Source organism: Delphinus delphis, chromosome 4 (genome assembly GCF_949987515.2).
Source record: "Delphinus delphis chromosome 4, mDelDel1.2, whole genome shotgun sequence".
Classification (NCBI taxonomy): Eukaryota; Metazoa; Chordata; class Mammalia; order Artiodactyla; family Delphinidae; genus Delphinus; species Delphinus delphis.
Window position 1 is genome coordinate 113,000,803 of NC_082686.1, and position 1,022,526 is coordinate 114,023,328.

Below are 1,022,526 nucleotides of genomic sequence, written 5' to 3' on the forward strand. Positions count from 1 at the left end.
CTTCTTCCATGGCACTCAGGACCCAGAGCAGGCAACTTCCTACCGCCGCTGCCTGGAGCACTCCCCACTCCCCGCAAAGTCCTGATCTCAACCCAGGGGAAAAGGATCACCTTCAAAGTAGGTTTTATGACATTACTTGTCTTCTAAAGAGCCAGTCCGTGGCACCCGCAGAAGTGCACTATCGGGCCAGGAGGGAAGGCTAGACGCCAGTGGCCCTGCTCCCCACACCCAGGGACTGCTGCCCCATCGCAGGAGCTGAGCTTCCAGACAGGGGCTTTGGAATGGTCACATTAAGGATAATTGTGGCAATAAAGTTCTATTAGCCATCTGGAGCAATGGCGCACTCTCCAGGGCCAGCGCTGGGTCGCCGATGGCTGCCGACAGATGCAGGCAGAGAGGGGCTCTGAGGGACAGGGGCGGGTGACTGTCTGGGATGGAGGTCAGTTAGAGGGGGACGTCAGCCATGGCCAGTCTGGGCAGCAGGGCACCAGAATACCCCAGCCAAAACCCCTGGATGAATTCTGTTTCTATTTTAGATATGATCTTCAAGAAACATTAGGGATATTATCATTTAGAAAACAGCTTGCCTCTCCTTGAATAAATGTGAAAGACATACATGAGGTGCCAGGGATAATTAAGAGGAAAGCTCCCGCCTCCTCCCCAGGCTGTTGCTCTCTGACTCTCCCACAAAGGCTACACCTTGTGGGAGTCATTCAAACCCAGGTTCAAACTCCAGCAAGGCCACTTAACCAGCTGTGTGATCTTGGGACTTACCTACAATCTCTACGCCTCAGTTTCCCACATGTAAAATGAATACAATAACCCCTCTCTCCACCAGCTTCGATGGAAGAGATGAAGTGCTTAGCCCCACCCCTGCCCCACCTAGACTCCTTTAATGGGCGTTATGAGTACCCATAATCAGCAGCCCCTTTCAGGATGAGACTGCAGCCGAGGCTGAGGAGGACGGCGAGGGAGAAGCACCGTGAGCCCTGGTGTCCCCGTCCCATTTCAGGTCCCTCCGTCCCACAGCTATGAGCCCAGTTATTCTTTGGCTGTGAGCTTCCATCCCCCACCTTGTGAGAGTGGATTAACAGGAGCACAAACACAGGTGTCACTATGATTTATGGAGTAATTAGTAAACAATTAAGGTGTCTTGGAGCACAATTACACATTTTATTTCAGCCGTCTCGCATGGCGACGACTTGGCTTGCCCATACTCAGCATTGAAGGCAGCGCCCGGCCCGCGGTGGTGGGTGATCGGAAAGGCTGTGTGGGTTTTATGTCAAACCAGCACATGGGGCAGACACTGCCTGAGAGACATAATGTCACATGTGTTGCCCTAAAAGGCAGCCGGCCCTGAACCTGCCTGGCCCGTGTCAGGTCTCTGTATGGCTTCTGCACCACCCAGGAGCAGGAGAAGCCTCTGGGGAGATCAGCTCACAGGCTCCAGGGCTGGCCTGGAGATCCTGAGGCACCCAGAACCACACTGTCACTGCCTGTCACTGCTGTGAGTGGACTCTCAAGGCTGGCATGGAGCCCTGTGTCTAACCCGCCACCTGTCTGTGCCCTGCGCAGGGAGAGACACCCCGTCCCCTCCTCTCCTGAGGGCAATAGAGTCCCCAAAATCGAAGCCATCAAGCCTCCTCCTTTTGTCCCCGCTCCAGTTCACTTCCTGGGCTCCCTCCACTCGGGGGCACTGCCCCATGACCCTGCTGGGCATGCTTCCATCATCCCCTCACCACACCCATCTCCGTCGCCGAGTCCTGTCTAGTTACCTTCTAAATGTGGCTAGAACCCACCCCCTCCAAACCCAGCCCCTTCACTCCTCATCTCAAACCCTTTTGTGGCTTCCCGTTGACCTTAAGACAAAGACCAAAAGCTGACACAAGATGATAAGCCATGCACCCTGACCCATGCACTGTCAAATCATGACAATTCACCCATCCTCTCACCTGTGACGTGGCTCCTGCCCTTGTCTTTGGCCTTACGGTGCACCTCTGTCTTGGTAACTCTGTGGACACAAACTGGACACAAACACTGGACACAAACACTCTCCCCTGCTAGGCCGACTCAACTCTCCTGTCTCTTCGGACCTGTTGGGGCACCAGCTGAAAACCTACCCCACCCCTACCCCTACTGCCCATCCCACCAGGCTCCCTGACCCCACTAGCCCAGGCCGATGGTCTCACCACTCACTCCTTTCGCCATCCCAAGTCCGAACCCACCAGGGAGAGCCCAGTTTCTCCGTTTCTTTTTCCAAGCAGTTTCCCTGGTTGATATGGCCAACGCTGACTCCTCCCCGGCCACCTCCAGTGCCTCAACGCCTGCACACAGCGTCAGCTTTTTTAGTTTTGCTTTGCTTATTTTTGGGTTTTGCCTGCTGTGAGGTAGCATGGCATAGAGGGCAGGAGCACAGCTGCCAGAGTCAGGCAACCCTGGGTTCAAGTCCTGGCTCTGCCACTTGCTGGCTGTATGACCTTAAGCAAGTAACTTAAGCTCTCTGCACCTTTTTCCGCATCTGTAAAATGGGGGTTATTGTTCTGAGAAATAAGTGAGCTAAAGTGCTTAGCACAGTAGCTGGTGTAGGAAAAGCTCAGTGAAAATTGACCTTTACTATCACAGACACACACACACACACACACACACTCTCTCTTTATAATGAAATTCTAAATGCCACAAAGGCAAGGACCTGATCAAGTACATTTCAAATCTCTCTAGAGAGACAAGTTATCTTTCAGAAACTACTCCTCTGTCTCCCACATTGGCACTCACCCCATCTTTCACTTCAAGGTTTCCATTTTTTCCTTCCATTGAAACTCTGGTCTTAAGCATCCATCTGTAGCCCATGTCCCAAGCTCCCTGACAACTGTAGCACTCTATGGGTCCAGGCTGAGCGTGGAGGTGAGAATAGAGTTGCCAGGTAAAACACAGAGTGTTCATGCAATACTGGGGACATATTTTTACTAAAAAAATCATTGTCTACATGAATTCAAATTTAACAGTGCATCTTGAATTTCTCTTTGCTAAGTCTGGCAACCGTAGAAGTCTGGGAACTTCTCAGGGACCTCCAGCCATGCAGCACTGTCTCATTTCGCCCACTGGAAAATTCCACTGTGACCAAATTGGTTTCCCTGGGGCCTCTTGTACAGACCTGGGATTATGTTTATCATGGCCAACCCGATTCTTCAGTAAACACTTCTAAATGTGAATAAGCATTAAATCTCATATAGTGTTTTTAACAGTCTTCCTGACTTTCTCTCCACTCCCTGCCCTTACAATCCCTGCTTTTATCACACCAGGAACACACACCAAGGAAAAATAAATACGATGGATGGGGGGAGAGAAGTGGCTACAATAATCTCTAAGTTCCCTTCCGGTTTTTGACCTTGCATGTAGAATGTGGGTGGAATGCTCACTGGCAGCTTGTGTGTCCAAAAATGCCCTGAGAGGTGATCATTACCTTCACTGGAAATAGAATTCTTAGATCATAATCCTTTTCTTTCAATGTTGGTAAATGTTGTTCCGCGCTCTTCCAGCTTCCTGTTTTGTGAATGAGTCTAAAGGCCTTTCCTGTGGAAATGACCCACTTTTTCCATCAACAGCCTGTAAAATTTTCTCTTTTTTTTCGGTACACAGTGATGCCACCTGACGCTGTCTTAGGGTACGTCTGTTTGCAACTATCCTGGAACTTTCTGTGAGCCCTTCCACACTCAAGACCTTGTCTTTCTTTAGTCAGGATATGTTTCTTCTGTGATTTCTTTCATTATTATTCCTCCATCTACCCTTCTAGAACCCCTGGTTTGTTTGGGGTTTTTTTCATATTATATTACTTGGTTATATTTCTTAGCTTTTGTGTTCCTGATCACCACATCTTTGTGGTTTTATTTTGTTTGTGATCCATTTCTCCCATATCCATTCAGAACACAAATTTGGTTCCCAGCAGTGACCAGTCTCTTTTACAGTTTGCCTATCAATTTTTTAAATCCAGATATTGCTTTCTGTTGTTTTAGAAAATCAATGTTTTCCCTAGTTTTCCTTGAGAGTTCTTCCTTCTGTTCTACAAAAGCTCTCTACTTCTATTCTGCTAAAGCTTCTATTCTACTAAAGTCTCATCATTTTGTTCTTCCTCAGTAAAAGCCACCTGTTCTAGTTGTTTACTAAATTCCCCTAAGTGGGTGATGAGTTCTCTTTTTCTACTCACGATTATATGTTCCCTGGGCATTCAGACAGTTGTAGCTGTTGAGGGTCTCTAGAATCAGAAAGATGGTGGATTTTTGCCTCCTAGTGGGCTGGCAGTGAATGAGCTGTCAAATGATGACCAGCTCCCTCTGCGCAGTGCGGGCAGGAAGCAGCCTTGCCCACATGTCTCCCCTTACAGGACAGAGTGGTGGTCCTCTCCTACCCCGCACTACTGCTCAGCAGGCTCAGGCTACATTTCCAAGGACCACACAAATCTAGCAACCAGTACAAGTAGCTCTCTGCAGGTCCCTCTGGTCCAATTAGCAGCTGGGCCTGTCAGAGATTTGTGAAATCTTCTGTCTTCACCCTGAGAATAGAGGGCCTTCTCTACCCTGGTCACTCTGCCCTCACCTAAGCCAGATACCCATTGTTACACCTGCTTGGACTTACCAGCTGGCCCACCCACCGCTCCTTTAGACCACGGAGGGAATCGCTATGGAAAGGGCCTGCAGGCCACAGGGCCGGAGGCTATCCTCAGGAAAGCAGCTTTCCCAACCTCCTCTGTAAGTATTACTATTCCAAGACCTCCTCATCACTGTTCTGGAAGAAACCAGAATTCCTCTGGGGCGGCTGCATGAATAGTTCCTTTAAAGGCAGTTATGGGAGAGCAGGAAGTGATCTGAGCTTGGAATCAAAAGACTTGGGTCTGAGATCCAACTCTAAGCATTTTGTAAGTGTTAAAGTGCGTATGTCACCATGAATTATCTCTGTAATCATATTACTGAGCCAGACTCATTCCAGGCCTGGGTCCTGAGCCAGGCCCTCCCAGTGCTTTCCAGGGAGGCAGACAGTTTTCTGCCAAGCACTCCACTCAAACTCTTTAGGGAAAGGGAGCCATGATAAATCAAGACTAAATAACAGTAGCAGAGGCTAGACCATATTTTCACAGTGTGTTGATGAGGACATCATATGGAACAGAGCTAAAGGGCTGACTGAAGTCAGGATATTTTACATCTATTGCTTTTGCCTTATCTTCCAGACCTGTCATTCTGATATTGGAGGAAATTAAATTGGTCTGATGTGATTGGTCCCTTCCACAGTCACGCTGGTTTTCATCCAGTACCCTCTGGTTTTCTGATATTTGTAAATTACTTATTGAATGGTGTGTTGCAATATCTCCCATAGGATAAAAGTGCCTGTCACAGCACGACATTTATAATATGCTTTTGAGTTTCTTGGCAGTGCGTGCTAAGTAAACGTGAACTACTACTGTTGGTCTCTAACAAGGTGTCAGATGACCAGGCATGAGGATGAGTGGACAGGTTGGGCTCTTCCTCTGAGCACGGTATCCCGCTCATGGAGAACTCCCTCTGGGAACAGGAACTGTAAAAATTATCCTTATCCTCATTTAATTTGCCAAGTTAAGCCACTTGTCCCTTCTTCCTTCCCTTTTCTCATTCCTTTGGTTCACCAGGTAATACACCTGTCCAAGAAATATTCATTCAGAGGGAAGTTACCTTAGAACACACCTGACCATTGACCCAGGAAAGATGTAAGACATCTTCACCTTGCCCCGAAATCTAGTGTCCAATTCAGGGATGCGAGAAGCCAAGACCAGAGCCCCAAGTTCCAATCAGTAACTGCAGACAGTAGTTTGCGGCACCTTTTGGGGGTTTTTTATGAAAGAGGGAGATAAAAGTCAAGGCAATGGGGTCTCAGGCTCAATGACCCATTGAATGCCTGGAGGAGGTCACAGAGTCTCTCAGGATCTCACCTGTCCAATGAAGAGACTTGACTAGATGAATTCCAGAGGGTGGCTCTGCCTGATAACAGGTCCTTAGGACACAAACATGGCAGACACACTCTTAGACCAAAGGAGAACCAGATTCTCTGACCATTGACCTAAAAGTTTAATGACCATAATGCCTGCTGAGACACCCCATGGATTTAGCCAAGAATGGCAGCAGGGATGAACCCCAGAAAAATTTTGAACTAGGCAGTGAAGTTCTTTGGTGCTGCTACTCCTTGCCATGTCCATTTTTTGGTGGTTCTCTCCCTCCTCCTTCTCGCTTCAGGCTCTTGGTGCCTTTATATTACCTCTGATGGCCCATAAAACTCCCAAGTAAGTAAGTCTTCTCCAGGTAATATTCACTACTCACATATTTCACAATCCCCCTCCAGCCATCAAACTTACCTGTCCTCTATCCTTATCAGAAGATCTGCTTGTTGATTCAAATTCATCAAGAAAACAAAATTGGAAATATATATGGCCAATATGGCTTATTGCTTTACATCCTAACTAGGAACCCTGGGACCTTATAAACAGAGGTCATTTTAGCTATGTGGCAGGAAAATGGTTTGGGTGTTTCTTCAAGCACACAAAGCTCACCAGCCCAATTGTAAGGCACCCTATTTTAACTAACAGCTCATCCTCCCACCCGTGGAAGCAGTATGGGATGGGATTAAAAAAGAGGTTTAAAATTGAAAACTTATCACATTAGAAGTGAGAAAATGCCTAACCTCTATTTGCATTCTGGGTCCCATGTTCCAGGGAGCTGCAAGGTGGCATGATGGCACAAGCCCAGACTGAACAGGAGGAGCCCTGGGTTCTAATTCAATTGCTGCCATTTATTCACTGAGTGATGCCAGACAAGTCTCTTCCCTCAGAGCCTGGCTTTTATGTTGTAGATCGTGGGGGTGGACCAGAGGGGTCTCTTAACTCTTACAAGTTGTGTTCTCACCTTCACTTGCCTCCTGCCACATGAAGAGCTTATACCGTCAGTTATCATCAAAGGGCTGCAGGACTGGGGGATATTCCGTTAGCAGTCACTTTTCCTGCTGGCTGAGGATGAAATATGTCACTCCAGAGATCCCCTTGTCCTTTCTATCAAAAAGACACATCCTGGGCTTCCCTGGTGGTGCAGTGTTTAAGAATCCACCTACCAATGCAGGGGACACGGGTTCGAGCCCTGGTCCGGGAAGGTCCCACATGCCGTGGAACAACTAAGCCCGTGAGCCACAACTACTGAGCTTGTGCTCTAGGGCCTGCGAGTCACAGCTACTGAACTTGAGTGCCACAACCACTGAAGCCTGTGTGCCTAGAGCCCGTGCTCCGTAACAACAGAAGCCACCACAATGAGAAGCCCATGCACCACAACAAAGAGTAAACCCCATTCACTGCATCTAGAGGAAGGCTGTGCACAGCAACGAAGACCCAACGTAGCCAAAAAATAAATAAATAAAATAAAATAAATTTTAATTTTTTTTAAAAAAATTTAAAAACAAAAAGACACATCCTGTTCTCCACACCTCTCCAGCATCTATTGTTTGTAGATTTTTTTGATGATGGCCATTCTGACTGGTATGAGGTGATACCTCATTGTAGTTTTGATTTGCATTTCTCTAATGATTAGTGATGTTGAGCATTCTTTCATGTGTTTGTTGGAAATCTGTATATCTTCTTTGGACAAATGTCTATTTAGGTCTTCTGCCCATTTTTGGATTGGGTTGTTTGTTTGTTTTTATACTGAGCTGCATGAGCTGTTTTTAAATTTTGGAGATTAATCCTCTGTCAGTTGCTTCATCTGAAAATATTTTCTCCCATTCTGAGGGTTGTCTTTTGGTCTTGTTTATGGTTTCCTTTGCTGTGCAAAAGCTTTGAAGTTTCATTAGGTCCCATTTATTTATTTTTGTTTTTATTTCCATTTCTCTAGTAGGTAGGTCAAAAAGGATCTTGCTGTGATTTATATCATAGAGTGTTCTGCCTATGTTTTCCTCTAAGAGTTTTATAGTGTCTGGCCTTACATTTAGGTCTTTAATCCATTTTGAGTTTATTTTTGTGTATGGTGTTAGGGAGTGTTCTAATTTCATTCTTTTACCTGTAGCTGTCCAGTTTTCCCAGCACCACTTATTGAAGAGGCTATCATTTCTCCACTGTATATTCTTGCCTCCTTTATCAAAGATAAGGTGACCATATGTGCGTGGGTTTAATCTCTGGGCTTTCTATCCTGTTCCATTGATCTATATTTCTGTTTTTGTGCCAATATCATACTGTCTTGATTACTGTAGCTTTATAGTATAGTCTAAAGCCAGGGAGCCTGATTCCTCCAGCTCCATTTTTCTTTCTCAAGATTGCTTTGGCTATTCGGGGTCTTTTGTGTTTCCACACAAACTGTGAAATTTTTCATTCTAGTTCTGTGAAAAATGCCATTGGTAGTTTGATAGGGATTGCATTGAATCTGTAGATTGCTTTGGGTAGTGTAGTCATTTTCACAATGTTGATTCTTCCAGTCCAAGAACATGGTATATCTCTCCATCTGTTTGTATCATCTTTAATTTCTTTCATTAGTGTCTTACAATTTTCTGCATATAGGTCTTTTGTCTCCTTAGGTAGGTTTATTCCAGGGTACCTTATTCTTTTTGTTGCAATGGTAAATGGGAGTGTTTCCTTAATTTCTCGTTCAGATTTTTCATCATTAGTGTATAGGAATGCAAGAGATTTCTGTGTATTAATTTTGTATCCTGCTACTTTACCAAATTCATTGATTAGCTCTAGCAGTTTTTTGTAGCATCTTTAGGATTCTCTATGTATAGTATCATGTCATCTGCAAAGAGTGACAGCTTTACTTCTTCCTTTCCTAGTTGGATTCCTTTTATTTCTTTTTCTTCTCTGATTGCTATGGCTAAAACTTCCAAAACTCTGTTGAATAATAGTGGTGAGCGTGGGCAACCTTGTCTTGTTCCTGATCTCAGTGGAAATGGTTTCAGTGTTTCACCATTGAGAACGATGTTGGCTGTGGTTTTGTCATATATGGCCTTTATTATGTTGAGGTAAGTTCCCTCTATGCCTACTTTTTGGTGGGTTTTTATCATAAATAGGTGTTGAATTTTGTCGAAAGCTTTTTCTGCATCTATTGAGATGATCATTTGGTTTTTATCCTTCAGTTTGTTAATAGGGTGTATCAGATTGACTGATTTGCATACACTGAAAAATGTAAATTGATACAGCCACTATGGAGAACAGTATGGAGGTTCCTTAAAAAACTAAAAATAGGGGCTTCCCTGGCGGCGCAGTGGTGGAGAGTCTGCCTGCCGACGCAGGGGACATGGGATTGTTCCCCGGTCTGGGAAGATCTCATATGCCATTGAGCGGCTGGGCCCGTGAGCCATGGTCACTGTCCAGAGCCTGTGCTCCGCAACAGGAGAAGCCACAACAGTGAGAGGCCCGTGTACCACAAAAAAAAAAAAACACATTTTGGGCTTCCCTGGTGGTGCAGTGTTTGAGAGTCCGCCTGCCAATGCAGGGGACACAGGTTCGTGCCCCTGTCCGGCAAGATCCCACATGCCGCGGAGTGGCTGGGCCCGTGAGCCATGGCCGTTGAGCCTGCGTGTCCGGAGCCTATGCTCTGCAACGGGAGAGGCCACAACAGTGAGAGGCCCGCGTACTGCAAAAAAAAAAAAAAGAAGATGTGGCGCATATATACAACGGAATATTACTCAGCCATAAAAAGAAGCGAAATTGAGTTAATTGTAGTGAGGTGGATGGACCTAGAGTGTGTCATACAGAGTGAAATAAGTCAGAAAGAGAAAAACAAATACAGTATACTAACACATATATATGGAATCTAAAAAAAAATGGTTATGAATAACATAGGGGCAGGACAGGAATAAAGACGCAGGTGTAGAGAATGGACTTGAGGACACGGGGAGGGGGAAGGGTAAGCCGGGACGAAGTGAGACAGTGGCATGTACTTATATACACTACCAAATGTAAAATAGCTAGTGGGAAGCAGCCGCATAGCACAGGGAAATCAGCTCAGTGTTTTGTGACCACCTAGAGGGGTGGGATAGAGAGGGTGGGAGGGAGACGCAAGAAGGAGGAGATATGGGGATATATGTATATGTATACATATAGCTGATTCACTTTGTTATAAAGCAGAAACTAACACACCATTGTAAAGTAATTATACTCCAATAAAGATGTTTAAAAAAAAAAAAAAGAAGAAAGACACATCCTGGGCTTTAAAAGTTGGCTCCAGCCAGATTCACTTCCAAGCAGCAGGCCAGGCTTCCTCCCTGGGCAGCACTTTTGAAATGTAAAATGAAGGTTTGTTTTGTTGTTTTTTCACCACTGACCTACATTTGGAGGAATGGAGCCTAGCTGTTGCATTTGGAGATGTGCTGTGCATCCTTAATGACCTCAGCATTGCCACCAGAGGATGTGTCACCTTCACAACCCAAATTCAGCTGAAACTTACAAGCTATTCAGACAGGACAATGTCCTTATGTACACAGAAGGTCCCAGCCCCAGAATCTCCCTGTCCCAGACCCTCTGGACCATAAAGCTACCAACACAGTCCAACCAAACCTGTGCCAGTCACAGCCTCAAGAATGCCACAGTGAAGGGAGTGGCCATGAGATCTTCACAGAAAGGAACATGCCTAATGATTTCTAGAGCAGTCAGAAATTCCTGGTTCCACATGAGTCTGTCTGCCTAGTTACTTAACCTCTCTGTGCTTCGGATTCCTTCTCTGTGAAACAAGTGTACTAACACCTACCTTGCCCTTTGCAAGAATCAACTGAGGTGACAGATGCAAAATAAAACACTTGTAAACCCGGGGTCTTTGGGGAAGGTGCATTGTAATTGTCAGAGAATTGTTTCAAAATAGCCATGCCAAAATCCTTTCCTCACTCTGGCCATATGTATTCTGGAAAGGTCCACAGAAGAGTCTTTGATCCACACTGCCCCATCCTCCTACATGACTGGGCTCTCTGAACCCCCTCCTTATGTCAGAGATGCCTGGGGCTCAGCAACCAGCCAACCCCAGACTCTGGACCCTCGACTGTTGTTCACATTGACTAATAAATCCCCAGCTTGCTTGTGGTCTCCCATATTCACATATGCATCAACCCAACACAAGGCCCTTAGCAGCCATCATGTTCATCCAGCAGGGTCTTTAGACACCTTCTCAGACACAGCTTCCCTTGAACACTTGAGTATCATTGATGGTGATTTGTCACTAATATCATGCAGACCATGCTCACATGTAAAATATCTTCTTGTCAGTTTTCAAAAAAGGCCCCAAATCTTTGACATTTCTCCCATTAAAAAGTAGAGTCTATGTCCCCTCCACGTGAATCTGCACAAATGTATGAGTGCTTCAACCAGTAGAGAATGGTACAAGTGATGCTGTATTACTCCCAGTTTTGGTCAGAAAAGGCAATACAGCTTCGACTTGGATCTCTTGGAATACTCACTCTGGTGGAAGCCAGATGCCATACAAGAAGCCCAACTACCCTGAGATCACCACGCTGGAGCAGTCCCATGTGGGACTCCAGTTGACAGCCCCAGCTGAGCTCCTAGGCAGCAGCAAGCACCAAGAACAGCCATGTGAGTGAGCTGTTTTGAACGTCCAACCTTATCAAGACTTCGGTGATTCCAGCCCCAGCCAGCTTCTGACAGTAATCACTTCAAAGACCCCGTGGAAGAAACGCCCAGAAAAGCCCTTCCTGAATTCCTGCCTCACAAAATTGTGAACAAAATTAAGTGGTGGTTTTAGATTGCTAAGTTTTGGAGAAAGTTGCTACAAAGTGAAACACCTTCTAATTCCAATTTTTAAACAATACGGTGGTGAACATGAGAGGTGGACATTTGCTCGGGTTGCTGGATCCCATCACACGTAGGCAGTCTTATACTCCATGGATGGGAATAAAAGTTGGTGAACTTCCCGGAAGCAATTTTGGCAACACCCAGAGAGAGCTTTGTTTTTTTATTTTTTTTTTAGGTGGTAAATTTTGTTATTTTTTTAATTGTTATTGGAGTATAGTTGCTTTACAATGTTGTGTTAGTTTCTTGCTGTACAGCAAAATAAATCAGTCATACGTATACATATACCCACTCTTTTTTAGATTTCCTTCCCATTTAGGTCACCACAGAGCATTGAATAGAGTACCCTGTGCTGTACAGTAGGTTCTCATTAATTATCTATTTTATACTTGGTAGTGTATATATGTCAGTCCCAATCGCCCCAAGGAGAGCTTTAAAAGACACATGTCCTTTGACCTCTCAACTGCAATTTAGGACTCTGCTCTAGTGAACTGATTACAGATATACACAAGGAATTATCTGAATCAGCTGTACAGATGTTCATTCGGTACAAAATGAACAAAATAGCAAAACACTGGAAATAACCTAAGTGTTCCACTGAGAGATTGGTTAAATAAACTTTAATATATTCAGTCAAGAAACTACTTTACACCTGTTTAAAATTATGTTTTTGAAGTATATTTGATGACAAGATATTCATGACCTATTGGTAAATAAAAGTTGAGATTACAAATGGTATCTTCCTTATGTTAAAACTACATGTATCTGGAAGAAAACATCTCAAATTATAAAGGTGATAATGTCTGAATACTGGCATTGCACTCAGTTTTTACTTATTTTTTCCATATTTTCTACATTTTCTATTATCAATATGCACTACTATAATCAGAAAAAAAAAAGATATTTCAAAGAGAAAGAAAAAAATGTGATGTTCAAATTGCCAAGAATGTGAAAGAGGCTGTGTACCTAAGTGCCAGTGACTTCTAGAAGGCTAATAGGACCGCCAATCATAGCTACAGATAGAACTGAGCTGGCAAACTGGAGACAGATTGAAGATCAGAAACCAAAAGTTAAAGGGGAGCTGGGAAAAGAAACTACCAGATGGAGAACCATCCAGTCCAGCAAAAGACCCCAGGGCCCTGGCCATATCACTATGAGCAGAAGGTGACATACAGTTTACTACAGAACGATAAGAAGGCAGGCACTCAGTGTGTATACGTGGTGGTGAGTTGGGAGGAGCTTGAGTGGGGGCCATAGATTACAAGCTCCTGGGTCTCCTGAAGACTAACCCGAGCAAAATGCAGGCTCTGGCACTGCACTGTCTAATATGGCAACCACTACCCACGTGAGCTATTTAAATTTAGAAATTAAAATGAAAGAAAATGTAAAACTCAGTTCTGTCACATTAGCCACATTTCAAGTGGCTAATGGTTATTGTATTAGACAGAGCAGAGTAGGAAGTTTCCATCATCGTAGAAAACTTTCTAATAGACAGCACTGCTCTAGGGAATCACTTAACTTGGATTCTTTGGTTTCTGCAGGGACAGCAATGCATGGTGGAAAGATGGAATTGGAAGTCAGAAGGCCAGTTGAAACTCAAATCTCACATTTATCAAATGTGAGATTTTGGACCCATTATTAACCTCCCTGAGTCTCAGTTTCCTCATTCATCAAATGGGAATAAAAATATCTGCCTCGTAGTGTCACAATAAAAATTACAGGACACACACACACACACAAAAAAATTACAGGACACAAAGAATGCAATAGATCAGTGTTTACCAGAAGGTGCTCAAAAAGCAGTAGCTATAATACTAATGAGAATCCACGGGATCATTCTAAGAACACCTCAGAATATCCTACCCAACCAGACCCACTCAGAAACCAGGACCCTTGGCACCCAGGATCAGCTTAAAACTAAGAGGTTCTCTGGCTTTTTGCAAGGTTTTTGTAAGGTCACGTGGTCTCAAACCTAATATAAGCCCAAGCACATGAACACTGAAAGAAACAGGTTTGAAGATTCCTAGAGCTCTGTAGCTGTCATCCCTCCCCACAGCACAGCCTCTTGTCCCCATTCTGTAAATAGGGAACTGGGGGTCAGCAAGGTTATCATTGGTGTAGCTTGGGACTCAAACCCAGGTCTCAAGTGCCCTACACCTCCCCTGCCACCTGCTAAAATGTCTTATGACAGTGGCATATTCAGGAGGCTTTGTGACTCAGTCTAAACCCCTCCCTGGGCTCACATATGACCCAGCAATACCACTCCTGGGCATATATCCAGAGAAAACCATAATTTGAAAACGTGCATGCACCCCAATGTTCATTGCAGCACTATTTACAATCGCCAGGACATGGAAGCAGTCGAAATGTCCATCAACAGAGGAATGCACGAAGAAGATGTGGTACATATATACAATGGAATATTACTCAGCCATAAAAAAGAACAAAATAATGCCACTTACAGCAACATGGATGGACCTAGAGATTGTCATACTGAGTGAAGTAAGCCAGACAGAGAAAGACAAATATGTGATATCGCTTATACGTGGAATCTAAGAAAAGGGTACAAATGAACTTATCTACAAAACAGAAATAGAGTCACAGACATAGAAAACAAACCTATGGTTACTGGGCAGAAGCGGTAGGGAGGGATAAGTTGGGAAATTGGGACTGATATATACACACTACTATATATAAAATAGATAACTAACAAGGACCTACTGTATAGCACAGGGAACTCTACTCAGTACTCTGTAATGGCCTATATGGAAAAAGAATCTAAAAAAGAGTGCATATATGTATATGTGTAACTGATTCATTTTGCTGTACACCTGAAACTAACACAATATTGTACATCAACTATACTCCAATAAAAAAATTTTTTTAATTAAAAAAAAAACAACCCTCCTTGGGCAGGACAAGCCTGACTGCTAGAGGAAATGAGATGAGATTCCTGGTCTCCGGGGAGTGGGCAGCAGACTCCTGCTATTCCCACGGAGGATGAAGAATCAGCACAAGCCGTCGGCGGTTGGAGGACATAAAAAGCACTCCCAGGCTTCGCTTAATGGCTAAAGAGGAAGAGAACTAGAACACACAGCTTGTGGAAATGGAATCGGGTGTCCACTCCGATGGAGATAGAGTACCAATCTCAGGATGGTGGAATGAGGAAGAATAGGCCTGCCATGGGGCAGGCAGCATGCGTAAACACCCAGACCGCTCCGCCCACTTAGCTCCGACAAGAAGCACAGTCACAGAGTGAGGGAGCCAACTTCAGCCTGACAGGAGGAGGCATAAAGGAGCAGGACAGGAACAAAGACGCAGATGTCGAGAATGGACTTGAGGACACGGGGAGGGGGAAGGGTAAGCTGGGACAAAGTGAGAGAGTGGCATGGACATATATACACTACCAAATGTAAAACAGATAGCTAGTGGGAAGCAGCCGCATAGCACAGGGAGGTCAGCTTGGTGCTTTGTGACCACCTAGAGGGGTGGGATAGGGAGGGTGGGAGGGAGGGAGACGCAAGAGGGAAGAGAGATGGTGATATATGTATACGTATAGCTGATTCACTTTGTTATAAAGCAGAAATTAACACACCATTGTAAAGCAATTATACTCCAATAAATATTTTGTTTAAAAGGCTATGTGGAACTGGATGCCTCCTCCCCAGCACGGCACAACCACGCTGTAACTACACAAAGTGCTCAAAAGGGCATTGCAGCTAATCAACAGTGACCCCTTTAAAAAGAGAGCTCTGCTTACTTTTATGGACGTGCTGAACATAACCAGCAGGATTTAAAATCAGGCTCCCCTTACTCATTTACTTTTCCATATAACTTGAACTGTGTTTTCCCCAGGTTCCAAACTAATGAAATGCTAATTTAGAAGCTGTGGTCATCTGCCGCTGGTGTTCCTGTGTTTATTTCTGCTCGCGCCTGCAGGGTGGTGAGCTTCTGGGGCATGGGGAATTTCCCTGGATGCTCAGTTGTGTGGGAAGGGATTCGCTGGGAAGAAAGGTGGGGCACCAGCGCTCCACTGCTCCAAAGGGCTCCGGGTTTCTCTGTCGGGAGAAACTGACAGCTGGCAGGCCGGCGGCCTCACCTGCTTCTGGGCATGTTAAGCTGCACAGGGAACTGGAAGTCTCGCTCAGCACCAGCTACAAGCAAAGGCTCTGCACGCCAGGGACCCGAGAGGCCCAGGGTACCACTCCCATCTGCCCCCCGCCTTACTTTCTCCTTCCCTTGAAGGGAGGATGCAAACCTGTGATGCTTCATCCTTACTGTTTTATTGTATGCTCAGTGACGGTTTCCCTCCATTTACCAATGTGATATTAAAGAATCCAGTGCATCACACTCCCCTCAATTAGTAGAGTCGGCACCAGGGCCTCCTTGCCACTGCTGTTCCATGTGTGCCCTCCTGATAACCATTCTCCCTCCCAGAGACCTGTGTCTGTGCACAGAGGTGGCTGGTATAAACGGCTGGCGGGACACTTGCAGCCACACCCTTGGGTGAGCCCTGCAGAGTGCAGGCTTCTGGTTAATGCTGTCCCTGAAGCAGCCTAACCTGCTGGACCCCAGCTCCAGCCCACCTCAGCCTCCTTGTTTCTGCTCACTTCTCTCCCTTCCCAGTACTGGATGTTAACAATAAGACATCAACTCCCTAAATGTGCCTCCATCTCCTGGCCCCCTTCTCTGCCCAGCTTCTCCAAATGCCACACCCTCAATTCCACTCAATGAACATTTGATGTGAGCCTACTGTGTGCCTGGCATTGTCAAGGCCATTCATCCTCCCACTTGGCTCCATGATGGCCTTTCTTCACGCTTTCCCACACCTGGCAAAGATGCTCAATGAGTATCTGTGGGATGAATGTCTACATAGGAGGAGACAGTCATGCAAACAGCCAATAAAGCACAATGTAATCAGTGCTATAAAAACCTGAGTACGTCTTTTGGGAACTCAGAAAAGAGAGCAATTAATTCTGCCTGGGTAGGATGCGTTCCAGGCAGAGGCCACCGGATGTGCAAAGGAATGAAAGCGCACTAGTGCCGTGAGGCTGGCGAGGTGGGCAGCTCTGCTGTCCATGATCATGCTCAACAGCAAAGCTATGAAGCCACAGAAGGGCTGACCTTGATGCCTCCATGCAGGGGTCCATGTGGACCCCGGTGAAGGTAGCACTGGGCTCCTCAGGAAGACCAGTCCCTGGGCTCTGCTCTGTGCAGTCTCCTGGGATAGGCCCTGGGGACACCAGGATGAATCAGACCAGTTGCTGACCTCAAGGAAGTGAGTGCAGAGTGATGGAGAGAGACAGGGTGGGCAACTGTCATATACAGTATGTAGTACAGTAAAGCCTGGTGGTTCTGTCGGCCCTGGGCACCAGCTGCTATGAGCTCTGAGATGGCGGGAATGGCCAGAAATGGGAGATGGAGACACAGTTAGGGAGTTGATGTCTTGAGGGAATATACTCAAGACACTGGTTTGTTGTTAGAAGGATTGAGAAGGCCAGAGAAGGGATGGAATACATCTAGCTCAGGTCCCACTGCCACCAGGGAATAGCCTCTGGTGTTCCAGAGGGTCTGCACCCCAACCCAAAAACTGCCACAGCGGGTGACCTGCAGAATACGGCTTATGCAGGAAGGCAGGTACTTCTACGGGCACTGGGTAACCTTGTCTAACTCCCCTTCCCTTCTACCCACGATGGTTTCTACTCCATTCCTTTCTTCTAGTCTTATTCCTCCTGAAAAAAGAGGCAAAGTAGAAAGAGATAAGGACTAGAAAGCAAGACTGAAGAAAAAAGAAAGAGGAGAAAGAAACAAGGGTGGGTGGGAGGCGGTAGCATCGTGAAGACCCCTTGGCATTAAATCAGTGACACAGCTTGGCTTTTCCAAGGGCACAGTGGAGCCTAGAGGCCTCTGCCCCAGGGTCAGGCCAGGAGAGGGTCTTCCCAAGAGCCTGCTGAAAGGTCCTGGGGAGGACCAAGGTCTCTGCCCTGGGTTCTATCCCCCAGGCCCACAGGCCTCCTTCCCAGTACAGGTGATATTCTGAGCCCAGAGGGCCAGCCAGGAAGGGGCAACGGCCAACAAAGCCTGCTTTGGATTTCTCCCCTCATCAGGCACCCATCCTGCACAAATATTCTAGTGAGGCTACTGGTCTCGCTTGACTCTGAGTCTGGGAGGATTCAGAGACCCAACTGTTTACCAACTTGTCTTCTGCTTCAGACGATTCTGCACTTCAAATTGCTTCGGTTCAAACTCCTTGTGATTTCTTCTGGGCTGCTGGGAGGAGAGTATATCGATTCTGTGTTTTGATAAGGTCAGCAGTGATCAGCTCTGACAGTCAAGTGGATGGCCTGTCCCCTTCCCCCTCCACTGGATGTGGTTCCACACACAGAAAAGGAGTGAGAGCAACAAAGATGGGGGAGGAGGAGACAGCATCCTTTGTCTCAGTGCTTTGGAAAACCTCTTCAAGCCCCATCAGCAAAAGTGGGCTCCTCTCAGGTTGCAATCTCAGAGACACAGTAAGGACGCACTTGGTCTTTTCCATGTGCAATGTCATTTTCCATTCCCTCTGTGCATTCCTTCCCACCAGCCTACCCTCCTAGGTGGTGACTCACTTTCCTCCAAAGAACGAATTAAGTGCCACATAACATCGGCAGACTCCCAATGACACTGATAAATGCTCTGAACCTGCAGGGTTGTTCAGACAGAGATGACTAGGAGGCCACAGGGAAGTACCCTCTGAGGTTTACACAGCTGATTTGAGCTTGATGAGAAAAGTGCTTGGATCGTCCTCACTTTGCTAAGGCCACGGGCACGGAGGTTGCCTGGAGCATCCTGTCAAGCAAGAGTCCACAGCTCCCCAGGAAGAGCAGGCATGCTCCCAGCCCAACCCTGCCAGCCAAGGGCTGATTCTCTTCTGAGGCCTTCCAAATAGTACGCAAAGCACTGTGTCTATAGGTGTCTTGATATCTTAGTAGAAAGAAGATCCAGAGCTTCCATCAAATTCTCCAGAAGACCCAAGATCCAAGAAAGGTGAAGAATGCTTCTTCTATAAAATCCTTTCAAAGATCCTTTAGAATGTGCCAGGCTCCCCAAAACACCTCCCAGCTGGCAGTGCCATGGGAGGTACCCCGAGTTGTCAAGACCTAGGACAAAGAGTGATGTCTTAAGAAGACCAGGTGTGTTGGTACAATGCTACTGCCCTGATGGTCTGAGGGTCCAGCTGAGAACAAGCTCCTTGACAGGCCTGCTAACCAGAGGAAAGGAGCATGGATACAGTACCCACTTCACAAGAAGCAGACGTCCCATGCACTGATGTCAGTTGGATACCAGCTACAGAACTGTTTTCAATCCAAGTTCCACGGGATTTGAACCAACCTCAGTATATTCAGAGCCACTCACCAGGTTGGTGAAAGGCCTGAAATCACAACAGCAAACACAACAGAAATCACAGCTACAGCTGAGGAGACGCCGACTCTACCAAGCACATTGTTGGGTGCTTCAGGCACTGGATCTCGTTAACTACTCACAACAACAACCCTGTGAAACACCTCCATCTCCAATGGACAGATGAAGAGGTTGGGATTCAGAGAGAGAATGTGTTCATTATCACAAGGCCACTATGTGGAGATGGTTGAATTTGAGCTGATGTCGTGTAACTCCAAAGCCTGTGCTTCAGGAACTAGGCCATCAAAGGAACCAAGTCAGAACTGGGGAAGAGCTGGGAGAAGAGAACCCCTAGAAACATGACAACAGAGAAGAGACTAAACTATTGCTGCAAAGAGAAGAACGGGGAATAAGAAGGGAAGTTACCAGAAGGCAGATTTCAGTTATATAGAGGTTTTTTTTGTTTTATTTTGTTTGTTTTGTTTTGTTTCCCAACAGCATTAGACAGTAAGTCATGGTAACTGCCATGCTCTCGGTCCCCTTCCAAGAAAAATTTCCCCACTGAAGCCCCTGCTGAGAGGGTATTTCTTCAGAGATAACCATGGTTTGCTCTATGCAGCCCCATTACCACACTGTCTGGACAAGAAGTAGACTCCTGATTCAGAACAGTTAGACCTGACTAGGGGAGAAACTCAAGACTAACAGTGTTTCAGTTAAGGTACTACTTGCTGCTGCAACAAACAAACCCGAACAAGTATGGTGGTTCAGACCTGATACAGACTTATTCTTACTTGTGTAAAGCCCCAAGTGGAGGTTCCTAATTGCCAAGCAGATCTGCTTTGAGTGGTGATTTAGGGACCCAGGCTGTTTCCATCTTGTGTTTCCCTACCTTCAACATGTGGCTTCCAAGATCGCCATGCTGATCTATATCAAGCCAGCAGAAAGGGAAAGATCATGGAGCACTGTACTTGGGATGTTTTATGCCAGGCCTGGAAACGGTGCACATCATCTCAGTTCTCATTCCGTTGGCAGAAACTTGGTCACATGGTTACACCCAACTGCAAGGGAGGCTGGGAGATGTAGTTTCGGCATGTGCCCAGGAAGAAGAGGAAATTGGCCTCTGCTAGGAGGAGAGAGAAGCCAGGTGCTCAGCCGAGGTACAGCTGCAACAGTATTTACGGTCCTCTCACACTTTTGTAATTCTCTCCCTGAGGCCCTGAAGAAGGAAACAAGTGTTCCTTTTCTGAAAACAATAATCCTCCTGAGAGCTATGTACCAAACAGGAAGCCCATATGACCCAGGGCCCCACTAAATAATGAATCATACATATGGCCATTTTACAAGTTTGTCCCCAAGTCCCCTATTGGTACACCAATAGGCCTCCACTTACAAAATAGTAACACTTCAGATGTCTCTATTTTGGTGCTTTTCTAGAAGCCTCCCAAAGGAACTGGTCTGTCTTATCTCCATGAGTTCTTGCTCATTCTCCTGTTGGCTACTGTCCACCATCACCCTGCTTGTCACATTAATGTCTGGCAATGCCATTCTGCCATGTCAACAACACGCAACCCACCCCCCTGCACTGACTCATTCTGGACCTCCTATACCCCTCGGAGCATCTCTTCCCCTCCTGCCTACCTCCTAGAATTTAGTCCCCACTTGCCTCCAAACACCACCCTCAGAGCCACCTGCACCAGGGCTGCCTAATTGCACAGCTCAGAAGCACCATCCACAATGTAATCTATGTAAACGACGTCCCCTGAGTTGTGCCCTAGGCAGCCCTAAGTAAGATACCAGGAGAGGAATCACCAACCTCACGTGCCAACATCTCCAAACCTTAGCTCTTCTTATGTTAGGGCCTCTGAAAAACACAGAATATTCTAATTGTTCTGACTGAAGTTTAATATGGAGAAACTAAGGCACAACCTTAAAAGCACGGAATGGAGTAGATTAGATTGCATTTCTTTTTTTTTAAATTTTATTGGTGTATAGTTGATTTACAATGTTGTGTTAGTTTCAGGTGTATAGCAGAGTGATTCAGTTATACATATACATATATTCTTTTTCAAATTCTTTTCCCATATAGTTTATTATAGAACATTGAGCATAGCTCCCTGTGCTATACAGTAGGTCATTGCTGGTTATCTATTTTATATATAGTAGTGTGTGTATGTTAATTCTCCACTAGAGAATTATCCCTCCACTAGACTGCATTTCAATTGACCTGTCTGTCCTCACCTGGGAAGGTGAAACACTGGCCTTAGTTTCAAGACCAGTTGCTATGGGTGTCTGTCTTTCTTAAACCACCTTTGACATAGTAATCAAAGTCCCTGATAAAAATAGAAAAGTTATAACTGTTACAATAGAGTCATTTGCTGAAAACACTTACTTTATCTGTGACCATATATTCATTCTGGCATCCTGGTCCCTAACTATTTGCAAGAAGGCTGTATCCTCAGGCCCTACCATAGTGCCTGACACATTTTTTTTTTTTTAGTCTTAGGATAGCCATTTATTCAACAAATTTGGGTGCCTACTGTATGCCAGGGAACATGCTCAGGGCTCTTAATAAGTGCCTGACACATATTTTTGATGAATGAATGAACAAGCGAAGCCAATCTTTTACACGATGTGTCAAAACCTGCCCCTGATGGATAAAAAGGAATTATCAGTGCTCTTTTTACCCAATGGAGAAAAAGAAGACAGGAAAGATTGCTGTACTCTGAGACTAACTAGAATTCAATTGGTCCACACTGATGGCCTCCTTCAAATCATAGATGTGCTCAGATCCCCCCACTAGCCAAAGTCTCCTGTAAGCTACCCTAGTGCCCAACTGCACTCCAGCGCCACCTGTACTCTCTCCATTTCCTACTTCTCCTCCCCTGCCCCAGCCGGGCAGCCAGAGCTGTGTGGTCTCTCACTGCCAAAATTGGCTCCCAGGAGCAGGCATAGAGCCTGTCTACTCCTGTCTGAGGGCAGGGTGACCTGTGAGAAGGTATGAACACAGTGATCTTGGAGCCTTCCCAGGTGAGCAAATATATCCTTGAGGAACTTAACCACCAGGAGCCTATCAGATCCTCATTTAGAAAATGTGTCCTGGGCACAAAAATCAGGCAAAGGACAAGAAGTGGCCAAGAAGCACAAGAGTCCACACTTCTGGGCTCCAGCTTCATTGATCTGAAATATCAACTCCGAGATGTCACCCCATTTCTTTTCAGACAGAATGTGTTATCCACTCTACAAGATGTAGCAGATTAGGAAAACCAGAAAGGATTGGCATGTCCATTTCAAGTGGACTCTCTGGGGCAGCCAATCTAGAGACTGAAAACATTTCTCTTTCATTTATGGTTCAGTTTTTATTTAAAGAGAAAGTCCCCAAATAGAATTGAGAGTGTGCAAGTTGTTTTGAGGGCATCTTTCCTTTCTGTGACACGGTGAGCCTGATCTCCATTTTTCCAAGCTCCAGAGAGAAACTCTGCTTGCCAACACTTGAGTGATTTCACCTCTAGTGTTTCCATGGTGATGCACATCCCCACACAGCCTGGAGAAAAGGTGCAGCTCCAAGTGATGATGAATATGAACGAAGCTCGGCAGCCTCCCTGGGCCTGGGAGGCTGTCCTGGAAGAGCTGGGTTGCAGGGAGCACTGGATCCATGTGGCCTCTGCTTCAGGTAGCCTGAGATGAATTTCTTCTACCTAGGAGAATGTGGGTGTATTCCTGGAAAACTCAGCTGGCAGGGGCCCCAGGGCCCAGGAAGGAGAGGAACCAGTTGTCCGGGAAACATGCACAGAGCATCTCAAACAGAGTAAGCTCTAAGCGGCATGCATTCAGGGACCATTCAGGGTCTCCATGGCCCCTTGAATCTATGGGGCTTTGGTCTTTCTCCTTGCCCAGCCCAGGCCAGGTGACCTGCAGACTGCCATTACATTGTCCAAACTTAGCTATAAAGCAAAAACAAAACAAAACAACCCCTCAAGAAGTTAGCAGGCTGACCCCTGCTACCTGGTGAGCTCTACAGGTTGGGGTAGGGTTTAGGGTGGGGATGCCCCTCTTACCCTCCCTCAAATAATAGTAGTAATAAAGCTACCATTTACTGAGTGCTTGCTATGGGCCAGACATGGCACTAAGTGCAATTATACATTCTCTTACTTGAGCATCACAATAAAAGCAACTCTTTGTGGTGGATAGTATTATTATTTCCATTTCAGGATGAAGAAACTGGAGCTCAGAGAGGTTGACTTACTCAATGCTACCCAGCTAGTAAGAGATAAGCCATGATTTGATTTCAAGCACCTAACTTAAAGCCCAGCATCAGGCATGTTCCTAGGTCTCTGTGTCTAGAGCTAGGCTGATCTTAATCCAAAAATGAACAGTGGCTCACCCATCTTCAGACCTCATGTCTGTTCAGCCCTCCACTGTCTCCAATAAGACCACAGATTCCACTTCTTCAGCATCTTTATATGCTCAACATTTTATATACTTGATATAATCTGATCTGCACAAGAAACTTTTTTATATAAATTTATTTTATTTATTTATTTTTGGCTGTGTAGGGTCTTCGTTGCTGCGCGCGGGCTTTCTCTAGTTGCAGCAAGCGGGGGCTACTCTTCGCTGCAGTGCGCATGTTTCTCATTGCGGTAGCTTCTCTTGTTGTGGAGCACGGGCTCTAGGTGCTCGGGCTTCAGTAGTTGTGGCGCACAGGCTCAGCTATCGTGGCTCGCGGGCTCTAGAGCTCAGGTTCAGTAGCTGTGGTGCATGGGCCTAGTTGCTCTGCAGTATGTGGGATCTTCCCGGACCAGGGCTCAAACCCGTGTCCCCAGCATTGGCATGTGGATTCTTAACCACTGCGCCACCAGGGAAGCCCTGCACAAGAATCTTATGAGATAGACATCAATAGTTTCACATGTCATTTGAGGAAACTCAGGCTCTGAGAGATAAGTCTGCCCAAAGGCAGATGAGTGTCAGAGGCTAGTTTTGAACCCAGTTCTGACTACAAAGCCAGAGCTTCTACATCATGCTTCACTTTTCACATTATCTCATTTAATCCATACCTACCAAGTCCTAGGTTGAGTGCCCAGCTCTCCAACTTGGGGAGGCAATCCATGAGCCTAAGCAGGATGGGGACACTAAAGGCAAGGCCACTGCCCCTTTACTGGTCACATTTAGCCGATTCCCATGGGTGCAATTATCTCTATCTTAGTCTAGTGATTCTTTCTCCTCTTTCACTAACATCAATTGAATACCTACTGTGCACAGACCCTGTGCCAGGCACCCAGGACACAGAGAACAAAAGGCCCCACCCCTGCATTCCCCTCCGTACCAGTCCCCACGTAGGGCCTGAAGGGCAGGCTCTCACTGAAGTCTCTCACCAACCCTGTGGGGCAGATCCTGTGATCACACTCACTTCATCAGCAAGGAAACTGAGGCTCAGCATGGCTCATCCATCAGTCCACAAGGTCACACGGCAAGTAAATGGGGAAACAAGAACAGGAAGCTGGGCAGCGACTGCACTCCTGACTCCGGAGACTAAGGCTGTGTCACCTGCCATGCTTTGCTGTGCAGCCAGGCTCCGTGCATGTGAGCGCTGGGGAGGGAGCCATTCCTCCCAGGGCTTCCAGGGTGAGGCTGATCCAGGAGGGGACTTTGGTGCAGGAAGGACCAGGAGCGACTAAAAGTGGGGATTCCTTCTCAGCAGTCCATAGGCTTCTATGGGTTAATGGATAAATTTCAGTGATTTCATAAAGCACCTGAAATGAGACCAAAAAGTATGCATCTATGGGAACTGTTCCTTTTTCTGGGGAGAATTACTATCATTCTCTAGGATTCCCAAAAGGGTCCCTGATCACCCAAAATAGATGAAGGACCACTGCCTTAAAGTGATGCATTTGGTCTGAGGGGTGGCTGATGGGAGAAAGCGGACCCTTCGACAGGCGCAACGTGGGGATCTGGCTTCACAAGGGATCAACGTCCACACAACAGCTCCAGGAAGCTCAAACTTTTCCTTGTCTGTCTCCTGGACCTCCCCTTCCTGATGCATCCTGGACAGGCCAGGAGCCGCAACTACAGGAGGCAGGGAGGTGGAGAAGTGTAGCTCTTTTCAGGTCACGCAGTAACCTTTCTTTGCTCTGTTTTCTCTTAGCATCTGCAAGTGGGCCCCCAGTGGCCTAAAGACCAGTGTGCCCCTCAGCCTCTCCCTCTGCTTTGATGCATTTCCAGGTGCATAGCTAATGCTCTGTGCTTTCAAGTCAGGACCGCTGACTCACCTGGACGTCACTCACTGGGAAAGGCTTGTACCTGGAGCACTTGGCACAACACGTGACTAGTCTGGATGCAACGGTCTCCAGGCAGAGCTGATCCTCCCAGCAGGCTCTCACCAAGAGCGGCATGGCAGAGTTCTGCCAAGTTCCCAGGAGTGCAGGGTCAGGCTGCTTAGCTGGGGGAATCAAAGCATTTTCAAAACGATTCTGTTTGAACTGTGCTCTGCTCACTGCCTGTGCACACATGTACAAGGCCAGTCAGACCCAGTGCCGTCATCCAATTAGCACATGCCAGCATCCACCTCCCCAGGGCTGAAATGAAACAAGCAGGATGAGATCAAACCCCAGTCCCACTACTTGTAGAGTAGATGTCCAGATGCACATGAAGAGGCAGAATACACCTGCTCCAGACACAGTGTCACTGTAGCCCAGCAACCCCAGCAAAGGCAGAGCTGGTTCTCCCCCATCAGGACGTCATGACTACGCCCCTCCTCCAGGACTGGCAGTCAGAGATGAAAGGCAATCTGTCTTTTGAACAAGCTCACAGTCTAGCGGGAGATGCAGCCTGGTAAAAAGGCAATTACAACACAGTGAGATAAGAGCTGTGACAGAGCGAAGCACAGGGGACTTGAGAGCACAGAGGAGGGGGTGCCTATCTCAGCTAGAGAAGTGGCAGGGAAGGCTTCCTAGAGGAGGTGATATACTGGTTCAGGAGTTAGCAGAGGGAGTCCTGTAATGACCAGAAAAGCTGCCCAGCGTGAGCAGAGCAGGGCAGGAGGCAGATGTGCTCTCAGGACAATTGAGGGAACTACAGATGTGAATGGCTTCCTAAGCCACTGATACTCACATTTTAGCCCACATTTAGCCCCAGTGTTTCTGATTCAGGTCTGGGCTGGTGCCTGAGAATTTGCATTTCAAATAAGTTCCCAGGTGATGCTGGTGCTGCTGTTCCAGGGACTCTTCTTCCCCAAACCATTCTGAGATGTTTGGATTGAAGGGTAGAGGGAAAGCTATTAAAAGGGGCTGGTCAGGAGAATTATACCGATTTGTATTTCAGAATCACCCTGACAACGGGTTCAAGGATGGATTGAATGTGGTGGGATTAGGAACAGAAAGACCAGTCAGGAGGTGACTGCAGTGACCCAGGCCAGAACAAAGGCAGCTCCAGCAAGAATGGAGACAGTGGTCACATGAGACTGGAGATTGGCTGTGGGTCGTAGAGCAACAGAGGGCAAAAGAAGAATCAAGAACAAAACCAAGGTTTCTGGCACAGATTTTATCCACAGTTAGGTACCATGCCCTAAGACAGAAAATACAAGAGGACATTTTTTTTGGGGGGGGTAAGGATTTGGGGTTGATGTGGGATTTTTGCACATACAAGACATCCAAATAGAGATATTGTCAAAGCAGAGGTACACAGACTTGAAGACTGGAAAGTAATATGATCTGAGAAAGAGATGTGAATTTCTTCACTAGTTGGGGGGTGGGAGAGAGAGTGAAAAACAGGGAGGAGAATAAGACAGTGACCCAAGAATAGTGGGTAAATTGAGAAGAGAAGAGGGCCTATACCAACACCTTTGAAACATCATCATTTAAGAGGCTGGCAGGGCTTCCCTGGTGGCGCAGAGGTTGAGAGTCCGCCTGCCGATGCAGGGGACACAGGCTCGTGCCCTAGTCCGGGAAGATCCCACATGCCATGGAGCGGCTGGGCCCGTGAGCCATGGCCACTGAGCCTGCACGTCCGGAGCCTGTGCTCCGCAACGGGAGAGGCCACAGCAGTGAGAGGCCCGTGTACCGCAAAGAAAAAAAAAAGAGGCTGGCAAACAGGAATGCAACAGAGGAGTAGAAGGATTGTGTCATTTGGGTCCTCCAGGAAACAAACACTGAGACAGAGTTAGAGAACAAAAGGTTTACTGGGAGCAACACCTATGAAAGGGGAAGGGAAGAGGCAGGATTGGGCAGGGCGGTGGTCAGATGGGTGCATACCTAAATCTCCACCACCCAGCTGGGAGCTGCGAGGCAAAGATTCCTGTTAGAGGGTCCCAGGTTGCAGGCCAGTGGCTGGGCCCTTCCACGACTTTGCTCAGTCACTGGCCAGGGGCCGCCCAAGAAGACCTTGACCCACAGACGAGGGGAATCCTGAGGGAGCCTCAGTTAGGCAGGAAGTCCTTTCTCAAAGGGGCGGTCTGAGCGTTGCATCTCCATAACGGCCACAAGGAGTAAGTGGGAAAGCAACTATCAAGAGCTGTCACAAAAGCCAAAGGAGGCGATATGAAGGAGGGAGTTAATGAACTTACTTACAAAACAGAGGCAGACTCACAGACCTGGAAACACACTTACGGTGACCAAAGGGAAAGAGTGGGGAGGGATAAATTAGGAGGTTGGGATTAACATACACACATTACTCTATATAAAATAGATAACCAACAAGGAACTACTGTATAGCACAGGGAACTCTACTCAATACTCTGTAATAACCTATATGGGAAAAGAATCTGGAAAAGAATGGATATATGTATATGTATAACTGAATCACTTTGCTGTACACCTGAAACTAACACAACATTATAAATCAACTGCACTCCAGTATAAAATAAATTTTTTTAAAAAAAAGAGTTGTCACAAAAGCCAAAAAAGATGACATGAAGGAAGGAGTTATGGACAATTTCCAAAGCTTCCTGGCAGGAAGTTGTATCACATGATTGTGGATTAGATTTACCCCCCAGAGGAGTGAGATGAGTTTGTCACCAAGGAACAGCTACAAGTCAATCATGAAAGCCCGGACTGGGAAGTGTCAGGACATAGGAGGGGAGGTAGAGATGGTGGGTGTAGATGATTCCTCCAAGGAGCTCTGCAGAGAAGAGACGGAGAGAAAGGGGGTGGTACCTGAAGGAACACATGGCAGGGAAGGGGACTGGGGCAGGATGAGAGATGGGGAAAGGTTTGGGACACTGAGGCAGCTACTCATCCCATCTTGATGGCTCTCCCTCCCACCTGGGTCCACCTGGAGACCTTGGGTGGGGGAGGAGTTGGCTGGCTGGTGAGTGGGGATAGGAGCAGCAAAAGTCCCACTGGCAGAATGGCTAAGACCACTTTCTCTGTCATTGATCCAAGCTCAGAGCTTCTGCTAATGCCCCCACCTTTGCTCCCAGAAGGTCTCACTGAGCCTCACAATCATAATTCATTTTTCTAATAGCTTTATTAGAAAAAAAAAGCATTAAAATCCAGCTTAATGAAGAGAGGACTAGGAAGGCAGCAGGCAGCCCACTCTCATCTCCCGCTTCCTCTGGCCTATTAGGAGTCCACCAGAAAATGCTTGCATCTTCAAGTCTGGGGTGATTAACCTCGGACAGAAGTACTGCGAGCCATAGACACATTGTGAGCTTGTTTTGCTCCTTAAAGGCTTTATAATAGGAACAAGTGTCTTGTGGTAACATGTCATCATGGGGCAAACATGGTCTGGTTGGAGTGAGTGCCTGAAGGCTTCCTCCTCTCAAATCTCTGCCTTGATCAATAAAACATCACAATGAGGCAGCTTAGAGCTTAATTATTTACTATTTCTGTGCTTTCGTGTAAGAGAAATTTTCTAAAGAAATCAAACTGCCTGCTCAGTGCCACATGGAGTCAATATCCTGTGCTCTACTAGGTGTTAATGAAATAATTAATCAACTAATAGCAGCAAAGGTCTTGAGAGACCATGGAGGCTCAACTCCCAAAGGGAACACTTTTTCACTCATATTGGTGATAATTTTTAATCATTCTTTATTTCCTAATAACCCTGGATAATTTCTTAGCCAAGAACTGCATATTTTCAATGTTGATTTTGTGGATAATGTCTTTCTATTTTGTTATTCTTGTCATTTCCACTTTATATAGCCAACTCCCAATTATCTGTGTAAAGAGAAGAATGTGATTCCACAGAGAATGGAAACACCTCATTTTAGCCAGTCAGAGGCAACAACTTCCCCTTGGCCGAGGCTTTGCGCTATGTCTCTTCCCGGGCTTCTCTTTCTCCTTGGGTAGGATCAACAAGGAGCAGGGAAATCACAGGGGGAATGCAGGAAACACAAGGAAAAGAATCAGGGAGCCAGGTCCAAAATACTCCACACACTAAGTTATGAATCCTCAGTATAGTATCAATAATAACCAAAGGCAAGAAGCATAGTTTAAGGTCTTCCTAAGAGCAGTAAAGGGCACACAGGGAGACAGTTAACAGGGTAACAGGAGAAATGAGAACTTGCTTTTAAGCAAAAGGGGTGGGATGGAACTTGCTATCAAGGAAGTCTACAAAACCTGGTTGGGAGATTTTTTTTAATATAAGAAATAAAGTGATAGTACATTGGATAAGATGCAGGCCCACTGGAGGCCTTGAGACAGCTTGACTGATTTTACAAGATTCCCAACACTTTCAGAAGCAGTAGAGAAAGAAGAGATTAACCTGGTGGGAAGAGGGATGGCAGGTCTAGATAGATATCTGTCTCTCTGTCTCTCTGTCTCTCTGTCTCTCTCTCTCTCTGCTATTGAAAAGAAAATTAGAGAAATTGGAAGGGCAAAGGGGGACTTTAGCTGCCAGGGCTGAGAGATGTGATCTTGGCATTGCCATTAGAATTTGGAATGCATTTTTTCACAGAAACATTGATGCAGATGGTGATTGAGACCCATCAGGAGGGCAGAGTGAGTGTGAAAACAACAAATTCTAGGGCCAGAGAGACCACAGGGTCCTTTTTTTTTTTAACTACATACATGCTGTGTGTCCTTGGGCAAGTTACTTAAGCTATCTGAGCTTTGGTTCCCTTCGACACAGATTTGTTGTGAGAATTAGATCAAGCTAACTTATATAAGGATGGAGTAAAGAGGCAGCCACACAGTAGTGGCTCAGCTAGCGTTTAATTGTATTAGTATGGTTAGTAAATGACAAGTCTGCAGCACATTATGAAGCGTGTGGGCTTTTGCAGTCTAGACTTGGAACTCAGCTCCCATTGTTTCCGTAAGAAAAAACATTCTGAGTTCAAGCAACCCACTTAAAGAAGTTACACCCCAAAATTAATTGTACAAATTGGGCACTGTCTGTTCTTGTTTTTAGCATCCTGTACAGATCTAAAATCACTTGATACATTTAAGAACATAAAATGTATTATGTATAACTTGGTTACTCATAAAATTTATCATGATCCATATATTTAGAGATGTGAGGACTAGGGAAGAAAAGAAATATGCAGGGGATTTATTTTCCTGTTTATTTTCAGTTTGGGGAAGAAAAAGCAAAAAGTTCTAAGAAACAAAAATTCTTTAGGTCGTCTGAATCTTACAGCGACCTAACTCCCCTTTCCCAGGCAAGCGGCATACTGCAGTGTGAGACAATGTTTCCCCTTTCAGAGGACCAGATGGGTAGACAAGTAAAAATGGGCCACCATGAAGAGCTCTGCCAAAGAGCCCAAGTCCTTGTCATTTTTCTGACGTTTCATCAATGTCCACTCCACCCTAAAGGAAGAATGGATCTGGCATTTATCAGGTTGCTGCTTTAAAGGTGTTCCTTTCTAAGCCATTGAGCAGGTTTCAAAGAAGGTTTGGAGAACCCCTGTCCCATACAGGTACTCAGAGGGGACCAGCTGTTGTGGAATCTACATGGATGCCTGAGCTTGTAAGCCACAACTATCTATTAAGAAATAAGTCTTCACATAGAGCAACATGGATGGACCTAGAGATTATCACACTAATTGAAGTAAGTCAGACTGAGAAAGACAAATATCATATGATATTGTTTATATGTGAAATCTAAAATATGACACAAATGAACTTATGTATGAAACAGAAGCAGACTCACAGACATATAGAACAGACTTGTGGTTGCCAAGGGGGCATGGGGGAGGGATGGATTAGGAGTTTGCTATTAGCAGATGAAAACTATTATATATAGAAGGTATAAACAGCAAGGTCCTGGGATATAGCACAGGGAACTATATTCAATATCCTGTGATAAAACATAATGGAAAAGAATATGAAAACGAATGTATATATATGTATAACTGAATCACTTTGCTGTACAGCACAAATTAATACAACATTGTAAATTAACTATACTTCAATAAAATAAATTTTAAATAAAAGAAAGAAGTCTTCATAAAAGAGGGTAAGATTAGGAAAGGGGAGGCAAAGATGGTAGAGGCAAAGTTTGGAATCCTTTCAGCCACATGTAATGGAAGACACAACTCAAAAAGTCTTTTGAATAAATAAGAGCAAATCAAATAAGGGCATTTATACCACATATCATGAAGTTTGGAACTGGGGAAAATTCAGTTTAATTCAGTGGCTCAATCATGTCACTGGGGATCCAGGTTCTTTCTATCTTTTGGCTCTGACATCCTCAGCTCGTTGCCCTTTGTCTTCAGGCTTGAACTCTCATGGCAAAATGGCTGCAGCAGCTCCAAGCATCATGTCCTCACACAAAAATGTCTAAAGGCCTAGAAAGAACATCCTTTCCTTGTGTCAGCTTTTAAGAGTAAGGAAAACATTCCCAGAAGTACCACCATCCTCATTCACTTCTAACTCATTGGCCAGAATTCTGTCACTGGTAAGCAAAATGTCTGGTCAATTTGTACTGATAGAGTTTTACCTCCTAGGGCTGAGATGAGGCTCAGTGCGTGACAACTGGACACCTAAACAAAATCAGTTCTGTCATAAGTCAAGGGATGCATGTGGAACCACTCCCAAGCAATCCAAAGATGTGAAGAGAGCCAGGGAAAGATGGCTCACCCCATTGGAGCATGGCTCCTTCTGTAAAGTCACTGCAGAGGAGAAAAACCCTTTCTGAAATGTTCATTCAGGGCAGGAAACGAGAGTGGGAACTGATTCCTCACAAGCCTGTCCCTAGGACACTGTCCCCGGTACTGTATGATCTGAGGGTCTCGTTCAGCTAGAAAGACCCAGTCCCTGGGTTGTTCCAGGATCCATTACTACAGGCTAAAATGTCTGAGAGAGTTTAAGGGCCAGCGCACAATATTTTTTGCTTCACAATCAAAAATAAAGATTCAGTAGTTTCAGAGGCATTTCTTATTAAGGTCTGAACTCATTCTTCCACACATCTTTCAGAGCCATTAAATCCTCGGAGATGAGGCATTGGATGATAACTGCTTTCCCTGGATGGTTTCTGATGTCACTGGCAGGAGCAATCCTGCACTTCCAGCCACTCTGTTCATTACTCTGATAGGCATCATATTTAAGACTAATTCATTAGGATGATATTTCATATTCCATTAGAAAATACACTATATAATCCGAATGTGAAGGCAATGAAGATTTCTCCTCCTCTCTTACCTGCTGCTGCAAAATGAAAGAGTGCCATCGACGTGTAAAAGGCAACGGCCTCATTCACTTTAATAACCTCTACCCTTTTGCCCGTGGTATGTTCATTCTAAACCAGGGCAGAAGAATTTATGGGACCACTTAGGTTCTAGTCCACCATCACCTTTAGCAATCTCAATTAATCTCTGAGATAATCATTCCCGTTGCTTAAAAATGGGCCAAGTTAATTGGCATGACGATCTCTTAAAAATTCTCTCCCCCTTCAGATGTTCTACATGTTCCTGAAAAGAGCCACTTAGCATGAAAATGAAGATCTGAGGTTTCCCAGCTGGTGGAGATTTGCAAGAGACTCTAAAAGGTGACATAGATTTATTTTCTTTAGAGTTGTAGGTTAGTACAGCTTTATTTGAAGAGACTATGGATTGTTCAGAGTTGGGGAAGGGCACCAAGGAGACAGCCATCAGCACCCCTCCAGTCAGATAGATGGAGAAGTGTTGTGGTCGACATGGCACAATGCCAAGAGCGCCAGAAACTACGTCCAAATACCTCTGCCTGCTCTAAAATGCTGTAATTGTCTTCCATGTGGAAGAGTCATTTTTTTCCGAAATGCAGCTAGGGTTCAAAGAATGTTCCCTGAGAGATATAAAACACTCCAATAATGTAAATTAACACTAAGGGGTAACTGACCATTGATAGGTTCTTTCATGAAAATGGGTTTTCATTATATAAAGGGGGCATCTAGGAAAGAGAAAAGGACACAAAGACAGGATTCGAAAGGAGATGACAAGTTTTCCTGAATCCCTCCCCCTCATGGCAGCCTGGCCTGTCCCTAGCAAGACTGAAGATAGGTCAAGCAAAACTACTTTTTTTTTTTTTTTTTTGCGGTACGCAGGCCTCTCACTGCTGTGACCTCTCCAGTTGCGGAGCACAGGCTCCGGATGCGCAGGCTCAGCGGCCATGGATCACGGGCCCAGCCACTCTGCGGCATGTGGGATCTTCCCAGACCGGGGCACAAACCCGTGTTCCCTGCATCGGCAGGCAGACTCTCAACCACTGCGCCACCAGGGAAGCCCAAAACTACTATATTAAATAAGGCAAGAAGATAGGGTTAAGTCCTGTTTCATATTAAGTGAAAAACTTTCTTGTGACGCCTAGAGACAGAGTGATCTGGCATGGCCATGCCCCTGTGCTCTTCTGTCCTTCCCCACGGTTTTGACCTGCTAGGGCAGGCCTTTTCTGATCTGTCACATGCCCACGGCCTTCTTCACACTCTCTGGGCCAAGGATGGAAAATTAGTTTCATCTTATGTGCCAACTCCAGCTTGGTAGTGGCTCCTTGGAGTGTGTTAACAATTGAACAGTGTCTGAACACAGACGTAGAGAACAAACGTATGGACACCAAGAGGGGGAAAGAGGGGGTGGAGGGGTGTGGGATGAATTGGGATATTGGGATTGACATATATACACTACTATGTATAAAATAGGTAACTAATGAGAACCTACTGGATAGCACAGGGAACTCTACTCAGTGCTCTGTGGTGACCTAAACGGGAAGGAAATCCAAAAAAGAGGGGATATGTATAGCTGATTCACTTTGCTGTACAGCACAAACTAACACAACATTGTAAAACAACTACACTCCAGTAAAAATTAATTTAAAAAAAAAGAATTGAACAGTGTCTGAGATTTTCTCTTTCTTGCAAGTTAGTAAGTTTGTCTGCCACAGGAAAACATGACACTCCTGGGTCAGAGATGAAGGATCATTTATTACTCACAATTGTAGCCAAAGTATCAGCATTTTGCACCAGTTCCCCAAGCCTCAATTTTCACAGCGTGACATGAAGAGGGCCAGGTGACCACTGCAGACATAATGGGTTACATTACAAAAGAGGAACCCTGAGCTTAGGGAACCCAAATCTTTTATAATGAATTTAAAGCATGCCTGCTTTTTGCTCTAGAGAGAGGCACAATTTTCCTTTTTTTTTTTTTTTTTTTTTTCCCAACCAAGGATCGAACCCATGCCCCCTGCAGTGGAAGCACGGAGTCTTAACCACTGGACCGCCAGGGAAGTCCCAAGAGACACTATCTTCTCTATCTTCAAAGAAGGTAAGCAAACCTGTCCTTTGCTTGGAAGGAGACAGTCTGTCTTGCAAGGCTGATCACTATACAGGCATCCTTGAAAAGATAGTCCAAAGCAAAGGACAGTGAGTGTCTTTCTCAGGCGACATACAGAATTACAAGAGACCCATGGAGGATTGTCTCAGAAAAATATCCCTTATTTACACAGCATCTTGTCTTCTGGAGATCTTCCTCACTCTGTTGGCCACTTCAATCAATCAGACGAAATGAGGCTGATTCCAAATCCATTCCATTTGTCTCATACAGCATTAATTAAAGCCAGTATCCATAGGACTCCAAGTAATAGACCCAGCCAGCTGAGCAAATCCCATAAACCAGCAGGGTATACCTTAGAGAATCAGGTGGCTTTCTCCTTAAGTTTTTGTGTTAACCTTTCAACTCAGGTCAAGATATCGATCCAGCCATAGAAAGGTAGTGATTGTTCAGACTCGATCTTGGCCTACAAGGAGGAAGACTAAAACAGTTCTACCAACAACCCTGGCCAATAGGCTGAGTCTAACCCCAATGCCTTTCAGGGCCGAGGTAGGGTCACTAATCACTTGAGCTAACATCAGGGATGGGGTTTATCCCAATTGTCTTTTGGTGACTCCCATCCTAGGGATAAATACCCACAGAGTGTGCAGAAATAACCAGTCAGCTGTCCTCTGGGAAGCTCCCCCTAGTGACCTAGGCTAGCTTTCCTGTGGAGAAATCAGTGCAGTTGCCTGGGGTCTGCATTATCTACTGGTGATATTTCCTTAAACATTTGAAGGTCTCTTATGACCACTCATAAGGTGAAAGTCTCTGAGTCCAGTAGGATGCTGGGCCTTCTTTTAATGATGGGAGGCAGAAGAGACAGCAATCTTCCCTTTACTGTTCCCCTTGACAGAGAGATTGAACACTGTAAATCCACCAACACAGTCCCAAGAATCTTTACTTTGGAGAACACCCCTGACTTTTTCAATGTTCATCAGCCACTCCTGCTGACAGAGATGTGACAGTCATGGCCTTTGAGTCTGATGTCTCTGACTTGCCAACTGTATTAGTCTACTAGGCTGACATAAAATACCACAAACTGGGTGGCTTAAACCATAGAAATTTATTTTCTTACAGTTCTGGAGGCTGGAAGTCCAAGAACAAGATGTTGGCAGGTTTGCTTTCTCCTGAGTCTTCTCTCCTTGGCTTGCAGATGGCCACCTTTTTACTCATCCTCATGTGTTTTTTTTGTTCTTGTTTTTTTCTGTACACATTGACCTGTGGGGTCTCTTCCTCTTCTTATAAGGACACCAGTCCTATTGGATCAGGGTCACACCTTTATACCTCATTTAGCTTTAATTACCTCTTTAAAGGCCCTCTCTCCAAATACAGACACTTTGGAGGTTAGAGCTACAACATATGAATTTGAGGGGAACACAATTCAACCTATAACACCAACCAATGGGACATCAACCAAATAGTGAAAGCTGTGGTTATGGAAGGGAAGGGGTACATTCACTAAATTCTGGTAGCAAATGGCACAGGGTACACCTGGGGAAAAGGAGACCTAGACGTGGTAATAGGAGTTGATCTTAATCCCCAGATATCAGTGGTAGGAAAAAAAAGTTTTAACAATATCCAAGACAACGTACCAAGTGCGAAGTCTGTGTAATAGATACAACTCTAGCTGAATCTAGGTGCCTTTTCCTCCCACAGGTCTAAGTGACTTGTGCACTCTTTCAACAGAGTCATAAAATCTTGAGTCCTTCCTCTTCCTGAAATTCCCTGGCTTGCTCAGGTGGGTGTGTATGATCTTTGATCCCCCTTGAAGACAGAGAGATTTTGGCCCTACCTTTAATCATGTTTCTCCTTAAAGGAGCTGAGGTTAGGGGTGATAGGGAGAGGGGATCAGGGAGAATGGAGGGATAGAATGGCTCCATGACATTAAATAAGGTTTCTTACTTACTTTTGGTTTTGTGCATCATGGTAGCAGCTCATGGCTCCACCAAATGAACTTCCAATGTTTTCTGCCCACATAACACCTCTGTGTCAGGCAGCCAGGTCCTCATGGCTGACACCATCCATATCAGTTTTGGGAACCTCCTCACTGAGAAGCTTCTTTTATTTATTTATTTATTCATTTATTTATTTATTTTTGGCTGCATTGGGTCTTCATTGCTGCACGCTGGCTTTTTCTAGTTGCAGTGAGTGGGGGTTACTCTTTGTTGTGGTGCGTGGGCTGCTCATTGCGGTGGCTTCTCTTGTTGTGGAGCACAGGCTCTAGGCATGCTGGCTTCAGTAGTTGTGGCACGTGGGCTCAGTAGCTCTGGCTTGCGGGCTCTAGAGCGCAGACCCAGTTGTGGCACATGGGCTTAGTTGCTCCACATCATGTGGGATCTTCCCAGACCAGAGCTCAAACCTGTGTCCCCTGCATTGGCAGGCGAATTCTTAACCACTGCACCACCAGGGAAGTCCCTAGAAGTTTCTTTTTGACGTCGCTTTTTGGCTGGAGTCACAGGGTTTGCACCCTCTTGCTGACTCGGGCTTGGCTAGCACAGAAGCAACTTTCTTTGAAGATGCCACCTTTATCCAAGGCATCTGATATACTAGGGGTCAGCAACCAGCTATGGATCAAATCCAGCCTGCTGTCTGCTTTGTAAATAAGGTTTTATTGGAACAAAGTCACATACAATTGTTTACATATAGCCCGTAGCTGCTTTTGTGCTATAGTGGAAGAGTAGACTAGTTGCAGCAGAGACAGCATCGCCCACAAAGCCTAAAATATTTACTATTTGGCCCTTTACAGAAACAGTTTGTTGATCCCTCTGCTACACCACTACCAGGGTAACATCCCTGGAGATCTTGCCCAGTTTCAACAAAAGGGCTAGGGAGATTTTTCCAGGGTGCTGGAGCTGGTCACAAGAATCTATCTAGATTTCTCTGGTTCAGTTTCTCATTCTCCAATGGGTCATCTTTATTAGCATTGTAAACCCAAATCAGGGCAGTAAGAGCTGAAATACTAGTCAATGTCTCAACTAGGGTTTTCCACAGCAATTTGTCTTTCTCAGGAAGGTCTCCCTAAGAGGGTGAAAGCTCCCTTATAGCAGCCAGAACCCATTGCAAAAAAAAAAAAAAAAAGAACAAGCAAACAAAAAAAAACCTCTAAGACCTTTCACTCTTGTCTCCAGTGGATCTGTTTGAAATACAGCCAGCAGGAGAGCTTGAGCCATAAGGGTCTCCGCTATTGCCATTCTTCCTAATACACACCAACCCTCCTCTTCAAAGTGGCCAGCCAAAATTTTAATGATTTCTGCCCATAGCAATCATAAATTTCCCTCCTTTAATGCTCAGTGTAGATGTGCATCTCTATAACTGTTCTCTGAAAGACATGAAAACTCTCCCCACTCAAACCTTAGCTGTTAAGTGAGGTGGATGTGAGGGTGACCACTGGTTTAGTGACAAAGTCCTGAGGGAGAATTAGGAACAACCAGACACCATTCGGGCTGGTATCTTTGAACTTATTTCCTGGTACTTAACCTGCAACCACCGCCCCAATTTTTCCTAATGGAAGACTATTTATTGTCCACTTGACCATACGATTTAAGTGAACATGTTTGCTACCAATTCCATGGACTTTCCTCAGATCCCAGTCTTAAACACATAAGACTCTCATATTTCCTCTTCCAGAAAACCATGTCTCTGGAACATCCCATCCTCATCACCAAAACTGTCAAGAAACAAGAGAGTCTGAGATTTTACCCTACTTATAAGCTAACAAGTTAGCTTAACACAGTTTCACAGATGCTGGTAGAAAACAAGAGACTCCTGCGTCAGAGATAAAAGACCATTTATTACTCACATCAGTAGCAGTAGCCAGAGCATCAGCATTTTTACCATTTTTACCAATTTCCAGGTAATGTGAAGAGAGCCAGAGGATACCAGCACATGCAATGAGATGTGTTACAGAAGAACTCTGACCTTAAAGAATCTGTCTTTTATCCTTCCTAGCAAATCTTCGCTTTGCTCACAAGGGAGACACTACCTCTATCTTCCAAGGCTGTTTGCTATACAAACAACCTTGAAAAGATAGTTCAGAACAATGGGCAGTGAGTGCCTCTCTCAGAGTATGTGCAGGCACATGACAAAGCCATAGAGAATTGTCTCCCAGCAGATGCAGATTGAGGATTTACGGTACCCAGCCTCGATCAGATGACCAATTAATGATTTCTGACACTGACCTTGGAGAAAGTACTTGCAGCATTTATGCACATTACATATCTGTATATGTATATTTGTATAAGTATATTGCACATTACATCATTAGTTACCAAAAAAGATATAAACTATAAGAACTATAAGAGAGTTCAGTGGTAATATACAAAATCAGTATATATGAAATCATGGGAAACTTTTGAAAATTGTAAAGCACTACAGAATTTAAAGAATCATTCAATTTTTTAAAATTAGCTTTCTAATATACCAGTAAGAACTAGTTAACTAGTTGGAAATTATAGTAAAAAAGATGACATTCAAAATAGCATTGAAAAATATGTACTATCCAGAGACAGAGTTAATAAGAAATATGCAGGACAAGATAAAAAGGGCCATAAATTTTCACTGAAGGACATAAAAATTAGAATTGAATCAGCTGAGAGGCACCTTGTGTTCCTGGGTAGGAGAATTTGCTATAATAAAAATGTCAATTCCCCCCCAAATTCATTTATACAGTTAATGCAATTCTTGTCCCAAAGATTTGGGTGTTAGAGTTTGCAGAGGGAAGGGGTGATTATCCAGGGGAAACACTTGCTTTTGTTGCTTGAGACCTAGATTGATGGGTTGTTCTAATCATTAGTTGGCCATCCTATCTAGTTTGCTGAGTTTACAGAGCAATTTCTTGATCTACAAATCTCTGTGACTTAGAGTGGACATTAATACAATAGATTCCCTTGAGTTCCGCTTCCTCTCCCACTAAGAGCAAGTTCCATAGCTGCAGTCTCTGAATCCTTTGCTAAAAGGCCAAAGCCAAAGTGCAAAGACAAAGCCCTAATTTTTAAAGCTTGCTTTATTGGACTCTCCCACTGTACCCAGAGTCCCACAGTTGAGACCTCTGCAGCAGACCGTATTTATAATGAATAAAGGAGCAATAGAAATGGAATTAATTATGGTTCCAGCACCAATGAATCTCTCGGAGAGGTTCAGTGAGGTCCTTTTAGTAGCTTTGCAGCATCCTCTGTTTTGATCTTGTAGTGCCAAACGAAATGCATCTGTAAAACTGTTCTGATGCCCAGTGCACACCCAACTCCTCAGCAACTCCAGAGTTTGCTGACCTGAAAATGATCAGGGAAACATTTGAGTCCCGTGGCTCTCCTACCCGTGGGATGTTTTCTATTCTCCAGAATCCTCTCATGCTAACACAACAGCTGTCCCCACAGTTAATGCCATGCCCACCTGCTCCTCCTTTGCCTAAGAGCTAATGCTGATCCAGCACCTGAGACAAGAGAGAAAAGCCTTGGGAAGTGGACACATCGTGGAAAATTGACCCTTTCCCCACCCTCTCTACTCAACACAAAGCAGAAGAGAACATCCTCATCTTTCCTGATGGTCAGGAAAGCATGTTCCTGCTCCCTGATTTTCGTGGGTATTTCCTCAACTCACATAAAAGTGTAAACTTATCTACTTGTAGCAGGTTCTGACCTACCCCTCCACCTCTCCTACCCCCACCCTGCAGAAAAAGAATTCCACTTATGTGGTCTGGTTCCAACTCTGGTCACATTTATGCAGGATGGCTATATAATTTGCAAGGTCCTGTGCAAAATGGAAACACAGGACCATTGTTCAAAAAAATGTTAGGAATTTCAAGACAACAAGAGCAGAGCATTAAACCAAGTGTGGGCCCTTCTTAGCGCATGGCCCTGTGCAAATGTATAGGTTACGTTACCAGGCAGCCAGTCCTACATTTACGTTTTAGCAACATCCAGGGTTTGCTTCTTCAAGTTGACTCCTGTTTTCTGCAGCTTTTAAGAGGTTAAGCCCCAGCTTGTGTCAGCAGTTAGGTTGTAAACAAGAGGAACACTAACCCCCCTAGTTGCTCCAACATGAGTCCAAACCTGAGGTAGTGATGCTGGGTAGAGGATAAGAATCTGTGTCCAATCCAGTTATTGTTGAAACAGCAGGTAAGCAATAGCAGGTGGCTACAGTTACACACCTATCGACCTGACCCTGTTTCAGATTTGCAACTTCAGAGACTTGTAACACTGCCATACAGGTAGGACATAGAAAGGACAATCAGGCCATCCTGCAGGGACTTCACTGGATGACCATGGGGCAGGAGGGCCCTAGAAGGCATTCTTGCTTCAGAGAAGAGCATCCCAGACTGACACTGAACAGATCCCATACAGCTACAGACACATTTTGTTTGGTTCACTGTATTTTTTTTTTTTAGCTGTCATAAGCCAGTTTATTCATTAAAGAACATTTTTTAGGTATGCAAATTGGGGTAAATGTACACACATAATACTGAATGGTATGGGATTGTCATTAAGTCAGTCAGAATGCAAACTGGCCAACTGTCACACTTTCACATAATCAGCCACCATTCCAAAGGTCTAATTTGACATCAATCATTTTAATAGAACATTAGAGAAGAAATTATATTAGAATATTGTCACTGGCTCACCATATTTCTGAAACTATAAAATTTTACCTTAAAATCTGGACTTCTGTCTTTCATAAATGATCAGAAGAGCTAGAATCCCTGGGCCCACATCTCTGCCTGGCAACAACTAACTAGAGTTGAGGAGCCACTGTCCTTAGACCTGGCATATGGCCCCCGGGCCCCACAGTCCCCAGGCTTCCCTATTATTCTACACCAACCTAAGTAACACCTGAGCCCTACCTGCCTAGTCCTGATCTTGAGTATATGCCCCCCAGTTCTTCATGGGCTCTTCCAACTCTGGGAAGCCACTAATGGCCCAGCCTCTACTATGGACCAACAGTGGACTGAGTACAATTATAGAACAAGTTACTGTAATTTCTATAGCCAACAATCAGATTTTCTGAAAGCAACGTGAGCATAAGTGTAAAGTACTATGCAAGATGACAATGAGGAGGAGAAGGATGGTAGCGGTTGCCACTGTTAAGCACTTACCAGGCGGAGTATAAAGGCTATACTCTATATTATCTTGTTTCCTCCCGATAAATGGTGTGGAGCCCTGACACAGATACCATCTGACTTAGGCGTCACATACTTTCACCCAACTTCAGCCACCAGGTGAAAAACTCCCTCCCTCCACTTTACCAGCGCTCACCAAACCCTGCCATGCCAACAGGACACTATATAATGCACTGCCTTAAAAGCCAGGCCACCCAGCTTCTACCCCTTCCCCACCTGTCTGGGTTACCGAGTGCCAGCAAGCCAGAATCCTGGGTCCACTCACTGGCTCACTTAGTGACCTCTTCACGATGGAATCTCAGAGAGCTCCATCCACTGAGTAGGGATCTACTCCCCCAACCCAATCTATCTCAGTGCGTTGCCCACAATGGGTGGGAGTGGGGAGGCGTCCTGCCAAGGCTAGGTGAGTAGACCATGGGAAGAATGTCTACAAGGAGCACCTGGAGCCAAATCTGACTGGCATCCTCACCAGCCAACTTCCCAGCCTCCAGACCAGCAAGAGATTTCCCTTCTCCTCCCCCTGTGCTGCCTCCTCTCCATCTGCCCCAGGCCCTGACAAGCTGTTGCCCAAAAGATATACTTCCATGTTGCCTCCTGAGACGCTGCTCTGTCCCTTCAAGCTACCTATTTGAATTGCTTCCTTTAAAGCCTCAGGACACCATAGGCCCAAAGGGGCCTCTCAGGCACCTGTCCTGGTAGTAAGGAGGCTACTCCATCTCTATCTGAGGTACAAACCTGAGTAAGTTTGAGTCCCTCACAGGAGGCTGGGTTTAGGAATGCTTCTGCAAGATTCTTGTTCAAACACATACCCATGTTCTTCAAAACATTCTTTGAAGCTTTAGGACTAGAAGGACATGCTGAGTGCCTGGACAAAACAAGATTATGGGCCCCAGAAGCTACCAAGGCCACATAATGAGTTTTCTTCAGGTGAGGGCCTCCCAATGGCTGCACCAAAGTAGTGACCCAAAGCCCAAAATCTGCTCAATATCTGAGCAGACTCAGGGTCTTATCAGTTCCAGCAGAGGGGATCAGACAACAAGAGACTGAATCATGGGAGGTGAACTCACCAGAGAGTGACTGATAGACTAATATCCCTTATTAGTTCCCAGAAGGAGGGTTCTCACTGAGAAAACCCACACTGGTCATCAGCACTCAGGATGCCAAGTTGCAAGTTCTCTGCTGGGTGAGCAGAGAACATGAGCCAGGGCAACTGGATGTTCTTTCAGAGAATTACTTTCCAGCTCTGGTTGCTTGATGAATTGCCTTTCTCCACTGGAGGGATATTTCAGTCTGAAGAAGCAGTACAGGTCGTCTGAAGTCAGGTCACGCTCTCTTCGGGCAGCATTAGAAGAAATCTTTCAAAGTCTTACCCTCCTGTGTTCCTTTCTCAATATTCCTTATCAGTTTCCTTAACTTTCAAAAGCCACTGCCATTATGTGATCTCATGTTACAATTTCCCAGATTACTGCTTGTTCTACATTAGCTACGTTTGTGATGGCTCCTTCCCAGAACATGAGCGAGGAAAGCCATCTCCCAATCACAATGAGGTATGGCTTACTGCTCCAAGACGTCATGTTTTCATTCTTATAGCTTTGGTTTCCCAGAATGGCATTGCTTAACCTTGTTCTCCAAAAGAGGCAGCTAGAAGGTAATAGAAAGAGACTGGGTACCAGAACTGGTAGACCTGGTAAGACAATTTTCCTTGAAAAAATTCTGTGTCCACAGTTGTAAATGGACATAGAAATGTCTTGCACGCCTAGGTTATTATCAAATGAAAAAACTCTTTGTAAAACAAATGTGCTGGGCTTCCCTGGGGGCGCAGTGGTTAAGAGTCCGCCTAGCAATGCAGGGGACACGGGTTTGTGTCCCGGTCCAGGAAGATCCCACATGCCGCGGAGCGGCTGGTCCCGTCAGCCATGGCTGCTGAGCCTGCGCATCCGGAGCCTGTGCTCCGCAATGGGAGAGACCACACCAGTGAGAGGCCTGCGTACCGCAAAAAAAAAAAAAAAAAAAAAAAAAAAATGTGCTAAATAAATGTTGGGGAAGCTCGATGGATTCCAGGTTGAGCACACAGACTCTGAGGCCCTGGTTTACATCATTATCTTTTACTGCTTCTCTTAAGTCTTGCCAGCAACAAAGTACGCGCTCCACTGCCAGCCCACACTATACTCTAGCAGTTAAAGGGGCCAGAGGTAGGCAGCGATGGGAGAGGGGATGTAGGGGACGTAGAAAGTAAAACAGCAAGCCCAGGGCTAGCAAGTTCTCCATCATGACCTGTTTGGAGAAGCAGGTCTCAGCCAGCACCCCAAGACACAAACAGAAAGTAACAGAAAACCATTGGATGTTGGCATCTCTCAAATCTGGGCCCCACTACGTATTACCTGTGGGACATTGGAAAAGCCAGTTAACCTCTCTCAGTCTCATAATAAAGTAGAGATAAAACACCTATCAGGCTCTCCTGAGGATTAGATAACTAATGAGCAGCCCTGATCCACAGGGGCAGTGCTCCCTGTTTTAGTTAGAACTAAAGTCACCATCCCAGGGTCACAAAACCAAGCACTCGAATTCCCACAGGCTTCTTTAACAGACTCCAGTGTCTATTGTTTATAGTAACTAGGAACACTCTAAAATGGCACGCAAAGTGTTATGGGAGAATGGGTGTGTTCATTTTTCTGGAGAGGAGGTCCACTGCTTTTAAAAGTATCCATCAAAATGCCCAGAGTCTCTGCTACAAATAATGTCCCTTCCAAAAAACAAAGACACCTCCAACCAGGGAAGGGATGGACCTTTCTCTCCAGACTTGAGGCTGTGTCACAAACCAGCCCACCCAGTGGGCTCTCTGTTTAATATCTGGTCTCCATGCTTTGCAAATTTCCTTAGACAAATATAACCATGGTGAGAGTTGGAGTTGTTTCTTGTTTGTTTGTTTGTTTTAAATTAACCATATTTCTTTTTTATTTTTTGTAAATTTTGAGATAATTATTTCTTTAAATGCAGTAGCAAGACATAATACAGAGCAATCCCTTTTACCCTTACCCAGTTTTCCCAAAGGTCACACCTTGCAAAATGAGAGTAAAATAACACAGGTAGAACACTGACATTGATACAGTTAAGGTACTTGACATTCCATCCCCAAAAGGATCCCTCACGTTACCCTTTTATACCCACTCCCATTTCCCTTCTAATTTCAACCCCTAATTTGGATTTGGTTTTGGTTAGTTTGCTTTGATTTTGTTGTTGCTGTTGTTTTCCAACCTCATGCAGTGATGGATGGGCCATAAGGACATACAGTCATTTATCCAGCAGAGAACAGACGGTATGTGTGCACCCACATACACACCAAACTCCCTCTAAGAACACTACACTACTCTCAGAGCAATGGGCTTTGGACAGATGGGAAACTGAGGTTTGGGGTTAAATAACTTGAATCTGAAGACTTCTAACACTAATTAACATTTATCTAGGAGAGTCTTCCTGTGTGCCGGGTACTTTCCCTACAGTACCTCTAATCCTCTTAACAATGCTGTAAGGTAGATTTGACTCTCATTATCAAGGCAGCTGAGACTCAGGATTAATAACTTGCCAGAGAGGATTTGAATCCCAGCCACTTTCAACTGAGATTGAGCGAAATTTTATTAAAATCCAGTAAACACAAAGAGTGTAGGGTAAGACATATAAGTATAAAATAGAAACTGAAAAAGCATACAAAAGGGAAAAAAATAGGAGGTGGATATTGTATAGATCCTTAAGGCAAGGAGGAAAAAGGCTTTCTTCCAATTACTATTGCTACTTCATAAACCAAACCAAATTGAATGGAATAAAGCAGTAACCATTTTATTATGCTCACAGCTCTTGCGGGTCAGAAATCTAGAAAGGGCACAGCAGAGATGGCTTGCCTCCACTCCAGCATGTCTGGGCCCTCCTCCAGGAAGACTTGAAGGCTGGAGGTGACTTGGTGCCTGGGGTCTAGAACCATCCTCGGGCACTTTCACTCATGTCTGGTGTGGTTGCTGGCTGCAACCTGAGATCGCAGCTGGAGCTGTCAACCAGAGCACCTCTACTCGCCTTTCCTTGTGACCTGGGCTTCCGCACAGCATGGCGGCCTCAAGCGGGCTGACAGTTTTACAAGGCAGCCCTGGGCCTCAAAAGCAGGTGTACCAGTGGACAAGGCAGGAACTGCAACTTCTCTTTTGTTTTAGCCTCAGAAATCACACAGCATCATTCCTGGTACATTTCATTGGTTAGAAGCAAGTCGCAGCCATTTAAAATAAACCCACAGCATTCTATCCGTTTTCTAGGCTGTGAGATAGATAACTAGAAAAGAAAAGTGATCTGGATGGGATTTTGACATTTTCAAATCTACTGAGGTCCTGGGTGGTGGCTGAAGTCAGGAATGGGGGATAATGGCAGGAGGACGACAAACATACGTAATTTAAACATTTTTTTAAAGTGTTGATTCGGAAAATCAGATTATAATAAATTCTTCATAAATGGTGCTCACTTATTCCAAATCAGGGCTATCCGACCAAGGCTGAGTTAAATTTCCTCATGTGATATCTATAAAGAAAGCCTTCCTCAGCAATATAATCATGTAAACAAGATGCAGGGTCAGGGAGGGTTTGTCTACAACCTACTTAGGAAAAACTGTTCTTAAGAACTTTAGCACTTTAATCATTTTAATTGTTTGCATGCCAATTAATTGGCACTGCTAATTATAAATGAGTTATCTGTGCATTAAAGCAGACTTAAACGAATGTCAGCTTAAAAGCACTTAGCCGTTAGTGTGGATTGCTTTGTTATCTGCAAGTAAAAACTGCATCCTTTTAAAAATGTCTATATTATAAGCAAGAAACTATAAGTTATTTTTCACAAATTCTGATTCATTCCACTATGGTCATGTAATAAGATCTTAGTAAATAAGATGTGATAAGAAAGGTAAAACTTCCAATGAGAAGAATAAAAGACAAATTTCAGTAGACTGAGGCAAAAGCAAAACCATGGGGAAAATGTGTTGAGCTGTGTTTGTAATCTAAGGGTAAAAGTGTGAAGAATAAAGAGAGAGAGAATTTTTAAAATACTAGAAAAGACAAAGGAAGCTAAGTGGTGATGGGAGGTCCTAACAGTGGCTCTGGGGTCCCTGTAGTGATTAGTCTTTGAAAGAAGCAGTTGTGTTCTGATTCTCTATTGCTAGGTAACAAATTACCCCAAGATTGAGAGGCCTAAAACAATCTTCTTATTCTCCTCTTTTTCAGTACTCTGGATGAGGAATACAGGAAGAGTAAGCTGAGCCATTCCCCTCTGGTCCACTTATTTTCAGCTGGGGCACCTGGAACAGAATGAATCACAAGATAGTTTCTTCACTCACATGAGTGGCACCTCTGTGCTTCTTGGTATCTCTCTATATATGGAGTTTCATCCTTCATGTCCTCTCCATGGACCTGGTTTTAACTTCTCACAGTGTAATGACCTCCAGATAGTTGGACATCTTGCATGGTGTCTCAGGGCTCCAAGAGAACAAGGCAGAAACTGCCAGTCTCCTTAAGCTCTAGACCTAGAACTGGCGTAGTGTCTCTTATGCCCATCTCTATTGGTCAAGGTTGTCACAAACAAGCCCAGCTTTGAGGGGAAGGAAATGGACCTCATCTCTTAATGAGAGGAATATCAAAAAATTGGCAGCCTTGATTTGCATTTCTCTAATGATTAGTGATGTTGAACATTCTTTCATGTGTTTGTTGGCAATCTGTATATCTTCTTTGGAGAAATGTCTATTTAGGTCTTCTGCCCATTTTTGGTTGGGTTGTTTGTCTTTTTGATATTGAGCAAAAACTAAAGATAGAACTACCATACAACCCAGCAATCCCACTACTGGTCATATACACTGAGAAAACCGTAACTCAAAAAGAGTCATGTACCACAATGTTCATTGCAGCTCTATTTACAATAGCCGGGACATGGAAGCAACCTAAGTGTCCATTGACAGATGAATGGATAAAGAAGATGTGGCACATATATACAATGGAATATTACTCAGCCATAAAAAGAAACAAAATTGAGTTATTTGTAGTGAGGTGGACGGACCTAGACTCTGTCACACAGAGTGAAGTAAGTCAGAAAGAGAAAAACAAATACCGTACGCTAACATATATATGGAATCTAAATTTTAAAAAAAAAGGTTATGAAGAATGTAGGGGCAGGAGGGGAATAAAGACACAGATGTAGAGAATGGACTTGAGGACACAGGGAGGGGAAAGGGTAAGCTGGGACAAAGTGAGAGAGTGGCATGGACATATATGCACTACCAAATGTAAAATAGATAGCTAATAGGAAGCAGCCGCATAGCACTGGAGATCAGCTCGGTGCTTTGTGACCACCTAGAGGGGTGGGATAGGGAGGGTAGGAGGGAGACGCAAGAGGGAGGAGATATGGGGATATATGTATATGTATAGCTGATTCACTTTGTTATAAAGCAGAAACTAACACACCATTGTAAAGCAATGATACTCCAATAAAGATGTTAAAAAACAATTGGCAGCCATTTTTCACCCACCACAAGTCCACCATGAGTCTGGATGAATATGATATTTAAAGTAGAGGAGAAAAATAATGGTATCCTTTTTTTCTTTTTAATAACAGTTCAAAACTCCTTTTTTATTTAGAAAATAAAGTTAGAGTAGTATTAAGTGATGACACACTAAGCATTTATATCCATCAATAAAAAGACAAGCAGTGATTGATGTAAACCAGGTCTTTGGAAGGAAGTTCTATGTATTCTCCACCTTAAAGGTTCACTTTAAATATGGCCTCAATGCAAACAATCCCCTCTATATGACCCAGAGTTAGTCTCTCTTTCCTCCCTATGCTTCCCAAACGTGGACACCCACATTCAGTCCTCTGCTCTTTCTTCTGCTCTCTCTATCCTCTTCTTAGTAGACGGTCTGATTCCTTTCCACTTTTAGCAGTCGGTTGTCAAACATTACTACTTAAACACTATCTCCAAATGTGTGAAACCAGTTTATCAACTACTCATAAAGTCTGCCCAGCCCTTTGACTTTGAACTTTCTCACCCTCATTTTCCTTGTTGGCCTGACTAAATACCTTGTAGTGCCATGTTTGCAGTGGAGTTGTCCTCCCTCTGTTATTCCAAATACATACCCTTAGCAAATTAGTCACCAGATCACATTAGTTCCTAACTTGTAGCATCTCCTGCAACTGCCCGACCCCCTCCTACTTCCACTGCCTTTATCACCAAGTGCCTGATGCATGTCATTAAATTTGTTATAGACCTCCCTACATTCTACATCCCCTTTTCATAATCCTACCAAATTAATGCCTCTTCCAATTTACAAAGTACATATTACAGTCCTATTCATTTAGTGTAATACCTTACATTTTTAACCTGGTTACTTAAAATTAATCAATATACCTACCCTCCTCCTGAGTAATAAAAGGACCTTACATGCCCTGAACTTCCAATTACCTCCCTCTCTTCTTACATATTATTTCTGTCCAGAAATCTAATTTGATGATGATTTCATATTCTCCTAGCCAATACTATTATTTCTTTATTCAGTTAATAAACATTTGGATTTATCCACATACTTAACAAATATTTGTTCATCATTACTTCTTGGGTTCAATTTCACTTTTCATGAAGTGCATCCTTTTTATACCAGTGGTTCTCAAACTTGATACACACTAGAATCATCTAGGGATAGTTTTAAAATCCCAATTCCCAGTCTGTACCACAGAACAATTACATATAAATCTCTGTGGGTATAAGACAGGCAAGTCTCTCCTGATGATGCTAACATGCAACCAGATTGGGCAACTTATCTTAGAAAATCCTTCAGCAAAGTTCTCTTAACAGTAAATCATCTATGTTTTTGTCTGAAAATGTTTATAAAAATATTCGCCTTCATTATGAAATTATAATGAAGCTGAACATAAAATTCTAGATAAGCAGTTTCTTTCTTTTAACGCATAGAATATATTATTCCACTGTCTTCTGGTTTCTATAGTCCCTATAGTAAGGTCTTCAGTCAGTTTAATTTCCTTCCTTAGTAGGTAATCTTTATTTACTTCATGGTTGCTTTTACAATTTTCTCTTTGTCTTTGAGGTTTTCAAATTTCTTAATATGTATCTAAATAGGGAATTAGTTACTATAAAATAAAAATGTTTGGAATTTACTGTATTTCCTGAGTCTGAAAATTCATGTCTTTCAACATTTTGGAAAATTCTCAAGTCCCTTGAGAATTATCCCTTCTAGTATTACTTTTCCCTCATTCTTTCTATTACATTCTCAAAAAATTCTAAAATTCTATATTATGCATCTCAGTCTTTCTCATTCTATTCTCCATGTCTCTTAATCTTTCTTTCATATTTTCCTTATTTTTACCACTCTTCAAAGATCTTCCAATTCACTTGTTCACTCTTCATCTCTGCCTAATCTGCACTTACCCTGTCTTTTGAGTTTTCATTTTCAATTATTTTATGTTTTAACCTCTAGAAGTCCTATTCTATTCTTTACAAAACCGTCTGATAATTATATAGGTACTATTTATGTATCATATTTTTATTTCTTCTTTTGTATGTTTAACAAATTTGAAGAACTTCATTTTTTAGAGAATGTATCCAATAATTCTGTTATCTGAAGCTTTAGGGACTTAATTCTTTTGTCCCTTGTAGTGGGTTGTCCACTTGTGGTGCATTGGTTCCTCGTGTATGTTGTAATTTTGAATCATAATCTTAAGGTTTGGCAGGGCTTTCGCTGTAGGAATCTTGTGCAATTTGGATTTAAAGGATGTCCTTCCAGAGTGGTGCCCCATAGGTTTTACTAGTCTGGGATCAACCTCATGTTAATGCTTCTGCTTGAATTTCCTGGATCATGCAAGTAAGGATAATAGGATGGCCTTATGAATTCTCATGGGACATTTTTTTCCTTAGGTAAAGCAAACCAAGTATCCATATAAAGTTTTGTTTTGTTTTGCTTTGCTTTGTTTTTTTGCCAGTAGGGGGATATTTTCAACCACTATTTCACTGAGAGTATAGCCGTTTGAGGTCTTTATATGGGTGAGAGGGGTCTCAGTTCAAACATCCTGCCACAGGAATGTCCAAGGCCTCAACTCCTTGTGGTCTTTAAACTGAAGCCACCTGCTTACTTAGACTAGCAACACATCCTAGGGCAGCTGAAGTGAGTACCTACATGCCACTCTGATTTTCCGTTTTATTTTCATGTTTTGGTCCCAGAGTCTTTTCTTTCCTAACCTCCTGAAAGCTCTGCTATGCATTTAAAAGAATTTTCATTTCATTTTATTCACTGTTCTAGTTTTGTTGTTGTCATTGTCAGAAGAAGCTTTTCAGGGTAATTAGCTCACCATCCTGCCATAAAAGGAAATCCCCATGCATATTCCTTCTAACTTCTGGGAGGAATGGATTGTAATTTATACTGTTGCTCACATTATTGGACATCAACATTATTTATTAATTAGTGTTAGTTAAACAAGTGAGTAAGGACATTATTAATTCACAAAGTATATCTCTTTTTTAAGAATCTACCAAAAATTGTTTTAGTCTTGACACCAAAAGTTCTTTCCAAACTACATTAAATACTGACAGATTTCTTTGAAAGGGAAATTGTGAACTTTCCTCCTGTCCTTTATTCTTTAACAATCAAACAAGGTATCTATTGGGCCAGTGCAGTGAAATCACTCTCAGAGTTAAAGCAACATAGGAAATGATCTTTGAGCATACATTCTATTCTAGTATTAAAGCTCATAAAACCAGGATAGGGTTTTTTGTATATTTTGTTAATAACCCATGATTAATAGCTCTGATCAAATTTAACTTTATATTGTTGATGGTGAGATATAAACCTGGGTGGACTTAATTTATCTTCTATTTCATAATTCGTTTAGTGAAACATCAAAAGTGCAAATAAAATTTAAGGGAAAAGTAGTGATGTGAGCAAAAATGAAGTTCTTATAATAAAAATATGTGGATTTCAGTTGTTCAGATTATTTGTCATACATATCAACCTGGCCCACTGGAAGAAAAGAAAAATAATCTAGTTAGTCAAAGCATTCTCTGAGTTATTGATAGCTCCCACGTTCCCCTTTCATCTTCCTGTTCCTCACTATAGCCATATCTTCCCTTTTTGCACTATCATATCTTCAGCTCCAAATTCTATAGGGTTTCCCCCCTTTTCTTCCCTCTGATATGTTAAAAAAGCTAACCTCAGCACTGAATTAAGAGCAAAGATAAATTGCAATGGGGCTGTGGAATTTTACCCTACAGAACCCATGCAAAAGTGTGGCACAATTAATTCCCCATTGCTGTCTGTGTACTGTTCCTCCAACCAAACCCTCAGCCCTGTGAGAAAGGAAGCCAGGTTCTCATGCCTCCTGTAGGTCCCTGTGCCTGACCCAGGACTTGGTACAAGCTCCAGTCTAGATGAATAATTGATGATAATGTTTGTCTTGGTCATAATCATTATTATCATCAAAACTCCTGCCACCTATTGAGCACAAGCTTTTCAGATTCAGTTTTCAGTCCACAAAATAATCCTGAGAAGGAGGAGGAGGAGTGTCTTTTTTAACATGGGAAAGCTGAGTTTCAGAGAGAATAAGTAATTTGATCAAAGTCACACAGAGCCATTAAATAGTGGCCTATATGACATCTTTATAAAATATTCTGGGCAGATAAATTTTATAAATCATTCCCATGGAGTAGACAAGTTGGAAAAAAAAGTACCCTTCCCCTGAGTGGGTGCAGCCCGTGAACACACAGCTTGGTCTGGGGCACTGGTGGGATGTCAGCCTCGACTTGTCCCCTCAGTGGGGACAATTTGTGCAGTATACAAGCTGCACAATCATATGTTCAAACCCACAAGTCTCTGATTCCAAACCCCACAGTTTGGTCTTTCCAGCCTCTGTGATCGGTCAGTGATGATGATTCATGATCCCTCAGTGTTGGTCCTAAAATAGGTGGATGATTCTTGCTTCCACTCAGTCATTTCCAAACAACTTGAATTTTTCCTTGTGGATACTTTGAATTGCCTGAGCTTTGGATTATGATGCTCGTCTCTACTCATTCATTCATGTCAGCTGCTAAAAAGGACTCCCAGTGCGCTCTGTCCTTGACCCCTGGGTCTTTTGGTGATTGGGAATTGGTAAGAAAAGCACAGATGGTACCACACCAGCCTTCGCCACCATAATGCTAAGTTTTTTTGTTTTTTAACATCTTTATTGGGGTATAATTGCTTTACAATGGTGTGTTAGTTTCTGCTTTATAACAAAGTGAATCAGTTATACATATACATATGTTCCCATATCTCTTCCCTCTTGCATCTCCCTCCCTCCCACCCTCCCTATCCCACCCCTCTAGGTGGTCACAAAGCACCGAGCTGATCTCCCTGTGCTATGCGGCTGCTTCCCGCTAGCTATCTATTTTATGTTTGGTAGTGTATATATGTCCATGCCTCTCTCTCACTTTGTCACAGCTTACCCTTCTCCCTCCCCATATCCTCAAGTCCATTCTCTAGTAGGTCTGTGTCTTTATTCCCATCTTACCCCTAGGTTCTTCATGACCTTTTTTTTTTTTTCCTTAGATTCCATATGTATGTGTTATCATACGGTATTTGTTTTTCTCTTTCTGACTTACTTCACTCTGTATGACAGACTCTAGTCCATCCACCTCACTACAAGTCACTCAATTTTGTAAGTTTTCACACCATTATTACAATAAAGCAAACCACGCCTGCCGCCTCTCTAGTACAAACAGTGGCAACTTGGCTGCACAACTCCAGCCCTAAACAAGCATGTGCTAACAGAAACCCCAACAAATCACAAAGCATAAGTAGCAATAGCAGGCATCAGGGTAATAATTTATTTCTAATGCCATGCTGTCTTTAACAGTGCAGTTTCCTCCAGGGTGTTTGCTTTGAAATTGCAAGATAATTACATCTCAGAAACCAGGCTAATTACAGTTAACAGCCTGAAAACCAAAGGAACCCTTCCCTCCACCCCCACCTTCTTTTTTCCACTAGAATACTACAGAAATTCCACTTAAAACATGCAGCATCATTTAGGAAACCAATATGACTGCGGCTTAGAGGTTCATTTTCCCCTCCTCACAACACATGTATAACTCACGTTGATGTTTATCAGAGGGACCTGAGTAACACAGCCTCAGTGATTAGAATAAATAATGGCACTATAGAAAGGAAACGACAGCAATTTACCAATGGAGAAAAAGTCTCAATGTTTCTGGTGGAAAACCAGGGTGTGAGTGTGGATATGTGCTGCAAAAATGAAATTACTTGTGGCCTCTAGATACTCTGTAGGGTGTAGAGTAAATAATCAACCAATTTGGGCCATTTTTAGAATAAAAGAGCTGGAAGGGATGCGAGAAATCATCTGGTCAATTTTAATGATTGCTAAATATCAAAAATGCAAAGCAATGTGTGTTGGTTGTAAAAGTTTTCAAGAATGATTCCATGACCTGATCTCAAAAAACATTTTTTATCACCACATAGGCACCACACTCTGGGGTGAGGATATGCAAGTGGATTTCCTGATTTTTTAATAATCCTTATCAGAAAGTTCCCCCAACCTAAATTTATCTTGATGCAATTTCAGACCTTTTCCTCTGCTGTGTTTTAGCTGAAATAAAGACTTCCCCAAATAAATAGAGCTGTCCCCACCATCTCCTTTGGATGGCATAACTTCCACTCCAAGTACTTCTGAACTTTTTAATCATTTGCATATTTTTTCCTAATTTGTCTCCAGTTTCCATTAGCTTTTAAAATGCGTAAGCCAAATATCACAACTAGTTCAGTTTGGCATCTCATAGGAAGTAGGGCCTAGCTTTTCTTTCTTCCATTTGTGGGGAAAAGGAGACCAGATTGGAGAAGAGAATTGGAAATCAAATATTCTGAACTTTCACATGAAATCCATTCCTGTTTCTATAGTGCCTCCGGAACTTATCTACGTGACATCACAGTCTTAAATGTAACATAACTAAAGCCAAGCTTCTCCTTCAGGCTCTGCAGAATACCAGCGGTGTTCCTCTCCATCCATGTCTTATTCAGAAAAGCAACATATCGGCCCTTCCATCAGGCTCCTTGCTAGAGGCTCCTAGTTGCTAATAATGAAAAATTTGCATGCAAATTGTATTTCTCATAGTAACAACTCCCTAGCAACACTGCCTGACTTCATTCGTTCTTTTAACAAACACTACCGAGTTCTCACTCTGGGGGTGGGGACTCTACCATCTTTGTTCCCATTCAACTGCTCCTTTTATTAGCTCTCCCCTTAAAGAGGAGGAATTGTTAATCTTGATTGATCGGGACATTCGATGGGGCCACTTTTTTCTAGCAGGCAGGTTTACTTTGCTCTAAAAGTCAGCCTCCAGGCATACTACTTACATTTCTGCCTCAGACCCAGGTAGGTCCTGGTGCTAGATGTGGGTCAGCCATCCTTATTAGTCTTCCTCTTCTACTCTGAGAACTGGCTGGGAAATGTTCCCAGAGACTCTCTTGGGACAAGCCACCTTTCTCAGCTCTTTGTCTGTATCTCTTCAGGGGCATGCCTGAGCATTACAGTCCTAAGATTCAGGTTAGGGGGCGCTGGGGAGGTGAGAGGCCCCATTTTCTCCTTCCCAGTTTTATCACAGAGTCCTAAATTGGGACTTATGTTGCTTATCTGAATAGTACTTTCAATTAACATCCCCAGGAAGACCTTTGGAAGATAGGGAAGACTGGCAGAGTATGACTTGAGTATCCAGGCTATGAAATCATCACATTACTCAACCATCTCACCTCCAGTCTGTAAAATTTACTACATATCATGCCTGGAGCTAGGTGCCAATGAGACAGTCATACAAAGCATAACCCTGTCCTCCAGGGGCTTACAATCTAGTGGAGCATTTTATCTGCCTTGGAAATGGGGTTTCCATTGTCATTATCTAAAAAAACATTAATCCTTTACAAGAGAACATTTAAAATGAAATCTAAGATTTTAAAGGGATTTCACTGAAGAAATTTGGGAATTTGCCACAGTGAAGTCAGGCACCTGTGTCATGCACAGTTAGGATTCTTTTGCTTTTTGGTACTGCCCCAGAAACTTTACTAACTAGTGAACAGGTAGAAATTAAATAGGCAACTAAAGGATATAATTCTACCTCAACCCCAAAATGCCCAGGCACAATTCTGGAGAAATGGAAACTACCAGCTGGTGATTGGCTGGATTTTTTTTTTTTAATGGGAGAAGAGAGCTCAGAACCAATGAATGTGTGTCTATGAGAATGTCCAGACCCAGGAAGGTGTTCTGACCCCCAACACACACAGCATGGTCCCCACCCCCCAGCACACTTCTGCCTCAAAATGGGAGGGTGAGAGCAAACGTGTGTGAATAAACTCATCAGAGTACATCTCAGTCATAAGGAGAAAAGTTCCTACTTGAAAGGAAGCTGTGGGGACAAATGACAGGAGGGATGTTTAAGGCTGTTTCTTTCTAAAGAGTTTTCCTTTCTAGTCCTTCATTCTTTTGAACAACTCATTAGGGCTAGTAAAGGGCCGATATCACTGTGTAACGAGAAAACTATTTCTGAATTGTTCTCATAAAGTTGGGTCAACAGTCAGCCATAGCTAGCCTGTACTTCCATGAGCTGAGACAATCCCATTACTGGGGTCTCTGCTGGTCACATGAAGTGGGCAGGCCACAGCGGGGGGTTCAGATGAAGCAGCCTAACTGCAACATGACAAGATTCAGGAAGAGAGAGAAAGAAACAGTCTAATAAAACACTAGGGATAGAATCTAAGTTGGTTTAAATTTTAGTTGGTAATTGTGGTGTAAAGGAAAGTGATTTGTATAAAATTTAAAATACTCTGAAAGTACCGTATTAGAAATGTGGGGTTTTGTTAATTCTCTGGATGCTTTCACTATTTTAAACAATCAGAAATAGAAAGATCATGTTTTAAATATATCTCCTTTGGTCCACATGACTTAGATCATATAACTCGATTGCAAATCATCCAATAGCAGTTCACTTTAATTTCAGGGCAAAAACACAGGAGGAAGTGTAAAAGGACTGTATCCCTAAAGCTATACAGGGATGACAAATGGTATCATCTTTAAGAATGACCCAGGAACATTTTTAGACAAGTCATAGCTTACCTAATAACTTGTTTTTCCAAAATTTCCTCGAGTTTACTTATAATCCCCTAAAGAGATGCCGTAACAAGGACATTCTATTATAGAATTCAGTAGTGTGATAAAGATCTGCCTGTATCAGGTTTCTCTCTGATCACTGTCACTGACGATTTTCTCTTCACTCATTCATTCAAGAAAATCATTTTTCTCTAATTGGACCTCAGATGCACAGTATTGGATTCATCATAATCCTTGATCGATGATTCTCTCATCATTGGTCCAGGCCTGAGCTACTTTTATTTAGTTATTTTTAATAATGTATTAAACATTCATCAATGCACCATCCAAAAAATAAAACTAGAACCTTGACAAAGATCTACTTCTAACCATGTGCTTTCCCCCTTATTCCATCCTCCTGCTTCCTTTCCCGGCCTGAGATAAGCATCCTTTTGAATCCCAGGTTCGTTCCCTTCCCTTCCTTTGTATATAGTTTTACTGCATTTATATTTATTATATACGTACATATATAATGGATATTATATGTAAAATGTATACTGTACCTACGCATTGTGCATATATATACACATATAATATATAGAGAGATATACATATATATCAGTATTTTTACTTTACTTTTTTAAGGAGGAATCATAAATAACCTTTGGAGAATTACTTTTTCTCCTTAAGGTGATGTTATTTAGATTCATCCATACTGTTGCAAGTTACTAGGGTCCATTTATTTTTGGATAATAACAGATAATAATCTGTTGTGTGAATATATTACCATTTGTTCTCCCACTCTCCTAATGTTAGACATTTAGGTTGTTTCAAGGTTTTTCCTATTGTAAACAATGCCACCATGATCATTCTTCTACATGTATCCTGTCGTACATGTACAAGAGTTTTTCTGGGGTATACACTTATGAGCTGAATTGCTGGGGCTACAGGAAATGTGAATATTCAACGTTAGAAGAGAATTTACACTCTTTTCTGAACTGATCACATGTTCCACTTTAGGAGATAATGTCAAACTCTTTTCCAAAGTTATTATACTCCAACTTGGCATTATCAAACATTTTAATTTTTACCTAATTAAATGAATGTAAAATGACACTTCATAGTGGCTGTGATTTGCATTTCCTTGATCACTAATGATGCTGAGCATCTCTTCACAAGTTTATTGGTCATGTGGTAATTTTTCTGTTTGCGTATTTTTCCCATTTTTCTACTAGGGGATGTGTGTGTGTCTGTGCTTTTCTTACTGATATGTAGGAGTTTTTTTTACATATTTTGATGTTAATCCTTTATAGTTCTGTATATATGAATATTTACCTAAGCTTGTAACTTGTCTTTCAGTTTCTTTAAGGATATTTAAATCTTTAATCCATTTGGAATTCATATAACATGAGGCAAAGATCCAATTTTATGTTTTTCCACATGGATAATGGATAACTAATTTTTCCCAACTCCATTTATTGATTGCTCTTTCTTTCTTACTGATCTGATAATGTCACCTCTGTCATATGAAAGCAAAGTTTCATCTGTGTTTCTCTAGTCTATTCTTCTGGTCTATTTGCCTATTACTGTACCAATTCACACAATCCTTCCTCTCCACTCTTCCTTTTCCAGAAATATCCTGACTACTTTTGGCCTTCTATCCCTTCATGTGAATTTTGAAATAATTTTATCAAGTACCATGAAAAAACCTGGGATTTTGTTTGGAAATACACTGAATCTGTAGATAATAATTGAAATCTTTATAATATTGTCTTATTCATAATATAATATCTTCCTCTCTTATTTAGGTCTTTTTTAGTTGTTCTTAATAAGCTTTTATAATTTTCCCTGCAGAGGTCTTTCATGTCTTATGTTAGATTACTCCTAGATACTCAATATTCTATGATAATTTTTGTAGATTTTGTTTTCTGTTTAATTTTGTTTTATAGTTTTTACTGGTATAGAGAAATGCAAGTGATTTTTATATTAATCTTATACCCAGTCACATTACTAAACTCTCCTATTATTTCTAATAACTTATCTTTAGGGTAATTTGGATTTTCTATGTAAATTATTATATGATCTGCAAATAAAGACTGTTTTGTTTTCTCCTTTCCAATCCCTATGCCTCTAATAATCTTTTCTTACCTTACTGAACCACCTAGAACCATCAATATAGTGTTAAAGAGAAGTGGTAGTAGAAAGCATGCTTTTCTTATTTCTTTTCATTCTACACTCATCCTCAGTGACCTCTTCTAGTTCCACGGCTTCAATCACTGTCTAGATCTCTATCCTGACTCATGTATCCAACTGTGGTTGTTGGACCTTTTGATCTGAATGCTCCACAAAATCAGCACGTCCAAAACTCATCATCTAGTCTCCTCTCTCAACTCATGCCCGCTCCTCCTTTATTTTCTGACTTTATAAATGACACCACCATCATGTGGCCCAAGTCAAAAAATGTGGAGTCATTTTTGAGCCTCTCTCTCTGACCACACACCCTCTCAGCCAATCAATCCTATTGATTCTAACTCATTGATATAACTTTACCCCAACCCTTCTTTCCACCCACTCTACCAAGGCCTGTCTTCTCTTACCTCTCTTACTGCCATAGGTTCCTAAATCATTACCTGATTCCAGTCTTGCCTTCTACCAAACCCTCTTCCAGGCCGTAACCAGGAATAGTCTGTCTAAACTTTAAATATTCTCACACAATACCCATGTTAAAATCCCTTAGTGGTTCCCCATAATTTGTAGAAAAAGCCTAAACTCTTTGCATGGGCAAATGTCTAAAAGCTAGGCCTCTTTTGACCTGGCCGCCATGACACCTCAGCCTCATCTCCTGTTTTACCTGTCCTAACACTCTATCCTCTGCCATCCTGGGCCCTTTGCAGTTCCACAATCACCTGGTTCTCTCTCTCTTCAAGGTTTTTGTACCTGCTGTTTCCTCTCTCAGTAGTGTGTTTTCCCTTCCCCACTTCCTTCCATCTTTTTCTGAATAAGCCCCACTCATTCTTTAGGACCCAGCTTAGGACTTCCTCCAGGAAGCCTTTGCCGCACTGTAATTTACCTTGCCTGTTTTCCCCATTCCTTGAAAGCAGGAAAAAGTCTTACTCATGTTTATATCCCCAGAACCCAGTGTAGTGCCTTTCATAAGGTAAGGGCTCAATGAATGCTTTGAAAACATATAGTGAATCCGTTCTGCTCCCTTTACCCAAATTTCTGATCTCCATTTGCAAGTATCTTATCTTCCAATGCCTTCCCAGTCTCCCCCCTGCCCCCATGATGTGCCCCACCACTTTGTCTACATCTTTCCCTGGCGTGTGCCCCACCCGACTTGGGCTTTTATCTGATCCTCTCTACCAGCTGCTTGAAGGCTGAGGTTGTGCCTCATCTATCTTGGTGTTCCTGTCACCTGTAGCCCAGAGCCTAGCACATGAGTGATCCCAGATAGATATCTAAAGTAATAAAACTGAATTCCCTCCTGGAGCCACAAAACAAGTAGGGAATGTGCTTTCAATTCTTCTGTGAGCTGCACTCACGTTCAAAGCAGAAGGACTTCTGTCATCATATCCACCTGCACCGCCTTCCACCTCCACCTCCCCAAATGTTTCTTCAGTCTTATAAGGGAAATCTCTGGAAAAATGTTATTCATTTTACGTAATGTTATTCATTTCACGTAATGTTATTCATTTCACAAGTGATGCTTCGTCATCTTCCTATCCTGTACTGGGAGGTGTACTGGGCGTGTTTTCTTGGCTTCATTTAGGGCGTTTTTTAAAGAAGAAGGCTTGAGGTGGCATTTAGTCCAGGTTTTCCTTCCTAGGAATATTCCTCTCCTCTGTAGCTGTTTATGAGTATCATACTCTGCCATTTAAATATTAATGCTATGGAAACAAAGGAGAAAAATCGCTCTTTCATCTGATATGTGATGTTGAGGGGAATTACGATTAATAAATGGTGACAAGCTCTATAGAGGAAATAAAAGTTAAATTGCCTTGGACTATTTTCATAAGTTGTTTGAGCAATGAGTATTACACTGAAAGCCCCATAACTGTGATCATTCTAAAAGCCTGATTTCTGACTGTACATCTAAAATGATAACTCAAACCTTAGCACTTCCCTCAGAATACTTGCATGCTGCAAGTTCATATGTAGGAGAAATCCTTTAAGGGGCAAAACTGAGAAATATCTGAAAATTAGGCTTTCTTTATCAAATCTCAAGCAGCCACTGTACTGGGGAAAGGCAAATTTTAAGTCTAAAAATTTAAGTAATAAACATGTCTGGCAGGTAAAAATATCTAGATAATTAACTACAATTTTTCACATCTTCAGCAAGATAAATCATGTCATAGGCACATTGATATATCAGCTCAACTCAGTTAACTGCAGAGGGAGGGGCCCTCCAGCTCCCCTCCAGGTTTGGTTCCACAGCCTTCACTCTGCTTAACCTGCTAGGGCTATTGGTGAACATATAAGGCAGTGATTCCCAAAGTGTGATCCCTGGACCAGCAGCCTCAGCATCATCTGGGAACTTGGAGATACAGATTTTCAGGCTCCAGCCCGGACCTGCTGAATCTAAAACTGTGGAAGTGGGGCTCAATAGCGTCCATTTAACAAGGTCCCCAGGAGATTTTGATGCATCTTCAAGCTTGAGAACCACTGACTCTTAACCCTAGTGGCACATAAGTATCACCGGGGGAAATTTTTCTTAAAAAACTGATGCCAGGGTTCTATCCCCCCCACAGAGATTCTGATCTAATAGGTCTGGTGTGAAGCCAGTGTGCTGGTATGTTTTAAAAGCTCCCCAGATAATTCTAAAGTGCAGCTCATGTTGCGAATCTGATTTCAGGCTCTGAGTTCTCATTCTGGCAATGGCAACAACCTCAGAAATGGGCTGCTGGCCTCCAGTCTTTCCCTCCGATCTGGTCTCCACCCCTTCCTCCACACACACCTGCACCCCGGGATGTATCTCAAATCTGATAATTCTAAACTTTACTATGCACCCGAATCACCCAGGGGGATTGTGAAAAACAGTTTGCTGGGCCCCAACTCCAGCGTGTCTGATTCAATAGGTCTGAGGCGGGGCCCCAGAATCTGCCTTTCTAACAAGTTCCAAGGTGATTGTTGAAGCTGCTGGTCAGACTTCTAACCCATATGTTCTCCAGTCACTCTGGCCTTGGTGAGTAAAGAAAAATTATGACAGTAATGAACTTACCCTGCAGGACCTCCGGCCTCTGCAGATCCCCCAGCCTACTGCATAGAGCCCCCTGCTCTGGACCAGAAAGCAGTGCAGGGTGGCAGTCAAGAGTGCAGCCCCAGGGTCCAGGCTGCAATGTTTGTGTAATCCCATAAATTCTCTATGCCTTAATATCCTACTCATAAAAAGGGAGATGATATAGGACCTACTTGAAAGGGTTGCTGTGAGGATTACATGCACTAATACATGTAGCATAAAAGGTGCCTAGACATATTAAAGTGCTCGAAAAGGTTTATAATTAATCACAAACTTATAAAGGCATAATTAGCTTTAACTGTTAAGTAGTCATAATTACAGACAAAGACAGTTCTTTCTAATTATTGTATAGCCCCTCCCTCCCTAGAGTTTAGACACTAATGCCTGGGGGTCTATGCAAACAGGGGAATTAAAAGGACACATGCTTTGCCATCAATACTCAGAATCATTTATCCTTCTCCTCCCCTCAAAAATGGAGGGACGTTAATTGCCTGCCATGAGTTGAATAAAAGGTTCTCTCCAGAGAGGCCCCACCCACTAGTCATGCTGAAATATAGCAGCATCTCTTGGAAGCAAATGCACACAGCCCCTAAACAAGGTGAAAAATCTTTCACTACAGTTGTTAAAATCAAATATGATCACATCACTCTCCACTTAAAATTATTCTGTGATTTCCAACTGCCTTAAGAATAAAAGCCAAATTCTTTATCCTTCTGTAATGGGTCCTGGCCCCTTTCTGGCTTCTCAGCCCATAATGAACCACTTAGACTTTTCAAAGAAACACCTTGCCCTATGAAGTCACCGTGCCCTTCCCCCTGTGCTTTCCTCTGCCTGTGTGCCCTTCCCCCTCCTTGCACTCCTTACACAGAAATTTGCTAATTAATATTTATTTTTCAGGCTCCCGCACAGTCACCTCTGCCTTAAAGCTTTCCTGACACACCACCCCACGTCCCACCCCCCTGGGCAGCGCTGATCATCCCCTTCTCTGCATCATTTCCACACCCTCTACAATCCACTGTTGTGCTGAGTGTCTGGGCTGCCGCTGCTTATTCACAGCCTCTCTCCACTGTTCGGGTGTGAGTCAAACCAAAGTAGACACCATGTTCTGGTCATCCTTGACCTCCACACCTAGCACAGCCCTAGCCCATATTAGGGGCTTCATTATTGAGTGAATGGATGAAGCAATGAAGGATGAAGGAGGAGGGAAGAAATACTCAGTGGATTCTGTGTCAACTGAAGTCAATTCCTGGAAAATCAAAGGACACCAAGGAGAGAAGAGAGCAGAAGCAGTGTGCAGAAAGACGAAGGAGTGGCAGCCACCCCAGCTGATCCCAAAACGACAGGTGCACAGGACCTGGAGCTGGTAACTGTTGATGAACAGCGAATGTCTAGCTGTCTGGATTAGTTAGGACAGTGGTTCTCAAACATTTTGGACTTTGTTATCAGCAACCCCAAAGTGCTTTTATATATGTGGGTTTTTTCTGTCCATATTTACCATTAGAAATTAAAATGGAGAAAAATTGTTTCTTCATGCATTTGTTTTAAAATAGCAATAATAAAGATGTAAACATAAATATTTTCAGAAAAATTTTATTGAGAAGAGTGACTTTTTTTTTTACTTTTGCAAAGCTCTAATATCTGGCTTAGTAGAAGACAGCTGTATCGGCTTCTGTATTCAGTCTGTTGTGATATCACTCATCATGTAGCCTCTGGAAAACTCAGCTATATACTCATGAGAAAATGAGAATAAAAAAGGCAAATAAAGTGTCAGTACTGTGATGAGTCTAATGAAAGAGTCTCAGAGACACAACCCCCTGCCCCAGGGGTTCTGGAACCACACTTTGAAAACTACTGAATTAAGATACAGTATATGTCATCTGTTGTTGCAGAGACTAAAATAACAGTGACTGGAATAAGATAAAAATATATTTCTCTCTTGCTTAACTTTCCAGATGTAAGCAGTCCCCATCAGTCATGATGCTCTTTCTGGTTGTTTTGCCATCCCTGGTACACATGGTCCAAAACAACTCCCCAGTACCACCTCTATATTTCAGCCAGCAGGAAGGGGAGGGCACTCCCTGTTCTTTCATATTCATGTCCAGATACTGTAGGGACTTCCCTGGCGGTCCAGTGGTTAAGACTCCACTCTCCCAAGGCAGGGGGCGCGGGTTCGATCCCTGGTCGGAGAACTAAGATCCTGCGTGCCGCATGGCACGGTCAAAATAAAACAGAAACAGATGTTGTATGTATCACTTCCCTTCGAATTCCATGGGCCAGAACTTGGACAAAAGCCTATTACTGAACTGCAAAGGAGACTGGGAAATACCTCTAATCTAGTTGACGGTGTGTTCTATGACCGTAGAAGAAGGTGAGAACAGATATGGGGATAAGTCCCAGTCTCTGCTCCGCTGACCTCTCCCCCTAGGCTCAGCTGGGCCCAGGCCCAGAGAGCAGCTTGGACAAGCCAGGGCTCACCTTATCACTGCCCGGAAGGACAGGGAAGCTGGTCCTGGCATAGAGCAGGACATAGAGCAGGACTCACACAGCAAGCCTCACAAAAACAATGGCAACAGAAAACGAGGAGTTCTCAAAGCAGGTAGGCCCACAGATAGGCTGTAAGCAGCTCACATAAAGAGGAGCAGACAGGAGCTGGAGACCAGTCACAATGGAAATGCACTAGTTAAGAAGAAAACTCCCAAGGATCAGCCATAAATGATGCTCTGGTTAGGAAAAAGGCCAAAATCATCACCACAGCTCACAAGGCCTTGCAGGATCCCAACCCTCCCTGCAAAAACCCTATGTCCAGCCACATCTCAAGCCAGTCTCTCCCACACCCTCCACATTTCAGTCATGTTCTACTCACCAATTTGAAAAGTGTGTCTTAGTCATTTTTTAATATATAAATTTATTTACTTATTTTATTTATTTTTGGCTGTGTTGGGTCTTTGTTGCTGCCTGTGGGGTTTCCTCTAGTTGCGGTGAGCAGGGACTACTCTTTGTTGCAGTGCATGGGCTTCACATTGAGGTGGCTTCTCCTGTTGCAGAGCATGGGATGTAGGTGCACAGGCTTCAGTAGTTGTGGTGTGTGGGCTTCAGTAGCTGTGGCTCGTGGGCTCTAGAGTGCAGGCTCAGTAGTTGTGGCACATGGGCTTAGTTGCTCCGTGTCATGTGGGATCTTCCTGGACCAGAGATCGAACCTGTGACCCCTGCGTTGGCAGGTAGATTCTTAACCACTGCGCCACCAGGGAAGCCCGCCTTAGTCTTTCTTATGTTAGAGTCTTTGCATGTGCTGTTCCATCTCCTGGAACACTCTTTTCCCCACCACCATCTGGCCCACACGTGCTCATTCTTCAGGTCTGTGGAAAAAAACAAAGCCCAACCAAATGAGAACAAGCAAAAACTATGTATCCAGAGCTTGCTACAGCAAGAGAGCCACTACCTCTTGAGTTTTGACAGTCTCAAAGGCAGGCAGAGGAGTAGGAAAGCTTTATAACAGAAAAAGGGAAGGTTTCAGGTGTACCCTTATTGGAGGCTGTTGGCAAGGGAAAGCTGTAGGTGGGAAAACTAGAAGTAGGGCATTCTATGTGATTGGTTAGGAGTACAGATTTGACTTTCTCTGGTTGATCCTAATTTGGAAGTAAGGACAAAAAGTAGGGAAGCTGTCAGTTATTAATCAAGTCCTGGCCATTTGGGGCCAATTGTTATATGAGTTATTGTTTGGCTTCCTGGACTGGTTGTTAGAGAGAGTGGTCTGACTTCCTATAAGTATGACATAGCTAGCAGGCTGGCCGCCCAGGCTGGTTACTGTAGATAATAGGCTGGTTTCCTGGGCTGATTGCTGCAGATGATGGATCAGAGTTCTATTTTACATAGGATTTGACAATGGTCTATTTGTATATTTAGTCTCTCAGGTCTCAGTTCACAGCATTTCCTCCTGGAAGACTTCCCCAACCCCCAGATCAGGGTAGGTCCACCTGTAATATGTAACTGCAGCTTCCTGTATTTCTCTTTCCTAATTCTCAGCAAACTTGTAATTAGTACTTGCCCAATAGGTTATAATCTCCATGAGGGTAGGGACTATATTTTTTTATTATTCATTTTCTATGCTTAGCACCAAACAAAGGGCTTAGCATAGAGTAGGGACTCAATAAAAAAAAATTATTACATAGATAGATGGATGGATGCATGGATGCATGGCTAGGAGGATGGTTGAATGGATGTCTGACCTTTGCAGAGCTGAGGGCAATGCTCTGCTGCTTATCAGCTGACAAATTTCCAGAACCTTCTGCAAAGAGTAGCTGAAGGCATGAATTCCATATTGGTTCTGCCCCCTGAGCCATTACGCCATTCAAACAAAGCCACCTAACAGCGGAAATAAGGTCCCATTCCTTATTGAGCCACCAAAGGTGTGACATTCAAGTTTAGCTACCAATAATTTTCCGACCATGGGTCCAACCTATCTGGGATCTGACATCTACCTTGGTGTCTCCATCTTAAGCTACATTTCCTCCTAAGCATGGATCACTGACAATATCCTACAAAATACTCCACTGGATCCTGGTGCTACTCATTTAGGAAGGCTACCATAAACCTGCCAGCTGTAACATATCTTGCTGATCTGACCCAATGGTGACCCACAGTGCTCTCTGTATGCGCTGTTTTCTTTTATTTTCCAACCTCTGAAGATTGTCAGAATTCTGCCTGCCTAAGCAATAAATCCATCTTTTCAGGGATCAATTGCAGTGGCTGGCTGCAAAAGCTGGAAATCCAATTAACTGCAAAATAAATAAAAAATGAAAAATACACTGAAGCCGTGGCATAAATCAGCTAGAAAACGTTCTGCACATTAAAATAAACAAGGAGAAATTTCAACTTCATTTGTCTTCTTTTTTTAAACCCCATTATTGATAAATTTAGCCTTGGTTCCAATTTTGTCATAGCCACGATTTGCTCAAGTGTAGATCTGTGGGGATGGCTATCTCTGTTCTAATTATACCCTGCAGGCGCTCTCCGGAGAGGAGCCAACTCGGCTAGGATTACCTTGGTGCCATATGTAAAACTTTAGGCCCCCTCTCCCTTCATCTTTTTGCACCACATGTGTTCTTAAAGGGGCATAAATCTGCTCTAACGTTGCGTGGGAAATATGAGTTATTTTAGCTTTCTGGGACATTTTGAAAAGGACAGAGTTTTCATCAGTTGGCTAAGTGAAAGGCCTTATGCCTCACTGCTACTAGGTCTGCTGGGCTGCAGCCGTGACACACAGAGCCCATGGGCACTGGAAAACCTTCTCAATGTGGACAAGTGGGTTGAGTGTCTCATGGCAATTAACCTCCCTCCAGGCTCTAGCCCCAGGATTCTTGTCAATGTCCTGGAAAGGGGCCCCCCAAGGTACCCAGCAACCTGAGGAAGCCACTTGGAGAAAACAGACCAGCAAAGGCATGGAAAGAAAGGCCACTTGAGTCCCATCTGTAACTGGAACACAGATTTGTTTCCTGCGGATGTTCTGATAGAGGACAATCGAGGGTGGTGATCCCTCTTCACAACGTGTGGCTGGAGTCCAGAGTGGGAGGGCTCTGTCACTGACTCACTGTGTGACTTCAAACAGTCCTGAGCTGCTCTGGATCTGTTTCCTTGTGTGTAAATGAGCAGATTGAAAGAGAGGCTGCCAAGGCCCTACCAGGTCCCAATGTCTGTGATTCCATATTTGGTGAGTTAAAGCACATGTTTTATTCAAGGAAGATAAGAGTATTCTTACTTTGATGAACTATAAACTAGCTCTTCTATCCTTCCCTTTTCCTTGATACCCTGCTGTGTCATCACTGAATTTGCCATTTCTGAATTCTAAGCATTATACAGACAACAGGTGTTTGTCAGTGATGTCCCCATAGAAAAGAGGAAAACCAAAAGCCGACTGTTTCTCAACATTTCTTATCAGAAAAACAAATGACTCAGCATCGCTCAAAACACACACACACACACACGCGCGCGCACACACACACACACACACACACACACTTTCACTTCACCCTACCTCCAAATGCTCCTTGGTTAAAACCAATGATATCAACAAATGTGAGAAGAAACCTCTGCCATCCTTCAAAATGCACCCATGTGAACAGTTTTCTATTCAAATCACAAATTTTCTGTTATCCTTAGCTGGTTATTGATTTGGTTTTACTAAAAAATATTGCCTTATTTTCTAAACTTATTTAGAAAATTCTATTTACCCAAAAACAAAACCAAAAGAAAATGAATAGGTTGATGGGAAGCCATAACCATTGGAAACACAGTCATTACTACCTAGAGGTATTTCCACGGTCATAAACTAAATTTGCTGCCGTAGTAAACACAAAACACACAGGACCGGGGTTCTCTCCTTAACTGTAGCTGGAGAGATCAAAGTTATGCAAGGAAATTCCTAGAAACAAGTCTCAATATAACAGAGACATAAATTCACCCTCTTATTGTCAATCCTGATAACTCTATTATTTTTTCCTTAACACTAACTCTAGGCTAGGCACTGTGTTTGGCACAAGGCAAACAGCCAAAGCCTGCCTTCTTGAAGTTTACAGAGGGTGATACATATATCCAGGGAATAAGGAAACAATGGGTTAACTTCATGCAAAGCAATCGGTTATTTAGCATAGTGTAGTCAGTAGTTTTGTTAACCTATGACTGCATTTTTCTGTTTTCATCTATTGGTGTTGCCATCAAGAAGGCAGCAGGAGGGACTTCCCTGGTGACGCAGTGGTTAAGAATCTGCCTGCAAATGCAGGGGACACAGGTTCAAGTCCTGGTCCAGGAAGATCCCACATGCCGCGGAGCAACTAAGCCCGTGAGCCACAACTACTGAGCCTGTGCTCTGGAGCCCACGAGCCACAAGTACTGAGCCCACACACCTAGAGCCTGGGTTTTACAGCAAGAGAAGCCACTGCAATGAGAAGCCCGCGCACCGCAACAAAGAGTAGACCCTCTCGCCGCAACTAGAGAAAGCCCACGCAACAACGAAGACCCAACACAGCCAAAAATAAATAATAAATAAATTTATTTAAAAAAAAAAAAAAAGGAAGAAGGCAGCAGGAGCCTAAGGCTCTTATCTTTCCAATCCCTCTCTCTTCTCCAAGGCAGGTAGTTACAAGTACCAAATAAGTTTCTATTCTCACTGTGGAGTTTTTTGGTTTAAAACTGTTTATTGGGGGCTTCCTTGGTGGCACAGTGGTTGAGAGTCCGCCTGCCGATGCAGGGGACACGGGTTCGTACCCCAGTCCAGGAAGATCCCACATGCCGCGGAATGGCTGGGCCTGTGAGCCGTGGCCGCTGAGCCTGCGTGTCCGGAGCCTGTGCTCCGCAACGGGAAAGGCCGCAACAGTGAGAGGCCCGCGTACCACTAAAAAAAAAAAAAAAAAAAAAAAAACACTGTTTATTGATCAATAAAAAAGTAGAAAATCAAAAAGTCATTGTCTGGGGGAACTGTACTAGTAATTTTACAGCCAGCTAGATAGTAAGGAGAGATTACAAATGTTAGTAGGCGGGAGACCCAGCTCCTGCTGAAAACAAGTCAATTCTGACAAAAATCCAACCACCATTACTGACCTTGGAGAGCACTGCGCAAGGTCAGTGGCAGAATGAATATGATTATATTGGTCCTGATCCCAGTCTGTTTACCAGCTCTAAAAAAAAGTGGACAGACATCATATGTACGCCCATATGCTTAAAAGTAATAAACACTGTAAATAACAGACTCGAGTCCTCAAAAGAATGCAAAAGAAAATGCACATAGGATTTAGAACAACATTTTTAAATAGATTTTTAATTTAATTTTTAAAATAGGACTGTCACTGGGACATATTGTTGCCACCGTAACTATTTATATTAATAACTCTGACTCACCCAGCAAGTCTTCGTAAGCTCAGAGAGTCTACTGGCAGTGTTCATTCATTCTTTCAGTCATCCTTCCTCCCATCTGCTCAAAACGAGGACTGCTGGGAGCATGAGTATCTGGAACTTCCAGAGCAGTCCCTTTGCCCTTGTCCTTAAATCTAACAATGACCTTCACCTTGATTCCTCCAAGGAGAACGTTCATTCCAATCTACTCAGTACCTTTCCCTCCACCTACTTGCCTTATTTCTCCTTAAACCTCTCTGTGTCCATAACCCAGATCTCCCTAAAATAACTGGGCTCAAATGTTTCCAATACCCTCTTCTGTCTGTTTGCATCCTCACCCACTTCTCTTGCCTCCATGGCTTCCACTAGTCACCATTTTAATTCTATTATATCCACCTTCAACTCCTCTGTTGCCTACTGAATGAAGCCCCAGACTTGATCTCTTCTGTCAGCTTTCCTTACTCTATAACAGACAGATTACATGAATTATCATAAATATCATCAGGCACAAGTGCCTTCCCAGAGAGGCAGCACACTCTGGGTGTAAACAGTCATCCAGGGCCTTCCCTGGTGGCCCAGTAGGTAAGACTCTGCGATCCCAATGCAGGGGACCAGGGTTCAATCCCTGGTCAGGGAACTAGATCCCACATGCTTCAGTGAAGATCTCACATGCCATAACAAAGACCTGGTGCAGCCAAATTAAATAACTAAATAAATGGTCATCCAACCATAAGTTTTAGTTATAACGATCCCTGGAGGATGGCAATGGGATAAGTGAAGGGCCACCTGTGTGGATTGTCTCAACAGGCAGGGTTCCCACCTATTCCCAGGTGAGCTATCATCTTCACGTTTATGGCAAGGCTCTTGGTCTTCAGTCTTGAAACCCAAAAGGTAGGTATCACCTCTCGGCTCTGATCACATTCCATCAGGAATAGCCGGCTAAAGAGGTAGGGTATAGTCATGATCATTATCCAACATCTCAGCTTATCATTTTCCAGGAAAGATCAGCTCTTGATGGAGTGGCACCCTGGACAGATGGGGAGGAAAGGAAGAGGAGAGGCTCCCAGCACAAGGCCCTGTCTATGGTGGCCAGGCCAAGATAGGCAGCATGATGGAGAGTCCTAGCAGGCAAGTGGAGCTTAAGGACACACCATACCCCCAGTAACAGGCATTGAAGAATTGAAGAAGAAGAGAAAGGTGAGAGGGTCATTACAGAGGCAAGTTCTCCACTTTTTTCTTTGGTCAAAGGGAGCCTGGGGTGTGTTCTGGGAGGGCAGCAAACCACAGAAGTGGGGACCAAATACCTTCCTCTCCTCCTGTCTCACCAGGGAGACAGGCTGTCCCATCAGGGGGAAGAGCGAGCTAACTGAGGGTTCTCCTTACTATCTTTGGGCGTCATGGACCCTGATATCAAGAGCTCGAGGGCAGCTTTGACTCCACATCTAGAATCCATGGAGGTGAGGACTTCAGCTTGAGCCTGAAGATTCAGATATGAAGGGTCTCTTCATGTGGAGAACTAAGGACCCTCTAAAGTAAGTCCTAGCCTAGCGATTGTCATACTGAGTGAAGTAAGTCAGACAGAGAAAGACATATCAGATGCTATTGCTTATGTGTGGAATCTAAAAAAATTTATTTACAAAACAGAAGTAGAGTCACAGATGTAGAAAACAAACTCATGGTTACCAGGGGGTAAGAGGGGGCAGGGATAAATTGGGAGATTGAGATTGACATATATACCCTACTATGTATAAAATAGATAGCTAACGAGAACCTACTGTATAGCACAGGGAACTCTACTCAGTACTCTGTAATGGCCTATATGGGAAAAGAATCTAAAATAAAGAGTGGTTATATGTATGTGTAAAACTGATTCACTTTTCTGTATACCTGAAACTAACTCAACACTGTAAATCAACTATACTCCAATAAAATTTTTTTAAAAATCAATATAAACATTAATGTAAACTATAATTAAGGATGATAAAAAATGAAATAAAGTAAGTCCGACCTGAGAAAAGAGAGAAAGGAGGTACAGAAGTTTGGTTCAAGCGTAATGGACTGCAACCAGAGATGGCACTCTCAGTCATCCTTAGCTCCAGGCCCAGCGACTTACACCAAGACCTAGAACGGCAGTGACAAGAGTCAGCAACCTATGAGTCAGAGCTGGAGAGAGAAAGTGGTGAAAGTATCAAATACCCATGTACCAGTCATACCTGAGATTCCCCCAGGAGCTCCCAGAGCCATTGGCAGGACTTGTGGCAGGGACCTGGAGCAGAGAATACTGACTGGTGGGGACAAGAAACATGGGTGGGAGCTGCCAGCCAAAGATACATCCTTGCAAAGGGCCCCAAGTTTTCAGCCCAATACGTCTCTTCGCTCAGACTTTGGAGACAGCCCTGGTTGGGAATGTGGAGAATGGGTGTCAGAACATCCTCCAGGGAAGGAAGTTTGTGATATATGAGTTGTCCCCACATATGCAGGTACTCACGTCACATCCCTAACCCCACAGATATAGCAAAAGATGACATCACTCACATCCTGGTATCTTTAGCTACAGCTACTGCTGATGGACTCTGGTCAAAGAACGAAAAGGCCAGAGAGGCCTGATGAGGAGATGGAAAGACCCATATGACTGAGTTGATGTGACGTGGTTAATTAAGGAAGACACCATACATCAAATTCCATCAGAATCTTTATCATTTTCCATGCAATTTGGGCCTGAATGTCTTAAGCTCTGGGCTGAAGTCAGGAGTACAGCTCTTTATCTTCCTCTGAAAGATGGCAAGGTCACCTTGTGCCTGCCAGTAAACTTCACTGACTCTCCATAACTCCAACTGCAATAAGAAGAAACTAATACCTGTGAATTATAGAGAGGTTTTAAAGGCTGACAGCATTTTCCAAATTATTTAGGGGTTAGAAGAGGAGACATTTTCTGAATCCAGAGTATTATTACAGCAGAATTGAGGCTTTTTAGAGCTGGAAGTGTTCCTTCCATTTTACAGATCCTAGGATACTGAGGCTCAGAGCAAGAAAGTGACTTCTCTGAGATCACACAGTCTGTCAGTGACAGTCTGAGAATAAGGAGCTGAATCTCCTTATTCAGCATCTGAATAAGGATGCATGTCTCCTGGATTCAGCTGGGGCATGCAGATTGACCTGCTGGATTTTTTGACAATGAACAAACACACAAACAACAAATATGAACCATTTACTATGCCCAAAGAATGCAGCTCTCCAGAAAAAAAGCATCTTCTTAGAAGCCTTTCAACATTGATTTTCCAAACCCTTCTGCCACTGAAACTTCTTCAGGCAGGCCCACATCATTTTTTTCGTCTTTTTTTCCAAAGGAATAACAAGTTCTTTCTTCCAGTTTCTACTTAATAATGCTGCAGTAGTGAACTTTTTCCTTCCCTCATTAAAGTAGCCCTGGATTGGGTCAGAGGAAAGCTGATTTGAGGTCTCCGCCTTTGTAACCAAGCCCTGGTTTTTTTGTTTTGTTTTGTTTTTTTTGTGGTACGCAGGCCTCTCACTGTTGTGGCCTCTCCTGTTGCAGAGCACAGGCGCCAGACGCGCAGGCCCAGCCGCTCCGCGGCATGTGGGATCTTCCTGGACCGGGGCACGAACCCGTGTCCCCTGCATCGGCAGGCGGACTCTCAACCACTGCGCCACCAGGGAAGCCCCCAAGCCCTGGCCTTTAACTGGGATCTCCTCGGCAGCATCCCTGTTGCCCGTAGCAGGAAGACATCTTCCACTGGGTTATGAATTCTGATTTTTTTACCTTAAGTCTTGAGCACTCCCTACAAATAAAATTTTAATATAATTGGTTTCGGTGCACGTAGGAGCCTTTTAATTACCCTCTGAAAGATGCTTAGGCAACAGCTTGCTATTAGGTTAAACAGTGTCAGCATCTGTACTGTAAATACAAACTTCGCACACCCATATTTGCCTTTCACTGTTTTTTCTCTAAGGAGCCTTCTTTGGGAGTACAGCTTCAATCCAATGGACTGAGTGGACATCATTCCCTTTGGAACACCATCTTTTCTTCTCCTGACTCCCCTCAAAGCTGGATCCTGGCCATTTCAGACACCTTCATAAAACCATGGGGCACCTTGTGATAATTCAGGAGCCGATTACAAAGCGACAGGCTCCCCAGGCAGAGCGTCCTCTCCTCTGCAGCTCATGCCTGGCCATTTCACTGCTCATTAGCCCCTTTTCCAGAGAGTGAGCAGGGAAAACAAAAAGAGCTGAAATTCAAACCCATCCATTTGTTTCCTATTAGCTGCTCTAGTTAAAAGTTTAGTGCAGGAGCAGGCTGAAATGATTAATTAATATAAAGTTTGAGGATTGTATCTGCAGCTCATTTGTTTAAGCTCGTCCTTCCTCTTGGAATCATCTATAGTACAAAATGTACTGGCTGCAGGACCAGGCTAAGAAAGTTACTATGATCATTTTGGCCCCAGGAAAGATAATCATGGCAAGCAACTGAGGGAAAACTGACATCAGACTTTCTAAAGCATCCAAAACTTTATGTTATCTCATATAAACTTTTAGAGTTTTTTTAAATTAAATTGTAAAATAAACTATCCCATGGCTAGTAAAAACCAAAATAACTGCTTCCCTCTTTGTCTATTCCACTTACAGAAACCCAACTGCAGAGAAAGTCATACTTATAGAAATAATAAATCTTAATAATGCTATCAGGAAAACTGACTTTTAACGACAACGAATTTACACAAGATACTAAGCAAACATTGCAGCAAGCTAATCCAGGCTGTTAAATAAACAATTAAAAGTAATCATGCAAGATAAACCCCTCAGAGAGCAGAAAGATTTTCAAGAGGAATATTTACCTGTGGATAGAGAAAAATGTATATTCAATTTAAAGAAATAGGCTGTATCTTCCTTTAGACAAAAAGATTGTTATCTCACGCATTAATATGTGTTGGTTTATTCTGAACATTATTTGAATATTTCATCAGAAAATTATTTTCCCTCTAAGCACATGGGTTTTTTCTATTATATCCATGTGTATACCCAAGGCTGAAAGCTTTTACAGAAGGAATACATCTCTAACCTTTGCAAGACATGATAGAATATATAAGTTACTGAAATTCACTTTATTATCAAATTTGCAAGAATATACCCAAGGCATGCAATGAGGTGTCTCTACACATATGATACAGACTCTACTTCCTGAGTCATTTTAACCAAAACTCAAGGACAATTCACTCATAAAGCATAGAGAAATTGAGAGACTGAGCTGTTATAGAAGGCAGCTGGGGACTTCCCTGGCAGACCAGTGGTTAAGACTCCATGCTCCCAATGCAGGTGTTGCAGGTTCGAACCCTGGTCGGGGAATTCAGATCCCACATGCCATGCTGCGCGGCCAAAAAATTAAAAGGAAAAAAAAAAAAAAAAAAGAAGGCAGCTGGGTTCTAGCCCTGCCTTGTCACCACCAACTGTGGAACCTTGGACCAGCCCCTTCCCTCCCTGGGCCTCTGCAAGAAATGGTCTCAACATGTCCTCTAACTCTAAAGTTTTGTGGTCTGTGAGATAGAGGATCACGCAAGATCAGAAGAAAGCCCAGCCAAGTTAGAGAAGTGCACATTCAAAGTTCAGCTGAGGATAGGAATGATCCTACATGACAGATCCAGGACTGGAAACCTCTAATTAACTGGAGGTGATGAGGGTGGGTGTGGAGAGGGCATGCTCAGCCCCGAGACTGCAGCTCAGTACTGCTGTTTTATGAATTTCATTATTTCACCTAGATATCATCAGGCTCTAAAAACTCTTTTGTAAGGTGGGGAAAGGATTTAGAAGCCATAATGCTCATCTATTAACCTACAACTGAGGATAGATATTTATAGAAACTGAAATACTCCCCCTAGCTATTCAGAGTAACTGTTCCTGTCATGAGGTAACTAGAGCCCTCAACCAGTCATACAAACATTGCCCAACAAGTACAGAATTAGTTAGAGCTGAGCTGGTGCTGAGAGAGGAAGGAATAGCATATAAAAACCTCTAAGGTCAAATTAAAGAACGTGTTCTTAGCCAAGGCTCTCAGACCTGGGCCTGGGCTTCAAGGGATCTGTGACCTTCCCAAAACAGTCAGCAAAACTACATAATGAATATGGCCATGTGCATTTTCCTAAGAAGAGTGTCCATAGCATTCATCAGCTTCTCAAAGAGGTCTGTGATCTCTAAAGGTTTGTGAACTATTGGTATATACAGAAGAACAGACTCAAGATAAACAGGGAGGAGACTGAGGCAGCTCTGAAGAGTCTGAAATCAGAGCCAGCTCTGAGGATTCTCTAAGAAAGGTCAAGTTTGGAAGGAAAAGCCAAGCAGAAGCTTGGTCCAGGCCAAATGGGATGCTATAGCACCATCTCCAGGGATCCCTGAAAGGGTCAGGTCCACGGGTCGGACACAATGACTCAGTGGCCACCACAAGAGACTTCACTCACATGTGAGGCTGTAAGGCAAGTAGGTCACCAGGGCTCCTGTAAATCCCGCTGTACAGTGAAGACAATTCTACAGGATTACTCACAAACAGATGGGAGGCATCAGACTGATTCCCATTCACCCCAGCTTCAGTCTAGCTCATACCCACCTCCTCTGATTGAGCACTGCCCCTCTATCCCATGTTTTCCTTTTTTTCCAAAATCCACCCCTGATTTCTCTATGGGCAAAAGGGACACCATGGGAAGAGAAAAATAGGTTTGGCCCCAGGAGGCCAGTGGGAACACATGAGTAGTACTTCTTACAAGAGCTTTTATCAGGGTAGATGGTGGACACTTTGGGCCAAGGTGCCATTCAAATGTAAAGTTGAATTACGTCATTCAGTATGACAATCTCTAGGTCCATCCATGTTGCTGCAAATGGCATTATATCATATGATATCGCTTATATGTGGAATCTAAAAAAAATGGCACAAATGAATGTATTTATGAAACAGAAATAGAGTCACAGATATAAAAAACAAACTTATGGTTACCAGGGGGAAGAGGGGGAGGGATAAACTGGAAGATTGGGATTGACATACACACACCACTATATATAAAATAGAGAACTAATAAGAACCTACTGTATAGCACAGGGAACTCAACTCAATAGTCTGTAATGACCTATATGGGAAAAGAATCTAAAAAAGAGTGAATCTATGTATATGTATAACTGATTCATTTTGCTGTACACCTGAAACTAACACAGCATTGTAAGTCAACTATACTCCAATAAAATTTTTTTTAAATATAAAGTTGAATTAATTAAAATGAAAAACAATTTAAAATTAACTCCTTTAATAACACTAGCTGCATTTAAAATGCTCAGTAGCCACATAAGTTTAGTGGCTACTTTTTGGACAATTCAACTATAGAATATTTCCACCATCACAGAAAGTTTTTCTCTAATCCAGTACCAAACTCTGTGACACAAACAGTAATTACAACAGTGATTTAGAGAACAGTAGAGCCTACAGTGAACAGAAATGGGCTCACTGTAAAGGGCTTCAGGGAGGAAATGGGACTTACGCTGAGCCTCAGAGGGTGAGATGAAAGCATGAGAAGGGGCTTTTCATCCGGAAGCCATAGTAAGAACGAAGGCGAGAAGGAGAAGAAACGGGCAAAGGCCTAGCTAGAGCCAGGTGCAAGTTCACGATGAACAAATACAGCAGGAATGAATGGATGAATGGCAGGAAACAAGGTAAGTAGGCAGGCTGGAGACAGATTGCACAGGCATTTCAATACCAGGCACTGTAATTTAGGCATGACAATAATAGCTCCTAACACTGACCACCACTTATTTAATGCTTATTGTGTTTCAAGCTTTGTACTACGAGATTTACATAAATTATTAAATTTACTCCTCACAGCACCAAGAGGTAAGTGCTATGAACTCTATGATGAGGATGGCAAAAGCAATGACTGGAGAGTTTAGGTAACTAATACCCGAGATCACGCAGCTTGGAAATGGTGGGCTACAATTCAAACAATATGGCTGTTGTGGCCAGTGCTTCCACCTTACACTTTCCTGCGCCCTGCCTGGTTTCCAAACAGCTTTCTTTTTAATTAAAAAGGGCCTTTCGGATTTCCCTGGTGGTGCAGTGGTTAAGAATCCGCCTGCCAATGCAGGGGACACAGGTTCGATCCTGGTCCGGGAAGCTCCCACATGCCATGGAGCAACTAATACTGTGTGCCACAACTACTGAGCCTGCGCTCTAGAGCCCGCCAGCCACGACTACTGAGCCCGAGTGCTACAACTACTGAGCCCGCACGCCTAGAGCCCATGCTCTGCAACAAGAGAAGCCACCACAATGAGAAGCCCACGCACTGCAACGAAGAGTAGCCCCTGCTCGTTGCAACTAGAGAAAGCCTGTGTGCAGCAACAAAGACCCAACACAGCCAAAAATAAATAAATAAAATTAAAAAAAAAAAAAAAAAAAAAGAAGGGCTTTTGCCTCCACCCTTTGCACTGTATATCAATGGTTTCTAAGGCATCTCTTCTGGAAGTCCCTTTACTTTTTCTAACACTTAAGGGAAAATACTTTCTTAACGGGGCCCCAGTCCTTAGTAGTTTAGACTGTGTGGCATCAACGAGGACGGGAACATGGTGGAAGGGATTTGGAAAATGGCACAGATTGGCCCAATTATGAAGATAAGAGACATCTAGAAGAAGAGGCTGGTGTATTCAAGGCCTCACCAACTTTTCAATTGATCTCTAGGCCACAAGTCATCTCCCTGACTTCAGAGCCCCACACACCCATCAGGTGCAGGGCAGGATTCCTGGCTCCATGGGCTCCTGGCCCCTTCATGGCCCCTGTCATCATCTCTCATTCCTCCAAGGAACTTGTTGGCTACCTTCTTTTGCAGGTTTGGGTTTCGGAGTTTGCACATATGGACCCTTCCCTCTTATAACCATGACTACAATCTGAGCTGGCTGCTCCTGGGCCGACCCAGCCTTGGACTGTGACCATAAATTGGAACAAAAGGCTTCCCACGGGAGAAAGACGTTAACATGCTTTTCCATGCCTCTGTGCTTTTTCTATAGAAATAGAATACTTTATTATGTTAACAAAGCATGACAATTCATCTCAAATTATTATAGATAAAAACTGATTACAGCGTTTAGAGCTAGATTAAACAAATACATATACCTCATTGCTACTTTTAACAGCAATCATTCACTGCTTAATCTAATCTTGGCACTTGCCCAAAACTTCATCTAGAATTCAACCTGTGTCTTTCCTGAGAGTCTAAATCCTGTTTAGGGTTGGTACTTGGTTTTTTTTTTTCTTCAGGGCGTTAGAGATTTGGGCACCAGTAAATATTTCACGTGGTTTCTCTCCAGCTTTCCACAATCTCAGCTGCCTTCATACAGCTTCTCAATGAGGTGGTGCCCTGCTATGTTCTAACATCCTAATTAACAGTCTTGCTGTTTAATTATTCTGCTCTTCTGTGTGAGAGACTGATCTTCTACTCCACACCATTTGCCAACAGCCAAAAAGAGAAAGTGGTTAGATTCATGCCACATACCCATGGTGTGGAGCATACACACACACACACACACACACACACACACACACACACACGAGTAGTTTTTCTTTTCATCTAGTGAGAAGGGTATGATTTCACACAAAGAGGAAGTCCTTCTTCAACCAGCCCTTCTGTCCATGAAAGTCAAATGTTCGTTTTCTTACTTGCTTGTTTAATAAGGGCTAAAGACCTCCAATTCATTCACAATCCTTGTTTTACCTAAACCATATTTAAGCAGAATATAATATTTTAAAACCAAGATGGAGATGTTTTTCTTTAATATCTTATTTTAGTAGGTTGTCAGGTATAAGGGTAAAACATCCTATTCCTATATACAAAAATAGAATTCAAATTTGTACATCATGAGAATCAGTTCCTTCTGAGTTCTATAATGAAAGGTGCTCTTATAACAGAAACAGAATCACAGGGTGTGCCAAATTCTGACTGACAAATGAAGGGCTGGAGGTGGGAAATCATCATCTTGCAACCACCAGAGCAAAGATTGGTCCAAGCAAGAATCATCAATGGTTGCTAAATCTGGAGGGAATTGTTGATGAGGAACAGAATGTCTTCATGGTCTTAAAGGGTCTCCTGAGAGGTGGATGGGGAACAAAATTAGCATCACCAGTGAAAGGCAGCTGGATTTTGTGTGCCTCCAGATGTGATGCTATCTGAAGATTATGCCTGTATTATAACCTGAAGCTGACCATCAAGAAACATCAGACAAAGTAAAAATGAAGAACATTCTGTATACATATATTAAAAAGGACTGAATTCTTCAAAAAGGCCAATGTCTTCAACAACAAAGAAAGGCTATAGAAATGTTCCAGATAAAGAGACTAAAAACATAACAACTAATTGGAATGCTAGAGCCGTGGGGAGAAAATGCCACAAGGGACATTACTGTGTCAACTGAAAAAATCGAAATATAGTAGGTAGATTAGATCAAAGTATTGTATCAATGTTAAATGTCATGAAATTGATAACTGTATTGTGGTTACGAGGCTATTCTTAGTCTTAGGAAATACACACTGAGGTATACCACCTTCATTCAAATTGTTCAGAAAAGAAATTATGTCTGTGTATTTATGTGTTAGAGAGCATATCTGCACTCACAAGCGATAAAGCAAATCCAGCAAAATGTTAAGATACATGAATATGGGGAAAGAGTATATGGGTGTTCTGTGTTCACCCCTTATTCTTGCAACTTTACTATGAGTTTTAAATTATTTCAAATAAAAAGTTAACAACCACACACACACACACACACACACACACACATGAAAATCTTGTGAGGGAATACTCAAGGAGAGAAAGAGGACAAACCATCTCCATCCTTAATGTTCTCCCAGGGAGGACCACTGTCTTCACTTACCCCATCCCCCTCCCTCCTCTAGGAGAGATGACCACTGTCACCACAACTGTTCTGGTGGCAGTTTACTCTTCCTACCAATCTTGGCTTAGATTTTAATAAGTATCTTTTTTATCTTGGTCTAGCTGAGACAAAAGTGAAAATGTTTTTTGAATTTTTGTCTTCAAAAATATTCTATGGAAAAAGAAAAAGAGTAGAAAACACAAGTACAAACACAAGTGAGGTTACAAGCATATTTCTCATCTTTAAATTACGAAACACTTGTCAAAAGTTTGATGTCATCATTTACTACACTCACCTAAATTCACCTCAGCTCTAACATGTTTGACTTGCCCAGAGTTAATGTGCCTTCATCTATTTTTCTCAGCTAAGTCTGAGCCCAGATTCACTAGTGACCATTTGACCTTTGTGGCCAGTGTCATCAGCCCAGAATTCTCTGCCTCATACAAATAACCACTCTTTCCATAACAGCTGGTTTATGTGATCAAAAATGAGGTATAGCACCTCACTCCCTGCCCTCAAGAGCTAAATAATTATCTTAACGTCCTAATGTAAGGTGATGGGAGTTTTGCCCTAACTCGTGAATTGTGCGAGAATGAACTACTGTTCTGTTTGATTGATCATGGCTTGATTTTGATGAGGTGAATTTGAAAATTATTTAATGCTGCTTACAGTGCCTAATAAAAATCTTTATTCTTTTAGTTCAAAAAAAAGTCAGTGTGCTATTGAACCAATAAGTTCCCATTTACAGTCTACTGAGGGGTCTGCAATCCTAAGCACATTGGAAGAACAGAGATGATGTACAAACTCAGGACCCAGTGACCCTCGTCAAGTCAGGTCCCATCTCAAGCCATTTGTCCAGGTGCTCCTAAACACACATTCAAGGGCTCATCCCCTGCCCCATTACCACTGCCACACCCCCACTACCACCCACACCTACCCCTTCACCTCTACTGTCAAGGGCGCAGAAAAAATGGAAAGATCTTTAGCCATGCAATACCAATGCATATGACCAGAGAGGGGAACCATTCGATCCCAGACCTCCTCAGTCCAGATGTCTCTTTCTCAGATCCCAATTTAACATTGTTCTCAACCCTAGTCCCCTTAAGTCTGGCTTTCCAAGTAGTCTATTTTTTGTCTTTCTAAGTTGAATTTATATTAGAGTAAGTCCCCTGCATATGAACGAGTTCCATTCCAAGAGTGCTTTTGTGAGTCCAATTTGTTCGTAAGTCCAACTAAGTTAGCCTAGGTACCCAACTAACACAATCAGCTATATAGTACTGTACTATAATAGGTTTATAACACTTTTCACACAAATAATACATAAAACACAAACACAAAAAATTTTAAAAAACATTTTTAATCTTACATTACAGTACGTTGAAAAGTACAGTAGTACAGTACAAAAGCTGTCATACAGGGGCTGGCATCGAGTGAACTGGCAGGAAGAGTTACTGACTGGAGGAGGGAGAGGAGGTGGGAGGTGGTAGAGCTGAAAGATCGTCAGCCATAGGAGACAGAGGGCAAGATGCAATTTCACTCACGCCTGACGTTGATGGCACAGGTTCTGGTTCCTTGCTGGATTCAATTCTATCTACCTTCTTGAAAAAACGATCCAGTGATATCTGGGTAGTAGCTCTTTTTTTTCTCATCATAGATGACACGGTAGCACTGGATTGCATTCTGCACGACTGCTGCTACCTTTGTGTACCATTCTATGTTTGGGTCCTGTGCCTCAAAAACTAACAGTGCCTCCTCAAATAAAGAAAATCCCCTTGCCATTTCTTGCGTCGTGAATCTCTTCAGTTCTTCAGTTACTTCTTCCTCTTGTCTCTCTTCATCTTTCTCTGCGTCTCCAATTCCATCAGGTCTTCATTAGTAAGCAGCTCATGTTGCACAGCAAGTTCCATCGTTATCGCTTGGCACTTCTTAGCAGTAGCAGCTACATCACTGCTGCTTTTACTCTTGCTTCCGAACATCCTGGGCTTGAAATAAAGATGCCATACTACTGTACCTCTATACAGTACTGTACAGTAAAGTACACAAAAGCACAACCACTTGTAGAGGATGCATGCACGTAACAATGTACACCAGACACGTGAACTAACTTACGTGATTGGACATGCAAACGCACATTTGTGTCTTTGAAAGTTTGCAACTTGAAGGTTCGTATGTAAGGTACTTACTGTAGTTATGGTAGGTTAAATTGCTTTAGCAAATGTATTCACGAATGTAATAGCTCAAATCACATAACAATCCAAGGCAAGAATTTCTGAGTCAGCAGGAAGCTCTTCATCACATAATGACTCAGGGAATCCAGGCCCCTTCCAGTTTGTGGCTACACCATCCTCTAGAGCCCCATCATTCTCTGCAACCTCTGCATCCAGCTGGTGTAAAGGGAAAGAACCTAGAGAAGTTTCACCTGCCTCTTAAAGGCCACAGCTTAGAAGTGGTTCACATCACTTCCACTCATATTCCACTGCTGAGAACTGATCACATGGCCCAAACTACTGCAAGAGGGTATGGGAATTGCAGTCCCTGTCTGGGCAGCTTCCTGTTACCCAGTTGTAGAGGAAAGATTTTTTGGGCAGCCTGCAGACCCGGCCATGGACCTTAAACAAAGAAAATGGGAAGGTTTGATTAATGGAAATCACATTGGAAAACAAAGAAGGACTCTGGAAGTTTATTTCAATTACTTTTTTCTTTTGAATTATTTTAATGTTTGTCTGTTTATTTATTTCCAAGGAAATCTATGCCTTAGAATTATGTTCATACAATTATTTGTATTCTTTATCCTTAATTTTTAAAAATATTTATTTATTTAATTAATTGCACCAGGTCTTAGTTGCAGTTCGCAGACTCCTTAGTTGCGGCTCCAGGGCTCCTTAGTTGCAGCTCGTCAACTCCTTAGTGCAGCAGGCAGACTCCTCAGTTGCAGCACACAGGGTCCTTAGTTGTAGCATGTAAACTCGTAGTTGTGGCATGCATGTGGGATTTAGTTCCCTGAGCAGAGATCAAACCCAGGTCCCCTGCATTGGGAGTGCAGAGTCTAATCTGCTGCACCACCAGGGAAGTCCCTATTCTTAATTTTTTTGCTAAAAGTTTTGAGGCAGGTACTAGATTCATTGGGGAAGAAAGAATGGTATTGATTTTTGTTCAAGGTCAATGCAAATATTGTAGGGAAAAATGCATTCTCAGGCAAAAGATCAGAAATTTGGGGAAGTCTGGTTTTCCCATGACTACCTCTCCAATATCATTTTCCACGCACCTTCCCCTCATGTGTCACACTCTAGCCTCACTGCCTTACTTACTCTTCCTAGAAGAATCCAAGCACACTCTCACTCCATGACATTTGCATTTTCTCTTTCCCTGCCTGGAACACGTCTTCCAGATATTTACATGTCTTGCCTCCTTATGTAATTCAGGTCACTGAAAAAATGTGGCCAATTTGGAGAGGGATTCCCTGACTTTCCTACTCAATATAAAATAGCATTCTTTCCCCAGCCGTCACATCACTTCTATCCTTCCACTCTGCTTTTTCTTCATGCTTATCACTACTGCAATATACTATATATTTATTCATTTATTTTGCTTATGCTCATCTTCCTCACTAGCAGGTAAGCTACATGTAGGCAAGATCTTTGCTTTATTTGTTGCTGTATCACCAGGAACTTAGACATGCTTGGCAAAAAGTAGATGTTCTGAAAGTATTTATTGGAGGAATAAATGTACTTGATCAGGTATGAGCAAAGCCACAAAAATAAATACTGTTCAAACCACATCAATATTCAAAAGTTCCCACAAAAAAAGGAGCTCTTTTGTTGTTCTAGTTTTTTTTTTATTTACCATATTTTAAACGAGTGACAACTGGATACCCACATGCAAAAGAATGAAGTTGGACCCCTTCCTTACACCATACACAAAAATTAACTCCAAATTGATCATAGACATAAATGTAAGAGCTAAAACTATAAAACTCTTAGAAGAAAACACAGAAATAAATCTTCATGACATTGGATTAGGCTGTGAATGCTTTCTTAGATATGACACCAAAAGCATAAGTGATAAAAGAAAAAACGGATACACTGGACATCATCAAAAATTTTAAAAACCCTTGTTCTTCAAAAGGCATCATTAGGACAATGAAAAGACAACACACACATAGGGTGAGAAATGTTTTTGAGTCGTATCTCTGATAAAGGATTTTATATATTATAGAATATAAAGAACTCTTACAACTCAACAATAAAAAGATTAATAACCTAATTTAAAACGGTCAAAGGATCAGAATAGACATATCTCCAAAGAAGTTATGCAAATAGCTGATAAGCACATGAAAAGATGCTCAACATCATTAGCCATCATGAAAATACACATGAAAATAACATAAGCTACCACTTAAGGCCCACTAGAATGGCTTTAATCAAAAGACAAGAGTTGGGCTTCCCTGGTGGCGCAGTGGTTGAGAGTCCGCCTGCTGATGCAGGGGACACGGATTTGTGCCCCAGTCCAGGAAGATCCCACAGGCCGCAGAGCGGCTAGGCCCGTGAGCCATGGCCACTGAGCCTGCGCGTCCGGAGCCTGTGCTCCGCAACAGGAAAGGCCACAACGGTGAGAGGCCCGCGTACCGCAAAAAAAAAAGACGAGAGTTGGTGAGGATGTGGAGAAATTGAACCCTCACTGCTGATGGGAATGTAAAATGTAAAATTTCAGCCACTTTGGAAAACAATTTGGCAATTCCTCAGAATGCTAAATATAGGGTTATCATATAACCCAGCAAATCCATTCCTAAGTATATACCCAAGAAGGATAAAATTATTTATCCACACAAAAATTTGTACATGAATGTTCATAGCGGCATTAATCATAATAGCCAAAAAGTAGAAACAACCCAAATGTCCATCAGCTAATGAATGGATAAATCAAATGTGGTATACACACATACAATTAAATATTATTAGGCAATATAAAGAAATGGAGTACTGGTACATGCTACAACACGGATGAACTTTGAATACATCACGCTGAGTGAAAGAAGCCAGTCACGAAAAACAACATATTGTATGATTCCATTTACATGAAGTGTCCAGAAGAAAGTATTAAGTGGTGGCCTATGGCTCAAGGAGTTGGGAGGAATGGGGAATGATTGCTAATAGGTATGGGGTTCCTTTTGGGGTGATGAAAGTTACACAACTCTGTGAATATACCAAAACCTATTAAGTTACACACGTTCAATTGGAGGAATTATGTGTTGTGTGAATTATAAGTTTTTCTTTAAGTAATGAGCCCTCAACTAGTTTTCTGTTTCAGGGACAGAATTAAATCCATGTCACACCTACATTGTTGATACTTGACCTAAACCACTTACAGTGTTCTAGAGCTGTGGTTCAAAAAGCATGGTCCCTGAACCAGTGACATCAGCACCCTCAGTAATTTGTCAGCAGATTCCTTGGCCTCACTATAACCCTTCTGAATCAGAAACTGAGGTGGAGCCCAGCAACGTGTGTTTGCCCCCTAGGTGATTTTGATGCTCACTAAAGTGTTAAACTCACTTCTCTGGAAAAGGAGGAACCTAAGATCTCTCGTCCCGGGAAAAGTTTGACTGTACAAAATTCCTACCCACCTCCACTCTCATGATACTGAATGGGACACTTTCTTTTTAAATAATAGTCAGGGCTACTCTGCTCTTTTCCTCTCTTCTCTCCCCACACATACAGTTAAGCCATGGCTTCCTCTGTGTGATGCTACCCACCCCCACCTCTCTGAATTCCTTTCTCTATGTGTCCATAAGTAACAAACAAATATTTAGGTTCAGAGGGAGCTAGGAGAGCCCATTTCTTTGTCTTGAGACCTCAAGCACATGAACAACTTGGTCTCTTACCAAAGCATGCTGCATTGTCGTTATTGGGTATTTGAGTCCCAAATTGTTATTGTTCTTTGCGAATACAGCTCCCTTGAAACTCTGTGGGGATAAGGGGTGCGTGTCAGGCCAGGATGGGGGCATGACCTCATAATAGCATCAAAATTTCACTCTTAGTCCTGAGCACCTACCAGCATGATATTTACCATATCCCCAGGGCAAGTACCACATTTACTTAACTTACCAAACATCTACCCCTCTTACACCAACCTACTTTGTTTACCCACACCTCCACCTACATGATCAGCATGGTCAGGGCACAGCTGTGTATAATGGCCTTTACGTGCTCACTGAGGTTTTCTGGGAAGCTCAAGGGCATGGGCGGTTGGTCTAAGGTCTCAGAGAGTCAGTGGCAGGACCCTGTGGCCTCAGGCAGCATGGCTCCACGCCCTACAAGAAAGTAAGCCCCTTGTCTAAGGGCTAAATATAGGTCACCGGCCCTCAGGTGGGTCACACCAGGGATGAACAGGTGACTCTATCAGCCATGCTAGATGTGCACGCATACGTGTGTATATAATAGATCCAGAGACATAGAAATATATCCTCTCACAGGCTCCCTTTCTTTCTGCAACAGAAAACAGAAATAGAGAAAAACTTAACAACTGCAAACCCAGAGCCAATTTATCAGAAACCAAATTAAAGCTGTTGGGTATTTTTGTTGAAACATCTCTACGTCTGAAATCTAATTTCTTGCAACTTTCCATATAGGATCCTATGTTGTATTATTTATAAGAAAATAATATTCTGCCCTCCCTTGACAGCATCTCCTGGCTGCAGAAACTACTGCAGCCATGAAGTAACAGAATGATTTGGGTAATGTTTCCATAGCTACCTTGCTTCGAAGTGAGGTTTATTCTGTTTTAAAGTCTACTGACCTGTTCACATCCCTATTTAGAATATTTTTCAATCTAATCCCTTGTCTGGCTATTATTGTATAATGTTCCTGTTATTCCTACATTTAAGGAGGTTCTGGATGCATAAATAAAAGCCTGGTAAGCAGGCCTTCCAGTTAGACATAACAATATGATGAAATTTTTTTCTTTTTTCTTTTTCTATTCCTTTCGAATCCAATGTGTATTCATTCTATCCTACCCTTGCACTGGGAAACCTTCCCAGGGTTTTTGGAGGTAAAGGCTGTTGAAGGTGCACTGGTGCCCTCTTGTGGTCATTCTGGCCTTATGGTTTCTTCCCAGAAGCCTATTCTACAGACAACTGATTTTGCCAAGAAGGTAATGAGAAAGCCAAATGCCATTGCTAATTGTCATAGGTGTCCTTGTGTCTGTGTCTTTTGACCCCTGCAGGCATGAGGGTCTATCTAGAAGGACAGGCAGACTCTCTCGAGTGGCAGTGTAACAATGAGGGTTACAGACCTCTGCTCTTTCTTCCAAGGCAGAGGCCTCATTACTAAAGAATACTGGTTCAACGGGTAAGCCACAGGAAGTGAACTGGGACATACCTCCAGGAAGATGGCACACCAAACAACTCTCGGAAAGGCCTTGTAATGAAGGCAACCCACAGAAAGAGGAGACAGCTTCATCTCAAGAGAACACAGGGACTTCCCTGGTGGAGCAGTGGTTAAGAATCAGCCTGCCAATGCAGGGGATATGGGTTTGAGCCTTGATCTGGGAAGATCCCACATGCCGCAGAGCAACTAAGCCCATGCGCCACAACTACTGAGCCTGCACTCTAGAGCCCATGAGCCACAGCTACTGAGCCTGCATGCCACAACTACTGAAGCCCGTGTGCCTAGAGCTTATGCTCCGCAACAAGAGAAGCCACCGCAATGAGAAGCCTGCGCACCGCAACGAAGAGTAGCCCCTGCTTGCCACAACTAGAGAAAGGCCGTGCACAGCAACGAAGACCCAATGCAGCCAAATTAAATAAATAAATAAATTTATTTTTTTAAAAAAGAGAGAACATAGACCATCCTTAAAAAAGACAGCAAGGAACAGGTAGTACCACATGCCTTTTTTAGAAGCTGAAAATATAAAGCTCCAGTTCTGGTGAGAAATCAAGATAAAATAACCAGTAAAATTCTAGTTAATTCAATGTAACTGACTTTTATTCAATAAGTATAACAGAGGGACGTCCCTGGCGGTCCTGCGGTTAAGACTTTGCCTTCCAATGCAGGGGGTACGGGTTTGATTCCTGGTCCGGAAACTAAGGTCCCATACGCCTCGTGGCCAAAAAAACAAAAACATAAAACAGGAGCAATACTGTAACAAATTTAATAAAGACTTTAAAGGTAAAGGTGGTCCACATCCAAAAAAACCTAATAATAAATAAATAAATAAACAAACAAATATAAGAGGGAGTGAGTGATATATGGTCCCAGTGTTGTCCACTAGAACTTTCTGCAATAGTGGAAATGTTCTCTATCCTTATTGCCCAATACAGTGGTTACTAGCTACATGGGCTATTGGATACTTGAAATGTGGGAAACTAAATTTTAAATTTTATTTCATTTTAATTAATTTAAATAGCCACAAGTGGCTAGTGGCTACCATATTGGACGGCACAGGTCTTGAAAGACAGATAAGACTAAGACAACTACAGTATCAGTAGAGTTTGTAGTACAGGGAAGTACAAATAAAGTTCCACAGTGGGAGGGATGAGTAGAGATGACCATAGAAGTTTCCTAAAGGGGAGGCATTTGAGCTGGCTTTGAAACATGGGTTGATCTTATTAGACAGAAGCGGTAAGGAGATCATTCCAGGTGGCAGGAACTGCAGGTACAAAGGCATGGAGATGGCATACTGTAAGTAAATGTCCAAGGAACAGAGGTGTGGAATATGAGGTACATGTGGCTGGAAAGAACACTAGAAGCATAGGTTGAAACAAGGACTATGAAGCCTTGAATGTCTTGTAAGATATTTTCGTTAAAATCTATAGTCGATGGAACATTTAACAATCCTTCCACTAAAAGAGGCTTGGAGGGCACATGAGAGCCTATATCACTAGGGAATCTGAGGTGCCAGGGGACCAAGGGCTCTATGGCAGAAGCCACTGAATGCTAGCTATTGTTATCAGAATTCCAGTTTAGGCTGATTAGCCTAATGACTGTGTGTGGAGGAAGAGGGAAGACGGCCTCAAGGTGGGGTAACAAGAGGAAACCATTGCAACAGCTGGCCCAGTGAGAAACATGGAGGGTCTTAATGAGGATGAGGGACTGGGTGGTCCCACCTGGGGCCCCCAGTGTCGCAAATGTGATGCATCAGAACTATCATGCTATTGTAACCCTAGTGAAGCCAAAGACTCAGAGCAGTGTCACACCCTAAGACATGCCATCCAACAATCAAAAGGTAACTTCAAAATAACTTGAGTTATTTCCTGCATTTCTCAAATACCTGTGGGTTGCCTCAGATCACATTCTGGCACCCTGAGGACTAAGGAACTCAAAGAAATTCCTTTCTTCTCTCATCCACTTCCCTCATTCCCCACAGCTACTCCCACATCTCTCCTCAAAACTGCCTAGAAAACTCGTCCTCCATCACTGAGCCCTAAGCTTCCTGTCTCTCCACCCTTTCCCTCTCCAGCTCTCTCTTCATCCCCTGGTCTCCAATTTCTGCCCCTCTAAACTCTAAGGAACTAGTCCCCTCATTGTGCAGGGGATAGCAAGAAGCAGGATGCAAAGCCAGAACAATCTTTATGTGGCAAGGGAGAGTAAAAGTTGGGAATTTTCATAGATTCACCCACTCCCCCACAGAAAAAAGAAAACGCTCTCTCATATACAAATACATGTCTCTCATATACAAATACATGCTGTAGGGACTCTGGCAGTTCAGTATCTCCCTCCCTCCACCACCACCCCCAGGCTCCCACTTTTTTTTCCATCTTTTTTTATGGTAATTTCCAAGTCGGATCCTCAGACCAGTGGCACTGCATCAGCCGGGAGCCCCACTCCAATCTACTGAATTACAATCTCTGGGGAAAGGGTCCAGGAAACTGTCTTAATGTGCCTACCAGGAGAGACTTCACATTAGATGTTAGGAATCACCAGTCTAACAGAGTTGAGAGCCATTACTCTCTTGTACCTGTGGGGTACAAGAGAGTAAACAGCCAACTGAACTTGCCTGGATTTATCAGCCCCTTCTAATAAATCTTAGGACTAGGTAATGAGAAATTTCCCAGGCAGAGATATATCCATATTCATATAAGCCTCCTTCACTAAAAGAGACTTGGCTTGGGTAATGTTTCATAACTTCTTGCACATCATGGTTCATGAGGAAAGTGAGAAGATATGGAGTCACACCAGAATTAACATAAGATGATCTCCAGCAGAGGGGCTTGGCTCTGGACTATAGAGAGGACAGTATTTCTGGAGATAAACAATCATAAGATTTCCCTGTTTTCCTTAAAGGAAGCAAGTGTGAGGCCATCTCCTAACAGCAAAACATTAGGTTCCATCTCACCCATACTGGGGCCCTGAAACACCAGGAGAAAGAGGCAAAATTACTGCCACCATCCTGCTGGTGGCCCATTCTGCCTTATAAGCAGCACATTAGATGGATGCAATTTCTAGTTCATACCCTAAGCTGCCTCTGAGGTGAGAGAGGGGGTCCTTGGATGTGGATATCATAATCTGCTTCTTTCCCCCAAATGTGAGCCCAGTTAAGGACTTCCTCTAAGTTATGGATGAAGCCATAACCATACCACTTTCTGCGTCTAAATATAGCCCCAGACTCTCAGATCTGTACTTGGTTACTTAATCCTGTTCCATGTTAACTGTTAGTCTACCATTGTGTTCTAGTTTCCATTGTAATGGTTGGGAAGTCTGCTGTCATTCTAATTATCATTTCTCTGTAGGTGAAGTCTACTTTCTGCATTTATGACATTTTCCTCTCTAATGTTTTTCATTTTCATATGTCTAGGTGTGGATTTTTCTTTTTGTTTATCTTATCAAGACTCATGATTCCTGAATGAGAGAATTCCTGTCTTTTATCAACACTAGAAAATTGTCAGCCATTTTCTTCAAATATTGTTTTTCTGGGCTTCCCTGGTGGCGCAGTGGTTGAGAGTCCACCTGCCGATGCAGGGGACATGGGTTTGTGGCCCAGTCCGGGAAGATCCCACATACCGTGGAGTGGCTGGGCCCGTGAGCCATGGCCGCTGGGCCTGTGCGTCCGGAGCCTGTGCTCTGCAGCGGGAGAGGCCACAACAGTGAGAGGTACTGCAAAAAAAAATTTTTTTTTAATTTAAAAAATAAATAAATATTCTTTTTCTACAATTTTTACTTTAGTCTTTCTTGTTGTGTGCACACGTGTGTATATATGTCTGTGTGTGTCTTAAGCTCTCTTTCATGTTTTCTATGCCTTAGCTTCTCTGTGCTGCAATTCAGTTCATCAATTTCCCTTTGAGTCTGTCTGATTTGCTGTTTATTCCGTCTGTTAGGTTTTTTATTTTAATAACTATAATGTCATTTCTAGAAAGTATATTTAATTCTGCCTTTTGGGTTTGTCTGCCTTTTTAATAGTGTCTCATAAATTTCTCATGTTTTTTGTTGCTTGTTTTTTATCTTTAGTCATAATCATCCAGGAATTCATTCAACACTTATTGAGAGCCTAGTATATATCAGTTACTGTGGGCATTGGAAAGTGGATAAGACATAATTTCTATTGTCAAGGAGGTATAAGGGTGAAAACACAGTACATAAATTATGACACAATATGTAAGGACTAGGATAGCTATTTGATAATTTGAAGGGAGAATCTGATCCAGCACAAGGGGATCAGAAAAGATTCCAAAAAGATGTAAGGCCTGAACTAAGTCCCAAAATATTAGGAGGTATTAGGCAGGTGATGTGAGAAGAGACAATATTAGCAAAGAAGGTGAATATATGCATAAGAGTGCCATGAACCACCCTAGCTCTTATGGCTGGAACTTAAAGTTTAGAAGCTAGAATAGATGGAAGAGTGGGCAGGGGCAAGAGAGGAAGATGGAAGTGTGATCATGGGCCAGGTCATGGGGGACCTGGTAAGCACTGGTGAGAAGCTCAGACAGTATTACATGTTCAATGGGGACCTAGGGTAAGAGAAGAGTTGCAGAGGAGCATGTAGCCCATCATAACAAAAAAATTTACTAATGACAAATAAATGCCAGTATTAGGTGAAATTGTTGGTGAGTTGAATCTAGAATAGGGGCATCTGTCTGCTCCAGCAAGTAACAAATGTGTCAATAGATTGCACAGTACATGCCCTGACTAAAAGTATTGAAATTCAGATAGATAGATAGATAGATAGATAGATAGATAGATAGATAGATAGATACCACCAAATGGATAACATGCTGGCCAAAGAATCTACTTACTGGCTTTGGCTTAGATCATTTGTAATTAGTGTGTCTAAGAAAGTACTGAACTCCAATTGCTGAATTTTCTAGGACTAGCTTACCCTAGTCCTAGAACATACCATAAGGTATGTTCTTGTGTGTGCTTTCAGGTGCCTAGGAATTCTTAGAGGATCCCAGGCTTACTGAAAAGAACTGCAGACATTTTCTTCCATGTCTGCAATTGGAAGGCAATCTAAAAAAGATAGTCAACATTTATTAAGTGCTGGCCATGGGCCAGGCTCTGTTCTATGCACTTTACATGCATTATCCCATTATATCTTCACAGCACCCCAATGGGTTAGGTACTTTTATTATTCCCACTTTACAGATGAGGAACAGCCCATGCTCTTAACCTCTATGCTCTGCTGCCTTCCAAAAATTCTACAGATGAAAAGTAGTGACATCTATGTCATAGCATTTGTTGGTCTTCATCTGTACCACTCCAGAGGGCACATCTCCTTGTCTACAGAAAAACTTCATCTAACCTGTACACTCAGGTGTATGAAGCCAGGAGGAAGCAGCTTGATCCTGTCCATGTATTCTCTGGACGACATCACTGGGAGAACCCTTTCTCCCACTACCACTTGGTGCAGTCTCAAAGCTGTGGAAATTCAATCATTGATTAGCCTGAGAGTATAAAAAGCTGTAATGGGGGAAAGTACTATTGAATTTTCATTTTTGACTTGTTTTAAAAATACTTCAGTTCTGAGTGGAATCTTGGTTTACTAAGCTTGATGGAGCCACAAATGCTACATCCTATTGCATCAAAGCTCTGCATTTATCCTCCCTTCATCATCAGGTGTCAACTTCAAACCACTTCTCTCCATCTCTATGATTTTCTCCTTCTCTCTTCCCTCTCTTTTTTCTCTCAATTATTCTCCCTTTCCATTTTTTCCCATGGGTGAAAAATGTCTACTACATTAGCTGACATGGAAAGAACACCAAACTTGGAATCCAACTCCATAGATTGAAATGTCAGTTCTCTAATGATATGTCTTTGAATGGAGATAATAATGCTTTTTCTCAGAGTTCATATTTAGTAAACAGCTACAATGCATTAAGCACTCTGGTAGGTATTGGGGATACATCAGTGAACACTAATAATGATATGCCAACGATTGCAAGAGGTGTTATGGAAGATACAGTGTACTATCACAGCATCCAGCATGAAGGTCCAACCTTTCTGGAAGGAGACTTAGAATTTCCACAAGCGTATGAAAGAACACTGTAAACTGTAAAATCATACAGAAATGTAAAGTATAATAATTCATATTCTGGGACTTCCCTGGTGGTGCAGGGGTTAAGACTCCATGCTCCCAATGGAGGGGGCCCGGGTTCAATCCCTGGTGAGGGAAATAGATCCCACACGAAAGCTGCAACTAAGAGTTCACATGCCACAACTAAGGAGCCCATGTGCTGCAACTAAGGAGCCAGTGAGCCACAACTAAGGAGCCTGCCTGCTGCAACTAAGGAGCCCACCTGCCACAACTAAGACCTGGTGCAACCAAATAAATAAATAAATATTAAAATAAATAATAAATAAAAAGACTTCACTGTCAATTCACACACAAAAAAACCTTTATATTCTATTATATATCTCCTCTCCCTCTTTCTTTTCCTCATTCTTTTTCCTTCTCTTCTTCCTTTTTTGGTGCCCTAAGGTCAACTCTAGGTTATCAAAAGATGATTAAGAGCTGCTAGATACCCAAGACCACCTATAGATTCAATGCAATCTCTACCAAAATGCCAATGACATCTTTTACAGAAATAGAAAAAACAATCCTAAAATCCTAAAAATCCTATAGAATCACAAAAGACCCTAAATAGCCAAAACAATTTTGAGAAAGAAGAACAAAGCTGGAGGTATCACATCTCCTGATTTCAAACTATACTACAAAGCTACAGCAATCAAAGCAGTATAGTACTAGTACAAAAAAAGACACACAGACAAATGGAACAGAATTGAGAGCCCAGAAATAAACCCATGCACATATGATTAATTAATTTACAAAAAATGAGCAAAGAACATACAGTGGAGAAAGGACAGTCTCTTCAATAAATAGAGTTGGGAAAACTAGACAGCCACATGCAAAAGAATTGAAACTATACCATTATCTTGCACCATACACAAAAATTAACTCAAAATGGATTAAAGACTTGAATGTAAGACCTGAAACCATAAAACTCCTAGAAGAAAACATAGGAAAAAACTCCTCGACATTGGTTTTGGCAAGGATTTTTTGGATATGACATCTAAAGTACAAGCAATAAAAGCAAAAATGAACAAGTGGGACAACATCAAACTAAAAGCTTCCATGCAGCAAAAGAAATGGTCAATTGACAAAATGAAAAGTAATATACAGAATGGGAAGAAACATTTGCAAATCATACATATGATAAGGGGTTAATATCTAAAATATATAAGGAATACATACAACTTGATAGCAAAAAAGAATTAAAAAACCCTCACATAATCCAATTTTCAAATGTGCAAAGGACCTGAGTAGACATTTTTCCTAAGAACATATATAGTCAACAGACACATTATAATGTAATCACCATCACTAATAATCAGGAAAATGCAAATCAAAACCACAATGAGATAACACCTTACACCTGTCAGAATGGCTATTATCCAGGAGACAATAACAAGTGTTGGTAAAGATGTGGCAAAAAGGAAACTCTTGTGCACTGTTGGTGGGAATGTAATTTGGTGCAGCCACTATGGAAAACAGTATGGTGTTTCCTCAAAAAAATTACAAATAGAACCATATGATCCAGCAATTCTGCTTCTGGGTATATATCAGAAGGAAATGAAATCACTATTTCAAAGAGATATCTACTTTCCCATGTTCATTGCAGCATTATTTACAATAGCCAAGACAAAGAAGCAACCTAAAGGCCCATTGATGAATGGATGGATAAAAAAAAGTATATACAGGTATGTATATAATGGAATATTATTGTCATAAGGAAGAAACAAATGCTGCCATTTGCAACAACATGGATGAAAACTGAGGGCATAGTGCTAAGTGAAATAAGTCAGACAGAGAAAGACAAATACTGTATGATCTCACTTTTTATTGGGTTGGCCGAAAAGTTCGTTCAGGTTTTTGTGTAAGAGCTTATGGAAACCAAATGAACTTTTTGGCCAACCCAATAAATCTTAAAAGTTCTCACCACAAAAAAACCCCACCAAAATATCTATGTGAGGTGTTAGATGTGTTAACTAAGCTTATTGTGATAATCATTTTACAATATATAAATGTATCAACTCATCATGCTGTACACCTTAAACTTACACAATGTCATGTCAATTATACCTCAATAAAGCTAGAAAAATAAGATTAAATAAATAAATAGAACTACAATATGCTTATTTAATCAGAAAAACTCTCAGTAAATGTTTAGGGGGAATAGGATAGAATACACGGTATGGAAATAGAGGTGAACATTCAAGAATTTTTAAAATAAAGTAAGCATGTATTCAGCATCTATGGAATGTCCACATCTGCGAGGTACAGCATCAGGCACTGAAGATACAGTGGGAAAAGGCACACGCCCATACCCTCAGGGAGCTTACATCTGGAGGGGAGGCAGCAGAGCACACAGTACAATGTGACAAGAACTTTGACAGGGAAAGGACTGAGGAGAGTAACAAGGCGAGGTTCTTAAACTAGACTGGAATGTCAGAGGAAGCTTTGCAGAGAAGACAAGGTGTGAGCTGAGTGCAGGACAGGGTTACTCAGCTGGTCAAACAAGGGGGACCCATATCACCTCAAAACAAACTTAGAAACAACTACGGAGGAGTGAAGATCTTCAGAGGAATGTAGGGAGAACGTTTCAAATAGTCCAGGGACCAGACGTTTCCTCTCTCCTAGAAAAGCCACAGAGGGAGAACACAAGATGGCAGTGGTGCGATGGGATTGCACAAAGCAGGGAGGCCTCTCAGACAGAAACTACAAATCTAATAGCAGTTGACAAGAAATGGGCACTGGCTTGCCCATTGGGGGAGTGTGAAAGGACACAGCCTTCCTGAAGGACAAGGCTGCAATATGTATTGAAAGTCTTAAAAACGTCCATGGTCTTTGAACTAGAAATTCAACCTTTAGAAACTGATCCTAAGTGAAGATTTCCATGTAAGGCTGTTTATAATGGCATTATTTTCAAATGGTAAAGAAGTGGAAAGAAGCCAGATTCCAACACTCCAGTCTAATGGTTAGATGAACTGTGGCTAATTCATCTGGTAGAATAGCAGGTGACCAATTATAATCGTGTTCTTGAATAGCAATTAATGATAAAGAAAATGTTCATGATATAACATTAAGTACAAAAAATAGGATACAAAACTACATATACTATATGATTTACATTTTGTTTAAAATTTACGTGTGTGTGTGTAAAGAAAAAAGACTAGAAGGAAAAAGATTAAAATATCAGTAATAGTGGAATTACAGGCAATTTTATTTTATTCTGTAAGCTTTTCTCTATATTCCAAATTTGAATCCTATGTATGTCCCACTATTATCAGAGAAAAATAATAAACATTATAAAAGAAAGTATTAACAACGTCTATTTCTAGAAAATGAGGTCAAATTTGGTTTTTTAATTCTGTGTGTTTTCCAAAATGTTTCCCCAAATTTCATACTATGACTATGTATGGCTCTTTAAAACAAATCATTGAAGAGCCTTTTTTTTTTTACTGGGAACCCAGAATGCTTAGGGAACACGCTGCTATTTTAAGGGATTAGTGATTAAGTCACCTGCTGAGAACAGGTGTCAGCTTAGCAGAGAATGACATGGTAGCCCCCTCCCCTGCCCCCAGAACCAGAGGACCTCCTATCGCTCTCCCACTGTTTCTGCTCCTACCTTTGAGAATGGGAAGTTGGCAGGAATTTTAACCTTGATCGTAAGGTGCAGTTTTAACTCTGTTATGCCCTTTCTCTGTAATCTGGCATTAAGAGGGTTTGCAGTTGGGAGGGCAAGAACACCCATTGAGCTTGGCAGATATTCCTCAGAGTGCTAGGAGAGGATAGTCCACATAAAGAGAATCTTCTAAAATAAGTACTCAAATCCCTTTGTGTAAAGGTCTCTTTCATCTCCTCGCCATGCTTCATCTTTTGCACCAAGTTAATTAACAACAATTTTTCATCAAGCACAACCCTGACAGGTAAGTATATGGAGACTGTATCATTTCTCTTATCTTTCCTTCTCCTCTGGGTATTGTTGGGCTCTATGGAGCTTGAAAAGCGTTCTCTTGTTGGAGGACACGGAAGCAACACTTAGACAGTGTATTCTTCCGTGGTTGTTTTTTTAAACTAAGAATGAGTTTATCTCAATATTTTAAAATCGAACCATTAAACTCATTCTGCTTTGCCTGATCAATTTTTAAAGTGTATTTATTTATTTGTTTGTTTGGTTGGTTGGTTATTTTTGGCTGCACTGGGTCTTCTTCGCTGCATGCGGGCTTTCTCTAGATGTGGCGAGAAAGAGCTGCTCTTCGTTGTGGTACATGGGCTTATTGTGGTGGCTTCTCTTGTTGCGGAGCACGGACTCTAGGTGCGCGGACTCAGTAGTTGTGGCGCACGGGCTTAGTTGCTCCACACCATGTGGGATCTTCCAGGACCAGGGCTCGAACCCGTGTCCCCTGCATTGGCAGGAGGATTCTTGACCACTGCGCCAACAGGGAAGTCCCTAAAATGTATTTTTAAATGTTTCTTTCAGTTAAGTAATATATAAAACACATTCTTGTAAAAAAAAATTAAAGAATATAGAAATATGTAAAGTGAAAACCTTCCCATACCCTTCACCTTCAATTCAACTTGTCTCCCTGGGATTAACCTCTTTTTTATTATATTAGTTTCAGGTGTACAGCATTAAAATTCAACATCTGCATATACTACGAAGTGATCACCACCACAAGTCTAGTTACCATCAGTCACCTTACAGTTGACCCTTTCACCTGTTTCACCCACCCAACCCCCTTCCCCTCTGGTAAACACTAATACCTTCAAAGTCCATCCACAAATGTCACAAATGGCAGAATTTAATTCTATTTATGGCTAAGTAGTATTCCATTATATATATACCACATCTTCTTTACCCATTCATTTATTAACAGACACTTAGTTTGTTTCTCTATCTTGGCAATTGTAAATAATGCTGCAATAAACATAGAGGTGCATGTATCTTTTCAAATTAGTGTTTTCATGTCCTTTGAATACCCAAACGTAGAATAGCTGGGTCATATGATAGTTTTTTTTCTTAAGTTTTTGAGGAATCTCTGTACTGTTCCCCATAGTGGCTGCACAATTTACAGTCTCACCAACAGTGTACAATGGTTCTCTTTTCTCCACATCCTCTCCAACATTTGTTATTTCTTGTCTTTTTGATAATAACCATTCTAATATGTGTGAGGTGATAACTCACTGGGTTTTGATTAGCATTTCACTAATAATTAGTGATGTTGAACATCTTCATGTGTCTGTTGGCCATCTGTGTGTCTTCTTTGGAAAAATGTCTATTCAAATACTCTGCCTTTTTTAATTGGCTTTTTGTTGTTCCTGAGTTGTATGAGTTCATTGTATTTTTGATATTAATCCCTTATTGGATATATGGTTTGCAAATGTTTTCTCCCATTCTGTAGGTTGCCCTTTTGCTTTGATGATGGTTTCCTTTGCTGTGCAGAAGCTTTTTAGTTTGATGTAGTCCCACTTGTTTATTTTTGCTTTTGTTTCCCTTGCCTTTGGAGTCATATCCACAAAAACATCACTATGACCATTGTAAATGAGGTTACCACCTATGTTTTCTTCTAGGAGTTTAATGGTTTCAGGACTTGCATTCAAGTATTTAATCCATTTTGAGTTAATTTTTGTGTGTGGTGAAAGATAGTGGTCTATTTTATTTCTTTTGCACGTGGCTGTACAGTGTTCCCAACTCCATTTATTGAAGAGAATATCCTCTCTCCATTGTATGTCTTTTGCTCCTTTTTTTGTAAATTAATTGACCATATGTGCATAGGTTTATTTCTGGGCTCTCAGTTGGTCTGTGTGTCTGGTTTTGTGCCAGTAGCATACTGTTTTGATTACTATAGTTTGTTGTATAGTTTGAAATCAGGAGCATGATGCCTCCAGCTTTGTTCTCGTTTCTCAAGATTGTTTTGACTATTCAGGATCTTTTGAGGTTCCATACAAATTTTAGAATTATTTGTTCTATTTCTGTTAAATATGTCATTGGAATTTTGATAGGGATTGCATTGAGTCTGTAGATTGCTTTGGGTAGTATGGACATTTTAACAATATTAATTCTTCCAATCCATGAACACAGATTATTCTTCCATTTATTTGTGCCTTCTTCAGTTTCTCTCATCAGTGTCATAGTTTTCAGTGCACAAGCTTTCTCTCCTTTTAAATTTTTTTGAAGTGTTTGAGAAGGATTAAATGTTCTTTGAATGTTTTGTAGAATTCTCCAGTAAATCCATCTGGTCCTGGGCTTTTGTTTGTTGGGAGATTTTTGATTACTGTTTCAACATCCTTACTAGTAATCAGTATATTCAGATTTTTTATTTCTTCATGATTCAGTCTTGGAAGATTGTATGTTTCTAGGAATTTATCTACTTCTGGGTTGTACAATTTGTTGACATATAATTCATAGTACTCTCTTATGATCCTTTGCATTTCTGTGGTATCGGTTGTATCTTCTTCTTAATTTCTGATTTTATTTATTTGAGTCTTCTCTCGCCTTTTCTCTTCCCTTACCTTCTCTCTCTCTCTCCCTCTCTCTCTCTCTCTCTCTCTCTCTCTCTCTCTCTCCCCCTCTCGATATAGCTAAAGGTTTGTAAATTTTGTTTATCTTTTCAAAGAACCAGCTCTTACTTTCACTGATTATCTTCTCATTTTCTTAGTCTCTATTTCACTTATTTCCACTCTGATCTTTTATTTTTTTTAACATCTTTATTGAAGTATAATTGCTTTACATTGTTGTGTTAGTTGCTGCTGCATAACAAAGTGAATCAGCTATATGTATACATATATCCCCATATCCCCTCCCTCTTACGTCTCTCTCCCACCCTCCCTATCCCACCCCTCTAGGTGGTCACAAAGCACCAAGCTGATCTCCCTGTTCTATGCAGCTGCTTCCCACTAGCTATCTAGTTTACATTTGGTAGTGTATATATGTCAATTCTACTAATTTTGAGCTTCATTTGTTCTTCATTTTCTAGTTCCTTTAGGTGTAAAGTTAGATTGTTTATTTGAGATTTTTCTTTTTTCTTGAGGTAGGCCTGTATTGCTATGAACTTCCCTCCTAGAACCACTTTTGCTGCATCACTTAGATTTTGGTATGCTATATTTCTATTTTCATTTATCTCTAGGTTTTTTTTCATTTATCTCTAAGTTTTTTAGGAGATTAATTTCTCCTTTGATTTCTTCAATGACCCATTAGTTATTCAGTAAAATGTTGTTTAATCTCCACATTTTTGCAGTTTTTATTGTTTTTTCTTGTGACTGATTTCTAGTTTAATACCATTGTAGTCAGAGAAAATACTTGATATGATTTAAATCTTCTTGAATTTATTGAGACTCATTTTGTGACCTAACATGTGGTTTACCCTGGAGAATATTGCATGTACAGTTGAGAAGAATGTGCATTCTGCTGCTTTTGGATAGAATGTTGTGTGTGTGTGTATGTGTGCATGTGTGTGTGCATGCATGTGTATAAAGTCAATCTGATTTAATGTGTCATTTAAATTCCATATTTCATTATTGATTTTCTGTCTGGATGATCTATCCATTTGGTGTAAGTGGGGTGTTAAAGTCTGCAACTGTTATTTATTGCTTTCAATTTCTCCCTTTAAATCCATTAATATTTGCTTTATATACCTTGGTGCTCCTCTGTTAGGTGCATATACATTTGTAAATGTTATATCTTCTTTCTGGATTAACCCCTTTATCATTAAGTCTTTTTTTTTTTTTTTTTTTTTTTTTTTTGGCGGTACATGGGCCTCTCACTATTGTGGTCTCTCCCGCTGTGGAGCACAGGCTCCAGACACATAGGCTCAGCGGCCATGGTTCACAGGCCTAGCCGCTCCACGGCACGTGGCATCTTCCCAGACCACCTGCATCAGCAGGTGGACTCTCAACCACTGCGCCACCAGGGAAGCCCATTAAGTCTTTTTTTAAATGTTTATTTTGTCTGATATGAGTATAGGTACTCCACCTTTCCATTTGCATGGAATATCTTTTTCCACCCCTTCACTTTCAGACTGTGTGTATCTTTTCTTCTGAAGTGAGTCTCTTGGAGGCAGCATATAGATTGGTCTTGTTCCTTACCCATTTAGCCACTCTATGTATTTTGATTGGTGAATTTAGTCCATTTACATTTAAAGTAATTATTGATAGAAATGTGCTTATTGCCATTCTGTTAATTGTTTTCTGGCTGTTTTGTAGTTCTTCTTTGTCCCTTTCTTCTTCTCTTTTTCTCTTCCCTTGTGTTTTTGTGATTTTCTTTAACATTATGTTTAGATTCCTTTCTCATGTTTTGTGTGTACCTACTATAAGTTTTTTCCTTGTGGTTACTGCATGGTTCACATATATCATTCTATGTAATTAGTCATCTCTTTTAAGCTGGTAGCAACTTAAATTTGAACACATCCCAAAAAGGTGATGGAACACATTCCATCATTTTACCCCCTCCACATTTTATACTTTAGATGACATATTTTACATCTTTTTATTTCATGCATCCCTTAACTAATTATTGTAATTTTAGTTAATTTTGCTACTTTCATCTTTTAACTTTCGTGCTTGCTTTATAAGTGATTGATCCACTATCTTTATTATATATTTTCCCTTGGTCTTTCTCATCTGCAAATATTGCACTAAATTTCCCAAACAGCAAGCCTACACCCTCTATATACTTCTTGCTCCAAACATCATTCTTTAAAAAATACCTTGCTTGTCTTTAGTCTTTTTTTCCAACACGTTTTGGCTCCTTCTTGGCCTTAGCCTTTGTGACACTCTTCTCATGGGTATAACAGGCCTGGACTAGCCATTGGTTCCCACTGCAGCTCATATCTATGGGATTATATTTACCTCACTGTTTACAAATGTTAACTACATTTTGTTTGTTTCCCTGATTCTGCACTTTACGGACTAGATCTCAAGGTCTATGGACACTGCTTCTAACCCATTTACTGGATACTTCCACCTGAAAATTTCTCTGATTTCATATTCCCTTTGTGCTATACCAGTTATCTTCCATGATACTTGGTTCCATGGTGTTATTAGACAAATTTCTCCCCACTCTTTCCAATTTTGGGTGGAATCTCTCAATTAAGTAGGCATTTCCTGTCAAACAGGTCTTCCCAGATTTAGTGCAAAGCACTCAAAATCTCTGCCAGAAGTTCTGGTATCAAAAACCACAATCTAGAAAACTAAAGCCTGCCACTTAATACCAGGAATAGCCAATACTTCAGTTTTCACTCCTCATTATTCTTCACAAATGGCAACCTTTAAAATGTAGTGTGACATGATTATGACCTCTGCCTGCCTCTACTTTAGCCTTCCATGGATTTTATAAGGGCCTTCAAAGCCAATAAAGATATACATGGCAGGGTTCTTCTGCCTCACTCACTCCTTTATATATAACTCTGTAGGTATGTGTATTGATCAGTAGGACTGATATATACTGGTGGGTGTCAACAATGTCCTGTTTGCCTGAATGCTCCAGCATGACAATTCACCCCTGCTGTCTGTGTCATGCCACAGGGTTGCCCCAAAGGGAGTTGTTCACCAACATCTGTGACTCATCTCTTCCTTACTGGGTAGGAACAGCCTTGCTCACTCCTGCTCCTGCCAGGGCTTGGCCTGCCGTCTGACTGCAGGTAAGTGTGGAGCACTGCTGGGCAGGAGCACAAAACTGCCTCCTTGGCCCCAGGTAGAGATGTTTCTCCTCCACCAGCCCCTCCACTGGATCACTGGTTTTTTTGTTCTTTTTTGTTTTTTTTGGCTGCTTTAGGTCTTCGTTGCTGTGCGCGGGCTTTCTCTAGTTGTGGCGAGTGGGGTCTACTCTTTGTTTCAGCACACGGGCTTCTCATTGTGGTGGCTTCTCTTGTTGCAGATCACGAGCTCTAGGTGCATGGACTTCAGTAGTTGCAGCACGCAGGCTCTATAAAATGCAGGCTTCAGTAGTTGCAGCATGTGGGCTCAGTAGTTGCAGCAGGCAGGCTCTAGGGTGTGCAGGCTTCAGTAGTTGTGGCATGTGGGCTCAGTAGTTGTGGCTCATGGGCTCTAGAGCACAGGCTCAGTAGTTGTGGTGCACAGGCTTAGTTGCTCCGCAACATGTAGGATCTTCCCGGACCAGGGATCGAACCCCTGTCCCCTGCACTGGCAGGCGGATTCTCAACCACTGCACCACCAGGGAAGTCCCTGATTACTGTTTTTCTATCAAGCCTCCTGAAACTGGCTAAACACCCGCCTCTCTTAGGAAGGTTTTCCTTCTGACTTCCTGCCTGGTATGTGTCTTCCCCACTGTCTAGGTAAACTTTCTCCTCTACAGGGATCAGGAAGCCCCAGTTGAAGCCTTTCACCTTCTCTGGAAGCAGGGGGAACACCCTGTGCTTGCAGCACATACTGCTTGCTTAAGGAGGAAGCTGAACATGGTGTACTCTGCAGCAATTCCCTCGGCTTTCAGACTTCCTGGGTCAAGAGTCCTATGTGGCTCTCCCTGTAAAAACATGCTTGTTCACCAGTTGGTTCCCTAGAAAGCCCGTTCATAGTTCTCTTAAGAAAACAGCTCTTAAATCAGCTTAATCAGCATAAATCAGCTGCCTCCTCACGTTAATAATAATTAACTCCAGCAAGTTCTCAACTTTAAATGTTTAAGAAGTAACAAACTCAAAACACAGGGACAGCTTAAACACACAATGGTTATGATTTTCCTCAAGCCTCTTCCCACTCAGGCTCATTTGCTGGGTCTCCTGTAACCAGGCACTCAATAGGGGTTTTGAAATATTCTCACTCTTGTCTAACTCGTGTCTTACTTTTCCTTTCAGGGCCTCAAGCCTCATCTCTATAGCTATGGAATTGTCAGTGCAGAAGGGACCTTGGAGACATTCTCATCAGTCCCGTTTTTTAATCTGTAGTAGGAACAAATTTTTACTCCCAGACTTAGATGTGAAAATGTGACTTGATTACATTATAAATGAACTTATTTCTTAAATTCTCATGTCTATGCAATCTTGCCAATGCAGAATAACTCAGTCACTTTCATGTTTTCCCCCCCTCGGGTCTTTTTGGGTTACTACCCACCAGTTAAGGATTCTCTCTCTGTCCTCCTCCCCCATTCCCGCCCCCCACAATCTAAGTTCAGGTGTAGTTTATGTCCCATCCTGACAACAGGAATGAGGATATAGAGGGTCAGCTGGGCCCACAATCCTCTCTCCGTGCTGGTCTCTGCCAAGATAGCCAGCTTCTTGCTCAATCCTTATTGCCATGCACTGGGGTCCACTGCTGCCGCCAGGGGTCCTGCAAGGCCTCCACTCACCACAATCAATTGGTTGCATTCTCCTTACCTAGGGATGCCAGATTTAGCTAATAAAAATATAGTATGTCCAGTTAAAGTGGAATTTCAGGTAAACAATGAATGATTTTTTTTTCTTTTTCTTTTTCGTTTCTTTTTTTTTTTTGGTCCAACTAACCACCAGCCTTCTCTCAGTACTTTCTCATAGAAGTAGAAGTGGAGGGACCAAGATGCCCAGGCCTCCTCCAGGGACGGGGTTTTGACTCAGCTCATCTTGCTTCGTGGGTGGAAGGAAAAGCCAGAGAGAGAGAGAGAGACACCCCTTTGTGTATGACATTCAAACACACTGTGACCTCCTCCTCCAGGAAGCAAGAGCCCAGTCTATACCCTGGAATCCAGTGGGATTAAAAGTCCCTTTTCAGGAACCCTCCTACACTGTTGGTGGGAATGTAAATTGGTGCAGCCGCTATGGAAAACAGTATGGAAGTTCTTCAAAAAACTAAAAATAGAGTTACCATATGATCCAGCAATCCCACTCCTGGGCATATATCCAGAGAAAACTCTAATTCAAAAAGATACATGCACCCCAATGTTCATAGCAGCACTATTTACAATAGCCAAGACACAGAAGCAACCTAAGTGTCCATGGACAGATGAATGGATAAAAATGATATGGTACATATATACAATGGAATAGTATTCAGGCATAACAAAATGAAATAATGCCATTTGCAGCAACATGGATGGACCTAGAGATTATCATACTAAGTGAAGTCAGACAAAGAAAGAGAAATATATGGTATCACTTATATGTAGAATCTAAAATATGATACAAATGAATTTATTTACAATCCAGAAACAGACACAGACATAGAAAACAAACTCATAGTTACCAAAGGGGAAAAAGGGGAGGGGGTATAAATTAGGAGTTTGGGATTGGCAGATACACACTACTATATATAAAATAAATAAACAACAAGGTCCTACTGTATAGCACAGGGAACAAGATATCAATATCTTGTAATAAACCATAATGGAAAAGAGAAAGACTATATATATCTATATATTTATCTATATAGGTAGATAGATAGATAGATATAAAACTGAATCACTTTGCTGTACACCAGAAACTAACACAACATTGTAAATCAACTATACTTCAATAAAAATAAATAAATACATACAAACACACATACTATATAAAAGTCCCTTTTCATGTTTAATATGTATAGAGTTTCAGTTTGGAATGATGAAAAAGTTCTGGAGATGAGCAGTGGTGATGGCTTCACCACAATGCAAATGAACTTTATGGCATTGAATTGTACACTTAAAATAGCTACCATGGGAGAAAAGGGAACCCTCTTGCACTGTTGGTGGGAATGTATATTGATACAGCCACTATGGAGAACAGTATGGAGGTTCCTTAAAAAACTAAAAATAGAACTACCATATGACCCAGCAATCCCACTACTGGGCATATACCCTGAGAAAACCATAATTCAAAAAGAGTCACGTACCAAAATGTTCATTGCAGCTCTATTTACAATAGCCCGGAGATGGAAACAACATAAGTGCCCATCATTGGATGAATGGATAAAGAAGATGTGGCACAAATATACAATGGAATATTACTCAGCCATAAAAAGGAACAAAATTTGAGTTATTTGTAGTGAGGTGGACAGACCTAGAGACTGTCATACAGAGTGAAGTAAGTCAGAAAGAGAAAAACAAACACATATGTAAAAAAACAAACAAATATGTATGCTAACACATATATATGGAACCTAAAAATAAAAAAAGAAAATGGTCAGAAGAACCTAGGGCCAAGATGGGAATAAAGATGCAGACCTACTAAAGAATGAACTTGAAGATATGGGGATGGGGAAAGGTAGAGTAAGCTGGGACAAAGTGAGAGAGTGGCATGGACATATATACACTACCAAACGTAAAATAGATAGCTAGTGGGAAGCAGCCGCATAGCACAGCTCAGTGCTGTGTGACCACCTAGAGGGGTGGGATAGGGAAGGTGGGAGGGAGATGTAAGAGGGAGGGGATATGGGGATATATGTATATGTATAGCTGATTCACTGTGTTATAAAGCAGAAACTGACACACCATTGTAAAACAATTATACTCTAATAAAGATGTTTAAAAAATAAATAAATAAAAAATAAAAGGTTACCGTGGTAAAATTTTACGTTGCGTATATTTTACGGTAAGTTTTTAAGTCACTCTTCATGGAGGAAAGGAGGTAGGAAAAGGACAGAGACTGCCTTCCCAAATTATGGATGAAAAAGCAGGGATGCCTTCACCTCCTCTGCCCTCCATCAGTGTGCTCCTCCGTGCTTTGGCTTCCTCCTCAGGCTGGAGGTCTCCCAACTGTGAGTAACAACAGCTGCAGGAAGAGAAAACCAACTGCTGCTAGGAGCTCTTCCTGAAATCAAAGAAGTCCTTCCCCAGAAGTCACAGTAAACCTCATTGGCTCACTATCCACTTCCTGACAAAGGGGATGAGAGTCCCATTGGGCCAATCAGGTGCAGCCCTGGAACCGAAGGAGGGTCAGCTTCCTTGAGGCAGTGAGCTGTCGGGGGAGTGGGGAAGGAGAGATGGGTTCCTAAATGAAAGTGGGCCTGTGGGGAATGGGGAAGGGAGAAATGGATGGACAATTCAGCATCTAGTACATAGGCTGTGAGTAGGACAGAACTACACTCTCTGGCACTTACATGGGTGTTCCCAAGGTCCTCAGGAGAGAAGCTGAGAGGCAGAAGCCAAGTGCTCCATAATGTGGCACGTCCCATGACCACCCTCCCTCGCCCCAACAAAGTAAGAATCTTGAGTAAATTCTATTGACATTTCAGAAATTGATGTAAGCTCTTCCTGGCTGTACTCCTCAGATGCTCTAGCCCTGCTCGTTGTACCCCATCCCTACCCCAGCCACCAGGAGCCCTTTTGGCTCGGGGTCCGTAGTGGTCCCTGGTAACACGCCCTGCTGGAGTGATGCTTTCTGTGTCCTCAAGCTTGAACATATGTTAGGCCAATGTGCTAGTTAAATAAAGGAAGTCCTTTTTAACTCTAAAAATACCAACATGCAGTTGGATTGATGGATGGTCACTAAACATTTGGAATGAAGTCTGAGTCAAAACTGTATGGATTTGAGAGACTTAAAATGAATGTAGGAAACGAAAAAGTTATGACCCACTAAGAAGCAGTAGGACAAACTGGAAGATGAAAGTATAATTGAGTTTAGAGGGTTTTTTCAGGTCTGAGAGCCCATGATGGAAGAAGTTTTATAAGAAGTTTTGAAAAGCCAGAGAAAATTGTACAAGTGCATCTAATCCAACAGAGATTCTTTCTAAAATAAGAAGTGAAAACTGTGGCTTCCCTAGGGGAAGGATGGAACCTTTCTAATAATATTGGAGTTTAAGTTCACAGGTGCAGAAATGGGAGGGGGTCTGGAAAAGGTGGTTAGAATTGACATGCTGTGCAACAAACAGATGTGAGGTCACATTTGTCTGAGGACTTTGTGCCCTACTCCCTTGAGTAAATATGCCATACATCATTAGAATACTTTTTTAATGTTTAAAATTCCATGATTTTTAGAGAGTATGGGTATGACATGATAATGTGCACTTATTTGCTTGATAAAGTGTATTAATCCCTTATCAGCAAACATTTCCTAAGTACCTATTATGTACCAGGATATGTGTGCTCATACTTAAATATGGTACTATAAATATTTAAGAACCATCTGAAGCAAGAATATGTTTTTCCACCCATACACACTCATTAAATATGTTCATACTGATGCATTGTGATTAGTTTTACCAGCTTGTTTCTTTGTTTACTGAAAAATTGAACATCAAATTGTTTCTAAATTAATTTCAACGTTTGTAGCAAAAGTAAATCTTTTACAGCCATCAAAGCAATAACACAGCGATTGTAAAATAATAAACAAATACACTAAACTAGGAAAAGAATATGGCCATTTTTAATTGCATGTTCTTATTCATTATTAAATATAAGAAGAGGTTAGGGACTTGCCTGGTGGTCCAGTGGCTAAGGCTCTGCGCTCCCAATGCAGGGGCCCCAGGTTCGATCCCTGGTCAGGGAACTAGATCCCACATGCAGCAACTAAGAGCCCGCATGCCACAACTGAAAAAAAAAAAAAAAAGGATCCCGCATGCCACAACAAAGACCCGGTGCAGCCAAATAAATAAATAAATATTTTTTAAAAAAAGAAGAAGAAGAGGATAAATAATATAAATTCTCATATCAGTCAGTTTTATTTATGAAAAAATTATTGTGATAATCTTCAGTTCTGTCTATTGATCAGTTTGATAAGCTGGTATTATATCATATTAATTGTATTAAGAATTTCTTTGCAAACTATATAAGCCAATTTCCATGTGTTATCTGATCTGTACTTATAAATTTGCCTCATTTTACTGTGCTTTATTAACCTTTCATAAATTGAATTTTTCATTTTCAAATTTAATCAATTCGAATTATTTATGGTTATAATTGTGTTGAGTAAGAAAGTGATTGAAGTGAGGATTTTGTAAAGCTGGCCATCAATTGAGCAACATTAGTTTTAAATGGAACTATCCCATCGTGGATTTTACTATTCACCCATATGAATAGGGCCGATAGAAATCATCCATGGTGAGCGTAATCGTTTTTATTTAATTACATTTTACCTTCGTCAATACACAATGGCCACTCCCGTTTAAACATAATATACTTATAAAACATACTATTCTCTGGAGGGCTGTGGATGCAATTGTGCAATCTTCATGCAATATCAAGCCAGGGAAAACAATGTGGAGTATTTTTTTTTTTTTTTTTTTGCGGTACGCGGGCCTCTCACTGTTGTGGCCTCTCCCGTTGCAGAGCACAGGCTCCGGACGCGCAAGCTCAGCGGCCATGGCTCACGGGCCCAGCCGCTCCGCGGCATGTGGGATCTTCCTGGACCGGGACACAAACCCGTGTCCCCTGCATCGGCAGGTGGACTCTCAACCACTGCGCCACCAGGGAAGCCCAGTGTGGAGTATTAAATACATGGAGTTTTGATGGATACTTGCAACCAGAATTAAATTGTGCTTATTGGGTTCTTGTTGGCAACAAAAGCTTTCATACCTACAGCTTTAAATGTAGTTCTGGGATATACCACTGGTGTCTGGGAGTGCAAGCTAGCAGGAATCAGAACACTGGGAGCAAGAGCCCCAACCTCAGGATCCTTGGAGTAGAGAAAATTGCAATCTGGTGGAGGTTGCAGTTGGATTACTTAAGGATTCAGTTTTATCCTCACTTTGACCTGTGGTTAGTAAGTGATGAAAGGGGATCAACAAAGATCTATTAGATATAAAAGGTCTGGATTTTCCATCATACACTACCTTGGCTATGTTTGACCAAGAATTCAATCCAGGTCACAAACAACACAGATCTGGGGTCCATCCTTCCTACTTTGCCTGTTCCCAATGATTCTAGACCCAGTTTGGACTATGTGTGCAGATAACTTTCATTTTCATCTTTCCCTGTTAATATATATCCCTCCTGTTCTCCATATCTCTCAAATCGTCCTCTTCTGCCCCACTCCTCTGATTATTTCTAATTCAGTGGAAAGTTAACTTTTCTCAGTTAAGTATTTATTGGCAGTGAGGTGTAGTAGAGACAGCACAGACTTTGACTTTTTATCATTAACACCTGGATTTGGATTTCAGTCCCTCCCACTTGATCTTGGGCAAATTACCTAACTTCTTAATTTCCTCGTTGACAAAATAGAGATAAACGACAACAGTAGTATTGGGGGATGATACTACCACCAGCCTGTGGTAGAAAGGAGACCCCAGACCCCAGTAACACTAGCCCACACCCCACCCCCTGACATCATTCTCCTGTGTCACCATGCTGAGTCAGGGAGACTTTTCCCAGTTTGTCTATTGCCTCACAAATGTGCTTGTAGTGATTTTTGATGCATAATTTTTTTAATATAAAAAATGCAACCAGGGCTTCCCTGGTGGCGCAGTGGTTGAGAGTCCACCTGCCGATGCAGGGGACACGGCTTCGTGCCCCAGTCCGGGAAGATCCCACATGCCGCGGAGCGGCTAGGCCGTGAGCCATGGCCACTGAGCCTGCACGTCCAGAGCCTGTGCTCTGCAATGGGAGAGGCCACAACAGTGAGAGGCCCGCGTAGAGAAAAAAAAAAAAAGAAACCAGAAAAAAATGAGAATAATATTTCATGGCTGTCAGAATTAGGAAGTCTTCGAATCATAAAAACATTGGAAGAAACAATAAGGAAATTACTTTTGTATAATCCCTGCCCTCATAAAGCTCATATTCCAGCTATTCTCACTTGTGCCTTCTTCCAGGTAAACTTTAGAATAATTTTGCTGTCATCCCCACACACATTAAAAATCCCATTAATACGCCGACTGAGGTCATGTTACACTTAAGTAGTCCTATGATCCAAGGTGAAGCTGAGGCCTTTATCAGGAAAGCAAAGATTTTTCCAGAAACCCCCAGCAAATGTCTGCTTCCATAACATTACCCTAAACTGTCCCACACATAACTACGCTCCCCTGAAAAGAAGGCTACAAAATGATGTTTAGGTTCCAGCCTCTGAAATGGAGGTGGGAGAAGGAAGATGAGAAAGGGGAGGGAGCCCACCTGCAGGGACTCCCACAAAGTCACCATGGAAGAGGGATTAGAGGCAGGAGCTGCAGGAGCTGTTTCTGGGAGCACATGTGCAAGACTGGTCGCAGGAGTGTTGCCGTGGGATCCAAACAACACACTGCACACTGCTGAGAAGGCCACCCTGCCCCTCCTTGCTTCAGGTGGCCATGCAGCCTGGACACTCCGACTGGGAGCAACCACTTGGGAGAGTGTGCCCTGCAGATCCAAGAAGAGTCTGGAGAAGCCAGCAGAGCAGTGCTCTTGTGAGGGGCCTCTCTAAATGCCTGTGGGTATTGATTCTTTGGGCAAATGCTGTTGGCTGCCTACCCAACAGCCACAACCCGTCCCCTTCTTCATAGCTTACAGAACCACAGTTTTGTTCCGGCAGCCATGCTCCCAGCAGCCATGAATAAATCATGTTTGGTCAAAGCCCATCACAGCAATTGCAGTCCACCTTGGCCAGTGATTGTTCTATTCTGACGGGCAGCATGACCCAGCTTTAGGCAATGAGATGTAAGGGGAAGTCTGCTGGGAGTGGTTCTAGAAAATTTTGTATGTCTGATAAAAAGACACAGGCTTGTGAAAAGAGATTCCTTGGCCCCTGACCCTTCTTCCCGCCTTGAACATGGTTACGTGTGGACATTTTGCTTGGAGCTGTGGTTCTTCCAACAAAAGCAATTTTCGCAGGTTGGCAAGTGTGGAAACAGAAAAAGCCTAGGCCCTTGACGATTTTGTTCAGTAAGCCAGTGCATCACACCTGGAACTGCCTGTCTCTGGTCTAATGATGGAGATGATGAAAATCTTTATTATTTAAGCCACCACTGGTGGGGTTGTTTTAGTACTTGCTACTGAAAGCATTTCTAAATGATAGAGCCCTTGAAAAAGGAGATCAAGCAGAGCATTGTAAGTTGGTTTATTCTTCAGTAAAGACCCGGGAGGCAGAAGATGTCAACAGGAGGCTAGCAAATCTGAGTAATAATAAGAATGTGACCTCTTTCCAGTACCTACAGGCAGTGAGGCTTAGAGGCAGTCAAGTAATGCTTAAAATGTAATTTGAGAAGAAGTGACATTTTTTTACAATACAGTTTTCCTTTGTGGGAAGAAAATGTATTTCTCTCGATTATTTAAATCTCTTCTATCCCTAAGTTTTATATTTTTGTCGTATGTGCCCCACCTATTTCTTGTTAGGTTTATTCCTAGGTATTTTATGTTTGGGGCTCTCAGGCGGTTAAGGTTTCCTAAGGATCAGTCTTTTGCCTCTTTTCACCCCACAATTGCCTGAATGACACCTCCTTTCCTACCCTTCCCCTAAATACTACTTCAAGCTACTATTTCTCCATTCTGAGCAAATACACTTAATCTCCTAGGTACACAGACTTTTGCCTGGACTGTTTTTTGGAGGTCATCCAACCCTGATTGACAGGAAAAGGTAACATTTGGAATCCAGTGAGCTTGAGGTTAGAACATGTCATGTCAGCAATTGCTAAACAACAGTACATCAGATTAGGTCAAGAATTTGTGAAATGTTTGTGCCAAGTGAAATGTCAAAGCACATAGTGTGTGAAGGAAAAAAACCTCTGTGCCAGTCAAAATGTCATTCTGTCTTGCAGTGAGTAATTTATTCCTTTCTGTCTTTATTGCTGTTCTTGTTTCACACTTATTAATGTTGCCTCTAAATAATTGAAATTAATAGTGGCATTATCAGTGGCTAAGGGTATAAACTATGGAGCTAATTTAGAATCACTCAGTCAGTTTTGCCTTGTTTTGAAAATGGAAGTTGTTAACTCAACCTTAAAAAAAAGCCTTTACCTGAGTATCCAAAGCGTTTACACTGCAGCCATGATTTGTTCTGCTAATTTCTGTAACAAGTAAAAAGAAGGCACAGAGATAGTGGAGAATAAATGTTTTTTAAATGCTGTATCTGAGGAATTGCAAACAAGATAGAAATGCCATAGATAGAATGATTAGATCCAGGTAGCCCTCAACAAATGGCTGTTGAGTGGATTACAAAGCAAAACTCCATAATGTTTGTCACCATTTTCCCACTGGTTTTAATGTCTAAATTGGCAGAGTTTCCCAGAACATGGCTCCTCTCTATGCCATTTGCTTTCTCTGAGAGCAGATTTCTGTTGCACAGTCATGGCCAAACAGTGGGGTTTTGCTCTTGATGCTACAGCTGCCTGGTTAATAAACCAAAATGCTTCTCTGTAGGCAGAAGGGCCAGGACTGGAGTGAGGTAATTGAGGTGCCCAGATCACAACGTCTCAGGTGGCCCTCATTCCCATGTGCCCACCTGCACTTACGTGACCTTGAGAGTGAGCAATTCCTTAAATGCTGCACCCTAGGTTCCTCACTTACCTCACCCTTGTCCTGGCCCCGGTAGGCATTGTTGCTGCCCTTGGAACTGAAGAAAAGGACTTGGAAGTAAAGAAGAACTCTATAAATCTCTGATAATGATAACTGGGTTTCTACCCAATAATATTATTCCACATATTAGAAATTGAACAATATGAGTTCGAAGAGTCATGAGAAGCATGTATTGCTAAAATGAGAGAAGCCTCTCAACAAGGATTCCAATTAATGGGTCAGAATGGGCCGACGGTGTAAAAGGACCATGTGGGACCACCATGCTCCAGAGTGTGGGCTTCAAATTTTCAGACTTGGAGCTCAACTTTATCAGCATAAAGAGAGATGGTCCAATTGAGGGAAACTGGCAAGAGAATTACAAATATACAGAATCCCAATTTACTAAGTTAGAGTTGTAGATATTTTCCAGTGACAATATCCCAGTGTTCAATGTTTAGGACATCCCTCCCTAGAGTCAGGGGATGTGGAACAAAGTAGTCATCAGAGGGCTGCAGATAATCATGGAGAGAGAGCAAAGGGTGTGGGTGTCAATGGCCAGGATATTTCATCCAGGTCAGGGAAAAGTCCCGCCTCACCCCCAGAATACACTGTGTGTATCCGTCACTCAACAAATATAAATTGTGCACCTACCATGTGTTCAGCAAACCCTGTCAGCTCTCCCTTCAAATGAATTTTAAATCCAGTACTTCCTGCTACCTCCACAGTAACCATTTAATTCAAGTACCATCTTCCTGCACCTGGATTAATGGACTAGGCCCCCTAATTGGTCTCCTGGTTTCCACCGTCTCCCTGCCACAGATCAGGTTGTCAGGCTGATCCTTTTAAATGTAAAGGACCATCATGTATTTCCACTCAAAACACTCCATTGGCTTCCTACCTGTTAGAATAAAAGCCCAGATGTCTTTCTTGGGCTGCTACACCTGCGTGCTCTCACCCCCACTCTCTCTCTGATCTTGTCGTGTCCCACCACTACCCTCCTCACTCACTCCGTAGATTCTTTCATCCTGCTCCTGGGACACCCAAAGAGTGCTTTTGCTTAAGGACCTCTGCACATTCCCCTCCTGCTTGAATAATCTATTCCCAGATATTTGCAAGGCTCACTATGCTGAATGCCTAAATATCTATGCCTAACTGGAATCTTATTGCAGGAGTCATAGATGACCACCCTACCTGAAACAGCACCCTGACTTCACTTTATGTCCCCTTACCCTGAAGTATTTTTCTTTAACCATCTGACAAGTTTTCTGTCTCCCTGCAGTAGAAGCTAAGCTCCATGAAATTTTTTGTTCATTGTTAAATCCCTATCACCTAGAACATTGCCTGGAATGTGGTAAATGTCCCAAATATATTTGCTGAATTAAGGCTGAAGACACCTAAGTTATGTATGTAATAATTCTAGTCACTGGAGGGGAGTATTCTCTGGTGACTCAGGACTTTTCTCTGGCCTGGTTGAAATAGCCTTTCCAGATTCTTGATCTCCCTTTGATTTCTAATGGACTACATGAGGTATGAGAGAGAAAAAGAGGGACCAAGGAGAAACTGAGATTTTTAATATGCACAAATGGAAGAACAGAGTTCCATTTATTGATTCACGGACAACTATGGAAGGTGTAGATTTGGGAGTGGAGGGATGAAAATCCACAGTTCATTTCTGAACATATTAAATTTAAGATGCCTAATGGGTATCCGGTAGAGATGTTAAGAAGGCAGTTAGATATAAGAGTCTGCAGTTCAGGGGAGAGGTCCAGGCAGGACATACAAATCCGGCAGCACATGGAAGGTGTTTAAAGTCATGGAACTGTGTCCATCCCCCGGGAACGAGTGTAGGCAGAAAAGAATGGAGTTCCGAGGACCAAACAGTGCGACACTGACATTTAGAATTCAGGGGGATGAGAAAACACCAGTAAAGGACACTATAAAGCAAGCAGAGAAAAGAGGTAGCAGCTGAAGAAGGATAGGGATCTAGGAAGAATTTTTTTTTTTGAAGTACAGTTGATTTACAATGTTGTGTTAGTTTCAGGCATACAGCCCAGTGATTCAGTATGGATGGATGGATAGATAGATAGATTCTTCTTCAGATTCTTTTCCCTTATAGCTTAGTACAAAATTTTGAGTATAGATCCCTGTGCTATATAATAGGTCCTTGTTGGTTATCTATTTTATGTATAGTGGTGTGTATGTGTTAATCCCAACCTTCTAACTTATCCCTCCCATCTTTTCCCTTTTGGTAACCATAAGTTTGTTTTCTATGTCTGTGGATGTATTTCTGTTTTGTAAATAACCTCATTTATATCTTTTTTTTCCAGATTCCACATGTTAGCAATATCATATGATATTTGTCTTTCTCTGTCTGACTTCACTTAGTCTGATAATCTCTAGGTCCATCCATGTCACTGCAAATGACATTATTTCCTTCTTTTTCATGTCTCAGTAATATTCCATTGTGTATATATACCACATCTTCTTTATCCATTCATCTGTTGATGGACATTTAGGTTGCTTAGGGGGGATTTTTTTAAATATAAGAAATATTAAGGTATATTTGATGCAATGGAAATGATCCAGTGAAAAAGAAAAAAAATTAAAGATATAGGAGAGAAGGATAATTGCAGGAGTGAAATTCTAGAGTAGGGAAGAGGGGCTGGATCCAGTGCAGAGGTGGTGAGGCTGACTTAGACAGAAGCACACACAGTTCACCCATCACAACAGGAGAAAAGGCAGAGTCTATGTGCACAGATGCCAGAAGGTGGGAAGATGTGGTGGTAGGAGCTTGTGGAAGTTCTTTTCTGGCTGCTTCTATTTTTCCAGTGAAATAATGGACTGGAGGTATTAGTGATATGCGAAGACCATAGGGAATCAGATGTTCAGAGGAATGCATTGAGTAGAGGTAAGCGAGTGGGGTGTTTGAAATTGTAGGGTTTTTGGTGAGGAGTACAATTGTCATATTGCCTCATGTGAGGCTCTAGTCATAGGAGCAGTGATTGAGGTGGGAACAGAGACAAGACCACATATGTAACTGGCCGGGGTATTGGATGAAAGGTCTTTCCTGATGTAACCTGGGGCTGACACACGTGTGAGTAACCACATTGGCTACTATTCCCTGAGCAACTCCCGTGTCCCATACAATCTATGCAATTCTCTCCTTTAATCCTCACAATAACCCTACAACAGCCCCAAGAATCAGAAGTTGTTACCCTCCAATTGTTTCATCTGTGTCCCAGATGAAAAAAGTGAGGTTCACAAAGGTTCATTAACTAGCTCAGGGTAACAAGCAATATGGATACAGGATTCAGACTCAGGTCTTCTAACCCCAAAGCTAGGTCCTTTCCCTTGGCCTGTACCGTACCTCTCCAACTGCATCACCTGCAAGCTTTAGTCCACAACCACCAGTTACAAGGGAGTTTGGCCATGAAGTCTTATGGCTCAGCTTTTGTTGTCTGAGCCTGAGGCAGAAGATGCTTCAGTCTCCTGAGAGAATAAGGCTCTTTTTCCCCTTTAGGTTAGTGTCATTTTGGGACATTGCAAACCAACAGAAGGAGGAGAGTCTAACAGCTATAGCCTTTTGGGGTTTATTTGTTTCAGGGTGTACCTTATTGGCCTGCCCCAGCAGCTACCTTGTCTTACTATACAGGAGACCCTTAGAAAATCCTGCAGTCAGAGCCAGGGGCCTTCTGGCCATCTGTCTCACGGTAACCCCTCCTCCATCCAGAAAAAAGTGAGGCCTAATACCCTGTCGTTAATATACTTAAAGTGTTCTACTGAAAGTCCAGGGCTTTTTATCTCCAGGAGATAATTTATGCAAGTGATAAGGAGAGTAGAGACATGAAAGTTTTCACAAACTTCATCCATTTCTTGCTGCAGTTGGGAGAAATTTGCATGCATCTACTTTGTGGTAATTCTACGAAAGAGGAGAGGAATCCTACTTCTCAGTGCCCCAAATGAGAAAAAGAACAGTTGCTGTTGAATGTCATCACTGTTAATCATCTAGACCAGAACCGTCCAATAGAACTTTCTGCAATAAAGGAAATGTTCTGTATTTGTGCCTTCCAATTCAGTAGCCATTAGCCACATAGGGGTATCAAACACTTAAAACACAGCTAATACAACTGAGGAACTGAATTTTAAATTTATTTAATTTCAATTCATTTAAATTTCAGTTTAAGCCATCTATGGCTAGTGACTACCATACCGGACTGCACAGATCTAGATTATAAAACAAGAGGCCAAGCCACCAAGCCCCTCTGAGCATGGTAACCAAGTCTGCCCACAAAACCTTGCCATGAAGACCCTTGCTTAGTCAGCTCCTCCTAAGAAATTAGAGTCCTCACTGCTCACAACTTTTGAACAAAAAAACAGAAACCCCATGTAATCATTTTCTATTTCTGCAACAAATTTCCACCAACTTTGAAGGTTAAGCCAACACATATTTGTCTCACAGTTTCTGTAGGTCAGAAGTCTGCATATGGCATGAGTCAACTGAGTTCTCTGCTTAGGGTCTCACAAGGCTTAAGTTAAGGTGTGAGCCAGGCTGCATTCCTTTCTGGAGGCTCTGGGGAAGAATCCACTTCCAAGCTCATTCAGGTTGTTGGCAAAATTCAGTCTCTTGCCGTTGTAGGACTGAGGTTTCTCTGCTGACTGTCAGCTACCCTTAGCTCTGAAAGGCCTCTGCCTGGTCCTTGCACATGGCCCCTCTATCTCAGAGCCAGCGGCAGCACATTAAATCCTTCTCATGCTTGGAATCTCTCTGCCTTGCCCTTCTGACTCCAGCTTTTAAGGGCTCCCATAATTACGCTGAAACTACTCAGATAGTATCCCTATTTTAAGGTCAATTGATTAGTAACCTTAATTACATCTGCAAAGTGTCTTTGGCCAATTAATATAGCATAACCACAGGAGTAATATCAGGGAGCAAAAATCTGGGGGCCAAAATTCTGCCTATCACAACCAGACAGCAGAGGATGGAGAAACCAGCGAGGCAATAGCTGGCAATTACTTAGTGCTTTCTTGAGTAGATAATAGAAAGGACTTGTTGGAAAAAATAATTTTTAAAAACCTCTTTTGACTATTTTCTGTCTCTTAGAATCTTGAGGTATTTGTCTTACTTCATGATTACAAGAAACTGGCAAAGTGGTGGCCATCCCTGATCTCTGTTAAGGATCCCCGAACATTTCAGGTTACAGTCCTTGGAGAGTCTTAATCTTCAGAATAGCTTCCAGCCCAGAAAAGAGAGCTGCTACCACCTTAGAGGTCCTTCCCAGCATAGCAGCAGCTAGGAGCAATTTCCAGCACTCTTTCTGGTTTAGCCAGTGCTGAGTTAGATATTAAGTACTGATAAGGACAACCTGGCCTGGAGGCTGTTAATTAATGAACAACTCAGTGTGCAAACTAAGCTCCTCAGCTCCAGTTAGCAAAATTTCCAATGAGAAAATGAAGTGAACGGAAAAATACTTCCTTCCAATTAGGTGAAAAGAGACACTGAGTTTTCAAGCCTTAAACAAAGAGCTGCTTTGTGTCTGTCCTCCTGGAGAGAAAGGAGGAAGATATCATTGAGCTAGGAGTTCAGAGAAAGAGAGAGAGAGAAAACTGAGGGAGGACCAGTCTGCTACCTGAAAGAGAGTGAATAAAAGACAAGCTGATGCATTTCCCAAGAGTAAGCACACAGGTGGTCTGGAAGTTCCCATGAGAGAAGTCGCTCAGGGGGCCACAAAGTTGAGAACGTGTAAGAGCCAATCCCTGGTTGAGAAGGTCACGGGAACAGCCCAGCGCTAATAACCCCTCCTCTGCCCATAATATCAGGAACCACTTAAAATGTACCTGTACGTTAAGCCCCATTGCAGACTCTGGGAGCCAGGTGTCTTTCAACAGGGGCAGTAAAAATAGAGAAGTAAGGAAAATCTTTTAGCCAGCTTTCTGCAGAATTCCTCTTAGAGAAGCAACTACCTTGTTTAGGAAAATACCTTGAAAAGCCAGGTGGTGCTAAAGGGTGAGCCCTGGGACAGGGGCTGGCAGGAGTTAACAAGGAAGCAGATAAACATCTCTGCTTAAAAAAAAAAAGAACAAAAAGGGACTTGGAGTGGGAGAGAGTGAAAGAGAAAGGAGATGGGAGAGAGAGGGGAGGAAAAAGAGGCTTAGGCAATGCGGTAGGAAGTCTAGAATCTGGGAGTTGGGAGAAAAGGCAAAGGGGATTTTTCAAACAGGCCTATCTGATGTTAACTCTGTGTCACCCACTGTCTAGTGCTGACCTGGAGGGCCACCAGAAGTTCTCCAACGTGCTGCTAACTTCTATGGGTACTGCTTTAGGAGGGAACCAAGGAAAAGGAGCTAGATCCCGTGACTAGGTCCACTTGGGGGTGGAGAACTCAGCCAAAGTTGGGAATCACAGCAGGAGGGGCTGTGTAGAAACCCGAGGAGGGTGCTGAACTTCCCCAGGATGGGCTTGAGACAATCCTAACAGGTACTATGTGGCAGGGTGACTACAGCTGATGTCTGAGTCACATAAAGATTAGATCAGCCACTCGCCAATTCAGCACTGCATTTATCTTGCTGCTTTTCCTGTCTTAATTTAATATCAATTTTACCCAAACCTGAATTTACAGTTTTTCCCTCTTGGACCAAATTCCCAGTTTCATACCTAAATCCCCAGCAACTGGCCCCCTACCCACTACAGGGCTGAGTGAGGTGTGGTCACCCTAGCAAAGGGAAGCAGTGTTGGGGAGACCCACTGTTATCATGATGAAAACTCTTGGGAGTAGCTTTATTTTCTGGTCACCTGGTCAAGTTGGGTTGACCAAGGAGTTTAGGTGCTGATTTCTTCTCTCTCCTAAGGCTGAAGACTCTGTAGCTGAGGCCCAAGGCTTCTGAGGGGACACCAGGGTTGAGGGTGTGTCACCAACATGAGGAGAGGCTTAGCTAATTTGTCAGGACCCATGATTAGATGCGCTTCAAAGGCCTGGGAGCATGTATAGTTCTATTCCTTTGATTCAGGTCTAACAATTCTACCCTCTATATTTGAGGCTGGTTCATGCAGAAACACAAACAACCGTATAGCCATGTTGCAACCCTTTGGTGCCCTGGGCAGAGGCCTCTTGTTGCTGACAAGACCGAGAGGGTGGGCAGCACCTAGCCTCAGACACCACCTGGCACCCTCTCTGCATGGGCTTAGAAACCCCTTATGCCAGAGGCCCAAACAGATTCTCCAGGCTAGTTAATTCTGCTTTACCTATCTCTCCACTACTGGCAAGCTTTGCTGCCACCCTGAATACTAGCCCCTCTGATGGCCTGTCTTTTTCTGTTACTATTACCTCCAACCTCCCTTGGCTCATCCTTACTTTTCCCTCCCCACAACCCCACCCTTTCCACTGGCCCTCTGGAACCCTCATTCATTGACAAACTCCCTTCTCTACAATGTAAGGCTTTCCTTGGGCTCCTTTCCCCTCCTTCCTGGACTGAAACACAACACTTGTTGAAGGATACTGCCTTTCCCGCAGGCCCCTGGGAGTGACGTTTTATTCTTCCATTCTTCACACACCCCATGGCTATTTGGGAAAAGGAACATATTTATATCTTCTGGCTCCCTATGACCATATTCAAACACTTATTCTTCATTCAGTTAGAAAAACTCTCTACCCTTTGTTGTGGCCATCATTGTCATCTATCCTTCTCTTGGTCACTCCCTCCACATTCACTGGACCTCAGTCTAACTCTCTTCCCCAAGTCTTGCCAAGGTTACAGGTGACTTTCACCTCCTCTCTCTTCGCCAGCCATTCCTGTGGCTTCACCCTGAACGTAACCATTACCCAGAGCTATTTCAATTCTGCCAACTTAAAGTCCAATATCCCACCAAAACCCATTACCAGTCCATTTTCCAGTTCCCTCTTTTAAGACAACTTCTCTTTGACCTCCTTTAGTGTGCTAACCCATGGGTTCCTCTATTTTATTCTAATCTCTCTCCCATCTGCGTTCACTGTCTCACCTACTTGGGCCCTATGTGCCGTTCATTAAACCAGTATTTTACCACTATCTTTTATCGGTCCATTCAGAGATAGAAACCCCTGAGAATCGGCAAGCTAATTTATAAATGAAACACTAAAAACAATGAACAGTGTTCTACATAAAATAAATATTAATAAAATAACACTTCTACTAGTATTGACATTATCCAGGTAATCTTAAACTTTTCCACAGGGCTCTGGCTAATATTTGATGACTAGTAAATCTGAACAAAAGTCAGAGGCCTATAGGTAAACTCTACTTGGATTTAAATAGAGCCAATTCACCTCCCAGTTGGATTTTGAGCAGTGTTGGAGCAGTAGAACTCAGAGGATTCTATCCAGGAACAAATTAAAATTTTATTATCCAACAAATGTTTCTCCTCTCAACACTATCCTGGTGCCTTGTCTTTTTAAAGAATTGTCATAATGTCTTCAGAGGATTATTGCCATTTCAACCTAACTCTCCATCCATCTTATATCACGTTTCTTCTTTTATCATAATGTAGAAACACTTCTTAACATCAAACTATGAAAAGTCACTTATATCCAATATCCTTGCAAAAATGTATTAATACTAACCTTCAAATCAAGTCTCTGCAGGAAGCCTTGGCCATAACAGGTGGGCCTTGCTGTTCAGATAGCAGGCACTGTTTTCTTCTTCCTTCTCCACTTCAAGCCATGGCTCTCTAGAGTTGACACCCACAATCTTATAAGAAGACTGTCAACGTTTGCATCCAGCAAAGGGTTAGGAAAACGGTTGCCAGGAGATTGTAAAAAGGAAAAGAAATTGCAGGGCAAAAACAACAGAGATGGATGTAGAGGTAGGTCAGGCAGAGATCAACAATAAAAGACAGAAATCTGAGCCTAATGCAACAGACTCAACCCAGGTACAGGCAGGGGTTGAGGGGCCACAGGAAGAACCCACTCAAAGAACTGGGGTCAAAAGAGTGAGGGGCACCGGGTAGAAGAGGTGTGTTGAAGCATTCTGTTCACTGAGGCACAGGGGAGATAGGAGCATGGGCCCAGTCTTAGGAAACAGGGCTGGCAGGATCAAGGTGTGAAGCAGGCCCCATATACCTGGCAGACATGTCAGGACAAGGGGTTTTTTTTTTCTCTTCTTTTTTTTAACTTTTTTTTTCTTAATTTTAGAATCTTATTTATTTTTTTATACAGCAGGTTCTTATTAGTCATCCTTTTTTTTTTTTTTTTTTTTTTTTTTGCAGTACGCGGGCCTCTCACTGTTGTGGTCTCTCCCGTTGCGGAGCACAGGCTCCGGATGCGCAGGCTCAGTGGCCATGGCTCATGGGCCTAGCCGCTCCGCGGCATGTGGGATCTTCCTGGACCGGGGCACGAACCCGTGTCCCCTGCATCGGCAGGCGGACTCTCAACCACTGTGCCACCAGGGAAGCCCCTCAATTCTTTATTATATCATCTCCCCTCAATTATTTCAATCTTCTTTCTCACCCATTCTCCTGATCAACACAGCACAGCTCCAGAAGTGGAGTATGTGAACAGAAGCCGCCATAAAGGAGCTGGGAGTGAAGGGGAGGTGGAGGCTGTGAATACACATATGTTAATCTTTTTGAGCCAGAGATGATCAGAGGAGAGGAGAGCAGAGATCCAAAGGAGCTGAAGAAGGGAGGGAGGGAGAGGGAAGGGTAAGAGGAGAGATGGAGAGAGAGACAGAGAGAGAGAGAGACAGAGAGAGAGAGAGACAGAGAGAGAGAGAGAAGGAACTGAATGAGGCTGGAGTTGTGGTGGTGAGAAAACTGGGAGTGGGTGGGTCAATGAATGGGCCTGGGGAGACAGACCTGCAAAGGCCAGAATAGCACAGGGTGTGTGTGTGTGTGTGTGTGTGTGTGAGATCGTAATTTCTGCCCATGGTCTCTTGGAGATTTTATGAACTTCTTTGCAGTTGGAATTGTGTTTTACTCTTGGATGCCACACAATGATAAAACTGGCTGCAAGGTGGCCCAGATCTCAGGGGATTACAGTATAAGACATTGCCCCTCCTCTCTAGATGTTCATAGTCCAATAGGGGAAACAGCCATTTAACATAAAAGAACACAATAAAACATTGCTGAGTGCTGTGTCACAGCTCTCTGTAGGGCATGGGGGTGGCAGATGGGGAAGAGGTCATCTAGTTTACCTCTAGCTCAAGAAAGGTATGTGCTCTCTCATCAGTAATGTCAATGGAGCTTAGGAGGGGATATTTTCTAGCTCCCAAATTGATTACCAAGAGCAACCTATGCCTCAGTCCTGGACAAGAAGAAGCAGAAGATCCAAATTCCCTCCTCGGACTGATCAAAATTCTGTCACCTCTAAGGCTTACCTGGGTGTCAGGCAGCCAGCAGCCCGCTTGGGCTAATTGAGGGCTTCCTTTCCTTTTCTAACTAAGAGCTGTGTGGATAGGGCGTGTCTTCCTTTCTACTCCAATATCACCTAAACAAAGGAAAACGTGTGTAAACCGGGGTGTTAGCATAAGAGAACACTGTACCAAATCACATAAACATGGAAGGAGAAAATGGGTGAATGCTCAACGAAGCCTGAAATTATGTAAGTGAAACACAAAGTCAGCCCCAGAGCAGCTGCAATATTATAGCTGTGGTTTTCATTGAGTTTGCTTCCCCCAGGCCAAGGGAGTTTCCAAGCAGGGCTGAAGCAATCACTTTGCTGCTTTGTGCCAGCCAAATGACTCACTCCCAAACCTGTTTAATATGAAACAGCATTAGGAGACTGGAGATAGCCTCAGGGAGATCAGCTGCTAACCAGCTCAGATTATAGCTGCAATTCCTCAAACACGGCCACTTAAGAGTGTCTCTCTGTGTGTCTTCAGGGGCATACGACACTAAAAGAAAGGGACTGTCCTTGAAGCAGAAAGATCAGGGTACTGGTTCCCATTCGGTAGCAGTTCATCATGTGATTTAGGTCAGCCTCACCTGAAAAATGAGACTGATACCTTGTGCATAAAATAAGTCAATACCTACCCCCTGTGGTAGTTTTTGAGAATTGAATAAGAAATATTATGAGAATTAAGTGAGATGAGGGAAATGGTAGAGACCTGTAAACCAGGTATTATCATTACACACAGGTGTCATAAATCTCTTTTTACACTTTCATTGGAACTAGAGGGAATTTCCTTAAATAGCAGGAATGAGGAAATAAACACAACAAGAACTTTGCTTCCTACTTTAATATCAGCGGCAGTGAAAGCACCAGTTTAGTGGGTTATTGTGGACTTTTGTCATCCAGGCAGTAAACTGGAGTCTTCTCAAAGAGATTAGAGCTCCTCTCCTCAGTGTTATCTGGGGCTATCAGTTAGACCATCTCTGATATTTTCCAGCCAGAATTTTAATGAGATGTCTGAGAAATTTATGAAACTATTTCTCCCATTTATAATTACATGGGCAAGAAAATAAGCAAAAGGATCTTTCATTCTTTTTTTTCTCTCTTTATTCCCTTCTTCTTCTTTGTTTTCTACCCCAGAGGAACCGAGCGAAGCAGGTAAGATGAGTGAGGCACTTGTCTCAGATGAAAATTTTTTTTTGAATTTTATTTTATTTATTTTTTATACAGCAGGTTCTTATTAGTTATCGTATTAGTGTATACATAATACACTAATTACATGTATATATAGTAATTTATACATATTAGTGTATATATGTCAATCCCAATCTCCCAATTCATCACACTACCACAACCACTTTTCCCCCTTGGTGTCCATACGTATGTTCTCTACATCTGTGTCTCTATATCTGCCCTGCAAACCGGTTCATCTGTACCATTTTTCTAGGTTCTGCATATATGCGTTAATATACAATATTTGTTTTTCTCTTTCTGACTTACTTCACTCTGTGTGACAGTCTCTAGATCCATCCACGTCTCTACAAATGACCCAATTTCGTTCCTTTTTATGGCTGAGTAATATTCCATTGTATATATGTACCACATCTTCTTTATCCATTCATCAGATGAAAATTTTAACTGAGTGCCAAAACCCTCAAAAATCAACATAGGGACTTCCCTGGCGGTCCAGTGGTTAAGACACTTCTACTGCAGGGGTTGCAGGTTTGATCCCTGGTCGGGGAACTAAGATCCCGCAAGCCGCAAGGCACGGCCAAAAAACAAAAACAAATCAAGATAAATATACTTTAATGAATATTTTCAAAAATAAAATTAATGCCAAAAAAGATGAACAAAATATCACATTTTTAGATAAACATCAGTGACAATGCCATACCAAGACATATTGAAGCCTGAGGCAAAAGGAAAAATCAGCACTCCTGATCCTGTCTGTTTAAAGCTTGGTATTTTGTTCATCATTGATTTTTGCCTTAATCTTGATGTATCATGTGTAGCAATTTTGTTTCATTCTTAGTGGCATATAAAATTATAGTTTGCCTTAGTATTGATGGCATCTTAGATTTGGCAAAGTGCTTTCCATGTGGTATGTGGAATAAGAATGACACCTGGCAATGAAATTCAGCTTGGCTTTGTTTCTCTCTGTTTCCTTTACACATTTATCCAGTGGAAGTCACCTTCCCTGTTCCTGAGCAAAAACTCTGTGAGTCCCATGGCTTTTCTGTTCCCTCTTAAATAATGAACAATCCCACAATCATTTTAAATCACAAACACAGTCTCAGTTTAGCAATCAGAATACATAATCCCCTGAAATAATCAAAACCCACAACTTCACTTAGTGGTAAACCTTCTCCCCTCCATCAGACCCGGGGGCTGGCAGCCTGCAGTAGGAAAGAAGAATAGGGTCTTCTGCTCTCTGCTTTCCCTGGATTTCTTCTTCACCCACTAAACACCTGCTGTTTTGTTCTCCTCCCATATGGTAGGGGGTTAGCAGCAAGGATAGGAAGGGGATAGAACAGTTCTTACCTGGCTGGGTGGCTTCACACTCTCTGAGCCAGGAAGATGGTTAACGGTGACTCTTTCTCTTTGGGCATCTTTCTTGGCTCATCAGAGTTTCCCTCTCCTTTCAGGTGTCTGTAACACTTGTCCCATCTGGGTGGTGACTCCATGGATGTTTATTATGTAATGAGCTCTGCCCTTCTGTATGCTTTATATATTCTAAAATTTCTTAATTTAAGAAAAAAGAACTGTGAGAGAGAATAAGGGGGAAGAAAACTAAATCTACATGAAAACAACCTTTACTGGATAGAAACTTGCCTTACCTCTCTCTCTCTCCCCCCTCCTCTCTTGTTTTACTACCAGCCATATCTTCTCTCCTGGTCTTCATTTTTACCCCCTCGATAGACCTATACAAATAAAAGTTTGTCTAGATGAAGATAAACTTCCTTGCCCTTGTCACATGCTAGTTTATTTCTTACTCCTTTTGAATAAGCAGAGCCATATCCCGCTGGTTTCTAATTTCTTCAAGAATAAATGGCCATGGCCAGAATCCAGTCCATTCTCAGTCCCCTGGGAACTCGTCAGGAGAGCTGGAACATGTCTGCCCTCGACCTCTAGGGCAGAAATCAACAAGAGTCCCAGAGCAAGAAAAGCACTGTGAAAACAGCAGTGTCACCAAAGGCAGAAAACACATCTCATTCTCACCATTGAGAGTCCCACTGTACTGCTGGTCTCCAGGCACTGGAACTGAAGAGAGAAGAATGTTGCAGAGGCTAAACAGTTGTCCCCACTTTAACAAAATAATTGCCTTCATTGTTTAACTTCACAGTACTGGCAATATATTACTTATATCCTTGAGGGCTCATTTTCCATAGCAAATTCTTCAGTGTTCTGCTTTATTGGTGGTATTTAAATGTGTGGTTCTATTTTGCCTTCTAGGATCTATAGAGGCTGGAACTGGAAAACACATTCTCACACATTTCAAAGGGCCTGCCCAGATTCAGGATGTCTGAGTCAAAACACTTTTCCAACAGGACAAGTTTCGGGAGGATAAGGAGAGAACAACTTGCTGTGGGTAGGTCTTGCAGATAAGTCAACAAAGCACAGAGGGAAATCAATGCAGAGTCCAAGCCCTCTGTGACTAGGGCTGGTATTTATGATTGAGGAGTTGCTTGCAGCAGCCAGCTAGGCTTGGGGGTGGGGGGCTGGGGGGAAGGCATCCATTCCAGGAGGCAAATCTGTACTCACTGCTATCCCTTGCTCCCTTCAATCTCCTTCTGAAACTCATCCCAGAGGGGTTAATAAAAATGAACAGAAAATGCTGGTAGATGAGACAAATAAAGTAAAATGTGAACAGGGTGAAGAATCTCACGGAACAGAAATGGGATTCCATTAAGCCATGAACTCAGAGGAAGAAAAAAAAAATTGCATCTTTATTTTCACCAACCTCTAACTGAAAATCTAGCATTTCCTTCAATAATGAATGGAGGCAATATACCAGAGCAGTTTCACGCCACCAATGACTTTGTCACCAATAGAATTCACAGATATCTTCAATTAGCTTTATGGCTGTTGCCAGTATCTTGAAATAACATTTTTGTTCAACGTTACTTTGAAATTGTGATGGCAAATAAATTTGTCACTAGATCTTAATATTTAACCTGTTAATAAAGAAGTGTACAGAAATATACTGTACATCTGTTTTAATATTTTGATAACTATATTTCAATACTTGGTTCCCTTTGTGATCCTATGTATTTTATGAAATAGATTTTAGAACACTATTCTCAGAAGAGAGCCATAGGCTTCATAAACTGCCAAAGGGGAAAAAGGTGCAGAATCCTTTCATAAGGCAGTTGCAGAGTAGTTGGAGGGTACAGTTCCTTCCCATCAACCCAAATTCAAAAACATTTGAAAAAGACTTTGGTGAAAAAAAGGAGGAGGGGATAAAGATATAACTTTAGCTATGCCTAGGGACTATGCAATTCACTAGGGTATGAAAGAGGTTAAAGGCATGGACTTAGAGAGTCTCTTGGTTAAAAACAAACAAACAGATGGTTCAGGAGGAATAACCTAGGTGACCCTAGATCCAGTGTCCTGTGTCCTGATAACCCCAATCTGGAATATATGGTAGACCCACAACTTCTCCAAGAAACTGATGTTAATTCAGTTGGGTGTCCTTACAACCCTGGGAACGAATGTAGAAATAAATAGAATAGAAGCTTTTTTTTCTTTTTTTTTTGCAGTACGCGGGCCTCTCACTGTTGTGGCCTTTCCCGCTGCGGAGCACAGGCTCCGGACGCGCAGGCTCAGCGGCCATGGCTCACGGGCCCAGCCGCTCCGCGGCATGTGGGATCTTCCCGGACCGGGGCACGAACCCGTGTCCCCTGCATCGGCAGGTGGACTCTCAACCACTGCGCCACCAGGGAAGCCCAGAATTGAAGCTTTTACAGCCAAGTTTCACTTCTCCATTGATTTACAGAAAAATTAAGCAGATAGTCCAAAGAGTTTCCATATACTCTGCACCCAGTTTCCCTTATAATTAATGTCTTACGTTAGGATGGTTCATTTGTTACAATGAAGAAACCAATATTGACACATTATTATTAATTAATGGTCATAGTGTATTCAGATTTTCTTAGTTTTTGGTTGTCATGTCTCCTAGGCTGTTCTTAGCTGTGGCAGTTTCGCAGACTTTCCTTGTTTTCACAACTCTGGCAGCTTTGAGGAGTACAGGTCATATATTTTGTAGGATGCCCCCAAATTGGAATTTGTCTGATGTTTTTCTCCTGATAAGACTGTGGTAATGGTTACTAGGAGGAAGATAACAGAAGTAAAGTGTTATATTTATCACCTCATATCAAAAGCGCATATTATCAGCATGATTTATGACTGTTGATGTTGTGTTTGATCACCTGGCTGATCTAGTGTTTGTCAGATTTCTCCACTGTAAAGTTGCTCTCCTCCTATTTCCAGACTGTACTCTTTGAAAGGAAGTCACCATGCACAGATCACACCCAAAGAGTGAGGAGTTATGTTCCCCTCCTTGAGGTCAAAATATCTGCATCAATTATTTGGAATTCTTCTGTATGGGAGATTTGTCTATTCTCTCCTATTTATTTATTATTCAATCATCTACCTCAGTATGGAATCATGGGTATTTATTTTGTACTTTGAGCTTTAATCCAATACTACTTTATTTATTTTCTTGCTCAAATTGTTCCAACTTTGGCCACTGTGAGCTCTTCCAGTTGGTTCCTGTGCACCTTTGACGTACCCCCATCAGTGTGTTTTGTTTTGTTTTTTAATCACTTCCTTACTTTCTGATACTATAATATTCTCCAGTATCATCTTATATATTTCCTGCCACAGCACTAGAATCAGCAATTTCTCTAAGGAGTCCTATTCCTTTTATTGGAGAGTGATATTAGAAACCACATTCTGGACACTAGGTGTACTCCTTGTTACTGGAATGCCCAACTGATTATTTACAAGCATGTAAAAGGTAGTCAGTGTAGGAAGGATAACCATTTCAACAAATGGTGCTGTAGCAACTGGACATACATGGGGGTGGGGGGGTGGCAGGGAGGAATAACCTTAACCTAAAATTCACATTCTGTGTAAAAATTAACTAAAAATGAATCATAGATGTAATGTAAAACATAAAACCATAAAACTTTTGAAAGACAATACAAAATCTTCAGGATCTAGGATTCGGTGAATAGTTCTTAGACTTAAAACCAAAAGTATGATCCAAAAAAGAAAAACTGATAAATTAGACCTCATCAAAATTAGAAACTTTTGCTCTAAAAAAACCAAAACTCTATTAAGAGAAAGAAAAAACAAACCACTACAGACTGGGAGAAAATATTTGCAAACCTCATGTCCAATAAAAGACTACTATTTAGAATATACAAAAAAATTCCAAACTCAACAGTGAAAAAATAAGTAATCTAATTAGAAAATGGGCAAAAGACATGAACAGACATTTCACCAAAATGGATATACAGATGGTAAGTAAACATATGAAAAGATGCTCAACGTCATCAGCCATTAGGGAAATGAAAATTTAAATCACAAAGACATATCACTACACAGAGAAATGAAAACATATGCTCACACAAAAACCTATACAGGAATGTTCCTAGTAGATTTTTGCATAATAACCCCAAACTGAAAACAACTCAGATGTCATTCAACAGGTGAATAGTCAAATAAACTGGAGTATATCCATACCATGGTATACTACTCAGCAAGAAAAAGGAACAAAGTAATGACATACACAGCAATTTGGGTGACCCTCCAGAGAATTACACAGATGTCAGTGGTTGCCGGGAGCTGGAGCTGAGTGATGGGGTGGGCAGTGGAAGAGGGATTGACTATAAAGGAGTGGCACAAGGGCATTTGGAAGGTTGATAGAAATATTCTATTCCTTAATCATTGTAGTGGTGGTTACACAACTGCAAACATTTGTCAAAACTCAGGATTATACACTCAAAAGGGTAGATTTTATTGTCTGTAACAATTCTAACTCAGGGGACTTCCCTGTTGGTCCGGTGGGTAAGACTCCGTGCTCCCAATGCAGGGCCCAGGCTCGATCCCTGGTCAGGGAACTAGATCCCACATGCATGCTGCAACTAAGAAATCCACATGCTGCAACTAAAAGATCCCACATGCTGCAACTAAGACCCGGCGTGGCCAAAATAAATAAATAAATATTAAAATAAATAAAAAATATAATTAATTTCTATGATGATTGCACAACTCTGTGAGTATACAAAAAATACTGAATTTCACATTTTAAATAGGTGAATTATATGGTCTGTGAATTATGTCTCAATAAAATTGTCACAGGAAGGAAGAGAGGGAAGGAGGGTGGGAAGGAGGGAGAAAACAAAAAGAAAAACAAAAAAGAAAATCAAACACAAACTTCAAACTTTTCAGATTTCCCGAAGTAATCACATTCCCCCTGCAAGGAAACAATGTCTCAAGAAACCTCTGCACATATATCTAATGACTTTATTCTGTTGTAGGTGTCCTGCTTCTCCATATTGTGCTCTTCTAATTAAAATCTTGTGTGATACATCTGACTGAGCCTAGATCATACCCTCCCATAGCTGCAAAGAAAGTGGGGAGAGTGAGTTCTGGTTTCAGCCTGGGAGTCAGAACTCCTAAAGGTGGAGATTCCCCAAATAAACGAAAGCTATTCACAGATGCTAAGAAACTATAAGAATATGATATGATATGATAGAATGTTCACTATGCTCAACCACATGCGGAAAGTGAGTTAAAGCAGGGCAAGGTGGGAGGCAGAGGGACCAGTTAGGTGGCTGGTTCAGGCCCACAAAGAGAGATGGAGATGATCTGAACCACTGATGGCTGAGGCAGCAGTAATTGAGGCAGAGAGGAGCAAACAGATTTGAGAAACAGTTTGAAAGAAAAGTCAGCAGAATTTGGAGATTTATTCCACAAGAGAGATGAGGAAGAAGGAGGAATTAAGAATTTCTGTCTTATGTTAAAAAAAATTTCTGGCTTATGTAACTGGGTGGATAATGGGATCTTGATGGAGATGAGCAAGAAACATGGGGGGAAGAGCAGGTTTGGGAGTTAGGGGAAAGAGGAGGGAGTACCCAAATTCTAGATATGTTACTGGTTTCTGGTATAATTCCACTGTGGTCAGAGAACATACTTTGTAGGACTTGAATACTTTTAAATGTATTGAGCTTTGTTTTACAGTACAAAATCTGGTCTATCTTGGTAAGTATTCCATGTGTATCTAGAAAGTATGTGAATTACTTTATTGGATGGAGCGTCCTACAAATGTCAATTAGGTGAAGCTGCTTGATAGTGTTATCCAAGTCTTATATACCTTTGCCAATTTTCTGCCTATTTGTTCTACCAATTACTAGGAGAAGGGTTTGAAATCTACAACTATGATTGTGAATTTGTCTATTTCTATGTTTGCTTCATGTATTTCAAAGCTCTATTATATTAAGTATATAAACATTAGAATTGTTATGTCCTCTTGATGAATTGACCCCTTTATCATTATGAAATGACCTTCCTTACTTCTGATAATATTCTTTGCTCTGAAATCTTTTCTTCTGATTAATTTTCCTTTTGTTTGCATAGTAAATCTTTTTCCATACTTTTACTTTTAACCTATTTGTGTCTATGTATTTAAAGTGCATTCCTTGTAAGCAGCATACTGCTGTTTCTTCTTTTTAATCCAGTCTCTTCCTTTTAACTGGGGGTGTTCAATCCATTTACATTTAATGTGATTATTGATATGATTTGGTTAAAGTCTATCATCTTGTTAATTGCTTTCTACCTTTCCAATTGATTATTTGTTGCTTTCTCCTCTTTTTGTATGTTCTTTTGGATTAATTTAAAAATTCTGTGTTTACATTTTAACTCCTTTGCTGCTTTGTTGGCTCTTATTGTCTGGTTATTTTAGTAGTTGCTTTAGGGTTTATAGTATGAATCTTTAGCTTAACAAAATTTAAATTCGAGTGAAATCGTACCACTTCATGTATCCATACAGTATAAGAAACTTACAGCAGCATACTTTTATTTCCTCTCTTAGCCTTTTTGCTGTTTTTGTCATACATTATAAATCTCAAAATTGGGTTGCCAGATATAGCAAATAAAAATGAATGACACCAAGTAAAATCTAAATTTCAGATAAATAACAAATAACTTCATTAAATAAGTATGTTCCATGCAATATTTTGAAATACTAAAAAGGTAACAATTATTTGAAATTCAGAGTTAACTAGGCACCCCATATTTTATCTGGCAATCATACCCATAATACATTGTATTTTTTGTTTAAATAATAAAGCATCTTTTAAAGAGATTTAATAATAACTTTAAGATTTTATGTATTTATAATGCAGTTACTATTTTTTGCTCTTCCTTCCTTTATCCATAATTCCATTTGGTGCCATTTTTCCTTATGCATGGAGACTTCCTTTAGCATTTATTGTAGTACAGGTCTGCTATGATTAATTTTTTTAGACTTTGTACATCTGAAAAAGTCTTTATTTTGCCTTCATTTTTGAGATGAGAATATAATTCTAGATTGATAGTTCTTTTCAGTACTTTGAAGATGTTATTTCACTATCTTCTTGCTTGCATTGTTCCTAACAAGAGATATGCTGTCATCCTTTCTTTGTTCCTCTATATATAACATGTCTCTTTTCTCCTGCTACTTTTAAGATTTTGCTCCTTATTACTGATTTTGAGTAATTTGATTTTGATATGCCTTCATGTGGCTTTCTTTATGGTTTTTTGTGTTTGGATGTGTTGAAATTCTTAGATCTGTGAGTATATAGTTTTCATCAATTTTGAAAATTTTAGGCCAACATTTATCCAAATATTTTCGTCACCATCTCTCTCCTTTGGAGACTTCATTTACATATGTTAGGCCACTTAAAATTGTCCCACAATTCACTGATTCTCTTTATGTTTTCAAAATATTTTTTTCCTATGTATGCTTCAGTTTGGAAATTTCTACTGGTGTGACTTCAAGTTCACTAATCTTTTCTTTGGCAACATCTAATTTGTCACTAATCTATCCAGTATATTTTTATTCAGACATTGTCATCTTCATCTCTAGAAGGAGAATTTGGGTCTTTTTATGCATCTCATGTCTCTGCTTAACTTTTTGAACATTTAAAACACAATTAGAGTAACTGTTTTAATGTCTTTATCTGTTAATACTAACATCTATGACAGTCCTGGGTTTATTTTTGATTGATTGACTTTTCTCTTTATTATGGATTGTATTTTCCTAAATCTGATCAAGTTGCTAGTTCTATTATCTGTTTATGAGAAATACAGGGGTAGAGGAACATGTTAAACAACACCTCAGGGGTGTAATCAGTAAAGTGCAGAATGTGGAAAAATCCACAAGACCAACTGTTGATTTCTTCAGTATATAAAATGCACAGAAAGAAAAAGGTTTAAGAGTTTTCACTAAATACAATGTGATGGGAATTCCCTGGCAGTGCAGTGGTTAGGACTCCTTGCTTTTACTGCCAAGGGCCCAGGTTAGATCCCTGGTTGGGGAACTAAGATCCCACAAGCTGCTTGGTGCAGCCAAAAAATAAAATTAAATTAAATTAAAATTTAACAATAAATAAATAAATATAAAAAAGAAGCATTATTTTTTTAAAAATACGATATGAGGACCTTGTCTGAATCCTGATTTGAAGAAGTAAACTATTTAAAACATTTATGAGAAAATTGGGGAAATTTGAATACTGACTAGATGTTAAGAAATCATTAATTTTTAAAGATAAATGATTTTCTTGTTTTTAAACATAGACCTTAGTTTTTAGAGATACATAGTAAAATATTTATGGGTGAAATAATACGCTGCTGTGACTTGCTTCAAAATAATCTAGGGAGGGAAAGAGAAGGTGAGGATACAGATGGAACAAATTGGCCATGGGATGGTAACTGTTAAAGCTGACTAATGAGAGCATAGTAGGTCACATATTATTCTCTCTGCTTTTGCAATATTTGATATTTTTCCATAATTAAAAAAAATCAGATGTTCTCTTCTCTGAAAAGAATTGCCATACTGTCTCCCTACACCTAATAGATTTAATTGTGCTCAGGAATGTTCCCCTACCATCCAAATAAATTAAACTCTCATTTATTTTCAAATTGTTCTCCCTAATTCGCCCATAAACCCCTTGAGAGCAAAAATGATGTCTTACTCATTTTCTATTCTTTGTATTTCCATCACCAAACCACAGAGCTGGGATGCTCAGTAAACAGTGGCGAATTGGCAGCTCTCCACCCTAATTCGCCAAGGTGTTTACGACAGAGATGCAGACTCTGTCGTACTGAATCAAATTTCAAGTTAGATGTTGTGTCCTTTATAAATTCAAGTCATACTGCATATAAATGTATGGCAAAGGAGCCCAAAAAGCTCTAATGTTAAAAATTCAGGTAGTAAAACTGTCAAGGCAAACCAGGAATCTAGCAGAGATTGTCAGGGTCAGCAGTACTAAAGTTGTTGTATAGTTCATTGTGTACTTCCCTTCCTTACAGGTATGCATTACACTGTGACCTTTGCAAAGTCCTTCCGTCCTGCCCTGCCTTTCTCACATGACTGCTCTAAGTCTCAAGTAAGATACACTAATGCACACGAAAGGGCTTTTTTTAAACTGGAAAGCAGTATAAGGTTTAAAGTATAATGACCTCTTTCTAAGGCATGAAGGCATCTTACAGAGCACATCATTTTAGCTATTGGAAGATCTGACCTTAGATAAAATTGTTCAGTAGGCAAAGCATGTTTTGGGTGATTATACAGTTGACCCTTGAACAACAAGGGTTTGGACTTCGCAGGTCCATTTATATGCAGATATTTTTCAATAAATACGGTACTTGGATTTTCATGTTACAGACCTTTAAATGTGGGGAAAAGTTTTGTTTGATTAGAGATTGCAGTATGTGGAGTCAAAACAACTAGGGTTTTGAGTCCTGATTCTATCCACTTTTTCAGCTTCCTGCCCTTAGGTGAGTCATTTATCAATTCCTTTGTCTTTGAGGTAGAGATAGCAGTACAGAGGACTTTCCACTGCAAGGGAGGTGGGTGGGTGGTAGACGCCCCTAACCTGCCCAACCTTGTTCAAGGGTCAGCTAGGTGTCCAGGACCTGTCCTTGCAGGCCACCTAATCCCTGGCTATTTTTAAGTCTTCACATACCCACCTACCTCCCACCCCTAGGTGCTCCTTACTCATGCTGTTCAATCTCCTGATTGACTTATTTTTTAAGTTGTTTACATATTTATGTATTTATTGATTTATCTTTTTAATTAAGAATTTCACTGTTTCACATTTTTCATATGTGCTCTTAGCACATGATTGTGGGCAGGTGGCCTATGAGTTCCTGTGTCAGTTACAAGGAAGGCAATTTTGGGAGGACCTTCCCAAGTTGAGTCCCCCCAGCGTGCAATGAGATTTATGTTTTAAACCAGACCATTTCACATGGTGTTAAATCTCAGGAGTGGTTATAAGGGTGTTATGTCTCAGGATAATTCATAAGTTGTACATTGGTTTTATACGGCTTTCTATATTTGTGTTATATTTAACAATAACTGTTAAAAATAAATATCTCTTCTTTCAAAATTCACACAACTTGTTCACTATATCATAATGACATGTGGCGCAGTTGCTGGCCACAGGTAGGTAGGATCGGAGTGACAGGGAGTGTCTGGTCAGCGGTGAGGGCTACCTGTCCACCGCCTCTGGCCTCAATGGAGCCATCCAGTCGGCTACAGGAGGGCAAAACAACTAAATGAAGATAACAACAACGATAACAGTAATAATAAATCAGAGAGTGAAACTCTCATCCGCCAAATCGTAGTAAGCACTACGAATCGCATCCCCGCAGGCCCACCATACAGGGGACTGCACGGACAGCGGCCCTGGCGGCTCTTGCGGCGCCCCTGAGTGTCCCCTTTCACTCTCTGGCCGGCAGAGTGGGCGGGGTCCGCTGGGAGGGGCGGAGCCTGGCGGGAGGGGCGGGGCGCCGAGCCCACAGCAGAGGGTGGGGCTGAGGGATGGGAGGGGGTGGACGGGCGGCTGGGCGGGGCGCGCTTGGGCCTCAGCTCCTCACGCGCCGCTTTCCCAGCCCACATCCCGCGCCGCCCGGAGCCCTGGCGGCCAAGGCTGTGCGCGAGCGGAGGCAGCAGCCAGAGGAGGAGCCGCGGGCGCTGAGGTAAGCGTGGGGCCGCCCGCCGCGCGGCTCGGAGCCCTCGCGTCCCGCGTTCGGCCCGCGGGTTGTGGCGAGGGAGGGGGGCGGTGCGCGGAGGCCCGGGCGGGCGGGGCCGGGGCCTGAGGGCGGGGACCGGCCTGGCCCCAGGGGCCGGCGGGGTCGGCTGGGCAGCGCGGCGCTGGCCCTGCTGGCTGAGCCGCGCAAGTCAGGGTTCGAGGCGGTGCGGGCGCCGCCGCACGACCGGCTCGGTCCCGGGCCTTGTCAGCCCGGGAGGTGTGGAAACGGCCTGTCCCGGGGGCGCCCACGGAGGAGGGAGGGCGGGGGACGGCCTGGTCCCTCCCACTTTCGGGGGGCTGGGGGGCCAGTTCGCCCGTACAACCCTCGGGAACTTGTTAATAGGAAAGCTTGGCAGAGAAACAAATGCCAACGTTTTGGAAGAACTGAGAGTCACGTCGTTAGGCGCTGAGCCTTTATTTTCCTTCCCCGCCCCCTGACCAACCTCGGCCCGACTTGGCCAAAGAAGGATGTGTCACCAGCTCGCGGCCTCGGGCGGGATCCCGGGCCCGGCTGGGAAAGGGAGTACCTGAAACAAAGGTAAACAGGAGTCGGGCTGACCCCGGCCTTGCCCCGCGGCCGCCACTGGGCCGCCCCGGTGGGTCTCACTCCCGCGCCGACCCCGGCCGCCGCCTCGGAGGGGCTTTCTCCTGGGGGACCTCTCGATGGAAACCAGCTGGCCGGCCTTGGAGTTGATGTTGCATCTGAACTCTGCTATGCTCACATTATTCCCAATCCTCTGACTCTGGTAAAGCTTAAGGAAACTGTATCCAGTTTTAGTGGTCAGCAAATGTAAGGGAGGATAAATTGCTCTTTGTAAATTATAAGGTATTTTCTTATTAGGAAGTGGTCTGGAAACACGAAATAAAAATTTTTAACACGTAAGCAAAAAAAGAGTGATTAGTATGCCTTCCAAAATCTGAGGAAGTCTTCCTCCTCAAATCTTTTATGTACAAAACATCGCCCAAACCTTCCGAGCCAAGCATTTTTCTTTGTTCTTCGTTAGTCTCAGGCCTCAGTTTCTCATAGAGAGAGCACCCAGTCTGAGACCCTAAGAATAGCCGTACTAGAGCAGAGTGTGTTTCTAGCTCAGTAGGCAACAGGCTTGTGTTATAGTAAAACACCGTTTTCTTTTTTGGTCATACTATTTTAAATTACCTCAATTTCATTTCTTCCAGGAGTATCCATGACTTTTAGTGAAAGCCTTTTAAAAAATCTATAGACTAATTTATACATACAGTTTATTCACACTTATTGCATCCTGTCCTCTCTGGCAGAAGAACTTATAGCATGAGATACTTGTGGAAAAACTTGAATCTTTTCTAACTCTGGGAGCTCAGAAATTGAGGACAGAGGAAAGAAGTTTTTTTTTAAATGGAAAGCTTTGGAGAAGTCTTTACCAGGACCAACCTGGCTGTTGAGTTCAAAAAATAGCTTTATCTACGAATAATCTGAACTTTAAGCAGTTAAAGATTTATTTGTATTCATAAGTATTTGCATATTTTAAAATACAGCTAACATTCTGGAGATTGAAAGGGCTATACGACTTTATCTTAGTCTGACTTAATTTGGCCTTAATGTTTAGCTGAAACCACTGCCCTAAGAGAATGAAAGGTTCGTTTCAGCAAGAAGGGAATAAAGGAGATGAGTAATATTGGGGTATGGGCTACTTGAGGTGGGTACCTGTTCAAACCATAACTTTGCTTTTAAACGCTTCAGAGGCTTCGCATTACTTCTGGCAAACAGTATACACTGATATGGTCCATACCACCCTTCAACACACAGCTTAAAGCTTTACTTCCTCTCTGAAGTTTTTCTTGACATCCTCCTCACCCCACCTCCCCCCCCCCCCGAAAAACCCCATTGCCTGGAATAGAATTGATCACCCTTTGAGTATGACCGTCCTCTAAATTAGACGTACCACTGACATTTTGGACCAGATAATTCTTCTCGTGGAGGCTATCCTGTGCACTATAGGATGTTTAGCAGCATTCCTGACCTCTAGTTAATAGTTACCAGTAGTCCGCCTGCATACACACACAGTTGTGACAGTCAAACAGTCACACACCCCACACCACCCACACTCAAAAATGCCTCTAGACATTGCCAGATGTCCCCTGGGAGGGCCAAAATCACCCCCAGTTGAGAACCACTGTTCTAAAGGGACTGCTTGTCTTAACACTAATGACACTGCATTGTCCTCATTTGCTTCTGTGTCATTTTTTCTACTCTGCTGGGTTTGAAGGTAAGAGCAGTCATTCATTTAACAAACATCTGAGAGAGAGCCTACCTTGCCAGCCAGACCTTAATTTAGGTCTGGGAATACAGTGGTAAAAGCCACGGATGTGGTCTCTAAACTCCTGGACCTTACAGTCTAAAGAGAGTGACAGACACATACATGTATAATTATACAGTTCCTCGTTACAATTGTGATAGATTCTGGAAGTACAGCGTTCTCTGAGTACATCAAAAAGGGGTACTGACCTAGTTTGGAAACTAGGGGTTTCTTTGGGAAGTAACCTATAAGGGGAGGTAGACTGAAGAATAAATAGAAGTTGCAAGGTAAAGCTTTGGGGGACTGTATTCCAGGCAGAAGGAGCAGGACCTTTTCTGGGAATTCAGAGGCCAGTATAGCTGGAGGATGGAGAGTGATAGGGGCCCGATGATACAAAATGAAGCTGGGAAAGTAGGTGAAGGCACGGTGAGCAGCAGTTCTCAGTCCAGCCTGTTTATCAGAATCACTAGAGGAACTTAAAACAATACTAGTGCCTGGGCCATGCTCCAGGCCCATTAGATCAGAATGTCTGCAGTGGGTCTTATTTCCTCCCCCAGCTGCCACTTTCCTCATACCTTCCAGCAGGATAACCACTGTTAGTAGTTTTATGTATCATTCTAGACATTTTCTGTGGCATTCAAGCAAATGCATATTCTTTCCTCCTGTTGTTTACACAAATGGTAGCATACTGTACACACTGTTCTGTTCCTTGTTTTGTTCTCTTAACAATATCCTGGAAATCTTTCCATTCTAATATATAGTTTTCTTATTCTTTTGAATGACTGTATAGTATTCCATTGTATAGATACACAGATTATTTAATGGATCCTCTACTGAGGGACATTTAAACTGTGTTCCTCTGTTGAGGGACATTTAAATTGTTTCCAGTAATTTACTATAACAAATCATACTATGCATATGCTAGTTCACATGTGTGTGAATATATTTGTAGGATAAATTCCTAGAAGTGGAATTGTTGGGTCAGATATATACACACACACATTTGTAAATATTTGTGGTTGTAAAAGATTACTCTGGTCATATTGGAGAGAATAGCTTGGAAGGAAATGAGTGGATGTTGGAGAAAACTGATTCTAACTAAGATTACAGTGTGTTATAAAGTGAATTGTGTCCCCCTAAAATTGCTCTTTGAAGCCCTAAGCCCTAATGTGACTATATTTGAAGATAGTCTTTAGGAGGTAATTAAAGTTAAATGAGGTCAAAATGGTTGGGGCCCTAATCCAATAAAATTGGTGGCCTTATAAGAAGAGGAGGAAGGGAAGGCCATGTGCTCACAGTGAGAACATAGCCATTTACAAGCCAGGAAGAGAGTCCTTACCAGAAACCAACCTTGCTGGACCTTGATCTGGGACTTCTATCCTCCAAAACTGTAAGAATGTTAATTTCTGTTGTTTAAGCCACCCAGTCTATGGTATTTTATTATGGCTACCTGAGCTGGCTAATACAGTCAGCCTTTGGTATCTGCTGGGGATTGGTTCCAGGACCCCCCTGGATACCAAAATCCACGGATGCTCAAGTCCCTTATATAAGATGGCGTAATACAGTCAGCCCTCCATATCTGCAGGTTTACATCCATGGATACAGAGGGAAAACTACACTGTGGAAAGGTAGAGAAAAACTGATAGCTGGGACCAAGTTGGTAGCAGAGGAGATGGAGAGAAGTAAATGGATGCAAGGGATATATTTAGGAGGCATAATTGATAGGATTTGTTGATTGATACAGTACAAGCAGTGAGAGGGAGAAATACGTGTATAGAATAAAGCCCAGGATTCTCACTTACCCAGCCAGGTGAATGGTGTTACCTGAGCTAGAGAACATTGGAAGAATAAATGGTTGAGGTGGTTTAAATTACAGTTCACTTTGGGACTGGTGAGAAGTGGAGATGTCACATAAGCATTTGATAATTCAAATCCAGATCCCAGAAGGGTGTGATGGACTGGGGATATAAATATTTAGGTGTAAATTGAAGGGTGTAGATGGAATTACCCCGCACAGAGGTTGTACACCCACAGCCCAGAGCTGAATCTGGTTTACAGATGTGTGTTGTTTTTCATATACAGTGGTTTTTGTTGTTGTTGTTTAATTTTGAGTTAGTTGCCAGTAATTTAAAATCTGAAGATTTCCCATGAAAATCCAGATTTTGGAGCTTTTCTTTAAAAGTGAGAAGATGTAGCACTACTGAGCTGGCTTTCCCATATGAGAGCAGTTGATTGGAGCTCTGTCACAGCTGATCCCAGCTGCTTTCTAGTCCACCAAAGAGCCTACCACTCCCTAAAACTTATTCCTGGCCTGCTTTGTTTATTTTCTTCTCTGACTGTGTAGGCATATGAGTGTGTGATGCCTGCTGTAGGGAGAGAGTATAGAATAGTGATTCTCATTTTGGCTACACATTGGAAACATTGAATGGTTAAAAAATACTGATGCTGGGGCCTACCTCAATTTCTCTTTCTGTTTGCTTGCTCTGAATTGCAGCCTGGGATTTTTAAAAGGTCCTCAGGTGATTCCACTGAGCAGTGGCAATTGAGAACCATCTACAGAGATTAGGAAGAGAAGAGGGCTCAGGCCCAGCATTTCAAAGTTGGGTCAAGGAGGGTAACCCCAGGAGAGGGATGAGAAGTGGCCAGAGGTACAGTGGAATGACACCTTGCTTGCCCTTAAGGTATGCAAACTTAACCGAATATATTTGAAGGTGTTTCTAATTAGATGAAAGAAAGTGTTCTATTTCGCAGGTATACTTACTGTTGTGTTTTTTTTTTTGCATGCATGCATACATAGATGCTGTTCATTACTGTATAGAGTTATGCATACAAAAATCAGTTAGGCTTTACTTAATAGGCCATTTAAAGAATTTTCGAGAGTAATTTAAATATACTCGGTTTTTGTCTTAGAAACTCACTTTCAAATTTAATTCCAGTTTAAGATGTGTCATGAAAGGCAAGGGAAGAGAATATTTTAAAAAGAGGAGTCATCAAGTAAAGATGTAGACATAAAATGGTGTACTGAATTTAGCAAATGGAGTCTTTGACCTTAGCAACAACCGTTTTAGATTGAAAAAGGCAGAAGCCAGATTGAAGTGGATAGAAAGTAAGGAAATGGAAATGGTGAATGTTGGAAAAATCTTTTGAGATGTTTAACCAAAAGGGGAGTGATGAGGCAGGGGGAGGTGTCTTACATGTCTCTATGGTAGGTGCTTAGTCTGTGTTGGTTACCCAAACGCTTCTCCTGACTTTTCAGGGACGTATCTCAGTCGTGCCTGATTACCTGTCTACCCCATTTCAGAGGGGTCTTGCTTATATTTGTTTTGGAGACTTTGTGCTTTTCACTGAGGAGATATTTTGCCAGGACCCTTGAGGCTCAGATGTTGGTGATTAGGCCCTTAGTCTCTTTCTTATCTGGAAAGCCATAGAACTCCTAAGGACCAGCAGGGCTCCAGTGACCCTGACATCATCCTTTCAGTGAACTGATGAACAAAGACCAGATTGTTGGCATGTTGAAAATGGAATACTTGGCTATGTCAGGGAATATGTATCTAGCTGTCATTCCTAGGGATAGTTTTTTTTTTTTTCTTGCGGTACGCGGGCCTCTCACTGTTGTGGCATCTCCCGTTGTGGAGCACAGGCTCCGGACGTGCAAGCTCAGCGGCCATGGCTCACGGGCCTAGCCGCTCCGCGGCATGTGGGATCTTCCCAGACCGGGGCACGAACCCGTGTCCCCTGCATCGGCAGGTGGACTCTCAACCACTGCGCCACCAGGGAAGCCCCCTAGGGATAGTTTTTGCAGCTGTGTTTTTTTCTAATTAACTTGATATTGCAGTTTGGTTTTCCAGTTGCGTGTATGTAACATTTCTCATACTTTGAAATCTTTATCATTGATGGTGATTAAAGGGTATGGATATAAGTTGGAGAATTAGGCCCTCATTGAGCTCAGAGAGAAGCAGAAGAAGAGAACACCAAACAAACTTTGGTTTCCAAAAGGTTGTATGAATGCTGTTACCTTGAAGACTTTGGATTAGAATGACTCTCTGGAGTGGGTTGTAATGCAGATGTTCACTACCAATCTGTCATTTATCCATTTCTGCCTCACTGGCAACCTTAATCTGGCACAAGAGAGTTTAAAGGTCAGTTTTACACTTCATGTTTCTAAGAGTTGTGATCTACCAGCAAAACAGAAACCACAGGGGTTGGAAAATGCCAAGGATTATTAGTGAAGAATGGTATTTATTAGTTGAAGGCATAAGCCCCATTGCTGTACTCTTTTTGCAAACAGGAGTATCATCTTGTAAGGGATTGTCCTTCATAGCTGTCATTGGTTCATCAGGTGCACGATGGTTAACTTCTAAATGAAGGATGACTTTGTGACATGAATAGCAGACTTTGGTTTAAGGTTTATACTGGGAGTTTATGATAAGAAAATATTTTGTTTAGAAACTTTTATGTGCTTAGGCAATTGTAGGAATTCTTTTATTGCAAATATAGTTAGGTACTATGCCTGATGGTGATAGATGGAGGGAAAAGTTCACTGCCAAAATTGTCCAGAGCTCCTTTGGTTTGTAAAGGAGACAACAGTGGTTGCATGGTAATAGGATTTAGAGTCAGTTCGTCAGTGCATGACCTTGATCTGTCAAGTGTGAGCTGTGTGACTTGCTTTTATTGAGTTAAAATTCACATAACATAAAATTAACCATTTTAATCATTTTAAAGTGTACAATCAGTGAATCTCAATACATTCAGTGTTGTGCAACCATAACCATTATCTAATTCCAGAACATTTTTTATCACCCCAGAAGTAAGCCATGTACCCATTAAGCAGTTATTCCCCATCCCTTTCTCCCCCTATTTCCTGGAAACCACCAGTTTGCTTGCTTTCTCTATGGAGTTGTTTATTTTGGACATTTCATATAAATGGAATCACACAAAATGAGACTTCCTGTATCTGGCTGCTTCTTTCATTTAGCATGATGTTTACAAGGTTCATTCGTGTTGTGGCATGTGTTCCTTTCTTTGAATAATATTCATTCCTGTCTTTGAATAATAATTCCACTGAAAGGATATACCACCTTTTGTTTATCCGTTTATCAGTTGATGGACATTTCAGTTGTTTACACCTTCTGGCTACTGTAGATAGTGTTGCCAAGAGCTTTTGTGTGCAAGTTTTTACTTGAATACCTGTTTCAATTCTTTTGTGTATATACCTAGGAGTGGAATTGCTGGATCATATGGTGATTCTATGTTTAACTTTTTGAGGAACTACCAAACTTTTCCACAGCAACTGCACCATTTTACATTTCCACTATCAGTGTTTGAAAGTTATAGTTTCTCCACGTCCTCGTCAACACTTGTTATTTTCTGGTTTTGGTTTGGTTTTGGTTATGGCCATCCTCGTGGTTGTGAAGTGATATCTCACTGTGATTTTGATTTGCATTTCTCTAGTGACTAATGATGTTGTGCATCTTTTAATGTGTTTGTTGGCCATTTGTATATTTTCTTTGGAGAGATGTCTATTCAAGTTCTTTGCCTGTTTTTTAATTGGGCTGTTTGTCTTTTTTGTTGTTGAGTAGTTAAGAGTTCTTTATATATTGATTACTAGACCCTTGTCAGATACCACCAAGAGTGGTATGATCCTTCAGCAACCACCAAGGGTCTTCCATTCTAGTGCATAGTGAGTCATGACATAACTAGAGGGCTGGGATCCAGCCAGTCACAGAGTCCCAGGTACAAAAGGTATTTGGATATGTTGTACCCATCCCAAATTAAAGGTATATTTTCTTGTAGAGCATGCATTTGTCAAATTCTGTTGCTATTCCTCTCAAATTTATTTATTTTTTAAATAAATTTATTTATTTTTTATTATTATTATTTTTTTTTGGCTGTGTTGGGTCTTCATTGCTGCATGTGGGCTTTCTCTAGTTGCGGCGAGAGGGGGCTACTCTTCGTTGTGGTGCGTGGGCTTCTCATTGTGGTGGCTTCTCTTATTGTGGAGCACGGGCTCTAGGCACGCAGGCTTCAGTAGTTGTGGCACATGGGCTCAGTAGTTGTGGCTCTCGGGCTCTAGATTGCAGGCTCTATAGTTGTGGCACACGGGCTTAGTGGCTCCGCGGCACGTGGGATCTTCCCGGACCATTGCTTGGATTCTTAACCACCACGCCACCAGGGAAGTCCCTCTTCTCAAATTTAGGGATAGCTGTTCTAGGTGTGTGAGTCATAGTTTTCAAAACTAAAGAGTTTTCAGGCTTTGAAGGAGAATAAAGGCAGTTCTTTTTATTGAACCAAGAATTCTCACATATCAATGTATCAGCCTTTAAACTTCTAGAACTAAGACTATTTCCTGATTCAGTGGTTAGTGATCTCATTCATCTCAATCAACAAATATTTATTGAGTTACCACTATGTGCTTGGCACTTTGCTAGATACTAGAGATACAGTGCCTTATGATACAAGTCCAAACTCTCTCTTGACCCTGCATCCTCCTCCAAATCTGTTCCTCTCTGTTGTCTAACTGACTCAGTCCAGTTCCTTTCCACCAGTCTCTCGAGTCCTCTCTCTTGAGTCAGGCCTTTACCCTCCACATTGCTAACTCCAGTGAGTAAGTTTTCAGTCTTTTTCTTACTTGACTTTTCAACAGCATTTTGCACAGTTGATTATTCCTTTCTTTGAAATGCTTTCTTCACTTAGCTTCCAGAGTACTACATTCTCTGGATTTCCTCCTACCTTACTGGTGATTCCTTCTCAGTCTTTTTGTTTTCATCATCTAACTGACCTCTGAAAATTGGAGAGCTGTTTATTCCTCAAACCTCTATTCTTCCTTATCAACCCTATTTTCTTGTCATTTCACCCAGTCTCATGACCTTAAATATACACCAATCCTACCACCAAGGACTACCAATTTTTTTCTCCAAGTTAGACCTCTTCTCTGAATCTCATACTCTGATATCAAAGTGCCTACTTGACCTCTCCATTTGGATATCTAACAGACATCTCAAAACAGAACTCCTCCTCTTCCCCTCTAAAACCCACTCTTCCCACAGCCTGTCCCATCTCGGTAAATAGCAGCTCCATTCTTCCAGGAACCCAGGCCAAAAACCTTGGCAACATCTTTGACTCTCTTCTTTCTCTTTCACCCCACATTCAGTCTATCAGCAAACCCTCTTGGCTCTATATTCAGAATGTATCTAGAATTGGTCACATCCCAATATCTCTACTGCTTCTACCTTGTCCAAACCACCATTGTATCTCACCTGGATTACTGTCATAGCCTCTTTTTCCCTGCTTCTGTCCTTGCTCTCCTAGCAGCTAGAGGGACCCTGTTAAAAGTAAGTTCTCTGATCAGAGGCTTTACACTTACCTACAAGGCCCTATATAATCTAACCCCCCTTTTACTTCCCTGACCTCATCTCCTACAACTCTCCCCTGTGCTTACTTTGTCCCAGTCACAAATGGTTCTTGTTCTTCCTTCAACAAAGCAGCTACATCCCTGCCTCAGGACCTTTGCTTTCCCCTAATATCTACAAAGCTCATTCTCTCAGGTCTTTGTTAAAGTTCATTTTCCCCAGCACTCCCTTCCATTTCAAACTCTTCTTCCCAGATCTCTCAATAATCTGGGTGTTCCTCCCATCCCCCCAAGACTGAGCATTGAGGCTATTTCTCTCCCATGCCCCCATATGTTTATTCATCTTTAAGCTTTCTTTTGAACTGAGTCCCTCCAGTTTTGTTTTGTTTTGTTTTGTTTTAAGCAGTTTGAAAACTGCTTGTCTGTGAGGTTAGAAATAAAAAGCAGAGATTAGTGTCTGTGAATGGGTATGTCATTAAGGACTTAGAAATCATAGCAAAGGCACACTGAGCCCTTCCATTTCGTGATCACAGGCATAGTCCCTGTTTCACAGCCTTGAGAATGGAGCCCTGGAATGCTCCTGCTATGAGTACTGATGAACACAGCACTCCTACCAGTGCCAAGCCCCGAGCACTGTGGCTCAGGTGTCAGCATTTTGTCTTCTGTCAGCATGGTACGTCTTGGCAATCTTGGCATTCTCCTGGCATTCTAGTTGGTACCTCTTTCCCATGGCAGGCCCTGCTCAGTGAATGGAGGTTCACTCAGTGTTGGCAGCAGTATTGAAATCCATGTATTAAAGGCAGTTAAGGGTTCCACATAATGAAGAGAGTGTGTTGATTCTACTGTGAAATGCCTCAGACTCTAAAGAAAAGGGCAACAGATCATGTCCAATGACGGTCTCTCTGGATAGCAGGTTAAGAGGTTTCATCTGGGTCATTGTTTCTCAGCTTGTCTGTAAACCTGCAGGCCTTCATGAGGGCCTTCTGGCGGGATCATGTTATTAAAGGCTGGAATGGTGTCTGTTTTGATTCATTATTTTAAAAGACAATGCATTATTTCTAATGAATTTTTAACCAAACAAGTATTATATAAATATGTTCTCCTTGCCTCTACTCTTTTCCTAGATGAGCTAATTTCCTAGATGACAAATAAGTAGATAAATAAATAATGTAATTTCAGATAGTGGTAATAGTGCTATGAAAAAAATTAAGTAGGTCTATTCCCCTGATGATGAACACTTGGGTTGTTTCCAGTTTTTCCTCTTTTAAACATTACTGCAATGAACATCCTTGTACTTATGCAAATGTGTGAATGTTTATATTGTATAAACAACTGAAAGATGGAATTACTGGGTCATATAGTCATATAATCAAAATTTTAATAGGTAATGCCAAATTGGTCCCCAAGGTATCTATACTAATATTATTTAACTATATAATATGTAATATAATTAAAAGCAGTAATGTGTTTATGTTTTTTAATAAATAAAATATTTTTATTCCTTTTAGTTACACTAGGAATATAGAATACATTCTCTTTGTTAAAAATTAACAGAGGACAAAAATCCTCATGCCTTCACCAACTTGCAAATTTTTGCCTCTCTCAAAAGTTTTTTAAACTCCTCTCCCCTTGTTTTAATTTTTATTTCCATGTGGTTGACCATCTTTTCTAGTTTTTGACCATTTGTATTTCTTTTTTTCTTTTCTATTCGGATTGCATAGCAAAGACTGCTGGTTACCTCCTGTGATCCATTCTTCCTTCATCTTTAGTAATAGGAACCCCAGTTTTTAGCCAGGTCCATTGCTGCCCATCCAGAAGACTATATTCTTTGGCTTCCTTGGAGCTAAGTATAACTAGGTAAGTTTTAGCTAACAATACATAAGCAGAAGGGTTTGATATGACTTTCTGAAGGCTCCTTCAAGAGAGGAGGCACTCCCTCATCCCTTCACACATTCTATATATTGGAACACAGATGTAATGACTGGAGCTCTACCAGCCATCCTAGACTATGAGGACCATGGTGGTAGCTCAGTGAGCCAGAAAGTCTGGGTCTCTGAGCATTTGGTCAAGCTGCTGCACCAGCCCTCAACTTCTTTTGCATAAGAGAAATTTAACTTCTGTTTTGTTTAAGCACGCTTATTTTTGTTTTTTCCTGTTATATGCAGATAGTGAATACTTTTTATTTATTTATAGGAGTTCTTTGGCTTCTAGATACTCATTCTTTATTTATGAAAATGGTACATTTTCCTCCAATCTGTTGTAGTCCTCTCCCTTTGTTAGTAATGGTTTTTAATTTTGATGTCAGATTTACCTATCTTTGCTTTCATGGCTTTTGACTTTACTTTTTTTTTTTACTAACTTTTTTTTTAACTAACTTTTAAATGGATATCTTTCCTGCCTTAAGATATAAACATAGTATCTTACATTTTCTTATACTTTTATATAAAATTTAAATCTTTAATTCATCTGGAATTTATTTTTGTGAATAGTGTAAGAGGACTCTTGTTCAGTTGGCTATCCATTTGAATAATAATTTTTCTAATAAGTGGCATGTCAAATTATCAGTTAATAGATTCTCATATATGTATAGGTTGGTTTTAGGACTCTATTTAGTTCCATTGATCTTTGCTTCTGTGACATTAACACACTTTTAATTACTATAGCTTGATAATAAATTGTGATTTTTGGTAGGCAAGGTCTTCTTTCTTTGTTCTTTTTAAAAATATTAAACATCAGGCTTCCCTGGTGGTGCAGTGGTTGAGAATCCATCTGCCGATGCAGGGGACAACGGGTTCATGCCCCGGTCCGGGAAGATCCCACATGCCGCGGAGCGGCTGGGCCCGTGAGCCATGGCCGCTGAGCCTGCGTGTCCGGAGCCTGTGCTCCGCAATGGGAGAGGCCACAACAGTGAGAGGCCCGCGTACCGCCAAAAAAAAAAAAATTAAACATCTACAGCACAATATTTATAAAACATATGTAAGATGTAAAGCATAGCAGTACAATGAACACTTGTTATCCACTGCTCAGTTTAAGGAAAAAATATTGCTACTACTTTGTCTTTGTTGCCCCCGCCCCCCAGCCAAGGTTCTCTTGGCTCTTTCACATTTCCACTTCCATGTGAAATGTTAGAATTAGCTTATAAATTGATCTTAGAATCAATTCATATAATTGAAGACAATAATAGTTTCTGTATCAGTAATTGCTTTTTGGAAATTAATAAACCAGTTATTTAAATGTTTTTCCCATTTAAAAAGCAACTTGGGTTGTTTCCATGTCTTAGCTATTATAAAGCTTCAGTGAACATGGGAGTGCAGATACCTTTTCAAGTTAGTGTTTTCATTTCTTTCAGATACATACCCAGAAGTGGAATTGCTGGATCATATGGTAGTTCTATTTTTAATCTTTTGAGGAACCTCCATATTGTTTTCCATAGGGGCTGCACCAATTTACTTTACCTTGCACAAGGGTTCCCCTTTCTCCACATCCTGGCCAATGCTTATTACTTGTTGTCTTCCTGATAATAGCCATTCTAACAGGTGTGAAGTGATAGCTCATTGTGGTTTTGATTTATATTCCTCTGATGATGAGTGATGTTGAGCACCCTTTATTCCTAGGTATTTTATTCTTTTTAATGCAAGTGTAAATGCTGTTGTTTTCTTAATTTCTCATTCTGATGGCTCATTATTAGCATATAGAAGTGCAGCTGATTTTTGTGTATTGATTTTGTATCCTACAAGTTTACTGAATTTGTTTATTAGTCCTGACAGTTTTTTAGTAGAGTTTTTAGAGTTTTCTATATGTAATACTGTGTCGTTTGTGAATATAGTTTTATTTCTTCCTTTCTTTTTTTTTGGTACGTGGGCCTCTCACTGTTGTGGCCTCTCCCGTTGCGGAGCACAGGCTCCGGACGCGCAGGCTCAGCGGCCATGGCTCACGGGCCCAGCCGCTCCACTGCATGTGGGATCTTCCCGGACCGGGGCACGAACCAATGTCCCCTGCATCGGCAGGTGGACTCTCAACCACTGTGCCACCAGGGAAGCCCTATTTCTTCCTTTCTGATTTGAATTCCTTTACTTCTTTTTCTTCCTGAATACTCTGGCTAGGACTTCAAATACTATGTTGAATAAATGTGGTAAGAGTGGGTCTCCTTGTCTTGTTCCCGATATTAGAGGAAAAGCTTTCAGCTTTTCACTGTTGAATCTCATGCTAGCTGTGAGCTTGTCATATATGGCCTCTCTTATGTTGAGGTATATTTCCTCTATTCCCAGTTTGATGAGAGTTTTTATCATGAATGGATTGTGATTTTTGGCAAATGCTTTTTCTGCATTTATTGAGATGATCATATGCTTTTTATCCTTCATTTTGTTAATGCAGTGTGTCATATTGATTGATTTGTGGGCATTGAACCATCCTTGCATCCCTGGAATAGATTCCACTTGACCATGGTATATTATTCTTTTACTGTATTGTTGATTTCAATTTGCTAATATTTTGTTAAGGATTTTCATCTCATCTTTGTTCATCAAAGATATTGGCATGTAATTTTCTTTTTTTATAATGTTGTTGTCTGGTTGAATTAAGGGTAATGCTGGCCTCATAAAAAGGGTTTGACCCACGTACCTATGGTCTTCTAATCTATGACAAAGGAGGCAAGAATATACAATGGAGAAAAGACAGTCTCTTTAACAAGTGGTGCTGGGAAAACTGGACAGCTACATATAAAAGAATGAAATTAGAACACTCCCTAACATCATACACAAAAATAAACTCAAAATGGATTAAAGACCTAAATGTAAGGCTGGACACTATAAAACTCTTAGAGGAAAACATAGGCAGAACACTCTTTGACATAAATGACAGCAAGATCTTTTTTGATCCACCTCCTAGAGTAATGAAAATAAAAACAAAAATAAACAAATGGGATCTAATTAAACTTAAAAGCTTTTGCACAGCAAAGGAAACCATAAACAAAACAAAAAGACAACCCTCAGAATGGGAGAAAATATTTGCAAATGATGCAACTGACAAGGGATTAATCTCCAAAACATACAAACAGCTCATGCAGCTCAATATCAAAAAAAGGAAATAACCCAATCAAAACATGGGTGGAAGATCTAAATAGACATTTCTCCAAAGACATACAGATGGCCTAAAAGCACATGAAATGAGGCTCAGCATCACTAATCATTAGAGAAATGCAAATCAAAACTACAATGAGGTATCACCTTACACTGGTCAGAATGGACATCATCAAAAAAATCTACAAACAGTAAATGCTGGAGAGGGTGTGGAGAAAAGAACCCTCCTACCCTGTTGGTGGGAATGTAAATTGGTACAGCCACTCTGGAGAACAGTATGGAGGTTGTTTAAAAAACTAAAATTAGAAATACCATATGACCCAGCAATCCCACTACTGAGCATATACCCAGAGAAAACCATAATTCGAAAAGATACATGCACCCCACCCCGGTGTTCATTGCAGCACTGTTTACAATAGCCAGGTCATGGAAGCAACCTAAATGCCCATCAACAGAGGAATGGGTAAAGAAGATGTGGTACATATATACAGTGGAATATTACTGAGCTGTAAAACGAGCAAAATAATGCCATTTGCAGCAACATAGACGGACGTAGAGTTGTCATAATGAGTGAAGCAAGTCAGACAGAGAAAGACAAGTATCATATGATACCACTTATATGTGGAATCTAAAAAAATAGGGTACAAATAAACTTATTTACAAAACAGAAGTAGAGTCACAGATGTAGAAAACAAACTTATGGTTACCAGGGAGTGGGGGGGGGGGATAAATTGGTAGATTGGGACTGACATATACACAGTACCATATATAAAATAGATAAGTAATAACGACCTACTCTATAGCACAGGGAACTCTACTCAGTAATCTGTAATGGCCTATATGGGAAAAGAATCTAAAAAAGAGTGGATATATGTATATTTATAATAATTCACTTTGCTGTACACCTGAAACTAACACAACATTGTAAATCAACTATACTCCAATAAAAATTTTTTTAAAATAAAATGAGTTTGGAAGTATTCCCTCCTCTTCTACTGTTTGGAAGAGTTTAAGAAGGACCATTATACTGTTTTTAAGTGTTGTTCTTAGTTTTAAGTATAGTTTAATTTGTACTCATAATGGATTGTTGGTTAAAGATGGAACATGTGTGAAACACATGTCAAGATATCATAGATTAATGAGGAGCATGAAAAATGATAGTTCTGCAAAACTATTTCAAGATGCTCTTTATGAAATACGTAATTTGCATTCATCTGATCAAAATTTTTATGAAATATCAAGATGTTTCTAATACTTAAAAAACTACATGATTAAAGGAAGCTGGGTGAAGGGTATAAGGGAATTCTCTGTATTCTCTTTGCAGTTCTTCTGGAAATCTATAATTAACTCAAAATAAAAAGGTTTTTTTAATCATTTTAAATATAAAAACATTAGCCAGGCATGCCTTAGTTTAAAGTCATGTGTATTCATACATGCTTATAATTGGCATTTGCTATTTCCTATTCTTAAAGCTACTCTAGAGAAAATAATTTCAGGTTGGTTAACCAAATACAAATAGCAAGGTAAAGATACTGTATTGAATATCATGAAACATAGAAGGGGTCTAATCAAATTCAGATGATTTCATTTCTAAAATGAATTGTCAATTGAGAGACTCCATGTGGTATGAAATAAGGAAGAGGTTTGCTCTAAAAAGAATTCATTTTCAACTTACTATACAACTAGTGTTATAGATAGCTGGATGTTTATTTTATTATCATTGATCTTATTCTGTTTAGGTACTTCAGATTCTCAAAAGGAAAGATTTAAACACTTGAAAATATGAAAAAGAAAAAATATACAGGGTTATTCTGTCCAACTGGCTTTTTGTTTATTGGTGATAAAGATCTGAAGTATATGTTTGCTGAGAACTTCTCTCAAAGAGCAGCATGAAACCATTTCTTCTACCTTGATTAAACTAAACCTCCAGGGCTTCCCTGGTGGTGCAGTGGTTAAGAATCTGCCTGCCAATGCAGGGGACACGGGTTTGAGCCCTGGTCCGGGAAGATCCCACATGCTGTGGAGCAACTAAGCCCGGGCACCACAACTACTGAGCCTGCGCTCTAGAGCCCATGAACCACGACTACTGAAGCCCGCATGACTAGAGCCCGTGTTCCGCAACAAGAGAAGCCACCGCAATGAGAAGCCCACACACCGCAACATAGAGTAGACCCCACTCGCCACAACTAGAGAAAGCCCGCACTCAGCAACAAAGACCCAACTCAGCCAAAAATAAATAAATAAATGAATTTATTTAAAAAACAAACAAACAAAAAACTAAACCTCCAAATTATCAAAATAAGACTTGATTTTTATAAGCTCAAAATGGAAGAATTCCAAGTATCAGGTTTTTAACGTTTGTTTGTTTTGGCTGCTATAATGTGGATTAAATTTCAGCCTACATCTCAATATACATTTGGTGCCAAGTCCATTTATTAAATTTAATTTTATATTAGAGTACAGTTGATTTACAGTGTTCTTTTAGTTTCAGGTATACAGCAAAGTGATTCCGTTATACATACATCCATTCTTTTTTAGATTCTTTCCCATATAGGTTATTACAAAATATTGAGTAGAGTTCCCTGTGCTATACAGTAGGTCCTTGGTGATTATCTATTTTATATATAGTAGTGTGTATATGTTAATCCCAAACTCCTAATTTATCCCTCCCTGCACCTATCCCCTTTGGTAACCATAAGTTTGTTTTCGAAGTCTGTGAGTCTGTTTCTGTTTTGTAAATAAATTCATTTGTATGTTTCTTTCAGATTCCACATGTAAGTAATATCATAGGATATTTGTCTTTCTCTGTCTGACTTACTTTACTTAGTATGATAATATCTAGGTCCATCCATGTTGCTGCAAATGGCATTTCATTCTTTTTTTATGGCGGAGTAATATTCCATTGTATATATGTACCACATCTTCTTTATCCATTCCTCTGTTGATGGACATTTAGGTTGCATCCATGTCTTGACTATTATAAATAGTGCTGCAGTGAACACTGGGGTGCATGTACCTTTTCGAACTATGGTTTTCTCAGGATATTGGTTGTTAATCCATCTTTTAACTTTTTGACAATTTTATTTGACAACATGTGATTTTCTTTCCATGATAAAACAGTTCATCTACTGTGAATAGAAGTCAAAATTTGTCCTTAAATATTAACAGTATAATTAAAGACTTTGCCACATGAGCTTTATAATAAAGCTTTAATAATATGCTGAACTAAGATGAAATATTTTTACTTAAAACTCTTTTATCTTGTGTCATAAGAAATTTTTTTAAAATAATTTTTTAAATTCCTAAGGAGGTTCACAGTATTATTTTTTTAAAAACATTCATTATTCAAGAAAGGTTGGGAAACACTGATCTGCATTGTAGGCCTGATCACTGAAATTGTACTGATTGATGTCAGATTGGGCCTGGATCCAGAATGGCCAGCCTGGAAAAGACATACCATCCTCAGAATGTAGGGACAGGATGTGTCATGGGATGAGGCCCTTTAACTGAAGAGCACAACATTGCCACTCACTTTCAGAAGGGTAATGATTTCCCCCTTTCAATATATGTTGTTGCTTTGGTCTTAAAAGTAGGCACATGGACACATGTATTGCTCAACTGCCCCATTATAATCAAAGATTAGAATGTCCAAAAGACTCTAGGCTGCTAAAAAAAAAAACAACAACAAAAAAACACATTACGTATCCATTACATATGGTGAAGTTTTTTTGGTTACAGATTAAATGAAGAAAGACCAGAAGAGGGAATGCAGTAGAGTATTATGAAAGCAAGAGCTGAAAGAAAAATGGAGAGAGAATATCAATGAAGGTGTATGTTTTCATGTCATAGAAAATGATTGGTTGTAAGGAATAAATATCCACTTAAAGATATATTTGTGGGCTTCCCTGGTGGTGCAGTGGTTGAGAGTCTGCCTGCCAATGCGGGGGACACGGGTTCGTGCCCCGGTCCAGAAAGATCCCACATGCCGCGGAGCGGCTGGGCCCGTGAGCCATGGCCGCTGGGCCTGCGCGTCCGGAGCCTGTGCTCTGCGGCGGGAGAGCCCACAACAGTGAGAGGCCCGCGTACCGCAAAAAAATAAAAAATAACATAAAAAAAGATATATTTGTAAAAAGTTTATTTATAGGAAAAATACACAGGGAGCACATCAGTTCACTGCAATTTTAGAAACTGAACATACTCCTCTCTCTCTTTCTCTCTGTGTTATATGTGTTCTGTTTTCTTGACACCAGCTTCTCCCGCCATGTTGCTCATTGTGGGATGCCCCAAAACAGTGGTCTCAGCCATCAATTCTGTAGGACTTTAAGACCCAGAGCTCTCACCTAATTGACAGTGTTCCAGTGCTTCAATTCCAGGTTCCTAGGAGAGAAAACATGATTGGCTTACCTTGAGTCAGTGTCTCAACTAAACTTGACCAGGGATTGGAAAACAGTTGTGACTCAATAAAGTTGTCCCGCCTTGCCTGTGAACAAGGCAGGTCCCTAAGAAGTAGGGATATCTCTTGTTCAGTACATAGGAGAGAAGACTTGTTTAAGAAGGAATGGATTGGTGCCCTGAGCTCTGAAAAAAAAGAGGAGATTATAAAATATGTACGCCCCCACAAAAAAAAAGACAACAGTGTAATAGTCTCCTAAATGTAATCTTTAGGTCAGTTTACATAAATTGCAACAATATCTTTTTGGATCCATCTCCTGGATTAGTGGGAATAAAAACGAAATGAACAAACAAAAAAACAAATGGGACCTAATTAAACTTAAAAGCTTTTGCATAACAAAGGAAACCATAAACAAAACAAAAAGACAACCTACAGAATGGGAGGAAATATTTGCAAACTATGCAACTGACAAGGGATTAATCTCTAAAATATACAAACAGCTTGTACAGCTCAATATCAAAAAAACAAACAAACAACCCAGTCAAAAAATGGACAGAAGATCTAAATAGACGTTTTTCCAAAGAAGACATCCAGATGGCCAAAAGGCACATGAAAAGATGCTCAACATCGCTAATTATTAGAGAAATGCAAATCAAAACTGCGACGTATCACCTCACACCAGTCAGAATGGCCATCATCAAAAAGTCTACAAATAATAAATGCTGGAGAGGGTGTGGAGAGAAAGGAACCCTCCTGCACTGTTGGTGGGAATGTAAATTGGTGCAGCCACTATGGAGAACAGTATGGAGGTTGTTTAAAAAACTAAAAATAGAGCTACCATATGATCCGACAATCGCACTCCTGGGCATATATCCAGAGAAAACTATAATTCAAAAAGATACACGTGCCTCAGTGTTCATTGCAGCACTATTTACAATAGCCAAGACATGGAAGCAACCTAAATGCACTTCAACAGAGGAATGGGTAAAGAAGATGTACATGTATACAATGGAATATTACTCAGCCATAAAAAAGAATGAAATAATGCCATGTGCAGCAACATGGATGGATCTAGAGATTATCCTAAGTGAAGTAAGCCAGAGAAAGACAAATATCCTGTGATAGCACTTATACGTGGAATCTAAGAAAAATGATACAAATGAATATATATATAAAACTGAATCACTTTGCTGTACACCTAAAACTAACACAACATTGTAACTCAATTATAGTTAAATTTTAAAAATTTTTTAAAAGAAAGAAAATAAATAAAAACAAATGATACAAATGAACTTATATACAAAACAGAAATAGACCCCCAGACAAGAAAAACTTACTGTTACCAAAGGAGAAAGGTGGGGGGAGGGATAAATTAGGAGTTTGGAATTAACATATACACACTACTATATATAAAATAGATAACCAAGAAGCACCTACTGTATAGCACAGAGAACTGTACTCAGTATTTTGTAATAACCTATAAACGAAGAGCATCTGAAAAAGAATATACATATATATATATATATGTATGTATAACTGAATCACTTGAAACTAATACAACATTGTAAATCACCTACACTTCAATTAAAAAAATCAGGTCAGTTTACAAAGTGAACCACCCACTGTCCATTCTATAACCTTAGGCAACTTTGTTTCCCCAATAATCTTTACAGCTGATTCCCATCCAACAGGAATGAGGGCCCTAGAAGATGAGATAAAGTAAATGATTAAAACTTTAGGAATTTAACCAAAATTTTTCCTAAGACCTGTACTGTAATGTCTGTCAAGGTATGGATAGATACCTTGGTCTGCAGTCTGTTTCCCAGCTACAGTCATGATAAAAGTCTGTTTAGGCAGATGAGAAATCAGACTGGGGAGCTCCATTAAGTTCCATCCAGCTCACCTAGCTTGGTAACCGCCAACATTCAAATGGCCTAGTCCTCCCACTCCAAAGTGGTGGGGTTGGGTTTGTCTTGAGCCATTCATGCATAGCACAGGTGAGTAGTAGCAAGGGCATTCATAAGGAGGCACACCACTAGGGGTAGATGTACTGAGTGATAATACTACCAGCAGAAGCTCTTAATGGTCCCCATTTATCAGTGTGGATGTGTCACTTTTCTTAAAGGACTAAGACCTGGTTGACAGAATGTTCTCAGATGCTTTGGTAACCAAATGCCTATACAGGAATACATTCTCTAGGGATTTGGACATGTGTCAGCTAAGTTTGGAGATCAGGGTAGTACAGAGCCCCCTTACAGGTGAACCAGAGATATATTGATGAGTAGACTTGTATAAAAGAAATTTCCTAGCCATAGTACAGAAATAATCAATCCTCCTTTGGTAGGCAGTCTTTCTCAGTGTGTATTGGAAGGGAGTCATGCAGTTCTAGTGGATCGTCTTCTGTATGTTGCCTCTCAGTGCTAGGGCATTTGTGATAGGGGCCAGGGATACTGGTCTTAGGTACAAGGCATGTGCTAAACCTTCTCATTAAGTAAAATGAAGGTTAGGATAAGCAGTTATCAGAAATGTCCAAGAGGGCCTCTTCATCCTAGATGGTGTCAGTCAGTCTGTCCTGAAACTAGTTTTAAAAGGTGACTTTTTTCCTAGTCTAGTCTCATCTAAAGAATCAGAAATGGCAGTATATTAGCAAATTGCTTCCTTCCCTTTTCCCTTTCCTTCCTCATTAAGTTCTTCCTTTATACCAGGCACTGTACTGGTGTTGGGATACAGTGATGAACAAGCAAACAGGATCCTTACCTTTGTGGAGCCTACATTCTATTGCAGGGAAAATACAGTAAATGTGTAAACAATAAATAAAACAGTTACAGGTACTGATAAGTGCTGATACAGACAGTAAACTGGGTAATGGGGTAGAGAGTAATGAAACAGGGCCTTGGTCAAGGGAGAAGAGTCTATTGGAGGAACCAAAACAAAGGCCAAGGAAGAGCAGTACAAGATGAGGTGAGGGAAGTGGTAGGCAGATTCTGGAGCTATATTAGGCCATGGTAGAGGAGTTTAGATTTTGTTCAAAATGGAGTAGGTAAGCACTGGAGCATTTTAAATAGGAGAGTGATTCACTCTGGTTTGTTTTCCTCTAGTTGTGCTGTTTGGAAAATGACTGGAGTATGGAGAGGCTCGAGTGGAAGCAGAGAGACCAGTTAAAAGGCCATGATGATAGTGCAGGAGAGAAAGCTGGATAATTTGGGCCAAGACTAGCAGGATTCTAATGAGAAGTGGTCAAAATTGAGAGAGATTTTGGAGATAGGGTTGTTAGCCCTTAGTGAGTTTATATCCTGGGTATGGCCTACAAATATGTCAGATGGCCATTCCACTTTTGGGACCTTACAGACACCTACCAAGGTATCTGTAAAAAGATCTATTGCCCCCATAAGGTACTCTGGTTGTGTATATACTAGGCTATACTGGGTTGTCTGTCTGTACAGTAAGTAATTAATAACAAGTAAACCCTTGCTAGACCTCATCTCCAGGAACACAGAGGTCCCTTAGTCCCACATGCAGAATGTCAACTGAATGAAGAACTTTGGGAGTGTCTCAGGGTTCTCATCATATCCCTCAGGGTACTTGAGGCTGAATGACAGGTTGGTGAGGCAGGCTTGGTGGCTGCCCTGACCCTAGACTTGGACCTGTCAGCTCAGTCTGACATACCACATGTATGACCAGCAAATACAAAGCAAGTCATGAACAGCCTCACTTGTTCTATTATAGCAGATAACTCTGTTTATTCTCAGCTCTCCTGCTCTCAAATTTCTGACTCTGTGCTCAACCTCCATACCTGCTTCTAGCCTTTTGGTTCGGATGCCCATCATGTCACCCTTTGAACCTTGTTCTCAGTTCTGCTTTCCTGTCTGATCTCAGCATCCTTTTTTCCAGCTCCCTGCTCTCCCAAACACACCTATTATTATATTGAATGAAAAATTTTCTGCTGAAATTGTGGCCACAGAGCCCCACTAGAGGTGGTGACTCAGACTTGTACCCCAAGGGTTGTTTTATTTAGTTAGGTACTACTCTTGAGCCCACAGGGCCACAACCTTTTGCCTTAAATTGTCTTACAGACAGACAAGTGCTTCCTACGCTCTTCCATTGGGCAAGCTCAGAGATTCACTGGATTGGAGCAAAAGTGAATGAACTAATGATCTTATTTGTGATACAACTTCAGCTAAGATAGGTCAAGGTTGATTAAATAGAAGGGATCAGTTGGCTCAATAAGTAAGATACCAAAGCTGTATCCAGGGCAGAAACAAAGAAATGGGGAAGCAGTGTGTTCTGTTGAGGGACATGTGAAAACTGTGAAGGTTGTCAGCTCAAAATAGTCTGCATTTCCTTCTTGCCTGTAGATATTTCCATTGGGCTTTTGCCCTGTTCCCCTACCCCAGTTGAATTTTGGGGTGCTTCACAGCATCTGACAGTTCATACATTAAGAAAATAACACTGAATTCCTATCTTATGCTGTGCACTGGCTCCACATTGGGGATATAAGGATGAGTAAATTGCAGTGGCTTTCTGACTCACCTCTGCTTCTGCTTCCCTGATCCATCCCCCTGCCACCTGAAACCCATCATTTCCCTTCCTGAGAAACTGTAGCAGTGCTATAAATGCTTAATAAATACCTCATGAATAAATGGAAATTATTTCTAAGTTCCTTTTGTTCAGAGACTCTTTGCACTAAATCTTTGTATTTATGTTTCCTCCAAATCAAATCTCATGTTTTACACTTACATTAATTTTTTTCTTGCCCTGATGTTTGCAGCTCTTCCATGTTTAGAGTCTTCTGCATTTTTTATGTCCCTCCTGTTGATTTAATCTCATAGGTCACTTGTTCTAAAATAATAAAAGTTAAGCTTTGTGCTTGGTTCTATGGCATGTCTTGTATATAGTTCTATTTCTGGATATGATGCCATTTGTGAATATGCTTTTAATTATTTCTCAGTTTTATTATTGAACAAGCTCATTGTCTTAATTATGCTTACAAAGTTTGGTAATATACTTATAGTCTGACGTTCAAATAAGTAGCATTAACATTATTCATTGGTTTTTAAGGGTCTAAATTTTACTCAACTTATGTGTTATGATTTTATTTTATATGGATATTATATGTGTCACAATTTAATCATTCACTAATAAATTTATTAAGTTTTCAAGGTTTCTGAAACACAAAATTGGGGTTAAAAAAAACTTGTGTTCTTGCTGTCCAGGTTACTACAAAGAACTTCACTGTTCTATAGATTTATATTCATCCGTCCTTCCTTCCTTCTGTCCTTCCATCCTTCCTTTCTTTTTCTTGTGCCTACTGAGATTTGAGACAATTCCTTCTCTAGATGTTGAGAAATATGGAATTATGGCAGGGACTCAGGTACTGACTATCCCAGCTCCTTTGGCTTTAATATGGACAGAGGGGCTTCCATTTTACAGAAAATTGTGCTCAAATCAGTTTTTCCACTTTCTAAGTATGTAATATGAGCAAGTTTTTTCTTTTAACTTCCCTTAGCCTCAGTTTCCTCATCTGTGAAATGGAGATAACACTGTGCTCAATGCTGGCATAAAAATTAAATTAGATAATGCGTTTAAATGCTCAGCACAATACCTAGCATATCAATACTTTTAAAATGATGGTGTAGTAATGCTAATCTTCCCTCTGCAAGCCCAGTACAAGAAGGATCAGTCAGCATAGCAGCATGCCTCTGCCTCTCCCGCAGTCCTTCACACACACCTCTCCCCTGCATCTAAGGAATACAAGCCCAAGATAAGAGTCCTCAAGAGGAAACATGTCTAGTTCTCCTCCTTGCGCTCTCATTATCTGCTGATGATGCTGGCATGAATTCCTGCAGAGAATGGTCTTATGCCGGATGTATGACCATTTTCTTGACTCTGCCAGTGGAGGCTAGTGAGGGTATTCTTACTCTGACTCACCAATAAATTTTTGGTAAGTGATAGGCCTTGAGATGTGTGGTTATTAAAATATACTTTTAAATGTTCTAAAGGTGTAGGGTAGGATCATGGGAGAAAGTGGCTGAGACAGGGTAGTAAACAAGATCAACATATTTAACACCGTGGAGAAAAGGTCAAGAACCTAAGAGGCCAGGACATCAGATGGACTATCTATTTGAATGTCAAAATCAATAAGAATTACACTAGAAATAGTGTTGGAGTGACATGAACCAAAAGGTAAAATCAAGGAATGAAAGGGAGTGACCTTGGGGAGCCTTCAATCCTGCAATAAGGAAGGGTGGTGGGTTGTAAAGTCTAATGTTATGTGACTCAGAGCAGGGGATTTGGGTAGAGGGCAGGTGGAGAATGGTGTGAAAGTAGCAATGAGGAACCAGAATGACACCAACCAGACCTCATGTTTGAAGGGTGTGGAAGAGAAAAAGAGTTGTCATCTAAGAGAGCTACAGGGAAATCAGCATCCTCAGAGGAAAGTACAGTTTCAATTTCAATAAAAAGGTAAAGGAAGTTGAAGAAAGCTTCAGAAAAGAGATCCAGGACCTGGGGATTTTGCTGTTGTCTACCCATGAGTCCACAGGGCTCAGTGGAAGGGTTAAGATTTCTGGAGATGGTATAGAGGCTTGGAGTTCCCCCTCCTCCTCCTCTTCATCATCATCATCATCATCATCTTCATCTCTCCCTTGCATACATCCTCAGTTCTTTTGCCTCTTTCTCACTTCAGCAGCCTTGCCTGGCTGAACCACAGCACTGATTAAATCCAATTCTTTGCCTATTCCATGCCTGTGAAATCATGCTGCTGAGCTTGCATTAAATTAATGATCATAACCTTAAGTGGGCCCATAATGCTGCCTGGCAATCATACTAGATTTCTCCAGTCATTTTCTGTTTCATTTCCTCCTAGATGATTATTGCATGTCTTCAATCTCCTTACATGTTCACCATCTCCTCCCCAGTCTTCACTTTCAATTGATGACCTTGATTCCTAGTTACAGAAAAGAAATAGAAGAAAAAGAGCTTTCACAGGCTTTCACAACTATACCTACCTACTACTTGTAGTAGTATCCGTATCCTCTGCTTTCTTTCCTCTTACTGTGAAAGAGCTAACCTAATAAGTGCTTCGTAATTCTTTGTCTTATATCAGTTTTACCCTCTCTGAATCATTGTCTTATACACGAAAATATGCTTGTATTTTCCCCCATCTTAAAAATAATCCTCCTTGACTCCACTTTCCCCTCTTACTATTGCCTTGTTTCAGTTAAACTTCACAGCAAAACTTCTTGGAAGAGTTGTCTGTAGTCTGTTGCTAGTTTTTGTCTTCCCATTCTTTTTTTGTACTCAAGCCAGTCATATTTCTGCTCCCAAAATTCCATCAAAACATTTCTCTACAGTTATCTGACTTAACATTCAGGAGCAGAGTTAACCACTGTCTCCTCCTTGTAATACCTTCTTCACTTTATTTTAAAATACTTGTCAAGAACTATGCAGATCTAAGATTTTACCCTATTTGTAAGCTAACAAGTTAGCTTGCCAGTTTCATGAATAGTGGTAGAAGACACAAGACTTCTACATCAGAGATGAAAGACAGTTTATTACTTACAGCAATAGCAGTAGCCAGAGTAGGAGTCTTTTTGTACTGGTTCCCTTAGTACTAGTTACTCTGAGACATTGTGAAGGGGGCCAGACTACACCTTTCCACATAGTGAGTTGAGTTATTAGAAACGAAACCTGATCTTAGAGAACCCAAATATTTTATAATGGTCAATAAGCATGCCTTCTCTTTGCTCCAGAGGGAGATAGTACCAAGTTTTCCAAGGCTGTTTGCTATACAGACATTCTTGAAACAGATCATATGGAACTATCATATCATATAAAATATTATATCACTGACTATCAAGACAGGCAGTGCCTTGCTTGCAATGTGTACAGAAACACGAGAGACCCATGGAGAACTGTCTCACAATTCCTCCCTCTCTGACCACTTCTTTTCTCTCTCCTCTCCTTCACTTCCCCAGACTCTAGGTCTGGGCTGTCTAGCACTATAGCCACTAGCTCATGTAGCTATTTAAATTAAGTTTTCAGTTATTCAGTTGCATTAGCCATATTACAGGTGCTCAATAGCCACATGAATGGCACAGATATATAAATATTTCATCGTCTTAGAAAGTTCTATTAGACAGCACTACTCTGCATGTTTGAGTGCTCCTAAGCTCAGCCTTTGGATGTTTCTTTCTGTATTCTATTCCTATATAGAAATAGAGATTTCTATAGAATCTTGTAGAATAAGATTTATTATGGAATAAATATTTATATATATTTCTTTCCTTTCTATATTCCCTCCCTTGGTGATCTCATCTAGTCTCAAGGCTTTAAATATAACTCTCAAATTTGTATAATCCTAAATTTCTCCCCAGAAGTCCAGATTTAATTCTTTAATAGCATTCTGCACACCTTTACCTGACTGCCTAGTAGGCACCTCAAAAGTAACGGCCAAAACTGAACTACTGACCTTCTTGCCACAGCTGCTCCCTCTCCCACCAACAAATCTGTTCCTCCTGCAGTCTTCCCAGTATGAACTAAGTCAGTTCTCTTCTTCCAGTTGTTCAAGCAAACAAACAACAGTTTTAAAAAAATCAACCCTTAGATTCATCCTTGACCTCCCTCTTTTCCACAAAACCGACACATCTGTCCCACTGGCTCTTGTTTCAAAATATATCCAGAATCTGACTTTTCACCCTTCCCCTGCTACCACCTGGTCCAAGCCAACATCATCTTTTACCTGGATTATTCGAGGCAAATTTGGCCCCCTTTTTGGTCTCCCTGCTTCTACTCTTGTCCCCTGTGGTCCATTCTCATAAGAGCAACTAGAATGGTCTTGTTTAAAAAGTAAGTCAGATCATGTATTTCTCTGCTCAGAATTCTTTAGTAGCTTCCTATCTCACTCAATAAAAGTCAAAGTCTAGTCACACTGGCATTCTCACTCTTGCTAAAATATTCAAGACATGCTCCCACCTCAGAGCCTTTATAGTTGGTGTTCTTTCCACCACTTCCCCCCCCCAACGCAGCTCCACACATGTGCTTTTCCCTCATGATACTGACTTATTGAAGAGACCAGGCCAGTTGTCTTATAGTGAGCCATATAATGAATTTCTCTGTTTACTTATGGTGGTGTGTAGCTTATTTCTCTACTGGCCTGTATTTCCTATAATTGGACATTAAATCTGAAAGTTTGATTAAAGCTAAATATTCTTGGCAAGAAAAATCCATACATGATATTCAGTCTCCATATTACATCGAATTGGAAGGTATATATCTGATTATCCCACCATTAGTGATTCTAAGTTTAACCAAGGTGTTAAGGTGGTAACTTTCAGATCCGTCCATTATAAATTTATATTTTTACCTTTGTGATTAACAGTCTGAAGGGTGAATGTTATTTTTTTAATCATGTGATTTTTAATAATGTTTTTTAGCTATATAAGTTTGTTTTTTCAAATAAAATATATTTTAGAGATCCATCCAATATATAAAACAGATAACAGCAGAACTATTCTAGTTGCAGTGGGAAATGGCTAGTATTGGCAGCTTCCAAGGGAACTGTGACGAGCGCAGTTTGTAATTCACAGAGCCCAGCCAAGTGCTGGAGGAAACAGAGGCCCAAAGAGGATCCATGAAGTCTTAAGGCGGCCTAGCATCTCATGAGAAAGGCTCAGTGCGCTTTGTGTTAGAGCACAGTGTGGGGAGCTCTCACTTCCTGGGAAAGCCGTGGTTATGGATGATCACTAGAATGGCACTTGGTTTTTCCCTGGCAGTCCACCCACTGTTTTTAGTTGTCTGAGTGCTGTCTTTGACATTCTATCTGTTCTGCAGATGTGAAATTTGAAATTACTTCATTTTTAGCGTGTGTTGGGCTGCAGACTCTTTTTGTTTCCCTTTTGGAAATTCTTCATCCACAAAGAATTCCAGAATCAGACATTATTCATCTTATGTCTGGAACACTAAAATCTCATGAGCTTCCATATGTCTTACCTCTTTCCACCTTTAGAATATTGAAAATGCTGCCACAACTGAAGTCAGTTTTATCATTTCCTTGCTGCTTGCTTCCTTTCTGCACCTAATTTATCGTACAGCCTTAATGTGCCTTTGTAAAGAATTGAACAAGTAAATTTGGTATATCCACAGAATGTATCTAAGATGTATGGTATATATTTTTATTTTCATGAAAAGAGGTCTCCCTATATTAAGTGGAAAAAGCAGATAATAAACTATAATTGTCTCACTTTTGTTAAAAAATTAATATTCACAAAAATCCCATGTCTATTTCTGTGAATGTTTATGTGTGTGTTGAAAGTCAAAAAAGGCAAAAATGTTCATATTGATATTATCTCTGGGTGTGATCTTTATTTTCCTCTTTGTATTTCTCTCTTTTTTTTTCCCCAGCAGTCGTGTCTTATTTCTACAGTCATTACTTTTATAAAGATTAAAATTGTTTTTTTAAAAAATAAGCAATAATAACTTTGATCTGTCAAATCCAAGCTACGTTGAAGGCGATTCCAGGCTCATCCTCTGCTTACTCCATCCATGCCATCTGTTGGGATTTTTCCCTGTTCTCTTATTGTCCTATTCAAGCAAGTTTTCCCCTGACCCAAACTTGTATTTATTTTACTCCAGGTTCCTGGTCCTCTCCTAGAATTGCTCACTTGGCTCTGGAGAGATTCTCTGTTCTCTTGTACCCAAATAAACTTGTCAGAAAAGGAAAGGAGGATGCAAAAATTATGTTCTAAAAGGAACTGTCACTAGAATGTGATCAAGGCCCAGAAGTGCCCCAATATACACCTGTTGAATGAATTGATCTATTCTTTTTTGTCTCATTTATTTTATAAGTTCCTATAATCAGGAGCTTTGCTTGTTTTCTATAATGCCCTAAACATTTTGGGTACTTAATATACATTAATGAATAGTCCTTTCTTTTAAAGACCCATAATTTACCTAATAAAAGTGAATGTAGGATCTGTTGTCAACTTTGACCAGAATTTGTGCTTGCACAGGGTTACAGAAAAGGACAGGATTTAAAGATAACTTACATTCAGCTCCTACTCATAGATTTGTGATCATGGGTAGTCACATAAGCCTCTGAGCTTCCTTCATTTATAGCCTTACTGATTCTCTTCTGGACTGTTTCTGCAGAGGCCTTCTGCCTGGTCTGCCTGGCTTTGGTCTTGCTTCCCCAACTCTGTCCTCTGCAGTGCTACACAGTGATACACCCACAGTGTAAATCTGACCTGGTCCCCACCACCCCCGACTGAAATCTCTCAGGGACTCTCTGATGCTACATTGCCTCCCACCCAACCCCCACCATTTAGCGGTAGCACCTAGAAGCCTCTCTTCAAACTTGCCACTGGAATAACACCAAACTCCCAGTAGCTCCTCACACCTCCCAGGCCTCCTGGGGCTACCTCCTGCCTTGCTCCATTTGTCCACAAGGTATCTTTCTGCAGCCACTGCTTCTGCTTAACTCCAGGCTGGGCTTGGCAACCCTCCTCTCTGGGGTGCCTTCCTTGATGTAAAAGATACTCTGTTTCTCTGCCCACTCACACTACAAGCTGTTTGAGGCAAAATTATAGGATCTGTAGTTCCCTTGTCTTGAAGAGTACCTGGCAGCATTCAAATGTTTATTAAACTGTATTGTATATATGTTCTTCTAAACCATCCAAATGATTTTTATTTACAGAATGTGATTTCATTTTTATATAATCTCCTCCAAAATAAGAAAAAGGCTTAGAAAAGGAAAATATATGAATTAAAGTAACTTAAAATACTACCAGCAGTCAGAGATGACTATTTTTTGGAATATAGAGAATTTTTTTAAATTATAAAATGGTCAAAGTTTAACCTCCTGATTTTCCTTTGGAGCCAGTACTCCAAGAAATCAGTAGCTTTGCAAATTACATGCATTAAAAATTAATAGCCAGTTCATTGTGCTTTCCACATCAAAGAATACAAAATAGTTTTCTGGTAAATATATAGCTTTTTTGTAATTCAAAACAAGAAAGAATTTTTTGCTTTTCTCGTGTTCCCTAGACCCCAGAGCCATCTTTTGTCCTATTTTTCCAGAAGAGAAGGCGAATCCCAGTGAGGGAAGTGACTTGACCATCTTACTGAGCTGGTCAGTACAGAAGCAGAAGCTGCGAGGAGGAGCCCCTGACTGCCCACCTGGTGCTTTTCCCCTCAGGCACATTTCCTCTTTCTCCACTGGAGTAAAGATAAAAGTAAGTTTTTAAGCACTTCTAATTCCTGTATGCTCAAATTAGACCTGCTGCTGAGATGTTCTTACTTTACTTTTAGTCTCATTAAGACATTAGCCCTAAACCTAGAGCATTAATTGTTCTTTCATGTTCATATGTATAATTTCTTTGAGCACAAGAAAAATATTGCCTTCTAAGAGATTTCTTAATTTGTTTTCTCAACTATTTTTGAAGAGAACACAACAAATAAAATATTCCAGGTCTCCTTTCTTATCCTGCAAATACATATAGTATATGTTTTTGTATTCCTCTAAATTGTACTCTCGGGATCAGTTTCCATACTGAGTCATCCACCACCGAGCACCCGTGTTTTCCAGGCAAACTGTTTATTATTTCTAAATGACTCATTCCTTCTGAATCATCACACCTATGTATTCTGTTAAATAAAAAGTTTTAGGCACTTTTCTACAATTTTTCTTCTTCCAGACTTCAAAATGTCCATTTAAATGACATGGCTATTCAACCAGTTTTCCCTTGCATCTACGATTTATGTGGATCATTTTCTTCTTGAACCCTTTCATAATTTGAGATAAGCAGAGGAAGTTCTTTACCTCATACCCTCTGCTCCAGATGTTTCCTGAAATAGAACACATAAATAGCAACATAAAAATATGTGTAACATCATTCTCTGTTTTCCATCATCATATTTATGCTGTTTAAGGTTTTATTAACTTCCCAAATTTCTACATGAATTTAGGGAGAAACACCTGTAAAAGAAAAGTATAGCTTTAATGTTTGTTGGTACACAAAATCTTTGGAATTCAGCATGTTGGAAGAATGTAGCACTTTCCTCCCTTGACTTCCATGTCATATTTGGCTGGTTCTCTTCCTGCCCTTTGGAAGTTCATTCTCCATCTTCTTCCTTGAATCATTCTCCTCACCCTATACATACCAGCCTTCCTCAGAGTTTTTTTTGTTTTCTTTTTTTTGTCTCATTATTCTCATATTCTTTTTTTTTAATTTTATTGGAGTATAGTCAATTTACAACGTTGTATTAGTTTCAGGTGTACAGCAAAGTGAATCAGTAATACATATACATATATCCACTCTTTTTTTTTTTTTTTTTAGATTTTTCTCCCATATAGGCCATTACAGAGTATTGAGTAGAGTGCCTTGTGCTATATAGCAGGTTCTTATTAGTTATCTGTTTTATGTATAGTAGTGTGCATATGTCAGTCCCAATCTCCCAGTTTATCCCTCCCACCCCCCATCCCCTGGTAACTATAAGTTTGCTTTCTACATCTGTGACTCTACTTCTGTTTTGTAAATTAAGTTCACTTGTACCTTTTTTTTTTAGATTCTACATATAAACGATATCATATAATATTTGTCTTTCTGTGTCTGACTTACTTCACTCAGTATGACAATCTCTAGGTCCATCCATGTTCTGCAAATGGCATTATTTTGTTCTTTTTTTATGGCTGAGTAATATTCCATTGTATATATGTACCACATCTTCTTTATCTGTTCTTCTGTTGATGGACATATAGGTTGCTTCCTTGCCCTGGCTATTGAAAATAGTGCTGCAGTGAACACTGTGGTGTATGTATCTTTTTGAATTACGGTTTTCTCAAGGTATATGCCCAGCAGTGGGATGCTGGGTCATATGGTAGTTTTACTTTTAGTTGTTTTTTTTTATGTCTATTCTTATGCTAATACCACATTGTATTGAGTACTGTAGCTTTATAGTAAGTTTTTTTTTTTAACATCTTTATTGGGATATAATTGCTTTACAATGGTGTGTTAGTTTCTGCTTTATTAACAAAGTGAATCAGTTATACATATACATATGTTCCCATATCTCTTCCCTCTTGCGTCTCCCTCCCTCCCACCCTCCCTATCCCACCCCTCCAGGCGGTCACAAAGCACCGAGCTGATCTCCCTGTGCTATGCGGCTGCTTCCCACTAGCTATCTGCCTTACGTTTGGTAGTGTATATATGTCCATGCCTCTCTCTCGCTTTGTCACAGCTTACCCTTTCCCCTCCCCATATTCTCAAGTCCATTCTCCAGTAGGTCTGTGTCTTTATTCCTGTCTTACCCCTAGGGTCTTCATGACATTTTTTTTTCTTAAATTCCATATATATGTGTTAGCATACGGTATTTGCCTTTCTCTTTCTGACTTACTTCACTCTGTATGACAGATTCTAGGTCTATCCACCTCATTACAAACAGCTCAATTTCATTTCTTTTTATTGCTAAGTAATATTCCATTGTATATATGTGCCACATCTTCTTTATCCATTCATCCGATGATGGGCACTTAGGTTGTCTCCATCTCCAGGCTATTGTAAATAGAGCTGCAATGCACATTTTGGTACATGATTCTTTTTGAATTATGGTTTTCTCAGGGTATATGCCCAGTAGTGGGATTGCTGGGTCATATGGTAGTTCTATTTGTAGTTTTTTAAGGAACCTCCATACTGTTCTCCATAGTGGCTCTGCCAATTCACATTCCCACCAGTAGTGCTGGAGTGTTCCCTTTTCTCCGCACCCTCTCCAACATTTATTGTTTCTAGATTTTTTGATGATGGCCATTCTGACTGGTGTGAGATGATATCTCATTGTAGTTTTGATTTGCATTTCTCTAATGATTAATGATGTTGAGCATTCTTTCATATGTTTGTTGGCAGTCTGTATATCTTCTTTGGACAAATGTCTGTTTAGGTCTTCTGCCCATTTTTGGATTGGGTTGTTTGTTTTTTTGTTACTGAGCTGCATGAGCTGCTTGTAAATTTTGGAAATTAATCCTTTGTCAGTTGCTTCATTTGCAAATATTTTCTCCCATTCTGAGGGTTGTCTTTTGGTCTTGTTTATGGTTTCCTTTGCTGTGCAAAAGCTTTGAAGTTTCATTAAGTCCCATTTGTTTATTTTTGTTTTTATTTCCATTTCTCTAGGAGGTGGGTCAAAAAGGATCTTGCTGTGATTTATGTCATAGAGTGTTCTGCCTATATTTTCCTCTAAGAGTTTGATAGTTTCTGGCCTTACATTTAGGTCTTTAATCCATTTTGAGCTTATTTTTGTGTATGGTGTTAGGGAGTGATCTAATCTCATACTTTTACATGTCCCTGTGCATTTTTCCCAGCACCACTTATTAAAGAGGCTCTCCTTTCTCCACTGTATATTCGTGCCTCCCTTATCAAAGATAAGGTGACCATATGTGCGTGGGTTTATCTCTGGGCTTTCTATCCTGTTCCATTGATCTATCTTTCTGTTTTTGTACCAGTACCATACTGTCTTGATTACTGTAGCTTTGTAGTATAGTCTGAAGGCAGGGAGCCTGATTCCTCCAGCTCTGTTTTTCATTCTCAAGATTGCTTTGGCTATTCAGGGTCTTTTGTGTTTCCATACAAATTGTGAAATTTTTTGTTCTAGTTCTGTGAAAAATGCCAGTGGTAGTTTGATAGGGATTGTGTTGAATCTGTAAATTGCTTTGGGTAGTAGAGTCATTTTCACAATGTTGATTCTTCCAGTCCAAGAACATGGTATATCTCTCCATCTGTTTCTATCATCTTTAATTTCTTTCATCAGTGTCTTATAGTTTTTTGAGTACAGGTCTTTTGTCTCCTTAGGTAGGTTCATTCCTAGATATTGTATTCTTTTTGTTGCAATGGTAAATGGGAGTGTTTTCTTGATTTCACTTTCAGATTTTTCATCATTAGTGTATAGGAATGCAAGAGATTTCTGTGCATTAGTTTTGTATCCTGCTACTTTACCAAATTCATTGATTAGCTCTAGTAGTTTTCTGGTAGCATCTTTAGGATTCTCTATGTACAGTATCATGTCATCTGCAAACAGTGACAGTTTTACTTCTTCTTTTCTGATTTGGATTCCTTTTATTTCTTTTTCTTCTCTGATTGCTGTGGCTAAAACTTCCAAAACTATGTTGAATAAGAGTGGTGAGAGTGGGAAACTTGGTCTTGTTCCTGATCTTAGTGTAAATGGTTTCAGTTTTTCACCATTGAGGGTGATGTTGGCTGTGGGTTTGTCATATATGGCCTTTATTATGTTGAGGAAAGTTCCCTCTATGTCTACTTTCTGTGGGGTTTTTATCATAAATGTGTGTTGAATTTTGTCAAAAGCTTTCTCTGCATTTATTGAGATGATCATATGGTTTTTTTCCTTCAATTTGTTAATATGGTGTATCACGTTGATTGATTTGCATATGTTGAAGAATCCTTGCATGCCTGGAATAAACCCCACTTGATCATAGTGTATGATCCTTTTAATGTGCTCATGGATTCTGTTTGCTAGTATTTTGTTGAGGATTTTTGCATCTATGTTCATCAGTGATACTGGCCTGTAGTTTTCTTTCTTTGTGACATCTTTTTCTGGTTTTGGTATCAGGGTGATGGTGGCCTTGTAGAATGAGTTTGGAAGTGTTCCTCCCTCTGCTATATTTCGGAAGAGTTTGAGAAGAATAGGTGTTAGCTCTTCTCTAAATGTTTGATAGAATTCGCCTGTGAAGCCATCTGGTCCTGGGCTTTTGTTTGAAGATTTTTAATCACAGTTTCAATTTCAGTGCTTGTGATTGGTCTGTTCATATTTTCTATTTCTTCCTGGTTCAGTCTAGGCAGGTTGTGCATTTCTAAGAATTTGTCCATTTCTTCCATGTTGTCCATTTTATTGGCATAGAGTTGCTTGTAGTAATCTCTCATGATCCTTTGTATTTCTGCAGTGTCAGTTGTTACTTCTCCTTTTTCATTTCTAATTCTATTGATTTGAGTCTTCTCTCTATTTTTCTTGGTGAGTCTGGCTAATGGTTTATCAGTGTTTATCTTCTCAAAGAACCAGCTTTTAGTTTTATTGATCTTTGCTATCATTTCCTTCATTTCTTTTTCATTTATTTCTCATCTGATCTTTATGATTTCTTTCCTTCTGCTAACAATGGGGTTTTTTTGTTCTTCTTTCTCTAATTGCTTTAGTTGCAATGTTAGGTTGTTTATTCGAGATGTTTCCTGTTTCTTAAGGTAGGATTGTATTGCTATAAACTTCCCTCTTAGAACTGCTTTTGCTGCATCCCATAGGTTTTGGGTCGTCGTGTCTCCATTGTCATTTGTTTCTAGGTATTTTTTGATTTCCTCTTTGATTTCTTCAGTGATCACTTCATTATTAAGTAGTGTATTGTGTAACCTCCATATGTTTGTGTTTCTTACAGATCTTTTCCTGTAATTGATATCTAGTCTCATAGCATTGTGGTCGGAAAACATACTTGATAAGATTTCAGTTTTCTTAAGTTTACCAAGGCTAGATTTGTGATGCAAGATATCATCTATCCTGGAGAATGTTCCACGAGCACTTGAGAAAAATGTGTATTCTGTTGTTTTTGGATGGAATGTCCTATAAATATCAATTAAGTCCATCTTGTTTAATGGGTCATTTAAAGCTTGTGTTTCCTTATTTATTTTCATTTTGGATGATCTGTCCATTGCTGAAAGTGGGGTGTTAAAGTCCCCTACTATGATTGTATTACTGTCGATTTCCCCTTTTATGGCTGTTAGTATTTGCCTTATGTATTGAGGTGCTCCTATGTTGGGTGCATAAATATTTACAATTGTTACATCTTCTTTTTGGATCGATCCCTTGATCATTATGTACTGTCCTTATTTGTCTGTTATAATAGTCTTTATTTTAAAGTCTATTTTGTCTGATATGAGAATTGCTACTCCAGCTTTCTTCTGATGTCCATTTGCATGGACTATCTTTTTACATCCCCTCACTTTCAGTCTGTATGTGTCCCTAGGTCTGAAGTGGGTCTCTTGTAGACAGCATATATACAGGTCTTGCTTTTTTATCCATTCTGCCAGTCTGTGTCTTTTGGTGGGAGCATTTAATCCACTTATATTTAAGGTAATTATCGACATGTATGTTCCTGTTCCCATTTTCTTAATTGTTTTGGGTTTGATATTGTAGGTCTTCTCCTTCTCTTGTGCTTCTTGCTTAGAGAAGTTCCTTTAGCATTTGTTGTAAAGCTGGTTTGGTGGTGCTGAACTCTCTCAGCTTTTGCTTGTCTGTGAAGGTTTTAATTTCTCCATCAAATCTGAATGAGATCCTTGCTGGGTAGAGTAATCTTGGTTGTACGTTTTTCTCCTTCATCACTTTAAATATGTCCTGCCAGTCCCTTCTGGCTTGCAGAGTTTCTGCTGAAAGATCAGCTGTAACTTTATGGGGATTTCTTGTGTGTTATTTGTTGTTTTTCCCTTGCTGCTTTTAATATGTTTTCTTTGTATTTAATTTTTTACAGTTTGATTAATATGTGTCTTGGCGTGTTTCTCCTTGGATTTATCCTGTATGGGACTCTCTGTGCTTCCTGGACTTGATTAACTATTTCCTTTCCCATATTAGGGAAGTTTTCAACTATAATCTCTTCAAATATTTTCTCAGTCCCTTTCGTTTTCTCTTCTTCTTCTGGAACCCCTATAATTCGAATGTTTGTGTGTTTAATGTTGTCCCAGAGGTCTCTGAGACTGTCTTCAGTTCTTTTCATTCTTTTTTCTTTATTCTGCTCTGCAGTAGTTATTTCCACTATTTTATCTTCCAGGTTACTTATCCGTTCTTCTGCCTCAGTTATTCTGCTATTGATCCCATCTAGAGTATTTTTAATTTCATTTATTGTGTTGTTCATCATTGGCTGTTTCCTCTTTAGTTCTTCTAGGTCCTTGTTAAATGTTTCTTGCATTTTCTTTATTCTATTTCCAAGATTTTGGATCATCTTCACTATCATTATTCTGAATTCTTTTTCAGGTAGACTGCCTATTTCCTCTTCATTTGTTAGGTCTGGTGGGTTTTTACCTTGCTCCTTCATCTGCTGTGTGTTTTTCTGTGTTTTCATTTTGCTTGTCTTACTGTGTTTGGGGTCTCCTTTTCGCAGGCTGCAGGTTCGTAGTTCCCGTTGTTTTTGGTGTCTGTCCTCAGTGGCTAAGGTTGGTTCAGTGGGTTGTGTACGTTTCCTGGTGGAGGGGACTGCTGCCTGTGTTCTGGTAGATGAGGCTGGATCTTGTCTTTCTGGTGGGCAGGTCCACGTCTGGTGATGTGTTTTGGGGTGTCTGTGGCCTTGTTATGATTTTAGGCAGCCTCTGCTAAAGGGGCTGTGTTCCTGTCTTGCTAGTTGTTTGGCATAGGGTGTCCAGCACTGTAGCTTGCTGGTCGTCAAGTGAAGCTGGGTATTGCTGTTGAGATGGAGATCTCTGGGAGATTTTCACCATTTGTATTACGTGGAGCTGGGAGGTCTCTCGTGGACCAGTGTCCTGAAGTTGGCTTTCCCACCTCAACGGCACAGCCCTGACGCCTGGCTGGAGCACCAAGAGACTGTCCTCCACACGGCTCAGAATAAAAGGGAGAAAAAATAGAAAGAAAGAAAGAAAGAAAGAAAGAGGATCAAATAAAATTAAGTAAGATAAAATAAAGTTATTAAAATAAAAAGTAGTTATTAAGAAAAAAATTTTTTAAGTAAAAAAAAAAAAAACGGACAGACTGTACCCTAGGACAAAGCAAAGCTATACAGACAAAATCTCACACAGAAGCATACACATGCACACTCACAAAAAGAGGAAAAGGGGAAAAAATAATCTATCTTGCTCCCAAAGTCCACTTCCTCAATTTGGGATGATTTGCTGTCTATTCAGGTATTCCACAGATGCAGGTACATCAAGTTGATTGTGGAGCTTTAATCCGCTGCTTCTGAGGCTGCTGGGAGAAATTTCCCTTTCTCTTCTTTGTTCGCACAGCTCCCGGGATTCAGCTTTGGATTTGGCCCTGCTTCTGTGTGTAGGTCACCTGAGGGCTTCTGTTCTTCCCTCAGACAGGACGGGGTTAAAGGAGCAGCTGATTTGGCAGCTCTGGCTCACTGAGGCCGCGGGGAGGGAGGGGTATGGATGCATGGGGAGCCTGCGGCGGCAGAGGCCAGCATGAAGTTGCACCAGCCTGAGACGGGCAGTGCGTTCTCCCGGGGAAGTTGTCCCTGGATCCCGGGACCCTGGCAGTGGCGGGCTGCACAGGCTTCCCGGACGGGAGGTCTGGAAGGTGACCTGTGCTCGTACACAGGCTTCTTGGTGCCTGCAGCAGCAGCCTTAACGTCCCATGCCCGTCACTGGGGTCCGCGCTGAGAGCCGTGGCTCGCTCCCGTCTCTGTAGCTCCTTTAAGCAGCGCTCTTAATCTCCTCTCCTCGCTCACCAGGAAACAAAGAGGCAAAAAAAAGTCTCTTGTCTCTTTGGCAGCTCCAGACTTTTCCCGGACTCCCTCCCGGCTAGCCATGGTGCACTAACCCCTTCAGGCTGTGTTCACGCGGCCAACCCCAGTCCTCTCCCTGGGATCTAAGCTCTGAAGCCCGAGCCTCAGCTCCCAGCCCCAGCCCGCCCCGGCTGGTGAGAGACAAGCCTCTTGGGCTGGTGAGTGCTGGTGGGCACCCATCCTCTGTGCGGGAATCTCGCCGCTTTGCCCTCCGCACCCCTCTTGCTGCACTCTCCTCCGCGGCGCTGAAGCTCTCCCCCTCCGCCACCCGCAGTCTTCGCCCGCGAAGGGGCTTCCTAGTGTGTGGAAACCTTTCCTCCTTCCCAGCTCCCTCCCACTGGTGCAGGTCCCGTCCCTATTCTTTTTGCCTCTGTTTTTTCTTTTTTCTTTTGCCCTAACCAGGTACGTGTGGAGTTTCTTGCCTGAGGTCTTCTGCCAGCGTTCAGTGGGTGTTCTATTGGAGCAGTTCCACATGTAGATGTATTTCTAATGTATGTGTGGGGAGGAAGGTGGTCTCCGCGTCCTACTCTTCCGCCATCTTCTTCTAGCTCTTCTGCCCATTTTTTTATTGGGTTATTTGATTTTTTTGGTATTGAACTGCATGAGCTGTTTGTGTATTTTGGAGATTAATCCCTTGTCGCTTGCTTCATTTGCAAATATTTTCTCCCATTCTGAGGGTTATCTTTTTGTTTTGTTTCTGGTTTCCTTTGCTGTGCACAAGCTTTTAAGTTTAATTAGATCCCATTTGTTTATTTTTATTTTTCCTCAGAGTTTTGTCCTTGACTCTTTTCTCACCTATGCAGGTTCAGTCTTGTCCTCTCTTGTGGCTTTAAAACCTTTATCTGGTGCTTACTCCCAAGTCTTTATTTTCAACTCCTATCTCTACTGAATGGGAATTCAGTATATTCATCTGAATGGGAAATATGTCTCCTGGATGCCCCACCAAAATAACACATGCCTGCAGCTGAGTCTGTCTCCCCTAGACCCTTGCCCCCCATGCCTTAGCACACAATAATCAGCCGCAGCGTCATTTTTACATCTCCCTAGAACCCAGTTTTTAAAATTTGTTATCAAATATTACATATTCTCATATTTAAGGTGTCAATCCTTAAAAGACCTTTTGAAAATATCAGTTTCTCCTCCCAACTAGGCCTGCTCCTCAGAGACGACTGCCAATTTTTTCTTAGCTATTTCTTCCATTATTTACCTTCATATTTATAAATGCATATATATTGCAACTTCATCATTAATTAATTTTAAACCTTATGTCTTGCTTTCCTGATATGAATTTCAGTTCTCTCACCCCTGTTCCACCACATTAACAAAATAAAAGGTAAAAATTATGTGAGCATCTCAACAGATGCAGAATAAATATTTAACAGTATTAAACCACCTTATGAATGGATTAAAGACCTAAATGTAAGACCAGACACTATAAAACTCTTAGAGGAAAACATAGGCAGAACACTCTTTGACTTAAATCACAGCAAGATCTTTTTTGACCCACCTCCTAGAGTAATGGAAAGAAAATCAAAAATAAACACATGGGACCTGATGAAACTTAAAAGCTTTTGCACAGCAAAGGAAACCATAAACAAGATGAAAAGACAACCTCAGAATGGGAGAGAATATTTGCAAATGAAGCAACTGACAAAGGATTAATCTCCAAAATACACAAGCAGCTCATGCAGCTCAATATCAAAAAAACAACCCAACCCAAAAATGGGTGGAAGACCTAAATAGACATTTCTCCAAAGAAGACATACAGATTGCCAACAAACACATGAAACGATCCTCAGCATCACTAATCATTAGAGAAATGCAAATCAAAACCACAATGAGGTATCACCTCACACTGGTCAGAATGGCCATCATCAAAGAATCTACGAACAGTAAATGCTGGAGAGGCTGTGGAGAAAAGGGAACCCACTTGCACTGTTGGTGGGAATGTAAATTGATACAGCCACTATGGAGAATAGTATGGAGTTTCCTTACAAAATCAAAAAAAGAACTACCATATGACCCAGCAATCCCACTACTGGGCATATACCCTGAGAAAACCATAATTCAAAAAGATACGTGCACCCCAGTGTTCACTGCAGCACTATTTACAATAGCCAGGACATGGAAGGAAGCTAAATGTCCATCAACAGAGGAATGGGTAAAGAAGATGTGGTACATGTATACAATGGAATATTACTCAGCCATAAAAAGGAATGAAATTGGGTCATGTGTAGAGACATGGAGGGACCTAGACTCTGTCATACAGAGTGAAGTAAGTCAGAAAGAGAAAAACAAATACCATATGCTAACGCACGTATATGGAATCTAAAAGAACGGTACTGATGAACCTAATGGCACGTAGGGCAGGAATAAAGACGCAGACGTAGAGAATGATCTTGAGGACACGGTGGGGAGGGGTAGCTGGGATGAAGTGAGGGAGTAGCATTGACATATATGTGCTACCAAATGTAAAGTAGATAGCTAGTGGGCAGCTGCTGCATAGCACAGGGAGATCAGCTCAATGCTTTGTGACCTAGAGGGGTGGGATAGGGAGGGTGGGAGGGAGACTCAAGATGGAGGGGATATGGGGATATATGTATTCTTATAGTTGATTCACTTTGTTGTACAACAGAAACTAACACGATGTTGTAAAGCAATTATACTCCAGTAAAGATACATATTAAAAAAAAAAGCTTATGAGATTTTTTTCAACTTAACAAACTAGAAATAGAAGAGAACTTTCTCAATCTGATAAAGGGTATCTACCAAAAACCCTGCAGCTATCATTATATTTAATGGTGAAAGACTTTTCCCTAAGATCAGGTACAAGGCAAGGATTTCTGAACTCACCACTTCTATTCAGTATTGTTTTGAAGATCCCAGCCAGTGCAGTAGTCAGTAAGGCAGTAAATATTGGAAAGGAAAAAGTAATAACTCTGTAGTCTCAGATAATATGATTGTCTATATAGAACATCCCAAGGAATTTACCCCTCAAATACTATAAGTGAATTTAGCCAGGTGGCAAGTGACAAGATCAATACACATAAGTCAAATGTATTTCTCTATACCAACAACAAACACAATGGAAAATGAAATTAAACTAACAGTACCATTTGTATTAGCATCAAAAAACATGAAATACTTGGGAGTAAATTTAATGAAAGGCTTACAGACATTGCTTAGAGAAATAAAAGAGCATTTAAATAAATGGAGAGATACACTACATTCATGGATTGTGATGACTGGAGACTTGATATTGTTAAGGTCTCCATTGTTACCAAATGGAGATTTAGATTCAATGAAATTCCAATCAAAACCCCAGCAGGTTTTCTTTGTGAAAATTGGCACACTGATTCCAGTATCGATATGGAAGTGCGGAGGACCTAGAATAGCTAAAACAAAAAGAAAAAAATGGAGGATTTACATTATTATTTTAAGGCTTACTATAAAGCTACAATAATTATGACAGAATGGCACTGGTGTTTATAAAGACAAAAGAATAGAGAATCCAGAAATAAATCCATATATATAGTAATTTGCTTTTCAGCAAAGGCTCCAACATAATTCAGTGGGGACAGGATAGTCTTTTGAACAAGTGGTGCTGGGTGATGTTCAAACTCAGCTCATACCATACATAAAAATTAATTCAAAATAGATTGTAGACCTAAACATAAAACTTGAGACCCCCAGAAAAACCTTAAGAGAAAACATCTATGTCCTTAAGATAGGCAGAGATCTTAAGACAGGATACAAATGTATTAACTATAAAAGAGAATTTGATTAATTGGATTAATAAAATTAGAATTAAAACCAAAAGCTACTGCTAAGAAAATGGAAAGGGAAGCCACAGACCAAGAGATATCTACATCTAAAATATGTAAATGAACTTTAGAGCTCAGTAGTCAAAGACAACCCAAAAGATTTGAATAGAAACTTCACAAAAAATGATACATTTGAATTGCTAATAATAAGCATATGAAAAATACTCAATATCATTAGTCGTCAGGGAAATGCAAATTAAAACCACAGTGGGGTACCACTTCACACCTGCTAAAATGGGTAAAATTAAGGAAACTGACAAGTATCCAAAAGGTTGTAGAGCCACTAGAGCTCTCAGGTGTTGCTGATGAGAGCGTAAAATGGTAGAACCACTTTGGAAAACTATTTTACAGGTTTTTTAAAATTAAAGTACACTTCTCATGACTCAGTATTTCCATTGTTAATTACCCAAAAGAAATGAACACGTATTCACAAAAAGACTTTTACTTGAAGGTTCACAGCAGTTTTAATTCATGATAGTCCAAACTAGAAACAACCCAGATGTCCATTAACTGAATAGATAAGACAAATTTGGGTATATTTAATTATACATCAATAGAATATCTACTAAGCAGTAAAAAGGTATATACAAATGATGCATGCAATAACATGGATGAATCTCAGAACCATTGTTTGAAGTTAGAGAAGCCAGACTAAAAAGTATACATCTCATGTGATCACATTCATGTGAAGATCTAGAACTGGCAAAATGAATGTATCGTGATAGGACTCAGATCAGCAGTTGTCAGATATTGCAGCATAGGAGAATTGATTTGGGAAAGGGCACAGGAATAGTTTTAGGGTGATGTAAATGTTCTTTCTTTTTTAGGACAGTGGTTACTACACAATATGAACATTTTTACTGTATGTAAATTATACATCAGTAAAGCTGATTTAAAATAAAAGTGAGACGCTGAAGAGCTGAGAGGAAGCTCTCTGTTTTAGAGTAGCATTTGTCAATTAGTGGGCTTCATGAAAGGTGATCATGTGGATAGATGGGATTTCCAATCTCCAGAAAAGGATTCTTTAATCCATAGTGGGGACTGGGAGCTAGAGGTAATAAGCCTGGTTTCTGGTGACCTGGACTTGGGCAGGGGAAAGGGGGCTGGTGGACTTACTCAGAAAGTAGACTTTTACTCAACTTTAAGTCCTTTACCACCCTCTCCTTCATATACAGCCCTGGGGTTGGTGCTTTTCTGGTTCAGTTTTTTTCACCAGCAAATAAGATTTCTGTCTTAGCAGGATGAAGGAGGGATGATTTTCTGAGTTTGTGGAGTAGTGGTGGGGAGAACTCTATTCCTTTGCATACTTTCCAACAGTCCCCTGTGTTCAGTCCTCTACCCTAGCCCATTTTCTGTGGTACTTGGTACCTCCTAACCTGGGCCTTTGGGGGTTGTGCAGGGAGAATTGGTTTGTTTGTCATTAGTATCCTTTCCTCCTCTACTCTGCTAAGTCATTGACCATTCTGCTGCTGTTTTCTATCTTCATATACAGTGATTTGGGGTTACAGGTGTCACTTAGGGTCTTTGAAGACAGAGTTTACATTCCTATTTTTGTTCTTACTGTTTGGAGGAGGACCTTAGAACAGTAAAATCCATACTGTACATTTCAACTTCAGCAATACCAAACTCCTGCTAAGTGTCCAAACACACAAGGTTTTTTTCATATCTCTGTACCTTTGTAGAACTCCTTTTTGCTTATAAGGTCCCGTTTAATTTCTTCTTCACCTGCTAAGGCTTTTATCTTTCATAATCCAGTTCTCCCTCCTAACTTTTCTTGTCGGCTGCCTCTGTACCTTTATTTCACAAGAAATCCACTTCATCAGGAAGTTTACTCTGGAGGAATACCAGGAGCCACTGGAAAGTACTTGTTAGAGTAATCATACACTGATTAAAGTGAAAGTGATAGGAAGGGTTGAATGAACTCTGAAATTGCATATGAACCACTTAGATAGAAATTGGGAAAACAGACTCTGGCCCATTGCAGGGATGAAAGAAGCAGGGAAGATGAAAGCCTTGGGGGAGGTGGGCAGGCAGTGTGCAACAAGACCGGAGGAGGAATAAATGTAAACATTCAATATTTATTTATTTTATTTTATTTTTTTGGCTGCATCAGGTCTTAGTTGCAGCACGTGGGATCTTCGTTGAGGCATGCAGGATCTTTCATTGCGGCATGGGCTTTTCTCTAGTTGGGGTGTGTGGGTTTTCTCTCTCTAGTTGTGGCATGCAGGCTCCGGATCACGTGGGCTCTGTAGTTTGCAGCATGCGGACTCGTAGTTGTGGCGCGTGGGCTTAGTTGCCCCATAGCACGTGGGATCTTAGTTCCTGACCAGGGATCAAACCTGCATCCCCTGCATTGGAAGGTGATTCCTTACCACTGGACCACCAGGGAAGTCCCATAAACATTCACAATATAAACTCTAATTTCCCTTTCTGCTTTCTACCCCTGACATACATGTTTAGACCGATATTTCGCCAAATTGAAGATTGTAAAACACTCATTGCATGTGCCATTAAGAAAAAAAAAACTCAAACTATGATACAATGCTTTCTTATCATTTAGAACTTTTTTACTTATTAGAAGAGTTCTTTTCACAGATATCGTTTAGACAGATATTTTTAATTATACATAACTCTTGTGCATACATAGTCTTTGGGACTATGCCATAGTCTTTGGGATTTTTTTTTGAAATCTCACTTGCCAAGGTTACCAGTGACCTTCACATTGGCAAAGCCAGTGGGTAATTTTTGTTTTTCCTTAACCTCTCAGCAGCATCCAACACTAGTGACCTCCATTTTGAAAGTTTCTCCTTCAGCATCCTTGAAATTGCTTCTTAGGATCCCTCTAAGAATTCTGTTCTTCTCTTTAACCCAGAAATGTCAGTGATCCTCAGCCCAGAGCCCTTCTCGCTTTATGCACTCACCCTGAGTGACCTCTCAGGGCTGCCTCTTCAACCCAGATCTTGCTGCTGACATGCAGGTTTTTATATTCACACTTCATGCAGTCATCACCACTTGGATGTTCCACAGGTACCTCTTCAAACAACACATTCAGAATAAAACTCTTATCTTTTCTATGGCCGCCTCCCATAAGACAAAAACAAAAAGTCTGTGTTGGAAGTGACAACATTAGTCCCCCAATACCCAAGCGAGAAACCCAAGATTCCTCCCTCTTACTCTCTTCTCCTTTTCTGTGAATTCTTTCTCACTATCTAATCAGTGCCCTTCTCTTTGTTAGTTACTGCCACCTTCCTGGTTTAGGGTCTCACCACTTCTTGCATGGATTATTACAGCCTTCTAATTGATTTCCATGCCTCCACTCAGCTACTAGAGTCATCTTTCTCAAACATAAACCTCATCATGTTACTTCCCAGCCTAAATGTCTTTGTTTCTTTTCCCATAGTTTTCCAAATAAAGTTCAGACTGCTTAGGTTAGCACACGAGACAGTCTGTGGTCCAGTTCCTGCTGCTCTCTGGTTTCCTCCCCTCTTGCATGTCTGTACACCTCCTCCGGTGAAATCAGCTGGAACTATCATAGTTCTGAACTCACTGTGCCATGTTAGGCCTCTGAGCCTTCACATGTATGTCTCCCTCTGCCTAGAGTATTCTTCCTTTCCTTTTTGTCTAAATAATTCTCATTAATCCCTTAAAACTAGGTATATACATCCCTTATTTGGGGAAGCCTTTCCTTACTCTTAGATCTGATTTAAATACTCTCTTTCAAAATGGACAAAGGGCATGAAGAAAGGCTTTGTGAATGAACAACACAAAATGCCTACTAGGTAAATAAAAAGATGTTCAGGCTCAGATTAAAACAGTGTACTTCATTTATTCACCTATCAAATTGGCAAAGATTTAAAGAGTGGTATCACTCAAGGAGAACGTGGGGAGATGGGCCCACTCCTACACTGACATTGGAAGTATAAATTTGCCATCTTCTGGAGCACAGAAAATGGATGTGTATATTTATCTAAGAACCATTAAAAAGTATATGCATACACATACACCCCTTTTGACTCAGCATTCTCTTCCTTGCAATATATCCTAAGAAAATAAGTTTTTTGGTAAAACATATTTTCACAAGAAAAATTTCAGGATGTTCATTCATAAAAATATTAACAGTGGTTATTTCTGAATGGTAATATGAGTAATTAAAGTGTTTTTCTAACTTTTCTGAGAAGAACATGTATTAATTGTGAGAGCAAAACAGGGGAAAACAGAAGCCCCAGTTTAGTGCTCCTGATACCCTGTTGTGCTTGCCTCCCCTGTTGCCCTCATTAAACAGTGAGTGTGCTGAGGGCTATCACCATGAATTATTCAGTATCATCCCACCAGCCTCTGGCTCAGAGTAGAAAATGCTGGATGAGTGAGTTACACCAGTAACAGCTAACAGTTATTGAGCATTTCCTGTGTCTTGGGCATTGTTCTAAGCATTCGACATATTAACCTCACTCTCATGAGATGGGTACTATTATTATCTCTGTTTTGCAGGTGAAGTAGGCTGACAAAAGTTAACCAACTTCTGTAAGGCCACACAGCTGTAAGTGGCGGGGTTGGGATTCAAACCCATGCAGACTGGCTTTTACTAGTGACACAAGGTAGCATCGTGGTTCTGAGTTAGATTGTATCTCTGATTGAGAATAGTTGGATTAGATTCCAGGTCTAGGATTCCAGCCAGACAATTGGGCATCAGTTGAATCGTGGTCTAAATAAAAAGGCAGAATTTGACACCCACAGATCTGAACCAAATACCAGGGAAGTAATCTTCATTTCTTTGGCCTTTAAAAAAAAAAAACTCAAATCATTTTAGACTGTAAACTTATTGAAATTGGTATCACCCCTTGGGATTTAGCTTTGTTATATGTTCCCTCTCTCTGCTATTCATGTACCTTCAAAACTTAAAGACCTAAATTTTTAATTAGTTCTTTAACTCTTCTTCCCACCACTTCTCTTTCTCAGTAAGATTACTTATGACACGTTCATCAAATTTTATTTTTAACACCTATCAGTCTTCATTTTTACCATATCTTCTCTTTTTTTCTTTTAAAGTCTCAGAATTTCTGAAAGCTGCATTCCTGTTATCTGGAACTGTACTGAATAATATGATGGCCACTAGCCATATGTGGCTTTCTAAGTTAAAATTAATCAAAATTAATTTGAATAGGCAAAAGATTTAAACAGCGCTTCTCCAGGGAGATACGGGGCTGGTCAGTAAGCACAGGAAAAGATGTTCAACATCATTAGCCATGTAGATGTAGGTTAAAGCCCCAATGAGATAACACTACACACTATTAGAAAGGCTAAAACAGTCACAAATGTTGAAGAGGATGAAGAGGTTGTGGAATCAACCATATCTCTCATACATTACTGGTGGGAATGTAAAATGGTATAGCCACTCTGGTAAACAGTTTGGCAGTTTCTTATAAAAATACACTTAACGTTCAACCCAACAATCAGACTTGTAAATAACCTGTGGTTAATTACCATAGAGTAATGAAAAACATGTTCACACAAAAACCTGCACACTAATACTCACAGCAGCTTTATTTGTAATAACCCAAACTGCAAACAACATAAATATCCTTTAATAGGTGAATGGGCAGACAAGCTGTGGTATATCCATACAATAAACTCAGCAATAAAAAGGAATGAACTGTTGATACATGCAGTAAAGTGAATGACTCTCAAAATCATTGTGTTCAGTGAGAGAAGCCAATCTCACAAGTTTACATACTGTGTGATGCCACACATAAAACATTCTTGAAATGACAAAATCGTAATGATGGAGAACTGTTCAGTAGTCTGTTGACTGTATGACTACAAAAGGGTAGTATGAGGGGTTTTGAGGGATGATGGGGTAGTTCTGTATCCTGATTGTGGTGGTACTTACTATAAAAGGAAGGGAAGAAGGAAAGAAAAGGAAGAAGTGATTCATGTAAAACTGGTGGTATCCAAATAAGCTCTGTTAATAGTCAGTTTCCTGGTTTGGGTCACTGTGGTGATATAGGATGTTACCATTCGAGGAAACTGGGGGAAGTGTACACAGGAACTCTCTATATTATTTTTGTAACTTCTATGTGAGTCTACAGCAATTTCAAAATTAAAATTTTTTAAATAAAGTTACAATTCAGTGCTTCAGTTACACCAGCCACGTTTTAAGTACTCAGCAGTTCCATGTGGCTAATGGCAGCCATATCAATGCAGATATGGAATGTTTCCATCAATGCAGAAAGTATTATTAGACAGCACTGGTCTAAAAGCATACGTCTGACTCTGGCCAGTGTTCTCTCCTCCTTGAGTATTTCAGATTCTAATATCACATGAATACTTTCTTGTATTTTCTGTCATGTTACTTTATCAACTTGTTGTTTTGCTTATTTTCAAACCTAGAGAAATACTTCTCTTTACTTTCTCAAATTTCATGTCAATTTAGGAATTTATTTGACATGGGTTTTAATAGGTATCTGGATATTTAAATTTTCTAACAGTTCTGCATTTTGCTTCTGGACCAATTTTATCACCTGTATTAAGATATAGTCCTGGGACTTCCCTGGCAGTCCAATGGTTAGGACTCCGAGCTTCCACTGCCAGGGGCATGGGTTTAGTCCCTGGTCAGGGAACTAAGATCCCGTATGCTGCACGGTGCAGCCAAAAAAAAAAAGATAAAAAAAAAAAAGCTCTCATACAGTTATTCTAATATACTTTCTTGACAGTATCCATTGTATTTTCCTTCTCTTTTACCCTTACCCAAAAGCTTTTTCAAAATGTTGGATTTCTGAAAAGGTGCGTAGTTTTTCGTGTTTGGTGCTGTTTCTTCCCTGTCTTCTGGATGTACCTCTTTTGAAAAGGTAATTCCTTCGATTGCCATGTTCTAGTCTTTTGTCCCATAACACTTATTCCTCTTCGGCACCTTTGTATTTTCACTTAAAAATTAATGGGTACTCACTTTATTGTGGAACTTTACTATGGAACTTTATACTTGAGCTTCATCCACCCTGCAGGATACTTAGCTTTATAGTTTTATATGAGCCACCATCTGGGATTTGAAGACAAGGCAGTAGAGGATGAAACAACAGCTCAAGATCCATTCACATAGCAACAAAGTTGAGACACTGAAGGAAAAAAAAGAATAGGGGTGACTCACCTGAAGAAAGCCACAAAAAAAGAAAAAGAAAGGCATATTGGAATTAAGATTTGTATATTTGTGGAAGGAAAATCTGAATATTATAATGATATCAGTGTTCCTTCAAAATAATTCACAAGTTTATTACAATTATAATCAAATTCCTATAGGATTTTTCTTAAAACTTGACAATGCAGAAACTCATCTGGAAGACCATCAAAGAATATTTGAAGTGTAAAAATGAATCATAATTAGAAATAGGAGGGAAAAAAGCCAGGTAGTAAAACTTAATAAGACAACAGTAATTATGATAGTGTAGGTTTGGCATAAAAACAGAGTAATAATCATTGAATCTAAAGAGCCAGGAAATATACCCTAAACAGTATAAGAATTCAACAAAAGAAAGGGTTCTTCTTGAATTAATTGTATAAATTGTATCTGATTTCACTGTCTCTAATACATAAATAAACAAAGGATGTGAATAGAAAATTTACCAAAGAAGAAATATAACAAATAAGGAAAATAAACAGAATTTTCTAGGATTGAAGAAATAAAAATGAAAACAATGAAGTTCTGTTTCTCATTATTAAATGGGTAAAGGTTTTTATCATTAAAATGCAGATGCAATTGATGGTACAGTTAAACTCATGCTCTCCTTCTCTGCTGTCATCATCTCCTTCCTATTGTGGCCTTACTGCACCTTTCTTGGTGCAGTAATATTGCACATTCTATCATTCAACAAATCATATCAGCTCTACCTTTGAAATACATACAGTTTAAATGTCTCCAGTGTTCCTCTCCTGGTTCAAGCCCCCAGCCTTCTTGCCTGGTTTATTGCTATAGCCCCTGACTTGTTTCTTCTTATCTTGCTCCTCTGCAATCTCCTCTGAACACAGAAGCCAAAATTACCAATTTAAAATGTAAGTCTGCCAGCAATCCCATTACTGGGCATATACCCTGAGAAAACCATAATTCAAAAAGAGTCATGTACCACAATGTTCATTGCAGCACTATTTACGATAGCCAGGACATTGAGGCAACCTAAGTGTCTATCGACAGATGAACGGATAAAGAAGATGTGGCACATATATACAATGGAATATTACTCAGCCATAAAAGGAAACGAAATTGAGTTATTTATAGTGAGGTGGATGGACCTAAAGTCTGTCATACAGAGTGAAGTAAGTCAGAAAGAGAAAAACAAATACTTTATGCTAACACATATATATGGAATCTAAAAAAAAAAAAATGGTTCTGATGAGCCTAGGGGCAGGACAGGAATAAAGACACAGATGTAGAGAATGGACTTGAGGACACGGGGAGGGGGAAGGGTAAGCTGGGACGAAGTGAGAGAGTGGCATCAACATATATACACTACCAAATGTAAAATAATTAGCTAGTGGGAAGCAGCTGCATAGCACAGGGAGATCAGCTCAGTGCTTTCGTGACCACATAGACGGGTGGAATAGGGAGGGTGGGAGGGAGATGCAAGAGGGAGGGGATATGGGGATATACGTATACATATAGCTGATTCCCTTTGTTATACAGCAGAAACTAACACAACGTTGTAAAGCAGTTATACTCCAATAAAGATGTTACATAACTAACTAAAAAAAAAATATAAATCTGATCATGTCATTTCTCTGCTCAGTAGACATCAGTTGTATCCCAGCTCACTCAGAGTAAAGCCAAATTCATCTTAATAGTCTACAGACCCTGCATGGTTTAGTGTCCTACCTTTCCTTTCTGACCTCGTCACTCACACTGCCCCCCTTGCTTTCTCTACTCTGTTCATGTTAGTCTCCTTGTCATTCTTGTAGTAAGTCAAGCATACTCATACCTCAGAGCCTTTTTACTTATGGTTATTCTGCCTGAGATGTTTTAGCCCAAAATACCTCCTCAACCTGCTCCCTCTCTTCTTTCAGATCTCTGTTCAGATGTCAGTGAGGTCTTCCCTGACTGCCCTTTGTAACACAGTACCCTCTCATCCTTTCTAAGCCCTTGCTCCACTTCATTTTTCTCTATTGCACATATCACCATCTAAGTTATATGTTTACTTATGTGTTGTTTTTCTTTTTCCAGCTAGATTGTCAGTTCAGTAGGTACAGGGAATGTATTCACTGCTGTATCTCTAGCACTTAGCAAGTGCCTGGCACATAGTAGGCACTCAGTATTTATTGATTAAGTAGGAACATTGATTAAACCTTTCTGTTTTGTTTCTTTAATTTTTTTCTTTTATTCTTTTTTTTCTTTTTTTAATTAATTTTTTTATTGAGTATAGTTGATTTACAATGTTGTGTTAGTCTCTGCTGTACAGCAAAGTGAGTAAGTTGTACGTATTCTATGATAGTTTGTGTCCCTCCATCTGGCAGATATAACAATTAGAAACATATACACATCTAACAACACAGTATCAAAATACAGAAAGCAAAACAAATTAAGGGAGCAATAGAAAACTCAACAATAATATTTGGAGGCTTCAGTAGCCCCACTTTCAATAATGGATAGAACTACTAGGCGGAAGTTGATTGAACCTTTTTGGACGTCAACTTACAGCATGGTTTAAAAGCCTTTTTTTTTTTTTTAAGTAAGAGAATGTTAAATTCTATCCATTGATGACGAGAGAGAGAGGTCTGCATGTAGCAGGCTCTGAGAGGATGAGATCAAGAGCAGTAATAAAGGTTGTTTTTCTCTCTCTCTCTCAGAGAGTAAGAAAAGAGATGATGGTAGTGTAATAATTTCCAAGTATAGAGGAAGTTGTACAATCAAGAACAAGCACTATGTGTTGGCCATCTTTAATAAACTCAAAATGGATCGAACACCTGAACATAAGGCCAGACACTATAAAACTCTTAGAGGAAAACATAGGGACTTCCCTGGTGGCGCAGTGGTTGAGAGTCCGCTTGCCGATGCAGGGGACGCGGGATCGTGCCCCGGTCCGGGAAGATCCCACATGCCGCGGAGCGGCTGGGCCCGTGAGCCATGGCCGCTGAGCCTGCATGCCCGGAGCCTGTGCTCCTCAATGGGAGAGGCCACAGCAGTGGGAGGCCCGTGTGCCACAAAAAAAAAAAAAAAAAAATAGGCAGAACACTCTTTGACATAAATCACAACAAGATCTTTCTTGACCCACCTCCTAGAGTAATAAAAATAAAACCAAAAATAAACAAATGGGACCTAATGAAACCTCAAAGCTTTTGCACAGCAAAGGAAACCATAAACAAGATGAAAAGCAACCCTCAGAATGGGAGAAAATATTTGGAAATGAAGCAACTGACAAAGGATTAATCTCCAAAATATACAAACAGCTCATACAGCTCAATATCAAAAAAACACAACCCAATCACAAAATGGGTGCAAGACCTAAACAGACATTTCACCAAAGAAGACATACAAATGGCCAACAAACAGATGAAATGCTCAACATCACTAATTATTAGATAAATGCAAATCAAAACTGCAGTGAGGTGTCACCTCACACCAGTCAGAATGGCCATCATCAAAAATTCTACAAACAATAAATGCTGGAGAGGTTGTGGAGAAAAGGGAACCCACTTGCACGGTTGGTGGGAGTGTGGTCACTATGGAGAACAGTATGGAGGTTCCTTAAAAAACTAAAAATAGAACTACCATATGATCCTACAATCCCACTCCTGGGCATATATCCAGAGAAAACTATAATTTGAAAAGATACGTGCACCCCAGTGTTTATTGCAGCACTATTTACAATAGCCAAGACATGGAAGCAACCTAAATGTCCATCAGCAGAGGAATGGATAAGGAAGATGTGGTAAATGTATATAATGGAATATTACTCAGCCATAAAAAGGAACAAAATTGGGTTATTTGTAGAGACGTGGATGGACCTAAAGACTGTCATATAGAGTGAAGTAAGTCAGAAAGAGAAAAACAAATATCATATATTAACGCATATATGTGGAATCTAGAAAAATGGTATAAATGATCTTATTTGCAAAGCAGAAATAGAGACACATAGAGAACCAATGTACAGATACCAAGGGGGAAAGGAGGGGAGTGGGATGAATTGGGAGATTGGGATTGACATATATACACTATTGATACTATGTATAAAATAGATAACTAATGAGAACCTACTGTATAGCTCAGGGAACTCTACTCAGTGCTCTGTGGTGACCTAAACAGGAAGGAAATCCAAAAAAGAGGGGATATATGTATACATCTAGCTGATTTACCTTGCTGTACAGTAGAAACTAACTCAACATTGTAAAGCAACTATACTCCAATAAAAATTAAAAGGAAAAAAAAGAAAACTAGGTTGATGGAAGCAAAATGTTGATGCAGGTCAGTAGCAGAAAATAAGGCTATAGGTGACGAATAGATGTTAAAAGTGTTGAAAATGAGTCAAAGGAGCTAGGCCTGCCATGATGCCTGATAGAGATCAGTAATGTGAATTCTTGAACTATGAGAGGTGTGAAAGCTCTCTAAATCCAGGCTAATTAGTGTCATGTAAGATAGCAAGGAGGGTAGGATAAGAAATACCAATTGAGAGGCAGTTGTAACAAGGCAGAGTTGAGGTATCACTACTCTAGGTTAGTAAGGAGTATATGAAGCAAAGGCATGAATCAAAGATAAGCCGTCAGTGATGTGGCAAAGAATGAGGTGATTAACTGCATATGGGATGCAAAGGGAGAGGAAATAAAAGGTTCTCTCAGTATTAAGAGATCATATTCCCTTTTAATTATTTTCTTTTTTCATTATAGGTTTTCCTGTCATTCACAGAAAAATGGATCATTTAAACCTTTGGAGGACTCAGTTATCACAATACTTCTATACTACCAACTAAGATTCATGTATATTTATGACCATAAATGTCTGCATCATAGAACTGCTGAAGAACTAAAAGAGAATATTCTTTAATCTTCTTAAAATTTATTCCTAAAAATAATCCTATAGTGTCATGATATTACTAAATTAAACTAGAAGGCACAGTTATTAAATTATTAGACTTGTTAATAAGAGCACACATGTGCAACGGCTACTGTATCCTGACAGTTACCAAACCTCAAATTTTGATGATTTCCCTTTGTGGGAAAGGTCATTATATTTGCAAGAAACCACTGAACATTGTCATCAAATATATTTTCAGCTGAGTGTCTTTTAGGAGAATTTACTTGAAACAAGTTCTAGAAAATTCCATGCCCCACCACTAAGTGGATTTGATATTATGGCAGCAACTTACAGACTTGTGGTTAGTACTGTGAACCACTACAGCAGTGTGGTGATAGACCGGCGTTTTGAGCAAGCTGTACATTATTGCACTGGAACCTGCCACACCTTCACCCATGGAGTTGACTGCATTGTGGTCCATCATAGTGTTTGTGCAGACCTCTTACACATCCCTGTGTCTCAGTTCAGAGATGCAGATCTGGACTCTCTGTTTCTACCCCATGAAAATGGGTTTTCCTCAGCTGAAGGTGACTATCCCCATCAGGCCCTCACAGGCATACCCAGGGTCAGGAAAGGATCTACATTTCAGAACACCTGTAACTTAAAGGACATTGCAGGAGAAGCAATCAGTTTTGCCAGTGGGAAAATAAAAGAATTTTCCCTTGAAAAACTCAAAAACTCTAACCACGCAGCTTACAGAAAGGGAAGGAAAGTTAAGTCTGACTCATTTAACAGGAGGTCAGTTGATTTTGACTTGCTCTGTGGCCATTATAACCATGATGGGAACTCCCCATCCTTTGGTTTACTCCGGAGTTCCTCAGTCGAGGAAAAATCTTTATCCCATAGAAACTCACTCGATACGAACCTGACTTCATTGCTTCTTCACAACTTCTCTGAAGAAGACCTGGTTACTCAGATTTTGGAAAAACATAAAATAGATAATTTTTCTTCTGGAACAGACATAAAGATGTGCTTAGACATCTTGCTAAAATGCTCTGAGGATTTGAAAAAATGCACAGACATCATAAAACAATGTATAAAGAAAAAGTCAGGGAGTAGCATCAGTGAAGGAAATGGTAATGATGCAATTTCTAGCTCTGAAACTGTCTATATGAATGTAATGACCAGGTTAGCATCCTATCTGAAAAAGCTACCATTTGAATTCATGCAGTCTGGGAATAATGAGGCTATAGATTTAACAGAACTGGTCAGTAATATGCCTAGTTTACAACTGACTCCCTTCTCCCCAGTATTTGGCACTGAACAGCCCCCTAAGTATGAGGATGTTGTCCAGCTCTCAGCCCCTGACTCTGGACAGTTTCAAACTATAGAACTGCAAGATGACAAGCACAGTTCTAGGAAAACAGACACTGTAAAATCCATTCCAAACAACTCTACAAATTCCTTGTGTAATTTAGAGATAAGTGATCCCAGACCTCTAAAAAATGTCCAGCTTCAATCACAGTCATTAACCATGAACGCTTTAGAAAATGTTTCTTCTGGTAATCTAGTGGAAACCCTTTATATTGAGGAAGAGTCAGATGGAAAGAAAACATTAGATAAAGGACAGAGGACAGAAAATGGACCCAGTCAGGAGTTGTTAAAGGCAAATGAAGATAGAGCAGAATTATCAGTTCGTGGTACTCATCTTAAAAAATGCCCTGCCTCAATGCAAAATGAAATTGGTAAGATATTTGAGAAATCAGTTGTTAATCTACCTGAGGAAGGTCTTAAATCAAAAGTTCCTAAAGTTGAAGAGGGAAACCACAGAGATTTTATGAATCCTAACAGTCAGGAAGAGATAGATAAATTGTTAATGGATTTGGAATCTTTCTCACAGAAAATGGAGACCTCTTTAAGAGAGCCACTTGCCAAAGGTAAAAGCTCTGTCTCTCTAAATAGTCATAGTCAGTTGACTGGTCACCTCCCTGTAGATCTTGAGCCTGAATCTAAAGTCTCTTCACCCACGGAAAAAGTCTCACCTTCCTGCCTAACAAGGATTATTGAAACCAACGGACACAAAATAGAGGAAGAGGATCGAGCCCTCTTACTGCGAATTCTAGAAAGCATTGAAGACTTTGCTCAAGAACTGGTTGAATGCAAATCAGGCAGAGGGAACCTATCACAAGAAAAAGAGATGATGCAAATTCTACAAGAAACCTTGACAACTTCCTCGCAGGCCAGTTTATCAGTCTGTAGAAGTCCTGTTGGTGATAAAGCCAATGACACTACCTCAGTGGTTTTGATTCAGCAGACCCCAGAGGTGATCAAGGTAAGACCTGACAATCTTCAGTTCTGAGATGTCGCTAAAGAAATGTTCTAATGTTTGCAAAATTTATAAACAGAAACTTTTTTTGTTACTCATTTTATGTTCTCCTAAAGCTCCTGCCCTGCACTAGGCACGGTCTCACTAAGTTCAGTGGAGAAAGCCAAAAAGCAAAATCTTTAGAGTCAGTCAGACTAGTTTTAGTTGCCTTCCCCACATCCTTTATCATCTTCCTAGCTCTGTGACCAAAGGAAAGTTACTTAGCCTTAATATTCTCATCTATATAATGGAAATAATAACGATCAAGATAACTTATGTGAAGCACAAGCAAGGTGCCTTACACAAAGTAGGCATTTAATATTAGTTCTTACCCTCAGTCAACCAGTAGGCCACTTATTACTGAATGCTGTGTAGAGTGCAAGCCAGTGTAGAAGTTAAAATCTAGTTGGGGAAACAAAGCTAACATACCAGAAACAGTATGTGAACATGTAAGCATGTCTCTGAAAGTTTTGTTAGTGCAATAGGTCTTCAAAGAAGGTAAAGACTAGAGGATGTGAGATTTCCTTCATCATGCAAGTGGGAATAAATATCCATCTACAGTCATAGGGTAGAAGTATTTTCAAAAGGCTTTGAATCTACCCTGCTACTGATAGCACTGTTTTTGAATAATCCCAGAAAGGGAGTTATCTGCCCATTTGTAGGTATGTGTGTGTGTCTTAGCACAACAGGATTATTTTTGTTCATTTTCCATGTCCAACGCAGTTGGTAAGAGGCTCTGCTCCACCTCACTCAGGGACCCAGGCTGATAGATGCTCCATGTCCCTACAGCTGCCCCATTGCCCCATCTGGAATATGTGGCCTGTGAGTTCACCAAGGAAGGCGAAGAAAGGGATGGAGCTTTTAACTGCCTTGTCCCACACATGACACACTTCCCATCTGCTCACAATCCAGTGATTCCAACCTGAAGTCTAAGAGTCATAGGGGAGCACATAAAATATTTGGTGAGCACTGTCTCTACCATATGAATATACCATACATGCCAACATGTATGAATTCAGACATGAAGCCAAAGCAAGTTGTAAAATAATGATATGAATTATTTAGAGATATTTACATTTGTCCAAAAAGTATGAATAAATACACGGATACATCAAATACAGTATTCAGAACAATGATTAATCCCTAGAGGAAGGAAGAGAGATGGAACTGAGGAAGGGTGTCCAGGGCCTCAGTAAAATTAGTAATGTTCTATTTCATAATCTGGTGATGGATTGTAAGTATTTTGTCATATTATTTTATGCCATGTTGTATATCTTTAATGTAGTAAATTTAAAAAACAAATGGATATTAGAGATGGCATAAATATGGCCAAGTTAAAAAACAAGTTACTTATTATTTTAGCATTAATGTTTTCATTGGAACAGGAAAAAATGCATATTGTGATCAGAATAAATTTTACCTCGTATTTGTTTTGTGGCTGTTGTTCTCCTGTGCACATTTTTAGTTACTAGTGACACTAAAGTTTAAAACAATAACTACTTAAGGTTATTAAATAATTTAGGTCTAAAGATCCTCAAGTGTTCACTGAGCATTTCTGTGAAGTCTCTGTGTGAGCCTCCTCATTCATTGATTCACAGATGGTAATATCTTTAGTTAATGTGAGTCAGTGCTGGGGGGAGGAACTATGGAAATTAATTATAAAAATAAGAAAAAAATCCTTTCATGTACATAAGCAATTCTGATGTGCTTAATATTTTATAAAGAAAAGAAAATGCCTATATAGCAACCTCAAAATGGTAATAACAGAAGATCTAACAGTATTTGTGATCTGAGCCATGCCAAGATATTTAGATGTATTTTCTCACTATTTCCCCATTAAAAAAAACAGAGTCTACTTTCTCTGATGACATATTCCAATGTCTCACAGCCACTCTAGCCAGAAACTCTTACTGTAATATAGTGTTTTGAATTTTATTTAACCCTCTCGCCCCATTATCTTCTGAGAAAAAAGGAGACAAAATTCTTCTAGGAGAGGTGGGCTACAGAAAGCAGAAAATGTGAACTTGAAGCCAAGAATAGGTCCTGTGCAGCATCTCTCCTGTGTCCCTGGATGACAGCTCATAAGTGGGTCTCCAATCTACGTACAGCTACCTGAAAATGACACAATGGCCTCTAATGAGCTCCCCAGTTTTTTGACAAGTATGGACTGAAGTCAAAATCATATTAAAAGACTCTCCCATAGGTCTTTTAAATAAGTTCCAATATCATAGAATAAAATTTGATGAGATTTCTTCTTTTTTTCCCCCCAGAGGTACATAATTTTTTTAATTGAGGTATAATTGACTTATAACATTATATTAGTTTCAGGTGTACAACATAACAACTTGATATTTGTATACACTGAAATAATCACCACAATAAGTCTTATTACCGTCCATCGCCATTATAATTTTTATTTCTTTATTGAGATATTGAGATTTCTTCTTAATGAAAGTTGAAAAAGTAATTCATGAAAAGCTAATTTAAAGAAACAGGTAATATAAAATGTTTAATTCAGGAATGTACTTAATGCAAGAAAACAAAACTATTCTTCCTTGCCTCCTACCTTTTCATTTTTTTTATCTTTCTTTTCTTCTTATGAAATATTTTAAATCAGGAGATGGCAAACGTTTTCTATAAAGGGCCAAATAGTAAATATCTTAGGCTTTGCAGGTCACAAGTTCTCTGTCACATAGTCTTCTTTGTTGTTTGTTTGTTTAAACAACCTTTTAATAATATAAAACCATTCTTAGCTCCAAGTCTTAAAAAATAGGCAGTGGGCCAGATTTGGCCCACAGACTGTAGTTTTTCAACCTCTATTTTAAACAAATAGAAAAGTATTGTGAATGGTAGAAAAAGCATTCTTATTACTCACCACTTAGCTTTGTCAAATCTTAATGTTTTGCCATAGCTTTGTTTCAGATCTTTGTTTTACTTAATATTTTCATTAATATTATCATCATCGTTTAATAAAAGGTCATCTCAGATATAGTTGAAATCCCTAGGGCTCCCCTCCCCAGTATTCTCTCCCCTTTCCAGAAGTAACCACTTCCTGAAGTGTCAATATTTATCTCCTGCAAGCTTTTTTTTTTAAAACGTTTTTTAAATTTTATTTATTTATTTTTGGCTGCATTGGGTCTTCGTTGCTGCGCGCGGGCTTTCTCTAGTTGCAGTGAACGGGGGCTACTCTTCATTGCAGTGCGCGGGCTTCTCATTGTGGTGGCTTCTCTTGTGGAGCGTGGGCTCAATAGTTGTGGCACACAGGATTAGTTGCCTCGTGGCATGTGGGATCTTCCTGTACCAGGCTCGAACCTGTGTCCCCTGCATTGGCAGGTGGATTCTTAACCACTGTGTCACCAGGGAAGTCCCATCCTGCAAGTTTTTATACAGTATTGTTGGTCATGTTTTTATTCTTGTATAAAAAAAATGAACAGAAAGTAGCAGAAAATAAAATCAGAGAGGTAGGTTAGGGCCAGCTTACGAATGACCTTCCTTGTATGCTATGCTAAATAGTTTGTCCTACAAAAAAGAAGCAGACTCTGGGCCTCCCTGGTGGCGCGGTGGTTGGGGGTCCGCCTGCCGATGCAGGGGACGCGGGTTCGTACCCCAGTCCGGGAGGATCCCACATGCCGTGGAGCGGCTGGGCCTGTGAGCCATGGCCGCTGAGCCTGCACGTCCGGAGCATGTGCTCCGCAACGGGAGAGGCCACAGCAGTGAGAGGCCTGCGTACCACAAAAAAAAAAAAAAAAAAAAAAGAAGCAGACTCACAGATATAGAGAACAAACTAGTGGTTGCCAGTGGGGAGAGGGAAGCGGGGAGGGGCAATATAGGGTTGGGGGAGTAAGAGGTATAAACTACTAGGTATAAAATAAGCTACAAGGATATATTGTGCAACACGGGGAATATAGCCAATATTTTATAATAACTATAAATGGAGTATAACCTTTAAAAATTGTGAATTACTATCTCATACACCTGTAACTTACATAATATTGTACAGCAACTATACTTCAATTTTTTAAAAAAGAATTTGTTCTAGGGGAGTGAGGAGCTAAAGAAGACTTTAAAGCAGAGGAGCCCCACAAGTACAGTTTTTTAAGAATAATAATTTTTTAAAGAATAATAAATTAAGGCTTTTATTTTTTCAACATTTTGGACAGTCAGAAATTTTCCAGTTGTTCAAAACATTTCAAGTAAAAGACTTACGTAAGGGGCATGTAGGAATTGCTTTTATATGACATTGATGATTATCCCTGAGAAGAAAGATTGACTTGACAATATTATATATAATTAATATTTTAATACATATGTATTTCAAAATAATTTCTCACAAGGAACAGTATTTGTTGTCCAGAAATACTATTCAAACCTATATTGGGAGAGGGAGTCAAATAGAAAATACTAGGAGGATGTTGAGAGATTGATAAAGAGGATATTGGTCTAAATCAGGGGTCAGCAACCTGTGGCCCATGGACCAAATGGGACCTGCCACCTGTGTTTGTAAATAGTTTTATTGGAACACAGCTACAGTCCTTCACTTACATATGGTCTATGACTGCTCTTGTGCTCTGCCAACTAAGCTGAGTAGTTACAACAGAGACCTTAAAGCCTAATATATTTACAATCTGCCCGTTTACAGAAAATGTTTGCTAATTCTTAGTCTAGATATTATTTCATTGTAGATCAGCAAAACAGACTTTTGATAAGGTTCAGTGTGATATTTTGTTAAAGACATTGGAAATCTTGGAAACATCATTAAATATCAATAGCAAAAACTACCAATGATGGATGGCAGTAAAACAGTGTACCAGTAGAAACAGAAAAGTAAGTAAGCCCAGAGTTTCAGAATCCTTCATCATGGGTTCTGATCTACACAGCTTTCTCCCCTTTCCTCTCCAGTCACTACCTATCTCTGACTTTTCCACTTAAGGTAGATTCCTTTTTTTTTAACATCTTTATTGGAGTATAATTGCTTTACAATGTTGTGTTCGTTTCTGCTGTATAAAAAAGTGAATCAGCTATACATACACATATATCCACATATCCCTTCTCTCTTGCATCTCCCTCCCACCTTCCCTATCCCACCCCTCTAGGTGGTCACAAAGCACCGAGCTGAACTCCCTGTGCTATGTGGCAAAACAGATTCGTTTTCATCCCCTGTCTTATTGCCTGTTCTTTTTTCCTTTCTTTGCTCATGAAGTCTCTCACTGTGTCAAGTTATCTATATCATTGGTCAACAAATGAGTGTTTGCCTGTGTACATACATTTTTCACAAAGACTCTAAGTGACAGGAAACAATCCTGTAGGTCCTAGAATAGCTGAGATGTTATTCAGATGGGTCTGAAATGAGTTAAACAGAAGAGAACAGTATGTTTTCACTTATATGTAGAATCTAAAAAATTAAAGCAAATGAATGAATATAACGAAACAGACTCACAGATATAGAGAACAAACTAGTGGTTACCAGTGGGTGGAGGGGTGGGAGATAGAGCAAGATAGGGGAAGGGAGTTAAGAGGTACAAACTACTAAGGAGAAAATAAAGAAGCTACAAGGATATATTGTACAGCATCGGGAATGTAGCCAATATTTTATAATAACTAAATGGAGTATAATCTGTAAAAATACAAATCACTGTGTTGTATACCTGAAACTAATATAATATTGTAAATCAACTATACTTCAATTTAAAAATAAAAAGAACAGCTTGTAGAGGAGAGAAAGGAGGTGTGGCTGAAGTTTCAAAGGGTTTCATAATAACAAATGGGTGAATTACTTAGGACATGTTTTGACATGGGACATTAAAAATTTTTTTAAACACTGAGAAAAATTGTACTGCTTTGGAAGTTCACGTAATAAATGATATTTTAATTCCATGTTTTATTACCTCCAGCAGATGGTATTACAGTCGTTTCTGGTCTGTTTTTAGCCTTATGGGGCAATAACCTATTGGCTATTATTCACAGATTAAAATAATAAACCCTAGCCTCCCCTGAAAATTATTTACTTTTACTTAATTTTAGTAAAAACAAAGCCGGGGGAAATTTCCATTACTGCTTGTCTCAATGGAAAGAGTGGAGGGCAGGGGGAAGAATTCTTCAATGAAAGAGGAAGATTTTTTTTTAAGCTATACTATAATATTTAAGTCTAGTGAAACCTTACAAATTTCACTAATTGAGGGGGAAACCTGTCTGAATTACTAGAAAGTACAAATTAAAATTTTAATGTTTAATTTTTTAAAACTATTAATTTCAAAATTAAAGAGTAAAACTATTATCAGAGTATTGCCAGGTGTGAACTTTAGCTGGATCTATCTTAATAATGTGGTAAAGATCATTCATAGTTGTTAAAAATGATTAAAGAAGACAATTTAGGTGACCAAACAGGCTTTATTTAACACTTCATGAAGTAGAATCTCCTTTTGGAGAGTGGCAAAATGGAGTGGAAGGCAAGAAGCTTTTATAGGATAAAAAATGAAGAAAAAGGAAGAGGCAAATATCTGATTGGCTGGGGCCCCATAGTCAACCTTGTTTGGGGTGAGAAGGCCCACAGTTGGCTTGGCATTTGGGGATTAGCTGACTGAATATACAACATTTTTGGTCAAGTGGACCATTTACAGGGACACATAAGTTATCCAAGTTTTGGTTTGATGACATGGCAGAAGCAGCTCCATCTTGAGCCTAGAAGTTTATTTTAACATAGTTAATACATTATTGGTATGCAAAATGGAGGTTGCTAAAATGCTTTAAAATGCTTTTAAAAAGATAGTTTCTAAATAGCTTAAACATGTACTGTGTACAGCACACAGTTGGGGATAAAGATAAATCAGACATCATGAGCTTTGTGGAGCTCACAGTCTAGTAGGAGAGATGAGCTATTTACTGTGATGCAAAGTAGAAAGAATGGATTCCATGAAAGAGATAAGTGAAGTGCTACAGAGTTCAGAGGATGGAGAGAGAGATCCCAGCTTGTGGAATTCAAGGAAGTTTCTCTGGAGGAAATAGCATTTGGATGTGGATACCCTACTCTTATCCAATTAATTTACTTAAGGTCCTAAATGTTGGTGTTATTACAGTGTTAATGATACTAAGGGTAGAGGTTTATTTCTCACATTGACTTAGACCATTTCCATACTGTTCCAGGACATCAAAATGTACCTTAATCTTCTCCATCTATCTTACAAATATAAGCCTTTGGTCCTAGGAGAATCCAGTAAGGGAGGCTAGATGGATAGATCATAAATCCATTGTTTCTCTCAAACCCAGGCTCTCTGGTAGTCTAATCTTGATGATCAAGGGCAAACGAAATGGGCTTAACAGAACTCCCCTTCCAAGAGAGTATAAAGGGAAGTATCAGGCTGCTGTGCTTATATTATTTCAAATTCCAAGTTAGTAGAATTCACACTAATAAAGTAAAGGGTTAAATGGGTGGGACCCATCTCCCATCATTTTTCTGCAGTTTTTAAGTCAGACTCTAAGCAGACATTCTATCTCACAACCTAATTCGTACCTTATCTTCTCTTTTACCACTTCAGACTCCAAAATTGTAATCTCCGGCTCCCAAACATACCCCTATAGAAATGTAAGCACATGCAGAGAGATTTATGAATTCCTCTCAAGTTTCTTTGCCTGAGCCACTATCCTCTATTGGCCTTTATTTAGCAAATGGTAGCGTTAAATAAGTATTTATTGAATGAATAAACAAAAAAGTGAATGAATAATCAGATGAAGGGATTTTTGCTTGTCTGCTTTGCCCCTTCTCAAATGGAAACTCTGCCCTCTTGCCTGAAGGCCATCTCTTTCCCGGCCCTTGGCTTCTCAAGGGTGCATGCAAAAGGACCTGACATAAGGTTCCCTTCTAGGACTTGAGGGTGGTGCCTCAGCAAGACTCAAATATCTCACCCAGACCTCTGGCCTCTTAATTCCTCTAGCTTTTAACACCTAAAAACCTATGGTGTTCTGGGGAAAATCCCATCACCTTCCCTGGCAAGAGGGGAGAACCCCATTAAAAGTGTAGATCATTTTACCTTATCACAGGATGGAAATTTCTTGATTATAGACTGTAGGCATTTTGAGGAGAGGGTGCTCCCTTATTAACCATTGCACCCTCAAGCCCTAGTGTAGTACCTCCATATACAAGCTGTTTGTTTAAATCCTGAAAATTCCTTTTCCCCATTCTCAGAAGTCCCATCTTCATCCCCATGGATTTAGGTTGGAAAAGAACTTTTCTGGACACTTAATTTCAGTACAGTTGTTTGTTTTTGTTTGTTTGTTTTTGGATGCCCAAGAGGGTCAGAGTAATCTTTTAAGGTGGGAAGGATTTACACTTATTACTAGCACTCACTTTGTTTTTTCTGACCCTGATCAGGAATATGTGTCTGAGATACCATTCCAGGGGCAATAATGGGCCTTCCTAGGTTAATGATCTAACATTACGGGTTTTTTCAAAGTTTAGATATTATATTCTATAATTTCATATATATATTTAAATGCAGAATAATTATGTAAATAAATAAAATTGTATCAAAGCACACTTTTGGAACCTTATTAAAAGTTTCTTCTGGAGCATTTCTCTTTTTACTTTCTAGGTTTTTATCCGTGCCTTCATTAAGATGAACCAGCCATGTCATTGAGGGAAAATGTTTCTTCTCCCCCAGCTTTATAGGTGCTGATGGTTTCTTGAGTTCAGTGCTGGGAATGTTTGACTAGAAATCAAAACACTCAAATAGGAAACCATTCTCCCTTCTACTTCATTAACCACCATGCAGATTAATAAAAGTAAAAAGGGATCTGGCCAGGGGCAAATATAAATTTGCAGAATGAGTTCAACCAGTGTTCCCCCTCCACCTTTAATGTCTTCTGAGATCAGGTCCTTTTGCATCTCCATCCGTTCTAATTAATCAACATCACTTATCTCAGATATGTCCCCACCTGTATTCAAAAGAATATGATAGATATGTATGTACTAATGTAGAAAAATGGTCAAGATAAATAGATAAAAATGTAAATTGCAAAACAGATGTACCAATGTGATCCCTTTTTGTTATTGATATGTCTGTGTGTACACAAAAAAATGGGGGGGGGGGTAAATATGCTCCCAATTATGCATGTTCCTCTAGAAGTAAAATGCGAGACCCAGATATCCAGGTACTTCTGCTAAGTATAGCCCCCCCTACAGCCTCCAGAACAGGAGCGAAAAGGAGCTCCCAGAGCTCAGATTGCTCCTGGTAAGCAGTCCTCAGTTCCCCTCACCATTTCTGCCTTAAGACCATCAGGACTAATCTGATATGCCCTTCATCCCTGTTTACATTAGTCACCAGGGAAGTCTAGGAATCCAGATCATCACTTTCCTCCTCACCCTACTCTTGTACATCCCCTTTTCTGAGCCCAGCCCTAAAATCCTTTCACCATGCCCTCTTGATCATCCACTGGCAAAATGTCCTAGGTCATCAAACTCTTTTCTAAACATTCCCTTTACCTTCTTGTTCTAACTGAAACCTATTTCTCCCTAAGAGTACTATAGCCATGTGAAATGATGGCACTTTTCTTTCCCACTCCACCCCCTGTCTCACTGGATCTAGAGGAAGCAGTAAATGTTCTTACGTTTCATTGCAGCTTCCAGGCTATTCTTTTTCCCACCTCTCTGAAACTACCCTCCCCCAACTTTGAGCTAATGTCATCAGACTTGCCACCCACTACCCCTCCTTGATTTTAGTCATCTACCACCCCCAGGTCCCTTCCCTTATTTCTTGAAGATTTTAACTCCTGGCTGTACTTTCCAATACTACTTGCTAACATTCTTGTGAGTTTTCAGTAGATGAGGCATTCAGTACCTGAGCTTCTCAGTTCTTTGATCTCTCCTCCAGTGAGCTTGTCCTCTGCCCTTCTTTAGCTGCTCATTCTCTGGTCCTTTGTTTATGTCAGTGGCTTTAAAAATATGGTTCCCAACTAACAGCATTAGCATCACCTGGGAGCTGGATAGAAATGCATATCCTCAGGCCCCGGCCCAGGCCTACTAAATTAAAACTCTGAGGTTGAGGCCCAGCAACCTGTGCTTTAACAAGCCCTTTAGGTGATTCTCATACATGATCTTGTTTGAGAACCACTGTCATAGTTCATCATTAAAATCACTCTCTGAATGTACTCTGTTTCCATGCCTTGCCTTCATTTTGTGGTACTCATCTGGGAAAACTCCAACTGATGTTAAATGTGTTTCTGTCTACTCTGGGCTTTTATTTGTGCAGCTGACCTTGGCTGGAGAATATCACACAACCATACTGAGTGGTCTTCTGTTAAATTTATGACTGCCAACATACAGTGTGCCTTTAGCACTCTGGCAGTCCTACTACGTTTCCCTACTCCCTCACTTTCCCGCTCTGCAAATGACTCTTTCGTAGCTTCTTCTCTGTCCTCTAACATCTCCTCTTTCATCCTTGCCCTCAGCAAATTACTTTGGTTCCTATTTTACTGAGAAAACTGAAGCAATACGAGGAGACCTGTAGCCACCCACCTAGCCATATCAGTACCTATATACTTTCCCTTCCCTTCTGTTGCTGTGCATATACAGTCCGGGCACCTTTCTAAGGCCATCCTCTATACTTGTGCTCTAGATCCCCACCTCTCCCATCAACCCAGGGACACTCCTCCAGTGATTGACCCTTTTCTCCCCTGCAGTCATCAGTTTTTTCCCTTTGATCATTCTGTCAGCATAAACATACAACAATTCTGCCCTCTTTAAAACCAGGCATCCAAAAGGCACTTTGACATCCAAGAGACACAGCTCCATCAGCTGTTATATTTGCAACATAATGCTCAGCCCTAGGGTCCTTGACCATCAATTCTAGCCTTCTCTTTTTTTTTTTTTTTTTTACATCTTTATTGGAGTATAATTGCTTTACAACGGTGTGTTAGTTTCTGCTTTATAACAAAGTGAATCAGCTATACATACATCCTCATATCTCCTCCCTCTTGCGTCTCCCTCCCACCCTCCCTATCCACCCCTCTAGGTGGTCACAAAGCACTGAGCTGTGCTATGTGGCTGCTTCCCACTAGCTATCTATTTTACATTTGGTAGTGTATATATGCCACTCTCTCACTTCGTCCCAGCTTACCCTTCGCCCTCCCCGTGTCCTCAAGTCCATTCTCTATGTCTGTGTCTTTATTCCTGTCCTGCCCCTAGGTTCTTCATAACCTTTTTTTTTTTTTAGATTCAGATTCCATATGTATGTGTCAGCATACAGTATTTGTTTTTCTCTTTCTGACTTACTTCACTCTGTATGACAGACTCTAGGTCCATCCACCTCACTACAAATAACTCAATTTCATTTCTTTATATGGCTGAGTAGTATTCCATTGTATATATGTGCCACATCTTCTTTATCCATTCTTCTGTTGATGGACACCTAGGTTGCTTCCATGTCCGGGCTATTGTAAATAGAGCTGCAGTGAACATTGTGGTACGTGACTTTTTTTTTTCTTTTCCTATGTTTTCCTCTAAGAGTTTTATACTGTCCAGTCTTACATTTAGGTCTCTAATCCATTTTGAGTTTATTTTTGTATATGGTGTTAGAGAGTGTTCTAATTTCATTCTCTTAACATAGCTTTCCAGTTTTCCCAGCACCACTTATAGAAGAGACTGTCTTTTCTCCATTGTATATCCTTGCCTTCTTTGTCATAGATTAGTAGACCACAGGTGCGTGGGTTTATCGCTGGGCTTTCTATCCTGTTCCATTGATCTATATTTCTGTTTTTGTGCCAGTACCATACTGTCTTGATTACTGTAGCTTTGTAGTATAGTCTGAAGTCAGGGAGTCTGATTCCTCCAGGTGTATTTTTTTCCCTCGAGACTGCTTTGGCTATTCGGGGTCTTTTGTGTCTACATACAAATTTTAAGATTTTTTTGTTCTAGTTCTGTAAAAAATGACATTGGTTATTTGTTAGGGATTGCATTGAATCTGTAGATGGCTTTGGGTTGTATAGTCATTTCACAATATTGATTTTTCCAATCCAAGAACATGGTATATCTCTCCATCTGTTTTTATCATCTTTAATTTCTTGGATCAGTGTCTTATAGTTTTCTGCATACAGGTCTTTTGTCTCCCTAGGTATTTTATTCTTTTTGTTGCAATGGTAAGTGGGAGTGTTTCCTTGATTTCTCCTTCAGATTTTTCATGATTAGTGTATAGGAAAGTAAGAGATTTCTGTGCATTAGTTTTGTATCCTGCTACTTTACCAAATTTCATTGATTAGCTCTAGTAGTTTTCTGGTAGCATCTTTAGGCTTCTCTATGTATAGTATCGTATCATCTGCAAACAGTGACAGTTTTTCTTCTTCTTTTCCAATTTGGATTCCTTTTATTTCTTTTTCTTCTCTGATTGCCGTGGCTAGGACTTGCAAAACTATGTTGAAGAATAGTGGCAAGAGTGGACATCCTTGTCGTGTTCCTGATTTTAGAAGAAATGCTTTCAGTTTTTCACCATTGAGAATGATGTTTGCTGTGGGTTTGTCGTATATGGCCTTTATTATGTTGAGGTAGCTTCCCTCTTTGCCCACTTTCTGGAGAGTTTTTATCATAAATGGGTGTTGAATTTTGTCAAAAGCTTTTTCTGCATCTATTGAGATGGTCTTATGATTTTTCTTCTTCAATTTGTTAATATGGTGTATCACATTGATTTTGAGGATATTGAAGAATCCTTGCATCCTTGGGGTAAATCCCACTTGATCATGGTGTATGATCCTTATAATGCGTTGTTGGATTCTGTTTGTGAGTATTTTGTTGAGGATTTTTGCATCTATATTCATCAGTGATATTGGACTGTAATTTTCTTTTTTTGTAGTATCTTTGTCTGGTTTTGGTATCAGGGTGATGGTGGCCTTGTAGAATGAGTTTGGGAGTGTTCCTTCCTCTGCAATTTTTTGGTAGAGTTTGAGAAGGATGGGTGTTAGCTGTTCTCTAGATTGTTGATAGAATTCACCTGTGAAGCCATCTGGTCCTGGACATTTGTTTGTTGGAAGATTTTTAATCACAGTTTCAATTTCATTACTTGTGATTGGTTGGTTCCTATTTTCTGTTTCTTCCTGGTTCAGTCTTGGAAGGTTATATACATTTCTAAGAATTTGTCCATTTTGTCCAGGTTGTCCATTTTATTGGCATAGAGTTGCTTGTAGTAGTCTCTTAGGATGCTTTGTATTTCTGTGGTGTCTGTTGTAGCTTCTCCTTTTTCATTTCTGATTTTCTTGATTTGAGTTCTCTCCCTCTTGATGAGTCTGGCTAATGGCTTCTCAATTTTGTTTATCTTCTCAAAGAACCAGCTTTTAGTTTTATTTATTTTTACATCTTTATTGGAGCATAATTGCTTTACACAATTTTCTGTTTCTGCTTTATAACAAAGTGAATCAGTTATACATATACATATGTTCCCATATCTCTTTCCTTTTGCGTCTCCCTCCCGCCCCAGCTTTTAGTTTTATTGATCTTTGCTATTGTTTTCTTTGTTTCTATTTCATTTATTTTTGCTCTGACCTTTATGACTTCTTTCCTTCTGATAACTTTGGGTTTTGTTTGTTCTTCTTTCTCTAGTTCCTTTAGGTGTGATGTTACATTGTTTATTTGAGATTTTTCTTGTTTCTTGAGGTAGGATTGTATTGCTATAAATTTCCCTCTTAGAACTGCTTTTGCTGCATCCCATAGGTTTTGGATTGTCGTGTTTTCATTGTCATTTGTCTCTAAGTATTTTTTGATTTCCTCTTCAATTTCTTCAGTGATCTCTTGGTTATTTAGTAGCATATTGTTTAGCCTCCATGTGTTTGTGTTATTTTATGTTTTTTTCCCTGTAACCGATTTCTAATCACATAGCGTCATAGTCAGAAAAGATACTTGATATGATTTCAATTTTCTTAAATTTACTGTGGCTTGATTTGTGACCCAAGATGTGATCTATCCTGGAGAATGTTCCACGTGCACTTGAGAAGAAAGTGTAATATGCTGTTTTTGGATCGAATGTCCTATAAATATCAATTAAATCTATCTGGTTTATTTTGTCATTTAAAGCTTGTGTTTCCTTATTAATTTTCTGTTTGGATGGTCTCTCCATTGGTCTAAGTGAGGTGTTAAACTCCCCCACTATTATTGTGTTACTGTCAATTTTCTCTTTTATAGCTGTTAGCAATTGCCTTATGTATCGAGGTGCTCCTTTGTTGGTTGCATATATATTTATAATTGTTATATCTTTTTCTTGGATTGATCCCTTGATCATTATGTAGTGTCTTTCCTTGTCTTTTGTAACATTATTTTAAAGTCTATTTTATCTGATATGAGTATTGCTACTCCAGCTTTCTTTTGTTTTCCATTTGCGTGGCATATCTTTTTCCATCCCCTCACTTTCAGTCTGTTTGTGTCCCTAAATCTGAAGTGGGTCTCTTATAGACAGCATATATATGGATCTTGTTTTTGTATCCATTCAGCGAGCCTGTGTCTTTTGGTCAGAGCATTTAATCCATTCCCGTTTAAGAGAATTATCGATATGTATGTACCTATTACCATTTTCTTAATTGTTATGGGTTTGTTTTTGTAGGTCCTTTTCTTCTCTTGTGTTTCCCACTTAGAGAAGTTCCTTTAGCATTTGTTGTAGAGCTGGTTTGGTGGTGCTGAATTCTCTTAGCTTTTACTTGTCTAAAGCTTTTGATTTCTCCATTAAATCTTAATGAGATCCTTGCAGGGTAGAGTATCTTGGTTGTAAGTTTCCCTTTCATCTCTTTAAATACATCATGCCACTCCCTTCTGGCTTGTAGAGTTTCTGCTGAGAGATCAGCTGTTAACCTTCTGGGAGTTCCCTTGTATGTTATTTTTCCCTTGTTGCTTTTAATAATTTTTCTTTGTCTTTAATTGTTGTCAGTTTGATTACTGTGTGTCTTGGCATGTTTCTCCTTAGGTTTATCCTGCCTGGGACTCTCTGCACTCCCTGGACTTGGGTGGCTATTTCCTTTCCCATGTTAGGGAAGTTTTTGACTATAATTTCTTCAAATATTGTCTCTGGTCTCGTAGGCTGTCTTCATTTCTTTTTATTCTTTTTACTTTATTCTGTTCCACAGCAGTGAATTCCACCATTCTGTCTTCCAGGTCAGTTATCTGTTCTTCTGCCTCAGTTATTCTGCTATTGATTCCTTCTAGTGCAGTTTTCATTTCAGTTATTGTATTGTTCCTCTCTGTTTGTTCTTTAATTCTTCTAGGTGTTTGTCCTTTAAGTCTTCTAGGTCTTTGTTAAACATTTCTTGCATCCTCTAGATCTTTGCTTCCATTCTTTTTCCGAGGTCCTGTATCATCTTCACTATCATTATTCTGAATTCTTTTTCTGGAAGGTTGCCTATCTTCACTTTATTCAGTTGTTTATCTGGGGTTTTATCTTTTTCCTTCATCTGGTACATAGCCCTCTGCCTTTTCATCTTGTCTGTCTTTCTGTGAATATGGGTTTTGTTCCACAGGACGCAGGATTGTAGTTTTCTTGCTTCTCACATGACTTTTTGAATTACGGTTTTCTCAGGGTATATGCCCAGTAGTGGGATTGCTGGGTTGTATGGTAGTTCTATTGTTAGTTTTTTAAGGAACCTCCATACTGTTTTCCGTAGTGGCTGTATCAATTTACATTCCCACCAGCAGTGCAAGAGGGTTCCCTTTTCTCCACACCCTATCCAGCATTTATTTTTTGTAGATTTTTTGATGATGGCTACTCTGACTGGTGTGAGGTGATACCTCATTGTAGTTTTGATTTGCATTTCTGTAATGATAAGTGATGTTGAGCATTCTTTCATGTGTCTGTTGGCAATCTGTATATCTTCTTTGGCAAAATGTCTATTTAGGTCTTCTGCCCATTTTTGGATTGGGTTGTTTGTTTTTTGATATTTAGCTGCCTGAGCTGCTTGTAAATTTTGGAGATTAATCCTTTGTCAGTTGCTTTATTTGCAAATACTTTCTCCCATTCTGAGGGTTGTCTTTTCATCTTGCTTATGGTTTCCTTTGCTGTGCAAAAGATTTTACGTTTCATTAGGTGCCATTTGTTTATTTTTTTTATTTCCATTTCTCTAGGAAGTGGGTTAGAAAGGATCTTGCTGTGATTTATGTCATAGAGTGTTCTGCCTATGTTTTCCTCTAAGAGTTTTATAGTGTCTGGCCTTACATTTAGGTCTTTAATCCATTTTGAGTTTATTTTTGTGTATGGTGTTAGGGAGTGTTCTAATTTCATTCTTTTACATGTAGCTGTCCAGTTTTCCCAACACCACTTATTGAAGAGGCTATCTTTTCTCCATTGTATGTTCTTGCCTCCTTTATCAAAATTAAGGTGACCATATGTGCGTGGGTTTATCTCTGAGCTTTCTATCCTGTTCCATTGATCTGTATTTCTGTTTTTGTGCCAGTACCATACTGTCTTGATTACTGTAGCTTTATAGTATAGTCTGAAGTCAGGGAGCCTGATTGCTCAATCTCCATTTTTCGTTCTCAAGATTGCTTTGGCTATTTGGGGTCTTTTGTGTTTCCATACAAATTGTGAAATTTTTTGTTCTAGTTCTGTGGAAAATGCCATTGGTAGTTTGATAGGGATTGCACTGAATCTGTAGATGGCTTTGGATAGTATAGTCATTTTCACAATATTGATTCTTCCAATCCAGGAACATGGTATATCTCTCCATCCGTCTGTGTCATCTTTGATTTCTATCATCAGTGTCTTACAGTTTTCTGAGTACAGGTTTCTTACCTCCTTAGGGAGGTTTATTTCTAGGTATTTTATTCTTTTTGTTGCAGTGGTAAATGGGGGTGCTTCCTTAATTTCTCTTTCAGATTTTTCATCATTAGTGTATAGGAATGCAAGAGATTTCTGTGCATTAATTTTGTATCCTGCTACTTAATGAAATTCATTGATTAGCTCTAGTAGTTTTCTGGTAGCATCTTTAGGATTCTCTATACATATCATGTCATCTGCAAACAGTGACAGCTTTGCTCTTCTTTTCCGATTTGGATTCCTTTTATTTCTTTTTCTTCTCTGATTGCTGTGGCTAATACTTCCAAAACTGTGTTGAATAATAGTGGTGAGAGTTGACATCCTTGTCTTGTTCCTGATCTTAGTGGAAATGGTTTGCATTTTTCACCGTTGACAACGATGTTGGCTGTGGGTTTGTCATATACCAGCCTTCTTTTTTGACATCTCTTAATTCAGCCCTCACCCAAAATTCCTGAGACATCACACACATGTAAACCGCCAAGAAAGACATTGGAGCGATTGATTTTATAGTAGTGTCACCATGCATTCACTGATATTCAACATGGCAGTGTCGGTGGATTGGAAACCCTCTATTCCTTCTAACTTGAGTTGTCTAACATGTTTATAGGCCAAAATTGAATTCTTATGCTCTATAATGAACAGTCTCTACTTGAAGTAATTACTGAAGGAAGAAGAAAGGCAGACTAAGAAGTACAGAACTCTATGAACCAGAAATTCCAGTTATCCAAGAATTATAATATGTAATAATTTTAGGTTCTTAATTATCTCTGCCTGCCCCAGATCCTAGAAGAGTATCTACCCCTAAGTATTAGGAACACTGAGAGTTAAAAATATTAGATTTATGGGTGCTTTTTCCTATGGAATGTGTTCCTGTCATTTGGAGGAGTTGAAGCAAGACACAAAAATGCTTAACTAGATGTCCTCCTGTTTTGGTACAACCAATGAAGTTAAGGCTAGTGGAGCAAAGAAACCATGGATCACCACTAACATCAACCACCAGCCTCCTTCCCCCACTCCAGTGTTGCATTACTAAAAGTAAAATAACATTCGTGACACAAAGCAAGCTATTAATAAGACAATGAGAAAACACCAAGTTGGAGCATAAAGGAGGATATAAAAATTTAGTATTAAGAGTAATTAGCTTATAATCAATTTCCTCTATTAAAGCTTATTTACAATGATATTTTAAACAAAGTCTATGATTCCAAGTTATTATTAGCTTTTTTAACTGCTCTGCCAGTTAGAGCCAAGATGAGAAAGGCTTTTTTAGGCTGAGATATAATAGTATAAAATTCACCCTTTTTAAAGTGCCTAATTCAGAATCACTATATTTGATACCTGTTACTTATATAATATTGTACATCAACTGTACCTCAGTTAAGCTATATGCCCTATAGTGTTCATTGTATCACTTTATGTTTCTACATCAATAAAATACAATCACACACACAAAAAGTGCATAATTCAGTAGATTTTAGTATATTCAACAAGATTTTGTAACCATCAGCACCAACTCCAGGACGTTTTCATCATCCCACAAAAAAATCTGTATTCATTAGCAGTCGCTCCCCATTCCCCCCTCCCTCCAACCCCTGGCAATCACTGATCTTTCTTCTGTCTCCATAGATTTGCCTGTTCTGGACATTTCATGTAAACGGAATCATACGATATGTGGTCTTTTGTGTCTGGCTTCTTTCACTTAGCATAATGCTTTAAAGATTTATCATGTAGCATGTATCAGTACTTCATTCCTTTTTATGGTTAAATAATATCCCATTGTATGAATATACCACATTTTGTTTATCCATTAATCAACTGATGGACATTTCAGTTGTTTCCACTTTTTGGTTACTGTGAATAACACTGCTCTGAACATTCATGAACAAATTTTTGTGTAGACAGAAAAAGCCTTCTGATTTAGCTTTTTTTTTCAAAACAGCCAGCTTCCTTTTTAAAATCAGAAGTACCCTCTTGATGTAGCGTAACTTCCTCTTTCATATGTAACTTTTTTTTCCCCTATAGCATCTTATGAGCAAAATCTTTTGATGTCACTTCAGAGTGACTCTTATGTCTTTCTGGACCTGATTCTTCTCACCTCAACACAGGTCCTCACAGCTGAGCTGATTTCCCAGGCTTGCTATGCTACGTGTTTCTGTCACTCACTCAGATGTTTGCAGTTTTGCTGCCTTGTTTATCCCAATGGGTCTTCTTAACTCCGTGGTCTTGATCAGTTCTATTATCTCAGTCTCCAAAGTCATTGTCACCTGAGGCTGGTATGACTTTACATGTTAGTTTATAAAATAAAGGCTAGACTTATTTTAGGATAACACATTGCATATATCGATACAACATTAACTGTTTTATACAAGTCAAAATAAGTGATTCGTGTCTTCAGCAAATGTTCAAAGTTTTCTCTATCCTGTGTAATCAACCCATTTTTTCCATCCTCCCATAGAGCTGATGCTTTCTGAAGAGAGTGAATTAATACTGTATATCACCACTGTCTTCATTTTCAGAGGGGGAAGGGCAGGGAGTTATGAGAGGATTTGGAAAGCTCTAGAAAATCCATTCTGAGTTCCAAACTAAACTTCAAAGACTGAATCCTACAAAAACAATATGTTGGGTGTCACACACAGTTTTATCCTTCTATCTCCTTCCCACTGTCACCTTCCTGTAGGGTATAGGCTCTTTCTGGACTCACGCCTCAGTTCTGTAGGTCATTTCAGGACATGATAAGGGAATATCTTTTCTTGCTTGATATATTGGAGGCTATCCTTAAAACAGTTCTATAGTTTTTAGTCATTTCAGAGAGGCCAGTCTCTCTCGTATGTACCCCTGCCAGGGAACCTGTAAAACCCTGTAACCCAGGAGTCCACCACTGAGCTGGTTCTCTTTGAGAAAGGTTATCCTCCTTGCTCAAGCATGTTTGCTCAAGGGAAACATATACGGAATGGTAACACAAGAAAGGAACCCCAGTCAAGGCAGCTGGATCTTAAGGTAACAACTGATACATCCCAGTCATTCCCACAGCAAGAGAGCACCAGTCTTTTCCATCCTCTAGTCAAGCTGTCTTAACACAGTTGCCCTGAAGACCAGGTTGGGCCCATGGTCCAGACAGGACATCCTCTGTCTGCAGGCAGTGTATGTGCATGAATGATCTGCAGGCCAAAAGGAGATGCAGGTTGCTGTGCAGGAAACACCTACTATTGGCTAGCTGTCTTGTTAGGATGGACTTCATGTATGCTGCAGAGGGCAGGAGAGAGTATCGCACGGTTTATTCCAGAAGGACATTGGGAAGACCCTTACAATCGACTCTTTCCATTATAACTGACAAACTTTCCATCTTTGCAAATTGAATTTATTAACTATATGTTTATAGTTTTCTATTCTTCCTCATTCTGTTTAGTTCCTCCCTGGAAAACCTCTCACCTAGAAACAGCTTTTCCCTTCCAGCCCCCAGCCCCAAGGATTGTACCACTTTCTCTGTGACTAAAGTAAAGAGAGAAGAGAGTAGATCATAGGCCGTGTTTGTGTCAATAGTGAAATTCCTTGTTTGATCTTTTTCCAGTAAAGAAGAGGTCACTCTAAAAGCCATGTTCTTTGCTGCTATGTTTCAGTTATCATATACTTCTTGAAACTAACTCACATTCTCAGACTCTTTCTTGAACCAAGCATGTATACTTCCATACAGGCACAAGTAAATATGTAAAAAGCAAATAAACAAACTTCATAATAGTCTTTTTCCATCAATAACTCATTGCCACAGACCAGTTCTTTCTTAACCCCCTTTAGGGGACCTGGCCTTTCTCCCTGTGAATTTTTTGGAAAGCCATTGGATAAATAAAAACTTAGAGCTTATTTCACCATCAAAGGACATGGAGAAATGTCTTCTTCCTGCTTAAGAGGGGTAGCAGGACAGCCTCTTAACCACTGTTCTGACTTTGAAACTCCAGAGATTTTTAAGAAGTAAATGAAAGTATTTGCTGTCCTTTGCTGTAAACCAACATTGTGCTAGGTGCAATGAAGAAAAAAAGGGATCACTTCTTATCTTCTTCGTATCCTCAGCACTCAGCAAAGTAACTGCACATAATAAGTGTCAGAAATATATTTGTTGAGTGATTGAATGACTTTACAATTGACCTTACCCTGAAAAGTTTAGACACTGTTGGAAAATATTGCCGGATTATAAAATATTGCAGTAGAAGCCCTTTTACCTGAACATGATTGGGATGGATAGTTACTCAGTAGGGAATTGTAAACTCTATCCATGTATTCTGTAAAATGTGTATCTTAAACATTTTATTTTAACTTGGAACATTAATTATTCAGATCTTTTAATGTAGAGCCAAGCCTTTTCTTTGGAAATGAGTGTCATAATTGGAAATTGAAGTTTCATGACATCTTTTTGTAGTAAATCACACTCAGTATATTTGTTAACTGATTTCCAGGAACTTAAGTCAGTAGTGAAGCAATTTGAATGTAGTTACCTTCTAGATTTTAATGATTTTTCTCCTTTATCTCACCGATAACTAATTTTACAGCAGAAAAATTTTAGTAGTTTTTTGCCTTTACTGAGTATTTATAAAATATTCAACTTAGGGTTTTAGTTTTAGAAATATCAACTCTCTTTTTTCCACATTCATATTTCATTAGTTTATGTAATTGAATTATTACTGTAAAAAGTACAACCAGTATAAACAGATGGGGACAAATACAACCAACTCTTAGTAAGCATAGAACTCAACTACTGAGATAAGAAACATGAGAGCATAAACAGAAACTAAACTATTAGCCATGAACCAGTGTGTCCCAGGCATTGGTGGTTCTCCTATAGGTAAAATGGAGAGCATTGGTTTGTCCAGAGAATAAGTTAAGTGGAAGTCATTCAAGAAAGACTCTACAATATTTTATTAAGAGAATTGCAATAAGGGGCTTAAATAGATAATCCTTCATGAAATAGGTAAAATTTGAGTTGAATTTCGAAGGATGGTTAAAGTGTGTATAATTTGAGGAGAAGGAGTATTCTCAGGAAGGGGATGAAAAGTCACACCCCTGAAGCCATGGGTTGTTGTAGGAAGGGGAGAAATACAACTAAGGTGTGGCTAAAGTGAAAAAGCATTAAATCACAAGTCTAAAAACCCAGCTGCATTCATAACAGACTTTTTTAATGTTTTAATTTGGTGGTAAATAATGAAGGAGGAATTAGAGAGTTATAGACAAGAGTGTAGGGAAAGCCACCTAGCTCAAAGAGTTAACCTGAATGAGAGAAAATTGGGGAGACAAAGGAAAGGCCCAGGTTGAAGCATTAGACCAGTGGTTTCAATGTAATCCTCTTTCAATCATAGTATATATTGAGAGCTTTCAGGTAAGATTTTGTATGAGTGGAGAATTCTACAGCTTAAAAAGAAATTTGAAAACTACAGGTTTAGGCATATAAGCCCAATATACATGTTATAAAGTGTTACCAGAATGTCTTAAAATCGAGAAAGAACTTAAGTTGTAGGAAACAATGGAAAACCAAAGAATTTAATTCCCAGTAAATTAGACAAAGGTTCAGCAGAAGAGAATCGTAAGCTGTTATTGGTTTTGGGGTTTATTTGGTAATATTTGGTTTATATTTTCTAGAAGTAGAAAATCAGTATGGATCGAATAATATGGCTGACTGAAAATAAATATTGAATTCTAAATATTAAACATGAGATAATACTTGAAGATTTGCTTGTAAATAACTATGAGGCAGCTATTCAATATATGATAAAATAATAGAATTTTTTTAAAATCTGAGATTTCTTGAAAGCTTAAGAAAAACGAGTCTCACAAATTCAAGATGTATTATGTCATTGCTATTTGATCATCTTTTGTACCTTTATTATAACCAAATTTCATTCACTTCTGTGTATCTAAATCTGCTTTCTTTTGGCATTCCATCATTCCTTTCTTAACTAACCAATGCTTTGACAATAAATTTTCAAATGTATCCAGATTCATAACCACTTCAAAAAAGTATGCTTGATCACTAGATAGTCTTCTGCAAACTAACCAAAAAAAAAAAAAAAAGAAAAAAGATTTGATTTTAAAATCTGAGACTAACAAATCTCTGTATATTCCTGTTTGAGGATGATAGTGTTTTTCTCCATATTTTGACTGGTTATATCTAGAAGGTTTTAGACATTTGCTTCCCTTCAAATAAGAATTTTTTTAAATTATTCTTAAAATAATAGTTTCAAATTTGAAGTGCAGCATGTTCTTTTTTTCCTAAAGTATTAAATAGCAAAATCAAAAATGCTCTACATGTTCTCTCCTAGCTTGAGGAGAAACTGTTTTATGTGGCTTGACACCTCATGTACTCTGAGTTTAAGAAGTTAGCATTATCTGAGAAGTCACTATTTTTAGGTCCAGCTGTAATGTTTCTAACTTTGGTGCTCAGAGTAGTGGGTGCTTCCTTTCCCAGAAGGCTCTGTATTCTCCACATGGGCAGGTCAGTTTGACTTAAAGCTACCTACAAGGAGCAACAGGCCCATTGCAGCCCGTGTTTCTTACTTGAAAATTATGAGCAGGTCTTGGGAGCCACAGGCTGTATTTGGGAAGCAGCTGCATGTCAGTACAAGCATGGATTGTGGTCCCTGGAGGCTGGGAGAGCACAATGCTTGAACTTAATTTCTTTGGGAGATAAGAAGAAAAAAAATACCTTTCTACCTGACGAGATTGACAACTTATTAAGTCTGACTATCTTCAGAAGTGTGCTGGACAGTTTGATAAGTAAACATCCACTTTTCAAAGATGATGATCAAGGAAACATCTCTACGAAGGGACCCGGACTTAAGGGGAGAGTTAGCTTTCCTGGCAAGGGGCTGTGATTTTGTTCTCCCATCACGGTTTAAGAAGCGGCTGAAGTCATTTCAGCAGACACAGGTTTGAAACTTGGGTGTTTCTTTTAAAATATTTTTATTACTAATAAAACCACCCAGTGAACTAACTTACAAATAATTTTACAGCTCACTTGATATTAGATCAAGGAATTAATCTGTGTCCTCTATTCAGCTATTTCCAGAAAGCTATTTGTAGAGAGATTCCAACAGGTTTAAAAATAGACCTTCTGGACCTGAAGTACAGTACTCACATTTTTCTCTTGTAGAGAGGGAATCCAGTTTTAGAGACAATTAAATACAACTTAACAAATATTTTACAATTTAGAATTTTTCATAGAAATATCTTCGAGAAGTTAGAATTTCCATGTTAAAATCCTTGTTTGCACTTTGATTTAGTAGACTAAATTTGTATTAACATACATATATCTGTAATGAATCTTTTTTAAAAAAGAATATTGATCCTTATAGTCTTTTTTTTTTTGAAAGAAATATTTTTATACATATAGGCAGTTGTGTGTGTGTGATATACTGTGTGTAGGGAGCAAAGGATGGCAGTTACTCCTGGGTTCTGAAAGAATGTCTTCCCTCAGCTGTGAGGTTGAGTCATTTCTGCCTGTAGGGGCTGCTTGCAGAGATCGTGCTTATTTGCTTACAACTGTAGAGCCAGTGTCTCATCAAACAAGTTATCTAGCACTGAATACAATACGGATCAAGGGCCACATCAATGATGGACATCAAGAATCCAGCAAGAAACCATAGTTTTGTAGTTATTCTGACCTAAAGTAATTTCAAATTATTTGAGTGAATGATATGAAATTGTGTTTTTAAAAATAGGTCAAAAATGGTCAAATATTGGAAATGCTACAGTAACATAAGGGTACTGTTCAGAATGAATATCTAAATGATACTGTATAGGGAAAGACTGTAATGGAGAATTGAGATACTTTACACAGCTAATTCTGTTTTAATGCTGTTCCTAGATTTGAATGAAATAGTTTTATTTAAAGTGGGCAGATGCTAAACTTGGTAAATCTGACGAACTTTATATTACTGTTTTATTCTATAATGTTGTAAAGCATCAGTTTTATTAAACTACTTTAAGACTTAAATTATATGTCTCCTATTGAACCCAGTGGAAAGTAAATCAATACACCTGAAAAGTTCAAAGTAAATGCAGTCTTTTTATCTTCCCTTTAAGTATTAACATCAGTTTTATTAAATATGGACTTAAACAGTGAATTAGTAAATACTTCCCTATTAGTGAACTGCTCTGTGTTAAAGTACACTGATGAAAGCAAAGTAGACTATTATATAATTGAATATTTTCCCATTCAAATTAAAACTTTGACAAATAGCCAGGGTTTCTTCTGAATGTCACTTATTTCTGTCAAAGCAAAAGTGTAGAGTTAACACTGAAGGGCTTGCTCTAAACCTTCTCCAGTATTGTGTGTTCACTAGAATATTGAATTTCATTCCCAGTGGCACCAGTGGTCTCAATCCTATGGTTATAATTGCCCTGAAGTTATCCATAACTACCCTGGATGTCACACCATGGGAAACATTTTTGAGAAACAAAAAAGAATTTTGGTAACTGTATATTTGTAGTCTCACAACTCTCTTTCAGCATAGAATAATAGAAAGGAAATGACAGTAATACAAGTAACCTAAGTAAAGCCCCTGAAGAATTATATGCCTTATTTTAGAAATTTAAGAACAGTTTCTACTGTTATTGACTCATAGGACTATGTAATAATAATTGCAGATTTAGCACTAAGGCAGAGACAATTGTTTACTTAGAAGAGATTATCAGTTTGTTAAATCAAAAGTAGTTTGTAAACTTTAAATTGCCTTATAAGTGTAAGTGATTATTTTATTTATTATTGAATCTGAAGAACCATGCCAAGTTATGTTTAATCTTTTTTTTTTTTTTTTTTTTTTTTTTTTTTGTGGTACACGGGCCTCTCACTGTTGCGGCCTCTTCCGTTGCGGAGCACAGGCTCCGGATGCGCAGGCTCAGCGGCCATGGCTCACGGGCCTAGCCGCTCCGCAGCATGTGGGATCTTCCTGGACCGGGGCACGAACCTGTGTCCCCTGCACCGGCAGGCGGACTCTCAACCACTGCGCCACCAGGGAAGCCCTGTGTTTAATCTTTTGAGAACCCCATCCTTTGGCCTTGTGACTCATTTTCTTAAATAAGACATATCTCTGCCCAGCACAGTTTTGAGCCTCTTCCCTATGTTACATCCTGTAATTTCCTTTAATCCTCACAACAACCTTCTAAGAAGAAGGTTGTTGTGAGGATTAAAGGAAATTAATTGGTGAGGATTAAAGGAAATTAATCTGTTTTATTACTGAAATTCTAAAAGGTTAAGTAACTTACCTGAGGTCACAGAGCTAGTAAGCCATCACTGATTTTTGTTAAGTTTTTCATATTTCATTGGCATCACTTCCCTCTGCAATGTCTTCCTTGACTATTGCTTTATATGAGTGATATCCTGATGCTGCAGCAAAGGCTTGGTGTGACCAACTGGCCTTCGTATCCCCAACAGTATTAATATATGAGCAGATTCCACTCTGTATTAATGTCAGATATTAACATGAGAAATGGGCCGTGTTTAATAAAAGTAGGAGATTAAATCATATTTATCACATATTTGTATGAATGAAGCCTGTCTTCCTATAATACTTATGCTTTTCAAAGGTAGCTAAAATTTTTACCCTGAATTTAAAAATCATGTTATAAGTCCATATGTCAAAAGGGAATATGATATTCAGATCTACTTCATACTGATAAATCATTGTTCAGACTTTAGGAATGGCGTTAGGATATAATTTAAGGAAGAAGAACACTCGAGTAATATTTTGTGTTCACAGTGAATTTAAAATAAATTTAGCTAGTCAACAGTCATGTCCATCTTTCATAACTTATGTAGCATTTAATAAGGCCATGCTCATGAGCCTTGATACATAATTTGGTCAAAATTAAGAATAGAAATTAAAGTCTGAAAATCTTCATTGAATCTTTTTTGCTTTTTCTATTATGAATCTCAGAACTAAATTTAGTCTTCATTGCTAAAATAAACTTCTACCTGAATATTAGTGTACCTCCCTTCCCCTTTCCCTAAATCATGGTTACTCTTAGTCTCCCTGTTGCCCCCCAACCTTTTAATACTGTCCTTTCTATGTCTCTTTATGGTACACCACATCAAATCCTTTTTGGAAAAAGAAATGATATAAACTATTAAAGAATTAATAAACTGTAAAGAGAGTTTGGCTGTGGTGAAATTAATGACCATGATCCTTGTCTATTAGAGTATACTAAAAATGAGAGAATTGTGTATCTCAGAAAAAATAGCATGCCTCTGGTGGCAAGTCAGTCAGCCTGGTAGAAGACATTCTAAAACTAAAATGCTTTAATTTTCTTAACAAAGACTTTCTTTGCATCAGGGACTAGCAGTGATTTTACCTAGATAAAGTCAAACTAGGGAAGAAGGTAGAAGGACAGCCCCCACAATACATTTTAGATCTACATATTTAAAAAGAACTCATTCTGTTTGCCTACTGAAGGACAGGTAGAAATGCATAGAAACACCAAGAACAGTCTTCAAGAAGAATTTACTAATCCAGGTCCAACAGACTGAGAATTCACCTTAAGGTCCTTAATATGTCAACTGACCTTGCTCTTAAATGTCTCGCTCATCACTGGTGGGAAAATGTACTGTAGGATTTTTTAAGCACAAATCTATGTAGACTCTAGTATTGACAGATGAGTAATGTACTGATTGATTCAGTGTAGATAAGCATTCCCTCAGAGCATGCTTACCCCTGTCTATAGTTGAGTGAGCTCTTCATCTGTACTGCTTCTAATTGTGGTTTCTTGTATTTATACCCAACTTCCTATTACTGGTGAGGACTTTCCAGTAATATATACTGTTTAGAATATTTGTGTCTCATAATCATATTTTCTTTCCAGATTCAAAATAAACCAGAAAAGAAACCTGGGACACCACTTCCACCTCCTGCCACCTTTGCAAGTAGTCCCCGACCTCTCTCCCCTGTTCCTCATGTGAATAATGTTGTGAATGCAACATTATCCATAAACATTCCACGGTTCTACTTCCCTGAAGGACTCCCCGATGCCTGCAGTAATCATGAACAGACTCTAAGCAGAATTGAAACTGCTTTCATGGATATTGAAGATCAGAAAGCAGACATTTATGAAATGGGAAAAATTGCAAAGGTAATATAACTACTAAATGATGTATAATCTCCCTTTCTCTAGCAATCCCAATCTCTCTGTCTTTATTGCCTCCTTGCTCTCTGTTTGTAAGCATACATCTTTTTTTTCCATATTAGAAAAATGTATTTGATACTGATATATTAGCTATGGTTCTACTTTATGGAACTCTTAAGTGTGAAAAAAGCCTTAGTGGTTTCGTAGTCCATCCTCCCATTTAATACAGGAATTCCATCCATGGCATCACCAACACATAAATTCATTATCTGCTTGAATGCCTTCAGTGACAGGAAACTCACTACCTTGTCAAGCAGCCTTTTCCATCATTAAATAGCCTTCCTTGTTAGAAAAATTTCCCTTGTGTTGAATACAAATCTCTCTTTTTTGTTCTCATTCATTGATCATAACTCCTTGCCCTCAAACCAGACAAGGAACAATTAGGCCAGCTCAACACTGTAATTCTTCTCAGAAATAAATGGATTTGCCACCAGGAAGCAAGTCTGTGATACTTTTCAATATATCCAACTGCTTCTAATTTAAGGTCTTAGTCCCTAATGCTAAGACTACTGTAATATCTTTAGTAATGGATTCTACACCTCCAGCCTCCTCCTAGAACAGTTACTACTGAGCATAATCATCAGTTTATATTTGATCATGTCATTCCCCAGCTCAGCAACATTCAGGGATTCCTACCATCTATAGGAGTGCTTTGTTTCGTTTGGGTTCTGTTTTTATGATGCATGTATACTGAAGAGTCAGATCATACCTCAGGATTTAGCAGTGGTCTCAAGCTGTGCTTCAAGAGACAGAGGGGCTTTAGTAGGCTAAGGGCTGCATGTGGACAACTAGACACCAGGTGGGAGTTCCCAAGACCCCATGCACCCTTCCACTGGGAATGCTTCCTCTGCTTTCAGGAATAATATTTGAAAGTTTGAAGACTACTGCTTTTGAGGATAAAACCCAAACTGCTGTTCCCTGCGTGGGCCTGACCCACCTGCCCTCCCACAGGCTTGCCTCTGCATTTGGGCTCTCATAGTTCTCCCCTCCAAAGTGGGCTTCCACTCTGCCACTCCCACATCACCCATCCTCTAAGACCTAGCTTCCATTGTGTCCTGAGAGACGTCCCTGAATCCCTGCCCTGTCATGTCCCATCTTCTCTCCTACCTCTAACCTCAGAACATTTGTTACTGCTGTTAAATAATTTGTAAGTAGAGTGATTTTAAGGGAAGTGAAAAAGAATCCTTTTTTTATTCCTTTTTTCATCACCCCCCCCCAATCTTAGAACTTGCTTTTTGACCCCTTAGAATGTTTCTAGTGAAAAACAACCTCTTTCATTCCAGAAGTAAGAGCTCACCTTCTTCTCCTCTATTGTACGTATGAGGAAACTGAAGTCCTACAAGTATGTACGTGAAGACACAGAGTTTGTCCATGTCAGGAGACATGTCCTCTGACTCCTGCATCGTGCTGTTTCTACCCTATCTCCCGTGGACGTATGCTAACATACCATCAACTGACTTCCAAGCTATATCCACCCAAATAAGTTATAAGTTCTTTCAGGACATTGGCATTTTCTTACCCCAAGCTTTGAGAGATGACTATTTTATGAATCAAGTGGTAAATTATCTGAGTGGACTAGAATAATGAATCTAAATCCAAAAGATAGAATTTAGCAAGGATGAATGAAGTCTAATTTGGAGATAACATGTTAATCACGTAAATGCCAAACAGGGTATATCTAACATGGTAACAATTTGTGTGAGAGAGACATGAGGTTTCATGGACCACTTCGGGCAGGCAAACAGGAGAGACTGCAGATTGCAGGACATGGTAGTTCCCCGGTGGTCTGCTGGGCTCCCCACATCTGGAGAGCCAATCAGTGACTAGTGCTTCACTGCCAGAGACCTGCAGCCTGCTCTGTCTTGAAGGTCTCTGGGTCGACCTTCATCTAAGTATTCCCAGCGCCTGACTGAGGAGCCTTCCTGCTGTGCTGCCTCCACCCTCCTGCTCTGGCTCTCCCACCTGGCTGGTGGTAGCCCTGCCCTGCCTGTGGCTCAGTGGCCGCCAGCACTCCACAGTGAATGCACAGTGAGAGGAGAGCAGAGAGCCTGAGGACTCCACATGGTCATGAGATGTGTAGGAGAGAGCGTAGTCAAGTCAGGGAAGGGGTTTACATGCTGGGGAGTCAGACGGAGGACTTTCCTATTTACAGGCAGTGAGGATCAATCTGTAGGTGGCATCAGGAAAAACTGCCAGTGTGGAAGCTGACAACATAGAGAAGTTTAAAAAGATAGAAAACTATTTTTTTTAGTAGCCATAGTAACAGGCATTTACGTGACAATTTACTGTTTATACCAAATTATCATGTGGCACAATAGCCAGTATACACATACATGTCTGATTAACTTGTCTGAATTGTACTTGATTATAGCCCTAACTTCCATTCGGGGTGCCAAGCATTTGTGTTCACTACTCTTAGACCTTAATTGTCAGCTCAGATAGCAAGGTGAACTGCTCATACTTTTAAAAAGTTAAAACTAACATTGCATATAAAGATGAGGATGTGTGTATAATGACCTCGGAAGTACTGTATCAGCTCGTTTTATTGGATTTTGCCTCTTTATTCTTAAAATCATTTATTTTTTAAAAAATTCATTTAATCATGTCTTCCAGTTAGCTAGGCTCATGTAATCCAGCTTTTCCTTGGCTACGGCCAGTCTTTTAGCACTCACTAAATCAGTCTTACTTTCCACCGTTCTTTGCTCTACAGACCGTCCTCATCCTTTGGCAGTGCCTGTATCACTGACCCTCGTGTGCTTGTGTTCTCACGACAGGTTGGCTATAGGAAAGGAGAAGACAACCCCTGGGGGACAACAAAGGAGGATGTGGTCAGAGCAATAAATGAACGTTTTTATGGATTCTTATAGTTTATAAAGCTACTTGGAGGACCTTCCCTGGTGGTCCAGTGGTTGAGATTTTGCCTTCCAATGCAGGGGGTGCGGGTTCGATCCCTGGTCAGGGAGCTAAGATCACACATGCCTCACGGCCAAAAAACCAAAACATAAAACAGAAGCAATATGGTAACAAATTCAGTAAAGTCTTTAAAAATGGTCCACATCAGGGCTTCCCTGGTGGCGCAGTGGTTGAGAGTCCGCCTGCTGATGCAGGGGACACGGGTTCGTGCCCCAGTCCGGGAAGATCCCACATGCCGCGGAGCGGCTGGGCCCGTGAGCCATGGCCGCTGAGCCTGTGCGTCCGGAGCCTGTGCTCCGCAACGTGAGAGGCCCGCGTACCGCAAAAAAAAAAAAAAAAAAAAAAAAAAAAGTCCACATCAAAAGAAAAGAGAAAAATCTCTATCTTATAAAGCTACTTGGAAGGCCAGCTTGAGTTTACAGTCTGCTCTCCGTGATGCTTAAGTGTAGCTGTAGAGACTGGGGTCTGTTTTTTAAGTGCAAAGAAAACTCTGTTTATGAAATCTGCATCTGTTGGTGAAGTTTAGCTCATTCATCTTCAACCTCAAACAGCGTGGAGAGATTAATGTCCATTTCTGATTAAATTCTCAGTGTGTAGTTTGTACTTTTTTCCACAGCTTTAAGTAGTGATGGAGAAGAAATGACTAGAGAATGAATCTAAGAGGAACAAAAGCAGCAAAGGATGGGCTTCCCTGGTGGCGCAGTGGTTGAGAGTCCGCCTGCCGATGCAGGGGACACGGGTTCACGCCCCGGTCCAGGAAGATCCCACATGCCGCGGAGCGGCTAGTCCCGTGAGCCATGGCCGCTAAGCCTGCGCGTCCAGAGCCTGTGCTCCATAACAGGAGAGGCCACAACAGTGAGAGGCCCGCGTACCGCAAAAAAAAATAAATAAATAAAAAAATAAAATAAAAATGGTCCACATCAAAAGAAAAGAGAAAAATCTCTCTCTTATAAAGCTACTTGGAAGGCCAGCTTGAGTTTACAGTCTACTCTCCGTGATGCTTAAGTGTAGCTGTAGAGACTGGGGTCTGTTTTTTAAGTGCAAAGAAAACTCTGTTTATGAAATCTGCATCTGTTGGTGAAGTTTAGCTCATTCATCTTCAACCTCAAACAGCGTGGAGAGATTAATGTCCATTTCTGATTAAATTCTCAGTGCGTAGTTTGTACTTTTTTCCACAGCTTTAAGTAGTAATGGAGAAGAAATGACTAGAGAATGAATCTAAGAGGAGCAAAAGCAGCATAGGATGGGCTTCCCTGGTGGCGCAGTGGTTGAGAGTCCACCTGCCGATGCAGGGGACACGGGTTCGTGCCCCGGTCCGGGAAGATCCCACATGCCGCAGAGCGGCTGGGCCCGTGAGCCGTGGCCACTGAGCCTGTGCGTCCAGAGCCTGTGCTCCGCAACAGGAAAGGCCACAACAGTGAGAGGCCCGCGTACCACAAAAAAAAAAAAAAGCATAGGAACAGAAACTGAGGAACAGCAAGGGAAGTATTTGTCACCACTGAGTTTTAGCCTCTAAGAGAAAGTTGAGAGAAAAGAATGAAAGTCTTCCGAACTGAACAAAGCCCTCCAGCTCCTCTAATTGGCTGATACAGTACCATCTTGACCCATTGTTCCTGTGGCCTGTAAGCTAGCCTCTCTGTACCTTTTTTTCTTCATCTGCAGAACTGGATAAAAATACCCACCCTCTTCTGTATGGGATCATGTCAGGGCCAAATGAAATAACGAGCATGAGACATTTTAAAAATGTTAAAGAACATTACAAATATTGGGTGATCATCTCTTCCTGTGTATCATTAGACAATCTTGCTTTCAGTTCTTTATGTTGTTGGGCCATTTTTAGATCTAATTATAGGTGTCAGTCAAGCTTTCTTTGCTCCAGCAACGCTGACTCTTGTCTCCTCCTCTAAACCTCAGTTTCCTAAACCCATTTTCAGCACGTCCTGTACTTCCTTACTTGTCATCCAGTCTTTTCCTTTGTAAAAAGCCTTGACATGAGCTTGTTCTCTCCTTCGTTATAAAAGTTTCTATTCTGTTGCACTCAGGTTGATATCATTTACTTTTTTTTTAGGTTCTTATTGATCTCCTAACTCCCTTTATCTTTTTTTTTTGTCTGCAAGAAACCCACTTAATTTTTAAAAAAATTTTTTAACATCTTTATTGGAGTATAATTGCTTTACAATGGTGTGTTAGTTTCTGCTGTATAACAAAGTGAATCAGCTATATGTATACATATATCCCCATATCCCCTCCCTCTTGCATCTCCCTCCCACGCCTCTAGGTGGTCACAAAGCACCGAGCTGATCTCCCTGTGCTATACGGCTGCTTCCCACTAGCTATCTATTTTACATTTGGTGGTGTATATATGTCAATGCCACTCTCTCACTTTGTCCCAGTTTACCCTTCCCCCTCCCCATGTCCTCAAGTCCATTCTCTATGTCTGCATCTTTATTCCTGTCCTGTCCCTAGTTTCTTCAGAACCACTTTCTTTTTAGACTCCATATATATGTGTTAACATACAGTATTTGTTTTTCTCTTTCTGACTTACTTCACTCTGTATGACAGACTCTAGGTCCATCCACCTCACTACAAATAACTCAATTTCGTTTCTTTATATGGCTGAGTAATATTCCATTGTATATATGTTCCACATCTTCTTTATCCATTCATCTGTTGATGGACACTTAGGTTGCTTCCATGTCCTGGTTATTGTAAATAGAGCTGCAGTGAACATTGTGGTACATGACTGTTTTTGAATTATGGTTTCCTCAGGGTATATGCCCAGTAGTGGGATTGCTGGGTCATATGGTAGTACTGTTTTTAGTTTTTTAAGGAAACTCCATACTGTTCTCCATAGTGGCTGTATCAATATACATTCCCACCAACAGTGCAAGAGGCTTCCCTTTTCTCCACACCCTATCCAGCATTTACTGTTTGTAGATTTTTTTGATGATGGCCATTCTGACTAGTGTGAGGTGATACCTCGTTGTACTTTTGATTTGCATTTCTCTAATGATTAGTGATGTTGAGCATCCTTTCATGTGTTTTTTGGCAATTTGTATATCTTTGGAGAAATGTCTGTTTAGGTCTTCTGCCCATTTTTGGATTGGGTTGTTTGGTTTTTGATATTGAGCTGCATGAGTTGCTTGTAAATTTTGGAGATTAATCCTTTGTCAGTTGCTTCATTTGCAATTATTTTCTCCCATTCTGAGGGTTGTCTTTTCGTCTTGTTTATGGTTTCCTTTGCTGTGCAAAAGCTTTGAAGTTTCATTAGGTCCCATTTGTTTATTTTTGTTTTTATTTCCATTTCTGTAGGAGGTGGGTCAAAAAGGATCTTGCTGTGATTTATGTCATAGAGTGTTCTGCCTATGTTTTCCTCTAAGAGTTTTATAGTGTCTGGCCTTACATTTAGGTCTTTAATCCATTTTGAGTTTATGTTTTGTGTATGGTGTTAGGGAGTGTTCTAATTTCATTCTTTTACATGTAGCTGTCCAGTTTTCCCAGGACCACTTATTGAAGAGGCTGTCTTTTCTCCATTATAGATTCTTGCCTCCTTTATCAAAAATAAGGTGACCATATGTGTGTGGGTTTATCTCTGGGCTTTCTATCCTGTTCCATTGATCTGTGTTCCTGTTTTTGTGCCAGTACCATACTGTCTTGATTACTGTAGCTTTGTAGTATAGTCTGAAGTCAGGGAGTCTGAATCCTCCAGCTCCATTTTTCTTTCTCAAGATTGCTTTGGCTATTTGCTCACTCTCTTTATCTTAATCCTTTGTTTTCAAGCAGATGCAGACCAGCCATACATTTTTTAAAAATGGTCAAAGTGTATTGTCTGAAGCCCTTGCCATCCACTGCCCTTCCAGTTTTTTCTTTTGGCATTTTCTCCAAGGGCCCGATACCCTCATGTTGACCAACCTTTGGCTGCTCAGGGTGACCCACTACAAGAAAAACAATTCAGCCCTTTCCCATCTACTTCAAAACATATCTATTCTGTACTTTATCTCTTAGGATTCTGCCTTTGGGTCATAAAAAATTTGTAAATGTTAATCCCAGTGATTTACTACTCTTTATGAGCTGATGTGTACACATTTTAACCGGAGTCTTCTGAATAAAAGACTGTAATCTAAGGAAATGAAAGTTTTTAATAGTGGAAGTAGCCCCACCGGAGATAGTAAGTGCACAGTCCCTGGAAGTGTTTCGCTGAGCTGGTGACCACTTCCCAAGGATGAACTAGAAGATTCCTGATCCCTTTCAATTCTGAAAAATCCGTAGTGGCTCTAGTGGTGGGAGCTTCAAGCACCTTGGCAAGCCAGTTCCAGTCTCTCCTTGTATTTTCTCCCTTTTTGTGGCTCTGCACCCCCCACCTCCATAATACAGGCTATTCTTCCAACTTTTCCAGCAGTTACCAACAGCCTGTCATATTTAAGAGCATTTTCTTGGCAAACCACCATTCTGCATGAAAGGAAGGATTGGGATTGGGGAAAGTGGATTTGACAGTTACCACCCAAAGTATGTTAATTGTAAGCTTTGTACCTTGGCAGTCATAATTTATACAATAAACAAAATCCATTTGTTTGCTAAGCAACACCTTTCCCTCATTCTTGACCTCAGTGGAGGTATTTGACCTCTGGACTTAAGAAATCTTAAATTCCATCCTGCTTGCAGAACATGCTTTAGTGGCCCTGGCAGAAGCAATCTCATTTCTGCCCTGTACTTACCTCCCTTGGCCTGAATCTCACCATCCATATCCTCATCTCTGACATGAACCCAGCAGCCCTGGGCATTCTCTCAGCATAACTGATCTCAGATGAGGTACTATGTAGGCTTCTGTGGGGATCCCCCATGCACCGAGGCCTCACATCAGGAGCAGCTTCACTTCAACCTATTGTGGGTTCACATCCAGTCATCTGTCAGAGGGGAAGCTTCCCTTTGTAGAATAAGGCTCAACAGATCCTATATCTAATATGAATAATAAGAATATCTTTATCCAATGACAAGATGTGACTCTCTGAAGAGCTTCAGATTTGGGAATACATTTTATGTGTGTATATAAAATTGGGATCATTTAGAGACTACTTCTCTGCTAATATTTAGATATTATTATTACTTGGAAGAATTTTCCCTCTAGAAAAAAAGCAGGTTAATTTGGTACAGACTGTCTCTTATAAGAGTATAAGAATAATTTTTCTTAATTGAAAGAAAGAGCTTTTTTATTGAGGAGAAAAAAATTATTATCTTTTAGGGTATTGTATTTAATTCTTTCTAAGGCTTTTATAATATGTAGCCATTTGTGGTATCTTCTAAATAAATAATAGCATTTTAATTTTTGCCTTTCAGCTTTCACCTGAATTGTATCCATTTAAATAGATTTATAGCTGTTTTCTTGAACAGTCCAGGCTTTTCTGGTTCTTTTTGCACCTGGGGCTTAATAACACAATAAGCAAAGGAGAGAGAGGGAGAGAGGTGATAGAGTGTATTGACACCAAGTGAGTGAGCAATAAAGGTGGCTGTATTTTCCTGCCATAGGAGGGAAGAGCATATACAACCATGATGTTCAGTCACTTCTTTTTTTTCCTAAAGGTAGAAAATATATGATGTAAGAGTGGTAGGAAGGGAGGGAGACTCGTTGCTTTTTCAGGTTAGGGGAAAGAAACATCACTATAAATGCACTTGAAGAAAAGGCAAATGGATTTTCATTTTCTTCATTAAACATGTCATCTTCTTATTTTGTTTCCCCTCTGTCTTGCTGAATCTACCCCAGCTGATGTATCTGCCTCTGCCCCAGTTTTGCTCCTCCAAGGGCCCTTCTGTCCACTGTGGCATGAAGGGTAAAAGCCACAAAGGCCCTTTCTTCGGTCATGTCATCTCTTCACTGCCCCTTGGCTTACACTGTATTTGTGCTTTATCTGCAGGTCTGTGGCTGTCCTCTTTATTGGAAAACCCCCATGTTCAGGGCTGCAGGGGGAGAGAGGACAGGATTTGTGTCAGCCCAGTCATTCATTGCCATGTGGAGAAAGTAAGTATGAGAGCAGTTACTCTGGGGCTGGGCAAGGAATTGTCCGGCCCTCATGACATGCTTTATAAAAGTCACTTATTTTACTCATTTATTAATTTTCCCCTTATCCTTTGTTTCAACAAGTAAAATTCAATGACTCACAGTTTATTATGCCCACACACAAATTCTTTCCCTAAGCCTTTATCTTACGTCTCTAATCAGTAAAACAGACCTTCAGAAATACTTCTTTAATAAGTATTTGGTAGTTCTTAGTTTCACTTGTTAACAATTTGAGTCTTAGGATTTGACTCTTGCAGCAGTGACATAAATGCTCCTTTAAGGGGAGCAGACCACACTTGTCACATGCTTCCATTCTCATGTGATCAAATTTAGAATTGTATGTAGTTGATTTCTTAAAAATAGCTGAATTCTAGTAGATTTTAGTTACTACTTTTTGAAAGCTCCAGTTAAGTAACAAAGGAATAGAACATCTATCAAGATACTCCTGGATTTTAACATCCTGACAAGTTTTCTTAAACTCAAATCCAACTTACTTCTCTCTTTTATTTTTTTCTCCCTTCTTTCTTCTTTAGAAGTTATTTCTTGATATATTTATCAATTTAAGAGACTGTTATAGCATGCCCCTTCTACCTCTTTTAACTGATCAGCCTTCTTTAAATATGCTTTTCTCATCTTTTCTGGGCTAGATACCCTTCCTGATGAACTATCGGGAAATGCTGTTCACCTGATGTCACTATCATCATCATCATTATTTAAAATCAACATATAATAGCAGCAAAATTCAGCTTACAGATTCTTCTGATTCTTTCATGCCACCTCAAAGCCGTTAGTAGTATAATGCTTGAGAACATGATAGGTGATGAATAACTGTATTCTTATTTTGAAAAATCTAGCAGCAAGTTGAGTTCACCAAGTTCTTCTTGCATTACAATAGAACTAAAGTGATCAGGGGATATAAGACTACCAGTTAATGGACTTCTTTTAAAGAACAACATCAAAGCTAAAAGTTATAAATGCTTCATGTTTTCCAGGTGAATTTTAGTCATTTTGTTACAGGGAATAGTTCTAAGTTGTTCAAATACCAAGGACTAGAATGGCCCTAGGACTAGAACCACTCCCCATACACCAGTAGGATGACTCTCCAAAGTCAGGGCCATGGTCACCGTTCCACTTCTCCTATCGCAAATAGGAAACAGCTAGATAAAAATCTTAAAAAAAAATTTTTGTGTGTGTAGTCGTAAAAGAAGAACTCCTTGGAGTCTAGAATTAGCAAAAAAGCACTAATTAGGAGTAAACCAGTAAAAGAATTGGCATTTGCCATTCTGGCTGTCTCTGGCACCCTAGAACCTGAGGGAAGAAAATAGAGCCAAGGGCCTGAACAATAGGGGGGTCAGCTTGGATTCCCTCTCCTTTCCCTACCAGTAAAGCCAGGACTTCAGCTGGGTGGTCTGCTTGTCTATTATTAATTATTATTGTTGTTATTAGAAATCAGTGTATAACAGTAGCAGAATTGAAGATCTTGAAATGTGTAGATGTTCTAGCTTTCATTCAGCTAGCTTCTCTCCCCCTGGTAGGTGCCAGGCCCTGAGAAATGCCTCAGGTGGAGTGTGAACAAGGGTTAGAAAGAATAGGGATGTTACACAGCTCTTGTCCTGGGTATCTTCAGCCATTGAGTTCAGCATTGTTGGCAAAAGCCATCTAACAATCTGGGAAAGCAGCAAGAAGTGAGTTATGATTATTTCAGAGAACGTGTTGAAGAAGCTGGGAGATTAAAAAGGGGTGGGGGGAGTAGTTCATTCTATAAAAAATTAGAGCCAGAGAGAAGAACTATAACTACTTACATTCTAAGTTACTTTGAATATGCTAGGACCCTATGTTTGTGAGCCTGTGGCTGACTATCAAAGAAAAACTAGTACATCAACTTGTTTATCGGCAGTTAACTGCATAATATTAAGGAAAGTAACAGCCAGTTTTTTGGTCTTAGACTTCATGTCACCGGGATAGGGTGGACATTTCTGTTGGTGGACAGAGCAGCAGCACCCGCAACAGCTATATTCCTTTATTGAAATGAATCATTTTCATTTTATCTCTAAGAAAAAGAGATTATTTCTGCAAAGGCAAAAGGCAAAAAGACTTGAAGCACAAGTCTTCATTTTCAGTTACTATAGGACACTGCTTATGAAGTTATACAGCATGAGCAACTGTCCCTGTCTTTTTTCATTAAAAAATTTTTTTTTAAAATTCTGTGAACAGATAACTGATGTCTCTGTATCAAAGCTTTATTTTCTGCCCAGATACTATAACGACTGGAGCGCCCTCTAGCGGGAGCTCCTTTTTCAGCACTTAAAATGCGTGCTTTAAAGGAGACTCAAGTATGGCTATTTTGGGAGACAAAGCAACTAAGCAGGATGGTTTGAATTACCACACTGACCTTAAAGAAGACGTGTGTTTATTTTTATAATTTTTTACAAATTGTACCCTTTGCATAAAGTGACTTGGGTCCAAGTATAGTATATAAAACTTTAAAGTACAAAAAAATAACTGGCAGGACTTCCCTGGTGGCGCAGTGGTTAAGAATCCGCCTGCCAGTGCAGGGGACACGGGTTCGATCCCTGGCCCTAGAAAATCCCACATGCCGCGGAGCAACTAAGCCTGTGCACCACAACTACTGAGCCTGCGCTCTAGAGCCCACGAGCCACAACTGCTGAGCCAACACACCACAACTATTGAAAGCCCGTGTGCCCTACAGCCCGCACACCGCAACTACTGAAGCCCGTGCGCTCTAGGGCCCGTGTGACACAACTACTGAGGCCCACGTGCCTAGAGCCCATACTCCACAACAAGAAAAGCCACCGCAAGGAGAAGCCTGCGTACCGCAACAAAGAGTGGCCCCCACTCACCACAACTAGAGAAAGCCCACGTGCAGCCAAAAAATAAATTTTTAAAAATTAAAAAAAAATAACTGGCAGATAATGACACAGAATTAAAACATATTGGCATATACATACACATGCTGACTTGCTCCAATAATAGGCTCTATATAATCTTGGGGGGAAAGTCAAATACAAAAGTTAACAGCAAAACAGGAAATAGTTTGCCTCCTGTCCCAGTGTTTATGGGGTGGAGGCTTCTGAGCCCTCCTCTGAGTGGTCTGAGCATGAACACCTTAACAGGCTCTTGTTCCCCTGCCTCTGCTCCCCTTCCCTTCCCTGCTCTGCTGCCCATTTCGTATCTGTACTTTGACATCTGTTTCTCTTGCAGTCAAGACATTTTTAGGGGAAAGGCATTGCTCCACAGCTTTTCTTTTTGAGTTCCCAGTTTACCAGCTTTGTGACAGAGCTCCTCTTACACAGAGTCAGTTATATTGTCCCAGCTTTTTTATGCTTTACTTCCTCTTACCTTTTCATGTCAAAGTGTCATTTTTCCACTAACAAAACAATATTTCATCCTAAGAGCTCTGGATGATAGTTTAGAATAGCTATGTTTACCTTCTTTCTCCAGCTTTCACGACTTTTTTTAATCTCTTTCTCTCCTGCCTTATAGAGTTCACCAGCCACTAGCATTGGCTGAGAATCAGAATTCACCTTTTCTCTCTGATTCATGCTTCTGATCGCAAAAGGCCATACCTAATTTGACTTTTCCCTCTTAGAGAGTCTCTCATCTGTCAGTGTCTGTGCAGTTTGTACTTAGAGGTGCTATACCTCACTGCCTTTTGTTGTGATCATCCCACCCATTTTCTTATCCTAAGAGGTGATTCCCATCAACACCTATTTCAGTAATCTTTTTCTGAAATATATATTTATTTAATTTTGGGGGTGCTGAGCATGCTGAAAAATGATAAGGAAAATAAATATAAAGATCATTCTATGGCTTTAATAATCACAAATGAAGTCAGTTAAGGGTATATCTGTTAGATCACAAACATTTTTTGAGAATCTTCAATGTGAAAGTCACTATGTCTATCTAGTGTTAAGGGAAAAAAAGAGCTATAACTTTGCCTGCCCTTTAGGTGCCAGAGAAATAAAAAGAAAGTTCGTGGTACAATGGTGTATGTAATACATACAAATTAAATAGTACAAAGATCAGTAAGGAATTTAGTTGTCAGAGAAGGTTTTTTGAAAGAGGTAGTTTATTAGCTGGACCTTAAAGAATAGCCAGCGTTCAGATAGCAAACTTGGGAGAGATGGTATTCTAGGAGAGTAAAACAACATGAGAAATGGCACCGAGGCAAGAATGCACACAGCACGCTCAGAGAAGAGTGGTTCAGGCCAGCTGCCCGGAGTGGACGTTTCATTTAGCATAGTAGTGAGATAGGCAGACTCTAGCCTAATTAAAGAGGGCCTTAAATGTCCAACTTAGACATCCAGACTTACTCATATAAGTGGTAGAAAACTGTTGAACATTTTTGGAAAAGGGAATTATATAATCAAAGAATGTTTTAGAATGATGAATTGTCCATGATGTGAGGTTGCATGGACACTGAAGCCTGTTATGACCCTCTTCCCTTCTAAAGGTCTCAGCATGAAGTAATAAGACCCTGGACTTGATGATAAAACAGAAATAGGAAGGAAGGAATGGTTGTCTAAAATGTTTTGAGGAAATATTCCTCAGGACTCTAGTATTCCCATCCCAAATTCCAAGCACCTAGTGGTCTAAAATAGAAAGCTGGGAGTCATCATGGACTTCCCCCCTTTTACCCCTCCACACCTATCAACTACCATTTCCTTTCACTTGAACCATATTTGCCCCTTTTTCTTCGTCTCCCACTGCCAGTATCCATGCTCAGGCCCTTGGAAAGATTTCTGCTTGATATTTATGAAAAACACATCTGATCATGTCACAGTCCAAGTTAAAATTCTTCTGCGAGTAGGCGAAAGTCCAGGCTTCTTGACCTAACATAAAAGGGCCTCCAGGGTCCAATCCTACCATGTCCCCTTCCCTTACCACCCCAGTGCTTGCAGCTGCTCATAATCTGTGCAGTCTCACACCAGGTCTTTGTACATGCATCCCTCTTGATCTGCAGTAGGCCACTTTCCTACTTCACAACTCTTCAGGGAATTTCACTGGTCCTCCTGTGTCTTTCCATGACACCCTGAGTTTATTACTTCTGTAATAACATTATACAGGATTATACATCTTATTGGTGTAGCTCTTTCACTAGACTGTAAGTTCCTTACAGGGCACAAAACTGTCTTGGGCTTCCCGGTGGTGCAGTGGTTGAGAGTCCGCCTGCCGATACAGGGGACACGGGTTCGTGCCCCGGTCCGGGAAGATCCCACATGCCCCGGAGCGGCTGGGCCCGTGAGCCATGGCCGCTGAGCCTGCGCGTCCAGAGCCTGTGCTCCACAACGGGAGAGGCCACAACAGTGAGAGGCCCGTGTACCGCATAAACAAACAAACAAACAAAAAACTATGTCTTATTTTCTTTGTATTTCAAGTATTCACAAGGCCAGACAGTATCTGGCACACAATTAGCATTCAGTAAATGATTAAGGAAGAAAAGCAAGAAAGGTTGGAAACTAATTGGATGTGGAGAATAAGGAAGGGAAATAAGTTTAAAATGACTTCAAATTTTCAAGCCCAGATAACTTGGAGTGGTACCACCATTAACAAAAATAGACATCCATGACTTTGAGGGAAGATTTTAAATTTGGTTTTCGCTATTTTGACTTTGCTGTCAGAGTATAGCATCCAGATGGAAATGTCCAGCAATTAGTTGGATGTGAGGAATTCTTAGAACTTGAAGATTTAATAGGGCCTTCATTTTCTTCTTAAGCCTGGTGCTTCAAAGTCTAATTTCAAAAGCCCCCTATCATGTTAGTCCTGAATATGTCTGCCAGCCTGGACAAGCAGAAGTTCATGTCTTACGTGGTATGTAGTGGTCCATCAGATGTGTTCCCTCCTAGTGGGCAGCTCTGGAGTTCTGGTTCCAGATGCCCTAAGCTAACCTGAACAGACATTCTCTTTCAAGTGTATTTTTACATGCATTAGTTCAGTTGACTCTGTGGTCTCAGAAGCATTCTACAAAAATAATGTACCGTCTTGTTGTTGAGCTTTTATTAAGATGGCCCTTTGACAAAATCAAGAGCATGGAAAAATTTCCTTTTTTTTAATCACTGAAAAGAGAGCACTTGATTCTTGATCTAAATGGCCTCCAGATCAGACTGAAATTACCAACTATTGATGTTGTAGTCATTGTTCATAGTAGCCAGTCTTCCTAAGCAATTGTTTCTTTTCTAGGTTGCTGAGTAACCATCATGATGATGCCTCTAAGTTTATCTGTCTCCTTGCAAAGCCCAGCTGCAGCTATCTAGAACAGGATGATTTTGTTCCTTTACTTCAGGTAATTTTCATTTCCTTTTAAAAATGGGTTTTATTTTTAGAGTTTCAGAGGCTTTTAAAATTTTTTCAACTGTGAGATATGTCAACTGAGATATACAAATTTAGAGGTCAGATTTCTAGACGAGTTGTTTCCAAGCTTGTTTTAGCAGCAAAATCCTTTTGTTTAGAGAAAATTAACACTGATAATAGTATAAACAGATAATAGTATGAAACAGATAAAACAGGGCTACTCCCACTGAAGCAGAAGAGAGAGGCCTTACTCAGCCTCTCCTCTTGCCCACCCACAGCAGTCACAGAAGCACCTTCTGAAACCAGGAAATTGGCCTAGTTGAGTAGACCTTTGTTAAGGTTAAAGAGAAAGAGATCTCCAACAGAAAGAGCCCACTTGGGGAATATTTATATCCAGGCCTTCTGATGAGAATCAATTGCATGCCAATACTGGATCTGTTTTTATTATAGCATTCTTCATAGCCTGATACATTACTTGTTAATATTCTTAATTTCATATTTAAATATTACATTTTTCTAAGTAGTTCACAAATTACTTGAAGCTGAGACCTGCCTTTCATTTCTGTTGAATGCACATCATTTTTTTAGTTGTTCTAGTAAATCCTTGTTTACTGTTAGTTAGGATACCTAAAGAAGGGCAGAAAGATGCATTAATGTAGTGCAGGTTTTTTTAAGTTGTATTCGTGGCTACCATCAATTTTTTAATAGATTTTTGTTGAATTGCAACATACATACACAAAAAGACACATTAATCACAGTGCATCAATTAATTTTCACAGTGTGAGCACATCTGTGTAACTAGCACCCAGATGAATAACCAAAATTACCAGTACTCCCAAAGTTCTTCATGCTCCCTCCCAGTCACTGCTGCCCTAGGGGAACCACTATCCTGACTTCTAACACTGTATGACATAGATTTCTAGTTGTTGGAACAGTTTTACATGTTCAGAAAATGAAGTTTGGTTGTAATTTATTTTGTGTGCAGGGTTTTGAGCTTGTCTTAATTTGCATGGTAGCCTTGATTATCCTTAGACTCATCTGCTACATGTTTTTGTTCCCCTTTAAAAAGTGTTCATGGGAATGAGGATTGTTAATCGTTTCTTACATTTAATCAAGATCATCATACATAATATCCAATATTATGTGTTCCTATTTATGTTTTGTGAAAGTTCTCCAGCCACCCCTCACCCTCACCAGCTCAATCCATTCGCAGTCGTGCTCTGTCTCCTACAAACTGCATCTTTTTGGCCCCCTTCCCCTAAGAGCTTCTGGTTGGGTCTGGCAGATGGATAGCACCGCCAGGAGGTGGGAGGGCAGAAAAGAAAGAAGTTAGCATTTCTTCCCAACTCTTTGCTTCAGCACAGTAATGTATTTCTCTATAATACAGCTTCTGCTGGATGGCCACTTCTCCACAGTTGTAGTGCCTACTGGGCTCCTGTAGCTCTGTTCCTCCCCTTGCCCTTTGGCCCTAGGGATTGTAACAATATCTTTCTGTTGCTCATCCCCGGTGCCTTCCACTCCCTTGTTTGTTCCCTTAACCTCCCCACGACTCCACACATAATTGCTTCGTGAAAGGTTCATATGGGTGAATTCTTTTTCCTATGGGGACCTGCCTTGACTGAGTTTTATCAGAAGCTTTAATAAAAGCTTTGACAGGAATATAAATGAAGCTGTACCAAGAGAATTATGAACAAACAACAAAATTATGAATTAGTGGACATTTTTACTTCCGTCCCTTAAATGTAAGAAGTTTTATTTTCATATAAGAAGTGGACGTATGGAGTCTTCTGGTAAAAGATGACAGACTGATACATTCTCCTCCCATTCTTTTCCAAACTCCTCCAGTTAAAATATAGATATTTAAAAGGAATAAATCCATGAAAGTTAATGGAATGGCATAGAGGAACAGAGGAGGAAAAAAATCAGTATACAAGATACGTAGTATTCCTTGGAGATAGAAAGCAGAAGCAGGCTAAGGAGACCACAGCCTGGAACGAGGGGCTGTGTATGGGCTGCAGTGGAGAAGTGAGCTACTCTGTTCCACTCTGCTTGTTAGGATCCCAGAGAGGCTGTAAACTTGGAGTTGGCAGAGCTGATGAGAAGTATTAGAAATGGGGAATCATTGAAGGCTGGTATACAGAGCAGTTGACCAGTTGACTCCTTACCTGGTTCCCAAATGTAAAGTGCAGCCTGACAAATTAACAAACAATAGAGCATGTTAAGACAAATTCCAGTAGAGGAACATCCTAGATAGTGTCTGGCCAGTACTCATCAAAACTGTCAAGATTGTCAGAAAGAAGGGAAGTCTGAAAAACTGTCTTAGCCGGAAGGAGCGTAAGGAGGTACAACAGCTAAATGTAATACGAGATCCTAGAACAGAAAAAAATACATTAGGTAACAACTAAGGAAATGTGAATTAAGTATGGCCTTGAGTAATAGTAATAATAATGTATCAATATTGGCTTATTAATTATAGCAAATGCTAATGTAAGATATTAATAATTAGGGATCTGGGTGCAAATATATGGGAACTTTATACTGTCTTCTCAGTTTTTCTGGAAGGCTAAAACTGTTCTAAAAAGGCATTTTTAAAAAATAATTACTATATTCAGGGAGATTATATAAAACAAGAATAGATGCTGACACAAGAAAGAGCTGTTTGAATTTTAAAATGTAAGTGCCAAAATTTTAAATTTCAACATAAGGCCTGGAAACTAAAGTTAAGGATATCTCTGGCACACTCAAACTCACAGATGGGGGAGAAAGAGAGAGACAGAAGAGAAGACATAAAGGACCAATTCAAGAATTTCAACGTCTAACTAACTGAAATCTGAGGAAGAAAGAAGGGAAAAAACGGAGAGAAGGAAATCATCAAAGAAATAATATAAGAGTCATCAAGGAAATAATACAGGATGGAGAGAATTGGAAAGACTGGAGTGATAGGATGGGTCCAGAGAGCAGGAACCCAGTGGGATTCCTGTTTCCTTTCTTGAGGAAGTACAACATGCCTGTGTAACCATCATCTGATCAAAAACAGAATGTGACCCTCCCATCCCAGCCTCTCATGTTCCCTCCAGTTACTGCCCACAGAACCATAATACACAGAATATAAATCTTCTGGTTGAGAGGAGCCTCTGAGTGCCAAACACAGTGAATAAAAAAAAGATATACATAAACCAGTCCTCTTGAAATTTTAGAAAACCACTGGAATCCCCCAGAGAGAAAAACCAGGTCACCTTAATAAGAATAAGAATCAGGATGGTATTAGATTCTCATTGGCAACTCTGGGGAAATGGATTTGAATTCAGATTTCTACATCCTGCCAAGCTATCAATCGGATATGAGGTTAGAATAAAGTCATTTAAAAATTCAGAAAGTTTATCTCCTGTCTTCTTAGAGAGTTATGGGAATATATTCTACAGCAAATTAAGTAAAACAAAAAAGAGAAATGCATGAGATACAGGAAAGAGTGGATTCGATCCAGAGAAGCAGTGAAATAAAGTCCCAGGTTGGCAACTGAAGAACAGCCAGTCCAGAATAGAGAAGGTGGAGGATTTCTCTGGAAAGGGAGGTAGAAGGGGATAGTTGTTACATGTGAGAACAGGGAAACTGGAGAATATGATGAAGATGCAGCATCGTGTATCAACAAGCTAAAGAAAAGCAATTAGAAACTCCTTGAAAAATGAAAAAACTGTGTAAGACAGTCATGTATAAACACGAAGCAAACTGAAATGTGACATGATTATAAACAACTGATGGAGGGTAAGAAAAGGAAGTTCATCTAACCTCAATGCCTGGAACATTCTCCTTTGAATGCCCCCAAGGGACATGATGTTGGACCAATAAGAAATGAAATGCATTCCTTATATGCTGCTTAACTTAGCATTCAACAGTATTTATATAATCAAAATGTCATAAAATATTTTGATGTATAACACCTAAAGTCACTCTATGGATTAACTGTAGAAAATTTTATTATGGTTGCAGAACAGTATTTAAACAACCTGAACAATGTAAAAGTCAAAATATTGCCAACAAAATGTGAAAGAGAAAAAGAGGGAGAAGAGAAAATAAGGGTAGGGGTGCTATAATCATCATCCTATGTAAAAGGAAATTAAGGCACTAAGATGAATGGGGTGAAAAATGTATAAATAGATTATTTGCAGTTTACAAAGATAACCAATACAAGAACTAAAAATCATAACCTCAAATATTGGGTAAGGTGAGTAAAGTGGGACAGTTTAAATGAGCTAAACCCTCATCTTCCCTAGCAAAGAATAATAGATATTGTCTAAAGTTGATAGAGCTATAAAGAAAAGTAATTGTAGGGACTTCACTGGTGGTGCAGTGCTTGAGAACCCACCTGCCAATGCAGGGGACACGGGCTTGAGCCCTGGTCCAGGAAGATCCCACATGCTGCGGAGCACCTAAGCCCATGTGCCACAACTACTGAGCCTGTGCTCTAGAGCCCGCGAGCCACAACTACTGAGCCCATGTGCCACAATCACTGAAGCCCACACGCCTAGAGCCTGTGCTCCACAACAAGAGAAGCTACTGCAATGAGAAGCCCGCACGCTGCAATGAAGAGTAACCCCCGCTCTCCACAACTAGAGAAAGCCTGAGTGCAGCAATGAAGACCCAGCACAGCCAAAAATAAATAAATTTTTAAAAATAAATTAATTTTAAAAAGTGATGCCTATTAAAAAAAAGTAATTGTAACATAGTATTTAATTATACTTAAATAATAATTAAATTTTATGTTTAATTATAGAGCTAAGCAGCAAAAGAAATAAAAATATAAATGATTCAAAAGAAGTGGGGCTAAAGGTGCATGGATGGGGTAGGTTGGTAGAATGGTTCTTCCACCATAAGTTCTTATATACTCCTTGATTTTATACCATGTGTATATGTAATTTCTCTTATTTTTATTATGGATAATTTTGAGCATATACAAATGCAGGCAGAGTGATCTACTGAACCCCCATGTACCCATCACCCACCCCCAATAATAGAAACCAAAGAGATAGAGAATTTTAAAAACAGTAGCACTTTCAGTAAGTTGAAATCTTGGTATGGGGAAAACTTTAACAAAATAGACGACCAATTAACTAATTTCATCAAGAAAAAGGAGAAAGAACTAATAGACAAAATAAGAAATGACAAGGAGGAACAGAAGAAATTTTTTAAAAATCATAAAAGACTATTTTGCAGGCCTCAAATTTATTTGGAAATAAATTTGAAAACCTAGCTGAAATGGAAAATTTCCTAGGAAAATACATCTGACCAAAATTGATCCCATTTTATTTATTTATTTATTTTATTTATCTATTTTTGGCTGTGTTGGGTCCTCGTTGCTGTGCACGGGCCTTCTCCAGTTGAGGTGAGTGGGGGCCACTCCTTGCTGCAGCGTTAGGGCTCCTCATTGTGGTGGCCTCTCCTGTCACAGAGCATGGGCTCTAGGCACACGGGCTTCAGTAGTTGTGGTGCATTGGCTCAGCAGTTGTGGCTCATGGGCTGTAGAGCTCTGGCTCAGTAGTTGTGGCGCACGGGCCCAGCTGCTCCGTGGCATGTAGGATCCTTCCGGACCAGAGCTTGAACCCATGTCCCCTGCATTAGCAGGTGGACTCTCAACCACTGCGCCACCAGGGAAGCCCAACCCCATTTTATTTAGAAAGCTTAACAAAGTAATTTCCTTAGAAGAAGTAGAGATCTTTATTAAGGAACTACCCCACAAAAAGCACCAGGCCCAGGTAGTTTCACAAGGGAATTCTACAAAACCTTCAAAGACCAGATAGTCCTAATGCTTAATAAATTATTCCAGAGAATTGAAAAGGAAGGAAAACTCTATAGCTCCTTCTATGAAACAACTGATACATAAACCAGGTACAGACAGTACAAAAAAGAAAATTGCAAATGAATATAATTCATGATTAATAATAAAAAGTAATAAATAAAATATTAAAAAGATGCATACAACCTGGTGGGATTTATTCCAGGAAGTCAAGATTGCTTCAGTATTAGGATCTTTTTTAATATCACATGTTGTTTCTAAGAAAAAAATTATGATTGTCTCAATAGATGCTGAAATCACTTTGGACAAAATTTAACACCCATTCATTAAAAAATGCTCAAGAAAGTAGATATTTGAGATACTTTCTTAACATGATTATAATATATATACCTAGCGCTAAAGCCAGTATAGAAAAACATTAGAGGCATTTCCATTAAAATCAGAGACAGGGCAAGGATGTCACAATATCCATTACTGTTCAGCATTGTACTAGAGTAATTATACTGTACAAGAGAAAACAATTAGAGGCATAAGAATGGCTGAAGAAGTAAAGTATTCATAGATGACGTGACAGTAAACCTGGAAACCCAAGAGAATCAGTGATAAAACTCAAAACAATAAAATAATTCAGTAAAATAGTAGGAAATAAAATTAACATATACAATCATCAGATCTTCCATTTCTGACCAAAATGGAGTAACTGGGATTGGATTTGCCTTCCTACCCGAAACAACAAAAACGTCAGGCAAGAAATACAAAATAATGGTTTTCAAGGTGCCAGACATCTGGCAACAAAAGATAGTGATTCCTGAGAAACAGTAAACAAACAAAGTGATCCTTATGATTGCCTTGAGAAAGTTTCCAAGCCACAGTGTGTTGATGGGGACCCTAGGCAGAGTTCAGGGAACTCCCTGAGTTTAGGAGACAGAGCTGAGAATCTAGAGGGACCAAAGTAGCTAGAATTCTTGGGACAGAGCACCAAAGAGGAAAGAAATGCACAGAGAGAAAACTCCAGAGAGCTTCAGAACTCCTCCATGAGTATTCATCAGAGGTACTGATCAGCAGATATATGTGAGGAAAGTAACCAAAGCTGAAGAAAGAGCTACCCCAAATTAGAGGGAACAGTACCCATAAGTCACACAGGGCCAATCAAGAATAATATCTGTCTCTACCATCCAGACTGGAAAACCTCATAATACACGGCACTTTAGGTAGAGTAGTCATAGGAGTCTTGCCTCAGTAGTGGGGAATAATTAGCCCTAAATTAGATAGCACTCAGTCCTGTCTAACAGATCTGAAAAGCAAAATCTAGAAGGATGAGAGGGTTTTTCAAAGTAACTTAACAGCATCGCAGAACATAAAATATTTATTCTATTCAGAACTTGAGAATAAAAGAATATAAAAATATCCAGCACTCAAAAAGGTAAAATTCAAAATGGCTGGCAACACCAGGCATGCAAAGAAACAAGAATACAATTGATGATTAGGAGAAAAATCGATCAATTGAAACTGACTCAGAACTGACACAGATGTTAAAATTAGCAGACAAGTATATTAAAACAGATATCAAAAACTGAATACTTTTTTAAAGACCCAAACTGAACTCGTAGAGATGAAAACTAAGGTGTCTGGGGTGAAAAATATACCAGATTAGATTAACAGGAGATTAAACATTGCAAATTAAATGACTAGTGAACTTGAAGACATAGAATAGAAACTATCCAAAATGAGACATAGAGACATAAAAAAAGAAAGAAAAATGAAAAGAGCATCAGTGAGCTGTGGGGCCTAACTTCAAGCAACTTAACATACTTATAAATGGAAGAGAGGATGTTGTTAAATAAAGAATTTGTCAGGTCTTAGTCGCAGTTTCCTAGGACGGAACTTCTAAAGCCTCGGAATTTCCCGAATGATGAGTGTCTTTGTTTTTCATGGTGGGCTCCTGGGACATGCCTGAGTTTATACTAATGAGGTGACTCATTGTGGGCCCCTATATAGTTCCAGGATGAGGGCTTCCCATGCCAGAAAGGCCGACCATGTGATTACAGGTTGAGACTTTCAGCCAGGTGATATCAGCCTGACCTCCAAAGAGGCAGGGAGCCTGGAGATTGAATTCAGTCGTGTGACCAGTGATTCAATCAATCATGTCTACATAATGAAGCCCAATTAAAAAGTCTGGACACTGAAGCACAATTGAGCTCCCCCTGGTTAACGATACACGGTAATGTGCTAGGAGGGTGACACATCTTGAGGACACAGAAGCTCCACATTTTAGACCTTCCCAGACCTTGCCCTATGCATCTCTTATTTGGCTGGTCCTCATTTGTATCCTTTATAATAGAATAGTAATCATAATACATTACTGTCCCCAGTTCTGTGGGTCATTTGGGCAAGTTGTTGAACCTCAGAGGATAATGGAAACCCCCAAATTCATGGCCAGTTAGTCAGAAGTATGGGTAGCCTGGGAACCCCAGAGTTATGGCTGGTGTCTGAAGTGAGAGGAGTCTTGTGGGGGACTGTGCCCTTAACCTGTGAAATCTGCACTAACTCTGCATAGTTAGTGCTGAAATTGCATTCCAGGGGGACAGAAAATTATTTGAAGAGATAATGGCCCAGAATTTTCTGTACTTGGTAAAAACTATAAACCCATGAAACTAAGATGCTCAATAAGCCCAAAGCACAAGAAACACAAATCTATACTAGGGCACATCATAATAAAGTGGCTCAAAACCAGTAATAAAAAGAAACTTTGAAAAGTAGCCAGAGAAGATAGTCACATTTCATAGAGTGGAACAAAGATAAAGATGACAGCGGATTTCGTGTTGGAAAAGTCCAAGCCAGAAGACAGAGGAGCAACATCTTTAAAGTACTGAAAGGAAAGAACTATCAACCTTGAATACTATACACAGTGAAAATACCATTCAAAAATGAAGGTGAATTAAGGATTTTTTTGGACATAGAAAAGCTCAAAGAATTCATCACCAACAGAAATGCACTACAAGAGATGTGTTTTGTTTGTTTGTTTTTTATTTGTTTGTTTGTTTTAAAAGTTGTTTAGGCAAGGAAGAAAGTAATACCAGATGGAAATGCAAATCTACACAAAGGAATGAACTCCAGAAGTGGTAACTACATGTATGTGATTTTTTATTATTCACATCTCTTTAGAAGAAAAGTAACTCTTTAAATGAAACTATCAACAATGCATTATGGTGTTTCTAATATATGTTTAAGTACAATTTGACAACAATAGCATAAAGACTGGGAGAAGAGAAATGGAAGTATATTGTTATGACTTGCATGTAATCCATGAAGTTGTATAACATCTCTTGAAAGTAGATTGTAGTAAATTAAAGATGTATGCTGTAACCTCTGATGCACCTCTAAAATAAGAGTTATAGCTAATAAGCCAAAAAAGGAAATAAAATGAAAGAATCATAAAGAACACTCAGTTAACACAAAAGGAGGCAGAAAAGGAAGAAAAAAAAAAGAACAAAGAATGGATGGGACAAATAGCAAGATGATAGATTTAAACCTAACCATATCAGTAGTCACATTACGTATAAGTGGTGTGAATACCCCCAAAAGCAAAGATTAGACAAAAAACCAAGACCCAAATATAGTATGTTGCCTGAAAGAAATATAAAGACACAAATAGGTTAAAAGTAAAAGGAGGGAAATATATATACCATGCTAATATTAATCAAAAGAAAGCTCTTACAGAAATGCAAATCAAAACTACAGTGAGGTATCACCTCACACCAGTCAGAATGGCTATTATCAAAAAGTCTACAAGTAACAAACGCTGGAGAGGGTGTGGAGAAAAGGGAACCCTCCTACACTGTTGGTGGGAATGTAGATTGGTGCAGCCACTGTGGAACACAGTATAGAGGTTCCTTAAAAAACTAAAAGTAGAGCTACCGTATGATCCAGCAATCCCACTCTTGGGCACATATCCAGACAAGACGAAAACCCTAACTTGAAAAGATACATGCACCCCAGTGTTTGTTGCAGCACTATTTACGATAGCCAAGACATGGAAGCAACCTAAATGTCCATCAATAGATGAATGGATAAAGATGTATATAATGGAAACCATAAAAAAGAATGAAATAATGCCATTTGCAGCAACATAGATGGACCTAGAGACTATCACACTAAATGAACTAGTAAGTCAGACAAAGACAAATATCATATGCTATCACTTATATGTGGAGTCTAAAAAAATGATACAAATGAACTTATTTACAAAACAGAAACAGACTCATGGACATAGAAAACAAACTTACAGTTACCAAAGGGGGAAAGGAGGTGGGGGTGGGGGGGAGGATAAATTAGGACCTTGGGGTTAACAGATGTACACTACTCTATATAAAATAGATACACAACAAGGACTTACTATATAGCACAGGGAACTATATTCAGTATCTTCTAATAACCTATAATGGAAAACAATCTGAAAAAGTATATATGTATAAAATAAGTAGCAAGAATATACTGTATAGCACAGAGAATTATTAGCCATTATCTTGTAATAATCTATAGTGTAGTATAATCTGCAAAAATACTGAATCACTATGCTGTACACTTAAAACTAACATAATATTTGTAAATCAACTATACTTCAATAAAAAATTAAATGAAAAAAAACTGATTCAAATTTGTAAAATAAATATCTATATTTCAAACGATAAATAAGTAAAATACAGGACTAATCCCATAAGGGACATACAGTTAGTAGACAAACAGTGGGAAAATGTTAATTCTCACTAGATATCAAAGAAATGTAAATGAAAGCAGTCTGAAGATGACAATTTACACATTCTAAAAGAAACCCCCCAAAAAGTTGAATGTTTATATCCAGTGATGGTGAAGTTGCCCAGAAATTGACTCATACATTCTTACAGCCATGTTGTTCCCACCCTTTAGCCAGAAATGTTACCACTAAGAACTTAAGAAAGCAACAATTTGGCAAAAGTAGAAAGGTCCCTCCTCATCCTCCTGACTTCTAAATGTTGGAACTCCCACAGCTGAGCCCTTTAACACCTTCTCTTTTCCATCCATATGCACTGTTTGGAGGATCTCACCTATATACCCAGATCTCTCTCCTCGTGGATCTCCAGGAAGAAAGCAGACCCCAGCAGAGATTTTCCTGGGGGTGGGGTTTGGGGAATTTTTTAGGCACTTCAAGGGCTCTGAACTCAGTCAGAAGGGGCCGTGAAGACAAGAGGGGCCAGAGAGACCCCTAAAGCAAGCTTCTTCATAATATTACTCCCTTACGTTGTTAATAACCAAATGTCCCAGGCTTTATCTGATGGGGAGTAAGGATGAGGTCCCCAGGAATTCCCTCATTGCAGTAGCCCTTAGCTCTCCTGCAGGCCACCAGATCTCAGCTGCCCTTGACCCCTGCCTCAAGTCTGTGAGAATATTTTTGTGAGATAGCCCATTCATATTTTGACTTCCTCACTGAAGCCCATGTAGGAGAGCAAAATTTGCCACCCCAAAATGTCTCTTTGGCATGTAGGTTATTTCAGGCTGAACACAAAGCCCAAAAGACTCAGGAAAAAACTTTGACCTTCTCCCTAATTGCCTAAAAGAATTTAGATAGAGGGACTGTTCCTGGAAAAGAGCTATCAGCAGAGATCTCTGCAAAGAATATGGGCTAAGTATGGTGGGGGAAACTGGGCAGGGCCTAGAAATCAGAGTCCACTCTGTTCTATTGTCTCTGTGTAGCCCAGCGAACATTTGTTTATCAAACACTTGCTTTTCCATCTTCATGTGAATTGCCTTCCTCCTCTTTGAAGTCCCAAACCACTACCCACAACATCCACTTGTGTCTTTAGCTGAAGATGGTATTTAAGGTAAGGGCTTTGGCCATTTTGGCTAGTTACTCAGTTTTCCTGGGTCTCTCCCATGTATACACATTTAACTTTTGTTTAATTTTTCTCCTGTTAAAAAAAAAAAAACTCTTACAAATAAATGGAAAGACATTCCATATTCATGGATTGAAAGACTTACTATTTTTAAATACCCATACTATCCAAAGCAATCTATAGATTGATGCAATCTCTATCTAAATCCCAATGGTCCCATTCCCCCATTCCCTGGCAACTACCATTTCTGTTCTCTGCTTCTCTGAGTTTGACTATTTTAGATACCTCATATAAGTGGAATCATGGAGACGTTGTTCATTGGTTATAAAGTTTCAGTTATCCAAGACAAATAAGTTCTAGAGATCTGCTGTACAACATAGCACCTATCATTAACAATACTGTATTGTGCACTTAAAATTTTGTTAGAAGGTAGATCTCATGTTAAGTATTCTTACCAAAAAACAAAAGAAGCAGCACAGGGAAAGTGTTGGAGATGAAGTATATGTCTATTACCTTGATTGCACTGATGGTTTCCTAGGTGTATGCATGTGTCCAAACTCATCAAATTGTGTATATTAAATAGGTGCAGTTTCTGTATATCAGTTATACCTCAATAAAGTTGTTTAAAAATACCAGTGGAATTTTTTGCAGAAATAGAAAAAACAATTCTAAAATTCATATGGAATTTTTAGGACTTGGAATAGCCAAAACAATCCTGTGAAAGGAGAACAAAGCTGGAAGCCTCACACTTTATGACTTCAAAACATATTACAAAGATACAGCAATCAAAACAGGATGGTACTGGTATAAACACAGATATACAGACCAATGGAACAGAATAGAGAACCCAGAAATAAATTCTTGCTTATATGGTCAAATGACCTTCAACATGGGTGCCAAGAATAATAATGGGAAAACAATAGTCCCCAACAAATGGAGCTGGGAAAACTGGATATCCACATGCAAAGGAAAGAAGTTAGAATGTATCTTACACCATATAGAAAAATTAATGCAAAATGGATTAAAGACCTAAACATAAGACCTGAAACTATAAAACTCCTAGAAGAAGACATAGAGGAAACTTCACGATATTAGATTTGACGATGACTTTATGGATATGACACCAAAAGCACAGGCAACAAAAGCAAAAATAGACAAATGGGATTATATTAAACTTTAAGCCTTCACAGCAAAGAAACAGTCAACACAGTGAAAGGCAACCTACAGAATGGAAAAATATTTGCAAACATATCTGATTAGGTTACTATCCAGACTATATAAAGAACTCCTGTGACTCAATAACAACAACAACAAACAACCTGAATTTAAAATGGGCAAAGGACTTGAGTAGATATTTCTCTAAAGAAAATAAAACGTCTGATAAGAATATGAAAAGATGTTCAACATCATTAAATAAGTAGGGAATGCAAAGCAAAAACCACAGTGAGATACCATCTCACACCCATTAGGATGGTTACTTTTTTTTTTTTTTTTTTAAGCGTTGATAAGGATGTGGAGAAATTGGAATACTGGTAGGAATGTAAAATGGTACAGCCACTATGGAAAGTAGTATGGAAGTTCCATATGATCAGCAATACTACTCCTGGGTGTACATCCAAAAGAATTGAAAACAGAATCTCAAAGAGATATTTGTACACCCACGTTGACAGCAGCATTATTCACAATAGCCAAGAGGTGGGAGTAACATAAATGTCCATCAGTGGATGAATGGATAAAGAAAATGTGGTATATACATGGAATGGAATATTGTTCACCTTTTTTAAAAAGGGAAATTCTGTCACATGCAGCAACATAGATAAACATTGAGAACATTATGCTAAGGGAAATAAGCCAGTCACAAAAAGACGTATACTGCATGACTCCACTTATATGATGTATCTAAAGTGGTCAAATTCATACAGATAGAAAGAATGGTGGGTGCTAGTGGCTGAGGGAGGGTGAGGTAAGGATTCATTGTGTGATGAGTGTAGAGTTTTAGTCGTCCGGGATTGAGTGGGTGGAGAGTGGGGGGAATCTGGAGATCTGTTGCCCAACAATGTGCAAGTCGTTGACAGTATTGTACTATATGCTTGGAAATTGTTGGGAGGATGAATCTTATGTATTTTTTTTGCCACAAAAAGAAAAGAAAAGGCAGGGTGGGTGGCTATATTAATGTCAGACAAAGTAGTTTTTAGAGAAAATAATGTTGCTAGGGAATGATAAAGGGATCAATTTATCAAGAGGATATAACAATTCTAAATGTTTACACACCTAATAACAGACCTTCAAAATGCATGAATCAATATCCGATAGAACTGCAAGGATAAATCCACAATTATAGTGGTAGATTTCCACGTGCTGCTCTGAATAATGAATAGAACAAGTAGAGAGAAAATCAATAAGGATATAGAACACTTAAACAAGACTATCAACCAACCTGACCTAATTGACATTTGTATTACACTTCACCCAACAACAGCAGAATACACATTCCTTTATTTTTTTCCTCTGAAATCTTGATATATTTGATTATATTTTTCCCCACATGTTATCTTTTCTACTTTATATTGAAAACCAGAAAGGGTATTAGGAATCTGAGTAAGAAGGTATGGGTTCACACATACTTTTGTCATACAGTATACACATTCCTTTAACATGTACACAGAATATTTACCAAAATAGACCATATTCTGGGCCATAGAACAAATCTCAACAAATTTTAAATATTCAGCTCACAAAATATATTCTCTGAGCATAATGGAATTAAATTAGAAATAATAAAAGATCTGTGAAAAATTCCTAAATATTTGATAACTAAATAACCTATGGGTCAGAGAAGAAGAAATCAAAAGGAAAATTAGGAAGTATTTTGAAATGAATGAAAATGAAAATACAACATATCAAAATTTATGGGATTCTGCTAAAGCTGTATTTATTTTTTTACTTCCTATTGTACTTTTTTTTAATTTAAAAATTTTTTTATACAGCAAGTTCTTATTAATTATTTTATACTTATTACTGTATATATGTCAATCCCAATCTCCCAATTCATCCCACTCACCCACCCCCATGCTTTCCCCCCTTGGTGTCCATACATCTGTTCTCTACATCTGTGTCTCTATTTCTGCCTTGCAAACCAGTTCAACTGTACCATTTTTCTAGATTTCACATATATGCATTAATATACGATATTTGTTTTTCTCTTTCTGACTTACTTCACTCTGTATGACAGTCTCTAGGTCCATCCACATCTCTACAAATGACCCAATTTTGTTCCTTTTTATGGCTGAGTAATATTCCATTGTATGTATGTACCACATCTTCTTTATCCTTTCGTCTGTCGATGGGCATTTGGGTTGCTTCCATGACCTGGCTATTGTAAATAGTGCTGCAGTGAACACTGGGGTGTATGTGTCTTTTTGAATTATGGTTTTCTCTGGGTATATGCCCAGTAGTGGGATTGCTGGGTCATATGGTAGCTCTATTTTTAGTTTTTTAAGGCACCTCTATACTGTGTTCCACAGTGGCTGTATCAATTTACATTCCACCAGCAGTGCAAGAGGGTTCCCTTTTCTCCACACCCTCTCCAGCATTTGTTGTTTGTAGATTTTCTGATGATGCCCATTCTAACTGGTGTGAGGTGATACCTCAGTGTAGTTTTGATGTACATTTCTCTAATAATTAGTGATGAGCAGCTTTTCATGTGCCTCTTGGTCATCTGTATGTCTTCTTTGGAGAAATGTCTGTTTAGGTCTTCTGCCCAGTTTTGAATTGGGTTGTTTGTTTTTTTAATATTGAGGTGCCTGAGCTGTTTATATATTTTGGAGATTGATCCTTTGTCTCTTGATTCATTTGCAAATATTTTCTCCCATTCTCAGGGTTGTCTTTTCATCTTGTTTACAGTTTCCTTTGCTGTGCAAAAGCTTTTAGGTTTCATTAGGTCCCAATTATTTATTTATTTTTTTATTTCCATTACTCTACGAGGTGGGTCAAAAAAGATCTGGCTGTGATTTATGTCAGAATGTTCTTCCTATGTTTTCCTCTAAGCGTTTTATGGTGTCCAGTCTTACATTTAGGTCTCTAACCCATTTTCAGTTTCTTTTCGTGTATGGTGTTAGGGAATGTTCTAATTTCATTCTTTTACATGTAGCTATACAGTTTTCCCAGCACCACTTATTGAAGAGACTGTCTTTTCTCCAAGGCAAGGTATCCTTGCCTCCTTTGTCATACATTAGTTGACCATAGGTGCATGGGTTTATCTCTGGGCTTTCTATGCTGTTCCATTGATCTGTTTTTCTGTTTTTGTGCCAGTACCATATTGTCTTGATTACTGTAGCTTTGTAGTGTAGTCTGAAGCCAGGAAGTCTGATTCCTCCAGCTCCATTTTTTGCCCTCAAGATTGCTTTGGCTATTCGGGTTTTTTTGTCTCCATACAAATTTTAAGATTTTTTTGTTCTAGTTCTGTAAAAAATGTCATTGATAATTTGATAGGGATTGCATTGAATCTGTAGATTGCTTTGGGTAGTATAATCATTTTCACAGTTTTGATTCCTCCAATCCAGGAACATGGTATATCTCTCCATCTGTCTGTGTCATCTTTGATTTCCTTCATCAGTGTCTTATAGTTTTCTGAGTACAGGTTTTTTATCTCCTTAGGGAGCTTCATTCTTAGGTATTTTATTCTTTTTATTGCAATAGTGAATGGGATTGTTTCCTTAATTTCTCTTTCTGATCTTTCATTGTTAGTATATAGGAATGCAAGAGGTTTCTGTGCATTCATTATGTATCCTGCAACTTTACCAAATTCACTGATTAGCTCTAGTAGTTTTCTGGTGGCATCTTTAGATTATCTATGTATAGTATCATATCATCGGCATGATAGTTTTACTATCATGGAAAACAGTGACAGTTTTACTTTTTCTTTTCCGATTTGTATTCCTTTTATTTCTTTTTCTTCTCTGATTTGTGTGGCTAGGACTTCCAAAACTATGTTGAATAATACTGGTGAGAGTGGACATCCTTGTCTTGTTCCTGATCTTAGAGGAAATGCTTTCAGCTTTTCACCATTGAGAATGATGTTTGCTGAGAGTTTGTCATGTATGGCCTTTATCATGTTGAGGTAGGTTCCCTCTTATGCCCACTTTCTGGAGAGTTTTTATCATAAATGGGTGTTAAATTTTGTCAAAAGCTTTTTCTGGATCTATTGAGATGATCATATGGTTTTTATTCTTCAGTTTGTTAATATGACGTATCACATAGATTGACTGGCATATATTGAAGAATCGTTGCATCCCTGGGATAAATCCCACTTGATCATGGTGTATGATCCTTTTAATGTGTTGTTGGATTCTGTTTGCTAGTATTTTGTTGAGGATTTTTGCATCTATATTCATCAGTGATATTGGTCTGTAATTTTCTTTTTTTGTAGTATCTTTGTCTGGTTTTGGTATCAGGGTGGCCTCGTAGAATGAGTTTGGGAGTGTTGCTTCCTCTGCAGTTTTTTGGAAGAGTTTGAGTAGGATGGGTGTTAACTCTTCTCTAAATGTTTGGTAGAATTCACCTATGAAGCCATCTGGTCCTGGACTTTTGTTTGTTGGAAGATTTTTAATCACAGTTTCAATTTCATTACTTGTGATTAGTCTGTTCATATTTTCTATTTCTTCCTGGTTCAGTCTGGGAAGGTTATACCTTTCTAAGAATTTGTCCATTTCTTCCAGGTTGTCCATTTTATTGGCATAGAGTTGCTTGTAGCAGTCTCTTATGAGGCTTTGTATTTCTGCAGTGTTCATTGTAACTTCTCCTATTTCATTTCTAATTTTATTGAATTTAGTCCTCTCCCTCTTTTTCTTGATGAGTCTGGCTAATGTTTTATCAATTTTGTTTATCTTCTCAAACAACGAGCTTTTAGTTTTATTGATCTTTGCTATTGTTTTCTTTGTTTTTATTTCATTTATTTATGCTCTGAACTTTATGATTTCTCTCCTTCTGCTAATTTTGGGTTTTGTTTGTTCTTCTTTCTCTTGTTCCTTTAGGTGTAAGGTTAGTTTATTTGAGATTTTTATTGTTTCTTGAGGTAGGATTGTATTGCTATAACCTTCTGTCTTAGAACTGCTTTTGCTGCATCCCATAGGTTTTGGATCGTCGTGGTTTTTTGTTATCATTTGTCTCTAGGTTTTTATTGATTTCCTCTTTGATTTCTTCAGTGATCTCTTGGTTATTTAGTAGTGTATTGTTTGGCCTCCATGTGTTAGTGTTTTTTACGTTTTTCTCCCCTGTAATTTTTGTATGTTTCTTTTTTTTTTTTTCTTTTTGCGGTACATGGGCCTCTCACTTTTGTAGCCTCTCCCACTGCAGAGCACAGGCTCCGGACGCACAGGCTTGGCGGCCATGGCTCACGGGCCCAGCTGCTCCGCGGCATGAGCGATCTTCCCGGACCAGGGCATGAACCTGTGTTCCCTGCATCGGCAGGCGGACTCTCAACCACTGCACCACCAGGGAAGCCCTCCCCTGTAACTTATTTCTAATCTCATGACGTTGTGGTCAGAAAAGATGCTTGATATGATTTCAGTTCCCTTAAATTAATCGAGGCTTGATTTTTGACCCAAGATGTGATCTATCCTGGAGAATGTTCCGTGTGCACTTGAGAAGAAAGTGTAATCTGCTGTTTTCTGATGGAATATCCTACAAATATCAATTAAATCTATCTGGTCTATTTTTTCATTTAAACTTGTGTTTCCTTATTAATTTTCTGTCTGGGTGATCCATCCATTGGTGTAAGTGAGGTGTTAAAGTCCCCCACTATTACTGTGTTACTGTCGATTTCCTCTTTTATAGCTGTTAGCATTTGCCTTATGTATTGAGGCGCTCCTTTGTTGGGTGCATAAATATTTATAATTGTTATATCTTCTTCTTGGATTGATCCCTTGATCATTATGTAGTGTCCTTCCTTGTCTTTTGTAGCATTCTTTATTTTAAAGTCTATTTTATCTGATATGAGTATTGCTACTCCAGCTTTCTTTTGATTTCCATTTGCATGGAATATCTTTTTCCATCCCTTCACTTTCTGTCTGGATGTGTCCCTAGGTCTGAAGTGGGTCTCTTGTAGACAGCATGTATATGGATTTGTTTTTGTATCCATTAAGTGAGCCTGTGTCTTTTGGTTGGAGCATTTAATCCATTCACATTTAAGGTAGTTATTGATATATATGTTCCTGTTACCATTTTCTTAATTGTTTTGGGTTTGTTTTTGTAGGTCCTTTTCTTCTCTTGTGTTTCTCACTTAGAGAAGTTCCTTTAGCATTTCTTGTAGAGCTGGTTTGGTGGTGCTGAATTCTCTTAGCTTTTGCTTTTCTGTAAAGCTTTTGATTCCTCTCTCAAATCTGAATGAGATCCTTGCCAGCTAGAGTAATCTTGGTTGTAGTTTCTTCCCTTTCATAGCTTTACATATATGGTGCCACTCCCTTCTGGCTTGTAGAGTTTCTGCTGAGATATCAGCTGTTAACCTTATGGGAGTTCCCTTGTATGTTATTTTTCCCTTATTGCTTTTAATAATTTTTGTTTGTCTTTAATTTTTGTCAGTTTTATTACTATGTGTCTCAGCGTGTTTCTCCTTGGGTTTATCCTACCTGGGACTCTCCGCACTCCCTGGACTTGGGTGGCTATTTCCTTTCCCATGTTATGGAAGTTTTCGACTATAATCTCTTCAAATATTTTCTCTAGTCCTTTCTCTCTTCTCCTTCTGGGACCCCTATAATGCAAATGTTGTTGCGTTTAATGTTGTCCCAGAGGTCTCTTAGGCTGTCTTCATTTCTTTTCATTCTTTATTCTGTTCTGCAGCAGTGAATTTCACCATTCTGTCTTCCAGGTCACTTATCTGTTCTGCCTCAGTTATTCTGTTATTGATTCCTTCTAGTGTATTTTTCATTTCAGTTATTGTATTGTTCATCTCTGTTTGTTTGTTCTTTAATTCTTCTAGGTATTTGTTAAACATTTCTTGCATCTTCTCAATCTTTGCCTCCATTCTTTTTCTGAGGTCCTGGATCATCTTCACTATCATTATTCTGAATTCTTTTTCTGGAAGGTTGCGTATCTCCACTTCTTTTAGTTGTTTTTCTGGGGTTTTATCTGGTTCCTCTATCTGGTACATAGTCCTCTGCCTTTACATTTTGTCTATCTTTCTGTGAATGTGGTTTTCGTTCCACAGGCTGCAGGATTGTAGTTCTTCTTGCTTCTGCCGTGTGCCTTCTGGTGGATGAGGCTATCTAAGAGGCTTATGCAAGCTTCCTGATGGGAGGGACTGGTGTTGGGTAGAGCTGGGTGTTGCTCTAGTGGGCAGAGCTCAGTAAAACTTTAATCTTCTTGTCTGCTGATGGGTAGGGCTGAGTTCTCTCCCTGTTGGTTGTTTGGCCTGAGGCAGCCCAGCACTGGAGGCTACAGCGTCTTTGGTGGGGCTAATGGCAGACTCCTGGGGGGCTCATGCCAAGGAGTACTCCCCAGAACTTCTGCTGCCAGTGTCCTTGTCCCCGTGGTGAGACACAGCCACACCCCCGCCTCTGTGAGAGACCCTCCAACACTAGCAGGTAGGTCTGATTCCGTCTCCTATGGAGTCACTGCTCCTTCCCCCTGGGTCCTGATGTGCACACTACTTTGTGTGTGCCCTCCAAGACTGTAGTCTGTTTCCCCCAGTCCTGTCAAAGTCCTGGAATCAAATCCCTCTAGGATGAGAAGTCTGATTCTCTGGGAATTCCTCCTCCCGTTGCCTGACCCCCAGGTTGGGAAGCCTGACGTGGGGCTCAGAACCTTAACTCCAGTGGGTGGACTTCTGTGGTATAATTGTTCTCCAGTTTGTGAGTCACCCACCCAGCAGTTATGGGATTTGATTTTATTGTGATTGTGCCCCTCCTACTGTCTCACTGTGGCTTCTCCTTTGTCTTTGGATGTGGGGTATCTTTTTTGGTGAGTTCCAGTGTCTTCCTCTGGATGATTGTTCAGCAGTTAGTTGTGATTCCGGCACTCTTGCAAGAGGGAGTGAGTGCACGTCCTTCTACTCCGCCATCTTGAGCCAATCACTTTAAAGCTGTATCTAATAAGTGAGTTTAGCAAGGTTACAGTTACATTATCAATGTACAAAACTCAATTTTCTTTCTATATGCTAGCAACAAATAATTGGAAATTGAAACCTTTTAAATACCGTTTATAATACTACCCCAAAATATCAAATACTAGAGGCAGATCTGACAGTAGATGTGCAAAACATGTATACTGAAAACAGTAAACATTGCTGAGAGAAATTAAGATTTATATAAATGGAGAGATTGTCTTCTTTATTGATGGGAAGACTTGATATTATTAAGATGTCAGTTTTACGTTAGACTTGACTCTTAGAACCATAGTAATGTTTTGCATACTCTCCCTGCAATAAATAATGAATTATAATCAACCAAGACCTGTAGGCAAGAAACCCAAAATAGAATATAAACAGTAACAAATGAACTGAACTGTATTACAAATGGACAGCACAACCACATTAAAGAGGATAAAGGAAGATTAGGAAAGAGCTAACCTAAGTAACCTTGGAAAGAATATGTTAACTGGATACTCTTAAGACTAAAGACAAAAGGTACTGTACACAAATACTGTAACCTACTTAGTAAATTACTTTCTCAATAGGGTAGGTGTTGGCAAGTCTGTTAAAGTTACAAAGGAAAGGGGGAAGTCATGAATGAACCTTGTGGTATTGAATTGAAATCAGTTATCTGTATGATTACATAGTTTTTAATATACACAGATAGAAAGAGAAAGAAATATATGTGTACGCGTGGACTGATATACACACATATATATATTCCTAGTTCTGTCTGCCAAGAGGGTCCACTAGCAACGACACCCTAGTAGTAACAAGCAGCCCCCAGATGTGGTTTCTCAATACCATTCTGCAGTAAAAGGAATCAGGGCTGCTTGGAGAAAAGGTTGATTCTAGGGCTGGAGCATCAAAAATATAAGATGAGACTGGACCATCTTGTGATACCAAAAAATACAGAAGTGCTTACAAAAGGATGGGACATGTCAAGAGGACACAGGAGCCAATTTAAAAGAGTTCCCAGTGACCAAAGCTAGCTCATAAATTGAACAAATAAGTACGCCGGAGAGAAAGGACAGCTCTTCCTTATAGAAGGAAGGGGGAGACTTAGGTAGGGGGAGACCTTCAAGATGGCAGAAGAGTAAGACGTGGAGATCACTTTTCTCCCCACAAATACATCAGAAATACATCTACATGTGGAACAACTCCTACAGAACACCTACTGAGTACTGGCAAAAGACCTCAGACCTCCCAAAAGGCAAGAAACTCCCCACGTACCTGGGTAGGGCAAAATAAAAAACAGAGACGAAAGAATAGGGATGGGACCTGCACCAGTGGGAGGGAGCTGTGAAGGAGGAAAAGTTTCCACACACTAGGAAGCCCCTTTACTTGTGGAGACGGGGGGTGGGTAGGGGGGAAGCTTGGAGCCACAGAGGAGAGCGCAGCAACAGGGGTGCAGAGGGCAAAGCAGAGAGATTCCCACACAGAAGATTGCTGCCGACCAGCACTCACCAGCCTGAGAGCCTTGTCTGCTTACCCGCTGGGACGGGTTGGGGCTGGGAGCTGAGGCTCGGGCTTGGAAGGTCAGATCCCAGGGAGAGGACTGGGGTTGCCTGTACGAACACAGCCTGAGAGGGCTAGTGCGCCACAGCTAGCCAGGAGGAGGTCCGGGAAAAAGTCTGGAACTGCCTAAGAGGCAAGAGACTATTGTTTCGGGGTGCATGAGGAGAGGGGATTCAGAGCACCGCCCAGATGAGTGCCAGAGACAGGTGCAAGCTGCAGCCATCAGCACGGACACCAGAGACGGCATGAGACACTAGGGCTGCTGCTGCAGCCACTAAGAAGCCTGTGTGCGAGCACAGGTCACTCTCCACACCTCCCCTTCCAGGGAGCCTGTGCAGCCCACCACGGCCAGGGTCCCAGGATCCAGGGATACCTACCCCGGGAGAATGCACGGCACGCCTCAGGCTGTTGCAATGTCATTCTGGCCTGTTGCGGCAGGCTCACCCCGCATTCCTTACCCCTCCCTCCCGCCAGCCTGAGTGAGCCAGAGTCCCCTAATCAGCTGCTACTTTTAACCCTATCCTGTCTGGGCAGGAACAGACGCCCTCAGGTGACCTACACACAGAGGTGCGGCAAATTCAAAGCTGAACCCCAGGAGCTGTGTGAACAAAGAAGAGAAAGGGAAGTTTCTCCCAGCAGCCTCAGGAGCAGTGGATTAAATCTCCACAATCAACTTGATGTACCCTGCATCTGTGGAATACGTGAATAGACAACGAATCATCCCAAAATTGAGGTGGTGGACATTGGGAGCAATGATATATATATTTTTTTCCTTTTTCTCTTATTGTGAGTGTGTATGTGTATGCTTCTTTGTGTGATTTTGTCTGTATAGCTTTGCTTTTACCATTTGTCCTAGGGTTCTGTCTGTCCGTTTTATTTATTTTTTTTACTATAACTTTTAGCGTTTGTTATCATTCGTGGATTTGTTTTTTGGTTTGGTTGCTCTCTTCCTTCTTTTATTCCTTTTTCTTTTTTTCATTTCTTTTTCTTTTTCTTTTTTTTTTTTTTTTGTGGTTCGTGGGCCTCTCACTGTTGTGGCCTCTCCCATTGCGGAGCACAGGCTCCAGAGGTGCAAGCTCAGTGGCCATGGCTCACGGGCCCAGCCGCTCCACAGCATGTGGGATCTTCCCAGACCGGGGCACGAACCTGTGTCCGCTGCATCGGCAGGCGGACTCTCAACCACTGCGCCACCAAGGAAGCCCTATTTTTCATTTTTTTATTTTCAATAATTTTTTATTTTAATAACTTTATTGTATTTCTCTTTTTTCTCTTTCTTTCTTTCTTTTTTTCTCCCTTTTCTTCTGAGCCGTGTGTCTGACAGGGTCTTGGTGCTCTGGTCAGGTGTCAGGCCTGTGCCTCTGAGGTGGGAGAGCCAAGTTCAGGACATTGGTCCACCAGAGACCTCCCAGCTCCACATAACATCAAATGGCGAAAGCTCGCCCAGAAATCTCCATCTCAACGCTAAGACCCAGCTCCACTCAACGACCAGCAAGCTACAGTGCTGGAAACCCTATGCCAAACAACTAGCAAGACAGGAACACAACCCCACCCATTAGCACAGAGGCTGCCTAAAATCATAATAAGGTTACAGACACGCCAAAACACACCACTGGATGCGGATCTACCCACCAGAAAGACAAGATCCAGCCTCATCCAGCAGAACACAGGCACTGGTACCTTCCACCAGGAAGCCTACACAGCCCACTGAACCACCCTTAGTCACTGGGGGAAGACACCAAAAACAACAGGAACTATGAACCTTCAGCCTGTGAAAAGGAGACCCCTAACACAGTGAGTTAAACAAAATGAGAAGGCAGCAAAACACACAGCAGATGAAGGAGCAAGGTAAAAACCCACCAGACCTACCAAATGAAGAAATAGGCAGTCTACCTGAAAAAGAATTCAGAGTAATGATAGTAAACATGATCCAAAATCTTGGAAATAGAATGGAGAAAATACAAGAAATGTTTAACAAGGACCTAGAAGAACTAAAGAGTAAAGAAACAATGATGAACAATACAGTAAATGAAATTTAAATTCTCTAGAATGAATCAATAGCAGAATAACTGAGGCAGAAGAATGGATACGTGACCTGGAAGATAAACTAGTGGAAATAACTACTGCAGAGCAGAATAAAGAAAAAAGAATGAAAAGAATTGAGGACAGTCTTAGAGACCTTTGGGACAACATTAAATGCACCAACATTCGAATTATAGGGGTCCCAGAAGAAGAAGAAAAAGAGAAAAGGACTGAGAAAATATTAAGAGAGATTATAGTTGAAAGCTTCCCTAATATGGGAAAGGAAATAGTTAATCAAGTCCAGGAAGCACAGAGTGTCCCATACAGGATAAATCCAAGGAGAAACACGCCAAGACACATATTAATCAGACTATCAAAAATTAAATGCAAAGAAAAAATATTAAAAGCAGCAACAGAAAAACAACAAATAACATATAAGGGAATCCCAATAAGCTTAACAGCTGTTCTTTCAGCAGAAACCCTGCAAGCCAGAAGGGAGTGGCAGGACATAGTTAAAGTGATGAAGGAGAAAAACCTACAACCAAGATTACTCTACCCAACAAGGATCTCATTCAGATTCAATGGAGAAATTAAAACCTTTACAGACAAGCAAAAGTTAAGAGATTTCAGCAGCACCAAACAGCTTTACAACAAATGCTAAAGGAACTTCTCCAGGCAGGAAACACAAGAGAAGGAAAAGACCTACAATAACAAACCCAAAACAATTAAGAAAATGGTAATAGAAACATACATATTGATAGTTACCTTAAATGTAAATGGATTAAATGCTCCCACCAAAACACATAGACTGGCTGAATGGATACAAAAACGAGACCCGTATACATGCTGTCTACAAGAGTCCCACTTCAGACCTAGGGACACATACAGACTGAGAGTGAGGGGATGGAAAAAGATATTCCATGCAAATGGAAATCAAAAGAAAGCTGGAGTAGCAATACTCATATCAGATAAAATAGACTTTAAAATAAAGAATGTTACAAAAGACAAGGAAGGACACTAAATAATGATCAAGGGATCAATCCAAGAAGAAGATATAACAATTATAAATATATATGCACCCAGCAAAGGAGCACCTCGATACATAAGGCAACTGCTAACAGCTATAAAAGAGAAAATCAACAGTAACACAATAATAGTGGGGGACTTTACCACCTCACTTACACCAATGGAGAGATCATCCAAACAGAAAACAAATAAGGAAACATAAGCTTTAAATGACACATTAAACAAGACAGACTTAATTTATATTTATAGTACATTCCATCAGAAAACAGCAGATTACACTTTCTTCTCAAGTGCACATGGAACATTCTCCAGGATAGATCACATCTTGGGTCACAAATCAACCCTAGTAAATTTAAGAAAATTGAAATCATATCAAGCATCTTTTCCGACCACAACACCATGAGATTAGAAATCAGTTAAAGGGAAAACAAACACAAACACATGGAGGCTAAACAATATGTTACTAAATAACCAAGAGATCACTGTAGAAATCAAAGGAAATCAAAAAAAAATCTAGAGACAAATGACAACAAACACGTGATGATCCAAAACCTATGGGATGCAGCAAAAGCAGTTCTAAGAGGGAAGTTTATAGCAATACAAGCCTACCTCAAGAAACAATAAAAATCTCAAATAAATGAACCTTACACCGAAAGGAACAAGAGAAAGAAGAACAGACAAAACCCAAAATTAGTAGAAGGAAAGAAAACATAAAGTTCTGAGGAGAAATATATGAAATAGCAATAACAAAATTAATAAAATAATAACAAAAATTAATAAAACTAAAAGCTGGTTCTTTGTGAAGATAAAGAAAATTGATAAACCATTAGCCAGACTCATCAAGAAAGAGAGGGAGAGGACTCAAATCAATGAAATTAGAAATGAAGTAGGAGAAGTTACAGTGGACACTGCAGAAATACAAAGCCTCATAAGAGACTACTACAAGCAACTCTATGCCAGTAAAATGGACAGCCTGGAAAAATGGACAAATTGTTAGAAAAGCACAACCTTCCAAGACTGAACCAGGAAGAAATAGAAAATATAAACAGACCAATCACAAGCACTGAAATTGAGACTGTGATTAAAAATCTTCCAACAAACAAAAGCCCAGGACCAATTGCCTTCACAGGTGAATTCTTTCAGACATTTAGAGATGAACTAACACCTATTCTTCTCAAACTCTTCCAAAATATAGCAGAGGTAGGAACACTCCCCAACTCATTCTATGAGGCCATCATCGCCCTGATACCAAAACCAGACAGAGATGTCACAAAGAAAGAAAACTACAGGCCAATATCACTGATGAACACAGATGCAAAAATCCTCAACAAAATACTAGCAAACAGAATCCAACAGCACATTAAAAGGATCATACACCATGATCAAGTGGGGTTTATCGCAGGAATGCAAGAATTCTTCAGTATATGCACATCAATCAATGTGACACAGCATATTAACAAATTGAAGAACAAAAACCATATGATCATCTCAATAAAGTCAGAAAAAGCTTTTGACAAAATTCAACACCGATTTATGATAAAAATCCTCCAGAAAGTAGGCATAGAGGGAACTTATCTCAACATATTGAAGGTCATATATGACAAACCCACAGCCAGCATCGTCCTTAATGGTGAAAAACTGAAAGCATTTCCTCTAAGATCAGGAACAAGACAAGGGTGCCCACTCTCACCACTGTTATTCAACATAGTTTTGGAAGTTTTAGCCACAGCAATCAGAGAAGAAAAAGAAATAAAAGGAATCCAAATTGGAAAAGAAGAAGTAAAGCTGTCACTGTTTTCAGATGACATGATACTATACATAGAGGATGCTACCAGAAAACTACTAGAGCTAATCAATGAATTTGGTAAAGTAGCAGGATACAAAATTAATGCACAGAAATCTCTTGCATTCCTATACACTAATGATGAAAAATTTGAAAGAGAAATTAAGGAAACACTCCCATTTACCACTGCAACGAAAAGAATAAAATACCCAGGAATAAACCAACCTAAGGAGACAAAAGACCTATATGCAGAAAACTATAAGACACTGATGAAAGAAATTAAAGGTGATAGAAACAGATGGAGAGGTATATCATGTTCTTGGACTGGAAGAATCAACATTGTGAAAATGACTATACTACCCAAAGCAATCTACAGATTCAGTGCAATCCCTATCAAACTACCAATGGTATTTTTCACAGAACTAGAACAAAAAATTTTACAATTTGTATGGAAACACAAAAGACCCCGAATAGCCAAAGCAATCCTTACAAAGAAAAACAGAGCTGGAGGTATCAGGCTCCCTGACTTCAGACTATACTACAAAGCTATAGTAATCAAGACAGTATGATACTGGCACAAAAACAGAAATATAGATCAATGGAACAGGATAGAAAGCCCAGAGACAAACCCACACACATACTGTCAACTTATTTTTGATACAGGAGGCCAGAATATACAATGGAGATAAGATAGCTTCTTCAGTAAGTGGTCCTGGACAGCCACATGTAAAAGAATGAAATTAGAATACTCCCTAACACCATACACAAAAATAAACTCAAAATGGATTAAAGACATAAATGTGGGGCTTCCCTGGTGGCGCAGTGGTTGAGAGTCCGCCTGCCGATGCAGGGGACACAGGTTCGTGCCCTGGTCCAGGAGGATCGCACATGCCATGGAGTGGCTGGGCCCGTGAGCCATGGCCGCTGAGCCTGTGCATCCGGAGCCTGTGCTCCGCAACGGGAGAGGCCACAACAATGAGAGGACCGTGTACCACAAAAAAAAAAAAAAGACATAAATGTAAGGCCAGACACTATAAAACTCCTAGAGGAAAACATAGGCGGAACACTATGACATAAATCAGAGCAAGTTCCTTTTTGACCCACCTCCTAGAGAAATGGAAATAAAAACAAAAATAAACAAATGGGACCTAGTGAAACTTAAAAGCTTTTGCACAGCAAAGGATACCATAAACAAGACGAAAAGACAACCCTCAGAGTGGGAGAAAATATTTGCAAATGAAGAAACTGACAGAAGATTCATCTCTAAAATTTACAAGCAGCTCATGCAGCTTAATTTCAAAAAAACAAACAACCCAATCCAAAAATGGGCAGAAGACCTAAATAGACATTTCTCCAAAGAAGATATACAGCTTGCCAACAAACACATGAAAGAATGCTCAACATCACTCATTAGAGAAATGCAAATCAAAACTACACTGAGGGGCTTCCCTGGTGGTGCAGTGGTTGGGAGTCCACCTGGGGAGTCCGCCTGCCGATGCAGGGGACAAGGGTTCGTGCCCCAGTCCAGGAAGATCCCACATGCCGTGAAGCAGCTGGGCCCACGAGCCATGGCCGATGAGCCTGTGCGTCCAGAGCCTGTGCTCCACAACCGGAGAGGCCACAACAGAGAGGCCCGCGTACCGCCAAAAAAAAAAAAAAAACCCTACACTGAGGTATCGCCTCACACCAGTCAGAATGGCCTTCATCAAAAAATCTACAAACAATAAATGCTGAAGAGGGTGTGGAAAAAAGGGAACCCTCTTGCACTGTTGTTGGGAATGTAAATTGATACAGCCACTACGGAGAACAATATGGAGGTTCCTTGAAAAGCTAAAAATTGAGCTACCATACGACCCAGCAATCCCACTACTGGGCATATACCCTGAGAAAACCATAATTCAAAAAGAGTCATGCACCACAATATTCATTTTAGCACTGTTTACAATAGCCAGGACATGGAAGCAACCTAAGTGTCCATCAACAGCTGAATGGATAAAGATGATGTGACACATATATACAATGGAATATTACTCAGCCATAAAAAGTAATGACACTGAGGTATTTGTAGTGAGGTGGATGGACCTAGAGTCTGTCATACAGGCTGAAGTAAGTCATAAAGAGAAAAACAAATACCATATGCTAACACATATATATGGAATCTTAAAAAAAATGGTTATGAAGAACCTAGGGGCAGGAGAGGAATAAAGATGCAGATGTAGAGGATGGACTTGAGGACACGGGGAGGGGGAAGGGTAAGCTGGGACGAAGTGAGAGAGTGGCATGGACTTATATATACTACCAAATGTAAAGTAGATAGCTAGTGGGAAGCAGCCGCATAGCACAGGGAGATCAGCTCGGTGCTTTGTGACCACCTAGAGGGGTGGGATAGGGAGGGTGGGAGGAAGCTGCAAGAGGGAAGAGATATGGGGATATATGTTTATGTATAGCTGGTTCACTTTGTTATAAAGCAGAAACTAACACACCATTGTAAAGCAATTATACTCCAATAAAGATGTTTAATAAATAAATAAAGTAAACACCACTATATCAATGCCACAGTCAGTTTCCGTCAATGGCTGCTGAAATCTGTGGGCACAAGTTTTCAGAGAAACAGGATATTAGCAGTGTCTTAAAGTATCTCCCCCATGATATTTATCAGTTATTAAATGGTAATAAATTTATGGTGGCAACCCAGCAGATACCACTTTAACCAAGTGTGTTCTAAAATTAACACAAGTTGTAAAACATATCAGCATCACATACTCCTTGTAAGACTGAAAAGGACACAACATCACTTCTGTGGTATACCCATTAAAAGTGTGTAACTTTAATGATGAGGAAATACCAGACAATGCCACATTGAGAGACATTCTACAGAATAACTAACCAGAACTCATAAAGTGTCAGAATCATGAAATAAAAGGAAAGACTGAAGAACTGCCACAGATTGGAAGAGACCAATGAGACACAAGAACCAATGCAGTTAGGATGCTGGAACAGAAAAAACAGATTAGGGGAAAAGCTGGAAATTTTTGAATAAGGTCTGTAGTTTAGCATTACATCAATGTTCATTTCCTAGTTTTGATAATTGTACTATGGTTTGTAAGTTGTTACCATTATGGGAAGCTGGGAGAAAGATGTAGGAAATCTCTCTATAAAATTTTTGCAATTTACTGTAAGTCTAAAATTATTTCCAAATAAAATTTAAAGAAATAGTAAGGTCCATTGGTTTTAGACTGTATTGGTAGGTATGAATAGCTAACTGCTCTGAAGAAACAAAGGAAAGAGATATAACTGATGTCTGTCCATTCATGACTAGCCAATTAATAGATTATATCTATGTTAGCATTGCTGTTGCCTCTGGTTATTAAATTAACAGTAATTATCTCCATTAGGTTCTCTAGGCTCATTCAAAGTGCTTTTAAAACCTAATTAGAAAATAAAAACAGTATTTCAAGGATTTAATATTCTAATAGTCTTCCATGAGAACAAAATATCATATTTTAAAATAAATAAAATCCTAAATTGGAAAACAAATTTGTCAACACAGTTATTTTGATGAACATTAGCTGGTTCATAGAACTTAACATAGATTTAAAGCTATTTGGCTACAAGGCTATTTTTTTCCCCAAAAATTTCCCATGTCTGTAGTTTGAGAAAGAATCGTTCTAGTGGGCTTGTGTCTATCATCCTTTCTGTGTAAATTTCACTTAGCAATCCCTACCAAGATCTGTGGGATGAATTTCCCGGAAATGCATGTTAGAATTACAGTATGTACCTGTAAGACATTTGATTCATAAATCACCAAATATAGCTAAATTAAAATTTTAACTTTTTATTGACATATACTGTGAAAAAACACACATAAGTATGCTTGTGAAATATTTGAATTTAATAAAGTACTAATTAAATTTTAAGTACATTGTTCAATATTCTGAAACAGCGAGTTTGCTCAACTGGCAAGTATTCTACAAGAGGGAAAAAAATTCTGTAGGTGTCTTGGGGTTTTTGGGGGTATGTTTGTTAATTTAGTTTGGTTTTGTTCTTTTTCAGGATGTGGTAGATACACATCCTGGCCTCACCTTCCTGAAAGATGCTCCAGAATTCCACTCCCGCTACATCACCACGGTAGGCCGAGTCCCTTTTTGTCTTAATATAACTCTATAAGTCTCCTTTTTGTCATTATGTAGTATCCAGGCTTTCAGATCTTTATGCAAAATGGGCTATAATGATTATTTTAAGTGGAAGGAAGTAAAATTGAATTAATTATTTCTATCTATTTGCCTTCTTATATGTGTCCAGCGCTTAAGAGGTCTCTTGTATATAAAATTTAAGTGATATGCTCATTCGGTCTGGTATTATGAGGTATACCTTTTGCTGTATCATTAATATTGATACCCAGTTGATCTTTAGCATTTGCAAATAATACTGAAAAGAATCTTCAACATCCTTTTCCAAAAAAAGATGTATCTATAGTGCCTCAAAGTTAGAACTGAAATGATAATGAAAAATAGATTGTATGTAATCAGAAAACAAATCATGTAAGAATTTAAAATAACATGATCACAATCTCCTATTTTGTGGGGTGTTCTCATTCCATGTTTCTCGTACACAGCCTCATTTGGTCAGTCACAGGCAGGGCATGCAGTATGAGTGAGAGCACACAGGCCTACAGCTCACACTGCAGCCACACCAGGCATTCTCTGCCCTAGCTTCCAGATTATCTTTGGAAGAACTCCACAGCTGAACCAACCTCAGGGCACACCTCACATTCACAGCCATACCCGGGGGAGATGATCCCTGCCTCTGGTAAATAGAACAGTCTCCTCTGAGGAAGGCCCTCTCATTCTTAGGGCACTTTTTGTTGGCTATGAATTTGTTGGTTTCTGTTGAGTTACAGAATACCACCATTCTTTTTCTACTGTAGGAACTTCATTATTTGCTTTTACATTGATTCTCTTCTGTCATAAAACTTTATAAGACTTTATTTGAACCATAAGGTGTCACTGTCATCCAAGACTATCTCAGAAGTTATTTTTGCCTGTTAACCACAACACTCTACTAAACTACCTCTACTACAATCACCCTGGCCCAGCCACTCATCCTTGTTTTTCACATGGATTCCTTCTAATTGGTCTCCCTACTTACACCCTCATTGCCCTACAGTCTAGTCTCCACAAAGCAGAGTTATCCTTTGAAAATATAAGTCAGACCATGTCACTCCTCTGCTCAGACCCTCCAGTGTTTCCCCATCTCATCACTCTGCTTCAGCAACAACAGCCTGCCTTCTCTCTGTTCCTGGAATAGACCAAACCTGCTTCTGCCTCAGGTGCTTTGTTCTTACTCTTTCCTCTGCCTGGAATGCTCTTCCTACAGATTTCCACATGACTCACTCCCTCACTTCATCCAGATGTGTGCTCAGACATTCCCTTCTTAGTGAGACCTTCCCTGATCACCCTCTGCCTTCTTCACCCTTCTTCTCCCTGTCCCCTCCCTCTACACTTCTGTTCCTTTGTTCTGCTTTATTTTCCTTCTTAGCGCCTATATCACTGATATGTAATTTTTTTGTTTATTGTCCATCTCCTTCTCTATAACATAAACTCCATGAGAGGAGGGACTTTGTCTATATTTAGATGTTGCTATATCTCCAATACCTAGAATAGTGCCTGGCACATAATAGATACACAGTAAGTATTTATTGAGTGAATAAGTGAAGTTATTCATGCTTAAGAATTCTATACATAACCCTGGTTTCAATTCCAATAGGAATTATTGGGTTCTGATTGCTGACTGTTCTATAAACTAAGGACGTATTAATAGTATATTAGAATCTCAAGAATTAGAAAAGATGTTAAAGATAATCTAGTCCAACCTTCTACCAATTCAGAGAATGCTGTCTACAGAGCAACCTTTTATTGGAATTTGTTCTTAGAAAAGATATTAAAGAACAGAATTATAAAAGAGATAAATTTTCCTTCTATACACTTTCTAGTTTGGTATTTATTGAAGAATGATCGCTGGACCTATGATGGTCTATAGTCATCTAGCAAGTGGCCCCCAGGAAGTTTTAGGAAGAGTGCAAAGCCATGAAACCATTTTGTTCGCATATAATTCACATTTTCTGAGAAATGCTAGTATGTTAGTCGTTGAACAAAAAGAACTACATAGGTCAATTAACAGGATCCAATTAATTATTGCTGCTGACATATTTGCATGGCATTTGCATATTATTGTTTACATTTCTTAAATTTGTGCTTTATTGTTAGTATTATGCTGCTTTATCCCCAGTTCACAGAAATGAATCCAGTATAGCTGATTCACTTTGTTGTAAGCAGAAACTAATACAACTTTGTAAATCAACTATACTCCAATAAAAAATTTTTTAAAAATGAATCCATTGCTCAGTAGTAGTCATTAAAGTGTAAAATACTTGTGAAATAATGATAATGGGGCAACTCAAAACATCATAACGTAAGTAGTAAATAAGATCTAACTGAGAATACAGAATGTGAATCTGTATGTCCTGAGATAAGTGTACCTACTGTTGTGATAATCTCATACTACCCTCCAAAACAGAAAGATGCAAATTAAAAGCATCATACTGAATACCTAGAAACAATTTTATTGGACTGGTTATCTGTTCTACCCAGTGCCTTTTCTATTACGAAATTTGGTCAGATAATGACATGAAGTCATTGAAAGTTTTAGGTTATTTCAGAGTACAGTGAATTTTTCTATAAAAAAATACAAAATAAGCTTTCTAGTATGAAATTAATTAATTTTGTGGCATAGAAGTAACCAAATTAGAGAAGTGTCATTCTCTACCCTGCTCATGGCAAAGATAACAGTATTTCCAAGAAACTTACAAAGATCAGCCTCAGAATTAATGACAGATATCTCAAAAAAAGCAAAATTAATTTATCATATGACCCTATTGAATATATACTCTCAGTGGCATACAGTATAGGACAATTAACATATTTTGTTTGCATGGTAGAGTTATTCAGTTATTTCACTTTACAGTTGGAAGAAACTGCTTACACAGTGTATGACTCAAGTATTAGCTTATGTGTGGCACATATACAATGAAGAAAATTTGGGCAACTTTTATTTTCCATTTATCACTGAAAACCTATGCTACAGGAAAAGACTTTTTATTTGTTTGTTTAGTTAAATATTTTGTCAGCTGTTTTAGAATGGAAAGGCAGAACACCAAATTTACATATAGCAAAAAAGGACATCACTACCTAAATAAGGGATTATACCCAGAGTCACTCCACGTTCTCCTTTATTTCCAGAGAAGAGTTGGCAAGTGAGAAATAAGCCTCTTGATATCAAATGAAAATGAGAATTGGAAGTACCAGCAAATTGTAGCCCTTGAGTTTGCAGGTTTGCATACCATGCAAAGAAATTGCCAGTGAATAAGGCTCTGCTTATCCTTACTGGCATATGCTGACTTTTGAGGAAAGAGGTACTCATGTGAGGTTTTAAAATTAGTGATAATATTGAAAATACTTCTTTGTGATATTCGTGCTGGCAGTAAAGATATTTCTGTGGCTTGCTCAGATGGTGTCTTAGTGGTGTATTCAGTGTCTTGATTGGCCTGAATCTATCACTCCAGGCTGAAATGTCAGGATTTTCGTTGTTGAGGACAAGGTAGTGATATTTCCTAAAATGGCTAAACTGGTGGAAACTGCTCATCACTAATAGCTTAACTCTTTCCCCTTGAGAACGTTTCCTCTTGACAGAGAAAGAAATCATTTTTATTAGATAGTTTTGTTTAAGTCCAAGTTCTGCAGAAGACCATGAAGAAATACTTTTCAGAGCCATAGTAACTAGAGTGGATCAGTAACCCATTCACACACACACACCCACACCCACACACACACACACACACACACACACACACACCGCCTAATAGAAGAGCCAGGCTTCCAGCATTGAGTTGTTCATGTGCATTAAAGTCATCTACAAAGAGCAATCTCTCTGTAATTTCTGTGTCTGCATTTGATCTGCTTATCAAAAACTCTGACAGAACCACCAAACACATACTTCTATTCCTGGTGACCTCTACTTGTGAATTAGAGGTTTCCACTTCAGTAGATATAAAGAAAAAGAAAGGAGACTGACTTACAATTCAAATTGTCAAGTTGACTAGAGATTCCTTGGTGAAAAATTATCAAATTTCATTTCTCTCACTGATAGTAAACAGTTATTCTTAGTATTATTAATTTTTACATTTTTTTTGATATTTTTAAATTTTTGATTAATTTCTTTTTAAAAACTTAAAACTGGTAGACCAAAAAAGTTAGGGGGGAAAAAAACAACTGTAATTAATGTAGAACCAGCAGTTACATGCTCTCACCACTAGATGGTGCCCCTACCTCGATAAGCTAAAATGCTGAATCAGTTGTGTGGAAACCAATAAATGTGCTGATGTAAGGGGCCACTGAATAAGGAGATTTAGGCTATGGAAAAATGGAATACAGGTACATTTTATTACAGTATGAGACAAATAGGTTAGCAGAGGCTAAAAATAGGAAATTACTTAACATTCAAAATGTTTATGAATTTTAAAAATTCTCTCAAAAGAACAAAAGATGAAGAAAAGAATAAAATAAAAATAAATACAGATTAAAGTTTTATAATTTTAAGTGTTATATAGTACCTCCATAAGTAATATAAAATATTTGAGGGGTATATATATACAAAATTTAGACAGACAGGAAACTTAGACTTTAATATAAATTTACGTTCAAGATCAAGAAATAAGGACAAAAATCTAATAATGTGCAACAAAGAAAAGTTTGGTGTAATAATATGTATTGAAATTGACTTTAACTTGAGAGCGAAGACATGGAACTATGATAAGAGATATTCTTAATTTTTATTTTCATATATATAATTTCTGGCCTAAAATCCTCCATCTTTTTTATAGGAACTTTTGTGAAGCTAGTGCTAAAAATACAGTGTTGAATAAAACACATTCTCTGCCCTGAAGCACCTCACTCAGAGTCTGAGTGACTGGGGCCAGTAGAGAAGTTGTAGACACCAGCTAGTCCCAGCTCCCACCTAACACGGAATCCTGTGAGCTTCTGCCTAAATAATTGTGGTGAGAAGAAACCTCACTACTTCATACAACCCATTGCTTCATAAGGCTAATGTTTGGAAACTCTTGTTTACATTGAAGCATTTCTAACCAGTAAGGGCATTTCTATCCAGTAATTCTAGTAGTTCCAGTTCTATTTCTACCCTCTGATGCAGTACAAAACAAATCAACTTCTTATTCCACCTGATAACCATTCAGATCATGGTCACATCCATACTGTAGTCTTATTTTTTCCTCAAGAGTAAACACAACTACATTAGTAGTATCTTTCACAATAATTTTGTATACAGTTCCCTGTTTTATATTTTCTGTACATCTTATATGCAATCTATCTATAAATCATAGACAACAGTACTGATTTTATGTAAAATATTAATTAGAGAACTTTCCTAGGTTAGTATCCATCTGCTGTTCAAAACTCTGGATAGAGTTATTCATATGGATAGCTATGAATCCAACCCATATGTCTCTATCACGAATATAACATGAAAGTCTTTGTCACACAGCTTTCCAATCTCATTAATTTATCAAGCAATTTTCCAAAGAAGATATACAGATGGCCAACAGGTACATGAAAAGATGTTCAACATTACTAATCAGGGAAATTCAAATCAAAACTAAAGTGAGATATCACCTCACACTTGTTAGAATGGCTATCATCAAAAAGACAAGAAATAACAAGGATGTGGAAAAAAGGGAACTCATGTGCAGTCTTGGTGGGAATGTAAATTGGTGCAGCCAATGGAGGTTCCTCAAAAAAACTAAAATAGAATTACTGTATGATCCAGCAATTCTGCTTCTGGGTATTTATACAAAGGAAATGGAAACAGTAACTTGAAAAGATACATGCACCCCTGTGTTACTGTGTCATTATTTATAATAGCCAATAAATGGAAACAACCTAAGTGTTCATCCACAGATGAATGGATAAAGAAGATGTGGAATACAATGGAATATTGCTCAGCCATAAAAAAAGAGTGAAATCCCGCCATTTGCAACACCATGGATGGACCTTGAGGGCATTATGCTAAGTGAAATAAGTCAGAGAAAGACAAATACTGTATGATATAAATCTTAAAAAAAAAAAAAAAAGAACGCTCACAAACACAGAGAACAGATTGGGAGCTGCCAGAGGCAGGAGGTGGGGAGAAGGGAATCAAAAGGTATAAACTTCCAGTTGTAAAATAAATTAGCCATGGGGATGTAATTTACAGCATGGTGACTATAGTTCATAATACTGTACTGAATATTTGAAAGTTACCAAGAAAGTAAATCTTAAAAGTTCTCATCACAAGAAAGAAAAATTCTGTAACTGTGGAAACGGATGTTCACTAGACTTATTGTGGCGATTATTTCACAATATATACAAATATCAAATCATTATGTTGTACACCTAAAACTAATATAATGTATGTTAATTATACCTCAGTTTTTTAAATTATCATGCAGTTATTGACCACCTGATGATATAGGCAGAGCAACATATCAGGCACTGGGATGCAAGTGAAAAGAGATCAGGTTCCTTAGAATTTGGAGGTGATGACAATCAGGTGTACCTGTGTTGAGAATATAACCACAGGATGACCGAAGGAGACTCAGGTGACATCAGGAGCACAGAAGACAGCTCGACCCAAGTGCCTGTGCTGGGGCTTCCTATGGAGTTGGTAACTGAGCTAGATGCTGAAGGGTCGGGGGGAGTTAGCTGGTAGCGAGATGGGGTGAGGCGTGCCGGGCAGCACAAGTCTGGACCTTCATCCTGAGGCTACTTTTTTCCTGTTATTTTTGGGAATCACTCTCTTTGATAAGGAATCCAGAAACAGAATAGTGGTTTGGTTCCTCATTAGGCCTACTCTTAGGATAGATGTCCAAATGTCTTCTCTTTTTTGTTCTTCTTGCACTAAAATAGCCTAAAAAGGGGATCTAACCTCTTCTATGATTAAAAACCACCAAGGTTACAGGATTTCCATATCATTAGATAATCAAAACTAAAGCCGAAGTACTAAAAAAGCTGCTTAACTGCTCTTCTCACCCTTGCTTCCTTTCGAAGAAGAAAAGAAAAAAAAGAAAAAAACCCTAATAGGTCAAGTGCAAATTAAATGGGTGGAAATAACCCCAGGTAAAAGTGTTAAGAATGCACTGTGGCCTCCTACCTCCAGGATTGCAGCCTGTCTTCCTTCTCCAGTCCTCCCCTACACAACAGCACATACATCCTCAATTTCAGACACCTTTGCTACCCATCCTCCTTCTCTCCCATCTTGTCCAGGGTCTTCTCCAGAGTTTCACCTTTGTTAAACTTATTAAAACACTAGTTAGTAACAAAACTGTTCATGCCTAAATAAGGACTCGGGATATAAACTATCCCAGATGTATCTGAGTTTCCACAGAGAGTTCAGAAGTCTTCAAAACTCCAATGGATAAGGCTATAATAACCAGAATATGCCCTCTTGAATCATACCATGTTGGCAGCCATTCTTCTGACCCAGTAATTGTTAAGCCACCCCAGTGCAGATTTCCCACCTCATATGCCTTCCAGAAACATCTAGCCTAATAAGCACTACTTGAATCCCTATATGAGAGGTAAAAATGAAAGTGACATGTAGGCACCTGGGAAATGCCGACTTGTGAGCAAAGAATTTTTTTATTCTCAGAATTATAAGGGCAGATGCAAACTATATGGATGTAGACTTTTGTAATATAGTATTAATTTTTACTAGAAATTACACTTGATATAATCAAAAGGCCAAAACTTAGCTTGGTTCAAAGAATGTTCATAAGATGGCCTTTGATAAAGTAATAGATATCTTTAATGTTTTTATTTGGTTTTGTTTTCCTTTTGGAACCAGGTTATTCAGAGAATATTCTACACAGTCAACAGATCTTGGAGTGGAAAAATTACTGCAACAGAGATAAGAAAAAGCAACTTTTTGCAAGTATGCCTCTCATTGAAATTCATACATAAGGAGCAATTTAAATAATAATCTTACTTCATTTAACAAATATTTGAGTGCTTATTATGTGCAAAGCCCTGTCACTACTTTCAGTCGTTAAGCAGTTATCAGATACCTGGAAGGTGTTGGGGGAACAAAGATGAATAACAAGAAATTTTTGCATCAGGGCATGCACTGTGGAGCAAAAGAGAAAAGGGCACAGACAGCCACACCTGACTTGAAAAATTCCACGGAAATATATCATAAACATGCAGTGAAGGCTTCACAGTAGGACTGGCATGTGATCTTGACCTTAGAGATATCAGGAGTTTACCGAGATAAAGAAATCAAAAGAAAAGGGGATTCCAGATAGAGGAAGCAGCATAAACAAAGGCCCAGAAGCATGAAAGTGGCCCGTTCAGGAACTGCAGAACAGTCTTAAATGGCCACAGGCTCCAAGGAGAGTGACCAGTGATGAGGCCTGAGGGGTGAGACAGGGCCAGGTTGGGAAGGGCCTTGCAAAAGAAATGGAGGAATTTCAACTTGTTCCTTTTAGCAGTGACTCTTTATCCATCTCCTGCTAGAGAAAAATACTAAAAATTCCTTTTAAGAAAGAATGCATTTCATTCAATTATTTTATTTATTTTACCAAATGAGAAAGTACTGACCACTAGTGGGAGCCTTTAACCGAGGCAATCTTCATGCCTGATTGTTCAAGATCTTCTATTAACCTAAAGAAAGTAGAATTGGTCACACTTGAAAGGAAATGAAATATTTTACTTTAAGTAAATCATACTAAATGAAGCTTAAGCAAATAATACAACCTTATTTACACCCTGTTTTTCCCATCTTCATCTGGGACAGACAAAGTAATGAAGACTTGGCAAAATTAGCAAACCATAATAAATATGCAAACACTTTTTATTCTAATAAATGAAAAGTCATCATCACGGTCATTATTAATATTTACTGAACACCTGGTGTCTGCCTGGGCTCTCAAGAGGTAATGTGGTATGGGTTGAGATGGCAAGAATTCCATTAAAAAGGCCTTCCTTACACCTTAAGAATGATAGGGGCTTCCCTGGTGACACAGTGGTTAAGAATCTGCCTGCCAATGCAGGGGACACGGGTTTGAGCCCTGGTCCGGGAGAATCCCACATGCCGCAGAGCAACTAAGCCTGTGCGCCACAACTACTGAGCCTGCTCTCTAGAGTCCCATGAGCCACAACTACTGAAGCCCGCATGCCTAAAGCCTGTGCTCCACAGCAAGAGAAGCTCACACACTGCAACAAAGAGTAGCCCCCACTACCCACAACTAGAGAAAGCCCACGTGCAGCAACAAAGACCCAATGCAGCCAAAAATAAATTAATTTTTTAAAAATGATAATAATCCCTCACATTCCTGAAGCACATTAGAGTTTTGTATTTCTAGATCATTATTATAATCCATATTTTTTTTACTGATGGTAAAATTCATATGGTTGAATGACTTGGATAAGATCACACAGCAAAATAAGTGGTTGAACTCGAAATAGAACTCAAGTGTTCTGCTTCCCTCTATTTTCTTCCCTACCCCTCTCCTTAGTCTTCCTCTTAGTACATGAAGGTATGCTCATAAAATATTCAAATAACATAAACATATATAGAATAATAAGCAGAGGTCACTATCTCTTCACCCTGCCATTTCACTCCCTTTACCAGAGGGAACCCATGTTATCTGTGGTTTTATTCCTCTGTATATGTGTGTGTGTGTGTGTGGAGTATATATTGTATGTGTGGAGTATATAGTTTTGTTCTGTGTGGCTGCTTTTTTGAATTATTTTTAATATGTGAGACCATACTTATTATTCTGGTAACTTTTTTTAACTTAACAGTATGTATTGATGTTTTTTCATTTCCATTCATATAAATCTATCTCATTCCTTTAACTATTGTGTAATCTGGCATGGCTGTACTGTAATTACATACTTCTCTACTGAAGATGTTCAATTCGCTTTCATTATCTCCCTATTACAATAATGCAGTGAACATCCTTATACTTTCCTCTTGTGTGTATATGAGTAAGAATTTCTCTAAAATAGAGTACTGGAGGGAAAATCCTGGATCAAATGGCATGTGCTTTTTTTTTTTTTGCAGTACGTGGGCCTCTCACTGCTGCGGCCTCTCCCATTGCGGAGCACAGGCTCCGGACGTGCAGGCTCAGTGGCCATGGCTCACGGGCTCAGCCGCTCCACGGCATGTGGGATCTTCCCGGACCGGGGCACGAACCCATGTCCCCTGCATCGGCAGGCGGAGTCTCAACCACTGCACCACCCGGGAAGCCCGGAATGTGCATTTTTAATTTGATAGATCCTGCCAAGTTACCCTACTAAATGCCTGCACTAGTTCATACTTAAATGTACATACTCACCAACAGCAGAAGTTATTCATTTTTTTCATTTTATGACAGTCCAGTAGATGAAAATGAGAGCTCCCTGCTTCTCAAGATATTTGTTTTATTGTACATATTCTGTGTGTACATTTATACACATTAAAGAGCATCTTATTAAAAAAAACATTACAAGCAAGTTTGGAAAACAGAAGAAAAAGCATATTTTACCACCCTAATAAAACTAATATTCTTGTATGTGTTCGTCTAGTCTCATTCATATGCATATTTGGATTTTAGAATATAATATAGTTCTTAATGTGTACAATCTTATATCCTGTATTTTGCACTTACCCTGTCATGATTTTCCTTTGTTTCTATATAGACTTTATAATTTTTACTGGCTGCAAAATCTTTCATTGAGTGGCTTTTACCATAATTTGGAATTCAAGGTGAAAAACATTATAAGAAAGATGACTATTTCATAATACAAGAGTATTACTTTGATAAAAATTATTTTCTAAAATGTAAATACTGGAAATCCAAAATTCCATTTTATTTTCTTTTTAAGATTTAGCTAGTACATGTTTTAACCTTGCTTTTAAATTTTACTTCAGACTTCTCTCTTAATGGACAGCATATACCTAGATCTGCTTTTGGGGTTTGGGTTTTATTCTCAATCTGAAAATCTTTTAATAGGGAGATTTAACTCATTTACCTTTGTTGTGACTGTTGATATATCTTGTCTTATTTCTGTCATCTCACTTTGTTTTTTCTATTTCCTAAGTTTCCTTATGGTTTATCTTTTTTCTGACTCTTCCTAAAAACATCTTCATTTATCTGCCCACTTATATGATAATTTGGCTTATTATAAGAATTCTGGGCTCAAAAATCACTGTTTCTGGTGTTTTCCCTAGGGGCACACAGTGAGTCGGGGGAGACCGAGGCTTATTTCCAGCTCAGGGCCCTGCAGCTCTACCCTCCATGCCTTCTATGCCAGGCTACCCCACACTATCACAGTGGTATAAATAAGTCACCTTTATGGTAAATTTGATGCCATTACAAAACCAAACCCTGCATGTGGATGCCCACTCTTCATAATAGAATAGATAGAAGATCAGTCTTTTAACTTTGAAAAGTTAAAAGTAATGTGAGTTTATGGGCTTCCCTGGTGGCGCAGTGGTTGAGAGTCCGCCTGCCGATGCAGGGGACACGGGTTCGTGCCCCGGTCCGGGAAGATCCCACATGCCGCGGAGCGGCTGGGCCCGTGAGCCATGGCCACTGAGCCTGCGCGTCCGGAGCCTGTGCTCCGCGATGGGAGAGGCCGCAGCAGTGAGAGGCCCGCGTACTGCAAAAAAAAAAAAAAAAAAAACCAAAAAAAAAAAGTAATGTGAGTTTATGGCCATGTAATTAAAAGTCTGTTGTCTGATTGTTCTGTGCTTGCTAGTCTGGGGACCTCTGATAGGCTGCAGTCCCCTTGGTGATAGCTCTTCCCTTTCCCTGCTTTTAAATCGTCCGTAGCATCTAAGTCTTTGCTAAGAATATTACAGAGCACGTAAATGCTTATAGGTTGATCAATTGATTAAAAGGTAGGATGAGGTTGCCTACTAAATTTCCTGGTTTGGTACCAAAACCAAAATTTTTAATTCAGTTTAGAGTAAAACTTAACTGGGATCTATATAATGGCCAAAGCTGGGTCTTCATATTTTTAAAATAAATTAATCCTTCTATTCATACCATTTCAGACTCTAGCACTTTTGGAAGAAGAGGAAGATATAAACCAAATCACAGATTATTTCTCCTATGAACACTTCTATGTTATTTATTGTAAATTCTGGGAACTAGATAGTGATCATGACCTCTACATCAGCCAGGCCGATCTGTCTCGATACAATGACCAGGGTGAGTGTTTCTATGGATGTTGACTTTACTATTTTGAAGAAGGCAAGAGTTAAATTGTGCTCATTCATTATGGGGAATTCCCATTTCTTAAATCCTGTATCTAATCAAGTCCTCTTGAAAGGGCCAAGAATTTTTAAGTAGAAGTGAGTGAAGGTACTAATTTTTTATTTAGAAACCAGATTTAGGAGAAGGGGTTTGGAGGTAAGTAAGAAATTAGAGTCTTAGTTTTGATGAATGGGTGAGTCTTTATAGTGATGCTTATTTTCTGATGATGAACTGAATAAGAATCACATCTATGTAAAGTTTATTTGAAAGAGAATGTATATACACCTTTATAAATTCTCATTTTACAGTATTTATAAACAACCAAGGATGAAAATGATGTTTCTAACTTGCCAGTGTTTTAAAGGATTCAAAAAACCTTTTCTGGCATTTAGTTCTAGAAAAGGTATTTTCTCTGCAGGTGAATTTTGTGTGCTTTCTTTTGTCAGAAAACAAAAAATTACATATTACATGATATTACCCTTCTTACTTCATTTTGATCAGTAGTAAACTTAGAACCTGTTTCCTGCTGATTTAATATTCTTAACCAAGCACCAAGATACATTGATTCATTCTTCTCTCATAAGATTGTCCCTGTTCTGTTCTTAAATGTCTTCTCAGATACTGTGGATTTTTTTAATAAGCCCTTAGCCTTTTAGATGTAGCAAAGTACAAATCTTAAATAAATACTTTGAATTTTGCTTCTGATATTTGGTATATCTGTGACTAGTAGTATACATCTTAAGAAAAGGTTCATTCTATATGTCAGTTTTCATAGAACTTTCCATTTTAAGAAACAGAGTTCTAGCTCACAAAACTCAGGTGCCAACCAGGCATCAAGAGGAAATACTAAATTGTACTTATTTGATAAACAAGCATTTTAGTATTGTATTCTTCCTTCAAGTACAGATGTACCTCGTTTTATTACACTTTGCTTTATTGAATTTTGCAGATAGAGCATTTTTTACAAATTGAATGTTTGGGGCAGCCCCGCATTGAGCAAGTCTATCGGTGCCATTTTTCCAGCAGTATTTGTTCACTTCATGTCTCTGTGTCACATTTTGGTAATTCTCACAATATTTCAAAACGTTTTCATTATTGTTATATTTTTTATGGTGATCTGTGATCAGTGATCTTTGATGTAACTATTGTAATAGTTTTGGGGGACCATGAACCACACCTGTATGACAGCAAGCTTAATTGATAACTGTTGTTTGTGTCGGGCCTCCATATTCCCTGAGACACAACAATATTGAAATTAGGCAAATTAATAGCCCTACAGTGGCCTCTAAGTGTCCAAGTAAAAGGGAGAGTGGCACATCTCTCACTTTAAATCAAAAGCTAGAAAGCTTAGAGGGGAAGGCACGTTGAAAGCAAGGACAGGCTGAAAGCTAGGCCTCTTGTGCCAACAGTTAGCCAAGTAGTGAATGAATGTGAAGGAAAAGCTCTCAAAGGAAATTAAAAGTGCTATTCCAGTGAACACATGAATAAGAAAGTGAAACTGGGAATTCCCTGGCTGTCTAGTGGTTAGGACTTGGTGCTTTCACTGCCCAGGTTCAATCCCTGGTTGGGGAACTAAGATCCCACAAGCTGCATGATGTGGTTAAGAAAAAAAAAAAGTGAAACAGCCTTGTTTGCTGATATGTAGAAAGTTTTAGTAGTCTGGATAGAAAAACACACCAGCTACAACATTCTCTTAAGCCAGAGCCTAATCCAGAGCAAGGCCCTAACTCTCTTCAATTCTGTGAAGGCTGAGAGAGGTAAGGGAGCTTCAGGAGAGAAGTTTGAAACTAGCAGAGGTTGGTTCATGAGGTTTAAGGAAAGAAGCCATCTCTATAATATGAAAGTACACGGTGAAGCAGCAAGTTACCCAGAAGATCTAGCTAAGATAATGAAGGTGGCTACACTAAACATCAGATTTTCAATGTAGATGAAACAGCTTTCTATTGGAAGCAAAAGCCATCTAGGACTTTCATAGCTAGAGAGGAGAAGTCAGTGCCTGGCTTCAAAGCATCAAAGGACAGGCTGACTCTCTCGTTAGGGGCTAATGCAATGCAGGTGGTGACTAAGTTGAAGGCAGCGCTCACTTACCATTCCAAAAATCCTACAGCCCTTAAGAATTATGCTAAATCTCTTCTGCCTGTGCTTTACAAATGGAACAACAAACCGTGGATGACAGCACATCTGATTACAACATGGTTTTCTAAATATTTTAAGCCCACTGTCGAGACCTACTGCTCAGGAAAAAAAGATTCCTTTCAAAATATGACCCTGATTGGAGAGTACTGGCGGTGTGAACACAGCATGAAGGGGTTAGTGCACCACGGCTAGCTGGGAGGGAGTCCGGGAAAAAGTCTGGACCTGTCGAAGAGGCAAGAGACTTTTTCTTGCCTCTTTGTTTCCTGGTACGCGAGGAGAGGGGATTAAGAGCGCTGCTTAAAGGAGCTCCAGAGACGGGCACAAGCCGCGGCTAAAAGCGCAGACCCCAGAGATGGGCATGAGACGCTAAGGCTGCTGCTGCCGCTACCAAGAAGCCTGTGTGCGAACACAGGTCACTCTCCACACCTCCTTCTGGGGAGCCTGTGCAGCCCGCCACTGCCAGGGTCCCGGGATCCAGGGACAACTTCGCCAGGAGAACGCACGGCGCGCCTCAGTTTGGTGCAATGTCCTGCCTGCCTCTGACACCGCAGGCTCGCCCAGCATCCACACCCCACCCTCCCCCCCAGCCTGAGTGAGCCAGAGCCCCCGAATCAGCAACTCCTTTAACCCCGTCCTGTCTCAGCGAAGAACAGACACACTCTGGCGACCTACACACCAAGGCAGGACCAAATCCAAAGCTGAACCCTGGGAGCTGTGTGAACAAAGAAGAGAAAGGGAAATCTCTCCCAGCAGCCTCAGGAGCAGCGGATTAAATCTACACAATCAACTTGATGTACCCTACATCTGTGGAATACCTGAATAGACAATGATTCATCCCAAATTGAGGAGGTGGACTTTGAGAGCAAGATTTATTATTTTTTCCCCTTTTCCTCTTTTTTTGAGTGTGTATGTGTATGCTTCTGTGTGAGATTTTGTCTGTATAGCTTTGCTTTCACCATTTGTCTTAAGTCCATTTTTTTTTTTTACTATTTAAAAAATTTTTTTTCTTAATTGTTTTTTTATTTTAATAACTATATTTTATTTTACCTTACTTTATTTTATTTTCTTTTATGCTCTTTCTTTCTTTCTACTTTTTCTCCCTTTTATTCTGAGCCATGTGGATGAAAGGCTCTTGGTGCTGCAGCCAGGAGTCACTGCTGTGCCTCTGAGGTGGGAGAGCCAACTTCAGGACACTGGTCCACAAGAGACCTCCCAGCTCCATGTAATATCAAATGGCGAAAATCTCCCAGAGATCTCCATCTCAACACCAACACCCAGCTACACTCAACGACCATCAAGCTACAGTGCTGGAAACCCTATGCCAAACAACTAGCAAGACAGGAACACAACCCCACCCATTAGCAGAGAGGCTGCCTAAAATCATAATAAGTCCACAGACACCCCAAAACACACCACCAGACGTGGACCTGCCCACCAGAAAGACAAGATCCAGCCTCATTCACCAGAACACAGGCACTAGTCCCCTCCACCAGGAAGCCTACACAACCCACTGAACCAACTTTAGCCACTGGGGACACACACCAAACAGAACGGGAACTACGAACCTGCAGCCTGCAAAAAGGAGACCCCAAACACAGTAAGATAAGCAAAATGAGAAGACAGAAAAACACACAGCAGATGAAGGAGGAAGATAAAAACCCACCAGACCTAACAAATGAAGAGGAAATAGGCAGTCTACCTGAAAAAGAATTCAGAATAATGATAGTAAAGATGATGCAAAATCTTGGAAATAGAATAGAGAAAATGCAAGAAACATTTAACAAGGACCTAGAAGAACTAAAGATGAAACAAGCAATGATGAACAGCACAATAAATGAAATTAAAAATACTCTAGATGGGATCAATAGCAGAATAACTGAGGCAGAAGAACGGATAAGTGACCTGGAAGATAAACTAGTGGAAATAACTACTGCAGAGCAGAATAAAGAAAAAAGAATGAAAAGAACTGAGGACAGTCTCAGAGACCTCTGGGACAACATTAAACACACCAACATTTGAATTATAGGGGTTCCAGAAGAAGAAGAGAAAAAGAAAGGGACTGAGAAAATATTTGAAGAGATTATAGTTGAAAACGTCCCTACTATGGGAAAGGAAATAGTTAATCAAGTCCAGGAAGCACAGAGTGTCCCATACAGGATAAATCCAAGGAGAAACACACCAAGACACATATTGATCAAACTGTCAAAAATTGAATACAATGAAAACATATTAAAAGCAGCAAGGGAAAAATAACAAATAACACACAAGGGAATCCCCATAAGGTTAACAGCTGATCTTTCAGCAGAAACTCTGCAAGCCAGAAGGGACTGGCAGGGCATATTTAAAGTGATGAAGGAGAAAAACCTACAACCAAGATTACTCTACCCAGCAAGGATCTCATTCAGATTTGATGGAGAAATTAAAACCTTTACAGACAAGCAAAAGCTGAGAGAGTTCAGCAACACCAAACCAGCTTTACAACAAATGCTAAAGGATCTTCTCTAGGCAAGAAACACAAGAGAAGGAAAAGACCTGTAATGACAAACCCAAAACAATTTTAAAAATGGGAATAGGAACATACATGTTGATAATTACCTTAAATGTAAATGTATTAAATGCTCCCACCGAAAGACACAGACTGGCTGAATGGATACAAAAACAAGACCCATATATATGCTGTCTACAAGAGACCCACTTCAGACCTAGAGACACATACAGACAAAGTGAGGAGATGGAAAACGATATGCCATGCAAATAGAAACCAAAAGAAACCTGGAGTACCAATTCTCATATCAGACAAAAGAGACTTTAAAATAAAGACAATTAGAAGAGACAAAGAAGGACACTACATAATTATCAAGGGATCAATCCAAGAAGAAGATAAAACAATTGTAAATATTTATGCACCTAACATAGGAGCAACTCAATACATAAGGCAAATACTAACAGCCATAAAAGGGGAAATCAACAGTAACACATTCATAGTAGGGGACTTTAACATCCCACTTTCACCAATGGACAGATCATCCAAAATGAAAATACATAAGGAAACACACGCTTTAACTGATACAGTAAAAAAGATGGACTTAATTGATATTTATAGGACATTCCATCCAAAAACAACAGAATACACATTTTTCTCAAGTGCTCATGGAACATTCTCCAGGATAGATCATATCTTGGGTCACAAATCAAGCCTTGGTAAATATAAGAAAATTGAAATTGTATCAAGTATCTTTTCTGACCACAGCGCTATGAGACTAGATATCAATTACAGGAAAAGATCTGTAAAAAATACAAACACTTGGAGGCTAAACAATACACTACTTAATAACGAAGTGATCACTGAAGAAATCAAAGAGGAAATCAAAAACCACCTAGAAACAAATGACAATGGAGACACGATAACCCAAAACCTATGGGATGCAGCAAAAGCAGTTCTAAGAGGGAAGTATATAGCAATACAATCCTACCTTAAGAAACAGGAAACATCTCGAATAAACAACCTAACCTTGCACCTAAAGCAATTAGAGAAAGAAGAACAAAAAACCCCAAAGTTAGCAGAAGGAAAAAAATCATAAAGATCAGATGAGAAATAAATGAAAAAGAAATGAAGGAAACTATAGCAAAGATCAATAAAACTAAAAGTGGTTCTTTGAGAAGATAAACAAAATTGATAAACCATTAGCCAGACTCATCAAGAAAAAAAGGGAGAAGACTCAAATCAATAGAATTAGAATTGGAAAAGGAGAAGTAACAACTGACACTGCAGAAATACAAAAGATCATGAGAGATTACTACAAGCAACTCTATGCCAATAAAATGGACAACCTGGAAGAAATGGACAAATTCTTAGAAATGCACAACCTGCCAAGACTGAATCAGGAAGAAATAGAAAATTAGAACAGGCCAATCACAAGCACTGAAATGGAAACTGTGATTAAAAACCTTCCAACAAACAAAAGCCCAGGACCAGATGGCTTCACAGGTGAATTCTATCAAACATTTAGAGAAGAGCTAACACCTATCCTTCTCAAACTCTTCCAAAATATAGCAGAGGGAGGAACACTTCCAAACTCATTCTACGAGACCATCATCACCCTGATACCAAAACCAGACAAGGATGTCACAAAGAAAGAAAACTACAGGCCAATATCACTGATGAACATAGATGCAAAAATCCTCAACAAAATACTAGCAAACAGAATCCAACAGCACATTAAAAGCATCATACACCATGATCAAGTGGGGTTTATTCCAGGCATGCAAGGATTCTTAAATATACGCAAATCAATCAGTGTGATACACCATATTAACAAATTGAAGGAGAAAAACCATATGGTCATCTCAATAGATGCAGAGAAAGCTTTTGACAAAATTCAACACCCATTTATGATAAAAACCCTGCAGAAAGTAGGCATAGAGGGAACTTTCTTCAACATAATAAAGGCCATATATGAGAAACCCACAGCCAACATCGTCCTCAGTGCTGAAAACCTGAAAGCATTTCCACTAAGATCAGGAACAAGACAAGGTTGCCCACTCTCACCACTTTTATTCAACACAGTTTTGGAAGTTTTAGCCACAGCAATTAGAGAAGAAAAGGAAATAAGAGAATCCAAATTGGAAAAGAAGAAGTAAAGCTGTCACTGTTTGCAGATGACATGATACTGTACATAGAGAATCCTAAAGATGCTACCAGGAAACTACTAGAGCTAATCAATGAATTCGGTAGAGTAGCAGGATACAAAATTAATGCACAGAAATCTCTTGCATTCCTATACACTAATGATGAAAAATCTGAAAGTGTAATCAAGAAAACACTCCCATTTACCATTGCAACAAAAAGAATAAAATATCTAGGAATAAACCTACTTAAGGAGACAAAAGACCTGTATGCAGAAAATTATAAGACACTGATGAAAGAAATTAAGGATGGTACAAATAGATGGAGAGATATACCATGTTCTTGGATTGGAAGAATCAACATTGTGAAAATGACTCTACTACCCAAAGCAATCTACAGATTCAATGCAATCCCTATCAAACTCCCACTGGCATTTTTCACAGAACTAGAACAAAAAATTTCACAATTTGTATGGAAACACAAAAGACCCCGAATAACCAAAGCAATCTTGAGAACGAATAACAGAGCTGGAGGAATCAGGCTCCCTGACTTCAGACTATACTACAAAGCTACAGTAATCAAAACAGTATGGCACTGGCACAAAAACAGAAATACAGATCAATGGAACAGGATAGAAAGTCCAGAGATAAACCCACGCACATATGGTCACCTTATCTTTGATAAAGGAGGCAGGAATGTACAGTGGAGAAAGGACAGCCTCTTCAGTAAGTGGTGCTGGGAAAATTGGACAGGTACATGTAAAAGTATGATATCAGATCACTCCCTAACACCATATACAAAAATAAGCTCAAAATGGATTAAAGACCTAAATGTAACGCCAGAAACTATCAAACTCTTAGAGGAAAATATAGGCAGAACACTCTATAACATAAATCACAGCAAGATCCTTTTTGACCACCTCCTAGAGAAATAGGAATAAAAACAAAAATAAAGAAATGGGACCTAATGAAGCTTCAAAGCTTTTGCACAGAAAAGGAAACCATAAACAAGACCAAAAGACAACCCTCAGAATGGGAGAAAATATTTGCAAATGAAGCAGTTGACAAAGGATTAATCTCCAAAATTTACAGCCAGCTCATGCAGCTCAATAACAAAAAAACAAACAACCCAATCCAAAAATGGGCAGAAGACCTAAATAGACATTTCTCCAAAGAAGATATACAGACTGCCAACAAACACATGGAAGAATGCTCAACATCATTAATCATTAGAGAAATGCAAATCAAAACTACAATGAGATATAATCTCACACCAGTCAGAATGGCCATCATCAAAAAATCTAGAAACAATAAATGCTGGAGATGGTGTGGAGAAAAGGGAACACTCTTGCACTGCTGCTGGGAATGTGAATTGGTACAGCCACTATGGAGAACAGTATGGAGGTTCCTTAAAAAACTACAAATAGAACTACCATATGACCCAGCATCCCACTACTGGGCATATACCCTGAGAAAACTATAATTCAAAAAGAGTCATGTACCAAAATATTCATTGCAGCTCTATTTACAATAGCTAGGAGATGGAAACAACCTAAGTGTCCATCTTTGGATGAATGGATAAAGAAGATGTGGCACATATATACAATGGAATATTACTCAGCCATAAAAATAAATGAAATTGAGGTATTTGTAATGAGGTGGATGAACCTAGAGTCTGTCATACAGAGTGAAGTAAGTCAGAAAAAGAAAGACAAATACCGTATGCTAACACATATATATGGAATTTAAGAAAAAAAAATGTCATGAAGAACCTAGGGGTAAGACAGCAATAAAGACACAGACCTACTAGAGAATGGACTTGAGGACATGGGCAGGGGGAAGGGTAGGCTGTGACAAAGTGAGAGAGTGTCATGGACATATATATACACTACCAAACGTAAAATAGATAGCTAGTGGGAAGCAGCCGCATAGCACAGGGAGATCAGCTCGGTGCTTTGTGACCACCTAGAGGGGTGGGATAGGGAGGGTGGGAGGGAGGGAGACGCAAGAGGGAAGAGATATGGGAACATATGTATAGCTGATTCACTTTGTTATAAAGCAGAAACTAACACACCATTGTAAAGCAATTATACTCCAAGAAAGATGTAAAAAAAAAAAAAATGACCCTAATTGACAATGCATCTGATCACCCAAGAGCTCTGATGGAGATGTACAATGAGATTAATGTTGTTTACATGCCTGCTGACACAACATCCATTCTGCAGCCCATGGATCAAAGAGTAGTTTCAACTTTCAAGTCTTACTCAAGAAATACGTTTCATAAGACTATAGCTACCATAGGTAATGATTCCTTTGATGGATCTGGGCAAAGTCCACTGAAAACGTACTGTAAAGGATCACCATTCTAGATGCCGTTAAGAACATTCATGATTCATGTGAAGAGGTCAAAATATCAACATGAGTTTGGAAGAAGTTGATTCCAGTCCTCATGGATGTCTTTGAGGGGTTCAAGATTTCAGTGGAGGAAGTAACTGCAGATGTGGTAGAAACAGAGAGAGAACTAGAATTAGAAGAGGAGCCTGAAGATGTGACTGACTTGCTGCAAATCTCATGATAAAACTAACAGATGAGGAGTTGCTGCTGATGGATGAGCAAAGAGAGCAGTTTCTGGAGATGGAATCTGCTCCTAGTAAAGATGCTGTGAAGATTGTTGAAATGACAACAAAGGACTTAGAATATTATATAAACTTAGTTGATAAAGCAGCAGCAAGTTTTGAGAGGATTGTCTCCTATTTTGAAAGAACTTCTGCTGTGGATAAAATGCTATCAAACAGCACTGCATGTAACAGAGAAATCATTTGCGAAAGGACGAGTCGATGTATGTGGCAGATTTCATTGTCGTCTTATTTTAAGAAATTGCCACAGTCACCCCAGCCTTCGGCAGCCAGCACCCTGATCAGTCAGCAGCCATCGACATTGAGGCAAGACCCTCCGCCAGCAAAGAGATTACAGTTTGCTGAAGGCTCAGATGATGGTTAGCATTTTTTAGCAATAAAGTATTTTTAATTAAGTTATGTGTATTGATTTTTTAAGACATAATGCTGTTGCACACTTAATAGACTATAGTATAGAATAAACATAACTCATATGCAGTGGGAAACCAAAAAATTCATGTGACTCACTTTATTGTGACATTCACTTTATTGAGGTGGCCTGGAACTGAACCCACAATATCTCTGAGGTATGCCTATAGTCATACCTTCCTGTTACAAGAATAGCATAAAGATGGAGATATTTATAGGGGTGTCAGGCCAACCTTGTTAGCTATGCACCTTCTAATTACCAGTGGCCAGATCATCTGTATAACGTGAGCTAGTCTCCAGAGGTCATACAAAACCTGTGGGCTCTAAAGCGCCTTCTCTGGCTGGCATAACCAAGTTCTCATTAAGCCCTAAAATATTGTATATACACATACAGTAACTCATTAGAGGCATGTTAAAGGAATGAAGTCCAGAAAAGCAGGCATCTAGGCCTGCATAATGCAGGAGCCACTGAAACTCTGTGTAATTGCCCACCCACTAATCTGTCCTTAATAGGACAACATGATCTTAAGTTTTAGGAGCTTAAACTTTCCAACTCTAAAGAAACATGTTCAAAAAGACTTTAGCTTCAGAATTAAATACCATTGCCTTTCCTATATAGCCCTCTTCTGTTCTATTTCCTCTTATTTTCAAATTATTAACCCCATAAACCAGTGCTCAACAAACTCTAGGGGGCCCTTATTCAACATTTGGTATGTGGCCAGGAATGGCAGTTCTGACACTCATATTCTCAGCACTCTTCAACCAAATTAATTAACCTTTATGTTGACTGTACCTAACGCTGTGCAGAAGAGTTAGAGCTGGTAGCTGTTAACTCTAATGATACCAACACTGGTTCTGAAGTTTTAGTGTGCATGCCATTGCCTGGGGCACTTGTTAAAAAGAACAGATTCCTATCCTCACTACATCCCTAGGTCTGAGATCCACTGTTATCTCCCTTTTTTTAACTAATGATTTTGGTTACTTTGAACTCACAATGAGGTATGCTGATATAGATTACCTAGGATCTATCATCAAAAGCAACATACTATCTTAAGATATAATCATCCCTCTGAATAAAACTTACTGATGGAATTTATTTAAAAATTGTATGTTATATCATGTTATATCCTGGATTTTTATAGGATGAGAATATAAGAAAAGTATTTGTGGTATGTTTTAGTATCTTTTATAAAATTCTACCTGAAAAACAGTTCTCCGTTGTTTTACTCAAATTCCCCAACAATCAGTTCCCCCCCTTGGATTTAATGCTAGGATAAAATCTGTCTTGTTTTAGGGGAAAAGTTGTCTGGTCTCATTAGATAACAAGATCAATACAAATTTTGTACATTTTTGTCTTAGTTCTCAGGATATTCGGAACCAATTCGATGCTCAACTATATTAATATATCCCACCTGTCAGGCACATCCATTTGCCTGTTCTTTTTTAAATGATTGATTGATTGATTGATTGATTGACAGAGTAAGCCATCTCAAATTCCTGCTTTCAAGAAGTATGTTATACATAAATAAAAATTTACTCATATTCTCATCATGGAAGATTATTAAGTTTTAGCTTGTGGCTACTTGAAAATAAATTTGCCAAAAATATTGCCTTTTGGAGCATGTTTTAACTAGCTTTGTACTTTTTATTTACATTTAGCTTCATCAAACAGGATTATTGAAAGGATATTCTCTGGGGCAGTAACAAGGTAAGAAAAAGCATCTGAGTTTTAAAATGAACTACAAGTAATGCTTAACAATGTCATTTTAGCAAGGCTTCCTGCATAATTTGTCAGTGCTGTAGGTCAGATAATACCCTACAAAACATGCAGTTGTGGCTTCATACAAGATGGCGGTAATTCTTTAATACATGGGCATTAGTCCTTTATCTAAATACAGGTAAAAGTATTTAACCTGCTGATTATTTGTATTCAAATTAGAAACCAGATTTCTTTCTTCATATCTACAAATACTTTCTGATTTCATCCTCTAGGCATTTGAAAATAAGATAGGCAATGCAAGGGGTTGCCCTTTGTGAGGTTTCCAGCATTCTATTTTTTTTAACTTAATTTCCAAAGAAATGTTACTTTATTTCTTAGTCTCTCATAGTACTAAATTTATCTGAGTAATTGCTCAGGAAACTTTATAACTATGTGTTTTCTTCAGGGGAAAAACAGTACAGAAAGAGGGAAGAATGAGCTATGCAGATTTTGTTTGGTTCTTGATTTCTGAGGAAGACAAAAGGAACCCCACCAGGTATGACTTCTGAGTTTCCTTTGCCAAGATTTTAAACCCATGAGCAAAGCTTGAAAAATTCATGGTGTATACGAGTGAGTGCCAGCTCAACTAGGGGTGCCAAGATGGGTTTGACTTAGTCTCTGCCCTCAGACTGAATGTAACCACAGTGTATCAAGAGAAGTGCTCTTACCCCTGGAAACAAAGGTGAAGTGACATGTGAGCTGGCCCTGAAGGATATTAAGCATTTATATGGAATATGGGAATAGATGCTGTGGATTTTAGTTGTTTCATGATATTCCTTGTTCAGTAGTAAATTGGACAGGAAAGAAGAGCAAACTGCGGATGACTAGTATATGAGAACATGCCCTCATTCTCCCAGTTAGAATCATCTCTCCCTTTGCTTGGCATACCTTGATTTGTCGCTGTGAGTTTATCCATCTGTTTCTTACACCTCTGTAACACTGTGTTACACAAGCTAGGAACAAGAAGAAAAGAGGGACATAGATTTTTGTGTCCCTCTCTTCTTTTTATTCCTAGCTTGTGTAACACAGTGTCCTGCACATAGCTTCTGCTCAGTATCAAGGAAGGGAGAGTCTGCAGTCCCTGATGCTGCCTGCTGGTATTACTGACTCAGCTGTCTGCATGTTAGTTCAAAAAGTTATCTAAATGTTGGATATATGGTTTTTGGAAATCATTGAAATGGAAATAAAACTAATTTATTTCATGGCCAGCATGTTGTCCATTTCAAAGATAGTAATTTGTTGTTCATGTAGACAACTTAGAAAACATGGCTAAAGCAGAAGAAAATAAATTTTAATACTAATAATTCTAACACTCAGAAAAAGACACTTAAAAATTGGTATGTGTTGTACAGTCTTTTTCATATAAACTTTTACATTCTCTTTGGACATGTAGGTTAATTAATTCCATAGGATTAGATTTAATCCTTTGGAATGTTATCTCCTAATATCCTCTAGTAGTTCTAGCTAAATAGTTGTAACATCCACTATATTTTTCCTTAAAATAAATTCCGCAGGAAAGGAATTGCTAGGTTAAAGGATGTAGACATTTTTAAGAGCATTTATAAAAGTATTAAATTGATTTTCAGAAGAACTATCATTTTATACCTTTATCAACAAAGTATTGAGCATATTTTCTATAACCCTTATTCACACTGGGTATCTTCCTCTTAAAAATATTTTCAAATTTGATAAGTAAAGAATTCAGTATTATCTTTTTTGCATTTCTTTGATTGCTAGTGAGGCTGAATTTTTTTTAAGACATACTGAATTTTTTTTTTGGCTGCTTTGGGTCTTCGTTGCTGCATGTGGGCTTTCTCTAGTTGTGGCGAGCGGGGACTACTCTTTGTTGCACTGTGCGGGCTTCTCATTGTGACAGCTTCTCTTGTTGCGGAGCACGGGCTCTAGGCACGTGGGCTTCAGTAGTTACAGCATGCAGGCTCAGTAGTTGCAGCATGCAGGCTTCAGTAGTTGCGGCACATGGGCCCTAGAGTGTGCGGGCTTCAGTAGTTGCAGCACACAGGCTCTAGGGCATGCAGGCTTCAGTAGTTGTGGTGCATAGGCTCAGTAGTTATGACACACAGGCTTAGTTGCTCTAAGCAACATGGGATTTTCCCAGACCAGGGATTGAACCCATGTTCCCTGCATTAGCAGCAGGATTCTTAACCACTGTGCCACCAGGGAAGTCCCGAAGCTGAATTTTTTTCATATATTTTTGGCCATTTTTATTTCATCTTAGGTGACTTGCCTTTTCATGTTTTTTGCTCATTTCTGCTGGATTAATTTTTTAAGTTTATCATTTTATCACAAATACACATCAAGTATTAAAAATTTTAAAATACATACATTCAGAAACCTTAATATAAAATTCATTCATAATTCTTTACTCCATAGTTAACATTTAGGTATATGTCCTCCTACCTCCTCCTCCTCCTCCCTCCTCGTTCCCCTCCATCCCCTCCTTTCACTCCTCCTCCTCTCTCTTTCTCTCTGCACCAAGTGAGAAATCATTGTATCATTTAGTGTACAGTTCTGTGATACACTTCTTCATGTAAGAGTATATTTCTATGCCAGTAAGTGTGCATGTTTATAATTTACCATTAATCCATTATTTCGAATGTTTAGATGTTCTTTTTAAATTTATTTTATTTATTTATTCTTGGCTGCTTTGGGTCTTCATTGCTGCATCAGGCTTTCTCTAGCTGCAGCGAGCAGGGGCTACTCTTCATTGCAGTGTGCGAGCTTCTCATTGTGGTGGCTTCTCTTGTTGTGGAGCATGGGCTCTAGGTGCCTGGGCCTCAGTAATTGTGGCACATGGGCCCAGTTGCTCCGCGGCATGTGGGATCTTCCCAGACCAGGGCTCGAACCCATGTCCCCTGCATCGGCAGGTGGATTCTTAACCACTGCACCACCAGGGAAGCCCTAGATGGTTTTAATTACCTAAATTTCCGAAGATTTGAAGGCTGTGCATCTTTCCGTTTCTTGCCTTTTTGGTGTTCTGTTAACGCTCTCAATTTCAATCTTTTATCTTTCATGTTTACTTAATTATGAAAAAGCTTTCCTCAAATAGTTCCCATCTTTTCCTCCTATTATCCCATAGGAACAAATGATATAAATGATAATAAAGAAACTTTATATAACAAACATGAATATATACTTGTTCGCCTTTCTTCTATCAGCTTCTTTAAAAAACATAAATTATATACTATAATAATTAGGACAATATATTATTGGGTTTGTAGTATATAGAGATGTGATATACATAACAATAGCATAAAAAAGAGGGATGAGGGAATAGTTATATAGGAGTACCGTTTCAGTATCTCACAGGAATTAAGTATAAATCTGAAGTAATTCTAAGAAGTTAAAATGTATATGGTAAGCCCTAGAGCAACCAGCAGAAAATTAACTCAAAAATACATAGTAAAAAAAAAATCATTAAAAGAGTTAAGTGTCCCACTTAGAAAATATTCAGTTAACTGTAAAAGAAAGCAATAAAGGAAAAATAGAGGAAAAACTCCAAGACACATAAAAAACAAAAAGTAAAATGGCAGACATAAGTCCAACTATAACAATGATAACATTAAATGTGAATGGATTAATCGTTTCATCAAAACGCAGATTTTCAGACTGGATAAAAAAAAAACACGTTTTCTGGATACAATTCTGTGCTGTCTATATGAGACACAGATTAGATTTAAAGATACAAGGGGGGAAAAAAAGGAAAAGGAAGGATCAAGATATGCCATGCAAACAACAATCATAAGAAACCTGGAGTGGCTGTATAAATATCAGAGGACATAGACTTCAAAACAAAAACTGTTACTAGAGACAAGGACATTCTATTTCATAAAAGGGTCAATCCAACAGAAAGACATTAAAATTATAAACATATATGCATGTAACAACACAGAACCCTAAAAACATGAAACAAAAACTGACAGAATTGCAAAGAGAAGTAAATAATTCAACAATATTTGGAGACTTCAGCACCCCACTTTCAGTGATGGACAGTCAGGAAGAAGATCAACAAGGAAATAAAAGTCATGAACAATACTATAAACAAAACTATAAATCAACTGGACCTAACACATATCTATAGAACTCCCCACCTAAGAACAGCTGAATATATCAATATATTCTTCTCAAGCATATAGAACATTCTCCAAGATAGAGTATGTGGTAGGCCATATAATAGCCTCAAAAAATATAAAAAGTGAAATTACACAAATTATGTTCTCTGACCACAATGGAATAAAATTAACAGACAGAAACTTGAGGATTCACAAATATGCAGAAACAACGCACTGCTTGAATAACCAATGGATCAAAGAAGCATACCTAAAGGAAATTAGGAAATAATTTGAAATGAATGAAAATGAAGGAACAACATACCAAAACTTTAAGATGAGCAAAAAGGAAAACATAGTATACCAAGACTTATGGGATGAAGCTGTAAATCCATCTATTGAAAAAGAAAAAATGTCTTAAATCAATAACCTAACCTTCCACTTTTAGACGCTGGGAAACAAGAGCAAATGAAGTATAGCAAACAGGAAAAAAAAAGATTAAAATTGATAAATGAGAGAATAAGAAAACAGTAGAGAAAGTCAGTGGAGCCAAAAGTCAGTTCTTTTGAAAATATCAGTAATGTTGATAAGGCTTTAGCTATACTGATCAAGAAAAAAAGAGAACATACAAATTATTAAGGTCAGAATTAAGAGGGAACATGACTACTGACCATAAAGGAATGAAAAGGATTATAGTATATATATATTATATATAACAACTTTATGCTAACAAATTAGGTAGCAGACAAAATGAACAAATTCCTAGAGAGAGCCAAACTACTAAACTGGTTCAAGAAGAAATTAAAAATCTGAATAAGAAAAACAGTCCTGGGCTGAGGTAGCTTCACTAAAGGATGCTACCAAACACTTTTAAAAAATAACAGTTTTTTACAAAGTCTTTGAAAAAATGAAAGAGGAAGGAACACTTCCAAATTCATTTTATAAGGCCAGTGTTACCCAGATACCAAAACCAGACAAAACATTACAAGAAAACTGTAAACCACTATCCTTTATGAATATAGATACAAAAATACTCAACAAAATTAGGAAACTTAATCTAGCAAAATATGAAAAAGATTATATACCATGATTAAGTGAGACTTATCCCAAAAATGCAAGGTTAGTTTACCATCTAAAAACCAAGCAATGTAACACATCATATTAATAGAACAAAGGATAAAAACCACATGATTGGCCCAGTAGTCTCAGCAAAAGCAGTTGAAAAAGTTCAACATTGCTTCATGATTTAAAAAAAAACAACACAGATTAAACATGGACAGGAATTTCCTTGACCAGATAAAGCATATCTATGAAAAACCTACAGCTAACAACTAGTTAATGGTGAAAGTTTGAATGCTATTTTCCAAAGATCAGGAAAAAGACAAGGTTGTCTGCTCTATTCAACATTGGATCCTAGACAGGATTATCAGGCAAGAAAATGAAATAAAAAGCATACAAATTGGAAAGGAAGAAGGAAAATTATTTTTTAATGTAACTTTTAAAATTTATTAATTTATTTCTTTTTGGCTGTGTTGGGTCTTCATTGCTGTGTGCAGGCTTTCTCTAGTTGTGGCGAGCGGGGGCTAGTCTTTGTTGTGGCGTGCAAGCTTCTGATTGCAGAGCACGGGCTGTAGGCTTCTGAGCTTCAGTAGTTGTGGCACAAGGCTCAGTAGTTGTGGCTTGCGGGCTCTAGAGCGCAGACTCAGTAGTTGTGACACACGGGCTTAGTTGCTCCACAGCATGTAGGATCTTCCTGGTCCAGGGCTCGAACCTGTGTCCCCTGTGTTGGCAGGCGGATTCTTAACCACTGCGCCACCAGGGAAGTCCCCAAAACTATCAATTTAAATATGATATTATATACAGGAAATCCTAAGAAATCAACCAAGAAACTGTTAGAACTTAATAAAGGTTAATTTCAATTTGCAAAATCAGTTTACAAGATTGATAAAATACATAATATCAGTTTACAAAAATCAATTGTTTCTGTGCATGAAAAATCCAAAAATGAAATTAAGAAAATAATTCCATTTATAATAGCAGCAAAAAGAATAAAATACCTAGGAATAAATTTAACAAAAGAAGCATAAAACTTACACCGTGAGAACTATAAAATATTGTTGAAAGAAACTAAGGAAGATCTAAATGAAACAAAGATATCCCATGTTCATGGATCAGAAGGCTTAATATTGTCAGCATGGCAGTTACTCCCCAAACTGATCTGTAGATTCAAAGCAATTCCTAACAAAATCTCAGCTACTTTTTTGTTGTTGTTTTTGCAATAATGGAAAAACTGAATCTTGAATTCATATGGAAAAACAAAAGGATTAGGGTAACCAAAACAATCTTGAAAAAGAATAAGATTATAGGACTCATACTTTGATTTCAAAATATACAAAGCTGAAGGAAAGACCATGTAATACTAGCAATAAAGACAGACATACAGACAAATGGAATTGAATTAGGAGTCCAGAAGTAAATCCTCACATTTATGGTAACTGATTTTCAACAAGGATCTTAAGTCACAATTCAATGGGGGGAAAAACGTCTTGTAACAAGTGGTGCTGGACACTGGATATCTACATGCAAAAGAATGAATTTGGACCCCTACCTCATGTTATACAAAAACATTAGCTCAAATGGATCACAGACCTAAATGTAAGAGCTAAAACTATAAAACCTTTCAGAAGAAAGTATAGGAGTAAATTTTCATGACCTTGGTTAGATGCAGTTTCTTGGATGACACCAAAACCACAAACAACAGAAGAAAAAAATGAATGAATTGGACTTCATCAAAATTTTAAAAATTTATGCTTCAAAAAACAACATCAAGAACATGAAGGATAACCCACAGCATGGGAGAAAATATTTTTAGATGATATATCTGATACATAACTTGTATCTAGAATATATAAATAACAAACTCAATAATAAAAAGACAGATTACTCAATTTTAAAATGAGCAAAGGATCTGAATAGACATTTCTCCAAAGAAGATACCTATACAGCCAATAAGCACATAACAAGATTCTTGATATCACTGTCATCAAAGAAATGCAAATCAAAACCACAGTGAGATACCACTTTACACCCACTGGGATAGCTATGAATTAAAAGTCAGATAATAAACAAGTGTTGGCAAAGATGTGGAGAAATGGGAACCCTCATACACTGCTATTGGGAATGTAAAATGCAGCAGCCGCTATGGAAAACACTGACAGTTCCTCAAATGGTTATAGTGTTACCATATGACCCAGAAATTCCACTGCTAGGAATATACCAGAGAGAAATGAAAACATATCCACACAAAAACTTGTACACCCATACAAGTTTCATAGCATCACTATTTTCAGAGAGAGGGGGAAGATGGCGGAAGAGTAAGACACGGAGATCACCTTCCTCCCCACAGATACATCAGAAATACATCTACACGTGGAACAACTCCTACAGAACACCCACTGAATGCTGGCAGAAGACCTCAGACCTCCCAAAAGGCAAGAAACTCCCCACATACCTGGGTAGGACAAAAGAAAAAAGAATAAACAGAGACAAAAGGATAGGGACGGGACCTGCACTATTTTCAGTAGCCAAAATATGGGAACACCCAAATGTCTATCAATTAATAAATGGAAAAACAAATGTGATATATCCATATAATCTAATATTCAGCAATAAAAAAATATGAAGTACTACATACTATAACAGTTGAATCTTAAAAACATTATGCAGATTAAAAGACATCAACCACAAAAGACTACATATTGTATGAATACATTTATATGAGTTGTCCAAAATAGGTAAATCTATAGATACAGAAGGTATGTTAGTAGTTGCCTAGGCCATGAGGGACGTGGAGAGGCAGGGGTGGGGCAGGGAATGATGTATAAGTGCTACTAGGTATGGAGCTTCTTTTTTGGATGTGATAAAAGTTAATTGTGGTGATGGTTATACAACTCTGTGGATATACTAAAAAGCATCTGACTATACATTTTAGATGGATGAATTGTATGATATGTGAAATATATCTCAATAAAGCTGTTTAAAAAGAAGAGTTGAGATAATACAAAGTATATTCTCTGACCATAATGGAATTAATGTAAAGATCAATAAGAGAAGGATGACTGGAAATTAAACAACACAATTCTAAATAATCCTTGGGTCCAAAAGAATTTTTCAAGAGAAATTAGATATTCAAAAGATAAAGGAATACTATGAATGACATACACACACATGTAAATGTGGTGACTTAAATGAAATAGACCAATTCCATTAAAGTCACAAGTTAACAAAAGTTGTCCAAGGAGAAATACATAACCTTAATAGTTTTGTATCTATTAAAGAAAATTGAATTCATAGTTTAAAACTTTCTGAAAAAGAAATCTCTCAGCCCAGATAATTTCACTACTGTATTCTTCCAAACATCTGAAGAAGAAATATCAAATTCTGTACTACTTCTTCCAGAAAATACAAAAGGAGGGAACAATTTCCAGCTTATTTTATGAAACCAGCATTACCTTGATACCAAAACCAGACAGACACATACAAGAAAATAAAACTAGAGACCAACATCCCTCATGAAGATAGACCCAAAAATCATTAACAGAATACTAGCAAGTGAAAGCTCAACTTCTCAACCTCTCAGGCCCGGCCCCTCTTCCAAAATCAGCAGATGCCCCAAGGGAAAGATGGTCACAAATGCTAGGCTCCTCCTTTCTGGATTTCCTTCTACATCTGGACACCATAGTTCTTCACTGCCCTGTTAATAGTCCAGTGCCTTCAAAAAGGATTTTTACTGCAGATTTTCTCAGTGGGAGGGTTAATCCAAAACACTTAGTTCATCATTACCAGAAGCAGAACCCTTCAGATCAACTTTTCATATCTCGAGATACATAACTGGATCTTTACTTATAGAAATATTGCCAAAAGAGGTTTTTAAGTCAAAAGCTTTCTTTTCTGCCTTGCATGTTGCCTTTCTCCTACCTAACAGCTAACATGTTGCTGAGGCCTTATTCTTTGCCAGGTAACAACTGTTTCATATGTGATGGCTTGTTTAATCTTCATATCACTATGAGTTTAGGTGTCAGTGTTCCCATTTACAGTTGAGGAAACAGACGCTCTGAGAGATTGTACATCTACAAAGTGACCTAGCTTGGATTCAAGTCCAGGTCTGTATCACTCCAAATTCTGGACTGTTTATCACTATAAGGTATGGCCTATCATGTGAGACAGCATGTTTGCATGTCTGTCTTCTTACCAGCTAGGCTATGGAATCCCTAAAAGAGCATTCTCTTGGTGTCCTGAAATTCCTTATTGCTTAAGAGACTCAAAATTAGGCATTGGCCTAATTTGTCTCCTTGGCTTCTACAGGCACTTACTAGGCACCCAGAGTATTTGTTCTCAGTGCTTCACATTATCTTACAAAAGCAGAATGTGATCAGAAGACAGTTAAACCTCACTGTTGTAAAGTAATGAAGAAAATATCTATACATCAAAATCAAACACTTATTTAAAACGTAGTAGAAATCAGATTTGTGGCTTACGAATGACATGGGTAGAAAAAAATGTATTTCATGAAAGAAGTAATATACTCACTGAAGTGTGATAAGTGCTGTGTAAAATACTACGTAAAAAATTGTGATCTTGAGTCTTTCCTGTGCCTGGTTCTGTCAGGGTTAGATATGGAAAGTGTCTTTGGATAGATTATTTTTTGTGGACAGGCTTTTGCAACCAACCCTCTTTTGGTATGTCCTTTAACCACCCCTCTGGTCTGGCTGTTTATCACGTTCTGCTTCTGCCTTGGTCTTCTGACTAGGTGTCCTCTCCAGCAACTATCTCATGCATCTTTATGTCTGAAGACACTAGGCCAGTGCCCTTGAAGGTAGTAGGTGCTAAAATATGTATACTGAATATGCAAAGGAATATACATCTAGTTAATCCCTAAGTAATAACGAAGTTCCCCGTAACTTGTTTCTGCAATAGCTTATAGGAGTTTATATCAGGAATAAGACATTTCTGGTCCAGAAGTTAATTTCATTCAGCCTGAGAACAAGGCCAAAAGGTAATCTTGTTTATGTCTATAATTGTACAAATACAATCTTTAATGAATATAATTATGCTTTAAAACCAAAAATTGGTGGCAAATATAGCAAAAATTTAACACTGGTTCTCTCTGGGTAGTTACTCCTTTTGTGTGCTTTTCTGTTTTCCAGTTTTCTTGCAATGAATAGTCATTACTTCTAGACCTAAGAAAATATTACCTTTGTTAAAAAGAACAGAGGAAAGAAAATAAATTAAATCTGCATTGGAAAAAACTTTAGAGAGTATCTATTATTTTCAATAAGAAAATTCCCTCTGAACATGTCCTATAAGTATTTAACCATCCAGTAGCCCCTGCTTCTAAACTTCCGGGGACAAATAGCTATCTACTGAGGTATATTATTTTATTTTGCCAGCTCTGAGCCTTAAAACGTTTTCTCTTCTTTGTGCATTGATCCTTTTTATGCTCTCTAATACTCACAGAATTACATCAGATTCATCTACCACACGATATTCTTCGAAACATTATATTTAAAGGCAGCTCTTATGTGACTTTGGCAAATATTGAGGCAGTTTGTCTCTTTCTTTGTGTTCTAGCTTTGATTCTCTTTTATGAGCTATTACAAAGAACTGAAGTATATGCTTTAGCTTTACTTATTTTATAGACTCTTTTATCTTAGTTCTTAATTGAAAATGCAACTGACTTTAGTTTATATTTCTTAGTAAAGTAAGTTGCCTTTCACTAAAGTCCTATTAGATAATTGCCAAAATCAAGAAGTACTTCCTTCCTATTGTCCTAATTTCTATTATCCTAAGATACGTAAGAAGGAATTTCAAGACACCAAGAGGCCTTAAAGACCACAGGACAGTCTACTGCTTCTTTCTGTACTATTCAAAACATTATTACTTAAAAAGTAATGATAAAGTGGCAAAAGAGCCACATATTACCACATTTATTGTAGCCCTCTGCTCATGAAGTCTGTGTCCTCAAGGTTTTTCTCACAATCAAGATATCAGGTCTGTCTCCTCAAGGTTTTTCACAAATCATGAAATCATGTTTCAAAGTGGGACAATATTAAAACCCTGAGAGTAGATGTGATATGACAGCCAAACTCTGCTACCTCATGTTCATTGGCTCCAGTGAATGTCTCCTCTGTTCTTTGATGGTAATGTTAAATATCAAGCTGGTACAATTTTAAAAATAGATTTCTCAAAAGAATTTTGCAAGTATTACAGTTTAATTTGTTGCAGTAATGTAAACTTTATCTTTTGGAATACAGGTGTGTTACAGATCTTAGTGTGGCTTACTTGAAAATAATTAATAGTCATAACTTAGTTATTTTCACCTTTTTCTCCTCAAAAGAGATTTTTTAAAACCATTAAGTGTATAGAGTTTCTCAGTATAGCTTAAGGCCTACAAATGGTAATTTAACCAAGAGTCTCTTAGAACCTTCTCTTGAGAAGTTTTAAATTACTGTGAATCAGTGGCTCTTTATAGAAAAATATTGTTCCCTGTTACCAATTAATGCTATTAGCTTCATATTCTTTGATGAATTAGTGACATGGCTATACTTGCTACTGTAAGTGACATTGCTAAATGATAAAGTGGCCATAGTAGAGTGTGGGTAAGCTTCTAAATGAAGATAGCAACTTACCCACATATAGTACTTTTAGTCCCTCTTGAAATTCCACTAAAATGACAGTACAGAGATTTTTTTAAGGAATAAATCCATAATAACAAAGGAAAAAAGGAGAAAAAAATAAGGATTTGGAAACCAGAAAGTAAATAAATTTAGCATACTACCTGAAACCTAAGCCACCATAGGAAAAGACAAAGAAGCAACTGGATATATCGCAAAAACCTCCAAACATTCAGGACTTTGGGGTACCGGGAACATTGGAAGTAGGGGTGGGATAAAGATAGAACCAAAAATGAGGAGAGTTTATAGAAAGTTTCTTTAAGGAAACAGCTGATCTCCAGATCATCTCCTCTACCCAGGCTGGAGACTGGTGCTTTATTCCCTCAAGAGTATAAAATAGAGGGCCTCTGGACTGGGGAGCACTGGGCACAATTGAAGGTAGGGCTACCATATTGAAAACAGATGAAATGAGTGTATGCTTACTGAAAGCTAAGGTGCCCAGTCTTCATTCCTTACTCAACTTTCAGAATCTTGGCAACCTGTCCTTAACCTCTAGGCAGGAGACAAAAAGATGCTTTTCTGGAGAATCTGGCCAGCCCATGAATAAAGACCTGAAAATTTGACATTGGCTCAGCCCCAAGGAAAGAACCCAGGCAGATCATTTTACAGTAAAGCTCAGAGTCAACAAACCCATAAGCCAGAACTTCCAGTCAGCTTTTTAGCATCTACTCTTAAATATGAGCAGAGAACAAAGGATCAGTAAATACCTAAGTAAAGCTTCTTACATAAAAGATAGAGACCAAACAGATAGAAGTGGGAGGAAAGTAACTTGGGTGAAACAGAATTCAGGGAGAAGGAACCTTCAGCAAAAACAACAAATACACTGTTACTAGTAGCCTCAGAGATAAGAGAAAAAATGAAATTCATAGAACATGAACAGAATGGTACTTTTAATAAAAGAAACAGCGTGGAACCAAAAAAAGAACTCTGGAAAATCAAAATTATGATAGCAGGAAAAAAAAATGTTCAGAAGATAAAGCTAGGTAGACCTCCCAAAATTGAAGTAATATAATATAGAGACAAGATATGAAAATTAGAAAGCCAATCCAAAAAGTCCAACATAACTAGAAATTGAAATATAAGATTTACATGGTAATTTTAAAATTCAGCCATAAGAGAGTGATGGCAGCAAGATGGTGAGTTATAAGTTTCCATTGCTCATCCCCTAACAGAAATACCAATTGAACAACTATCCATGAACAAAAATACCTTCACAAGAGCTAAGGATTCCAGGGCAGCACCAAAAGACCCAACCTTTGGGCCCACCCCAGCACCAGGCCAGCCCCTGTGTCCCCAGGCTTCAGACTCAATGCTGTATTCGAGTTCCAGGCTTACCCCAGCACCAGGCCAGCCCCTGCAACCCCAGACTCCAGGTAGGATATTGCCAACCCATCCTCCAGACTCACCCAGCACCAAGCCAGCCCCTGTGGCCTCAGACTCATCCCAATGCCAAACCAACCCTGGAAACCCAGGTTCCAACAAACCCCAGTAGACCTCAAAATTGGCCAACCCCCAGAGACCCAGGATCCAAACTCACCCTTGCAGATTCAGGTTTTAGGTACCACAGGCCCATCCCAGCACTAGGCCAGTCCCTACAGGATCAGGCTCAAGACCCACCTCTTACCATCAGTGCCCATGGACCCAGGCACAGGCCCCACTCACCTGCTGACCCAGGTACCTAAGCAGCCTACTCAAGTACTCCAGCAGTAAACCTGCTCACAGACCCCCACTAGACAACCTGTCCAAAATCTCTGAATAAGGAGACTGTTGAAAGGATTTCCCTGCCAAAGCCAATCTGTAAAGACTGAAATAAATGCCTACTTCTTCAGAGGCAGAAACACCAATGCAATGTGACAAGAATCACAAATAATCAGGGAAGCATGACACAATCAAAGGAACAAAATAAAACACTAATAACTTACCCTAAAGAAATTGAGATCTGTGAATTGCCTGACAAAGAATTCAAAATAATCATCTTAAAGGATCTCAGTGAGCTACAAAAGAACACAGACAACTAAGCAAAATCAGGGAAACAATACATGAAGAAAATGAGAAGTTCAACAAAGAGAAATCATAAAAATGAACCAAACAAATTCTAAAACAAAAGAACAAAATTACTGCACTGAAAAATTCTATAGAAAGCTTCAACAACAGAGCAATTAAACAAAAGAATCAGTGAGCATGAAAACAGGTCAATTGAAATTACCCAGTCAGAGAAAAAATAATGAAAAGCCTCCAAGACTTACAGAAGACCATGAAAATAAACAATATATGCATTATGGGAGTCCCAGAGGGAACAAAGAAAGAGAAAAGGGCAGAAAACTTATTGAAAGAAATAATGACAGAAAACTTCCCTAATCTGGAGAAGAAAATGAACATCCAGATCCATGTAGCCCAAGGAACCTCAAATAGATAAAAATATTAAGAGATCTTCACCATAGCACATTACAATCAAATTCTCAAGTCAAAGACAATTTTGAAATCAGCAGGAGAAAACCAACTCATCACATACAAGGGAACTCTTATAAGACCAGCACTGTATTTCTTAGCATACACTTTGCAGACCAGGAAAGAGTGGCATGATATATTCAAACTGCTGAAAGAAAAAACTGTCAACCAAAAATGCTATGCTTGGCAAGGCTATAGTTCAGAAATAAAGGAGAGAGAAAAACTTTCCCAGACAAAATCTGTGGGAGTTCCTCATCACTAGACCTGCCTTACAAGAAATGCTAAAGAGAGTTCTTCAACCTTTCCTTAAAGGATGCCAACTAACATAAAAACATAGGAATTATAAAACTCACTGTAAAAGTAAGAATATAGTCAAGTTCAGAATATTTTAATACTATAAGGATGATGCATAAATCACTTTTAACTCTGCTATAAAAGTTAAAAGGCAAAATAATTTAACTGTAACTACAATAATTTTATAGTGAATACACAATCCATGAGTTATAAATTGTGACATCAACAACATAAAATGTGACAGGAGGAAAAGTTAAAACATAACAGATTTTGTATGCAGTCAAATTTAAGCTGTTGTCAACTTCAAATACTTTCATAACTATAAGATGTTTCATATAAGCCTCATGATAACCAAAAATAACCAAAACAGTCAGAAACAAATTAACAAAATGGCAATAGTAAGTCCTTACCTATAAATAATTACTTTAAATGTAAATGGATCAAAATCACCAACCAAAAGACACAGAGTGGCTAAATGACTACAAACAAGATTGTACAGTATGCTGCCTACAGGAGACTCATTTTAGCTTTAAGGACACACAAAGCCTAAAAGTGAAGGGATGGAAAAAGATATTCCATGCAAATGGAAACAAAAAGAAAGCTGGGTTAGCTATCCTTATGTCAGACAAAAGATTTTAAAATAAAGACTAATAAAAGAGAAAGAAGGACATTGCAGAATGATACAGAGATCAATCCAACAGAGAATATAACAGTTGTAAGTATTTATACACTCCAACGTGTAAGAGCACCTAAATATATAAAGCAAATATTATCAGACTCAAATGGAGAAATAAACAGTACTACAATAACAGTAAGTGTTTTTACTACTGCACTTTCATCAATGCATAGATCATACAGACAGAAAGTCAATAAAGGAAATACCGGCCTTAAACAACATGTAGACCAAGTGGAACTAACAGACCTATACAGATCATTCAGATCATTCCATCCAATAGCAACAGGATACACATTATTTTCAAGTGCACATGGAACTTTCCCTAAGATCATATTTTAGGCTACAAAAAAGTCTTACTAAATTTTAAAAGATTGAGTTATATCAAGTATCTTTTCTGACCACAGTGGTGTGAAACTAGAAATCAATAACAGAAGAAAAATTCACAAATGTGTGGGAAGTAAAAAACACTCCTGAATAATATACAATGAAGGAAAATCAGTTCTAAGAAGGAAGTTTATAGCAATAAATGCCTACATTAATAAAAAAAGAAAGATCTCAAATAACCTAACTTTACACCTCAACAAAGTAAAAAAGCAGACTAAACCTGAAGTTAGCAGAAGGAAGGAAGTGATAAAGATCAGAACAGAAATAAATGAAATAGAGACTAGAAAAGATCAGTGAAACTAAGAGATGTCTTTTTAAAAAGATAAACAAAATTGACAAACATTTAGCTGGACTAAGAAAAAGAGAAGACTCAAATAAAATTATAATTGAAGAGGAAGCATTACAACTGATACAGAAACACAAAAGATCATGTAAGACTACTGTAAATACATGCCAACAAATTGGATAACCTAGAAGAATGGATCAATTCCTAGAAACATACAACCTACCAAGACTGAACAGGAAACCTGAATAGACCAATAACAAGTAAGGAGATAGAATCAGTAATCAGAAACCTCCCAAAAAAGAAAAGTCTGAGACCTAATGATTTCACAGTTGAATTCTACCGGTGAAAGAATGAACTCAAATTATTCTCAAACTCTTCCCAAAAAGTGAAGAGGAGGGAATACTCCCAAATTCATTTTATGAGACCAGCATTACTCTTGTACCAAAGTCAGATAAGGACACTATAAGAAAAGAAAATTATAAGCCAAGATCTCTGATAAACATAGATACAGAAATCCTCAACAAAATACTGGCAAACTGAATTTAACAACACATTAAAATGATCATACACCATGATCAAGTGGGGTTTATGTCTAGGATGCAAGGATGGTTTGACATGCAAATCTATAAATGTCACATACCACATTAAAAGAATAAAGGACAAAAGCTATACGATCAACTCAATAGATACAGAAAAGCATTTGACAAAATTGAACACCCTTTCATGATTAAAAAAAAAAAAAACTCTTATCAAGTTAGGTGTAGAAGGAATGTACCTCAACATAATAAAGGCTATGTATGACAAGTCCACAGCTAACATAATACTCAATGGTAAAAAGGTGAAACCTTTTCCTCTAACATCAGGAACAAGACAAGGATGCCCCACTCTTGCCACTTTTATTCAAGTGGAAGTCTTAGCCAGAATAATTAGGCAAGAAAAGTAAAGAAGAAGTATCCAAACCAGAAAGGAAGAAGTAAATTTTTTTCTTTGCAAATGGCATAATATTATATACAGAAAACCCTTAAAGACCACAAAAAACTGTTAGAAAAAAATAAATGAATTTCAGAAAGTTGCAGGATACAAAATGAACCTACAAAAATTAGTTGCATTCCTATACACTAACAACACTGAAATATATAAAATCTTAATGAAAGAATATGAAGAGGACAGAAGAAAATGGAAAGATACCCCATCTTCATGAGTTGGAAGAATATTGTTAAAATATCCATGTTACTCAAAGTGATCTACAGAGTCAGTGCAATAACTATCAAAATTCCAATGACATTTTTACAAAAATAGAAGAACAATTCTAAAATTCATACAGTACTAGAAAAGAACATGAAGCAATGTTAATGAACAAAAACAAAGCTGGAGGCATCACACTACCTGATTTCAAAATATACTACAAAGCTATAATAAAACAGCATAGTACTGGCATAAAAACAGACATATATACTAATGGAACAAAGTAGAGAACCCAGAAATAAATCCATACATTTATGGTCAACTGATCTTTTTCTTTTGGCTGTGTGGGTCTTTGTTGTTGCATGCAGGGGCTACTCTTTGTTGTGGTGCACAGGCTTCTCATTGTGATGGCTTCTTTTGTTGTGGAACACAGGCTCTAGGCATGTGGGCTTCAGTAGTTGTGGCATGCGGGCTCAGTAGCTGTGGCATGCAGGCTCTAGAGCACAGGCTCAGTAGTTATGGCGCATGGGCTTAGTTGCTCCGCAGCATGTGGGATATTCCCGGACCAGGGCTCGAACCCATGTCCATTGCATTGGCAGGCAGATTCTTAACCACTGCACCACCAGTGAAGTCCCTGGTCAATTGATCTTTTTCAAAGGTGCCAAGAACACACATGAGGAAAGGACAGTCTCTTCAATAAAGGGTGTTGGAAAAAAATAATAAAAGGTGTTGGAAAAACTGGTTATCCATACGCAGAAGAATGAAATGGGACCATTTTCTCACTCCATATAAAAAATCAACTCAAAATGGATTGAAGACTTAAATGTAAGACCTGAAACTATAAAACTACTAGAAGAAAACATAGGGAACAAGCTTCTTGACATTGATTTGTGGGGGTGGGGGAATATATCCCAAAAGCACATGCAACAAAAACAAAAATAGACAAATAGAATTGAATCAAACTAAAAAGCTCCTAGTGGGAAACAACAGAGTGAAGAGAGAACCTATGGAATGGGAGAAAGTATTTGCAAACCATACATCTGATATTGAAAATATTATAAGGAACTCTAACAACACAATACCAAGAAAATAACTAATTTTAAAAATAGACAAAGAGGGGACTTCCCTGGTGGTCCAGTGGGTAAGAGTCCATGCCCCCAATGCAGGGGGTCCAGGTTCAATCCCTGGTTGGGGAACTAGATCGCACACGCCTGCCACAACTAAGAAGCCTGCAAATGCAGCTAAGAAGTCCACATGCCACAACTAAGAAGTTTGCATGCTGCAACTAAAGATCCTGCATGCCACAACTAAGACCCGGCACAGCCAAAATAATAGAAAGAAAGAAAGGAAGGAAGGGAGGGAGGGAGAGAGGGAGGGAGGGAGGAAGGAAGCAAGAAAGAAAGAATACAAATAGACAAAGGACCTGAATAGAATTTCTCAAAAGGAGACATACAAATGGCCAACAGATAAATGAAAAGATGCTGAATATCGCTAATCATCAGGGAAATACAAATCAGAACCACAACAAGATTTCACCTCAGACCTGTTAGAATGGCTTTTATCAAGAAGACAAAAGGTAACAAATGAGGATGTAGAGAAAAGGGATCCCTGGTACACTGTTGATGGGAATGTAAATTGGTACAGCCATTATAGTAAAGAGTATGGAGGGTTCCTCAAAAAATTAAAAATAAAACTAACTTATGATCCAGCAAATCTACTTCTAGGTATATATCCAAAGGAAATGAAATCAGTGTCTTTTTTTTTCTTTCATTTACTGAATACTGTTTTATTTCTGAGCAAAAATGGAAATATGCTAGTGGCATGTGACATTTTCTGGGCTCTAAAGAAACTCTCCTTTCTCAAATGATGACTGATTTAGAACCAAATGTAATGGTCTTTTTAACCACAGTAAATTATTAAGATAATTTTTGTTTCTAACTCCAAGCCCTTAAAAGTACAGGCTTCAAAGACTAGCCCCTTAACTTAAGCAAAATATTCTCTGACATAAATCGTAGCAATATTTTCTTAGATAGTCTCCCAAGGCAAAAGAAAGAAAAGCAAAAATAATCAAATGGGACTTAATCAAACTTAAAAGCTTTTGCACAGCAAAAGAAACCATTAGCAAAATGAAAAAACTTATGGAATGGGAGAAAATATTTGAAAAGATGGGACTAACATGGGGTTAATTTCCAAAATATATTTTACATACAACTCAAAATCAAAAAAACAAACCACCCAGTGAAAAAAAGGGTAGATCCAGAAATAAACCCACACATCTATGATCAATCTATGACAAAGGAGGCAAAAATATACAGTGGAGAAAAGAAAGTCCTTCAATAAGTGGTGCTGGGAAAACTAGACAGCTACATGTAAAAGAATGAAATTAGAACATTCTCTAACACCATAAACAAAAATAAACTCAAACTGGATTAAAGACCTAAATGTAAGACCATATACCATAAAACTCAGAGGAAAACATGGGCAGAACTCTGTTTGACAGAAATAGCAGCAATATCTTTTTTGATCCATCTGCTAGAGTCATGGAAATAAAAACAATAAACAAATGGGACCTAATTAAACTTAGAAGATTTTGCACAGCAAAGGAAACCATAAACAAAACAAAAAGACAACCTACAGAATGGGAGAAAATATTTGCAAACGATGCGACCAACAAGGGATTAATTTCCAAACTATACAAACAGCTCATACAGCTCAATATTAAAAAAATAAACCCAATCAAAAATGGGCAGAAGACCTAAATAGACATTTCTACAAAGAAGACATACAGATGGCCAGCAAGCACATGAAAAGATGCTCAACATCATAATTATTAGAGAAATGCAAATCAAAATTCCAGTGAGGTATCACATCACTCTGGTCAGAATGGCTATCATCAAAAAGTCTGCAAACAATAAATGCTGGAGAGGGTGTGGAGAAAAAGGAACCCTCCTACACTCGCACTGTTGGTGGGAATGTAAACTGGTACAGCCACTACAGAGAACAGTCTGGAGGTTCCTTAAAAAACTGAAAATAGAGCTACCGTGTGATATGATCCTGCAATCCCATTCCTTGGCATATATCCAGAAACGATGAAAACTCTAATTCAAAAAGATACATGCACCTTAATATTCATAGCAGCACTGTTTATACTAGCCAAGACATGGAAACAACCCAAGTGCCCATCAACAGACAGTTTAAGGAGATGTGACATACATATATATGTATATGATTTAGCCATAAAGAAAGAATGAAATATTGCCATTTGCAGCAACATGGATGGACCTAGAGATTATCTTACTAAAAGTGAAGTAAGTCAGACAGAAAAACACAAATATTGTATATGTGGAACCTAAAAAATAATACAAATGAATCTGTATACAAAAGAGAAACAGACTCACAGACATAGAAACAGACTCACAGGTTATTTGTAATAACCTGTAAAGGAAAATAATCTGAAAAAATATATATATCTGAATCACTTTAAACTAACACAATATTGTAAATCAACTATACTTCCATTTAAATAAATAGATAGATAAATAAATAAAATAGTCACTTTGCCCACCTCCCCCAAAGAAAAAAGACTGGCCTTTTCTCAAATTACTACAGTTGCAACTTGTGTCTTTTCTTTCTTTTTCCTTTTCTACCTCTTTTTTCCCCTTTTTTAGGTATAACTGACATATAACATTATACTAACATTATATTAGTTTCAGGTGTACTTCATGATTTGCTGTTCATATGTATTGCAAAATGATCGCCGCAATAAGTCTGCTTAACATCTGTCACCATACATGGTTACACTTTTTTTTCTTGTGATGAGAACTTCTAAGATCTACTCTCTTAGTAACTTTCAAATATGCAGTACAGTATTATAAACTGTAATTACCATGCCATACATTACATCCCAGGACTTATTTATTTTATAATTGGAAGTTTGTAGTATTTGACCCCCTTACCCCATTTCACCCACCCCCTACCCTACTCTGGCAAATACCCATCTGTTCTCTGTATCCGTGATCTCTCAGTTTGGGGGTTTGGTGGTGGTGGTGGTAGTTTTTAAATTCCATGTGTAAGTGAGATCATACAGGATTTGCCTTTCTCTGACTTACCTACATAATGCCCTCAGGGTCCATCCATGTTGTCACAAATGGCAAGGTTTCAATCTTTTTTATAACTGAGTAATATCCCATTGTGTATATATACCACATTTTCTTTACCTATTCATCCATTGATGGAAATTTAGGTTGTTTCCATATCTTGGCTATTATAATTAATGCACAGTGAACATGGGGGTGCATACATCTTTTTGAGATGTTGCTTTTTCTTTTGATAAATACCCAGAAGTGGAACTGCTAGATCATATGGTAGTTCTCTTGGCAATTTTTTAAGGAGCTCCCTGCTGTGTTCCATAGTGCTGCACTAATTTACATTTCACAGCACACAAGAGTTCCCTTTTCTTCACATCCTTGCCAATATTTGTTATTTCTTGTCTTTTTGATAACAGTCACTCTGACAGGTGTGAGGTGTCTCACTGTGGTTTTGATTTTCATTTCCCTGATAATTAGTGATGTTCAGCATCTTTTCATGTACCTGTTGGCCATTTGTATGTCTTCTTGGAAAAATGTCTATTAAGATCCTCTGCCATTTTTTCAGTTTGTTTTTTTACTGTTGAGTTTTATGAGTTCTTTATATATTTTTAATATTAACCCTTATCAGCTATATAATTTGCAAATATTTTCTCTTATTCGGTATGTTGCCTTTTTATTTTGTTGATGGTTTCCTTTGCTGTGCAGAAACTTTTTAGTTTGATGTAGCTTACTTGTTTATTTTGTTGGCTTGCTTTTGGTGTCAGAGCCAAAAAAATTCATTGCCAAGACCAATGTCAAGGAGCTCACAGCCTAGAAGCTAGAAGTTTTACAGTTGCAGGTCTTACATTCAAGTCTTTAACCCATTTTGAGTTGGTTTTTGTATGTGATGTAAGACAGTGGTCCAGTTTCATTTTTTTGCATGAAGCTGTCCATTCTTCACAACACCCTTTATTGAAGAGACTGTCCTTTCCCCATTGTATATTCTTGGTTCCTTTGTTATAAATCAATTGACCATATATGTGTGGGTTTATTTCTGGGCCCTATTCTGTTCCACTGATCTGTGTGTCTGTTTTTATGACAATCATACTGTTTTGATTATTATAGTTTCGTAGTATATTTTGAAATGAGGTAGTGTGATGCTCCAGTTTTGTTCTTCTTGCTCAAGTTTGCTTTGACTATTTGGGATCTTTTATAATTCCATACAAATTTTAGGATTGTTTGTTTTATTTATGTGGAAAATGCCATTGGAATTTTGATAGGGATTTCATTTAATCTGTAGATTGCTTTGGGTAGTATGGACATTTTAACAACATCAATTATTCCAGTCCATGAGAATGAAATATCTCCATTTATATGTATCTTCAATTTCATTCATCAGTGTCCTGTGGTTTTCAGTGCACAGATCTTTCACCTCTTTGTTTAAATTTATTCCCAAGTATTTTATTTCATTCTTGATGCAGTTGTAAATGGGGTTGTTAATTTCTCTTTCTGTTAGTTCACTGTTACTGTACAGAAATGCAACAGATTTTTGTATATTGATTTTGTATCTTGCATTTTTACTGAGTTTATTTATTAGTTTTCTTACAGTTTTTTGGTGGATTCTTTAGGGTTTTCTATATATAATATTATATCATCTGCACATAGTGACAGTTTTACTTCATTTCAAATTTGGATGGCTTTTATTTCTTCCTCTTGCCTAATTGCTCTGGCTAGGACTTCCAGTGCTACATTGAATAAAAGTAGCAAGAGTGGGTACCCTTTTCTTGTTCTTGGTCTTAGAGGAAAAGCTTTCAGCTTTTCACCATTGAGTATGATGTTAGCTATAGACTTGTTATATATGGCCCTTATTATGTTGAGGTATGTTCCCTCTATACCCATTTTGTTGAGAGTTTTTATAATAAATGGATGTTGGATTTTGTCAAATGATTTTTCCATATCTATTCAAATGATCATATGTTTTTTACCCTTCCTTTTGTTAATTCGGTGTATCATGTAGATTGATTTGCAGATGTTGAACCATTCTTGCATCCCTGGAATAAATCCCACCTGATCTTGGTTTGGATCTTTTCACTTTATTGTTGAATTCAGTTTGCTAATATTGTGTTGAGGATTTTTTCATCTATAGTCATCAGGAATATTGGCCTGCAATTTTCTTTTCTTGTGGTATCCTTGTCTGGTTTTGTTATTTGGGGGTAATGCTGACCTCAAAATTAGTTTGGATGTTTCTTCCTCTCCTATTTTTTAGAAGAGTTTGAGAAGGATTAGTATTAATTCTTTTCAGATGCTTGATAGAATTCACCAGTAAACCTGTCTGGTCCTAAGCTTTTGTTTTTTGGGAGGTTTTTCATTACTGATTCAATCTCCTTACTAGTAATTAGTTCAGATTTTCTTTTTTTCATAATTCAAGTCTTGGTAGGTTGTATGTTTCTAGGAATTTATCCATTTTTTTCTAGGTTGTCAAGTTTGTTGGTGTATAATTGTTCATAGTAATCTCCTATAATCCTTCGTGTTTCTGTAGTATCACTATTACTGTTTTTTCTGTCACTTCTGATTTTATTTGAGTTCTGTCTCCCTCTCTCTCTCTCCTGTTTGGGAGTATAGCTACAGGTTTGTCAATTTTGTTCATCTTTTCAAAGAACCAGTTCTTAGTTTCATTGACTTTTCATTGTCTTTTTAGTCTCTTTTTCATTTATTTCTGCTCTGATCTTTGTTGTTTCCTTCCTTCTACTACTTTTGGGTTTCATTTGTTCTGCTTTCTCTCATTGCTGGTGGAGTAAAGTTGTTTATTTGAGGTTTTTCTTGGGTTTTGATATAGACATTTATTGCTATGAATTTTCCCCTTAGAACACTTTTCACTGTATCCTCTAAGTTTTGGTATGTTGTATTTCCATCTTGATTTGTCTCAAGGTATTTTTTTACTTTCTTTTATTTCTTCTTTGACATATTAGTTGTTCAGTAGCATGTTGTTTAATCACTACATATTTGAGAATTTTCCAGTTTTCTTCTTGTAATCAATTTATAGTTTCATACAGTTGTGCTCAGAAGAGATGCTTGATATGATTTCAACTTTCTTAAGTATACTGACTTGTTTTATAGCCTAACGTATGATCTGTCTTGGGGAAAGTTTCTCATGCACTTGTGAAGAATGTGTATTTTCTTGCTTTTGGATAGAATGTTTTGTATGTATCTGTTAAGTTCATCTGATCTAACATGTCATTTAAGGCTGATGTTTCCTTATTGATGATTTTCTGTCTGGATGATCTATTCATTGATAAAAGTGTGGTATCTAAGTATCTTACTATTATTGTATTGCTGCTTATTTGTAAATTTAAGTCTGGTAATATTTGCTTTATATATTTATGTGCATAAATATTTACAAATGGTGTGTCCTCCTGTTGGATTGATCTCTATATCATTCTGTAATGCTCTTCTTTCTCTCTTATTACAGTCTTTATTATAAAGGTTTTTGTCTGACACAAGTATAACTAACCCAGCTTTCCTTTTGTTTCCATTTACATGAAATCTTTTTCCATCCCATGACTTTTAGTCTGGGCGTGTCTTTACAGTCAGTAAGTTTTTTGTATGCAACATATAGATAGGTCTTGTTTTCTTATCCACTTAGCCACTCTGTGTCTTTTGATTGGAGAATTTAGTCCATTTACATTTAAATTGTTGATAGGTATGTACTTATCGCCATTTTTTAACTGTTTTCTGATTGTTGCTGTAGTTCTCTGTTTATTCTTCTCATGTTCTCTTTATGGTGTGATGACTTTCTTTCATGGTATGCTTAGATTCCTTTCTGTTTATCTTTGGTCTATCCTTTATGGGTTATTGCTTTGTGAGTACCATGAGGCTTACATATAACAAATTATACTGAGTCAATTTTAACTTGATAGGAACTTAAGCTTGAATGCATTTTAAAGCTCTACATTTTTGCTGTCTCCTGCCATGTTTTGCTTTTGATGTCACATTTTACATCTTTTATCTTGTATATATCTTAACCAATTATTATATAGTTTTACCACTTTCATCTTTTAGCTTTCTTACTAGCTTTATAAGTGATTAATTCACCATCTTTACTATATATTGGCCACTACCAGTGAGATTTATACTTTCATATGTTTTCTTGTTACTAATTAGTACCATTTTTTTAGATTTTTTAATTATTTTTTTAATTTTTGGCTGTGTTGGGTCTTCGTTGCTGTGCGTGGGCTTTCTCTAGTTGTGGTGGGCAGGAGCTACTCTTCGTTGTAGTGCACGGGCTTCTCCTTGCGGTGGCTTCTCTTGTTGCAGAGCACGGGCTCTAGGCACATGGGCTTCAGTAGTTGTGGCACGCAGGCTCAGTAGTTGTGGCTCATGGGCTCTAGAGCGCAGGCTCATTAGTTGTGGTGCACAGCTTAGTTGCTCCACGGCATGTGGGATCTTCCCGGACCAGGGATAGAACCCATGTTACCTGCATTGACAGGCAGATTCTTATCCACTGTGCCACCAGGGAAGTCCAGCACTGTTTTCTTTTTTTCAATTCAAAAAAAAGTACCTTTCTTTTATTTCTTGTAAGGCAAGTTTAGTGGTGATAAACTCCCTAAGCTTTGCTTGTCTGGAAAACTCTTTATCTCTTCTATAATTCTTGATGAAAATGTTGCCTGGTAGAGTACTCCTGGCTAGAAGTTTTTTCTTTTAGTACTTTGAATATACCATCCTGCTCCCTTCCAGTCTACAATTTTTCTGCTGAAAAATCAACTTATAGGGGTTTCCTTGTATGTAGCTAGTTGTTTTCCTCTTGCTGCTTTTAAGATGCTCTCCTTGTCTTTAACTTTTGACACTTTAACTATAATATGTGTTCCTGTGGATCTCTTTGGGCTACTCTCTTTTGGAACTCTCTGGGCTCCCTGGATCCAGATGTCTGTTTCTTTCCCCATGTTAGGGATATTTTCAGCCATTATTTCTTCAATTAAGTTTTCTGCTCCTTTCTCTTCTCCTTTTCAGACCCCTGTAATGGGAATGTTGGTCTGTTTGCTGTCCCGTAAGTCTTTTAAGCAGTCTTCACTTTCTTTCAATATTTTTGTTTTGTTTTTGCTCCTCTGATTGTGTGAGTTCCACTACCCTATCTTTGAGTTCACTGATCTTTTCTTTGCTTCATCTAGTCTGCTGTTGAACCCCTCTAGTGTATTTCAGTTCAGTTATTGTATTCTTCAGTTCTGTGACTTCTATTAAGTACTTTCTTATACTTTCTGTCTTCGTTGAAGTTCTCACTGTATTCATTCTTTTTTTCTTCTGAGTTTGGTGAGCGTTTTTATGACCCTTATTTTGAACTCTTTATCAGGCAAGTCAATTATCTCCATTTCATTAAGGATTTTTTCTGAGATTTTTTTTTCTTGTTCTTTAGTTTGGAACATATTCTTCTCTTTCTTCATTTTGCTTGACTCTCTGTGTTGGTTTCTATGCATTAGATAAAACAAACACCTCTCCCAGTCTTGAAGTAGTGGCCTCACATAGGAGATGAACCTTATGGTTCAACCCTGCCCTAGCTCGTGGTTGTCTGTCAAATCTCTGTACTTATCCAAGCATCCTATTTTAAGTTTGATGGTTCCCTGTAGTTGAGGGTATGCAAAGACCGGTCAGTGTCCCAAAAGGAAGGATCTCAGTCAGCACCTAGATTCAGGCTGATTACAAGCCAGACTCTCATCAGCAGCTCTTAAATTATGCAAATATATACAGTCCTGTGGAACCACAAGTATAAGCCCCACTGGCCATCAGAACTAAGTAATTGGGAGGTATTCCTGGGCAGCAATCGAAAAACATCAGGGGTGCCAGATGACTATATAAACTCCTTTCTGGGAGATACCAGCAGGCTGATGCAAGGCAAAGTAAGAGTGCAAAGATGGCATCCATCAGCCTGTGTTCCTGAAAGCACCTCCATAGGGCCCTAGATGTGAGCCAAACCTGAGGCCTGTGACTAAGGCCAGTGACCCAGCACACACAACTAGGCCTCTTTCACAGAAAGACTAGGTGGGGTTATATTTCACTCTGTTGTTTGTGTAGTGCTCTGAGCATGGTCGCTTACTATGAACTGTCTCTCCAGTCGTTACAGTCTCATGGTACCTGGGAATGCAAGCCTCCCTGGCCACCAGAGCCAGGTGATCAGAAGGTGTCCCCTGGGTGGCAGCCACAAAAACCAGGGCTCCAGACGTATATAAAAACTCCCCTCCAGGAGATACTGGCACGCTGGAGTGCAGCAGAGGGAGAGTATGAAGGGACTTTGAGGTCTCTGGAAGGGATTACCCTTAGATCTGTGATTAATTAAGAATTCTACCTCTCTGACTGCAGCTTTGATGGTAAGCTAATAGGCTTCTTTAACGGAGAGACTGGGCTCCTGGGTGTGTTGCCTCTTGCTGTGCCCTGGGATTGGTAGCTCTTTAAGAATTCTTTCTCCATTGGTTACAGTCCTGTGGAACCCGTGAGTATAAGCCCTGGTGGCCACCAGAGCCAGACAATCTAGAGATGTCCCTGGAGGCAGCCACAATAACTAAGGAGTCAGACAAGTTTATAAGCTCCTTCCTGGGAGATACTGACCAGCTAGAATATGGCAGAAGGGAGCTCGAAGACTGCATCCATCAGCCTTCATTCCCTGAGAGCGCCTCCACAGGCCTCTAGACGTGTGCCAAACCAGCAGCCTGCCCCTTAGGCCCAAGTTCCTGGATAAGCAAATAGGCCTCTCACTGAAAGACAAGGAGTGTGTTTCAGTCTGCTATGTGTGCTGTGCCCTGATGTGGTGGCCTGCTAAGAACTGTCTCCAATTGCTATGGTCCCATGAAACCCAGAAACACAGGCCTCCAGAGCCAGGCAATCAAGTGGCATCCCGTGGGTGGCAGCAACAAAAACTGGAGCACCAGCCTTATGTAAAAGCTTCCCTCTGAGAAATACTTGTGCTCTGTAAGGCGGAGGGAGAGTGGGAAACTGGTGCCCTGTGGCTGGAGTGAGGCGCAGAGGGAGAATGTAAACATGGTGCCTGCTAGTCTGTCCTTTCACAGTAGCCCAGCAGGCCCCCAGATGTGTGTTAAATTAGACGCTTGCCCCTTAGGCCGAGGCTTTAAGATAAGGAAATTAGCCTCCTTAACAGAAAATCTGGGCACCTCTATAGCGGCTGCTTCTGTACTTGGCCCTGGGGCAGGTGAGTCCAAGCATGCAAGCCCTTTAAGAGCCTTTTCTCACTTCACTAGAGCATTGTAGGTCTCATGAACTCAAGCCTCATTGGTTTTCAAAGCTAAGTGTTTCAGAGAGAGTCCGGATCAAGATGGCAGAGAAAGAAAATCTAAGCTTATTTCCTCCCACAGAGCCACTAAAACTACTAAAACTATGGAACAACTGTCTCTGAGAACAGCCTGAAGACTAGCAGGACAGATTTTCTACAACCATAGATATAAATAAAAGGCCACATCAAGACAGGTAGGAGAGGCAGAGATGCAGTCCAGCAGAACCCATACCCCTGGTGTGGCAATCCCACAAGCAGGAGGGATATCGTAACCAAGGAGGTTTCCCCTGAGGAGCAAGGGGCCCCAGCCCCATGTCGGGCTTCACAGCCCACAGGCCTGCTCAGGGAAGATGAGCCCCTGCAGTGTCTGGCTTTGAAAATCAGGTGGGCTTATGTCCAGGAGAGCCTAAGGCTCCACTCTTTGTGTGTGTGTGTGTGGTGTTAGAAGTGTTCTAATTCCATTCTTTTACACGTAGCTGTGTGTGTGTGTGTGTGTGTGTGCGTGCGTGTGGTGTTAGGGAGTGTTCTAATTCCATTCTTTTACATGTAGCTGTCGAGTAAGGCTCCACTCTTGAAGAGCTTGCACAAACTCACTCTGAGTCCCAGCACAGAGATAGCAGCTTGGAAAGAATCTGAATCACACAAGAGGGAGATTCATTGACTAATTTTAGGGCATGTGTCAGAGGGGCAGGTTTCTGGTGAAAGTTTCTCCAGGGATAGAAGTGCTGGTGGGCTCCCTTTTTGTTTTTGCTCTCCTTCCACGCAGCTGGCCTGGCTCTGGCAGGCACCATTTCTGTCATTCTCCATCAACCTACCTAACACCTGGCATCCATCCCCAGCATTCCTCTGAGAACTCACCCCACCCAACCCACCAACCTCAGCCATCCCCTCCAAAGCAACTCCCACCCTGCCCCACCTGGCAGGTGGCCCCAACCAGCACCAGTGCCCCTCAAAAGTGGCTCCTGCTAGAGGGGACCATCCTTGCACACTAATGTGCCCACAGCAATCGCAGCCAGGCCTCATGAATGGCCAGGCTGGGGACTAGCCCTGCCCACCAGGGTGTCAACAGCAGTTGCGGCCAAGCCACTCAGCTAGCCAGACCAGGGACCAGCTCCATCTACCAGTGCACCCACAGCACTTGCAGCCCAACCACAACAAGAGAACATACACAGCGCATACAGGGGATAACCAGGAGCACCTCGCTCTGGTGACCAGGGGTGATGTTGCCACTGGGCCCCACAGGACACCTACATAAGACCAGTCTTTCAAGACTGGGAGATGTAGCTGATACACATATTATGTAGAAACAAACACAGACAGTTAAGCAAAATGAGGAGACAAATAAGAAAACAAGACAAAACCAAAAGAAAAAAATTAAACAAAATGGAGATAAGCAATTAACCAGATAAAGGGTTCAAATCAATAGTCTTAAAGTTGTTCACTGGACTCTGGAGAAAAATAGATGAACTCAGTGAGAACAATAACAAGATAGAAAACACAGAAAAGAACCAATCAGAACTGAAGAATAAAATAACAGAAATGAAAAATACACCAGAGGGAATCAGCAGACTAGAGGATGCAGAAGAATGTATCAGCAATCTGAGACAGGGTAGTGGAAGTCACCCAATCAAAACAGCAAAAAATAATAATAATAATTTGTAAAATGAGGATAGTTTGGGACTTCCCTGGTAGTCCAGTGGTTAAGACTCCACACTTCCACTGCAGGGGGCCCGGGTTTGATCCCTGGTCAGGGAAGTTCCCCATGCCACATGGTGTGGCCAAAAAATAATAATAAATCAAATTAGATTAAATTTAAAAAAAAACTAAGGATAGTTTAAGGGACCTGTGAGACAACATCATGTGTACTAACATTCACATTACAAAGGTCTCAGAAGGAGAAGAGAGAGCAAAAGTTTTCTTCAAAACCTATTTGAAGAAAAATGACTGAAAACTTTCCTAACCTGGCTAACAAAACAGACATCCAAGTGCAGAAAGCATAGGGAGTCCTATATAAGATGAACCCAAGACACCCATACCAAGATACATTATAATTAAAATCTCCAAAGTTAAAGACAAAGAGAGAATCTTTAAGGCAACAAGAGAAAAGCAACAAGGGACTCCCACATAAGACTGTCAGCCAATTTGTCAGCAGAAACTTTACAGGCCAGAAGGGACTGACATGATATTTAAAGTACTAAAAGAAAGAAAGCTTACAAACAAGAATACTCTACCTGGCAAGGTTACTGTTCAGAATTGAAGTAGAGATAAAGGGTTTCCCAGACAAGTAAAAGCTAAAGGAGTTCATCACCGCTAAATAAGCCTTATTAAGAAATGTTAAAGGGACTTCTTTAAACAGAAAAGTGAAGGCCATAACTAGAACCAAGAAAATCATGTAAGAAAAAAATCTCATTGGTAAAGGCAAACATATAGTAAAGGTCAGTCACCTACAAAGCTAGTACGAAGGTTAAAAGACAAAAGTAGTAAAACAGAAAGATGCAAAATATGTCAGAAACATAAAATATCGGGGGCAGCAAATGTAGTGCTTTTAGAATGCACTCAAACTTAAATGACCATCAGTTTAAACAGACTGCTGTATACACAGACTGTTGTATATGAACCTCATGGTAACCACAAACCAAAAACATATAACAGATACACAAAAAATAAAGAGAAAGGAATACACACGTAACATGGAAGAAAGTAATCAAATCAGAAAGAAAGAGAACAAGAAACAAAAGAAGAAAGGAACAGAGAAGAACTACAAAAACAGCGGAATGGCAGTAAGTACATACCTGTCAATAATTACATTAGGGGCTTCCCTGGTGGTGCAGTGGTTAAGAATCTGCTGCCACAGGGGACACAGGTTTGAGCCCTGGTCCAGGAAGATCCCACATGCTGCAGAGCAATTAAGCCTGTGCACCACAACTACTGAGACTGCACTCTAGAGCCCACGAGCCACAACTACTGAGCCCACGTGCTACAACTACTGAAGCCCGCGCACCTACAGCTGATGCTCCACAACAAGAGAAACCTCCGCAATGAGAAGCCTGTGCACCACAACAAAGAGTAGCCCCTGCTTGCCGCAACTAGAGAAAGCCCGCACGTGGCAATGAAGACCCAACACAGCCAAAAATTAATAATAATAAAATAAATATTTTTTAAAATAATTACATTAACTATAAATGGACTAAATGCTCCAATCAAAAGACAAAGTGTGGCTGAATGGATTAAAAAAACAAGACCCATTTATATGGTTCACAGAAGACTCACTTCAGATCTAAAGACACACACACAGAATGAAAGTAAAGGGATAGGGACTTCCCTGGTGGCGCAGTGGTTAAGAATCCACCTGCCAATGTAGGGGACACAGGTTCGAGCCCTGGTCTGGGAAGATCCCACATGCCGCGGAGCAGCTAAGCCCATGAGCCAGAACTACCGAGCCCACGTGCCACAACTACTGAAGCCCGCACACCTAGAGCCCATGCTCCGCAACAAGAGAAGCCACTGCAATGAGAAGCCCATGCACCATAATGAAGAGTAGCCCCCACTCGATGCAACTAGAGAAAGCCCACATGCAGCAATGAAGACCCAACACAGCCATAAATAATTAATAAATAAATAAAATTTTTTTAAATGGAAGTGAAGGGATAGAAAAATATTTCATGCAAATGGAAATGAATACTAATGATATTAGTATTAGATGGAAATCTAATATTAATGATATTAGTATTAGAATACTAATATCAGGCGAAACAGACTTGAAAGCAAAGACTGTAAGAAGAGACAAAGAAGGTCATTACATAACGATCCTTGGGGTCAATCAAACAAGAGGATATAACACTTCCAAATATCTCTGCACTCAACATAGGAGCATCTAAATACATAAAGCAAATATTAACATACATAAAGAAAGAAACTGATAGTAATACAATAATAATAGGAGGCTTTAATACCCCACTTACATCAATGGATAGATCATTCAGACAAAAAAATCAATACGGAAATATTGCCCTTAAATGACACAGGTGCACTTAACAGAACATTCCATCCAAAAATAGCATAATACACATTCTTTTCAAGTGCACATGTAATATACTTTGGGTAGATCACATGTTAGGCTGCAAAACAAGTCTCAATAAATTTAGAAAGACTGAAATCATATCAAGCACCTTTTCTGAAAGTAGAAATCAATTACAAGAAGAAAACCGGGAAAAACACAGACACATAGAAGCTAAACAACATGCTTCTAAACAACCAATGATTCAATATAGAAATCAAAGAGGAAATTTAAAAATACCTTGAGACAAATGAAAATGGAAACACAGTGTTCCAAAAACTGAAGCACAGCAAAGCAGTTCTAAGAGGGAAGTTTATAGCACTACAGGCCTACCTTAGTAAACAAGGAAAACTTCAAATAAACAATTTAAGCTTATACCTAAAGAAACTAGAAAATGAACAAACAACACCCAAAGTTAGTAGAAGGAAATAATAGAGATCAGAATGGAAATAAATGAAATAAAGACTGGGGAAAAAAAGATCAGTGAAAAAAACTAAATGAAAGAGAAGTTACAACTGACACAACAGAAATACAAAGGATCATAAAAGATTACTACAGTTATTTGCCAGCAAATTGAACAGCCTAGGAGAAATGGATAAATTCCCAGAAACATGCAACCTTCCAAGAGTGAATCAGGAAGAAACAGAAAATCTGAACAGATTACCAATAATGAAACTGAATTAGTAATTAAAAAAAAAAAAAGCCCAACAAACAAGCCCAGGACCAGACAACAGTAAATTCAAACAAACTTAAGGAAGAGTTAATACCTATCCTTCTCAAACTATTCCAAAAAATTGAAAAGGAAGGAACAATTCTAAATTCATTATACTGATATCAAAACCAGATAAAGACACTACAAAAAAAATTACAGGCCAATATGTCTGATGAACATAAAATGCAAAAATCCTCAACAAAATATTAGCAAATTGATTTCAATCATATAGTAAAAGAACCATACACCATTATCAAGTGTATTCCACAGATGCACGGATGGTTCTGTATGCACAAATCAATCAACATGATATACTACATTAACAAAGTGAAGGATAAAAATCACATGATCATGTGACTAGATGCAGAAAAAGCATTTGACAAAATTCAGTATCCATTTTTGATAAAAACTCTCCAACAAAATGGATATAGAGGGAACATGTATCAACATAATAAAGGCCATATATGACAAACCAGCAGCTAAGAAAATACTCAACGGTGAAAAGCTGAATGCTTTTCCTCTAACATCAGGAACACGAAAAAGATTTCCACCATTGACACTTTTATTCAACATAGTATTGGAAGTGCTAGCCACAGCAATCACACAAAAAGAGATAAAAAGTATCCACATTGGAAAGGAAGTAGTAAGACTGTCACTATTTGCAGATGATATGATAATATATATAGAAAACCCTAAAGACTCCACCAAAACACTATTGGAACTAATAAATGAATTCAGTAAAACTTCAGGATACAAAATCAATATACAGAAATCTATTGCATTTCTATAGACGAATAATGAATTATCATAAAGAAATTAACATAACAATTATATTTATAATTGCAACCAAAAGAACAAAATAGCCAGGAACAAATTTTGCCAAGAAAGTGAAAGACCTATACTCTGAAAACTATCAAACACTGATGAAAGAAACTGAAGACAATATAAATGAATGGAAAGATATAAGAATTAATATTGTTAAAATGTCCATACTATCCAAAGCAATCTACAGATTCAGTGCAATCCCTATCAGAGTATCAATGGCATTTTTCATGGAATTGGGACAAATAATCCTAAAATGTGTATTGGAACCATGAAAGACTGTGAAAACCAAAGCAATATTAAGAAAGAACAAAGCTGGAGGTATCATACACCCTAATTTCAAACTATGCTACAAAGCTACAGTCATCAAAACTGTATGGTCTTGGCAGAAAAACAGACACATAGATCAATGGAACAGAATAGAGAGCCCAGAAAGAAGCCCACTCTTACATGGTCAATTAATGTACAGCAGTGGAGCCAAGAATATACAATTGGGAAAGGACAGTCTCTTCAATAAATGATGTTGGGAAACTTGACAGCTACATGCAAAAGAATGAAACTGGATCACTTTCTATGCTATATACAAAATATAAACTCAAAATGGATTGAAGACTTAAATGTGAGACCTGAAACCATGAAACTCCTAGAAGAAAACATAGGCTGTATACTCTTTTACATTGGTCTTAGCAATATATATTTTTTTGGATCTGTCTCTTCAGGCAAGGGCAACAAACAAAAATAAACAAATGAGACATCAATCTAAAAAGGTTTTGTGCAGCAAAGGAAACCATCAACAAAACATAAAGGGAACTTACTGAATAGAAATACTTGTAGATGATATATCTGATAAGGGGTTAATATCTAAAATATATTTTAAAACTCACACAATATCCAAAAAAACAAACAGTCTGATTAAAAAGTGAGCAGAGGGCATGAATAAACATTTTTCCAAGGAAGGCGTACAGATGGCCAACAGACACATGAAATGATCTTCAATATCACTAATCATCAGGGGAATGCAAATCTAAACCACAATGAGTTCCTCACATCTTTCAGAATGGCTGTTATCAAAGAGACAACAAATAACAAGTGTTGGTGAGGATATGGAGAAAAGGGAACCCTTATGCACTGTTGGTGAGAATGTAAATTGGTGCAGCCACTACAGAAGACAGTGTAGAAGTCCGTCAAAAAATTAAAAATAGAACTGCTATATGATCCAGCAATTTTACTTCCAGGTATTTACCCAAAGAAAACAAAAACACTAATTTGAAAAGATACGTGCACTCCAACGTTCAGTGAAGCATTATTCACAATAACCAACATATGGAAGTAACCTAAGTGTCCATCGATAGATAAGTGGCTAAAGATGCTGTGATACACACACACACACACACACACACACACACACACACACAATGGAATTTTACTCAGCCATAAAAAAGGAATGAAATCTTGCCATTTGAAACAACATGGATGGGCTTTAAGGGTATTATGCTAAGTGAAATACGTCTGACAGAGAAAGACAAATACCATATGATTTCATTTATATGTGGAATTTAAAAACCAAACAAACAAAATAAGACAGAAACATACTCACCAATATGGAGAACACAGTGGTGGTCACCAGAGGGTAAGGGGGTGGTTGGGTGAAATAGATGAAGGGAAATTGAGAGGTACAAACTTCCAGATATAAAATATATAAGGCATGTGGATGCACTGTATTGCATAGGGAATACAGTCAATAATACGGTAATAACTTTGGTGACAGATGGTTACTAGATATGTTGTGGTGATCAATTCATAATATGTATAAATGTCAAATCACTATGTTGTACACCTGAAACTAATATAATATTACATGTCAACTGTACTTCAATTTTAAAAAAGGAGGGGAAAGAATCTAGACTTGGGGGGAGTGGTCTCGGTTGTATGTCTTTAAAAGTTTGGGTGCACAATGTGGGGTTCAAACTGTTTGCTCCTCAGGAAGAAGCTCTGGATTTTGAGTTTCTACCTGATTGTGGGTCACTGTGCTGGGTTGGGGTTTACAGCAAGATTGTGTCTCAGCATCTCCTACCCACTTAGGTGTGAGTTTTTTCTCATTTGCCCAATATGTAGGAGTCACTCAGCTAGTTTTTAGTTTTTTTCAGAGGAAATTGGTCCATATGTAGCTATAGATTTGGCATGTCTTGGGAGGAGGTGAGTTCAGGATCTTTCTACTTGACCATCTTGAACCATAACTCTGAAGTCAGTCTCTTGAAGAGATATCTGTACTCCCTTGTTCATTACAGCATTATCACAATAGCCAAAATATGGAATCAACCTAAATGTTCCTCAAAGAATAAATGGATAAAGAAAATGTGGTATATGTATACACACACAGTGGAATATTACTCAGCCTTTAAAAAGAAGGAAATCCTATCATTTGCAACATGGATGAACCTGGAGGACATAATGCTAATTGGAATAAGCCAGGCACAGAAAGACAAATAGTGCATGATCTCACTTATATGGGAATCAAAAACAAGTCAAACTTATGGAAGCAGAGAGTAGAATGGTGGTTACCAGGGGCTGGAGGTGTGAGGGAAATGGGGTGATGCTGGTCAAAGGGTACAAAGTTGTAGTTATATAGAATGAGTAAATCTAGAGATCTAATGTACAATATAATGACTATACATTTAATATAATATTGTGTTAAATACTGGAAATTTACTTAGAGAGGGTAGAGTTCAGGTCCTCTCATCCCTACCCCCCCACAAAAAAAATGGTTAACACTGTGAGGAGATGATATGTTAAGTATCATCTTTACTGTAGTAATCGTTTTTACTGTAATCGTTTTTACATCTTTACTGTAGTAATCGTTTACTGTGTAATCGTTTTTACATCTTTACTGTAGTAATCGTTTCACTGTGTATATCACATTATTTTGTTATATATCTTAAATACATACAATTTTTAGTTAAAATGTTTTAAAATTTTTTAATGAAATTAGCTACAGTAAAAAAGTAAAAAGAAACATAAGATTTAAATTAATTATGTATCTTATTTAACCCAATATATCTAAAATGTTATTTCAACATGTACTCAGTATAAAAGTATTGATGTTTTACTGTTTTTTTTCTTCCTAAGTCTTCAAAATCTGTTGTGTATTTGCACTTAAAGACATCTCAGATTGGACTAGCCACATATAGCTAGTGGCTACCATATTGGACCATGCAGATTTGAATTATAAGAATGTCACAAAAATAGAATGGATAAGGGGAAACAGAGGCAGGGAAGAAACAAAATAATTTGAGAAAATGTCCAAGAACTAAAGAATACTAGTTTCCAGATTGAGCCCAGCAAAATAAGTGAATTAGATACAGACCAAGGCACCTCATATTATTTCAAAACACCAGAAACCTCTATAGGCTTCAAAGGAAAAAAAAAAAAAAAAACAGGTTACAGTCAAAGGATCAGTGGCTTTAGACTTCTCAACAACAATGGATAAATGGAAGACAATGGATCAGTGCCTTTAAAATTCTGAAGGAAAAGAACCACCAACCTATAATTCTATAAATACCAACTACATTGGGAGTAGATAAAAGGTATTTTCAATGATCCAAGATCTAAAAATGTAGCTTTTAGGAAGCTACTGAAGGATGTGTTACACCAAACAAGGAAGTAAACCAAGAATGAGGAAAATGTGATATATAAGAAACAGGAGAAAGGTGAAGGGAATTCCTAGAGTGAAACCGTGAACCAGGCCTAGAGATCAACCAGTCTAGATGAGAGTAAGTCAGAAGGAACCAAGAAAGACTTCAAGGAAATGCAATTGATAGAATACCTAATGGGACTGATTATGGATGTAGAAAACTGGTAGAGGTTTTGGGGTTGAATTAGTAACATGTACTGTACCCCAAAAACTAAGCAAATAAAAGAGAAAAGGAAAATGTAGTTATAAACTCTGAATGTTGAGTAATTTATCTATATATTAAGAGGCTGGGGAGGGCTGTGGGTAAGGTGGAATGAGTGGCAAAACAGCTGAAACCTCATCTTTCATAGTGCAAAATTAATCCACTCCTTAAAACAGAAATATGAGAAAGGAGCAATATAGACATCTTAACTGAAATGTAAAGATAAAAACCAAAATCAGGTGTTGAAAATGGTTGGATCTGGGGAAGAGAAAATAAAGGTCTGCCATTTTTTCTGATAAATTTTGTAAAACTATGTCTAAGTCTAAAGTATACACATATGTAACTTTTAAAAGAAACATGAACAATAATAAATCTGAGTGAATAAAGGACCTTTAACGGGCCATTGCTAATGAGTATCCTTATCTCCTAGCATTGAGTACTGGTTCCGCTGCATGGATGTGGATGGGGATGGTGTGCTCTCCATGTACGAGCTGGAATACTTCTATGAGGAGCAGTGTGACCGGATGGAAGCCATGGGCATTGAGCCCTTGCCATTCCATGATTTGCTGTGCCAGATGCTTGACCTGGTGAAGCCAGCCAACGATGGTAAGATTGAATAAAGAGCCATTTGCATTGTACACCTAGGTGTACAATGCAAACTCCGTTGCACTGTAACGGAGTGTGGGATATAATCCTGGATGGTCCTAAATTATTTAACTTCCCAGAGTCTTCCATACAGGCTTTCCAAATACAGAAGTATTTAAGTTTCTCCTTTATTGTTAGCATAGAACCAACAATTGATGGCAAATTCTGTTTAAGAAATAGGCTTTTTCAACTTAAAATAGAACTACCATATGATCCAGCAATCCCACTCCTGGGCATATATCCAGAGAAAACTGTAAGTTGAAAGGATACGGGCACCCCCGTATTAATTGCAGCACTGTTTATAATAGCCAGGACATGGAAGCATCCTAAATGCCCATCAACAGAGGAATAAATAAAGAAGTTGTGGTACGTGTATACAATGGAATATTACTCAGCCATAAAAAGGAATGAAATAATGCCATTTGCAGCAACATGGATGAACCTAGAGATTATCATAAGTGAAGTAAGTCAGACAGAGAAAGACAAATATATGATATCACTTATATGTGGAATCTAATTTTTTTTAAAAAAGATACAAATGAACTTATTTATAAAACAGAAGCAGACTTATAGATATCAAAAACAAACTTATGGTTACCAGAGGGGAAGGTGGGGAGGGATAAATCAGGAGCTTGGGATGAACACATGCACGCTACTATACTTAAGCTAGATGACCAATGGGGACCTACTGTATGGCACAGGGAACTCTACCCAATATTCTGTGATAGCCTATATGAAAAAAGAATCTAAAAAAGAATGAATACGTGTGTATGTATAACTGAATCACTTTGCTGTACACCTGAAACTAACACAACATTGTAAATCAACTATACTTCAATAAAATTAAAATATATAAATTAAAAAAATTGTTTAAAGAAAAAAAAAATAGGCTTTTTCCATAGAAACAGAAAGCAGATTAGTGATTGCCAGGGGCTGAGGATTTGGGAGGGGAGATGGAGTTGGACTGCTTGATGGGTACAGTTTCCTTTGGGGGTGAAGAAAATGCTATGAAATGTGACAGTGGTAATGGTTCTGCAACATTGTGAATGTACGAAAAGCCACTAAGTTGTACCCTTTAAAATGGTTAAAATGGTGAATTTTATGTGAACTTTACCTCAAAAAAAAAGAAATCAATTTTTATAATCAAATAAGCATATGCACATACTTTTAAACTTCAGTAAAAGTTTTTTTCACTTGCCAAAACAGCTCTTGAAATTTACCAGATTTGTTCTTACACAGGCAAAATAACTCTACGAGATCTGAAGAGATGCAGAATGGCTCACATCTTTTATGACACTTTCTTTAATCTGGAGAAATACTTAGACCATGAACAGAGAGATCCCTTTGCGGTCCAGAAGGTACCAGTATAGTTTTAACTTCTATTTGAGGGCTGCAGTATCAGGGGTTGTGTGCTACAGATAAAAATGGTCTCTGTCTGCAGGAATTCTGGTATTTAAAGAGGTAACATTTAAAACATTTCATCACATACTGAAATGAGAGAATAAAGGACCTAGAGCACATATCTTCCCATAGTATTAGAAAGTATATTGGGCTTGATTTAACTGTACCATTCAATTTCGGGATGACAAGGTAATAAAAACTAGATGCTCTCCAAAATAAGACAACCTTCAGATAACGTAACACTTTTTCAAGTAGTAATGATCACTGTACATGACTATCAGTTTGAAGACATTCTACAGCTGAAGAGGGGTGAGCTGCCTTCCCCATACACAAAAACCTGTGGACTCTCAGAAAACCCATGTCCAGAAAAACACCACACAAACAAAAAGCAGAATATCACCACTTCTTCTAATCCCCTGTTTAAAGAGTAAAAATTATATTGATGGAAAAGAACTGTTTCAGTTGAGTCCTATAGGAGTACAAGTACAGGAAACTTTCTCAGTCTTTTCTTTGTCTTCCATATGTTGCATAACTGTACTTGTAAGAATATAAAGATCAGCTCCTAAAACCAAATACTCTGCACTGGAACTTAGGGCATATCAAGATGCATTATCACTAGCCTGAAGTCAGTATTATATCATTGAGTTTAAGATGCCCCATTATTTTATATACCTTTAAGCAAGAAAAATTATTGCCAATTGTAAGTCTGAGATGCATGCCAATTTCAGAGATGTTAAAAGGGTGGGGTGAAGTTCTTAAAGTGGATTAAATACAGTAATTAAGGCATTGTGTAGTCAATATTTAGGTACTTGCATTCTTCTAGGCATAACTAACCTTACACCCTAGGGCAATACTAACTCAATTTCATCATGGAAAAACATCATTTTACCTAGAACATATAATCCAGGATGCTGCCTGTATTGTAGAAGGAAAAGAAAATATATGCCCTTTTTCCCCCTTCATTTCTTTTATTTATGTTATAAATTTTACTTTAAATTTTTTACCTTTAAATTTTCCTTTTTTTTCTGAGAGGTGGTAATTATCAACATTCTGAAAGTGCAGAAAGTGCTCAGTAAATTCCAAGCACTGTGTTGAAAAGACACTGGTTATATAGAGATGATTCAGTATATAAAGAATGGGTATACAGAGATGAAAAAAGACAGAAGAGCAAAAGGTGGCAACCAAGCATAGTATAGTGAAGGAAATGATTGGGGGGAGAAGGGCAGTTTCTAAAAGATAACACAGATAACACGGTATCTGAGCTGGCTTTGAAAGAAGCAATAAAAATGTCAGAGGAAGGGATGGTACATTTCAGGTGGGCATAAGCAAACCACAAGTCACTCCAGATAGCTGCTGTGCAAAGTGCCAGAGGAGAAGGGGCTAGAGAAGAGCCTCTGATAACAAGGCTGAAGAATCTAGACCTAAACAGTCTAGCTGCTGAACAGCCTTATAATTTTTTAATTCACGGTGTAGAAAATCACTTTAGGAATGTTACTTTAGCACCACTTTTAACATGTTTAAATGAAACATTTTTCAGATAGGTTTTTTTTCAGTGATGTAAAACATTTGTAATGACCTATCTCCAATTCTTTGTCTTTGATTTTGTTTCCTGTGGCTGTCCTTTTCCCAATCAGGATGTTGAGAATGACAGTCCTGAGCCCTCTGACTGGGACAGGTTTGCTGCTGAGGAATATGAGACCCTTGTAGCAGAGGAGTCTGCCCAAGCACAGTTCCAGGAAGGGTGAGTGAGTCTGCCTTGGTCTTGTAGAACTTTTTGTAACAGGGGTAATAACCACATTAGGACCACCTTAAAAAATCAAGCTAGTAATCCTTTCCTATTTCTACCGTTTTTGAATATCATAAAAATGAGTGATTTTAACCAGCTTCAGTTAAATGAATATTTCCCCAGCAGTCTTCTCTTTCCTTCTTCACTAATTTCCTGAAAAGTCTTCTCATGTGCCATTTCCTTTAATGGAGTTGTACCTTTCACTGAAAACTGAGATCATTGTGCAGTCATACTACTTTGCTAGGGATGTTAGTACACCCTGTTTATAAATACAGGAGGAGGCTAGAACTGAAGCTGTTTTAAGTAGTAAAGATCATCATGTTTAAAACAAATCTTTATCAGACATGGTTTGGTGCTTTCAACCCTGAACAGGAAGTAACCTCTACAAGGATTTATAATAGGGTATAATTCCATAAAGGGACTGTGGTAAGAAATTAAATTATTCAAGACTTTTACTGCTTAGAACATTTCAGTAACTATAATTTGCTGGCTCTTTTCATCTTCTGGCGATTCCTTTAGCAGTTCCTATGATTCTTCCTTAGTCATTGTTTCTCTAAGCCTCTCAATTAATCTTTATTATTAATGTAATGCATTGTAATGCATTTTGAATAGGCAGTATATTAATTTGATTTAATATTCAAATAAAAGAATAAATAGTAAGTTTCCTGCTACCCAGTTGTCCCCAGAAGCAACCACTGTTATCATTTTCTGTGCACCCTTCCAAAGACACTCCATCCCCACTCCCTCCCACGTGTTCTCACACTCGCTCTCTCTCATACACAAACACACATATATACATACATATGTGTATATGTATAAAAGCAAATACACATATACATTCTTTTATTTCTTTCTTCCTCTTACACATATGGTACCATACTCATTATTTAGTTTCCTGCTTTTTCCACACTTTTATAAAGTTTCTGTTATAGAAGATGAATAAGTTCTGGAGATCTGCTGTACAACATAGTATCTATAGTTAAAAAATGGTATTGTGCACTTTAAAATATGTTAAGAAGATAGATCTCATGTTAAGTGTTCCTACAAAAGAAAAAAAAAAACACAAGGAAATGTTGGAGGTAATGGATGTGTTTAGTACCTTGGTTGTGGTGATGGTATCACAGATATAAGCATATATCCAAAATCATCAAGATGTATTCACTAAATGTGTACAGTTTTTTGTATCAAACTTCAATAAAGCTAAAAATGATAACAACAAAGATTGGGAGAGCAGCATGGTGAACCAGGTACTTGTATTTTATGATCATTGAGGTATAAATGAGGCATCACAAATATTTGGGGGGCCCTGAGGTGTATGAAAAAATTAATAAAAGAATAACTGAAGGTTGGAGAAAAAACAAATCAATAAATTGGAGATTATTCCATAAATATATTTAATGAATGTGCTAAGCTTTTTATAACTGCATAATATTCCACTATATAGTTATACCATTATTTTACATTCCTCCGTTCACAAACATTATAGTGAAAATAGTGAAATATTAGAGATATAATGTTGCAGTGAATAATCTTATGTGTCATTTTATACAAATGCGGGATAAATTTCTAGTGTGTAGCAAACAGATAGCAAACTTGCAAAGACACAGGAGAATTTTAGAGAAACCAACAAGAAATGATGCAGACACCCAGAACTAGGTATGGTGGGAGCATTTCATCCCTAGGCCTAAAAGGACAAGTAGGTGAAACCATCATCAGAACCCAAAGAGAAGAGCTATATGGAGAGGGTCACCTGACAGAACTTGTGACCTTCGTAATGGGATTTAGCCAACCTGTGACAACCCAGCTGAGGGAGAGCTGCTAGAATATCCCGTTTCATTCTCATATCCTTCAGTACCCTGCAGGCACCTCGCTTTAGCTTCCAACCAGAAACCAGAAGACAAGAGAGCCCAATGGTGTGGTCCATTTGGGTCAGCCTCCTGGGGCACAGAGCTAGGGGAAGAGTAGATCTAGAGGGATAAACAGAAAATACCCAGCTCAGTAGATAATGTCAAATAGTCCTCCATAGAGATTGTACCATTAAGTCTTGAATATCTTTTTTGAGAGTACTGAAGAAGCCATCACCAAACCACCTTCTTTAATCTAGAGATTTCCTTAATATGCTTAGCCACAAAACTGGGACCTCATTTTTATGTCAAAGACCCAGAGGAAACCCTTAAAATCATTCATCATTCATTGATTATCTTAAGTCTGAGTGCATCAGAAAAGACAGGCAAGTTGATTCACAGGCATGATTTAGTTTTTTGGCAGGGAGCTTCATTAATACGAATTGGGGTAAGTGTACTGATCTTATGAAGCAATATCACTACTGTTAAGAAGATGTGTAGATGTTTATAATAGTGAAAACTGGAGACAATCTAAGTATTTAATAAGAAGAAGATTAATAAAATTATCCTACATATACACAGTGCAATCCCATGTAACCATTAAAAATCATTTTGTGGATGTATAATTCTTAACTAGCAAAGAAAAAACAGAGATGTGAAAGAAGGCTTTGAAATATCAAGTAAAACTGAATAGAAAGGAACAAAATAAAGTTATCAGAAAATTAGGTATATATAAGGAAAACAAAAGGGATCTAACTTAAACATACTAGACAGTGGAGCAAATGAAATAGAAAAAAATATTCAAAGATAACAGAAAAGCTTTTTTGAAATAAAAGAAGACCTGAATCTGAAAGGTCAGAAGTCACACCATATCCAGGAAATACTGATGATGACTGGCCCCATAGATATGTGGTGAATTTAACAGAATTCAAAGATAAATAAAAGTTTACTTTGGGGGCTTTTTCCATTTTTAAAAAATGCAAGTCACCAGACAAAAGAGGAAAAAAAAATCAGCCTTGCCTCAGGTACCTCCACAGTAAAAATAAATACTAGAAGATCATAAAATAATATTTATAACTTTCTCAGAGAAAGAAATTCTATATCCTAAAATTTTATACTAACCCAAGATGGCATTCAAACATGAAAACACAAATGGATATTTTCAAACATACAAGAACTGAAAGGAATAAAGCACCCATGAGCTCTTCTTTAAAAAGGACATAATCATAAAACCAAGAGATGAACCAAAACAGAGAGCCCAGAAATGGAATGGCCATGGTGGAAAAGAAATAATAGTGAGTGTTCAATCCATTTAAATATAAAAGGATAGAGGCAGAACATAATATTCTGGAAAAAATAATATAACTAAAAGTGGGATGTAGAGAGGAGGAAGAAATATATGTGTAAGTTTCATTAGCAGGGCCTCAACAGCTACCCTCTAAAGCTGATAAGTCAAGTTGAGGGTTTAAGGCTATTAATTAAACACTTGAAAAACCAAAGCCAGACTCTAAATATTCTAATTCAATCAGAAAACATGTACACACAAAAAAGAAAAACACAGACCACGCAGCATAAAGATGAGAGAACTAAAACAAATACTTTTAAGTCAGTGAATATAAATGGAACAAACTCACTTATTAAAAGAAAAGTATTCAACTACAGAATGACAACAAAAGCTGAATTAAAAAAGACTAAACACCCCAAAAAAGCTGTCCTGATAACATCAGATTCTTGAAGCAGAAACTCCAAAAGGAATAAAAAGGAGAAATTGAAACCTGTTATTTGCAGCCATAATAAAATATTCCCTGAAAATGGATACCTTTGTGGTTTATTGTCCAGAGACCATTTACAAAATACATATTAGGCCACAAACAAAACTTCAGTGGACTTCTAAAAAGTAACAGTAATACAGACTAGCTTCTCATTTCAAGGAGGTAAACAAAGCATCCTGTAGTTTTCAGTCTCTGATACCATATAAAAATAAGAAATACAGAGCACCACTTGAAGTAATAGGAGAAACTTTCAGTGGACTAAAAGAAGGAAAGCAGATGGAATCGGATTGAAGAGGGAGCCAGAGCTTAGGTTCTATGCAGGAAGATGAGGAAGATAATTGCCACAGATAAAGGGAGCAGTACTTACAGATGATTCATACCTTAATTTGACTGAAACCAAGAGCAAGAGAGAAACCAGAAGAAGAAGCATCCCGGGAAGTTGAACCCTGTACATCCCATCCTACCCATAAAGGAAAGACAAAAGCAGTGAGTATGGGATCTTGGGGCAGCATGGCCCATCCATCCCCCATTCCCATTTAAAACACTAGCAACCCCACATTGCTCTCTCCTAAGCAGCCAGTGCAGAGGCAACAGTCTGTTCTCTACTACATAGTAAAGTGGACAAATATCAACCAATAAAATACTCAACAAATGGAAGAACTTTCAACCCTGGAAGGAGACTCACTACAACAATCAGAACAAGACATCAAAATGGGTATATTTACTTTTTTTTTTTCCTGCACCGCACAGCATGTGGGATCTTAATTCCTCAACCAGGGATCGTACTCGTGCCCCCTGCAGTGGAAGCGCAGTCTTTAATCACTGGACCGCCAGGGAGGTCTGACTATTTTTAGAGAGATAAGAGAGAATATTACACTCTTCAGGCAAGACCAGCCAAGTATCTTTCCAGTATCTGGAAATGAGAAGAAAAAAAATCTTAATGAAAAAACACAATCATTGGGCTAAATAATAGAATGGACACATCTGAAAAGTTTTTGATTTGGAATATTGATTGTGATACAGGAGTAAGAAATCCTTGTAGAAACCAGTAGAAATAATAGCCAAATAATTCCCAGAATTTTAGCTGTTTAAACAAATAAAAATATACACAGAAACAGGAATCAGCAAATTTTTTCTGGCCAGGTAGTAAATATTTTAGGCTTTGCAGGTCTCTGTCACAATTACTTAGCTCTGCCACGGTGGTGTGAAAGTAGACATAATGTGTAAGCAAGTGAATGTGGCTGTGTTCCAATAAAATTGTAATAATAGACACTGAGATATTAACTTCAGATCATGTTCACATCACGAAATAGTCTTTTGATTTTGTTTTCAAATTTAAAAAGGTAAAACCATTCTTAGCTCATGGGCTGTACCAAAACAGGTGGTGAGACAGATCTGGCCCACCGATTGTAGTTTCCCAATCCCTGTAGTAGAGTGAAATTTCAGAACATAAAAGATAAAGAACTGAAAAGCTACCAGAGAGGGAAAAGGAAGGATTACCCACAAATTAAACACAAAAAGAAATAGATACACTAACTAATATGTATAAAATAGATAACTAACAAGAACCTGCTATATTGCACAGGGAACTCCACTTCACTTCACTATACAGTAGAAACTAACACAACATTGTAAAACAACTATACCCCAATTTAAAAAAAAAAGAGAGCACTTCACTGAAATACTGAAAAGAAAAAAACTTTGAACCCTGAATTCTGTTCCTATTTAAATGTGAGGGCCAGATAAAGACATTTTTAGACATTCAAAGATGCAAAATGGTTGCCACCCACAGATGATCTCTGAAAGAAATATGAAAGGGTATTCTTCAGCAAGAAGGTAAATATATCCTAGAGGAATAGTGGGATACAAGAAACAACAAAATTAGTAAAATTTATCCTTAGAATTAGGGAAGTATTGATTATAGATACTGTTAACAGAGAGAGTAAAAGAAGGTCGGGGTAATATGCTATGAATCTTTATTAGAGTGAAGAATATAGACACTGATAAATTTATATTTAACAATGACTAGAGTTAAAGTATGTCTGTTGGGCTTCCCTGGTGACGCAGTGGTTAAGAATCCGCCTGCCAAGGCAGGGGACATGGGTTCGAGCCCTGGTCCAGGGAGATCCCACATGCCACAGAGCAACTAAGTCCATGCACCACAACTACTGAGCCTGTGCTCTAGAGCCCGCGAGCCACAGCTACTGAAGCCCGCGTGCCTAGAGCCTGTGCTCCACAACAAGAGAAGCCACTGCAATGAGAAGCCTGCGCACCGCAACGAGTAGCCTCTGCTCTCTGCAACTGGAGAAAAGCCCGCGCGTAGCAACAAAGACCCAACGCAGCCAAAAATAAATATATAAAGCAAATAAATTAAAATTTATTTATATATGTCTGTTAAAAAGTTTAAGGACGGGGCTTCCCTGGCGGCGCAGTGGTTAAGAATCTGCCTGCCAATGCAGGGGACACGGGTTCGAGCCCTGGTCCAGGAAGAACCCACATGCCATGGAGCAATTAAGCCCATGCACCACAACTACTGAGCCTGCACTCTAGAGCGCGTGCTCCGCAACAAGAGAAGCCACCGCAACGAGAAGCCCACGCAATGCAACGAAGATTAGCCCCCGCTCACCGCAACTAGAGAAAGACCGCGCACGGCAACTAAGACCCAATGCAGCCAAAAATTAAAAAAAAGAAAGTTTAAGGAAAACCACTAAAAGAATAAATATTAAATAGAAAACTTTCTAATCATTTTTAGAAAAAGACAGTAGACTATTAACTGGAAAAATAGTTGTATAAAGAAAACTCAATCTACTAAAAGACAATGTGTTTATCAGTATTCTTTTGGTGAGAAGTGACTTTAACTCAAATTGGCATAAGGGGGGAAAAGCATTAGCAAAAAGGAAATTATTGAACTTTTATTGAATTCAATAATTATTGAATTATAGAACTGAGAAGTCTAGGGATAGTACTGACTTTAGAGACTTTGATTTTATCTCTTTCATCTCTTAGATAATGCTTTCCTTTCATTCTTTCACTCTTCAGCAAGTTTTTTATATGTGGTGGCAAGATGATACCTTCAAGTTCAAATAAAAGAGAAAATCCCTTTCCCACAAGGTTCAACAAGCTGCCCAGGACTTGTGTTGGCTCTGATTGGCTTGGTTTGGGTCTAGTCCCTGAACCAGCTCCTGAAGGAGTTAGGCCTAGAACTTAGCTTGGACAGGAGTCAAGTTCATCCAAACCATGTGTATTCCCAAGGAAAATTTGGGAATTTTGAAAATACGGCCCCAAAAAAGGAAATGCTATACTGGTAAAGGAACACCAGATGTCCACTACAGTAAGAAAGGAGACAAGAAGACAAAGACAGACAAAATAAATGGACAAAGTAAGTCCAGATAAAGTATGAATCACAAAACTCAGAATGGATTAAAAATCCAACTGTACACCATTCTTTTAGATTCATACCTAACACAGAGGTAACAGTCAAATAAATAGTAAACAAGAGGAAATCAGGTATAGCAATGTTAATGAGACAAAGAGAATTGAAACCTTTAAAAGAAACTTACCAGTATTTCAGCAGCTGGCCATGAAAATAAGTTACGAACTTTATGCAATACATAAAACAAATCTGATATAAATACAAGGAAAAATTCACAATCCCACAGTCATATAAAAACCAACAAATCAAACAGGCTAAAAAATTCATAAAGAATATAGAATTAGTAAACTTTCATAGAGGTACTCAAAAGTATACTTGGTACCCAACAAATACACATGGAACCATCACAATAAAGTACCTATTTATTAAGGCATGAAGGAAACTGCAACATTTTTTAAAATTACTAGCATATAGGGCACATTTGTTACTTAAAATGTAACCTGAAATTAACAACAACAACAAAAATGCACATATCTGGAGAGTTAAAAATAAAATTTTGAAAAATTAAATGTATCTTAAAATAATTGTTAAGCTAAAGAGAAGATCAAAATACCAATTACAGTTTCTTTTAGAATCAGGCAATGAAAGCATTATATTTATTAAAATCTGTGGGATATGGACAGGGGAAAATTTGTAACCTGTAGACAGAAATAAATGAATTAGGCGATGCATGAAAAAGGATGACAAAATAGACCCAAATAAAGTACATGAAAGGAAGAAGTTCAACAACTGTATTTCAAACAAAAATAAATCTATTAACTTATCCATACATACCCATATTCTGTGCCAAGCACTATTCTAAATATTTTAATTCATAAAACTTCTATTTTGTAGGTGCTGTTATCCCTAGTTTACAGATATTAAAACTGAACTACAGAAGATTAATTTGTCAAATCTACCAACATATATAAAAGAATACATCATCAGTAAGGGGGTTTTATCCCAAGATTGCAACAGTGGTTCAACTTTACAAAATCTGTCATTAACAGATGAAAGGAGTAAAAAAGGAAACAAAATATAAACTGATTCTTTGAAGGCATGTGATAAAATATATCTTCTGGTTTGGAAAAAAATTATAAAACTAAGCAAACTTAAGAGCACCTCCTTAATGGGTAAAGGGTATTAATCCCATGCCCCAGGAACAACCAGCTAAAAATATAATAGAAAAAAATCCTATTTGTGATATCAACAAAAAAAGTGACTCCAAAATATATGTGAAGAAAATATAAAATTTCACTAAAAGTTATAAAGATCATTCCCCATGTTAAAATTAATTTATTAATTTGATATAATCCCCCCAAATATGTTGTAGAACTTGATCAGCTAATTCTAAAACTCATACTGAACAATAAATACAAAAGACTTGCAGTGAGTTCTGAAAAGAAACAAAGGTATGGTGGGGCACAGGGGACGTGTACTATAAAGCCATAGTAATTAAACTCATTTTAGAATCCATGCCAAAACAGAAGATTTATGCAAAGCAATACAGTATATGATAAAGATAGTGTGTCAAGAAAAGTCTAGTCAGTAAAATGTTGGCTCTCTGGTGGAGTGAAGAAAGTACATATTAAGCTAATATCTGCATGCAAATAAAGAGTTTAAAAGCAAAAAAGTGATGGGAGAAATTTATAGGGAAATTATTTATAGATATGAGTATATTTTAAAAGTGACAAATTCTATATCACAGTCAAAAGCAAACACATAGGGTTGAATAGTCTTTCATAAATTGGATTCTTCAAAATCAATAGTTAAGAACATGAATATTAACCAATTCTACAACATCAAAAGATAGAAATTTCACCCAGGAAATAACAATGAAAATTCCCACTTCACCAACAGTTAAAATGTAGTAGCCAGATATAACAATTTTAAGTGTTATCTGTACCTAACAACAAAGCCCCAAAATACATGAAACAAAAATTGCCAGACAATTCAACAATTATAGCTGGAGATTTCAACACTCCTCTTACAGTAACTGATAGAACTAGAGACAATCTCTAAGGATACAGAAGACTTGAACAACACAGTCAATGTATTTGATCTAATCAATATATACACTCCACAAAACAGTAGCAAAATACACATTTTTCTCAAATGCACATGGAACTTCTTCAGGAAAGACCATCTGTTAGGTGAATAAAACAAGATTCAGTAAATTCAAATCAAGTATGTTTTCTGACCATTATAGAATAAAATTGCAAATCAATAACAGAAGGAAATCTGGGAACCCCAAAATGTTTGGAAATTAAATAACACACTTCTAAAGACGCATGGGTCAAAGAAGACACTGCAGGGAAATTTAATACTATCTTGAAACGAATGAATATAAAAGAACATATGAAAATGTATGAGGTGCAATTAAAGCAGTGCTTAGAGAAATATTTATGGCCCAGAAAGGTCGAACATCAATAATATAAGCTTCCATCTTTAGAAACTAGAAAAAGGAGGAGCCAAATAGACCCAAAATAAGTAGAAAGAAGGAAATAAGAAAGATCAGAGTAGAAATCCATGAAATAGAAAATAGGAAAATAATATGAAAGAACTGATGAAACCAAAAGTTGGTTCTTTGGAAAGATTTTAAAAGAGATAAAGCTTTAGAAAAAACGAGAGAGAGGAATAAATTAAAATCAGGATGAAAGAGGTTGCATCACTATGGACACTATAGAACTTAATTATAAAGGAATATTATGAACAACTTTATCCCAATAAATTTGACATCTTAGATGACATGGGACAAAATCCTCAAAAAACTCAAATTACCAAAACTGGCTCAAGTAGAAATGGAAAATCAGGATAGACTATATCAAGATACTAAAATTATTAAGTTTTCCCCAAAAGAAAAGTCCAGGTCCAGATGGTTCCAATGGCAAGTTCTGTCAAATATTTAAGGGAAAAAATAATACCAATCTTTCATTAATACTGTCAGAAAATAATAGTAGGAGGGAACACTTCTAAATTTATTTTAGAAAGCCAATATTACCTTTATACCAAACCCAGACAAAGATCACGAGAAATGAAAACTACAAACCAGTATCCCTCATGAACATCAATATAAAACTTTTCACAAAATATTTATCAAATCCAGCAACATATAAAAAAGATTATACACTCTAAGTGGGGTTTACCTCAGGAATGGAAGGCTGTCTTAACATCTGAAAATCTATTAATGTAATACACCATATTCATATAATAAAGGACAAAAACCACATAATTTCCACAGACACAAAAAAAGCATTTGACAAAATCCAACATCCATTCACAGTAACTCTTACCCCAGTAAGGATAAAAAGGAACTTCCTTAACCTGATAAAAGGCATCTATAATTAACATCATACGTATAGTGAAAAACTGAATGCCTTTCCACTAAGATCAGGAACAAGGCAAGGATGTTTCTGTCCCTCCCCATTTCTACTCAGCACTGTAACTGAGGGTCCTAGCCTGTGCAGTAAGACAAGAAAAAAAACATTAAAAGTGTTCAGATAGATTGGAAAGAAAAAAGTAAATCTATTCCTAGATTATATATCCTTTAAGTAGAAAATACAAAGAAATCTGTATAAACGCTACCAGAACTAATAAATGAGTTAGCAAGGTCTCAGAATACAAGCTCAGTATACAAAAATCAGTTGTATTTCCATGTACTAGCAATGAACAATCAAATAGTGAAATTCAAATAAAGAATTCTATTCACAACAGCATCAAAAAGAAAAAATACAATAAATATAACAAAAGAACTATAATATTTGCACGCTGAAAACTGCAAAACAGTGCTGAGAGAAATTAAAGACCCAAATAAATAGAATTAGAAAGCTCAGTATTGTTAAAAAGTCAGTTCTCCCCAAATTGATCTACAGATTTAACCCACTCCCTATCAAAATCCCTGCAGGCTTTTGTTATAGAAATTGGCAAACTGATCCTAAAATTTATATAGAAATGCAAAATACCTAGAATAGCCGAACACTTTTTTAAAAGAACAAAGTTGAAGGACTTAGGCTACCTGATTTCAAAACTTACTACAAAGCAAACAACCATCACGGCATTGTAGAATTGCTAAGTATACACAATCAATGAAACACTCTAGAAATAGACCCTCATATATACAGCCAATTAATTTTCAACCAAAGGAGAAAGGGTGATCTTTTCAGAAATGATGCTGAAATAATTGGATGTCCATATGCAAAAACAAGAACCTCAATCCACATCTCACACCATATACAAAGATAATTATCTCGAGTTCCCTGGTGGTCTAGTGGTTAGGATTTGGCACTTTCACTGCCATGGCCTGAGTTCAATCCCTGGTGGGGGAACTGAGATCCTGCAAGCCGCATGAAGTGCCAAAATAATAATTATTATTATAATTATTAATAAATATTAATTAATTATTATCTCAGTAAATTTAAGAGCTGAAACCCTAAAGCTTCTAGAATAAAACATAGAAAAATCTTTGTGACCTTGGGTTAGGCAAGAGCAATAAAAATATTGATAAATTGGACTTCCTTCAAAATTAAAAACTATTGCTCTTCAAAGACACCATTAAGAAAATGAAAAAGACACACTGGGGGAAAACATTTCTAAAACATCCTGATAAAGGATTCTTCCCAGAATATATAAAGAACTTACAGCTCAATAATAAAACGACAACCTAATTTTTCAAGTGAACAAAAATTTGAATATTTAACTAAATTAGAGGTACAAACAGCAGATAGATATATGAAAAGATGCGTTACATCATTAGACATTAGGAAAATGTAAATTGAAACCACAATGAGATACACTACACAGCCACTAGAACATCTAAAATCACCAGCTGGCAATGATGTGAAGAAGCTGGAACCCTCATATATTGGACTGATGTGGATGTAAAATTATGTAGCCTCTTTAGAAATGTTTGGCAATTTCTTAAAAAGTTAAACATACATTTATCATATGAATCAGCAGTTCCACTCCTAGGAATCTACCCAAGAGAAATGTTTACCCAAGACTTGTACATGAATGTTTACAGCAGCATTATTCTTAGTAGCCCAAAACTGAAAATAATCCAAATATCCACTAAACTGGTGAATTGAGAAACAAAATATAGTATATCCATGTAATGGAGTGCTCTTCAGCAATAAAAAAAAAAAAGGAATGAACCATTGACAAACACAACATTGATGAATCTCAAGCCAAGTGAAAGAAGCTAGACAAAAAGAGTATATTCCAATCTTGTCTGATTCCATTTATGTAAAATTCTAGAAAATGCATCCTAGGGACTTCCCTGGCAGTCCAGTGGTTAAGACTCCGTGCTCCCAACGCAGGGGACACAGGTTCAATCCCTGGTTGGGGAACTAAGATCCCACATGCCACACAGCACAGCCAAAATTAAAAAAAAAAAAAAAGGCAGGCTTGCCAAAGGGGAAAGGGGCAGGGAGGATGGATTGGGGGGTTTGGGATAAGCAGATACACACTACCGTATGTAGGGTAGATGACCAACAAGGATTTACTGTATGGCATAGGGAGCTCCATTCAGTATCTTCTGGTGACCTATAGTGGACAAGAATCTGAAAAAGAATATATATGTATAACTGAATCACTTTGCTGTACACCTGAAGTACACAGTATTGCAAATCAACTATATTTCAATAAAAAAGAAAATATCACAATTTTTAAAAATTTTCTAAAAAATTCTAGAATGACAGAAACCAAATCAGTGGTTAGCTGGGGAGGGCAAAAGTGATTCTAAAGGGGCATGAGGAAACTTTCATTGCGGGGGGCGGGGCGTGGAGATTTACATGATCTTGAGGTGTTGGTTTTACAGGTATATACAAAAGTCAAAACTTATTATACACTTTAAATATGAGCAATTTATTCTATGTCAAATATACCTCAATAAATAAAAGGAAAGAACTACTAATACGTGCAACAACACGGATGAATCTAAAAAATACCATTCTACATGAAAGAAGCCGGACACTAAAGACTACATATTATATGATTCCATTTATATGAAATTTCTAGAAAAGGCAAAATTATAGAGCCAGAAAACAGATCAGTGGTTGCCTAGTTCCAGGATTGAGAGTACAAAGTGAATGCAAACAAGCACAGGGAGAGGAAAGGCAGATGGAGAGATGAAAGTATTCTACAATTGAATTGTGGTGATGACTGCACAATTACTAAAACACATTGAACACTTAAGATCAGTGAATTCTATGATATGTAAATTAAACTTAAATAAAACATTTGTAAAAAGCAAGCACCCAAAAAAGTTTAGCTTATTAAATTGGCAGGAATTTTTTAAGAGATGGTATGAATTCAGTACATGTTTGCATTCCTGCTGTATACTAAGCACTACTGGATATTGGTGAACACAGACAGGATCCCTGCCTTAGCAGGGAAAAACAGGCAGGTACAATTAAAACAGTGTCTTAACTGCTCTCTCATAGAAGCAGCACATTGTAGTAACATATTGCTGGTAGAAGCAAATTGGCCCAACCTCCCTGGAAATTAATTTGACAATATGCTGTAAAAGCCTGAATTCATACCCTTTGACTCCCGATTCTAATTCTGGGTATCAATTGTAAATAATCAGAAATTTAGATAGAACTGTTCTATCCAAACAGTTGGCATTGGTCACAGGTAATTATAAAATTAAAAAATTCAAAGCAACACAAATGCACGATAGTAGAATAGTTAAGTAAGTCATGGTATCTATGTGTCATATTTTGCAGACATTTAAATTATGTGTTGCACAAAAATGTAACATGGAGAAATCAGGGTTACAAACTTGTGATATAATCTCAATATTAAAAATGTGTATCTATATAAACATGCTAAATGATAAGCCTCCAAAATATTAACAGTGGTTAACTCTGGGCTGTGGGATTGCAAGTACTTTGGTTTTTTATACTGTTCTATAATTTATAATGTTTGTATAATGAACATGTACTACTTTAATAAACAGGAAGAAGTTATTTTTCTCCTTTATCTGTTTACATAGCTGATATGTATTCACTGCAGAACAGTTAGAAATGAAGATAAAAATCTTCACCTAAAATCTACCACCCAGAGATAGCCTGACTTATCATTTGGGAGTATATCCTTCTAGACATTTCTTTGCAAATAGATAAGTAATTTGTTTTACAGAAATGGAACTTTATACTACATATTGTTTTGTAACCTGATTTAGAGGAAGGAGAAAATAGAGATAGCAGGTCTAAACACTTAGAAGTTTATTAGTCTAAAAAGGAGAGAAAATAGATGGCAACTAAAGAGAATAGGTAACTGGCTCAAGCAAAAGTTTTTCTCGAGTTGTGGTAGTGCTCAAAGAAGGTGCCAGTGTGTGTGGAGGGCAGAGAGGGGAAGCAAAGGGATACAGACAGAAATACAGGTGAGGGGTCACGAGAGGAGATGCGGAGACCAGCTGTAGTGAAATTTGACCAGTGCATATGAGAGGCTTCTGCTGGACACCCATCTTCTCATGTTGTGGGAGATAAGATAAGGCCTACACAGAGCACATGTGGGTGATGAGATATCAAGGGGAGAGGAGAAGCCTTACAACAGCCATGGCCTGTAGGGTGAGCACTAGAATGTCAACAAAGGAAAAGAAAGGCCTCTTTATTATAGTTGTTAGTAACTGACTGACATGGTTCAAAAGCAAAGCCAGACCCAGAATTCCAAGGCTACATCACCTAGGGCTTCATCTCAAGAGGAATTACAAATAAATTAGGGTGAGTTTGCCAAACAGAAATTACCAGAATCAAATATTAGAAAGGGAGGAAGCATGGTAGTGCCATGGAAAGAGCATAAGCTTAGGAGCCAGACAGATCTGGTTCTACCTCCCACTCACCAGCTGGGCAGGTTATCTGACTCCTGAGGCTAAGTTTCAGAAGATACCAGCAACCACCTTCCAAGGTGGTTGTGAGAAACAAAGATAATACATATAAACACCTGGCACATCGTAGATACCTGACAAATAATAGCTATTACTTCTCCCTGAAGGAGAAGAGATACAATATAACATCATGGTTAAAAGCACAGAATTTGGATTTAGACAAATTTAGTTGCACAGAATTTGGATTTAGACAAATTTAGTTAACTTCAAAGCCTTGCTCTATCAATCACTAGAGCAAGCCTCAGCATCCCCTATACAATGAGGATACCACCTGCCACATCAAGCTGTTTCTGGATTAAATAAGACAATGTACATAATGCATTATGCCCTTAGGCATAGTGCCTATGTAATCAATAAACGATGGCTATTATTACTACCACTTCTGTGATCTTGGCCACATTACATAACCTCTCTGAATTATAATTTAGTCAGGTATTACATTAGCATTCCACTGTCTACCTTGTTCCCTTCATTCCCAGGGCACAGAACATGGCACACAGTTGGCAACAGTAAATATCTGTTGCATGAACAACAGGACTGTACTGAGAATTAAAGATAATGTATATAACGTATCTAACAGTGTCTGGCATATAAATCCTGGGAAAAATGGACCTATTTGTGTTTCCACTGGAACATGGGCTCCTTCAGGGCAGAGCACCTTGTTTTATTCATCTTGTAATACCAGCACCTGGCAAACTGTTAGGGATGTAGGAGATCCTCAGCAAATGTTTACTGAGTGGCACAGAAGGCAGCAGTAACCTGGCAGCCACCCTCACTACAAGGATAACGCAGGAGCCCAAACAACTTGACCCTCCAAAATCAACTTGAAATTCTCTATCTACTTTACCATCTAACATCATAGGTCACCTCTGGGCCAAGTGCCTGTACCTCCTGATTCAAGGCTCGTACTTAGGTAATGCCTTCAATAAGCAACCTAGTAATTAAAAAATAATAAGTCATCTGGTAATGACTCCATATTTTAGTGAGGTGAAAGAGGGTAAATGGTCTCCATAAGTATGAGTTTGCAAACATTGTGAAGTATCCCATCTAGCATCAAAGTAATGAACGGTCATAGGGGAAGCCAGGGTACCAGTTACATATACCTAGTCAACTAAATGACCATGACTATGTGTCACCTATATGAAGACAACAGGTTATGACACCAAACTTATAGTTAACATTCTTATGGTTTCTGCAATAAAGTTTAAAACTCCACAGAAACTGTGAAAAGCAGGCTAAAGGGTCCTCTATGTTGCTATCTTAAGAAAACGCAGCCTGTAATAATTAGAAACAAGATTCTCTGCCAATCTGACAAATACTTGATTACTTCAGATTTTTAGTTAAGAGTCTTTTACATTATCTCAAAAATACTTTCTTACCGGATATTCTGGTGTTTCACCAACAGCTTTACATTTGATTAACTTAAACACAATTTTCTTTTTCATTCTGAGAGTCATTATCTGATTAGTAGAGAAAGATAAGCTTACTGCAGAAAAATTGCAAAATATAAAGAGATTAAAATCATCCTCGGTTCAGTCATCCAGAGGTAACCATTATTTATACCTAGGTATATTTCTTTTTGATGCTTAATGTTACTAGTGTATTCAAAAACATGACTTTTAATGCTTCAGAGTATTCTCTCAAGCAATAACACATCCATTTTCCCTATCATCGGGACATTTAGATAATTTAAGAACTGTTTTCTACTGAATGTTTTTAAAGGTGGATTTCTCCTTTATACTAAATATAAACATGTACTGACTTACACCTTGTATGAGATCTACATTTACTTCATTCAGCACTGGAAAATAAGACACTGTAGGCAAAGAAGGCCCGTCAGAAACCCACTGGAGCAGTCCTCCAGGAATGTATGCTATTGAGAGTCAAGTCTGGGGTAAGGGGCTGTATGGAGCCCGGCTGTCCTGAGTGAGGTGGGAGAATTTAGCAGAAGAGCAGGGATCGTGGCGGGTGGGGTACATGTGTGTATACATTGGGGCATGAGTTATAATCTTACAAGTCCAATAGTTCTGAGTCATTGTTTTATAATCTAAAATTTATTCTAAAATTTTTATACTATCTACATCCAAAATAAATAAGAATTAATAACTGATGACTCATGACCCTAGAACTGCAAGAGATCCTCAGCCATCAAAAATGTAGTATCAGGACTTCCCTGGTGGTCCAGTGGTAAAGAATCCGCTTTCCAATGCAGGGGACGCGGGTTTGATCCCTGGTCGGGAACTAAGATCCCACATGCTGCGGGGCAACTAATCCCACACGCCACAACTACTGAGCTCGCGTGCCTCAACAAGAGAGCCCACACGCCCTGGAGCCCACATGCCACAACTAGAGAGAGGAAACCCGGGTGCCACAACGAAGAGCCCACACCTCAATGAAAGATCCCGCACGAAGACCCCACGTGCCGCAACTAAGACCTGACGCAACCAAAAATAAAGAAAAAAATGAAGTAGGATCAACTTTCTGAGGCAGGAAAGGAGGTGGTACATATTAAGAAATTTTAACAAAAGTTGAAGCAAAAGATTTTCTATAATAGTTACTGAATGGGTCAATAAGGAAATTCTCTGAACCAAATATCTAACTTCTAAAGTATTGATATTTCAGGTAATCCATTTTATATAAATGACTTAGGTTATCTGTTCTTAAAAGTATAAAGGTAAAGTTCATCCACTCCTATTTCTAAAGTGTTATAGACTCCAATTCAGAGAACTATTTAACAGTTTATTTTATACATATAGCCAGCATATATCTTAGATTTCCTCAGATAAGCCCTGAATCAAATACTCTATCCCTTTGCCCCTGTAGTCAGAATCCCAGAAGTGGAATCAAACCACAACTCCCAGACACCACCCTGAAACTGCATACAAATTCTTTGTCAGACCACATATGTGCCAGTCATTATTTCTGCTCATTCCAGCTATTATACTTCCATCCCAGGAATCTGCAGAGCTAGTCCTAATACTTTTGCCCAGAAATTGCTCATCTGAAAGGGGAAACTTACTTAGGGAAACAGATTTCTAAAGGCTATCATATTGCTAGCAAAAATATGATATTTGATATTTTGCAAATTGCAAAAGTATATGAACCATCATTTTCCCTTATGCTAACTATGAAGTTACTAGTAGTTGCTACTATGTTACTACTAAGTTAAAGAATTTGTTCTCAATTTGATATCTAGGGTTTCTTAGTGAACTGTTTGTGAACTCTATGAGTTCTGCTTTAAAGCTCTGACCACTCTACTCATTTAAAAATGGCCAATTAACAGAGAATACCTCATAAAATAATTTCATTTGAGCCCAGAGGAATCCCAGTGACCTACGAGTAAACCTGGAATTGGTCATTTAGAAGGAATCAGTAAACATTCTCTCTCCCTCAGGAATTCCTGGAGAGCAGGATAAAGATTAAGGCTCTTGCAGTTCTGACTTTAGTGACTTCAAGGTGACTTCTGCACCCTCACCATTTTACTGACTGCAGCCTTCCCCAACAACTCAACACACAGTTTTACAAAAGCATTAGGACATCATTTTTCATTCAACAGTACATTTTAAGCACCTAGCACCAGGCACTAGACTATATAGCCCAAGAAAATTAGTGAGTTATAAAATGGACACTTTACAGTTGAGTAGGGATGACATTTATTTAATTATACAGTTATGAAAGAAATAAACAGGGTAAACCGATAATGGAGAGAGGCTTGCAACTTAGGATGCTGAGGGAAGAAGAATCTCCTAGGGAGGTGATGAGAACCTAAAATTTGAGAAGGAAAGTTATGCAAAAAGCAGGGAGCAAAAATGTTCTAGGCAGAGGGAAAAATATAAGCAATGGCTCTGAGGCAGGAAACTGTGTTGAGGACATTTTAAAAGGCCAGTGTAGCTGGAGTATAGTGAGCAACAGAGGGAAATGTGGCTGGAAAGATTAGCAGGGGCCATATCATGCAGGGCCTAGGGGAGAAACTGAAAAAAGTTAAACAAGGTAGTAGTGTAACCCCACTTGCGTTTTTTGAAGATTACTCTGCTACATTGGTAGAGGGGCAATAGAGGCAGGAAGACAAATAAGGAGGCCATTACAGACATCTAAATAAGAGATGGTGGAAGCTCAGGCACTGGGAATCAAGAACCTTTTAAATGACATCTCAGATTAAAAGATGAGCACAAGTTAACCAAAGGGGGAAGGGCACTGCAGGCCACTGAAAAACAGGTATTGTACCGTGGCATTAGGTCCCAAGACCTATTCTGACACTGTAAACAGTCTGGTATGGCAAAAGCAAAGGGTATGTGATAGAAGCGAAGGCAAGAAGACCAAGTGTTAGAAAACTATTGCAATAATCCAAGCAAGAAAGTATAGCATCCTGAACTAAATCAGCGGCAATGGAGAGGAAGAAGCAGGACTGCATCCATGTGGTATTGAAAGTGGTAGGAGAGAGTGGCTGGATTTGAAGAGGGAAGGGGAAAGGCAGGAAGAGGAGCTTGGAATAACAAGGTTTATGGCTTTGAGTAGGTAGATTATGGTGCTATTTGCTAAAATAGGGAGAACCAGGGGTATGGGAAGGACGAGTCCAGGTTTGTACACGCTGCCATATGGGAAGAGCCACATAATAGACAGCTGGATATGTGGCAGTCTCCAACTTAGAAAGAGGCTGAGGCTAGACATGTACATTTAGAAACCACAGGTGAACAAGTGGTGGATAAAGCCATAGAAAGACTGATTGCTCAGGGAAGTACAAAATGAGAAGAGCTTAGTCCAGAATGCTGGGATGCACTAACCGTAATGGGGCAAGAGTTAGAGCAGGGTTTCTCAACAACAGCACTGATATTTTAAGCTGGGTAATTCTGTTGTGAGGCACTTTCTGTCACACTGTAAGATGTTTAGCAACACACCTGGACTCTACCCACTAGATGCCAATAGGACCTACCCAGTTGGGACAATCAAATATGGCTCCAGACACTGCCAAAAGCCCCCCGGAGTGGGGGGAAGCACCGCCAGCTGAGAACTACTGAGTTAGGGTAAAAGGACTCACCAGGGCACTGACAAGAGGTTCTGAATGAGCTCCCTCCAACTTAAGATTCCTCCAAAGTCTCTGTGTATATTACTGCTCTTGGTGCCTTGAAAGTACAAAAGAAATGCAGGTGACATTCTACTACATCCAACCCACAAAGCATTGGAATACTTTTAGGTACTAGATTGGATCAAATCCATTGCTGGAAATCCCATTTCTGTATGAGGCTACAGTGGGGGAAAAATACATACTCTTTTGTAAAAGATTTTTTATTCACAAATTACAAAAAAAAATTGTGACCCTGCCCCCCAGTATAGGATGAGGTGTCACCATCCTGCTTCAGTAAGCCCCAGCACTTCTCCATCACGAGAATAATATGTGATATTTTCCAAGAGTTTATGATGTGTAGGCCCTCTCACCTAATCTCTCTTCAACCCTTATAAGGGGTAGGAACTGCTATTAGTCGAGGAGGCTGATGCAGGGGGGTTAAGTTACATGCCCAAAGTCATATTAAGTGACCTGAGATTAGAACTCAACTTCCAAAGTCCATGCTCTAAGGCTAAACCACTTAGCCACTATTCCAGATGACCTCCATTAGGCTACAAGCTTTGTGAGGAAGGGGCTGGTCGGTCTTTTTCACCATTGTATCCCTAGCATTTGGCTCATGCTTAGCAACAGGAGCTCAAATAGTTACTGTGAATGAGTCTCAGTTCAGACTTCACTCTTTAATTCATTCCCAGATCTGCATTGAGAGCTCACAGACAGCAAGTTAGGTTACCAAAAGGAAGAAAATGCCTTCCATTCTGACAGGAAATAAGCAGCCAGTGTCTGACACTGCATTTCTAGAATTAACTTTTCTTTGAGAGTTTTTCCGCCCAGAAATGAAGCCTCTACCATCAACCCTGCTTCAGTTGCATTAAAGCAAACTTACTCTCCTTATTGCCTCCTTATTCAACATACACCATAACTGGCGTATAACTATTGAGGCCTCAAGGAGATGGGGGAGGAGTAGAAACAGAAATTAAGTATGGAATATTTTTGCAAAATGACAGTTAAGTAATTTCTGACAGGATCATAAATGGTACTCAGGGCAACGTTTTCCAAACATCAGATAAGCTTTTTAATAAAAATGTAATATTCTCTACTCTCTATGAATAGGTGCCACCTACTAGGTATTCCTGCCTCAGCATATTTTTCATCACCAGGCAGTCTTGGAACCTTTTTTAATAAAAGGACTATATATCCAGAAATTTCTGCACAGATGAAGCAGCCATCATTCTGAGATAAAATATTTTGTCATCCCTACCTGGAATAGCCAGGAGGGGTGGCCTGGAGGATATGGAACTCAGGAAATACAAGTAACCTCTAAAGAGGGAATATGCTGTGGAGTTCTGCAAAGAATGGAGGGAAACCCATGAGTGGACTTTAATCTGCTCTATGTACACACAGATATACATCTTCAACGTACTTCTTGGAAGCCATGGAAGCTATAAAACTGTTTGAGAGAAAGTTCCCCACTCCGCATGGAAGCCACTTCAATGAAAGCATTCATGTAAAATTCATACTTTCCAGACCTCATACCCTCCCTAACCTAGCTTCATCCATAATGCTCTCATTCCCATCAAAGCCTCTAGGGAAGGCTTGATTCAGCCCGTTTTCAACGTAAGTAACAGGGAAGGGAGAAGAATGTGTTTTCTGTTCCAGAGCACTGTCCCCTCCAGGGTGGCTCAGTTGTTCACAGCTACCATTTAGCAACTCAGGGTATTTCTGCTAGCTGGTCTTGTCTCTAGTTTGCTATACTGACTTCTACCCAAACATTAAAACTTTCTTTTAAAAAAATCAGTAACTCACTTTTGCTGTTCTTTCAGCTCCTTTGAAGATTATGAAACAGAGGAACCTGCCTCTCCCTCTGAAATTGGAAACAAAGGCAATAAAATAGTGACCTCAAGCCTTTCAGAGAAATGTGGAAAGCTTCAGTCGGTGGATGAAGAATAGCTGCCAATGTCTACATGAAAGGGAGATATGTATTTTAAATGTTTTTTTCTTGTGAAGAGATGCTGTAGTTTGCATATTGCTTTTTAAAGGCTTTCATTTCTGCAAGTGCGTTATCTGCAGCACTAGGAATTTTTTTAACGTTTTTGAGCAATAGCTCTGGATACACATACCCAGTTTGGGAGACTCCTCCAATTTGCCTCAAACCTCTTACAGAGCTTTTCCTCAGAAGCAAGTAAGATATACATCACCTTCCAACGTCTGTGAATCAGCACTCTTCACCCTTGAATGTACCAAGGATCTCTTGGGGACAGTGCCAAGCACAGTTCTCTGCACAAAAGCAGGAGTTGCCTCTGTTGTCCAGCATCCCTGAGGCCCATCAGGGCTCCTATGGAGCCCAGAAGAAGCCTTCACTTGCAGAAAACTTGAGTCAAAAAATTCTGGAACTTGAAAAAGCAGTCAGGGCCTCCAGAACTGAATTAGCCCTGGTCATAAAAGCACTGCCAAAACATCTCAGAGACTTCTTTTAATTGTATGTGTACTGGAGTTCAAAGATCTTGAACTTAATCTAATTTCACAATGACCTGCCAAACTGCTAGTCACTTTACATCCTCAGGTATTGTAACCACTGGGCCTTCCAACCTTGCTGGCAAGCTCTAAATAATCCCTCCCCATCCTGACTGTGGATCTTATATAAAATCTGAAGAAAAACTTGTTAACTGAAGACACGTACAGAATATGACTCACACTTGGGGGGGGGGAAGTTTCCTTTTAACTCATCTAACATTTGTAGAGAATTATTGAGTGATTAATCTAAAAATTAGTTGATGTCCCATCTATACTTCATATCAGAAGACCTACTTGAAGACTTAAATAATTATATATGAAAATTCTTACTAGACATATTCATCACTAAATATTAGACTAGGCCAACAGTAAAGGCCTCAATCTAAACATTATTCCTTAACTTCATGTTGAAAAGAAACTATTTCAAATATTGCATCCACTTCAGTATTTATCACAAAAATGGAAGAAAACAGTGATGCCACCCATAAAGGAAAGCAACTTCATGTTTACTATAGTGGTAGATGTGGTCAACACAGAATACATTTTTCAGCAAGCCACAATGCAGCCAAGCCCCGCAATACTGTTGAAGATTAAAATTGAAAATAAACTATTAAAAAAGGATGGAAATTTGACACTATAAAAGAAACCCCCAAGAAACTTTTTAATATCCACTTCTGTCAAAGTCATCAAGTTTTCTCCTGGATTTTTTGTTTTAACCTCAAGTCCTAAATGTCAGAGTAGCTTCCTTTGCACCCCACATTGGTTCCCTTGCTGGTGTGATGGCCAGACTTTGAAACAATCAAACCTTGGGCTGTGGTAGGCAAAAAGTGGAGAAAAGGAGAATTTAGGAAATGCACCATCAACTAGTATAGTTATTAATAGAGTTAGCAATCCTTCCTGTCAGTATCCTCCCAGTTTCCTGTTATTTTACCTTCATGATCAGAACTGACCTTCCATTTAACTATTACAGAAAGTATTAAAAGTTAGTTTCTAACAGTTCACAAAGAAGAAATAAAAGCTTAAAAGTGACTAAATTTTTTGGAAACACTACAAAAAATAATCTAAACACACTGGTAAATTATTAGGATTAAAAGTGTTTATGTGGTACATGAAATTTACCGTCTATCCCATCCAACCTTTACCAGGGAACAAAAGCAACTTTACATTTTCAGATAAAAATGCTAAAAAGGTAAATTTTGTTAGAAGCCAGATATGGTTTAAAGGTTTTATTAGCCATAATGATCTAAACTATTTCTAAGACTCAGCAAAAATTCAGTTTTCCAATATACATTTGATTTTGGTTTTTTTACTACATAGCTGTACTTGACCTTGTTTCTACTTACTGAAGTCCTCTTTCACTTTGGTCAATAACTGGTTTCAAAAGTCTACAGTTACTATAAAAGTACAGCTAACAATATCATTCCACTTAAGATAGTGCTTTTAATTTAGGTTACCCAAAGTATCACATTTTCAGACATAAGAATGTGTTTCACTGTACTCCCTTCTTAGTATTGAATGTAAGAAATGTGAATTCTGAGGAACTAAGATGATAGTATATATTTGACTTTCTGGTAAAGATCATGCAGAATATAATCATTACTGCCCAACTGGACATTTCAAGTTATTACAATATCCAAGACTCTTGATAAAAGTTAAATTGAGGGTATGATCTTAATGCTAGTCAATGAAAAATGAGTTTCATAGCATAACATTGCCAAGGTAATCAAACTAATGAAATTCTGTATATTTTCCCTGCATCTTATCTATGTCATTGTGTACTGTTCAAAGTGTTTATAAAACTCTAGATTGATCAAATGAGAGAAGTCATTTGCTCAACTTTTGGAAATGTTATGGTGTGTTTGGGTGGAGAAGCCTGCATGATTTAACTTTTGTTTTTGTTTTTCCCTTTTTGCAAAACTAAATAAAAAGTTGTCAGATATGAACTAAGATAATCACTACACACTTTTGGTTTTAATCACACTTGCAATTCATTTTTATGTTTGAAAGAGTAGCATTAGAAACAAACTTGAGTTTCAAAGAGAATAACTCTTTGAACCCCTGGGAAAACTTTATAAAGAAAGATCTGGGGGCTTCCCTGGTGGCGCAGTGGTTGAGAGTCTGCCTGCCAATGCAGGGGACACAGGTTCGAGCCCTGGTTTGGGAGGATCCCACATGCCGCGGAGCGGCTGGGCCCGTGAGCCACAATTACTGAGCCTGCGTGTCTGGAGCCTGTGCTCCGCAACGGGAGAGGCCGCGATAGTGAGAGGCCCGCGCACCGTGATGAAGAATGGCCCCCACTTGCCACAACTAGAGAAGGCCCTCGCGCAGAAACGAAGACCCAACACAGCTATAAATAAATAAAATTTAAAAAAAAAATTCACTTTAAGAAAGATCTGGAAGGATAACACCTCATAATGAAAAGTGATTTCCTCTGGGGATAGGAATTTGGGTTTGGAAGTGAGAAGTTCACAGGGATCAAAGGAGACTTTAAGCCTTATATATAGTATATTCTTTTAAAAGAATGTGTAATTGTTATTTGGATACCTAAAACTTAATTTTTTAAAAATAAGGGAGAAAAATTAAAGTACCATCCACACATTAGATTCCCATTCTATACTTTGAACTTAGTATTTTCTAAAGCATTTTATATTTGTTGCCTATGATACGGGAAAAGAAATTTTACTTTTCATCGGTTGTTAAACTTTTACTTTTCTTCAGCGAGGTCACCAACGAGTTATTTTAAGAAAACTAAGAACACAGTGAAGGAATTCTTTATCCTAGAACTGTATTACATCTCTGCTTAGAGATGTAGACCTATGGAAACTAATCAAAAAGATTAGCTCTAAAACTGTCAGCTTTAAAACTTCTGTCACCTAAGGTGAAAGATCATTGGATCATTTATGGTAATTACAAGGACTCAAAAGAACAAGTGAAGATGAGTCATATTAAATGCTGTTATTGTTTTGGTGGTTTTAAATCCTGTTGAAGTAAATCCAGTTACTTCAGTAATAATTTCTCAATCATCCCTTGTTAGCCATTGGTCAGCATTCCTAAAATAACTCACGGTATAAAGAAAAACAACGCAAAAATCAAGGCACTGTAATTAATACTCTTCCCCAAATGCATATAATACAGGCCATTCAGAGCGTGCTATCCCAAACTCCTCAGTATTCTACAACATAGAATTACAAAACTAACATTTATTGATAGATTTAAGGTGTAATACAGGTTTCCAAAAGTGTGGCAGTGAGAATACCAGCATAAAAAAGAGAAACTTGTGCTAAAAAAAACCTGAATTCATCATTGGCAATATTACATAACAATCAAGGCCCTCACATACTAATGATTTTCACTTTATCTATATTGCCAACCTCCCATGCATCAAAAAACACAAAACTAAGATTATCAAACTTGGGAATCAATAAAGTACTCAAGGAATTTTAAAATCATAATATTAGGAAAATTTGGGAGATTTGCAAAATTTATCCTAATCATCCATGTGTACAATCTCATTTCTAGTCATTTTTGCAGTGATCATTAGTGAATAAAGAACAGATTTACAAGTTTATATAGCAGGGCATCTGCGTCCAACACAAAATTGTTACAAACTTTAGGCAAATACATGTTTCATAAGACACTGCTAACACTTAGAGGAATTAAATAAAATTCCGAAACTTGGAAAGCAAATAAAGACAAGACAACTAAGAAGCATTTTCCACCATTTACTCTTGTTATCAAAAATAGTTCAACTCTTCTCGCAAAACAAAAACAAAATAGTACATACTGGACACATACATCACATTTTTCTTCCTATGGCTTTAGCCCACCCCCACCCACCAAAAGAGACAAAAAAAAAAAAAAAACCCAACAACAACAACAAAAACAACTCTACCTGACCACATTCACAGAAAATGACACCAGGATACACTACAAAACAGAAGGTGTCATCTGCTCTGTGTCCAAAGGTTTCTTCTCCATGTCTTGTACTAGGTGAGTAACCATCATTGAACATGCTGTGTGCCAAATCAAAACATAACTTCAACATATGTCAGATCTCAGGAGAGGTGGTGAACGTAGTAGAAACTGAAAATTTTCCAGCAGTATTTTTCTTTAAATAAGCACTGTCAAAGCAGCAACTCTTCTTTTAAATCATAAGGTCATTTCTTTACAACCTAGTCAGTCCTTGTTTTATTTGGGCTGTGCTCTTTCAAGCAACTGACTAGATTTCCCTTCAACAGAATGTTGTGACTCACTTATCTCCCCCATAAAAATTACAGGGAAGAAGTGCATTTAAACTGAAACATAGTTTGTGCTTTACATGCAAAAGAGTATTCTAAAGAATATCCTCCCAGCTTCAAACCCAACTAAACGCACAGGCTTCATAAAAAGGCATTTTTATTAGGCCTCTATAAAGAAGTCTCCACAATGAATAGCACCCTAAAAAAAAAAAAAAAAAAAAGGAAAGAAAGAAAAAAGCATATTCAAAATAAAGTCTGTGGCAAACAGAGGAAACGAAAATCACTTTGAAGTGGCCAATGGCAATAGGTATAATGCATAAATCTGAGTAACTTTTGGAGCATTATTCTAAAATTATTTTAAATAAATCCCAATTTCTAAATAAAACATTTAAATAATTTTTTAAAAATTTCTGTCACATACCATAGTCTAAATTCAATTACCTTCAGAATAGAACTGTTCTTCTCCACTTCATTTATCTTATTAGAACATTGCTCAAAGTGAAGGATTTTTTTCCCTAGAAATGAGTCAGACTTAACTAAAAATGGGGATCAACTCAGAAGAGTTTTGTGGCATAAACAGCTAAAAACATCTGCAGTCTGACAGAATTTCAGTTTGTTCACTTTTAAAAGATTTCTTCAACATTCTAATGAGGGGCAATTTTTCTTTCATAATACTGCTGATTTAAGAACTGCTACATACACCAGTAGCCAATATTCATGATTAGAAATGGTATTATGTCAGCACAAAGGTTGAGCTGGACACATCAGCTTTTCAACAGGAGAAACATCAATGGCATCTGAAGGTAGCACTGAGTCTCCTGAACAAACTAATGGTTACTTTTTCACAAAATATGAGCACAATCTTTATGGACTGACTAGATACCACTTCCTTACATTTAATCATAAACTTTGATTATGCACAAAGCATGACCATAAACAGTGAGGTTAATGTTATTTTCCTTGCCAAAGTTCGTTTTGTATAAATCAGTTGCATCAGCATTTGTTCTCAAACTATGAGGTTCTGTAAGAACTAAGGACATATAGTTGTAGGGTTACTCCTCCATTATCTGCAAACTATTTCCCCGACACTAACACATATAATTTAGCAATGAAAACACTTGATACAAGTGATCTATATGCAGGAGCTCCGGCAAGTTAAACCAACAAAACCATAGCTGCCGTAAAACTGTAGCTATTTCCCTACCAGAGGTAGGTTTAAAGACCCACTGATTTAACAGTCGAATCTCATGTCTATAGCTTCATCCAAACTTTTATCATCATGTGTACTGGCAGCTAAAAACGTTGTTACTGGGGACCCTGTGACATTAATTACACTGGTGCTGGTACTAGCATTGCGCACAGCAATGCTAGTCACGTTAATGCCCAAAGTGAGCCTGGTCTGCTCCAAGGCCTTTTCTGGCACAGCAAATGCCTCCAGCTTCTTCTCCCCATTGGCCATATAGGAGTTTTGGCAGCCACGACATATACAATCTAAGCAGGCTTTGCGGTTAGAGTAGCAAGGGCAGCGTTGGCCGCGGCATGTAAGAACACTTGGATTTTGAGTAGCACGCCCACATTTACACCCTTTCTTTTCCTGGGGTTTTTTATACACAGTCTTGGTAGGACTTCCTGGCATAAAATGATGACTAGGAATCTTTTCCTTTACTGTTTTGTCTTTTTTAAGAATACCTGGCTTGGTTTTAGAGTGAGATTTCTTGGATCCATGTTCATGACTCTTTTTCATGCTTTTAGCAGATAAAAGTACAGTTTTGCTGATTTTGGGTGTTGTGCCTCCATTGGGAACAGTTGCTATAGGTTGAAGAGAAATTTTGCTCTCCCGTTTCACTGTCACAGGAGCAGATGCCCCCAGTGTTGGGCCTCGGATAATGGTAGAAATTGGAAGTGGCTGAACTTTCTCACTGTCGCTTTCTGATCTGGATCGTTTTCTATTCAATTTTGCTACCTTCGGAGTTGCTGCTGTACATGATAACCCATGAAGTGCAGGACTGGTGGACATAAAAACATTATGGCTAAGAGACTGGGAAGAAAGCTGCAGAAAAGGTCCATTGGATACAGTGGCTTCCAAGTTGGGCTGCAAATTAGGGCAACAGACTTCTGTGTTTGAAACAGTTTCTAAGCTGCGGAGTACTTCCTCAACACTCAGTAACAAAGAGTCACCAGGTTTTATATCTTCACTGAAACTGCAAATATCAATGCCTGTGGAGCATAAGTCAGTGGCTACCGTGTCACAGACAGGTGGCAAACTGTCAGACAGATCCTCAGTTTTTATGTCAACAGTGTTACATACATCAATTGTATTTGAATGTTCAGGTGAAGGAATATTTATACCAAATCTATCTATTGAAAGCCCATTATAAGTAGGCAAACCATTGATAACAGAACTGCCAATAGCAATGCTGAGGGTGCTTTCAGATACTGGAGATAAACTAGCTTGAGGATCAGTTGTGGGTTCTGAGGTCGAAGGTAAAGGGGAATGTGTCAAACACAAAGTAAAGGATGAATCTGAGGGTTTTTCCGTCTCCTCACAAAACAATGATCCATCATTAAGCAAAGCCAAAATATCAGAAGAACAGTCGACTGCTTCTATTATATCCCGTGCCAATGTAGTCTGTGTTATATATTCACAGAGTTTTTTGTAGCAGTTCACTAGGATGCTTAACTGCTTGTTTTCCTCAAACTGCTCATAGTCTTTGCACCAGCTACATGAAGGCTTCATCATCATTTTCTTGCCTTTACAACTTTTGCAGACATAGTGTTGGCAGGTGGAGTTGGTGGGTGCAATAGGATCTTGTAGCAAATGTCCTAAGAAGGAAAAAGGAGGAAAGCAAAGATTTTAGTAAAATAAATTTATAATTTCATATACTGAAGTTGAGATTATAAGTAATCTATTAAAGTTAAGATGGATTAAACTCACCAGACCAGATAACAAAACATGTAACTTACAGGAAACAGAAAAATACTCAATAGCTCACTTCACTTCCATGCCATATTCCCCATTCCTTTATCTCAAACAGAATCTTCCTCAGTCTGCATTTCTCCCCCAAATCAGTATGTTCTGGTCCACTTTCTTATTCTCTTCTCCAAAGGCTAGAAAGAGGTGGTGATCAGTCACTAAAAGCACAAACTAGGCTTAAAACTCTTGGGACCTCAACCTAACCCAACTGTTGGTAATGCCACAACATACTGAGCACAGTCATACTGTTTATTTTGTGTTAGACATGGGAAAAAGATAAGAGCAAGAGAGAGTTAGTCCCTGTCCCCATTAAACATCCTTTGAGGGCATTAATCATTCAGTACAATGGCATCTTCACAGAAAAAAGTACAATTTCAAACCATTTCATTGTATATACCAGTCATAAACTAAGAGAAGACCAAAATATAGTTATGATGGAAAAGAACTATATTCATTTATTAAAAAAGGAAATATTACTAAATTCTTTTATAGAAAATCAAAATACAATGACAATGGAAAGAAGTGTTTAAATGTAGTTAAAAAAAAAAAAAACAGAGTATAATACTGGGCTCAAAGTCTTCTGACAGAATACACAATGACCGTGGTCATGAACCACAAGTATCCAAAGTATAGCAATATAGTATAAAAGTGAAAGTGATCCCCCAACTTGATATAACTCCTAAACTATAAATGATCTATACATATGAATTAAAAAGGAGAAAACAACTAGCTCCCCAAAGAAGCAACTGCTCATTGGTTCCCAATTCAGGACAAATAGTAATTAACTCAAAGCAGCACCTGTTTTCTTATATACATTACATAATTTAAGACTGGGACAGAAAGTACTTCTGGTTATAGCTAGTGAAATCAGCAAACCCTCTCCCTTAAAAGCAACTATAAACCTGAAAATTTTTGACGAAGAGTCGTTTTCACAGCCAAAGACATAAAACCATGTGAGAAGCATTTATGTTTGAAAAACTGATTTCAGGTAAGGACAGTGGGAATCTGTGGTGTTCTGTTCCGGGGCTACCCAGGTTCTACCCTACCACCCAGCTCTATCAGTGTTACCCTGTGAGAACCAGAAGCTGCTGTGATGGAAGGGGACTCATTCCACTTAGTACAGAAGACAATGCATAAACATGGAGGCATTATCACTGGAAGTGACTTGTCAGAAGCTGGCCAGTTGGGGAGGACAAACGGCTCAGCTCTTACTAGCCTGAGGTTACACAAGCTCAGGTTAGACAGAGAGGCCTCACACAAGATGGCAATTTTCCCCTAAGTTGATCTATAAATTCAATATAATCCCTTTGAGAATCCCACGTGGCTTTTTCTTTTTTAAGAAATTAACAGAATGATTCCAAAATTCATACGGAATCACAGAGGACCTGGGACAGCCAAAACAATGTTGAAAAAGAACAAAAAAGTTGGAGGACTTACACTACTAACTTTACAATCTTCCATAACCATAGTAATCAAGACAGTATGGTAATAGCAAAAGGATAGGTACATAAATCAATGGATCAGAATAGAGAGTCCAGAAAGAAATTTACATTTATGGTCAACTGATCTATTTGACAAGATTGTCCAAATAATTCAACAGGGGAAAAGAGTATTTTCAACACACTGTGTGAGACACTTTGATATCCCAATGCCAAAAAATAAACATATACAATATACACAAATAGTAACTCAAAGTAGATCATACACATACAAATCTAAGAGCTAAAATTCAGAAGCAAAGCAAAATGCAGGAAAAAACCATGACTTTGGGCTGGGCAGTATTAGATGCATCATCAAATGCACAAAAGGGGAAGAAAATTGTAAAATGGATATTCACAAAATAAAAAACTTGTGCTTCAAAAGTCACCATTAAGAAAATGAGAAGATAATCCATGGACTGAGAAAAAATATTTGCAAACTGTATATCTGATAAAGGGCTTACAACATGATACATTAAAAACACTTTATGCAAATCAATAAAAAGACAACTCAATTTAAAAATTGAACAAAAGATTTGAATAAACATTCCACCAAAGAAAATATATAATAAGCACATGAAAATATGCCAGTATAATTAGTTATTAAGGAAAGTGAAACTATGGCATACTGCTACACACCTACTAGTACGGATAAACTCAAAATGAGGGATAATACCAAGAGTTGGCAAAAATGTGGAGAAATCAGAACCCTTCTATATTACTGGTGGGAACAGAAAATGGAAAATCACACTGGGAAACAGTTTGGTAGTTTCTTTGAAAGTTAAACAGGGCTTCCCTGGTGGCGCAGTGGTTAAGAATACGCCTACCAATGCAGGGGTCACTGGTTTGAGCCCTGGTCCGGGAAGATCCCACGTGCCGCAGAGCAACTAAGCCCGTGAGCCATAACTACTGAGCCTGGGTGCCACAACTACTGAAGCCTGCGCGCCTAGAGCCCGTGCTCCACAACAAGAGAAGCCACCGCAATGAGAAGCCCATGCATCGCAACAAAGAGTAGCCCCCGCTCGCCACAACCAGAGAAAGCCCACGCACAGCAACAAAGACGCAATGCAGCCAAAAATAAATAAATTTATTTTTTTTAAAAGTTAAACATTTACCATACAAACCAGCAACTCTACTCCTAGGAGCCTATTTGAAGACAAATGAAAATATACATCCATATAAAGAGATGTTTGTGAATATGCATAGCAGCATTACTCAGACAAAAACAATCCAAATGTCCATCAACTAGTGAATAAACAAAATGTAGTATATTCATACAAAAGAATACTGCTCAGCAATTAAAAGAACTATTGGTACAAGCCAAATCATGATGAAGTGCAGAAACACTGTGTTAAGTGAAAAGCCAGATGCAAAAGAGTACATTATTGTATTATCCCATTTATATAAAATGTCTAAAAATGACAGAAAAGCAGAAATAGTGATTGCCTAGGTCTGGGGGCAGGAGCATGGGTTAATTGTAAATGGGCACAATGGAACTTTTGGGGGTGATTAAAATGTTCTAACATCATATCGTGCTGATGCTTGTACAACTCTAAAAATAAATAAATAAAAACGCCTTAAGACAAGGCCCCAGTAGTTACAGAGTCCAACCTTCTTTCTACCCAATACAGGAATCCCTTAAAGTACCCTTGACTTAATCTAAGGAAGGCTGTAGGGGATATTAATACATACAGAGAGATGTGTACACGCTTAAAAGGATAAACCGTAAGGTTAAAAAGAAATACGTTATCTACTGGGAAGGAGAGATTGAACAAAGTGAAAAGGGACAGCATTTCACTATTCTAGGTTTAATCTGTTTGGTAGCATTTAACTTTTAAACCATGTAAATATTTTACATAATTATATAACAAAACTAAAAAATTTAAAGGAAATTCCTACAGATCAAAAGTAAAATGTACCAAAACTGTAATTTCTTATCAAATTGATGGTATAACTATTCAGTTAACTACTTCAAATGACTTTAAAACAGAAAATTGACTCTAACGTTACATCCTTGTTTTGTTTTCAGAAATTACATTTATTGGTGGTAGTGTTGATAGTTATTATAAAGTGTTAGTGTCTAATTGTAGGATAAAGTAAATGCTGATGTCCTTGAGAATCTAGATATTTTTTTTAGTAGGAGGAAGGAAGTCATAAGATGTGAAAAGTAAAAAATCCTGTAGTCCTGAATTTCAATTGCATTTATCAGTATGAACTCATGTTTTCATCTTAAAAGTACATATTATACACTGAAAAGGCGTGGCAACAGTGGCAATGAACTCAGATAACCATGTTGAAAAACAATTTCTTATTCAAAGGAATCAGAGCTTCTTGGACAAATGGCTGATTCTAGATCTGTGGCATAAGTTAGACGAGATGAGTTTTGATTACCTTCTTATGCCGGAAAGCAAGGAAACTATCAAAGATCCGGATAACATTAAAGGGACTCAGGAGCAAACCTCAGAGGTTTCCAGTGACCAAAGATGAGAAAATCTGAGCATGCATAAATGCAATGGAATATAAAGCACACCTAAAATGTTCAAATCTCTAGAGTTCATTTAAAAAAAGGGAAAAAAATCAGACGCTAGTGAACCAGCTCATTAGTTTGAAAACTGGTAAATAAAGAGCAAGAAGCAAGTATTTATTCTGATTTACCTTACCTATATATAAGCTAAACCACCAAATAACCAAATCACAGATGAGAAGTTTCTCTTTATGGGAATAATGTAACTAATAAATGAAGAATGACATAATTTGAATGTCATCATTTTATAAGCCCTAATGATTTGCAAACTGTACAAGCTAAGTGATAAGTAAGGATTACCTCTTCTGGCCTTCATTCCATCACTGATTTTCTTTTCACCAGTCATGTCAATCAAAACCTCCCGGGAGGTACCAAACATCTTTAAAGGACTTACACCCTCCACATCTGTGTATTCTTCTACGAGATTTTAGGAGACTATGCCTAATACTAAGAACTGAAAATAGGTTAGAAAACACAAAAATTATCACTTATTGATTCATAATTCCACCACCAATGAGTTCCTAAGAACTTCCACTATGTGGTCTCATATTACCTACTGGATTGCCCAACCATTCCTCAACACAAATATTTGAAATTTTAATCTATCATTAAAGATGCCTATAGGCAAACTTGTTTTATGTACTCAGCTAAGTATCCTAACCCTCAAAAGCATCCCAGAGGGTTCTCTTTACACCTCACAACAAAGGCAGCTCCAGTGATACAGGAACAAAGAAGTTCAGAGGCTTCTTAGAGCTGGGGTAAGTGTTAGCCATATACTTACTACATGTCCCTAAGGAAACTCCTCCCTGCAAAACTAAGAAATGTCAGATAACACTTTTAAAATTGTAAATATACATCTTATACTAGAAAGTAAAATGGATGGGCAATCTTAGTCAAGCGAAAGTGCATCACTTACTGGCAGACTGTACTATAAAAACTGGGTAGTATTTGGGGAAAGGTTTAATTTGCTTTAGCTTACATCATGTTCGCTATAGTTTCACACTCAAGTACAAAAAGACTTGCTCAAAACACATCTTCAGACCTTAAAAATTTATAGTTCATGACAAAAAGTTTTCCCACTGCACTGCCTTGAATTCTTAATCTGCAATATATCACAGGAATTATCTTCCTTTACATAATATCAATACAAGTTGTCTTCTAACTAAATGAATTTGATATTATGTGCCCTGTTTAAATAATACTAAATGATGCTATACTGACCCTAAAAATACTAAAGACTAAATTTCATTTTTACTCTTCACTTTAATAGAAGTTACTAATTCCTTTTTTATTCTCCCTCTCCTTCACTTTTCCCATCCCCAAATCACCCAATTATAATTTGAGACTAAAATTTCATTTTAGATTACCACAACAGTCATTCTGGGAATTTCTGGGAATACATAAATATTGGCAAGAAATTTGCTAAGGTATTTAATATCAGATTTTTTTAATGCTCTTAGCCTGGTGAAACTTTTTATTATAGTAGTTCCATAAAGTCAGAAAGTAGTATAATTAATCTTCATATACCTATGTATACCAGATTCAATAATTATCTAGATTATGCCACATTTGCTTCATCTACCCATCTTTTGTTCTTAAGTATTTCAAAGCAAATCCCAGCAAACCTCTAAATACATCAGTATATATCACTACAAAGTACATTTTCTTATGTAATCGCAATGCCATTATCACACCTAACAAAATCAATTATTTAAATAAATTTTAAACCAAATTTAGGTTTAACTTAAGGGAAAAAAATCTTAAAGCCCTAGAAAAGGGCTTTAATTCTGACATAAAAAAAAAAAACCATTTCAAAAGTTATGTTCTTCTCAGTAAACATACTTTTTAGCCATAAAACGTTCCTTCTATTAAACAGATTTAACATAGACATTCAAATCACTACTTTACAGTATTAATAGACCAAAGGTAGCACTTGGACTGGTTGCCACGCACTTTATCCTTACCCCTGAGAAGAATAACTGACAGCATCAAGAATTACAAAGCAGCCTAAGTTTGAAAGAGAGACCCACAGCACCAAAATAAATAAGCAAACTGTAAGTAGGTCTCAAATCAGCTTGCCCCTTTCTCCATACAAGGGATAGGCACAACTCCTTAGTATAAGCAAACAAGATATGATTAGTTTTGGCAAACTCTTCTAAATACATAACTGATTCCAACTTCGAACAAAGCCACTGGTAATTCATTCACTTCAGAATACCATTGGTAAAAGTGGACCATACTATAAATGTTATGCTGACATGCAGACTACCAAGTAAATTATGCCTTAACTGCTTCTGAAACAAGATCTTTTATTCTCCTTTGTACAGTGATTGTGTTTAACCCCACTAATATCCTGACCAGATGACTGGGGGAAATTAAGTTTAAGAAGTGCGGAGAGAGGACACAAGAAAAAATAAAACCAATAATGGCTAAAATGCTTAGCAAAACTTAGTGAATGACTAAAAAACGATCTTGTGAACACTGGACCTGGCAATAATAATGATCATAAAATAAAACCTACAAAAGCTACAAAAGGTTAAAATCTGACAGGGACAAACTAGATGTGAACAGCAACAGAGAGACTACAAAATCAATTCCTCATTCTAAAGCTTACATGGAAAAGAAATGATCCCAATGAAAATAATTTCAGTAAAATGAAAACTGAAAAAAGTAGAAAATGGTTTAAGGAATTAAACTATCTCAATGGCTTAATTTTGTCATTTGACCAAAAAAAGCATTATATAATTCTAACAGGCACAAAAAGAGCACTGATCAGAATCAAAACATTCTGTATTTACCACCACCCGTCCAGAATTCCTTCTCCTGGTAATGCTTCTATTACAGCAACAAGGAATGCCTAATCAAAAACCTCAGATAATGCAAGTAATTTTTTATAAGCCTTATTTGTTGTTGATGAGATGACACTTCAGGATCAGGGAAAATTAGCCAAGTCTCATATAAACAAATCCTAACGTCACTATCAGAAAGCAAAAAATGCACACAGGCAGGTCACGGTTAATAATTAAAACAATCATACCATTTCTCCAAGAAGCATTCTTGGAAACCAGAGTATTAAACAGTCAAGGAATTCACAAAAAGAAATAAATCTTATGATACTCAGATATATGGTATATACGGAAAAGTATCTGGAAAGAGGGAAAAAAATCAGTATAGAACTCCACAGCTGTCAAATATGTGGTATCCTACAAAAGAGAGAAAGCAGTTTTCTGCTTTTACTGATAATGTAAGCAACATGAAACAGAAGGGATATCATATAAGATACATTTCTACATACTAACTCAATAAAATATGCTTTCCATCACAGCTTAAATTTGCTTCCCAACAAATGGACCCACATCAAAACTGATTAGCAAAATTAAAGGTTACCAGATACTTATATTAAAGCTCTAAGGCAAAAGGAGGAAAAGAATAAAAATGAAAAATTTCACTTGCTAAAATATAATAATTATATTCATTGAGATTTTCTTAAAATCATTACTAAAGGAACTTTAAAAAAATAGTACTAACTGGTTATCTTAAAATACTCAAAAAAGTAGAATTCTTAAATAAGAAGTTTCTAGGTTCACTTATGTTACTGATTCTAAAGCCGATTTCCTCAGCAATCACTACTGAATAAGATAATGTACTTTTCATCAGCCATTCCTTTCCAAATGGCCTAAATAACTGTACTGACCACCTAAATACAGACAGTCACACAGAAAGAAATACAGAAAAAGAAGAGAGAGGGGGAAAAAAAAAAGCTTTATTAGCAGCAAAAAGAATTTTGTTGCCAGCCAGATCACATTGCTGTGAAACTCCTGAATCCAAGAGAGGACAGTAACTTAAGCAATGACAAAACATTTCAATGAATGATGACAAGTGGCACACTTGGTCTTGGAAAGGCACTCTCAAATGTTGCAGACATAAAAACTTCAAATATTTTGTTCAGAAATGCAGTCTTGGATTCTTCTGCTATGCAAATCTCTCCTGCACCATAAGGGCAAGGCTCTTTTTTTATAGACTCAATCTGACTCAATTTGTTTCAAATATACGTCATACGTTTCCATTTTCTACAGTATGACCAAAAAAGAAAAAAATTCTTTGTCCAGATTTTAAATTTTCTCAAGAGAAGTCAATAAAGGGACTTCCCTGGTGGTCCAGTGGTTAAGACTCCATGCTTCCACTGCAGGGGGCATGGGTTCAATTCCTGGTCAGGGAACTAAGATGCCACATGGCAAGGCCAATAAACAAAAAAAAAAGTCAATAAAAACGTGTGAGCCTGATCTCAAAGCGGGGCGGGCAGCGGGTGGCCTTTAATTTACAAAAGGTGATAAAAATGAAACTGCAGAAACACTAGTAATGAATGATTGGGCGGGGAGAGGTCAATTAAATGCCAAGATCTTTGTTCAACATGTTTGAGAAGGTTCCTTTTTGTTCCATTACAAAACATGTTCTTTCTAATAAGAATTTTTTTCTGTATGTTTGGCACTATACAAATTGATCCTTTTCTTTCATTATATTATTACGTGACTCTTTCAACATTTACCTGAATATTTCTCATAAACATGAAAAACTGGTAGATGTTAAATCCTTTGAAGCAGGGGTTCACAGCCTGCTAGGAACCTGGCCACAAAGCAAGAGGTGATCAGCGAGCGAGCAAAGCTTCATCTGCCGCTCCCCATCACTCCCCATCACTCGCATTACCATCTGAACCATTCCCCCCTGCCCCCAACCGTGGAAAAACTGTCCTCCCTGAAGCCGGTCCCTGGTGCCAAAAGGGTTGGAGACCGCTGCTTTAAACTTTACAAATCTGTTACAAATCAAAGAAGTTTTAAAGTTCATCATTGTTGGAAGTCAGGTTCCTAGGCAGTGAAACTCTTGGGAGAGAGGTCAGTGTGCTGAAAGTTTATCAGGTGAGGAAGGAAGGGGCAGAAGAACAAATTAGGCTGGGATGTATCACAACGAAGGCCTCAGATGACCCCACAGGGAGCTCTGAAGCTGGGAGGGCTCTTCAAGGTTGTCCTATGGTGGCACATGGGAGCCAGGTCTTTAATGGACTAGTCTTTGAATGCAGGCTACTCCAAGGAAGGGGATGTGAGCTTGGGTGAGTGGCTCTCTTCAGCCAACAGCAATTCCCAGGGAAGTCTGACAACCCCAGCAACACTCCCACTAACTAAGAAAATGAAGTCCTTCAGTCCTGAAGTGGGGATTTGGGTAGTGTATACATAGCATCCACTACAATTAGTAATTTTAACTGTCCAAATCTGATGAATATGAGTAAAAAAAAATGTAATAATGATGATGTACCTTTAAAAATGACTAGCCCTTGGGCTTCCCTGGTGGCGCAGTGGTTGAGAGTCCACCTGCTGATGCAGGGGACATGGGTTCATGCCCTGGTCCAGGAAGATCCCATATGCCGCAGAGCGGCTGGGCCCGTGAGCCATGGTCACTGAGCCTGTGCGTCTGGAGCCTGTGCTCCGCAACGGGAGAGGCCACGACAGTGAGAGGCCCGCGTACCGCAAAAAAAAAAAAAAAAAAAAGACTACCCCTCCATTCCTTGAAGCTATAAAGTGACTAAATATCTAAGTTCTTTCTAGCTCTAAAATTTGATGATGCTAAGATTTTATGGCAAGATCTACAATGTATCAGAAGTCTTGCATTTGAATACCATTAACTGTTTAGGTGATAAGTATTATCAATATATTAGAGTTCTATCCTGTATACTGAAATTTTCGATAAAAGTTTCATAATAAAATCCAATGAAAGCCTGCATATTTCCACTTCCCTGTATATTTTCATAATTTCAAACTTACCGACTTAACATATTTAAATATTCTCAAGTCTGATGATCTTTCTTCTTTTCAAAACCCTTCCTAAAGGTACAACTAAAAACTGTCCAAACAAACCAAAAAACAAAAAATACCTTCAACCTTCAAGCAGCCTTTAAAACCCAAATTCTTTCTTTTTTTGTTTTTTGTTTTAAATATTTATTTAGTTATTTAGTTATTCATTTGGCTGCGCTAGGTCTTAGTTGCTGCGTGCAGGATCTTCACTGCAGCGTGTGGGTTCTTTTTTTTTTTTTAAGTTGTGGCATGCGGGATCTAGTTCCCTGACCAGGATGGAACCCAGGCCCCCTGCACTGGGAGCACAGAGTATTAACTGCTGGACCACCAAGGAAGTCCCTAAAACACAAGTCTTTGGAATGACATACGTGGCCTTTCAGAATCTAGCCCACACCCACCTTCCCCCCAGAATTTTGTAACATTAAGCTTTCTCCACAAACTCCATACTCCATTCTCACCTGGCCATTCCAAAACAAGCAATGCTTGCTTACTCATTCCTCTGTGATCTGCTCTTCCTAGAATGTCCTTCTTCCTTCCTTGCATGGTAAACTATTTATTTATTTATTTATTTTTTTTTTTCTGCGTTGGTTCTTCGTTGCTGCACGTGGGCTTTAGTTGCGGTGCATGGGGGCTACTCTTCATTGCGGTATGCGGGCTTCTCACTGCAGTGGCTTCTCTTGTGGATCACGGGCTCTAGGCTCGCGGGCTTCAGTAGTTGTGGCACGCAGGCTCAGTAGTTGTGGCTCCTGGGCTCTAGAGCACAGGCTCAGTAGTTGTGGTGCATGGGCTTAGTGACTCCGCTGCATGTGGGATCTTCCCAGACCAGGGCTTGAACCCGTGTCCCCTGCATTGGCAAGCAGATTCTTAAACCACTGTGCCACCAGGGAATTCACTAAACTATTTACTCTTTAAGGATTGACTCAAATATGACCTCGGAAAGGAAGCCTTCCTTAATTCCTAGCCCTCAAGTTTGTTCAAAAAGCACTTTGCACATTCTCCTATTATAGCACTTATCACATTATATCGTCACCATTCACTGGGTCTCACTCAAGGCCGGAAACTTATTTATCTCTGTATCCTTAAACCAGTGTTGGCACATAAGCCAGCAACTAATAAATGTACAATGAATGAATCATAAAAAGCACACTAGAGTTGGGAGTGACCTTGGAAATAAACTTGTCCCATGGCCTCATTTTAACCAAGATGGCCTTTCATAAGATTACATAGCTAGTTACTAGCAATGAGAAATAGTAGCTTAGTCTATTGATTCCCAATCTAGTATTCTTTCTACTTAACCAGCAGCATCCCTACTTCCGCTACTAAGTCCGTGGCATCCACTGAGACAATTTTAGCTTCTTTTCACTTATCAAAAAGAATGATCACTGAAACTGGACCATAACAGAAATCAACATACTAACCACAAGATGTAAAACCTTTTGGGGGAAGGAGACAGAAGAACAGGTACTGGCAGTAACGAATAGTGAGTGGGTCAGGAAGAGTGAAACGAAGGGGAGAATGGATGACCAATAATAGTTTTGTGACAGTCAGGAAATCTTTACTGCATAGAAATTGGAGCTACAAGAGTCCTGCCTGGATTCTCTACACACCAAGCTTAATTTTTAAAGTCAATCTTAAATGTTTTAAGTGAACATATATGCTATAAAGCACTGTACTACCTCCTCTGTAAAGAAAGCCCAACAAAAAAACCCTCAGCCTGCATATCAGTCTATGAATTTACAGCATGAGAAATCTTAGCTAAAGACTGTATATATATATGTATATATATACATATATATGTATATATATGTATATATATATATTAAATGGGTGTTATATATATATTAAGTATAAAATAATTAAAATATGTACAGTTGGTTTTCGTAAGTGATATCACTTTAGAAAGCATTATTAGTAGTAGCAGCATTAAACTGATGCTGATCAACCCCAATATATACATACACCTTATTCTTCCTGTGGTGCGAGAGTAACTATGCTGACTCCGAGTCATATCCATTCAGCTTAGATTCAATCAATCTGTAACAGCAATATCAAGGCACATATAAAGACTGGGAGAATATACTTCTACTGATGTCAAAAGTCTGACATAGGGCCTGAACAATAATCCTTCCATAATCCAATCCATTGATCTAAATATCCCCATTCTCCAACTTTTCCAAATGAAGAATTGTTTAGGCTATCTTCGTTTAAGAAAATATTCCTCTTTCCTCAATCACTTCAACGAGTAACTTCTGAGGCCCTGCTATATGCCAAGCACTGTGCATTTAACAAAGGATACTTGGACCTTTTTTACATCACTGAATTACAGCACCAATAGTACACCTCAAAATTAAAGATGTAAAGTATGTCTTGAAACAATAGTAAGAAATCTCCTAGATACATAAACACATGGGAATAATAATCTGGATTCAGCTAAGAACAAAAATGACAATACCATAAAAAGATCTTATGTATCACTTAGCAAATGGGCATAGATGAATCAACTGTTTTAGACAATTTAAACTGTCCTTTTTAAAGCTTGTTTTTAGTTTTACAAAACCTGTGCCCAATATACTTTTTTGCAGACATACGTTGAAGTCTAAACCTCTTAAAAATCTTTTCATTAGGCGAAATTCATGAGTATGAATGCTACTCATTGGGTTTGACATATATACACTAATATGCATAAAATATATAACTAATAAAAAACTGCTGTATAAAAAATAAAAAATTCAAAAAAAAAAGAATAAGCTCAAATCAAAGAGAAATGAATTTGAAATCAGAGAACCCTCTTAAGAAGACAGCACTATTTTCCTCTTGGCAGAGCTTCCTAACCCAGGTCTGTTCTTTTTAAATTTTTGACTAAGCAGCACTTTAGAATATGTTCCTTTAAACTTTAACACAATTTATTTTAGTAGTAAACCAAAAAGCAAATACATGCCTCAAAAAATCAACAGGTCCAAACAACAAACTAAAGTTTCAAGGAAATTATTAGTTCTCTAATTAAATATTCAAGCAGCTATGTTCTAAACCACTATTAGCCCCTGATCATCTGGATTCCACAAACCTGTAAACTTTTCTTTAAAATATCTAGCACAAATAATTTCGCAGTATGACAGGAAAATGTGCATTTTAATTTAAAATAAGGGAATATTATAATATATATGCTCTGGTCACTAAAAATGGTGACACAGAGAGGTATTTTGACCACGTGACCCAGTAATTATTTTAAAGGTCATTGCATCACTTTAAATAACTAAGCACTACTATACTGAGAGACCAGTGATAGCTAAACATGTATACCAGGGGAGTGGGTGGTGAAAAAAAAAAGACAAAATCCGTGTTTCCAGTTTGGGAAAAAGATTACAACCAGTCTGCAGAAAAATGAAAAATGGAAATCGACTGTTAAATATCGCAATTTTAAAAGTATGAACGTTACTCAAGCCAAGCTATTTACTGCACATCTGAATGGTTAAATTTCAGAGTTTAACTTTTATGTCTTTGGTCAACCTACAACTATGAAAAATACTTCCTGATACTCTTGGATGTATCAACAGTTTATACAAAGTAAGTAAGCTTCACCAGTCAAGTACTATTATAACTAAAAAACCAAACACTGACCGTACATTATTAAATGGATGATATATAAACCACAACACATTCATAAACTCAAGTCATGCCTCATTTCACATTCTAGTAAGAATTAAAAGAGAATGCCAGACACCATTTATCTTAATAATTATGCAGGGGAGATTTTGTAGAGTGTTTTGTGGTTACAGAGCACTTCTGTAATATTCTGTTATTTTCATATTTTAGCAAAGCCATGACGGTCTCTCGTTAAATTATTACCAATACGATAAAACAGGCTAGTCAATTAGGCACAATTAAATCGATTCTCAGCTGAACAACAAACGTTAATTGAATAAATCAATATTAAGCTAGTTCCAAATTTCCCAAACTGGTGTTCCACTGTACCAGAATGCATTAACAGGTTTGCTTTAATATCCTCCTGGAGAGTCATCCCCAAATTTACATTAGTGTCTTAAAACTGAAAACTACCAATGTCAAGAAACTTGCTTAACACAGCATTACTTAAATTTATTGGCACATGTTTTTTCGTTTAAGTACACCTATAAACCTCACATAAGGAGTATTCAAAGACAGCACTACTGTTATCCATGGATTAGTATTAGAATCACCTAGACGGCCTGCTTCAGACTGACTCAATAACTGCAGATACTGCCCAGGAATGTGTATTTTTAAAAAGCTTCCCAACAAATTCTGATCCACAACTGGGATTAAAGATACTTTAACCTTTTTTGCCTTGATGAACTGGGACTTTTTTTTTTTGCGGTACGCAGGCCTCTCACTGTTGTGGGCTCTCCCGTTGCGGAGCACAGGCTCCAGACGCGCAGGCTCAGCAGCCATGGCTCACGGCCTAGCCGCTCCGCGGCATGTGGGATCTTCCCGGACCAGGGCACAAACCCGTGTCCCCTGCATCGGCAGGCGGACTCTCTCAACCACTGCACCACCAGGGAAGCCAAAACTGGGACATTTTTCTAATCAGTTAAGTAAGAAATGTGATTAAAAGATTTCAAGAAATTTTTAAAATAAACGTATTATCAAAGATTATACTATAAAGTTCATTTTAATAAAACAAAGAAATTTTGACTTCCCACTAACAAGGGCTACATCTTGCTTTATTTAAATAATGTAATAAACGCATTTTGGCAATATATCTATTTTTAAATGACCTCTCTTGTTTATAAACTCATGAATGTTAAAAACATAGGCTAAAATTGAATATATTATGCAAGGACAAAGCTGTAAATGTGACTTGGTTATTTGTAATTCTTGTATCTTTTACAAAAAAAAAATTTTTAGTGTTCTGTTACTAAATGATAAACTAAGGGTGGCTTTAGACTGGTATTTGCAAACACTTCAAATAACACACAGCAAGTGTAGTTAGTCTTTATTCTCTAAAAATAAAAGGCCATACTGTATATCACTATGTATTCTCCTGCTAACACTGCTTTTTGGATAATTACCTACACCTTGTGGATATGGAGAATATTAAGAGAACAAAGACAATTTACACAGAAGGACAATAATAATCATGAACCAGATATTTGGAATCATTAGTATTTTTATGTTCCTCATTACCTAGTATTTCAATAGCAACCTAATTTTCTTAATGTTTCTTGTCCCCAACCAATGATCCATTGAATGGATATATGAAGAATTGAGAAAACTAAAACAATACGACTAAGAATTAATAAAATACGTGACTGAGTATTAAAACAACTTAAAACCCTCACGGCAGAAAGGATTTGGCAGAATTATTAACTGGTATGGCATGTGATTTGGTCCAGTAGTCATTTGACATCTCAAATTGCCTCACTTTAGAGGAAGAAAAATAGTTAAATTATCTTCTGTTTTTTAAATAACGGAAACCTTTTACTACATGAACACTATGGAACACCTTCTTGAACCCAATTCACTAACACTGATTTGGGGGAGTTGTTTTTCAAGTCTATAGTGGTGAGCTCCAGTGATCTGTTCATAACCCTATCCAGCTCAATGTTTTAAAATCAAAACCTCAGATGCAAACACTGAAGGCATCTTTCAATGCTCCCACAGGTTTCAGGAACAAATCTAAGTTCTTTAGTTGTTATAGCACTGTCCAGTAGAACTTTTTTATGCAATGATGGAAATCTTTTACATCTACAGTAAGGTAGCTATTACCCACATGTGGCTACCGAGCACTTAAAGAAGTAGCTCAGTATAACTAAAGAACTTTTTAAAATTGTCACAACAGCTAAGTGGCTGCTATATAGGACAGTGTAGGTTTAGAATATAATCTGATTCTGCTTCCAGACGAAATGGAATAATTATATTTTGTTTCATTTTTGTTTCAGTTGGGAGACTTACTCTCCCAACTGAAACAAAAACTGGACAAAACAATGGTTTTCAGATATACTGGGCAACAGACACCACACATCAGTAATCTGTGCATGGAGGAACAAATGAGCTAAGCCCTACAATTGCCCCAGCTTGCTGTCTGGAGACAATCTTCAGGCCACAGCACAAGGAGGGAGAACCAAGACAAAGCCCAGTAGTCTCCCGGAGTTGAGAAGACAGAGTTGCGAAGACAAGGCAGCTGGACTTCTCAGGGCAGAGTACTAGAGATGACAGAGCCGCACAGAGAAAGAACACCGTATTTATAGATGGTCTCTTTCAAATCTTCAGCTGAGTACTGAATGATCAGCACATGTTTATAAGGAAATTACTCCAGGATGGAGAAAGAATCCCCAGAAAGGAACAAAAAAAACAATCCCTATAACTCAAAGGCAGCAGAACAATTCCTATTCCCACCACCTAGTGTGTGAAACCTCATTAATTCATGAGGCATCAGATAGAGTAGTCAAAAGGTTCTTGCCTCAAGTAATGCAGAAAAATTAGCCCCTAAAGGCTGCTCTGGTTCCACCTAAAAAAACACTTAAAAACAAGCCTTGAAAGGATCAAGGATCAAACTATCTGCAAGTAACTTAACCAAATTCCAAGAACAAAGCTCAAGAATATTTATAGTACAAAAATACCCACCCACAAGGTTAAAATTTTACCAACAAGGTACCATTCACAATATCTAGCATCCAATCAAAATTAACTCGGTATGCAAAAAAGTAGGAAAATATGACCCACGCAGAGAAGAAAAACCAAAGAGCAACAAAACTTCTACAGGATTACAACAGAACAGTAAAAATTAACTATGTGACTATTACATTATACATTCTCACTATATTCCATATGTTCAGAATTATTTTACGCACCTAAAAACAGAACTTCAAAATACATGAAGCAAAAAGTGATAGAAATTCCGAAGAGAAACTGATAAATCCATAATTACAGTTAGAGATTTCAACATCTCTCAAAACATGAAAATAGAAAATCAGTAATGACACAGAAGATCTAAACAACACCATCAACCAACTTATGAAAATGTTTTAATTGACCATAAACACTGAACCAATAACTATTCTGACTGCAAACAAGATAAATTAACGCTGATTCTTATACAGGTAAGGTCTCATAAAATAATTCAAGATCCCAACGACATTAGAATTCTACAGTTAAAAATAGATAGGGCTATTTTGCAGAGTAAAATTTAGCTCCCTACCCCAGAGGTATTCAGGAAAAGGCTTAGGTGAACTTTCAAGAATATTACAGAAAGCGTTATTTGATGTGAAGAAATGACTGTATGATTTATGGTGCTTTCTGTCTAAAGCTTTATAAATTCTCATCATGAAGAATAATCTAGTAATACCTTCCTTGTAAAACATATGTAAAAATTGAGCTGGCAAGCTCAATGACGCTATAAAAGGATCCCTGAAACAGCTCACAGCTTCTGGTGGATAGACTATGCCAGTCATATCCTATGTCACATCCTGAATAAATTCACTCACAAGCTGGACAACCAACTGATTAACTGTAGAGGGGATTCAGAAATCCAACACAAAGATACCTGAATTGGAATGCTCCCTTCTAACCCTAGAATCCCATATTATATATGGCCAGAGTCCCAAATTTCAGAACAGCAGACAGAGATTTAAACTTCAAGGGAATGGCATTTAGCAGGATTGAGAGGAGGTCAAAAGCTATACCCCGGACCGCCCACCTGCACACGCAGGATCTTAGTTCCCCAACCAGGGATCAAACCCACACACCCTGCAATGGAAGTGCAGGAGTCTTAACCACTGGACCACCAGGGAAGTCCCTAGGTATGCCTTTAATTGTTGCAAAAAGAATTTTAAAACTACTTGACTTTGCCAGAAAACCTAAGTTATTTCCAAATTTGACGCCAGACAACATTTTAAGTGCACATTTTTTGTGGTTTGTAACAATAAAAATAGACAAATGCTAACTGATAAGACAAACTAAATTCAAAACACAAAATATATGCTGGCTATAAAACTAGATTAAATACAGGTTGAGATAGGCAGATATTCCAAATCTGCAAAGATTCAACATTTCTGAACAGAAAGGCAATGAGCTAGAATAATTCTGTTAAAATATTACGAAGTCAGAAAAAGGAAAAGATGAGGAAAATGGTCAGACATACACTAATTAAGGTGAAAAAAATTATCTGAATTAATTTCCTAACATGGGAACAACAAAAAGAAATCTTTAAAAGAGGAAAGCCAATAACAGAAACTAAACAGTTAAGAAATAAAGTCAAAGGTGATGGACAAAGAGAAAAATATAAATTAAAATAAAGATTCTGAAATACCACCTTTTAAATTAAAAGATAAAATTTAATCAGACCTCACAAAAACAAATTAAATCATACATTAAAATGTAGCCAGGTGGACTCTGAGGGAAGGTGTCAACTGAGAAGCTAATACAATAAGGCATTAACCAATTAGTGATAGTATGCTATCAATGCAATGAAAACAAGGAGTGCAAACACAGGAGGAGGACTAAATGTTCAAATTAATTTGAAAGAATGAAAACCACAACCCCAAGACTCAAAAAATATGTTGTTTGTTTTACTATATCAAACAGTATATCCTATGATTTTAAAATCAAGGTTTCCAGGAAGGGGCACAAAATTAAAGTTTTTAGATTTTAGCCTTTCCTAAACATATTTCCAATAACATTTCCTCACTAATCCCAACTCCCAGGCACCATCAAATTACTAAACACTGTCTCATCCTTCTCTTCATTCTCCTCAGGCCCACACTAGATCCGGTCTATTTCCTCTCTTAATTGAATCCTCTCCCAAGCACCTGATAAGCCAGGTTTTATCAGATCTTCCATACAATTCAGTACTTTCTGTCAAGTATATACCCTGTGAAAGCACTGTACTAGACATGTATATAAATTTAAGGATAGAAAATATTTAATCTATTCATAGTGAAATACGCCTAACCAAAGACAAATTGTAATACAGTATACCAAAAAATTAAGCTGTTATGATAACCATAAAGAGGACAAAATTTTCCCTTGCGTTATGTTATGTTGTTTCCTTTTCACTACCACCATTATTCCGGCCTCTATAATATGGATACATCTGATATCCTTCCTAACTGGGTTTCACCACATTCCAATAATCAATCCTATATTCTATCCCAAAACTAACCTTTTTTAATACAAAATCTATATATAACATCACTCTCTTACTTAAAATATTTCTCAAACACAACAGGGATTTGCAAATTCCCCTACCCATATCAGGACAGGGGGGAGGGGAGCGGGGGGGGGCATAAAATGCACATTACAAGGCCCTGCCCACAGAGATTCCAATTCAATCAGCCTGATATGATAATTGGGAATCTGAATTTTAACAATCCCTTTAGGTTTGATTTAGGTGGGCTATAGAGCACACTTTGAAAAAGAACAGGTCTACAAGGTAAATGTCAAATTCCTTAGCCTGGCATCAAGGTTCCCTGTAAAAAGGCCCCGAGTCACCACTATAGGGCAAGAATGGACTCTCTTCATTAGAGATAAACTTGATTTTCTGCAGCCTCAACAAGCCAATGTTCTCTCCCTCAAGTCTTGCTGAAAATGTTCACTTTTTACCATTCCTCCTGGCCTAGCTCAAGCACCTAGCTTTTCACCAAATTGTGAAAAGGAGATTTTTCTTAGGAAAAGAAACCAACAGTTAAATTAATATATCTGACATAAAAAAAGTAGCTGCCAGAACACAGTACTAAATATTGTTCTTCCTTAACCAACCTACTAGATAAATGTTCCCTAAAGAATTCTTCCCAGATCAGAGAGAACAGGTAAACTTAAGTCCCAAGAAAAAACTGGTAAACCAAACTGCTTTAACCCCAGTGAGGGTTGCCCAAACTTTGACCCAAACAGTTATTCAAAAAAGAGTTACGTAGGGGGGAAAATCTCACTTACTGTTAATTTCTGAAATTTTTACACATGTGACAAACTTAACTTACGAGTAAGTTAATATTACATCAATATTGGTAATAACATAAGTGCCTCTAACACACAATAATTGCTGGTTTACTTATGTCTTCCCCATAACACGAGCAACATATGGGTAGGGGCCATGTGTCTTAATTCATCTTTTTATTCCAGCACTGAGAACACCACAGTGATTAATAAAGATTTTGTGAGCAAAAAACAAAATTATTTCAAGATAAAAAAATGATAGTGATTCTCCAAAGATGATATACAAAAAGCCAAGAAGCATATGCAGGAGAGAGGGGGAAGATGGCAGAAGAGTTAGACGTGGAGATCACCTTCTTCCCCACAGATACATCAGAAATACATCTACACGTGGAACAACTCCTACAGAACACCTACTGAACGCTGGCAGAAGACCTCAGACCTCCCAAAACGCAAGAAACTCCCCACATACCTGGGTAGGGCAAAAGAAAAAAGAATAAACAGAGACAAAAGAATAGGGATGGGACCTGCACCAGTGGCAGGGAGCCGTGAAGGAGGAAAGGTTTCCACACACTAGAAGCCCCTTCGCGGGCGGAGACTGTGGGTGGCAGAGGTGGGGGAGCTTCGGCGCTGCGGAGGAGAGCGCAGCAACAGGGGTGCGGAGGACAATGCGGAGAGATTCCCACACAGAGGATCGGTGCTGACCAGCACTCACCAGCCTGAAAGGCTTGTCTGCTCTGGGAGCTGAGGCTCGGGCTGTGGGTCGGAGCACAGGGAGAGGACTGGCGGCCTGAACACAGCCTGAAGGGGTTAGTGCACCACCCCTAGCCGGGAGGGAGTCCCGAAAAAAGTCTGGACCTGCCGAAGAGGTAAGAAACTTTTTCTTCCCCCTTTGCTTCCTGGTGCGAGAAGTGAGAGGAGAGGGGATTAAGAGCGCTGCTTAAAGTAGCTCCAGAGATGGGCGCGAGGCATGGCTAAGAGCGCGGACCCCAGAGACGGGCATGAGACGCTAAGGCTGCTGCTGCCGCCACCAAGAAGCCTGTGTGCGAGCACAGGTCACTCTCCACACCTCCCGTCCGGGTAGCCTGTGCAGCCCACCACTGCCAGGGTACCGGGATCCAGGGACAACTTGCCCGGGAGAACACACGACGCGCCTTGGGCAGGTGCAACGTCACGCCGGCCTCTGCGCCGCAGGCCCGGCCCACACTCCGTACCCTTCCCTCCCCCCGGCCAGAGTGAGCCACAGCCCTCGAATCAGCTGCTCCTTTAACCCCGTCCTGTCTGAACGAAGAAAGGACGCCCTCCCATGACCTACACGCAGAGGCGGGGCCAAATCCAAAGCTGAACACTGGGAGCTCTGCGAACAAAGAAGAGAATCGGAAATCTCTCCCAGCAGCCTCAGGAGCAGCAGATTAAATCTCCACAATCAACTTGATGTACCCTGCATCTGTGGAATACCTGAATAGACAACAAATCATCCCAAATTGAGGAGGTGGACTTTGAGAGCAAGATTTATTATTTTTTCCCCTTTTCCTCTTTTTGTGAGTGGGTATGTGTATGCTTCTGTATGAGATTTTGTCTGTATAGCTTTGCTTTCAACATTTGTCCTAGGGTTCTATCTGTCCGTTTTTTTAAAAAAAATTTTTCTCAACAATTATTTTTTTATTTTAATAACTTTATTTTACCTTACTTAATTTTATTTTATTCTCTTCCTTTCTTTCTTTCTTTTTTCTCCCTTTTATTCTGAGCCCTGTGGATGAAAGGCTCTTGGTGCTGCAGCCAGGAGTCAGGGCTGTGCCTCTGAGGTGGGAGAGCCAACTTCAGGACACTGGTCCACAACAGACCTCCCAGCTCCACGTAATATCAAACGGCGAAAATCTCCCAGAGATCTCCATCTCAACACCCAGCTTCACTCAACAACCAGCAAGCTACAGTGCTGGACACCCTATGCCAAACAACTAGCAAGACAGGAACACAACCCCACCCATTAGCAGAGAGGCTGCCTAAAATCATAATAAGTCCACAGACACCCCAAAACACACCACCAGACGTGGACCTGCCCACCAGAAAGACAAGATCCAGCCTCATCCACCAGAACACAGGCACTAGTCCCCTCCACCAGGAAGCCTACATAACCCACTGAACCAACTTTAGCCACTGGGGAAAGACACCAAAAACAACGGGAACTACAAACCTACAGCCTGCAAAAAGGAGACCCCAAACACAGTAGAATAAGCAAAATGAGAAGACAGAAAAACACACAGCAGATGAAGGAGCAAGGTAAAAACCCACCAGACCTAACAAATGAAGAGGAAATAGGTAGTACCTGAAAAAGAATTCAGAATGATAGTAAAGATGATCCAAAATCTTGGAAATAGAATAAACAAAATGCAACAAACATTTAACAAGGAACTAGAAGAACTAAAGATAAAACAAGCAATGATGAACGACACAATAAATGAAATTAAAAATTCTCTAGAAGGGATCAATAGCAGAATAACTGAGACAGAAGAACGGATAAGTGGCCTGGAAGATAAAATAGTGGAAGTAACTAATGCAGAGCAGAATAAAGAAAAAAGAATGAAAAGAACTGAGGACAGTCTCAGAGACCTCTGGGACAACATTAAACGCACCAACATTCGAATTATAGGGGTTCCAGAAGAAGAAGAGAAAAAGAAAGGGACTGAGAAAATATTTGAAGAGATTATAGTTGAAAACTTCCCTAATATGGGAAAGGAAATAGTTAATCAAGTCCAGGAAGCACAGAGAGTCCCATACAGGATAAATCCAAGGAGAAACATGCCAAGACACATACTCATCAAACCGTCAAAAATTAAATACAAAGAAAACATATTAAAAGCAGCAAGGGAAAAACAACAAATAACACACAAGGGAATCCCCATAAGGTTAACAGCTGATCTTTCAGCAGAAACTCTGCAAGCCAGAAGGGACTGGCAGGACATATTTAAAGTGAAGGAGAAAAACCTACAACCAAGATTACTCTACCCAGCAAGGATCTCATTCAGATTTGATGGAGAAATTAAAACCTTCACAGACAAGCAAAAGCTGAGAGAGTTCAGCACCACCAAACCAGCTTTACAACAAATGCTAAAGGACCTTCTCTAGGCAAGAAACACAAGAGAAGAAAAACACCTATAATAACAAACCCAACACAATTTAAAAAATGGAAATAGGAACATACATATCGAATATTACCTTAAATGTAAATGGGTTAAATGCTCCGACCGAAAGACACAGACTGGCTGAATGGATACAAAAACAAGACATATATATATATATATATATATATGTGTGTGTATATATATATATACACACACACACACACACACACATATATATATATATATATATATATATATATATATATATATGCTGTCTACAAGAGACCCACTTGAGACCTAGAGACACATACAGACTGAAAGTAAGAGGATGGAAAAGATATTCCATGCAAATGGAAACCAAAAGAAAGCTGGAGTAGCAATTCTCATATCAGACAAAATAGACTTTAAAATAAAGACTATTACAAGAGACAAAAAAGGACACTACATAATGATCAAGGGATCAATCCAAGAAGAAGATATAAGAATTGTAAATATTTATGCACGCAACATAGGAGCACCTCAATACATACGGCAAATACTAGCAGCCATAAAAGGGGAAATCGACAGTAACACATTCATATTAGGGGACTTTAACACCCCACTTTCACCAATGAACAGATCATCCAAAATGAAAATATATAAGGAAACACGCTTTAAGTGATACATTAAACAAGATGGACTTGATATTTATAGGACATTCCATCCAAAAACAACAGAATACACAGTTTTCTCAAGTGCTCATGGAACATTCTCCAGGATAGATCATATCTTTGGTCACAAATCAAGCCTTGGTAAATTTAAGAAAACTGAAATTGTATCAAGTATCTTTTCCGACCACAACGCTATGAGACTAGATATCAATTATAGGAAAAGATCTGTCATAAATACAAACACATGGAAGCTAAACAATACACTACTTAATAACGAAGTGATCACTGAAGAAATCAAAGAGAAAATCAAAAAATACCTAGAAACAAATGACAATGGCGACACGACGACCCAGAACCTATGGGATGCAGCAAAAGCAGTTCTAAGAGGGAAGTTTACAGCCATACAATCCTACTTTAAGAAACAGGAAACATCTCGAATAAACAACCTAAACTTGCACCTAAAGCAATTAGAGAGAGAAGAACAAAAAAACCCCAAAGTTAGCAGAAGGAAAGAAATCATAAAGATCAGATGAGAAATAAATGAAAAAGAAATGAAGGAAACTACAGCAAAGGTCAATAAAATTAGAAGCTGGTTCTTTGAGAAGATATACAAAATTGATAAACCATTAGCCAGACTCACCAAGAAAAAAAGGGAGAAGACTCAAATCAATAAAATTAGAAATGAAAAAAGAGAAGTAACAACTGACACTGCAGAAATACAAAAGATCATGAGAGATTACTACAAGCAACTCCATGCCAATAAAATGGACAACCTGGAAGAAATGGACAAATTCTTAGAAATGCACAACCTGCCAAGACTGAATCAGGAAGAAATAGAAAATATGAACAGACAAATCACAAGCACTGAAATGGAAACTGTGATTAAAAATCTTCCAACAAACAAAAAGCCCAGGACCAGATGGCTTCACAGGCAAATTCTATCAAACATTTAGAGAAGAGCTAACACCTATCCTTCTCAAATTCTTCCAAAATACAGCAGAGGGAGGAACACTCTGAAACTCATTCTACGAGGCCACCATCACCCTGATACCAAAATCAGACAAGGATGTCACAAAGAAAGAAAACTACAGGCCAATAGCACTGATGAACAGAGATGCAAAAATCCTCAACAAAATACTAGCAAACAGAATCCAACAGCACATTAAAAGGATCATACACCATGGTCAAGTGGGGTTTATTCCAAGAATGCAAGGATTCTTCAATATACGCAAATCAATCAATGTGATACACCATATTAACAAACTGAAGGAGAAAAACCACATGGTCATCTCAATAGATGCAGAGAAAGCTTTCGACAAAATTCAACACCCATTTATGATAAAAACCCTACAGAAAGTAGGCATAGAAGGAACTTTCCTCAACATAATGAAGGCCATATATGACAAACCCACAGCCAACATCGTCCTCAATGGTGAAAAACTGAAAGCATTTCCACTAAGATCAGGAACAAGACAAGGTTGCCCACTCTCACCACTCTTATTCAACATAGTTTTGGAAGTTTTAGCCACAGCAATCAGACAAGAAAAGGAAATAAAAGGAATCCAAATCAGAAAAGAAGAAGTAAAGCTGTCACTGTTTGCAGATGACATGATACTCTATACAGAGAATCCTAAAGATGCTACCAGAAAACTACTAGAGCTAATCAATGAATTTGGTAAAGTAGCAGGATACAAAACTAATGCACAGAAATCTCTGGCATTCCTAAGCTTTAATGATGAAAATCTGAAAGTGAAATCAAGAAAACACTCCCATTTACCATTGCAACAAAAAGAATAAAATATCTAGGAATAAACCTACCTAAGGAGACAAAAGACCTGTATGCAGAAAATTATAAGACACTGATGAAAGAAATTAAGGATGATACAAATAGATGGAGAGATATACCATGTTCTTGGATTGGAAGAATCAACACTGTGAAAATGACTCTACTACCCAAAGCAATCTACAGATTCAACACAATCCCTATCAAACTACCACTGGCATTTTTCACAGAACTAGAGCAAAAAATTTCACAATTTGTATGGAAACACAGAAGACCCCGAATAGCCAAAGCAATCTTGAGAACGAATAACGGAGCTGGAGGAATCAGCCTCCCTGACTTCAGACTATACTACAAAGCTACAGTAATCAAAACAGTATGGCACTGGCACAAAAACAGAAAGATCAACGGAACAGGATAGAAAGCCCAGAGATAAACCTATGCACATATGGTCACCTTATCTTTGATAAAGGAGGCAGGAATGTACAGTGGAGAAAGGACAGCCTGTTCAATAAGTGGTGCTGGGAAAACTGGACAGATACATGTAAAAGTATGAGATTAGATCACTCCCTAACACCATACACAAAAATAAGCTCAAAATGGATTAAAGACCTAAATGTAAGGCCAGAAACTATCAAACTCTTAGAGGAAAACATAGGCAGAACACTCTATGACATAAATCATAGCAAGATCCTTTTTGACCCACCTCCTAGAGAAATGGAAATAAAAACAAAAATAAACAAATGGGACCTAATGAAACTTCAAAGCTTTTGCACAGCAAAGGAAACCATAAACAAGACCAAAAGACAATCCTCAGAATGGGAGAAAATATTTGCAAATGAAGCAACTGACAAAGGATTAATCTCCAAAATTTACAAGCAGCTCATGCAGCTCAATAACAAAAAAACAAACAACCCAATCCAAAAATGGGCAGAAGACCTAAATAGACATTTCTCCAAAGAAGATATACAGATTGCCAACAAACACAAGAAAGAATGCTCAACATCATTAATCATTAGAGAAATGCAAATCAAAACTACAATGAGGTATCACCTCACACCAGTCAGAATGGCCATCATCAAAAAATCTAGAAACAATAAATGCTGGAGAGGGTGTGGAGAAAAGGGAACACTCTTGCACTGTTGGTGGGAATGTGAATTGGTACAGTCACTATGGAGAACAGTATGGAGGTTCCTTAAAAAACTACAAATAGAACTACTATATGACCCAGCAATCCCACTACTGGGCATATACCCTGAGAAAACCGTAATTCAAAATGTTATAACACAGCATTGTAAAGCAATTATACTCCAATAAAGATGTAAAAAAAAAAAAGCATATGCAAAGATCACCAACATCACTAATCATTAGAGAAATTAAAATCAAAACCACAATGAGATATCATCTCACACCCATTAGGATGGCTACTATCCAAAAAACAAACACACACACACACACCCCAATAACAAAAACCGAAAGAGGAAACACAAGTGTTGGCAAAGATATGGAAAAACTAACTGGAAACCTTGTTCTGCTGGTAGGATTGTAAAACGGTGCAACCACTATGGAAAACAGTATGGAGTTCCTCAAACAATAAAAATAGAAATACCACACAGTCCTGCAATCCTGCTTCTGGGTTTATATTCAAAAGAACTGAAAGCAGGGTCTCAAAGAGTGTTTACACACCCATGTTCTTAACACTATTCACAACAGCCAAGAGGTGGAAGCAACTCAAATGTCCAACGTTGGATGAATGAATAAACTAAGCATAGTGTATACATACAATAGAATATTATTCAGCCTTAAATAGGAAAGAAATCCTGTCTCATTCTACAACACGGATGAACCTTTAAAACATTATGCTGAAATAAGCTAGTCAACAAAGACAAGTATTGCATGATTCTACTTACATGAGGAATCTACAATAGTCAAATTCATAGAGGCAGAAAACAGAATGGTGGTTACAAGGGGTTGGGGGGAAGGAAGAAAATGGTGGTTGCTTGTTGGGTACAGAGTTTCAGATTTACAAGATCAAAAAGTTCTGGAGGGGCTTCCCTGGTGGCGCAGTGGTTGAGAGTCCGCCTGCCGATGCAGGGGACACGGGTTCGTGCCTCGGTCTAGGAGGATCCCACATGCCGCGGAGCGGCTGTGCCCGTGAGCCATGGCCACTGAGCCTGCATGTCCGGAGCCTGCGCTTCGCAACAGGAGAAGGCACAACAGTGAGAGGCCCGCATACCGCAAAAAAAAAAAAAAAAAAAAAGTTCTGGAAACCTGTTTCACAATAATGTAAATATACTCAACACTACTGAACTGTACACTTAAAAATGGTTAAGATGGTAAATTTTATATTATATGCTTACTACAATAAAAAATTTAATTATAGTGATTTTAAGTACAAGAAAAATAAAATCTTAAGTATCAAATGAACTCACACTTGAGAAGAATATAAATGTAAAACATTAGTATAACGCTTAACGTACGATTAAACAATTGGCCTTTTAATTTAGCCTCTAAAAGGTATGTGGTTTAAAATAAATCACGCTAAATGTTCAAATTTCATTTTAGAAGATTCTTGCTATTTATAAATTGTTTGCTCAGTCAAAAACAAAGTATTTCTGCTAAAAGAATCAGAACTCCAGAACTGGAAGAGATTCTTGAGATAATCTACTGCACTAATTCCAAAGTGGGCCCACAAACAATGCCAAAATGAGAAAAATAAGGAAAATGAAAGTAGTCTTTCATAAAGCTAAATCTATTTAATTTTAAGGCATATACTTTATTCTGAGAGCACATCCTTCCTACTTGGAACCTTGCTCTTTTTATCGGCAGCTTCGTGCATTCAACAATGCTTGTTCAGCCAGGAACTGTCAAGTGCAGGGCTACAACAGTGAACAAGACCAGCAAGACTCTCACCCTCAGGGAACCACGTACCTTGTAGTGGAATGTGAGAGTAGCAGTAGTAAGAAAAGATGTCAGGATTTGCTTTTTTAAGTCCTTAACATTCAAAACAAAAACTTGGTCAGCTTAGGTCAGTGGGAAACACTATTCTCCAGCTCTTTCCTATTTTATAAATAAGAAACTGGATATCCAAAAGTTCCACAACTCTTCAGTAAAAGCCAAAACCACTTTGTTTCTAGAATTTAAAACATCAGGGAGGGGCTTCCCTGGTGGCGCAGTGGTTGAGAGTCCACCTGCCGACGCAGGGGACACGGGTTAGTGCCCCGGTCCGGGAAGATCCCACGTGCCGCGGAGCGGCTGGGCCCGGGAGCCATGGCCGCCAAGCCTGCGTGTCCGGAGCCTGTGCTCCGCAACGGGAGAGACCACAACAGTGAGAGGCCCGCGTACCACAAAAAAAAAGAAAGAAAAAAAAAATCAGGGAAATATTCATGTCCCTGAGATTTGACCATGATTAATTTACAGGACTCCAAATATCTCAGAGAATACTATTTTTCCACTTAACATGTCCTTCCAGTTCTAACAGTATTTGATTCTACATATCAAACTTGTTATGTCATTTGAGAATATAAAAGCTTAATAAAAAACTTAAAATCCCTAGGGCAGAATTTATTGAGTTTCATGCCATCAAAAGAAAATTCATTCTACATACTTCGTGATAAAAATAAAGCAAATCCAACGTTAAGAACAAGGGGAAAGAACTGACACAGAAATAGTACCCACAGTAATACTGTCTTGGTCACTGTTTCTGTGGCCTAGAAAGTACAATAACTCTCTGGAGCATTGCTATCCCATTCACCAGAAACTTCAGAAAGTTTAAACATACAAAGCAACTGAAAAACAAGCAGTGATAATCAGCTAATTAACATTTCAAAGAACAATGATAACCTGTAGTTCCAGTGAATAATCTAGGTTTGACAATATTTGACCAGACAGTTCAATCTCTTCTCTCACTTCCCCTACCTTTCTCCATCTCTGCGCAAGGGTGGCACAAAGTCCACAGACTTGTTCTCAAGGGTTCAAAAGGTTTTTCCCACTTAAAAATAAACTCACATAAAACACAAATTTGGAAAAACAAACTTAAAGAAGATATTATCCCCTTTTGTGGATACAAGAAATTTAGGCAAAAAGTTAAAGTAACTTGCCTAGACAGAAAGTAGAAAAGTTAAGATTTGTACCTAACTGCAAAGTTCATAGACCCTTTTTCCCTCCCTCACCTCCTCTCACTTTCTTTCTCTGAGTCTGTCATAAACACCTACATGCTATTCACTGAACAGGAGAGAATGAGGCAGAAGGAACACAGAAATGTACAAAAAAATAGTATTTTCCCTAAGATAGAATAATTTGAAAGAGTTAAAAGCACCTGTGACAGAACAAAGAATTCACTGAGGGAGGGAGGGAGTTGATGAGTTAGACCATACACAGAAAGAATATATTTTAGGCAGAAGGAACTTCAAAGAGCAAAGGTGGGGAAAAGAGAAGGAAGACATAAGGCATGTATGTTCAAAAAGACAAAAATATCAAACTGACTGAAGCTGAGAAATTATTAGAAATTAAGAGGGCAGTTAAATACAAAGCTGAAAGGGGAGGTTTGGGTCAGACACTGGAGGACCTGTTGAAACAAACTCCCTATTTACAGCGCCAAGATAGGATTAAAACTTAACTTTTACATATCTATTATCCTAATGAAATAAGACTGCACATGCCCTATTAACTGGAAGGAGTTTATGCTTTCCAGCTAGGAAAAAGAGTCCAGGACAGTATCTGACACAAAGATGAAAACTGTTGGATCTGAATTCAAATAACTGGGTTTTTTCCCCCATCTCTTCATAACCACAGACTTATGTCCAAAGAGATGAGGGGAAAAAACTGAACCTACATCCATATTGCTGAAATTTTATGCCAGCTACTCAATTATAAGGGAGAAGTAGAACCCATAAATCTTTTGCATAGGATGGTGGGGAAGAGAGGCTTGAACAAGAAGGAATAATTAAAAGCCCCAATGTCACAAAAATTCCTTTGAGTTGTCAAGACTGATTTAAAAAAAAAAAAAAAAGCTACAGTTGGACTTTCTAATGTAGCTTTATCTTTAATATCAGTTTTTAAAATGCAGGTTAGATTCTTGGAAAATGTTCAATTAGACCACAACTGTCCTGAAGCTACTGATAACTTAAAATTCCAAGCATCTGCAAAACTACTATTTCCCTCTTTGAGAGCTAAGTCCCATCCACCATGTAAAAAGCAGAACTACCAGATCTTCAAGTGTTACCTGGATACTGACATCACTCTCTACTGCAGTTCTAGCAGGCCAGGATGGGCTGGTCTATGCCCTCTACATCACCACAGTAGCAATTCCCCCACCAAAAGAAAGGTTTGTATTGAAAGAAGTTATAGTAGCCCCATCTCCTCATTCCACAAACTATCAAAAGCTATGAAGACATTAAAAAAAAAAAGCACTCCATTAAAAAAAAAAAGTGAGAGTGGGGTGGCAGAGTTCCCTGAAACTAAGCAAATTCTTATACTATATTTGTAAAATGTAAGCGGAAAAGAAGCTTTGAATCTAGCCCAAAGCTCTCATTTTACATGTTAAGAAACTGAGGCCCAGGGCAATTAAGTGATTTACCAGGGCAACTGCTTCTCTATAAAGGTGTTAAGTGTCAGTTACCAGTCAGTGTAGCACTTAATCGCTTGTAAGAGTTACTTAAATGTTTATGAGATTAAGAACACGATGTGCAAAAAAAACACTCTTCACCTCTTCTGTACCCCTCAGGGCTTTGCCCCAAAGCTATACGGAAAATGCTGAAAGAATCTCAAATGAATACCATTTCTCCCTTCAGCCACTACAGTCGCAAAATTTCTCTTAAGATAAAGCTGAAATGCCTGAATTTCTCAAATTCTGACTAAACAAGTAAGTGGACCAACAAAACCTCAAAAGTTTTGGCGAAGTAAGAATATGAAGTGGAGTATTACTGTTTTGGTTTTGCCAGTTGCCCTTTCCTTTATGTTAATGTTTTCAGTCTAAGTTTTTTCAAAAATAAATTATTATTATACGCATACAATTAATCACTGAGATAATAATCACAAATTATTATCACTTTTGAGACATGGATTTATTAGACAATTTAGCATATCTTCATCTCTCAAAAATAACTTGAAAATATCCTGCCCAGCACAAAGTAATACCTCTTGAACAAAAACACCGAAAATAACCCTCTACCAGGGCACAATATAGTAAAACCACCAAAAAACGTAATCCTGTAAAAAATCCCACCAGCTAAAATACACTGAACCATCAGTCTGCCCTGGCTCACTGTTTATCGTCAAACTGTCAAAGCATTAGAAGAACCCGGGGGAAAAAGTTCTGCAGCGACTTCACCGGCTATACCACCACCCACACACAACACGTTTGGGGAAATGCAAACACGCCACATGTAGGTGTTTTAACCAGGTTTAACCACGTTTAAACAAAGTAGGTATTAAGTCAGCTTTGGTATCAAAAGCTTTAAAAAAAAAAAAAAAAAAGAAGAGGGACAGCAACACAGATGCATATTTCACCTCTTTAAAAAAAAAAAAAAAACACCAGAAATGACCCAAGGCGAATTTAAGAGTTTTGAACGAGGCCGCTGTACAGAGCGGTTTGGAAGGGCTCTGTCTTTCTGAAATGCCGGAAAAAAGTCCTCTGCCGAGTTTCAAAACTAAAGACCGCAAACTACCGCACAAATAATAAAAGTTTAATACAAACTACCCCTCCGTCAAACCGTTTCTGCTACCATCGCCCTGAGTTTTTTTTAAAACAAGCACTGAAAGGGGAACAATAAAAAGCGTCTCACCGCAAACGCAGCACGAGAGGGACTGTCGGAAGTAAGGCAAGAGCCTGTTAATCTCTGTAAACGCCTTGGGGTCTCCGGGGTCGTAGTTGAGCACTAGGCGGCTCGCGGAAATGTAGAGAGCAGTAGCATTCACGGGGTTCATTGCAGACACTTCGACACTGTTGGCTCTCGGTTGAAGAGAAATTCCGGATCCAACTTTGTAAGCAGCCAGGAAACAATGGCGAATTTGCAACAATTCGGAGGAAATCGGGGGAGAACCACTGGCCAAAGTTGTAACCAAAATCCGTACAAGTTTGTAAAGCCGTAGCAGTCCTCCCACACATGGGGCCTTGGCGCCCCTCCTCCGTCCCTGAGATTTGCAGACCAAGGGGAAAAAAAAAAAAAAGAGAGAGAAACCAGCGTTCGAGTTTGTCCCGAGCGGCCGCGGGGCGCAGAACGCGGCGGCTTCGGCGCTCAGTCTAGCCCCGCGGCTCGGCGGGCGGCCTGCGTTCGAGCTGCATCTCGGGACGCGAAGGCACCTCCTGTGGTCGAGCTGGGCGGTCGCGGGAGCAGGCCCCGGCCCGGTGCAGGGGCGGGCACGCTTCTCACGGGCTGCAGGGCCCTTACTCCATCACAGCGCCCGGCGCGGAGGCAGCGGCGACGGCAAGGACTGCGGTGAGGTCGTCGGATTCCTCGATCTAGTGCACCGAGCCGCGGCGGCGGCGAACGTGGCTGCTGCGGCTGGCGGAGGCCGCCGCCGCTCTCTCCATATCGGACACGCCTGGCTCTCCGCCCCGGCGATTACAGCCCGGCAGTTCCCTGAGGTGGCGAAGCGGACAGGAGAGGCCCCCGCCCGAGAGGGGAGGGCCGGGGAGGAAGTGCGCGGGCCGGCGGCGGCGGGAGAGGGCGGGGAGCAGGCCCGGCCGGGCCGCGGCAGCGGCCCTAGCTCCTCAGTCGCTTACTCCGAGGTCACCAGGCGCAAGCGCCGCCCCCTCACTGCCCGGCCATCTTCTCCGCGCGGCACACACGGACGCCTCCTCCGCCAAGCACCACGGTCGCCGCCGCCCACGGCGCCCACCCGGCCGCGGCACAGGCTGAGGCGAGCGCTCACACCGACAGGCCCCGCCGCCGCCCAGCGCACACAGCAAGGCCCCGCCGCAGGCCCCTCCCCCCGTGCCTCGCCGCCCTCACCCCGACTCCACGCGCCACTCTAGCTCGGTAGGGCCCGGGCTGCTGCGGCCTTAATGTATCCCGCGGGCTGTGCGGCGCCTCAGACCCTGCCGGCGACGACGACCGTTACCCCAACGGGCAAAGCCACTGTCATCCCCGAGACTCCCCCGCCGCCGTCGTCGCTAGCGCTCGCACGCATGCGCAGACCACACTCTCACCCCTCCCCCCCGCCCTTTGCTTTCCCTTCGCTTCCCTTTTCCCCTGCTTCTCCTCTAAGAGCCCCCTCCACGCCCTCCCAGAGCTACCGGCTCGCTCTGCGCATGCGCACTCCACTACCCAGCTCCACCGCCTTTCACCCTTACGCGTGCGCTTTGACCGCCCACCCAGAAAACCGGATAAACACATCAGCCCGCTCACGCCAGCCCCTCCCCACTGCCAACCCACCCTGAGCTCATTGCGCATGCCTGGCTCTCCACTTACGGCTCTCTGTACAGAGCATGCTCCCGGCGAGCCGCCTGCTCTTTCCGCCCCTCCCCCATGCGCTCTCAAATTCCCTCTTAGGCGTGTGGGTTGTGGTGAAACATTCGTTAGTTGACCCATCTTTCCCCAGTGTGAGCTGTAGGCTTCTCGCACTACACTGCTTCTTCGGTGTCCGCCAACGCGGAGGCCCTGCTGGGTCGCGCCATGTGGCTCTCTGCGCTGGCGCAACGCGGCCTTTCCTCGCCCTGGCTGACCGCGAAGTGAGGAGGAAGCCCCGCACCGCCCGAAGCTCCGCCCTCGCGGCCTTTCTCCTGGAACCGCGCTTCCCGGCCGCGGAATGGGCGCTGTCGCCCCGACACTCGCCCAGCCCAGAAGGGAGGCGACGAGTGACGTGGCTGTACGCCCAGCGGGCGTTCGAGCTTCAGGGTTTTGGTTGGGGCCGCGGCCCGCGTCGACGGCAGCCTGAGGCCTCTGAGGCCCGGGCAGGCCGTCTGAAGCGGCGGTGCCCGGACCCACCTGCCTCTCCCGCCCGTCCGAGCGGGCTCTTCCTGCGGCCTCTGGTCCTTGGAGTCCGACTGACGCGGACAGCCCGACCTTCCAGGGGCACCGGCCGGGACTGCACAGAGCTCTCCACGAGAACAGAGTGCAATTTAAAAACAAAACGAACCTCTATTTTAGCTCCTTTAACAGACCTAGCCCCTCTGTGTGAACAGATCTCTTAAAGAACCTATGGTCCTGCTTTAGAACCCAAATCCTTGAAAGTATTATCTTTTTTTTAAACAAGTTTTGGCCTTGTGTTTTTGTAGGAGACCAAGGACACTGAGATATAAATAAACAAAGCCTAAATTAACGTCTGATTCCCCTCCCCTCCAAAAGGACAAAACCTTCTTTAAAAATAGAAACAGCGTAGGAATCATTATCTCTGGATACACCAGAGCTCTTCAGCATAATTTTTTGCCCATAGTAAATGCTCTACACGTTTGCAAAGTAAGATTTATGACGTATGTAAATCTTTAGCGGCACAAATACCTGTTAGTTTTAGAGGCTTGCCACTTAGAGTAGAAATGAAGAGTTAAGATAAGGCAACCCATGTAACCTCTGATATATAATGTTTATTACCATTTGAGAATAGGTTTATTTTCTTTACAAGTCCTAGCATATTATCAGTATGTATTAAGCAAAAATAATTATTTTCCTAGTTTTGTAAAACGAACAAAGCTGTGCAAAATATATTTGGTCGTCATTTATCTAGAAAATGACAGTCTATAAAATTCACTCTTTTTTAAAAGCCTCATCATTTTTTTTAATAAGAGATCTTAGTTCTAAGTTCACTTTCAGATAAAACTGTTATAATATACAGTTCTATTTCTATTCCAGACTCTTAAGTTCTACAACACACAGGTTGTTCTTCCCCAGAGGACCAACACAGAGAGTAAAATAATCAGCACTGTTTCCATTCAGACAGTATAAATTAGCAGTCACCCTAGGCAAGTGATTACTTGCAGGCCCTTAACATTGCTGATTTTCTCATAAACTAACTTTTTAAAATCTCTTGAGATGTGCACATCAAATTAAGATTAATTCTATTGATGGTTCGTGTGTGAAAGAGAGACAGAGAGAGAGGAGACAGTTCTTTTATAGCTTCTGAAATTGGTTGCAACAGGTGATAGACTATGGCACTTAGAGGCAAAGCCTCTCCACACTGAAGTATACTCCCTGTCTAGTAACTATTCGCTCACTTGAGGTTTGCCTAAAAAGAAAACAAAAGAACGGTTTATATAAAAAAAGTGCTTGGATCAAATAGGAGAAATCATACATAACTCAAATTCCTTAAACTATCAACCTAGGGTAATTTTTTTCATAGTTTGTGTTTAATTATTATTCAGAAGTAAAAGTGTTAAAGTTGCCAGATCTAACAATAATATGAAATGCCAGTTTAAAAAAATTTTTTAACTTTTTATTTTAGAATAGGTTTGAAATTACAGAATTATTGCACAGATAGTACAGACAGTTCTCGTCACCCAATTTCCCCTATTACTAACATCTTACCTTAGTGTGGTACATTTGTCACAATTAATGAACCAATAGGAATACATTATTATTAACTAAAATCCATATTTTATTCATATTTGTTCAGTTGTTCCCTAATGTCCTTTTCCTGATCCAGGATCCCATCCAGGATAGCACATCACATTTAGTCATGGCTCCTTAGGCTTCTCTTGGCACTCAGTTGAATTTTCATTTCAGAGAAACAACAAATACTTGTTTCCTTCTTATTATCGTCTTTCCTACCCATTTTGAATTAAAGCTTCCCTTTCTGTCTTCCAAGATTTCCATGTGCTTACCTCTATCATTGCACTTATCACACTAAGTGGCAGTTGTTGGTTTAGCCCTGTCTTCTCCCTATTATACTATAACTGTTTTCTGCTCTTCTCCCTCTTTGCCTTTTATCGTCATTGCCTAGCACAGGGTTTGACATATAACAGGTACTCGGTAATTGTTAAAATAATGACAGGGACTTCCCTGGCAGTCCAGTGGTTAAGACTCTACGCTTCCAATGCAGGGGGCACGGGTTCGATCCCTGGTCAGGGAACTAAGATCCCACATGCCACAGCGTGGCCAAAAGATTAAAAAAATAGTAAAAATTTAAAAAAATAAAGTAATGGTGAATTACTAGAAACGCGATAATGTAAGTAAACACCCCAGTACAGTGTGTGGTGAATAATAGGCATGGACACATGTTGGCTTCTCCTTGGGGAAAGACATAAAATGTCTTACAAATTTAAAGACGGTTCTTACATCAGCTAGATCAACATCAATTCTAAGATCCTTAATAAAACAAGAAGTGTGGATTGATTTGAAACACTCAGAATAATCAATCAACAAGTATTTATTGATTGTACTCTAGCACTTTGGGGATAATAAAATAAATGCCGAAGTAGTTGTAGTTATACTTTCAAAGAACAAAGATCAGGCTGGCAGCAACTCAAAGGGATTTTCTGAGGGGTTAAGCCCTTTACAAAATTGTGAAATAGTTGTTTACCTTCTTTTCTCTTCCTCTTTCACTCTCCTTCCTCTGCCCCCTCCTTCTTCTTTCTACACCAAAATCTACCTAGAAATAATGTTCCCTCTTCCCTGGTTGCATTCTCCCTCACTACCTAGGGTCTCCACTCCAGTGCCTTTGCCATTATAACCATCTGTTGTCTGTGTCCCCACCAACCCAAATTTATATGTAGAAATCTTTTTTTTTTTGTCTGCGTCCCTTGGCATACGGGATCTTAGTTCCCTGACCAGGGATCGAACCTGTGCCCCTGCAGTGGAAGTACAGTCTTAACCACTGGACCACCAGGGAAGTCCCTATATGTATATAGAAATCTTAACCTCCAATATGATAGTATTACAAGGTGGGGCTTTGGGAGATAATTAGGTCATGTGGGTAGAACCCTTAAGAATGGGATTAGTGCCGTTATAAAAAGGACCCCAAGAGAGCTCTCACTCTCTCTGCCATCTAAGGATACAACAAGAAGTCAATCATCTTCAGCCCAAAAGAGGGCCCTCACCAGGTGATCATGCTGGCACCTTGACTCACACTTTCAGCATCCAGAATTGCAGAAATAAATATTTATTGTCTAAGCGGCTCAGTTTCAGTTTATGGTATTGTGTTATAGCTGCCCAGGCTCACTAAGACATCATCCCTACCAAATTTTAACAAGTGCTTAATCTATTGTCATCTGGAAAGAAATCAATCCAATTAACCTCAATCTATGGAGAGTGATAATAGCTTAATCTAACTTCCAACAAATCTTTGAAGACTGGCCAGAGCAAATACCTCTTTATGGGGAACAGCAAACCAGATGAACTTAAACGAGGACCTAATCCAAACCAATCCTCTTCTTTCCGACCTCCTCCTCAAAAGGTGCCCCTCAAAAGAACCATATCCCTTTGCCTATCAATTCCTGTTGATATTTTTTCAATGAATTCTTTTCTAAATCCATACATATATCCATTCATTTCATCCAAAACATTTATTTAGCAAGTCTAGCACCTATTTATTTTATATCTCAAATATTAAAATTGCCTTCAGCTTTTTCATCCCTAACTCCAGCCCAGATAAAGCAGCTGCTTTGTTGTTCATCCGCCTAGCAGAGTGCCAGACACATACTAAGGTACCTACTAAATGTTACTGTTTTTATTCCTTAAGACACTTTCAACACTATTCAAATGCCTATTAAATTTGTCCATTCATTTATGCAACCAACATTTATTGCCAGTTATATGCCAGGCATTCAGAATACAAAAATGAATAATTCAACAGTTTCCAGCCCTCAAAGAGTTCACAGTCCAGTTGCAGTGGCAGCTATGTAAACAGCTAATTTATAATTCAGAGTGGTAAGGATTTAGGGATGCACTTGATGCAAATCTAAAGTATCTTAGTAGATATTTCTGTTACACTATGGGTTAAACAAGCTTGTGTAGACTTTCCTGGGAAAATAACTGCAATTATTCACAGCATTGTTTCTAAGAGAAAATGTGTTCTGCATTCCAAACAGTCAATTTAAAATTGAATTTTTGGAATACAGCCTGTTTGTCCCTGGGGGCTGTCTATGTGGCCATTATCTAAGATCCCTATTTGTCTTAGGACAATTTGTATCTCTTTACAATTCCCACCTGTTCCATATGGCCTATGGTACTACCTGAAGGTTGCTAGTCTCAGGGCCACCAACTTACTCTACAGGGTTCAGCACTACATGACTGAGAGAGTTCTCTGCTCAAGCAAGTTGAGTCAAGAAGGTAGGACTAAAGGAGTCTCAGTCCTAAATTTGACTGTTCAAAATTTTACTGTTAGGGAAGGTAGTGAGAAAAGTTCATCAAGAGAGTGATGAGAGTTTGGAATCACTGCTATGTGAAATGAGAGCAGGAACTGCTTAGGGACAGAAAAAGGGATTGCAAAAATGGTTTCCAAAAGGGTATACCTCTTGGATAAAATAGGATCTGTAAAGATATCTTAGTAGACACTCCTGGACAATAAAGGCTTAAAAAATGGTCTTTGAACCACGAAAGACCCCAATGAGCCAAAGAACTCTTGAGGAAGAAGAACAAAGCAGAAGGCATCACACTTCCTGATTTCAAGCTGTACTATAAAGCTATAGTCATCAAAACACTATGGCACTGGCATAAAAACAGACAAATAGACGAATGGAACAGAATTGAGAGCCAAGAAATAAACCTAAGCATATATGGCCAACTAATATTTGACAAGGGAGCCAAGAATACTCAGTAGAGAAAAGACAAGTCTCTTCAACAAATGGTGCTGAGATAACTGGATATTCACATGTGAAAGAATGAAACTGAACCCATATCTTACAACACTTAACAAAAATTAACTCAAAATGGGCCTTCCCTGGTGGCGCAGTGGTTGAGAGTCTGCCTGCTAATGCAGGGGACACGGGTTTGAGTCCTGGTCTGGGAAGATCCCACATGCCGCAGAGCAACTGGACCCGTGAGCCACAGCTACTGAGCCCGCGCATCTGGAGCCTGTGCTCCGTAACAAGAGAGGCTGCGATAGTGAGAGGCCTGCGTACCGCAATGAAGAGTGGCCCCCGCTTGCCACAACTAGAGAAAGCCCTTGCACAGAAACGAAGACCCAACACAGCAAAAATAAATAAATTAATAAACTCCTACTCCCAACATCTAAAAAAATAAAATAAAAGTAAAATCCTCACTGGAAGTAAACCTTTAAAAAAAAAATTAACTCAAAATGGATTAAAGACTTAAATGTAAGACCAGAACTCATGAAGCTCCTAGAAGAAAACATAGGAAGAAAGCTCCTTGACATGAGTCTTAGCAATGATTTTTTGGATATGACATTTAAGTCACATGCAACAAAATCAAAAATAAACAAGTGGGAGGACTTCCTTGGTGATCCAGTGGTTAAGAATCCATCCTCCAATGCAGGAGACGCAGGTTCGATCCCTGGTCAGAGAACTAAGATCCCACATGCCACAGGGCAACTAAGCCCATGGGCCACAGCTACAGAGACCATGCCCTCTGGAGCCAATGCGCTCTGGAGCCCACGTGCCACAACTAGAGAGAAGCCCGCACGCTGCAACAAAGAGCCTGCGTGCCGCAATGAAAGATTCCGCCTAACACAACTAAGACCCGACTAAGCCAAAAATAAATAAATAAATAAATATTAAAAATAATAAAAATAAATAAACAAGTGGGACTATATCAAACTAAAAAGCTCTGCACAGAAGAAAAAACCATCATAAAGTGAAAAGACAACCTGTGGAATGGGAAAAAGTATTTGCAAACCATATATCTGATAAGGGGTTAATATCCAAAATATAAAAAGAACTCATATAGCACAATAGAAAAAAATCCAATTCAAAAATGGTCAAAGAACCTGAATAGATATTTCTCCAAAGAAGATATACAGAAAGCCAAGAGGTACATGAAAAGATGCTCAACATCACTAGTCAGAGAAATGCAAATTGAAACCACAATGAGATATCACCTCACATCTGTTAGAATGACCATCAACAAAAAGATGAGAGATAACAAATGCTGGTGTGGATGTGGGGAAAAAAGGAAACCCTGATGCACTGGTGGTAGAATTCTAAATTTGTACAGCCACTGTGGAAAACAATATGGAGGATCCTCAAAAAATTAAAATTAGAACTACCATATGATCCAGCAATCCCACTTCTGGGAATATATCCAAAGGAAATGAAAACACTAGCTCAAAAAGATAACTGCACCTACATGTTCACTGCAGCTTTAATTACAATAGCCAAGACGTGGAAACAACCTAAGTGTCCATCCATGGATAAATGGATAAAGAAGTTGTGGCCTATGTATACGATGCAATATTATTCAGCCATTAAAAAAAAAACAAGGAAATCCTACCATTTGTGACAACATGGTTAAACCCTGAAGGCATTGTGCTAAGTGAAATAAGTCAGAGAGAGACAAATACTATATGATCTCATTTATATGTGGAATTTCTGAAAATAAAAACAAACGAACTCATAGAAAAAGAGATCAGACTTGTGGTACTAGAGGCGATGGGTGATGGAAGGAAGTATTGGAGAAAGGTGGTCAAAAGGTACAAACTTTCAGGGCTTCCCTGGTGGCGCAGTGGTTGAGAGTCCGCCTGCCAATGCAGCGGACACGGGTTCGTGCCCTGGTCTGGGAAGATCCCACATGCCGCGGAGTGGCTGGGCCCATGAGCCATGGCCGCTGAGCCTGCGCTTCCGGAGCCTGTGCTCCGCAACGGGAGAGGCCACAGCAGTGAGAGGCCTGCATACAGCCAAAAAAGAAAAAAAATGTACAAACTTTCAGATATAAGATAAATAAGTACTAGGGATGTAATGTACAACATGATGACTATAACGCTGATATGTGATAAACAGGAAAGTTACTAAGAGAGTAAACCCCAAGATTTTTCATCACAGGGAGAAAATATTTCCTTTTTTCTTTTTGTTATTTTCTTCTCATTGTATCCATATGAGAAGATGAATGATAGCTGAACCTATTGTAATCATTTTGTAATACATGTATATCAAACCATCATGCTGTATGCTTTAAACTTATACAGTCATATGGGTCAATTATTTCTCTATAAAACTAGAAAAGCATGGTATTTGCAACTCAGAGACAGACTACAAGCTAAGAATGAAGATTTCTAACCTGATATATATATATATATATATATATATATATATATATATATATATATTGCTGTACACCTGAAACTAACACAACGTTGTAAATTAACTATATTTCAACTTTAAAAAATGGTTTAAAAAAATATTTCTAACCTGAAGTTGAACAAAATAGACTTTGTGGACCATGTTGTCCTTCTTGTTATTCCTGAGCTTTGGGAGGTAGCATGGAGTAGTGGAATTAGTGTGAACAAATCTTTATTCCAATACTTACTATGTAGATTTGGGGAAAATATTCAAGCTTTCTGAGCCTTAGTTTTCTCAACTGTAGAATGGGGATAAAAATACTTTCCTTGAAGGGTTACCATGGAGAGTCATATATTCATCAAATGTGTTTCTAACACAGGCACTATGGGTACACAGGTGAAAAAACAGTCTCAAGGAGTTCCAGTCTACCAGCTAAGACAGAAATGGACATACAGTTATAACACAATGAGACAAGTATTTCAATATGGTGCTGTAAAAACATGAGAAGGGACACCTAACCAGACATCAAAACTCAGGAAAATATAGAGGAAGTGATATATAAAATGTGACCTGAAGGACAAGTAGGAGAAGCAGGGGAAGGGCAGGAAGAGTCTCTAGGCAGAAGGAAGAGAATGTAGTAAGGCTTAGAGGAAGAAGCTTTCCTATTTGGGAAATTTCATGTAGTTGAGTAGGGCTAAAACATATATATTATAAGAGGAAAAGTTATGAGATATGAAGGATTTTATGGACATTATAAGAGTCATCCTAAGAGTAATGGGACATCATAGAAAATAGATTTTGGATGCAGGTGCAAGATTAGAAGCTGAGAGACCAATTAAGAAGCCACTGCAGTATTTCACCAAAAGATGATCTTGCCCAGGGGTCGTCAATTACAGTCTGAAGGCCAAAGGCCTATTTTTGTATGGCCTACAAGTTAAGAATTTTTTTACTCTTTTAAATGTTTTAAAATAATAATAATATTTTATGACACATGAAATTTATATGAAATTCAAATTTCAGTGTCCATAAATACAGTCTTGTTGGAACACAGCCACACTCAATCATTTATGAATTGTCTACAGTATCTTTTGCACTGCTACAGGAGATTTGAGTAGTTGTGACCTGCAAAGCCTGAAATATTTACTAGCTGGCCTCTTTTTTGGGGGGGAGGGGGGGCTGCACTGGGTCTTAATTGCAGCATACAGGATCTTTTAGTTGCAGCATGCGGACTTAGTTGCGGCATGTGAACTCTTAGTTGCAGCATGCATGTGGGATCTAGTTTCCCGACCAGGGATTGAACCCGGGCCCCCTGCATTGGGAGCGTGGAGTCTTACCCACTGGGCCACAAGGGAAGTTCCTAGCTGGCCTCTTACTTTAAAAATTTACTGACCCTTGATCTTGGGCATTAAGCTAAGGTGGTGTCAGTGAGGGATAAGAGATATTAGGAGACTGAATCAATAGGAGTTGGTGAATGGTGGAATGTGAGAATGAGAAACAGTCACAGATGATGTCCAAGTTCTCTTATTTTGCCAACCATAATAACAAACACTTACATGGCCTTACCATGTGCCGGGCACTGATCCAAGTCGTTTAAGTATATTAACTCATTAATCTGTTCAACAACCCTGTGAAGTATTATTTTTATCATCCCCATTTCACATATGAGGAAGCTGAGGCACAGAGGTCCAGTAATTTGTTCAAGGTCACACAGTTAATGTGAGGTGAGAATTGAATCCAGGCTGTCTGGTTCCCCAGTCTCTACTCTTAAGATTATTCTATAAGTTCAGAATAGGGAACTCAGCAGGAAAAATGGGTTTGGAGGAAATGATGAATGCAGGTTTTAGACATATGCAGTTTAAAGTGGCTGTGGAACTTCCAAATTAAATGTCCTATAGGCAGTTGGATAAATGAATCTGGTGCTCTGGGTGTAGGAGGGAAGGATCTGGGTTGTAGATATAGACTTGGGAGTCAGATGGCAAGAGCAATCATGGGAGAGATAAAGATTACCCAGGGGAAATAAGAAGAGAAAAGGGCTAAGAATGAAACCCTGAGGACCACCAATATTTAAACAAAGAGTAGAGAAGAGCATCCCACAAAAAAAGACTGAGAAGGAGTAGTTATAGAGATAAGCAGCAAACTGGAAAGATTTTTCATCTTTAGTCTGGTGGTGTATGTAAGTACTAGCATAACAACCAGCATACAGTAGGCATCACAAATGGTAGCTCCTTTTACTATTGAAGTCTTATTTGAAAGTTCTAGCTCTTTCTTAGCCACAGTATGGGGCTGTTCCAAACCTTTTCCACATTCTCATGTCTTTGAACTCCCATCCTTCCTTGCCTTCCAATTCTTAGCAGCGGACCTTACGTCTACTTTAAGGAGAAAATCAAGATCTCCTTCTTCTCTACATCAAAATATTCCATAATTCCCCATCATTCATTCTTCCCTTCTCTTTCTGGCTTCCTCCAGGACTTTGCTCCATGGTTTTTCCAAGTTTTACTTCTTCAGCCCTCCATCCATCATAGCTATATTTCTCAGTTCTATCTAGCTATGCCATATGCTTCTTTCAGACCATCTTTCAGAACTCATCCTCTCTCTCTTCCTTTAATCTGTCAAACTTTTGGTAGAATTCAAACTTATTTCAATTTTTTCATTAGCCATTAATTTTTTCATCTCTTGAAATCAGATTTATGCCCCCACCATTCTAATGAAGCTATATTCACAGAGGGCCCCTACTGTTTGACTTATGTATTGTCCAATCACTACTTTCAACAATGTTATATTAAATTGTCCTTTCTTGTTCTTGTATTGCATCTTAAGTAGAGCCCATAATTTTCTGGTTAATAAAGTCCAGTCTAGTTTAAAACTTTGAATCAAGAGTAGGTTTGACTGAAATCACAGAAAACCTAAAATAACTATGGTTAAACAACATAGAAATTTATTTCTTTCATGTTTAAAAACAGTCCAGAGGTAGGCCACGCACAGTTGACATGGGAGTTCCACTGTCATCCGAGACTCAGGCTCTGTCATTATACCCTACCATGCAAATACATCTACCTTCAAGATTATCTTATAGTCCAAGATGGCTACTGAAGCTTCAGCATTTCAGAAAACAGTAAGGAGGAAGGGAAAACAAAAGGGCCCACTTCCCATCTGAATCAGAGCCTTTTAAGCAGTCTCCAATTTTAAGCAGCCTGCATAACATTTCTCTTATGTTTCTTTGGCCATAACTTAGTCACTTTGCCATGCCCAGTTGGAAGGGAGTCTGGAAATAGCCTTTTAGTAGGTGCATGAACTTGCCAAGTAAAATGGAAGTTCTACTATCAGGGAAGAAGGAGAGAATAGACTTTGGATGGCAACTAGCAGTTTCTGCCACAAACTATAATCTCAAAATGTTTTAAAATCTTATCTCTTCCTCTCCCTTCACTCTTCAAGATCTAGCTCCTCTTGGTGTGTAGGTACAAATAGGAGAGAAAGAGCGACAGGGCAGTAGCACCCTTAAACCCAGACTAGCAAGGGCAACTCTGGGGAAACCTCTCCTCCTGTCAGGTAGAGGGGTCCACAGAGCCAAGGAGATTTGCCCAAGAGTCTAAGAAATGGCCAAGGGACAGCAGTTGGTAATAGAGATTTGATGTTTAGATTGAGGTGAGCATGTTAGGAACCTTGAAGAATGAGGAAAATCCAAGGTAAAAAGAGAAGGGAGGTGGGCCAGGAGCCATATTTGGGAGACCAACTCTACCTGTGCTGCCACATTCTGGTGTGAAATGCCAAGGACTTCAAAACTTCTAAATTGTAACCTGGCCTTCCATGCTGTTTTGAAAATATATTTGTCAAAGTAGGAAAATGAAACATATTTTAAAGTTTTTTGTTCGTTTGATTTATAACTTATAAATATTTAGATATATGGTATGTAAGCTGCCATTTATACTCTTGTCCTGGGCCCTGCTAATGGTTGCGGTGCTAAGGGTCTGCCCAACTGGGAAGGATCGAAGTTCTTACCCTGACGGTTGCCACCGCTTCTCTGGCTAACATTAACTGGCAACTGATGTTCTGAGTGGCAGGCATCCAAGTTCAAGGTCTCTCTTGGGTATGTGTTTGTATTTCTCTAGGACTACTTCTGGGTGTCCACTCACATGCGCCCAGATATTCATGGGAGTATATCTCTGGGTTTGCCACTTCCAGGACCTCTTTGGTTCACACTCCCAGTGCTCTATCCCATAGTCTCCTACTGCCAGCACCCCCTGGCCTGGTGATAGCTTCCTGAAGTGGGGTACAGCCAAAATGGTTCAATCGTGGCTACTTTCCTCAGGGCCCATCTAACAGGAATTACTCATTCTTGCTATGAAAAATGGTGGGAGTTTAGACTACTCCATAGCCTACCTCCATTGCCCATTTGACATCTCTCTTCTGTTCCTTTCCCTTTGCTTACATCGTCTCCTACTCAAGAATACATTCAACCAGGAAATCAGCTTCCCTTTCCCACACACCGTGACTCCAATCTCACCTGGTGGTGAGAATAGAGGAAAAGCATGTTTCCCTGGGAGGGGAACAAAAAGCCTCTTGCCATAAACACACAACCACAAGACTAGACTCTGATCTCCTATTTCTTCTCTCTTTTCCTATGAACTGGGAAGAGAGAGAAGGTTGGGGTGGTGTCTGGTAGTAGCAGGACTGGTTTTGTTGCCTCAGTCCTGAGTAAAATGGCTGCAACATTTGAGGTCCTGTGCTTCATTATCCTCAGCTATGGGCCCTCAGTCCCACTTCTGGAACAAAGGAAAGGTACAATTCAACAATATCAACCTACTTTAATAAATCTTAACCCTTCTTTTCCTTGACCGCTCTGAAAAAAATTTTTTTATCATTCATTACATCTTTCTTCTGAAAACACTCTTTCTCCATTGTTCCGCGATTTTGCACTGAGTGTTCCTATGTCTGTGTATTCTCTTTTTCACTAGTGGATTATTTCCTCCTATTTCAGTTTGACATTTAAGATAACCTTAAATTGAAATCAGCTATTTACATCTCTCACTTATCAGACCATAAGTTTTTTGAGGGCCTGAAGTATTAGTTCATTTATTTTTGAATGGACACATGAGTGGTTGAATGAATGAATTCAGGCCACAGTTGTTAGCTCTTCTTATTTCATATCCCCGCTCTGGCAACTCATCCTCTCTAATGGATTAAGCGACCCCTTCTTCTTGAATAATTGTTGTATCTGTATCTCTACTTTGACATCTCTTCAAGCTTCAGATTCACATCTCTAGCTTCTTGCTTTCTTCTTCACCTAGATGTGCTGTAGTCACCTTAAAATGTATATATCCAAAACTGAATACATCATTTCCCCAATATTCAGGTCTCGCATTGCTCTTCTCTATTATTTCATTATGCCGTTGTTCTCTCTTTCTCTAAAGCTTATAACCTTGGGGTTACCACTTCCCCCAACAAGTGTTATCAACCCTTTTTCTTCAAAACAATAACAAACCAGCTTACTACGATTATTATGATTCTATTTTTATGGGGTACTTAGAATAGCCAAATTCATAAAAACCAAAAATATAATGGTGGTTGCCTGAGAGAGGGGATAATGGAGCATTATTATATTTAATTATATTTAATGGGCATAGAGTTTCAGTTTTACAAGATGAAAAGAGTTATGAAGATGGATGGTGGTTGTGCAACAATGTGAATATATTTAATACCACTGAACTGTACACTTAAAAATGGTTAAGCTGGTAAATGTTATGTGTGTTTTACCACGATAAAAAAATTAAAAGCAACGATAACAAACTCCCTTATTACAGATGTTATACATCTGCAAACAATTTATTATTTTTAAAAATTTTTTTAAATTTTATTTTATTTGGCTGTGTTGGGTCTTCATTGCTGTGTGCGGGGTTTCTCTAGTTGCAGTGAGTGAGGGCTACTCTTTGTTGCGGTGCGTGGGCTTCTCATTGTGGTGGCTTCTCTTGTTGTGGAACACAGGCTCTAGGCGTGCCGGCTTCAGTAGTTGCAGCATGCGGGCTCAGTTTTTGTGGTACATGGGCTCTAGGCACGCGGGCTTCAATAGTTGCAGCATGTGGACTCAGTAGTTGTGGCTCACAGGCTCTAGAGTGCAGGCTCAGTAGTGGTGGCGCATGGGCTTAGTTGCTCCGCGGCATGTGGAATCTTCCCCGACCAGGGATCAAACCATGTCCCCTGCATTGGCAGACAGATTCTTAACCACTGCACCACCAGGGAAGTCTTGCAAACAATTTATAAATGCAAACAAAAAAGACCACCTGTAAATCCATGTGTTAATAATTTGCATGTCTTTACAGCCTCTATATGTACACAAATACATATATATTTTCCACCAAAATGAGATCATGAATGCAATTCTATTTGGAAACTGTTTTTGGAACCTATTTTTTTCACTTGACAATATGCCATAAGCTTTTCCCCATTTTGTGAAATTTTCTTCTACCACAGTGTTTCTCAAATTATGGTCCCTGGCAGCATCAGCATCACCTAAGGACTTGTAGATGCAAATTCTCACACACTACCCCATGCTTACTGAATCAGTAACTCTGGGGGTGAGCCCAGCAGGCTGTATTTTGACAAGCCCTCCAGGTAATTCTAATGTACACAGAAAGTGAGAGCCACTGTTCTACAATATGACTTTTTAACAGCTCATGATATTCCATTGAATAGTAATACTGCAATCTACTTAAGTATCCTGCTATTGTTGGACATTGAGGTTATTAATTTTTCACTATTTAAATAACACTCAGTGAATGTTGCTGCAAGTAAACTTTGAAGACATCCCTGAGAGGGAAATAAACCGCTATTTTATTTAGGCTATTGTATCTAGGGGTCCTTTTATACAGCATCTTAGCCTTTGCCCTAGTGTACCTTCTTTACCTCAAACTTACAGTTGACTTCTAGCCAGACCCTCTAATGTTAGCCTCCTAGACCTATAATTTATCTTAATCAGTATTGACTTATTAAGCTATTTAAGTCTCTAATTTGCACAAATCTCACCACCCTCCTCTGCTCAAGAACTACTACTGTTTATTCATTCATGCATTCATTATTTAAGGTACACTGTCCAAAGTGATATTAGAAAAATAACATGGACACAGTCCTTACCCTCATGTACCTTTATAGTATCATTGGAGACTTTGACAAAACGGATATTAATCAAATATTCACACAAATAAATATAAAATGACAACTTTGATAATTACAAATAAAAGGAGAGGATATAAGAGACATATAACAGAAGCATTTGATTTAAAGAAGTCAGGGAAGACTTCTCTAAGGAAGTGTCAAACTGAAATTTAAGGATGAGTAGACCTTAAGTACTGAAAAGGGAAGAGATGAACCTTCTACCCAGTGAAGGCAAAGACCCTGCAGAAGAGAAGCATGGTGATTTTGAGGAGTTGACAGAAGACCGGTTTGGCTGGAGCAGAGAGATGGGGGGATGGTACTAGATGAGTCATAGAGACTGGTAGGATCTAGGCCATGCAGGGTCTTAGAGACAATGTTAAGAATGTTTGTCGGGACTTCCCTGGTAGTCCAATGGTTAAGAATCTGCCTTCTAATGCAGGGGACACGGGTTCGATCCCTGGTCGGGGAACTAAGATCCCACATGCTGTGGGGCAACTAAGCCCGTGTGCCACAACTGCTGAGCCCACACACCGCAACTAGAGAGCCCATGTGTCGCAACTACAGAGCCCATGTGCTCTGGAGCCCACGTGCCACAGCTAGAGAGAAGCCCGCATGCCACAACTAAGACCTAATGCAGTCATAAATAAATAAATAAATAAATATTTTTAAAAAGAATGTTTGTCTTATCATATGAACATTGAGAATCCATTGAAGAGTTTAGGTTTAAAAATGGCATAATCATGAAATAGTTGCTTAGATGAATTAACTAACTAACTAACTAGCTAATTCTACCCTTAGACTTTTGCTCTTCCCCATTTATATTCTCCTCTGGGCAAACCACCCAACTTCAAGTCATGAGTAACATCACAAGGGATACTGAGAATGAGTGGCCAATGATACAGGAGAAAAACTAGGAGTATGTGATGTCAAAGAAGCCAAGAGAGGGCTTCCCTGGTGACGCAGTGGTTGGGAGTCCGCCTGCTGATGCAGGGGACGTGGGTTTGTGCCCCGGTCCGGGAGGATCCCGCATGCTGCGGAGTGGCTGGGCCCGTGAGCCATGGCCGCTGAGCCTGCGCGTCCGGAGCCTGTGCTCCACAACGGGAGAGGCCACAGCAGTGAGAGGCCCGCGTACTCCAAAAAAAAAAAAGCCAAGTTAGAGTCTGAATTTCTTACCTTGGTATTCAAGGCCCACAACAATTTTATTTTTACGTACACTTCCATCATTTTTCCCATGACATCGCTAAAATGAGCCTTTTAGACATGGTGCTCTTCAGATAAAGTGCCCCATTTATTTTATCTAGAACACTCTGCCTACCAATCACCATTGGATGTATCTTCTGCCCACTGCTACTTATCTAATTACTACCTATTTTCTAGACCCTGACCCTATTTCACCTCCTCTACGAAGATTGCCGTGGAGGCCACTAGAATGTACCTCTCAGATCTCTGATTGCGGTGAGCATAATTGAATGAGGGCACCAGCTGTTGCCCTCTGCAATTCATCACTGTTTGCACCAAGGTTTTGCTTCCCATGGACTGCTCCCAGACAATGACTGAGCATGGCACAGATACTAAGGTAGGCCCATTCCTGGGAGATGCCAGACTCCTCTGACAGATGACTCTGAGAAATACTAAAACAACCGTCCAAGCTGTCCTTAGAACTGCACTGGGGTGTAAGATGCTTACATCCAATCTTCCTTCCCTCATTCTTTCACTCAGAATCAGACTTGCATTGTAATCTGATGGCTCTCCCAGTCTCCCTTTTTTGCCGCCCCATTTTCTCCAATAGTCTTTACCTCTAGCACATTTCTTGCATGATTAATCTTGTTTTGCATCATTTCTCAGGGACCTGGACTTACACAAGTGGTATCAGAAGTGGTCCAAGAAAACAGGTGGTAAGATAGAAACTTGGACTGACTCATCTACTGCCATCCAAAGAGAATGCCAACCTGGTTTGTAGGTGGGGCATAGGTAGTTCCTGGCACAAGATGGTAGCTCAGTTGCTAAAGATTCCACCAATGTTAACCTGGGAAAATGGCCCAGTGGAGGGGAATGCTGTGGCAGATGTGATGACACAGGCATTTGAAAAACATGGGAAGGAACAATGCCTACAAAGATAGTAAAATTGGGTAGTTACTACCAAGTTGTATTGATGCCTGCAGAGAAATCATGAGAGACTGAAGGCCATTAACAACAAGCAATTTTTGGTTAAGTGAGAGAGCCATAGGCCTGTGGGATAGGTTACAAAGAGACCTTTATCTCCATCAGGGGAAGGGAATACACAGCTGAATGGCAGGATGAAGACCTAATTGTTAGAGTAGCAGAGCTCCAGAGACATTAAAATGCTCAGCTAAGGCAGGTCTGCAATAGCCTTCCAAGGGCACTGAAGTACTGGATAGAGGCAGCAAGTACAGTATAGTGTTTGGGTGGATGGGGTGCCTGCCTTCAAGACACGGTGTATGTATTAAATCAGAGACCTCTATATGGCACTGTGTTCTCATTAGGAAGAATACATGGGTCTGGGAACCAAGCAGAAGTGACCCCACTTACAATGACACCCAATGCCCCACCGAGGAATTTTGTGCTTCCTGTACCCACAACTCTTGATTCTGCAGGTTAGACATCCAAGTCCCCAAAGAGGGCACACTTGTGCTGGAGGATATAACAAGGACCGCATTGAATTACAAGCTGCAGCTGCTGCCAGGGTGCTTTGAGTTGGGTGTGTCCAGGCACCAGCAAGTGAGAAGAATCACTATCCATCAAGAGTAGTTGACCTTGATCAGCAGGGGGCCACTTTTACACAATAGGGACAAAGGGGAACACATGTGGAAGCCAGCTATCCACCTGGGTGCCTCCTGGCGCTCTCTGTTGTAGCCATGAATGGACATACAATGCAACCCGGCCTGGGAAACGTATGATTACCAATGGTTCAGCCCCTTCCAGAATGAAAGTTTGGGTCACATCACCAGGTAAGTCAACAAGACCAGCCAAAGTGATTGCTGAGGATGAGGGGGTTTGTGAATGGATGGTCAAGGAGGGAGAGGATGAATACCAGTTGTGGCTCTGAGATCAACTCTAGCGACAGAGACTATAGCTTGTGCTACTAAATGCCCTCTTCTGAGTTTCCTCTCAGGAAGAAAAGCCCACAGAAACAGAGAGGAACTGCTTCTCAAACCTGTGGGAAGAGGCAGATCTGTGTGAGGCTAAGGGTAGACTGTGGTGGCTGTGAGAATGTACCTTTCAGATCTCCAACTGCAAGGAGTATAATTGACCAAGGGCCCCAGCTACTGCTCTCTGAAATCCATGGCTGGATTCACTCTGAGGCCACACATCTTGCAGGCTGCTCCCAGCCAATGACTGAGTGTGGCAGAGAAACTGAAGTTCCTGGGAGATGTGGGACTCATCTGGAGGGTGACTTTGCTTAAGGACTCCCTGATGGTCTTGCTCTGGTCCTTTCCTCTCTCCTTCACTCAGGGTCAGATTTACCTTATGCTCACAGTCTAGAGTCTCTCCCAGACTCCCCTGGCTCCCTCCCCATTTTCTCTCACAGGCATCACATTAATACATTTCTTACATATTCAATCCTGTCTGGTGTAAATTTCTTGGAGGACCTGGACTAAACCCTTGCCCTAAGCCCTCAGCAGTCAGTGATAACTTCCTATTTGAACTTTTTTTTTTTTTTTTTTTTTGCAGTACGCGGGCCTCTCACTGTTGTGGCCTCTTCCATTGCAGAGCACAGGCTCCGGACGCGCAGGCTCAGCGGCCATGGCTCACGGGCCCAGCCGCTCCGCGGCATGTGGGATCTTCCCGAACTGGGGCACGAACCCGTGTCCCCTGCATCGGCAGGCGGACTCTCAACCACTGCGCCACCAGGGAAGCCCCTCCCTATTTGAACTTTTATAGCACTTGCCCCCACTGCTCACCTGACACTTCCCAAATGCTACCTAGTCTCTTGGAGATAGCTACCATTATGTCACACTTGTCAACCTCTGCACTTCACCAAGTGCCCTATACCTAGAAAGAACTCAGTGCAACAGTCGTAGGAAAGAGGTTGTCAGGGGTGCTGAGTTGTTCAGACTATCTTGCACCCCAGGATTGATGTTCCACACTTACTTCAAGTTCCTGGTGTACTATATCTTTCTCCACTCTCCAAACCTCCTACTCAAAGAGTTCCCCATCTTTACAGGGTGCTTTCATCTTTAGTTTCCTGTCCCCAAACCCCATACATTTTACCACATACATTGACTCAGTAGAGGATGTGGCATAGACAGCTACCTGGCAACCAAATTTTTGTGACCCCCTTTCTGTAGTGTGGAGTTGTTGCTAAAAAGAGGCTGGCCAGGCGGGGACCACACTGCCAGGCTTGATCCTGTATCCAGGGGTAGCTGGGATCTTTAAGAGGCAGGACTCCTCTTCCACTTGTCTCCTTCCGTATTCTCCAGTTGAATACGGGTAGGGATGGTGAGGCCACAAGTCGGAAGAGGCCTGGGTCTCTGAATCACCATGTGGAGGAAAGCTGCCCACCATGTGGAGGAACACCTACACTGGAATGTTGGATGAGTGAACAATAAGCTTCTATTATGTTAGGTTACTGAAATTTGGGGGTTGGTTTTTTACAGTTGCTAGCATTATTCTAAATAATACAGAAATCATTTGTCCTTTTCTTGGACACTCACCATCTTACCACTCACCACTCACCATCTTAACTCCCTTTTATTTAGAGGGAGTGTCCTTTTATGGGACTCTTGAGGACAAACGGATTAGATCCTTCTCATGCTAGGGTGTGGGCATGTTACTTAGTCTCTGACAATCTGACACATTCCCACTCAAGACTCTGAATGTGGGAGTAATGCAAAGATACATGACAATATAGAAACCGTTCACAGTGGTGGTATGGCCTTGAGAATCCAGGGGCAGTGGCAGCAAGGCCTGGCAACAGTGTTTTTTAGGTCAAAGTCCTAACAAGACTGTTCTTGTGGCATGAATTTTTCTGTGTTTTCCTGCTTCTAGATTCACTTGCTTTTTCACTTTTCTTCATTCTTCCTGACAATTCCTTCCTTGCAATAATTAATTATCTTCTTCAAAGCTCCAGAATTTGTTTCATCTACACTATCTCCTATCTACACCGGCCTCTCCTCCCAAGCTAGAGTCAACAGGATGACCATTTATTAAGCACCCAGCACTGTGAAAGGTGCTCTAAATATGCTGTCTGACAATTTAATCCTTCCATTTCTTCTATAGGGTCAGTATTATTATTGCTGTTAATAAATGGGAAAATTGCAGCTCAAAGAGATTAACTGATTTTTTCAGTGCTTGTGAGTGTTACTTGGAATTCAATTTGGATGGCATCAAAGCATGTTTTTCCATTGCACCAGAAACCCTTCACCAACTCCTAATTACTGCAGTGCTTCTTTCTAGGGCCTCTTATAGCCTACGATCATCTGATTCTGGAAGTACGGAATAATATCAATATTTACTTAATCCTTTCCTATACATAGAAGTGGTTGTAAAGAAAATTTTCTTGTTGCAGTTGTTTTCTAAGGCTTCAAAGAGTATGTGTTCTTCTTTTCCTTTCTTGTCCTTCCCTTCTCTTTTCTTCCTTTTCCTTCCCTTCCCTTTCATCCTTCCTTATTTTCTCTTTCTCTCTTACCCTCCCTCCTTTCCTTTCTCCCTCCCTCCCTCCCTCCCTCCCTCCCTCCCTTCCTTCCTTCCTTCCTTCCTTCCTTCCTTCTTTCCTTCTTCCTTGACAAAACAACAAATCATGTGGTATAGCAGATAGTACATGGTGGCATCACTTCAGTCAGCTCCAGGGGAGCTGACTTTCCTTAGAATGCACTGCAATCTAAGATGCTTCTTCCCAAACTTCCTTCCTTGTTTCTCTCATTCACTTAGGGTCACTCACGCTAGCATCAACCATAAGGTTGGGTGCACCATACCCTAATGGAAAGTGATTATCTTTATTACTTCTGATATTCCTCACTAAGTATGTCTCAAATATCAACAACACCCTTGGGAAACTGTATAGGTTTCCTGTGCTCCACGAGAAAGAAGCTGCCTCTAATGATGGAGCTGAGGGTCAGATAGTTCCATTTTCCCAGAGAAACTGGAGTAGGGAGAGACAAAGTCTTTCAGTGATTGAATACCTCTCCTGTATTAGGGACCATTGGTCCTAGAAACATAGAAATAAAAATTATAGAATCCTTACCCTAAACAACCCTATAGTCCAGTGAAGAGTCATACATTAATAGTTATCTTTTCCAGTTTCTAGATGTTAACTTTAATTGCTTTAGAACAGCATAATTCATACCAAATGCTTTAAACCATCCATTATAATAGAAATAATTGTGAAATTAGCATAGATCATATAACCTGTTAGAATTATAGCAGGAATTATAAAAGAAAAAGAAGTGAGGAGAAGCCACTAATTAAAAGAAACATTTCTTAATCCAGTACCATGACTCTTGTCTTAGAATTTTCTGAACAGTTGAAAGAGGGCTAGAAAAGAGGAGGATGAGGGGAAATGAAAGAATATTTCTTGTATCATGGCTGCATTTTAATTTAAATGCAACCCAGTATCCAGAAATGGGGAGAATCATTAAAACTCTTTTGTTTGAAATAGAAAAGGCCATCTTCAAGGGTAGTAGAATCAGTATACTCAGAAGGCAATACTGGAACTGTTCTTGTGAGCTCAAGGACTCTTTCTTCGAATCCACCTTGTTTTTCTTATCTTCTACTATCCCAGTTGGATGTCTGTACCCAGTATACCATAGTTCTGAACACATACATCCCAAACCCATTGCCAGGTATAAATACAGATAGAATTGGAGTGTAGTGTGGGTGGGAAGGGCGAAGTTAGCAAAACCTGAACAAGTAATTTTAATGCAACTGATCAAGAAGGTACTGGCATAGAAGTAGGGACAAACCATGGGAACACAAAAGAAAAATGTAGTAATTTTGTGGGATGGAAATCATGTTGGATATTAGAAGGAAGGGAACTAAGGCCATCAGGAAAAGCAAGAAGGGGAAGGGAGTGTTCTTAGAGAAAGTTAAGGCTATCTAGTGGGCCAGGTGGAGGGGGTAAGAGAAAGCCCCAAGCAAAGGACTGAACTGGTAGAGGAGAGAAAAGGGAAAGCCATCAGCGGCCTAAGTGTCAGATTTTTGCTTCATAGGGCCGAACAAGGTGGGCGATTGAGAGGTGGAAGTAGAAAAGGGACAGGTTGCTGAGCGGAGCACTGAGGGAAAGCAGAAGCAAAGAGGTAGGAAGACAGAGAACTGGCTAGAGAATTAGAATCACTAAGAATCATAAGCCTCTTTTTGTTGAGAAAGACAAGGACCTTTAGGATAGAGGGGCCAGGGCAGCATGTTCAATGGCGGCAGGAACAACATAAATGATTCAAGCCAGAGCTAAGATTCCAAACTGAAGTCTGCTAATGAGACACTTTCTGCAACCCAGGTAACCAGAGAAAGTATAAGGCTCTCTTACAAAGATATCACCAATAAAATGTAGAAATTGATATAAGCTATAAATTAGGAACAAAAAGCAGTTGGGAGTTTAGAGAAAGAAGAGGTTGCTTATAATGGGAAATTGTGGAAATGTTTTGCAGAAGAAATGGTGTTTGAAACTGGAGGCATCAGATTTGGACATGCAGAGATAGTATTGAAGAGAACAGCAAGGCAAGAATCTTCAGTGACCTAGTGTAGTGTTGGGAATGATGTCCTCCCAAAAGGTATGTCCAAGCCCTAACCCCTGGCACCTCTGTGAATGTGGCCTTATTTGGAAATAGATCTTTTCATATGTAATCTTGTTATTGATCTCGAGATGAAGTCATCCTGGATTTAGGGTGGGCCCTAAATCCAATGACTGGTACCCTAACAAGAAAAGGAGGAGGGAGATCATAGACAAGGAGACACAGGGAAGAAACCCATGTGAAGATGGAGATTGGAGTGATGCTACCACAACCTTAGGAACACCAGGGCATGGACCAGATTCAGTATGAAGAAAGGGTATGGGAAATGTAGGAGGAAAGGGGTGGTAGAGAGAGCCTCCGGGTTCCAGGTCCCGGAAGTGGAACAACCAGGAACCACTGGAAGCTGGGAGAGACAAGAAAAGATTCTCCTCTAGAGCCTTTGAAGGCAGATTGTCCCTGCTGACACCATAATTTTGGTCTCTTGTCCTCCAGAACTGTGAGAAAATAAGTTTCTGTTGTTTTAAGGCACCAATTTTGTGATAATTGGTTGCAGCAGCTCTAGGAAACTAATGAACCTGGTATGATTTTTCTGACTTCTTCCAGCAACTGTGGGCAGTCTGATAGCAGAATCAGAGTGGTCCAAAGGAAGTGGTGACCCAGGGTTGGGCCTTGGCACGGTGATCTTTTTTTAAGTTTTAAAATAAATATTTATTTATTTTGCTGTGCCGAGTCTTAGTTGCAGCACGTGGGATCTTCATTGCGGCATGCAGGATCTTTAGTTGCAGCATGTGGGATCTAATTCCCTGATCAGGGATGGAACCCTGGTCCCCTGCATTGGTAGTGCAGAGTCTTAGCCACTGGACCAAAAGGGAGGTCCTGGCATGGTGACTGTGATAGAAGGGAGTTGAGGGAGGCTAGAGTGCTAGAGTAGGTAGAGTTTAAATAGTTATACTGTGGGAATTAAAAGGTTCTATTGAGAGAATGGACCAGATTCAGTATGAAGAATGGGTTTTGGGGGAAGGTAGGAGGAAAGGGGTGGTAGAGAGAACCTCCGGGTTCCAGGTTCTGGAAGTGGAGCAATTCTTGGTGATTACAAGGCCCAGCTTGTGGGTGGCTGAAGTGGAACAGAGCTGAAGGCCCTTCTTGTTGAGGAAGCTGAGGCATTCTCAGGACAGCTAGCCAGAAGATATTGGTATAAAGGCTGAATAAACTCTCTGAGAATAGCGGTGGAAGGCAGGTGTGATGGTTAATTTGATGTGTGAGCCTAATTATGTTTAGGCTAAGGGATGCCCAGATAGCTGGTAAACATTATTCCTGGGTTGTCTGTGAGGGTGTCTCTAGAAGAGGTTTGTATTAGTTTGAGTATACTAGGTAAAAAAGGATCATCTTGGGGCTTCCCTGGTGGCACAGTGGTTGAGAGTCCGCCTGCCGATGCAGGGGACACAGGTTCGTGCCCCGGTCTGGGAAGATCCCACATGCCGCGGAGCGGCTGGACTCCTGAGCCATGGCCGCTGAACCTGCGCGTCCGGAGCCTATGCTCCGCAACGGGAGAGGCCACAACAGTGAGAGGCCCGCATACCAAAAGAAAAAAAAAGGATCATCTTCACCAATGTGGGTGAGCATCGTCCAATCCATTGGGGGCCTGAGTAGGTCAAAAGGGCAGAGGAAGGCCAAATTCCCTGTCTCTGCTTGAGCTGAGACATCCATTTTCTCCTGCCCTATGACATCTGCATTCCTGATTCTAGGGCTTTTGGACTCAGATGGAGACTTACATCATTCACTCTCCAGCCTCCTTTTCTCAGACTTTTGAACTCAAACTGAATTGCACAACAGGCTTTCATGTTTCTCCATCTTTCTTTCTTTTTTTTTTAATAAGACCATATAATCTTTAATATTCATTGATACATGTGTAAACATGCAATAAACTATGAATATTATAGAGTGTTTTCTTTTTTAATTGAGATATAATTGACATATAACATTATATTAGTTTCAGATATACAACATAATGATTCTATATTTGTATATATTGTGGAATGGTCACCACAACAAATCTAGTTAACATACGTCACCATACATAGTTACAAATTTTTTTTCTTGTGATGAAAACTTTTAAGATCTACTCTCTTAGCAACTTTCAAATATGAAATACAGTATTATTAACTATAGTCACCATACTGTACATTACATCCCCATGACTAATTTATTTTATTCCTGGAAATTTGTACCTTTTGACCCCCTTCACCAATTTTGCCCCCACTTCTCTCTCTGTCTCTGTCACCAATCTGAGCTCTTTTTTATTTTTAAGATTCCACATATAAATGAGATCATACAGTATTTGTCTTTCTCTGACTGACTTATTTCACTTAGCATAAAACCCTTAAGGTCCACCCATTGCAAGATTTCATTCTTCCTCATGCCTGAATAATATTTGTATATATATATATATAATATACATATATAATATAATATTTTATTTATCCATTTATCGATTGGTGGACACTTAGGCAGTTTCCATCTGCCTAAGCTAGTTTGGCTATTGTAAATAATGCTTCATTGAACATGGTGGTACATAAACCTTTTCAAATTAGTGTTTTCATTTTCTTTGGATAAATACCCAGAAGTGGAATTGCTAGATCAAGTGGCAGTTCTATTTTTAGTTTTTTGAGGAACCTCCATACTGTTCTCCATAGTGGCTGTATCAATTTACATTCCTACCAAGAGTGCACAAGTGTTCCCTTTTCTCCACATCCTCACTAACACTTGTTATTTCTTAACTATTTGGTAATAGCCATTCTAACAGGTGTGAGGCTAAAACCTCATTGTGGTTTTGATTTGCATTTCCCTGATGATTAGTGACGTTGAGCATTTTTCCATGTACCCATTAATCATCTGTATGTTTTCTTTGGAAAAATGTCTATTCAGATCCTCTGTCCATTTTTTAATCAGATTATTATTATTATTTTGCTGTTAAGTTATGAGTTCTCGCTCTCTATTTTTTTAATATTCATGTTATTTTATTGTTTAAAAATTCCATCCACCTTTAATATTCATTGCAAATGCTGACTCCTCCGTTTTAAAAAAAAAATATTTATTTATTTTTGGATGCATTGGGTCTTTGTTGTTGTGTACGGGCTTTCTCTAGCTGTGGCGAGCAGGAGCTACTCTTTGTTGAGGTGCGTGAGCTTCTCATTGCAGTGGCTTCTCTTGTTGCGAAGCACAGGCTCTAGGTGCGTGGGCTTCAGCAGTTGTGGCTCACAGGCTCTAGAGCGCAGGCTCAGTAATTTTGGCTCAGGGGCTTAGTTGCTCTGCAGCATGTGAGATCTTCCCAGAACAGGGATCAAACCCGTGTCCCCTGTATTGGCAGGTGGATTCTTAACCACTGTGCCACCAGGGAAGTCCCTCTCTATATACTTTGGATGTTAACCCCTTATCAGATATGATTTGCAAATATTTTCTCTCATTTGGTTGGTTGCCTTTTCATTTTGTTGATTGTTTCTTTTTCTGTGCAGCTTTTTAGTCTGATGTAGCCCCACCTCTTTATTTTGCTTTAGTTGCCTTTGTATTTGGTGTCAAATCCAAAAAATCATTGCCAAGACCAAAGTCAAGGAGCTTACTGCCTATGTTTTCTTTTAGAGGTATTGTGGTTTCAGTTCTTACAGTGAAGTCTTTAATCCTTTTTGAGTTAAGTTTTGTGTGTGGTGTAAGGTAGTGGTCTAGTTTCATTCTTTTGCATGTGGATATACAGTTTTCCCAACACTGTTTATTGACGAGACTGTTCTTTCCCCATTGCATATGCTTGGTTCCTTTATTATAAATTAATTGATCACATATGTGGGGTTTATTTGTTGGCTCTTGATTCTGTTCCATTGATCTACACGTTTGTTTTTATGTCAATACTATACTGTTTTGATTACTATAGGTTTTTAATAAAGTTCGAAATCAGGAGCACAATGACTCCAGCTTTGCTCTTTTTTCTCAATATTGCTTTGGCTACTGGGGTCTTTTGTGGTTCCATGCAAATTTTAGGATTGTTTGTTCTATTTCTGTGAAAAATGTCATTGGAATTTTGATAGGGATTGTGTTGAATCTATAGACTGCTTTGGGTAGTATGAATATTTTAACAACATTAATTCTTTCAATCTATGAGTATGGAATATCTTTCCATTAATTTATGTGTTCTTCAGTTTCTTTCATTAATATCTTATCGTTTTCAATGTACAGGTCTTTTACCTCCTTGGTTAAATTTATTGCCAGGTATCTATATATGTATGTACATATGTATGTACGTATTTATTTATTGGCTGCAGCACGCAGCATGTGGGATCTTCCCTGACCTGGGATCGAACTCATGCCCCCTGCAGTAGAAGTGCAGAATCTTAAACACTGGACCACCAGGGAAATCCTATTTCCAGGTATTTTATTCTTTTTAATGCAATTGTGAATGGGTTGTTATCTTAATTTTTCTTTCTGATAACTTGTTATTAGTTTAAAGAAATGCAACACATTTTTGCACATTGATTTTGTACCTTGCAACTTTGCTGAATTCATTTATTAGCTCTAATGTTTTCCTGGTTGAGTCTTTAGTGTTTTCCATATATAATATTTTATTTGCAAATAGTGACAGCTTTACTTCCTTTCTAATTTGGATGCCTTTTTTTTTTTTTCTTGCCTAATTGCTCTGGTCCATCTTGCAGACAGTAGGTAGTGGGACTTCTCCTCCATAACCACATGAGCCAATTCTCTTTTTTTTAAATGAATTTTATTGAAGTATAGTAGATTTACAATCTCATGTTTAATTTCTGCTGTACACTAAAGTGACTCAGTTATGCATATATGTATTGTTTTTCATATTCTTTTCCATTATGGTTTATCACAGGATATTGAATATATTGATAGTTCCCTGTGCTATACAGCAGGACCTTGTTGTTTATCCATTCTATATATGATAGTTTGCATTTGCTAATCTCAAACTCCCAATCCTTCCCTCCACCACCCATACCCTTGGCAAACACAAGTCTGTTCTCTATATTTGTGAGTCTGTTTTTGTTTCATAGATATGTTCATTTGTGTCATATTCTAGATTCCACATATAAGTGATATCATATGGTATTTGTCTTTCTCTTTCTGACTTAACATCACTTAGTATGATAATCTCTAGGTCCATCCTTGTTGCTGCAAATTACATTATTTCATTCTTTTTAATGGCTGAGTAATATTCCATTGTGTATATATACACCACATCTTCTTTATCCATTCATCTGTCACGAAACATTTAGGTTGTTTCCATGTCTTGGCTATTGTGAATAGTGCTGCTATGAACATAGGGGTGCATGTATCTTTTCATATTATAGTTTTGTCTGGGTATATGCCCAGGAGTGGAATTGTTGGATCACATGGCAACTCTATTTTTAGTTTTTTGAGGAACCTCCAAACTGTTCTCCATAGTGGCTGCACTAACTCACATTCCCATCAACAGTGTAAGAGGGTTCCTTTTTCTCCACACCCTTTCCAGCATTTGTTATTTGTAGACTTTTAGTGATGGCCATTCTGACTGGTGTGAGGTGGTACCTCATTGTTGTTTTGAGCCATTCTTATAATAAACCTCTCTATCTATCTATCATTTATCACCTAAAAGGTCTGTTTCTTTGGAGAACACTAACCCTGACTAATACAGCAGGAAAGAGGGAAAAAGTGAGCCCGACACAGACATCATGACAGAAGGGAGAGGAGGGTGTGTTGTGGAGGTCAGGGGATGCTGAAATGTGGTACCAACAGATGGCAAAAACTTCAAAGGGGGACTTCCCTGGTGGTCCAGTGGTTAAGAATCCACCTTCCAATGCAGGGGACGTGGGTTCAATCCCTGGTCAGGGAACAAAGATCCCACATGCCACAGGGCAACTAAGCCCACGCACCACAACTACTGAGCCCACACACAACTAGAGAACCCGCGTGCTGCAACTACAGAGCCCATGTGCCACAACTAGAGAGAAGCCTGCATGCCGCAACTAGGACCCAATGCAGCCAAAAAAAAAAAAAAAAAAAAAATTCAAAGCAAGAGCAGCTCAGCAAGGGTGGAAGCGATGTCTGGAATTGCCTCTGGAAAAAAGGATAGGGCAGTTCTGTTCATTTCTCACAGAGCCCAAGGAGCCAGAAAAGACAAAGATTTTCCAAGATGGTGTGAAAAATGTGTGTGGTCTGGGGAAAACCAGGTTCCACATCTTGATAACAATTTTAACTGGAATTTAAGCCAGGTCTCTTGTAACCCAATCTTAGTAGCCAAAGAAACACAGTTCAGGGGAAATAATGTGAATTTAAAATACTTCTTTTTTTTCCTTCAATTTTTAAAATAAAACACTAAGGGCGAAGTGCATTCATAATGCACAAGAAACATTTAAAAAATCCTCTCTCCCCACGTGGAGGGTAGCTGCTCTCCAAAATTTCCTCCAACACCCTTTACTCCTACCACGCAAACCTCACTAAGGTGAGAAGACACCGGTACTGCACTACACCTAATTGACGGAGAGCTCTGGCCCTTATTCTGAAATTAACTGCTGAATTTGCACTGAGGCCACGCCTCTCCCAGGCTGCTGCCATCCAATCAGGGGCAGAAATATTTTGGCTCCAGGACTTAACAGCCTTGCTGAACTTTCCTTAAAACTGCATAGTAGTCTAAAAAGCTCCTAGTCACCCTTCTTCCTTCTCTTTCTCCTTGACGGGGGTTCAGAGTTGGATTGCAACCTGATAGTTCTTCCAGCCTCTCCCAGATTTTGCTCCATTTTCTCTCACAGGTGGTCCCCTAACTGATTTCTTACGTGTTTAATTCCCCTCTAGGCAGCTGCTTCTCTGAAGATTCAGACTAACACATTCTCCCAAATATGGCACCTCTTCCAAATTTACTCCTTCCTTCTATTTCACCCATTTTTGCTGACAGTGGTCATTGACAAGAATAGGATGGCCAGATCAGGGTGACTCCTGTCTTGAAGTGTAGAAATAACTCAGACACAGGAATTCAATGAAGGGGCACTAGGGACAGGAAAATAGGCCAGAGCATGCAAGGATTCCAAAGGGCAATTGTTGGGTAAATACATTCTCCCTTTTTACTCCTCCTCCCACCCACCCTAGGCTGGGTCTTGCATCTGAAGTAGGAGAAATAACATGATAGATCTTTAGAATTCTGTATTGAGCACCCATGGGTCGGGCACTAGTACAGCAAAAAAGAAGACTGGGAGGAGAAAGAAGGGGAGGGAAAGAGAACTACCTGGAGGGAGCACTTAGGTTCAGTCTAACAGTTGTCTCTGGATCCCTTCTGTGCTGGGCTTTCTGCTAAATGCTGGTTACTCAAAGTTAAATACGAACAAAATCTTCCTTGCTTCCCGAGGGACCGATAGTTTCCCTAACCCAGGTAGAGGGAGGATCAATGTAGACTGCCTTGAGGAAATACCTGAGTAGAGCCTGGAAGGATGAATAGGCATAGGAGAAAACATGCTATTGTCTATTTGCTAGCTCAGTTCAATTCCACAAATACATTCTGAAGGCCTCCTGTGTGTTGAGCCTTGTTCCGGGTGCAAGGGCCACAGTGGTGAGCAAGCTGCCACAGTCCCTGCCCTCTGGCTTGGGAATTTAGTTGGGAAGAGTTCTAAATAATGTTAACACCATGTGAGATGTGCCACAGGAGAGGGATCTGCAAAGCATCTTAGGACAAAGGAGTTCCAATGCCCCAACCCGAATCAAGCCCCAATGCTGAATATGGCAAAATTCTTCACACTGTAACTACATCCCTGCTTTTCAGGCTCATGTACCACCATTATCCCAAAAGCTGGGGACTCAACCATGTGTGTGAATCTGAACAGGCCATTATTCCTGGCATGCAGCTACCTTCTCAGAGATAACTCTCCTTTACACACCCAGCCTTGCCTAAATTCTCCACTGTGCTACCAGGCTGGTCCTTTGTCTACCTCTCTAGATTGGAAAGGTCCTTAACGCAGGGACCCAGGTGCAGGGCCAAGAGCATCTACTACGGAGTCAGAGAGACGCAGGTGGGCTTTGTCCAGCCACATGCCTTCAAGCCTTAGACCCTCAGCTTCACTGCATATGTAGGTGAACAATTCCTACTCCAGGAAAGTAATAAGTACTAGTGGTTACTTCTTGGCACATAGCAGCTGCTCAAAAATGTTTGCTAAATTGAGTTCTATTAACGTTGAAGTCTCAGGCCAGAGTTTGGACTTTATGAAGGCCCTGGCTGTGAGCTGGAGCTCAGCGGGGTTAATGATCAACTTTAGCAGTTTTCTGTGGCTAAGAATGTGAAATATACACCTTGTTCTTTGCTTTGAAGAGCTGACTATTAGCTGGGGAAACAGATGGACAAGCTCCCAACAGTTCAGTTCTAAATCCCTAGAGCAGTGGTTCTCAAACTCAAGCAAGCATCAAAATCACCTACAGGCCATCTGTTGAAACAGATTGCTGGCAGCATCCCCAGAATTTCTGATTCAGTAGGTCTTGGATGGAGCCTGAGAATTTTAAAGTTTGCATTTCCAGCTCGCTTTCAGGTGATGCTGAAGCCTGGTGCTCAGCAAGTGGTACATAATACGTCTGTGTTTGAATCCTGGTTCCACTACATCTCTAGTCCTGGCTGATCAAATCACTCTACCTCTCTGTGCTTCATTTGCTACATCTGTGAAATCAGGATAGTAAGCTAATGCAGGTAAATGCTTAAAGCAACACTTGGTACAGTGTTCAACAAACGCTGGTTAACTTTATTTTCTAAAGAAAGTGAGAGGACAAAACCAGGGGTCTAGATAGCCAGAGAAAAGCAAGGGCTAAGTCGCTCTTCTGTGCAGCCTGGCGGGCACAACATCGGTTGCCCACACGACTCAGGGTGACGCCCTAGCACAGCCTCGAGTCTCGAGCTCTCCTGCCTTTCTGCTAAACGCGCTCCGCATTCCAGCCCACAGGCTTCCTACATGCCGCCGACGCTGCGCAGGCGCAGACCCCGCGGTGTGCACACGACGCACATGCGCACTCAGATGCGCTGGTAAAGCAAAAATGGCGGCGGCGGCGGCTATGCGCGTGGCGGCACCCGGAATCAGGCTCAGTGCTGTAGTGAGAAGTCTCCGGGCCGCGGTGCGCAGCGTGTGCACCCAGCCTGTCTCTGTTAATGAGCGCATCGAGAACAAGCGTCAAGCCGCACTACTGGGAGGAGGGCAGCACCGAATCGACGCGCAGCATAAGCGAGTGAGTCCTAAAGGGGCCCCGGGCTAGCCCGCTTCCGGCGGTCGCGACCTATCACAGCGTGAGCGGCTCGCGGCGTACGGGGCCTCCTAGCCAATCCGCGCGATGCCGCGAGGGGCGGGGCGGAGCCGAGGATGTTCACCTTGTGAACCTGTTGTCTTTCTCTGGGGCAGGTAAAATCAGGACAAGCACCGTTGTGCTTTGTCACTGTCTGCTTTCCCTTTGGAATTTTAGACGGGTCTGGCTGGGCTCCAGCGGCTTACCAGTTAATAGCTATGAACTTTTGGACAAGTTACCCCTTTGGAGTCAATTTATTCTAAATAGAAGATGGTAATAATTCTCCCCTTGTAATGTTACTGGAATAAGATAGTGAAGCAATGATAGGCACTTAATTAAAAAAAAAACCTTGTTCTTCTCATGCCCCATGAAAGAGTGGTGGTAGGTTCTTGCTCCATTATGGAAGCAGGAAAATCAAGGCGTTTGGCAGGGGAAGTTACATGGGCAAACTCATATTCACCTGGGGTGGCTGTGTGGTGTGCGCAGGGAACTTGTGGAAACTCTGCCCCCCGAATGCCAGCCGAAGCTCCTTTAGGATATCAGCGTGCTTGCTGGGTAGGAAAGTCACCTTCGGAAGCAGGTGTTTTTTCCTGGGGTTGCTCAGGTTACTCTGAGAGTTTGGCTGGAGTGAGCAGCTGAGGCACTGCCACCCACTGCCCGGGGTACTGCGCGGCCCAGATCGGTGACTTGGGACTTGAAACGAGGCTCGCTCAGTGCGTCCCGGACACGTGTGAGTCTGGCCTGATGTGCTGGATGGGTTAAATAACCAACCTGGAAGATGCAAAAGTGAAATTTTTAGAGGTGAAGGATACTGAGGCATAAATTTACAGACGTGGGGGTAGTGGGGTCTTTAGTGAGGACATTCGCACTGGCCCTTTATTAACTCTAATTTGAGTGTTAATTTAGATGTTGTAAATGCCCATTTGACAAGAGCCTGAGTGTGACAGTTCCTTTTTGCCATTTGGGAGTGAGATGTAAATTTGGTTGAGAGTGTGTGGTGCCCAGAGTGCTTTTCCTCCCTCCCCTGAGGTCCCTGGGGTGGCAGTGTCTGTGTTGAGGGAGCTTTATTATTATTTTTTGGCTGCATTGAGCGGCATGCGGGATCTTAGTTTCCCAACCGGGAATCGAACGGGTGCCCCCTGCAGTGGAAGCGGGGATTCTTAACCACTAGACCTTCAGGGAAGTTCTGTGAGGAAACTTTAGATTATCCTCCGGAAAGGCCTGTCAGTGCTCCCTGCACTCTTTCTGTTGGGGCCCATGGCTCAATCCCTCCCTGGAAGATCATCCCACGCATTTCCAGGAGGATCTTACTGGATTTAGATGCAGCCTCCAGAAACTGTTTTTCTTTTGCCAAGGCTGACTTAGTCAGGAGGCTTACTTGGTTTAAATCTCCTACCCCATACCCTTTTACACAATATTTGGACTACTTCCACAGGATAGATTCCCAGAAATGGAATTACTGGGTCAAAAGATACAAACATTTTTAACACTGATATATATTGCCAAATTGCCTTCTTCTTCTTTTTTTTTTTTTTTGCGGTACGCGGGCCTCTCACTGTTGTGGCCTCTCCTGTTGCGGAGCACAGGCTCCGGACGCGCAGGCTCAGCGGCCATGGCTCACGGGCCCAGCCGCTCCGCGGCATGTGGGATCTTCCCAAACCGGGGCACGAACCCGCGTCTCTTGCATCGGCAGGCAGACTCTCAACCACTGCGCCACTAGGCAAGCCCGCCAAATTGCTTTCTTGGAAACTTATTTTATTTTACACAGTAGTGTAGAGGATTACCTTTTTGTTTTAATACCACCTCACTGGCTTTGGCTTCCTTCTTAAGGGGAAAATATAGCTAGTTAGAGGTTTTTTTTGTTTTTTTTTTTTTTAACAGGGGTCGGGGATAGACAATGGGCCCCGTTATTGGTCTTGGTCTAAGGGCTTGGGAGCCCAAACAATGGAGGCTCTTGACAGGTTGAGGTCTCCAACGTCACCCTCTCCAAGAACCATTTTTTTAACTCCTCTCAAGTGAGCTCTTTACTCTGTCCCACTCTTTTTCTACTAAGCCACTCTCTGCTGTGGGGTTGTCTGTGTATCACAGTCACTGTCAGGGGTAGGGTCCCTAAGCAGGGCCCCCAATGTAGGAGAGGACCCTGGAGGAGGCAGGAGAAGTGTCCTTGGGGCTGGACCCTAGTGAGGTGAGCTTCTGTGGGGCTCCTTAGAAGAAGCTTGTGAACCTAGGAGTGTAGCCTCAGACCCTTCGTGAAGCCTGCTTTAGTTTTCTATCTCCTGCTTCTCCGTTCTCCTTTTTACTGCTCCTTGGGTCTCCAGTAAATGTTTGTAGAACTCGTTATCTTGTTCCAGGGTCAGGCTCTCCTTACCCCCACTTCTCCTCTCTGCCTTTCCCTCCTACTCCCTTAATTTGCTTCCACAGTTAGTGGCTCCTGGAACAGCCGGTCTGCCCTGATTTCCTTACTGGCTGAATTCTACTGATAACACCTTTCTCTTGGGCAGGTTTATGGAATAGAGGCTTTCACATAGGGTGAAGGCAAAAACTAGCCCTCCTGGCCCTCCCATGAGCACTCCTTGCTTACTGACTTTTGTCTATGATGACATCACTGAGCGATTTTTGTTGCATTTTAGGGAAAGCTAACGGCCAGAGAGCGGATCAGTCTCTTGCTGGACCCTGGCAGTTTTGTTGAGAGCGACATGTTTGTGGAACACAGATGTGCAGATTTTGGAATGGCTGCTGATAAGAATAAGGTATCTGTTCACAGTGGTGGTGCAGGCCTCCAGGTTTCACTTACCAGCTGCGGCCCTGCTGTTCGACACACTAGATTAATGAAGTCCTTTCAGGATTCAGGATGCATTGAAACATTTTCAAGTGTGGGGCCCTGGAATTGCAGAAGTGCCTCTTGAGAAGCACTGCTGGGGCCTCCAGGTTCCCCACTCACCTTTGTCTACAGATGAAGGAATGTGGGTGCACTACTCATACCTTGTGCAGGGTGACTCTGGCCCAGCTCCTAGGGCTCTGGTGTGGGTTCACAGGTCTTACTGGTATAGAATGACAAACTTAGAAGGAGAGTTCGGAATTTTTTTGGATTGTGTTCTGGTCTGCCTAGGCACCAGGAACCCCTAAAGGCTAACCAGTCACCTCTTTTGACATACTTTAAGTTTATGCCTTGGAGTTTTGGAGGTCAGAGTTACCAACACTTGTTCCTTCAGTTGGGTGTTCTCCATGGTGCACAGAGTTCTTTGGACTCTCTTTTGGTCCATTTATTTTCAAGACTATGATCAAAGATTTATAACCTTGGCACTAAACTTGCTGGCTCCATTTGAGCCATTATGGGCCACACAGTGACTGTCAGAATTCCAAGCAAAATGATAGGTTTGCCTTTTTAAGGTTTGGAGGTGGGATGTGTGGCTCTGTAGAAGTTGCCATGTTTTGTTATATATTCTCCTTCCTCCTGTGAGGGTTCAGTAGTGGCTTCCCTAGGGGGTCCCCTGATTATTCTGCTGAGGCCCACTGAGGCCCAAGACTACAGTGTTCTGTTGATGAAGCAGTAGCCCAGTGCTTGCTGTTGCAGAGCTGAGGGGGGAAGCGGGGATTCCTTCATGTTCTTTATTCATATTGAATTTTAAGGAATTTGGGGTGTGGTTTTTTTAGGGGGAGTCTTTCCTTGGGGCATAACTACGAAATTAATTAAGAGAAGTATTTGGTTTTTTTAACTTTCATTTTTCTATTTTTCTGGTAGTTTCCTGGAGACAGTGTGGTCACTGGACGGGGCCGAGTCAATGGAAGATTGGTTTATGTCTTCAGTCAGGTATTTCATACTCTTAATTGGCTGAGGTTTCCTTGAGGGCAGAGCCAGGAACAAAATATGTGAGAAGAAAACAGTCCTGGGGAATGAAAACTTGCCTGTAGTTGGGGCAGGTGAGGGAATTACTTTGTTTCTTAGTGCATATGTCCAGAGTATTACACTATTATAATGTAATAGAGTGTTTTTAATTAGGGAGAAAGACTCCCTAGTCGGTGTGGGGGAGGATCACAGGGCAGTAGTCATCTAAGAAGTCCCAGGAACCAGGACTTTATCCAAGTGAGTGAGAGTCCTCTTGGCAGGTTGGGTGCGTGCTGGGAGGGCAGCTGTGTCCTGGGCAGATTGTGTGGACCTGAGGGAGTGCAACGGATGCAGCTTGGGCAGAGGGGATTTCACTCTCAGAGCCACAGGCCCCTTGAGTTTTAGGCTTTCGTGAAAGAGTTCAAACAGTTTTTGTTAGGCTGCATCAAGACATACAGTTTCTTCACACGGACACCATAGGAGAATGTAGTAGGTAGAATAATGGCCTGCAAATATATCCAAATCCTAATCCCTGAAACCCGTGAATATGTAATTTTACCTGACAAAGGGGAATTAAGCTTGCAGATGGAATTAATGTTACTAATCAGTTGACCTTAAAATAGAACAGCTTGGGTTATCCAGGTGGGCCCAGTGTAATCACAAGGGCCCTTAAAAGTGGGAGAGAGGCAAAAGGGGAGGTCAGAGTAATGCTATGTGACAAGGACTTGGTCTGCCTGTTTCTGGCTTAGAAGAGGGAGGAAGGGGGTCATGAGGTGAGGAATGTAAATAGATGGTCTCTAGAAGCTGGAAAAGATAAGACAACAGATTCTCCTCTGGAGCCTCCAGAAAGGAGCATAGCCCTGCTAACCTTGATTTTAGCTCGCTGAGACCCATGTAGGACTTCTAAATTACAGAACTGTAAGATAATGAATGTGTGTTGTTTCAAGCTGCTGAATTTGTGGTAATTTGTTATAGCAGCAGTAGAAAACTAACACAAAGAACATGTTGTATCCTATTTTTTGTTTGATTTTTTTTTCTCCACTAAGAGACAGAAATATGTATATAATTCTAAATATTTAGTTTCTTTTTACAGATCTTAAAGGTATAGAGCTTATTTAGGAACCTAGAATGTTTTCCAGGTTTGAGAGTAAAATAATTATACTTGATTATTTTAAGAGTTATTTAGACAGTACTCATTTGCTAATAGAATTACTTTTAAAATATTTTAAAACTGTGTTATAAATGTGTCTGCCAAATGCCTAACTAGAAGGGATCATCTCTCTTTTTTGTAATTTATGAGAGCTAGGCAAAGAATTGTATAGAAGCAACCATTAGTAAGATAGCTAGAACAAAGAAGGCTATTGTGCTTTCTGGGCACAATGTTCCCTTAACTATTAAGGAGATAACAAAAATTCATTGAATTGATGCTTCGGAGCACCCCTTATGCCCGTGGGTTTGGGTGGGGGTGAGGGGGAGGTGGAGATGACCGAGACAGTTCTTGCCCTGGAGAAGCTAATCGTTTTGTAGGTAGAATGGGACAGAACAGGGGTGGCTACAGTTACCGATCGTCGGTGAGAGGTTCTGGGCAAGTGCCATGGGCTCAGGACAAGGGAAGGTCACATCCGGATCCAGGAAAGCTTTAGGGAAAACGGGGCATGTGAAGTAGGCCCTGAAGGATACTGAGGGGGAGGAGTGATGGGTCAGATTTTTTGTAGTGATCCCCCAAATGTTAATATCTGCAGACATTGTTTTCTGCGGGGAGCTTCTGTTTTTCCAGAGAAGCAGTCGCAGTCTTTTGCGTGATAATTGGCTTTAGATGTGTTCTGGGGGAAGGGGGTGGGGGGAAGGAGGGGCCAGCAGTGGCTCATCATTCACTGTACAGATTAGGCATCTCACCTGTTTTCAGCCTTGCCTTTGCTGCCTTTTGTGCCTGGGGATTGTGACTCCAGAAGCCCTCTCGTTATGTTTCTTGAGAGAGTAAACCTCCTTTCTCCTCTCCAGGTGAAGAAGAGGCCCTGTGGGGTCTAACTGCTCCCAACACAGACTTCCTGTCAGTCTGCTTTCCACCGCACTTTCTGTGGTTCCTGGGCTGTCCCCTCCTGTGGTTACTCCCTCGGCAGGTGTAAAGGCTTCCATTTGCTCCAAGTCAGATATTCTTGTGCTTTCACTTCCCTCATTTGTTCACTCTCTCTTCTGCTGTTGTTTCCTCTTTTTTGTCCTCAAAAAAGGCTGAATGTGTTTTTAATTCCGTACTATCTTTTTGATGGGGATTTAGGAAGGAGGTCATTCCTACAAGAAGCTTTTTATATCAGAAGGTAATGAAAATCCAGAAGCAAGAAGAAGCAGTGAGGACTCATTCACTTCTTTCACCTCCTTTATCAAAACAGCAGATATTTCCTAGTAATAGAAATGTCTGTTTGACATCCATAGAATCTGATTTTTTTGGGTTAATTCTGCCTGAAAAGTTTTCCTTCCCTCAGAGCTACAAGTCATTTTTGTATACAAAGACTAGGTCTTTTGCTCTTCACATTACATGCACTCCTTTTAAGACATTTTATTCACTATTCATTCTATGGAATACTTTATGTCACACTTTCCCCCTAATCTTTTAAACTTCTGAAAATCCTTTAAAAACTTTTATCTATGAATTTTCCATTTCCTCCTCCTATTGGGTCTTCATCTCTGGCTAGTCACTCCATATTATTTTTTGATTTGTTTTCTTTTTAGGATTTTACAGTTTTTGGAGGCAGCCTGTCGGGAGCACATGCCCAAAAGATCTGCAAAGTAAGTATTTATTTTTTATAAATTTTCTTTTTTTAAAAAAATTTTTATTTTTGGCTGCGTTGGGTCTCCGTTGCTGTGTGCGGGCTTTCTCTAATTGCGGTGAGCAGGGACTACTCTTCCTTGTGGTGTGCAGGCTTCTCATTGTGGTGGCTTCTCGTTGCGGAGTGTGGGCTCTAGGCGCATGGGCTTCAGTAGTTGTGGCACACGGGCTCAGTAGTTGTGGCTCACGGTCTCTAGAGCACAGGCTCAGTAGCTGTGGCACACGGGCTTAGTTGCTCCGTGGCATGTGGGATCTTCCCGGACCAGGGCTCGAACCTGTGTCCCCTGCATTGGCAGGCGGATTCTTAACCACTGCACCACCAGGGAAGCCCCCAAAGTAAGTATTTAATATTGAAAACAAACTCAGTACTTTCATCAGTCACATGGGGTGGGGCAGAGGTGTGCAGGATGTGGTGCTAACCTGAAGGTGCCTTCAGTAAAGGGCAGGAGGTCTTAACATTTTTTGTAGCATGGATCCCTTTGGCAGGCTGGTGAAGCCGGACCTGCATTTTTTATATATATTTGAAATTTAAAGTCTTTATTGAATTTGTTACAATATTGCTTCTGTTTTATGTTTTGGTTTTTTGGCACGAGACATGTGGGATATCAGCTCCCCGACCAGGGATTGAACCTGCACCCCTTGCATTGGAAGGTGAAGTCTTAACCACTGGACTGCTGGGGAAGTCCCTGGACCCGCATTTTTTACACATGCATAAAGTAAAATGTAGGATTACAAGAGGTTGAAAATTAAAAAATCACATTTGTAATATATATGCTTCCTTATTAATGAATTAAATTGAGATTTAGCAGTGGATAAACTGCTATAATTTCAAAGTTGGCATGAGTTGAAAATGATATTTCAAGATATCTGCCAGAAAGTGGGACCCACCAGAAAGTGGGACTTCCCTGGTGGTCCAGAGGTTAAGACTCCACACTTCCATTGCAGGGGGCACGGGTTCGATCCCTGGTTGGGGAACTAAGATCCCACATGCTATGCGGTGTGGCCAAAAAAAAAAAAAAAAAAAAAAAAGATATTTGCAGCAACTTTAATGTGGCATAAAAAATTTGTGGCTTCTATTAATGACAAAGTCACAGGTATTTCTAATACTGCTGTGGTTAATAAAATGTAAAATTTTCCAAGTTCATGGACTCCTTGAAATCTACTCACAGGCTTCTTACGGTTCTGAGGATCCCAAGTAAAGAACCCATGGTCTAGGTAGAGAATCCAGGTACTAAAAAAGCAGTGCAAATGATGGCATTTAAAAAATGCTGCTACAGATGAGATGCTCTGGTGGTGAATAAAAGTGTAGATCATATTTGGGGAGTTTTGGAATAAAGGTAGAGTTGATCTTTAGTAGCTGGGCAGGGCTTCCCTGTGTAATGGAATACCTAGCTTCTCCGTGTGGTCCTGTCATGTGTTACTCCTGAGACCTTGGGCCAATCCCTAAACTTTTAAACCTTCCTAATTTCCTCCACAATTTATTGCCTCTGTTGTGATTACTAAATGAGATAATGGAAGTGAAAGTGCTTTGTAAATTCTCAAGGACTGTTAGAAATGTTGCTCATTAGGCTGTCAACTACTGACCCATGAGGAAAATCTGTCTTATTAGAAGTAAGAGGGCTGGGCCTGGCCTCCAGTTAATAGATGGGTCCACATTTACTTTCACAAAAATACTGTTTGCCATTCTATCAGTTCAAAATATTATTTTGTTCAGTCCCAGGCTGAAAAAATACTACAGCCTGGGCCTGAGGCTCTAGAAGTGGTTGCCATGAACAGTCTTCGCCTCTGCAAATGGGAAGTGCTTTGGCTCTTGGCTGCTTGGGGGACTTTAATTAGCGGTTTAAATATCTGATTTTCTGTCTTCCACAAGGTACCCAATCATCATGTGGAATGGAGCCAGTGTTATGGACTCCTGTTTTGAAAAGTACACTCAGAACATTTTCCAGAAAACCACCATGGTGCTTTGTAAATGCTGTTTTTCATAACAGGGTCAGTTGTCTCACAAAAGATTTTTCTGCTATCTCAGATCATGGACCAAGCCATGACAGTGGGGGCTCCGGTGATTGGACTGAATGACTCTGGGGGAGCACGGATCCAAGAGGGAGTAGAGTCTTTGGCTGGCTACGCAGACATCTTTCTGGTGAGAAACCGTTAATAGAGAATGGAAGAGTACAGGGAGTTCTCTAAGCTGTGTCCTGGTCAGAGCTTCCCTATCTTACCTCATTGTGCCCCGTAGCTCCTTCTTGTGTCATTGGGGTGGCATGAAGGGTGGATGAAAAGCAAGAGAGGTGGGGGTTCCTGGTGGCCTAGTGGTTAGGACTCTGCTGGGGCCCCAGTTCAATCCCTGGTCGGGGGAACTGATAAGGTGGGGAGGGTTATCTTTCTTTTTCTTTCATAGAGGCCACTGATACTTATAGGGGAAAACAAAATTAAAGATTATTCAGAAGGGAATGTCACTTAAATAATTTTTTTTCAAAAGCAAGGAGTAGGGAATATAAAAGGTTAAAATGAACTGACTTGCTAAAAATTAGGAATTTTATTATTTTAACTTTATTTTATATCAGAGTATAGTTGAACAACGTTATGTTAGTTTCAGATGCACAGCAAAGTGATTCAGTTATACATATACATGTATCTATAGAATTAACAGTTTTTAAAAAAAGCAGTGTTTTTTTTTTTTTTTTTTTTTGCGGTACGCGGGCCTCTCACTGTTGTGGCCTCTCCAGTTGCGGAGCACAGGCTCCGGACGCGCAGGCTCAGTGGCCATGGCTCACGGGCCCAGCCGCTTTGCGGCATGTGGGATCTTCCCGGACTGGGGCACGAACCCGTGTCCCCTGCATTGGCAGGTGGACTCTCAACCACTGCACTGCCAGGGAAGCCCCTGTGGTTTTTTTTTTTTTGGTTAAGACATTACAAGATCATTATACAAAGTTCAAGCTGTAGTACAAAGAAGAAAGAGATCCCACCATCACCCAAGATCCCACCAGTTAGAAGCATTTGGTGAACATCATTTCAGATATCTGCTTTCTTACAGACTAAAAGAGAAAGAAATGAAAAGAAACACAAAAATTAAATACATTATTTGAAGTAGGAAGTGCATTGTGAGAGTATAGTAAGGGAGGTTGGGGTGAGGGAGAGATACTGCCAGATGTAAACTTGAGAGAAGGGACAGATCAGCATTTCCAGGGAGGGGAGGAAAGAAAGGACAGAGACAGGCAGACATTGTTTCTAATCAGGCCAGCTGTTCTTGTCATCCCCTGGCCTGCAGGCTTATGAAGGTTTTTATTCCCTGCCACTGCCCTTTGTGTTCAGTCAGAAAAATGTGTGTTTACTTTGTGTACGATACTCTGGTAGTTGTGGGAGCATTTGTGTACGTTGAGGAGCCACTTTGTAGATCTTAAACCTACTTTTTAATCTTTAAACTTGAGCTCTAGGGGTAGCACACTGGGGAGTAAAGGCACTCCTTTATGTCTTTTACCCACATTCACCAGCTGTTTACATTTTGCCTGTTTGCTCTATCATTTTCTCTCCGTATGCACATATTTGCACGTTATATTTTTCTGAAACATTTTAGAGTAAATTGGAGATTATGCCTCCTTTATCTCTTAAATCCTTCATTGTATATTTTCTAAGAACAAGGACGTTTTTATATAAACAGAGTACAGTAATTGGGAAACTTAATATTGATTGATCAGTATTATTCTTATTCATATTTCATCAAATGATCCTAATAACGGCCTTTATAGTTATCCCCCCCCCAATCCAGGATTAAGTACTGCCTTTAGTTGTCATATAACTTTAATCTCCTTCAATCTGGAACATTTCCTCAATTTCTCTTTGTCTTTTATGACTTTTGATTTTTTTTAAAACAGCTTTATTGCGGTATAATTTACGAAGCATAAAATCCATCCATTATAAGCATACATTTCAACGATTTTTAAGAAACTTGTGCAGCCATCACCACAGTCTACAATTTAGAATCTTTCCCTCCGAAAAGATCCTTCCTGCCTGTTTTCAGTCAATTCCTACCCAGCCTTAGGTAGCCACTGATCAGCTTTCTGCCTCTACAGTTTTTTCATCTCTCTTCACTTAAAATAATGTTTTTGAGGTTCATTCATATTGTACTGTGTATCAGTGATTTGTTTTTATTGCTGAATAATAGTATATAGATATACCATATTTTGTTTATCCATCCACTAGTTGATGGACATTTGGGTAGTTTTTACATTTTGAATATCATAAATAATCCTGCTATGGACACTTGTATATAGCTCATCGTGTGGACATATGTTTTCATAACCCTTGAGTAGATTCTTAAGAGTGAAATTGTTGGATCAAGTTATCGAACCCAAGTTCTTGTGCCCAATGCACAGTGAAGCCAAACAAACGGGAATGTCGGAGATTGGAGCGGAGAAAAGTTTATTGTAGGGCCAAGCAAAGACCTGAACTCCTCCATGGGTTTCAGGGAAGAGTTTTTAAGGGGAAGGTGAGGGAGGGTAGTAGGAGGGTGTGTGTGTCTGATTGGTTGGTGGTGAGGTAGCAGGGTGGTGTTTCAGGAATCTCAGTCATCAGCCTTCTGGTTCCAACCAGTCTGGGGTCCACATGCCTGTGCTCAGGGGGCCTGAGTTCCTGTAGAAGAACTCAGAGATATGTATCGAATTGTTATGCACATCCTCTGAGGAGGAACCAGGCCCAGGCCCCATGCCGCACTATTATTTCTTTCTGCATTCCCTCAATCCCCTAATTAATAACTATTTGAGTCTGCCCTTTGGAACTTAGGGAAGGTCTAGGAGGCTAAAACCTTTTTCCTACAAACAAGAAATGGGGGACACAGAAAGGCTTTTGTACTTGGGAGGGCCTCACAGGGTCCTTCTCGGCTTCATTATAAGTTTATGTATAACTTTTTAAGAAACTGCCAAATTTTTTCCCAAGGTGACTGTTCCCTTTTATATTACCACAAGCAGTGTAATTGGGGGTTTCAGGTTCTCCCCATTCTTGTTGACACGTAGCATCGTCAGTCTTTTCCATTATAGTCATTTCAGTGGTAAGTAGTGGTATCTCTCCGTGGTTTTTTTTTTTTTTTTTTTTTTTTTTTTGCGGTACGCGGGCCTCTCACTGCTGTGGCCTCTCCCACTGCCGAGCACAGGATCCAGACGCGCAGGCTCAGCGGCCATGGCTCACGGGCCCAGCCGCTCCGCGGCATGTGGGATCTTCCCGGACCAGGGCACGAACCCGTGTCCCCTGCATCAGCAGGCGGACTCCCAACCACTGCGCCACCAGGGAAGCCCTCTCCGTGGTTTTAATTTGCATTTCCCATCTCACTAATCCTGTTGAGTATCTTTTTACGTACATGGTAGTCATTTGTGTATCTTCTTTGCTGAATGTTTGTTCAGATCTTTTGCTCATTTTGTAATTGGATTTTGAGTAAGAGTTCTTTATATATTCAGGATACAAGTCCTCTATCAGATATATGATTTTCAAATTTTTTTTACTAGTCTGTGGCTTTTTATTTCTTTTCTTTTTTTTGGTAAATTAATTAATTTATCATTTATATTTGGCTATGTTGGGTCTTCATTGCTGCGTGTGGGCTTTCTCTAGTTTCAGGGAGCGGGGGCTACTCTCCATTGCAGTGCGCAGGCTTCTCATTGCGGTGGCTTCCCTTGTTGCGGAGCATGGACTCTAGGCACGCGGGCTTCAGTAGTTGTGGCATGTATGCTCAGTAGTTGTAGCTCGCGGGCTCTAGAGCACAGGCTTAGTAGTTGTGGCACACGGGCTTAGTTGCTCCACGGCATGTGGGATCTTCCCGGAGCAGTGCTCAAACCTGTGTCCCCTGCACTGGCAGGCGGATTCTTAACCACTGCCACCAGGGGAGTCCCTGTGGCTTTTTATTTCTTAATGGTGGCGTTTTAAGTGCAAAAGTTTTAAATCTTAAAGTCCAGTTTATCAGTTTTTTTCTTTTGTAGATCATGCTTTTATTCTCATATAAGAACTGTGCTCAATACAAAGTCATGAAGATTTTGTCTAGTGGTTTTGTTACCAACCAGGGTTCTTGGCCTCCTTAATCAATAGAAATTGGTCAGAGGCCAGACAAGAAATTCAGGCAAGGCTTTACTGGGGCCCCTGCTGCAGCAGGAGGGAGCGAGAACAAACAACAGGTTCCCTTGCTTGCTTGCTCACTGAGGAGGGTGCAGGCGAGCTTTTTCATTACATGGGGTGAGGATAGGGGTGTGTCTGGGAGTCGGGCTGGAGGGGTGGCTTAGGTGGTCTGCCCACCCCTTAGGTGGTGTGGTGTGCAGGGGGCATGTGCAGTGCCCTGCTTTAGCTCCGGGCTCTTCAAAAGTGGCAGTTGCGTTTTTTGGTCTCTTTGTATCTCTTGTCCAGAATTTGCCCTGATTGCACCTGCATGCAGTTACTTTTAGTCCCATGTAGTTTTCTTGTATTTTGTTGCTCGAGGAGAGGTGTGTCCAGGTGCAAGCACTGCAGCACTGCAGCACTGCAGCACTGCGACAAAGGGTCCCAGCTCCCAGCCTGTCTCAGTTTTTTTTCATGAGGTTTTATAGGTTTTTGGCCTTCATATTAGGTCTGTGATCCCTTTTGAGTTAATTTTTGAGTATGGTCTGAGGTCAGGGTCCAAATTCATCCTTGTCCCACCACCATTAATTGACATGACTGTTCTTTCCCTACTGAATGGTCCTGGCACTTTGGTGGAAAGAAAATCAATTGACCATAAATATAAGGGTTTATTTCTTGACTCAGTTTTTTTCCATTGATGTATATGCTTATCCTTACATCAGAAGCACACTTTCTCTTCTGATAGTCTTATGATGTGTATGTTGGTACATTTAATTTCCCACAGGTCCCTCAGCCTCTGTTCTTTCTTCCTTTTTTTTGCTGTTCCTCAGAGTTGTGGACTTAAAAACTGTTCGCAAACTAAAAGTTGTGTCAACTTAAAAATAAATGCACAATGTGAGAGTTGTGAGTTAAGTTTTACTTGGGGCAAAATGAAGACTGCAGCTCAGGAGACAGCATCCCAGATAGCTCTGAGAAACTGCTCCAAAGAGGTAGGAGGGAAGGTCTGAATATATGTGATTTTGGTGAAGGGGGAATACATGCAATCAAGCACATATTTCTTGTAGAAGTTTTCTGCTAGTCTCAGGAAAGTTACTGCTAGTCACAAGGAGCAGATGTCACCATGAAGGATTTTAGTGTTTTTCTAGATATGAGGAGATACAAGAATTGGGCTCATAAAATTGGCTCCTGAAAATATCTAACTTTCTGAAGACCTGTTCTGCCTGTTTTTCCCATAGCACAGAGTTCCTAATTTCAGCTTTCTACCCTGAACTCCTTTCGGTGGGGTGTTGAAAGTCAGCAGCTGCAAATGCACAAGACTTAATCCTTGTAGAGGTAGATGGCAAGTGCCAATTGTAGTTGACATTTAAAAAAAAAATTTGTTTATTTATTTGGTTGCACCAGGTCTTAGTGGTGGCAGGCAGGCTCCTTAGTTGCGGCTCGCTGGGCTCCTTAGTCGTGGCTTGCGAACTATTAGTTGCGGCAGGCATGTGGGACCTAGTTCCCTGACCAGGGATCGAACCCAGGCCCCCTGCATTGGGAGCACAGAGTCTTATCCACGTGCCGTCAGGGAAGTCCCTAAACTTAGACATTCTAAATGTACAGTTCAGTTGTATTGAATACGTTCATAATTTTATGCACCTATCACCATTGTCCATCTCTGTAACATTCTTTTTTTTTTTTTTTTTTTTTTTTGCGGTACGTGGGCCTCTCACTGTTGTGGCCTCTACCACTGAGGAGCACAGGCTCCGGACACGCAGGCTCAGGGGCCATGGCTCACGGGCCCAGCCGCTCCGCGGCATGTGGGATCTTCCCGGACCAGGGCAATAACCTGTGTCCCCTGCATCGGCAGGCGGACTCTCAACCACTGCGCCACCAGGGAAGCCCATCTCCATAACTTTTTAAGTGTCAATTCTTTTTTTTTTGTTTTTATGTTTTTTAACATCTTTATTGGAGTATAATTACTTCATGATGCTGTGCTAATTTGTGCTGCACAACAAAGTGAATTAGCCATATGCATACATATATCCCCATATCCCCTCCCTCTTGCATTCCCTCCCACCCTCCCTATCTCATCCCTCTAGGTGGTCACAAAGCGCCGAGGTGATCTGCCTATACTATGCAGCTTCTTCCCACTAGCTAGCTATTTTACATTTGGTAGTGTATATGTCAGTGGTATTCTCTCACTTCATCCCAGCTTACCCTCCCCGTGTCCTCAAGTCCGTTCTCTACGTCTGCATCTTTATTCCTGTCCTGCCCCTAGGTTCTTCAGAACCATTTTTTTTAGATTCCATATATATGTGTTAGCATATGGTATTTGTTTTTCTCTTTCTGACTTACTTCACTCTGTATGACAGACTACAGGTCCATCCACCTCACTACAAATAACACAGTTTCGTTTCTTTTTATGGCTGAGTAATATTCCATTGTATATATGTGCCACATCTTCTTTATCCATTCATCCATTGATGGACACTTAGGTCGTGTCCATGTCCTGGCTATTGTAAACAGAGCTGCAATGAACATTGTGGTACATGACTCTTTTTGAATTATGGTTTTCTCAGGGTGTATGCCCAGTAGTGGGATTGCTGGGTCGTATGGTAGTTCTATTTGTAGTTTTTTAAGGAACCTCCATACTGTTCTCCATGGTGGCTGTATCAATTTACATTCCCACCAACAGTGCAGGAGGGTTCCCATTTCTGCACACCCTCTCCAGCATTTACTGTTTCTAGATTTTTTGATGATGGCCATTCTGACTGGTGTGAGGTGATACCTTATTGTAGTTTTGATTTGCATTTCTCTAATGATTAGTGATGTTGAGCATCCTTTCATGTGTTTGTTGGCAATCTTCTTTGGAGAAATGTCTATTTAGGTCTTCTGTGCATTTTTGGATTGGGTTTTTTGTTTTTTTTGATATTGAGCTGCATGAGCTGCTTGTATGTTTTGGAGATTAGTCCTTTGTCAGTTGCTTCATTTGCAAATATTTTCTCCCATTCTGAGGGTTGTCTTTTCATCTTGTTTATGGTTTCCTTTTCTGGGCAAAAGCTTTGACGTTTCATTAGGTCACATTTGTTTATTTTTGTTTTTATTTCTATTTCTCTAGGAGGTGGGTCAAAAAGGATCTTACTGTGATTTATGTCATAGAGTGTTCTGCCTATGTTTTCCTCTAAGAGTTTTATAGTGTCTGGCCTTAAATTTAGGTTTTTAATCCATTTTGAGTTTATTTTTGTGTATGGTGTTAGGAAGTGTTCTAATTTCATTCTTTTACATGTAGCTGTCCAGTTTTCCTAGCACCACTTATTGAAGAGGCTGTCTTTTCTCCATTTTATACTCTTGCCTCCTTTATCAAAGATAAGGTGACCATATGTGCATGGGTTTATCTCTGGGCTTTCTATCCTGTTCCATTGATCTATATTTCTGTTTTTGTGCCAGTACCATACTGTCTTGATTACTGTAGCATTGTAGTATAGTCTGAAGTCAGGGAGCCTGATTGCTCCATCTCCATTTTTCTTTCTCAAGATAGCTTTGGTTATTCGGGGCCTTTTGTGTTTCCATACAAATTGTGAAATTTTTTGTTCTAGTTCTGTGAAAAATGCCATTGGTAGTTTGATAGGGATTGCATTGAATCTGTAGATTGCTTTGGGTAGTATAGTCACTTTCACAATGTTGATTCTTCCAATCCAGGAACATGGTATATCTCTCCATCTGTTTGTATCATCTTGAATTTGTTTGATCAGTGTCTTATAGTTTTCTGCATACAGATTTTTTGTCCCCTTAGGTAGGTTTATTCCTGGGTATTTTATTCTTTTTGTTGCAATGGTAAATGGGATTGTTTCCTTAATTACTCTTTCAGATTTTTCATCATTAGTGTATAGCAATGCAAGAGATTTCTGTGCATTAATTTTGTATCTTGCTACTTTACCAAATTCATTGATCAGCTCTAGTAGTTTTCTGGTAGCATCTTTAGGATTCTCTATGTATAGTATCATGTCATCTGCAAACAGTGACAGTTTTACTTCTTCTTTTCTGATTTGGATTCCTTTTATTTCTTTGTCTTCTCTGATTGCTGTGGCTAAAACTTCTAAAACTGTTGAATAATAGTGGTGAGAGTGGGCACCCTTGTCTTGTTCCTGATCTTAGAGGAAATGGTTTCAGTTTTTCAACATTGAGGACAATGTTGGCTGTGGGTTTGTCTTAAATGGCCATTATTATGGTGAGGTACGTTCCCTCTATGCTTACTTCTGGAGCGTTTTTATCATAAGTGCGTGTTGAATTTTGTTGAAGACTTTTTCTGAATTTATTGAGATTTTCATATGGTTTTTATCCTTCAATTTGTTAATATGGTGTATCACATTGATTGATTTGCATATATTGAAGAATCCTTGCATTCCTGGGATAAACCCCACTTGATCATGGTGTATGACCTTCTTAATGTGCTGTTGGATTCTATTTGCTAGTATTTTGTTGAGTATTTTTGCATCTATGTTTATCAGTGATATTGGCTTGTAGTTTTCTTTTCTTGTGACATCTTTTTCTGGTTTTAGTATCAGGGTAATGAATGAGTAGAATGAGTTTGGGAGTGTTCCTTCCTCTACTATATTTTGGAGGAGTTTGAGAAGTATAGGTGTTAGCTCTTCTTTAAATGTTTGACACAATTCATGTGTGAAGCCATCTGGTCCTGGGCTTTTGTTTGTTGGAAGATTTTTAATCACAGTTTCAATTTCAGTGCCTGTGATTGATCTGTTTATATTTTCTGTTTCTTCCTGATTCAGTCTCAGAAGGTTGTACTTTTCTAAGAAACTGTCCATTTCTTCCAGGTTGTCCATTTCATTGGCATATAGTTGCTTGTAGTAATCTCTTATGTTCCTTTGTATTTTTGCAGTGTCATTTGTTACTTTACTTTTTTTTGTGTGTGTGTGTGGTACGCGGGCCTCTCACTGCTGTGGCCTCTCCCGTTGTGGAGCACAGGCTCCGGACGCGCAGGCTCAGCGGCCATGGCTCACGGGCCCAGCCGCTCCACGGCATATGGGATCTTCCCAGACTGGGGCACAAACCTGTGTCCCCTGCTTCGGCAGGCAGACTTTCAACCACTGCGCCACCAGGGAAGCCCAACTTTACCTTTTTCATTTCTAATTCTGTTGATTTGAGTCTTCTCTCTTTTTTTCTTGATGATTCTGGCTAATGGTTTATCAATTTTGTTTATCTTCTCAAAGAACCTGCTTTCAGTTTTATTGATCTTTACTATTGTTTCCTTCATTTCTTTTTCATTTATTTCTGATCTGATCTTTAAGATTTCTTTCCTTCTGCTAAGTTTGGGGTTTTTTTGTTTTTGTTTCTCTAATTGCTTTAGATATAAGGTTAGGTTGTTTATTTGAGATGTTTCTTGTTTCTTGAGGTAGGATTGTATTGCTATAAACTTCCCTCTTAGAATTGCTTTTGCTGCATCCCATAGATTTTGGTCCATCGTGTTTCCACTGTCATTTGTTTCTAGGTATTTTTTGGTTCTAGGTTTTTTTCCTGTAATTGATATCTAGTCTCATAGTGTTGTGGTTGGAAAAGATACTTGATACGATTTCAGTTTTCTTAAATTTACCAAGGCTTGATTTGTGACCCAAGATAGGTCTATCCTGGAGAATATTCCATGAGCACTTGGGAAGAAAGTGTATTCTGTTGTTTTTGGATGGAATGTCCTATAAATATCAATTAAGTCTATCTTGTTTAATGTGTCACTTAAAGCTTGTGTTTCCTTATTTACTTTCATTTTGGATGATCTGTCCATTGGTGAAAGTGTGGTGTTAACGTCCCCTACTATGACTGTGTTACTGTCAACTTCCCCTTTTATGGCTGTTAGCATTTGCCCTATGTATTGAGGTGCTCCTATGTTGGGTGCATAAATATTTACAATTGTTATATCTTCTTGTATTGATCCGTTGATCATTATGTAGTGTCCTTGTTTGTCTCTTGTAATAGTGTTTATTTTAAAGTCTATTTTTTCTGATATGAGAATTGCTGTTCCAGCTTTCTTTTGATTTCCATTTGCATGGGATGTGTTTTTCCGTGCCCTCACTTTCAGTCTGTATGTGTCCCTGTGTCTGAAGTGGGTCTCTTGTAGGCAGCATATATATGGGTCTTGTTTTTGTATCCATTCAGCCAGTCAATGTCTTTTGGTTGCAGCATTTAATCCATTTATATTTAAGGTAGCTATCAATATGTATGTTCCTGTTACCATTTTCTTAATTCTTTTGGGTTTGTTATTGTAGGTCTTTTCCTTCTCTTGTGTTTACTGCCTAGAGAAGATCCTTTAGCATTTGTTGTAAAGCTGGTTTGGTGGTGCTGAATTCTCTTACCTTTTGCTTGTCTGTAAAGGTTTTAACTTCTCTGTCAAATCTGAATGAGATCATTGCTGGGTAGAGTAATCTTGCTTGTAGGTTTTTCCCTTCCATCGCTTTAAATATGTCCTGCCACTCCCTTCTTTGTTGTGGAGTTTCTGCTGAAAGATCAGCTGTTAACCTTATGGGTATTCCCTTGTATGTTACTTGTTGCTTTGCCATTGCTGCTTTTAATATTTTTTCTTTGTATTCAGTTTTTGATAGTTTCATTGATATGTGTCTCGGTGTGTTTCTCTTTGGGTTTATCCTGTATGGGACTCTCTGCTTCCTGGACTTGATTGACTGTTTCCTTTCCATGTTAGGGACGTTTTTGACTATAATCTCTTCAAATATTTTCTCAGACCCTTTCTTTTTCTATTCTTCTTCCGGGACCGTTATAATTCGAATGTTGGTATGTTTAATGTTGTCCCAGAGGTCTCTGAGAGTGTCCTCAATTCTTTTCATTATTTTTTTGTATTCTGCTCCTTGGCAGTTCTTTCCACTATTGTATCTTGCAGGTCACTTATCCATTCTTCTGCCTCAGTTATTTTGCTATTGATTCCTTCTAGAGTATTATTAATTTCAGTTATTGTTTTCATCACTGTTTGTTTGCTCTTTAGTTCTTCTAGATTCTTGTTAAAAGTCTCTTGTATTTTCTTCATTCTGTTCCTGAGATTTTTGAACATCTTTACTGTCATTATTATTTTATTTTATTTTATTTTTAAAAATTTTTTGCGGTACGCGGGCCTCTCACTGTTGTGGCCTCTCTCGTTGCGGAGCACAGGCTCCGGACGCACAGGCTCAGCGGCCATGGCTCACGGGCCTAGCCGCTCCACGGCATGTGGGATCCTCCTGGACCAGGGCATGAACCTGTGTCCCCTGGATCGGCAGGCAGACTCTCAACCTCTGCACCACCAGCAAGCCCTACTGTCATTATTTTCAATTCTTTTTCAGGTAGGTTGCCTATTTCATCTTCATTTATCTGGTTTTTTAGGTTTTTACCTTGCTCCTTCATCTGTAACATATTTTTTTGTTGTTTCTTTTTTGTTTTTTTGTTTTTGGATAGGTGGGGCGGTATTCCTGTCTTACTGGTTGTTTGGCTTGAGGCATCCAGCATTGGAGTTTGCAGGCAGTTGGATAGATCCGGGTCTTAGTGCTGAGATTAATACCTCCAGGAGACCTCACTCCGATTAATATTTGCTGGGGTCTGAGGTTCTCTGTTAGTCCAGCAGTTTGAACTCAGAGCTCCCACCACAGGAGCTCGGGCCCAGCCTCTGGCCGGGGAACCAAGATCCCGCAAGCTATGTGGTGTGGCAAAAAAAAAAGAAAAAAAAAAAAAGAAAAGGAGCAAAGAATATCAAAGAATAAAAAACAAAATAAGGGCTTCCTTGGTGGCGCAGTTGTTGAGAGTCCGCCTGCCGATGCAGGGGACACGGGTTCGTGCCGCAGTCTGGGAAGATCCCACATGCCGTGGAGCGGCTGGGCCCGTGAGCCATGGCTGCTGAGCCTGTGCATCCGGAGCCTGTGCTCCGCAACGGGAGAGGCCACAACAGTGAGACACCCGTGTAACGCAAAAAAAAATAAAAAAAATAAAATAAAATTAGAAATGTAAAAAATATATTAGGAAACATAAAAATATAATTGAAACAACTACAACAAGGTAAAATAAAACCACAACAGAAAAAATAGAAAAAAAGTGGGGGCATGGGGGGAACAAGCCAAAAGGAGAGTAACAAAGTAACAAAGTATGAAGAATAAAATAAAATTGGAAAATAAAAAATTTATTAGGAAATATAAAAATATAAATGAATCAACAATAGTGAATCAACAAGGTAAAACAGTACCCCAATCTAAAAGAGGAAAAAAGAAAAAGAAAAAAAAAGACTTGGCTCTTGGGGCAGAGTTTAGGAGGGGTGGAACTTAGGCAGGGGCAGGGTTTAGGGTGAGGTGGAACCTAGGCCGGTGGGGGGGTGAGGTCTGAGCATGAGGCAGGGCCTTTGCTTAGGACCGTGTCACTGGGGGTTCCTCCCATCCCCTTAGGTGTCTGTGGTCCCCCACCGGTGCCTAGTAGGTGCCCTAGTTGTGCAGAGACACGAATTCTGCGTCCTCCTAGTCTGCCATCTTGACTCCCCCTTCTGCCGAGTACTTTCTTGCTTCAGTTTCTGACATATCCGTTGCCCCCGGGCCATCGGGTGTGCTGGTTCCTGACTGGTGTGCATTCTCTGTGCTGGTGGTAGCCTGGAATTCCGCACCTGGAGAAACTTTTCAGCTAGCGGAGCAGCCGTAGGGAGGTGGACAGGGGCCATCTCCATAACTTTTTGTCTTGCAGAACTGAAACTCTATACCCATTAAACAGTCACCCCCCATTATCCCCTCTGCCAGCCCCTGGTAACCACCCTTCTACTTTGTCTCTATTATTTTGACTAAATAACTTAAGTAAAATTGTACAGTGTTAGTCTTTTTGTGACTGGCTTATTATTTCACTTAGCACAGTGTCCTCAAGTTTCATCTATGTTGTAACATGTGACAGGATTTCCTTCCTTTTCAAGGATGAATAATATTCCGTTGTATAGATATACCACATTTTGTTTATCCATTTATCTGTTGATGGGCATTTGGGTTGATTCCATGTTTCACCTGTTGTGAGTAATGCTGCTATGAATGTGGGTGTACAAGTTATCTCCTTGAGACCCTGTTTTCCATTCTTTTTGGTATATCCCCAGAAGCAGAATTTCTGGATCATTTGGTAATTCTATTTAAAATTTTTTGAGGAACCACCCTGCTGTTTTTCACAGCAGCTGTACCATTTTACATTCTTACCAATAGTGCACAAGGGTTCCACTTTCTCCACATCCTCACCAACACCACTTGTTTTCTGTTTTTTTGATAGTAGTCATCTTAATGTGTGTGATGTGGTGTCTCATTCTGGTTTTGATTTGCATTTCCCTAATGCGGGTGATTTTGAGCTGGAGGGGGAGGAGCTTGCAACAATGGTGTGAGGTGTAACAACAATGGCCGCCTAACTTCCTAACTTCACCTCTGATCAGAATCAACAACCAGCTGTCGGAGCATAGATTTGCGATATTTGGAGGGCAGGGTCCTTTTTGTCTGCGTACGCCACTCCAGGAACACATGCACAGCTGCATGCCTCATGGCTGGGTAGAGGGTGGGTAGGGGAAGCTGCTACAGTGCTACCAGTTGAAATTGACTGAAATTAACCGCGATTTGCCCTCCAAATCTTCCTATGGATGTTAAGCCTTCAGTAGGCTTAACAGAGCTCCAGAAAGTTACATCAGACAGATTCTGCCAGTGTAATTTTTGTCCAGGTGGGGAGACAGATTCCTGATGCTTCCCATTCTACCATCTTCTCAGAATCCTCTCTGTGGATGCCTTTTTGTGCTGTCCTGAGCTATGTCCTGTGAATTATAGAAATTGGTCTCAGACCCAGGTCAAGGCTAAAAGTGGACATACTTCTCTTAAGCTGATGGGGCTCAGGGAAGGATAGAAGCTGGGGGATGGGCAAGGAGTCATTGGGCTCTTATCTTTCCTGGGTCTTCCAGCCCCCTGGGAAATCTTGTTTTTCCTAGAAGGTGGCCTGAGGCTTGGCTCTTCACAACAGCTTTGTCCCTATGGAACCTTTTTGCCTTCTGCCACCTCCCTATTGCCCATCTGCCCTGTGTAGGGGTGGGCAGACATTGAAGACTGAGTAAAGTAGCACCTGCCTCTTAGCCTTGCCTTGTAACTGTTGGGCATCCTCTGTGGAGGGTGTGAAGGGGCTCCAAGTAGAGGTCATGGATCCAGGGTAAGTGTTGGCCCTGTATATTCCACCTAAGGTTTTCATTCATTATTCCAGCCAGTTTTGTACAGACAGGGGTCCTTGCCTGAGGTGTGTTTAGAGCTGGGGTGAGAGTGGTAGGATTCTCTCTGAGCTCATGTCCTGGTGGAGCTTTTGGGGAACTACTGCCCTGCCAAGGAGAGAAGAGGTTTTACTTGCCCCAGAAAGTAATATGCCAACCATCCCACCAGCTATGGGAAAAGTTGCATATACAATATTCTGGAAGAAACTGTACAGATTAGGCCTCTTGTCTCTAGGATAGAATTTCTGTGAATAAAAGCCAAATGTACTTTTATTGTTGCCTCTGTCTTTCTGCAGGTAATGCCTTGAACACCTCTGTAACCAGATGCCTTTGCCTTTCTCTTTTGGCAGAGGAATGTCACGGCATCCGGAGTCATCCCTCAGATTTCTCTGATCATGGGCCCATGTGCCGGTGGGGCTGTCTACTCCCCGGCCCTAACAGACTTCACGTTCATGGTAAAGGTAAGAAAAGGACCTGGTTCTCCTGCCCTTTGAGAGTTGTGCAGTACCTCACCTGCAATAACAATAATTCCTGACCCAGATCTGGGTTGTTATCTGCACGCTTATTGGATTTCAGTGCAGTGCTGATAAGGTCTTGGTGGAGAGAAGGTTTTGGCATGAAGACTGTAGCTTGTGTGGGTTCAGTGGCAGAATGTGCTTGTCTACTTCATTGGTGGGTGATTTTACTTGTTGATCTGAATTGCAAATGATTTTCAGGTAATCAAAGGTCCTATCCTCTGCCCAGACAGATGATCGTTTACTGAATCCTATTCAGAAAGTTTCTCATGGAAAGCTTTTCTGTAAACTGCTTCACTAGGAGGTTGTTTCTTATGTCCCACCTTTATTTCTTCAGCTGTTTGCCATTTTATTACATTTTGTCTATGATAGTAATGGTAAATCTGATCTCCAACTTCATTGTAAAGAGGTCCATATCTTTATTAAATGATTTATATGAAATGATATTTTAAAATGATTTTTAAAAGAAGCCTATTTGAAATCATACATGGGTAATTACTTTTAACCTGATACTTAAAAAAGAAATCAGTCTTTTCCTCTTAAATATTTTTAACCATAATGAGCAATAAATGTCAAAACAGGGCTTTCCTGGTGGCGCAGTGGTTGAGAGTCTGCCTGCCGTTGCAGGGGACATGGGTTCGTGCCCCGGTCCGGGAAGATCCCACATGCCGCGGAGCGGCTAGGCCCGTGAGCCGTGGCCGCTGAGCCTGTGCGTCTGGAGCCTGTGCTCCGCAACGGAAGAGGCCACAACAGTGAGAGGCCCGTGTACCTCAAACAAACAAACAAAAAATGTCAAGACAAATTACGGGGCAAAAAGGAAAGAGATTCATCCAGTATGAAAACAGTGTCAATAGAGGAGCGTAAATAGAATAGGAAATACTTTTCTCTTTGGCAGTAGGAATTAAAGTTTAACAAAGTGCTTACCCCTTGACTCAACTGTTCTTTCTTGGTGACAGATTAAAAGCAACTTAAATGTTCAATGTTCAGTTTAGGGTGAACTTTAAAAATTAAGATGAACACATCTCTTATTTCCTGAGCAAAGCAGGATTCCTTGAACTTTGCCCACTAAATCTATATATGCCATACCTACATGGTGCTACCCCAGTTGTCTTCCTACCTGGCAGGAATGGAGGTGTGGGATCAATTCCTCTGGCCATTCTTTCCTCCTCTCCCTACACACATGCTGGAAAATTCTAAACTGCTTTCTCTTATTTTTTTAAAATTAATTTATTCTTTTTTTTGGCTGTGTTGGGTCTTCATTGCTGCACATGGGCTTTCTCTAGTTGAGGTGAGTGGGGGCTACTCTTTATTGCAGTGCGCTGGCTTCTCACTGCGGTGGCTTCTCGTTGCAGAGCATGGGCTCTAGGCGCGTGGGCTTCAGTAGTTGTGGCATGTGGGCTCAGTAGTTGTGGCTTGCAGACTCTAGAGCACAGTCTCAGTAGTTGTGGTGCACGGGCTTAGTTGCTCCGCAGCATGTGGGATCTACCCGGACCAGGGCTCGAACCCGTGTTCCCTGCATTGGCCAGGCGGATTCTTAACCACTGCACCACTAGGGAAGCCCTGCTTTGTCTTACTTTTAAAACATTTTTTCCCAGTTTTATTGAGATATAATTGACATATAACATTGTTTAAGTTTAAGGTGTACATTTTTAAAAAAATAAATTAATTTATTTATTTTTGGCTGTGTTGGGTCTTCATTGCTGTGCGCAGGCTTTCTCTAGTTGCAGTGAGTGGGGGCTACTCTTTGTTGTGGTGCACGGGCTTCTCATTGCGGTGGCTTCTCTTATTGCGGAGCACAGGCTCTAGGCGCGCAGGCTTCAGTAGCTGTGGCTCGAAGGCTCTAGAGCGCAGGCTCAGTAGTTGTGGCACACAGTATTAGTTGCTCTGCTGCATGTGGGATCTTCCCGGACCAGGGCTCGAACCCATGCCTCCTTCATTGGCAGGCGGATTCTTAACCACTGTGCCACCAGGGAAGCCCCCTTAAGGTGTACCTGTTGATTTGATACTTACGTATTGTAAAATGACTACCCCCATAGTGCTCTCATAATTACCATTTCTTTCTTGTGGTGATTAACGTTTAAGATCTACTCTCTTAGCAGTTTTCAAGTATGTGATACAGTACTGTTAACTATAATCTCCATGTTATACATTAGATCCCCAGAACTTCTTCACCTTATAACTGGAAGTTTGTATCTTTTGACCAACATCTCCCCTCACTCCAACACCACCCCTGCTCTTAGTAACCACTATTCTTTTTCTGTGAGTTCAGCTGTTTTAGGTTCCACGAATAAGTGAGATCATACAGTATTTCTCTTCCTCTGTCTGACTTATTTTACTTAGCATACGCTAAGTGAAATGCCCTAAGGATCCATTCACGTCACGAATGGCAGGATTTCCTTCTTTCTCATGGCTGAATAATATTTCTCTGTGTTTGTCTGTGTATGTATGTGTCATGTTTTTTTTATTGATATGGATATCCAGTGGATAATTCTGTGTGTATATGTGTATTTGTATGTATGTCACTTTTTTTTTTAATCCATTCATCCATTGATGGACACTTAGGTTGTTTCCATATCTTGGCTACTGTGAATAATGCTGCAGTGAAATGGGAATGCAGTCCTCTGTTTGAGGTCCTGATTTTATTTCCTTTGGATATATACCCAGAATGGGATTGCTGGATCATTTGGTAGTTCTATTTTTAGTTTTTTGAGGAACCTCCATACTGTTTTCTATAGTGGCTGTATCAATTTATTTTCCTACCAAGAGTGCACAGTGTTCCCTTTTCTCCAGAACTTTACTAGCACTTGTTATTTCTTGTCTTTTTGATAATAGCCATTCTAAGAGGTGTGAGGCTAAAACCTCGTTGTGGTTTTGATTTGCATTTCACTGATGATGAGTGATGTTGAGCATCTTTTCATTAGCCATTTGTATGTTTTCTTTGGAAAAATGTCTATTCAGATCCTCTACCCATTTTTTAATCAAAAATTTTTTTTGCTGTTAAGTTTTACGAGTTCTCTATATATTTTGGATATTAATCCCTTATCAGATATATGATTTGCAAATATTTTCTCCTATTCGGTAGGTTGCCTTTTCATTTTGTTGATTGTTGCTTTTGCTGTGTAGAAACTTTTTAGTTTGCAGTAGTCCCACTTATTAATTTTTGTTTCTATTGCATTTGCTTTTGGTATCATCCATAAAATTATTGCCAGGAGCAGTGTCAGGGAGTGTTTCTCCTATGTTTTTTTCTAGGAGTTTTACAGAGTCGGATCTTTAAGTCTTTAACCTATTTTGAGTTAATTTTTGTGAGTGGTGTAGGATATGTGTCCAGTTTCATCTTCTGCATGTGGTTATCCAGTTTTCCCACCATCATTTATTGAAGAGACTATCTTTTCCCCATTTAGTGTTCTTGGCTCCCTGGTCAAGTATTCGTTGATAGTATACGTGAGAGTTTGTTTCTGGGCTCTTGATTCTGTTCCATTGGTCTGTGTTTCTTTTTATGTGACGCCATACTTCTGTAGAAAAATGACATTGGAACTTTGATAGGAGTTGCATTGAATCTATAGATGGCTTTGGGTAGTACAGACATTTTAACAATATTTTTATAAACATGGGATTTTTTTCCCACTTGTGTCATCTTTGGTGTTTTTCATCAAAGTTCTATAATTTTCAGTGTTTAGATCTTTCACGTCCTTGGTTAAATTTATACATAGGTATTTTGTAATGTTTGATGCTGTTGTGAATGGACAGGTTTTATTTCTTTTTCAGATATTTTCTATATAGTGTATATTTTGTACATAGTGTATAGAAATACAACTGATTTCTGTATGTTGACTTTGTGTACGCTGTATCTTTTAATCCTGTGTTTTCATCCTAAGCTATCCCATCCTCCACTTGCAGAACTTTAATTAATATCTGCATATTGGCACCACCTCCTCTTTCTTGTCCTCCGCAACTAATCATTAAGCCTTAACCATTCTACATCTTAACTATTCCATGCGTTTAATGAGAGTACAATAAAAATGCCAGCAGATTCTTTCTTAAAGATCTAGACAAGTTCATATTAACAAGAAAACTACAATGTAAGAGTAGACATTCCATGAAGGAAGTGCAATGAAAGGCTAGTCCTGCCAGGTGAGAAAATATGTTTTAAAGCTAAAATAACTAAAACTATTTGTTCAGTTTGTAAATAAATAGACCAGGGAACAGAACAGAATTGAGTAACAGGACAGAACTGAAAGATAGATCTAAATATATTTAGACATTTAATTTATGATGGAAAGGATATTATTCTATTCAGAGTCACTGGTAATGGCAGTTTCTTGTATCAGAAGACACCAACGATTTCTATATCATTAAATCCAGTTGACATTTCTCAGTCCTATCTTACTTGACCTTCCAGCAGCCTTTGACCTATGTCATCACTTCTTCCTCTTTGAAACATCAGGGCACTATACTCTCTTGGTTTTCTTCTAGCAATTCTCTCATTCCCTTGGTGATCTTATCCTACCTCAAGACTTTAAATATCCATCTATGTATGTGCTGACAACTCTCAAACCTATTTCTTCAGGATGGAACGGTCTTCTGAACTCCAGGATTAAACCTTCAGTTGCCTATCAACATTTCCATTTGGGCTTTAATGGGTTTCTCATCTCTAATGAGGCCCTCCCAAAGTGCTCTCTTATAGCCTTCCCCATCTCAATAAACGGCAAGACCAGCCTTCCAGTGGCTGAGGTCGAAAACACTGACTCATTTTTCTGTTACATTCCGAGTTCAATCAGTCTAAAATCATATTTGCTCTATTTTAGGATATAATCTAAAATATAAAATTCCTATGTACTTCTTATTACTTACACTGCTATTACTTTGATTCAAGCACCTCACCTGGATTATTGCATAATCCTTCTAACTGGTCTTCCTGCTTCTGTCTCTGCCTCCTCTCCCAGTTAATTAAAAAATTTTAAACAATTTAAAATTTCGAATGTAATACATACTCAGGGAAGTACATAAAATACGTAAAGTTTAGCAATTATTATAAAGTACAGATCCATGTAAATGACACCCAGATCAAGAAATGGCCCTCCAGGAGCCTGCCCCCATTACCCTCATAATGAGTATTGTCTCCATCCATCCTGCCTAGAAGTATTTGTCTCAACTTTTATGGTAATTTTAAAATTTGCTTTGCTCTACAGTTTAAAATTTTAATTATGCCTCACTAAACAATGGGGTTAATGCTGCCTATTTTACCTTTAATGTAAAGTGAAACATAATATGCATTCTTTTGTGCGTGACTGTGACGCATGTTTGTAAGATTTATCCATGTTCTTTGTAAATGTAGTTCATTTTAGTAGCTGTGTAGTATATTATCTTAAGATCCTCATCCTTTCTACTGTTGATGGATATTTGTGTTTCAAGATTTTTGTCATTGTAAATGATGCTGATATAAGCATTCTTATACATGTATGTTGGTGCATACATATTTCAGTTTCTCAAGGTGGGGCAATGTTAGGTCATAGGATATACATGTCTTCAGCTTTTCTATGTAATGCCTGTTTGCTGAAGAAGTTGCAGCAATTTACACTTCTACTAGCAGTGTGTGAGAATTTCACTTGTTCTACATCCGTGCCAGCACTTTTATTGACATAATTTAATTATGCCAGTTTGCATGTGGTGTGATCTCTCTTTTTTTTTCTGTTTTGTTTTTAATTTTAATTTTACTTATTTTTGGCTGCATTGGGTCTTTGTTGCTGCACGCGGGCTTTCTCTAGTTGCAGTGAGCAGGGGCTACTCTTCGTTGCAGTGCGTGGGCTTCTCACTTTGGTAGCTTCTCTCGTTGTGGAGCATGGGCTCTAAGCACGCAGGCTTCAGTAGTTGTAGCTTGTGGGCTCAGTAGTTGTTGTGCGCAGGCTCAGTCATTGTGACACACTGGCTTAGTTGCTCCGCGGCATGTGGGATCTTCCCGGACCAGGGCTCGAACCCGTGTCTCCTGCATTGGCAGGCAGATTCTTAACCACTGCACCACCAGGGAAGCCCTCTCATTGTTTTAATCTGCATTTCCATGACTAATGAGGTTAAACACCTTTTCATATGTTTCTTTTTTCTTTTTTTTTTTTCGGTTGTGCTGCGCAGCTTGCGGGATCTTAGCTCCCTGACTAGGGATTGAACCTGGGCCTCAGCAGTGAAAGCGCTGAGTTCTAACCATTGGATCGCCAGGGAATACCCTCATGTTTCTTTCATGGCATGGCTGCTCATCTATTTTACCCATTTTTAAAAATTGAGGTTTTTGTTTTCTTCTTACTGATTTTTAGCAGTTCTTTGTATATACTGGATGTAAGTTCTTTATCAGTTATATATATTGCACCTGTCTTCTCCCACTCTGTGACTTCAGTTTTTTCTTCTCAATGCTATCCTTTGAGCAGAATTTTTAGAAAATCTTTTTATCTTGAAATTTCAAATTTACAGAATTCTTAACTGTTTGAGAGTGGGTTATATATATCATGTCCCTTTACCTTTTTAATGCTTCAGTATATAATTCTTTTTTAAAAATTAATTAATTAATTAATTAGACTGTGCTGGGTCTTAGTTGCGGCATGCAGGATCTTCATTGCCGCTTGTGGGATCTTTGCTGTGGCATGCTGGATCTTTAGTTGTGGCATGCAAACTCTTAGTTGTGGCATGCGAACTCTAAGTTGCAGCATGTGGAATCTAGTTCCCTGACCAGGGATCGAACCTGGGCCCCCTGCATTGTGAGTGTGGAGTGTTAGCCACTGGGCCGCTAGGGAAGTCCCCAGTATATAAGGATGTTTTCTTACATAACCAGTTGTTAAACTCCAGAAGTTTAACACTGATACAGTAAGTTTTAAAAAAAATTGTAGAATATACATAAGAAATGGTTAAGTGGTAAGATTTAAGTTACAGTTCTGTGGCCTTAGGTACCTTTACATTTTTTGTGCAACCATCGTCACCAGTCATCTCCAGAACTTTTTCATCTACCCCAGTTGAAGCTCTGTACTCATTAAACATTAGCTCTCCATTCCCTACTCCCAGCCCCTTTCTGTTGCGGAATTTGTGGACTCATACAGTATTTGTCCATTTGTGACTGGCTTATTTCACTTAGCATAATGTCTTCAAGGTTCATCCATACGGTACCATGTGTCAGAACTGCCTTCCGTTTTGAGACTGATTATGCTGTAATAAACGTTGGTGTACATGTATCTGTTTGAATCCCTGTTTTCAGTTCTTTTAGGCATACACGTAGGAGTGGAGTTACTGGGTATTTTGGTAATTCTGTTTAATATTTTGAAGAAACATCATACTGTTTTCCACAGTGGCTGTACCATTTTACATTCCCACCAGCAATGCACAAAGGGTTCCAATTTCTCTACATCCTTGCCAGCGTTTGTTTTCTGTTTTGATAATAGCTATCCTAATGTGTGTGAAGTGGTATCTCACTGTGGTTTTCATTTATATTTCCCAAATGATTAGTGATGTTGAGCCTCTTTTCATATTATTTGCCATTGGTGTATCTTTTTTGGAGACATGTCTATGCAAGTCTTCTGTTCATTTTTTGATTGAATCATTTTATTGTTGTTGTTGAGTTGTAGGAGTTCTTCATATATTCTGATATTAACCCCTTATCAGATCATGATTTGAAAATATTTTCTCCCATTCTGTGGGCTGCCTTTTCATTCTGTTAGTGTTCTTTGCACAGAAGATTTTAATTTTGATGAAGTCCAGTTTGTCTACTTTTGTAATCTCTGCTATTGTTATCATACCCAAGAAATCTTGCCAAATCCAGTGTCACATACTTTCCCTGTATGTTTCCTTCTAAGTTTTGTAGTTTTAGCTCTTATGTTTAGTCTTTTGATCCATTTTGAGTTAATTTTTGTATATGATGTAACATAGGTCCAACTTCATGTTTTTGCACGTGGATATCCAGTTTTCCTAGCACTGTTTTTTTTCTTTTCCATTATAGTTTATTACAGGATATTGAATATAGTTCCCTGTGCTATACAGTAGGTCCTTGTTGTCCTATTTTATATATAGTAGCGTGTATCTGTCAATCCCAAACTCCTAATTTATTATAACCATAAGTTTGTTTTCTATGTCTGGGAGTCTGTTTTTGTTTTGTAAATAAGTTCATTTGTATCGTATTTTAGATTCCATATATAAGTGATATCATATGATATTTGTCTTTTTCTTTCTGACTTGGTTCAGTTAATATGATAATCTCTAGGTCCATGCATGTTGCTGCATGGCATTATTTCATTCTTTTTTATGGCTGAGTAGTATTCCATTGTATATATATACCCATCTTTATCCATTCATCTGTTGATGGACATTTAGGTTGGTTCCATGTCTTGGCTATTGTAAATAGTGCTATAAATATGAATACTGAGGTGCACCTATCTTTTTTGAATTAGAGTTTTCTCTGGATATATGCCCAGGAGTGGGATCCGGCACCATTTGTTGAAAAGACTGTTCTTTCTTCATTGAATGGTCTAAGTATCATTGTTGAAAACCATTTGACCAGGTATGGAAGGGTTTATTTCTGGGCTCTCTATTCTGTTCCATTGGTCTATATGTCTGTCTTTATGCCAGTACCACACTGTTTTGATTTCTGTAGCTTTTTAGTAGGTTTTGAAGTCAGGAAGACCTCCAACCTTGTTCTGTTTCAGAATTGTTTTGGCTGTACACAGAGTCCCCTGAGATTCCACATCAACTTTAGGATGGATTTTTCTATTTCTGCAAAAATGTCATTGAGATTTTGTTAGGGATGATGTTGAATCTGTACATTGCTTTTGGTAGTTTTTACATCTTAACAGTATTGAGTCTTTGAATCCATAAATGGAAGATATCTTTTCCATTATGTCTTATTTAATTTCTTTCAGAAATGTTTTATAATTTTCACTGTACAAGTTTTTTTTGCCTTTTTGGCTAAGTTATACCTAAGTACTTTATCCTTTTAGAAACTATTGTAAATGAAATTGTTTTTGTAACTTCCTTTTCAGATTGGTCATTGTTAGCGTACAGAAATGCAACTGATTTTGGTGTGTTAATTTTGTATCCTGCAACTTAATTTGTTTATTCTAACTTTGTGCGTGTGTGGAATCTTTGGGGTTATCTACATATAAAATCCATGTCATCTGCAAACAGATAATTTTACTACTTCCTTTCTGATTCCGGTGCCTTTTTCTTTTTCTTGACTAATTGCTCTGGCTAGGATTTCCAATACTGTGTTGAATGGAAGTGGAGAAAGCGGGCATCCTTGCCTTGTCCCTGATCTTAGAGGAAAAGCTTCCAGTCTTTAACCATTGAGTATAATGTTAGCTGTGGGTTTTTCATATGTGGCCTTAACCATGTTGAAGTAGTTTCTTTCTAGTTTTCTGAGTACGTTTACCATGAAAGAGTATTGAATTTTGTCATGCTTTTTCTGCATTGCGATGATCATGTAATTTTTTCCTTTTGTTCTTTTAATGTGGTGTATTGATATTGGTGTGCTCAACCATCCTGGCATTTCAGGAAAGAATTCCTCTTGGTCTTGGTGTATAATTCCTTATAAAATGTTGAATTAGATCTGCTAGTATTTTGTTGAGCATTTTTGCATCAATATTTATATGGGATATTGATGTGTACTTTTCTTGTAGTGGCTTTGTCTGGCTTTGGTATTAAGGTAATGCTGGGTCTCAGAATGAATTAGGAGGTATTTCCTTCTATTTAATTTTTTGGGAAGAGCTTGAGAAGGATTGGTGTTTAATCTTTCTTAAAATGTTTGGTAGAATTCACTGGTGAAGCCATTTGGTCTTGGGCTTTTCTTTGGGAGGTTTTTGATTACTGATTCAGCCTCCTTACTAGTTACAGGTCTATTCAGATTTTCTATTTTTTCATGATTCAGTCTTGGTGGTAGGTTGTGTGTTTCTAGGAATTTGTCCATATCATCCAGGTTATCCAATTTGTTATATAGAATTGTTCATAGTATTCCTATAATCTTTTTATTTCTGTGGAATTGGTAGTGATGTCCCCACTTTCATTTCTGATCTTAGTAATTTGAGTCTATTTTTTCTTAATCCATCTAGCTAAATATTTGTCAATTTTATTGATCTTTTTGAGGAGCCAAGTTCTGGTTTTACTGATTTTTTTGTCTCCCTCTTATTTTTCTATTTTTCATTATCTCGGCTCTAATCTTTATTTTCTTTCTTTTGCTAACTTTGGGTTTAGTTCTTTTTCTTTTCTTTTCTTTTTTGTTTAGTTCCTTAAGGTATAAAGTTAGGTTGAGAACTTTCTTTTTTTTTTTTTTTATGCTTATTGATTTTTTTGGCTGCATTGGGTCTTCATTGCTACGCACAGGCTTTCTCTAGTTGCGGTGAGTGCGGGCTACTCTTTGTTGCGGTGCGTGGGCTTCTCATTTTGGTGGCTTCTCTTGTTGTAGAACATGGACTTTCAGTGCACAGGGTTCAGAGGTTGTGGCACATAGGCTCAGTAGTTGTGGCTCACAGGCTCTAGAGCGCAGGCTCAGTAGTTGTGGTGCACAGGCTTAGTTGCTCGGGGGCATGTGGGATCTTCCCGGACCAGGGCTCCAACCTGTGTCCCCTGCATTGGCAGGCAGATTCTTAACCACTGAGCCATGACGTAAGCCCTGAGAACTTACTTTCTTAGTGTGTTTAACAGCTTTAAATTCCCCTCTTAGCACTGTTTTTGCTGCATCTAGTAAGTTTTTGTACGTTTTCATTTCTCAATATTTTCTAATTTCCCTTGATTTCATCTTTGGTCCATTGACTGTTTTAAGAGTGTGATGTTTGAGACTTCCCTGGTGGTGCAGTGGTTAAGAATCCACCTGCCAGTGCAGGTGACACGGGTTCGAGCCCTGGTCCTGGAAGATCCCACATGCCGCGGAGCAACTAAGCCCGTGCGCCACAACTACTGAGCTTGGGCTCTAGAGCCTGCAAGCTACAACTACTGAGCCTGTGCACCACAGCAACTGAAGCCCACGTGCCTAGAGCCTGTGCTCTGCAATAAGAGAAGTCACTGCAATGAGGAGCCTGCGCACCACAGCGAAGAGTAGCCCCCACTCACCGCAGGTAGAGAAAGTCCATGCGCAGCAAGGAAGACCCAACACAGCCAAAAATAAATAAATTTATGAAAAAAAAAGTGTGATGTTTAATTTCCACATATTTGTAAGTTTCCAGTTTTTTTGTTTCTAGTTTCATTCCATTGCGATCAAACAAGATAGTTTGTATGATTTCAATCTTTTTAAATTTATTAAGGCTTGTTTCACATATGCCTAACATGTAGTCTATCTGATATAATACTGTTGTCTACTCTACCATCTAGATTACAGTTTGGTCACTTGTCCCAAAAATGTCCTTAATGGCATTTTCTTTCTCCAGTACAGGATCCATTTCAGGATCACATATTGCATTTAGTTGTCATGTTGCATTAATTTCCTTTACTCTGTGACAATTCCTCAGATGCTTTGTCATGACATTTTGAAGGCTACAGAATGAATTATTTCATAGATTGTTGCTCAATTTGGGTTTATCTGGTATTTCCTCACGATCAGAATCAGATTAGGTAGCCCAGCCTCTCTACTACATTAGTGATGTTGTATCCTGCTCAAATGATCACATCTGGAGACAAGTGATGGCCATCTGCCCTTCACTGGTGACATTAATTTGATCATTGTTGAAGTGTTGTCTGGTTTCTCCACTATGTAGTTACCATTTTTTCTTTGTAACTGATACTCACTGGGGAGTTGCTTTGAGACCATACAAGTATGCTGTTCCACATTATACTTTTTGCCTTGATTTAGTATCTATTGATGATTCTTGTCCAAACCAATCTTTACAAGATGGTTATTTTCCAGCTCCACCACTTGCTTCATATCAGTTGGTGATCTACTCTAAGGAAGAGCCCTGCTTTTCTTGGGCATTTGTTTATTTCATTGACTTAACATGGGTTCATGGATTCCCTATTTTACTCAATGGTTTATATTCCATTACAGTACTATCATTATTTTGATGCTCAAATTGTCCTTCTTTTAGCCAATGGGTGTCCCTGTAAGCTGGCTTCTGTGCTCTTTTGATAGGAGAACGAATGTCAAATGTATACTTTATGGGTAGTGTGTTTTAGTTCTTGAACTTTTTCCTACCCTGAAGTCAGGAAGATACTTTCTATTTTCTAAATGTTTTATTATTTTGCCTTTTATGTTTGCATCTAAAGTTGGGGTTGATTTTTACACATAGTATGCAATAGAGGCTAGTTTAATGCTTTAAAAATTTTTTTTCCAGTATAGACACCTAGTTGACCTAGAGCCTTTTATTGAAAAGAACAATCTTTCCTGCTCTGTGATGTCATTTATATTGTGAATCAAGCGTCCATATATCGAGTGTTTCACTGAGCTTTCTTGGTCTGTTTGCTTATCTCTGTGCCAGTCAGTACCATACTATCAATTACAATGGCTTTACGACAAATGCTGATACCTGGTACAGCAAGTTGTCCTTCCGTAGTTTCTTTAAGTGGTATGGATATGGGATATTCTTGACCCTTTGCATTTCCACAATTTTTTTTTTTTTACAACTTTGAGATATAATTGATGTATGGTGAACTGCACACACTTTAAGTTGTGCAATTAGAGCTTTGATGCATGTATACAACCATGAAGCCATGACCACAATTAAGATAATGAACATAACCATCACTTCCCAAAGTTTCCTCATGTGTTGTTGTAACTCATTCTTTCCTACCTCCCAGCCCTGTCTTTAGGTAACTGTTCATCTGCTTTTTTTTTTTAAATTAAAAAAAATTTTTTTAATTTTATTTTTGGCTGTGTTGGGTCTTTGTTGCTGCATGCGGGCTTTCTCTTGCTGTGGCGAGCGGGGGCTTCTGTGGTTGGCGGCTAGTGGGGGCTACTCTTTGTTGCGGTGCACGGGCTTCTCATTGCAGTGGCTTCTCTTGCTGCGGAGCACGGGCTCTAGGTGCACGGGCTTCGGTAGTTGCAGCATATGGGCTCAGTAGTTGTGGTGCATGGGCTTAGTTGCTCTGTGGCATGTGGGATCTTCCTGGACCAGGGATCGAACCCATGTCCCCTGCATTGGCAGGCAGATTCTTAACCACTGTGCCACCAGGGAAGCCCTCATCTACTTTTTATCACACAGGATTAATTTGCATTTTCTAGAATGTTATATAAACAGAACCATACAAAAATGACATTTTGTATGTACAAAATATATACAAACAGTATGTACTCTTTTTTTTTTTTTTTATGGGGCTGGTTGCTTTCATTTAGGATAATTATTTTGAGATTCACTTGTTGATGGAATTGGGCTGTTTCTAGTTTTTTTGTTTTTGGCTGTGTTAGGTCTTTGTTGCTGCACGCACGCGTTCTCTAGTTGCAGTGAGCGGGGGCTGCTCTTTGTTGTAGCACGTGGTCTTCTCATTGTGGTGGCTTCTCTTGCTGCAGAGCACAGGCTCCAGGCACGTGGGCTTCAGTAGTTGCAGCACTCAGGCTCAGTAGTTGTGGCATGCAGGCTCTAGATCATAGGCTCAGTAGTTGTGGTGCACGGGCTTAGTTGCTCAGGCATGTGGAATCTCCACGGACCAGTGGTTGAACCCGTGTCCCCTGCACTGGCAGGCAGATTCTTAACCACTGCGCCACCAGGGAAGTGTCTGTTTCTAGTTTTTGATTGTTACAAGTAATGCTCTTATGAACATTTGTTTGAGTCTTTGTGTGGAGTGGGGAAGATAGACCTCTCTAGCTAGGCCATTCTAGCAAGATTCCAAACCAAGGAGCCATAAAATAAAGACTGATACAACACAGATAATAGCCTAAGGACTAATGTCCTTAGTATTTAAAAACAACTATCTAGTAGGAGAATGGACAAAGAACATGAACAATGAGCTGACAGAGATGATTGTAGTAAGATACTTATTGCAGCATTGCTTGTTATAAGTAAAACACTGGCAACGGTCTAAAGGACCATCAGTAGGTGGCAGTTAAGTAAGTTGCGATACATATCCTACTATACTGATACGGAATAATCTTCAAGAAGTTTGAGAACAGTGTGTGTAGGACAATGTGCTAGAGAGAAAATAAGAGGGAAAAGTATATAAATGCTCATATGCATGGATGTCAGAGAAACTGACAGTGGTCGCCTTTGGGGATGGAAATTAGAGGGCTGGAAATAAGGGCTTGCATGTAGACTTACTTTCTACTGTATCTCCTATTCTGATTAAATTTTTTACAATATGTCTTTATTATCTTTAAGTTAGAAACTAAAAATTAAAGCCTGTCACTCTCTCAGAACACCAAACATTGATTTTCATTGTCTCCAGATGGCTTCACTTAAAGTGACTGATTAATTTTAGGCAAGCTGCACACTATCACAGTGCCTCAGTTTCCTGATCTGTAAATGGGGTGATAATAGTACCTAGGCTTTAATGACACAATCCCATGAAATGCTTAGAAAAATTCTTGGTGTGCAGCAAGCTCTGAATAAGGGTCACCTGTTAGGGTGTTCTACAGATGAATGACTGGTAGCCACACTGCAGGCCATTTTGCTGAGAGAGAACCAGGCAACGGAGATTTTTTGATAGAGAGTGAGGCAGGGAAAACGTGGGTCTTTCGTTTGGGTACGCATCTGTGAGCTGTGTCCTAACCTGGTTTTGCGAGTTCTGGTGCTCTGAGATTGAACTTTCTGAAATTCTCTGGTTTCAGGACACCTCCTACTTGTTCATCACTGGCCCTGATGTTGTGAAGTCTGTCACCAATGAGGACGTTACCCAGGAGGAGCTCGGGGGCGCCAGGACCCACACCACCATGTCAGGTTAGAGGCCTCGAAGCTTACCTTACTGTTGTCAGACACTGAGAAGAGGAATTGCTAGAAGTGACAGTCTGTACAGATATCACTTCATCGACAGAATTTCTTTGAATAGACTGTAGTGTCATGTATTGTCTACAGATATAGTAATAAAGGTGGATTTATATCTCAAACTCGTTAAATTAAATTACAGGCTACTACTAATGCTTTCATAGTCTTTGAAATTTTTGAGCAAATTAGAATGATGGTTACAAGAATTATGATTCATAAAAGTATGTGTGCTGTGGAAAAAGTAGCACAGGGTAAAGGGGGTTGGGATTGTTGCAGTTTTAATGAGGGTGGTAAGGACAGGCCTCACTGGGCAATAATTGAGCAGATTTGAAGGAGTGGACTGAATGCATACCTAGGGGAGAAGCATCGCAGGCAGAGGCTTCTGAGGAAGGAGAGGGGCTGGTGTGCTCGGTGAGTGGCGAGGAGGGTGGTTGGATTAGGGACATGACATTATTTGACTTTAAAAGCTCAGTTGGGCTGCCTGGTAGAGAAGAGACTCTGGGGGCAGCGGTAGAAGCAGGGAGTCCGGTGGGGTGAACCTGAGAGGGAGTTTCCTGCCCCACTTTCTCTATCATGTCTATGGCCCTGTTTGGCTCTTCTGTGATTTCAGAGTGTTCTTGAGGAATGATGGCTTGATTCCTTACCACGTGGTTCCCCTTCTTTCCTCCTTTGTTCTGCCATTGCTGAGTACCATGACATGTGCCAGCCGTTTTCCTTTTATTTTTTATTGTCCAGCTTTCTTGAGTGTTAATGGACATATAACCAGGCATTATTCCAGTTGCTGGGCTGCAGTGATAAGACAGGCCTAGCCTCTACCCCGTTGGAGCTGATACTCTCGGGGAGATGTCAGGCAGTAAACAGGGAAATAGGTGCTGCAGGGAAAAGTGTGACGAGAATTCCCATGGTCCAGGGATGGAGAGTGAGGGGTGTGGGGAAAGTTGTGCTCTGGAGAGGGGCAGGGAAAGCCTCGGCAAATAGGCGACACTAGGTCAAAGACCTGGATAATGAAAGGAGTGACCCTTGCAGAGAGAACAGGCTGCATGGACCGAGGGTCAGCCTGAAGGTGTGTGGTGTGGTACCATCCTCAGTGGAGGGGGCGGCGACAGGGCTGTTGGCACAGTCTGCTGCAGACCTGCCCTAGAGGGGGCAGGTGGGCATGAAGCTGCATCTCTGGGCTGACAGGCGCCCTGGCCCATTATATACTCCCTGTTTTCTCAGGCGTGGCCCACAGAGCTTTTGAAAACGACGTGGACGCCTTGTGTAATCTCCGGGAGTTCTTCAACTACTTGCCTCTCAGCAATCAGGACCCCGCCCCCGTCCTTGAGTGCCATGATCCCAGGTGAGTTGCAGGCCAGAGCTCCTCTCGTATTGCAGGTTGGCTTGTCCTTCTCTGGCCTGTGTGCCCTGGCGGGACCTCCAGGGTCTGCCCTGGTGGGCAGCTTGGAGTAGATTGTGCAGTGGAGTCAGGTGTAGGCATGGTGGTGGCATGTCTGGGTATAGGAGCCCCAAAGGATTTTATTTACTTATTTAAAAAGAAATTAAAGAAAAATTTTCTGGCCACGCTGTGTGGCATGCAGGATCTTAGTTCCCCCACCAGGGCTCAAATCCGTGCCCCCTGCAGTGGAAGCTTAGACAGAGTCTTAACCACTGGACTGCCAGGGAAATCCCAAGATATTTTATTTTTATTCACGTTTTTCCTCTCTCTAATATCTGACAAGTAGCTTGGGAGTAAAAAGTGGCCAAAAAAAATATTATTTCTGAGTCTTTGTCTAGAATTGAGATATATATATATGTGTATATATATATATATATATATATATATATATATATATATGTATATTTTGTCTTAAGATGAAATAAATCAATGTGAAATGATTCAGACAGCATGCCCTTTAGGAAATGTGCTTATGCATACCTGCTTGTGGCCAGAAGCTGGGACATTCCTGGGGAAGGGTGTGTTGCTGACCACCTAGTGAAGACCTTCTTTCCTTCTTGCTCTTCCGGCCACTGCCTGATGTGGGGAGCACCGCAGAATAAGCCAGAAGCCCAGCTGGGGAACTATAGCTCCAGACCACTGGCTGCTGTCTTCTCCATTTTGTTTCCTCTCTGATTTTGAAGCACTCACTTGGCCTGCAATACTTCTGCAGAAGGACTTGAAATTGTGTCCCTCAGGAAGAAGCCGTCCCTCGGGAAGAAGCCGTTTGCAGACACTGCCCTGGGCTTCTACCTATGGGGCTGTGTCTGGGCCAGGGATGCTCTGAAGTGTCATGTCCCCAGGGCCACTCCTTGTCTGCCTCTGCCTCACTCCTCAGGGGATACAATCAGCGGCCCACTGTGTGTAGTCATGAGAGGGAGGGTGGTCCCAAGGCCCAGAAGCGATGGGCACAGCCTCCTTTTCCGAGCTGCTGTACTGTTTGGGGTTCTTGAAAGGTTTAGGACATCATTTGAAGGTGTTACGGTCCAAGGGCCCAGACATGTCTGAACAGCCTGCTTTGGCCCAGCCATACCTCCTCGTCATTCAGTCCCAGGGAAGCTGCATGCATATGTGTAAATAGCACATGAAAAGTAAGGGAGGACTTTGTTACTGGGTGGGGCTGTACCCAAGACGCTGGTGCTGAGCTTTCTGGGAAGCTGGGCTTGATGGTACAGTGGCTTGTTCACTATAATGTCCTTTGGTACTCCATACAATACCTAGAATGTAGGAGGTGTTCAGAGAGGATAAATGAAGGAATTTCCACATTCAGGGGAATAAGCTCATTTTTTTTTCCTCTAAATGAAAACAGAAAGATCTTCTGGGTTAATATCAAGCTCAGGTTCAGTTTAATATGGTGGTAACAAAGGAATGTATCTTTGGGGACTGCTTTGCTAGCCCAGCAGGGACAGAATCAGTTCAGCCCCCATGCTGTGTCTCCCCCATTTCCTCTCCCATTCCCCACCCACAGAAGGCAACGGGCTCTTCCATGTTGATTATATCTGCTTCTTTTTCTATCCAAAGTGACCGTCTGGTTCCTGAGCTTGATACAATTGTCCCTTTGGAATCAACCAAAGCCTACGACATGGTGGACATCATACACTCTGTAAGTGCCACATCTGTCTGTCTTGTCTGTGCTGGCTCAGCCACGTGCATGTCATTGTGCTTTGGCTCAGTGAGGAAGTGCTTTACCCACAGGCCTTACCATTGGGCAACAGAGGCAGGGCACGGGGTGGCACAGAATAAGGGCACTGAGTAGTGTGCTATGGGAAGAGCTAGTGGCTGTGGCCACCCTACTGGCTTGGACAGGCTTGGGGGCGTGGCAGTTGGGTCCGCAGAGCTCAGGGCTCTTGAGCTGGCACTCTGAGGCCCGTAGAGAAAGGGCCGTGTCTCCAGAGCCTGGAGTTGAGGCAGGATGACTCTTCATGTACCTCTGTTTGGAGCCTCATGCTCAGAGGGCATTTTTTTTTTTCTCTAGAGAAAGGAGAGTGAGTACATAAGGTGTCCTGTGACAGGGTTGAGGGGTGTGTGTGTAGGTCGGAGGAGGACGCGAGTCATTTGTACCTTTTTCTTGGTGTAGCAGGTTCCTGGGTCATTAAGTGAAGAGGACAGTGTTGGGGTGAACTGGGGGCATCTGTCGATGGCCATTGTCTCCCTCACACTTTCCTACACGCACTGTGCTCTTAGCTCTTCTCGATTAACTGAACCCAGACGGCTCTGTGGGCGCAGCCTCTCCGGGGCCCTGGCTCTCCCAGTGACCTGTTCCTCCTCCCTGTACTGTGGGGAGTCAGCGTGAGTCAGCAGCCATGGCCGGGCTCTGCCTCTCCTCATTGCTGGATTCTTAGCCTACTGAGCACCATTTGAGCCCGCTTCTACCAGCATGCCCTCCTCTAACCTTAGCCTTCAGTACTCTCTACACCCTCACAGTTGTCCTGTCCGTCTCTCACCACCTCTGTTCCTGGACTCCCCAGCCCTCAATCATCCCGTCCTGTGGAGCCCTCTGCCCCTCCTGGCCTCTGCCTTCCTGGCCCAGCTTGGACTCTGCCATTACGCCAGATGTTAACAGCCAGGCACTGTTCTCAGTGTTGGTGCTGTATCACTCTGTGATGGACAAAAACCCTGCCTCAGCGACCTCACATTTGGGTGAGAGATTCAGAGAACAAAAGCATATGTGGCGTGGGTAGTTTTAGGTCCAAAAGTAGTGTGAAGAAGGTAAAATGGGGTCTGTGTCATCAGTGCTCCAATTCTCCTTTTGCCCTGTGGAGTCCCATCCCTGGTTCAAGGCTGCAGCCAGCCAGCCAGCCAGCCAGACAGACAGCCAGCCATTCATCCATCCATCCATCCATCCATCCATCCATCCATCCATCCATCCATCCATCCACACACCCATCCATCCATTCATCCACTCATCCATCCAGTCACTTATTCATCTGCCCACCCATGTTGCCAGTGGGGCCTGAGCCTGCCAAGGGAAAGCCCCAGAGCCTTGCTCCAGCCTGAGCTGGGTCCTCGGTTCACCTCTCTGGTCTCCGGCTTGAATATGTGCCGTGAACCTCCCCTCAGCTCCTGTTTTTATCTTCTTCACTTTCCCTGATCGAAACCCTAACTTCCTTCTCTATTCCCCACTCTGATCAGATGACATCAGCATTTCCTTCGTGGAGAAAATTGAGAGCATCAGGTTCATCACTTTCCATAGGTGCCTGTTTCTCCCTCCCCACCGTCCCTCCGTGTCTCCCCAGGCTGAAAGAATGAGGTGCCTCACCTGGGCTCCTCACTCCATTGCTTCCTGTCTGGCATCTTGCTTTCTTGACTGGTTTAACTTCTTCTCTCTCTCTTAACTCCTTCCTCTGGGCAATAAATGTGTTTGAACATGTATGAACTTCTTGTCTGCTAAACCAAACCCGTCTTAACCTGAATCTCTGTTTAACTGACATCCACAGTCTTTTCTACCTTTTTCCTTAAACTCCTCTTGTCTCTTCTTCCTTTATTCCTCTCTGGAATCTGGCTTCTGCTTTCCTCTCTCTGTTGAATGACAGCTCTGCTAATGACCTCTCCAAATTGCTAAACTAGGGAACTAAGGGCATTAAAGAGGTATAGTTACAGAAGTAACCATTATTAAAATAAATATAAATCCTCCTAAATAACAGAAACATTTATATAGAATAGATCAAATCAATGCATCACATAGAGAAACAGACAAGCCTCCCCAGTGTTCTCTTCCAGGCACTGTTTTCCCACCAAGCCCCTGAGGGAAACTACCATCTTGACCTTTAACAGCATAAATTAGTTGTTCTTGGTTTTGTATACTATATAAATGGAATCATATAGTGTGCAGTCTTTTCTGTCTGGCTGCTTTCATTCAACGAGACGACTGAAATTCGTCCATATTGTTGTAATGCGTGTTATTCTCATGGTTCTCCTTAGGCTTTTTTTTTTTTTTTTAACTTTTGAATTTTATTTTTTATACAGCAGGTTCTTATTAGTTATCCACTTTATACATATTGGTGTATACATGTCAATCCCAATGTCCCAGTTCATCCCACCAGCAACACTCCCCACCACCACTTTCCCCCCTTGGTGTCCCTATGTTTGTTCTCTACATCTGTGTCTCTGTTTCTGCCCTGCAAACCGGTTCATCTGTACCATTTTTCTAGGTTCCACATATATGCGTTAATATACGATATTTGTTTTTCTCTTTCTGACTTACTTCACTCTGTATGACAGTCTCCAGATCCATCCACGTCTCTACAAATAACCCAATTTCGTTCCTTTTTATGGCTAATATTCCATTGTATATATGTACCACAACTTCTTTATCCATTCGCCTGTCGATGGGCATTTAGGTTGCTTCCATGACCTGACTATTGTAAATAGGGCTTCAGTGAACAGTGGGGTGCATGTGTCTTTTTCTCTGGGTATATGCCCAGTAGTGGGATTGCTGGGTCATGTGGTAATTCTGTTTTTAGTTTTTTAAGGAATCTCCATACTGTTCTCCATAGTGGCTGTATCAATTTACATTCCCACCAACAGTGCAAGAGGGTTCCCTTTTCTCCACACCCTCTCCAGCATTTGTTGTTTGTAGATTTTCTGATGATGCCCATTCTAACTGGTGTGAGGTGATACCTCATTGTAGTTTTGATTTGCATTTCTCTAATAACTAGTGATGTTGAGCAGCTTTTCATGTGCTTCTTGGCCATCTGTATGTCTTCTTTGGAGAAGTGTCTATTTAGGTCTTCTGACCATTTTTGGATTGGGTTGTTTGTTTTTTAAATATTGACCTGCATGAGCTGTTTATGTATTTTGGAGATTTATCCTTTGTCCGTTGATTGGTTTGCAAATATTTTCTCCCATTCTGAGGGTTGTCTTTTCGACTTGTTTGTAGTTTCCTTTGCTTTGCAAAGCTTTTAAGTTTCACTAGGTCCCAATTGTTTATTTTTGTTTTTATTTCCATTACTCTAGGAGGTGGATCAAAAAAGATCTTGCTGTGATTTATGTCAAAGAGTGTTCCTCCTATGTTTTCCTCTAAGAGTTTTATAGTGTCCAGTCTTACATTTAGGTCTCTAATCCATTTTGAGTTTATTTTTGTGTATGGTGTTAGAGAGTGTTCTAATTTCATTCTTTTACATGTAGCTGTCCAGTTTTCACAGCACCACTTACTGAAGAGACTGTCTTTTCTCCATAGTATATCCTTGCCTCCTTTGTCATAGATTAGTTGACCATAGCCATGTGGGTTTGTCTCTGGGATTTCTATCCTGTTCCATTGATCTATATTTCTGTTTTTGTGCCAGTACCATATTGTCTTGATTACTGTAGCTTTGTAGTATAGTCTGAAGTCCTCCAGCTCCGTTTTTTTTCCTCAAGACTGCTTTGGCTTTCGGGGTCTTTTGTGTCTCCATACAAATTTTAAGATTTTTTGTTCTAGTTCTGTAAAAAAATGCCATTGGTAATTTGATAGGGATTGCATTGAATCTGTAGATTGCTTTGGGTAGTAGAGTCATTTTCACAATATTGATTCTTCCAATCCAGGAACATGGTATATCTCTCCATCTGTTTTTATCATCTTTAATTTCTTTCAACAGTGTCTTATAGTTTTCTGCATACAGGTCTTTTGTCTCCCTAGGTAGGTTTATTCCTAGGTATTTTATTCTTTTTGTTGCAATGGTATATGGGAGTGTTTCCTTAATTTCTCTTTCAGATTTTTCATCATTAGTGTATAGGAGTGCAAGAGATTTCTGTGCATTAATTTTGTATCCTGCTACTTTACCAAATTCATTGATTAGCTCTAGTAGTTTTCTGGTAGCATCTTTAGGATTCTCTATGTATAGTATCATGTCATCTGCAAACAGTGACAGTTTTACTTCTTCTTTCCCAATTTGTATTCCTTTTATTTCTTTTACTTCTCTGATTGCTGTGGCTAGGACTTCGAAAACTATGTTGAATAGTAGTGGTGAGAGTGGACATCCTTGTCTTGTTCCTGATTTTAGAGGAAATGCTTTCAGGTTTTCACCATTGAGAATGATATTTGCTGTGGGTTTGTCGTATATGGCCTTTATTATGTTGAGGTAGGTTCCCTGTATGCCCACTTTCTGGAGAGTTTTTATCATAAATGGGTGTTGAATTTTGTCAAAAGCTTTTTCTGCGTCTATTGAGATGGACTTATCGTTTTTCTTCAGTTTGTTAATATGGTGTATCACATTGATTTTGCGTATATTGAAGAATCCTTGCATCCCTGGGATAAATCCTGCTTGATCATGGTGTATGATCCTTTTAATGAGTTGTTGGATTCTGTTTGCTAATATTTTGTTGAGGATTTTTGCATCTATAGTCATCAGTGATATTGGTCTGTAATTTTCTTTTTTGTAGTATCTTTGTCTGGTTTTGGTATCAGGGTGATGGTGGCCTCATAGAATGAGTTTGGGAGTGTTCCTTCCTCTGCAATGTTTTAGATGAGCTTGAGAAGGATGGGTGTTAGCTCTTCTCTAAGTGTTTGATAGAAGTCACCTGTGAAGCCATCTGGTCCTGGACTTTTGTTTGTTGGAAGATTTTTAATCCCAGTTTCAATATCATTACTTGTGATTGGTCTGTTCATATTTTCTGTTTCTTCCTGGTTCAGTCTTGGAAGGTTATACCTTTCTAAGAATTTGTCCATTTTTTCCAGGTTGTCCACTTTATTGGCATAGAGTTTCTTGTAGTAATCCCTTAGGATGCTTTGTGTTTCTCTGGTGTCTGTTGTAACTTCTTGGTTTTCATTTCTTATTTTCTTGATTTGAGTCCTCTCTCTCTTGATGAGTCTGGCTAATGGTTTATCAATTTTGTTTATCTTCTCAAAGAACCAGCTTTTAGTTTTATTGATCTTTGCTATTGTTTTCTTTGTTTCTGTTTCATTTATTTTTGCTCTGATCTTTATGATTTCTTTCCTTCTACTAACTTTGGGTTTTGTTTTGTTCTTCTTTCTCTAGTTCCTTTAGGTGTAAGGTTAGATTGTTTATTTGAGATTTTTATTGTTTCTTCAGGTAGGCTTTATTGCTATAAACTTCCCTCTTAGAACTGCTTTTGCTACATCCCATAGGTTTTGGATCATCGTGTTTTCATTGTCATTTGTCTCTAGGTATTTTCTGATTTCCTCTTTGATTTCTGCAGTAATCTCTTGGTTATTCAGTAACGTATTGTTTAGCACTCCATGTATTTGTGTTTTTACGTTTTTTTCCCTGTAATTCATTTCTAATCTCATAGCATTGTGGTCAGAAAAGATGCTTGATATGATTTCAATTTTCTTAAATTTACTGAGGCTTGATTTGTGCCCCAAGATGTGATCTATCCTGGAGAATGTTCCATGTGCACTTGAGAAGAAAGTGTAATCTGCTCTTTTTGGTTGGAATGGCCTATAAATATCAATTAAATCTATCTGGTCTTTTGTGTCATTTAAAGGTTGTGTTTCCTAATTTTCTGTTTGGATGATCTGTCCATTGGTTTAAGTGAGGTGTTAAAGTTCTACACTATTATTGTGTTACTGCCGATTTCCTCTTTTATAGCTGTTAGCAGTTGTTTTATGTATTGAGATGCTTGTATGTTGGGTGCATATATATTTATAATTGTTATATCTTCTTCTTGGATGGATCCCTTGATCATTATGTAGTGTCCTTCTTTGTCTCTTGTAACATTCTTTATTTTAAAGTCCATTTTATCTGATATGAGTATTGCTACTCCAGGTTTCTTTTGATTTCCATGGAATATCTTTTTCCATGCCCTCACTTTCAGTTGGTATGTGTCCCTAGGTCTGAAGTGGGTCTCTTGTAGACAGCATATTTATGGGTCTTGTTTTTTATCCATTCAGCAAGCCTGTGTCTTTTGGTTGGAGTATTTAATCCAGTCACATTTAAGGTAATTATCAATATGTATGTTCCTATTCCCATTTTCTTAATTGTTATGAGTTTATTTTTTCTTTTAAAATAAATTTATTTATTTTTGGCTGTGGTAGGTCTTCGTTGCTGAGTGCAGGCTTTCTCTAGTTGTGAGCGGGGGCTACTCTTCATTGTGGTGCATGGGCTTCTCATTGTTGTGGCTTCTCTTCTTGTGGAGCAAGGGCTCTAGGCGCGTGGGCTTCAGTAGTTGTGGCACGTGGGCTCAGTAGTTGTGACTTGCAGGCTCTAGAGCGCAAACTCAGTAGTTGTGGGACATGGGCCTAGTTGCTCCGTGGCATGTGGTATCTTCACTGCGCCACCAGGGAAGACCTATGAGTTTGTTTTTGTAGGTCCATTTCTTCTCTTGTGTTTCCCACTGAAAGAAGTTCCTTTGGCATTTGTTGTAGATCAGGTTTGATGGTGCTGAATTCTCTTAGCTTTTGCTTGTCTGTAAAGCTTTTGATTTCTCCATCGAATCTGAATGAGATCCTTGCTGGGTAGAGTAATCTTGGTTGTAGGTTCTTCCCTTTCATCACTTTAAATATATCATGCCACTTCTTTCTGGCTTGTAGAGTTTCTGCTGAGAAATCAGCTGTTAACGTTATGGGAGTCCCTTGTATGTTATTTTTCGTTTTCCCCTTGTTGCTTTCAATAATTTTTGTCTTCAATTTTTGTCAATTTGATTACTGTGTGTCTTGGCGTGATTCTCCTTGAGTTTATCCTGCCTGGGACTCTCTGTGCTTCATTGACTTGGGTGGCTATTTCCTTTTCCATGTTAGGGAAGTTTTTGACTATAATCTCTTCAAATATTTTCTTGGGTACTTTCTCTCTGTCTTCTCCTTCTGGGACCCCTATAATGCGAATGTTGTTGCGTTTATTGTTTTCCCAGAGATCTCTTAGGCTGTATTCATATCTTTTCATTCTTTTTTCTTTATTCTGTTCCGTGGCAGTGAATTCCACCATTCTGCCTTCCAGGTGTCTTATCCGTTCTTCTTCCTTAATTATTCTTGTATTGATTCCTTCTAGTGTATTTTTCATTTCAGTTATTGTGTTGTTCATCTCTGTTTGTTTGTTCTTTAATTCTTCTAGGTGTCTGTTCTTTAATTCTTCTAGGTCTTTGTTAAACATTTCTTGCATCTTTTCGATCTTTGCCGCCATTCTTTTTCCGAGGTCTTGGATCATCTTCACTATCGTTATTCTGAATTCGTTTTCTGGAAGGTTGCCTATCTTCACTTCATTTAGTTGTTTTTCTGGGGTTTTATCTTGTTCCTTCATCTGGTACATAGCCCTCTGCCTTTTAATTCTGTGTGTCTTTCTGTGAATGTGGTTTTTGTTCCACAGGCTGCAGGATTGTAGTTCTTCTTGCTTCTGCTGTCTGCCCTCTGCTCTCCGTAATCTTTTGTATGAACAAACCACAGTTTATCTACTGTTGGTGGGCATTTGGGTAGTTTCTAGTTTGGAATTATTACAGATAGTTCTGATATCATTCTGTTATGTGATTTTGGTAAATAAACAAACAAACTTCCACGTTTCTGTTGAATCTGTAGTGAGGAGTGGAAGTACCGCCTCATAGCCAGGCATACATGGAGCCTTAGTGGACCCTGCCCAAGGATTCTTCAAAGGCTGTGTCAGTTTGCACTCCCACCAGCAGCATTTGAGAGTTCTGGTGCCTTAACATTGTCACCAACACTTGACCAATACCATACTGCCTTAATTATTCAGTTGATAGTACGCTTTCACATCTGGTAGAGATAGTTCCTCTTGATTATTCTTTTCTTGGAGTTTTCTTGCCTAGTCTTGTTTATTTTTCCATATGAAATTTAGAAATCAGTTTGTCTTGTTTTAGGGTGAAAGCGGGGGGTGAAAGTAGGGCATCCTTTTGTTGTTTTTATTGGGATCCCATTAAATTTATGCACTAACTAGGGAAAATTGACATCCTTATGAATCTGAAACAATCTAAAAACACAGTTTGCATTTTTATTTGTTAAAGTGTACTTTTTTCTCCTTGACTGTTTTAAAGATTTCCTTGTTTATTCCTAAGTATCTTTTTATTGTAGATGGGGTCTTTTCTATCTTCTGTTGTTTTTTAGGTATATATGAAAGCTTTTGATTCTGTTTATCAATTTTATATCCAATTACCTATTAAGTTCTCTTATTATTTGTTATAGTTTTTCACTGTTAATTCTTTTGGCTTTTTCAAGTATATTAGTATATTGCCTACATACAAATAGTTTTGTCTTTTCCTTTCCAGTTATGTTATATCATTTCTTTCTCTTGTTCAGTTGCATTGATATACCTCCATATTTTATCAAATGCAGTGATAAGCAGTGGTTGTCATAGTGGACATCTTTGTTTTGTTCCTAACTTTAGAGAGACTGTCATTAGTGTTTCCTAATTTTATATCTTTTTCTCATGTTAAGAAAGCTACCACTGCTTCCTGTTTTTTTTTAACATCTTTACTGGAGTATAATTGCTTTACAATGTTGTGTTGGTTTCTGCTGTATAACAAAGTGAATCAGCTATATGTATACAGATATCCCCATATCTCCTCCCTCTTGCATCTCCCTTCCACCCTCCCTATCCCACACTGGTTTCTATTGTAATTTTTGTTGTTGCCTACTTGTTTTCTTTGTAAATCAGGGGTGGGTATTGAATATTGTTAAGTGCCCTTTAAGCATTTATAGCGGTAATCACATTGATTTTTCTTAGTTCTATTTGTAAATATATCGTAATACTTGTTATATTTTATAAATGTTTTATTTTGAATGTTTACATCAATATCATGGAATGTTAGCTGATTTGGGGGGTATTTTATTTATTTTAAACTTTTTATTTTATATTGGAGTATAGCCGATTAACAATGTTTTGATAGTTTCAGGTGCACAGCGAAGGGACTCAGCCATACATACACATGTATCCATTCTCCCCCAAACTCCCCTCCCATCCAGGCTGCCACATAACATTGAGCAGAGTTCCCTGTGCTATACAGTAGGGCCTTGTTGGTTATCCGTTTTAAGTATAGCAGTATTTACATGTCTATCCTAAACTCTCTGACTATCCCTTCTTTAGGGAGGTGGTGTATTTTAAAATCAGGTTTTGGTGTCAGTGCTCTTGCATCATTTATTAGTTTGCTAGGGCTGCCATAACAAAATACCACAGACTGAATTGCTTAAACAAAAATTAATTTTCTCACGGTTCTGGAGGCTAGAAGTCCAGGATTGAGGTGCCAGCAGAGTTGGTTTCTGTTGAGCCCTCTCTTCTGGTTTGCAGATGGCTGCCTGCTCACTGTGTCCCGATGTGGCCTTTCTTCTCTGTGCACAAGAAAGAGAGATCTCTGATGTCCTTTCCTCTTAAAAGGACACCAGTCCTTTCAAATTAGGGCCCCAACCTTTATGACCTCATTTACTTTATCTCCTTAAAGGCCCTGTCTCCAAACGTAATCACATTGGGGGTTAGGCTTCAATGTATGAATTTTGGCGGTGGGGATACATAGTTCAGTTCATGAAGTGCCATAATGAGAATTTGCAAGTTTTCTATGCTTTGGAACAGTTGAAATAGATTTGGGATTATCTGCTCTTTAAAGATCTGGTGGGATTTTCCTGGTGGCGCTGTGGTTAAGGGTCTACTTGCCAGTGCAGGCGACATGGGTTTGATCCCTGGTCCAGGAAGATCCCACGTGCCATGGAGCAGCTAAGCCCGTGTGCCACAACTACTAAGCCGGTTTTGGTAGACTATATATATTTTTTCTATGAATTACCTATTCCAGATTTTTAATTTTACCTGCATAGGATTATGCAGGGTATATAGTCTTAGAAGATTAGCAAAATCTGTTTCAGTGGTTTTCTCTGACATTTCTTGTTTTATATTTTCTTGATAGTTACCTAGTAGTTGAAATATTTTATTGATGTGTTTCAGAGAATCAACTTTTTGTTTAATTTTTGTTTCTTTTTAAAGCTATGTATTTTCTGCTTTTTTATTAATTCCTTTTGTGCTTTCTTTCAGTTAATCATCTTTTTTTCCTTCTCGAACTTTTGAGCTAGAAGTTTAATAAATATATTCTGTTTCATTTTTAATACTGTATTTAAGTCCATTGTAGAAAACATAGTCAAATAGCCACATCTAACTGTAGGGGAGGTTAGGAAATATGATAGCCATTTGCCCATCATTTCTTCTACAGTGGTAGAAACAGAAGCTGGATTTTTGGTGGATACTTAGGAGTCTCTGCTACACTCTCTAAATCCTTTTTAAATAAAAACAAATAATATGTACAAACAAAAAAACTTAAGTATAGAAACATGTAAAATGAAATGCAAATATTTTCTCTCTCCTTCTTATCAGTCTTTCCCAGAGGTAAGCACTATTAAGTTTCTTGTGTATCTTTCCAGAAAAAAATTTATATGTCAAATATATATCAATATATTTACTTTTAACTGAAAAAAGATTGTATTATAGACACTTCCACACCTTACTCTTTTTTCACTTTCTTTCCCTGTCATGGCATACAGGTCTACCTTATTCATTATAATGACTGTATAGTACTCCACTGTATGGATGGAACATTATTTAAACATTACCGTACTGATGGACATTTAGATCTTTTACAGTTTTTGTTGTTATAGCAGTGCTGCAGTAAACATCTGTGTGTATTAGTATGTTTTTGTGACTATATCCATTGGATCAGAACTTAGTAATGGAATTTTGTCAGTGGCATGAATTCTTAAAATTGTTTAAAAAAAAAAAAGAGGGGGAAGGTGGTATTTCTGGGTAGTCAAAGTCTCCTGAATACAAAACTCTACACACACTTGAAAAACTATATGTAGGCCAATAAGAAGAAAAAATAAAACTACCATTTCCATTCCTTTATCATAATTGTAAGACAGGAAACTACAAACTTCATATAACAATAAGTAGAACAATAAATACCACTTTTTAAAAAAAAATATTTATTTTTGGCTGTGCTGGGCCTCAGTTGTGGCACGCGGGATCTTTAGTCATGGCATGTGGACTCTTAGTTGCAGCATGCAGACTTCTTAGTTGTGGCATGCATGAGGGATCTAGTTCCCTGACCAGGGATTGAGCCCAGGACCCCTGCATTGGAAGCTCAGAGTCTTAACCACTGGACCACCATGGAAGTCCCTAAGCACCACTTTCTAGTAGGACTGTTTCTTGAATTTTGGCAACAAGTCTCTGTGGAGAGCTGGAAGAAGTGTTGAGACACTGCTCAGAAGAAAGAGAAGGGAATTTAGAAGAAACCACTCAGGGAGAGGAAGTTCACTATAAGAGTGAAAATACTGGAAAAGAGTCCTGTTAGGTCAGAAGAGTTACTTAAGAGGAGGGACTTAAACATACACAAGAATCAAGAAAGCATGGAAGGGCATTCCTTCTAGGGAAGAAAAGATTAAAAAAGAAGAGAGAAGCACCTTTGGAAATTGTGAAGTGAAGGAAAAATGAAGAAAGAGGTAAATTTATGTGTCTACAAGATAAAAAAAAAACCACTGAAGGTCATACTACCCCTTTCCCTACCACCCTCTTCTAATATCAAGACACCCGTTAAGTAAGTGGGACTTTGTTATACTGACAGAAGAGGGCGCTCTTGAACTGGGAATCTTGTTCACCGTCCCAGACTGTCAACCCTGTCCACAAAATGCAGATACAAGTAGTTTATCTATACAGAGCTACTAAGATAAGAAAACCAAAAATGAGAACAAAAAACTTCAATTGACAAAACTCCCTTCATTGTAAAAGTTAGTCATTCAGCAGATGATCACACTGCAGTAGAGTTCAGTAGCCTCAAATCATCACCTGAGTTATGAAAATCAAATTCAGAAACTAATGACAGAATGGACATAAAATAGGAAGAAGTAAAGTTAGAGGTGACTGAATTAAAATGGTGGGGGACAAAATCATATATGAGAAGTGAAGACAGAATTATAAAGTGCTCTAGGGAGATTGTATTTGAATGAAATTTAATACGGAATGTTGAAGAAAAGTGGGAAAACAAGCAAAAGCATAAAGAAAAAGGTAAAAAAATCAGAAAAAAGTGACTAAAATGGAAGATAGGCAAGGAAGACTGAACATACATATAACTGGAGTGTCTGACGAAGGACAAACAGGAAGAGAATTAATGTTTAAAACTGTAATCCAAGAAGACATCCCAGAAAAAGACCCAGAGCTACATAATGAAAGAGCTCACTGAGTGTATGGGAAAATTAACCAAGAATGATCAAACTCGAGTAAATATCCATATATAACTACTAGATTTTTTTTGGCTGCACTGGGTCTTAGTTGTGGCATGTGGGATCTTTGTTGTGGCATGTGAGACCTTTAGTTGCGGCATGCAGACTTCTTAGTTGTGGCATGTGGACTCCTAGTTGCGGCTTGTGGGCTTCTTAGTTGTGGCATGTGGACTCCTAGTTGCAGCATGCATGCAGGATCTTGTTCTCCAACCAGGGATCGAACCCAGGCCCCCTGCATTGGTAGCGTGGAGTCTTACCCACTGGACCACCAGGGAAGTCCCACTACTAGATTTTGAAAAGAAAAATCCTCAAGACTTTGGGGCAAAAAGATTAAATAACTTACAAAGATGGGAGAATTAGAGTAGCATCAGACTTTTCAAAAGCAACAACAAAGCAAGGCAACAATAGAGAAGCACTTCCTGGAGACTCCAGGAAAGACTAAAGATTTTATATCTGGCCAAGCTGATGTTCATGTATTAAGACTAAAGAAAACCAGCTAAAACTGAGGGATTTCTGTGTTCCCAGGCTCTTCTTGAGGAAGCTTCTAGAGGATGAGTTTCATCCAACCAAGAGATTACTGGACAAATTTTAGGAAAAGGATTGATGGTGCTTATTTAATTATAAGACCAGAATAAGGTTGGGAATGAGGGTAGAGAACAATGTATAAATGCTATGTTTCAGTTGCAGAAAAAAATGCCACTGAAAGATGGAAGAGAAGGAAGAGTGAAAGAGTATAGCAGAATAAGTATACTGATTGTTGTGACTCAACAGATATTAATAGTAGACAACCCAGTTAATAAGACATTAGATGAGGAAACAGACTAAGGGCATTAAAAAGGTATAATTACAAAGGTAACCACCAGACCAAAAATATAAATCTTTATAAACAGCAACATAAAACATATTACTTAAACAGTAAATGTAACATGGTACACAGAATAATTACAAGAATAAAAAACATCTGAAATACCAATAAATATGAATGGCCAAACTTATTTATTAAACTTATCTCATTTATTAAAAGAAAAGGATGTTCAATTTCCCTCATAAAGCAAGACCAACTATATGTGGTGTACAAGAGACAAAGTGATTCTGAAAAGTTAAACGTAAGGGATGGGGAAAGGTATGTCAGGAGAACAGAAACAATGCCGTGTGTGTGAGCCTAATATTGGGTGATGTGAAATTCAAGTATTTACTGTGACAAGGAAAGACATTTTCAAATGCTAAAAGCCATAATTCACAGTGATGATGTAAAAGATCTATGCCCTAAATGGTAAAACTACCATCTTTAAAAAGGAGAAACTGTAGGATGTCCAAGGAGACATAGGTAGAAACAAATAATAATAGATTTAAATGTACCATAATTAGTACAAAGTAGGTCAAATGGACAAAAATAAGTAAGATATAGAAGACCTCAATAACATCACAGATAGATATTAAAGATCTATTTCAGACTTTACAGCCTGGTAATAGGCAATGAATCTTATTCTCAAGTGCACATGGAACATTCACAAAAGTTGATCACATATTTGGTCAGAAAGAAAGCATCCTAGCAGTCCATAAAGCAAAAATATTACAAAACACAATGATTAAGACTAGAAATTTATAGCTACAACAATAAAAGCACTGTCTCATTTAAAATAAATCTGTTAATTCTTGAATAAAAGGAGAAAATATAAGCCAAATGACAGAATTCTAAGAGAATAAAGATAATGAAAACACTACATATCAAAATCTATGGAATACTGTCTATGAGAGGAGGAAAATTTATAGCCTTAATTGCTTAGTGAAAAATGAAAGAAGGAAAAGAAACTAAATTCTCCATTCAAAAAGCTGGGGAAAAATATTCTAAAGAATAACAAGACAGGATTTAATAAGGATAAAAGCAGAAATTTTATGACTTGGGAAATAGAAAAATAGCTGTAACTAATGGAATAGAGTAACTACTAGCTAACTTAAAAAAAAAGGCACAAGTAAAAAGTGGAAAGGAGAAATGATAGAGATAGAAGAAATTTAAAAATCATAAGAGGTTAGATGAACTGGACATTTTATTTGGAAAATACATTTTACCCAAAATTGACCCCATTAGAGGTAGAAAGCCTAAGTGGACCAAATTACATAGTAGTTATTTCACAAAAATAGCACTAGACCCAGATAGTTTCATGTGGGAATTCTATGAAACCTTCCAAGACCAAAGAATCACAGTGCTACATAGATTATTTCAGATCATAGACAGTAAACACACACACACACACCCTGTACAAATTCTTTTTATGAAACAAGTATGACATTGATATACCTGAACCTGATACAGAACTGAAAAAGATTTCAGATTGGCATCATTTACCAATATTGATGCAACAATACCAAATAAATGTTAGCCAACAGACTCCAACGCCATGTTAAAATTATATACCATGAGCAAGTGGGATTTATTGTAGGAATGCAAGGTTGGTTCTAGAAAATCTATAATGTACTGCATTAATAGATAGACTGGAGAAAGATTATATGGTTGTTTTCGTACAATGCTGAGAAAAGGCTTTAAGAAAGTTCAACACCCATTTCTAATAGGAACACTCAAGAAAGTAGGAATTGATGAATACTTAACATGATAGTTTAATATACACTTTTTCAAAACCAAGCATCTTAATATGGAAATACTTACACTAAGATCTGGGACAAGGCAAGGATGCTCTCTATCTCCACTATTATTTAACATTGTACTGGAGGTATTAGCCAATGCAATTTGATAAAGAAGAAGATCAATTAGAGGCAAAAAGCTTTGCAAAAGTTGACCTATGCTTGTGTATGACATAATATGCTAAAAATCCTAGGGAATGCGTGATAAAACTGAAACAATAAATAGGGAACAGGATATAAAATTAACCTAGGAATAGTCTTCATATACACAAACAGTAACCAATTATATTGTGGTAATGTAAACACTCATTTTGCATAGCAATAAAGATAAAATATTTAGTGATAAACTTATGGGGCAAATTTTAAAACTTCTGAAAAACATGAAAACAGACTTGAACAGATGCAGAGACATCCCTTGTTCCTGGATATTGAGTTAATATAAAAACATCAAAAGAAAAGCTATGGCCATATCCTTTATTAAAGCATGCTGTAGTTAAAACAGTGTAGTCCTGGCACATAAATAGATCAGTGGAATAGAATAGAAAAGCTAGAAGTTGATTCAAGTACATATAGAATTCTGGTACATATGATAAAGGTATTATGTCAAATTCCATGGGCAAAGATTAGCTCTTCAATAAATGGTGCTAAGGAATTGCCTGGCAGTCCAGTGGTTAGGACTCTGCTCTCTCACTGCTGAAGGCCCGGGTTCAATCCCTGGTTAGGGAACTAAGATCCCACAAGCTGTGCAGTGTGGCTCCCCGCCCTGCAAAATAAATAAAGAAAGAAATGGTGCTAGACACCTGGATAGCTGGTTAGGAAAATATAAAATTTTATTTGTAGTTTATACCATATGCAAAAATAAACTAATAATAGATCAGAGAACTAAATATAATAAGTGAAATATTTAAAGAAAGCATAGATGAATTTCTCTAACTTTAGGAGAAGGTAAAGGATTTTGAACTATGATTTAAAATTCAGTTTCAGTTAAAAAATTGATAAATATGACTATATAAACATTTAAAAATTCCACTCTGCATAGCAAAAAAATACATGAAGTTAAAAGACACCCAGGGGGACTTCCCTGGTGGCACTGTGGTTAAGAATCCACCTGCCATCGCAAGGGACACAGGTTTGAGCCCTGGTCCAGGAAGATCCCACATGCCACGGAGCAGCTAAGCCCGTGCATCACGACTACTGAGCCTGCACTTTACAGCCTGTGAGCCACAACTACTGAATCTGCGTGCCACAACTGCTGAAGCCCGCGTGCCACAATTATTGAAGCCTGAGCACCTAGAACCTGTGCTCTGCAACAAAGAGAAGCCACCACAGTGAGAAGCCCATGCACCACAACAAAGAGTAGCCCCTGCTCGCCGCAACTAGAGAAAGCCCGCGCACAGCAGCGAAGACCCAGCGCAGCCATAAATGAATGAATGAATGAATGAATGACAACCAGGAATTCCCTGGTGGTCCAGTGGTTAGGACTCCATACTTCTACTGCAGGGGGCACAGGTTCAATCCCTGGTTGGGGAACTAAGATCCTGCATGCCTCGTGGTGTGGCCTCCCCGCAAAACAACAACAACAACAACAACAAAAAAGACAACCAGCAAACTGGGAGAAAATATTTGCAACATATATCACAAGTAAAGGACCAATATCCCTAATACGTAAAGAACTTTTTTAAAAATTGAAGGAATAAAGACTAAAACTGATAGAAAAGCAGGCAAAAATCATGAATAGATAGCTCACAAAAGAAGATACAAAATGGACCTTAAACATATTTGAAAGATGTTCAGCTTTACTCATAATGCTACAAATGCAACTTAAAATTATACTGAGTTATTTCTCTTTTGTCAGATTGGCCAGTGATTCAAAACTTGAAAATACTTTCCATGGCAAGTCTGTGGGGAAGCAGACACTGTCATGTGTTGATGGTAAGAGCTATCTGAGAGTTTGCCCCGGCAGTCCCACTTCTAGGAATTTACCCTGAAAATACACTTCCCACTTTACACAATTATAGATGCACAAGGTTCCTACTGTTACAATGTTATTTATAATTGCAAAGTATTCTAAACAACCTGAATGTAAGTGTCAAAATAGTGTACACAACACAGGAGATTGGTTGAATAAACTTTGGTACGTCCACACAATGGAGTACTATGCAGGAGTGAAAAAGAGTGAGGAAAAGCTCTATGAACTGATATGGAGTGATTTCCAGGATATATTGTTAAGTGAAGAAACTCAGAGTGCAAGAGAGAAACTCAGAGTGTGAGAGAGTATCTATAGTTCGTTACTTTCCATCTAAGGTGGAAGGGGAATTAAAAATCTATAAATGTATCTACTCATTTTTGCAGGGCACACACAAAGGATAAATCAGAAAGTGATGACATTAATAACAGGGTGAGGAGTTCCCTGGTGGTCCAGTGGTTAGGACTCAGCACTTTCACTGCTGTGGGCCCGGGTTCGATCCCTGGTTAGGGAACTAAGATCCCGAAAGCTGTGCAGCACTGCAAAAAAAAAACCCCAAAACAAAAACATTGTGAGTGGAAGGGATGGGGAGTGACACTATTAACCTATATTAATGTTTACATACTAAAAATAAAATCAAGACAGGGTGGGGGTAAACCTTTGAAATAAAAACAAATGAAACTGTGTTTCAAATGAATAACTTTTGAACGCAGTACTTTGACTATATACCTTTAGTCTAATGACAGAACTAGTCATAAAGAAATACTGAATATTAGGTTTTTGTTTTTTTGCTGTCATATGGGTTAGCAATTCTGAAACCATTTCATTTACATTTGAGGATTGAATAATAACTACATTTTGAGGATAATGGGAGTTAGGTGTCCACTATAGGAGAAAGGAGTTATAGTATGGAAAGGGGGATACTAGAATGAACCCTGTAGTTGAATTGGAAGTTGGAATTGGAGTTATCAGTATGAATTCCTGGTTTTCATATTACTTACAGAAATATGTGTGTGTGTGTGTGTGTGTGTGTGTGTGTGTGTGTGTGTGTGTGTGTATATGTATGTAGATCTCCTAGCTCTGTGCTCTGGGCTAGCTTCTTAGAAGCAGCCATTTATCCTACCCCCCACCCTTGGGGACCTGGGTCCCTTGGAGAAATGGCTGATTCTAGGGCTTGGGGCAGGAAAAAAATACAAGATGAACCTGAAAGTAAGGTAATTCCAGAATGTAAGGTAATGCTCAAAGAATGATGGAGAAGCATCAAAAGGGCATAGGATCCACCTTGAATGAGCTCTCACTGTCAAATGTGGGACACTTTGAACATAAAATAAATGTTGGTGGTAAAGATTATAATCCACATAATAAAAGAAAAATCTATACCTTCATACTGTGGATTTCCCATAAGTAAATGGGAAAGGCAAAGACATTTTTGACAATAGAATACCAAGTAATGAATGGAGAAGGAAAAATGGAGTTAGAAAAATTGTTTGGCAGTTATCATGGCAGAAATTGGGTTAATAACCAAGGATCATCTATGAATGCTAACTAAACCTACTAGGTAAAAGCTTGATGAAGCATAGGATTTTTACATAATTTCAGAATATTTCCCTACAAAATACTTATTAATTACAAGTGGAAAAATAGTAACTTTACAGGGGAGAAACCTGACATATATCACCACCATTAATGGACAAATTGACATCATGTGCCTTTTGACGTGATGCACTTGAGAGGGTCACTTCTGTGATATTCTGCCAAAAATGCTTTACCTGAAATTAAACATGAACAAACATGAAACCCAAATAACCAAGTAACTGACCTGTAGTCTTCAAAGATGTTATGAACATAAAAGACAAAGATTGAGGGGAAAGAATCAAGGCAGGCTAAAGAGACCACATGACCACTCAGAGTACCAAGTGATCTTGGGTCAGGTTCTAGAACCAGATTTTTGTTGCTATAAGGGATGTTATTGGAATAACTGGTGAAATTTGAATAAGGTTTTATAATAGATAATAATATATTAATGTTAATTTCCTGATTTTGATAATATCACTGAAGTTATAGAAGAGAATGTCCTGTTCTTAGGAGGTAGACACTTAGGTACTTAGAGGTAAAGAGGCGTCGTGTCTGTAGCTTATTCTCAAAACAGTTCAGGAAAAAAAGTTGTGTGTATGGACATATATATAGTTAGAGAATATATATACAGACACATACTTAAGAGACAGACAGAAAAGCAGGGTAGGCAGGTTGGGAGAGGGAACTATGAAGCTTACATGGTAAAACGTTAATAAATGGGGAATCTGGGTGAAGGATATTTAAATTTTTTTGCATTCTGGAAATTTTTATGAAAGTTTGAAATGATTTCAAAGTAAGGTAAAAAAAAAAAGTGTATTAAATATGCCAAGTTCAAATAGAACCTTTAAAAAAGACTGTACTGGTTTATCCTCTTCCATTTGTGTACGAGAGTGTTTTCCCTTCCAGCAGGGAGGAGGTACTGCCTCTGCCTGTTGTCCTGCTTCCTGGGAGAACCTGTGGTAGGGAGTAGCTATCCAGCCTGTAATTCTGTAAATGTCTGTCATTCTATAATGGAGTTGGATCTTGTTTATCATTTTGAGCTCAAGAGTAAATTTATCCCTGCAGGTTGTTGATGAGCGAGAATTTTTTGAGATCATGCCCAGTTATGCCAAGAACATCATCGTTGGTTTTGCAAGAATGAATGGGAGGACTGTTGGAATTGTTGGCAACCAACCTAAAGTGGCTTCAGGTAGGAGGGAGACACTCTCATAGACCTTGGCGGGTGGTTGGGAGCCAGGGCTGCCTGGGCCCAAGGTGCCCATCTTCTGCCTTTTCCTCAGACACAGCCTTCAATGGCTAGAGAAAGAAACTCAAATATCAATAGCTGAAGTTGCGAAAGCTCCTTTGTCTCTTAATTTCTCAAAATTAACATAAGCATCTGAAAATGCTTCTTTCATGCTTCTCTAATTTTTTAAGGGTTTATAGATAACTTTCCTCCTCAACTTTTAAGGTCTTTACTTTTTCAGAGGCCTGCTTTCTGTCCCCCTAGTTACATTATGTCTCACCCACTAAACTGTGAGCCCCATGAGGCCAGGGGTGTTAGTGTCTTATTCACAGTTTTCTCTCTAGTGCCTTTGATGGTGCCAGGAGAACAGTTGGTCCGTGACAAGTTATATACGCTTTTAAAAATAAATAATTAATTAATTTGGCTGCGTTGGATCTTCGTTGCTGCACACAGGCTTTCTCTAGTTGCAGCGAGCAGGGGCTACTCTTTGTTATGGTGCGTGGGCTTCTCATTTTGGTGGCTTCTCTTGTTGTGGAGCATGGGCTCTAGGCGTGTGGGCTTCAGTAGTTGTGGCATGCGGGCTCAGTAGTTGTGGCGCAAGTGCTTAGTTGCTCTGTGGCATGTGGGATTTTCCCGGACCAGGGCTTGAACCCATGTCACCTGCATTGGCAGGCAGATTCTTAACCAGTGCACCACCAGGGAAGTCCCTGATCCATGACAAGTTAACAGCATCTTGCTGTGTCTGTACCCCACAGCTTTCTGGTGAGATGGTCAGACTTGAGTAACAGCCAGGGTGTGGAGACTCTTCCATGGTTGTGCTCTGGGTGGGGTTGGGGTCTCTGGATAGTGCTTCCCTCCTTACTATTTTCCTTCTTAGGTTTCCTTTGAATCCCTGTGTGGGACGCATACACCCTCCCTTTTTGACCTAGCCTCATCTTTTATTTCTGCTGTGACAGTTTCTCCTTGTCTTTAGAAAAAGGTTTGTAAAAGTGTTTTTTATTGTGGTAAAATATATATAACATAAAATTTGCCATTTTGACCTTTTTTTTTTGTTACGAAACTATGGTTGATTTGCAATATAGTGTTAGTTTCAGGTGTATAGCAAAGTGATTCAGCCATATGTGTGTGTGTATATATATATATATATGTACATATGTAACTTCTTCAGATTCTTTTCCATTATAGAGTATTACAAGATATTGAATATAGTTCCCTGTGCTGTACAATAAATCCTTTATTTTGTATATAGTGGTGTGTATCTGTTATTCCCATACTCCTAATTTATCCCTCACCCCCTCATCTTTCCTCTTTGGTAACCATAAGTTTGTTTTTTATGTCTGTGAATCTGTTTTTATTTTGTAAATAAGTTCATTTGTATTATTTTTTAGATTCCACATATAAGTGATAACATATAATATTAGTCTTTCTTTGTCTGACTTACTTCACTCAGTATGATAATCTCTAGGTCCATCCACATTGCTTCAGATGGCAATATTTCATTCTTTTTTATGGGTGAGTAATATTCCATTTTGTGTGTGTGTGTGTGTGTGTGTGTGTGTGTGTGTGTGTGTGTGTGTGTATATACACCATATCTTCTTTATCCATCCATCGATGGACACTTAGGTTGCTTCCATATCTTGGCATTGTAAATGGTGCTGTTATGAACATTGGTGTGCATGTATCTTTTTGAATTAGAGTTTTTGTCTTTTCTGTATATGTACCCAGGAGTGGGGTTGCTGGATCATATGGTAGCTGTATTTTTAGTTTTCTTAGGAGCCTCCATAGTGTTTTCAACAGTGGCTGCACCAACTTACATTCCCACCAACAGTGCAAGAGGGTTCCCTTTTCTCCACACCCTCTTCAGCATTTATTATTTGTAGACTTTTTGATGATGGCCATTCTGACTGGTGTGAAATGTTGCCTCATTGTAGTTTTGATTTGCATTTCTCTAATAATTAGTGATGTTGAGCATCTTTTCATGTTCCTGTTGGTCATCTGTATGTCTTCTTTGGAGAAATGTCTGTTTAGGTCTTCTGCCCATTTTTTGATTGGGTTGTTTGTTTTTTTGATATTATTTTAACCATTTTTAAGGGTACAGTGCAGTGGCATCAATTACATTCACAATGTGTGAACCTATTACCACTAACTTTCCCCCCCCAAATTTCAAATCATCCCAAACAGACAATTCATTTCCATCCTACCTCCCACCCTTGGTAATCTTAATCTACTCTCTGTGAATTTACCTATTCTAGATATGCCATATAAGTAGAATCATACAATATTTGTTCCTTTGTGTCTGGCTTGTTTTACTTAGCATAATGTTTTCAAGATCCATTCATATTGTAGCATGTATCAGAACTTCATTTTAATTTTTCATGTCTATATAATATTCCATTGCATGTGTATAACTGCATTTTGTTTAATCATTTATCTGTTGATGGACACTTGGGTTGTTTCCACCTTTTTGCTATTGTGAATAATGTCACAGTGAACATTGGTGAACAAGTATTTGTTTGAAACCCTGTTTTCAGTTCTTTTGGGTATACACCTAGTTGTGGAATTACTGAGTAATATGGTAATTTTAGGATTACTTTTTTGGGGAAACATCACACTGTTTTCCACAGTGGCTGCACTGTTTTACATTCTCCTTAGCAATGGACAGGGTTCCAATTTCTGCATACTCATCAACACTTGTTATTTTCTGGTATATTTTGATAATAGCCAGTCCTCATGGGTGTGATGTATTATCCCATTGTGGTTTTCATTTATATTTCCCTAATGATTAGGGATGTTGAGCATCTTTTCTTAGGCTTATTGGCTATTTGCATATCTTTGGAGAAATGTCTATTCAAGTCCTTTGCCCATTTTTTGATTACTTAGAGTTTTTTTGTTGTTGTTGAGTTACAAGCATTCTTTGTATACTCTGGATATTAAACCCTTATCAGATAAATGATTTGCAAATATTTTCTTCCATTCTTTAGGTTTTCTTTACACTTTCTAGATAACGTTATTTGATATACAAAAGTTATAAAATTTGATGAAGTCTAATTCTCTTTCTCTCTCTCTTTGTTTTTGGTTGCTTGTGCTTTTGGAGTCATATATAAGAACTTATTTGCAAATCCAATGTCATAGAGCTTTTCCCTTATGTTTTCTTTTAGGAGTTTTATGCTTTTAGTTTTCACATTTAGGTTTGATCAGTTTTGAGTTAATTTTTACATATAGCGTAAGTTAGGGGTTCAGCTTCATTCTTCTTCTTTTTTTTTTTTTTTTTGGCAGTATGCAGACCTCTCACCGCTGTGGTCTCTCCCGTTGCGGAGCACAGGCTCCAGACGCTCAGGCCCAGCGGCCATGGCCCATGGGCCCAGCCGCTCTGCGGCATGTGGGATCCTCCCGGACCGGGGCGCGAACCCACGTCCCTGCATCGGCAGGTGAACTCTCAACCACTGCGCCACCAGGGAAGCCCCATTCTTTTTTTTTAATAGATCTTTATTGGAGTATAATTGGTTCACGATACTGTGTTAGTTTCTGTTGTACACCAAAGTGAATCAGCCATATGCATACTTATATCCCCATATGCCCTCCCTCTGAGCCTCCCTCCCACCCTTGCTATCCCACCCCTCTAGGTCATCGCAAAGCACCGAGCTGATCTCCCTGTGCTATGCTGCTGCTTCCCACTAGCTAATTATTTTACATTTGGTAGTGTATATATGTTGATGATACTCTCACTTCACCCCAGCTTCCCCCTCCCACCCTGTGTCTTCAAGTCCATTCTCTATATCTTTATTCCTGCCCTGCAATTAGGTTCATCAGTACCATTTTTTTTAATATTCCATATATATGCATTAGCATTTGTAGAGAGCTTCATTCTTTTGCATGCGGAAATTCAGTAATCCCAGCACCATTTGTTGAATAGACTATTCTTTCCCTTTTGAATGGACTTGGCATTTTTGTCAGACATCAGTGGGCTGTAGATATATGAGTTTATTTCTGGGGTCTCAATACTATTCCTTTGGTCTGCAAGTCTATCCATGTTCTAGTATCGCACTGTTTTGATTACTGTAGGTTTGTAGTAAGTTTTAATATTGGGAAGTGTGAGTCTTCTCATGTTCTTCCTCTTCAGATTATTTTGGCTTTTTTGGGACCCTTGCAATTCCATATGGATTTGACTGTTGGCCTTTCCATTTCTGCAGAAAAGGTTGTTGGAATTTTGGTAGTGATTGCATTGAATCTGCTGATCACTTTATGAAGTATTGACATTTTAACAATGTAAAGTTTTCTAACTCATGAACACAGGATGTCTTTCCATTTATTATTTATTTATTTTAAATTTTTGGCTGTGTTGGGTCTTCATTGCTACACGTGGGCTTTCTCTAGTTGTGATGAGCGGGGGCTACTCTCTGTTGCAGTGCGTAGTCTTCTTATTGCAGTGGCTTCTCTTGTTGCTGAGCATGGGCTGTAGGTGCGTGGGCTTCAGTAGTTGCAGCACGTGGGCTCAGTAGTTACGACATGCAGGTCCCAGAGTGTGCAGGCTTCAGTAGTTGCGGTTCGTGGGCTCAGTAGTTGTGGCTTGCAGGCTTTAGAGCACAGACTCAGTAGTCATGGTGCACAGGCTTAGTTGCTCCGTGGCATGTGGGATCTTCCCAGCCCAGGGATCAAACTCACGTCCTCTGCATTGTTAGGCAGATTCTTAACCACTGCGCCAAAAGTGATGTCCCCTTTCCATTTATTTTGGTCTTCATTTATTTCTTCAGCAGTGTTTTGTAATTTTCACTGCACAGGTCTTTAACGTCTTGGTTAAATTTATTCCTGTTTTATTCTTTTAGTTGCTATTGTAAATGGAATTCCTTTCTCAATTTCTTTTTTGGATTGTTCATTATCGGTTTATAGAAAGACAACTATGCAACTGCTTTTTGTTTGCTGATCTTGTAACCTGCAACTTTGCTGAATTTATTAGCTTTAGTAGCTTTCTTGTAGATTCTCTGGAATTTTCTACATATAGGATCATATTTAATGCATATAAAGATAGTTTTACTTCTTCTTCTCCAATTTAGATGCCTTTTATTATTATTTTTCTTGTCTAATTGCTCTGGCTGGAACTTGCAACAGTGTTGAATAGCAATAGTGCCATTGGGTATCCTTGTCTTGTTCCTGATCTTAGGGAGAGAACTTTGTGTTTCACTATAGAATATGATGTAAGCTGTGGGTTTTTCATATATGGTCTATGTCGTGTTGGGGAAATTTCCTTCTATTTGTAGTTTTCTGAGTGTTTTATCATGACAGGTGATAGATTTTGCCAAATGCCTTTTCTATGTTGATTGAGTTGATCATGTAGCTTTTGTCCTTTGTTCTATTAATGTGTTGTATTATACTGATTGATTTTTTTGTATATTGAACCACTTTTGCATTCCTGGGATATATCCCATTTGGTTATGGTGTCTAATCTTTTTTTTTTAAATAAACTTTATTTTTTAGAGCTTCTTTTAGCTTCACAGTAAAATTGAGTGGAAACAACAGAGCATTCCCATATATACTCTGTTTTCACACATGTACAGCCTACCCCACTATCAGTATTCTGAACCAGAGCACTATGTCTGTTACAATTATGGAATGTACATTGACACATCATTACAAGTCCATGGTTTACTATAGGGTTGACTCTTGGCGTTGGATATTCTGTAGGTTTGGATAAATGTGTAATGATATGTATCCACCATTTGCAGCATCATATAAAATAGTTTCACTTGCCCTAAAAATCCTCTGTGCTCCACCTATTCATCACTCCCTTCCCCCTAACCCTGATAGCCTGATAAACCCCTGGCAACCACTCATCCTTCTACTGTTTCCATAGTTTTCCTTTTCCAAAATGTCATATAGTTGGAATCATACAGTATGTAGCTTTTTCAGATTAGCCTCTTCCAGTTAGTTATATGGAGGAAGCTGGTCTGAGAAGGCCACATACTCTATGATTCACGTTTCCTCTGTGTCTTTTCACGGCTTGATAGCTGATTTCTTTTTAGTGTTAATATTACATTGTCCGGATATATCACAGTTCATTTATCCATTCACCTACTGAAAGACATCCTGGCTACTTTTAAGTTTTGGCAGTTATTAATAAAGCCGCTAAAAACATTCGTGTGCAGGTTTTTATGTGGATGTAAGTTTTCAACTCATCTGGGTAAATACCGAGGAGCATGATTGCTGGCTTAAATGGTAAGAGTGTGTTTAGTTCGTAAGAAACTGCCAAACTGTCTTCCAGAGTGGCTGTACTAATTTGCATCCCCACCAGCAGTGAAGGAGACTTCCTATTGCTCCACATCCTTGTCAGCTTTTGGTGTTCTCAGTGTTCTGCATTTTGGCTATTGTGATGTGTGTAGTGGTATCTCACTTTAATTTGCATTTCCCTGGTGACGTATGATGTGGAGCATCTTTTCATATGCTTATTTGCCCTGTCTGTGTTTTCTTTGGTGAGGTATCTATTCAGGTCTTTGGCCAGTTTTTAATTGGGTCGTTTTCTTATTGTTGCGTTTGTTTGACCTAAACAAAGAGGTAAACTCAAAAAGATGAGTTTATTCAGGAATAGCAGAGGAACTGTAATTTAGGACAAGCAAACCGTAGCAAGCTACAGGTGAGTCCATTGAGGGTTTGGGGCAGGTTGTATTTATGGACAGGAAATGTAAAGAGGGGAGAGTCCAGTTAGAGTCAGTTAAAATAAACAACAAATGGAGACCAGCCTTGAAAACTTCCTGAGCAGATAAAATCAGTCGAGTCACAGAAACAAAACTCAATTCAGCCCACTTGGTGAGTCCATCCTGACCTGGATCATCTCCCATTCATGAAACTTCCCAAGGTTGATATGAGATAACCCCTGATCAACCCCCTGTCATCTGAGAAAATTTTGGCACTATCAGTGTTCTGTAAATCAGGCCTTTAAAGGAAATCAGTTTCTTAGTCCTTAAGTTTTTGTCTTCCTGAGGGCACTGTGTGAGATTTTCCAATTACATCCTCCAGTTCTATTTTAGATTGAAATTCTTTCACAAGTTTTGAGAGTTCTTTGTATATGTTAGATAGCAATCCTTTATCAGATTGTGTGTTTTGCAGATACTTTCTTCCAGTCAGTGGTTGTCTTCTCATTCTCTAGACAGTGTCTTTCACAGAGGAGAAGTTTTTAATTTTAGTGAAGACCAGCTTACCAATTATTTCTTTCATAGATCATGCCTTTGAAAGTAGTGTATCTAAAACGTTGCTGCTATTTCCAAGGTCACCTATGTATTCTCCCATGTTATCTTCTATGAGTTTTATAGTTTTGTGTTTTACATTTAGGTCTCTGGATCCATTTTGAGTTAATTTTTGTTAAAGGTATAAGGTTTGTCTACATCAATTTTTTTGGATGTGGATGTCTAGTAGTTCCAGCATCATTTGTTAAAAAGACTGTTTTTCTTCCATTGTATTACTTTTGGTCCTTTGTCAAAGATCAGTTGATTATATTTATGTAGGTCTATTTATGTAGGTCTATTTATATTATGTAGGTCTATCTGGGCTCTTTATTCTGTTCCATTGATTTGTTTCACCAATACCATACCCCTGGATGATATTGAGTATTTCTATCCATGAACATGGAATATCTCTACTTACTTAGCTTTTTTATTTTGTTCATCAGAGTTTTGTAATTTTCCTCATATAGATCTTGTTTTGTTAGATTTATGCCTATGTATTTTTTTGGGGGGGTGGGGGTGCACTAATGTAAACGGTATTCTATTGTTAGTTTCAAATTCATTGCTGGTATACAGGAAAGTGATTGACTTTAATAAATTCACTTTGTGTCCTGCAGCTTTGCTATAATTATTAGCTTCAGCAGTACTTTTGTTCTTTAGGATTTTCTACATAGACAGTCATGTCATCTGTAAACAAAGAAAGTTTGATTTCTTCCTTCCCAATCTGTATGCCTTTTATATATTTCCTTTCCTTGTTCCATTGTATTAGCGAGGACTTCCAGTATGGTTTTGAAAAGGAGTGGTGAGAGGGCACATTCTTGCATTATACCTGATCTTAGTGGGAAAGCTTCTGGTTTTTCACCATTACGTATGATGTTAGCTATAGGTTTTTGTAGATGTTCTTTATGAAGCTGAGAAAGTTCCCCTGTATTTCTAGTTTGCTGAGAGTTTTTATCATGAGTAGGTGTTGGATTTTGTGAATGCTTTTCTAGATCTATTGATATGTGGCCATGCCACACAGCTTGCAGGATCTTAGTTTCCCAACCAGGGACTGAACCCAGGCCCTGTCAGTGACAAGTGACAGCATGGAGTCCTAACCACTGGACCACCAGGGAATTCCCTGCATTTGTTTTTTAAATCACGTAAGAAATAAAAAGTGGTGTTACAGGAGATAGGAGAAGATGGCGGAAGAATAGGACGCGGAGATCACCTTCCTCCCCACAGATGCATCAGAAATACATCTACACGTGGAACTGCTCCTATAGAACACCCACTGAATGCTGGCAGAAGACCTCAGACCTCCCAAAAGGCAAGAAACTGCCCACGTACCTGGGTAGGGCAAAAGAAAAAAGAAAAAACAGAGACAAAAGAATAGGGATGGGACCTGCACCAGTGGGAGGGAGCTGTGAAGGAGGAAAGGTTTCCACACAGTAGAAGCCCCTTTGCGGGCAGAGACTGCGGGTGGCGGAGGGGGGAAGCTTCAGAGCCACGGAGAAGAGCACAGCAACAGGGGTGCGGAGGGCAAAGTGGAGAGATTCCCGCACAGAGGATCGGTGCTGACCAGCACTCACCAGCCCAAGAGGCTTGTCTGCTCACCCGCCGGGATGGGCTGGGGCTGGGAGCTGAGGCTCAGGCTTCAGAGCTTAGATCTGAAGGGGTTAGTGCCACGGCTAGTCAGGAGGGAGTCTGGGAAAAGTCTTGAGCTGCCAAAGAAACAAGAGACTTTTTCTTGTCTCTTTGTTTCCTGGTGCACGAGGAGAGGGGATTAAGAGCGCTGCTTAAAGGAGCTCCAGAGATGGGCGCGTGCCGCAGCTATCAGTGCAGACACCAGAGACGGGCATGAGATGCTAAGGCTGCTGCTGCAGCCACCAAGAAGCCTGTGTGCAAGCACAGGTCACTATCCCCACCTCCCTTTCCCAGAGCCTGTGCAGCCCGCCACTGCCAGGGTCCCGTGATCCAGGGACAACTTCCCCGGGAGAAAGCATGGCGCGCCTCAGGCTGGTGCAACGTCACGCAGGCCTCTGCCGCCGCAGGCTTGGTCCGCACTCCGTACCCCTCCCTCCCCCCAGCCTAAGTGAGCCAGAGCCGTCGAATCAGCGGCTTCTTTAACCCTGTCCTGTCTGAGTGAAGAACAGACGCCCTCAGGCGACCTACATGCAGAGGCGGGGCCAAATCCAAAGCTGAGCCCTGGGAGCTGTGCGAACAAAGAAGAGAAAGGGAAATTTCTCCCAGCAGCCTCAGAAGCAGCGGATTAAAGCTCGACAATCAACTTGATGTACCCTGCATCTGTGAATACCTGAATAGACAACAAATCATCCCAAATTGAGGAGGTGAACTTTGGGAGCTAGATTTATTATTTTTTCCCCTTTTCCTCTTTTTGTGAGTGTGTATGTGTATGCTTCTGTGTGAGATTTTGTCTGTATAGCTTTGCTTTCACCATTTGTCCAAGGGTTCTGTCCATCTGTTTTTCTTTTTTTACTTTAAAAAATTTTTTTCTTAATTATTTATTATTTTAATAACTTTATTTTATCTTACTTTATTTTATCTTCTTTCTTTTCTTTCTTTCTTTCTTTCTTTCTTTCTTTCTTTCTTTCTTTCTTTCTTTCTTTCTTTCTTTCTTTCTTTCTTTCTTCCTTCCTCCCTTCCCTCCCTCCCTCCCTCCCTCCCTCCCTCCCTCCCTCCTTCCTTTCTTTCTTTTTTTTCTCCCTTTTATTCTGAGCCGTGTGGAGGACAGTCTCTTGGTGCTCCAGCCAGGCGTCAGGGTTGTGCCACTGAGGTGGGAGAGCCAACTTCAGGACACTGGTCCACAAGAGACCTCCCAGCTCCACATAATGCCAAATGGTGAAAATCTCCAGGAGATCTCCATCTCAAGACCAACACCCAGCTTCACTCAACGACCAGCAAGCTACAGTGCTGGACACCCTATGCCAAACAACTAGCAAGACAGGAACACAGTCCCATCCATTAGCAGAGAGGCTGCCTAAAATCATAGTAAGTCCACAGACACCCCAAAACACACCACCAGACGTGGACCTGCCCACCAGAAAGACAAGATCCAGCCTCATCCACCAGAACACAGGCAGCAGTCCCCTCCACCAGGAAACCTACACAACCCACTGAACCAACCTTAGCCACTGGGGACAGACACCAAAAACAATAGGAACTACGAACCTGCAGCCTGCGAAAAGGAGACCCCAAACACAGTAAGATAAGCAAAATGAAAACACAGAAAAACACACAGCAGATGAAGGAGGAAGATAAAAACCCACCAGACCTAACAAATGAAGAGGAAATAGGCAATCTACCTGAAAAAGAATTCAGAATAATGATGAAGATGATCCAAAATCTTGGAAATAGAATAGAGAAAATGCAAGAAACATTTAACAAGGACCTAGAAGAACTAAAGTGGAAACAACCAATGATGAACAACACAATAAATGAAATTAAAAATATTCTAGAAGGGATCAGTAGCAGGATAACTGAGGCAGAAGAACGGATAGGTGACCTGGAAGATAAATAGTGGAAGTAACTACTGCAGAGCAGAATAAAGAAAAAAGAATGAAAAGAACTGAGGACAGTCTCAGAGACCTCTGGGACATTAAACGCACCAACATTCGAATTATAGGGGTTCCAGAAGAAGAAGAGCAAAAGAAAGGGACTGAGAAAATATTTGACGAGATTATAGTTGAAAACTTCCCTAATATGGGAAAGGAAATAGTTAATCAAGTCCAGGAAGCACAGAGAGTCCCATACAGGATAAATCCAAGGAAAAACACGCCAAGACACATATTAATCAACTATCAAAAATTAAATAGAAAAAAAACATATTAAAAGCAGCAAGGGAAAAGCAGCAAATAACACACAAGGAAATCCCCATAAGGTTAACAGCTGATCTTTCAGCAGAAACTCTGCAAGCCATAAAGGAGTGGCAGGACATATTTAAAGTGGTGAAGGAGAAAAACCTACAACCAAGATTACTCTACCCAGCAAGGATCTCATTCAGATTTGATGGAGAAATTAAAACCTTTACCGACAAGGAAAAGCTGAGAGAGTTCAGCGCCACCAAACCAATTTTACAACAAATACTAAAGGAACTTCTGTAGGCAAGAAACACAAGAGAAGGAAAAGACCTACAATAATAAACCCAAAACAATTAAGAAAATGGGAATAGGAACATACATATTGATAATTACCTTAAATGTAAATGGTTTAATGCTCCCACCAAAAGACTCAGACTGGCTGAATGGATACAAAACAAAACCCGTATATATGCTGTATACAAGAGACCCAATTCAGACCTAGGGACACATACAGACTGAAAGTGAGGGGATGGAAAAAGATATTCCATGCAAGTGGAAATCAGAAGAAACCTGGAGTAGCAATTCTCATATCAGACAAAATAGACTTTAAAATAAAGACTATTACAAGAGACAAAGAAGGACACTATATAATGATCAAGGGATCAATCCAAGAAGAAGATATGACAATTGTAAATATATATGAAGCCAGCATAAGAACACCACAATACATAAGGCAAATGCTAACAGTCATAAAAGGGGAAATCGACAGTAACACAGTCATAGTAGGGGACTTTAACACCGCACTTTCAGCAATGAACAGATCATCCAAAATGAAAATAAATAAGGAAACACAAGCTTTAAATGATACATTAAACAAGATGGACTTAATTGATATTTATAGGACATTCCATCCAAAAACAACAGAATACACATTTTTCTCAAGTGCTCATTGAGCATTCTCCAGGATAGATCATATCTTGGGTCACAAAACTAGCCTTGGTAAATTTAAGAAAATTGAAATCATATCAAGTATCTTTTCCGACCACAATGCTATGAGACTAGATATCAATTACAGGAAAAGATCTGTAAAAGATACAAACACATGGAGGCTAAGCAATACACTACTTAATAACGAAGTGATCACTGAAGAAAACAAGGAGGAAATCAAAAAATATGTAGAAACAAATGACAGTGGAGAGACGATGACCCAGAACCTTGGGATGCAGCAAAAGCAGTTCTAAGAGGGAAGTTTATAGCAACACAATCCTACCTTAAGAAACAAAAAACATCTCAAATAAACAACCTAACCTTGCACCTAAAGCGATTAGAGAAAGAATAACAAAAATAACCCCATGGTTAGCAGAAGGAAAGAAATCATAAAGATCAGATGAGAAATAAATGAAAAAGAAATGAAGGAAACGATAGCAAAGATCAGTAAAACTAAAAGCTGATTCTTTGAGAAGATAAACAAAATTGATAAACCATTAGCCAGACTCCTCAAGAAAAAAAGGGAGAAGACTCAAATCAATAGAATTAGAAATGAAAAAGGAGAAGTAACAACTCACTGCAGAAATACAAAAGATCATGAGAGATTACTACAAACAACACTATGCCAATAAAATGGACAACCTGGAAGAAATGGACAAATTCTTAGAAATGCACAACCTGCGTAGACTGAACCAGGAAGAAATAGAAAATATGAACAGGCCAATCACAAGCACTGAAATGGAAACTGTGATTAAAAATCTTCCAACAAACAAAAGCCCAGGACCAGATGGCTTCACAGGCGAATTCTATCAAACATTTAGAGAAGAGCTAACACCTATCCTTCTCAAACTCTTCCAAAATATAGCAGAGGGAGGAACACTCCCAAACTCATTCTACGAGGCCACCATCACCCTGATACCAAAACCAGACAAAGATGTCACAAAGAAAGAAAACTACAGGCCAATATCACTGATGAACATAGATGCAAAAATCCTCAACAAAATACTAGCAAACAGAATCCAACAGCACATTAAAAGGATCATACACAATGATCAAGTGGGGTTTATTCCAGGAATGCAAGGATTCTTCAATATATGCAAATTAATCAACGTGATACACCATATTAACAAATTTAAGGAGAAAAACCATATGATCATCTCAATAGTAGCAGAGAAAGCTTTTGACAAAATTCAACAGCCATTTATGATAAAAACTCTGCAGAAAGTAGCCATAGAGGGAACTTTCCTCAACATAATAAAGGCCATATATGACAAACCCAGAGCCAACATTGTCCTCAGTGGTGAAAAGCAGAAACCATTCCTATTAAGATTAGGAAGAAGACAAGGTTGCCCACTCTCACCACTTTTATTCAACATAGTTTTGGAAGTTTTAGCCACAGCAATCAGACAAGAAAAAGAAATAAAAGGAATCCAAATCGGAAAAGAAGAAGTAAAGCTGTTACTGTTTGCAGATGACATGATACTCTACATAGAGAATCCTAAAGATGCTACCAGAAAATTATTAGAGCTAATCAGTGAATTTGGTAAAGTAGCAGGATACAATATTAATGCACAGAAATCTCTGGCATTCTTATACACTAGTGATGAAAAATTCTAAAGTGAAATTAAGAAAACACTCGCATTTACCATTGCAACAAAAAGAATAAAATATGTAGGAATAAACCTACCTAAGGTGACAAAAGAGCTGTATGCAGAAAATTATAAGACACTGATGAAAGAAATTATAGATGATACAAATAGATGGAGAGATATACCATGTTCTTGGATTGGAAGAATCAACATTGTGAAAATGACTCTACTACCCAAAGCAATCTACAGGTTCAATGCAATCCCTATCAAACTACCAATGGCATTTTTCACAGAAGTAGAATAAAAAATTTCACAATTTGTATGGAAACACAGAAGACCCTGAATAGCCAAAGCAATCTTGAGAACGAAAAATGGAGCTGGAGGAATCAGGCTCCCTGACTTTAGACTATACTACAAAGCTACAGTAATCAAAACAGTATGATCCTGGCACAAAAACAGAAATATAGATCAATGGAACAGGATAGAAAGTCCAGGGATAAACCGATGCACACATCGTCACCTTATCTTTGATAAAGGAGGCAGGAATATATAGTGAAGAAAAGATAGCCTCTTCAATAAGTGGTGCTGGGAAAACTGGACAGGTACATGTAAAAGTATGAAATTAGAACACTCCCTAACACCATACACAAAAATAAACTCAAAATGGATTAGAGACCTAAATGTAAGGCCAGACACTATCAAACTCTTAGAAGAGAACATAGGCAGAACACTCTATGACATAAATCACAGCAAGATCCTTTTTGACCCACCTCCTAGAGAATTGGAAATAAAAACGGGAATAAACAAATGGGACCTAATGAAACTTCAAAGCTTTTGCACAGCAAAGGAAACCATAAACAAGACCTAAAGACAACCCTCAGAATGGGAGAAAATATTTGCAAACGAAGCAACTGACAAAGGATTAATCTCCAAAAGTTACAAGCAGCTCATGCAGCTCAATAACAACAAAACAAACAACCCAATCCAAAAATGGGCAGAAGACCTAAATAGACATTTCTCCAAAGAAGATATACAGATTGCCAACAAACACGTGAATGAGTGCTCAACATCATTAAATCATTAGAGAAATGCAAATCAAAACTACAATGAGATATCATCTCACACCGGTCAGAATGGCCATCATCAAAAAATCTAGAAACAGTAAATGCTGGAGAGGATGTGGATAAAAGGGAACACTTTTGCACTGTTGGTGGGAATGTAAATTGAATCAGCCACTATGGAGAACAGTATGGAGGTTCCTTAAAAAACTAAAAATAGAACTACCATATGACCCAGCAATCCCACTATTGGGCATATACCCTGAGAAAACCATAATTCAAAAAGAGTCATGTACCAAAATATTCATTGCAGCTCTATTTACAATAGCCAGGACATGGAAGCAACCTCAGTGTCCATCAACAGATGAATGGATAAAGAAGATGAGGCACATATATACAATGGAATATTACTCAGCCATAAAAAGAAATGCAATTGAGTTATTTGTAGTGAGGTGGATGGACCTATAGAGTCTGTCATACAGGGTGAAGTAAATCAGAAAGAGAAAAACAAATACCGTTGCTAACACATAAATTTGGAATCTAAGGAAAAAAAAGTTCATGAAGAACCTAGGGGTAAGATGGGAATAAAGACACAGACCTACTAGAGAATGGACTTGAGGATATGGGGAGGGGGAAGGGTAAGCTGCGACAAAGTGACATCGACCCATATACACTACCAAACGTAAAATGGATAGCTAGTGGGAAGTAGCCGCGTAGCTTACGTAAATCAGCTAGGTGGTTTGTGACTAGCTAGTGGGGGTGTGATAGGGAGGGTGGGAGGGAGGGAGACGCAAGAGGGAAGTGATATGGGAACATATGTATATGTATAACTGATTCACTTTGTTATAAAGCAGAAACTAGCACACCATTGTAAAGCAATTATACTCCAATAAAGATGTTAAAAAAAAAAGAAAAAAAAGTGGTGTTACAAACCAAAAAACAATAATACTGGCTTTTTATATTTCCCCATGTAGTTATCTTTACTGGAGATTTTTACTTCATCATACAGTTCTGTGATACTATCTACTACCTTTTTATTTCAACATGATGGGCTCCCTTTACCATTTCTTGTAGGGCAGGCCTAGTGGTAACGAACTCCTCAGCTTTTGTTTGTCTAGGAATGTCTTTATTTGTCCCTCATTTTTGAAGGACAGTTTGCCAAGTATAGAGTTGTTGGTTGAGTTTTATTCTTTAAGCATCTTGTTTTTTAATTTTTTAATTGAAGTATACTTGCTGTATAATATTATATGTTACAGGTATACAGTATAATGATCAGAATTTTTAAAGGTTATACTCTATTTATAGTTATTATAAAATATTGGCTATATTCCCCATGTTATACATATATCTTTGTATCTTATTTTATGCCTAGTAGTTTGTGTCCTTTACTCCCCTACCCCTATATGGCCCCTCCCCCGCCTTATTGCTCCTCACCGGTAACCTGTAGTTTGTTCTCTATGTCTGTGAGTCCACTTCTTTTTTGTTATATACACTAGTTTGTGGTATTTTTTAAATTCCATATATAAGTAATACCATACAGTATTTGTCTTTCTCTGACTTACAGTAAGTCCCTTACATATGAATCTTCAATTTGTGAACTTTCAAAGATGCAAACGTGTGTTCGCCTGTCTAATCACGTAAGTTAGTTCACGTGCGTGGCGTACATTGTCACGTGCTTGCATTCTCTACAAGTGGTTGTGCTTTTGTGTACTTTACTGTACGGTACGGTATAGAGTACAGTAGTACAGTATCTTTATTTCAAGCCCAGTATGTCCGGAAGTGAGCATAAAAGCAGTGGTGTTGTAGTGGGTACTGCTAAGAAGTGCCAAGCGATAACAGTGGAAAGAAAAATGAAAATAATTGAGAGAGTGGAGCAAGGCAAAAAGATGGTAGACATCACTCATTCTTATAACATGAATTGTTCAACCATCGGCACAATTCTAAAGAACAAGGACAGGATCATGAAACATGAAGTCTGCTGTGCTGATGATGTCAACAATCCTATCGAAGAAGCGTGGAAAAGTGATGGAGGAGATGAGAAACTCAGTGTGTGGATGCAGGATCAGCACCAGTGTCGAGTCCTGTTCAGCTTAATGCTGATTCAAGAGAAAGCTAAAAGCCTTTATGAAGACTTGACGAAGAAACACGGTGAAGAATCAGAGGGTGCATCTTTTAATGCCAGCCATGGCTGGTTTCATTGCTTCAAGACTAGAGCCAACCTTCACAATATGGTAGCTGCCCAGGAATTTCCTGAAATGCTTCAGGAAATTATTGATGAAGGCATGTATTCACCCAAGCAGGTTTTTAATGTGGATGAGACAGGATTGTACTGGAAGAGGATGCCAGACCGAAGTTACATCGGTAAGGAGGAAAAGTTGATGCCAGCCTACAAAGCAGCAAAGGATAAGCTAACTCTGCTGTTTGGTGGCAATGCTTCCAGTGATATGAAGCTGAAGCCTCTCTTAGTTTATCATTTAGAGAATCCAGGAGCCCTTAAAAGCATAGCCAGAGGCTCGCTTCCTGTTGTGTGGAAGAGTAACCCCAAAGCCTGGTTACACAGGCCATTTTCCAGGACTGGTTTTTCCACCACTTTATCCCGGACGTGGAGAAATATTGTTTGGAGAAGGGTGTCCCATTCAACATTCTTTTGCTGCTCGACAGTGCTTTGGGCCATCCCCCATTCATAGACAACTTTCATTCCAATGTCCTGTAGTGCATCTGCCACCGAATACTATGTCACTCATCCAACCTATGGACCAGGGGTTATAGCGACTTTCAAGAAATATTATTTATGTCACACTTTTCATCAGGCAGTAAAGGCGAGTGACGAATCAGGAACAAACTTGCGACAGTTTTGGAAGGACTATAACATCTACAGGCCATAAAAAACATTGACTTTGCTTGGCATGAGGTTACGGCCATCACTGTGAATGGGGTTTGGAAGAACGTTTGTCCGCAGTTTGTTCACAATTTTCATGGATTTGAGAAGGTGGATGAGGAGTCTAAAGAGGTCTTCAGCAACTTGGTGACCCTCAGCGAGAAGCTGGAGCTAGATCTGCAAGAGGATGACTTCACTGACTCCTTGCTATGCAACATGGGAGCTTACTAATGAAGACCTGATGGAATTGGAGGCCCAGAGAAATGATGAAGAGAGACAAGAAGAACAAGTAACTGAAGAACCTAAGAGATTCACGAGGTAGGAAATGGCAAGGGGATATTCTTTATTTGAGGAGGCACTGTTAGTTTTTGAGGCACAGGACCCAAACGTAGAATGGTACACAAAGGTTGCAGCAGCCATGCAGAATGCAATCCAGTGCTACTGTGTCATCTATCACGAGAAAAAAAGAGCTACTACCCAGACATCACTGGATCGTTTTTTCAAGAAGGTAGATAGAATTGAATCCAGCGAGGAACCAGAACCTGTGCCATCAATGTCAGACGTGAGTGAAATTGCAGCTTGCCCTCCGTCTCCTATTGCTGACGATCCTTCAGCTCTACCATCTCCCACCTCCTCTCCCTCCTCCAGTCAGCAACTCTTCTTGCCTGTTCACTCGATGCCAGCCCCTGTATGCCAGCTGTTGTACTGTACTACTGTGCTTTTCAAGGTACTGTACCGTAAGATTAAAGATGTTTTCTTTAGTTTTTGTGTTTGTTGTTTTTTATGTATTATTTGTGTGAAAAGTATTATAAACCTATTACCACAATTACTATATAGCTCATAGTGTTAGTTGGGTACCTAGGCTAACTTTTCTGGACTTAACGAACAAATTGGACTTACGACCACACTTGAACGGAACTCGTTTGTATGTAGGGGACTTACTGTATTTCAGTTAGCATAATGCCTTCCAAGTCCATCCATATTGCTGCAAATGGCAAAATTTTGTTCTTCTTATGTCTGAGTGGTATTCCATTGTATATATACACCACTTCTGTATCCGTTCATCTGTTGATGGACACTTAGGTTGCTTACATATCTTGGCAATTATAAATAATGCTGCTATGAACATTGGGGTGCATGTATTTTTTCAAATTAATGTTTTTGGGTGTTTTGAATATATTCCTAGGAGTGGAATTACTGTGGCAGAAGAACTGAATAGACATTTTTCCAAAGAGGAAATGCATATAACCAATAGGCACATGAAAAGATGTTCAATCTTGCTAATCATCAGGGAAATGCAAATCAAAACCACAATGAGATATCACATCACACCTGTCAGAATGACTATCATCAAAAAAGAACACAAATAACAAATGTTGGCAAGGATGTGGAGAAAAGGGAACCCTGTACACTGTTGGTGGGAATGTAGATTGGTGCAGCCACTCTGCAAGATGGTGTGGAGGTTTCTCAAAACACTAAAAATAGAACTACCATAAAAAATAGAACTTTCAGCACTTTAAATATGTATCCCATTTGGTAATCTTATTGAAGATTCTTTTTTAAAAAAATTTTTTATTTATTTATTTATTTATTTTTGGCAGTGTTGGGTCTTTGTTGCTGCACGCGGGCTTTTTCTAGTTGCGGTGAGCGGGGGCTACTCTTCTTTGTGGTGCATGGGCTTCTCATTGCAGAGGCTTCCCTCATTGTGGAGCACGGGCTCTAGGCTCACGGGCTTCAGTAGTTGCAGCACGCAGGCTCAGTAGTTGTGGCTCACGGGCTCTAGAGCACAGGCTCAGTAGTTGTGGCACATGAGCTTAGTTGCTCTGTGGCATGTGGGATCTTCCCGGGTCAGGGATCGAACCCGTGTCCCCTGCATTGGCAGGCGGATTCTCAACCACTGCGCCACCGGGGAAGCCCTGAAGATTCTTTGTGTATGATGAGTCACTTCTCTCTTGCTACTTTCAAGATTCTGTCTTTGTCTTTCAATAATTTGACTATAATGTGTCTCGGTATGGGTGTGCATGAGTTTATCCTACTTAGAGTTTCTTGAATTTGTAGCTTCACGTCTTGTGCCAAAATTGAGAAGTTTTTGGACATTCTTTCTTCAAATAATCTCTCTGCCCCTTTCTCTGTCTCTCTTCCTCTGGTACTGCCATGCGGTGTATGTCAGTTCTCTTGATGATATTCCATAGGTCCCTTAGTCTCTATTCACTTCATTTTTTCTTTTCTTTCTGTTCCTCAGACTGGATTGTTTAAGTTTTCTTACCTTCAAGTTTCCTTATCCTTCTTGTCTACTCAGGTCTGTTGTTGAACCCCTGTAGTGAACTTTTCATTTCAGTTATTGTACTTTTCAGCCATGGAATTTCTGTTTGGTTCCTCTTTATAATTTCTCTTTATTGATATTCTCATTTTGTTCATACTTTTTTTTTCCTGAGTTTTTTAGTTCTTCATGTTTTCCTTTACTTCCTTGAGCATATTTAAGACAGTTGATTTAAAATCTTTGTTTAGTAAGTTTATTGTCTGGGCTTCTGTGGGGTGGATTCTTTTAATTTATTTTGCTCATTTGAATGGCTGTACATTCCTGTTGCTTTGTATGCTTTGCTATTTGTTGGAAACTGAACATTTGAACATTATAATGCGATAACTCTGAAAATCATATTCTCCCCTTTTTCCAGAGTTTGAGGTTTTTTTGATTGTTCAGTGCTGTAGTAGTCCATTTTTCTAGTGACTTTTCCCAACTGTTTTTGCAGAGGCTATATTCCTTGTTGTTTTCCTAAGCTTGTGTCCAGCTATTGTTTTAACAGAGATTACCTTGAACACCAGGTGCCAAAACAGACAAATAAGAAAACATCTCTCCTAGTCTTTGCAAATTGGCTTTGTACTGAGGCTGTCCTTCAACATGTAGCCAGACTTAAACTGAGTTTAGGTATCAGCCCAAGGTTAAAGCCTAAGGTCTTCTCAGGTCTTTTGTAATGTTATGTTTTCCTTTTAATTCATCTCAAGGTATTTTCTTTTTTAAAATTTTTTTATTGAAGTATAGTTGATTTACAATGTTGTGTTAATTTCTGCTGTACAGCAAAGTGACTCAGTTATACACGTATATATTCTTTTTCATCTTCTTTTCCATTCTGGTTTATCACAGGATATTGAATATATTGTTAGTTCCCTGTGCTGTATGGCAGGACCTTGTTGTTTATCCATTCTCTATATAATAGTTTGTGAATCCCAAACTCCCAATCCTCCCCCACCCACGCTTGGCAACCACAAGTGTGTTTTCTATATCTGTGAGTCTGTTTCTGTTTTGTAGACAAGTTCATTTGTGTCATATTTTAGATTCCACATGTAAGTGATATCATATGGTATTTGTCTTTCTCTGCCTGACTTAATTCACTTAGTATGATCATCTCTGGGTCCATCCATGTTGCTGCACATGGCATTATTTCATTCTTTTTAGTGACCGAATAATATTCCATTATATATATACCACATCATCTTTATCCATTCGTCTGTCGATGGACATTTAGGTTGTTTCCATGTCTTGACTATTGTACATAGTGCTTCTGTGAACATAGGGGTGCATGCATCTTTTTGAATTATAGTTTTGTCTGGGTATATGCCCAGGAGTAGGATTGCTGCGTCATATGGCAACCACCTGTGTAGCAGGATTCCCTTTTCTCCAAACCCTCTCCAGCATTTATTACTTGTAGACTTTTTAATGATGGCCATTCTGACTCATGTGAGGTGGTGCCTCATTATAGTTTTGATTTGCATTTCTCTTATAATTAGCAATGATGAGCATCTATTCATGTGCCTATTGGCCATCTGTATGTCTTCTTTGGAGAAATGTCTATTTAGGTCTTCTGCCCATTTTTCAATTGGGTTTTTTTTTGTTGTTGTTGTTAGTGAATTGTAGCTCTTTGTATGTTTTGGAAATTAAGCCCTTGTTGGTTGCATCATTCGCAGATATTTTCTCCCAGTCTGTAGGTTGTCTTTTCATTTTGTTTATGGTTCCTTTGCTGTGTGAAAGCTTATAAGCTTGATTAGGTCCCATTTTTTATTTTTGCTTTTGTTTCTGTTGCCCTGGGAGACTGACCTAAGAAAACATTGGTACAATTTATGTCAGAGAATGTTTTGCCTATGTTCTCTTCTTGGACATTTATGGTGTCTTGTCGTATATTTATGTCTTTAAGCCATTTTGAGTTTATTTTTATGTATGGTGTGAGGGTGTGTTCTAACTTCATTGATTTATATGTGGCTGTACAACTTTCTTAACGCCACTTGCTGAAGGACTGTCTTTTCCCATTGTATATTCTTGCCTTCTTTGTCGAAGATTAATTGTCCCTAGGTATGTGGGTTTGTTTCTGGGCTCTCTATTCCGTTCCACTGATCCGTTCAAAGTATTTTCTAATTTCCCTTCTCAGGTCTTTTCTGAACATGCATCTGGCTCTAGGCACGTCTGCGTCTTTCTGAAGTCCCTTGTATACACAGGTGATCTTGAATGCCCTAATTCCCCCCCCCCAAACCCCCTCTCTCCCTGTTTTATTCCTCCCAGGCCTTAGGAAATGTCAACCATAATCTTTCACCCCAGATGTCTATAGGTGGTTCTTTTGCCTTACAGTGAGCGATGCCTGCCACTTTTCTGGCCTGAGTGAGTTCTGAGTTAGGTGAAGTGATGAAAGGCTTGCATCCATCTTTCAGGTAGCCCCCAGACAAGGCAGAACAGACCTACATGGTGATTTGTGCCTCAGGTCTTCTTTGCTTCCTCTAGAACCAGGGAAGAGTGTGGGGCACGTGTAATTCAAAACGCCACAGAGCTTTCCTACAGTTTCTAAGTTGCTTTTTTCCTGATTCAGCTTTTACTTAGTTGTACATTTTGCCTGTTCCAGAGTTTTGACAAAGTTGGTTCTGACAGTTTCTGCATGTGTTTTGATGTTTCTGTTTGCAGACAGGAGCTTGGAGCTGCCTATTCCACCATTTTGTTGTCTAGAAATAGTGTTTAAAGTTAGGAATTTACACATACTGAAAATGCATTTTGTTCCTACAGTAAGTTCTCGGATGTTCACTTATCTCTTTAGTTCCTCCTCTTTGCTGTGTCTGTCCCTGGTGTGGACTTCACATGATCTTCTGTGTCTGCTCAGAGATACTTCTTGTCCCGTGACTATGTCTGCAGGTTCTGGCGCCCTCCAGTACAGGTGCACTTTGACAAGCTCACTTGTTAAGAAACTGCTTGGCTCATTGTGGAAACTTTATCTACAAATACTTAGAATGTCTATCCCAGGGGCCTGCCCTAGCCCTGGCTGGAGTCTGAATACCTGGTTCCATTGTGGTTCCTCAGCTTCCCTTCTTCTTGACTCAGTAATTCTTTGTGATGTTTATGGGGTGTCAAAAAAGGCAGCTTTAGAGGCTCACAGAGGAGGCCTCTTTTCTGGTTCTCATTTATTTTTCTTTTTTATTGAAGTATAGTTGATTTACAGTGTTGTGTTAATTTCTGCTGTACAGCAAAGTGACTCAGTTATACGTATATGTATTCTTTTCCATTATGGTTTATCACAGGATACTGAATACAGTTCCCTGTATTCAGGGAACTGTATTCAGTATCCTGTGATAAACCATAATGGAAAAGAATACATATACGTATATATTCCCTGTGCTGTACCCTAGGACCTTGTTGTTTATCCAGCCTGTATATACTAGCTTGCACCTGCTAATCCCAAAATCCCGATCCTTCCCTCACCCACTCCTCCTCCCCCTTGACACTGGTTCTCATTTCTTCCTTGTAGGAATTAGCCAGGGCTCATTGGGCTCTCTGGGTGCCAGGTGCTCTGTCAGGCCTGGACTAGGGCCTAAGATGATGAGGCCATCATCTGAGTAGACCTGGGGCCCACTCTTGGCAGCTCAGGGCCACAGGTTTTCCATTTCTGACTGTGTTCATTTCCCCAACGATTTTATCTTGTTTTGGTTGTCATTGCTTGTATTTTTCTTCATTTTGATTTTTATTCTGGCCTCTTTGTACTTCTTGTGGTTTCTTAATTTAGAATTGTCTTCATCCCAGGACTCATCACTCACATTCTTTATTTCAAGTCATTAACATAGATTTTTCTTCTATTGAGTTACAATTGAGGCACAGTAAATTACATGTTCATTGGGATGGGTTTTGGCAGTTAATACAACTTTGTATTCACCATTCAAAATAAGATATGGAACATTTCTATCATCTCAGAAAATGCATTAGGCAAGAGGGAAGTTTTGCCTATTGCTATTATTTTTTGAGTTGTCTTTTTATTATTGATTTGTAGGGTTCTTTATATATTCTGGATGTGAATCCTTTGCCAGATATGTGTATTTTAAATATTTTTTTCCTGGTCTGTGACTTGTTTATTCATTTAATTAATGGTGTCTTTTGATTCACGTTATTTTAAAAACTTGGTAAAGTCCCATTTATCAGTGTTTTTACTTCTGATTAGAACTTTTTGTGTCCTGTCCAGGAAATCTTTGCCTACTACAAAGTTTCAAAGATGGTCCACATCATCTTCTAGGAGCTTTGTAGTTGTGGGTTATGTTAAGATCTACAATCCATTTTGGGCTAACTTTTGTGTATAGAGTATAGAGTGAAACAGGAGTCTACTTCCGTTTTTTTCCATACAGATATTTAATTGTTCCATCACCATTAGTTAACAAGACTTACTTTCCACACTGAATTGTTTTGGTGCCTGGTCTAAAATCAGTTGTGTGGGCCTGTTTCTTCACGATCTATCCTGTTTCATTGCTGTTTTTGCCTACCTCTATGCCTCTGCCATACTGTCTTGATTACTGTAGCTTTGTAGTTCTTGGTGGTTCTCACCAGGGACAGTTTCAATATCCTGGGAACATGTGGCAGTATTGGAAACACTTTTGGTTGTCACAGTGGGGATGAGGGTTGGAGGGGTGTGCTACTGGCATCTAGTGGGTGCAGGCCAGAGATGCTGCTCTACATCCTACGTGCAGAGGTCAAACACCCACAGCAAAGAATTATCCTGTCCAAATTGTTGATAATACCAAGACGGAGAAACCCTGCTTTTGTGAGTCTTCAAGTCAGTTAGTATAAGTCTTCCTATACTGATATTTTAAAAAAGAAAATACCGTTTTGACCATTCTGTCTCCTTTGTATTAACCATGTGAATCTTAGAATCTGCTTATCAGAAATTCCTATGATTTTGATAGGAATTGCTTGAAAAATACAGATTTCTCCACTATACTTGCTATTAAACTTTAAATCTAAAATAATTAAAATAGTATAAGTAATTAAAATTAAATACAATTAGGAACTTAGCCTCTCACTTTTACTAGTCATGTTTCAAGTATTCGGTAGCCACATGTGGCTAGTGGCTACTATGTCGACAAATAGCAGAGCCAGAGAACATTTTCATCATCATAGAAAGCTCTTTCAGGCAGCACTGGTATAGATCAGTTTGGGGATTGATTTATTCTTCTAATCCATGAGTATATAAGTTTTTTTGTAGATATTCTTTATCAGCTAATGGAAGTTCAATTGTACTCCTAGTTTACTGCTAGTTTTTAATTGTGAATGTTGGATTTTCTCAGATGTTTATATCTACTGAAGTGACCATATGGTTGTTCTCCTTTAATAATTTCATTGCTTTTCACACATTAAATCAAGTCCGAATTCCTGGATATAACTGCACTTGGTCATGATGCACCAGTGTTTTTATTTAATGCTGGAATTGATTTGGTAATATCTTAGGACTGTTTGTATCTATGTTCATGAGGGATTTTGGTCTGCATTTTCTTGTAATGTCCTTTTCTTGTTTTGGTATTTAATGCTGGCTTCATAAAATACTTTGCAAAGTGTGGTAGGAGAGGGTTTACTAGTAACTGAGCTCTCATTCTGTGCCCTTTCACAGATACCATCTCCTGTAATCCTTACAGCTGTGGTAGGAGGGGGATAACACCCCTGCCTTTCAGGTGGCAAATCTCAGGCTCAGAAAGTGAAGTAATTAACCTGACACGTGGCTATAGCTGGTGAAGCCAGTACAGGGACTCTCTAAGACCAGCCCCTGGATGTCACCTCCCACGACTGGCTGCAGGGGCGAGGCAGGCTGTGCATCAGGTGGCAGCAAGCAGCCCTTCAGGTTACGAGGCTGAGACTGGCTGCCTGCCCTGGGCTTTGCTGCCGGTCCCTCAGGGGCGGCACCACTCCTTGGCCCTCTGACCAGTGTCAGGTGGGTTCTCCTGTCTTCCCAGTTTTTCCTGGAGTGTGAGGATCCCCTTAGCCGTTTTCTGAGGAGGTAACTTTGGTGCCTCCTTAGTAACCAGCTCTGCATGGTTGCTGGGGGCACATTCCCAGTGTGGGTGGGACTGGGAATTGCCCAGAAGCTCAGCCTGGATGATCTTTTTCTAGGATGCTTGGACATTAATTCATCCGTGAAAGGGGCTCGTTTTGTCCGATTCTGTGACGCGTTCAATATTCCACTCATCACGTTTGTGGATGTCCCTGGCTTTCTCCCCGGTGAGTCATTGACAGAGGTGGGGGCCAGGAGAGGCGGTTTTGCCCAGCGAGGCACCCACTTTATTTGGAGATCTTACAAAATTCCCTCAGGATTTGTGACGTCTCCATATTCTGGGTGTCTGGATGGTGCGGCTGTGTGAGGGGTGGCCCTTTGGGGAGGGGGAAGACCTCCCAGCTGAGAGCAGAGGCCGACCTCCTGAGGATTCTGTGGGTATCCAGTAACTCTTCCTCGTGACCCAGGCACTGCGCAGGAGTACGGAGGCATCATCCGGCACGGCGCCAAGCTTCTCTACGCGTTTGCCGAGGCAACTGTGCCCAAAGTGACAGTCATCACCAGGAAGGTGAGGAACTCACGCTGGAGGCTGTGAGCTCACTCACTCCCACGGCAGGGCCGTGGCTGGAAGTCTGGCCGAGAGGTTCAGCAGTGCTGGAGGGAGACTACGCCTCTCTCCCCTTAAAAAGCTCTGGAGGACAGCACAGCAGACATGCCCTGCAGGGGTGTCCCTGGTCATCTGGGAACTGAAAGCAGCAGTGGGAAAAAGCAGCCGGGAAAGACCGTGACCATGAACTGTGAAAGGCCTGTGGGCTGCGCCCTTGTGCTCCGGCTCCCTGGCCTCACAGACACTGGGCCTTTAGCAGCCCAGGAGGGCTCTTCTTGCTTTCTGTCCTCATTTTGCTTGGCTTCCTGGGGTCTTGCAGGGATGTGACATGGGTGACTCAGGCACTAACATTCAGCATTTGGGTCTGTTCTAGGCCTATGGTGGCGCTTACGATGTCATGAGCTCCAAGCACCTTTGTGGTGACACCAACTATGCCTGGCCCACAGCAGAGATTGCAGTCATGGGAGCAAAGGTGAGGCCCCCTGGCTTTCCCTTCTGCGTCTGGGAAATGTTGGAGAGGGGCCAGGGCTCCAGGGAGTTGGGGTCTAGGCCCTGGCAAGCCTGCCTCCTGCCCTCACTTCAGGCGTGTGCCGCCGTCTCCGTGCCTGGGTGGGAGGAGCCTAGAGTGGGTTTTGAGACGTCAGTAAAGGGGAGAGGGCTGAGTCAGCTGAGCTGGCCTTCGGAGGACTGGACGTTTCCCCCGGCCCCAAGCTGCTGACTTAGGGCAGGTGCTTCCTGTTGCCGAGCCTGCTCTCCACTCCTTTTCTGCTTCAGAACAGCTGTTGTGGCTGAACCAGGTAACTCCCATGCCCCCGCCTCTCCAAGCTGACTTTCAAGGGTTCTGACGTGAAGGCTCATCTTTCAGTCCTCATTTTTCTACATTTGCATTTCAGTCTTTCCACCTCTGGCCATTGAATTGTGTGCTCAGGGCTCAGAATCATGAAAAAGGGAAACAGCAGTCTGCGTCCCTCAATGAGGGAACTGTGGATTTAACAGTGGAAACTGGGCCAAATATCTTGGCCTCAGAGAAGGATAAATGCAGTTGGAGAGAGCAGGACAGAATCTGGGGAGGCAAACACCTGGCTTAGCCTGGGCTGCTCGTCATTGGGGCCACAGCTGAGCATCCATCCCAGCTCCCGGAGTCACGGAGGTCAACTCCAGGCACCTGGACCTGGCACTTGTCTCTGGTACACTTTGATTTACCAGGACACTGGCAACCATGCCCATGATGATGAGCTGAGGGAGGCCTGCCCAGGTCTCCAGGGGCCTCCAGGGGCGTTCACTAACTCCTCTCGTGACAGGGCGCTGTGGAGATCATCTTCAAAGGGCACGAGAATGTGGAGGCTGCTCAGGCAGAGTACATCGAGAAGTTTGCCAACCCTTTTCCTGCAGCCGTGAGAGGTAGGGCCTGTGGTGGGGAGGGCAGCTTCGTTCGTTTGTTGGGTCACTTGCTTCTTATTTCACTCCAGAAAGTCTGCCTTTGTCCTTCCAGTTTAATCTGGAGACCAGTGAGGGCTGGTTTGTCCCTGAGCAGTCATCACTTAAAGATGCTGCTTTGTCACCAGAATCAAAACAACATTGCTGAAATGGCTGAATCTCTTAGCGTTGTTCCAGTCACCCTAGTGCTGTGAAAAATCTACCCAAAACAAAGTGACTTAAAACCACCACCTTTTGTTTTGTTTTGTTTTCCCTCATAGTTCTGAGGGTCAGCGGTTTGGTCTGGGCTGAGCTGGGTGGCTCTTCTGCTGGCTGGGCCTGGGATCAGTCATGCAGCTGTGTCATCTGGCGGTCTGACTGGGGCTAGTCCACGATGGCCTCACTCACATGGCTGGTGCTGGCTGTCAGACTCTCTCTCCACGTGGTTTCTTATTCTTAGGGAGGCTAGTCCACACTGCTTTACATTGTGTCCTGAGGGCAAGAGGGAGAGTGGGGTAGCTGCAAGGTGCCTTGAGGCCTAGGTTTGGAAGTTGCAGTGTTACTTTTGCCACATTCTGTTGGCCAAGGCAAGTTACAAGGCCAGGTGAAGAAATACAATCCATTTCCTGATGGGAGGAGTGGCATAGTAACATTGCAGAGGGGTTTATGTACAGGATGGGAGGAATTGTTGTAGTGATTTTAAAAAAAGAAAAGTGCACTTTCTTAATTGGATTCCCTGTTGAATTCATCTTGGTAGGGAGAGGGTCACATTTTCCTTTTCTTGCCGAGTGTTCCTAGGCCAGAAGTTTGGGACCTGCCAGAGGAACAGGGGGCTCCTGGGATCAGGGGAAGGTTCACAGGACCCAGCTCCTCTTGTGTCAGGTTGGGCCCTGCTCACACTGTTGGCCGCAGAAGATAGTGCCCTGGCTGAGCACCATGTGGTGTTGGGTGGGTGGCAGCATCTGGGGCTGCAGATGATTTGCTTCCTTTTCTGTGCTTCCCCAGGGTTTGTGGATGACATCATCCAGCCTTCCTCTACACGTGCCCGAATCTGCTGTGACCTGGATGTCTTGGCCAGCAAGAAGGTACAGCGCCCATGGAGGAAACATGCAAATATTCCATTGTAAATGTACCAAGGGTAATTACTACCTGGCCATTTGCACCCATCCCTGCCTTTTTCAGTCATGAAACCTGGGAATCTAAATACCAGTAATAACTTGGCTAAGTTTATTAAATTCTAGAAAGATTTCATTTGTGCCTTCCTATAAAATTGTTTTATTAAAAATCCCAGCAGTTTTTGAGCATAAATCTTATTTTTTTGTGGTAAAAATCTGAAAAATCAAGAAAACTAAAGAAAACACTATAGTATTCACTTAGCGCTGACCCTTATTTAACACCTCTGTGTATTGCTTTCCTTTCTTTTCCCAAGAATTAATTTTTTTTCTCTAAAGGTGACATAATAAGCTTTTAGGGTGAAGTACTTGTCTGCTTAGGCTTTTGGTTTTCTTACTTTTAAATAATATAACAGTTAAATGATATGTCCTATCCTTTCAATTCCTTCAGGAATTGTTGAGGATTAAAGAAGATGTTTGTAATTGTGTGTGTGTGTGTGTGTGTGTCTACCAGAATAGATGCTCAGTAAGGCATACACCCTATATTAATTTCTTACCCTATATTAACTTCTTTCCAGAAACGTGTTCTCACATTTTAAAAAACTTATTTTGGAAAATTTCTAACCTGTGGAAATGTTGCAAGAGGTGTATACCCTTCACCTAGATTACCCAGTTCTTAACATTTTCTACATTTGCTTCATCTTTTATATAAATATATAATTACTATTTTTACTGACCTATTTGAAAGTTGCAGAATCATGACCTTTTGTCCCCCCAAATGTCAATGCTTATTTCATATGAAACAAGGCTCATTGTCTTACATAGTCTTTAATGACACTGACATTGTTGAAGCATGTTCGCCAATTATTTTGTAGAATGTCCCTCAATTTGGGTTTGTCTGATTGTTTACAGACATTTAGATCCAGGTAGGAGTAATACACAGGAGTGTTCTTTCCTTGTATTACATTAGGAAACACGTTAGGTTTTTCCATTATTGATGAAATTGAGTCTGATAGGCATTCTTTAAGCCTGTCAGCACACTTTCATCCACTACTTTTTAGTATCCATTATGATTCTTGCTTCAATCAGCTGTTCTATGTTGGTGGTAAAATACTGTATTTCTAACCCTATCATTATATCCACAAGGAAAGAAGAAAGAGCTTTCTCTTCTTTAAGTTTTTAGTATCAATTTAGATGCATAAATTATTTTTTCAAACATTTTTTTCTGAAATAATATATTTTTCTTACTATGCTATCACCCTATCAAATTTTCAAACGCACATTATACTAGTTTATTGAGAATCATATATTATTATTCATAACTGAAATCTGGGCTTAGTACACAGTAGGTGTTTCATAAATGTTTTAGTGAATGAATATATTCAGTCATTCAATCAAGAAAAAACAGAGACTGATGAGTTCTTTAAAAATTTGTTACTTATTTTGATGCTCAGAATTTCGTGATACAGCCAGAGGGGCGCTCTTTCAAGCTGGTTCCTCAGTCCTTTTGATATGTCACAATAATTTTTTGTGCACTTCCTTATTTTTTGACACAGGGTAATGTACCAGGTTCATCTTATATTTTCCGCACCCAGCTGCAGATTCAGTGATTTCTCTAAGAGCCCTGGTTTCTTTTAGTAGATGAAATTTAGAAGCAAACATATGGCCTGAAACATATTTTTGTCTTCCTAACTAGGTGGTTAGTTCCTAGGGGGCAGAGATGTTTGGCCAGAGGCTCCTTGTACTTCTCTTTGGCACCAGCAGTAAGACTGTAAGCCACTGAAGCTGGGAAAGGAGTGGTGGCAGACTCCTGGTCTTTTAGAGGCCTCCCGGCTAAGGAAGAACCATACGGGTTGGTTGGCATGTGGCTCAATAGCTTAAAGTTGCCTGGCCAATCCAATTTCTGGGGTCTGTCAAGCTAGGATTTGGCCCATCTGAAAACCAAGCTGGTGGCGGAGACACGGAGCTGCAAGATCTTGGAAGCTCTGTCAAGTAGACCAGCCTCAGTGTATTGCAGAGCAGCAGTCAGTTTTCTCATCAGCTGCTCTTAGGAATGCCTTTCCCAACTGTGGTCTCGTCTTAAAGGGACAGAGAAAAATGATGAATCTTGTAACCAGAGAGGACTTGGGTGTACTGAGTGGAGCGCTGGCAAATGTGTTTAGACCGAGAGCAGATAATACAGCGAGTTGTAGTGGAGGTAGGAGGCTCTATGAGTGTCCTGCTGTAACTGTCCCTGCCCTAAGTATGTAAACCGATTTGTCCTGAACCACACAGCTAATGAGTGGTGAAGCTGGGATTTGAACCCAGGCAGTACTGTCTGATCCCAAAGGGTTGGAGTGAGAAAGGTGGTGGCCTGCTCCACTTGGGATTGTATCAACCCAAAGAGCTACTAAATTTGGAAAACTTTCCTACCTTATGCATGATGGCATCCTTTTGAGTTGCTGGAATAATGGGAGCACGCACATCCACGAGCAGCCTTCCAGTGCTTGTTTGTGTAAAGTCTTTCCAGCTTCTCTCCTGACCATGTCTTGGTCTCCCCAGCCCAATCCTCTGCTTCTGGATGCACTGATGCTTTTTGCTGGCACGTGAGATGTGGTTTGCCCAGAGTAAGAGAAGCCTGTGAAAGACACTCACCCAGTACACTGACTTAACACCCTTGATGGAGTTGTTGAATCAACACAGACTCCACCTGTTTGACAGATGTGAACTTTAAGTCCTTCTGGTTTCAAAGGATTTCTGGCGAGCTGTGGCTTTATTATATATATTTTAGTGAAACTACAGGTCCTCATGCTCTTGCTTCCCTGTCAGCATGGGATCTCCACCATTCCAAGCAGAAGCTGTGGCTACTCAGTGGGCGGAGCCTCAGTCTGGGGCCTGTGTGGAATCCAGCCAGCACATTTGGGCAGATGTGGCAGCCTTAGTAGGTAGGTACTGACCATGTCCCTACTGTCCTGGAGATGAGAAATGCCTCATTTATGTGTCCTTGGGAGCAGAAAGCTATCCTTCAAGACGTGATGCCCAGTGTAGACCCCTACAGAGCAAGGCACTTAGGAGGGCATGGATGGAACCTTACCTGAGTTTGGTCTGATATGTGGAGCCTGAGCAGGCACTAAGCCTTTGTTTCCCATGAAGACACTGCGCCTTGTTTGATAGATTCTTTTCTGAGAGCAGGGCCAATGGAGAGTCACAGTCAAGTCACATCTGGGAGGTTTGCAAGCTTGTCCGAAGGTAGAGTCACACATGGGTAAAACCCTGGTCTAATCTCATAAACACATAACCTTCAAGATGAGCTGCTACAGAGATCCGTGCTCATCACATTCCCTCCTGGGCTGCCTGGAGAGCTCACCTGCCGATTTATCCCCTGCATTCCTGCCTCTTCTGCACAGCCATCTTAGGCCATCTAATGAACACGGCCCAAAGAACACAGTCAGGCCCATAAAGTATAGGATACAGTTTTGTTCAGAGTGACACCTGGCAGCAGTGTCAAGAGAAACCCTCACTTCAGCAGCCATGTAGAACACAAGTGATCTTTACAGGGCACTGCTATGGGGGCAACCGTGCAGAAGTGCTGGGTCTGGATCTTGGGTGGGGGAAGGACCCAGGCTTCAGACCAGTTGATAATCCCTGAATGCCTCTTCCAAAACGCAGCCCACGAGAGGCTTCCTCTTGAATCACAGACCACTTGGCCTAGCTAGTCTCTCACTCTCTCCAAGGAAATACAAAGAATGAAAGAAAACTGATGAGCTAGTCCTAAGATTCTGCTTGCTTAAAAAAGTAAAGCCTCACTTGATACAGGAATTTTGCCATCATTTAACAAATGATCTGAAAGAGCAAACTCTCAGTTTTTGGTAAAAAGGGAAAGCTTCATCATTCTGTCGACAGGACAAGAAATCACCCCTTTAAAGCTTTACCTAGTAGGAACAATAGGATGACTACCACAAGCCTGATTTTGAATAGTTTATTAAAGGAAAGGTGAAGCATCAGTTTCAAATTGTACAAAAGGAAAAAAACCTCATATTGCAAATGTACAATTTACAGAATTACTAGCAAAACCAATCAAGGAGACACTGAAAATACAAAAATTCGATTGACTTCAAACTGAACTGGAAACCCATTGGAGTCGATATTACGCCTTTTCTGTTGCACGGTAGTCCACAATTCTAAGTCAGCATCTGTTTGTTTGTTTTCCACGTGAAACTGTCAAGCCAAGGATCAATCTGTGCAGGTGCCAGGGCACTTCCCAGCCTGCTCCCTGGCCAGAACCACAGGCGGGCAGGGCTGGCGTGGTGGACAGTCCAATCATCCCCGCCCCTTCACTTCCAGTGAAACCCACATTTCTGGAGGAAAGCGAGACCCCAGCCCCAACTGGAGCCCAGGAATTGCTCAATTAGCAGATAAAACATTTTTGGTGACCAAGTTTTTTTCAGAACTGTACAAATGTTGAGAAAAGTTTGTTTTGTCTGTTTACTAAAAGGATGAATAAAATAATCCATTTTGCTTTCCCACATAGTCACTGGGTGCACAGATTTTTTTTTTTTTTAAATGCTTTTGTTTTTTGGTAAAAAGGGAAAGCCTCATCACTCTGTTGCAGCTACTTTACTTTAAAAACCAGCCCAGAAACAGCTGTAAATGGATTGGTTTGGAAGTTCTGAGGCTTACTTTAAAAATCAGAAAGGAAGAAAGTGGGCTTTTTAAAATAACAGTAGCAGCAAGTCATAAAAGTCTAAGCAGAATGTAACTCTAAACCATTAAAGGCTGTCCTGAAGATTCATAATTTCTTTCCCCCAAAGAATTATCCTTAATATGCACATTTAACACTGAAATGTTGCTGTATTTCAAGGTAAGCGTAAGACCTTCACCCTCTAAGCACAGACTTCTATGCAGCACATACGTCTATAATCGGTAAACTTAATTAATTCACAAAATTAGTGCATAAGGGTATTAAGTGCATGGGAAGTAGACACGGTTATGTTACACTTAAAATTACGTTTGAATGGCGAAGGAGTTCTTCATGATTATCTTTTTAAGAAAATGGAAGTCCATGTAACTTGAATTTGGCAGGGCATGAACTAAGTGGTAAAAACAGCAAACTGATAACTTGAGAACCGTTTTTGTTTTACTGAGAATACTTTATTTGCTGGTAGAAGTTGCTAAAAATGCACAGAACAAATACCAATAGAAAATGTACTGTATTTGAATCTCCCTAATCTATATAAAATGAATGGTGTACAGCATCTGTTGGAAAAATGGCTGCTTGGACATGTCTTATTTTATGCCCCCTTATAAATAAAAATAAACCTTTTTATTCAAGAGTATATAAAATCGGGGAATTCATATCCATGTCCACAGAGGGTATATGGTTTTTGGCAGAGATGCACTGTCAGAGTTTCATCTTAGCTTGTCAGTATTCTGCTCCTCCATATTTCTGTGTTCCACAAGGTCCAACCAAATCCAGTGAGCTCCAAAACACTCTTCGGCAATTAGGATGAGCTGCTTTACTCATAGGTTTAATAAAAATGGTTAGCTTTTAAAACATAAAAAGGCAAAATGTTAAAACGGTTTTTAAATTGTACAACAGGAAAATAAAGTTAAAAATATTTTTTTTTACTCAATGCTGAGCTTTCATAAAACAGGTGTATTACAGTGTTTATCTTGACAGCTGTTTTAAAAATTTAAAATTTCTTCCTCCCTCCAGAAAAACACACACATCTGTATTGGGATAAGTCCAATAATAGGACACAAATGATTTTTCAGGTCAGTCTTTCTGAGGTGACATTCACCAACATTCTCTTGGGTAATTTACATGCTCCTCTTCTGTCACTGCAAAAAGGGATTGACCTCAATCATTTGATTAAAAAACAAATCAGATCACATCAAAAGTGTTTTTTTCCCCATACAAGCTATCACAGTATATAGGCCTCTAGCTCTAAATAATAGAGTTCCAGATTTGTAAATTTTCTTCAGACTTCAGAACATAGGCATTCCAAATCCCTAGAAAAAGTGAAACACAATTATTAAATTCATGCATAAACAAGACCCAGAAACCATAATAAAGAACAGTAATAATTTAACATTTACTGAATCGTCTTCTATGATAGCTGCAGAATCAAAGAAATCTGGCCTCAGCTCAGCTCTCTCTCGCCGATTTCTTGATGGGGGCTGGAAAGAGAAGCCAGATACTTAATTTTTTCCTGAGATACATTAAGACAATGAACTGTGATAATCAGCTAATATTTCTAATAGTATCATAAATATAAAGAACTGTTAAGGGTCAATTTGAAAGGAAAAGAATCTGGCTTTTACAGGAGCATACATTAAAGAAAAATGTAACAGTATTTGGCTTTTAATTATCACTTAGATAAATTATAAATTAGATAAAAATAAATTTCAAATTACAATAAATGTGTAAATGCATATAAATAATTTTTGGGCCTATAAACAAAGAACATACCTCTCAATCATGGAATAATTATAAGATTGATCAAACACTAGGTGACAAAACTTCATTAAATTCCCCAGAGCAGGTAGATGGACAGCTACTGATGGGTGGGTTGAGGGAGGGTTACAGATTGGATATGGTCTCATTTACATTTCTTACCAAACCTTTTCATTATGGAAAATTCAGAACATACAAAGCAGAACGCTATGGGGTAAATTATGTCCCCCCAAATTAATATGTTGAACTCCTAACCCCTAGACCACAGAATGTGTCCATATGTGGAGACAGGGCATTTAAAGAGGTAAGTAAAAGGAGATCGTATGGGTGGGTTCTAATCCAATGTGATCCATGTTCTTATAAGAAGAGGAGACACGCACAGAGGAAAGATCAGGTGAAGACAAAGGGAGAAGATGGCCACCTACAAGTCAAGGAGAGAGGCCTCAGAATGAAATCAAACTTGCTGACACCTTGCTATTTGACGTCTAGCCTCCAGAACTGTGAGAAAATACATTTCTGTTGAAGCCACCCAGTCAATGGTATTTGTTATGGCAGTCTAGCAAATTAGTACATAGAGAAAGCAGTATGATGAACTCCCATACACCCATCACCCAGCTTAAACAATTTTCAAACATTTGGCCAATCTTGTTCCATTGAATTCCTGTTTTTTTCTTCTCCATGTCATTTCACGTATGACTACTTCAGTATGTATCTCTTAACAGATAAAAACTTTTAAAAAACATAACTACCATGTATTACTATTTCTGACAAAGAAAATTTCTTAATATCACCTACACTTAGTCCATATTCAGATTTCCTTATTTTAAACATGTCTCTTCACATTGAACAAATAAGGTCCATATTCTGCATTTGGTTGCTATGTTGGAATGCAGTGTACACAGACTCCAATTTAAAGTGCAAGAGGCCAGATGAACATGCTATACTGAAAGATCTAGTGTAAGCTGTTTTTCATGAAGGTAATAAGGAGCCAGTTCCTGTTATTGCCAGAATTGAAAATCTGACTGCTTTGAAAACAGGCTTGAAAAACATAAGCTCATCCAAATGCCCACAAGTGCTACAAGCGCTACACGGGCCCTGCCCACTGTTGGTCAATGTTACCTCCTCCTCCTCTTCCTCTCACGGGGTTCTGAAAACAAGAGCATCATCTTACACCAACACCTTCACATATTTTAACAGAAGAAAAATGTATTGAACTTCCTTACCAGGTCAATAACCATAGTATCTTCAAATTCTTCATTCATATCTTCTAACTGACTCCGGGACGACATCATTACATCTTCAAAGATGGGCTCAGCATCTTCCTCCATTAGACCCCGACTGATACAGAAAAAGCATAGTCAGAAAGCTGTTCAGACTGATAGAACCTGGAGTTCTGGCTCTTACACTGCGTCTTTTAACCAATGAAAGCACACCTTCCAATTACAACCAGTAGACTGCACAAATTATGATATTGAACTCTAAGGGAATTAAGAATCATTCATTTGGTTAACTCAAGATTTCATCTCAACTCATCAGAAGGAAGTATAATTTAAATGCAGTAACAATATTACTAGCTAGCTATGTATCAATTCCCACAGAACTCTTAAGTGATTGGTGCCATTATTATCCCAAATTTACAAATGAGGAACCAGAGGCACAGAGGTTTTAGAGCTTATCCAAGGCCACACGGCTGGCAAGTTGCACACTAGGATTTAAATGCTGAAAGCCTCAAGCACCCATGTCCTCCATTCCTATCCTATGCTGCATAGCATATCCTAAATTATGATTTTAACTCCTCTTCTAAGACCAAACATCAGAGAAACCCAAGTCGTTACACAAAATGACCATCACACAGTGATCATGTTCTTGTGACACTTGATGTAACACTTACACGGCATGCCTTACTCCAGTTCTCACTTTCATGTAGTTCATTCCTGTTCTGTCCTTCCGATTTAAGTCTTCTAATTTCGGCTGGCCTAACCAAGAGATCTGCATCTGAGGACTAAGAGAGGGTACTATTATTCATTTTGTGGCAGCAGATGAGGAATTTAGGTCATCAGTCCCATGCTAAAACAGCCATAGTTGGTTGGCCTAATCCCCATGTAAGGGGAGTTAGCTGGATTTATTCCAGGGTCAAGGTTGAGATCATTATCAAAGGACCTGTCTTTGCAGAAATGGCAGTAAACTGGAGATCCCTAAGTCTCCAAGAGAAGCTGGCTGTGGAGGCTAGTTGTTAGGTGTGAAGGCAATCAGAATATGTCACCCCAAAATATGCTTCTTTGAGATAAAAACTGTTTTGAGCTGAAGGCAATTAAGAAGTAGTAAAACACAGAAAAAGTTCCCCCTTTTCTGCCTGAAGGCAGGAAATAAATTCTCCTTTTACTGGAGACAGACTCTTATCAGCCCAGAGATGGCAGCAGAGGACCGTGCAAACAAATCCTGTTAAACGAATGCTTATCTTCCTAGTTAAGATGAGGACTACCTAGCCCTAGTTGGACTACCCCAGTCCAAACTCGTTTGTCTTGTCATTTCTTCACAATTTTGTCTAAAGGGCTTAAAAGCTTCCTGCTCTGGTCACTTCTTTAGGTCTTCATTCTCTTGTGAAGGCTCCCATGTACATGTAAAAATTTAATAAAATTTGTATGCTTTTCTCCTGTTAATCTGTCTTTGTCAGTTAAATCTTTAGACCCAGCCAGGGGCCCTAAGAAGGTTGAGGAAAACTTTTTCCTCCCCAACAGGTGCTTAAATTATCAGCTTCTTTCCCCAAATCCCTGCTAAACAAGAGCGCTTCTCACACTTCTGTATCCAGCTGCTGCCCTACTTACAAGTGTTCCTAGCTGCACACTCAGTCCCCGAAGGGACAGGAATGATGCTGGCTTCGTTGCTCAGAGCTCTCCAGAGCTGAACAAGGGAGGGTAGATCACATTTTTTCTCAGTCCTTCTGAGGAAGTTTGGACTCAGGTACATGCTGAGCCAAATCACCTGTACTCTATCCTTACTGGCACGTGGACACTTGCATAAAATCAACATGACTCTTGGGATGGAAACTTGAACGATTTTAGGTAGCTAAAATCTGCCGCATAAAGTTCTCTCGAAGCAGCTGTCTTTATATCATGTTAGGCTGCCACCTTGATTCAACCTATAAATCTGTAGCAGGAAAAAGACGACAGACCACAGCCAGGAGGGACTGACATGGTAAGGTCAGGGAAGCAAGGCTCCAATACGGAGGATACCCCCCCTCCCCCAGTAGGAAATGGAGTGGGAGTGCTGGTCATAAGGCAAACTACCCTCTAAGATGGCCCAGTTATGCAGTGGCTGACAAAGATGATCCTTTCAGCTTTGAAGAAGGCAGATCCTCAGAGCAAAGATTCCTTATGAAAACCCAGGATCTGAATTCTTGTAACACTGCCCCTTTCTATTTTCAACCTGCTAAATTTGTTGAGTTCTAGTGAGAATTCTCTCTTATCCATCAGAGTAATTCACAGCATTACTCTAATATGAACAGAAACACAAGTGAGGAGCTTACAGACTTTCAAAGTTGAATGGAAAATAACAAAAAGTTAAGGTTTTCAAAGCAAAAGTCATGCCATCACCCTGCCTTTTCCAAGATTTTCAGAGCCGTGGTACTAGAAAACAGTTTAATCGCTAGTGCAGTAAAAAAAAGGTAAGAGCTTGATTATCCTACAGAAAGGACCGCTATTCTCAGAATTTATCACTGCTTTAACAATTCTTAATCTATGAACAGTTCAAGTTTAAAATATAAACCAAGACAAAGTACTATTAATTAAATGGCTGATAAAAGTAATAGTCTATTTGGTGTTCAGACTAGGAACAACCTTAGCAGAGACTCTTCTAGGCTCTCTCGCCAAGGAAGTAAACCTGCATGTGTTCTTGGCAAATCTCTGAGAAGAAACAGACCTGCCCAATGAATCTGCAAACTCCAAATGAAATCAGCACTTAGTAAGACACCATGCATCTATAGGTCTCTAGACTTTGAGGAACTGAGATCCACAAGTGTTTGCAGACTTATTATACATCTTCTAATATAAGTTATTTAAACTCTGGTTTTGTTTTCTCATTAACTGAGAAAACAATACGCTCAGATGAAATAATTTTTCTTACTTTAACAGTTGCAGGTTTTATGCCAAGAAAACAATTTTTTTACTACTTACTTGTGTAAAAAGTCAGGTTCAGAACCATGTTCAGACTCAGGCTCCTGAATCTGCTCTCCCATGGGCCGGCTATTCTCTCGCAGAACAGTGGAAGTGAGCTGTGGTGCCGGCAGGGGGCCAGGAGTCTGAATCATGGTGTCAGTCCTGTTCAGCCACGTATTATCCAGACTTTCATCTGTAAAATTCCAGTTAATGAGTGTCACAGAGTGTCATGGGTGGAATGAACTCTGGTAGAAGTTATAGCATAGATTTAAAGAGCATGGCTCTGGAGTAGACTGCCTAGGTTTGAATTCCAGTTACACCACTCACTTGTGTGACTTTGTATAAGCTATTAAATTTCCAAAATTCAGTCTGCTCATATACAAAAGGGGATATTGGTAACTGACCTCATTGAGTTGTAAGGCTTAAATAAGGTAATGTATGTAAACATCAAATGTTAGCTATCCTACATTATCATCTCTTCCAAGTCCCTCCATCCCTACAGAAGGGGAAGAATGTGGCCAGCCAGAGAGACCCCTCTAACCTTCCTTTTGCTCAAGCAATAAAAGGCCTATTTACTGGGTCTTAGAGGGGCGCCAGGCAACAGCACTTAAAATCTGGCTGGCCTTTACTGAGAAATCAGCAAATCCTGTTACACAATTAGGCACTGGTCACCAGAGAAGTAACTCTTTGGCCAGGTTATACTTGCGGGGCTGGATTGAGGGACTCACTGATTTCATGCCTCTAACTTCTACCTCTTTAGAGAAGTCTTCTCTGATCACCCCACTCAGCCCCCAACTTACCATTCTTTTTTAGCTTCCAGAGGAAACAAAATCATTCTCGCTCACTTAGGGCTCAATTATACACTGTCCTGCATTGGCAGGTGATCTGTCATGTGTATATGTTATCTCTGTAATTAGATTTAAGTTTCTTCAAGAGACCAGGCACTATTTTTTCCTTCTTCTAAAGATCATTTATAAAGATTTGAACAGATTAAATTACTATTTATAGCATTATTTGCATATCTAAATCCTGATAAAATGCTACATGAAGTTCTACCTACAAAATTCTAAATTACAGTTGACCTTTGAACAATACGGTTTGAACAGCATGGGTCCACTTAAACGCAGATTTTTAAAAATAAGTATGTACTCCAGTACTACACGATCCACAGTTGGCTGAATCCACGGATACAGAATCAAGTACATGGACTGTAAAGGTAGATACGGATTTTCAACTCCATAGGTGGCTGGTGCCCCTAATGCTCCCCCTCACCCCACTGTTCTAGGTCAACTGCATTTTCTTGATGTGGGAAGACTTAAAAAATAGTATTACTGCTATGTGTTTCCTTCTGAAGAATTTTAATCACAAAATGTAGTATGAATCCCATTGTTTTTCCTCCCCCAATAAGTCTCAGAGACATGTGCATGTGAGGCTCCTCCTTTGCCATCAAGCATTCTCTCTCTCTCAGTGTATTCTCCAGTTTCTAAAATTTTGTCAGACACATGTATGTTCTGGATAGGCTTTTCTGTTCCTGGAAATACCTACCTATTGTCTGGTTAAGGTCATTCCACTGATCTGAAGCTCACTACTGAATCTCTTCAGCAAAGATATGTTACATCTTTTCTTCATACCACTTTTCATTCAACATTTAATTCAAAACTTTTATTCTCTGCTGCACTTAAAATTTTATGATCATAGGAATGGTCTTATTTAGGTTCTTAACCTGGTAAACCATCTTTCAGCTTTCTACTACATGTCATCCTTTCCAGAAAAATTTTCCCTGATTCATTACGAGTTTGGTCACTCCCTGTATGTTTCCAAAGAACGTTTTTGGCCCATCAGAGCACTCACCACGCTGAACTGAAATTGCCTGCTTCTCTGTCTCCCTTTCTTCACTGGGAATTAATACCCAATCTCCAGCATCTAGTACAGTTCTTAGGAAGGTGCTTAGTAAAAGAGTAACTTCAGGAAGAACTCACTCTTCTTGAAGAGATCCTCCTAACCCTCAAGATTCCTCAATGAAAACACTTCTTGCAAAGCTCTCTCATCTTCATTCCAAACAGATGAAACTCTGTTGCTTAAGGGTTCTGGACATGTAACTTACCTTAGTTACTTGGTAAATTTGAAACTGATATGGAGCAAGTTTTCTTTTTTGCAATTTAATGATTACCAAATTAGGTTATCTGGTCCATATATGCTTCTCCGTCCTGAGGACGATAATACTAACTGCTCCATTAATGTATAGATAAATGGTTACCTAAATTCTCTAAGCCTTTGGTTTCTTCTGTGTAAAACCTGGATAATACTGTTGAACTCAGAATTGATTTATAAAACATCTATACAGCATTTATTATGTGCCAGGGACTGACCTAAGTGCTTTACAAATATTAGTCAAATAAATGATTAAGTGATGTAATGCACGTAAAACACATTCTTGGTATAGCAAGGATTTGATGAACTCTGGCTAAGATGACCATTACATCTAAGAAAAGCTGTGAGCAGAAAAAAAATACAGATAGAGGAATAGATGTGGGGTGCCCTGATAAAAAGGGCACCCTGCTCTAGAAGACATTTCCGAAAGGAAATGACTGGCATCATTCTTTAGAGAACAGTTCAGGATCTTATACTATAACGACAGGGTTCTGTATTTTCATTTTCTGGGCCAAAAAGATTTTAAGCCCCAAAACTGAAACTTGAAAGGTAATCTTAAACTTTACTATCAAGTCTGTAAATATTTTCAAATCTTTTATTCTCTTCAAAATATACATTCAGCCTAATCTACTGACTGATGCAAGAAAAGGGGCATTACTATATGATGACAACAGCAGTTAACATTTATCAAATGCTGCCTATGTGCCAAGCACTGTGCTAAGTAATCACTGTGTGTGCGCTAAGTTTTTTTGGGGAAGTGTCTAATTTAATATTCACAATAGCTAACAGGACAGATACTCAGATCATCCTTCATCTGATCAGTGATTGAGGCTTAGAGAGGTTCAGTAACATGCTCAAAGGTTACACAGCTGAAAAACGAGAAAGCCAGGTCTGAATTCTAGAACTCTGAATTTAAGAGTTTGTGCTCTTCATCAATAGTTAATACTGCCTCCCCAATGATGAAAGAAACATTAGACTTAAATTCTAATTAATTTTGCTGCAGATCTCAGCAAAGTCTTTGATGAGTCACTATTTTTTAGCAGCAGAGGTAAACAGAAGGTTGTGAACAGGGGCAACAGAGCGTGATGCAGATCACTGTCCTCTCTTGCTTTGGAGAGATTCTATTAGGAGAAGCATGGAGATGGAGCAAGATTATTTGGGGAAATAAGCATTTTTACTTTGAGTTTTCTTAGTTTAAGACTAATGCTTTGTTTAATAAAGCAATCTTTAGTCTTTTTGGATATAGGAATATCTATTATTGATCGCATTTTCATGACAGTTCAACTCCCTGTTCCCCATAGCCTATGAGGGTTAAAAAACCAGATCTGGCCATCACTAATTTAATATACAAAAATAAATTATCCAACCAAGTGGTGGAAATGGAAAGTTGTTCTGGTATATTCATTGTGCTGCAGAGTTCCATCCTCAATTTACCAAAATCTCTCCTATATTAGGATGCATTTTGATAGAATAACATTATGACTGTCTTATTTTAAATTTTAACGTATTAGAGATCTATGGTAAGGGGATCAGTTTTATAAACCTTCCTGTCTCCTCTTTTTCTCTGTGCCTATCTTCCTCTGTGTTCAATGCTTTTTCAAGCTCTTTTTCCTTGACCCGCTTCTGTCCAGTTTTGTCTGTTACAACCTTTGTGGCTGAACCTCTCAGTGTATATGAAACATACAAGGAAATAATGTGCTTAACAGTATTATCTTGCTTCAACGGATTATTCACCACTTTATTTTTCTTGATACTATCAGGCACACTATTTGCCTCATAGTATAAAGGCACACTTACCTTCTACTCGTTTTTTGTGAAGTGGAGGTCGTCCTTTCTTATTCCTTACTGAGGAGGTTTTGCTGCTGCTACTTCCACTGTTCACGGACATTCTATCATCTTCACCTCCAGTGACTAATGAATTTCTATAGGAGATGAGTGGAAGCCATACATCCTCCCTCCTTTCCATCATCTGTTCCGTTAGGAATTTTTCTAGGTATGAGTGACTAGAAACACAAAAGAAGCAGTCATTTTTATGGAAGCAGTTCATGCATCACTTATTTAATTTTTTTTTCATAACCTGAGGCTCTCTCTCTCTCTGAAGGTTCTGAAGAATCCTTAAGGACACACATTAAACTATTAACAGTGGTTACCCTTAGAAAGAGAGGGATTGAGAATTTAAGGTTTTGCTTCACAAATTCCTGGAATACTTTTTTTTTTTTTTTTTTTTTGCGGTACACGGGCCACTTACTGTTGTGGCCTCTCCCGCTGTGGAGCACAGGCTCCAGACGCGCAGGCTCAGTGGCCATGGCTCACGGGCCCAGCCGCTCCGCGGCATGTGGGATCCTCCCGGACCGGGGCACGAACCCGTGTCCTCTGCATCGGCAGGCGGACTCCCAACCACTGCGCCACCAGGGAAGCCCCTCAGGAATACTTTTAAACAAGCAAATGTATTACTAAGGGTGTATGTGTATTTCTTCCTTTACTCCTTTCTTTGTTTTTAAATACCAATGTTTAAAAAAAAAATCAGAAGTCTGGCTCAAAAAGGTTATTGAATTTTCTTTTAAAGTGTTCAAACCAGGGCAGGATTTCTAGAATGGTGGCGTGAGGAGCTTGGCATACCCTCTCCCCAGCAAAACAACCTGTTTGGTGTTGGTTGTTGATAGTGGGGGAGGCTATGCACATGTAGAGGCAGGGGGTCTATGGGATGGCAACTCTCTGTACCTTCTCCTCATGTTTGCTATGAACCTAAAACTGCTCTAAAAAATTAAAGTTAAAATAAATAACATAGATAAATTAAATCACATGTTTTCCTGTTAGTCTGGAAGACTGTACATGGCCCAAGACTGCCCTTCTCAGGAGCAATCAGTGAGGGACCTTCTAAGCTGCCGGTCCCCTGGCTGACCATGGGGCAAAGTAAACAACCTGAACTGTGATAGCAGCTTTCAAAAGCCACACCCACATCCAACAGTAAAAATCTAACTTGCTAAGGAGGTTTAAGCACAACCTTTGATTAATAAGGGGCTGACACAGGCTAAATAATAAAAAAACAAGGGAAAAAAAGATCTGAGTAGGGACAGCAGAGGCTGCATACTGCAAGAGAACAGACCTCACAGAGTTTGTTACTCCAAATAAATGACCAAGCAATCAACAACAACTATCTCTAGGAGGATAAAGAATGAATATCAAGAGTAGCTAAATTATTATTTTACAATGTATCACATATGCAATATATTATCTAAAATGGTCAGTTTGCAACAAAAAATTATGAGACAAAGAAACAGGGAAATGTAATCCATATGTAGGAAAAAAACCCCAAGCAATAGAAACTTGGCCCACAACTGCAAAGCAATTATTATACATATGTTCAAAGAACTAAAGAAAACCATGTCTAAAGAATTAAAAGTATAATAACACTATCTCTCATTAAATAGAGAACATGAATATGAAGATAGAAATATAAAAAAAAGAATCAAATGGAAATTCTGCAGTACAACAATGGAAATTAAAAAGTCACTAAAGGTGCTCAACAGATCTGAGCTGGCAGAAGAGAAATCAGTTATCTTGAACACATATCAATAGAGATTATGTAATCTGAAGAGCAGAGAGAAAAAAAAAAATGAAGAAAAATGAACAGTGCCTGAGAGAAATGTGGGATTCATTAAGTACACTGACATGTATAATGGGAGTACCAGGAGAAGAAAGGTGTAGAAATAAATGTGAAGAAATATGGCTAATCACTTCCAAATTTGATGAAAAACACGAATCTACACATTTTCAAAGCTCAACAAAGTCCAAGCAGGATAGCTGCAAAGAGACCCACGACCAGATGTATCGCAGTGAAAATGATGAATGCCAAAGATTAAAAAATCTTGAAAAGTATCAATAGTAAGAGAAAAGTAACTCATTACACACAAGGGAACTCCCAATAAGTTTAAAAGCTGACTTCTCATCAGACACAGTAAAGGCCAGAAGGAAGCAGGATAACATAGTCAATGTGCTGAAAGTAAAACGCTATCAACCCAAAATCTTGTATCTAGAAAACTGTATTTCAAAGCTAAAGATGAAACAAAAACACTCTCAGGTGAACAAAAGCTTAGAGAATTTGTTGCTGGCTTACTTGCTTTACAAGAAATACTAAAGGAATTTCTTCAGGCTAAAAACAAATCAGAGAGTAATCTGAATTTACAGGAAAAAACAGAGTGCTGAAGGTAATTACCAGGTAGTCATAAAGGACAATATAACTGCATATATACTTATCTTTTGTCCTTTTCACTGATTTTAAAAAGCAATTGTATAAAACTATGCATTGCTCTGTCACTGGAACAATAACATAGAAATGTGTATTTGACAATGTACACAAAAAAAGTGTGTGACAGCAAAGATGTATTAGAGTAAGGAAATGATAGCAGATGGTATTTCATACCCATAACTATGAAAATAACTAAAAAATATAATTAAAGATCTCTGAAGGAATTAAAATGTTACACTAGAAAATAGCCATTTAATATAAAAGAAGGCAATAAAAAGGGAAAAACAAAGGTACAGACATATAAAAAATAGAAATTATTATGGCAGAGATTGTTTCAAAAGAAAAAACATGATCTAACTACAGGCATGCCTCATTTTATTGTGCTTTGCTTTACTGTGCTTTGCAGATACTACATTTTATACAAATTGAAGGTTTGCAGTAACTCTGCATTGTCAAGATGATGGTTAGCATTTTTAAGCAATAAAGTATTTTTTAATTAAGGTATGGACACTGTTTCTAAGACATCATGCCATTGCACACTTAACAGACTACAGTGGAGTGTAAATATAACTTTTCTATGCACTGAGACACCAAAAAATTCGGTGACTTGCTTTACCTATTACAATATTTACTTTCTTGTGGTGGTCTGGAAATGAACCTGCAATATCTCTGAGGTATGCCTGTATATGCTGTCTACAAGAAACACACTTTAGATTCAAAGGCAAAAAGACAGAAAGTGAAAGGATGGAAAGAAAGCTATACCATGCAAATAGTAACTAAAATAGAGCTGGAGTGGTTACACTAGTATCAGACAAAATAGACTTTAAGAGAAAAATTACTAGGGACAGAGGAGAACATTTTATAGTGATAAGTAAGAGTCAATCCACCAGGAAGACATAACAATTATAAACATATATACAACTAACAACAGAGCCCCAAAATACACATGAAGTGAAAACTGAGAACTGAAAGGAGAAATAACAATTCAGTAAAAATAGTTAGAGACTTTAATACCCCACTTACAGTAATGGATAGAACAAATGAACAAAAGAAAATAGAAGACTTGAACAGCATCCTAAAGAAAACTATAAGCGAAATGGACCTTCAATCTTCTTGAAACCAGTCAAAAACAAAATAAAACTAAAATATAATTAATATAAAAGGAAAGAAGAAAGTGTTCCACAATAGTTAAGCCAGTGTTCATAGATCTTTGAATTAGAGAATAAGAAATCATTTCCACTTGCAAATTCTAGGGTACTGAAAGGTAAACAATCAAAGAAAAACTATACAAAAGTTTGAAAGAAAATTATAGTCCCCTAAAATAGGGGTCCCCAACCCCCAGAGTCTGTTAGGAACCAGGCCGCACAGCAGGAGGTGCACGGCGGGTGAGCAAGCAAAGCTTCATCTGCTGCTCCCCACAGCTCACATTACCACCTGAACCATTCCCCACCCCCACCCCCCATCCATAGAAAAACTGTCTTCCACGAAACTGGTCCCTGGTGCCAAAAAGGTTGGGGACCGCTGCCCTAAAACAACCAATCAGAGCCTAAGTTACCAAGAGTAATTATATCTAGATGATTTTTCTCAAAAATTAAACATTTAAAATTATAATGGTGTCATGATAAAAGCCACTTGTCCTGCAACATGCAACTTACACAGTCTTTTTGTCTTGTCGAAGAAGTTTAGATGAAAATTCACTTAGTACTTCTAGGAAAGCCAGATTAGGAGGCGGATATTCTTGTCCTTTCTGATTTTGGTATTTAAAGGCAAATTCTATGCCATCCCTGAAATAAAAGAAAATATTGTCTTATTCTTCCAAATAGCTAGTATAGTTCTTCAATGGGCTAGAATTTCAAAAATAGTTGGGAAGGCAGCAAAATCATCACTGAAGGTAGTAAAATCTGACAAATTCAAATGGTAAAATAATGTTAATTTGTATGACATAGTTGCATAATATTTAATTTTATTATTTACAGTGGAAAACAACTTATATTGTGAACATGTATTTCACAACTTATATTGGGAAAAATAATAAGAAATAGCTAAACACCCACAAAGCTAAATTCCTGTGTAGCTTTTAGAGATAACAATACCCTGGAAAGATACTGAGATTGTTAGAAAATTTGGTTCTTAGAGCTGGTCATGGTACCAAGCAGGTGTCTGAGTTTTTGTAAGATACTTAAAATTTTCTGTCATTCAGTTTTCCATTATGAAATGAGGTTTCCATTATGAAATGAAGTTGCACAGTGCTTTTAAACAGATGTCTCCCACAACACTTTCTCACCAATAGACCAGATAAGAACATCCTGTTAAACTTTCCTTTCTATACTTTATAAGATGAAAAAATGTGTGAAGTAAGTAACTATTTTTCAAATTAAAAATACCCTCCTGGTTGAGAATCACTAGATTAGACAACCTCTAAAGTTCTCATAACTTGAAAATTCTAAAATTTGTCACTTTAAAAATTGGTCATATAATAGTTGTTTCTGGTAAATTCCAGTAAACCAGACTGTATATAACAGAGTGTTTATTTAGCTCACTCACTTGTGAAGCGTGGCAACTGCTTCTCGTGTCTTGATCTGGTCCAATCCGAATGTAAGGGCAAAGCGACGTGCCAATTCTTTAATGCCACTTACATGGGCAGATGTCCTATCTAGGTTGGGACCTTGCTCTTGAACAAGTTCATTAAACAACTGGTAGAAAGAAAAAAGAAGAGGAAAAAACCTATAGTTAAGAAATATTTATTTATTGTTAGAATAAGTAATATAATTTAAAAATATTTAAAAGCCATATGGTAAAACACATATTTCCCTCCTTGTACTAACAGTAGCCACACTGTTCCCGTTCTCCAAGTCATCTACTATTTCTTGAGCTCATTTTCATGCTAGTTGTGTGATTAAATGCAAACCGAATTTCTTTTTTACCAAAAAGGAACACATTTTGGGTTGGGAAAAGGAAATATGTTTACAAAAATATACTACGTATTCATAAACATCTATGTATTCTTTTTGTTGTTTTCACAGGAATGGTAATATATGAAATACAGGGTTCAGAACTTTGTTTTTTGACAAGAACATTATGTAAAAGAAGACCATTAAGATACAGGGGGTGATTTTTCCCACCCAATAAAACAAAATATACAAAAAAGTTCTTAAACTGAGTGAAGAGGTTTTATAATTACATAGACACTACATATATTGTATCAAAATAACAGAAACAAAACTCTGGAGTACTAAAGAATATAAAGGCAATCATCATTCTGTCATCAAAGTCAGACACTTAGATTATCTGCCTTCCCTTCTATTATGAAAGACGGATAACCCAAGCTTTCATCTAAAGCCACTCCCTGCTTATGTACTGAATCTCCCTGTCCTTTACCTACTTAGTGGTTTGGTCCTGAGCTACTGCTTTCTCCTGAATCCATTAACTATTCCCTCTCTGTTAGATGCATGCACCTTAAAAATCAAGCAAACAACCCTAACTTCTTAATTCCATCTCCTCTGCCAGTTACCAACACGTTTTTCTCATTCTCTTTACACAAAGATCCTGAGTATTGTTTACATTTGTTTTCTTCCTCATCTCCCAATCTCTCAATACACTTTAATCACACCATTTCACTGAAATAGCTCTTATCTTCTATTAATTATGTTGTCTACCATTTTAGGTTTCTTTAGCAATAGACCAGCTTAAACTACTTACTCTGCCATGACTAGAAACAGCAGTTCTTCCAGAGATTTTCAAATTTATACATAAATAATTGTTAATAAATTCTTAAACTTTAAAATGTTTTCACAGATAATTGTACACAATAGCCTTAAACTTTAAAATTTACATTTAAAATAAATTACAAAGAATATATTTCACTGTACGAATATCAAAGTAAAAGTTCTCTTTTCTCTTTCCCATTATATATCATTCTTCTCTCCAAAGATAATCAAGGTTAAAGTCTGAAATGTGACTAATTTAGACACATTAATATATAAAGTGACTAATTTAGACACATTAATATATTACATATATAAAGTTTTAACTTTTACATAAATGGTACTGTACGATATATTTTATCCTGAAACTTGCTATTTGTCACTTAATATTTTGTCTTAAAAATCGTTTAGCTACTTCAGAGCATCAGTTTATTTTAACCATTCCTGTGTTGATGGACATTTAGACTATTTCCAATTTTGCAATATTACACAGACTGTTGCAGTACAACATTTTTCACATATACGTTTTTGTGCACACCTGCATGTATCTATGTAGGTACCTAAGTAGCAAAAGTACTGGTTTAAAAGGAATGTATACCTTAAATTTTGAAATATACTGCAAAATTATATTCCAAGAAGGTAAGAGCAATTGCTTTCACAAGGGACCTTTTCTTGCCACATCTTTAGCAATCACTGGTATTATCTATCATTTTAATTCATGCCAGTCTATTTGGCAGTGATAAATGTCTCCTTGTTTCAATCTGTATTATATTAATTATTAATTAAGTTATGCCTCTTTTCATGTGTTTACTGCTTTTTAAATTTTCCTCTTCTGAAAAGTGGCTTTTCATTTGCTCACTTTTCTACGGGATTTATTTACCTTTGTTACTGATTTGTAGGATTTGCTATGTATCATTAAAAATATTTTCCCACAATCTGTCACTGTTTTTTAAATTTTGTTCAGAGTGCTGGCTGATGTATAAATCTGTGTAAGTATATATATATAATCAATTTTTTACATTGTGGCTTCTTTCCTTGAGGACTTCCCTACTCCAGGACATAAAAATATCCTTTTATTTTCTTATAAACTTTTAATTTTTAACATCTATATGTAATCCACCTAGTAGTTATTTTGGGTGCATGTTATGTAGGGCTATCACCTATTGTACAGGCCCGATCCTTTCCCCACTGACCTTTATCATAGGCTAAATATATACATACATACCTACAGCCATCCCCAACTCTCCCATCTCTACGTTAATCCTAGGCATTTACTAGAAATCTTATTTAGGCAATACATGTGACGTATTTTCTTCTTTGGATACTATTGTTGCCCCTTCCCTTATTAAATACTTTAAAAATGTATTTTTAAATTTTTTCTTTAAAAATGATTACTTTTAAAATATCCAATTTGGCATTTCATCTGGTCTAAGAATAGATCACCTTAGGATTTCATCTATTTGAAATGTGAACTATAGGACTGTCTTCCTAAAGAAAATACACATAACACATCTTTGTACCAGAAAGTATCCATAGTAATGTATTAATGCAATGACCTAATTTAAATGAGGTAAGATACCTAGCCCATAATAATAAGCACATGGAAGTGCTCAATAATATTAATTTTACTCTTCATCTCTTTCCCTTCAAATTTCTTACCTGCTGTAAACTGAGAATGAGGGTCTTGGCACACTGAATTTTATCAATCTGCCTGGTTTTACTCAGTGTTTCCTTAATAATATCACCATAGTCATTGTAATACTGTGAGAAAAAGAAAAAAATATAGTTTTAAAACTGTTGCTATTTAATGAGATAAATAGGCTGATGAAAGAAATGGAAAGGTGAGTACAGAGGTGTTTAATTTTTCATCTTAAAAACCTAATGAGAGTTAAAATATATTGTCTAAAGTTAAAGGAATACACATTTGATATTTAAAATTATGAAATAACTAATAATAATTAAACTAAAAAATTGGTAATTCCAAGAGGAGAAGAAGTGATATAGGTGAGCAAAATTCCTCATTCTTTACAACATGGATTCAATAGATTTAAAAGGTGACAAATCAAGAAACAGAACTCTGACAGAAACATCTTAAAGAGCTAAAATCAAAACAGTTAAAATTGCTTGCTTACTTCTGGGGAGTAGGCCTAAATAAGGGGAAGGGCAGATTACAGTAACAGATTTAAGTTTTCACTGAATACTTTTGTGCACTCATTATCCCCCATAACATGTCTATATTTTACCATTATAAAAAATAAAAACACTGATTTCTTCAACAGTGATTAAGAAAAATTCAACTAATTTCTTTATAATTCAACTTTTGGATACAGGATTTAAAGAGTTTTCCTTGTGAGTAAATAATTAGGAAAAACTTTGAGACCATTAAATCTGGATGTTACTTCCAAGCTAGAGCATAAAACCTATAACCTATGTAAAGAAGTGAGTATATTAGCTTGACAACTGGATTTTTATAATCTTTAAGAAGATGGGTATACTTCCATGATGTGAAGTGCAAAAAAAAAGGGTAAATGTCTCGAAAGAATCATCCTTTCAGTGCAATTAAAAATTATCTCAATGCAGATAAAAAGAGAAAGATATATGAGAACACCAAAGTGGTTCGACAGGTAGATCAACAATAAATTCAGATTTTTAATGATCACATAGAGAAATGAGGCAGAAAGCCAAATAGACAAGGATGTATAATAAAGAATAGCAAACAACTATTAAAATATTCACAAAAAGATTAAAGCCTAGAAAGAACAGAGGAGTGTAAAAATTGCTAAGGATGATAAAGCTTATTTCTTGAAACCAAGACAGTATTGCTAAGGGATGACAAGGAAAAACCATATTAAGCTCATATTCATCTAACCAAACCCCGTTTCGACATTACTTTTGGAAGCCTTGTCTGGTTGCTCACTTAAGTCTCTATTTGTGCTTGCTTTGTAATTTATACATCTATCTCTACAGTAATCATGATGAGGCTTTATGGTTTAGTGGAAAGAGCTAAGCTTTGAAGCTAGGCAAACCTAAAATCAAGTGCCAGTTTTTGCTACTTTAATAGTTGTGTGGGGACTTCCCTGGTGGTCCAGTGGTTAAAATTGGTCTTGCAATGCAAGGGACACCAGTTCGATCCCTGGTCAGGGAACTAAGATCCCACATGCCGCGGGACAACTAGGCCCGCGCACTGCAACTACTGAGCCCTAGCGCCACAACTAGAGAGCCTGTGTGCCGCAACTGCAGAGCCCATGCACTCTGGAGCCCTTGCACCGCAACCACTGAGCCAGTGCACTCTGGAGCCCGCATGCCACAACTAGAGAGAAGCCTGCACACTGCAATGAAGAACCCACACGCTGCAACGAAAGATGCTGCATGCTGCAACTAAGACCCGACGCAGTCTGTAAGCAAGTAAGTAAGTAAATAAATAAATAATAAAAAAAGGTTGTGTGGATCTTCAAAAGTTAACCTCTCTGAGCCTTAATTCCCTTATCTGTAAATGATGATATTATTTCCTAACTCACAGAGTTACTGTAATCAACAAAGATAATATAAAAGCTTTAGAACAGTGTCTCAAATATAAATGGCATAGAACACAGGCAGCTATTCATTATTAGCATGTTATATTATGTTTACATTTCAGTTTCTCTGTTAATCTGTAACCTCCTTAGTGCAGAAATCATGTCTTATTTAAATCCCTGGCTACTAACACAGTGCTCATCACACTGCAGTTGTTTAGCAAAATATGATGACTTAGTTACTATGTCATAACTAGAATTGGACATAAACATGTGAATCAATGGAATACACAATATTCTGAACATGAGCAAAATAAAATACTGTGTCTGACACAAGAACAAGGCCAAAATACATAAACTGAGAAGTGTGCCTCTTAGGCTATATCAAAGATTTTTGAGCACTGCTTTTTTTGTGGTTCAGAAACAAAATGTAGCTTCTGGAAAGGAGAGCAGCCAGGAAGGCAACTACCTATCAAAATCCTGTCATATAAAGAATGGTATAAAACCTTTCAACATCTCTTTACCTCCCTCAGGAAAAAAATCCCAAGTTCTCACACAGCATATAAGGTCTACCCTGTCAGTTTCTTTAAATCTTACCTCTGGCTCCATTCTCATAAGCAATCTATGTTACTATATCAAATTACTTGCATTTCCCCCAAACAATTCATTGCTTTGTACACGAAGTCCGATCTGCCTAAAAGTCCTCCTACTACTTTTTTGCTTGACTGGCTAATTTATGCTTATCGTCTCAGACTTAGTTCAGAAGGCACTTCTAAGCAGTTTTCATTAACCCTCATATTTCTTAAGAGTGGGGTATCTGTTTTATATATTTCCAGGAACCCCTATACGTACCTCTGTTATACTGTATAAATGCAATTGTCTAATTACTTGACTATTTCCAGCTTTAGACCACTTTGGAGCAGGAATTTAAAAATCTTTGTAACTTGAGTGCCTGGCAACACAGTAGTAGGCATACTTATAAATATATCTGAAGAGATTTCATAGGGAAGAGAGTTAGCTTTCTTCCGTAAGAGTCCATGGCCTCATGCAAATAAAAAGGCATTCTTTCATATAAATGTAAGCAACTCCTACTTTATGGAACTGATATAATAGTATAGAGTGATAAAAAGCTCATATATAAAAGAGAGGAATTTTAAATATGTCAGAAAATCATCAATAATATTTAGGTAGGAGCTGTCAATTTTAGCTTATTCATCATTCTTTCATTTTTAATTGCAAACTTCTCTGCTACTGAAGTGGAGGGAGAAAAATAAGAATATGAAACTACTATCTTAATAAATAAATATCCCATTTAAAAAAAGACTGTAAAACTATACCTTCATGTAGTGTTTAAAGATGTCTGCAGCTGCATGCATGTCAACAATATCGTAGATGATAAGTTTGCTGAAGGCAGCAAGTAGATTCCTTCTCTTATGTAAGGCCTCAATTTTATTAGCTTCGTCTTCTTCATCACCCTCTAACCACAGAAAATAAATTACTTATGAACTTTGGCCCTTTATCCAAGGTAAAACAATGTAGACAATCTGCATAATAAAAACCAGCCTATAACTTTACAAATAGGTACAATTCAGTTTTAGATGGGCTAAAAACTGTTAGTTATACTGATTATTTTAGGGTGCTATATTTAGTTAAACATTTATTAAACACTTAGTAGGCACTAAGGTTTCTGTCTTCTAGGAGACTGTCATAGCAAAGATTGAGTAAGGTAAACAAACCATATAGATTTTTTTTCTGATACTTTTGTCATAATAATACTGTTGTTCTGTTTACCTTTAAAATGCTGTCTTCTCTTATCTGAATATTCCTTATGTGCTAATGTATTTCTACAGAGAAGAAATTTCTAGAAATTTTTAAGACACAGGGAAAAAGTTTTCTTTTAGAAAAATATATGGGGAGTAATGGAAATTATATGGAGGAGTTAGTTTTCAGTTCTTGTCCTAAACATGGTTACACTGTAAGCTGAGAAAGTATATTTTGCAAACTATGTTAATGTACATATGCATTTTTTTAAACAAAACCTTACCAAATGCTTTCAAACAAGTAGTCTTTATTCCTCAAGTTTTAGATTCTCAGGCCCTATTGGCTTATCTATTTCTAATCCCAAGAAAAATTTCTCCACAAGGCCATAGACAATAAAAGTTAACACATTTGTTTCAGGCTCTGTACTGACTCTCTCATGTTTTGGCGTGCCCTTATTTAGGGACAGTGTTCTTCCTTCCCTTCTTTGCGTGTATATATTCATAAAAAAACTTACTCTCAACTTCTCTCTTCCCTTTCTATTAACTGGTCCTGCTGTGAAGCATCAATGCTTTGAGAAGTTGGAAATCTTTTTGCTTAAGATAAGTAGAAGGTAAATTTTATCTCCTGAGATTAATATGAGCTCAAAATAAAGATCCTTTGTTCACAGCCCAGTATTTTCTAAAATGTTCTATTAAATAAAGAATATTCTAATAGCACCAAGTAGATTTGTGGATCTGATAGCCACAGATCTTAGAGATTATCTATTTCACAAATAACCTATATAATATTTATTTATAATTATTTATATTCAGTCTAATTTTACTAAGTTTTCATTCTGCAGGCTCAGCACAATTTTGACTGGTGAGGTTTGATAACATTCTTTTAGCACTTAGTATCTTCGAGTCACATTTTGTTAATTTAAGTAATATATGATCACTACTCAGAAGGAGAAAGGAACTCAGATGCTTTCCTTTAGAAAAATTGTGAACCTGGAAGTAGTTCAATTAGAAAAAAACCATCTATCCTAAATATACATTTTACATATGTGGGAAATGACAAATGTACACAATTATTTATTATAGCATAGATTATAATAGCAGAAGATTGGAAACTAGCCAAATATCAATATGAGATGAATAATATAAATTATGCTCTATTTAAATAATAAAATACTATGTAGCTATTAGAATAAGGAAGCTCTGTATGTAGTGATGGGGAAAGATCTTTAAGGTACTATGTTAAAGTTAAAGCAGGGACACCTCACTGTGTATATTTTTATTCTTGTTGGTTTCTTAACTACATGAATGTATTAACTTTTTTTTTTTAAGAGAAAAACTGTAGTATTTTTTAGGATTGAATTTGAAATTTTTTCTCATATCTTTTGGGGTTGGTAAAACAAGATCAATATTGACAAAATGATAGCTACAAATACCCATGCTCTGGTTCTCCTCATCTTGGTCAATGAAAACATGATCCATCACAAAACTGAGGAGTTCAGACTGAAGTCCAGTATCTGGATTAAACACCAAAGGCTGAAGGCCCTCCCTGCCACCTGTCATTAATTGGTGGCTGAAAATCATCAATAGATCACAGAGTAACATGAAAGCCTGGAATGCAAAGGAAATTCATCAGTAAAATATTGTACAAATGTAGCTATAACTACAAATCAATGTTAATGAAACTATACTAAATTAAATACAGCTCAATAACAGTACCATAATAGAAATTCTGAGTATTCAAATTGCAGCTACTTAATTTTAATTTCCAAACTGAATAAAATTATTTTGTCTCATTACAAACTAGTCATACTTAAGACTCTCCACCCCCCTAAATATAACCTGCTTCTTTTACTTGGCTGTATTAACTCAAAACAGTTGATTAAGAGATTTTTGACTTGAAATTATAAAAAATGAGTTAAACTCAACTCTGGAAATACAAAATTGATATAATAAATTAATGACAGATGTTACAAATCAATCTTATACTGCATAATCAAATAATAAGCATAAATCTTAAGACAAACTGTATAATTCAACAAATTACAATGTAGTACTTTAAGTCTGTAAGCTCCTATTTTGGATTCTTCTTTAAAAAATCTATTGTAAAATGAAATTTTTAACAGTAGGTTAAATTGAATTCAAGGTCATTCACATAAAAAACAGTGTCTGAAAGCTTCCCAACAAATGTAATCACATAAAGAAACTTTCAGTATATTTCCCCATAGAGAAAGTATTATAGTTATGTTGCCAAATTTATCCTATTTAATGGATGGTACAAAATAAACTTGTATCACCAGTTTATTGAAACTGAAAGATTTTGTTATGGAATAACTGAGGGCTCTGATGCCTCAAAACAGTCCACTCACCCCCTTCTAAAAATTGACTTCTATGGGAAAACATAATTTTGGAATGTATCTGGAGATGGCTGTATACTTGGTTGTTTACCTCCAGCAAGACTCATGGCAGTTCATGCTCTAAGTACACAACCATGAAATACATTATTTGAGTCACTTGAAAACAGGAGAACATGAATGAAATCCAGGAAAATATATATTTTTAACTAAGGCCATACTTTTGCATGTCACCAAACAGTGAGGATGCAGAAACACTGAATTTTTGGCTTAAATGTCCTGAGCTAGGTACTTTTTAGACAGCACTGGTTGAGTTCAGAAGGTTTAGAGAATAAGGTTTAGGAAAGACCATTTCTGTTCCCATTTACGTTAGATGCTGATAACTCAATAAAGAAGAGACCTGGATAACCTATTTGTAGGAAAAGATAGCAAAGGGTAAGTACTGCTGTACTCTTTTTAGATATAGACTCGTTTTCTAGCCCAACATCATAAAAAAAACCGACATGGAAAAGGTATATCTGTTTTATATAAAAGTATTTCCTAATAGAACAGTATAATTAAATAGATTACAAAATCACTTTGTGAAAATGGTATTGCCTTGGGTTCCACTTTGACCCTCTTTGGTCTACGACCTTTCCCAAGGGGTGAGGAGTCTGTTGGACCAATGGTATATGCCCATTTGCACCTCTACTTTACATCACTGCCCAGGTACAGGGATTCAGGAATTCCTTGCCCTCACAGACCTGATTCTGCTACCAGGGGGTGCACAGGCATCTTTCCTAGACACACTGCATCCCCAGTGTGTACTCCTAGGCCCCAGGGTAATCAAGGAGCAGCTGTCTGAAGAAGTGATGTTGATAGTTTGGATATGTGGGCTGAATTGTTCATATGCATGTGTGAGGAGTTCTACCTAGTGTGGGAAAGAGCTGAAGGTGAGAAGAGAAGGTGGACCCTATGCCAGCTCCCCAACCCTCCAAGTTTTGGTAAGGAATCAAAAATTCTAAACCTGAACCTGCCTTCCAGCCATTATGACAGTATACTTGTTAAGGTACAAAGATGTGTAACAGGTTAGCTTACTTTATAACTTAAATATTCAGACATCTATATTCTTGTCCCAGGTGCCACAAATGTTAGGGATAAACCTGCATGCTAAGAACTGTCATAAAAAATTACATCTTCTTAAAAAAATTTACATCTTACTGTTCTTCAGTAACTCATTTGAGTTATTTTTATTGAGAGCTCTTAACTGACAATTTCTTACCTGTTCCTTCACTGGAGTATTAACATTAGATAGGCACTGTTGGCAAACAGCCAAAAAGGATTTCACTGTTTTCCTCAATACCAACAAATCCTCCTGTAAGACATATTCAAATTTACAAGCATGAATTACAATATCCTAGAAAACTGATCCAGAAGAAATAATAAATGGAAAATAGCCAAACTAGTTTATTGTTAAGGAAATTCATAAAACCAAATACATTGTTGGGAACCAAATCATATAGTTATTTCCTAGTTATCTTAATGGAAGGGTCAGCGAAACTGATAATCCTGAATACTCAGTTCTATTTAGCTTTGAAATGCTCAGTATGATTTCCTCCAACATATTTGCCTTTATCAATATGGTTTACTCAGGCTGATATTAAAATTTTTAGTCATTCCTATAGCAAATACTAGCTGGTAGTAAAGTGAGAGAGTGCAGCAGCATACTGAAAAAAATCAATTAAGCAATAAACATGTACTCCCATATTCTCAGGACTCTGCAAAATGTCAAGGGGAAAAGATAACTTTAAGATAGTGTCCATGTTCTCAAAGAGTTAACATCTTAGCAGGGAGTTAGACCAATTAGAGAGTAATTAAGTGTTTAATTTTTTGGTGTTAACTCTAACTGTAGCAGCAAGAGCTGAGTTGGAGGCAGCTTCATAGAAAAATGGCCTTTAATCTAAGATTGGATGGGTGAATAGGATTTAATCAGATGGCCATATAATATTCAAAATGAAACATCTGAAAAGTATAAAAGGAAATTTAAATTTATCAGGTACCTATAATGTGCCAGGCACTGGTATGAGGGCTGTTACATAATTTCATATTTATATTGATTAGAAGAAGTAGTTATTACTAGCAAGTGTTTGAAACCAGGACTGTCTGATATCAGAGTTCACGTTCTTTTCACTGACTAATGAGCAAGACGCATGCAGATGACTCAGTATGATATCAATATTTAAAATAGTAATGAAGAGTAATTAAATGAGCATAGGCTGATGTAGGAATCACTTTTAAAAAGTACTCTGTGAAACTAAAATTCTTTAAACTACTCTATTTTGTACAGATGAGCATACTTATTCCTTTTTGGGATCTTCACATCCCAAATAATGATACTTTAAAAATTATACATATTTCCTTTTGCTAAAATGAGTGCAATATTCAGAAGAAGGAAATAAGATCATCTTGTGCAGAGTAATAGAAAGGACACTGCCTCCAGGACCTTTAATGTTCCTGCAGATGAACATCCAACAACCAAACCTCAACATTCCTTGACCTTTAATTTCAAAGACTCACAAAGCAGTAGGGGAAATAGACAAGAGAACACGCAACTGCAACAGAATGTAAGGAGTGCTATGTTGGAAAGCCTAACCCAGAGTCAAAAGTAGTCACAGAAGGGTTCCCAAACAAGACTACATGTAAGCTGAGTTCTGAACAACTAAAAATTATCTACCTATATGGAAAGGTGTTCCAGAGGGCCCAGAATGTTCAAAAGCCCAGAGGTGCTTTTGAGAGACTGCTAATTTATTGCAGTTGAGGCACAAACAGGGAGGAGAGTGGTGAGAGAAAACTGAAGAGAAAAAGAGGACCCATTTTCCATTTAAATGGAAAGTACTTAAAATGCCATGCTAAATTATTTGGCTATTATCCCGTCGGCAATAAAGGAACTAATGAATAGGATTTTTATCATGAAGTTGCTAATAATTTATGTTAAAGAATCATATTCTAAGCAGAAGGGAGAATGATATAAAATAGGGAAGCTAGTTAACAGTAAATACAATCTTCTGTTGAGGGCTTATTATGTGCCAAATACTGTGTTCTAAGGGGAATAAATTTAAGTCTCACCATCACTCTATGAAGTAAGTGGTTAATACGCCTATTTTACAGATGAGGAAACTGAAGTTCGGAGCACATATAGATTCTAAGCGATAGAGTAAGGATCCATACCTAGGGTTATCTGACTCTAAAGCCCATGCTTCTAATCATTATTCTACATTTCATCACATATTAACAAAGGCCGTGGGAATAATCTAAAATGAGGGCCTGAAAATGAAATGTTGGCAGAAAAGATGTAAATAGATTGAAGAGAAATTAAAGTAGCAGGATTGATAGAATTTAGGAACTAATCAGAACAGGGGATGTTGATGTTACGCCTAAATTTCTAGGTAGTTGCCTATTAATGGCTTACGGTATAAGGCACCAAGATAGTTAACACAGGAACAAATGCTAAGGTAACAAGTTGGGCTTTAGAGATGATGATCTGCGATCTCTGAAAGATATGCTACTAGAGATGTCTAGTAGGCAGCTGGATGAATTCAAAGTCCATGGTAAAGAATCTGAGCAAGAGTAGAGACTTGGGGGTCCTCTGTATTTAGCTGGCAGCAGAAGCAATGGAAGTAGATGAGACTGTTAAAGGAGAATATGTAAATAAAGAGGGCTGACAAAAGTATCCTGGGGAACACCGATATTTAACAGATGGATGAGAAAGAAGAGCATATGAAGAAATCTAAGAAATGGTCTGAGAAGTAAGAACAAAACCAGAACGTGGCATCCCAGAGGTAAGGTAAAAATGAATGGAAGGACTTCCCTGGTGGTGCAGTGGTTAAGAATCCACCTGCCAAATCAGGGGACACAGGTTCAAGCCCTGGTCTGGGAAGATCCCACATGCCGTGGAGCAACTAAGCCTGTGAGCCACCACTACTGAAGCCTGCGTGCCTAGAGCCCATGCTCTGCAGCAAGAGAAGCCACCGCAATGAGAAGCCTGCGCACTGCAACGAAGAGTAGCCCCCACTCGCCGCAACTAGAGAAAGCCTGCGTGTAGCAATGAAGACCCAACACAGCCAAAAAGAAAAAAGAATGGAATAGTTTAACGATGACAAATGTTACCAAAAGACAAGATAAGGATTAGAAAGCATTGCAAGGATAAAGCAACTCAAGGTTGTGAGTAACCTTGGGTCGAACACTCTCAAAGTAATTAAAAGGGCTAGTCAAACCACAATGGATAGAAAGGAGATAAGAAAGAAGGCAACTCTTTCAAAAAAGTTTGACTGTAAAAATTAAAAACAGAACTACCATATGAGCCAGCAACCCCACTACTGGGCATATACCCTGAGAAAACCATAATTCAAAAAGATACATGCACCCCAATGTTCATTGCAGCACTCTTTACAATAGCCAGGACATGGAACCAACCTATATGTCCACTGACAGATGAATGGATAAAGAAGATGTGGCACATATATACAATGGAATATTACTTAGCCATAAAAAGAAACGAAACTGAGCTATTTGTAGTGAGGTGGATGGACCTAGAGTCTGTCATACAGAGTGAAGTAAGTCAGAAAGAGAAAAACAAATACTGTATGTGAACACATATATATGGAATCTAAAAAAAAATTTTAAAAATGGTACCGATGAACCTAGTTGCAGGGCAGGAATAAAGATGTAGACATAGAGAATGGACTTGAGGACACAGGGTGGGAGGGGGAAGCTGGGGCGAAGTGAGAGTAGCATCGACATATATACGCTACCGAATGTAAAATAATTAGCTAGTGGGAAGCAGCAGCATAGCACAGGGAGATCAGCTCGGTGCTTTGCGATGACCTAGAGGGGTGGGATAGGGAGGGTAGGAGGGAGACGCAAGAGGGAGGAGATATGGGGATATATGTATGCATATGGCTGATTCCCTCTGGTGTACAACAGAAACTAACACAGTATTGTGAAGCAATTATACTCCAATAAAGATCTATTAAAACCAACAATAACAAAAACCAAAAACAATAAAGAGTGAGAAAAATAGGACAGCTGCTAGAGGTCTTTTGGCATCCTTTTTGACCTTTTCAACATAAAAGATTTGAGAATATTTGTTGAATAAATAACTGAAAGAAAAACAAAATGCAGGCCATGCTACTAACTAGCTATGTGACCTTAGAGAAATTATCTTATATCCCAGAATTACAGATTTTAAAAATCTATAAACAAGAGGGTTGAACTATGTATTCTCTGAGGTTCTATTGCATTCTGTGATTCTGCTGAACTAATTTAGGCACTCAAACGAGAACACAAAGGTGCTAACTGGTAAACCTAGTATGCAAAGGATGAATGTTCAGTTCCTGCTAGTACCTAGACTAGTGCTTGGCACATGGGCAGATGTTTAGTAAATATTTGCTGAATGAAATCCAAGTACACATAATACAGATGATACCACAATCCTAGGGAGAAATATGTAATGTGTTCATTTTATCACACAATAAATATAATTAAAAAATGATGCTAGGAGGTATTAATGCTCCTTTATTCCCTTAAATTTCATGGTTAGTGTGCAGTTTGACGCAGTCTAGGGAATCAGCTATCTTTGGAGTTGGAGGCAAAAGATTCCTTTAAAGGTCAATCATAAAGCAAATGTGTCTTATGTAAAATGATTACTTGCCAATTCATCTGAGGAGTTGTAAATTTAACATCACAACTAAGTAAGCAACCTACTGATTGTAGCATTTTAAGAAGAAAGTGGAAATGGGAAGTAACCAAGGAAGTACTGAGAGAAGCTAAAGGCCTTCTTTAGCAATAAGTTTAGCATAGATTTGGATGCAACCTAAATACTGAATGCTCAAGAAAGTTAACTTAATTGCAATCAGTTAGAATTCACTGAGAGAAATATAAGTACCAATCAATAGGTTTAGGTAAATAGGCACAGATACTATATATTTAACAGAGTTAGCTAATCTCATATAGTAGATTCCTTTGAACAGCTGGGAATGGAATTTAGGTTTTTTGGATTTCAGAACACAATTTTCCTACAAACTTCATTATGCTGGCATCTTACACTACATAAAGTTAACGTTTACTTGGCACTTAACCGTGTACCAGGCACTAATCTAAGCTTTTGACATATTAACTCAACTAATCCTCTCAACTGTGATGGGTATTGCTATTATCACTCCCATTCTACATATGAAGAAACGGGCACAGAAATGTTAAATGCAGGCCCAAAGACACAGTTAGTAAGTGGAGTAGTAAATTAACCAGAGCAGTCTGCTTCCAGAGTCTGTGCTCTTAACCATTTTGCTATAATGACTCTTTTTATAATGCGGGAAAATTAACATATTGAAGAAACCGGCAGCATTATGGAGGTAAGAAATTTGAAACTCCAGTCAAATATATTTATATATAAACAAAAATGCCAGTCAACCCAAAAGACACTGAAAAAGAACAACCCAAGAACAAGGTGTGCTAATTATCTAGACTGCAATTTTAAGCAACTAGAATGTTGCTTAAATGTTCCTTTCAAATGTGTTTTCCTAGATGAAACCAATATTTTCTCTTATTTTCAGAAAGCAGCTCGGCGTTAAGAGCACTTTTTCCTAAAGTAGCTATGGAAAGGAATTCAAATGGGTCAGGTGAGAAGATTACACTGAAATTTAAATTATTAACATCTTGGCTATATTCTTTTGTATGCCTTTTGCAAGTTGCTTCACTAGCCTGGCTAAAATTTTTTTTGCTTCCCCATAGATCTAGTGAAACCAAGAATTAGACGACTGAAACCCAGTACGCTCTAATGTGAAAGGGCTAAAATAGTTTCAGTTTTTCAGTGATCTACTGACAAAAATAAGAGAAATATCTCTTAGTGAGTTAAGATGATGTTTTAAAAATACACCCCGACCAGAAATATCTCAACAATGAAAACTCCCAAATAAGGCTGGCACAATTAAGATGGCGAATTTACCATATAAGCTATATTAGAAGTTTTCTCAAAGGTACAAAGGCTCAAAATACCCTAACATCTTGGGAAGAAAAAAAAAGATCTTAAATGTAGATTGCCCCTTAAGAGCTAAGTACTCCATATGATTATAGTCAGTGAGGAAAGATAAGGATTTAATTCCAAAACACACAGAACATGCAGATTTTAAATGGGTGATTTCTTTTCATTTTGTATCACAATTTTATGTGTCTAGAGGAAGACTAAATTTAGCTGTCCTTTTATCCACAACTATGAAATACCATTAAGATAATCATAGCCAGAAACTGAAGCCATGGAAAAACCAGCAGTAAACACATAAAACTAGTTCAACATTATCTGACAAATACACATTTTTAGAATGGGCAGAAATAAAACAGGATACAGGTGTGAAATAAGGACCTAGATCACGCCAAAGATCTTCGATTATGAAAATAAAGCCTGTTAAGAATTTAGTGATCAGTTTTTCATGATAAAAATGGGGCACAAAACTAAACTAGTTACAAACAAGACCAAGGGGTTACCTTACTAGGCCAGGGACTGGCAAACTTTTTGTATAAAGGGTCAGATAGTAAATATTTTAGGCTTTGTGGGCCATAATGTCTCTGTTCGAACTACTTAACTCTGCCACTGGAGCAAGAAAGCAGCCCTAGTCAGTACATAAATGAATGAGCATTACTGTGTTCCATTAGAACTTTATTTACAAAAACAGGTGTCTGGCCAGATTTGGCCCATGGGCTATACAGTTTGTCCAGTCTGTATTGGGCTATAAAGCTCTTTGGAGGTATAAACTGTGTTATGCTTATCTGTACTTAGCATCATTACTAACATATAACGAGGCTCATTTAATTATTTTTCAGCTCAACTAAGTCATTCTATCATAGTAAATATGATAGAAACACATGTAACTAAATTCATTCACTTGGGATGCATCGGTGTCACCATTGTGGTAGGGTAAACCTTATGGAATATCTTTGAAATTGCTTTCTTATATGAATAACTGCTACTAGCTTCTCTTTTGAGGCTAAGGAGTGAGTGTGCCACTCTTGTTAATACACAGTAAAATAACTACTGGATTTTTAAACCCCAAATGTAATACCTAGTTTTCAATGTTGTTGCTGTTCTTGGCGATCTGAATCCCCACCTGCTTGACTCCTGCCATTGCCTCAAAGGCTAATCCACTTATGATCCAGGAACCCTTAAGCTGCCTACTGTAGTTCCAAAACATCTTCTGATTTCTCTTTTCTGTGGTGTACAAAGATGAAGAAGCTAAAGGAGGAGTCAGAGGAACAGGGGAAAAGTAGTGACTGTTAGGACCAAAGCGAGAGATTTGAATTCCCAGATTTTCAAAACACAGATGGAGGACAAAATCTACCATGCTATATTCCAAACCTACAGTAGATACTGAGCATGTTTACATGCTCCCGTAACCTTATATAATAGTTCATTTAGTATTAATTTTTGGTTTTGGAAGGGGAGAAGATTAGGAAAGCACAGAACTAGGACTGCAATTTAATGCCATCAAAACAACAATTATTGTTGACTGAAACATTTCTTTTCATCTTCCCAATAACCCTATCCAGCAGTGAATATCACATATTAGGAAACTGAAGTTCAAATGTGAAGTAACTTGCATACCTTTGTCATAGGTGGTAAGAAATGGAGTCAAAATTCAAACTCGGATTTAACTCCAAAGACCATGCTCCAACACAAAATTGCTGGAAATATATCCTGTTTATAAACTGGGAGCTTCTTATATATATAAATTAGGTGAGCAACAATAAGTCGTTTAAACAAATACCTAGTAATTACGGAATGACCACTGGAAAAAAAAAATTTCAAAATTAAAAACCTACTGTGGAAAGGAAAAGGCATTACTTTATCAGGGAATATTAAATAGGTTAAAACACTTATTTCCTTTTACTCAAATAAAAGGCCTGACAGGAAAATAAACTTTTATCATTAATTTTGGTGGAGAAAGATTTCCAATCTCTGTACTGAAAAGTGGGAAGTGTTAATGTTTCATTTAAATATTCTTAATGTTGCTTTAGGCCTCTAATAAACTCAGTTAAAACACATTTTTACATTATAATAATTGTTATTTAGAAAAGATCGTCTCAGTCCTGGCTCATGACTTAGATTCTGAGGTATTAAATATCTTAGGAGTTAAGAATATTTATAAAGTGGTACTTTAAAGATCACCGTCCCTGTGTAAGTAAAAACAGCATCCAACTGGACAGGTTAGGGAAGCTGAGGAAGCCTTATGCTGTCCTTCAAGGGGTGGGAAGGTATTCCTTACCAGATAGAAAGCTCCAAAAGTAGAGGCCCAGGAATAGGGTTGCAAACACAGCATAGAATTCTTAATAGAATGTTGGAATCGTGACTTGTAAGTTCTCTTTTAAGTTGAATATATTTACTTCTGACTTCCACAGGTTTTTAGAATGTTAAGAGTTGGATAAAACTTTGGACAAGTTCAGAGTTCAGTATAAACAGCCATCTACTTATGTATTCCAGATTTTAAAAAAAGAACATTCTGAGAGCTGAACAAGAAATGAATAGAAAACAAGTCCTGGATCTTTCTCTCCTAACTTTCCTAGACGAGTCAATCAGGCACTTGAGATAGGATATATTAATAGAAACAAAGCTATCAAAGAATGACTCTGAAGTCATGGACCAATCAAAAAGAAATGCTTAAAATTAACTCGATAGTTAGTGAGGATAGTCTTCTCAAGAAATAAAAGGTAGGGGGAAAAGATCTAGAAAAGAATGAAGTAAAATGGTTATAAACTACTAAAAATTCATTCCTAGAGGGATAGCTATTATTTCCAACTCTTGGCCCCATTCCCTTCCCCTTCAAAGCAGTTAACTCTGCAGATGGAGAGGTACTATCTACATTTTGTTACTATAGGAATTTGGGGGAAGGACCTGAGTGAGCTATCTCTTTTCTTATTCATTGCTATTCTAAAGGACTGGGAAGGGGAGAGGAAGAAGTCTAGAAAGCAGCCTGTAGATTTTTATACACAGCAAGGTTAAATATGTCTCTTCATGGGGCTTGGCCACCACCAGTCCCATGTTCACCCTAAACTTCTCCTTTCCCCAGTTTGTTTGGAGGTAAACAAGTTGAAATTTGCAGAGGAGAACCTTTAGTCAAGAGGGTAACGGAGGACCAAATTTCACAGTAAACATGCTATACTCCTCAATAATAATTTCACTTGTAGCTCTCTGGGGGATGTAGACTTTCTTTAATTTAAAGACTTAGGGATAAGGCCTGGGTTCAGAATGCAGAGATGTTTGCCCCAGGCCATTCCCACTGCTGTCTAGAATAGAAACATGCAGGGTAAGGTAGAGAGCACTACAAATTTAGGACTACAGAGAGTAGGACAGCTCCTCCCAGGAGGAAAAAAAATTGAGGATAAATTCTAGATCCCCAGGCCAAAAAAGGCAATAGGGGCATTAGTTTAGCCCTAACTCTTATTTACCTGGCTCTTTAAATGTCTTTGTATATGTCCAGAAGGAGCTGAAGGAAGAAGGATGTTTTCTGCTACAGAGAAGAGAAACGGAAGGCTGCTTCTACAGGACCAGCACTAGGGGGCACCGGAGCAAAGTATACTGAGCATGACCTGTGAGACTGCCAAAGAGCTTCAACTCTGGAAATTAGGGGAACAGAGGAAATACCCATTGGTGAAACCCAGTGCACTTCCATTTCAAATAAAGATCTAATCCTGTTCTTGATACAGTCATCTCATATACTCAATTTATAGAATACTGCTTACTGTTGAGTTAAATTATAATTTGAATTTAAACTTCAAATATAACTACCATTCATAATCCCCTGAATGACAGTGTTCATGACAATAGGGAAGAAAAATAAATTTTAGAAAGTATTCTCTAAAGAGCAATTTAGCAATATGTATTAAGCCTTAAAAGTATGTACAGTCTTTGATCAAGCAATCCCATTTCTAAGAATATAAGATGTAACAATGCAAAACACAGAACAAGCTTTTGCACCAGAATGTCCACCACAAAATTAATTTTATTAGTTAAAATGTTTAAACAACCTAAATATCCAAGAGAGGAGAGTGGTAAAATAAATTATGGTATAGCTACACTAGGGACTACCATGCATACATTAAAAATATTATCTATAAACATTTAATAAATGAAGAAAATGTTATGTTAATTGAAGAGGAGACAAAATTATAAATACATCATGATCTCAGTAAGACTGAAAAATATGTAAGAAAAAGTACTAAAAGAAAATACACCAAAATATTAACAGTGGTTATCCACAGGTGGTAAGATTTGGAAATTTTATTTTATGTATATAGTCTTTACAATGAACACATACTCAAGTAAGAAAGCTCAAATTTAAGAAAACCATTCTACCTTATATTTTACACCAAAAACAAATAAGCATAATTTATTAATTAAAAATGTAAGTGACCTCTTCAGAGATTTAAATGAATTTCTGTAAATGTAACAATGAGTAGAGAAAAACAGAGCAGTCAGGTGGCCAGCTCCCTCACTAGATAAATGGCTCATTCTATATCAACATAATTATTCCACAACAAAAAAACAAAATTAATTCATGTGATAAGACTTTCAAGTTGTCTCTACAAAATCAATATTACAAATGTTAAATATATAGACCCCAAGGGTCTGCTGTATTACATTTAAATTTCAGGAAACAAAGGGAAAAAAAGGATAGAGAATTTCAGGTGCATCATTAGCAAAGTCTTCCATATACTTTAACTAAGCCACTGACATTACAAACTCAGCCATTTAAAATCACAGTAACTTCTCATTTAAATACCTTTAGGGATACAGAATGATGAAAGAAAACTGCCATGTGACATAATTTTTCGATACCCAACTAACTGATAACTGATATTGCTAGTTTGTGTTCAGTGAGGAGTCAACCAGTGTCCTTAGAAAATCTGTTTTTAAAAAAACACCACCAACAAAACTCTAAACGTAGTTGTATTAAAAGCTTCACAATACAAGATTTTAAAGAGTACTAACAAAGACACTAGGATTGAGATTCAAAAGACTTGTGCTGTAAGTCTGTGATTTTAGATGTCTCAATTTTTGTTAAGTATAAGGTTCCTTATCTGTAAAATGGGATTATAACATCCACTTTATAGGATTATTAAGCATATTTAATTAAATTAGAGCATTTAAAGTGATTAACAAAATGTAAAATATCAACAAGGTAAAAATAACAACGTCCCCTTTTAGGCCTTACCTAAAACAAACAGGTTTCATCAAGTTATTTCCAAATTCCTTTATAGCTCTAATAATACATTTACAAACAACAGAAGAATGCTGCTACACCAAATAAGATACAGAACATACTAAGCACTTTTCTAGTATTCATTCAGGCCCAACAACTCAATGAGTTATATGTGATAAACCAAAACCTATGATTAGAAGATGGAGAATCAAGAAGTTTTCGTAGTAGTAGTTTTTAAAAATTAATTTTTGTGATATTAATATTCACTTTAAATATCAACAACAAAAACAATCCCTCAAAAAGTATCAAAAGGTATAAAGGGAAAAGTAAATTTCTTTCCTTCGTATGCTTGCCCCCAAAGAATTTCTATTTCCCAGAGGTAACCACTGTTAAGATTCTTGTATATTTATCCAGACATCTTCAGTATAGCAGTTATTATTAACCTTAGCATAGACTGCAGAATTCTAGAGCTAGAAAGAATTGGCCCAATACAACTTTAAATTTCATAAAATGTAACCTGAGACACAGATAAGTGATTTTTCACTTGTTATTAGTACCTGGAAAGCCCTTTACAACTGATAAAATGCTTTGATATAAATTATCTATTTTAAAATTATTTAAGTGACTTCCCTAAAGGTTATTTACACAAGTTAATGATGTGGCTGAGACAATACTTAGGAAGTTGATATCTTATCAAGTGGGATGTTAATAATATAGATTACATGTGTACAAAGCTGATGTATGTGGCTCTTACATTTTCAGAGATATCCTATATCATATAGGGGATTAGAAAGTTTGGCAATTCCTGATCGTGATTATTATAAGTAAGAATCATTAAAATAATTATTTTAAAAGGAGGAATATTAGCAACGAAAGATTAATTTTTCAAGTTTGCATGTATCCTGAAGATTCATGTTTTTCAAGATTATCTCTGAGACAACCACTTTTAAACTATAGATGCAACTGATACACGATTACTAAATATACTTTGGTTTACAAAAATTATCAACAACTTCAAAGTGAGAAGAAACAACTTGAGAGACACCTAAGTAAGGAGAAGTTCACATGTGATATAAATGCACACAAAACTACAAATGGAAATCAACTGAACAATAAAGCACCTAAAAGATGCTATGGCATTCTTTCTGGAATGAAGAAAATCAGTGTTGCCTGCAAAATCTGCATTGCCACTGTGGCAATGACAACAACAAAATCTGTAGAATGATTAATGACAAAAAGGAAGTTATTTTTATTAGGAGAATGTATCAGATGAAAATTAAACAGAAAGGCAAGGAATCTCAAAATAATTCTGCTGTAACAGGATTAAAAAAATAGAAAATATTCAAAGAAGTAGGTCCAAGAATAGAGATTCTCACTCTAATTATGGAACATAGTTGTAAAAGGACAAAATTTAAATTAAATGGAGGAAATAACCACTAATTATGCTAAAGTTTTAGGCTAGTGTATATTCCAAATTTACTAAAATGTAGTCATCAACATTCAGTTAAAATACAAATAACTCAGATAACCAAAATGATATCAGTGGAGAAAACCAATATAAAAGTCAACCAGGTGAAAAAATCAGAATAAAAGTAATTGTGTATAATATATAAACTCTTGCTTTCAAATTTGAACTTACATATATTCAATCTCCTTTAATCTTACCATATAAAATAACATTTAAAAAAATATGAAACTGTAATATAGTTTTAAAGTGGTTTTGTTTTTCAAGACTGAAACTGTTAATAAAATAGAAAAAAAACCCCAATTACTTCCAAAGGCAAAGAAATCCTCAAATTATTCATAGGAAAGGACAAAAAGAAATTCTTTCTCCGAGAAAAGAACGCTCCATATCAAGCAGTTGTTTATACATGAAAATGTATTATTTACGTTCTTTACTGGTTGAATAGCTTGTGTTTTGTTAAGCTGAGGATATGTAAACATCACAGTATTTTTATTTGGTTCTTTATCAAGTGTTTGCTCTTTACTCATATATTCAAGACTCTTTGATTTCATAAAACAATTGAAACATATTTGTTTTATATTTAAGTCAGATAATTCCAATGTATAAAATACTTTTTTAGTCTGATTCTCTTCATGGTTTCTAATTTTCTTTTTAGTAGTGTTTTCTTTGTTTTTTTTGTTTTTGCCGTGAGCTCATTTTTCTTAAAACTTTGTGGAAAACTCTTTGAGGCAAGTTCCTTCAGAAAGGATTTATATTTGATTGTCTTAGGTTGCTTGGGAATACTACCACTACAGAACATTTTAAATCAAAATCTTATTTTGTTTTTCTGTTTTTTTTTTTTTTTCTAATGGACCACAGAAATAGTATGGATTTAGGGTGCAAACCTATGTGACAGTTAGCTCATGGTTATAAACTTTCATGGGTGACCTATTTTCCCCCCTTTAATTAATGACAAATTTTAAGACAGGCTGTTTCCCTTATATTCCCCCATGAATGGAACTGGTATGGATTTATTGCTAATTTACCCTCATGCTGGTGTAGCTCTTTAGGATCCCAAATTTATCAAGGAGACATGCTACCTATTAGACTTTCCTCCTCCAGAGGGCCTTGGGATTCGCCTAGATTAGAAAATATCCTCAAGGTTAAGTAGGCTTTAGTACTATGCTTAACTCTCTTGGATCCTAGTTTCACTTAACTTCTGGTTTGTATTTTCCCTTTTGTTTTGCATGGTCACGTGTAGATTAAAAAATAAAAAAAAAAATTTTATCCAACAATGTAAACTTAAAAAAAAAAAAGTATTCTTTAGTTTGGGCCCCAAGGTGCCATAATGCCAGAACTGAAAGCTACATACTTTTGTCTTTCAATATTATTCTCTTTTTTATAGCATGTCGCCTATCAGAGCTCTTGTGGTTTCAACAACAGTTACCTCTTATAAGAATTTAAACTTTGTATACACATATAACTCTGTGTCTATTGCTCGAAAAACTGTTTGTCTTCCAAAGAGGTAAAATATATATACAGGATAAAGCAATAATTGATAACATTATTATGTATTTTATTAAAATTATAATTTATTACAATAACTGATAAAAATAAATTATTAAATAATGAGTTAAGCAAAGTTATTTTGCTTTAATAGTACCCCTTCTGCCTACAGAAACTCTTACTTACTTTGGAAGGAGAACCATCAGTAATTTTCACCAACTGCCAAAGAATCGAGTAATGGGAACACTGCAGTGCCTGTACGACTATCTGTATCAAATAAAAAATTCAAACAAATGAGACATAATTTACGTTTGTACAATATTAAGAGAACAATATTTATCATAGTTTTTATCTTACAATAAGGTTTCAAGTTCAAATATTTGTAGAATTAATGAGAATGTATAAAATAATATTTAGTTAAAAAAAGACAAAACCAACATATCAGTCTAGAGAATAAAGATACAATGTATCTCGATAAATATGGACCCAAATGATACTACACTTTAAACAAAACTGCACTGTCAGAATACTTTGCTCAGTCAGATTTTTAAGGGGAGACTGAAGAAATTGTTTTTATCCAAATTTTATACCTAAATGATTACTTATTTTGCTTTAAAGAATTTTTAATATAAAATACAACACATACAGAAATGTGCATAAAACATATACAAAACAATGATTGAAGTATATGAAGAAAATACTGTGTCACAGTTTAGTCTTTGTAGAAAAATGTGGCTATTCTTTGATATGACACCAATACTCCAATTTACGTTTGTGAGAGAAAGCAAAAGACATCTTCCTCTTATTATGAAAATAGTTTGACCTTATGAGCCTGCCCTGGAAATTCCCCCAAGCTCCCTGGACACACTTTGAGAATCACTGCTCTGGGAACAGGATTGCTGGGTCATATAGTATGTGTATATTTAACTTTACAGTAAATAGTACCAAATTTTTGTCCACAGTGGCTGTATCTAATAGTCTGACAGTTCCTGCGGCTCCATGTTTTTACCAACATTTGATATCATCAGATGTTTTAAATCTGGTGATTTTATTATGTATGAGTAGTATCTTAATGTGGTATTAATTTACATTTTTCTAATTACCAATGGAGATGAGCACCTTTTCATGTTTTATTGGGCCTGAATTCCTGTTCTGTGAAATGTTTATCCATATTTTTCAGAGAGACAAATAGAAGAATTTAGGAAAATAAACACTGGTTAAGAATCATAATAAAAAAGAAAAGTTCATTTTGGATAGGTCTTTTACTACATTTTTGTTTGAATACATGGTACATCTTTATTGCAATAAAGCATGTCTGATAATATGATATTCCATTATTATAGTGTCTCTATTATTTTCTTCTCTTGATAAACTAAAAACCCCAAGAGAATGTGGAGAATAAATCAAAAGAGAAATCAGTAAGTGGAATGCTTCAGGAAGTACAATTTTGGCTGGTTTTACTTTAAAAATTTCAGGTTTCAGATCACGTAAGTAAAAGATATCTCCAATGCACCTACTCAGCACTGAAAATAACTCATCAGAATTAGAGGGATGAGTGGTGCTGCTTTTCATACAAAACTAATGAGATGTCAGGGTTTTATTAAACATGATAATTAAATGATTGATTCATGTCAGAATGCCAGAAACAAGACTACTGAAACACTGTCAACTTATGAACATTAATGTTAAAGAAATCATCTTACTATACTTAGGGGATACTCAATATGGTACACCTCTGGTTCTGAGACACCTTGTGATAACCTTTACTTTATACTAAGAAGTACTAAAGTGGTTTGTGTGATTTAAAACTTTTTCTTGAATTTGAAACAATCTGCATTGTTAAATTACTAGAAGAGTGATATACAAATGAACATTAACCAACGGGAAATTAAGATATGGAAAAAAGTAATGTTGAAGAACTGCCTAATTTTGGTTATATCTATCCTAATCATTACAAATATCATTTCCTTTCCTTCTACATTTCTATGACCTATATACTAGGAATTATTCAAAGTGTGTTCCAAAGTTGTGCACACAAGTTTCTTAGATGTGGTTATAAGAGAAGAGAGAGATTGGTCACTTCAATACCTATTTCCAATACAGCATCTCCATTTTAATTTTCAATATACTGGTATTCATCATACATTTACTTTAAAAGGGCTCCACTGTATTATTTTAAAATAAAAACCTCACTCTCATTGACTGGGAAATATTTTGCTTTCTCACAGGTATAATTATATAACAATACAGTTGATCAAACTTCAAAAGAAAATTCAAAACTCTTCCTTCCAGGCTTTACATCAGTCATATTGATTTTATCCCCTATACTAGCAATGTTATCCTAACTCGTCAAAAGTCGTTTATTTAGCAACTTCATCTTTCTGTAGTACATGTAAAACAAGAAGGACAAGCAATAAAACAACAAAAATGCCAAAAGAGATTATTCTAACCTATTAGCACCACAGTCCTTCTGCCTTTTCTTGACTAACACTGCTCTGACCCTGGAAAGGATCTTCAAATAATTCCAATTATTAGTCTGATGACTAAGAATTTCTTCCAACCCTACTCTTCTGACCTCATTTTTCCACAAGGTAATGATGTACCTGGAAGGACACAGTAATGTATATTGCATACTTCTGGGCAAAAATTAGTTAAGAAGCAGGACTGCCTTCTCCATCTTCTCCTTCCCTATCCGCCAGCAGGATACCAATAACCCAAGAGACCATGGGTCCCTGAATGACTTGGCAGTGCAGTGACACGCTGCTTTCTTTAATTGTGCCTTAATGTTATGTAAGTGAGAAATAAATTTCTATTGTGTTAAGCCTCTGAGATATTGAGATTAATCTATTATAGCAGTTAGCATTACTTTAACCAACATAAAAATTATTTTTTATTAGCCTTTTTTCTTAATAATTACTTTTATCTATTTAAAGGAGTTAGCTCTACCTTTGATTAGCAGACTGAATCAATGAGAATCATTCAACATACAGCTAATGATATATCTTGAAAATGAAGATGAACTGTATTATTACATCTAAGTTAAGACCAAGGGATAAACTCTTAGAATGTTTAAAGTTTAGAAAAACTGAATTTGCCTGAAAATAAAACCTGACAGGAAACTAATAAATGCATGTGCAGATATATGTTATCTACACATATAGGACATGTTTAAAATTCTGAAAATCCACATAATGACTGGGATAAATTTAGGCTCTTTTACTTTTCTGTTTGCAAGAGACTTTAAGGGGAAGGAGGCTCAAATTTTTTAGTGCACAAGTACATGACAAAAGAGTGAACTAGGGCTTCCGTGGTGGCGCAGTGGTTGACAGTCCGCCTGCCGATGCAGGGGACACGGGTTCGTGCCCCGGTCCAGGAGGATCCCACGTGCCGCGGAGCGGCTGGGTCCGTGAGCCATGGCCGCTGAGCCTGAGCGTCCGGAGCCTGTGCTCCGCAACCGGAGAGGCCACCAACAGTGAGAGGCCCACGTACCGCAAAAAAAAAAAAAAAAAAAAAAAGAGTGAACTAAACTTAATACTAGTCTGCTTCTAATATCCAAAACTGATCTTTTTATCATATTTATACTTGGTTAACATGAGTGACATTAATATTCCCTTTTAAAAAGAGCCTTTAGGTACAAATTAATAATCAACATGGTTTCACCAAAAAAGGCATAAGCCTGGTAAATAAGTGCGTGAAAAGATGTTCAACATCATTAGCATTAAGAAAATATATATTAAAAAGCACAGTGAAACACCACTACATATCTACTTGGATGGCTAGAGTAAAAAGTATTGACAATATCAAGTGCTGATGAGGATGCAGAACAACTGGAACTCTCATACGTTGCTGGAAGAAATGCAGAATGGTACAGCCACTCTGGAAAATGGTTTGGCAGTTTCTAATGAAGTTAAACATACACTTATCATAAGACCCAGCAATTATACTCCTGGGCATTTACTTTAGAGAAATGAAAATTTATGTTCAAACGAAAGACTGTATACTAATATTCATAGCACTTTTTATTGTGATAGCCAAAAGCTGGAAACAACACAAATATCTTTCAACAGTTGAATGAATAAAACAAACTGTGGTGTATCTACACGATGGAATACAACTAAGCAGTAAAAACAAACCAACTACTGACTCACACAACAACGTGGATTAATCTCAAAGGCATTATGCTCAGGGTTTACATACTGTACAATTCCATTTATTTGGAAATCTCAGAAAGACAAAATTATAGTGATGGAAAACAGATGGGTGGTTTTCAGGAGTTGTAAGTAGCTCAATCATATGACTATAAAGGGATAATATGAAGAAGTTTCGGGGATGATGAAACTGTTTTGTATCCTGATTGTGGTGGTGACTACGTAAATCTATACATATGTTAAAATTCATAACTTTACACAGGAAGGAAGACAAGTCAGTTTTACTGTATAATAATTAAAAAAATAAGAATCAGTGTGGCAAAGAGCAGAGTTTGCAGTAATAATTTTGAGTAAATGCGAAGAAAAGCACAAACACTGAAGCTAGTAACAAATAAGCCTTAATATAATCATAAGCAAAAACTGGACTAAAATTAAACAACTCCTGTATTATGTTCTGTCTAAAGAAATGTGTTGATTTCCAGTTCACAATGATAGGTTAAGTACCAGCATCTAATCTCTCCCCACAATTCCCAATGAAACAATACAGTGCAAAAGAAGTTCGGAAAAAATACAAAATAATAAGAGTTTGACATGGGGCAAACATCAGAAGGCATGGGATACTATAAAGAGCAGTAGCAAATTAGCAGTAGAAAATTTGAAGAGACAATGAAAATAATTTAAAAGCTTGGTTAAAGTGGGTACGCCAACAGCTATGAGACTTTAGGCAAGTTATTTAATATCTCTATGTTTCAGTTTCATAATCAATAAAATGAGAATAACGATGTATATTCTATAGGGTTGTCATGAGGCGTCAAGAAATGTATGCACATAAAGACTTAAAATAGTACCTGGTACATAATAAGTACAAAACTTAAATTTTCTATTATTGATGGCTTGATAGGTCTAAAGTTACTGATATGATTACATTTCCTTCTTTATGGGTTTAATCACACTATTTTGTTATACAGCATATATTTACCAAAATAATTTATGAATTGTTCTTTATTGCCTTTCAATTTTTAGAATCTGGAAAGATATTCTTGGAACTATGTATTGAAGCAGAATTTTAATATTTAATTTTTCTTAGATGTTGCCTAAGAGAAGGTTTAAACTTACAGATATACAGATATACCAACAGGAAATTGGCACAAAGGCCACAAAACAGGATAAGGAGAATTTTAATATTTTTTTGCTTTCATTTTACAAAAAAATGTATGAAGAAATACTACAATAAATTCTGAAATGTGGGTTCTTTACAAACGAATGACTATTGTGTTAGGGAACTGCAGTAAGTTTTATATTTTCCATAGGTTAAGAATTCATTAGCATAGGGGTAGGCATAAACAGACTCTGGAACATATTCTTGTGCCAGAAAGTATGCAAGTGCTCAAAAAAATACTTAAAGCACATAGGAACAGGCTGGAAAGAAATTCCCCCTGGCTAAATCTGCAACAATTTCAGCACCAAAATGAATAACAATAGTACTGTTTTAACCAGATGAACAGAACAGGAATAAAACAGAAACCCATGAGTCCACACTGATACTAAATTTTAAAAAATAAATTTGAAATTTAAAAAGGTAAACAAATTAATAAATACATAAATAACCAAAGGGAGAAGGGAAAGTTCTTCCTTAGAGCAGAGGGCCAACAAATAAATATAAAATAAATGACAGAGTTAGGAAATCGCCACTTCAGTTACCATTTTGTGACTATCATAATAATAAACGAGTCAGGCAAAATCACAAAAGAATGCTCAAATTATTATGTCAAAGTTTGATAAGAAACAGGATTATTTACACAGTCTTAAAAGAATATTCCCACAGATTACTTATTCATTAAAAAAGAAAATGGTAACTCTACATGGGATATACTCAGCAGACCTTACTTACTAAAGTGATCAAAATTAATTATCAACAATACTGAACAAACTGCCATCATGTGCTTTCTGATGTGATTCACTGAAAGCAGAATATCATTTATGTAGCATTCCTGCCACGAATGCATAATCTCAATCTAAACGTGTAGATCAGACAAAAGTAAATGGAGAACATTCTATAAAATAACTGGTCTGTACTCTTCAAAATGTCAATGTCATGAAAGGCAAAGCCTGAAAAACCATTCAGATTAAAGGAGAACAAAAAAAAGACATTACAAAAATGCAATGTGGGACTTCCCTGGTGGTGCAGTGGTTAAGAATCCACCTGCCAGTGCAGGGGACATGGGTTCGAGCCCTGGTTGGGAAGATTCCACATGCCATGGAGCAACTAAGCCCGTGTGCCACAATTGCTGAGCCTGTGCTCTAGAGCCCATGAGCCGCAACTACTGAGCCCATGCACCACAACTACTGGAGCCCATGCGCCACAACTACTGAAGCCCACATGCCTAGAGCCTGTGCTCTGCAACAAGATTAGTTACTGCAGTGAGAAGCCCGTGCACCTCAATGAAGAGCAGGCCCCGCTCGCCACCAACTTGAGAAAGCCCATGTGCAGCAACGAAGACCAAACACAGCCAAAAATAAATAAATAAATTTATTTTAAAAAATTTTCTAAAAAAAAAGAAATACAATGTGCTATTATGGCTTGGATCCTGGGCTGGAGAAAAATTGCTATAAAAATATTATTAATACTTATTGTACACATGCATATTAATATTATATGGGGAGGAAGAGTGAAAGGGAGAGAGAGCGAGAGGCGCGCAAGCATGTAAGAGTACAACTGGGAAAAATTATTGACAATTGATGAATTGAAGGAAATAAGAGTTGATTTTTCGATTAAAACTTTTCTATAATTCAACTTTAAAAAAAGTATTTTAAGAATAGCTAAATTTTTTAAACTTTGGTTTTACCTATTCTACTATAATCGTTAAAATAGCACTGACATGAGAAAAGGTAGATCACAGAAAGAGGAAGGAAAAAAGAATTCAGTTAATCCTGAAGAGTGGGACTGTGAAACTTCTAGTTGAAATGGTTACCATGGAAAACAAACAGTCAAGCATATAAGGACAATACAGTTCCCCCTAAATAGCTAGAAAGTTTTAAGGTATCTTCAAAATGTTAAGCATAACTGAGGGTTAACAAACAGCAAACATTTTGGCAGTTCTTTGATATCCTTGCTCTAAAAGAGTATTTTCTTGGATTCTAATTAAAAGGAACAGAGTTGGAATCTAAAAAAGTAAGCTTGCATGGTCCTATGAAGAAATGGCTGAATACGGGTTTTGGAGTCTCAGTACTGGGTATCTAAAGATGTTTCTGAGAGGTGCTAAATGCTAAATCATTTCTGATTGCTAAAATGAATAAGAGTACAATCTAGTAGTGAGGTATTCAAACTTCATACACATGTTTAAAGTAATAAAGAATGTGTGTCTAAGAAGTTAACAAAGTTAAAGCAAATCTCACATAAATGCTCTCTTACTCAAAGAAATTAAAATAAAATTGGGTAGATAATGCATATGCAGTAAAAATAAATAATAGAAAACCAACATAATCACAGAACAACATTGTGAGACTGTAACAAGTCAGGTCTAAGACAATAAATGATGGTATGGAGAATTAAAAATAAATTTAGATATAGTTATAATCTCCAGATAAAACAGAGAAGTGCTATTCTTATTCTCTTCTTGAGGAAAATGTGAAAATCAAAAAACAGATTATCTTAACTCTATCATTCCCTTTCAACTCTGAAGCACAGCTTAGAATATCAGTGAATTGCATTTAGGCTACTGAAAAGTTTGAGACGAAAAGAGGATCAAAGCTGAAGAGTCAACAATAAATGAAGAAAAACAAGGGGTCAAATTTTCAGCATTTTTCCACAAACTATAATAAAACACCTAACACAATCAGGGATATTTGTTATTAAGAGCGGCTACAAAGGAGAGATCAAAGACATGAATTAAGGCAATTTAAGAGTTAATCATAGCAATAATAAAGCATTGTTTCTATGATGAACTTTTAACATGAAATTATAATTTTGTTATATCTATTGATTACTTTAGTATAATGAAGTGTCATCTAAGCATCCCATATTACCAAAACAGGAATGGATGAGCTCACACCTAAACACCACCTTATACCTAACTTATGGGGTTGGTGTTTTGGTCTACATGAATGAGTGTCTGCAATGTATGAAATAACTCCTAATTCTTAATAACAGATTGTTACTTTTAATTAGCAATAATTATAATTGTTAATTAGTAAGTAACAAGTTAGTTCTCATACAGAAGTATTAAATTCTTAATTCTCTGTATGATAATTAAGTTGACTATTCCAAGTCTCTTCCAGACTGGAGAGAGTTTGTTGAATTCCTGCCCTTTTCACTCCAACTTATATGAATGCAAAAAAGTCTAAAATCTGCTAAAGGCCTCCAAACTTATGTAAGTATGATTCACCACAAAAACTAAGCCATATCTAAGGCTTACTATTATCATTACCTAGAACAGTGCCCGAAATACAGCCATGATCAGAAATTTTCATTATATTAAATTGATGAAGTTTTGAAATTGCTACTATAGTAATGGTATTTTCCCTAAAATAGTCATAATGTTTATGTCAAAATTAAATATTAATATTAAACTTTTGCTACATTATAGCAAACTTTTTCTATTCTTTTCTGTTCAAATCTGAAGATATAATATATCTATCTGTAACACTGAATCACTATGGCAATAATTCTCAAAGGAAGTGGCTGCGTTTAAGAATTATCAACTATGTTCCATGAAAGGCTTTTGATAATCCTACACGATATCAGAAAAGCTTTCTAAAATGACACAGAAAGAATATCAATAAACTCTTACCTGTTCTGGCATAGCTCCATGTTCAATTCCAGTCTTCAATAATCTGTAGCAATTACCAAACAGATCCCATTTTGTGAGATCATGAGCACTAAAATAAACAAAAATGCATTAACTTTATTCTAGAGTGGAGGAAGGTTTAAATTTGTTGAGCTCAGTTTCAATGGGGGAAGAATAAAGTAACTTCATTTTCTAGTAGAACTGTAAAAGTTCCATAAGGAAATGTTCAAGTCCTCAAACTTAGAAAGAAAAAGAGAAAGAGGGAGAAGGAGAGGGAGAAAAAAACAAAGAAAGAAAGAAAAAAAGAAGGAAGGGGGGAATGAGAGGGGGAGAAGAGAAGAGGGAGACGGGTAGAGAAAGACGGAGTGGAAGCTGATATTAGGAATTCATTAAAAGAAATCAAAAACAATAAAACTTCATATGTTAAAGTGAAGGTTACCATTTCTTTCTTTCTAGTATGTTTTAAAGCACATTTAAACAAATTCATTCAGAATTTCAAAGTATAAATACATGCATATTTTTGAAAAAGAGATTTGTATTCACGAGATGGAGATAAATAAAGACAAAGTCAGGGTAAAGGAAATATGGCACAGTTCCAAAACTTTAGTGTAGCTATTTACATGTGCTGAGGACTTCTGAATGAGATAACACTGACAGTGTAAATTCTCATGAGCTCTGCTACTAAAAATAGCACAATTACTCACTGTCAATTTTTATTTTCAAACGTCAAAATATTTTCTTAAATAGGAGTTTTGACACTGGTTGTCAACTTTTATTTTCAGATGTCAAAATATTTTTTCAAATAAGAGTTTGTTTCTCCATGGAATTCCAAAAATGTACTTGTGTATACAGAAAAGGCTTAGATTTTAGACACTGCTTTTGAAATCTGAAGTATTCATCAAAGTAAGGGCTATGCCTAAACATGCTTTTTCACAACAAAGTTCTTTATTTTCCTTGCTTTATGGAGAAGATAAGCATGTTTCATTACAAGGGATATGCAAATTACAATTTGAAAATGACACCTATTTCATTGATCTGAGCCTTTTTTTCCTTATTCAAATCCAACAGTTCTGTCTACATAGTAAGAACACAATAATAAACAAACTAGACAAACAAGGACAATTCAGGAAAAAAAGCTTATAGAAATAATTTTGTGGCTTTCTCCAAAGCTGTGATTTTTATTTAGTAAGATTTCTAAGAGCTATCAACTGAAAATTATACCTTTAAAAACTCTAGCTTGCAGAATAAGCCCATCTAATTTGTTAATTATACTGATTATCTTAAACTTTTACAGTGTACAGTGTACATTCATTACACTGAATGATAAATCTTACTCCTTAAGTAATCAAATTATAATAAAAACTCATAATTTATCTGTAGGAAATCTGAATAATAAAAACATCACAACATCTCAATATTTCTCTAAAATTTCCCAGTGTTACATGGATGTTAAACATTAAAATCAGTTTGTTTTATGTTGACTAATATAGGTTATTCATTAAATCTACTTTAAATAAAATGACATACTTGTGGAAAGAGGTTAACCGCTTTAATGTAGAAAGAACATTGTAAATATCATCATCATCAGCTTCTTCTCCCTATAAAAAAAACAGCAGACAGTACCTTAATACCATAAATTTACTCATCCTCAAATTCACATGGAAGTCTATTAATACTTACTGCCTAAAGAAAAATTCTTTTTTATTATATAAATAGTATATATTCACTGTTGATAAATGAGAAAATACAAATAAGCAAAAAAACAAAAAGTAAAAAACACCCATAAGCCCAACACCCAGAAATAACCACTTTTGCATTTTAAACAATGTCATAAATGTGACTTCGTACAATTTTCTGATTAATACCTTTGGATAAATTCCTTGAAACTGCTGAGTGAAAGGATAGGTAGTTTAAAGATTTTATTGGTTATTTCAAAGATTTTACTGATTGTCAGTTACATCTGCAACTTCAAAATCACAATGAAAATCAAAAAATGGTTGAAAAAAATTAAAATTAAAAATTAAAGTAGGGGAAAACTGATTACATGGATTAAAAGTAAATCCTATCAGCCTGGCCGTCAGGACATACAAAGCTGTGGGAATTCCAGATTGCCTTACATAGATTGAAAGGAGAGGGCAAGAGACAGGAATCACAGAAATAATTATAAAAATAACCAGTTGGAGATGCTTGCTGCTATCTTAGGCACACCACTGGTAAGCAGCTATCCTTTATAAGCACACAATTTTTATGTTCTATTCATTAGCACGTAATAGTTCAATAATATTAAAATGCAAATTAGGCCCCAGGAATAGAAAATGAAAAAATGACTTAAGAAAAGTCAGACCTTTTTTAAAAGAGAAAAAAAAAGTCTGTCTTTTATGAAACAGATTTTTAAAATAAAAATGAAGTGTAACTGAGGCTGATCTTCATAAAATGAACAACTGCAATAATGCTGCTAAGTTTTGAAAGTAGAGAATTCTACTAGATTTTATTTTAAAATGGAAACAATTTAAAACTCAGCTACCTTGAAAAATTATTAGCCAAAATCATTATATGTACACATTAACTTTAAAACAGACCTCTTGCAATAGATCTTCCACAGAATGATTGAATCGATCTACAAATTCATCAATCAGTTGGCTTCGAGCTATGTCAACTCTGTTCTGGATGGTATACTCTTCACTGCATAAGATGCTATAGGTTTTACTGCAGGCTTCTAGAACATCTGATTCTATGTGTTTCTCCACAACAAATTTAATCTGTTTTAGTAAAGCATCTAGATGCTGAGGAGGAAAAAAAGAAAAACTATGATATTTAGATTAACAAAAATTTAAAAAAAGCATCTGTCATATAACAAGTAAGCCTATATATTACATGAAAATAAAATAATTCAGTTAATAAAACTGACTATAATAGTAGAATTTCAATTTTATAGTGTCTTACCTTTTCCATTCTACCTGTGCTATAAATTTCTAGATCAAAATACTGTGGGATTTGTAGCAAGTTTGCTACCTTCTCTGCATCTGCAGAATACTAGAAGGAGAAGCAAAGAAAACAAAGTAACTACTTTAATAGTACAGTGTAATAAGCAAACTCAGTGGCATATTATCACAAAACTGTAAATGAAACTGTACCTTTGATAGCAACATAGGCAGTGTGATGATAAAATGCTCAGTCAATTTGTTTCTATCATCAATCTGAGTTTTCCTTTCTTTGGCAGTTAGCACCTAGAAATAAATTTAAATGGGCAAAGAAGAGTGTCATGTACTAATTTATAAATCTAGAATGTTACAAAGATGATGAAGCACTGGCAGATAATATAACAGAGAATTTTCAGAAAAGCTTATTAACAAACTACTAAAATAAATGTATCTAGTTTTATTCAAATTATTTTATTACTATTACTTTATTAAATAGCTACTTATTTTAGATAAGTTACTACTTGTTTAAGTAAAAACAAAAACATTTCTAAAAAACCAGTTATGAATATAAAAATACTGGAACCAATGGAGAAATAATTTTTCTAGAGTTTTAATCTCAATATGTTAACAGTTATCTCCCCTAGGTTAAATAAACTATTCTAAAAGTACTTTAGCAAGTAATCCTTTTTTAATACCATCAGCAGCTAGTAAATTTTCACTTATTTTTAAAGCATATACTAACGATGTCTCTGGACTCATTTATATTTGATTGTTCTTGTAATTAAGCCATAAATCTGTTAGGCAATAATCAAGACAGAGGGGTACAGCCTGTGATCACTGAACAGATTAGAGCCCTTCACCTTAGCCTGTATTCAACTAGCTAAACTATAGGTGGTTCCAAAAATAAAATACTAAAATGCAGGCTCAGTTAGGATAATTATTTTCCCAAAGTATTCTGCAGTTTATTATCTTGAAGGAATTTACCATCATAATGTTGAATGGTTTTATGGGACAGAAACATTCCAATGTAAATTGCCACTTTATAAATGTAAACCCCAATGTTTGAGAATGTATGAAAGAATAGGGCCTCCTATCTGATTCTTCTTTCAGGTTGCTTTTCAACCTCTTAAACATATAAAGTAAACATTTTGGAATGATCTACCACCAAGTGCCATGTTTAGTTCTGCACAAAGCAATTAAAGGGGCTACATGTAAAGTGAAATATGTATCTAGAAATGTATGCAGGATATTGAGAAGTCTTGAAATTCATTTGACAATGTAGGAAAGGTCTAAGGATGTGCACTTTAGGGTAACAGCTATTTTGATTAAACGGTCATTGTGTCAGGCACTCTACACACATGAACTCATTTAATCCTCACAATATCTCCGATGGGACAGCAAAAATGGCATAATACCTATGAAGGGGAATTTGTCAATATCCAACAAAATTGTATACATATTTTTCCTTTGCCCCAAGCAGTCCCACTTTAGCAATCTACCCCACCAACACACCTGGTACAAGTACGAAATGACACACTATTATTTGCTGCACATTATTTCCAGCAAAAGACTGACCCAAAAGACTCTCAATATTATATCCACATAATAGATCATATATAGCCATAAGAAAATGAAGCTCTCCAAATAAAGTTATGGAGTAATACCCAGGATATACTGTTAAATTAAAACGTAAGGCACAGAACACCATATAAAGTATGCTATTCTTTGTAGGAGACAGGAGATTGAAACGGAGGAGAATGGAGAATAAGAATACACATATTTGTACGTGTGCATGCATTCATCTATATTTGCAGAATGAAACACTGGAAGGATAGACCAAAAACAAATAAAAATGGTTACTGGTAGGTAGCAAAGGGGTGTAGAGGGAGGCATATAAGAAAGACATCTCTAAATATATATATATTTTTTAACATGGTTTTGACTTTTTAACTATGTAAATTTTTTACATATTTCCAAAAAAAAATAGAAAACATAAAAGTAAAGAGGTGAAAACCCTCTTATGCTAAATTTAAGTCAGAAATATCAATATGAATGCGTGATTTAAACATATGTGTATATATATAGAAATATATATATTTCTTAGCTCTGTGTACGAATGGTGCCTAGCAGAAATGATAACCAATTGACAATGAGTAACCCTAGTAACAAGATTTTGATCTTTACACATTACTCTATATCAAAAGGAACAAGGGCTCGTGGGAGATTCCTGTGCTAGGGTAATGTAGTATCAGCCTACAAGGTGACTCCAAATTGACCATTGTCTCCTGGTATTCATGCCCTTAATATAATCTCTTCTGAAAATGAATAAGGCTGACGTGTAATCTAAGGAATATTGTGGGAATTATATTGTATGACTCTTGAGGTCATAAAACACACACAAGTGTCCACCTTACTCTCTTTTGGACCATTCCTTCTGGGGGAGGCTGGCAGACTTGAAACAGTCCTACTGAGAGGTCAACATGGTAAGGATCTAAGGCCTCCTACCAACAATCAACACTAACTTGCCAACCATGTGAAAGAACTGTTATGGAAGAAGCAAATTTACTATCAAGACTTCAGAGGTTAAAGCTCTGCCTAACATCTTAAGTGCAACCCTATGAGAGAATCTAAACCAAATTGACAGCTAAGCCACTCACAAATTTCTGACCCACAGAAACTATATGAGACCATGAATATTTTAAGCCTCTAAGTTTTGAAGTATGGTAGTCCCCCTCTATCCATGTGGGATACATTCCAAGACTCCCAGCAGATGTCTGAAACTGCAGATCATTCCGAACCCTATATATACTGTGAATTGGTACAGCCACTATGGAGAACAGTATGGAGGTTCCTTAAAAAACTACAAATAGAACTACCATATGACCCAGCAATCCCACTACTGGGCATATACCCTGAGAAAACCATAATTCAAAAAGAGTCATGTACCACAATGTTCATTGCAGCACTATTTACAATAGCCCGGAGATGGAAACAACCTAAGTGCCCATCATCGGATGAATGGATAAAGAAGATGTGGCACATATATACAATGGAATATTACTCAGCCATAAAAAGAAACAAAATTGAGCTATTTGAAATGAGGTGGATGGACCTAGAGTCTGTCATACAGAGTGAAGTAAGTCAGAAAGAGAAAGACAAATACCGTATGCTAACACATATATATGGAATTTAAGGAAAAAAAATATCATGAAGAACCTAGGGATAAGACAGGAATAAAGACACAGACCTACTAGAGAATGAACTTGAGGATACGGGGAGGGGGAAGGGTAAGCTGTGACAAAGCGAGAGAGTGGCATGGACATATATACACTACCAAACGTAAGGTAGAGAGCTAGTGGGAAGCAGCCGCATAGCACAGGGAGATCAGCTCGGTGCTTTGTGACCACCTAGAGGGGTGGGATAGGGAGGGTGGGAGGGAGGGAGATGCAAGAGGGAAGAGATATGGGAACATATGTATACGTATAACTGATTCACTTTGTTATAAAGCAGAAACTAACACACCATTGTAAAGCAATTATACTCCAATAAAGATGTAAAAAAAAAACCATGCCTATGATAAAGTTAATTGATAAATTAGGCATAGTAAGAGATTAACAAAAACAACTAATAAAATAGGACAATTGTAACAATATACTGTAATAAAAGTTATGTGAATGTGGTCTCTCTCTCTCTCTCAAAATATCCTGTATAAATTTAACACCTTTTCCATCTTAACTAAGAACTCATCAAGCACTGTGGCTATCACTTTTGCAGTTTGAGGTGTGACAGCAAAACTAATAGGAATTTCTTTTTCCTTCCTCACAACTTCAGATAGAAATCTATTCTTAACGAAGATCTTAGCAAACTCAGCATATGATTTTTTTCTTTCCTTGTTAAGTCTAGAACTTTCACCTATTCACTTAAAGGAGGCACTTACGGCTTCTCTTTGATATATCCGAATTGCCAGCATCACTACTCTTGGGCATTCAGGCGATATTAAGTAAAATAAGGGTTACTTGAACACAAACACTGCAATACTGTGACAGTCAATCTGATGACCTACAACAACCACTAAGTGACTAACTGGTGGGATACACTGGACAATGGTATGATTCAACGTCCCAGGCAGGATGGAGAGGGACAAAGCTGGATGGCATGAGATTTCATCATGCTTCTCATAACAACAAGCAACTTCAAACTTATCAACAGATTACTTTCGGAATTTTCCATTTAATATTTTTGGATCATAGCTGACTGGTAACTGAAACTGTGCGAAGAGAAACCATGGGTAAGGGACCACTACTGTAATTTCTTTTACGCAGGAATAGATAACTAACATAAGCAATAAAGGTAGAAAGTGAGACTGGGACATTTTGCTCTGAAAGAAAGCATTCAAAAGATGATGACATGTCAAAATAATAAGAAATTAGCCTGAAGGGGCTGTCATTCAAAATTGGGACATAACATATTCTTAAAACTTTTATTTTGGAAAATTTCAAAAACACTCATTTTGTCATTATTGTTTCATCAATTTTCCTAAAGGTTTTTTTCTTCCATAGCATTTTAAAATTTTAAATGTCTTTATTGGAGTATAATTGCTTTACAATGGTGTGTTAGTTTCTGCTTTATAACAAAGTGAGTCAGCTATACATATACCTATATCCCCGTATCTCCTCCCTCTCACCCTCCCTATCTCACTCCTCTAGGTGGTCACAAAGCACCGAGCTGATCTCCCTGTGCTATGCGGCTGCTTCCCACTAGCTATTTTATACTTGGTAGTGTATATATGTCAATGCCACCCTCTCACTTCCTCCCAGCTTACCCTTCCCCCTCCCCGAGTCCTCAAGTCCACTGGCTATGTCTGTATCTTTATTCCCATCCTGCCCCTAGGTTCTTCATAATTTTTTTTTTTTTTAGATTCCATATATATGTGTCAGCATACGGTATTTGTTTTTCTCTTTCTGACTTACTTCACTCTGTATGACAGACTCTAGGTCCATCCACCTCACTACAAATAACTCAACTTCGTTTCTTTTTATGGCTGAGTAATGCTCCATTGTATATATGTGCCACATCTTCTTTACCATTCATCTGTCGATGGACACTTAGGTTGCTTCCATGTCCTGGGTATTGTAAACAGAGCTGCAATGAACACTGTGGTACATGACCCTTTTTTGAATTATGGCTTTCTCAGGGTATATGCCACGTAGTGGGACTGCGGGGTCGTATGGTAGTTCTATTTTTAGTTTTTTAAGGAAACTCCATATTGTTCTCCATAGTGGCTCTATCAATTTACATTCTCACCAACAGTGCAAGAGGGTTCTCGTTTCTGCACAACCTCTCCAGCATTTATTGCTTGTAGATTTTTTTGATGATGGCCATTCTGATAGGTGCGAGGTGATACCGCATTGTGGTTCTGAGTTGCATTTCTCTAATGATTAGTGATGTTGAGCATCCTTTCATAGGTTTGTTGGCAATCTGTATATCTTCTTTGGAGAAATGTCTATTTAGGTCTTCTGCCCATTTCTGGATTGGGTTGTTTTTTTGATATTGAGCTGCATGAGCTGCTTGTATATTTTGAAGATTAATCCTTTGTCAGTTGCTTCGTTTGCAAATATTTTCTCCCATTTTGAGGGTTGTCTTTTCGTACTGTTTATGGTTTCCTTTGCTGTGCAAAAGCTTTTAAGTTTCTTTAGGTCCCATTGCTTTATTTTTATTTCCATTTCTCTAGGAGGTAGGGCAAAAAGGATCTTGCTGTGATTTATGTCATAGAATGTTCTGCCTATGTTCTCCTCTAAGAGTTTGATAGTGTCTGGTGTTACACTTAGGTCTTTAATCCATTCTGAGTTTATTTTTGTGTATGGTGTTAGGAAGTGTTCTAGTTTCATTCTTTTACATGTAGCTGTCCAGTTTTCTCAGCACCACTTATTGAAGAGGCTGTCTTTTCTCCATTGTATATTCTTGCCTCCTTTACCAAAAATAAGGTGACCATATGTGCGTGGGTTTATCTCTGGGCTTTCTATGCTGTTCCATTGATCGATATTTCTGTTTTTGCTCCAGCACCATACTGCCTTGATTACTGTAACTTTGTAGTATAGTCTGAAGTCAGGGAGCCTGATTCATCCAGCTCCGTTTTTCTTTCTGAAGATTGCTTTGGCTATTCGGGGTCTTCTGTGTTTCCATACAAATTGTGAAATTTTTGGTTCTAGTTCTGTGAAAAATGCCATTGGTAGTTTGATAGGAATTGCACTGAATCTGTAGATTGCTTTGGGTAGTATAGCCATTTTCACAATGTTGATTCTTCCAATCCAAGAACATGGTATACCTCTCCATCTGTTTGTATCATCTTAAATTTCTATCATCAGTGTCCTATAATTTTCTGCATACAGGTCTTTTGTCTCCTTAGGTATGCTTATTCCTAGGTATTTTATTCTTTTTGTTGCAATGGTAAATGGGAGTGTTTCCTTAATTTCTCTTTCAGATTTTTCATCATTGCTGTATAGGAATGCAAGGGATTTCTGTGCATTAATTTTGTATCCTGCTACTTTACCAAATTCACTGCTTAGCTCTAGTAGTTTTCTGGTAGCGTCTTTAGGATTCTCTATGTATAGTATCATGTCATCTGCAAACAGTGACAGCTTTATTTCTTCTTTTCCAGTTTGGATTTATTTTATTTCTTTTTCTTCTCTGATTGCTGTGGTTAAAACTTCCAAAACTATGTTGAATAATAGTGGTGAGAGGGGCAACCTTGTCTTCTTCCTGATCTTACTAGAAATGGTTTCAGTGTTTCACCATTGAGAACGATGTTGGCTGTGGTTTTGTCATATATGGCCTTTACTGTGTTGAGGAAAGTTCCCTCTATGCTTACTTTCTGGGGATTTTTTTTATCCTAAATGGGTGTTGAATTTTGTTGAAAGCTTTTTCTGCCTCTACTGAGATGATCATATGGTTTTTATCCTTCACTTTGTTAATATAGTGTATCACATTGATTGATTTGCCTATATTGAAGAATCCTTGCATTCCTGGGAAAAACCCCACTTGATCATGGTGTATGATCCTTTTAATGTGCTGTTGGATTCTCTTTGCTAGTATTTTGTTGAGGATTTTTGCATCTATGTTCATCAGTGATATTGGCCTGTAGTTTTCTTACTTTGTGACATCTTCGTCTGGTTTTGGTATCAGGGTGATGGTGGCTTCGTAGAATGAGTTTGGGAGTGTTGCTCCCTCTGCTATATTTTGGAAGAATTTGAGAAGGATAGGTGTTAGCTCTTCTCTAAATGTTTGACAGAATTTGCCTGTGAAGCCATCTGATCCTGGGCTTTTGTTTGTTGGAATATTTTTAATCAGAGTTTCAATTTCAGTGCTTGTGATTTTTCTGTTTATATTTTCTATTTCTTCCTGGTTCAGTCTCAGAAGGTTGTACTTTTCTAAGACTTTGTCCATTTCTTCCAGATTGTCCATTTATTGGCATATAGTTGCTTGTAGTAATCTCTCATGAACCTTTGTATTTCTGCAGTGTCAGTTGTTACTTCTCCTTTTTCATTTCTAATTTTATTGATTTGAGCCTTCTCCCTTTTTTTCTTGATGAGTCTGGCTAATGGTTCATCAATTTTGTTTATGTTCTCAAAGAACCAGTTTTTCATTTTATTGATCTTTGCTATTGCTTCCTTCATTTCTTTTTCATTTATTTCTGATCTGATTTTTATGATTTCCTTCCTTCCGCTAACTTTGGGGTTTTTTTTGTTCTTCTTCCTCTAATTGCTTTAGGGGTAATGTTAGGTTGTTTATTTGAGATGTTCCCTGTTTCCTGAGGTAGGATCGTATTGCTATACACTTCCCTCTTAGAACTGCTTTTGCTGCAACCCATAGGTTTTGGGTTGTCGTGTTTTCATTGTCATTTGTTTCTAGGTATTTTTGATTTCCTTTTTGATTTCTTCAGTGATCTCTTCATTATTTAGTGTATTGTGTAGCCTCCATGTATTTGTATTTTTTACAGAATTTTTCCTGTAATTGATATCTAGTCTCATAGCGTTGTGGTTGGAAAAGATACTTGATATGATTTCAATTTTCTTAAATTTACCAAGGCTTGATTTGTGACCCAAGATATAATCTATCCTGGAGAATGTTCCATGAGCACTTGAGCAGAAAGTGTATTCTGTTGTTTTTGGATGGAATGTCCTATAAATATTAAGTCTATCTTCTTTAATGTATCATTTAAAGCTTGTGTTTCCTTACTTAGTTTCATCTTGGATGATCTGTCCATTGGTGAAAGTAGGGTGTTAAAGTCCCCTGCTATGCTTGTGTTACTGTTGATTTCCCCTTTTATGACTGTTAGCATTTGCCTTATGTATTGAGGTGCTCCTATGTGGGGTGCATAAATATTTACAAATTGTTGTATCTTCTTCGTGGACTGATCCCTTGATCACTATGTAGTGTCCTTCTCTGTCTCTTGTAATAGTCTTTAAGTCTATTTTGTCTGATATGAGAATTGCTACTCCAGCTCTTCTGTTTTCCATTTGCATGGAATATCTTTTTCCATGCTCTCACTTTCAGTCTGTATGTGTCCCTAGGTCTGAAGTGGGTCTCTAGTAGACAGCATATATACGGGTCTTGTGTTTGTATCCATTCAACCAGGCTATGTTTTTTGTTTGGAGCATTTAATCCATTTACATTTAAGGTAATTATCGATATGTATGTTCCTATTACCATTTTCTTAATTGTTTTGGGTTTGTTATTGTAGGTCTTTTCCTTCTCTTGTGTTTCCTGCCTAGAGGAGTGCCTTTAGCATTTGTTGTAAAGCTAGTTTGGTGGTGCAGAATTCTCTTAGCTTTTGCTTGTCTGAAAAGGTGTTAATTTCTCTGTCGAATCTGAGTAAGATCCTTGCTGGGTAGAGTAATTTTGGTTGTAGGTTCTTCCCTTTCATCACTTTAAATATGTCCTGCCACTCCCTTCTGCCTTGCAGAGTTTCTGCTGAAAGATCAGCTGTTAACCTTATGGGGATTCCCTTGTGTGTTATTTGTTGCTTTTTCCTTGCTGCTTTTAATATTTTGTCTGTGTTTAATTTTTGAGAGTGTGATTAATATGTGTCTTGGCATGTTTCTCCTTGGATTTATCCTGTATGGAACACTCTGTGCTTCCTGGACTTGATTAACTATTTCCTTTCCCATCTTAGGGAAATGTTCAACTATAATCTCTTCAAATATTTTCTCTGTCCCTTTCTTTTTCTCTTCTTCTTCTGGGACCCCTGTAGTTTGAATGTTGGTACATTTAATGTTGCCCCACAGGTCTCTGAGACTGTCCTCAATTCTTTTCATTCTTTTTTCTTTATTCTGCTCTGCAGTAGTTATTTCCACTGTTTTATCTTCCAGGTCACGTATCCGTTCTTCTGCTTCAGTTATTCTGCTATTGATCCTTTCTAGAGAATTTTTAATTTCATTTATTGTGTTGTTCATCACTGTTTGTTTGCCCTTTAGTTCTTCTAGGTCCTTGTTAAACATCTGTTGTATTTTTCCATTCTATTTCCAAGATTTTAGATCATCTTTACTATCATTTCTCTGAATTCTTTTTCAGGTAAACTGCCTATTTCCTCTTCATTTGTTTGGTCTGTAGGTTTTTACCTTGCTCCTTCATCTGCTGTGTTTCTCTGTCTTCTCATCTTGCTTAACTTACTGTGTTTGGGGTCTCCTTTTCGCAGGCTGCATGTTCGTAGTTCCTGTTGTTTTGGTGTCTGTCCCCAGTGTCTAAAGTTGGTTCAGTGGGTTGTGTCAGCTTCCTGGTGGAGGGGACTAGTGCCTGTGTTCTGGTGGATGAGGCTGGATCTTGTCTTTGTGGTGGGCAGGATCGCGTCCGGTGGTGTGTTTTGGGGTGTCTGTGACCTTATTATGATTTTAGGCAGCCTCTCTGCTAATGGGTGGGGGTTGTGTTCCTGTCTTGCTAGTTGTTTTGCTAGGGTATCCAGCATTGTAGCTTGCTGGTCATTGAGTGGAGCTGGGTCTTAGCGTTGAGATGTACATCTCTGGGAGAGCTTTCACCATTTGATACGTGGAGCTGGGAGGTCTCTTGTGGACCAGTGTCCTGTACTCGGCTCTCCAACCTTAAAGGCACAGGCCTGACACCTGGCTGGAGCTCCAAGACCCTGTGAGCCACACAGAAAAAGAGAAAAAGGAAAAAAATATATGTATCATTGCTCCCAAAGTCCACCGCCTGAATTTTGGGCTGATCCGTTGTCTATTCAGGTATTCCACAGATGCAGGGTACATCAAGTTGACTGTGGAGATTTAATCCGCTGCTCCTGAGGCTGCTGGGAGAGATTTCCCTTTCTCTTCTTTGTTTGCACAGCTCCTGGGGTTTAGCTTTGGATTTGGCCCTGACTCTGCGTGTAGGTCTCCTGAGGGCGTCTGTTCTTCGCCCAGACAGGGTGGGGTTAAAGTAGTAGCTGATAGGGGGCTCTGGTTCACTTAGGCCAGTTGGAGGGAGGGGTACGGAATGTGGGGTGAGCCTGCGGCAGCAGAGGCCAGCATGATGTTGCAACAGCCTGAGGTGCGCCTGTGCTCTCCTGGGGAAGTTGTCCCTGGATCACAGGACCCTGGCAGTGGAGGGCTGCACAGGCTCCTGGGAGGGGAGGTGTGGATAGTGACCTGTGCTTGCACACAGGCTTCTTGGTGGCTGCAGCAGCAACCTTAGCGTTTCATGTGTGTCTGGTGTCCGCACTGATAGCCGCGGCTTGCAGCTGTCTCTGGAGCTAGTTTAGGAGGTGCTGTGAATCCCCTCTCCTTGAGCACCCCGAAACAATGGTCTTCTGTAGCATTTTAAGGCAGGTTCTTTTTATATCATTTCACCCCTAATATTTAATTATGTCTCTAACAGATGAAGATGCAAGAATAATTAAGCTTTGCATCTCCAACAAAATTAAACAATAATTCCTTATTATCATTTCATACCCAGTCCTTTGTTTTCTCTGTCTCTACTTTTTGGAGTCTTCCCTATATTCGTATTTAATGTAATGTTTAATATGGTTAAATTTATGTCAGCCATTGGGCTATTTGTTATCTCTATATCTTATGTCTTTTTTTCTCCCCTCTCTTCATCCTTTACTGCCTTCTTTGCAGTTAAACATTTTTTAGTGTGCTATTACAATTTCTCTGTTGGTTTCATTTCCCTTTTTTAGGTATGAGTAGTTACTCTAGGGATTACAATATACTTCTTCAACTTATTACAACTAACTTCAGATTAATAATGAATTAATTATAGCAAAATACAGCAATTTTACTCCAAGAGAGTTCTATTTCCTTTACCCTTATTTGTGCTATCTCACATATCTATATATATTATAATCTTAATACTACAGTGCTATAATTGTTGCTTTAAATAATCTCATGTCTCTTTAAAAATTAAAAAAAAATACTATACAAAGCCTTTTTTTTTTGCAGTATGCGGGCCTCTCGTTGTGGTCTCTCTCATTGTGGAGCACAGGCTGCGGACGTGCAGGCTCAGCGGCCATGGCTCACGGGCACAGCCGCTCCGCGGCATGTGGGATCTTCCCGGACTGGGGCACGAACCTGTGTCCCCTGCATCGGCAGGTGGATCCTCAACCACTGCGCCACCAGGGAAGCCCTACACAGCCTTTTATATCCACCCACATATTTACCATTTCTGGTACTCTCTATTTCCTCCTGTGGATTAGAGTTTCCATTCTTTATAGCTGGAAGGACTTCTTTTAGTATTTCTTCTAAGGCAGGTCTTCTAACATGTCTCTCAATCTTTGTTTATATGGGAATGTTTTTATTTTCACTTTCATACGTGAAAGATAATTTTACTGGATTTAGAATTCCTGGTTGGCAATTTTGTTTTCTTTTGGTGATTGTCATTCTACTGTCTTCTGGGCTTAACTACTTCTGATAAGTCAACTGCTAATCCTATTGCTGTTGTCCTCCACATGAGTTATTTTTTTTCTTACAGCTTTCAATATTTTTTGTCTTTAGCTTTTAACAGTGTGACTACCCTGTGTCTAGAGGTAGATATTTTGTGTTTATACTATTCGGATTTTCTTAAATTTCTTGGACCTGTGGATTAACATTTGCCATCAAATTTGGGAAGTGTTTGGCAATTCTTAAAATGTTTTTCCTTCCTTTTCCTTCTCTCACTCCTTTTTGTAGGACTCCATTACACAAATTTGGTGACTTGATGTTGTTTCACACATTTCTTAGGCTCTGTTCATTTCTCTTCACCTTTTTTCCTGTTCTTTTTCCAGAATGAATAATTTCTATTAATCTTTCTTGTCCACTGTTTCTTCTGTCATCTCAAATCTGTTGAGCTTATCTAATAAATTTTAAATTTCTGTTACTGTACTTTTCAACTCATGAATTTTCATTTGATAAATTGGAATTACTGAGATTCCTTATTTGTTGTTATCTTTTCCTGTAATTCTCTGAACATATTTTCCTATAATTCTTTGAACATATTTATAAAAAAGGGCTCGGAAGTATGTGCTAAACCCAACAATTGCACCTACTGAGAAAACATTTCTACTGTCTACTTTTTTCCCCTGAGTATGGCCACATTTTACTGTGTTTTTTTTTGCATGGTTCCAATTTTTCTGGAAAAGTGGACATTTTTTGATTATATTCTGTAATAATTATGTATTTAAAAAATATTTTTCTAAGTGTCATTTTAATAAATTAAACTTAAACTGTGTAATTTGTCTCTCCCATGATGTGTGGCTTCTGTTGGGAATTTTTATTTTTTAGCGTGTCTTCCTGGGAGTCTCCTCTGTGTTTCAATAGATCACTAGTCAGCCAATGATTTGGGTAGAGGTGGTGCTCAAATGATCCAAATTTATAAGGCTCCTCGCCTCTGAGACCTGATCTGTTGTGGGATAGAGAGCATATTCAAACTTCAGCCACTGTGTAAGTTTGCTTGACTTTTATTTTCCATTGGGTTCTCTCTCTCAGGTTTCCCAGTCAGCCAGGGATGTATGAAGAGTTTATTAATCCTTTTATGGCTTTCTCATTTCTAGCATTTTTTGTTAGATTCTTGGCTGGTTCACTATTCTTAGCAACTTGCAGACACAATCTCTGAATATCACAGGTACAGGATTTCCTTGTTTCTGCCATTTCTAGTTGACAAAGCTGTGGATTTTTTCCCATTTGTCCCATATTGAGTCTGCTCCCTTGACAGCAAAGTTGCTGGTTTTTACATACAGTGCCACTCTGGTAAAATTACAGATGTCACCAATGAAGCCTGTGGGTTCTGTGTATACTGTAACCCTAGGCAGGAAGGCTGTAGACTCACTCCTACAGCTTTAACCTGAAGCTTCAGCAGTTTTCCAAGAATACAAGCACACCTCATTCTTATGTTTTGCAGATATTGCTTTTTTGAAGAAAACAAATTGGAACTTCGTGACAACCCTGTGTTGAGCGAGTCTATTGGTACCATTTTCCCAACAGCATTTGCTCATTTTGTGTTTGTGTGTCTGTTTCTGTGCCACATTTGGTAATTCTTGCAATATTTCAAACTTTTTCATCATTATTATTATACCTGTTACGGTGATCTGTGATCAATGATCTTTGATGTTACCATTTAATTGCTTTGGGGTGCCAGAAACTGCACCCATATAAAATGGGGAACTTACTTGATAAATGTTGTGTCCCACTGCTCCACCAACTAGCTGTTCCCCCATCTTTTCCCCCTTCCTGAGACTCAACAGTATTGAAATCAGGCCAACTAACAACCTTACTAACCCCTAATAAGCCTCTAAGTGTTCAGGTGAAAAGAAGAGCCACACATCTCTTGTTTTAAATCAAAAGCTAGACATGATTAAGCTCAGTGGGGAAGGCATGTTGAAAGGCCAAAAGCTAGGCCTCTTGAGTCAAACAGTTAGCCAACTTGTGAATGCAAAGGAAAAGTTCATGAAAGAAATAAAAAGTGCTACTCCAGTGAATACATGAATGATAAGAAAGTGAAACAGCCTTATTGCTGATATGGAAGAAGTTTTAGTGATCTGGATAGAAGATCGAACCAACCACAACATTCCATTAAGCCAAAGCCTAATCCACAGCAAGGCCCTCACTCTCTTAAATTCTATGAAAGCTGAGAGAAGTGAGGAAGCTGCAGAAGAAAAGGCTGAATCTAGTTCATGAGATTTAAGAAAAGAAGCCATCTCTATAACATGAGTTCAAGGTGAGGCAGCAACTGCTGATGTAGAAGTTGCAGCAAGTTAACCAGAAGATCTAGCTAAGTTAATTAATGAAGGTGCCTACACTAAACAAAAGATTTGCAGTATAGACAAAGCAGCATTATATTAAAAGAAGGTGTCACGTAGGATTTTCATAGCTATACATTTGGTGACTTTAAGTTGAAGCCAATGCTCATTCGCTATTCTGAAAGCCCTAGGGCCCTTAGAAATATGCTCAATCTACTCTGCCTGTTCTCTATCAGTGGCACAACAAAGTCTGGGTGACAGCACATCTGTTTACAACATGGTTTAGTGAATATTTTAAGCCCACTGCTGAGACCTACTGCTCAAAGAAAAGATTCCCTTCAAAATATGACTGCTCACTGACAAAGCATCTGGTCACCCAAGAGCTCTGATGGAGGTGCACTATGAGAATAATGTTTTCATGCCTCCTAACACAATATCCATTTTGCAGCCCATTGATCAAGGAGTAATTCTGACTTTCAAGTTTCATTAGTAAAGAAAGAGATTTTGTAAGGCTACAGCTGCCATGGATAGTGATTCCTCTGATGGATCTGTGCAAAGTCCACTGAAAACTTTCTGGAAAGGATTCAGCGTCCTAGATGACACTAAGAATATTCATGATTCAAGGAGAAAAGGTAAAAATATCGACATTAACAGGAATTTGGCAGAAGTTGATTCCAATCCTCATGAATGACTTTGAGGGGTTCAAGATTTCAGCGGAGGAAGGAACTGCAGATGTGGTGAAAATAGAAAGAGAATTAGAATTCAATGCAGAGACTGAATATGTGATAAATCTCATGACAAAAACTTTAACAGATGAGGAGTTGCTTCTTATGGAGGAGCAAAGAAAGTGGTTTCTAGAGATGTAATCTACTCATGGTGAAAATGCCGTGATGATTGTTGAAATGACAACAAAGGATTTAGAATATTACATGAACTTAGTTGATAAAGAAGTGGCAGAGTTTGAAAGGTCTGACTCCAATTTTGAAAGAAGTTCTACTGTGGGTCAAATGCTATCAAACAGCATTGCATGCTACATAGAAATTGTTTGTGAAAGGAAAAGTCCATCAATGAGGCAAACCTCATTTTTGTCTTATTTTAAGAAACTGCTACCAGCAAAAAGATTGCAACTCGCTGAAGGCTCGGATGACAGCATTTTTTTTTAGCAATAAACTAGTTTTAAATTAAGGTATGCACATTGTTTTTCTAGGCATAAGGCATTGAGCACTTAATAGACTACTGTACAGTGTAAACACAACTTTTTATGCATCAAGAAACCAAAAAATTCATGTGACTAGCTTTATTGCAATATTTGCTTTATTATAATGGTCTGGAACGGAACCTACAATATCTCCAAGATATGCCCATAAATGCTTCTCAATTTGTTGTTTTATCTCTGGCTAATTTCCAGAGCCCTGATATGGGTTTTGATAGTTTTTCCAGTTTTACACTTTTTTTTTTTTTGGCAGAGAGGAATTGCCTACCTTTTCACACTACCAGAGCCAGTCTTTCCATCACGATTATCTCAATTCATCTTAAATAGCAATAACACCTGCATTATTAGCCCCATACTACAGGTAAGGAAATTAGCAAAGAAAATAGTCAACTGTCCAAAGATTACATAGATGTTAAGTGGAAGAGCCTCCAAAACTAGGCAGTTTGCCTTCAGAGCCTTTCTGTACCTTTAACAAGTATGAATGTGAAAATTCGTAAGATACTAGACTAGAAGCAGGCACAGGTGCTATAGAAGCATGGATGCAAAGAATCTATTTTGGTACCTGAGTAGACAGAATATAAGATGAACTACCACAGCATATATCATTTACAAAAAATATTCAAATATTTAAGACAGTTAATTACATTAAAAGCTTTCTTTTTTTTGTAGATTTCTAATATAACTTACTCTCTTGCCGGTACCCCTTCCCACTGGAGGATGTGCCTCAGCAGCTTGACGAATCGTACAAACCATTAGCTCTATAAGAGCACTCTCCTGACGGTCAGACATTGCTAAAGTGAAACAAAACACATTAGTATGAGTAGGTAGTTTTACAATAGCCATGTATCAAAACTGAGCACAATTATAAAAAACTGTAGTCTATTACTTAAAGACTAAAGTTCTATTCTTTGTCCTTTCCTTGTTTTAAGAATAATATGTGCTTGTCGTAAGTCAAACAAGAAAGAGATATACAAAGTAAAAAAGACAATAAACTCTGGTTTCTTCTAATACTTGGTCTCTTGTAATATACTTCTGAATTAGGCAATGCCAAAATTTTCCTTCTGTATCACTTCAAAGCTCATATATCTTTCTTTTACTTTTAGCAAAAAAAGAACATGCTATATCTTTTCAAAAAATTAATAGATTTTGAATATCTTTCAAGTCACATGACATGTACAAATAATTATGTTAAATAATTACAAGTTATTACATAATTTGTGTTCCACAATTTATTCAGCCTTCTCCTATTAACATGCAAATTTCCCCCAAATTTTTGTCACATTTACAAACAATGCAGTAATAAATATCATAAGTACACATGTATTTATGTAACTGATACTTTTATTTCTATAGAATAAATTTCAAGAGAGGGAGCAATGACTCAAAAGTTAAAATCTTGGTACTGACAAATCAAAAAGGTTACTTACTGCAATCCACACCTCCAACTGCAATGATGAGAATGTTTGGTTCCTCATATCCCTGCCAGCACTTGATGTTACAAGTCCCTTTAATGTTTGCCAATCCAATGATTGAAAATGGTATGTTATTTTGCTCCTGCCTAACTACTAAGTAGTGGAGTGTATTTTCTTGTTTATTAGTTTAAAATTTTTTGGAGATTTTTAATGTTTATTCTCTGCTAATTTTTCTATTGTTATTCACCTTTCTTGGATTCTTCTTTTTTTACATTTATTTATTTATTTATTTTTGACTGCGTTGGGTCTTTGTTGCTGTGCGTGGGCTTTCTCTAGTTGCGGCAAGTGGGGGCTACTCTTCGTTGCAGTGCACAGGCTTCTCGTTGCAGTGGCTTCTCTTGTTGCGGAGCACGGGCTCTAGGCGCACGGGCCTCAATAGTTGTGGCATGCAGGCTCAGTAGCTGTGGCTCATGGGCTCTAGAGCGCACGCTCAGTAGTTGTGGTGCATGGGCTCTAGAGCGCAGGCTCAGTAGTTGTGGTGCATGGGCTTAGTTGCTCCGTGGCATGTGGGATCTTAACGGACCAGGGATTGAACTAATGTCTCCTGCACTGGCAGGTGGATTCTTAACCACTGCATCACCAGGGAAGTCCCTAACTTTGTCTTAAATGATGCAAATATTTTCTCCCAGTTTGTTCTTTTGTTTTTAGACTCTTCATGGTATCTTTTGTCAGAAATTCTTAACTTCTACAAAGTCATATCTGTATTTATTTTTTTACGGCTTTCAGATTTCTCTTTTCTTTCCAGTTTTTTTGAGAGATAACTGACATACAATACAATATAGGTTTAAGTTGTACAGCATAATGATTTAACTTATATATATCGTGACATGATTATCCCAGTAAGCTTAGTTAACATCTATCATCTCATACTGATTAAAAAAAAAGGCTTCTGGGTTTCTTGTATTGCTTTCAAAGATCTCCTTTCTCCTAGAGATTATAGAAATATATTTTCTTCTCTCTCTGTCTCCATCTGTTGCTTGCTTTTACATCTTTAATCTGTCTGAAATTTATTTCTGCTGATAGTATCAAGTATGGGTCTGTTTATTCCCACCAGATGAGCAGTCAATTATGCCTCTACCATTATTAAATAAAACCAGCTTTCCCTGGTTTATTTGAAATGTCACCTTTAAACATGTTTTAGGTGCTTATATATACTTAGATCTATTTCTGGATTTTTTATTTAGTTTCACTAATCTATTTTTCTATTGCAAGGACACACTGTTTTGATTATAACAGCTTTATAATGTTATAATATACCTTAATGTGTAACTTAATTCAACTAATTTGAATATTTAGTTGAACAAATTTCCCTTATCTAGTCCTTTTCCTAAAAAATTTCTATAAAGCTAGTAGCAAACAATTAAATATTTTCTATGTGTAAGGCACGGTTATAAGTGATTTATATGTATTTATTTGTTTTATCCTCAAAACAATTCCAAGAGCTAGGAATTAATATCTTCACACTTTGAAGATTGGGAAAATGAGCCACGGAGAGGTTAAATAACTTTTCAAAGCACTCAGTAGTAGAGCCAAGATATGAACCCAGGTAGTCTGACTCCAAGGTCTATGCTCTTAAGCACTATGCTATACCACCTTTTTAAAATAAGCTTGAAATTCTACATTAACTTTTATTTTTTAATTTTATTAGAGTATAGTTGATTTGCAATGTTGTGTTAGTTTCAGGTGTACAGCAAAGTGAATCTGTTATACATATACATATATGCACTCTTTTTCAGATTCTTTTCCCATATAGGCCATTACAGAGTACTGAGTAGAGTTCCCTGTGCTATATAGTAGGTCCTTGTTAGTTATCTATTTTATATATAGTAGAGTGTATATGTCAATCCCAATCTTCCAATTTATCCCTCCCCCACCCACCCCACTGGTAACCATAAGTTTGTTTTCTATGTCTGTGACTCTTTTTCTGTTTTGTAGATAAGTTCATTTGTACCCTTTTTTTTAGATTCCACATATAAGCAATATCATATGATATTTGTCTTTCTCTGTCTGACTTACTTCACTCAGTCTATTTAATACCCGTTTTTTTAAAAATAAATTTATTTATTTTCTTTTTGGCTGCGTTAGGTCTTCGTTGCTGCACACAGGCTTTCTCTAGTTGCAGCAAGCGGGGGCTACTCTTAGTTGAGGTGTGTGGGCTTCTCGTTGCAGAGCATGGGCTCTGGGCACACAGGCTTCAGTAGCTGTGGCACGCAGGCTCAGTAGTTGTGGCTCACGGGCTCTAGAGAGCAGGCTTAGTAGTTGTGGTGCACGGACTTAGTTGCTCCACAGCATGTGGGATCTTCCTGGACCGGGGCTCAAATCCGTGTCACCTGCATTGGCAGGCGGATTCTTAACCACTGTGCCACCAGGGAAGTCCCAGTCTATATAAACTTTAAAATCATTTTGCTTAGTTCCTTCTCTCACCTCCCAGAACTCTCTCAAACCTACTGGAATTTGAACTGGTATTTTTAAGAAAATTATACATTACACTGGGAAGAACTGACATTTTAATAATCTTTTCAGCCAGGAACATGATATAGCTCTTCATTTATGATATCTTATTTGACATTATTTAATGAAACATTATGATTTTATTCACACTGATTCTGTACTTTTCTTGTTGAATTCATTCCTATGTATTTTTAAAGATACATTTTTGAGACTAATTTGAATAGTTTAATTTTATCTTTCTGTCTCCCTCTCTCCTTCCTCTCTGTTTTCTCTGTATACTTATTTATGTTAAAGACCAATTTAAAAAAAAAGACCAATAGATGTGGGGATTATAGAACTAGGCATAAATTAAAAGAAAAAAATATTAAGCTTTAGAAATTGAGAAGTTTGTACTGATTATTTCAAAATAAACTGCGACAACAGCAATGAAAAGGCAAACAAAGGCATAACATCTTATCCCTTATTCTGTACCAAAATCATCCTAAGCAGGAATATATATGTACATCTTAATTCAATCATTTTTTGTTTCACATTTTAATTGTGATAGAAAAAGCACATGAACTTTAGCTTGTCTTAGGAAAACCACAAGAAACAGCTTCAGCTTTCCATTTATACTCCCTGATCCAATAAAACAATCAAGTTTCTATTTTATGATTCTAGAATTTCATATTTTTTTCAATTTGGCTGGGGATAGAGGAATGACAAGATTGTCTATGAACTAAATGCATTTTCTATTATTTATGAAAAAAAATCTAGTTCTATGGAAAGTGAGGAGAGAAAAACTTACCTAGTATAGAAACATTCCACTATTATATACTAAAATCCATACATTAGTGTTGAAGAAAAACTCAACCTTATACAGTGTCCAATGCCATCAATTTTATTAGTTTATAATTTGAAACCATCCATTCAGATATGGTAAACTCAAAACATTTGAAATTTAACTGAAATCTCTTTGGGGATAAAACAGCAAAATCAAATAATAAAATTGAAAACAAAGCAAGCTTTAAGCCACACACAAGAGCCAAACAGCCACAATGATAGAAAGGAAAGGGTGGCTGTTCGCACTATGAATTACCAAATACCTACACAACTTTCTAAGTCTGCAGAAACCTCTTTACACATCATCCCCATTTTCTCATTATTGATTTCAGTCTTATCACCCTGAACTCTGGATTTTCTCCTTAATATCACTGAAAAGAAACACTAAAAAGTCACCAACAACCTAAATCTTCACTTAAAGCTGATGGTCTTTGCATAGTCCTTTTTCTCCTCTGCAATACGTGATATTATTAACCATAGCTCTCTTGAACACCCTCTTTACTGGGCCTTCTATAGTGTACAATGAACTCTTACTATCCTTTTTATATAGCTTGCTCTCACTCTTTCTTGCTCTTCCTGCTTTGTCCCCTTCCTATCCACAATCTTTAAAACTCACCATGGGCTTTTTCTTTCTATAATCTATTTTTATCTTTTACATTTTTATCATATCCCATAGAAACCACTCCAAACCATGTTGACAAAAAGCATTTTTTTTAATACGAATTTGATCACATCCCTCCCCTGTTTAAAATCCTTCAGTGGCTCCCTATTACACTTAGAATGAACTAAATAAATCCACTTATGATTATGGACTTAAATGTTCTACATCATCAGGCCTCTGCCTCTATCTCATCTAGTGCCACTGGCCCACTGTGCTCAAGCTACTGCAGCTCCTGGAATATAACAATATCATTCATGCTTCAGATACTCTGCAATTGCTATTTCCTCTATCTAGGCAGCTCTTTTTTTGACACTTCCCCTGGCTAGCCCCCATATCCTTTAGATTCTTGGCTCACAGGTGGCCTCCTTAGAGAGATCTTCCTTTTGGAATTCAATCTAAAGATGGACCCCTTCTTACTGTTATTATCCATCACAGATACTTACTAACTTTTGAAATTATTCTGACCATTTAGTTTTGGTCTGCCTTCGTCACTTGAATGTAAGTTCCATATGGGCAGTGAGCTGACCTTGTTTAAGACTGCACCCTCAGTGCTTAGTATAACAGCACATAGAAGGTGGTCAATAAATATTTTAAAATTATGAGTGAATTAATGATTCCCTACTTGAAGAATTCCACTTATATACATTACTTCACCCATCAACTGGATCACAGAATTCTAGCATTAGAAATGATCACAGGGCTTCCCTGGTGGCACAGTGGTTAAGAATCTGCCTGCCAATGCAGGGGACACGGGTTCGAACCCTGGTCCAGGAAGATCCCACACGCCGCACAGCAACTAAGCCCATGTGCCACAACTACTGAGCCTGCATTCTAGAGCCCGCGTGCCACAACTACCGAAGCCCACGTGCCTAGAGCCCGTGCTTCGCAACAAAGAGAAGCCACCGCAATGAGAAGCCTGTGCACTGCAATGATGAGTAGCCCCCGCTCGCCACAACTAGAGAAAGCCCATGTGCAGAAACGAAAACCCAACACAGCCAAAGATAAATAAATAAAAATAAATATATTTAACAAAAAAGAAATCATTAGCTTTCATTGCAAGCTATCAAATGTTTCAAAAACTGTTTAAAAAAAAAAAGAAATGATCACATAAGTTTATCTAATCAAAGAGCCTTCTTTATAAATGAAGAAGCTAAGACCCAGAGAAGTTAAATGACTCAGTTACGGCCCTGTTTTTGCCTGATTATTTGTTACCCAGACCTTCACATTACACTAAAAATTTATCCAGCAGTTTGATTTTGCTGCAGAATACACATACACCCCCAAAAAACCCTGTCCCTTAAAAACACTGCAAGGCAGTCTTACAGCAGCTGTGATTTATTATTATTTTTCTTTTCCATCATGGTTTATTACAGGATATTGAATATAGTTCCCTGTGCTACACAATGGGACCTTGTTGTTTATCCATTCTAATATATAATAGTTTGCATCTGCTAGTCCCAAACTCCCAATCCAACCCCCTCCCCCGACCAGCAACCACAAGTCTATTCTCTGTGTCTGTGACTCCACTTCTGTTTTGTAGATAAGTTCATGTGTGTCATATTTTAGATTCCACATATAATATCATATGGTATTTGTTTTTCTCTTTCTGACTTACTTCACTTAGTATAATAATCTTTAGGTCCATCCATGTAGCTGCGAATGGAATTAAGTCATTCTTTTTTATGGCTGAGTGGTACACTGTATATATGTACCACATCTTTTTTATCCATTCATCTGTTGATGGACATTTAGGTTGTTTCCATGTCTTGGCTACTGTAAATAGTGCTGCTGTGAACACAGGGGTGCATGTATCTTTTCGAGTGATAGTTTTGTTCTGATACATAGCAGTTGTAATTTAAATTGCTATTGGTAGTCTTTGACAATGTGTCTGTTTTCCCAAATTTTAGTCCTATATTTGCAACTGCTAACTAGACTTTCATCCACTGGAATATCTATCACACTTCACTTATGTAAAGTATAACTAAATTTCTGATTAGTCTTAAGGAAATAAGTAAATCACTAATGGCATTTTGTTATCATAAAATATAGCAAAATAGTAGCTCAGAATATTGATTTGGATACCATTCCATACCAGAGCTTATATGTGGCACAGCAAACATATGGACAAATGTATGAAAAAAAGTTGAATCATGATTTCAAAACGGTCCTGGACTTGTTACACATAAATTCTCCAGCCTTGCCTTCCCAGATTCAATCATACCCTAAAACTGTGGTTGACTTAAAATTTTTTCCCCATTTTACAACTCACTTTTCTAGCTAAAATCAAACCAACCAAACCAAGCCAAACCAAACGAAACCAAACCTAACCAATCTCTTGACTGAAAGTTAAACCCAATGTCAACTAAACTTAAATCACAAAGAAAACCTAATAATACATAGTTATTTTAAGAAGGTAGATCCAGGGCTTCCCTGGTGGCGCAGTGGTTGAGAGTCCGCCTGCCAATGCAGGGGACACGGGTTCGTGCCCCGGTCCGGGAAGATCCCACATGCCACGGAGTGGCTGGGCCCGTGAGCCATGGCTGCTGAGCCTGCGCGTCCGGAGCCTGTGCTCCGCAATGGGCAAGGCCACAACAGTGAGAGGCTCGCATACGGCAAAAAAAAAAAAAGAAGGAAGGTAGATCCATCTAGAACACCTTGATGACTGACAGAGTAATTACTATTTTCTGACTGACACATCTTATTTAAATGAGAGTAAAAAGTTAACAATACCAAATCATAGCACCTTGGCTCTTCTTCCCGTAATTTATTATGTCCCCTGCTTCCCTTCTCCTTGGATATAACCTTATAGAGCATACTTGACAAAAAGAAAAATGGCCTGGGATCATAAATAAGAAGCTCTAGCCTACTCTGATAATTTGCTGATTCTATGGCCACAAGCAAGGAAGGAAAATGGATGAAATGTACTATTAAAAACTATGCCAAGCGTTTTGCTCAAGTGTTGACTGGGCTGTAGTGATTAGAAAGGAAATTGATTTTACTAGATAAAATATTAAGATTAGTTAGAAATAGATTTATGAGGTCAGGGAACTTAGCAGGAACATGTATGAGCAAAATAAAGACAATGTAGAATGTATGTTCATGTTCCTCTGATCACTTCAAAAGTGAAAGGAATCCGGAGTACAGGTGAGAGTTTGACCTAGTGAGCAGAAGGTCCTGTCAACTTAATAATAGACCTGTCTTCTTACCAAAGATATGGAGGGAAAAAAACACATGCAAATATAGTAGATAATAATCAGAGGTGGGGTCAAATATACTATAATAAATTCTACCTTGAAAGAAGGTCTGGGAAATTTTGGGGAAGGATTTGTGTTACAGATTAAGAATGAGGGGAAAAAAAAAAAAGAATGAGGTTGTGAGGCAAATATCTTGAATTTAAAAGCAGCAATTTCAGCCAGTTTACTGGAGTGTATTTGGGTACGATGCATAGCTATTGTTTCTCTCACTGAATTTGGTCAAAGCCAGAGCAGATAATACCAATTAGCATCACTGCTTGGAAAGAACACTGGGGGATGGTCATTAAACTGTTTAGGTAATCTACTGCAGGTGATGGCTCATTCCGCTCTTATATCCCAGAGGGTTGAACTACATAGAAAAGCAGGGGAAACAGAATAGGGAATCAATAGTATACTATTTTATTTAATCCTCACAACAACTATATAAGGTAAATAAGAAAAAGAATCCTTATATTATAAAGAAAAGGAAGCTAAGGAGCAGAAAAAATGAGGACATAAGTCACAAAGGACAGAGTTAGAAATCTGAATCTGTTTCTTTTGATTCTAAAGTCCATGTTTAGTTCATTACAAGCCTCACTTACATCAAGGTATCATCTACATTTTAGGACTCTGTATGGATTAAATAGTAGTTCTTTAAACTACTGTTGTGGGCTAGATTGAAAAACAAGCTATACAGAGGAAAAAGCATTGCTAGTTTTAAGGAGCTAATATTCATATAATCTTTTAGAATATAAATGCTTTATTAAGTATCCATTTTGCTGTTCATGTTATTACACAAAGTGTAATGTAAGATGCATACTTCAGAAATTATCAATATAGTAATTATTTCTCCCTATTTCTTGAATAGCTAGGTAAGTGACTTTATTTTTCATTTCTTTATTTTAATTTTTAAAAAGATATAACAAAAGAGGGGATGATTATGGTCTAATTAAATCATTGTATGTGAAAGGTTAAGTACACATACATAGCAAAAAGATTCTGCATGTGCCTTTTTTTTTTTTTACATTAAGTGTGTCAGTACTTTGTGTCTCAAATCAGCACAAAGAAAACTTTTTTGAATGCTACATAACATTTACAGGATTTTAAAAACTTGTGTGGCATGAATGGTAGTAGTCCTAATACAGAAAGATGTTATACACCATTGAGACATCCTTGCTTGTTATAGGAAACAAACTGTTCTCTTTGCAAAAAAAGACACACAGTACGCTTGCATATACTCATTTGTAAGAAGTGATCTATACAGGGTGGTATGATAATTAATGCAAACCCAAAACAATATGTAAATCAACTTATCGAAATACTATACCTTCCTCTCCTTGAACAGGTTCTTCTAATAACAATTCTGTCATACATTCCCAGTCTTTCAATAGTTCTTGAGAGCTCTCCCACAAACTGTCCACCAAGTAGGCAGCATGTTCGTGTAACTAAAAATAACAAATCAAATGTGATTGAAGAACATTTAATGAAGAAACTAGTAATAATATATTGAGTTGTTAAGCCATTTTCTTCATAATTAAAACTGCTTGGTCACAATGTTTCCAAGAGCCACTCAGAGAACTATGTATATATATATACATACATACATACATACAAACACATTTGCATTCCACTGTTGATAATGGGGATGCAATATATAGACTTAATCATTTAAAAACAGTAGTAAGGTTAAGAATCTCCTAGTTCAATGAAATCATATATTGATAAAGGAACTGAGAGTACAACTAGTTAACAATTTTCCTGAAGTTATAAGCTGGATTTAGGGTACTTTTCATTATTCTTTATTTGTCTTTCTCTACAACGATTTTTTTTTTTTAAGAAAATGAATTACTTTCTCTCAGAATTCCATTTGACACTTTGGTACCAGCCTTACTTACTTTTTATCTCTGTTATTTGGTTAAGGTCAAAATGTACGTTACTCCATCTCTCTGTTTTTCCACTCTCATTTCCACTTAACAAATTCCCCATCTCACCTCACCTCCACTTTTTGCTGCTCATTACTCTTGACAATTTTCTTTGGAACCCATGTTCCCACAATAAACAACACTCTCAAGTTCCTCAACAAACATTTCAGATGGAACGCTTTACCATCTGTCAGTCATTGAACTGTGAAGAATATTAATTACTTTAGTAAAGTTCTTTAGAAAAGGTAAGTAGAAGTGTTGGCCATGTTCTGGTTTCTGCTACTTACAATTAACTTCTCTACCCTTGCATAAAAGTTCTACCACCTCTGAGTCTCATGACAACCAGCTAAACCACTTTCAAACTTTACATTGCAACCTGTTCACTGGCTGTTAAAATAATTTAATGTATTGAGACCAAAGTTTCAAAGAAATGAAACGGAGAGGATATGTATAGAAGATATAATCCACCAAAAATATAATTGTGAACTTTTTTATACCTATTCTAAAAATGAGTGTATAGCACACAGAATGTTAAGTACTATTTCATATTTCAGTTATATGTTCTTGTATTTGTGAGAGAAAATGGTTTTTGTATCATGAGGAGTGGCCTGAAAATGTGTGAAAGTCACCTTGGTAGACCTACTGATTATCTACTGATATCTTAGCACATTTGGCACGTGAGTTGCTTTTCTTCCTCATTCCTAATTCTACCATTATTCTTAACTTCTATGAAAATTTTGATGATCTATTTAAAGCTCTGCCTCATTTGACCTCTTGAATTCTATACTTCATTTCCACTGCATTTCAAATCTCACATTCTGGCTTCTGAAATGCCTCAGGAAAACTACGTACACACGCGTACACACACAACACCCCACCGTTTCCCAATGTTTTTTGTCAAAGCCAGAGTAGATAATATTGATTAAATCGCATCTCTGCTTAAGGAAGAAGATGGACAAACGTTTGCAGCCAGGTCTATTCAAACTTTCTAAACCACACATCCTAGGAAAATATCCCTAGACCATAAGTAACATCATTCCAACAGTGACAGGCACAAGTAGTGCACAACCTGGTGTCAAAAATGAAAATTAACAGCAGAAAACAGAAAAACCAATAGTTTCAAAAAAATAGGCTATTAAGCCTATGCTGAAATGGAGTTATTATTTAGTGGGTACAGAGTTTCAATGTAGGAAAACTTTGAAAAAGTTCTGGAGATCAATGGCAGTGACAGCTGCACATCCATGTGAATGTACTTAATGCCAATGAAGAGTACACTTAATAATAGTTAAAATGGTAAATTCTGTTATTTCACCAAAAATTAAAAAAAAACTATACTGAATAAACTTGCTTTTATGCCTGATATACTTAAATATGTCTGTAGAATAGGTATAAAAAAGTTCACAATAATATTTTTGGTGGATTATACCTTCTATACATATCCTCTCTGTCCCTCTTAATGCTTTTGGTCCTCAATTCTGGTTTATCTTATATGATATTGTCCTTTCAGCTTTTTGTAAGCCTTTGTTAACTACATCCAGCATTTATCCAGTTTGTTTACTTCCTGTGTTAAATTTTTGATTAAGGTGTGTTTGTAAACATTTTAATTTCTTTATTTCAACCCTAAATGACAATCTGCTTTTTTAATAAAGCATGTTAGTCTCTTTACATTTATTGAGATTACAGATGTTGGCATCTGCTTCCCTGTGCTTTCCTGATGACATTTTCTTTTTTTTTTAAGCTGGGCTTCCTGCAGAGTTTTATTTTCTAACTTATATTTTCTCCATCACCAAGATCACCAAAAATAATTTTCAGACATCTGCCTTAAGCTTCACAGCCATATTATTTAGGCTTAGTTCTAATTTTTTTCAGATTTATTTGCTCACCAATATTTCTTATATTCCTTACTTTCCTTTTATTGCATGCAGTTTTCATTTTGCTAGAAAACACCCTCAAGTAATACCCTGCATATAGGGTACATAGGTAGTAAACATTTTAATTGCCTTTCCTTTGATTAGTTCCTCTCCTCCATTCTCTCTGTTTTCTTTACAGAGTTTCTACTAGATAATATAATAAACTTTCTTAATCTGTACTCCTTGTCTCTTAATTTCTCTCTCATACCCTCCCGTCGCAGAGCACAGGCTCCGGACGCGCAGGCTCAGCAGCCATGGCCCACGGGCCCAGCCACTCTGTGGCATGCAGGGCATGCGGGATCCTCCCGGACCGGGGCACAAACCTCTGTCCCCTGCATCGGCAGGTGGACTCCCAACCACTGCACCACCAGGGAAGCCCTCTCTCTCATACTTTTCATTTCTTTCCTCTTTTGCACTACTTCCTGCAAAATTCCCAATCTTTGGTTATGTCTATTCATGTCATTTAATAATCCACCTCTCACCTACATTTTGGAATTCATGTTTTTAATTTCTAAGAAGTCTCTTCCTCTTTCATAATTGCTTCTTCTTATATTTGGGGGCATTAATCAAAAATTTTTATCAGGGGCTTCCCTGGTGGCGCAGTAGTTAAGAATCTGCCTGCCAATGCAGGGGACACGGGTTCAAGCCCTGGTCTGGGAAGATCCCACATGCCGCAGAGCAACTAAGCCCACGCACCACAACTACTGAGCCTACGCTCTAGAGCAGCGAGCCACAACTACTTAGTCTGCGTGACACAACTACTCAAGCCTGTGCGCCTAGAGCCTGTGCTCCACAACAAGAAGCCCATGCACCGCAATGAAGAGTAGGCCCTGCTCGCTGCAACTAGAGAAAGCCTGCACGCAGCAACGAACACCCAACTCAGCCAAAAATAGTAAATAAATAAAAAACAGATACCTAAAATACCTAAAATTAAAAAAAAAAAAATTCATCAGTATGTTGGCCTTGCGCTTCTTTTTCATGATATTGATTTTTTTCAAGTTTCAGTGTTTCTTGGTTGCCAGTACATATATATTAATGAGTCCAGACTCAAGAATACTGGTAGCTAGAATCCTTTTCTTGAATCTGGTTGCAATGTCCTGGCTTCCTTGGTTGTGTAGGAAAGTGGAAAAAGGGGATCTATAATCAGGTAGGCTTTTCCTCTAATTGTAGGTATGCACTTTGCATTTTGAATGCAGAAGTTCCCTCTCCCTACTGATGGCCATACATATCTGGGGTAGTTATGCACTACTTTGCTTCTCAGACCAGTGTCCACATCCCAAATGCCTGGACCAGCATTTCTGAAAAGAGGAATAAGCTCCTCTAAAGGGCAGACACTTAATTACTACTGACAGCTTACTCCTTTCACCAGCCTCTGTTGCTCTGATCTTTAATGTATTTCAGATTTCTACCAGAAAATCTCGAAAAAATTTTCCCTCTTTTCGTCTCCTGTGGGGGTATGGGTTACTTAACTGGAATTCACAGTCATTTACTTTACAGTTTCCACAAATTCTTCACTGTCCTGGTCAACTGCTGATATCTCATTCATTTTGACTTTTTTATCATGAGGTTTTCAGTTGTATGAGTTGCTGGCACAATTCAAGGCTTTAAGTTGTATAATTTCACTAGCATTGGCATTTTTAAGAATGACTTTTCTATGCCTTAAATCAAGGCATATTAAAATTTAACTCAAGAATGTTTTCATTGTTCTAGAAATTTTTTTTGTTTATATTCTCAATATAGATGCTAACTTCTTTGAGCATTACCTCTTCCTGACTGTAAGGCGGTGGCTTAATAGAATGCTTTCTGTTAACACTAATAACCACTTGCTTCAAACTCAATGTGTATACCAGCAGGACATGATAATGTGTTGGCCTATTTTCTGATTAAGAGTTTCAAATTCACCAGTATGAGTGACAACAATCAGTATAACACGCTCTGTCAGGAACTGGCTTGATATAATATTTATGAGACAGTCTTCCTGTCTTGGGGCATGTGTGATGGCCACATAACTTGCTACTCTCAAATCTCTACAAGAAAAGATCGATGTCTGAGAAAAAAAATTTTTAACGTGGCCAATAGGGTAAAAGGTTACAATCGCCTTTCAGACATTTCATACCAAGGACCTTCTATTGGTAGCAAAAGGTGAAGCTATAAGAAGGAAGGCCTTGAAGCATTCTTGATGGCTATAAAAAAAAACCTGGGATTCAAAAGGATCTGGAGGGCTTCCTTGGTGGCACAGTGGCTAAGAATCCACCTGCCAAGCTCTTTGGTGGGGCTAATGGTGGACCTTGGGAGGGCTCACGCCAAAGAGTACTTCTCAGAATTTCTGCTGCCGGTTCTTTGTCCACATGGTGAGCCACAGCTGCCCCCTGCCTCTGCAGGAGATGTTCCAACACTAGCCACCCAGTTTCCAGATATAGGCAGATCAATGGACTGACTCAGCCTGACCTCCTGGCACATCCCCCTGGGGGTCTGTGCCATTGGTCAGCACTTTGCTCTGAAGGAGGTGGGCTCACCATCAGTCTAGGTGTGTGTAGTGGAAATCAGGACAACCATCCTGCCACAGGTACATGTACCTGCCACAGGTACATGCCAGGTACATGTGGCTGACGGGGCCTTGGTGCTCCGGCCGGGTGTCAGGCCTGAGTCTCTGAGGTGGGAGAGCCAAGTTCAGGACACTGGACCACCAGAGACCTCCCGGCCCCTTGTAATATCAATCGGCAAGAGCTCTCCAAGAGATTTCCGTCTCAATGTGAAGACCCAACTCCACTCAAGGACCAGCAAGCTCCAGTGCTGGACACCCCATGCCAAACAACTAGCAAGAAAGGAACACAACACCATCCATTAGCAGAGAAGCTGCCTAAAGTCATAATAAGTTCAGATACCCAAAAACACACCAAGGGACGTGGTCTTGCCCACCAGAAAGACAAGATCCAGCCTCATCCACTAGAACACAGGCACTACTCCCCTCCACCAGGAAACCTACACAACCCACTGAACCAACCTTACCCATTGGGGGCAGACACCAAAAACAACAGGAATTATCAACATGCAGCCTGTGAAAAGGAGACCCCAAACACAGTAAGTTAAGTAAAATGAGAAAGAAATACGCAGCAGATGAAGGAGCAAAGTAAAAACGAACCAGTCCAAAAAAATGAAGAGGAAACAGGCAGCCTACCTGAAAAAGAATTCAGAGTAATGATAGTAAAGATTATCCAAAATCTTGGAAATAGAATGGAGAAAATACAAGAAACGTTTAACAAGGACCTAGAAGAACTAAAGAGCAAACAAACAATGATGAGTAACAAAATAAATGAAATTAAAAATTCTCAAGAAGGAATCAACAGCAGAATAACTGAGGTAGAAGAACGGATAAGTGACCTGGAAGATAAAATAGTGGAAATAACTAATGCAGAGCAGAATAAAGAAAAAAGAATGAAAAGAATTGAAGACAGTCTCAGAGACCTTTGGGACAACATTAAACGCACCAATATTCGAATTACACGGGTCCCAGAAGAAGAAGAGAAAAACAAAGGGACTGAGAAAATATTTGAAGAGATTATACTGGAAAAATTCCCTAAGATGGGAATGGAAATAGTTAAGTCCAGGAAGCACAGAGAGTCCCATACAGGATAAATTTAAGGAGGAACACGCCAAGACATATATATCAAACTGTCAAAAATTAAATACAAAGAAAAAACATTAAAAGCAGCAAGGGAAAAGCAACACATAACATACAAGGGAATCCCCATAAGGTTAACAGCTGATCTTTCAGCAGAAACTCTGCAAGCCAGAAGGGAGTGGGAGGACATATTTAAAATGATGAAAGGGAAAAACCTACAACTGAGATTATTCTACCCAGCAAGGATCTCATTCACATTCGACTGAGAAATTAACACCTTTACAGACAAGCAAACGCTATGAGAATTCAGAACCACAAAACCAGCTTTACAACAAATGCTAAAGGAACTTCTCTAGGCAGGAAACACAAGAGAGGGAAAAGACCTACAATAACAACCCAAAATAATTTAAAAAATGGTAATAGGAACACACATATCAATAATGACCTTAAATGTAAATGGATTAAACGCTCCCATCAAAAGACACAGACTGGGGCTTCCCTGGTGGCGCAGTGGTTGAGAGTCCGCCTGCCGAGGCAGGGGACATGGGTTCGTGCCCTGGTCCGGGAGGATCCCACATGCCGCAGAGCGACTGGGCCTGAGAGCCATGGCCGCTGAGTCTGTGCATTCGGAGCCTGTGCTCCACAACGGGAGGGGCCACAACAGTGAGAGGCCAGTGTACTGCAAAAAAAAAAAAAAAAAAAGGACACAGACTGGCTGAATGGATATAAAAACAAGACCGGTATATATGCTGTCTACAAGAGACCCACTTCAGACCTAGGGACACATACAAACTAAAAGTGAGGGCATGGAAAAAGATATTCCATGCAAATGGAAATCAAAAGAAAGCTGGAGTAGCAATTCTCATATGAGACAAAATAAGACTTTAAAATAAAGACTATTACAAGAGACAAAGGACAGTACATAATGATCAAGGGATCAATCCAAGATAAAGATATAACAATTATAAATATTTATGCACCCAACATAGGAGTACCTCAATACATAAGGCAAATGCTAACAGCCATAAAAGGGGAAATCGACAGTAACACAATAATAATAGGGGAGTTTAACACCCCACTTTCACCAATGGACAGATCACCCAAAATGAAAATAAATAAGGAAATACAAGCTATAAATAACACATTAAACAAGATGGATTTGTTATTTACAGGACATTCCATCCAAAAACAACCTAATACACTTTCTTCTCAAGTGCTCATGGAACATTCTCCAGGATATACCATATTTGGGATCACAAATCAAGCCTTGGTAAATTTAAGAAAATTGAAATCGTATCAAGTATCTTTGTCAACCGCTTTGCTATGAGACCAGATATCAATTACAGGAAAAAAACAGTAAAAAGTACAAACACAAGAAAGCTAAACAATATGCTACTAAATAACCAAGAGATCACTGAAGAAATCAAAGAGGAAATCAAAATACACCTATAAACAAATGCAGCAAAAGCAGTATAAAAGGAGGTTTATAGCAATACAATCTCACCTCAGGAAACAAGAAGAATCTCAAGTAAACAACCTAACTTTAAACCTAAAACAATTAGAGAAAGAAGAACAAAAAAACCCCCAAAGTTTGCAGAAGGAAAGAAATAAAGATCACATCAGAAATAAATGAAAAAGAAATGAAGGAAACAATAGCAAAGATAAATAAAACTAAAAGCTGGTTCTTTGAGAAGGTAAACAAAATAGATAAACCATTAGCCAGACTCATCAAGAAAAAATTGGAGAAGACCTAAATCCACAGAATTAGAAATGTAAAAGGAGAAGTAACAAACGACACTGCAGAAGTACACAGGTTCATGAGAGGTTACTACAAGCAACTATATGCCAATACAATGGACAACCTGGAAGAAATGGACAAATTCTTAGAAAAGTACAACCTTCTGAGACTGAACCAGGAAGAAATAGAAAATATAAACAGACCAATCACAAGCACTGAAATTGAAATTCTGATTAAAAATATTCCAACAAACGAAAGCCCAGGACCAGATGGCTTCACAGGCGAATTCTATCAAACATTTAGAGAAGAGCTAACACCTATCCTTCCCAAACTCTTCCAAAATATAGCAGAGGGAGGAACACTCCCAAACTTATTCTATGAAGCCACCGTCACCCTGATACCAAAACCAGACAAAGATGGCACAAAAAAAGAAAACTACAGACCAATATCACTGATGAACATAGATGCAAAAAGCCTCAACAAAATACTAGTAAACATATTCCAACAGCACATTAAAAGGATCATACACCATGATCAAGTGGGGTTTATTCCAGGAATGCAAGGATTCTTCAATATAGGCAAATCAATCAATGTGATACACCGTATTAACAAAGTGAAGGATAAAAACCATATGATAATCTCAATAGATGCAGAAAAAGCTTTCGATAAAATTCAACAGCCATTTATGATAAAAACTCTCTAGAAAGTAGGCAGAGAGGGAACTTATCTCCACATAATAAAGGCCATATATGACAAACCCACAGCCAACATTGTTCTCAATGGTGAAAAACTGAAACCATTTCCACTAAGATCGGGAACAAGACAAGGCTGCACACTCTCACCACTATTATTCAACATAGTTTTGGAAGTTTTAACCACAGCAATCAGAGAAGAAAAAGATATAAAAGGAACCCAAATCAGAAAAGAAAAGTAAAACTGTCACTGTTTGCAGATAACATGGTACTACACATAGAGAATCCTAAAGATGCTACCAGAAAACTACTAGAGCTAATCAATGAATTTGGTAAAGTAGCGGGATACAAAATTAATGCACAGAAGTCTCTTCCATTCCTATACAATAATGATGAAAAATCTGAAAGAGAAATTAAGGAACTGCTCAAAAAGAATAAAATACTTAGGAATAAACCTAGCTAAGGAGACAAAAGACCTGTTTGTAGAAAACTGTAAGACACTGATGGAAGAAATTAAAGATGATACAAATAGATGGAGAGATACACCATGGTCTTGGATTGGAAGAATCAACACGGTGCAAATGACTATACTACCGAAAGCAATCTACAGATTCAATGCAATTCCTAATCAAACTATCAATGGCATTTTTGAACAGGACTGGATAAAAAATTTCACAATTTATATGGAAACACAAAAGACCCCAAATAGCCAAAGCAATCTTCAGAAAGAAAAATGGAGCTAGAGGAATCAGCCTCCCTGACTTCAGACTATACTACAAAGCTACAGTAATCAAGACAGTATGGTATTGGCACAAAAACAGAAATATAGATCAATGGAACAGGATAGAAAGCCCAGAGACAAACCCATGCACATATGGTCATCTTCTCTTTGATAAAGGAGGCAACAATATACAATGGAGAAAAGACAGCCTGTTCAATAAGTGGTGCTGGGAAACTGGACAGCTACATGTAAAAGAATGAAATTAGAATACTCCCTAACACCATACACAAAAATAAACTCAAAATGGATTAAAGACCTAAATGTAAGTCCAGAAACTATAAAACTCTTAGAGGAAAATATAGGCAGAACACTCTATGACATAAATCACAGCAAGATCCTTTTTGACCCACCTCCTAGAAAAATGGAAATAAAAACAAAAATAAGCAAATGGCACCTAATGAAACTTCAAAGCTTTTGCACAGAAAAGGAAACCATAAACAAGAGCAAAAGACAACCCTCAGAATGGGAGAAAATATTTGCAAACGAAGCAACTGACAAAGGATTAATCTCCAAAATTTACAAGCAGCTCATGCAGCTCAATAACAACAAAACAAACAACCCAATCCAAAAATGGGCAGAAGACCTAAATAGACATTTCTCTAAAGAAGATATACAGACTGCCAACAAACACATGAAAGAATGCTCAACATCATTAATCATTAGAGAAATGAAAATCAAAACTACAGTGAGATATCATCTCACACCAGTCAGAATGGCCATCATCAAAAAATCTAGAAACAATAAATGCTGGAGAGGGTGTGGAGAAAAGGGAACACTCTTGCACTGCTGATGGGAATGTGAATTGGTACAGCCACTATGGAGAACAGTATGGAGGTTCCTTAAAAAACTACAAATAGAACTACCATATGACCCAGCAATTCCACTACTGGGCATATACCCTGAGAAAACCATAACTTGAAAAGAGTCATGTACCACATTGTTCACTGCAGCACTATTTACCATAGCCAGGACATGGAAGCAACCTAAGTGTCCATTGACAGATGAATGTATAAAGAAGATGTTGCCCATATATACAATCAAATATTACTCAGCCATAAAAAGGAAATGAAATTGCGTTATTTGTAGTGAGGTGGATGGACTGAGAGTCTGTCATACAGAGTAAAATAAGTCAGAAAGAGAAAAACAAATACCATATGCTAACACACACACACACACACACACACACACACACACACACACACACACACACACACACATATATGGAATTAAAAAAAAAAAGGGTCTGAAGAACCTAGGGGCAGGACAGGAATAAAGACGGAGACGCAGAGAATGGACTTGAGGACACGGGGTGGGGAAACAGTAAGCTGGGACGAAGTGAGAGAGTGGCATGGACATATATACAATACCAAATGTAAAACAGATAGTTAGTGGGAAGCAGCTGCATAGCATAGGGAGATCAGCTCCATGCTTTGTGACCACCTAGAGGTGTGTGATAGGGAAGGTGGGAGGGAGATGCAAGAGGGAGGGGATATGGGGATATATGTATATTTATAGCTGATTCACTTTGTTATACAGCAGAAACGAACACAACATTGTAAAGCAATTATACCCCAATAAAGATGCTAAAAAAAAAAAGAATCCGCCTTCCCATGCAGGCGACACGGGTTCGAGACCTGGTTTGGGAAGCTCCCACATGCCACGGCGCAACTAAGCCCGTGCGCCACAACTACTGAAGACCTTGTGCCTGGAGCCCGTGCTCTGCGACAAGAGAAGCCCCTGCTCAATGCAACTAGAGAAAGCCTGCGGCAGCAACGAAGACACAATGCAGCCATAAAGAAACAAATAAATAAAATAAATTTATTTTAAAAAAAAAGGATCTGGAACCCTAACAACAACAGGAAAGTTTACTTTCTAAACGCAGTTTTTCGTAACATAATTTCATAAAAGCAGCATGAAAATCAGGCATTTGCAAGCATTCTTTGTACTCCTTGGGAATTGATGAACAAAAAAGGTAGCTCATTAATGGAGAAAGAGTCATTGTACAGCAAATAGATAATCAGAATTATATTAAAATTTATGTATAAATTATATAACATAAATTAAAATTATATTTATTGTCTAGGTGAACTTTACCTTGCTATATCTAAGTATAATTTATTTTATAGGGTGTCCTCTAATCCCGTATATAACAAACTAATCTCATTTTCCTGACTTTATTTACAATTTTCTGGGTGTGTTACCATTTATCTCTAATTGGCTTCAAGGTTGCTCATAAATATTTTACCTCATGTTTTTTCTGCCCTGCTCACTTCTCTGTCGAATAGTTAAATACACTAAAGGAGTTCACTGTATAATGGAATCTTATATTTATTCCTTTTATGGAAAATCATTTACAGTGCAAATAACCATTCCAAATTATTAAGCCTAAAATTTCTAAATACTGTTATATTGGCTTTTATTCTCTGCAGAAGCAGAGCCAGTTATTGGTGAAGCTTGAAGAACATATTAAAAAAGAACCCCCAAAAGTTAATACTCTGGGGAGATTTCCTGGTTATATCAATAATATGTCTGTTAACTTTCTGTCTTAAATTACTGTCATAATGCACCTCATCATTTCATATGCCTAAAAGGACAGTTACCATACTTCTAGATTGTCCAGAAATGTTCTGGGTTATGATTAGTGCTTTGGAATAATTATCAGTAGTATCCTTGTCACTCTGAAAAGCATCACAGTTTGTACAGGAAATATTATGGTCACACTGCATATAGGGAAATATGGACTCATCACATGCAAGTACCATTTATCCTACTATATGGCATGTATCTCAAATACACAAGGTATTTTTTCACTTGAAACCAATGACTACTAAAAAGGAAAGAAAAACTAGTTTAGGCAGATCTCTTAATCTCCCTCATTTCACCTATAATTCCCATATAAAAGAGGACTACTACTCCATGGACTACAAACCTCTCTCAATTCAACAGTTTAGAATTCTATTACTAAAATGTTACTATTTAACATCCTAGTAAAACAAAGGAATAGGAATGATTTTCAATTCGGTTAATTCTAGTTAACTGATCAGTAATCATCTATAAGCTGGACTTATTTTACTTTATGATTTCTAAGGTCTCTTTCTATTCAACTTTTTATGAGTCTAAAATATTACTGAAACACACATTACAGTAAAACAAGAGGAATTCAGAATAAGACAATCAGAATCCCACCGTATTGTAAGAATATGACTTTAATAAGCATTCAGCTCCAGGTGTACACAAGAAACCCTTAAGTATGATTTGCAGTTGTTTTTGCAGCTGACAAGAATGCCACAGAGGAGAACTGGGAAATATATTTTAATGTTCTTGTAACACTTTAGTAAACAGCAGCAAACACACGAAACAGCAGTACCATTTGAAATATAGAGCAGTAATACACATCACAAATTATTGCTTTATATAGAAGATGAAACTGTGTAAAACTAACTACTTATGGATTTTAATATATCAAAAAGTAAAGTCCTTGGGCTTTCAGAGATCTAAAACATTTTCTTTCAATTAATAATCAAGTTAAAATAGCCTGATCATCATATTCCCTAAACTTTCCAGCAGTTTAAATAGTATATATGTGTCTCATCCCTATCAAATTTTGAAATTACTGTTGCTGTTAAAGTCAAATTTTTAAATATGACTTGATTGTTGCAAAATACTTTTAATCCCATTTCTTTAAAGCCTAAAGGGCTAAAGATTTAATTTGAATCATCTACCACAAGTGTGATATTTATTAAGTACTTAGTGTTTTACCTTAAACATTCACAAACATCTGTATTTTACTCCATAATATACCCACACTTGCTTTGTTAAGAAAATAATGCTTTAAACCCTTACTATGGAAAGTGTGGTCCCTGGACTTCTGGTCCAGAAGCATAAACATCACCTAGGAGCTTGTTAGAAAGGTAGCATCTCAGACCCCAACCCAGAGCTACTGAATCAGAACTGGCATTTTAACAAGATCCCACGTAATTTGTATACACATTTAGAACAGTGTTCTTAAATTCTTAAACACGTCCTTTACTCAAACGCAACTCTCCAACTGGTTTTGTTTCTGACTTTATTCTTTCTCTATCTGTTCCCAACTCACTTAAAAGATACCGGGAATTCCTTCACCACTTTACCACTTTTCTGGCTTTGCTTTGCCCGAACGCCACTCTTTCCACTGAGTAAGTTCTTACATCTCTCTCTGATTTTAATTTTCTTATAGACTGCCTGTTTGTCTCTCTATTCCTCATTCCTACAGGGTTTCTCCAGCACTTTCAAACTTGAGCATACAGTCTCAAGTTTTTCTTCTTCCTGGACATGCCAATACAAACCAAAAATACTCTTTCCCCAAGTAAAGTTCAGGGTCCTAGATTTCCAGATTTTTGCCACCTTTTTTGCAACTCTGTTCCCACTCACTTATAAGCCAACAAGTTTGTTCATTCAGGGGGTCTTTAGGTTTAGTTTGCCATTCCCCCAATGTCATACCAGCAGTAGGAAATACAGTTCTAATATCAAAGAACATTTAAGTGGGCAAAACAAAGTTCACTTGCGCAAACAGACTTAGATAGATAATATGTTATGGATGTTAACTGTTTAATTGATAAACTGACATGGAAATGTCACATGGAATTACTACTATGGATTTGTACAACTACTAATTTACATCTAAATTCATATTTTTCTTTCTCCTTAAATAACATAATTTTCAAACAAGATAAAACTAATGGTTTTAATAGCTTGACAATGTTCATGAACTGTTTAAATAATATAATGTGGTTTTTTTTTTTTTTGGCCATGCCACACAGCTTGCAGGATCTTAGTTCCCTGACCAGGGATTGAACCTGGGCCTTCGGCAGTGAAACCACGGAGTCCTAACCACAGAACTGCCAGGGAATTCCCTAAATAATATAATTTAAAAGGCATGGGCAAAAATTCAAGAAAAAAAAAGCAACAATAAAAAGTATGTAGTATTACAATGCAATACTATAAAACTTTAAAAATTGGTAGCCTATATTCAGTGTTAATCCACACCTGCATACATATTCCCACAAAAGGTAGAGTACTGATTCCATAATCATAAAATCAAATCCATGGAGGCAGGGAATTCCCTGGTGGTCCCAGTGGTTAGGATGCAGGCTTTCACTGCTGTGGACCCTGGTTCAATCCCTGGTTGGGGAACTAAGGTCCCACAAGTCACGTGGCACAGCCAAAAAAAAACCAGAAAAAAAAAAACAAACAAAGAAAATATCCATGGAGTCAGATTTGTAAGAAACAGGCTTGTCTTCATTTGATTAAAAAATATCGTTAATTACAATGAATTAAACAACAATTTTATTTAAAATGTAATCTAATGTTAAAACAAAAACAAAATAAAGAATTATGTTAAAAATTTACCTCACTTTCAAGAAAGAAAAGAACCAGCATCCTAATAAGGTTCCCATTTGGACTGTTCCTCCCCCTCCTCTTTGCTAATGCTTCTTCTGCTTGTGGGTCATGTCTGCTAAATAGCCTGGAAATAAGTAACAAAACAAGAACTTTACAAATTTACATGGATATGAATTTTAGTCTTTTCCTTCAATGTATAAATTATTTCAGTGTTAAAAGAAGAAAACAGTACTAGAGATCAGGTTACTGATTTGTTTCAACACAAGTATGTAACTGATGTTTTTATAGGTCAAAAAGTGGTTAGATCTAAACAATTTCATACAGTTCAACTATACATAAAGTGTAAAAGAAAGCTTTTTTTACTGACGACTAATCAATGTTCAAATCTTTATGAAAAACATAAACTTTTTATTCTCTATGATAGATACTAAAGTATGTAATTTTAAATAGAGTTCTATTTCCTTAAATATCCATTTTACAGTCATGTAATTATAGAATTTAACCAAAGGCTCCAGCAATAATGGTAAAAATTCAGACTTTTAATCATGATTTATTTCTTCCACTATCTTCTGTTTACTAACCTATTACCTAGAAACAGTATTCAACAACCCAACAGTATTGAGTAAAATGAAAGAAACATTAAATTTATAAAAATACTACTTAGTGGCAAAACTTCTAGAATATGGCAAAGAAATGACTTGAAAATTTTAATTTGCTAAGAAGACTTATTCTAACAAAACTTAAGGACTACTCAAGGTGCCTTACTCCCAGGTATTGCTCCAGGTAAAAGGGATATAATACTGAACAAAGAAAAAATCCCTATTCTCATTGAGCTCTCACTCTAGTGGTTGGAGATAAACAGTAGATCAATATATACCACCTCAGGTGTTACAAGGAAATACAACCGTCTAGGAATAGGAATATAGAGTGCTAGTTTAGACATGGAAGTCATAGTAGGCCTCTCAGATGAGAGGCTAAATAATTGAATAAAATAAGAAAAACTTCATGTGACATAAAATATAAACCAATTTCAAGCAGAAAATGAGTATTGAGAAACTATTTTTGGAGGGAAGGGGAAAGTATATGGCAGGGGTATAGAAGACTAGAGTATTATCTTGAAGCTATATCTGCACAGCTATCAGACTGGTTTAAGAGAAAGCTTATTTGGGTGGCTTTCAGAGGTGGGGGGCAAATGGAAAATATGAGGGTCCTTTACACTAAAACGTACAAATTTAAATAACTGCATTCACTGTATATAAGGCACTGAGTAATTAGCTTAATTTTTCTAATATTAAAATGTAGAATTTTCAATGACATTAAAACATTCATTTCAGATACATTTTACCGTTTTTTGGATGCTTGGTATAGCTTAATACACTAGACTAAAAAACAGACTAAGTCTATGTGCATGCACACATTTTTTTTTTTTTAAACTTTATCGTGGAATTCTGGGGCTAGTCTACAGTTTACTTGTTAAGATTTTAACAGATCACAATATTAAATGGTGGGAAAATGCTGAAAGAGATCATTAAGAATCAAAAGTTCTCAAACTGAATATTTTCAGGGCAGGGGCATAAAACAAGCTTATGAAGTGAAGCTTTCATTTGCATAGGAGTTGACTTCCTTTGCACAAAGAAATAAAAAATAATGGCAGCTTACATTTGTCAATTTTTACGTAAAATATTATAATTTAAAATTCTTTAGCAAGTGTTTCAAACTTACAAAAACACAATACAAATAAAATTAAATATATCCAAAGGTTCTTTCTGATTACAGTGCTGCCAGTTTATGGCCTCTATTCTGTAGCTGACCAGCCTTTTTAGTCTATCTTTTCTTTGAAACTATATAAGCAATAATTCTTTCTAAAAAAACACAAAGCTTTTTGAAAAGTTAAGTAGAGAACAGATTAGAATTTATTACTAGAATACAATAAAAAAGGAAGGGAAGTGAAGACTACAGTATACCCTTGATATTTGTGATAGACAACACCTCAAGATAAATATGGAAATAGCATTATTCTTTATTAGCCAATGATGTCAGAGTCACTGTCAAAGTCAATATCTTATTTTAAAAGTCATGCCTAAAAATTCTGACTTTCTTCCTCACTTTCATTACCAGCATGCCCTACTAGCCAGCTTCCTTCTTAAAGATTTTTCACATAGAAACAACTTTTTCTCACTTTGAGAGGTACCACTAAGTAAAGAGCAGTTTGTGGCTGCAGCACTGAGCTGCTGATGCTGGATGGAGGGCCAGGGCTGCTCATTATCAAAGTTAATCATCCATGTACAACAGTTGCCCAGTGCATGATTTACATCTGTGCTTAGCATAATTACAAATCACAACATGTAATGGACTTCTGGGTTCACCTGTCAAAGTCACTAAGTTAAATCTATGAACAAAAACAAAAACAAAGCAAAACATCCCCTTGCCCAAGAATATGTTTACATTTTAAGAATGAATTAATCTACTAATAAATTATGTAACATATACAGTAGACCATGATCAAAAATATATTTCATAAGAATGTTTAATTATATTCATAAACTCTCACTAGCGCTATGCTTTGTCAAAAAAATAGATGAGATTTTGCTTTTAAACTGTAACTGCATATATAATTTTTAGCATCATTATGGATTACTGATTAAAATAATCCTCATCCTGACAGAATGGAGAAAAATGAAAATTTGGGAGGCGTTTTGAGGATATTTAAATTACCAATGTTGAGAAGATGAGAACTCAGAATTTTAAAAGGGAAAAAAATTTGGTGAAATAAAATATCAGTTACTTAGGGGAGTCTTTATAAACTTCAAGCACTTCTCCTTTCTCCACTCACACGCCTAAGCTGACTAGCTGAGAACCATCCTTTTAGATTTCAGGCCAAAGGAATATATCACAAGGGACATCATTCTCAGGGATGTGATTCATGATGTGCACGTAGGTGTGAGAATATTATAACCCCCAGAACTTGGGGCAATGGCCACTTCTAGCACTGTTTTCAGTCACTATTACTTTCTTTCATTAACTGTAAAACAACGACAAAACAACATATGAAAGTGGAACCTGGTTTCAAAGAGAATTAACTCACTTTTTGTGAAGGAATTCTCCAGCTGCCACAGCAACAGGGCGATGTGCTGAGTATACCAAGTGGTAAACATTTTCACAGTCTTCATTGGAAAGAGCTTCTTCACTTCCACTGAAAAATTCAGAAAGTAACACTGAGCCAAAAATAGTTACTGTCAGTTCTACCTTGATTAACATTTTGTAAGGTTCTTTATAAAAGCTCAAGCATGCTGACTTTATTTTCGTCTGACTTTGAAAATAATATTTCTCTTTAACTATAAAAGACACTTAATTGTTATATAAAATTCAGAAAATACAGATAACACAAGAAAATAAAATGTCCACATTTCTTCCCATACACACCTATGGACAATGAGTATTAGTACCTTGGGATATATATTAGCCCAGTTTAGCTCAGTTTCTTTAAATGTGCATAAGATTTTTGTTAATAGGCACTGGTCATATATTTGCCCCTGTTTTACAGAGTTAAATTATTATTGTACTATGTAACTCTTTCCAGAACTGTCTATTTTAAATTATAGTTTATCACAATATTTACAATACTATTTAGTCTTCTTTCTATGTAAAATGGATTCACTAGTCATAACCACTCCTCTATTAACACAAATTTCCCACCTTTCTATTCATGCATTCTTAAAGTTTGAAACTTTTCTTGGTTTGCTGGAATGTATCTTTAAGTATTTTTTTCCTAAAGAGGGAACATCTATTTCCTGATTATTAACATGATTAAAAATGTCTGACAGGGTTATAGATTAATGACTAGATGACTACAGAATTCTTGGGCTATACAGGTTCTTGACAAGATGTAGGGGTATAAATTCATTCTCTGGAGATGCCTAGAGGTTAGGAGGAGATCGAGGGATCTGACAAATATAAATTAGAATGACCTTTGCAGCAGAATAAGGTAGCTGCATCATAGTATAAGGGAGAAACTTTAGTTCTGAAAGAAAAAGAGCTGAATATCAAGGATGGGAGACAGACAGAAGCATTTTTTAAAGTACACTTTTCCCCCCTCTCAACAAGGCCTAAGTTTTAACCTCTTCACTTAATTACATGTATATCATCAACTCAATTAGCTAATACCCTCAGGATAAAGTTAAACTCATAGGAAAAAAAATTTAACAAGATATCTCAGTAATCTAAGCTCATAAGTGAAAGGAAAGTAATCTATACCAAAAGAAGAATTAACAGATGCAGAGAAAAAGAATTTAAAGATGGTATAACAGGATGTTAAAGGTGACTTAACTTGTTGTTTTGGGGAAGTTCTGGTAGAGAGTCCACAAGCCAAGAAAAATAAGGCCAGATCATTTCATGCAATGCTATAAGAGACTGGAGAGTTAGTTTTGGGAACCTTAGCTCATTTCTCACCAAAATAATATATAAGTAGACATTAGGAGATTGAGCAATATAATGAGTAGAAATCCATACTTCTTCCATGTTTCCTTTAGGCCAGATATGGAATACTTAAAGGGAGCCAGCCTGGATAGTTTTAAAAGACATTTTGCCCAACAAGACCACCTAAAGGGCAAGCAACTCAAACAGAGGAAACCTGAAAGTCAGGCGCTGAGTCACACAGTAAATAGCCAGAGGAGGCACTGTCCACTCTGGGGAACTTCCCATTGTCATAAATACCTAGAGTGGGGATGAGACAGGAGGGAAAGGGACAGGACACAAAATGCTAGATAATGAAGAAGGGGAGCAGCTGTTGGGATGCTAAGATAGGCTAGAACCAGCTCAAACCAAGGTGGCTTTGAGAACAGTTGGGTCACTGACCTTTAGCTAATTATACCTTCATTGAAATACTAAAAATCACTCCCTCTTACACCATGACAGTTCCGAGGAGGACCATAAAAGGTCAAAAAGTAGGCAGTGGTCCAATTCTTGGGAAATCCCCACCCTTCACCAAAATAGCAAGAATATTCCTCCCACTCAGCCTATGAAATTACTTAACCTATAAAAACCTATGACCCCATGCCCCTGGGCAGAGCTCACCTTCCCAGAAGACCCTGTGCCCTGGAGCCGCTCTTGCCTTCTGAGACAGGCCTCATTCTGCCTATGGAATGTGTATCTCTCTAAATAAACTTGCTTTCCCTTTACTATGGTTCGCTCTGGAATTCCTTCCTGTGGGAAGCCAAGGACCCTCACTTGGAGGTCCATCCTAAGGACTTCTGTGGGTTCCAGGATGACATTTCCCTCTTCTGCAAAAGGGAGAGCTCTCTGAGGAATCCATAAAAGGACCAATATACCTAATGAATTATTAGGTCATCTGACACAGCTGGAGGGCCATAACTATACTTTTATATAAGACACATTTTGCCCTTATTTCCTCCAATGAAAACATAGAAAAAAACCTTAAAAATAGACTTTTGAAACTAGCCAAACCATTTTCTAAATTAATGATGAAAGTATGATTTTTTTCAGCCAAACAAGGTCTTAGATGGTTTGAAAATACTCTTTAAGGAAGTAAACTAGCCTGAAAAGACAATACTGGAGGAGTCTATGAGAGAATTACTCTTCCTTGGAAGTAAGGGAAGAAGTACTATCAAAGCAAAGTTTACTCCTGTCTAAATGAGCAATTACTGAAACTAAATAAAAAAAAGGAAGCAAAAAAACCCAAAAAAGGGTAAAAAAGTAATCCTTAACAATAGATTTTAAACTCTAGACAATTCCGATGAAAAATACAAGTGGTTGCAATGTGGGTATTTTTTGTTCAAGGGAAAGACATTGATAAGCTTGTGAAATTTACAAGTAAACTATAACTAGGGGGCATAATAATTTAAAATAGAATTTGAAAAGGAAAAAATTCTTCATAAATGACAAGGAAGAATGAGATGTAAGGATAAAGTGAATATTATCAGAAGATGTACAAATCATGAATAGAGAGGTACTGATCTATATACTCTGAAGTATACCAAGCAACAACCGAAAAGGAAAGACAAGTGAACAATAGTAGTTCAAGACTTTAACACATCCTTCTGAAAAAGTAGACAAAAATAAGCAAAGGTATAGATAATTTGAATGACTCTAAATAAATTCAAAGTAATGAATATAAATAACTATATACACAACACAGATATGTATTGTTTCTAAACATACTTAGAAAATTCAGAAAATTGACCAAAGTACTCAGAACACATTCTCAAATAATACAATAAAATAGAAAGATCAGCTTTAAACAATCCGATCTAGGGAGAACAAAAATTACTACTGAATAATTTTGATTTAAACTGAAAATCATAAAGGTAATCAAAATACTTATCATTGATTGTCTATGAAAATATTCTATGTCCAAATTTTTAGGAGACTAGTAAAGTAGTACTTAAAGGTATATTTGTTACTTTAAATACGATTGTTCAAAAACAAGAAAGAAATAGCTAAAAGAAGCTAGTTCTTTGAAAAGAACAGTAGGACGGACAAACCTCTGCCATGACTGATCAAGAGGATACAAATAAAATGAACGATGTAAATAACAAAAGAAATAATAGTTTTATGAATAAAAATATCATAAGCTATCAAATAATAAAGTTGAAAACTGTGATAAAACTGATATACTATAAAAATCATATGAAAAGCCAAAATTATTACAAGAGGAAGTAAAGGTTAACTTAGATAGATAACCACTGAAGAAGTAGAAATGGTAATCAAAGACCTTTCTCTCAAAAGAAACTTAAAACTGACATGGCTTTAACAAAAGAATTCTCTCAGAATTTCAAGGAGGAATTAATCTGTCATAGCAAATTTATTTCAGAACAGAAAAAGGGTGAGAAACTACTGAAGATATTTTACAAACAGTATATATCTTGATTTCAAAGTTGGGTAAGGAACAAAAAAATTATGTCAAATTTACACACAACACAGATGTGAAAATCCTAAATAGGATATTAAATGTAACATTGCATTTAAACAAAATACAATGAAAACAAATATGTCATGTTCAAACAGGATTTATTCTAGAAATGCATGGGTGTAAATCACCATTAGACAAATCTACCAATTTTATTCAGGCTCAACAATGTATGAAAGGAAAATCCCAGAAAACTGAGAATACAAAAGAACTTCTATCATATCAAAAACCTATCTCAGAAATAACTTTAGATGCCTTCCTAGAACAAGAACAAAAAAATCCACTATCAGTGATACTTCCATAGTGTTCAAAGTCCTGGCTAATGGAAGTAGACAAGAGAATGAAACAAAAGTTTTAAGGTTAGAAAAGGAGAAGACAGAACTGAAATTGTTTGCAGATCATATAATAATCTACGTAGTAAATTCAATACAATCAAACCATCAACATGGATAAAAGTTCTAATAAGCTGCACATAAAAGACCAACATAAAAATTAAATGTTTCCTTGCCTTAGGAATAACTAAGTAGAAAATATTTTTAACACTAAATACTAATCAAATAACAATAAAACAATAAAAACATACAGTATTTAAGAATTAACCTAGTAAATAATGTACAATACCTCTAGGAAAAAATTTAAACCTTATATAAAAGACCTAATGAGATCTAAATAAAACAATACATCATTTTTATGTATAAACAATACATAATTGTAAAAAATTCCATTCTCTCCTAAATTTTTCATAAAATTAAATGCAGTTCTTTGTTTTGGCCATGCTATGCAGCCTATGGGATCTTAGGGGCCCCAACCAGGGATCGAACCCGTGTCCCCTGCAATGGAAGCATGGAGTCTTAACCACTGGACCACCAGGGAAGTCCCTAAATGGAGTTCTAATATTTAAACTCCCAACCAAAGTTTCTGAGGAATTAGACAAAAGTACTTTAAAAATTCATAAAGAAGAAAAAACAAATCCACAAGTAGCTAAGTGGATTTTTAAAAGAAAGGCAAAGAAGAAGGAACAAACCACTAAGAGGCCATATTTATAACATACAACATATACTAGAGTATAAAGCCACAACAACAAAGAATATGGTAATAGAGCAGAAAGAGGTAAAAAGAGATCAAAACAACAACAGACCCTGGCATACATGATGTTTGGTGTATGACAGATATAGCCTCACAAAGCGGGGAGGGGAGGATTTGTAATGACTTTGCCGGCACTTGCATTCTCTCACATAGATTCTTCCTAGTTTTTAGTCAAAGCTCTATAGATGAAACTAACCCTATTTTAAAATCTCTATCATATTAATGACACAATTTAAATGCCTTATTTCCTTTCTCCTACTTCTATACCATTCCAAAGAAGCCTATTTGAAAAACCTATCCCTTTGAAGCCTTCTCTCTCTTTAAACAGAAGTATGTTACTTCTCTGATACTGCATAAAAGAACTTTTATGTAAGAAAATAGACAATATTCAAAATAAAAAACAAAGAGAAAACAAAACATTTTGTTTCAAACCTAACCTTAAAATGTGAAAGTAAAACCTAAAGTAGTAAGAATATATATTAGGGTTATATATGCGAAGTACATCAATAATGCTGGGAAAAAACATTAATATATTAGCAGATTAAATTAAAATATTATACTTACTGAAGTATCAGAGTAACCAATCGAATAGCTTCCACAGCAACATCATATTCCTTATCAAGTGTCATTGATACAATGCGATCCTGAAGAAAAGTTATACATCAAACCAACCATGAACAGAAAGTAAATGGAGACAGATCTGAGGTAATGTCTTTGGGGGAGTTCATGGAAGACTAATGATAGATTAGTCTAATGATGATTAGGTTAAATGGAAAGCTTTACTATTGAAACCATATTATCATAGTCCTATGCACACACCAGGAGGTGTCATAAATGTTTATAATATAAAATTTTTTTCATCAACTGGCATTCTCTAACAGAGACAAACCTTACCTTGCAAAATTAATATAACTATAAAAAAGCTGTCTATGAAAAAAATCTTATTTTAAGCAGGTGAGCCTTCTATTGAAGGTAATGAATAAGAACTCATGTTGGTAATATGTTTTGTAAAGCAGAGATTCATCTATTTAATACAGGTTCATTTAAAGAATATGCAGTAAAGAATATGACCTAAACACTTGTTATGGTAATGCCATTTGCTAAACTAGCTAAAACGAGCATTTTTAAAGTGAAAAAGAAAATACGCTAAGCATCTTACCTTGAATCGGTTAGTGAATAGCTCCAATTTGGGGAATAATTCTCTATTGGTATACAGACTTTGTAGAGCTTTCAAACACTTCAGCCTGACTTCTCCTTGCTTCAGAAATACAAACAAAAACACAACAGAAGCAGTCAATTCTATGCCATAAAAGTTGAAAAGATTTTCAAGTCTATATGAAGACTAAAGTCATTTTCAGCTTAATCATTCAATTTACTTCATATTGTAATTCAACATAAGGTGGAACCAAGCAATTCTATTTGCACTTACATTTAATTAAAAATGCATTAAAAATTCCTTAGTTACTTGAGAGTAAGCTACACCTTTTTCAAATGTGTATCAACTCTGGTTCAACATGAAATACCTCCCACATTATACTGTGGCACTTCGAGAGAATTTCTGACCTATGATTTTAATTAAAGAAGGGTATGTTAATTTGTCCTTCCTGTAGAAAAATCTAATTTCATATTAAAGGGTCATCATTTATTCATTTCACAAATATTTACTGGATACCTTTTACTTTCCAGAAAGAGCAGTTAAGAAAACATGATAAAGGGAAGAATGTTTAAAAACAGAGGCAAAATGATAGAGTGATGTGTCCTGGGGCTGCTATTTACTAGGGAAATATAATAAAATCATTAACTTGGAGTAGAAGGTGTTGGTGATCAAAGTGCATTCCGGGTCATCTAGAAATTTAGCCAACTCTCAAATGATTAAAAAGAGAACGAAGTTTCTGTGTTCAAAAAGCAACATGCTGGGGACTTCTCTGTGGTCCAGTGGGTAAGACTCCACGTTCCCAATGCAGGGGGCCTGGGTTCGATCCTTGGTCAGGGAACTATATCCCACATGCCACAACTAAGAGTTCGCATGCTGGGACTGAGTCCACGTGCTGCAACTAAGAAGGCTCCATGCTGCAACTAGGAGTCCGCATGCCGCAACTAAGAAGCCTGCATGCCGCAACTAAGAGTCCACATGCCCCAACTAAAGATTCCCGCATGCCCCAATGAAGACCCGGGGCAACCAAAAAAAAAAAAAAAAAAGCAACATGTTGTAACAGTAGGAGTCCAAGTTTTGGAACCAGACAAAGCTAGATTTCCAATTCTATAGCTTAGTAGCTACACGAGAGATGACAAGTATATTAATCACTCTGATACTCAGTTTTCTCATTTATAAAATATGATACTGACTTCATAAGGTTGTTATAAAATTTGAATGCTGGTAAAAGTTTTAACAACTAGCTCTGGGGGACGGGGCCCTGAATTGTTGCACTTGCAGATTTCTGTGATGTGATTACTCCCTCCATGGCCAATTTCAAGCTACCAATGATACTGAACTCATATAAGTGAATGGATGTGCATAATCACTCTCTTGAAAGCTGATTCAAGGTAGCTCGAGCACACCACTGAATGAGATAATGCTTGCTGGTAAAGTCTCTAGCACATAGGAGGTACCTCTGGTAGATGCTGTTGAGGCCCCGCCCAGATGTCCAAATCCTAATATACAAGGCTAATCTTCCTGCTTCTTCCTGTATTGACAGCTAATGGCGCTTACCTGCATCTTTCTCTGGAGAATTGACCATGGCTGAAAAGAACCACCTGGTACAAAGATTCCTATGCTCTACCTTGCCTCTCCTGTCCACACCCTTTCCCTCCTTCAGGATGAGGCTCATAGCCAGTGGGGAATGATATAGGAGGGTAAAAGAGCCCACCCTCCTTGTCTCAGGACAGTACAACCTCTGAGGTGCAATTTATTTTTCAAAATTCCTTCTGAGACGATGCTCAGACAAAATTTCTTCTGAAACCACATTTCTGTTAGTGTGTCTCCTGCTTAATCCTATATTCCTCACTTTCTTAGAGGCTTCTCAGGAGAATACAAACTTCAATGTATCACTAGCACAAAAATCTCTGACTAAGGCTGGGCTTCTAAGGAATGTGACCTGAACAGTTGGTACCAAGAGTAGTCCTAAGAAGCAGACCTCAATGATGGGATTCTGAGGTTGGATCACTTGAAGGAAGGACTACTATGAGGAAGGACTCAATTTCTGGTTGTAAGTGAAGTTAACGATAGTCTCTGACATAGAATAGCAGCCATTTGCTAATTCACTTGCGGGTGAATGGAGATGTGCACTTAGCTTGTACAACATGCCAAGCATTTGAGGGATGAGGGTAATTAATAACTATAAGGACTATGGACTAAGGACTATGGCTGTCACTGAGATGCTAAACAGAGAAAATGACAGGCTAATTAATCACCAGTTTAAATCAACAACTGGCAACATTTAATGAGATCCTTATCTCCTGCAGATAAAGAGCTGAACATATTGAAGACCAGACCCAGAACTCAATTTTAAGGGTGGCAGAATTTAAGGGACTTTGCATCCCAGGCAAGTCTACGCCAAAATCAGGGCCATATAGGAAAGAAGTGCAATTTCAAAGAATAACTGGTGGATGCAGCTGATAACCTTCAACTCCAAGTTTCCCATGAACTTGTGGGTCTGCAAATAAGTTTCATGTTAGAGGGTAGCATGCCTCCTCCACCCACCCCTCCCCTCGAATATATGGAAACCTCAAGCGAAGCAAGTACCTTAAGGACAATGCTAGTAGCCCTCCTCATGCTCTATACTAACCTTCCCTTGTAGCTCCAAGCTAAGGTCAAATTTCAGCATAGCCCAAATGGGGAAGTACTGGGTCTGCTAAAGGAGGAGAAGGATTATATGCTATAGGTGCTGCAGGAATGGGCCAACTTGAACCAGTAAGAACCAAGAGAGTGTCTGCTGAAGGTACTGGACTGGAAATGGGAATATCAAACAGGATACGAGAGAGTTTTTGGATATAGGGCACTCTCCCTTGTCTCAGGATTTAAGGCCCATGGAAATGGCCTAACGCATTGCTGGATGACTCCTGGAAAAAGCAACGTTGCATATTAATGAAATAAGAGATCCGAGAATCGTTGTGGCAGACTGTGAAGAAAGGCATTTAAAACACAGTAAAGTATGCCATAAAGGATCTGTTGTATAAACTCAGAAGACCTACTAGTTGAGTATGTTCCTCAGGAGGGCCCAGAGAATATTGTTTACCAAGGCAATAAAGAAAAGACTGGTGATGGGGGCACAGGCATTGCTGAGAAACTCCATAACAGCTGTATTCTGTAGGCTAGAGCTGGCACTAGGAGATACTCAAACAGAATTCGGCTTCCAGTACAATGAAGATGATGAGATCACAGAACAGCAGAAAGAAAGTAGCATCAACTAACTAGTAGATGCAAGGTGGGCATAATAATTATAATGGGCAGCAATGTTGAAGAGCAGCCCATGGGGATCTATGGAGATGACTCACAAGATATGGTCTTCCTGGAGGCAAGATGTGGAAAGCCAACAAAAGTATTATGTAATATGTATCTATAATCACAAGAGATCAACAACAGATAAGCAAAAGACTAAAGACAGCTGACCCAAAGTAAAATCATAACCCCAGATGTAAGACAGCATGAAAGAAGTTTCCTTACTTGTAACTCTAAATTTAAAAACAAGGCCAGAAAAGATGAAATTACTCTATCCATTCAAGTTCACACAGCAAATTATAGGTAGAACAAAGACATCAGTCGAGTTTTATCTACACCTTGTCCAACGATGCCTCCCAATCAACTATTTCTCCTCCCAAATCTTGGTTCTTTAATGTACCAAATCTTGGTACATTACAGGGACTTAATTAAATAACTTAATAATAATGTCTAGCAATAACTTAGATGAAAAATCACTTGTATTTTTGTTAATTTCTCTATTTGGGGGCTCTACTATACTCTGAAGGTATTTCTACTACAAAACATAAATGTTTTGTTGTTTTGCTATTACACAAAATCTTATTCAGATCTGAATGCTATTTAACAGTGCCTAACCCATAGCTGCTGCTCAATAAATATTTTTTGAATGAATAACTATATAATATAAAAATAAGAAAACAAACAAAAAAGAAACACAGAAAAATAAAATAATTTGTTGAGGGAGGGAGCTGGGCATATTTGTCAGAGACACTAATCTATCAGCATTTTTGCAAAATTATTTTTGAAAAAAATGTTAAGAGCTATAAAAAGTATTGTGTAGCATAATGGCATCATTTCATAATGAGCTGTATTTTAAAGGGACAATTTTCATGCTTCTAGGAGAAAATGCTGATTGTTATTAAAATGCCTATGTATAATGTTAACACCACAATGGGAATAAATGAACCAAATTCAGGTGGCCTGTCAAGGAGCAGATTTTTTTTTTTATGTGGTGGGGTGAAGGGAGTACAGAGAAGATAGTCTTTGTTGTTATGTTTTGACAATTTAATTGAGACATATTTGACATGCAAAAAACTTCACGTTTGTTTGATGCATTTGGACATATTCATACATGCATGGTACTATTATAATCAAGGCAATAAACACTCATCACCTTCAAAAGTTTCCTTTTAACACCTCCCCCCCCTTTTTCATTTGGTAAGAAGAGAAGTCTTGAGAGGGACATTGTTATGTACTATTAGGAAAGAGAGTCTTGTTCATGTAGTCTTTAGACCTCCACTTGGCTCCATAAGAATAGGCCTTAGCCTTGGAACACTCCCTTACCAAGAGATACAGTAGCCAACAAAAAACACCATGGCATCGTAGAATGAAAGGGCTAGGCAGCTGGCTCTGGGGGTGGGGTGGTGGTGATGAACTGACTGATGTGCTGGCCTCCCTCTGGCCATATGGGGATAAATAGGGATATTGATAATCTCTCTGTTAACAGGGAAAAGCTGGTGCAATGCATGAGGGTGGAAATGTGAAATGGGTCCTAAAAAGTGTAGGGAAACAATAATCTGGGCTCTTGGTCACATTTGCGCTCCCATTTCACGCCCCCCAACTCTCAAGGTGTCTTAAGGGTCACAAATGATGTCTGAGAGAAGTAAAGGGGTCCCATGCAGGAAATTTTACCTGATCCAGGTGGCTTACAGGCCTCAGATAAAACCTGTTTCACTCAATGCAAAACCACCTATGGCACTGCTGAAAACAAAAGGGTTGAAATGAAGTCCTTCTTCGAAAGTGAAATATGGAAACTGAAGGACGGATATGAACAGGAGCCAGGGGAGTCTCATACAGCCTGGTTGGTGCATCTGTTTGATGAAGGGGCACTGCAGACTTTAACTATCTAGGGCTGAATAACACAGTTAGGGATGGGGCCAAGATCTCTGGGTCCCCGTTGGGGACCAGAGGCCCTATGCCCCTGTCAAGATAGAAGGGAAAAGGGGAGAGGGGAGCTAAACTTTTATGGGGCCTTTGGATACTGGTGCCCAAATGACAGGTCCCCATAGAGGCAGAATTAAAATAGTAGGTCTGGGAAGAATGTAGTTACCCATGGAAGACAAGTCCACATGTATTTGTGGATGAGATTCTTTGGACCATTTCAGGTACTGATGATCCTGGTTCCTACTATTGAATACGTAATAGGTATTAACATTTTGGCTGTGTACGGTACTGAAAACCACCATTGCCTCAAGCGGTACGTACCACAACAAGGACAAATTCAAGCTTAATGGGCCAGCTGCATTCCTAGCCTGCTCCAGAGCTGGCCAAATCATGGTGCGTTGTTCAACAAAAATACTGTATCTACGGTGGGGAAAAGGACATCGCTCTGTTAATTCGAGACAATACAAGCAGCCCAATCAGGCCAGTAAGGAAGGCCTCCAGAGTTTGGAGGTTGACAGATTACCAAAGGATAAATGTAGAAGTTTCAGCTTTTGCCCTAGCAGTTTCTGATATTATCACCATCACTGAGACAGTGCAACCCATATGGAAAACAAGTATGCTGTTGACTGATCTGGCTAATGCCTTCTACTCGATCCCTCTGAAGAATGAGGTCATGACCAATTTTTGTTCTCACTGAACAGCCTACAATATACTTTTACTATACTCCTGCAGGGATACCTAAATTCTTCTGTAATATGCTACCAGAGGGCAGGGCTTGATCTTCAATAAGCTCAAGTACTACAGAAGTTTTATTCATCCCTTATATTAACGACATGGCTACAATGCTAATTTCATGGTGGCTACAGTGCTGCACTTAGTCACTGACAGAATGATTAGTACCAATTTGACTATAAATCCAGATAAAGTCCAGGCCCTAGGCACAGCAGGTGCAATTCCTAAGGCCCAAGATTCAAAGGTGACATTATGGCATGGTTTACTGACAGCTCTGTGAAACTAAAGGCAGATGAGGTCTGCTGGGTTGCAGCTACCATCTGAACCAGTAAATGGCCATCTTTTGACTATCAGGTGTGGGCATTCTAATAGGTCAAGCTCTGCACTGTGGTAATGGCAGTGCAGGCCACCTCTACTACCATTCCTTGATACATTTTTCACCAACAAATGGGCTGTTGCCAATGACTTAGCCATCTGGTCAGGCAAATGGCAACTAAAAGACTGGACTATTAATGGATCCCCCATATAGGGAAAAGAACTATGGCAGCAGCTTGCTCCCTGGGAAGAAAAAAACATATGTCACTTATGTAGATACTCATGGCAAAGGACCTTTTTTTTATTTTTAAATTTTTATTGACGTTAAGTTGGTTTATAATTATTACTTTCAGGTGTACAACATACTCAGTATTTTATAGATTTACCCACCATTTAAAGTTATAAAATATTGGCTATATTTCCTATGTTGTACAGTACATCCTTATAGCTTACTTATTTTATACATAGTAGTTTGTACCTCTTAATCCCTACCCCTATCCTGGCCCTCCCCACAGGTAACCACTAGTTTGTTCCCTATATCTGTAAGTCTGTTTGTTTTGTTATATTCATTCATTTCATTTTTTAGATATAACATATAAGGTGAAAATGCAGAATTTGTCTTTCTCTGTCTGACTTATTTCACTAAGCATAATACCCTCCAAGTCCATCCATGTTGTTGCAAATGGCAAAATTTCATTCTATTATATGGCTGAGTAATCTTCCATTGTATGTATGTATGTATGTATGTGTATGTGTGTGTATATATGTGTGTGTATATATATATATATATATATATATATATATATATACACACACACACACACACATATATACACACACACACACACACATACAATGTATATATACCAAATCTTCTTTATCCATTCATCTGTTGATGAACACTTAGGTTTCTTCCATATCTTGGCTACTGCAGATAATGCTGTTACAAACACTGGAATGCACATATCTTTTCAAATTAGTGTTTTCGTTTTCTTTGGACATAAAACTAGGAGTAGAATTGCTACATCACATGGTAGTTCTATTTTTAGTTTTTTGAGAAACCTCCATACCGTTTTTCATAGTGGCTGTACCAATTTACATTCCCACCAACAGTGTATAAGGGTTTCATTTTCTCCACATCCTGGACAACATTTGTTACTTGTGGTATTTTTGATGACATCCATTTTGACAGGCATGAAGTGATATCTCACTGTGGTTTTGATTTGCATTTCTATGGTGATTAGCAATGTTGAGCATCCTTTCATGTGCTTGTTTGCCATCTGTATGCTTTCTTTGGAAAAATGTATATTCAGGTCTTCTGCCCATTTTAAAATCAGGCTGCTTGGTTTTTTGATATTGAGCTGTATGAGCTGTTTATATATTTTGGATATTAACCCCTTATCTGCCATATCATTTGCAAATATTTTCTCCCATTCAGTAGGTTGTCTTTTCATTTTGTTGATGGTTTCCTTTGCTTAAAAGATTTGCAAAAGATTTTAAGTTTAATTAGGTCCCATTTGTTTATTTTTGCTTTTGTTTCCTTTGCCTTAGGAGACAGATCCAAAAAAATACTGCTACAATTTATGTCAAAGAGTGTCCTGCCTGTGTTTTCATCTAGGAGTTTTATGGTTTCAGGTCTTACACTTGGGTCTTTAATCCATTTTGAGTTTATTTTTGTATATGGTGTGAAAAAATGTTCTAATTTCATTCTTTTACATGTAGCTGTCCAGTTTTCCCAAACCACTTATTGAAGAGAGTGTATCTTCTCCACTGTACAGTCTTGCCTCCTTTGTTGAAGACTGACTATATGTGCATGGGCTTATTTTTGGGCTCTCTATTCTGTTCCATTGAACTATGTGTCTGGTTTTGTACTAGTACTATACTGTATTGATTACTGTAGCTTTGTAGTGTAGTCTGAAGTCATGAAGCATGATACCTCCAGCTTTGTTCTTTTTTCTAAAGATTGCTTTGGCTATTCAGGGTCTTCTGTGATTCCATATATGTTTTAGGATTATTTGTTCTAGTTATGTGATAAATGTCATGGGTATTTTGATAGGGACTGCAATCTGAAGACTGTTTTGGGTAGTATAGCCATTTAAACAATATTAATTCTTCCAATCCAAGAACAAGGGATATCTTTTCATTTTTTTGTATCATCTTCAGTTATTGTCATCAATGTTTTATAGTTTTCAGAGTATAGGTCTTCCATCTTGCTTAAGCTTATTCCTAGGTATCTTATTCTTTTTGATGCAATTTAAAAAAGTTTTTATTCGAGTACAGTTGATTTACAATGTTGTGTTAGTTTTAGGTGTAGAACAAAGTGAATCAGTTATACATAAACATATATCCACTCTTTTTTTAGATTCTTTTCCCATATAGTCTGTTATAGAGTATTGAGTATAGTTCCCTGTGCTATACAGTAGGTCATTATTAGTTATCTATTTTATATATAGTAGTGTGTATATATCAATCCCAGTCTTCCAATTTATCCCTCCCCCACTTACCCCCGGTAATCATAAACTTATTTTCTACATCTGTAACTTTATTTCTGTTTTGTAGATAAGTTTGTTTGTACCCTTTTTTAGAGTCCACATATAAATGATATCATATGATACTTGTCTTTCTCTGTCTGACTTACTTCATTCAGTATGGCAATCTCTAGGTCCATCCATGTTGCTGCAAATGGCATTATTTTGTTCTTTTTTATGGCTGAGTAATATTCCATTGTGTGTGTGTGTATATACATATATATACACACACACACACACATATATATACCACATCTTCTTTATCCATTCCTCTGTTGATGGACATTTCGGTTGCTTCTATGTCCTGGTTACTGTAAATAGTGCTGCAATGAACACTGTGGTGAATGTATCTTTTCAAATTATGGTTTTCTCTGGATATATGCCCAGGAGTGGGATTGCTGGGTCATATGGTAGCTCTATTTTTAGTTTTTTAAGGAACCTCCATACTGTTCTCCACAGTGGAGGTACCAGTTTACATTCCCACCAACAGTGTAGGAGGGTTCCCTTTTCTCCCTCTCCAGCATTTATTGTTTGTAGATTTTTTGATGATGGCCATTCTGACCAGTGTGAGGTGATACCTCACTGTAGTTTTGATTTGCATTTCTCTATTAGTGATTTTGAGCATCTTTTCATGTGCTTTTTAGCCATTTGTATGTTTTCTTTGGAGAAATGTCTATTTACATCCTCTACCCATTTTGTGACTGGGTTGGTTGTTTTTTGGATATTGAGCTGCATGAGCTGTTTTTGTATTTTGGAGATTAATCCCTTGTCGGTTGTTTTGTTTGCAAATATTTTCTCCCATTCTGAGGGTTGTCTTTTCGTCTTGTTTATCGTTTTGCACAGTCTTTGCTGTGCAAAAGCTTTTAAGTTTAATTAGGTCCCATTTGTTTAGGAGGTGGATTGAAAAAGATGTTGTTGTGATTTATGTCGAAGAGTGTTCTGCCTATGTTTTCGTCTAAGAGATTTATAGTATCTAATTTCATTCGTTTACATGTAGCTGTCCAGTTTTCCCAGCACCACTTATCAAAGAGATTGTCTTTTCTCCATTTTATATTCTTGCCCCCTTTGTCATAGATTAGGTGACCACACGTGCATGGGTTTATCTCTGGACTTTCTATTCTGTTCCATTTGATGCAATTTTAAATGGGGTTGTTTTCTTGCTTTCTCTTTCTGATAGTTCATTACTAGTATATAGAAAAGCAACAGATTCCTGTATATTAATCTTGTGTCCTGTAACTTTACTTAATTCATTTATTACTTCTAATAGTATACTGGTGGTCATTTTAGGGTTTTCTATATATAGTATCACGTTATCTGCAAACAGTGACAGTTTTACTTCTTCCTTTCCAATTTAGATGTCTTTTATTTCTTTTTCTTCTCTGATTGCCATGGCTAGGACTTCCAATACTATGTTAAATGGAAGTGGCAAGAGTGAGCATTCTTGTTTCTGATTTTAAAGGAAAAGCGTTCAGCTTTTCACTGTTGAGTATGATGTCAACTGTGGGTTTGTCATAAATGGCCTTTATTATGTTTACATATGTTTCCTTGATATCAACTTTGATTAGAGTCTTTATCATGAATAGGTGTTGAAATCTGTCGAATGCCTTTTCTATGTCTATTGAAATGATGATGTGGTTGTGGTCTCCATTTTGTTAATGTGGTGTATTACACTGACTGATCTGTGGATATTAAACCATCCTTGCATCCTTCTAGTAAATCCCAGTTGATCATGGTGTATGATCCTGTTTATATATTGTTGAATTAGGTTTGCTAATATTTTGTTGAGAATTTCTGCATATTCATCAGATATTGGTCTGTAATTTTCTTTTTTTTGGTAATATCTTCGTCTGGTTTTGGTATCAGGGTAATGGTGGCCTCATGGAATGAATTCAGAAGTGTTCCTCAATTTTTTGTAATAGTTTGAGGATAGATAGTAGCTCTTCTTTACATGTTTGGTAGAATTCCCCTGTGAAGCCATTGGGTCTTGGACTTTTATTTGCTGGGAGCTTTTTGATTACTAATTCAATTTCACTACTAGTGACTCGTCTGCTCAGATTATTTCTTCCAGATTCAGTCTTGGAAAAGTGTACGTTTCTAGAAATTTACCCATTTTTTTCTAGGTTTCCAATTTGTTGGCATATAACCGTGCATAATATTCTCTTATGAGTTTTTTGTATATCTGAGTATCAGTTGTAATTTCTCCTCTTTCTTTTCTTATTTTGTTTATTTGGGTTCTCTTTTTTTCTTAATGAGCCTAGCTAAAGGCTTATCAATTTTGTTTATGCTTGCAAAAGACTAGCTCTTGATTTCATTTATTTTTTCTGTTGTCTTTTTTGGGGGGGTCTCTATTTTTATATTTCCTCTCTGATCTTTATTATTTCCTTCCTCCTGATGACTTCGGGCTTTGTTCTAACTCTTTCAGATGGTAGGTTAGGTTGTTTATTTGAGATTTTTCTTGTTTCTTGTAGGCCTGTATCACTATAAACTTCCCTCTGAGAGCTGCATTTCTGCATCCCATAGATTTTGGCAAGCTGTATTTTTATTTTCATTTGTCTTGAGGTGTTTTCTGATTTCCTCTTTAATTTCTTCATTGACTTTTTTTTGTTCTTTTTTTAGTAGCATGTTTTTGTGAAGGACCACATGCTTGTGTTTGCAAAGGAACTTTTAAAATAAAAACATAAATGGACTCGTGTCAATCAAGTTTGTGCCCAGTGGGCTGCAACAATTGCCTGGTGGGTACATCGATGGAAAAAGGAGTCTACTTCAGATGCAAAAATGGGCCAGAGCCCAAGAGATAACCCAGAAGTCTAAGGATGTAGTACAATCTTGTGATTCTTGTCAATATATTCAAATCATCCAGAGAGAAGAACTGGGACACATTAACCAAGGACTGGGACTCACCTGGATCTGGCAGATTGTTCACATCAAACCCCTGACCACCAGCCACAGGCAAAGATGATGCCTCACTGCCATAACACCTAGTCAGGCTATTGTATAGCTACTCCAGTCTGGCATGTGGATGCTGAAACATAGCTGTCCTTGAATAAAATTTATGTCATATTTTTGGATACCCCATGGGACTTCACTCTGACCAAGGAACATCCTTCACTGCCCAAGCAAGACAATGGGCACACTCTCAGGGACTATGGCTACTAAACACTCCAGTGCAAGGAAAACAGGCACTGCAACACACGTTGGGAAATACTGAGTTTGGTTGTGGTGGAAGTGGACTAGGCAGCCATGTGCTTAGGCTGTGCCTGCAAAATCACAATCTCAACATGTCATTCATTCTTCTTTTTTCCTGTTGGAGTGTACGTCTTTGGGGTGATCTGCAGTTCTGCCTACGAGTGTACCCCAGACAGGGCCCCTTGATTCTAGTCTGGATATGATACTTACCTTGGGGAACCTCCCTCCTATGGGATACCACAAAGGCGGGAGATGAAATCAAGGAGTATCAGGGTGCTAGCGAGGGTCCTTCTAGTAGTACTGGGCACACTGACCCTTTCAATCAGGTGGGTGACGTTAACAGACATGTCAAGTTTGTGCAGTCCTTCCCTAGACTGGTCAACTGAGGCCAAAAAGTTTGTGTCAAGCCACAAAGGCACTGGGTGCCCACAGAGGAGGTAACATCTGGCTTGGGTTGCAATACCAGGGCAGCTAGTATCACAACCAGTAGACCAGAGTAGCTCTGGCCTGAGAAGATTCATGAAGTGGGAGAGGAGTAGAAACATTAATCTTTCCTCTTCTCACTCCTACAGAATCATCTGCTGTGTCTGTTACAACAACAGCCACAGTCAGAGGAGGAAAACTTAAACAATGCTGGGATTTGTCATCACAGAATGAATTCCTTCTTGTTCCGCATTCCCACTGTAATGGCCTGGCTGACACAAAACTCCTCAGAACTTCCTCAAGTTGTCAATGGGTCAAATAGCTGGGTCACTCATTTGATACAGGCCCAGAAGCAGGCATGCTCCGGAGTCCCTTACTTTAATATTTCCTATGATGTGACAGAAAAAAAACCCTGTACAAGAATGCTTATTACTGATCTATACCGACATTTTGGACTTGGATGCCCAGTATGTAACTTTTCTCTCCCTGCAGCCACATGGTAAAAGCAAACCAAGGCTGTATATAACTGGACTAGTCAGCATTATCCGAACAAAATCCCTGACATGTGTCCCCTGCACCCCTCAGGGTTATGTATTTCTCTGTGGACCCCAATGGGCAATAGAATGTCTGCCTCCAGGGGAAGGATTGCTGCCTCAGAGTTCTAAGGCTGACTGTCCATGTCAGCAACTGCAGAGAGGGCTGAAAAGGACCCCTTCTGCTGATGTATTACAAAGTGGCTCACAGTATCCTCCTGGGAAGACAAACTAACCACTGGTTTCATTCTGCTATCCAAATTCTAATACTGGGAACAGGTATGCAGGCCCTAGAAAAAAATGGGTGTACAACCTGTCCTCAACCATAGCAGAAATAGCTAACACTATGCCCAAGCCATCCAAGCCAATGAGACTCACTGAACTCACTAGTCAAGGTGGTGATGGATAACTAAATAGCCCTCAATTACCTGCTGGCAGAACAAGGTGGTGTTTGTGTTATTGTCAGCATTTCTTACTGTGTATACGTCAACAATTTGGGGAAGCTGAAAACTGAGCTGATGAACATCCATGCTCAGGAGGGATGGTTATCAGCTGTACACACACAGTCTCCCCAAACTCACAATTTGACCTCTTTAGCTGGCTTAATGCACGTTGAAGACCACCCTCTAGGGTGGCTTGACTGTCTTCCTGGGTCTGGCTCTCCTAACGGGCCTGGTAAAGTGCTGTTTCCTAATGACAGGAAGGCTCTATGAACACTCCACATCCAAACAGATTGTTCTGGGACCCTGGTGAACCCAATTCTGCCTTCAAGTTTGGGGTGGGTGATTGACATGCTTTATCTGCCCTGTCAGTGGTCGAGCAGGGGTGAGGGGTAGACTGTTGGGAAAGGCAGTCTCCTGTACAGTGTTTTGACCCACACTTGGCTTCACAGGAAGAGGCCTTGGGTCTGGAATACTTCCTTATCAAGTAATAAGAGTCTTCATGGACTGTGCTGGGTTTATCACCTTGTGTGGGAATATCACTCCCGTTTTAGACCCAATGTGCGTTCTTTTGTTCTGCTTAAGTGTGTGCATCATATGGCACCCGGCCAACCCCACTATTAAATCTGTCCCCTGTGAGGACAGAATAGGGTCCTTAGTTCTGTGGCACAAGAGGGGTGCATGAAGGGCAACTGCTGGACCATGGGGGACTGACACTACTGAAGCTAATCTTGCTCTGTCCCTTCTCCATATGAGTAAAGCATTGTTCCATCCAATGCTTGACTGTGTTGTGTTTTCCTTGGTGATCAGTATGCAGTGGGCAAAGAATTTGAACTTCTACTTCTAGTGATCGGCAACAGATGTCATTTGCTTGACATATACAGAGCTAAAAGGTTTTTGGTAAACTTGAGAAACAGAATATGGGATGAGTGAACACAAAGATGAGGAAATGAAATGGACTAACTGAAAATAAATCCCACCCAAGCACTGAGATTTTGATATAAGTAATCAAGCATTTGCAAGAAAGTAGAAGAATTGTACACATAAGCTAAAAGCAAAAAACAGTACAGTCATATTTACAAACTGGAAAGGACAAAGAAAGGTAATCTAGTGTCATGAGCATAAATACAAAAAGAGAGTAAGATACGTAGTGCAGAGCACAGAGATTACTAAAGCTGTATCTAAATTAGACCTATTCTGTGTCACCCTCAATGTCAGAACTAAAACCAATGGGTAGGAATTTAGAAATAAGTTTTGGTCAACAGAAAGATGAACTGAATTTCTAATAACTCCTTTAGCTGTTAGAGATTGTCCGTCTTTCTAATGACCAAAATTTAATACTGCAGAACTTATACAAATTGGCAGTATGAAAAAAGTTTGTCTTATTTATAGGAGGGTAGACTAGGTTATAACCTCTAAAATTCTAAAATCAAGACAGAAAGAATATCAAATCATTATGTTGCATACCTTAAACTAACACAATGTTAAATGTCGATTATATCTCAACAAAAATGGAAAAATGCAATTGATAATTAAAATGTAATTTTTTTAAAAATGAGAAGAAATTTTATCAGCTCATTTGAAAATGCACAGGATGAGTCTGAAGACAGAGGTTACAGCCTATACAATGAACACTTTCAACCAGATGATTAAAAGGAGAGAAAGGAAATTACTTCAATCTTCAGAGAAAAAAAGTACAAGGTGATCAGAAAGGGAATGACAAAAAGGAAAGTTTAGAAATAAATATTTAATACTTACACTCTTTTCTAAGTAAAGCAATTGGAGATCACAGGAGAGGTTTATAACATCATCCTATTGAAAACACTACTTACTCCTTAAATCATTTTACCAACAATGTACAGGAGAAACCTACCTCTTCCTTTATCTGGACAGAGGATTTCTACAGACAGACACAGTTTAGTGATTTGTTTTAAATTGATGTTTGTTTATTTTTTGATAGGCCACATCAAATTGGTGTTTTCCCCAGAATTTGTGGACATACATAAGTTCTGTTAAAACTGGTAATTGTTACTGTTATTGAAATTCAGTAGAATACTCTATTAGGGAGGTGAGGAGAGGAGGAAAACTGGTATGGTAGTAGTAGGGAATAAAAATGAAAGACTTTAAACTTATTTCTACTAAAAAGCTTGTCTGCTTGGATTTAGTAGTATGGATATGCCTGCATGAGGGCACAAGGTGTAATTCTAATATCTCTCACACCAGTAAAATTTAATTGGATGCATCTGAGATGAGGCTTAGATGTAAAGGTCCCCAGTACCACATGAGGACTGGAAAAAGAAAACAAAATCGAGTTTGGGATTTATTACTATAGACAAAAGAATCTGAATTGATAGGGGAAATAAATATATTCAGGAAAAAATTCACTATGTACACACTAACTGGATTTTCCTTCAAATGAGGTGGGAAATAAGAATCCCTTTTAATCCTCAATTAAAAATTAGTCACTGAAACTGACCAACCAACTTATGATGATCTCCCTACACTCTGAATGCTCTTTTATAGCAAAAATGGCCTATAAAATTCCCTTGGGAACTTTCATTATAATTTATGTGATTTTGTGGTTTTCTTTGATAATACTTAGCACACTACTATTTAAAAAATAAATGCTCAGGGAACCGGATCAACATGGCGGAGGAGTAGGACGTGGAGCTCACCTTCTCCCCACAGATACATCAAAAATACATCTATGTGTGGAATGACTCTCACAGAACATCTACTGAATGCTGGCAGAAGAATTCAGACTTCCAAAAGAGCAAGAGAATCTCCATGTAACTGGGCAGGGCAAAAGAAAAAGAGAGAGAAAGGAATCAGGAATGGACCTGAACCTCTGGGAGGGAGCTGTGAAAAAGGAAAGGTTTCCGCACACTGGGAAGTCCCCTCAGTCCCTCTGTCCACTGGCGGGGACAGAGGGGTAGCTTCAGAGCCTTGGAGGAGAGCACAGCAACAGATGTGTGGAGGGCAAAGTAGAGACAGATCTGCACAGGTCAATGCTGACCGGCACTCCCCAGCCCGAGACGCTTGTCCGCTTGCCTGCTGGGGCAGGTGGGGGCTGGGTACTGAGGCTCGGGCTTTGGAGGTCAGACCCCGGGGAGAGGACTGGGGTTGGCTGTGTGAACAAAGCCTGAAGGGGGTAGGGTGCAGGGTGCCAAAACTGAGGGAGTCTGGGAAGAAGCCTGGGCCCACCAGAGGCAAGGGACCATTGTTGGGGGGCATGAGAGGAGAAGGGTGGGCCCGCCATTGGAGCTTCTTTCTCTGCATGCTCACAGGCAGCAGGGCACTGCCTATATGAGCTCCAGGGGCAGGCGTGAGCCATGGCTGACATCTTGGACTCCAGAGGCAGGTGCAGAACGCTGCCATTGCTGCTGCCACTGCCAAGGGTCCTGTGAGCGGGGGTGCAGATCACTGCCCTCACCTTTCCAGGAGCTGGCATGGCCCGCCACTGCAGAGGGTCCCATGAAGTGGGACCAACTTCCCCGGGAGTGCGCACAGCCAACCACCGCTGACAAGGGTCCTGCAACCCGGTGCCAACCACTGCCCCCACCTCCAAGGGGTGCGCAACACACCACTGCCGCCTAGGGTCCCAAGATCTAGGGCCAACTTCCCCAGGGACACATGACACACATGTGTCTTCCCCAGGGACACATGACCTGCTGCCGCCATTGCAGAGAAACCTGCGACCGGGAGCCAACTCTTGCTCCCGCCTCCCTGGGAGCGTGCACCTGCACACCCCGATCAAGGGGATAACAGCCAGCACATGCTAAGAAACAGACAGCAAGCATCCAAACCAAAAACAGCACTCATGTCAAAAAAATACTGAACCCACACAAGCTACACAGGGATTCTCCTGCTTATAAATAGCCCTCCAAGACCACAGTAGATAATTTTTTCTCCTGAACTCACAGAGTAAGAGAAATATAAGCAAAATGAAAAAGCAGAGGAACCACTCTCAGTTAAAAGACCAAAAAAATTTGCCTGCAGGAACAACGAAAAAGACCTCCTCAGTCTAATAGACACCGAGTTAAAAAAGGAGGTAATGAAAATACTGAAGGAATTAAGAAAGGCTATCAACAGAAAGGCAGATTACTGTAAAAAGGAACTTGAAACTACAAGGAGGAGACAATAAAAATTAGAAAATTCATTTGCTGAGACAAAAGCTGAGCTCAAGGCAATGAACAGCAGAATGAATAATGCAGAAGAATAAGTGACCTGGAAGACAGACTAATGGAAATTACCCAATCAAAACAGAAGAGAGAAAGCCAAATGAAAAAAAAAAAAAAAATGAAAGCAACATAGGAGACCTACGGGATAATATAAAGCAGGCCAATCTATGCATAACAGGGATTCCAGAAGGAGAAGAAAGAGAAAAGAGGATTGAAGATGTATTTGAAAAAATTATGGCTGAAAATTTCCCAAACTAAAAGAAGGAAACAGATATCCAGATACAGGAAGCACAGAGGGTCCCAAAGAAGATGAAGCCAAACAGACCTACATCAAGACATATTATAATAAAAATGGCAGAAGTTAAAGATAAAGAGAGGATTCTAAAGGCAGCAAGAGAAAAACCAAGAGTTCTTTACAAGGGAACCCCCATAAGACTATCAGCTGATTTCTCTACAGAAACACTGCAGGCCAGAAGGTCATACAAAATATATTCAAAGTCTTAAAAGAGAAAAATCTGCAACCTAGAATACTCTACTCAGCAAGATTATCATGTAGAATAGGAGGAGAAATAAATAATTTCTCAGAGAAGCAAAAATTGAAAGAAAACAGCAATACTAAACCTATCCTGAAAGAAATATGGAAAGGTCATCTCTAAATAGAAAAGAAGCAGCAAGAAGAAATAGGAAGGAGGAAATCACAATTGGAAAGTAAATCACTTAAATTAGCCAGTATAGAGATCAAAAAGAAAAAAAAAAAACCCTATTGTGAAAGCAATGATAAACACAAGGAGCAGCAAAGGGATAAACATGAAGATGTAAAAAGGGACATCAAAATCATAAAATGTGGAGAAGGAGAGTAAGAAAATGCAGATTCTTTTTGTTTTTTTTAAATGTGTTTGAGCCTATATGACTACCAGTCTAAAGCAAGCATATATGGGAAGGGGTTAACATACTTGAAAACAGGGCAACCACAAATGAAAAACATACAATAGATTCACAAAAACTGAAAAAAGAACACAAGCATAAAATAAAAGGAAATCATGAAACCACAAAAAGAAAAACAGAAAAAGGAACAAAGAAGAAACAAAGAATCAACTGGAAAACAAGGTTTTAAATGGCAATAAATACATATATATATCAATAATTACCTTAAGTGTCAATGGACTGAATGCTCCAATCAAAAGACAAAGAGTGGCAGACCGGATAGAAAAAACAAGAGTCTACAATATGCTGCCTATAAGAGACCCACCTTAGGGCAAAGGATACACATAGATTGAGAAAGAGGGAATGGTAAAAGATATTTCATGCAAACGGAAATGACAAGAAAGCAGGAGTTGCAATACTCATATCAGACAAAATAGACTTTAAAGCAAAGGTTATAAAGAAAGATAAAGAAGTACACTACATAATGATAAAAGAATCAATACAAGAAGACGATTTTGTACTTATCAACATATATGCACCTAATATAGGAGCACCTCTGATACATAAAACAAATACTAACAGATATAAAGGGAGAAATTGATGGGAATACAATAGTAGGAGACTTTAACACCCCACTCACATCAATGGACAAATTTCCAGACAGAGAATCAACAAGGTAACAGAGGTCCTAAATGATACAATAGTTAGACTTAATTGATAGTTTCAGGATACTACATCCAAAAAAAAAACAAACACCACCACCACCCCACAAAAAACAGAATACACATTCTTTTTGAGTGCACACAGAACATTCTCTAGGGCTGACCACATCCTAGGTCACAAAACTAACCTCAACAAATTTAAGAGTACAGAAATTATTTTAGGCATTTTCTCTGACCACAATGGCATGAAATTAGAAATCAACCACAGGAAAAGAAATGAGAAAAGAACAATTAGTTGGAGACTGAATAACATGCTACTAAAAAACCAATGGGTCAATGAGGAAATCAAAAAGGAAATTAAAATATACCTTGAGACAAACAACAATGAAAACACAACCATACAAAATCTATGGGACACAGCAAAAGCAGTTCTTAGAGGGAAGTTTATAGTGATACAGGCCTTCATCAAAAAACAAGACAAATCTCAAGTAAACAACCTAAACTATCACTTAAAAGAATTAGAAAAAGAAGAACAAACAAAACCTAAAGTCAGCAGAAGGAAGGAAATAATAAAGATCGGGGAGGAAATAAATAAAATAGAGATTAAAAAAAAAAGGAAAAAATAACAAAACCAAGAGCTGGTTCTTTGAAAGGGTAAACAAAATTGACAAACCTCTAGCCAGGCTCACCAAGAAGAAAAGAGAGAGAACCCAAATAAACAAAATGAGAAATGAAAAAGAAGAAATATCAACTGATACCGCAGAAATACAAAAACATAAGAAAATACTATGAACCATTATATGCTAACAAATTTCACAACTTAGAAGAAATGGATAACTTTCTAGAAACATATAGACCACCAAAATTGAATCAATAATAGATAATTTGAACAGATCAATCACTAGAAGTGAAATAGAATCTGTAATAAAAATACTTCCTACAAACGGAAGTCCAGGACCAGATGGCTTCACAGGTGAATTCTACCAAACATACAAAGAACTTACACTGATTCTTCTCAAACTCTTCCAAAAGACTGAAGAGGAGGGAACACTCCCAAAGACATTCTATGAAGCCACCATCACCCTGATACCAAAAGTAGACAAAGACACCACCAAAAAAGAAAATTATAGGCCAATATCTTTGATAAATATAGATGCAAAAATCCTCAGCAAAATATTAGCAAAAAGAATCCAACAACACATAAAAAAGATCATACACTATGACCAAGTAGGATTCATCCCAGGTTCACAAGGATGGTTCAACATATGCAAATCAATCAGTGCAATACAGCACATTAACAAAAGAAAAGTCAAAAACCACATGATTATCTCAAAAGATGCAGAAAAAGCATTTGACAGAATTCAACATTCATTCATGATAAAAACTATTACCAAAGTGGGAATAGAGGGAACATATCTCAACATAATTAAAGCCATTTATGAGAAACCCACAGTCAATATAATAATCAACGATGAAAAGCTGAAAGCCTTCCCACTAAAATCTGGAACAAGACAAGAATGACCACTCTCACCATTTCTTTTCAACATAGTATTGGAATTCTTAGCCACAGCAATCAGACAAGAAAAATAAATAAAAGGTATTCAAATTGAAAGGGAAGAGGTAAAATTGTCACTATATGCAGAAAATCCTAAGGACTCCACACAAAAACTACTAGATCTAACAAATAAATTCAGCAAAGTAGCAGGATAGAAGATTAACATTCAGAAATCGGTTGCATTCCTTTACACTAACAACGAAATATCAGAAAGGGAATGTAAACACCTTTTAAAATTGCACCCCCCCAAAAAAATCGAGGAATAAACCTGACCAAGGAGGTGAAAGACTTATATGCTGAGAACTATAAAACATTAATAAAGGAAATGAAAGAGGATTCAAAGAAATAGAAAGATATCCCATGCTCTTGAACTGGAAGAATTAACATTGTTAAAATGGCAATACTACCCAAAGCATTCTACAGACTTAATGCGATCCCTATAAAATTATCCATGACATTTTTCACAAAACTAGAACAAATAATCCAAAAATTTATATGGAACCATAAAAGACCCAGAAGTGCTAGAGCCATCCTGAGGAAAAAAACAAAGGCATAACTCCCCAGACTTCAGACAATGCTACAAAGCTACAGTAATCAAAACAGTGTGGTACTGGTACAAAAACGGGCATATGGATCAATGGAACAGAATAGAGAGCCCAGAAATAAACCACACACCTATTGTCAATTAATCTTTGACAAAGGAGGTAAGAATATACAAGGGGAAAAAGGAAGTTTCTTCAGCAAATGGTGCTGGGAAAGTTGGACAGCTGCATGTAAATCAATGAAGTTAGAACACACCCTTACACCATGCACAAAAATAAACTCAAAATGGCTTAAAGACTTAAACATAAGACAACATACCATAAAACTCCTAGAAGAGAGCATAGGCAAAACATCCTCTGACATAAATTGTACCAATGTTTTCTTAGGTCAGACTCCCAAGGCAATACAAATAAAAACAAAAATAAACAAATGGGGCCTAATCAAACTTGCAAGCTTTTGCACAGCAAAGAAAACCATAAAAAAAAAAGAAAGACAACCTACCAAATGGGAGAAAATATTTGCAAATGATGCAACAGACGAGGCTTAATCTACAAAATATACAAAAAACTCATGCAACTCATCAACAAAAAAACAAATAACCCAATTGAAAAATGGGCAGAAGACCTTAATAGACATTTCTCCAAAGAAGACATACAGATGGCCAATAGGCACATGAAAAGATGCTCAACATCACTAATTATTAGACAAATGCAAATCAAAACTACACTGAGGTACCAACTCACACCAGTCAGAATGGCCATCATTAAAAAGTCTACAAATAACAAATGCTGGAGAGGATGTGGAGAAAAGGGAACTCCTACACTGTTGGGGGGAACTGTAAGCTGGTACAACCACTATGGAGAACAGTATGCAGGCTACTCAGAAAACTAAAAACAGAATTACCACATAATCCAGCAATCCCCCTCCTGGGAATATACCTGAACAAAACTATAATTCAAAAGATACATGCACCCCTATGTTCATAGCAGCACTGTTCACAATAGCCAAAACATAGAAACAACTTAAATGTCCATCGACAGAGGAATGGATAAAGAGGATGTAGTAAATATATACAATGGAATACTATTCAGCCACAAAAAGAACAAAATAATACCATTTGCAGCAACATGGATGCAACTAGAGATTGTCATACTAAGTGAAGTCAGAAATAGAAAGACAAATATATGATACCACTTATATGTGGAATTTAAAATATGGCACAAATGAACCTATCTACAAAACAGAAACAGACTCAAGTTGGGCAGGGAGAAGGATGGACTGGGAGTTTGGGATTGGTAGATGCAAACTATTACATTTAGAATGGATAAACAACAAGGTTCTAATGTATAACACAGGGAACTATATTGAATATCCTGTGATAAACCATAATATAAAATATAAAAAAGAATGTACATATGTGTATAACTTAGTCACTTTACTGTACAGCAGAGATTGGCACAGCACTATAAACCAACAATACTTCAAAAAAAAAATTAAAAAAAAATGCCAAACCTATAAAAAAAATAAATTGCTCTGAGCTGTCTAAAAAAATCAATCAATCAATCAATCAATCAATAAGTAAAAAATGCTCCACAGGCTAATAATGGTAATATATAGAAAATAAGTCTTAGACTATTACCAAAATTACTGTAAAAGTCTAAGAATATAATTGCATTTAAAAAGATAAAATGAAAAAAAAGATAAAATATCTTCTAATAGTTATGATACTTTTAACAATTCGAATAATGGAATATAACATCTTTTAAAAGAAATCATTATTAAGATTTCTTTTTTGTGTGTGAAAATCTGGCAATTCAAGTTATAGAATGTCAGGTCATTCAATATAAAAATTCCAGCAATTTATCATTCCTATCCTTGGTTATTTAAGGATTACATACTCAGGACTTAATAATGTGAGATTCCTTTTAAGTCAGAGCCTTTTCTAAGAGAGTGGAAGTAGAGACAGATTTTAAGACCAGATATTCTAGAATCCAACAAATCTATTCAACTCTGCTAAAACATTCTACTATGATATGACCTTAGAGAATTCAAAATAAGAAAGCTTATTTAGTTCCTATATATTAAGAGAAACAGGAATCTCTTTTGATTCCAAACTAGAAAAAAATTATAATTAGCTTATTGAGATACTACATTCTCTTAAAATTTAGATGTACCAGGTTGCCAACCTTGCTTTAAGACGGCATTACAACTAAGTAAGACACGGTTTTCACACATATGCTGATGTCTCAAGTTTCATCATGGCCACAAGTAAATAGTATTCAGCTGTATCATCTTAAATTTCCATATTATTATAAAGCTTGAGAAAAACCAACCAATGCCATCTTTTTTTTTTTTCTTTTTCTTTTGCGGTATGAGGGCCTCTCACTGTTGTGGCCTTTCCCGGTGCAGAGCACAGGCTCCGGACGCGCAGGCTCAGCGGCCATGGCTCATGGGCCCAGCCGCTCCGCGGCATGTGGGATCTTCCTGGACCGGGGCACGAACTCATGTCCCCTGCATCAGCAGGCGGACTCTCAACCACTGCGCCACCAGGGACGCCCCCAATGCCATCTTAATTCCTAGCTTTCTAGAATTAATATTAGGACAAGTACATCTTCTATGAAAGCTGAGAACAGAGTAACTTACCCTGTCATGAAGAGTCCAGCCAACATATTTTAGGTAACTGTCATTTAGGAAGGCATCACTATACATTTTCATCCATACTCCAATTTCTTCAATACAAATGGCTCTAATCTCAGCAATAGCATCACTAGAGAAGGAAAAAAAAGAGTCAAACCTCTGATTAATATCCAAAGCTAGAAAGTACTTCATACTCATTTTCAGCAAGCAATAGATATAATATTATCCAAATACCATTTTTATATCTGCCCTCGCAAAGGTCTCCAACTTGAATATCTTCTATTTTTTACATGGCTTCTATGAAATAAAAACCACCAATACCAAACAAAAAAAAAAGCTTCTGGAAATCATCTTATTTTGACTCAACTGCTCTATTTTCAATGGACTAGGAAATGACATTTGGAGCTTTCTGAAAGCCTCACAATTATTATGGGATCAATACACATGTTAAAACTTCTGAGGAACCAGAGTATCAACATCCAAATACAGGATAATGGAGAACTCAAAACGTGTTTCTCTAAATAACTGTGACTCTTTCTAAGCTAGTACACATCTAAAGAATTAAAAAATAATTTTCATGAACAAAAAATTAGTATCTATGAGGCAAAATTGTAGCAGCCTGTATTATTTGAAAATGTACAGTAGTTTACAAAACCAAGTCCTTGAAGTAACTGCACAGGGAAGAAGAATAATTCACATTTAGTCACAACAGAACAATCCTGGTGACCACACTATGAAGTGGTAGCAGAACGAACCCCAAAAGTCAGGTCTCTGGCTCTGTGCCCAGACAGCTTTTCACCTCACCATAAGCATCTACTACAACCCTCCTGGAATTACTTCTACTCTAAAATCTGTGAACCATGAACAAATACAGTGTTAATATTTTTACCTTATCTTTCAACAGGATAATAACTCTGGCTAAAAACACCCCGTATTATACAATTAAGATAAATCCTTTCTTTTGTAGATCAATCTTAAAGGTTTCTGAGTTACCATACATGAATAATTTTTAATTCTCCAATTTACACAAGGCAATCATCTGTCAAGGAGCTTTCCTTAGTTTCTCTTTTGTGATAAAATGAGTGCTAGTATTCTAATATTTAATTCTCTGCTCTAATAAATCTTAGTTCCTTCTAAGTCCATGTCATTGCTTAAAGAATAAAAATGTGAGAAACTTTCTCTTTCAAAACCATACTACCAATTAGTCTTTAGTTTTCCTACACTTTTGCTGTTGTTTATACCTTTTTCTCATGGAGAGATTCTATAGCACAGAGGCTAATGATACAGACTTTGGAGTAAGACATCCTGAGTTCAAATCCTGACTCTGCTATTTACTAGCTGCAAGTTATTTCCCTCTTTCTTAGATTTCCTCACCTGTAAAACAGGGATAATAACTGAACCTAGACCTCACAGTGACTGTGAGGATGAACTCACTTAATAAAAGTATCAATAAAATACTTAGAACTGTGCCTGGTACCTACTAAAACTTTCCATCAATGTTCATTATTATAATCTTTTAATTGTCATCAATCTAGACATTCATAGATGATACAATATAAAAAGTAGCTTAAAAACTGTGAAAGAATGTTCCTTGACCTTTAAAATAATGAATGTGAATGGTTCAAGGGTATTTCTTTTTTTCTAAATATGAAAAATTTCAGACATTACAAAGTTATTATGCTTTAACTTCATATATATTGTTTTACATATTTTGAAACTTTACATACATTATATCTTATAGGCTTCCTCTCCAATTAGATTTTTTCACAAACCAGTTTTGCAATTTATACACACTGATTCATATAGCTCCAAGTCCAATATATTAACTTTAACTGATGTTCAGTGTTCCTTTCTATAAATAAATTACAAATTACTTATACATTCTCTCAGTGGCAGATATTTAGGTTGTTTCCAAGTTTTTGATTTTATTAACAATGAATGGCATAAGCATTCTCGTACATGTCTGCTTGTGTAAGCGTTTCCCCTAGGGCAGTGTTTTTAAAACAGTGCATTACTACCTACCAGCACATTATGAAATAAATTTAGTGAGTGGGGAAAAAAAAAGTATTTGGGATAGAAAATACTAAAATGCTTCACATGGGGTAAGGCAAGTAAGTATTTTTTCTTGGAACATCTGTGTACTTGATGTAGGAAATGGTCAGTCAAGTCTGTGAGACACTGTTGTTATACTTAGAAGTGAAATTTACTGGGTGAGAAGGAATACACATCTTCACCTGAATTAGATATTAACAAATTTTTCCATATAGTGCTTTCATCCCTACCTGTCACTTGGTATTGTTCTACTATTTTATATAAATTTCCACTTCTAAGAACTACAAGTTCATATACTTTGTCTTCTACTGGGCTGTACAAATTAAAAAAAATAATAACAGCAGCAAAAATAAAACAAAATAAAATAGCTCCCCTCCAAAACCAAAACATAACCACAAAATCCCCAAATCCCAAAGATCAATTACACTTATTCTCTGCTAAAATACGCTTGTACAAACCAATCAAAAAAATTAAAGCAAACAAAACCAGGCTGAGTTTTTTATTACACAAGCTCAGAGAAGTAGGGTAAGGACACAATGAATAGGTATGGTATTTTGATTAAAACTATAGTGACTACTAAGTACAGTAACTCATAATACATAGCTCAATCATTCTTCCATTCATTACCATTGGTATTACCATTACCTCTGGTATTGAGATTATAGGTGGCTGATTCCTAAGGCTAGAGAATATAAAGGCTTAGCTTTATTTCAGTAGGAAAATATTGCTCAAAATCTTTTTTTATAACCATTTCTATGTCTAAGCCTAACCTCTAATACCTTTTTCTCATGCTTATTAGACTGCCAAAAGCTCATGTTCTTGAAACACAGCTCTTCTCTGTAAGCACTGCCAACATTTAGATACAGCTTATCTTCTTGGAATCCCAGTCCTTGTCTACTTCAGATGCTAGTCTGATGCCTCCCACTTTAACTTAAAACTTTTTTCATATCCTTTTTAGATCTACAATTTGACTATGTATGTAAGACAGCCCATTCTACTACTATTAAAAGTCCCTAGGTGATTTTTCTCCTATTTGGGTTTTGGAGCTCTAATCTACTTTGCTTGCTGATACTACCCTATTAATCATTCTCTACATGTAACTATATTATGTAATTACAGACTATACAGTAAAATAAGAATTTCTTTGTGGTGGTCTTAAAATGTCCACAAATTTTCTGTTACTATTCCTTTGGTGGAGACACATGCTTCTTTTCTTGAATATGGGTGTACTTATTAACTTGTTTCTAATAAATATAATTCAGTGGAAATGATGAATTTTGGCATCTGAAGCTAGGTCAAAAAAGACATAGTGACTTTTCCTTTGCTCTCTCTCTTGGATCAATCTCTCTCAGGAAAGCCAACTGCCATGTCTTAAGGACATTCTAGCTGCCTTATAGAGAACTCAATGTGGTGAGTAACTAAGTCTTCTTCCACCAGCCATGTGAGTAAGACGTATGAGAAGCAGATGCTCCAACCACAGTCAAGCCTTCAAATGACTGCAGCCTCAACCAAAGTCTTGACTGCAATCTGATGAGAGAACTTAAGCCAGAACCCCTTAGCTAGGCCACTCCCAAATTCTTGACCCATAGTAACAATGAGATAATGTATAGTGCACCAAGTTTTGGGGTAAGTTGTTATATGGCAAAAGATAACCAATAGTCTTAGTTTTACTGTTATTGAAGGCCTTTTACCAATTGAGCCATAACCAATCTTCTTTTAGTTTGGTCTATGAATGAGTTCTTTAGTCCAAATAGCTCAACTGCACACATTACATGTCTGTGGTGACTCCTACACTCACAGTGCCCTTATTCCACTCTGATTACCTACAATGATTATTCTTTCAAGCTCTAGTAAACTTTCAGGTCTTCCATGATTCATGGCACATCCTCTTATTACCACAGATAGCTTTCTTCTTGCCTTCTAGGAACTAACATTCTATTTAAGTAAATGAAGTACAAAATGAAAATGCAGTATATTTCTAAATATCCCTGACTTACTATATATATATATATATATATATATATATATATATATATACACACATATTTTTCCCCCCTTCAGTACACGGGCTTCTCACTGCTGTGGCCTCTCCCGTTGCAGAGCAACAGGCTCCGGATGCGCAGGTCCAGCGGCCATGGCTCACAGGCCCAGCCGCTCTGCAGCATGTGGGATCTTCCCGGACCGGGACACGAACCCATGTCCCCTGAATTGGCAGGCGGACCCTCAACCACTGCGCCACGAGGGAAGACCCTACAATATATTTTTTGATATACAGATATTTTTCTCATATTTTAGAGATCTTCAGTCTTTGATTTTTATATTACATTTATTTTTAACACCTTAATCTCTATTTCCAAAGGTCTCACTCCATTTAGAAAGATAACGTTTAGCTGCAGGTGTTTGGAAGTTTCCAAAGCAAAGATTAAGTAGGGGGCAAAAAAGTTAGTAAGACAAGAGGAAATGTATAAAGAAGATCACAAGATGAACGAATTTTCATAGTTCTAGTACTGGGGCCTTGAAATGAACAACTAAAAATGAAGTTAGAATACACTTTACTTGCAAACTCAAAGAAAGAAAAAAACTAGAAAAGAATAATTCTGGGGCAATTAATCCTCTGCTGTAGCTCTTTTTTAAAGCATAAAAGAATAATTATGTTCATTTCTATGGAAAACTTACCTAATTTACTGATCCTCAGTTAGTATGCCTTTACTTTAATATCTAACAATAATCTAACAATTTAAATCTAACAATTAATTTAATTTTAATTAATATTTAATTTTTGAAGTTGGGGTGGCAGGAGAGAAAAAGCATTAACTTAAAGTGTCATCTCTCCACAGCACTTCTATTTCTAGTAGGTACATGCAGTAACATTTTCCCTTAATCAATAAAGTGGACTAAGTGATACTTCTGGAAAAACCAATGATTGGTATCCATGACACGCTGATCACTTTGGCAGGCAGGTCATACTCTCACCTATATTTTCAACGCTCTTTTGAGGAACTGAAATTTTTTTTAATAAATTTATTTATTTAGTTTATTTTGGCTGCGTTGGGTCTTCGTTGCTGCACATGGGCTTTCTCTAGTTGCAGCGAGCAGGGGCTACTCTTCGTTGCAGTGTGCAGGATTCTCATTGTGGTGGCTTTTCTTGTTGTGGAGCACAGGCTCTAAGCACGTGGGCTTCAGTAATTGTGCCTTCTGGGCTCTAGAGCACAGGCTTAGCAGTTGTGGCACAAGGGCTTAGTTGTTCCACGGCATGTGGGATCTTCCTGGCCTAGGGCTCGAACCCACGTCCCCTGCACTGGCAGGCAGATTCTTAACCACTGCACCACCAAGGAAGCCCAGAGGAATTGAAATTTTAGTGTATCAAAAGTGAGCTATGACAGATTCAATACTTGTATGCAAGGTCTGATTAAATTAAAAAATCAATAAGGTAACAGTAGGAAATTAAAGAATTGTTGCTTTTATGAGAATAATAGGTTTAAAATTTTGGCAAGACTCAGAAAGGGTGGGTCACTAAAATGAAATAAAGGCTGTGTTATTTTGGTGTTGAAGATTGAGGTAAAATCATAAAAAATGATATGGATTCTGCATTCAAAATTGTGTGGCTGAGCCAAGATAGACAGGATTTATGCTTCTTCCACTTGAAAAAACTAAAAAAACTGCATAAAATACATAAAATAATATTTTTTAGGTGTTGGATATCAGGCAGAGCAGGGCAGTGGTATAGGCAGGGGAACGTATACAGAGCCTGGGTATTTCCCAAAGTTGAGGAAAAGAAGCTGGGACTCTAGAGAACAAGGTGGTTAGATTTTACAAGGCACAGTACCAGAGATGCACAGAGAGAGTGAGCGCTGGGCATCTGCAGAAAGACCCTATCAACTCTTCAGCTGAGTATAAAGAGCATGTACATGTGAACAAACCACTCAATGCTGGGGAAAGAATGGCAACAGCAGAGAGGGCAACCTCTGGAGCAAACATAGGGCTTGGAATACTTTGTGTTCCAGTGAGGCAGAGCAGAAAAACCTTGTAATTCACAGGGCATCAAGAAAAGTACAAAGAATGGTTTTATCTTAGTATCTGGGTAAAGTTAACCTTAGACTAAACGCTGCCCTGGTCCACTTAACAAACCTTAAATAAAGTCTTGAAAAGATCAAACATTAATTATGTCCCAGAGAAAAGTGGATGAATATCTTAAGAATACATTGTTTGGTACCCAACAAAACAAAACCCACAGTGGTTGGCACCTAATAAAAATTGCCAGGCATTCAAAGAAAATGACCCATAATAAGGGGAAAATTAATCAAAACAAACAGAATCAGAAATGACACAGATGATAAAACTAGTGAAACAGAACATTAAAAGTTACAACAAAATATATATATTCAAGAGGCTTGAGGAGAGCCTGGAGGTAATAAAAGAAAAATGAAGAAAACGACCCTGAAGCACATGACAAAATTGTTAAACTAGTTACAAAACAAAAAAAAAATTTAAATGTAACCAAGAGCAAAAGATAAATTAACTACAAAGGACACAAGATAAGAATGACAGCAGTTCTAGTTGGAAACAAGCCAAACCACAGATAATGGATCAATTCCTTTAAAAGACTGAAAAAAAAAAAGGTCAACCTACGATTCTATATTAAGAGAAAACACCTTTCTTCCCGTCCCCCCAAATAACTCAAAATACAAAAGCAATCTTTTTAGTTTTCTGGAAATAGATTCAAAATGTTGATAAGCATTTACTCGTAAAAAGCTGATGAAATTTGGGCCCAAAACAGCAAAAATCTATGGCATTCTTGAATGGACATAACCCCTTCAAACACCCTAAAACTCAGAGCAGCAGGTGTAGTGGAGGTAGCAGGATTGGGAATGCCCATGAAAACCATGGTTTTAAGATGAGGAAGCTGACTTGATTGGTAGCAACATGCTAAATACCAACACCCAGGGAAGATTTCAATAAAAAGAGCAAACTCTGTAAGAAATGAATGGGGAAATAGCAGAGTTCTGCTAGCCTAAAGCTACAGTCCAGGAGAGATAAATTCCTCAGATTAAGTCCAAGTAAATTATTCAAAAACAAAACCCCCAACAATACGACAAACTTCAGGGGAAAAAAATCAGAATCCATATTTGCTAAGATATATTTTGTAAAATGCACAGTTTTTAACAAAAGATTATATGATGTACAAAGAAAAAGCGAAGTAATACCTATACTTGGAAATTGAAACAGTCTAAAGAAACTGCTCCGAGTGGGCCCAGCTGTTAAATTTAGCAACGTTTTTAAGGAAATCCAATAAATATAATCAGATTATATTTAAAGATGCTATATTCAAAGAACTAGATGAGAACATGACAAGGCCTCAACCAACAGTGGATTATGATAAAGAAACAGCAACTATAAAAATAGGACCAACTGAAAAGTACAATAACAGAAATAAAAAACTCACCATATGGTTTCAGTAGCATACTTGAGTTGACAGAAAAAAAACACTGAACCTGAAGATAGGTAAACAGAAATTACCCAAAGAATAGAGATGAAAAACATTGAGGAAGGAAAAACGAGAGAGAGAGAGTGTGTGAGAGCGCGCACATGCACGTAAGCTCCAAAAGCCTAGGAAACAATATCATGTATACCAGTATATGTGTGAAAGGAGTACAAACAAAGAGAAATGGGTAAAAAATACTTGAAGAATCAACTGCTAAAAGCTTATGAAATTTGATGAAAAACATGAATCTACAGATCCAAAAAGGTCAACAAAATATTAGTAGGATAAACACAAAGAGATCCATATCTAAACACATAAGCAAACTGTTGAAAGCCAAAGAAAAATGGGGAAAAAAAGAAGAAAAGAAAATAAAAGCTACAAAAAAAGTGACTCATAAATGTACAGGGGAACAGCAAGATTAACAACTAATTTTTTACTCAGAGACAATGAAGTCCAGTAGGTGGTAGAAAGGCAGTAAAAGTGTTAAAGGAAAATAGAACTGTCCACCAAGAATTCTATATCCAGCCAAACTATCTTTCAAATATGGAAGATGAAATAATGACATTTCCAGATAAACAAAGACTGCTAGGACACTTGCCTTATAAGAAACTGTAAAGAAAGTCCTTCAAACTGAAAGGAAGTAACTCTATACAATAACTCAAATTCATAGAAGAAAATGAAGAATGCTGGAAATGTTAACAACAGGGTAAAAAGAGAAGATAGCATGAATACTTCTTTGTTTAATTTCATTGAAAATCTTAATATTGTATATACTGATAATAGTTAAAATGGTAATGTTGGGATAATACCAAATAGAGATAAAAGATATTTGACAATAATAGTACAAAGGAAGAAAAAGAAAATGGGGCTATACTGGAGCAAAGATGCTACATTTATGTGAAATTAGTCATGCTAATGGGATGTAGTTTCTGTAGCAACCATAAAGAAAATAACAGAGATTGTTCAATGGATAAAAACACAAGATCCAACTCTAGGCTGTCTATAAGAGATATATTTCATATTCAAAGACACAAACAGTGAAAGGATGATAAAAGATACATCATACAAAAAGTAACCATAAAAGAACTAGAGATATATTATTATCAGGCAAAGAAGTCTTTGAGACAAAAAAAAAAAGTCATACTAAAAAAGAACATTTCATAATGATAAAAAGGTTTACAGGAAGATGTAACAAAACAGCAGAATATATCCTTTTTATATGCACATGTAGTTTTTTTTTTTTTTGGATAATCCAACTGATTAAGAAAAAAACAAGGCCCATAAAGTATAAAATGATTTAAATATCAATACCTGAAAGTGTGTTTACTAACAACAATGCAATTAAACTAGAAATTAAGAAGAGAAATTAATTTGGAAAACCTCCAAATATTTTGAAATTAAACAAGAAAACTTAACAACCCATGAGTCGAAGGAGAAATCACAAATAAAATAAGGAAATACTTAGTTCTGAATAAAAATTTAAAATACAACATATTTGTTGTATAAAAAGTCATGGTATGTCACTAAAGTGGTACTTCGAGGGAAATTTATAGCTTAGCATGCCAGAAAAGAAAGGAAGAAGGCTATACAAATCAACAATCTACCATAGGAAACTAAAAGAAGACAAGTAAATTAAAACTAAAGCAATCACATGGAAGGAAATATTAAGGTTGAAGCAAAAATCAATGAAATAAAAAAATACATAAATAAAGTCAATGAAAGCAAAAGTTTATTCTTTGAAAAGATCAATATAACTGATAAACCTTTAGCTAGGCTGACTGACCAACACAAAAAAGAGAGAAGATACAAATTACAAAATCAAGAATGAGTAAGGAGACATCCTACAGAAATAAAAATGATTATAAAGAAATATCATAAATAACATACAAACAAATGTGCAATATGCATGAAATAAAGTATTGTCTGAAAGAGACAAATTACCATAAAGAATCAACAAGGAATAGAAAATTTGGATAGATCTATAATAAGTTTAATTAGTAAATGAAAATCTTCACACAAAGGAAAACCTAGGCTTAAAGGACTTCCATGGTGAATTCTATCAAATTAATAAAACAAGAGAAAACCAAAAAAAAAACAATCTTCCATAAACTCTTTCAGAAAATAGAGCAGGAGGGAACATTTTCCAGTTCTCTGAGGCTAGTAAGCATATTAATACCCCTTATGAAAGTAGACACAAAAATCCCTAACAAAATATTAGCAAACTAAATCCAGTAGCATAGAAAAAACATTATATCCCATGACCATGTGGAATTTTCCCAGATTGCAAGATTGGTCTAATATCTGAAAATGAATGAATATAATACCTTATATCAATAAAAAAGCCTGTATTTTTATCTCAATTGAAGCAGAAAAAATGAAATCAAACAATCAATCACAATAAAAACACCTAACAAAACCAGAAGGGAATCTCATCCTACTAACGGGTATCGACATAAAAAACTTACAGCTAATGACATTATACTTAATTTTAAAGACTAATTATTTTCCCATTAAGATCAGGAATAAAAGTAAAGCTGTCCTCTCTCACCACTTTTACTCAATATTGTACTGCAGATTCTATTCAGTACAATAGGCCAATAAAAAAATTAAAAGTGCCTTTGTTCACAAATGGCATGATCCTTTATGAAAGAAGCTACAAAAACAAAACCCCCAAACTACAGAACTAATGAAAGTATTTTATAATTTTGCAGTAATAAAATAATATTTTACATATTAATAAGGAAGAGTCTAGAACAAAAATTAAGGACACGATTCCCATTATAACAAAATAAAAATGAAAACAAAAATAAATTTAACAAAAGTAGTATAAGACGTACACTGAAAATAATAAAAATTGCTAAGAGAAACTACAGAATATGTAAATAAATGGAGATACAACCTATATTCACAGAATGGAAAATTCAATATAATGAGGAAGGAAATTCTCTCCAAATTGGTGTACTGATTCATTATATTCTCTATCAAAATTCCAGCAAGATTTTGTGTAAAAATTGACAATTTGATTATAGAATTTATATAGAAATGTAAAGAATCTATAATAGTCATAACAATTTTGAAAAACAAAGTAAAAGGACATAATACTACCTAATTTTAAAAACTTACTCTAAAAGAAAAATACTGTATGCTCTCACTTATATGTAGACTCTAAAAATGCTAAACTAATAGAAATAGAGAGTAGAAAGGTGGTCACCAGATGCTGGGGTGGGAGGAAACTGGGGAGATGTTGGTCAAAGAGTACAAACTTCTAGTTATAAGATAAATAGGTTCTAGGGACCTAATGTACACCATACCATGGTGACTACAGTTAACAATACTGTAGTACACAGTTGAAAGTTGCTAAGGGAGTAATTCTTAAATGTTATCACCACCTAAATTGTAAAAGGTAATTACTTGAGACGATAGAGGTATTAACTAGCCTTATTGTGATAATCATTTCACAATATATTATGTGTTTCAAAGAATCTTGTTGTACACTTTAAACTTACATATGTTATATGTCAATTACATCTCAACAAAGCTTTTAAGAAATACCTTAAAAGTACTGTAATCAATACAGCTGGTAAGAGTTTAAGGACAAATTAGAAAATCCAGAAATAAAACTTTGCATTCATGGTCATTTGATTCCCAAGAGAAGTGCTAAAGCAACTCAGCTGAAGAACAGCCTTTCACCAATAGTGTTTGTAAAAATGAATATCTATATGCAAAAAGTGTCCTTATATCGCACCATAAACAAGAATTAACTTAAAAAAATCATTCATATAAATTAACTTAAATGATTAAATGATTAAACTTCTAGAATAAAACACAGAAGAACAGTTTGGGTTAGGAAAAATGTTCACAGATATGACATCAAAAGCATGACCATAGAAGAAAAATTGATAAATTACTGCATTCAAATTGAAAACTTTTGTTCTTCAAAAGGTATCATTAAGAAAATGAAAGGAAAGCCAAAGGCTGGGGAAAAATATGAAAATCATTTATGTGATAATGCACCTGTATCAAGAATACAAAAAGTACTCCTACAAAATCCCTCTTGATAATTGTTAGAATAAAAAGACAGACAATCAGTACGGATAAAAAAGACTTCAACAACAACCATCAACCAAGTTTGACCTAATTGACATAAAAACAAAACCATGATACATACTCTTTTCCTATGCAAATAAAAAATTTATCAAGATAGAACATACTATGGGCCATAAAACAAATATCAATAAACTTAAAAGCATTCAAGTCACATAAAGTATGTTCTCTGACTAGAATGAACTTAAGTTAGGAGACAATAACAGAAAGTTCTGAGATATTTGCAAATATATACCAAACTTCTAAATAATCCATGACCCAAAGAAACAAGTCCAGATGGAAATTAGAACGTATTCTGAACTAAATGAAAATGGAAACACAACATATCCAAATTTAGGGGATACAGCTATAGCACGGCTAAGAAAGAAATTTATAGGAGTAAAAATTAATAGGAGAGAAAAAAGTAAGGCCTTATATCAGTGATATCCATTTCCCCCCTGAGAAACTAAAGGGCAGAGGAAGGAAACCCAAAGAACAGTAAAAGAATAGTAATCAAGTGAAACAGAAAACAGAAAAATAGAGAAGTACAATTAACCAAAATCTCATTTTCTAAGAAAATATAAATATAATTGATTAGCTCTAGACAGACTGATATGTGAGAGATGAAACCACCAATACTATGAACAACTTTATGCTGATATTTCTTGAATATACTTCAACAACTTAGATGAATCTATCATTTTTTTGTAAGACAAACTGAACAGTCTTATATCTACTAAAGAAATTTAATTTGTAGTTTAAAACATCCTTACAAAGAAAACTCTAGAACCCAATGGTTTAATTCCTATCAGAGGAAGAAATAATACCAATTTTATTCAACTGTTCCAGAAAATTAAAAAGAAGAGAATACATCACAACTCATTCTACAAAGCCAGCATCACATTGGTACCAAAAACAGTCAGAGACACTCAGTAAAATAAAAGAGTTATAGACATATATCCCCCTTAAACACAGATACAAAAATTCCTAGGGAAATTTCAGCAAATGACATCCAACAAGATAAAAAAAGAATAATAGAGAAAGGAGTGGCCAAGATGGAGGAGTAGAAAGATGCTAAACTCACCTCCTCTCACAAGCACACCAAAATCACAATAATTTTCAGAACAATCATCAATTGTTGTAAGATGTAACTTACATCACTGAAGACTGTAACTTACCAGAAAAGGTTTTGTACAACAAAAGACATAAAGAAGGAACCACAACAAGACCAGCAGGAGGGGCAGACTCGCAATATAATCAAATCCCATACCTGGGTGGGCAACCCACATACTAGAGAATAATTGTATTGTAAAGGTTCTCTCACAAGAGTGAGAGTTATGAGCCCCACAACAGGCTGTCTAGGTTGGGGGTCCAGCACTGGGAAGAGAAGCCCCAAGAGCATTTGGCTTTAAAGGCCAGGAGGGCTTGATTACAGGAGGTCCACAGGACTGGGGAAAATAAAGACTTAACTCTTAAAGGGTGCATACAAAATCTCACGTGCACTGGGTCAAAGGGCAAAAGCAGTAATTTGATAGAAGCCTGGGCCAGACCTACCTGCTGGTCTTGGAGGGTCTCCTGTGGAGGCGGGGGGCAGCTGTGGCTCACCCTGGGGACATAGACACTGGTGACAGACATATCAGGGAGTATTCATTTGAATGAATGCTTGGGGAGGCTAACATCTGGCTTCGGGCATCAGCACAAGAGCTGGCCCCATCCAATAGCCTATAGGCTCCAGTGCTGGGATGCCTCAGGCCAAAAAACTAACTGGATGGGGACACATCCCCATCCATCATCAGACAGGATTCCTAAGATTTCCTGAGCCAACATCCACCTGAAGACAGGCCTCTAGACAAGGCCCTGGCCATCAGAGAGCCAAAACCCAGCTCTACCCCTCCCACTAGGAAGCCTGCACAAGCCTCTAGACCAGTCTCACCCACCAGGAGGCAGACACCAGAAACAAGAAAACTACACTCAGCTTGCAGACTGAATTTGGAAATGCAGGCCAGACATTACCCTGGGACCAACTAGGCCTTGGTCCTTGGATTACAAGACGGGAGTGCACTGCTGGGAAGCATAGGATGTAACCTACAGAGGGGCACTTCTACAAGGTCGAGACATCACTGAAGACATCAAACAGGAAATCAGAAATTACCCTGAGACAAATGAAAACAAAAACACAACAATCCAAAACTTATGGGACACAGGAAAAGCAGTTCTAAGAGGGAAGTTTACAGCCATACAAACTTACCTCAGGAAACAAGAACAATCTCAAGAGAAATGTAACCAACTTACCACACACATAAAAATACAAATAGCAATTTAGACAAAATGAGGTGACAGAGGAATATGTTTCAGATGAAGGAACAAGACAAAACTACAGAATAACAACTAAGTGACGTGGAGTCAGGCAATCTACCTGAGAAAGAGTTCAGAGTAATGATTGTAAAGATGATAAAAGGTACTGGGACGAGAATGGATGCATGGAGCGAGAAATTAGGAGTTTTTAACAAAGAATTAGAAAATATAAAGAAGAACCAAACAGAATTGAAGAATACAATAACTGAAATGAAAAACACAATAGAAGGAATCAATAGCAGACTAAATGAGGCAGAAGAATGTATCAGTGAGCTGGAAAACAGAGTAGTGAAAATCACTGCCACGGAATAGAAAAAAGAAAAAAGAATGAAATGAGCAAGTTTGAGAACTAAAGCACACTAATATTCACATTATAGGGGTCCCAGAAGGAAAAGAGAGAGAAAGAACCTGAGAAAATATTTGAAGAGATAATAGCTGGAAAGTTCCCTAACCTAGGAAAGAAAACAGTCACCCAAGTCCAGGAAGTAGAGAGTCCCATACAGGATTAACCCACAGAGGAACACACCTAGACACATTGTACTCAATTAACAAAAGTTAAAGATAAAGAGAGAGTATTAAAAGCAACAAGGGAAAAGCAACAAATTAAATACAAGGGAACTACGATAAGGCTACCAGTTGATTTTCCAGCAGAAACTCTGCAGGCCAGAAGGGAGGGGCACAATATTACTTAAAGTCATAAAAGAGAAAAACCTATAACCAAGAATACTCTACCAGCAAGGCTCTTGTTCAGATCTGATGGACAAATCAAAAGCTTTACAGACATGCAAATGCTAAAAGACTAGCTTCACAACAAATGCTAAAGGAACTAGGCTGAAAAAAAAGGCCACAACTAGAAACAAGAAAAGGACAAAATTGAAAAGCTCACTGGTAAAGGGAAACATATAATAGGGGTAGGAAATCATCCATATACAAAGCTGGTAGGGAGATTAAAAGACAAAGGTAATAAAATCATTTGTATCCAAAAAAACGACGACAGTTAAGGGATACATAAAAAAATTAGATATAAAATATAAGATCAAAAACAGTTATTGTGAGGGGAGGGGAGTACAAATGCAGGGTATCTAAAATGCATTTGAAATTAAGATATCAACAACTTAAAACAAAAACATATATATAGACTGCTATACAAAAACCTCATGGTAACCACGAACCAAAACATGTACTAGATATACACACAAAAAAGAAAAAGGAATCCAAACATAACACTAAAGACAGTCATCAAGTCACAAGGGAAGAGAACAAAAAAAGAAAGGAGAAAAAAAAGACCTACAAAAACAAATCCAAAACAATTAACAAAATGGCAATAAGAACATACACATTGATAATCACCTTAAATGTAAATGGATTAAATGCTCTAACCAAAAGACACAGACTGGCTGAATAGATGCAAAAAACAGGATCCATATGTGTGCTGCCTTCAAAGAGACTCCCTTCAGATCTAGAGACACATACAGACTGAAAGTAAGGGGATGGAAAAAGTTATTCCACACAAATGGAAATCAGAAGGAAGGTGGAGTAGCAATACTCATATCAGACAAAATAGACTTTAAAATAAAGACTGTAACAAGATACGAAGAGGGACGCTACATGATGATCAAAGGATCAATCCAAGAAGAAGATATAACAATTGTAAATATATATGCATCCAACGTTGGAGCACCTAAATATATAAGGCAAATGATAACAGATGCAAAAGGAGAAACTGACTGTAACAAAATAACATTTGGGGACTTTAACACCCGACTTACACCAAAGGACAGATCATCCAGATAGAAAATCAATCAAGAAACACAGGCCTTAAATGACACCTCAGATGGACTTAATTGATATTCAGAGCACAGTCCATCTGAAAGCAGCAGAATACACATTCTTTTCAAGTGTACATGGAACATACTCCAGGACAGATCACATGCTGGGTCACAAAGCAAGCTTTGGTAAATTTAAGAAAACTGAAATCAGATCAAGCATCATTTCTGACCACAACTCTATGAGGCTAGAAACCAACTTCAAGAAAAAAACTGTAAAAAACACAAACATGTGGAGGCTGAACAATATCCTACTGAACAACCAATGGTTCACTGAAGACATCAAACAGGAAATCAAAAATGACCCAGAGACAAATGAAAACAAAAACACAACAATCCAAAACTTATGGGACACAGGAAAAGCAGTTCTAAGAGGAAAGTTTATAGTGATACAAACTTACCTCAGGAAACAAGAACAATCTCAAAGAGACAACCTAAATTTACACCTAAAGCAACTAGAGGAAGAACAACAAACAAAACCCAAGGTTAGTAAAAGGAAAGAAATCATAAAGATTAGAGTAGAAATAAATGAAATAGAAACGAAGAAAACAATAAGACAAGATCAATGAAACTAAAAGCTGGTTCTCTTAAAATATAAACAAAATTGATAAACCTTTAGCCAGACTCATCAAGAAAAAAAAGAGAGGGCCCAAATCAACAAAATTAGAAACTAAAAAGGAGAAGTGACAACTGACACCAAAAAAATACACAGAACCGTAAGAGACTACTACAAGCAACTCTATGCCAAAAAAATTGATAACCTAAAAGAAAGGGACAAATTCTTAGAAAGGTACAATCTCCCAAGCCTGAACCAGGAATAGAAAATAGGAACAGACCAATTACAAACACTGAAATGAATCTGTGATTAAAAAACTCCCATCAAACAAAAGTCCAGGACAGAAAGCTTCATATCAAATATTTAGAGAGGAGTTAACACCTATCCTTCTGAAACTATTTCAAAACATTGCAGAGAAGGAACACTTCCGAGCTCATTCTATGAGGCTACATCACTCTGATACCAAAAACAGACAAAAATATCACACACAAAAAAAATTACAGGCCAATATCACTGATGAACATAGATGCAAAAATCCTCAACAAAATACTAGTGATCTGAACCCAACAATACATTAAAAGGATCATACACCATGATCAAGTGGGATTTATCCCAGAGATGCAAGGATTTTTCAATAACCTCAAATCAATCAATGTGAGACACCACATTAACAAACTGAAGAATAAAAACTGTATGATAATCTCAATAGATGCAGAAAAGCTTTTGATAAAATTCAACATCCATTTATGATAAAAACTCTTTAGAAGGTGGGCATAGAGGCAACACACCTCTACATAATAAAGGACATATATGACAGACAGCTAACATCATACTCAATGGTGAAAAACTGAAAGCATTTCCTCAAAGTTCAAAAAGAAGACAAGAATGCCACTCTCGCCACTTTTATTCAACATAGCTTTAGAAGTCCTAGCCAAGGTAATCAGAGAAGAAAAAGAAATAGAAGTAATCCAAATTGGAAAAGAAGATGTAAAACTGTAACTGTTTGCACATGACATGATGCTATACATAGAAAATCCTAAAGATGCTACCAGAAAACTATTAGTCCTCATCGATGAATTTGGTAAAGTTCCTGGATACAAAACATATAGAAATCTGTTGCATTTCTATACCCTAACAACAAAACATCAGAAAGAGAAATTAAAGGAACAATCCCGTTTGTTATTGCTTCAAAAAGAATAAAATACCTAGGAATAAACCTACAAAAGGAGGCAAAAGACCTGTACTCTGAAAAGTATAAGACACTGGCAAAAAGAAATTGAAGACAACACAGATGGAAAGATATACTGTGTTCTTGGATTGGAAGAATATTTTTTTTAATTAAAATTTTTTTTAATTTATCTTTTAAAAATTGAAGTATAGTTTATTTACAATGTTGTGTTAGTTTCAGGTGTACACAATAATTCAGCTATACACGCAGACACACACACATACACATATATACATTTTTTTCAGATTCTTTACCCTTGTAAGTTATTACAAAATATTGAGTATAGGTTCCTGTGCTATGCAGTAGGTCCTCATTCGTTATCTACTTTATATATAGTAGTGTTTATATGTTAATCCTAACCTCCTAATTCCTCTCTCCCTCCATTCCCCTTTGGTAACCATAAGTTTGTTTTCTATGTCTGTGGGTCTATTTGTTTTATAATTAACTTCACTTGTATCTTCCATTTATCTGTCGATGGACATTTAGGCTGCTTCCATATTTTGGCTATTGTAAATAGTGCTGCTATGAACACTGGGGTGTATGTATCTCTTTAAATTATAGTTTCCTCTGAATATATGCCCAAGAGTGGGATTCCAGGATCATATGGTAACTTTATGTTTAGTTTTTTAAGGAACCTCCATGGTGTTCTCCATAGTGGCTGCACCAATTTACATTCTCACCAACAGTGTAGGACGGTTCCTTTTTCTCCACACCCTCTCCAGCATTTATTATTTGTAGACATTTTGATGATGGCCATTCTGACTGGAGTGTGGTGATACCTCACTGTAGTTTTGATTTGCATTTCTCTAATAATTATGATGTTGAACATCTTTTCTTGTGCCTGTTGCCATCTGTATGTCTTCTCTGGAAAAACGTCTATGTACGTCTTCTGCCCAGTTTTTTTATTTTTTTTTTGAGCTGTATGACCTGTTTGTATATTTTGGAACTTAATCCCTTGGTGGTGCACTGTTTGTAAATATATTCTCCCATTCCATAAGTTGTCTTTTCATTTTGTTTATTATTTCCTTTGCTGTGCAAAAGCTTTTAAATTTAATTAGGTCCCATTTAAAAAGTATTTGTTTTTATTTCCATGATTCTAGGAGACAGATCTAAAACAATCTTGCTGCGAATTATGTCAAAGAGTGTTCTGCCTATGTTTTCCTCCTGGAGTTTTATAGTAACTGGTCTCACATTTAGGTCTTTAATCCATTTGAGTTTACCTTTGTATATGGTGTTAGAGAATATTCTAATTTCATTCTTTTACATGTAGCTATCCAGTTTATCCAGCACCACTTCCTTTTTTTTAAATGATTCACTTTTTTATATAAATTTATTTTGTTTATTCATTTGGTTATGCCAGGTCTTAGTCACAGTTCGCGGGTTCCTTAGTTGTGGCATGCATGTGGGATCTAGTTCCCTGACCAGGGATCAAACCTGGGCCCCCTGCACTGGGAGCATGGAGTCTTAACCACTGCACCACCAGGGAAGCCCCTGGCACAACTTCTTGAAGAGACTGTCTTTTCTTCATTGTATATTCTTGCATCGTTTGTTGTAGATTAATTGACTATAGGTACATGGGTTTATTTCTGGGCTTTCTATCCTGTTCCATTGATTTTTGTGCAATACCATACTGTTTGGACAACTGTAGCTTTGTAGTATAGTTTGAAATCAGGGAGCCTTATTCCTCCAGGTCCGTTTTTCTTTCTCAGAATTGCTTTGCCTATTTGGGGTCTTTTGTATTTCCATACAAATTAAAATGTTTTTTGTTCTAGTTCTGTGAGAAATGCCATTGGTAATTTGATAATGATTGCTTTGAATCTGTAGATTGCCTTGTGTAGTAGAGTCATTTTAACAATATTGGAAGAATCAATAAAAAAAGAAAGATATAAATGAACTCACTTACAAAACAGAAATAGAGTGACCGACACAGAAAACAAAGTTTTGGTTACCAAAAGGGATGGGCAGGGAGAAGATAAATTAGGAGGATGGGATTAACATATACACATTACTGTGTATAAAATGTAACAGATAACCAGGAAGGACCTAATGTATAGCACGGGGAAGTATACTCAATATTTTGTAATAACCTACAAGGGTAAAGAATCTGAAAAAAATTGATATACATTCATATACAGTAAGTCCCCTACATACGAACCTTCAAGTTGACAACTTTCAAAGACGCGAACGTGTGTTCGCATGTCTAATCATGTAAGTTAGTTCACATGTCTGGCGTACACTGTGATGTGTGTGCATCCTCTTCAAGTGGTTGTGCTTTTGTATACTTTACTGTACAGTAATTTATATAGTAGTAGAGTATCTTTATTTCAAGCCCAGGATGTCTGGAAGCAAATGTAAAAGCAGCAGTGATGTAGCTGGTACTGCTAAGAGGCACCAAGAATTGGAGGTCCACAGCAAAGACAAAGAGAGAGACAAGAGGAAGAACAAGTAACTGAAGAACTGAAGAGATTTACGATGCAGGAAATGGCAAGGGGATTTTCTTTAGTTGAGGAGGCACTGTTAATTTTTGAGGCACAGGAGCCGAATGTGGGACAGTACAGAAAGGTTATAGCAGCCATTCAGAATGCAATTCAGTGCTACTGTGTCATTTATGACGAGAAAAAAAGAGCTACTACCCAGACATCACTGGATTATTTTTTCAAGAGGGTAGACAGAACTGAATCCAGCAAGGAACCAGAACCTGTGCCATCAATGTCGGGCATGAGTGAAACTGCAGCTTGCCCTCCATCTCCTGTTGCTGACGATCCTTCAGCTCTACCATCTCCCACCTCCTCTCCCTCGTCCAGTCAGTAACTTTTCTTCCCTGTTCACTTGATGCCAGCCTCTGTAAGCCAGCTATTGTACTGTACTACTGTACTTTTCAAGGTACTGTATTGCAAGATGAAAAATGTTTTATTGTTTGCGTGTTTGATTTTTATGAATTATTTGCGTGAAAAGTATTATAAACCTATTGCAGTACAGTACTGTACTGAAAAACCAATTGTGTTAGCTGGGTACCTAGGCTAACTTTGTTGGACTTAACAAATTGGACTTACGAACACACTCTCGGAATGGAACTCATTTGTATGTAGGGGACTTACTGTATATATCTATATATCTATACATACATCTATATCTATCTATCTATATCTATCTCTATATATATATCTGAATCACTTTGCTGTATATCCGAAACTAACAGGACATTGTAAATCATCTACATTTCAAAAAAAATGACTTTATAGCAATAAAAAGATTTAAATGAAGAAAAATAATATATCATGATTATGTGTGTGGGTTTTATCCCAAGAATTTCAGGTTGAGTTAACGTTTAAAAAAATCAACCAATTTAATTCACCACATTAACACTCTTCAAAAAGAAAAATGACATAATGATCTCAAAAGATGGAGAGAAGTATTTGACAAAATTCAATATCCATTCCTAACAAAGTGTCAGAAAACTAGGGATAGGAAACTTCCTCAACCAGATAAAGTTAATCTACAAAAAACTTACAGTTAAGTCTTAAGGATGAAAGACCTTAATTTTATTAGTGAAAGAAGCCAGACCAAGACACGAACAAAAATCAGGAGTACAAAGTGTAAATTCCATTTCTATAAAATTCTAGAAAATGTAAACAAATCAGTTAGGAAGGAGATCATTGATTGCTTAAGGATGGGGAAGGGGGAGAGTGGCAGCAAAGGAGGAATTACAAAGTGGTAGGAGAAAACTTCTGAGGATAATGGATATATTCATTATCTTGCCTGTGGTAGTTTTACAGGTAGGGGTTTGTGTGTTGTGTGTGTGTGAAAAGTCATCAAATCATGCACTTAAATGTACTGTTTATTTTATGTTAATTATACGTCTATAAAGCTGTAATTTAAAAAAAAGACTGCATGGCAGGTATATGGAAATTTTTGTTTTGAAAATAAATTTGTTGATAATTCATTACATGCATGGTTTATGTAAGAAAGAGGATGTGAAATTCCATTCAAAGAATTCATATTCAAAGTAAAAGGCTTGGTTCTATTTCAAAAGAGTTTTACATTTTCAGTTAAAATAAAATGTTTTAAGGTAAGTTATCAAAGTTACAAATTTTTCCTTTTTTAAAAAAATAATCTCCCTGTTTTAATTAACTTTTAAAACTAACTGGCCAATTAAAGTCTTAAATGTGTCTAAAAACAGTGCATCTATTATCTGTGTCTATCTGCCTAAACATATCAAATCACGCCTAATTAATAGAAGGCAACAAGCGTATGTATATGATTCATTAATTCTCCATGAAATACGCTCATGTAGTATTTTAATAGGTCACACATTTCACAGAAGGACAACTTGCAATGGAGCATGACAAAAATACTTCAGAAATACTTTGACCCTATTTTCTTGTGTATAGTTGAAGGTAAAGAAGAGTGATGTTATAAAGATGCTGCATTATCTGCAGAGGTGCCCTCTACTGTACTCATTTCTCCCATCTTAACCAACACATTTTTAAAACACTGTTGGTTAATTTGATTATATAACAAGATGAGTACAAAAGGGCCACAAGCAGGGAATTTAATTTTTTCAAATATGAAGACAATCAAATCTTATTAAGGTCACATTAACTTAATGATATCTTATTAATATTACATCAGTACAAATGCAAGTACATAGGATCTCTAACAGTATATGTTCTGAATCTGGAAGAGTGTGGCAATGATGGTGGTGGTACAATTTTGACCACAGTTAACAGTACACTTATTTAGCTTTTATACCCAAAGCTGTTTTCCAGCTAACAAAACAAATAATTAGAAAGTTTATATTTTTATTGCCTAGGACTACAAAGAAGCAATAAATTATTTAAGTTAAAAATGTTCTAAATGATTTTTAAAATCCCTTACCGGTATCTATGAACAAATATACCCTTAAAAATAGAGTTCATCATATTTTCGATTTCATCCTGATTTTCTTGTAGCTGAAATGAAAAATAAATAAAAATATAAATTAAAATACTGATCATTTTATTTGTAATAAAGAGTTCCAATTGTTTTTAATTCCTGATTATTCTCATTCTGGGTAATTTTCAATCTTTTTTCTCATATATTGTGCAACAGATGTCTGAAATTAACAGTATTCTTTCATTATTTCTATAGCTTTTCTACATTGGCTTAAAACCACTTTCTGTCTCTCTCAACATGTATTACACAATGACTAAAAAGGAGTGGTGTGGTTAAGTGTGACCAGATTACTACCACAAAATATCACCTGCTTTCGGAATAGGCCTCAATTTCTTTACCTCTCCTGTCCAAACCAGGTCCCCTGCTTGGTTTTACATTTCTTGGTAACAGATCATCCTCGATTATCGTATTTGCCACTGTGTAAGAAAGTTCCTATTCCACCTAAAGTATCCAAATATTACTCTGCGTCTGATTAGCAACAAACTGAGCATTGGTCAAATTCCCAATATAGGAGGAACAGCAGAAGATAGCAAGGACACTAGCCATTAGTGGTGAAATGCAGCAACAAAATAAAATACTATAGAAAAGATATAAATAAACTTCAGGCAATACTACACATCAAAGTTAAAGTTTGAGTTTACTACTCAAAAGGAACAAAAGCACTGATACAAAATCACATTCAAGATGATAGTTTTTATTTTAATTTGTTCTGCAGTGAAATATTTGCTTTTAGTGCATTTATACAAATGTGACAATAAAATTCCTTCAGACTTTCTCTTTTGCTATATGCTTTGTTTTGGGTTTTACTGAAATAACTTTGGGAATACCTTTATAGTAAATCATTCAAATTACTGAAACTTACTATAAGTTCTAATTTTGCTGCATTTATTATATAAAAAATTAAATAATTTATAAGAGATACAGTTTGGTTAGCAGTTCTTACTAAAGTATAGTTCCAAAACTTACTTACAATTATTTCTAGTATAGAATGTGCTATGAGTTGTACTGTGTTCCTCAAAACTTCATATGCTGAAGTCTTAACTCCCAGAACCTCAAACCTTATTTGGAAATAGGATTGTAGCAGATGTAATTAGTTAAGATGGGTTCATACTGGAGTAAGATGGGCCCCAAATCAAATATGACTGTCTCCTTTTTATAATGGAGAAATTTAGAGACACACACACAGTGAGAAGGCCATGTGAAGATTAGAGTTATCTGCCAGTTCTAACCTATACAACTGTGAGACAATAAATTTCTGTTCTAAAGAAAAATCAGGGACTTCCCTGGTGGTGCAGTGGTTGGACTTGAACCCTGGTCTGGGAAGATCCCACATGCCACAGAGCAACTAAGCCCATGTGCCACAACTACTAAAGCCGGTGCACCTACAGCACATGCTCTGCAACAAGAAAAGCCACTGCAATGAGAAGCCCCCGCTCTCCGCAACTAGATAAAGCCCGCGTGCAGCAATGAAGACCCAATGCAGCCAAAAATAAATAGAACTTTAAAAAAATAATAATTAAAAAAAAAAGAAAAATCAGTTTGTGGTATATGCTACAGCAGTCCTAGCACTCCAATACAGCACAGACCATAATTTAATCATAAGTTTGTTGCTTCCTGCTGCCTGTTATAACCCATTATTTATTGACAGCAATATATTTATAGCATTGAGACATTATTCTTTTCTCAAGTTAAAATACAGACTAACACTGTACATCTAAAATTTCATTTCTGATTGGATGAATAAAAATGTTGCCTACTAAAAATCCAGTTTAAAATCTCTTTCAACACATTTATAAGAAAATTTCACTGTAAAATTGGAACCAATCTTATTATTAACAGAAATGTCTCATACATCTACTAATACATAGTCTTCGGCTTTCTCCTGCAATGCATCTTTGCTGGCCCCTAGTTCTGATGTTAGTATTTACTGTGCTTTCTGGGCCCACAGCTTGATAATCTTTTTGAGTTATCTAATTCCCAGACCACCTTCTTTCTAAAGTATGGTTGTTCTGTGTTTCTCTTCTGCCCTCAGACAGCACTCAGATAATCAAACACTGGCTGGAGGCAAATTCCAGTTTCATTTGAAAACTCTGAGCTCAAATAATCAAACTTAAAAAAAAACTTTTAAAAATACACACAAACCTTTTTAGAGAGAGTAAAAACACATATGATATATTTACTACACATTTACAGAACATAAGAATCACAGTTACTGTGAACCTTACCTCTTTGCGTTTTTGAAGTAGTAACTCCAACCTTTCGTTGGCTCTCTTCCCAATCATTTTATTTCTCTCAGCTTCATACTGTCTCTGTGTATTATCCTGATGAATACTGAGGTTTAAGGCAACATTCACCAGAGCAGTCATGAGCTTCATGGCTATGAAATAAAGTAAGATTACACTATTTACTTGTGAATCAGAATTTCATCCATAAGATTACAAATTTATAACAGAAATGGATGATGGAAGGAAACTAGTCAACTTCTATGTTTTACAATCTAGGCATAATTTAAATAAGAAAGACGAAAAATTATTTTATAGAAATAAACTCCCCATTTTAGCTTGTGACAATTTTCTCTGCCTCAGTGTCCCTATAAGCTTGGCTCATTAACATTCCCACTTAAAAACAGACTCATCCTGGGAGTTCCCTGGTGGTCCAGTGATTAAGACTTGGTGCTTTCACTTCCGTGGCCCTGGGTTCAATCCCAGGTCGGGGAACTAAGATCCCAAAAGCTGCTCGGTGCGGCCAAAAAAAAAAAAAAACAAACTCCAAAACACCCAAAATGGACCCATCCTAATTATCAGCAGGAAGGATTTATGTAGTCTCCTCAACAACCCCTTTCCCTCACCTTCAAACATACACAACCTAAGTAAGAGCATACTAACCAATCCTTTTAGACCTTTCTTCTGGCCACCAATTCTGTGTATATAATTGCTTCCTTAATACCTTTACTTAGATGCGTCAAAGTGTCTTATTTGCTTACAATCAGTTCATGACTTTTACTCCCAAAGATGGTCCTTTCCCTGTGTTCCTCACCTCAATGAATGGCATAACCTCTGATCCCTGAAAAATAGACTGAACCTACCAAAGTCATTAAATTCATTAAAAATATATTCTGTGAATTTCTGACCGGTTTCCCCAGTCACAGTGTTAATGTATTTTTAAACACTCACTTGTATTTGTAAATCTAATTAAATATTATCAAACTTCTCTTTCAAGTCCTCTGAGGAACAGGTATGACACAAACCTTAACCTTTTGTCTATTCAAATTTACTTTCATCATTGAGATGATAAGAGTGTAGGGAATTCTGGTAAAGGAATAAAAGTTTGTGATGGCAAAATGATCTCCCTTTTTTTTCATTTAGTTTATTTATCTGCAAATACGAATGTTCAGTTATTAATGAGTGTTTTGGAAGAACCAATCTAAACATCTGCAAACATATACACAACTAAAGATGAGCATGCATTTCTTTTAAAGCTTCTAAAATTTCCCTTTAATTACATATATAAACATGTATACATAATAGTGTAACTATATCTATCTATCTACACATACACATACACACACACACACACACACAATTCGTTATTCGGAAACTCTATCTACATTTTGGTCAAATCCATGTTACTAGCAATGCTACTGCCCTCAAACCAAAATATAAGACAAAAATCCTAAAAACAAAATGTAAGTTAGTGAGTAGTTAGAAATGCATTTAAATGAAAATGTTTCCCTTTTCCTGAGATATGGCATCTAAATATAATAAATTGAAAAATCTTCTTGTGTTTCAAAATATAGGCTAGTGATTTTATAGCATTTTACAAATTGTCAGTAGAATACCTCTGAAGGTTAAAAGTACTCTTAAAATTAATCTGTATAAAAAAGAATAGCTCAAAGGCAGAAGGGATCTGGTGCATTCAAATTGCCCAAGTCAGGGATAACAGATAACAGTTTAACAGAGCTTGTCCTAAGCATACAAAGTCATAACCAAATGGACCTTAATTCAGTTTATACTTCTAGATCTCTAAAATAAAATGACTTGAAGATCAAGGAATTGGAAAGCATTAAAATTAACACCAACTCTGGCTGGAATTCACCAGCAGAAGCTGAAATACAAATTTTCTTGAACTTAATTGTTTTTTGTCTTCAGCTATATATCTCCTTGGGAACCCAGAACCCAAACTCCAGCTGTCATTGTGTAATGACCCTCCTCCCATCCTAGGTATATATAAACAACAAAATATATCAACATACTAAAAAAAAATGCAAAATGATCAATATATTTTCAGAAACATATTAGATATGATAGAGCAGTATTTACTGAGATGTTTATGGACCTGTAAAATTTAAACTTCACTGAAATTTTCACTTTACATACTAACATATAAGCAAATAAACAGCTATTGAGGAGAGACTTCTAACTTAACGATATAGATACAACATGGGGATTGTGATAGGGATTATTGAGTCCACTGAAAAAAAACTCATTCCTGCATAGACTGAGCACTACTTAAGTTTTACTGGTATTATTAACAGAATTTTATAAATCCAGTAATTCAGCCTGGTTTCTATGATGTGGGCTTTGAAGTGCCTTCTCTTTGTCTACCAAGGAGAATACTTAATTTAGCCTTCATATTTTAACTGTTGGCTACAGAATGGCAAACTTGTTCTACCGCTGTGCTACTAAGAATGTGTTCTGCAGATATGTGTTGACCACAAATGGCTTGTTACCAGTTCATTAAAGGTATAAATTTGGAAGTAAGTTTTTAGAAATTTTTATAACAATCTGACAGAATAATCTTATGTCTACTGAATCTAGTAATAAAATGACACTAAGATAATAATTAAAAAACTAGTCTTTCACCACAGAGAGTTCAAAAAACACTTATTTAGTGCATCCTCATTCATTTACCAATCCGTAAGTACTGAACATTGTTTTGTGTACTAGAAGCACAAAAGTGAATGAGACAGAGTATCTGCTTCCATGATTTTTATCTTCTAGTGAGGAGAAAATAATATATCAATAGATAATATACAAATGAAAAAATCTATCAGTTAAAGAAAAAAATATCGTTAAAAAAAGTAAAGTATGGTAAAAAGGACAGAGAGCAAATGGGGTGGCTAGGCCTCTCTGAAGAGCTCATATTTAAGCATGCATGAGGCAATGAGCATGATTACATGACAAAGTGTCCCAAGGAGAGGGAATAAAATGTGCAAAGGTTATGACGTAAATTGTTATGAGAGGGGACTCATAAAAGAGCAAGGTACTTAGTGTGGCTGAAGCACAGAAATAGGCAGAAGCAGGAGACAAGGTTGAGGAGGAAATCAAAAGGCCAGGTTGTAAGAGTTTTACTAGGAACTAGTTAGGACTCAAGAATTAAATCTAGGGCTTCCCTGGTGGCGCAGTGGTTGGGGGTCCGCCTGCTGATGTGGGGGATACGGGTTTGTGCCCCCGCCCAGGAGGGTCCCACATGCCACGGAGCGGCTGGGCCTGCGAGCCATGGCTGCTAAGCCTGCGCATCCGGAGCCTGTGCTCCACAACGGGAGAGGCCACAACAGTGAGAGGCCTGCGAACCGCCAAAAAAAAAAAAAATCTAAATGAGATAAGACCCACTGGAAATTTTGGTGTGGGTGAGAAATAGTCTGATTTATACTTTTAAATGCTATGTGAACAGACTAGCGAAGAGTAAAAGTGGAAGAAGGGAGACCAAATAGAAGAACACTGAAAGAGAACTGAACATATTTTGCCAAAAGCTTACAATAATGATTCTCGAGTTTTTGGCCTTGAGCAACTCAGTAAAGCAATGCTAGCTTGGATTGAAGTGGTAGCAGTAGGTGGAGAGAAAGTTAGATCTGAAATATATTTTCAAGGTAGAGCTAAAAGAATATGATAATATAGGAAATGAGAGAAATAGGAAAGGCAAGGGTAATTAGAATGTCTTGTGCTTATTAGTTATCTAAGTGGAGATGGTTAATAGATATACATCATAAAAATATTGGTTTTTAGAGCCATTAAACTGGATAACATATCGATTCAATGGACGACTATTCAGCCACTAGAAAAAAATGAGGCATGATTTATATATGCTGTAAAGTCTGCCAATAAACTTCTTGGTGGAAAAAAAGGCAAGATGCCTGTCACTGTGTATATTATAATATCATTTACGCATGAAGAAGGAATGAATTATTTATTATTATGTGCCAGTCACTCTTCTAAGCTCTTTACACACACTTATTCATTTATACCTCACAACTCTATCAAGTTAAGTACTATAATTATTTCTTTTATACATAAGAGAAAACTGAGGTATAGATTGGCTAAGAGACTTGGCAATTACACAGCCAGTAACTGGCAGAGATAGAATTTGATTACAGCCGTCATGCTCCATAGTCTAAGTTCTTAACCACTACACCATACTGTCTCTCACTGAATATGTATGTGCTATCATATTCATAAAATCTTTGGAAAGATATAAAAGAAACAGGCAACTTTGGTTGTATTCGGAGAAGGGAATTTTTTTTTTTTTTTTTTTTTTTTTGTGTTATGTGGGCCTCTCACTGTCGTGGCCTCTCTCGTTGCGGAGCACAGGCTCCGGACATGCTGGCTCAGCGGCCATGGCTCATGGGCCCAGCCGCTCCGCGGCATGTGGGATCTTCCCGGACCAGGGCACGAACCCGTGTCCCCTGCATCGGCAGGTGGACTCTCAACCACTGTGCCACCAGGGAAGCCCGGGAGAAGGGAATTTGATGGCTGAGAGCCATGGGTAGAACACTGACATTTCACCATATAACATTTTTAAATCTGGAATTTTAAATCGTATGACAGCATTACTCTCTCACCATCATTTTTTTTAATTAATTAATTTTTTATACAGCAGGTTCTTATTAGTTATCTATTTTATACATACTAGTGTATATATGTCAATCCCAATCTCCCAATTCATCCCACTGACCCCCACTTCCCCCCCTTGGTGTCCACTTGTTTGTTCTCTACATCTGTGTCTCTATTTCTGCCTTGCAAACCGGTTCATCTGTACCATTTTTCTAGATTCCACATATATGTGTTAATATACGATATTTGTTTTGCTCTTTCTGACTTACTTCACTCTGTATCACAGTCTCTAGGTCCATCCACGTCTCTACAAATGACCCAATTTCGTTCATTTTTATGGCTGAGTATATTCCATTGTATGTATGTACCACAACTTCTTTATCCATTCATCTGTTGATGGGCATTTAGGTTACTTCCATGACCTGGCTATTGTAAATAGTGCTGCAATGAACATTGGGGTGCATGTGTCTTTTTGAATTATGGTTTTCTCTGGGTATATGCCCAGTAGTGGGATTGCTAGGTCATATGGTAATTCTTAGTTTTTTAAGGAACCTCCATACTGTTCTCCATAGTGGCTGTATCAATTTACATTCCTCCCAACAGTGCAAGAGGGTTCCCTTTTCGCCACACCCTCTCCAGCATTTGTTGTTTGTAGATTTTCCGATGATGCCCATTCTAACTGGTGTGAAGTGATACCTCATTGTAGTTTTGATGTGCATTTCTCTAATAATTAGTGATGGTGAGCAGCTTTTCATGTGCCTCTTGGCCATGTGTATGTCTTCTTTGGAGAGATGTCTATTTAGGTCTTCAGCCCATTTTTTGATTGGGTTGGTTTTTTTTGGCAGTGTTGGGTCTTCCTTGTTGCACGGGGGCTTTCTCTAGTTGTGGCGCATGGGCCTCTTATTGCAGTGGCTTCTCTTGTTGTGGAGCACGGGCTCTAGGCGTGCAGGCTTCAGTGGTTGTGGCACGCAGGCTCAGCAGTTGTGCCTTGCAGGCTCAGTAGTTGTGGCACACGGGCTTAGTTGCTCAAAGGCATGTGGGATCTTCCCGGACCAGGGCTTTAACCTGTGTTCCCTGCATTGGCAGGTGGATTCCTAAACACTGCACCACCAGGGAAGTCCCAGGTTGTCTGTTTTTTAATACTGAGCTGCATGAGCTGTTTATATATTTTGGAGATTAATCCTTTGTCTGTTGATTCGTTTGCAAATATTTCCTCCCATTCTGAGGGCTGTCTTTTCATTTTATTTATAGTTTCCTTTGCTGTGCAAAGGCTTTCAAGTTTCATTAGGTCTCATTTGTTTATTTTTGTTTTTATTTCCATTACTCTAGGAAGTGGGTCAAAAGAGATCTTGCTGTGATTTCACTACCATTATTTTTTAATAGAAATAATAAAAACATGGAATTGGTTTTCACTTTATTCACTGAGGAGTGAATAAAGATAAAAACGTCTTTAGATTGAGTCTGAGATAATTCAATATTTACAGTTTAGCTTTCTACAGTCCACCAAAACAGTGCTTCAGGAAGAAAGAAGTAGTTATGTCTTTCAAGAAAGATGACACTAAGAAGGTAACTGCTGACCTCAACAAGAGCAAAGGCAGTGAACAGGTAGATAGAAACCTGATTGGAGTGGGTTTAAAGAGAATAAGAAGAGAGTGAGTAGAGACAGTAAATAGAAATAATTCTTTAAGATTTGCTATAAAGAAAAGGAGAAAAATAGGACTATAATTAAGGAGCATGTGGAAACAAGGGAGGGTGTGATGGTCAGTCTTATGTGTCAACTTGGCTAGGCTACGGTATCCAGTTATTTAATCAAGCACTAATCCAGGTGTTACCGTGAAGGTATTTTATAGATAAGATTAACATCTGTAAGTAAAGGAGACTACCTTCAATAATGTGGTGGCCTCATCCAATCAGCTGAATGCCTTAAGAGCAAAAACCGAGGTTTCCTAGAAAACAATTTCTGCCTCAAGACTGTACAACTCCTGCCTAAGTTTCTAGCCTGCTGGCCCGCCCTACAGATTTTTAAATTGCCAGCTCCCAAATTGTGTGAGCCATTCACTAACATAAATCTTCCTCTCCCCCAATATATATATCTGTGCGTGTGTATGCAAATAAGAAAATAAGTACCTAAGTATATCTCCTGATGAGTCTGTGTTTCTGAAGAGCCCTAACTGATACAGAGTGTTTCTAAAAGATAAACGCTGTTATAGCATATTAATATAATGATAAAGGGGATGGGGGAACTGAAGCAGGACAGAGAGAAAAAACACCCTGAAGAGTAAAGTTCTTGAACAGGAATTGGATCCACTGCACAAGGGCAAGGACTAACCTTAGATAGATAGTACTGTAATAAAAGAAAAAGCAGAGTATATGTGTACTGGTACACCTAGATAAGTAGGTTTAATCACTGAAGGATTCTCTTCTGTCTCTATAAAGCTAGCAAGATAATCAGCTAATTGTGAAGAAAAGAGGATAGCAGATGCTACAGGTTTGAGAAGGTGTGAAATAATCTTATAAGAAAGTAGGAATATCCATGGCATAGAATACTGTAATAGGATTGCTAGGCAGCACTAAAGGTCCACTTGAGAGAAAAATGTAAAATGCCCAGCCATTATAACTATGTGTTGTTCTATAGCCACTTTCAGCTCCACTTGTGTAGGTATGGAACAGGTAGTAATATGAGGTTTTCCTAGGGGGTATAATGGAGGGCAAGGATGTTGAGGATCCTTCATGAGAAGGACATGATTAAAATAAACCTGAATAACAGAATCTATGCTAGGAAAGTGGAGGCAGTGAGGACATCAAGAACACTAAAAAACAGAGTATCAAAGAATTTAAAGCCCCAAAAGAAGAAAAACAATGTTGGAGCTGGGAACATATAAAACAAAAACTGGAACAAAAGAGATTATTGGCAACTGGGATGGTTAAAATTAAGATTATGGACACTGGCCCTTTTATTTACTATTCAACAATTTGCATTTATGTGTTCTTCAACATAAAAATGAAAACTAAAAAGCTGTCTTTATATTTAGTGACACCTACTATACTTTTGAAAACTATTACTATAAACCCTGGAAATATATATGATAATGGGACAAAACTAAATTTTAAAGAGAGGTATGATTATATTCCCTCTTTTTTTTTTTTAAATTGAAGTACAGTTGACTTACAATGTTGTGTAAGTTTCTGGTGTATAGCAAAGTGATTCAGTTATACATATATACATATTTTTTTCATAATGGTTTATTACAGGACATTGAATATAGTTCCCTGTGCTATACAGTTCAACACTGTTATCTGTTTTATATATGGTAGTTGGTATCTGCAAATCCCAAACTCTTAATTTATCTCCCCCACCCCCTTTCCCGTTTGGTAACCATAAGTTTGTTTTCTATGTCTGAGTCTATTTCTGTTTTGTAAATAAGTTCATTTGTATCATATTTTAGATTCCACATATAAGTGATATCATATGGCCTTTGTCTTTCTGACTTACTTCACTTAGTATGATAATCTCTAGGTCTACCCATGTTGCTGCAAATGGCATTACTTCATTATTTTTTATGGCTGAGTAGTATTCCATTGCAATTATGTTCCTTCTTTAGTTTTAAAAAACTTATTTAAAAAAACAAAAAGGCTTACAATAAACTTCCTCTTTCCAAATAATAAATATTTAATCAATCCCTGTCTCTTAAAAACCCAACCAAAATAATGAGAAAACAATTTTCTTCTTCAATAAATCCAGAAAATTACCTGCAACCCCAAACCACAATGTATCAATATACGTATATGGAAAGCAGACGGATGAAGCATGCAAATCAAACCAAATGGTTGAAAAAGCTTGACAACTATATCTAAAGAAATACAAAAAGAAAAACAATTTTGGTGTGTAGAATCCAAAAGCATTAAGGAATTGGAGAAGTATTGGTGTCCACAGAAGATGAAGTGAAATAAGGTCTGGAAATAGGAGCATTATTTCAAAGTTTGTATAGTAAGTAATTAAATCTCCACTCGAACCTAGGCAGTCAGGCAATTCCCCCAACATACACTCATCTTGGAAGTCCAGAAAGTTTATTCCTTGAAGAATATAAACCAGAGATTTGGACTCATCAGACACAGAGGAGGGATACAGGTGAAGTGCAGAGTGCCCTGGGTGCTCCTTCACCCTGTATTAACTCCCAAATGGCAGACAGCAAACAGACTTAAGGAGATTGAAAGATCCTTCTGCAAAGAAGCTAAACCTCCCCAGGGAAAAATAATTATCAAGAGTTTAGGGTCCACAGTGAAAATGGTATGTGACCACAGGACCACCCTACAGTGATGCTCACCAAAGAGGCCAGAGCCATTGCCCCTCCCTGTCAAACACAACACACACACACACCCATGCCACCCCCAACCCCCACCCTCTCTGGCAATCTGCTCTTTAGTGTCTCATTGTCAGCAATGACTAGAAAGCCAATGAATAGATACTTAAGGAACGTTTCCAACATGAAAGACACTGATAAAAGCAGAGAATTGGAAAAGAGGTCAGAGTAGGGTGTAAAAAAAAAAACTTCAGAGTAATAATTAACGTTGTCAAAGAGAGATAAAAGAAAATGTTACATCCATGAAACAGTGTTAAAAAAAAAAGACTTGGATAATGCAAAAGAACTCTTAGAATATTTAAAATGATAATGAAAATTAAGCTCAATAAAGCTGAAGAAATACAAGAAAAGTGAACAAAAAGACTAAGGAATGGAAGCTAAAAGAGAAATAACAAGAAACTCAGGATTGATTCAACAGATTAACATCCAAGTAATATGTATTCTATAAAGAGTGCCCAGCATAATGAATGGGAATTATATACACACATTAGGGTATATCACCATGATATTTCAGAAAACAGGAACAAAAAGAACATAAAGCTTCCAAAGACAAGAAACAGGATCAGAATCAGAACTTTGAAACAGGATTGGTCTTCTCAACAGCAATATTGGAAACAAGAGGAAAAATTCTGAAGAAAATTTTCAATAAGTTCCACATTGGTTCAATTAAATGTAAGAATAATTTTTCAGGCATGTAAAATCTCAAATATATACTTTTCCAATACTCTTTTTCTCAAGAACCTATCAGAAAACATGCTACCCAAAAAGGAGAGAATAAATTTAAAAAGAAAAAAAGGGCAGGCCAAAGATAGAGGTTTCAACAAAAGACAAAGGATCCAAATAATGGCAGAAAAGTTAAATAACTTAAAGGACATAAAGATTTTAGAAAACAACACAGCCTTATCAAACATAATTGTAAAAAATTAAAAGTACAGAAAATGTACCCCACAAAATTGATTATAACATCCTATTATTTGTTTAAAAATAAAATAAAAAATCCTCACATAAAAGGAAACACCGACATGTCATGACAAAATTAAGAAGTGGTATGATTATGGCTAATTTTTATTTTTGTACTTTTCTCCTATTCTGAATTCTTTGTAAGTTGTATATGTAATTTTATATGTACAGAAAATGTTTAAACATACAACATGGAAGTATTAATGAAAAATCTACAAGAAATTTTCTCAATTTCTCTATCCTCTTTAGAGCCAAACCAAGCAAGCTCTGTCATTCTATCACAGTTATAATATCAGACACTTACTGAATGACTTGTATGTGTGAAACATTTAACACGAATTATTTCATTTAAGCCTCACAACACTCCTATAAAATGGGACTATTAGTAGCAACACTATACAGATGAGGAAAGTGAGGCCCTAAAGTTAAGTAACTTGTCCAAGGTTACCAAGTTGATACATAAAAGATATGATTATAAAATGATTTTAAAAATCATAATTTCTTTACAAAAACTAGCCCCCAAAAGAAAACTAATTTTCATACCCGATGACAGAAAGTAAAGGCGATAAATCTAAGAAAATGATACTTCTGTAACTAGAAAACGTAAAACATTACTCTAGATACCTATATTTACATTTGAAAGAGTAATTACATTTAAAAAGTTTACTGTATTTTATGTGTACAGTTATAAGATATAGTGGCACTCGCAAATTTGGTCTATTATTGGGCATTAATCTCATGAGAACACCAAAAGTCTACTACATACAAATTCTAGAAAGGTGAAAAAAAAGTGTTATATCTAGAGGAGCAACGAGAAACACAAAGGTATTAAAGTTAAAAAAAATGCACTGGTGAAAATACAAAGCAATGAGAAAGTAAAAATTTCTTTAATGAATAAAAGGAAAATATAAAGAAATTAAGGAAGAGAGCTTATTTATACTCTAACAGTCTGCTCTTTGATGATGCCAGATTGACCTAAAATTTTGAGGTTCTAACCATAGCAACCAGAAATATTCAGTCTGGTTAAGAGTTATAAAATACCTACTGAATTTAATAAATAGAATTTGGCATGTGAGAGCCAAAAAGATATGTAAAAAATGAAAGTGCATGCTGTTAGTTTTCTTAATAGCAGTTTCTGAAAGATCTGTTTATTTACTTGTTTCTGATTTCCCCATTTGCAATGTCTTCTATTACGAAAATAGTAGGTGTTCAATAAATTCTGAGGAAAAAAAACACGAGTGAAGGGAAACACTGCACACACTACTGGCTCTTACTGTCATTACAGAATAACAGCCGCAGTTTACTAAATGTCAGGCACTAGTTCAAGCTTTCTTAATTTCTTTTAATGAGGTAGCTATCATTATCTTTCCCACTTTGCATATGAAGAAAGTGAGGCCAAAAGGACTTGTCCAAATTACCCAATTAGTAAAAGGAAGAAAGGGATATGTATTCAGACAGCCTGGTCCAGAACCCATTCTATGAACCCTATATTATATGGTTTCAGCAACCAAAAGCCAAAGAAAAGACATCAATTTACTGAGACAAGATTATTTTCAGTCTGTGATGGGAGAACAAAGAAATTTCTTACAGCTTTTCTTTTCTCAGAGTAAAAGTCCAGAGATGCTGACTTGGTAAAAAAATGTTAATCAACAACAAATCATATGTCAATATAAAATCAACCATATACCAATATAATAATGTTCAACAATGAGATACAAAGAAATGTTTACTTCCGCAAGAATCTGAGAGTGACCTATTATTGTTAACTAGTGGTAAAGACTGGCCTCCCAGCATAATGAGCCACCTGACTGTCATATGATGATCTTAACCACATTTTCTAATTTTTTCAGAATTCATTTTAGAAAAAAATAGAACAGAATCAATCACCATGCTATATTAATAAAATTTTGTAGTCTTAATCCCCCTTTGTTCAAATCAGCATTTTCACTTTAGAAGTGAGAGGTAGCCAGTATCAATCTATTTGTAACATAGAAAATTATGCAGGTGAGAAAACATCAAAAGATAAAAAAGGTAAACCAACATTATTCATCTCACCATCTAACAAAAATTTGAAGTCACCAACTTCTAACGTATTGGCATACATTTTAAAAACAAATGCCTAAGTATAATATAACTATAAATCTAAAAAATAGATCCTTTGAGATTAGAATTATCTTTATAATACCAAACAACACAGTGGTAAAACAAAGGGAAACCTACTTGTTTTTGAGCTGGAGGAGGAAAATATTTTTTCATGAAGATTCCATGAAATTGGGGAAAGAAAATATGTCCAGCCTCAGATTGTAAATCCACCAAAATAATAATGACAAAATACTACTTATATAAATTAAATCCACAAACTATGTTCTATTCTAATATGTCTGAGATAGCTATTTAGAAAAGCACAAAGGCACTTAATTCTGAAGATAAATCGGTAATGAAAACTTTATTACAGTGTAAAGCTTCTTTATTAAGCTGAGTCAGACATATAGGAGAGTATGCTTTACAATTCCAATTAAAAGAATAGAAAAAAATAAGGAAAATATAATACAAAATGTAATTGCTAACAGTCTGTTTCAATTTAATGGTAAAAAGAATTCCAAAAAGAAGGGAGAAAGCACAGTTTACTGGGAAAATGAGACTACTTCTACCTGGAGAATAAACAAACCTGAAGAACTACAAAATGATGAAAATTTTAGTAAAAAATGTGACAAAAGTATACAATTAAATGCAATGCATAAACACTGACAATTGGGACATATTATTAACTAATAACAAGAAAATGGGATATTTGGAAAATAGATTAAAAGTACTATTGATAAAACCACTCTGATGATTTATGAAGCTCTAAAACTTATCTTGTCTGTACCCTACAAAACAACTAACCTGATTGTCTCTCTTCTCAGCTAAGATATAAGCAATGTCAAGGAGCATTTTATTCCAAAGCCGATAATCATATCTGGCCATAACTGCCTTGTAACTGTCCATGCACATAGTCTTTGAAGCAGAGGATTAAATGTTCCTGCCCATTTTATCTAGTCCCCAAGACTCCTCCTGCAAAGTGAATAAAAATGATTATCTTTTAATCTACCCCTTATACACATACCATAAAAGAAAAAAAGGGAGGGGGTACCAGAGAAGAGAGCAAAGATGAAAAGAAAATAATCCTTGAGAAGGTGGATAATTATTATCCAGCCTGGAATTAAGTTCTCAGCAAGATCTCTGTGCTTTGTTGTTGGGTAGGTGACTGATGTCTCACTTTTTATGAAACTGAGCTTTGGAAGACATGATCATTAATGTACACAGAGAAATTACAGTAATATTTTGAAATAAATTTGAGAATAGGTTAGCTTTTAAAAAATAAGTATAAACATAACATTGATCTCCTATTTTTCTTGATTTCTGATTTTGAAAAGTAATTAACAAATACAAATAGGCTAGATGATATAAAAAAAAGCTGAGGAGAAAACCAAATGGCATTTATCAGGCAGTTTTAAAAGCTATCATGATCACAGGTAAATTGTGAGAAAAGAAAGACAGAAAGGCACTGGAAGGAGGAGGGAGCAACTCAACTCAAAAGAAATAGGAGGAAAGCCATAATTAAAATATGTTTAAGCACACATAAAATTAGCAATGTATAGATTACCAAAGGGATAAATATACGAAAAACAAGAAAATAATAAAAGTCACTGAAAATGGGCCAATGGAAAGAAGAGCTGAAATGGACCATCATAAAGTCAGTAAAATACAGTAATATTTCATTTACATGGCAGTGAAGGACAAATGCAAATGAATTAAACAGCATTTTTCAGGAAACTGAAATGTTTTAAAACTCAAAATATTCTGTCTATTTCTATAATATACTATTCCTTCTCTTGTGTTCATAAATAGAGTATGTGGCATATATTTAGTCTTTTATATAAAATGCACACAGGTTTCTGGATTAAACAGAGGTAGCTGGCCGCTACAGAGGAGCCCCAGATTGCTCTGTATCTTGATATCTGTAAGCAAATTTTTTTTGTCTTTTTTGTTATAAATTATCGTTTCACAATTCTGTCAGCAGGACAGAATCTAACACTTGTCCTCCAATCTAACACTTGCTTCTCTTTCTCTCTTGGCATTGGGAAACTAGATAATAACTCTTTATGGCAGTAATTTTGGCTATTCAGAAGTAACTTCTATCTTATGTTTAAGTTTTGTTTATTTCAAATCACTGCATTTACTATGCATCTGAAAACCAGCTAAACAAGAATTACTGTACGTAGATAAAAGAAAGATGAAAAGTAAACAGAAAATATAAAGAAAAGAAAAAAAGCAAACATAAAGGGCAGAAGATTCTAAAAGTGATGAAATTAGAAAGAAAAATTGTATAGCATCAGATAACTTTTAAGTAATAAACAGTATATTTACAGTACCTTTTCAAAAAGTTACAACTGGGTACAAGATCTCTTTTTATTCCTAATAATGAGGAAGAGGATACTCTCAAAACACAGAATAAAATATGTTTGATGTTTGTTCTATATAGAAAATTTTTTCAACAATAAATTGTGTGATTTTACCTTTTTAAAAAAGATAAAATTAAGTAAAAGATCTTCCTCTTTTCCCAGTGAGAAAAAGGACACCCTCAAAAGAATAACTGTGTCTCATGTTTGCTCCATATAGAACTGCAACTAAGGGAATAATGGACACTAATAATATGTATTAACCACATTAAGGAAGGAAAAAGGAGTGGAAAAAAATATGGATGACTCTATATAAAATTATCACATTGGCTTTAGGCAACAGGTTAAACCAGAAAATGATAAAATTTTAAATCCAGGGTTTGCAATGTGTAGTCCCCAAAGTATCAGTGTCAGCAACAGCTAGAAACCTGTTAAACTCGGGGGCAAGGCCACACAATCTGTTTCAGTAAGGCCTGGAGGTGATTCTGATGCATGCTAAAGTTTAAGAATCAATGCATTCAATAAATTAGATAAATGAGAAATTTAAATTCAAGATGAAATGCAATTAATTAAATTAAATCTCATTTTTTGTCATGGTAATGTGCAAGATGAATATAGCCAGAGTTATTGCTATTAAAAAGGATGTAATTTGGGAGTATTTAAATATATGTGTATGTACATACACACACATTCTCTCTCTCTGTATTACAGGAGAAAAAGAACAATCATTTAGTCATTTTAGGTAAGCACAGTTAAAATCGTTGAGGAATTGAGAACGATGGCTAAATTAACAAAATTACCTTGTTACGGAAAAACAAGGGGAAAAAGAACATACTTGACTCAATTTGTCTACATAATTCTAAAATAAAAGCAAAAGTGAAAATTATAATGTCAGTTCTTCAGGACTCAGCCTACCTACCTGAACTGATTTTAGAGACATTACATTTAGGTTATTACAGCACTAGGAATACAAAAAATGCCAGCTAGGTCACACTTACCTATTACAATTGGATAGAATTGTTTAAAAATACATATATATAAACAAAATTTACACATTTATGTATAATAACAATGAACTATGAAGCAATGTAATTAAGTAGAAAAACTACTATGAATTTGGAATTTCAACTATTATTTGGGTTTACCAAAGAACATGGTCTGGTGGACTCTTAAAATTTATTTGGTTATAAAATAAAAATGCAGGAAAATACATGTTCAGAAAGAGATTTGGTAACACTCGCCAGAAAATTTCAATTTTCATTCTCAAGACTATCAAATGCCAGTTATCAAAATAGGCACACATTTTACTTAGAGAATACAAACCATTCATGTGAATTTTGGAGAAAAACTATTTTTCAAGAGCAAAGTAATGAATTTAATATTTAATCTAAATAAAACTTAACTAGAATAGAACATATTTAACAAAACTAAATTGAAAAGGAAATAAAATGTTGGTTACTTACCAGCAAGGGTACTTGTATGTCTAAAAGCTCTGACCTGGGAGTCTGACAAACCAGTCAAAAGGGAGATTACTGTGTCCATCATATACTCATCATAAATTATGCTATACTGACATTGTCGAATCAGGACTCCAATAAATTCACAAAAGTTTGAACGAAATTTTTTCCACTGAGGTCCAGGCATGGTAAGGGGGTAATCACCACTGTCCTAAAAGGGATAAAAAAAGAACATATTAAATATGACATCAAGTTTGATCAGTATTTTTTCCTCCTACTGGAAAAGGAACATTTTTCTCAAAGTAGATATGGACAGAAATCAAGGGGCACAAGATGTCTTTCTCTTTTTTTGCTTGTTTTGATCTTCAACATCTAAATTGTTAATGTGCTCAAAATTATTATTTACAACCAGTATTTAATCCATTATTCTAAGCCATTCATTCAAAATAATAGTTCCAGTTTTGCTGTACTTGGGTCCTAGTTGAGATAATTTAAAGTAGGAAATTAAAAAAGAATTGAAGTTTAGACTAGAAAGGATATTTGCTACTGAATTCAGATCAAACTAATGGTGATACCTGTGAAATATAGCATCTTTCAATTATTTTAAATAGACACTTTAAAGAATTGACAGTTTCAAGAGTATAAGCACTTCATTAAGAAGTCCAAAACCAACTTTTCACATCTGAAACTGCAAACCTGTTTTTTCCAATTTTACTATGAACTTTCAATTAACTCTATTTTATGGAGTGAATTTATTAACTTTTCAACGAAAAATATCTAGCATGGGCTCTTGGTATCACGAGATTGTGTTATCTTGTTTAAAATACAAAACTGACAGTTGAACCCAGCAGAGGTTTCCCACTCCAGCCTAAAACATTTTGGTGGAGGAATGGAAATTCACAAGGCAGAGAGTGCGAAATTCTGTGAACATAGTTATCTGTATACTCTCAATTTGTGGCTATTTGTCTTTTCTAGGCCAAACTGCTGTTAGGAAAATTGGTTATAAATGAGGTCTTGAGCTCTGTTGGTGTCCCAGGAAAGAGAACTAGTGTGACACTTAGAACAGCAAGAAATCCCAAGAGCAAGGAACAGAAAGCAGAGATAGGGAAGAGCTTGGCAGTCAGTCAAATATCCCCAAAGAAAGTTAATTTTGGCACTACATGAGTATTATGTGGGTTACTAAGCTCTATAGGACATCAAAAAGGAACTGAAGGGGCTAGCTGAATCCTCCCTGCTCTTTAGACTGGGGGTGTGGGAGCACAGACTGGAGAGGGTAGCAGGATGGAGAGGGGAGACGCTTCTCAAAGGTATCTCTGAAGGCTGCCTGCTGCGTCCATTTCACAAAAGCCCACCAGGGTAGAGTCTCTTTTGCTTTGTACCAACTGTGAGATTCAGCCATTTAGTGCTCACAACCAGATCTGGGCCCCAAGGAAAGTACAAAGAAAAGAATCTATCTAAACAGCCCCAACAGCAAGAGGAAAGGAAGCCAGAAAAATCACCATTTAGGAAAACCTAAATAAAACATAAGTATACTTCAAAGATTCAAATGCAGCATAAAACAAAACAAAACTCTAGGGAACTGAAAAACACACTTTTTTTGAGGTATAATTCACATATAACATTAGTTCCAGGTATAAAATATAATGATTCAATATTTGTATATATTACAAAATAATCACAATAAGTGTAGTTGACATCTGTCACCATAAACAGTTACAAATTATTTTGCTTTTCTTGTGATGAGAACTATTAAGATCTACACTCTTAGCCATTTTTCAATATGCAATACAGTATTAATAACTATAGTCACCATACTTTACATCCCCAGGACTTATTTATATTACAACTGGAAGTTTGTACCTTTTGTCCCACTTCACCCATTTTGCCCATTCCCCCCAAACCCTGGCAACTACTCTGTTCTCTGTATGTATGAGCTCGCTCAGAGTTCTTTTGTTGTTGTTGTTATTTTCATTTCACATATAAGTGAGATCATATGGTATTTGTCTTTCTCTGACTTATTTCACTTAGTGTAATGTCCTCAAGGTCCGTCCATGTTGTCACAAATGGCAAAATTTCCTCTTTTTAACAACTGAATACTATTCCTCTGAGTGTGTGTGTGTGTGTGTGTGCGCGCGCGCGCGCACGCGTTTACCACATTTTCTTCACCCATTCATCCATTGATGGACACTTAGGTTATTTCCATGTTTGGCTATTGTAAATAATGCTGCCATTAACATGAGGTTGCAAATACCTAAAATACTTTATTTCTTAAAAAATTCAGTTGATGAACTGAAGGAAAGGATGGTTACTGATAGGAGATACATTAGTAGCCTAGAAAATAATGTGCAAGACATATCAGAGAAAAAAAACATGTAAATGCTAGATGAGGCCTGTGGAAAAAACCTTTTAAAATGGACAAAGTAGGTTAGTATTACCTTTTAAACCTTCTGTCCTTTCCTTTTTCATTGATTTGGAACTCATATGTGGTGCTGATGGTCAACAGCCATTTTGCAACCATGAGGGGACAGTATGAAGATAAAGAATGGTACAGAGAAAGATGGAAAAAATGTAGGTCTTTGCTCTGTTGAGGTGTAGTATCAATACCAACCATGTTCTCTCTACTCCCAAATTTATTTTGTGTGAGACAAACTCCTGTGAATTAAAGCCACTGTTGGTCAGATTTTCTGTTACTCACAAACAAATGCATTCCTGTTATAGTAGAATTATAAGCAGTGGGAAAAGATGAATTATTCAGTAAATGACTTTGGTACAGTACAACTGGCTTTTCATTAGAAAAAAATCAGATATGTATTGCACCATACACCAAAATAAATTCCTAATGAAATCAAAACACTTAAAAATACTCAACCAAAAAAAGAAATAGCAGAAAACATGGAAGAATCTTTAACCGTGGTCATTTTTAAGTCTTTTGTCATTTACAGACAGTTCTGGGTATACTCTGATGCATTTGCAAAAATGTTCCTATACAAGGGTTTCATCTTCAAGGAATTCATGGAAAAGACTCTGACAAGTACAGGTTTCTGGTAACTGACTATACTGCTGAACTGAATGAATAAGTATTTTCAGAACTCTAATGGAAAACTGATGAATTCATTAAAGTGCTAACAAAAGATCAAGATGAAAAAAATATTAATTACATGGGACTGAGTGAGCTGATGAGTATGATTATAATTTTTGTGACTTTCTCTTTAAATAAAAAATCCCACAAGGACACAGAGGCAAAAAATATACAAATCAATTTTCACTGCAAAGTAAAGGAGCTGTTACAGTGGAGGATTACTGGACTGAATGTCAATATTATGACATAGTATGAGTGTTTCATGTTGGTAATTGCAATCATTGTTGCTTTCATTGTGGTCATCCATCTACAATGCTTGGTGTCAGTTTATCTGTGTGTGTGTGTGTGTGTGTGTGTGTGTGTGTGTGTGTGTGTGTGTGTGTGTGTGTGTGTGTGTGTGTGTGTGTGTGTGTGTGTGTGTGTAAAGAAAACATGGAAGAGAGTCCCTCCCATCAAGCCTCTTAGATAGCCTCATCCACCAGAGGGCAGACAGCAGAAGCAAGAAGAACTACAATCATGCAGCCTGTGGAACAAAAACAACATTCATAGAGAGATAGACCAGATGAAAAGGCAGACGGCTATGTACCAGATAAAGGAACAAGATAAAACCCCATAAAAACAACTAAATGAAATTGAGATAGACAACCTTCCAGAAAAAGAATTCAGAATAATGATAGTGAAGATGATCCAGGACCTCAGAAAAAGAATGGAGGCAAAGATCGAATGGAGGCAAAGATCGAATGGAGGCAAAGATCGAGAGGATGCAAGAAATGTTTAACAAAGACCTAGAAGAATTAAAGAACAAACAAACAGAGATGAACAATACAATAACTGAAATGAAAACTACACTAGAAGGAATCAATAGCAGAATAACTGAGGCAGAAGAACGGATAAGTGACCTGGAAGACAGAATGGTGGAATTCACTGCCACAGAACAGAATAAAGAAAAAAGAAGGAAAAGAAATGAAGACAGCCTAAGAGACCTCTGGGACGACATTAAATGCAACAACATTCGCATTATAGAGGTCCCAGAAGGAGAAGAGAGAGAGAAAGGACCTGAGAAGATATCTGAAGAGATTATAGTCGAAAATTTCCCTAACATGGAAAAGGAAATAACCACCCAAGTCAAGAAGCACAGTGAGTCCCATATAGGATAAACACAAGAAGAAACATGCCGAGACACATAGTAATCAAACTGGCAAAAATTAAAGACAAGGAAAAATTACTGAATGCAGCAAGGGAAAAACGACAAATAACATACAAGGAAACTGCCATAAGGTTAACAGCTGATTTCTCAGCAGAAACTGTACAAGCCAGAAGGGAGTGGCATGATATACTTAAAGTGATGAAAGGGAAGAACCTACAACCAAGATTACTCTACCCGGCAAGAATCTCATTCAGATTCAATGGAGAAATCAAAAGCTTTACAGACAAGCAAGAGCTAAGAGAATTCAGCACCACCAAACCAGCTCTACAACAAAAGCTAAAGGAACTTCTCTAACTGGGAAACACAAGAGAAGAAAAGCACCTACAAAAACAAACGCAAAACAATTAAGAAAATGGTCATAGGAACATACATATCGATAATTACCTTAAAAGTGAATGGATTAAATGCTCCAACCAAAAGACACAGGCTTGCTGAATGGATACAAAAACAAGACCCATATATATGCTGTCTACAAGAGACCCACTTCAGACCTAGGGATACATACAGACTGAAAGTGAGGGGATGGAAAAAGATATTCCATGCAAATGGAAATCAAAAGAAAGCTGGAGTAGCTATACTCATATCAGATAAAATACTTTAAAATAAAGAATGGTACAAGAGACAAGGAAAGACACTACATAATGATCAAGGGATCAATCCAAGAAGATACAACAATTATAAATATATATGCACCCAACATAGGAGCACCTCAATACATAAGGCAACTGCTAACAGGTATAAAAGAGGAAATTGACAGTAACAGAATAATAGTGGAGGACTTAACATCTCACTTACACCAACGGACATATCATCCAAAATGAAATTAAATAAGGAAACAGACGCTTTAAATGACACAACAGACCAGATAGATTTAATTGATATTTATAGGACATTCCATCCAAACACAGCAGATTACACTTTCTTCTCAAGTGTGCACGGAACATTCTCCAGGACAGATCACAACCTGGGTCACAAATCAAGCCTCAGTAAATTTAAGAACACTGAAATCATATCATGCCATCTTTTCTGACCACAAAGCTATGAGATTAGAAATGAATTACAGGGAAAAAACGTAAAAAAGACAAAAACATGGAGGATAAACAATACGTTACTAAATAACCAAGAGATCACTGAAGAAATCAAAGAGGAAATCAAAAAATACCTAGAGACAAATGACAATGAAAACACGACCATTCAAAACCTATGGGATGCAGCAAAAGCAGTTCTAAGAGGTAAGTTTATAGCTATACAAGCCTAGCTAAAGAAACAAGAAAAATCTCACAAAAACCAATCTAACCTTACATCTAAAGAAACTAGAGAAAGAAGAAAAAACAAAACCCAAAGTTATCAGAAGGGAAGAAATCATAAAGATCAGAGCAGAAATAAATGAAATAAAAACAAAGAAAACGATAGCAATGATCAATAAAACTAAAAGCTGGTTCTTTGAGAAGATAAACAAAATTGATAAACCATTGCCAGAGTCATCAAGAAAAAGAGGAAGAGGACTCAAATCAATAAAATTAAAAATGAAAAAGGAGAAGTTACAACAGACACCGCAGAAATACGAAGCATTCTGAGACTACTACAAGCAACTCTATGCCAATAAAATGGACCACCTGGAAGAAATGAACAAATCTTAGAAAAGTATAATCTTCTAAGACCGAAACAGGAAGAAAGAGAAAACATGAACATACCCATCAGAGTAATGAAATTTAAACTGTGATTAAAAATCTTCCAACAAACAAAGGTCCAGGACCAGATGGCTTCACAGGTGACTTCTATCAAACACTTAGAAAAGCGCTAACACCCATCCTTCTCAAACTCTTCCAAAAAATTGCAGAGGACGGAACACTCCCAAACTCATTCTATGAGGCCACCATCACCCCGATACCAAAACCAGACAAAGATACTACAAAAAAAGAAAATTACAGACCAATATCACTGATGAATATAGATGCAAAAATCCTCAACAAAATACTAGCAAACGGAATCCAACAATACATTAAAAGGATCATACACCATGATCAAGTGCGATTTATTCCAGGGATGCAAGGGTTCTTCAATATACGCAAATCAATCAACGTGATACATCATATTGACAAACTGAAGAATAAAGACCATATGATCATCTCAATAAATGCAGAAAAAGTTTTTGACAAAATTCAACACCCATTTATGATAAAAACTCTCCAGAAAGTGGGCACAGAGGGAACCTACCTCAACATAATAAAGGCCATATACGACAAACCCACAGCAAACATCATTCTCAATGGTGAAAAACTGAAAGCATTTCCTCTAAGATCAGGAATGAGACAAGGATGTCCACTCTCACCACTATTATTCAACATAGTTTTGGAAGTCCTAGCCACAGCAATCAGAGAAGAAAAAGAAATAAAAGGAATACAAATTGCAAAGAAGAAGTAAAACTGTCACTGTTTGCAGATGACATGATACTATAAATAGAGAATCCTAAAAATGCCACCAGATAACTATTAGAGCTAATCAATGAATTTGGTAAAGTTGTAGGATACAAAATTAATGCACAGAAATCTCTTGCATTCCTATACACTTATGATGAAAAATCTGAAAAAGAAATTATGGAAACACTCCCATTTACCACTGCAACAAAAAGACCTACCTAAGGAGACAAAAGACCTGTATGCAGAAAACTATAAGACACTGATGAAAAAATTAAAGATGATGCCAACAGATGGAGAGATATACTCTCTCCATAATCCATGTTCTTGGATTGGAAGAATCAATATTGTGAAAATGACTATACTACTGAAAGCAATATACAGATTCAATACAATCCCTATCCAATTACCAATGGTATTTTTTATGGAACTAGATCAAATCATTTTAAAATTTGTATGGAGACACAAAAGACCCCAAATAGCCAAAGCAGTTTTGAAGGAAAAAAACAGAGCTGGAGGAATCAGACTTCCTGACTTCAGACTATACTACAAAACTACAGTAATCAAGACAATATGGTACTGGCACAAAAACAGAAACATAGATCAATGGAACAACACAGAAAGCCCAGAGATAAACCCACGCACCTATGGTCAACTAATCTATGACAAAGGAGGCAAGCATATACAAGGGAGAAAACACAGTCTCTTCAATAAGTGGTGCTGGGAAAACCGGACAGCTACATGTAAAAGAATGAAATCAGAACACTCCCTAACACCATACACAAAAATAAAACTCAAAATGGATTCAAGACCTATATGTTAAGACCGGACACTATAAAACTCTTAGAGGAAAACATAGGAAGAACACTCTTTGACATAAATCACAGCAAGATCTTTTTTGATCCACCTCCTAGAGTAATGGAAATAAAAACAAGAATAAACAAATGGGACCTAAAGAAACTTCAAAGCTTTTGCACAGCAAAGGAAACCATAAACAAGATGAAAAGACAACACTCAGAATGGGAGAAAATATTTGCCAATGAGTCAACGGACAAAGGATTAATCTCCAAAATATATAAACAGCTCATGCAGCTCAATATTGAAGAAACAAACAACCTAATCCAAAAATGGGCAGAAGACCTAAATAGACATTTCTCCAAAGAAGACATAGAGATGCCCAAGAAGCACATGAAAAGCTGCTCAACATCAACAATTATTAGAGAAATGCACATCAAAACTACAATGAGGTATCACCTCACACCAGTTAGAATGGGCATCATCAGAAAATCTACAAACAACAAATGCCGGAGAGGGTGTGGTGAAAAGGGAACCCTCTTGCACTCTTGGTGGGAATGTAAATTGATACAGCCGCTATGGAGAACAGTATGGAGGTACCTTAATAAACTAAAAATAGAATTACCATATGATCCAGCAATCCCACTACTGGGCATACACCCAGAGAAAACCATAATTCAAAAAGACATATGCACCCCAATCTTCACTGCAGCACTATTTACAATAGCCAGGTCATGAAAGCAACCTAAATGCCCACTGACAGACAAATGGATAAAGAAGTTGTGGTACATATATACAATGGAGTATTACTCAGCCATAAAAAGGAATGAAATTTAGTCATTTGTTGAGACGTGGATGGATCTAAAGACTGTGATACAGAGTGAAGTAAGTCAGAAAGAGAAAAACAAGTATCATACATTAACACATGTATGTGGAACCTAGAAAAATGGTACAGATAAACTGGTTTGCAGGGCAGAAGTTGAGACTCAGATGTAGAGAACAAACATGTCCACCAAGCGGGGGAAACCGCGGTGGGGTGGGGATGGTAGTGTGCTGAATTGGGTGATTGGGATTGACATGTATACATTGATGTGTATAAAACTGATGACTAATTAGAATCTGTAGTATAAAAAAAGAAACAAACAAAAAAACAACTAATACTAAACTTTCTTTGGGTTATTTGTACGGAAATATGTTAATATAAATGTTTCAGACATTACATAAAATTTCTAAAAATCTTATATGTTGTGGTATAATGTTATAAGTCATAATTCTACTTATTACTTTAAAATGTATATCTCAGAAGTAAGTAAAAAAAAAAAAAAGGAAGAATAGTCTCAGAGTGGGGAAATCTTTTTTCCAAATATAATAAAAAACTCAGAAGTCATAAAGCACGAACAGATTCAATCAACAAAAAAGTAATTTTTTTATATAAAAAAACACAACACTAAAAGCAAAGTCAAAGAAGTAACAACAGGATTTGGCTTCCAGTTAGAATATAGAAGGCTACAAACAATGAAAATAAGCTGAATCAACATAAAAAAATCATAGCTTTTCTTAAGCCCATCTTGAACTGAAGTAACCTGAATTCCAAAGAATGATAAGCCTTGCAAGAAAAGAGGAGACATACAAACTTTGTCATCTGTGGCAGAACCAAGGAAGAGAAAGGTAAGGTGAAATCAGGCAAAATGTTAACAAACTGTCAAAGATCAAGTGTCAGTGTAGAATAACAAGGAATTTACACTCGCTCCAAAGCTATTTTTTGAGGTGACCACAGGTTTCAACTAGGTAATTAAAGCCTGAGACAGAAGAAAAGACAAAACCTTTATTAATGCAGGCCTACAGGGGATGATCCTCAATTGCTGGGGGACAGGTAAAAAACTCAGCTCACTTCTCCAGACCTTTCTCTCCTAAAAGCCAGAAACCTTAATCTGATGGGGGAGGATCAGTACACTGAGTCACCACTATGGCACAGCAAAGACCTACCACAGCTAGGAGAAGGGTAGAAGAAAAAAATCCTTTAACTATGGGAGAGAGGGAGACAAAACACTGTCCTGGACCCTGAATCCTATACCAATACCAAACAGAGGTCTGCTGGCATTGGGAGGTGGATAGGAAATTCCCACCCAACGCCAACCACAGACACAGGCAAAGTTTAACTGCCATAGGAAGGAGGGTCAGGAAAGCTGAGAAGGTCCTTAAGTATCTCCAGGTACAGAAGACTTGCTTAAGATTTAGGCAGGACTAGGACAAAAGAGAATCCCCATGCCCCCATCATAGCACCAAGCAACAAGCCACACCACTCAGAAGTGTAGAGCAGGAGTACTCTGTGGCACAGGAGTGCAAGAGAGAGCTGAAAGCTGAGGGTGCAGCATAAACGCTGAGAAAAAAAACCTCTGGTATCCTAAGCACAAGGCAACAGCAGCCTACAACTAGAAAAATCTGAAGCCTGTGGTATACTAAAGATAATGATAGCAATAATAGAACACCTAGCTCAATTCCTAACCACACTGAAAATGTATACTGTTTTGTCCTTTTTTTTTTTTTTTTTTTTTTGCGGTACGCGGGCCTCTCACTGCTGTGGCCTCTCCCATTGCGGAGCTCAGGCTCCGGACGCGCAGGCTCAGCAGCCATGGCTCACGGGCCCAGCCGCTCCGCAGCATGTGCGATCTTCCCAGACCAGGGCACGAACCCGTGTCCCCTGCATCGGCAGGCGGACTCTCAACCACTGCACCACCAGGGAAGCCTGCTTTTAATTTTTATATCATGTGCAAATATTCTGATTAAAAGGAAAAACATTTTGGGAAAAGGAAAATCTCCCATATCTACTTCAAAAGGCAGTTTCTTGCCTTACTCTGATACTAGTTATAAATTTCTTCCTGTTATATACACTTATACATGCCATGTGAAAAGAACAGTCTAGTCTAGTTAATGATGGACAGTAGGGTAATGAAAACTAGCATACTTCACAAACCAGTAATTTCTTTTCTCAATATAGCTAAGAAAATGAAATAACAATAATAAAATGAAGACAATAACCAAGTAGCCTAAATGGCTTATCCACACTAATATTTAGGTTCTTTGAGGACAGTCTCATTATAATGCTTTGCATAAGAAGTTTACTGATAAACTAATGAAAAGGTAAACCATATCAAATAAGTAACAGGTACAGAAAAGCAGAAAGAAACTTAGAGTAGGAAGAATATCAGGCAGAGACATGCAAGGATAACATAGAGCAAACCAAAAAGGTCCAGTAAGAAAGCAATTCCTCTACGTATGTTCAGAAGAATAGAAGGGGAGAAATCTACAGCAAAATATAACATAATATAGCTAGTATTCATATGGTATGTGCTTTTCACGTATATGATCTTGTACTATCCATACACTGTGGTGACTCTTAGTATGTATAAAGATGAGAAAAATAAGTTCTAAAGAACCTGTTTTCCATCATAGAGCTACAGGGTTCTGGTTCTGGGATTGTAAAATCCATATATTCTCTACTCTACAATGGGGCTTCACCTGGTTTACTCCAGTAACCCTGGAGGACAGAAAGGTTGTCTAGTGAATATTCTTCCATGGGAGGAACACTTTGTTTCTGCTCCCAAACTAGAGACAAGAAACTAACGAAGTCTACTTTGGAAGTTTTGGGTACACTGATGGGGGGTGGGATAAAGGGTGTCAAGCTTCAGAGACAAGAGCCAACAACAAAAACTAGAAGACTGAGAGCCTCTGACTGGGATTAGAATAACCATCTTATAAGAGGTCCACTGCAAGGTAGAGCCATGCAGCTAACAGAGGTAGAAGGCTAACTGCCTAATCCCTAAGCATTTGATATTTGGGAACCCAATGTGGTCACAAACCATAGATATCTAAAGAGATAAAACACTCTCTAGGAATAAATCCAAGAGGCTTGATTTTTAACCCAGCGGATGGGCAATGTCACAAAAAAAGTTACCTATTTTTGGTGAAACATGGCTTTTGGTTCCCTAATTTCAATAGACTTACCCAAAGATATATACCACTATTGCTTAAAACAGTAATTTGCAAACACTTCTTTGAAGAAACTATACATCCACCCAAACATCTACCCGCCCATTTATCTATTCATACATTTATTAAGCAACAAATATGCTCTGGCACTACACCAGGTCCTTGGGCACATAAAGATGAGCAGAACAAGGGTCTTCTTCTAAGAATCTCTATTTTTTTTTCCAGCTTTATTGAGATATAATTGATAGATGACATTGTGTAAGCTTAAGGTATACAACATGTCGATTTAATACACATGTACTGCAAACTGATTACCATCATTGCATTAGCTAATATCTCCATCCCATCACATTGCTTTTTTTTTTTCTTTTTTTGGTGAGAACATTTAAGGTCTACTCTCTTACCAAGTTTCAAGTATGTAATACGTACTACTACTGTACATTAGATCACCAGAACTTATTCATCTTATAAATGGAAATTTATACTCTTTGACCAACTTCTCCCCATTTCTCCCATCCCCTAAAGAAACTCTATTTTAATTGAGAAGATGAACATGTAAAAAAATAGTAAGTGAATTAAATACAATGATAGGAACTTGACAAGCATACGTAGTACTTAGAAAGGAGTGTCAATTCTCTGCAGAAGCAACTGGGAAGGGGAAACAGGGTCAACAGCATTCTAGGCAGTAGCATTAGCGAAGGCCTATAAACAAAGATACAAAAAAGGGAGCACAGAGCTACTTTAAGTTTGGAATCTAAAACAGATTTTGTAACCAAGAAGAAAGATGGGGCTGGATCAAAAAAGGCTTAGGAAGCCAAACTTTATTGTAGAGACAGTAGATGGTCACTGAAGGATTTGCATCAACAGCTATGAGTTTTAAAAAAAATATTTCTGGTTCCAATATGGAAAATAGAAGAAAAGGTGAAAGAAATGGAGCAAAGGTGACTTACCACTGCAGTCAATCCAGAAACAGAAGGGTGAGGGCAGAGACAGTTTAAGATAGTAACAATAATGATAGACGAAATGGCAGGGTCATGATAAATATTCAAACGTTAAAGAAATAAAATCTACTGAAGTAAGTGACTGATGGACAAAAATGACTTCTGTTTCTGGTGTGGTCATCTCGGTGGGTTTATTCACAACAGGAAGCAAAGAATTCTTTTCCCCTGACTCCTGTAGGAGGCATAACTCTTTTGTTTAAGAATGCCTAATTAGGACTTCCCTGGTGGTGCAGTGAATAGGAATCCGCCTGCCAATGCAGGGGACATGGGTTCGAGCCTGGTCCGGGAAGATCCCACATGCCGCAGAGCAACTAAGCCCGTGTGCCACAACTACTGAGCCTGTGCTCTAGAGCCCGAGAGCCACAACTACCGAGCCAATGCACTGCAACTACTGAAGCCCATGTGCCTAGAGCCCGTGCTCCACAATGAGAAGCCACAATGAGAAGCCCGCTCACTGCAATGAAGAGTAGCCCCCACTCGCCACAACGAGAAAACCTGTGCAGCAACGAAGACCCAATGCAGCCAAAAATAAATAAATAAATAATTAAAAAAAAAAGAATGCCTAATTAGTATGTCCCATTAGAAGAGACTGACATCCTTTAATTCATAAATGATTGATACAGAATATCCTATTTCCACACCTCAGGCCACAGTGGTATCTACATCAAATAAATACAAAATTTCAGGAACACATCATCAACAAATACCAAAACCGTTAAGTGGCAAGTTGACATAAGCATAATGTTAATAAAATGCCAAATTACTTGAGACTTGAAAAGGGAAAAGTAGTTTTACAAAAATTCAATAGTTTTCACCTTAAACAACTGATCAATCTTAGCATCACTAATAAGTGGACAACCTGACATCATGAGCTAGCTGTGACGAAATGTAAAGTACACAGCATCACCTATGAAATTATCTTGCCAAAAAATGTAAATGTAACCTAATGAAGTCACTAGACCTAACTTTCACGTACAAAATACAGGAGATATAGGGATAAGTTAAATGATACCATGAGGGGGAAAAAAATTAGATAAATAAAAATGTGAGGTATTTTTTAAGACAACTAGGTTGTCACCAAACGTTAACGTGATACAAATAAACACCAAAAAAAAGCAGGGGAACTGTTTCATATTTCAAAAAAGTCCTGAAAACACAACAATCAAATGTGATATGTAGGGACTTCCCTGGTGGCGCAGTGGTTAAAGATCCTCCTGCCAATGCAGGGGAAACAGGTCCGATTCCTGGACTGAGAAGATCCCACATGCCGCAGAGCAACTAAGCCCATGTGCCACAACTACTGAGCCTGCGCTCTAGAGCCTGTGCTCTGCAACAAGAGAAGTCACCAATGAGAAGTCTGTGCACTGCAATGAAGAGCAGTCCCTGCTCACTGCAACTAGAGAAAGCGCAGGTGCAGCAACGAAAACCCAAAGCAGCCAAAATATAAATTAATTTTAAAAAATGCAATATGTAAATTGGTGTGCTTTACTTCTCTGTTGTCTCTCTAATATCCTAGGTATGCTTCTACCAAGGGGCCACTTGCCTTTGTTGTTTTCTCTTCCCCTGGATATATGCATGGATGCTCCATCACCTCCTTCAAGTCTTTATTTAAGGTCACATTCTTACAGGGTTTTCCTGACCATCCCATTTAAAATAATCCTTCTCTTCCCAATTTCTTCATTCTCCTCTGTTTTATTATTCTGCATAGCATTTATTATTTGTCATACTATAATAGTTTGCCTATGTATGTTATTCATTAGCTTTTCCCCCAAACTAAAATGTAAAGTCCAGGAGGGCTGGGATTTTCCCTTGGTTTATTCAGGGCTATATCCTCCATGCTTGGAATGGTTAACAGACAGTCAAGTATTTCTTGGTCAAATGAATGAATCACCACGAAAACAATACTGTCAAAATGGGTCTAAAATAATGGTAAAAGCATATCTAAATGATCCCTACAGATATTTTTTTCCTTAATCATAAATCTTGACAATCTGTGTTTCTTTAGGCACAGACAGAAATGAGGAAAATAGGTAAAGTCAAACCAGCAACGGGACTACCAATATCACTCCTTTTAAATATGTCCTACTAATAATTGACATCAATTATTTACATGAAGTGCTACCAAATGTCAGGCCACTACTCTCAACCATGCATCTTCACAAACATTTCATGAAGAGTGGTAAATGATTAATGGGTTTATAAGAAAAAAATGTTTACAAAATTCAAGACATTGATTACCTCTGAGGTGAAGCATTTTAGTATTCTTAGTAATATTTCAGTTGTTAAGCAGGGGGGTGGGAGATTTACATATATTACATGTTACACACATTCTTTTATTGTAGCAAATGACATGTAATTTTTTTAAGTGGGTGCATTAAAGTATTTGAAACTATCCACATTAACATCTTCGAGTTCCTGAAATCACCAGAAGAAATCCCAAATTCTGGAGTACAATTATCTGAATTATCACAATGTTACAGTCCTTGTTTAACATCTGTTAATTTACATATCACAGTGATTAGTAGAGTTTTTCATTTTAATTTTTCCTCAGAAAGTCAGAATGCATAATAACTGTGTGTCAGGGGAACAAAGAAAAGGATATACTTCTTATCTTTGGAAAGATCCAGTAGAAAACATTTTTATGAAACAAAACTGAGTGGCTTATATAAATTTTATCATTAAATATATCCTTTGAACTTTTAAAATAAGTCCTATTGTACATTTAAAAACAACCAAAAAATAACTATAAAGATTAATTATTTAGATAGATTATTTTGGCTGACTGCCATGATGCACTTAAAGAAAAACTGTTCTTTACTATCAGACCTCTGCGAATTAAGCCCAAACTAATTTCCAATTTTGGCAAAACCTCAGACTTTTTTAAAGTATCAGGAAATTCACTTGGCCCACAGAGACATATGTACACCAATTAAGAAACACTATAAAAATACATTTGGAAAGAACAATTTTACAAATCAATTCAACAAAAATGTCACTATAATCTTATCTCTGTATCTCTAGCATTTATCTAGGACACTGTCTCATGTACTTAGGAGGAAAACAATGTTTTTGGACATGGCTCATTTATTAGTATTAAATCCAATCTCCTTAGTCTAGTCTACAAGGCTATTATTCACTCTCTCCAGCTTTGTATCTTGCTGTTCCTTCTATACATCCAAAACTCCATCTTCTCTATAAGCTCCTTCCTGGTTTTACTGCTGAACTTCGATTTATTTTTGAAAATCTAATTTCACACCTAAATAATCTGTGAAGCACTCACACCTCAAATAATGAACTCATCCTTTGGGTTCTCAATGGGTCTTATATTTCTTAACTATTGAACTTGTCAAGGTATTACTGCTATTAGTTTACAAAGTTCTTTCCTCATTTAGAACATGAACTCACTGTCTAGAGCTATAACTTTGTTGATCTCTAAATATATAGTTCCTAACTAAAAACTGGACATACATTAAGTATTCAATAAATGTATACTGAACAAATAATTAAAAAAATGAATCCCATATAAGTTTGAAAGATCAAACAGTTCATTTGTTTAACACTTGTTGAAATAGAAAGTGCAATAAATGTGTATCATTTATGTCACAGTAACATGTAGGTATGTTTTAAAACTGAAGGATACCAATGCTTGAAATTACCATGAGGTAATTATAACCTCAATATACAGTTGATCATGACTAATCCAGATGGGGAGTTAATCTACTCCCCACTGATACAAATGTTATTGTTGAGTTATACTTCGGTTTATGACTATCTCATTTAAGCATTTCTCATAATAAGAGTGATGCCTCAGAAAACTCAATCTAAAAAGATTTAATATTAATCAACAGAATATAACTGGTCCTTTAAAAAATACTAGTTTAATTCCATAACTCATTCAGTCAGTCCTAAGACACTGGTAATAAAAACCACCAGAAATTTATTTTATGACTGAAGGTGTGAGTAGAAAGAGCACAACTGTTACTTGAGTACCCTCCCCCAGCTACTTCAGATTATACACTTAGAGTTATATACCAGGCAGAATACAGTAGTGGCTATCAGTATGAACCTAGGAGCTAGATGATCTGGGTACAATTCCTGGCTTTGCCATTTACTAGCTGTGTGACCTCAGGCAAGTTTCTTAACCCTTTTTGCCTCAATTTTCTCATCTGTGAAAAGGCGGTAACAATAATATAGAAGACATACCTCATAAAAATGTTGAGAATTACATATATGTAAAGTACTTACAATGGTGCCTGGCACATAGTAAATATGATATCTGTATTTGCTACTATTACTGTTCAACATATTTCCTGCTGGCTCCAATACATTACACTGCAAGCTTCACAGCTGTAATACTATTTCCTGTCTTACACCTTTTCACATTACAAATTGGTTACAATTTCTTGAGTTTTCATTAGTTTTCTACATGATTGCTCCTTTGTCTTGGCATTTTTCATATCCAACTTTGCTTCCTTTCTTTAATATTCTGTTTACCTTCCTCAACTTGGAGTAGTCTCCAAAGTGATAAAGACAACACAAACTGAGAGGTGCACTGCAAAAAATATTAGAACTTCTATTTTTATCTAAAAATCAGAAACAAGATATTTAAATATAGAGAATAAGATTGGTATGCCCTCGCTAGGTTCATATTTCAGATTGTTTTTGTCACAGATGGTATTTGAGGTATCCCAGGAGAATAAGAATAGATCAGTGCTCTAAAGGATTGACATTAGAAATGGAACTCTTCACTGGTTTGTTCATTTTGTAAGTTACTTATGACCACTGCAATAGATTTATGATTTATACTATTTATTTTTAACTCTTCACAAAATGGAAATGCAGATTTCTAGAGAAAACAGACACAAAAACAAATATCTGAATATGTAATCACAAGTGAATAACAGAAATGAGGAGACACTGACACTTCTTGCACAAGCTCTTCTTAGACCACTGATTATGAGCTAATGACATTCGTCATTAGAAACTGACTTACTCATACGTGTACTCATACGTGCAAGTAATTATATATATATATATATACATGCTTCAACAAACACTAAACATTAATGAACAAGGACTACACAGTCTACTCATAAAAGGATGAAAAGAAAATAAAAATTTATTTTTATTTATTAGGTATTTAGGAAATAAACTTAGTTCAGAACTAAGAAAGTCTGCAACAATCGCCAGGCAGCAACTTCTTAAGCACTTTCCTTACAAGATAAGAACTCAAGTCTTTTGAGAAAAAGTATGGAGAAGAGGGAGACATGGACAGAATAATTTAGCCTTTTCATAAGTTTTCACTATTAGGAATTTAGGATAAAAATGCTTTACTGATGGAATGTACAATCAAAAATATTTAGAGACTTTAATTTGGGACTAGAAGTAAATTCAGCTTTACTCTACCACATTTTGGCATCTCTTTACATTTTCTCAGTTTGTACTATTTAACCATTTTTACATTTCATAATATTTTTAATCCTTTGATTAGTAACTGCTCAAATGGATAAGCAACTGAAAAGTTCTATACTTAAGGTTAAATAAACAAATTCACAGAAGCACGTATGATTAGAAATGAGAAGAGAAAAAAGCTACAAGATTAAGTCATATCATTATAAAAGAGCACAATAAACAAAATTTCTATTTATAATTGTGAGCAGAGCAAAACAAAATAACAGACAAGAATGAAAGGCACTAAGTGCATAGAGTTGATTCGTGAACAATACAGGTTTGAACTGTGCAAATCCACACAAATTTTTTCAATAAATATATTGGGAAATTTTTTGTAGCTTTGCGAAGATTTGAAAAAACTCGCAAACCACAGCCTGCCTAATAAAAAAAAATTAATAAAAATAGGAATGTCATGAATACCATTTATTTTATCACAACCATAAAATATACATATATTATAAAAAGTTAAAATGTATCAAAACTTACCCACACAAACACTTACAGACTGTCACATGGTGCCATTTGCAGTTGGGAGAAATGTAAACAAACGTAAAAATGCAATATTAAAACATAACTGTGTAAAATTAACTACAGTACATACTGTATTGCTGTCATAATTTTGTAGCCACTTCCCGTTCCTATCTTTAGTGAGCACCGGCTTACAATGCTATGTGAGACTAATCATCTCCATGTAAGCAGTTTATTTCTTCAGTAAATTGCATAATTGCAGTAAAAAGTGATTTCTTGAGGTTCTTGCATATTTAACATCATATTTAGTGCAATTCCATAAACCTTAAATAATACCATGGGACCTGCATGAAGTGCTACTAATGATGATGAAAGTGCTCCCCCAAAGCAGAGAAAAGTCATAACATTACAAGACAAAGTCGAGTTGCTTGATATGTGCCATAGATTGAGGTCTGCAGCTGTGGCTGTCCACCATTTCAAAATAAATGAATCCAGCATAACGACCATTTTATAAAGAAGAGAAAATTCGTGAAGTCATCACTGTAGCTACACCAGCAGGCATGAAAACCTTGTACTTTTCTGATGTATCTTTTTATTTCATATTAAATCCAGTTCTTATGTTGGTGCTGGACTGCTTGAAGAAAGGCATACCTATAGACTCTTGTATGAGTGGAGGAAACGCAGTCATTATATGAAAACTTAAAGCAAAAGCAAGATAAAGGGTCTAAAGCTGGAGAATTTAATGCCTGCAAAGGATGGTTTGATAATTTTAGAAAAAGGGTTTGCTTTAAAAAATGTCAAGATAACGGGCAAAGAAAATTCTGCTGACCAAGAGGCAGCAGACAACTTACAAGTCACCATTAAGAAAATCATTGAGTAGAAAGGATATCTGCCAGAAAAGATTTTTATTTTTTATATTTTTTGTTGAAATATACTTATTTCCAATGTTGTGTTAGTTTCAGGTATACAGCAAAATGATTCCAGTATATATATATATATATATATATATATATATATATATATATATTTATATATATGTAAATATACCTGCATTTATTACTTATATATGTTTCTTTCTTTACATTCTCTTCCATTACAGGTTATTACAAGATATTAAGTATGGTTCCCTTTGCTATACACAAGGTCCTTCTTGGTTATCTATTTTATATTTAGTAGTGTGTATATTTTAATACCAAACCCCTAATTTATTCATCCCCCCTTTCCCTTTGGTAACCATAAGTTTGTTTTCTATGTCTGTGAGTCTATTTCTGTTTTGTACATAAGTTCATTTGTATCTTATTTTTTAGGTTTCACATATAAGTGATATCATATGATATTTGTCTTTGGTTTACTTCACTTAGTATGATAATCTCTAGGTCCATCCATGTTGCTGCAAATGGCATTATTTCATTCTTTTTTATGGCTGAGTAATATTCCATCTCTCTCTCTCTCTCTCTCTCTCTCTCTCACACACACACACACACACACACACACCACTCTTCTTCATCCATTCACTTGTCAGTGTACACTTATGTAGCTTCCATGTCTTGACTATTATAAATAGTGCTGCTGTGAACATTGGGGTGCATGTATCTTTTCAAATTATGTTTTCCTCTGGATATAATCCCAGGAGTGGGATTGCAGGATCATACGTTAGCTCTATTTTTAGTTTTTTAAGGAACCTCCATATACTGTTCTCCATAGTGGCTGTACCAATTTACATTACCACCAACTGTGTAGGAGGATTCCCTTTTCTCCATACCTTCTCCAGCATTTATTATTTATAGACTTTTGATATTGACCATTCTTTTTTTTGTTTTGTTTTTGTTCTGAGGTATGTGGGCCTCTCACTGTTGTGGCCTCTCCCGTTGCGGAGCACAGGCTCTGGACGCGCAGGCTCAGCGGCCACGGCTCAAGGGCCCAGCCGCTCCGAGGCATGTGGGATCTTCCCGGACCGGAGCACGAACCCGTGTCCCCTGCATCGGCAGGGGGACTCTCAACCACTGTGCCACCAGGGAAGCCCTGATATTGGCCATTCTGACTGGTATGAGCTGATACCTTATTAGAGTTCTGATTTGCACTTCTCTAATAATTAGCAATGTTGAGCATCTTGTCATGTGCCATGTGTATGTCTTCTTTGCAGACATGGCTTTTTACATCTTCTGCCCATTTTTTGATTTGGTTGTTTTGTTTTTATGAACTTGAGCTGTATGAGATCTTTGTATATTTTGAGGATTAATCCCTTGTCAGTTGCATCATTTGCAATTTTCTACCATTCTGTAGGTTGTCTTTTTGTTTTGTTTATGGTTTCCCTTGCTGTGTAAAAGCTTTTAAGTTTAATTAGGTCCCATTTTTTAATTTCTGTTTTTATTTCCATGACTCTAGGAGATGGATCCAAAAAGATATTGCTATGATTTATGTCAAAGAGTGTTCCGCCAATGTTTTCATCTAGGAGTTTTATAGTATCCAGTGTTACATTTTGGTCTTTTTAAAAATAATTTATTTATTTATTTTTGGCTCCATTGGGTCTTCATTGCTGCGTGTGGGCTTTCTCTAGTTGTGGTGAGTGGGGGCTACTCTTCACTGCAGTGCATGGGCTTCTCATTGTGGTGGCCTCTTGTTGCAGAGCATGGGCTGTAGGCACGTGGGCTTCAGTAGTTGTGGCTTGCAGGCTCTAAAGTGCAGGCTCACTAGTTGTGGCGCTCAGGCTTAGTTGCTCCACAACATGTGGGATCTTCCCAGACCAGGGCTCCAACCCATGTCCCCTGCATTGGCAGAAGGATTCTTAACCACCAGTTAAGTCCTACATTTTGGTCTTTAATCCACTTTGAGTTTATTTTTGTGTACGGTATTAAAGAATGATCTAATTTTATTTATTTACATATAGTTGTCCAGTTTTCCCAGCACCACTTACTGAAGAGACTGTCCTTTCTCCACTGTATATTTTTGCATCCTTTGTCGTAGATTAATTGACCATAGGTGCGTGGTTTTATTTTTGGTCTTTCTATCATGTTCCATTGATCTGTATGTCTCTTTTTGTGCGAGTACCATACTGTTTTGATAACTGTAGCTTTGTAGTATAGTATGAAGACAGGGAACCTGATTCCTCCGGCTCTATTGTTCTTTCTCAAGATTGCTTTGGCTATTTTGGATCTTCTGTGCTTCCATACAAATTAATTTTTTTTTATTCTAGTTCTGTGAAAAATGTCATTGGTAACTTAATAGGAATTGCACTGAATCTGCAGATTGCCTTGGGCAAATAGTCATTCTGACAATGTTGATTCCTCCGATCAAAAAACATGATATAGCTTTCCATCTGTTTGTGTCATCTTCGATTTCTTCCATCAGCGTTTTATACTTTTTGGGGTACAGGTCATTTGCCTCCTTTTCTAGGTTTATTCCTAGGTTTTTTGTTTTTTTGTTTCTTGGGGTTTTTTTGATGCAATGGTAAATGGGATTGTGCTTTCTCTTTCTAAATTTTCATTGTTAATGTACAGAAATACAACAGATTTCTGTGTATTAATTTTGTATACTGCAACTTTACCAAGTTCATTGATGAGCTCTAATAGATTTCTGGTTATGTCTTTAGGATTTTCTATGTATAGTATCATGTCATCTGCAAACAGTTACAGTTTTACATCTTCTTTTCCAAGTTGGATTACTTTTATTTCTTTTTCTTCTCTGATTACCTTGTCTAGGACTTCAAAACTATGTTGAATAAAAGTGGTGAGAGTGGACATCCTTCTGTTCCTAATCTTAGAGGAAATGCTTTCAGCTTTTCACCACTGCATATGACAGTAGTTATGCATTTGTCATATATGGAGTTTATTATGTTGAGGTATGTTCCCTCTCTGCTCACTTTTTGGAGTTTTTATCATAAATGGATGTTGAATTTTATCAACAGCTTTTTCTGCATCTATTGAGATGATCATATAGTTTTTATTGTTCAATTTGTTAATGTAGTGTACCACACTGATTGACTTGCAGATATAGGAAAATCCTTGCATCTCTGGGATAAATCCCATTTGATCATGGTGTATGATCTTTTTAATGTATTGTTGGATTCAGTTTGCTTGTATTTTCCTGAGGAATTTTGTGTCTGTGTTCATCAGTGATATAGGCCTGCAAATTTCTTTTTATGTGGGATCTTTGTCTGGCATCAAGCTGATGGTGGCTTCACAGAATGAGCTTGTAAGTATTCTTTCCTCTGCAATTTTTTGAGATAGTTTCAAAAGGATAGGTGTTAATTCTCCTTTAAGTATCTGACAGAATTTGCCTGTGAAGTTATCTGGTCCTAGACTTTTGTTTATTGGGAATTTTTAAATCACAGATTCAATTTCAGTACTTGTAACTGGTCTGTTCCTATTTTCTGTTTCTTCCTGGTTCAGGCTTGGGAGATTGTACCTTTCTAAGGATTTGCCCATTTCTTCTAGGTTGTCCAGTTCTTTGGCATATAGTTGCTTGTAGTAGTCTCTTATGGTCCTTTATTTCTATGGTGTCAGTTGTAACTTCTCCTTTTTAATTTCTAATTTTATTGATATGGGTCCTCTCCCTTTTTTTCTTGATGAGTTTGGCTAAAGTTTTATCAATTTTTTTTTTTTTTTTGCGGTACGCGGGCCTCTCACTGTTGTGGCCTCTCCTGCTGTGGAGCACAGGCTCCGGATGCGCAGGCTCAGCGGCCATGGCTCACGGGCCCAGCCGCTCCACGGCATGTGGTATCTTCCCAGACCGGGACACGAACCCGTGTCCCCTGCATCGGCAGGCGGACTCTCAACCACTGTGCCACCAGGGAAGCCCAAGTTTTATCAATTTTAAAAAATATTTTCAAGGAATCAGCTTTTAGTTTTGTTGATCCTTTCTATTGTTTTTATAGTCTCTATTTCATTTATTTCTGCTCTGACCTTTATACTTACTTTCCTTCTACTAACTTGGGGTTTTGTTTGTTCTTCTTCCTCCGGTTGCTTTAGGTGTAAAGTCAGGTTGTTTATTTGAGATTGTTCTCGTTTCCTGAGGTAAGCTTGTATAGCTATAAACTTCCCTCTTAGAACTGCTTTTGCTGTGTCCCGTAAGTTTTGCATTGTCCTGTTTTTGCTTTCATTTGTCTTTAAGTATATTTTCTGATTTCCTCTTTGACTTCTTCAGTGATCCATTGGTTGCTTACTACAATATGTTTAACCTCCAAGTGTTTGTGCTTTTTGCAGTTCTTTTTCTTGTAGTTGGTTTCTAGCCTCATAGCATTATGGTCAGAAAAGATGCCTCATAAAATTACAACTTTCTTAAATTTACTGAGGCTTGCTTTGTGGCCCAGCATGTGACCTCCCCTGGTGAATGTTCCTTGTACACTTGAAAAAAATGTGTATTCTGCTGATTTTGGATGGAATGCTTTATGAATTTCAATCAAATCCATGTAGTCTAAGGTGTCATTTAAGGCCTGTGTTTCTTTATTGATTTTCTGTCTGGATAATCTGTCCACTGACGTTAGTGGGGTATTAGAGGATCCCACTATTATTGTGTTACTCTCAATTTTTCCTTTTATGTCTGTTAACATTTGCCTTATACATTGAGGTGCTCTTATTTTGTATGCATATATTTACAGTTATATCATCTTGGATTGATCCTCTGATCATTATGTGGTATCCTTGTTTGTCTCTTGTAACTGTCTTTATTTTAAGGTCGATTTTGTCTGATATGAGTATTGCTACTCCAGCTTTCTTTTGATTTCTGTTTCCATGGAATACCTTTTTCCATCCCCTCACTTTCAATCTGTATGTGCCTATAGATCTGATGTGGTTGTCTTGTTGGCAGCATATATATGGGTCTTGTTTTTGTATCCATTCAGCCAGCCTATGTCTTTCGGTTGGAGCATTTAATCCATTTACCTTTAAGGCAAATACCCATATGTATGTTCTTATTGCCATTTTGTTAATTGTTTTGGATTTGTTTTGGTAGGGCTTTTTTCTCCTTTTGTCTTTTGTTCTCTTTTCTTGTGATTTGATGACTTTCTTTAGTGTTGTGTTTTGATTACTTTTTCTTATTTCTGTGTATATCTACTATAGATTTTTGGTTTACCATGAGAGTTTGATATAGCAATCTATACATATAATGATTGTTTTAGATTGTTGATCTCCTAATTTCTAATGCATTTGAAATATCCTGCATTTACACTCTCCTCCTTTCACAATTATTGGTTTAGATATCATATGTGTGTGTGTGTATAATTTCCTACCTTTACTGTATGCCTTTATTGGTAAGCTTTCCCATTTCATAATTTTCTTTCTTCTACTTGTGGACTGTTCTTTTCTGCCTAGAGAAGTTGGTTAGCACTTGTTGTAAATCTGGTTTGGTGGTGCTGAACTCTCTTAGCTTTTGGTTGTCTGTAAAGCTTTTGATTTCTTCACTGAATCTGAAAAAGAGCCTTTCTGGGTAGCATATTCTTGGCTGTAGGTTTTTCCTGTTCATCACTTTAAATATATTATGCCACTCCCTTCTGGTCTGCAGAGTTTCTGCTGGAAAATCAGCTGATAACATTATGGGGGGTTCCCTTGTGTGTTACTTGTTGATTTCCCCTCATTGTTTTTTAATATTTTCTCTTTATGTTTAATTTTTGTCAATTTGATACAATGTAGCTTGGTTGTGATCCTCTTTGGGTTGATCCTGTATGGTACTCTCTGCTTCCTAGACTTGGGTTACTGCTTTCTTTCCCATGTTAGGAAAGTTTTCAGCTATTATCTCTTCAAATATCTTCTCAGGCCCTTTCTCTCTTTTTTCTCCTTCTGGGACTCCTATAAGGCGAATGTTGGTACATTTGGCATTGTCCCAGAGGTCTCTTAAACTATCCTTTTTTCTTTCGATTTTTTTTCTTTATTCTGTTTCACAGCAGTGATTTCCACCACTCTGTCTACCAGTTCACTTATTTGTTCTTTTGCCTCATTTATTCTACTGATTACTTCTAGTGTATTTTTCATTTCAGTTATTGTATTTTTTTTAATTTATTTTTATTTTTGGCTGTGTTAGGTCTTCGTTGCTGTGCGTGGGTTTTCTCTAGTTGCAGCAAGCGGGGGCCACTCTTTGCCGTGGTGTGCAAGCTTCTCATTGTGGTGACTTCTCTTGTTGGGAGCACGGGCTCTAGATGCGCAGGCTTCAGTAATTGCGGCTCATGGGCTCTAGAGCACAGGCTCAGCAGCTGTGGCGCATGGGCTCAGCTGCTCCGCAGCATGTGGGATCTTCCCAGACCAGGGCTTGAACCTGTGTCTCCTGCACTGGCAGGCGGATTCTTAACCACTGCGCCACCAGGGAAGCCCCAGTTATTGTATTCTTTAACTGTGTTTAGTTGTTATTTTTTCTAATCCTTTGTTAAAAACTTTCTTGTAACTTCTCACTCTGTGCTTCCATTCTTTTCCCAAATTCCTGGATCATCTTTCCAATCATTACTCTGAACTCTTTCTCAGGTAGATTGCCTATCTCCATATCATTTCGTTGTTTTGGGGTTTTACCTTATTCCTTCATCTGGAACATATTCCTTTGCTGACTCATTTTGTCTAAACTTCCGTTTGTATTTTTATGTATGTGGAAGGTTAGTTATGTGTCTTGACCTTGAAGAAGTAGCCCTCTGTAGGGGATGTCCTATGTGTCCCAGTAGTACAGCTCCTCTCGTAACTCAATGGCCAGTTATCAGCTGGTCCCACGGTAGGTTCTGACCTGTGTTTGTGGACTCAGTTCCACAGGTTTGGGGACTGTGCATTTCTTGCTTCTATTGTCTACCCCCTGGTGGGTGAGGCTAGTCTAGAGGCTTGTGGGGGCTTCCTGGTGGGAGGGGCTGGTGTCTGCCCCCTGGTGGGTAGAGTTGGGTCTTGGCCCTCTGGTGGGCAGGGCCATGTCAAATGGCATGCCTAGTGGTGGCTATGGGCTCAGGAAGTCTTTAGGAAGCCTGTCTGTTGATGCGTGGGACCACGTTCCAGCCCTGTTGGTTATCTGGCCTGACGTGTCCCAGCACTGGAGCCTACAGGCTGTTGGGTGGGGCCAGGTCTTGGCACTAATGTCCCAAGCAAGATGTCAGCCTTCAGATGATTTTTCCCGGATATGTTCACCACCAACTTTTATGCCCCAAGAGAGCCACAGCCACCCCCTGTCTCCCCAAGAGGCCCTCCAAGACCAGTGGGCAGTTCCGGCCCAGGTGCCTTTGAAGTCACTGCTTTTTCCCTGTGTCTTGGTGATCAAAAGACCTCGTGTGCATCATCCAAGAGTGGAGTCTGGTTTCCCGAGTTCTGTGGAGCTCCTGTGGTCAAGAGATGCTGGCCTTTAAAGCCAAATGCTCTGGCAGCTCCTCCTCCTGATGCCAGACCCCCCCCCCCCCCCCGCTGGGGAGCCTAATGTGGGGCTCAGAACTCTCACTCCTGTGGGAGAACTTCTGTGATATAATTATTCTCCAGCTTCTGCGTCACCCACCCAGGGCATATGGGATTTGACTATATCATGAGTGCACCCTTCCTACCATCTCGTCTTCTCTGTCTTTGAATGTAGAATATCTTTTTCATAGGCTCCAGTGTTTTTTTATTGATGGTTGTACAGCAATTAGTTATGATTTTGGTGTTCTGATGGGAGGATGTGAGCTCAAGGTCTTCTACTCTGCCATCTTGTTTTCTCTCCTGGCCTGATCAGAATGGGGTGCTGGCTGGGACTAGGCAGAGCTGCAGAACCCAGCTTGGCATCAGCAGTGCCAGCAGCTGCTCTCCAGGAGCATGGCAGATCCCTCGCTGCCTGTAGCCAGGTGTTTTTATACAAATCCTGGTAGCAGGCGAGGAGCTCAGCTTCGCTGGACTGGTGATCTCAGCTGCAGCCTCAGTCTCTGGAGTGAGCTGGGAGTCCCAAACATCCTATCCTAGTCAACAAAACTGCTGAAAAGAAAAACTTTTTTCTCTTCCAGCTTGGGTCCTGCAGAGACAGCCTACAAATTAACTGACAATTGACAAACTTACTGGAGAAGAGACATTTACACTTGCACGTGGGAGTTGCTCAGTGATAGGTAAGTCTGCCTCAACAGGTTTTTAATGCAGAAGAAAGCGCCCTACTTGGGAAAAAATCATCACAAACAACATTATTAGTAAGGAAGATAAGCGAGCACCAGGACTTAGGTAAGAAGGCACAGGCTAACTCTACTTTTTGTGCACATGCAAGTCAGGTTTATGATCAGGACTGCTCTTATCTGTAAAGCTACAAACTCCCAGGCCTTGAAGGGAAAATATAACACCAGCTACCAGTCTTTTGGTTGTAGAACAAGAATCCATGGACAATGAGAACCCTTTTCTGGATTGGTTCCATCGATGCTTTGTCCTTGAAGTTGGGAAGTACCTTGCAAGTAAGGAACTGACTTTTAAAATTCTTTTTATAATGAACAATGCCCCTGGCCACCCAGAACCCTATGAGTTCAACACCAAAAGTGTCAAAGTGATCAACTTGCTCCCAAACACAGTATTTCTAATTCAGTCTCTAGATCAAGGAGTCATAAGGGTCTTTAAGGCTCATTACACACAGTACTCTATGGAAAGGATTGTCAGGGCTATGGAAGAGGACCCCCATAGAGAGAACATCATGAAAGTCTGCAAGGACTACACCACTGAAGCTGAAGATGCCACTGTTGTTAGAGAAAAAGCCATTGTTGTTAGAGAAAGCTACCAGGCCCGAAATAATGAATTCCTGCTGGAGATAAATTTTGCCCAGATGTTGTGCATGACTTCACAGGACTAAGGACAGAGCCGATCAAAGAAATCATGAAAGAAACTGTGGATATGGCAAAAACGGTCGGGGTGGAGTGGAGCGGGTAGTGAAGAGTTTTAAGATATGAATCTTGAAGAAATTCAAGAGCTAACAGACACTACACCAAAGGAATTAAGAGAAGATGACTTGATGGAGATGAGTGCTTCCTAACCAGTGCCGTACAATGAGGAAAAAGACATAGAAGAAGCATTGCCAGAAAACAAATGACATTAGACAATCTGGTACAAGGGTTCTGCTTACTCAACACTGCTTTTAACTTCTTTTACAACATGAACCCTTCTGTGATATGGGCATTGAAACTGTAGCAAATGGTGGAAGAAGGACTGGTACTATGTTAGAGAAATGAAAAAGCAAAATTCAAACAGAAATTATGATGTATTTCCATAAAATTACACCAAATATGCCTGCCTCTCCTGCTTACCCTTCCACCTCCTCCACCTCTGCCATCCCGGAGACAGCAAGACAAACCCCTCCTCTTCCTCAGCCGACTCAATGTGAAGACGATGAGGATGAAGACCTTTGTGATGATCCACTTCCATTTAATGAACAGTAAATAATCACCATGCCATACACTTAATAAACATATCTGTTGTATATGTGTGTGTCTCCATGTGAAAATATAGTAACTGTATGGCAAGAACTGTATGAGACACTCGTGTCATCATCATCATTGCCTAACTATTCATTGTGTAGAGCTTCGTGTGCAAGACTTGTATTGAAGTGGATAGCCTACCCATACATAGGCATAAGGTGAGTGATATTTAATATATACTGTTCTATAACTTTGCTTTCAAAGAATTACATTACTGTACAGTATGACACACACTCACTCTCATAGTTGGAGAAACTGCATATCAGCTTATCACACCACAGGTAAGTGATTTTTCTTAAAAAAAGTAACAGTGTTTCCAATATTGTATTATGAATATGACAGTAATACTGCATGCCATAAAAATTTTATAACAATTCATTCACTAGTATAAAGGCTAGGCTACCATGAAACAATTGTATCAGTTACACTAGGCTAGCAAAAAGCAATCAGATTGCTGGCTTCTTCATTATCAATGCATAAATCATCATAACTGTAAGAAAATATAAATTATTCACATTATCTTTTCATTTTTTATGTCTAGTATTAATAATACATATAAGATCTATGGTATTTTGCATCATATAAGACAATATTGATATAGGTACTAAGAGACAGATGATTTAGCTTATAAACAGATGACAAACTTACAGTAATGATACAGTACAGTACTGTAAATGTACTCTCCCCTTTTTATGCTTTTCGTAATAACATTTTTTCTCTAGCTTACTTTATTGTAAGAACACAGCATATAATATATATAAAATACAAAATGTGTGTTAATTGACTGTTAATGTTATTGGTAAGGCTTCCAGTCAACAGTAGGGTATTAGTAGTTAAGTTTTGGGGGAGTCAAAAATTATATGAGGATTTTCAGCTACAGAGGGCTGAGAGTACCTAACACCCGTGTTGTTCAAGGGTCAGCTGAATATTAAATGTGTTGTGTTGCAAAGGTTTCCCTACATAGATGTCATACTGAAATATATGAAAACTATACAAATTGACCTTTGGGAAACATATCTAAGAATTGATACATGGAGATCTGATTGTAATAACCTGGGGAAGAAATACAATTACAGTGTGCTTTACCTCCTGGCAACTGGCTCCAACAGGAACCAAGTATATCTATTGACTTTGAAAAGCTATAGGCTGCTCTGGGAATTAACATATTTCTAAATTAGGCTGATATTACAATTACAAAGGACATGTGGTCAGGTGCAGATCTGTAGTTATAACCAATTTGTAACAAGGAATAGAAGCTACAGTATACTACTTTTTCTGGCAATAACATACTCTTGGACTACCTTATTCAATTTAAACACTTTCAACTGAAATGACTTCTAACTCATCTCACCTTTACTTTAGTTTGCTATAATACAATATATTCATTCATTCAAAAGAATTTTAATGGCTACTCCGTTAACTAGGCACTTTTCTAGGATCTTGGGATCTAATGGTTCTTTGATATTTCAGAATTTTATCACAACATATAATTCACCAAAACTAACCTCCTCCCACTCCCAAGGAATTAAATAACCTATACAGTATTTTGAAGAAAAAAAAACTTAAAATACTGTATATTTAACAATATGAAAGCATCTAAATGCATTCTTGAGTGTATACAGAGTAGCAAAAGATCAATATCTTGCTAAAGAGTTTAAGATAAATTTTTTTGTATCTGCATCTGAATTATAATTTCATTAAATTCAATACAGTGAACAATATGTGACACAATCCCAGTATATGTTTATGATGTATTCAGCTCATAAGTTTTACCACTCCGTATCAACAATGGCTTTTGCAAATACAGAGTCTGTCCCTCCAAAATACGTAATACCACCTTTCAAATAGAATTTCCATTTGTTCTTGCTTCGATGAACCTTGTCATACTTGCAGACAATTTAATTATCAGTGTCAAACAGGTCTGGCACATCCTGCTCACTAACATCATCTCTGGAATTTTTATTTGATTGTATGTTTATTTATTTATTTTGAGTTTAAATTTTTACTTTTCAAACTGGTTATGCAATAAAGTCTCAAGCAAAGTGAGTAAGCATCCTATTTATGACACTGTTTTAAGCCACCTAATTAAAAGCATTATATAGATATTTAAAACTGAAACTGACAGTATTTATTAAAACTTCTAATCATCACAATTATATTTATTTATTTCTAAGTAGCTTTAGAAGATATTAAATTCTGCTTTAAATTAATACATTCTAATAATCCAAACTGTATTAGATATACTGTTTAAAAAATAATAGAATGATGATTTTAAAAGTCTTCTTTGATTAGGTCAATAATCTCAAATATTGAGACAAAATGTTTAGGAATATGAAATGAATGCCTTCTGAATAATTTCATTTGCTACATTTTATTCATTGTTGTTTCCCCCTCATTCTGTTTTCATATATGAAGTGTTTTTATAACAAATCTTGGCTTCCTCTTTTTATTTGCCTTAGAACAATAGTTCTCAATAGTTCTTATACATTAGAATATCACCTGGTGAGCTTTAAAAAAATCTCTATATCCAGGTCACATGCCTTACAAAGTAAATCAGAATGTCTGTGGGATGTGAAAGGGAGCCAGGAGTCAGTATCCCCATGAGATGTTAATGTGCAGCAATGTTTGGAAACTACTGTCTTAAACTTTTAATAATCATTCCATCACGTGTTAGTGCTGTGAAGGTCCAAGATATATACTACTTTTAAATCTACAATCTGAATCACCTGTATTGCAAGCCTGGCATAGTAGTTAGTATAGTAGCTGGTGAGTAAAACTACTACTTGCACCTTAACTTATATCTTATCTGGCTTTAACTTCTATTTGCAACATATAAAAACACTTGTAGTAACAACAAAAAAATTATTTTTTAGTGAACAGGAGTCCCACAGAAATGTTTCAGAATCTAGGATTTTTTGCAGTTTAGAAGTTAATACAGTGCATATACCTTATATTTCATCATACCCCAAAAGAATCTGGGGCAGCCCCCTGTAATCAAGAACATTAACGTTTAACAACAATGCATATAGATATTCACACTGACTGTGATAAATAAAAATTTTAAGTAGTCTCATGTTATTTTAGGCCAGGTTTTGGAATTTCAGAGCTTTTTGGATTACAGAAATGAAGACAAGTGATTATGGAGTATATCTGCATAGGTGACAATTTAAGGTCTCCCCTACCTCCCATAAAATGTGAATAAATAGTCTGAAAGCCACTGACAGAATATTTCTGTAAAATGTTTTCATACTGCTGCTAGAGTAAAGGTGACACCTGATGAGAAAGACATATTGAACAGCCTGTGTTTGAATGTCTGCTTTGACATGTGTTTGTAGTACTTTTTTAATTAAAAATAAACACTACTTACTGCTACTACTAATAAAAAGCCTAACCCCATCTTACTAAGAGTGGACCTAGAAGAAAACCAATCTTTGTTGTTAGTGTTGAAAGTCAAGAAAAAGGAACACCTAATTCAGAAAATAGAAATCTTAATTAAATCAAAAGGCAGAACGTTAAAACTGGAATTGATGGTGGCCTAAAGCATGACATGAATTGAGTTCACCATAAATAAAATAAAGAAATAAAACTGTAAAAGTATCTCAACATTTACAGTGTAAAACTGCTTGAGTGAGTATTTTAGTGAAAATGGAAAATCATGCAGAAAAAAATGGTTTCTGCATGATTAATTGTGAAGACAATAAAGAAAACTTGTATTCTTAATGGAAATCAGATTATCTCAAGTAGAATGTCCCAAATAGAAGTTCAAGTTTTACACACACACACACACACACACACACACACACACACACACATACACACACACACACACAAAGAAAATGGGAAAGGGGTGGGAGTGGGGGAGATGTGTGTGTGTGGGTATGTCAGTGGTGGGGATCCATGTAAAATAATTTTGGGAATTCTGGATTGAATTAAGTTAAGGAGATTTTTCTCCATTAGGACTTCTAAGAACCTTAAATAAGTTAATATGCTTTCACAATCTCTAAGGTAGGTATAATAGGCAGCCTGCTCACACTTCCTTGACCTCCAAACCCTTTTTTCTTTAAAGCATTTAACAAGACTAGTATTCCACAGAACATGAAATTGCTGGAGATGTATTTATAAATTCAGGAATTTTAGATGGTCTTCAAGAATGACTATCAAGAGTCAATTTCTACTTCACACCATGAATTTTCTTATCCTTATCAGCTATCAGTCACTATTCAGTGCTACTACCTCCATGCAATGTAATAAAATTCCCAAATGAATGAGATTAATTTTGGAATTAACAGCATGGATTATCATATAAATGAGAAAACAGTATATCTTCTCTTATACTAAACACCAAGTCAAAACAAAACTTAAAATAACATATTCATCATTTACAAGTGTAAGCAGGCAGTTTGTATAAATATTGAAATGCTATACCTCATCAAATTCTTCAGTCATTTTTCTGATGATTTCTGCATTCTGCATATTTCGAAACATCTCTATTCTCACAGTACCTGTGGAACAACAGATTTTATATAGTTAATCTTTTTCTATCCCATGCTAAAAATTAAATTTAACCTGAGCACTGTTTGAAAAGTTTTATATGAAAGTGTTTGGGTTTTTCTTACTTCCCCCAAACTTCTATCTATTCTAAAGGAATCCCTTGTTTAAGAATTTAAAAGTTCTTTAGACATTAAAAAAAAACCCTCAATATCCCATGAATTAGATAAGTATAAGGAAAAATATTGAGAGAAGTGTTGAAGAAGGAAAAGACAAAGACATAAAACAATGAATTTATATGGTAAGGAAGCCCCTAAAGATTGACTTAAATATATACTGGTGCTAACCAGACATACAGCTGGTTGCCTTTGTCTGAAAAACATCCAAGTATAGAAAGTGTTATCTCCCTTAAAGGCTCCCTTTGATATTTTTTAATCATCAGAATATTCTTCGATAAATTAAAACTAAATGTCCCATAATCTAACAACACATTTCAGTTATATCTGTTTTTTTGAACATGAAGACTTGCTCAATAACTTCTACATAAGGATCAGACAATCAAAGAAAAAGTTAACCTCTTTCAACATCTCATTCTTTCGTACTACTTTTACCTTACTTTATTTTTATCTCAAATATGGTTATATAAATATTATCACTCTTATGAGAATGAGTGGTTTATATTGAAAACCTGTGTTAAAAATAACATTTAAAGAAACTGAAATAAGGTTCAATTTAAAGAAACTGAAATAAGGTTCAAAATGAACTTAGGTACAAAGAATTCCGGCCTAATAATTAAATGAGGTTCAGTTTCAACTGTATAAGTGTAAAATACTCAAGTTAAAAATCACAAAAATAACACTCAATGAATCAGTAAGAAAATAATTACTGTATAACCTCTGACAGGCTCCTTGCCAGTGATTACCAGCTCCAACTCAAATCACAACTAGGAATGTAGGTGGGAAGAGTCTCTGAAATGTACTGTACGCTTACAGGAAAGACCATGGAAGCAGTAGGATAGCCACTAAAAGTCAAAGTATGATCTTAATTCTGAGTCCCAACAAAAACTACAATGGAACATGTGGCACTTATTAAACTCGATTTAACTGAATTAAAATCTATAAAATGAGAAAAAAGCCCTATCTGCCCTATCTTTTAATCAGGATCATTTAAAAGCACAGTTTATTTACTGATACATAGTTCTCATTCATTTTCTGGATGATGAATTAAGTACTACCAACAGATATTCCCAATATTCAACTTTAGAGATGACAGTCTAGGCTGGAATGTGGATGAAAAGGAAAAATATTTTTAAAGAGTTCTTCCCCAACATGCAATTTCTGAAACAAAATGAGAAACTTTTTATCCTGATTTTATTTTTTTATGTGAAAAACAGTAACGTAGAGAGTATTCAACAGTGTTGAAGACAGGTTGTTTATGTACTACAATACAGCCTTTATTTTCAGAGGATTTTAAAAAATTAAATAAACAAGAAATGTGCTCAACTGATAATTGTAACTAATCTCAAATAAAAGTAACTTTCTGTTAGACATTCTTAAAATCACTCAAAACAAAATTGTTTCTGTTTAACCTTGTTTGGGTCATGAAATATTCTGTCAATCTGAAATAACATTCCCATAGATAAAAAGCATGTAATTTCAGGGGTTAATTCATGGTACTCTTGATAAGTAAAATTACATTCATAAGTACTAATAAAAAAGCAAAAGAAGTAAAATTAGATGTTAAAATTTTTGAACATGGGAAGAATTAACTGTTCTTCTTAGGGAGATGGAAATATTTTATATTTTGAATGGAATGTCATTACATGGTTGTACGCATTTGTCAAAAGCCACCTATCTGTATACTGTGTGTGAATTTTAATGTATGGAAATTAGATCTTGGTAAAGTTGATTTTTTAAAAATTCAAGAAAAGGGACAACATTAATTCTACTACTTCATTAATAAGTTGCACATATCACTCTTAAAATACTCCCAGTGTAAATAATGTTCAACTACTCTATATCCATGATTGACATGGCAGTTTTCATATTCAGTGGAGTCTTAACTATACTTTCAATAAAATAGCTATGTTAGTTCATAAAGAGAGGACTATTTCACTGCATCTATTTCATGTGGTAAAGTGAAGAGCAACAAAACAGTAACTAGCATTAAAAGCAATATGAAAAAAACCTCATGCTTAGCATCTTTAAAGATGACTACAATATACAAATATCAATTACTAATAAAATAAAATCAGATGTTTAAAAGCCATAATTTTGAAAATGAACAGAAGCTTGTTACTGATTTTTCTTTTAAGGACGAAATTCCTTCTCCTGCCACAATGACTATTCCAAAGATTAGCCTATTTACTTATTTTCCAACTGTTCATTCTTCTCCAATTGGGTACCACAACTCTACAGAAACTGCTTCCTCACACCAGCTGTCTCCGAACTGCTACATCAAACAGTTTTTCCTTAGTAATAATCTATCTAATGTATTTAAAGAATCTGCTTATTTTATTGGTTCCCACAGCAGTATATATTTACACTATATTCTCTGATGACTTATTTTTATTTCTTTCAGTTACTTTTAGTCATTTAACCTAAGTACATACAGGTAATTTCTAAAGCTCAATCCAAGCATTCTTTTTTGCCCTTTTTTTACATTTTCTAACCCAGATGTGGTCCCTACCTATCTAGCTCACCCACTAGAATAAAGTATGGCAGAGACCACTACTTACTGAACTTTGTATTCCCCCATGAACCTTGAAAAATGCCTGACAGGTTAAGCTCCTCTGCCCTTTTAAGCTTTCTTTGACAAAGAAAAAAATCTTGTCTTAATTCAACAGTAATGTTCAAAATAAATTAAAAAGCTAATCTCTTCATCTTTGGATTCTTGGTTCTTAAAGATGCATATTTCTAAAAGAAGATTATCCTAAGATTATGGATAGTAAAGGTAAATAAAAAATCTGAAATGATTCAGATTCATGGAAACATAAATATCTGAAAATAAAGAATAAAAGAGAAAAGATCACCTTCCACTCTCTTAAATACTAACAAGTTATCTATGAGAATCCTAAAAGAATAAGCCACCAACATACATATTTTATATTAAAAAGTAAAAGTTTGCTTGAGCAGGCCCTCCTCACAAGATTGTACTTTTTTAATAAAGCAAAAGGAAGAACTTTCAAAACTGTCATTTTAAACTATGAATAATTTTAGAAATGGAAGTAACATCAGAAAACTACCATCAAGTTCTTAATCATTTAAACTATGTCAAATGCTGGTAACAGCAGAAATTGATACAATCCCTGTGGTATGCAATTCGGCAAATGTCTACCAAAACTAATTTACATCCTCTTTTGTCTTGATATTGTACTTGTTGCAAAGTATCCATAAAATCACACATGTGCAAAATAATGAATATACAAGGTTATTCCCTGAAGCACTGTCTGTAACAGTAAAATAGGAAAAAAACCCCTATGCCCATAAATAAGAATCTGATTAAATAAGTAAAAATGGTGATAATAACAACAATGGTGGTGGCAGCCTACATCTGGGTGCTCACCATCTGCCAGGTATTGTGCTAAGTAATGCTTAAACTTCCAAACAATCTTATTCAGAATACAATTTTTCTCCCATTTTACAGATGAGAAAATTGAGGCACCTAGAGATTTAGCAACTTGTAAAAAGGGTTTTCCAGCAGCACATCCATGGCCTGCATGAAGGCAATCTGGCTATATAGGTCCATGAAAACCACTACTTTTAATTGGCTCTTAAAGTCAACGGAAGCCATGGAGACAAAAAACAATAAAGCCATCTATGACTGATATGAAAAGACCTGTAGGATACATTTATACCTGAAAAAAGAAGGGACAGGTTCCAGTTCAAGATGGTGATAGAGGAAGACCCTGAACTCATCTTCTCCCATGGACAGAATTAGTCTAGTTACATATGGAAAACTTTCCTCTTAAAAAAACGTATTCAAAAAAAAAAAAACATAAAGGCTGGCTGAATGACAATTATACATCAGGCAAACGAGAAGAAAACCACATCAAAGCAGGTAAGAGAGGCTGGCACAAAATTTCACCAAATATGGCACAAAATAAACCCGACCTACAGCACAGGGAAACACAAGCGAGAGGGAACTCCAAATCAGAGCTTCTCCCTGAGGACTGAAGGGCTCAAACCCCACATCAGGCACCAAAAATTTTAAAGACATGCACTTGAGAGATAAGCCAACACCCGCCCCCCCACCCCCGCCACCAGCCAAAACATCTAATTTTGAAAACCAACAAAGCCTCACATCCTGAGACCCACAGGACAACACCAATCTGGTAGAAAGCTCTTAAATGGCCTGCACAACTTGGACTCATCTACCCAGGGCCCAGCTCAGAGGCAGCCTAAAGCAACTCAACTTGAACTGAATCCGGATCACCTGCTTACATTAAAACCATGGCCTAAGGGGCAGGCATCCAATTTAACACACACATCTAGGAGCCTGCTGAAACACTCTCTGGGGATGGAGAATGGCACCATCTCATACTTTCCCTTTGCTGTGCTCCAGAGCACCAATATTTCCCGAAAGAGAGAAGACTACATGCGCCTGGTGCCCCAATTTTTCTGGCTGCTACCCAGGATATGATTCTTGATCGCCTGGCTCTAAAGGCTAGGGGAGCTTGCATTCCTGATCACATGCAACTGTAATAATCAGTGTCACCCAGAATGGAGCTCATACCCATCTGGGGCCCTGATTTTTGTGACTGCTACCAGGGATCACCTTTACTTCACCTGGCTTTCGTGGTCAGTGGGGCTGACATTTGTAGGTACTGCAACACTGTAACCAATGAAGACAGAGTTCTAAACCAGCTACCACCTCCAGGGCACAGCAAGAGGCAACAGATCCAAGAACTCAGTCTTTCTGTGAAAGAGACCTATTAGCTAAACATGATTGTGGCTTGAGGGGCAGGGTTCTCTTTAAACATGCATCTAGGGGTTGACTGTAATCCTTTTCAAAGATTTCAGAGGATGGGCACTATCTTCACACTCACTCTCTGCAGTGTTCCAGAGCACCAGTGTCTCCTGCTGAGAAGCTTTACATGCATCTGTTACCCTGGTTTTTGTGTCTAATACCTGGGACATTTCGCAACTGGAGCCCAGGGCTCCCTGATCACTGGGATCTGGTTGCAAAAGGGGCTTGGGTACCTGGGTTCCATGGGACTGTGGCAATTAGAGGGATGGTTCTGGGCAGGTTACCACACGTAGTCCACTGCACAGACAGCTGGCTGAAGCACATTTCCCGGTCTATGAAAGAGGCCACTTTGCTTCTCCTGCAGCTTTGGATTGAGAAGCAGCCTTCAAGGGTTTTTTAAACATCTTTATTGGAGTATAATTGCTTTACATTGTTGTGTTAGTTGCTGCTGTATAACAAAGTGAATCAACTATACATATATATATATATATATATATATATATATATATATATATATATATATATATATCTCCCCTCCCTCTTGCATCTCCCTCCCACCCTCCCTATCCCACCCCTCTAGGTGGTCACAAAGCACCGAGCTGGTCTCCCTGTGCTATGCGGCTGCTTCCCACTAGCTATCTATTTTACACTTGGTAGTGTATATATGTCAACAGGATTCAGGTTTGACACACATGCGGTGGCATATGGAGCGGCTCTAAAGGAACATAGACTGTGGATGTCATTTTGGCACTCTCCTTTTGCCTTGCTCCAGCTCACTGTTATCTCCTACAAAGAAGTTATACACTCATCTGAAGTTCTGATTTTTCTGACTGCTGCCCAAGGTATACTTCCAGATTGCCTGGCTCTGGTAACCAGTGAGGCTTATGTTTGCAGCCTTTCAGGACTGCATATATTATATCTACATACTTTTAAAAACGGCTAGCTGATGGCTTGGCTTCTAGTCAGCCTGAATCTAGGTGCTGAAATCTTCCACTCTGGGACAGTGACAGGCCTTGGCTCATCCTCAACTACTGGGAGCTATTAAAAATATATTAGGATGCTTAGACAAGCAAAGAGGTTTGAGAGACGACCAATAGCTGGGGCAAGGCTGAACAAAAAGGTTCACCTCCTACACAAGGCCACTCCTTCAAGACTGGGAGGGGGTGGTTGTTTCATCCACTGTGTATAAACCAATAGAGAGAGTTAAGCAAAATGAAGAAACAGAGGAATATTTTCCAAATGAAAGAACAACAAAACTTCAGGGGAAAAAAAAAAAACTTTAATGAAACAGAGATAAATATTTTACCTAAAAAAGTAATGGTCATTTGATATCCACCAAATGGGTGGTAATGGGAGTAATGGATAAGTGAGAACTTCAACCAAGAGATGGAAAACATAAAAAAGCACCAATACAATTTACAGAGATGAAGAATACAATAACTGAATTGAAAAGTACACTAGATGGGTTCAAGACAAAATGAAACAAAAGAAAAAATCAAACAACTTGAAGACAAGGCACTAGAACTTACCCAATCACAGCAGCAAAAAGAAGAAGGTCAAAGACAGCTTAAGTGACACATGGGATGATACCAAACATACTAATATTCACATTTTAGGTCTCCCAGAAGAAGAAGAGGGAGAGAAAGGGGCAGAAAACAGACATTCAAGTCCAGGAAGCCTAGAGAGCTCCAAAAGAGATGAACCGAAAATGGCTCACAGTAAGGCACATTATAAATAAAATGTCAAAAGTTAAAGACAAGAAGATAATATTTAAAACAACGAGAAAAACAACTAGCTATATACAAGAACTCCCATGACACTATCAGCACACTTTTTAGCAAAAACTCTGCAGGCCAGAAGGGAATGCATGATATATTCAAAGTGCTGAAATAAAACTTCCAACCAAGAATACTATACCTGGAAGAGCTCTCATTCAGAATTCAAGGAGGGAGAGCTTTTCAGAGATGCAAAAGCTAAAGGAGTCCATCACTACTAAACCAGCCTACAAGAAATGTTAAATGGATGTCTTTAAGCTGAAAGGAAAGGGCACTACTTAGTTATCAGAACACATATGAAAGAATAAATCCCACTTAAAAGTAAATATATAGTGAAGTAGTGGATTAATGACTTATGAAGCTAATATGAAGGTTAAAAGACAAAAGTAATAAAAATAAGCATGACAGTAATTAGTTAAGGGATACATAAGATTTTTAAAATGTAACATGAAAAATATAAAATGTGGACAGTGCGAAGAGAGTAAAAACGTTAAGCTTTAAAACAGGATGGATGAAACTTAAGTTGTTACCAACTTAAAATGTGGTTGTAAGTGTCATGACAACCCAAAGCAAAAACCTACAGTATAAATACACAGAAGATAAAAAGAAAGGAATATATACATATCGCTAAAGAAAGTCATCAAACTATTCCGTTGGCCAAAAAGTTCATTATGGAAAAATGTTACAGAAGATGTTAACATGTTACAGAAAAACCTGAACGAACTTTTCAGCCAACCCAATACAAAGTAGGAGAGGCAGAGAAGAAAAAAGGAACAAAGAGTAACTATAAAAACAACTAGGAAACAATTAACAAAATGGTAATAAACACAAACCTATCAGTAACTACTTTAAATGTAAAAGGACTAAATTCTCCAATCAAAAGACATGGAGTGGATAAATGAATAAAAACACAAGTCCCATCTATACGCTGCAAACATGAGGCACACTTTAGATGTAAGGACACACACAGACTGAAGTAAAGGGATGGAAAAAAGATATTCCATGCAAACGGAAACCAAAAGAAAGCTGCAGTAGATATATATATACATATATATATATATATATATATATATATATATATATATGTATACACACATCACACGTAACAGACTTAAGAGAAAATTAATGGTATAGATATAATAAAAAGTAATAGTAAAGCAGTTGTCCAACAAAAGGATCAACATTTGAAAATATTTACGAACCAAACATATGAAGCAAATATTAAAAGAACCAAAAGGAGAAAGAGAAAGCAATACAATTATTGAAGACTTTCATACCCTACTTAAACCAACAGACAGATCATCCAGACAGAAAATCAATGAGAAAACAACTGCCTTAAATGACATTAGACCAGATGGACGTAACAGATATTTATAAAACATTCCATCCAAAATCAACAAAATACATATTTTTCTCTAGTGCACAGGGAACATTTTCTAAGATACATCATATGTTTGGCCACAAAACAGTCTTAATTAATTTAAGAGGACTCAGTTTTGGCTGAAAAGATGGCAGAGTAGAAGGACGTGAGCTCACCCCTTCTGACAAAAACACCAACATAACAACTAAATGCTGAATAACCATTGACCAAAAAACAGAAAAGAAAAAAAAAAAAAACAAACCCAGACACTGGAAGCTGCCAAAAAAGATACCCTACATCCAAAGACAAAGAAGAAGTGATGGGACAGTAGGAAGGGCACAATCACGATAAAATCAAATCTCATACCTGCCATGTAGGCGACCCAGAAACTGGAAAATAATTATACCACAGAAGTTCTCTCACAGGAGTAAAAGTCCTGACCCATGTCAGACTTCCCAGCATTGGTACCTGGCAAAAAGAGGAGGAGCCCCCAGAGAATCTGGCTTTGAAGGGCAGCAGGGTTTGATCGCAGAAATTTCATAATACTGGGAAAACAGAAACTCCTCTTGGAGGGTGCACACAAGGTCCCGTGTGCAACAGGACCCAGGGAAAAAAGCAGTGACCTCATAAGAGACTGGGCCAGACCTGTTAGTATTAGATGGCCTCCTGTGGGGTCGAGAGTGAGGCTGTGGCTCACTGCTGGGACAAAGACACTGGGAGTGGTGGTTCTGGCGAGTACTCATTGGTGTCAGCCCTCCTGGAGGACACCATTTCCTCCCGATGATCTAGCCCCACAAAAAAGCCCATAGGCTCCACTACTCGGAGGCCTCAGGCCAAACAACCAACAGAGCAGGAACACAGCCCCACCCATCCACAGACAGTCTGCATAAAGTCTTCCTGAGCTCAGCCCTTCCCACCAGAGGAACAATACCCAGCTCCACCCACCAGTGAGCAGAAGGCCCACAAGGATGCATACACAAGCGTCATAGCCTCATCCACCACAGGGGCAGACAGGAGAAGCAAAAAGAACTACAATCCTGCAGCATGCAAAACAGAAACAGCAATCACAGAAAGTTAGACAAAATGAGAGGGTAGAGGGATATGTCCCAGATAAAGGAACACGATAAAACCCCAGAAGAACAATTAAGTGAAGTGGAGATACTCAATCTATCAGAAAAAGAATTCAGAGTAATGAGACTGAAAATACTCCGAGAGCTCAAAAAAATAATGGAGGCACAGATTGAGAAGATACAAGAAATATTTAACAAAGACCTAGAAGAAGTACAGAACAAACAGATGAACTATACAATAAGTGAAATGAAAAATACAATAGAAAAAAATCAATAGGAGAGTGAGGCAGAAGTGAGCTGAAAGACAGAATGGTGGAAATCACTGCTGTGGAACAGAATAAAAAATAAAATGAAAAGAAATGAGGACAGTCTCAGAGACCTCTGGGACAACATTAAACACACAAACATTGGCATTATATTACAGGAGTCCCAGAAGGAGGAGAGAGAAAGGACATGAGAAACTATTTGAAGAGATAATACCTGAAAACTTCCCTAACAAGGGAAAGGAAACAGTCACCCAAGTCCAAGAAACACGGAGAGTGCCAGGCAAGATAAACCCAAGGAGGAATAAGCCGAGAAACACAGTAACCAAACTGACAAAAGTTAAAGACAAAAACAAAATGTGAAAAGCAACAAACAACATACAAAAGAAATCCCATCAGGTTATCAGCTGATTTCTCAGCAGAAACTCTGCAGGCAAGAAGAGAGTGGCACGATATATTGGGTTGGCCAAAAAGTGCCTTTGGTTTTTAAGTAAAAATGAAAGACACACTTTTCATTTTCACCAACAACTCTATTGAACAACGGAGTCATTCCTTTGTTCCACTACCTTCTGCCATTTTTCAGGCAACTTAACTCCATCTTCCCAAAACTTTATATCTTTTTGAGCAAAGAACTGTTCCAGGTGCCTTTTACAGTCTTCCAGGGAATTGAATTTTTTTCCATCAAGAGAATTTTGCAGTAATCCAAAGGTGCAATGTCTGGTGAATACAGTGGGTTAATCAGAACTTCCCATCCAAGCTGTAATAGTTTTTGCCTGGTCATCAAAGACACGCACAGTCTTGCGTTATCCTGATGGAAGATTATGCGTTTTCTGTTGACTAATTCTGAACACTTCTCATCGAGTGCTGCTTTCAGTTGGTCTAATCGGGAGTAGTACTCGTTGGAATTAATTGTTTGGTTTTCTGGAAGGAGCTCTTAATACAGGACTCCATTCCAATGCCACCACATACACCACATCACCTTCTTTGCATGAAGACCAGCCTCTGGTGTGGTTGGTGTTGGTTTATTTCACTTGAACCGACAATCTCTTCCACTCCACATTATTATCTAGTAACCAATTTTCATTGCCCGTCAAAATTAGTTTTAAAAGTGAAACGTTTTCATTAAATTGCAGTAGAGAATCACATAGGGAAATAGGGTCAAGATTTTTTTCGCTTAACTTATGTGGAACCCAGACATCAAAGCGATTCACATAACCAAGCTGGTGAAAATGATTTTCAACGCTTGACTTGGATATTTTGACTATGTCGGCGACCTCCCGTGTGGTATACCGTTGAAATTTCCAGCACAAAACTTCGCAAACCACCTTTGACACGTTCAATCAGACACAGCATCTTCTCCATACACTGCACAATTTTTTTGAGTGTTTCAGTTGTGTTTTTACCTTTCTTGAAATAATAAACCATAATATGCAGAAAATGTTGCTTTTTATCTTCAATCTTCAATATTAAAATGCGACACAAAAATTCACCAAATTTGATGTCTTTTTTAAAATGCACGCTGATATAACAGCTGTCAAATACAATCTACCAAAACTGTTTTGAATGAAGTTAAAGCCAACTAAGTACTACTACAGCAATCTTACAGAAAAAACTGAACAAACCTTTTGGCCAACCCAATATTTAAAGTGACGAACGGGGAAAACCTACAACCAAGAATATGCTACCTTGCAAGTCTCTCATTCAGATTCCACAGAGAAATCAAAAGCTTTACAGACAAGCAAAAGCTGAGAGAGTTCAGCACCACCAAATCAGCTTTACAACAAATGCTAAAGGATCTTCTCTAGGCAAAAAACACAAGAGAAGGAAAAGACCTACAATAACAAACCCAAACCAATTCACAAAATGGTCAAAGGAACATACATATCGATAATTACCTTAAATGTAAATGGATTAAATGTGCCCACCAAAAGACACAAACTGGCTGAATGGATACAGAAACAAGACCCATATATATGCTGTCTACAAGACACCCACTTCACACCTAGGGACACATACAGACTGAAAGTGAGGGGATGGAAAAAGATATTCCATGCAAATGGAAACCAAAAGAAATCTGGAGTAGCAATTCTCATATCAGACAAAATAGACTTTAAAATAAAGACTATTAGGAGAGAAAAAGAAGGACACTACATAATGATCAAGGGATCGATCCAAGAAGAAGATATAACACTGTAAATATTTATGCACCCAACATATGAGCACCTCAATAAGTAAGTCAAATACTAACAGCCATAAAAGGGGAAATTGACAGTAACACATTCATAGTAGGGGACTTTAACACCCCACTTTTACCAATGGACAGATCATCCAAAATCAAAATAAATAAGGAAACACAAGCTTTAAATGATACAGTAAACTAGATGGACTTAATTTTTATAGGACATTCCATCCAAGAACAACAGAATACACATTTTTCTCAAGTGCTCATGGAACATTCTCCAGGACAGATCATATCCTGGGTCACAAATCAAGCCTTGGTAAATATAAGAAAATTGAAATTGTATCAAGTATCTTTTCCAACCACAATGTTATGAGACTAGATATCAATTACAGGAAAAGATCTGTAAAAAAATACAAACATATGGAGGCTAAACAATACACTACTTAATAATGAAGTGATCACTGAAGAAATAAAAGAGGAAATTAAAAAAATACCTAGAAACAAATGACAATGGAGACACGACGACCTAAAACCTATGGGATGCAGCAAAAGCAGTTCTAAGAGGGAAGTTTATAGCAATACATCCTACCTTAGGAAACAGGAAACATCTCGAATAAACAAGCTAACCTTGCACTTAAACCAATTAGAGAATGAAAAACAAAAAAACCCCAAAGTTAGCAGAAGGAAAGAAATCATAAAGATCAGATGAGAAATAAATGAAAAAGAAATGAAGGAAACGACAGCAAAGATCAATAAAACTAAAAGCTGCTTCTTTGAGAAGATAAATAAGATAAACCATTAGCCAGACTCCTCAAGAAAAAAAGGGAGAAGACTCAAATCAACAGAATTAGAAATGAAAAAGGAGAAGTAACAACTGACACTGCAGAAATACAAAAGATCATGAGAGATTACTACAAGCAACTATATGCCAATAAAATGGACAATCTGGAAGAAATGGACAAATTCTTAGAAATGCACAACCTGCCAAGACTGAATCAGGAAGAAATAGAAAATATGAGCAGGCCAATCACAAGCACTGAAATTGAAACTGTGATTAAAAGTCTTCCAACAAACAAAAGCCCAGGACCAGACGGCTTCACAGGCGAATTCTATCAAACATTTAGAGAAGAGCTAACACCTATTCTTCTCAAACTCTTCCAAAATATAGCAGAGGGAGGAACACTCCTAAATTCCTTCTACGGGCCACCATCATCTTGATACCAAAACCAGACAAGGATGTCACAAAGAAAGAAAACTACAGGCCAATAGCACTGATGAACAGAGATGCAAAAATCCTCAACAAAATACTAGCAAACAGAATCCAACAGCACATTAAAAGGATCATACACCATGATCAAGTGGGGTTTATTCCAGGCATGCAAGGATTCTTCAATATATGCAAATCTATCAATGTGATAAACCGTATTAACAAATTGAAGGAGAAAAGCCATATGATCATCTCAATAGATGCAGAGAAAGCTTTTGACAAAATTCAACACCAATTTATGATTAAAAACCCTGCAGAAAGTAGGCATAGAGGAAACTTTCCTCAACATAATAAAGGCCATATATGACAAGCCCACAGCCAACATCATCCTCAATGGTGAAAAACTGAAAGCATTTCCACTAAGATCAGGAATAAGACAAGGTTGCCCACTCTCACCACTGTTATTCAACATAGTTTCGGAAGTTTTAGCCACAGCAATCGAGAAGAAAAGGAAATAAAAGGAATCCAAATCAGAAAAGAAGAAGTAAAGCTGTCACTGTTTGCAGATGACATGATACTATACATAGAGAATCCTAAAGAAGCTACCAGAAAACTACTAGAGCTCATCAATGAATTTGGTAAAGTAGCAGGATACAAAATTAATGCACAGAAAATCTCTGGCATTCCTATATACTAATGATGAAAAATCTGAAATTGAAATCAAGAAAACACTCCCATTTACCACTGCAACAAAAAGAATAAAATATCTAGGAATAAACTTACCTAAGGAGACAAAAGACCTGTATGCAGAAAATTATAAGACACTGATGAAAGAAATTAAAGATGATACAAATAGATGGAGAGATATACCATGTTCTTGGATTGGAAGAATCAACATTGTGAAAATGACTCTACTACCCAAAGCAATCTATAGATTCAATGCAATTCCTATCAAACTACCCCTGGCATTTTTCACAGAACTAGAACAAAAAATTTCACAATTTGTATGGAAGCACAAAAGACTCCGAATAGCCAAAGCAATCTTGAGAACGAAAAACGGAGCTGGAGGAATAAGGCTCCCTGACTTCAGACTATACTACAAAGCTACAGTAATCAAGACAGTATGGTACTGGCACAAAAACAGAAAGATAGATCAATGGAACAGGATAGAAAGCTCAGAGATAAACCCACGCACATATGGACACCTTATCTTTGATAAAGGTGGCAGGAATGTACAGTGGAGAAAGGACAGCCTCTTCAATAAGTGGTGCTGGGAAAACTGGACAGGTACATGTAAAAGTATGAGATTAGATCACTCCCTAACACCATACACAAAAATAAACTCAAAATGGATTAAAGACCTAAATGTAAGGCCAGAAACTATCAAACTCTTAGAGGAAAAAATAGGCAGAACACTCTATGACATTAATCATATAGAGAAAATATTTGCAAATGAAGCAACTGACAAAGGATTAATCTCCAAAATTTACAGGCAGCTCAATAACAAAAAAACAAACAACCCAATACAAAAATGGCCAGAAGACCTAAATAGACATTTCTCCAAAGAAGATATACAGGCTGCCAACAAACACATGAAAGAATGCTCAACATCATTAATCATTACAGAAATGCAAATCAAAACTACAATGAGATATCATCTCACACCGGTCAGAATGGCCATCATCAAAAAATCTAAAAACAATAAATGCTGGAGACGGTGTGGAGAAAAGGGAACACTCTTGTACTGCTAGTGGTAATGTGAATTGGTTCAGCCACTATGGAGAACAGTATGGCGGTTCCTTAAAAAACTACAAATAGAACTACCATATGACCCAGCAATCCCACTACTGGGCATATACCCTGAGAAAACCAAAATTCAAAAAGAGTCATGTACCAATATGTTCATTGCAGCTCTATTTACAATAGCCAGAAGATGGAAACAGTGTACGTGTCCATCATCAGATGAATGGATAAAGAAGATGTGGCACATATATACAATGGAATATTACTCAGCCATAAAAAGAAATGAAATTGAGTTATTTGTAGTGAGGTGGATGGACCTAGAGTCTGTCACACAGAGTGAAGTAAGTCAGAAAGAGAAGGACAAATACCGTATGCTAACACGTATATATAGAATCTAAGAAAAAAAAATGTCATGAAGAACCTAGGGGTAAGACAGGAATAAAGACACAGACCTACTAGAGAATGGACTTGAGGATATGGAGAGGGGGAAGGGTAAACTGTGACAAAGTGAGAGAGTGGCATGGACATACATACACTACCAAACGTAAAATAGAAAGCTAGTGGGAAGCAGCCGCATAGCACAGGGAGATCAGCTTGGTGCTTTATGCCCACCTGGGTGGGATAGGGAGGGTGGGAGGGAGGGAGACGCAAGAGGGAAGAGATATTGGAACATATGTATATGTATAACTGATTAACTTTGTTATAAAGCAGAAACTAACACACCATTGTAAAACAATTATACTCCAATAAAGATGTAAAAAAAAAAAAAACAACATATGACCATCTCCATAGATGCAGAAAAAGCTTTTGACAAAATTCAACACCAACTCTCCAGAAAGGGGGCATAGAGGGAACATACCTCAACATAATAAAGGCCATATATGACAAATGTACAGCTAACATCATACTCAATGGTGAAAAGCTAGAAGCATTTCCTCTAAGATCAGGAACAAAACAAGGATGTCCACTCTTGTCACGTTTATTCAACAGTTTTGGAAGTCCTAGGCATGGCAATCGGCCAAGAAAAAATAAATAAAACGAATCCATATTGGAAAAGAAGACTTACAATGTAACTGTCTGCAGATGACATGATCCTATACATAGAATATCCTAAATATGCTACCAGAAATCTATTAGAGGTCATCAATGAAATCAGTAAAGTTATAGTATACAAAATTAATATGCAGAAATCTATTGCATTTCTATACATTAACAATGAAAGACCACAAAAAGAAATAAAAGAAACAATCTCATTTACCACAGCATCAAGAAGAATAAAATACCTAGGAATCAAACTACATAAGGACACAAAAGACCTGTATTCTGAAACTTATAAGACGCTGATGACAGAACTGAAGATGACACAAACAGATGGAAAGATATACCATGTTCTTGGATTGGAAGAATCAATATTGTCTGAACGACCCAAGGCAATCTATAGATTCAGTGCAATTCCTATCAAATCACCCATTGCATTTTTCACATAAACTAGAACAAAAAAATCTTAAAATTTGTATGGAGACACAAAAGACCCTGAATAGCCAAAGCAATCTTGAGAAAGAAAAATGGACCTGGAGAAATCAGGTCCCCTGACTTAAGACTATATTAGAAAGCTACAGTCATTGCCTACACAGAAAGAAAAATAAATTGCTTAGGTATTTAAAGTTACAAAAATAAAGAAAGAAATAATAAAAATACCAAGCCATGGTGGAAAAAAAAAAAAGGACTAGAGACCTAAATTTAAGACCAGATAGTATAAAACTCCTAGAGAAAAAAAAAAGGCAGAACACTGTCTGACATAAATCACAGTAACATCTTTTCCTAGCTGTCTCCTACAGTAATGGAAATAAAACAAAAATAAACAAATGGGACCTAATGAAACTCAAAAGCTTTTGCACAGCAAAGGAACCATAAACAAAATGAAAAGACAACCCACAGAATGGGAGAAAATATTTACAAATGATGTGACTGACAAAAGATTATTCTCCAAAATTCACAAATAGCTCATGAGGCTCAACATCAAAAACAACAACAAATGAACAAACAAACAAAAAACCCAATCAAAAACTGGGCAGACCTAAATAGACATTTCTTTCTCCAAAGAAGACATACAGATGGCCAATAAGCACATGAAAAGATGCTCAACATCGCTAATTATTAGAGAAATGCACATTAAAACTACAATGAGGTATCACCTCACACCAGTCAGAATGGCCATCATCAAAAAATCTACAAACAATAAATGCTGGAGAGCGTGTGGAGAAAAGGGAACCATCCTGCACTGTTGGTGGGAAGGTAAATTGATACCGCCACTATGGAGAACAGTATGGAGGTTCTTTAAGGAACTAAAAGTAGAACTACCATATGATCCAGCAATCTCACTCCTGGGCATATATCTGGAGAAAATCATGGTTCAAAAGGGTACATGTACCCGAATGTTCACTGCAGCACTGTTTACAATATCCAAGACATGGAAGCAACCTAAATGTCCATCGAAAGAGAAATGGATACAGAAAATGTGGTACATACATACCATGGAACATTACTCAGCCATTAAAAAAAATGAAATAATGCTGTTTGCAGCAACATGGACAGACGTGGAGATTACCATATGAGTGAAGGAAATCAGGCAGAGAAACAGAAATATACAGTATCACTTATAACTCGAATCTTAAAAAAATGATACAAATGAACTTATTTACAAAAGAGAACAGACTCACAGAGAACGAACTTCTGCTTCTAAGGGGGAAGGGTTGGGGGAGGGACAGATCGGGAGTTTGAGACTGACATGCACACACTGCTACATTTAAAATAGGTAACTAACAAGGATCTACTGTATAGCACAGGGAACGCTGCTCAATATTCTGTAATAATATAAATGGAAAATAATTTGAAAAAGAATAGATATGTGTGTGTGTATGCACACATAATTGAATCACTTCGCCGTACAACCGAAACTAATACAACATTGTTAACAACTATGCTCCAATATAAAATAAAAATTTTAAAAAATTTAAGAGAACAGAAATCATATTAAGCATATTTTGCGACCACAATGGTATAAAAGTATTAATTAGTTACATGAAGAAAACTGGACAATTCACAAATATGCAGAGATTAAATAACTTATGCTCCTGAACAACCAATGGGTCAAAGAAGAAATTAAAAATACCTGAGGCAAGTGAAAATGGAAATGTAACATACCAAAATTTATGGGATACAGCAAAAGCAGTTCTAAGAGGGAAGTTCATTGTGATAAATGCCTACCTCAAGAAACAAGAAAAACCTCAAACCTCAAAAACCTTTCACCTCAATGAAATAGAAAGAGTAGAAACAAATGAAGCCAAAAGTTAGTAGCAGGAAGGAAATAATAAAGATTGGGGCAGAAATTAATGAAACAGATACTAAAAAGACAATAGGAAAGATTAATGAAACTAAGGGCTGATTCTTTGAAAAAATAAACAAAATTGTCAAGCCTTCAGCTAGACTCACCAAAAAAAGGACACAGAACTCAAATTTTTAAAAAAGAAACAAAAGAGGAAATGTTATATCTGATTCTACAAAAATACAAAGGATCATAAGAAACTACTATGGCCAAAGATATGCCAACAAATTGGACAACCTAGAACAGGGGTCCCTAACCTCCAGGTCGCAGACCAGTACCAATCCTTGGCCTGTTAGGAATGGCCCACACAGCAGGAGGTGAGCAACGGCAAGAGAGCAAAGCTTCTGCTGCTCGCCATCACTCCCCATCACTCACATTACCGCCTGAACCATCCTCCCCGCTCCCCATCAATGGAAAAGTTGTCTTCCACGAAACCGTTCCCTTGTGCCAAAAATGTTAGGGGACTGCTGACCTAGAAGAAATGGATAAATTCTTAGAAACATAGTATCTAATTAGAGTCAATCATGACAAAACAGAAAATCTGAATAGACAGATTACTAGAGTAAAGAGATACAAGTAATCAAAGACCTCTCAACAAACAAAATCCAGAACCAAATGCTTCACTGGTGAATTCTACCAACCATTCAAAGAAGAATTAATGCCAAACCTCCTCAAACTCTTTCAAAAAACAGAACTGGGGTGAGGAGAGCAGGGAACTATTCCAAACACATTTTACAAGGCCAACATTACTCTCATACCAAAAGCAGACAAAGACGCCACAAAAAGAGAAAATTACAGGCCAATATCCCTGACGAACACATATGCAAAAATGGTCAAACAATAGCAAAACAAATGTAACAATACATTAAAAGGATCATACACCATAATCAAGTGGGAATTATTCTAGGGATGCAAGAATGGTTCAACATAGCTAAATCAGTCAATGTAATACACCACATTAACGAAATGAAGGATAAAAATCACATGATGATCTTAACAGATGCAGAAAAAGCATTTGATGAAATTCAACATTCATTTATGATAAAAACTCTCAACTTAGCAGGCACAGAGGGAACTTATCTCAACATAATAAAGGCCATATTTAACAACACTACAGCTACCATTATACTCAACAGTGCACAGCTGAAAGCTTTTCTCTACGATCAGGAAAAGACAACAAGGCCTACTATTGCCACTTTAACATAGTACTGAAAGTCCTAGCAGGATCAATTAATCAAAAATAAATATATAAACAAATTAAAATGTATCCAAACTCAAAAGGGAGAAGTAAAACTGTCACTGTTTGCAGATGACATGATCTAATATATAGAAAACCTTAAAGACTCCCCCCACCCAAAAAAACTGTTAGAAATTCAAAAAATGTTGAACGAAGAACTAAGGATGATATGAGATATTAAATACAAAGTACTTAGTATAGTACCTATAAGATATTCAGTTAGTACTGGGTTGGCCAAAAGGTTCGTTCGCTTTTTTTCCGTATGGTGGCTCTAGTAGCGCTTAGATGTCTTTAACTTCATTCGAAACAATTTTGTTAGATTGTAGATGACAGCTGTCATATCAGTGTGCATCTTAAAAAAACTTATCAAAACTAGTGAATTTTTGTGTATCCCTTTTAATATTGAAGATGGAAGGGAAAAAGCAACATTTCTGGCATATTATGCTTCATTATTTCAAGAAAGATAAAAATGCAACTGAAACAAAAAAAGATTTCTGCAGTGTATGGAGACGGTACTGTGACTGACTGAAAATGTCAAAAACAGTTTGTGAAGTTTCGTGCTGGAGATTTCTCGCTGGACGATGCTCCATCGTCAGGTAGACCACTGAAGTTGAGAGCAATCAAATTGATATTAAATGAGAACAATCAATGGTATACCATGCGGGAGATCGCCAACATACTCAAAATATCCAAATCAAGCGGTGAAAATCATTTGCACCAGATTGGTTATGTGAATTGCTTTGATGTTTGGGTTCCACATAAGAGAAAAAAACCTTCTTGACCATATTTCCCCATGCGCTTCTCTACTAAAACGTAATGAAAACGTTTCGTTTTTAAAACTTTTTTTTTTTTTTTTTTTTTTGCCGTACGTGGGCCTCTCACTGTTGTGGCCTCTCCCCTTGCGGAGCACAGGCTCCGGACGTGCAGTCTCAGCGGCCATGGCTCACGGGCCTAGCCGCTCCACAGCATGTGGGATCTTCCCGGACCGGGGCACGAACCCGTGTCCCCTGCATTGGCAGACGGACTCTCAACCACCGCGCCACCAGGGAAGCCCAAAACTATTTTTGACAGGCGATGAAAAGTGGATACTGGACAACAATGTGGAGTGGAAGAGATGGTGGAGCAAGCGAAATAAACCACCACCAACCACGCCAAAGGCTGGTCTTCATCCAAAGAAGGTGATGTTTTGTATATGGTGGGATTGGAAAGGAGTCCTCTATTATGAGCTCCTTCCAGAAAACCAAACAATTAATTTCAACAAGTACTACTCCCAATGAGACCAACTGAAAGCAGCACTCGATGAAAAGCGTCCAGAATCAGTCAACAGAAAACGCATAATCTTCCACAAGACTGCACGTTTCTTTGATGACCAGGCAAAAACTGTTACAGCTTAGCTGGGCAGTTCTGATTCACCCGCAGTATTCACCAGACATTGCACCTTCGGATTTGCATTTATTTTGGTCTTTACAAAATTCTCTTAATGGAAAAAATTTTAATCCCCTGGAAGACTGTAAAAAGCACCTGGAACAGTTCTTTGGTCATGAAGATAAAAAGTTTTGGTAAGATGGAATTATGAAGTTGCCTGAAAAATGACAGAAATACGTTGTTCAATTGAGTTGTTGGTGAAAATGAAAAATGTATCTTTTTACTTTAAAACCGAATGAACTTTTCGGCCACCCCAACATTACGTTCTCCTACTTTTAGCATTCATTTTTGGATAGATTATTCTGCCCATTTTGGAGGCAAGCCAAAAGCTCTAGTTCCTTATTTGAGCACTAATGGACGCCAGATTCCTACTTGTGCATGTTGCCAGGTTAATGCTCTTTGGAGAATGAGATCAGTTACCTCTTTCATTCCAGAACCAAGGAAAGTCATTCTAGCAATTTTCCCATCACCCAGACTTATAGCCTCCACCGCCAGAGTGGAACTGATCAGAGACAACAGCACTAGACATCTGGGCCCCAAAAGCCTAGAACCCACGACAGGGATGAGTTAAGGCAATAAAGAAGTCATTCTTAGAGAAGTCAAGCAGGAACCAGCAAACTGTCTTATTTTCATATATATGAAGCCATGGCTTAGAGAACTGTCTCACCTTATATTCTTCACTCCTTTTCAATTCAACCCCTGCTCTTTTCTATAATGCCAGCCACAGCAGGAACCCTAGCCTTCTTTGTATCCTTACAACAAGATACAGAAGCAGGTGGAAGAGAAGACTGAAGGCAGACAAGAATTTTACTTAGGAAAAAAAAATTTACCTAAATATAACTAAAGATTTATAGCTTTTATGACATAGTAACTTCCTGGCTCAATCAAAATTAAACCTGGTTGTTGGGATTTCCTGGGAGTAGGACACTAACACTGCCTGAGAGCACTTAACAGACAGCCTTCCAAACAGTAGATGTTTTTTAAGCAACTGTTCCATGTATTGAAAACTTTTAATTTTAAGACTTTTCTTTTGAAGAGTGAATATAGAGTCTAAATAAATAAAATCTAATCTGGTGATGGACCAGAAAGAATCCAGGCACATAACAGGATGTGTTGGTTGTCTTTTATTTTTTGTTTCATTTCTGCTGTATGTAATAGACAGCAGGTTGTAAATCAAAATGAAATGGAGAAAGACTGAACATAAATATGGATAAATTAGTAGAGAAAATCTGAGTCAAAAGAGGGGAAGTAATGCTGAGGCTACTAAAACGAAGAAAGACTCACTAAAGAAACATCTGCATATCAGAAATGTAGGACTTGCCAGTTACCTAGGATTCCAGTGACCATATGTAAAGTCTTTCTCAAGATTTAAGGAGAGGGAGTGGGAAAAAGGTAAAGAGAGACAGACACTTTGCTTACCTTTTGATGAGCATTTCAAGCTTAATTATAAATATCTTGGGATGTATTTGTTCTGTCTAGGTAATACATGCAAAAATGGAAAAAAATTTACCTCACTCATTACTATAAACATATAGTTTCAGAAACTTATAAACCCTTTAGAATTCCTTAAAAATAAAAATTGTTGTGATTATATCTCCAGTAACAAGTCTGTCTCTAGATGGCAGACTGTACTTTGTAACATTCCTTGTTTTAAAAAAAAAAAGCTAATATACTTCTTCCTCTGTAAATATAAAAAGTAAATGAAACATCAAACTAAATGCTCAAAAAGAAAAATCACACATTTGATTTTTGAGTACCAAGTCTTTCAAAACTGCACAGAGTTTATTTACTAAATACTAGAATTTCAAATTTTGGAGCTTGGTTGAGCCATGCTAGAATAGCCCAGGGCCAAAGCAAGCAATGTCCTAGAGCTGTAACCTTTCAAACTATTTTCATCAAATCTTCATCAATATTATAAAAACCTCATCTTCAGTGCTAAAGCTGTTAACACAGACAAGAATTAGAGGAAAGGACAGTAAGGAAAATGAACTTGTTTTTTAAAATGCCTGCCTGCTACTTCAGGCTCTCTTACTGTTGTTAATATAATTCAGGGTTTCTTAATCTGTGGCACATGGATTCCTAAGTATCTACAAACTTTCTCAAACTGTATGAAAATTTGGGTTTGTGTACTTTTGTGGAGAAAGGCCCCACATTTTCAGGACATTATTAAAGGCATTTGAGAACCCCAAAAGGTAAAAATTACACATTATAGGAAAAATAGCAACCAAAGATTTTTAATCTTAGGGAAATAAAGGGAGAAATAAAATTGCGACAGTAAATTATAGCTCTGGAGAAGATTCATCCTTCAGAGCATGATATGGAAAAGCAAAGACTGGACTTGGAAATGGGGAGAAGAAAAGGCTGAACTCTTTTCCATCCTAATAAATCAGGCCATGAGCGAAATGGTATCGTTTAAGGAGAACCAGGTTTCATCCCTAAATGGCAAAGAAAAAAGCACAAGGGAACTTACCCATTATGTTACAGGAACCCATAAATTACCTGGTGAAAATTTTTATTTATCAAGCATCCTGTTTACAGACAACATGATACATTTCACTCCAGTTACATAATATATGTAAGATAATTTAGGATTTAAATATTTGAGATTATTTAGGATTATTTGGCAGTTTCTTATCAAACTGCATGTAAATGACCAAGTCCTGTTTCTTTAACCTGTTTTGCAAAGCTGTGTCAACAGAAGATCCCAAATAATCTCAAGCTTAGTTTTGTGAAATCCTCTTATAATTTTTTTATGTGCCACTAAGACTTTCTCAACCCATCTTTGTCTAAAATGTCTTTTTTTCTATTTTATCTTTTATGTACGTGATCAAAGAGAAAAAAAAAACTAACTGGTCTTAATAAAAGGGTCTCAAAGAATTTTTCTTAAACTAAATTCCCCAGTATTTTTTATTATTATTATTATTTTGCTGTACGCGGGCCTCTCACTTTTGTGGCCTCTCCTGTTACGGAGCACAGGCTCCGGACGCACAGGCTCAGCGGCCATGGCTCACGGGCCCAGCCGCTCCGCAGCATGCGGGATCTTCCCGGACCGGGGCACGAACCTGTGTCCCCTGCATCGGCAGGCGGACTCAACCACTGCGCCACCAGGGAAGCCCTCCCCAGTATTTTTTTAAAATATACTTTTTATTTCAGAATAGTTTTAGGCTGACAGTAAAGTTACAAACATAGTACAGAGGTTCCCTTTTACACCTCAACCCGTTTCTACTATTGTTAATATCCGACATTAGTATGGTACATCTGAAACAACTAATGAGCCAATATTGATAACATTATTTTCTCATTAATGATAAGATTATTATTTTATTAAGAAATAATTGACATACATCACTGTATATAAGTTTAAGGTATAGAGCGTGATGGTTTGACATATATATATTGTGAAATGATTACAATAGGTTTAGTTAACATCCATCATCTCATATAGATACAAAAAAGAGAAAAAACAATTCTCCTTATGATGAGAACTCTTAGGATCTACTCTCTTAACAACTTTCCTATGTATCACACAGCAGCGTTAAGTATATTGATCATGTTGTACACTACATTGCTAGCACTTATTTATAACTCAAAATTTGTTCCTTTTCATCAGCTTCCTCAGATTCCCCCTCCACCTACCGTGATAACATTATTATTAACTAAACTCATACTTTATTCAGATTTTTTTAGTTTTTACCTAATATCCCTTTCATGTTCCAGGATCTTCTCCAGAATACCACAAAAGATGGTAGCTGTCATATCTACTTAGGCTCCTCTACATCGTGACATTTTCTCAGACTTTTGAGATTTTGATGCTTTTAAGGAGCAATGGTCAGATATTTTATGAAGTATCTTTTACTTTGGGTTTGTCTGATGTTTTCCTCACAGTTAGATTTGGTTTATGGGTTTTTGAGAGGAAGAACAAAGAGATAATGTGTCATACTCATCACATCAAAACTAGTGTACATGCTATCAACATGACCAAACAATACTGATTAACAAATCATGATCATCTAGCTGAGGCAGTATCTGTCAGGTTTTTCTACTGTAAAAGTTACACATTTTTCCTTTTTTCATACCATACTCTTTGGGAGAAAGTCACTATGTACAGCCCACATTAAGGGGGTGGGGAATTATGCTCCATTTCCTTGAGGTTTATGTAAGTAACTACATTATTTTAAATTCTTCTATGAAGAATATTTGTTTATTCACACCTGTTTGTTTCATTAGTCAATCATTATCAGCATGGACTCATGAACATTTTATAGTTTGAGTTATAATCCAATTCTATGATATTTATTTTATTGCTCAAACTGTTCCAGGTTTGGTGTTGAGGGCTTTTTCACAGTTGGCTAATATGTCCTTCTGACATATCCTCATCATAGTTTTGTTTTCTTTGAGCACTTGTTTACTTTCTGACACTATGAAATGTACCAGGCTTACCTTACATATTTCCTGTCCCAGTCCTAGAATCTAACATTTCTTTAAGGAGCCCCAGTTTATTTTAATGGAGAATGGAATTAAAAACCGAGATTTGGTTCTAGGTGATTCGTTGGTACCGGCTCATTACTAGTGGGATGTCATTTCCCTTAGGCCCTCTTAGCTGAAAGAACATATATACACTTAGCTATATATGAGTTATACTAATGCCTTCAACAGCATTACCAAATGGATTATTCTAGCGTCCTCCCCTTGCTTATCCATAAAATCTCCTCCTCCAACAGTGAAAAATCCGGTTCCCACCATTAACCATCTATTTACTTAATATTCCAACCTGAGTATACATGTATAGTGACCTCAGAATTGGTAACCCATACCCACATGGGAAACAACTTTGCCATTTAGAGTACAGTGCTTACATACGCTTACTTTTTTTTTTTAATTGAAGTATCATTAATTTACAATACTGTGATACTTTCAGGTGTACACTGAAGTGATTTCAGTTATACATATGTATGTATATGTCTATATTCTTTTTTCTCAATTCTTTTCCACTATAGTTTATTGCAAGCCAGTGACTATAGTTCCCTGTGCTATACAGGAAGTCCTTCTTGTTTATCATATACAGTTCCTTTTGTCATTAGTCATGAATCTCCACTCATTTCTTTAGTTACTTAGGACAACACCTTTTCCCCAAACCCCTTCAGTGAGGTTATTTCATGTATTTTTAATACAGTTAGATCCTTCTGTCATAGTCTGCATTCATCCTGGGATGACCTAATAAGTAATTTTTTTTTTTAATTTGCAGGCACTGATTTTTATTCTTTGTGCTATAAAGTTCTACGGGTTTTGAAAAATGTATAATATCACGTATCCACCATTACAGTACAATACAGAATAGTTTCATCAACCTAATTCCCCTACTCAACACGCACCCTTCCCCGAAATCCTGGCACTGATCTGTTTACCATCTCCATAGTTTGCCTTTTCCAAAATGTCACATAAACTGGAATTATACAGCATGTAGCCTTTTCAGACTGGCTTCTTTCACTCGGCAATGCCCATTAAGATTTCATTATGTTTCTGCATGGCTTGAGAACTCATTTCCTTCTTATCGTCAAGTACATCAAGTAGTATTCCTTTTACGGATGTACTACAGTTTATCCATTTCATCTACTGAAGGACATCTTCATCGTTTCCAGTCTTTTAGCAATTATAATTACTATAAACACTGACATTAAGGTGTTTGTATGGACATAAGTTTCAAATCAGTTGGGAAAATACCTAAGAGCATGATTGCTGGAAGGCTGTGTTTAGTTTTGTAAGAAAATCTTAGACTGTCTTCCAAAGTGGCTACACCATTTTGTATTCCCACCAATAATGAATTCCTGTTGCTTCACATTCTTGGCAGTATTTGGTTTTATCAGTTTTTTTTGAACTTAGCCTTTCTTGTATAGTGATACTTTAATTTGCACTGCCCTAATGACAACTGATGTTGAGTGTCTTTTCTTATGTTCATTTGCCATCTGTATATTTTCTTTGGTGAGATGTCTGTTCAGATCTTTTACCCACTTTTTTAAAGAACTGTTTATTTTGTTACTGTTGATTTTTTAAGAGGTCTCTGTATATTTTGGATACAAATCATTTATCATATATGTGTTTTGCTAATATTTCCTCCCACTCTGTCACTTGTCTTTTGAGTTTCTTCCCATTATCTTTTGCATCAGAAAAAAATTTTACTTTTAATAAAGTCCAACCTGCCAAATTTTTCTTTCATGGATCATGTTCTTGGTGGTTATATCTAAAAACCTCATCACTAAACCCAAGATCGTGTGGACTTTCTTCTATGTTTTCTTTTAGAAGTTTACAGTTTTGTATTTTACAGGATTTATTTTGAGTCACTTTTAGTGTAAAGGACTCTGTGTTTAAGTTCATTTTTTTCCATATAAACATCCAATTGTTCCAGCACCATTTGCTGAAAAGATATTTCTTCATTTAATTGCCTTTGCATCGTTATATATGTTTTAAAGAAATCAGCTGACTATATTTGTGTGATTTCTGTAATATTTTAAAAGAATAATTTCTGGTATACAAATTTGATACCTATCTCCAGGAACCCACTGGAAAAAGAAAGATAAATATATACCAAAATATTTCATTTTCCATTCTCTCCATATTTTAATAATTTTTATCCTGTGCTCTGGACATCCAACAGTTTCTCATAAACGATAAATCTGTCAGAATTATCTGTGGTTTTCAATGCACTCTACCCAAAATAGTACCTGTATACATCTATATTCAAAAGCTCTTCCAAAAACATGAGTAATAAAAAATTAAGATTTTTCATTAGTCCTTAGAGATTTCAAAGTCCACAAAAGTAGAAATTACTTTACAACAATATAAAAGATAAATATGCAAAATGTGAAATGCAAGTGTTAAAGTATCAAAATGTTACATTTACAAGTATTACATGTTACATTTATACACACGCACATACACATATGAACTTATCATTATCCAAAGAAAGAAATCACTTTAAATTGATATATAAAGGTTCTGATTATGTGACACTGTAAACAATATTAATAATATAAATCCTCTTTGTGAAATGCTAACTAAAATATGTAAAACATCTGAAAAGCATCTGAAACCTTATGAAGTTGTACGAAATTACTAGGATAAATAACTAAAAGTAGAAACCTGAAATACAGAAGAAGCACCTTTCTCTGATAACACTGAGCCTACAAAGCACAAACTGGGAATTCTGAGGTGAAGGGTCAGAAGAAACAACTCTTTCATGAAGTGGGGGCTCAAAGAATTTCACCTCTAGATTAAGGTTAAATTAGCAGTAAATCTAACACTCTGGGGAGTACAAAGAAAGATTTTTCTTGTGTTTGTTTGTTTTCTTCATACTAAGTACAAGGAGGTAAATGTACCTGGGAGTTAGTAATCAAAAACTGGTGCTCTCACAAATATCCTGAATTCACATAATCTGAATCAGGAAACTGCAAGTGTACTTAGTTGCAAATGGTCCTAGACTGGTAGTATTCCTGGGCATCTGTCAAGTAAATGATAAATCCTCACTAGTGGACTGTACCTTTACCCTAGGCCTCAAATAAATCTGAGAGAAAATATGGAGTTTGAAATTAAAAGTAACTAAACATATCAAGAAGAAGAGCAATACACAAAATGAGAAGCAAAAAAACACCACAGAAATAGACTGAAATATTAGAATTAAGACTTAAATATTAGAATTATTGAAAGCAGCTGTTTTGCCCCTTTCCTGTTTAACCATTTCTGCCCCCTCTAACCTTAAAAACCTAATTATAGAAATGAGATCACTAAGCAACTGAAACAAACTCCTGACTTACACTCTCCTGAATGCACGTTATGCCTTTTCTAACCTGTTGATTCTTTTCCTCGATAAAAAGTAGTAAGAATAAAGAATTAAATAGTTAAAGAATGATTAGCTCTCTATCCCAAATAGCCCCCTAAGGAATACTGCAGGCAGATGATGCAGGCAAGATAACATCTGAAGAAAGAGTCAGCCAGCCTGCACTTAATGGTGAATGATACAGAACCCAACCTCCTGCCTCAAAGATTCGCTGAGATTCTTCTGCCTCCATTTATCCCTTTAAAGACTGTCACGGCTGAGCAGAATCTTTGGAGTTGGTCTCTGGAGACGAGTCCACCATCACCTCAGATTGCCAGCTTTTCAGATTAAAGCACCTTTCCTTTCTATTGACACCTGTCTCTCAAATTATTTGCTTATGAGCAGTGAGCAGCCAAACCTGGGTTCAGTAATATTATGAAATACAGATATAAGTTAGAAGTATACTTAAATATTGGAATTATCAGATACAAATTATAAAATAAAAAAATTTATTTGTTAAATAAGGAAAATACAAGACTGAATATACATGGAGAACAATTCCATGAACTTCTTTTTCTTTAAAAAGAACAAAGTAGCTATAATTTCTACAAACGGGCAACAGAGTAACTAAAATAGATTGGCAAAGATGAAAAAAGAGTAAACTGAAGTGGAAGATGGGAAAAAATATGCAGAAATCAGCACAGAAATTTTAAAATACAGAAATGTAAATAGAAGACAGTATGCAAAGTTCAAACAGTTACTAGGGAAGAAGTGAAATAAAATGAGAACAAGCAATATTTAAAGAGATAACTGATGAAAATCAGCAAACAAAAGAAACACATTCTATACCTAGAACATAATATAGTTAAAACTGCAGAATACCAAAAACAAAAAGAAATCTTAAACTTTGGGAAAAACAAATATTAAAAAAGAGAAAAATGATTATTCCAAGTTCTCAACAACAATACAATCCAGAAGACAGTGAAAGTCTTCAATGTGCTGAAAGGAAATAATTTTTAATATTAAATTATATACCCATCAAAATGTATTTTAAAAAATTAAGACAACTTAAACACGTATCAGACAAAATTCAACAGAGTCTACAAAATCTCCAACAGAACTTCAAAGGAATTTCTAAATGGTGCCCATCAGGCAGAAGTGATCCCAGATACATATGAAATGAAGAAAAAATTAAAAACATATGAAGTCGCATGAACATGCATAAAGCAAAATAAATAATAATTCTTAAAAAAAATAATTATAATCGGAAAACTAACATTTAAGTTACAACACAAGAAAGAAAGTAATCCTTTCTTATCAAAGAATTATGATATTCTAGGTGTTTCTACTGTCTGGGAAACGGATAAAGGTGGTAATTACCTTTAGATTTGCATATGTTAAGTATTACTTCTATAATTTTTAGGGTAACCATTTAAGTGAATGTGAAGAACATAAAATTGTCCAATGTAGTAGAGGATAAAAAAGGAATTCTTTTATATCTAAAGACCTAAAGGCAACAAAGAAGAGAAAAATAAAGAAATAAACCAAATATCCAGTGATTATATTAAATGTAAAAAAAGGATTAAGTGATACCGTTAAAAAAAAAAAACAGGGCTTCCCAGGTGGCGCAGTGGTTGAGAGTCTGCCTGCTGATGCAGGGGACGCGGGTTCGTGCCCCGATCCGGGAAGATCCCACATGCCATGGAGTGGCTGGGCCCATGAGCCATGACTGCTGAGCCTGCGCGTCTGGAGCCTGTGCTCCGCAACGGGAGAGGCCCGCATACCGCAAAAAAAACCCCAAAAAAGAACAGTTTTTAGACTGAATAAAAACATACAATTCAGGTTCATGTTGTTTACAAAAGGTATCTAAGAGGTAAAGATACACAGAAATAATGAAATCAGAAAGGCAGAAAAGGTTGGACCAGAAAACCGTAACAGGTAGTGGGCTTCATTAAAATTTAAATAAATAGACTTTTAGAAAAAGGCACTGCCAGAGATAAACAAGAACATAAAGTAAATATAAAATATTTGAGTTATAAGAATTATTTCAATATTTGTATGAGCCTAAAAACATAATGAGGATGTGTGAAGGAGAGGATCTGGAGGGGAGAGTGAGGGAGTGGGGAGGCCTTCAAGGACAAATATATAAATCTACAATCATGATGTGGGATTTTATATATATCTCTCTCAGAGATTTCGAGAAAAGCGAACAGTAAGTATAAAATACTTTAACACTATTATTGAACAACCTTAACCTAATGGACACAACTGTACCTAGAAAATACATAATACACATTAATGTCAAGTACACATGGAATATTTGCAAAAACTGACCATAAAACTTTAAAACAACACTACACAAATAAGAAAGGACTGAAATCATACAGAACATTTTCTCTGGTCTCAAGTCAATTAAGCCAAGAAGCAAGCAATAACAAACGTTAACCAGAAGATCTCATGTTTGAAAATTAAGAAATATGCTTTTAAGTAATCTATGAGTCAAAGAAAAAGAAAATTAAAATACATTTGGAATTAAACTAGTGAAAGTAAACATCACAAGAAGATATAAACATTAAAAATATAAGGGAGGGGCTTCCCTGGTGGCGCAGTGGTTGAGAGTCCGCCTGCCGATGCAGGGGACGCGGGTTCGTGCCCTGATCCGGGAAGATCCCACATGCCATGGAGTGGCTGGGCCCATGAGCCATGACTGCTGAGCCTGCGCGTCTGGAGCCTGTGCTCCGCAACGGGAGAGGCCCGCATACCGCAAAAAAAACCCCAAAAAAGAACAGTTTTTAGACTGAATAAAAACATACAATTCAGGTTCATGTTGTTTACAAAAGGTATCTAAGAGGTAAAGATACACAGAAATAATGAAATCAGAAAGGCAGAAAAGGTTGGACCAGAAAACCGTAACAGGTAGTGGGCTTCATTAAAATTTAAATAAATAGACTTTTAGAAAAAGGCACTGCCAGAGATAAACAAGAACATAAAGTAAATATAAAATATTTGAGTTATAAGAATTATTTCAATATTTGTATGAGCCTAAAAACATAATGAGGATGTGTGAAGGAGAGGATCTGGAGGGGAGAGTGAGGGAGTGGGGAGGCCTTCAAGGACAAATATATAAATCTACAATCATGATGTGGGATTTTATATATATCTCTCTCAGAGATTTCGAGAAAAGCGAACAGTAAGTATAAAATACTTTAACACTATTATTGAACAACCTTAACCTAATGGACACAACTGTACCTAGAAAATACATAATACACATTAATGTCAAGTACACATGGAATATTTGCAAAAACTGACCATAAAACTTTAAAACAACACTACACAAATAAGAAAGGACTGAAATCATACAGAACATTTTCTCTGGTCTCAAGTCAATTAAGCCAAGAAGCAAGCAATAACAAACGTTAACCAGAAGATCTCATGTTTGAAAATTAAGAAATATGCTTTTAAGTAATCTATGAGTCAAAGAAAAAGAAAATTAAAATACATTTGGAATTAAACTAGTGAAAGTAAACATCACAAGAAGATATAAACATTAAAAATATAAGGGAGGGGCTTCCCTGGTGGCGCAGTGGTTGAGAGTCCGCCTGCCGATGCAGGGGACGCGGGTTCGTGCCCCGATCCGGGAAGATCCCACATGCCATGGAGTGGCTGGGCCCATGAGCCATGACTGCTGAGCCTGCGCGTCTGGAGCCTGTGCTCCGCAACGGGAGAGGCCCGCATACCGCAAAAAAAACCCCAAAAAAGAACAGTTTTTAGACTGAATAAAAACATACAATTCAGGTTCATGTTGTTTACAAAAGGTATCTAAGAGGTAAAGATACACAGAAATAATGAAATCAGAAAGGCAGAAAAGGTTGGACCAGAAAACCGTAACAGGTAGTGGGCTTCATTAAAATTTAAATAAATAGACTTTTAGAAAAAGGCACTGCCAGAGATAAACAAGAACATAAAGTAAATATAAAATATTTGAGTTATAAGAATTATTTCAATATTTGTATGAGCCTAAAAACATAATGAGGATGTGTGAAGGAGAGGATCTGGAGGGGAGAGTGAGGGAGTGGGGAGGCCTTCAAGGACAAATATATAAATCTACAATCATGATGTGGGATTTTATATATATCTCTCTCAGAGATTTCGAGAAAAGCGAACAGTAAGTATAAAATACTTTAACACTATTATTGAACAACCTTAACCTAATGGATACAACTGTACCTAGAAAATACATAATACACATTAATGTCAAGTACACATGGAATATTTGCAAAAACTGACCATAAAACTTTAAAACAACACTACACAAATAAGAAAGGACTGAAATCATACAGAACATTTTCTCTGGTCTCAAGTCAATTAAGCCAAGAAGCAAGCAATAACAAACGTTAACCAGAAGATCTCATGTTTGAAAATTAAGAAATATGCTTTTAAGTAATCTATGAGTCAAAGAAAAAGAAAATTAAAATACATTTGGAATTAAACTAGTGAAAGTAAACATCACAAGAAGATATAAACATTAAAAATATAAGGGAGGGGCTTCCCTGGTGGCGCAGTGGTTGGGAGTCTGCCTGCCAATGCAGGGGACACGGGTTTGAGCCCTGGGCCGGGAGGGTCCCATGTGCTGCGGAGCGGCTAAGCCCGTGAGCCACAACTGCTGAGGCCCGTGAGCCTGGAGCCCGTGCTCCGCGGCGGGAGAGGCCACCGCGGTGAGAGGCCTGTGCACCGCGGCGAGGAGTGGCCTCCGCTCACCGCAACTAGAGAGAGCCCACGGGCAGCAATGAAGACCCAATGCAGCCAAAAATAAATAAATTAAAAAAAATATATATATATAAGGGAATATTACAAACAACTTTATTTAAAAAATTTGAAAATTTAGATGAAATGGGCAATTTTCTAGAAAAATATAACTTGTCAAAATAATAAAACACCTGAAGAGTGCTAAATCAGTTAAAGAAATTGAATCAATAAAGTCTTCCAACAAAAAAATTTCAGGCCCATATAGTTTCAATAGTGAATTCTATCAAATGTCTGTAAACAATTCATTTAGTTTTCCAGAAAACAGAAAAAGAAGATATTCCATATAATTCACTTTGTGTAGTTAGCAAAGCCTTGATAATATAACCTGAAAAGGAATGAATAAAAAGGGAAAATAGCAGGCCAATCTAATTGGTGAATACAAATGTAAAAGATTCTGAACAAGATATTAGCAAAGCAAAGCTAGAAATAACTTCAAAAATATAATACACCATGACTGGAGACTAAACAATATGCTACTAAATAACCAAGAGATCACTAAAGAAATCAAAGAGGAAACCAAAATATTACCTGATAACAAATGGCAATGAAAACAGGACCACCCAAAACCTACGGGATGCACAAAAGCAGTTCTAAGAGGGAAGTTTATAGCAATACGATCCTACCTCAAGAAACAAGAAAAATCTCAAATAAACAACCTAACCATACAAATAAAGCAATTAGAAAAAGAGGAACAAAAAACACCAAAAGTTAGCAGAAGTCATAAAGATCAGATCTGAAATAAATGAAAAAGAAACGAGGGAAACAACAGCAAAGATCAATAAAACTAAAAGCTGGTTTTCTGACAAGGTAAACAGAATTGATAAACCATTAGCCAGACTCATCAGGAAAAAAAGGAAGACTCAAATCAACATAATTAGAAATGAAACAGGAGAAGTAACAACTGACACCACAGAAATACAAAGGATCATGAGAGAATACTACAAGCAACTATATGCCAGTAATATGGGCAACCTGGAAGAAACAGACAAATTCTTAGAAAAGTATAACTTTCGAAGACTGACCCAGGAAGAAATAGAAAATATGAACATACCCATGACAAATAATGAAATTGAAACTGTGATTAAAAATCTTCCAACAAACAAAAGCCCAGGGCCAGAATGACTTCACAGGTGAGTTCTATCAAACGTTTAGAGAAGAATTAACACCCATCCTTCTCAAACTCTTCCAAAATATAGCAGAGGGAGGAACACTCCCAAACTCATTCTACGAGGCCACCATAACCCTGATACCAAAACCAGAAAAAGATCTCACAAAAAAAGAAAATTACAGGTCAATATCACTGATGAACATAGATGTAAAAAACCTCAACAAAATACTAGCAAACAGAATCCAACAACACATTAAAAGGATCATACACCATGATCAAGTGGGGTTTATCTCAGGAATGCAAGGATTCTTCAATAAACGCATATGAATCAATGTGATACACTATAATAGCAAACTGAAGGATAAAAACCATATGATCATCCCAACAGAGGCAGAAAAAGCTTCTAACAAAATTCAACACCCATTTGTGATAAAAACTCTCCAGAAAAGTGGGCACAGAGGAAGTCTACCTCAACATAATAAAAGCCAATATGACAAACCCACAGGCAACATCATTCCCAATGGTGATAAACTGAAAGCATTTCCTCTAAGATCAGGAACAAAACAAGGGTGCCCACTCTCAACCACTATTATTCAACATAGTTCTGGAAGTTTTAGCCACAGCGATCAGGGAAGAAAAGAAATAAAAGGAATATAAATTGGAAAAGAAGAAGTAAAACTGTCACTGATGGCAGATGACACGATACTATACATAGAAAATCCTACCAATGCCACCAGAAAACTACTAGAGCTAATCAATGAATTTGTAAAGTAGCAGGATACAAAATTAATGCACAGAAATCTCTTGCATTCCTATACACTAACAACAAAAAATCAGAAGGAGAAATTAAGGAAACACTCCCATTTATCACTGCAACAAAAAGAATAAAATACCTAGAAATAGAACTACCTAAGGAGACAAAAGACCTGTACACAGAAAACTGTAAGACACTCATAAAAGAAATCAAAAAGAATACAAACAGATGGAGAGATACACCATGTTCTTGGATTGGAAGAATCAACATTGTGAAAATGACTATACTACCCAAAGCAATCTACAGATTCAATGCAATCCCTATCAAATTGCCAATGGCATTTTTCACAGAACTAGAACAAAAAACTTTACAATTTGTATGGAAACACAAAAGACCTCGAAGAGCCAAAGCAATCTTGAGAAACAAAAAAGGAGCTGGAGGAATCATGCTCCTTGACTTCAGACTATACTACAAAGCTACAGTAATCAAGACAGCATGGTACTGGCACAAAAACAGAAATACAGCTCAATGGAACAGGATAGAAAGCCCAGAGATAAACCCATGTACCTATGGTCACCTTATCTTTGACTTAGGATGCAAGAATATACAATGGAGAAAAGACAGTCCCTTCAATAAGCAGTGCTGAGAAAACTGGACAGCTACATGTAAAACAATGAAATTAGAACACTACCTAACACCATACACAAAAATAAACTCAAAGTATATTAAAGACTTAAATGTAAGGCCAGACACTATAAAACACTTAGAAGAAAACATAGAACACTCTATGACATAACTCACAGCCAAGATCCTGTTCGCCCCACCTCCTAGAGTAATGGAAATAAAAACAAAAATAAACAAATGGGACCTAATGAAACTTAAAAGCTTTTGCACAGCAAAGGAAACCATTAGCAAGACGAAAAGACAACCCTCAGAATGGGAGAAAAAATTTGCAAACGAAGTAACTGACAAAGGATTAGTCTCCAAAATTTACAAGCAGCTCATGGAACTCAATATAAAAAAAAGCAAACAACCCAATCTAAAAATGGGTGGAAGACCTCAACAGGCATTTTGCCAAAGAAGACATACAGATTGCCAAAAAACACATGAAAAGATGCTCAGCATCACTAATCATTAGAGAAATGCAAATCAAAACCACAATGAGGTATCACCTCATACCTGTCAGAATGGGCATCAACAAAAAATCTACAAACAGTAAATGCTGGAGAGGGTGTGGAGAAAAGGGAACCCTTTTGCACTGTTGGTGGGAATGTAAACTGATACAGCCGCTATGGAGAACAGTATGGAGGTTCCTTAAAAAACTAAAAATAGAACTACAATATGACCCAAGAATCCCACTACTGGGCAGATACCCTGAGAAAACTGTAATTCAAAAAGAGACATGTACCCCAATGTTCACTGCAGCACTATTTACAAGAACCAGGTCATGGAAGCAACCTAAAAGTCCAACGATAGATGAATGGATAAAGAAGATGTGGCACATATATACAATGGAATATTACTCAGCCATAAAAATGAACGAAACTGAGTTATTTTGTATTGAGGTGGATGGATCTAGAGGCTGTCACACAGAGTGAAGTAAGTCAGAAAGACAAAAACAAATACTATATGCTAACGTATATGTATGGAATCTTAAAAAATAGTACTGATGAACCTAGTGGCAGGGCAGGAATAAAGACAGACATAGAGAATGGACTTGAGGACACGAATGGGGAAGGGGAAGCTGGGATGAAGTGAGAGAGTAGCACTGACATATATACACTACCAAATATAAAACAGATGGCTAGTGGGAAGCTGGTGCATAGCACAGGAAGATCAGTTCGATGCTTTGTGATGACCTAGTGGGGTGGGATAGGGAGGGTGGGAGGGAGGCTCCAGAGGGAGGGGATATAGGGATATATGTATACATATAGCTGATTCACTTTGTTGTACAACAGAAACTAACACAACATTGCAAAGCAATTTTACTCCAATAAAGATGTAAAAAAATATATACATAATACACCATGATCAAGTTAAATTCCTTTCAAGTATGCATATTAGATATAACATTAAAAGATCAGGGACTTCACTGGCGCAGTGGCTAAGACTCCATGCTCCCAATGCAGGGGGTCTGGGTTCGATCTCTGGTCAGGGAACTAGATCCCACGTGCATGCCACAACTAAGAGTCCGCATTCAACAACTAAGGAGGCCACGTGCCACAACTAAGGAGCTGGTGAACTGCAACTAAGAAGCCCGTCTGCCACAACTAAGGATCCCACATGCTGCATCTAAGGAGCCAGTGAGCTGCAACTAAGGAGCCCATCTGCCACAACTAAGGAGCCCGTGAGTCGCAAATAAGGAGCCCGCCTGCACAACTAAGTCCTGGTGCAAATAAATAAATAAATAATTTTTTTTTTTAAAAGGATCAGTGGTAGCCAGGGATGAGGGGTGTAGAGTTGGCAAGGGATAAATAGGAGCATAGGAGGGATTTTTAGGACAGTGAAACTATTAATACCATAGTAGTAGATACCTCATGCATTTGTCCAAACCCACAGAAATTTACAGTGCACCTGCAGACTAAGAAATTCTCCTGTAATATGAGTAAACATAGATGTTATGGCCATCAAGCCACGAGGTGCTGCCATGGCTCCCCACTGTGCACCCTGAGGGGAATCAAGATATACAAAAAACAGGACACTGGCCTAAGACAGTTAAGGTGCATATCAAAGGAATGATTTCAAGGAGCCTAGACTCTTGCATCTTCCCATAGATAAAATGTGCTAAATTCATTAACTTAAGATGTCTAGTTTTTCTTTAACAGTAATATTTTGATGTTCTGACTACTTGGTTTTTGTTGCAAAAACTCCTATATACCCTGGTTCCTCCCTTACCTCTTCGAATCAGTCCCTCAGAGCTATCTGAGAGGCTATCTCCTGAGCTTAAGTCCTCAGCAAGTCCTCAAAATAAAACATAATTCTCAACTTTTAGGTTGTGCATTTTTTTCAGTCGACAAACCCTAATTTAAACTATGAACTTTAGTTAATAATAATGTATCAATATTGGTTCATCAATTTTAACAAATGTACAAGGTGTTAATAGGGGAAACTGTGGGGAGGAAAGAAGGGTATATGGGAACTTTGTAATTTTCGCTGTATTTTTTATAGGAGTTTGTGGTTTACAAAAAAAATTAAGTCTACTTAAGAAAAAAAAAGATACTATTTATAAGGAATTTTTTAAATGCCTAAAGTCCAGAAATAAAAATTTTGGTAACACATATATAACACCTTTTCACTCATACACAAAACTATCCTCTAAAATGTTGAATGAAAATAAAGACCTAAATAAAGGGAGCAATATATACAGTGATCATGAACTGGAAGAGTGGATTTTATAAAGATGTAAATTCATCCCCCACTGATGTACAGCAATGGTTCTCAACTTCTGCCCCGCCCCCACCCAGATATGAACAATGAAGGTTGGGGTGGTTGGACAGTGGCAACAGGTACCTATATCCATTAATAAGTAATTGTGATTATTTAAGAATAGAAATTTTAATTTTTCTTCCAAAATTATGTTTATCATTTTGACTAATAATTCTAAGTTGTTAGGACGTAATTAAATTGTTTGGAATTAACTACTTCGAAAAGAAACTTTTAGGGGCTTTTTTTGGCCTATTGATACCATGAAAAAATTACTGAGACAGTAATCAGCCCATGAGATGCAACATTCAGGAAACTCTTGACGTCACTGTTCCTGAGTGAGATCAATTCTCTAGCAATCCTAACCTCCTAGAAAGCCCTCATGCATTTGGAAATCCACTGTTAGGAACAAGCACTGCAACACAGAACCATTACTTAGTATAACCAACTAAGAAGGTATTTCTAACCCATAATAAGCTTAAGAAACATCCTTAATAACTAAAAAAATCACATTGTCACTGAAAACTATTTATCAATACCTCTGATATATATTTCTTAAATCTGTTATATACTGATGCTAGAATATACCCAAATATGTATGCCTTTACCAGTGGTGTTTTAAACAATAATACTTTGAATATAGAGGTAACATACCTTTATTTTGTTATACATAATATCATAAATATTATCATTGTGTTCTTAGTTTCCTCAGAATTTATTTCTATGAAAATTTATGAAGTTACATAGCTTTAAAAATGCATAACTGTAAGTGAACAGTGTTTGAATGAACTTCTCCTTTGTGATCTTTTCCTACTCGACACTGAAAAAACCCTATTATCACACACTGATTTAGTCAGTAGTATATTTTAACTAAGGGTTCCATAAGTAAAAAGAATTCATTCCAGATGGTTTAAATAAAGAGATTTTAATGAGGAGAACACAGATGTATGAGCAAGGTTAAGGAAACAGCCAGGGCTGCTGATGCAACTTAAAATAGCTAATGCACGAAACCAATACCATACCCCAGACTCAAGGATCAAGATGAGAAAATAGTAATAAGAGAGCAAAATAGAAGAGGGGCTGCTGAAACTCTACTCACAACATGGTGTTCCAATCTGTCGTGTCATTTGAGGGATGTCCCTTCTAGTCAAAAAGTAGGAAAATAAGTTTTGTAACTTTTTCCTCCCTTACTTGGTTCTCATCTCGCTTTAGCCAAATTTTTTAACATCTTTTTGTTCTTGATTCTTATGTAGTGTTAGAGGAAAATGGGCTGATATGAAAGAACACCAATGTGGATATTGGAAATTACTTTGCAACACAAGGAGTCCTTATAAAATGCAAATCTTATCTCAATAAATAATATAAAGAAATTTCCCCATGTGTCCTTCGCCTTCTGAACTTTCCCTGTAATGTGCCACCATGCAAATTTTTCCAATATTGTTTGAACTGTAGTTTAACCCATCAATCATTTTTATAACTTACAGATTTTGACTTACACTTAATTTTTTTGTTTGTTTTTGTTTTTGTTTTTGTTTTTGTTTTTTTGCGGTACGCGGGCCTCTCACTGTTGTGGCCTCTCCCATTGCAGAGCACAGGCTCCGGACGCGCAGGCTCAGCAGCCCAGCCGCTCCACGGCATGTGGGATCTTCCCGGACCGGGGCACGAACCCATGTCCCCTGCACTGGCAGGCGGATTCTCAACCACTGCGCCACCAGGGAAGCCCCTACACTTAATTTTGAGTCACATTTTATTACCACTCCAAGGTAATAAAAAATTTATTCCATGTTTTCTTCTAGTGCTTTTATTATTTCTTTCTATCTGGTATTTATTTGTTCTTTCTTAAAAAAATTTAGTTTGTTTCTGCTATTTATTGTTGTTTTTATATTTAAACTCCTGATGCACTGGGAATTTATCTTGGTGCACATTATCAAGTAAGGTGTAGATCTGAAATAATTTCAAACATTTTCCACATTTTTATCTTAAAAAGATTTTTTTTTAAACATTTAATTTTATTTATTTTTGGCTGTGTTGGGTTTTCATTGCTGTGCACAGGCTTTCTCTAGTTACAGTGAGAGGGAGCTGCTCTTTGTTGTGGAGCACAGGTTCCAGGCACGTGGGCTTGAGTCACTGTGGCATGTGGGCTCAGTAGTTGTGGCTCACAGGCTCTAGAGCGCAGGCTCAGCAGTTGTGGTGCACGGGCTTAGTTGCTCCACGGCATATGGGATCTTCCCGGCCAGGGCTCGAAACCGTGTCCCCGGCACTGGCAGGCAGATTCTTAACCACTGCGCCACAGGGAAGCCCCTTACAAAGAAGATCTTTTATTCTATATTCTATATTCTCTTCTAACTGCCTATTCTAATAAAAAACAAACATACTAATTTATCTATAGTATCTCCATCTCAATAACTTACCAAATTACTGTTTTGTGACACTTTTATTAAAGTACAGTAGTTTACAATATTATATTCCTTTCAAGTGTACAACATCATGTTTAATATTTTTATGGATTTTAAGTTATAAAATATTATCTATACTCCCTGTGCTGTATAATATATTGTTGCATCTAATCTATTTTATACATAGTAGTTTGTGTATCTAACCTTCTACCCCTATTTTGCCCCTCCCCCACCCCTCTTCCAACTAGTAAACTTGAGTTTGTTCTCTATGAGTCAGTTTGTTTTGTTATATTTATTCATTTATTTTTTAGAGTCCATATATCATTGATAACATAGAACAGTTTTCTGTCTCCACCTGAATGATTTCACTAAACAAAATAAATCCTGGTTCCATCCAAGTCCTTGCAAATGGCAAAATTTCATTCCTTTTTATGACTCAGTAATATTGCACTGTGTATATATACCACATCTTCTTTATCCATTCCTCTATTATTGGACACTTAGGTTGCTTCCATATCTTGGCCATTGTAAATAATGCTGCTGTGAACACTGGGGTACATATATCTTTTCAAAATAGTGTTTTCATTTTCTTTGGACATATACCCAGGAGTAGAATTGCTAAGTCATATGGTAGTTCTATTTTCACTTTTTTGAAGAACCTGCATAGAGTTTTCCACAATGGCTACACCAAAGTACATTCCCACGGATGTGGGTCTTTTTAATGATAGCCATTCTGACAGGTGTTCAGTGATATCTCACTGTGCTTTTGATTGGCATTTCCATGATGATTAGTGATGCTGAGCATCTTTTCATGTGGCAGTTGGCCATCTGTAAGTCTTCTTTGCAAACATGCCTACTCAGTCCTCTGTCCAATTTTAATTGGATTGTTTGTTTCTCATTGAGTTTTATGAGTTCTTTATGTATTTTGGATATTAACCCCTTGTCAAATATATTGTTTGCAAATATTTCTCCTATTCAGTAGGCATCCTTTTCATTTTGTTGACAGTTTTCTTTGCTGTGCAAAAAGCTTTTAAATTTGATGTAGTCCCATTTGTTTATTTTTCCTTTTGTTTCCCTTGCCTGAAGAGAAACATCCAAAAAAATATTACTAAGACTGATGTCAAAGAGAGGACTGTGACTTCTTCCAGAAGTTTTATGGTTTCAGGTCTTAACATTTAAGTGTTTAATCCATTTTGATTTTGTTTCTGTACATTGTGTGAGAAAGCAGTCCAGTTTGATTCTTTTGCATGTATGTGTCCAGTTTTCCCATCACTACTTTTTGAAGAGACTGTCTTTTTCCTATTATATACTCTTGCTTCCTTTGCTGTAGATTAATTGACCACATGTGGGTCAGTTTCTTTCTGGTCTCTATTCTGTTCCAGTGATCTATCTGTCTGTTTTTGTACCAGTACCATACTGTTTTGATTACCATAGCTTTGTAGCATAGTCTGAAATCAGGGAGCAAGATTCCTCCAGCTTTACTCTTTTTAATCAAGATTGCTTTGGCAGTTAAAGGTCTTCTGTGGTTCCATATACTTTTTAGAATTATTCTTGTTCTGTAAAAATCGTCATGGGTATTTTCATATGGATTCTAGTAAATCTGTAGATAGCTTTGAGTATTACGGACATTTTAACAATATTTATTCTTTCAATCTATGAACATGGGATATCTGGTTTTTTGTATCATCTTTAGTTTCCTTCAACAATGTTTTATGAGTATAGATTTTCCACCTCCTTGGTTAAGTTTATTCCTAGGTATTTTATTCTTTTCAATGAGATTTTAAATGGAATTGTTTTCTTGTCTTCTCTGACAGTTCATTACTAATGTTTCGAAAAGCATCAAATTTCTGTACATTAATCTTGTATCCTGTAATGTTACTAAATTCATTTATTAGTTCTAACAATATTTTGGTGGAGACTTCAGGGTTTTCCATATATAGTATCATATCATCTGCAAATAGTGACAGTTTTATTTCTTCCCTTCAAATCTGGATTCCTTTCTTTCTTCTTCTTCTCTGATTGCTGTGGCTAAGACTTCCAATACTATGTTAAATAGAAGTGGTGAGAGTGGGCATACTTGTCTTATTCCTGATTTTAGAAGAAAAGCTTTCAGGTTTCCACTACTGAGTATGATGTTAGCTGTGAGTTTGTCATAAACAGACTTTATTATGTTGCCATGTTTCCTCTATACCAACTTCAATGAGAGTTTTTATCACGACTGAATGTTGAATTTTGTTAACTGAAATGATTATGTGATTTTTATTCTTTTCGTGAATGTGGCGTATCACACTGATTGCTTTACAAATGTTGAACCATCCTTGTGTCCCTATATTAAACCCAACTTGGTCATGGTGCATGGTTCTTTTTATATATTGCTGAATTTGGTTTACTAATATTTTCTTGAGGTTTTCTGCAGCTATACTCATCAGAGACATTGGTCTGTAATTTCTTTTTTTCTTTTTTCTTTTGTAGTCTTTGTCTGGTTTTGGTATCTGTGTGATAGTGGCCTCGTAGAATGAATTTGGGGATGTTCCCTCCTCTTCAATTTTTTGGAAAAGTTTGAGAAGGATAGGTAGTAGCTATTCTTCATATGTTTGGTAGAATTCCCCTGTGAAGCCATCCAGACCTGGACCACACTTGCCCTGTTCAGAAGTAGGCCAGGTCAGAGCCAGCTCTAGACCAGTATGTGGTTCAAACCTCTCATTCCCCAAGGAGGATCCCCGAGCTTCTGACATCCTCTCCTCACTAGGGTGCAAGTCCAGACCTGATCATTTCTCCTCCCTTCCTATCCAACTCCATGTGGATCTTTCTTTAGTCTTGGTTATAGAAAAGCCTTTCTCCCAGCCTACACTTTGTTTCAACGACAGTAGGCACACATGTACTGTATTTCTGAGGTGTTCATGGGGGGGGGGGGGGGGGAGGGAGCTCAGCATCCTCATATTCTGCCATTTTGATCTCCCTCTTTCAGAATTATTATATTGCCTTTATTAGTTTTGCAAACTGTTTCTCTTGAAATTTCTAAACTTTCAATATCACTCCCAAATAGTAATCATACTTCATTTTATTATCCAAATGTGTCAGCTTATATTGCCAATATTAAAGAGGAGTTGTGAGAGTGGACATCCCTGCCTTGTTTGACTTCAGTGAAAATGACTCTACTAGTTTCCCTTGAGCATTATGTTGGCTTTGGGGTTAAAAGGCTTTTTTTTCCTTCCATTTTCTACTTTTCACTCTTTACATATCCCTTTATTCATCAATACTCCTCTGTATACTTCCCCCAAAAAACAAAACTCTTACACAACTACAGTACAATGATCAGAACGATGAAATTAACAATTATGTTCTAACCCACAGAACTGATTTCGGATTTCAGTATTTGTCTCAATAATGTTCTTTTTACCAAAAAAAATCTAAGATCATGCACTGCATTCAGTTCCTTTAGTATCGAATATGGAACAGCTCTCTGAGTCATTTCTTTGTATTTCATGATACTTACACTTCTAAAGAGTACAGTATATTGTGAAAAATATATCTCAATTTGAGCTCGTCCAACGTTTCCTCATGAGTAGGTTCAGACTCTGAACTTTTGGTAAGAATACTACAAAAGTAAGGTTGAGTTCTTCTTCTAGGTGCATAACACAAAGTACATGCTATTAACTGGTTCTATAACTGGCAGTGTTCGCTTTCATCATTTGTTTATGGTAGTGTCTACCAAGTCTGTACAGGTAAAGTATCAATACCATTTTACCCATAATAGATATCTTGTAAGGAGACAATTTGAGGAGGTAAATACTGTGTTCTTCACTTTCCCCCACTAGTTTTACAGTGCGAGCACTGAGTTAAAAATTTACTTTAGTTTATACTTTTTACACTCGTCAGTGTGGTTATGTTATTTATGCTATGGCATGGCATGGTTCATCTGTTCTGACAGCATCCAGTTTTAGGATTTTCCCTCCATCTTTACTGATTTTTTTTTTCTTTCTGAGTATGTGAAACATGAAGATAACTCCAAAGTCAAGATTATTCAAAAAGTATATTCCAGTAAGTAACATCCCTTTACCTCAATTCCCTCTAAGCTTTCCACTTCATTTACATACACACACACCCAACGGGTAGCCAATCATTCTATCTTATCTTTTTTTTCTTTTTGGTCAAGTGACCAGATACATGTGTATATTCTATTATTTCCCTTTCTTTCTTCTAAAAAAAACCTCGAATACTTTTAGACACTCTTTTGCACTTTGCACTTAAAAAAATGTATCCTGAAAATCTCCTTGCATTTGTCCACAGAGATCTTCCTCATAATTTTTTGCAATGACAAAAAAATCCATTGTATAAGTTGTACCACAGTTTATTCAATCATTGTCGTATATCTCAGCATTTAGGTTGTTCCCAGTATTTTACAAGTACAAACAATATGGTATTTAGTAACCCTATGAATTTGTTTTCATAAAACTGGAGGTATATCTTCATGGCAAATTCCAGAAACAGGATGGCTAGGTCAAAAGATAAAAACATATGTAATTTTGGTAGATAATGTCAAATTTCTTTCCATGAGAATTGTATCAATTTGATTTCCAACAAACAATGTAATAGTGCCTGTTTCCTCACAGCCTAAAAAACAGAGTGTTGTTATAACTTAATTTTTATCAATCTGATAGGCGAAAATGGTATCTTGGTGTAGCGGTATTTTGTAGTTCTCTTCTTTCATATGTTTTAATATCTGCTTACTACAGTTTCACAGGTACTTGGATCTATTTTAGATTTTTACTATACTGCACTGATGTGAGAGACAGTAAGTTTTCTCTCTTAAACATATTAAGAAAATATGCATCTATGTCTGTTTTATTAGAATGTTTTAAAATCCATTTTGTCAAATGTTTTTTCAGGAACTATGAAAACAGCTGAAAGGAAGTGGCAAGGGATAAGAACAGAAAATTCAGAAATGGCTCTTAAGCCACACTCGTAAGAGAAATACAAATTAAATCATCCAAATACAAAAATTAACCATGGATCAATGACCTACATATAAGATCTAAAATGATAAAACTATTAGAAGAAAACATAGAGATAAATATTCAGGCTCTTAGAATTTGCAATGGATTCTTAGATTTGACACCACAAGCATGAGTAAAAAAATGAAAAAATAGGTAAGTTGGACTTCATAAAAGTTTAAAACTTTTGTTCATCAAAGAATATTTTTAAGAAAGTGAAGAGACAACCTACAGAGCGGGAAGCCAATAGCTGCAAGTTATTAACAGTTGCATGTTGTATATCTGATAAGGGTTTAATATCCAGAATATATAAAGAACTCTAATAACTCACAATAAAAATAAAATCCATCTAATTTTAAAATAAGCACAGGATCAAATACACATTTGTTCAAGAAAGATATACAAATTGCCAAAAGTACATGAAAAGATGCTCAAGATCACTGGTGATTAAGAAAATGCAAATCAAAACCATAATAAGAAATCACTTCATACCCCCTAGGTCAATAAAATTTAAAAATCAGAAAATAAAAGTGTTTTAGAGGATGTGGAGAAATAAGAATCTTCATACATTTCTGGAATTTAAAATGGTGCCGCTGCTGTGAAAATGGTTTGGCAGTTCCTCAAAAAGTTAAAATAGAATTACCATATGATCCAGCAATTTCACTCCTAGGTATTTACACCGAAGAATTAAAAAATAAGTACTCAAGCAGATATCTGTCCACGAATGTTCACAGCAATATTCACAGCAACCAAAAAGTGAAAACCACCCAATGTCCATTGACAGATGAATGGATAAACAAATTGTAACATATACATAAAATGAAATAAATTATCAGTACATGCTACTACCTGGATAAACCTTGAAGACATTATGCTAAATGAAAGACATCAAAAACAAAAGGTCACATATTGGACAATTCCTTTTATATAAAATGACTAAAACAGGCAAATCCATAGGAGTAGAAAGCAGATCAGTGGTTGCCAAGGGTTGCAGGGAAGAAGGGAATGAGGAATGACTACGTAATGAATATTAGGTATTCTTCTGGGGTGATAAAAAGAAGTTTTGATACTAGAGAGAGGTGGTTGCACAACACTGTTAATGTGCTAAAAACTACTGAACTGCCCACTTTAAAATGGTTGTTAATTGTTTAAGTGAATTTCACCTCAATTTAAAAAAATCATACTGACATATTTTTAAATCATTCCTAAGAGCAATACAAAAATTTGATAAAAACGCTTTGTTGAAAAGACCAAGAAGAAACAGACATTTTCATATATTAATGATAGGAGTAAAAATGGGTACAATTCCCATATCAGGAAATTTGGCAATATCTAATATAATTACAAATATATTAACCTACAGACATTCTTCCACCAGGAGCAAGTAAGGTACACACAAAACTACTCACTGTAACAGAAAAAGACTACAGATAATGCAATGGTCTGTTAACAGAAGACTAATTAAATAAATTGTTGTACATACACACAAAGAAATGAATGCTACGATGCTGGAAAAGGGAGGGGAGGGGAGGGGAGGGGAGGGGAGAAGGGAAGGAAGGAAGGAAACCAAGAAAGCTCTCTATACACCAGTATCTTTTTTGGGGGGGGGGGTGCGGAAAGAGCATATATTTCCTATTTATATAGATAGACGAATATACAACAAAGTAGTTAAGAGCAATTAACTCTGTGGACATAGATAGGAAGGCAAGAAGTGGTAAAGGCTTTTTGCTTTACATATCTCTCTCTTTTTTTTTTTTTTTGGTTTTTTGAACCATGGGAATGAATTACAAAAGGAAAAAATTTTAAGACTACCAGTTGTTTTAAAATCAAAACTCAATCTAACAGGACAATTACAGTTTAGACAAGATAACACATGTAAAGCACATCACTCGGTGCTTGCCTTTCCCATTTTAAGCCTGTAAAATTAACAAACTCACTTTCCTTCAAATAAACTAATCTCTTGCCAATCCTCACCTGTCTCTATGCTCTAGGATTCAGCCATAAACTCTCTTTATGTCCTACAGTGTGCTGTATTTTCTTGTCTTCCGGAATTTTTACACAGTCTGTTAACTTTGGCCTTTCTCCTCCTCCTTAATTTTCTCTTACTCAACCTCAGTCCCAGGGTAGAGTTTCTTCCTCTGAGATGCATTTTCTTACAAATATCCCCACATTCACACATACACAGAAACACACAGCCTAGGTTGGATCAGAAGCCCCTCCTTGTTATTCCAACACTACCTTCTGGTTAGACATATAGACTTCAGATTGAGACAAGCCTGAATCTAAATCGTGAATTTGGCACTTACAAACTGTATGATGTCCAAAAACGAACCTAAGCCCTGTATTCTCAGTTTCCTGAACTACAGAATAAAAATCACATCTGACTGATAGTAGTGTCAAACCAATATTAAATGAGCTAATGTATGTAAAGCACACAGCTTGGCACATACTAGTCATTAAACTGTAACCAGTTTTATTATTATTACTTTCATGGCACTGAGCACTTTAGTAAACTTTAGTAAACTAGTGGTATATTTCCCTCTTTTTCTTTGCGATAAAGCCTTCTTTAAAAATTAAACTTACTCTTAATACTGGGGCAGAGACTGTCTTGATAATATCTGTATACTTTGGAACAGTGCTTAGTATAACTTAGGTACTCTGTAAATATTTGATAAACTTATGTCAATATGGTGAGCGATAACTTAGAAATAAGAAAACCTTCAAGAAATCAATTTGATCAGTGATCTCAATAAAAGACAACCATTCTTTCTGTATCAGTAAGTAAAGAACGGTGTTTACCAACTGATTTTCCCCATGTAGCACATTTAACCTGTTAATATTTATTCTAGAGAAAAAAAGTATCTATCAGTTATCTATTAATATGATAAAAATAAAACTTTACTTTTAACAAATTGTCTATGGATTCCAAATGACTGTAAACTTAAGAAAAACTGATTTTCATACTTATGTTACCTTGAATTATTTAAGCTTCAAGCATTTCATCTATAACATGAGGACTCAATGAATTTTAGCAACTAGCACAGTTTACAATATGGAGCACAGATAAAAATAATATCAGTAAATATTAATTACAAAATCTTATGATCTAAAAAGCCAATTCATTAATTTAAGATTTCCTTCAAAATATTAAAAAATTCAGAAGTCTGTTGAGTAAAACTGAACCAGAAAAAAAAGAGAAATATACTTAAATAAAAATAATTTTATCAGAAAAAGATGAGCACATAATTCCAGGATCAATTATAAAATGACTAACACAAGGTAAAGTAAAATTGACACTGCTGGACTGACAGTCTTAATGTACATCATTTATTCCAACATTCTGTACCTCGACATCCTGAACACTGGATAAAAAAGTTGATTAAATCCAGAAGTGCGATGTCCCTGTCTTGTTTATATGATTCAATCCAGTCATCAACCACAGACTGTGGGGGGAAAAAAACCATAAAATTAAAAATTAAAAAATTTATATTATAGCAAATAAATTTTCAAAAAATTCCTGTTTTTCCATGTGTATCTATTTAAACAAGCAAACTACTTACCTAAAATTATCTCTCTGTAGCCAAATAAAACTAGAGATTCCCTCATATTGAAAGGCAATTCAAAGGTAAATTACTAGGTTTCAGAAATTTGTGCAAAATAGAGCACAATATAAGCCTGACTTTACCAGTCACATTAAGTCCAATAATTATTAAACAACTATAGATACTAATATTCAAACCATACTATGAAAATAACTAAAAAAGTAACTTCACTTATACATAGATATAAGCTTTCTGAGTATCAGAAAACCCAGCAGAGAATAAAAAGAATACACACCATATATAATAAAATGTATTTTTTCCCCAGGTATACAAGGATGACTCAATATTAGGAACTCAATTCAATTTATCAACAATGTAAAGAAGAAAAATAAATGATTTTAATACTAGATCTCAAAAAGGTATCTGATAAAAATCCTGCAGCCAAGCTTAATAAAAAATGTCTAGAAAAACTAGTGTTATGTGATATGTTGGTAAACAACATAAAGACAAAGACTACAATATATTTGTTGTTGAAATCCTTAACACTTTTCAGCTCTAAAAAAGAATGAGGCAAGGATGCATCCCTAAGCATTCAACACAGATTTTAAAAGTTTTTAGTTTGTGCAAAAATTAGTAAAATATCAGGAAACACAATTCTCCTTTCCTATAGTTGATAAGAAAATTTGAGTCTCTACCAAACTGACTTGAAAGATTAATAAAAAAATTTGACAAGACAACTGACAAAAGATAAATGTACAAAATAAAATTTTAATATTGGCAATATATAAGAAATATAAATAGATTGAGAAGGCTGTTCACAATGAAAATCATCTAAAAACAAACTCAAAGACTGTATAAATTTTAATGATGAAAATTATAAAAAATTTACAGGATATGGAAAATGACCTAAATAAGTTTCATATACTGAATTTTTTAAAAAAGATTTAGTGCTGTATCAATAAAGTCTTTCCAAATTGCTAGATAAATTTAATGTGATTCCACTTAGCATACTACCAGGCAGAATTGTTGAGGGTCTTTCTGGGGGTGGGAGGTGGGAAAGCACAGGAGACCAATAAAAATAATTTTTAAAACAATTTTAAATAAATTTTTAGTTTTGTACTTAGGTATAATTATATACAGTAAATGCGTAAATCTTAAGTTACTCCTTGATGAAAGTTTACATATACATACACCTGTATAACCATAACCAAAATGAAAATATAAAAAAATTTCCAGAACTGAAACAGGCCACCTCATGTTCCATTCCAGGCAGTAACCATCACAAATGTCAATAGTTTAACTATTATTCCTTTACAGTAGATATGTTTTTAAAATTCATATAATACTGTGCTTTGTGTTTGATTTCTTCCAGCCAATGTTTTATCAGTGAGATTCAGTCATGTTATAGTATGTGTTATCAGTAGTTCCGTGTTTGTACTGCTGGATAGTATTTCATTGTATTAATATAGCATATTTTATAACCCATTTTACTACTGATGTACATGAGCGTCGTTTCCATTTTAGGGCTATCACAAATAAAATTGTTATGACCATACCTGTACACATTGTTTGACATAAACATTTTTTCTGCAGTATATATACCTAGTAGCAGACTTATTAACAAACAGAATACATATATATTGAGGGCCAGTACACAATGTCATCCAATTTTCCAAAACAGATGTATTAAATTATACATCCTCCAGCAATGTATGACATTAGGTGCTCCACATCCTCACCAATACCAGGTGTTGTCAGCCCTTTTATTTTAACCCATTCTGCTGGAGCGTACCCCTTTCCCTTCTTTAATGATCTCTTCTGAGGAGCAATCTTATTTCCTTCTCTAATATGAAAGGGGGACTTTATCATTAACTGCTGATGTATATAACACTGTTTCTCTGTCTCATCACATTAGTGTCTGGAAGATTTTGTTTTAAAAGTACAAAGAAAATACAACGGTGGTAGGAGAGGCTAAAAAGAAAAAGAAAGAACAGCATGGTATCTGTTCAGGGTTCACTTCTGTTGCATAATGTGTTCAGGCCCTCTTGGCTAAAAATGGTGGTGAGGCCTAAGAATGGATAGAGCAGGTTAACAATGACTTTGAGACTCAGGAGCAAAGCAGAAATGCTTTGTGACCCAGGTAATGAAGTATGGCACAAAGCAGAGAAGGAAGCCATTTCCCCACTTCTATATGGGGCCCAGCATTGTGAACACACTCTGAACATGGTGACCAAATTTTTCTTTAGCTCCCAAAGCACAAATATTAATTTATAATCCCACCAGTTGTATATGAAGAGCACAAAACATTCTGAATAAATAAGGCTAATGAGGAGGGACTTGCATTAGAAATATTAAAATAATACAAAAATACTGAAAACAATATAGATTGAAAGTAATGTAGGCCTAGAAAAGTAATACAAGACAGTAGAGCATAGAAACAGATCCAGGTATATTTAAAACAAGCTATAACAGAGGAGATATTTCAATTTTAGATGGAAAAGGGTGGTTGATTTAATAAATAATACTGATATAATTGGTTATTCACCTGGAAGGAAACAAAGTTATACCTTTTAAAAGTTATCAGAGACGTGTAGGGGCAAAGGAATCTAAACAACTAATACAATACCGTAGTGAAGAATTCAATACAGAATGTATTTATTATTTATTTACCCATTCAACCATTCTGTATCTTTTGATTAGAGAACTTAGTGAATTTACATTTAAAGTAACTACTGATAGGTATGTGCTTATTGCCATTTTGTTAATTGTTTTCAAGCTGTTTTTGTAGTTCCTCTCTATTCCTTTCTTCTTCTCTTGCAACAAATGAAAATGGCAATGTAACATACCAAAATTTATGGGATGCAGCAAAAGCAGTTCTAAGAGAGAAGTTCACTGTGATAAATACCTACCTCAAGAAACAAGAAAAATCTCAAATAAACAACCTAATTTTACATCTCAAGGAACTTAAAAAAAAAAGAACAAATGAAGCCCAAAGTTAGTGGCAGGAAGGAAATAATAACGATTAGAGCAGAAATAAATGAAACAGAGACTAAAAAGCCAACAGAAAAGATCAATGAAACTAAAAGCTGGTTCTTTGAAAAAATAAACAAAATTGACAAACCTTTACCTAGACTCATCAAGAAAAAGAGAACTCAAAAAAATAAAATCAGGGCTTCCCTGTTGGCACAGTGGTTGAGAGTCCGCCTGCCGATGCAGGGGACGCGGGTTGGTGCCCCGGTCCGGGATGATCCCACATGCCGCGGAGCCGCTGGGCCTGTGAGCCGTGGCCGCTGAGCCTGCACGTCCGGAGCCGGTGCTCCGCAACGGTAGAGAGGCCGCAGCAGTGAGAGGTCCACCGCAAAAAAAATAAATAAAATAAAATAAAATAAAATCAGAAATGAAAGAGAAGTTACAACTGATTCCATAAAAATGCAAAGGGTCATAAGAGACTACTATGAACAATCATATGCCAACAAATTGGACAACCTAGGAAAAAAATGAGTAAATTCCTAGAAACATACAACCTAGTAATACTATATCATGATGAAATGGAAAATCTAAACTGACCCCAATTACTAGCAAAGATTTTGAATCAGTAATTAAAAACCTCCCAACAAACAAAAGTCCAGGACCAGAAGGCTTCACTGGTGACTTCTAACAAACATTCTAAGAATTAATGCCAGTCCTTCTCAAACTCTTTCAAAAAAAGGAAGAGAGTGGAAATCTTCCAAACACATTTTATGAGGCCAGTACTACCCTGATACCAAAACCAGAAAAAAAATGCCACAAGAAAAGGCCAATATTCCTGATAAACATAGATGCAAAAATCCTCAACAAATATTAGCAAATCAAATTCAACGATGCATTAATAGGATCATATACCATGACTGAGCAGGATTTAGTCCTGTGATGCAAGGATGGTTCAAGATGCAAAAATAAATGTGATACACATTAACAGAATAAAAGATAAAAACTGTATGATCATATCAATAAGTGCAGGAAAAGCTTCTGACACAATACAGTATTCATTTATGACAAAAACTCTAAAACAAACTGGGTATAGAAGGAACAAACCTCAACACAATAAAGGCCATATATAACGCCCACAGCCAACATTACTCAATAGTGTAAGGCTGAAAAGATTTTCTCTAAGATCAGGAAAGACCAGAGTGAACAAACACTCTCATCACTCCTAGTCAACATAATACTAGAAGTCCTAGCCAGAGCAATCAGTCAAGAAAAATAAAAGGTATCCAAATAGAAAAGGAAGAAGTAAAACTTTTTTTTTCAGATGATATGACCTTCCAAACAGAAAATCTTAAAGACTCCATCAAAAAACTGTTAGAAAAAATAAACTTATTAAGTTGCAGGATACAAAATCAACATACAGAAAACAGTTGCATTTCTATACTACATAAAATTGCATTTCTATATTACATCAAATTTAATAAATCACTAAATTTAATAGCAAAAAATCCAATTTAAATGTTGGCAGAGAAACTGAATAGTTTTCCAAAGAAGGAATACAACTGGCCAAGAAATACGTGAAAAGACGCTCAACATCACTAATCATCAGGAAAATGTAAATCAAAACCACAATGAGATATTAATGTCACACCTGTTTGGAACAGCTATTAAAAAGATAAGAGATAACAAGTGTTGGTGAGGGTGTGCATTGCTGGTGCGAATGCCAACTGGTACAGCCACTATGTAACACAGTACAGATGTTCCTCAAAAAATTAAAAAATAGAACTACCATATGATCCAGAAATCCCACTTCTGGGTATATATGCAGAGGAATTAAAATCAGGATTTTATTAAAATATCTGCACTTCCATGTTCACTGCATTCACAATAGCCAAAATATGGAAACAACCTCAGTGTCTGTTAAAAGATGAATGGATAAGGAAAATGTGGTGTGTGTATATATATATATATATATATATATATATATATACACATACACACACACACATATATATATATACACACACACAATGGAATACTAATTCGTCCATGAGAAAGAAGGAAATCCTGCCACTTGCAACAACTTGAATGAACCTTGAAGGCACTGTACTAGGTGAAGTAAGTCAGAGAAAGACAAATACTATATGATAACACTTATATGTGGAATCTAAAAAAAAAGCCAAACTCAGAGAAATAGACACAGAGTAGTATTTACCAGGGCTTGAGGGTAAGGGAAATGGTGAGAAGTTGGTCAAAGGGTACAAACTTCCAGTTGAAAGATTAACAAGTTCTGGGGATACAACATACAGAACAGTGACTATAGCTAATAATACTGTATTATATACTTGAATGTTGCTAAAAGAGTACATCTTAAATGTTCTCACCAGAAAAAACAAATGGTAATAATGTGAAGGGATGGAGATGTCAGTTAAAGCTATGGTGGTAATTATTTTGCAACATGCAAATGTATCAAATCAACACACTGTACACCTTAAACTTACACAATCTTATAGTCAATTTTATCTCAATAAAGGTAGAGGAAATAAAAAAGAAAAAACTGCCCATCTAGAATTTTGTTATCTGGCCAAAAGGTATCTTTCAAGTAAAAGCAACATAAAAACTTTTCAAAGAAAACTAAAACAAAACCAAGCAGATAGACTAATAAACACTCCTCTTGAAAGAAAACTACCCAGACTGAATAAAAATCAATCACATGATATTTACAAGAAACACACTTTAAGTATAATAGCACAGATAGGTTGCACTAAAAGGGAGAAAAAATGTATACCATGCAAACATTAACTATAAAAAAAGCTGTTATGACTATGTTTACAGCAGACAAATCAAAACAAGGAATTACAAACATAAAAAAAAAACATACTTTATGGGACTTCCTGGTGGCTCAGTGGTTAAGAATCTGCCTGCCAATGCAGAGGACACGGGTTTGAGCCCTGATCTGGGAAGATCCCACATGCCACGGAGCAACTAAGCCCGTGTGCCACAACTACTGAGCCTGTGCTCTAGGGCTCACGAGCCATGACTACTGAAGCCCGCACCAGCCCGCACCTAGAGCCCATGCTCCACAAGAGAAGCCACCTCAATGAGAAGCCCACACATCACAAGGAAGAGTAGCCCCCGCTCACTGCAACTAGAGAAAGTCCACGCACACCAACGAAGACCCAATGCAGCCATAAATAAATAAATAAATTTAAATAATAAATAAATGTGTTTACATTATTAAAAAAACATACTTTATAATAATAAAGTGCTACATTCATCAGAAAGATAAAACAATTATAATTTTTTACATACCAAATAACAAGAGTCCCAAAATACATAAAGCAAAAAACTGAACTGAAAGTAAAAATATGCAAATCGATAACCACAGTTGAGATTTTTACTGCATGTCTATTGGTAACTGATAAAAGAAGCAAACACACAAAAAATAGCAAACATACAGAAGATTTGAACAGCACTGCTAATAAACATGACCTAATGAACATGTGTAATTACAACACCAACAATTAGAGAATACACATTCATTTTAGGTACACACTGAACATTCACCAAAAGATCAAAAAGCAAGTCTTTATGAGTTTTTAAGGATGGAAAAAACACAGGGCACATTCTCGGACCATTTTAGATTTAAATTAGACATCAGTAACAAAAACGTTACCTAAAATATCCCCAAATGTTTTGGTAATTAGGGAATATTTTGAAGTGACTGATAATGAAAATACAACATATCAAAATTTGTAGAATGCAGGTAAAATAGTGCTTAGAGGGAAATTTATAGCTTCACATACTTTATAATAAAAGAAGTTCTAAATCAATGATTTAAGCTCCCACCTTAAGAAACACACATTACATTTAAATGTTGGTTGTCCTCAATTAGGGAGCAGGGAAAGATATTACTCCAAGATTACAAGAAGAAACATTTCTAATAACATATCCACAGCCTCTCAAAGAGGTCATATAGCCTTAGAACATCTAAAATACGAGGTATAGTCACACAGTCATTCTGGGACCTAAGCTGACAGAGGCTCTATTATCCTCTCTAAGAGGTTTCTAAGGTTGATCCTGAAAAGTCAATATCCAGCTGATGAAGAAGTAAACACAGAAAAGCATGGCAGATTTTTGTAATTCAGCTTTGGAAGTAGTACATATCACTCTCTCTAATACTTCATTGGCTAAAACTTGTAAACTAGCCACATCTAGATAGAAGGGGAGCAGAGGGCTTCCCTGGTGGCGCAGTGGTTGAGAGTCCGCCTGCCAATGCAGGGGACACGGGTTCGTGCTCCGGTCTGGGAAGATCCCACATGCCGCGGAGCGGCTGGGCCCGTGAGCCATGGCCGCTGAGCCTGCACGTCCGGAGCCTGTGCTCCACAACGGGAGAGGCCACAACAGTGAGAGGTCCGCATACCGCAAAAAAAAAAAAAAAAAAGTGGGGGAGCAGAAACATGAAGTCTGTTTTGGCCAGTACCCTCCTGGAACTTTCTCCACGATGAAAAAAGAAAAATAAATTTTTGATAAGTGGCCAGTCATCTCTGCCAAAATCTGCCCCTGTGGCTATAAATATTTATATGCAGCCTTCTTCCTACACAGAAATAATACTCACCTGCATGGATACTGTAAGTACTGTTTACTGGGGCAAAAATACTATCAATTTAAATGTCTATAAAAGAAGGTTTCACCAAACTAGAATAAAATGTAACTATACAAATGAGCTGTACTGATACGTTAGCACTAATGATACAGTAAGTTATTTGTGACATATTAATTAAAAAGAGAAACATATGATTCTTTTAAAGTAAATGGTATCACACACATGCATTTATAGTAGCATACAAACAGATATACAAAAATTCAAACTGTGACACTGACAGGCTTGCCCTTGATTCATTCCAAGAAGTTTAAATCTAAGACTTTACTAAAATGAAAATCTCTGAGAACTTAGCCACAGATCCTTAAAGGGAAACCATAAGCCAGCATCTGAATCACAGATAACAGTCAAATGATAAATATCATGACATTTGCTATATGATTTTATCATATTACAGTATAAGAAGAAATTTGTAGTTGTTAGAAGTATAATATTTTTAAAACTGAGAAAGAAAAACTAAAGAGAAAACAAAAGAAAATGTCAAGGATAAGAAGAGGAAATAGAAATATGTGAAAAAGAACAGTCAATGTCGTGGTTAAAAATGAGTTTTAAATCTGCCTCTAAGCTTCTTATAAACTAAACCTAAAAAAAAGATAATCAATTCAATATGGATATCTACACAGTACACTGAGTGCACATTCTTCAAACTCTATTAGATAAATATACTTCTTTTGGCAGACCATTTGATAGGACCTCGGTTAAACAGACAAGGTCATAGAGAATTAGTATTCTATATTGTTGCTTAAGAGTAGATTCATTTGCTTTGGAGAAATACAAGCAGATGGCAATATAGTTACTTCATAAACTAAAGACCCTAACTAGGAATCTTAAATGAATAAAGGGCCCTCCCTCTTCCCAACCAAGAATCACTATATAATAAATTAATATTTAGATGATTTTTTTCACCATAGCCCTTAGTAATATCATATACATGTTTTCTGTGAATGCAAATAAAAAAATAAATACTACATAGGTAGACTAAGAGTTCTTTATTACTCCATGAAACTAGACTGTTATTTTACCCTCAGATATGAGCTAAAATGTTCTTGGTTTTCAGAGTTCTCTAAAGGCTGCTTTTTCTTCTTGTTGATTTTTGTGTTTTAACTAACTGCAGTTTCTGGCCAATCTGATCATATCACTGTCCTTTTACACAACTGTATTATCGCCTAAACTTAGAGAATTTGTTTTTAAGCTCAGATAAATGGTGTGACATCACATGACAGGCCAGATTTTATTCCAGAGTTACGAATGGAATCACAGATTGTAATATCATTTAAATGCCATTTTCAGAAAAATAACTCCCATTTCATACTTTTACTTGATGCTAATCTTAGTTTTGTTTTTCTTTTGTTTTGTATTATTCAGACTGTGAAACAGAAAGCTTCTGTCAACAAGTATACTTTTCAGTTTAATCTGATAACCTAACTAGGTCTGAAGCTGAGTACTGTAATAGTGATGTCTAAATAAATTGGTACAGATAAATTAAAATGACATTTTAAATATCAATTCTCTTAATGTAAAGTTTTTATATTCTTGGCCTCAGAGGAATTGCAGGGGACTATTACAATAAGCTGAGTTGCCTCCTACTCCTAAGCCTGGGAAAACATTATCCAATTAACAGAACTGTTGGTTAGTGTGATACAGGAATGGAGACCATGTCAACACCTATTATATATGAATTTGTGCCAGTGGAGGGATCCTAATAATTTGGATTTGACCACCCAAACTGAAAAGAGCCTTAAGAAGTCAAAGCAAAATAATATGCCTAAAAGACTCAGCAATCAAGAAGGAGAAAAGAAAAAGTAAATTGGGTATATATGAAACAGATGGGAGATTTAAAGCATAAAAAGACTTTCTGGAAGTCTAAAAAAAAAAAGACTATCAAATTTAAATATTCATTGGATCAACCTAAGAATAATCACTATAGAGAATGAATTTAACATCCTGGAAGTTGAATGGGGAAAAAAATCTCAACACAAAATAAAAATACAGAAATGGAATTCATGAGGTAAGGGATAAAAGATTTGGTAGATATAGCTAAGACTAACAAGTACAGGTGTTTGAGATGGGGAAAAAAAGAGAATACAATTAAAGTGATCATTTTAAGAGGAAAAACCACCTGAACAGTGAAAGATTTACATCTGTACATTAACATAGCTTATCTAGTTGTTGCCAGAATTAATGGGAAAATGACACATATAAGCAAGTCAAGATAAAATTCATAAATTCCAAGGAAAAAGAGAAAATCTCATAAATGTCAGGACCAACAGTTAAAGTCAGATAATCTATACAAACTCCACCTCTACATACAGAGCATTCAATCTGCATTCAATGCCTCTCTCTTAAGAAAGCAAATAGCTGCCAACACCAGACATTTAAGGAAAGCCTCTTCATCAGTTATCAATTTACTGTGCCTTGGCTCCAAAGCTACTCTTCAGTATCTGCTCTATAATAATGAACGGGACTTTATAAGCATTTCTCTTTCACAGTAAGCACTATTTAAGCTTTATTAGCATAGAGCTCTGGAAGGACACTGCAGAAGGAAAGGGGTTTTCTCTTCCTGATTTTGGTATGTCAGAGTCTAGCTTTTCTTGCTCTTGCTACATAGTCCAATAGCAGCAAGTGCATAAAAGGAAATCCAGTGGTGTTTGTCCCAGGCTCACGCCAAGAGTATGCAGTCCTTTGGCAACCTTGTACTCCAGCCTGGGATTAGTGATTACCCTCCTAATGCAGCCCTACTGACATAGACACTGGCAGGCTTCAGGTCTCATGCTGGCAGCAGTGCTGCATCTTTCTCTGTACAACTGTCTACCATGCTGAACATGACTGTACCTCAGAATATTGTTTCCTGCTGCCCAGAAACTGTGAACCAGCTCTGGTTAAGGCAATCCAGTGAACTTCTCTGTCATTCAGCAGGCTGTAACTCCACTTTCTCCAACAAGGTCTGAACCCCCGCCTGGGGAAGGGAACCCCTCTCTTCCAAGGCTGTCTTTCCTTGAGAAATCTCCTTCAGCCCTAGAAGATTTAGTGTTATTTTTACATCTTTATAGTTAACTCTTCTATCATAGTTTAGCAATTATGTATAATGCATTTTACCAATTCAAATTACTCTGTAGTTTCGACTCCTGACTGAATCCAGACTGGTACAGAATTAGTCCCAGGAGTGGTTCCAAATGATAAACCAGTAAAGATAAGATCTGGGGACTGGTTTGGTCACGCCCTTGGGATTAAGCACAGGGCTGAGCTGCTCGCCAAGGAAATGGGATGCTAGTAATCTATGGCATACAGTAGTTTCAGAACAGTGAAGCTAACACCTGTGGTACACTGTGATGAAGTGTCAACTCAAGCACATGCCTTGGGAACTTAAGTGGCTGCTATGTTTGCTATTACAGCAGTAGTGAGAACTGTGAGGACAGCAGTATGAGATAGATACTTTTGTGTACAATTGAGCACTTAGAAAATGACAAGCTCAAGTCCATTAACTCTCAGCTTAAGTCACAGTGTGAGAACCAGAGAGCTTCCATGATTCCCCTGGAAGAATCTCTTCTTTCTTATACGTATGGAGCTGATATTGCCGAAGGTCAAGCTAAAAATTTAATTGTGAAGGTTGCTGAATTACAAAAACAGCTGAATTCAATCTCATCAAGTTTCTCATTTGAAAATTAAAACCTTGATCGGGAAAGACTGAGATCCTGAAATTAGAATGGAGATATCTAGTTGGTCTTAGACGAAACTAACAATTTTGACCTCTTTCCCACTCCCTTAGCCCCTCACCACTAATTGTGAGCCTTCCACACCAGTGGAAGTAGCTTGCTTTCCAGCATCTAAGAACACTAGCCTCCCATGGCTTGAAAACCTTCTGATGATCTCACATGGGCAGATGCCTTGAAGGGAGTTGCTCATTCTCCTGAAGACCCACCACAATCAACTCCTTTTGCCATTAGATCCGTAACTAGGGTCAAATCTCAGCATGCTCCAGGGGGACAGGTACACACTATGACCCAAGAGGAAATAGCTTACATACCCAACAGAAATTGGAGAACCATGTGTGGAGTAGATTCCTGAAGTATTTGACCAAAGAGAATGAAATATAATGCTACATCAGGGCAAATTAATTGACATGGGTGCACTCAGTAGAGATAACAGATTTACTACATTAGTCCATGTACCTGAAAATGGCTCTAATTATTAATTATCTAGTTGGTGCACTAAAAGTTGGATTTAAAGGCTGAGATGCCAGAGCTTTCCTGGCACTGATATGGATGGAGGGAGGAAAGAATCTAATGATTTAGGGAATTGGACTGGATTTATCACGTGAGAATTTCATACTGCTATTCCTCAACTATGTTATACAAAAGGGCCCAGAAAGCAATTAGTGAAGGGAGGAGCTACATCTCCCATTCTTACAAAGGTCTGTGGTTACTCTCCTTTGTGAGCCTGGTATGAGTGTAGGGGATGTGGTCATTAAGAAGATCATCAATGGAGATGATGACAGCCAAGCTAATACAGCCCAAGTGGCTATACTTAATCGTCAAAGACAAGGTGGGTTCATTACCTGTAAGGGGAGGCAGGGATGTACTTGTCACCAGAATGATTTGGCCCACAGAAATTTTTGATAGCAGCTGATTACAGTGCCCCTGGGAACAAAACAGGTGGGCAGCCTAGTAGAATACTGTTTAATTTATATAACAGGAAAAACTCTAGGTCTGGTAGCCAGAAGTCTAACTTTGTCTCCAACACATTGGAGAGTTATAGCCTTCTCACCAGTTACTAAACCTGGGTTAGCTCACAGATCCAGAGTCAGTTGAACAAAGTGGAAACCAGGTCCCTTGAAAAAGGAGCCTGCACAGCTATTGCAAGTCACACCATACACCTCTAATTCTTCCCCAGAGACTTGCAGCCATTAATCAGAGGTACTACGTACTGTAAAAAGGAAACACTCACTCTCATTAATAGACACTGTCTCTGAATCGCCCTTATTTCCTGGCACTGAGGTCCACAAGTTAAATTAGAGGCTTATGGTGATACATGATACATGGGTCAGGTGATACATGGGGTTTTAACTCCAGTCTGACTGAAAGTGAGCCCAAATGGTCCAGGGACTCACCCTGTGGTTATTTCCCTGGTTGCTGAATAGATACTTGGAAGAGAGATACCTGGCAACTGAAAGGACCCCACATTAACTTTCTGACCCGTGGGATAAGAGGCATTATGGTAGGAATGTCTAAAGCAAAGTTCATGGAACTTCCTCTCCTTACCAAGATAATAAACTAGAAGCAATACTACATCCCCAGGGGAATTACAGAATTTAATCAAAGACCTCAAAGAGGCAAAGGCAGTGAAACCTATCATACCCCTATTAAACTCACCAGTTTGGCCAACAGAGAAGTCAGATGGATCCTGGAGAACAACTATGAATCATCATAAGCTTAATCACGTGGTGACCTTCACGGCAGTTGCAGACCCTGGCACTTGGTAAGCAGCTACTAACCTGGCTAATGCCTTTTTCTCCAATTAACAAGGACCACTCAAAGTAAGTTGTTTTTACCTGGAATGGACAAAAGTGTAACTTTCACAGTGTTGCTTCAGCACTACGTTAATTTTCCTGCTTTCTGTCATAAACAGTTGTCTTGGTTATCTACATCTCACAATCTGTGAGAGTCAGGAATCTAGATACAGCTCAACTGAATCTTCTGCTTAGGGTCTCACAGGGCTGCAATCAAGATATTCACTATGCTACATTCTCATTTGGAGGCTCAAATGGGAAAGAATCTACTTCTAAGCTCACTTATGTTGCTGGGAGAATTTCTTTCCTTGCCGTTCGTTGTCGACTGAGGGCCCTGACCTCCTGCTGGCTACTGGCTGGAAACAACTCTCAGGGCCAAGAAGTTCCTTGCTACATGGGCTTCTCCAACATGATCAATTACCTGTCAAGCCAACAAGGAGAATCCTGAGAGCAAACCTGCTAGCAAGATAGTGTCTTGCATAACACAGTGTAATCACAGAATTGCCCTCCCATCACCTGTGCTATAATTGGTGGTTAGAAGAAAGTCACAGGTCTCAACACACTCAAAGGGATGGGTCAAGGACATGAATAGCAGAAGGTGGGGGCCACCAGGGGCAACACCTGAGTCTGACCACCAAAACAGTGCACAGATATCTTGATCATCTTTACAATCCATAAAACATCACACTAGTTCACTATTTTGATGACATGCCCCAACCACCGAATGCCCAAATACTTAACTGAGGTGGCCATGGGGCCCCTAATGTTTTTAGAGAGTTACTGCCCTCTATTTTGTATGTCTTTCTAAGATTTGCTTGTACTTAATACTTTCTGTTCATCATATTCAATTAGCACAATGCTGTCAAAAATAACACTAAATAATTATGTAGAATAAATATCAGAAGAAAAAGCTAAAAGAAATAAAAACATTACTCTGAGGAGCAGGACTGGGAATGGGTAGGGAAAGACATGACCGACTGCAATTTTGGTCACTGTACTCTTTGATTTTTCTAAAAAATCATGTACATATATTACTTAAATAAAATTTGGCTTCTAAAAAGAAGAAAATAAAGATATGGATCAAGAAATACTAGGTGAATAAACAAAACCAGAAATGCTGAAGTGGCAATATTAACATAAAACTAGCATTTAAGATTAAAAGCAATAAACAGAAAATAGATATTATATAATGGGTAAAAGGCTAAATACTAAAGGCTTTTAAATAAGTGAAATATTTGCTTTAAGTTTGCTTTTTAACTTTTATAATTCTCAAATCCAGTAATTTTTCATATAATTTTTTCCTAATAGTTCTATGACATCATTGTTTATATTTAATTTTCTACTACATTTAGACTTTGGTGCATGATAGGAGTTAAAGTTCTACATTTTTTTCAAGTTGTTAATCAAGTGACAATTATGAAGAGAAAGAAACAGGCACGACACATTTTTTAACAAATTAAATTTTCATATATACGTAGGTCTGTCTGTGTTCAACTGATCCATTTGCCAGTTGAGCCAATCACGTGCATTAAAATTTTCTGTAGCTTTACGTACAGTCTATTAATTGGTAGAGTGAGTCCCTTGTTACTTTTCATTTTCAGAATTTTCTAAGTGTAATTTGTTCTTCTCAATCACTTCAGCAATTTCAAAATCAATCCCTAAGATTTTGAATGGTGTTGCATTATATACATAAATGAATTTTAAGACTTTTAAAGGAAATACTAATGAACAATAAATATTTCAGAAAAATACTGATTTACTTCTAATCAAAGAAACAAAATCCTGAGGATTCAAAATTCCACCATTAAAAAAAAATTTTTTTTAACTGAAGTATAGTTGATTTACAATATCGTATGAGTTTCAGGTGTACAGCATAGTGATTCAGTTTTTCTTTTTCAGATTATATTCCATTATAGGTTACTACAAGATATTTGATATAATTCCTTGTGCTATACAGTAAATCCTTGTTGCTTATCTATTTTATAGACAGTATAATGGTTTGCATCTGTTAGTCGCACACTCCTAATCTGTCCCTCCCCCACTCCTTCTCTCCTTTGGTAACCATAAGTTTGTTTTCTGTCTGTGAATCTGTTTCTGTTTTGTATATAGATTCATTTGTATTATTCTAAAATTTTTATTGAAATACAGTTGATTTACAGTATTACATTAGTTTCAGGTGTACAGCATAGTGATTCAGTATTTTTACAGATAAGTCTCCATTAAAAGTTATTACAAGATAATGGCTATAATTCCCTGTGCTATACAATATATCCTTCTTGCTTATCTATTTTAGACATAGTAGTTTGTATCTCTTAATCCCATAGCTCTACCTTGCCCCTCCCCCCTTGGCAAGCACTAGTTTGTTTTCTATATCTGTGAGTCTGTTTCTGTTTTGCATATACATTCATTTGTATTACTGTTTAGATTCCACATTACAAGTGATATCATACAGTACTGCCTTTCTTTGTCTGACTTATTTCACTAAGCATAATATTCTCTAGGTCCATCCACGCTACTGCAAATGGCAGGATTTCACTTTTTTGTGGCCAAGTAATATTCCACTGTGTATATACACCACATATTCTTTACCAATTCGTCCATTGGGCATTTGGGTTGCTTTCATATCTTGGCTATTGTAAACACTGCTGCTAAGAACACTGGGGGGCATGTATCTTTTCAAATTAGTGTTTCCATTTTTTCCACATATATACCCAGAAGTGGAATTGCTGGATCATATGGTAGTCCTATTTTTAGTTTTTTAAGGAACTCCATACTGTTTCTCACAGTGGCTGCACCAATTTACATTCCCACCAACAGTGTACAGGGTTTCCTTTTCTCCACATCTCCAAGACTTGTTATTTGTAGACTTTCTGAGGATAGCTACTCTGACTGGTGTGAGGTGATTATTTGTCAGCTATTTACTAAACGTTGAACATATGCATTTTACTGTGGACGGTGGTATAGTGGATACAAAAAGTGCTTGCCATAGTTCCTGATATCCAAAACCATTTAATCTTGGGGGGTTTTTTGGTGGGGGGGGGCGGGACAGGGAGGGACACAAGCCTATCATAAGGGGGGACGGGACAGGGAGGGACACAAGCCTATCCTAAGTATCTAGCTAGTATCTCGTATGAGAGGAGTTCCTGCATTAAATGTGACTGGAAGAAGCTGTACATACTTTAAGGAAAGCTAAGGGAGTTTACCTCACATTGAACAGATGTTTTTCAAATAATAGTTAACTTCGACCATCTGTTTTTCAGTAAGCCATCAGCAGGAGCTGATAATGGAAAACTGAAGAGCAAATGTGGTCTGCTACTTCCTAATGATGTCAGATTTTAAGTTAAATTAGTGATTCAAGAGGTTTGTATTTCATGAGCCAGCAAATATAAATATATAATTTGAGAGATACGCAAAGAGTTGCCAACAATAGTAAAAAAAGAAACAACAAAAAATGAGAAAGAGACACTCATTACATGCCTTTATTTTTCTCTTTTGTGTGAATTAGTGTCAGAGAATATGTGGAAATATTCTGAACTGCTATGCTTCTTTGTATGGTCATACCACTCCCCAGCTAGAAGAGATACTGGTATCAAAAGAAATCAACTAAAAATGTCCAAATGAGTTATTTTTATTTACCTCAGCACTTTATTCTAAGCAGCATCTTCTTATGGTAAGTTCTCTAACACACATTTTAAGAGAACATGATTAATTTGTGGTAAGGGACATTACATATGCCTGGCAAGGTCTTTCTTGGCTCAAAACGTGACCTCTCAGAATCCTTCTCCTTGTAACTTTCTCCAGCCTTAACCTAAATTTTAACATGATGTATTCTAGAATTCCATACAATATCTACAAATACAAAATACAAACACAAAATACAGATTCAAAACCACATTAAGCCTCACTGAAAGGTGAGCTTTGAATTTTATCATAAACCAAGCATGACTAAAATATTTTGTATCACAATACACTGACATAAATCAGCTTCATTTGATTCTCATAAGAAGCCTCATGGGCAGAACATCAATTACTGATAAGGAAGTTACAGGTGAAAGATGTTTGGTGACTTTCCCAAGACCATCCCAGCTAAATAATGACAACTCTGTCTTCTAACAGTGCAGTATTTTCCCGACTATTAAATAATAGGGGTCCATTTTAGGTCAATCAAAGCTAAAAACACCTGGACAGCATACACTGAATTTTCAAACCATTTTAAGCCAAGTTTTTTCTGAACCCTGAAGTCAGTAAATCTCTTAAAATGACTATGTAATCTGTATCATCTACAACCATTAAAAAAACAGTTATCCCATTTTTTTCCTGCTCTAAAATACTACACAGTTCTTGGTTTCTTTCTCTTAATTCACTCTTCCACTGATTTTCCTTCCCAACTATTTCCTCTGAAAACATCCTGAACTAGCAGTTCACTGTAAAATTACTCTACACATTAAAACCAATTCACAAAATCTGTCTCTACCTCCTTGGCCCAATCTGAAACTTGGATGTTTTCCCTATGGCCTCAGAATACTACAGTACTTCCTTTTTTGTGCTTTATGATAACTGCCTCTCCTAGCTACTGTCATATCCGAGCCACACTATATCTATCAGCATTCGAAACTCATCAGCCTTTAAGACCCATGCCAGGTGGCTTACCGTCCTACCACCACCTTCCTTTTTGTGATACATTAAGTAGCCTCTACAGTCACCCCTCTCTCCACCCCCAGTCACTGAACTTTGTTTCTTGGTTCAAAGTCTTCCCCTCTACCCCAATCAAGCCATCCAGAGCCATTTCAACAATGTTAATAAAGATATATCTGATATCTTAAGATACACAATTTTTACTTCTGTTGGTCTAAAAGACCATCAATGTTTTTACTTCAGACTCTCCATTCACATCCTAGACATCTAAGAACTATTCCATCTTTGAAATCATTTCCATACTACCTGGAATGATCTCTGTCCATTTAGTACAGAACGTCTTACACTCACACTTTGCCTTTTGAGCCTCATCAAGAACTTCAGTCCTCTAATGTCTTTATCTTGCATTCATTTCTTTACCAATTCTTACAATGTCATTACAATTTATCATACAAACTAGAACACTTAAAGGGTGAAAGAGGGTGCTGTTAATAATTATGCTAGAAAAGTCTGTCCTAAATCCTATTATACATCCTTTCAATCTCTTGCCAGGACTCTCAGAGCTGCTTTGTGTTGACAATGGCTTCAACTACTAATAGAAGGTTATTCTGGAATTTCTGCACAAGCAGCAGAAAAGTGGAGTTAAAGTCATCCTAGTTATTTTTTCTCTTCCATTTTACTCTGGGATTCATCAATTCCTTCTGTAATTTATGAAATGACTAAATATCAGAAACATTTTATAAACCGAATAGTTCTAAAAGGATTTCTAAAATAACATCTTTTAAAAAAAAACCTTCCCAGTGCTTAATATAACTGAAGAATAATCTGCTATTGTATGCAGTGTGGGGAAAAGGTGTGAAATGGCTGGTTCTGAATGACCAGGAAGTGATATCATAGCATACAAATCTAAGATACATGGGTGGATACGATGACATGGATTATTAAGACATAACTGTAGTGAAAATACACCTGTTTTGCTGTTAATGCATGAGTTGTCATAAAGTTGGCAACAACTCTTTCAAAGTACAGAATATTTGTCTCTAATGTGTCTTCTAAAATCAAGATACCTAAATTATGAAATAATGGTGTTTCATAAACAAAGTTAGGCTTGTGGATATTATAGGTAAATGATTTCCTATCATATCGCCCAGAATAACCCTGTCTAGTCCGGTTAATCACACTCTTCTCAGTTAAAATACAGGATATTAGTAAAAATACAGATTAATATTTGTCAGACCTACTTAAAACGGACAGGAAGAAAAGACCTAAGCACAATCAAGTTTAATGTCATAAGACAACAGAGTTCACAAGGAGAAGCTAGAAAGAAACACACCAAGGCACGTATCTCTAAGTGAAGAGTGAAAGATGGAGTTTTAACAGAGAATACGTAGTTTTTAACTTTCTTGAAAATGTGTGTTCACATAGTCCAGAATTTCCACAGCCAGTTAGGAAACATTCATATCCTAGCCCAATGATGCTGCAAACAACACAACATCTATATACACTTTCTAAGACTGTGCATGTCAGATTAGTCTTTGTCTTGTTTCAAGCAATTCAAAACCCTCAAAGGACTATAACTACTGAGAAGGAGTTCCTGGCACAGATCAAAACCTACATTTTTGTTCCTTCTAGTAAACAGTAAATTCACATTTCTAATATCTGGTTACAGGGCTGCAGGAGGAAAATCAAACAATTATATGAAGTTATACTGCTACAAATTTAGTCTTCAATGCCATTAACAATCCTTTTAAATGTCCCAGATCAGTTTTCTCTCTGCACTTATTTTTTTTAAATCAATTCCAAATTTTTTTACCACTCTCCTCATTTCTGTTCATGCTTATCAAAAATTCTAGCATTGACTCCAGGTTAAGAAATCCTGTACTAGATCAAAAGTCCTCACCAGGAGGAAAAGCCTTCTCATCTCAAAGGCTTAGGACCAAAGCCCAGGAAATGATAAGGAATTATATCAACATATATATAGTTTTCTTCAGCAGTTTGGACACAAATCATGAAAAAAAATTTCTGAAGGGTTCTGCTTTATACATGATTAAAGTTAGTGTACAGGGTAAGAAACTGCACAAGCACACTCAATCCAAATTTACTGAGGTGGACAAAAGAAGAAATTCTAAAAAAGTCTCATAGTTCAATATGTCTTTATTCATATAATATTTTCTGTATTTCAATTCTTACTGAAGCTGTAAGTAAGGAATTTTGACCAGAAGCATTAAAATAAGTTAGGTCCTCTCTGTGAAAATAAAGCTAGTAGAAAGCACCATATTCCATATATTCAAATATCTATAAACAATTCATAAACACAAATAAATATGTAAAATAAAGGCTATTTTTCCTTAAAATGACTTCATAAAGTAAACCCATTATATACATAATCTTTTATAAATATTTCACTATCATAATCACAAATACATCAACAGTCATATCTCTATTTACTTGACATGTCCTAGACCATCTATATAAAATGTGATATACCTGTGGATGATATCTTTGGAAGGTTAGGGCATATCATGAAGACGACTAATAATATCTGAAACACCTATGTTAAAGCCACAAGCTTGACATCAGCAACAACACAAAAAAAAACAACAGCAATGTGTTTACTGAAGCTAAATACATGAAAAATAGCAGGTATCTTTGGATGTAACTGAATATAGGCTGTGGAAATTCCTAGAGTCCCTAACTTCAACTTAGGACTTTAGTTCTAAATAACTTATAAGGAGTTAATGCTCTTATCTTAGCACTAATCAGCAGCTTTTATAATCTCTGTATTGAAGAAATTAAATCAAAATATTTACTGTATACCTTCCCTCTAATTATCTAAAAGTAACCAGAGTATGACAATTACGTGTTCTCCCTTTCACAGTGTATACCAAATTGGGTAACAACTACCCAGCCACTGACTCCATTACCTGGCTCACTGTAGTACTGGTAAGTTTCCATCAATGGAATGTAAACAGGGGGACCAAAAGCGTCTAAGAAGTAGGTAGTGCTCCATTCTCTCTCCCCTTCCAGCCACTGAATGCAAACAACATTGAGGCTCTAAGGGAAAGAGGAGCCAGAAAATGGAAGGAGCATGGATCCTTAAGTCACCATATGAAGGAAAGACACCTACCACTAATTCTTATATTACATATATAAGAATGGTTACATATATGAGAAATTAATGTCTATCATGATATGTCACCAATATCTGAGGTTTATTTTTTACAGTATGTATATTACTCTAACTATGTAGATGCTAGAATTGTTGGGGACAGGTTAAAACATCCACAAATTTCAGAGAGTCATTCTAACTAAACAAAAAATCAAAAACTCACTCTTAATATTAAGCTATCATTTGAGGATTTTCAAATACCTATGAAATGAAAAAAGCAATTTATATCTTCTGCCCTAAAACATTCTGTATATTTTACATATTACTTTTCATTCTAGGAAAATGGGAGATATCAGGACTAAAGCACTTTAAAACATTAGCTTACAGTTAATCACACATGTTATTAGGTTGTTATTAGGTTAAAGCAAGAGTTAAAGAGGGGCTTCCCTGGTGGCGCAGTGGTTGAGAGTCCGCCTGCCGATGCAGGGGACATGGGTTCGCGCCCCGGTCCGGGAAGATCCCACACGCCGCGGAGCGGCTGGGTCCGTGAGCCATGGCCGCTGAGCCTGCGCGTCCGGAGCCTGTGCTCCGCAGCAGGAGAGGCCACAACAGTGAGAGGCCCGTGTAACGCAAAAAAAAAAATTCACCTACACAAATCTTAGGGGAGAACTCCTCTGCATTTGATACCTTGAGATTTGGCATCTAACTCATTTGTAAGTTGGGGACTAGAAGAAATCAATGTCCTATAAAAGTTCATACTTTTCTTTAACATCAGAACAAAGTTTCCTCCCTAAAAGAGAGAGAATGACTAATCACAGACTATCCCGCTAAGATACCTATGTCTTTCCCAATCATAACTTCAATGGACAAAATCAGTTTTACCCACATAGTCACCTGTCAAAAGCAAACAGGAGACCAAACTGTGCTATTAAGTATACTTCATTTATAGGCTGAATCCAATCCCTCATTCACATAAGTTATTATCATCAGTACATTAAGACCAAACGGAGTTTTCTTAGCATTAATCAACAGTTTATAATAGTATATTAACAGATCATTTGATTAGTATGGAGAATTTCCTTTCCCTTCGATGATTAGCAAGTCTATGAAGGGAAGGGTCAGGCAAGTTTAGTTCATATTCTATCTCTTGTACCTAACCCAATGCCTGAAACAAGAGCTCTCAATGAATTTTTGTTGAATGAAGCAACTGTAGTCCAACATTTTTAGTTGAAGTCTGGAGGAACAAAATGCAAATGCCAATGGATTATAGAAATTCACTTAAATGCTAACTCATAACTACTAAAGCAACAAATACCAGATTAATAGCTTGAATGTTCCAAAATTCAACATATAGTCAGTGTCATGCACCTAGAAATCAAAATGTCCAAACCAAATTATTCCCATACCCATCTACTAACACCTATACTCTTAAAAATTTCCTTTCAGTGAATATCCCCAAGTCAAACAACTAGGAATTATCTTAGATTCTGTCCTCTTTCTCATCCTTCAGAAGCATCCTACAGCCTTAATATTTATAGAATCGGTCACTTCCTCTTCCTTTTCACCCTCACTGACACTATAAATGCAAACTCATTACTTCCCAACTGGATCACTGGAAGGGGAGAGAAAAAAAAAAAAAAGTCTCCTAATTGGTCTTTCTTCCAGCCCTACACACCCCAAATCACTACCTGTACTGCTTCCAGAAAGGTATTTCTAAAAACGCTAAGTATGATGTTATTTTCTTTCAAAAATGCCACCAATTTCAAAAAAAGCCAAAACGTTCAATGTTCAGAACCTAGCTTCTCTCAGCTCTATTTTTACTGGACATCTATGCCCTCTTTGTAGGGGTAGAGATTTCATTTTTGCATGACCTGTTTCTGCTATAAGAAGTGCCCTCTGCTACTGCCTAGCTAACTCCTACTCATCTTTCAAGTCTCAGGTCAAGTTTTAGCTATACAGGCAAACCTTCCACAACCCTGTCCTCTAGACGTGCCCAAGTGAATTTTCAGAGTTTTCAACCCACTCAGTATATCTGTTTTATTAAAGTATTCTGTAACACCTGTTTCCCATGAGGGCAAAACTGTGGTTGTTTTTCTGTACATTGAGGAACTATCTAGCACAGCATCTGATTACAGGAGGTATGTAACAAGTATCTATTAAGCTAGTAAAACTGATTCTTTACAATTCTGATAAGGAGAAAAGACTTAAAAGAGAAAACGGTCATAAATAGTTGTAGGAATCAAAGGTTTCTCGAATGCTGGAGAAATAAAAGCAGCCAGGTTCTTTAACACAAATCTTATCAAAGCCTTCACATTTCACACTTCTCCAAAGGGGAAGGGATACGGTCATTTTCCAAATATATGGACATTATAAGCCCTCCTTTTGGGGGGCATTTCCGAAATGCTATCCATTTTTATTTCAAAAAATAAAATAAACAAGATAGACAAGAAGGTATCCAGCTTCAACAACATTTAATACTTTACAGCCATATTTGTTTCTTTCTGCTTCTTTTTCAGTAACTGCTGTAGTACCCCACATACACCCATCTGATCCCATTCTCCTTCTCCTATCTCCTCAGTAAGTAACCAATAATATAAACTTGATGTTAAATAAACTTAGATATGTGTTTATATAAGCAGTACAATATACTATGTATCATTATGTAGCTTGCTTTGTCCCTTAAAATCCATTTCTGAAATTTATCTATAATGGTACCTAGAGCTCTAGCTCACTCATTTGAAGTGTTTGAATATACCACATTTTATTTATCAATTGCCCTGTTCATAGACATTTTTTACTTCCTTTTCTTCTCTTTGCTATTACAAAGTAGCAATAAAAATTCCTGTATTTGCCTCATTTATAAAAATACACAAAAATTTCTCTAAAGGTTACAACTAGGAATTGAATTCCCTTTCTTCAAAGTATCTCAGTTAAAAAAAGAAAGACATAAAAAAGAGAAAAAGGTGTTGCCCACCGTGTAGGCACTCATTAAATATTTGCTAAATGAATGAAAAATAGGTCATTCAACTTTTCTTAATACTGTCAAATTTTTCTCCAAAGGGGTTACACAGATTTGTACTCCCACTTGTTGTTATTCTACATCCTTATTGACTCTCACTATCTTCCAGACATTTTTATGTCACTCAATATGAAGAGTATGAAACAATTTTATTCTATTCCACTCAAAATTGTATTCATTTTTCCTTACTATTTTCTTACATGGGCTATTGTTTCCTCTAACACGTTCAGAATGCTGATTTTTTTTTTTTTTTTTAGTGTTTATTTTCTCTCTAGGAGTTCTGCTGATCATTCATTAGTTCTAATACCCTAGTTTATGTTGAAATTCCTACATAGACAATTGTATATTCTGCAAATACGGAAAATGTTGTATTTTCCTTTTCAATTGTTATACTCTAGTGCTTTTTCCTGGGAATTCATCTAAATTTCCCTTTTTAAAATGCCACGATGTGAGGGACTTCCCTGGTGGCGCAGTGGTTAAGAATCCACCTGCCAATGCAGGGGACGGTCTGGGAGGATCCCACATGCCGCGGAGCAACTAAGCCTGTGCGCCACAACTACTGAGCCTGCGCTCTAGAGCCCGCAAGCCACAACTATGGAGCCCAAGTGCCACAACTACTGAAGTTCATGTGCCTAGAGCCCATGCTCTACAACAAAGAGAAGCCACTGCAATGAGAAGCCCGTGCACCACAACAAAGAGTAGCCCCCGCTTGCCACAACTAGAGAAACCCCACACGTAGCAACGAAGACCCAATGCAGCCAAAAATAAAAAATTAAAAAGTGCCGTGATGTAAGCTATAAGGTTTTTGTGTGATAACTTTATCTAAGGAACTTCTCTCTTGTTCGTTTATTCATGAAGAGTTATTGTTCATTATGAATATCAGCTATATTTTATCAAATGATTTTTCTAAACATTCTATATCAATTTCCCCCCAGGATTATCTGCTATATAACAGTAAAATATTTTCTAACATTAAGCCACCCTTGCATTCCTAAGTTAAAACCTCTAAGTCTTAAAAATGTACTGAACTGAAATTGCCAAATTGCCAATATTGCCAAGAAATTGCCAATATCTTTCTTTTATTATTCATCCCTCCTTAGCCAATGATTTTGTGATTATCTCTGCTCATTCTACTCACTCCACTGCACAACTAGATCATATAGTGAACTTAGAAAGAACTTCCTGGTCTAAGATGATACAGGGGATTTTTACAGACCCAGTCTCCAACCAAGAAAGTAGCCATTTTGATTCAGGACCTGGTTATAAGGACTATGTCTGTCCTCTCCCTTCCTTCAGCCCATGATTTTCTAAAAGTGGGGTTTTAGTATAAGTTATTACCCAAACTAGGACCCTCTTGAGTATTAAAGGAGTCTCTACTAATAACTACATGGATGATAAGCATAAACTAGAGTCTGAAGGGTAACCTGAGATATACAATCCCCCTAATCATAAGCCTTAGCCTATGCAGCAGTTCTCAGCGGCTTTCTTCAGTCTCCTTTACAAGTATGGAGTCACGTGTTAGGCCCTGGCTTCATGTAGTTTAAGCCTAACTCTATTCCTCTACCCTTCACGAAGCACCTTTCATCTTTTTAACACACAAGAGCCAAACTCTTGGCTACAAGTGCCTGCTTCTGCTACCTTAAGCCCAATCCTGATCACCAGGTAGTTTTTCTTCTATATAAACCACAGAAACATTTAGTTTCTAAATTCATTAATGTCTACCCTCTTTTTAATATTTTATCTTTCATTACTTTATGTTTGAAGTGAAGAGGTAATAAACACTTAAATTAGTGTGCCAGCTTCAATAAAAGACCTGCAACAGAGTATTTTAAACATGCATTCCTTTTGCTCTTTCAGGAATTTATGTTACAAAGGATTCCCACGTGCACATTTCAGAGGGATATATAAGGATATTCAAAGAAGTACTATGTTTAATAGAATAACTACTCTTAAATACTCTTAAACTACTCTTAAATAACTACTCTTAAATACTCTTAAATAGTTATCTTAAATATACTTATATTCTTCTTTAACAATAAAGCAGCCCAAATGAAAACTGGTTAAATAAATCACGGCCCAGCCACATTAGGGAATAGTATATAACTATTTAAAATTATAAGGTTAATTCATGGGAAAAAATGCCTACAACAGAACGCTGAGTAAAAAAAAAAATTTACAGAAGTTTGTAGATTAATTTGAATATAGCTAGGAAAGAAAAACATAAAAGAATAATAAAAAATTACAGCAAAGTAGAAAATGCTTAGGGTCAACTTCAATAGAAGAATAGTGAGAAAAAGTTGAAAAAGTGACTTAAAACCAAATTATGCAAGTAGCAGTAGGCTCTGACTACTAATCTTTACCTTTCATAAAACATGAATCCAAAAGAATTTAAGCAGAGAGTAAAGTATGGAAACAGCAACAGGGAAGAGTAATGTGGATGAAGAATATAGAAGATACTGGGCAAAAAAGAAAAAACATACACTACTCACTAGTGTGTATCAAATACAGATGACTAGATTTTGTTCATATTAAATATTGAAGATTTTGTTCATATTAAGTAAAAGTTGGAAAAATAAAGTTCTGCATGAAAAATGAAAAGCAAAATACTGAAATGCAGTTTTTAAATTTAATTTCCTTCATCTTTCTGCTTGTGTTTCCATGTAAGGGTGGAAGGCAATAAACAGAAATCAAAAATAGTATTTCTGTAGCTTGTTAACAATTTTTCTATTACAGTATAATAAAGAAACTGTCAAGCTTAATGGCTACACGTCACTTAATATATTTTAAAATTATACTTATGTAATCTAAGGTTGTCCATTGTTCTGGGTAACTGGGAATTCAGTATTTCTTTTACTATTTAGCATCATCCCACCACTCCACCTCCTTCCCTTCCCATACAAATTCCAGGATTCTTGAACACATCAATCTGGTAACATACATAAAAAGCAGTAAACACTAAACTCCCTTAAGGAATTCAAAGGGAAATACAGGTTAAAAAATAGAAGGTATTCTAATGAAAACTTGCCTGCTTTTAGGTCTAAAAATAAATCTGTTTCATCAATTACCTAAATTTCAGACTTAAATTGAAAATGAAGTATCAAAAATGAGCAGATATCAAATTAAAAGATTTAACATATAATCATCAGTAATCAAAAAATGCAAATTTAAATAATGAATTACCATCTTTGCCTATGTTGTCAAATAATTCTTAAATATAAAGTATCCAACTGCTAGCTACACTTCTGGTGAAAGCTAAACTAGTACAACTTTTGGAGAGTAAAAATGGTATTATTACCACACAGTTAAGAAATATTCTATAATAAAATAATTTTACCTCTAGTACTTTAAAATGAAAAAATGATGTGGGGAAGTAAATACAAATGATAAGTTTTAAAATAGTGGAAAAAAATGTAAAGAAACACATAATCATGGTTTATCCTTGTAATGAATTAGTAAGAAGCCAATGAATATATGCTCTTCTAAACTATTTAATGGTATTTGTTGAGTCAATGAGGAGAGAGAAAAGAGTAAGAAGGTTATAAAAGATCTCTCTCTCTCTCTCTCTCTCTCTCACACACACACACACACACACACACACACACACACACACACAAATAACCATAAAACATTAACTGTGGTTATTCCTAATTCACTCTTAGGAATGTTTTTTATACCTTTTCTTCTTTCAAATATTCTTCAATACACATGTTACTTATATTAAGTCAAATTTTTAAAAAAACACATACTATTAAGGCAATAAAAATTCTTAGGCAGCTCCTGTTACATGCAAGTTACCTTACTCAGCACAATGTAATCTAAACTTTGTAATCTTAAACTCACTATTAAAAAAAATGCCTTTCCTGACACCTTTTACAAAACAAGCAAAGAAAAACTTTTAAGTTAATAAAATTCTTGATTACACAATCAACAAGAGTATATAAAATGTCAATATATACACGAATAGGTTCCATGCTATTGACTGTATTGCTTTACTAATACGATAAAAACACTTAAAAAAAAAAAAACACTTAAAATTTACCTGCATTGCACTTTTCCCCAGTTTCACCACTTCAAATAATGTGACAGGCTCCCCTTCACCATTCTGTTGAGGATGCCCATTAGCTCTTCCACGGCCTGTTCCTCTAACTCCAGCTTCAATTCTACTCTTCTCTCCTGGAGATTTTCGAGGTTTCTTATTTGTAGACTGAATAAAAAGATGAGGAAAAGTTAAGTTAAATGCAGGCATACTTTGCTTTATGCAAGAATGATCTCAAATTATGTTTGATCTTGTGAAAGGGAAGTTAGCACTGTTATAGATAAGAGACATAATCCCAAAGGAAGCTTTACAATGTTTTCATTGATAAAAACAAAGCGCAAACAGCAAAGTACAAGTTAATTTATACAAGGCATGAAAATAAAGTCAAAAGAAAAAGATTTAATATTTTGTACAATAATGCCAATGCTGAACATTTTAACCATGCCCCAACCATGCCCCCTTCTTGACATTTTCTTCTTCCTCTCTTCCTCAATATTCTGTTTCCTCAGAAACCTTGTTCAATAAAACATTACTTAGGGCTTCCCTGGTGGCACAGTGGTTGTGAGTCCACCTGCCAATGCAGGGGACATGGGTTCGTGTCCCGGTCCGGGAAGATCCCACATGCCGCAGAGCAGCTGGGCCCGTGAGCCATGGCCGCTGAGCCTGCGCGTCCGGAGCCTGTGCTCCGCAACGGGAGAGGCCACAACAGTGAGAGGCCCGTGTACCGCAAAAATAAAAAAAAAATAAAAATAAAACATTACTTGGAAAAAGCTACATATTCAACTTCTCCCTTGACTTAAGTGCTCAAATATTTCTTATCCAGTCATGCAACAAATATATATTGAACATATTTGGAACCATTCTAGATACTAGAAATACAGCAAACATTTCCGCCTTGACAGTTTACATTCTTCAATTGACAACCCATCCCACACCCCCAATTTTTTTTAAAAAGTCAACACTAGTTATCACCTTATCTGTGTCTCACCTTTAGAGTCAAGATAGAATTGCTTGCAGTCACTGTTATTATTCCCATAAATTTCATTCATATATAAACTCATCAGGGTTGCTGCTTCACCAAGCCCACCAGTAAAAGTAATGTTGCTAAACGCAACAGACATTTTTTGAAACTCTCTCAACAGGCAATGTTATCCCCCTTGTCTTTCAGATATCTCTTCCCTCCCTATACTCCTTACCTGTCAGTTACCTTAGGTCTCTCCAGAGCATCTTCTCAATCTTTATAGTCTCTCTTGAGTGATTTACTTCACTCTCATAATAGCCTGTTTCAGTTATCAATTTACTGTTCCTCATCTCCAAATGTATTCTAGTTTGCCCCACTCTGTAAACATTTCTCTTTTGTCATATGCTGCACAGGTAGGCTTATAACCAGAGGGCCCTGGAGGAACATTACAAAGCATAACATGGAGGGGCTTTTCTCCCTGCTCACAGGACCTGCTCCCTTCATTCTGTATTCCTGTATTCTTCACAGTACTCTTTCACTCCTCTTAATAGTTAACAGCCTGACAACCATTTGTGTGTGTGGATTAATATATAATGAATTTACTGCTTATTTTTAAATAAATTATTTTTAGAACAGTGTTAGATTTACAAAAAAATGTGAAGATAGTACAAGGAATTCCCACATATATCACGTCTAATTATACCTATTATTAACACCTTACTATTTGTATTGTACATTTGTTATAATTAATGAACCAAAATTGATACATTAACAAAAGTCCATACTTAATTCAGATTTTCTTAGTTTTTGTCTAATGACCTCTTCTGTTCTAGGAGCCCATCCAGGGCACCTAGACATACTCACATCATGTCTCCTTAAGCTCCTCTTGGCTCCAAGTTTTTATACTTTCCTGGGTTTTGGTGACCTTGACAATTTTGAAGAATTTTGTACAGGGATTTTGTACTGTACAGATATTTTATACAATGTTCCTCAACTGGGGTTTGTCTGATGTTTTTCTAATGACTAGACTGGGATTATGGGTTTGAAGAGGAAGATGTGAGAGACAAAGTATCATTTTCGTCACCTCATATCAAGTGTATATACTAACAATGTGATTTATCACTCAATGTTGACCTGTTAATCAGTTGGCTGAGGTGGTATTTGTCAGGTTTCTCCACTGTAAAGTTACTTTTCCTCTCCTTTCCAAACTGTACCCTTTGGAAGAAAGTCACTGTGTGCATCCCACATTTAAGGGGTGGGGAGTTATGCTCCACCTCCTTGATCCACCTCCTTGAAGGTGGAGCATTTACGCATACCATTTGAAATTTTTCAGTATGAGAGATTTGTCTATTCTCACTCATTCACCCAATCATTTGTACTAACGCAGACTCATCGACATTTATTTTATATTTTTGGATTATAATTCAATACTATTTTTTTTTAAGATGTTAGGGTAGGAGTTTAGTGATTTATTTATTTATTTTTGCTGTGTTGGGTCTTCGTTTCTGTGCGAGGGCTTTCTCTAGTTGTGGCAAGCGGGGGCCACTCTTCATCCCGTTGTGCCGGCCTCACTATCGCGGCCTCTCTTGTCGCGGAGCACAGGCTCCAGACACGCAGGCTCAGTAGTTGTGGCTCACGGGCCTAGTTGCTCGGCGGCATGTGGGATTCTCCCAGACCAGGGCTCGAACCCGTGTCCCCTACATTAGCAGGCAGATTCTCAACCACTGCGCCACCAGGGAAGCCCATTCAATACTATTTTATTTTGTTGTTCAACTTGCTTCAGCTTTGGCCATTAAGAGATCTTTCAGTTGGTTCCTGTGTCCATTTGACATATTCCCATCATTCTGTGTGTTTTGCTTTTTATTTTTTTAGCACTTGGTTACTTTCTGGCAGCACATCATTCTCCAGGCTCATACTGTATATTCTCTTTTCCAGTTTTAGAATCAGGGAGTTTAGAATCCAAGGAGCCCTGGTTCCTTTTATTAGAGAATTTTACTAGAGATGAAGATCTGGGCACTAGGTTTGGCTCCTTGATACTAAGTGTCCTTGCTTCTAGGCCCTTAAGCAGACAAAACAAAGAAATGTATGTTCCATATATATACACATAACTATAGATGTTTCTGTATGCAATGATCTGTTACCTATATTAAGCTAAACATAAGCTGGAACTGGTATCTCCAACTCTAATCCATTACCACATGGATGCTTCTTCCCCTTGCTCATCGACAAACTCCCACTCCAACAATGAGAAATCTGGCTCTCCTCAGTATTCACGTAGAGCAGTATTTTAAGCCCTACCCCATGGGAAACAACTTTATGAACTAGACTGCAGTTCTTATATACACTGTGTACAATTTCTCTGACTTTAGTCTTACAGACTCATTTCCAAAGTTACCTAAGTCAGCAACTCTCTCCCCACTCCCTTCACTGCAAAACAGATTACATTGTTACACTCTACATTCCATCCTGGTATTCCCCCTACCTTATAAATGATTTTTTTTAAACATCTGTATTAATAAAATTCACTCTTTTTCTGAAAAGTTTGGTGGGCTTTGACAAACGTATACTGTCATGTACGCACAACTATGGTATCACAGAGAAAAGTTTCACTACCTTAAAAAATACTTGTGCTTCACATCCATTCAACCCTCCCACTTCGCCTTGGCAAACACCAAATTTTTTTTAATCACCACTACAGTTTTGTCTTTTACAGAGAGTCATGTAATTGGAATCGCACAGCATATAGCGTTTTCATACTGGTATCTTTCATTTTAACAAAATGCATTTAAGGTGGATCCGTGTCTTTTAGTGGTTGAACAGCTCATTTCTTTTCATCTCTAAACAATATTTCATTGTATGGATGTACCATGTTTTGTCATTCATTTACCTAACGATGGACATCTTGGCCACCATTTTTGGCAATTAGGAATAAAGCTGCATAGGCATTCACATGCAGGGTTTTGTGTGGACAAAACTTCTAAATCAGTTGTGTAAACACCTAGGATAACTGGATCATATGGTAAAACTATGTTTAGCTTTGTACAAACCTGCCAAACTGTCTTCCAAAGTGGCAACACCATTTTGCATTCTGACCAGCAGTGAATGAGAGCTTCTGCTGCTTTGCATTCTTGCCAGGAAATTGGTACTGTCAAGCTTTTAGATTTCAGCTACTCTAACAGGCATATGGTGATATCTCCTTGTTGTATTAATTTGCAATTCCTGAGCGATAAATGATTAAAGACTTTTCAATAAATAATAATTCTTCACAGTAAATTTTTCTGTTTGAATTACTGGTGAGAATTTGTCTCCTGATTAAAATCTCCATACTTGCATTATCCAATATCATGGCCTCTAGCCTCACATAGCTAACTGAGCACTTGAAATATGGCTACTCAAAACTTAGATGAGCAATGTTTTGACTATCCACAAGGTTGTGAAGATTTAGTATGAAAAACAGCATATAAAATATCTCATTCTGGGCTTCCCTGGTGGCGCAGTGGTTGACAGTCCACCTGCTGATGCAGGGGACACGGGTTTGTGCCCCAGTCCGGGAACATCCCACATGCCGCGGAGTGGCTGGGCCCATGAGCCATGGCCGCTGAGCCTGCGCGTCCGGAGCCTGTGCTCCGCAACGGGAGAGGCCACAACAGTGAGAGGCCCGCGTACCGCAAAAAAAAAAAAAATCTCATTCGTATATTGATTACATGATGAAATTATAATATTTTAGGTATACTAGGTTAAATAAATTATATTATTAAAGTTAATTTCACCCACTTCTTATAATCTACTAGAAAATATTAAATTACAGATGTAGCTCAAGTCACATTTGTTAGACAATGCCATTCTATTCTAATACTATAACCACAGTAATCCTTATATTACAAATTTACTCCAACACTTATTTTCTTCTTTCTTTGATCTCTAATCTCCAATGACTCTCATAACCATCAAGTTAAAGTTCAAAGTCCTCAGCACAGCAAGTAATGCTATCAATTATTACCTGTTCGGTCATCTACCACACCAGCTCCCTATTTATAGGCTACTATCTTCCCATACTGACCAATTTAAAATTGCTTGAAAATATCATTATTTCATGCATTCATCCTGTTTAGCTGATAGATCCTGGCTCTTCCTAACAAGTCTTGTTTCTGTGCTCACTCTTTGGAAAAACAGGTGTCTTCCCTATGGCAGGTATGTGCATGAGCACTTGTGTGTGCATATGAAGAGGGGAAGGGGGAATGTTATTTTTCTTTATTGAGTAACACATTCCCATGGCTAAAAATTCAAAAGGTAATTAAAGTTACACAATGAAAACTTGCCCACTCTTACTCTCAAGCCTTAGGAAAGAAGATTGGTTCTTTCAACCAAAATTATTCATTCCTATGTGTCATTCCAGAGACATTTAAACATATTTAAAAAATACACATGACAAAAATTAAAGAAGACGTAGATAAAGAGAAACCCATCCCATGTTCATAGGTTGGAAGACTTAATATCATTAAGATATTAATACTACCTAAAGTGATCTTTCTACAGATTCATTGCAGTCTCTATCAAAATGCATACGACCATTTCTGCAGAAACAGAAAAATCCATTCTGTAATTCATAAGGAATCTCAAAGGACTCCAAGTAGCCAAAATAATCTTGAAAAAAGAACAACATTGAAGGACTCACACATTCTGATTCCAAATCTTACTACAAAGCTAGAGTAATCAAAACAGTGTGGTACTGGTATAAAGATACACAGACCAATGAAACAGAATAGAGAGCCCAGAAATAAACCCTCACATGTATGATTAAATAATTTTTGACAAGGGTACCAAGACCATTCAATGGGGAAAGAGTAAAAATGAAACCCACAGAATGAGAGAAAATATCTGTAAATCATATATCTGATAAGATATTAATATCCAGAATACAAAGAGAACTAAAACACAACAACAAAACAACCTGATTCAAAAATGGTCAAAGAGGACTTCCCTGGTGGCACAGTGGTTAAGAATCCGCCTGCCAACGCAGGGGACATGGGTTTGATCCCAGGCCCGGGAAGATCCTACATGCCATGGGGCAACTAAGCCTGTGTGCCACATCTACTGAGACCATGCACCACAACTACTGAATCTCATGCACCCTAGAGCTCACGCGCTGCAACTACTGAAGCCCGCGTGCCTAGAGCCCATACTCTGCAACAAGAGAAACCACCGCAATGAGAAGCCCACACACCACAACAGAGAGTAGCCCCCACTCACCGCAACTAGAGAAAGCCCGCACACAGCAACGAAGACCCAACGCAGCCAAAAATAAACTTTTTTTAAAAAATGGGCAAAGGACTTGAATAGACATTTCTACCAAGAAGATATGCAAATGGCCAATAAGCATGTGAAAAGATGCTAAACATCTAATAATTAGGAGAAATGCAAATCAAAACTACGAGATGCCATCTCACACCTATTAGGATGGCTACTATCAAAAAAAAGAGTAAAGTCTAGGCAAGGTTGTGAAGAAACTGGAACTCTTATGCACTGTTGATAGGAATGTAAATGGTACAGCTGTTGTATAAAACAGTATGGCAGTTCCTCAAAAATTAAAAATAGAATTAATCATATGACCACCAATAACACATCTAGGTATGTACCCAAAAGAATTGAAAGCAGGATCTCAAAGATATTTGTACACCCTTATTCACAGCAACACCGTTCACAATAGCTAAAACTTGGTAGTAACCCAAGTGTCCATCGGTGGATGAATGGATAAGCAAATGTGGAATATAGATACAATGGAATATCATTTAGCCTTAAAAAGGAAGGAAATTCTGGGATCTCAAGAACATTATGCTAGGTGAAATAAGGTAGTCACAAAAAAGACAAACACTGTATGATTCCACTTACATAAAGTACTTAGTCAAAATCATAAGGGACAGAAACTAGAATGGTGATTGCCAGGGGCTGTGGGGAGTGGAGAATGAGTAGTTACTGTTTAATGCGTGTACAGTTTCAGTTTTAAAAGATGAAGAAAGTTATGGAGATGGGTGGTGGTGAGGACTGAATATGAATATATTTAATGCCATTGAACTGTACACTTAAAAACGTAACTTGGTAAATCACACGTGTATTTCACCGAATTAAAAAAATTTTTTGAAAAAAAATGCACATATATTTCCATGTATATATTATATTTTATGTTATGTATGCACAGTTATGCACCATTCTATTTTCACTATCAACATATTTTATACTTAATCTATAGCGAAGACCTACAGAATGTCTTGACTTTTCCGAAAGCTGCAGTGTTCCATTACATAAATATACATTAACTTATTTAGCCATTAACCTATTGATAAACATTTATTTTGTTTTGGATCATTTACTATTACAAATAATGCTGCAACAAGTAAGCTTGTGCACATGTAGGAATGTTTGCATGTGTCATAGACACATACATCATTACACATATTTAGTACATATATAGCAAGAACTAAACTCCATGAATAAAGAGAAAATAAACCATAATTCTCAATCCTGGGAGCCTATTAGCACTGGTTATAAAGGGTGAATAAGAAGGTAAAAAAATCCACTTGATCTTATCTAGGGTCTAACTGTATTTTATCCCATTATCCAAGAATGATTTTTCCTATTACAGACCTATACAGTAATATACAGTAAAGATGCCAAAAGATAAACCAAAAAGCTGATGTTCAGAAAAACTGTGCCCAAGAAAAAGAGTAAGGAAGAGGAAAGGTCACAGCATAACAGAATATATGCAATCTTTAGCTTACACCCAAGGGACACAATTTTTCAGTCCTGATAATAATAATTCTCTCAGAAAACAGGTATACTTATTCCATTAAATAAAATAACACATTTGTATAGAGATTGGGGGCAGTGCTGTAAGGGGGATTTGAAAACTAAGAACTGTGACAGTTATTTCAAAGGGTAAAAATATATACATTACTCTTTAGTTACTTGTGACTTTCCAGGCTCCCTTCGCTACACTTTTTGTGCTACAAAGGTCAGGACACCTGTAGATGTAGTCTCCTTCCTGGACAAAGGAACCATGGTGCTCTCAAATGAAAGAAAAGGGTGATGTTCTGTATCAAACTTGCTTGTTGGACCAGTTTTGAGTTTGTGCCACCTTAAGAACTGAGTCATAGTGACCAGTGTGAAATACTAACTCATTTGTGGTTTTGATTTGCATTTCTGTAACAATTAGCAATGTTGAACATCTTTTCATGTGCCTGTTGGCCATCTGTATGTCTTCTTTGGAAAAATATCCATTCAAGTCTTCTGTCCATTTTTTTGATTGAGCTGTTTGTTTTTACAATATTGAGTTGTATGAGCTGTTTGTATATTTTGGGTATTAACCCCCTGTTGGTCACATCATTCGCAAATATTTTCTCCTGTTCCTAGGTTGTCTTTTCATTTTGTTGATGGTTTCCTTCCCCGTGCAAAAGCTTTTAAGTTTGATTAGGCCCCACTTGTTTATCTTTCCTTTTATTTCTTTTGCCTTGGGGGACTGATCTAAGAAAACATTGTTACAATTTATGTCTGAGAATGTTTTGCCTGTGTCCTCTTCTAGGAGATTTATGGTGTCATGTCTTATATTTAGGTCTTTAAAACAGTTTTTAGTTTATTCTTGCACACAGTGTAAGAGTATTCTAATTTCATTGATTTACATAGTTGTCCAGCTTTCCCAACACCACTTGTTGAAGAGGTGGTGTTTATCTTTTTTCCGTTGTATATTCTTGCCTCCTTTGTCATAGATTCCTTGACCATAAGCATGTGGATTTATTTTTGGGTTCTCTATTCTGTTCCATTGATCTATAATGCCAGTTTTTGTGCCAATACCACACTGTTTTGGTTACTGTAGCTTTGTAGTATAGTCTGAAGTCTGAAAGGGTTATGCCTCCAGCTTTGTTCTTTTTCCTCAGGACTGCTTTGGCGATTCTGGGCCTTTTGTGGTTCCATATAAATTTCAGGACTATTTGTTCTAGTTCTATGAAAATGTTATGCGCATTTTGATACGGATTACATTAAATCTGTAGATTGCTTTGGGTAGTATGGACATTTTAACAGTATTAATTCTTCCAATCTAAAAGCATGGATACCTTTCAATTTCTTTGAATCATCTTCAATTTCTTTCATCAATGTCTTATTGTTTTCAGCATATAGGTCTTTCAACTCCTTGGTTAAGTTTACTCCTAGGTATTTTTGGACACAATTTTAAATGGGAGTGTTTTTTCACTTTCTCTTTCTGACATTTCATTCTTAGTGTAAAGAAATGCAACACAATACCTCACACTGGTCAAAATGGCTATCATCAAAAAGTCTAGAAATAGTAAATGCTGGAGAGGATCTAGAGAAAAGAGAATGCTCCTACACTGTTGATGGGAATGTAAATCAGTACAGCCACCATGGAAAACAGTATGGAGGTTCCTTAAGAAAATTAAAAATACAGCTACCATATGATCCAGCAATCCCACTCCTGGGTATATATCCAGAAAAAATGAAAACTCCAATTCGAAAAGATACGTGCACCCCAATGTTCACAGCAGCACTATTTACAATAGCCAAGACATGCAAACAACACAAGTATCCATCAACAGTCAGACTGGCTTAAGAAGACGTAATATACATATACAATGGAATATTACTTAGCCATACAAAGAATGAAATACTGAAATTTGCAGCAACATGGATGGACCCAAAGAATATTAAATTTAGTGAAATAAGTCAAACAAGAAAAATATTATATGATATCACTTCTATGTGGAATCTAAAAAATAATACAAATGCATCAATATACAAAACAGAAACAGACTCACAGACATAGAAAACAAACATGGTTACCAAAGGGGAAAGGGAGGGGAGAAGGGATAAATTAGGAGTATGGAATTAACAGATACAAACTACTAAAACAGATAAACAACAAGGATTTACTGCACAGCACAAGGAACTATATTTAATATCTTATAATAACCTATAATGGAAAATAATCTGAAATATATAATCTGAATCTCTTTGCTGTACACCTGAAACTAACACAATAGTGTAGATCAACTATGCTCCAATTTAAATAAATTAATAGCAAAAAAAAAAAAAACCAGAAAAACTGAGCCTTTGTCTTAATTGGTAGGTTACTAATGCCTTAGTAACCTAGCCAGTAACCCAGTTCCTCTGGAGCTAGAGTTCTGTCCATTATCAGTTCGTCTCAGGGACAACTAGCTCTAGCCCAGATGTAGCTCAGCACAGATCTTTGCATGCTCACTCATCCTAGAGATATAGTCTCCCTGGTAGAACATGATCAGCTTACTCCATCTACCCCAACTACTACCTGCCTAGGAAATCTTTCCTCCACTAACAGAAGGCGGATCTCTTCCCTAATATGTGCCTCAACTTAGGAAGACAATAATACAGACTCCTATAAAGTGAGGCCTAAAGAAAGGAACTTGGGAAATGTAAAAGGGACTGATGTACAAGACATTGTGAAATAAAAATTCACGAGATTCGGAATCTCATTACATATAGGAGAGACGGGGAAGGGACTTGGGATGAGGAAATTAAATAGTGACTCACATTTTAATTCTAGATTCCTGGAAAAATTATGGTATCTTTTAGCAAAATTAGGGAAGTCAGAACTAAACTCTAGTTAAATGAAAAATTTTCAAAATAAAACAAGCTAATTGACAGAGAAGAGGAGATACAAGTCCAACTGATAAATATATTTCCAAAAGGGATCATAAAAGTATGTAGGTTTAAGCCACAAAAATTATTTTAAGAAGAGATTTCTATTTCTTAGAAAAATAAAAATAGAAAAAGTGGTATGGAAAATGACCAACAGACAATTCGGAACACAAATGACCAATATTTCAGAACATACTGATGAAATGTTACAGTACTTAAAAATTAGAAAATATTTAACAATCAGTGTACTCAATTCAACTTACTATAAAACAGGTAATGCCATATATTTTGCTGCGTAAAAGGCAACGCTACACATCAAAAACTTTCAAAACATATGGCATATCTTTTGAGTAATCAATTCTACTTCTAAGAATTTAGGATAAAAAGTATCTATGGCTCTAGAGCAAAATTTATTTTTGAGATATAAGTTTATGTCAGCATGGTTTAAATCAGTGAAGAATTTTTAACATAAGTGTTCAACAATGGAGACTATTTAAATAAATAATTTCACACAGAATACTATGTAGCCATTAAAATTATGTAAAATATATAAATGATATCATGAAAATCATGATTATAAACAAAAGTACCAAGTAATTTAGAATATCCAATTTTTATAAATTCACCCGTTAACCTCTCCTTCTGATACTCATTGTTAATATTTTGTTGTGTATGCTATCCTCCATCTTCTATGTGTATGAATACACAGACATAAAAGTAAAAATTGTACCTCTTTTTATTTACCCTTCTTACTCAGCCTACATAAATATGAAAGTTAAATAATGCTAAGAATATAAGTGCTGGTTCTCACTTAAATAGAATAAAGAGAACAAAACCCTTAATAAAACATTAAACGAGAGACTAAAGATGGGTTAGCTTACAGATGTGCTGATTTGCATGGCAACTAAATGCAACATGAAATCCTGGACTGGATTCTAAACCAAGGGAAAAAAATATTTTTTCTTTTGCTTAGGGCATTATTAGGACATCAGGCAAAATCTGAATGAAGTATATGTACATAAGGTCAGTATTATATCAATATTATTTTCCTGATTTTCAAACATGTACTGTTGTTGTGTAGAATATCTTTGATTTTATGAAAATGCATACTAAAGCATTAAGAGTAAAGTGGCTTCGTGTCTGCAACTTTCAAAAATAATAATTGGTATCAAATATAAATTTTTATATATAAATATATATTTACATTTATGTGTCTGTGTATACATAGACAGAAAAAAATATGATAAAGCAAATGTAGTAACATGCTAACATTTGGACAATCTGCATGAAGAATCTGCATAGGAATTCTTTGCAGAATTCTTGGAATTCTTCTGTGTATGAAATTATTTCAAAATAAAAAGAATTTTAAACACTTGAGGGTAAAAAGAGTGATGATTTAACAAAATTAAACACCATTCATTCATTCAATAAACGCTTACTGAAAGTTGAACACTACTATACAGCAGTAAACAAACCAGATAAAAATCCCTGCCTTCATGCAGCTTACCTTCTAGTAGGGGGAGACAGACAAAAAGCAAATAAGTAAAGGTATACTACGTTAGATGGCAATAAGTACTATAGAGAAAGGGGAAAACACACACACACACACACACACACACACACACACATGGAGGAAGGGGACAGTAAGTCCCTTTGGGTAGGAGGGAAGATACGCAATTCTAGATACCATCCACAGGGAGGCCCCAGTGAGAAGATGACACAGGGCCCTGAGACAAGGAGCACACCTCGTAAGTTTCAGCAAAGGCACATGATGGTGGCTGAATCCAGTGTTGTAGTAAAAAATGACTGATGCAATTTGCAAATCAATTAGACAGGATGTGTTGATAGTCTAGATATAGGCTGAGAAAGAAAGACTCAAACATGACTACAAGATTTATAGCTGAGCAGCCAGAAGCACGAAGCTGCCATTATGGAAAAGGGGTGAGCAGGGGATAGGAAGCTTGAAAGTTTGGGTATTTTTAACATCCTGGGCCCATTAAATATCTAAATGAAGATTCTCAATGGGCACTGAATATGAGTCTGGAGTCCAGGGGTAAAGTCCAAGCTGGAGACAAAATCTGGGTGACATAAGCTTACAGATGGTGTTTAAAGTCATGAGATTGGACATCACCAAGGGAGTACTGTGTAGACAGAGAAATAATGTCCATTATTTGCTAATACAATCACAGGGGTAGAATAAACATGATACTATATAGTGTTTGTTTAGAGATCAATAATCATTTGGATAGAGAGCCACAATAACAAATATGAATTAGGACATCTGCAAAATAAGAGTGGTTTAATAAGAAACAAACCTCTCTGAAGTAACAGTATACTGAAAAGAAATACCAAAGATGAGATGTCTCCTAAGAATTTAGAAATAGAGAAAATAATACTGTGCAAAACAGAGGTCCTTATATTATTTGTTTTCATTTGACTGAGTAAATTAATAAAACCAGAGATCCATGAAGTCCTCTTAACAAGTATGAACAATATTAAAATAGCTAAACAAAGAGTGTATCAGTCAAAACTTAGAATTGTTCAAAATGGAGCCAGTCAATAGAAAATGTCCAAGCAATCTTCAGAACAGGTACTGTGGAATAACTCAAATATGATCATTCTGACAATTATACCTCTCAATTTTAATTAACAGCTTGGCATTTTGGCATTCTTGAGGAAAGTTTGGGAGGTAGGTTATCAATTGAAATCCTAGCTTTGCTACTTATGCAATGTTGTGACCTTATGCAAAATACCACTTTCTATTTTTGTTTTCTACTTTGTAAACTGCATATAAGACCTATTTCCTAGTATTGGTGTGAAGATTAAATGACATAAAAAGCTTCAGCTCAGTACGAACCCCAGAGCAGAAACTCAGGAAGTTCTGTTGTTTCCAAGATCAAGAAATAGGTCTGAGTCAGTTGGAAGTATAGCTAGCCATGTGAACTAATGAGTGTGAAAATATAGACTGAAGTCTAATACAAGTCTCTAGAATGCTACTATCCTATGCAGGCTGACATTTTTTCAATTGTATAAACATGGGATGAACATGTACTATTTACCTGCTAGATTATGTAGTAGCAATTTCACTAAAAATAAAATCTAATTTCTAACCAGAAAAGAGCTAAGCGTTTGGATACACAGACTCCTTTGCATCAGGAAAGCAAAATATTACAAAGATACAGCTGTAGACAAGTCAAAATTAAATAGGTTATAAAAAAATAATACAATAGCCTGCTGAAGGGGTGATAAATTCTCTTTAAGGGAAAAAAAAAGGTTTTCTTCAAGAAGACAGCACTTAATCTGAATCTTCAAGTGAAGAATTTTAATTGGAGGGGAACAAATTCAAGTAAGCAATCATGTAGGCAGTTTATTTTACAACCTTCAAGCAACTTTAGTCTTATTTCCAATTTGGTACCTATAAACTATGAATCCTAGAGAAAGCAATGCAACTCACCTATAGTCTTAGAAAAATCACATACTAGCAAGGGGAACTAAAATAGTCTTCAGCTTCTAAGTACAAGACTTTTTCACTTTTCCCAAAATGTTTTTTAAGGAACACTGTACCACCAAATACTTCTAAAAATTAAGAAGGATTATAAAGAGTGACTATATGTCTTTTCCTCCACTATTTTTCTCCCTTTAAATAAAGGTGGAGGATAAAAGCAAGTGTAGAGAAAACTGTAGAAGTCATCCTTCTATCCGTTTTGTTGTTGTTGTTAGATTGTCCTGTAAAAGTAAAAGTTACGGAGTTTCACTGAAGCTAATTGAAGACTGTGGCAAACAGATAAATACTGATAGAACAGCAATAACATAAAAAAAAATTTTAAGTCACTACAAAGGACATACATATATAAGAACTGGTTAAATAACATAACCATCAATTGCAATAAGTAGATCATGATTCAAACTACAAACTGTATTTTTTAAAAGATAATATTTATGAAATGATTATAAACTTTAAATGTGTTAATCAGTGATGTTACTAAAATACTGTTATCTTGCATTATGATAATGATATTGGAGTGATGTTTAAAAAAGAGAGAAAGCAAGCCCTTATCTTTTAGGATATATTCTGAAATATTTAAAGATGGAATTATGTCTAGAATGACCTTCAAAATAACATGGGAAAGAAAGACTGGCCATGACTTGGTAACTGCTAGGTAAGAGTTATATGGAGGGTTTATTATACTATCATGCCTCCTAGAGAAGGAGGCTAAAATTTTTCATAATAAATTTTATAAAATAAAATTTTAAAACTATGAATAGCAAATCCCACCATAAAGGTGAGTGTAACATAGTACAAGCCTTAACCCAATGACACATTGATACTACTGTCTCTGACAGTTTATACCACCTTCAATTAAATGACGACTTGTGTATTCAGATTACATAAAGATATACCTCAAAGTAAGGATACCTAGAGCTTTTCTAAATTTCTCAATCATGTATAAATGAGAATATATTCTGACACTGGACCCAAATACTACCAAAATGCATACTTAGGAGCTCACAGGAAATCTGAGTTGCATCTAAAAATAAAAGGCAAAGAAATCATAACTAACTACACCTCATTCCATGTTGATCATCTTCTCAATGCCTTCACATGGACCACCATTTATTTACAAGAGAAGCATGGAAAGCAGAAAAGATAATTAATTTCCTTTTTCTAACCACTACTAAGCCAATTTATGAAGCAAAGTTTCCAAGAATTTCTGATGTGTCAGTGAGATTTGAAAAAGTGTTAACAATACTAGAATTAACAACTCATATCAAGCCCCTTTACTTGGTAACCGTTAAAGGAACAAAGACGACAAGTATATACATACTGGAGGCCGGCCAGGTCGACCCCTTTTTCTTTTTCCTTTGACCTCTGTTTCTTCAAGTTCACTGCCAGCATCAGAATGGGCAGTAGTTTCATTAGTTGAATCCCTAGAAAATATGATATATTATTTTAGTGAACAAATTAATAATATATACATATTTATAATGCAGCTCTGTTCCACTGGTTTCCTTACCTCCTGCTATATGTACACATATGGCTGATTAGAAGTGGTTTATACTTCCACTTTCAGAAAAAATCTTTAGCAAATTGAAAATGTTACCCTCCCTGCTAATATCACATAACACTGAATAAAATGATTCCCCAAATAGAGAAATACAGACAAGGAAATGACTGTGGAAATGGCAGCTGCTATACAACATATAAATGCAAAATAACAATTGCAAAAGACTAATTCTTCAATATAAAAAAGACAAAAGCTTGGAAGAAATTTTATTTATTTTATAAAATAATAAAAGTGTGCTGGTCAATGTTTAACAACTGGCTCTTCAAAAAATATATGCATAAATTATTAGAAATGTTAACAATATAAAGGATGCATAGCATGCAACTTACAAAGAATAATAAAATGCACAATATTCTTTATTGTAAATTCTATCCAGCTAATTGATTCATATAAAATGATTTTGATAATTTTGCCAAACTCTTGTATCCCTAGCTACCCTATGGTTGCAACTGATGAACAAATAGGGTTTTGACATGAAAGACAGTTGATATCTTTGTTCACTTTAATGAATAGAATGCAAATGAAATGACAAAGACATTTGTGGGAACTTCACTAATTGGTCAATGTTGGGAGCAACATTTTTACTGAACGGAATACATAATAGTTCTCAAACACTAGAAGGATACGTCCTCAATTTTTTGTGGTATCATAATGTAATGACTATAGACTTGATACACCTTTAAGTTTAATCTGTTATTAACAATTTCTCCATCACTTTATTGAGTCTACAAACAACAAAACAATAAACTGAGCCCTGATGTGTAGCGTTTGCTGGTTTTCATAATGTGAATGCTCCCCCCGCAGCCAAATTCAAACTACCAAAGTGACATCACCAAATACAGAGTTGAGAAGTAATTAACAGTAGCAGTACACTACTAAAAAGTATTTCCACCATACATACAATAATAGGTGTAAATAAAAACCTCAAGAACACAGAAAATAGTAGGATGTAAAATAATTAGGAAATGATGAGTTTTGAGTATTTATTACTTTTGTTTTTAACATGATTTAATTAATTTTAAGTTTGCATAATTTAACTTTTTATAATGGCTATGTTATACTGAACGAGGTCACAAAATTCCTGGAAATTTAATATTCAGCTCTCCAGGCCAGTACAGGCTGGCCCCAGCATGGCACTAAAAAGGTATAGATAGTATTAACAAAAACATCCTCACTGAGTTCTACATTACTAACTGTATAAAGGATCTGCATAAAACTGCAAATAGCAGGAAGGGTACAAAGCAAATAGAAGTAAGGGTAAGCTCAACTCACAACTTACTGAAACTGCACCACTGAAGGCTCTTAGTTCCATTCCCTCCTTGTGTTGATTCCTCAAAGCTCATTTCATTACTGTTTGCTCTTCTCCCTTTAAACTACCCTCTCTTGGAGAGCTCATCCACTCGATGTGTAACTTTTATGCAAATGACTTCAGTATATTATCACAGACCTAACTATCTGTAATTCAAGATTTTCAACTGCACATGTAACATGCTTCTTTGCATGCCACCTCAAATTCACCAAATAACACATATAAAATTAAGTCCAATTCTGACTATTTCTAGCTCTCTGTTCATGGTAATACCACTGGTTAACTGATTTAGTAAGTTAATGCCCAAGTGTGCTTTGTTATATAAATTTGTTATTGTCTTACTCAAATTCCTATAATCACATCAGTCTTCCTTTTGTGCCATCAGTTAAAGTCCTCCTGAGTTGTCCTCTGTATACTAACTCAGTCTCTCATTCTTTTCATGATTATTACCATAATCACAACTTCCTGAATTAATCACAACTTACCTCCCTGCTTCTACTATTCCCCTTGTCCAAGACACTCTACACACTACTGTCACTAATATTCTCATATCATGTTCCTTCTCTGCTTGCAAATCTTCAAAGGTAATCTGGTATTTAAAACTATAAGTAATATTGATCTAGTCCAAGGGTCAGCAAACATTTTCTTAAAGGGCTATATAATAAATATTTTAGGCTTAGGGGTCTTAATGGCTCTGTATCTACTACTCAACTCTGGGACCATAGCATGAATGCAGCCATAGATAAAACGTAAATGAATGGATGTTGCTGTGGTCCAATAATATTTATAAAAACAGGCTTCTGAGGGCTTCCCTGGTGGCGCAGTGGTTGAGAGTCTGCCTGCCGATGCAGGGGACATGGGTTCGTGCCCCTGTCCGGGAAGAGCCCACAGCTGGGCCCGTGAGCCATGGCCACTGAGCCTCCGCGTCTGGAGCCTGTGCTCCTCAACGGGAGAGGCCACAACAGTGAGAGGCCCGCGTACCGCCAAAAAAAAAAACAGGCTTCTGAGCCACTATCAGTAAGTTTTTCAATCACTGATCTAGTTGATCTTATTCATTTCTACTAAAGAACAATAAATCATTCTGCTTTTTCTCCTCACTACAGTCCAAATAGACTGTTTAGCATATACTGTGTGCTGGTTTATATACATTATCTAGAATAAATATGCACAAAACCTTGTAAGAAAACATACTGCTGTCCCAATTTTACAGATGAGGAAACAAAAGATCTGGAAACTTGATCATCTTGTCCATATTTACACAACTAGCAAGTGGCAGGGTCCACTTAGATCTCAAGGTAAACGTGAATTCTCTATCTCCACAGCAGGATACTAGAATGCAAATAATATGTTTTGTATTTCTCTTACGTGGACAGAATACACTAGTGCTTTTGATGCTTACTGAAATCTCCAGGCAACTACGAAAGCAGGTTGGTTCCATCATATAATATGTGACCCATCAGTGAAATTAATTTAACCTTGAGCAATATAGTTTACTAACAAAAGAAAAAAGTACAATTGTCTTCTAATTCCGCAAACTTCAGCCAGCTAAGAAGGTGACAGCTATTACCAACAGATAACTAACATACTCCAATTAGTATATATATGTACATTTATTTGTTTATTAGAATCTGATACATAAATTTTTGTTTTTTAATTTCAAGCAAGAGAAGATATAAGAATACAAGGAAGAGTTTCACTTCACCATACCCTAACTCTGAACCTCAATCTGCAGAACAAGATTATTTACAGTTTCATCAATACTCTGTCATAAATATTTATGTTCTGGTACATATATACATAAATACAAAACAATATATTTTAATTTTTAAAATTTAAATTAATAGGAATTTTCCATACAAATACATAGGATTCCTGAATGGTACTCCATAATACATTCCCTATCTATGAGCACTTAGATTGTCTCTACTTTTAAGCTATCACAAACAGAGCTGTAACAACTGTCCTTGCACATTAATTCTAATTAATTCTTATTACACATCAACAAATCTCTCTCTAGATTAGACAGAGAATGCTGGAGTATGCAAATTCAAACGTCAACCAACTGCTCTACAAAAAGCACATTTATAAGACTATCGGACATAAAAGAAGAGAATGGAAGAATCAGATCGAACCTTATAAATGATTTTTTTTGCTCCCTAAAACTCTCTAAATTCTGTCTTCCTCTCTCCATTTCCTCTGTAATCATTTTAGTTCAAGTTGTTATCATCCCTGGCCTGGACACTGCAACACCTTTCACCTAATAGGACTCCTTGCTTCTTCTGTTGCCACTTCCAATCTAATCGCTATACTGTACTAACAGTGATTTTCATAGTGTATATCTTATTATATATATATATCCCATGCTTAAAACCCTACAGTGGTTTCCTACTGCTTCTAGGGGATAAAAACCTCAAAATTCTTAATATAAGACCTACCAGGTCCCTGTATGATACAGCCCTACCCTACTTGCAATCCTTATTTCACACCACTCTCCATCCTCAATCCTGAAAAAAGAAAAATAACAAACAGCTTTATTTCAGTCCCTCAAACATACCATGATTCCTCCTACCTCAGGGTCTTTGCACATGCCATTCCTTAAGTCTGGAATTAACACCCTGATCCCTTCTTCTTCCCCCAAATTCCCTCCACTTCAGGTTTAAGAATCATGTCTCTTCCTTAGAAAAGTAGACTAAATCAAGGCATGTGTTAAAGTTCTAATAAAATCCTCTATCTTACCTTCATAGCACCAAGGGCAGTTTAAATCCATACATTTGTGATTATTTGATTAATATCTATCTATATAAGCTTCATGGCAACAAGGACTGAGTCTTTTCCACTTGCTCTTTCTCCCCAGAGCTTAACACAGTTCCTTGTACTACAACATTTGGTGGAATATATAATATGTGGTAATTGACAATATCTGATGATGCTTAATATTGGGCTGGCCAAAAAGTTCATTCGGGTTTTTCCAACAATGTAACGGAAAAATGTGAACGAACTTTTTGGCCAACCCAACAGTAAACACGCTAAGGTAACAAATTCATTTGTCATTATAATGACTAAGCAAGCCAAGAAATAATAAGGTCATTCACTAGAGTGACCTTTCTAGTATCTCAATTAGAAAAATCACTACTGAACACAACATTAACAATCATGGGATCAAAAGATTTGTCTGTTTTTGAAGAGACTTTAGAAATTAATTGCCAATATGTTATCTTCACTTTACAAATGACAGAAACTGAAGTTTACCAATACTAACAGACATATCATGTTTCCTTTCCTCTACAATGTAGACATGGTATAGTTAGATGGATCGATGAAGATAATATCCTCAGAAAATTGTTTTATGTACTCAATAAATGCTTCTTAGATCTCAACTTCACCAAGAGTACATCTCCAGCTGACAGATTAAAAGCAAATTTCATTTACCCATCTCGCAGATCACTACTGTCCATTATCGTATTAAAAGTTTACATTTTTATGAAAAATACAGTTATCCACAAAACATGTTAAATACTATCATGCCCATGCAATCGCTTGTTAAATATAATCTATTTAAATACAACCTATGTTTTATATTTAATCAAAGAGATATTTTACAAAGGGTGTGCCTAATACCCAGCAGTGTGCTAGGAGCTGGCCATACAAAAATAAAGCACAGGGCTTCCCTGGTGGCACAGTGGTTGACAGTCCGCCTGCCGATGCAGGGGACAGGGGTTCGTGCCCCAGTCCGGGAAGGTCCCACATGCCGCGCAGCAGCTGGGCCCGTGAGCCATGGCTGCTGAGCCTGCATGTCCGGAGCCTGTGCTCCGCAACGGGAGAGGCCACAACAGTGAGAGGCCCACGTACCACAAAAAAAAAATAAAGAAAAAAAATAATAAAGCACAAAGGTACAAAGTTCAGACAAAAACAATAAGAAAGCGTTATAAAACATTATGTTAAGTATGATACTATTAAAAAAAGGGTAGAGTATGACAGGAGCACAGGAGGGAACCTACCCAACTTTGAGGAGTCAGAGGAGCTTTGCTGGAGGCATACTTTAGCCAAGACCCACAGGACTACCAAGATGGCCAGGTAAGGAAAGATACACATAGGCATTGCAGGCAGAATTAAGAAAAACAAAAATACAAAGAACAAATACTATATGGAGACCTCCACACTTGGTATTATGTTCAAGTTAAGGCTAATAAAGAGGCTTGAAGTTAAGTAAATAGAAAGGGCTTGTATCTCCTATATTTGGACAAACAAAGGAGGGTAGGTATTGATGGGTTTTTAGCACGTAAAGTAATTTGGATAGCTTTTTGTCTTAGAGCTCCAGAGGAAAAACAGTAGGCCAGGAGACCACTGGAAGGTGACTACAGTCTCTTGGAGAAGACACATATAAATGATCTGGGACTATAAAAACATATAAATAATTACATATACTGTTGGTCACTTTCATTATATCTAAAGCACTGTTATCATAAAGGATCACAGTATGCAGATTCCTAATTTGTAGCTTAATGACACGTATAAAAAGAAAAGTATCTGCCATTACCCTGATCACATCTCCCAAAGAATTCATAATAAGATCAAATTCTAGATCTGTCCTACAACCCTAAAAAAATCTAATAATGAGATGCCACCAGAAATGCCAAGGACTCACCAGTCACAATCTCAATCTCAGGGAAAAGAAGTTCTGGCATGGGGGTGAGAGGGTTAGACACACAGTGTGATACAAGATAGAGGTCTACAAACTTTCTCTGTAAATCGTCAAACAAAATATTTATGCTCTGCAGATTAATTCATTCTCTATTACAACTTATAGTCATAAACAGTCTGCAAAGGAATCAGTGTGACTCTATTCCAATAACACTTTATTTACAAAAACAGTCAGCATGCCAGATTGGCCCATGTTCATAGTTTGCTGACTCCTAATATAAGACAGTGTAACATGTTTTTTGTTCAGTAACACAGAACATGCTGACATTATGATGCAAGGGCTATAGATGGATATAGTAATTACATCCTCTGATAGTTCTTTTACTTCAAACATATTACCCAACTATCAGAGAACATATTTGATGTCTTATTAATGAGAGCATTTTGATACAGGAAAGTGTTACATGCATTTTAAAAAAATAAAAAGAAAGCTATAATACTTACTGTAACACTGGTAACTCTGAAGTAATCATTGCTGTAAAGCTCTTTCCACAATGGAGCAAAGAATCAAGTGCTGTACAACTCAAAACTTTCAAAATAACCTCAAAGGTAATCCTTTTAACTAAAATAAAAAGAAAGAAAGAAAGGAAGAAAGAAATTATTTTTTCCAGCTTTACTGAGGTACAGTTGACAAATGAAACTGTTACTTACAGCGGGATGATTTGATATATGGATACATTATGAAGGGCTTCCCCCATTGAGTTAATTAACAAATCCACCACCTCACATATTTACTTTTCCTTTTTTTTTGGTCCCAACATTCAGTAAGTTCTACTCTCTTAGCAAATTTCAATTACACAAAACAGTGTTATCAACTATAGTCACTATATTATACATTAGATCCTCAGACAATATTCATTTATAACAAAGTTTGTACCCTTTAACCAGCCTCTCCCTATTTCCCCTACCACTTGGCCCCGGCAACCACTTTTCTACAAATTCCCCACCCCCGCTTCAAGATTCCACATATAAGTGATTCCACACACATAGACACAACAAGTTTTCTTTACTCATACATCCATGGACACATAAGGTTGTTTCCATATTTTGGTTATGGTGAATAATGGTGCTATGAGCATGGGAGTACATCTATCTCTTTGGGATAATGATTTCATTTCTTTTGGATATATACCCAGAAGTGGGATTGCTATGTAATATGGTAGTTTTTAATTATCTGAGGAACCTCCATACTGTTTTCCAGAGGCTTTACCAGTTTACATTTGCACGAACAGTGAAGGGGTTCCATTCTGCCCACATCCTCAACCAGAATATATCTCTTAACTTTTTGATAAAAGCCATCCTAACAAAGGTGTGAAGTGATACATCATGGCTCTGATTTTCATTTCCCTGAAGACTAGTGATGTTGAATACCTTTTCATGTAGCTTTTGGTCATTTATATACCTTCTTCAGAAAAATGTCTATTCAGGTCTTTTGAAAATTACTTTAGAATAAAATGAATATGCCAGAATACACAGACTACAATCAACCAGTACTACCAACAAGCACACTCCTTAGTATTTACCCAAATGAACTGAAAATTTATGTCTACATAAAAGCCTGCACAAAGATGTTTACAGCGGTTTTATTCAAAATTGCCAAAACAGGAAAGAAAGGTGTCCTTTAAGAGGTGAATGGATAAATAAACTGTGGTACATGCAGACAATGGAATACTATTTAACACTTAAAAGCAATGAGCTATCAAGCCAGGAAAAGACACAAAGAAAGCTCAAATGCATATTACTAACTGAAAGAAGCCAATCTGAAACCACTACATACTATATGATTTGAACAATATGGCATTCTGGAAAAGGCAAAACTATGGAGACAGTAAAAATATCAGTGACTGCCAGAAGTTATGGGGTAGGAGAGATGACTAAGTGGGCACAGAAGATTTTTAGGGCAGAGAAGATATTTTGTATGATACAAGAATGGTGGGTACATCTAACTGTACATTTATCAAAAACCATAGAATATATAACACAAAGAGTGAACCCTAATGTAAATTACAGACACTAGGTGATAATGTCAACATAGGTTCATTGATTGTAACAGACATACCACTGTAATGTGGGATGTTAATAGTGGGAGAGGCTATATGTATGTGGGAACAGGGGTTATAGGGGGAATCTCTCTACCTTCTGTTCAATTCTACTGTGAACATAAAACTTCTCTAAAAAATAAAGTTTATCAAAAAAAAAAAAAAGTAGCGGAGGAAGTGGGACAAAAGAGAGCATCCAAGACAGGCCATGGCACAATACCTAATAGAATAACATAGGTATAACTAGAATTCCAGAAGGAGAGAGAAAGATCAAAGCAAAATAAATATTTGAAGAGATAGCACAGGAGAACTTTCCAAAAATAATTTGACATTAAAACACAGATGGAAGACCAGAGAATTCCCAAGAATAATATCTAAAATATAATATTGCTAAAAATGAAAGAGAATTCAAAAGGAAGCTAAAAAAACATAATTCCTCACACACAGAAAAACAAAAAATTTTATCAGACTTTTTGGTAGAAACTATGTAAGGTGAAAGACAATGGAATAAAACTGATGAGTGGAGAGGAAAAAACCATGAACACTGAATTATCAATCTTTCAAAAATGAAAAAAAGAAATGATGTCATGGAAAATGGAGGAGTAAGAAACCTCAAGAATGAGGCCCTCCAATGAAGCAACTCTTAGCCTACCAAAAAAAAAAAATGACAAGACATCTTTTATGGACATCTGTAATCTAATAAAAACGTATAACAAAGAGAGAAGTGCCTAACAGTCTATTTTATTTGATAAGAGAGCACAATAGTATTTTTGCTTACCTGTATGCCGTCTCCCCTCCCCCAACTCTATGGTGCCCACAGGGACAGCAGACAGAGTTACTAGTATGGCTTGCTGGTGCCAAAGGGAACACCATGGACCCGATCTCAAAAACTGTGGCAGAGTGTTTTGAAGGGCTTCCCTTTTTTTTTGAAAGAGTATCATCTTTCAAAAAGATTTAAAGACAGACAATAAAAGTAGTTGCCAGGGGCAAGACAATGGATTACATAAATAACAGACAATCTAAAAAGCCTCAAAATAAAAAGGCAGAGGAGTTAAAATATTTGAAGAATAAGTACTTCAAAGGGATATCACACATACTAGGAAATGTAGACTGCTACTTGAATGCCCAGGGGTGGATGAATTCTTAGAGAAGACCTGAGGGGCACAGGCTTGCAACTCTAGCTGATCTTTGCTCTCTGTGCAAGCACAAGGTGAATACTAAGGCAAAGCTGTAGGTAGCCTGCCTAACCTCTGAAGAAGTACCTCAGCTAACAGACAATCTGCAAAAAAACAAGAAATTACATTTTTCCAACTCCCATTAACTAAGGAAATCTGGAAGATCACTGCTAAACACCCAGACAACAAAATTTCAGTAACCACACATGACAAGGAATACAGTCCTTGAGAAAACAGTTTAGAAAAAAGTAAATAAAGAAATGACTGCAGCCCTTGAAAAGACAACAGTAAAGCATGAGGAGGAGAGGAGAATCTAGTATTACAAAACTGTAATATTCAAAATGTCCAGTTTTTAAAAAACAACCAAAACAAAATCAAAAGGCATACAAAGAAATGTGAAAATATGACCCATTAACAACAACAAAAAAGAATTTCACACAAATCATCTCCATGTAAGCCCAGATATTGAAGTCTGACTTCCAGAGAAAACAGACTTCCAAAAGTATATCAACAGAAAGGGGTAGAAAGAATATCTGAAGACACAATGGCAAAAAACTTACCAATTTAAAGTTAAATACAGAAATCTACACAATCAAGAAGGTAAATGAACTCCAAGTAGGAGAAACTCAGAAGTGAGTCACACACAGAGATATAGAGAACAAGCTAGTGGTTACCAGTGGGCGGGGGTGGGGGTGGGGATAGGGGTGGGGTTTGGGTCGGCAATATAGAGGTGGGGGAGTGGGAGGTACAAGCTATTGGGTGTAAGATAGGCTCAAGGATGTATCATACAACATGAGGAATATAGCTAACATTTTGTAATACTGTAAATGGAAGATAATCTTTAAATTTTTAAAAAAAATTTTAAAGAGTCACACAGATAAAGCTATAGTTTACCCTTGAACAACACCAGGGTTAGGGGTACTGACTCCCTGCACAGTCAAAAATCCACAAATAACTTTATAGTCAGCCCTCCGTATCCGTGGTTCCACATCAGTGCTCAACTAACCACAGACTGTGTAGTATTTTAGTTTTTGTTGAAAAACACCTGTGTAAGAGTGGAAAGGTGCAGTTCAAACCTGTGTGATTCAAAAGTCAGCTGTATAGTTAAACTGTAAAAGCCAGAGATGAAAGAATCTTGAAGGAAGAACAAAAACAATCCACCTCATTATATACAAGTAATGCACAGAATCCACAGTAAGACTAACAGCCAATTTCTCATTAAATATCATGAAAGCCAGGAGACAGTAGGATGACATATCTAAAATGCTGAAAAAAAAACTGTCAAATAAGAATTCTATACCCAGCAGACTATCACTCAAAAATGGCAGAGAAATTAAAACATTCCTAGAAAAATAAAAACTGAGGAAGTTTGTTGCTAGACCTGCCCTGCCCTACGAGAAACACTAAAGGAACTCCTTCATGCAGAAATAAAGAATAAACAAAACTTGAAGCCACAGAAAAAAAGGAGAACACTGGAAAAATTAACTACACAGGTAAATATAGAAGCCAGTATTATTTTATTTTTCGTTTGTAATTCCTGTATTTGTTTCCTTTATGATTTAAAAGTAATAAAATAGTATTTATATACCTATGTTAATGAACACACAATGTATAAAGATACAGTTTAATTTTTAATTGAAATATAGTTGATTTACAATATTGTGTTTGTTTCAGGTGTACAGCAAAGTGATTCAGTTATACCATTTTTTCAGATTATTTTCCATTATACATTATTATAAGATATTGTAGCTTTGTAGTATAGTCTGAAGTCTGGAAGGGTTATGGTTTGTTCATTTTCCTCAGGATTGCTTTGGCAATTCTGGGTCTTTTGCAGTTCCATATAAATTTTAGGACTATTTGTTCTAGTTCTATGAAAAATGTCATGGATATTTTGATATGAATTGAATTAAATCTGTAGATTTCTTTGTCCAAAATGTATGGGCATTTTAACAATATTAATTCTTCCAATCCAATCCATCTTTCCATTTCTTTGAATCAAAAGATGTAATTTATTAACAATAATATAAGTGAGGGATGGGGATGGGAGCAAAATTTTACAAGTTATTACAGGTACACCTCATTTTATTGCACTTTGCTTTATGAGCTTCAAAGATATTGCATTTTTTACAAATTTAAGGTTTTGTGGCAACCCTGCTAGTCTATCACTGTCATTCTTCCAACAGCACTTGCTCATTTCATGTCTCTTTGTCACATTTTGATAATTTCCCAATATTTCAAACTTTTCATATTATTATTATGTGTCCTATGGTAATCTGTGATCAGCAATGTTACTATCATAATTGTTTTAGGATGCCATGAATGACATCCACATAAGCCAGCAAACATAATTGATAAATGTTGTGTGTGTTACGACTGCTCCACTGATTGGCCATTCCTCTGTCTCTCTCCCTCTCCATGGCCCTCCCTATTCCTGGATACATAACAATATTGAAATTAGGCCTATTAATAAACCCACAATGGCCGCTATGTGTTCAAGTCAAAGGAAGAATTGTATGTCTCTCACTTTCAATCAAAAACTAGACATGATTAAGCTTAGCGAAGAAGGCACGTCAAAACCTGAGACAGATAAAAAGCAAGGCCTCTTGCACCAAGCAGTTCGCCAAGTTGTAACTGCAAAGAAAAAGTTCTTAAAGAAAATTGAGAATGCTACTCCAGTGAACACATGAATGATAAGAAAGCAAAACAGCTTATTGCTGATATGAGGAAGTCTTAGGAATCTAGATAGAAGATCAAATCAGTTACAACATTCCCGTAAGTCCAAGTCTAATCCAGAGCAAGACCCTACAAAAGCTAAGACAAGTGAGGAAGCTGCAGAAAAAAAGTATGAAACTAGCAGAGGCTAGTTCATGAGGCTTAAGGAAAGAAGCTGTCTCCATAACATAAAAGTGCAAGGTAAAGCAGCAAATGGTGATGTAGAAACTGAAGCAAATTATGCAGAAGATCTAGCTAAAATAAGTAATTAAGGTGCCTACACTAAACAAAAGATTTTCAATGTAGAAAAAACAGCATTACTTTGGAAGAAGATGACATCTAGGACTTTCATAGGTAGAGAGAAGTCAGTGCCTGACTTCAAAGCTTCAAAAAACAAGCATACTTTCTTTATAGGGTCTAAGGTAGCTACTGACTTTAAACTGAAGCCAGTGCTCATTTATTATTTCAAAAATCCTAGGGCCCTTAAGAATTACACTATATCTATTCTGCCTGTGCTCTAGAAATGGAAAAACAATGCCCGGATGACAACACATCTGTTTATAACATGGTTTAGTGAATATTTTAAGCCTACTCTTGAGATCTACTGCTCAGAAGATTCCTTTCAAAATATTACTGCTCATTGACAATGCACCTGATCACCCAAGAGCTCTGCTAACAATGCACCGTGAGAATTATGTTGCTTTCACACCTCCTGACACAGCATCCAACCTGCAACCCACAGGAGTCATTTCACTGTTCAACTTTCATTAGTTAACAAATACACTTCATAAGGCTGTAGCTGTCATAGTTAGTGATTCCTCTGATGAACCTGGACAAGGTCAGTTGAAAACATGGAAAAGATTCAGCATTCTAGATGCCATTAGTAACGTTTGTGATTCATGGAAAGAGATCAAAACATGAACATAAACAGGAGTTTGCAAGAAGTTGATTCCAACCCTCATGGATGACTTTGAGGGGTTCAAGTTTTCAGTGGGGGAAAGAACTGTGGGTGTAGTGAAATAGCAATGAACTAGAATTAAAAGTGCAGTCTGAATATGTGACAGCATTACTACTATTCTCATGATAAAAACTTTTACAAATGAGAATTGCTTCGTAGGTATGAGCAAAGAGAGTAGTTTCTTGAGATGAAATCTACTCCTGGTGAAGATGCTGATAAGACTGCTGAAATGACAACAAACAGTTTAGAATATTATGCAAACCTAATTGATAAAGCACTGGCAGGGTTTAAGAGGACTGACTCCAATTTTGAAAAAAGTTCTATTACGGGTAAAATGATCTCAAACAGCACTGTATGCTACAGGAAATTCATTCATGAATGGAAGAGTCCACCAATATGGCAAACTTCACTGTTGTCTTATTTTAAGAGATTGTCACAGTCACTCCAGCCTTCAGCAGCCATAAACACTGAGGCATGACCCTCCTCCAGCAAAAAGACTACAAGTCAACGAAGGCTCAGATGATAGTTAGCACCTTTTAGCAATAAAGTGTTTTTTATGTATGTACATAAAGGTATGTACATAGTTTTTTAAGACATAATGCTAATGAATACTTAACAGACTACAGTAACTCAAGTGACTCACTTTGCTGTGATGTTTGCTTTACTGCAGTGGCCTAGAACCAAACCCGCAATGCATTTGAGGTATGCCTGAATAAATGAATAAAAACCAAGTTACTATCATTTCAAACTAAATTTTTATAAATGTTAAGATATTAATTCTGATCACCAGGATGATTACTAAGAAAATAATTTAAAATATTTAAAACATGAAAATGGTACACGAGAAAAAAATCAAACACAAACAAAAGCAGTGATAGAGGAATTGGGCAAGAAAGAATATATAAGACAACTAGGGACTTCTGGGAAGATGGCGGAAGAGTAAGATGCGGAAATCACCTTCCTCCCCACAGATACATCAGAAATACATCTACACGTGGAACTGCTCCTACACAACACCTATTGAACGCTGGCAGAAGAACTCAGACATCCCAAAAGGAAAGAAAGTACCCACGTACCTGAGTAGGGCAAAAGAAAAAAGAATAAACAGAGACAAAAGGATAGGGACGGGACCTGCACCAGTGGGAGGGAGCTGTGAAGGAGGAAAGGTTTCCACACACTAGGAAGCCCCTTCGCGGGTGGAGACTGCGGGTGGCGGAGGGGGAAAGCTTCAGAGCCGTGGAGGACAGCACAGCAAAAGGGGTGCAGAGGGCAAAGCGGGGAGATTCCTGCACAGAGGATCGGTGCTGACCAGCACTCACCAGCCCGAGAGGCTTCTCTGCTCACCCGCCAGGGCAGGCGGGTCTGGGAGCTGAGGCTCGGGCTTTGGTCAGAGCGCAGGGAGAGGACTGGGGTTGGCGGCATGAACACAGCCTGCAGGGAGTTAGTGCACCACAGCTAGCCGGGAGGGAGTTTGGGGGAAAGTCTGGACCTGCCGAACAGGCAAGAGACATTTTCTTCCCTCTTTGTTTCCTAGTGCGCAAGGAGAGGGCATTAAGAGCACTGCATAAAGGAGCTCCACAGACAGGCGCGAGCCGTGGCTAAAAGCGCGGACCCCAGAGACGGGCATAAGAGGCTAAAGCTGTTGCTGCCACCACCAAGAAGCCTGTGTGCGAGCACAGGTCACTATCCACACCCCCCTTCCGGGGAACCTGTGCAGCCCACCACTGACAGGGTCCCGGGATCCAGGGACAACTTCCCCGGGAGAACACACGGCGCACCTCAGGCTGGTGCAACGTCACGTTGGCCTCTGCCGCCGCAGGCTCAACCCGCACTCCGTACCCCTCCCTATCCCCAGCCCGAGTGAGCCAGAGTCCCCGAAGCAGTTGCTGCTTTAACCCCGTCCTGTCTGACCGAAGAACAGACGCCCTCCGGTGACCTACACCCAGAGGACGGGCCAAATCCAAAGCTCAGCCCCAGGAGCTGTGAGAACAAAAAAGAGAAAGGGAAATCTCTACCAGCAGCCTCAGAAGCAGCGGATCAAAGCACCACAATCAACTTGATGTACCCTGCATCTGTGGAATACCTGAATAGACAACGAATCATCCCAAATTGAGGAGGTGGACTTTGAGAGCAAGATTTATTATTTTTCCCCTTTTCCTCTTTTTGTGAGTGTGTATGTGTATGCTTCTGTGTGAGATTTTGTCTGTATAGCTTTGCTTTCACCATTTGTCCTAAGGTTCTATCCGTCCTTTTTTTTTTTAAACTATTTAAAAAACTTTTTTTCTGAATAAGTGTTATTGTATTTTACCTTACTTTATTTTATTTTATTTTGGCTTATTTCTTTCTACTTTTTCTCGCTTTTATTCTGAGATGTGTGGATGAAAGGCTCTTGGTGCTGCAGCCACGAGTCAGGAGTGTGCCTCTGAGGTGGGAGAGCCAACTTCAGGACACTCGTCCACAAGAGACCTCCCAGCTCCACATAATATCGAACGGCCAAAATCTCCCAGAGATCTCCATCTCAACACCAGCACCCAGCTTCACTCAACGACCAGCAAGCTACAATGCTGCACACCCTAAGCCAAACAACTAGCAAGACAGGAACACAACCCCACCCAGACAGGCTGCCTAAAATCATAAGTCCACAGACACCCAAAAACACACCGCCAGACGTGGACGTGCCCACCAGAAAGACAAGATCCAGCCTCAACCACCAGAACATAGGCATTAGTCCCCTCCACCAGGAAGCCTACACAACCCACTGAACCAACCTTAGCCACTGAGGACATACAAAAACATCCCCAAAACAACGGGAACTACGAACCTGCAGCCTGCAAAAAGGAGACCCCAAACACAGTAAGATAAGCAAGATGAGAAGACAGAAAAACACACAGCAGATAAAGGACCAAGAAAAAACCCACCAGACCTAACAAATGAAGAGAAAATAGGCAGTCTACCTGAAAAAGAATTCAGAATAATGATAGTAAAGATGATCCAAAATCTTGGAAATAGAATAGACAAAATGCAAGAAACATTTAACAAGGACCTAGAAGAACTAAAGATGAAACAAACAATGATGAACAACACAATAAATGAAATGAAAAATACTCTAGATGGGATCAATAGCAGAATAACTGAGGCAGAAGAACGGATAAGTGACCTGGAGATAAAATAGTGGAAATAACTACTGCAGAGCAGAATAAAGAAAAAAATGAAAAGAACCGAGGACAGTCTCAGAGACCTCTGGGACAACAATAAATGCACCAACATTCAAACTATAGTGATTCCAGAAGAAGAAGAGAAAAAGAAAGGGACTGAGAAAATATTTGAAAAGATTATAATTGAAAACTTCCCTAATATGGGAAATGAAATAGTTAATCAAGCCCAGGAAGCACAGAGACTCCCATACAGGATAAGTCCAATGAGAAATATGCCAAGACATATATTAATCAAACGGTCAAAAATTAAATACAAAGAAAATATATTAAAAGCAGTAAGGGAAAAACAACAAATAACACACAAGGGAATTCCCATAAGGTTAAAAGCTGATCTTTCAGCAAAAACTCTGCAAGCCACAAAGGACTGGCAACACATATTTAAAGTGATGAATGAGAACAACCTGCAACCAACATTACTCTACCCAGCAAGGATCTCATTCAGATTTGATGGAGAAATTAAAACCTTTACAATCAAAGCTAAGAGTTCAGCACCACCAAACCAGCTTTAAAACAAATGCTAAAGGAACTTCTTTCTCTAGGCAAGAAGCACAAGAGAAGGAAAAGACCTACAGTAACAAACCCAAAACAATTAAGAAAATGGTAATAGGAAGAAACATATCGATAATTACCTTAAATGTAAATGGACTAAATGCTCCCACCAAAAGACACAGATTGGCTGAATGGATACAAAAACAAGACCCATATATATGCTGTCTACAAGAGACCCACTTCAGACCTAGAGACACATACAGACAGAAAATAAGGGAATGGAAAAAGATATTCATTGCAAATGGAAACCAAAAGAAAGCTGGAGTAGCAATTCACATATCACACAAAATAGACTTTAAAATAAAGACTATTACAAAAGACAAAGAAGGACACTACATAATGATCAAAGGATCGATCCAAGAAGAAGATATAAAAATTGTAAATCTTTATGCACCCAACATAGGAGCACCTCAATACATAAGGCAAATACGAACAGCCATAAAAGGGGAAATCGACAGTAACACATTCATAGTAGGGGACTTTAACACCCCATTTTCACCAATGGACCGATCATCCAAAATGAAAATAAATAAGGAAACACACACTTTAAATGATATATTAAACAAGATGGACTTAATTGATATTTACAGGACATTCCAACCAAAAGCAACAGAATACACATTTTTATCAAGTGCTCATGGAACATTCTCCAGGATAGATCATATCTTAGGTCACAAATCAAGCCTTGGTAAATTTAAGAAAATTGAAATTGTATCAAGTATCTTTTCTGACCACAATGCTATGAGACTAGATATCAATTACAGGAAAAGATCTATAAGAAATACAAACACATGGAGGCTAAACAATACATTACTTAATAACGAAGTGATCACTGAAGAAATCAAAGAGGAAATAAAAAAATACCTAGAAACAAATGACAATGGAGACACGACGACCCAAAACCTATGGGATGCAGCAAAAGCAGTTCTAACAGGGAAGTTTACAGCAATACAATCCTACCTTAAGAAACAGGAAACATCTCGAATAAACAACCTAACCTTGCACCTCAAACAATTAGAGAAAGAACAAAAAAACCTCAAAGTTAGCAGAAGAAATCATAAAAGTCAGATCAGAAATAAATGAAAAAGAAATGAAGGAAACAATAGCAAATATCAATAAAACTAAAAGCTGCTTCTTTGAGAAGATAAACAAAATTGATAAACCATTAGCCAAACTCATCAGGAAAAAAAGGGAGAAGACTCAAATCAATAGAATTAGAAATGAAAAAGGAGAAGTAACAACTGACACTGCAGAAATACAAAAGATCATGAGAGATGAATACAAGCAACTATATGCCAATAAAATGGACAATCTGGAAGAAATGGACAAATTCTTAGAAATGCACAACCTGCCAAGACTGAATCAGGAAGAAATAGAAAATATGAACAGACCAATCACAAGCACTGAAATTGAAACTGTGATTAAAAATCTTCCAACAAACAAAAGCCCAGGACAAGATGCCTTCACAGGCGAATTCTATCAAACATTTAGAGAACACCTAACACCTATCCTTCTCAAACTCTTCCAAAATATAGCAGAGGGAGGAACACTCCCAAATTCCTTCTACGAGGCCACCATCACCTTGATATCAAAACCAGACAAGGGTGTCAAAAAGAAAGAAAACTACAGGCCAATATCACTGATGAACATAGATGCAAAAATCCTCAACAAAACACTAGCAAACAGAATCCAACGGCACATTAAAAGGATCATACACCATGATCAAGTGGGGTTTACTCCAGGAATGCAAGGATTCTTCAATATATGCAAATCAATCAATGTGATACACCGTATTAACAAATTGAAGGAGAAAAACCATATGATCATCTCAATAGATGCAGAGAAAGCTTCTGACAAAATTCAACACCCATTTATGATAAAAACCCTGCAGAAAGTAGGCATAGAGGGAACTTTCCTCAACATAATAAAGGCCATATGTGACAAAACCACAGCCAACATCATCCTCAATGGTGAAAAACTGAAAGCATTTCCTCTAAGATCAGGAACAAGACAAGGTTGCCCACTCTCACCACTCCTAACCAACATAGTTTTATAAGTCTTAGCCACAGCAATCAGAAAAGAAAAGGAAATAAAAAGAATCCAAATCGGAAAAGAAGTAAAGCTGTCACTGTTTGCAGATGACATGATACTATACATAGAGAATCCTAAAGATGCTACCAGAAAACTACTAGAGCTAATCAATGAAATTGGTAAAGCAGCAGGATACAAAATTAATGCACAGAAAATCTCTTGCATTCCTATACACTAATGATGAAAAATCTGAAAGTGAAATCAAGAAAACACTCCCATTGACCACTGCAACAAAAAGAATAAAATATCTAGGAATAAACCTACCTAAGGAGACAAAAGGCCTGTATGCAGAAAATTATAAGACACTGATGAAAGAAATTAAAGATGATACAAATAAATGGAGAGATATACCATGTTCTTGGATTGGAAGAATCAACATTGTGAAAGTGACTCTACTACCCAAAGCAATCTACAGATTCAATGCATCCCTATCAAACTACCACTGGCATTTTTCACAGAACTAGAACAAAACATTTCTCAATTTGTATGGAAACACAAAAGACCCCGAAGAGCCAAAGCAATCTTGAGAAAGAAAAACGGAGCTGGAGGAATAAGGCTCCCTGACTTCAGACTATACTACAAAACTACAATAATCAAGACAGTATGGTACTGGCACAAAAACAGAAATAATGATCAATGGAACAGGATAGAAAGTCCAGAGATAAACCCACGCACATATGTTCACCTTATCTTTGATAAAGGAGGCAGGAATGTACAGTGGAGGAAGGACAGCCTCTTCAATAAGTGGTGCTGGGAAAATTGGACAGGTACATGTAAAAGTATGAGATTAGATCACTCCCTAACACCATACACAAAAATAAGCTCAAAATGGATTAAAGGCCTAAATGTAACGCCAGAAACTATCAAACTCTTAGAGGAAAACATAGGCAGAACACTCTATGACATAAATCACAGCAAGATCCTTTTTTACTACCTCCTAGAGAAATGGGAATAAAAACAAAAAATAAACAAATGGGACCTAACAAAGCTTTTGCACAGAAAAGGAAACCATAAACAAGACCAAAAGACAACCCTCAGAATGGGAGAAAATATTTGCAAATGAAACAACTGACAAAGGATCAAGATTTATATGCAGCTCATTCAGTTTAATAACAAAAAAACAAACAACCCAATCCAAAAATGGCCAGAAGACCTAAATAGACATTTCTCCTATGAAGATGTACAGACTGCCAACAAACACATGAAAGAATGCTCAACATCATTAATCATTAGAGAAATGCAAATCAAAACTACAATGAGGTATCATCTCACACGTGTCAGAATGGCCATCATCAAAAAATCTACAAACAATAAATGCTGGAGAGGGTGTGGAGAAAAGGGAACACTCTTGCACTGCTGGTGGGAATGTGAATTGGTACAGCCACTATGGAGAACAGTATGGAGATTCCTTAAAAAACTATAAATAGAACTACCATATGACCCAGCAATCCCACTACTAGGCATAAACCCTGAGAAAACCATAATTCAAGAAGAGTCATGTACCAAAATGTTCATTGCAGCTCTATTTACAATAGCCCTGAGATGGACACAACTTAAATGTCCATCAGCGGATGAATGGATAAAGAAAATGTGGCACATATATACAATGGAATGTTACTCAGCCATAAAAAGAAATGAAATTGAGCTATTTGTAATGAGGTGGATAGACCTAGAGTCTGTCACACAGAGTGAAGTATGTCAGAAAGAGAAAGACAAATACAGTATGCTAACACACATATATGGAATTTAAGAAAAAAAAAGTCATGAAGAACCTAGGGGCAAGACAGGAATAAAGAAAAAGACCTACTAGAGAATGGACTTGAGGATATGGGGAGTGGGAAGGGTAAGCTGTGACAAAGTGAGAGAGTGGCATGGACATATATACACTACCAAATGTAAAATAGATAGCTAATGGGAAGCAGCCGCATAGCACAGGGAGATCAGCTCGGTTCTTTGTGACCACCTGGAGGGGTGGGATAGGGAGGGTGCGAGCGAGGGAGATGCAAGAGGGAAGAGATATGGGAACATATGTATATGGTTAACTGATTCACTTTGTTATAAAGCAGAAACTAACACACCATTGTAAAGCAATTATACTCTAATAAAGTTGTAAGAAAAAAAGACAGAAGAAAAACAGCAAAATGGCAAAAGTCCTTCCTTGTCAACAATCTCCTTAAATATAAATGTATTAAACTAACCCATTAAGAGACAGACTGGCACAATGGAATGTTTTAAAATGATCCAGGGACTTCCCTGGTGGTGCAGTGGTTAAGAATTCACACGCCAATGCAGGGGCATGGGTTCAAGCCTGGTCCAGGAAGATCCCACATGCCACGGAGTAGCTAAGCCTGTGCGCCACAAGTACTGAGCTTGCGCTCTAGAGCCCACGAGTCACAACTACTGAGCCCATGTGCCACAACTACTGAAGACCATGAGCCTAGAGCCCATGCTCCGCAACAATAGAAAAGTCACTGCAGTGAGAGGCCTGTGCACTGCAACCCTGCACCTCTCGCTGCAATGGGAGATAGCCCGCGTGCAGCAAAGACGACTCAAGGCAGCCAAAAATAAATAAATTTTGAAAAAAATAAAATGATCCAATGACACGCTGTCTACAAGAAATTCATTTTAAATTTAAATACACAAAGAGATTGAAAACAAGAAGATACAAAAAGGTATTCTAAACAAAGGGTAACCAAAAGAAAGCTTGAGTGGCTATGTTAATATCAGACAAAAAAAATTTTGTCACATTTATTTTGTGAGACATAATAACACTGAGTAAAAATGATCAATTCATCAGGAAAATATAACAATCAAAAAGATATATACACCAGACAGCAGAGTCCCAAAATATATGACACAAACACTAACAGAATCAAAGACAGAAATAGATAATCACTATAGTAATAGCTGGTGATTTCAATATACCACTTTCAAAAAAACATAGAAGATCCAGACAGAATATCAATATGGAAACAGAGGACTTGAACAATACCATAAACTAAACAGATGTAATAGACATATATGGAACACCAAACCCAACAACAGTATACACATTATTCTCAAGTGCACATATGAAATTCTCCAGGTTAGCTGACTAGGCCACAAAAAAGTCTCAGTAACTTTTTTAAAAGACTGGAGTCATAGAAATTATCTTCTTTGAGCACAATGGAAAGGAAGTGGAAATGAATAACAGGAGGGAAACCTGGAAAATTTACAAATACGTGCAAATTAAACAACACACTCTTAAATTACTAATGAGTTACAGAAAAAATTACAAAACAAATTAGAATACTTTGAGACCAGTGAAAACAACACCACATACCAAAATTGATGAGACGCAACAAAAGCAGTGCTCAAAGGGAAATACAGCTGTAAATGTTTACATTAAAAAAAAACTGAGGGAGCCCTTCAAGATGGCGGAAGAGTAAGATGTGGACATCAACTTCCTCCCTACAAATACATCAGAAACACATCTACATGTGGAACAACTCCTACAGAACACCTACTAAACGGTGGCAGAAGACCTCAGATCTCCCAAAAGGCAAGACATTCCTCACGTACCTGGGTAGGGCAAAAGAAAAAAGAAAAAACAGAGAAAAAGGAATAGGGACAGAACCTGCACCAGTGGAGGGAGCTGTGAAAGAGGAAAAGTTTCCACACACTAGGAAGCCTCTTCACTGGCAGAGGCAGGGGGCAGCGGGAAGCATCGGAGCCACTGAGGAGAGTGCAGCAATAGGGGTACAAAGGGCAAAGTGGAGAGATTCCCGCACAGAGGATCGGTGCCAACCAGCACTCATCAGCCTGAGACGCTTGTCTGTTCACCTGCTGGGGTGGGTGGAGGCTGGGAGCTGAGCTCGGGCTTCGGAGATCAAATCCCAAGGAGAGGACTGGAGTTGGCTGCAAGACCACAGCCTGAAGTGGGCTAGTGCGCCACAGCTGGCCAGGAGAGAGTCCAGGAAAAAGTCTAGACCTGCCGAAGAGGCAAGAGACCATTGTTTGGGGGAACGCGAGGAGAGGCAATTCCTGTTCCATGTACCCACAGAAGGTAGAGCACCACCTAAGCAAGCTCCAGAGATGGGCCCGAACTGAGGCTATCAGCTCGCACCCCAGAGATGGGCATAAACTGCTAATGTTGCAGCAACTGCCACCAAGAATCCTGTGTGCAAGCGCAGGTCACTACCCACCCCCTCCCAGGAACCTCTGCAGCACACCATTGCCAGGGTCCCGTGATCCAAGGAAAACTTCCCAGGGGGAACACACGGTGCGCCTCAGGGTGTTGCACCTTCATGCTGGCCTCTGCCGCTGCAGACTTGCCCCACATTCCGTACCCCTCCCTCCCCCAGCCTCAGTGAGCCAGAGTCCACTAACAAGCTGCTACTTTAACCCCATTCTGTCTGAGCAAAGAACAAACGCCCTAAGGCAACCAACACGAACAGGTGGGGACAAATCCAAAGCTGAATCCCAGGACCTATGGGACAAAGAAGAGAAAGGGAATTCTCCCCTAGCAGTTTCAGTAGCAGCGGATTAAATCTCCAAAACAAACTTGATGTACCCTGCATCTGTGGAATACCTGAATAGACAACAAATCATCCCAAAACTGAGGCAGTGGACTTTGGGAGCAACAATATATTTTTTTTTTCTTTTTCTCCTTTTGTGTTTGTATGTGTATGCTTCTGTGCGTGATTTTGTCTGTATAGCTCTGCTTTTACCATTTGTTCTATGGTTCTGTCTGTCCGTATTTTTTTGTTTTTTTGTATAGTTTTTACAGCTTGCTATCATTGGTGGATTTGTCTTTTGGTTTGGTTGCTCTCTTCCTCATTTTTCTTGTCACTTTTTTAATTTTAATAATTACTCTTCATTTTTTAAAATAACTTTTATTTTCTTCTTTCTTTCTTTTTCCCTTTCCTTCTGAGCTGTGTGGCTCACAGGGTCTTGGTGCTCCGGCCGGGTGTCAGGCCTGTGCCTCTGAGATGGGAGAGCCAAGTTCAGGACATTGGTCCACCAGAGACCTCCCACCTCCACATAGTATCAAATAGAGAAAGCTCTCGCAGACATCTCACTCTCAAAGCTAGGACCCAGCTCCACTAAACGAATAGCAATCTACAGTGCTGGACACCTTAGGCCAAACAACTAGCAAGACAGGAGCACAACCACATGCATTAGCAGAGAGGCTGCCTAAAAACATAATAAGGTTCACAGACACCCCAAAACACACCACCAGACACAGACCTGCCCACGAGAAAGATGCATCCTCATCCACCAGAACACAGGCACCAGTCCCCTCCACCAGGAAGCATACACACCCACTGAACCAACCTTAGCCACTGGGGGCAGACACCAAAAAACAACAGGAACTACGAACCTGCAGCCTGTGAAAAGGAGACCCCAAACACAGTAAGTTAAGCAAAATGAGAAGACAGAGAAACACATGCAGATGAAGGAGCAAGGTAAAAACCCACCAAACCAAATGAAGAGGAAATAGGCAGTCTACCTGAAAAAGAATTCAGAGTAATGATAGTAATGATAACCAAAATCTTGGAAAGAGAATGGAAAAATACAAGAAACATTTAAAAAGGACCTAGAAGAACTAAAGAGCTAATAAACAGTGATGAACAACACAATAAACGAATTTAAAAATTCTCTGGAAGGAATCAATAGCAGAATAACTGAGGCAGAAAAACGGCTAAGTGACCTGGAAGATAAAATAGTTGAAATAACTACTGCAGAGCAGAATAAAGAATGAAAAGAATAGAGGACAGTCTCAGAGACCTCTAGAACAACTTTAAATGCACCAACATTCGAATTATAGGGGTCCCAGAAGGAGAGAAAAAGAAAGGGTCTGAGAAAATATTTGAAGAGATTATAGTTGAAAACTTCCCTAATATGGGAAAAGAAATAGTCAAGTCCAGGAAGCGCAGAGGACCCATACAGGAAAAATCCAAAGAGAACGCAAGACACATATTAATCAAACTATCAAAAATTAAATGCAAAGAAAAAATATTAAAAGCACCAAACAACAAATAACATATAAGTGAATCCACATAAGGTTAACAGTTGATCTTTCAGCAGAAGCTCTGAAAGCCAGAAGGGAGTGACAGGACATATTTAAACTGATGAAAAGGAAAAAACTACAACTAAGGTTACTGTACCCAACAAGGATCTCATTCAGATTCGACGGAGAAATTAAAACCTTTAGAAAAAAGCAAAAGCTAAGAGAATTCAGCACCACCAAACCAGCTTTACAACAAATACTAAAGGAACTTCTCTAGGCAGGAAACACAAGAGAAGGAAAAGACCTACAGTAACAAACCCAAAACAATTAAGAAAATGGTAATAGGAACATACATATCGATAATTACCTTAAATGTAAATGGATTAAATGCTCCCACCAAAAGACAAAGACTGGCTGAATGGATACAAAAACAAGACCTGTATATACGCTGTCTACAAGAGACCCACTTCAGACCTAGGAACACATACAGATTGAAAGTGAGGGGATGGAAAAAGATATTGCATGCAAATGGAAATCAAAAGAAAGCTGGAGTAACAATTCTAGTATCAGACAAAATGGACTTTAAATTAAGACTAATACAAGAGACAAAAAAGGACACTACATAATGATGAAGGGATCAATCCAAGAAGAGGTAACAATTGTAAATATTTATGCACCAAACACAGGAGCACCTCAGTCGGTAAGGCAAATGCTAACAGCCATAGAAGGGGAAATTGACAATAACACATAGTAGGGGACTTTAACACTCCACTTTCACCAATGGACAGATAATCCAAAATGAAAATAAATACGGAAATACAAGCTTTAAGTGATACATTAAACAAGGTGGACTTAATTGATATTTATAGGACATCACATCCAAAACAACAGAATACACTTTCTTCTCAACTGCGCATGGAACATTCTCCAGGATAGATCATATCTTGGGTCACAAATCAAGCCTTGGTAAATTTAAGAAAATTGAAATCGTATCCAGTATCTTTTCCGACCACAACGTGATCAGACTAGATTATCAGTTACAGAAAAAAATCAGTAAAAAATACTAACAAATGGAGGCTAAACAATACACTACTTAATAACCAAGAGATCACTGAAGAAATCAAAGAGGAAATGAAGACATACCTAGAAACAAATGACAATGAAAACACGACCACCCAAAACCTATGGGATGCAACAAAAGCAATTCTAAGAGAGAAGTTTATAGCAATATAACCATACCTTAAGAAACAAGAAACATCTCAAATAAACAACCTAACCTTACACCTAACGCAACTAGAAAAACAAGAACAAAAAAATCCCAAAGTTAGCAAAAGAAATCATAAAGATCAGATCAGAAATAAATGAAAAAGAAGGAAACAATAGCAAAGATAAATAAAACTAAAAGCTGGCTCTTTGAGAAGATAAACAAAATTGATAAACCACTAGCCAGACTCATCAAGAAAAAAAAGGGAGAAAAACCAACAGAATTAGAAATGAAAAAGGAGAAGTAACAACTGACACTGCAGAAATACAAAGGATCATGACAGATTACTATAAGCAACTACATGCCTATACAATGGACAACCTGGAAGAAATGAACACATTCTAAGAAAAGCACAGCCTTCCAAGACAGAACCAGTAAGAAACAGAAAATATAAACAGACCAATCACAAGCACAGAAATTGATACTGTGATTTAAAATCTTCCAACAAACAAAAGCCCAAGACCAGATGGCTTCACAAGAAATTCTATGAAACATTTAGAGAAAACCTAGCATCTATCCTTCTCAATCTCCTCCAAGATACAGGAGAGGCAGGAACACTCCTAAACTCATTCTACGAGGCTACCTTCACCCTGATATCAAAACCAGATAAAGATATCACACACACACAAAAAAACTACAAGCCAATATCACTGATAAACAAAGATGCAAAAATCCTCAACAAAATACTAGCAAACAGAATCCAACAGCACATTAGAAGGATCATACATCATGATCAAGTGGGGTTTATCACAGGAATGCAAAGATTCTTCACTGTATGCAAATCAATCAATGTGATACACCATATTAACAAACTGAAGAATAAAAACCATACGATTCTCTCAATAGATACAGAAAAAGTTCTTGACAAAATTCAACACCGATTTATGATAAAAACTCTCCAAAAACTAGGCATAGAAGGCACTTATCTCAACATTATAAAGGCCATATATGACAAACCCACCGCCAACATCATTCTCAATGGTGAAAAACTGAAATCATTTCCTCTAAGATCAGGAACAAGACAAGATTGCCCACTCTCACCACTATTATTCAACACTGTTTTGGAAATTTTAGCTACAGCAATCAGAGAAGAAAAAGAAATAAAGGAATCCAAATTGGAAAACAAGAAGTAAAGCTATCACTCTTTGCAGATTACATGATACTATACATAGAGAATCCTAAAGATGCTACCAGAAAACTACTAGAGCTAATCAATGAATATGGTAAAGTAGCAGGATACAAAATTAGTGTACAGAAATCTCTTGCATTCCTATACACTAATGATGAAAAATGTGAAAGAGAAATTAAGGAAACACTCCCATTTACCACTGAAACAAGAAGAATAAAATGCCTAGGAATAAACCTGCCTAAGGAGACAAAAGACCTGTATGCAGAAAACTATAAGACACTGATGAAAGAAATTAAAGGTGATAGCAACAGATGGAGAGATATACCATGTTCTTGGATTGGAAGAATCAACATTGTGAAAGTGACTCTACTACCCAAAGCAATCTACAGATTCAATGCATCCCTATCAAACTACCACTGGCATTTTTCACAGAACTAGAACAAAACATTTCACAATTTGTATGGAAACACAAAAGACCCCGAAGAGCCAAAGCAACCTTGAGAAAGAAAAATGAAGCTGGAGGAATCAGGCTCCCTGACTTCAGACTATACTACGAAGCTACAGCAATCAAGACAATATGGTACTGGCACAAAAACAGAAATATAGATCAATGGAACAGCACAGAAAGCCCAGAGATAAACCCATGCACATACGGTCACCGTATTTTTGATAAAGGAGGCAAGAATATCCACTGGAGAAAAGGCAGACTCTTCAGTAACTGGTGCTGGGAAAACTGCACAGCTACAGGCAAAAGAATAAAATTAGAACACTCCCTAACACCATACACAAAAATAAACTCAAAATGGATTAAAGATCTAAATGTAAGGCCAGACACTATTAAACTCTTAGAAGAAAACACAGACAGAACACTCTATGACATAAATTGCAGCGAGATCCTTTTTGACCCACCTCCTAGAGTAATGGAAATAAAAACAAAAATAAACAACGGGGACCTAATGAAACTTAAAAGCTTTTGCATAGCAAAGGAAACCATAAACAAGATGAAAAGAAAACCCTCAGAATGGGAGTAAATATTTGCAAATGAAGCAACTGACAAAGGATTAATTCCCAAAATTTACAAGCAGCTCAATATCAAAAAACAAACAACCCAGTCCAAAAATGGGCAGAAGACCTAAACAGACCTTTCTCCAAAGAAGATATACAGATTGCCAAGAAAGAGATGAAAGAATGCTCAACATCATTAATCAGTAGAGAAATGCAACTCAAAACTACAATGAGGTACACCTCACACCAGTCAGAATGGCCATCATCAAAAAATCTACAAACAATAAATGCTGGAGAGGGTGTGGAGAAAAGGGAACCCTCTTGCACTGTTGGTGGGAATTTAAATTGATAGAGCCACTATGGAGAACAGTATGGAGGTTCCTTAAAAAACTAAAAATAGAACTACCACATGACCCAGCAATCCCACTACTGGGCAAATACCCTGAGAAAACCATAATTCAAAAAGAATCTTGTACCACAATGTTCACTGCAGCTCTATTTACAATAGCCAGGACATGGAAGCAACCTAAGTGTCCATTGACAGATGAATGGATAAAGAAGATACGACACATATATACAATGGATTATTACTCAGCCACATAAAGAAACGAAATTGAGTTATTGTAGTAAGGCGGATGGACCTAGGGTTTGTCATACAGAGTGAATCAAGTCAGAAAGAGAAAAACAAACACCATATGCTAACACATATAGATGAAATCTTAAAAAAAAAAAATGGTTCTGAAGAACCTAGGGGTAAGACAGGAATAAAGACGCAGACCTAGAGAATGGAGTTGAGGACACAGGGACGGGGAAGGGTAAACTGGGACAAAGTGAGAGAGTGGCGTGGACTTACGTACACTACCAAATGTAAAACAGATAACTAGTGGGAAGCAGCCGAATAGCACAGGGAGATCAGCTTAGTGCTTTGTGACCACCTAGAGGAGCGGGAATGGAGAGGGTGGGAGGGAGACGTAAGAGGGAGGAGATATGGGGATGTATGTATATGTATAGCTGATTCACTTTGTTGTAGAGCACAGGCTGACACGCCACTGTGAAGCAATTATACACCAATAAAGATGTTAAAAGAAAAATTTTTAAATGAATTCAGTAACTTACCTCTATACCTTAATAGGAAAAAGAAAAGCAAACTAAATGTAAAGGCAGCAAAATTTAAGAAATAATGTATCAACAATATTGACACACTTTTAGATAGACTCAGTAAGTAAAACGGACAGAAAATGCACATAACTACAATCATATATGAGAGCAGGAATATTACTATCAACCTTACAGAAATAAAAATATTGTGGAAGAATAGGACAGAAAATTGCATGCCAATAAATTGCATAACCTGAATTAAATGGCTCAAACAAAAATTAAAAAATCAGAACAAACCTGTAACATGCAAAGAGATTGAATCAGTTATTAAAAATCTCCCAACAAAAAAGTCCAGAACCAGATGGCTTCACTAGTGAATTCTATAAGCAATTAAAAGAAGTAGTAACACTGATCCTTCTCAAAGTCTTCCTAAAAATGATGAGGAAGAAAAACTTTGTAACTCAATCTATGAGGCATTTCTTTTATACAAAAGTCAAAGACACCACATCAAAAGAAAAAAAACAAACCAGAAACCAATTTTCCCTATAAGTGCAAAAATCCTATAATATATATATATATGTATATATATTAGCAAACAGAATCAACTACATATTAAACGTAATATGTATACCCTGGCAGTGGTTCAACATTAGAAAATCAATGAATGTAATAAAATATATTACATGGTTTTTTCCTTTTTTCTAATAATCATCTCAAATTATGACAAATAGCATTTGACAAAATCTCAAGGGACAGCAAAGAGCCAAAACACTCTTTCCTGATAAAACATGCAAAAAACTACAAATAGAAGGGAACTTTCTTAGTATAATAAAGGGCATTTATGAAAAACACGTAAGTAACTTTACAGTCAATGTTAAATGACTAAAATAAAAGCTTCCCCCCTAAAATCAAGAAGTCAACAATGTCCATTTTCACCACAGCTTTCAACAAATTACTGAATGTTCAAGCAGAATTAGGCAATAAAGAGACATAAACTGCATCCAAATAGATAAAGAAATAAAACTATTCAGACAACATAATACTTCATATTTCAAAAATATCAAAGAATCAACAACAACCAAATACTAGTAGAAAAAAGTTGCAGGTGCAAGATAACAACATAACATACAAAAATCAATTGTGTTTCCTTTTTAGAATAAGTTTACAATGTTACAGGATACAAAATCAACACACAAAAAATGGCGCTATTTTGGTACAGTGACAATAAACCAAAAAGGAAGGGAAAAAATTACATTTACAGTTGCATCAAAATAAGCTAAATACTTAAAAAGAAACTTAACCAAGGTAAAAGATTTGTTCATGGATGGGAAGACTTAATATTATAAGGATGTCAATACGATCCAAAACAATCTACAGACTCAATACAATCATCATCAAAATCTCAATTAGTTTTTTGTAGAAACAGAAAATTCCATCCGAAACTCTTATGGAATCTCAAGAAAAGAACCCTTAAAAACCCGAACAATCTTGAAAAAAGGAACCAAAGTTGGATGTCTCAGACTTCCTGAGTTCAAAATTTATCACAAAGTAAAAGTAATCAGAACAGTGTGATACAATGTGATACTAGCATAAAGACAAATATACAGACCAAAAGAATAGAGAGCCCAGAAATAAATCCTCACATATTTGGTCAAATGAATTTTGGCAAAGAAGCCAAGATCATGCAATAGGGGAAAGACTGTCTTTTCAAAAAAATGGTTCTGGGAAAAGTGGATATCACATATAAAAGAATGAAGTTAAACCCTGACCTTACACCATACACAAAAATCAATTGAAAATGGATCAAACACCTAAGTGTAAGAGCTAAAACTATAAAACTCTTTAAAGAAAAACTCGGGCAAAAGTTTCATGACACTAGATTTGGCAATGATTTCTTGGATATAAGACGAAAAGCACAGGCAACAAAAGAAAAAATAAGTTGGACTTCATCAAAATTGAAAACTTTTCTGCATCAAACAACATTATCAATGGAGTCAAAAGGCAACCAAGGAATGGGAGAAAATAAAATCTGCATATCATATATATGACAAGAATCTAGTACTCAGGATACATAGTTGACCCTTGAACAACATAGGGGTTAGGAGCACCAACCCCCCACACCGTTGAAAATCCACGTATAACTTTACAGATGGCCTTCCATATCCACAGTTCTGCAGCCACAGATTCAATCAACTGTAGATTGTGTAGTACTGTAGTATGTATTTACTGAAAAAATTCCATGTTTAAGTGGACTCACACAGTTCAAACCCATGTTGTTCAAGGGTCAATGTATTTTCTTACGATCCAACAAGACAAAATATTCCAATTTAAAAAATGGTCAAAGGACTCAAACACTTCTCCAAAGAAGATATATTATTGGCCAAGAAGCACATAAAAAGGGTTGAGGCTCAACATCATTAGAGAAATGCAAATGCAAATCACAATATGATACCATTTTGCACTCATTAGGATGGCTATAATCACAAAATGGAAGATAAATCTAAGAAAATCTCTGTCATCTTGGGTTAGGTAATGAGTTCTTAAATATGACACCAAAAGCATTATCCACAAAAATGCAAACAAAAAATATTAACTGGACTTCATCTTTCTTCTCTGCAAAAAACACTGTTAAGAGACTGAAAAAACAAGTCATACACTGAGAGAAAATACTTCCAAATCACAAATCTGACAAAGAACTTGTAGGAAGAATATTTAAAGACCTCTCAAAACTCAAATATAAGAAAGAAAACAGTTCCTTTTTTTTTTTAAATGGGTAAAAGATTTGAACAGACACTTCACCAAAGAAGATAAAAGGGTGACAAATATTCCAATGAATGCTCTTTACCATTAGGGAAATGGAAATTAGAACCACAATGAGATACTGCTACATACTTATTAGAACGACTAAAATTAAAAAGACCATTTCAAGTGTTGGTGAGGAGTCAGAACAACTGGAAACCTCATACATAGCTAGAGGGAATACAAAAATAGCACAATCCCTTTGAAAAACATTTTGGCAATCCTTTTAAAAGTTAACCACACACTAACCATATGACTAATGCCACTCCTAGATATTTACCAGGTACAAAGAAGCTTATGTTCTTACAAAAAATATGTACTCAAATGTTCATAGGAGCCTTATTCATAATTGCCAAAAACTGGAAACATGCCCAAAACCGTCCTTAATTGAATGACTGTATAGATATACAATTGGCATATCCACAAAATGGAATACTACTCAACAATTAAAAGGAATGGACTGTTAATATATGCCACAATATTGATGAGTCTCAAGTACACAAACTATGTACTTACTGTAGAATTCCATTTATGAGGTAATTCTCGAAAACCACAGAGACAAAGAACAGATCAGTGGCTGTTAGAGGTTGGGGGAAAAAAGGATTGACCACAAAGAGACAGCATAATAGAATCTGGTGGGTGAACTATGTATGCAAATTAAAACTCTTCTTTTAAATCCAACCAGGATCTTTTTCAGAAATTGAGATAATTCTCAAATAAATATGGAAACAAAGAGGAACTGGAATAGCCAAAACAATTTTGAAAAAGAAAAAAGTCAGAAGACTCATAATACCTAATTCTTATATACAACCTTACACAAGCTTAATAAGAAACACAAATATGAAATGTTTTACATATTCATAAGCAATTTACATTTTTCACTTGGAAAAGCACTATGGACATTCTATATCATCTCTTAATACTTGTGTCATAAGTATATTTAACCCATTCCTTGGGTTAAATTTAGCCTGTCTATAATTTTTGACTGCTGTAAACAATGCCATCATGTATTCTTCCTCAATCACACAAACATATTTGTAGGACGGCTTCCTTGTAATGAACACTTTTAACACATTCATGCAATCTTTTACTGCCAAATTACCATCTAAAAATACTGTACTAATTATACTCCTTTTACTAATATATGTTGTATTAAATATAAAAACATACTTATTATGTATTGAAACTAGTACAGTTTTAGTTTCATACCAGTACAACTTTAAAAGGCAGAACACATCAGCTTACCCTTCCTGCCCCTAACCCTCCTGCTTTGAAAATAAAGTCCACTGCCAGGTTTTTGGATCATATACCAAGATGTCTAGTGATGGTTTCAAGACACTTGCAAAATTTTGAGAATCTCAGTTCATGGATATTTTACTTAAATAAAATAATCTGGTGCCTTCTTACTTGCTTTTTCTCCTTTTAATTGAGTCTCATTTTATTAAGCACATCCAACTTTGTCTTAGAAACCTGTACATTTTGTTCTGGGTACTCTCTACAGCTTTAAAAATATTTCCCTTGGTGGAGAAGGTATAAATAAATGATGAGTACCAATCTTTCACTTAACATTTTACCATCCCTTAGCCTTTATTTTTGTTCTTAATCATAGCTTTAAAAGTCTTGTTTGTACTTAGTATATTTTTCATAAGCCATCCTAAACATTGTTCATATAGTTCTAGCAATCTTGGAATTCATCATTGGTGATACATCCATCTATTCCATTTTTATAGGCAGTCTTCCATAAATTGGTATCACTCTGTAACCAACTTGCTTTTGCTTTTTTTTTCTTTATTGAAAACATCTAATATTCATTAAGTAAGTACCTACCGAGTACTGCCTACATGCTAGACATTGTGCTAATTTTCACTTTCAAGAATGAAAACTCCCCATTCTTTGAGTTATGTTGGTTTTGAAGATACTCTACCTAAAAGAACATATATGTCTCTCACTCACTCTGAAAGTTTTTCTAATACCTAAGGTACACCTCTCATCATCACCAATGTTGTCTTCTAAGCTGACCTGATTACTTCTCAGGGCTCCTGACTCTTCCACTTCTCCCATCAGTTCTCACACTCAAAATAAAATGCAAAAGAGCTGTTTCTCTCATTTTGTCAAACTTCTGAGGGGTAAAAAATGGCAACAAAACTAATAAAAAGCCGAAAATCAATAAAGACACAGGTGAACTCAATAACACCATCAATCAATTGCACATAATTGACATGTATAAACTACTTCTTCCAACAATAGCAGAATTCACATTCCTCTCAAGCTCACATGGAACATTCATCAGGACAGATCACATTCTGGACCATAATACATTCCTTAACAAATCTGAAAAAGCAGAAATCATACAGTGTAAGCTCTCAGACTACAACGGAATTAAACTAGAAATCATTAATAGAAAGATAGCTGGAAAATCCCAAAACACCTGGAGATTAAACAACACACTTCTAAATAACACAAGTCAAAGAAGAAATCTCAATAGAAATTTAAAAACATTTCCAACTAAGTGAATACGAAAATACGACTTATCAGACTTTATAAGATGCAGCAAAAGTAACAAAGAGACATTTATAGCATTGACTGCATACATTAGAAAAGAAAAAAATCTAAAATCAATCATCTAAGCTTCCATCTTATGAAACTGGAAAAAAAAGAACAAATTAAATAAAAACTAAGTATTAGAAAACAAATAATAAAAACTAGAGAAGCTGGGCTTCCCTGGTGGCACAGTGGTTGAGAGTCCGCCTGCCATGCAGGGGACACAGGTTCGTGTCCGGTCCGGGAAGACCCCACATGCTGCGGAGTGGCTGGGCCCGTGAGCCATGCCCACTGAGCTTGCGCGACTGGAACCTGTGCTCCACAACGGGAGAGGCCACACAGTGAGAGGCCTGAGTACTGCAAAAAAAAAAAAAAAACTAGAGAAGCTGAAAAACAGTAAATCAACAATATGACTGGAATGACTAAAACCAAAAGATGGTTTTTTGAAAAGATCAATAAAATCAGTAAACCTCTAGCCAGGCTAACTAAGAAAAAAGGGCACAAATTACTGATATCAGAAATGAAAAAGAGAATATCAGTACAGAATAGCATTACATTAAAAGGATAATAAAAGAACACTATGAATATGCTCACAAATTCGATAACCTAGATGAAATGAACCAATTCTTTGAAAGATACAATGTGCCAAAACTCACAAGAAGAAACAGACAATCTAAACAGGCCTATTATCTATAAAATAAATTGAATCAATATTTTAAAACCTTCCAAGACAGAAAGCACCAGACCCAAATGGGTTTACTAGTAAATTATACCAAACATTTAAGGAAGAAGTTATACCAATTCTCTACAATGTCTTCCAGAAGATGGAAAGAAGTAGAGGGAATACTTCCTACCTCATTCTAGGAGAAGAGCATTACCCTAACACTAAAACTAGATAAAGACATTGCAAGAAAATTGCAGACCAATATCTCACATCAACCCAGATGTAAAAATCCTCAACAAAATACTAGCAAATCAAAATTTTTAAATGTATTAAAAGAATTATGCACCACAAGCAAGTGGGATTTATCCCAGGTATGCAAGGCTACTTAAAACTTGAAAATCAAATAATGGAACCCATCACATCAAGAGGCAAAGTAAAACCACATGGTCATATCAATAAATTCAGGAAAAACATTTTATAAAATCCAACACCCATTCATAATTTTTAAAAGAACTCTCAGCAAACTAAAACAAAGGGGAACTTTCTCAACTTGATAAAGAACATCTACAAAATTCCTACACCTAACAACATACATAATGGTGAGAACCTAGCCCTCTAAGAACAAGAACAAAGCAAGGATGTCTCTTCTTGCCACTGCTTTTCAACACTGTACTAGAAATCCAAGCTAAAAGGGAAATAAAAGGTATACAGACTGGGAAGGAAGAAATCAAAATTTCTGTGTATGCAAATTACACAATTCTCTATAAAAAAAACTGAAAGAATAGAAAAGTCATGAACTTTCATATATACAAACAATGAACAAGTGAAACTTGAAATTAATAAAACAGCATTTATATTAGCACCACAGAAAAGAGAAGTATTTGGATATAATTCCAACAAAATATGGACAAGATCTAGACAAAGAAAACTCCAAAAGTCCAATGAAAGAAATCCAAGAACTAAATAAGTGGATAGCTATTTCATGTACACAGGAAGACTCAATCTTGTCAAGATATCAGTCCTCCCCAACTTGGTCTATAGATTCAACACAATCCCTATCAGTTTCCTAACAAGTTATTTTCTGTATATCAAAAACTGATGCTAAAGTTGATATGGAAGAGAAAAAACCCAGAATAGCCAAAACACTATTGATAAACAAGAACAAAGTTGGATGACTGACATTATCAGAATATAAGACTTGCTTTAAGTCTATAGTAAACAAGACTGTGATAGTGGCAAAAGAAGAGACAACTAGATTAATAAAATAATACACAGCCCAGAAGTAGACCCACACAAATACAGTCAACTGATCTTTGACAAAGGAGCAAAGGGCATATAGTGGAGGAAAGAGTATTTTCAAAATACAGTGCTGAAACTGGATATCCATGTGGGGAAAAAAAAAAAGGAGGAGAATCTAAACACAGATCTTCCACTCTTCACAAAATTAACTCAATATGGATCAAAGACCAAAAAGTACACTCAGAAGCAAAACTTTTAAGATAACACAGGAGAAAATCTAGATGACCTTGGCATATGGTGATGACTTTTTAGATACAACCTCAAAGGCACAAGCTATGGGGGAAAAATGATTGATAAACTGGACTTACTAGAATTAAAAATTTCTGCTCAGCAAAAGACTGTCAAGAGAATGAAAAGACAAGTAACAGACTGGGAAGTAATATCTTTCCAGACATTTTTGTCTTTCTAATATTTTCAAGATATTTTTGTCTTTCTAATATTTGAAGTATCCAAAATACACAAAGAATTCTTAAAACTCAGTAAGAAAACAAACAGCCTCCTTAAAATATGGGTGTAAGACTTGAACCAACACCTCACAAAAGAAGATACACAGCTGGCATATAAGAATATGAAAAGATACCTAACATCATATATCATTAGGGAATTGCAAATTAAAAAAACAGTAAGATACCTCTACACACCCACTAGAATGGTGAAAATCCAGAAGACTGACAAAACCAAATGCTGACGAGGATGTGGAGCAACAAGAACTCTCATTCACTGCTGGCGGGAAGGTAAAATGGTACAGCAACTTTGGATGAGTTTGGCAGTTGCCTACAAACTCAACATACTCTTACCATATGATCCAGCAATCATGCTCCTAAGTATATAACCAAAGGAGGTGAAAACTCATCTCCACACAAAAACCTGCATATAAATGTTTATAGTACCTTTATTAAAAATTGCTAAAACCTGGAAGGAACCAAGATGTTCTTCAGGAAGTGAATGGATAAATAAACTGTGTTACATGCAGACAATGTAATATTACTCAAAACTAAAAAGAATGAGTTACCAAAACATGAAAAGACAGAGGAGGAACCAAAACATGAAAAGACAGAGGAGGAACCAAGATGGAGCAGAAGAACGTGCTCTCACTCCCTCTTGCGAGAACACCAGAATCACAACTAGCTGCTGGACAATCATCGACAGGAAGACACTGGAACTCACCAAAAAAGATACCCCACACCGAAAAACAAAGGAGAAGCCACAATGAGATGGTAAGAGGGGCACAATCACAGTAAAATCAAATCCCATAACTGTTGAGTGGGTGACTCACAGACTGGTGAACATTTATACCACAGAAGTCCACCCACTAGCGTGAAGGTTCTGAGCCCCACGTCAGGCTTCCCAATCTGGGGATATGGCAAGGGGAGGAGGAATTCCTAGAGAATCCGACTTTGAAGCATAGTGGGAATTGACTGCAGGACTTTGACAGGACTGGGGGAAACAGAGACTCCACCCTTGGAGGGCAAACACAAAGTAGTGTGCGCATCGGGACCCAGGGGAAGGGGCAGTGACCCTGGGCAAGACGGAACCAGACCTACCTACTAGTGTTGCAGGGTCTCCTGCAGAGGCAGGAGATGGCTCTGTTGCACCGTGGGGACAAGAACACTGGCAGGAGAAGTTCTGGAAAGTACTCCTTGGCATGAGCCCTCCCAGAGTCTGTCATTAGCCCCACCAAAGACCCCAGGTAGGCTCCAGTGTTGGGTTGCCTCAGGCCAAACAACCAACAGGGAGGGAACCCAGCCCCACCCATCAACACTCAAGTGGATTAAAGTTTTACTGAGCTCTGCCCAACAGAGCAAAAGTCCGCTCTACCCACCACCAGTCCCTCCCATCAAGCCTCTTAGATAGCCTCATCCACCACAGGGCAGAGAGCAGAAGCAAGAACTACAATCCTGCAGCGTTTGGAACAAAAACCATTCACAGAAAGATAGACAAGATGAAAAGGCACAGGACTATATACAAGATGAAGGAACAAGATAAAACACCAGAAAAACAACAAAATGAAGCGGAAATAGACAACCTTCCAGAAAAAAAATTCAGAATAATGATAGTAAAGATGATCCAGAACCTTGGAAAAAGAATGGGGGCAAAGATCGAGAAGATGCAAGAAATGTTTAACAAAGACCTAGAAGAATAAAAGAACAAACAGAGATGAACAATACAATAACTGGAATGAAAAATACAATAGAAGGAATCAATAGCAGAATGACTGAGGCAGAAGAACGGATAAGTGACCTGGAAGACAGAATGGTGGAATTCACCGCTGTGGAACAGACTAAAGAAAAAAGAATGAAAAGAAATGAAGACAGCCTAAGAGACCGCTGGGACAACATTAAATGCAACAATATTTGCGTTATAGGGTCCCACAAGGAGAACAGAGAGAGAAAGGACCAGAGAAAATATTTGAAAAGATTATAGTTGAAAATTTCCCTCACATGGGAAAGGAAATACCCACCCAAGTCCAGGAAGCACAGCAAGTCCATACAGGATAAACCCAAGGAGAAACACGCCAAGACACATAGTAATCAAATTGGCAAAAATTAAAGACAAGGAAAAATTACTGAAAGCAGCAAGGGAAAAATGACAAATAACATACAAGGAAACTGCCATAAGGTTAACAGCTGATTTCTCAGCAGAAACTCTACAAGCCAGAAGAGAGTGGCATGATATATTTAAAGTGATGAAAGGGAAGAACCTACAACCAAGATTACTCTACCCAGCAAGGATCTCATTCAGATTCGATGAAGAAATCAAAAGATTTACAGACAAAAGCTAAGAGAATTCAGCACCACCAAACCAGCTCTACAACAAATGCTAAAGGAACTTCTCTAAGTGGGAAACCCAAGAGAACAAAAAGACCTACAAAAACAAACCCAAAACAATTAAGAAAATGGTCATAGGAACATACATATCGATAATTACCTTAAACATGAATGGATTAAATGCTCCAACCAAAAGACACAGGATTGCTGAATGGATACAAAAACAAGACCCATATATATATGCTGTCTACAAGATACCCACTTCAGACCTAGGGACACATACAGACTGAAAGTGAGGGGATGGAAAAAGATATTCCATGCAAATGGAAATCAAAAGAAAGCTGGAGTAGCTACACTCATATCAGATAAAATAGACTTTAAAATAAAAAATGTTACAAGAGACAAGGAAGGACACTACATAATGATCAAGGGATCAATCCAAGAAAAACATATAGCAATTATAAATATATATGCACCCACCACAGGAGCACCTCAATACATAACGCAACTGCTTACAGCTATAAAAGAGGAAATCGACAGTAACACAATAATAGTGGGGGACTTTAACACCTCACTTACACCAATGGACAGATCACCCAAAATGAAAATAAATAAGGAAACAGAAGCTTTAAATGACACAATAGACCAGATAGCTTTAGTTAATATTTATAGGGCATTCCATCCAAAAACAGCATATTACACTTTCTTCTCAAGTGCACGCGGAACATTCTCCAGGACAGATCACACCTTGGGTCATAAATCAAGCCTCAGTAAATTTAAGAAAATGAAATCATATCAAGCATCTTTTCTGACCACAACGCTATGAGATTAGAAATGAATTACAGGGAGAAAAACATAAAAAACACAAACACATGGAGGCTAAACAATACGTTACTAAATAATCAAGAGATCAGTGAAGAAATCAAAAAATACCTAGTGACAAATGACAATGAAAACACGATGATCCAAAACCTATGGGATGCAGCAAAAGCAGTTCTAAGAGGGAAGTTTATAGCTATACAAGCCTACCGCAAAAAACAAGAAAAATCTCAAGTAAACAATCTAACTTTACACCTAAAGGAACTAGAAACAGAAGAACAAACAAAACCCAAAGTTAGTAAAAGGAAAGAAATCATAAAGATCAGAGTAGAAATAAATGAAATAGAAACAAAGAAAACAATAGCAAAGATTAATACAAAACTGATAAACCATTAGCCTGACTCATCAAGAAAAAGAGGGAGAGAACTCAAATCAATAAAATTAAAAATGAAAAAGGAGAAGTTACCACAGACACCGCAGAAATACAAACCATCTTAAGAGACTATTACAAGCAACTCTATGCCAATAAAATGGACAACCTGGAAGAAATAGACAAATTCTTAGAAAGGTATAACCTTCCAAGACTGAACCAGGAAGAAATAGAAAATATGAACAAACCAATCACAAGTAATGAAATTGAAACTGTGATTAAAAATCTTCCAACAAACAAAAGTCCAGGATCAGATGGCTTCACAGATGAATTCTACCAAACATTTAGAGAACAGCTAACACGCATCCTTCTCAAACTCTTCCAAAAAACTGCGGAGGAAGGAACACTCCCAAACTCATTCTATGAGGCCACCATCACCCTGATACCAAAACCAGACAAAGATACTACAAAAAAAGAAAATTACAGACTATTATCACTGATGAATATAGATGCAAAAATCCTCAACAAAAATACTAGCAAACAGAATCCAACAACACATTAAAAGGATCATACACCATGATCAAGTGGGATTTAGCCCAGAGATGCAAGGATTCTTCAATATACACAAATCAATCAATGTGATACACCATATTAACAAATTAAAGAATAAAAACCATATGAACATCTCAATAGATGCAGAAAAAGCTTTTGACAAAATTCAACACCCATTTATGATAAAAATTCTCCACAACGTGGGCAGAGAGGGAACCTACCTCAACATAATAAAGGCCATATATGACAAACCCACAGCAAACATCATTCTCAATGGTGAAAAACTGAAAGCATTCCTCTAAGATCAGGAATGAGACAAGGATGTCTACTCACCACTATTATTCAGCATAGTTTGGGAAGTCTAACCACGGCAATCAGAAAAGAAAAAGAAATAAGAGAAATACAAATTGGAAAAGAAGAAGTAAAACTGTCACTGTTTGCAGATGACATGATATTATACATAGAGAATCATAAAAATGCCACCAGAAAACTACTAGAGCTAATCAATGAATTTGCTAAAGTTGCAGGATACAAAATTAATGCACAGAAATCTCTTGCATTCCTACACACTAATGATGAAAAATCTGAAAAAGAAATTATGGAAACACTCCCATTTACCACTGCAACAAAAAGAATAAAATATCTAGGAATAAACCTACCTAGGGAGACAAAAGACCTGTATGCAGGAAACTATAAGACACTGATGAAAGAAATTAAAGATGACACCAATAGATGGAGAGATATACCATGTTCTTGGATTGGAAGCATCACTATTGTGAAAATGACTATACTACCCAAAGCAATCTACAGATTCAAAGCAATCCCTATCAAATTACCAATGGCATTTTTTATGGAACTAGAACAAATCATCTTCAAATTTGTATGGAGACACAAAAGACCCCGAATAGCCAAAGCAGTCTTGAGGGAAAAAAATGGAGCTGGAAGAATCAGACTCCCTGACTTCAGACTATACTACAAAAGTACAGTAATCAAGATAATATGGTACTGGCACAAAAACAGAAACATAGATCAATGGAACAACATAGAGAGCCCAGAGATAAACCCACACACCTATGGTCAACTAATCTATGACAAAGGAGGCAAAGATATACAATGGAGAAAAGACAGTCTCTTCAATAAATGGTGCTGGGAAAACTGGACAGCTACATGTAAAAGAATGAAATCAGAACCCTCTCTAACACCATACACAAAAATAAACTCAAAATGGATTCAAGACCTAAATGTAAGACCGGACACTATAAAACTCTCAGAGGAAAACACAGGAAGAACACTCTTTGACATAAATCACAGCAAGATCTTTTTTGGTCCACCTTCTAGAGTAATGGAAATAAAAACAAAAATAAATAAATGGGACCTAAAGAAACCTCAAAGCTTTTGCACAGCAAAGGAAACCATAAATAAGACGAAAAGACAAACCTCAGAATAGGAGAAAACATTTGCACATGAATCAATGGACAAAGGATTAATCTCCAAAATATATAAACAGCTCATACAGCTCAATGTTAAAGAAACGAACAACCCAATCCAAAAATGGGCAAAAGACCTAAATAGACATTTCTCCAAAGAAGACATACACATGGCCAAGAAGCACATGAAAAGCTGCTCAACATCACTAATTATTAGAGAAATGCAAATCAAAACTACAATGAAGTATCACCTCACACCAGTTAGAATGGGCATCATCAGAAAATATACAAACAACAAATGCTGGAGAGGGTATGGAGAAAAGGGAACCCTCAGGCACTGTTGGTGGGAATGTAAATTAATACAGCCACTATGGAGAACAGTATGGAGGTTCCTTAAAAAACTAAAAATAGAATTACCATATGACCTAGCAATCCCACTACTGGGCATACACCCAGAGAAAACTATAATTCAATAAGACACATGCACCCCAATGTTCACTGCAGCAGTATTTACAATAGCCAGGTCATGGAAGCAACCTAAATGCCCACTGACAAATGAATGAATAAAGAAGTTGTCGTACATATATACAATGGAATATTACTCAGCCATAAAAAGGAATGAAATTGAGTCATTTGTTGAGACGTGGATGGATCTAGAGACTGTCATACAGAGTTAAGTCAAAAAGAGAAAACAAATATCATATATTAACGCATGTATGTGGAACCTAGAAAAATGGTACAGATGAACCAGTTTGCACGGCAGAAGTTGAGACACAGATGTAGAGAACAAACGTATGGACACCAAGGGGGGGAAAACCGCGGTGGGGTGGGGATGGTGGTGTGCTGAATTGGGCAATTGGGATTGACATGTATACACTAATGTGTATAAAATTGATGACCAATAAGAACCTGCAGTATAAAACAAACAAACATCAAACAAAAAAAACAACTAATACTAAACTTTCTTTGGGTTATTTGTACAGAAATATGTTAATATGTTTCAGACATTACATGAAATATCTAAAAATCTTATATGTTCTGGTATAATGTTATAAGTCATACTTCTAGTTATTACTTTAAAATGTATATCTCAGAAATAACTAATTTTCCTTGCAAATTGCATTATTATGAACTTTCATCAAATCTTTAACCAATCAAATCTTTAACCAATCTTTAAGTCTTTTGTCATTTACAGAGAGTTCTGAGTGTACTCTGATGCTTTTGCAAAAATGTTCCTATAAAAGGGTTTCATCTTCAAGGCATTCATGGAAAACACTCTGACACGTACAGGTTTCTGAACTCTAATGGAGTTTTCAGAACTCTAATTTTCAGAATTAGAGAACTTTTTCAGAACTCTAATGGAAAACTGATGCGTTCATAAAAGTGCTAACAAAAGATCAAGATGAAACAAAAAATTACATGGGACTGAGTAAACTGATGAGGATGATTATAATTTTTGTGACTTTCTGTTTGAATAAAAAAAAAATCCCACAAGGACTCAGAGGCAAAAAATATACAAATCAATTTTCATTGTAAAGTAAAGGAGCTGTTACAGTGGAGGATTACTCGACTGAATGTCAATATTATGACATAGTATGAGTGTGTTTCGTGTTTGGTAATTGCAATCATTGTTGCTTTTGTTGTGGTCATCCATTTACAATACTTGGTGTCAGTTTATCTCTTGTAAAAATAAAATACAGTGTGTGTGTGTGTGTGAAAAATAAAATAAAAATTTAAAAAGAAATAAAAATTAAAAAGAAATAAAAAGGTAAAAGCATGGAAAAAATTATAGTATGATAACACTAATCCAAAAAAAAAAAAAACATGAAAAGACATAGAAGAAACTCAAATGCATATTACTAACTGAAAGAAGCCAATCTGAAACTGCTACATACTATATGATTTCAACTACACAGGATTCTCGGAAAGGCAAGACTATGAGACAGGAAAAATATCAGTGGTTGCCAGGGGTTAGCGAGCAGGAAAGATAATAGGTGGAGCACAGAGGGTCTTTAGGGCAGTAAAACTTTTCTGTATGATACTGTAATGATGGACACATATCATTATACATTTATCAAAACCCACAGAATATACAACACCAAAACTGAGCAGTAACATACAACTATGGACTTTGGGTGATAAGAACATGTCAATGTAGGTTCATCAATTAAACACATGTATGTACCTCTATGGTGCAAGATGTTGATAGTGGGAAAGAATGTATGTACATGGAGACAAGGAATATACGGGAAGTCTCCGTATCTTCTGCTCAATTTTGCTGTGATCCTAAAATTGCTCTTAAAAGTAAAGTCATTTTTAAAGAAACAATAAATAATTTATTGGCAGATTAAAGTTTTCCACAGATGTTAATTCATATCCTTGATCAATTTTATGATCCCATATGGATTTAAGCACGTCTGTGCAAGAGTGCATGTGTACACAACAGATACAGAGGCACAATGCCCCATCTACTTAAACATGCAGTACCCCTATCTTTTTGCCATGCACTGTGCCACAAATGAGAGGAAGAAAAATAAAATGCAGAATATAACTCCCAGCCTGTACCTTTCCCAAATAACACCGTTTTATAAATTCTCGTTAACTGAAACAAGAACAAGGGTTAAAGAGCAAAATGTAATGCATAATTTCCAATTACATGCGGTATCACCTGTGGAGTACGAAGTCCTATTCTTTAATCAGAGGAATTCACTCTCTAGGTAAAGACTTATATAATACAATCTAATTAATTCAGGCCCCTCTTTTATCATTCCTAAAATTTTACCTGAGTTGTCTTAAAGAATCTCTTAGCAGTGAATGTGTACACACATACACACATGGGTAGGTGGTAGTGGGGTGCAGCATGATTTGCAAAGCAAAACAATGATTAAAATGATAATATTTCTAAAAGTGCTTTTTAACAATTTTGATAAGTACTACTCTGTAACTACATACAAGTATTACATTCATTTACTCTTTTTACCAGAATTGTGTTTGTTACCTATGTTTATAATAGCAAATAAAAGATATTAAGAGAAAAAGTTTTGTCCAATACAACATACATAAATGTATACTTCATAATATAGAGAATTTAAGTAGATTTCAATCAAGAAAACAAAGTACCAATCTCTCTTCCCAGTAAAATTTAGCCTACAAATGAGAAAGATTTTCTAGTTCTTTCAGTGAATAAAAAGAATGCCAAATAGAATTCAAGCCTCCAAGTTACACAGCAATTCCTACTATAAGATGACCCAAATAGGAATTGGGCAACGTTATGACACAAGAAATGGGGAAGTAATAAACTTCAGAAAACATTAATCCTGAAAATCTCAAATATTAAAGAGACAAGATAATTTATACCAAAACTGAATTACGTGCTCAATGGGACAGAGATAAAAAGTTCATTGGTAACAGCAATTTGGCTCATTATTCCTCTTTTCTAATAAAGTATTCTAAAAAACTATCCCCTTCTTTTACTATTGCAAGGTAACAGAGCCTTAAAATCAAAAGGAAATACAGCAGAGGGCTTTAAGAGTTGGGGCTCTGTAGCCAGACTGTCAGGACCTTTAGAATGATGTGCTTTCTAACTCTGCAGCTTACTATGCCTCAGTATTCCCACCTCTCAAACAGGAATAACATTTAAAAAAAGCATACTTCATATGGTTGCTGAAAAGAGTAACTAGAAGAATGCCTATAACTCTTTAATAAATATTAACACCTAGCTACGGAAAGAAGGAGCAAATAAAAATATAAAGGAATGTCAGCTCTGCGAGGGCAAATATTTGTTCTTTTTGCTCACTGCTATATTCTTAAAGCCTGAAACCTAATAAACATTTGTTGAATTAACAATGTATGTGTGTATGCATATACATTATGTAAATATAATTGAAAGCAGATCATGCAAAACTGAACATGAGGAGAATTCTCCGAGCTAACACACCAAAATCAGCAGCTTTTTCTTTAAAAGAAAACACAAAAATAGTTGAGGGCTGCATTCTCAGTAACTGTGACTTATTCAGCAGTGACATTAAGCATTAAGATGGCTGGAGGGGGAAGGTGGGAGGCCAAGCAAGGAGTTAAGGGATAAGATGGAGGAATAGAGTATATGAGGATGGAAGAAAGTTTGGAAAAAACCCCACAAATGATCTTATACACACATACAACACAGATGAATGTCCTTACACTAAAGGAAAATGACAAGCCTAAATAAGACTCTTGTCACATCCAGAGAACTTTGAACTTACTCTGTTTTTACCAATCTCTGCCAAAGCTTTACATGTTAACCTCTGAAAATGCAATTCCATAATAAACCTCCTCAAACTATTTCCCAAAACACTGCCTCCATATCTTCTTCACATCTAGTCACACTTTCCCTTTACTTTTAGTATTCCCATTACTTTATGTTCTTATATTCCAAAACCAAGAGATAACACCAAGAATCTTAACGCTCTCCTACAATCGCAACTTCCGCTGCTCCCCTCCCATTACTCTACTCCTAATTCCAAAGTGCTTGTTATTTCTTTTATAAAACCAATTCTCTTCTGCTTCTGTGTATGTGCAAATACTACCTCATGACCAATACCCCACTCTTCCTGGAGCAAACTGGAAAGCTCTAACCTTCTTGAAATCTAGGAAGGGTTAGGTCTCACACTTACTGATGTAATAAGATTCACACCACCTTGTACATACTGCTGAGAGTACCTTTTGCCTTGTATTGTGTGTGTGTGTGTGTGTGTGTGTGTTCATGTATTATTTTGTAAATAGTAAGTGTCACAAATTTCTTTCAGCTCCTTATTTTTGTCACCCCACTCTATATTGGTTTTTTTTTAATTAATAAACTTCATTTTTTAGGGCAGTTTTAAGTTCACAGGAATTTGCCAAATAATTTAAGTGATTCATTTGCATTTCTAGTTCTTTAGGAGATTTTATCATCTTTTAGGAAGAACTGTCTTCTCTTTCTGTTCCTAAGGAAACGTCTGTACCTGGCACCCATAAAGGGTGTAAAACATAAATATAGCACGTGTAAAAAATAAATATATACCATGACACTGATGTAATAATAAACTGGTAAATAAATACCTAATTCATTAGTAAGTTTGTTTTTAGTGCTATTGTGCATGGGATCTTTTTCTCATTATAATTTCTAACCAGTTACATAGAACTGGTTAACATATAAATTACCTTCTCATTTCTGGAAATCTGTACAGCACTGGAGCTATGAAAGGAAGATTACAGCAAGCTCCACCACTGGTTCCTCTCTAGAGAAGAATGAGGCCTCCTGAGTTAGGTTTCAAGAGTTCAACAGGCAGGTGTACTATGTGAAAAATGTAGAAAAATCTAAAAGCATCAATTGAACAAATTCAAACTAGAGCTTTGATAAAGGATCAGAATCCGAAGTCAGATGCAAAATAACAAATCTAAGAAACAGGAGTAAAATTATACATACAAAGTGGAACCAAGAGAAAAGAATCTTATATCAAGACCAAAGCAGATTAGAAACAAACAATAAAACTTCAAAGACTACAGGGATATAATACATGGATTTGTGGCAGAATCAAGACATTCACTCATCTTTATTATTAGTCTAACTTAATCAAAATTTAAGAAAGCATTACAGATAAGTATCCATTATCATTTTTAGAAAAAATTAAATTCAAATAAATTTAGTTAAATACAAAGCCCTCCAAAATGATCTTAAACCATATTAAATTATACAACTAAATGACTACAAATATGTTATTGATTGGCCTGCTCTAAATTTAAATAGCATGAAAAATGCCAGCAGGGACTTCCCTGGTGGCAGTGGTTAAGAATCTGCCTGCCAACTCAGGGGACACGGGTTCAATCCCTGGTCTGGGAAGATCCCAAATGCTGTGGAACAACTAAGCCCATGCGCCACAACTACTGAGCCTGCACTCTAGAGCCCCTGAGCCATAACTACTGAGCCCGCATGCCACAACTACTGAAGTCCGTGTGCCTAGAGCCTGTGCTCCACAAGAGAAGCCACTGTAATGAGAAGCCCGCGCACCACAACAAGGAGTAGCCCCCGCTCGCCGCAACTAGAGAAAGCCTGTGTACAGCAATGAAGACCCAACGCAGCCAAAAATACATAAATTTTTTAAAATAAAATTTAAAAAATAGATCAAGTTTAAAAAAAAAATGCCATCAGCCTTTAAGATAGCCAACAAGTAAAAATGAACCCCAAGGAAATTAAGTTCCTTACATTGAACCATCCTCTACTAAATATACAATAGAGAATATGCTTACAAACAGATAACTGACCTGTCTATCAAAATTACAGGAATTTATGTTCCCATGTGCTTTATATGAAAAATACATTGTGGTTTTTAAAAATTAAAATTTTCCCAAAATTCAAATACCACCACCATTTAACTTCTCCCCAGCTAAACGTTACATTCTTTTAAATATTTTCCTAATGGATATACTTACTCACACAAATAAGAATCATCTGGCAACTAACAGCTTCAATAAGCAAAACAGATCACCAGTTTAGTAACTGCACATGAGGATTAATAAAAACATTCCAAATATGTCCTTTGGCTGAAGTAAATAAACATCTACTGTTAAAAGAGTTTCTGAAAAAATAAAAATACTTATGGGAATATAGTCCTATGATTTTCATATAAAAATTATTTCAGAAGTGTGGAAACAACAACCACACCTTACCACCATCCTAAGGAAAAATTTATGGAATTTAACAAAAACATATAGGGTAATTTTTTTTTAACCTGGTTAAGAAAACATCACTAAAGGGCAACCTTTTTTTCAATTCCCCTTAAAATATGTGCATTGCACCATTATTAAAGCTTTCCATAAACAAAAATTTTTAATTTATGCATAATTTATAGCTCAAGTTTAAAGTCTTATTTAATCAACTCTCTTTCCACATTAATCACTGCTTCAACTTTCACTAACTCAGCTTATACAATATTAATTTGCAAAACTGGCTTTCAATACTAATTCTAATTTCCAAAACAAGAACAACATAATAAACTTTTCTCACTGCAGCATGCACACTTCTGTTCTCTGGGTTAGGGATGAATCTGTAGTCTCCAGGAGGCATTCTAGAATAGTTTTCTATATGCTTAGTTTCACAGGGGAAAAAAACCCACAAACTTAAAAAGCCAAGACCATCGTCTTCTGGAGGCCCCCATTCCATACCCCCACTGGTATTTAAAATCTACTAAAGGCAAGGCAATGTGAGACAATGTTGGTATCCAAAAATGTTTAAATTATGGTGCCTTCTCTTAAGGAACTTAAAATTCAGTCAAACAGAAAAAAATACACAGAATCCATGACAGGTTCTTAGTTTTTTGAGGGAAGAATATGTGCCTACTAAGTTTGATGAAGCAGTGAAAAATAAGATTCTATGGGACCATGATAAGGAAGAAATGGGTTCTTAATAAATCCTTATAACTAAATAAACTTTAAAGAATGAGGTCCAATTTTTCCAAAGACGACATGCAGATGGCAAACAGGCACATGAAAAGATGTTCAACACTGCTAATTATTAGAGAAATGCAAATCAAAACCACAATGTGGTATCACCTTCCACCTGTCAGAATGGCTGTCATCAAAAAGTCTATAAATAACAAAAGTTGGAGAAGATGTAGAGAAAAGGGAACCCTCGTACACTGCTGGGGGGAATGTAAATCAGTGCAACCACTATGAAAACAGCATGGCGGTTCCTTAAAAAACTAAAAACAGGAACTACCATATGATCCAACAATTCCACTCCTGGGTATATATCTAGAAAAAAAGGAAAACTTGAACTTGAAAAGATGCAGGCACCCCAGTGGTCATAGCAGCACTATTTATAATAGCCAAGACATGGAAGCAACCCAAGTGCCTATCAACAGACACTGGGTTCAGAAGATGTGGTATAAATGTACAATGGCATATTACTCAGCCACAAAAAAAAAAAAAATGAATTACTGCCATCTGCAGCAACACAGATGGACCTAGAGAGTATTATGCTCAGTGAATTAAGTAAGATAGAGAAAGATAAATACTATACATCACTTATATGTGGAATCTAAAAACGAATACAAATGAATGTATATGCAAAACAGTCTCACAAATACAGAAAACTTGTGGTTACCACAAGGGAGACGGAAGGGGGGAGAGTCATTAGGGGTTTAGGGTTAACAGATACAAACTACTATGTATATAAAATAGATAAGCATCAAGGATATACTGTATAGCACAGTGAATTATACCCATCATCTTGTAATAACCTATAATGGAATATAATCTGCAAAAAATACTGAATCACTATGCTGTACACCTGAAGCTAACACAGTATTTTAAATCAACTATACTTCAATTTAAAAAAAAAGAAGAATGAGGTCCAAACCAGATAAAAGATATAAAATTGCAGTGGTTCACTGCTTTGTGGGTTGGTTTAGGAAAAGTTCTTTTATAACTGGAAAATCTGAACATTGTTTATTGAACAATAATTAAAGTATCTAATTTTGTGTTGTTACTTTAAATCCAGAGAGAGCTATGTGTGAGTTTTCCTAAAATCTACTACTCTACCAGTAACAAGTAACATTTTATCTTAAATTCTGAAAACTTCTTTACAACTTGAACACCGATATAATTAGAAAAACCTGAACTATAATGGATTAGAACCCAAAAAATAAGGCAATCATCTAAGAGTCCATAATGATATAAATAAAAATTGAATGAAAAAGTAAATAAGGGGAAAGGGAAAGTTTTTCCTTACAGCAGAATAAATAAATGTATAAGGAATGATAAAAGGAGAAAAATCACCACTTAAACATAATTATTTTTTCAGGCAGGAATCATTAATGGATACCAAAACTGGTAGGCAAAAGTATAGTGAGAAACTTCGGTATAGTCTCAAAGTATCTCCCCACAAGATATTGATACAAATTAATTACAAAGAGGAAAACAGTAATATTATAGTGGAGAAAACAGGCAAGCCCCTCCTTAACCAGGGGATCATAGTTATCACCGCTAATAATGAGACATTTCAGCAGAGGTCTCCTGACATGAGGAACAAAGAAGGGTATAATTTCAGTTTCGCCGTGTTCTTGCCAAAAAAGAAAAACTTGAATTTAATCATAAGGATAATCACATGAACCCAAACTGAAGAACATTCTACAAAATAACTGGCCAGTATTCTTCAAAAGTGTCAAAGTCACGAAAGACTTTATAAGGTTGAGAAACTGCCACAGTCGAGAAGAGGTATGACAACTAAATGCAACGTGTGATCCTAGATTGCATCCTAGATCAGAAAATGGACATTAGCGGGACAACTAATGAGATATGAATAAGGTCTGCATATTAGTTAAAAATATAGTATCAGTTAATTTTCCAGTTCTGATAATTGTGCTGTGATTATGTAAAGTATTGGCATTTGGAGAAGCTAGGTGAAGGATACAGAGAATAAACCTCTGTATTACTTTTGGAACTTAACTGAAATTATTTCAGGAGGGAAGGAGAAAACTCCAAAATAACTCCCAAACTGTACACTAAAATACACCTCATTAAAAGATCTAAGAACATGAAGGAAAAAACCAGTGAGGTATTTTCTCAATTTTCCCACTTTCTGCCAAGGGTTCAAAACATTCCTTCATTCTTAGTAATTCACTTACAAAAGCTGAGCATGAGTGCTATGTAGGTTCTCCCTCCCCTCCCCCTACTCAACATAATCTATGTCTCTTGAAGATTGAGACAACAGTAACTATTCTAACTCACTATAATCAAATTGCACTTAAACTATTTGCATATCCCATAGAGTTCCATGGGACTGTACTGTGCAACAAATGGAATTTCAATAAATCCTTAAAGGGGAAAAAAACTCTGATAAAACCAATGATATTTTTACATGCCTCAAAATGCCATAAATGTTCAATCCCATTAAGAAAATTACTAACCAAAGAATGCTAAAAGCCAGAGGTTACAACAATGGTAGTAAGTTCTTTTATCTTTTATGCTTATATTTTGCACTTCCAAGGTTCTTCCCTTGTATTAGTTTCCTAATATAGCAGCCCTAATATAGCTACGGTTGCTATAACAAAGTGCCATAAACTGGGTGTCTACAAGCAACAGAAATTTATTCTCTCAGTGTTCTTGAGGCAAAAAGTCCACAATCAAGATGTTGACAGGGCCATGCTCCCTTCCAAAGCCTCTAGGTGAGGATCCTTCCTTGCCTCTTCCAGCTTCTGGTAGCCCCAGGCGTTCCTTGGCTTATTACAGTATAACTCCAATCTCTGCCTCCATCTTCACATGGTTCTCTTCACTGTGTCCATAAGTCTTTGTGCCTTCATACGGCATTCTCCTTCCTATGTCTCTGTTCTCTCTTCTAATAAGGACATCAGTCAAACTGGATAGGACTCATCCTAATTGAGTATCATGTTAACTGAATTAAATCTGCAAAGACCCTATTTCTAAATACTAAGGTCACATTCTCAGGTAGGGGTTAGGACCTCAATGTGTCTTTTGGGGGGGGGACACAAATCAGCCCACAATACCCCTCTATTCCATAAAAGTATCATTTAGAAGTTACTCATGCAACACCGTTTTAATAAATGTTTACTGAGCAACTCCTATATTCTATGCAAACTCCTTATGCTCCAAATAAGTGCTGAACATAGAGGGGTAAATAAATTAGATGAAATCCCTTTTTTTTTTGCGGTACGCGGGCCTCTCACTGCTGTGGCCTATCCTGTTGCAGAGCACAGGCTCCGGACGCACAGGCTCAGCGGCCATGGATCACAGGTCCAGCCACTCCGCGGCATGTGGGATCTTCCCGGACCGGGGCACGAAGCCGTGTCCCCTGCATCGGCAGGTGGACTCTCAACCACTGCACCGCCAGGGAAGCCCGAAATCCCTTTCTTTAAGAAGCTGGTATTTCCAATTCATAGAATCAGACAATAAGAGATAAACATAACTTCAGATTGTGCAAAGTGATAGGAGGTGGTAAAGTACTTTAAGAGGATGGTTTTAGACTTTCTGAGGGGATAACATTTGAGCAAAGACTTGAAGGATGTGCAAGTGTAATGGCCAATGTAAAAGGCTGGAGCAGAGTGACCATTCTTGACAACGGAGGGAAGGTATTTCTTTACTTAAATGTTATGGCCATATGGCAATGGTGCGGACAGTTTACAATTCATTAGGCATACCAACTTTGAAATTATGATCCTTACTTTAATAGAATCTTCTATCAAATTCTGTACATCAAAATGTCAGACACTTAATTTTTTAGATTATGCTATTTCAATTTAGGATAATTTAAATTTGTGTAGCCCGCAACCATACCATGAAAGTTTGATGATCACAAATAGTGAGTTTCAAAGGACATTTAACTTAATAATTGTAGGTTAAGTCAAGATGCCGTGCTGTTTTAATGCAAAATTATAGGTTATACAGATGTATTTTTTTAAATTAATTATTTTTGGCTGCGTTGGGTCTTCGTGGCCATGTGCAGGCTTTCTCTAGTTGCGGTGAGAGGGGGTACTCTTGGTTGCGGTGCGTGGGCTTCTCATTGTGGTGGCTTCTCTTGAGCCCGGGCTCTAGTCGCACGGGCTTCAGTAGTTGTGGCTCACAGGCTCAGTAGTTGGGGCTCACGGGCTCTAGAGCGCAGGCTCAGTAGTTGTGGCGCACGGGCTTAGTTGCTCGGCAGCATGTGGGATCTTCCCGGATCAGGGCTCGAACCCGTGTCCCCTGCACTGTCAGGCGGATTCTTAACCACTGCACCACCAGGGAAGTCCTACACAGTTGTATATTTACTGTTAATAAATACTACGCTCCACAATTAGGAGAAAATTAACTTAAGAAGGAAAAAACTTCAGCAGAGATTGAAGAACAGACTAGAGTACTCCCCCAATAGAAGGCTTCTCGGTATTCCACTGAAACTAGGGGTGGAACAAAAAGTAAGGTGAAGTATATGTATAAAAGTCCCAGAATAATCATAACCATACCCTTTCATCACTGCTCACTGGAGCACCAAGCCTGCCAGCTACCCCAGGCAATCACCTGGATTAAATATACTCCAGGAATGCCTCTGATCAGGTTTCTCCTCTTTATTTCTCTAGTGTTCCCCACTGCCAAGCTCACTATCTTCAATGGTAGTGATTCAGGGAATTAGTGAAGAGGCAGAAACTACTGTACTAAGTACAAAATTCTAAGGTATTATCATTGTGGTAGCTTAATACAGTTTAATACAATGATCAGGTTTAATGCAGACTGTTACATTTAATTAACAGTTTACTAGACTCATTTCTTATGTCTCAGTTCTCACAAACATGCAGTATTTCTGTCATATGCTCTTATTACACCGGGTACTAAAGAGACTACAGCAAAATCTCTACTAACTAGAACCTGTACAGTATGAATGATTTCATGTCTGGGACACATATCTGGACAATGTTTTGCATTAAATCCCAAAATTACTGAGCATGTTGAATGGCAAACATAAATTATACTGAACACTCCCTTGATATCGCTGCTCAGAACTGTATCTTTTATTCTCCCCATGCCCAAAGGAACTATAAGGAATATTCTTACAAAAGAACTAGGTTTTAGTTGCGAGAATCTGGTGAAAAGGCTAAACATATGAAGGTGGGATTTTTTTGGTGCTAAACCTACTACCTTTCCTCTCCAACTACCCCTACCCCCATGATCTATTATAGGTAAAATGTTAAGTTTTGTTGTCTTCAGCCCCCATTGCCTGTGCTCATACCACTCTCCACCTCCATTTCACCTACACCACCACCACCACTACCACCCCACCCCCTTTTCCATATTTCTATATCTCTTAACATCTCAAATGTTGCATTCACAGAATGAAGTGATAAATCTTTTTTTCAGAAGTTTCCTAGAATATTATTGCCCATGCTATTCATGGCACCTATTTATAAAACTGCCTTGTTTTATATTTATACATGACTATTTTGAAATTTATGGTAAGGCCAAGATCTTGAATATCTTCGTATAGAGATATCTTAGCTATCTAGAACTCAGCTGAAAACTAGGACAAATATTCTCCCACAATCTGAATTCTCTTAGTTACCCACTGTCTCTCCTAAACCACTATCACTCCTGCCCTCCAAGTGTGTAAAGGCTCTAATCTTCCTCCATCAGTGTCATCTACTCACTTCTTGATTACCTACCACTGCTCTTCACATTCACTGAAGATGTTTGCATCTTGGTCAGAATTCTGCCCTTATATGTCCTACCAGCATGGGCAACATCTATCTAAAACCCAAGTCTCAAGATTCCTGAACATTTTCAATTCCAAAGACCTTCACACACAGCCTTCGGACTTTATCTACCAATTTCCACAGCCAAACACTTAATTAATCTGACCCAATCTTCCAACATTCACAGCTCTCTCATGCCCACACTCTCCTTATATCTGCTCCTCAACTTCACACACACAATCTAGTACCAACCATTGCCTACCTGGTCCCTTTGTCATCTTCTTTCCTTTATAAGCCTACATGTGAATGATCTCCTAGACCAATTCCTTACCAACACCTTTTACCACTGGTCCTTCTGTAGGACCTATCATGTAAAAATCTAAGCCTAAAACAATCCCACAAACTATCTTCTCTTAAACATCCAAACTATTGAGCAATGTTGGAAAAGGATCAGAGACATGAAAATTAATACCACTCTAAACTGTGGTCTACAATTTCTGATGGAATTGTAATTCCACTAAAGCAATGTTTTTATTTGTCCATGACAGACTCCCTCTTTTATTCTCTTCAACAACTACTCCAAATTTTAATCTTTAGACCCTTTCCCATGGCCAACCTGCACCCTTCCTGAAGTTCATTTAAAAAAAAAAAAAAGATGCAGTCATTAGTAATGAACAATCTGCTCAGCTTTTTGCCTCTCCCTTACTCATTGTCTCTTCTTTAATATTATCTCAGAAAATAAGGTATCCTTCTTCTTGTTCTTGCTCTATCCCTTCATATCATTATTTCATTCTCTACTATCTCTTTCCCTAAGCCTACAAACCATTCAAGTGTCCCCTTATCACTTAAAACAAAGATTGCAGCTCCCTATCTTGGTAGGTACCACAGTCTCTATTTTCCTTCCTAGAAAAGCAGCTTATAACCACTGCTCCCATCTCCTGGCTTCTCATTCCCCTCTCTTGTTTTGTGTTTTTTTTTTATCTTATTTTAGCCCTAATTCTCTGCTGAATTACTCTTTCAAAAAAATCGCTAGGATATTACAAAATTATCAATATTTTAAATGTTTCTTCAGGTTATTATTATTTTTTATAAATACATCCTAAAATATTTACAGATGAAATATGTCAGGGATTTGCTTCAAATGAATATAGGATTGGAGATACACAGATGAAACACTATTAGCCATGAGTTTATAACTGCTGAGGCTGGGTAACAGTTACATATGGGTTCACTATACAATTCCATTTACTTTTGTATGAAATCTTCCTTAATAAAAGGTTCATAATAGTAAAGAACACAGGTCTACATTATAGTATCCTTTTCAACTAGAGCATAATTTTTAACTACCACAGAAGTCACTGAGTCACCTGGGTTGGGGGAGTATTCCCCTCCCACAACCTCCCCAAAATTCCCCAATCCTTGACCTCATGCAACAACAAATAAAATAACCTATGGGATGTGATACATCCTTTAGACATGTTGGACAGGTTTAAATGTTGTTTATGCCAATTTTTAAAGTACCTGATGATTCCAAAATCTTATTTCAGATTTGATTTTACTACTTCTTCCTGTATACATTTTCTTAGCTGCAAAATTGTGACTTTTGTCACCACAGTCCATAAACTGAGCTTCTCTTCTCAAGAGTACCCCCACCTCCCAGTCTTTCAAAAAAAGAAATTAACTTATTAATAAAATTAAACCTTAAAATTCTGTTTTTCCTCCAAATTATTCATCTCATCTAATGGAATCATCTTGTCACCCAAGCTGGAAAATCAGAAACACTGAAATCAGTCTTGACTCCTTAAAATCTTGCCCATTTTACCAGCAAAATGTATTTTAAATCCACCTCTTCCTCTCTAATCCTTCTCACACTGCCCTAATAAAGGCCCCCCACTGTCCCCATGAATATCTCAATAGTCTCCTACTCTTCTTGTTTCCCTCAATTCAATACACCATCCTAGAGCCAGACTGTTTTTTTTTTAAATATTAATTTAATCACACCAGATCAGTTTCAAATAACTCCCTATCATTTCTAGGATGAAACTCAAGTTCCTAAGCATAGCAAACAAAAATCTTAATGATCTGGCTCCTCCCTAGATTCACTTCCAATCTCTCCCTGACATTTTAATTTATGTCTCTGGTAATACCAAACTACTTGTCATTCACTGCAAACACCTTTCTGTTTTACACTTTCATGACTTTGCTCATGCTATTTTCTCCCTCAAACATTCATTCATTTTGTTCGTGTATTATTGAAAGACTCCAGTTTGAGTTAATAAAGACTTCACTAAGGAAGCCAATAAAACAGAGAAAAATGAATGTGTTTTTATAAAAAAAAAAAAACCTGAATAAAAATAGCAGAAAATAAAGATTCCAAAGTTCATAATAACAACACCAAAATTAAAAGTTATGTATAAACTTACCAAAACATACACAGGATACATATGAAAATAAATAGTTGACTCCTATGAAGTTCATTTTACAAGATGTAACTAATGAATAACTCTGAATAGTGAAGTTACGAACAATGTTTATTCCTCATTTTTGCTTCTCTGTACTTACTATGAACAACTGTTACACATGCAATAAAAGATAACTCTAAGATTTTTTTAAATTATAATATAGTTAATTTACAACGCTGTGTTAGCTTCAAGTGTACAGCAAAGTGCTTCAGATATATACATATATGTATACATCTGAAGTAGGAAGGTAGGAAGCCTTGAACCCTGCCCATTTATCAAGCTCACATCTCAGTGCAAAGTTCCAATGGCCCCTGAGATACCTCCATAAAATGCTGACCTCTATGGAAACCAATGAGGAGGGGGAAGAGCATGTAAGGGGGACAGTGAATACTTACGATCACCTTCAATTCTGGCACTTCAGGAGAAGTAACACCTGAAGTCAGTTGAGTGATTCAGAACAAAAGGGAAAGGATTGATAAGAATACCCCTGTTTAACCAGGAAAATATCACAGATGTAAGTGGAAAGATCACAGGAAGGTCTCAGAAGAAAGTTTCAGGAAATTAAGGGTCATCTTGTGCATCAAAGCAGTAAATGATCTTAATAAGGCAAGATAAGTAGATTTGACTTCAGAAAAATGAAAACTCTGCACATCAAAACAAACAAGCAAGCTACAAAACTAACCACAAAAAGACAAAGTGTTCATATTAACATCTGAAAAAGTGGTAACTTACAGAAACAGTGAAACCAGTAATAAGCAAGCAAACTGGTAAAGGACAAAGTTACAGAGGAAAACTGGCTAATGCACTTGTAGAAAAATTCTTGACATCACTAGTGAAATACAAAACATCATTTCATTATTACTTTAAATTATATTTCTTTGATCAATAATGAAGTTAAGCATTCTCCCCTCAAAAACATATTTTAAGTGGTACTACTCAATAATGGCATCGTAAAATGACATGGACACCCCCTTATATTTCTGGTGTTACTTAAGATTAAGAAATTTTCAACTCATTCTACAAAGTTGGAAACACTACAAAGATGCCCACTATCACTGATACCATTTAACCATAGTAAAGGTCCTAGCCAATGCTACAAGAAAAAAGAAAAGGAGAAAAGTGGGAGAGGGAGGAGTGGGGAAAGAGAAAGAGAAGGGAAGAGACCAGATCACGTACACCAACAAATAACCAGAATCTATAGAACTAAAGAGTCCAGCAGTATTGCCAGATACAAGGTAACAGAAAATTCATAACATTTCCAATTAGAAAATAAAATACACAATTTTCAATGGCAACAACAACAAAAAACATTATATCTTAACAGTTTCTCAACCTCAGTATTTACTGACATACTGAGTTAGATACTTTGTTGTGGGGGCTAGTCTGTGCATTGTACAATGTTCAGCAGCATCCCTGCCTTCTACCCACGAGATGCAGTAGCAACTCCCAAGTTGTCTCCAAGACAACCAAAAATGTCTCCAGACAATGCAAATGGTCCCTGGGGGACACAAAATGACCCTTATTAAAAATTAGTCATCAAGAATAATGAATATTGGGCTTCCCTGGTGGCGCAGTGGTTGAGAGTCCGCCTGCCAATGCAGGGGACACGGATTCGAGCCCCAGTCCAGGAAGATCCCATATGCCGCGGAGCGGCTGGGTCCGTGAGCCACGGCCGCTGAGCCTGCGCGTCCGGAGTCTGTGCTCCGCAACCGGAGAGGCCACAACAGTGAGAGGCCCACGTACCACCAAAAAAAAAAAGAATGAATACTATGGAGTAACAAAAGAAAATCTAATGTTATTAAAAATACATTAAAAGTTTTAATCAACGAGTGCCACTCCATGCTCTTGGATGAGGCAACTTACCATGCGATTTCTCCCTCAAATGTATCAATTTGATGCAATTCCCTTCTAAATTCCAGCTGGATTTATTTTTACTTTGGTAACTAACAGTAACCCACTTAATGTAGCATCTAGTCTGTGCCAGCCACTATTCTAACACTACACATATATTCACAAATTTAATCCTCCCAAGGGCAGGAAATTTCTCTTAACTTCATTTTACAAATTACAAAACTGAAGCATCCAGTGATTAAGCAAGCCCAGGGCCACACAATACTAGGTGACACAGCCAGGATTCATCCCCAGCTGAAGTGGTTAAGAATGTACACTCTTAACCACTTCACTATCTTATCTGGCAAAACAATGCAAAGACAACCCTGGAAAGACTGAAGTGAAGTGCCTGGAAATCAATTACACTCCTGGAACCTGGAAGTAGTTGGCTCTTTCCTACTAATTTTGATAGAACTGACCACACCAGGAATTTATCTGCAGTGGAAAAACAGAAATCCTCATGTACTCCTGGTGGGAGTACAGGCTGGTGCAATTATTCAGAAGAGTAATGTGGCACTGTTTAGTGAAACTGAGTATATGCACACATAACCCAGGAATCCAGGTCTTGAATATGTATCCATAAGTGGACATGTATAAGGATGCTCTTTTTCAGCACTGTTTGTGCTAGCAGAGAGCTGGAGGAATTACAGTGTCCATCACTGCACTGAGGTAATGGTTAAGTGAAACATGGCAGATGAACACTATGGAATACTAAGAAGCCATTAGATTCAATGGACAAGACAGGCATAGAGCAACATGAATAGATCTTTAAAACTGAGTGGTGGGGGAGCTTCCCTGGTTGCACAGTGGTTGAGAGTCCGCCTGCCGATGCAGGGGACGCAGGTTCGTGCCCTGGTCTGGGAAGATCCCACATGCCGCGGAGCGGCTGGGCCCGTGAGCCATGGCCACTGAGCCTGCGCATCCAGAGCCTGTGCTCCGCAACGGGAGAGGCCACAACAGTGAGAGGCCCGCGTACCACAAAAAAACACAAAAAACAAACAAAAAAACTGAGTGGTGGGAAAAAGAGCGAAGAATAAAATGATGCCAATTCTGCTTCATGTCTGACTTGGAAAAAATCCACACAAGACAGCAATGTATGTTTCACAAGAATGCACACAAGGGACTTCCCTGGTGGCGCAGTGGTTAAGAATCCACCTGCCAATGCAGGGGACACGGGTTCGAACCCTGGTCTAGGAAGATACCACATGCTGCGGGGCAACTAAGCCCAAGCGCCAGAACTACTGAGCCTGTGTGCCACAACTACTGAAGCCCGCAGGCCTAGAGCCCGTGCTCCACAACAAGAGAAGCCACCGCAATGAGAAGCCCGTGCACCACAACGAAGAGTAGCCCCCGCTCAACGCAACTAGAGAAAGCCCATGTGCAGCAACGAAGACCCAACACAGCCAAAAATAAATTAATTTTAAAAAAAAAGAATGCACACAAATAGACGTATATATATCAATCATGTTAAATAAATGCCTATGAGAAGAGAGGGAAAAGAATGGATAATGCAGATAAAAAGAAATAAATAAAATGACAGCAAAACCCTAAATGAGTCAATAATTATCATGTGCCATGAACTGAGGACAGGATTAATTCAATACTCTGCACTTGGGGTTCAACAAGTATATTTAAAATAACTTCAAAAGACAAAAAAACTTAAAAATTCTTCTAGAAAGCAACTAACATATATTCAGACCTTTAAAATATCAATAACCTTTGATTTAGTATTTCTTATTCTCTGAATCTATCCTAAAATAAAAATAAATGTAACTATTTTTACACGTAAAGCTGTTCACTTGTCCTGAACCATTTATAATATAAAAAAATAAACATAAAACTGGAAACAGGGCTTCCCTGGTGGTACAGTGGTTGAGAGTCCGCCTGCCGATGCAGGGGACACGGGTTCATGTCCTGGTCTGGGAGGATCCCACATGCCGCGGAGCGGCTGGGCCCGTGAGCCATGGCCGTTGAGCCTGCGCGTCCGGAGCCTGTGCTCCGCAACGGGAGAGGCCACAACAGTGAGAGGCCCACGTACCGCAAAAAAAAAAAAAAAACTGGAAACAACAATGCCCTATAAATGGAGAGCAGTTACTCATGAAATATTTTATATACCACTAAAACAATGATTATAAAATATTAAACATGAAATGTTAATGATATTATATGGAAGGACAATATATGAAGGATGACCTCTACTATGCATGTTTTATATACAGTCATGTACACAGAAAAAGACTGAAAAGGAAATGCACTAAAATGTTAATAATGGCTATCTATGAGCTACGGATTTATATGTGATTTCCAGTACTTTTCTTTATATTTCCTTGTATTAAACATAAAATAGAAGTGCTATTAATATTTTCATTAAGGTAACAGGATAATTCAGTACTACCAGAACAGCCCAAAGCAGACCAGGACCTATGGTCATCAGGTCACATGGTCACTATCATTTAAAAACAAATGATTTTTTAAAATATTTCCAAAGGTCATACTTATGAGGGACATACAGATTTTAGTATTTAGAACTCATTTATTGAACTTCCAAAGTGTTTTGTCAAAAAATTAATGGGAGTACCCTACATTTCTATGTAATCTATTATGAAAAGTTTTTCTTTAATATCCCAAAGTATTTCCTTAATAAAGGAAACAGTAATACCCTAAATTACCTTTTATTTATTAAGTGCTAATTAATTTTTATCACGAGTTATTTTTTGCTAGCAAAATTAGAAAATCTAATATAACTATACAAACCAACATAGCTATAACTTAGTGTATCAATTTCAGCACTACCACCATAATCAAAATTTTTTAAAACCCTAAGTAGAAACAGCAGATACTTAAATTAGTAAAACTGCCCTCATTCTAACACCACAGTTACAAAAGAGGTGGTAAGTAATGATGAAAGTTCCATCATGTAATAAGACAGATATTATTGTGCCAATTTGCATGGCTCTATTAATTTTTATTATGGAGTTCTTAATTAGACTTGATTTTACTTACTTTACAGACCTCAAAATCCAAAGTACGCACCACCACCTCCCTTTTCACACCATTCCTATAACCCTAAGAGAGGCAGGTTCATGGGACTACCTTAAGAATCCAAGTGAGAGCAGCCTCTAATCTAACCAGAGTCAATTTAGTCTTTATTCCTGGTTTTACCATTCTTTCTGACCCTGCACAATTAACAACCTTTCCATGTCTCAATCTAATTAACTCCTCTGAGATAGGTACTACAGAGGGTAGAATACAGAATGTAACTGATAGCTTTGAGAGTGTTTCTTTAAACAATAGTAAAATTAGGAAAAGTGACAACAAAAGCTTCCAAGATGCTTTTTAAAAGGGTTTGGAAAATTATTTTTTCAAATATTTTTCCTGTCTCATTTTCATTATTCGTAAAACTACTTCCAGTAAATTGTTTAACAGTAATATAAGTGTTAAATTTTTGTGTGCTAGTCTGTTAAACTTCAAGAGGTTTAAGAGGATTCCTTCAAAACCCTCTTTCATTTGCTCAATTCTCTTCTCAAGCATATTAGACTCCATTAACAGCCAATCATGTAAGCTGAGCTGCAAGTGACCCGAGAGTTGCCATAGCAACAGCTGCTTTCCGAAATACGTGTTATGCATTTTAAAAGCTCTCACAGAGAGGATACCACATCTATCAATTAACAACCTAAGCTCAACAGAGCACATTACCCAAATGAAATGAAAAACTCACCTACCTTTAACAGGGTAACTACTCTGTAACTAAAGGAATATCTGATATTCTTTAATCAAAATGTTATTGTGTTCTATAGATGTCAAAATCAAGCTTATAAATAATAACACAGAATACAAAAAATAGATGCACAGCTTGTTTATTAATGCACAAAACTGATACAGGAAAGGAAATAATAATCAGAACTACATTTAGCAATGGGCCATCAAGGGTAATGAATGAACATAATATGCTATAATAAAAACTGCCAAATTTTCACACAATTTTACTAACGAAAAAGTTGACCCTAAATGTGGTAGATTAAAACATTTTTCAATGCACATATGGTACATGCATGTGTGTATGTGTCACACACACTACATAAAGATGTGCAGGCACAGTAAATACAAAAGACATTCTACTGTTTTTAAGAAAGATCATTCTTTTGGCAATTCATCAGAGATAGACATCTTTTCTTCAAAGACTATACTGGGGAAATTCATTCTCATGAAGAGATGCACAGCTAGCCAGGGTTAACCAGCAAAGTCATGGAATAGTGTGCAATTCTGCAATAAAAAACTTTCAAAAACAAACTTGTATCTTCAAAGTAACTTCAAAATTGATATTTAATGAATGTACATGACTAAAGGAAAAAATAGGACACAAAACTTAGCAGTCTTGAAAAACCTATTTCTAAAACTATCCTCAAACATCTAATTCACGTAAATAAACAGAATGCATAAAAAGTATTACCCAAAGCGTTTTTAATCAGAAAAAAGTTGCTACAAATAGGATAACTAGGTAAAACATACTGAAATTACTAAAAATCTAGGGACTAGGGGAGGGAAGGAATGGGAGTCTGGCGTTAGCAGAGGCAAACTATTAAGTATAGGATGGATAAACAACAAGGTCCTACTGTATACCACAGGGAACTATATTCAATATACTGTGACAAACCATAATGGAAGAGAATATGAAAAAGAATATGCAACGGAGAAAAGACAGCCTCTTCAATAACTGGTGCTAGGAAAACTGGACAGCTACATGTAAAAGAATGAAATTAGAACACTACCTAACACCATACACAAAAATAAACTCAAAATGGATTAAACACCTAAATGTAAGACCAGACACTATAAAACTCTTAGAGGAAAACACAGCAAGAATGCTCTTTGACATAAATCACAGCAAGATCTTTTCTGACCCACCTCCAAGAGTAACGAAAATAAAAACAAAGATAAACAAATGGGACCTAAAGAAACTTAAAAGCTTTTGCACAGCAAAGGAAACCATGAACAAGACGAAAGACAACCCTCAGAATGGGAGAAAATATTTGCAAACAAAGCAACAAAGGATTAATCTCCAAAACATAAAAACAGCTCATGCAGCTCAATATTAAAAAAAACCAACAACCCAATCAAAAAATGGTGGAAGACCTAAACAGACATTTCTCCAACGAAGACATACAGATGGCCAAGAGGCACATGAAAAGATACTCAATACCACTAATTACTGAGAAATGCAAATCAAAACTACAATGAGGTATCACCTCACACCAGTCAGAATGGCCATCATCAAAAAAATCTACAAACAATAAATGCTGGAGAGGGTGTGGAGAAAAGGAACCCTCTTGCGCTGTTGGTGGGAATGTAAATTGATACAGCCCCTAGGGAGAATAGTTCCTTAAAAAACTGAAAATAGAACCACCATATGACCCAGCAATGCCACTACTGGGCATATACCCAGAGAAAACCATAATCCAAAATCTTTTGGATTATGTACCCCATGTTCATGTAGCACCAATGTTCGCTGCAGCACTATTTACAATAGCCAGGTCATGGAAACAACCTAAATGCCCATTGACAGATGAATGGACAAAGAAGATGTGGTACACATATACAATGGAATATTACTCGGCCATAAAAAGGAACAAAATTGGGTCATTTGTAGAGATGTGGATGGACCTAGAGTCTGTCATACAGAGTGAATTAAGTCAGAAAGAGAAAAACAAACATCGTGTATTAACGTATGTATGTGGAACCTAGAAAAATAGTACAGATGAACCTACTTCCAGGTCAGGAATAGAAATGCAGGTGTAGAGAACGAAGGTATGGACATAGGGTGGGAAGGGAAGGGCAGGATGAATTGGGAGATTATGTTTGACATAAATACACGACCGTGTGTGAAACAGATAGCTAGTGGGAACCTGGGTATAGCACAGGGAGCTCAGCTCCATGCTCTGTGATGACCTAGATGAGTGGGATTGGGAACGGGGATGGGAGGGAGGCTCAAGAGGGAGGGGATATATGTATACATATAGCTGATTCACTTCGTTGTACAGCAGAAACTAACACAACGTTGTAAAGCAATTATACTCCAATAAAATATATATATGTATAACTGAGCCCCTCTGCTGTACAGAAGAAATTAACACAACATTGTAAATCAACTATACGTCAATAAAATCTAAATAAATAAATGGGCTAATTACTGTTAATTACTAAAGCAGAAATTCAAAAAATAAGGCATAACAAAAATGAAAAAGAAATGTTTTAATAGCTATTAAATGAGACAACTAGCAGTGACCAGGCATGGCCCCAGACACCTAAGAACAACCCTAGAAGGTCCAATGATTGAAGTATTATTGTATTAATGAAATATTCATTAACTTAGATAATTCCTTTGTTCCAAATGCTATTCCATCTCTAAAGAGTAGAAAACATAGTACATTTCTCCTTTCAGTATAAAAATCTCACCCTTATCTCAACCCTGTATTTCTTAACTTACACAAACCCTGAACACCAAACACAATTCAAAATCCCAGCAACATATTAAAACTACTAACAGCTTAACTCTTCTAAGCAATTTATATGTGTTAATTCATAGGATCTTCACAATATCCCTTATTATCTCCACTTCACAGATGATGAAACTGAGGCACTGAAAAGTTAAGCAACTCACCCCTACTCAAATGGCCAGTAAGTTGTGGAATCAACATTCTTACCCAGACAATCCAACTCTATGTCCCCTACCTTTATCTATTATCCACAATGCCCAAGTAACTGAATATGGTTTACAATCTCCAACCCTTCATCCTAACTGATGTTTCTCCAGTCACCTCTCACCCTTTCTCTCCTTAGTTTAGTTAATTTCTTCTTAGCTATGTCAATTTCCCAGCTTAATAATTCAAGCAAAGCAAAAAAGAATTAGATTTTTTTAATAAAAATCAAGTAGGTTGAAAACAACCCCCCCAAAAAAGGAGGAACTTGTTCATCTATGAAACCTAGATAAAAACTGTTCAAGAGGATAAAATAAAATGCCATTTATTTCTTCTTATGCAAAAAGACACATATGTATAGATGAGTATGGTTATGTGATGATATAGACAAATAACAATTATTAAATGCTTACTACATGCTAAGCACTGTCTTAAAAGGTTTTTTAAAAATATGCCCTAACATTTAATTATCACAACACCCTAAGAGGTACATATTACTAACCTTGCTTTAAAATAAGCAAACAGGTAAAGAGAAATGAGGTAACTTGCCCAAAGGTAGAGAGCTAATAAGTGACAGAACTGGAATTCAAAAACCTCTGGCAGCTTCACCAGTGACAACCTATCTTATCCATGACTCAATCAGTTAGCATCAGTGAAAGGGGGAATTAAAGATTTTACAGGTAAGTAGATCTGTCACACAGGCAGTCAACATGTTATAAACATTCTTAAAAGTAATCATGGCTATGCACGCAGATTTAACAATCATAAACTTTTAGAAAAATTAGAAAACACCAAAATATAACATTTGAGGCCTGTTAAATAAACTAAAGGACTTCCAATTCAAGATGGCAGACTGAGCACACAAATGTGCCTTAAGAATATATATCAAATCACAAACGTATGGAAGAAAAAGTATTCCATCATCATATCGGAAATTTGGGGTGTACCTGGAAAATAAAAAAATCAGATTAATAAAAAGTGAGCAAAGGGAACCACAACCAAGATAGCAGTTTGCATCTTTCCAACCAAGTCAAAGAGAGGCTCCAAGCTTAAAACACAAAGAGCAGGAGGTGAAGGGCTATCATCCAGAATATAAATCAGTATATCAGTAATTAAAGAACTGCATTCCAAATGATTTAGTCAACTCTCCCTGCTTAAAGAAAAAGCTGAGAGCAATGGCTGTTAGCCTCAGGATTAAGCCCAGGCACTAAAGTGCTCTTCAAATAGACTTGAAATAATTTTGCTGGGTTACAACTAGCAATTTGTAACAGTCAATAATGAATAGAACAGAAAATACAAAGCAAGGGTATATACCATTTCATGGAACTTTTACTCAGTTATATATTTATAAATATATTTATAAATGTGTGTGTGTGTACTAAGTTTCAATGTAAATTATACTATGAATCACAGTTTTTAAAATCAGAAGTCTGTTACTCGAAATTAAGTGTGCAGGTCTGAGGAGGGCTCCTAGGGTGGGTGTTGAAGGCTGAAAAAAAAAGCGGAGAAGCAGTTGAAACACTAAAGCATTCCACTCCCCACATAAGCTATGATGAGTTTGGCAATTGTGGCTACCTAACAGTCTGCCTCCTCCTCAACCATATATACCTTAAAGGACTTTTCCCACCTTTCTTTCCATTATCAACCCACTAAGGAGCTTTTTAAACATTTTCCCCGATCATCCCCTCTATGAAATTTTAGTACCACAGATATACTGTGTATCTATCTGTTTGTATACTATATCTGTGATATATACTTAAAAGGGGCCACTTTTTTTTTTACCCCCATAATCAATTTTTACTCCTTTGAGAATTCATGCCTTAGGGTAAATAAAGAAGCCTACCACATGCCACAGTCTAAGGAAGGAACCTATGAATGAAACAAACCTACAGGAGAGAACCTCACTGACCAACTTAATCTTTCTTTCATGAGTATGGATAGACAGCCAAAACTCAACAAATCTAAGGGAAAACAAAAGATGAAAAAACAAACAACAAAAATAACCAAAGAGAGGGCAGAGATGCAAGCCCAGAGGGTAAAGGTCCCAACCACAGAGGATTATTCCCAGGTCTTAAAATCTAGTGGTATTTCCCCAGCTGGTTTTTAAAGTTACTTGGGACTTGTGACTGCTTTCTTTTCTTTCTATTTTCTCCCTTTTGAACAGAAATGACTAATAACCGTCATCCTAAGGCTGTCCCACCACTGTATTTTTGGAATAGATAACTATTTTTCTGGTTTCACAGGTCCACAATAAGAGAGCTTCATCCATACTTGATGTATATAATTTATCAATAGATATGAAATATGGGACTTCTGAGCTGATGAGATTTAGATGAGACTCTGAACTCTGAATTGATACTGTAAGAAGGATAAGACCTTTGGGGACCTTGAGGTGGGGTTAATGTATTTTACATGTGAGATGGATATGGATCACAGAGGCCAGAGCGAGGACTATAGTAGGCAAGATTTTGGCCCCCATCCTCTCTACTCCCTGCAGTTACTCCTGTACACACCTCACTACATGGGAAACGAGTTAGGAACTTTAAAACAGAGAGATTATCATAGATTATACGGGTAGGCACAAATGCAAATCACATGGGCCCTTAAAAAAGAGGAAGGCAGAAGATCAAGGATCAGCAGAAGAGGCAGGAGAGATTTAAAGCTTGAGAGGGACTCAACCTTCCATTGCTGTTTCTGATATGAAGTGGACCATAACCGAAAGAATGTGAGTGGTCTCTAAAAGCTGAGAATGACTCCCCTCTCCCAAGTCAATAGCCAGGAGGAAAAGGGACCTCAGTCCTTACAACCACTTGAAAATCAATTCTGCCAACAATATGCATAATCAAGGAAATGGTTTCTCTCCTAAAGCTTCCAGCAAGGAACAGCCCTGCCAATAGATTTTGGCCTTGTGAGACTGCACAGACTCGGCCTAGCCCACTGAATTTCTGACCTATGGAAACTGTAAGATGCTAAACCCGTGGTAATTTCTTAATTGGCAATCAAAAGCCAACACAAGAACTGCTACACCAATTTTGCAGATCAGAAATCTTAAGCACAGAGAGTTTAAGTAACTTGCTCAAGATCACATTACCAGTAACTACTGATGCTGAGATTCAACCCCAAGTAGTGTGGCTTGTGTTCTTAACCATAAAGAAGACAACATGATCAAGAAGGAACAGAGATAGCTGAGCATCTAGAATGAAACTTGAAGACTTTCTTTGGCAGAAGCTAAAACACACAGAACAACATTCCTCCTTTATAGTTTCAACAAATCACTTGGTTCAGAACTAAGTTATAGTTATATATATATATATAATTATAATATAGCAGATGCTATTGTTTAAAATCACTTTTAAAATCAATTTATAGTCAAAACAGTCTAAATTATAGATATATAACTAAGTATAAACAAAACTCTGATAAGGTAAAAATAATAACATCACAAGTTAACAAAAATTAGAAGATGGAGGAGGAAAGATAAAAGGAATGTTAGATACACTAATTCCCTGATCTTTGAAAACAGTAAGATACAGATACTACCTAAAGTTGATAAATCAAGAAATAATGATATAAGTGAGAAAATGACATTGGTATAAAAATTAACTTGTAAAGATGGTTTTCTGAGGATTTTGGAAAGGGATAGATATTTTACTTTTCATTTTGTGCATTTCTCTGCTTTTTTTAAAACCATGGACATGTATTACATCTGTAACTCTTAAATATATTTAGTAAACACGCCTGGATGTGCGTCAGGTCAGGTTCTCTGGGAATCAGACCCAAGACTGAGTTAGAAGGTGAAGAAATTCATCATGAAAAATGCCTATTAAGTATGAAGGGGAGGGACTTCCCTGGCAGTCCAGTGGTTAAGACTCTGCACTTCCAATGCAGGGGGCACGGGTTGGATCCCTGGTCCAGGAAGTAAGATCCCACATGCTGTGCAGTCAAAAGAAAAAGAATTAAGGGGAGAATGAGCAGGAGCTGAATAGGCAGAGAAAGCCTTCAGGCTGCAATGCAGGTCTGATTATAGTGCCTGAGCCTCAGACCAGTGCAGCTCCAGTCTGCCAGCCCAACAGGGAGCTTAGGCACAAAGACTGCCTTAGAGAAGTCCCACGTTGGGAAGAAACAGCTAGACCCTAGTATCCTGCGGTGCTCAGTTACTGGCAGGGAGCTGCCCAGGAAGAATGTGGCTATGGCTTAATGCTGCAGCATATCCCAAAGGCTCTGTGGCCTGGAGGCTGACAGTTAACAACATTCCTTAAAGGTAGGTTTCCTCCAAGGGAGATCTAAGCAGAACACCTATAGGGCTGTCACAGACGCCATATAAGGGAATACTTTGCAGCCGTTAAAAATGTTAGCGAGTGCTAATTTTCCATTACACTTCCTATAAGAAGCCCTAGAGTTCTTCAGAGGTATCTCAAAGGCAGATTTTTCAGGCTAGTGAAGAAAGCCAAATACTGAAGTTTTGTATTTCCATCCCAATTCAACAAAGCAGCTCCACTTTTATCTGCTTTATTTACTACATTTCTCCCTAAAATCAGTTTGAACAAATGACTGCAATGCTAAAAAGAATTCAAAAAAACCCAAAAATTCAAAAAACATCTCTGAGACTTCCCTGGTGGCGCAGTGGTTAAGAATCCGCCTGCCAGTGCAGGGGACACGGGTTCAATACCTGGTCCGGGAAAATCCCACATGCTGCAGAGAAACAAAGCCTGTGCACCACAACTACTGAGCCTGCGAGCCCCAACTACTGAGCCTGTGCGCCACAACTACTGAAGCCCATGTACCCTAGAGCCCGTGTGCTGCAACTACTGAGCCCACGTGCTGCGACTACTGAAGCCCACATGCCTGGAGCCCGTGCTCCGCAACAAAAGAAGCCACCGCAATGAGAAGCCCGTGTGCCGCAATGAAGAGTAGCCACAACTAGAGAAAGCCGGCACGCAGCAACAAAGACCCAAAGCAGCCAAAAAAACAAAAAAAAAGCATCTGTCACAAAAAGTAACTTTTAATTGAAAAAAATAACCAATGTGTGTTTAGAATTAACACTTGTGCTTGTGTGTAAACCTGTAACACAAACAAAAAAGACTAGAAGGATAAACTTCAAAATGTTATAATAGAAGTTACCTACTGGATAGTGAGATTATAACTTTTTCCTTTTTTGCTTACTTGTATTTTCTATACTTTTTACGATTCCCATTACAAGATCTTGGTAATCAGGAAAAGTAAGCTCTCTTAAAAATTTGTTTAAAAAAAAGCCCTGAACTGAAAACTTGTCTCTTCCCACAACCTCAGATCTATATTACTACAAAAAAATTATTTGGCCTCTTACTAATAACAAAAGAAATCACATTTACAAGGCCAGACAAAGACAAAAGCGCTTATATGTGGAATCTGGGAAAAAACAAACAAGAAACAAATGAACCTCTATACAAAAAAAGAAATAGACCCACAGACTTAAAAAACAAACTTATGGTTACCGAAGAGAAAGGGTGGGGTGGGGGGTGCGCGTGCGGTAGATAAAGTAGGAGTTTGGGATTAACATATATACGATATTGGGTTGGCCAAAAGGTTCCTTCGGTTTTTAAATAAAAATAAAGACACGTTTTTCATTTTCACCAAGAATTTTATTGAACAACATATTCACGGTTTTGTTCCACTACCTTCTGCCATTTTTCAGGCAACTTTGTAATTCCATTCTCCCAGAACTTTTTAACTTTTTGAGCAAAGAACTGTTCCAGGTGCCTTTTACAGTCTTCCAGGGAACTGAAATTTTTGCCATTAAGAGAATTTTGTAAAGACCGAAATAAATGGAAATCCAAAGGTGCAACAACTGGTGAATATGGCACATGAATCAGAACTTCCCAGCCCAGCTGTAACAGTTTTTGCCCGGTCATCAAAGAAACACAGGGTCTTGCATTATCCTCATTGAAGATTATGTGTTTTCTGTTGACTAATTCTGGATGCTTTTCGTCAAGTGCTACTTTCAGCTGGTCTAATTGGGAGCAGTACTTGTTGGAATTAATTGGTTTTCTGGAAGGAGCTCATAATAGAGGACTCCTTTCCAATCCCACCATATACAAAACATCACCTTCTTTGGATGAAGACCAGCCTTTGGTGTGGCTGGTGGTGGTTCATTTTGCTTGCCCCACAATCTCTCCCATTCCACATTATTGCACAGTATCCACTCTTCATCGCCCATCACTATTTGTTTTAAAAACGTTAACGTTCACATGTCAGTAGAGAATTGCATGGGGAAATATGGTCAAGAAGATTTTTTTCACTTAACTTATGTGGAACCCAAACATCAAAGTGATTCACAAAACCAAGCTGGTGCAAATGATTTTCAACGTTTGACTTGGATATTTTGAGTATGTCGGCTATCTCCCGCGTGGTATAACATTGACTGCTCTCAATTAATGTCTTGATTTGATCGCTATCAACTTCAACTGGTCTACCCGACCTTGGAGCATTGTCCAGCAAGAAATCTCCAGCACGAAACTTCAAAAACCACTTCTGACACGTTCGATCAGTCACAGCACCTTCTCCATACACTGCACAAACCTATTTTGTTTCAGTTGTGTTTTTTTACCTTTCTTGAAATAATACAGCATAATATGCTGCAAATGTTTTTTTTCCATCTTCAATATTAAAATGGCTACACAAAAATTCACCAATTTTGATAAGTCTTTTTTTAAATGCACACTGATATGACAGCTGTCACATACAATCTAACGAAATTGTTTCAAATGAAGTTAAAAACAACTAAGCTCTACTAGAGCCATCTTACAGAAAAAAATCAAACTTTTTGGGCAACTCAATACTATATATAAAATAGATAACCAACAAGGACCTACTGTATAGCACAGGGAACTATACTCGATATTTTAAATATTTCCCAATATTGAACCAATACAGGAAAAGAATCTGAAAAAAATAGATATATATCTATGTATAACTGAATCACTCTTCTGTACACCTAAAACTAACACAATATTGTAAATCAACTATACTTCAATTAAAAAAAAAAGAAAGCAATATGCTTATCCTCCCAAAAAAATCATATTTACAAATTATAACATTCACTTCAAAGAACACTCTACCCATTAAGGAACAACACATGCATTTAATTATTCCAAATAATATCTTTACGTTCAACTAGTGAAATCATAGCACTTATTGCTAGCACACAAATAACTAAAACATATTACATAATTTTCAGGAAATTTTCAATGATTTGAATATATGTGTCAGCAACAATTTACAGTAAAATTATTCACTAATCATTTCAATTTTACAGATTCATTCAACATTAGCAGCAATGTATGTAGTAAAAAAGCACATAATTCCACATTACTCTCTTGGTTTTTCCACCCCTGTAGCCAAAAAAGATTCTAGTATTCCCATTTAATAAATGCAGAATTTGGTGTATGAGGCCAAGGTCACCAAGCAATTAAGTGGCAATGCCAGGGGAAAACACTGATTCATAATTGATTTTTAGACTACACTGGTAAGGCTCTTGCAAAATTCACGCATTCCTCCCGTACTCTAATTTACCCAAATAAAAATACATTCACTTTAAAGAAAAAAGCTACAACTCTAGATTTTTTCTTTTTTTTTTTTTAATCAACTTGTACTTTGAAGAAAAATCATGTATCCCAGTACATGTTGGGATAAATGTTAACTGACACCACAAAGAGTTTCAATAATGGATGGATTTTCCAGCTCTTGGTGAACTGTTTATTTTTGTTTTGCATTTATAAAGACTATGCCAGAAAGAACACAAAAACAAAGAGGCTCAAGTTTTTAATGGGATTTTTTTCTCTTTAAAATAAATTACCAAAAATGTGTATATACCTTATAGCTCATGTTTTTTTCTCTACCAGATGCTTCATATATCTATGACAGGTACTATCTCATACTCTATTTGGTTCTCAATACAGCCTACTATTATCTTCACTGATGCAGATGGATAGGAAGTAAAGGACAAAGCTAATGTCTGGACCCAACATCTCTCTAGATAACTCCTTAGACAGAACTAAGAAAAATGTAAAGATAAACTAAGAAATACTTGAAAAACAGAAGGGCTACTGAAGAAGAATTTTAATGAGAAAGTAATATACTGAAATGGTGAACAAATACAAATGATGTCAAGTGCAGAAAAAACGAGATAAGGGAATAAATTAATATTCTCATCTCCAGTGCTTTATGAGGTGGTAGGAAGTTGAGCTGCTGAAACAAGAGCTGACTCACATAACCCATTCAAATAAAACACATTTCTATAATTTCACTCAAATAAATATGCAGAAACACTTTTTTTTTCCTCCCCTCTTTGGTTACTGCTTACCAAAGCAAAGATCTCCCTGACCTGGAGCTGGCATTCTAGCCAACATACATGAGCCTAACCAGAATAATAGAAATGTCATGAGAATTCAGATTAGACCACAAAAATGAAGTCCACAAACTGAAAATCATTGCTCCTGCTAAATGTATCAGTTAAGACGGAAACAGCATTTTTAATGGATGTATGTGCACACACAGATATGTGTGTTTCAATACAAAAAATATCTTAAATTTCCGAAGTGAGGGTTAAAAAGTAAATAAGGATACATAATGAAAAGTAAGACTCCTACAACCCCTTATCCTAGAGGCAATTAGACCCACAATTGTAACCAATTGTGTCGGTTATCTTTTCAAATGCATTATATGCCTAAACAGACATATATGTATATATTAGGAGTAATTTTTTTAAGCACTGCAATTTAGAGAGAGAAAAAAATTGTGACAAAATTTTGCTATTTTGTATTTTTGACATCCACATACTTCTGTTAAAACTTTACCACAAAACAGAAATTAACAAAGTGTTATCACCAAGATGTAAAAATCAACAACTGGAGAACTTGGAACAAGGTAATTAAGCACTGAGCAAGTGTACCAACCACTCCACTCCACCCCAAAACATACATACATACCCGCCTAGGCAAAAGAAGAAACAAAGAGAATTAGTATAGCAGATAAACTTCAGATTTGGAATACAAGAGCACTGTTAGACAAAGGAGATAAACTTCAGATTTTGAATACAAGAACATTGTTAGACAAAGGCCACAGTGAAGAAGCTGCCTAAACTAGTAAATCCGATAAAAGGAAAAACAGACTACGCAGAGCATACCAACATGGAGTATTCAGGTCCTGAGAAATGAAAATTATCTTAAATGCTTCATTAATTTATGGTTAAACATTTTTTGCACAGATAGTTTATAAGTAATGTTGTGTACTTTATATGTTCCCACTAAAGTAGAAACATAAATTCAATTTTTTTCCACTGTTAGTGATGATGAATCTGATCATTTAGTTAATAAGATGGTAAGATTTACCAGATCTTCCCCTTTACAATTTGTGGAATGATATTGTTGCCCAAAGTATCTTTCATGTAATGGTGTTAGAATCCATTGATGATCCTTATCTGAATCAGTTATTTCATTAGTGATTGCAAAATGGTAATTTTCTAATTCTTTTTTATTTCTTTCCCATTTATTCACTGGCATTTTTCTATTAAAAAAAAAAAACTTCCACCGACAAGCAAGGATAAACTATAGCTCTGCCTAAAAATGCAGCAGAAATGCTTAATTCTTTACCTTTACTTAACCGTTTTTTCAGAATAAGGAGTTTCTCCTATGTACATTCCTAGAGTAGCAAGTCAGTTTCTCTCTCTTTCTGTCTTTCCAAGTAGCCCTGTGGATCCACAGATTTTCTATAATCAATTACAGTTATTCTTTTTGATGTTAAAATTGTTCCAAATTTACCCAGTGGGTTTTTTTCATGCACAGGGAAAAAATTGGAGACCAAGAACTGTGTCATCTAATGGACAGGCTTTGAAGTGGAAAATTTCCCCCTTTCTCCTTAGATATTAGTTATGAAAAAAGATTAAAATATTGAGGTAGTGACACTGTAGCATATACATACAACTTATAATAGGGGCTGTGGGACCCATTACATTACAATTTTCTAAATCCTACATCAAGCAGTCATTTCTGATGACCTAAATTCATCTTTGTTTAACCTTCTACTCCTTTTAGATCTTACCACATGTGTTCTAATGTATTATAAAATGTATGATCTAATAATTATATAATTATAATGTATTATAATTAGCACCGTTTTTCCTCCCAAAAATGAAATAAGAAATGAAATGTCTCTTCATCCTGGGCTCAGAATATACTCGACATTATCAGACGATGAAGAGATTTTACAGTATAAACTAATTATAACAAGATTTTCAGCAAACACAGTCATTCAATGTTTTCAGTTCACAAGGAATACAGAAAAGAGAGGATCAAGTTAAAGAACATCTCTGAAACAAAGAAAAAACAGGTTGGGATGTTTTAAAAATAAGCAGCCTTGTCTAGTAAAGAAGTCAATATCTTAGAGGGAAAAGAGCATGAGGTATTCTAGATTACAAGAGAACAAAGACATAACAACCATGGGCCTTGACGTGGTCCATTACTCATACAAGGGGAGGAAAAGACACTATGAAAGACTTTTGGAATCAACTGGGTAAATATGAACACGAACTAAGTATCATAGTAAAATATCACTCTTATTTTTCTTAGACATGATAATGGTAGTCATATACAGAAATGACATTTTTAGGCAATGTAGACTGACATATTTATGGCAATGAAAACTTATGTCCAAAGACTTCTAGACAAATTTCAAGAAGTTTATTTCTAATAGCCAAAAATCGGTAACAACCTAAGTGTCCAACAACAGGTGAATAGATGTACTGAATATATCCATACAACAGAATGCTACGCACCAATAAAAAAGAGAGAACTCCTGATACATGCAACAATGTGCATGACTTTTAAAAGACAATGCCTCACCAAAAGAAACCAGAAGCAAAAGTATATACTTATGATTCTATATATTCTATTTAAAAATTCTGTCGCATATACTGACAGAAAGCTGAACTGTAGATGCCTGAGATAAGAGTGGTGGCGTATATGACTGGGAGGAAACATGACAAAACTTTCTGGAGGGCTAAAAACGTTTTTCATCTTGATTGTGGTGGTGGTGGTTACAAAAACCTATATATTTGTCAAAACTACAACCATGCACTTAAAATTCAAACATTTATAAACACTATCCACAATAAAGTTAATTTTAAGAAATAAGTAACAAAAAAAAATCCTATTCACAATTGCAACAAGAAGAATACCGAGAAATAAATTTAACAGAGGAAAAAGACTTGTACATTTTAAACTACAAGACACTGATGAGAGAAATGGAAGATGACACAAATAAATGGAAAGATATACCATGCTCATGAATTAAAAGAATTAATACTGTTAAAATGTCCATACTACTCAATGCAATCTACAGATTCAGTGCAATCCCTATCAAAATTCCAATGGCATTTTTCACAGAAATAGAACGAACAATCCTAAAATTTGTATGGAACCACAGGACACCATGAAGAACCAGAGCAATCTTAAGAAAGTATAACAAAGCTGGAGGCATCACACTCCCTAATTTCAAAACAGTATGACACTGGCATCAAAACACACACAAAAATCAACGAAACAGAATACACAGCCCAGAAATAAACTGAGGAATATACGGTCAATTAACTTATGACAAAGGAGTCAAAAATATGCAATGAGGAAAGAACAATCTCAATAAATAGTGTTGAGAAAACTGGACAGCCACATGCAAAAGAATGAAACTGGACCACCATCTTACATCATTCACAAAAATTAGCTCAAAATGATTAAAGAATTGAATGTAAGACCTGCAACCGTAAAACTCCTAGAAGAAAATAAAGGTGGTAAGATCCTTGACATTAGTCTTGGCAATGATTTTTTGGATTTGATACCACAGGCAAAGGCAACAAAAGCAAAAACAAACAAGTGGGACAATATCAAACTAAAAACCTTCTATACAGCAAAGGAAACCATCAACAAAATAAAAAGGCAACCTACTGTATGGGAGAAAATATTTGTAAACCATATTCTTGATAAGGGGTTAATATCCAAAATATATAAAGAATTCATACCACTCAATAGCAAAAAAAAAAAAATCCAATTTAAAAATGGGCAGAAGATCTGAATAGATATTTTTCCAAAGACATACACATGGCCAACAGGTACATGAAAAGACACTCAACATAACTAACCATCAGGGAAATGCAAATCAAACCAAAATGAGATATCACTTCACATCTGTTAGAACGGCTATTATCAAAAAGAGAAAAAATAAGTCTTGGTGAGAATGTAGAGAAAAGGGAACTCTTGTATACTGTTGGTAGGTATATAAATTGGTGCAACCACTATGGAAAACAGTATAAACGTTCCTCAAAAAATTAAAAATAGGAACTACCACATGATCCAGCACTTCCACTTCTGGGTATCTGTCCAAAGGAAACGAAAACACTGTCTCGAAGAGATCTACATTCCCATGTTCATTGCAGCATTATTTAGAATAGCCAAGATATGGGAGGAAGCAACTTAGGTTGCATGTTACATAAAGAAAACATGATATATATAGATAGATATGACTGTACATGTATATATGTGCACACACATATGTATCTATATATATGCAATTAAATATTATTCACCTATAAAAAAGAAGAAAATCTTGTCATTTGTGAAAAATGGATGGACTGTGGGGGCATTGTAAGTCAGACAGAGAAAGACAAATAATACTACACGATCTCTTAAATGTGGAATCTAAAAAATTAAAAACAAAACAGAACACCAAACTCATAAATATAGAGAGGGGATTGGTGGTTGTCAGAGGCAGGGGGTCAGGGTGGGCAAATGGATGAAGGTCACCAAAAGGTACAAACTTCCAGTTATAGAATAAGTAAGTCCAGGGGATTTAATATACAGCATGGTGACTACAGTTAATAATGTTGTATTATATATTTGAAAGTTACTGAAAATTTTAAAAGTTCTTATCACAAAAAAAAAATTGTGTAACTATTTCTGATGTTTACTAGACTTATTTTGTGCAATATATACAAATATCAAATCATTATGTTGTATATCTGAAACTAATATAATGTTACACATCAATTACATCTCAAAAAAGGGAGCACTAATAAAAAATACTTTCTTAATTGCGGTGATTGATGTTTTCACAGATGTACACTTAAGTCAAAATTTAATAAACTGTACGATTTAATACGTACACGTTATTGTTGTCAATTCTAATTCAATAAAGCTGTTAAAAACAAAGCTAAATGAAGTCTTGAATAATTAGTTCCCTCTTCCCCTTTCCATAATAAACAAATGCTACAAACAACCCCTGAAAATGTAGACTTACTTTAAAAGAAAAAAACTAAGTGAACTGGGAAAACAACTTGAATATAATTGAGACTACGAAAGCAACAACAGATGTCTTTTTTAACTGTGAAACGCTAAATGATATTAGTTTAAATAAGGACCTAGATGGGAAAGCTGATGTGCCAGGAAGTTTCAGACCCAAATCTCACTACCCACCACTTCCTTTTCCCCAACCAACTTCCAGCCAAGAGTGACCATTTAACAAGGTCCAACCTTGGGATCTGAAGACTACTTTGGAGTTACTGATACAATCACTGTTGCTTCCCCTTCCTCTATCTTCCAGTGCTTGGAGCCATATCAACCATATGCAAACATGAAAAAGAAGCCAAAAATTAATCATGGAGATACCTGTTCTGATATCACTGTACCAGTGAAGCAATACAAGCCAATTATGTAAGAAAAATGAAGCCTTAATTTATCAAGCCAGGGTAGTCTGGTTTTCTGTTACCTAATACCAAATTCAATGCTAACTGATACAAATAAATACAGTCACCATTTCTTTTTAAACACTGAGATATAATTGACACATCATAAAATTCACCCTTGTATACTTTAAATACACAATTCAGTAGTTTTTAGTTTATTCACCAGGTTGTATAATCATCACCACTATCTAATTCCAGAACATTTTCATCATCTGCAAAAGATACCCTACACCCATTAGCAGTAACTTCTCCTATCCATAGCCCCTGACATTCATTAATCTACTTTCTGCCTCTCTGGATTTGCCTATTCTGGTTTTCATATAAATGGAATCATACACTATGTGAACTGGGTTTGGCTCTTTTTACTTAGCATAATGTTTTCAAGGTTAATCTATATTAACTAAAGCATGAATCATTACTTCATTCCTTTTTATGGCTAAATAATGTTTTGTTGTATACCACATTTTCTTTATCCATTTACCACCTGATGGTTGGAGACAAAAGCAATATACAAAAGTCAATAGTTTTTGTGCTGGAGAAAGAAATGGAAATGAGATTAAAACGTTCTCATTACAACAGCAGCAAGACCTATATAATACTTTTGAATGAATTAAATAATTTGGCACTAAATATAAATTTAAGGAAACTATACATTCTTATCAAAATCATAAGCACTATCATATATTTAGAAAGCACTATCATAGGCATGTCAGTTGTCCCCTATATTAAGTAATGAATTTCATGTAACTCAAATTAGCATCCAAATAATTTTTATATTATTATATTTTTAAGGAAGAAATGACCACATTTATATATAAGAACTAATGCTGCAAACCAGACAAAGATGAAAAACAAGGGTAACTTGGAACGTGCTTCAAATATGAAAACATTATTGTCACAGAAAACAACTCAATAAAGTATTAATATAGAAACAGAACAGTATCAATAAAATAATAAACTGAGAAAGAGTGCCATAAAAATGAAAATTTTGAATAAAATAAGGGCAATCATTCAAGTCAGTGGGAATGGATGGCTTAATTAAATATTTTTAAAGTGCTGGTAATATTGAAGAAAAACTGGGTGCTCTAATGTTATAAGACATACAAAAATAAACTCAAGACAAATGTGAAGTGTAAAAGATAAAAATCTTGCAGGAAAAAAAGCTGAGAAACATTCAGAATTCAAAACTAAAAAGTATAAAGGGGTTCGCATAAAAAAGTTTTTGGGAAAAATAAAAACATTTGCAACAGAGGTAATGAAGTATTAATGTTTTAACACACAGTGAGCTCTTACAATCTGTAAAAGACAAACAACCCAAATAGAATTTGGGCAAAGGATATCAAAATAACAATTCACAAAAGAGGAAAATTACATGTCCACACATGTAAGAAAAGATGCCCAATCTCATCAGTACTCAGGGAAATTCAAATTAAAAATAACAATGAGGGTTTCCCTGGTGGCACAGTGGTTGAGAGTCCGCCTGCCAATGCAGGGGACACGGGTTCGTGCCCCAGTCCGGGAAGATCCCATATGCCGCGGAGCGGCTGGGCCCATGAGGCATGGCCGCTGAGCCTGCACATCCGGAGCCTGTGCTCTGCAACGGGAGAGGCCACAACAGTGAGAGACCCGCGTACCGCAAAAAAAAAAAAAAAAAACAATGAGATAAACATTACACCTATTGGGTTGGCAAATGTTTAAAAAGCTATAGCCCAATTCCTAGCAATGAAGTAGGAAAAAGTATTCTCATACACTGCTAGTGGAAAATTTTGGTAGAAAGCAATTTGGCAACATCTACTTAAATAAAAAATATAAAAACCCTTAAACCCAGCAATTCTACTTCTGGAAATCTATCCCACACAAATAAAAGCATCTGGAAGTAAGGACATATATTCAAAGATGCAACACTGTTTAAAGTGGCAAAAAACTAGAAAGACAATATTGGATAAATGTGGGAATGGCTAAATAAATTTTATATAACACACCATGAAGCAGTCTTCTGGCGTCATGAAAATAATGAATAAAAGTTATGGACAGACAGCAGAGTTATTCCTTAGATGGGGGATTTCTCTAAGGTACTATTAGTGAAAACGGAAAGATGCAGAGAAGTATATATAATGATCCCACCTTTTTAAACTCATCATCACAGCAAGCCTATATATGTAATTGGGAATACGAATATCTGTATAAGCTATACGAAAAGAGACATAAATATGGAGCAATATATTATACTGTGCTATATACACAGTTAGAATGGAAGTAGTTCTGATGCAGTGAGAAGGGAAAGTTTAGAGCTAAGCCAAAAAGAATGGCACAGGAGGATAAATTCTCATTTGTCTTTATGTAAAAATTATAAAGTATTTTTTATTTTAAGCAGACATGTCAAGATACAAATTTTATCCAATATAAGAATTAAAGAATTACACTTACATATAATAAAGAAAACTAAGCATTGCTTGTTGTAACACACACAATAATTTAATACATGGTAAAAATATATGAATAAGAACTATCAATTAAATTATATAGAGGAAAATAAAATCATTTAAAGTTGTAACCTGACTAAAAATATATTAAGCTGGGAATTATAGTTCAAAATGCTACAAAATGACAACTTTACCCATGCCCTACTTGCAAAATATGCCTCTTTTATGCTAGAACTGAAAAGTGTATCAAACTCACCAATATTTAATTGTATGATTTAAATGCAGCTTTCATATGTGAAATTAAGCCATTCAGTTATACTATGGATCTGCCTGTAGCCTTAGGGGAACAGCATACTCCCTTAAATCAGGCAAAATCCAACCAAGGCAGTATATAGGCATGAGGTCATAAAATACGAACTGAAATACCAGGTTATACAAACTTTCTATAAAATTAATATAGCCTCTGTCATTTACTAACACTGGCACTATATAAACAAAGATAACTTCATCTTTTAAAATGTTTTAAGACTCAGCTAAACAATGGCGTACTGAAAGAATTATACACCTTAACCAAATGGGATTTATTCCTAGAAAGCAAGAATGGATCAACATATTAAAATCAATCAGTGTGGAACTTCCCTGGTAGCACAGTGGTTAAGAATCTGCCTGCCATGTCCAAGGGGACATGGGTTCAAGCCCTGGTCTGGGAAGATGCCACAGAGCAACTAATCCCATGCACCACAACTACTGAGCCTGAGCCCTAGAGCCCGTGAGCCACAATTGCTGAGCTCACGTGCCACAGCTACTGCAGCCAGCATGCCTAGAGCCCATGCTCCACAACAAGAGAAGCCACTGCAATGAGAAGCCCACACACTGCAACGAAGAGTAGCCCCCACTTGATGCAACTAGAGAAAGCCCATGTGCAGCAACGAAGACTCAACAGAGCTAAAAATAAATTTAAAAATTTATTTTAAAAAATCAATCAATGTAATACACCACATTAACAAATGAAAGGGGAAAATTACATGATGATTTCAAATGATATAGAAAAAGCACTTGACAAACTTCAACACCATTTCAAATTAGAAACTCAACAAACTAGGAATAGATGGAAATATCTTAATATGATAAAGGCCATATATGAAAAACCCACAGCTAATATCATACTTAATAGTGAAAGGCTGGAAACTTTTCTCTAAAATCTGGAAGGAGTTAAGGATCCCTACTTTCACCACTTCATTTCAACACAGTACTAGAAACCACAGCAATTACGCAAGAAAAACAAATAAATGGCATCCAAATAGGAAAAGAAGTAAAACTGTGTGTACATCACATAATATTATATGTAGAAAATCCTAAAGATTCCACACAAAAAAAAAAGCTTTCAGTACTAATTTTAAAGACTTAGGGCTTCCCTGATGGCACAGTGGTTGAGAGTCCGCCTGCCAATGCAGGGGACACGGGTTTGTGACCCGATCCGGGAAGATCCCACATGCTGCAGAGCAGCTAGGCCCGTGAGCCACGGCCACTGAGCCTGCGTGTCCGGAGCCTGTGCTCCGCAACGGGAGAGTCCACAACAGTGAGAGGCTCGTGTACTGCAAAAAAAATAAATAAAAATCTAGCAAACTTACATGATACAAAATAAACACACAAATATAAGCTGTGTTTCCATATACTGAGTATGAACAATTTGAAAATGAACAATTCCATTTACAGTATCATCAAAAATAAAATAATCCTTAAAAAACTAATATCAGAGCTACCTGCAATCCCGCTCCTGGGCATATATCTGGAGAAAAACATAATTTGAAAAGATACATGTACCCCAATGTCCACTGCAGCACTACTTATAACAGCCAAGACAGGAAGCAACCTAAGTGTCCATTGACATATGAATGCATAAAGAAGATGTGGTGTGTGTGTGCGTGTGTGTACAAAATGGAATATTACGCAGCCATAAACAAAGAATGAAATAGGGGCTTCCCTGGTGGCGCAGCAGTTGAGAGTCCGCCTGCCGATGCAGCAGACGCAGGTTCGTGCTCCGCAACGGGAGAGGCCACAACAGTGAGAGGCCCGCATACAGGAAAAAAAAAAAAAATGTAATAATGTCATTTGCAGCAACATGGATGAACCTAGAGATTATCAAACTAAGTGAAGTGAGCCAGAGAAAGGCAAATGTTATATATCATTTACATATGGAATCTAAAAATAATGATACTAATGAACTCATTTACAAAACAGAAATAGACTCACAGACATAGAAAACAAACTTATGGTTACCAAAGGGGGAGGGGGGAGGGATAAATTAGGAGCTTGGGATTAAAATATACACACTTCTATAAATAAAGTAGATAACCAACAAGGACCTACTGTATAGCACAGGGAACTATACTCAATATCTTGTAATAACCTATAATGGAAGAGGATGTAAAAAATGAATATATATATTTATGTATGTATAACTGAATCACTTTGCTGTACACCAGAAATTAACACAACATTGTAAATCAACCATATTACAATAAAAAAAATTTTTTTATTTATTTATTTATTTTTGGCTGCATTGGGTCTTCGTTGCTGCGTGCAGGCTTTCTCTAGTTGTGGTGAGTGGGGGCTATTCTTTGTTGCAGTGTGTGGGCTTCTCACTGCAGTGGCTTTTCTTGTTGCGGAGCATGGGCTCTAGGCATGCGGGCTTTAGTAGTTGTGGCTTGCGGGCTCTAGAGTGCAGGCTCAGTAGTTGTGGCACACGGGCTTAGGTGCTCCATGGCATGTGGGATCTTCCTGGACCAGGGCTCGAACCCGTGTCCCCTGCATTGGTAGGAGGATTCTTAACCACTGCACCACCAGGGAAGTCCCTCAATAAAAAATTTTTTTAAATAAAAAATAAAACTGGCAAACTGAAAAAAAAATAAAATACTTAAGAACAAATGTAACAAGGAAAGCAAAAGGCTTATATACTAAAAACTACAAAAAGTTGTTGAAAGAAATTAAAGAAGAAATGAACGATCCAGCAATTCTACTTCTGAGTATACACCAAAAACAAAAGCAGGCTATCAAAGAGATACATGTATACCCACATTCAGAGCAGCATTACTCACAACAGCACTTGGAAGCAATCCAAGTGTCCATTGATGGGTGAATAGATAATGATACAATATATACATGTAATGGAATATTATTCAGCCTTAAAAAGAAAGAAAATTCTGACACATGTTATAACATGGATGAACCCTGAGGACATTATGCCAAGTGAAATAGACTAGTCACAAAAAGACAAATAGCATATGATTCCACTTATATAAGATACCTAGAGTAGTCAAATTCATAGAGACAGTAAAACAGTGGCTGCCAAGGGCTGTGGAGAGTGAGAAATACAAGGTTGTTGTTTAATCAATATGGAGTTTCAGTTTTGCAAGATGGAAAGAATTCTGAGATTGATTATACAACAATATGGAAGTACCAAATACTATTGAAATGTGCACTTAAAAATTATGATGGTAAATTTTACATTATGTGTACTTTAACACAATTTTTTTTAAAAAACCTACAGCTAATCTCATACTTAATGTTGAGAAAGCAGACACTTTCCCACTAAGATCAGGAACAAGGCAAAGATGTCCTGTCATCACTCTTTTTAAACACTGTTCTAGAAACCCTGGCTAATGCAATAAAACATGGAAAGGAAATAAAAGGTATATGGATTGGGAAAGAAGAAACAGAACTGCCTTTATTCACAGATGAAATGATTGTCTATGCAGAAAATCTGAAAGAATAGACAAAAAACTCCTGTATAATAAGCAATTATAGCAAGGTTGCAGGATACAAGGTTAATATACAAGTCAATTGCTTTCCTATATTCCAGCACTGAACAAGTGGAATTTTAAATTCAAAACATAATGCCATTTATATCAGCACCAAAAAATGAAATACTTAGGCACAAATCTAAAAAGCTATACACAAGATCTACATGAGGAAAACTAATCATGATGAAACTGATGAAAGAAATCCAAGAACTAAATAAATGGAGAGCTATTCCATGTTCATGGATAGGAAGACTCAATACTGTCAAGATATCAGTTCTTCCCAACTTGAGCTATAGATTCAACACAACCCCAATCAGAATCAACAAATTACTCTATGTATATCACAAACTCATTCTAAAGCTTAAACAGGTAGGCAAAAGACCCAGAAGAACCAACACAGTATGAAAGGAGAAGAACAAAGTCAGGGTGACTGACACCACCCAACTTTAAGACCTGCTTTAAATCTACAGTAATCAAGATAGTATGATACTGGCAAAAGAACAGACAGCTAGATTAAGAAAATATTACAGAGAGCCCAAAAATAGACCCACACCAATATAGTCACAACTGATCTCTGACAAAGGAGCAAGGGTGACACAATGGAGAAAAAAGTAAATGTTTTCAACAAATGGTGCTGGAACAAATGGACTTCCACATGCCAAATTAAAAATAAATAAAAAATAAATCTAGACACAGATCTTACGTTCTTCACCAAAATTAACTCAAAATAGGTCACAGGCCTATATCTAAAATGCCAAAGTATAAAACTCCTGGAAGATAACATAGGAGAAAATCTAGATGATCTTGCATTTGGAGAGAACTTTTTAGATACCACACCAAAGGCACAATTCATAAAAGGAAAAAATTGGTAAGTTGGACTTTGATAAATTAAAAACTTCTCCTCTGCAAAAGACACTCTCAAGAGAATAAGCAAAGTCACAGACTGGGAAAAAATATATGTAAATAATGTATCTGATAAAGGACTGTTATCTAAAATATACAAAGGACTCTTAAAACTCAACAGTAAAATAGACAAACAATCCAATCTAAAAATGGGCAAAAGATTTGAACACCTCACCAAAGAAGATATTCAGATGGCATATTAGCATATGAAAAGATACTCAAGAAGACACATCTATTGAAATGGCCAAAGTCTGGAACACTGACAATATCAAATTCTGATGAGGATGTAGAGCATCAAGAACTCTCTTATATTGCTGGCAGGAATACAAAATGGTATAGCCACCTGGAAGACAGCTGGGGGGTTCTTACAAAACTAACATACCCTTACCATACAATCCAGCAACTGCACTCCTTGAAAGTTATCCAAACGAACTGAAAACCTGTGTTCACATAAAAACATACACACAGATGTTTATAGCAGCATTATTCATAATTGCTAAAACTTAGAAGCAACCAAGATGTCCTTCAGCATGTAAATGAATGAACTGTGGTATTATTCAGCAATAAAAAGAAATGAGCTATCAAGTCAGGAAATGACAGCAAATGCATATTTTTAAGTGATGTAGCCAATCTGAAAACACTACATACTCTATGATTTCAACTAAATGGCATTCTGGAAAAGGCTAAGCTATGGAGTAAAAAGTGGTTGCCAGAGGTTAAGAGGATGGGAAGGATAAACAGGCAAAGCACAGATTCCTTTTAGGGCAGTTAAACTATTTTGTATAATACTATAATGGCCGATAAATGTCATTATACTTTTGTCAAACTCAAAAAATATACAATAAAATGAACCCTAATGTAAACTATTGACTTTAGGTGATAATGACGTGTCAACGCAGGTTCACTAATTATAACTACTGAACCAACTCTGTTGCTAGTGAGGGAGGCTGGGAATGGTGGGGGGAGCGGGGCACAGGGTAGGGCTATACAAGAACTCTCTACACTTTCAGCTTAATTTTGCTGTAAACCTAAAATGCTCTTACCAAGAAAAAAAAAAAAAGGAAAGAAAGAAATGAAGTATTGATAAATGCAACAACATGGATGAATCTCAAATGCATTCTGCTTAGTGAAAGAAACCAGAATCGAAAGGCTGCATGCTAGATGATTTCATTTATATGACATTCTGAAAGAGGCAGAACTATATGGGGTTGGAGGAAGAGGTGACCACATAGGGGCATGAGAGAACTGTTAGAACTCTTCTATATTTTGATTCTGTTGATAGTTTCACAACCGATGCATTTGTCAAAACTCATGAAAGAGTAATTTCTACTATATGTAAACTACACCTCAATAAACCTGACATGAGAGAAAACTTTGCTTTCTTCAACATCTCTAAGGATATTCTTTTTGATAAGTTATTATTTATAATGTTTGGGATTTTTTCATTGTAAATAAGCTTTAAAGGTTTTAGAATATAATGAATATAGTAATAACCTTTCTGCTTTACAAATTAAAATTTAGAGCTTACCACGCAAGACTTTTTACTTTGAAATCTATTATAATTCCTATGCTCCTTATGGACTAAGTTTCCTCATTTAATATTACATATCCTCCAAAACAGGTGGTTCACAACTTCAATCAGAGTACAGTTCTCAAAGTGTGGGCCCTGGACTGACATCAGTATTGCCTGGGAACTTATTAGTACTGCAAAGTATCAGGCCCCAAACATGACCAAATAAATCACAAACTCTCAGTTTGGGGTCCAACAATCCCAGAAGAGCCTTACAGGTAATTCTAACACCGTTTTAAGAACGCCTAGCCACAACTCCAGATGAATTAAATCAGATTTTCTGGGGTGGGGTCCAGCCATCAGTATTTTTTTAATTCCCCAGATAATTCTAATGTGTAACCAAGGTTTATTTTGATTCAATAAGTGTTGGGTTGGCATCAGAGGTCAGATTTTTAACAAGCATCCCAGTCATTTCTAATGTCAGTAGCCCAAGGATCTCTGATTTAAAAAAAAAAAAATCATGCAATCACAAATAATGACTACAATCTACTACCAGAATGTACTGTACTTTTTTATTACTGGTAAAACTCATCTACTTGAACATTTTGAAGTTAGACACAACCCAGACATTTTAAAATCTGGAGTTACGCAACTAAGAGGAATAGAAAATGAAGAAACCACAATTTCCACAGCCTGACTGCATTCCCTAGATCTGTATCTTGTTTAATAGAGAAGTTAGAGCATATATTTACAGAAACTGGACTACACAGCAAATATTTAAATAAATAAACATGAGGTATATTTGGTGCAAGTGAGATAGCCACAATCATTTTTTTTTAATTGAAATACACATTACAACTATAGAAAATCCGATGATTATCAAACTTTAGCACTAACACAGGTTCTGTTTTGGATTATTTTTAAACATTTGTTGAAGAAAAGTAAATGATAGGTGAGCCAACTGTCTACTTCTATTAAAAACTCACTTTAGTATTAAATACACTGTAAAACTTAAAAACTAAGATAAAATTTTATTTGAGTTTTAGTATTATAAGACTCCACTTTTGACATTTTTTTTCCCATCTTCCCCTGGCTTTCCATTTACAATCTTTAAAAGCAGAATATATATAACAAAACATATATATATAGATAGATATAGATATATATATATCACCTGACAGTTTACAAATCACTTTCAGATACATTCTCTCAGCCCCATTAACAGGCATCATTATCAATTTACAGAACAGGAAACTGTGACTAAAGGAGGTATATGACTTACCCCCAAAAATCAAATAAGCCAAGACGTAAACCTATATTCTTCTGCTTCTCAATGCTATTTTTAATTGCTAAAGACCAGTGATTGACCCACACCTTAAGACCCACTGATTCCTGAAACAATAGGTGTAAAGTAATTCTCCTTAAGATGATCCCTTACTTCCTGAATGTATCATTTTCTCTTCTTAGAATCCTATTTCACATCATAAAATAGTAAACAAGTTTGTGGAGAACACACTTTCTTGTTTTCTTATTATTTTAATCTATATATTTAAAAGCATGGGAAATCACTGCTTCAGAAACGTAGAATTTCCTATAAAACTGGGGTTCCTCTTTCTAAAAATCTCCTGTGATGAGAAATCATTTTAGAAGGTATGAGAATAATAAATGAGGACAGAATGCTGTTCCCATAGAGACTCTTAAGCAAAAATCTTCATTCCTGAGTTTCTGTATGTAACAATTCAACCACACTTGCTTTACAGTCAAGAATCCAAACAGTTTCCTATTTTGCTCACATTAGAAAATACTTTGATACTAGTGTTATTTGCTAGCCAGCTGTCTTACTGGAGAGATCAAACCATCTTTTTGCTCCTACTAAAAATATCTCCCTTTAAGGTCCCACCAGCCTACTTAATTTTATAGGGAGACAATGCCTCTGCTGAGATAACTGCTTTATTCATACACTTAAGGATTCTGTGTTTGACTGTTTACCCATTGTTGTATTGTAATTTATAAGAAATATATATTTGGTCCTCCTGGCACAGAGCTCCTAAAACCTATGTAATTTCCTAAGGGATCAGAGCGATAATGTCTTTTGTTATTCGTAACAAGCCCCTTTCACACACCTGAGTTTATGTTAATGAGATGATTTTTAGAAAGCCTCTAAGGATGGGAGCTGGTTGCCAGGGAACCAACCACATAGTTAGAGGATCAGACCTTTCAACCCCATCCCCTGACCTCCAGGGAGGGGAGAGGAAAAGGGATGAAGATTGAATTAATCACCAATGATCAATGATTTAATCAATCATGCCTGTGCAATGAAGTCTCCATAAAACCCCAAAAGGAAGTTCACAGAGCTTCTGGGTTGATGAACTCGTGGAGGCGGGGGTGCCACGCCCCTTCCCCCACACCTGGCTCTATGCCTCTCTTCCATCTGACTGTTCCCGAGTTGTATCCTTTTTATAATAAACCTATAGTCTAGCAAATAAACTGTTTTCCTGAGTTCCATGAGCCACTCTAGCAAATTAACTGAATCCAAGGAGGAAGTCGTGGGAACCTCCATTTACAGCCAATTGGTCAGAAGAACAAGTAACAATCTCTGGCCAAATGCAAAAAGTAAAGAAAAATAAAGATTAAAATTTTTTCAAAATTTGAACAAAATTCACAAATTTATAGAGTATTCTGAATTAAATGAATATATTATAACAGTAATTTAAGACAGAGCATACTGAATCTGGGCCATCTTTCCCAGACCTATGAATCAAAAGACACCAGTCTATCATAACAGTAGGAGACTTAGTTAAAGGAAGAGCCAAGGGATGAATCAAATCCTCAGTGTTGGAAGAGGTAGTTTATATAGGAGTTTCTTGATTAAGTAATTTTTTAATTAAGTAATTTTTTTAACTTCAGACTGGGGATCAAGTTGCAATTTAATTCACTAGCTGTATTTTCTGTTTATGACAATAGGAGCAATAAATCTTTCTTCTTTGATTATTTATCTTCATTTAAAATAACCTAAGATGCTCTGAATATATTTAATTTCAGTAATTAAGATCATTATGATGATTTCTTTGATTTTCACAAGATACCAAAATTTTTTACTATGAAAGGTCTATGTCATGGTTTACATGAAAAAAAAAAGAAAAGAAGAGGGGAGGGGAGGAGAGAAGAGAAAAGAAATCTAGGCATAGGGTTTAAAGAAGAATGGTGTGAGGGGCTTCCCTGGTGGCGCAGTGGTTGCGAGTCTGCCTGCCGATGCAGAGGACATGGGTTCATGCCCCGGTCTGGGAAGATCCTATGTGCCGCGGAGCGGCTGGGCCCGTGAGCCATGGCCACTGAGCCTGCGCGTCCGGAGCCTGTGCTCCGCAACGGGAGAGACCACAACAGTGAGAGGTCCGCATACCCAAAAAAAAAATTAGAATGGTGTGAGAAGTTATACCTAGAACTCATGATTTTAAGTGGTAAGAGTTAAAGTTCATAACAAAAGTAGTTTTCTAATGGTTACAAAATACCAGTTTTCTGTGAGCTGAACAATTTCATATTATGCAGGCTTACCTGTATTTTATACAAGTTCAACATATCAAACTACATTCACAAGATTCTATTTTTGTCTTCAAAGGTTACAAAGCCCCCCCCACCCTCCCCTCCTTTTTTAACATTTTATGTTAGGGTAGGCTTATTCTTAAATTTGATTAAACTAATAAAGGAAGATAACTGTCAACTGCAAAGAAAAGTAAAGTATACATTTGTCTCTTAAAAATATAAAGTTAATTATACTTTGATATTTTCTTTTAAACAATGAGTATCATTTTTAGGCAGCTTTACAAATGGTCAAGCATGACAAAATATTCAATTTCACTAGTAATTAGAGGAAAGCAAAACAAAACAATATACTATTTTTTAACCATCAAATAAGAGAAATTAAAAATTCATCATATTCAGTGTTAGCAACACTCAAACTGAAGATAAGAATATAAATTAAAACAATCTTTTAGGAGGGCATATTTGGAAGATCTTGTAGGAATTTGACAGAAATATACTTAACAAAGATCTAAAAACAAATTTGTTTATTAAAAGGCTATAAATTAGAAATAAGCTAAATGTCCATACTATACCATGCATGGACATGCTACGCATAGTAGATTCATCCTATGGAAATACAATGCAGTTGCTATAAAAGAACAAAATCTATCCTTATGCAGTAATATGAAAGATGTTCACAATAAGAAGTTAAAAGCTATAAAAAAAAGATGTATAATATGAATATTTGTTTCCTTGGGCTGCCATAACAAATTATCACAAATTTGACCGCTTAAAACAACAGAAATTTACTCTTCACAGTTCTAGAGGCCAGAAGTCCTCAAGGTGTAGGCAGGGCCCTACTCTGCACAAAGGCTCTAGAGAAAAATCCTTCCTTGCCTCTTCCAGTTTTTGTTGGCTCCAAGTGTTCCTTGGCTTGTGGATTCAAATCTCTGCTTCCACCTTCACATCACCTTCTCCCCATATCTGTTGACTTCACATGGTCTGCTTCTCTGTGTCTTGTCTTCTCTTCTAAGGAGATTTGTTATCGGATTTAAATTCCACCCTAATCCAAGATGACCTTACATCAAGATCCTTAATTATATCTGCAAAGACCCTTTCTCCAAAAGTCACATTCACAGGTTCCAGAGGTTAAGACGTGGACATTTACGGGGGTCTATTCAACGTTATCCAGCCCAGTTACATTTTGTTAATTGTATACATGTATGAGCATACATTTTTAAGTAGCTAGAAAAAAAGGGGTAACGAAAGGATACAGAGAAAACCATTAACAGTAATTACCTCTCAGGAAGGGGAGGCAGATAATAAAGTGAATGGGAATTCTCATACTCTACTTTATATACTTCTGAAAAAAAATTAAATAATGAGCACTTTACTTTCCCACTGCCCTAGACAACCATTTCACACACACCCACATTAAGTCTCTCTTCAATCCTACAACAAATCTTTTCCCATCTTTGCTCAGCTTCCCCCTTCACTGAAAAGACAAACTGTCACAAAACTTCCACAAACTAAAAACCCTACATTTACCCACTCATCAGCACCTGCACCCACATACTTTACCTCCCTTCAGTGAACTTGTCAAGGTTATATTCCCACAATTCCTCAATTTTTTTCCTACATCAATTTTTCACACACAAATTGATCATTCACCTCAGCAGAGAAAAACATTTTCAATTTCTTTTTTTATAAGTTTTATTATAAATGTATTTATTTAATCTTTGTCTGCATTGGATCGTCGATGCTGTGCACGGGCTTTCTGTAGTTGCGGCAAGTGGGGGCTACTCTTCCTTGCGGTGTACAGGCTTCCCACTGCAGTGGCTTCTCTTGTTGCGGAGCGTGGGCTCTAGGCACGTGGGCTTCAGTAGCTGTGGCACACGGGCTCAGTAGCTGCAGTTCACGGGCTTAGTTGCTCCACGGCATCTGGAACCTTCCCAGACCAGGGCTTGAACCCGTGTCCCCTGCACTGGCAGGCGGATTCTTAACCACTGCGCCACCAGGGAAGTCCCCCTCAATTTCTTTTAAAAATCTTCTCTGGAACCAATTTTGTATGTCCATACTTGCTATTTCCAACATCTCTCATCCCATTCTTTCTTAAACTCACTCCTATAAGACTTTTTCCCCACTATGCCACCAAAACAGCTAGTCAAGGTCACCATTAACTCCTTTTGGTAAACCCAATGGTCAATACTCAGTCCTCGACCCATCAGCAGCACAGTCAAAATTAAAAACATTTGTTGTCTTCCAGAATACCTTACTCTTCTACCTGTCCTCCTTTGTTGGTAACTTCACTGGAACCTCCTCTCCTCCCCAACCATTTCAGATTTGAGTACATACCCCAGTGCAAAACAACCCAATGGGCTCTTCTCTATCTATGCCCAGTCCCTACAGATGACAACATGTAATCTTACAGCTTTAAAGATCATCTAAACTAATAATCTCAATTTTTTATCTTTAGTCTAAACATCTTTCCCAAGCTCTTGGTTTGTATTATGCGACTACCTACACTGACATCACCACCAGGTATCTGCGAAGCTAAATTTCCCTACCATCAAATATCTACAGCAGATATTTACTTCTTCAGGTCTTTGGTTCTCAATAGCTTTATTCTTACCATTCTAATAAAAATTGCAACTTTCTACCTCTCAACACTCTCAATACTCTTACTTTGCTCTACTTTTTTCTTTTACAAGAGTACTTACCACTTTATTTACTTACGTTTAGCTATTGTTTATACTGTGCCCTCCTCCTCAAACTGAAATGTAACTTCCATTAGGATAGGGATCTTTGCCTTCTTTGTTCACTGATTTATCTAGAATACAGCCTGTCACATGGTGAACACTCACATATTTGCTAAACTGATTTTTTAATTTAAAAAAATTTTAAATAAGGAAGCCGTTCCTCATTCTGCTCTCATTTGTAGTTGATTTGCTACCGAAATTTCACTTCTGTCTACCTATGATCTACCTCTGACCTCTTCTAGCTTTATTTCTAAAGCTAACTGAACAAGTCCTCCTCTGTGACACATCATTCTGTGTCACATCTCCTATCCAAAACATCAATTCAGTTTCAGTTTTAACATCCTCGGTTAAATAAACATATTTTAAAACTCATCCTTATTTTAAAATTCTCTTGATCAACTCCAAATTCAGACTCCTCCAAATTCCTGTCTTTGACACAAGATTTTAGTTTGACCTTTTTTTTTTTTTAATTTATTTTTGGTTGCATTGGGTCTTTGTTGCTGCACGCGAGTTTTCTCCAGTTGCAGCAAGTGGGGGCTACTCTTCGTTGCGGTGAGCTGGCTTCTCACTGCAGTGGCTTCTCTTGTTGCAGAGCACGGGCTCTACATGCACAGGCTTCAGTAGTTGTAGCACACGGGCTCAGCAGTTGTGGCTCGCGGGCTCTAGAGCACAGGCTCAGTAGTTGTGGCGCACCGGCTTAGTTGCTCCATGGCATTTGGGATCTTCCCAGACCAGGTCACAAACCTGTATCCCCTGCATTGGCAGGCAGATTCTTAACCACTGCGCTACCAGGGAAGCCCTAGTTTGACTTTTCAAACCCTCTTTTGGGAGAGCAGGTAGGAGGCTGATGCAGAATAATCACTTGGGTAGTTTTTTCCAAAATATAAATAGTATCTTCCTCTCTACTCTGACCCTACATTTGCACATTCTGATTTGTCAGGGGAAGTCATAAATAGATATATGCTTTCCAAAAAACTTCTCTAGACACTTCTGATGTTATATAATCCCAATCACTATACTGACAACCAATGAATTAAAATATAAAAAATACTACAGGTTGTGATTCATAATCTTTAAGTCTTCACATCCATGTTTCTCTAAAAGAAAAATACTTTCAGAGGAACAAAAAGTTAATAGTTAATTAACAGATTAATCAATAGATTTGATTAATCCTAAGAAATAAGGAGGGCCCTACGAAGTATCCACATCATGTCTACATACTCCACCTTCAGAATTCTAAGCTTGTTACCATGTTACATGCCCCCAATTCTTCCTTTTGCCTGCTAATGCCTATAAATTTACTTTAGAATATTCAAAACTGCCCAATTGTTGAAAAGGAAGAGTTCACTCTTCCCTTTGATATGCTACGTTCTTCTACACTCCTAAAATTTGACAATGTCCTTCCAGCTTCTCTTTTTGCCATACCTCCCAAATTATTTCTTCCTCCCTGTCTAGAAAGCTTTGCCTAGAACTAGTAATTGTAGAAAATGATCTCTGGATGCTCATGCTAGTCTCCATTCCTAATTCTGAGCAACTAAGCACCAAGGGGACTTGAAGAAAAAGGATCACTAAACTGGGTTTCTAACCTTAGAAACTTTCCAACTCAGTTTTCTCATCTACTAAATGCACATACAGAAGTAGATTATTTCAAAAGTCCCTTCCAGTTACAGGATGTATGATTCAATGATTCTGTTACTTACAATGGGATTGCTAGAAAAAAATTAACACAAGGTCTCTCAAGAACAATTTAAAAAAACATTTTATGTGCTTTCTCAACTATTTTAAGTAGATTTAACAATCCCTATCTTGAATTACTGAATCTTCAAAAACCTTTAAATATACTTTATTTTTAAAATATCCAATTTGCCTACAATATATTAAAATGGACTTTAAAAAAACTGACTTTTATCCTTGAATATTTTGGTTCCTGACTAAAACTTAACCCCTAGTTGACACACCACCACCACTATTCTATCCTCAAATATCTACATGTGTATACAATTATAAAAAATCTTATTAAAAAAGAACCTCTTCTTCAATGAAAACATCAGTACCCAATACCTCATTATAGGAAAATTACCTCTCCAGAATAAGTAGTGTTCGTTCTACTTTTTCAGAGAAGTCCTAGAAGTCACTGTATCCCATAATCAAAAGCAGCTCAGTGAAACAGATCCAGAAGCACCTGAACTTGCTTCCTACCTCTGCCACTTAATAACTGGTACTAGCCACCCCACTGTGTAAATATACCTAGCCTCTCTGAGCATCAATTTTCCCAACTGAAAAGATAAAGAAAATACCTATCTTGTGGGGATGCTCTGAGGATTAAAATAGATCATATAATGCATCTTTCAGTGTCCTAGGAATATAGCAATCACTCAGCAAAAGGTAGCTATTACTTTTGTGAGAATCATTTAACAAATCCATTCTTTCTACCCACTGAAACTTCAAATGAAGTCTGCTAATTAACATTGTAATACATGAAGAGCTATTTCTTTGCCCCCAGTTTCACTATACGAATTAACTAGATTTTAATTAGTGATTCAAACCTAATTTAACTACTCTTTCACATCTTTTTTTTTTTTCTTTTTTTGTAGTACACGGGCCTCTCACTGTTGTGGCCTCTTCCGTTGCGGAGCACAGGCTCTGGACGTGCAGGCCCAGCAGCCATGGCTCACGGGCCCAGTCACTCCGCGGCATGTGGGATCCTCCCACACCAGGGCACAAACCCGCGTCCCCTGCATCAGCAGGCGGACTCTCAACCACTGCGCCACCAGGGAAGCCCTACATTTTTTTAAATGAAAATCACTAATTGTTAAAATTATTTACAACCAATAATGACCAACATTAAATTAAATTATTAAATTAAATTAGCAGGTATAACTTATAAATTCAACTACCAATTCATTCATAATTCACTTCATTTATCCAGGTTCAGTTACTGATTTTAGGTCAAAAAATTGAAAATGATTATAAGCAAGCAAAAAAGCCCCAAAATACACATGCAAACACTAAGAACTGAAAGGAGAAACAGGCAGTTGAATAATAATAGTTGGAGACTCTAAAACTCCTACTTTCAACAATGGCTGGAACATCTAGACAGAAGATCAATAAGAAAATAGAGGATCTGAGTAACACTATAAATCAACTAGATGTAACAGACATATACAGAACACTCCACCTAACAAAAACATACGCTCTTCTCAAATACACATGGAATATTCTCTGGGATAGGCCACACGTTAGGTACCCAAACAATCCTCAGTAAATTTAAAAAGACTGAAACCTACAACGTATTTTCTTGGACCACAATGGAATGAAACTACAAATCCATAACAGAAGGAAAACTGGAAAATCAGCAATATAAACCCACCCTTAAACAAGAAACAAGTCAAAGAATAGATCACAAGGAAAGTTAGAAAATAACTTGAGACTAATGAAAATGAAAATACAAGTTACCAAAACCTTGTATACAGCAAAAGCAGTGCTCAGAAGGTAATTTATAGCACATAGAAACACCTACATTAAAAAGCACTATTTCAAATCAGTAACCTAACTTTATACCTTAAGGAACTAGAAAAAGAAGAGCAAAACAAAACCCAAAGCCAGCAGAAAGGAAATAATAAAGACTAGAACAGAGATAAATGAAACAGAGAATACAAAAACAATTAAAATCAACAAACCTGGCCAACCTTTACCTAGATTAAAAACAAAAAACAAAATGCAAATAACTAAAATCAGAAATTACAATGACAGTACTACTAATGTCACAGAAAATAAAAGGACTGTAAGAGAACACTATGAACAACTGTATACCAACAAATCAGATAATGTAAATGGAACAATCCAAAACTAACTCAAGAAAAAAATCAATGTATTTATAACAAGAGAATCCATCACCAAAAACCTCCAGACAAAGAAAAGCCTAATCCAGATAGCTTCACTGGTGAATTCTACCAAACATTTTTTAAGAATTAACACCAATACTATCAAACTCTTCCAAAAATTACAAGAAGTAATACTTCCTAACACATTCTATGAGCACAATATTATCCTAACACCAAAGCTAGAAAAAGATACAAGGAAAAAAAACTACACGCCAATATTCTTTATGAATATACATGCAAAAACCATCACAAAATATCAGCAAACCAAATGCAACAGCACATTAAAAGGACTGTACACCATGACCACGTGAGACTTATCCCAGGAATGCGCAAGGGTGGCTCACATAATTTCATCAATAAATCATATTAATAGAACTTAGGAGGGAAAAAAACACACAATCATTTCAACAGACACAGAAAAAAGCATTTGTCAAAGTTCAACACCCTTTCATGCTAAAAACAACACTCAGAAAACTAGGAATCGAAGGGAGCTTCCCTAACATGATAAAAGAAATTTATGAAAAACCCACAGTTAACATCAAAGCTTTCCCCTTAAGATCAGAAACAAGACAAGGAAGCCCACTGCTAGTCAACATTGTACTGGAAGTCTTAACTACAGCAATTAGGCAAGAAAAAGAATTAAAGGCATCCATATTGGAAAGGAAGAATTATAACCACCTCTAGTTGTACATAACATCATCAGACAGATATAAATAGATAGATTATACCAAAGAATCCACAAAAAAAATTACTAAGCTAATAAACAAACTGAGCCAAGGGCAGGGTGCAAGATCAACATACAAAAATCAACTGTGTTTCTACTCACAAAGAACAATCCAAAAAGAAAATTAAGAAACAATTCAATTTACAATAACATCCAAAAAATAAAACATCCCAAAGTAAATTTAACCAAAGGGGTTAAAGACCTGTAAACTAAAAACTACAAAACACTGCTGAAAGAAATTAAGAAGACCTAATTAAATGGAAAGGCATCCCATATTCACAGACTGAAAGACTGTTTAAAATTGCTGAGGTGGCACTACTGCCCAAAGTGATCTACAGACTCAGTGCAATCCCTTTCAAAATTCCCACGGCCTTTTTTGCAGAAATGGAAGTCAACCCCCAAATTAATATGAAATTGCAAGGGGCCCTGAATAGTCAAAACAATACTGAAAAAGAAAAAGTTGGACAGCTCACACCTCCTAATTTCAAAACTTCCCACAAAGCTACTGTAATCAAAACAGTGTGGTACTGCTACCAGGATATATATATAAACCAAGAGGAAAAAAAAAGAGAATCTAGAAATAAACATACTTCTTCTATGGTCAAATGATTTTTGACAAGGATGCAAAACAATTCAGTAAAGGAGAAACAGTCTCTTCAACAAAAGATATTGAGATAATTTGATAGCCACATGAAAGAGAATGAAGTTACACTCTTAACTAACACCATACAAAAGTTAACTAAATATGGTTCAAAAACCTAAATATAAAGGCTAAAACTACAAAACTCTCAAAAGAAAACATAGAGGTAACCTATGACCTTGCAGTTGGCAATGGTTTCTTAGAGGTAACACCAAAAGCACAAGTGCTTCAGGGAAAAAATAAACTGTACCTCATCAAACTTAAAAACTCTGGACACTATCAAGTGAGTTAAAAGTTCACAGACTGAAAATATGTGCAAGTCATACATCTGATGAAGGTCTAGTATTCAGAATATATAAATAATTCTTATAACAACAAAAAGACAACCTAATTTTTTAAAATCAACAATGGACTTAAAAATACATTTTTCCAAAGATAATACACAACTGGCCAAGAAGCATATTGGGGAAAAAAAAAAAAACTTCACTGGTCAATAAGAAAATTCAAGCCAAAGCTACAATGAGATACTACTTCACACCTAGTAGGATATGGAAATGGAAAAGCCAGTCCTCTGATTCATATGGAATTGCAGGGGCCCCAAACAGTCAAACAATATTGAAAAGGAAAAACAAGTAGGAAGGCTCCCACACCTCAATTTCAAAACTTCTACAAAGCTACAGTAATCAAAAGTGATTTTTTAAATCAAAACAATAAGAATAAAAATAACAGGTATTGACAAGGATGTGGACTAACAGGAAGTCTACCTTGCTGGTGAAAATGTAAAATGGTGCAGCCACAATCAAGAACAGTTTGGCAGTTCCCCAGAAAGCTAAACACAGAATTAACCATATGATCCAGCAATTTCACTCCTAGATATACACCCAAATGAAAACATAGGTTCACGCAGAAATTTGTACACAAATATTTATAGCAGCATTATTGACATTAGCCAAAATGTGCATGAGATGAACAAATTGCGGTACAGCTGTCCCTCGGTATCCTCAGGGGATTGGTTCCAGGACCCCACCACGGATACCAAAATCCACAAAGTCCCTTATATAAAATGACACACATAAAATGGAGTTATCATTCAACCATACAAAGGAATAAGTACTGATACAAGCTACAACTTCAATGAACTTTGAAACATTATGCTAAGTGAAAACTAGACATATATTAAATGATTCCATTTATATGAAATACCATGAATAAACAAATCCATAGAGAAAGAAAGCAGATAAGGGCTTACCGGGGGGACTGATTTTTAACAGGTGTTGGGGGGAGTGGTGAGTGATTACTTAATGGATATGGGGAGTGCTCTGGTGTTATGAAACTGTTTTGAAACTAGAGAGGTGTGGCTGTACAACAGTATGACTACACTAAATGTCACTGGATTGCACACTTTAAAATAGTTAATTGTTTGTTACATGAATTTCTCTTCAATTTTTAAAAAAGGTAAAGAATAATGGGAAACCAATATGAACTATGAAACACTAATTTGAAATAAACAGTTTCACTGCTTACTATATTGGTATTTATACCATTCTTAAGTGCCTAGTTCAATCCTCCAACCCTCCAAAAAATAATGTGGAGTAAAGAGTCACAGAATCTTTTAAATGTGTCGTAAATTCTTACAATTATTTTAGGTATGTGTATGTTTACAATTACCTACTTTATAACCAACCCTGATGGAGAATTTATGATCTGGGAAAATCAGATTACAGTATGATTTACATAAACGATCTATGGTTATTTCTGAGAGCTTAAGTGAACTTTGTCCTAATTAAGGAAGAGTTTAAGAATTCCATATAAGTATCACAGTATCACAGAATTTTTTCATAAAATGTAATACAACATTTTTTGGCCTATTTACCCCTAGAAATATGCTGGGTTTAGGAAAGTTCACCACACAAAATTCCAAAACATAAGTTTTTATCAAAATGTTTATTTCTGAAGATCAGTTTTCTCACAGTATTGAAGTCTGAATTCATAATGGTTTTCCAAAAACGTTTAAGCTGTTAAAATATTATTTTACCATTCCCTTCTGCAAGATATTTTATTTTACACTTTTATTCTCTGATACGTTTCTCTCTTACACTCTATTCCAGTGCTCCAATACCAGGGTTCCTGTCTAATTTTTTCTCTCTCTCTCACACACACACCACAATGCAAAATTAAACCTACACTGTATTTTGTTTCCTTTCCACAGTCCTAAAATTTCAAAAAGTCTTTTTATATTTCGTATTCATTGCAACAAGGTAGTTATTTGCATAATGACTTCACTTTAATGTTTATTTAGGTTACAGCCCCTACCCCATTATAACCACAGACTAGAAGAAACTATTTAATGCAAAGTAAAGTTTGCCAAGAAGAAAAATCTAAAACTAAAAAATGGTAAAGGGCTTCCCTGGTGGTGCAGTGCTTAAGAACCGCCTGCCAATGCAAGGGACATGGGTTTGAGCCCTGGTCTGGGAAGATCTCACATGCCATGGAGCACCTAAGCCAACGCACCACAACTACTGAGCCTGCGCTCTAGAGCTCGCGAACCACAACTACTGAAGCCCTCGTGCCTAGAGCCCATGCTCCACAACAAGAGAAGCCACCGCAATGAGAAGCCCGCACACCACAACGAAGAGTAGCCCCTGCACGCCACAACTAGAAAAATCCCACGAACAGCAACAAAGACCCAACGCAGCCATAAAATAAATAAATGTATTTTTTTAAACTAAATAAACCATTTTATTTAAGCAACTATTTTTACAAGTAGCTTGAAACTGTAAATGCAACTAAAAGCCAAATACAAAAAAAAAATACAATCTACTCAACCAAACTGAGTTAAGTGAAATGGTCATATGAAGTGTATTTTTATCACAACACACAATAATCACTTTGTCCAGCTTCTTTGAAAACAAAAGGAAAATGTCATTATCAGAAGCAATTATTCTGCGTAGAATCTGGAACTCTCTCAGGCTTTAAAACTGCTGGAGATGCTTTGGAAATTTTGACTTAAAACTAAAATGAAATTCTGTTCACAGAAAACTGTACTAAGGACTTCGCTGGTGGCACAGTGGTTCAGAATCCACCAGCCAATGCAGGGACACAGGTTCGATCCCTGGCCCGGGAAGATCCCACATGCCATGGAGCAACTAAGCCCATGAGCCACAACTACTAAAGCCCTCGTGCCTAGAGCCCGTGCTCCACAACAGGAGAAGCCACTGCAATGACAAGCTCACGCACCACAACGAGTAGCAGCCCCTGCGCATCACAACTAGAGAAAGCCCACACACAGCAACGAAGACCCAATGCAGCCAAAACTAAAAAAATATTTTTTTTTAAAAAAAGTGCACATAAAAAAAAAAATTTCTGTAAAACTCCTGATACGACCCAAAACCTATGGGGTGCAGCAAAAGCAGTTCTAAGAGGGAAGTTTATAGCAATACAATCCTACCTTAAGAAACAAAAAACATCTCAAATAAACAACCTAACCTTACACCTAAAGCAATTAGAACAAAAAAAAACTAAAAAAACCCCAAAGTTAGCAGAAGGAAAAAAACCATAAAGATCAGATCAGAAATACATGAAAAACAAAAGAAGGAAGCGATAGCAAAGATCAATAAAACTAAAAGCTAGTTCTTTGAAAGCATAAACAAAACTGATAAACCATTAGCCAGCCTTATCAAGAAAAAAAGGGAAAAGACTCTTTTCAATATAATTAGAAATGAAAAAGGATAAGTAGCAACTGACACTGCAGAAATACAAAGGATCATGAGAAATTACTACAAGCAACTCTACGCCAATAAAATGGACAACCTGGAAGAAAAAACAAATTCTTAGAAATGCACACCTTCCGAGACTGAAGCAGGAAGAAACAGAAAATAGGAACAGACCAATCACAAGCACTGAAATTGAGACTATGATTAAAAATCGTCCAACAAACAAAAGCCCAGGACCAGATGCCTTCACAGGCGAATTCTATCAAACATTTAGAGAAGAGCTAACACCTATCCTTCTCAAACTCTCCCAAAATATAGCAGAGGGAGGAACACTCCCAAACTCATTCTACAAGGCCACCATCACCCTGATACCAAAACCAAAGATGTCACAAAGAAAGGAAACTACAGGCCAATATCACTGATGAACATAGATGCAAAAATCCTCAACAAAATACTAGCAAACAGAATCCAAGAGCACATTAAAAGGATCATACACCATGATCAAGTGGGGTTTATCCCAGGAATGCAAGGATTCTTCAGTATATGCAAATCAATGTGATACACCATATTAACAAATTGAAGGAGAAAAACCATATGATCATCTCAATAGATGCAGAGAGAGCTTTTGACAAAATTCAACACCCATTTATAATTAAAACCCTCCAGAAAGGAGGCATTGAGGAAACTTTCCTCAACATAATAAAGGCCATACATGACAAACCCACAGCCAACATCATCCTCAATGGTGAAAAACTGAAAGTATTTCCACTAAAATCAGGAACAAGACAGGGTTGCCCACTCTCACCACTACTATTCAACATAGTTTTGGAAGTTTTAGCCACAACAATCAGAGAAGAAAAAGAAATAAAAAGAATCCAAATCGGAAAAGAAGAAGTAAAGCTGTCACTGTTTGCAGATGACATGACACTATACACAGAGACTCCTAAGGATGCTACCAAAAAAACTACTAGAGCTAATCAATTAATCTGGTAAAGTAGCAGAATACAAAATTAATGCACAGAAATCTCTAGCATTCCTATACACTAATGATGAAAAATCTGAAAGGGGAATTAAGAAAACAATCCCATTTACCACTGCAACAAAACTAAGGAGACAAAAGACCTGTATGCAGAAAATTATACGACACTGATGAAAGAAATTAAAGATGACACAAATAGATGGAGAGATATACCATATTCTTGGACTGGAAGAATCAACATTGTGAAAATGACTCCACTACCCAAAGCAATCTACAGGTTCAATGCAATTCCTATCAAACTACCAATGGCATTTTTCACAGAACTAGAATAAAAAATTTCACAATTTGTATGGAAACACAAAAGATCCCAAACAGCCAAAGCAATCTTGAGAAAGAAAAACGGAGCTGGAGGAATCAGGCTCCCTGACTTCAGACTATACTACAAAGCTACAGTAATCAAGACAGTATGGTACTGGCACAAAAACAGAAATATAGATCAGTGGAACAGGATAGAAAGCCCAGAGGTAAACCCAAACACATATGGTCACCTTATCTTTGATAAAGGAGGCAAGAATATACAGTGGAGAGAAGACAGCCTCTTCAATAAGTGTTGCTGGCAAAACTGGACAGGTACATATAAAAGTATGAAATTAGAACACTCCCTAACACCATACACAAAAATAAACTCAAAATGGATTAAAAACTTAAATGTAAGGCCAGACACTACCAAACTCTTAGAGGGAAACAAAGGCAGAACACTCTATGACATAAATCACAGCAAGATCCTTTTTGACCCACTTCCTAAAGAAATGGAAGTAAAAACAAAAATAAACAAATGGGACCTAATGAAACTTAAAAGCTTCTGAACAGCAAAGGAAACCATAAACAAGAGAAAAAGACAAGCCTCAGAATGGGAGAAAATATTTGCAAATGAAGTAACTGACAAAGGATTAATCTCCAAAATTTACAAGCAGCTCATGCAGCTCAATATCAAAAAAATCAAACAACCCAATCCAAAAATGGGCAGAAGACCTAAATAGACATTTCTCCCAAGAAGATATACAGATTGCCAACAAACACATGAAAGAATGCTCAACATCATTACTCATTAGAGAAATGCAAATCAAAACTACAATGAGATATCATCTCACACCAATCAGAATGGCCATCATCAAAAAATCTACAAACAACAAATGCTGGAGAGGGTGTGGAGTAAAGGGAACCCTGTTGCACTGTTGGTGGGAATGTAAATTGATATAGCCACTATGGAGAACAGTGTGGAGGTTCCTTAAAAAACTAAAAACAGAATTACCATATGACCAAGCAATCCCACTACTGGGCATATACCCTGAGAAAACCACAGTTCAGAGTCATGTACCAAAATGTTCATTGCAGCTCTATTTACAACAGCTAGGATGTGCAAACAACCTAAGTGTCCATCAACAGATGAATGGATAAAGATGTGGCACATATATACAATGGAATATTACTCAGCCATAAAAAGAAACGAAATGGAGTTATCTGTAGTGAGGTGGATGGACCCAGAGTCTGTCCTATAGAGTGAAGTAAGTCAGAAAGAGAAAAACAAATACCATATGCTAACACGTATTTTTAAAAAATGGTTCTGAAGAACCTAGGGGCAGGACAGGAATACAGGTGCAGACGTAGAGAATGGACTTGAGGACACCAGGATGGGGAAGGGTAAGCTGGGACGAAGTGAGAGAGTGGCATGGACATATATTCACTACCAAATGTAAAATAGATAGCTAGTGGGAAGCAGCCGCATAGCACAGGGAGATCAGCTCCGTGCTTTGTGACCACCTAGAGGGGTGGGATAGGGAGGGTGGGAGGGAGGGAGACGCAAGAGGAAAGAAAGAAATATGGGAAGATATGTATGACTGATTCACTCTGTTGTAAATCAGAAACTAATACACCATTGTAAAGCAATTATGCTCCAATAAAGATGTAAAAAAAAAAAAACCTCCTGATTAAAGTATCCCAATTTCTGTGAGTCCACCTAAAAGAAAAGAAAATTAAAGACAATACTTATAATAGCGTTAAAAAATTCAAATACCTAATAATAAATCTAACAAAAGATATGCATAACTTCTGTCCAGAAAGCTATAAAGGATGTCATTTCTCCCCACCCCAAAACTTATCTAAAGCAACAATGCAATCCCAATCAAAATTCCAACAGGTTTTATGGTTTGGCTGGGGGTTCTATTTTCGTTGTTGTTTTTGGGGGGGCAGGGGGGAAGGAGAAACTGACAGGATAGTTCTGAAATACACATAAAATGTAAAGAAACAGACTAAGAAGTCGGGGAAAAAAAAAGTGGGAAGACTTGCTTTGTAGAATATTCTGAATCAACATTAAATTCAATAAATAAGGCAATGATATTAGGGCAAAAATAGACAGATTCAGGATGGAGACCCAGAGACAAAGCATGCATATACAAACATAAATTATGAAAAGATGACTGCTGAGCAACAGGAAAGGTTTCTGATTTTTTTGTTTGATTGTTCCTAAGTGGTGACAGGACAACTGAATATCCATATTAAAAAACATTAGGGGCTTCCCTGGTGGCGCAGTGGTTGAGAGTCTGCCTGCCGATGCAGGGGACACGGGTTCATGCCCCGGTCCGGGAAGATTCCACATGCTGTGGAGCAGCTAGGCCCGTGAGCCATGGCCGCTGAGCCTGTGCGTCCAGAGCCTGTGCTCCGCAACCGGAGAGGCCACAACAGTGAGAGGCCCGCGTATCGCAAAAAAAAAAAAAAAAAAAATTAAAACTTGACCTAATACACACACAAAAATCATTTCCAGTTAAAGTATATGCCTAAATAAGAAAAGTAAATAAAGCTTCTAGATGATTTAGAAAAGTAACTTAGTAAACTCCAAGCAAGGAAAGGTTTTTCTAATCAGGACACAAAAAGCACTAAGCATAAAGGAAAAGACTGATAACTATAACTATATAAGAACTTCTTGGCACCAAAAGATACCATTTTAAATGGCACCTTAGGCAACTATAGAATGGAAGATACTAAGGATCTATTTAAACTGACAAAGGACTCAATATTCAGAATATATAAAGAACCCCTATGAATCAAAACAGAGACAATCCAATAGAAAAATGGACAAGTGACAAGAACAATCACTTCACAAAATAGCTTGTAAAAAGAGCCAAAACTGAGGTGCTTAACCGCATTAGTACCCAGTGAAAACACAAATTAAAACCCTCAAAAATGGCTAAAACTTTAGAAGACTGCAGTAAGCGCCGGGGAGAAAAATAAAGGAAAGGGAATTCCCATATACTGCTGGCAGAAATAAAGTATGGTAAAAACACTCTGGAAAACAACTTCGCATTTTCTGATTACATACATTAGGACCAGCAGATTTCACTCCTAGGTATAGATACAACAGAAATGGTAACACGTGTGCATTAAAAATATATACAGGAGTGTTCTTAGAAGCGTTATTGGTTATTTATAATGGCCCCAAACTGAAAATAATCTAATGTACATCAATAGTAGAATGGATAAATTGTGGCATAATCACACAATTGAATTCTGAATAAAAATGAACTACAGGGCTTCCCCGGTGGTGCAGTGGTTAAGAATCCACCTGCCAATGCAGGGGACATGAGTTCAATCCCTGGTCCATGGAAGGTCCCACATGCCACAGAGCAACTAAGCCCGTGCGCCACAACTACTGAGCTTGCACTCTAGAGCCCGCGTGCCACAACTACTGAAGCCCACGTGCCACAACTACTGAAGCCCGCGTGCCTAGAGCCCGTGCTCCGCAACAAGAGAAACCACTGCAATGAGAAGCCCGTGCACCGCAATGAAGAGTAGCCCCCGCTCACCGTAACTAGAGAACGACCGCGTTCAGCAACAAAACCCAAAGCAGCCAAAAAAGAATTAATTTTTAAGAAAAATGAACTATAGGTCCGCACAACCTGGAGGAATTTCACAAATGCACTATCGACTGAAAGAAGCAAGACAAAAAAAATAGTGTGATTCTGTCCACGTGAACCTCTATAAAATAGACAAAGCCAAGCTATAACATTTAGGAATAAAGACTTAGGAGGTAGAAATATTTTTAAAAACAAGAAAATTATAACCAAAAAATTCAGGGTAATTGTTCATTTAGGATAAAGGAATGGAGCTGTAATGCAAACAGGCATGCAGTGGAGGAGCTTCTCCAGTGTGGACAATGTTCTGGGTCTTGACCAAATCAGTTTCACAATGTTTACTTTATAATAACTAGGCAGTACATTTATGTTTGATGCACTTTATGTGTTTTATTTCACAATTGAAAGCTCTTTTCAAAAGGCAAATACATGGCAAAAATCTACTAGACATCTTAGACAATTACTGTAGCTAAAAAAGGTATGGAAGGTATACATAGGGGCTTCCCTGGTGGCGCAGTGGTTGAGAGTCCACTTGCCAATGCAGGGGACACGGGTTCGTGCCCCAGTCCGGGAAGATGCCACATGCCACGGAGCGGCTGGGCCCGTAAGCCATGGCCGCTGAGCCTGCGCATCCGGAGCCTGTGCTCCGCAACAGGACAGGCCACAACAGTGAGAGGCCCGTGTACTGCAAAAAAAAAAAAAAAAAAAGGTATACATAAATTGATATGAATCATATCGCTTAGATAAAGAAGTCACTTTGGGCCTGGTCTCATGGTTTCTGCTCTGGTCTTGCTCTTGCTTAGTATGAATGCCTGCACCTTCCTTAGCTCAATCTTTCTCTATCGCTTATTTTATCTTGAAAAAAGATAAAACCCTTAGATTAAATCTTCCAAATCTGAGTTTTCCAATGAGTGCTATGCAAACCACCAGTGGCTAAGAAATAGTTCCAGGTGCAACACTAAACAAAAGTTTTTAATCTAAAACTGGCAAATGACAAAACTGCTGACATTTGTACCTGAATAAGTGAAGTTCTGAAAACAACTCGATGACCCATTGCTTTGACCATGTGCTTCTGGGATGCTTATTCCACAAACCCAATTTAGCCATGCAGATAAAAAAAATAACTCAAGCTCTACTTTTTTGTAAAGCCTAAGTAAATTACTAACCAAATCCACAAACGTGGCTATATTACAACAATATTCTAATTAACTAATTGGCCAAAGCAGCTCTTAACATTATAATGCTTAAGACAAAAAAAGAGTAAAAACGTCTGTGCATTCTCTCCCTGGTATACAACTGCCCACAGTAGAAAGAAGCATAAACTTTCAAATCAAGACTGCCTGCCCTAGACTCAAATTATAACACTAACTAGTTATAAGACTTTCTGCAAATTACTACACTTTTTCAAGCCTTAGTTGTCTCACTTATAAAGTAAGGATAACAATCTATATCTTTTGCCAAACACTTCACATTTCTGAGCCTTGGTTCAGAATGAAGATAATAATACATACAACCCTTCCAGTATTGTCGTAAGGATTAAGCAGGAATTTATATAAATGGATTATCACAATGAATTGTATATAACAGGCACTTAATAAAATAGTTGCCCTCTGTTTTTCCCTTTCTCGTTGCTCTCCTTTGTAAATGCATGGAGTATAATGCCACACAGTCTTATTAACCCTACCCAACACCCACATCCCCCAAAAAACCCACATGCACTTACTTAACCTCATTTTATCCCTTAGACAATCTTAAAGCCCACATTTATCATAAAGTTACCACTGACTTTGATGTTACAGGTATTTCAGTATTAATAAGAAAAAAAATTCTATGTACCAGGAAAAGAAAAATTGTAGTCTTTTCAGAAAACAAAACAAAAAACAGACTATGAATCTGGGAGTACCCAGTGGATCTATAATCCTAGTCAGAAATCATAATACAGAAAGTTAAAACTTAGGAATTCAATTTTGAATGTAAATGACAAAAACAATTTCCCTAAAGCTGCAATAAAGTGAATACAATGAGAAGCGGCAAATTCCTTCTAACCTAACCCTATGTTCTAAAGATACTTATCCTCATGTAAATGGACCAAATGAAAACATAACCCCAGTCTCTACACCCTCAAAACTTTGTTATGACTTTTTTCTAGGGGGGAGGAGAAGAAAACATAGGACTGAAAAATCCCTAAAAAGGGAGACATTTCTTTAAAACACACACACACACACACACACACACACACACACACACTCACTCTCACACTCTCTCTCTCTCACTCCAATTCCTGAGTTGGAAATCTATTTTTAAGTATTTCCATTTTTAAATGTAGACATATTTAAATTTTTCTTTCTGCATCTCACTCTTCTAAAGCAATAAATTCTTGGTAAAGAGTTATTACTAATGGCTTTGGGTATGACAATGGCCTTATCTTTAAGATGTCTAGGGTTTGCTACGAAGTAATATGGGGGAGAGGGGAACAGATATGGGTATAGATGAAAAAAGACTGGACAAGAAAACAATTTTGAAGCTGGGTGATGAGTATATGAGGATTCACTGAACTAATCTGTCTTCATCTGCATGTTTTAGGTTTTTCCACAATTAAAAGTTATTTTAAGAAAGTAATAAATTTTTGCCACAGTTCTACAGAATGCTTTGTCTTGCTGTGTTGAAATTGTTCAAATAATTACATTCACCTAGTAAAAGTTTAGGTTTTTAAACATTCGGCACTATATTTTTGCATTTAACGTAAGTGTAATTTTAATATTTTTTTCTAGCTAGAGTAGTAAAATCCTGTGATGCTCTGATTCTTGTTTGCTGATGGCAGTTAATATCATATGTGATATTAAAATCTAATCCAAGGGGCTTCCCTGGTGGCGCAGTGGTTGAGTCTGCCTGCTGATGCAGGGGATACGGGTTCGTGCCCTGGTCTGGGAGGATCCCACATGCCACGGAGCAGCTGGGCCCGTGAGCCATGGCCGCTGGGCCTGCGCGTCCGGAGCCTGTGCTCTGCAACGTGAGAGGCCACAACAGTGAGAGGCCCGCATACCACCAAAAAAAAAAAAAAAAATCTAATCAAAAAGACATCCAAAATATTCAGAAACCCTCATACACTGATAAGGAGAAATGGAAAATGGTATAGCCATTTTGGAAAACAGTTTGCCAATCTCTTTAAATGTTAAATATAAATCTACTATATGACCCAACAATTCTACTCCAAGGTATCAGTGGAAGAGAAATGAAAATGTCTACACCAAGACTTGTACACAAATTTCACAACAGCATTGGTCACAACAGCCAAAAAGTGGAAACAACCAAAATGACTGTCAACTGGTGAATGGATAAACAAAATGGAAAAAATGCTCTTCAACAATAAGAAGGCAAGTACTGAAATGTGCTATAATATGGATCATCCTTCAAAACCACTTAAATGTAAAAAGCCAAACACAGAAGACCACATATCTTAAGATTCCACTTATATGAATTATCCAAAAAGGGCAAATTTATAGATACAGAAAATAATTAGTAGTTTCCTACTAGGGACTGAAATTTCATTAGGGATGAAAATGGGAAGTGACTACAAATGGTTATGGAGTTCCTTTTGGGGGTGACAGAAATCTTCTAATCTAACCTAACTGTCCATTGACAGATAAATGGATAAAGAAGATGTGGCACATATACAATGGAATATTACTCAGCCATAAAAAGAAACGAAATTGAGTTATTTGTAGTGAGGTGGATGGACCTAGAGTCTGCCATACACAGAGAAGTCAGTCAGAAAGAGAAAAACAAATACCATATGCTAACACATATACATGGAATCTATGTATAAAAAAAAAGAAGGTTCCGAAGAACCTAGGGGCAGGACAGGAATAAGGACGCAGGCGTAGAGAATGGACTTGAGGACATGGGTATGGGGAAGGGTAAGCTGGGACGAAGTGAGAGAGTGGCATGGACATATATACACTACCAACTGTAAAATAGACAGCTAGTAGGAAGCAGCCACATAGCACAGGGAGATCAGCTCAGTGCTTTGTGACCACTTAGAGGGGTGGGATAGGGAGGGTAGGAGGGAGACGCAAGAGGGAGGGGATATGGGGACATATGTATATGTATAGCTGATTCACTTTGTTATAAAGCAGAAACTAACACACCATTGTAAAGCAATTATACTCCAATAAAGATGTTTTAAAAAAAGGAAATATTCAAAATTAGACTGTGGTGATGGTTGCACAGCTTTGTAAATTAACTAAAAATCACTGAATTATATACTTAAAAACAAGAGTATTTTATGTTACGTAAATTATACCTCAATATAACTGTAAAGGAGAAGGGAAAAGACGGGAAGGAGGAGCAGGGGGACTACAGTGCCTCTGAGATGATGAATGAATGGAAAGATTGATCTTTAAGAAGTAACCTGACCAAAATCTTAGCTAAATGTATGTCAGAGCCAATACTGAAATCCAGGCTTGACTACAAAATCCTTATTCTTCCTACATCCAGAAGTAAGGGGGCACTAGAAGCAACGTATGCCTTACTCAACTTTGCAAGGATAGATTAAATCCACTAGGGAAGCAGTATATGGGACACACAGAAAAAGGCTCCTTTAAAACTGAGGTAAAGTCACTGTGAGAATTAAATTAGAGAATCAAACATCAAGAGATAAATCATCTGTAGAATGAAAAAGTAAATACACAAAATACAAACAAGGTGGCATGGGAATCTGGACCTAGCTCTTGTCCATAACTATATGAAAGCTGAAACCAAATTAACTGAAGAGTGAAGAGTGTTGAAACAAATTAAATCTCGCAGTTTGTCTCCGACACTGTCTCTGGATAGTGTTCTGACCCGGATCTGCTGTAGTTCAGACATATATATCAGGCTATCACAGCTCAATAATACTGACAACTAAGATGATCCAACTCACTTTGGGTTAATTCCAGGTTTACTGGTCAATCTTCAGATTATAATCTGTGTCTGATATAGGTCTTCCGACAGGAGGAAAATGAAATAACTGATGAGCATGGACAGTCCATTTCATTTGAAAATTACATTTCTCAATGTGTATCAATAACCTGACGCCCTGATTCATACCTCAGACTTCACCTGCAACCTAAATCACTCCTACATTTAAATAATAAATTGAACTTCTAAACATATCAATTCTGAGAACCAGAGTCTGCTACATAGTTCATCAGTTCCTGCCACACTTAAGAACTGACTCATCAGGCAGTCAGCCTTCCCTAGAGACACTCTTCTGCCCTGCTGCATGCCTCTGAAAACTGCAATTTGTATTTTGTTTGTTTTACAAACTAGATGAATGCTGCTCAGAAATCTGCAAACATACAAAATGTCCCCCCCAAAAGACAACTGCTTATATTCATATTTCATAGTTTATAGAGCACTATTACAGTAGCCCATTTACTAATCCAGCATCCTCTGAGATGACCAGGACATACATGCTTATTCCCAATACTAGTAAGTCCATGAGTTAAAAAGTTATTCACAAAAAAACATGCTGCTAATAAACAGACTAACCTGGATTAGAATCCAGGTCTCCAGTCTCCAAATCCAGTTGTTCCTTCCACTTTAGACACTGCAAGTGTCTAAAACGCCAACCCAATAAAACCAAGAAAGCCTGTGCTTCTACCAGAAAAATCAATGATTATTTTCTGCAGTCTTAAAAACAGTCAGAAATCCTTTAATAAATAAGATACATAATCTTACAGAGATCAAGATAAACTATAGTAGAGAGAAATGCTCAAATCTGAATAAAGGAATGAAATTTATAAACAAAGGCTTATAAACAAGGACTTCCCTGATGGTGCAGTGGTTAAGAATCTGCCTGCCAATGCAGGGGACATGGGTTCGAGCCCTGGTCCAGGAAGATCTCACATGCCGTGGAGCAACTAAGCCCATGTGCCACAACTACTGAGCCTGCACTCTAGAGCCCACGAGCCACAACTACTGAACCCATGTGCCACAACCACGGAAGCCTGCGCACCAAGAGCCCATGCTCTGCAGAAAGAGAAGCCACTGCAATGAGAAGCACGCATAGCGCAACGAGAAGTAGCCCCCACTCGCTACCACTAGAGAAAGCCCGCGTGCAGCAATGAAGACCCAATGCAGCCAAAAATAAATAAATTAAATAAATTAAAGACTTATAAACAATATTGAAGCAAGTACTGACAGAAACAGTTCCATTTGGATCCAAATGAAGAATTTTAATTTTATATGTTAATAAAAACAAGGAAATGCCTTCTATTAGAATCTTGTTAGAAAACCTAATGCTCTTTTTGTATTCTTTTTTTTTTTTTAGAAGATGTTGGGGGTAGGAGTTTATTAATTTATTTTATTTATTTTTGCTGTGTTGGGTCCTCGTTTCTGTGCGAGGGCTTCCTCCAGTTGTGGCAAGCGGGGGCCACTCTTCACCGCAGCGCGCATGGCCTCTTTTGTTGCAGAGCACAGGCTCCAGACGCACAGGCTCAGTAGTTGTGGCTCACGGGCCTAGTTGCTCTGCAGCATGTGGGACCCTCCCAGACTGGGGCTTGAACCTGTGTCTCCTGCACTAGCAGGCAGACTCTCAACCACTGCGTCACCAGGGAAGCCCTCTTTTTGTATTCTTTACCAAAAGAAATGAAATCACTTATAGATAGACGGGGGTGAAGTTAGTGATTTGGTTCCATTACAAAAGAGGTACTGAGAAGTATACTATGACCCAGCAATTCCACTCTAGGATATGTATCCAAAGAAATAAGGGCATATGTTCACCAAGAGACTTGTACAAGATTGTTCACAGTAGCTTTATCATAATAGCCCCAAACTGAAAAGAACCCAATTGTCCATGCACAAAAAAAAAAGGATATACGTTTTGGTATATTCATAGAATACTACATAGCAATAAAAAAGGAACTGTGGGTATATGCCACAATACGGATGAACCCCACAAACATCACGTTGAGCAAAAGAAGCCAAAGTACAAGTAACTGATGGCTTACAAAAGCTGGAATAGGTTGGGGGAGGGGAGGGAGAAATAACTGAGAAGAGAACCTTTTGGGGGTGCTAGAAATGTTTTAGATCTTGATCTGGGAGGTGGTTACGTGGTAAAAATTCATCAAACTTACAAGCAGTGTACTTTATGTATTAACATGTTATATGGCAATTTTAAAAGCTGGCATATTTATTTGGAACCTTTAACACAACACAGAAGAATGTCTTTTAATCTTAAATTTCAAAACATAAGACTACTCCAAGAATGTAAGTATAACTGGAAAAGTGATTTTATACAAAATTAGCCCACAGTAGATTCAACCAAAATTATTACAGATATGTATTTCAAATTTTGTTCTAAAATTTCTTAGTTTGTTGTATGCCTTCAAGGGTTGGGCATAGCAAATGTCAGAGTAATCTCTATCCTAGCCTCGTTTCAATCATTTCAACATCTTCCAAAAATAAAATAGTAATTAAATCCAAGTTTATCAATGAATAGATAAGGTCGTCTACTGAGAAAGAGAGGGTAAGTGGTTAAGGGGGCTACAAGAGAGTAGAAATTTTTAAATAACTGCTATGAGAAATGAAAAAGAACTAACTAGGAAAAAAGAAGAATTACTGGGTAATGTTGAGGGTCCAATTAAGATTGGTGAGCATGGATATTTAGTGGCTCCAGTCTGCAAAGTTAAGGTTTTCTCCAGATGTGCTCAGCAGGTCAGAGCCAGGTACACAGAAATGAAAAAGATTAACTGATCTGTGGCTAAGTATGGGTTAGACAGATGCAATGAAGAGACAAAAGTGCAAAGCAGCTCAGCATATTCCAAAAGTTACATAAGGTTCCAAGCTACTTAAGAAAATTAAGGCAGGAAGGGGACAAAAGAGGTGTCAAAGGACTAGAAGGCTCTATAAGATTGAAAAGAAACTGTCAATGTCTATGTTCAAAAAGAAATCAAAAAATTGAACATATGCAGAAATTCATGAATAGGTCTTTTACAGCAAAGTACCATTTTTTCTTATTAGTTTAGAAAATGGAATGCTCCTGCCTAACAATTCAAATTTCCTTTTTTAGAGGAACTAGAAAGGTTCCAAATGGAAAAGGTCAAATGCTTAAAGTATTATAATTGCAAATTTATACGTTCCTCAACATTTCTATGTAAATCCAAAGATTTTTTTTCCAATGATATTTTGATTTAACTAAGGAAGTTTCCAAATTTCTTAGTGAATCAATGAATCTTTACCAAAAATCTTACTGTAAGCAAATTGCTCACCCCATACATCAGTATACCACCCTTTAATAGTGTGTATCTGTTTAAAGTGAGGTCATATGACAAAAGAATTATTTTCTATTTCCAGGCTCTGTCTAGCTTGACCTTAAAGTAAAACTGGTCAGTAACAATATGTAATGAGTGAATGGAGTAACAAAGTCAACAGGAAAAAGGTGGCTGGAAAGATTTAGGAACAAACAGCATAGTAAAGGCATTAATCTCAGCAAAGAATGATGTTTTCAGCACATCTGAAGCTGTAATGAAATAATCTCTAATAAAAAGGTTTAAAGTATAACAATCAAAGCTTAGTATATGATATGAATCTAAATTATTTAATTTGGTTGAATTTAAGTATCATTTATTGAGTGTCTATTATTTTGCCCAGCAATGTGCTGGCTCTGCTGCTATGGAACATGTTCCTACCCTGAAGACACTTCATAGTATAGAAAAGAAACTCACATGTGAATTATCACAGTTTATCACAATACAAACAGTATTTAATTAAGTGCCAAACAAGTAAGATAAAGTCATAGTAGGGTATTTGCAACTTAACCAATATGGTTATTAGCTGGGGGTTGGGGGGGAATCACTATCACACCTCACAGGAATACCTGATGTTTCTGAGATGCCTGGCTACAGTTTGGACTAAAGATCCACAGCTGTTTTCATGGTGGTAGTAAGAGATTTGGTTTTTGCATGTCAAAGAAACATTACTAACATACATATGCACACATCATTTATACACACAGGAACTTTGTTTTGGTTAATAAACTTTCAGTATCTGTTTTAGGTGATGGTTACTGTTCTCTTAATATGATGCAGCAAAACTTAGCAAACTGTTTTTCCAAAGCTTATGTAAGTTAAACTAGAAATTACAGTGCAATGTGAAAAGAACGGCAGCTAGGTTCTCTAGCCAAAATTAAGACGTATTTGTCTATACCTCTACTCTGTAAAACTGTGCTGCTAGTACTGGCACACAGCCTCAAAACACACAAACACATGGAGTTTCATTGCTTTAATTTCATCACTTAGCTTCTACAATATTGCCTAAGAACTATTTCTTACTTGTCACCCTCTGTATCCATTCTTTCAACAAATTCTACCACTGTCTAAACAGCTCGTTGCAAATGCAAATTTTCACCTGCCAGTGATCTTTAAAAGGTGAGCTTCCATACACAGAAACCATTTATACTATTAACACTAGGACCATCAGTAGTGCTATCAATCCATTTCAACCCATATCATACGTTTAATGGGCTGGTATGGGATGCTTCTCACCATCTACTGTATTTTACCCACTCTAATATATACATTTTCCCCCATTTCTGAGGTAAAGATGCATCTCACAATCTATCGCATTTTATAATTGTGCTGGACAGTAATTAAACTTAGCTGTCATTGTCCATACATAACCTTGTCATAAACTGTGTTATCTGCATTGTTAGTTTCATGCATGTTGAGTTTAACTACCTTTAAAACGTCTTGACACTGAAAAGTTATTGTGTACAAAGGTACAAAAATTGAGATCAGCAAATCAAATTTCATTATTGCTAGTAATAATCCCAATTCCATGTTTTCTCGCAAAGCAACGATAAAGTGATTTATGGGATATGAGAACAGCCACAAGTAGATGAAGCTGTATTATGCTTTGTTACTGAGATACATGCCAAAGGATAGCCTATCACATGCCAAGCAATGCAAATGAAGACAGAAGAAACTGTCAAGTCTCTGGGGAGAGAAGATTTCAAAACAATGAGTGGCTGGTATGACCAATTATAGACTGCACAGGCATACAGCATGTTCCTTCTTATTGTACATAAAATAGTGCTGTGTTGTCTCTTAACGGCAACTCAGGTTCCATGAAATTAAGATTTTAAAAATTAGAACCCTTCATTCTTGCTCTTTGCCATCTTAGGATGGCACCACCATTCACTCAGTTATTAAAGTTAGAAACCTGGAGATCATTCTTGACTTGTCATTTCCAAAACACATAAAGGATCACAACACTTCTCATTATTACCTCTATTGCAACCATAGCCCAGGCACCATCACCTGAACACTGCAACGACCTAACCCTCCCCTCTTCCATTCCACCCCCAGCACAATCCAACATTCACACCTCAGCTACAGGCGTCGCAACCTTGGCACCTTTGACATTTTGGGCCAAAAATACTTTGCTGGAGGGAGCCTGTCCTGTACTACTGCAGAATATTTAGCCATATCCCTGATCTCTACCCACTAATGCCAGTAGCATACACCATCACCCCCAGCTGTGGCAAATGAAAATGTCTGCAGATTGCCAAATGTCCCCTTGGAAGCAAAATATAACCCACAGTGGAGAATCACCGAGCTAGAGGGATGTTTTTTAAACATTTCTCTGCTTAAAACTCTCCAATGGTTTCTCATTTTACTTATAATAAAATCTGTGCTCCTTAGAGCCTTGCTCACCCAAACGTATCCTATGTAATCCAGATTCTGGCCTACCCCTCTAACCTCAGGTGAAGCCACTATAGTCTTCCTGCATTATGCTCCCTCCATAACGACCTTTCAGTTCCTAAAATACCACAGCCATTTCTGCTATAGAGATTTTGCCTTTGCTCTTCCTTGTGCCTGAACCATTCTTGCCAGGTTATGTGCAAGCTCAGCTTAAATTTAACATCCTCGAAGATGCCTTTCCTGACTCTGTTTATGCATCTCACTATTACCCATCACAGTACCTCACTTATTCCCTTTACAGCTTTTAACACAGTGTACAGTTATTTTGTTTACCTGATTATTGACTGTCTCTCACATGAGGACAAATACCTTGTCTGCCTTATTTCCAGCATCTAGGCAAAATGAAACGAACAAATTTTTAACTCGAGAACCTTAAGTACTAGATAAGTTGGTATCAATAACTTCAACTCCACCCCCCTCTCATTTCCCACCTATATTTATGATCATTCCCTTGAAGTGGAGGGAGGAGAGTGGAGGGGAAAGGAAGAGACTAACAAAGCCCTCATCCATAAAGTATCTTTGTCATCATCATGTTCTCTGAAGCACTGGGTGCAGATTAAATGACATATGTAATGAATCTAAAGCACTTGGATGGGTGTGATAAACAACCTGTATTCAATAACTGATGGCTTTGTATGTAAAGCACCAAGCACAACACCTATACAGATAACTGAAAAATGACAGTTCTCTTGCCCCTTTTAATATCACTCTACCACCAGCTCGCCCCGAATACCGTAAGAATGTAATTTTGTACCTAGGAGATGCCTCTCCCCTTCCAGGCCTCCAGGAACATAACATACCATACTAGGTGTAACACAGGCTAGTCATTCATATATGTATGTTGACTGAGGAAAGCAAAATATCCGTTAACCAAAGCCAATTTATCATAAAATGACTTCAGAATTATACTTCAATTAGCTTCAGTAAACAAAATAACCATATGAATATTCAATTTCTGAACCCGGCTTTAAATTAAATTCAGGAAAAATATAAATTACTGTTTAACAATATCAGTGTTGGTTACTAAAAATACCTATACGTCTAATACAAATACAAGTCTACTTATAGAAAACTGCACAACTTTTACCTAATAATTAGAAGAAAATGATTTATCTTAAATTCCTTTTTAATATACTGTTTCTGACAGCATTCTGTATATGCATTTGGGGCGGGGGGGTCCTGAGGAAAGTGGTAAAGCAATATATTATAAAGGAAACATAAAGGCAGCCAGACTGCCAGGGTCTGAATCCCAGTTCTGCTAATTACTAGCTATGTGAACTCTGGAAAATCACTTAACTTCTCCATGCCTCAGTTTCCTCATCTGTAAACTAAGACTTAACAATACTACCCACCTCATGGGGTTGTTGTAAGGATCACCTAAGTTAATGTATGTAAAATGCTTAAACAGTGCCTAGTATATAGGAAATACTGTAACTATTAATGTTATTGTTATTTTGTTTCTTTGCATCATTATGGTTAACAGCTGCCATACTGGATAGCACATATACAAAACATTTCCATCACTGCAGAAAGTTCTATTAAACAGCACTGTAACAGACTACAGGATAGTTAGAATGCCTGATGAGATAATGCTTATCTTCTCTAATTTTTTAAGAAGTGCTTAGGAAAAAAGCACTCTAAACCCAAAGTAGTTTTTAATCTAATAACTTTGACAGGTAACGAAGAACTTGGGTTTTGATCTATTTAACAAGTCAAATAAAAGAGAAGTGGTGAAGGAAAGAGAGACTTTTTTAAGGATCTCTATTCAACAAGATAACAAAACAAATGAATTTTTTATTTCCTGTCTACCTTATCCTACTAAACACTCTCTGCCAAGGCTACCATACTTAGAAAAGGAATTTGTTATTAATTATATTCAAATATAATTATCAACATATCAAAAAAAACTTGTGATACAGTATTGTATGTGCTTCTTTAACACAGTAAATAAAAGGTCTAGAGGTGGGTCTAACAGCCCAATTTTAAAGCACTGATTAGGATAAAAGATATTTTGAGATATCTGTATCTGCAGATACAGATCTGCAACATCTGTAATTTAATATGAAAATATTTCTCATTTCTATTGGTAACAAAGTTACAGCATTGCTCATACAACTGTGATTTGTTGCCTACATTCAAAGTTGAAGAAAATGCTAAATCTTACTTAGAGGTTAGGGAAAATGAAAATATTATTTTCCCATCTAAGTTTATGAACTCCAGGTTTTAAAAAAAAGTTGCTTAAGAGATTAGACTTCAGAGTTATAAAAACCTGGACTCAAACCCACCGCTTCCTAGCTAGGTAATATTGGGAAAAGGTACTTTACCTCCTCTGTGAAATGTGAGTAATACCTATATAAGATAGCTGTGTTTATTATCATGCTACTCAACATAGTATTTGCCACATTCTCAATAAACCTGTGTACTATTAAAATCAGTAACCAAGTTCTGACAGTTATGTACTTCAGAACCCTCTGTGCATCAGAAAATCAGGGATTTGATGTCAGTTGGTCTGGGGTAGATCACACCCATTCTTTGGTATATTTTTAAAGCTCCCAGGTGATTCTAATGTGCAGCCACTAGCCTAAGGACAAAGTTCAAACTCTAGTTTGGCACACTAGGCACTCTGGTCACTGCTTACAGCCCTAAATTTTAATCACTCCTCTATAGGTAACCCCAAGCTCTTCACACACACTCAAATAATGCTTCCTCAAGAAGTGGGCTATAGTAGTGGCTCTCAAACTTCAGCCTGCATTAGAATCACTGTTAAAACACAAATTGCTGGTCTCTATCTCAAGAATTTCTGATTCAATTGGACTGGGGTGAGGACCAAGAACTTGTATTTCTAACAAGTTCTCAGGTAATGTTAATACTGCTGACGCAGGGAGCACAATTTAAGAACCACTGGGCTCTAGACTACATCACTACATTGTCCCTGTATATTCACCTGGAATGCCATTCCCATCTCCATCATCCCATTCTTGCTTGGCTAACTTTCACTTTTCTTTCAAAACTTATATAAGAATTTGCCTTCAGGAAGCATTTGCTCACTTCAACAAACCACCTCAAGGCATTTATTACCTACTATAAAACTTATCTGCCAGAAAAAACACACTACAGAATATTCTTAATGGTATACTAATGCACAGGTTAAATATCTACTACCATATACAGGCTGTTTTGCAAGAACTGAGGGAAAAGGCCTCCTTTGGGCAGGCGAATTAGAAAATGCTGAAAAAGCAAATGGACAGTTGGTCAAGCAGAATGAAACCTGGATTTCAGCCCCCACCTAGCCCCTTGGCCGTGGCACCTTTATGCAGAGCACCACCAATTCCTAACCAGTCATGGCAGCCCTGGCACAGCCTACCACTAAAACACAAAGGAAGAGCCCTTAGATCAATCCTGGACTCGAGAAAGGGAGAGACGATGGGAGGAAGGGGCAATAAGGCTGTCAGGAAAGGATTTTTGGAGAAGGTTATATCACACCTAAGTTCTGAGTCTTGAATCGCCTTCTCTGTACATCAGGAAGACAAGAACTGTGCTTTAATGTTTTTATACCCACAGTGTATGGCTCACTGTAGATGTTCAATAAATGTTTGAATGACTCACAATGACTAAAATTATATGAAGACACTTGCTAATCTATCTCTTTCTCACCAAATAAAGAAGCAAACACACACCCATCGCTGGAACCAAAAACCATAAATACTATCTAAATATTAACGTATTTGGCCTGTACACTAATCAGCTAGGGGAAAGCATGAATTATTCTAATAACCTGTTGGAAGATGAGACAAAAGGGCCTGCTGATAACACACTTAGGTTTTTCAAAACTAAAGTCTTTAAAATCAAAAACTTTGCATTACCTGATTCAGAACTGATTTCCTGATTATTTCAACATGGACTAAAAAATTTACAGGAATCTTGGAAACTAATTTTACAACAAAGAAACTGAGGCTCAGAGAAGTAGTGACTCAAAGGCACACAGCTAGTTAGTGGTAAAGGTGTAATTAAAACTCAAGTCACTGGCCCTATACTAGTTTTCTCTCTCCTATATCACACTCCCTTTGCATTTATAAAATAAAATATTAAATATCCAAAACTTTTTTAAAAACTCAGATTAACCCAGGTTTTGTTCTCTCTACCCCATTTTAATGAGAGGAAAAGCAGCCATCTAACCATCTTACTTTGTCTAGGAACTTAAAGAGGTAACTTTCAAGATTATGTTTTGCTTTTGGTAAAGATTCATTCCTAAGTCTCTTTGTTTGCAAAATTATACATGCAAAGCTAATATTCATAAATAAAAATCCTGATACAGTCTTCAAATTTTCTCAATTACCAAGGAAGCATTACAATGGCTTTCCAAGATACAGTACTTTCTAAAGAAAGAGCCTGATTTTTAAAATACGTTTAACAATAAGCAGAAAACTGGCTATAACTCTCACCTCTCTATTAACCTGAGTACCTCATCCTCTGACCTCTCTCATTAATAGTTTATTAAACTAGCTTTATGTGCTAATAAGAACCAATTAATTAAAATTCTTTGCTTCTGGAAAGTAATCTTATGACTTATCTGGATTATAATTTTATTCGCCTTTTAAATTTAAGATGAATGTCTTTTGGATTTATATACAATGCAACATAGTCTAAGAGTTAAGAGTTAACATTTTAACTGACACAGCAATCCACGAGACATGCTTGGTTTTTTTTCTTTCTTTTTTTTTTTTTTTTGCGGTACACGGGCCTCTCACCGTTGTGGCCTCTCCCGTTGCGGAGCACAGGCTCCGGACGCGCAGGCTCAGCGGCCATGGCTCACGGGCCCAGCCTCTCCGCGGCATGTGGGATCTTCCCGGACCGGGGCACGAACCCGCGTGCCCTGCCATCGGCAGGCAGACTCTCAACCACTGTGCCACCAGGGAAGCCCGAGACATGCTTTTATTACTTCCAATTATACAGGTGAGAAAACTGAGATTTAGAGAGGTTAAAGAATTTGCCCAAGTTTACATGCCTAGGAAGGAGATGAGTTAGAATTTGACATAGGCTGTGTAACTCAGGTGTCAGGAACTCTCTTGGACAATATATAATGGCTTTCTTAGCCCTTAATCATGTGATAATGCTTCCTTCATCTGTGAACATACAAACTTTTTAACTATCCCTAACAGTAGAAGGTAAGTAACGCATTTTCTTCCTGAAAGTTAATTTAGGCTTTAAAAATAAAGCAGAATACAGCTTAAGACATTCTTTAGCTTTTGTATCTTGCATTCTGTCGTAAGAATTTCTGCACGTATGCTACCTTGTACTATCTCTACTAGAGAAAAGAGAAAGCCTACCTCTCAGTACTCTAAATGAGATAAGAAAAAATAATAACATGATATAATAGAATCGACAGACCTTAGAATAACAGAGGGAATAAGGGACCTCAAAAGAGACAATCAGGTCATGTTCATGCTTGACTATGTATAAAACTTTTTTTCTGCCTAAGATTGAGGAGACAAGCAGTGGTGTCTCAAACCTCTACCTGAACCTTTAAACCAACTCAACAATTATGCAGAGAAATCTTGTCAAAGAGCCTAAAAAGGTAATACTTAAATATTGTTATCTCAATTAGAAAATAAAAGGACTACCCTGAAAAACTCTTCCAACTCTTCCTGACCCATTAAAAATAATCTATCATTTGGGGGGACCTGACAAGGAGAAGGGCTTGTCCTCTTACCTCTGCACTTTATGCTTCCAAAGTATCCTGAACCTAAAGCCCTCACAACATTTCAGGTAGTATCCCTATTTGTTTTGTTGCTTTGGGGTTTGGTTTCAGTTTTTAATCTCTCCCCATAAAACAGAAGTTGTTTAAAAGCAAAGTCTATGTATTTAACAACTTTATATACTCACTACTAGTCATGGAGTTAAGCACTCATATTAATATTTGCTGAAAAAATTTTAATTGGATTCCCATCACAGAGATAAGACAACTGAGGCCTCTAGAAATTAAGTGTTCTACTCAAGACCTCATGACTGTTATATGATAGAAAAAGAAAACCAAATCTCTGTAAAATAAACTTCAAAAGATTACAAAAAGCATAAATAAGGCTGAGATAAAAATGCTCTTTTAACAGATTTAGAGTGTGGGTTCTGAAAGTAAGTCTGGATTTAAATCCTGGCTCTCTCATTTATTAGTTGTCTGGCCTTGCAACAATTAGTCTACAAAATACCGTGCCTTATGAACACCACCACTTACCAAATCTTATGGTGCCAACAATAAATGCAATAATGCATTTGCAGTAAATGAAAATACAAAGACGGTGATAACTGTTGGCTGAAGTTATCAGGAAAGATTTTACACAGATTCTACAGCTCAGTGTTTGTTTTTTCTGTTTTTCCTTTCTTTGTGAGCTATATCAATTATACAGCATAATACATAAAATCTAGATAACAGTTTAAAGAATTATCAAGTGAACACTCCATGTAACTACTACTAACATCAAGAAATAGAATACTCCAAAAACTTCTCTACAATGTGTCCCTCCCTCATCACAAACTTGAGAGGTTTAAGCAAATCTAATAAACTTAATTTAGTTAATTTAAGATTAAATAAGTTTAATCTAACCTGTAAAACAGATAGCAGCAACATAATAACAACAATTTCCTCACAGGGTTACTGTAAAATATTTACTGGTATACAGTAAACACTCAATGAGTGTTTCTTACACACACATTATACCCCAGAACAAAGACATGGGGTGGGGGGGCGGGGAATATAACTATGTAATCAAATTGGTGAGAGCATAAAACCTACAGGGAAGTACAGCACAGAGACAGAGCTAGAAAGCTAGGTTGGGGCCATGTAAGAAATAAAAGAAAAATCTAAGCTAATAACATAGAGGAAATTGAGAAAATTCACTGGGCAGTTTTGAAAGACAATTCTCCATGGGTCTCTTGTTTTTCTGCCTGTCTGGAAAACAGAGGCACCGACTGCCTTTGATCCAATCTTTTCAAGTATATTTGTAGAATCTTGGAAAAAAGAAATAGCATCTCTCTCTCAAGAAAAGGAGAGGTATGCTTACAACCCATTATAAAGATTCCAGTTTCTCTAAGCTTGGGATTCCCCTCCTCTAACACAACCCAATGCATGGGCAAGTGTCACATCTTCACCCTACCGTGTACAAACTGGGGCTCCAAGATCTGACACTAATAACTGTGGCTACTGCTCTTGCTGTAATGCACTGTTCTTCATCTCTGACCAAGGAGTCTCATGACTCCAATAAACTGTAACAGGTTAACTTAGTCTGCAAGTAAGGTAAAATCTCAGAACTTTCACAGTGCTTGACAGGCATTAGCACATAATCAATGTTTATTATAACTGATAGATTCCACTTCCACACTGTCAGGAAGGATAAAAAATGCAAAACCCAACTATATGCTGCCTTCAAGAGGCACACTGTAAATATAAAGGAAAAAAGAGTTTTAAGTAAATGGATGGAAGAAAATACATTACAGAAACAGTAAGCTCAAGAAAGTTGGAGTGGCTATATTAATATCAGAAAAAGCAGATTTTAAGACAAAGACTATTACCAGGGATAAAGAGGGACATTTCATAAAGCCCAATTCATCAGAAAGACCTAATAATCATAAATTGTATGTGCCTAATAACAGAGCTTCAAAATACATGAGGCAAAAATTAACAGAATTAAGGGAGAAACAGATAATTCCACAGTCATAGTTGGATATTTTAATATCCCTCTCAGCAACTGAATAGAACTAGAGTAAAAAAAAAAAAACAAATAAAACAAAACCCAAGACATAAATGATTTGAAAAATGCTACCAAAGCACTTTAATCTAATTGATATTTACAGAATAGTACACCCAACAACTGCAGAATATTCTTTCAAGTGTGAAAGGTACATTTACCAAGATAAACCATATGATGAACCATAAAACAAGGTTCAGTACATTTAAAAAGATTAAATTCATACAGAATATATCTCAACACCTCAAAATAAAATTAAGTTGGAAATCAATAACAAGATATCTAAAATAATCCCAAATACATGAAAATTAAACAACACGCTTTTAAATAATCCGTGGGTCAACAAAGAAATCACAAAGCAATCAGAAGCTATTTCAAACTAAAAGATAATAAAAATATCAAAATCTGTGGGATGTTGCAGTGCTTGGAGGAAAAGCTATAGCTTTGAATGCTTACATTAGAAAACAAGAAATGTCTGAAATCTATGACCACTTTAAGAAGCTAGAAAAAGAAAAGCAAAACACATGGGGGAAAGAAAATTATAAAGAACAGAAACAAATGAGAGAGAAAAGACAAATGGAGAAAATTAGCAATGTTATTTTTGAAAAGAGATACAAATAGATAAACCAAGAATTAGACTGGCCAAGAAAAAAAGAAAGAACACATTAACAACACCAGAAATTAAAGAGATATCACTACAAATCCTACAAGCAGTCAAAGGATAACAAGGGAATTATATAAACAACTAATGTCAACAAATTCCTTTAAAAATACAACAAAACTAACATAAGATGAAACAAAATCTGAATAACTCTATGTCTAGTAAAAAATTGAATTTGAATTTACCAAAAGTCTTCCCACACACACAAAAAAATGTAAGTTCAAATGGTATCACTGATGAATTCTATCAAACAGTCAAGGAATATTGCACAGTGTTTCAGTCAGTAGAGGGAACACCTCCCCGGCTTATCTTATGAGGCCATCATAATCCTAATACTGAAAGCTGAAAAAAAATTACAACCAAAGAAAACTACAAAATAATATCCCTGATGAAGAAATATCCTCAAGCCCTAACAAAATATTAAACATAAAAAGGATAATACACTGTGATCAAGTGAGGTTATCCTAGGCATCAAGATTAACATTTGAAAACCACCACTGGTGTTTGAAAACCTGTGGTAGAATGATGAGCACTTTGTTGCTAAATTTGGCTACTGCAAATATTTTTGTTCACCTACCCCAACATACAAGAATATCTCTCAGAAATATAAAGACATAAGTATAACTGCTAGGTTTATGGTACATGTATTCTTCAACTTACTACAAGTCATTTTCTTTTGCAAAATGACTATGTCCCTCCAAAAGTGGGAGTCTGATTTCCCCACATTCTCATTAACACTTGATATTATCAGAATTTTTAATGTTTGCCAATCTGGTAGAAGTGAAATGATTTCTTCTTATGGTTCTACTTTGCACTCTCCCAATTACCAATGAGATTATAATTCAGCTGTGGGTTGCTGTAAGTCATGATAGCACATAGGTGAGTTGCAACCAGCATTCTTAATTTAAAAAAAAGAAAAAATTAAAAAATCAGCGTGTACCACATAAAGGTTAGACATTATTTCCATGGTTTGTGTGTTTGTACTGGGTCACAACATAAAATGTTTTTGTAACTTTGAGCTTCTAGCAAGTTCAAAGCCACCTCTAGAGCTGTTTAATTACAGCAAAACTCCTTAGAGAAATTTGGGCAACTAACTGGTACATCATTTAGGCCCATAATACTAAGGATGTATCTTATAAAGAAGGCAGGATTGAGATGTCCTTTAAGCACTAACTGGCTTAAAGAATTAGAAGAGGGAGAAGAAACCTGAAAGAAGAAATAAGGAGTGAAACAGAAAAAGGATTCTATAAAACAAACTGGTCTATGACCTACTTAAAGCTCACTTAAAAAGAATCACATTTGTCAATAAGACAAGGTTTCTCTCAGCACTAAAACATAGGAAGTTGGGATCCCATCCTCTTGACTACCAAAATGACAGAAAACTGATCCATCCTTCTCTGTAGACACATCCTAATTCCCACCTCAAGAATCATCTCTTTCTTGGGCTTATGCAAGAGCATCCTCTTAGGTCTCTGCTTCCTACCTTTCCCTACAGAGCGTCACAGTACCAAGAATCATCTAAATTCTAGAGATTCATATTTTAATTCAGCTAACAAAGATTTTCCAAGCGCTTACTATATCACCTATCTATTAAGAAATTAAGCTGTACCTCCCGAACAATTTTAACTCCTGGTTATAGTCTCCAAATCTTGTTATTCTTAACTAAAACTGTCCTAATTGCCTCCTCTTGAAGGTGTTTTGCTTCTTGGACTGTTAAACCTCCCGCATACCATGACCAATTTCTGCTACCCTCTTTGTCCACCAATAATATCCCTACTCTATTTTAAATAACTATTCTTTTTCATAATCCCTTCTTCAAAAGTTGCTGGACCAATCACACACAGCAAATGTCTGGTGTAATGAGTTTATGAATCTACCTGTCACTTAATAAGAGTGTGATCTTAGGCATTTAAATTTCTTAACTTCCCTGAGATTCAATCTCATCCCTAAAATGAGAAAACAATAGGTATCAAGCAGTAATGAGAATTATATAATCTCTATTGCCTTTTTTCTTTTTACTTAACTTTTTAACTTTTATTTTTAATTTCCTCTAAATGCAATTAAATGCTTTTATAGAGGGACGCACTTCAACTGAGGTACCATGAAATACAAAACGGAAAAAGGATGAAGACAAAACCAGTATGAGTAAACTCACCAGGTGGGGTTACACTGCTCTGCCTATGTGCTCTTCTTGTACATCCAGATTCTAAAGAAGCAACTGTAAAGATACTTCTTTCCCCATGGCAAGCAAAATTCTAACAACCCACAATGACCCACACCCTAGTATATAACCCTCCCCTTGAGTGTGGGGAGACTTGTAAATATAATGGAACATCATTCCTGGGATTGTTACATGGCAAATAGATTTTTGCATATGTATTTAAGTTCCCTAATCAGTTGAGTTCACCAAAAAGGAGATCTTCCTGAGTGGGTCTGACCAAATCAGATCAGCTTTAAAAAGGGGTCTTAAAAGGGAGTCCAAAGGACAGAGACAGAGGAAGCCAGAGCAACTGACTTCTGCTTGCCTGGATGAAAGCAAACAGCCATGATGTGAAATGCCTACGTGAACATGTGGTAAGGAACTGAGAAAGGTCCTTGGCCAACAGCTAGAAAGAAGATGGCAACATCAGTCATACAGCCACAAGGAAATTCTGCCAACAAGTAGTGAGCATGGAAGAAGGTCATGAGCCTCAGATGAGAACTGCAGCCACAGCTAACACCTTGATTTTAGCCTGGTGAGATGATGAAAAGCGAGCCCAAAGTACCCAGATTTCTCACCTACAGAAACTGTGAGCTAATAAATGGGTGTTGTTTAAGCTAGTACATTTGTGGTACTTCGCTATACATAAAAAGAAAACTAATACACTCCATCAACATAGGACAAAGCAGAAAAGGATAAAAAGGGGGAAGAGACATCTTTTTCTCCAGAGTGCACTGTATCTCCTCACAGCACTGATTATGAAGATATACAGATCCAGAATCAAGGAAAAAGATTAAAACTGTAAAATTACATAAATTTTTACAGTTTTAATGATTAAGAAGGGCTTTTCCACACACAGCTTGTTATACAACTACCATATAATTTATTACCTTCATTTTAGTGATGAGGAAAGAAAGGCTGGAAGAGTGACACCCCAAAGATCACAAACCTAGGGTATGTTTAAAGTAACTTCAGTCCAGGGCGCTCTTCTCCCCTACCACAGCTCCCTTAAGGCTTTAAAAGAGCCATTCAAATCAACAGTACCTGCATACTGTCTTCAAGGGAAGCGTTCCTAGTAACATAATTTCCCGTATTTCAAATCTACTTAAATACCCCTTGGCTTTGTCAGAATGTCAAAGCTAAAGTTGATACTGAAAAATTTCCAATCAAAAGTAGTTTGGTTTTAAAAATGACCATGGGTAGACCATTTGAAAAAACAATGTACATTTTGAAATGTAATGAAAACTTTAGCAAAACGCTTGTCGGTTTTCTAGTACTTTATTTAGATAGCAAACAAATTGTGTTATAACTATTCTCAAAAATCCAAAGCAAGTAAACAACCTTTCCGAATCTTTCACTATTTCCCCCCTTGGGCAAATTTGTTTAGCCTGAACATTTCGTACGTTATAAATATGAGAACGTGGTACAATATATCATACAATACACAGGCTGTTTTTATTTTCACTGTTATATGTATTTTCCTAAGTGCTTCACCATCAGAATTTGTAATTTTCTTAAAAAGATACAGGAAAATCTAAAAGGTGTAGTCAAATTCCACGTAAGTTACAAATCACACAACTTTCTTCATGCCTAGTCAAATACTTTCCTAAACACTATGTTTGCTAAGAGATGCAAAATAAAGTCCTTTCTAGTCACAACCACGAGAAGGAATAAACTATATATTCATCATCTTAACATCGACTTTAACAGCAAATAATTCGCTGTCGTCACATACAAACAGCATCGTTTTGAGTCTATAAGCGCCCAAAACCATCCCGTGATTTATACGCCCGGGGCACGATTCTCTGCAATGTGAAGAAAATCGATAAAATTTCAAATGTTGGTGGAAGGGGTGACGTGACAATCCTAAAACCTGAAAATTTCTTAGTCCCTACAGCACACAAGAAGCACCCCGTTTGGACTCTCCAATCGAGGCCCAGGTCCAAATCCAGGCACTCCAGTTGCCCAGCTCTTCACCACCACCACCACCCCGAGAAAGGAGGGAAAACAACTTTTATTGGCCTCGTCTCCTGGGGGGCTGGCAAACTAGCGGGGCAGTGCTCCGGCCTGGACACGTTTCACAAGGAGGCCTCCGTCGGGGGCGGGGAGGGCAGATAGCGGGAAAGCCCGGCTTCGACGTCCCCTCTGCCCCAAGCGCCAGCCCCCCACTCCACCCCACCGAGAAGAGGCCTGGGCCGGCCGCCACGCCGAGCGACCCCCCGGCCCCTCCGCCGAGGCGAGCTTGTTGTCATGTGACGCCGCCACCGCCGCTAAAACACCGCAGAAACGCAGGGCGGCGGGCGGCATTCGCACCAGCCCGCCTCGGCCCGGCCCCGCCGGGCGCGGGCGAGTCCCGAGAGTCCAGGCGGGGGGGCGGAGGGCGGGCTTGGCGGCGGGCCCGAGCGCGCCACAAAGGCTTCCGCGCCCGTCGCCGTAGTGCCTGAACGGGCGGGGGCACAATTTTCGGGGCCCGCGAGAGGGGTGCGGAGCGACCAGGGCTCCGGGGCGCCCGCCGCGCCCACAGTCGTTCCCCCCGGCTCCCGGACGGCCGGCGACCGCCGCGCCCCGCACAGGCCCGCGCGGCCTCCCTCCCCCGCGCGGGGCCCGCGCCCGGCCCGCCCGCTCCCCGCTCGCGCTCTCTCGCTCTCTCCCGGCCTCCATCTTGGATCGGCGCTTCCAGCCCCCGCGCCGCTGCCGCCGCATTCCCCCTCTTTCCCGCCCCCCGCTGCCGTCGCCGCCGCCCGCACTCACCTCAGCTGCCCATCCGGGCGCAGCCGGCCGTCGACCTAGTTTCCCCCCAAAAGTCTCCGGTGTGTTATTCCCGATGTGGGGGGGTTGTTACGGGGTGGTCGCCGGGGGTTCGGGAGCGGGGGCCGCGCCTTCAACGGAGCTGCAATCCTAACCCGCCATCTGGTGGCATTTTCCACACGCCAATGGCGCCGCTGCAGACTTGGGTCCGGACCGCCCTCTGCTGGCCGCCGTGCTTACTGCCTCGCTGACGGGACGGACCTGCCCGGAAAGGGGAGGGAGCTGAGGCGCGAGCAGGCGGCCGCGGCGGGGACGCGCGCAAACGCTTTCCTGTGGGGATTACGCGCACGCGCGCCAGCGGGGCGGGAAACGTGGCCGCTGCGTGGCGGCCCGGCCCCCGCACGGAGCGCTGGCCCAGCTCAGCCAATCGCGAGCGGCGGATACCTCTCCGTGAGGGCCCTGTAGACTGTTCGTGGCCGCCCGAGGAGGGCGGAAGGATGGCCGCGGCGGCGCTTGCGCGCCCCGCTAGCTGAGCTGCTGCCCGCCATTTTTGGAGCTTTTCCGAGACCTGGGAGGGAAACCCGCCCCCGGCCCCTCCACCGAGGCCCCTCCCCGGGTCGCGGGACTGGCGCTTCCCCGCAGCCCCGCCCGGCTCCTGCTACCCCCATCCCCCGCCCGGGACGAGCTCTGCGGAAACGCGAGGGGGTGGCGGCACAAAACTCTGCTCCCGCCTCTCTTGGGTTTCATGAGGGCCTCAGAGTTTAGCATTGTACTAGCGATTTATTGTTGACTGTTGACGAGCCGCTTCCCCCGGCGCGGGTGTAAAGGTTTCGAGAACTGTTTGGGACCTCCCTCGCCGCCGATCTAGACCCAACACTGCTCGCCGCAGGCCGATTGGCGTCGTCCCTGCGTCTGTAAAGCAGATCCTCTCCGTGGTGCCGGCTTTGCATAAGGCGGCAGCATTGGCTAGTTAGTGAGTAAAGAATGTAGGTAGACTGGGAAAATATAGCCTTTGCTTTGGAATCAGATTTCACCTTCCACAGCCTAGGACTACTCTCAGTAGCTGTGAAATGGACGTGAAAATCCTAGCCTTTTAGCTGCCAAAAGGGAAAGTTGATTAACGTGAGATCATGACCAAAATATGCCGCTGAACGTCGCCTTTCCCTACTCTCCACCCGCCTCTCTGTGGCCGTGGCTTCTACCTTTCACCCACTCACAACTTTCAATACAAAAGTGAATCCTTAGTCTCCCAGGTCATCAGCCCCATTTATGACTAAATCTCTGTTACTATACCCAGCTCTATTTCTGTCTTGCCTTAGAATCGCTCAACTCTTTTTTAGTAGTCTTAACGGCCAGTCTCCAGTAGATTACCCGTATTTCTGATTTCTCTCCCAAGGGTCACAGGTATGTGGGTTTTCACTGGAGGAAGTCACAATTCTACCTGCTTGGTATGAATTTGTGACTGCACTCCCACTTACAATTTTTTTCACTCATCTTTGGTTGACTTCCTATCGTATTCTCCCCAAGGACTATTGAAGCTTTCCTTGTTAAGGTGCCAGTCCCAATCCATACTAATAGATAAAATCATCTAGTTTCCAGGGATAAAAGCTATGGAATTCCAATTCCGGTTTGATATTCTCTCCGTATTAAAATATCTGTAACCACACCCTGTTCATGACCTCTCAAATTCTCACCAAATTAACCCATTCCCCCCCTTCTCTCCAAAGCTAGTCTTTCTTCCTGGACTACGTATGCCGTCCCTTCCCATTTCCACCTTCCACCACTTTCCTAGGTGGTTATATCTTCAACATCTTGCCATTGGCTTCTGTTTTTCAGCAGTTTCCATGGTCATTTTAAAAATTTCAGTACTACTACTCCCTCCAGTTACAATACTATCAACCTTCTTTTCACTGTCACATTTCTCAAAAGAAGCAGTCTCCCACCTTCATTACCACCTTATTCCTTAGCTTTTATCAATCTAACCGATAACAACAAACTGAATTTACACTTTCAGGTCACAACCATTTTCTCATCCTCTTTTTCTTGGCACACCCAATCCTACACCCTCCTTGAAACCCTATTTCCCCCTTTTTTAAGACAATTCCTGGGATCTACAACCTACCTGGTTTCCTGGTCTTCTGATTCCTTGGCTAGCGCCTCCTCTTTTTTCCAATCCATAGTTCAACTCCTAGCTCTCTGTTTTCCTCTACTATCCTTTCTCTTCAAAAGTCTCTTTATATTACTATCTGTTCCTGATTGTCTCTTAACTAACATTCCTCATATTCAGCTTTCTTGCCCAAAATTCAGCTCCAGCCCAAAATTCAACATTTAAGGTAATGCATCTTTCTTATTCAAGTTTCCTGATTTCTCTTAATAGCACTGTAATTTCAGATACATTCAAGCTTTAGCTATTTGGTAAGATAAAGTAATAGGTCCTATAACAAGTTAACTTTATTGCAGAATCACACATTTCCCAGGAGCCTCTGCTTTCATGAAATTCTTAATCAAGATTCCAAAGCTCTTGGCAAAGATTTTCAAACACCACAGTTTTCATTAACAGCTTCAAGTCAGAGGTATGAACAAAATGTCAGAAAGAATACCTGGACCTAGTGTAGGTAGGTGCTAAGGGTTCTTAAGTATTATTTGGGATAGGGAATAAAGTATCAATAGAACAAACATTTGCTTAGTCCAAGTTTTCTGGTGCCCTTTGGAATTTCTACCTCATTGTTCGTTTCAAATTATCTGAAATGAGACCGGGCCCACTTTGAAGATTCAGGTTGATAGGTTAGATGTCTAAAGAAGCACATGCTGAGGGCTTCCTCCCTGGTGGCGCAGTGGTTGAGAGTCCGCCTGCCGATGCAGGGGACATGGGTTCGTTCCGCTGATCCGGAAAGGTCCTACAGGCTGCGGAGCAGCTGAGCCCATGAGCCATGGCCGCTGAGCCTGCGCGTCCGGAGCCTGTGCTCCGCAACGGGAGAGGCCACAGCAGTGGGAAGCCCGTGTACCGGAAAAAAAAAAAAAAAAAAAAGCACATGCCCCTTAAGCTTTTATTTCAACTCAATCTTTTAGCCAACCTGGTCCAAAAATATAATATTAAATTTAATATTATAAACTTAAAATTGCATTTACAGAATTACACATTAATGTAAATGTAATATAAATGCTTTACAGACTAAATGGCTAACATTTATTAACCAATAACGTGAAGATCTTTGCCTTATAACATAAAAAGCTAGTTTGTGACTATTTAGATGGCAGAACTCCTTTTAAAATTTGGCTGAACTTATGTCTTTTTCCCTTCTGGATAATTTTAGCATGAAGAAGATTTCAAAGTTATTCCATTGACCTTAGAGTCCTGCTTAAAGTAAAAGACGATCAGCCAACTTGTTTCATGACAATAATGATGGCATTCCTTTCACAGAACCTTTTTTTTTTTAATAACTTAATTTTTTTAGAGCAGTTTTAGGTTCACAACAAAATTGAGAGGAAGGAACCAAGATTTCCCATATACCCTCTACCTACACCCATTATAGCCTCCTCCGCTGTAATCAGCATCATTCAACCAAAATGATACAGTTGTTACTGAGGAAGAACCTATATTAACACATCATAATCACCCAAAGTCCATAGGTGATTCCTTAGGGTTCACTCTTAGTATTGTACATTCTGTGGGTTTGAACAAATGTATAATGACATACATCCATCATTATAATATCATAATAGTTTTTTCATTGCCCTAAAAATCCTCTGTGCTCTGTGTATTCTTCCCTCCTCCTCCCTCATCCCTGGCAACCACTGATTTTTTTACTTGTCATATGGTAGGTAGGCTTTTCAGACTGGCTTCTCTCACTTAGTAATATGCATTTAAGCCTCTTCCATGTCTTTTTATGGCTTGATGGCTCATTTCTTTATAGTGAATAATAATGCATTGTCCAGATGTACCACAGTTTATTTACCCATTCACCTACTGAGGGACATGTTGGTTGCTTCCAAGTTTTGGCAATTATAAATAAAGCTGCTATAAATATTCCTATACATGTTTTTGTGCAGACATAAGTTTTCAACCCCTTTGAGTAAATACCAAGGAGTGTGATTGCTGGATCATATGGTAAGAATATCTTTAGTTTTCTAAGACACTGCCAAATTGTCTTCCAAAGTGGCTGTACCATTTTGCATTCCCACTGACAATTAAGAGAGATTCTGTTGCTCCACATCCTTGGTGTTGAAAGTATTCCAGTTTCTGGCCATTCTAATATGTATATAGTGGTATCTCATTGTTGTTTTAATCTGCACTTCTCTGATGGCTTGTGCTGTAGAGCATCTTTTTATATGCATATTTGCCATTGTATATCTTCTTTGGTGAGATGTCTGTTAATGTCTTTGGCCCATTTTTAAATTGGGTTGTTTGTTTTCTTACGGTTGAGTTTTAAGTGCTCTTTGTCTATCTTGGATAACAGTCCTTTATCAGATGTGTCTTTTACAAATATTTTCTCCCAGTCTGTGGCTTGTCTTCTGATTCTCTTAACATTGTCTTTTGCTGAGCAGAAGTTTTTAATTTTTCTGAAGTCCAGCTTATCAATTATTTCTTTCATGGATTATGTCTTTGGTGTTGGGTGATACCTAAAAAGGTATCACCCTACCCAAGGTCATCTAGGTTTTCTCCTAAGTTATCATCTAGGAGTTTCATAGTTTTGCACTTTACATTTAGGTCTATGATCCATTTTGAGTTAATTTTTGTGAAGGATGTAAGATCTATGTCTAGATTCTCCTTTTTTTTTTTGGATATGTGTGTCCAGTTCTTCCGGCAACATTTATTGAAAAGACTATCTTTACTCCACTGTATTGCAAGATCTATTGATTATATTTATGGTGGTCTACTTCTGGGCTCTCTATTCTCTTCCATTGATCTATTTGTCTATTCTTTTGCCAATATCACAACTGTTTTGATTACTGTAGCTTAATAATAAGTCTTGAAGTCGGGTAGCATTAGTCCTCTACCTTTGTTCTTCTCCTTCAGTATTATAGGGCTATTCTGGGTCATTTGCCTCTCTATATAAACTTAAGAATCAGTTTGTTGATATCCATAAAATAATTTGCTGGGATTTTGATTTGGGTTGCATTGAATCTATTGATCAAGTTAGGAAGAACTGACATCGATGATATTGAGTCTTCCTATCCATCTCCTCATTTATTTAGCTCTTTTCTGTTTGCATTCATCAGAGTTTTGTAATTTTCCTCATATAGATCTTGTAAGATAAACTTTTCAAAGTAACATTTGATTCATGATTGTTCCCTTTTCCATGACTTTTACAGAGTTCTAGACACAGCTACTGGATATTTAGACTACAGAAAAGTCTTCTGATTATGCTTTCTCACACTTCACTTTGACTACTTCCACATACCACATGAATATCTAAAACATAGTATTTTGGGGATCATGACCACTGTCCCATTTTACTCTCCCAAAATCAAGTATTCTTCCTTTGCATTTTTCACTTGGCTACAGGATATTTACTGTTGTTTATCAGCCAGACTTTCGCAAAAATCAGAAATGGTTTTCCCTTCTTTTCTACTCTTGCAATTAAGGTGTGCTGCCAATTGGTGGCAGTAATGTGCCATAGTGTCCTACCTATCAGATTAAACCATGATTTTTCCATACCATTTGTTTTCAATTCCTTCTAAACATGAGCAATTAATTCTGTCCCAAGATGGGTAATAAGACAGAGCCAGAAGACCTCCCCTTTCAGAATCAGTAACCTGGGTTCAGGCAAAATGCTATCCCCCCAAAATGGAGGAACAGAACTACTCAGACACTTTAAAAAAGAAATCTCATAAGCAGAGGGCTGGAACTCATGAAGGTAGCGTTAAGAGCTCTTAAATATCATTTAGGGTAGAGAATAAAGTATCAGTGGAACAACCATTTGCTTAGTCCAAGTGTCTTGGTATCCTTGGAATTTCATTTTAAAAGATCTAGAATAATGCCTGACATATTTTAGGGAGTCAACCTTGATAAAGGTAGATGTCTGAAATATTGTTTCCATATAAACAGAGCAACCAGCCTCTAATTTCTTTTTCCAGTCAAAGAAATGCACATATGACAACAAATAAAATGAAACAAATTAAATTGTAACAAATCAGATAGCACAAAAGAATTTATGATGAAAAGCAACAAATCTCATGCTAATCCTTTCTACCTCTAGGACCAGTCCCCAGGGACAACCTCTTTTGCATATTTTTGTTTGTGATTACTTCAGTATTTCTAAATATGCTTATATCAGCTTTAGACAATATCTAACAACTCCTTGGTACAAAAGATAAGGATTATGTTAACATCCATTCTTCCAATATTTAAGAGTTACATTAATTTTAGCTCTTTTGTTGGTTATCTTTGTAACTTTTAGTAGTACACTGTGAAACTCTAGACAATATTTCAACCTTAGATAGTATTTCGACTCTCTGATATTAATACCACCATTCTTCTTTCCCACCTACTCACCTCCCTTAAACACAGTCAATATCTTTTGTGTTTTGTCTATTAGTTGACTCAAAATTAACAGCCAGCTTCCAGGCTATGCAGAGTGCCAGGATTACATTTTCTTCTCTTCAAGACATCTGTCACATCCACTAGAAAGCCACTCAAAGGAAAATGTGCAGAGTATCAGGATCAAACGGATTCTCTTTCCTTATTATCCCCTGCCCAAATATTTGTGCTTCACACTTGAGCGGTAAGCTGCTTTGTTTGGCTTTATTTCTTGTAGAGTTTCAAATAGCCGTTGCGGAACACGGTCTCTAGGCGCGCGGGCTTCAGTAGTTGTGACGCTCGGGCTTAGCTGCTCTGCGGCATGTGGGATCTTCCCGGACCAGGGCTCGAACCCATGTCCCCTGCATTGGCAGGCGGATTGTTAACTACTGTGCCACAAGGGAAGCCCTAAAGAAAATCATTATTTCTTAAAAAGAACTTTTTTTTGCATGTTTCATACTAATTTAATCAGACTTACATAAGTGATATCTGGACTGTGAGATGAACTGGGGTCTAATATTAGTTTCCTATTGCTGTTGTAATACACTGTCACAAACTTAGTGGCTTTACAGCAACACAAGTTTATTATCTTACAGTTCTGGAGGTCAGAAGCTCTAAATAGTGTCCACAGGACTGAGTTCTTTTGAAGGCTCTACGTGAGAATCCACTTCCTTGCCTTTTTCAGCTTCTAGAGGCTGCTCGCGTTCCTTGGCTCATGGCTGCTTCTTCAGATCACTCCAGCTTCTGCTTCTGTGGTCACATCCTCTCTCCTCTCTGATGTGCCCTTATAAGAACCCTTGTTATTACACTGAGAAAAAGAACTTTTTTTTTTTTTTTTTGGTGGTACAGGGGCCTCCCACCGCTGCGGCCCCTCCCTCTGCAGAGCACAGGCTCCGGACACGCAGGCCCAGCGGTCATGGCTCACGGGCCCAGCCGCTCCGCGGCATGTGGGATCCTCCCAGACCGGGGCACGAACCCGTGTCCCCTGCATCAGCAGGCGGACTCCCAACCACTGCATCACCAGGGAAGCCCGAGAAAAAGAACTTTTTTAGTATAAATATTACATGCATGTGACCAGTTCAAAAAGTTACTTACCTATCATTTTCCCTTACCCTCTTAGTTCTCCTCTCAAGAAGCAGCCACTGTTATCCATTTCCAGAAGCTTTTGGATTTTCTCTTTAATCTTAGTGTTATGATATTTCTATGGATCAAAATTTAATAACAAGTTACTAGGACCAGAACTGCAATTTTTTTTCTGAATACATGTAAACAATTAATGAATATAAGCATCTTCTGTCAATGGTATTTAGGGAGACATGCATTGAGCACTTACTAGTATACATGGCAGATACTTGGTGTTTTGTTTGTTTGTTTTGTTTTGAGGGTTTAGTTTTATTTTGCTACAGTTGTATTGAGGTGTGATTGACATATAATAAACTACACATATTTAAAGTGTATGATTTAATGATCTATAACCTATATAAACCTATGGAGCCATCACCATAATCAATATAATAAATATATCCATCAACTCCAAAAGTTGCCTCATAGACCTTTGTAATCCATCCCTTCCTGCCTTTATTCGTCCATTCAGGCAACCACTGATCTGCTTTGTCACTAAAGGTTGACTGCATTTTCTAGAATTTTACATAAATGGAATAATACTTTCTTTTTTGTTTTATTTCTTTACTCAGTACAATTATTTTGAGATTCATCCATATGGTTGTGTATAGCAATCATTCATTCCTTTTTAGTGCTGCTGTAGTATTCCACCATATGATTAGACTACAATATATCCATTTACATGCTGATGCACATTTTGTACATAATTTTTTCTTCTTATGGTAAAGCTGTTATGAACACTCAAACACTGTGATTATGTTTTACTGGATTTGATCTTTTGTAGGTAGACTAAAAAGGCCGTCTGTAGAGCAAGGACCAAAAATTCAAATACCTACAGGAGCCAGACAGATAATATAAATAAGTAGGGAGGAGGGGAAAATTTGACGTAATAAAAGCAACAGTTTAAGCTTTATGGTGAGTGGCAAACTGACATTTGGTATCCATGTTGGGATGGGTGGAGATTATGACAAACGGGAGAGCTTGAACCCAGTTTAAAGCAGGTAGCTTCTCAGAATCATCTGGTTCTTGCCAGGCTGTCCAGTGTTGCCAGGGTTTCCTTGTTTCTTTTTCTTTTCCCCAAGGGCAGTCACAAATCCAGATTGTATGTGAAGTTTCTTAATTTTTTTTTTAAATATGGAAACAAATGAAAAATAAAATTCAGGAATCAAGACAGGAGGGAATCAAAATATTGATTTGAATAAAAATCCTGCTATTTGTTCAATTAGATACTGAATATATTCATTGTATTATTCTCTCTTTTTTGTTCGTTTGAAATTTTCATAATAAATACAATTTATAAAAATTAGCTTGGGGGCTTCCCTGTTGGCACAGTGGTTGAGAGTCCGCTTGCCGATGCAGGGGACACGGGTTCATTTTCCGGTCCAGGAAGATCCCACATGCGGCAGAGCAGCTAGGTCCGTCAGCCATGGCGGCTGAGCCTGCGCGTCCAGAGCCTGTGCTCTGCAACGGGAGAGACCGCGGCAGTGAGAGGCCCGCGTACCGCAAAAAAAAAAAAAAAAAAAAAAAATTAGCTTAGATAAAGCTAATTAGAGAAATACCTTTGGGTTGGCAAATGGGCTTGCTAATGGTCCCCTCATGCAACAGAATACACCCATCACCCAGTCATAAGCAAAACTGGACAACCTCAGGCTTTCCCGTGAGATTCAGGCCTTCCCCATAAGCTTATAACATTGAGGAGCAGAGAATTTGTTGAATCCTACTGACAAGCCAGGGGATAGAGAAACAGAAAGGAAGTTAGACAGAATCAGAAACAGAGGAAGCCCAGAAAAGGTTTAGTCTTTTAAGCTTGATTCCTTCTAATCTCATCTACCAGAGAAGTCATTCCTACTTCTCTGGGAAGAGAAAGATGCTGAATTCTTCTCATTCTTTTTCCTTCTGGGGAGTAGAAATTTTCTTCCCTCTATGAAAACAAAAGGAGTGAGAAATTTAAATGCTTCACCCCTGTGGTGGGCATTTTGATGCACTGCCCAGATCCCCCTACTATAAAGACTTGTCCCAGGTACTGGGTGCTGTTGGCAGAATCTTTGGAACCTTCAGGATTGCTACCTTTGCAGAAAGCTACATCGCTCAATGTTAGGCCCCTTCCCAGGTTGCCCCACATTCAATTACTAAACAAAGTTGGGGTATAAGAGCCTGACCATCTTAGCCAACTTGGGTCAACTCTGAAGGTCAATTCTAATCTCCTGACCTCACTACAGGACCTGCATACAGCTCAGTTCTCCCTCTGCCCAATCCTGCTTCCTTCTTCTCTGGTTCACAAGTGTTAGTTCCAAGGGTACTCCTTAATAAATATCCTGCCTGTTAAACTCTATCTCATACTCTGCTTCCCAGGAACCAACCTGTGACGTTTAGTGTCAGGAGTGAGATCTGAGAAAGTAGGCCCTAAGATGGGGTCTTGGAGTTTGATCATTAGCTGCCCACCTGACAATAAGGACACCATCACACAATTACAGTCCAATTGTTAAAACTTTCATGGATGGTAAATCAGGTTGGTAATTAGTGGAAGGCTATGTATTAATGGATATGATGTATCAGGTACTTGAGACATATGGGGAAAATAGTAACTATAAGGACAATGAAATTAACTGGTCCTGTAGAGTGAATTGTGTCCCCCTCCCCTCAAATTCATATGTTGAAGTCCTAACCCCCTACAAGATTGCATTTAAAGATAGGACTTTTAGGAGGTAATTAAGGTTAAATGAAGTCTTATGAGTAGGATCCTGATCTGATAGGATTGGTGGTCTTATAAGAAGAGGAAGACACCTCTCTTTCTCTCTCTCTCTCCTTCCCTCTCTCCTTGCTTTTCCTCTCCTCTCCCCCTCTTCTTCCCCTCTCTCCCCACCACACACAGGGAAGGAAAGGTCATGTGAAGATATAACCAGAAGGCTGCTGTCTGCACACCAGGAGGGGAGTTTTTATTAGGAACTGAATTGGCTGGCACCTTGATCTCTTCCCAGAAATCTGAAAAATAAATTTCTGGTGTTTAAGTCACCCAGTCTATGGTATATTGTTATGGCAGTCTAAGCTGACTAAAACAGGTGACTATTCCTTAGCCAGATAAATGCACTGTAAAAAGATAATGAAAAGCTGAGTGATTAACCACCAATTGAAAGCTAAAATGAAGACTACAGGGTCTCTTTTGTAGTGCATAAAGTGGCTCTCATCTCCTGCAGTGGGAGACCAGAATAAACTCAGGGTGGCTAAGCTCCAAAGATTAAACTTTTAGCCAAGACAGATATACTAAGCCAAGGTCAGGGCCCTGGTTGGAAAACAATGGGGCTTGACACAGTAGATGAGGATATTTCCAGAAGAGGCCTGCCCTCCTCTGCTAAGACCTATCACTTCCCTCCATTGTTCAGAGATGGTAAAAAGACCTCTTCACATCAAGACAACAACTGCTCTCCCTCTCAAGATTTGTTTTCAGGTTGCCTCCCATCCTATAGGCCTTAACTGATGATAAGCCTCAATGTGCTGGATATAATAATGTAAGAAAGGGATTATACCCAAAAGGAGCTTTAATATACAGTCATCATAAATTGAGAGACTATATGTAGGATTGAATTTTGAGGGTGCTTGATGAACAGAAAGGGAATATAAAGTTGGATAAGGGAGAAATTGGGAGCACTCTCCTAGTACTAAGGATTTAACAACATAAAAAAAAACCCCAAGAGTCCCTCCCATCAGAAAGCTTGCACAAGCCTCTTACATAGCCTCATCCACCAAAGGGCAGACAGCAGAGCAAGAAGAACTACAGTCTTGCAGCTTCTGGAACGAAAACCACATTCACAGAAAGATAGACAAAATGAAAAGGCAGAGGACTATGTACCAGCTGGAGGAACAAGATAAAACCCAGAAAAACAACTAAATGAAGGGAGATAGGTAACCTTCCAGAAAAAGAATTCAGAATAATGAGAGTGAAGATAATCCAGGACCTCGGAAAAAGAATGGAGGCAAAGAGCGAGAAGATGCAAGAAATGTTTAACAAAGACCTAGAAGAATTAAAGAACAAACAAACAGAGATGAACAATACAATAACTGAAATGAAAAATACAATAGAAGGAATCAGTAGCAGAATGACTGAGGCAGAAGAATGGATAAGTGACCTGGAAGACAGAATGGTGGAATTCACTGCCATGGAACAGAATAAAGAAAAAAGAATGGAAAGAAATGAAGACAGCCTCAGAGACCTCTGGAACAACATTAAACTCACTAACATTCGCATTATAGGGGTCCCAGAAGGAGATGAGAGAGAATGACCTGAGAAAATATTTGAAGAAATTATAGTCGAAAATTTCCCTAACGTAGAGAAGGAAATAGCCACCAAAGACCAGGAAGCGCAGAGAGTCCCAGGCAGGATAAACCCAAGGAGAAACACACTGAGACACATAGTAATTAAACTGACAAAAATTAAAGACAAATTATTTAAAGCAACAAGGGAAAAATGACAAATAACATAAAAGCAACTCCCATAAGGTTAACAGCTGATTTCTCAGCAGAAACTCTACAAGCCAGAAGGGAGTGGCATGATATATTTAAAGTGATGAAAGGGAAGAACCTACAACAAAGATTACTCTACCTGGCAAGGATCTCATTCAGATTCGGCAGAGGAATCAAAAGTTTTACAGACAAGTCAAAGCTAAGAGAACTCAGCACCACCAAACCAGCTCTACAACAAATGCTAAAGGAACTTCTCTAAGTGGGAAACACAAGAGAAGAAAAGGACCTACAAAAACAAACCCAAAACAATTAAGAAAATGGTCATAGGAACATACATATCGATAACTACCTTAAGTGTGAATGGATTAAATGCTCCAACCAAAAGACACAGGCTCGCTGAATGGATATAAAAACAAGACCCATATATATGCTGTCTACAAGAGACCCACATCAGACCTAGGGACACATACAGACTGAAAGTGAGGGGATGGAAAAAGATATTCCATGCAAATGGAAATCAAAAGTAAACTGGAGCAGCAATACTCATATCACATAAAATAGATTTTTTTTTTTTTTTTTTTTTTTTGCGGTACGTGGGCCTCTCACTGTTGTGGCCTCTCCCATTGCAGAGCACAGGCTCCGGATGCACAGGCTCAGTGACCATGGCTCACGGGCCCAGCCGCTCCGCGGCATGTGGGATCCCCCGGACCAGGGCACAAACCCGTGTCCCCTGCATCGGCAGGTGGACTCTCAACCACTGCGCCACAATCTAAAATAGATTTTAAAATAAAGAATGTTACAAGAGACAAGGAAGGACACTACATAATGATCAAGGGATCAATCCAAGAAGAAGATATAGCAATTATGAGTATATATGCACCCAACATAGAAGCACCTAAATACATAAGGAAACTGCTAACAGCTATAAAGAGGAAATCAACAGTAACACAATAATAGTGGGGGACTTTAACACCTCACTGACACCAATGGACAGATAGATCATCCAGACAGAAAATTAATAGGGAAACACAAGCTTTAAATGGCACAATAGACCAGATAGATTTAATTGCTATTTATAGGACATTCCATCTGAAAACAGCAGATTACACTTTGCTCTCAAGGGCACACAGAACATTCTCCAGGACAGATCACAACTTGGGTCACAAATCAAGCCTCAGTAAATTTAAGAAAATTAATCATATCAAGCATCTTTTCCAACCACAAAGCTATGAGATTAGAAATCAATTACAGGGAAAAACACGTAAAAAACACAAACACATGGAGGCTAAACGATACATGGCTACATAACCAAGAGATCACTAAAGAAATCAAAGAGGAACTGAAAAAATACTTAGAAACAAATGACAATGAAAACATGATGATCCAAAACCTATGGGATGCAGCAAAGGCAGTTCTAAGAGGGAAGTTTATAGCAATACAATCCTACCTCAAGAAACAAGAAAAATCTCAAATAAATGATCTAACCTTACACCTAAAGGAACTAGAGAAAGAAGAACAAACAAAACCCAAAGTTAGTAAAAGGAAAGAAATCATAAAGATCAGAGCAGAAATAAATGAAATAGAAACAAAGAAAACAATAACAAAGATCAATAAAACTAAAATCTGGTTTTTTGAGAAGATAAGCAAAGTTGATAAACCTTTAGCCAGACTCATCAAGAAAAAGAGGGAGAGGGCTCAAATCAATAAAATTAGAAATGAAAAAGGAGAAGTTACAATGGACACCGCAGAAATTCAAAACATCATAAGAGACTACTATAAGCAACTCTATGCCAATAAAATGGACAACCTGGAGGAAATGGACAAATTCTCAGAAAGGTATAACCTTCCAAGACTGAACCAGGAAGAAATAGAAAATATGAACAAACGAATAACAAGTAATTAAATTGAAATTGTGATTAAAACTCTTCCAACAAACAAAAGTCCAGGACCAGATGGCTTCACAGGTGAATTCTACCATTTAGAGAAGAGCTAACACCCATACTTTTCAAACTCTTCCAAAAAATTGCAGAGGAAGGAATACTCCCAAACTCACTCTACAAGGCCACCACCTCCCTGATACCAAAACCAGACAAAGATACTACAGAAAAAGAAAATTACAGACTGATATCACTGATGAATATAGATGCAAAAATCCTCAACAAAATACTAGCAAACAGAATCCAACAACACATTAAAAGGATCATACACCATGATCAAGTGGGATTTATCCCAGGATGCAAGGACTCTTAAATATATGCAAATCAATCAGTGTGATACACCATATTAACAAATTGAAGAATAAAAAACATATTTACAAAAACCCAGGAGACAGTGTGAATTTGCTACTAGGATGATTTCTAGAAGCATGGAAAAAGTGATGGCTCATAGGAAGTTGGGTTAAAATGCCATAATTACCATGAAAACAGTGGAAGAAAGAATTCAAAGAATCCGACAATTGGTCATGCTAGAGACCATATACTATGTAAAGATGAAAACCCACAAGATGATCAAATTACTGAAGGCCAGGAGGCTACACCATATGTAAGGACATAAGAAATGTACTGTTGTGAGGGGCACCAGTCTCATTAAGAAGCTCCATGGTGACTTTCTATAAGCCAGAGCTGATGGTAAAGGAAGCCATTAAGGAACTAGGTTTAATGATAGCAACAGGGATAATAGGACCCCCAAATGATAGAGGTCAGGTTGTTTAATGGTCAGAAGCCAAGTTGGACAATTATTGTAATATAAATTCAGAGGAGCAGCCAGTGGGAAGTGACCTACACAGAATTACGCAGACAATTAATAGAATATGATGTCCCTAGGGGAAAAATAAATGGGCAGTCAATAAAGGTACCACTCAGTTTGTATCATCAGTTGTATTCAAAACTGCATAGTCAGGAGACTGAGGTAATCGCCCCAGTTAAAATCATGATTCCTTGCCAAGTTTCCAAATATGAATCTGTGTTTAGACCTGGAGCTCACTAACTTAAGAAGAGATCAGGTCCCCAGGAGGAAGGAAACCTGTAATACCATGCAAATGTACTCAGTAATGATTTCCTCAGTTTTTCGCCAAAGGTTGTTCCAGAACCCTTGGACCTAAGGCCATTTACTCAGATAACTGTGCACAGGGAAAATGAGAATACATAAACATTTCAAGGCCTGTTGATCATAGAGTCTGCATTGACACTGATACTTGGAGATCCAGAGAATCATCATGGTCTCCTTTTCAGAGTAGGTGCACATAGGGACCAGGTAAAATGAAGTTCTATCCAAGGTCCAGCTCACAGTGAGCCCAAATGACCTATAGATTCACATGTTAGTCATTTCTTCAGTCGTCATCGTCACATATACAAGCAGAATAGATATACATCACAGTTGGCACGACTCCCACATTGGGTCCTTGCTCTATGAAGTAACAGCGATCATAATGAAAAAAACCAACCTGAAGCCTCTGAAACTTCCCCCTCCCTTAGTAGACATAAATTTTAAAAAGTATTGCTGGGGAGAATGATGGAAATTATTGCCACTTCTAAAGATCCACAGGATGAAAAGTTGGTGATCCCCATCATACCTCCATTTTTTAAAGATGAATTTTATTTATTTACTTATTTATTTAGACCACTCCACAAGGCTTGCCATTCCCTGACCAGGGATTGAACCGGGGCCCCGATGGTGGCAGCATGGAGTCCTAACCACTGGACTGCCAGGGAATTCCCCATACCTCCATTTTATTCACCAGTCTGGTCCCTGCAAAAACCAGACCGATTCTGGAGAAAAATACAAGATACAATTCTTTGCTAAAGCAGAATAACATAGACGCAGGTACATGGTATGCGACTATTAAACTGACAAGTATGTTCTTTTCCATCTATCTCAGAAAAGAGAATCAGAAACAGTTCTCATATACATGTAATGGATAACATTTCTGCCCCAGGGCTGTTAATTTTCCCACCCTTAGTAATAACATAGTTGTCAAGAACTGTGAAGGGTCTGAGATTTTACCCAGTTTGCAAGCTGACAAGTTAGCCTGCCACTATTGTAGATGCTGGCAGAAGACATGAGACTCCTGGGTCAGTCAGTAGACTTAATTGTTCACAGCACAACAAGCAGCGTGAAGCTTACATTTGCACTAGTTTCCCTTGTTCCCCAGGAACCATGAGGAAGATGTGAGGTGGTCTAGATAGAGCTGTACATGCAGTGGGTTTGCTTCATGGCTGAGATACTCTGAGTTTAGAGAAACTTTTATCAAACAACCTGCCCAAAGTTTTCCCCAGACAGAGATATTATCTTTATTATATCAAACACCAAACAAAGCTGTCTTTTGCAAAATCATAAGCTATCACTTATAAGTGGAATAAGAAAAATGACACCAATGAACTTATTTACAAAATAAAATCAGACTCACAGACATAGAAAATAAACTTATGGTTACCAAAGGGGAAAGCGGGGGAGGGATAAATTAGGAATTTGGGATTAACAGATACACACTACTAGATATAAAAATGATAAACAACAAGAATCTACTTTATAGCACAGGGAACTATATTCAATATCTTGTAATAACCTATAATGTAAAATAATCTGAAATAAAATATATGTAACTGAATAATTTTGCTGTACACTAGAAACAATATTGTAAATCAACTATATTTCAATTTTTTACTTAATTTTATTTTTATTTTTAATTATTTTTTCCACTGTGCTGTGCAGTATGCAGGATCTTAGTTCCCCGACTAGGGATCGAACCCACACTCTCTGCAGTGGAAGTGTGGAGTCTTAACAACTGGACTGCTACAGAAGTCCCTGCTATATTTCAATTTTCTTAAAAAAAGAGTTGTCTTTTGTTCTGAAGAGAGATACTATCTCTATCTTATAAGGTTGTTCCTATACAAACATCCTTGAAAAAATAGTTCAGAACAAAAGCTGTTGGTGTCTGCATGTAAGATGAGCAGAAACACAAGAGATCCATGGAAAATTGTCTCCCAATTCTGCAGAATTGGAGGTATAGGTCTCCAAAGGCAACACAGTTTCACCAGGGAACACAGCAAGACTCCCAGTGAGCTACAAGCTATGGCTGCTAACCCAACTTCTTTGTGTTCTTTGACTCCAGGGACCTTTGGGCAAAAAGAGGAGTCACGATTCTGGCATCAGAAGGTTACACATGGAGGTAGAGAGGAACATGTTTGGCGTTCAGGTGATCCAAATGCACATCTCTTGGTGAACTCTTGTCCAATTTTGACCATAAGTGGACTAGTGTAGCAATCTCAGAGCAAGAAGGACATAGTGACAGGGTTCATAACATTCAAGGTTGAGGGTCTGGGTCATGCCACCAGCCCAGCAGGTATGATAGTTTAGGGTAAGGGGAACACAGAATGGATGGAGAAAGAAGGAGACAATGAGTATCAGTTGAAGCCAGAGACTAACTGGCTTCAGTTAGGAGTTTTAGTTTGTGCCATTAACCTTCTTTTTTAGTATTTCCCACAGAAAAAGAGGCCCATCCTAATTATGGTGTTTCTGCTCCAAGAACATAAATGAATAAGTATATCTGAATAGAACAACAGGTAGATTGTGTTACCTAACCAAACTCAGGTTCAGTTGCCCAATGCACAGCAAAGCCAATCTACGGACACTGGGTTGTAGTGAGGGAAAGTATAGCATTTATTGCAAGATGCCCAACATGGGGCCATGCAAGGAAAATGGGCAGCTCATGCTCAAAAGACTTGAACTCTCTGATGGTTTTGGGGGAAAGTTTTTTAAAGGCAAGGTGAGGGAGAGAGTCCCATATGCCTGATCAGCCAGGGGACATTCTTTTGATTGTTGCTGGTGAGGTGACCGGGTGGTATTTTGGGAATCTCAATCATCAACCTTCTGGTTTGGTTCTGACTGGTCTACGGTCTATGTGCTAGCAGTCACTATGCAGTTAACTTCTTCCATCTGGAAGATAAGTAGAATTGCTGGGTCAATGGGTATATGGATTTTAAATTGTATCATTAATTTTAATTGCCCTTCAAAAGGATAGTACCAATTTATACCCACAATCAACAAAACAACTCAAGGATATGGGTCAGGATAATATCTATAACCCCTGAGGAGGAACCAAAGGTCCTTAACTTCGCTTTATGGCTAAACTATTATTATTTTGTCTTGCTTGACCTTTTCCTTCCTTTCTGCATTTTCTTCCTTTTCTGATTAAACTTGCTCTTTGGAATTTGGGGAAGGCCTAGGAGGCTAAGGCTTTTCTATGAATAAGAGGTGGGGGATATGGGGCCCCATCTCCAGTAAGGCCCTGCAGGGTCCTGCTTGGTTTCAACTGTAGTGGGCAATGTGACATGCTGCCCAGATCTATGTTCAGTGAAGGATTTGTTACCCCGACTTCCAGGAATTCTATTAACTCCTTTGGGGATTGCCTCCACTGTGGAGAGGCATGTCCCTTCCCAGGATGGCCCATATCCAATGACTAGTTAGTGCCAGGGTCCTGGTCATCTCAGTCTAATCTGGGATAACTCTGCACCAGAATTCCTTGTGAGGTCAGCTGAGGCTCTCATTGGTTTGCATCCCAGTTTAACTTTTCCCTCTGTTCAATTCTGCTTCTTTCCCCTTCCTTCCACAGATTTTGATACCAAGGGCACTCGTAATAAATATCCTGCCTATTAAAATTCACCTCAGAGTCTGCTTCCCAGGGGACACATTCTGACACAGCCATTTATAGTATATCCTCCTAATAGATTACAGTGTACCTATTAAAAAGATACTGTACCTCCATATGATGAATTAGCTTGGAAAGAAACATTAAGTTAAACAAAATCAAGTTAATATGTACTAGGAAAAAATCTGGATGTATGCCTTAGTATTAATGGTGAGTATCTCTGGATAGTGGTTTTTATTTTCCTTTTTATTACTTTCCTGTATTTTCTGAATTTCTCTATTTATTATATGTTGATTTTATAATCAGAAAGTGCAACAAAGCTATTTTCGTTTTGGAAAATCAACTTTGTCATAAATAGACAATCTCTTCCACAGCTGGGGCAGTAAACTGGTGTAAACATTCTGGAAATTAATTTAACCATATGTATAAAGGCCCTTAAGTCCCAGTAATTCTACTTTGAGGAATTTATTCTTAGAAACTAATTTAAAATAGAATTAAATAAATTAATGTAATTGAATATATACAAAGATATTTGTTACAGCTTTACTTATATTAGTCAAAAAAAAAAAATAGAGAGAGACCTTCAAGATGGCAGAGGAGTAAGACATGGAGATCACCTCCCTCCCCACAAATATACCAAAAATACATCTACATATGGAACAGCTCCTACAGAACACCTACTGAATGCTTGCAGAAGACCTCAGACTTCCCAAAAGGCAAGAAAATCCCCACATACCTGGGTAGGGCAAAAGAAAAAATAAAAAACAGAGAGAAAAGAATAGGGACGAGACCTGCACCTCTGGCAGGGAGCTGTGAAGGAGGAAAAGTTTCCACACACTAGGAAGCCTCTTCACTGGGGGGGACGGGGTGGGCAGGGGGTACACTTCGGAGCCACAGAGGAGAGTGCAGCAATAGGGTGCAGAGGGCAAAGCGGAAAGATTGCTGCACAGAGGATCAGTGCCAACCAACACTCACCAACCTGAGAGGCTTGTCTGCTCACCCGCCGGGGTGAGTGGGGCCTGGGAGCTGAGGCTCGGGCTTCAGAGGTCAGATCACAGGGAGAGGACTGGGGTTAGCTGTATGAACACAGCCTGAAAGGGTCTAGTGTGCCACAGCTGGCCAGGAGGGAGTCTGGGAAAAAGTCTGGACCTACCTAAGAGGCAAGAGACCATTGTTCTGGGGTATGCGAGGAGAGGGGATTCCTGCTCTGTGTACCCACAGAAGGCAGAGCACTACCTAAGCGAGCTCCAGAGACTGGTGCAAGCCGCGGCTATCCACTTGCACTCCAGATATGGGCATGAACCGCTAATGCTGCAGCTGCTGCCACCAAGAATCCTGTGTGCAAGCGCAGGTCACTACCCACACCCCCACCACCACCAGGAACCTGAGCAGCCCACCATTGCCAGGGTCCCGTGATCCAGGGACAACTTCCCTGAGAGAACACACAGTGTGCGCCAGCCTGTGGCAATGTCAAGCCGGCCTCTACCACCACAGGCTCACCCCACATTCCAATTATGACTACCATACTCCTCTCTCCCTGGGCTGAGTGAGCAAGAGAGCCCTAATCAGCTGTTGCTTATACCCCTCCTGTCTGGGTGGGGAACTGACTCCTGAGGGTGGTGTATACACAGAGGGGAGGCCAAAACCCAATCTGAATCCCAGAAGCTGTGCAAGCAAAGAAGACAAAGGGAAATTTCTCTGTGCAGCTTCAGGAGCAGCAGATTAAATCCCCACAATCAACTTGATAAACCCTGCAACTGTGGAATACCTGAATAAACAAAGAATGTTCCCAAAATTGAGGCGGTGGACTTCGGGAGCAACTGTAGACTTGGGGTTTGCTTTCTGCATCTGATTTGTTTCTGGTTTTATGTTTATCTTAGTTTAGTTTTTAGTGCTTGTTATAACTGGTGGATTTGTTTATTGGTTTGGTTGCTCTCTTCCATTTTTAATTTTTTTTATTATTTATTTTAATTTTTAAATATTTTTCCTTTTTTCTCTTTTTGTGAGTATGTATGTGTATGTTTCTTTGTGTCATTTTGTCTGTTTAAGTTTGCTTTTACCATTTGTCCTACTGGTCTGCCTGTTTTGTTTTCTTTTGTTTGTTGTTTGTTTTCTTTTTTTTCTTTTTTTTGTTTTCTTTTTATGAATGTGTGTGTGTATGTTTCTTTGTGTGATTTTGTCTGTTTAGTTTTGTTTTTACCATTTGATTTCGGGTTCTATCTGTTCATGTTCTTTTCTTTTTTCCTTGCTTTTCTTCCAAGCTGTGTGGCTGGCAGGGTCTTGGTGCTCCAGATTGGCATCGGGCCTGAGCCTCCAAGGTGGGAGAGCCAAGTCCAGGACATTGGACCACCAGAGGCCTCCCAGCCCCATGTGACGCCAATAGGCAAGAGCTCTCCCAGAGATCTCTGTCTCAACACTAAGACCCAGCTCCACCCAATGGCCAGCAAGCTCCAGTGCTGGACGCCCCATACCAAACAACTAGCAAGACAGGAACACAATGCCACGCATTAGCAGAGAGGCTGCCTAAAGTCATACTAAGTTCACAGACACCCCAAAACACACCAGCAGACGTGGCCCTGCCAACCAGAAGGACAAGATCCAGCTCCACCCACCAGAACACAGGCACAAGTCCCCTCCACGATGAAGCCTGCACAAGCCACTGAACAAACTTCACCCACTGGGAGCAGACACAAAAATAATGGGAACTACGAACCTTCAGCCTGTGAAAAGGAGACCCCAAACACAGTAAATTAAACAAAATGAGAAGATAGAGAAATATGCAGCAGATGAAGGAACAAGGAAAAAACACACCACACCCAAACAAATGAAGATGAAATAGGCAGTCTACCTGAAAAAGAATTAAAAGTAATGATAGTGAAGATGATCCAAAATCTCAGAAATAGAATGGAGAAAATACAAGAAACGTTTAACAAGGACCTAGAAGAACTAAAGAGCAAACAAACAATGATGAGCAACACAATAAGTGAAATTAAAAATACACTAGAAGGAATCAATAGCAGAATAACTGAGGCAGAAGAATGGCTAAGTGACCTGGAAGATAAAATAGTGGAAATAACTGCCAGGGAACAGAATAAAGAAAAAGAATTGAGAACAGTCTCAGAGGCTGCTGGGACAACATTAAATGCACCAACATTCACATTATCGGGGTCCCAGAAGAAGAAGAGAAAAAGAAAATGTCTGAGAAAATATTTGAAGAGATTATAATCGAAAACTTCCCTAACAGGGGAAAGGAAATAGTCAATCAAGTCCAGGAAGTGCAGAGAGTCCCATACAGGATAAATTCAAGGAGAAACATGCCAAGACACATATTAATGAAAGTATCAAAAAGTAAATAGAGAGAAAAAATATTAAAAGCAGCCAGGGAAAAGCAACAAGTAACATACAAGGAAAGCTCCATAAGTTTAACAGCTGATCTTTCAGCAGAAACTCTGCAAGTCAGAGGGGATTGGCAGGACATGTTTAAAGTGATGAAAGGGAAAAACCTACAACCAAGATTACTTTACCCAGCAAGGATCTCATTCAGATTTGACAGAAATTAAAACCTCTACAGACAAGCAAAGGTTAAGAGAATTCAGCATCACCAAACCAGCTTAACAACAAATGCTAAAGGAACTTCTCTAGGCAGGAAACATAAGAGAAGGAAAAGACCTAGAAAAACAAACACAAAACAATTAAGAAAATGGTAATAGGAGCATACATATCGATAATTACCTTAAGGGTAAATGGACTAAATGCTCCAATAAAAAGACATAGACTGGCTGAATGGATACAAAAACAAGACCCACATAAACGCTGTCTAAAATAGACCCCCTTCAGTCCTAGGCACATATGCAGACTGAAAGTGAGGGGATGGAAAAAGATATTCCATGCAAATGGAAATCAAAAGAAAGCTGGAGTAGCAATCCTCATATCAGACAAAATAGACTTTAAAATAAAGACTATTACAAGAGAAAAAGAAGGACACTACATAATGATCAAGGGATCAATCCAAGAAGAAGATATAACAATTGTAAATATTTATGCACCCAACATAGGAGCACCTCAATACATAAGGCAAATGTTAACAGCTATAAAAGGGGAAATTGTCAGTAACACAATAATAGTAGGGGGTTTTAACACCCCCATGTTCACCAATGGACAGATCATCCAAAATGAAAATACATAAGGAAACACAAGCTTTAAATGACACATTAGAGCAGATGGACTTAATTGATATTTATAGGACATTCCATGCAAAAGCAACAGAATACACTTTCTTCTCAAGTGCTCATGGAACATTCTCCAGGATAGATCATATCTTGGGTCACAAATCAAGCCTTGGTAAATTTAAGAAAATTGAAATTGTATCAAGTGTCTTTTCCAACCACAACACTATGAGACTAGAAATCGATTACAGGGAAAAAATGTAAAAAATACGAACACAGGAAGGCTAAACAATATGCTACTAAATAACCAAGAGATCACTGAAGAAATCAAAGAAAAAACAAAAAATAGCTAGTAACAAATGACAATGAAAACACGATGACCCAAAAGCCATGGGATGCAGCAAAACCAGTTCTAAGATGGAAGTTTATCGCAATAAAATCCTACCTCAAGAAACAAGAAAAATCTCTAATAAACAACCTAACCTTACTCCTAAAGCAATTAGAGAAAGAAGAACAAATAAACTTAAAGTTAGCAGAAGGTAAGAAATCATAAAGATCAGATCAGAAATAAATGAAAAAGAAATGAAGGACACAGTAGCAAACATCAATAAAACTGAAAGCTGATTCGTTGAGAAGATAAACAAAATTGATAAACCTTTAGCCAGACTCATCAAGGAAAAAAGGGAGAAGACTCAAATCAACAGAATGAGAAATGGAAAAGGAGAAATAACAACTGACACTGCAGAGATACAAAGGATTGGGGACTTCCCCGGTGGTGCAGTGTTTAAGAATCTGCCTGCCAATGCAGGGGATATGGGTTCAATCCCTGGTCTGGGAAAATCTCACATGCTGCAGAGCAACTAAGCCTGTGCACCACAACTACTGAGCCTGTGCTCTAGAGCCCACAAGCCACAACTACTAAGCCCGCATGCCACAACTACTGAAGACTGTGCACCTAGAGCCCATGCTCCACAACAAGAGAAGACAACACAATAAGAAGCTCATGCATTGCAACAAAGAGCAGCCCCTTCCTGCCGCAACTTGAGAAAGCTCACGCACAAAAACAAAGACCCACCACAGCCAAAAATAAATAAATAAATTTATTTTTTAAAAAAAGGAAATTCAAAGGATCATGAGAGACTACTATAATCAACTATATTCCGATAAAATGGACAACCTGGAAGAAATGGACAAGTTCTTAGAAAATCACAACCTTCCAAGACTGAACCAGTAGGATATACAAAATATGAACAGGCCAATCACAAGCACTGAAATTGAAACTGTGATTTAAAATCTTCCAACAAACAAAAGCCCAGGACCAGATGGCTTCACAGGGGAATTCTATCAAACATTTAGAGAAGAGCTAACACCCTCCTTCTCAAACTCTTGCAAAAATGTAGCAGAGGGAAGAACACTCCCAAACTCATTCTACAAGGCCACCATCACCCTGATACAAAAACCAGACAAAGATGTCACAAAAAAAGAAAACTACAGGCAAAATAACTGATGAACATAGATAGAAAAATCCTCAACAAAATACTAGCAGATAGAATGCAACAACACATTAAAAGATCACACACCATGATCAAGTGAGGTTTATCCCAGGAATGCAAGGATTCTTCAATATACACAAATCAATCAATGTGATACACCATATTAACAAACTGAGGGATAAAAAACATGATAATCTCAATAGATGCAGAAAAAGCTTTTGACAAAATTCAATACCCATTTATGATAAAAAAAAAAAAACTCACCAGAAAGTGGGCATAGAGGGAACCTACCTCGACATAATAAAGGACATATATGACAAACCCACAGCCAACATCATTCTCAATGGTGAAAAACTGAAACCATTTCCTCTAAGATCAGGAACAAGACAAGGTTGCCCATTCTCACCACTATTATTCAACATAGTTTTGGAAGTTTTAGCCATGGCAATCAGAGAAGAAAAAGAAATAAAAGGAATCCAAATCAGAAAAGATATTAAACAGTCACTATTTGCAGATGGCATGATACTATACATGAAGAATCCTAAAGATGCTACCAGAAAGCTACTAGAGCTAATCAATGAATTTGGTAAAGTAGCAGGATACAAAATTAATGCACAGAAATCTCTTGCATTCCTATACACTAATGATGAAAAATATGAAAGAGAAATTAAGGAAACACACCCATTTACCACTGCAACAAAAAGAATCAAATACCTAGGAATAAACCTCCCTAAGGAGGTAAAAAACCTGTACTCAGAAAACTATAAGACACTGATGAAAGAAATCAAAGATGACACAGACAGATGAAAAGATATACCATGTCCCTGGATTGGAAGAATCAATATTGTGAAAATGTCTATACTACTCAGAGCAATTTACAGATTCAAAGCAATCCCTATCAAACTATCAATGGCATTCTTCACAGAACTAGAACAAAAAATTTCACAATTTGTATGGAAACACAAAAGACCCTGAATAGGAAAAACAATCTTGAGGAAAAAAATGGAGTTGGGGGAATCAGGCTCCCTGATTTCAGACTATACTACAAAGCTACAGTAGTCAAGGCAGTATGGTACTGGCACAAAAACAGAAATATAGATCAGTGGAACAGGATAGAAAGCCCAGAGATAAACCTATGCACATATGGTCACCTTATCTTTGGCAAAGGAGGCAAGAATGTTCAATGGAGAAAAGACAGCCTCTTCAATAAGTGGTGCTGAGAAAACTGGACAGCTACATGTAAAAGAATGAAACTAGAACACTCCTTTACACCATACAGAAAAATAAACTCAAAATGGATTAAAGACCTAAATGTAAGGCCAGACACTATAAAACTCTTAGAGGAAAACATAGACAGAACACTCTAGGACATAAACCACAGCAAGATCCTTTTTGAGCCACTTCCTAGAGAAATGGAAGTAAAAACAAAAATAAACAAAGGGGACCTAATGAAACTTAAAAGCTTTTGAATCGCAAAGGAAACCATAAACAAGATGAAAAGACAACCCTCAAAATGGGAGAAAATATTTGCAAATGAAGCAACTGACAAAGGATTAATCTCCAAAATATACAAGCAGCTCATGAAGCTCAATATCCAAAAAACAAACAACCCCATCCAAAAATGGGCAGAAGACCTAAATAGACAATTCTCCTAAGAAGATATACAGATGGCCAACAAACACATGAAAGGATGCTCAGCATCACTAATCATTAGAGAAATGCAACTCAAACCACAATGAGGTATCACCTCACACCTGTCAGAATGGCCATCATCAAAAAATCTACAAATAATAAATGCAGGAGAGGGTGTGGAGAAAAGGGAACCCTCTTACACTGTTGGTGGGAATGTAAATTGTTACAGCCACTATGGAGAACAGTATGGAGGTTCCTTAAAAAAATAAAAATAGAACTACCACATGACCCAGCAATCCCACTACTGGGCAGATACCCTGTGAAAACCATAACTCAAAGAGTCATGTATCAAAATGTTCATTGCAGCTGTATTTACAATAGCCAGGACATGGAAGCAACCGAAGTGTCCATCAACAGATGAATGAATAAAGAAGATGTGGCACATATATACAGTGGAATATTAGCCATAAAAAGAAATGAAATTGAGTTATTTTTAGTGAGGTGCATGAACCTAGAGACTGTCACACAGAGTGAAGTAAGCCAGAAAGGGAAAAATACCGTATGCTAACACATATATATGGAATCCAATAAAAGAAAAAGAAGATGTTCTGAAGAACCTACGGGCAGGACAGGAATAAAGACACAGACATAGAGAACGGACTTCAGGACATGGGGAGGGGGAAGGTAAACTGGGATGAAGTGAAAGAGTAGCATTTACAGCTATACACTACCAAATGTAAAATAGGTAGCTAGTGGGAAGCAGCTGCATTGCACAGGGAGATCAGCTCGGTGCTTTGTAACCACCTAGAGGGGAGGCACAGGGAGGGTGGGAGAGAGGTGCAAGAGGGAGGGGATATGGGGAGATATGTATACATGCAGCTGATTCACTTTGTTATACAGCAGAAACTAACACAACATTGTAGGGCAATTATACTCCAATAAAGATGTTAAAAAAAAATAAACAACATAAATGATTCACACATGTACATGTTATATGTTTGTGTGTATAAATTTCATAGCCATTCAAAATAGTGTTTATTTTCAAAGAATATTTATTGACATGAAAAATATCGCAATATAATGCTAATAAATGGTAGAAATTAATATATAAGATTATATGTACAGTTTGATAATTTTGACATTATCTTGGGGGTTGTTTTCTTATCAGCATATATACACATGAATGTATATGTATCTACACACACATACATGTGCTCTCACAAAGGAAAAGACTGGGAGAAAATATATCAAAATATTAACAATAAATATTCCTGAATATTGGAATTTCTGGTTCTTTTAAAAATCTTTCATCTTTTCTAATTAAAAAAAGTAATATATGGCTTCCCTGGTGGCTCAGTGGTTGAGAGTCCGCCTGCTGATGCAGGGGACACGAGTTCATGCCCCGGTCCGGGAAGATCCCACATGCTGCGGAGCGGCTGGGCCTGTGAGCCATGGCTGCTGAGCCTGCGCGTCCGGAGCCTGTGCTCTGCAACGGGAGAGGCCACAGCAAAGGAAACCATAAACAATATGAAAAGACAACCCTCAGAATGGTAGAAAATATTTGCAAATGAAGCAACTGACAAAGGATTAATCTCCAAAATTTACAAGCAGCGCATGCAGCTCAATAACAAAAAAACAAACAACCCAATCCAAAAATGGGCAGAAGACCTAAATAGACATTTCTCCAAAGAAGATATACAGACTGCCAACAAACACATGAAAGAATGCTCAACATCATTAATCATTAGAGAAATGCAAATCAAAACTACAATGAGATATCATCTCACACCAGTCAGAATGGCCATCATCAAAAAAATCTAGAAATAATAAATGCTGGAGAGGGTGTGGAGAAAAGGGAACCCTCTTGCACAGCTGGTGGGAATGAGAATTGGTTCAGCCACTATGGAGGACAGTATGGAGGTTCCTTAAAAAACTACAAATAGAACTACCATATGACCCAGCAATCCCACTACTGGGCATATACCCTGAGAAAACCAAAATTCAAAAAGAGTCATGTACCAAATTATTCATTGCAGCTCTATTTACAATAGCCCAGAGATGGAAACAACCTAAGTGCCCATCATTGGATGAATGGATAAAGAAGATGTGGCACATATATACAATGGAATATTACTCAGCCATAAAAAGAAACAAAATTGAGCTGTTTGTAATGAGGTGGATAGACCTAGAGTCTGTCATACAGAGTGAAGTAAGTCAGAAAGAAAAAGACAAATACCGTATGCTAACACATATATATGGAATTTAAGAAAAAAAAATGTCATGAAGAACCTAGGGGTAAGACAGGAATAAAGACGCAGACCTACTGGAGAACGGACTTGAGGATATGGGGAGGGGGAAGGGTGAGCTGTGACAGGGTGAGAGAGAGTCATGGACATATACACAATAACAAACGTAAGGTAGATAGCTAGTGGGAAGCAGCCGCATGGCACAGGGATATTGGCTCGGTGCTTTGTGACAGCCTGGAGGGGTGGGATAGGGAGGGTGGGAGGGAGGGAGACGCAAGAGGGAAGACATATGGGAACATATGTATATGTATAACTGATTCACTTTGTTATAAAGCAGAAACTAACACACCATTGTAAAGCAATTAGATCCCAATAAAGATGTTAAAAAAAAAAAAGTGAGAGGCCCACGTACTGCAAAAAAAAAAAAAAAAAGTAATATACATGCACATGATTATTAAAATAGAAAATTACATTGCAAAAAGGTATATGCAAGGGAAACTAAACTTTCCTCGCATTCCAGATCCCCCAGATCCCAGAGGAAACATTTTCACAGATCTCTTATGTCTGCATCCAGACATAAGAAATACTTTGTGTCCATATTGCACTTTTTACATTTTTTACACAGATGAGAGCATACTATCAACATTAACGTTCTCCTACATCATCCTTTTTCTCTAACAACTGAGTTTGGAGATTATTTATCTATATACATCTACTTTCTTTCTAATGGCTGAATAGCATTTCAATGTACCATGTGGACATTTAGGTTATTTTTAGTTTTTTACTGTTGAAACATTCATTTTTTTATATACGTCTTAAAAACTTTTTAAATTTTATTTACTTCTGGCTGTGTTGGGTCTTTGTAGCTGCCCGCGGGCTTTCTCTAGTTGCGGTGAGTGGGGGCTACTCCTCGTTGTGGTGCACAGGCTTCTCATTGCGGTGGCTTCTCTTGTTGTGGAGCACGGGCTCTAGGCACGCGGGCTTCAGTAGTTGTGGCTTGCAGGCTCTAGAGCACAGGCTCAGTAGTTGTGGGGCATGGGCTTAGTTGCTCCACGGCATGTGGGATCTTCCCGGATCGGGGCTCAAATCCATGTCCCCTGCATTGGCAGGCGGATTCATAACCACTGCGCCACCAGGGAAGCCCAAGGGTGGGACTGTTTTTGCAGCTCAGAGTCAGGCTGACTCAGGGCCTTCAGTGGCCAAGGTCATAAGGTCCCCTTAAGGGCTTCCCTGGTGGAGCAGTGGTTGAGAGTCCGCCTGCCGATGCAGGGGACATGGGTTCATGCCCCGGTCCGGAAGATTCCACATGCTGCGGAGCGGCTGGGCCCATGAGCCATGGCTGCTAAGCCTGTGCGTCCGGAGCCTGTGCTCCGCAATGGGAGAGGCCACAACAGTGAGAGACCTGCGTACGGCAAAAAAAAAAAAAAAAAAGGTCCCCTTAAAAGCTCTAGCTACTGTCCTCTTCAGCTGAGTGAACTTCTCAGGCTGCTTTATTTTTTTATCTTTTTAAATTTGGCTGTGCCGTGCACCTTGCGGGATCTTAGTTTCCTGATCAGGGATTGAACCCATTCCCCAAGCAGTGAAAGTGGGGAGTCCTAACCACTGAACTGCCAGGGAATTCCCACCAGGCTGCTTGTCTTTATTTGATTTTTCTTCTTCTGCCTGTTATCTTTAATATACATTCTCTCTCTTCATTTTTCCTTTTGATAGACTTAGGTGATCCATCTAGCTATTAACCTTTTCCATTAAATTTTTTTTACTCTGGAAAATTTCAAATATGTACAAATTTTGAGGAAACTGTAAAATGAAGAGTATACCTTCATATATCCATGACCCAGCTTCAAAAATACAGTGTATATACCCCTACACATTTTCCCAACAGATTTGCTTTTAAGCAGATCAAAGAAGTCTGAAAGTAAACTTTTTTTTTTGTAGTTTGAGAACAGATCATAATATGCAAAACTGTCTCCCCATCACCTCATCCTTTGTATGCCACTCCTTAGTGAATAGCCCCATCCTCCCCCTGGAAGCCCAGGTCGCCTCCTCCTCTGAATCCCCCACCATCCAGTTGATAAAATCTAGCTGGTCCTGCTTCCTACTCTTCCTATGCACTACTCCTCTCTATTCCCCTTGTCACTGTCCTAGTTCAGGCTTCTGCATCACTCTTCTGGATTGGTCCTTCTGCATGTCTGGAGCCCAACACTTGAGACTTTAGACACTCTGAGACAACCAGCATTAGGGGTTTGGTATGTGTATTAGTTATCTATTGTTGTGTAAAAATTTCTCCAAAAGTTAGCCACTTTAAACCATACATATATATCATGTTACAGTTTCCGTGGGTCATGGATCGGGGCACAGCTGAGCTGGGTCCTCTACAGTCTCTCACAAGGCTGGAATCATGATTTTAGCCCAGGGTCTGTGATCTCATCTGAAGGTTCAACTGGAGAAGAATTGGCTTCCAAGGTAACAACTCATTGCCTGTTGGACAGAGGGCTTCAGTTCCTTGCTGGCTATGAGCTAGAAGCTGCCCTCGGTTCTTTGCCACATGGTCCTCTACTACATGACTGCTTACCTCCTCAAAATGTTCAAACCCAGAGGCAATAGAGAATATCTGCTAGCAACGTAGAAGTTACAATATTTTATAACTTAATCATGGAAATGATGTCCCATCACCTATTCCATAGAATCAACTCACTAGGTCTAGCCCACACTCAAGGAGAGGGAATTATGCAAGGGCATGAATACTAGGAGTTGGGGGATCATTAGGGGCCACCTTAGAAGTCTGCTTACCACAGTGAAACAGGAGAAGGTTTCCACAATGGCTAGAGGGCAGAACTGAAAAGAAAGCTGAGGCACAGGGAGAGCTTGTGGTCCCCACATGTGTATGTTGGACTTGAGGCCCAAACTCAGAGTAGGAGACTGGTGAATAAGAGCAAGCAACAGAAAATTCTGCAGTGGAATATAGCACAAAATGTATTTATGTTTGCTATAAGTTTTCTTGTCAGTAGAAATATTGGCTGCCAGGTATATTTATATTGCATTTTTCACGGGGAAGCAGGGTTTATATATCATTAAAATACAGAAGCATTTCTCAACTTTTCTTACCTCACTGACTATTGCATTTGTCTCCTTCAAGGGCTAGCTTTCCTTGGCTACCTCTGAAATGTGGATGTTGCCTAGGGTTGGGAATTGTGCTCTTTTTCCCTCTACCTCTCATTTCTCTCCCTCATAGTTCCTTCACTCTCATACCATTAACAATACGGAAAAAAAATTTCCAGATCTACCTCATTAGTTCTCACTTCTCCAGCTGCCTATTTAAAATATCCAGCTGTTTCTTGGAACATTGTCACCAAGATGTAACATCATAATCCTCAACTTAACGTGTCTCAAGCCAGAGTTATCATCTCTCTCATAAAATTAATCCTTCAGATACATACCCAGAGGAAATCATTAACCACAGTTACTGATTAACTATGGGGTAAGGGACTAGGGCTTCACAGTGGGGGGAATTCTTACTTTTCATGTTAAACTTGTCTATGCTATTTTTACTTTTCACAAGGAACACGTTTAATCTAAAAATAAAATGAACAGCTCTTCCTCCTGACTTAAGCCCTTGTGTTTCTGGTCATGGTTCCCCATCCTTGCTCACCCATAACTCTGCCTCCTCCTTGATCCTCCCTCTTTCAGGGTCTATTCAAGTGTCTGAGGTGATAAGCAATGGTGTCACTTTCTATTGTGACAATACTGAGGGATAATTAGAATACAAAATAGAGAGACTCAGGAAGAAGACCATGATAAACCTAAACTGGATGGGGCTATGGACAGGAGCATAGGGCAGAAATTCTTGAAGGAGCCATTGACTTTGATATTGTTATGGCAGAATTTTACACTGATCTGAGAGGGATGAGATCAGCAAATTAGGTAAGCGCTAGGAGTGGGAAGGTCTGAGGACCATGTAGGAGTTCCCGATTGGTGTTAGGGTGAAGGGTCTCACAGTGGCAGAGGCAGATTTAGAGTGAAATCATTAGAACTTAAGCTTCAGGGATCTGACATGCCCACACCTCTTCCAGAACTTCAGGGAGGACACTAGAAGAATTTTCTAATACTGATATATTTTTGTAAACTTTGCAAAAATAAGAAATTGATTTCCACTTATAATTCTCCTGTGTCACACCTCGTGAGTTGTGTAGCATTGGAATGGCCATGAACATTTTGGGAATCTGATTAAGGGGAACTCAAGTAGGAGAAACATTTAGTTTGGATTTAGTGAAGGGTATTTATGTACTCATCAGTCAATTCTATACATAGTAATTTATTTCTTGCTGTCCTTTGGATAGAAATGCCTTCCAGGAGAACTCCTATTGTCCAATACACTGATTTACCCGGGATCATGACGTGAAAGTACGAAGTTAGAGGATGGATTGCCTTACGAAGTTGTCCATAGAACCTGGCAATGGAAGTATATGAGGAGTGGAAATATGGTTTGAAATATACAGATCCAGATGTTAATTTGTGGAATATTTTAGCAACCATTACACATGAACAATTATAAGCAGGTAATTCTGTTCTTATTCATGCCTTTGGGAATATACTTAGTGACAAAACAATTATAACTATAAATACTTAATACATTCTTCAACTTTTTTTGATGGGATTTCCATGAACTAGAACTTGTCAGGATTTCTGTGTTTAACTTTCTGGCTGATTTGATGCCACATATTGATATGGACAAAGACAATATAAAACTCAAAATGTGCCACTACAACTGGAACATTAACAACATACCAATGAGTGAACATCATGAGTTTAAAACGTGTTTAAAATTAGTCCTTGTGTTAGTTTGCTAAGATTGCAGTAACAAAGTATCACAGAGTGGGTGGCTTAAACAACAGAAATTTATTTTCTCACAGTTCTGGTGGCTAAGAGTCTGAGATCAAGGTGTCAGCAAAGTTTTTTTTCTTCTGAAGCCTCTCAACTTGGTTTGCAGATGGCTTTAGATGGAGGAAAAGCATCTGACAAAATCCACACCCATTCATGATAAAAACTCAATATTGTCAAGATGTCAGTTCTTCCCAACTTCATCTATGGGTTCAACACAATCCCAATAAAATTCCAGCAAGTTATTTTGTGGATATTTACAAACTGATTCTAAATTGTATATGGGGTGATGTCACCAAGATGGCAGTGTAGGAGACCCCAGTCTCTGTCCTCCCACAAAAATCAACAATTAGATGGGTATCCACAAATAAAAACAGCCTGGGAGACCTCAGGATTCCACTTAAGAAACTTCAGCAACACAGTAGGAAAAAAAAAGTTTTTTAACCTGAGACTAACTCACAAAAAGGGAAGAAAGAACAGCTTCATTTTGCCTGTATCATCCTATCCCCCAGGTCAGCACTGCTCAGCTCCAAGAGGGAATTCCCCAGCTAGAAAGAATTCTCCTCATCAGTAAAGGGAGAGCAGGATGAACAACCAGCCTTTGGGGGCAATACACAAAGGACCTGGTTCAGTTTTACCCCACCCAGAGACTGGCAAAGCTGAGACATATAGAGCTATGTAGACATATAGAGATATAGAGACATAAAGACATATACAGACAGCTAGGAACAGGCGCTCGCAATATCAACCATATGGTGGGAGCCCCTGCATTTTCCAGTGACCAGATTTTCAGGGGACCCCAGCAGCTTTTCCCACACACCACTATGATTGTGTCTGCAACATCCCCTGCCACTAAACAGACACCTGCAGCTGGCTCCCACAGCCAAGTGTGTGCACACAACTGGCTCCAGCCACCACCACCAGTGCCTGCCCTGATCTCTAGCTGCTAGACCCAAAAGCCACTGCAACCATTGTAGACTCCCCACAACAAAAGACCACACACTTGTCAACGTCGTGGGCCCCATCAACCTGAGCCATTGTCAACACACACACCATAGACCTGGAGCTGCCACATGTCCCTGCACATTACACCTTACACCTCTAAACCCCAGGTCAGAGCATTCTCCTGTGTACCCCACTCACAGGTGAATGTCTTTCTTTACCAAAGCCGGTTCATAAAGTCTGGAAGAGGTGACTTCTTTCTCAAATGTGTAGACTCCTATGAAAGGCTACAAAGATGACAAAGAATCAGGGAAACATGACACCACTAAAGGAACACAGTAAACTTCTAGTAACTGACCACAAAGAAGTGGAAATACATGAATTTTCAAAATAATTGGTCTAAAGATGCCCAACAGCTATAAGAGGAGACAGATAAACAATTTAATGAGATCAGGCAAACAATATAAGAACAAAACGGGAAGTTTAACAAAGAGATAGATAACAAAAAAGAACCAAGCAGAAATTTTGGAGTTGAAGAATTAAATTGAAGCATTAAATTAAAGAATTAAACTGAAGAATACAATAGAGAGCTTCCACACTAGACTGGACCAAGCAGAAGAAAGAATCAGTGAATGTGAATGAAGACAGATCATTTGAAAACATTCAGTTAGAGGAGCAGAAAGAATGAAAAGAAAAGAAGAAAACCTGTGGGACCTATGGAGATGAGATGTTATATATGGACCTATGGAGAGGAGATGTTATAACTGATATCACAGAAATACAAAGGATCATAAGAGACTACTGTGAACAATTATGTCAACAAAATGGACAACCTAGAACAAATGGATAAGTCCCTGGAAACATTCGACCTACCAAGACTGAATCATGAAGAAATAGGAAATCAAACCAACAACAAGTAAGGAGATTGATCAGTAATCAAATCCTCCTAACAGGGGAAAGTCCAGGTGGCTTCATGGGTGAATACAACAAAACTTTTAAAGAACTAATGCCATCCCTTCTTAAACTTTTCCAAAAGATTGAAGAGGAAGGAACACTCTCAAACTCATTTTACAAGGCCAACATTACCTTTTTACCACAGCCAGATAAGGATACTACAAGAAAAGAAAACTACAAGCCAATATCCCTGATGAATATAGATGAACTACATGAAAAATGAACTATCTGGAAAAGAAATAAAGAAAATAATTCTACTTAGAATAACACCAAAAACAATAAACTACTTAGGAATCAATTTAACCAAGGAAGTAAAAGGTCTATACACCAAAAACTGTTAGATATTGGTGAAAGAAATTGAGAAAGATACAAAAAAATGGAAAGATCTCTCATGTTCATGGATTGGAAGAGTTAATATTGTTAAAGTGTCCACACTATTCAAAGTCATCTATAGATTCAGAGCAGTTCCTATTAAAATTCCAATATCATTTTTTCACAGAAATAGAAAACATAATCCTAAAATTCATTTGCAATCACCCCAAAAGACCCCAAATAGCCAAAGCAATTCTGAGAAAGAACAGAGTTTGAGGCATCACGCTTCCTGATTTCACACTTTTATTACAAAGCTATAGTAATCAAAACAACATGGTATTGCCACAGAAACATACACGTAGACCAATGGAAGAGAATTGAGATCACAGAAATAAACCCACACATATGTGGTCAACTAATACGTAATGGGGATAATATACTCTCTTCAAAAAATAGTGTTGGAAAACAGGATATTCACATTAAAAAGAATGAATTTAGACCCTTAACTTACACCAGTCACAAAAACTAAGCTACAATGGATTAAACACTTAAAAATAAGACCCCAAACTATAAAATTTCTAGAAGAAAACAGGGAAAAAACACCTTACCATCAGTCTTGGCAATGATTTTTTAGATATGACACTAAAAGCACAAGCAACAAAAGCAAAAGTGGGGGTGGAGTCAAGATGGCATACTAGGAGGACATGGAATTTGCATCTTCTCACAACTAGGGCACCTACCAGGCACCGGTGGGGGACCACGGACACCTAAGGGGACGGGAGGAACCCCCAGCAACTGGGTAGGATGTGGGGTGTGGGGGGAGTGAAGGGGGAGGAGATGTGGAGGCGGGACAGGACTGGCACCCCTGAGAGGTGACTGGGGAAGGGGAAGGGATCCCATGCCAGAAGGGGGAAATTGGGGAACCATTAGGAGGGCAGAGGATCAAAAGGGAGCATGGCCAGGTTTCCCCTGCCCACTTGGGCCCCCAGGAACCTGCTGAGATCCCAGGCCTGATCCTCTGCCCACGGAGGCCCCCTCGAGCCACGTGGGTCCTGAGGGAGTGGGAGGGAGGGAAGGGGGTGCAAAAGTAAAGGCTGGACCACCAGGACTGGCACCTCTGAGGGGTGGCTGGGGGAAGGGAGGAGTTCTTACACCCAGAGGGACCCACCCACGGTTAGGGGTCCAGTGATGATGGGGGAGACCCTGGGGGAGATGGTGGGAGAGGGGCGTGAAGGAATGGAAGGGAATGCGGCCAGTGCTTTCCCGGTCCATTTAGGCACTGGGGAGTCTGTTGGGATCCTGGGTCTAATCCTTCTGCCCTCGGAGCCTCCCTCCTGCCGCGAAGAACCCTAGTCCTGCCCCTACACTCCACCCAGGGCCCTACCTCTACACTCGGAGACCCCCTCCAAAGCGCTGGGCCTAAACCCCGCACACACACCCTCACTCAGGGCCCTAACTCCAAACTCCGGAACTCCACACTGCAGAGGCCCTCCTTTCCCCGTGCTGCCTCTCTCCTTCAGCATGCAGGTCCTAAGCAGAGGCCCACCCCACGCTTGAACATTACCCGCCTAGGTCCCGCCCCATGCTCAAACTTCACCCCTCCACCAGCCTAGGCCCCGCCCTACCCTAAACCCCGCGCCTGCCTAAGTTCCACCCTTGCCTAAACTCCACCCCCATAGCCAAGGCTTTTGTTTTTCCTCTTTTAGACTGGGGTTCTGTTTTACCTGTTGATTCATTGTTGTTGATACTTTTTTTTTTTTTTGCGGTACACGGGCCGCTCACTGTTGTGGCCTCTCCCGACGCGGAGCACAGGCTCCGGATGTGCAGGCTCAGCGACCATGGCTCACGGCCTAGCCGCTACGCGGCATGTGGGATCTTCCCGAACCAGGGCACGAACCCGTGTCCCCTGCATCGGCAGGCGGACTCTCAACCACTGCACCACCAGGGAAGCCCTGTTGATACCTTTATATTTTGATTTTTCCTAATAAATCTTTTATTTTTCTAATTTTATTTTATCCTTTATACTTTGTTATTGTTCTCTCCTTTTGGCTTGTTCCCCATCCCAGCCCCTGCAAATTTTGTTTTTTCTGTTGTGGTTTTATTTTACCTTGTTGCAGTTGTTTCAATTATAGTTTTATTTTTCCTAATATATTTTGTATCTTTTAAATTTTATTTTGTTTTTTATTCTTTGATATTCTACTGCTCATTTATTTCCTTTTATTCCTTTTCTTTCTTTTCTTTACCATGCCACTAAGCTTGCGAGATCTTGGTTCCCAGGCTGGAGGTTGGGCCCGAGCTCTGTGGTGGGACCCCCGAGTCCAAACTGCTGGACTAACAGAGAACCTCAGACCTCAGGGAATACAAATCGGAGTGAGACCTCCCAGAGGTCCTCATCTCAGCACCAAGACCCGGCTCTATCCAACTGCCTGCACACTCCAGTACTGGACATCTCAGGCCAAACAACCAGTAAGACAGGAATACAGCACCACCCATCAAAAAGAGAAAAAAAAAATGAAATAACAAAAAACTATGTTACAGATGAAGGAACAAGGTAAAAACCTATAAGACCAAATAAACGAAGATGAAATAGGCAACCTACCTGAAAAAGAATTCAGAATAATGGTAGTAAACATGATCCAAAATCTTGGAAACAGAATGGAGAAAATACAAGAAACATTTAACAAGGATCTAGAGGAACTAAAGAGCAAACAAACAGTAATGGACACAAAAACTGAAATTAAAAATACTCTAGAAGGAATCAATAGCAGAATAACTGAGGCAGAAGAATGGATAAGTAAGCTGGAAGATATAATGGTGGAGATAACTACCAAGGAGCAGAATAAAGAAAAAAGATGAAAAAAATTGAGGACAGTCTCAGAGACCTCTGGGACAACATTAAACACACCAACATTTGAATTATAGGGGTCCCAGAAGAAGAAGAGAAATAGAAAGGGACTGAGAAAATATTTGAAGAGATTGCAGTCAAAAACTTCCCTAACATGGGAAAGAAAATAGTCAATCAAGTCCAGGAAGCATGGAGAATCCCATACAGGATAAACCCAAAGAGAAACACTCCAAGACATATATTAATGAGACTATCAAACAGTAAATACAGAGAAAAAATATTAAAAGCAGCAAGGGAAAAGCAACAAATAACATACAAGGGAATTGCCATAAGGTGAACAGCTGATTTTCAGCAGAAACTCTGCAAGCCAAAAGGGAGTGGCAGGACATATTTAAAGAGATGAAAGGGAAACACCTCCAACAAAGATTACTCTACCCAGCAAGAACCTCATTCAGATTTGATGGAGAAATTAAAACCTTTTCAGATAAGCAAAAGTTAAGAGAATTCAGCACCATGAAACCAGTTGTAGAACAAATGCTAAAGGAACTTCTCTGGGCAGGAAACACAAGAGAAGGAAAAGACCTACAGTAACAAACCCAAAACAATTAAGAATATGGTAATAGGAACATACATATCGATAATTACCTTAAAGGTAAATGGAATAAATGCTCCCACCAAAAGATATAGACTGGCTGAATGGATACAAAAACAAGACCCATATATATGCTGCCTACAAGAGACCCACTTCAGACATAGGGACACATACAGACTGAAAGTGAGGGGATGGAAAAAGGTATTTCATGTAAATAGAAATCAAAAGAAAGCTGGAGTAGCAATCCTCATATCAGACAAAACAGACTTTAAAATAAAGACTATTACAAGACACAAAGAAGGACATTACATAATGGTCAAGGGATCAATCCAAGAAGAAGATATAACAATTGTAAATATTTATTCACCCAATATAGAAGCACCTCAATGCATAAGGCAAATGCTAACAGCCATAAAAGGGGAAATCGACAGTAACACAATAATTGTAGGGGATTTAAACACCCCACTTTCACCAATGGACAGATCATCCAAAATCAAAATAAATAAGGAAACACAAGCTGTAAATGACACATTAAACAAGATGGACTTAATTGATACTTATAGGAGATTCCATCCAAAAACAACAGAAAACACTTTCGTCTCAAGTGCTCATGGAACATTCTCCAGGATAGACCACATTTTGGGTTACAAATCAAGCCCTGGTAAATTTATGAAAATTGAAATCATATCAAGTATCCTTTCTGACCACACACTATGAGACTAGATATCAATTACAGGAAGAAAACTGTAAAAAATACAAACACATGGAGGCTAAACAATGTGCTACTAAATAATCAAGAGATCACTGAAAAAATCAAAGAGGAAATCAAAACATACCTAGAAACAAATGACAATGAAAACATAACAAACAAAAACTATGGGATGCAGCAAAAGCAGTTCTAAGAGGGAAGTGTATAGTAATAAAATCCTACCTCACAAAACAAGAAAAATCTCAAATAAACAACTTAACCTTACACCTAAAGCAATCAGAGAGAGAAGAACAAAAAAACCCCAAAGTTAGCAGAAGGAAACAAATCATAAAGATCAGATCAGAAATAAATGAAAAAGAAATGAAGTAAACAATAGCAAATATCAATAAAACTAAAAGCTGGTTCTATGAGACGATAAACAAAATTGATAAACCATTAGCCAGACTCATCAATAAAAAAAGGGAGAAGAGGGCTTCCCTGATGGCGCAGTGGTTGAGAGTCCACCTGCCGATGCAGGGGACATGGGTTCGTGTCCCGGTCCGGGAAGATCCCACATGCTGTGGAGCAGCTGGGCCCGTGAGCCATGGCCGCTGAGCCTGCGCATCTGGAGCCTGTGCTCCATAATGGGAGAGGCCACAACAGTGAGAGGCCCACATACAACAACAAAAAAAAAAAAAAAAAAAGGAGAAGACTCAAAACAGCAGAATTAGAAATGAAAAAGGAGAAGTAACAACTGACACTGCAGAAATACAAAGGATCATGAGAGATTACTACAAGCAAGTATATGCCAATAAAATGGACAACCTGGAAGAAATGAACACAGTCTTAGAAAAGCACAACCTTCTGGGACTGAACCAGGAAGAAATAGAAAAAATAAAGAGACAAATCAGAAGCACTGAAATTGAAACTGTGATTAAAAATCTTCCAACAAACAAAAGCCCAGGACCAGATGGCTTCACAGGGGAATTCTATCAAACATTTAGAGAAGAGTTAATATGTATCCTTCTCAAACTCTTCCAAAATATAAAAGAAGGAGGAAAACTCCCAAACTCTTTCTACGAGGCCACCATCACCCTGATACAAAAACCAGACAAAGATGTCACAAAAAAAGAAAACTACAGGCAAAATCACTGATGAACATAGATGTAAAAACCCTCAACAAAATACTAGCAAACCGAATCCAACAGCACATTAAAAGGATCATACACCATGATCAAGTGGATTTACCCAGGAATGCAAGGATTCTTCAATATACGCAAATCAATCAATGTGATACACCATATTAACAAAATGAGGGATAAAAACCATATGATAATCTCAATAGATGCAGAAAAAGCTTTCAACAAAATTCAACACCGATTTATGATAAAAACTCTCCAGAAAGTAGGCATAGAGGGAACTTACCTGAACATAATGAAGGCCATATATGACAAACCCACAGCCAACATCATTCTCAATGGTGAAAAACTGAAACCATTTCCTCTAAGATCAGGAACAAGATAAGGTTGCCCACTCTCACCAGTATTATTTGACAGAGTTTTGGAAGTTTTAGCCATGGCAATCAGAGAAGAAAAAGAAATAAAAGGAATACAAATCAGAAAAGAAGAAGTAAAAGTGTCACTGTTGCAGATGACATGATACTATACATGGAGAACCCTAAAGATGCTACCAGAAAACTACTAGAGCTAATCAATGAATTTAGTAGAGTAGCAGGATACAAAATTAATGCACAGAAATCTCTTGAATTCCTATACATTAATGATGAAAAATCTGAAAGAGAAATTAAGGAAACACTCCCATTTACCACTGCAACAAAAAGAATAAAATAACTAGGAATAAACCTACTTAAGGAGACAAAAGACCTGTATGCAGAGGTCAGATTGGCCATGATCAAAAAATCTACAAACAATAAATGCTGGAGACTGTGGGGAGAAAAGGGACCTTCTTGCACTGTTGGTGGGAATGTAAATTGATACAGACACTATGGAGAACAGTATGGAGGTTCCTTATAAAACTAAAAATAGAACTACCATATGACCCAGCAATCCCACTACTGGGCATACACCCTGAGAAAACCGTAATTCAGAAAGAGTCATGTACCACATGTTCATTGCAGCACTATTTACAATAGCCAGGACATGGAAGCAACCTAAGTGTCCATTGACAGGTGAATGGATAAAGAAGATGTGGCACATATATACAAAGGAATATTACTTAGCCATAAAAAGAAACAAAATTGAGTTCTTTGTAGTGAGGTGTATGGACCTAGAGTGGGTCATACAGAGTGAAGTAAGTGAAGTAAGTCAGAAAGAGACTTACTTTCACTTACTGAAGTAAGTGAAGTAAGTCAGAAAGAGAAAAACAAATACTGTATGCTAACACTTATATATGGAATCTAAAAAAAATGGTTCTGATGAACCTAGGGGCAGGACAGGAATAAAGATGCAGACATAGAGAATGGACTTGAGGACACAGGGAGGGGAAAGGGTAAGCTGGGACGAATTGAGAGAGTGACGTTGACATATATACACTACCAAATGTAAAATAGATAGCTAGTGGGAAGCAGCTGCATAGCACAGGGAGATCAGCTCTGTGCTTTGTGACCACCTAGAGCAGTGGGATAAGGAGGGTGAGAGGGAGATGCAAGAGGGAGGGGATATGGGGATATGCATATGCATATAGCTGATTCACTTTGTTATACAGCAGAAACTAACACAACATTGTAAAGCAATTATACTCCAATAAGGGTGTTAAAGGAGAAAAGAAAAGAAAAAAAAAAGCAAAAGTAAGTAAGTTGGACTACATTAAACAAAAAGACACATCCAAAGAATCAATCAACAAAATGAAATGAAAAGGTAACCTAGGAATGGGAGAAAATATTTACAAACCATATATCCAATAAAGGGTTAACATCCAAAATATATAAGGAATTCATAGAAACTCAATAGCAAAAAACCAAATAATCTAATTTGGTTTTGGGTAAAGGACCTGAATACATATTTTCCCAAAGAAAACATACATATGGTCAACAAGTACATGAAAAGGTGCTTAAAATCACTAACCATCAAGGAAATGAAAATCAAAACCACAACGTGATATCACCTCACACCTGTTAGAACGGCTATTATCAAAAAGAAAAGAGATAAATAACAAAGGCTGGCAAGGATGTGGAGAAAAGGGAACCCTTGTGCACTGTTGGTGAGCATGTAAATTGGTGCAGCCACTATGGAAAACAGTATGGAAGTTCCTTAAAAAATTGAAAATAGAACTACATATGATGCAGCATTCCCACTTCTGGGTATATATCCAATGGAACTGATATCACTATTTTGAAGAGATATCTGCACTTCTGTGTTCATTGCAGCATTATTCACAGTAACCAAGACAAGAAAACAAAGTGTCCGTCCATGGACGAATGGGTAAAGAAAATAAGACAGAGAAAGACTAATAGCGTATGATCTCACTTATACGTGGAATCTAAAAACATTAACGTCATAGAAATAGAGAGCAGATTGATGGTTACCAGGGAATAGGGGGTAGGGAAAAAGGGAAAATGTTGACCAAAGGTTACAAACTTTCAATTACAATGTGAATAAGTTTCAGGGATCTAATGCACAGCATGGTGACTATCGATAACAATACCTTATTGTATACTTGAAAGTTGCTATGAGAGTAGATCTTAAATGCTCTCACCATATGAAGAAGAACCACAAATATGGTAATTATGTGAGGTGAAGGATGTGTTAACTAACCTTATTGTGGCAAACATTTCACAATGTATACATATATCAAATTGTCACTGTACACCTTACACTTACACAACCTTATATATCAATTATATCACAATAAAGCTGGGAAAAAATAAAATTAAGAATTTTAAACAATAAACAAAGTTTACATAGAAAGGCAAAAAATCCAGAGTGATAAATATAATATTGAAGGAGCAGAACAAAGTTAGACGATTGACATAACTCAGATTCAAGACTTACTATAAAGCCACAGTAATCAAGATGGTGCAATATTGGCAAAAGAATAGGCAAATAGATTAATGGCACAGAACTGAGAGCATAGAAATAGACCCTAATATAATCAACTAATCTTTGACAAAGGAGCAAAGATGATACAATGGAAAAAATATATTTTCAACAAATGGTGCTGGAACAACTGGACATCCACATGCAGAAAAAAAAATCTAGACACAGATCTTACATTCTTCACAAAAAATTAACTCAAAATGGATCATAGACCTAAATGTAAAATGCAAAACTTATTATAAAACTCCTAGGTGATAATATAGGAGAAAACCTAGATGCCCTTGGGTAAGGTGATACCTTTTTAGCTACAACAAAGATACAATCCATGAAAGAAATAACTGATAAGCCAGATTTCAGTAAGATTAAAATCTTCTGCTCTGCAAAAGACAATGTCAAGAGAATCAGAAGACAAGCCACAGACTGGGAGAAAATATTTGCAAAAGGCACATCTGATAATGGGCTGTTATACAAACTATATAAAGAACTTTTAAAACTTAACCATAAGAAAATAAACAACCCAAATAAATGGACTTTGGTCCTTAACAGACATCTCACCAAAGAAGATATACAATGGCAAATATGCATATGAAAAAATGCTCTACTGCACAAGCCATCAGAGAAGTGCAAATTAAAACAACAACGAGATACCACTATACACCTATTAGGATGGCCAGAATCTGGAACACTGACAACACCAAATGCTGATGAGGATGTGGAGCAACAGGAACTCTCTTACGTTGCTGGTGGGAATGCAAGAGTACAGCCACTTTGGAAGACAATTTGGCAGTGTTTTACAAAACTAAAAATACTCTTACTATATAATCCAGCAATCACACTCCTTGGTATTTACCCAAAGGAGCTGAAAACTTATGTCCACAGAAAGACCTGCATGGGAATGTTTACAGCAGCTTTATTCATAATTGCCAAAACTTGGAAGCAACCAACATGTTCCTCAGTAGGTGAATGGGTAAATAAACTGTGGTCCATCTGGGCAATGAATTATTATTCACTATAAAGAAATGAGCCATCAAGCTATGAAAAGACATGGAAGAGGCTTAAATGCATATTACTAAGTGAGAGAAGCCAATCTGAAAAGGCTACCTACTGTATGATTCCAATCATATGACAGTCTAGAAAAGGCAAAACTATGGAAGCAGTAAAAGATCACCAGTTGCCAGGAATAAAGGAAGGAGGGAGGGGTGAACAGGCAGAGCACAGAGGGTTTTTAGAGCAATGACACTACTCTGTATGACACCATAATAGTTGACACATATCATAATGCATTTGTCAAAACCTATAAAACTCTAATATAAACTATGAACTTTGGGTGATAATGATGTGTCAGAGTAGGTTTATCAACTGTAACAAATGAGTCACTCTGGTGTGGGATTTTGATACTGGGGGAGGCTGTGTGTGTGGTGGGCAAGGAGTTACATGAGAAATCTCTGTACTTTCTGCTCAGTTTTGCTGTGATCCTAAACCTGTTCTAAAAATCATCTAAAAGTTGAAAAAAATATTGAAACAATTTATCTCAAATTATGTTCTCCAGGAAGCAGATCTGAGATGGAGTTTAGTGAGCTGGATATTCATGGGGAAGTACCCTCGGGATCGACTCTTGCTGAATGAAGGGGAAAGAAGCAGGAGTTGACAGAAACAGGAGTTGACAGCGAGAAATCAAACTGTGATGCAAGCCCAACGGTAGGCTTGGCTCCCTCAAATGGAGTTTCAGAGTGAGAGTGGCCCTTCAAAGTTTTCCCAAGTCGGGTTGAGGTGGCTAGGTCTTTATTTCCTGCATCTTTCTTCATTGGATATGGCCAGTCCTGAGACTGACCTTGGGTGAATGGCCAGCCCTGAAAGACTAACCTTAGGTGACGCTAATCTCTACAGATGAGACACCCCCTGAAGGAACTTATGACCAAAGGTTGTCTGCTAACAGCACTCCTAGTAGTTGGGGCAGCAATCCTGCAATGAAGGGGATCTGAGTGGCAGATTACCATGTTCATGACATTCACCAAGGAGAAATTCACCAGAGCTGAATGGCCCAGCTGTCCAGATGGAAGGAGGTAGCCTTTGACATTGTATTTCAGAAAAGTACAAATGCAGTTGGAGAATCCTAACTTCAAGTTTTAAAAGTTCTATTCTAATTTCTGATGCATCACTAACTAGTCCCACAAAAGCATTGCTAATCCTTGGAGGATATTTTTCAGAAATAACATAGCTTTGGAATATGGAGAAGGGCAGAGGAATCGCTCCAAGGTAGACAACTAGCCAGCAGCTTGAAACCTTACAGTCTCTTCAAGTTTGGATTTTGTAATTTTAAAAAAGTTGCTATTTTCTCTTGTACACTTGATTCTGGCACTATCCTTGTTCACGTCCAGAAATTCATCCATGCTTAATTCTTCAGTCTTCTTGTCTGACAGCAACAAAGGAGCAGTGAAGCATATGTTTCATACTCCTTAATGAGATCTTCTTCTGGCCCTCAGCCTGCTGGCACTTTTCAATGCAAGAAATGCAGAGCCAACAGAGGCTGAGGGTGAGTGCAGCCAGCCTGCATTCACAGTGTGCAGCTGCAGCCTCCAGGAAGGGCCTCTCTCAGCCTGCATGTAGCTAGGAGGCAGAACAGAAGCTGGCCCTCATCCTGTCCCAGTTCTGTTTTGAGTGGAACACTCGATCACTCTGAGTTTCCAGGGAGACATGGCAGAGGGCATAGGACTTGGTGACCTCCAGGGCTGGTGGGAGTCTCAAGGGATATCTTAGATGTGAAAATGCTCCATAAACTGGAATACACTGGACAATCACCAGGCAGAGTTTGTGCTTGTGTTTCTCTTACAGTTTGACCTTGTAAAGTAAATACTCTTTCCTTGGCAAAAGAATTTTAGTCCCTTCCAAGAACTGGGACAGCTTAGTGCCCTGAACATGCCCTCAATTTCAGTCGCGAGGTTGAATTCTAATCCCCAATCTTCTGCCACCTTAATCTCACTTAATCTCTCCTCTGAAGTAAGAGAATTTGACTCCATGACTACTGAGTCCCCTCCCAGCTGGGTTAAGCTGATGTGGGCTGAAGGGAACTGGACACATTGGGGTGGAGGACACCTTGGTAAGCAGAGGGAAAAACACCAACTAGGATTTAGGAGATCAGAGACCTGATTCACTCTTCCATTAACCAGCTGGTGACCTTGGGCACATCACTCAAACTCTCTCAATCTCCAAAGGAAAGTGGAGATAACATAACATTTTATAATAATACGTCAAGATTTACTATGAGGATTAAACAAAAGAATTTATGTAAATTACCTACCAGTGTCTGGTGGCCTTCTTATTTAACTATCTCATGGTCTGGTTGTGGCAGAAAGAAGATAGTCGGCACTGCTTTGCTGTTAGGCTCCAAAACCCAGAACCTGCTATAGGTAGGATCCACCAGCCTTGCTAGGATTGAGCCATGAGCTTGAAGAAGATGATTTTAGTGTGGACCCTGAAAAGAATGAAAGTTCTTGTGTCCAGTGGAGCCTCATGAGAGCTGGGATACTATGAGGCCTGATGCACAAAGCTGAGCCCACCACACCATCCCCCTATGAACTGAGGGTAAGGCCAAGGAAATTTCAGTAAGTGTAGAAAGGTGGTAATAGCATTGCTTGGCTGTAATATTCCAGGAATTGTTAGTATATGTGTCAGTGAGCTATAGTTGCAATAATTCTGTGTAACAATAATCCCAAACTCATTTATTCTTGCTTGTGTATCTGAGAATTGGCTGATCTAGACTGGATTTGGTTGGATGGCTCTGCTTCAAGCTGTGGGTTCACCTGTGTTTGGGTCTTCATTAAGAGTACGGCTCAGATATGTTCCATATGTGTTCATTCTAAGGCTCAGGCTGATCGGGCAGTAGCTACCTGGGGACTGTTCTTCTCATGGTGATAGCAGAGATGCAAGAGAGCAAGCCCAATTGCACAAGCAGATTTCAAGTTCTCCCTTGCACAGTGTCCGATAATATCCTTCTGACCAAAGAGAATCACAAAACTTTGCACACAGTAAGGAGAAATATATCCTGCCTCTAAAGAGAGGAACTGTAAAGTCACATGGCAAAGGGTGTGGATGCAGACAAAGGTGAAGGACTGGTGCCAATAAATCCATCCACCATACTGTCTAAATGTAATACACATCTGTTTAAGTGGGCCACATAGATGTGATAGGCATTTTGTCTCATAATTCAGGGAGGACTGGTCACAGAACAGAAGGTCACTTGAGTTACCTTATGTGGAGCGTACATTATTATAAGAGGTCAATGGACAGTGTCTTAAGCATCTGAGGTCAGGAAATGAGACTGTGCTGGTGACATGGGACTCAAAACCGAAAGTCAGGATGTGATGCTACCCCTCCAGTTCTCACAAAGTTGCATGGCTCTTGGTTTCCACTTCTTTTGCATTTGCTTTATTTAATCTGTTTCTTTGTGAGGACCAGTTTCTTTTTTCTTCCCAAGGTGACTCTTCTCTCATTATTTTAGCTTCCTACTAGCTGTGGTGCTGGCTTGTCCCTGTGCTGATTTAGGCTCACACTGTATGTGTTTTTAATTAAAATATCCATCAGAGACAATCACTGGGCTTTCCAGCTTAGCTTATTCAGGGAATTTGGTTGCCTTTGGATTGGTTTCCATAGGTTCTAATAAAATGTGGCCAGAGGAGGCAGGATCCCAGGCTGAGTAGGAGCTACGCAAGGGATCATTTCCAAGAGGGGGTGTTGAGGCAAAAATGAACATGTTCATTTCGCAGTCGCAGGAGATCTAGAAAAAGGGGGAATGTGCCACCCAGAAATATTCTACTAAACTAATTCCCTAAAGGAATTTATGCAAAACCTTACTGATACAGGCTCAAAACGTCTTCTTCAGTTTAGGTTCCCATTTCTCCGACACCCCGGTATCCTCCATGACTGCTTCTTCTTTGGTTCTCTCTTTAAATATTTGTGCCCCTGGGACTCAGTTTTTACACTCTGCCCAGCTGGACATCACTCGTGGCCAAGGCCACGTGCCTGTTTGTACAGCTGGTTGTGAGACTCAGTGTCATCAGGACTCTGTCTCTCTACATTTCTCTATACTTACTTCCTTTCAGTTGACTCCTCCTGGACTTAAGCAGCTGCAGGCATACACCCTACTAATTTCACAATGAGCAAAAGGAGTGGTTATTTTCCCAGTGGTTCCCACAGAAGTCGCAGAAGTGAATCTCACAGTCTAAGATTAGCCTGGTTGAGACACACAGAGTAGTAGATGTTTTTGGTGCTCCATCCAGATCCCCTCTATCAGCTGTTACACTCTTCCCATCCTTATCCCTCTTCCCACCACCCACAGCTGTTTTGAGGCTGTGGCTAGCAGCTTAAACCTGTGACCTTGACTTATGAGAGTTGCCCTTGGTTAATAAGAGCCTCCTAACCCAAGGATGCCTGGAAGGTTACACTGCCTCTATCTCTAGACCAGTGACTGACAGACAAGGAGGTACAAAAGGGCAGCACCTTGCCTCCAGGCAGAAACAACTCTGTAGAGCAATTTGTGTTCCAGAGGCAAGCTTCTCCTTCCAGAAACAAAATCAGGTCAAATCTGGACTTTACCTGACACCAGCTTTCTTCTCGTCTCCTTCCTCTTCTCTATCTTGCTTCCCTCACTCCCTTACGTGTTTCTCTTAAGAGCACACCTGTCTTCCTTACATCTGAATCCTTGCCTCAGGCTCTGCTTCTAGGGAACCTCATCTGAGACACATGCACATTTCTGAGTCCGTTACTGAATGATGGTTAAGGAGAGAGATTATGCTAAGGAATAACCAAGGTCACATGCCCACCTATACCGCATAAACCTGAATTCCTGAATTTGTTTCATCAAGGACCTTGATTTTGTTCACTGCTGCAGCCCCTAGGTCCAGAATAGCACAATGAAGATATCTAATAAGTATTACTTAAATAAAGAAAACAGTGAACTGAGTATGTATGTATTTATTATTGCCCCCCAAAATTGGGAGGGGGAGATGATAACTATGTACTATAGAGACAAACAAGCAGAACTAGACTTAAAAACCAAAACCTCTTTCATGGTGCCAAAAGCCAAGTTCCCCTCAGTGACCAGATGCACCAAGTATCTGTGACCCTAAGCAGTACTTTCGCTTTAGGATTTAAAAAACGTTCCAGGAAATGTGTTTGCTGCTTATTTGCCATCTGGTGAGTAATGAAATTACTTCAAGTAAATAATAAGTATGTGCTTGTTATTTAATATAGGAATCGCAGAGAGCAGTAACCAAATCCTGGAAAAAGGTTTCTTGCTGAGTCATTCACTCTTGCTCAAGACAAGCTTTCACTTTGCATTGAATTTTAATGTGATGTTTCCTCATCGTCCCCTCCCCCTCTCCTGTAGTCAGCTAGTGAGTAATTTCTCTGTGGCTGGAGTAGCAGCTGCCCCCCAGAAGGGTCAGGCCAGCTCTGCGGAGACATTTCCAGGGAACCCCAGGCCTTTGCACTTCCCAGGACCCATTCATGAACTTTTCCCCAAGGGCCCATGTGTGAAAGAAAAAAATCCATTTGTTTTCTCAAAATTTATTAATTATACCAAGTATGCTGGTACAATTCTAGCCCAAACTCAAGCAACTTCGAGTTAGTTCATTTTACTTGCCATGAGTAAAAGTGGGGTTTCCATCAAGCTTTTGAAATAATGACAATATTGGGAGTCACTGAATAATCTTATTTTAGGGAGATAAAAGTTTACAAAGGCCATACTGGGTTGGATGGGAGCAAAAGTCAAGTCAGGGAGAGCCACCAGAAGGCTGTTTTGGTAAACCAAGAGAAAGATTTGCTAATTTTAAAAAGCGTCAAAAATGCAGTTTGGGGGACTTCCCTGGCGGTCCAGTGGTTAGGACTCCGTACTTCCACTGCAGGGGGCAAGGGCTCGATCCCTGGTCTGGGAACTAAGATCCCACATGCTGCACGGTGCGGCCAAAAAAAAAAAACAAAAAAAAACTGGAATAAGATTGATCACCTCCAAGGATCTGGCTTCACTGTGTGAAAGGGGAATGTGTACTGTGGAGACTGGAACTAACAAAGTTCTCATAGCCACTGTCCTCAGCATCTCACCTGAACAATCTCTGTAGCTGCCACCAGGTGACAGGTGCTAGGAGCCTGGATCATGGTGTGTAACCTTCACACATGTAACCTTAGGCTCTCAAGGCCATGGACAAGTGGCAGTCCATATGGTTTGGTCCATAAGTATGAAACTTATCTTTGATATGAATTAGCCAAATACTCACTATTAGCAAGGGCTGAATTATGACTTTCATGGGCCCTGGAAGTTTGAATTTGTGGACCCTTTTTCCATAAAAAATATTAAAAATTGTATTTTATGACTGTGTTGGTATAAAGATGAATACAATCCAGGCTGCATTCACTTTTTTTTTTATTGTGTTAAAATACACATAACAGAAAATTTACCGTTTGAAGTGTACAGTTCACTGGCATTAAGTACACTGGATTCGGTTTTATATATTCATTGTATTTATTTTTATTATGAGTTTTACAGAAATGAAGATGAAAACATTTTGTGGTCCCTTTAGAGTACCATGGACCCTCGATACTGTGCTTGCCGTGCCTAACGGGGAAGTTGTCCCTGACTATGAGAGGGCAAAATGGGCAAGAAAAAGCAAAACTGAAATGTACTCAAACTCACTTTATAGTTCACACACAAAAATGATATTCAAACCTACCTTTCCATTCTGCAGGGAGATAGTAAGCCTGGGAAGCAGTGTGTCTGAGTGGACAGAACATAGGACTCAGGCAGACTGAGATTGAGCCATATTTTTGCCCCTTACTAGCTGTGTGTCACAGCCGGCACAGGTGGGCCTCACACAGGCCCAGGGAGGAGCCCAGGGAGAGTGCGGGGGGGGGGGGGTGGCGCCCACAGTGCCAACAGACTCAGAAATAGCACCAGCTCCAGGCCGAGAGGTCTTGGCAGGGCTCCAGATGAAGCTCAAGACAGTCTCCGGGAGTCCGATGGGGAGAATGCAGAGTTCAGGAGAGGACGTATGTATCAGTCACAGCTGCAAAGTAGGCAACAGAAACAAATAAGCAAACAGGAGACTGAGGGGAGAGGAGCAAATGCCAGTCAGGCTGGCTCAGTGCTGCTTCTCTGGAACCTGATCTGAGTCTCCTTGTTCTTGCTGCAAATGCCATAGGTTGCCTGAAACCGTGTGCCCTTCAGTACTTGTCTTCTCAAGCCTCAGTTTCCCCATCTATGCAATTAGAAATTGGTCTAATGACTCCTAAGGTCTGATGAACCATTTGCCTCACTCCAACTTCCTAATAGCTCCACCGTCTTTCCTGCTCTAGCTCCAGATTTTTGGAATTCAGAGCTTAATGTCCAAGTTTCTGAGCAGAGGTTGCAACTTGGTAGCTGCTGGGCCAAATCTGTCCCACAAGTGAGCTTTGTTTGGCCTGCTCAATGATTTTAAACTTTGAATTAATTGCCAGCATCCCCAAATCAGGAGATGGCTCATAAAACTCTGAAGTTCTCCCTCCTCTTGAGAAGTTGGCAGCTCTCCCTTCCCACATGGTCTTGGCTGGATCTGAGTAGGAGCTGGCCCTTCTACATGAAGCACCGCTGCTGCAGGGTGCTACAGTCTTCCCTAGCCCATTCCACTCTTGCATGGTCCCTGTAGGCAGTTGGATTCGCTACCCCTGCAGCTAAAGGCCACAGCCTTTTCTTATTTGCTGAATTTCATCTCTCTGGTGCCCAGGCACTGTCCCTTGTGAAGTGGCTTAAAGCTGACCGTCATGCCTCCCAATCCTTATGGTTCATTCTGAACAAAACCTTTGAGCCTTGAGTCACCCACAGCTCATCTCCCCAGGGGGACCTTGATTCAAAGAGCAGTTTTCCCTGTTACCCTCTGGCCCTTCACTCTTCTGATAATTGTCCTGAATCTGGAGATATTGGAGTCCCTCTGACTAGGTGTTGTTCCGCCCTTTCAGGGCATTGACTAAATAGTCCAGAGGTGCCTGCCCCTGAGTATCCAGTTAATTAAAGGCTGGAGGACTGAAGAGGGGCAGTGCCAGTTGGAAGCTCTGAAAGAGAGAGAGAGAAACCAAGAGAGCATGGGAGCCACCAGGAATCATGGAGGTCACACAGGCTACGTGCCCATCTGCTGCTGCCATGTTACTGCCTGTGTTACCTCCACGTTTCCTCACAAACCGGTTCTGTGTTTGTTTCCTCTACTAGACATCTCAATTACAACTGGACTGGAAAAGAATGAGCTTTTTAAGCAGTTCTACAGGGATTTACTCATAGTAGGTTGAGACAATTCAAGGGTAAGTTTAAGTCAAAATGGTACAGATTGTACGAAGACATTCAAGTATCATGTTCTAGATTGTTTTCCTGAGCCAGCTCTAACCTTATCCGCAGTGCAATTTTCTCTCCCCTTCTCCTCCCCTATCACTGAGCACTATCATTCCTACAAGCTAAATATCTCTGGCACCTCCGCCCTCTATCCGGAGAGCCTCTGCTTTGGTTCAAACAGCCTGGCCTGCTTGCAGCTCCCAGCTGTCAGGGTGAAGGTTCTAAATGGAAATCAGAGCATCTTACTTTCCAACTTAAAATCACTGAGGGCTTCTCACCGACTCCAGAGTAAAAGCTAAGTTTCTTCAGTAGATGCTGGAATCCTGCTGACACCTGGCCCTGCCTCCCTCTCCAGCCTCATGTGATGCCCACAGTCTCCAGTCACATAAAATACCCACAGACCCTCAAGCAGTCTCTTAAGTTTTCTACCTCTCAGCCTTTGCTCTTGCTATTTCTTTCTACATTTTTCTTCATTCTCAGACTACTCCCTGGCAAACTCCTACCCATCCTTTAAGACCCAGATCAACGAAGACTCATCTGGCCTATCCTGCAAGGGATTAGGATGGGGCAGGATGACTAGGTGACAGTTCCTTGGAGGCTGAGCACCAGAAAGGGGTGAGGCTCTGGCTATGAGTAGGAAACAAAGAAATAGACCAGCGATTGCAACGTGGCAACTTCCCCAGTCTACATTCTATCTCCAGAAGTGTTTTCTTTGTCAGGCATAGATTTTAATGTTTTTAAATTTGAGAATTTGTTCTTTAGTTCTCTATTTATGTTAACATTCCTGGCCCCTGAAGGCCTCTGGGTAAATGAATGAAAGGGCTGTGGATGGAGGGCTGGAAAGGATGCAAAGGGGAGAAGTTCCTTTTTCAGCTATGAGGAGTTGGCCACATGGGGTGGTCTGAGAGTCAGGGACCCTCACCCCACCTCATCCCACACTTGTGGGAGTTACTAAACATTGAAGTTCAATAGAAGCCTTTCCCACCTTTACTCCTTCTCCCTGCTCTCTACTCTCTAAGGGTGGGAATATTCAATGAAAGTCAAAGTAAAGAGTTGTCTGTGCGTGGTCCTGGACTCCCCATGTGTGCTTGTCTAACTCACAGCAAGGCTGAGAGGCAGCAGAAGGTAGAGAACTTGGACTCTTAAGTCAGACCAAGTTCAAATCTCAGCACCCTGTAGAATGTGGGGCTGCCAACAGGTTATTTCACCTCTATGCCTTTATCTTCTCATCGGTAAAATGGGGATAGTAATAGTATCTACCTATAAAGTTGTTGTGTAGATTAGATGAATTAGCTATGTAAGGCTCTTAGGACAGTGTCAGAGTGTTTACATAGGAAGGGCTATAGAAGTGTTTGCTATTCTTGGTTTTGGACAGTACTATCCCTCCAGTCCACAAGAAAGAGTACAGTGCTGACACTTTGTGGTATATGTAGGGCCTTAACTGTAGAGCTCCTTATTAGTGTGATTGGAGGTGTCCCTGATCAGCACGCTAAAAGCTGATGCTACAGAGTCTCCTCAAGGAGGTCTGCTCCTTGCTGCCTGGGCTGCAAGAGCCAGGGATGAGTGCTCTCAGGCTGGCCATCTGTGGGCACGAGCCATGCCACCACCAAGTCCTGTTCCTCTCATCTTTCTGTCATAAGGTAAGACTGGTATATGCCATGTGGAGAGAGAGAGAGGGAGAGAGAGAGATGGCAATTTGATTTGCATCCTGCTGGTAGAGTCTTGTATCTTTCTCTGGATCCAAATAATTCAGAACCAAGGCAGTAGGACTTCCCTGGTGGCACAGTGGTTAAGACTCCACCTGCCAATGCAGGGGACACGGGTTCGAGCCCTGGTCCGGGAAGATCCCACCTGCCGGGGAGCAACTAAGCCTGTGCACCACAAGCACTGAGCCTGTGCTCTAGAGCCTGGGAGCCACAACTACTGAGCCTGCGTGCCACAACTACTGAAGCCCGTGCGCCTAGAGCCCGTGTTCGACAACAAGAGAAGCCACTGCAGTGAGAAGCCCGCACACCGCAGCGAAGAGTAGCCCCCGCTCGCTGCAACTAGAGAAAGACTGTGCAATGAAGACCCAAGGCAGCCAAAAATAAATAAATAAGTAAATGTATTTAAAAAAAAAAAAAAAAAAGAACCAAGGCAGAAGTTTGCAGAAAGCTTCCTGGGGAGCTCAACTACACTCATGCTGCTTCCCCTCCCTCTAATGCTTGGCCCCTTCTGTCCTTTGTATGTGCTTCAGTCATAGCAAAGGGCACACTAGTATACCAAATTTCTTCAGTTCCCAAAAGTTACAGATTGTAAGACATCTTTTAATCTATTAACTTAGCAATAGATATCTGGGTCACGGGAACCCATAACGTTAAAAGAACTCATCCATTGACACATCTGATTTCAGAAGCTTTAAAATGTTTTAAAATCATCTTTTTAAGATAATGATTTTTGAAAAAATACTCTTGCTCTCCAATAGACTTGTGAACTTGGTGGGGTCAGGGACAGTGCATTTTTGTTCCTCCCTCCAGGCCATGACTGTTGATGTCCTGAATGAATGTTTCATTTGGAAAAATTTCCGGAAGCTCCCTTAGTCACCATGGTAACCCAAAATTGGTTTCACAGTCCTGTGTACCAAGGGGAGCCCTGCTGAGGAAGGCTGCCTGCTGACCTGGACTCTGAACCATGCTGCAAATGCTGGCTTCCCTTCCCAGACAGGCAGAACAATGATGGAAATAAAATACTTGGAATGAAAACCTCAGCAATACCCTTGCTAATATAAAACAATTTATTTAAAATAATTATGTTGTCAATTGTCAGACTTTCTTATCAATGCAAAAAAACCTCTTCTCTCAAAGTCTTTTCTAAGTGAGCCCTAAATAATATGAACAAAGGACTCTCAGTGCAGAGTTAGAAAATCTATTCTCACGGTTCAGTAATTTGTTGAACTTCTGTTGAATCCAGTTATTCTCTGAAAGTTTAGAGATGCCACTAAGAAAGAATGTCTATAAAAACAATAATAGCTTCCATTTCCTGGGCTCCTATTAATGTTGCAGGCACTTTCCATGCACTTAGTTGACAAACACATATATCACTTACTATGTGCCTCGCACTGCTCTAAGCACTTCGCACATATTAATTCATTTAATTCTCATAACAAGCTTACGAGGCATCTTCTATTGTTATCCGCACTTTACAGATGATGAAATTGAGGTACTGAAATGTTAAGTGACTTGCCCAAGGTCACATAGCTAGTAAGCTATAGAGACAACATTCAAACCCAGGCTGCCTGACTCCAGAATCTGTGCTCCTAACTAAGTTGCTACACTGCCTCTTTTCATCCTTTCAATAATTTAATAAAATAGGTGTTATTAGGCTCATTGGATTGGATACTGAGGTTCAGTCAGGTAACATGTCTCTATGGCTTCTTCCCTTCTGACCACATTCTAACTTGGGAAATTCTGGAAACTCTTCAGTGGTTTAGAATCAACCTTCCATCTGCCATGTCCCCAAACACAGATTCATACAGTCACAGGAAATTTATAATGCGTCTCCCAAAATTATTTTTAGGAGATTAAGAGCCCCAATCTTTGTAGATAAATTATTTTGGAGTGGTAATCTAAGGCATGCACTGGCAGGAGTTGAATATGCAAGCTTAATGAGTTTAATTAATTAGAAGAGAGTGTGTCTTTTAAGATCACGGAGTAACTGCTCTTTGAAGTGTGAGCTGGTAATTGGGAATACAGTGACTTAAATGCTTAAAGCATTTGAATTGTATTATCCTAAGAATGTGCTCTCAGAGCATGGAAGACTGATTGTCTTCCACAGGTGAAAGGTGGTCAGTAGGAAGAAGACAGAAGTTAACACCCTAAAGTTGGGGTCACTTTTCCCAAACCAAATTGTGAGTCCCTTGAACGTAGAACAGTGAGGTGACCAGCCATCCTGGTTGGCCTGGGACTATTTTGGTTTTAGTACTGCAAGTCTCTCATCCCAAGGAAATCTTCCTTTTTTTTTTAAGATTTTTTTTTGATGTGGGCCATTTTTAAAGTCTTTATTGAATTTGTTACAATATTGCTTCTGTTTTATGTTTTGGTTTTTTGGCCGCGAGGCATGTGAGATCTTAGCTCCCCAAACAGGGATCAAACCCACACCCCCTGCACTGGAAGGCGAAGTCTTAACTACTGGACTTCCAGGGAAGTCCCCCAAGGAAACCTTTCAGTCCTGGGAAAACTGGCATGGTTGGTCATGCTAAATTAAGGGCCAGTTATGAATGACAATTTGAGGGAGAAATTCCCTGTTGGATGGAGAAGGGGAACTGAGGAGAGAGGTGAGGGGCATCCCAGGCAGAAGGAGCAGTTTGAGCAAAGGCCTGAGGTATGGAATGTGATGGTGGTCTTGGGGGGAGTTGTAAGGATCTCATGTGGCTCTACTCTGGAGTTGACAGGGGATGCCGAGTGGAAAATGAGGCGAAGAGAGGTGGCTAGCCAAATAGGAAGCTGATGGAATCTGAAATGGCCAGAACTTTATGACCCTGGCTCAATGCTAAGAAGTTTATCCCCAGTGGTAAGGAGCATTATCAGGACCAGGAACACTTTTATGGTGATGGTGGTCTTTTTGGTCTTGGTTAACTTAAAACAAAACAGAATCTTAACTCAGTGGGCTTCAAACAGTTTTGCTCTTAAATTCCCTAAAATTATTTGAAAACTGTATATACTGTGCATATTTTTAAGTTTAACATGTTTATCATAAGTTTAATCATGGCAAAGGATATAATTTCTGGCACTTCATAAATATTGACATTTTAAAATAAACTGTTATGGGCTTCCCTGGTGGCGCAGTGGTTAAGAATCCGCCTGCCAGTGCAGGGGACATGGGTTCCAGCCCTGGTCCGGGAAGATCCCACATGCCGTGGAGCAACTAAGCCTGTGCGCCACAACTACTGAGCCCACATGCCACAACTACTGAAGCCTGCATGCCTAGAGCCTGTGCTCTGCAACAAGAGAAGTCACCACAATAAGAAGCCCACGTGCAGCAGTGAAGACCCAACACAGCCAAAAATAAATAAATAAATAAGTAAACTGTTATATCACTCTTTTAAATGAATCCTGTGGAATCTAAATATCCAAGCAATGCAATACCATCCTCCAACCAATGTTCATTTAAAACATACACAAGCAACCTCTTTTTCAGTAGAAAATTTTGCACTGCAAAATTGCATTGCATCTATTTTTTCTTCTTGAACTTATACTTCCATTGCACTTCCTTCACAAAATTATATTTTTATGCTTGAAAATCTTTTATTGATCACAGTATCATACTTCTTTGTGACAAAATCATGTATATAAATTGAAATGGAATTTTATAACATTTGCTATGACCATTACACTTTATTTAAATATTTCTTCTGGATTGAGTTATCATTACAATTAATATAAGTACATATTTGATTAAAACAATATAAATATATCACAAACTTTGATAAGTAATACTAAATATCAAAACTAAAATTTATTGAAGTAAGTTTATTAATGAGGTAGAGGGCTATTTTAAAAATTGGTTCATGAATGCATAGATGAAAATTATTTATTGCTGGAATGAGACAGTATCCAGTACCAATCATATTCCTTTTTTGTTTGTTTATATATGTGTGAGCCCTGAAAATCTTATTTATATAAATAAGATGATGGAAATCATTTTGTTATAAACAAATGCATTCAGTGCTTCAAACTCCTCTTAAGTTATACACCACAAAATAACATAATGATATATTATAAAAATTTATTTTCTTTGAGCTGTCAGCTGATAACTTGCTTAGATCCTCCTACAGTTTTATTGAAGAAAGAATAGGAAATACCTGGCTTACAAAAAGTTTTGTTATCCAGTGATTTACTTTCTCAGCACCAACACCCAAACATGTACCCCCTTTACCCCAATACATGCACACCCTTGTTTGGTGCACCACAGTAAGATTCAGGTCTGACTTTCTTTTCTAAAGAGAGAGAAGGATAACTGTAAAATAGTAGGTAGGATAGGAGAACCTGCAGGATACAAACCCACGTCAATCATTTAGAAAAAAAGAAATAAAGTCTTCATGTGCCTCTAGCGCTGCACGGGCTTCAGGTTGAAGATCACTGTCTTAGGAGATGTTGTTGCTGATCCATGTGGGATCTAGGATGGGAATGTCTCCCTCCCCAGTCCACAATCAACTTGCTAAACAAGAGTTTTGTAAGAAAAAAGAAATCCCCTTCTTGTGTCTTGCCATGTTGGCCTTTGCCTTGAAGATGCTTGTGTTAGAAGGGCTCCTATACCTTGAGCTTTCTGTCTCTGTATCATGACCTTCCTTCAGCTCTGCTTCTTAACCTTGGGCCCTCCAGTGGTGGCTATCATCCATAGATAAAAAATACCAGGGATGTCTTTCCTATCTTCATCCTGTTTCACAGGGGCTAAACCCAGAAAAAGATTCCAGTGGAATAATTACCTTTGGTAGAGTTGTTATCTTGGTTTGAACCTACAGAAAGGGAGATGGGAACGGACCCAGAATTCTGGGGTCCTTGACACAATTTTCCCCAACTCTGACCATGAACATTCTTGTAGAGTCTTTCTCTCTCTCTCTCTCTCTCTCATACAATGCCCCCTGCCCCACCCCACCCACCCAACACATGCATGTGACAAAGACTGGAGATGTTTTAAACAGCAGGCAATCTATCTGGCAGGAGTGTGAAGAATATATGAATGGGTTAAGACTAAAAGCAGTGAGACCACTTAAGAGACCTTTATGGTATCATGGAAGAGATGCTAATGGCCTGAACTCAGGCAGGAACAGTGGAGATGGAAGGAATGGGTGGACTTGGGAAATGTTAAAGAAAAGGAAAGGACTTATTCAACTTAATTACTGACTGAATGAAGGTGATGAAAGAGAGAGTGGGGTTCAGGATGAGTTCCACTTTTCCAATATGGGTAACTGGATGAATGTTAGTACCATTCACCAATCAAATACAAAGAAAAAATGAATTTGAGAAGATGGGAAGTTCAATTTTTGCATGATTATTTTGAGCTGCTTGCTGGATAGATAAAGTAGGCAGTTGGGTGTAGAGTCCAGGAAAGGAGGCTTAGTTGAACATACAAATTTAGAAATCAGTAGTGTACAGGTGGAAGTTCAAGTCATGAGATAGGGTTAGATTACCCAGAAAGAGGGTATAGAAAAAGATGAGGAGAGGGCCAAGTGCAGAATCCTCAGAAAAACAAACACTCAAATCTGGGCAAAGAAGAGAAGCTAGCCAAAGAGGTGATAAAAACAGGAGAGAAGTAGAAGTTGAACCTAAAGAGGGAGGGGAGCTTCCAGAAAGACACAAACGGTCCTAGAGTCAAATGTCTAAAAATGTGCATTGGATCTCTCATAGATAGATGTAAACAAAAAAATTTTGCCCAGTCCCATTGCCTCATTAATATCCCCCCCGCATTTCTTTACTTCCTCTAAATGCTAAACTTCTGGAAACAGTTTTCCATTCCTGTCTCTTATTCCTCATCTCCAACTCTCCCCTTAGAATCCAGCAGTATGGCTTCTGCCTTTTACATTCTACAGATCTTGATCTCTCAAGAATCTTATCAGTGGCCTTTTCTCATCCCAGTCTTTTGGAGATGATGCCAGGAAGCAACAGTAGGGGTGTAGGAAAGTGAGAAAGAAAAAGGAAGAAAACCAATAAATGGTACCCTATCAAGTCAATTACCAGTGTGAGTGACTAAAACTTAATGCTTCTGGGGAACTCTGGGAGTCAGTGTAGAACATGGGCTCAGAGTTATCCTAAGGAGTGTGGGATCCGGGATATTTATACACCAACTTCAGTCAGTCATTGATTAAGGGCTGTTGCATTGTAGTGAGGATGGGGAAGCACTAATTCCCCAGCACTTTCTTGAAGTATTCTTTTTCTTTGATTTCTGTCCTGGTACCCTAACCAAGTCCCTATTCCCTTCTTTGCCCTATCTCCTCAAATAGTTATTTTTCTTTCTTCTACCTCTTAAACAAGAGCAAACTGCAAGGCAGAACTCCAGTCTTCAGTCCTCTGTTCTTTGTTTCTTTACACACTTACTTAATTGTTTCTCTATCCTCATTAACTTAACTCTTGCTTCTATGCAGATTACTCCCAGTGTGTTGAATGTGATTATGTTCAATGACTTAGCTGTTAAGATCAAGATTTATTTAAAGGTCGTCAGAAAAAAAAGGCTTTGGGTATCTTTTATAACTCAACAGACTGAAAAATCTATAAATGTCTGCTGGGAGTCATTCAGGAATTACACTTCCCGCTGATAGTGTGAGAAGCAGACTCAGTATATGACTCAGCTTGCAATCAATCGATGGAGCATTATGCTTCAAGGAAATGGGGAAGTCTCATAGCAATTTAGAATTTGTCACTAAATCTAGTCTGACTCTTTGTCCAGAAAGAAGTGCAGCTCCCTACTGTCAAGGCCTGAGCTCTTGGGATCTTTGCCTATTTCCTAGGCAGAGCCATAATTAACAATGTTTGCTATCGAGAAAAGCAGCATGATGCATGTTCTCAAATCAAGCCAGCACACATGCATGTGTGTGTGTGCGTGTGAGAGAGAGTGAGAGAGAGAGAGAGAGAGAGAGAGGTGGAGGCAGTGAATAGTGAAGGGTTGGGTGACAGAGGTGAAGTCTGAGGGAAAAGTAAACAAATGGCTTGCAGGCAGGTCCTTGGCTCTGGCTCTGTCCATCCCACTGGCTGCTCAGGGAGTAGTGGAGAGGGGAGGGAGTTTTAAACTTTTAAACAGGACTTAATCTTCTAAGTCTTAGTCTTCTACTACCATCATTTATACTTTTCCTTTGGCCTCTGTCTTTGACTCATATTTAAGAGTAGAGCAATGAAGGGAGTTCCCTGGTGGCCTAATGGTTAGGATCCTGGGCTTTCACAGCCATGGCCTGAGTTCAGTCCCTGGTCAGGGAACTGAGATCCTACAAGCTGTGCAGCATGGCCAGAAAAAAAAAAGAAAAAAGAAAAAGAGAGAGAGACAAGTAGAGCCCTGAAAATTTGCCTGGAGCACATGGCAGGGGCTTTGTCAAGAAGTCCTAAGAATTCTAATTCCTGACTGATTGATTGATTATTAAAGTATAGTTCATGTGCAATATTACATAAGTTACAGGTGTACAAAAGAGTGATTCACAATTTTTAAAGATTACACTCCATTTATAGTTATTATAAAATATTGGCTTATATTCCCCATGTTGTACAATATATCCGTGTAGCTTATTTTATACATAATAGTTTGAACCTCTTACTCCCCTGCCCCTATATTGCCCCTCCCCCCTTCCCTCTCCCCACTGGTACCCACTAGTTTGTTCTCTATACCTGTGAGTCTGCTTCTTTTTTTATTCACTAGTTTGCTGTAGTTTTTAGATTCCACACATAAGTGATATCATACACTTGTCTTTCTCTATCTGACTTATTTCACTTAGCATAATTCCCTCCAAGTCCATCCATGTTGCTGCAAATATCAAAATTTCATTCTTGTTTATGGCTAAGTAGTATTCCATTGTATACGTGTGTGTGTGTGTGTGTGTGTATGTGTGTGTGTGTGTGTGTGTGTGTATGTATGTGTGTGTGTGTGTGTGTGTGTGTGTGTGTGTGTACGATATCTTCTTTATCCATTCATCTGTTGATGACACTTGGGTTTCTTCCATATATTGGCAATTGTAAATACTGAACACTGGGGTGCATGTATCTTCAAATTAGTGTTTTTGTTTTTTTCAGATATATACCCAAGAGTGGAATTGCTGAGTCATACGGTAGTTCTATTGGTGGGAATGTAAATAGGTGCAGCCACTGTGAAAAACGGTATGAAGGTTTTTCACAGTGGCTGCACCAATTTACATTCCCACAAAGAGTGTAGAATAGTGCTCCCTTTTCTCCACATCCTCGCCAACATTTGTTATTTGTGTTCTTTTTGATGATAGCCATTCTGACAGGTGTGACATCTCATTGTGGGTTTGATTTGCATTTCCCTGATGTTTAGTGATCTTGAGCATCTTTTCATGTGCCTGTTGGCCATCTGCATTTCCTCTTTGGAAAAATGTCTATTCAGTTCTTCTACCTATTTTTAAAATCAGGTTGTTTTTTGATGTTGCATTGTATGAGCTATTTATATATGTTGGATATTAACCCCTACTGGCCATATCAGTTGCAAATAGTTTCTCCCATTCAGTAGGTTGTCTTTGCGTTTTGTTAATGGCTTCCTTTGCTGTGCAAAAGCTTTTAAGTTTAATTAGGTCCCCTTTATTTATTTTTGCTTTTATTTCCTTTGCTTTAGGAGATGGATCCAAAAAATATTGCTATGATTTATGTCAACAAGTGTCCTGCCTATGTTTTCATCTAGGAAACATGGTTTCTGGTCTTACATTTAGGGCTTTAATCCACTTTGAGTTTCTTTTTGTATGTGGTGTTAGTGTTCTAATTTCATTCTTTTACATATGGCTGTCCAGTTTTCCCAGCACCACTTATTAAAGAGACTGTCTTTTATCTATTGTATATTCTTGCCTCCTCTGTCATAGATTAGGTGACCATAAGTGTATGGGTTTATTTCTGGGCTCTCTATTCTGTTCTATTGATCTGTCTCTGTTTTTGTACCAGTACCATACTGTTTTGATTACTGTAGCTTTGTAGTATAGTCTGAAGTCAGGGAGCCTGATTCCTCCAGCTCTGTTTTTCTTTCTCAAGATTGCTTTGGCTATTCGGGGTCTTTCGTGTTTCCATACAAATTTTAAAATTGTTTGTTCTACTTTTGTGAAAAATGTCATTCATATTTTGATAGGGATTACATTGAATCTGTAGATTGCCTTGGGTACTATGGTCATTTTAACAATATTAATCCTTCCAATCCAAGAATACAGTGTGTCTTTCCATCTGTTTGTGTTGTCTTTAATTTTTTATATGTCCTATAAAAATTTTTTTTGTTTTTGTTTATTTTCTTTCTAGAAGCTTGAAGATGTTCTGCTTGTCCCTAGGATTCTGAAATTTCACTAAGATATGCCTTGAAGTGAGCCTGTTTTAGAGAACCATGTGGGGTTATAGACCCTTTCGATCTGCAAACTCTAAGATATTGTCCTGAATTATTTCAAGGATTATTTCCTCCCTTCTGTTTTCTCTGTTCTATCTTTCTGGACTCTTTATTTGGATTTCCTGAGTAGGTGTTCTAATTGTCTTACTTCTTCTGTCCAGTGTTCCATCTTTTTGTCCTTTTGTTTCACATCATGGGAAACTGTCCCTTTCCATCTTTTTACTAACTCTAAAAAACTTTCTACTATCATGTTTTAAATTTTCAAGTCTCCCTTTGTGTTCTCTGAATATTCCTTTTTATAAATATACACTTTTCCTCTTTCAATGATGTAATATCACTCTCTCCGAGAATTTTGTTTATTACAAAAAAAAAAATTTTTTTTTCTCCCAGGTTAGGCTCTGTTTCCTCAAAATTATCTTTGTTTGTTTTGGTCTCTCTGAGGCTTTTCTCAGATGTGTGGTGATTTTTGGCCTCTGCTAATATTTAAAGATAGGGCATAAAAAGCTGATTGGGAGCTCTGAGAGCCTGGGTTGGGGCTTGTCAGTTGTGGATTTCACTGTACAGTGGTCTAGCAGGGCCAGTGGTTAGCGAATCCCTATGTCAGAATTTTGAAGTCTCTCTCTTGAGCTTGTTAGAATACTCAGAGAAGGATCCTCCAGGCTCTTGGAGAGTACATGCCTGGCTGCCATTATTCTGGGAGGTAAGAGGTAGAAGAGAACTAGTGGTTTTAACATTCAGTATGTGAACATTCACACTCTCTTGTTTTCCATGTGGATCTCCCTATCCCCAGTTGGGCCTGATGTCCCCCAGTTCAGAGACCCTCAGATTTTCCTTCTCCAGAGAGCAGTCCTCTCTGCTCTCAGAGAGGAAGCCCTCCAGTCTCCTTCGAGAGTGGGGGTGAGGTCATTTCCTTGCTGTGTGGATTGGGAGGGACATCTGGGGAACTGACAGCTTCTTAAAAGAACCTTCAATTCATCCCTTTTATCTCTATCCCTTACTTCAACCTCACTTCCGGTGGTATCTGGTGCTGCCAATTCATGACCTTTTGGGTTTTGCAGTGTAAATCGGGCTGTTTCTTACCTTCCACCATCACTGACTGTGGATTCCATTTACTAGAGTCTGCTAAGCCAGTTACTGCTTGTTCAAGCGTTTTCTAACCTCCAAAATTCCGTTGTTGTTGTCTCCTTTTCTCTTGGTCCTTGTAGATATATGGCTTTTTAAAAAATCCCTTCCTAGTTGTTTTAGTGAGATTTTTGAGCGAGAGCAGAGGTTACTTCAAACTTTCCAATTGTCATCCTAATTTAGGTGTCATGGGACCACACCTTGGATGTTCCCCCTAGTTAGGGCCCTCCTCTGGGAAACAGAGGTAGTGGGAGAGAGGACTGGGTCCCTGGAGGAGCTTCAGAAGAAGGGAATCCTATGAATCTAGAATATTCAACCTCTCCCCAGGCCAAAGAGCATGGGGAATTCTTGCGGTTAAGTGCACACAGCCCCCGAGGCTGTGCGGGTGCTCTCTGAGGCTCACTGGAGACTCAGAGGAGGGTCAGGACCCACACAGGAGCTTGTCCTCCACCATCCGATCACCACTTAGTTCACTGTTTACACTCCACCTCTTCCTTAACTCCTTTCAGGCTGAATGAGTGTCTCTTGGCGATCTTTCCAGTTCTAGAAAAGATAAGAACTCTTTACTGGTAACTTCTCATTTGTGAACCGTTAAAAACAAAATCAGGGACTTCCCTGGCAGCACAGTGGCTAAGAATCTGCCTGCCAGTGCAGGGAACACGGGTTAGAGCCCTGGTCTGGGAAAATCCCACATGTCGTGGAGCAACTAAGCCCGTGTGCCACAACAACTGAGCCTGCACTCTATAGAGCCCGCGAGCTGCAACTACTGAGCCCGCGTGCCACAACTACTGAAGCCTGTGTACCTATAGGCCTGCTCCGTAACAAGAGAAGCCACCGCAAGGGGAAGCCCGCGCACCGCAATGAAGAGTAGCCCTCGCTCGGAGCAGCTAGAGAAAGCCCACGCACAGCAACGAAGACCCAACACAGCCCAAAACAAAACAAAACAAAACAAAATCAATTTCTCTGAACATTTTAGAATGCTGCAGGTGAAAAGAGCTTAGAGAACATCAAGTTTAATCCTGCTATTTAGAGCTGAGGAACTGGTAGGTCCAGAGGGGTTAATTGATTTGCTCAAGGTCACACAGTTACAGAGCAGCAGAGCTAACAATAGAGCTCAGGCCTCCCCACTCAGGCCTCCCCCCCACCCCCCCCACCCTGCAGTCAGGAGCCTGTGCCCAACGCCATCTGCCGCGCGAGCAGTCTGCCCATCTGCGCGACCATGTCTCCTTAAAGATCACTAAAGTGGTTCATAAACCACCTCACAGCTGAAGCAGAGTTTGCTCTAATTTTTATCACACTGATTATTACAAATGATATTAAATACCCAGTGTGAGCAATCACATCTCAAGTTCTAAAGTGGAAAAGTCTTTGAGGATTAATGGAGCGAGAAGACAGAGGTTATTTTGCATATAGAAAATTTGGTGGCAGGCTGGTTATTGTTCTTCACCTGTTTAGAGAGGGTGCAGAGGGGAGAAAAAATGAAATGGCAGAGGCGCAAAGGTAGGAAGCCGGGATGAGCCCCCTCTACCCCTAGTACTTCTGTTGGACCTGGTTCCGGTGAACCCCTACCTCCCAGCAGACCCCCTTCTTTTACTTTGTGGGTATTTTCACAGTCAAATTGAAGCAGAAAGATCCATATATTACATATATTATTAATATAAAAATAAATAATAATAATGAATGTGATAAAAATTAGAGCAAACTCTACTTTGGCTGTTCGGTGGTTTATTAACCACTTTAATGATCTTTAAGGAGGTGTGGACACATAGACTGGCAGCCTGCCCACATGGGCAGGCTCCTGTTCCTTGTAAAGCCCCTAGGGTTCAAACCATGTCCTAGGGCAAGGACAGAAACTGATGAGAGAAGTGGTCCAGGACACCCAGGAGATAGGCAAATTTTGGTGTGTCAAGTGCAGACACTAGGATATTATTTTAAAAGAAATTTCCCAGAACAGGAATCAGGAGTCAGAAATGGCGTGTACTGTGGGGAAGAGCTGCTAAGATTAACTTGATTCTGTTTTGCATTTGTTTTTCAGTGTTTAGTTTAATAAAGTCTTGTTGAGCAGTAAGTCAAATCAGATCTGGTAGACATTGGAGGTGGTAGACATCGCTATCTTTGGTCACCCAACACACATTCGCCTTTTTCCTGGTAATGGTATCTAATGTTTATTCTCAAGATCCATGGGCTTCAGTGGAACTTGATACCCCTCTTCTGCTTTAGGAATGGAATATGTCAGATGGGATGTGGTGTTTAACATAAGCTAACAGGCATCATCTCAATCACCACAATGATTGGATAAGGGAAGTACAAATCCAGCCAGGGTAAGCTCAGGACTTTGGTTCAAAAAGTGGAAGAGGGAAAGTGCTCTTCTTCCTTTTATGTGAACAAGAAAACATGTGGGTCCTGGAGCCTCTGATAGTCATTTTGAAACCACGAGGGGAGAAGTCTGCCAAGAATGGAGCCAACAATGAAGAAGTGGATTTGAGAAACAGAGAGAAACTGAGTCCTAATCCCATCATTTCAGCATTTGCTTAAAGCCTGGCCTAAGACTCTGGACTGTTCAGTTATACGAGCAATTATAACCCTTTATTGCCATTGTCCATTTTACTTAATTTAAAATAATACACGACATGTTCATCTCTTTTGCATTTCCATGTATATGACTTTCTCTCTAGTCAGCCAAAGGTACCTACTAACCATGAGGGTGGGGAGGATTAGGACTCCTAAAAAAGGAGTTTAATGAGGAAAAAAAAGAGTCAAAGTTCATTTTGCTATTTGAGTGCAGAAAGGAGAAGAAAGTGAGAGAGATTGGGAGTAAAGAGGTAGACCCTTGTATTGTGACTTTAACTTTCCAGGCAGAAATTCCAAGGCTATTGAATAGACTGTGGAGGAAGCTGAGAGTAGAAGGGGCTTCTGTTCTACTCCCTGTCGGGAATGTGGGAGGAGGAAGCCCCCCAAGGTGCCTCTGCACCAACACAGGATGACTAAAGCAGAGGAAAAGTGCAGTGTGGCATAGACAAGGAGTCGTCGAGGTGACTCTCCTCATTCTACTCATACTCTTGTGTAGTGTGGAAGTGATCCAGAGGCTCCTGCCTGCACTGTGAGGGATATAGAAAGTAGCTGATGGTGCTAGTTGGTCTGTCACCATGGTGGCAGCAAAGTGACTTCGCAGCCAAAAGACGCTTGCAAATTACTTGGGCTGGGAATCCTCTGGGAGTCACAGCCAGACATCGGGGGATCCATAGTGCCAGTAAAAAGCAACCAGGACCAGAGTTAATCTTCCCTGCTGCATCTCCTTGACTCTCTCTATTGGTGATTCCTCATGTGATTTTTAATTTTTTTTTGTAAGCCCATAGTTTCCTCTGTGAGTACTATGACTTGTGGATGTGCTTGACAGTGTTTATGTATTTGCATTTTTTAAGTTAACTTTTTAAAAATGATGGCAAATATACATAGCATACATTTACCATTTTAACTATTTTAAAGTATACAGTTCTAAAGTGTATTCACATTGTTGTGCAACCATCACTACCATCCATTTCCAGAATTTTTTCATCTTCTCCAACTGAAACTCTGTACCTATTAAACACTAAGTCCCCATCCTCTCTTCCTCAGCCCCCACCCACCCCCAGTCCCAGGTACAACTATTCTACTTTCAGTCTCTATGAATTTGACTACTCTAGGTACCTCATATAAATCATACGACATTAATTATTTTGTTACTGGCTTACTTCTCTTAGCCTAATGTCCTTAGTGTTCATCCATGCTGTATCATATGACAGAATTTCCTTCTCTTTAAAGGCTGAAAAATATTCCATTTTATGTACATTCTATATTTTGTTTATTCATCTGACAACACTTGCGTTGCTTCCACCTTTTGGCTATTGTGAATAAGGCTGCTACAAACATGAGTTTACAAATGTTTGTTCAAGTCCCTGCTTTCACTACATTTAATACCCTGAAGTAGAATTGCTAGATCATATGGTAATTCTATTTTTAGTTTTTTGAGGAATTGCCATACTGTTTTCTGTAGTGAGTATTCCATTTTACATTCCTACCAGGAATGCACAAGTGTTCCAGTTTCTCCACATCCTCACCAACATTTATTATTTTCTGTTTTTGTTTTTGATAATAATCTCCCTAATAGGTGTGAAGTGGTATCTCATTGTGGTTTTGATTAACATTACCTTAATGGTTAGTGATACTGAACATCTTTTCATGCGCTTATTGGCCATTTTCCTTGGAGAAATGTCTATTCAAGGCTTTTGATAACTTTTTGTTTTTGGCCTCACTGCACAACATGTGGGATCTTAGTTCCCCGACTAGGGTTCGAACTCACGCCCCCTGTAGTGGAAGTGGGGAGTCTTAACCACCGGACTGCCGGGGAAGTCCTTGATAACTTTTTAATCAGTTGCTTTTGTTGTTGTTGTTGCGTTGTAGGCATTCTTTATATATTCTGGTTATCAATCCCTTATCAGATACATGATTTGCAAATATTTTCTCCCATTCTATGGGTTGCCTTTTACTCAGTTGATAGTGTCTTTTGACACACAAAAGACACTTAATTTTGATAAAGTCCAACTTAGCTATCTTTTCTCTTTTTGCTTGTTCCTCTGGTGTTACATCCAAAAAATTATTGCCAGATCCAATGTCATGGAGTTTTGCCATATGTTTTCTTCTAAGAGTTTTATAGCTTTATCTCTTACATTTATGTCTTTGATCAATTTTGACTTAATTTTTGTATATGGTGTAAGGGCAGAATCCAACTTCATTCTTTTGCATGTGGATATTCTGTTTTCCCAACATTAAATGTTGAAAAGACTGTCCTTTACCTACTGCATGGTCTTGGCACCCTTGTCAAAAATCATTTGACCATATATGTGTTCGTTTCTGGGCTCTCTGTTCTATTCTTTTGGTCTATGTGGCTGTCTTTGTGCTAATACCACACTATTTTGATTACTGTAGCTTTACAGTAAGTTTTGAAACCAGGAAGTGTGAAACCTCAAACTTGTTCTTTGTTTTCAACATTTTTTGGCTTTAAGATTCTGTATGAGTTTTGGGATGGATTCCATTTCTGCAAAAAACATCATTGGAGGTTTGGCAGGGATTACATTGAATCTGTAGATCACTTTGGGCTGTACTGACATCTTAGTAATTTAAAGTCATACAGTCCATGAACGCAAGGTATCTTTCTGTTTATTTTTGTCTTAATTTCTTTCAGCCAATTTTTTAGTTTTCATTATACAAGTCTTTCATCCCCTTGGTTAAGTTTATTCCTAAGTATTTTATTCTTTTGCATGCTATTGTAAATGGATTTTTTTCTTAATTCCCTTTTAAGAGTGTTCATTGTTAGCGTATAGAAATACAACTGATTTTTGAGCATTGGTTTTGTATCCTTCAATTTTGCTGAATTAATTTATTAACAGTCTTTTATTGAGTATTTAGGGTTTTCTACATATAAACTCATGTCATTTGTAACAGAAATCATTCCTTTCCTATTTCAATGTCATTTATTTCTTTTTCTTGCCTATTTGCTCTGGCTAGAACCTGTAGTACTATGTTGAATAGAAGTGGTGAGAGTGGGCATCCTTGTCTCATTCCTGAGGAAAAGCTTTTAGTCTCTTACCATTGCGTGTAATGTTAACTGTGGGTTTTTCACATATAGCCTTTATTATGGTAAGTTAGTTTCTTCTATTCTTAGTTTGTTGAGTTTTTAAAAATCATGAATGCATTTGCATTTTTAATAACCAGAAAATTTCATTTAAAAATCAAGATTTCTGGGAATTCCCTGGCAGTCCAGTGGTAGGACTCGGCGCTTTCAGTGCTGTGGGCCCAGGTTCGATCCTTGGTCTGGGAACTAAGATCCCACAAGCCAAGGTTTCCCTGGTGGTGCAGTGATTAAGAATCTGCCTGCCGGGCTTCCCTGGTGGCGCAGTGGTTGAGAGTCCTCCTGCCGATGCAGGAGACACGGGTTCGTGCCCCGGTCCGGGAAGATCCCACATGCCGTGGAGCGGCTGGGCCCGTGAGCCATGGCCACTGAGCCCGCACGTCCAGAGCTTGTGCTCCGCAAAGGGAGAGGCCACAACAGTGAGAGGCCCGCGTACCGCAAAAAAAAAAAAAAAGAATCTGCCTGCCAATGCAGGGGACATGGGTTTGAGCCCTGGTCCGGGAAAATCCCACATGCTGTGGAGCAACTAAGCCCGTGCGCCACAGCTATTGAGCCTGTGCTCTAGAGTCCGTGAGTCACAACTACTGAGCCTGTGTGCCACAACTACTGAAGCCTGCACTCCTAGAGCCCGTGCTCCACAACAAGAGAAGCCACCGCAATGAAAAGCCTGCACACCGCAACGAAGAGTAGCCCCGACTCGCGGAAACTAGAGAAAGCCTGCACAGCAACAAGGACCCAACGCAGCCAAAAATAAATAAATAAATATATTAAAAAAAAATCTATCCCAGAAAGAATTAAAAAAAAAATTAAGATTTCTATCCCATATTTAAAAAATAGAAGATCTTTCAACACTGGATTCACATTTCTTTATGGTCTCTGAAGCTGAACGAACAGCTACTCTCCTTATACAGCATTCTCTTCAGACATGATCTCCATACAGACTTTTTACTCGTTTTACTTATCTAGAGGGATTTACTTTTGGGCCCCTGTAATCTTAATAGTAAACATTAATTTAGTTCTTGCTGGGTGCCCAACACTGTCCTAAGCCCTTTACATGTATTAGTTAATTTAATCCTCATAACAGCCCTGTATAGTAGGTTATTATTGTCCCCTTTTCTGATGAGGAATCTGAAGCTCAGAACTAGTAATTGGTGAAGTGAGCAAATGTGGTAATAGAGTAGTAAATGATAATG

The 1,022,526-nt window shown here is 38.4% G+C and overlaps 4 protein-coding genes and 1 non-coding gene across 8 annotated transcripts; 3 read left to right on the forward strand and 2 right to left on the reverse strand.

The window, feature by feature from the left end:
• Window positions 1–138,462: 138,462 nt before the first annotated feature.
• Window positions 138,463–360,767, forward strand: PPP2R3A (protein phosphatase 2 regulatory subunit B''alpha). Of its 4 annotated transcripts, none has more exons than XM_060011301.1 (15): window positions 138,463–138,550; window positions 169,771–169,925; window positions 193,873–196,331; window positions 223,976–224,242; window positions 233,119–233,222; window positions 239,463–239,565; window positions 270,758–270,832; window positions 278,657–278,743; window positions 282,854–283,010; window positions 294,521–294,569; window positions 295,027–295,116; window positions 332,948–333,123; window positions 334,402–334,520; window positions 336,198–336,304; window positions 358,148–360,767. In XM_060011301.1, exons 3-15 carry the CDS (start codon window positions 194,337–194,339, stop codon window positions 358,272–358,274), a joined length of 3,456 nt encoding a protein of 1,151 aa, XP_059867284.1. In that variant the 5' UTR covers window positions 138,463–138,550; window positions 169,771–169,925; window positions 193,873–194,336; the 3' UTR covers window positions 358,275–360,767. The 4 variants fall into 4 exon arrangements, with proteins under 4 accessions (XP_059867284.1, XP_059867286.1, XP_059867285.1 ...); XM_060011302.1 differs by lacking the exon at window positions 138,463–138,550 and adding an exon at window positions 148,516–150,081; XM_060011303.1 differs by lacking the exon at window positions 169,771–169,925.
• Window positions 360,768–361,959: 1,192 nt separating this feature from the next.
• On the reverse strand, window positions 361,960–398,675 carry MSL2 (MSL complex subunit 2). The gene is made up of 2 exons (XM_060011306.1): window positions 398,136–398,675; window positions 361,960–365,899 (listed from the first exon to the last, which is right to left on the reverse strand). Exons 1-2 carry the CDS (start codon window positions 398,275–398,277, stop codon window positions 364,308–364,310), a joined length of 1,734 nt encoding a protein of 577 aa, XP_059867289.1. The 5' UTR covers window positions 398,278–398,675; the 3' UTR covers window positions 361,960–364,307.
• A 32,638-nt stretch (window positions 398,676–431,313) lies between these two features.
• On the forward strand, window positions 431,314–523,409 carry PCCB (propionyl-CoA carboxylase subunit beta). Its single transcript, XM_060011308.1, has 15 exons — window positions 431,314–431,526; window positions 434,211–434,330; window positions 435,323–435,391; window positions 438,134–438,190; window positions 440,257–440,370; window positions 454,875–454,985; window positions 469,750–469,858; window positions 471,122–471,242; window positions 472,899–472,980; window positions 492,758–492,881; window positions 518,839–518,946; window positions 519,187–519,287; window positions 519,700–519,798; window positions 520,628–520,727; window positions 521,748–523,409. Exons 1-15 carry the CDS (start codon window positions 431,338–431,340, stop codon window positions 521,867–521,869), a joined length of 1,626 nt encoding a protein of 541 aa, XP_059867291.1. The 5' UTR covers window positions 431,314–431,337; the 3' UTR covers window positions 521,870–523,409.
• Window positions 490,559–490,631, forward strand: TRNAE-UUC (transfer RNA glutamic acid (anticodon UUC)). The gene has a single exon. It is a non-coding gene; the product is annotated as a tRNA-Glu (tRNA).
• Window positions 523,410–525,798: 2,389 nt separating the features above from the next.
• STAG1 (STAG1 cohesin complex component) lies at window positions 525,799–950,809 on the reverse strand. Its single transcript, XM_060011307.1, has 34 exons — window positions 950,597–950,809; window positions 823,709–823,826; window positions 817,015–817,117; window positions 801,550–801,714; window positions 773,416–773,512; window positions 724,098–724,174; window positions 690,905–691,109; window positions 675,074–675,225; window positions 672,792–672,865; window positions 650,338–650,461; window positions 626,471–626,569; window positions 625,876–625,955; window positions 620,386–620,493; window positions 617,310–617,424; window positions 602,584–602,701; window positions 593,305–593,408; window positions 577,418–577,510; window positions 577,227–577,316; window positions 576,863–577,066; window positions 575,811–575,881; window positions 574,287–574,374; window positions 565,535–565,615; window positions 551,433–551,525; window positions 549,254–549,428; window positions 547,398–547,537; window positions 544,208–544,309; window positions 541,389–541,537; window positions 540,500–540,628; window positions 536,393–536,598; window positions 532,463–532,637; window positions 530,182–530,292; window positions 529,514–529,628; window positions 527,933–528,013; window positions 525,799–527,845 (listed from the first exon to the last, which is right to left on the reverse strand). The coding sequence occupies exons 2-34, from the start codon at window positions 823,735–823,737 to the stop codon at window positions 527,822–527,824; spliced, it is 3,777 nt and encodes a 1,258-aa protein (XP_059867290.1). The 5' UTR covers window positions 823,738–823,826; window positions 950,597–950,809; the 3' UTR covers window positions 525,799–527,821.
• Window positions 950,810–1,022,526: the final 71,717 nt, after the last annotated feature.

Coding starts and splice junctions, on each gene's coding strand:
- PPP2R3A (XM_060011301.1), top strand. CDS start 194,337: ATGGCAGCAACTTACAGACTTGTGGTTAGTACTGTGAACCACTACAGC. Junction 270,833..278,656: donor ACTCCCGCTACATCACCACG/GTAGGCCGAGTC, acceptor TTTTGGAACCAG/GTTATTCAGAGAATATTCTA. Junction 283,011..294,520: donor GTCTCGATACAATGACCAGG/GTGAGTGTTTCT, acceptor ATTTACATTTAG/CTTCATCAAACAGGATTATT.
- MSL2 (XM_060011306.1), bottom strand. CDS start 398,277: ATGAACCCCGTGAATGCTACTGCTCTCTACATTTCCGCGAGCCGCCTA. Junction 365,900..398,135: donor CCTCTCGTGCTGCGTTTGCG/GTGAGACGCTTT, acceptor TTTCCTTCTTAG/GACATTTGCTACAAGATCCT.
- PCCB (XM_060011308.1), top strand. CDS start 431,338: ATGGCGGCGGCGGCGGCTATGCGCGTGGCGGCACCCGGAATCAGGCTC. Junction 438,191..440,256: donor ATGCCCAAAAGATCTGCAAA/GTAAGTATTTAT, acceptor CTGCTATCTCAG/ATCATGGACCAAGCCATGAC. Junction 519,288..519,699: donor TGACAGTCATCACCAGGAAG/GTGAGGAACTCA, acceptor GGTCTGTTCTAG/GCCTATGGTGGCGCTTACGA.
- STAG1 (XM_060011307.1), bottom strand. CDS start 823,737: ATGATTACTTCAGAGTTACCAGTGTTACA. Junction 549,429..551,432: donor ATACTCCAGTGAAGGAACAG/GTAAGAAATTGT, acceptor TTTGCATTCCAG/GCTTTCATGTTACTCTGTGA. Junction 547,538..549,253: donor TGAGGAGAACCAGAGCATGG/GTATTTGTAGCT, acceptor TTCTGTGGTTAG/AGGGTGATGAAGAAGACGAA.